Below are 1153433 nucleotides of genomic sequence, written 5' to 3' on the forward strand. Positions count from 1 at the left end.
GCCACATCATATCATATCTGTTGGTCAAAGTCTTTCAACTGTACAGAGGATTTTACCAGACCCCTGTATGACTTCTTCGACCTCTTTCTCGCCTTTGGCCAGGCCTTCTGGTAACGGTAGTTTCAACAATAGGGTAGTTGCCCAGAGTTTCCCCAGGGAGCCCCCACGTGGTGCCTGACTCCTCTGTAGCTGGGTTTCCCCTCTTGTATGAACAGTTCTTTATACTTTCTTCAATTAGCCGTTTGCTAATTTTGTTCAACACAGTTCTGTTTCTTATTGGCTCTCCCCTCGATTCGCTGGCTGTGTTGAACCGCTTGGCTTTGCTTGTCTCTGGAGTCAAGGTCGGTAGCACAGTGGCAAACGTCTCTCCCCGGCTTGGTTATTAGCAGAGGACGGCTTGTATACCATTGACATTTTCTGCAACACACGCTGGCGATTGCTTGCAGTCTTACGATTCCTTCTGTGGAGGTTTCACGGGCCGGGTTGGAAAGGGCAAGGTTGCTTCTCTCCTTGTCACCCTCTCGATTTGCGCCATCTTTCCCCTCCTCTTCAACTGCTGTGCTGAGTTAGCTCTCTCATCGTGCAGTCTGCCTTCCTCATCTTGTGCTTTTGTGCCCCACCATTTATCCCTGTGGGGAAGGAAAAGGGCCATCAGGTGTGTATGATTCTGGTCAATTGCCTGAGTTTGCCTGACCCTTGTGGTGGGACATGTCAGGTAAACAGCTTCAGCGTCTGTGGTGTCAGATAAGGGGGGGTAGAGCTTATAAGTATTCTACGTGGTAGGATGGGGAGAAGGTGTTATAGGAAAGTGGAATTATATTCTTTGTCCTAGGGGGATAGGGTTTGTGAAATGAATATGGGGGCTTATGGGAACTGTAGTGTTTTGTCAATGCTCTCTTGGAGTCTGGAAAATAATAACCAGAGGCACATGGAAAACAGGGGTTCTGGGAGAGATAGTTTCTGGGTGTAACAAGGTTTGGGATCCTAGGGGATTGGTTGTATACAGGGTTTTGATGGTGTCTGGGTAAGAAAGATTCAATAGGAGGAATGGAGGCAGATGTAACACAACCTACAACCTATAACACAACCTACAACCTCTCTTAGGGATCTCGCCCTCCTCCCCTTCTTCCCCGGTATAATACCACATCTCACCTGGGCCATTTCCCCTGAGCACCACCCCGGGCTCCCCCATCCAGGTGATCCTCTCTCACTTGTCCGTCCCTAGGGCTGGGGGCTGAGAGCATTAGCCCTTCCCAAGCCACCTGAATTAGGGACTCTCAAGGCTTGCTTGGGAGAATACCCTCAGGTTTCTCACACATCCGACTACAAAACCATGCCAAGCAGTTCTGCATTGGTTGCCATATTTATAAGGGCACCAACAGAAAACGGCATTCCTAGTACACACCCAGTGGTGGCATACATGTAGCTTCACAGCAACAATCCTTATTGTACCTACTCTGTGCATTGGAACAGCTTTAGCAAACAATCTTTTAGTCAGCCACATATTTGGCAACAATATGTGGCAACAATTGCCTCTTTTATAATAAGATTTAATTATTATTTCTATCCATCTCGTTTGGTTGAATTCCACAGTTGCCTAGTCATTGTCATTGTTGGAATAGTGAAATGTCTTTGGGAAACATTGTGTAGGGTAGTGCCGAGCTTCTTCGTATACAGAACATTTAGGACAAAAGATGATGACGCAAGATGGCATTTACTAACAAAGGCAAAATCTGCAATCAAAACCTGTACGATTCTCGACCTGCCATTCACTCCCGTGTGGTGGTCCCTTATGCATCCAACATTCCATTGTGCACTAACTTGCAATTCTCCAAACCTACTTTTGAAACACAACCCAAGTAAAGCAACACTTTAAGACACATCATCCTCCTCCTTTCTGCAGAACCACGGTCCAACTAACAGGACTTAGAAGCACTGAGGGGGTCTAAAACACTTGTTCCCCTTCTGCAGCCCTACCTCCATGTTGGTGTAGCACCTCTTTCCTGCGTTCCCATCCTCCTTCCTTCCCCTTGCTCATTTCCTCTCGTTTAGCAGACCAAAGTCTCCTTACCCCTGCCAGGGCATAGTATGCCACTCCACGGACAAGGCTGAGCGCTCTGATAATACCACAGTGGGAATTTGGCACAGTTTAAAAGCATATTAACATAACATATTTTCAGTAACTAATACCTATATTGAGAAAAAAGGCATTCTAATAAGAAAATTAAAACAGAGATCCAAGTGCTCAATGGCAAGCAACGTTGCATAATAATAGGTGGGCTAGCTGAATTGTGTGGTGGCTCTCAGTCCTCTGAGTAAGCCACCAAGAGGAAGACTGCCTGTGGGTTAGCCAGAGTAGAGCCCCTGGCAGGATTCCTGTGCCAGTGGACTCTGGGCCTTGACCTGATACACTGACTGGAAGCATTGCAAAGGTATAAATGAAACATTAAACCTTGAGGGTGAGGATCAGGCAGCCTGATCATTCCCTTGAACTGTATGGAGCTCTGCCAATGGCACAGGGGTCCAACAGCCCTCAATTTGCCCCTAAGCTTTAAAGGTGCTCGCGCCATTTGTCTTTCCTGCAGCACTGATGTGAGTGAAAGCTCTTTAGGGGGCAACGTGCATAACGGTTTTATGTTTGTAGAAAAACAGCAAAAGAAGTTGCCCAGACACCCTACAAGGGTCCAACAGATGTGTACCCTCGGTGGCTAGTCACAATTTTATGTTGCCCAGCCATTTGCTCGATTTGTTAAATCAACTGTTCCATTTGCATCCTCTCTCAGGGGAAATGATTGAGATGCAATGTTTGGGGTCTGGTGCCCCCCAAGCCCCAGCATCCTCAGTCTGGGCCGGTATCATGCAATGATCAGGAGTTTGTCTTAGAAAGATAGACACCCTAATGCATCCCAGTGCAACGCTTGCATATTTTTATTAATTGCTTTATTTAAGTGCTTATTGTTGAATTTCAACCTTTTACACTAACCGAACCAACAGAATACATTATCAGGAAAACTCATGACCCATACAATCAAGTTTTTTTTTTTTTAATCAATCATAAGATAAAAAAGAATACATAAAAAATACAAGTGATTCAAAATTGGACCAAATCTGCTTTGCTACATCATATATAAAGTAGCAGTATTATCTAATACATGACTCAATCTAAAAAGAACTATATCACAATACATTACAATTAAAATAAAAAATGTTTTTTTAATAAACAAATCTCATAAGACTTCTGTAAAATAAATAGAGCGCCAGGAAGAGCTCGGAAGTCAAATCACAGAACTTTGTGGTCTAATAATATGATAGCCCTGAGCCAAACATGATACGCAGCGGAAACCACCACATATGATTCCACTGCCAAGATCATGCTCCAATTCATGTCCGATTCATGTGTGGCAACATTTGCATCGGCTTTAGCATAACAAGCGCCCAACAAAGGGCAATGCATCAAGATATGGCGTGACGTTTCAATTTGTTTTCCACATAGCTGACAAAGGCGCACCTCCAGCGAAATCCCCTGCCAAGCACCCCCATTGGCATGGACAGGCAGGATATCAAATTGCAAATACATAAGAAATGAATCAGGGCAGGGCATTGCACTTGTTAAGATATTGCCGCCGGCTCTGGCTAAAGCCCCCCTGATGAGCATACTGTATATATTTACTCCTTTTCTCAAGGGAAGCCAAGGTAAGTCCACGATCATTGTAGGGAAGCCAAGGTAAGTCCACGATCATTGTCCCGACATCTGCAGGGGAGTTTGTTTAGAAACAGCGGAACCTCATTTTCCGTGCTACATGATAAAGAGATGTACTGGCAGTGCGTCAGGACCATAGAATCCCGTTCTCTAAACCATGTGCTACGGGAGTAGCGCATGGCATGGTCTGTAGTACAGTGCAATAAAGATTTATATGTGTCTTAGAAAGATAGACACTTCAGGCGTCCCAGTGCAACACTTGCCTATTGTCAATAAGGGTTGCAGGCAACTCATTAATTCACACAGTAGCGCAATATGAGGGCTGGGGCGCTGTTGTGTCAATGAATTGTAGTTGTGCTTCCTGCTTTTCTGCCTGTGACCTCTGGCCGAGTGTTGACGGCACAGCACACTTCAGATCTCTCTATAGGCGTGGTACCATTTCTAGCCAGGTGGTGGGTTCTGTAAACTTGTGATAGGCCTAAATCAATGTGTAAGCTCTCAGTTATTCATGGATCCACTGTACATTGTTTCATGCACAAACTTTATTAATTATAAAGCCTGAAAAATAAATAACTCATTACAGATGTCTATAAAGGTGTGTGCTATGGTATATGTGTGTTGTGATTTACTGAGTAAATCAAGGTAATATTCATAAAGAGTGTGATGGGAGCGAGGGATTCCTGTAAGTCACTCTGTTTTCGAGGCTTGCTACCTAACCCCCTTGCCCCCTCCCATAGTTAGGTGGTGGCGGGTTTTTAATATGATTTCAGGGAGGGCATTTTTGTATTGATGGTGAGATCATTGTAGAGTTCAGGTGGCTCATAGCCATTCCTCGCTTTTATAACCTCAGGCAGTGCCTACAATTCCTTACGTCTTTGAGATTAGAGTAAATAAATAAAAAGTCAGTGATTTGGGAACTTCTTTTTTGAAAAATATTTATCTATTCATCAGTGCTGCAAGAAGAAAGGGTGAGGAAATAGAAATAAAAATCCAACAGGTGACACATAATTGGGATAAAATGATGCTTTGGTAGCTCCACAAAACTCATGATGTTGGTGAAAAGCATGGGGTATCGCTTTGCAGTGGATTGAGAGGAGAGAAAGGAGACTCCTACGAAAGTAAACTTCATTCTAAGTGTGAGAACCTTGCATCTCGCCTTGATGAAAGCATGTTCACAGGATCTGTTGCTTATCAACCTTTAATTTATTTATTTTTTTACTTGATTCAATTGTGTTAAAAACAATTTTTACAAGATTCCTAGGTGAAGGTGGAGCGGGGGAGAAGAAAAAAGAAGTCAATGAAAGGAGAAAAGAGGGAGCAAGAGAGGGCTATTTCCATGTCTGTTCTCAAGGATGAGCCTAGTCGAGCCGGCCTCAGCAAGTGTCCTGAAATTATTTTTTTCCTTTTGTCAGTGCCAGAGAAACTGGGCTTTTGAATAAGCCCAGGCTTTAAAAAAAAACTACTTAAGCGATAATCCATCGAGGTTTTTCCCCACTCATCAACCTTTATAGTTAAAACAACTAGATTGATTAGGAAGTGTAGGCTTGTACATTCTGAACCATTGTGTGCCCTGAGCACAGCCCATTGCAACAGGTTTGCACTATCTTTGAAACCATTGCCCGCATGTGACTGTTCGCACGCTACTGCTGTCGGACTAGGTAAATACCCTCTTGTTCATGAAAGAGGGAGGCAGAAGTGCTTCTCTGTGATGACCCTCCTTGCCCGACTTTCTTCTCCCCAAAAGAGTACTGCATGCCTGCCATGGGTTCTTTCCCCTGAAAACTACAATGCACATTTTGGAAGTGTCTATGGCAGTTGCTGTGATACGAGCTGCAGTGGGTGTCATGGCTGCACCTTCATGTTAAGAGATGGGTGCATGCCATTGAGTCTGCTGGTTGTAGGACAGGGCACATTAGCTCATTGAGGGGTGTCCCTTTCAGTTGCATCTATCGGTGCTGTAGAAATGCAGTGTTTACAATAACATGAAATAAAAATATTGCGCAGCAAATCAGAGAATAGTATTATCAACTATATAAGTAAATACTAATACGGTTAATATTTAAGGGATAACCATGCCAAGTGTGCTTTGTTAACGCATGCAGGTGATCGATTAAAAAAAAATGTGAGCTGAATTTGTCACCAAATCTACAGGTCATGGGGCAGCTTTCTGTCAGTCAAGTGGACTATGTTTGATTTGAGGACATACATGAACCCTAAAAAGGTGATTCCATGTCATTTCCGCGTCTTCCCCAAAAGTGGCTTTCGAAATGGGTAGAAAGTCTCTGTCAAAACTGCACATGTATTGCGACTCTCATCCCTACTACTCACAAAGGCGAGATTCAATGCACGGTTTCAAGTAAAAAGCAGGGATGCAATGGACCAATTCGAAACATTCGATGCTTCTTTCAATGGTTGAGTGATAGTTGAAACCATGTTCGTCAAATAGGTGTGTGACAGATCTATAGCTCTACATGAGTATACATGTAAGGCAAACATTCAAAGGGCCTCTGAGAAGCCAAAGAACTCTGCAGGCAGCCTTAGCAACAGAAGTGCTCTATCGTGCACTCATAGACGGACAGCAAGGGGGAACCTATGTTATCCCAAAGGAAAATGGAGGCAGACATTTGACAGGTAATCAAGAGAAAAGTATTCAAAAGAAAGGTGTACCCCTAAGACCATAACTTCAGGCAGACCTCCTCTTGAGCGGACCATGAAGAAGGAGTGGCAAACCTCTTGTTTTAGTATAAACCTGTGCCCAGTGAACAGATGAAGATAACAAACACAAGTTGAGATCAGGGTGGCCAAACTTCATAATAATGTGCACAAATCCTGTCTTTGCAGTGAAATCGCACCTTAGGAAACAGTTCCTTGTCCCCACCTTGAGACTCTGCTGGGTGGGGTGGTAATCTTCCAGGAACGTAGGTTTACTGTGGGCAGGTGTGGGAAAGTGACACGCTAGGAGTAGCCCATGTTCTCTACAGGGAAAGATGATCGTCCTGCAGCAGTAGCTGATAATGGATCCATCAGTGCCACAATGGCACCTGATACTCCACCTGCTTGGATGATGAGGGAAACTCACCACCACCCAATGGGAAATTGGGATTTTGATAGGGTGGCGTGGTAGTCAGATTCCAGGAGGAATCTGACCAGAAGAGAGGTGTGCTCAGACTTGGCACACTGGTGACTGTCGTTTCTTGGGTGTGGGACAGATTTCCTTGGCCAGAAGTATTCTGCAGTGTATTCTCCAGCAGGGGAAAATCATGAGGTCAACTTTACTTTGTCTCATGTTGAACTAGTGCACAGATTTCAGATTTTGTAATGCAAGCACTATTCTTTTGCCACTTGTAAAAGGGGAATTTCCGAAACGTTGCATTGGCACTTTTACAAGCCACTTGTGTAACACACATATTGGCATTTGGTTATAAAGTGATGTGCAAGACGCTTCAGGTACGTTTCCCTGGAAGGCGCTTTAACATACATCTGGTTAAGTTCCTATCGAGCTAGACCGCACTCTTGCACACCACCACACCACCCAGGCTACATCTCTCCAACTGACAATCCTGGAATGCCTTTCTAATCAACAGGACATTCAACACAAACTAGATTCAGGTGCAACGCATTTATGCAGCACCCATCACCTTTGCAGGCAGGTAGCAGAATGTCCCACAGCCCCACAAGCACAGCACCATTAGGAAAACCCAGGGGGATGAGGCCTGGACAGGCCAGCAGGCTTCTGTGCCTGCATTCACATTTGCAATGCAGCTTCCCTTGCGACCCTTGCCTGGGCAGAGGTTGCAATAGTACATGAAGGCTACATGTGCAGGGGAGTTGCTAGATCTGGAAAAGACCCGGGGCTAAGCTGATGTCAGAACTGTTGGGACTGCGGGCTAGCTAGTCTTTTGGCTGTAGCTCCTGAGATTCTATCCGCGGCTACAACCAAAAGATCAGGGGCTGTAGCCCCCTTGGCCCCCCCCCCCAGCAACGCCCCTGTCCATGTGTATGTCACTTTAGGGTGCAGGCAGTAGTTTCTCAAATACACAGCACTTAGTGGAAGTGATCCTCCATTGGCTGCTTCACGAATGGTCAGCATGTGCCCAGGGCAGTGGGGAACCCTTTTGGTGCTGTGTGGCTGCACTCCATTGATTCTCTCTCTTGTGTGTTGAAAGGGGGTCGATGGAGCAGTCCATTTCTTCCCCAGTCTGCTTGTAACTTGCAGATTGCAATTTTCCATTCATAGAGTTTGACTTCAGGTTTTGCGTTTGCAAAATCAGTTTCTACATACTGTAGGGTCATAGGCCCTAAAGTCACATTGGAATTCCTCAAAGAAGGACTGTTCGGAGGCAGGGTGAAGAAGCTCATTTTAATTAATGTGCTCTAACATCTTTGATAGGACAGATTAGAATGTGGCCTATAATTAGAATTGTAATTGCTCTGTTGTGATTGGCAAATGAAAGTGATCAAGTTCTGGCAGACATGAAAATGACCTCCCTGCTCGCAGCAAGTCAACAGTGATTAAATCATGATTTAATTTCCGGCTTTCATCAGGCGTTATACTTGGACACATGGTGTACAGTAGAAGATGTATTGTACAGTGAAGTGAATGAGAGCCGTGAATTATCTTGAGTGATATGTTTGCAAAGTTTATGTTTGCAGGATATGAGTCCCTTATTGACTCAGATCTAAATCCTAATCAAAGCCTTTTTTATTTCACACATTTCTTTTTTTTGTTGGAGCAGAAGGCATAGTGCAAAGGTTAAGTTTAATAACATTTTTGAGTATGCAACGGTAGTGAGCAAAATAGAAACAAACGTTGAAAATGTCTCGAATATGCACAAAAGGTAGAGGATCAGTCGTGATAAAGCAGAAGAGGAAGTGTGGGCTATGGGACTGTCCGGGCAGTCAATGGGCAGCCAAAACTGTCCTAGGACATTTTTACAGAATCTTTGCACTATTGCAAGTGCAATTAGAACTAGAGCAAAAATTGCCCCAGTGCAAAAGACATTGGGCTGCATTACGAGTTTGGTGGTAATTCTCGTGGAATCATCCCAACACTCGTTTAGTGTTGCTGCCACTCGGTAGTGCAAATTTACCATGGGATTACTAGAGGAGTAAAGGCTGTATTAGTTCCCATTTTTGGAGTCCATATGATTCCATGGGAATTTCGTCAGCTTTACCATGTGTGGTAATTCTGTTACAGTCAATTTAATGATTTTTGGACTTTTAACAGAGTTACCACCACTTTTTACCACCCCTACCCCCGGACTTGTGTCTGTAATGAGGCCCTTTTTACTTTCAATGCATTTTTGCATCAGGGCAAAGGACTGGAACTAGGTCAAGCACTACTGCCCTGGTGCAAAAATGTATTGAAAGAAGATATCTTGTGCAATAAGGCAATAGTTGCCCTAGCGATAATTGCATGTGCACCGGTGCAACATTTCTCTAATACTGCCTATATTCTTTCAATGCATTGATGCACCAGGAGCTGTCCAGTCATTTGGTCGACAGACAAATGGTCGATGCAATTGGTCGAAAGACAAATGGTCGAATTTTTTATTATTTATATATATATTTTTCAGGTTTTCGTTTAGGAAAAAAAAAGATTTTTTAGCAAAAAAAGGGGGTTGGGGGACCCCCCCCAAAAAAAAAAAAAAAAGTGAAAATACAAAGAAAATAAAATTCGACCATTTGTCTATCGACCAAATTGCGTCGACCATTTGTCCTGTCGACCATTTATTTTCGACCAAATGACCTGTAACCGCGCCAGGAACATAGTCCTGGCACTAGTACGAAATTAGCCATGGTGCAAAATGCATTGAAAGGATATATTTTATTTCCGCTAGGGTTATGATTGGCCTAGTGCTAACTCTACGAAATTGCACTTGCATCAGTGCAAACTTTCGTTGATCTGTTCATTCCTGCTATTGTATTCTATATCTGTCATATTTGCAAATCTTCAATGCATCTGCACTCACACTGAATCACACTACACTCACACTGAGCACCCCGGGGCTCACGCTCTGCTAACACTGCACTCGAAAATCCTTGCACAGTACTACAACACTACTATTCCGACACACTTGCACTGTATGTACACTTCTCCCCAGTTAACGTACACTGTATGCATACTAAAAAACACTGCATTTACACTACTCTCATACAGAACGCCACTTAACACTCACTGCACACCTGCTGCATTCAACCTACCTCTAGCTCTTAAGCTGAACACCACTTCATTCCCAAGGTACCTCCGAACACTCAAGATAAACACTCACTGCACAAACACAGCATCCCACCTCAGTCAGTGTGCTCTGCTGCACTCAAGCTTGCACCAAAGAGACATCATACTGCATCTCTCTGCACATCCCCTCAGCTTATCTCGGCACACTTTATTCACTGCTGCACTCACACTGCATTCTGATACAGAGGCGTTGGCAGGGTAGGGCCTGAGGGGCAAGGCCCACCCAAAATCTGTAAATGCCCACTCAGCAGTGCTTTGAACCAGCTGCGGTGCTTGTGCAAGGTGAGTAACAGAGCAGGTGTGCTTGTAGAAAATAAGTGAGTGATCAAAGGTTCATGATGATTGAAAATATGGAAAACAATTCTAGTGCAAAGTGAGAGAGTGTAGAGGACTTGGGGCCTCATTACTAGTGTGGAGGTCCAGAAACAATGTGCCGGTAATTCTGATTACCGGCACTCTTTCCGGACCGCAGCACTACGAGAGGGGACTGCCAGTAACAACGTTTCCGGTAATGTCGTACACTGTGCTACCGTTAGCACAGTGAACGGACACAGCCGGACCCTCTGGAAGCAGTGCCAGAAACACTGGCACCACGGAAATAAGGCAGCATTATGACAGCAGTTTTCCTGGAAACACCGGCTTGAAAATGCCGGTGCCACCGGCAAAACCATGCCAGAAACACCAGCACCACGGAGCAGGCGATAATCAGGTCCAGGTGTGGAGGAACAGGCCACAGGTGCACCCGATGTACCCAAATGCACACAATGAGCACAGGGACTGCTGAAAAGGACCACACCCACACCACACACACTTTCCAACACAACTATGCTGCCTCTCGTAGTATTAGTCATGTACCTGTAGGTGCTGCATGCAGGAGTGCAGCTTTATGGGCAGGAGCCTCATCAGTGGCAACAAGCTGTTAGGCAGTGGAGGAGGATAATAAAATGGAGTATACAGGTGAACAATGGGATGCAAGCTGCGCCCCAGAGGCGTGAAACTATACCCCGCACAAGGGCCATACCCTGGGCCCTGACTGACAGACAGATCCACAAACTATACCGCCTGAACAAGGAGACTATCCTGAACTTGTGGAGTTCATCCAGGACGACATCCACAGCATCATAGGTATCCAGACTGCCATACCCCTCTGTTGAAGATGGCATCTGTGCTGCACTTTCCTGCCACAGGCGCATTCCAGCACTCAGTCAGGGAGTTGCATGGCATCTCACACCCAGCATTTTCAACTGTGCTGGTGCAGGTCCTGGATACCCTCCTGTGGCATGTGTCCCAGCACATCGCCCTACCAACCACACATGCACAGGTCAATGCCACCAAGGTCCACTTCCATGCACTTGCGGGCATGCCTAATGTATTGGGAGCAGTACACTACCCACATATAGAGCTTGTGGCTGCTCACACCAGAGGTGTATAGAAACCAAAAGTTGTACGACTCACTGAATGTGCAGGTCATCTTTGATGCAGATCTGACAATCACCCACTGTTGCGCCCGCTTCCTGGGATCAAACCTTGATTCTGTGGTCCTGCAGAATAGCACCCTGCCTTCGCACATGGCGCGTTATGGGGGACAGCAGACCCGGCTACTAGGTGAGTGAAAGCATCAACACACACAACTCTTTGCAAGTGCACCATGGAATGGGGGGCGTACACTGGCACCAGTACATGGCCCACAGCCACCATGCCAATGCAGGGACACACTTGGCATGCAAGCGTGGGTGGCCACTAGTGGCATCTACCACATGTGAATGGATGGACACACCATCCCAATCTGGGCACAGACAGACAGGCACATGCAATGCACTATTGAATTGGGTACTTTCCCTAGTTTTTTGTTTTTGGGGGATCACTTTTCAAGTGGGAAGGAACTGGAATTAAAAGGAACTTAGATTAAAACTGATTTCCCATCTCTTCGCCCAAATGTTTCAGGAACGTGACGCTTACATAAAACCTAAATGATCAAAAGTCTCCACCGCAAGGCGAAATGTTTTCTTTGCAAAAATATCTTTTATTTTGTAGGTTTACTCATGTATAAAAACACAACATTATTCATAAAATATACAAAAAAATTAATCACAAAATTGAAACACAATGGGGTGGATGAGTGACTGTTAAGTTTTAGTTACAAAATGTGCTAATAATGCAACAAGATTGTACAACAAACAAATGTTATATTACCACTTTCAAATTTATTGCCATGTATCTCTTTCTGCGAATATCACAAGACTCTAGGTATTATCTTTCAGTCACATCAGGCTAGGATTGTCTCAAGTGAACCTAAACTTGTTTCCAGACAAAGAGGAGGCATATTAATCGTGGTCTCATTGATAGTTGACATGTTTCGGTCATGTAGTCAATGAAGCACTGTCTCTAGTACCTTTTTGCAGCAAATTGTTGGCCTTCTTCAGGACAGTAACATTTATTTAGTAGAGACTCAATCACATGTACCCATTTTGTTATCAAAGCGATAGTTGCATAAATACGGAAGAGGGCGCAAGCACAGTAGTTATTTTGTCACTTATTTGTAGGTGGAGTCTGCTACCTTTTATTTCCCTGGTATATTGCATTTGTTTGTGTGGTGGGCCAGGGTTCGGTTTTTCTGTGTAGTTTTACCAAATTTATGCTCGGTATATTCTTGTCAGTGCTGTATATACGTTTTGGCACAGTATGTGGTGAAAACCGTCTTGCTCAGCAGGTCCCTGTGCGGAACTATGATGAAACCATCTTCTTTATTTCCTTATCATTCTCGTCTCTTCACTATTACGTGTAAAGAAAGAAAGACCACGTAATAGTGAAGAGACAAGAACGATAAGGAAAACAAGAAGACGGTTTCATCGTAGTTCCACAGAAAAACTTAACCCTGGCACACCATACAAACAAATGCTATATACCAGGGAAATAAAAGGCAGCAAACTCCACCTGACTGAAAGATAATACCTAGAGTCTTGTGATATTCGCAGAAAGAGATACATGCCAACAAATGTGAAAGTGGTGATATAACATTTTTTTGTTGTACAATCTTGTTGTATTATTAGCACATTTTTGAACTAAAACGTAACAGTCAATCATCCACCCCATTGTGTTTCAATTTTGTGATACATATATTTGTATATGTTTAGGACTAATGTTGTGTTTTTATGCATGAGTAAACGTACAAAATAAAAGATATTTTTAAAAGAAATTTTTCTGCCTCCTGGCAGAGACCTTTGATCAATTAGGTTTTATGTAAGTGTCACCTGCCTAAGACATATGATTTTGGCGAAGAGCGGGGTAATCAGTTTTCCATCTAAAGTCATTTGGACATGCAATGCACTACAGGTACCAGAATTCATTACTGCCATGTCACAATACCCAGCATATCCCGACGCAGCCCCACCCACCACCGCCAACCCATCCTTGGGAGTCCAACCCTACGCATGGCCTGGCCAGCATTGCCTGTCACATGGTGCATCAAGGTGAATGAGGTCCCCCAAGTGCACAGAACCAGATGGTCGAGGGGGGGTCAGAACCAGCCGTGTCCCTGCGCTCTAGGGGTGCCTGCAGGGAAAGGGTGACGGACTCAGCTAGTGCAGCGATTGCCTTGTTCCCCTCTCGGACCTTCTGTGCAAGCAGGACTGTGTGCACGTGGAGCAGCCCAGGGCACGGGCACAGCGCCGGCAGTGGCTTGCACACTCTCCTGCATCATTCTTGTCTTCTTGAACTGCTGGCACACATGTCCAGCCATCTCCTCATGCCATGCTTCAATTTGCGGATGCACTGATCCATTTTCCGGATACTGGGGATCGGTGGTGGAGGTGGGCTGTGGAGTCCGATGGGCTGAAGGAGGGACGGCGCTAGGGGGTGTGGTGCAGCGACCCCTTGGTGCTGTCTTCGCTCTCCTACCCAGCATCGTCGTCTAAGGATGTGGCAATGTTTCTGGGAGGCTGGTGGGGGGAATGGCCATCTTTGTGAGCCACTCTGATGTGTGTGGGGGCAGCTGGCTGTGCCTCCGTGGGTATTGTTGGTGCTGCTGCAGGGGCAGCCGGCATGCTCACAGGGCCCATAGTGTGCGTGGGCAGGGCTGGTGTAGCCTTGGCAGCAGTGGCGCGGGGTGTGGACCTCCTCTGTGTCAGTGGCTGGGATGTGCTTGGTCCATCATGCTCACTGTTATGTTATGTTATGTTATGTCATGTTATGTTATGTTAATTAATTTTGTGAAGTGCACGCATGCTGAAGCATCTTGGCGCTAAGCTGGACTGGAAGGATTTAGTAACCAACTGTTAACAAGATAAAATATTAGAACAGGTAAGGTTTTAACAACTGACGGAAAGCAAGGAGATTTTTCGTAGCTCTAAGTGGAGCCGGGAGAGAATTCCACAATTTGGTGGCCGCCACAGAAAAAGAGCAGCCCCCCACACGCTCAAACTGATAGCGAGGAATGACAAGAAGACAAGAGCCCTTAGAACGCAGTTCACGAGGGGGCACATTGGGACATAATTTATCCTGGAGATATTCAGCCCCCGAACCATAAAAAGCTTGATGGACTATAACCAGTGATTTAAATTGGACCTGTTGAAGAACCGGGAGCCAATGCAATGATCTAAGAGAGGGAGAAATGTGGGCACCATATGGAGTACTAGTGCAGATCCGTGCAGCATAGTTTGGGAGAAGCTGAAAATGATGGAAAAGATACAGAAGCTGGGCCAGGAAGAGGGAGTTGCAGTAATCTAGCAGGCTGTCAGACGAGGTTCCTGTGGGGGTGAAATGGGCATGCCGTTATTCACTTCTGTGACATCCTACGGCCTTGTAACATGCAGTATATACATTGTGTAACATTAAGCCTGTGCATGGAGTTATAAAGTCAGGATGGCTTTGATGCATGCATGCAAGCATGCATGTGAGTGTGTTACGGTGGCACTTTGCTTGTGGTGCCACCTTGGTCTGGTGTGTGCCTCATGCATGTGCTGGTTCTCATGTTGTCACTTTGTGCACATGACTAGCACTCATGTGGTGATAAGTGTGTTTGGATGTTTGGGTGCAATGCTTGTGTACCCCTGGGCAACGGCCGTGGTTTATTGGCCACTGTATGGGTTGGATGTGCTTTGGTGGCATGCAGTTGACATGTCTCCATGTAGTGGGTGCTGCATTTCCCTGTCCACTATGTATCATTGTTTTGGTGTGGCACGTTGTACTCACCGCCCCCTCCACACGTGTCCCTGTACCGGCCTCCGCTGCTCCCACTCCCTCGATTTCCTCGAGGTGCAGCACATGGCTGCATTTCTCCTCCCATGGCATGAGGTTGATTGAGGAGGCAGTCCCACCTCCAGTGTGCAGACATTCCTTCCTGTGGGCCGACAGCAGGTTGCAGTCTCTCTGGTTGTGTGGGACAGGACCCACGGCTGACACCTTCTGCGCCACCTCCTCCCAGATGGCATTTTGGCAGAGTTGGGTACTCCGCTAGTTGTCAGTGGCAAACAGTTCCCCGGCATGTTCATCTATGGTCTCCGTCATCACAGTCCGTTTTTGCTCCATGAAGTGTGGCCTAGGCTGGTGCACATCAGCAACTCTAGATGTCATGACTGCTGTCAGGATGCCGATGTCACTGTGACCGGATGGCAACAGGAAGTTAGTGATTTTTATGTGAATTTTGTTTTTCAAAATGGCCACAGGCGAGCTTCCAGTGATGACTTTGTATCCGGCCCCGGTGTTTCTGGTGTCAGTGTTTCCATCTGCTACAAGCCAGTAATAGTGCCACTGGCATTTTTTTTTATGGCGGTGCTACCGATTTTAGTGGACTGTGGCGGTGTTACCGGCATGCCTGTCGCACTGTTACCGGCATGCCGGATTGTGCACTCCTGAAGGGGGTTGTGATGTGCCAGTGATTCTGTGGTTACAGTTGCCAGAAACAGTGCCACTGTTTACACAGAATCACCAGCACATTACTGGCAAACTCGTAATGAGGGCCTTGCTGTGGGTAAATTTGACCCATCTGAGATGCTTGTGAACAGTAGATGTAAAGGAGCACAGGTGATTGTGTAAGTTAAGTAAATAAGGACAGTGGGGTGTTTGTGCAAAGAGAGCTGCGAAGATCAGGGAGGTATTACAGAAACTTTGCACCAACTGCCTGCCAGAAAACATATTCCTTCAATGTATTTTTGCACCGGGGCAATATGCACACTATTCTTAGACCCTTACACTAGAGCAATAATGCATTTAAAGAATGTGGGCCTGATTCGTGGGATTTATAGCGTGGTGCAAAGTGACTTTGCACTGCCAACAAACACCTCATTCAAAGAGCAGTGCAAAGTGTCTTTTTGCAGTGCAAAGTGACTTTTTGCAGTGAAAAGACACTTTGCACCACTCTGTGAATCAATGTGTTTGTTGGCAGTCCAAGGATACTCTGCACCAGTGCAAAGTCACTTTGCACCTTGCAAAAAGTTCCATAAATCAGGTCATATGTTTTGTGTGCTCCAGCAATATTTGCCCCTGTTCACTTTCACCGGCGGCAGATCTCTGAAATGCCGCCCTACATGCGCTTGTGCATAGTAAGTGTGAAAGATCAGAGGCGTGGTCAAATGAAGTGTGAAAAGGGAAATGTGCCTGTCTGACGAGTGGTTGTCGAGGTACCAGATGGTAGGAAGGACGGCTGCAAGGGAGAGAGATGGGTGTGGGAGAGAGTGTTAGAGAGAATGTGTGCGAGAGCAAGGTCATGGGATTACAGGAGCGTGGGCAAAAGGGAGGAGAGACAGTAGAGGGTGCGATTGGAGACTGCATGCGAGTAAAAGGCAGACTGGTAGAGAGACAGAGAGGCATGGGTTTCAGAGGAACAGAAGGGTGAGTGGGGAGGGAATTATATTAGAGAGAATGGAGTATGTGAAAGGAGGATATAAGAGTGATGAATGTGGGTAGGGGGGAATCTAGAATGAGGAGTGTAAGTTTAAAGGGGAAGAAGGAGGGGAGGTTTAAAGAGAGATTGAGAAGAGGAGGAAGATGGGAAAACATGAGTGAATGAAAATTCACCAGGAGGTTATGACGAAAGGAAGGGAATAGACGTTAGGTAGCGACTAGGTTAGTCAGATGTAAGGGGGAGTAGGAGTGTTAGGAGAGATGGGAGTATAGAGCAAGACATGAGAAAGACCAAAGGAGTGCATGAAATCGAGGAGAAACACAAGAGGAGAGAACAAGGTCCTGATCATTCGTTTCTGGTATTTCTGAATGTAAACACCGCATACAGTACTTAACCTTACCACATGTGGCTTTTTTGGAAATCTACCTAATTATGACAAATTTGGTGGAAATGGATGTGGATATCCAAAAATACCACACGAGGTTTCTGGAAAGCCGCATAGATTCTTTAGCCCATCTTCTTTTTTGTTTTTTTGCCACCCGCATTTTGAGTGTGGGAATAGGTTGGATACGGACCCAGACCACACGTTTTCCTTCAGTACAGTAAACAGGTTTGAAAAATTCTGGGGAGTTTTAACATGTTTTTCTTCCACCTCTTGTGTGGTGGTAAAAACTGGAGGCAAATTATGAGTAATACAGCAGTAATTTACGAAATGCACTACTATGGCATACCACGTTTAGTACTTTAGTAATTGCAGTAGGCCCTTAAATGGGTTTGTGATAGGAACAGGACCCATTTCTAAAGAAAGCTTATTTTTACTCTTAACGCCATACCAATAAACAGCATATGATGAGAATTAGAACTTAAAGAGCAAATACAAGCAAGGAGAATATTTAGCGTTTGATTCTACGTAGTTTCTATAAATCAACCTCGGCTGGAAGCTGGTTCCACTGAGAAACCTTTGCTCTGTTGAAACGTCTCTTGAGGCGTCAATATTGTGTCTGGCACCACATGCATAACCCACATGGACAGATCTACTGCACGGGGCTGGTCTTCTGTTGGTTAATGAGCTTATCAAATCTCGAATAAGTCACCAGGCAGCTAGCTGATACATGAGGGGAGGAGACGGGATAGGCGTCCCAGTCACAATCAATATTGATCACTGTATAATCAGTATGCATAACCAATTCACAGGTCCAAGAAAGGGAAAACACCCCCCTACTTGCAATGGTCTTTCAGGAATAACAAGTGGCGGCCATTTTGGATATATGACTGAATGTGAATATATATGAATGGATGGGCATCCTCTGGGAGCCCAGCCCTCCAGGCAGGGCGAACGCACGCGCCTGGCGTGGGATTACGTGTGCACTGATAATTAGACACCAGCAATGAATCAAGGACACTTCCAACGGAAAGTGCAGTAGAACAGAATACAAATGTGTGGGGTGTCCGTTAGGGACATAATTCAAGGTTCTTAAATGTATGTACTGTATAGCAAAATGCATACATTATATACTGAGATGTTAAATATCCCATTTTGACGTGCATTCATCATATTCTGCAATCTATATGCTGCACACTGAGATACATATATTTCAAACTGCAATGTATTTACAATATATTAAGATGCATACATTATATATTGAAATATATACACTGTCTACTGGGATACATATATTTTACACTGAGATATGTGCACTGTATATTGGCATTTATATATCATACATTCAAATATAAAAGCATACACTTTACACAGAGATGCACACTGAGCAGTGTATTCTGAGCTGCATACACTACATGCTGAAATCATTCTGTACAGTGAGATACATTACATAGAAAGATGCATAGATAATATATTGAGATTCATACATTGTACATTGAAATATATGTACTGTACGCTGCGACACATACATTATATATTGAGATGCATATAATGCATATGCAAATACATACAGTGCTGTTTGAAATAGGCAAATTGTTTACCAAGCTGTGAACATTTTATAGTGAGATATGCATGATGTATTCAAATACATCATATACAGAGCCTGCATAAATGCATACATGATATAATTAGTCATTGCTTATGGTATATACTGACACTCACACATTGGTATATATCCATTTACTACATGGAAAACATCATTCTGTAAACTGAAAATTCGCACATGCACTGTAGTGAAACACATATATTGTACATTACAATATCTATGCAATACACTGCAAAATATATATGCATACATACAAGATATATTGAGATCTTTACATAATTATTACTGTGAATTGAGAAACTTGTATATTACATGGAGACATTTCTTACACATCAGCACTGGTTGCTATGCACCCACTCCTGAAAATACCACAAGACTTGCAGTCCTGCCTGCTGGAGGAAGTGGCGTGTGCTTCTCATGTTAGTTTCACTTTACAGAGAGTTTTCAGGAAAGCAGCTCTGGGACTTTTATACAGACCAGGCTCTTGGGAAAACCTTCCCTAAATGCTGTTTGTTTTTAAGATTGGGCCCTTAGCTATACTCTTAGCTATACTCTGCTGCTTTGTGGCTTCTTGGGTGTTATCGTTGTGGCTATTGGGTGCAAAGGATTTAGGTTTGTTTATTAATATTGAGAGATGGGCAAAGGATAGTTTTATGTTTAATTTTCTGAGGACCAGAAGAGCTTGTATTTGAGCTGTTATTTTAGTGTGGATTTTTAGAAGACACTCGTTTGCACAGTCGAGGTATAAGTAGGCCCTTTTGGACCCTAGGTCCAATATTTTTCAGATGGATTGAATAGAGGTTGTTTAGGGTATGCCCCTAAAACGATTTCATCCACGTCAACAGCTAGTTGTAGTTTTTAGGCTACAGCCAATATATAATTTTTATGTGCACATTTATTCATATTGTATGGTTTGGGATCTGACAGAACTTCCTGCCAAGAAGGAGCTAGTATGGCCATTTTGATGGCCTGGAAAGTAATTGATAAAGGAAACTAAAGAAGAAACTAGAACGGGGCGAGTAGTAAGGAAGAGGGATGAAACACAGGGAGAGAGGAGAGTGGGGAGAAACAGGAGGAGAAAGGAGACAGTAGAATGTAGAGCTGTTGAGAAATTAAAGAGGTCACGCAAGTTGCGAGAGAAGTGGAAGAAGGAGAAAAAGAGAGGGAAGGAGAAGCAGAGTAGCAGATTAGAAGGGATTTGGGACGAAGGAACAAAACAGAATGAGACAACAAAAGAGTATCAGTAATGGGAAGAGGTGGGACATCAGAAGCGAAACAACATACTTGAAGAAGTGAAGTGAAAGCGAGAAAGAAGAAGCAAAGTGAGAGAGCAACAAATGGGTGAGGAAAAAGATAAGGAGATAAGTGAAAAATGCGTGTAAGGCAAAAGGCAAAAGGGAGGAGAAAATGTTGACTGAGAAGCAGGCAGTGGAAGGGAGGGAGAGATTGAAAAATGAAATGGGGAGCAAGAAGAGGGGAAGATAAAATAATTAACGGAATGCAATGAAATAACCGTTTTAGGGAGATCATCGAGAACGGGAAGGCGGGTCACAGGGACAAAGAGAAAATACAGAACAGGGAACATAGGATTGGGAGTATTTATAAGCCAGAAAAAAACACTTTCAGACATACATTTTCAAATGAACACATCTCCACTCATAGCCCCATCCTGATGAACTTCACCTACCAAGCCAAGTGTAGAAAGCAACTTTACCAATGAATCCTAGGGCAGTTATGCAAAGGGCTTGCAAGTCTTCTTTGACCTAGGTCCTGAAGATGTGCATGGGGTTACTGTGTCCAGACTTGAGACTATCCTTTTGGTACAATGCCCATTTATGTAGGCCTTATATGGGTTGGTGCTTTGTCAGGTCCTAAATGCTACTGTATGTAGTTCTGTAGGTCACATCTGCAGTATTGTGCCCAATTCTGGAAGCCACTGCATGCACTATTGTGTCCAGTTGCCCAGGCCACTTCTGTAGTATTGTGTCTAGTAATAGAGACAATGGGCCTCACTCAGAGTATGGTGGTATGGAAATAAGGATGCTGGTAGAAACGTACTGGCACCTATTCTGGACCGCCATACTACAACGATGCCAGTAGGGGCCACAGATCCCCTGGCAGGCCTGACCTGCCGGGTTTTCAGACCCCAACCGGCCTGGTTGTCACGGAAGCACTGGCACCGCTAGCAACGGTGCTGGTGCTGCCGTGTGCCCATTTCCATGGAGTCCTGCGGGACTCCATAGAAATGGGGAGTAACCCTTACTGCCACTGCTTATGATTTTCTGTTGGCACCGGGATATCTGGCAGCGCAGGTTTTACCAGTAACCCTGTAATAAGCCCCAATATCTTGGGTACTGTGTGGATTTCTGGAGGACAGAAACAGGATGTGCCTCATTGAGAAGGACTTATTTAGTCTGTCTAGTCCTAGTGGACAAAACTGTAATATTGTGTTCATTAATGGGACTACATCTATATTTTTGTGTCCACTCTCAGATTTGATAACTGCAATATCTGTGTCTACTTCTGATGGCCACATCTGGCATGATTGATCTACAACATGAGGCACGATTGAGAACAAGTGGTCAGAGATCCAGGTGTGGCCTCTGTAACTGAACACAGAGCCACGTGTATGGCCTCCGGAACTTGTAGCAGTACCCATCAAGTAGCATTTGGAACTGAAAACATTATCTGAAAGGTGTCCCCAAGAACTGACCAAAGTACCTGAGATGTGGCCTCAGTCATAGATACAGCAGAATAAATGTGAAATCTAGAAAGTGAAACATACCCTGCAGGGTACATCAGGAATTGGGAAGTGTATTAAAAATAATAGGTCCAGAAGTAAACTCACTAACTCATATTAGGCCTCCCTGACTAGACACACAACTGCACACTGGGACTTCAAGACTGGACACAATACTGAAGATGTTGCTTCCAAAACTTGACACAGTCCCCAAATGTGACACTGAGAAATGGCCACAATACAGCAGTTGCAGACACCAGCAATAGACCGAATATTGCAGATGCGACCTGTAGGATTGGACACAATCCTGGAGAGGATGCCTCCGGAATGATGTATTTAACCCCACATACATTTGGGGTCACTAATGGCCTCAGCTATGTGGTAAAATAATTTTCTTTTCTGGCACTTTGGGGACACATGTAATGTAAAATAAAGAAAAAGGCTCCAGTGTAATTGTGAAAACCTATTGTATTATGCAATGGAAATGGAAAATGATGAAACATGTCAAATGGAAATGTATGGATGTAAAACATGTCCAATGTACATTTAAATGGAGTGTTTCAGAGGGTTAGTGTGGTCAGTAAGTGGTTAGTGTATACCAGACCTGTTTTAACATATGAAGAAACTTCATTCCTGTGTCAAAAACACTGGGCGCTATTTGAAGAAAGGTATCACATATCCGATTGTCTGTTCCCCCAAATGGCTGCTTTTGGAACGCTGGCTTATCTTGAGGTAAATACAAAATGTATTTTCAGCTGGCTACCTTAAATACTTGTTCCTTCCTACCTAAAACAAGAGGAAGCACAGAAGACCCCTGCCAGGATGTGGACTGCGGCTCTGGGTAGTCCTGTCACCTAATTACAGGCCTGTCTAAAGCCTCATGCTGCCTGGTTGTTCCCCTTCCAGGGTGAGTTGAAGGGATCTGCGTGCCTCCTTCTGCCTTCATCAGTGCTCCGGTGTTGAGAGAAAAAAGGAAGCAAAGACTACCAAACTCTGGTGTCTGAGGAGTGCTGCCAGTGAGCTCCCATAGATGGAGAAAGACATGTGCCTGCTGGTGCTCCCATTAGAATCTGTCTAATCCACAAATGGTAAAAAAACAAAAAAAAAAGAGCTATACAATATGGGGTGCAAGGGTATGTACGCTTGGGGCAGTATTTAGCCTGATGGCTTGGCATCCGAAGGAATCGGCTGCCTTTCCAATGATGTTGCATATTTTGAGGTAGTCAATCCATGTATCAAAGTGGCCATGTTCAGAACCCATTGCCAACCAATTTTTTCCCCTTTTTATTACAAATAAAATGCTAAGAATTAAGCGCATGGTATTGTTTAGTTTTGTTATGCGAGTTATTGCTCTCATGGCGTTGATTTTTGAAAAGTTCTTTCAGATTAATACTTTCCTTCAAATTTTTTGGGGCTACACATAATGCATCGAGCAGAGAAAGAAAGCTTGCGTTGCTGTTGTGTTTGCTATTGGCCAAGATGTCATTCATCCTGCTCACTCTAAAAAATTGCTAATAATGATCTCAGACCACATAATCGGACAGACTCAAGGATTATGGCAAAGTACTACTTTATTCTCATTTAATAAAGCAGGGAGAACTGACAGAATTCGGACTGATGCATGCACACTCACACAGCATCTTGATTATATAGAGGTCTTATACCCCCAATATGCGTCATTTATGACTTAATTTCACGTGGCAAATCATAAACCTACTGAGGGTAGGGATTGGTTTAGGGAGCATATCTACATATGGAATACATATGGGTTAATTCTTCATTGGCTGCCCCTTATCTGTAGGGCACACCATGAACTACCTCTAAATATGTATAGTACTGGTTATAGCAGACAAAATGGCAGTGGATTGGTCTATGCAACATATTGGTTGGCGTGCTATCTCAACCTTGGACTTTCGCCTCTTCATTAAAACATAGGTGTTTTAATCACGCCAGACTACTTCCCGTTTTCCCATTTAGTCCATCATCTCTCATTGGTCAGCCATAAGCCAAAGTCTTTCGTCTGTAGTTGACCTTGTAGCCTGCTCACTATTCTGGAACATTCAAGGTAGTGTGAGCACACCACTATCTTCGTCTGAGGCTCTAATGAATTAACCTTGCCTTCAACCTCTGAGTCATGTGAAGAGACCACGAATGTGTCAATTTCAGCTTCTATTTACTGCTATTTGATTTATTTATACAGGGTGCTAGTGCTCCTTTTGGCCTCTAGAGACTTGCTCACTCTACCATGCGTAGACTTCCTACAGTTTTGGTTGTGCAATACTTGGCTGTTGCAGAAGTTTGCTTCTTCTTTTATCTAAGAGCAATGTGCCCTTAGTTCACTGCTTATCTTGGCCAACTCTTCTTGTGCCCAGCAATTATTCTTTAAAATAGCATATTTAATCCTGGGCAACATAGCTATCCTGTTGTTCTACACACAGAGCTATTCTCCCACATCTCCTGATTCTGCACCCTCGTGTGTTTCCTTTCGACCTTGCGTTACTGCATACTTACAGTTATTGATCAGTAAATTACTTCATCTTCTTTATATTCATGATTACTTTAGCCTTTGGTACATGTTTCTCTTGGTGCTTCAGTTACATTGTCACTCTGAAGTATTTTCATATTGTTTCAGCATAGGTTTATAAATCTTCTTCATGACATCACACTGCCCTCGTCAGACTTCAGTTTTAACATCCCATGAGGTCCATAAGTGCGTGCTGACATTCTGCCATGCAGCATCCTTCCACACCTTCAGTGTGACGGTACATTCTGTATGGCTGTCTGAGTGCATAACATCTCTTATACAATTGGTGCGGAATAGGAACAATACAGGGGGTCTGATTCACTGCTCTTGTACTGTTCTAATAGGACACTTGTGCGGGAGTGGGAACTAGTGTGAACGAATCCACCTGCTCCTCTACAGTAACCTGGTTACTCTCCCACTATGGACAGACATTGCATTTTGTAGATTAGAAAAGTATTTATGTGTATTTCTCTTCACGAATAGCAGTTTGCTTGGTCATGGGCATGGTGCTGGGAGGTGGACATCTAATTTTCACCATACTCTACTTTTTGTTGTCATAGCTGTTTGCACAACCTTTGGCTCACCAAATGTTTTGGACAACAATTCCCATCAACACTAGTCAGCATAGCCCATTGGCAAGAATGTGTTGCAGTCTAAAACAGCTGAAGAGCTGCAGGTTACAGAACTCTAATTTCTTGCATTCTCAATGTCACTGGGCCTAGTAAGATCGCTGTTTTGTTCTCCCCTGTTCACTAGGGATGTAACGGTATAACGGTATACCGTTAAAGATACCGTGAACCACTTAATTGAACAATAATAACCGTCACATTGTTTATACCGATATACCGTTCATACCGTAAAGTGTGCTTTTCAATCTGATTTGGAAAGGCTGCAGTAAGCAAGTGCTGCGCAGTCTTGGTCTTGCACTGTTGGATGTGCCGTCTGCCAAGTAGTTTCAGTTGGAGCAGTTTTTAATGCTATTCCATAAACCACACGTGCCTGACACAAAATCAATATGTTAGCAATAGGAAGAATAGATACAGTGCCAAGAAGGAAAAGGGTTTACTTTGGGTTGGCGGCTTTGGGGTTTATATATTTATAATGGATAATGTTCTCTAAACATATGGCAATGGGGGATTTCCCTGGTTCTATCATTGAATTTACATATAATAAGTCATACTGCGGAATTCACTCATCTCTGTGGGTATTCCCTGCTGCCATACCAAAGGGTAACATGTCCGTGATTACTGAACACCTTTTGGCCCGCAAGTAAACTAAAGGCTGTAACGTAAAGAGAGTGCGTCTGTGTGTGTGTGTGTGTGTGTGTGTGTCTGTGTGTGTATATGCGCACAAGCATATACTACCATCAGCCTCCATTGATCGGTGGCATGCAGGTTATCAAGATGGCAACATGTTCGTCTTCACCAGTAGCCAGTGGGGGGCATAAAACCTAAATGACCACTTAAGAAAAGCTATTCAGTTTGCTTTGCCAGTTGCAGCAGGGCTCCCCCCCCCTCCTCTCCACACGTGTGTTTGTGTTTGGTGGAAGCAAGGCATTTCAGTGGAAAGTATGTTGAAAAGCCCAATTCTGGCCCTGGGTGCCTGGTTTTGTTTGTGATGCTAAATCTGTCAATTTATAACCTTTTAGAAAATATTTGTTAAGATTATTTAACTCCACCTGCTATACCGCGATAACCATGATATACCGTCATTTGGCAAGAAGGTTATCGTACCGTCATAAAACTAATACCGTGACACCCCTACTGTTCACCTCCCTTGCCTTGTTGCACTCTGAAACACTTGTGTTCAATTGGTGGTGCGGGGTAACTGTTTTGTCCACATGTTTCCTACTGTACCCCTGATCTTTAATAATTTCAAGTGGCATGACCTTTTTGATTTCCCACAGGTCTGACTCTCAGTACTTGTTTGCATAGACAGCGAGGAAACATACAGAAATAGGGTTTACTGTTTGTTTTCGTTTTATTTGCATTTATTGATTCAAAATGATTTTCATTATGAATAAATATAGAAATACATACATAAATAATGAGTAATTCAATTAATTAGTTGTGTTGACCATGGATGTCCCATCAAAGAGAGGGGATGGGGGGATCCTGAGGAGGATAGCTCAGTGGCAACGTGCTCGCCTTGGAAGCAAGACAACACAAGCAACACATGTTCGATCTCCGGGTACGCGTTTAGAAACCTGTGGGTATTTAAGCGCATTATAAATATGTAACTAAGACAACAACAACTAATTCTGTAACAAAGCCTTAATGCCCCTGGGCTGTGTGAGCGCTTTAAAAATGCAAAATAAAAAATAAAAAAATACAAAAAAAGGGGTGCTTCATGGCATGCCTAAATAGTTGTTGGAGGTTTGAGAAATGTTGTGTGATGGCCTGAGGTTAATGGGAGATAGGTGTGCCTGACTAAAGGAAGGAAAAGCAGGTGGTGTGCTGAAGGGGGTAAGTGTGGATGTAAAGGTGGCCCTATATGTCATCTGAGCATCCACAAGAAGTCCCTTACCTTGTCCTTAATGTGGTGAGTGGGATCCCCTGTGAATCGTGCTTGCACAAAGAACAGAATCCCGGTACTCATATTAAGAGGCGGGGATGCGTTGTTGCCTGTCACATCAAAGCTAATGTTTTTATGCCATTCTTGTTGCTTTTCAAAGTTGACAACATTTATAACAGAATACAGACAGACCATCTGACTTGTGCAATGGTTACATATTCGAACTATGACCTGCACATATTCTATGTTAATGACTTGCATGGAACAATCCGGCAACACACCTATGCTCTTCTTCCCTGGAATCAAAGAGTGGGGGTGGGGGGTGTGTGCAATTACGGAGACAAAATGGGGCTTGGAGATGGTTTAGGTCTATTTGACCGAAAATAATTGACCTTTTCCATTTTCACCGAATTAGTTTTGTACTTTTTATGTTCGAAAAGGCAGGGGCAGACTCCCCGCACACCCCACTTCCCTGCACCTTAACCTATTCCCTTACCCCATCCCACATACATATTTAATTTAAATTGACCGGAATTCCCCCATAAAAACAAACAAAAAGATTTGGTTATATTGAAAAAGACAATTTGGTTTGCGATGAAGTATGCTAATACCTTGGAGAATGGGGGTCCTGAGGTGCTGATGTCCAGTGCCACATGGTTGTAGTGATTTGAAAGAAGTTGTTATAAGCAATGCTGTTAAGGGAACAGATTTAATGGGGGGTATCACGAGAGGTGTTATGGAGGGAACAAGAGTCAGGTCAAGAGAGCAGGGTATCCAGGAGAGGGTGGAAGGTGCTGAGAAGATTTGTAAAGGTGTGGAGGAGACAGCAGTCTAAAGACCTCTAGCAGTGATATTTTAAGGGTCTGATATGTAACGGAACAAGTCATGGTCACTGGTTGTTCATTTGGGGGTTGTACCTTGATCTTACATTGCAAAGAATGATTAGACTCTACCTCCTGTTGCCGCTGGACCTGTGTAGCTAGCTCCCTATGTTCCATATTTCTTAACAGATGCACATTGTTCCTTAGGAGGTGCAAATGCTGCTTCTGATCGCACAGTTTGGTGAAAATCCTCTGCACCCAGGAGCGTAGGAGGTGCCAGGATTTTTAGCAAGCACTTGAAAGTCTTCCATCTTCATATGAAGGATATTCCGGAGCATCAGGTTCTGACCCCTGCTAGTTCCCCTGCTCCATCATGTTGACCACTGGATTAGTGTACAATGCTGGCCCCAACCCCACTCTGTCACTGATATACTTGGCAGGTTTACAGAGGGCGCTAGAGAGCCGACCAAGATGTCCGCTCCCTTGTGAGCTCCTGTGAGGCTCCAAGCAAATTCTCAGCAATCGCCGCCTCCCTGATGATTTAACAACCTGTTCTGAGGTACAAAGTGCCAAGAGAAAAAGACACACGCTCTGATACGACAACCGCTGCTGCTGGCCCATTCGGTGCCTGCATCTCCGGGAGAGCACCCGTGCGTGCCAAGGCCTGAACGCGCTCTCGCCCTCAGTGTATCTGCCCAGGGGTGGCGTGCTGGGACAACACTTCCAACTGGCCACGGAGCCCCGGCGCGGAAGGGCAGAGGCCCTGCCGGAGAGCCACAGCCACTTCCACCACCCCACATACAACAAGGAGTGAGCAGCAGAACGGACCCAGATGACGGCCCCAGCTCAGAGGCGAGGCGCGCGTGGATGCCGCATATCCAGCCTGCAGATAGTGAGCTCGTGAGATGGAAGGAAAACAATGAGCAGCTACAACCGAGGCGACGCTACGTGGGGAAGGGAGCTCCGAACCCAGCACCAGAACAAGGCACTGGTGCACACGCTACGCAGAGGCGAGGAATCGGAGGAGACGACAACAAAGACACCTGTTAAGGACCCCCAGGCGAGGGTGGCATTCAGGTCCCCGCCCGCCCCCTCGCCGGGCCAGGATTACTAACATTAGCGGCCAAGAGTCACCCACCTGCCAACAATATCTGGGTGAGGGCACATAAAACCCATGAGAGACCTGACAAAACTCTATAGAAAAGAGTACTGAATGCCCGCCACAGACCAGGCCAGCAAGACAACTACCCCCCCAGCCTCAGTGAGCAGGCAAACCTGCCCGTAAGGACACGTGCAATCCCGCAACGAGAGAGCGCAGTGACCAACACAAGGGAGCAATAACATAGGCACAGAAGAGAATCGCTACGAATCTCCCGAGCAGTGGGACACCTCACCTCACTGGGCCCCTCCCCCTGCCAACAATCTCCAGGAGAGGGCACGGATAACCCATGAGAGACCTCACAAAACCCTATAGAAAAGGGTAGTGAATGCCCGCCATAGACCGGGCCAGCAAGACAACTGCCCCCCCAGCCTCAGTGAGCAGGCAAACATACCCATAAGGACACCTGCAATCCCGCAACAAAAGAGTTTAGGGACCAACACAAGGGAGCAACAACATAGGCACAAAAGAGAACCGCTGCGAACCTCCCAAACAGTGGGACACCTCGCCTCACTGGGCCTGCATCGGCCACAACGTAGAACGCATCAACAGGTACGCCCTCAGCCCAGCTCCATCACTCGCAAATGCAGCACCTACTATACGGGAAAGTCCAGACTCAAAAGTGCCAACCACTGACCTCCGCAGCAAAAACCTCCAAAATACTCCGTGAGATACCAGATCACGCCTCCCCTCAGCCCAGTACCATCACTCGCAAATGCAGCACCTACAATACGAGAAATCCCACACTCAGAAGCGTCAACCACAGTCCTCTGCAGTGAAAATCTGCAAAAGACTGCAAGATACCAGATCGTACCCCCCCCCCAAGGGAGAACTCGGGACCGGACAGAATCCCTCAGCATACACTCATGTCTACTTTACTCCTACGCATCCCCAAAACAGCAGGGGGGAAACCTGGGGCCAGGGTGGCCTGCAAGCTCGTTGCTCTAGCGACATCGGCTCCTCCGATTGGCAGACACACTGCGATCCTAAAAGAACGGACACTCATCACAGGATCTGAGCCCCCCCCACAGCAGCACCCAGTCTACCTGGCTTGCCAAATACCCTGCCGGCAACCCAAAACCTGCGCACTCTGATCTCTCAATTCTCCTGAACCACCACTGGAGATAGAGAAACTCTACCCGGTCCCAGACACACCACACAGTGCCATATCATCAGCTTATCGCAGACCTCACCATGGGAAAAACAGATAAATCACAACTCAAAGTAACATTCAAATCCGGAGCAGTAACAAAAACACCTAGACCCGCCAGCAGACCGGGATCACCCACGCAAGAAGAAATACATGATGACATGCAAGAAGATCCTTCTCGACCTGAAAGCAGGGATTGGATGCCTTGACAGCAAGATGGATACACTGTCCTCTAAAGTCGACCTTTTACAACATCGTCTGGATAAACATGCGGACAGGCTCGACACAGTTGAACAAAGGGTCTGCTGGTGGGCCTAGAAACAATATACGGCTGGTCAGGATAAGAGAGTGGCAAATGCAGGTGAGGATGGAAGACTACATCGAAGAAATATGCATAGAACTGTTCAGAGCCGAAGCCCTCTCCAAGATGTTTGTAGTGGAGAGAGCACACCGGATCCCAACCACCCGTCCGGTTCCCGGGACAGCCCTGCGCCCCATCATAGCCAAATTGCTTAACTATAAAGACTGGGACACCATCCTGCGACTGGCCAGAGACAAGGGGGAACTTCAATTCGACAGGGATTGCATCCAAATCTACCCAGATTTCTCACCATCCGTCCAGGTGCAAAGGAGGTCTTTCGCGGGGGTCAAGCGTCGCCTTCAAGACAACCAGATAACATACCCGAGGAGGCGAGCTCCATCCGCGACCGGGCCGGCCGCAAGACCCCCAACAACAGCAACCCAAGGCCACAACAAAGGGGGCGGGCAGGGAGGAACTTGCCATGAAACTGCACATGGGCACACACTCAGAAACAATACAAGGCTAACAACTCCATCAGGGAATCGCACTCCTGTTCCAATAATGGAGCCTCTCACCTTGGGAGGCTACTAGCGCCCCAGGCACAGCAATGTTAATGGTTAAACTACCTGGGAGGGATACTTACCTCGGGCCAGTTGGGGGTTGCCCGTATAAGGGAGGAAACACAGAAGATGTTGAGGAAATGCGCCCCTCGATCCTTCCCAATCCTGTCACCACGTCGCACCCTTGGAAGGGTACCAATTGCGATCATCGCCCCACCCCAGCACCGTGGACACTCTCCACGCCTGACACCGCCAAACATCTGCCCTACTGCAACTCATGCATACCAAATTCAAGGTAATCACCTGGAACATAAGAGGAGGCAATCTCCCAGGGAAGACACCAAAAATCCTTCAATACCTCAGGAGACGTAAAGCCGATGTGGCCATGCTACAAGAAATACACCCTCTCCCTGAATCCGAGCTCCGGTGGGCTTGAGGGTGGGGCTGTCACAGGTACTTTTCATCGTATTCATCGTACGCCAGAGGAGTCACCATTCTCATCGATAGAAAAACCAACTTCAGTTTGATCAAATCCGAGAAAGACGAGGAGTGCAGAACGCTGCTGGTGGGAGGGATCCTGGCGGGAAAGGAGGTGGTTTTCGTGAACTCCTATGCCCCCAAAGTAGATGGAGCCAACAATTTCAATTGGGTCCTGTCCAACGTAGCGGGCTCAGGCTCCGCCACAATCATCTGGGGGGGCGAGACATGAACACACCGATCGACCCTATGAAGGACAAATCACATAACATCTCTGCTCGACCAACTAAAGCTAGCCTTCAGATTCAGGAAATTTGCCGAGCATACGATCTGATCGACGTATGGAGGCACACTAACTGGGAGGCCAGGGAATTCACCTTCTACTCGACTGTTCATGGCATCAGCTCGAGGATTGACTATCTTCTAGTGTCATCGCAGAGCCCATTCAAATGGGGACTGAGCCAAATTCTCCCCAGGACCTTCTCCGACCACTCTCTGGTGACTCTGGAATGCAGGCTCCCCACCACTAGACCAGGAACACCCCACTGGAGATTTAAACAAGGCTCGCTGCTGGACCAGGTATTTGCTGCTGAATTACGGGAGGAAATCGGGACCTTCCTGGCAGTGAATCAGGATTCCGTCCCCTCAGCAAGCACGATCTGGGAAACCCTAAAATGCTATGTAAGAGGTGTATGCATGGCAAAGGAGAACGGGATCCTGAAATTGATCAGACAGGAACTGGATATGAGTGAGAACCGACTAAAAGACCTAGAACTCAAATGCTCCAACTCCGACAACTCAAATATTCAAACAGATTTCAAAGAGGAACTCCTCAAGTTCAGAAAGATAGCAGAATGAGAGTTGAAATTTCTGGGCCGCAGACACCAAATCTGCCAATATGGTGAAGGACAGTAACCTGGAGCCCTTTTGGCACGGCAGATAGCTGCCGATAGGAAACCCACCCAGGATGAGAGAGTGCGCAATGCCCAAGGCACACTGGTTCACACAGAGGAAGGAATCATCAATGCATTCAACTCTTTCTACCAGGAACTATGCAGCTCCAGACACACCATCGACCCCGAAATCCTACAAAATTACCTGAAGGACAAGGAACTCTACTGGGTTTAAGGAGAACTTCGAGAATCACTCAATCAACCCATCTCCCTAGAAGAAATTCTGCTGGCCATCAAAAGCCTACCAAACACCAAAGCACCAGGCCCAGATGGCCTGACGGCCGAATTTTCTAAATCATTTGCAGCTATAGTTGCCTAGCTCCTCCTGCGCATATACGAAGAAGCGTTGGAAAACGGGATCTTACCACCAACCCTACAAGAAGCCAACGCTATTTTATTACATAAAACAGGTAAACCACCCGAGGACTGTGCCTCATATAGGTCAATTTCACTAATCAATTTGGACAACAAGATACTGGCAAAAATCCTAACAACCAGACTACTCCCTCTCAAGCCAGCCCTGGTGCTGGGGGACCAGACCGGATTCGTCCCTGGGCGAAACACAACAGATGGTATTAGAAGGCTATTTGGCGTCATCGAAGCACTCGACCCCTCACAGCAAGCAATTGCGGTCCTACTCGACACGGAGAAGGCATTTGACTCAGTCGAATGGCCCTACCTCTTTGCGGTCCTTACACGGATGGGACTAGGGAAATATTTTATCAAACTGATCTCTCTCCTATACAATTGCCCCCGATCATCCATCATTCTTGGCAATTTGAAGTCTGCACCCATAGACCTGCAACGGGGGACCAGACAGGGCTGTCCTTTCTCAGCTTTAATATTTGCCCTAATCATGGAACCTTTAGCGTCAGGGCTTCGCTCCCGCCAACTTCAGAGAAGCCTTGCTCTCAGACCACATACATTAATAATCTCCATCTATGCAGATGATGTAATCCTTTTCATCCATGACCCAGACATAAGTCTAAATCCCATCATGCGAGAGGTTATCAGATTTGGCAACGTTTCTGGTCTGAAGATTAATCAGACTAAGTCAGTGATATTTCCCCTGACACCAGACAGCTTGAAGTTCACAGATGACTATGGGTTCTTAAAAGAAGACGCCCATTTTTGTTATCTAGGGATCATAATGTCCCACAGCCACCAGGACGTCTTCAAAGACAACTACGAGAAGACACTGAGGTCCCTCCAGGCACAAATAGATAGATAGAAAGCGCTCCCGCTGACACTGTGGGGCAGTGCCTCGCTGGTTAAAATGGTGGCACTGCCTACATTTCTATACTTATTTGCTAATATTCCCTTACTACTACCACAGCCCTTCCTGAGGAGAGTCAGGAGCCTAATACTCAAGCTGATGTGGGCAGGTAAACCAGCAAGAGTGGCGTACACAACACTTATACTCCCGACATCACACAGCGGCTTGGCACTCCCAGATCTAGAAAGGTACTACTGGGCGGCCCAGGCACAGTTCCTAAGCTATTGGTACACTAACCATTTTATCAGACCACATGTGCAAGTGGAGCAAGCCCTGGCATCTCCCAATCTGCTCAGGGTGGTTATTTTAGGCCAGCCTCCAGTGCCCCACGCCACGATGAATGTGGTTCTTACCACATATGCGATCTGGAAAAAGCTGGCACAGAAATATGGCATTCATACCAGATTCTCCCCCCTGATGCCAATCAAGTTCATACCAGGAGTCCCCCTGATGGCGGAGAAGTTCTTCCACCAATCGGCAGACAAACTAGAGCTGAGGTCCATTGGCGACCTCTTCATGGAGGGAACATTCATAACACCTCAGGCAGCCAAGGAAAAAGGTAGCAAGTCTTCACTTGACACCTTTGTGTATTTCAGACTCCAGTACACCCTGGAATAAATCTTCCCAACCTTCCCACAACAACCTCCCACCTGGCAACTCTTACATAACACAATCCAAGCCCAAGGCGAAGGCAGACTTGTTTCAATGTTTCAATGTTATCCATATCTCTACTAGCGGACACAGTACCCAAAAACACTCACACAAAAGCAAGATGGGAATGGTCACTACAAACTAGGTTATCAGACGACGACTGGTCTTATATCCTGCGACTAACTCAAAAGGTGGCATAAAAAACACGTTTCAAGCAGATACACTTCGATTACCTCGATCAAACATAGTATATTCCAGCCAAAAAACAGAGACAAATGCCTGAATTTGATCCCTCCTGCAAGAGATGCGGCACACCAGCCGCGAACTTCCTCCATCTAGCCTGGGACTGCCCCGCTGTATACCACTTTTGGACAGAGGTCCTGCAGACAAATGCTGCAATAATCGGAGAGGACCTAACGCCTATCCCAACCGTAGCCCTTCTTGGACTAACGAGATACCTCTCCCCCGAAGTGAGAAAACTTGCAGACACTCTACTGATATTGACGTGCATATGGGTGGTCCTGTCGTGGGGAAGAGGCCCAGCCACCACCCTGGAGAACTGGCTGAAAGATATCACGTACTGCCAAGATGTAGAAACAGAGTTCATCAGAACACTACCTCTACATGCACGCCCCCCTCCGACATATGGGGACCATACATCCTTTATCTTCTTTCTTTATCCGAGGACGATACCTCCCCACGGCCCAACCCAGTCTAAAAAATCCACTTACACGGTCCTGCCAACGCCTTGCCGACGGATGAACTCGACCGGGAGCGTCCATACGATGGCACCATATCCTTTCCGATGGAACTGCTGTGGGGTGAAAAGGAGGCCGGGGGTAGTGAGGAACCCGGAGGCACAACTGTTGAAGCATCCACTTAGATGCTGTAATGTTGTTATTTGTTTAAAATCCAAAAATAAAGTTTTAAAAATATATATATACTTGGCAGGTTTGTCTAGTCCCAGAACTTTCTTCCACTCAATGGGACCATTGTCACCTCAGCCGAAGTTCTAACGAGCAAATGCCTAACATATTTCTTTTTGAAGTTACTTCATGCTATTTAAGGGGCTCTGTTAGGCAGAATTACGTGCAGTACCTTTTGGGAACACTACACACAATTAAGACTTCAGGTGTAAGCAAAATCTCAACTTTGGTATAAGTCTGTACTACACAGTTTTGTGATAGCAGGGCTGAGCAGCCATGCTAATCTCAAGAGGGATGTGAGCAGTACAAGGTGTTACACAAAGGACTTGCAATCATAGTGGTTCAAACAAACACTTAGTCCAGGTTTCTTGGTAGAACACTATAAATGTATTTACACAGTCATTTAGAAAACATTCCACTAGCAATAAGCAGCTCAATATCACACTATAATAAACTCCAGTAGCCAACCAATAAGTTTCTGAACAAGATAGGCTCCCCAGAAGAGAGAGCAAAATGGCACTTCATTAACTTTAAAAGGGAGTAAAAGACATACGTTATAAGAATTAAACACAAATACTTTCGTAGGCAGGGCAAATAGTTTCAGTTCACTACAAGAGGCAGTTCAATTCAATAGGCCTGGCCCAAAGTCAATGGTCAGTGTCTTGGATAGTATAGCACAGTTCTGGTAGTAAACGGTTAAGTCTTTGTCAATGTTCTTAGACGTAGTTTGTACGAAAAAGATTTATATTTTGGGTTAGGAGCAAACAAGACTCCAAAGTTGGGAAAGTTTCACAAACTTTCACCGCAGCAGAGAGGATTTCTAACCCGCGTTTGCACAGTACCTTGGTAATGAAGAAAAGATGTAGCTGAGGCAATCGTTCCTGGGAGTTCCTGCAGATCTCGCTGTTCCTGGGCCTCAGTCGTGGGGACAAGAGAGAGGACGTCAGGAGGTTCCTGCACTGCACGGGGACAGATCCACAAGCTTGGTAAAACATTGGTTTAAGGTGTGAGTGCCTTAAAGTCCACAAACTGTTATCCTTCTCACTGGCTATCCGGTTTCCAACAGCACTCTGAAGAAAATTTGACCAATATGGAGATGGTTTCCAGGTGGCTTGCGAGTTGGTTGTTCCCACCAGCTCAAGGGAAGAAGTTGTTCTTGAAGGGGCTTCTCTGTCGAGGGAGTTTCATGCTATTCAGACCTGCAGCATGGCTTCACCGGGCAAACCAACAGTGCAGGAGTTGCAGCAGTCGTCTTCCTTCAGCTCATCTTGGGTTCTTTCGTTCCAGTGGTCGACTATGCCTTCCAAGTCCCAGAGACCTGCCTTTTAAACAGTTTTCTCCCATTCATTCCAGCCTAGCTGCCACTCACCCAGCAGGTGGCTGTCCTTGCGGGACAGTCAGCCAGCCAATCATGCCAAAGTGCATTCAGGTCTCCTAGGAGACTAAGCACAGGGAGTTTCGGGCACCTCCCTCATTTCCTGTCCACCCCAGACACTCAGGCGTCAGAGGCGGTCTTCAATACTGAAACCCGCCAAAGGCAAATGAACAAAGGGACCAAACCTGGTTTGGCACACAGAGACAAACACTAGAAGGACCTTTCCAAAAACAAATGGTGAAAAAAGTCGATCGAACCTGTTTTTACAGAGCGGGCTCAGATGCCATCTTGAAAAACATGGCTCCGGTGGATTTTAGCTACCGGAGCCTTTAAACGGGTCACGGTCGGGAAAATCATGGTAATACCACTGCCACCAGTCATTCTGAGAGGAAAAGGTCGTTTTTGAGTGCTACATGAGTTTTCTAGGCATAGGGAATACTAGATATACCCTCCAGCACTCTGCTGTAAGGCAGGGTGTGCTGGGTCAGAGCAATTTAAAAAGACTAGCAAAGTCAATTTAACTTTACATTCACTGGGAGACAGTAGTCGGTGCCAGGGAAGGTATTTAAAGCTTGGGAAGTCTGAAAGACTTCCCTGTGCCACTGCACTGAGGGTGCTGTGTGACACACAAGAAAAGATGATGCCTATGGAGTTGTCTAAAACTCCATATCCAAAGAACACAAAAGTAAAACACACATCAAAATACAAGAAAGAGTGGGAAAAAGGCTCACACTCTTCCCAGGTAAAATTAAAGTCCTAGAAATCCAGCAAAGTTGCTGGGGGTCTGAAAAGTAAGAGAAATTAGCAAATGTATGAGAATTCTCCCTAACAGGGTCACCTTAGGGGTGTTGATCCACACTGATTAGGGGAATCATGTCAGTGTACTTGGGCTGCAACGCAGTGCTAAATACCCTTGATGGTCTGTGTGAGGCCCAACGACTGTAGCTCTTGGCAGTCAGTCTTGGTGAGCACCAATTTTAAAGAAGCTGGTGCTGTCACCTGTCCAGCTGTGTGGGAGGTTGGTTCATCAAAAAGCACATTCTTTCTATCTATGGTATGTCTTTCTAGCCCCCTTTGCTAGATCCAAGTGGTAAGAGTCCTATTCTAAAATGTAAATTATTTAAAATATAATACAAATTGCACAACTCATGGGGCCAAACCTCACAATAGCTCACAGAAATATCTTGAAATTGACAGTTAGAACTATAGATCTAGACCACCTACTTTGATCCCATACTGTAGGATACAAATCCAACTGCTTCAGCGGTTCAACTGTTAAATAGGCATTGACAGAGTTGACCTAACGCCAACTTGACCTACTCCGTTTTGACCGTATCTTGTTGGTCGAATTCAGTAGGTGAAATGGTATATTAGTTGGGGGGTAAGGTAAGGGAATAGGTTGGAGTGGGGGTAAGTCGGTGGGGGCACAGGGGTCTCCCCCCACATTAGGGGGAGATGCAGGGAGCAGGGGGGTCTCCCTCCGCAGCAGGTCAAAAATAATTCAACCAAAAAGATTTGGTCAAATCGACAGTAGGTCAAGTTTTTTAGGTGAAACAACCCATATTCGTTAAATGTACTCAATAAATAATGCAATGATTGGAATGGCGCTCTAGGTTAGATTGTTTGAATTGAATACACCAGGAAACATTTACGTTTTGAAAAATCACTTTGTGAAATATTATTTGTTTATATGTGTAGGGTGGGGGAACTGACCTGGAAAAAAAGCAGGGAATAAATAAAAGCAACAAATAATAATTATCTAAGTAATAATGAATGAAGACAACAAAATATAGAATGCCCAGTAAAGCCTGATGTATATGGTATGATGAAGTTATCTGCCTGTGTAAGGGAGTCATAGATGTGGGGATTATGGGGACCAGGGACGCGTTAAACCTCCCATCACCATGCCCCTTGAAGAAGTCCTTGGGCCTCATTACGACCTGGCGCTATTGGGTTAACGGCGCCGTAAAAGGCTGTGGCGCCGTTAAGCCATTAGCGCCTTACTACGAGGTCCCTTTGCGGGACCCGACCTGAACGCATGGTCTAGATCAGCCGTTAAAGTAGGGACCCGCAAAGGGACCTTGGTGCTAAGTACGGTACCGCAATTTGCGGTACCGTACTTAGCGCCTTCCCCAGTCCCATTGAGCCCTATGGGGCAAAAATGGGAATGGGGAAGGGCCAATGTTCAATGGGGAATTACCACCCCGCCAACCTTGGAATGGGGTGGTAATTCCCCATTGAACATTGGCGGACTCGTTACGATACCGGCACCAACCATGGTGCTAATAGCGCCATGGTTTAGCGCCAGTATCGTAATGAGGGCCCTTGTGTCTTAAGAACAAGCTGGTACCCTAGTAATCCTGTGAGTTACTGCTCCCCTGCATGGCAGCTGAAAGCAAGAAGTGCATGAGAAAGCCTCACCGATGTGGAAGATCCCACATGGCTTTCCAGAGGAATCTACAGAAGTGCCAACAACGAGTTGTATCTTGGAGGTCTTCTCAGCAGTTGGCAGAACACGCATTAGAAATCCAAAATGGTGCATGGACCAAAGAAGGAGTTAATGACGTGCAAACAGGGAAGACAGAGTCCCAATCACTGTTAACCAACCTCTATAGCAGAATCATTATCAAGCACGGGTGCAAACAGTCCCACATAGGATGGCCCCACCAGCATAGCTAGGGCCCAGTAAAAGTCATGGCCATTCTGGTAGCAGGTGGAGCAGTTTGAGAAATTGGCAAGTGAATGCAGAGTTTGGCTTTTGATGGAGAAAGTGAGTTGGAGGAAAGACAATACTCCCTTAAAAAAGTGAGGAAATGAGTGTGGAAAACAGTTTACTTTTTTTTAAGTAGTGTACTTAAAAGCTAAACATAATATTAAATAACACCAACGTTAAAACCAACATTGTTGGTTAATTCACCTTCACAAATGGCAAGGACAAAGTAGCACCAGCACATAGGCATAGCTTCACAATGTACAAGAATTGTCTGAATTGTATGTGAGTTATGTAGTCACATTTTCTTGGAGACTCAAAATTATTATACACATATTATTTTCTTCGATTTTGTGTGCATTGTTTTGTTAGTGTGTGAGGATTATTAATTTGTTTACTTCTGTTTTATTGGGAAATCGGCAATACAGCAGAAATAAACAACAAAGCTTCAATTTTAATGGCAGTGCTTCCATCAGAAGCTGTACGTGGCCGAATTTCCATTTTTCCAATCTTATCAACAATATCCCAACTCCGTCCCAAAGAGAAAAAAAAACATATGTATATATATATTTTTTTAGAACAAATTATATATATATATATTCACTGAAAGAACGTTGTTAAAGGGATGTTATGGTTAAGTTGCGCTACTAAAAACCTATGCAATTCAATGGAAAAACGTTACAGGGACGTTATGGTCACAGGTAAAACCGAAAAACCACAGAAATTTGCAAGTTATGGTAAGCTAAGCAACCATAACTCGCCACTGTGCACTGCAAGGACTAACACCCATGACATCAAAGATGACATCACAAATGTCATTGATAACATGACTGATGACATCACATATGTATATAGTTTTCATACAAAGCCTCCACAAGGGATTGTCATAGTAATGTTGGCAGAAAACTATCAGACATCATTGGAAGAACTATCATGAGATAAATAGTTCATTAATGAATGCATTGCTATAAACACCATTGCATTACACAGTTCTTTCCAGATCCGCTCATGTAGAAACAAAGCCATTGTCGACAGCATGCATCATACAGGTGCAATAATCTAAATCTAAAAGCATGTTGGATAGTAAAATGATGAATACTTTCGTTCAGAGTTTTGTGAAACATGTAATAAGTAGTTAAGAATGCCTCTCTTACTACATAATTGTACTACTATACACAAAACATAAAGAGACCACAACGTATACAAATATGAGCATACACAGGGAAAGTAAAGTAAGCAAAAAAGTAGCAGTACTACCAGAAAGTGTTCATACCCTAACTGCTTATCTTCATGCACAGAAATTATTGCTGTGTTTCAGTCTTGCTTCTTCACCTATGTATATGTATTATATGATGTGACTCAACCCTAAGGAAAGTAGTGTAAGAACATATGACAAGGGTAAGGTCTACAAATATAGTACCTTTAGAATTTGTAGTTCCTGACTGTCACTGAAGAAAAAGCACCTGCTCTACATATGTCACTGAACAAAAAAAGAGGTAGCCAGACATGTGATGTCATCAGTCATGTCATCAATGACATTTGTGATGTCATCTTTGATGTCATGGGTGTTAGTCCTTGCAGTACACAGTGGTTGCGCGAGTTACGGTTGCTTAGCTCACCATAACTTGTGAATTTCTGGGTGTTTTCAGTTTTGCCTGTAACCATAACGTCCCTATAACGTTTTTTCAGTGAATTTCATTGGATTTTAGCAGGATACCCATAGTTTATAAAGATGTACTGTGCAACATAGTGAAGCTGCTGTCACCATGTTAATGCGCACAGCAGTCGTGGAATATGCATCTGGGTGTGGACATCGGGTGGCATCCAACCTGCTCAGGAAGGCAGGTGCTCTCTTGCATAGTGGTACCAATCACCAAACACAAAGAACCATATAGAAACAGCACCATGTACAAGAATTGCAAGGGAAAATAGAGTAGGTGTGCACATTGTGTACTTATGAAGCAAACAGGACAAAGGCATAGGTAGTACACCATAACGGAATGCACCAACAAGAGAAGTGATGTCTGCCTTCAACAATCTTACCGCACTGCTACTGTACATGGGAACGAAGAATGAACGGCCAGAGTAAGAACTGGAAAGTAGTAAGACCAGAACTTCACTACAATGTAGTAAGCACACTAAAGTTTGTCTGATAATTGCACAGGTGCTGCAGTATACAATAGTAGAGAAGCATAACGTTTATTTTTTACGCAGCAATGGCCAGCACATTAGAGTGGCTGGAAGAAAATGTCCCTCATGACACAATGACTTATGATACTAACCTCATTGGTACTCAAAGTAGCGTGAAGCGTAAATCATGTAATATATATTAGCTCAATGTACACTAAACACATTTTCTTTTCTGTAAGAGAACATATTGGAAAGGAAAGCAAGGCAGCACAAGCAGCACCCCTTCCACAACAGCATACAGGCATAGGAAAGGAAAGAAACTCTGTGCATATGAAAATGGACTGCTTGGAAGCCAAAGTGGAAAAATGGGTGAAAAATTATGCCGCCTTAAAGTTTGAGTACAAGGGTATATTGTGGACAATATAAAACAGCACTGGCAGACCGGCACGTGTAGCCCTTTCCCATGTCAGAGCCCACCATCCCCTCAAAACCTGTGTGAGGTGAGGCGTTACAGTGATACCGCAATCTCTTCCTCCCCCCACAACCAACTTGTGCAAATCCCCAATTCCCCACAATAAGTATCCACTTCTGATACCCCTTCCCTTTCCTAATGGTGTGTATGAATGTGTACAAGTAAACTTAAATATTTAAAATGGTGCTGTGTGTATATGAGGTATTTTTTTTGGTTGAAATCCTGTTCTGACTCTGCGGCACATAGTTCTCATTGGAATTACCGCAATTAAAGAAAAGGTAGGTGTCCTACGGACACCGCAGCTGCCCGGCCTATCCACAATGGCAATGGAGGCATCCATACGACGCCAGCACACTCTGCATGTCTGCATGTTGTCCACCACCTATGATTACGTGTGGGAGCGGACGTTTGTTTGTTGTGCAAGTAGACGCATGTGTATCTGTTCCTCTGTGTGCTGGTAACACCGCCACTGTGCAGCATATGCAAAGGAACGTTAATTAGGTCGAGGTGGCCACCCACATCCTACAGGTAGCTATACAGATAAACATCACACCTGCTATACCCTATAAACAGCCACCATCTCCCAAAATAGTTGCTGCACGTCTGGCACACTATTATTCAGTAGAGAAGTGGCAACGGTGTGCATAAGACACCTATGCACATGCGCACAATGTATTCTGCCCAAATGCGTCCTGCGGCCAGCCGTCCCAAAGGAGAACAGTGGCAACGTCACCATGGGACCACACGCATGCTGCGCCTGGGCCCTTATTTGGGGGACACAATCCTCAAAATCCCCGGATGTGGTTTTCGTGCTGTGTGCGGCCGTGTGGGAATAAATTACAACCAGGGTAGGGGGAGTTCGTTGTAAGGGGCGACTCTGAAAAGTGCCTTTTTTTAGATGCTTCTAGAGAAACACCTTTTTTCGTTTATTTGATTTTGTGATTTTGTGTTTTCTTGTGCTGACATTGTTACAGTAAACTCTTCACCACATCTTGTAGATGGGCAAGCAAAACAGCATTACCAATGGGCGACAACGAAGTGCCATTTGCTTGGAAAAACTCTGCATTTCCACAACTAATGAGGTCATTGTTGCAGAAGAACATCCCACCAGCACACAAACAAGTTTATATGCTTCTGTTGATGAGACACCTTCCTGCCTCTGGCTCAGAACAACATCCAGGAGCATTGTCCCATACTCTTTGTGGTGTTATGGATGATAAAAGCACCTTGGCAGTGGGAAAAAGCCTCTTCAGTACATTTACAAAACTCTTCAGTCGATGGAACAAACCTAAACAAGACATGTAACCCATATGCATGCCGCCATAGTGGATGACGATAACATTGGCAGTAGCAAAAGTGGCCAGGTCTTTGCAAAGTGCATGCATGTCAGCGAAACTGCGCTCATAGACAGCGTTCCACAATGTGCCCACTCTTTCCAAACCGAAATTGCTTTCAAAGTGTCTTTCCAGGGCATACTTGTGCAGATCTATCACAAAGGCATCAACCAAAGTCAACACAATGCGTTTCGCCATGTCAGCCAGCCTCACTACGCAGAGTAATGTACAACAGTATGACCGCCCCTTCCTGTGAACCACACCCACAGTACCTGATTGGATAATCCCCGCAGTCCTATGTCCATTGGCCAGCATGGTGAGAGGCGCAGATTGTGGCACATGCGCTTCCTAAAGTACTGCGAGGGCTGCACCCCAGTAAAGCGGGAGAAGTCCTTCTTCCCTTTCCACTATCTTTTGTCCACCACTACCTCATTGGGTACAGGTAAATAGGCACACACGATTCCACCAATGCCATCCAAGACGTTAGCATCTAACATTGCAAGTTCTGCACAACACTTCATAGGTACCGTTACAAATTCACCCTGCAAGTGTCCTGTCACTCGAAAGCACATCCAGTAGAAGGTTCAGTAAAGGATTGCAAGATTTGTGCATCCACATTCATCCACATGAGCACCCATCACCACAAAATGGAGATATGAAAACTTTTTCTGCAGTATGTCTACCACTGTGTTATAAGTGACTCTGAGCACGGTATCTGCCACTGAGCTTCCATTACGTTCATTAAAAGCATACTGTTTTTTTTTCTCCCATCCCCTACCCTCAAGTGACACATCAGTGGTATGTGCTTGCAAAGTTTTCATTTACAAATATCATACATTGTAATATCGAAACAGGAACTCTCTGCTTTCCTTTCGACAATACTACAAAATGTTTTCCCCACTAACCCATCTCCTACATAAATCGTAAAAATATGCCACCAAAAGCAGTACTGCCTGTATCTTACCAACCTACAGCAAGTTTCCAAAAGGTCACATTCTACACAGCTGTGCTTCTGTCTAGGCTGCACTATTGCAACAGGCTCTTTTTAAATCTGCCTGCTTCTACTCTCCGGCCTCTGCAACACATCCAGAAGAGGACTGCGCAACTTGGGATGGTATCTCTCCTGCACTGAAATGTCTGCAATAGCTCCCAGGGGCTGCGTGGAATAAGGTGAAAACCCTCTGCATTATGCACATGGTCTTCTGGGCCATGAGACCTCAATACCTTCAACTCTCACTTCCTATATATCTCCTACTCGAGCTGTTCCCTCATCCGCCTCCAACTCCCTCAGGGTCAGTCGCTTCTGCAAGCAACCAGTTGGTGGTAGATGTTTTTTCCGGCTGGGGTCTCCCTCTGCAACAGCCTCCCTGCATCCCTGAATCTTGAGGAGAACCATCGCTGGATCCAGAAGCACCTCAAAGCCTTTCTCTTTGCGTCTGCTTTTTCTCCTCCTCTCCTGGCTCACTGCCTGGCGTAAACTGATTCTGCACTGGTTACCTGGCAACTCTGTGATGTCGGGCCCATGCCACCTCGCTCTGCCAATAGAACCCTTGCACTGCCTTTCTAGCAAGCCCTGCACTTGGGGACGGTTTTCTGTATCCTTACCAATTCCTCCACCACCTGATGTGTGTACATTTCCTTGCACTTGGCACAATCGGCCCGTATTTTTACTCATTGTTATTTCTTCTTCTTCGCATGTACTGCACCTTCCCCTCTCCCCACCCATGCACTTGGGCAATCTAAGTCACAGCAGGCCTAGTAGGTTCGTTGTCTCTGTCTCCCCTCTGTTCCCTCTCCCTTGCCTCGTTGCGCTTTGCTGAATGTGTGTATAGGCACATTACGCATGCCATAGCATACAATTGCGCATCATATGATATCATACACAGAATGCATTCTTAACAGTAGGATGCCTGCTACTTACCTTGTTCACTGCACAGTTTTTTTCCGCAGTACCCCCATGTACTTCATACTTTTAAAAAAATATTGCTCAAAAACAGCACTGCATGCATGTTACGAACTTCAAACAAATACATACAGTTCATGCATACACCCAGGATGTGTGCCGATTACCTTGCACACTTCCACCATAGCCTTCTGCACTTCTTTGTAAAAAGAGACCTTCTGCCACATTTTTTGCATACACACCACAACCACAAACTTTATTGAGCATTGTTGTTCGCTCCACAGTCCCATTTCCATGGCTCTCATCCTGAAAATGGCTGGATGTGGCACGTGTAAACCTGAAACTACAGCATAATTTGCGGACCTTTCGTTCTAGGAAGGGGGCAGGGGGGAAAGTGGGAAACAGGGAAGGCAATTGGGTTGTTAGTGGTCCCTCTAAAAAGGTTTCTTTTTTTATGTGTTCTTTTTTAAGTGCTTGCAAACCACCTTTTTTGTTTTTTCTGTTTGTATGACTTTCTGTTTCCTTTTCCTCCTCCAATTTATACCAAATTATAGGCAACACTTTGTGCACAGTGTACAAGAAAATGGTATTGCCAATGGTGTTCCAAGAAATGCCACTTGCATGGAAGCAGTGTATGTTTTGGAAATTCATGCTCTCATAGTGGGTGGAGAACATCCCATCAGTGAACATAAATGCAGACATGCCTCTATTCATAAGACACCTTCCGAGCTGTAGCTGGGGTCAAATTACACTGGCATGGGCCCATACTCCTCTTGGGGAAATGGGTGAGAAATTGACCTTGGCAGTGAGAAAAATCTGCATCACTGCATTCATCAACTTATTCAGGTGACGGGGCAAACGGCCACATGACATATAACCCAAATGTAGACCTCTATAATGCACCACAACAACTTCACCAGTAACGATAGAGACCACATATCTGCAAAGGCGAACCATCCCACCAAAACTGCATGCATCGAGAGTGGCCCACAAAGCGTCCACTCCTTCCAATTCAACATTAGCAGCAACACCTCTTTGCGCGGCATACCTGTGTAGATCTTGTATAAATGTATCACCCACGATCAGCACTGTGGGTCTCTCCATGTCCACCAACCTCATTACACAGAGAGTATTGGGAGAAAGTAGTACAACTCCTTCCTGTGAACCACACCTTTGACACCTAATTCCATAATGCCCACAGTTCCATTTGCATGTCGTCCATGCTGAGAATGGCAGGATGTGGCGCATGCGCTTTCCCAGCTACAGCGAGGGCTACACCCTAGTAAAGCAGGGACAGTCCTTCTCCCCTCTCCAATGTTCTTCTTCCAGCACTCCCTCATTGAGGACTGTGAAATATTCACGCATGCATGCAGCAATCATAGCCAAGATGTCAGCATCCAACACTATCATTTCTGTAAAGCCCTCCATATTTACCTTTCAACACTCCGAGTACACGTTGCATGGCTTCCAAAGCACCTTCCATATAAAAAAGCCATATGATATCATACACAGAATCCAAAATCGTCCAGAGCGGCACCCATCACGCCTTTGACCATGCACACAAGAGTCGACTGCTTGCTGACACCCAGCACAACATAATGGAGCCATGCATAAGAACATGTGGCCAAAATCTACAATCCACATACGTAACATAGCCAGTGGCACTTCTACCAAACCCCAGCACCATAATACAGCGATGCATGGAAACATGTACCAGGTAGCAGATTTCACAAACATACCACTGCATCCGCCACCCCTACCCACTTCCATGCACAAAGTATTATGTCACTGGCAACCAAACCGCACAATCTTCACAACATTGGGCCTATTCCCAGGAAGCTACACAAACCAGAATGTCCAAACACATAGAAAGTTAACTTCAACCCAAACCTCTTCTATTCTGACAGTGTTCCAACACTGCATCCAGTGGGCACACTGCAAGACTTTTCACTGCACAATGCACCAAAAACCGTAGGATGTTCTAACAATGACCGTACCCCTGGAACCAACAGTGTATGCATGTCACCACACTTCTGGTTCTCTCTGAAGAGTAAAATGTGCTCCACAACGATTCTGTGAAGGTGACCACCCTCTGAGAGATACAGTCAAAACTGCACTTCTGCGGTGGGTGTGGTGAAGACCTTGGCTTTCGGGTGCATGGACTATGGCCCACAGCCTTTGGCCATTGACCCAATAGTCTAGGCCTTGGCCACACCCACCGCAACATAATCCAGCCATTCATGGCAACATGTCACCAAGTACCACAGTCCATACACATACCACAGCGACCGGCAGTCTGTCAGGCTTGATGTCCAATTAAATTAATTGTTTGTCCGCGGAAGCTGCTGAGCCCCTATAATCCCCCATAAATGCTTCCTTCAAAACTGATATTACAAACCGTTAAGTTGACAGCACCCTTAAGGGAAAAGGGGAAATGGGATAAAATAATAAATACACCAGGTCTGCGTCTGCTTGATATGTGTTTTGCCATTTTACCTAAGAGGTCAAAGTTGGATAACATTTAATAATCACTAACCTTCAATTCAGGTGATCTCCCATAAACCTCATTAAAGAAATTATAATGAACACCATACCTGGTCCTCCTCTACTAGAGCCTAGAGAAGTATTTACATGCAGAAATCCTAAGATGATGATGGCTGCAGGAACTGCCAGAAACAGATTAAGTTCCTTGGTTGCAGTCTATAAACTTTGCCATCAACAATTTGAGTTCCTTTTTTAAAAATGTGTTTTCACTATGTCTTCTTCACCATTGCTTTTTATAAAGTGAACTGTAAAGTTTCATGAAAACTAATCCATGCTAAGTTATCCAAACTTGTCAATTGGATTCAGAATTGCATGTGAGTGAAGCAAGAAATGTCTCTTTTCACTTTAACAGTATGTAAACTTGTGCTGCACCTGCGCTAAGATAAATAGTGTCTTAATTCATACAAACACAAGCAAGCCGCCCATGCGCGATGTAAAACAGAGTCTCAATTAAAATAAATTCGAACTGCTCATGCGCAAAGGAAAATAGAGTCTCTGTTAAAACAAGTACAAGCCGCCCATGCGTGAAGGAAAATAGAGTCTCTGTTAAAACAAGTACAAGCCGCACATGCGTGAAGGAAAATAGTGTCTCAATTAAAATATTCTCGAACTGCTCATACGCGAAGGAGAAAATGTTCGTTCCTCACTCCGGAAGATTACACACATGCGAATGATTATGAGAGTCACACACGCGGTTGAAGACGCGAGCCGCTCACGCGGATGATGACGCAAGCTGCGCACGCGGATGATGACGCAAGCCACTCACGCGGATAAAGTAACTGCACATGCATGCACGCCCGGTAATATGTGCACGCGCTGAGTTTAATCTTTCAACTAAACACTGTCATTTGCGCAGACAGTGCGAGATGTTCTGCTCACCGCGCCTCTAACATGAAGACTAATTTGTCTTCAAAATATTTAACTTCACAAACGAAAAGCCTGCAGCATACAGTTTTATCAAGTATTAACACATTCACTATTTGCATAAAAAACAGAAGGCTTCTCAGTTCAAACGTTACTGTAGGTATACATGCTTTCCTGGTTTGAAGCGCAGAACTTAAAGTAACTCTAAAATAACTGGCAGTTCAAATAATGTTACTGTCTTTAAATTAGAAAAGGTTAACTAGACTTTTTTTTCAATAAAGGAGAAATTAATAACTGGAAACTTTACCTAACTAAAGTTAATAAATATTTCTCAAGTCACTTAGCTTGCTTCTTTCTTTGGTAGATAGAAGATTACTTCTCTGGAATGACTTCCTGGTTCCTCTGACTCTCTCCTGATTGTCAGTTCCTCCTTCAAAGATTAGAGGCCTTACCAAAGTTTTCAAAATTACCAGAGCCTCTCATATATGACCTTCCTGCTGGACTGCTGACAATGAAAGGCAGTTTAGAATGTTCAGACAATGCCTTTCTATTACTTCTGACCAATCACAGATCTTATTTGGAATCTCCATTTTGGCTTGGGAAGCTCTCCACACTCTGAACTTCAATGTTAAGGCCCAAACCATAAATCATGTTCATCACTTACTCACTCACCTCATTAAACCACAACTCCATGAAACCTGACAGTAGCCCCATGAAACCTGACACACTCCTACCCTAGCTCCACACCGTTATATGGCTATGCATAGAAAGATTCATCTTCTATCAGAATCTACAAACTTAACACAGCCTCCGGCACCCCTACCAACTTTCATTCACATACAATGGTGTTACTGCCAACCGAACCAACCAACAGTATATGCATGTCAGCTAACTTCTGGTGCTCTATCAAGTCTACAATGTGCTCCACAACCATTCTGTAAAGGTGAGGCGTCTGTGACAGATGCAATCTATACTGTATTGCTGCGGTGGGTGTGGGCAAGGCCTAGACTATTGGGTGCATGGCCTACGACCTTTGGCCATGCACCCAATAGCCTAGGCCTTGCCCACACCAATATAATGCAGCCATGCATGGCATCATGTGCTCACGTACCACACTGCACACACGTACCACAGCCACCGCCACTATTACCCAACCTCCACACCGTAATACATCTATGCATGGAAACATGACACAGCCTCCGGCACCCATACCCACTTTCATTCACATAGTATGTCTTCCAGCTCTCTATTCAGTACAGAGAAGCAATACGTCATACTGCAGTACAGTAGTCAGCACTCCGCGCAATGGAAACAACGCAATCCTATGCAATATGCAGTTTAGCCCGTATCCACTTCTATGCACACACTATTGAAGAATTTCGCCCACTTCACATACTGCAGTATCCATGCACATAGAAGGTGCACTTCAATCCTACCCTTTCGATACTGTCAGTATTACAACACTGCACTCAGTGGACTCACTGCACAACTGTTCACTCCAGTAGCTGCAGCCATGGAGTAAACACTGTAGGATGTGCTAAGAAGCATCACACCCATGGAATCAACCATCTGTGCAATGCTGACGAACCGCACAGAGAAGGGAACAATGTGAAACCTAATTCCAACCATGGCACATAGTTGTCGCTGCAAGGCCTCCATCCATGCTGCACATTGGAGTACACGCTATCTTACAATGTGCATGTCATGTGCAATGCACTCCCCTTCTGCAATTTAGCTCTCACCAGTCACCACGGAAAGAGATCTCCACACCAGCTATCGTGCCGTAACGAAGCGTGCCTGCATGCAGCACACATGGGAGTCGGCTGTGCAGAGACCCGTGAATTGACGCTATACACAAGGACACTGCAGGCACATCGTCTTCGTCCACTCATTGACATATCTCAGATGATTCACTTCTCACTCCCCCACCCTTTCCATCCCTTCTTCCCACCACCACATGGCATAATATATATTTTGCAATGCACTCCCCGTCTGCTATTCAGGTACCACCAGTCAGCACAGTAAGAGGTCGCGGCACGAGCTATCATGCCGTAATGAAGGCTGCCTGCATTCACCACACATGGTAGTCGCCTGTGCAGGGACCAGCGAATTGGCGCAGTACGCATGGATATGAAGGCACACCACCTTCTTCGGCCACCTAATAATCACATATCTCTGATGGACCACTTCTCTCTCCCCCGCCCTTTCCATCCCCTCTTCCCAACACCACATGCCGTACATTTGTTTGTCAGTCCCTTTCGGTGCCGCACGGTCCTCCGATACACCATGGCAGCGTTTCCCAAAAACTTTGATGCACAGCACGCTTCCCTCCAGCCAACCACCGGCTGGGTCCAAAGTTCGCCGCCATCACAGCATACTGCAAGCCAATGAGCCTTCTGTCTGCGGAGCGAACAGGTAAATGGGTCCGCAGAGCGGAGCGGATATCACTATTTTTTTTTAATGTACATTTCAGTTCTTTGCAACAAAAGTACTGGTCAGATTTCCACCAAACACACAAAAGCACGCTTTCTGACCCAAGCCCCGTTTCCTGTCGCAAATTTGGTGCAAATCCGTCCAGCCATTCGGCCTGCAGCCGTGCGCAAAGTTTTTGCCCATTTAGTTTATGAAAAAAAAAAAATTGCCACCGCCCCTATAACTTTTCCCCCTGTGCACGAAACCTCACCAAACGTGGTGAAAAAATTTGGAGCGGGCCATATACTTTTTTTGCAAAGTTTGGTGAGGCATCCTCCAGGGGGAGCGAAAGTTAAAAGCCCCCCAAAAAATGGTGGTCTTCCTATGAGTTTACCAACTTAACCACCACTAAACGCCCTCTACCGCGGGCTGTGTAATATATATATATGTATTCACTGAAAAAACTTTGGTAAAGGCACGTTATGGTTACAAGTAAAACCGAAAAACCTCAGAAATCTGCCAGTTATGGGAAGCTAAGCAACCATAACTCGCGCCACCACCGTGCACTGCTAAAACTAAGACCCAGGACATCAAAGATGACATCACAAATGTCACTGATGACATCACATATCTGGGCCACTTATTTTTGTTTACTGACATAGCTAGGCCACGTGGTTTTGTTCACTGACAGTCAGAATATTAAACTTCAAAAGGTGCTATATATCTGGATGTTAACCTTGCCAATTTACAAAGTTTCACCTTAAAACACTGCCATTTCCCACCTTCTAGCATCATTTTTAACACTTATATATATAAGTTTTTGCAACTTGTTCCACTGTTTTTGCATCCGTTGACGTCCAACGCCATCGCTGACCTTCCGGACAGTGCGACGTGACCATGTGAACAAGTCCGCACTTCGCAATCAGGTCTGTGCTTCACAGACAGTTCAGAACTGCATTTTCTACTGATCTAGGAATTTTCAAGCTCAAAATGTACCCTTGCACAGCTCCTACTCCTATTCTTACTCATTAGCCATTAACATTCTAGTACAAAGCACATACTTGGAAGAATATTAGCACAACTGCTATTTATCTACAAATGGCATCAGCTATTGCCATCCCTCCTCCCCAATAGCCACCACCACCAGCTGGAGGACCTACACAACAAAAAATGCACAGTGCTTCCAAAGACAATGAAGAGGACCAAGAAGATGAGGTAGAAGGAGTGCCCACCTCTAGCACCCAGAGATAATCATGGGTATGGCAGTTCTTTAGCACTGTTGGGAATGTACCAAAGGCTAAAGCTACCAAAGTGAAATGCACTGAGTGTACTCAATTGTGGACTACCTAGACAGTACTCCTACGGGACCACCTCCATGCGCCGCCACACCAAATCCAACCACTGCAATGCTCTCAGAAAGCTTGTTCCTTTCTTAGCAAGTAGTAGGCTGTCTTCCTCCACCTCATTTTCCTCAACCAATACTGTAACCACACAGGGACACACCACTCTGCGGGCGGAGCAATTCCGAAGTGCTTTTGAAGCTGTAACGAAGGAGCATGAGAAACACTGCCCCCTACCTTAGTAGCAACACACACGCAACATCTTCCCTTGTCCTCCTGCCCCTCCCTATTAGTGCTTGGTGCCTCTTCAAAAGTGTCAAAATGTATGTACAAACAATAGTCATATAACTTAGCCCCCACTTCACAAAATCCATTCAGACTTTGCACAAACATTCAAGGTTGGGTCCATAATCTTTCTGAAAACATTTGTCCAGATTCGTCAAACAGCAAGAAAGTTATAACCCATCTAAAAATGTTGAGACCCTCTCTCTAATTTAGCCCCACTTGACAATATCCCACCAAACTTTGCAAAAACGTGTATGACTAGATTTACAATCGTTTTGCAAACCTTTGTGTAGATTCGTCAAATAGCACCACATTTATAAGCCTTTACAATATTTTGTTCCCTCTTGACAAAACAGTATCACAATTTCCAAAACCATTAGGAATCAGGTCTAGAACACAATTTCCAAGTTCATGCAGTTTCATTGAGTGGCAGCAAAGTTATAAGCCATCGACAAACTGCTTTTCACCAACCCTGTAATGCAGGAATAGGCATAGATGTCCCCGAATTTCTGAAGTGTTCTAGACCATCACAGGTCTGTACCGAATATCTGGACTGTTCGGGCACTTAGGCTAAAACATCTGTTTTCTTCTTGTTATGGCCATATCCCATCCCATCCTTATCACCCCTTATGTCCCCAGAGATTGTTTGATAAGTTTTACAAGTGAGGGGTGTGGCTTGGACGGCCATGCTGTAAGAGGTGAACCTCAGCAGCTCCTGCGACATCCTAGAGCAGATCCGTCCAAGCTGGCATAATCCACCAAAAAAAGGTGTCCATAAGCTAGATCCAGGCATCAGAATGCCCAGGGAACACCCTGGGGCACCGTTAAGGCGAAGTGGAGGAAGGACTGTGAGGAAAACTGCTGCAAATTCTGCTGCCGAATCCAAGATGGCGGGTGTGTTATGAGGAGCCCATGGGGAAAGCAGCAAGGCTACTGTGGGCCACCGTGTGGCAGGGGCAGGACAGACCTGTGCTGGTGAGACCGGGTGGCATGGCCCCCTGGGGACCGGTGCGGAGGGCGTGACTCTGCTAACAACGAAGCCCTATGCTGTGGATAAGGTGCAGGATGGGGAGAGGACGAGTTCTGGAAGAAGCTTCGGACTCCTGACCGGAGCATTTTGCGCCCCAGCGGCAATCCTGCCTGGAGGACCCCTGGCGGGGGGCGCGGTGGAGTGCGGAGATTTGTGCCCGCCCCTCCCTCTGGTGTGCGGGTCCCGATCGGGAGGCCCGGCGGGTGCCGAGGATGGAGAGGCGGCGCCACAGGGTGACTACACTCTGAGAGGGACCCTCGCGAGCTCCTAGGAGCGGAACGTCTCCATCCTCCACGAGGCATCTGTAGGAGCCGGATCACGACTAGCAGACAGCGAAAAACTGGTGGTGCACCGGAGAGATCGGGGCTCACAGCATCCCCGTGATGGGCTAAATTCATGGACTGCAGTAACGCTGGTGAGCACAGGAGGCACACAATGACCCCCCTGGTATGGACCAGCTTCAGGATGCTCCACCAAAGGTGAAACTTAATAAGTAAAGCTGAGAAGCGGTAAAGAGGGTGGGACAAGTCACACCCACTCAAGGAAGGGGCATACCTAGGAAGTGGGGGCTAATTCAAGCAATACAGACAGGGCCTGCCTGGACCTGGGCAGGAAGATCGCCCGTAGAAGTGGCCATACCCCCTGGCGCAATAGACATCCGCAGTCCAGGAGTCGTACTGGCCCCCAATCAATAGGGATACAAGATACCAGCCCCAGAGGTCCCAAGACAGTGCCTGAAGTGAGGGGCGACCCCTGAGAACAGGCACTGGCACCGACAAGGACCACCGATGGCAATCCAATGCAAGCAAGTGGACACACAGGAGAACACAGGCGGCGCATTGGGGGGAAATAGTGTGCCACAGCGAACCCCAGGCAGCTACAAGTCTAACAAACTGCAAGAGCACGACCCTCAGGAGAGGAGCTGGACAGCAGACAGCCAAGCCTGATGGCTGACCTGGGAAAGAAGGAGCACCGCTTCCGCCACTGGGTTTGGGTGTCCCTGGCACGGGGGTGACCAGCAGGTGAATAGAAAAGAGAAATCACTGCTGAGTGATACCAGGGGTTATATTGTCCCCCTCTAGAGAGCTGTCTGCCCAGCGGACAGACGAACATCAGAGTCGCAGACATAAGACACCCATGCACCACAGGGATAACGCTTGGCAGCAAAAAGCGCAACAAACTAGGATGTGGGAGAGCACAATCCACTCGAGGGTGCCATAGCGGAAGTATTTCAAGGAGCTGCTTGACGGGGGGACCCCAACGAACGGAGACACGATCAGCCCACCACCCGGAGTAACTCGTCTCCTGGCCTGCCCGGAACCATCTCAGAGGTGGAACACACTGAATAATCTGGCGTCCGGCAGTACAAGATAAACCGGGGCTGCCTCCTCACCCCCCTTGTAGGGACAGATAGCAAGCAAAGGCGGAAGACCCACAGAGGTTGAAGCAACATGAGGGCGCAGGAGAAGCGGAGCACCACAAACAAAGCAGGGCGCTGCTCGTCCGGGCCCCGCAGCAGGCCAATGAAATATAGGATATAGAAGAAACAACTTGATCGGCTGCCGGTGGGGAGAGGGAAGAGAATGACAGGGACACGTCGGACAGTAAAGGATGTCAAACACACCGAAAGGGGGAAGAGGCAAACAAACCAGCATCAAACCTTTTGCCAAAAAGATGGATAAGGGCCTGCCCACCCCATCAGACACGGCCATGGCCTCATCTAGCGCTGCGCAACAGGAGGAGGGCTGAAACCCAATACTAGAAGCTATCGTGGCACTAAAGATGTCCATGGAAGACAAATTGGATATGGCCATAGCGGCCCGGAAGACATCCCTGGAAAATAAGATGGACACAGTGATGGTGGACGTAGGCCTCCTCCGACAGGATGCACGAAACCTTGCTGACCGTGTGGGCATGACAGAACAACAAGTTCAGCAGAATACCACCAATGTGGCAACCACCCAGACCCAAATGCCTGATGTGCTTGAAGACCCTGGAAGAAGGGGCGGAGGACGCAGAAGGGAGGGCATGAAGGAATAACATCCGGATAGTGGGACTGCCGGAAGGTGAAGAGGGCCAGGACCCCACGAATTACGTCAAGAACCTCCTGCTACACGAGATCGGTGCGGGGGTGCTGTCCCAAGGATTTGCAGTAGAAAGAGCCCATAGAGCCCTCACCAGGAGGCCCCAACTGGGGGCTCCTCCGAGGTCAATGATTGCGAGAATTAAGAAATTCAAAGATAGAGACAAGATATTGACTTTCTCCAGAGAAGGGGGGGCTATAACTAGAAACTCTTCCAGGATAACGATTTACCCGGACTACACCATCCTGGTCCAGAGACAGCGTGCCCAGTATGGACCTATCAAGGAATGCCTCAAGGCAGCGGGCCTTCACTACATGTTGTTGTACCCAGCAAAACTGAAGGTGATACGAGAGGGCAGATCGCACTTCTTTGAGACGGCGGAGGAGGCACAGACGTGGATAGACCAGCAAGGCATCCCACAAGGAAGACCCAGAAATGCTAACAATAATGAGAATCACCCCGAAGAACAATAAAAGGGAGTCAATCAAGGGAAGACAGTTCTGACACCATAAACGCTATGCAAGCCAGCAGACATATAATTAAAGGAGGAACGAGATTCGATGTTCCCGCAGATGGCGACGAGACACACAACCCCAAGAATTTCGATAGTTAGGATGCCAGTTTCAAGGCATCTCGCTGCCGCGAGCCGGTCCCACCTCGGTGGGCCCAGCAAGAGAAGCAGCGAGGCCTGAGCAGGGGGAGGGAGGCTGGGCGTCTGGTTAATAGTTAAGGTTAGTGAGTGGATAGGTAGAAACAATGAAGGCACGTGTGGGGAAGGAAGCACCAGGCAACAGGAAGAAAGTGCATATGGCAGGCGAAAGCAGACATACCCCGATGAAGGCTACCAGAGCAGCACAACAAAAAGCCGCAAACCCGCAGCAAAGCTATACAAGTGAGGTACACAATGTATAAGAGAGGTCAACCCCACCCCATGCGAGAGCACACAGAAGAGGAAGGAACAAGAATGCCCACCGACATATATAAGCAGACAAGGAGGCTTATGGGGAAGAGGAAGGTGGGCCAAGACAAAGTGGTCATAGCCACCTTGAATGTCAGGGGGCTAAATGCGTACATTAAGAGACTGAGGATTCACGCCTGGCTGAACAGGGCAAAAGTGCAAATTGCCATGCTACAAGAGACACATCTGATTGCAGAGAAGCAAACTAAGATAGCTAAGAAATGGGGAGGTCAAATGTACAGCTCAACATTCTCGAACTATGCTAGGGGTGTCCTAACGTGGGTAGCCCCGGGAGGCCCCTTCAAACTAATAAGACAAGGAAAGGACAGTGAAGGCAGAATGCTGATTGTACACGGATTACTGGAGAACAAAGAGGTGTGCCTGATCAATTCGTATGCACCTAATCACGATGCGGCAAAGTTCTTCAGGACAATCACACCTCGGCTAGCCCCCTACAGGGGAGCGACGCTCATATTGGCAGGAGATTTTAACTGCACACTGAACCCACAGTTGGAAAGGTCCCTTGGGGAATTCACGGGGATACATATAAAAGCAAGTTCATTATCCGACCACGCCCCTATCGTGGCAATGTGGACATAAACGTACAGAGGAACCCCTATACCCCCCTATAGACTGAGGGCAGAGGCACTGCTAGATGAGGTCTTCCAAGAATACATTAGAGAGAAAATAGAGGACTACTTTGAACATAATGAGGGGAGCGTAGACATCTCCGGCACCCTCTGGGAAGCCTTCAAGGTGGTGGTCAGAGGAGCAGCGATAGGGAAGGTGGGCAGACTTCGGGGCACCATTCAGGCTGAGTTACGAGAAAAAGAGGAAGAAATAGAACGAGCAGAAGTACAAGCAGGGGAGAGAGGGGAAGAACCAGAGGAGCTCACAGCGCTACGATTGCAGTGTTGCACAATCTGGGAAAGACTAGATAGATAAGACTATGGGAAATATATACAGGGACTGCATGCAGAAGGGGATAAACCTGATAGGCTCCTGGCCTGGCTTAGCAAACAGGCACAAACCAATAACCGCGATTATAGATGAGCAAGGAGAGGAAGTAAGGACCCAGGAAGAGATTAATGGAGTGTTCTCGCGGTTCTATGAGGAACTGTACTCCAAGAAACAGACAGCGGAAGCGGGTGACATAACCGATGCCTTAAAGGAAATCCCTCTCCCCAAACTATCGGAGGAACAAGCGCAGACACTGGATGTGCCCCTCATGTTAGATGAACTGACCGCCGTAATAGAGGACCTCCCAACAGGCAAATCCCCGGGACCGGATGGGTTACCCGGGGAATTCTATAAGAAATACAAAGACATCTTGGCCCTGCAACCGCTAGAGGTGTTTCAGGAGGCATATGAGAAGGGTAGGTTGCCACAGAGCCTATTAGATTTGGTTGTTATAACCATATTGAAACCGGGGAGGTCGCCTCTGCAGCGTGGCTCCTACAGACCAATTTCTCTGATCAATCAGGACTCTAAAATCCTGACTGCAGCCTTAGCGAATCGACTTAAGCGGGTAATATCCACACTGGTACACCCCGACCAGACGGGATATGTACCAGGGAGAAACACGACTTGGAATCTGCGCAGACTCCATCACGTTATAGAAAGCATGAACCAGAGACAAGAAGACTGCCTGGTGGCATCGCTTGACGCAGTCAAAGCATTCGATTCAGTGAACTGAGAGTGGCTTGAGGGGGGCCCACTTCAGAATAGGCAAGGGGTATCTCCACTGGATACGGCTTCTTTATAAAGACCCTAGAGCAAGGGTGAAAACGGGTAGGCACATATCAGAGCAATGGAAGATTGGTAGGGGCACAAAGCAGGGATGCTCGCTTTCCCTGATGTTATATATACTGGCCTTGGAGCCATTCGCAGTTTTTTTAAGAGCAGAGTACGGGAATGCGGGAATCGAAATAGACGGGGTGGTACACCTAATCTCGATATATGCAGATGACATGCTCCTCTATGTCAGGAACCCGAGGGAAAGTGGGCCAGACCTACTAGAAGCATTGGGCGCATTTGCCAAAATTTCGGGTATTACGATTAACAAGGAAAAATCCTCGCTCTTCCCACTGGCGAGACTGAGGATAGCTGCCCCTGACCAGCTGCCGAGTCTGGGACTCACATGGACGCCCACCACTTTCCGCTACCTGGGAGTGGATATATACCACAGCACCATATTAACACACACGGCTAACACACAAGCAGCAATAGTCAAGATAGAAAAAACCATGAAGTTCTGGAAGACACTCTCATGGGGGATGATGGGAAGAGCAGCGCTTTGAAGGTGACGGTCCTCCCCCGTCTACTGTACTACTTCACCAATATCCCGTACAACATCCCCAGGCACTTCTTTAAACAGCTACACGCAATAGCAAGAGAGTTATTTGGGCGGGGGGAGGAACAGAATAGCGCTGAACACACTGCAGAGAGATTACGAGTGGGGAGGAATTAGACTCCCAGACTTTGAACGATACTACCTGGCAGGGCAACTCCAGTTCATCGTAAAATGGCTGGGAGATGACATGTCCATAGATGCACTGCTTTTTCAACCAGTAATACAACGCTATTACCTGAGCGAACTCCCATGGCCTGACCCTGTGGCGGAGAGCCTGGAAGATGCAAGGAGTACAGGACCCATACTCCTGACAAATTCCCCTAGCGGGACTAGTTGACGCCCACATGGCATCCTTGGCTGCCTATCGCGCCCAGTGGGAAGACAGGGGATTGGCACAGACCGGGGATCTATGGAAGGATGGGCAGTGGGTGGATTTTCAGACCTTAATGGAAGAACAGGGCATACAGAGTGGCCAATTCCTAAAGTACAACAGCTTGCTACAGAGGATTAAGAGGAGGTGGAGGACATTGCCAGGAGAAGGCAATGGTGTGGGAGTCCTGGACGTATGGTACGATGTGTCAGAGGGTGGTCACACGATACCCAGGCTTTACGAACAGCTCCTGCACAGCAACAACGAGAGGGAGCTGCATGTAAGAGCCAAATGGGAGGAGGAACTCCACAGGACCTTCACGGACGAGGAATGGAGCAGGACACTTCAGTATACTAAAAATGTTTCCAGGAACGCGAGATTCAAACAAATGCAGCTGTATCTCACACATAGGGCATATCTCACGCCTAAGAGAATGTCACTTATGGGACGAGATGGGATCCGTTGCTGCCCGCGTTGTGCTACAGAAGAGGCGGATATAATACATATGTTCTGGTCCTGCCTGGCTCTATTTAATTTTTGGAAAACTGTAAGGGTGAGAGCAGAGGCAGGCCGGGTCCCAATTGCAAGCTAGGTTGCCGGAGTCTTACCTCCTGGTACTGTTTCCTAAGGGCAAACAGCAGACACATATAGCGAAATTAAAGGACTTAATGTGTATCCTGGCGAAACGTTGCATAGCAATGATGTGGACCTCGAACACAGGGCCATCAGTAGAAATGTGGTGGGCAGACCTGAGAAAGTGGACAATAGCGGAAACATCAGAGTGGGCCAGGGCGGCGCAGAGGGGTGAGGGGGAGAGTGGGGCCAAACTACTAGCATGGAACTCTCTTGTCCAGGACCTGTTCCGCATTACAGACGGGCAGGACGCGACAGGCCCTAGCGGGCTAGAGGAGGAATGAACCCCCGGCGGCAAAGGCAGTGAAGGAACTTGCAGGGGGACGAGGGCTGCATGAAGCCAGAGGGGATTATGTACTAAATACTGTGGATAGACAAGCTGAGAGCAGTGCCGCCGCACCAAGGAGGCAAATGATAGATTGCGGACTCCAACACATAGTGCCAGATGTTATGCAGTGTTTGTTGTGGTTTTTGTTTGTTTAAGTGTTTTATTAATAAAGAGTTTTTAAAAAAAAGTTTGACAAGTGCAATGTGTTTTTTATATGTTTTTACTGCGATTTTCGTGGACAACGGCAGCTGACGCGGCTCCAACATGGCAGGTGTTTCCAAAAACCTGACGCACCTCATGCTCTTCACCATCCAATCAACGGGTGAGTCACGTCACCCTCTAGGCCAATTAGATGCCTGTCCGCGGAATGAAAACCACTGGATGCATTACACCAAATGTACAAAATCACGCTTTTGGGACCGAGCCGCAGCTCCTACTGCACATTTGGTGAAAATCGGTCCTGCGGTTTGGGCTGTAGACATGAGCAAACATTTTTTTCCAGTGCGTCTATAGGAAAAAACACAAATTTTGGGACCCCCCCTTAACTTTGCCCTCCCCCCTTCGTGATACCTCACCAAACTTCGCAGGATCAATCTGACGGGGTCATATACTCTTGTTGCAAACTTTGAGGATTCGTTCAAGGAAGCAAAGTTATAAGCAGCCCAAAAAGTGCGCTTTCTATGGGTTGAGCAACTTAACCATAACTACAGGGCTGCTACTGCAGGCCCTGTAATATGAGCCTCTGTCCTTTATTTTAAATCACATAATGTTCGAGTTAGTCCCCTTAACGTATCAACCAGCAGTCTACAAATGTATAATCTGTGCCTTCCGGGCCCCTTATGTTCCTGAGTCTGAACATTTCTTCACTTATTACCTATTCCAAGGCCAAATGCTTTTATAGTTGCAGTCTATGTAACATGTGTTCTCTATCTCATATTTAGTCTAAGAAGGGTGCCCAGGTGCAGATGTTTTTATGCATAGTGTCAGAGATGAGAGCTGAAACCCTCTCAATCGCTATAATGTCTCATACCTTCATCCACCAGTATGAGATGATTGATACCCGCAGGGTTCTTTAGAACCTAGCTCAGTTTGTTATCAGCACCATTAGTAAATGGGAAATAAGTTCTGCTTTAGGACCTGATATGGAATGGAGTCGTTCTCCGGCATATCTCCCAATAGTATAATTAATGTGCTCATCGGGACGGTTGGTGCCGTGATGTCATTTATTTTTGCCAGCATTTCTTTCCAGTATATTTGAATAGTTGAGCAACTACACCACATGGTTCCATGTCATTTCGCCAACCCCCTTTCTTCTCGACATGTGTTTTGCCAAAAAAGTTAATCGCATTTTTTTAACATTCTTTTTGGTTTGGTTCCTCACCCAAGCACCCCTTAAGTAAAAAAAAAAAGTGTTATTTCCCTCCCTTCCCCCCAACCCTTTATTTATCTTTCCCATAATCCCAAAATATTTAGATGGATATTTTCTGCAAAACTCCTGCGGCAAAACACTGTGTCGGCAAAAGGATGCAATACTACACCACATACACCACACATAGGCCATATCTTCCTTTTGGCTGCAATTGTGCCAACAACGGTTTGCGCTATCGGTATGTTTACTATGTAATCATTGAGGTATCATATACCAGCCGAAGCACAATTTGAGGGCCCTTCTTTTACCAAGGTATATTTGTAGCTCTTATGGGTCCTCATCCAAATGCATTGCCAGGATTCCCAAGGTATATTTGAAGTTCCTATTCCCAATTCTGCCTGTATGGGAGTTTCTCTCCCTTGATGGGTTTCTAGAAGTCTGTAACAATTAGACATTTTCTTGCCCTTCGCCCCTACTTGCATCACAAGTTCCAACCCTGTCTGGGCTCTGGTGCCTGCTTGTTTCACCCCATCATTGGTGATCCAGAGTCTTCGGTGTCATTCAGTGTTTGGATGGAGCAGAACTGGTTAAAGCTTAATGGCGATAAGAAGGAGGTATTGCTGGTGGGTTGCCCCCCCAATCCTACACTGTGGACCCCGGCCTTCTGGCCCACTTCGCTTGGTCCTTTACCTGTTCCTGTTACCAAAGTGAAGAACCTGGGGGTCACGCCTCCTTGTCTATGTCCAACCAGGTTTCGGCTGTCTGTCAGTACGCCCATCATAAGATTAGGGTCCTCAAGAGGGTCCTCCCTATGATTCCGGAAGCCATCCGCCCTCCTGTGGTAGCTGCGCTAGTCCTTTCACAGTTGGACTATTGCAACTCTCTGTATCTGTCGCAACCACTCGGTCTCATACAACGGCTTCAACGTATGCAGAACCTGGCAGCCAGGTTAGCCACTGGTTCCCCCTATGGTGCCCACATCTCGCCAGTGCTTCGTCGACCCCACTGGCTTCCGATGACCCAGTGAGTCCACTTTAAGTCATTATGTATTGTCCATCGGGCAATCCATGGCCAAGGAGCTGAGTTTTTGCAGTCTAAGTTCTCCCGATACATCCCTGAACGGGACCTTCGCTCCTCCGCCACCAATCTACTTGTTGTTCCAAGATTCAACAGGGAAAGGCTTGGCGGCAGAGCCTTTTCCATTGCTGCTGCCAAACTTTGGAACAATCTTCCACTGCCACTCAAAACCACCTCTAACCATCTGGGTTTCAGAAGAGCTCTGAAAACCATTCTATTCTAGTCCTCGGCTCTTCCACCGGTCTTCTCTTCAACTAACAGTTTCCTCTCCAGCGCCATGATGCCTTCGGGCAACCGTGCGCTTTACAAATAGAGAAAACATAACATTATTTGTGTTTAGTGTGAGAAACCTGAAAGTGTCCGGGGATCTTTCATCCAGGCGGCCAGGACACGGCCATCGCTTTTGGATCCAGTTCATTGGGGTGGACCAGTGCAGGAGGATCACCTGGATGTGGGGTCCTTGGGAAGTGGGAGTAGGACACAAATGAGTGAGATGCAGTATCCCCCTTCTTTAAGCATCTTTTCCCCATCCTACAACGTAGGCTATTCCAAAACACTGCCCTCCCCATTTTCTTACATGAACACTTTAGCACAACACGAAAGACAACGGACTAACACCAGAGCCGTTTACCTGACATGTCCCAATACAAGGGAAAGCCAAAGTCAAGCAATAGATCAGAATCACACCCACCTGACAGCCCTTTCCCTTCCCCACAGTGATAAAAGGTGGAGCACGACAGCACACTACGAGCTAACCCAGCACAGCAGTTCAAGAGGAGGAGGAAGGTAGTGCTGACCGAGAGGGTGACAAGGAGAGAGTCGACCTTTCCCTTTCCAACCAAGGCCTGGAAAGCTCTGCAGAGGGAATGATAAGTCTTCCAACAGTAGCCAGTGGGTATTCCACCAAATGGCATTGGTACACGAAACCCTCCTGTTGCTGATTGCCAAGCAGGGGAGAGATGCTTGTCTCTGTGGTACCAACCGTGACTCTGAGAGGAAAGAAAGCCAAGCAGTTCATCACAGCCGGTGAGTCGAGGGGAGTGTCGATATGAAACCCTACTGTGTTGAATGAAAAGTAGCCCAAGGCTAAGTTGAAAAGACGAGTACTTTAGTAAACTCAAGTAAGTTTGACATAAGCACTTCCTTTCGTTCTACGGCCTTCTGCCATTCAGCACACGATTCAGTCCTGCTGCCTCCAGCATTCTCTGGACTTTTTTAAACAAAAAGTGCAGTTACGAACGGCACATTTTCTAACTTTCACTTTTGAAATATGACAGCAGCCCAACTAAGACATGCTATCTCATACACAGATTTTGCCATTCCTGGACCGTCTGTATAAACTACAGCCACATTAAGAAGTGGGTGACTCTACCCTCATCATATTTTGATGACAATTTTTACCACTTGAGGTAAGACTACTCTTTTACCATTGTCTCCAACTAGTCACTTAAACTAGATTCCTCATGGAACCCTTCATGTCGTTTCAGGTATTTACTTGTTTCCACATTGGCTAGTCATATGCCATTCTGTCATCCACACCAAGATGGATGCCTGTACTGGATAAGTCTTCGGTAAGATTTACGCTCCACATACAAACGGAGCATCTTTTGTTCTTATAGTTAAGCATCTTTTTTGAGCTTAGTGAATTATTGAATCATTTTTCTTCGAGGTCACTCCTTTACTTACCACACTCCATTTGTCACTTATAGATAGAGACCCCGGGACTACGATTTACTCCATCATACATCCTGATGAAGGCCTGCACACAAAGCTGCATTCTACAGCTTACTCTTGGGCCGAAACACCTTAGTGTCGATGATTATACCACATGTACAGTGCACAATCCATGCACTGCTTTGTTTTTTGTTATATGTTCATAGAGTTTGGTTTTTTTGTTCATATTGTACCTGCATAACCTAATATGTTGACCAATATCAGCAGAACTTGTTTGTTATCCATTTAAACCCAGTCCATTCCACTGGATTATACTTACCTGTATTGTCTTCTCAATATCCCTGGGTACTCTATCCCCATATTTTTGTCATTTATATGCTATTAAATATATTAAGTCAAAACATGTGCTGTTATTGACTTTCATATGTGTTAGACTATTGGATTGGTGTGACCTCTCAGCCTGAAATTTTGTTTTGTTTACTTAAGTGCGCCCACCTGGGTTTTTTAGGGCATAGCCAGGTGCCATGGCCCTCAGTGTGTGTCCTTGGGGTTTGCCAAAGATTTTTTCTTCGCTGGGACCCCAGCTTCTGTCCACCTGCCTTTTGTTTTCCTGGGTGGTTTAGGCTTCTCCCCCTCCACTGAGCCGTGATCTATCTAAGAATCCTCTTGTTCCAATGCCGTGGGCCCTTCCAAGCTAGCCTCTATCAGGGCTGGTGTCTTGCTCTCTTTTGCAATTGCGTAATGTTTTTTTCCATACTCAAAAAGAGGTTTGCACGGAAAGCCCCACCTGTATCACACTTTGTGTGATCTTAGCCAATCTGTCACTACATTGAGTTTCTGTCTGTTAGCCAACATGCATAATGAGAGGTCCTGATATAAGGTGATCTCTGCCCCCACGGATTTCAATGGTCCCCTTGTTTCTCGTTGCCTGAATGATCCTCTCCTTCTTCTGAAAATAATGTACTCTGGTCAGGACATTGGGTATTAAACTGTGCCGCAGTTGAAGAGATGAGTTGGCTCTATGAGTCTTGTCCAGGAATAACTCTGTGTGATCTGAAAGGCCCACAAGGTTGGAGAACAAGTTTTGAACATATTCCACTAGATCTTGGTCTTTTATCTGGCAAGGAATACCTTTCACTTGCACGTTGTTTCTATGAGAGCGATTTTCCAAGTCCTCTTGCTTTGTTCAAACCATTTCAATCTGTTCTTCCAGTCCAATCACCCTGTTCAGGAGTTCTGCTTAATCGTGAACCTGTTCGGTTACCGTAGTTTCCATATCGTTCCATCGTAGCGACATTACTAAAATTGCATCGGAGCGTGGTATGAAAATCCGGACCCCCATTACTGCGCCCAAGCCGATCAGGGGTTGCAGGTGTGCTCTCCTTGGACGGATTAACGGAGGTCTGGGGTTACCATTATGGAAAGCGTGGAGATAATATATATATTTTTTTAAGGTGTCCGTGGCTGCCGCCCCATGTCAGTGGGAGGAGCTGATACCGCAAGGGTAAAAGGATGTTGGCGACACACACAGAAGTGCGCCGCAGTAAAGGTAAGTGGGGGTTGGGGGATTGCGGGCCAGGGCAGGCGCAGACGGGCTGAAATGATCTATCTGATCACTTTGCCGCGCAGTAATTGCAGTCGACATTTTCATTGGAGGAATTATGAACGGCGCAGTGATTGCATAGATTCGTCCAGCCTTGAATCCACAACATGCAGGTGATTATTAAGATCCGCTATCGATTTAGACAATTTGTTGCCAGAAGCAATTATCTCCTTTTCAATTTCAGTCAACAAACAGAGGTCACGCTATAGTAGCCAGAGCATCAGTGCTGCCATCCTTTGTGTAGGGAGAGTGGATCTGTGCTGCCACAAATTGGAGTTGCTTACCCATTCTCTCCTGGATTGCCAGCATACTTTTGATATCTCCAGATTTTGATTTGGGGGTAATCTTGGACATCCTGCTTCTGTGAAGTGGTTTTCGATATGATAGCATCGCCTTCTGAGTGGGGCTTTCTTCAGTACTAATCTACATCTGGTGACAGTACCTTTGATATGATATGATACGTGTTTCAAGGCACGACAAGGCAAGGGAGGGGGATAGAGGGAGGAGAGAGACAGCGATCTTACCGGGCCAAGTGACATTGAGATCGCGCAAGTGCAGGGGAGAGTGGAGGAGAAAATGACCAGCGGAAAGGGGAGAGGGCAGTGCCGTACATGCGATCAAAACAATAACAAGAAGTGTGGCCATCAGGTGACAGGTGCAAGGGTAAGTGCAGACAGCAGGTGTCCAAAAGTGCAGGTAGGGGGACTGTAGGGTTACAGATACAGACCCAAGTGCAAGTGTTGCAGGGAGGCAGTGCTGGTGTGCATCTGGGTGGCCAGGGACCTGGGCTCGAAATCAGAGGGTAGCCAGGTGACCAGTGTAGTATCAGATAGGAAATCAGCAATGGAGAGGAAGAGAGAAGGCAGAAGCAAAGAGAAAGGTCTTGAGGTGCTTCCGGAACTGGAGATGGTTCCAGGTTTCAGAGAGGCAGGAAGGCTGTTCCAGAGGGAGGCCTGACCCGAAGAAAGAGATCTACCACCAACTCGTTGCTTGGAGAAGCGACTGACCCCAAGGGAGTTGGAGGTGGAGGAGCGAAGAGCTCAAGTAGGAAGGAATTTACGAAGAGAGTGTTGGAAGTATTGAGGCCCCAGGCCCCAAAAGGCCTTGTGAACAATGCAAAGGGTCCTGAACTTAATCCTCGCAGCCACTGGGATCCAATGCAGAGATTTCAGTGCTGGAGAGATACGATCCCTGGGCTTGAGGCAAAGGACACGTCTCGCAGTCCTGTTCTGGATGAGATGCAGAGGACGGAGAGTAGAAGCAGGCAGATTTAGAAAGAGGCTGTTGCAGTAGTCCTGCCTAGAGAGAACAAGAGCTCTAGAGACAGTGAGCTTCTGGGGGAAGCAGAGGAAAGGAAGAACACCTCTGAGGAGGTGCAGTTGGTAGTTTGACTTCTTAGAGATGTCAGAGACGTGAGGAGAAAAGGAGAGTGTGGAGTCGAAGATCACCCCAAGGTTCTTAGCCTCACAGGTTGGAGCAGGAAGAGGGCCAGAGAGTGACATGAAAGGAGGGTGCAGGTGTGCCGATGAGGAGAATCTCTGTCTTGCTGGCATTAAGGCAGAGATCATTGGTGGCACACCACTCCTGGATAGCAGACAGACAGTCAGAGATGACAGAAGGAGAAGAGGTGGCATAGCGGAGCCTGAAATGAGCAGAGTGTCATCAGCATAGCACTGAAAGTTGGAGCAGAGAGCGGCAATGCGATTGGCAAGAGGTGCCAGGTATTGGTTGAACAGCCAGGGAGAGAGGTTAGACCCCTGGGGAACACCATAGGCAGAGAGTGAGATAGAGGAAAGGAAGGACCCAAGTTGAAAATGGGAGGGTCGATCAGAGAGGAAAGAGGTCAGCCAGGCCAGGGCCTGATCGGTGATACCTAGGTTATCATGGAGACGATTGAGCAGGATGGCATGGTTGACCATGTCAAAGGCAGAAGAGAGATCGAGTAAGATGAGGACCGAGGGGAGATTAGAATCGAGGTTAGAGGGCAGGTCTTCACGGATATTCAGGAGAACAGTTTCTGTGTTTCTGGCTGCTCTGAAGCCAGACTGATGGTCATGGAGACAACCAACAGATTCAATATGAAGATTTATCTGGGAGATGGCCAGTTTTTCGAGGAGTTTGCCCAGGAAAGGAGTGATGGAGATCGGGCGATAGTTGGAATTTTACGATCGGACTGAAAAAAAAGGTCTGACCGTACAAAAAGTCAGAAAAATGCTACCACCAAAGGTTTGAACATCAAAAGTTCGAACCTTTGGTGGTAGCATTGTAGATAAGTATAAAAAAAAGACTGCAGTGGTGTCCCCCACAACTCCCTGCTCCACTATACTGTGTGGTATAGTGAGCGGGGTGTTGCGGGGGACACCCCCGCAGCACACCTGAAAAAAACAGGGGCTGCGGGTGTGTCCCCCGATGCACCCGGCTCACTATATGTACTATACTATATACTATACTGTGTGCTATAGTGAGCAGGGGTTGCGGGGTACACCCCTGCAGCTCCCAAAAAAAAAAAGAAAAAAAGGCCCCTCTGGCGCCGGTTCCCGATCACGGAAGTGAAAGGGAACTGGCGCTGCAGGGTCTCAGCATGTAAAAAAGGTAAGTAGGGTTTGTTTATGTTGGGGGTGTTGTGGGTATGTTGTGTGTGTGGGTGGGGTTGTGGATATGCAGGGGGGTATGTAGGGGTTTTGAATGTGTGTTCACATGGGAAATGTGCAAACCATTTGTGGTTCGCACATTTCTCACTTTTCCATCGCTGACTTTTCCGCAACGGAAAAATCACGCATAGTTAACCGGGCTGAGGTTTTATTAAGAAGAGGGTGCACAAGAGACGGCCTCAGGGAGAAGGGAAGGCTCCAGTGGCAGAAGCAAGGGTGTCAACGTAGTCCTTGATGGTTTTGGAAGTATAGGGACTGTTTTGACGAGACTTTCATAGATCGAACTTGTCTAAAACCTTGTCAGGGGAGAACAGAGGAAAGGCAGAGAAGGAGGTAGGAGAGGTAGCCACAGGGGCGATGGAGGTAGAGGAGAGAGTAGAGGGCAGAGGAGGAGAGGACGAAAGGGTGGACAGGATGTCCTCTGTTTTAGAGATGAAGTGAGAAGCCAGGGCCGTGCAGAGGGCCTGGGAGGGGACAGGATAGGTAGAGACTGCAGCAGGATTGGCCAGCTCCTTGCAGATTTTAAAGAGTTTGTCCGAGTTGTTAGATGCCGCAGAGATGCAGGCTTGGATGTGGACTCTCTTCTTGGTACAAACAGAAAGCCTGTATTGCCATTGGATCAGGCGGCAGGCCAGTTTGTCAGAGGATGCACAAGAAGTTAGCCATTTCCTCTCAGCCACCCTGCACTTGCGTTTAACGGTGACAAGGTCAGAGTCATACCAGGAGTTGCACTTGGCTTTGTTCTTCAAGCGGATCCTCATGACAGGGGAAAGAACATCAAGAATATCAGAGATAGAAGAGTCGAGCATGGAAAGGGCTGTGTCAGGATGTGAGTCAGCCACAGGAGTAGGAGGAGCGTGAGAGAAAGTGGCGGTGAAAGCCTCAACTGACACAGGCTTCATGGGTCGGATGACCGAGAAGGTAGGTGGCAGTGCTGGAGTTGACTTGGCCATAGGGGTAGAGAGGGAGAGATGGGTGGAAAGGAGAAAGTGATCACTCCAGGAGAGAGTGGTGGGAAAGAAAAGATGGGAGGTCTGAGGAGATCAGAACATCCAGAGTGTGTGTAACGCTCACCTGATTCCCACGGAGGCGCAGGTCGTGGCAGGAAGGTGTCTGTGACTCGAAAGGTGATGTGCAGGACTCGATGGGCTTCTGGGGTCGAACCTCTTCGCATTGTGTGACGAACTCGTAGGGTGAGGTTTCTGCAGGTGAAAGAATATAGGGGTTACCGGCCTGGGTTGTTTAATGTCTCTCTTCCTCTCTCTCCCAAGCTTCTCCGTAGAGCCCCCAGGTCAACGTGCTCACCTTAGATAGGTGAATGCTGGACTCTCCATCTGCGTCTGATGCAGGGCGCTGTTGCCAGTTCCTTCACTGGTGAAACATAGGCCTCTTGGACTCAGAGGACCTTTACCGTCGTTAATCGCACGAGCGGTGAGTTTCCAGACACCTTTTTAGTCTTTATAGTCTTCAGAGTCTTTAGGTGCAAGGCACGTTAACATTGAACAGGACTTCGTATGATGCTTTTCTCCCCTTTTGCTTGCAGGACTCTTGAGGAAGATGAAATAAAGCGCCTGGAAATGCGTGAGTAAATGCAAGCGCTCTAGCTGTTTTTTCCCTTGCAGCGTAGTTCGTGCTGAAGAGGCACCAGAGTATTTGCAGGCGTTCTATTGTGAAGAGCGCGATGGGCGTAAGTAAATACCTGTCTAATGTCTCTTCTTTTGTCTTTCAGAAGCTTGTTTGCAGCGCCGGAGTCCGCGGAAGGCCCGTAAGTAAATACGATGCTTTTATCTCCGCAGGTGGCGATGCAGCGTGAAGAATTCCAGAGTTCACGGAGTGCCAGTAAGTAATGACAATGCTTTTGTCTTCACAGGCGAAAGTACAGGGTGCCGAAATGACCGCAGCCGATGGATCAGGTGAGTAAGCACTGCGAGTTAAGACTGCCTTGCTAACCTGCTGTTTCTTGTCTCTGCAGATGCTGCTGTCGACTGGATACAGGAATGGTGAGTATGATTCTTGCAGATTGAGGAAGAAAGGCTGGAACAGACTCGGTGAGCGTTCTGCTGCAGATGCAGAATAACGCGAAGCACGTTTCATCCATCGGGTGTGGTTTAAATAGCCTTGGAGTGATGAGGCGTCTTCCTCCACGGCCCCGCCTAGGTAAGAAAAGAGTTCCAGTTCCAGAAGCTTTCCCCATGCTGAATCCAGGGAATGGAGCTGCCCCACCCAGGTAAGAAAGTAGTTCCTGTTTACAGAGGACTTCTAAGTGGCTGGTAAGTAAGCAGCATGGCCTGCTGCAGGTAAGTCCACCCAAACATCTGCACACATATTATGAGCCCGGCGCTTCCAGTGCCGGGACCGATGATTCTGATGAGCCTGGTGCCACCGGCGCCAGGACAAGGTCCAAAAGGTCCCCGTGGGGACCGGCTGGTGCCTAGGATTAGGGTTAGGGGCCTGCTTCCAAGGACGTTGGGCTGGTCCTGGCTCCTTGGAAGCAGTGATCATGACAGTACCCCCCCTCAAGGCCCCTCCTAAGCGTGTCTTCTCCGGGGGTTTTGGCTTGTCGGGGTGATTCAGATGGAATCTCTTAACCAGACGAGGTGCGTGGACATATTCTGAGGGTTCCCAAGACCTTTCCTGGGGACCGTATCCTTTCCAATCAACCAGATTGTATAATTTAGATTTGGAGATTTTGGAGTCTAGGATGTTCTTTACTTCGAATTCGAGTTCTCCGTCTACCAAAACGGGTTCTGGGAGTTCAGTCAATCGAGTTTCTGGTTGTACTGGTTTTAATAAGGAGGTAATTCCAATTTGACCGCCACCGGATTAACTATGGTAGAGATGGTGTAGGGTCCAAGGTATCTCGGGTTGAAGGTGTGGGATCCTTTTAGAGGCAGGTGCTTAGTGGATAACCAGACCTGGTCTCCTACTGCGTAGTGAGGGGCCTCTTTACGGTGTCGATCTGCTCCCTTTTTGACTTCAGCTTTAGCTCTTTGCAGATGGGCAGTGGCTTCCTTAAAAGCACGGGTAATCTCAGAGTGTAAATGATCCACAGCTGGTGTTTCGAATTCTTGGGGAGGATCCAAATTAGAGGTTCTAGGATGATGTCCGTATAATAGGAAGAAGGGAGTCTTCCCGGTTCCAGAATGAGTCGAATTGTTGTAAGCGTATTCAGCGATCCACAGAATATCCTTCCAAGGGTTTTCAGTTTGTTGGAGCATGCAACGCAGATATTGCTCTAGAGTCTGATTTGTCCTCTCGGTTTGTCCGTCAGTTTGGGGATGGTGACTGGTTGAAAGTCTTACATCAATTTGGGCTAGACGACAGCAACTTTGCCAAAAGTGGGAGATGAATTGACTTCCCCTATCGGAGATTAAAACCGAGGGAAAACCGTGTAACCGAATGATGTTTTCTAAGAATTCTCGGGCCAATACCGAACCCGAAGGTAGGCCCTTCAGGGGAATGAAATGAGCCATCTTGGAGAATAGATCCACGACTACTAAAATGGTATTATACCCTGAGCATGGAGATAAGTCCGTGATGAAATCCATGGACAGTGTATGCCATGGACAGGGAGGAATATCCAGAGGGTGTAAAAGGCCAGCTGGTTTCTCCTTCTGACTTTTATTCTGGGCACACACACCGCAGGAGATTACAAAGTCTCTAATATCCTTCTTCCATGATGGCCACCAGAAATGTCTCTTGATATTTTCCATGGTTTTGGTAATGCCAGGGTGACCCTCCATCAGAGAGTCGTGATAACCGGAGATTACTTGTTTTTGTATTTTCTCACAGGGCAAGTACAATCGTCCTTGGAAATATGGAAGGTCTTGATCCACTGAGAATTCTTTTCCCTTTAATTGCCAGTCCTGCAAATCGGCCGGAGTTAGGAGTGACTTGACTGCAGTCTTGATGTCTTCAAAGGATTGAGTGCTGACTAACCCCAAAATCCTTTGTTCTGGGATTATGGGTATTGGTTCTGGATTGGTCAAATATTCATCTACTCCCATCCGAGGGAGGGCATCTCCTTTTCCGTTTTTACTGCCGGGTCGATAAGTAATTATAAAGTCAAACTCAGCCAGAAACAGAGCCCAGCGAAGCTGTCTGGAAGACTGAGCTTTGGCCGTCTTCAGATATTGTAGATTGCGGTGATCAGTCATTACGGTGACTGTGTGTCTGGCTCCCAAAAGATAATGTCGCCAGACTTTAAAGGCCGATCTGATAGCTAAAAGTTCCTTGTCTGTAATGGAATAGTTGATCTCGGGAGCCGAGAATTTGCGGGACCAAAAGGCTACAGGATGTAATTGGTGTGTGACCGGATCTCTTTGTGATAAAACTGCCCCCATAGCAAGACTAGAAGCATCCGTTTCCACGATGTTGGGGAGTTCTGGGCGCGGATGTTTCAGAACAGGTGCAGAAATGAATTTAGCTTTTAAGTCCTGAAAAGCTTGTTCTGCTTCAGTAGACCATTCAAAACGTTTGTTCTTTTTTAACAGAGCGGTGATGGGCTGGACTATCCGGGAAAATTCAGGAATGAATCTGCGGTAAAAGTTAGCGAATCCCAACATGCTTTGAACTCCTTTTACCGAGGTTGGTGATGGCCACTTGATGATTGCATCGACCTTCTTCGAATCCATATGAACCCCATTAGGTGACAATATGAATCCCAGGAACTCAACTTCAGTTACGTTGAAAACGCATTTTTCAAGCTTGGCAAAAAGGTTATGTTGACGCAGTCTCCCGAGAACCTTTTTAACGTGTCTCTGATGTTCCTCTTCAGATGATGAATAGACAAGGATGTCATCAATGTAGACAACAACACACACATCTATGAGTTCTCTAAGGACATCGTTCATAAAATACTGGAAAGCGGCAGGAGCGTTACAAAGTCCAAAGGGCATCACTTGATATTCAAATAGCCCATACTTGGTGCGGAAGGCCGTCTTCCATTCATCGCCTTCTTTTATTCGTACCAAGTGGTAGGCTCCTCTGAGATCCAATTTTGTATATATACATGCTTCCTTGACTTGGTCCAGGAGTTCAGGGATCAAAGGTACGGGTATCTGTTTTTAACGGTGATTTGATTCAGGGCGCGGTAATCTATACAGGTCCTAAGGTCTCCTTCCTTTTTCGGAACGAAGAACAAAGCCGAGGAAGCTGGAGACTTAGAAGGACGGATAAACCCGTTAGCTAGGTATTGGTCCAGATATTGTCTGAGGTGAAGATTCTCTGGCTCGGTGAGGGCATAAATCCTACTGCAAGGAGGAGTTGTTCCGGGTATCAAGTCTATTTGACAGTCGTAAGACTTATGAGGAGGCAGGGTGTTAGCTTGATCCTTCCGAAAGACATCTTGGAATTCCTGGTAGTCGGGAGGTAATGTAGGAACCTCAGAAGAAATTGCCGCCACTGAAACTTCAGGCCGAGGATAACAAGTGGTAAAACATTCTGGAAACTGAACCGTCTTTGCTCGCCAGTCGATCTGAGGATTGTTTTTCTCTAACCAAGGGATTCCCAGAATGATCTGGAACTGAGGGGCCTTGATCACATCGAACACAATTTTCTCCCGGTGTCCATCTTGGCTCACTAGCGTCACTTCTTGGGTGGCGTGCGTTACTGGTCCGGAGGCTATCTCCGTGCCATCCACTGTAGTAATGACGTCCTTTACTGCCTTAGGGACAAGGGGTAGATTCATCCTTGATGCCATTTCACGGTCCACATAATTGCCGATTGCTCCGCTGTCGATGTAAGCTTCAATTGCATGCAAACGATCCGGACGTGCTGGACTAATGAGGACCATGGGCACCACGAAATGCGAGGTCACGGGACAGATCTTAACGCTCGGCAAGAGGACCTCTACACTTGCCGGGCTAGGTCGTTTCCCTGCTTTGAACTTGTGGCACTGGTGTCTGCGGCTCCTACAGCCTTCTTAGCTGGTTTCACTGGACAGTCTCGAAGAAAGTGCCCTGAGTTCCCGCAATAGAGGCATAATTGCAGCTGTCTTCTTCTTTCCCGCTCCTTTTGGCTTAAAGGACCTTTCATCCCCCCTATTTGCATAGGTTCCACAGTGTCAGCTCCCTTAGTAGAAGTTTGTGGTTTAGAAAACACTCGGGTATCAAATTTGGAACGATCAGCCTTCCTGTTCTGTAATCTGTGGTCCAATTGGACGACTAAGTCAATATAGTCTGAACATTCTTGTGGAGGGTTCACAACTTGAGCTAACACATCCTTGAGCTCTCCACGCAGGCCTCTGTAGAAAAGCGTTATTCTCTTGTCCTCGGGCCATTGAGTTTCCACTATGAGTCTGTTGAATGAGGCTATATAGGTCAAGAGGTCTTGATTACCCTGTCGTAATGAAAGAAGTTCATGGTCCAAGGCCTGCCCTTGTGCATGTCTTGCAAACAGTTTCTCCATACTGGACTGGAAGGCCTGGAAATCATGCAGAACCGGATCATCCTGGGTGACTAAAGGAATCGACCAATCTGCGGCGCTGCCACTGAGATAAGAAAGCACGAAAGCCACTTTGGTCTGATCTGTTGGGAATGCAGCTGGTCGACATAAGAAATGTAAGCGGCACTGGTTGATGAACACTGCATATTTCTTTGGGTCACCAGAAAAACGTTTGGGCGGAGCCAAGGGCACATTACCAGGTAGATTGATTTGCACTGGATTTACAGATGGTGCAGAAGGATAGCTTCCTCCTGGAGCGGGCAGAGGTGTCTGTCCGGCCTGCGTTTGTAGCAATTGCCTAGCGAGGTCCTCTGTTCGCTCCTTGGAAAGTATTAGTTCTCTTCTTAGAGAGCTTGTTTCCTGACGAGCTGCATGTACTTCTGCTCTTAATTCTCCGAGCAACTGGGCTAAGTGATCAGTGTCTGAGGTTTCCATTGCGCCTGAGTAGGAGTTTTGCGGTGGGCTTCGCGTTCTGTAACGCTCACCTGATTCCCACGGAGGCGCAGGTCGTGGCAGCAAGGTGTCTGTGACTCGAAAGGTGATGTGCAGGACTCGATGGGCTTCTGGGGTTGAACCTCTTCGCACTGTGTGACGAACTCGTAGGGTGAGGTTTCTGCAGGTGAAAGAATATAGGGGTTAATGGCCTGGGTTGTTTAATGTCTCTCTTCCTCTCTCTCCCAAGCTTCTCCGTAGAGCCCCCAGGTCAACGTGCTCACCTTAGATAGGTGAATGCTGGACTCTCCATCTGCGTCTGATGCAGGGCGCTGTTGCCAGTTCCTTCACTGGTGAAACATAGGCCTCTTGGACTCAGAGGACCTTTACCGTCGTTAATCGCACGAGCGGTGAGTTCCAGACACCTTTTTAGTCTTTATAGTCTTTAGAGTCTTTAGGTGCAAGGCACGTTAACATTGAACAGGACTTCGTATGATGCTTTTCTCCCCTTTTGCTTGCAGGACTCTTGAGGAAGATGAAATAAAGCGCCTGGAAATGCGTGAGTAAATGCAAGCGCTCTAGCTGTTTTTTCCCTTGCAGCGTAGTTCGTGCTGAAGAGGCACCAGAGTATTTGCAGGCGTTCTATTGTGAAGAGCGCGATGGGCGTAAGTAAATACCTGTCTAATGTCTCTTCTTTTGTCTTTCAGAAGCTTGTTTGCAGCGCCGGAGTCCGCGGAAGGCCCGTAAGTAAATACGATGCTTTTATCTCCGCAGGTGGCGATGCAGCGTGAAGAATTCCAGAGTTCACGGAGTGCCGGTAAGTAATGACAATGCTTTTGTCTTCACAGGCGAAAGTACAGCGTGCCGAAATGACCGCAGCCGATGGATCAGGTGAGTAAGCACTGCGAGTTAAGACTGCCTTGCTAACCTGCTGTTTCTTGTCTCTGCAGATGCTGCTGTCGACTGGATACAGGAATGGTGAGTATGATTCTTGCAGATTGAGGAAGAAAGGCTGGAACAGACTCGGTGAGCGTTCTGCTGCAGATGCAGAATAACGCGAAGCACGTTTCATCCATCGGGTGTGGTTTAAATAGCCTTGGAGTGATGAGGCGTCTTCCTCCCCGGCCCCGCCTAGGTAAGAAAAGAATTCCAGTTCCAGAAGCTTTCCCCATGCTGAATCCAGGGAATGGAGCTGCCCCACCCAGGTAAGAAAGTGGTTCCTGTTTACAGAGGACTTCTAAGTGGCTGGTAAGTAAGCAGCGTGGTCTGCTGCAGGTAAGTCCACCCAAACATCTGCACACATATTATGAGCCCGGCGCTTCCAGTGCCGGGACCGATGATTCTGATGAGCCTGGTGCCACCGGCGCCAGGACAAGGTCCAGAAGGTCCCCGTGGGGACCGGCTGGTGCCTAGGATTAGGGTTAGGGGCCTGCTTCCAAGGACGTTGGGCTGGTCCTGGCTCCTTGGAAGCAGTGATCATGACAGTGTGCCCTGCAGAGTGAGTCGGGCCAGAGGGGAGAATAGAAAGAGAGAGAGAGTCGCAGAGGTCACGAAAGAGTCCAGAGGATGAACAGGAAGGATCCAGGTGGATGTTAAAGTTTCCAAGAGGGGGGAGTTGAGTGGTCGAGCCCAGGAGGGAGGAGGAGAGGTCCGCCCACTCAGAGAAGAAGGAGGTGATCTGACCAGGTGGCTGATAGATAGTAGCCATGGTAAGAGAGTGGCCAGGAGAGAGAGAGAAAGAAAGCCTGCAGACAAGGCATTCAAAAGAGGAGAAGGCCTGCATAGGGATGACAGAGCCAGGAATCTACTCTGGGAAGATCAAGGCTACACCCACTATGGAATGGTTGGATCTGGGCGTGGAGAGGATCTTGTAGTCTTCAGGAAGGAGAGTGTCAATCCTCATGACAGAGCTGGCTGTGAACCATGTCTCGGTGAGACCGAGGACATCGAGGTCAAGTTCTTCCAAGAGGCGGCAGATTTCAGAGGAGTGTTTGACAGCTAAGCAAGAGTTGAAAGTGGCACTATGGAGAAGGATTCCATCCTTGAAAGACTTCCGGGGAGGGGTACAAATTAGAGGTACATCCTGCAGAGGTGTAGAAGGAGCACGAGGGGGGGCAGAAGAGAAAGGAGGAGAGGGCAAGGTAGCCAAGGAGGAGGCAGAGGGGGGAGGCAAGGAAGCCGAAGAAGGGAGAGAAGGGACAGCTGGAGAAGAAAGGAAATTGATGAGGCATGGGAAGCGTCTATCATAGAGGAGAATGTTGTCCTGAGGGCCTTGGACCAAGATGGTGCCATTCAGGTAAACATTAATAATGACCTTAGAGGAGTGGAAGGGGGGCAGGAGGACCTCCCACCGGGTGCCACAATTAATGAGAGAAGAAGAGAAAGTAGATAGCACAGAGACCACAGGTCTGGCAAGGGAATGAAAAAGAGGATGTCGGTGAGGGTCTGTCTGGAGGAAGCACTGGTATAGGTGTCAGCGATCGGGAGGCCTGGGTTAGTGACCAGGATATCCTTTTTGAACTTCTTCCTACCAGACTTAGTGATGAGAGCAGGGCAGTCGATAGAGAAGCAGTTCGAAAAGATAGGAGAAGCAGAGAGCCCCTTAGAGTAGGTGTGGGAAGAGGAGAGATGAAGAGAGTTGGAGGGAAAGGTAGGGGGAACATTAGGGGAGGACACATGGAGGGGTGCAAGCAGACGAGACGGAGAGGTACCAGGCAATAGTAGACAATTTAACTAAGAAGGCAATAGCTCAGATGGAAGAGCAGGCCGGTAACAAGGCAGTCCGGTAACAATCAGGTTACCAGGGCATCAAGAACAGAGCAGTAGCTAAAAATAGAAACTAGAGGAGGGAGGAGCACAGCAGACACAGAACAATATATAAAAGAACAAAACAGCCGACAAACGGAACACACAGCAATGCAATGTAAAAACAGTCAGTGAGGAAAAACACAGAAACAATACAAAGAGCAGAGCAGTCGACAAATGATGATCTAGAGGCTGTAACAAAACAACAGTACACAAAGCAGTAGAATGCAAAACAGGCAGTCGGTGAGGAAAAACACAAAACAATGTACAAAGAGCAGAGCAGTCGACAAATGATAACCTAGAGGAGAGAAGAATACAGCAGAAACAATAAAATGAACAGCACAGTCAGTGAGGAAGGGGGTGCGTGGGTGCAGGAAGATAGAAGGGGGGCACGAGGCCCTCATGATCAGGAGTTGCAAGTGGCCAGTGGACCGGGACGCGCCACTAAAAGCAAAACCAGGGTAGAAGTGTGAGTAACCACGCAATCAGGGATTGCAAGGGACCACGGGGGCTACGGCGCGCAGGCGCGAGCGAGGCAGAGGATGGAAGGGCACAAAGACGCACAGCCATCACGGAAGTTCAGAGGAACGCACTGACCAACCATGGCCAAGGATGGAGGGGGCACTAGAGCACACGCGATCATGGGATTGCGATGGACCACATAAGTCAGGGGCGCGGGGGGAAGGCAGGGAAGGACAGGGTGTGGAGTCGCACAGGATCAAAGATTGCAAGGGATCTCACAGTCAGGGAGTGCGCAGCACGTGCGGAGGCAACACAATGGAAGATTGTGAGGGGGCCACGCAGGTAGGCAAGGCGAGGCGCGAGCGATGTGAGGATTGAAGTGGCAAGGGCACCCGCATAACAAGCAGGGATAGAGGGCGCAGAAGGGTACGCGAACAAGGAATACAGGGGGAAACACAAGGAACGGGACAGGAGGGACAGGAAGGAAGGGCGAGAGGGGGGGAAAGGGGGGTGGGAGGGGACAGCAAGGTAAGAATCACAGGGGAAGGGTAGCACCAGGCGGGGGCAGGTAAGAGACGCAGCTTGCAGAGGGGGAGGGACACAATCAGAGACAAGGTGCAGTCAGAAGAGCTAAGAAGCACAGAGCAGACAGCAAACTTCCCAACTTCTTACCTGGCAGCTGCAGACAGGGGGGTGAATCGTCTGCACTCACTGTCTACGCTGCAGACCCCTTGTCACCAAACACCTACGTTGTTCAACACCGTGGCTTTATTCTGCGAGGGCTTGGCTGAAGATGGTCCGAACCTCGGATTTTATAGGCTTGGTAGCGTGGTCGTAACAAACGTGTTATATGGAAATCGGGCAGCATCTCCTGCAAACTTGCATCGTTCAACACTGCGGCCTTGTCCTGCGAGGGCTTTGCCGCAGAGGGTCCGCACCTCGGATTTTATAGGCTAGGTAGCGTGGACGTAACAAATGTGTTATGTGGAAATCGGGCAGCGTCTCCTGTAAACCTTCGTCGTTCAACACTGCGGCCTTCTCCTGCAAGGACTTTGCCGCAGAGGGTCGGAACCTTGGATTGTATAGGGTTGGTAGCGTGGACGTATCAAACATTTTACATGGAAATCAGGCAACATCTCCTGCAAACCTGCGTCGTTCAACGCTGGGGCATTGCCCTGAGAGGACTTTAGTCCTCAAACATCTGGTTTTGTGTGCCTGCTAGCCTCCTCTACGTAAGGCGCTCAGGGTTTACGTCTGATGGGCATGCTTACTTTCTTGATATTATTTGCCAGTAAAATGATTATTATGGCATTAGCAAACGTCACATTGCAGCCAGTTCCATGTGGCCTAGCTATGTCTGTGCTGTCCCTCTTCACGTGTTCAGAGCCCTAATGGTTCTATTCAGGAGATATCTTAGGCGCCTTTCCCATCTGGTTCCACAGTTTGCCTGCAAGGGTGCAATCATTCAAAACTGTCAGTAGCAGTTTGGAGGACCCCCCCTTCCGACAAGGATCTGTGATCTGGGTCCCGGAGCGACCTGGTGTCTCGTGCAGGCTCATAGCTTTGTTTGCAGCACTCAATCCTCGTGGCTAAGATCTCTCGCCCCTTCTCATTGGAGGGGCACTCCCGACTCCGCAGTAATGCTCTGAGCCATGTTCCAGTATCGAGGTCACTTGGCGCTCTGACCACCTCATACAGGGTTCCCCCGTAGTGATCTCCTCATGAAATCAGCCTGCTGGCGTTTCTGTCTTTCCAGACCAGTCGCCATCTTGGACGGCACCAAGCAGAGCTCCAAGCTCGCCGATGCATCATGACTTCTATCCGTTTCCCCAGGCATCACACCCACCGGCCTTCGAGGTAAGTTCTCCGGTTTACCCACAACTGGGGGAGATGAAACGTGTTATTTAGGGGGCCATGGGGTGATTTAGGAGCGTTGTCTGCAGGAATTTACAGCAGACCTGTCTCGTCCACCACTTGGCCACCCCCCCTGTACTCCCCCCCCGCAATCGTGTGGATTATTCCGAGTATCAACGTTCTTCATATTTTATTGGCTTGTGTGTAATATTTTGCAATTGATTTAATTTCATGTGATGTGACCTATCTGGCTATACGTTAATGACCCGTAGCTGCAAGTGCGTTTTCAATTGTTAGGTTATTCCTTTTAATACCTTTACAAAGACACAAATCATCTTTTGTTGTGTTGGCTTGAGAGCACATGGTTAATGTGCTCTTGTATTAAAACTTTACTGTGTTTAGCACCCATCCTCGCTTTGTTCTTTCATACACATTATCACCCATCTCTTCATATTTGCCATGAATACCACCCTGGACTTCTTGGAAAATAATCTCTCCCTGTCTTGCTGTTTTACACATTCCATTGTTTTCTTTATTTGACGTAACTGATGGCACTATTCACCAATCCTTGACGATAGCACGTCATACTTAAGAACTCCTATTGGTGGTGATTACTGTTCTGCTGAGATCACGGTTTTGCAGGTGGTAATAACGTGTTTATTATATGTTCCATGCTAGGTGGTTTAGCAGGTTTTGCAATTTTTTAGCACTGGTATTTAAAGATATGCTATTTGCCAACTTAACAGTATGCATTTCTTCAACTTTGGGAGAGCGATGAAGTGCTGTGTGGGAATTGCTGAAATGTGAAGGTTTGACTTGCAGGTCACAGCCAAATGTAAGCATTGAGTGAATAACTCACTGAGCCATTATTATTATTATTATTATTATTATTATTATTATTATTATTATGTATTATTTATAATAGCACCACGTGTAATGTCTATCATTCACATGGAAACCATAGAACAGAAAAGTAAAATTCTGATGTGCTGGGAGAAAGAACATCAAAAAACCTTAGCAGAACTAAACAGTTCTGAAGAAGAACTCATCCAAAATCCAAACAAAGCAAAACAAAAACTGCAGGAACGAGACTGGATACAGATGACAGCTTTGGAGCAGAGAAGCAAATTGATAAACCACCTGCCACCAACAACAAGAGGTTTAAATGACTTCCCAAATTATCTAAAAAAATTCCCAAGCAAAATACATCGAGATACCTTCCTATGAGTGAGAATGAACCTCTTGCCAACGAACGAGATCAGAACCATAAGAAAATTAACACAGGACACCAGCTGTCGTTACTGTAAAAACAAGACCCTCATAGAGTCACTTCGACACTTATTACTGACTTGTCCTTCTTTGTCAAGGTTGAGAACAGTTCATCTGGGCCACTTATTCAAGGAATCGACAATATATAACGAAGTGGACTGGTGGAACCGCTTAATAGAGGGGGACAATACCTCTTATGTGATAGCGGTCTCGCAGTTCTTCAGGAACTTGAAGCTTCGAGACTACAATCTGGAATCAGGTTGTGGGCTGTGAGACTGGAAACAATCGTAAGACTTGTAGGTGGGCCACCTTGGACCTCAGACGCTATTGCTGGCTGAAAAACTTGCAGGGAGGGAGTTGAGAACAGTATTCTCTTCCCCTCCTTGCTTTTCTTTTTTTTCTTGTAAAAATGTTCTGTAAATTGTAACAAGTAAATAAAAAATAAAAAAAATAATAGCACCACTTGGCCATGGGCCTCAGAGCGCTGAAGAGAGTAAGAAATGGAACAAAAGAGAAATCGTCAGCAAAAAGGGTCATCAAACAATGTCCTGCCAGGAAGCAGAAAGGAGTCTAGCAAGGAGCTAATAAGTAGGTCTTAAGGGCTTTTTTTGAAGCATGAAGTGGGAGGAATGGAACAGAGGAAAAGAGGCAGACTGTTCCATTGATTTAGGGCGGCAAAATCAAACATAGAGTTGCCGGTACGCTGCAATTTGAAGCGCCCGACGTCCAGCTGAAAAAAGTAATTGGAGTAAAGACATCTCCTTGGAATAGACCATTTGCTGTGACTGACCAGATAGGCATGGCCAGAGCCTTGTAATGTGTGAACGTTAGAATCGTATGTTTAAGACATGCATGAACTGGAAGCCAGTGTAGTGAATGCCTGGCAGGGGTAATGTGATCCCGGCGAGCAAGATCACAAACAATAGGAACCACGCTGTTCTGAATAAGTTGCAGTTCATGAAAGTTGGCTTGTGAGGTGCCTATGTCAATGCTGTTACAATAATCCAATTTCGAACGCACGATTGTCCTAGCTAGAAGACAACAATTGATGTCAAAGAGGTATGATCTGACATGTCTGAGTAATTTGAGATAGTATGCATAAGAGGATGTAAACTGGTGAGGAGTTTTAGGTAGTTCAGAGTCCAAGACTGCTAGTGGCTGAACTTTATCATCTCCTTTAATAGTGCTTCAAAAGACAAACTTGATGGTTTTATCCACTGCGCATAGTCTATCAATTCAACTTATGTATCCAATAGTCAATATTTATCTTCCTCCTTAGTTATTGTTTTAAAAAAATAGTATCAAGTTGTTTCTTTCTTCAAGAGTATTTAGTCTCTAACAGTGATTTATCTTAATCATCCAACACGTGTTTCGACCTTCACATTCATATATTACAGGAAAAACATTTATGCCAAATCATTCAACCCCAAATGATCATAAATCCTACATTTTATGTTGTACATTTTTGGTACGGTAATCCAGGAAAAATATAAAGATTGGTAAATACTGTATAGATTGTGTATCAGGGATCATTCCACATCAGGAGGATGTAGTTACAGTTTCGTAGGAAACAGACAAGAAAATATATATATATACAAATAAGAAAATTGTGCATCCTCTCTTCCATTTCAATTGAAATCTAGTGACATCCATATTTAAACACTATAATCTGCATGCTGTCACCTGCTTGTGTTCTGCAAAACATTTATGTTTGTTCTTACATTTAAATAATGAAGTGAACTCCTCTTCCATGCTTAAAGAAAGTTGGGCATGCTATCATTCATTGCAAATGAATTCAAATGACTATTCACCTAATGGGTTGCTAGAAATCATTTCTGTTGTTCTTACATACCTATTATGAATGCAAACTCCTTTTGAAGCTAAGCTATAATGTATCCATGTGTCCAATACCTCCAAAGTTCTCAATTATTCTCAGATTTACTCTGTGGTTTCTCCATTAAGTACTAGGCACCCTTTACCAAAATATTGCGGGCATGCAAAAGTCTAAAAGGATATAATTAGTGGTGATCTTACCTCTCTTATTCACGTTTTGATATAACCTCAAAGAAGTACTAATATTCAGCTGTGAGGAGCCTGTTCGCTCCACCGATAATGTACAATATAAGGTACAGGTCAAACCATTACATGTCATCTCCCTAATGCTTAAACACTTAAAAATGTTTCTCTCTTATCTTCCTTATTCTTCCTTATTCTCTCACATCCACTGTCTAGAAAGTTCTTGCGGCAAAAGACTGGCTCAGCACACAAACACCAATTGGCTTTACCAAATGTGGCACATGCTCGATGTGCAAACATGCAATACAAACACAATGTGCAACATTCAAAGGCTGTCCATCGTTCAAAATCACTGAACACTTGAACTGTAGAACTAAGTACGTAATCCATGCCCTGATATGTGTATGTGACAAAATATACATAGGGGGCACTTTCCGGGAGGTCTGGATTAGAATAAGGGAACACCTGAACAGTATCCACACACAGGACCCCAAACGGCCCCAGAGTTGGTAGCCATCCCGGTCTGGATACCAGACAGAGGCATTGTTGGGGGGGACATCGGGGGGCTATAGCCCCAGTTTTTCTGCTTGTAGCCCCCGATAGAAGCTCAGGGGCTACAACCAAAAGGATAGCTAGCACCCAGTCTCGACAGACCTGACATTAGTGTAGCCCCAGATCTTTGCCAGACCTAGCAACAACCCCTGATGCCGGAATGGACTTGATTGATTGCCAGGGAGTCTGTCATAATCACTGCTTGCCATCTGACAAGCCTAACTGTATAAAATTGGCATTTGTCAAAAACTCAGCCTGCAGACCTCAAATATTCCTGCTATTAGTCGAGTTAAATTGCTACCAAAAGGGGAGCAGTAGAAATGTACTGATGGTGGTATGAAAATCGGTAAGTCATAATATATTTAAATTTTAGGCTGACAGGGCGTCATGTGGGTTCTCTGCAGCAGAAATAACACCTCAATCTAACAATGTACTATTGTTGACATGCACAGGGCTGTCAGAAGATGTGGTGAGGCCCGGGGCAAAACATTTGGTGTGGCCCCCTTACCATTTTTTGCACTTGGCCAGTGGCGGCACATCTGCAAACAGGAGACTCGAGAAATCTACCCTTGAGTTTGTGTGCAGGATCCCAAATATGGTTTATTACTACAACTCCAAATCAACTACAGCAAAGTTAGATTTCTCTACTGAAGAAAGGTTCATGCTAGACTAACTTTTTTATCATATGAATAAATATATATATAAGATGGCATGAGCTCTCCACTGCGCCACCTCCAATTCTCTGAGGGTCAGTCACTTTTCCAAACAAAGAGTTGAAGGCAGATCTCTTTCTTCGGCTGGGGCCTCCCTCTGGAAACAACCTCCCTGCCTCACTGAACCTTGAGGAGAACCATCTCCGGTTCCGGAAGCACCTCAAGACCAGTCTCTTTACTTCTACCTTCCCTCTTCCTCTCCCTTGCTGATCACCTGCCTGATCCATGCACTAGTGACCTGGTCAAGCTCTGAATTCGGGCCCAGGTCCCTGCCTGTTCTGTTGCAATCCCGCACTGCCTCTTGGCTCCCCTGCACTTGTGGTCTGTATCTGTAACCCTACAGTCCCCGCTCTTGCTCTTATTCTCCACTCTTTGCGTGCACTTATGAGTACCCACACTTGCACCCGTTGGCTGCAATCTTGTTTCTCCTTTGCTCCTGCACTTCTGCATCCTACCCCACCCTTCGCACTTCTGCCCTTCCCCTTCCCTGCACTTGCGCAATCTGAATGACACAAGGCCTAGTAAGATCTGTGTTTTGTCCTACTCTTTTGTTTCTCCCTCCTTGCCTTGTCACGCCTAGAAACACTTGTGTACAGGCACGTTATAAATGCCATATCATATCATTAAGGAGCACCCTGCCCCTGTGTGCACATTAAAACACACATCATACACAGTGATAAATGATGTACAGTGGAGGCTGGTACATTTCTGAACTTAAGAGGCTTAAATGTTTGTGCCAATTAGGCAGGATCAACAGAGCACAGTGAGGGAGCCCAAACCAAACAAGGATTGCTTGAGGGGGGTTCTCACCCCCAAGAAAATGTTTGAAACATTGGGTTAAAAGTATGCATTTTACATCACTTTCTTTGCAAAATTGGGTAGAAATCCATGCAGTTTGCAATTGGTTTTGTATGGCAGCACATGGAAATTCCCAATAGTTGCAAATCACAAATTATGCATGGGAACATTTTCCAATACATTTCATGCCGCCTCTCGATGCGAGATATGCTAGTATAAAAATATATTCATGCTGGTTGTTCTAATTATGTCGATGCAGGCTACATCAATATATGCCATTATTACCATATACGGACTCCCAGTCTGTAAAAATGCCATGCCACAGAAAGTATATCCAGGCTGACTGTGTACCATAAGTGTTATTACTGGCTAGATTGGCCTACATTCAACGTGGGCCAATTTAGCCAAGTAGTATGTTTGCTTTAACCTTGATGCTTAGTCCTGTGCATCAAGGGTAAAGCAAAAAGAGCACTGGCAATGCTAACAGTTTGGGCATTTATGTAGGCATGGGAAAGGCACTTCTGTATTGGTATTAGCTGGCCATTGATAGTGCCAGTGCAAAATGGTTTGAGTACCTGAGCAGCTAATAGCAGTGCCTGATAAATGCCTAATACTTATACACAAGCCAAAACTGTTGGCTTTGCCAATGCTTATTTTTAAAAGAACTTCAACGAAAGACATGCAGGGTGTTTTTAAATTGAGTGGCCAAAGGCAGACCTGATTAAGATATTTTTATGACAACAGTTACATGTTTACAACTCCAATTAAGTCATGAATTCTCAGAAGACTCCTTTGAGGAAACACTTGCAGGCACATTGAGGGCAACGTTTGATGGCAAGGCATGTTCAAAGCTATCTCAAAGAGTTCCAGTGAGGAGGTGTTTTTGGTGGGGAGGGCAGGAACTGGGTGAGAATTGCCATAGGGATTAGCATGGCCATGAGAAGTCATTTCACTGTTAGCACCTGCATTCATATCCATACATGTTTAGGTAATTGAAATTGTGATGTGGGGTTAGCACTTGCATGCTAGGGGAGTGCTTAGAAGGGAAGTGGTGACATGAGATATCTCATACTCACAGCAGTCCTTAAGTGTGACATTTCAGAAATGAAGGCAAGAGGTAGCTGCTTGTAACATTGAAGCTTCACCAGAATAGTCTCATTCGAAATGTGGAAAGATGTTAGGTGCCCCCACACAAGGAAGTTTGCCCCTTCCTCACAGCCTCTGACGTTAGCGCCCCTGACATTTTAGCCTAGGTGCACCTCTGATACCATGAACCCACCCCTTAATGAATGTCCCCCAGGGCGGCTACATTTAGGGGTTGTGCTGAACACACACTCACAAAAAACACTTTCACCCATGCATTCATCCACCAGTTACACAACTCCATACATGCATGCATACATAAAACCAAACACAGCATTGACACAAACACCAACATGCACTCATGCATTCATACATACACATATACATACTAATTTAATTTAAATACACATATGCACTTTTAATTTAAAATAAAAAACACTTAACTTACCTCCATGCACCCTTAAAAAGCATCCACGCAGTCGACACGTAGACATGCTGTCTGACAAGAGAGAACTCCTTTCCTATCAGTCAGCGTGATCACGCTGACAACATGAACACACTGACTGACAGGAGAGGAGCCCTCTCCTGTCAGTCAGCGTGGTCATGCTGAGCAACGTGAACACACTGACTGACAAGAGAGAACTCCTCTACCATCAGTCAGCATGATCACACTGACAACATGAACACACTGACTGACAAGAGAGGGCTCCTCTCCTGTCAGTCAGCGTGATCATGCTGAGCAACATGAACACACTGATTGACAAGAGAGAACTCCTCTCCCATCAGTCAGCGTGGTCATGCTGACAACATGAACACATTGACTGACAGGAGAGGAGTCCTCTCCTGTCAGTCAGCGTGGTCACACTGAGCAATGTTAACACACTGATTGACAAGAGAGAACTCCTCTCCCATCAGTCAGCGTGATCACGCTGACAACATGAACACACTGACTGACAAGAGAGAACTCCTCTCCCATCAGTCAGTGTGATCACGCTGACAAATGAACACACTGACTGACAGGAGAGGAGTCCTCTCCCATCAGTCATCGTGATCACGCTGACATGAACACAGTGACTGACATGAGAGAACTCCGCTCCCATCAGTCATGAACATGAACACACTGACTTACAAGGGAGAACTCCTCTCCCATCAGTCAGCCTGATCACGCTGACAACATGAACACACTGACTGACAAGAGAGAACTCCTCTCGCATTAGTCAGCGTGGTCACCCTGAGCAACGTGAACACACTAACTGACAGGAGAGGAGTCCTCTCCCATCAGTCAGCGTGATCACGCTGACATGAACACAGTGACTGACATGAGAGAACTCCTCTCCCATCAGTCATGAACACACTGACTGACAAGAGAGAACTCCTCTCCTGTCAGTCAGCGTGGTCATGCTGAGCAATGTGAACACACTGACTGACAGGAGAGGAGTCCTCTCCCATCAGTCAGCATGATCACACTGACAACATGAACACACTGACTGACTGACAAGAGAGAACTCCTCTCCCATCAGTCAGCGTGGTCACGCTGAGCAACGTGAACACACTGATTGACTAGAGAGAACTCCTCTTCCATCAGTCAGCGTTGTCACACTGACAACATGAACACACTGACTCACAGTAGAGGAGGCCTCTCCCATCAGTCAGCGTGATCACGCTGACAACATGAACACACTGACTGACAAGAGAGAACTCCTCTCCCGTCAGTCAGCGTGGTCACGCTGAGCAACGTGAACACACTGACTAACAAGAGAGAACTCCTCTCCCATCAGTCAGCGTGATCACGCTGACAACATGAACACACTGAGAGAACTCCTCTCCCATCAGTCAGCGTGACCACGCTGACAACATGAACACACTGATTGACAAGAGAGTACTCCTCTCCTGTCAGTCAGTGTGGTCACGCTGAGCAACGTGAATACATTGACAGGAGAGGAATCCTCTCCTGTCATTCAGCGTGGTCATGCTGAGCAATGTGAACACACTGACTGACAGGAGAGGAGCCCACTCTTGTCATTCAGCATGTCCACGTTGTCAGCTGAATAACGAGAGGCATCAGAGCTCACTTCTGGGCCCTGCTGTCTCCCATTATTTTGCTGTTTGTTGCGGAGCCAAACGGCTTGCAACAAACAGCAAAATCATTGCAGGGGCAGAGCGGAGACAGCACAGTCCCCGTGTGAATAAAGGATACGGGAGACTGTTCTGCCTTCCACTTAGGAGAGGGCCCCCCCCCCCCCGCACCTCCCTCGTGATGGCCCTGGTCATGCATCTCATTGCAGAAACTGATGATGTGTATTTCCATCCTTAAAACTAGAAAGGAGCTCAGATCGGATCTTAATTTACTTTGTAACAATTCAAAAGAGATCTTTGTGGCAGCAGCTGTGTGTGACAGGAGAATATGAATTCCTTTGCCCACAAAAGAATAAGCTTAAATGCAGTAAACGTGCAGTGGCAGATCCTCGATCTGTGCTATTCTCAGCACAGGAACTGAACAAGCATCAGTATACAGGGGAGCATCCAGCATTGCAGGAACGGGAAGGGAGGGGCAAACTATGGGAAAAGTCCTGGTTTTGTTTTTTTAATCTGGGTGTCTGACGAATTTTAGGATGTTGTCCCTTCCCCCCTAGGGGAGACATTTCCGATGGGGCCAGGGTGGTGCATCCACAGTACAATCATCCCTCTGGGGGTGGTACACCAAGGGAGGATCACATGGGGAAGAAAGCCCCCTATGGGATTGGGAACGATTATTCTGAGGAGACGCGGTATGCCCCTGTTTCAGTACTGTCAACCCACTCTCCAGTAGTAAGTGACGAGAGGGTCCCAGGAATACCGTCCTCCCCACCATGAACCTAACAGACCGAAGAGCCAGGAATGCTCAAAGTCACTCATCCATTTTAGCAAAGACCCCAAGTGCACCACTGTCTGGAACGTATTCAGAAGGTATCCCCTCAAACATCCATTCCAACCATGTCCATTGCAGATCCTTTCAGATCCAGATGACCCGATGGAGATTGTGGACCCAAACACTACAATGGACTGCATTGATTAAAGTGCCAAGAAGCTACTGTGCTGACTTCACTAGTTACACCACGACATAGCAGTGTTCGTCATGAAGCACACTCGCAGCCCTGCACCGCATTACACAAACACACATTTGCATACACGAAGAACATGCTTACACAGTTCTATCGATAGAGACTGATACATACACACACTGTCAAAGCTTTTATATTTTTTTCATTAGCCAAATGCAGTAATGCAGAAATGAAAGCAACAAGAAATCCTGAGCAAGCTGGAAGATGCTAATGGCAATTAACCTTATGGGACTACAGGAGTATATATGGAGCCTGGTAGGGCTAAGTACAACTAACTTTTAGTTAACATAGCACAGTAGGAGCATGTAGAAATCACATATTAAGTCTAAAGAAAATTACAGAAGGCCTCCAGCCATCGAACACAAGACAAGAGGAGCAGACTCAGGCTGCACGAAGCGCAGACCGAGCTCACAGCCAAGGTGAGAGATAAACAGTCACATTTCAAACTCTCAACGACAAGGGACCAGCTGCAGGAAAATTGAATAAATGCTCATAAATGCAGACCCAATTGCTCAATTTTGTAGTCCACACCACATGATGCAGCCGAACTAGACAATGGGCACTCATCCATGGTGGGAAGACAAGCCATTCTCCGCAATCCAGATGAGAAGTGAAACAAGTGTTCTAACGTGGAAACACACTCTGACAGGCAAAAGGTAGTTTACTACCAGATACAATTCAGACACATAATCATTTCACATCATCTTGAAGAGGTGCACAGAGGGCTGAGAACCAAGCTGGGTCCCAGGCCTGGGGAGATCAGCTTCAGCCAATCACAAGACAGAAACCCAGGGGTGGATGGCAAAGGGCAAGGGCCAATCATAAGTCCATGATTCTGCAACAATGTAACATATAGTTTTTGGGGACCGGGCAGGTCTGCCACCTGCCATGTGAGAGCCAGTAGAATAACTTCTATATGGGGTAGATATAGGTGATACCACTCTAAGCACCCTATTCGGAGTGGAGATAGGTTTTTGGGGAAGGGCCCAGTTGATGATGACATGTAGCATCAAAACTGGGGAACATGGCTTGTAAAGTTGAGATGGACTGGAGAATCTTGATTGCCTGGTATGATCCCTGCTGGTTTATTGTAATAAACCACAGTTCTAACTTGCCCTTAGATGAGTCCTCTGTTTATTCTGGCGAAGGGTTGTTGGGCCCCTGGGAGTCGAACGAACCCCTAGACGACTTCTGGTATACCTGATATTGATCCCAACACGTTGGTAGCAGAGGAGAGGGTTCAGCTATGCTAGTCTGGCAGAAAATGACTCTGCCGCCACAGTGCCTGCAGGGCTGCGGGACGCCTCGCGGGTTTCAAGACAGCAGGGAATGCGTGCCCTGTGTAAAGTCAGGAGCCAGCCTGGGAAATATCCTGCCCGCGGTCCATGAGGGGTCCAGCAGACCTGAAGAGCGGCATGGCAGCTTTGGGGGGACATGGCAGCTAAGCAGCATCAGCAGACCATGGAGTGTAAGTATTGACCCAGCCATACGGCAACTAAGGGGAGAGGGAAAGTAACGGGGGTGCGAGGGTGGTATTGAGTATTGTTGAGTACCTTTGGAGTATTGTTGAGTATTGTTTAGTAGTGTGTAGCATTGTCAAGGTTAGTGGGGACAGGAGCGGAGGTAAATGTCAATTGTATAGGTGTGATTAGGGTGCATTCGGTTTTGAGGTCAAAGGTTTTGGTGAATAACCTAGACTATTGACTCGAAGGCACGGATGCCAGAAGTTATGTAAATATTCGATTTCCTTTGGGTTGGGCATTTTAGCTCAGGTCATAAATGATGGTATCCCCGTTAGGTTTAGCAAAGGGAGCTGGCCTAGATTGCGGAAAGTAATTCGACTGGGTAAGTCTCGCAGAAGCAGTTATCTACAAGGCGATGTAGTTGGTACAGATCGAACACAAGAAAATATTGGTATACTCTGCTAGGAGGCAGAAAGACAGCTGTGGGTTTTTAGGGGCAGCAGGATTCTAGCATTGCATACTGCAGCTGATTTTTAGCACTACCTTGCTTATTGAATTGGTGATGGCACCCGTAGGTTTGTGCATACGACTTGGAGAGCACGAGGTAGGGTAAAAACGGTGATGAGAAACTGTAAACGATTGACAAAGGAGGTTGTCCAGTGGCGATTTGCAGAAGGCGCATGCGCAAGATTTGTGGGTGTGCCTGAGGAGGTGGAGATTTGTGGAAGGACAGTGCATGGAGCACGCCTGACAGGTTGTTGTGGAGCCAGAGAGGCTCAAAGAAAGTTGAAAAAATTACCATTTCTGTTTTTTTCCCCTAACAGCGGATTGTCAAAAACCTCAACTTGAGATCAAGTAAGTATAAAAGCAGTGTATCAGGGGAAGTGCAGGAGTGACACGCCTCTATAGCACCTATGTAAGACTCTCCCGCCCTATAAGGACACAATTTGTAAATATAGCGCAAAATGGACTAAAAGCACTGAGGCTAAATCGGCTATGCCATGGCCACAATGCAGAAGTTTCTCCAAAAATGTCTAGCAATAACTACTGACACACTTTCAGGGCACTTTTATGGGGAAGAAGTTGGCCAACTGCATGGCAATATTCGAGTTATGGAGGATGTTTCAGGGGAGTGTAGGGGAAGTGGTGAGGTGTCAATGGATGCTGAACCAGCAGGAGGCGTCTGGGCCAGTGCCCCCATCATTCGCTCCCCCAGTCTTTCCTGCGTGCGAAAATTCTGAGAACTCAGACGAGAAGCAGGGGATATACCCGCTACGGGAGCTAAAAGCCACAGAGGGGTATTCAAATCCAGTGTTTAAGCCACCACCATATACCAATGAGGAGGGGCAGAAAGGAATGGGGCAAACGATCGTCGGGAAGGGAGTGAGCAGTTAGGTTCAGAAGGGCACAAAGGAGGGGCTAGAGGGCATTGCCACAAACGAGTGGGTAGGGGGATAGATTCTCCTAAAGTTAGATGGGAAAACAATGGGAGCGGCTGCAGGAGTTACCAAGGAAATGGAAGGCCTTAAGAGAAGCAGTGAAGCAAAGGACTGGGCAGTTATAATGGAGGAAGTACACAGAAGAGAGAGGGAAGCAGAAGAGAGACGTGAGAGGGAGCGCAGAGAGAGGAGGAGGGAGAGAAAGAGCAGGAGCATCGCGAGAGGAGAAGGAAGGCAGGAACGTCATTTGCAGGTCAACAAGGGTTGCAACTGTGACCCCTGAGGTCTCTCTGGCTACCCCTAAAAAATAAAGTTTTGAAAAAAAAGATGTTCTTTTCTTTTTTTATTTATGGACGCTCCTGGACGGTGGCCAGCACCATGTGACTCTTTGTTTCTGGAGTGTTTTATTAAGATGGCTGATCAAGAATTTGTTCAGCCCTTGTAGAGGAGGTCCCAAGCACGACCCACACCCTAAGCACCCATTTTGAAGTACCAGGAACGTTCACGCCGAGATACGTGATGTATGATGAGCAAATAAACCAGCAGAGAGCCTCAGTGGGGCTCTGCCCGGTAACAATCAGACCGACAGCACCTATAGAAGTACCTACACCTAAGAAACTGTGGACAGTAAGGTACCCATTGAGAAAACCGTATCGACAAGTGAGACAGAATAACGATTGTCAAAACGTGATGCCTAAAGAAGCCACGAAAGCCCTAAAAGAGGACCAATGGTGTCACAAGAACTCGGACTGACTCTCAGTTAAAGAAAACGACGACCTGTGAATGACCAAAAGAGATGAAACACCATGGATAAGCAACATACTGAGCTGAAGTAAAAGGACAATGTCAAGTATAAGAAGCTTATTCCATAAGAGCGATGAAGATATGCAACCAGTTTACATGTGTACATATGCTTGGAAATGCAAGAAAGCTGAGGAAATCGTGCGGTTTGCTATGCTTAGTAGAAACTTATAGTGCAGCAAGCGGCACATACTCATATCTACCTCAAAAGGAGCACTTTATATAACGTATATGTCCACTTTGCAAAAAGGCAGAACCAACCGCAAGTTTCTAGAGGCCCCAGGAGCGAAGGCCCTCAAATACGGGAATCGAAAGCCAAAGACAGAAACGAAACTCAGATGCATGAAACCCTTGCAAAGAAACCAAGGTCATTTTAGCTGACACAGGCTAATTCAGTTTATGACATCAAGAGTGGAGTATCCTGTTCAAAGGAGTCGAGATAAGCAGCAGAAGGCATTTGGTGGATAGAAAGCCAAAATCAAATACACAAATTGCATGGAGACGGAGGCGATTTCACAGTGCCTAAAACACGTGACCTGCCAAGCAAAAAGAGTTGGGGCCTTCACACCTACGCGCAGATTTGAGCCATACACAGATATCCGAGTTCTCCCAGACAGAGAGGCAGCATCGAGGCCTACAAATTAGAAACTAATTGACACATGGCCAGTGGGTCAGTGATGAATGTTAGTACTGGTTGGTGGGAGGCTAAGGGAGATGACAGGGCAACCTGTACCTGGCCGACCATTCTGCATGCTGCTAAGCAAAGCAGAAAAGTACAAGGTGACGTGGTATCAACCCAATCACAATGTACCAAGTAATATAGGATCCTATAGTCTGTAGAACCAATGAGACGTCGTACTTTTAGTGACGTTTACAGTAGCCATTTTGAAGGAAGGGCTTAGTTGCCCCACCTGACATTGTCTATCCAATCCCCTCTCCCCGTTACCGTATACAAATTTAGTACCTATAGTAAAGTTACCTTCCTATAACATTTTTAACGTTTCACGTCAGCGATGATGAGTTTTTAGTATAACGAATGTGATTTTTGTGAAGTTCATCGTAGTTGAAGCGAGAAGGAAGATCTCCTCCTGCACACTTGGTAGCAGAGGATGGTTATTGATTATCGATTAGATAAGACACCCATTGACCATCAACATAAAGTAACTCTAGGTCCTCGGCAATATCACAAGTCCTTTGCCATCCGGCTAAGTAGATCATGAAGCTCCCCGTAGATAGTGGTTAGAGTAAAGAACAAAACCTGCAGGTGAAGGCCTGAAGGGACCTGTACTTTCCCCTACAAACCCCTTCCCACTTCTACGAGCAGCTGAGCAGGCGAACGGCAGGAGAGGTGGTGATGAAGGCGGTGATCCCGAGCATCCACAGAGGAAACATGCAAACGGTGAGTGAAAAAGACTGAATACTTTGGCAAAAGTGCATGCCTTAGATCAAGTAAGGGAAGGTAATGAAGGAGGAGGAAGAAAAGAAAAGAAAAATATAGTTAGAAGTAGAGTAGAATGTATATATATATATATGTGGGAAGGAAATAGAGACTCAAGGGGTGACCAAGTAGTGGATAAGAATACCGTGGAAGACACCCGAGAAGAGGGGAATACCGGGGAAGACACCTGAGAAGAGGGGGATACCAGGAGGATACCTCAGAAAAGAGGGGAATACCAGGGAGGACACTCGAGAAGAGAAAGGATACGCCCAAATTCCTACGCTTAATACAGCAGTTAGAAGAAGCCTGTATCCATAGTCCTGAATAAAGCGGGAATAAATAGGAGACCACAGCGGTTTAAGACGCTGTGAAAGGGATGGGTTTACACCCCATGTCGGGGTAAGATTAGGGGCAGAAATCTGTATAGCCAGCTGGAATTTGTCTAGTCCGTTAACATCTGTCTTATGTGTTTTGTGTTGTGATGTCATAGGATGACATTTTTCCTTTAAGGAACGAGCATAAAAAAATTACGCGATTGAGTAACTGAGATATTGTAGAATACGAATTGATATTTGTTGGTTGAAAAAAGAAGTATACTTTTTTGGGAAAAAACGGGATTGGAGCTTGCGACTATTGGTGCTCGCTCATATTGTTGGAGTTGTACATTGAAACAGAAGGGCATAACAAGTGTTATATGAAGTAAAGGGGAACAGATTTAAGCATGATGGATATGACTCGATTAGTACATCCGTACAAACAGTTGCCAAAACATACACTCAAGCTGAAAAAGTACACTGCGGAATGGGTTAAAGGAACCACAAACAAAATGTTTATGCCGTGGCCCCAGGGTGGATCCCTGTCTAAAGCGGTCCTACAGCACATGACGCACGCCACATACAAACGTAAAAAGTTAGACAAACGCCTAGCTAGATTAGAGCTTTGTAAGATGTATCAAGAGGATAAGGAGGGGGAACTGCCGTTAGATTGGATATTTAACGTATGTACAGAGGGTGGTGAGACGCCTTCCACGCCACCTGCCCCATCTGAAACAAAAATTGAAGTCAGTAAGGACGAAGGATTATACCCGCTAAGAGAGCTTAAAGCAGCCAAGGGGTACAGCAACCCGGCATATGAGTCACCTACACAAAGTAGTGAAGAAAGCCCAGACAAAGACAGAGGTAGAGATATCACCTCCAAGGTCCCAAGGGACAAGGAGAGACACGAAAACGAGAGGAAAGACCAGGTGCAAACAAGTATATCTCCTGATACAGAGAGAGAAGGCAAGAGATGGAAAGGAAGTGAGGATAGAACTGATGAGATAGCATTCGCACAGAACAAATGGATGGGAGGTCATATTCTATTGAAACTCGATGGTAAAAGCATTGATGACGCAATCGAAAAGAGAAGTTAGACGATGTACAGAGAACGGGGCAGGAACAGGAAAAAGGATTGAGAGACGAAAAACTTGGGAAAAAAGATAGGCAGAGACGAGAGCAGTTATATCTCAAAGAGCAAGAAAGACAACAAGATCATAAACGTAGAGCATCTAATGATCAAGACAGACAGGAACGGAGGCGAATAGAAGATGAGCAAAAGATACGGGAGATAAGAATAAAGAGACGAAGGGATGAGGAAATACGAAGGGCAAATGAACGTAGAAATGCAAAGAAAGAGGAAGAAGATAGGGTCAGAAAGGAAGTAAGGAGGTGCAGAGAATTCAATGACGACATAGAACGTAAGCGGAGACAGAGAGCACGCGATCTTGAATATCTGGAAAGAGAGGGTAAAAAACCTGATCCAGTAGTAGATTGGGAAGACATAGAAGAATTATTTCCTGAGTACGATTCAATACCGGGCACGTCTACGGCAAATATGGAAGATGACTTCGACACCAGAAGCATCGGAGAGACGATCGATAGAATATATGACAAGATGGGGTTAGAACAAGTACCTCAAGCGGGAGGGGAGGACGAGCACCTGGAGAGCACTCAGCTTTATGATGCTGAGGATGTCTCCCTAAATTGTAAGAATAGAGAGCTATCCCTAGATAGGTTGGAAATCGGTAAGAATAAGGAGGATGCGAGAAGTTGCACAAGTTGGTCACAGATAATGTCGCAGAAAGAGAGGAATATGAGGAAAAGGAAGACAAGAGAAGATGCGAAAGACGCTTCTCAAGGGGAAAGGGAATAAGATGGTCTGATTCTAGTGAGTCTGCACCAAGAGCATCGGAATCAGACACATAGTCAGGCCGACGCAAAGAAATATTGTACGGTCAGAGGGGGGTGTCTCCACCACCCTATGTGAGCCAACTGAGGACATTACCAGGTAGGCGGCGATGCGAGAATATCACTCCTGCAGGAGATAGAAAAACAATGAGAGAAGAGAGAGATGACTATGCATCCCACTTTCCGTTGCTCGAGAAAGGAGGAGCGAGACCACAGTATATTCCATGGCCACACATGGATCGGGAAAACCTGAAAAACAAGCTTTCAGTGCTAACTTCAGGAGCCGGAAAATGGATACATGAGTTAGAAAAAATAATGCGAGGGAACATGTTAGCTATAGGGGATATCAACAGTCTTTTAATCGCCATACTTGGTGATAGGGCGGATGATGGGTGGACACGCGTAGCTTATTCTGGTGTGACTACAGTTAATACCGTGCATGATGGAGCACTGTTTAACAATTGCAGAGCCGCAGTATGGAAAGCATTACTATAGCTATATCTGGATACTTTCGACATGAGAACTATAATGTCACGGAAATTGAAGGAGTCAGAAGACCCTTTGCTTTATATTCAGAATTTCCAAGATGCGTGGGTACTTGAAAAGCGGGAATCTTGGGGGAAGTCTATACCCGTGTTCTACCATATACTATGCCAAGGGCTGCTAGATCAGGTACAGAAGCAGCTCAAGAAATTAGTAGGAATCGAGGCCAAACCGTGGTCTATAATACAGTTGACCATAGCGCACTATTGCAGGCTGCTGCAAGAGAAGAATCATGAAAAAGAGACTACACGAAAAGGTGAAGAGGCGAAGTTAGTGCAGAAGAAATTGTCAAAATATGCCATTGAACGGGCAATGATAACTAACACAGATGGATCAAACATGCAGCAGGCCAATAATCAACAGCAGGGTAATCAGGGCAATAATGGGGTTCACCCCAGAGGGAGAAGCTTTCGAGGAAGAAGATGGCAGAGTAATCAGGGAGGTTTCCAAAACATGCAACATGGAAGTCAGGATATGTCAAATGGACAAATGATCAGACAACCGCCAATATGTTGGGTGTGTGGAATGACAGGGCACCTAGCACGCACATGCAGAAGTCAAGACATGGTGCAAAACGACCAAGGAACCAGAGCAGGTATGGTGAATCCACCTGTGTTAGTACAACAGGGAGGAAATGGAGTTGCACAACATCACACAGTGCAACCGCAAGCACCAGGAGTACAGCAAAGCTCGCAACCCCAGAATTTGATCATTTGTCCACAGGGACAGTCCCAACAGTCACCAATGCAAATGTTACAAACGACAAGTATAGGTCAGGCTGTGAACGATGGGATAAGAATTAACACTGGTGATGGGGAAGACCATTCACGCAAAATGGGACAAGATTGTATATGGACTAGGACAGCTCACTGGGAAACCTGATGTGTTCTATCCTATCAATGACACCTGACCCTCACCAGGAACTAAGGGTGGATGTCATTATAGGGGATAAAGAAAATTGCTTCTTAATTGACACGGGTGCGACACGCTCGTGCATACCTGAAGGCAAGTTCTCCTTGTCCAGCAATGCTATAAACACTCAGGGCTTCACAGGAGCAACAAGTTTTGTTCCTTTTACAGACACACTTCCAGTCTCTATAGGAGAATGTGACATAAATGTGCCACTGTTATATTCAAGGCAAACCCCAGTAAACATATTGGGACGAGACTTAATGGCAAAGTTAAACATGACTATCTTGTTCACAGAGTAGGGAATAGTATGCACAACTCCAGGAATGCACTATTTGAACATATGCAAGATAATTAGAGCATATGCAGGACACACAGCCATGAGGGCTATCCCATTGGACCCAGAAATATTTGCATAAGGAGTACGAGTGCTGAGGGCATGGCTACCAGGCCTTGCAGTCAAAACCAGGAGGACCCCAGATGAGTTTCTATTTAGGCCAAGAATACCTATGCACGAGGAGAAGGGACAAGTATTTCCCTTGATGATGCACGCAGCCAAAATACAGGGAAAAATGCCTTTGATCGATGGATGTGATGATGAAGGCCGTCAGTGGTGCACAGTGATCGCCATTGAAGAAGGGTACAGGCTGACTGACGTCACGGATGACGATCTGTTCGACAAACAAACAGACGCTGAGGAAATAACTGTTGAAGTAAATCTCAATATTTGGGCGAAGATGATCAAAACTGAAGTGCCCCAGAGAATGATGTTGGCACGGAACCGTCCTGGATATATTGAGGTCGATATGGCCCAGGTGCTTGTCTCAGTATGGACCACAGGCCCCTATGACGTAGGTTTATTGAAAGGAGTAGGAGAAGTCAAAATTAAACTGAAGCCAGGAGCAATTTTACCAAAGGCACGACAGTATCCCATGTCTAGGGAAGCAGATGAGGGAATTTTCAAGACAATTTTGGCTATGATGGAACAGGGCACCTTAGTGACGTCAGAGTCGTCATGCACTACCGCAGTTTATCCTGTCAAGAAATCGAAGGGAGGGTCTTGGAGGCTAATTCAAGATCTACGCCTGATAAACAATATTTTAGAGGCCGAGTTCCCTTTAGTCCCGAACCCGGCCCCAATTCTATGTAATATACCTGTTGAGGCAAAATATTTCACACTGATTGACTTGAAAAATGCGTTTTTCTCAATCCCATTGCACTGAGGCTCACAAGATCTGACATCATTTACCTTCAGACGGATGCGTCTGAAAAGCATGAGGTTGCCCCATGGGTACTGTGAGTCTTCCTCTATTTTCAATAGAGTCCTACAGATGGATTTAAGAAAAAGCGCATTAGAGTGTGTTGTCTTGCAATATGTAGATGACATATTAATTTGTAGCGCCACAGAGGAAAAGTGCAGACACGATTCTATTCAGCTATTGACTATATTGGCTGAGAAAAGTTACAATATTGTCAGCAAGAAGTGTTGTATATAGGCTAGCTGATCTCACACAAGGGGAAAAGAGTTACCCTCGAAACGGCTGAAGCCATACTGAACACAGCCAAGCCACACACGATAAAACAGATGCAGAGATTTCTAGGTCTTTGCAATTATGTCAGAGCGTGGGTCTTTGACTACAGCTCATATACCAAGCCCTGTTACAGGCCCTAAAGAAGGCACAGGTGACAAAAGAAAAAATCATGTGGTCCGAGACCATAGAGGAAGGTTTACTGAGCTCAAGAAAGCCATTTGCATGGCACCAGCTTTAGGGATTCCCAACTATGCAGAGGACTTCTACCTGTTCTCACACACGAATGGCAGCGTCATGACAGCAGTACTCACACAGAGAATCACATTACGGTACAAGTCCCTGGCATACTACAGTGGGAATTTTGACCCAGTGATGATAGCCACTTCGCATGCGAACTAAGTTTACCTGCTGCAGCGTTCGGCATAGACAAAGCGACAACCATTGTGATGGGATGCTCAATGACGTACGTCGAGCATGCGCTATTTGCAATTCTAGAGAAGCCAAAGAGCACGTTGATATCTCAGAGAGCTTCTGCTTATGAAGTGATCATAATGAATCCATCGATAAAGATTTGTCGATGCAAGATAGTGAATCCAGCTATGTTTATAGCAGAGCCAGTCACTGAAGGAGAGCCAATACATGACTGCGCGAACTATGAAGAATTTTATGATGAGATTCCCAGAGTGGAAGAAAATGCATTAGAGAGGGAGAAATGTCTTTGTTGACGGTTCCTCGATGATCGATGAAAACGATGGGTAAAGATATACAGGTGCCCCTGTGATGAAGCACACGGCAAATGGAGAGTTTCAAGTGCTCCTTAGTGCACGATTACCATCTCACTATTCAGAACAGGCTGCAGAGTTATTGGCGTTGATACTCACGATTGAGAATCACGCAGACCAGAAAGTGATGGTGTACAGTGATTCCTCCTATGTGACACCAACAGTGCACGCAGGTCTAGCGCGCTGGAAGAGGAGGGGCTACCTCCGAGCAGACAGCACGTCAGTGCAGCACGCAGCCTTATTGGACAGGCTCATTAAGGCACTACAAGTGCCAGTGGGTATAGCGGTTGTGAAATGTGCCGCCCACATGACAGGGGCAGATTTCATCTCACAAGGAAATCAAGCAGCAGACACAGAGGCTAAGCGTATGGCGTCCAAGGGTGAACCCATAATGGACGTAGAAATAACTGATGTAAACGAAAAGATGATTGTTGCACGAAATGAACCTGAGAGCTATAATAACATGGGGCAAACCCAGTTAATGGAAGGGGAGGCACCACAGGAAGAGAAGAATCTCTGGAAGCGGCGAGGGTGTTCTTTAAACCCCTCCGAAAGCTTGTGGCAACAAGACAGCACTGGTGAACCAGTATTGCCTATAGTCCAGTCCAGTTAAAATTAGCACTGGAACAGTTACACTATCCAGCACACATGACAAAAGAAAATCAGCTGAAGACTGGTTTATACCGAACTTAACAGAGCACATTGCATTTTTTCATGATGAACTGTATGATCTGCCAGCAGTTCACGGCTGGGCACGCACTAAAAGTAATTAGAGGAGTCATCCCAAGGCCCAATTGACCTTTTCAGTACTTGCATGTCGATTACATTGATATGATTCAAGTATGTGACGGGTACAGGTATCTAATTGTTGTGGTGTGTCCATTCTCTAGATGGGTAGAAGCAGGTCCATGTACACACCCAGACTCTACCTGTGCGGCCAAATTTCTAGTGAGAGAGATATTTCCCGGGTGGGGAGTATGTGAAGTCATGAGATCAGATAATGGGGCTCACTTTGTCAACAATGTTTTTGAACATATTAGCTTGTTGCTTGGTATAAAGCACAAGTTCTCGTCGGCGTATCATCCACAAGGTAATGGGATCTGTGAGACACTTAGTGGCTTGTTAAAGGAAAGGTTGAAGCTTACTCTAAAGAAAGGATGGCTGCACTGCCTTCCATTGGCACAGTACGCACTCAGAAACCAGCCTGGTTCTGACCATCACCTTACGCCGCACAAAATAACAACAGGAAGAAGGATGCACACTCCCCTGACACCCGAGGCATAGCTAGGTGTGATGCTCAGCCAACAAGTGAAATCTTTGGGTCTGAAATGCAAAATTACTTGAACTGCATGACATCTTGTCTTACTCTAATTGCAGGCCAGCTGCAGCAACGACAAAAAGGGTGCAGGGCAGCACAGAGCACAGAAGGAGATGCTACTGCAGACACAGCTCAGAATCTATGTGTTCTTCCAATCTTCCCTGGAGACACCGTCCTGGTGAGGAATCACACAAGGAAAAAGTGGGACGAGCCAAGGTTCAATGGACCTGTTCACAATAGAAGACGTCACTCCATCTGCAGTCAAGCTACAAGGAAGAAGAGCTTGTATCTTCCTGGGTGATATCAAGCCATATGTTGGAGAAATACCCCTGCTTTCACCCCACCGCGAAGAGACTACAGACAACAGGGAAGAACCACAGCACGTGCAGACGAGATCCATGACGAGGAAGAAGGACTCATGACCAGCAGCAAAGTAAAGACAAAGAACTTTTGTGCAAATTTTGAGCTTAAAAATGGACATTCCTCTGAGCAAAAAGAGAAGAGGATAAGGATATTAAAAAAAAATAATACGGGCACTCTGTGCATCCTAGTTGCAGGTTGAAGGAGAGAAGTGCATATGCAAGCCACAACGTAGGTTATTGACTTTGAACTTTAGACTGAGGCACACTCAAGCCTTGATAAGAAAAGAATATGTCAAATCCCAATTGCAGACACACGAGTTGGAAGAAAATACAGTATCCAGACTCGTTCAAGACAGGAACATTGTTTGGACTCACAAATGGCGTCCCACAGTTGCAACATCACTTAAGACATTTTGAACTACTTTTACCTAGTCTTGAGGTCACACCCATCAATAGTGGGAAGGCTCACTAGCATCTCTGAATTTCTGCAAGATCCTGAAAACAACAAGATAATAAGAAGGCTGCTCACCGTGATCGCTGAGCAGTTCTTCCAACTCCCAGAATACAGAGAGGAAAAAACAAATGTCCCAAGCGGAAGAAGAAGCGAATACACTCATCAACGTGATATTTTTCCGCTAATTGAAGAGCACCCAAACTTTGTCGGAAGACATACTCATGTATTAACATTTCTTCGAGATCCGACAAACACAGAACGCTTGAGCATAATCTTTAATGGCATCATCATCCAGGTCACTCTCCACATCAAACTAGATCGTAGAAGCTACTCACAGTGAGTACTGAACTGTTCCAGAATTCAGCAAAGGCTAGGTGAATGTCCCTGTTACCAGAAGATAGCAGATTGGCGAACAATGTCTTCTTTTGCCTAATTGGGGCATTTCCAAAACTTGTAGGGAGACTTGCTGGTGTTGACGTCCTCACGTTCATCAGAGACCCAGCAAAATCTACCCAGCTAAGCATGCTCCTGCATGGTGTTGTAGTACAAATTAGGCTCTCCAATCTCCAGCAGAGTTTCCGGAAGAAACCTTGAAGCTTCCCGCCGAGGGACAGATCGGGGAAGCGTTGACAGAGACCTCACTCTTGTTACATCGACAAGGACGTAACATGTCATCTGGAATGAATCCAATAAGAGGCATCAACTTGGAACTCGTGTACTTTGAACATGCACAGTAAAGGAAACGTGTTGACCGCATTACCTGATTTTGACATTTCCTCACATGTAGAAAAAGAGAACTATATCCAGAGATAACAGACAATCCAGTGTCCAGGCAAAAGGGACAATTGTTTCCGTACATGCAACCCGCAAGAGGAACCAGTAGAAACCTGAAATAATATTGTCTAAGATTACATTAAAGCATTAGCCTTTTTCCTTAAAATGTTTGAGATGAGAAATCAAAATGGCAACTATGTTCTCCCCCAGGAGGAGAGACACCCTTATTTTTCCAGAAGTAAATGTTGCAGTCTAACCTATAAGGGTATCATGTACTTATGCATTATATTTATCATTGTTTGATTGTCACTGACGATTAGAACTGCATTTTTTATTGGTAGACAAAGTGTTCAGAGTCCATTGCACCCACCTAACGATGCACACATGAAGCCCACGAAGGCACCCAGACCCTATGTAGTCATTCCAGTCCCTAGAAGATCTGACAATGGAGTGAGTGAACTTGAAATGGATTTGAGTGGTAATGACACACACACAGTTGCAGTAACGAGCACATTAACAAGCCTGAGACAGGGTTGGAAAAATGTGAATGAAAACCGGTTACTTACAACCACTCGCATGTGAACGACGAGTGCATACACACCAGATCTAATTTCAATAGCTGCAGAACCACAGGCCAAAGAAGGGGAGAAGTTAGGCCAACCAACTGTGAGAAGCTACCCCACAAGTGAAGAGAAAAGACAAAGGGGAAAAGATGAAATTTTGAAAAGACAAAAAGAGCTGAAGAATGAACCAACATAGACAGCATTGACAAACACACCTGATCCAATGAAGAGAACAAGCACAAGTCCCGCAAAACTATCACGAGCAGAGATAGTGGCAGAATCATTTTGGCCATTCATAACCAGAGCCAGGGAAAGACAGGAGTTCAGGGAAAGAATTACAAGACTTTCGCCTACCTCATTGGCACAGATGAAGAGGCCTGAACCATGGATGGAAGTGCCTGCAAATCCCCCAGTGAGAAGAAGCTACATGGATGTTATTAAAGATGTGATGATAGCAAACTACATGAAAACCTTGAGAATCAAGAGAAGCATACAAGGAGATGACAGTGAACTAAACGATTACCGGGACAGCATAGCACATTTGGGAAACAACATATGGTACCAACACATGAAAGAAGTTGGAAGACGGAGCTCAGAGGGGGAATGCTTTGTTTGTGCACTCCTACCCTACAGCATGGGGAAATCAAAGATCTTTAAAGCCGTAGAAATTGACGTCCATATAGCACACTGTCTACACACATAGCAATGTGCAAGGCAAGAGGCCAGTTCATGGGAGGTGATGCTTGCCTTAAATGGGCAACTGAAAAGACAGATCCAGATGAAGATGAATGCATACAAGATATAAAGACAAGAAACAGATCCCATATGAGAAATCATGTGATCAGATATGAGAAGTCAGGAGTGAAATCAGCTGGCATTAGATGGGAAGTGAATAAAAAACTTGATGTCAAAGGAAAATCTGCAGAAGAGGCCAGACAATGGAAGAACAGAGGCCAAATGCAAAACTGGGGAACAGTGCTTTCACCAGACGGAAGGGAGAAAGGAGTAGTGATCTGCAGAGCATGGATCATTACCGGAGCCTGCAAAGAAGGAATTGAAAATGCGCAGAAGATATGCAAGCCATTATGGCCAAAACTTGCAAAACTATTGACATAGGTTGAAGACAAAGGAGGACGCCTACAGATAGTGCCATTGCAGAATCCGAAACTGTGCTTCAGAAACAATGGTACAAGAAAAATGGGAGAAAACCAGAACCGTGGACGAATCTTTGACGCTCCAGGAATGGTACACGGTACTGTAAGGACCATGGATCATTATTGGGCATGTGGATTCAAAGCATATATCAGACTGCCGAAAAACTGGGGAGGTATATGCACATTAGTAAATGTCCATGTTCCAGCGCTGGTGATTCCAAAAAATGATTTGAACATTGACAGTTTCACGAAAGCAAATGCTCACCTGAGAAAGAAGAGATCTGTAGAAGTAAGAAGCAGAATGAAAAGAGAAAATTATTTCTCTGCCAAATCAATAGAAGCTTTTGACGCGATTCAATATGAACACAGGCTGTTCAGTCAGACCTTATTAGTGTTCACGACAATCTTCATGCCGAGAATCCAAGTTGGAGCAAATACTAAATGGTTACAAATTACCAGATGGGAATTACTGCAGACAATCAATACAACCATAAAGGGATTCAATGCAATCAAGTAAGAATTAAGGGCAATTCGACTAATGACTCTTCAGAACCGATACGTCCTTGACATGATCACAGCCATGGATGGAGGAGTTTGTGCAAAAATCGGAGAATCATGTTGCACATTTATACCTTCTCATGTTGAAGAAAACAGAACTCTAATAGAAGCCATAGGTATGCTGACGAAACTACAGAATCAAATGATTGATGAAACCGACGAAGTAGACAATGACAGTTGGTTTGGATCACTGTTTTCATGGGTTCCGCAATGGATGGCAGACGTATTCAAATTCCTAGGAGCCCTGCTAGTGATGATATTGCTCGGATTTTGTGTTATCAAGATAATAATCTCTCAATGCCAGAAAACTGCAAAGAAAGCCATAGGGATGAAGAACATGATTGATGTCGAGTCAGAATGGAAACTCAAAGACCTGACTGATGAAGAAATAAGAGACTTTGTAAAAGCTAGCATTCACGCACCAGAAGGAACAAAGTTTAGACATCCAAGGAGACATAGAAATGATGTGGGGAAATGAATTTATTGCAGCCCAAATAGACAAGGTCAACTTATGACATGGAACAAAGATGAACACATGAGAACAGCAGGAAGCTTGAAGGGAGTGATAAAAATATGGACCGTTGTATAGACCAAGACGATGAAGTGAAATTGAATACAGAAGATGCAGAAAAGGTGGATACCAAGGGAAAAGTGAAAGTGGTCGATGAACCGTCTGGACGGTGGAGTTTAGAGGAGGTCCCAAGCACGACCCGCATTCAAAGTGCCCATTTTGAAGTGCCAGGAACGTTCACACCGAGATACGTGACTTATGATGAGCAAATAAACCAGCAGAGAGCCGCAGTGGGGCTCTGCCCGGCACCGATCAGACCGACAGCACCTATTGAAGTACCTACACCTAAGAAAGCTTGGACAGTAAGGTACCCATTGAGAAAACCGTATCGACAAGTGAGACAGAATAACGATTGTCAAAACGTGATGCCAGAAGAAGCCACAAAGGCCCTGAAAGAGGACGAATGGTGACATCACAAGAACTCGGACTGACTCTCAGATAAAGAAAACGACGACCTGTGAATGACGAAAAGAGACGAAACACCATGGATAAGCGACATCCTGAGTTGAAGTAAAAGGACGATGTCAAGTATAAGAAGCTTATGCCATAAGAGCGATGAAGATATGCAACTAGTTTACACGTGTACATATGCTTGGAAACGCAAGAATAGCTGAGGAAATCGTGTGGCTTGCTATGCTTAGTAGAAACTTATAGTGCGGCAAGCGCCACATACACATATGTACCTCAAAAGTAGCATTTTATATAACATATATGCCCACTTTGCAAAAAGGCAGAACCAACCGCAGGTTACTATAGGCTCCAGGAGCGAAGGCCCTCAAACACGGGAATCAAAATCCAAAGACAGAAACGAAACTCAGATGCATGAGACCCGTGCAAAGAAACCAAGGTCATCTTAGCTGACACAGGCTAATACAATTTATGACGCCAAGAGCGGATTATCCCGTTCAAAGGAGTCGAGATAAGCAGCAGAAGGCATTTGGTGGACAGAAAGCTAAAATCAAATACATGAATTACATGGAGACCGAGGTGATTTCACTGTTCCTAAAACACGTGACCTGCCAAGCAAGAAGAGTTGGGGCCTTCACACCTACGCGCAGCCTTGAGCCATACACAGATGTCCGAGTTCTCCCAGACAGAGAGGCAGTAACGAGACATACAAATTAGAAACTAGTTGACACATGGCCAGTGGGTCAATGATGAATGGTGGTACTGGTTGGTGGGATGCTAGGGGAACTGACAGGCACTGTGCACCTGGCCGACCATTCTGCATGCTGCTAAGCAAAGTGGAAAAGTACAAGGTGACGTGGTATCAACCCAATCACAATGTACCAAGTAATCTAGGATCCTGTAGTCTGTAGAACTAATGAGACGTCATACTTTTAGTGACGTTTACAGTAGCTATTTTGAAGGAAGGGCTTAGTTGCCCCACCTGACATTGTCTATCTAATCCCCTCTGCCCGTTACCGTATACAGATTTGGTACCTATAGTAAAGTTACCTTCCCATAACCAATAGAATTACATGCAACATTTTTAGCGTTTCACGTCAGTGATGACGAGTTTTTAGTTCATCGGAGTTGAAGCAAGAAGGAAGATCGAGCAACCGCTGATGTTAATAACTCCCTGTTTTTTGTACTTGTCATCAAACAGACACCCTTTGCCAAACCATTGAGTTGTCAATATTGATTTGACGCTTGAGTACTAATCTGCATCCGCATCCATCTCACGGGTGCTGCTATTCTATATTAAAGTGCTGTTTGGGGAAACCTTAGTCCTATGGGCCCGCTGGGGTCCCTCCTGCACACCCTCTTAAAAAACAGTGTGTACCTCAAGTGTGAGCCGTGACCCTAAATAAGACAGAATAGGAATGACAAATTATATGTCTTTCTGGAATTGTATACAATAATTGCTAGACTCATTAGAGGTTTATTTGAGGCACACTTTAGGGGGTGAGTCACTGATTTAGTCTGTTCTTAAACACCTCAAATTCACAAGCCAGACAAAAACTTCCAAAAAGCATTTGCATCCATTTCGGACTATGTATTTTGCTTTTCGCAAGTTGAAGTTATAGCATGTTTTTTTCTGCCGTTGTCTATGTTATGATCATCACAAGACATTCCACCTCGGTGTTTCGGTCACTTGACAAATTCCTTGTGCCTAAAAACTTGTGCACCCTATGAAGCCTGAAATGTAGATTTGCGCAGGCTTGGCATGCTGCCAACTTTGCACCAGTCCTGCAGATGAACTGCCCTGCTGTTAAACCTCAGTTACCAGTTTACTAGTATCCACTACGCAGTGTAATTTGCTTTCTGACTTTGAGAACATTCATACATGTAACTGCTCATTTTACTATAGCCAGTAAGCTAGCTCAGTGGGTTGAGCACTCCCTGTTGCGATGTGTGTGTGTGATCTGCGGGTTCGAATCCCAGCAAGGCCAACTCAGCCTTTCATCCATCTGAAGTCAATAAATGAGTACCAGCACGGGTTGGGTGATATTATATATTTATTTGTTCTATATAAACCGCTTAAGCGTAAGTGCTATACAATAACACATCCTCATCATTTGGTACTTGGATTTCTGCTTGCTTTCACAGTAATTTGGTAATATGGGGCTATACACACTGATATAAACGATGCATTTGGTGGTGCATTCTTGTATGAAATGTATTCATAGTGTACTCAGGAACAATGCTATGTGATGCCACTTCCTGTTTTGTCAACGGGTGAAAGGTCGTGTTTCATCACTTCCCGTGATGTCACTTTGGGGTGGTGTCTGTAAGGAACTCATGGTGGCAACAGTAAAGACAGACACAAGTGATCACAGTTCAAGGGTGTTTATTAAACTGTAAATGCAGGCAGGAAAAACACTAAACCTAAATCTAAAATGGGAGCAGGCTTTGATCATCAAATGAAAATAAGGCAGTCCTTGTAGCGTTGTGTCAAAATAAAAAGGACCTATACTAAAAAAAAAATATTGCCAATCCTTACTCTAAATGCAAAAAGAAGTGTGGGATAATGTTCTCAATAAAGAAAGAAGTCTTCACAAAGAATAAGTCAGGATGTGATTGCCAGGGGCCTCCCTTACCCACGTTTTGAGCATGGGACAAGGTGGATCTCCATGCCTTCCCAGCATGAGTCAACAGTTCTGGATCATCTATCAGGTTCTTGGATGGTTAAGTCTCTTTTCAATAAAAGTCTCTTGCCTTCGAGGGCCAGATGCATTCCACAAACAAACACAAAGTTCTGTTCCATATATACTTTGGGTGACGGCTTCACCCCGGGATTCCCCTGTTCTGGGCGCAGACCCCCACCAGTAGTATTGAATAAAACAACTAAACAGTTCCTTTTCTCAATTAACTTTGTTTGATGACTTTTCACTACTAGATCTTCCTAGGCCGGGCTCGGAACCAACTGACAAGGGGGACCATTCACTTCCCCTGGTCTTCCAATACTTCTTGCATTCACGATTCTTAATGTCTTTTTAAACAGTTCTTCTGGCTTTACCCCTGGTTGTTGGCTTCCCTCTGCCGGCTTCTCTCACGCCAACTTTTACAGACAGTTCACTGTGCATGCCCCTTGTTCGTGGTCACTTTGGTCAACACACTATTCTGGTTGTCAGCTTCCCTCTGCCGGGTTCACTTTTGCCAACTTTTATAGACAGTTCACTGTATTTCAGGAATTTACACTTTGCCCCCCTGTGTTAGCATCCTTCCACCGGGTTCACTCCTGCCAACCTTTGCACTGTACTGTTCATGTACTACTTTTCACCATGTGGAATTAATTTCCCTTAGCTTTCTTTATCATCTGTCGGTCAGAGACTTTCAACTGTACAAAGGATTTTACAAGACCACTGTATGACCACTTTTACCTCTTTTCGCCTCTTCCCAAGGCCTTCTGGTTAAGGTAGTTTCTACCTTCAGGTAATCGCCCAGAGTTTCCTGTGTGAGCACCCACATGGTGACAGACTCCTCTGTTGCTGGTTTTTCCCCCTTTCTCATCAAGATTTGCTTTATGCCTTTCAAAGTTCAAATTAGCTGTTGGCTACTTTTCGTTCAACACAGTTCGGTTTCTTGTCGACTCTGTCCTTGACCCACCTGCTGTGATGAACCGCTTGGCTTTCTCCTCCTTTGAGTCAAGGCTGGTACCACGGAGACCAGCATCTCTCCCTGGGTTGGTTATCAGTGGAGGAGGCTCTTGTGTACCATTGACACCTGCTGCAACACACGCTGGCCTTTTTTCGCAGTCGTATGTTTCCATCTGCAGAGATTTCACAGGCCTTGGTCGGAAAGGGCAAGGTCATTTCTCTCCTTGTCACCCCCTCAGTATGACCGTCTTTTGCCTCCTTTTGAACTGCCATGCTGAGTTAGCTCTTACGTTGTGCGTTCTGCCTTCCTCCTTATGTGCTTTCATACTCCACCTTTTATCCCTGTGGGGAAGAGAAAGGGCCGTCAGGTGTGTGTGATTCTGGTCAATTGCCTGACCGAGCCTGACCCTTGGGTTGGGACATGTCAGGGAAACAGTTTTATCATTAATCCATTGTCTTCCACAGGGTAAAAAAGTGTTTGTGTCAAAAGGGGTGTTTTGTCCTGAGAAATTATATTTTTTGTCCTAGGGGAGTTGGTAAATTCAGAACGGTGAGATGGCTAGGATGTGTGAAGCAAACAGGAATGGGATTATTATCATGAAATAAACAAGGGGAATTGTGGGGACAGTAGTGTTTTATCTGAACAGGTTGGGAGTGTGGGAAATAATCAGAGGGACAGGAAAAAGAATGACTGGGAGTATTCGGGTAGGCAACAGAAAACCAAGGATTCTGGGAATTGTGGTTTTTGATGGCAACAGGGTTTGGGCTCCTAGTTGGTTTACCAGAGGTGTAGGGGTGGTTGGATTTTATTAAGGGAGTTTCATTGGGTGGAAGGGAGGTAGCTGTGGAATACCCAAAGAAATTCTCAAGTACTTCGTCCTCCTCTCCTTCTTCCGCGATGTAGTACCTCGTCTCACCTGGGGCATTTCTCCGAGCCTAACCCCGGGTTCCCCTACCCGGGTGATCCTCCCTCACTCGTCCACCCCAAGGTTGGGATCTGAGAGCACCAGCCCTCCCCTTGCCACCTGAATAAGGGATCCCTGAGGTTTATTTGGTAGAATACCCTCAGCTTTTTCACAGATCAAATGACATCACTTCCTGAGATGTCATCAGAGGTCAAGGGTCATGTGATGTCACTTCCACTACCCCTGAAATTTTGGTGAAATGATGTCCCTGGAGGAAGGAGCAAGAAGAGATTGAGAAACGAAGGGACGCAGATTGAAATGAAAAGCAAGTGTTAGTGGACAGGGAACCGAAGAAGTGGCAGATAGAGCAGATTATGAGAGAGCACAATGAGAAGGAGGAGGAGCGCACGATCGGAGACATAAGGGCACGATGGGAAATGGGCACGGGAGACAGCCAAGGGGGAGGAGGTAGGTGAGCGGAACCAGACAACAAAAACTTGCCGAGCTGGACCACTACAATATCAGACGGAAAGGGTATGGGGTCCTATGGGGATATGCGTGGCATAGACTTGATTGAATCCAGAGGGAAGCCTGGAGAAGACACGACCTCTAGGAGACTGAGCTTTGTGGTCTATTTTTGCAGCGACATGTAAACCGATTCAGAAGAGGACGCAGGTGGAAGTGGGGACGAGGAAAGAGGGTGGCCAAAGAACAAGTCTACGGGGGCAGCACGGAGAGGAGCGTGACTTAGGAAGGGGGAAGGAATACAGGGTCAACTAAGGAAGATAGAGAGGATCGGACGCCACTGACCAGAGCCTCATCCCACAACTCTGACAGCCTGCTACCATACGTTGAGAGATTTAGGGATCTCCCAGGATGAAGGAAGCGAGAGACGGCCATAGCATGTACCAACACGAAATAAACAGGGGGTTGGTTAACTGAGTCGACTGAGTCGAGGAGTGGCAGTAGAAACATGCACTGACATTAGAGACGCTGACAAGCAGATTAGACTGACCAGAGGAGCACCAGCAGACCATAAACTGACATTAGAGATGCTGATAAACAGATCAGACTGACTCGAGGAGCGAGTAGGAAGGTGGGGTTCTGCCCCTGTTGGAGAAGGGAGGGGGCGACCTCAATATATATCATGGATACACATAGACAAGGAAAACGTGAGGTGTAGGCTACCCTGGTTAACTACCGTTGCGGAGAAATGTATATACGAAATGGAAAGAATGACAGTGGGACAGAAGTGAGCAGTGGGGGACGTAAAGGGACTACTAGTGGCAATCGTCGGGGAGGCCGCTGATGATGTATGGAGAAGGACGGGGTACCCAGGATTGACTATCCAGGACATAGTGCACAATGTTTTGCAATTTAAACTGCCGAGCAGCAGTATGGCAAGCCCTAGGAACACAATAACCAGACACGTCAGACATTAGTGCAATTATGGCACGCTAGATGGGAGAAGACAAAGACCCCTTACACTGTATTCAGATGATTCAAAAGCTTTGGCTCCATGATACATGACAAATGTGAGACAAAACAGTAGCATTACTTTACCACATATTGTGCTAATGACTACCAGAGCCAGTACAAAAGCAGCTTAAGAAATTAGTGGGCATGGAAGCAAAGTATTGACCACAAATACAGCTCATGGTAGTACATCACTGCATGCTATTGCAAGAGAACGTGAGGAAAAGTCGGGAGGAAACAAAGCAAGAGGAAGCGTAGTTATTGCAGCAGAAGTTATCTAACTACGCCATGGAAGACACCAAGCGCTGGAGGACAGGAGATCCCACAACAACAGTACACTCTGCTGCCCACGGGGGGAGGATTCAGGGGTGGGGGAACTCACAACACAGATTTTGAGAACGAGGGGGGCCACCTAGACGGCACGGGTATGGGCTATAGATACATCACAATCAAGGGGGATTTCCAGGACGGTTTCAAGGGTGTGGGCAGCAGATGCAGCAGGGCCAGGGGAGAATTTTGGGGGTTTTCCAGGCCAGTGGAGGGAGCCACCACATTGCTGGGTGTGTGGCCTTATAGGGCAGATTTTGAGAGTGTGCAGAAGCAGGGGGGTGCAACAGAATGGGGGAATGCAATACCAACCTGCTTATCACAGGGAACAGGATGAGTACTACACACAGGACCAAACACAACAGCACAAACAGGGATTAAACGCAACGCAAACACCTATACTGCATTATTTGCAGTCACCACAGATGCCCCAGACTCAAGGTAGCGCACAGCACACATACACGGCACTGTAGGTGCCACAGATACAGAACGGCACATGAGCAAATGGTGGGACAGTGGCATGCACAGACTCCATAGCAGCCGTCCCCATTAGGAACCTGGGAGGGGTCACCATGGGGCTCATTACGGATCTGGCGCTAACCATGCTGCTGCTGTCATCGGGTTGCCGCAAGAACCATAAATATTTACTGGTGCCTGACTTCGCCGGTAAATTGTAAGTCCCCATTCCCATAGAGGACTCTGTGGGAGTGGGGACCATGGAAGCACTTGCACTGGTTCTAACGTGCTGGTGCTTCGGTGATGGTCTGCCTACCATGACCACTGTGCCCGGCAGGGTCAGACCTGTCTGGCACAGCCGCTCCAGCAGGCAGACCTCTACTATGCCAGTCTGGAAACAATGGTGCCGGTAAGCTTACCAGCACCGTTGGTTTCCCGACCAGCATACATGTAATGAGCCACCATGTTGGGGGAAACCTTTTTTTGGGGAATGGGATGTCCTTATACCCTCAATAGGACAGCCCACAGACAGACTTGATGTGTTCCATCCTGTCAGTTACACCCAACCCTGTGGAGGAACTACGCATAGGCATGACAATAGGTTACAAGACTTTTTCCTTTCTGTAGACATAGGGGCGACTAAATCCTGCATCCTTGAGGGGAAATACAGACTGTCAGGTGATGCCATGAATACTCAAGAATTCTCTGGGGCTACAGAAGTAGATCCATTCACAGACAATATCTCACTTTCTATAGGGGAACACAATCTATTCTTACCCTTATTCTATTCCCGACAGACACCTGTAAACATACTGGGAAGAGACATTATGAGCAGACTTCACATGACAATTTCATTCACAGACAGAGGGGATAGTTCGCTCCACACCAGGGATACACATTCTCAATGTACTGGAAATTATTCAAGCCTATTGTGGATGAAAGGTACAAAGGGGGGTGCCAGTGGAGGGAGAGCTGTTCCAGTACGGGACTGAGATTGCTATAACATGGCTTCCAGGGATTCAAGGGAAGATGTGGCACATTCCAAATGAGTACTTGTTTAAACCAGAAATACCATAGTATGAAGCAGAAGGGACAATAGTGCCACTAGAGATAGAGGCAGTGATTGTGGGAGACGAGTGGATAGCAGTACATGGGACAGATGACACAGAGCAACCATAGAGAGCAGTGATTGACGTAGCTGAGGGATATAGGTTGACCACAGTGACAGATGAAGAACTATTCAGGAACAACAGATCAGACCATGAGATGGTATTCCAAATGAGCATCACATATTGGGTGAGGATACATTACAGAGAGGTATCACAAAGAATGGCGATGGCGCTGAAGGCCTCACCGACCTTCTGCGAGGAGGATCTGGCCAAGGTGCTCAGCATCTTATGGACCAATAGTCCCTATGATGTGGGGTTGTTGAAGGGGGTGGGAGGAGTGAAGATCAAATTGAAGCCAGGAGTGATTCTACCACGAGTGAAGCAATACCCACTTTCAAAGGAGGCAGACAAGGGCATCTATGAAACAGTTACAGCACTAGCAAAGCAAACCATCCTAGCACCATCAGAATCACCATGCAACACGGATGTGTACCCTGTTAAGAAAGCAACAGGAGGGTCATGGTGTTTTATACAGGACTTGCGCCCTCCAAATCATATTGTAGAAGCAGAATATCCTTTAGTTCCAAATCCAGCGACAATGTTGTGCAGCATTCCGGCGGAAGCTGCCTGTTTAACGGTCATCATTCCTCATCATTGCCCTGGCGGTAGCCATGCCGAGTTGTTTTTTTTCCGGCGCCCGGCAATGGGGAATTACCGGGGCATTACAGCCCCGGCAGTCCCGGTAATTACCCATAGCCAGGCGCCGGGAAACATTACTCACCATTCCCATTCGAGTCCCATAGAACTCAATGGGAATGGGGAGGACGGAAGCACCGGCCCTGTGTGCAACAGTGCTGGTGCTTCAGTCAAAGTCTGCGGGAGGGTGCCATTCCGACTGCCAGGTCAGACCTGGCGGGTGGGACGGCAACCACCCGCAGAACTCGGAGTATGCTGGTCTGGTAGCAACGGTGCCAGTAGCTTACGGCCACCATTGTTACCGGACCAGCATACTCATAATGAGACCCATAGACTTGGAGAATGCTTTCTTCTCTATAACACTACACCCAGAGCCACAAGATTTGACTTCCTTTCTGTATAGAACTAAAAAGTGGAAACATAACAAGACTTCCTCAAGGGTACTGTGAGTCACTGTCCATATTCAATAAGGTCCTCCAGATGGACCTAAGCAATGTACAGATGGGGAGCACGGTCATACAGTAGGTAGATGAAATTTTGATCTGCAGCACGACAGAAGAACAGCGTAGAAATGCCTCAGTACACATGCTAACAGTGCTAGCTGACAAGGGATACAAGGTGGACAAAGCTAAACTACAGTACTGTCAAAAAGAAGTGCTATACATTGGACAGATGATTCTCCCAAAATGGCTGACAGGTGATGCCAGAAAAGGCAGAGACAATATGCAGGACAGCAAAACCCATGCCAATAAGAGAGATGCAGCAGTTTTTAGGATTACACAGTTGCTGCAGGGCATTGATTTTTGACTACAGCACTTACACCAGGCCTCTACTAAGTGCACTGAAGGAAGCACAAAAAGGGGTCAAGATAATAGAATAGACAGGAGAAATGATTGAGGCATTCAATGACCTGAAAGAAACGATATGCACAGCTCCAGTGCTAGGTATCCCAGACTATAAAAAGGAATTATTTTTATTCTCACACTCTGATGGGGTAATGATGACAGCAGTACTGACACAGAAGACATGCTTGGGGTGCACGCCAATAGCATACTGCAGTGGGAAGTTAGACCCAGTAATGAAATAACTTTATCCATGCAAGCAAGCATTGGCTGAAGCCTCAATCGCAGTGGACAAATCAGCAAGTATTACCACTCCTTACACGGAGCATGCCCTCTTCACTCGAGAGACCAAACAGCACACTGATAACACAAAGAGCATTAGGGTACGGGTGTTACTATTGAATCTAGCACTCAAGGCAGTGAGGTGCATACTTGTCAATCCAGTGACCTCTCTTGCTAATGTGCTACAGGAAGGTGACTACGCAAATGACTGCACAGCAAACTTGCAAGAATTCAGTGCCACCGCAAGGTACAGGAGGACACACTTGAGGGAGGGAGATGTGCTTTATTGACAAGTTATCAACAATTGACCAGACAGATGGGGTCAGGCATACAAGAACAATAGTGGTAAGGTTAAGGGAGGATGGAACCAGTGAGGTAGTGGCCAGCACACAATTACCATCACATTATTCAGCACAAGCAGCAGAACTAATGGCCTTAATATTGGCATTGGAGCACAGCAGAAAAAGGAGGTGACAATTTACAGTTGCTGCAGGGCATTGGTTTATTACTACAGCACTTACACCAGGCCTCTACTGAGTGCATTGAAGGAAGCACAAAAAGGGGTCAAGATAATAGAACAGACAAGAGAAATGACTGAGGCATTCAATGAGCTGAAAGAAACGATATGCACAGCTCCAGTGCTAGGTATTCCAGACTATAAAAAGGAATTATTTTTATTCTCGCACTCTGATGGGGTAGTGATGACAGCAGTAGTGACACAGAAGACAAGCTTGGACCAAACAGCACACTGATAACACAAAGAGCATTAGGGTACGAGGTGTTACTATCAAATCCAGCACTCAAGGTAGTGAGGTGCAGACTTGTCAATCCAGTGACTTCTCTTGCTGACGAGCTACAGGAAGCTGACTATGCACATGACTGCACAGCAAACTTACAAGAATTCAGTGACACCTGCAAGGTACATGAGGACACAATTGAGGGAGGGAGATGTTCTTTATTGATGGGTCATCAACAATTGACCAGGCAGATGGGGTCAGACATACAGGAACAGCAGTGGTAAGGTTAAGGGAGGATGGAACCAGTGAGGTAGTGGTCAGTGCACAATTACCGTCACATTATTCAGCACAAGCAACAAGACTAGTGGCCTTAATATTGGCATTGGAGCACTGCAGAAAAGGGAGGTGACAATTTTCTCAGATTCAGCCTACGTGACATCCACAGTACACTCAGGACTGTCACGATGGATGAGGATGGGTTTCAGGAGGGCTGATGGGTCCCCAATACAGCATGCACTTCTATTGGGCATGTGAGTAGACGTTCTACATTATCCTGAGAAACTAGTAATACTGAAATGCCAAGCACACACGCGAGTGGAAGAGCCTGTCTCAAGAGGGAATGAAGCAGCAGATGCGAAAGCAAAATGTGCCACATATTTTCGAGAACTCCTGGAAATGGAGGCCTCATCCCATGCATGTGACTCTGCAAAGGCAATGATACTAAAGGAGGGGTACAATGTATTGCCAGCAACTCAAATAATGGAGCTGCAGGGATCTGCACCCAGGGAGGAGAAGGACTAGGAGGGGATGTACAGTATCTCCAACAGATGCCCTATGGCGACAAGACAACACAGGGAAGGTGGTTATGCCACTAGCATTGTTGCACACAGCACTGACACAGTTACATTATCCAACACACACAGGGTAGGAGGTGCTTGCCGCCCATATTGGAGAAACATGGTTCTGTCCTAACTTGGTGGAACACATCACTGAATTCCTGAGTAACTGCTTGCTTTGCACGGAATTCACTGCATGACATACATTGAGAGTTGTGAGAGGAGCCATATCTCACCCAGTTGGTCCATTTCAGCACCTCCACGTCGACTATGCCGACATGATCCAAGTTTGCCATGGATATCCCTACATGATAGTGGTTGCGTGGCCATTCTCTCAGTGGATTGTGGTAGACCCTTGTTCCCATCCTGATGCTCTCAAAGCAGCAACACTTCTGGTCTGGGAAGTGTCCCCACGATGGGGGTTGTGTGAGGTCCTGCGGTCTGACAACTTCCCTCACTTCGCCAATGAAATGTTCAAGCACATCACAACATTGCTGGGCATCCAACACAAATTCTCCTGTGCTTATCACCCCATGCAAATGGAGTGTGTGAATGCCTCAGTGGCCTCCTGAAAGAGTGTATCGCCAAAATTAAAAAGAGTACCAACAAGAACTGTCTACATTGCCTGCCTCTCGCCCTGTTCGCATTGTGCAACAAACCCAGGTCCGACCACCCTTTAACCCCACATGAGGTGGTGACAGGACGGCGCATGCAACTTCCCCTGGCTCCTCCCACTAGGGTGCTCAAAGATGCACAGAATAATGCAAATGTTTTACGTCAGGAAATGTACGAATATGTTCCTTCCTTGATTGCTAGTGCCTCTTGCATCTCCCGCCAGATACAACACCAACAGGGAGGCCCTGAAGCCGACTGGGGAAGCAACAGTGTCAACAACACATAGGACATACTTAAGCAACTGCCTGTTTTTCCTAGGACCCTGTCCTCCTTTGCAATTTTGTTCGGTGCTGGGATGCACCCAGATTCACATGCCCCCACACCAGAGAGGCAGTGACTGAGAGAGCCTTAAGGCTAGAGGGAAGGACTGTATGGCACCATATGAGTGACATCAAGTCCTAGAAAGCTGTGGCCTCACCTGGCAATGACATTGACAGGGCCAACGATCATCAGCAAGAAGAGCAAGGAGATCATTTAGAACCAGCACTGCCGAGTGGAGGACATCTAATGGTTACTTGCTCACGGGCAGCATAGGTAGGGCAAAGACTTCCTACACATCCACAGTGAGTGTACACTGTTTTTTTTGTCTCTACTCACATTCGTCGAGAAAGTGCGACTGTGTTATTGTATAAATTGTTCATGTTGCCCAATGATTTACAACCTGATACTTTTTTGGGCCAATTCAACCACTTTATTAGAAGGTCAAACAGATTTCGAGTGAGTCCTCCTAAAATATATTACCACATTTTTATAGCATATTTGGCACAAGCATACCCACAACTTGAACAAGGAAACCCACCGGTCCTCGCAGTACTTAGAGACCCTAGAATCAGATCTTTGTGGGAACAGATTTTATCTTCGCCATGAGTGACTGTATGATCCATGGGGCTTAAAACTAATACAACACTAATCAATTAATGCACAGTCTTTGTGCATTTCGGGCGGTAAACTGGTATCTTGAAGCTGCACAAGGATCCAGCAGCACAGTTAAATGGGTGACATTATTAAAAATATACTTGTTTTGTCGTGTCTTTTATTCCCAAGTGGGGTTCTTGCATTTATCTTTTGGCAAATATTGCTTGTGTCTAGTGAAATCACTGTATCCTCTACTAACATTACCCCAACCCCAGCGGTGGAACGACCATGTCAGGTGGACAAGGGAGCACGGTAAGGAGAGGTAAGCGCAGTGCTGACACAGACATGGGGGGAGTGGACCTATATCTCACCGACACTGCTCGAGTGTCTAATAACATGTGATATAAACACATGACCAAAGTAGGAAAGGAAAAGACTGAGGAGAGCTGTTATGTCTGCTCACTAATCCCCTATGCCATGAGTGCCTCCAGAATGTTCATAGCAACTGAAATACCAGGAGCAAGGGCCCAATGCCTCATTTACCTATCCATGGTTACAACCCGAGGAAGATTCCCAGGGAAGACAGGAGCACTGAAATGGATGTCTCTCAAACAACATTCCCCTATGAAGACAGTTAAATAAGGACTCTTGACATGATGAACAATTATTGGCAATTAGACCAAGCTACACAGTACATAACGGATGGCCTGCAGAAAGTTGACACGAAAATGATAACACTAAAAAAACTGTCCTGCCCGAAGAGAGGGGTGAAGGAAGTAGGACGGGAACCAGGATGTTGAGAGCGACCACAGATGCTTGTGTATGGACAAGTATACACAGAAGCAAGATGGAAAATTGAGTAGCAGGAAGCAAAGCACACACCCTAGTACAATCACCAGTGAATATAGTACAAGGAGAAAATAACAAGTGCCTGAAAGGATGGGATGCTAGTGCCAAGTTGCTCACTTGGGTAGACAATGAATCTGCACCAATGCCTATAATACCTCTGAAGAAACCAGCATTGTGCTACAAGAATGAACGAACAGTGAGAGTTGGAGATAACACAGGATGTAGGTACACAGAAAAGCATCCAGCAATGAAAGTCATCACTGTAGTACTGATGCATCATTATTGGGCATGCGGGTCCAAGGCAAGGCATACGAGAAGCTGTCATCCAATTGGGCACGGGTTTGCTCTTTGGTGCACATCAGTACACCATCACTGGTAATGCCCCAGAAGGACATAAAGATTGATGACTTCCCAAAGATGGACACTACCACGAGAAAGAAAAGGTCCATGGGAGTGGAAAAAAAGGGAAGAAAGAAACGGTCAGTGGAAGTGAGGAGAGTGAAAAAGGACAACTACTTCTCATCATTCAGACATCCCTGGATGATGTACCGCCTGAACATAGGTTATTCAGCAGGACAGAAATGTTCTTTGCGTCAGTGGTTTCAGCAGTCCAGACATATACAAATGTGAAATGGCTCAAAATAACCAGATTGGAGCTGATGCTGACAATAAACTTTACAGTAAATGGCTTCAACACAATAAAGGAAGAGCTCCGAGCAGTAAGGTTGAGGACGCTCCAGAACAGATACGTTTGCGATCTCCTCACAGCAATGGAAGGGGGAGTTTGTGCAAAAATTGGGAGTTCCTGTTGCACATTCACACCTTCCAATGACGGACAGAATGGTACACTGACAGAAGCAGTGACACGACTATCGAAGATGCATGTCAAAATGGAGGAAGAAGACAAATTGCCTGCAAAAGACCAAAGCTGGATAGCATACTGATGGTCATGGATGCCTTCATGGCTGGCGGACAGACTGAAGGTACTCTTAGTGGCACCGATACTAGGGACTCTACGTGATAAAATCTGCATCACCCAATGCCGCAAGACAACTGACAAACTGACAAAGGACAAGATAGTGGACGAGAGAAAGAGATTGAGAACAAGAATAAGGGAATGTCCAGTGTTCCCAACTGTGATGGCAATGTTCGACAATCTGTTCAGCAACCAGATGAATGGGGGAAAATGGATATGGTGCAACCCAGAAGGAGACTGTAGTTACATGACCTGGAGTTTTGATGATCATGCAAACTAGTATGGACATATCGGAGGAGTAATACAAATATGGCTACCAAGAATAAAGGTGACAAGGTATGGTGGAATGGTCAACAGGTCGACCAGAGGGGGGACTAAAGAGAGGTCCCAGGAAGGCCACTCCTTCCCAACATGACCCTGACAGACCAAAGAGCAAGAAATGCTTGAAGTCACTCATCCTTCTTCAGACAGAGCCCAAGTGTACCACTGGCTGGCACATGTGCAGAAAGGTATCCCTCAGACAGCCATTCCAACCATGTCCATTTCAGATCCTTACAGATTCAGAGGACATGATGGAGGTTGTGGACCCAAACACTATAATGGCTGCATTGATTAAAGCGCCAAGAAGCCACTGTGCTGACATCACTAGTGACACCACGACATAGCAGCATTAGTCATGAAGCACACTCGCAGCCCTGCACCACATTACACGAACACACATTTGCATACATGAAGAACATGCTTACACAGTTCTATAGATAGAGGACGGATACATATACATACTGTAAAAGCTTTAATTATTTTTTTCATTAGCCAAATATAGTAACTCAGAAATGCAAGGTAAGACAGATCTGGTTCACGGCCATATCTGTCACAAGTTTTGACACCCTCCTCCTGGGTTGCTAGAAGATCCTGTCCATGCCCAGGTCCAACCGTCCTGGTGGGGGTGCAGCCTTGATCTTCCCGGAGTGGATCCCTGCTTCTATCATTCCTATGCAGGTCTACTCCTCCTTTGAATGCCTGGTCTGCAGGCTCTTGTTCTCTTGTCTGCTCTCTTACTGTGGCTACTATTTACTGGCCGCCTGGCCAGGTAGCCTCCTTCCTCTCCAAGTGGGTGGACCTCTCCTCCTCCCTCCTTGCCTCTACCACTCAACTCCTCCTCCTCATAGACCTCAACTATCACGTGGCTGTATCCTGTCCATCCTTTGGACTCGTTTGCAACCTCTGTGATTCTCTTTCTCTCTATATTCTTCCCTCTGGCCCAACTCACTCTGCAGGGTACACCTTGGATGTTCATATTCTGATCACCTCAGACCTCTCTCTCTGTAACCCTCTCATCACTCCTCCCTCCTGGAGTGATCACTTTCTCATCTCCTATCATCTTTCTCTCTCTACTCCTCAGGCTGAGCCAACTTCAGCACTGCCGCCCACCTTCTCAGTCATCCGACTCATGAAGCGTGTGTAAGTTGAGGCTTTCGCTGCCACTTTCTCTCCCCCTCCTGCACCTCTGGCTGACTCACATCCTGATAAGCTCTTTCCAACCTCCATTCTTCTATCTCTGAAACTCTTGATGCACTTGCCCCTGTCATGAGGATCAACATGAAGCCCAAAGCCAAGTGCAACTCTTGGTAGGACTCAGACCTCGTCACTCTTAAATGCAAGTTTAGGGTGGCTGAGAGGAAATGGCATGAATCATATACACCCTCTGACAAACGGCCTGTCGCCTGCTCCAAAGGCACTACTGACTCTTTGTCCACAATAAGAAGAGAGCTCACATCCAAGCATGCGTCTCTGCGGCATCTAACAACCTAGCCGAACTCTTTAAAATCTGCAATGAGCTGGCTAATCCTGCTGCAGTCTCTACCTCTCCTGTCCCCTCCCAGGCCCTCTGCATCGCCTTGGCTTCACATTTCATCTCTAAAACCCATGACATCCTGTCCACCATCTCTTCCCCTCCTTGTTCATCATCTACTTTCTCCTCTACTTCTGGCCTTCCTGTGGCCGCCTCACCTCACTTCTCTTCCTTTCCTTTGTTCACCCCTGACAATGTTTCTAGACAAGTCGGATCTATGAATGTCTCATCAGGGTTCTTCCCTGTTCATCCAAAAGCATCAAGGACCATATTGGCACCCTCGCTCCAACCTTGGCTGACTTCTGCAACCACTCTTGCACCACTGGAACCTTGCCTTTCTCCCTTAGGCACTTCCTTGTGCACACTCTTCTTAAGAAACCCTCAGCCGACCCCTCCTCTCTGGCTAACTATCGCCAGATCTCCATTACTTTTCTGGGCAAACTCTTGGACAAGCTGGCCATCTCCCAGCTTAACCTTCACACTGATGTCTCCATGACCGTCAGTCTGGCTTCAAAATGACCAGAAGCACAGACACTGCTCTCCTGAACATCCATGAAGACCTGCTCTCAAACCTTCACACTAATCATCCTTCTGTCCTCATCCTCCTTGATCTCTCTCTGCTTTTTGATACTCTCAACCATGCCATCCTGCTCAACTGGCTCCATGATAACCTGGGTATCACTGATCAGGCCCTGGCCTGGCCGACCTCCTTTCTCTCTGACTGACCCTCCCGGGTCTAACTTTGGTCCTTTCTCTCCTCTATCTCTCTCTCTACCTCTATCAGTCTCAGGAGGATAGCTTAAGGGCAACGCGCTTCCCTTGGAAACAAGATGATACAGAGAAACACAGGTTTGATTCCTGGGTCTGCGCTTAGAAACCTCTGGGTATTAAGCACGTTATAAATGACCAATTTCAATTTCAATTACCTGTTGTGTTTCCCAGGGGTCTAATCTTTCTCCTTGGCTGTTCAACAAATACCTTGCACCTCTCGCCCACCGCATAGCTTCTCTCTGCTCCAACTTTCAGTGCTATGCGGATGACAGCGCACTCTCTGGCTCCCCTAAGCCCTCTCTTCTCCCTCTCTCATCTGGATTGTCTGTCCGCAATCCAGGAGTGGTGTGCCGCCAATGATCTCTGCCTTAATGCCAGTAAGACGGAGGTCCTCCTCATTGGGAGGTCCTCCTCATCGGCTCACTGGCATCTTCCTTTCCTGTCGCTCTCTGGCTGCCCACTATTGCCCTCTTCCTACTCCTACCTCTGAGGCTAAGAACCTCAGGGTCATCTTCTACTCCACACTCTCTTTCTCTCGACACATCTCTGATGTCTCTAAGAAGTCAAACTGCCAGCTACACCTCCTCAGATGTGTTCTTACTTTCCTCACTTTTCCCCCAGAAGCTCACTGTCTCCAGAGCTCTGGTTCTCTCTAGGCTGGACTACTGCCACAACCTCTTTCTAAATCTACCTGCCTCTACTCTCTGTCCTCTACAACTCATCCAGAACAGGACTGTGAGACTTGTCCTTGGCCTCAAGCCCAGGGATCGTAACTCTCCAGCACTGAAGTCTCTTCATTGGCTCCCAGTGGCAGCAAGGATCACGTTCAAGATCCTCTGCATTGTCCACAAGGCCTTCAAGGGCCTGGGACCACAATACCTCCAACTTTACTGAAATATCTTCCTGCTCAAGCTCTTTCCTTCTCCACCTCCAACTCCTTGAGGGTCAGTCGCTTGTCCAAGCAATGAGTTGGGGGCAGATCTCTTTCTTCGGCTGGTGCCTCCCTCTAGAACAGCCTCCCTGCCTTTCTGAAACTTGAGCAGACCCATCTCTGGTTCCAGAAGCACCTCAAGACCTTATTATTTGCTTCTGCCTTCTCTCTTACTCTCCCCTGCTAATCTCATGTCTGATACATGCATTGATCTCCTGGCAACCCTCTGAATTCGGGCCCAGGTGTCTGCCTGTCCATCTGCGAACCCGCACTGCTTCTTGGCACCCCCTGCACTTTTGGTCTATATCTGTAATCCTACAGTCCCCTCTCCTGCACTTATTAGACACTTGTCTGCACTTCTAAAACTCGCACCTGCCTCCCGTTGGCTGCACTACTTGTTTCCTGATTCCTTGTCCTGCACTTGTCCATCCACCCACCGACCCCCCACCCCGGCACTTCTCCCTTCCCTGCTCCCCTGCACTTGTGTGATCTGAATGTCACTAGGCCTAGTAAGATCGTTGTTTTTGTCCTCCCTCTGTTTCTCCTTCCTTGCCTTGTCACCCCTTGAAACACTAGTGTATAGGTGCATTGTAAATACCATGTCATATCATGTCATAACAAGAGATCCTTAGCAAGCTTACAGATGCTAATGGCAATCAACCCTATGGGACTACAGGAGTATATGTGGAGCCTGGTAGCACCATGTACGACTAACTTGTAGGTAACATAGCACAATATGAGCATGTAGAAATCACATTAGAAGTCTAAGGAAAATTACAGAAGGCCTCAAGCCACAGAACATGAGACAAGAGGAGCAGACTCAGGCTGCACAAAGTGCAGACCGAGCTCACAGCCAAGGTCAGAGATAAACAAGCACATTCCAAAGTCCAGAAGACAAGGGGACAGCTGCAGGAAAATGGAATACATCCTCATAAATACAGACCCAAGAGATCACTTTTGTGGTCCACAACCATTTGATGCAGCCAAACTAGACAATGGGCATTCACCTGTGGTTGGAAGATGAGCCGTTCTCAGTGATCCAGATGAGAAGTGAAACAAGTGTTGAACGTGGAAACGCACTCTCACAGGCAAAATGTGTTCTACTACCAGATACAATTCACATAGTCATTTTTCTTCTTTCCGCACGTCCCTTAAATCTCTCCTTTTCCATTCCCTGCCATGACACCCCTCCCTCCTCTCGCTCCCCCTCTCCCACCCTTTTCCTTTTTCCCCCCTTAGCCTCTCCCCCATTTTCCCTCACCCCTTCCTTTCCCTCTTCCTCCTCCTACCCTCCCTTCCTCTTCCACCTATCTCTACGCCACTTCTCTCCTCCTCCCCTCTGTCTAATTGCTCTACATACTGTTTTGGTGACTGATTCAAGATTGTAATTTGCTTCTGTTGTTACTGTTTTTGTTATGTTAAATGTACCCTGTTGTTGTAAATGTGCAGCGCCTTGGTATAAAAGCAATATAAGCCTAATAAATACAAAATACAAATACAAATTTCACATCACCTTGAAGAGGTGCACAGAGGGCTGAGAACCAAGCTGGGTCCCAGGCCTGCGGAGATCATCTCCAGCCAATCACGAGACAGAAACCCAGGGGTGGATGTCAAAGAGCAAGGGCCAATGGTAAGTGCACGATTCTGCAACAATGTAATAGATATTTTTGTGGATGGGCAGCTCAGCTACCTCACATGCAAGAGCCAGTAGGTTTGACTTCTATATGGGGTAGATATAAGTGATACCACTCTAAGAACCCTATCCAGAGTGGAGATAGGTTTTTGGGGAAGGGACCAGGTGATGACGACATGTCATCAAAACTGGGGGGCACACGTTGTAAAGTTGAGATGTACTGGAGAATCTTGATTGTCTTGTATGATCCCTGCTGTTTTTTTGTAATAAACCACAGTTCTAACTTGTCCTTGGCTGAATCCTCCGTTCCTTCTGGGGAAGGGTTGTTGGGCCCATAGGAGTCGGATGAACCCCCAGATGACCTCTGGGATACCTCACATTGATACCAACATAAGTCCTCCCCAGCCAAAGCCAGTATGTTCTATTGTCAAAGAAGTCAGCCTAATATACTTGACAGGACTGAAATGCCAACTAAGGACTTTGTGTCTGGTTTTAAGAGAAGTACTGTGAAGAAGATGACAGAGAGTCATAGGATCACTTTGGAGGATCAGCATGAGCAGTCTAGGTTCTCACAGGATGTCATTGGCCCAAACGAAAGCAACAAACCAGTGTGGGAGTTCAAAATGAGCTCCGCTGGGACAGAACTGCGGCACCTGTGCACTATGCGAGCGGGCAAGAGCTGAACAGGAAGAAGGCTTCAAACTTGCTCCATGCTGGAAGGGCCACTCGTGCTGCTGCTGCTGAAAAAAGAACCTCTGGGCATCCCAGGCCCCGGCAAAGCACCTGCGAGGAGGGGCTCACAGCCAGACAGAGTCAGACTTCCACAGAGCAGCTTCAGACCCCATTGCTAACCCAGACACTAACAGAGCCTCGAGAAGCAACGCAGCTGCTCTGTAAACACTGGTTCCTCCAACAAAGAAGCTAATGGGTATGTGGGATACATGAGTGACGTTGGAGGTCCAGGGAAGCAAGTGATGAAAAGAGAAGTTGGAACAAGAGGGTCTGTGACCCTCAGAAGGGACTGCCATTCTGGGACCACACCCATATGGAAGTGAAAGTATAAGTGGGTCTGGGACCATGAGGAATAAGAGGGTCTGGGACCCTGAAGGGACATTGTGAGTGTGGCACCCGCACACATTTCAAAGTCAAAGAATTAGAGGATCTTGGACATCGAGAATAACCAAGAGAGCGACACAAGGGTCTGTCTGGGATGTCGAGAATAACCAAGACAGAGGAATTGTTTGTTTGGGAGAAGAGTAAATCAAACAGATACGACAACGAAGTGAGACTCTGGGACCGACACCCACACAAGAAACCAGAAATAAGAGGGTCTGGGAACCTAACTGAAGAAAGTGCAAAAAAGGAGTAGTTGTATACTTGTCAGAAGAGTACACCAAGAAGGTACAACCCTGCACAGCAAGTCTGGGACCGGCACCCATGTGAAAGGCAAAGGCCTGAAGGAAGGAGGAACAAGAAGGTCTGGACCCTGTTAGAGAAAGAGAGATAGTCCATGAGAGAACAACGGCTTGGCAGGAGAGTAAACCAAGCTCACAACATCTTTGCAAGTCTAGGAACCGCACCCACATAAGTTGAGGACAAGATATTCAAGGACGACGCTGCAAGTAAAAAAGGAAATAATCCTATGCTTAGTAGGGAAGTGTGCCAAGTAGATGGGATGAAAGAACCGTGAAGTTGAGAAGAATATCATTGTAAATGACTCAGTGACATTTACCTAAAAGAATACAGGGCTCAGAAGCCCAACAGGAATGAAATTAGAAAAAGTCTAGGGGAAAGGAACGAAACCCTAGCCTTGGAGTCTTATACTTATGAACATTGTTTATTTCTTCACTTTGAGATTGGGAACTTTTCCATTTGCTGGAACTACGATGAACACTTTACTTTGGGAAGAGATTATCTTTGCACAGTTGGTTTAAGTTGTTAGTGTTAGGGACAGAGGTTGACTTTTGAGACACAACAGTGACTGGGGGTCATTACGAGTTTGGAGGCAGCCATGGCGCTATTAGCTTGGGGAGTTATTAGAATGCGGACTTACCGGGACATTCCGACCTATGCGGACCGGGTAAATCCCCATTCAGTAAACCATTCCCCATTCCCATTTGAGCCCCCATAGGGCTCAATGGGAAAGTGCTAATAACGGGCCCGCAAATTGCGGGCCCGTTATTAGCTCCAAGGTCCCTTAACGGCTCCCGCAAAGAACGGCTGGTCAGACCAGCTGTTCCTGCTGGGACCCGCTAAGGGACCTCGGAATATGGCATTAGGGGCTTAACGGCACCACCATCCTTAACGGTGCCGTTAAGCCCCTACCACCATACTCACAATGACCCCCACTGACTTTTTGGTTTTGGACATCATAACAATTTTCTATTTTTCTTTGAGGCAGGGAAAACCCTCTTAGCTTTAGGAATAGAGAGGCCTTTATCCAACCCTTTCTTGATCAATAAAAGTCTGTACCCAAAAATATGCCACCATTATGTCTGAGCCTTACTTCTGCACCCTTACAGTATCCCAATGTGTGGTGAGTTGTAGGCATTAGTGCCAGGGGGATTTCATTTTGGCCTGCGGTTGTTATGTGAGAAGAGTTTGGTTCGTGTGGTAGACAGCAAAGTGGACCTGTGGGAGAAATGAGCTGAGATTCTAGCCTCTGCTCCCCAAGCTTGATGAACGCTAAACGCCTTGCCCTACCTCCGGTGGGCATCTTCCCCCAACGGGCAAATGTCCCAACAGGAAACAGAGCACAGTATCTGCACATATTAGATTGAATTTTGAGGCATCTCTCTTCCTGACAACCAACCTACTAAGGAAGTTGAAATGGATGACTAGAGTCCTCAGATTTCAAGCAGCCCTGTGTCTGAGCCAAACATCCTTGCCTCCCATAACTCTTAGCATGTAATTTATGGTAATTAGTGGATTTCCTAGACTGCCTCTTTCCCTCATCTGTCAACTCGCAGATGCTTGTTTTGTTGCACATGGGGCATAATTTATCTATTTGGGATAGATGGAGATAGATTGATATTGCAATGTGATGTGAGCTAGTGAAATGTGACATTCTGCAATAGTAGTGGGAGTGCAGCATTGTAGGTTGAATTGTCTTGGAAGCCCCACTCTCCTCTTCCCCCAACTAACTGACTCCCCTCTTAGATCTACTACCACCTTACAATACACACACAAGTCCCCCACAGATTGCTGCAACAGGCCTATCCATTAGCACATTAACACTAATCGAACCATGACTCTGCTCTCCTCTATAACCCTATTACACTCTCTGAAGGCAGCGGTTAAATAGACTGAAATGCTGTAGTATGTCAGATCTTGGGCTTTTCCCTATGGATAAAGTACCCCCAGGTTTTCTCTGCCAAACCCATAGAAAGCTGATTGCACACAGGAACTGGGTACTTGAACCTGCTTCTATCGACACCACAGGTTACACATCTGCCTCTCCGACTAGCACATTAATGACCCCACCACCTTTTTCTTCCAGGGCCACATGCAGCAAGGTCCCCACTTACCTTACATTGCATGTATGGTTAAAGAAGGGAGCTATACCTAACCAGCATCTCCATGGGCTTTCAGGTCGCACACCGAAAGCACCACTACAGTCTAAGGGCTACCTGCACAATGAGCACTTCTCACTACATCACACTTAGCGCCTGTAGCTTCACAGCATTATACATAACAGATGTTACAATTACCCAACCAAATGGTACTTCATTTATCAGCAAAAGGATAAAAGGCAGAGTCTATCATGAATAGAACTCGAGGTGGAAAGGAACCCAGGCTTATAGAAAAGAATTTAAGAAGACCATGGAAACTCTAGAACAAATAGAGAATGGGCAAATAAAATTAACTTATAGAGATTCCAGGATGGCCACCAGATTCATTGTAACATGTGGGCACTTGTTAGAAGAGGTTTAGTGTTTGGGTTCAACTTGAGTTCAACCAGTATGAATAGGACAGTCAGTAAAGACTTCTGTCCCGACGACTTTGCTGTTGTTTTCAGCCCGGTTGTGGGTGCAGTATTCTTGATTAGTTCTGTACCCTCCTCATTTTTCTTCCTTGGTCTTTCTTCCAGTTTCCGTTGCTTTTTCCATTCCATGCACATCCTGTTCTTGACCTACTATTGCCTGCCCGGCAGCTTGGGTTCCCTACTCTCATGGACTGTCCTTTCCTGTCACTTTAGTCATGTTGGAACGTTATAGTTGATCCACGTTGTTATGTGGATGTTTGGGTTATGGATGGTGCAGGATCCAAGGGAAAGGAAATGACGTGGAGAGAGAGGAAGAAGGCAGTCAAGAAATAAAGTGGAGTTGAGACCGGACGTGTCCTCTGTGTGGACCTCCCATTGTTTAAGCAGATGTGCAGCGCTGACACATAGCGGCTCAGAAGCCCGAGGTGAGAGAGTTCCTTACACTTCCACACTGGCGACGAGGATGGTGGACCCGGCCATGCAAGAGAAAGGAGAAACCATGGAAAACTACCTTATGAGGCTGCGTATCCACATGAAGCACTGCGCTTTTCACCGATACTCAAATGACGAGGCTTTACACTCCCAGGTCATCGAGCGGTGCGAATCTGCTGATTTCAAATGGAAACTACTCCAGAAATAGAGGACTCTTGACGAGATATTAGCGATGGCCCACACCGCCTCGGCTGTCACACAACAGGTGGTCACCCTAGGACAGGTGGAGATATCAGCAGACACAAAAGATCAGGAAAACGTTAGGAAATTGACACCAGCTCAGCGCAACAAACCTATACGCTCAAAATCATGCTACCGGTGCTGCTACCTGTTCCCCCATGAAGGCACGTGCCCAGCCATCGGCCAAAAGTGCACAGCATGTGGGTGTGATCACCACTTTAGAGAAGTCTGCAGAAATGCCCCAACAACGCCTGTCCTATCAACCTCCCCATCCTATATCTCCAGATATGCACCACGCTGACAGAATTCCTCATTGACACGTGCACATCTGTCAATGTCATGAGTGAAGAGGCCTTGAATTGCCTGCCCCAGCTGCCAAAAGTGTTGCCCACACAAGTCGACATCTTACCATACAGCTCCAACATGCCTCTGCCATGCAAGGGCACGCACACACAAGTCACACACAGCGCGAATACAACTACATGTTCTCTCCACGGAGACCAACAGCAGCTGCATCTTGAGCTTCAGGACGGCCTTCATCATGGGACTTGTCCACATTTTATACAACATGATGTCCCACAAATATATGGCCCCTGAAGGAGATGTCATGAAAACATACCCGAACCTCACAAAGGTCTCAGCAAACTGCACGACTGTAAAGTAAGACTCCACATTGATCCAGAGGTCATGCCAGTTGCCCAGCACTACAGGGGCATCCCGATAAACATCCAAAGGCAGGTAGAAGAAGAACTGAGGTGCCTACTAGACCTCCACATCATTGAGCTGGTGGCGGGACCCACCCCATGGGTATCCCCTATTGGACCAGTACACAAGAAATTGGCAGAGGACTCTGTTTGGTTGTGCGTAGACTTGTGCCGCCCTAACATGGCAATACAACAAGAGCAACACCAAGCTCCGAGAAAAACGGACATGATTTACCTCCTTGATGGTGAAACTGCATTCATGAAGCGCAACCTGAACAAGGGTTACCATCAGCAACAACTAGCGAGGAAGTCCCGTTATATCACCACTTTTCTAACCCACATGGGGCTCTTCTGCTACAAATGCCTGAACTTCGGCATATCGTTGGCGGTGGATATCTTCCAGGAGGAGATCCATCAGGTGATCAAACATGTGCCAGGGTGTCTAAATTACAGCAGTGATATCTTGGTATTTGGAAACCCATGGGTTTGGGCACGATATTCGCATAATATGACCCCCGAACTCCCCACATCAAGAAGGTGGTGTTATACATCAGCCACAGCCTCTCCACAACCGACCAAAAATACTCCCAAGCAGAGAAGGAAAGCCTGGCAGTCACCTGGGCCTGTGAGCACGTCCATAGATTTCTATTTGGAAAGGCATTCACAGTGCTCACCGATCACCAAGTCCTCCTCACCATCTTCGGCATCCCCCAGGCCCACATGCCTCATAGATAAAAAGGTGGGGACTCAGACTCCATGACTACAAACTCTCCATCTGCCATAGGCCAGGAAAGGACAAAAACCCAGGTGACTACCTATAAAGCAGATGCTTGTGGTTACTATTTGACACAGGTAATCAGCTTAATATTATGCACAATATGCACAACATTGACACATCAATGAACAGTAGCAAGTACCAAGAGATGAAAAAAGGGTCACTCAACACGATCTGCCTTGGCTGATTTAGCCATTAACAAGATGGATACCCATTGGAGGTGCATTGCGGAAAAACGAATAGTGTAAAAGTAAAATGGATTTACAGCCTAGGCGACCTGCTGGAGGAGCACTTTCAAAGACCTCGATGGTTATCATGATAGCTCTTGCAGAAGCTCCAGCTGGGGGAAAAAAGCCTAAAACTGTTCCTAAAAGCACCTTTTCCCTTCACTGTAAAATTATTTTTAGAAAATGAATACAGACTTAGAATATTATAGAGTGCCTAAACGTCGAATTCCTACATGCTTATAAACATGGGAGGGGGATTTTTAAGAAAGGGAAACTACATCAAAAATACTAGGAACATGAACATGTTTGAAACACCAGGGAGCATCATTCTTCTGGATACTTCATCAGGGCAATGGATTTGCTGTTGACATGAGAGTCTTAACCCTCATTCTTACACAGAAGACATTGAGAATGAAGTAGTCTCTTTTTGAGTCAAATACACATACACCTCCTGGAGGAGGTAGTTAGATTGGTGAAGTGGCTTCTGATCATTGGATGATTGCGTTTTAGTGAGTGTCCTACTATGTATGCCTTGGGCTTTTACACTGTGCTGAATCACGATAGTGGTTTAGTCTGAGTTTTAGGGCATACTGGGGGAAATTATCAGTTCAGTGGAAATTTTCACCCTGGTGGTATTACCGTTATGGCCAGGATGACTGGCGGAATTACCACCGTAGTATGACATGGTGGAACACGCACACCACCCCGCAAGTAACGGTGATACCGCCTGGCAGTATCACTCCCAAAACAAGCAGTATCACCGTTACCACAGGCACATCCGCCGGTATTACCGCAACCAGCATCACCACTGGTGGAAATAACGTCACCCCTGGAACGGGAAGCACAGTGGCAGCCATCTTAAAAAAAAACTCAATCCACTTTGAATCTCCCATTTCCTGTTGCCATCCAGTCACTCAACTTAGGGAAGCAACATGTCACAAGACAAGCAAAAGGCATGCCTCCCAGAACTCTGCCTGCGGAAAGCCCAAGTTCACAGAAGCTGAGCTCACTGCATTGGCTGATGCAGCTGTGGAGCATTTAGAGGTGCTCTTTGGGAGTAGGAAGAGGAAGAGCTCTGCACACAGGAAGATGGCCATATGGGCAGATGTCATGTCTAGGGTGACAGCAGTGGGCACCTTTCCCCGTGATGGAAAAGAGTGCCTCAAGCTGTGGGGTTATCTGAAGGGGAGGTACTGCAGCCTATTTGCACGACACAGGAGCAAGAGTGCTACCAAAGACAGTGATTCAGTGGAACCACTCAACCTCATACCTTGGGAGAAGTCCAGCTCCCTCCACAACATGGAGGGCATAGAGGGGATCAGGAGTGCGGAGGCCGGAGCAGGGGCCCATGGTGATGGCGGTGAGTCAATCTGACCCCGCGTACATGTGAATGCAGCAGCCAAAAACATGCCTCCCCCAGCAGAGATGTGCACAAAGGGCAAGGGAATGGGCTAACACATGGCAATCACAGCCAATACCCAGTGAGTACACACATGTGCCAGGGGAGGCGGGGAAATGTAGTAATGCACATGCACTTCAGGTGAAATGTGCATGCCACGCATGGACACATGAGAAGCACCCATGTGTGTCATTATAGTCCATTTCAGCAAGTGAAGCCCCACCATATCCCACGACAACACGCCACCTTGGCAGGACAACAGGCAATGTGCACATGCATGCCCATGCACACTCTCAGCAAGCACTACCATCACCTAGAAGTAGCAGCACTCATTAGACCGATATAACCCATGCCAATCATATGATAAGTGCCTATCTGGAATACATACAATGTTGCATGAGTATTTTGCAAGCCCACAGACATTTCTGCAAGATGACTGACAGCTTGTCATACTATTCCCATCAAGTACACAGTCCATGGACAGTGACGAGGCTGGACCCTCCACTGCTGGCACATCAACTGCCTCCTGCCCTGCACCACCACCTCTACCTACCGCCAGAGTGGAAACTCTAGAAGGTCGGGAATATGTCACCATCCTCACAGCAGCGCACAGTGGCCCCTCTACTAGCCAGGCAGGTGGCACAGCTGTGACTCAATCCGCCACTTCTACGCCACAGCAAGCACCTGTTGCAGAACACACTGCTGCTATCCCTGCTCTGGCTTCACGTTGTCAGGCTACCAGCACACCCCACCTCACCATCACAGGCAGTGCAGCCACCAGTCCATTGTGGCAGGAGCTATGTCCATTCCACCAATGAAGAAGAGCAAGACATCCCACCACCTCTGCCTCTGGCCACTATGGCGGCTGGATGGGCGAAGCTGGATGCCACAGAGCAGCGGAGGTACCCATTGAGGCACTGCCACATGCAGGCTATGCGTGACTGCCTGCGAGGGTGTATCCACAGGATGCCCCGGTCACACGCCATGCCAACGCTGCTGTGACCTCAGTAGTCCAAAGGGTTGAGGCACTGAACCAGTCCAAGCAGCTCACCGTGCAGTTTATCCAGGCTCAGGGGTCAGAGCCCTCCACCTCTGTAAATCCTAGAGAGGGCTCCCAACCCAGCACCCCAAGGCACTGCTCACAGCGCCACTTCACTCCCAAAATGCTGGAGCAGGCCTCTATGCCTAAGATGCAGCGAAAGTAACTGTTGGGCACTGCAAGGGTGTTTTGGGAGAGCTTATGGGGATGTTGTTTAGGGTAGAGTGGTTTGGGGAAGGTGTTTTGGTGAAGGTTATTTCATATTTCTACATTAAATCGTTTTTCACATGAAGCAATGCTAGGACATTCATTATTGTGCACAAGTTTCTATGTAATGATGCAAATATGTACATTGGTGTGTGGCAAGTGCATAACAAGGGCGATCAAAATAAATTGTCAATCATTTCTTGCTGAGCCAGGCATCCATCCCTACCCTCTTCATGCTCACTGTGGGGCAGCACAGCACCTGCAGGTACTGAGTCCTCCTCACCTGGGTGTGGCATGTCCTCATCAGGGGGCAGGGGAACATTCCTCCTCATGCAAATGTACAGCATTGCACAGGCAAGAGGAATGTGTCCAACCTTTTCTTGCCTGTACATCAGGGCCCCTTCAGAGCGGTGTAATAACCGGAAACAAGCCTTCAACAAATCAAAGGTCAGTTCAATACATAGCCTAGTGTGGACGTGTGCCACGTTGTGGGTGACCTCCTGTGGCATATGTGGATTCTACACTGGTCGCATGACCAATGGAAGCTGGAGGCATCCAGAGTCACCTGCAAGGGCAAAGGTCATAGGTGTCAGTCACAGTGCATTATGGATGGGTTGTCTGTAATAACGGCATGTTGATAGACAGTCTGTACATGCATTTCACAAGGATTGTCAAACAACATGATTCACCATTCCAGTCCTTGTATATGGAGTCATTCATTCAGGGGGGTGCAATTGCTCTTTCGTGGTACATCATGCACACAGCTCACAGGCAGCACTCGTCACTTTCAGGGTTTGTGATTGACAGGGCAGCATCCCATGGTGCCTGTGTTGGGCCTGTGCGTTGCTCCCATGCATGTGCCCCAATGGGTGTGTAGCTTCACTTGTACAGTATCTCTGCATCTGCGTCTGTTTCATGATGGATTAACAGTCATGGTCACCTGAGTACATGGCATGACATCTGCGAGTGTCAAATTTCTTGGTTGCAGTTTAGAAGCCTGTCATTCCATGTATAACAGTGGTCTTTAAACATTTTCTTACAGAGCCCCACCCCTTGAGTTCAAATAGTGTTTGTGGGCCCCCCACCTAGAGGTTGTCCCCCCTTAAAAGGCCCAAAGGAGGTCCAGAGGGGTAGGCACTTCAAAGCACTGCTACAATTGCATACTGCTTGTATATTCAATTACAATCAGTCACCTTAGTCCTTTTACATGTTAAGAACAGTCACCTTGATACGTTTTAGCAGACTGTGCCCCCCAAACCCTGCGACCATACTTTGGACACCCCTAGACATATAGGATTGTGTAATGTTACATTGTGATTCTGGTAGTCCAATGTGTGTGTAGCTAGCCTGTTGGACAAATATGCATTGACCATTTACTGCATCATGTCCACTCATGTCCTAGTCCTGTGGGTTGTAGTTTGTCATGAGTAGGGTGTGCAGGCAGATCCTGCATGTACAGGGCCTTGACAAGGCATGCAATCTACAGTTGTGGTAACCCCCCCCCCACACACAAATAGCAAGTCAATTGTACTGGGAGAATGGTGTAATGGCACCTGAACTCCCCCAATATCTAGGTCTTTGCCCTCTGTGCCTCTCCATGCATCGCAAAGGTTTGCTGTTCCACAGGACCATGGCATCGTGGGTGGAACCAGGGCAGCGCACTGAGCACTGTGTGATGAGGTCAGGATCACTGGTGACATAGACATTAAGGGAGTGGTACTGCTTCCTATTGCGGAATACCTCCACCAACACACATTTGTGCATTTCAGAGCTGCAAAGACATTGGGCATACGGGCATATGTGTAAAAACAGGCCTTCATGGCATTCACGTGTGCTGGGTGGTGGGAAGGGAGATGTACCGAGAGACACGGAGGAGGAGTACTTCCAGCACCTGCATGAGCACATTAGAGAATGTGGGCTGGGACATGCTTGCCCACGGAGGGCTGGAATGTGCCAGTTTCCAGGAAGTGAAGAACAGACGCAAGCTGCACCAGCAGTGGTATGGCTGTCCTTATGTTGATCCTGCTTCCCATGTCATCCTGGATCAGGATAAGCAGCTCAGCAATGATCTCCCTGTTCAGCTCGTACAGGATGAGTAGCTGGCTGTCTGTCCAGGGTGAGGGCCTTGCCTTGAATGGCGTCTACTCCTCCTCCTCTGCTTCCTGTACCCTATGTTGCTTTTCCAGCCCCTGCAGCTCAATGCGGAGCTGGAACAGCTGCATGTTCATGTGCACAGAAACGAGTAGGAGCATGTTGGTGCTGGACAGTGTTTGGGGAAAGTGTGGCCCTAATGTACCCTTCCCGAGTACATTTGGGTGCTCTTGCAGCCTCATTTCCATCACCTGTATGCATTTACCTCCACCTTTCAGGTAGAGGTAGCTCTGCTGTATTTTTGGTGGCATTACCGCCCAATTTCATTGGTTTTGCCGCCATATCCCAACTTGTGATCTGACTGTAATACTGTTTTGATATCTCTGCAGTATTACCATCAGCGGTAATACTGCCTACTGTATTACTGCCGACAGTGTTAGCATTGATGGTATTACCGCCAACTCATGATTCTGCAGTACAGTAAGAGTGGCAGTATATCGCTGAACTCGTAAATGACCCTCATTGTGTCCTCGTCCAGGGATCGACACACCTTAATCTGTTGGATGAAAATTAAAAAGAAGGACAGGTCTCTACCATTAAATTATCCACCCATTGCTCTGCTCTACTATTGTAGTAAGATCTTTTTTGGCACTTGTCTTGGAGCATCTAAACAATTGGATGAAAGAGCTGGGTAGAATTGATGAAAACCAGGATGGGGATAAGAACCTTAGAAAATGGTTTTATGGTATCACTCCTTCAGATGTCTGTGAGGCACTGCAAAAGTCCCCTGTATATGTGCTCTGTAGATTTAACTTCTGCATTCGATAACATAAACAGGAACATTTTGTGGAAAAAACTGGAAAGATGTGGTATACCATCCTACCTCCTGGAGAGTCTTAGAACTCTATATGGGGGGAACAAAAATTAGGGTCAGACTTGGTAATGGTTCACTATCCAAGGCTATTAGAGTGGGACAGGGAGTATGTCAAGGCTGCATGCTATCCCTGGCCCTGTTCCATTTGTACTTGGCAGATCTAGATGACTATATGCAGGGAGCCAAAGCCTATCCCCCTTTCCTGGGGTCTATGCATATTCGATACCTTGCATATGTGGATGATGTGGTCATATTTGACCAGACACTAATTGGCCTCCAGCATTCCTTAAATACCCTTGCAAAATGTATAGAGTCTCATGATTTGGCAGTCAATCCTTCCAAGACAAAAATAATGGTGTGTAAAAATGGTGGGAGAAACATGACTTTTTTTGAGCAATTAATGATTGTGTTTTGGAGATTGTCAACAAGTATACTTACTTGGGTTTTACCATCTCCAATGAAATAAGTGTTAAATCGTGGCTAGATGCTATAAAAGATAGAGGTAATCTCTATGTTGCACGGATGAAAAGATTGCACCAAAATTGTGGTATATTTTCACGGTTACCAATGGCGAAGTATCATCGGTCCAAGGTAAAACAGTCAGTTTTATATGGCAACGATAACCTGTGTGAAGTTAAGAAATATTGGCAGGCCATTGAAGGCTCCATTTGGAGAAGAGTTTTGGGTTTCCTAATTGTGTTCTGGTCACGGCGATTAGACTTCAATTTGATATTTTATCTTTTGCAGAGGGAATTAAATGGAAGTCTCTCTCCCTGTTGTACAAGATACTTGTTGTCCCTGATCAGTCTTTACTAAACGTAACTCTATTTTGTACAATGGAAATAACCCTCCTTTGAAAAAATGGTTCCCTTGATGTCAAGAAATACTTTTGGATTGTGAGCGGACCATTGACACCTTGAAGAATACACTGTGGCTGGTTAGAAAAGCTCTATGGGTGATGGATTGTGCTGGTCTATGGATGCTATTGTTAAATACTTTCTCTTTAATGGGGTTTTGTTGAGTGAAACATGTTTATAAATAAAAAAAACTATATTAGACTGTTCGATACTAATGTAACAGTTTATTGAGAAGCCTCCCTCAACAAAGGGAGTTCCTTCCCTCCCCAATCTAGGTATCACACAATAAATGGTCTAATGTCAGTTCTTTATTCAGCCCTATTTCTGATGCATGTCATACCCCTTGGGTCCCTCTCCGTGAGCTACCAATGAGCCAAGAATCAGGCCGGTGTACAGAAAACATATTTGTATTTATTTGAATGATAGGTACTAGAAATTCACACTTAAATGTCACAAACAACTGTATCTACGGCACAACACAATAAACTTCTCTCTACATACATAACTCACACAATTTGAGCAAATGATCATCAACACTGGTCCCTGAATAACATCACTTTACATTTAAAACATTGTACAATTGTGGTCTTCCTGCGTGCAAGAAATAAACACAGGGGATGATTTAGCAGTGGGTTTTTCAGAGCCCCCCCCCACTTTGGTCTGCATTGGGGATGATGGATGGTAAAATTGGGATGATTTGAGAATTTTGGATTTCAGACCCCACTCCACTTAAAGGCCTCTGTTGGGTAAGCCAGCAGTTTAGGGATTTTTTTAGTTCAGGGATAAAGACACCACTCTTATTAAAAGAATTTGGTGTTAACAGGAAAAATAGGATTACCAAATTACATGACAATCTATAGTTTTCAGCACACACTGGAAATGAGCTTTGTTAATTTCGAATTTCAATGAAATCCCCCCATTGTGTTTGGCCAAGGGGAATTCATTAAATTAATATTTTTAGTTAAATAGGCTAAGGATCTACGCTGTTGTGCTCCCCCCTGCCCAGTATAAAGGGAAAGGATTTAAGGCCAGCAGATCCCCCCACCTTTGCGTTGCCAAGGTTTCAAGTCTACTTACATTGAAAACCTCTGTTTAAAGTTCAGGAAAGCAGCTGCATTGCAGGGCCCTCTGGAAGGACAGGGCAGGGGTCTGGTCACTCCACTCTCAAAAATGATCCCCAGCACTCCGCCATAGGACCCAATCAGGGTTTAAGCTTTCCCAGAAATGGACAGCTCCACCCAGATGCACTCTCAGCAACAATCCCCTTTTGGTGTTTCCCTGTGGCTGTTAGATGGTAAATTTCAGCAGCTCTCTCCCTTCCTCATAGTGCATCAACTTTATATACTAGTCATGACTCCATCAAGTTTACAGTTTTGGGCAAGACCCGGCAAGAGTTCTCACAAATAGGATTGGATTGTTATCCTTCTCTTCTCTACCAAATCCAGCCCCTCTCCAAGGATTGGTTTAGGAGTCTGGAGCAGACATATGGCAATTCCCAATTGCAATCCCTTTTTGTTTTCATGTTAATTTATGGTAAAAATCTAGTTGTGTAGGAAAAACATTGTGCCTTACTGATAACTGCCATAATGTATGCATTTTTTGATTCAGCTGATCATGTGGAATTAAATAAACAACAGCCATGTCCGCACTATGTTGCACGGCTGTGTGGCAGTTTTCCGCCAGTTATACAAAAAGAATAATAGTTAGGAACATGTAATTTACACCCCACATTCCTAATTTTACCCTCACCCGTTTGCCAGCTCTCAAATTCGGAACATGTTCAGAGAAGCCAGGAACACCTTTTACTAAGTCATTACAATTCCTTCAGTCACAGGTGGATGACTTGTATATCAAGAAAATCACCTTGAAAGTATTTAAAAAATGAAACATACATGTATGCAGTGTGATTTCTAGTTTCTGAGAAAAGACAACAATTGTGACAGTCCATTTAAACAAAGGGAACCTTCATATATGCAAATATGAGCTTCCCTTCCTCCGTGCCATTTGTCACCCTTGGCCAGTCTGTGACCATGTGCTTGTATTTTTGTATTATCCTCTTTGTTTTTTTAAGTTGGTAGCTGCCGGTAGTAAACACCTGGGGCCTTGGCAACACAGAGATCCCCCTCCCCACATTCCTGTCATTCACTAGCTAGAACATTTGCCTGCTCAGAACTGCAGGTCTAGGGAATATTGGTTTCCGAAACCGTTCCGGCCATATTTTATTGCCATTGTAAACAGTTGGGATGCACAAACCAGGCTTCCAGTGGGGCACGTCCTTTGTGAAGTTTGCCCAGAGACCCACCATTTTTCCTTGGCTGAAAGAACTCACAGATTGCATCTTCTGACATAAGCCTTTATTCTTTGAAGTAATAATGTGTGTTTTACTGATCAGGGTTCACTTTACTCTTGCATCAAAGGATTTCTTCTTTTTCTTCACACAGCATTGTTTTTCTTTTCAAAAAGGACAGATGAAACTACCGGGCTGTTTCTTCTAGTCATTAATGAAATATACTTTTAATTCTCTGCTGTTTGTTTTTATGCTGAAATGTGGGTCTGAATGCTCACAGTGCACCACCTTTTCATGGGTGACAGATTCAGTGAAAATACTGCATTCATGTCGGAGCCAGCAATGTGATGTGCTTTTCCAATCTGCACTTGGATTACATTTTTATTTTGTCGTTCTCTGAATTTCAACTGCAGAAAGACACTGACATAGTCTGCCTAAATAGGGCTCTTTTCAGCGTTCAGGTTTCTGAATACTGTCAGGTCCTTTTCCCAGTGGGCCCTTCAGCTCTGTTGGTTTGGGGCCTTTGATTACACACCACATGCCCCCTTCCTGTTCTTCCATGATTATTTCATGGGGAGAGCAGGGCAGAGTGGGGTTTTCATCCAAAATCCCTGTTTGATCTTAGGTTTTCATGTTTATCTTGCTGTTGGAGCCTGTCCGGCTCAATTTTCCTCAGTAGGGAGTGGGCACTACAGCCTCCCCCTTTTGTCTTTGGGTTGGGGGTGTAGCACTGCACCCACTTTCTTCTTTCCTTCCGGGGTCCCTGGGTTTATCACCAGACTCCCCTCTCGCCGCCAGGCTGGAAGTGAATGGAGTTAATTATGGTATGGTATGCTATTGTTTATTTGTAACACGCCTATTAACAAAGCAAGTGTTTCAAAGCACTCAAGGAGGGAGGGAAAAAGGGGAAAAAACAACAGTCATTCAGAGCCCTTGAATTTCTGAATGATACTAGTCTGCACGGGCAGAGTGGGTGCATGGAACAAGAGCATATAATACAATTAACATGTAAAGCTCACCTGGTAACCACGGGGACGTCACTCAGCCTGTTCTGACCTCTTATGACCTCGAACCCTTCCCTGGAGGCTATTCGACTGGAGACTGGGCCTGAAACACAGGATTGGTAGAGTTTAACTCCCTATTGTCTCTGTGTGCTTGAACCCCTTCTTCCCCGGGGTCCAACCCTTCCCTTTGATCCACAGCTCACCTTGTTTTCTTGAATAGTATGCTCTCCGTCCTGCTTTCAGCGCAGGGGCGCGTTGATTGATGCAGGCTCGTTGCTGCCTAGTTACTTCACTGGCAAGAGTCCGACAGGTAAGTATAATGAGTCTTTTGAACAGTTCTCTAACTTCGTTCCTTTCCTTACTTAGATGATGGCCGGCATCCGGGTTGGCGGCGTGCTGCTGAGATGAGTAGCGCTGAAGGTGAGTGTGAGCGCGATGCGCGATGCACCCCTTTCGTATTTGCATTGAACTGAGTTATTTTTCTGTGTCTTTTAGGTGCTGCGACGTTTTCAGCGTGGATGCCGGTTATGAAGAACAAATGTGGTGGGTAAGCGCGGTATGCGGCGCCTCTAGATGTTTCCACGCTAACCTGGAGTGTCTTTTCCCTCTTGCAGATGGATGAGAAGTTCCGGAGACAGAGTTCCCCCAGATTGACTGGGATTCATGTAAGCGTTTCAAGCTCATACAGTATTTAAAAATAAGCAAAGATTTACAGAATGCTTACTAATGCCTTTTTTCTGTTCTTTTCCCTTTTCTTTAGGAAGCGGCGTGCCGGGATGGGAATGACACCGCCGAAGATGCACGCAGAACAGAAGGAGCGATGAATGATGGACAGAAGCACCGCAAGGTAAGGCTGTTCCTAACAGTGTTCTTGTTCTTGCAGGAGCTGAGCACAGAAGGAAGATGCAGGCCTATTGGAGACCGATCCGAACACGAGTCCAATCCCCAATGTTATCCTATGGGGGTGAGTGAGTCTGGTGCCACAAGCGCCAAGTCTGACTACAAGTGGGTCTTTGGAGGGATGGAGAGGCCCTTGAGGGCCATGTAGTTGATCGTGGCCTGGCTCCAGCCTGACAACTTGGAGGGCTGGGGACATGAGGGGCAGGAATCATGACATCACAGTGTAGATAACAGCAAATAGGTCTGACGACAATTCTGCAGTTTTTCCAAGTGCATTGAGGTTCCACCATGTAAGGAGGGGAGACAAGGGAAAAACAGATAGACGATCTTCAAGGCATGGTGAATTCAGAGCGTGCAAGTGTGCAGACAGGTGCAGGAGAGAGCGGGGACAAGTGAAGGGAGTGGGGGAGGGCACCAAGTAAGCCCAGTCAGTCAGAAGCTGGGGTACGTGCTGAGAGATGCCACTCTCATGGGTCACTGACCAAGTGCAGTAACGATGAGGCAAGTGCAAGGGCCGGAGGCAAGTGCAAGAGGACTGGCAAGGGTGCCAGGGACCTGTGAGACTCTGAGGTACACCAGCTGGCTAGTCAGCAGGCTGCACAGAAAAGGAGGGAGAGAGGGATACAGCGGAGAGAAGGGTTAGCAGGGTAGAGGGAGAGAGAAGTTAGAGGAGAAGAGGAATGTCTTAGGGAGTTTCTAGAAATTAAGGAGATCAGGCTCAAGGCAGAGTGTGGCAGGGAGGCTATTCCAGAGGGAGGTCCCTACATACGATACAGATCTCCCTCCAAATCTCTGCTTGGATAAAAAGGCTCACTCGCAGAAGGTTGGAGGTAAATGAGCGCACGGCTCGGGAAGGACAGTATTTAGGTGGGCAATGTTGCAGATAGGTAGGTCCCAGGCCCCGCCCCAGAAATCCTTGTGGACAATGCAGAGGGCCTTGAACTTGATCCTTGGAGCAATGGGGAGCCAGTGGAGGGATTTAAAACGTTTTTGGGCTGTGTTGCTTAATTCGAATTTGGGTGCTTGCGTTTCCCTGTGCCCAATCTGCATTCAGTGTTGCTGCACTGAGGGGTGCGTTGCTTAATTCGAATTTGGGTGCTTCTATTTCCCTTGCACCACCTGCAAACATTTTTGGAGTGTGTTGTTTAATTCGGATTTCAGCGCTGGAGCGATGTTGTCCCTGGGCTTGAGGCCAAGTATAAGTCTTGCGGTTCTGTTCTGGATGAGCTGCAGAGTTTTTAGATGCAGCAACACTGAATGCAGATGATCACATGGAAACAGAAGCACCCAAATCCGAATTAAGCAACACACGCCAAAACGTTTTTAGTTGCAGCAACACTATTTAACAAATAGAGGGAAAAAAAAGGTTCAGTACTTTTTAAGCAACATATTTCTCCTGAAGAAGGACCTTGCATTCGAGCGAAACATATTACATAGAAATAGACATAACATTTCAAGACTTCCTTTCGAAAGAGGAAGATAATACATACAGCTAGACACAATATTTGAGAGCATCAATTCAGCAAGTTTTTTTTTTTTAACATTTCCAAAGAATACTCATTAAACTACTCACCTGTTATATTTCCCCATACAGGGTTTTCACTACTCGGATTGTTCCTCTGCTCGACTTTCATTTCGCTCCTCAATCAGTTGTAAAGCGTGTCTGGGATGACAGCTTTTCAACTGATTAATGTGGACCCATTTTTCTTCTGTCGGTTCTCCTTTTGAGATGCAGATCTTGTTTTGCAACAGGTGACATTTTATCTACAATTTCAAAGGCACCACACCAAGATGGAAGACATTTCGGCTCCTTGGCCTGATTCCTTTGAAAATTGTACAGGTTAACTTTGTCACCTACTTCATACTCTTTTTTGGTGGTCTTTAGATCCTAAGTCTTCCTTTCTTCAGATGACTTTTCTAAGTTGTGCTGAGCATTAGCAAAAACATGCTGGAGGTGCTTCCTTAAGTTTTCAATATACTCATGAGTAGTGGACACGTTTATCAGTGTCTGCTCCTGAGTTCTGTAGATCAGATGCTGAGGTAACACCATTTTCCATCTGGTCATGAGCTCAAATGGAGACAACTTTGTTGCAGAAGATGGTGTACACCTAATTGCCATCAGGACAAGCCGTAACTGGATGTCCCAACTGGGCCCAGAGTCTGCCAAAAACATATTTAAAATACTCACAATTGATTTATTATATCTCACTATCCCCCACCCAGCATGAGGCCAGGCGGCAGTCAATGTAGGGTTTTTTTCTTACTCCTAGAATCTCCCACATCTTCAACATCACCTCACTGGTAAAAATGGATTCCTCTGTCTAACTCAATAAATCGTGTGAGGCCGAAATGAGAGAAGATGTGGTTGATCATTAGTGCAGCAGCTGTCTCCGCCTTACAATTCGGGGCTGGAAGACACTGTACGCACTTTGTGAACAAGCATGCACAGTCAACATGTACTTGTTTGCTCTAGAGGAGCAAATCACTTGCCCGATGAAATCGACTTGCAAATCTACCCAAGGCAATGTTATTCCCCTTTTTTGTAGGGGAGCTCTGTGTGTGAGTGAACTGGGTTGAAATTGAGCACACACAAGACACCCCTTTAGGTAAGTACAGAGCTCCTGGCCCAATTGTGGCCAGTAGCAACCTCGCACATGATTTCTATTGTCATGTGGAACCCCCTGTGACCAGCAGTGACCGTCATGGGTGTGGTTAAATATCAGGCTCTGGAATGAGGTAGGTACCACCCACTGGTCACAACCAGATAGGGCTCTCCTTACCAACCAACCGTCTTGGATCTGGAACATCTTGGAAAACATCAAAACCCTGAGATCCTCTTTACTAGTACAATCCGACTCTGTTAGAGAAAAACTCATGGGGTCTTCAATGTGTCGATATGATTTCCCAATGATCAGGTCCTCTTTCTGTGCAGTGACCAAAGCTGAATCTGGGGTCTCTTTATGCCAGTGGGCAGTCGAGACTTCACTTTTCTCACAGGTTTGTGATCGGGTGACAGCGGCAACCTGTATTTCCCCCAGCTGGGATTTGGTTTCTTTGAGGTCCCCCTGCAGGGCTCCAGTTTTAGCCAGCCAGTCAGTCAGGTCATTCCCATTCTTATCTCGCCCCTCTATTTTGGAAGTACCGCTTGTTTTCTTTCAATAGATGGTAAGGTTGAGATCTGATGAGAAGGAGCTAAAACCAGCTCCTGGGTGTCGGCCATCACCCTGCAGGCAGGAGCTACCGCCAGGGAACCAGAAGCTACCATAAATGCTCCTTTAACCTTTTGTCCATTTTGTATGAACCATTGTGTTTGAATGTATGTTAGTTGTGTTCTAATTCTTCTTTATTAACATTCTCAAATACTCAAAGTTAATGTCACATTTACACTTTTGGAAAGCTCCACTTGGCCCTAGGAGCCAAAAGTAGCCAAAAGTAGCTCCTGGTAACTGCTGGCTTCAAGCTAACCAGGCTATACTTTGATAGAAGCAATGGCTAAATAGCTCCCAGTTCCCCTCAATTTCAAACCTCTCATTGGAGGTCACCAGATCACCAATTGACTGGATCAGTTTGGCATGCTTTAGAGGTTTATTGTGGGCACAAAGCATTTCTCGATTATTCCAGTTAATCAGGTGCTCCATGGACCCATTCCTGACATAATCAGATTCTGAACAGTTCATTGAGTTGGTGGTGCACTGCAGTGAGAATGGCTTGATGAACAGCCATTAACTCCGCTACCTGACTACTCCGGGGTACTATTTTGTAACCAGCAGAGGGTTCTGGGGTATCATTCACCCAGGCATTCCCAATGCCAGCCACTAGTTATTTTTCCCCGTTGTTATCAAAATGGTAGGAACACCCATCCACATAAACTGTGGGTATCCCCTGACACATGTCTTCTTCATAGACCTTTTGTGGGGAAATAAAGTACACCTCCATGTTGTTATTGGTCATTAAACCTTCGTCCTCAAGACAGTTTTCTTGAGCACAATCATGCAAGTGCCCCAACCGTTGCTCTAGGGGACTCTTCTTGTTTTGGCCATATCTGACCTCCACAGGAAAGCCTTGCATGGACAGAATCCAGGAAGCAATTCTGGAATTACTGATGTTTCCCACCCGGATTCTGTCACTTTGGAGATATTGCAGGGGTTGTTGAGGAGTCTCGCCAATGATGTGCTCTCCCTGAATGAATGGGCAGTAATATTTCAATGCCCACATCGTTGCCAGGATTGCCTTCTCGCAGTCATTGAACTTTTCCTCCAGAGAGGACAAAGTCATGCTTGTGTATGAGATGACTTTATTGACATTGTCATGCTCTTGATACAACACTGCTGTTAGGCAAGTATCTGAGAACCCACTCTCCAGAAAGAACTCCTTGTTCTTTATGGGGTAAGCCAAACAAGAAGTCTGGGAATGCCTTCTTTTCAGTTGTTTAATTGCCTTGGCTTGTTCCAGACCCCACTCCCACTTGGCTCTGGCCTTTAATAAATGGACCAAGCATTGGGTGACCTCTGCATAGTCTTCAATGAACTTCTCACTATAATTAGTGAGTCCACGAAGGCTTCTTAATTCTCGCACAGTGGTAGGGTCTTTTAATTTCATTAAGGCTTCTACCTTCTTTGCCTGGGGATTAGAGTCTCAGGGGTGATCTTGTGCCCTAAGAGGTTCACACAGGTCTTACACCACTGTGCCTTCTGAAAGGACAGTTTTGCACCAGCTTTCTGCAACTTTGTTAGAACGTAGCGGATTCCCGCTGTATCTTCCTCCACAGTTGAGCTCTTGAAGAGAATATCGTCAACATAGGCCAGGTTTCCCCTTTCGCCCAATTCTGGCATGCACTTATGTAGAAAGATGTTGAACTCATTGCCAGAGTTTATGTATCCAAAGGGGGTTCAGGTCCATGTGTGCTGCTGCCCCCTGAAGGTAAAGGCAAACTTGTACTGGTCTTCCCTACTCATGGGTACTGTTCAGTAACCGTTGGTCAGGTCAATGGTGGTATACACCTTTGACACTTGGATCTGTGCCAGTCCCTGATCGATGTAGGGAAGTGTCCATCTTTACAAATGCAGACCCAGGTTTGTTCAACTCCCTCAGGTATGCACATAGTCTCCATTGTCCGTTTGGTTTGAGTATCCCCGGTGCCGAGTTGCTGAAGGTACTGTGGATCAGACGTAGTATGCCACGGAATTTGAAGTTCTTAATAATTTCTGTGAGTGATTCCATGGATGCGAGAGGTAACCAGTATTGTTTCACAAATACTGGAGTCATCTCGTGGTTCGTGAGTATGGTGGTTGAATAAATGGATGTGCATCCACAGTCGTAAACGTTCACTGAAAAGATATCTTGGAATTCCAGGAAGACCTGCTCCAATTTTAGTTTTTGCTCTTCGGTCTCACAGGCATCAGCAAGATTGATCTTTTCCTCAACCATCTGCTTGAAACCTGGAAAGACCTTGGGATTGGCAATTCAAGTGGTATCCTCCACTTGGGTGGAGAGATCTTTTTTTATGGCTTTCACCTGGATAGAAGGTTCCAGGGAATCTAGGTAGTGGTCCTTGACTCTGAACACTACCACCTCCATCCTAATGTCACTGGTCACCTCTTCCACTACGTAGGGGCAGGAAGAGTACACCATGAAATTCCCTCCATGCCTAGTAAAAATCTTTTCTGTATGAATATCGTCGCTGATGTCGAAACAGTTGTTTGTGATTGGTCCCTTGAATTAATTACCTAAATAAATGAATAATGTTGGGCATCAACTGCTATTCCAATAAAGGTGTTTGCGCCTAAAGCACTACTTCGAAGGTCGCTGTTATCCACCAATATTCAAATGGTGTTGTGTTCTATGTCGACTAGATGTGTCAGATTTAAATACAAACCTGGTTTTTGGAAATGGGAATTTAAATATATATAGGCGTCCTAATGTTTGAGGTTCTGTCCTTGCTTAACGTTGAGGGGAATAGTGAATTGTCGCACCTGTCCTGGGATGGTAACCTCTTCTAGCACTTGAACTTCAATGGCATAAGGCAGCAATTGAGCTGACCGAAATGCATTTTCCGTTTTGTGAAAACCCATAAGGTTACCTCCCAATCTTGATCAGTCTTTATTATTAATTAGGTCCAAATTGATTATTGAATTATTCCAAATTGAAATAAAAGGCAGAAAGAACATCTCTCACGTCCCAACAATTCTTTTGTATGCTTTTGGCGGCAATAAAAATATGTAGCATACACCTGCTAAGCAGGAGATGTTTGGAGATTCCAGACCTACTTCCCATTTGTCAATCAATATAAATGTGGGAATGGTCTGATCTTTTGGGAGTTTCCTGAATAATTCATCGCTGATAAACTTCTTCCATTATTCAGGCAGGCTCTGGCGAGCACCGGCTACTCCTCCTTGTTTAACTGAATGGGGAAAAACAACTGTTCACCCTTTTTCTGAATGTCCGTCAGACTTTGAGAGGGTTCTTCCTTGTCTGGTTTCATGGGAGTCAAGGTTTCTTCTGAGTTTGGCCTGGTGTTAAATGTTAGGGTGTTTCCTTCCATTGTGGAATGCCACTTACAACTGGGAGGAAGGTTGATTTTCGAGAATGGAGAAGGATTCCCATCACCAATTTGTTCTCCTACAGTGATGAAGGTGATGTCTGGGACTTGGTTATTCTTGAAATGGAATTCTACATTCTCAGAGCGTTGATCAATTAAATGACAGGTACCATTCATGCTTACATATTTGGTACTCATTTTCAATTTACTAGGCAGGTTAGTCTGGGTCCAGAGAACCTTGTTTACACAGTCGATCAGAGGTGATAACATCCTCAGGAGGTTTTTGCCCAGTAAACAAGGTGTGCCCTCTGGAGTCACAACTATCACCGGATGATTAACTTGATGTTGCACAATTTATATTTCCAGATTGGCAGTCCCTTTAATGGAAATGTAATTCCCGTTGAAATTTTGGAGTTGTCCGGGAAGTGGTGTGAATGGTATTTGGTGGCCCTCCCACCGTCCTGAGTTTAGTTGATCAAAGACAGTTTTGGAGAGGAGGGTGGCTTGGGATGCAGTATCCACTAGAGCTGATAGTTCACAATGACCCTGACGGATGTATAAATCAGCCCTCTTTCTCATCCAGGGTGCAAAGAAATGTGAGCTATTTGCAAGCCCGGTGCTCATTTTCTTAATATTGTACTCTGACATCTTGGGCAATTTCTTGTGTTGGATATTGGGAATCTGTGAAGAACATTTTACAACTAACAATGGGCAGATTTGGGGAGTCCTCTTTCTCCTCTGATTCTTTGTTGCCCCCTTTTCCTAGGGACAGTTTTCAGAACCTGTTTGGGGAAGGGCACCTCTGTTTCTATTCTATCTGGCTCACATTTAGGGGGTTGAATAGTTTCTTGCTCTGGGTCGGTCTCCATACTTACCCTGTCCACTCAGGGTCTTTTGGGACCCATTTGTCTTTTGGAGGGATCCCCCCATTTTTGAAAGAGAAGGTCTGCTAACCCAAATCCTATGGGAATTCTTCTCTTTCAAAGGGGATGATCCCGATCTCCTCCACAAAGTGGGTTCTTCTTTGGCCTCTCCTACTTACCCTTTGATCTTTGGGTTCCAACATGTTGGGCGTAGAAGAGACACTTTGGGCTGAGAGGCTTTCAGGGGTTCTGTCTGGGTGAGAAAGGAAGCTTCCTCTAGGGCTTGGCATCTCCCTTCCACCGGGCCCCTCCTCAGGAACCTGTGGTTTGTTGGACATTTCCTTCCATCTTATCCCCCGTGGGGCATCACACCTGGTTGTTGGGGAATGCTGGGATGTAGGGTTAGGTTGAGGGTTGGACTGAGCCCTCAGCATGAACGCCAGATCATCAGTCAGTTGCTGGACCTGTCGCTCCAGCTGCAAGACCTGGGGTTTTAGGGAGGTCTCGAGTCATACCTCAGTTGCTCTCGAAAAGAGTAACTGTCCCTTTTCCCGGAGTAGCTCGGGTACTGCATATTTTCCCACATAATATTCCATCCTGAATCTCCCTTCTCCCGGGTTCAGGGATATCTGGGGGAAAGTTCAGATTGTTAGGTGGAGTGATAATTCTCTCCTGAGGAAAGTTTGGAGGGAAGTTTCCTAGGGCAGTACTTACCTGATTGGTTCCCCCCTTGGGCTGTGGGAGTATATACATACTGAAGGATTGGTTTGGTACCCTTCTACCTAGGGCTTATATAGGTGGTAAGGTAAGAGGGGCCATTGGTCTCAGATCCTGCCTGACTACCCTTCGATTGGGCTGGGTCTGAGGGTTTCCTCTGCCTTTCATTCTGCTTGTTGGCAGAAGCAGTATTTGAAGGCCCCCCATCTCCAGATCCAATGGAGGGGTAGTTTTTACATCTGCCACCTTTGCAAAAGCAGGGGTGGTAGATGGTTTGGGTGTTTTGGGTGATTTTTTACTCTCAGTGGGCTTCTGGACCTCCTAGATCCTGGTGGTCTGTTCAATCACCCAATCCGGAGTCCTATGCTTGTGAAAATCACGCACCAACTGAGTCATTATGTATTTGGGGAGCTCATGGAAATATTTAGCTATGAACTCCCTACTATTTGTGTTCACCCACCGGGAAGTCTAAGCAAATGCCTGCTTCAATTCCTGTACAAACTCCTAGGTGCCTGATCCTCTCCACATTGCAAATTAACAGCAGCTTTATGGGCCTCTTGTGGGTTCCTATGTGTGGAAAAATGTTTCGAAATGGCCACCTTATAGGTGGACCATTTATAATGATTCTGGCCCTCCAGTCCCGAAAAGGAAATGGAGTACTCAGGAGAGAATGTCTGTTCCACAAACGCTATACAATTTATGTCATTTTTAATTCTAAACAAGGCTATCATTTGTTCATACAATTCTAGATGTTTCCACACTGATGGTGTGGGGCCATGAAGTTCTTTATGGCCTTGATCTGCCTAAATGGGTCTTTGACACAACTCTTTCTTTGTTTCCCTGTATTCTTTTTTCTCTGCACCTGAGTCCATTCACTGTCTGACTCAGAACTGCTATTGGTGCTTCATTCCCTATCTTCTGGGTGCTCCCTATATCTATGAGACTGGGAATACCTCCAAGAATCATGGGGTCTGGACTACCTGCCTGTTTTGCCGTGAATTCTCAGAGTCATTTTCCCTGTAGTGACCTTTTGACACAGGATGATACTCAGTCTCTTCCTCAGACAGACTCAACTGAGAAGTCTTCCCCTTTCCAGACAGTCTGGGGAAATACACCTCTTCCCCTTTGATTGTTCTTCTCCTGTGAAGCGAGCTAGGTTGTCTCTCTGCAATCTCTTTCTCTTCAGGGGAGTTTTTATGGCCTTACTAGATTGTTCTTAACTTCCCAGGATGCACTGGTCTGGCCAACCTCCCTTCTGTGTGATAGAGGTGCAAACTCCTCAATCTCATATAAGGACTGACCTTTTGGATCAGTTTAGCTAGGCCTGGGTAAGTCTAAGTGCCTCATGTTTCCTTGGGCTTTGTAGGTGGAAAACATGATGTCAGTCACAGTGGTCCCATAGGAAGTTGTGGCTAACTGGCATTAGGTTCCTGATGGGGAGGGCATCACCACTGGATCGGGGGTCCCTTTCCCATACCCTTATTGGTCATGGTGCCTAAATACCTGTTTGTAATTTTCAATTTCATAGCCAAACTCTCATACCTGCCCTTAGTCCGCCTCTGTCCTTAGTACTTTATTCTGTTCGGAGAGCTGGATTTTTAACTTTGAGACCAGGACCTGATTGGCCTCGAGCACTTTACTCTGGGCCATTAATCGATCTTTCAATTCCCTGATGTCATTCTGACTTGACTCATTTTCATTTTGTGCGTCTTGTACTGTGCCTGAATATTCAAAGTGGTTTGCTTTCAAAATACCAATCTCTTTCTCTTACGCATTTCAACAATGTAACAAGTCAGCTTCTGCTTGCCTCACACGCTCAATGAGTTCTACATTTTCTTGCCTATTTCCAGTCAGTTCCTGAGAACATGACTGACTCTTTTCTGCATCCATGTTCAACTGATGTCTGTTGTTTTAAAGTATGTACTTGCTGACACATCTGAGCAAAGTCATTTTGGAAATCAACCCCTTTTATAATTAACTGACTGTTTTCATTGTTCAACTGCTTTATTTGTTATTGAAAGGTCAGAGGTCATCTAACAGCCCTCTATTATAAATATTCTGATCATTCACCTCATGTTGCAGTGTGCCTTAATTTTCCACACACTCTTTATGTGCATCTTGCAGTGCAGAAAACAGTGTTTCATGCTCTGCACTCTCTTGCTGCATGTTTTTTAACTCATTTTTAGTTGTTCCATGAGGCTTTTTTGTTTTAACTCAAACTCATGTCTCTGCTGTACTTGATCTTCTAACTGTTTAAGTTCTTTCTGGACCTCATTGGAGTCTCAGTCTGACACTGCGCAGAGGCCTCACTCTTCTGCACTTGCTCGTCCACTAACTGTAACAGGAAGTATAGATAAACTGTGAGCTGAGCCATTTGACTCAATTCTTTTTGAACATTTTGGGTCATATAAAATGCCTCTAGTGCTTTGTGCCTTATCTCACCTTGATACCAAAAGGTCAATTCCTTCTGATGAGACATCTTGCATCATTTTAGCTTGCACCTCCATTAATCCACCTCTGTCCACTCACCACAAATGAACAGCTTAGTAAGGAAGTTTCTCCTGGCATCATCTAATTCAATTGTATTCATTTTTTGAAATGGCCTTTTTGCAAATGTTGTAGAAGTTCCTTTGCGCAGGGGCAAAAATCACCCTGTTCCTGCAAGCTTTTCACTCACAGTGCCAATTTAAAATCAAGTTTTACTCAATATTACTAAGGCAACAATGACTTTCCCTCCACCTTAATGCGTTTACATCAAAAGGAATAGTCAGTCACAATGCCCTTGTCATGAGTCAAACATTGCCAGCCAAATCCAGGCCACGAGCCCCCAATTTGTAACTGTTTATTGAGAGGCTACCCTCAACACAGGGAGTTCCTTCCCTCCCCAATCTAGGTGTCACACAATAAACAGTTTAAAAGCAGTTCTTTATTCAGCCCTATTTCTGATGCATAATATACTCTTTGGGTACGTGCCCCTGAGCTACCAATGAGCCGACAACCAGGCGGTGTACAGGATGTATATTTGTATTTATTTTGATGATAGGTAACAGAAAATCACAAAAAATGTCACACACAACTTTATCCATGGCACAACACAATAAACGTCTTCCTACATAAATAACTCACACAATTTGGTTGGGATAACTTAAATCACTGTCATGGCCACAGGGCCCAGAACACAAAAAACACACCATCTAGTGATGGGGCAATGGGTCACTTGACTCACTTATGTCCCTTTGGGATCCATAAACACAGGGCTCTGGCTGGACTCAGTCCTGGCGCCTTTGGTGCCAGACTCATATAGAGATGTGAGCAGGAACACTTTATTTCAGTGCAGAAGTGCTTTTACTTTATTTCAGTGCAGGAGTGCTTTTGTTTTTCAAGAACTTTCCAGGAGCTGAAAGCCTTTATTCCAGAGAACATTCTCATGTGCTCACTCATCGGGTGAGGCTCTCTAGGCCTGGTCTTCATGTGCTGACTCATCGGGTGTGGCAGGGTTTGGCAGGCAGACTGAAATTGGTGGGTGGGGCTTCAGAAGCTCAGCTATATAAAATGCTCCATCCTTAAGGCCGGTGCTTTGTGTTACTGTGCACTCACGTGCAACGTGACGCTCACCGCCTCTTGGACCAGTTTACTTACTTTTGAAACCAGGTGTTCTCCTGCATACTCACCTTCAGGAAACCGGTGCTTCATCGCTTCATCTGCAGACTCATCTCCTGACATCAAGTGATCTTGATACTGACGCCGCAACACTGTACTCCGCATCCACGAACTTGGACCCTGTGAAAAAGAAGAAAGACAAGGTTAGAACATCCGTCCTAGGGCCGCGCCACATTTGAACCCTGCACGCCCCCTAGTTAACAATTTACCAGCTACTGTACCGCTGTTGCTTCGTTCCTCATTCCCTCCGGCTGCCGCCTCGAGCTCCACAGCTTCTGCCGGGCCAGCAACATCACCTGCAAGGGAAGAAAGCAAAAGAGCAAACATCAAAAGTGGAACGGACAGCAATACAAGACAACAAACTTTTTTTTTTTTGTGTTTAAACCTATTTGGTTTTGTTTTACAAAAGTTCTGCGTTGAAGTATTTTTCTGCCATGTGTAGGCTACTTAGGACACCACTTCGGATTGAGTAGTTTTTCAAGTTCCAAGACTTCAAGGGGTACAGCAGACCCGGGGAGGCTGATCACCGGGAGAGGTGATGTCTGACGCACTGGCTCTTTTGAGGGCCATTTCCCGAAATTTTACTGTCATCCTGGACCATCTGGTGGAATCACCTGCAATCAGCCGAAACCATCTAGTTTCTTCATCTAGTACTGATGGCTGTGAGATGACTGGTGCCAAGTATGCCTGTCTTTCATGTGTTAATGCTGAGCACGATGTGAGGAGATGGCATACTGTCTCAGCTTGATCCAAGGAGCCACACAGGTGGCAGTTTGATACAGGCGAAAGCGCTCTTGTGGCCAAGACTTCCCTGGTATGAAGCAAATTTAAATGAGCATGCATGTAGATTTTTCTTAATTCTTTCTCAGGAAACTTTTCACAGTACCTTAGAGGAGCCTTTAGCTGGCTATGGCTTGGTGGAAGATGCTTTAAGGATTTGTAGTTCAGAATTTTCTCATTTGTATTAATCCAGTCTTGTTGTATAGTTTGATCTTAACTCGGCCAGGATTTGTGATGAGAGAATCCTCGTTACATGCTACTTCTTCAAGCTTGACTTGAATTTTCTTGACCCATTCGCTTAGCGGTTTGCAGGATCCTTTGTTGATTTTGGAGGCCACAGCCTGGAAAATCGGAAGAGTACTTGGCATCAGAATTTTTCTATAGAGCAGTGTGGCACTTTGCATTACCGTAGAGGCTAAGGATGGTAGGCCAAGATCACGCCAAATGGCTGGCATTGGGGCTTATTTGGGCAGGCGCCGAACCGATTTCCACAAAAATCCCTCTAACTGAGTCCAAAACTCAGCGGCCAGATTTTGATTGTCCGCCATTCCGTAAGTTATCGCTGGGACTACTTTTGACTTGTAGAACTGGAGAGCAGGCATCCATGAAAACTTCCCAAATTTTGTATCCACTGCACGAGTTTGTGCTGTCTGGTTTCTCATTTATAACCACAGAGAATGTTGGAGAGAATTTTCATTGAGTGTATTGTCTAACAGGACTCCCAGATATTTGAATTTTTTGACCACTTCGATTTTTGTCTTGTAAAGAAACCAAGATGGACTGCTCTGACATTTCTTGAGTGTTTTGGAAAATGAAAGAATTTTTTTTTTCGTTTTGTTGATTTGTAGATTATTGCTTTCCATGTATGTGGTTAAGTTTGTTAATTGCCTTTGTAGGCCTATTGCCATCTGGTCCATTAGGATTAGGTCATCGGCATACCACAGTCTTGACACATTGGAGGTTCCAACTTTAGGCGGAAAGGATTGCACCGTTTTTTCAGACCCTTGAAAATCACCAATAAAGGCTATGAACAGGGTTGGTGCCAGAGGACAGCCCTGTTTGACTCCTCGCTCCGTGTGTATCTGATCTGAGAGGATCCCTTGCATTATTGGTTCAAGTTCCGTGCCCGGGCAGTTCCAGGATGTTAGCTTAGATCATCATTTGTTACGATCCACTGTGTCAAAGGCCTGGGAAAGGTCCACCATTGCCATGTGGACCTTGGGCGCGCCTCTCTTCACTTTTGCTTTAATGATGTTAAGGATTAGGAGGTTTATCGTTGTACCAGCGCCCTTTTGAAAGACAGTTTGAAAGATGTCTGCTGCCGGGGAAGTACTGGCCCAGCCTTTGAAGTGACGCAACAAAAGAGATGCAAAGATCTTTCCAATAATGTCAAGTAGAACTATTGGTCTGTAGTTTGACGGGCTGTCTCTATCCCCCTTTTTGAAAATCAGCACCAGAACTGCTTCCGTCCACGTTTTCGGAATTTGTTTCATCTTTTGGCAGTAGTTGAATAACTCGCTGATCGCTCACGCCCAATCGTTCGGGTGTTTTTTGAGATCTAGATTAGTCAGCCCGTCCGGCCCCGGGGCCCTTGATGATTTTAGATTCGAGATAACTTCCAAGATGTCTTCGACACTCGATAGATGGATCCAAGGTACATTGTTCAAAGATGGCATCAGCGGGGCTGAAGTTGGTGGTCTTCGGTAGAGTTCCATGAAGTGTAGGATCCATTTTTGTTCTGACACAGAGTTATAAAGCGAGTGTACCTTCTGCCCATTTGTGCTCTTGAGAAGCGACCAAAAGTCTCTTGTGTTCCTTGACGCTCAAGTGTGTAACATAGCTTCAACGTCATTTTGATACATAGTCTGCCTCTGTTGCTTGAGCCATGATTTGTAGTGCTTTACTTCAGTGTGGTACATGGACCAGGCTTCTGAGGTTTCTGTTCTCAGTGCCAGGTTTTTTAGTTTTCTAACTTCTTGCTGTTTTACCGTCACCGAGGAATTAAACGTGTGGGTGTGGGTTGACTGGTTTTGGCTCTTACCCGTGAAACTCACTTTGTGAGGGGCCAAAAGAGACAAGTACTCTGGTCTTTCTTCAGCCGTGCTTCTACTTATTTGGTCAAGTTTCATGCTTAATTTGTCCTTGAAAGTTCTGACATTTTCAGACGTTAAACGCAGTCGATTTTGTTTCTTGTTCGACTCAATGTCAGGTAGATAATAAAGTCTTATCGGTGCAGTTCCCCCCCACGACATTTGAAGGAGGTTGTGATCACTTTCAGTTGTTTTTAGGACCACAAAATCACTAAAGTGTGGGTTCAGGCCTTCCGTAATGAAGATATAGTCCAGGGTGGCAGACGAACCCAACCTTTCCCAGGTTGGAATTTGGATTTTTCCATCTTGGAGCAACGACACATTATGGAACTTTCTCGTCTTCACTAAGTTAGCCCATGCTCGACCTCTTTCATTGACCAGCGGGCTGATCGTTTGCGCTTGGCCATCAGCTAGTCCCTCACCGTATTTTGCGTTCAAGTCTCCGCATATTATGATGTTGGGCACTTACCTATCGACTGTGAGTTCGTCAATTGTGTTGGCTACCAGGATGCAGAAATCTTTGATGGTTGTTTTCTCCGGGTTCCAGTACAAATTTATTATGGCCAGTTCAGAATTTACCCAAGAGTCTCGTCCCCGGTCTTGATGGAACCATGTGGTTAGCGTGGTAAGCATGCCGTACCCTTCTGCGATTTTGCCCTTTGGTGTAATCCCTGAGCCCAGGCGAATTGCTGTCAGTAGGCCCGCTGAAGGCTGACCCAGGATGGCCCTGGATGCTGGCGAGACTTCGATTGCAAATCCGTCCAAAGACGGTTTGTCCAATAGCCATGTTTCTTGCAGGCAGATCAGGTCGAATGAGCTCAAATTCACGTCGCTCGGTGTGGTTAAATAGGGGTATCCTCTTGTGTTCCATGATGCCATAAGCAGGGAGCTCTTATTGAGATGGTTCGGTGGTTCCTTTGTCTGCCGCTTGGTGTCAATGGAACATTGAGCTTGCTGCTATTTCTTGTGGTTGCGAGAGAAGGTGTCAGCAATCCATCTCCATGGTTTGGACACAACTGTTTCGTTCGGTTCCATCTTTGACGTGGACCCCTTTGTTCCCATGCGATGTTCCTCCTGGGTTCTCTCCACAGGTCTTTTTTGAGTTTTAGGTGTTTCATAGTTACCATTTGTCCAATCATTTGCGCGGTCGGCATGCTGTGCCAACCACTCCCGTTCCTTTCTATTCGAGGGTTCATTCCTTCTGGGGTCCTTGGGCGGATCATTTGGTCGAAGTTGCTCTCAATGGTGTCTCGAGGATCCCCTCTTGTCCCAGGTCCGGCTCGGGCTTCTGTAGCTGATGTAGTTTTAGTCCTAGGCGATGCAGATCTTTAATTACTTCGGGGGAAAGTTCACTTATCACCTTGTTTCTTATATGCAGGTAAGCTTTGGCTCTGTGCTTCCGGTGGTAAGGTTCGACAAGTTTGAGGTCATCAGTTGTTAAATGTCGAAGCCTATCGACTTTTCCCAATATTTTTAGAACCGTCCATCGATTCAATACCAGGTAACTGTCCTTTGCTGAGATTTGTTCCAGTTTGAAGAGTGTCGTCCCTGCCAGTTTTGCTTCTTTCTTGGGTTCAGCCTCTTTGGATCTTGTGACCTCCTTTTGAGATAGAAGTCGAGGCCTGCCTTGCCGATAGTTCTGTGCCGATCTTGAGTCGCTTTCCCAGTATGATCTATACTTGGGTGCTTTTTCTGTTTTCTTTAGGCTTTTTATTGCCTCTATTGCAGCGCTTGGGGAATTTGAGCAAGGACGTTGGTTACAGTCGGAAGGGTCTTCGGCCCTGCATTCTTTTCTCTCTTGAGGGGAGGGCTACGCTTGTATTGTAGGGATTTTTTGTGATGTCTTGAATCGTACCCCACACTTTGGCGATAGTGAAGAAATCACTTCCACGGCATCTGAGTGCTGTGATATATTCATCAGATCCGAGATCGCGTCAGAGTCATCAGTTGTTATTAATACGACTGGTGGTCCAGCCTTGGCTTGATTGTTTATTGATGGGGTCTGTTTTTGCCCCGATGCTTCGTTGACGCATCGCCCCCGGGGCTGACACCCGGAGCCAGCGAGACTTCTGTCGATCTTTCTTGAGTGCATAAAAGTGTGATAGGTAGTTTGCACTTCTTTGGCTGCTTGACGCTCCCAGAGGACGTAGATGCAGTATTCACGGTCGAAGATTGCAGAGAAGATTTTGGTGGGATCTTCGCGAATATTGGGGCCAAATCTTTGTGCTTCTCGCTCTCTAAAGTCTGAGTGGCTTTAGACATGGACAGTTTGATGGATTGATCTGGTTTACCTCTGTTTTTGAGTTCTTCACCCAATTTTTCTATTTTGTCTTCCAAATTGACTTGTACGTTGTTCGAATTTCGTTCGGTGGCAGTTAGGAACCCTTCAATGAAAGTCAATTTGTCCCTCATTGCACTTATCATTGTTGTGTTGTCTTTGAGTGCCTCATGGATTGACTCGTAAAGCTTTCCGAAGGGATTTAGGGCTATTGGGAGTGCTGACATAATAGATAGTAGATCTACTTTTTCTTTTGACGGTGTCTCTTTTTCCGACGTGCTTGAAATTTCACTTAGCCGTCTGGTTTTAAGGGGGGTGTTGGGACCTCTTTCACTTTGGTGCTGCAGAGATCTCTCCGAAAACCTTCTTTCTGAGGCTATAGTTGGCTCTTGAGTGGTGTGCGGGGTTTCCTCCGACATTCTGCTTGAGTTTCCTTGGATATGTGGACAGGTCCATGCATGAAGGTCCGCCGTATGGGATTGCCTATTGTTGTGACTGGACCTGTCTCTTGCTGAGACGTCAGGAGATTTATCGGCCACTGCTGCAGGCCTCGGCTCTCTATCTGGGTCGTCTTTTGGTGTTTCCATGTTATCAGAACCGGCTCCCATTTCGGTCTGATGGATCGGTTTAGGTTTAGACTGAGAGTTTGTTGTCGACGTTGGCCTCTCTGTCTCAATTCTCGCGTGATTGGGCTTGGTTGGGGGGGGGGCAATTTGGGGCTTGGATTGCGCCCCTGTGGATTTAAATCCGTTTTTCGTGCTTTGTTCATCGGTGAATGGTCTTGAATGGCCTCCAAGATTTCTGCGTCCGACAACTCTGGCTCTTGGCCTAGTTTCCTTTTGTGCTGTTTTATGAAATATCATTTCATTGATGATGAAATCAGCGGGGCTGGCAAACATTTTGAACCCCCCTGGGTTTTTAGGCCAACTTTCCGCTGTTTCCTTGTGGGCATCTTTTCCGACATGGTTTTAGGTTTGGCGTTTCCCTTGGTGAACAAAATCTTTGATACCTGATTTGATTTTCTTGAGGCTGTGCCAGAAAGCCCCCAGTCCTTCTGCTGGACCTCGCCTGGCACTGGGGGACAGTCTGCGGTCAGATCTGAGTTAAGTCTTAAGGATGCGGGAGCGAGATGTAGTCCGACACCTCTCCTGTCCGCTGCGTCAACCGTGGACTGCTCTTTGCTCTTGCAGTCTTTGCAGTCATGCAGATCTGTGGCAAGTCACGGTGAGTGGAGTTTGTCATGTGACTCATTTCCGTAACCGAAACATCTTCGGACTGCCTATTCGGTGAGAACACCTGGTCCTCGTTTTCGGTGTCCCAGGAGTCATTTGAGCTGGTTCTAACAGGGGCGCTTTTGAACCTGCGTTGCTGGGGCCGCTTTAGCTGGTCTGCAGATACATTTTGGGTATGGTGAATTTGAGCGATGATCGAGACGCCTAGGCCATAGCTTTTTCCACCCGGCGTTGAGTCCTGTTCAGTAAGGTCCATACGGTCGCTGGGGCTGGCCTCCCGAGTTGGTGGATGGGGCGAGCCAGTATTGGAGGTTGCAGGCTTTGGTTGGCGCTTGCGCTGAATCGAGTCTTGAGCGCTGCCCCCGGCCATTTAGATCCCAGCCGCAACCATCCTCCGACAGTCTCCGGTGAGGAATCGCTTGTCAAAACGGTACTACGGCGGGGCGCTTTCAGCCACGTGGATCTTGAAGGTAAGCTGATTTGCTCGGCCTCATTTGAGACGGGTGAAGCGCCCCCCCCCGCCGCCCTTGCTGCTGGAAGCTGCACGTTTGTGGAAGGACCCTCGCCCTCGTCGTCTTTATCCACTGGCACACCTGAGCTCACGAGCTGAGGCGATAATTCCAGGGACCGTGGGGCCGTAGTGAGGGCAAGGGAAGTGGCGTTGCTGATGTTTTCGGAGTTTGTGGAAGTGATAACAGCTCCTTTACCCGCTTTGCGAGCTTTCCCCTCGCTGGTTTCGTATTGGTCCTGTTGTTCCTGATATGCTTTACTACTTCGCAAGCGGCGACTTATGTCGTCTTCAATGGGGGAAAGAGGTGCCATGGGGACAGGGTGAGGTTGAGAGATAGAGTACTCACGATCCTAAGCGGGGGGGCTGATTGCCTCGCCACCCGACTCCTGCCACCAGACACCAGACACACTGCTTCACACACCGCGCCATGCAGACTGCAGGCAAGGTCCGTGTAGCAAAAGGAATGGTGAAACTAGCAGCAGTCTGTCCTCACTCCTCAACCAGACACAATGCTTCGCACACCGCGCCACGCTCCGCGCCTGTGCGGTGTTTAAGTAGAAAGTTCTCTGAAAGTTCAATGAAGATCGAAAGCAGACTGCAGGCAAGGTCCGTGTAGCAAAAGGAATGGTGAAACTAGCAGCGGTCTGTCCTCACTCCTCAACCAGACACACTGCTTCACACACCACAAACTTTACAATACAACAAAAACAGATGAGGAAAGACAAAGGCAAACAGGAACACTTATCTGAAGTATAGTGGCTTAGTTGCAGCAGGACTGGACTACCATGTGCAAGGGACCAGTGAAGGAACTCAGCCCAGATCATACAAGCACCCCTGCCAGAAGCAGCAGGACGGAGTGCTCACCAAAACTAATCAACAGGTGAGCTTTCCAGGGACAGCGCATCCCACGGGTACCACAGTTTGGGAGAAGGGGTCTGGAAGGGGATCAGGTGCACAAGCTGGCATATTCATGCTCCCTATTCTCCACGCAGGCGCAGTCCCAAGCAGTATCATCTATTACCAACAGTCACCACATAAGCACAGAGGGCGAAATCGGACCCGAGCAACCTCATCCCCGGGAGGGCTGCAACTGTGCCCCAATGCCTCCGCAGAGACCAGGTGAGAGTAACAGAACGCAAAGCCTCTTCCAATCTCTGCCTGGGCATTACGGAAACTTCTGAAATGGACCAGTTGGCCTGATTACTGGGAGAGTTACGGGCTGAAGGTCATGCCTCAAGACAGCAAACCAATGCCCTAAGGAGGGATCTAATTGTGAACCGGGAGTGGGCAGATGAACTTGCAAGGCAAATGCTCCAGGCACAGGCAGGCTAGGGCCTACTGCTGGGGTATGCCCCTCCTGGGTTCCAGTCATTTCGTCGAAAATAAAAGATCGAATGACCATTTGGTCGAATACCAATTGGTCGGAAAAAAAAGGTCGACATTTTTTATTTATTTATTTATATTTTTTTTTCGTTTCGGTTGGTAAAAAAAAAATAAGAAAAAAGAAAAAGGGGGTTGAGGGGAAACCCCACCTTAAAAAAAAAACAAAAAAAAAATCGACCATTTTTTCGGCCATTTGGCATTCGACCAAATGGCATTCGATCATTTGGTTTTCGACCAAATGACTGGTAACCCCCCTCCTGCCGTGCCTCCACAGCGCACGCCAGTACAGATGGTTCTTCCAGGTGAGTTTCTCCAGGCCCCACTAGAACGCTTCACAGGCGATCCGAATAAATACGCCATCTTTATGAATCAATGTTGCCTACATTTCTTGTGCAGACCTGGGGCATTCCCCAATGATCAAGCGAGAGTCGCATTTGGGAGGTAGAGCAGCGGACTGGTCAATACCCTTGATAAACCAGGATGATCCTTTGCTTCGAGACTTCAGAGGTTTCTGTCATGGCTCGCGGTGCCTCACACTGATCCTACTGGTGGCTGTGGAGGCTTCGCCCCGCTGTAGTTCACTCCGTTTTCCACGCAGGAGCAGTCCTGAGCAGCATCACCTATTACCACCAGTCACCACATAAGCGCAGAGGGCGAAGTCGGACCCGAGCGACCTCACCCCCGGGAGGGCTGCAACCGTGCCCCAACACTTACGCAGAGACCAGGTGAACGTAACAATCACAATATCTTACTTTATACAAATTTCAAAACAAATGATCATCAACATTGGTCCCTAAATAACATCACTTTACATTTGCAATGCTGTACAATTTTGATTTTTCTGCGCGCTTAACAGGCTAGCAGTAAATAATCACGGTGATTTAGCAGTGAAGTTTTTAGATTTCCCCCTGCTTTAGTCTGTGTTGGGGAAGTCGGACAGAAACATTGAGATGATATAAGAATTTTGGATTTCATAACCCCCTCCGCTTAAAGTCCTCTGTTAGGGAAACAGGCAGTTTAGGGATATTTTTTTGTTTAGGGATAAGGACACCCTCTTCCTAAAAGAAATTGGGGTTAACAGGAAAGGTAGGATTTCCCAATTACATTACAATCTATAGTTTTCAGCGCACACTGGAGATGAGCTTGGTTAATTTTGAATTTTAACAAAATTACCCTGTGGTGTTCCGCCAAGGGGAATTACTTAAACTAATATTTTATGTTAAATAGGTTAATGATCTACACCGTTTTGCCGCCCTCCCGCCCACTATAAAGAGAGAGGATATATGGCCAGCAGATTCCCCCACCTTTGGGTTGCAAAGGGTTCAAGTCTACTTACATTGAAAGCCTCTGTTTAAAGTTCAGGAAAGCCAGCTGCATCTCAGAAACCTCTGGAAGGACAGGGCAGTAGTCTGGCCACTCCACTCTCAAGGATGGTCCCCAGCTCTCCACCATAGGACCTGGTCAGCTTTTAAGCCTTCTCAGCAATGGACAACTCCACCTAGATGCACTCTCAGCAAAAATCTCCTTTTGGTGTTTCCTTGTGGCTGTCAGGTGGTACATTTTGGCAGCTCTCTCCCTTCCTCATAGTGCATCCACTTTATATACTAGTGATATGACACCATCAAGTTTACAGTTTTGGGCAGTACCATGCAAGAGTTCTTGCAAATAGCCCTCGACAGTTACCCTTCTTACTCCTTCCAAACCCAGCCTCTCTCTAAAGATTGGTTTGGGAGTCTGAAGCAGACATATGGCAATTCCCATTTGAAATCCCCTTTTGTTTTAATGTACATTTTTGGCAAAAATCCAGTTTTGTGGTAAAAATGTTGTGCCTTACTAGTAACTGCCATAATGTATGTATTTTCTGATTCAGCTAATCATGGGGAATTAAATAAAACAGCCAGGTCTGCACTATGTTGCACGGCCGTGTGACAATTTCCCACAATTTTTACAAAATAGCATAATAGTTAAGAACATGTAATTTACTCCCCACATTCCTAATTTTACACTCCACCCATTTGCCAACTCTCAAATTCGGAACATGTTCAGAGCAGCAAGGAACACCTTTTAGCTAGTCATTACAATTCCCAAAGTCGTAGGTGGATGAATTTTATATCAACAAAATTGCCTGGAAATTATCTAAAAAATGAAACATACATGTATGCAGTGTGATTTGTATTATCTGAGAAAAAGACAACAATTATGACAGTCCATTTAAACAAAGGGAATGTTCATATGTGCAAATATGAGCTTTCCTTCCTCTGTGCCATCAGCCACCCTTGGCCAGCCTGTGACCAAGGTTTTTTTTAACTTTGTATTATCCTCTTTGTTGTCTAAAGTTGGTAGCTGCCGGTAGTAAGCACCTGGGGCATCGGCCTCCCCACATTCATGTCATGCACTAGCTAGAACATTTGTCTGCTCAGAACTGCCCTCAGAGAGAGCAGGTCTAGGGAATCTTGGTTTTCAACACCCTTTGGGCCACATTTGATTGATGTTGTAAACAGTTGGGATGTACAAACCAGGCTTTCAGTGGGACAGGTCCTTTGTGAAGTTTGCCCAGAGACCTACCATTTGTCCTTGGCTGCGGGAACTCACAGATTGCATTTTCTAACATAAGCCTTTATTCATTGTCATACTGTGTGTTTTACTGATCAGGGTTCACTTTGCTTTTGTATCGATGGATTTTGTATTTCTTTTCATAAAGCATTGTTTTTCTTTTTAAAGAGGGCAGCTGAAAGTACAGGGCTGTTTCTTCCAGTCATTAATGAAATAAACTTTTAATTATCTGCTGTTTGTTTTTATGCTGAAACGTGGGTTTGAATGGTCACAGTGCACCACCTTTCGATGGGTGACAGCTTCAGTGAAAATGCTGCATTCATGTCTCAGACAGCAATGTGATGTGCTTTTCCAAACTGCACTTGGATTACATTTTTGTTTTGGCTTTCACAGAATTCCAATTACAGAAAGACACTCACATAGTCTGCCTAAATAGGCCTCTTTTCAGCATGCATGTTTGTGAAAACTGGCAAGTGCTTTTCCCAATGGGCCCTTCAGCTCTGTTGGTTTGGGAACTTTGATTACACCCCATGTTAAGAACGACATTCTTGCGGTTTAGGCTAAATCTGTTGGACACCATGCAAGTGAGCGGTACCCGTGAATGCCTGGATGTAGGACAAAAGGGGATGCAGGTTCTGCAACTCGAAGGATTATCCAGAGAAACTAAAGCACCTTTTTAACAGCATGTTTAAAATAATCAATATTATTTTAATGGCGAAAGGTTCTTGAGCAGAATAATAGTGGGTACATAGATTTCGCTATCAATTGCAGTGATAAGTTGTCCATAAGTATTTTTATCAATTTTTTTAAATTATTTTATTGCATTCCTGCTTTTATGGAATGTGATGCAATATATGCTGTGTTTTATTGATGTATTTTGTATAATGACTATTATTTACTTTTAGATTGTATTGTCTAGTTGTAGTATGTGTTGTTTTCTTATTGTATGTTTTTATGTATTTATTTATCTATTAAGAGATGTGTATGGTTTAATGTAAGCCAGATCCACATGATGTATACAAAATAAATAAATAAATAGTAGCAAATAAGTGAGCTTTGCTGCTAAAAGTTATTTTCCTCTTTGGTTATATTTAGCATTTCGCTACTTGTAGTGATTACCTATTAACTCCGGCACAGGCCTTATAGCCAGCACTGCAGATGGGGAACCCTGCAGCTTGAAAGCAGGGGCCAGTAACCTGTGCCCCAGGGAGGGCATGAGAAAGAAAGGTGGCATGACAGTGGCTGGCAGAGCCTCGGCCAGGTTTTAGGGAACATATGCACAGCCCCTTCTCCTCCCTTATCCCCTCAGACTCCTGGAGCCAGGCAGGATGAGGGGCTAGGTGAGAACAGAACCCCAATGCAGGTCACTAAGGAAGTGCTAAGCACCCAACGGCAGGGAAGGCAGGAAACACTAGGTAAGAACAAAAGGGGCACCTCAAGGTGCAAAATGCCATCAGTGCCTTCTGGATTCATTGTCGAATTGAGATTGCACATACTAGGAATTTCTTCCTGTTCAACAACACTTATTACCAACAGGTCTCGGGTACGGTTGTGGGAGCCACCTTTGCTCCCAGTCTGGGCTACCTGAGACACCCTTGCCAATAGGGTTAAAACAATAAATGTACACCAATTTTGCATAACTTTCTCTCGCATTCTATACCCCTGGTAGGCATGGAGCTTCACACAGTTGCGGTACTGTACAATGTACGGATTATGCAGCCCATTCAAGCACAACTGAGGTCTTTAGAAACACGCTTCGTAACCATTTAAAAAATTGAAGAGCATCCGATAATACAGTGTTCTTTACTTGAACGGCGCCATGAGCATCAAGTAACGTTAGTTCAGACATCAAACAGCTATGGAATAAGAGTTCCTCATTCAATTACAAAATGACTGCTGCGTTCTATGGACGGTTGCGGCTATACTAATGGACCACGCCCTCTATGACGAATGTGGAACTATTACAATCTTAGTCGGCCTTCGCCCGAGAGATGCTGGTTTCTAGTAGATTGAGCGAATGGCGGCCGATGAACACACATCCAAGTGTCATGCAAGGTACGCGATCATGATTCTATGAAGTACGCATCATCCCAATACTATGATTACCTTTAGTACCTGACAGCCGGTGCCCTCCCTTCCTACCTTTCAAAATTACGAGGCACCCGGTGTTGAAACCAGAAGCCGGCCCTTTTGGAACCACGTTGTTCTTCACCCCATACTGACTACCGATCAGATCCAGGTGGGTGAACTCTCATTCACTTGTTGAATATAACAACATAAGCCAATAGAACTAGAACCAACTCTATATAGGTATGACAATGAGGCTAGAATTCAGATACAGACAAATGCATTTAAAGTTTGTCACATTCTTCCTTTTCCCTCCCCGCTCCGGGCACTAGAGAATGCGCACAGCCACTAAGAAATGTGGCAATGCAAAGTCTTTTCAAGATTAGACAAAGATGAATACAAGAGCATCTTAACAATGTGGCTGTAACTCTGTTAAATGCAGATAGTATGAAGCTATCGGGACACTTAGACCCAGCTTTCTGGATTTTATGTCTCCCCACAGGGGACGGAGGTGCTCGCCTGCATTGTTATACACAGAGGCACGCTGGAACCTGAATCACCACAAAAAATTAACGGACCTGAAAAAGATGGCATAAACCTTATACCCCATTGAAACCGGTCAACCAACTGGTCATGAGGGACCTCATGACAATTGTGATATCCCAGACAACAAGGAGGGATATGTTACAAAACTCATAACTAAACTCAAGCGTAGTGAGCCTTTTAAGATGTCCCAATCACATGGGATCTTTTCTATGTATTTACTTTCGAGCACAACCAATTGTGTTTGGTATATTTTGATGCCTGTGGGTGAATAAACTAATTACACAAATCCCAAGGTTATAATTTGCTTTGCCAGTCAATCGGCTATTCCGACAGGATCTAATAACCAGAACTGTTTGCACAAATAGTCGATTGGTTGTCTCTTGTTTGTTTTAAATCTAATAAAATTTGGCACAACTAATTCAATTGGCAGTGAGGAGGGACAGTTTCCTCTCCCACTATCCCTGTTAGATAGGCGGCGCACCATCCACCACCTAGTGCAAGGCACTCCTGGCAGTGTCAGGGCGTTCTTCTATTAGGGACAGTCAGGACATTGTTTCTACTTGTTCTCCTTGAACTATGTGACAGCAGAGTCTATATCATTCATTTCTCTCGGAGAACCGTTTATGTTGTGGTAAAAGGCAGTAGGCTGGAGCAGAAATATCACACTTCTGGAAATCATACCAATATGGCTTCCATTACACATATGGGGCGGGCAGCTGGCAAACAGAGAGCTAACCGCGTGGTCAGATAACATGGCGGTAGTGCAGAGTATTAACAGGAAAACCACCAAGTGCCAGCTAGTATTAAGAATTGTAAGAGCTATAACCAAGATCACATGGTTAAAAATATAGTGTTAAGAGCGAAGCACATTGCAGGAGCAGATAATAACATTGCTGATGCATTATCTCGTTTTCAGTGGACAAAGTTTTGCCAAATGGCCCCAAATGCTCAAAAAGAAATGGCAAAGATCCCAAAGGACTGTGGATATTCTGGAAAATTAATTAAAGCAGCATCAATGCCAACACCGAACGGCCGGGGCTGGGATGCTCAACCAGCAACAGCAAGCACCTCGAACACGGGTGAATGCAGGCAAGTACTGCCAACGAGAAGTATAGACCCTGACACAGGGTTACTTTTAGACCTTGCCAAGATGGCACTGACGAAAACAGTACAGCAGAATATAGTAAGTGTTTCAAAACAGTACTAAATGTTACATGTTTAGCCCATGTGGAGTTGATAACGACAAAAGATATTAATGCATTTTTAAGTTGGGCTTACAGGCAAGGTTTTAAAAAGGAATCAGCAAAAAGGCATCTAACAGCCATGGCTTATTTTTCCAAGATACAGGGAGACTCAGACCCAACCCGGAGTTCTTTAATTTCATATGCCCTCAAAGGCTGGGGGAAAGTAGAAGCGCTGCAGAAAGATAAAAGACGCTTGCAAGATTTTCAGAAGCTAGTCAGCTGGATGAGATATGCTCACATCCTTTTGAAGCACTGCTATTTAAAACAGCTTTTTTCCCTAGCATACGTTGGGGCTTTCAAAGTGAGCAAGATCATTGCTTTGAGCACTAAAGCCAACAATGGGTTGAGGATAATGGACATAAGGGTGAGAGCAAACAGCATCACCACTGATGTTCAGAAATCCAAGACAGGCTGCAAAAGCGAAATAAATATCTACTGTATTGATGATTCCACCAACTGCTCAGTATGCACCAATAACAGGTACAATGTACAGCGCCCGCTAGTGGGAGGCCGGTTTTTGATCCATAGGGAGGCATCCGCACTAAGCCATTTTCAATTTAAAGCGGTACTGATGAAAGCCAGCCATAGGAAAAGCTGGGTGGGATCCTAAACAATTTGGGACCCATTCTTTCAGAATTGGCGCAGCAACAACTGCATGGCAAGGTGGTTTGGGAGCCAAACAGGTCAAAACAATAGGAGGATGGAAATAAAAATGTTTGAAAAGGTACATAAGACCAGTACTAACCGAAAACATTTTTCTCACGAACAGATCACAATGCCCCCCTCAAATCAGTCTGGATAATAGGACACTCTGTATTCAGAATAGGGAGATGGACAGTGGAGACAAAGGAGGGAACCGCGTTCAAAAACAATATCACCTCATTGTGCGGCTATAGGAGGCTAAAATGGTCAGACCTCCATGACAAACTGGCAGATCTGGTAGCCTACCGGGAGCTCTCCGAATTTCTGAATATACATCTGGGGGGCAATTACCTGGTCACAATGGGGAGAAGGAATGTATTGGAATACACATGCTCTTCTCTAGCAGGCATAGCCCACAACTGGAAGGGCACAGACATTTTTTATTTAGCCATCCTCCCCAGGAAAACATGGGCGGGGGCAAATTCTTTTAAGGTCATGGATATTGGCAGGAAGAAATCGACCAGAGGAATAGAAAAATTCTGCACTACCAGGGGGGTTTTCTTTATCAAACATAGCGCAATATCCCTAGCAAACCCTGAGCGTTTTCATAAGGATGGGACACACTGTCAGAGAAAGGAATGGAACATTTTTACAGGGAAATAGTTGACAATCTGGCAGCAAGGGGATGTCGGTAGCCGCTTTTGGGGGAACCTGGAAGGCTGGCCACCCATCCAGGTGTGGCGGCACAGCCCTGAGGGCGTAATCTCAGGATCTTGTGCCCAAAAGTACACATTATGTATGGTTATTATGATTATGATTGTTTTGGTGTATTATCACGAAATGGTGTGCAATAAAAACCCACAGCCTTTTTATTGCCAACACTCAACCAATGTTTTGTGTGATATATGGGGGCGGGGTGATGTGGGTCAGCACCAACCTCTTGGGCCCAACGGTTATAGCCAGTGCTGCAGAAGGGGGACCCTGTAGCTCGAAAGCGGGGGCCAGTAACCAGTGCCCCAAGGAGGGCATGAGAAGGATAGGGGGCATGCCAGTGAACATATGGAACATATGCACAGCCCCTTCTCCTCCCCTACCCCTTCAGACTCCCAGAGCCAGGCAGGACGAGGGGCTAGGTGAGAACAACACCCCAGTGCAGGTCACTACGAAAGTGCTAAGCACCCAAGGGCAAAGAAGGCAGGAAACACCAGGTAAGAACAAAAGGGGCACCACAAGGTGCAAAATGCCATCTGCACCAGCCAACCGGGGACTGAACACAGCCAGACAAAGCACAGGGCTAGCCCCTGGGCCAATATAAGGAGCTGCAGGACCAGCCAGAAAGCACAATCTGCTTGCGACTCCTTACAGAGCACCAAATAAGTATTCCTGCTTAGGCAGTTTACTTTTTCTTTTCCCAAAACCCTCCCACCCAAGAAAACGGGAGAAAGGAAGGGAAAGAGGTAACAGGGCAAAGTACGGGGCCCACATCGTCATGAGACCAAGAAGGGGGCACGGGCCTGAGAGTGTAACCTCAGGACCTCGTGCCCAAAAGTACACATTATGCATGCTTATGTTTATTGTTTGGGAGTATTATTAAACACCCACAGCCTTTTTATTGCCAACACTTAACCAATGTTTCGTGTGTTACATGGGAAGGAGGGGGGGCTGATGTGGGTCAGCCACCAACCTCTTGGGTCCACTGGTCACTGCATTTTAGCCTTCACCGCTGGTGCGAGATTTACACGAGCCAGGTTCTCTGGTGGCGTCACAGGCTGAGATGCGCGCAACTTCTCCTGGTAGTCCTTCGCGCTGATGTTGGATGTCCCGCTTTCCATTAAGCTCTCCTTCTCGTGTTCTCTCTCTCCCGTCCCTCGCCCATTCTCTCTGCCATAACATCTCATCCCCACACACTTACACTCTTCTCTGTATCACGCGAGCCGGCTCTGCCTTACTCGGGACACGCCACTCTCCTGGCTGCGCAGACACGCGCGGGAAGAGACAGTCAGCCTGCTGGAGGCGCACTCCACGAGAGACCAGGCGCAGGAGACGTTCGCAAACTTCTGTCCAGAGAGAAGACCAGCAGGCGGCATGTGCCCATCCAGCGCCTCCCCGCTCACCCAGCCCCTGCGGCCGCTGTAATTGGCTTTACCACCCGCAGCTTAACCGGGATGTGCAGCTGCAAAAGAGCGCACAGCTCTGCAGAGACACTGACACTGCCTTGGAGCGGCCCCGGACAGGCAGCCGCACCCCTCCATCTCCTGCACGCCCCGCTGTCTTTAGGGTACAACACGCGGAATACTGAAAGGGGATTCGCTGCTTCTCGGGCTTTTCGAAGGCACGCGTTCTGCGTTTTGCTAACGTTTCATCCACGGAAATAAAGACTGGCACGAGACACTTCATGGTGCCCGCGGCTCTCCCGCCAGCGGAGCTGCACCGACAACCCCGGGTAAGTACGCAGCGCCCCCTCTGCCTGTTTACTTGGCTTGAAACCGGGGCAAGCGCCCCCATTGGCCCTGCTAGGACCCCATTACCCCCAGGACTCGGGTGCTACATACACTGGCAGCATGTACCTGCAGGTGCTGTCATTGTGTATGCGCTGGAGATGCAGGGCTGATAGGAAGCAGAATATACTATGGGGCGCTTTGTGTTGCCTGGTGGGCGCACGCTACAGTCACTTGCATGCAACAGTCATGACTGCCGTGTGAGGGGGATCATGAACAGACCCACGATGTCGAGTCTCATTTCCTCCCGCCGGCCTCACTGCTGATCTGCGCCCGAACCGTTAATGACCAGAAGTCCAGGCGGAGATTGAGTTTACGCCACCCCGTGTCTGTGTGTGAGGTTTTAGAAATGAGTTTCATGCGGGATCGAGGCAACTCCTGGTGTTTTGACGGGAGACGTCGCGCTGCTGTCGACTTTGATTCCCGGCAGACTTCTGTCAGGCTTTAGCCTTAATCCCGTTACATCTGACTCCAAACACCTGCCGCTCCTTTAAGCCCTGAATCAGCCCCTCACACGGGACAACCCCCTCCCCCACCGTCCCTGCGCTCCGAAGATCCTCTCGCCCCCTTTGCCGTGAACTATCCCTGCGTTGTGGTGTCCCCCTTTACCCACCCTGTACACATTGATGTGCATGCATAGGCATTAGTGAGCGCCCACCGCATAAGTTAAAAACGACCCAGTGCTTTCCTCAGATTCTATCAGTACTTCATCCTGGCTATATTTTAGCCAATGGTACTTGAATTTTGGCTCCTAAGAGAGATCAGATTGAGGGCTGGGGGTACTATTGCATTTAGGGGGTCACTGCAGAAGTAGATAATATAGTCTGTTCTTGTGGGCCTTAAACACCGTTTTTTTTTAAGTCTGGCCAGAAATACCTTTAGCTCTCTGCCAGAACTCTTGAAGCTGGATGTAAGATTGTGGCTCTGGTGCCAATCAGCTGCTCCGTGATGCAGAACCGTGTATTCTTGCGAAAGCTCTTTTTGTAGCAACAGCCATTTTGTAAGAGACAGTGGAACTGCTTAAATCTGGGAGAGATGCCATGAATGTTGCTTTAAAGAGCTCGCTCTGTTCCCATGTTGCTTGCTAGATATTTCCACTTCCTTCAACTTTTGTGCTGAATGAAATGTTTTTTTTAATTGTATATGTGGTTCACAATTTCATGTCTATGCTGGTCTCAGCTCAATAGCATTATTATCAGTGCATTGTTAAAACAATCGCAACCAATAGTTCTTGCTTAGCAAATGTAGGCAGTAAGAATTGTTTGTGCTGATTGAAACCGTACCCTGTACATTTACCAAGCCGCTTTGCCAGGCATGCAGGGATTAGCAGGTGTTTGGCACATATGGAGCGGAGGGTTCTGTTGGGCCGGTATTGTGCGATCTTATCCTGTAGATGGCAGGAGGTCGGTCCTTCAAGCCATTTGTTTACAAGGCGCAGGATATTGACGGCGATACTGCCCTGTAATAGAAGCTAATGTGTGCTTATATATTTGTTGGTGAATAGTTGACTTTTTTTTAATGAAAGCCAAGGATGAGCCTACCTCATCGTTCTGGACTTTTTGTAGGGTCTTGATTTAGTAGGTGGGGGGTAAGTATAGAGGGAGTTGCAGTAGACCAGCTTTGGGTTTACAAGTGCTGCTGCTACCTCCACTGAAGTCAGTCACTTCATGACTTACCTGTACGGGGGAACTGGCCTTTTACTTTTAATAGTGTTGTGTTAGTGACAAAAAAAGTTAAGGTTACATGAAACTTTAAATAGAAACACCTGAAAACTTATTTATCTGTAACTTTTGACCTCAATCATGTAGGTTCATAAAATGTTAGCAAAAAACTGTCCTGATCACATTAAAACATACATGGCAAATTTGGGGAATTTACAAGGAAACTGTCATGTCGAAAAATAATTCTGAACAAGAGTCTATGTTGCATTTTTTTTACAAAGAGCACAAAAAAACTATCTTTTGGAAAGTCTACCTCGAAATTCTCCTCTTCGATTTCCTAGATATTTGGCAAACATGTCGCCCGTACCGGATCTGGTGCAGACCGCAAACCGCTCGCAAATGGGATCATTCAAACTCCAGAAACTCACTTTTTAAAATCCCCTAAAGTATCTGTAATTTGCCAATTTTACAATTACTACCAATTGTCAAGAACATCTAAACAAAGTAAAGTCTGCAAATGTTTGGAATGCCAAAATTAAAGTTACTACAGACAGAAATTTAGTATTTCTCAAAACAGCAACATAATCCCTAAACTCCCACGATGACACTACTCCACAAGACTCAATTCGTATATAGTACTGATGTAAACTACTTAACATTTAAAGTGAGTGTTGTGAAGTACCGTGAGGGTTTAACCTGTAGTGTAAGCGAATATGTGAATGTCTGAGAAATGTAATTTACACTCATTGGTTGTAGGCTTTCTCTACGTTTATAGATTTGATCTTTTCACGGGTCGGTTAACTCTTATAAAAACAATGCTTGCTATTTCCCCTTCTTTCAGTCCTGTGCATTTCTGTGTGTATGTGCTGATCATTGTGCATGCGTGTGTGCTTCCAAATGTATAGGTAGTGTGTGTGTGTGTGGCTCTGTAGGTGGCTGTGTATGCATGCGTTTGTGGCAGTGTGGGCATACATGCATGCATTTGGAGCCTGTTCTTTGTGTGCAGATTATAGACGTATTTTCTGTGCTCACTGACCGCATTGTGTTTTTGCATATTGTGTAGTTTTTCTTTCATTTTTAGACCATTTTATATGTGCTTACTCATATTCTGTGCATATTGTGTATGTGTAATTTGAGGGAATGACAGACGAACTGACACAATCTCCAGTGGTTTATTCATATCCAATAAGTCACGTGACATATTTACATACTATGTTGCCAAGCAATATCTGCTAAATCACACCAAATAAATAAAATAAAGCACTGTGCCTAATGCATTTCCCTTCATTGTATTGCTTAAATATATCTCACATAGAACAAACATCAAGTGTAAATAAATGTAGCCCAAAAAAGCAACAGATAAAATACTAGCATTATCATAATGTTAAGTCGGGGTGGGGGTTATTTATATAGCTCATCCTGTAGGTGAAAAAATAATATTGGGATATCCTATCATCACCATTGTTGGGGGTAGGGCAAAGATTGCAATATGCTATCATCATCATTGTTGAGGAAGAGGCAACCTGACCCACACAAGACACCTCTGCTTGTACAGCAATGTCACTGGTGCATCTTCATGTATGATATATCATTCTTTCTTCATGCATATGTATTAAGTTGTTTGATTTCCTTGTACCACGTGTTGCGATGTTTAGGGGCTATTTTACATCAGTTGAATGCCAAGTGGTTAAACAGTGTGATACGTGCATGCTACTGGTGTGTAGGGACTCAGTTATGTCTTAAGTGGCCTCTTGGTTGGTCATTAACTGAGGTGCGGTGAATGCATACCATGTGTGTTTTTTGGGTTGCAGAATATTCCTAGAGGAGTGGAGGTGGTCTTGAAGTTTTTCGGGTTCAGATTGACTGTCTCCCTGAATTGGAGTAGCCTTAAATTCTAAGTTTCCGAGGCTGATCAGGCCCCATAAGTGGGGTAACCAGACCATTCTACAAGGGGTGGGGGGGGGCTAAACTAGGATGGTTTGGCCTCTCTGGGTCTTTCATCTGCATTTGACCTGGGAATTGAACCTGAGGATCCTTGATCTGAGGTTTCGTCCCAGTATGTATCGAGGCACCAGTTTCTGCATTTAAGTAGAACCTATGCCCCTGTTTGTTTTGTGAGTGGTTTGCTACGTTCCAGCCATTGTTCAGCAGGGTGGTCTTTCAAGGATGATGTGATTAAACCCTATTTTTTCGAGCAGCCTGATTTGGGATCCTCTGGAGCTTTTGTAGACCCTTTGTCGGAACACCAGTTTAGACTATCTTACAGCAGCTCCATCTGGAGAACATCAATGCTCTTGGCACCTCCACCCTGTCCGTCTGCAGTAGAGATAGGACTAAAATAAGCATCTTTGTATTTGTATTTATTTTATTTGTAAAGCGCACCAGGCCCTGGGGAATCTGGGCGTGTAGTTTAGTTACAACAGGAAAGGCAATTATTACAAATAGCAGTTTCAATTACAGTTACAGTTATAAACATTTATACATAATGCAGTTACCGGGTGAGCAGAGAGCCATAACCTATGTACATGGTAAGCGACGGGTGGCTAAGGCAAGTGGGGCGGTTAGCTTGTAGATGCAGGGTCTTGGGCGGTTAGCCAGGCTTTGGCCATGTTTTTGAATCTGTGGAAGGAGGGTTCAGCTCTTAGCAAGTTAGGGAGTGAATTCCAGAGTTTCGCCGCCATTACTGGGAAGCTGGCTCTGCCAGATCTTTGAAGGCTGAAGCGTGGTATAGAGAGGCAGTTGGTCTGAGCAGCTCTGCAGGGTCTGTTGGTGTTGTGTAGGGCAAATCTGTTAGCTAAGTAGCAGGGTGCTTGGTTGGATAGGCATTTGTGGGTGAGGATCAGTGTTTTCAGTGAAATTCGTTGGGGGACCGAGAGCCAGTGTAAATTGCGTCTGGTGTCTGAGATGTAGAGGTTCCTAGGGATGTTGAGAGCTGCTCTAATGGCATTGTTTGGGATGATTTGAAGTTTGTTTATGTTACAACTGTTAGTGCCCAGATAGAGGGCAATACAGTAGTCGATTTTTGACAGTACGAGAGTCCTGGCAAGTGTGACACAGTTGGCTTGAGATAGGAATGGGCGACTAGCTGTGATGAGTTTACAGGTGTAAGCCGCAGCAGAGGATACTGCATTAGTTTGTCTGGCCAAGGATAAAGTAGAGTCGATGTAGATCCTTAGCGTTTTTGTGTCCTTTGAGGCCTTGATAATCTTGCCATCGATGGTGAAAGATTTGAACACATAGGCCAGTTTGGCTAGTTTTTGAGGAGAGCCGAGAATGAAGAGCTCTGTCTTCTCGTCATTCAGACAAAGTCCATGCAGTGCCACCCAGGCTTGGATGTCTTGGTAAATGACATTCACAGAGAGAGAATCGGCGGCGTAGTCTCCTGATATTGGAATGAGTATCTGGGTGTCATCCGCATAATTTGTATATGTGACACCCAGATAGTCCAAAATATCAAATAGTGGTTTTGTGAACAAGTTATACAACGTGGGAGAGACACAAGACCCTTGGGGAACCCCACAGGTGACGGGTGCAGGAGAAGCAGCTGCTAGGGGGGAGAAAACACACATCGATCTGTTGTCCAGGAATGAACTGATCCAGGCCGTGGCTTTATCAGAAAAATGAGCAGCTAGTTTGAGGTGTCGACACATTATTTGATGGTTGACGAGATCAAATGCCACAGAGAGATCAAAGAGGAGTAGTAGAGCAAGTTTACCCTTGTCTCTTAAATCTTCGATCTGTGTTTTAAGGTCGATAGGGGCAGTTTCGGTTCTGTGTCGCGAGATGGCCAAGGACTGGAGCGCGAGAAACAGACCTGAGATTAATCAGACACCTAAATGTTTCACTTTATACAAAGGAGTGGACTATGTTGTCCACCATTGTGTTAAATGCCAACAACATATCAGTGTTGGTCACATTGGGCAAAGTGACATCTTTTTAGTGATTCCGAGTTGGCAGTTAGGTGAGCTGTCTGGTAGGACTTGTTTATGTGTGTCATTGGAGAATATCTCAGACTGCAATTCATTTTCTGAAGTCGCCCAAACCAGGGGTTGCATGTAGATGTTGAACACAAAAGGAAGGTAAGGCTGTTCCTTGGGGACCTTACAGGTGAATTTCCTGGATGGACCTAGACAAAGTACAATCCTGACTTGCTGGCTACAGTCACATAGGATAGACTGAAATCTTGCCAGAGCTATTCCTCCCACCCAGACCACTTTCTCAAGCTCATCTGAGGCAGACTCTTACTGCTAAGGGATGTTTGCAAGTTGTCTTGGGAGGCTAGCTCAGGGGCAATGCACTCGCCTTGGAAGCAAGACGACGCGGAGCAACACAGGTTCGATCACCGGCTTGCACATTAAAAATGTCCTATTATAAATGATATGCCACTATCAAGTCCCGAAAATTCTGACTCATCCTTTCCAGGTTGACAAAATAAGTAATGTCTAATTAAGCAGTAAGAAAAAATGGAGCCAGATTAAATACATTCAGCCTGATTCATATGAAAGTGTTTTATAATGGCGCAATCCCATAGGAAAATGTTCCATGAATCGGGCCCATTGTATTGGTGCTTTTCAGTTTTTGCATGAATGCTGGGTTATTTTGCACCACTAGAGGGACGTTCTGCAACGACTTTCGCACTGACCGACCATTGCTAAAATAACATCTGCTCAAACCTAAAAGTGCAAAGAACACAGTTACTGCAGTTGGTCTGTGCAAATGCTAATACCACGTTTGCAGCCTCTGTTGCACAATTAACACCGGAACACTGTATGTATCCCGCCCCAGGTTATTTACAGTCCAAAAGTGGCACACGAATACACTCAGCATTACTACTGTGCTTTTATTATTAGCTTAGAGGGTGACTATGAGGTAGTGTAGGTTTTCACTACCCCAACTTCTCAATCTTGGGGCTAGCTTCTCTGTGGTGTGGGGACCTCAGCGCAGTCAATGCACTGTCATAAATGATGCTCCGTGCTGAGCTGGAGGCACGTCATTTCCTCCAACAATTTTTTGCTTTGACAGTCATTCAGTGAAACTTACAAAAGACACTCCAGGGAAATGTCTGAGTCATTAGCAGTCAGAGAGGGCTACCTGCACATGACAAAATGACTTCTGCCTAATGCAGCCCAGACCAATATCAAACCAGCTTTGATCCCAAAACATTAAGGTGAAACAGACACAATCTGCCAGGTATACCTCTTTCACTTTTATTGGTAGCACAGGCAGGGATAGGCTATGCTGTTCATGATGGGTGTACGCTGATAACAGTAGCAACCCAAAAAACTTGAGTACAACGACATTAAAATAAAAGAATGTCCAATCAAGGTTCTATAAAATTATAGACTTTTAATTAACAATAAAAATGCAATCAATTAACTAAAAACACTAGGAAAATGGCCCGTGTTGGCTTAAAGGGTGCCAAGCATGATCAAAGCAGTTAGCAGGTGGCATGAGGTGGTCTAACAGGATTACAGCTGCTCTTAAACCTCTGGGTTGCTTGCAGTCCCAATCCAGGGGCTTCCAGAACAAGGCGAGTCCTTCTGTTGTACTACTTCTCCATAGAGCTTGTTTGGCACCCACAGGGGATCCTTCACACCTAGTGAACAGGAGCGTGGTTCAAGTGCAGCCATTAGAGAGACGCCTTGGTCCAGCAGCAGGTACTGCCACTGTTCCTTGGGGATGGTTAGGGTACAGAGCTCTCCGCCTTGGATGCCTTCTGTCTTCACCCCTATGGCAGCAGACTTTGAATGAACTGTACACCCAAAAGAGGTCCAAAGGAATAAAACCGCCTTATCTTGTTGGTCCAAAGATGAATAAAAAAATGAGGGTGTGCCCCTCTCCTTTGAATATCAAAATGCTGCAGGGGATTGGTCCAAAGCAAGCCTGCTGTAAGGTGTCCAATCACTGTTGTTGCTACAAGAGCTATTGCTTTATGACATCACAAATACTGTACCTTGCTCACAGGAAATGCGGGCGGGGGCAGGTAAAAGGAAGAGAGCCCTAACAGAAACTCAGATGGTGGGACCCTTCTTCAGGTGTACATTGCCCCTTGCCCATGCCTGCTGGGCTGGCTTTAAAAGGACTCCAGTGATCAGTACCCTGTTGTGAGGCTGGCTTTGTTAAGTCAGTGCTGCCTCTGAAGCACCACTCTGGGAGACCACATGGGAGAAGTTTCTATGACCTCGGGCAGGTGTTTCCCTTCCTCCAGGAGAATCAAAGGGAAAGCAACCTGACTATTGTTACACACAGCATCTGTGTAGGGTCAGCATAGACATCAATATACATCATTCCTGCAATAGCTGGCCCTGGTCACAGAGCTGACGCTGGTGTGATATCAAATTTCTGTGGCTGTATAACTGTGGGATTTTAGGAGTCACTATGCCACAACCAGGCATAGTTTATATTTAAAAATGTACGCAGTAGCACACTGACTAAGACACACATTTATTATAATTTAGATAAGGGCTGTATATGTCAGGAGACTACTTGCATCAAAGGCACATGTGTGAACTATAATTTTGGCAAACAGCCCTCCCTTTCAGAAACAGGATTACCTACATCATTTAATTTGTATAAAAATCAAAACAGTTTGGGCTATCCCGTTCTTGCAGGTGGCAGTCCATAACATGGCACCATCCCAAAAAGTTCAGCCTAACCCTTCTAAGGATCTGGCTCATTCAATGTGAAGAAATATAATTTGCACCCGGGGAAGGGCCATTAGCCAATCAGGTGGCTGGAACAGCAGACAAGAATATACATTCTCCACCTACTGTTCCAGCCACCTTAGGCCCTTACCAGGTGTCACCATTTATTTTAATGTAGGGTCGCAACAGGGAGTTGCCTGCCTCCCTGTTGCCTACCCACCACATCCCCAAAACCAAAAAAAACAAATGCCTAACTTGTCTGGTTCTGCAGTCCTGCCAGAGTGGGGCAGTCCCTCAGTTCCCAACTAAAGTAAAACAGATATGGACCTCCAGCGTTGAGGACAACCTTCTCAGTTCTTGCAGGCCCTTTGAGCGTGAAACTAGCTGGCCCTCCATCTCAGGTTCTGGTTCTAGACCAGTTAGCAACCCTCAGATATATCTGTAGACACCTCAGTGACCACTGGGACCTCTCCCACTGGAGTAAGTGCCTCAGGGGACTTCAGGACTGGACAGGAAGCAAACGTTAAGACCAGTCTCTAGCATTCTTTAGCTGGCAGAACCTTGGGGCATAGGGCCTTAAGCACATATTCCCTTGCTTCTTGTGGAGCTTTCGCTCTAGTGACTGCTGTAACTATGTCTTGATCAGAGAGGTTATTATCTAACACACACCCTACTGGGATGGAAGGCAACACTGTGCAGAGAGACTTTACCTCTCCAACTAAGCTGTACTATTGCCAAGGGACAGTAGCTAAGACCACCAAACCCAATTTCTGTTTTTGGCCTGGGATAAACTACCCTTCTTTCGCCCATTGTTGCCTGACAACTGTGACGCTAGTAGCAGTGTCATACAAAGCTGGAGAATTTTCTCCATTTATGAAGACATGGTACAAAAATGTCTGAGTGTTGGTGGTAACTGGGGCCTCCACCAAGAGACCCGGTGCTGTCCCCTCCCAAGCGCATCTAGGGAACATTCGGCCATTCCCTGGCGTAGTGTGAATTCATCTGTTATGCTGCCCACATTGACTATGGCCTCTTCCATGATACCAGTGGTCACAATTACCTGTTTTGGTTTATACTTACAGGCTGGATCTCCCGACCTATGCGGCATATCCCCATACAGAAAACAACCTTTGGATGTTGAGTGTACGGGTGTCTTAGTGCTGAAAGTACCCTACCTCTTATGTTCTGTGGGACTGACAAGCCATGTGTCTGGGGGGCTGGAAATAGAGGGGACAGGAAAAAAGGAGGGAGCCCTAACAGAATCCATTATGGAGAGACCCTTTTCAGGCCTACATTCCCTCTCTGGCTGGATCTACGTGATCCGACCACGGCTGATTTTCCTGCGACTGAAAAGTGTGCATGTGAAATTTACGAACCACAAAAGGTTTGTACATTTCCCATGCAAACACACGTTCAAAACCCCCACATACCCACACCCCCACCCACACCCACAACACACCCACGACACCCCCCACCCACACCCTCAACACACTCCCATCCACACCCCAACACACTCCCACCCACACCCCCAACATAAACACACCCTACTTACCTTTTCTTCAGGCTGTGTCCCTGAGACACCTGTTCCCTTTCACTTCTGTGATCGAGAACCGGCGCTGCAGGGTCCTTTTCTTCTTTTTTTGGGATCTGCAGGGGTTTCCCTCGCAACCCCCGCTCATTATACTCTAAAGTATAGTGATTGGGGTGTTGTGTGGGACACCCCTGCAGCCCCTGTTTTTTTTTCTGGGTGTGTTGCGGGGGACACCCCGTAGTCTTTTCTCTTTTATTATACTTACGTACAATGCTACCACCAAAGGTTCAAACTTTTGGTGTTCGAACCTTTGGTGTGTTACAGTGTAATTAATACATCATGTGTAATTGTGCCAGCCTGCGAACGTTTCGTTTCTCTGCATTCTTCCGTTCTCGAATGCGGAGAAGGTAACGGCGCAGAGATTACGGTGATGGAGGCCCGACTGCAGTAGCCTGCCGGAGACTTATATAATAAACTCCGCTGAAACTACAAAGTGCTTCGAAGTACTTATTTTGTAACAATGGCGACGAGGATCATTAGCACGCTTGGTGGGAGTCTCCGACTGGATGCGCACACTATCTTATGATTGCAGTGTTTCCCTGCGAACCCCAGGCACAATTTTACGTCGGACATTCTCATGAGAACAAAGGCGATGCGACAGGTACGGGGGACAAAAGAGATATTTATTTGTCTCCGTACCTTGTGTGAAAAGTGTTTGAAGATCGCAGTTGTAAATGTGCGCGCAGGCTGCTAACGGCTTCATAAGTGAGCCGTGCATGAATTATTAGAGTAAAGGACCCAGCGACGTGGGTGGACGTGCCTCCATTTTGTGTAACTTCAAGAGAATAACCATGTAACCATGGCAACCGTATGATAAATAGATGCAAGAGCCTTTGTGAAACATAATATTCAGTGGTTGCATCAGAAGGTGCTAGAACCAAAGATTTCGGCGGTGAATAAAAAAAAAAAAAAATCTTCATTGAACATTTGCTGCAACCAGCTGGGACCTGTTCCATTGTTATGACTTTATGAGTATGCAGCAGCGTTTATAAAGAAAGGAATGGGGGCTGCACTATAACCTTGAACTTTTTAAAAAAAACAAAAAAGGGACATAAGCAAGTAGAGGAAACAAAAGCAAAAGTTAAATCTGTAAAGAGGCCTGTGCGCCTACGAATACATATAGCATCAGCAGCCATGCAGAGTGTTGTGGCCCCAATGAAATTCTTACCTTTGCCTGGAAATCCGACATGCCCCTGGGAACAGTGGCTAGACAGCTTTCAAGTGTACCTAAGAGCGGTAGGTGGTGCGAAATACAATGATGATGTCAAGGAAGCTACTTTACTGAACTGTATAGGCGAAGAAGCCTTAAGAATTTTTAGGACTTTGCCGGAGCCTAGTTTTAATGAACTAGGGGCTGGGGACTCTGCTTCCACTTCAAGGAAATATGAGATTGCGTTGTTAAAATTAAACAAACATTTTGGTAATAAAACAAACATTGTTTTAGAAAGATATAGGTTTCTGTCCAGGAAGCAAGGCAAAAGTGAGTCTGTTGATGATTATATTGCAGCTCTCAGAGGACTCATATCGACATGTGAATTCACTGGTGTGGCTGATGAGTATATGAGGGATCAATTAGTACTCCATGTAGCTGCCAACCGTATACAACAACGTCTTTGGCAAGCTAAGAACCCATCCTTAGAGCAAGCTATTGAAATAGCGCGGACGTTTGAACTTGGAGAGAAGTGTATGAAGGAGATCCAGAATAAGAATGACAGTGTTGATATTAAATCTGTACATGTCACCAATGAGGGAAAATACGACGGTAGTGAAGAAGCACTTGTTGCTGTGGTAAAAAAAGTGGTAAAGTCAGATTTCAACTTAAATTGGAGACAAAACAGAGAGACATTTCAAAGATCACAGAACAAGTGTTTTAAATGTGGATGGGCGAAACATGTGAACATTGAGAAAGAATGCCCGGCTCATTCTGTAGAGTGCTACAAGTGTGGATATGTGGGCCATTTTGGTAAAGTTTGCCGTAATACAAGAGGTAGAGGCAGATACAATTCACGTTATAACAACATGAGTAATAACGGCCAATGGAACAGAGGGACCATGGCATCAGTAGGGACAGTAGAAGGAGCCTCCACGTCAAGTGACCTAGTTGCGATTACTAGTGGTCTAGAAGATAGAGTGCACATACTTACTATTGCTACAACTGGAAATACTATGGGCTCATGGGTGTCCATGACAATAAACGATACTATGTTGCTGGTGATGGTTGACACAGGATCACCTTATACCATGGTCGATACAAATACGTTCAAGAACGTGTTGAAGATGGACATAAAGAAGCTTCATATGCCCACTGTCAAAGCCACAGGCTACGGGAAGACTCCTATTGACATAATTGGATACACTTGGGTAAAATTGTGTTTCAAGGGAAGGAAGACCTATTGTAAACTTTATGTTGCCAAAGAAGGTTACTCAATAGTTGGTTGGTGGGAGCAAGCATCACTAGGAATCAGAATACATCCAGGAGAAGAAGAACCTATAATGAGTATAATGAGCAATAAATGTGATTCTGCTGAAGATCTGGTGAAGAGTTTTCCCAAAGTTTTCAATGACAGCATAGGAGCTTTGAAAGGTTTCAAGCATCGAATAATATTGAAGAGGGGAGCTAAGCCAGTTGTCCACAAAGTGCGAAATATTCCCATTGGCACAAGGGAGGACCTTCAGAAGGAGTTGGATAAATTATGCCTTCATAATATTATTGAACCAATTGAAAGTTCCGAGTGGCTTTCTCCAATTGTCATTGTAAGGAAGCCTGAGGGATCTATTAGGATGTGTGTAGACTTAAGAGATCTCAACAACAACATATGGATTGACCGACATCCGTTACCCAACATTGGAGAGATGTTAACAACGATGGAACCAGCAAAATTCTTCTCCACCTTAGACCTGTCATCAGCATATCATCAGATTGTATTAGATGATGAATCTAGACACCTTACATCATTTATAACACCACTGGGGGCGTTTCGATATAAAAGGATGCCATTTGGTCTGGCATCGGCAGCCGCTGTATTCCAGAGATTAATGCAACATTTGTTTACTGGTTTAAAAGGCGTGCATTATTTTCAGGATGATATTTTAATATCAGCCATGAGTGAAGAAGATCATGATGCTAAACTGTTAGGAGTTCTGCAGATAATTCAACAAAAGGGTCTAACTTTAAAAATAGAGAAATGCAAAATTAAAAGGAAGGAGGTTATATATTTAGGCCACTGTATCAGTGAAGAAGGCATAAGACCCAATGAAGCTCTGATAAATACCATTTTGAAGATCCCTGATCCTACAAATAAAGATCAGCTTAGAAGTCTGCTTGGTCTCACTGAGTATTATTCTAAGTTTGTTGACCATTATGCAGAAAAAACTGTTCACATGAGGAATATGATGACCAAGGGCACACAATTTGATTGGTCAGCAGAATGTAAAAAGGAATTGGACAATATAAAAAATCTGATCAATAAGGCACCTACACTCAAAATGTTCAACCCCGGGGCCAGAACTGTGTTGTCAGTTGATGCGAGCAATGTTGGTTTGGGTGGAGTTCTGGAACAATTCCAGGATGGTTCGCCTGTTCCGATAGCTTTTGCTTCGAGAACCTTAAAGGGAGCAGAGAGAAATTATTCCACTATTGAAAAAGAAGCACTAGGTGTTAAATGGATCTTAGAACACTTCAAGGGATTAATTTGGGGAGTTCCCATTGAATTGAAAACAGATCATAAACCTCTCATTCATGTCCTCAATCCCAAGAACTCCCACTTAACATCACCTTGCATTAGAAGATGGACTTTGATCATTATGCAGTACAATGTGGTTATAAAATATACTCCTGGCAGATCTAACAAAGTTGCTGACTGTTTTTCCCGATTGCCTTGTAAGGATGAATACCTTGAAATACCAAGTGATGAGAGTTTAGTTGAAGATCAAGATATGGATTCCATTATTGCACAGATTCATCCCGGTTTTGATAAAGGAGAATGGGTGGCAGCCACTAATTCAGACCCAGAACAAGAGTTGTTAAAAAAGGCTGTAGCAGATGGATGGAAAAATGTACAAGATGGAATTAAGCTGTGGGAGAAGATCAAAGACGAAATATCATATGATGACCTATATGTTTATCGCGGTGATCGTATTGTACCACCAGTGGCATTGAGGGAAAAAATCATGGATATTGCGCATGAAGGACATATTGGCAGAGACTTGACGGAAAGGAGAGTCAGAGGAACATATTGGTGGCCCAATATGTGGGGTGATGTAGAGTCACTAGTTAAGGAATGTTCTGCTTGTACAGCTAGTGATAAAAGCAAAGTAGTAAGAGTCACACCTCTTCAGCCTGTAATTGTGCCTGATGCAGTATGGTCGAAACTAGCCATTGATATTGCTGGCCCGTATGAAGTGTTGGAACCCATGAAAATATATTTGATAGTTTTAGTTGATTATACATCAAAATTGGTTGAATGTGGAATATTGGAAGAATCAGTTTCGACATATAAGGTTACAAAATTTTTGGAAGAGATCTTTAGTAGAGAGGGTGATCCACAAGAGCTGATTTCTGACAATGGTACTCAGTTTGTGTCGCAGGAAATTAAAAATTTTTTAAGTGATAGAGCCATCAAGCATAATACCACAGCTTTGTACCACCCAATGAGCAATGGACTTGTGGAAAGGATGAATCGCTTCATAAAAGGAACCATTCAGCTAGCTATAGCAAATAATCTTCCGTGGAAAGTTACCCTGAAAGAAGCATTGGATACTTATAAAGTTACACCCCACTCTGTCACTGGTATAGAACCTTTCACCTTGATGAGGGGTAGAATTGCTAACAGTAGACTCAAACCAGCTTGGATGTCTACAGGGAAGGATGTTAACATTAACATGGATGAGATCATGGAAAGAGTTAGGAAAAAACAAGATCAATACAAAAAGTACTATAACCAGCATAACTGTGTGAAGGAAAATAATACAAAAGCTGGGGATTGGGTTACAATAAAGGAACCTAAAAGAGTCCTGAAGGGAGAGTCTAAGTTCCGTGCCCCTCAAAAAGTTATCAAGCGTCTCAGAAAATCAGTAGTTTTGGAAAATGGAGACAAGTGGTCTTGCGATGATATCATCTTAGCAGAAAAAAATGAATTAAAACATATTGACAATGATCTTGTTAGATGCAGACAAAGTGTGGATGAGAGAGGAAGAGAAAGAAGATTTGGAAAAGAACTAAATGGAGAGGACCAAAGGGTTTCCAGTGGTAATGGTGAAAAGTGTTCAAGACCCAGGAGAGTTGTACCCAATTTTAAGGAAGGGTTCATTTATTATTGACTGTGCTCACATATTAGAGACATTTATGAGAATTTGGACGCCATGCTGATGAAATTAACAGTTAGGGTGTATCCTTTATCCTGCAGTGTTTTTCATAATTGTAGTAGGGATAAGCACATCTTAGTACAGGTTCTGTTGTAGGAATTGTTTGTTATTTTATCTATAGATATATGGTTTTGTTAATGATTAACCTTTAATCTTGGTTTCTTTCTTTCCTGTTTCTTTCCTTGGAGCCCCCCCTGGGTTCTCCTTTTCTGTTCAATCACCCCTGGCATACACTTGTTTTTTCCCTTCCTCTTTCTTTCTTCATGTTCCTTGGTTGTGTATTAGGAAGGGAGATGTTACAGTGTAATTAATACATCATGTGTAATTGTGCCAGCCTGCGAACGTTTCGTTTCTCTGCATTCTTCCGTTCTCGAATGCGGAGAAGGTAACGGCGCAGAGATTACGGTGATGGAGGCCCGACTGCAGTAGCCTGCCGGAGACTTATATAATAAACTCCTCTGAAACTACAAAGTGCTTCGAAGTACTTATTTTGTAACATGGTGGTAGCATTTTTCAGACTTTTTGTATGGTCGAACCTTTTTTTTCGGTCCGATCGTACAATTCCCCCTGGCTATTCTAACTCCATCCCCTGCCCATGCGTGCTGACCTCAAAAGGACTCCAGTGATCAGCACCCTGGTGTGAGGCTGCCTTTGTTATGTCAGCACTGCCCCGGCCGGGGAAGATTTCTATGCTCTGGGGGAAGTTGTTACCCTTCTGGGCAGCATTGTGGCTATTGTTCCACATTGTAGCAGTGGAGACAGCCATCCTAGATATAAATATAAATCAGTTGTGCTCACAGAGATGACATTAGTGTGATATTAAATTGATGTGGCTGTATAACTGTGTGGCCTTACCAGTCTTATATTTAAAGACGGACAGGCCAGAACACTGACAAAGGCATACATTTATTATAATTTAGATCAGAGATGCAAAAAGTTGATAAGCCATATCATCCTATTGGGACTTTGTGTCCCAGCAGCTGTCAGGGATTCACATGTGCCCTTTGAACCTGCTCTGGACCACTGCAGAGTTAAGGATGTATATGTAAAGAGACTGGTTACAGCAAAGTCAGGTAGGTGCTCTATCTTTTTGGCATGAAAAATGTAATGAAAGGAGACCTGCTTAGCAGGCCTCCCTTTCAGAGATAGAAAATGTGCATCATTTTATTTGAAAACAATTAAAAAATCATGGGCTATCTCCACAACTTTAAAACACTGTTGCGTGACAGTATGGCAGCTTGCAATTCATTAAAAAAAAGACATACTATGAAGTAGAACCTGCCTCTAAAGCTTAACTTAAAACTAGAAGTTTATTTGCATAATTTCTGATCGTTTTCTTGGGTAATACAGCTTGTCTTTATCTTATGCAAAAAAACATGATCAAATGCATGACTGTTTTAAACAATGACTAAGAACGGGTCAATGCATCATATTGCTTCTTTTTTTGGGTGTTTTTAAAATCTTCGAAATATAGTTGTAAAACTCATATGCAATGTTTTAAACTCATCAGTTAATATTTTGTTACTTCCAGGGCTCCATTTATTACAAAATAAAGCTAAGGATTTGTTTTAATATTGTTATGTTAGTTTATCATGTGATTTGCGACTTTCCATGTCAGATCTACGAAAAAGTGTATTATGTTGGTTCTTGAAAGTCAAACATTCACAAATAATGCTGTAAGACAATGGGCCTCATTGCAGGTTTGGTGGTATCGCATCAGGAAATCTGGTGGGATGCCACCAAACGGTAAAATCGTTCCCGCCACTTGGTCTGCCGGAATAACCACTAGATTACAACTGGTGGGAAGGGTAGTTAATCCCCATTCCATGGAGTCCATTGGGACACCATGGGGGGATTGCCGGTATTACCGGCATCGGTAATACTGGCTGTTTTTTGCCAGTGGGGTGTCTGACTTACCTCCAGCTCTTGGCTGCAGGTAAATCAGGCCCCCCACTGGCAAACTTGTAGTTTGCCGAAGCAGAAACGTGCCGGTAAATGTTATTACTGGTACGTTATTTCCACACTTGCAAACTAGTAATGAAGCCCAATAACTTGGAAACAATGTGGTCATGGGTGGAAATTGCAGACGGCACTCAAAGAACAACTTTACCACTTAACCAAGGTGAATGATCCTGGGCAACGCATTTAATGTCATAGTGCCTAAAATGTCAAAATTGTCAGTCCCTAAATGTCTGAACATTGTCAGTCTCTAAGAGTGAGTTAGTTTTCCTGCTACGCTATCCAAAAATTCTCATCCTTTGTTTCACCAGCTCTAGCTTTGCTTCGTATACAAAAATAGTGACCATTCATATATTTCACACCATGCAGTGATTTGTTTCTTGGCTCACTCATGGCAACACTGCTTTAAAAACATGGTCCTCTTTAAATCTCAATGTATATTCAAACATATGTGCCTTCCTAGTTTCATCTGATCTATATCCTCTATATGCTGTGTCTACCTTCCTCATTGCTTCTAATCTGTCTCATGCATCCATGCTTAAGCATATGCACCTTCTGCGATACTGTAAATCTGAGTTATGTGCAGCACCTTTGCTGGAGTATGCAAACCTTTTTTCAAAATGGATCTATTATTCATCACAGAAATTTGGTTCACAGCGGATTATTCTTTGGTTATACACAAGGCAATCTCCCCAGGTTACAAGATACCCCTGATTAGATTTGAGAACATCTGAAGAGAAAATTACCCACCCAAAGACAACATTATCTTACACTGACCACTCTGATTCTACAGAGCAAATATGCTAATAGTAAAGAAAGCTCACTAAGCACACCACATAGAGTTGGTGACACACAGACACAAGGAAATGTTAAATTAAACAACCCTTCAACCTGCAACAGACCACCAAGACCATTGCAACAGCTCTGTGACTCAATTGCAGTGCACTTAATGAACAAAATGTGACAAATCTAGGATCACCTAAGCAAGAATAGACTAACCCCATCCGTCCCAGCACTGGAAGCACCACCTAGCAGAGCCCCAATAACAGCATAAGATACATTTTTTTATTCACATATAAATGTCAGTTTCCACTCCTCAGCAAGTGGGAGGAGCTTGGCATCTTCTGCTCTTAAGCAGTAAGATCAACCTCCCCCACGGAGCATTCATCAGATAGGGCCAGCACAGCTGCTTCATTTGAACAATTTTAGAATTTTTTCTTTTATTGTTTTCCTTTTAACACGCTCGCCATGCGACTGGACGCCGGTGCATTAATTAGTAGTTTCTTTGATGTTACTTTTGTTTTTTAAATTTTTATTATTCCCTTATATTGCCATCCTCGGCTGGAAGTTGCCTGGCTTCCTCCTTACGGACAGGCTTAGCATTCTGTTGTCACTTTCCACTCCTCAGCGAGTGGGAGGAGCTTGGCTAGTGCGATAGTGTGTATGCAAAAGGGGTGCTTTCCCCAGACGTGGGACGAGCCCTGGGGTGAGTTATTTGTGCCTGTTGTGTCCACACCTAACATCTGTAACCTGTTACATGCTGAAATACTAGATCTTGTGCCAGCGGGCACTAAACTACCTGTTGGCTACTCACTGGGTGGTGTGAGAAATCTGAAGGTGTCTCACTTGCTAGTCCCTGGGGATCTGTCACCCAGGTGGCCAGGACACGGCCATCGCTATTGATTCCAGTTCCTGGGGGTGGACCAGTGCGGGAGGATCACCTGGATGGGGGATCTTCGGGGAGTGAAAATGGGACGACAACGGGTGAGACGTGGTACCCCCTCCTCATAATACCTTTTCCCAATCCTACCGCGTAGGATATTTAGAAACTCTACCCCGCCCTTTCCTACACAAACACTTTCTCACAGCGTGAAAGACAATGGACTAACACCGGAGCCGTTTACCTGACATGTCCCAACACAAGAAGCAGGCACAGTCAGGCAATTGCCGATAACTACACACACCTAACGGCCCTTTACCTTCCCCACAGGGATAAAAGGCGGAACACGAGAGCACACTTTGAGCAAGGCCGAATACACGAGGAAGCAGTCATTCCGGGACGCCAGTTCAAACGGAGGAGAAAGGCGGTGGAAACCGAAAGGATGACAAGGAGGGAATTGCCCTTTCCCTTTTCAACCCAGAGCCGTGAAGCCTTCAATAAAAGAACAGTAAGACTGGGAATTGCAGCTGGTGATTGGTGTGATAGATGTCAACGATACACAGTGCCCTCCTGCACTGATAGCCATGGGGGGGGGAAAGAGCTTCCCACCGTGGTACCGTCCTTGACTCCAGCGGAAGAAAAGCCAACGAGTTCAGCAAAGTCGGTGAGTCGGAGGAATCTGATAGTGGACATGACTGTGTTAAGCTCAAAGTTGCAGTGGCAACATTTGCGTAAAAGAAAAGAAGATAATAGACAAAGATATTTTGTGAATAGCCGAGGTATTAGGATTAGAGTGGTCTGGCGCTGCATGGGTGCTCATTCAAAAGACTCTAACGAATACCCTGCTCCCGAACAAGGAGGATATGTAGAAGAGAGAAAAACTACAAAAAACCAAGAGGCCCTAGGGGACGCCGGCATGAGAAGTCAAAGTGGTCATACAAGGGTCAAACCAAATCCCTTGTACAGTGATAAAATGAAGTGAACTGTGTTACTGAGGGGAACGCCATGAAAATTGTGATAGCGTGAAACCTGCACTTACCAAAGAATCACAGAGTGACCCAGAGAGACGTTACCGCTCTTTAGAAGTCTCTCTGTGAATTGGCAAATGCTCTGGGAGGCAGGTGAAGGAAGGTCTGGGCCCGAACAAGGGGGACCTAAGTAAAGTGGAGAAGGTAACATGGAGGATTGTTTAAAAAGACATTAAGATTCCTGAATATTACAAGATGATGAAGTGAACTGCATTGTGGTGACAAACGTGAACCCGACTGAGGGATGTCCACAGTGGGTTCTTGCTCTGAGCTCGATTGAGGGAGGCTGACACTGTGAAGGGGATCAGAGGCCTGCTGAGGGGGATCCTCGGGTGAAGAGTAATTGCCCGAAATGAAGATTAATAGAAGGAACATTTGTTTGTTCTTTGTGATACATCAGGCCCTTTGAAGCAAGAGACTTTGCATAAATGAGACTTGGGCACAGGAGGAGCAGGCCCTGATATTGGAAAAAGGAGCTCCGGCGAGTTGGATTCCAGCACTCTCACCTCCCTGGCTCAGGTATTCAGTAAGGTGGCTGACCGTTTGGCTCTGCAAAAACTCTCTAAATGTAAAAATCATCCCACTGAGCCATGGTACATTGAGGCACTGAAACTCCTCAAGATTTAGTGCAGACAAGCTGAAAGACAATGGAGGTCTTGCTATAAACCAGCCGATAAAATCCTACTTCGTCAAGCTCCTGTCATTCATCAGAAGGCTATCTTTTTGGCCAAGCATGCTTTGTTTAGGGAGAAAATTGAAGGGGCAATTAAACAAGGCTAAATAACTATTTGACTTGGTGCACTCCCTGTTTTCCCCAGCCAAAGCTCACTCACTCAACTATTGTACCATCTCAATCTCTCTATGACTCTTTATCCAATTTCTTCATAGAAAAAAATACAACTATTCATGACAAGATCACCAACTTCTCTTATCAGTCAAATCTACACATGTCTTCCTGTCCTGACATTATCCCGAGGTCAACTTGGTCCAGCTTTCCTTCATTTACTACTCAGGACATTTTGACAGCAATCAGTAAGCTTAAATCTACATCCCCCTTTGATCCTATTCCTCTAAAAATTCTTAAAGACATCTCGGCCGGCACTGCCTCTTGGATAACGACAGCAGTCAATGATTCCTTCACGATGGGACTTATCCATGATGTGTTGAAACATGCCCTAATTGTCCCTCTTCTAAAGAAACCTTCACTTGATCCCTCTTTACTATCCAACTTTCATCCTATATCACTTCACCCACTTTTGATGAAAATTGCTGGAATGTTTGATCTTTCGTTTATTTAGTTCTTTTCTTGTATCTTCTGGGTTACTTGACCCATATCAGTCTGGGTTTTGCCCTGGTTGGGTTAGTGAATTGGTTCTTGTCTCTGTGGTGGACAATCTGGAATGCCTTGCTGATCAGGGTGGAGTGGGTGCACTGACTCTTTTGGATCTTTCAGCTGCTTTTAATACTGTTGACCACTCCGCCCTGATCACTCTGCTGGCCTTCGCAGGCCTATCCGGGGAGGTACAGGTTCTTGCGTGGTTCTCTTAATTTCTTTCTGAGTGCTCTCAATCTGTTTCTCTCTCTTCCTTCTGCTCAAAACCAGTGCCTCTGACTTGCTGAGTTCAGCAAAGATCAGCACCTTCTCCGGTTTTGTCCAACGTATATATTCAGCCACATGCCAGAGTTATCCAATCCCACGGCTTCCTATTGTACTCCTACGCAGACGATACACAGATTATTCTGTGTCTTGACCTTCTCTTGTCTGAAACAGCCAGTCATGTTAGGGGTTGCCTTGAGGCCGTGGGGGGGGGGTGGATGGCCAACAATTGTCTTAAGGTGAATGCAGAAAAAACAGGGGTGCTGGTAGTGGGCTCTCCCTCTTCCTCACTCTTTTGGACTTATGATTTCTTGGGCCCTGTCCTCTCCCGGTAAATGTGGTGAAAGGTCTGGGTGTTAAAATCTCAGCTTTTCAATAAATTAATGATCAGGTCACCATGTAGCCTCTATCTGCCAAGCTGGACATTCTAAGATAAAGACTCTGCATAAGACTCTTGCTTTCATTCATTTTCATTTTCATGCACCTGCAGTATCTGAACTAGTCATGAGTGGTGTCAACTATTGTAACTCTCTTTATCTTACCCAGCTTGCATATCTTATTCGCCGCCTCCAACTGTTACAGAATATGGCAGCAAGGGTAGTGTTGCATCCCCCATTTGGTTTGCACATGTCACCTTTTCTCTGCCAGTTGCACTGGCTTCCCATTGAGAAACACATTTTATTCAAATATCTATGCATTGTTCACAGAGCTTTTTATAAAATCGGATCTGAATATCTTCAGGCTAAATTTTGCCCCTATGCTCATCCAAGAGTACTTCGATCTCAAGCATCTCTGACCATACAGGTACCGGTTGCCAAGCGATCCCAGGTCAGTGGGTGGGCCTTCTCAGTGGCAGTGGCCTTGTCAGTGGCAGGTGCTAAAGCTTGGAACTCCCTTCTGCTCACGTTACGAGCCACCTCCAACCACTTTCCATTTCATCAGCTGCTGAAGACCTACTTGTTTTGATTCCTGTCTTTCTGCCTTTGGATCCTATCTGTTGTTTCTTTTAGCGCCAAGATGCCTTCGCGTGGATGTTGCGCTTTACAAACTTGTAAAACATAACAAACATGTTTATAAAAATTACAGAACAGTTGTCAGAACGCCCACCCAACCCCGACCCACCCTGTTAGGTAAGAATTGGTGCAGCCACACTGTGTGGGACTACACAACACTTATCGGCTTGGTATTAGGTAACCTACCTTTTGGTGTAGGTCTTTACTACACAAGTTGGTAGAGTGACTGAGCAGACAAGAGGGGTAACTGTGAGCTAAAGAGCTGTACAAATGAAATCCGTGAATACAAGTAGCCAAGTAACACTTACACTCAAGGTTTCAGTTATAAATAGTTAATTATTTAATTAACATCAATTTTTAAATAAGTGTTCTTTAAAAAGGGAACTCATGTAACAATGTTAATACGCTTTAAAATTACTTTTCAGGATCAGAGCAAGTTAGATGATAATCTTTGGATATGATTCTCACACAATTCTTACACCTGGAGGTGACTTCGATCACAAGGACAGTAATGGAATTTATATATCACACTAGTTATGCTTTGAAGAAGAGGGGCCCAGCTGGATTCTGTCCTGCTACAGCAGTTCAGACCCCGTGTTCCTGAGCCTCAGTCATGAGGACAAGAGGGAGGACGTCTGGAGGGCTCCTGTGGCGGTACTTGGGAAGTTGTTAGCAGTTGCCAGCTCTTTTCGGTTCAGCCGCATTTCACGATTTCAGCACTTAGCAAACAGCACCGCCATGGATCTTGGTTGGGCTTCCTTCACTCCTTGGGTCCTGCACTCTGGTGAGGGGATTCGAGCTCTGATTGTCCTTAGGAGACTCCTGGAGCTTCTAGCCGTATTTTAGAAGTTTCGCTCGGATTACTCAACACCTGGCACTTGGTTCTTGCAGAAATGAAGAAGTACTGCCAGTTGGGGAAGATGGTCCAGTGGAGTTCTTCTCAGAGTTAGTTGGTCCACTAACCCAAAGGGAGAAGTTGTCCCTTCCAGGGTTCTCTGACAAATTGAAAAAGGAGTTTCAGCACAGCAGCAGGGCTTCACCGAGCAATTCAAAGGTCCAGGAGGATGCAGCAAGCTTCATTCACGGTTTCTTCTTTGGGCGTTTCTCCCAGTGGTCGACTCTGCCTCTAGTCTAGTCCTCTAGTCCCAAAACCCTTGCTGTTTAAGCAGGTTCTCCCATTCATGCACTGCCTAGGCTGTCAATCCCACAGAAGGGTGGCTGTCCCCAGCCAATCAGGACTGGTTGCGTTCAGGCATTCCTAGAGACAAAGGAAAGGTGAGTTTTGGGACACTCCCTCAGATCCTGTCCTTCCAGACACAGTGGAGCCAGAGGCGGGCTTCAGGGCTGAATTCCAACAAAAAAGCAAGACAAACAAAAGGCTCAAACCTGGCTCAACATACACAGTAAAACCCAAGAAATGCATCACAAACAAAAAATGGCGAAAAAAGAAGACAGGGGCAATTTGAAATGGTCACCCATGGGTGCTGTGCTGCAGCTGAGGGTTCAGCATGCCGTAGAAAAGCACAAAGGTAGGAAAAAGTAAACCACTGCCACCAGCCATTTAACATGGTGAGGGTAACATAAACATGTTACATGAGAGAGTAGGTTACGGGGCTATTAGGTAACCCCCCAGCACACCACATAAGATGGTGTGTGCTGGACCTACAAAGAGAGAAGGTAAGTAAAGTCAATTTCACTTTACTATTCTTGGGAACTGTAGTTCAGCCAAGAAAAGGTATAACCTTATGAGAAATGTAAAGGATTTCTCTGTGACACTGCACTGAAAGTGCTGTGTGCCACCATACAAAAAGCAGATGCCTATGGAGTTTGTCAGACTCCAAAAACGGTGGAAACACATAATCCAAATCAGGTCAAAACACATGAGAGAGTGAGAAAAAGGTCTCACTCACTCCAGGGTTAAAATTCAAAAGTCTTACGTCCAGCAAAAGAGCTGGGGGTCTCTAAGGATGGAGGAATTTAGCACTAAAATGAAATTTCTCCCTAAATCACCCTCACCCTCTTAACAGGGTCACAGTCTAGTACTATTCCAAGAATATGCCCCAGATGTTCTCAATTTGTTTTTTTTTGCCTGTAATTAACGTTGACTGCCAGTGTCTCGCTGTCAATCGCCGTCCTGTTTGGCGTTTGTATCCGTGTTGGCGGCTACGCGCTGGAAGGGCGAGCGGAGGTTCCGCTACGTAATTCCTCCTTTACGCACCCTACGGTCTAGTGGTTTTCCAACATGGCGCCGCTGGGAAGTATTTCTTTCCTCCCCTCGCAGCGATCGCCGCGTTGCAACCCCCTTCTCTGCGCTAGCTCGCTCCTTTGGGTTTACACGCTAGTTTTTCCAGCCTCGACCGCCACGGTCACTTCTTTGTACCTTCAGTCCGCCTCCCTCGGACTACCTTTCCTTCTCTCTCCCTTTCTACCTTTGCCTTGCCTCCTCTTTCCGCTTTCTCCTTACCTTCCGGCTTGTTTCCTCTTACGGTGCGCGGTCCTCCACGCCCGCCTTCTCTGCCTTACCAGCCGCCTCGGTTTCTGTTGCTCCGGAGTAGTTTTCTGCGCTGGTACTCTTTCCGGTGGCTCTCCCTCTCTCCGGTTCCTTCTCAACTTTGGATGTCCGGCTTCGCCTGCTCCCATCAGCTACCTGCCTCAAGAACGTCACTACAACTGCTTGCTCCGGATCCTCTCAAGCTGCTTCACTCCTCAGAGGGTTTTTTCTGCCTGAACAGGCTTTTTCCCTTTGCACTGTCTGGTCTCGGGAAGGGGGCCCCAGGTTTGCTATACTTTAGCACTCACTGTGGCTTCCTCTCGAGACAGATACATTCTACACAAAAAGGAGAAGGACTACCTCTCCCACAGGCAACTGCAACCAGAGGATTTTGAATCAGGTGAGGAGAGTGGGGAGGAACGGGAGTTAGCGGAATTTTCCAGCCCGGACAGATTGCAACGCCAATCAGAAGAAATGTCGGCAGAAGAACAGATACAAGAACTATGGAAGGCCATTCAGGGAATGTCCCAAGAGTTACAAACTGTTAAGGCAGAGAATGTGGTCTTGAAACAGATGATTATTGCCCGCGAACCACAATCCCCAGAACTTCCTGTCATGGCTTTTTCGGCAGGGAAGTTCGATGGAACTCCTAAAAGAGTCAAAGAGTTTTTGGAGGCCTGCTTAGTATATTTTACTTTCAGGCCCCAGCTGTTTGCCACCGACCAGACTAAGATCGGGTTCATGATATCGAACATGACCGGCAATGCCCTGGCATGGGTTACTCCGCTGGTTACTGGGGCTAATCCCATCTTACACGATTTTGCTGGTTTTCAGAACCTGTTGAATCAAACCTTTGAGAGGCCTGAACTGACTTACACCGCCTGCGAGGACCTGTTGGATATCCGACAAGGGTCATCGGATGTTCTATCGTACATTTCAGAGTTCAAGAGATTGGCTTCGAGTGCTGGGTGGTCTGAACAGGCACAATTTGCCATATTCCGGCGAGGCCTCAAGGAGGAAATTAAGGACGAACTCGCCAGAGCATCCAGGCCGCCTTCTTTTCCGGATTTGCTTTCCACAGCCTTACATATTGAATATAGACTGCAGGAGCGACGATCAGAACGCCGAAAACAACGAACTACTGTTCATTTTTCCGATCCCGCCTCATACTCCACCGTCTCCTCCTCTCCTTCCCATACTTCAGACGAACCCATGCAGATTGGATCTACCAGAAGACCTCTTTCCGCGGCTGAAAGAAGAAGAAGGAAGGAGAAAGGTCTATGTGCCTATTGTGGGTCGGATCAACATCTCCTCAAGGAATGTACTGAACTTCCTCAGAAACGTCAGGGAAACGGTTTCCCTCGGCGCCAGTAGGGACCTGGTTCCGAGGGACTTCCGATTCATCCACCAGTCCCTATGTTTCTCTCTCAATTTCGGCTCCTTACATCCCCAAGGATTCCAGGCTTATGGTTCTACCTGTTATTATTAAGGTCAACGGCAGAGCAGTTGAGTGCCTTGCACTTCTGGACTGCAGGGCCGCGGAAACTTTGTCGACATCATCTGGACCAAAAGAATGGGTCTCCGCACCCTGCCTCGCAAAGAAGATCAAAAGGTAGAAGGGGTCGATGGTTCTCCTCTCTCTTCAGGACCCATTACTCACACCACCGAGGACCTATCGGTTACCATATTTCAACATTCCGAGACAATCCGGTTCGACATTATTCGAGCTGCCCATTTTCCGGTTATTCTTGGCATCACATGGCTCAGAAAGCATAACCCTCATGTCAATTGGGCGGACAATCAGCTACATTTTTGTTCCTCCTACTGCAAGCTCAACTGTTTTTCTGACGACGGTCTTCCTCAGATTGTTACAGGGTCTACCAAACAGCTGGCTGGGGTTCATGCTCTACCTCTGTACTGTTCCCCTTACTTGGAGGTGTTTGTCGAAAGAAAGCCAGCGACCTTACCTCCCCATAGGCCAGAAGATTGTACAATAGACTTAGAACCAAATGCTTTGGTTCCCTTCTGTAGGATGTTCTCTTTAACTCAAGCAGAAAGAAAGGTTCTAAGAGATTATCTTGATGCCAATGTTCAGAATGGGCTCATTCAACCTTCCAAGTCTCCTGCCGGAGCTTCTTTGTTCTTTGTCAAGAAGAGGGACTCTACTGACTTGCGCCCTTGTATCGATTACCGAGGCCTCAACAAGGTTACCATCCGGGATCGGTATCCCATGCCATTAATACATGAGATCATTGAAGCTATTCAAGGTGCACGTTGGTTCACCAAATTAGATCTCAGAAATGAATATCATTTGTTACGCATCGCCAAAGGAGATGAATGGAAGACCGCTTTTCGCACTCCTTTCGGCTTATTTGAGTACCGTGTCATGCCCTTTGGTTTGGGGAATGCTCCTGCTGTTTTTCAATGGTTTATGGATCGGATGTTTTCAGACTTATTGTCTGTCTCCATGATCATATACCTGGACGACATCCTGATATATTCGGGCAATCTAGAGGATCACAAAACCCATGTCCAACAAGCAAGTTCTGGAAAGGCTTAAAGACAACCAACTCCTTGTCAAACCAGAGAAGTGTGTTTTTGCTGCTACTTCAGTGCCCTATCTAGGGTATCACCTTTCTGAAAGAGGTATCTCCATGGATCCCAGCAAGGTAGCAGCTATTCTGGACTTGCCTTCCCCGACATCGATCAAAGAGGTCCAAAGGTTTCTCGGGCTCTCTAATTTCTACCGTTCATTCATCCCTAACTTCTCTGAAGCAGTCCTCCCTATTACTTCTTTACTCAAGAAGGTCAACAATCCCTTTCGCTGGACTTCCGAAGCAGAACAGAGTTTTCACGATCTCAAGAACCTCTTTTGTACTGCTTCCATTTTGCGCCATCCTGACCAGAGCAGACAGTTCATCGTCGAGACTGACGCCTCGGTCATGGCCATTGGAGCTGTTCTGCTACAAGTGTTCGAGGAACGGGAGCACCCCATTTGCTACCTTTCTAAGACGTTGACTCCCAGCCAACTCAACTACTCCGTATTGGAAAAAGAATTGCTGGCCATTAAACAAGCATGTGAGACTTGGCGACATCTACTGATTAGAGCAAGGCAGACCGTTATCATCAGAACGGACCATATGAATATCAAGGTTCTGCAGAATATGGAGTGTGTCAACTCCAGGCAGGCCCGTTGGGCATATTTCTTTGCCCAATATGATCTGCAAATTACTTACTTGCCTGGTACCAACAATACGCTTGCGGATGTGCTCTCTCGGAAGGGTCCAAAATGTGAGGAGAAAAGACATACCCCAGAGCCGATGTTCCTCAGGACTAGGATCCTGACTGTTGCCAATACCTTTCTGGAAGAGGTTCGAGCTGGTGTGGCTTCGAAGGGTACTGTTCCGCTACCCAGAGGAGAGACATCCTACACCAAAAAGGAGGGTTTGCTATACCTCAACCATCGGTTATACATACCTTCCGGTCCACTACGTCTCAAGATCATAAATTGGTGTCATGATTCACTCACTGCAGGTCATTGTGGAAAGCTTAATACCACAGAATCTATCACTCGTTATTTTTTTTGGCCAGAACTCAAGAAGGATGTAGAGGAATACATACTCAGTTGCCCTGTTTGTGCCATGACTAAGTCCATAACTGGCAAACCCTTGGGTCTTCTCACCCAACCTGAGGTACCCTCTCGCCCTTGGGGATTGATTTCTACTGATTTCATCGTAGAACTTCCTGTTTCCAACTCCTGCACATGTATTATGGTTACAGTTGACACCATGACCAAACTGGCTCACTTTTCCCCATTGCCTGGTCTGCCTACCGCAACCGAGATGGCTGAGGTTTTCGCTCAGGATATTTTCCGTCTTCATGGTCTCCCTGACAAGATCATCTCTGATCGTGGCAGCCAATTCGTTTCAAAGTTTTGGAAGACTCTTTGTTCTCGCCTTGGTATGGAACGTGCCCTGTCTTCTGGTTTCCACCCACAGACTAACGGTCAAACTGAGCGCCTTAACACCACATTAGAACAGTACCTTAGATGCTACAGCAATCGTCTTCAGGACAATTGGGTTTCTTTGCTTCCTACGGCAGAGTTTACCTATAATAACTCATTTCATATAGCCATTGGACTCTCTCCTTTCTTTTGTACCTATGGGGTACACCCAAGATCTCTTCTTCCCTACATTCCGTCCCCCACCAATTCCCCGACGGCTAAAGAGGTTCTGCAGTCTATTTCTGATGCAGACGTCACTGCCAGAAGGTGTTTGGAGAAGAGTCGCCAATACAACAAAACCCAAGCGGACAAACATCGTAGGCCTTGCCCTGAATGGAAGGAAGGGGACAAGGTTTGGCTGTCCACCAGATTCTTGCCGCAATGGGTTCACCCTTCTAAACTCTCTCCTCGCTTTTTGGGTCCTTTTCCCATTCTTTCCAAAATAAATCCTGTTACCTTTCGACTTAAACTACCTTCTTACCTCAGCCGCATTCATCCTGTCTTCCATGCCTCTCTTCTCAAACCTTTCATTCCTGACGTCCACCAGAGAGCTGTTCCCGACCAGCCTTTTCCTCAGGTGGATTCCTCTATGGAGTATGAGGTCTCCACTTTACGTGACTCCCGCCACTACCGTGGTAGGTTGGAGTATTTGGTGTCCTGGAAGGGTTACCCTAGGTCGGAGGACTCGTGGAAACCGGCTTCCAACATTCATGCCCCTCGATTGTTGGCTCAGTTTCATGCCTGCTTCCCCTTTAAGCCGGGGGTCCTACGCTCTAGGAGGGGGCATACTGTCATTCGCCGTCCTGTTTGGCGTTTGTATCCGCGTTGGCGGCTAGGCGCTGGAAGGGCGAGCGGAGGTTCCGCTACGTAATTCCTCCTTTACGCACCCTACGGTCTAGTGGTTTTCCAACATGGCGCCTCTGGGAAGTATTTCTTTCCTCCCCTCCCAGCGATCGCCGCGTTGCAACCCCCTTCTCTGCGCTAGCTCGCTCCTTTGGGTTTACACGCTAGTTTTTCCAGCCTTGACCGCCACGGTCACTTCTTTGTACCTTCAGCTCACCTCCCTCGGACTACCTTTCCTTCTCTCTCCCTTTCTACCTTTGCCTTGCCTCCTCTTTCCGCTTTCTCCTTACCTTCCGGCTTGTTTCCTCTTACGGTGCGCGGTCCTCCACGCCCACCTTCTCTGCCTTACCTTCGGCTGTGCTGTCATCCAGCCGCCTCGGTTTCTGTTGCTCCGGAGTAGTTTTCTCCGCTGGTACTCTTTCCGGTGGCTCTCCCTCTCTCCGGTTCATTCTCTACTTTGGATGTCCGGCTTCGCCTGCTCCCATCGGCTACCTGCCTCTAGAACGTCACTACAACTGCTTGCTCCGGATCCTCTCAAGCTGCTTCACTCCTCAGAGGGTTTTTTCTGCCTCAACAGGCTTTTTCCCTTCACACTGTCTGGTCTTGGGAAGGGGGCCTCAGGTTTGCTATACTTTAGCGCTCACTGTGGCTTCCTCTCGAGACAGATACATTCTACACAAAAAGGAGAAGGACTACCTCTCCCACAGGCAACTGCAACTGGAGGATTTTGAATCAGGTGAGGAGAGTGGGGAGGAACGGGAGTTAGCGGAATCTTCCAGCCCGGACACTCGCAATTAATTTCTTAGCTATGAAAGAGCCCCTGAACAACCAATTCTTCAGTGCAATGAGCTGATCATCTCACAGTATTAAGGTATGGAAATCATAGTCAAGTGACATTCCCAACACCCTATTGAATGTAAAGGTTGTTCTACCCCAGAAGAACCCCACTTTATTGCATTCCCATAGCATGTGCTCCAGTGTTCCTGCCCTGTGAGAATATCCCCAGCACACATCCATATCATCTATACCCCATCTGTGCTGCTGCACAGTTGTCCAATAGACTATTCAAAATCTTAATTTGTCTTCCTTGACCTTTCACCTAGACTGATAGAAGAGAGATTCACGTTTTTGCAAACATTTGCCCAGCGCACCAAAGTCATCTCTTCAGTCAACTTCTCTGACCATTCTTGCAATAATGCAGTATTACTATTGACAGAAGATAAGATGAGTTTGTAGAACTTGCTTGCTTGGTGTTCTTCTGATTCGGTTTGAAGAGCCATCTGTCCGATATCAATCTCATTCTCCTCTGAAATGTCTGATATAGCTCTCTTGAGAGTGCAATATTAATGGTGTGTCCAGTTAGGTATGTGTTTGGCAGCCTTCAGCTGGTGGAATATAAGCCATTTGCCATTTGATTTCTTAAACACAGACAACCACAGCAATCCAGCTGGTTCACCAGAAGACCCTTGCTCCGTCAACGCCCACAAAGGTATAGGCCAGAGCCTGAACTCACCTCCATATTCAAAACCCTTAACACATCTTCAGAAAAAGGCATCATCCTGAGTGCCTTCAGAACAGCTTTTGGCAATCCCCTTCTCAACAAAACTGTCGATTCCAATGACCAGGCAAGGCACCTACCAATCTCTAACACACCCTCCACAGCAAAAATCCTTGAAGTGTATCTACCAACAACATTGGGAACAAAGTGAAGGCAGCAAACCCCATCACAAGATACAACATGGATTTAGATCCATGAGGGGAATGAAATGTACACAAGCCTCTGTTTGGGGTATGCTTAAAGAAACACTTTCCTTAACACATGAAGTGCAATTATTCTACTGGACAGCTGTACAGCATATGGCACTATCAGCCATGACGTTCTAGAAGAAAAGACTGGAGGAGATCAGATTCAAAGGAGCCATGTTAGCCTGGATCATAGTGTTCCTTCCCGGCATTACAGAAACCACACACATGGCCCCTCACAGGTCATATCCCCACATCCTCAACTTTGGAGTACCCCAAAGGTATAGCGGTTCACCCCTTCTCTTCAATATTTATTTCAACCTAATGCAATCCTCACAAAGTTTCATGTTGGGGAACTCTTGTACATAGACTCCCGGGAGTGGACCAGTAGGTTGAGCATCAATATAATCAGCGCCTCTGCTTTTAGCTGAAAGATTAACCCAGTTCTGCTCGCAATCAACTGTTTTCGCTAGTATCTTCTTCATAGGTTTGAATTTAGGAAAAGCATATTCTGCGCTCCCCGGTGCCATCCATGTCTCCCAATGAACACCCTTCTCCCACATTTTAGTACTTGCCCACTGTTTTCTCTCATCTACTAACTTCCTTCTGGCGAGTACTAGTGCCGATCTACACCGGCCACTGTATACTGAAGTGAGTTTTTTAAATAATATTTAACCTGCTGTTTTGTCATGACTATAGTGGCTTACTCAATATTAACTTTGCTTCTGGCGTATTTTATTGGGGTTGATTGTGGTAAATGGAACAATGATCTAATGTATAGTCCCTCCAGTCTTTTTATGTTCCTCTCTTGCTTCCACCCCAAACAACACTACCATACATCAATTTGGGCAACAATCCCATACAGTAGACTGTCTGTAATGCTGCAAGAGAGTAACCTGAGTGTAATTGTGCAAACCTATGGACTGCCCCCAACTGCTGACGTAGTTCTCTCTCCAATGACCTGGTGTGTGCTGATCAATCTAGCTGTGTGGCACACGTAACCCCCAGATATTTCTATTAATTCACTTCTTCTAGGGTAGCTCCATGCAGGCCCACCTGACCGGTGCTTGTTCCTATTCCTACTCTTGGGAACTTTGAAAGACATGGGCCTCATTACAAGTATGCCAGTCTGGAATTAATGTGCCACTAATTCTGTTTACTGGCACGTTTCCGGACCGGCATATTACAAGTTTGCCAGATGGGTGGCCTGATGTACCTCCAGCCAAGGGGTGGAGGTAAGTCAGGCACCCCAATGGCAAAATACAGCCAGTATTACCAGTGCCAGTAATAACGGAAATCTGGGGATTAACCTACCCTTACTGGCACCTGTAGGGTGCCGGAAATGATATTACTGTTTGGCGATATCCCACTGGATTTACCAGCGCGATACCACCAAACCTAGAATGAGACCCATAGCCTTTGTTTTATTCAGATTTATACCTAACTCATGTTCACCAGCGAACACTGAGAGTGAATTCAGTATCTCCTGCAGACCTACAAGGGTAAGATTCAGGAGCACCAGGTCGTCCGCATATATCCTATCCGGAGTAAAGTGTTCCCAATCTTCGGGGTATATGTGAATTGCCTAGTCAGTGTGAGGAAGAGATCGGTCATATACAAGTTTAAAAGTAACGATGCAAGGATGCAACCTTGTTTCAGCCCAGTGGTTATTTAGATGTAAGCGTGCCCATGCTATCTGTTCTTACTTTAACTGTTGTGTCCATGTATAGACTACTAATAATATTAAGTGACCCTCTCTGCAAACCCCAGGAATCCAGCTTCTTCCACAGTGTTGCTCTGCAAATAGTGTCAAAGGCGGCTCTGAAGTCCACAAACGCCGCGTACACTATTTGCTTGCTTGCCGACCATGCAGATTCCACTAAAGTGGTCAACAACATTAAATTATCAATCATGGAGCAAGATTTATGGAATCCTAGTTGATTATAGGGTAGGATCTGTTTTGCCTCGACACATTGCTCTAATTCCACAAGTAACACCCACGCAAAGATTTTCGCTGGGGCGTTCGAGATTGCGAGGACTCGATAGCAAGCTGGGTCCGCATGTTTTCCTCATTTATAAACTGGGACGATGATACTTTGCTCGTACAATACCTGTGATGCTTATAGCATCAAAGAAAAGATTTTATACTTCTGCCCCATGCCCAGAAATACATTTCAGCAGCGCTGTGCATATGTCATTGGGTGCAGGCGCACGCAACCCTTTGCTATTTCTAATTAATTTGGCAATTGTGCCATTTCCTCTGTAGGACCATGTTGCAGAAACCCATGGGTCTTCTAAAGCCTGAGTAATGGTTTTATGCAGGGTGCTCGTGATGTATGCACCATCGTATTGAGTGCCTGCTTCTGCGAATTGACGATCTTCCAAAACTCTCTGAAGTCATTGAACTTCACCGCCTCCAATAACAATCTCCAGCGTTCAGATTTTTCTTCTATTCTATATGATCTTAGCCATTTGCGATACTCTCTTTTTAACATTGTGCAGAGTTTAAAAACTATTGCAGGGTCCTCCTGGGATATAATAATCTCATGCAGATTTTTTCTTAATTCACTTTTTTTTGTTTCTAATGACAACATTCTAATGACGTTTATGTGAACCCTCGGTTTGGTGCGCCAAGTTAACAATTCTGTTTCTGTTCGTGCTATGATTTCTAAAAATGCAGCCTAAAATGCTTTGAATCATTCCCTCATATTTCCTGTGATAGAGGTTTTCTGCATCTATTATTCCTGAGGTACACCTCCCTGTTTCCAATGCCAGGTGGCTCTGACCCATGTACTGACCACTATGCAGCACTCCCTCGCTTACTAGTCTAAAACTGCTAGCAGCCTTCTGAAGGATGGGCAGTTCCCAGCGTATTCTATTGGCTACCTGCCCGACAGAATCCATACAATCAGATTTCTTATTCATAGTAATGCAAGTCAATATTAAAGGTGATTGCTCACTATTGGCCCATGCACCGATATTTAGACTTACCACCAAGTCAAAGTGACATGCTTGAATAAAACAATAATCAATAGTGGTGGCACTTTGGGTCTTAATTCTAGCATAGTCCCCTGGAATATCCCTCGGGCTCCTGCCATTAATCATTACAAAGCCATGTCCCATTGGGAAGTCAGTCCAAATGTGTGCCTTGAAGTTACTAATTTCTGTTTGAGTAAGGCGGCGGGAATTCCCAGTGCTTTTTTCATGTCTGGTTCCAATCCTGCAGGTAAATTGGGATATAGATCCCCCATAATTATCATAGAGAGAGGTTTGATCCAAAAAATCTTTTCCTATTGTTTCATAATTTCACCCGTACTCCCTATTCCGGGTAGATCATACACGTTTATCACAATAGCTTCCTCTGCGCCTATAAGCCAGGGACCCCTTACAATGGCTGCCAGGACATGTGTTTTAATCATAATAGGCAAGATGATTAAACAGTTGGCAACACTGATTAGAAGACCTCCCTTTGGAGTCCTAGGCTCTGACAGAGATTTCTTCTTTTTTTTAAAAAAACTTTTATTTATTGGCAGGAGGTCTAAACAAGTACAGAACAGTGGAATCAGAGACAATCGACATCGTAATACGTACAAAGGTAATACAACATATCCATTGCAGACATCGTCTGGTAGGGGGATAGCAAATATAGACAGGCGAGCGAGACAGTTAATTAGAAGGAGTCAGTGGGGGGGTGGAACTCCATTCTACCTCATCCCAGTTGTTCAAGTAAGTGCAGAATTCTGACCATATGTTTTTGGGGCGCGAATTGGAAGGCAGGGTAGCGGTATCGTCCTCTTCACACCTCTGTACCCAGGTAAGTGCTTTCAACCACATTTGTGGGGTAGAGGGATGGCGACACGTCCAGCACTGCAGTATACATTTTTTAGCTACAATAGTGCTTACATTAAAACATTTCGACTTTTTCCGTTCACTCTCCCCAACCCAGATTCCAAACAGTAAGGCTAATGGGTCCGGGTCTACTGGGGACCCAATTATTTCAGAAAGCGCATTCGTCACTTCCACCCAAAATAATTCAATTGCAGCGCAAGACCAGAACATGTGTAGATGATCTGCCTCCTCTGATCTACACTTCGGGCATGTGTGAGTCGTGGCACGAGTGAATTTCGCCACTCTATACGGTGTGTAATAGAGCCGGTTTTATATTGTATGCAGCGAAATCTGGTATTGAGGGACACCTTGCGCGTATGTGCACACATCTTATTCCACAGTTCCTCTGTCATTTCCGTTTCCAGTTCCCTTGCCCATGCTTCCCCTGGTTTGAAGGATGTGTTTGCCTCTTTCGCCAGCTGCATTTTGTATAAGGAGGATAGTATACCCCTGCTACCTGCGGAGTTTGCAATGGAGTTCAGGTGAGTCTGGGCGTTCATCTGGGTATGAAGGTCACAATGCCCGTATCGCTGCCTTAAGCCTGTAATATTGTAGCATCTCTAGCGCGGAATTAGAGTGGTCAGGCCGCCAATTTTGAGAGGTGATAAATGTGCCCTCCGGGAACAGGTCAGTTAGAGCCCGATACCCCAGGGCTTCCCAGTGCTGCGAGAGTTGTTGGTTGTGTGTGGGGGAGAGGCCGGGAAATTGCCATATGGGAAGCCATTTATAATATGGGCATTGCTCTTGTGTAGACTGCCAAATGTTCTTCCATGCCTTGATCGTGCTGGCCACTGGGTCTGCTGGGGCAACCGTTAGGTAGACACGGTGCAGTAATAAGGTCATAATGTTGGTCCCCTCTCCTGCGAGTTTCTCTAATTTTACATGTAGGGCCGGGTTTAGATGTTTGTACCAGCAGGAGGCATGCTGAACCTGCGCAGCATTCCAGTACAATAGAAAGTCCGGGGCCGCAAAACCCCCTTTTTCATAGGGCAAGGTCATCTGTTGCCACTTCTTGCGGACCGCCCCGGAGTGCCAGAGGAATTGGCCACACTCTGAGTGGAGCCACCTGAAGAATTGCTTCCCAGGCCAAACAGGTACGTTCACGAAGATGTATAGGAGCTTGGGGACCAACGCCATTTTTATTAGGGAGAGCCTGCCCGCAAGAGACAATGGGAGAGTATGCCATTTAAGCATCTTGGATTCCACAAGCTGTGCAACAGTCTCATGGTTGTCTGCCAGCAAGGAAGCTCTGGACAGTGACACCTGCACCCCAAGGTACCTTATGCCTCCCGGGGACCAACGTAGGGGGTATTCGCATTTCGGTTGTTGGGTGGATGTAGCGAGAGGGAACATTTCTGATTTAGAATAGTTGATGGTGAAACCGGAGTATGTGCCAATTCTAGTTATATCGCGGATAATAGGGCCTAGGAATGCAGAGGGGTTTCTGACGTACAGAAGTACGTCATCTGTGTATAGTGAAATAATTTCCGGCGCATCCTGTAACCCAATACCCTTGTTAGAATGTCGTTCCCTTATATGATCCGCCATAGGTTCAATGGCAAGCGCAAAAAGGATAGGTGAGAATGGACATCCCTGGCGGGTACCCCTATGTAGTGCGAAAGGAGAGGAGGGAATCGAGTTGACCGACACAATAGCCAGTGGTCCCGTGTATAGTAGTTTTATATAGGAAATAATATTTGGTCCCACTCCCATTTTCCCCATTGCGGGCCATAGTACTGCCAGGATACCATATCAAATGCCTTTTGGGCGCCCAGAGTCACTGCAACTGCATCCGCTTTCGGGTCTATTCTGGACAGTACATTAAATAATCTACGGATATTAAGAGCCATTGATCGCCCGGGGACAAATCCACTCTGATCGGTATGAACCAGATGGGGCATAAATGGAAGAAACCTGTTGGCGATTACCTTGGCGAAAATGTTCATGTCCGTGTTGATAAGAGACAGGGGCCTGTAGGACCCACACTCGTCCGGGGGTTTTCCTGGTTTGGGAAGGACCGTTATTACTGCCTCTCTCAAGGAGGGGGGGAGTGTGTGTAGGCGGAGTGACTCTGTCCAGACCCCGTGCAATACAGGTGCTAATATGGCGACATGTTCCTGATAGAATTCAGATGTGAGCCTGTCAGGGCCAGGAGCTTTGTTCTTAGGGAGGTCAGAAATTACCTGGACTATCTCGTCCAAGGTGAACTGTGCTTCGAGGCAGTCCCTGGTGTTTTGAGAGATAAGGGTCATAGGAATGTTCTCCAGCAAGTCATCCAGGTCTTGGGCAGTGTGTTCGGGATGGGGCACATATAGCGTGGCGTAGAAACTGGCGAAGGTGTCGAGGATGGCCTGATCTGCCCAGTGTTTTACACCCCTTTCGTCAATTATGCTGTCAATTCTGTTCCTGCCGCCCTCTATCCGTACCAGCCTGGCCAGGGTTCTGCCCGGTCTGTCGCCCGCCCCATATCTGCGGGATGCTATAGGGCGAGCAAGATACCGCACCTCACTCAAGGCGTGCAACTCAAATTGTTCCAGTTCTGTTCTAATCTTAGCAAGGATTGCAGGAGTGGGTTTGGAGACGTACTCTCGTTCTAGGGTTTTGAGCTTGGTTTCGGAGTTGTTTAGGGCCTGTTTTATGGACTTGAGAACCCCTGCTTCCCTGGAGATACACATTCCCCTTATGTACACTTTAAATGCCTCCCAGCGAGTCCACTCGGGTGAATCGGCCGTGCTGTTAGTGTCAAAAAAAGCATTGATATCCGCCAGGATCTCAGCCTTGAAGACGATATCAGACAGGGCTTCCCCCCTTGAAGCGCCAGGGGGGGGCGGGTCAACAGTGTGCTCCCCAATCGGATCTGCATCAGTAGGGGGGAGTGATCCGAGAGTGTGCGTAGGAGGATCTTAACCTCCAAGACCCTACCCACGCGGTCACCAGACAGGAGAATCAAATCTAATCTTGAGGAGCTGTCATGGACAGTTGAGTAGAATGTATAGTCTCTGTCATGCAGATGGAACGTTCTCCAAACGTCATGTAAATTCATGGAGGTCATGGGTGTATGTAGTTGTCTGGCAGCTCGAGAAGTGACCCTACGAGTAGCGGTTGTTCTGTCCAGGGCCATGTCGAGTATGAGATTCATATCTCCCCCCCCCATATAATGGGTAATCCCACGTATCTCGTAAGGATAGAGGCTACTGTGTCCATAAATTCGGGGGAGTCTGTGTTCGGCACATAGGAATTCGCAAGCACGCATTCTTCGTTGGCTAGGGTACAATGTAGGATCACATATCTACCTTCTGCGTCAGTATGGGATGTGTGGAGTGTAAAGTTTACCGATTTATGGATGAGAGTAAGGACCCCCCTGGCTTGAGTGGAGTACTGGGTACAGTACCCATTAGGGCCCTAGGTTTGTGCGAGGCCTGAGGCCAAGAGCTTCAAAGCATGTGTCTCCTGCAATAAAAGCACCCTGACCCCGTGCCTCTGTGCATACGCCGTGATTTTACAGGACTTTGAGAAGTTTGTCAGCCCCGTATGTTCCATGTCATTATTTTAATAGACATGCCGTACCTTATGGAACATCCCTGGTGTAGAGTCCGTCTCGTCTTGCCCAAATATGCACTGTAGTGGCGTTAAAGTGCCCCTCTGTAAAACCAGTCGCAACCAACCTGCCATTTTGTGTATAACTCCCCTCAACTCGCCCACCCCCCACCCTCACCGCAATGCAGAACCTAGCAGTGTAGAGATACCCTCCCTTGAAACAATCAGCCGTTTGCCAACCCCAACCTGGAAACACCTGAGAAACAGCCCAACAGGGGCTTAAACACAAACCCTTCACCCTGGGGGGCATTGCAGTCGCAATGGGGGCTGCTGCTGCCATCCGGCCCACATACATTAATGCTTATGTGAATGATACATCATTAACTGTGTGGATTCAGCTAAAAAAATTAGGTTACAAAGCAAGGATATACCAGAATAGCAAAATCATGGCTTGAACTGCCTTAGCCAGAGTACAGTAGTGACACTTAGCTCTGCGTAATAAGGGCCCAATGCATGGTGTTATAGTTAAGTGAACTCCGGTTGTTTCCCCCAGAGGAGTTGCGTGCCGACCACGGTGATGGTAGGCCAGACTAGGCCCCTGCGGGACCACAAGGGGAAGGTCTGAGCCCAAAAGGGAGGCCGAAGGTAAACCACCATGACTTCTGGGATCCACAGAGGAGCACATGAGTTCTGAGATCAGTCATCGTCTATCCGCTCCTCCGGGGGAGCCACCAGTGGGATCTGTACTTCAATGAACTTGACAGCCTCGTCCGGGACCGTGAAAAAGGAGAGTTTGTTGCGATAGGTGAATTTCAGGCGAGCAGGGAACAGCATCGCGTACTCAATGTTCCTTTCTCTCAACATTTTCTTCACCCCACCAAATTGTCTCCTCTCCACCTGGACGCCCACCGAGAAATCCGGGAATATCCTGATGATCTGCGAGTCCAGCCTCAATTCCCCCTTCTCCCTGGCCAAACAGAGAATATGGTCTCTGTCTTTATAACTCAATAATTTTGCTGCTATTGGCCTGGGAAAGTCTCCCAGTTTCGGCTGAGGTGCCAGGGAGCGGTGTGCCCTTTCCACTGTAAAGAAAGGGGAGAGCTCTGGGTTCCCAAGGAGGTCTCTGATGAGTTGTTCTACTGCCAGCTCCATGCGACCCTTCACCGCAGATTCAGGAACCCCTACTATACAAATGTTATTTCTTCGGGACCTCGATTCGAGGTCGTCGCACTTAGCTTTGACCTGTTTCATGTCACGGACAAGATCAGCAACTGTGTTTTGTAGTGTATGAGCGTTGTCCTCATTAGTGCCTATTCTCTGCTCCGCCTCGGTAATCCTGGTCCCATGGTGGTCGATTTTCGCCTTCAGTGAGGCCACATTTGCGTTAATGTGGTCCAGCTTTTCATGAAAAGCAGCAAAGTTCTTGGCCATAGATTCCATCATCGCGGATAGGTCTGATTGTAGGGGGGTAGGCAGGTCTTCGTCTCTCTCCTGTGTCTCAGCGGACGATGCCTGATCCGCTCTAGGCGCCAGCTTGGTGAACTTGTCCATGGCGCCTACTTTGCCGTTACCTCGCGCCTTGCCGGGCATCGCAACCGTGAATGATAATGCCTAGTCAGTTAGGGTCGACAGTGGCCCGGGGATGTCCCCCGGAAGAGAGGATGGCAGTAGGGCGGTGGTTGCGGTGTGCGAGGAGGGCTGAAGGCGGCAGTTCGTAGCAAGGCAGAGATGGTGAGCCCATCACAGTCTAGGGGCCGGGGGGGAGACCAGACAGGAAGGGCCAACAGCCGTGTATGGAGAGCGTCTCCTTGGATAGTGTCCGGGTACACAGGGCTATGAGCCGTTGGTGAGGCAGACGAGTCCCCTACAGGCTAGGGAAATGCCGCAGCTTGCCGCTATGAACGTTGTTAGGAGGGGGGCTCAGCTTCCAGTTACCCCCTGCAGGAGCAGTGATAGTGCCGCATACAGGCTTCGGTTCACGATTATGTGGAGTCTCATGGGCGACATCTGCCTGTACCTCTGCCGCTCCAAGGGGTGATGGGAACCACTGTTCCTGGGAAGGGATCCTCGGGTGGTGGATGCCCCGGGGGGAGAGAGCTGGGAGGGGCCCAGGCAGGCCCTCACAGAAACACCTCGGCTAAAATGGAGACGGATGGGCGAGAATGGACCTGAGGGGGCTGAAGGAGAGAATATCAATCAGTTCTGAGCACCCACCTCGTGTTTTCCAGGGCGGCCGGATCTGTGTGCTCCTGCGCAGAGTTTCCTTCCCAAAGGGCCGCACCTCAGCCCACTGGTCAGGCCCAAGTCCGGGGCCAGTGCGGCGATGGGGAACAGCTGGCGTGCGCTCCGCGCTGTGCTCAGCGGGCGCAGCCGAAGCCCCACGGTCCGGCGCCAGGCGTGTCAGCAGGGCCGTGCCAGAGGGCCCCCGATGGAGACCGAGGAAGGCTGCAGGGGTGTAGTGGCCAGTGTCCGCAAAGGCGCCGCCGCCTATGGGGCGATGACGGCGGCTCCACCGGCGCCGGACGCCGAGGCACCACGCCGTTCAAGCGGCCCCCGTTCCGCAGGATGGGGGGCCGCGGCTGTGTGTGGGCGCGGGGGTGCTCCAGCCCAGCCCGCAGGAGCAGCAGCCAACCGGCCGCCACCTGCCACCGTCCCCAGGCGCAGCAGCCGGCCGCAGGCGAGCAATGTCGGGAGCCAATCCTCATCCAGGGAGACAGCGCAGTACAGTGCAAGTGGCCCCCGCTCCACGTGACAGAGGGGCCGCGGTCGTGTGTTGGCGCGGGGGGGCTCCCTCAGGAGTATAAGCCGGTCGGCCACCGCACAGTCCAGGCAGCCACCAGCCAGTTCGTCCAGGCCCGGGGACCGGCCGCAGGCGAGTAGCGCCGGCGTCCAAGCCCGCACCCCAGATCTCCGTTGCCCGATCTCCCCGGGCAACGGAGTAGCACCGGGGGCCCGCAGGCGGCGGCGTCCCAGGGGCAGGCCTGGGAGCTCTTCAGGAGCCGGGCGTAGCTAGGGCCGCGGGTGGGCGCGCTCAAGGTCTGTGAGGAGGCCACACTGCGCCGCAGTTTCCACGTTCGTTGTGCCGGTTCCAAACGCCGATTTATTCCCAAATTTCGGCCACTTGACCAGGAGGATGTAGGAGGTGGGAACGTGGCAGTTTCTTCAGACAAAATTACGATTGGCACCGGTATCCAACAGATTCTGGTGGGCCAAGACGGAGCTCACCAGCTAGGCAGCCATTTTCCTTGGCTGCTCAACAGCACCCCCCTCTGACAGAGATTTCTACCATCGCAAATTAGCCTGTCCATCTCCCAGGTCTCTTGCAGCATAACGATCTCAAAGTTCTCAAGCTGTTCCCACAGGCCCTCCGAGTCCATATAAGGTGACTGCTCTTCGGTGTTCTATGAGAGCACTCTTTATTCACCATTAGGGCCTGGAGAGAACTTTGGTCATAAGCACCCCTGTCAGCCATGATAAGTCGTCACAAGTGGGATAATACTTTGATGGTCTGCTAGGCTCTTTATAATCAGTTGTTTTTGTCCCATATTGCGCTGTTTTCATCATCAAGCTTCCACCCCTCTTCTGATGCAGTATCATGAGTTTATCAACTTGAGGGCCATGTGTGCGACGGGATCTCGCACCCATAGTAACTTTGGTACACTCGTACCCCATGTAGGGTCCTCTGTTTATGCCCATGAACCACTGTGAGAGGATTTGTCCTCTCTTTATGTTGAGCGCAGACGCGCACTTTGGTAGGTGGGGTTACTGCCAAAGTTAAGTCAGTTAACTGCCGTTATGAAAGGAGATAAGACCTGCCTTTGTTTCTGTGTCTATATTGATTTACTGGCCCATTATCCTTATGTGAATTACAGCGATGGCGACAAAGTTGTAGACTCTGCGCATGTCGTGGACCGCTGCATTTAATCACCCACCCTGATTCCTGTGATTTTTGGCCACCCTGCAGCACAGTGCCCATTGGCGCTCCCACGACACTGTCAGCCTGCTGAGGCATGAGGAGAGGAATCGGCCCAAGGTGGACATTCGGGGGGGAACATGTGTGCCCCTAGGCTTCAGTACGCACAGCTTCAAGTAAGATTCGGCCGCATCTTTCACCCCTGCAGCTGTGGGTTTTCACTCCTGGATATTTAGCTCGCTATGCAGACCCCAGCATAGCTACAGCCTGCACTGCAGCAACTGCCCCAGACTGATCTGCAATAGGCAGGGGCCCCTCTCTGAGCCCATAATCTTGTCTCAACAAGCCAGCACCATGTCAGAAGATGAGGCTGTTAGTAGCTCGTCCGCACAGGCTTCTCCCCCCATCCATGCACTGAGATGACAGGCGTCATGAATCCCTGCAACTACAGGTGGTCCAGCCTTTTGACATCATGGACACTAGCAGTTTGGCGCCCAGATGGAACATATGGTTCCAAGAAATGCACATGTGCATTAATGCAACAGGGGTGACGGAGGAACACTGCCTCCAGAGAATTTTAATGCACTCGCTAGGCCTGGTAGTGCCTGACATCGTCTTTGAAATGCCAGAAAATAAAACCACCATGTTTCAGGGCATCATTAACTTTTTGAACAACTATTTTGCGCCACTACGAAACGTGGATTATGAATGGCACAATTGTCACACTTTCACGCAAGAAAAAGGCAAAACACTTGACAATTTCATCATGAGACTCTGCAAAAGGGTGAAATATTGTGACTTTGAATACTACTCAACGGAAGAGGCCCTCAAATCACAAATAATTGTTGGCTGTGAATCAGCCAAATTTTGCAAGAAGTTATTGTAGAGAACTAGATCTCTAGAGGAAATATTACAACTAGCCAGGGCAGACATGGCGCTTTCCATGCGGACTGAATCCCTAGGAAACATCAAAATTACGCAGACATCATCCACCGCACCTCTATGCCAGGTCCGAGTGTCTGAGAGGAACAGAACAAAGAGCAGAAGTGCTACAAGTGTGGTTACAATTTCCCCCATATTGGCACATGCCCAGCAGTCGGTCACAATTGTGATAAATGCAAAGAAGAGAATAATTTTCAGTCGGTATCCAAGAATATAGAATACTTCCAAAGGCCCACCAACTACAGTGAACAAAGAAAAAGGAGAGACAGTTCTTGCTCGAGACAGACACGATCTCCTGCGTGCAGAAGTCGACGGTCAACCAGCAGAAGGAGGGAACCCCACATTGATCCAAGCATCAGCGAGATAGAAATGAGGACTCTCAATGAAGGTGCTTGCCTGAGGACGCAAAGAGAGGATTGACAAGGCACAAAGTGCGATACATAGAGGCCTGACCAAGACACCACAATGCCCCTGACTCCTCGTCATCCAGTGGCGACCACAAGCAAGGATACGTACATGCAATAGGCAACAAGACTGCAATAGAAAACAGCCCAACATTATTATTACAATTGAACGTCAGCCCCCGGAAATTCCTGATAGACACAGGAGTTACTGTGAATGTAGCAAATGAAGAAACATATCAAGGCCTCAAATGTAAGAGAGAGCTGAAACGGATGACATTGACATATATCCATACGGCGCAAACACGCCCTTTACAGTGTAAAAGCATGTTCAAAGTCACATGCTCATACAAGGACAAAACAGCAACAATGATGATATATGTAGTCAAAGGCGAGGTGCCAGGTGGCAGCATCCTCAGTTTCAAGTCTTCCATACAGATGGGACTGGTACACATCATGTACCAAATCATGACAACCTACACCACTAGCCCAAAAGATGTGATGATCAACATGTTTCCAACACTCTTCAAGGGATTAGGCCGACTCAAAGGAAAACAAATCAAATTACACATCAACCCGGACGTTAAACCAGTTGCACAACACTGTAGAGGAATTCTGCTAAACATCCAAAAGCAATTAGAGGACGAGATACAATCACTCCTAAATCAAGACATTACAGAACATGCCACTGGGCACACACCTCAGGAGGACAGCTCAGGGGCAACGTACTTGCCTTGGAAGCAAGATGTCACGGAGCACCACAGGTTCGATCTCCGGGTCTGTGCTTAGAAACCTCTCGGTATTAAGCGCGTTATAAATCACCTATCACATCACCCATTGTGCCAGTCCAAAAAAAGGAGAAAAGCATTCACATCTGCGTAGACATGAGGGCACCCAACACAGCCATTGAGAGAGAGAGGCACGTGTCCCCAAGAATTACTGACATGATGCACTTGCTACATGGAGCAAAAGTCTTTTCAAAATTAGACCTCAACACGGCTACCATCAGCACGAACTATGCCCAGAGTCCCGCTATATAACCACATTCTCCACACACCTAGGTCTATTTCGCTACAACCGACTTAGCTTTGGGGGCCCTCTGCTGCGGAAATTTTCAACACAAAATACGTCAGATAATCAAGCACATAACGCAATGTCTCAATTACAGCGATGACATTCTAGTGTTCGGAGTGATTCAAGAACCTCATGACGATGCACTGCAGCGAGTATGCATGGCATCAGAAGAAGCTAACCAGACTCTAAATGTTGACAAGTGCAAACTGTGCAAGACAACGCTTAAGTTCTTTGGACATATTTCTTCGCACAAAAATCTGCAACCAGATCCCGACAAAGTTCAAGAGCTCATTGAGGCTCCCACGCCCCAAACAACATCAGCAGTCCGGTCATTCTTAGGCATGGCCAGCTACTGTTCATGGTACATGCAGGCCTTGGTATCCATCAGCACACCATTACGGCATCTCACAGGAAAGGGACAAGAATTCATATGGTCAAACGATTGTGAGGAGACCTTCAAAGAAATGAAATGACGGATCGCATCGGCATCATGCATGGCCTACTACAATCCGGATCTTGAAACTGAGATAACCGTAGATGCAAGCCCAGTTGGCTTGGGAGCGATCCTTGCCCAAGTCAAACCTGGCTCTCCATCATCGATATCATGTCGCTTTGTAGCCTACGCAAGCCACAGTCTGTCTCCTGCAGAGTGTGCATACTCCCAGCCTGAATAAGAAAGTCTAGCGTTGATCTGGGCATATGAACATTGCCATTTGTTCCTATATGGGTGTAAATTCACACTCATCACAGATCATCAGGCCCTCACAACCATCTATGAGAAATCAGCAGCCAAAATGCCCCCCTGCATTGCACGATGGGGACTTCGCCTGCAAGAATATTTGTTTACAATATTGCATCGTCCTGGGAAAGACAACAACCCAGCAGATTTCCTATCAAGATATCCCATTCCCGCACAAGTGGAATCGCAATCCCATAAGGCGGACCAATACATCAATTACATTGTGAGCAACGCACTGCCCAAGTCCCTCACCATCTCTGAAATCCTCGACAGCATGCGCAAGGACCGGATGCTCACCAACCGCCAAAAAGAGAGTATCCTCTGGGAGATGGTATGAATCAAAACAGGTAGAGAAAGTTATCTCGGACAGGGAAAGGAAACTACTCCAAACGTTTCATCTTCTCTAACATACATTATCTCTGTCTCTATAGGGCCTGCTGCTAAAAGTGGATCGAATCATCATTCCAGAGACACTACAAGTGATCAACATGGCATTCACCGGACATAGAGGAATTGTGTCCACCAAAAGACAACTTTGGACAAAGGTGTGGTTTCCCTAGATGGATGCAAAAGTTGAGAAGATCCTAGGAAACTGCACAACATGCAAAGCTGTTGCACCGTGCACATTTACAGAACCCCTCAAAATGACAGTGATGCCACCTCAAGTGTGGACCGAAGTGGCAGTCGATATGCTTGGACCACTGTACAATGGCAAGTACATCCTAGTCGTTATGAATGAAATGTCCAGATTTCCAGAAATGCACTTAATACGTTCCACAGCGGTGCATGCTGTCATCCCTGCACTGGACAAGACATTTGCAGATTACGGCATCCCAACAATCGTAAAGTATGACAATGGACCACCATTTAGTGGACATGACTTCAGAATGTTCACTGAACACCTTGGATTGCAGCATCAGAAAATTGCCCCTTATGGCCACAATCCAATGGCACTGTAGACGATCTATGGAAAAACTAAAGGGCACTCTACAAGTGTGCTCAATTACGAATGCTTCGTTTATGCAAGCCATCTGCACTCTCTTATGAGACTATCGAAACAGTCCTCACAGCTCCACGGGAGTGTGCCCCTCCAAACTCATGTTTGGCAGAATCGTAAGAACGACCATCCCACATCTGCCCAGCAACGAGGTGTCCGCAGATGCAGAATTGAAGGCGAGAGAAAAAGACAAAGAAAGCAAAGAAAGAATAAAAGTGTATGCGGACACAAGGAGAAAGGCGAAAGAGGCAGAGGAGCACATAGGGGACCAGGTACTGGTGCGACAGACACAAGGGTCAAAGGAAATGCCTGCATTCGACTCACAATCTATGACAGTCACCCATGTCAACGGATCCATGGTTACAGCAGCAAGTCCAAATGGCACCATCACCAGAAATTCCTCGTTCTTCAAACAAATGGGAAAAGAAGCAACCCAGCAAAGTGAAGACAGTGACCCCTCCAACGACTGTTCAGAAAGTTGCTCAGACTTTATGGACGGTGAAATAGACATGGACAACAGTTACAGTGAGAGAGACGATCAGACTCAGGTCACTCGCAGTCCGTCCAAACGAACCATTCATAGACCCACCAGATGGATAGAAGAAATGGGCTGAAAGAGGACCTTCTTAGTTAAGTGGAGGGGAGATGTAGCATCCTCTGTCTGTTTATGCCCATGAACCACTGTGAGAGGACCTATCCACTGTTTATGTTGAGCGCAGACGCGCACGTTGTTAGGCGGGGTTACTGCCAAACTTAAGTCAGTTAACTGCCGTTACTAAAGGAGATAAGACCTCCCATTGTCTCTGCGTCTTCATTGATTTACCGGCCCATTATCATTTTGTGAATTACAACACCCCATTTTATGGAACTCCCCACGATGCATTAGGACCAACATTGTGAACTATTTTGAATAAAAATATACTATGCACTCAGGCATATGCTCTTCCTCTAACTTTCCACAACCGAATGTCCCTGGTGTTGATCAATCTGAGTGGGTAATGGAGATGTCAGAGCGATAAAATTGCCCTCTGATTTAATATACATTTACTGGCCTTGCAGAACAGGTTCTTATGTGCGGTCCTTTTTCTGCATCCGTTCTTTGCGTGTCATGTTCTGATTACCGCACTGCATTTCGCCCTAGTCTTTGTGGCGACTGATAGCGCACAAACCCCTGTCACGTGCTGCACAGTGTGAAGATCAACTAATAAGCCCTTTATTCAACATGGTTTGAGGCAGTGCATTTTGCTGAACCGACGTAAAACTCCTACAATTCTCGATGGGTTTATCGAACAGTCTTTCAATCCTGTCCAGCACACTTAAGTATCTAATTATTGCACAAGGCACTTCATACTGTTGTACTTGGTTTTTTTGGGCCCCTTAGAGGATTGGATAATATTCTCTGATGTCATTAGCTGCACTGTTACATGCACCTTCTGTAATGCTGTCTGTAGCTGAATCCAACCCTAGTATCTCCCTAATCTTCGGGGTGCTTCCTGTGAAATCATTATTCTTAGATTTCCCCCATGGCAATTTGCCATGTGCCGCAGAATGACAGCAGGCATGTACTTTTAGGGCACAGGGATTAAGAGGAGAGCAGCTGGGCATGTGGCCTGTGGGGGAAGAGAACAGCGCCTGTCAATCTCACCCCCCTGCTACAGCAACAAGTGCCGACATTTTTACACTGAAAGGTCCAGTGATGTACCAGCTCGGGGGTGGCAGGAATCGCACCCAGGGCCACATCGACCTGGTCCATGGACGGCTGGCCTGGCAGGGTGCACACCAGTGTTAGGGCGATGAGGCCACTTGCTAGGCAAGCAGGGTAACAATGGTGGCCGGATGTCAGGTCCCCACCACTTCCTTCATTTCGGTGACACCAACTTGCGTATTTGCATAGCACGCTGTGCAGGTGTGAGGCGCACTAGGCTGTGTGAGGGATCCTAGCACTGGGTCGGCCAGTCGCTGGTGGCAGGGTGGTAGGGCCACTTCTTTACTCAGCTCACCCGAGTCAGGTGTAGTTGGCATTGCACTGCCAGCAGTAGAGGGCACACACATGTAACATGAGGTCACAGGGGCCAGGGCGTTGCTGGTGGCAGAATATTTGAAAACCACACACTTCCACACATTTCCCTCCTTCTTAACATGCTGATATTATTTCACTCGGATATGAATATTAGAGTCCACCTGAATACAGAGGGTGACCTTTCAAGTACAGTCAAGCACTGCAAGGGACAGCGTCAGGGTTGTTTTTTAGCACCTACCCTGTTCAGTCTATACATCTCTGACCTTTGGAAGCCTAGTATTCCAGCAAGTGTTTCCTCCGTAAAGTTTGGGAGGCTTAGAGTGGGCTTCATATCCTATGCAGATGACATCATATTGCTGGACCAGGCGTCTTTTGTTCTAGAGCGCAAATTGGACAGGGCAGCAACCTATTTTACTGGTAATGGATTATTCGTCAATCCTGACAAATTTAGAATTTTATCAATATGGAAAAAGAAATAACATAAGAGCTTATTCTGGACAATAAATGGGGAGAGGATAGACTAGGTCACTCAAATTATCTATCAGGGCTTTATAGTAGCCATCTGAAATAAAAAATAAACCGAGTACGAAGAGAGTCGAAGGTAAAATCTTGCCACTCGTTTCACTTAAGAAGTCCATCAAACTAAAGAAATGTGCCTACTCGCTGTGGCAGTGGATTGAGTTCAACAGAGCTAAAGTAACACTGATAGCCTGGCCTGGAATTACTGCAGTTCAACCAACTAAGGTGGTTTGATAGGCAGGAAGGGATGATCTGGAGAAGTGTGCTGCGACTCCCCACCCCCATACCCCTCGGTTCCTATAAGCATGATTAGATTAGAGCTTTGCCTGCAACTATGGTGGGCACACTTTAAATGCCGCAGGATAGGTTTGTACATTCTTGTATGAATTAGGAAATGAGTGTGAATTGTATCTTCAAGAAGCAAGTGCCTAATAAGACTCTGCATTAACCAGCATCAAATTAAAGTTGAAGATCTGGGATAGAATAATGGATAGGAATGATTTACAAAGACTAGTCATATATAAATACATTGCTCATCAATATACGAATAAGAGAACTCTTAGGCTCTATTTGCTACAGTTTGCATCCAGGGCAATCTGTGTATGGTATCTTAGGTTTTGCTTGAACTGCCTCCCGACACTGGAAAGTGTGGGTCCCAGGTTGGGCATATCCAGGGTTGAGCGTAAATGCAGGTGGTGTAAAAGATCGAATATGGAGACACTGTATCATCTGATCATGGCATTTCCTGTACTTGTTTTAAGAAGGATTTTTTATTTTGGAAAATGTGTCTGCTCCATTTTAGCAGTTCTCCCGGACAATTTATGGTCTATATCAGAGGTCTGGACGGGTAGCTTTCCAGATGTTTTGGACAACAATTTCCATGATCCCTCACCATTTATTATATGGCTAGAACGGATGGGAGTTGTAGTCCAAAACATATGAAGAGCCAAAGGTTGCACATCCCTGGTCTATAATAATAGAGGGACAACATGTCTCAGAAATTGTTGCTATTGTGGCATTTCTAAGGGAAATATTTGCAGATGATGAGCTATCTGATAGGAAATATGCATGAAATAATTGAGGACCTTCCCTGAGATTTTATTTCCGTATTTTATAACTGTAATTTATATGTATTTGATGGATTTATTGCTGTTTTTATGTGCATTTGTTATGATTGTCTTATTTAATGTCAAAGTAATTGTAGTAAATGATTGAGTGCGTAAGGTTTCCTATTAACCATAAACACAATAAAACTTATTATAAAATAAAATAGAAGGCCCACTCTGCCAGAATTCGAGCATATTCATGTTTTCTTGCCAAGCGCACACCAGTAACAGTTATGCAAAATAACTGCTGAACATGCGCATTCTCAAGCCTCCTAAGGATAGTAATGCAGATAAAAATATGGGATCTATTTGTATATCTAACATCACTACTTATGCACACTCTTATTGCTAGACAATGGGCCTCATTACGAGGCTGGCGGTAGCCCTGCCTGTAGCACAGGCACTGCTGCCGCCGGTATTTTATTTTTTCCGGCACCCAGAAATGGGTAATTACTGGGTCATTACGGCCTTGCCATGCCCAGTATTTGCCCATTCCTGGGCGCCGGGAAAAATTCTTCCCCATTCCCATTGAGCTCCATGAGCTCCATAGGGCTCAATGGGAATGGGGAAGCCGGATGTACCGGCACCATTATAAACGGTGGCGGTGCATCCGACATTCTGTGCTCGCGGGTGCCGCTCTGCCCGCCAGGTCCGACCTTGCGGGCAGAAAGGCACCTGCAAGCACAACTCGTAGTTTGCCGGTCTGGGCACTACGGTACCGGCAAGCTTACCGGTACCGTAGTTCCCAGACCGTCCAACTTATAATGAGGACCAATATCCCAAAACACAGCTGTCAAATCATGTTCAATAAGTCCTGGAGTTTGCATCATATGCCAGTTCGTATTCCTGTATGTACTATAAATGCTGGGCAGAAGTACCTGAATGCAATACGATGTGAACCTATAAGATAGGCACAAGGCTCATCTTTGGACAAGGCACATATTGGGACCTTGGCAAACTACTCTATGCGTGAATGTATTCTTTAAGATGTACACACACAGACACATAGCCACAAAGCAGAACAGTGGGTGTGATAGTCACCTGCCCGAAGTCATTGTTTGGCACATGCAAGTATCTTTGTACTTTGCACAATATGCATGACATTTGTAAATCTGGAAATAAAGGTGCTAATCCCCCTACCCACTCAAGAGCTGGTCTGTCAAAGCTCCCTTCTGATGTGTGAGTTGGAGATATTGCAGTTATTACTTATTTGTATTTGTGCTCATTTTCGCACAGGATATTTCTGCAGGTAATGCTGATGCTTTTTCTTAATCAAAGCGTGCTTTATGTGGTAAAGAGTTCTTAATATGGATATGTAGCTACTGAGCGCACTTGTACATAGTAGAATAACCATTCAAAATCCTGCAGTTAGAGAAGGGAAATACCTTGTAACAAGATGTATGTTTACTCCTGTGCCCAGGCCCTATTTGCATATTCAAAATGCCTCGGAATTGCTAAAATATGTTTGTTATCTAATGAAGTAAACCAAATTACAGACAGCTCTGGGGGTGATGGGGTTCTGGTGGTTTGCTTCCCTCCTGTCATGTTTTATTTTCCCTGTGATATAGTGTCAGACCCAGTGGTGTCTCTGGAAGGGGCTTACTAGCCCATTCTTCATAACGTCTAGCTCTCCCTGGTAACAACTGTAGGGAGCAGCAGCGGGGTAGGTGCTGGGTATGTTCAGCAGGCGGAAAGAGATAGCTAACACATAATGAGCAGTTTCTTTCATATACAATCTAGTCAAATGAAATATGTGCTTCCATATGGATGTTAAATTAAGGTGGGTTGCAGTACCAGATCCACCACAATTCCCGCTACCACAAGCTTTCAGCTTTTGACCTGGGTTTTGTCTTTCTTCCGGTGGTTGTTTTCTATATTTGCAAGGTTAAAGCTAGAGAGTTGGGTTTGCATATACTGTGCAGCCAGACTAGATGCAACAAACCTGGGGCTTCATATCTAAATTGATTGTTCCATATTTCGGTGACCTATCATGTTTGTGCATGCAAAGATATTCCACACTTTGATGTTACTGTGGCTTGGGTTGTCCAGTTAGACTAACCAATCTAGTAATATCCAATTTTTCTATGTAGCGCTTCGTGTCTGATTCCCACTGCTTCTAAATTTTTTAACAGCTGGTGTTATCGCTACCAAACGTAAGGCTACACAATGTATCAACCTGAGAAGAAAGAAGGGCTTAGTCAGCCCTACCGGGATTTGAACTTGTGTTGTGCTGACTGTTATGTCAGATGTGGGCATTTAGTTTGCTGAGCTATCCGCTGGACTACAGTATGTTTAATCCATGGTTGCTTACAAAGAAATATTTCTTATGATGTCTACCCACCACCCTCTCCTGTCCCCTCAAGCCATTTTAAAATACAAAATTAAATACTATTTATCCTATTCTGTTTTTGTGAAGTGTTCCATGATGCTTCTAATGCATATTCTATAACCAAGGCATTACCAAAAGCACATTTTGACATAAAATGCCTGCATGTAAGCATTAATAATTCCAAGCAAAGACTCAGAATAGTTTTACAGTCTTAAAAAAGTAGCATTTAGGTGTGACTCGTGTACAATTTCATACATTCACATATAAGAATTATATCCCAAGAACGTACGCTGCTACCATGATATAGGTATACATATCCTTTTTATACTTGCTAGTCTGAAGCTGGATGAGACTAACTTAGGAGTGGAACAACAATGAGTTGCTAGCACTTTCACACAGCATGCTGGGAACACAAATTAGTTGGTTTACCTTAATCAACCCTCTTAATGATGTCACCTGCGTAATACTTGAAGTGAGTGTTAAGGTTGGCTTTGTAGTGTCTGGAATGAGCTTTTATCCTTAGAGTTTCATGGTTGAATTTGTAGTGGTATACAGTGACGGTGTTGCTATTCCCACACTTTATAGACTTTACATTTTGCTAGATTAATCTTAGCTCTTTTTTACAAAGGTGCTTTTGTATATATTTCTAGTGTTTTTGTGAAGAGTATGGCATACTATGTATGTCGTATTTCAAGTGTATATGATATGAGAGTTTGCTGACTTTGTGTATCCGAGTATGAGCATATGGCGTAAGAGCCGTACGGTTTACAATTAGTACATTTACAGAATGTACATCTCTTATACGTCTTATATACATATGAAAAATGAGTCCTGATTTGTTTTTATACATATAGTATTGCACGTCCACGTGACATCATTTTCATACACGTACATGTTCAGTTTAAGTACAAGTCCTCCATTCATTTAGTGCAGGTCGTCTAGCTGTTCAATACTTAGGCTGAGTGTCATAAGTGTGGGTGTCGGAAGCACATGTGTTGTAAGAGCGTGTGTCATAAGAGTGTGTGAGGTAAGGTGTGAGGGGTCAGAAATGGGAGGCGGACAACTTTGTAAAAAGTTTTCAAATTCACCATTTTATGAAATCAAAAAGGATGGATAAACGCCTCACTAGCCCTACCCTAATGAGGAATTCCCTGCCTAACGTCACTAACGGAAACACTCTAACAAAGGATATCTGTCCCTCACACTTATACAGTCAACACATCAATACAGAAATACATGGCAATTCAACCCAACAAAATAATATCACAGTTTTATCTGTAATATAACCATAATCCTGGCTTATGATCTGGGCGAATTCCCCTTCCACAGATACAACCAGGGTTCTTGCTGCACAGTTCAAAAGAAAATAAGCAAATCGTGGATGGTTTAAGAAATGTGAAGGCATGCTCACATTTAACCCGCTAAAGACCCCCCTCAGGTAACCAAGAGAAGGGCCCAGGCTGCCAAATTCTGACCCCAGGAGTGAGGCTGCGACAGGGTACTACTGGGATCGAGGGTCTTTGAAGAATGGAAGTGAGGTGCCTGAAGATAAGATCTGGCATCCCCCTTTTCCTAATCCCGAATTATCGGACCTCCCCACTACTGTCATAGGATATCATCATGCATGTCCTACCCTACACCAAGATCTTCCATCAAACACTCCCACTCAGAGGAAAGCAAGAGAATGTAAAACCCATTTTCTAACTATAACCTGGACTTATCCTCCTGTCCCTCTAATATCATAAACTACGGTGAGAACAAATCTTTTCGATCCCTGTTTACCTCATTTACTGAGCGTACCAGAAGAGAGAAAGAACCAATACCAATTTCCTATCCTAATAACACCCCTAGACCAGAGACATGTATCCCCCTTCCTTGCCAGTGACCTACCCGACTCCCCTCACATTCATAGAATGTATTAAGACACACAATCTTCTTTTTCCCCAAGTATCACTGATGTACTGTGATGAAGAAGAGGAAATAAAGAGGAAAACCATGAGAAACACCACTATGTTACTGGGACGAAGAAGATGCACATCAACATGTTCATAGGCCATGTCCCACTAACAAGGCCAGGCAGGGTTAGGCAATTGAAATCAACCATGCCCACCTGCAGCCTATCAAGTTTTCAGGAGAGTATAAAAGGAAAACTAGCAATCAGCAAAGAGAGCAAGTTGGAGGGGCAGCTGAGGAGCTGTGGCTGCCAAGGACCAGCTGGAAGAAGCAGGGATGCCGAGACGCTGAGGGTCTGTGTGGGGAAGCATCCGGGAGAAGTGTGGCCACAGACCCCTGTTTCCAGCAAAGAAGAGAAGTCCAAAGAAGGGACCCGAGAGGCATGCTGATCCCTTGTTACATTGGTAAAATGAAATAATTGTTTCCCTGGGCCAGGACAGGAACCCAGCAGTGTCTGAGGGGAAGAGGTGGAGACCCTGACCTCAGATAACAGAGACATTAACCCAAGAACTAAGAAAGAGCCGCCGGTGAGTGAAGCGTAGTGAGATCCCAGTGTGTACTGAAGTAAGCGAGCAAGCTACAACGTTGCAGCCCGAACGCGTAAGACTGGAGACGCATCGGGTGAAAATGACAAATGAATTACAATGGATACATAGTGGCAGAGTGGTCGCATGTATGATTACACATTCCCAAATGACTCTGTGTATAGAAAGGAAGTGTCTGCAAAGAGGGGAGCTGTGTCCGGACATGTACATTTGGTGAAATAGAGATAGTAAAAAGGGGAGCTGTGCAAGAAATGGAAGTGGGAGCAACATTTTCAAAGCTGATAACAAAGTGTTGACAACAAAGTGTGTTGGAAAAGCATCGGGATGGCCACAAGGTGGGAAATTGATCCAGGCTTGCCTCAGAGAACCCAGGATAAGCAAAGAGTGCTGGAAAAGCATTGGGGTGGCCACTAGGCGGGAGATTGAATCAGTTGCTTAAGAGACCCCAGTATAAGGAAAAGAGAACATATTAAGGATAAGACACCTGGTTGCGTGACCTCTAATGGGTGGACCATGTGGTCTGAGAACTGTGCCACGACAATGGGAAACCAATAGAAAGCAAGGAGCTGCATGATCTAAAGGGCTTCTGGGTTCACAGAAAGGAGACCCAGAGAAGTCTACAGAACTTACCAGGAAAAGGTAAAGTGAACTTCTTTTGTCAAGTGAAAATTTTGCCATGTGAACTTTTCTTTGCCAAGTGAAACCTGAGAGACTTGTGGAACTTTATAATCCTTAGTGCCTTAAGCTTGGGGAAGGACAAAGGCCTATGAGTGTTTGGCTTGTAATGTAAGAATATTGAGCAGAATGTGACAAAGCATGGATACTTGGAATTGAAAAGTATGGGTAACTGTATACGTGACAGAAAGGTCCGGTTGACGCAGAGTTTTACGTCGCACGCAAAGAATAGCGGGTTGAGACTAAGTGAGTACAGTCTCATGTTAATTCGCGAGTGCTGCTATTTACATAATTAAGTCCAGCACCAAGCGTACGGCGAACATAGCGTGTGAGAAGAGCACACGCATATGTGTATACTTTACTTAACTTTTTTAATTTATATCACGCAACGCTGACTTGGAGGCTTAAGGGCACCGACAATACACAAAGTAGACAGGAGGGAAGTAGAAATGTACTATGAATATCAGGAGTTTAGACGAGCTACAGAATAAGGATCCAGGATTTAACTAAACAAGTAAGTCTTCAGTTTTTCCTGAGGACAGGTTTTAGACAGTTCCTCCTTAAGGTTCATGGGTATTGCATTCCATGCATGGGGGGCGACTGAAAAAATGCTCCTTTCTTAACTTGCGACAATCTGCAATCTGGGATTTTCAATTGGGCAGTATCATTCGACCTCAAATTGTGGGAGCCGGATTTTTCTTCCAGGACATCTTTGAGGTAAACTGGTGCTGTGTTATTTATACATTTCTGAGTAATTAGGTGGAGATGGAAGGTAATTCTGGCCTTCATAGGAAACCAGTGTAGGTTCCTCCTTGCCTCCGAGACATGATCTCTCTTCCCCAGATCCATGAGGTTTCTGATAGCATTGTGTTGTACAACTTGGAGCCGGTTGATCTCAGTTACATGCAGCCCGACCAGTAAGCTGCTACAGTAGTCGAGTCTGGCACCCATCAAAGCCCTAGCCAAGGTTTGTCGGTTTGCTCTGGAAAATAATGGGCGAGCATGGGCCAGGAGCTTGATGTAATAAGAAGCTGAGGATACTAGGCTCCCAACTTGAGCCTTCATGCTAAGGTTTTCATCAAAATACAAAATATAAGGTTTTTCTTTTCCTTTTTGTTTTGCTCTCATAGGCATCTATCACTAAGAGTGTATATTCCTTCTTCATTCTGCTGGTTTTGTCTTCTGTGCCCACCAACATAAGTTCTGTTTTATTTGTGTTAAGTGGCAGGCCGTTACAGCACATCCATCTTTAGATCAATCCATAGATCAAATTAATTGTACTCTCATCCATCGCAGAATTGCCGCTAAGGGGGATGACACATTGTGTATCGTCAGCATAGTTTGTAAATCCAATTTTATTTCTTTCCATATAATCAAAGAAAGGAACAGTAAACATTTTATAAAAAACTGGGAGAGGCACACCCCCTGAGGAATGCCCTACAGAAGTTCAATCGGTTTTGCCTCTGCCGTTGTGCTACTTACCCTACACTCAGGAATGATTTGGCCCATCGAGCTGCTGGATTATCCCACCAACTCCTCCAACCTGGTGATCAACAATGCATATCCACCAGGTCGAAGGCGGCTGGGAGATCAAGCAGCATAAGCATTACTGTTTGTCTGTTATCCATATGTCACAGCAGCCTGGACGTAAGCTCCAGTAATGCTCTCTCCGTGCCATGATTCTCTCTGAACCCGACTGACTTTTATTAAGGATGTTATGAGATCTGAGATGCATTAGAATATGGGCATAAGCAACCCGGTCCAAAATTTTAAGCAGGAAAGGTGAATCCGATATTGGATGGTAGTTTAATGGGTTTATCGGACAGAGTCCTGTTTTCTTCAATATTGGTGTGATCCAGGTATTTTTGATGCTACTAGGAACACACACACCTCCCTGAATGAAGCATTAACAAATTTACAGAGAGTAGGAATTAATACTGGGGAACAGGCTTTTATGGCGATCGCCAGACAAGCATCTCCTTTACAATTAGTGGGCGTTAGTTTTTCTATTATTAATGAAAGTTCCGATTAACTCACAGACTTGAAGGAGAACTGTTCTTCTTTCTTCCATGTTTTTTTTCGAGTCAATAATAGATTCTATATCTTTTGGGCTGATCGTTTTCTTCACATCTTATCTTTGATGGTAATTGTCTTATCAAAAATGGCGTCTTGGATTTGCGAGCACCATTCAGAGTCCTTCATGATTTTTTCGGTATTATCCTGTTCCGGGTGTTCCAACGCCTTTTAAATTTTAAATAGTTCCCTAGGTTGAGAGTGTGCATTCTTGATTTTGTCATGAAATTCTTTACAACAGCTTTATATGTGTCTTTATCAGATTCCATCATAGAGTTTTTCCACTTATAGAGCTTTTTAACTTTTTCACTCTTTAGTGCTTGTAACTCCAGTGAAAACCATCTATTATTTATCCTTTGGATAACTTTCTTGGTTTTCCATGGAGCTTGGGCATTAATAGCCTTCCGTATCGTACCTTTGAATACCTCCACAACTTTGACCACAGAAGGAGAGTCATTCCATTCAGGTCCTGCTGCAATGGTACAAGCCATGGGTTAAGAGCCTCAGGTGTAGGTTTGTTAATGTGTCTGCATTGTGCCATGGAGCTGGGCACTTTCTTGTTCCTAACCTGCTCCTCACAGGTAATCACGAAGTGTATGAAGCAGTGATCCGACCATGGACATAGGCATACATTCTGATTAGTCGGTGCTACATTGTAACCCGCCAGCCAGTTGAGCGTATTGCCTTTGTCATGTGTAGCGGTCTTCACAAATTGTTCGAGGCCTAAATCTGTAAGCGCCTCCACCAGCGATTGTGCACGAGTATCTTTCGTATCATAAAACCAATAGTTAAAATCTCCATAAAGGCAAACTCTCATATTAAGTTTCATTATGGCGAGGAGTAGATTGCACAGTTGGTTAGAGAAATCAGGCATAGCTGTGGGGGGTCTATACATGATAATCTTGTTTGTAGTGCTTTCAGGGTCTGTTCTAACTTTTAAATGGATAATATCACAGCTGGCCACATCTACAGTGTCAGCTCCCCAGATATCGAATGATTTTTTAACAATACATGCAATTGCTCCTCCTTTCCCTTCTGATCTATCCTGTAGGAACATTTTATAATCCATGTGTATGGCCAGTGCCAGAGATGGGTCTGCCGCAGCAGGATATGATTCCATTTCTCAGTCAGTGCGCATATGTCCAAGTCGTGATGTGTTATATAAGTCGCAACATCTAAGGCATGTTTAAGGAGCGGTCTAGTATTCAATAATATGCATTTTAGCCCACCTAAGCTACTGCTAGGAACAGTCTATGTAGCGTATCAGTGTTTGGTGTGAAGTAATGAAATGCACATGTCTTATACATATGAAAACTCACATGAAAGTGAGGTTTCACTGATGAAGGCTTTAATTCGTTTTGGAGGCATATAAAGGTTTTACAGTTTGTACATATGTGATGTTATGTTACTTTGCATTTATATAGTGCCTTATGTACCATTGCTATGGTCTCAAGGCGCTGGTAGGTTGAACGCCCTCGGGAACCGAAGTTCAAGTCAGTAGAGAAGATAGAGAGAGTCATAAGGTGCGTGTGAGCACCGGATGTGTGTGCAGCTGGTGTGGCATTCGTGTGATAGCTGCTTCTTAACGGTACGTGTGGTGGTTGAGAGATCGTGAGAATGTGTTCGTTCTGGAAGGTTATTAGCCAGACTGATTCTGGCTGCGTTAGGCCTGAGGAGAATGCCTAGGCTGAAGGGTGTGTAACCAGCAGTGTTTAGTTAGGGTGATTGGGAGTATGAGGCAAATGATGGTATGAGAACAGCTGTACCGAATGGTGTCATATTATTGCTGTGTTCTAGTTGAGTGGTGGTGTTAAGAAGAGAGTAAGCGTGGAGATGTGATATGGTGGTTTACCTTAGGTGCTTGAGATCGACCCCACTCCAATGGTTCCATGTATCCATACGTCCCATGCACTCTGAACTGTTCTGTGTATTCTGGCCGTTTCAAGCACTCAGAACCGTTCCATTCTATGCACTCCAATCCGTTCCATGCACTCCGATCTGTTCCATTCTCTCCAATCCGTTCCATGCACTCTGATTTGTTCCGTGCACTCCGATCCGTTCCGTGCACTCCAATCCGTTCCATACACTCCAATCCGTTCTATGCACTCCAACCTGTTCCATACACTCCAAGCCATCTTATGCACACCAACCATTTTATGCACTGCTCCTTTCATTCGATCTACCCACGTTACCTTTCTCCAAGCATCATCCTTCCACATACGTCATCTTCACCTGTTCCATCCACTTCACTGGTTCCAGCCATTTTACACATTCCATACACTTCACCCGTTCTACCACTACACCGGTGCCTCCCCCTTCACTGGTTCCACCCCATTCACTGGTTCCTGACACATCACCCATTTCATCCACCTACTTCATCCGTCCTACCATTTCATCCGTTCCACCCACTTCATCCATTCTACGCCAGGTCATCCGTTCCATCCACATACTTTACCCTTTCCATCCACAAACTTCACCCGTTTCTTCCAAATATTTCACTTGTTCCAACCACATACTTCACCCGTTCCATCCACATACTTCACCCGTTTCACCCACATATTTCATCCGTTCCATCTACTTACTTCACTCGTTGCATCGACATACTTCAACCATTCCAACCACATATTTCATGCATTCCATCGACATCCATCCACATACTTCACCTTTTCCATCTACATACTTCACCTATTTCACCCTGTTCACCCCCAACACTTTGTTCATGTGTTCCACCCAGTTCTTCGGTTCCACCCAGATCATCTGCTCCACGTTCTCATCCGCTCCATACCCTCATTCATTCTGCGTTCTGATCCACTCTGCGTTCTCATCTGCTCTATGTTCTCATCCGCACTACGCACTCACCCGCTCTACGCACTCACCCACTCTACGCACTCATCCGCACTACGCACTCATCTGCTCTATGCACCCATTTGCTCTACGCACTCATTCGCTCTACGCACTCATCCGCTCTTCGCACTCATCTGCTCTTCGCACTCATCCACTCTACGCACTCATCCGTTCTACGCACTCATCCACTCCAGCGACTTCACCCGCTCCACTCACTTCGTTCATTCATCCTGCATTATCGGATCAGCCCATGTCACTTGTCGCACGCACTCGGTCCGTTCTGTGCTCTACATCTGTCCCATGCACTACACCCATCTCATGTACTTGAATTGTCTATTCAGTACTTTCTATTTATACCCTGCCTTCTTACACTCCATGGCTTTAGTCAGTGCACTCATCATGCAATTTACATCTTGTTTTCATTTAATATTCATGTAAAAAAAACGTCTAAATCAGTCCTGGCTTTGATGTGTTTTCAAACGTATATATTGGTGTATATATCTCCTACATGTACGTGTACAGTTGGCATAAGAAGATGTACGTTGGTATTGAGAGTGTGTCATAATGGTGTGTGTTGTAAGAGCATGTGACATAAGAGAGTGTGTCGTAAGGCATGTGTCATAAGTGTGCATCTCATAAGTGTGTGTGTGGTGTAAGAACATGTCATAAATGTTTGTTGTGGGAGTGTGTGCTGTAAGGGCATGTGTCATAAGAGCAAGAGTGATGAGTGTGTGTTGTGTGTGTCATAAGATGTGTTGTAAAAGCATGTGTCGTACGCGTGTGTCACAGGTGTGTGTGTCCACTTTCTTTAAGGACTTGTGCTATGAAAACCACATCTCCCAAAATGCATGTATTTATTAAATACACGTTTAGGACAGGAATTATTGGTCACATTACAAGAGGGTTTACAGATACTTGGAACTATGGAACGATCCGATGAGGACAGGGCAGTGTGTGTGGTCTGAAATGACTGAAATAGAAACGAGTTTATAGTATGCCTTAAACACAGCGCTGCACTGTTCATTGTTGTCAGTTGGTCTGCAGCAGCGGTGTTTCCTTTCTGGTTTCAGTGTTTTCAGCAGGGTTCTTCTCCATTAGGCGCCCAGCTGCGTCACTAATTTGCGGGGCACCTGTGCACCTGATGCCCAGTGCAAGGGGTCTCATCAAGCATCGTGGGATTGCCATGACTACCAATGTTCTGACGGAAGCGTGGTAAACAAATCCAGGCAAGGCACCGGGCCAGGCGTTGGGACTAAGAAGATACGGCAGACGAGGTGTCTCCGTGGAAACCACGCCCACCCCGAGCTCTTACTCGCTAATTCCGTGCCGCCGCCTCTTCCTAGGGGCTCTGCGCTTAATCGACGTAAACACACAAAAGGCATGGATTTACCCGTGCGGTTTTATCATCAGCCATTCGGATATTCATGTTTCTCATTTTCTCTCACACATTTTTCTTATTGCAGGATATGGCAGTATGCTTATAATGTGGGTTTCTTGGTCAGGGCCAGCCCTAGGATTTGCGTGGCCCTGGCCAGCATGGCATAAAATGTGCGGGCCCCCTTGATATTACCGAAAATTATATCACAGAATGAGTCTTTAATATACAAAATATCATGGTCAGTTACATTAAAAACACGTTGCCATTACAAATACAATGTCCAGTATATGATTTGCCGCTGTTAACATTTAACCATGTGGTAATATCAGGAGTGGGGCTTTATTTTGTAGTAGTAGACAAAATGAGAAGCGAGCCTCATCAATGTACCCCCTGAGCCTTTATTGGAGGGCGTGAGCAAGCCACAGCTGTTTGGTGGGGTGCAGAAACTGAAAGGGGAAGCAGGGGATCCCATAATAGAATGTTGCAATGGCAGCTGAGCAGGTTAGGGGACTGTTGCTGGGATGTTAGGTTTATTTCTTCCCCTAAAGTAAATGGATTTTTTCCATTCCCGCTGCAAAATGTGCTGTAAAATGTGGTGTTTAGACCATGGGATGGGTACAGCTACCTCGCATCACTAGGTGTGGGAACTTCCGATCCGATTGCAACAATCAAAAGCGGGCACTTATGAATATACGCACACTAAGTGTACATATCTTAAAGTGAAATATACAAGTTTGATTCACTTGACCTTTCCCCTTAGAAGAAAGTGCACCAGACAAAAGAGAATTGGCATTTAAAAAACATTAATCAACATCGGAAAAATGACGTAGGAGCGGAGATTTTCTAATAACTATGCTGGCAATGTGTAAAAGGTGCCCACCTTTTAATCCCAGCAATCTATAGTGAAGTATTCACAGCAAAACAACATCCCAGTAAGAGACGTGTGTTTTGATGACACTTTGATGTGGTTTTATGGTTAGGCGCCTGCACTTGGACAACCCGGGTAAAATCCTTGTAGCCGAACACTTGAGTAAGTTTGCCGGACTAAAAAATACCCAAGCGGGGATTAGTGGCCACCCTCTTTACAAAGGGTGCCCATCCACATGTATCCTTTATTTATGCTCCAAAACACAACACATGGCCACAGTGAGGGAAAATAACATCTCCAGGATTGCAACCTCTTGCCACAGCCTCAGCATTTATAAATGACTTGCTTGTCTGCTCATCATTTTCCCACACCCCCATGTTTGGCTTTGAACAATGCTCTGTTTTTATAAATATGACTTAAAAAGTACACACACCATAGTAAGGTATCACACAAATATATGAATCCTTATAGAAACATGTTAGGCACATTTTTTCAACTGTGGCATTTTTCTCCTCTTCTTCAGTGGGAGACTAAAAATATTAGAATTCAATTCAGGAAAGGGAAAACATGGCCTTTGAGTTTTGAAAATGTACTTTCAAGGCTTAGACTATTGTGAGAAAAGGTTACCTGTTTGTATTTCAATGCTTGACAAATACAGGCTTTACTTATGGTGTGATGAAAATATTACATACTACCAAAAATAAACTATTTGATATGAACATCTGAAAATAATGTAGTTAGGTTAAAACTGCTCTGGGGGGGGGGGGCTGGAGGAGGTTGTACATTTAGGCAGCTAACTGGTGGGTTGTGTGTGCTTTTAGAATACAAATGACCCTTTGCATTTCTTAACAGTCAACACACTTTAATTTGACATAAAAAATCTTCAAGTCAATATATAAAACACATTATTCCATAACAGTAATAAAATACATCAAGTAAAATCATCATAGTTTCCAGGTATATTTTTGGATGGTGCAAATTTAGTGACAGTACAATTCATCATATTGGGCCTCATTACAGGTTTGCCGGTCCGGTATCTACGGTACCGGTAAGCTTGCCGGTACTGTAGTTACCGGAACAGCAAACTACGGCTTCTGCTCGTGGGTGCATTTTCGCTCGCCAGGTCTGACGAGGCAGACAGACCGGCACCTGCGAGCAGAGCATGTCGGATGCACCAGCACTATTCTGAATGGTGCCAGTGCATCCGGTCTCCCCATTCCCATTGAACCCTATGGGGCTTGAATGGGAATGGGGAGAATTTTTTTTTTCCGATGCTGAGGAATGGGCAATTAACGGGTCCGGTGGGCCGTAATGACCCGGTAATTAGCCATTCCTGGGCACCAGAAAAAAAAAATATTCCGGCGGCCACCGTGCCTGTTATACCGGCACGGCTGCCGCGGTATTGTAATGAGGCTCATTATCTTAAAACAACCTTAAAATGCACCTTATAGAGGAGAGCATAGCCTGCAGCCTCTACATATTTCGGTGGCTTCTATTAAATTACGGGTGCAAATTGATTAGCAAATTGATTAGCTTCTTTTTTAGCAACCAGGATCTATAGGTAAATCTAGCCACTGCAAAGGCTACATGTTCCAGGGTGCATTGTCTTAGATATATCATTGCTGATCTAATGTCTCTCATTCCAGCTTCTCTCAGCACAGGCTTCAAGTACATTTGCCTCAGATATTTAGGTTTTTCACATAGCAACATGAAGCGTGTCATTGTTTCTACTGCCCAACACCCCCGCACAACGCACATTTATCAGTATTCAACTCTTTCCATTTGGCCGTAAAGCTTGCCTCTTGGAGGTTCCACAGTCTCACTTGCATATAAAGAGATCACTCATGCAGATGTGAGATAAGGGCCTCATTACACGGTAGGCGGTAGGGATTTACCGGTACCGGTAAAATACCGGTACCGGTAAATCCCTGCCGCCTTACTACGAGGTCCCTTAGCGGGTTGGAGTTTTAACGCCTGCTTTTTGCAGGCGTTAAATACCAACCCGCTAAGGGACCTCGGAGCTAATTACGGCACCGCTAAATTGCGGTGCCGTAATTAGCGCCTTCCCAATTCCCATTGAGCCCTATGGGGCAGAAATGGGAATGGGGAAGGGCAATGGCGGAAGGGGGATTTACCGCCCCTCCAACCTTGGGATAGGGCGGTAAATCCCCTTTCCGCCAAGGCGGTGCCGGTATTTTACCGGCATGAGCCATGGCGCTAATAGCGCCATGGCTCACCGCCTACCGTGTAATGAGGCCCAAATCTTGGTAAAATGTCCTGCCTGCAATCAAAAGCTCAAGGTATGCCGGACCCAATTTTAACTCCCACGTGCTGGCTATCAGCCAATCCACTGCTTTTTAGGACGCACGTAACGTTTGTTTTTTCCTAGTTAGATTTGGGGATTTTCCTATAGATTACCATCACCTAGAACCTGGAGAGTCTTTTTTATGTGGCAGACACACTCCAGTGACTTCCCTCCATCCATGGACATCACATGACTCAGAACTTCTCTATATTTCGCCAGTCCCTCTTGGTTCCATAATCTTAACCAGAAGAGAACTGGACTAAGTCGTGCAAGAGAATCCACTGGGGTTGCCTTTAGCTCCAAAAGTAGCAGTGCAGAAGGAGTAGTAGCCTTGGGTAGAAGGACACTTTTTTTTTCTTCAAAACTGTAACCTCAATGGAAGATAATTTTTTCAGATTTCCGTGCTCCCACAGTTCCGCTCCATATAGGGCGGCAGGAAATGCCTGCTTCCCATACAGGTCTATCGCTGGAGAGATTGCGTCACAACCTTTCTTAACATGGAAACGCCTTGCCCAAAACAATGTTCTCATAAATGAGCCATAACGTGTACATTTCTCCCGCTTTAAAGGATAGGCTAGAGCAAAGAAAGTGATTGGCAGTAATTATGGGGCCTGCAGTGTCTGATGGGCCGCTGGGAGGGGATATTTGTCTTCAGAGCATCACAAAGGCTTTGGAGGTGACACCGTGGCCTCGCTTGGAAAAAGCGCAAATCGTCCAAGGAAGCAGCACATCCCCTCTTCAAAGTAATGTTACCTGTGATAGTCGAGGCAGGCACTGGTGCCTGCGGGAGGGGGCCCTCCTGATAGCGGGACCCTGTCCCACCAAACACACTTCACATGCCTCGGGCCGGCTCTGTTCTTGGTTGAGTTGTACAGTGATGGGAACGGGTGATCTAGAGGAAACGGATATAGTACAATCTCTGAGGGACCCAGATTTTACTGTAGAGTCAGCCAGACAGCAGTTCATGGAAACCAGAGCACCCGTTTGAAACTCCCAAACAAAAAGAGAAATCTTGGTCTGCTTAAACTAGGTTATGCAGTCACGTGGGTACGGAGGTATGTTGAAATAAAGAGCACACATAATTTGATCTAAAACAGGAATTTTAGAATGCGAGGACCGCAGTGCCAAGATAACACATGTTTTATACAGCTTGTGTCGCTGATTCCTTGTGCTTCTAAACTCTGCTATAATAGGTCTTATTATTACTCAAATCAATGCTACTTAACTGTCGACCTGGAAGAATGAAGCAGTCGGCTTTACCTGGTTTCGGAACATTTGGTTGTGCAGCTCTCTGAAGTGAGCACTTGCTCAGATAATTTTATCAGGGAAAAGTGTTTGCAACATGGTGACATATATTTATTCTAAGAAAAAGAGAATATTGAGCAGAATGTGACAAAGCATGGATACTTGGAATTGAAAAGTATGGGTAACTGTATACGTGACAGTAAAGGTCCGGTTGACGCAGAGTTTTACGTCGCACGCAAAGAATAGCGGGTTGAGACTAAGTGAGTACAGTCTCGTGTTAATTCGCGAGTGCTGCTATTTACATAATTAAGTCCAGCACCAAGCGTACGGCGAACATAGCGTGTGAGAAGAGCACGATTGAAGGCATCGCATATACAGAAAGGCGATAGGCTATCCAGTTGCAGTCCACTTATGAGACGCTTTAACCGTACCATGTACTGCTACAAAGGATTATTGTCACGTATTGGACAGCACACTTAGGAATCTGTTCCAGCTGTCTGCTTGCTGAAGCAGTCCATGGTATTTGAAGATTGCGCAGACTTTTGTACACTACATTGGGTCCCCTGATGAAGTTCTAGCGAATTTGTGTTAAGGGTGTCAGAACGAAACATGTTGGGTTCTCGAGGACGCTGTAATATTGAACAGCTTGTTATATTAGCCTATTAAATTGGTTCAGAACCTTTTTGAAAAGGATCCGCCTACAAATATATGTGTTTGATAGGTTAGAGTAGCTGTTATCTATATGGGCTATCATTGTCCAACGATGTTCAAGTGAAAGCACAACAGACTGGCTCTAGGTAGCTAGCTGTATTCAGATTTTTTCTCCATTTTTGTTTTATTGAATTTTGCACTTTTCACATTGCACTGGACTTGTCACTTTTCACAAGATTAATGTAGTATGTGTGATGTTTACAGGTTTTTATATGGGTTTAATCCATTTATATGTACTCAACAATAACATTTTATAATTGTTTATCTGTATCTTTTATGATGTAGTTGACACATGTTTTATATTTGTTGAATAACTTGTGTTCGCTGTTGAAATCAAGAAGAGACAGTACAAAGGCAGTTGAGTTCTTGAGTCCTTTAGCTATATGCAAAGCTTTTTTGGGGGCGGACCCTTCAGCCATTAAACCTCCCTGAGTCTTTCTTTGGTATTTTGGTTAACTGTATAAAGCATACATGTTGCAGACCGTGTTCCTCATTACGAGGTTGGCGGTAACCATCTCGCGCACCGGCGGGTTGCTGCTGACCCCGAAACACAGTTTCCAGAACCTGACTTCCTGGTGCCACCGGGACATTACAAGTCCCGGTGGCGTGGGAAGTCAGGCATCGGATTTGGTAAGTCCCCATCGGACTCCACGGGAATGGTGATTTGGAAGGCCGTCACCGTGATGACTCCGCCTACCGGGGCCATTGCGCACGGCAGGGTCAGATCTCCCGGGTGCGACAGCCCCTGCAGGCAGACTTGTAGTGTGGTGGCCCGGAAATTTGGCGTTCTGGTAAATTTACCGGCACCCTTATTTCAAGGCACTACACTTGTAATGAGGATCTAAAAGTAGATATATGATAATCTAGACACAGACCAGTGGTGAGACACTTTGTGGAACATCCAGGTGACTATATTATATATATGTATATATATATAATACTTATGCATAGGTGGCAACTTTTCACTGGGCTCTCGGGCCACTTGTGCATTATGCCCCCCCCATTTCTTTTGGATTGGTTCATCCAGGTAGGTATAGCCTGTACCAATCACAGGGGCCCAGTTGGGTTTAAAAGAGGGTTGAGCCCCACTTTTGTGGCAATTTTACCATTGTTATAGTTTCAATGTGCTGTTAGTGGACCGTTGTGGAGGTCTTGGGGTACGTTTATAATGCCTGTGTGTATTTGGCCAAAAAGGCTTAGTAGGACTGGCCAGGCTCCGGTATAAATCAACCCATGTAGTCAGGCATGTGGATGGGTGGCGAGAAGAATGGGGGTGACGTCAGTGTTAGTGAGTTTCTATGTGTTCAGCGTGCCCAAAATTGTCATAGGACTGCGCCGTATTCTGCTGTAAAGAGGTGTTGAGGCATAGTCGGGTGTAGCTAGGTGGAGAATTTATGTGAACAGCATGACCACATTTTTGTCGTAGTCCTTGCTTTGTACTGATGTGTGTGGTTAGCTGTGCCTGCGGCCAGTGGAGTGGTGTATTATACATACCATTGCCTCCAATTGGAGGCGCTTTGATGTTAGGGTGCCCGCTCAGGTATTTGTCTTCGGCTGTTGGTTCTTGCGGCTGTGAAAGAAACGATTGGCAGAAAACAACAGTCTGTGTTCCAACTAATCGCCACAGGTTGTCAAATTCTTCAATGTGGGTTAGGTGTTCAAATGTATTTGAGGAGGTGTTGGTTGTATCTCAACCGCTGCGCTTCTAGTACTTTTGTTGTGATTAGCCTGTTTTTGTCCATTTGCCAGGTGCAGTTGTTCCTGAATTCTGTGACATTACATGTGAGAATGCTGTGAATCAGCTATTGGCGCTTTGAGGGACGACATGGTTGTGATAGGTGTGTGAGAGTGTGTTTGGTCCCGGCTCCCGCGAACACAGTCAGCACTGTCACGTGTTTATAGCAAAAAAGGTCAGAGATCCCACAAATGGAGCCGGCCCGCCGGGGAAGACAGTTCATATACTTCGTGTTAATGGGATCTCCCATGGTACTTTGTAGCGTAGCGTCTGACAGGCTTTTCAAAAAGGAAAAAGCAGCAATTTTTCCCCAAAGTTTTATTGCTAATAATACTTGACTTGCTGGATGGATTTGGATGAAAGCTTTATAACAATGAGTTTGTCAAGGGCCCCATAAACTGCAAATTATGGGAACAAAAGTTATTAAGTAAACAAAACACCACCAGTTCACAGTCTTCAGCCCTTTTTTCTGCCCCTTAGAGAAAAGGTGCAGTTTTTGAACAGCTGTAGCGTGAAAACCGCTGGGCATATTTGGACCAAACAAGAAACAACTTGGTCACAAAGTGTTGACTTGCATTTCTTGACTATTGTGGGGTAAATCCATCCAGTATTTCTTTTAACTATTCATCAGGGAATGGGCTACCCCCTACTCCTTAAAACCATTATATCTCCTGTGGTACTTTTCACAGCAGAGAGGTTGAGCAAGGCCAATAGCTTTTGTTTTGCTGGATGAATGTGGATGACATTTTCCCAACCAACAGTTTGTCACAAGCCCCACTAAACTGGACATTTTGGGAACAATTCGTTAGAAAATGAAAACGTTATTAAAGAAAACATAAACACATTGTTTTCAGCCTACTCCCATTTATTTTCCCATAAAGGAAAAGTGCCATTTTTTAACAGCCTTAGTGTGAAAACTGCTTGGCAGATTTGGACCAAATAAGAAACAATTTGGGCAAAAAGCATTGACTTAATTACCTTGAGTAGTTTTGGGTAAATCCATCCAGTAGGCCATGGCTAGTGGCCCATACAAACACCATGGCATAACCACACCCTTGAAATTCACTGAAAAAACTTAAGTTAAAGTGTAGTTAAGTTGAGCAGATTTAACACAACAAAGCCCTTGAAATTCAGTGGATGTGGGAAGTCCTGACTAGCTTAACTCAGCAAATTCCCGTTTATGTCCACCATAGTCCTATGTCCCCCATAATGCCATTTTGTATGTCATTGTTACTCCCTTCTCTTATGTTTGTGCTCATGAGCTTTGCAATGGGAACGCGCCGAGTTAAGCTGGCCATGACTTCCCACATCCACTGAATTTCAAGGGTTTTGTTGCGCTAAATGTGCTCAACTCAACTAAACCTTAACTAATGTTTTTTCACTGAATATATGTACACACAGTATTCATGGTTCCAGTTACTCTTGATGTGCAAATGAAGAGACCACCCACTGGCCATCCTCAGCTCATGCCTCCAAATAACCCATTCAGAAAATTCTCACACCAAGCTTCAACCAACATTCCTCTGAAATGTGAGTCATACACATGTATCAATATTCTTTCAGCATGTATGGATGAACAGCATTCAGGCAGTCACTACACAATTGTGGGTGCAATGGATTAGTGGAGTAATACACCTAATGTAGATATTTGTGAGGAACATGTTTGTCACATGTTACAACCCATTGTTTTTAGGAAGTCGAAAAGAGCTATGAAGTTCCTACACCTACCCCTTCATCTTGGTGGGAGAAGGGGTCGTTTTCTGGTTTAATTTTCGGCAACTTTGAGAGAAAGAATGATGACACTTTTATCCTCCTTTTCCCACAAACATCTCCCTGCCCAACCACCCCATTTCCAGACGTGACCACTCATTCCTCCTGTAGGCATTCAGATCTCTGTTGCATCAACCTCAAGAAAGCCCACCCCTAACATACTCTCGCTGACTACATTGGCACCATATGACTAGGGAGCACGCACCTAATCCACGGATACCCTCTTCCCCCAATCTATTCTTACTTGCATTTTTCAACCCCCCCATGTCCCTGCTTGCTTCTCTCTGCCCAGTTTCCCCCATGCCACTCCAGACTTGCCCTTTGATCCCTCAACCCACAGTCCCACGGATCCGTGCTACAGTGGCCTCAAGGATCCCATCACGTGACAAAGTCATCCTTTGTCCAGGTCCTCAGGTTGTCAGCAAAGGGGATGTGTATTGGGAAGACTCGCTGCACAAGCATGGTGAATAAACTGGGGCACAGCAACTGGCAAGTATATTGCAATGTCTTATTTCAGTTTCCAGAACATTTACTTTCATTCAATAGTTCAAAAAGAAAAATAACCACTTTCAGTTTTTCATATTACGTAAATAATATGTGTGTATTGTTCCTCATCATACACAAATTCAATTGATAATACAGATTCAATCAATTCTTATGAATCAAAAAACAATTATTTAACACAAAACATATGTTAGATAAACATTCTGTGCATATATCACTTTTCAATACACATTTCTCATATTGTTCATCTATGAATCCCACTATTAGAGTTGACACAAGTTGACAAAAATATGACCGTAGTGCCCTCTTCTTAACTACGTGTTTCGGGCGTTCAACGCCCTTCTTCAGGTTTAGAATATTGGATGACTGTTCTGTTAATTTAACCTGCAATTAATTAAAAAGACTCAATGAGTATTTCAAGATTAGGATCTATATATTCAGGTATTAAGGAACATAAGGTACTATATGGCACTAACCTTTATGTTGGACTTGAAGTGTAGTTCGAGTGTTAGTGTTCATGAGGATTAGGTGGTCACCGAAACAATATATGTGTATCAATGTCAAATAGCCAAAGTAAAAATAAAATAAAATAAACAATGTGGCTCAGAGGGAGTAGGTGCCATGCAATAGCGCTGGGTCCCCCTGTAGCCACACAACATTAAATATATCTTGTGCTGCATTATAGATATTAGGCTTCTTGCTTACGCAAAAATAATGGCAATGATAAAATTGTGCGGGTCAATGATGAGTGACCTATGTAGTCCCGTCTTCTTATGGCGGTGCTGTCCTATGAGATATATTGAACATGCTATTAGGTGATGGCTCAAACTATACACTAACTCAGATATTCATTAAAAAGGGTGCATTCACCTACCTGTTGTTGACGGTAGCACTCCACGTATATCGTTACAATGTGCACTATCACTCGCTGGAAAGCGTGCTTCTGGCAAGGTGTCTCTACGGTAATAATACAGAGAAACACTATTTCAATAGTTGGACTTCACTAACATTAGTTACTGTATTGCTCTGGGGCTGTAATCGGGAAAGTACCTTTGTTTTCTACTGCAATCCAAACGCCATTCCACCAGCACTTCCTCCGCCTGTTCCTCTCTACTGATTCGGGTGAGGATACTGCTTTACCGCGAGACTATTCACTTGAATTGTCCTTCTTTAGTGTTGATGGTGTCTCAAATATGGGCACCATCTTAGAATAGCTATTAAAATGGATCTATGTATTAGCAATATCTTGCTAATACATACGTACCCCAAATTACGGATTTTGATGTGTTATCCATATTGGTACTATGCAGCATTTAGATAGACTATCACATGTAGCTTTATCTATCTAATATTGAATATAGCTGAATTATTGCCGATGACTCGATCCTTAATGAAATATCAAATATGAGGCATAATTTAAACTGCAGAATGCACTCTATATCTCTCTGCATACTATAATGGCATGTTGTCTAGGTGACATGTTAAAACAGTTCATCATACACAGCTGCGTTTCTAATACACACTATGGAGAATCGCTCCTTTTGTATGGACTAGGTCGAGAAGTTACACAAAAGCCCAGAGTATTCTAGAATCTATAAACAATGCTAACAAAAATATTTAAAGTTGAAAATCCCAGACTTCCCACTCTGGATAAGCTCAAAGCTGACATATAAGTTCTCACATTATTTTACACAATTCAATTTCACAAAAAACAATTCAAATCCCAATCCATGTTCATTCCCCGAGGATGCATAGTGTCCAATTTTTCGATGCAAAAGATCTCTCTTTGTTGAAGTAATTTAGTCAGATCCCCACCCCTTCTGGGAAGTTTGATAGATTCAAGAATAACACATTTCATTTGTGCAATAGTATGTCTTTCTGCATTGAAATGTTGGGCAACAGGTGATTTCGTAGAAAGATTCCTTATGTTTGACTTGTGTTCCCCCCCATCTCACTTTGGCTTACCTGCTTGTAAGTCCAACATAGTACATACCACAAGGGCATTTTATACCATATATCACATTTTTTGTATCACAAGTTGATGTATGCATCAATGGGATTTTTCTGCCATTGTGTGGATGGCAGATGGAGTCTCCTTTCCAAACATTGTTACAACAGTGACAGTTATTACATGTCAGTGTGCCTTTATATTTCTTTTTTACTTGTGTTTTTTTCGTAAAGTCAGCAAAGGAGATACCTGTTTGGGCATGTTGGGGCCATGTAGGACTGCCCCCTCTATTCCACAATTCTACTGATGCAAAACAGTCATGTAGCCAAACAAACCGATGGCACCACCAGATCTGGTTACACTTAAGTAGTAAAAACTACTGCACTTCATGAACACATAGTGATGAATCTGAAGATATTTCTTTTCATTTTCTTAGAGACATCTTTTGTTGATGCATGCTGTGCCTTCATCATTACTTAAGTGTTTGTTTGTTTATTTTTCTTATATAGCACGCCTGACTCTGGGGTATCTGGGGGCTTTAAGGCAAGTAGCAAGTTACAGGCATGAACATGGTGATACAGGTACAGTAGCTGCCGTATCTAATACTTTAGAAAGTCAGGGATTAATATACAGTAGATACATATATTGGATAGAGTGAAATGAATACAGTAGCTGCAGTAGATAGTATATTACATTACAAGGTCAAAGATTAATGTACAGAGTCCATATATACAAAAAATATATAGAGTCAAAAGATAAATATACAATGGATACATGGATGGAACAGTGAGCAATTGTCCTATGGTGATTTGGGCAGTGGAGTCTCATAAGACTGGATAAGGACTATCTAAATCTTGCTGAGGAGGCACAAGATGACACTTCTCCTGAAGTTGGGGAATACTTGGATAGATTTAATATTAGCGGGGAGGGTGTTCCACAGTTGAGAAGCCCTAACTGGGAATCTGGAGCCGCCTGATCTTTTTAGTTTGAATCTTGGGACTACCAGGCAGGATGAGTTAGAGGATCTGGTGGTTCGTGTGGATGATCTAAGGTTGAATTTTTCAGTGAGGTAGGGAGGTGCTGTGTGCTTTAGCGCTTTGAATGTGAGAGATATGGTTTTGAGATCAATCTTTTCTTTTATGGCAAGCCATTTACATTCTTTTCTAGTGGCAGAGATATGCTCTCTTCTTGATATATTTAATGCAGCTCTGAGAGCATTGTTCTTTATTATCTGTAGTTTGTTAAGTACAGTCTTGTTGGCACCTAGGTAGAGATCATTACAATAGTCCAGTTTAGACATTATAAGTGCTTTAGCTAATGTGAGACAACTTTCTGTCGACAGGAATGGTTTGCATGCCCTTATCAGCTTGCTTGTGTAGGCAGTGGCTGATGCGGTCATGTTCACTTGTTTCGAGAGGTTGGAGGTGGCATTGAGATAAAATCCTAGCATTTTTAAGTTTTTAGCAATAGGGATAATATTCCCATCTATATTGACAGTAGTATATTTGGGGTTTAGTTCATTTATGTTGGCTGGTGAGCCCACTAGAAGGAGTTCCGTTTTGTTGTCATTCAGGCAGAGGCCATGGACGGCCTTCCATGCCTGAATGATTTCATTGACACGTTGTACATCAGAGTCATAGATGCCTGTTAGGGGTAGGAGTATCTGGGTTTCATCTGCATAGTTTGTATACGTGACACCCAGACGGTCCAGTTCATCAAATAGCGGCTTTGAAAAGATATTATACAAAGTTAGTGATACGCTTGATCCTTGGAGCACACCGCAAGTAATAGGTATCGGGTCGGCTGAGGCGGAGGGTGAGAAAACTTGCATGGTTCTAATTATTTAGGAACGATTGGATCCACGTGATGGCTGACTTGGAGAAGTGTGCTGCTGAGGCGAGGTGATCACAGAGAACCTTGTGAACGGCCAAGTCAAAAAGCAGCTGACAGGTCCAAAAGGAGCAAGATTGCAAGTTTTCCTTTCTCCTTGAGTTCGTCAATTTGGCTTTTGAGGTCAATAAGAGCGGTTTGTGTCCTGTGTTGTGGTCTAAAGCCAGATTGCCGAGTTCCCAGGTGTTTGTTGGTCTCGAGGTAGTCTTGGATTTGCAAATATGCAACTCTGTCCAAGATTTTTAATAGAAAAGGGACTGTGGTGATGGGTCTGTAATTAGTGGGGATCGTGGGGTCTAGCGTCTGTTTTTTAAGTAGAGGGAGTAACCACAATTCCTTCAGGTTACTGGGAACCATACCACTTGAGAAGGATGTGTTGACTAGTTTGGTAATAAATGCGGCCAGGTCTCTGGCCGCATCTTTGATAATCTGTGCAGGGCAGCTGTCGCCCTGGCAATTCGAAGGTATAAGTGAGGCTATGATTTTTTGAATCTCGGGTACCGATACATTGGTCAATTTAAAATCTGCGGGCTGATGAATGGTGGTGGCTGGGGTCTGTTTGGATGAGGCTGAGTCATTTAAGAGTCATAGTTTATCTGCTATTGTGGTCTGAAGGCGGGTCATTTTGTTCATGAGAGCATTTTGAATTCTCGTACACCAGAGTTTGTCTTTTAGGCAGGAGTCAATAGGTTGAATAGTTGTCTCCCTTTCTCTCAGGATGGTGAAAAGTTCCTCTGAGCTGGATCCCGCTTGGTTAATTCTCCTATTGAATGTGTCCCGCTTGGTGCGAATGATCTCCTCTTTATATTTAGCTGTGATCATGGTTAAGTTACATTTGTTTTCTGCTGAAGGGGTGTGTTTCCAAAGTGATTCAAGTTTTCTTTTTTCCAAGCAAAGTGACTTTAGTTCGGGTGTGAACCAGGAGTTCATGTGAGCTCTCGGTTTCCCTTTATGCATTTTAAGAGGTGCTACTAAGTCTATCGCTTTGGCCATGGATGCATTATATGCATCTACTAGTAGATTAGGGTCGTTAGTGACAGGTAGTGAGCTTGGAGTAGGGATTACCAGTGGCATAATTGCCTCTGCAGTAATGTTACATTTATTTCTGGCAGGGCACGGGGGTGCCATAGGGCCAGTTTTGTTAGGTAGTTTATTAATGCTCAGATCAAAAGTGAGATGGTAGTGGTCAGTCTATGCTTGAGGTAAGACTTTGTTTGCTGTGATGTTACAGTTTAGATCTGCTACCCAGTCAAGGATCCTTCCTTTTATGTGGGTTGGGTGTGTAAATCCATGTTCGGTCAGTGCATTAGCTAGCGAGAGAGCTGAAGGGTCATTATAGCCTAGGTTGAAATCCCTAGGATTAAGGTTTGCAATGTGATTTTGGTGGTGTCAGCTAGTAATGTGGTTAAGTCTTCATCAAGGAGCCTATGCGCCCAGGAGGTCTATAGATGAGGTGTATTGTGGCGGTGCTGTTATGCGACGTTTGGCTGAGAGAAGTTTGCATGAGGAGAGGGGTGCTGGAGAGGCAAGTCTCATGTCAACTGATGTTCTAAATATGATGGAGATGCCTCCTCCTCTGGAGTTGGGTCTGTCAGCTCTGATGATGGAGTAATTGTCTAAGACTGCTAGTAGAAGAGAGGGGCCCGCTGCAGCGCGCAGCCAGGGTTTTGTAACTGCTAGGAAGTCCAGGTTGTTGGACAGGATAATATCTGCTATCTCAGTGGCATGTGCTACTAGAGATCTGCCATTTATTAAGACTCCTTTGATAGATTGTTTAGGGCTGTTAGGTGGGCTGGCTTTAAGTTGATTCTGATTCTCAGGTTGATTATTTTGGGATGGCTTAGTAGATGATTGTCTCTTGAGAGAGTTTCTTGTGTTCTTTGGGAGATGTTTGTTATGGTGGATATTGTTCAGTTGAGAGAGCGAAGGTATTCTCGCACGGAGTCTAAGGTTTCTAACGTTGGAGCTAGGGCATGCTGTCAAGAGTCCTATAGTAGGGTTAATGGCATTTTTAATGGTGGTAGGGGTGGGTGGCGTAGTCTTATTAATCCTGGGTGTGTCTAGGAGTAATTTAGGTAGGAAGGTGGTTGGACTGAGTGTTGCATCAAGTCTGTTAAGGTTCAGAGTAGGTAGGAACCGTGGCGCTTTGATTGGAGGCATGCTAGGACTTGGCGATGCTTTGCTAGGATTGTCTCACAGATAGGCTCTGTACCTGTCCAAGAGAGAGCAAGTTAAAGTGGAACTGTGAGTAGTATATAGTTCATGATGCAATTTTTAGTGGTGGAGGCGTATTAAGTGTAGGCAAGCTGGCAACATAGTATGGGCAGGAGCAGACTGGTCCGGCTCTGCAATGGTAGGGTGTGCAATAGTAACTACAACATAAAGGATTATAGGCCCAGTTTAGTGCTGGTAAGGGCAGATAGAGGCAGCGCCGTATGGTAATGATGCAGCGCTGAATAGTTGCAGTACGCCAATGTTGGTGTAATTGGTGGTGATGTAGGAGGTAACCACTAGGTTATGGGCAATAGATACAATGTACAATATGGCAAAGTACAATATCACTATAAAAGTACTAGGTGAAGAGGTAAGTCAAGGGGATAGGTATAAGGTGCAGAGTGGGCAATACAATATCAGTATAAGTGTACGTACATGCGTAGGCATAATATGCAGAGTAGCAAAGTACAATATCAGTATAACGTAGTAGGTATTGCAGTAGGTAACAAGCGGCAGGTACAGAGTGCAGAGTAGCAACGTGCAATATTAAAATAGCAATATGCAATATTAGCTTGAAAATAAAATGTGGTGAAGTATGTCATGTACAGCAGATACAGTATGCAGTAAATCAATGTACAATTCCTCTATAGACGTAATGGAAGCAGTATATTGGTGTAACAGGTGCAGTATGCAATGTGGCAGTGTTTAGTACCAGTGTGAGCGTAGTATAAGGTGATGTAGGTTGTGAGCAAGAGATGCAGCGTGCAATGTAGAAAATATCAATGCCAGTATGAGGTAATGGGTGGTGCAGTGGGTAGAGAATAACAATTATGGCATACGGTAGCGTAGTGTGCTATGGGCTTATGAAAGAGGTAAGATTCCAGAGGGGAAAATTGACGTTAAAGGTGCTTACGTGGAGCTAATGCGGTAGTATAGTGGACTAAATGAGTATGAAGGCTAGCAGTTAGGTGCGAGATAGTGTAGACGAAAATATGTGTGAAAATCGTGTGCAAACGACTTATAAAGTGCAAAAAGACTTACAGGTAAGGGCTGCGACTGCACATCCTAGGAGCGTTACAATGGGCTCTGTACATGGTGTTTTGGATGCTGATAGAGGTAACGGCTCGTAGACAGCATACACAGTGGCACAGGAAGGGATTAGAAACAGTGTTGTCTTGTGAAGATGCGGGTAGTGCTAGCAGTCTGGTCGTTGCGCAATAATGCGAGGGGCAAAAGTTGGTGGCGTTGTTCATCCGAGGGATCTGAGTCTCATCGAAGGGCGACTTCAGTGTAAGTTTGCATCCTGCTGGGCCGTGTGGGTGGCAATGTTGAAGGGCCTGTGTCAGGGCAGCAGGCAGTATGGCATGCTTGGTCAGCTCTGTCAGCTGTGCCTTTGTACCGTGCCTTCATACAGGGCCAGCGTTCGCCAGCCGGCGAAGATGGGTTGGTTAAAGAATCAAAGGCCAATGCATTTCGGACTTCACGTCCATCATCAGTGCTAATTCTATAAACAATACAGAAACATGTGTGTGATTCACCTGTGTACAAACTGAAACACTGTACATATTATCACATGTCAAGGTTTGTCCATACCTGTCTGCATCAGTGTCTCTGGTGGATACTTCTATCCAAAAAGTATATAAAAAACAATAGTGATGTGTGTTCATATTGCTAAAATACCACTGTAGATGGAAAATAAGAGAAAAAAACACCTATGGTGTGGGTTCAAAACCAAAGAAACATATTGAGAGGTACCCTCTCTAGTTTCTTAGAGCTGTGAAAGAAAGAAGAATCTGCAATAAAGGGGACCCAATTAAAAAAAGAAACTCTTCATGTAAGTACTGTGAGAAACCTGACAGTATTCTCCCACTGACTCCCCCGGGATCTTCCATTCATGTGGCCAGGGAAAGGCCATTGCTTTTGGATACCGACCCTTGGGCTAGACAAGCAAGGGAGGATCACCTGAGTGGAGGCTCATGGGGGATTGGTAGGAGAATGCCCAAGGGTGAGACATGGTATTCCACCCTTCCTAGTTATACACCAACCCACTCTCTCTCAGTCTTAATGGGGTATTTTCAATCAGACCCCATCTCTCCCTCGCCATTTCCAATAAGTACTGGGACGAGGAAGAGGCGATCAGGAGGAATGAGGATTGTCCATAGAAACAACATAGGGATACAAAGTGAGGCTTACCTTCGAACATCTTTCAACTGTCCTACTAATAAAGTCAGGCAAGGTCAGGCACGTTTCCCCAACTGTGCACACCTGACTCCAATTGACTCTCACCTGCAGTATAAAAAGGGTGATTCTGCCATAATCATTCAGAGAGCTGGGGTTGCTGGATGGAACAAGGAGGCCAAGGAGCCGAGGGCTGTAGGAAGAGGAGCCCAGAAGGACCAGTGGTGTGCGGGACAACGAGACGCTGGCCCGGGGCGTCTGAGGGGCTTCAGCATGGCGAGGGAGCTGTGCCTCCATGAAGCCCAGTGCAGGACGGAAGGCAGTCTATTGGCCTTGTTTAGGACAGTGCTCGTTCCTCTGGGATGTGGGCAGATCACAGGGGTGCCTGATGGGTAGGTGGTGAGACCCTGATATGGACCCAAAACCATTTGACCTGCTCCCCAGTGTCACACTACTATTGTTGAGTTTCGTGAGCCAGAAGGAAAATCGGTAGCATCCGTGGGTGGCTGGAGCGGGACCAGGAGCGTTGTTGAAGGTGAACAGCCCAGTGAGTGAAAGCGAGAAGAAAGCAAGCGAAAGCCGGAAAGCGGTGAAAGAAAGCAAAGCAATAGCTAGGGAAAAGCAAAGTGAAGCAAGCGAAAGCTGGAAAGTGGTGAAAGAAAGCAAAGAGTAATGGCAGAAAAGGTGCACTAGAGGTGCAGAAGTAAAGAAAGACAGAGCAAGTGCGCTGGCGGCATGGAAACAGCCAAGAGTGGTTGCGGGCGACCCGAAAGTAAGCAGAGGGGTGAAAGTGACCCAAATCTGAGAGAGACAGCAAGGAGATAGAGAGAAGGAAAACAGACAGTCAAGAGAGGGTGAAAGTTGGCTGAAACTGATAAAGAGGGTGCAAGCGACATGAGAGAAATACAGAGAGTGCAAGAGAGCATGGTGAGAAAATGAATGTGCAAGAGAGCACAGTGAAAAGCAAAGTGTGCAAGAGGAACAGAAAGGTGGAAAGAAGGTGCAAGTATGCACGACAGGAAAAGAAGAAGCACAGTAAAGTGGACAATGATAGAGTGAAAGAAGCACAGAAGAGGAAAAGTTGCCAGAGAATAAGGAGAGGGGTTAGAGGTCATAGTGGTCACCCTTGGGATGAGAAAAAAGCCTGGTGTTCTGGAAAGTCTCTAATACTACCCTGTGAAAGAACTGTACAGTGAAAGGTACATCCTGACAAGAGGAACCTCTTATTTGTTTGAGACCAGAGGGGCCTAGGCTTGGGGAAATGAACCTTAAGAGGTCCACAAGAGACATTGGTGAACTTTGTAAAGAGGGGCCTGGGCCTGGGGAAGAGAACCCAAATAGGCCCACTAAACACATTGTTGAACTTTGTGAAGAGAGGCCCATACTTGGGGAAGGGAACCCTGATGGGCCTAACTGGAACTGTGTCTTTTGTTTGACACTGGAAGAAATGAAGCTTGGGGAAGGGAACCCCAAGAGACCCGGAGACATTGTGCCAAGGTTCCAAGGGGAACCCTTTGGAGTTTAACAATTTTGAACTGGCAGAACTACACCTATTGATAAGACTACCTGAAACCAGCTGTGGTTTACATTTCCTTCTCTTGATCCACTATTTTTCTTTACGATGACTTCCGATCCCATTTTGTCAAAGAGTGAGGGCATAGGTTGGATTTTGGTTTTGGACTTTCAGACATCGACAGCCCTTAGAAACATCAGATGAGGGAACAGTCCCTTTAGAGTAAGGGCCAGTTAGGTATTACACCAACCCAAGAACTTTAATAAATAAAGGTTTTGAAACTGTTACCTTTGAATCTGCGTCTCTCTTGATACTATGCCTGTCTCTCAGTACCTATTAAAAATCACCATGTTTATCCTACTGTAAAATTTGTTAACGCAGGCTCACCCTATCTCTGTAGTGCGTGGTCCTCTGAAGAACAATCAGGCATAAATATGGTGAAGAGACACTAACTGTGGTGTTCTGTGCCTTTTTTATCTGTATCTCGCAGGTAAATTGTGTGCATGACATCATCCTGCCGTGATGATGTCATTGCGTGGGCTTGGATGTTGTAACGTTCTCGTGATGGCATAAATGTAAAAAATATACGCCAATGCAAATAAGTGCATCATGATTATATACACTGGATGCAATGTGAAAAATGAGAGAAAAAGCCAGTCTAAAATGTGTAGTGTTGCTGAAAGGACAAGCAATGGGATTTTATAGTCATCAGTAAATTGCTGGAAATGAAAATCACATTAGCAATGTATCTGAAACGAGTAATTCTCAGACACTGAGGTTGCTACATGTATCACAGTTTGTGTCACATAACAGAAAATATGCATATAGGTTAACAGAACAGATAAACCAAACATGGGCCTGTTCTTCAACTGTTATAGAGCTTCGAGACGGTCAGTTCCATGGACCCTCAGGTAGTCCAAGATGTATGGACCGTACATGTATTTTAGCTTTCTCGGTTGTTAGCAAGGTATAATGTGTTGAAAAATAGAGTAAGGCATGGAATTAAGAAATAGATGTGACGTCATAGAACTGTTGTACACCAAATAGCTTTTCTAAACAAAATGGTCCTGGTTCAAACTATGTGCATATCGCCATTTACATAAGGAAGTTATTACAAATGAGATGGTTCTAATAGATCCTTACTTCATCATAATTAACATTTCAGCGCATGTATTAAATACAGTTGTGCAGCAACAAATAAAGCTTGATTTTATAAGGGACTCTTGTGTGAAAAAACTTTTTGTATATCAGGGTGTATATCAGGGTAGTATAGTGCATACTGTTAATAACATTCAAAAAATGGCCTTTTGTCACTTCTCATATATCATTACAAAAAGCAGTTGAAACAAAGTTCTTCGTTCAGCCCATTTGGGAAGACAGAGTCAAGTCTGTCTATCCAATATGCCTGTTTTTGTTATAGTTCATTGCTTATACTGACATTGAGACTTTCTGTGCCTATCACCTCCAGTATCTGGAATCTCATTTGTGCGATCGGGTGTCTGCGTTGCCCAAAGTGTTGAGCTACTGCTGAGTTGGGAATGCTCAATCTGATGTTTGCACATCATTGACAAAGGGGATGAATGTCTCCTGAACCAGGTCCACCACACTGCAGCATACGGTATTGTTGATTACACAACACTACTCACACCTCTGGCCACATGGATGGGGTTTACAAACTTTGTCAGTTAGAAGGCAAACCAACCAAGCACAGAAAAGTACTTGTCCAGAAAGGGAGTTTCCTGTCACTGCACTGCCCAGTCAGTACAAAGTCCAGCAAGGGAGTTTCCTGTCGCTGGTTATCTTCATCTATACATGAAACCTCTGTCTGGGAGCTCTCTCTGGGACCCTGATATCTCAATGCCTAAATATGCTAATGGCACACAGCAAAACCTAAAGGCCGGCTTCATTCTCACAGCTAAAATGCTGCCTTGGATTCATTTGGTCTTGGATTATGAGTACACAATTAAAACCCGCCAAAAATGAGTATACCATATTCGTCAATTTGGCTTAAACAACTCCACATCCAATCATTTGTTTCCGGCTAGAATCTTGAAGAGCTCTTGCTGAAACTGGCCATGAGTGCCAAATCTGTGGGTTTTACCATTGGCTCCAGCTGTTCATTTTAACAACAAATTGCCGAAAACAACATGGCCTACCATTAGCTACCTCTCTTAAGCAAAATAAAACTTTCCCACACCCCGCCCTCACCTCAGGACTTCTGTACTGTCCCACCTTCACAGAGAAAACGCACTCTCAGGTATCACTATTTTGGCCCTTGTGTCAGTCAAAGCCGTACAGCATCCTGCAACAAGACTAATCTCTGACATCAGAAAGGTAGGTATTCAACCCATGCTCCGAGAGCTACACTAGCTGCTGATACAATGCAGGATCGTCTTTATAACTGCCTGCATTACATTCAAGGCTGTATCAACCCAAATGCCACCGTAGCTAGCAGGTCCCCTGGCCATTTCAGGGGGTTGTCACCATTCCAAAAGCCATACTATATAACAATCCTTGTCGGGACACTTGTGCTCTGATATCTGGTTTGTTGGGCTTGCGAGGCGCGGGATGCTGCCACTTGTGGCGGCGGAGAGCGTTGCGAAATTGCGGCGGGCTACTGCCTGCCACAGCTTCACTTAGTCGGAATGCAGATGTCATCGGTTCGTTCACTTGTGGCCTTGCAATGACCCAGGACACCACCCACACACGGCGGGAAGGGCGGGCAGCAGTGCAGTCTCCGTCAGGAGGCAGCAGGATGCTGCGGATGGCAGCGATTAGGAAAGTTGGTTGCCTGCAAACATGCAGGGACCCAGGACGCCATCCGATATGACGGGAATGAGCGTGTTGCGGAGAGCAGCCACGGGATGAAATACACGCTGCGGAGTGCTGCACTTAGGACGCTGCAGAATGTAGCGGGGTGGAGGACGCTGTAACGAGACAGGGGACCTGTCCTGCGGCGTGAGCCGTCTCCTCTTGTCCCCAGTTGTTTTACACGGTTTGTGCACAGTAGGGGGTGTAGGCCGCAAAAAGAGGATACAGAGGCAGGTCTATTCGTAATACTCTTTATTTCTTAACTGCCTCCTTGCTCCTTGACTCCTCCCCTTCCTCTTACATCAAGTCCTCTCTTAAAGGGACCATGGCTTACGATCTCTTGCACATAACAGAATCAAAGATATTCCAGAAAGAGAAGAACAGGGAACAGGCCTTCTCCTGTGACATGCCTGCTCTGTCACACAGCATCACAGCAGACATTTGCATAGCAGCTAGGCTAATACAGTTCAGGAATGAAACTAAGCCTAGGCCGTTCAGACAATACCTCAGATAGCTCTCCAACTACAAGAGCACCAGACAGTGTACCTGCTATTGTCACCTATAGAGCGCACCCTGCTAATGTTCCACACTGTAGGCAAGTCTCTCCTACCATATACAGAGGGCCTCATTACACGGTAGGCGGTAAACCATGGTGCTATTAGCACCATGGTTTCCGCCGGTACTATACCGGTACCACCATGGAGGAAAGGGGAATTACCACCCATTCCAAGGTTGGCGGGGCGGTAATTCCCCCTTCCTCCATGGCCCTTCCCCATTCCCATTTTTGCCCCATAGGGCATAATGGGAATGGGGAAGGAGCTAATTACGGTACCGCAAATTGCGGACCCGTAATTAGCACCAAGGTCCCTTTGCGGGTCCCAACTTTAACGGCTGGTCTACACCAGCCGTTAAGGTCGGGTCCCGCAAAGGGACCTCGTAGTAAGGTGGTAAGGGTTTACCGGTACCGGTGCCCTTACCGGTACCGGTAAACCCTTACCACCTACCGTGTAATGAGGCCCAGAGTCCTGTCGCTTTTTCCATACGTGGATACACACAAACACTGCATCAACACTTAGTTCACCCTTCACCAATCCAAAAGCTTTTTAGAATACTGACGAGATTACTTAGTTATATTTTGTTACACAATGTACTTTGAAATGTTGAATTGGCTTTGCAATCATTTTAAAAGAATAACATGAACTGATGTAAGGTTTTAATGTTAATGGGGTCAGAAAAGACGCACACAGCCTTGGACGAGCAACATTAGCACTTACATGCTCTGGGGTCCCTTGCATTGACTTAAATGGAAAAAGTGCACTAATTCTTCTCCCCGTTTTATGAAAATATAAAAGCCCCCTGCAGATTGCACTTTGCAGACAGCACTTGCTAATGGATTTCTATGGAATGAGTCTGTCTTTAGCAGGTGCACAATCAAGCCAGCTTCCATGGGAGTCAGTTACAACGAAACGCAATGACAAGACTGAGGAGAAATGCACTGATGACGTATCTCTCCTCTCCATGCTCCTCCCCCCGTCTTGTCACTGGTGGAAAATGGGGCAGAACAGGAAATGGAGGCATACAAGTAATATGCCTCACTTTTACATTTCCAGTTCCTACCACATAGAAAATTAGGGTAACAGATTTATGGAGGGCAATCTATTACCATCAAGAATCTTTGATGAGGCAGAAGTCAGACACTGCAATGTATGTTAGTTACAGGGACTCGGTTGGCTCTAACGCTTCGAGGCAGCAACCATTGCAGGTACTTTATAAAAGTCACTAAATATATCGTAACTTATTTGGAGATAAGGTATTGTTAGTTGAGCCTTATAGATGAGCCTAATTATTGACATAGGAGTGTTGATAGATGGGAAATGGTTTAAATGGGGAGATACACTGGGCCTCATTACACGGTATGCGGTAAGGGTTTACCGGTACCGGTAAGGGCACCGGTACCGGTAAACCCTTGCCGCCTTACTACGAGGTCCCTTTGCCGGACCCGACCTCAACGGCTGGTTTTACCAGCCATTAAGGAATGGGCCCGCAATGGGACCTTGGTGCTAATTACGGTACCGCAATTTGCGGTACCGTAATTACCTCCTTCCCCATTCCCATTTAGCCCTATGGGGGCAAAAATGGGAATGGGGGAAGTGCCTTGGTGAATGGGGAATTACCGGCCCTGCTCACCTTGGAGTAGGCCGGTAATTCCGCCATCCACCAAGGCGGACACAATAAAATACCGGCGGCAACCATGGCGCTAATAGCGCCATGGTTACCGCATACCGTGTAATGAGGCCCACTGTCTGCAGGTCCCCGGTTATCTCTGTCTTTTTACCCAACCATTCAATGCTCATGGTTTTTCTAAAGCCTGCAGGTATCAACGGCCAATCTCTGCCCAATATATGCCAATGGGGGTATCTGCTTTGTTAGTTTGGGATATATGGTGTCGCTTGTGACACCTACACGCCAAAACTATTGCAATAGCGTACAGATGGGGGGGTGGCATATGTGGAGACACACACAGGAATGACATAAGAGGAGGGACACCCAGTCTATAGGCATTGTTTGGTTATAAGCCCACCCATTGACTACCCATCGTCATGCTAATCCCTATTGCCATTCCCACCCACTCCCGTGTTGCCCCGCCCCAAACTCCTCCTGATGGGAACTCTTTGAGCTCGCTTTAGACAAACCTTATCATCAGACTTTTCACTCAACGTGTCTGCTAGTTTTTTTCTCCAAGAAGTCTTCCACAAGAGATTTTGACTTAATTGGAGTTGTAAATACGCTGCCGGTGTAATAAAAAGTCTTACCAGGTCCTCTTCACTCACTCGATTTATAAGCACTCTGCTTCCTTCACTGAATTCTTGGTAAAAAGCTGAAACTAACTAAGGCTGGACAAGCATCAGCTGCAAGGAATGGATAATGTTGGCATGTATGCTGATGGAGGAGGAATGCCCAGAGGAAATCATTTCTCTGCTCTGTGCCCCTTCTCCGTATTGTCACTGTTTCAAAATAGGGCAGAATCTTGAATGGATCGTACAATCATTACACCTCCATTTAACCTTGCATGCCAACATTATTAATTCCATTTGGGAGCCAGTAGTCCAAGTCCTGGTTTTAACTTTTCATTCAGGGACTTGTAGTTTATAACGGGAAAAGCCAGGACTACAAGCCCCAGAATGCAAAGTTTAAACCTGGACTGCATTAAAGTCTGAGGAATGGATTGGGGAATGTTGACATGTATGTTTAACGCACCACCCGCATTTTAATTTATGCAGTGTGCGCTTTTAGTCAAGAGTCAAAAAGCTTTAGTAAAGCACTGGCGCAGCCAGATAAAAGACAGCTGCGCTTGACCCTTCCTGCTCTACTGTGTTTCCAAGTGGAGTTTCCTTTGACAGCATGTAGTTTTCTGCTGGAGGAGCCGTTACCCTGGAGACGATGACTTGTTTTCATCTCACCTCTCCTTTCATTATTGGAGCCATAGTGACTGTCTTCATGTGCAATGAGCTCCCCACTTGGGCTGTTCCAGAGGAGACGGCTGTGTATAAGGCTTCCCTGCACTCTCTTGAAGATTGGTTGTGGGGTTCAATGCATGGCTAAGGCCCGGAGAGGGAAAACCCATAACAAAGTTTATTTTCTTGTTCACGCTTTACTGACATCTACATCATCCTGTTCCTGTATGCACTAATTAGTTACTGCAGGCGCTTGAGTTTTGGACATTCAGGTAAAATTGAAGGATAGTCTGTGCTCCAGTATCAAATCTTGTATGCAGGCCTTTTATACTTTCAGTGTTACTGTAATTTGTGAGAATCTATCGAAACATTCCCCCTTCCATTTTCTTTTTCCATTCTGAGAGTTGTAGTACTGGATATGGGGAAATTCAGGACTACACGTCCCAGAATGCAAAGTATAAAAAAGACTGGACTTGCACCTCCCAAATCCAAAATGGAAAGGGGCATGTGGGATTGTGAGATTAACATACCAGCAATTTTCAGCAGATCTGTCTTGTTTGGTTGGTGCTCTACCTATTTGAGGAAACATCAATCAAGGAACAGAAGAAACCCACCCTAGAGCGCCTATGTTTCGTGCGTCGCACACCCTCATTGTGCATTCACTTTTTTGCTGCAAAAACTACTATAGATTTAGCAGGAAAAAATCACCATGTACCTTAATTGTATCAGCCTGCAAAAGAAACCATTGTCCCCATATATGCCTTTTTCATTGACTACAGTCACCTATTGTGCAGAAAAAAACATATTGTCCTGGATTTGGCCTCATTATCATATGTGAATGTGCAGCACTCAATATTTGAGAACTATGAATTGACCCCTATTCACTCCTGCAAAGCACGGATTATCTAAACGCATCACATCCTGGTCATAGAGAACTCACAATAATTCAGGCTACTTTGTTATCCTGTGTTTCTCAGAATATGTAAGCTGAGTGCCCGCATTCGATGTGACAGCTGTAATGGTGTTTGGGTCCAGACGCATCTGGCTGAAATGTGCTCGTGCTGCTTTGCATCACCCAAAGTGCAGGGGGTGTGATAGAGTTCACTTATGACGCGACAGAATGTCTGGGGGTGAGAGTTCACTCTTGACCAAAGCCGGATCCTAGCTGATACATTTTTTCCCAGATTGTTCGACTGGAAAAGCTCAAGCACATCTGTAGTATTGGCATACATGTCAGCATTCCCCAGTCTATTCGGGAAACAAATATTCTGTTCTGTTTTTTACTTGGCATTCTGTGGCTCTTGTAGTCCCTGATTTTTACATTGTAGAATCAGGTCTACAAGTCCCAGAATGCAAAGTAAAAACAGAACTGCATTAGCAACTCCCGAATTGAATGACAATGGACATGTATGTACTGATTACCAGACATCTTTGTCCATCTGACACCACTTTGCCAGAAGTAGGCTTTATAGTACAAACTACTGGTATCACACCCTTTTGTGAGATTTGTTCCATTGAACCAAAGCTAAAACTCCCAGGAAGTATACGCAGCACAGGCGGTAGGGCCAGTGAGTGACACCAGACACAAACATTGTTTGGAAGGCATTAGGCTGCATGTGTTACATTTCTTTCATCATCAAATATGCGACAAAGCCATACATGAAGAACATCATCAAAACAGTTACATTATCAATTACGTCATCATTATATCATAATTACATCATCATTACATACTTGAGCATGGAGGAGTGGCTGTGGCCATCGCCCCCGCGCTCTAGAGTGGGACTGATGGAAATATGTGACCCCCTAAACCGACCAGACCCCCAGACCCTCTCCCCTTTGCACAGACCGGTGAGGACCGCTCTATGAGCCCCTGGCACCGCTCTCTACCAAACCTAGGACCATAACCTAAATCAGCAATAAAACTCCCTTCCAGTGACCCAAATCGTTGAACCTATAGCTTAATTCCATGCAATGTGCCCCGACCTACAGCCACAGGGCCACTGGCCTACCAGCCAGGGGCAACCCCCCTTTCTGACCAGTACTTATGCTCGTCTCACGAGACCGACTACAGCCAGACGCCATGACCTCTGACCCATTGCACACCCGATCACCATCAGAACCACATTGTCTCTCTCCTGATGCACCCCCACCTATGGCCCGGGGCCGCAGCTGGTGGGGACTTTAAAAACTCTGCATGCTGAGACGCCCCCTGCAGTGCCCCACACCCCCCTTGTTGTGCAGCCCTTCAATTGGACATACATATACAAAAACCTGCACCCATTCTTCAGGTGTCCGTGGCAGAAGTCACCCAGGACTTCTTGTTTGCTTCCTTCGTATTGGGCCGAACACTGTACTCCTCATCACCCTTTGTGCGACCCACAGATATTACCACCACAGAAGCCCCCTTTGGCCCCCCCTTCAACATAGTATCCTGCCTTGCACTGATGGGAAATCCACTGGACAGGATGCCTGGGGTCATTCCCCCGGCCATTGGGTGTCACCTAGAGATACAGAACAAGACAGGTTAATACATCTCAGATGTTAGACCTGCCACACAACGACCTAGCCGACCATGGAACTGGGAGCCCTCCCTGGGGCCATAGCCCCTTGGCCATCCCAGATGGGGGCACACCACTGACGCGCCAAAACCATGACCTAGAGCTACAGTCGCTTAGACCCATCAAAAAAACTGCCAGTCTGCGTGCGGACGCAATTCAACTTCCTAGAGTCATCCACTGTACTACTAGCACCAGGGTGTGGCCCCACACCCACCACATCCCTCAAAAAACGATACCTGGGGAGCCTTCAGATCCTTGGTCTGCATTCAGTGCTCCCGGATCCCTGTCTCCCAGCCTTCACAGACCCTACCTTCCCAAAGCCCCCAAACCCCCTCGAAGTGGCACCACCTCCACAAAGGGCTCCAGACACCAAGACTGCTGCCCGGGAGCAAGCATATACCATACGAGCCCCCAAGAAACTACAACTGAAACCTGCCACTCAGCCTGGGCCACCCCTAAACAGGAAGGGGTGCCAACCCCCCCCCAGCCACACCCTTTGAGAAACGATACCCAGTTGGCCCACAGACCCTCGGCCTGTGTCCAGCACCCTCGGTTCCCGATCTTCCGGTTCCTGCAGACCCTACTTGCCCCAAAGCCCTGTAACTTCACTCCAAGCAGGACCTCCCTTACAAAGGGCTCTGGACACCAGGACTGCCGCCAGGGACAAGCATCTATCCTACAAGCCCCCAAAGCAAACACCACTGACAGTTGTTTTTCAGTATTGGCACTGCCCGGCAGAAGTGTGAGACCCCTAACCCACCACGCCACTTGTGAAATGATACCCGGGGAGGCCACATACCCTCTGCCTGTGTCCAGCTCCCTTGGATCCCGGTCTCGCAGCCCCTGCAGACCCTACCTGCCAAAAGCCCTCCAGCCCCGCTCAAACTGGGGCCCCACACAGAATGGCTTCGGACACCAGGACTGCCGCCGGCCGGGAGTCAAGCATCTATCACCATAAGCCCCACAAGAAACCACAAGAGAAAACCTGTCACTTAGCCTGGGCCAATGCGAAGCAGAAAGGCGCGGCCACAACCCTTGCGAAAGGATACCCAGGGAGCCCACAGTCCCTCTGCCTGCATTCAGCGCCCTCGGATCCCGATCTCCCGGCCCTCGCAGACCCTATATGCCAAAGCCAACCAGCCCGCTCAAATTGGGACCTCCACACACAAATTGCTCCCAACACCAGGACTTCCACCAGGGGACACACATCAATCACACAATCACCAAAACACCTGTCTCAAAGAATGGGCAAATGGCCAGCAGAAAGATGTGGCCCCTCTCCCAGCAACACCCCCAGACAAATGCTACCCGGCAAGCATATAGACCCTCAGCCTGTATCCCGTGCCCTCCCCGATCTCAAGTCCCCTTGCCCAGCTCCCACTGGGACATCACACATGATTGGCTCCAGGCACCGGGGCTACCGCTAGAGAGCAAGCATCCATCACTCATGTCCTTAGGGAACCAGAACTGAAATTCCATCTCTCAGCATGGGGCAATGCTCTGCATGGCTGCCTAGCTGGACCACTGCTACACCACTTGGGAACGATACCTGACAGCATGCCAACTACAACGGTCCTACCAGCATGGACCCTCGCAGCGAAAAAAAATCTATTAAAATCACTGATCTGCGCACAAATGAACAACATATTGAACTCGCTCCCTACCTTGAATAAAGATGACAGATACCAGAATGCAATTCAGCAGAAGGCAAACAATGGCCTTTGCTCCCTACCTCATAACAACTGGGGGTGGACCCTCAATCCACCCCAATCCCATTGAAGGGAGCCCTGAGGGTTCACACACCCTCATTATGTAAATAACCTCGCCAGCTAACACACAAGGACGATCCAGAGGTGGAGAGGCCCCCCAAGGAAGGCCGGCCAGGCCTCTTCCCAGGCCCCACAAAACACTGTTACACGCAGAGAAACCTGACAAGCAAAAACCCCGAACAGCCCTGTCTGCACTCAGAAGGGCAACCCTGTACAGGTAAAAACAATACTATTCACCTATTACTCCATCCCGTGCCAATATGGCATTGCTGACATGCTAAGCAATATTCACCAACTGTACTCTTGCATTCTATCACCAATCAGGCGCGCACCCAAGTTTCCGCCAGCATGGCCCAGGGACCACCGTTTCTTAGGTAGATCAGCGTGCAGTGCGTACCGGAAAAGTTCTCCCCCCCATGATCCTCCTTTTATGCCACCTAACTCATAAAAAGACCCCAAATCTGACAACCTGGCCTACTTTGCCCTGCATGACGTGCCACAAGCATATTGTCCTCTCTTGTGAACCTCTGTGCCGGCCACTTCAACTACACACCAAGTGCCCTTCACTTGCTGCACACGGACCAAACTCCCCCAGTAATCCTGTCTGCCTCCACAATTCCTGGTGCAACACGCCCTGTCCATGGGCTGCTAGACAAATAGTTACCCTCCTTTTGCCCCTGGAAAACCTGCATCGGGGATTACCCTGCTTGCACCTCTAAAATACCTACATTGTGGTGGATGCAACCATTACTCGGGACTTTGTACAACAAGGTGCAGCTTGCCATCACACAACATTTCATTGCAACCAATCATCTACAGCGCCCATAACTCCAACCAACCAACCAACCATATTAACCTCCACTTGCACAAACCCGCGCCTGCCCGCAGGCTGGGGCAGGCGTGGTCCGGGACTACCTAAAGCTATGCGGGGCCGTTTAGGGCAGAAAGTGGACAGAACCGTCTGTGAGGTGCACACATTAAACTGGGGACAAGTAGATACGACGGGGTAACAGTCTCTGATTGTCCCTAAACGACTGACCAGCAGAGGCTCAAGTCCTACCTACATGCCCACCATAGGCGTTGCTAGGGGGGAGTTGAGGGGGCTATAGCCCCAGGTCTTTTGGTTGTAGCCCCGGATAGAAGCTCAGGGTTTACAACCAAAAAGGCTAGATAGCCCCCAGTCCTGACAGTGCCAACATTAGCAGAGCCCCAGACCGTTTCCAGACCTAGCAACACCCCTGATGCCCAGTGTGACACTATAAACCTTTGTCAGCCAATGGCTGATGTGGAGGAACCTGCCTTAAAAAACAAGCAGGTGATGCGCGTCTGTCGGTCCCAAGGGAAGTGACAGTTGGAGCCGCAAACACCGCTTGCAGGAGAGCGCTGCAAAGCGAACATTTAAGCCCAAGAACAAACGGAATACATACATTGAAGGAATAGAAGGAAAATATAAATTGTGAGCCTAAAGCACTGTTTGCCGCTATTATTCTTTTGTAGATCCCCCTTCACAGACCGGAACTATACTGCACCCACCAAAAACCATGGAGCGAACAGCAAGCGCTGCCCCGCGAAAGGTTTCCCATTTCATCCCAATGAAGCTTCACCTAAAGGCTGGCATAACGCTGAACCCCCCCCCCCCCCCCCGATAATAATTAACTCATAATGCGCCACTTGTTTTAGCCGGGAAAGCACATTCACAAAACAACTCCGTGCCCGCAATAAGAATCAAACCATTGGCATGTGCCTACCAGCGCATGCATTAGAAGACTGCCTGCCCTCTCATGGTTGAGCAGAATACATATTTAACTGAACATATGAAGTCCAGTCCCTTATTATGTTGCCCTGATACCAAAAAGAACTCTCGTACTGGGACCACTATGGTCACCGCAGCCAGCGTGGACATAATACAAATATAAGGACAAGTAAATGGCATACACCACTGCACACAGAAATACAGCAAACCCAGCCCAGGAGGAGCCCATAAGCTTCACCAATGCCCCTGTCCAAGGACCCAAATGCCTAAGTTACCTACAAATGTTTCTCAGAGCCCTGCGCTGTTTACTAAATTCCCCAATCTGTTCCATATCAGAGTCTAATGCACAAAACACTGGGTTTCGAACACTCCACCGACACAGAAAAAGCCTCACAGCCTGAGTAACCGAAAACGTCCATGCGACTTTCCCAGCGCAGTTGCAAAGTAAGCATCGCTGATGCCATCAGTGCCACTCCACTTGAAAACGGAGAAATGTGAAAACAGAAGAAGGCGTTGCCTTTGCAGCTCACTGGTCCCGGGAGGGGCAAACGAGAGGGGGGGAGGTTGAGCACCTTGCACCTCCTCTCTTTACACCTGCCCGGGACCCCTTGGCTCTATACTTCCAGCGCTGAGCAGCAGTGCCTGCCAGTGACATCACCAATACCGCTCGGTGCTGGGGTAGTCCCCCCACCTTTCTGGTGTCCCTCCCTTCTTGGCCCATCACCACGCCTCACACTCCACCTCCCTGGCTAAACGTCAGGGCTGCTATTGTTAGTTTGACAAATGTAAAGCCAACGACTAGTAATTACGTGTCAGAGGGACCTGGCGTCATCTGTTCACACCTTTCTCAAAACCATTACTTCAACTATTGGCAAACAGCTCATGTTACATGTCCTCTGTAGAGCACTCATCTGCCATTAGTGTGGCCTCGAGCCACTTGGACAAGTCTGTGTATGTCCGTTTTCACAGTTCTGGGTCTCTAAAGGATTGTATATAGCCTGCCATTGTACAATGAATATACTTCAGTAAGGCATGGCATAGTGATAAACCTTTCACAATTTTATGTTTTGAAGATAGGGCCATTGCACTCACAATAATATTGCCTGTGAGTAGATCTAGCTGTCTATCCCTTATTGGTATCTGTCAGCATGCTAATACCGATGTTGCTTTACGATGTGTGGTTGGCTATATCAGCCGTAGTGCCTGGCTGCATTGTATTGTGCTTCTATGTAAGTCTGGGTCGCAATGTGGTTGAAGCGTCAGAGGGTAGTTTGAAGGGTCAGAAATGAGAGACAGACACAAGGTTGTTGCATTCTTGATTAAAGCCTCTCTAGCTCTATTCTAAAGAGGATCTTCCCTCCCTAGAAATGAAAAACGAAGGATCTGTCTGTGTCAGGATGTCTGTAACTGAAAAGCCGTCCTTGTGTCCAAAGCTACATATCCTGACCCTCACACTATAAACAAATAACAAAAGGTGCAAGGAAAATGTCTTTAACTTGATGTTTGGAAAAGTGTTCAAAACCAAAGGTATAAAAATTACTCCAACGTAAATGTTCTCCAAGGTAAAGACACTTGCATCCAGAGGGTGGATCCCTTCCCCTGGATTCTTCAACAGGATGGCAAAAAGTGTCTCTTTCGCTAACAGTTCCTTTGTGTCTTCACTGGTCTCACAAAGTTCTTGCTCAAGCACAACATAGCAGTCGTTCTCTAGTAGATCTTGTAACTTGGCAGATTACATGGTATACTCCCCTGCCAGGTAGCTTTATACAATTTCAACTGCCTGGTACGTTCTCGTCTGCCAGGACTTCTTATGTGTTTCACAATTCCTTGATACCACTTCATAATAATAATAATCTTTATTGTGTTATAGCGCAAATTGAACGTCACTCTAATAAATCATATACACACGGAAAAAGAAAACATCTAAAAATGAGATATAAAATAAAGTGAACATACAAACAAGAAATATCAAAAACACATTTCCTAATAGAAATCAGGATCACATTTCTTATTAAAATTTGATTCCTGGCCATCCATTAGCCATAAAAACAATGACATAGTCATAATCAAATGTATACCTAATCATCAGTACGACTAAAGAGACCCTAAATCACCTAAAGTTTCAGTTGTTGATTACCTCGAGAAGGAGGGATCTGCTTCCCTTCAGTGGCACCATTATTACGCAACTGATTTTCAACATGTGACCATACAAGGCTGCCTGAGAAGAAGTGGACTCTGTGTTAAGACAGTAATCCTAGAAAACTTTTGTTTAAATTGCCTAATAGCTGTGGACTAAGCCACCCAGGTTGCACATATATATAAAGCCTTACTCAACTCATTCTGTAAGAACATGTTTTGCAGTTTAAATTGTATGCGGGAGTTAACAGATGCAGCAATAGCGAGCCTCAGGAGCAAAATGTAATTGAGCACCTCGCCTTGCCCATAATTGCAGTTGGTTAATAGGAAGCATCAATATAAAACGTCTTGCTGCCGTCTCAGGACACAGCAATAACTAAGGCTGCGTTTTGCTATTAAAGTGTACCACAGAGGCCACTGCCCAGTACTCCAGATAAGATTTTGAAGTGAGAGTATTTTGCTCCCTCTTTTTCAAAGTTGGGATTAAAATGATTTTTTTGTGAGTTACAATGTGAGCGCATTTCCCAATGGGAGTATTTTATAAGCAAGTAAACATATTTTTTAACTGGAAAACGGAGATGTTCTTGTAATAATGAGTTCTTTCTGCCTAGATATTCATGCTCATGTTTACTTCTTCTGATCAGGCAATAATAATTGTAGTAGTTTCTTCCTTCTGTAACTACATGCACTACTGGTCCAAACATTTCCAGGGAGCTGTTTGGGTGAAAGCAGGAGCACAAGGTCCTTTGTGTCTGCTTCCTATTTTTAGTTGGGAGTATTTTTACTCCCTATTTTTATTTTCTGGGAGCATTCACATATTTTTAGGAAGCAAAAGTGGCTGATACAGCCCTTATCTGTATGGCTGCCACCGCCTCATACATCTTTACTTTTGATAGGCTGGAATAGTTACTATACCAGTCCCACCTATTAAATCTTTTTTCAAATGCCATTTTCTACACAATATATGGCTTCTTGATGTTAAAGTTTGGGTTACAGTCTATCTGTGCAAACATTTCGTTTTTCAGTGAAATGTAATTTCTACCCCTTAGTACAACTTCCCAGTCACAATTCTCTCCCAGGCTTGTCAATAGCCGACATGGAGGGCTCGCGCTAGATTCTAAGTAGAGCAAACCTCTTGACTGAAGGGCCATACCCAATAGGGAAGTCAAACCTAGCTCCAGTCGTATAAATCCGACCGGACAAAAAGGACTCATAACCAACAGATTACGCCAGAAAAAAACCCTCAATCTTATTTAGCCAAGTTAAATCGTGCATTGCTAGTGCATCAAGCCCATAGAGTAAAACAGGGCAGAGTATTGCTGCGGTTAAGAGTGCTGATGAGTTGTGCTGGTTTGTCAGAAGGGGGCCTCTAGCCAGTTGATTAGGAATTGCATTTTTAAAATTCCTACACCAGCAAATAACCTATATCATAGCCTGACCTAGCAGAACTGCGCATCGTATTTCATCACACTAAGTCAAATCAAAATGCATCATATTGCACCACAAATTAATGTGATATAGGACGGTGTATAGTTCCACTAACATGTCTATATAAAGTGTTTTTTTAAACAAGACAGGGAAATAAATGTGGTCCTGTATAGATGATCACTTTAACAGGATAGCTAATTACTTTTGCCTGCTAGCTTTCGAGACCACTTGTGCTTCTTCCTTGGGCAATAATGAGATGACACTGGTCGGTCGACTGTCATCTTGTGAGGCAGGTGTAGAACACCTATTCAGGATAAGTAAAAGTGACTAATAAGCAACATATAGTTATTTTAGGAATTTGCAATCCTCATCCATTGCGGACAGGTACCTATCAATTAGCAGTTTTTCTCAGCGGGGTAAAATGTAGCCCCTGTTTAGTTTTGGCTATTCGTGGTTCTTAAACGCCACCTATTAGCTGAAACTATTGCATTAAGAGTACTGGTAGAAGGGAGATTTGAGGAGGGACACACAGCTTGTGAGTTTTTTGTTATTTACCTCCCATTGATTACCTATTAAATGTGGTAATTCCTATGAACATTCCCAGCCACTACCTCTCCCTCCCCGCCCAAGACACATCCTCCTGAGATCTCCAAGTTAGCTTTATCAAGATGCAACAACACACTTTGCCTTCCTGTGCATTTGTAAGCAGTCTGTTGGGAGTTAATGGTTTAATTTTAGTTGTAAATGTGCTACTGGTGTAACACCAAGTCCTAAGTGTGTGATGGGTATAAAGAATGTCTTAACTAAGTTTACATTCCGTCACTTAACTAGCAAGCATTGACAAAGCCAACAGTTTGGGCTTCTGTATAGGTAATGCTCTCCTATGCTCAGATTATCATACCATTGTCCAGCAGATTGTGGTAGTGCCTTGCAAAGGCATTTCCCATGTCTACACACACAAGCCCAAACAGTTGGTTTTGCCAATGCCTGTTTTTATTTGCAGTCGAGACATAAAAACGTGGTGGCCATCTTGATAAACAATATTATTTCTGCATTTCACCACCAAGACATGTCAGGCCATAGTAAAAAGTGCTCTTTGTTTTATATCCTGTATTTAATTATGTATTTAAAAGGCATAGCGACCAGTGGAACCTTGATTCTCTACAGCTTGCCATACAGTCATATCCCCAATACACAATGTATTTTGGTGAGGTCATAGACACAGGTAACATCTATCAAAATGTGTCTCTGTTATAAACGTGCACAAATCCATAACTACTGCATTACCTGATTACATTATTGTGTACTAGCCTAGACAGTTCTCTTTCTGTGGTGATGTCCAACTGAACTGATCAAGAAAGTAAGCATTTGCCTTTCAGGTGGGTGAGCACTCGGATTGGAGGAGCTGGTTGGTGCTGGAGTGAAAAGGACCAACTCAAATAGAGAATTCTAAAACAATAAACCTTGTAAAGGATTTAGGCTGAACATACACATTGCTGCATTGAGTACATTTGGAGTTCATGTTTTTTAATGGCATGAATTACATGTAGATTAATTGCCATCCCTGGACCTGGACGAAACCCCATCTGAAATGGATCATTAAAGTCAGAGTTACTGGTCCATTGATTGAATTCATCCAACACTACACGAGCAAATAACTTACCAGGGCCATCCAGCAATGGCACAGGTCTATAATTTCTCGGATCCGTTCCATCCCCTTTTTTATAAATGGGGATGATAATCGATTTCTGCCACAAGAGCGGAGGTTTGCGTGTATGTATGGTCTGCTCAAATATAACACGCAATATAGAAGCCCATGCTTCTGGATATTCCTTCAGCATGGCATTCGAGAGTCCGTCAGGGCCAATTGCCCTTGAGGAGCCCAATTTCTTGATATTGTACAAGAGATCCTCTTCAGATATTTTTAACTGTGATATCGCATTAAGATTATAGGATGGAGGGTAGTTAGCCCAAACACTATTAGCATATAATGACGAATAGTACTGGATTCATACCTCCTCCGGAACAGCATTGATTTGTATAATAGATTGCACAGGAACATATATAGTTTTTATCAGCCCCCAAATTAATGCAGAACTCTTGGAGGCTATAGAGCGTAACATGATTCTAGCATCTTTCAATATCATGTGCGCTCTATGTTGTTTCAACCAATTCCTGTAACAATTTTTCAGTTTCGCAATTGCTCTTATTCTTTATGGAAAGACTAAACCAGCCATGTTTCGAATATCCTTCCTAAGTTTCATCTTCTGTAATCTGGCCTCATTATCATTCACATGCCGATGTATTTTTTTATTAGATGGCCCCAACAGTTCATTCATTTTAAACAGTTGGAGAATAGCTACATAATTCCCATCTTGATATAGTATGTTCAGTTCTAAGATGTCTTTTGGATATGATATAGCATCCAATACATCTTTCAACATCAGTGGAGTCCATCTAAATCGATTTCCTCTTGAAAATAGAGTCAGAGAGCTATTATATACTTCATTAGTTTCTCTCATACATCCAACAGACCATTGCCAATTCATAGGAAGAATACTATGATCACGCTGTTTATGCTTGGAGATCTTCAGCATGGTTATTATAGAGAACAAATTATTATCCACAAAAATATAATCAATCAACAATGTAGAGTTAGCTCTGCGCCAGGTTTTCTTAGCAGGAATATCATCCTGGAACGCACCATTAACCATATTAAAACCTCTCTCCTTCATCAGTATGTTCCATTGCTTGGCTGTAGCTGTTAATTTTCCCCTGATGTTGTCCATACAATTCATATTCAAGTCACTAGCCACTATCGTGACTTATCGCAGAATCTTTAGCAATAAGATCTAGACACTCTCCCATATCTTTTAAAAAGAGGCTATCTTTAATATCTAGATGATTCCAATAAATGTTCACACATGCAATGGACATATTACTGCAAATGATTTTTACTAATTGAATGTGCTTTTTTGGAGAGTTCCAGGGCACTAGTTGTAGACCACTAGAGGTCTTAACTGCTACTAGAAGTCCTGCTCTGGGTCTCCCTCGGGATTGGTTAGTTGCTGCAATTAATTCAGTTTGGTGATTTTCCCAGACAGGTGCAGTATCTCTAGCCAAACTTCCCGTAGTAAAATAATATCATACTGCATTAAAAGAGACCCAGAGGAGGAAGTCAAATGTGAGTTGCCTCATGTATTCCCAGAGGCCAACTTTACATCTTGATTTATCTGATTACTGCTTAGTTATCATCTCTTCCTCATTGCACCTATAGCTGGATAAATTACAGAGTGAGGCCGCTGTGTGTGCATTGTGGAATATGAAATTGATACAGGAGTTTGCACCCACGGCTTATTGCTAAGCTGACCTTGCGATTTAAGAACATTTAATTCCTCTCCTAGAGATTTTTCAGCTAAATTCAATAACAAGAACCCAATCTGATAGATTTCCAATCTCGCCTGCCATATAACATTCTTCACAACATTCAAAGTCATCCATATCTTGACCAGAGTTCTGTCATGTTCATGTATGAATTTGATCTGGGCTAAATCAGAGGTCTTTACTCCTTGCAATCTTGGAATTTTCCCAAGAATTTTCAACACAGATGATGTATTTAGATCATATAATCCAAATTTGCCGCCTCTACACTGCATTATTAAGCTTACATGCGTCAAGCCATTACAGTTGTTGTGACGGCCCTTCAGTCCCCCATTCAATTCCGATTGCTTGTTCGCATAAAGTCTATTTGTATAAAAATTTGAATGGGGTGGCCTCACAACCACCGGATTCTGTAAACTCCAATTAGGCGCCAAATTTATTTTGCTTTCTCTCAACCAACAAGGCATATCTATCTTTTCATCCCCATCTTTCTGTGTAACCACTGTTAGGCGAGTCATAAATAACCTCAGAGATTTCTCAATTTCCTCTCTCCTGTCCTCCAGTGTCATATAAGAGCATTATTTCAAGGTAGGTTTCTGTATGTAGGAGAACACCAGATTTAGTTATATCAGATTGAAATGTCGGAGACGTTTTTAGCTCTGCTGGTGGGCCATTATTTTTCACTATTTCATGAACTCTCTCAATTTCCTCTCTCTTGTCCTCCAGTGTCATATTAGAGCATTGTTTCCAGGTTTCTGTATGTGGGAGTACACCAGATTTAGTTATTTCAGATTGAAATGTCAGAGAAGTTTTGAGCTCCCCTGGTGGGCCATTATTTTCTACTATTTCATGAACTAAATTATCTAATGGGCCATATTTCAAGTCATTTTGCGGGGTGCTAGGGAGTTCCATATCCATCTGTAATGATTGTGATGTATTTCCCTTGACTTTTGCTAGAGCAGCATATTTCCTCACAATGGCTGCTCCTTTCACTTGTACTCGTTTATCTGGTAAATTTGATAAACTTGTAGATTTCTTGCTTTTTTGTAACTTTGATATTTTCTGATTCTTTGTTTTTTTTGGAGTTACCTTGTAGAATTGTTGTCACTTTTCTTCATTTGCTGCTGAGGCCCCTGACCGCAAAAATATTATAGATGGGGTTAAGTAAAACCACACAATCAGTTGAACAAGTAACCTCCTTAGTCAAATCTACTGTTGAAGGATTATTTAATTCTGTTATTTCTTCCCCCTTATCTTGTTGCAAGGCGTAACCATACAAAGCTTCTTTCTCAACATTTTGGTCTGATTTAATAGCACTTATGTTAGACTCACTTCTATGCTCCTCTTCTAAGGTTTGCGGGGTTGCTGTTAAATGGGCTTCTCTTTGTAACTGCTTGCTCCCATTTTGGTTAATACAAAACCCCCAGGGGGCAACACTGATACAGCCATTTGCGCGGGCGCAACTCGTGACTCTAGCAATTCCCTTAATAAAAAGTTCTGATCAATGAGCCGAGAGTCCAGCGTCTCATAGAGCTTCGCCAGCTAAAATAAGGCCGTATTCATTGCTTGCAGAGTATTTTCAGCAATTAAGGAAGCAACATGCAAGGATGTTTCATGTTCGTCTGAAGTTTTACTCTTGCACTGCCGCGGGGTAGGTTGAGTAAAGGCGATTAATAGGACAGAGGAATCATGCTGCGAGTCAGTAAACATAACCTTTGACTGAGACAGTTGTTCACTGTCTTGTAAGTCACTTGGCTACATTCCCTGACTATCCGCAGCCCTCTGTAGAATCACATTCTCTAACGGCAATTCACTCTCAGCAATATTCAAATCAAAATTAGCATTGTTTGTTTCGCATTCTCTTTCGTATACATTTAATACTGCGTGTATTTCCACAGTAGTTACGGAATCCATGCGAACCGAAAGTACAAATTCCCTCAGTAAATCCTTTTGAGTGAATGCCATTAATAACGAATCAGAGGGAGAACATAAATCAATGGGCTGAACCCGTCCCATCTCCCCTTCCGAATCGTTTACAGTGGTCTTTGTCATATCATATTTACAATAACTTGCGCATCATTACCATTAAAAGGCGCCACACTCGTCAGAGCAGTTAACGACAGACATTCAGGATAGAATTTTCGAATGTCCGTCGTAATCAATGTAAGTCTTGAACGAGGAGCAGCCCTACGGGGTAAGTGCGGGACATAATTCACTCGCTTAGGAGTGACAAGGAGCAGGATCAAAATAATCAACTCGGCTGCCCGTGAGCCGCATTCCGGTTCGTAATGTAAATGTTTTACTCATAATGCCAAGTCCCTGAGAATGTATAAAACAATCTTAGCAACCTCAGAGAGTGAAAATCAACTTGCAATTAACCGCTTCCACCCTCCACTCACCAGCTCTAACAGCAGTAACAGCCCCTATGAAGCCTTTGCTCATATGCGCGCGCGCGAATGCGCGTGCACAGAAGTTATTAAAGGGACTGCAGGGAGAGGGAGAGAGGAGCCAATGTGAACACTGAACAGAAAAAACAATAAAGATTTGTTGAAGAACGCCAAAACGCCAAAATGCTGTACAAGCTGGCCCTCTTAAAGCCGGGAGCTATGTCCAAGTACCGTGATAGTGTCACTAAAATTATCCATGCAGGACAAATTATTCCACAGGTCCACAACACATCCACAGCAGTAACAGCCCTTACGAAGCCCATGCTTGTATGCGCGTATGCTCATATGAATACTACTAATAAGTAGTATTCATTCCCGTCCCCACATTGTAAAGCACAGTTTTAGGTGGAACACTTGATGGAGGAACACACTTTAGCTTGCAAACACAGTTAGGTGACTGGCTCTGCCCTCCAGAGCCTTCTTGGCCCTTCAAGTCTGAGTCACAAGTTCACAGGTTTAATCTCTCCGTTTCCTCTCATCCAAGTCCAGGTCTTCCTTCAAGATTCTACACAGTTTCAGCAAAACAGTTTCTAAGTATAGTATTTGATCACAGTTCACTATAGGTTCCCCTGAATCGGGCTCAAACCCTTTCTCCTTGGTGGGGTTCTTTTCGCCAAGCTTTCTTCACACTCCTTGCTATAGGTTCCCTTCAATCAGGCTCAAACCTCCTTTTGTATTTTGATTTCACTGTTGAAGATTTTTGAAACTGGGAGGATTTTCACTCTCCCCTACACATGACCACTTCAACCGTCCTTTCTTTCTGTTCCAATGTCTTTTTGGAAAATGTACTTTTTACTTATGACTTGCTTTTCAAACAGGTCTCCCTTAGTTCGGCTCAGACCCTCCTTTAACTTTCACACATGGGTCTCCCTCGGTCAGCTCGGACCCTCCTCTTGCTTTTCACAAGGCTCTCCCTCAGTCAGGCTCAGACCCTCCTTTCGTTCTCATGCCAAATTCAACTTTTCACTTAACGCTCATCTCTCACTTCCCTGCTGCCTCTACAGCTTTAAAACATTTCACACAGACTTTCGATTGGGCAATCTCACTCCGCCGGACCACTTTGCTACTATGTATTTTGTATTCACAGTTCTTAACAATGGATTTAATTTCTCTTGCAACTTATCAGCACTCGGATACTGTCGCAAGCATATCAATTAAACACAGAAGATGCTTTCCGTCTTTCACGCCTTTTATGTAGGAGTAAAGATTGTTACCACTGCCACTTCTGCGCCTCCCCAACTCTGCCGTTTAGCCGGGAGGGTGGCTGGTAACCCTATAGCACTCTGAAGACTCTTTCTCCCTTCCAGCTGGGCTGTCGTGCGCAATCCTCATGGCATTTCGGAAATAATCTCTTGCCGGAGAGGGGGGGGGGTCCCTGGCTTCCTGCCCCTTTGGATTCACCCCTCGGTTAGTCGCTCTACTTCGCTTGGTTTGCCATAGCCCTGGAGGGACTGCTCCTTCTCATGCACTGCCTTGCTCAAAGTGTGTCTCAGTGTTCCACCTTTTAGATGTGGGGAGAGTTAATAGGTATTAGGTGCACATGATTAAAGTCAAGTGCCTGATCCTGCCTGATCTCGTCAGAGGGACATGTCCAATATGTTGCAGGTTCCATGTGATAATGTCCCCGTAAAAATGTCGACATGCAAAAAATTTGCTGAAATATTGTTGTTTTTTGCAGGGACACCCCCGCGGCCCCCAAAACCTTTTTCTTTCAAGGGGAACAGGGGAACCCCTTGCAAACCCTGCTCCCCCTGTCCCTATATGTATGGTCACCTATATAACATCACCACAACCTTTTCCCGGTGACATTATGTACAGCAACCATATATATAGGGACATTATTACCTGATACCATATGGGTGGTAATACTTTCAGCCTTACACCTCCTCTTCCTCGGCTCAGTTTTTGTGTAGGAAAGGAGGGGAGATGGGAAGTTGAAATATCCCAAAAAATAGGATTGGCTAGGGGTATTGGAACGAGGGAATCCAGTGTCTCACCATCGGGTGTCCCTCCCCCACTCCCCAAGGACCCCTCACCCAGGTGATCCTCCCGCACTTGTCCACCCCCAGGGTCTGGATCCAATGATGATGGCCATGCCCTGGCCATCTGAGCAAGGGATCCCCGGGTCTGGGCAGTGAACCACCTTCTGGTTTTTCACAGGGCCCACTCACGTCTTGTGCTGCACTGAGCTGTAGATTCAGAATCTGGCCATAGAAAACAACGTTTGGACTATCACCAGTGTGATGACTGGGACATTGCTGTGATGTCTGCCTCAGGTGGGAACCCTACCCCTGCTGCAGCTGTCTCCACACATTCAACTCCCTCTAGCACAAGTCTCCCGGCCTTGCTCTATTTAACATGCTCTGAGAGGTCTCATCTTAAGTCCAGGGACATAATGTGGGGGTCGCTATTGTCCCTGACAAATCCCCTGTCAGCCCTGGTATGCCCTCTGCGACCCCAGGCATGTTTTTTACATAGTTGGTTATTTTCAACAGGACCCTGTTAAAAACAGCACCATATTTTTAAAAATCACGCTCCATGCCTCCTGTCTGTGCAGCACCACTGTGTCTTGAGTGCTCGTTCGCTGTTAGGGTTGCTTAGCAACTGTGAGCTCAACCGACATCCCAGATGTGAGAGCGCATGTACCCTTCATCTGAGAGGCTTGTTCCTGCATCCTTCCCACCCAGCCACAGGTCTCGGCCCAGCCCACTGCCACCCGATGCACGCTGATTATGAGAAGTAGCAGCGGGGTGTGCTGCCGCCAGCCTCCCTTTCCTGCCTGACACAGGACACACACAGCTCTGTGGGAAGCTGAAAGTCAGGCATGTGGGGCACAGCGGGGGCAGGTTCTGAGTGAGGCAGCATGCAGCCTCAGAGGGGGTGCAGCCGGTCCTGCTCACTGACGGCAAGTGCAGATCTTAGCCTTTCTCTTCACAGCTGGACCTGGCTCAGTAAATTACCTCATTCCACACAACCATAGCCCATTATACGCAGGGACTTGCAAACCCTCTCTTCAGCCAACGTTCTGCTCTCCCTGTTTTCTTTGTACTTTTTATTAACTTTGTCTCTCGCAGTGCCTTTTGTTCTTGGCCTAGTGGCAACATTGTTCTCTTCTTCTTGCTATATTTCCTCTCTTTCCTTCCCGGCTCTTTTTTCTTGTTTGCTTTCTCTTTGTGTGCTTTGTTTTTTTATTTATTTCTGGCGTCTAGGTGTGTCCATCCTTAGGGGAACACTTATTATGTGATGGCATTTTTAAATGATTGCTTTCACGTGTGGGTTGTTTTGATTGCAGTGAAACTTTTACCAAGAGCAGTTCATGCTGCCTCGCCTTTTTTAGGTAGGAGGCAGACCACGCCCATTTCACCCATTTATCATTTAATTTTCTACTTCCAATTAGCTAAGCCGCTGACCCTGTCCAACTGAAAGCAAGAAAATCCATATCTAATTTTCACTTTCAGAATAACGCGCAGCCCTTGCCAGAGAAGAACCGGTTGGGAGTATGGTTCAATAATACATATTGTAGCCTTCACACAATGACCCTGTCTGCAAGAAAACAAAAGCTGAGTGCTGCCGAGTTTCCAGCTCTGGTAAGCCCACCATGCAATAATAACTCTAGTTCAAGAATGCATATCACAAATAAAAAAAGAAGAGGTACTAAACTTGTATTTTGCACCACGTATTCCTGTGAATCTTTTACCACTTCAAAAGAGTAACCACAAATACGTACATCGACACCAGAGTTCTAATTGCGGCTTCGCCACTTAATCAAATTGTGGGCCAAGCACGCAATGAACCTGTTCCACCCCATCTGCCAAATTTTGCTGTGCTTAGAACTTGCTGACCAAAAGTACCTAGCGCTGTATAGCCGGAATAGCATGAAATTAGACAAGTCCTACCACCAAAAGTCTGACCCCCATTTATTCGCATAAGTATATGTGGGGGGGTAAAGTTAATAAAAATGTATAGGTGTAAGGTGCGGGGGCTGTGAGGGGTCTCGGAAAAATGGAAGCAAAAAAACAGACTTTTGGTGGTCAGACTTTCCAACTCAGTAATTTCACACAGATCCGTATAACCAACTAGACGTTGCGCTCAAATGCAACAGTTTTCGTATGGGAAACACTATTTTGCATTCACTTTTTGTTTGATAACGTATGGAATTCTTATTGCGCCCATAAGGATTGCATTTCTCTTTTTTTTATGTATTACTCATGGTGCAGACTGCATAAAAAACATGTTTACGCACTGTAAAATAAATATCATGAAGCACTTAATATTCATTCCATAATATATTTTCTTAACATCCATATATTCCAAAAGGAAAATTCAAACTTCCTGCCGTGGAATTTTTATTTTAATATAGTTTAAGTAGCCTGGTTGAGTATTTGCCTCTCACCCCCCACCCCAACCCGCCCTTCGAGACCCCTTTCCTCCTCGCTCCTGTGACACCATCATTGCTTATATATGAAGCATGCCTTTGTCAAACATTCAAGCACAAACAGGAAACCTTTTCCTACATTACCTTTTGTTATGAGTGTTTAAGTCTTGAAAGTACATTTTCAAAATCCACAGGTCATTTTTTTGCCTTCTGCTGAATTGCTTGCTGGTGTTTTTAGTCTTCTAGTCAAGGTGGGGCGGAATAATGCCAGAATTGTAAATGTTTTGCCTAGCATATTTCTATGAGGGTTTATATATTTGTGTGAGGACTATACTCGGGGTAATTCACAGATTTCAGCGCAGTGGCAGCACACGTGAGCGGCGCAAAGAGGGAGCATGCGCCTGCGTGCGCCAGCCGTGTCCGCTAAACAGCATTCTGGCGCACCACGTATTCATGGAATTACTAAGCAATTTTGAGCGCTGGCGGAGAGAACCTCCCTTCAGTGCCAGTTACGCCCCCAAGAACGCCCCTTGCGCAACGATAAGGCAGTGAATTTCCCAATGCAGCGCAAAGGGCCGCGCTAACCCAGCACCAGTTTACAGTGTATTTCGTGGGTGCGCGGGAAGCATCACACGCGATAGGCCTTGGGCGAGCGGAGTACGTGTATTTCGGGGGTGCATGGGAAGTCTTACACGTGATAGGCCTTGTGCGAGTGGGGTACGTGTATTCTGGGGGTGTGTGTGAAGTTTTACACGCGATAGGCCTCGGTTGAGCGGGGTATGTGTATTTTGGGGGTGCGCCGGAAGTATCACACGCGATAGGCCTTGGGCGAACGGGGTACATGTATTTCGGGGGTGCGCTGGAAATTTTACACGCGATTGGCCTTGGGCGAGCAGGATACATGTATTTGGGGGTGCGTGGAAAGTATCACACTTGATAAGCCTTGGGCGAGCGGGGTATGTATATTCTGGGGGTGCGCGGGATGTTTTACACGCGATAGGCCTTGGGCGAGCGGGGTACGTGTATTTCAGGGGTGCGTGGGAAGTTTTACATGCGATAGGCCTTTGGCGAGTGGGTTACGTGTATTCTGGGGGTGCGCAGGAAGTTTTACACGCGATAGGCCTTGGGTGAGTGGGGTACATGTATTCTGGGGGTGCGCAGGAAGTTTTACACGCGATAGGCCTTGGGCCAGTGGGGTACGTGTATTTTGGGGGTGCGAGGGAAGTATCACACGTGATAGGCCTTGGGTGAGCGGGGTATGTGTATTCTGGGGGTGCGCGGGAAGTTTTACACGCAATAGGCCTTGGGCGAGCGGGGTACGTGTATTCTGTGGGTGTGCAGGAAGTTTTACACATGATAGGCCTTGGGCGAGCGGGGTACGTGTATTATGAGGGGTGCGCGGCGAGTTTCACATGCGATTTCGCTGGGTTAGTGGGGTACGTGCATTCTGAGTGGTGTGTGGGGAGTTTCACAAGCGATTTCGCTGGGCGTGCGGAATACGTGTATTCCTGGGGTGCGCTGGGAATACCACACGCAAATTGGCAGTGTGGGTCCTCCCAGGTGTTCCCTCTTCCCCCCTCCCCAGGCCCTGCAGGCAGTCCACAACACAGGGGACTACCATGTACCCCTGGCCATGCCCCTGGCCATCCCATACACCCTGGCCATGCCCTGCAGGCAGCCCATACACCCTGGCCATGCCCCCCAGCCAGCCCACATGTCACCATGCACTAGTGAGCACCGACACATGTCCCCTGCACCCCCACCCAGCAGTGACAGGCACCTGCCAGCAGGCCCCGACTCATGTCCCCCTGAACCCCCACCCAACCAGCAGTGACAGGCACCTGCCAGCAGGCCCCGACTCATGTGCCCCGTACCCCCACCCACCCAGCAGTGACAGGCACCTGCCAGCAGGCCCCGATTCATGTCCCCTGCACCCCCACCCACCCAGCAGTGACAGGCACCTGCCAGCAGGCTCCAACCCATGTCCCCCCACCCACTCACCCACCCAGCAGTGACAGGCACCTGCCAGCAGGCCCCGACTCATGTCCCCCTGCACCCCCACCCACCCAGGATTGACAGGCACCTGCCAGCAGGCCCCGACTCATGTCCCCTGCACCTCCACCCACCCAGCAGTGACAGGCACCTGCCAGCAGGCCCCGACTCATGTCCCTCTGCACCCCCACCCACCCAGCAGTGACAGGCACCTGCCAGCAGGCCCCAACCCATGTCCCCTCCAACACGTCATCACGATCCACAATCATGGGCCTTATGGCCTCCCAAATCCCACCCCACGCCACCCCAGTCCAAACACACAACCAAGTATTACATCCACCTCACATTGAAATCCCCATCACATGATACATCCCAAATGGCAAGTATGCACATCTATACATGTCCGTCACACACACACAATGGGTGCAAGTAAATGAGAAAACACACATCGTGACATGCATGAAACCAAAGAGAGAATACCACACATTGAAGTATGAAATAAAAATGTATTAAACACAAAAGCAAGGGAATGAAATGAAATCACACAATAGTGGAAATAATAAATAAAAATCTGCATGTCCAAAATATTTTAAAAAAATGTGTGAAAGCAGAATCCAAATCAATCCAAAGGCGCATGGGTCCAAAGTGTCTGTCCGTCAAACCAAATCCAAAGTGAAAAAATAAGACAAATCCATTGATTCATGGAAAAAAAAACTTAAATGAAGTGAAATCCAGTGTTGAACTATATACAAAGTACAAATCCAGGGTCCATGAGCCCAACAAACCAAATGAAACCTACAAAAAACCCTACCTAATAAATAACTATATACAAAAATGTGGGGCATAGTCCATGCGCCCCAAATGAAAGAAAAATAGAAAGGAAACTTAACACTAATGAACTATATACAATGGCGGCGGGCAAGTCCAATGGCTCACTTGTTGATGTCCCGGGCCAGAGCATCATCGAACTCCTGTTCAACGTCCTGGAGGCAGGCCTGTTCCCTGGCCCCGAGGTCCCGCAGAGATAATGCCATGTTCACCTCCAAATCCCTGTGAATTTCCTTGAGGCACTCAGCCCGCCTCAGCACCCTGCGCATGGAGTTCTCCACTGACCATAGTGAGCCGTGCCTCTTCCTCCCGCCGCCGCTCTGCATCTATTTCCTGGCCCAACCGCTGCCACACGGAAGACACTCCCAATCCAGGGTCCTCCTGCCCTTGGGCCGATGCCTGCCCCTCTGATGTTGATGGGCCCGAGCCATCATCACTCCCACCTTTAGCCTGCTGCTGCCGTGCATGTGCCCTGCCTGTCGATGCCTGCATGTCCTCCTCCTGCTGGGGTCCAGTTGTTGGGGCGGCCACCCCTGCTGTACCTCCGACTCCCGACTGTGGCAGGGATGTGTCCTCCACCAGCCTGGCCGCTGGGTCAGGGGCAGCTCCACAGGGTTGCCCGGTGACATTTGGGCAGGTAGATGGCACAGAGGACGACTGGTGCATAGGGGGTTCAGTTGAGGAGGGGGTCGTGTGAAGACCCAAAATACGGAGGAACCCAGTGCTGGTGACCTGTCCTAGTAGGTTGACGCGTTAAAAGAGACATGCGAAATGACTTGCATTCTCCTCACGAGAACTCTGCAAGTCATCCCGCATGTCACGTTGAGACAACGCCACTCCAGCTAGGACAGGCTCAATCCGGTCTCGGATTGCCACGTCCGCAGGGAGAGGAAAGCCAGTTGTTGTTCGCGGATCCCCTCCCTGAGAACGGGTCTGGACATAGGCATCCCTGGTGGTGCGGGATGATGCAGTCACAGGATCCGGGACAGGATTACACACAGGCACCTCCGCGGTGGCCTTTGCTGCCTCCTGTCCCTGCCCCTGGACTGCACCACTAGCACCACTGGAATCCCCACCTCCAGGCCCTGTGCGTGGCCCTTCTACGGCCTCCTCCTTAACCAAACCCTCCACCAACCTGGATGACTCTGTGCCATCTACCTCCATAGCCCCCTGTGGGGCTCAGCTGCCCCTTCTGCTGCCGAGGAGTCCACCTACGACCTCCCCCTCTTGGACCTCCCCTCAGCAGCTGCAGCCGCGTACACAGCACCAGACTCCTCACTCCCCAAAGAGATGACAACCTGGGAGGGGAGCTGGGCCTTGCGTTTCTGGCTGGCAGTGTGATCCCTGCCGCTTTGCTCCACAGCACCGTCTCCGCCCTCTTCATCAGTTGACGCTGCAGACAGGGAGAGACAAAACACAGGCATCAGGGCACTGTACAATGGTCCGATACACACATGACATTTGCACATGTGTGGCAGTGTCAAACTTCACAGATGCCATCACACTCGCCAACACACATCATTTGAACCGACACACATGCGCAAGTTAACAGGACTGTTGCAGCAGGCAGCAGCATCCATACACATACAACAGCATGAGCACCCAAAGGTTAGTCTGACGTCACATGCAACATGGGGAGTGGCAAACACATGCACACACGCCACCAGACATACATGCATCTGTAAATCTCCAACACCTGTCACAGTGAAATCATCGCCAACTATGTCACATCGGCCAATCAGCCTCCTACATGTTGGTGTCACATGCCAAATACACACACACACACGCACAGGTACACTGTGGACTTACATGAAGGTGGAACCAGCATCCATGTGACACACCCCAACCATGCCATAGTACATACACAGAAATGTAAAAATGTGTGCACCCACACATGCATTTGGGCGTCATGCATTTGGACACATACACCATTAATGTAACTCACACATGACTGGACTCACATGCGGCAGACTCATGCCCCTGCACATAAACATCCATACATGGGGTTTTACACACATATGTCCCAGCTGCACACTCCTGGCACACCTCAACATGCACTTCGTCCATTCAGTATGCATGGACACCTACCGCTCGACTCCAGACGGGTCTGCATCCGAAGGACCTGGAGATGGAGCGCTGGGTTTGTGCATTCCAGGACCCTCATCTGCATGTTGGTAAGGTGGACCCGGCACCCCTCTGCATCCTCTGCCTTCTTCAAGAGGCGCAAGGCCTTGCTGAGGGTCCTGGACCTGAAGTCCTCCCAGCGCTTCTGGACGTGTTGCATGTCACGGGCTGCCACCCCCTCAACGTGGATGGCAGCCACAATGTCCTTCCAGATCCCCTTCCGTCCTTCATTGTCGGCGCGTGAACCTCCAAAGAGGGCATCATAATGCCCCAGGACTTGCTCCACCAGGATGCCAACTGCTGGCAGCCCTCTGCCTCTCTGTTGGGGGTTGCCACTGGTGCCAGATGGTGTTGTGTCGGAAATGTCAACCCCTGGAGGCAGGTGTGGGTGGGCAACTGGGTCCTGGAGCTGGGCTGTGGAGCAATGGAATACCAATGGAATACCAGTCGGGAGTCTTCTGGTCCAGCAGGGGTGGTCACAGGGGTGGTCACAGCAACTGGACCCCTTCAGATGGCTGACGTGCAGGCACCAAATAGCAGGGCACGTGTCCAGCAGGCAGGCAGGCAGCGGCAGATGTGAGGTGGGAGTGTGCTCGGGCCTCTGGGGGGCAGGAAAATGGCCTTCAGGGCAGGAGCATGGTCTTCCGTGTGTTGTCGCGTGGCCAGCTTGATACGGAGTGAATTGGCACGTGACAAAAGTGCACGTCAGCGTGTTATTCGAGGAAAGGCCCTTAGCGTGTAAGCACATCTGTGACGTTACGCGTGCGGGCGTTTCCCTTGTGACGGGCGCATAGTGATTCAGCACGTGAAGAAACAGCACGTATGCGTGTAATTGGACGAAAGGCCCTTAGCGTGCACACGCGTAAGTGACGTTGCACGTGTGGGCTGGTTTAAAAGGTACGCGTAGGACGCTATTTTCTCATACGTGCTTTTTGTGGAGAGCGAGCGGGTGATTCTTGTACTTCTTGTTGGTTCACACACAATTACTTCACAACGGTTCCAGGTCATACTCCCTGTATACTCAGACAGCGTTCAATTCTTCTTTTGGCGGGGGTGTTGCCAACGTGCACATGTGCATATTTTTCATGTTATTTTTCCAGGCAGACGGTGAGTAGCGCAAGTATTTTTCAACTGTGGTTGCCCCGTGTGTCGCGTACTCATTCAGAGGTCATTGTAGCCCGCGTGTACCACACATACGCTTATTTTTGTGTTTCTGGGTGCCACAGCATAGTGCGGGTTCTTTATTCCACGCATGTGGTCTACCAGGGGTCGCGTGCACCTTAAATTTTGTTTTCGGGGTGCCTGTGTGTTGCGTGACCCGTCATCCTTCCCCAGGGGTCACAGACAGCCTTGCTAGAGCACTAGGGTACGTATTCCATCTAGTACCCTACACCTTTCACCCCAATTGCCCAGGACAATTGTTTACTGTAACTCCCATTTGCACAACAACATCAGTGCCATGGTTGGGAGGTGACCAAGCAGTAAGGGAGGCAAAGGTGGCCGACCTCAAAGAGGTGGGTGCGGTAGGGGACATGGCCAGGATGTGCAGGGTGGCCCAAGAGGCCAGTGTGTGCAGGACCAATAAGGGACACCTATGCCCCCACCCCAATGGGTCGGGGAGATGTAGCTGACACCATCCCAGCTCAGGCCTTGTTAACCCGGCCCATATTGTCAACCGAACTGGCACAGGATGACTCCCAGGCTGACTTCCGTGTCACCAAGTCAAAGCCACGTGTGGCTGTGAAAGTTGCTGTCTCCAGGCCACGTGTATCTGGGGCAGCAGTGTCATCTTCTGCCCCAAGTAGCCAGGGTGAGGGGGCTGCAGCTCAATCCTCCCCAGCCCCGAGTCAACCAGCCGGGACAGTGTGGTCCAAGTCCATCACACCGAGGTTGGTCCTGCTAACATCACCCAGCAGCCAATGCCTGCAGTGAGACCTTTGGTCATCGTGCCTTTGGCTACTTCCAGTGCCCAGTCCACCTGCACTTCAGCCCCTACCAACCAGAGTGGCATAAGCCACTCAGGGTCCGCACCACCTTCCAAGAGAAAGAAGGGTGCTCTTGCGGTACAGGCTGGGACCCCAGACACGGCTACCCACTCCGGCACGTCAAGGAAGCCTAGTTTCAATGATGCAGAACTCGATGCACTTGTGGGCTACGTGTCAGCCCACGGCCGCGAAATGGTGGTGACTGCAGGGTGCAAGACTATGACTGCTCTTGGATTTGTGAAGCACACAGCTGATGATTGCTCTAAGCGGTGGAATGACCTGAAACGCAAAGCAAAGAACAAGCTGGCTCCCAATCATGCCTCTACTCTGGTGACTGGCGGTGGGTCTCCACCAGAGGAGGAACAACTCACTGAACATGAGTCTATCGCTGGAGCCTTCATCACAGAAGATCAGATCCAAGGCGTGGGAGACCTACCAGATCTTGAAGCAATGTCCGGTGAGTGACCATGCATGTGTGTGCAATCCATGTGTATGTTGCTTGGGTAATGTGTTCTGATTGAGTGCCAGGTGAGGCTGTGTAGTCATGACTGCTATGGGTCACCCATGTGGTTCATCCAAACCATTCCCCGGCCTTGGGTTTCCATTTCACAGTATCTCTTCTGACCACAGTTGACAATTTGCACATGATTACTGCACTTGCCCTTCCACTGTCATCTTGCCACAACATTGTTCATACTGTTTTCCTGTTCATTCTGCCTGATTGATGAAATCATTAGCATTTTTACCACACATTTTTGTGCCCTACTGCCCCAAATGTGACACACTCCAGTCATAGATTACAGCCCACAATGGCCCACATTTCTTAAATTATTATGGGAATGATTTGACCAATCTGGCTGATTGAGTAATGTGCACCTACACATGCCTTGCACACAATCATTTTGGGACCATGTTTGAATGTTGAACATGACAATTGTATTCTGTCATGTCGAAGTGAACATCCATTGATGCATCGATGTGCCTGCCATCAATGCATCAGTGAACACTGGCTATGTTGCAGCATGTGGCACATGCTTGTTTTGTCACACTTTTTTCCATGTTTTATTTCATGATGTCCATCTCACATGGATGGGTGACAGTACTGATTTACTACCATCTGGGTGTCCTTGTCAAATCTGCCATGGCAATGCTACGTGCCATCTGTGTGCTGGCATGTGTCATGTATGTGGATTGTCCATGCCACTCACAGGCTAATGTGTGATGTCAGTGCTATCCAGCATGCAGCACATGTGTTGGTTTTCCATCTTGGAGTCATTAGTGTCTGCTTTTTGCCTCCCCTTCCAACTCATTGACAGTGGTTGCCAGATTTATTGTCATGTGACATGTGTCATTTCTGTACTGGATGTCTGCCTCGTCATGCCTATGTGTGTGGGCTATGGTGCTCATGCCTGTTTTCATTACTTTTCTTTAATGTTTTTGCCGGTGATGAGGCACTTGATGCTGTTGAGGAGCAGGAGATTAGCGCAGAGCCAGGAGGACTCACAGCCACAACCGGGCACCAGTGGAGGACGTGGGGTGGTGGTGGGTGAAAACCCAATACTCCTACAGACCATACTGTCCACGGGTGTCTCTGGGTACACCTCCGGAGACCTCTATGAATCAGGTGCTGAATCGGACATTGAGACATATGTCCTGTCGCAGGTGAGTGTTTCTGGCAGGGATGCTGTTCTGGCCAACCCACCTGCACCGGGGGTAGACCCCTCTATGGGGCCTTCAGTGTTGGAAAGTCTGCCTGTGGCGGTTACGGATGCAGGGTCACACTCCACAATATTTGCTCCTGTTCCTGGGCCAGCAGATCAAAGGAGGAATGCAGTCCTGCAGCCTCAGGCAGTGCCAGCTCAGCAAGGTGCACATCACCTTGCCCCAAACAGGTGTGGTGCCCGCCAACTCGGTGGCCGTATGCCTCCAGGCGATGGGCTGGACTGGAGACTCTGCGCACAGCCATATCTGTAGAGTCACAGACCCACAGGGAAGCCCTGAGGTTAGAACACTGCTCCCTCAGAGATACTCTGTGTGAACTTAAGGTGTCCCGTAGTACAAGGGCAGAACAGCAGCTGGAGCAGCTGACACGCACACTCTCAGCTGAGCTCCAGGCAACCTGTCAGGAGATCCGGGCATCACACAAGGCCATGCAGGCAGAAATGCGTGCTACCCGTGAGGTGCTGCAAGGGGATCTCTGTACCATCATCCTGCAGAACCAAACCTTTCAGACCCGCATGCTTGCTGCCATGGAGGAGCATGCCAGGGCTTTGCGTGGTCTGCCTCCCATATCATGCCCACCTTCTAATGTACCACCAGAGGGTGATGACAGCGACGGCAGTTCTCCCACTGTAGCGTATCCGTGCAGGCCATGAGCCCATGGAGGGTTTTTTTTTCTCAACATCCACGTATGTGGGTGTTGGGGTGCACCCTGTACCTCGTCCCTCCTGGGTGGCCTCCCCCCTGGTCCACACATGGTCATTTTTTATTTTCTTTTTTTTTTTCAGTGTGTTGCTTTGTGTGGCTCCCGTAGGCATCCACTGTGTATTCCAGCTGGGAACATGCAGGCTTGCCCTGTCTTTGGGTTATAAACTTGAGTTCCTGACACACACACACCCCTCCTGCTTCCCCTTTCCATGGGCTTGCAAAGGGTGTGACCAAGCGACAGTAACTTACACAGTGACATTGGGCTCCCATAAGTTGTGTGGACAATCTGCAGTCAAAACTGTGTATACATCCCTAGTGCAGATTGTTGTTCAATTCTCCACTGCATGGTGGATTTATGTATGGTTCTACATCCATGACTTTTTCATTATATACATGTACCTTCTTCATGTCTTAACAAGCCCATCTACTTTGCAGATGCAGTTCATGTTGTATGCAGTACACTGACAGATTTGCCTACCAGCAACACTCTGCAGTTGGATGGGGTTGATGTGCTGCCTTAATCAGGTTGTGACACTTGCAGTACTTTAATTTTTTACTCTCATATATTGCCACTGTTTTAGCATGTACTGATGTTTTGTCTTGCTGGTAAGTATTTGTTCTTGTGTGTTGTTTATTATTCATTGCTGAGAGCAAATTGTCTGTGTTTCCATTTGGGACAGTGCACTTTGTGACACTTGTGTCATGTGTTGTGCATACATTTGGTTGCTTTCACACTGCATGCCATGCCATGGTGTGTTGGGTAGCTGAGATGGGGAGGGTTTTGGTGAAATGCCACTATTTTGATGTGGTATTTTGCAAGGGGGTAGTCCTTCATGCTGCATGAATGTGTGCCTTTTTGTGACACAGCATTGGGTGTCTTTAAGTAGCTAGGGATGCACACATTGTAGCACTTACAGGTGAACAATCTCAGGCTGGTATGGTTGTGACAGTTGACTGTCCCTTTTGTCATCATCATTGGTTGTGAGCTGGTATGTTGCAGGCCTGTGTGCACTCCGCAGGGGTGGCATTTTAGGTGAAGTAATTTGCCACAAGCTGGGTACAGGCTGCCTCACCACGTGCCCTTTCACCTCCCATGCGCAGCGGCCGTGCTTGTGGTTGGAGATGTGGCGGCACCACCATGTCCACCGGCACGGCCCGCCGGGTTGCAACGTTGTGCAGGACACATGCTGCCACTATGATCCTGCACACTACTGGGAGCGCATATAGCAGCTGTCCACCAGAGCGGTCAAGGGAGCGAAAGCGTGAATTGAGCACTCCGAATGTGCACTCCACTATGCCCCGGGTTGCAATATGGGCTGTGTTGTATCTTACCTCGGGTGGTGTGGTGGGGTTCCGAATTGGCGTCATCATGTAGGTGCTCAGAGGGTAGGCACTGTCCCCTGGGGAGGTGATAATGGTTGTCATTAGTGCGGTTTTCACATTTCTCAGTCTCTGACATGCAGGCATGTGAAGAGACAGTTATACTCACCAATTAGCCATGTGTCGCCCTCCGCCCAGCTTCCAGGTCCCGGTTTAGGGGTGACATTCTGAATATGAAACTATCAAGGCTGGACCCTGGATAGTTGGCATATACTGAGGTGATGATTCCCTTGGCATCATATACAACCTGCACATTGATGGAATGCCAGTGCTTGCGGTTTCTATAGATGTGCTCAGTGGCCCTGGGAGGACGTAGAGCCACATGGGTGCAATCAGTGGCACCTAGCACTTTGGAGAAGTGTGCCACCCCGTAAAAGTCCTGGACAACAGCCTGCCTTTCTGCAGGTGTTCTGGGCATGTATATCTGCCTGCGGACTGAGGGGCTTGCAGTCATGATGGCCAACACCTGGTGTATGCAGCGTGACTGCGTGGCCTGTGAGACACCCCTGACTATGGCACTTGTCCGCTGAAATGACCTAGTAGCCAGGAAGTGCAGTACATTGAGCACCTTTTCCAAGGGGCTCAGTGCTTGGGAGCACAGGGTGGGCGATGTGAGGTCATCCTCCCACTCCCTGACCAGTTCTAGGATTATGTGTGGTAGAAACCTGTACCTCCCATACACCTGGTCATCAGGCATCCCAAAAAGGCTGGTCCTGGGTAAGAAAATGCGGGGTCTGGCTATCCTCCTCCTCCTGCGGTATCCCACGACCACTGCTGCGAGGAACGGTATATTCATCATAGCGTCTGAGCTTCTTTGTTGTTTGCGCGCACTTTTATGCTGCGCAGGCCTGCTTAAAACTGCTTCCTGCTGGCATACGTGTTTCTGGATTAGCGCTTCTCTTTTGGCGCACGGCTTCCCCCTGTTCAATTCCATGAATACGTGTTGTTAGCGCACCTGTGGGCGTTGCGAGCATTTACCTCCTGTACTTCCCCCATTTTCACACGTTGTTCACCATTCCGCGTGTTACGCCCCGTGTTCCGGCCACTTTTCTTGTGTGCGCTACACGATGTGCGCTTTCCCTGTGCACGCAGCGCACGCCGTTTAGTGACGTGTACGCCCGCGTGCACCACCCACGGATTTGGCGCACATCCCAGGTTTTACAAGCGCAGCACATTCCATGAATCGATGAATGGCTGCGTGCGCGGCTTTAGCATTTGTGCGCTGCGATTTTCACGATTGCGCTCCCTTTTTCGGCACACATTTATTCCATGAATTACCCTGACTATGTTTTGTGTACTTTTCAAGACTTTATAAAACAGAGTATTGTTGAAAGCCAATCGTGGGGGTGAGAAGGGTAAGGATGAGAGGGCAAGTGTCATCAAAGCACATGTGTTCAGTTTGAATTTTGTTTTCCTTGCAATATTTGCTTATACATTGTTGGTTTTGAAAGGTGGGCACCTTTTGTACTTTGCCAGCATAGTCATTGGAAATTCTCCTCTCTCAGGTTATTTTTCCAGTATTGATTGCTTTTTTATTTGTCTTGTGCTTTTTCTTCTAAAGGGAAAGGTCAATTAAACTAAATGTGTATATTTCACTTTAAGATATGTTCACTTATTGTGCATATATTAATGAGTGGCAGCTTTTGATTTTTGCTGCAGGGGCAGAGATTCCCACACTGAGTGGCGCAATGGAGCTGTACCCAACCCCAGGTCGAAACAACACATTTTACAGCACATTTTGCAGCAGGAATAGAAAAAAGCCATATGATTAAACTTTCTGAGCTATCCAATTGTGACACAATATGCTGTAGAATCAATTGTGCAGGTAAAAAGAAACATTTATGAGGAGATCTACCCACCAACCTCACAAGTCCCTTTTAAACAAATATAGCACTACAATTATCAGGTTTACTAGTACGGCATGACATATCCCTGCTGCTTCTAAGCACTGTAATGATAAGTGTTATGTTAATAAGAAGTGTAACCCCCATAGCCATTACATTACCACATGCTGTGTTATGCACATTTAAGGATAAATAACTGGTGAGATAGCTGAGTGGTTTAAGTACCCATCGCTGGAGTCATGTGTGTTTTGCCTGTCATAGGTTTGAATCCTAGCAAGGTCTAATCAACCATATATGCCCTGACCATATAGCTCAGACATGTATGGTTAAAAACATATAAGGTCAGCAGCATATAGGAGTGCAATGCTGTGGTGTCAGACTCTTGGTCTACTAGATGATGAACCATGTATGTATACCCTTTCAGTATATGTATGAAGCTTTGATTTAAAATGTGATTGATTATATTGCATCTATCTACAAACTTGACCTTGAATTATGATGAAAGTCTTTCTGTGATCAAAAAAAGAAAAAAGGGTTCTTTGTTACTCAATACATTGTGTGGGTTTTTGTGGCAGTTGGCTGTTCCTCTGACGTTATCCCATACCAGGTGTATGGTTCATGAATTAATACTGGATGATATTATTGGACTTTAAAGTATGCACTTTGCATATGAAAGAAGCAACTGGATATATAAAGCTGTAATTTACACATTTTGACCATACATAGGCTGTAAGGCTATAACAGACATGGGGTGGCAGTATCCTCAAAGGCTACAATAGCCACTCTGTATTATGGCAGCACCGTGGAATGTGAGGCTTTACTTGGCATATGATTACCTGACCTGTCGTGTGCAGCAATAATTGGTATAAATTGGCAATAAATTGCCACATGAGGCTAAAGTAGCCTAGGCATGGCAGTGTTCCTGCCTTATGTTGGTTCTTTTGTGTCTACCCCTGTCATAACATGACACCCTCCAAGGCATATTAAAGCAGTTCCATTCTTATAATGTGGATGATATCTAAAAAATGTCTTATGTCTGCAAAGCACCAATTTGGTATTTCATGAAATGTAAGCTTTTGTTGTTTTTATACCCGTCCATCACTTTAAGTGCTAACAACGGGGTTAAATGGCATGTGATGACATTGAAGTTAAAAGTCACATGACATCACTTCCTATGATGTCATCAGGCATGTGATGTCACATCCGCTACCCGTGGCATTTGGGTGAAATGACGTCCCTGCTTGAGTGCCCAGATGGATGGCATGGCGGGGCTGCCTGGATACCTATTTCTAAGCTTCTGGGGATACTGCTAGGGGTACTGACCCTGGCATAATGAATCCACCCTTCTTCATCTCGTGGGAGATGAAGTACATGAGTTGTTTCACTCGTTCAATGATAATGATGACTACACGTCCTTGACAGTTGCACTGTCTGTGCATTTTCAACCACAAGTGAACAAAGGTTGCGAGAGACTTAATCTGTGTCAAGCTAAATAGAAGCCTGCAGAATTGCTCAATGCTTTTCATGCCGAATTACGTCACCATGCAAAAGTGTGCACGTTTGGTAATGCCTGAGATGAAATTCACACGCTGCTAATCCACCGCTGCGCCTCATGAGAAGAAACATACTTTGTGACCCTCCCATATCCCTGCAGAAAATCCTCGGGTGATCCCGCAACCATAACCTGGCAGACTCACGTGCTGCGGCCTTGGATGAGGTTTTTCAGCAGGCCATTAGCTGAGTGGGCACACACCATTGACAACACGGCTGAAGCTCACAATCGCTGATCACCTTGTCCTGCCAAGACACTCTCTCCACATGAATTGATCCTAGCACCACACTGTGATAGAAGCTGCAGTTTAACCACTAGGCCTGGTCCCCAAAAAAGAGCCTGGAAAAATTAGACTAATCTGCCACCTATCCTACCCCAAAGGCCAATCCCTCAATGACGGTATTCCACACACGGAATCCGCAGTATCCTACACACACTTCCAGGAGGCAGTAAGTCTCATACAGGAATGTGGCAGGAACACCCTGATGGCCAAACTAGACATCGAATCTGCTTTCAGACTATTGCCAGTCCACCCAGACTCCCAGCAATGGTTAGGTTTTTCTTTTAACAACAAATCCTATGTAGACAGAGGCCTCCCAATGGGGTGCGCAGTATCCTGTGCCCTATTCGAGCAATTCAGCTCTTTTTTTCAATGGTCTTTCCAAAAGCAGAGACTAGGAACTAAAGTAGTACACTACCTAGATGATTTTATGGTAATGGGCCCAGCAAACTCAGAAGAATGCAATGGGGCTCTGGCTAAATTAGAACGAATGACCGCACACTGGGGCATACCTCTAGCAAAAGAAAAAATTACCAAACCAGCCACCAACATAATTTTCCTGGGCATTGAAATCGACTCTGCACAAGGACTATGCAGGATCCCAAAAACAAAAATTGCAGAACTCTTGGAGAAGATGCAAGCCCTGATGGCAAAAGACAAAGGCACAGTTAAAGAATTTCAATCTTTAGCAGTCAGTCTCAATTCCGCTGTCAGAATAATCCCCCAAGGGAGGATATTTTCCAGAAGCCTGGAACTAAAAATCTAATCATTTACCAAACCCCACCTACACATCCAACTAGGCGCAGAGGTGAAACAAGATTTGGAAATCTGGAGGAATTTCCTAAAAAACTTCAATGGGACCTCACTTTGGCGAAAGCCTTTGAATACATGGACAAAAAGGGCCCTTTTCACCGATGCAGCCGGAAGCAAGGGGTTTGGAGCCATACTAGACACAGAATGGGTGGCATGGCAACAGGCAGGGTGGACAAAAAACATCACCCTTCTAGAAATGTTTCCCATCTGTCTAACATTATACATCTGGGGCAGGCAGCTGGCTAACAAGGAACTCTTGGTCTGGTGCGACAACATGGCAGTTGTAGACTCCATAAACAGATGGTCTACCAAATGCCCTTTAGTACTTAGAGTACTACGAGCCATCACAGCAGTCACAGTACAAGAAAACATTGTGGTCAAAGCTAAGCACATTGCTGGGGCAGATAATAACATTGCAGATGCTTTATCTCGCTTTCAGTGGCCAAGATTCCGGGAGCTGGCGCTGCATGCCCGGGAACAGATGACGCCAATACCAGCAGAATGCTGGGAAATAATGGGAAAACAAAAATAACGGCATCAACACCAGCGCCAGAGAGCCCAGGCCCGGATGCACAACATGAACCAGGTACCTCAAACACGGCTGCCGATAATATAACGACATCAACGCCAGTGCCAGAGAGCCAATGCCGGGATGTCCAACAAGAACCAGGCACCTCGAAGACAGATGCCCACCGCAGCGCAGTACAGTAACTGCTTACAAACAGTTTTTAAAGCCACAGGTATAAAACATGTAGAGTTAATAAAGACATAGAAATATTTTTAAAATGGGCACATGAACAGGGCTTTAAGAGAGATTGGGCTAAAAGCCACCTAGTTGCAGTCTCATATTTCTCAAAAATACAGGGTGATGCGGACCCCACCCAAAGTGCCCTCATTTCTTATGCATTGAAAGGCTGGGGCAGAATAGAAGGCCCCCAGGTAGACACCCACCGCCCCCTTGATTTCAACAAACTGGTACAAATCACAAACTAGCTGGAAGCCATATGTTGGCATCCTTACAAGATCCTATTGTTCAGAACAGCTTTTTCCCTGGCATACTTCGGGGCTTTCCCGCACCAAGGCCACTAACGGGCTGGGCGTCATGGAAGTCAGGGTCAGACAGGAAAACATCAGCATAGAAATCCAACAATCAAAAACTGGGGGAAAAAGAACCATCAACAGGTGTTGCATAGACGAGGCAGCAAACTGCCCGGTATGTATTACCAACCTCTACTATGTACAAAGACCCAAGGTTGGGGGGAGGTATTTGATCCACAAGGACGCCTCGGCACTAAGCTGCTACCAATTCAAAGGGGTGCTGATGAAAGCAATCAACAATGCAGGATGGGACCCTAGGGATTTTGGCACCCATTCCTTCAGAATAGGTGCAGCCACCTCAGCATGGCAAGGAGGCTTGGCCCCCCAACAACTAAAAAACATAGGGGGCTGGAAATCAGATTGTTACAAAAGATACATCAGACCGAAACTAATTTAGCCAGCCACCCTCACCCTTTCTTTCTCCCCTCCCTTCATACAGAAACACCAGGCAAAGGGAGGACCACTCTTCAATCAGCATGGATAGTCCGCCACTCTTTTATCTTCAGGACGGGCCGATGGGCAGAGGAAACCAGAGAAAGGCCACCTTTCATGAACACCATTTCCTCATAGTGGGGCTACAGAGGCCTTTGATGGGCAGAAATCCACAAAACACTAGCAGATCTATTTGCATACAGAGACCCGCCAGAATTTCTGATCATACACCCAGGGGGCAATGACCTAGTATTCTTTGGGAGGAAAAAGTTATTTGAGGATATGCGCTCATCCCTTGCAGGTATCTCACATAATTGGAAAGGAACAGAAATTTACTTCTCGGTCATCGTACCCAGAAAGAAATGGCTAGGGGCCAACTGTTACAAATCTGTAGACATTTCCAGATGAAAAATCAACAGGGGGCTAGAAAAATTGTGTACAGCAAGAGGACGGGGCTTCATAAAGTACCCAGCCATTACACTGGGTGACCTGGACCTTTTTCACAAAGACGGCACCCACCTATCAATCAAGGGCATGGAACATTTCTTTCGTGAAATTACAGCAACTCTAGCCTCCAGGGGTTCTCACTAGGAGATACTTTTGGGGGAACGCGGTCAGCCGTCAACCTGCCCACGTGTGGTGCACGGGCCAGAGGGGGTAACCCCAAGACCTGGTGCCCAAAAGTATTGTTATTATCTTATGATATGTGATTATTGTTATTTGCATAACCATATCTGTACAATAAAACCCACGGCCTTTTATTGCCAACACTTGACAAAGAATGTGCGAGCCAAATTATTCTGGGTGAGGGTATGGGTTTGGCAATGTACAAATATGCATGCATATGGGTTCAGCAGTTATGGGCAAGGCTGCAGTGCCTCACAAAGCGAGGCAGGGTAACTGCTGTTACCATCAGCAGGCCCGGAGAGGGGCAGCCCAACTTCAGGCCCGGAGAGGGGCAGCACAACTTCTCCCCCTCACTGCTCCTCTCCTCCCCCCCTAGTCGAAGAGACATGCAGTCTGTACAGCACAATGCTGAGGAAGGGTGAGGTGTGAGCAATCACCTCATCCTTCCTTCGTGCAACAAGGTGCTAAGGAAACCAACAGGCAGGCAGGGATCAGATTCAAAGACCTGCCCCCCCCCCCAGCGGGGCAGATAGTCGGCTATCCGGCCAAGGGCTGAAACTTAACAGCCCCTACTACTATACATATCAAAGACCCAGGGCTCCCCTGGATCTTATAAATACAGAGTAGCATGCTCTGAGAAAACACAATCAGTTTGTGGACCCTGAACGGGGACCCAAACACACAGGAGGTGCACTGTTTACTTAGTGCCTTCCAAACCTTTGCTTCTTTACCACAACACCCTCCCACCCTACAAATAAGGGAGAAGAACAAAGGAAAAGAAGTACAGGGCACTGTACGGTGCCCACAACAAGTCGTGGGATATGAGAAGGCGGGCACGGGCCAGAGGGGGTAACCTCAAGACCCGGTGCCCAAAAGTATTGTTACTATCTTATGATATGTGATTATTGTTATTTGCATAACCATATCTGTACAATAAAACCTACGGCCTTTTATTGCCAACACTTGACAAACAATGTGTGAGCCAAATTATTCTGGGTGAGGGTATGGGTTCGGCAATCTACAAATATGCATGCATATGGGTTCAGCAGTTATGACGTGTAAACCTTCACTGTGAGGGTGACCTCCATTATCTGCATGAATGCCCTGCAAGGCTACACACATGCTGGAGTTGCAACAAACTGAATCACTTCTGGGAAGTATGTAGACCCTGTTCTGCCATGCAACATTGTAACTCCAACATAGCAGAGATATGAACAGTGTAACCTTCCACAGTCAAAGACACATCAACTGAGAAATATGACACAAGTGGAAATGAATTATTGTTAGTCCATCACATACACCATTAGTCCGACGACAGGAAAATGATGTTACCACATTGCAAAGTACATATCATCGATCTGTGCGTGTCAGCAGCCAGGCTTGAACTTATTAACCCAACCATTTGCCGGCAAAGCACCAAAATACAGAATACGGTAACAACACTGCAAATCGGCTGAAAGGTGTCTTCACTTTTGACATATCCCACAGATAGCGCAGCATTACAGAGTGGGTGCTTGTTGCTGAGCTAGGCACAGACATGCTCCTAAACTGCGAAGCAACGGAATTTCTGGACCTGATCCATTTCATGTTCCAACTACATGAATTAGAGTTGGAAATGCAAACCTCCGTTCTCTGGGATAGGTATGCTATGGTATGGTTTTGTTTATTTATATAGTGCCAATACACAGGTAAGTGTTTCAAAGGTGCCTTAAAGCTAAACTGGTCAAACTCTGTATATTCTCTGCGACTGAGCCAGCCTGCCGATGACACCTGCCCATGACACCAACATAAGCCTTTTTCTCAGAGACCTAAAGTAGAAGAACTAGAAGTTAGAGAAAGCTGGGATCATAGAATAGGTCTCTGGGCCTAGCATGTGTGTCTCCCAGACCATTGTTGCACGAAAGTCCTAGCAACCAGGACAATTGCACATGTGCACAGACATGCACCTGCCAAACAAAGCAAACCAGCGGGAATGACACACCATTGATGACATCATAAACAACATCACTGGCTCCAAATTCTTCCTGAAGCTCAATCTAAAATCTGGTTACCATCAGTTGAAACTGGAAAAAAAGTTTCAGTACAATCACAACTTTCTCCACACACCTTGGCCTCAAAAAGTACAAGCAACTGAATTTTGGCATCTCATCTGACGCAGAGGTCTTCCAAAACACGAACAGAAGCACCCTGCTAGCAGTTGATGGCCTCCTAGATTATTAAGTTACTGAAGAAGATCACCTTCATCACTTGGAAACCATCTGTCAACACCTTCTTCATATCGGGCTCACACTCCACCATGAGAAGTGTGAATACTTCAAGCCCACCTTTGCATTTGTTGGTTATATTTTCGACTGCCAAAGCATACGCTGTAACCGCAAGATGGTACATAACTTAAAGTTGGCTCCATCCCCAGAACGGCCTTTTATGCACGCAGCTTCCTTGGCATGATGAACTACTGCAGACGCTTCATCCCGAGGTTAACCTCCAGAAACGGTTGCTAAGGGGCTGTTTAAGGAGGCTATAGCCCTGGGTCTTTAGGCTGTAGCCCCAGGCAGAAGCTCAGGGGCTACAACCAAAAGGCTAGGTAGCCTCGAGACCTGACATTAGCGTAGCCCCACATCTTTTCCAAACGTAGCAACACCCCTGCTAACCTCCATAACCACACCACAGTCCTCCTGCGAACCTCCATAACCACACCTCAGTCCTTAAGCAGAGTTATTATAATAGCTTGCTGTCCTCCCCTTGCCACTCAGCCCTTGCCGAAAGCAGCAACCATTTCAAGGTGCAGTTTGAATCCAGCAGCAGGTCAAAGAGATACTGGACCTTTTATCAGATGAGAAAAGTTGCAGCTACTGTTACGTAGGCATTGTGGGAAACAAAAGCTAGAATATTCTATGCAATGTGTTAACCCTAACCATGCTAACACTTCTAGACCTTTAAACATAGACTGTCACTAACTATATATAAACAACATCACCATAATAAATATGTTTAAACTCAAAACATCTTTGACATAAACGTCTTCTTACAATGTATGAACTTAACTTTATTAATAAATCCAGCTAACTCTGATCATATTCCAGTCCATACTGATGAAGAGCATTGTTCATATACATTTCTTTAAAAATAAAATGATTTGGTCAGTTTTCACGTTACAGCTTCTAGCTCACCCTAAGGTCGCCACACATGGCAAATGTTGTCTGTATTAGAGCATGTGATGGCAGCGCTTGGCAAATACATATCCAGTATCAATACAAAAGCCAACACTTGTTATAACTTGCTGAACTATATATGAGTTTCAGATATTGATTTTTCAGATACGTTCAAATTTCTGGAGTGAGGGGAGTGACCTGGTGATTGACTAAAGGAGGAGATGGTAGCCTAGCCTGTTTTCTGGTTTGCATTATGGGACTTGTAGACATGGATATTTGATGGAAAATCCAGCGCTACAAGTGCGAGAATGTAAAACAAAGTACCAGGACTATACTACCATCTGCCAAACGGAATGGGACAGGTCGGCATGTATGTCAGAGACATTTATTTTGTATGCTGTATAAAGATGCATAGCCCTATCCAGGTTTCTTTCAAACCTCTTTAAGCTATGATAAGAAATGTGCATCTTGTGTCTCCAGGACCCTTCCCAGATTCGCTACATGGACCTCCTATTGACTCTCTAGTGTCTTCAAGTCACTCTATGTACAATATCTGTTAGCGAGTGTGTATCGTGATGCTTAAAAGCTTCTGCTACATTGGCATCCAAAGTTACAAGGGGCACAGAGGGTCCATATTTGTTTAGGTCTTGGTAGAGCGTGCTTCATCTCTCTGCCAGAGCGCTGGCAGCAGTATGTAGAGGGGCTCTGGTGTCAATCAGCTGCTCTATGATGCAGAACGAGTAGATCAAGGTGAACGCTCTTTTAAAGTGTGCCATTTTGCAACAGCTAGTACAACTGCGTAAGGTGGAAAGAGATTTGCTTTTAAGAGCTTCTTTTGTTCCATGCTGCTTGGTACATTGGTATTTTTTCAGTTTTATGCTGCACTGCAGTGTAGTTGAAGGATATAATCCCTTGCCGTTCCACGTTTAGAGAGTGCCCTTCATTGGCCCCCTACACATTAACTAAAGTGGTATTTTCAAAGGCCTCATCTTGGAATGGTAGGACACGCCTAGTACTGTCATTGTTTACTTTAAAAAAAATGTTTTAATGCTTTTGGCTAATTAAAGCTTTTTGCCTACAAATTTGAAACAAAGTTTACACAAAAAGACACATCTGAATAAAACAGATGATTGAATAATTAATAAGTTAAATCATTTAAAAACCAACATAACGAATACCATCACAATGACACAATAAAACATTAAATGGGTATAATTCACACTGTCTACTGTGTTTTTAGATAGCAGTTCAGTACGGTTCAATTCAACCCCCACATAAGATACTACTTATAATACTCTTACATAGTGCATGGATACATTAACCTAAGGCTGTGACATCGATCAGGCACAGCAAGGATGCAGTCAACCACTCACAGATCGATCGCGTGCAATCTGTGCCTGACGATTTCCCAAACATCATGAGCAGCAGCAGTAACAGCCAAAGGCTTGGCTGAGTAAACCGTGGTCAAAAATTGGTCAGACTCGTGTCCCCCATGTGTCACACAGAACCTGCTATAGGCCTTGTGGTATTGTCCATTTATCTCACAGCAACCTACAAATAGGACAAAGACGCCTTTCTCGTGGCTCCTGAACTCACGCCCCATTGTGCTCCTGCATGGACATGATGTTCAGTCGTAGATATATTATAGAACAACACAGTAGAAATACTTGTATAGGTGCAATACAAATGTCCAATAAATAAATAAAGGCTGCAGTATTTCACTAGGTGGCTACATGGGTTATACCAACCATAACCCTGTCTGATATACTCTACATAATGCTTCTGACCAGATAGGGCCTCCGTAGTCGGGACCCTATCCCATTTGAATGATTTTTTATTTAACCTGGCCAGGAACGGGAAGACATGTGAGCTACCAGCAAGGCCATTAGGTTGATAGAAGTGGAAGTCGTCTTTGCTGCCATGATCTTCATTAGTAACCTGATGCATTTTAATTTCCACATCATCGACAGCGAGGGAACCCCCAGCTCCATTCTGAATGCCTCTACAGTTACAGTTTGCGGTAGAACCAGCATAGATTTTAGGAGTTTCCCCACACTTTTTCAGGACTTGCCATTTACGTAGTACTCTGGTAAGTACCAGCCTCCCAAATGCCTTTCCAAAAGGGCTCCCAGGAAAGGGACAGCCCAAGTAAATATAGGAGCTCACTCGTTCAAGCTTAATCCCATCTATTCACCAAGTAGGCATCATTGGCTTTTTGCCCCTACACTGTTGTTGCAATAATGGCATTTTTTGTAAATTGATTTGTATATTGTTGTTCTTTGCATACAATGTTAGGCCATCCAGGGAGCGGTGTAGGCCCAACGGTGTACGATCTAAGATCATTGTATTATCCGCATAGCCAAAGCACGTGGTGGGTGTTCCTCCTGGGCGTGGTGGATGATAACGGGACTGATCAAGAGCAAAGCCCATGTCCGCCACATACAGGTTAAAAAGCAGGGGTGCTCAAACACACCCCTGCTTTAATCATCCTGTCCTAGATGGCATAGGTGGGATGGTGCAGCCATCCTGAGCGAGGCGCATAAGTATAGCAGTATAGGAGACAAATGAAATAAAGGAGCTGCAGGTCAATGCCCCAGGCCTCCAGTTTGTTCCAGAGTCGGCTCGTATCACAGATGCAAACACAGCTGAGTAGTCCACGAAGCAGAGGTGAAGAGCACCATCTGCTCCATTGACTAAATCGGCTGATAGCACCTGAAGTGCCCAAATCGCTTGTGATGTTGAGCAGCCCTGCCGGAACCCATTTTCTGTGGCTGTAGCAAGTGGCATGCTTCTACCCACTCCTCTAAATGTGCAGGCAGGATGGAGGCAAAAATCTTGCTGCTGGAATTCCAGCATGGCAAGTAGGGGATAAGTACGGGGATCATTATGCGGTCTCTTTTAAAGACTGGTATAAGAATAGAATATTGCCAGGAGTCAGGGATCTCTCCTCCATGCAGGATCCCAGCAAAAATAAGACTTAATACCTCCCCTCAGTACAAGTAGCGCTTTTTGAGTAGAACATTTGCAAGCCGATCGGGCCAGGTGCACAACATTGTTTAAGTTGTGAAATAATGTCTGCGTTTTCCTTGCTGTTCACATACTCCAATATCCTATCTCCCCTCAATTATGTTATCAGGCTTGCTGTGACCTGGGATGTGGGGTCCCAATAAGTGGCAGTCAAATGGCTCATCCATTGCTGCTCGTTGACCCTGCATACTTCCGCAGTGGAGTTGACGGCCAAGTGTGTTCTGTACAAATTCCAGAACCTCTGCGAGTCGTTAGTCTTGGCTAATTTGTTCACCAATTTCCAGTTGGCTGACCTCAGACTCCTCTTATGCTCATACAGGCAGTTTTTATATGCCAACTTAAAAGATGTAATTTCAGTTTTTAGTTTGAGAAGAGAGTAGGATCCTTTACGTTTAATTTGAGCAATGTCATGTCACAGGATCCGCTTCTTATCGTGAATGCACACATCAAATAAGTGCTGCCTGCAACCATTTTGGATCATGGCCCTCTTGGGTCGATGACATGGCGGCCACATTATCTGCAATAATCGATGTAAACTACTGCTGCCTATTTTCTCAGTAGTTTCAGTAATACTCTGCGTATTTACCTCTGTCCAGACAATACGGTTTCCCTGTGTGCTGAGAGAAGACCTACTTAAAGCTGTAATATTTCTTTCATTCAGGTAGATATTAAAGTTGACTTTTAACTGAGCATGATCACTGAGTGATGAAAATACAGTCTCATATGTGCGTAAGAGGCGACGCAGAGTGTGAGAAGCAAAAATGCAGTCGAGGCAGGAGGCACTGAATCCAGCCTGTCTCGTAATGTTATCAATCAGCGTCGTTTTCCCAATGGGAATTAAATGCTGCAGGGAAAATGATAGTAGGGTTTCTACCCATCCTAGGCCCCGTTTTATCAGATCAAATGCATGCTTGCTTGTCATTAGTGAGTGTTTTCCCAGTAGCTTTAGTTCAATGTCGGACAGGTGAGACTCCCAACGGAGTGAACAGTTAGCACTAAAGTCTCCAGCCGCAATGATTTCACCAGCTGTGTGTTGCCTACTCCATCTTCCCAGTAAGGCTATAATTTCCTTTCTGAGAGTCGCCATCGCATTGCCATCTGGAGGATCGTATACATTGAGAATCAAGGTACGGGAAGCGGAGTAGGGAAACTTGTCAATCATTATTGCCAACAAATGTGCTAATTTATTAGGCGTAACAAACAGTGTGGCATCCATACTGACATGTACCCCAATGCAGAGGCCACCCATCGGACAACCCCTGGGGTTGGTTTGAGCAGCTTTGTTGAAAATAGTATATCCATCCATAATAATATCATGCTTAAGCCAAGTTTCTTGGAGGAGAAATATTTTCACAGATGTTAATGTCTCAATACCAGCTGTATGAGACATGAAAGAATTATACCCCTGAGTGTTCCAAGAGAGCATGGACCAGGTGGAGGCGGTAGACATACATCAATGAAAGGGAGTTCTGTTTGCTAGTTGCCATGTGCTGGATTGAGGATGGCTTTGGTCGATCATTTGCTGCAAAAGGGATGGGCAGATATAAGGATCAAATTGCTGCCTGGAGCACTGCCCTTCGCTTGTCTTGACTTTTTCCCTCAATGAGAGACCAGTGGCCAAAGGCACACCTTCAGATGAAACCTGTATTACTTTTCCCATTTTACGTAACTTAGGTACTGCATGCAGGACCCTTTCCAAAGCCTCCAGTGAAGCAAACAGGACAACAGACCAGTTCGTCAAACTATGCAACGTTTACAGTTTCACGAGTTCAATGTCCCGTGATGTTAAGATTCTCAAATCCTGTATGTTGCTAAAAAGGACCACAAGGGACCTATGGTTAAAGAAATGGCTTTTGTCAGTTGGGTTCAGCTTCTCAATAAGTACCAGACGACTCCCGAGATCAGATGTAAAAGAGGTTTGATGCTTAATTTGCAGAGATGTTTGCAAAACCTTGGCGTAATTATTTAGCTCTGATTCCGTCTTTATTTGGGCCGATGAAGGTGGTAAAAGATGAGGTCTTCAGAGTAAGTGATCTCTTGATTCAGACTCATCTGCCCCCCACTGAAGTTCATTGGCACCCCTCTCTTCACGGGGTTGGTCTCCACAGGATTTAGTATTCCATCCACCAATGCAGGTGCCAGACCCATTGATTGAGCCATAGACACCCCTGTCCTACTAAGGACCGGTGGTAATGTTGAACCATTCCCTATTAAAGGATAGGGCTCATATCTCTTACATACCTGCCCCTGCTGCATTTTTCCATGGCAGTTTATGGTCTGGCTTCAGTGGAATCGTAATAAACTGTCCCATTGAAGGGGTGCCTGTATGGTCCGATACCTCTCTTCTGCAGCGAGTCAGCGCTGGTGGCATTCCTACTACCAATGGGGGAAATGTCTCTTGACCACCCCATCACCTCCCCTGCTGCATTCCTTGCGGGAGGGATAGCTAGCTTGCTCTGCAAGGTGACTCCCTACAGTAGACTTTGCGAATCATCTATATGCGTTCTTGAAGGATATATGTTGAGTGCAGACTCGAACATGCTGGAATCTCCAAAAGTGGACGCACCCTTAAAAGAGCTTTGAGTCTGTATTAGTTGTGTTAAGAATGATGGCAAGGCACGCACTCTGGTTCCCAGTCAAGTTTTCCTGCTGTAGCAACAAATTGTCTTCTCCTCCAAACGTTTTCTTGACTCCATCAATCATCATTACCCCATAGTAAGGCATGATGGCCCTGGTGCTGTAGACTCTTGAGCCAGGGACTCCTGGAACATAGTGTTAAGAATGTTGGCAAGGTGCGCACTCTGGTTCCCAGTCAAGTTTTCCTGCTATAGCAACAAATTGTCTTCTCCTCCAAACGTTTTCTTGTCTCCATCAATCATCAGGGAGGCTTTGTGAATCATCTATATGCGTTGTAGGAGATATATTGAGTGCAGACGTGGACGCACCCCTTCCCAGAGCTTTGAGCCTGTATTAGTTGCCTTCACATGTTCTGAGGTCTTACTTATGTTTGGACAATATAATGTCAACCACCATGGCCAGTAATTGATTAATATCATTTTATTCACAGGAAATGGTTGAACACAGGCTGAATATGCTGTCGACCATCACAGCAATTGATCTATGTGTGGGAGAAAAGACAGACTCTCTCTCTCTGTGCTGCCAGAAAGTCGCTTGTCGATTAATCCGATGAAGAAAGAGCGGTGCATTCCATGTTACTATCTATCCCTACTGCAATCGCAGTAAGATCAGGGCTAATCAAAAGGTCTTTTGGGATTAGGTCCATCAGAGATAAGTCTCGACTCAGCAGGTCACCGATTGATTTCCTTCGGAGGTCGAGACACATATTCAATAGGAAGTTGTTATTGTCGATGGCTTTGGTAGATGGTAAGATTCCTTGCGCAAATAACACAGATGTCGCCAAAGAAGACTGTGCTTTATTCGTAGGCAAGAAGAAATCTATGATCTTTTGCTCTTCACTGACTAAGTTAACTGTCCATTTCTGAATAGAGGCTAGTACTTCAACTGGGGGCTGCCACTCCTCTTTCACCTTGAAGTTGTACGCAGGACGGGGCGTGGTTTGGTAGCCGGCTGGCGACATGACTGGGGTAACTGTCTTTTCAAACAGCTCCTTAATGGATAGGTCAGAGAAAGGGGCGGTTTCGTCCTGTGCCTCATGTATGTTGGTGCTGTTACAATGTGTCTCAAAATAGGAGACTTGAAAAAGAAAGATTGCTCATTTTTAATCTGCACCACGATTAGAGAGGTGTGCTAGACAGGGGTGTGCTCAAGTGGTCCAAAGAAGTAAACAAAAGAGCAAACACACACTAAACTCAAGAAAAAGATGGCACAATTTGACCTTTACCATGTTAAAAAAATGTGCTGGGCAAAAGTATACTCATGTGGCCCAACAGAGAAGATAAAATGGAAGAAAGGTAAAAATAATAAGGTAGTCACACACTGAACAGCCTCCCACTCAACGGCCCTGCCAGTCACAGGAGAGCAAGGCAGACTCACTGTGTGGCTGCTAGAACACTACTGCCACCAAGAACTCTGGGCGCTGCTCTGGCTACTGCCAGCACAGGAGATTTACCTTATCCAATCCCCTTCCCAGCTCCAAAAACGGCTGGCACAGTGGGACTGCAACTTTGGAGCTCTATGGTCTCTGTGAACTCCAAAGACGAGCGCCGGTGTCCGTTCACCCACTACAGCAGGTCCAGTTCGGCTTCCAACTTCCTCCTTCGAGGATTAGAGGAAGGAACCCAAAGCCCACATCAGGCATCAAGCTTCACTGTGTTGCTTCGCTTCACTGGCTCGCTCGCTGAGTCACTACCACAGCTGCTTCCGACTTCCGCCATTGTTTACTTGTTTGTGTGTCAGCTCTGTGATATGTTTTTGTTAAGTCTAGATATTCCTTGTGTACGTGACAACTATAAGCGGTGGCATCTAACAATACATTATAGTGTTATGTTATGCTATGGTATTCAGCTTTATACATCATAACTTCAGCCATTTTCATGGTCCCCCACTTGTAACAGAATGGTTGGCTTTGGTTAGCAGGAGCAGTGCTTGCAGTGCGAGATGGCTTTGTTGTTGTTGTGAGGATTTGAGTGATCATAATGAAATTGGATCTGTGTGCGCGTAAGCTTCTATGTGTATTTGGTATGCAGTCTATTCAGACATTGCATGAGTGGAATCTGATGTTTGAAGTTTCACGTTATGCTTGAGTGTTCTGGTCATTTTATTTTTTTATAAAACATTTTATTTTTAATTCAGGTTGCATAAATAGACTTGTAACATAGGTCATAACAACATTGGATAGGTACATTCATCAAATTGTTGCACAATCACCCTGTGGTCAACCGTGCACAGTCGCCTAAACAAAGCAGCATTGGCTAATAATAGTAGAATGACCTAGGGGCTGTGATTCTCCTCCCCCGACCCCTCTCCTCCTGTTTCTTACCTAGCCATATTGTTCCTGGTGTAAAAAATATGCTCACCTCATCCAGACACTAGTCGACAACACACAACCATGTCACCTTTAGGATGGATCTAGATCATTTTAAATCATAATTCTTCCTTTATTTTATCTCCTTAAAATACAGCGCTGCCTTCTTCCCTCAGTCAGGAAGGATCATGTAACTCCTTTATCCTCTTATTTCACAATAATAATAATAAATAAACCACCAGGTGTTCTTTCGACACACCCACATACACCAATCATATACACCAATCACCTCCCTCTCCTATACCCGCACTCAATCTCCCTTTTCTCCCTCCCCTCGTTTTCACCCACAAAAGGTGCATTTACGTCTGTTCGTTCTCCCAAATTCCTCCGTCACTGGGTTCAATCAACGGCCTGCAACATCCAGGAGCTGTCCCCTGCTCCAAAGAACAGACAGGAATTCTGTCAACATAGCTCCTGTAACCACTCCCAGCTGTGAACAAGGGACTGGTCGCTGCAGGTGGGCATGGCCCCTCCAGATGTGCAGTCGGGAAGTCTCTGTGTTTTGCAGAAAATCTGGGATCACGTCAGGGTCACCAAATTATAAGGTGGACCTCCAGACAACTAGATGAGAGAAAATGCAACCCTCTAGGGAAAAAAGTTTGATTCACCCTTTGCAAGGATAGCAAAGTTTTAATTCTCATAAAAGAAAATACATGTCAGCATGGGCATTCAAACCCTTCTGCTCTGGAGCACAATGCTTAGTTCAAAGTAAACAGGAAATTTTAAAGGGCCACAACATCACTTGTGATGCAAACAATATACAGTATTATCTCATAATTCCCATTGGTAGGTGCCTTTATACATACGGTTTATCTTGTAGCACGCACCAGGTGAGTGGTCACTGCTCAGTCTTCGGCCTTGCTGGCTTTGGGCACTTGCAACACTTTTGGTTCTTTAGTTAGAAAAGCTACTCTCCCCACATAGCAACCATGTGATATGCACCTGGTAATTAGACATGAGTTCAGTGGATACTCTCGAGGTCAAGATAGCTCTCTGAAATGCAAGGAGCCTTGTTCGATTCCAGACACTCCGGTGCCCCCGCCATGCCTACCCACATTTAGCCTAAATGTGTTACCCTCACCCCGCGCACTTCTCAGTACAAATCACAAGGCTCCTGGTGGCCCCCCGTAAACACACTAATCAATAGAATGTTGAGACATATTCGGGGTTCCAATAGTGGGCATCTGCAGTTGAAATAGACTGGTGGTGGGTGTGGGGGCACGTGCACTCTACATCTAGGAGGACTGTTTTGGCAGCTCCAGACTTCTGCCCTGCCTCCCATGGGATCGTACTTCAGGGACAGGCGCAACCCTACTTGTGCTCTGCTGTTCACATTCCTTTCATAATACAATGGGCCTGCAGTGTGAAACAATGAAGGGCTATGTCTTAATTGATAAAATGACCTTCTCGTCTACCGCCTAAAATGAGACCGAGAATGAACATTTTCACTACTGCTGGGGCTTATAACTATTATTCTCTGGTACGCAGTCCAGGCCAGTGAGGCCTAGGTCCCAAAATGGAGCGGGTCCGTTTATATTTCGCCGCTACAAATACCTAATTGCTACAATCTCTATACTTACTACAAGCTCCAATGCAATCGTCCCTAGTGTATACCTGCTACCTCGTGTTATCATCTACAAATGCTCCTAGCGTATACCTCTCAATCTAAATCTCTTGGGTGGACAGGGGAGCTGGGCATGAATCCCAACACCACTCTCGGGTGATGTGCTGCCTAAAGAAATGTTCATTTCGTCAGTAGCTGGAATGGGAAATAAAGTTCTCTATCCTTCAATCTGAGAGCTTTCTATGGATACATGATGGTTCTACTTCTCCAGGTGATTGTATAGCTAAAGCTCTTGGGCCTCAATTAAAATTCAAGAGGAAATTGCATGGAGGAGACACCTATATTTGTACTTTTGCAATTTTAAACATTTACAACACATAGGGCCTAATTTACAAAGCGTTTTCCAATGGGACTTTCCCATTGAAAAACATTTTGTAAGAAGGCGAAATAGCTTCAATATCATTTTTTTCCACTATGTGTTTGAAAAAGTGTTAATGTCTCCCACAATTAACCATAGCAGGTGGCTTTTACAATGAATTCCATTTACAATGGATTCGTATTGAATTTACCTGCTTTTGGCAGGAGCAAAAGCAGGCTGATTCCATGCCAATTCCTTTGGCAGGATGAGCGCTCAAACCAGCTGGAGTTGTTAAATATTTTTTCCTTTCTGAACTCCGCCTGTCAAATCTTTGAAAATCAGGTGCAAAGTTTTACGCCACGTTTTGCATTCTACTACGCTTCCAAAATGACCTCTTGGTCTTTTGTGAGTGCAGCAAAATTTGCAGCTGGATCGTGTGCTTCAAAATATGACTCAACATTAAGTATCAAGTTTGAATTAAATGTTAGTTAATTGCATTGTTGGTTGCATTTCCTCTGTGAAAAAGACCACGGGCCTCATTCTAAATTTGCCTGTCCAGAAACAAGGGTGCCTGTAAGCTCAGGGGCACCCTTTTTTCCGGACAATCGAACTACGTGTTTGCCTGCTGTGGCCGCTGTGCCCGACAGGTCTGACCCTGCCGGGCGCAGCGGTCAAGTTAGGCAAACCCTTCACAGAAGCACCAACACCGTTAGCAAAGGTGCCAGTGCTTCCGTGTCCCCGCTCCCATAGAGTGTGATAGGCCTTTATGGGAATGGGGACTTACAATTTACTGGCACCCGACTTCACGGGTCACCAGACTCGTAATGAGCCGGTGGCACCGGGAAGTCAGGCGCCAGTAAATTATTACGAGTCCGGCAGCAACCCGTCTGTAGAACCGGTAGGGTTACGCCAGAACCGTAATGAGGCTTCATGTAGTGTTCATAGGTCTACCGATGGTTGCCTTCCACAGAACAAAAGGAATTATGAAATGGCACAAGTTGTATCCTTTAATATTAATACATTGTGCTCTTCTATACATTCTCATTCTTCCAGCTTCAAATCAGTGAATAACAGGTGGTATTATTACAACCGGCATTAGTAATCAATGTATCGACCTCGGAAAGATGAAAGGCTAAGGTGACCTACTCACATGATTGGGATTCCAACCTGAAAAGTCCAGTCTCATCCCATGTGAGTGCTGAGCACCTAACTCATGAACTATCCAACCAGTGCTAATAACTCAGGAGCATTTTCATAATTTTTTTGTTTCGTTCATTAGGTGGTACTTGCGACACCTATAAGCCGAAACTATTGCATTACAGTACAGATGGGATAAATGGCATATGAGGAGGACTTGTAAGTGTTGTTTGGTTATTTGCCCACCCATTCAGTGCTCATGGCTATGCTAATCCCATGGCCATTTCCCACCCAGTTCATATACCTCCCCACCCAAAACACCTCCTCATGGGAATTCTTTGAGCTCGCTTACCCATCAAACTTTGTGTTCAAAGTGCATGCCAGTGTTTTTTCATAGCAGTCTTCTGAGAGTTAATGACTTAATTGGAGTTGTAAACCCACTACTCGTGTAGTAAAAATGTGTCAACCAGGCCTGCCTTCAGCCGTTCAATTTATAAACACTTTGCGTGCCCTTCACTGATGCCCTGTTAAAAACATGCATTGGCAAAGCCAACACTTTTGTCTTGTGTGTAGGTATTAGGCATTGGCCAGGCACTGCTATTATATGCCCAGATACTCGATCCTATTTGCAGCTGCTACTATCAATGGGCAGTTAACACCAGGACAGCTGTGACTGGCAAGTGCCTTTCCCTTGCCTACACAAAAGCCCAAACGGTTGGCATTGCCAATGCTTGTTTAGCTTATCTCTGCAATACTAGAAGTGGAGCAACCTTTTTCAATGTATTCCAATCTCACTTCAAAAAGATGTCTGATATCACCTACAGAGCACCTTCTAGTTATTATGGAAGACACAGGTAGGGTAGAGATTGAGCAGGGAGGTGGCCAGGCAGGTCAAATTGGAGGGGGCTTAATCCCTAAATGTGCCAGCTCCTACCCCTAGCAATCTCAGTGGTACCCCTGGCACTGCCTCTGTGACCGCTGTGTTAAGGTTTTAGGAAACCGGATGAAACTACTCTTCTGTATTGCAGTCACAGGCCCTCAGTAAATTAGTATTTGCACACAAATATGATAGTGACTTCCCAGCCCCCCAGAGAAGGGTGTGGTTCCCTTTATCTACTTAATAACATCACGTCCTGTTCATGCAATGTGTCCCGTGATGTGACAACATCCCTTCTTAGCAAGAAACACATTTTATAATGACGTCAACACATTCTTTCTTATAATCTCACAGTTCTCAAACTTGGTGGGCGCCCTGCAATATTCATCACAAGGGTATCTCGATGGACCTGCTACTTTTGGCGGGTCCTCTGTTTCGGTCAGGTAAGTTCATACTCTGCTCCACAGCTAGTGCATCCCTTTCAATGCTGTTCTCCATCTTTTCCTTTGGTATTGCAAACTACTTTGGTGTTTGACGAATATCTCCATCATCGTTATCGTCTTTAACTTTCATTTTAGGACCCTTGGGCCTTATTAAGAATTCGTCAGTGCATTAAAAATTTGCAGTAATGTGATGCTAACTCTTTCACCACTGCATTACCGCAATGCCCGATTACAGCAAAATGCTGGAGGTAATTCTGCCACCTTACCACCAAAATGCGTCAGTTTTGGTGTTATTACCACCAGTGGTAATACCACCAAAATCCCCATGGAGTCCTATGGACTCTATCAATGGGGACTAACACCGCCAAACTGCCACTTGTAATCTGACGGTAATACCGCTGGACCAAGTGGTGGTAATGGTAATAACGTTTGGTGGTATCTCAGCAGATTTACCGCTGAGATACCACCAAACTTGTAATTAGGCCCAAATCTCACATACTTATCAGGTAAAATGTGAGCCTTCATCTACTTGTACCCTGAGGATTTGTGAAACTGTTTTGAACTTGTGAAATGTAATCCTGAGACCTTTTTGTGGAACTGTTTTGTACTTGAGAAACGTAATCCAGAGAAATTTTGTAGAACTTTAGTGAACTTGGGGTAAGGGAGCTGAAAAGGAAGCTAAGAGCTGAAAGCAGCTCAGAACTTTGTTGGATCACCATTTATTTTATTGTTGATATCCCTGCACATTGTTTAGCTTTAGTTGTGAGTGCAAGGAAAGGGTTTGGACACAGCCATACTTTTAAGATGAACTCTTTGACTCAGACTTTCCTTAGTTTCATTCAGGTAGGGAAATCCCACCTTAGTATATGGCAAGTTAGGCCTTGAACCCTCCTGACATGTGAGTTAATACATCATTTTGTTTTGAACTTTGAATCTGTTGCCTGTGTCTTGCTTCATGATGCCTTCACACTATATGGCTGTATTACAGGTTGAAAAGGAAGGTACAATAATCCTTTGGTGTAAAAGTACATTAATTGTGCCATTTATCCCAGCCTCTGCTTCCTTCGATAGAGGATACTGCTTCACTCTGCGCAACACCGCACAGGGTTTGAGGGTAATTTGTATATGGGCAACACTAGACAGAAGCCCTACTTCATGGGAATCAGTCATCCATAAAACATCTGGGCCCTGTGCCAAATTTTCTTGTGCAAATGAAGGAACACTTCCCACCACCAACCAAAAAAGTGAATGGTGGAAGGTTTTGAATCAATCTGAACCACTGGCGTTGCTCTGGACAACTTTCCACACCACCGCTTTTTAGCCCATCAGCGCCATTGCAAAAAGGGTCTAGCCATATGCAAATCAGTCAGGTACTGCTACCAATAAGAGAAACCCTTCCAAACTGCTATGCCAGGTCCCTTCTGCACAGAAACACAAGCAACCCCAGACATGTTTCAGCCTTGTTGGGCCTCCTCAGTGAGGTACATGGGACCTGGCGATATTGAACCATTATTTCACAGGGAACACATATTGCTAATACTATTTCTCCTTCATAGTCCTTATCTTTGAACAGATCAGAATCAGTCAATTCCTTTAATGGCTTTGCCAGGTCAATACACAACAATGTGTGCCACTGCACCCCCTCAGGGTCTTCCACTATTAAAACAATCCTGGTGTTTGACACTATTACTCCTTCAATGTCTAGCTTAATAATCGTCCCTGTCACATGTTCTTGGGACAGTGCAGGCCTGTAAATAAAATCAGAGGGGAGTCTCCAACACCTGTCTCCTATGCCGGGGATTGCACTCAACAGCACGGTTGCTCTGTATATAAACAAATCTGGGTGTATAGGGACTCCTCGGGCCGTTAACTCACTCCCCAGGGCATTAATGATTACAATTGCTCTTATGTGGCACATCCCCGGGGTGGAACACACCACCCCTCTTTTGGTAAACAAGATGGTCATGTTCAACTTACTGAGCACATCTTGTCCCAACAAGTTGACGAGGGAGGTTTCTGAAAACAGCAAGGGAGCTTGTAATGTCTCCCCCCCCACCTTGATGGACAATTCTTGTATAAAAGGAACCGATTTCATTGCCCCAGAGAAGTTCTGCGTGTCCATGATCTCGCCTGACAAGGGAAAACGTCCCTCCTTAATGCATGATTTAGTGGCACTGGTGTCCACCATGAAAATAAAAGGTGTGTTGCCTATCTCCACACCCACTAAGGGCTCCTCATCTGGGTTTGCAGTGACACGGACAGGACTGAGCATGCAAGAACTCTCTGTGGGCTCTCCTAATCTTGATAGGTATTGGTCCCCAGGAAAACAAAAGGATTGCCTCCTAGTACACACGCTCTCCGTTTTTTTTTGTTGTTTTTTTTAATATTTGTATTGTTACTTCAACAAACAAAATCAAAACAAACAAAACTCACAGTGCAGTTGTCATCATTACAATTGTGCACCATATTTCTCGCATAATTCTGTCACTGCTCCCCTTATCCCACCCCCCTTTACCCTTTACGAGCCTATTAATTTGAATCACTCTGTAACCGCCTCGCCCAGCGGGGTTTCATTTCCTGCAGATTCTGTCCGATCTTGTATTGTTCCAAATAATTCTGCTATCAACAATCTCCATGCCATCGGGGTTCCCATTTCTTCCTCTTCCCCAGTATTACTAGTCTCTTGCCACACCATGGTCTCTGCCTCTGCCCACCTCTGCAACTCTTTCCACCACACCTCCACCCGTGGCCTATAACAGGTCTTCCATCCCATGGCAATCCTTTGTTTTGCTAGCACATACGCTGGGTCTTTAAGTTTATTGACATGTTTTAGTTTTTGCGGTCTGGGGAACCCCCCCAATAATCAGGCCCAGGCTGAGTCTATGACAATAGTGATCCCTTTTTCCGCAAGTCTCCACGCCACTTCACCCCAGAAGCGCTCAATTACCGGGCATGACCAGAACATATGTACCATGTCAGCCTGTTCATCGCCACATTTAGGGCATGTTTGTCGCCCTGCTTTCTCAAACCTCAATAACCTCATAGGTGTCAAGTATGCCCTATGTGTAACATATAGCTGAATCTGTTTCAATCTTGCATTTCTGGACACTTTCTCATGGTACCCCAGGGCACGTTCCCACATCCGGTCCTCTATCGGAGCTCCCACTTCCGTTTCCCAATCTAGTCTGAGTTGTATCAATTCTTTCCCAACTTTAGACATCAACATTTCGTACAATCTAGAATGCCCACCTTCTGCAATATCATATATCGTGTCTATGGTAGCGTCTGGTTCTTCTTCTAATACCGCTTTAGGCCATGTTTTCTTAATTATCAGTACTATTCTAAGATATGTGATATACTGGCCTTCGTGCAGCCCCATCTCCTCTCCCAACTCTCCAAAATGTATGATAGTCCCCTCTCGCCATATGTCTCCCATCGTTACCAGCCCCACAGACTCCCAATGGTTCCTAATTATCTTCTGTAGCTGCTCATCCCCTCCTGTCATTGCAATCAACAGTATCCGCGGGGAGCATGGGATTGGGTTTTCCATCATCTGGCATGCCCGGCGCCACATCCTCCATCCAAGCATCATCATTTTAGGACGCTCTTTCATTTCCGTTTTGGGCAGCCAAATCATCTCTTTTAGATAGAATGGGGCACAATCCTGACCAAACAGCCTAGATTCAGGGGTCGATTCATCCGAGAGCCATTTGGCGACATATTGCAGTTGACCCGCTACATAATAAACCTCATAATTAGGCAGTTTTATTCCACCCTTTTCGTAAAAGTTCTGCAGCTTCCATAGTGCTACCCTGTTTCTGGTGCCATGCCACAGGAAATCCCTACACATGCTATTAAGTCTAGTAAAAAACTTCTTAGGTATCCAGTACGGAATGTTCCCAAAATAATGCAGGAGCCTCGGCAAGAGCACCATCTTGAGCAATGCCCCCGCCCCACCATTGCTAGAGGCAACTTCACCCAGAATTTCATACACTTCTCAATTTTCCCTACAGCTACTTCAGTATTGTGCCTATGTTCTTCTTCCACTGTGTGGTAAACATCTATCCCAAGATATCGAAAAGTATGAACAGCCTAAGGAGTCTGCAACACCGGCAACCTTCTGGCAGTTATTCCCCGATAGTTTCCCAACGGGAAGATGATAGATTTCTGAGGGTTCACTGCTATGCCCGACAGCACTGCATACCTCTCCATCACCTCTAGGATGTACTGGAGATTTTCTTCCGGGTGTTTTAAGTACAGTAGCAAATCATCTGCATACAGTGAAATCAAGTGTCGCTCCCCTCCCACCTCGATACCTACAGGTTCATACTGTTGTCTCAGGTATATTGCCAAAGGCTCCAAAGCTAATATGTACAATATAGGGGACCATGGACATCCCTGTCTGGTGCCTCTTCGTAGTTGCCATCTTTCGGATATAACCGCTCCAGTTTTAACTCTGGCCAACGGTTCACTGTATAGCATCTTTGCCCATCTTATGTATCCAAGCCCCATACCATAACCCGCCAAGGCCGCCAGCAGCCATGGCCATTTGACTGAATCGAAGGCCTTTACAGCGTCTAGGGACACAATTGCCATTTCACCCTCATTCCTACTCCCCCATTCAATAACCCGATGAAGACGTCTGTGATTGTGAGTTATGTTCCTATTCGGGACATAGCCCGTCTGATCAGGGTGTATTAGCTTGCCAATGACTCTTCGCACGCACGCTCTCTGGTAGTGTGCAACTGTGCCATTGGGAACCGTGTTACTATTGGGTATTTGAGGCACCTGCAGAGGGGAGGGTGGGCAGTGTACCCAACCTCACTGTTGGGGACTGGAGCTTGCAGCTGCAGGAAGGGCGGACGGGGGGGCTTGGGCAGGTGGTTGTTGTGCTTCGTACAGAACCACAGCAGGGCCAGGATCGTAAGATGGCAATTGATAGGCGGCTGGTGCTCCTGGAGCATACAGGGCGGTTGATTGTAACCTCCACCTATCCTGCTTCTACACTTCCGTGAAAATGTCACATTTTCCCACATGTCAAACATTGCCCCATATTTCCCCCCTTGTTTTCATACCCCTGAATCTTCCCTTTTCCCCCTCTTGGTCCTGTAAATCATTCCTTTCCCCTTTGATATCCTCCCTGGGGACATCCTTGATATTGAGGCTGAACCCCACAATTCCAGTTGTACCCTCCTCTCCACGTAGGGGCTGTTCTCACGTTTGCCTGTACCGCCCTTGTCTCTGTCCATAAATCATGTAATGCTACTATCATGGGCCCTTCCACTCATATATTTGCTAACTTCTTTTGTACCAGTTTTGCTTCCTCTGTTTGAAGTCACTGGGCTGTTTCCTTCTCCTTTTCCCTCAACCACTTGCAGTGGTGTATAATTATAGACTGTATCTTCGTCCATCCCTTTGCTTCTATCCCCACTATCTTGTCAAGCGCTTTATGGACCTCCTTTGGAAGCCCATTCTTAAACCCAAAATAAAAGAATGGTATTGACCAATCCCATGACTTTCTTGTTTCTAGCCCTCCACATCACCTTAGTCTGGAAAATATATATCAGGCGGGGTCCTCATCATCTCCCATTGTACGTTGCATGATAGACTGGAGATCAGGCGTGCCCGGTTAAGCACGGCGCAATGCAGCTCACACTTGTGCCCTGATGTCGTTAAAGTGTGCACCATCATGAATATCGTCTGCCAACCCCACAGCCGGGTATCCCGCTTTCACCCAAATATCATCAGCGTGGTCTCAAAGTATAGGAACAAATAAGCTCTTCAAATCCTCCACCGCTAATGTAATGCCCGTTGTTTGTTTCTCAAATGTGTAAATCCTTTTCCCCTCTCCCACAGTAAGAGACGATAAACTTTTTATGAAGTTGTTTTTATGCATATGTGGCTACGTAATATACTGAGCCGTTCCTGGTACTTTGTGCAATAAGGGGAACTGTGTCCTGGTCACCTTCCTCGCCCTCTTTTTTCAAACACCTTCCCTTGAGTTAATGCTATATGCCTGTATCTGTTCTTTAAGCGAGGCCTTCATAGACTTTCCACATGTGATATTACAGATGGGGCTTCTTCGTCTCTTACCTCATCCACGGTCGGTATGCCATTCCTCCTCTCCTGGGTCTTCACCCATCTCATCTTCCAACTTCACTGCTTCATAATACAAACTTCCTGTTCAGTGTCTTCTACACCCTTTACCCCCCTTCTCTAAATGTACATCTTTGATAGCTGTGCTATCTATCCTGAATAAAATGTATACCGCTCTCTACTCGTCCAGCCTACATAGAGCTTTCTGCCCCTCCCTCTTTTCTATTCTCAACTGAGCCATTCATCCTGCTCAGCTTTTAAAGCCTCTTCTGACTGCTTCTGCGGTTTCTTATCAAGTCCACCTCTTTAATTTTATCTTGTAGTGGCTAATGGCATAGGATAGGGAATATGTTTATATTGGGCCTGGGACGATGATAGGGGAGGCGCGGAGGCAGGCGGGGGAACATACATGGGGTTGGTGGATCCTTGAGCAGCACGGGTGAGATAGCACCCTAACGGGGGTGGTGGTGCATTTATGGGACTCTTTTTTTGTATCTGATCTGGATTGGTCAGAAAATCAATCTCTGATGGGGTGGTGAGGGCTGTCTTATTCTGTAACTATGGTGTTCCCTCAGATAACCTTACTTGATTTGAAGCGGTATCTCCTAAATCTTCTACCATCTTCCATAATTCTAATACTTCCTTTTTTGAAGCGTTTGACCCTTGTATTTAGATGCCAATAATGTATACATGTGCCCTAGTATTTCTTTTTTATTTGTTCCTTTCTCTGGCCATGATTGAAAACAACCCTCCCTGTGTCGCAGACACCCATTGCTTATGATACTTTAATATTTTAGCTGTATATAATGGTAAAGCAGCACACATATATTCCAATGGAGTAATCAGCGCTGTTTTTGTTCTGTCCTCTCAACTATTTTAATGCTCAAAAGTCCATCAGTCTGTCAAAGGGCCAACCCAGTCGCCCTCCCTGCCCTCCGGTCACCTTACCTTCAATCCCAATTGTCTGCCCCCCCTTTTCCTTTTCTCACTCTATTCACACACTCCTCATATCAACACTCTCTGGAAAAGGTGCACTTACGTCTGTTCGTTCTCCCGAGTTCCTCCATCACAGGGTCCAATCAACAGCCTGTAACACCCAGGAGCTGCCCCCCGCTCCAAAGAATAGACAGGAATTCTGGCAACATGGCTCCTGTGAACCACTCCCAGTTGTGCACAAGGGACTGGTTACTGAAGGTGGGCATGGCCCCTCCAGATGTGCTGCCGGGAAGTCTCTGTCTTTGCGGTAAATCTGGGACACGTCAGGGTCACCAAATTGTAAGGCGGACCTCCAGACAACTAGACTAGAGAAAATGCAACCCTCTAGGGAAAAAGGTTTGATACACCTTCTGCAAGGATAACAAAGTTTTAATTCTCATAAAAGAAAACACATGTCAGGAGGGGCATTCAAACCCTACTGCCATGCTTAGTTCAAAGTAAACAGGACATTTTAAACGGTAGCAGCGTCACTTGTGACGCAAACAATATACAGTATTATCTCATCATTCTCATTGGTAGGTGCCTTTATACATATGGTTTATCTCGTAGCACACACCAGGTGAGTGGCCACCGCTCATTGAGTCTATCCTCTTCCATACTCTCCCCACATAGCAACCATGTGATGTGCACCTGGTAATTAGACGTGAGCTCAGTGGATACTCTCAAGGTCAAGATAGCTCTCTGAAATGCAAGGAGCCTCGTTCGATCCCAGACACTCCAGTGCCCCCTCCATGCTTCCCCACGGTTAGCCTAAATGTGTTACCCTCAGCATGCGCACTTTGCAGTTCAAATCACAAGACTCCTGGTGGCCCCCACTAAACACACTAATCAATCAAATGTTGAGTCATTTAGGGGTTCCAATAGTGGGCATCTGGCAGTTGAAATAAACTGGTGCTGGGTGTGGGGGCTGGTGTATTCTAAATCTAGGAGGAATATTTTGGCAGCTCCAGACCTCTGCCCTGCCTCCCATGGGATTGTCCTTCAGGGACAGGTGCACCCCTACGTGCTCTACTGCTCACATTCCCTTCATAATACATGGTCCTGCAGTGTGAAACAATGAAGGGCTATGTCTTCATTGATAAAATGACCTTCTTGTCTACCACCTAAAATGAGACCGAGAATGGAAACGTACACTTCTTCTGGGGCTTATAACTATTATTCTCTGGTACGAGGTCCAGGCCAGTGAGGCCTAGGTCCCAAAATGGAGCGGGTCAATTTATATTTCGCCCCTACAAATGCCTAATTGCTACAATCTCTATACTTACTACAAGCTCCAAAATGCCATCGTCCCTGGTGTATACCTGCCGCCTGCTACCTCGTGTTATCATCTTCAAATGCTCCTAGCATATGGATATCAAACTAAATCTCTTTGGTGGACAGTGGAGCTGGGCATGCATCCCAACACCACTCTCGGGTAATGTGCTGCCTAAAGAAATGTTCATTTCGTCAATAGCTGGAATGGGAAATAAAGTTCTCTATCCTTCAATCTGAGAGCTTTCTGTGGATACATGATGGTTCTACTTCTCCAGGTGATTGTATAGCTACAGCTCTTGGGCCTCAATTAAAATTCAAGAGGAAATTGCATGGAGGAGACCGCCTATATTTGTACTTTTGCAATTTTAAACATTTACAACACATAGGGCCTGATTTCCCATTTAAGAACATTTTGTAATAAGGTGAATATCTTTAATATAATTCCTTTCTGCTATGTGTTTGAAAAAGTGTTAATGTCTCCCACAATTAATGATAGCAGATGGCATTTACAATGGATTCCTATGGAATCTACCTGCTTTTGGCAGGAGCAAAAGCAGGCTGACTCCATACCAATTCCTTTGGCAGGATGAGTGCTCAAACCAGCTGGAGTTGTTAAATCTTTTTCACTTCTGAACTCCGTCTGTCAAATCATTGAAAATCAGGTGCAAAGTTTTATGCCATGTTTTGCACTCTACTAAACTTCCAAAATGACCCCCTGGTCTTTTGTGAGTGTAGCAAAAGTTAAGGCTGAATCGTGTGCTTCAAAATGTGACTCAACATTAAGTATCAAGTTTGAATTAAATGTTAGTTAATTGCATTGTTGGTTGCATTTCCTCTGTGAAAAAGACCATGGGACTCATTCTAAGTTTGCCTGTCCGGAAACAAAGGTGCCGGTAAGCTCAGGGGCCCCCTCCGATTGAGTCCCTAGACAGGAGCAAAAATCTGTGGCAGATTATGATTATCGAATTTCGAAATTTACAACATAACAGATATGTTCTGGTTGTCCTGGATGAGTATTCTCGATGCCCCGAAATATGTGTCCTAAGTAATTATTCCAGTCCTGGAAAAGCTCTTTGCAGAACACCATACCAACAACATCCATGCATTCAGATAATAGCTTGCCGTTGCAGGGTCCTATCTCCCCACACATCCACTGGATTAGCTCCTGTGGAAACCTTCTGGAACAGAAAGGTGCAATCTATTGTCAGGGAGCAGGAATCCTGGCAGTTCCACAAGAGTGATGAACAACAAAGCAAAAGCACATTCACAACAATATAAAGGAAACAATTAGATGAAGGCTCCCATTTTACCTGATAAGTATGGGAGATTTGGACCTAATTCCAAGTTTGGTGGTATCTCAGCGGTAAATCTGCCGAGATACCACCAAACGTTAATACCATTACAGCCACTTGGTCCAGCTGTATTACCGCCAGATTACAAGTGGCAGTTTGGCGGTGTTAGTCCCCATTGATAGAGTGGGTATTTTGGTGGTATTACCACTGGTGGTAATAACACCAAAATGTATGCATTTTGGTGGTAAAGTGGCGGAATTACCTCCAGCATTTTGCTGTAATCGGGCATTGTGGTAATGCAGTGGTAAAAGAGTTACCACCCCATTACCGTCAATTTTTTCTGCACTGCCGAATTCGTAGTAAGGCCCAAGGGTCCTAAAATGAATGTTAAAGACGATAACGATGATGGAGATATTCGTCAAACACCAAAGTAATTTGCGATACCAAAGGAAAAGATGGAGAACAGCATTGAAAGGGATGCACTAGGTGTGGAGCAGAGTATGAATTTACCTGATAGAAACAGAGGACCCGCCAAAAGTAGCAAGTCCATCGAGATACCCTCGTCAGGAATATTGCAGGGCGCCCACCAAGTTTGAGAACTGTGAGAGTATAAGAAAGAATGTGTTGACGTCATTATAAAATGTGTTTTTTTTTACTAAGAGTCACATCACGGCACACATTGCATCAACAGGACGTGATGTTATTAAGTAGATAAAGCAAACCACACTCTTCCGGGGGGTGGCAAGTCACTATCATATTTGTGTGCAAATACTACTTTACTGAGTGCCTGCTACTACAACACAGAAGAGTAGTTTCATCCGGTTTCTTAAAACCTTAACACAGGGGTCACAGAGGCAGTGCCATAGGAGCTGGCATATTTAGGGACTAACCCCCCGCCAATTTGACCTGCCTGGCCACCTCCCTGCTCAATCTCTACCCTACCTGTGTCTTCCATAATAACTATAAGGTGCTCTGTAGGTGATATCAGACATCTTTTTTCAAGTAATTTTTATTAGCACTTTTAAACAGACAACTTTCAACATTTGATTTCTCCCCTCAACCCCCACTCTTCCCCCTTCCTTCTCCCCCAATCCTCCTTGTTCCAGGAGCTGTCCTTGCAGCACTCCTTTCCTTCAAGGCTTTCGGTTTCAGCTGTGAAGTTTGTATTCCGTTTTCCCATGGAGAGGCCCTTCATATTACTACCTCTTTTGCATCCTATATAGGTCACTCTCATCTTGCGGGTCTATAATTCCTAGAAGAACCATGGCCCCAGGGCACCAGTCTCTGCGTGCTCCGTCCTTTAGGTATCTCAGTAGGCTAGCCCAGTCTGTAGTGAACCTTAAATGTTCGGCTTGAATTGAGTACGTGAGCCATTCCATGGCTGCCATTGTCCACATTTTTGCAATCCTTTTGTGTTCTTGGGGAGGGTCTTTTGATTTGCATTTGCATGCCAGCACCAGCGCTGCCGACAACATCATTATGATGTAAAGTTTCTGGCCTGGCTTTGTCGTGATGGCCTCCAGAACCCCATTCAGACCTATCATTTCTAGGTCTATCAATTCTTGTACCATGTAGAATTTCAGTGCTTAGCGCACGGAAGTGCACTAGGCAGAAACTAACCTTCATTGCCAGTTGTTAAGGTGTAAGGAGACCAAATTAATCTATGCCTCTGTGTCGCAGCCGCAGGTGCACAGTAAAGTAGTACATGCACACAGAGATGGAAGTAACTGCCTGCCCCCAGAAGGGTGGGGTTCCCTTTATTTACTTAACTAGACATACCTGGCGTTGCCTGGGCTACAAAGCAACCAAGGGTTTAATTGGTTTTTCACAGATGTATTTGATTTCTTCGAAAATATTCTACCTAATGGAGATTTCACCAAATCCATTTCACTGAAAAACAAAATCTGCATTTTACGTGTTCTACTTTTTTTTATAATGTGGGTGGAGACCCCCTGCAGCCCCACCTCACCCCTCCCTACCATATACCCTTACCGCACAGCCCACCTATTATCCATTATACATATAGCATTTCCCCTACCTTTTTCGGTGAAATAAATTTGGTGAAATCTCATTCGGTGAAACGGTATTCAAAGGATCTACGGTGATGGTTTTCCTGTTCTGCCCTGGCTGCCTCTTGTCTCTCTTCTGGTGTGTCTTGCTGTCTCAGTGCTGCCTATCTGCTTGCTTGTGCTTGATTCCTTTGATGGCTTTGTTCAGCCATCTCTGCTGCTCTGGCTGCCAATTTACATCAAGCATCAGATGACTTTCCAAACGTGGATTGTCTCTTGGGTGGCATTGAATTACAGTTTTTTTGTGTCTGGGGATGTGTACTTTTTGAGTGTTGATAAGACTAACTTCCCAGATCTTGTATTCATTTTCACAGATACTTGTACTAATGTTTGGCACGTTTGTAACTTTTATTATGGGTGTTTGTTAAGCAAAATAGCTATGGTTGTTGGTTTATCAAAATGAGCATCAGTTCCAATTTCATCCACCATGGACACCAGTTAAGCAACTTCCAAGTCAGAAAAATAAGCATTTGTTTTGATTGTATGCACAAGGGGCATCACTTTGGCAACTTTCATCCATGCCATTAGATCTTTGGAGCCTTTTAGATAGATCCCCCTCCATTTCTATAATGGACAAACGAACAGACACATGTTAAAAAATGTATATTAGCACTTGCACATCGTTATTGACTGCTTTTCAGCCAATCAGAATGTTTAGCGTGAAGTCGATAACTACTGGTATTGACTCCAATCTGTTTTCAGAAGCAGAAAGGGAAACAAAAATGCAATTTCTGGGCCAGAATTTGTTTCAACAAGACACTTTCTTTCTGGGAGGACCTTTTTTTTTCTGCAACATGCTAATTAACACACGAAAGAAAATGAGAAAAACATTGTAAAATGCCTTCACTTTCTTATAGAGAAACCATTTACTTTTACATTACACATCATGCATGCTCATTTTAAACCTGTTCCAGTTTAACGAAGTTGTGATTAAAATGCTTAACTTGAAGAGAGCCATGTTTTTTAAATACTACAAAACAAAGCCACGTTTAATTTACTAACACAGTTTGTCTATTTACTTTACTCACTCATAAAGCACAATGTTTCACTTCAGCGCGAAAACTCCAAAACACCTATGGCTACTACCACCATGTGCTAATAGCCTTATAGACCCCGGGAGGAGTCATTATCGCTTGGGATAATGAGCCTTCCCAACTTATGGTTCTCGGCTTGGCCTCGGGCCATAACTTGACGGCGCGTCATTATCCCTCTGTCAGTCTATAAGGCTACATTAGATAAAGTAATGTCCTGTCGCTGCTACACATCCTGCTACGGCCCACCTGATTTCACAACATCCTGGAGTGTAAGCTGCTTTGTCACTGACAGAAAGCAAACATGACTCTCAAAGACACTTGTTTACTATCTGTATTTCCTGTGGAAATTGACAGAATGGAGGGTTCCTGCAGAGAACATTTTGTGCATTGCTGTTTCTTTTCAGGAATTCGATCAACACATCTACTTTGTGGCACCACTATTATGGACTTATATACCAATGAGGCTAACTTGCTTAGAAAGCAAACCAAGCCAAGCATGAGGGCACTTCCCGTTTGGGATGCTGCACTACAGAAACCAAAAGCTAGGGAAGAACAGCACCACCTAACTTTTTTAGCTGCACCTGTCTGAACTTCTGCAAGGACTCTATGCCTAGATTTGGACTGGGACAAAAAATAAACCCGGCCACACTAATAAGTGGCCCACATTTGCTAATCCCTATTTCCCCAGTCCCCATGTCGAGGTGCTGGTGTACCTGGAAATGGGGGACTATGAGCAGAACTTCATCAGTGGAGTATAAGTCTTTTGTCGGGAGATAACGCTGAATCCTGAATGCCAGGTTAGAGGGGGCAGAGTCGTGATGGCAGTTATATGTCAAGCATAATATGTCAGGCATAATCGTCTTAATAAAATAGGGCACTGCCCTATATGCCAGCTGCGACTGTCTATACGGATGTTCATTGAAATATCATATTCCGAAAAGTTCGAGTTACAAAACAGCAGAGCCGACTTGCTCGCATTTTGTCACTTAAGCTTTTCAGAATTTCTCTATTTGCCCCCCTGCTGTACACGTAATGTATGCAGGGGTCACCCCCGCTATCTCCATAGCCCACAATGGCGAACTATGGGTGTGGGGGACACGCCCGCAACCCCTGCTCCCCCTGTTCGGCATTATGGGCTAAGATTATTTCTACCAAGCCGGGCATTTCAGCCGAAACGTGTCTATACCGGTACCAGGATGCAGAAGATTCCTCTGGTGGTGCTCCAGGAAGCCAGGCGATGGCCACCACAGGAAAGCATCTCGTTATCTAGGAGTAGCACATGCCAGACCCTATCCCAATCAGCAGCATCTGAGGCACGGGGCAACTGGGCAACATATATGAACCCCCAGCACAGCCAAGGAGTCGTGAAGGGATCTATCACGAGGATCTGCGTGCAGAAGCGTGTGTGTGATGAGGAGGCGCTGTTATCCTTTAGCCAGTCACTGTGCTACCACCATCCCAGTGTGCCATGGCGCCCTTGCCTTTGACCTTGCTAACCACACTGCAAGTGCAACAGCCCTACAATCACAACATGGCAATGAATGGTCCTTGCCTCCAGTGTCGGCCATCCTTAGAGGGCCATGATAGCCCTCTCCCTGCGTACAGTCACACTGCCATACCCAGTGTGCCCAGGCCGTCCCTCCTTCACTGTGTAATGCCCTCCTCCAGTGTACAGTCCTATGGCTCATCTCCCCCAATGTTCCGCGGTCTACCAGTGTTCTTGAATGCAACGGGGTTAGATGGGGTGCACCTCAATGGTTATCCATCATTTTAATTGTGTCCTTTCAAGGAGTCCTTGAAATCTTACTAGTTACTTATTGTAATTTAGTTCCTGTACATTGTAATGGGTTACAATAGGTAAGTGTCTTTTACATGTAGATGCTTTCCACACTTTTATACAAAAAGGATTGTGTCGGATGAATATTCCTCCTATCTGATCCCAAAGGGGAATGTTCTGCTGTAGCAAAGACACTAAAAGTTAATGACTGACTTTCCTAAATCATTTTTAGGGTTGGGCTACAGGTGATTATAGCCACCTGTTTGCCGATATTAATGTTGTGGCGATTGTGATGGAGAAAAGAGGTTGGCCTGTTGCACCCTGACTCTTTGATGTCTGATGTGTGTTCATTGGTGGAGATATTTAACCTCCCTCTCCTCAAGACATGGGGCCTCATTACAGTCTTGGCGGAATGGGGTAACGGGTGCCGCTAATGGATGCGGACCCGTTAAACGCATTCTGCCTGATTACGAGGTCCCCTCGCGGGACCCGGTAAGGAGGCCTGGTAAAACCAGGCGTTGTTACCGGGTCCCGCGAGGGGACCAGGGAGCTAACAACGGGCCGGTCGTAATCGGCCCGTTGTTATCTCCCTGCACCCACTCCCATTGAGCCCTATGGGGGCTCGAATGGGAATGGGGAAGGTCCGGGCCCGGGTTCACTGAGGGAGGAATTACCGGGTCCTCCAAACTCGGAATGGCCCAGTAATTCCCCATTCAGGGAACCCGGACCCGGTTTTGGAGGCAGCCATGCCGCCAATAGCGGCATGGCTACCGCCAAAGCCGTAATGAGGCCCATGCTGTTTATTTGTTGGGCATTTATAATGCGCCTATGCACAATGTGTTTCAAGGTGCAATAAGGCGTATTAGGTTCTCCACCCATCTTCAGCCTGGAGAGGATGTGTGCTAGAGGCTTTATCCCAGCTTCATTAACATGATTAAAAAGGGTTTCCAGGGTAGGGCTTGAGCGGACAATGCCCACCTAAAATCTGTAAATGCCCACTCAGCAATACTGTGTGGGCATTTACAGATGCTAATGTCGCTGCTTTGGGCGGCTCTACTACCTTAGCTTTAGGTCCCACTTGTTGGACAATCTTGGCTACGGCTCTGGTTTCCAAGAGGATGTCTGCCCATGTGAAATGGCGTTCTCGGTGCTTGCTGATGCAGATGTCTGAATAGAGAAGAGAAGGGCTCTAAAGTTGTGTTGCACTCTAAAGGTCCTACCTGGTGTCTCTTTGCTTGCTGGAAGTCTCATACAGCTAGTACCAAAGCAAAGCTGCACCTTCAGGAAGGATCTCAGCAGGGGACAGGTTCGGGGAGGGCTTCATCCCCGGGTGCTGCAAGTTAAGGGAGCAGATGCTCTACATTTATGCAGCATTGAGTGCCTTGGGAGGGTCCCCAAAGTTCCCAATCATGGGGTCAGATCCATTCAAACATTGCAGTGGTGTCTCAATCAGAGACATCTGCCACACTCCACTTTCAAATGCTCCTTCCCAGGATTGCCCAAGGTGTGGGTTCAGGTTTGAACATCAGACATCGTTCACAAACTGCTTGCAACTGTAACCTTTGCTCTCTGGGGCAAGCTATGGCCATATGCCACATCTGTAACCCTGCCACACAGGATACGAAACAATGGGCCTCATTACGCAGTAGGAGGTAGCCATGGTGCTCTTAGCACCATGGCTACCCCCTTACCGCATACCGGGTCCGGGTTCTCAGAATGGGTACTTACCAAGTCATTCCAACCTTAGAGGACCCGGTAAGTCCCCATTCTGAGAACCATTCCCCATTCCCATTTGAGCCCCCATAGGGCTCAATGGGAATGGGGAAGTAGCTAATAACGGTACCACAATTTGCGGTACCGTTATTAGCTCTGAAGTCCCTTAGCGGGTCCCGTCCTTAACACCTGGTCAGACCAGGGGTTAAGGAAGGGACCCGCTAAGGGACCTCGGAATATGGAGCTGAGGGATTACCGGCACCGGCACCCTTACCAGTGCCGGTAATCCCTTACCTTCTACCTCGTAATGAGGCCCAATGTCTGGCCATTGGATACAGGACTGAATTTTTGAATTTTACTTGGGGTTCCTGGTAGGGCCACCCCTGGGACACGCTATGCCGGATCCGACTATAATCTCAGAAATCACCAACCAGTGGAGCCCAGTCACCCAACTCTATGAGGAGACTTGCATATGGGAAACAGCATACATAGTACACCCTGACCCGTAGGGATTTTGTGTGTGTGTTTCACCAGCACAACAATACATACTCCCTCTGGCCCCCCACCAGTAACATTTCCCTTCCCCCTGCAATCAAAGACATTGCCAACATTTGTGCAATCAAGATGACCCTCCTCCCCATCTCCCGCACAATGAAAAGACCCCCAAATTATAGCAACACATTGACCCCACCTTTTGAGCCCTTCTCCACTGCCTTAATTTCACATTCACTGAAATCGCTTTGTAAACATCCCTGAATGTCAATTGTCTGTCTGGATTTTCCGCCAGTTCATGTTCTTACTCACACCTACAATCGCTGGTCTATTTGCCATTGCGCATTGCTAAGGCACCCATGTGTGGGAATTGCACTGGCTACTGTTTGCACCCATTTATGTGTTTCTTGGTGAAACAATGACGTCCTCCTCAATTAATACAATGAGTACTTGTCCACACAACTCGCAAATTCAGACAGCTGTACTGTTCTACCTTGACTCCCATGCTGGGCCAGTAGAAGTGGGTTGACAACCGTTTCATTGTCCTTGTTACTCCTAGGTGATCTGAGGAAAGCACCTTGTGCACTAACTGCAGCAGGAAGATTCTCTGGTTCAGGAGCACCAAAGAGTTTGGTGCGCACCTCGCTCAGGGTCTTTGGGTTCTTTGGCTACCATTCATAGTAAACTTGGAGTTGCACAGGGGTCTCCACTATTCCCTAGGGAGAGGCTTGGCTGTCCCGGGTTTTACGTGTGGGACACTCTCTCTTGGTCTTGCAGAACTCTGCTTGATTGGGCCCTCTGTCTGCAAACAACCCTACACCTCAGGCAGGTCTCTCAGCCCAGACGCTGGAGTATCGTCAGCGGCTTCGACTTCCCTCCAAAACAATGAGGACTCCCTGTAGGTCTTCGGGAGAACTGCTCAATGGTAGCCACGCCCTCTATTTTGTGTGGGTCCTAAGTCAGTCTCCTGGCTGGAGGAGCGCACTCCCTAGAATGCTATTTCTTTCTGGCCTGTGTTCCGGTGGCAACAGTGGGTGCCAACTCAGTTGGCCACAGGATACCATTTCTAGCTCAATTAAATGCTCCCCCAAAAAGCCTCCTGTGGGGACACAATCCTGGACTCAGACCTGCAAAAAAAGTTCAATGTCATGGTGACCTTGACAGTGTCCATCTGATTCATAGGACCGCATGCCAGCTTAATGGGCATACTTGGGGTTGGTACCAGATCTGACGGATGAAGAAGGAACCCGTTGTTACTATCCTGCTAGCACCAGTGCTGCAAAAGACGGATGGATGTATGCTCTTTATCCGTTAGGTCTCTAAGTGGTGAATAATGGGGTATCCCATTCAGAAAGTGTGGGCATTGCTCATACAGACCACGGGGTACCATGACCATTTATGAGGGGACACATGTGAACTCCTCCTAAGCCTGAAGCCCTAAACCCTTAGCCTTCTCGTAAGGGTTCCTTCTTTAGTGTGTAAGAAGCCCGCAGCCAAGCACCCTTCAGCTCTGCGGTTGCCACTGAAGTTACCGTCCCCCTCTACATTGGGTTTACTCTCCTGCCGGGACCCACTCCCAGGGACTTGCTATGTGTTTGGTGTGATGACATTTTTTAGAGGTTTTTGCTTATGGCAAACCTCCCTTATTTGGGGTTTTCCCATGTGATCTACCTACTGACCTGCAACCATGTCTAGCCGCTTAGAGTCAGTCACCCTGGAGTCTGCATGAAGCTGATGCAAATCCATTAGGTAAGCATCCAAGGTGCTTCCTGAACCATCTCCGGTTCAGGAAGCACCTCAAAACCTTCCCCTTTGCTTCTGCTTTCTCTCTCCCTCTCCCCTGCTAATTTCTCGACTGAATCTGCACCTAATCTGCAACTGGGCCACTCTCACCGACCTCGGTCCTGGGCCCAGCCACTCTCCACTTGCACTGCCTCCCTGGCAACCCCTGCACTGAGGGACTGTTTCTGTATCCCTACAGCCCCCCCCTTTCCCAGCACTTGTCTGCACTTACCTTGCACTTGCCACCAGCTGGCCCTATTTATTTACTTTAATCTACTTACTTGTACTGCACTTCCCCCCTCCCCCTTGCACTTTTCCCTTCCCCCTCCCCCTGCACTTGCGCGGTCTGAATGACACCTGGCCTAGTAGGATCGTTGTCTGTCTTCCCCTTGTTCCCCCCTCCCTGCCTCGTCGTGCCTTGAAACACTTGTGTATAGGCGCGTTACAAATGCCATATCATATCATATCATATCATAACTCCCTTGGAACCATGATGGATGTCCAGTGATAAAGGCGCATGGGAAATGGCCGCCAGGGGGGCGACATTTCACAAACAATGCACTCTCTGTAAAATCAAGCACTCTCCCCAAATATTCTAGGTTTCATGGTAATAATATAAAAATGATATCCCTCCTAGAATGTTTGGGGAAAGTATTTTAGGGGACAGGAAAACAAAGTCGCGTACCTGGCGACTTTTTTCCAGGTGACATTGTCACATGAAACCCTTATGCCGATGTATCACAACCCACCATGAGTAGTCACCTTTCTCGCACAAATCCAATCTCACCCTTCACCTATATGTATAAACTCGCACTCCATTACTCTCTCAGTAGTGGCTCCATGTCCTCGGAAACCTTCGCACAAGACCACCTGTAACGCTGCATTAACTTTCTTGCTCCATTTCGCTGAGCTCGGTAATCACTTCACTCTCACTCAGAGGCCTCCGCACGAGTAAGCCCAGTGCTTTGTCTAGGGGTCAAGACCTAAAAATGAAAGTGAGAGGACTTATCAAAAAACGCAACGGGATGCGATGCCACCAGAAATTAGCATATCAAAGTAAAATATGCACATTTCATTCAATGGGCGCTGCAAAACCAACCAAATTGCACAGAAATAATGTGATTTACCTTTCATAAAGTCAACACTCACACAAAACCTAGAGAGGATATTTTCTTCTAATAGGTTAAACTCCAAGAAACAATACACATGTCTAACCTGGAACTTGCAGTACCGTAAAGGGACATTTCACCTTTAGTTGTTTGCGTTTTTCATCAGCTTAAATACTACAGTGGTGAAGTGTCTGGCCTCCAAACCCGCCGGCTGTGGTTTGATCCCCGAGGATGGCTTGACTTCATAAATTCAAAGAGGACATTCAATGTTTCTCATTTTAGCTGGGGGGGGGGGTGAGTCCACCCTCTGAAACAAGTGGGTGGACTGCGCCCAGCCATGTGTACCCTCGACTTGAGCCCTGGCTTTGTCCTCCTCACTCACCCTTGGCCTAGGGCACACTTGCAGCTTTTGGATTAGTAACATAGCTCACAAACCCACTGGAAATAAAATAATAGCAACTCCAAGCATTTGTTATGGAGGGCTTTGCCTTGGCTCAGACTCGAGTAGGGCTCCCTGTGCAAACACACCTGCAGACGCCGGTATTGGAGGAAATATTCCCACGTTATCATCATCCAGCACAATGATAGCCATTCCAACGAGGCGAAGTGGCGGATACACCTCAAGCAAAAAGCTGCAGCTAAACCCTCCACTTTGCCTCCACTAATCAGCGGATTTAGCCTGCAGAATTACTGCTGACTGTAAATACACCAAAAATCCCCTGGACTCCAAAAATAGGGATTCACACTGCCAAACCACCACTCATAATCATATGTCAATGCGTGGGATAGAGGGAGGTATCGCAAAATAATGTTGGTGGTAAATTGGTGGATTTACTACCAATTTACCACCAAACTCGTAATGAGACCCTGCTGAACCTCAATTTCATTGGATGTTCACCCTCCTGTTTATTATCTGTTTCTTCTGGGATGTGCCTTACATTGCTTGGCAGAATCCTTCTTCCCATCAACCTATTTTCTGCCAGGCATCTCCTTCTTTGCCCTCCCACCTCTCCTCTCTCGAAACTGCTCTGCGCTGCTTGGCAGCCCCCTCCCTTCGTACCCTTTCGATTGATCAAATCAATTATTTTTTGCTTAGCTGCACTAGACTAGGAACTCCCCTGGAATCCTTTGGTTACTCGCCCATCCCCCTTGCAATCCTCTTTTCTCCCTCTAAAAATGGCTCACCCTTTCATTGGATCATTACAAGTTTGGCAGTAATTCTGTGGTAAATCCACTGAATTACTGCCAGAATCGATGATCAGTGCTGCTACTGTGCGAGTACCACGGAGTAGCAGGATAGCGGTAATAGTACTCATGTTGGTGTCCATAGGATTCCATGGGGTATTCTGCTGTGGTAATTTCAAAGATTTTAGGTGCAGAGATTTTTCCTGCAGGGGCATCCTCCACTTTACCGCCAAAATTCGTAGTACGTCAGAGCAGTAATGTGGGGGGTCACAGAATTCCAAAACTTTAACTGACACAAACGTTCACCATTCCTGGCAGCTTATTGCAGTCTTTGGATTAGTAACATGCCTCACAGGCCCACTGTAAATAAAGTCTTGGCAACTAGTGGCATGTGTTTTTCTCCCTATGAAACTGACCATGTGCAACACCTTTGCTCCGACTCAAGCACGGCTCCTATACAGATAAAAACTAAACACATTCGCAGACACCATTGTAGGAGGGCTTTTCTCCATGTCATTATCATCCACCACAACGATGGCCTTTTGATTGACCATAGAAGCATGTGCTCCGACCTCCACATTGACACTTAAGCAAAGCTGATATTGTGAGAAGAAAGGGCTACTTTTACACTGTTCATGGCGTCTTTTACCTCCTTCAATTAAATTGCTGCCCATTACAGGTGCATTCTTGAAAGACAGACTGAGAATAATAAAGTATTTGTTGCACAGGAGGAGTGTGGCAGGAGCGGCTAGGACACTTTCTACCACTTGCAGGGTCTTCGAGATTAGTTCCTGGACGCAGAAACTGGGAAAAAAGTCCCATGCAGGGCTGCAAACTGTCCGGTTTCTCTTCACTGTGGAGCTTGTGCAGGGTTGGTTCATTGTTCATTCATTCATTCATTCATTCATTCATTCATTCATTCATTCATTCATTCATTCATTCATTTATTGTGTATTTATAAAGCCTCTATACATCAAATGGTGTTTCAAGGCGCCACAAGACAAAAAGGGGGAGGGGACATGGTAGAAAACAACAATAACGGTTCTTTCGGGTCGTGCAAGTGTAGGAACAAGAAGTGTACAGAGAAGGGGCGTGAGAAGTGTGGAAGTGCAGGTCAGAGCGGAAGGGATAATGCTACGGCAGGAGGCGAGAAAGAAGAGGGCCCATGGGGCTAGGCAAGTGCTAAGGGTAGGCCAGGTGGGAAAGTGCCAGGGGATGCAGGGAGTGAGGACCACATGCTAAGTGCGAGGATGGGGTGGACCAGGCTCGGTAGGGATGAACACCCCCACCGGGCTAGACAGGCGAAGGGGGCCCAGAAGGGTAAGTGCAGGTTAGGTGGGTTGCTAGGGTAGACTGGGCGAGGGGGGCCTGGTGCCCTGTAGGACACAGAAGGGACCTGGCAGCAAGTCAATGTGGCAGAGGGGGGCATTAGCAGGGGAATGGGAGAAGGAAGGAGGAAGAGAAAAAGAGAGTCTTGAGAAGCTTCCGGAACTTAAGGAGATCCGGCTCAAGTCTGATAGGGGCAGGGAGACCATTGCAGAGGGAGGCTCCTGCCGAAGAGAGAGAGATCGACCCCCCCCCCACTCTCTGCTCGGAAACACATTTGATCTGCAGAGAGTTGGAGCTAGAAGACCGAAGCAGGGAGGTATTTAGGGAGCGAGAGGTGGATTAGTGGGGTGCGAGGCCCTAGAAAGCGTTGTGGATGATGCAGAGGATCTTGAACTTGGTTCTCGCTGCCACCAGGAGCCAGTGGAGAGATTTTAGGGCTAGGAAAGGCGGTCCCTGGGCTTGAGGCCAAGGGTAAGTCTTGCAGTCATTGAGTTTCTGGAGGAAGGTGAGGAAAGGGAGAATGTGTTTGAGGAGGTGCAGCTGAAAGTGGACCTTCTTGGCAAGGTCCACGATGTGAGGAGAGAAGGAGAGAGAGGAGTCGAAGATGACACTAAGGTTTTTAGCCTCAGAGGAGGGTGAGGGGACGGGACCCATGGAGGGCGGCCAGAGAGTAGGCGGGAAGGAGGGAGCAGGGATTCCAATGAGAAGGATCTCAGTCTTACTCGCATTAAGGCAGAGATCGTTAGCAGTGCACCATGCCTGAATAGCAGTTAGACATTCAGGAATGAGAGAGGAAGAAGCAGCGGCAGTGGAGGCAAGCTTGAAAGAGAGCTGCATGTTGTTTGCATAGCACTGAAAGTGAGGAGAGAAGGTGGAGATGAGCGGGCTTGAGCGGACAATGCCCACCTAAAATCTGTAAATGCCCACTCAGCAATACTGTGTGGGCATTTACAGATGCTAATGTCGCTGCTTTGGGCGGCTCTACTACCTTAGCTTTAGGTCCCACTTGTTGGACAATCTTGGCTACGGCTCTGGTTTCCAAGAGGATGTCTGCCCATGTGAAATGGCGTTCTCGGTGCTTGCTGATGCAGATGTCTGAATAGAGAAGAGAAGGGCTCTAAAGTTGTGTTGCACTCTAAAGGTCCTACCTGGTGTCTCTTTGCTTGCTGGAAGTCTCATACAGCTAGTACCAAAGCAAAGCTGCACCTTCAGGAAGGATCTCAGCAGGGGACAGGTTCGGGGAGGGCTTCATCCCCGGGTGCTGCAAGTTAAGGGAGCAGATGCTCTACATTTATGCAGCATTGAGTGCCTTGGGAGGGTCCCCAAAGTTCCCAATCATGGGGTCAGATCCATTCAAACATTGCAGTGGTGTCTCAATCAGAGACATCTGCCACACTCCACTTTCAAATGCTCCTTCCCAGGATTGCCCAAGGTGTGGGTTCAGGTTTGAACATCAGACATCGTTCACAAACTGCTTGCAACTGTAACCTTTGCTCTCTGGGGCAAGCTATGGCCATATGCCACATCTGTAACCCTGCCACACAGGATACGAAACAATGGGCCTCATTACGCAGTAGGAGGTAGCCATGGTGCTCTTAGCACCATGGCTACCCCCTTACCGCATACCGGGTCCGGGTTCTCAGAATGGGTACTTACCAAGTCATTCCAACCTTAGAGGACCCGGTAAGTCCCCATTCTGAGAACCATTCCCCATTCCCATTTGAGCCCCCATAGGGCTCAATGGGAATGGGGAAGTAGCTAATAACGGTACCACAATTTGCGGTACCGTTATTAGCTCTGAAGTCCCTTAGCGGGTCCCGTCCTTAACACCTGGTCAGACCAGGGGTTAAGGAAGGGACCCGCTAAGGGACCTCGGAATATGGAGCTGAGGGATTACCGGCACCGGCACCCTTACCAGTGCCGGTAATCCCTTACCTTCTACCTCGTAATGAGGCCCAATGTCTGGCCATTGGATACAGGACTGAATTTTTGAATTTTACTTGGGGTTCCTGGTAGGGCCACCCCTGGGACACGCTATGCCGTATCCGACTATAATCTCAGAAATCACCAACCAGTGGAGCCCAGTCACCCAACTCTATGAGGAGACTTGCATATGGGAAACAGCATACATAGTACACCCTGACCCGTAGGGATTTTGTGTGTGTGTTTCACCAGCACAACAATACATACTCCCTCTGGCCCCCCACCAGTAACATTTCCCTTCCCCCTGCAATCAAAGACATTGCCAACATTTGTGCAATCAAGATGACCCTCCTCCCCATCTCCCGCACAATGAAAAGACCCCCAAATTATAGCAACACATTGACCCCACCTTTTGAGCCCTTCTCCACTGCCTTAATTTCACATTCACTGAAATCGCTTTGTAAACATCCCTGAATGTCAATTGTCTGTCTGGATTTTCCGCCAGTTCATGTTCTTACTCACACCTACAATCGCTGGTCTATTTGCCATTGCGCATTGCTAAGGCACCCATGTGTGGGAATTGCACTGGCTACTGTTTGCACCCATTTATGTGTTTCTTGGTGAAACAATGACGTCCTCCTCAATTAATACAATGAGTACTTGTCCACACAACTCGCAAATTCAGACAGCTGTACTGTTCTACCTTGACTCCCATGCTGGGCCAGTAGAAATGGGTTGACAACCGTTTCATTGTCCTTGTTACTCCTAGGTGATCTGAGGAAAGCACCTTGTGCACTAACTGCAGCAGGAAGATTCTCTGGTTCAGGAGCACCAAAGAGTTTGGTGCGCACCTCGCTCAGGGTCTTTGGGTTCTTTGGCTACCATTCATAGTAAACTTGGAGTTGCACAGGGGTCTCCACTATTCCCTAGGGAGAGGCTTGGCTGTCCCGGGTTTTACGTGTGGGACACTCTCTCTTGGTCTTGCAGAACTCTGCTTGATTGGGCCCTCTGTCTGCAAACAACCCTACACCTCAGGCAGGTCTCTCAGCCCAGACGCTGGAGTATCGTCAGCGGCTTCGACTTCCCTCCAAAACAATGAGGACTCCCTGTAGGTCTTCGGGAGAACTGCTCAATGGTAGCCACGCCCTCTATTTTGTGTGGGTCCTAAGTCAGTCTCCTGGCTGGAGGAGCGCACTCCCTAGAATGCTATTTCTTTCTGGCCTGTGTTCCGGTGGCAACAGTGGGTGCCAACTCAGTTGGCCACAGGATACCATTTCTAGCTCAATTAAATGCTCCCCCAAAAAGCCTCCTGTGGGGACACAATCCTGGACTCAGACCTGCAAAAAAAGTTCAATGTCATGGTGACCTTGACAGTGTCCATCTGATTCATAGGACCGCATGCCAGCTTAATGGGCATACTTGGGGTTGGTACCAGATCTGACGGATGAAGAAGGAACCCGTTGTTACTATCCTGCTAGCACCAGTGCTGCAAAAGACGGATGGATGTATGCTCTTTATCCGTTAGGTCTCTAAGTGGTGAATAATGGGGTATCCCATTCAGAAAGTGTGGGCATTGCTCATACAGACCACGGGGTACCATGACCATTTATGAGGGGACACATGTGAACTCCTCCTAAGCCTGAAGCCCTAAACCCTTAGCCTTCTCGTAAGGGTTCCTTCTTTAGTGTGTAAGAAGCCCGCAGCCAAGCACCCTTCAGCTCTGCGGTTGCCACTGAAGTTACCGTCCCCCTCTACATTGGGTTTACTCTCCTGCCGGGACCCACTCCCAGGGACTTGCTATGTGTTTGGTGTGATGACATTTTTTAGAGGTTTTTGCTTATGGCAAACCTCCCTTATTTGGGGTTTTCCCATGTGATCTACCTACTGACCTGCAACCATGTCTAGCCGCTTAGAGTCAGTCACCCTGGAGTCTGCATGAAGCTGATGCAAATCCATTAGGTAAGCATCCAAGGTGTTTCCTGAACCATCTCTGGTTCAGGAAGCACCTCAAAACCTTCCCCTTTGCTTCTGCTTTCTCTCTCCCTCTCCCCTGCTAATTTCTCGACTGAATCTGCACCTAATCTGCAACTGGGCCACTCTCACCGACCTCGGTCCTGGGCCCAGCCACTCTCCACTTGCACTGCCTCCCTGGCAACCCCTGCACTGAGGGACTGTTTCTGTATCCCTACAGCCCCCCCCCTTTCCCAGCACTTGTCTGCACTTACCTTGCACTTGCCACCAGCTGGCCCTATTTATTTACTTTAATCTACTTACTTGTACTGCACTTCCCCCCTCCCCCTTGCACTTTTCCCTTCCCCCTCCCCCTGCACTTGCGCGGTCTGAATGACACCTGGCCTAGTAGGATCGTTGTCTGTCTTCCCCTTGTTCCCCCCTCCCTGCCTCGTCGTGCCTTGAAACACTTGTGTATAGGCGCGTTACAAATGCCATATCATATCATATCATATCATAACTCCCTTGGAACCATGATGGATGTCCAGTGATAAAGGCGCATGGGAAATGGCCGCCAGGGGGGCGACATTTCACAAACAATGCACTCTCTGTAAAATCAAGCACTCTCCCCAAATATTCTAGGTTTCATGGTAATAATATAAAAATGATATCCCTCCTAGAATGTTTGGGGAAAGTATTTTAGGGGACAGGAAAACAAAGTCGCGTACCTGGCGACTTTTTTCCAGGTGACATTGTCACATGAAACCCTTATGCCGATGTATCACAACCCACCATGAGTAGTCACCTTTCTCGCACAAATCCAATCTCACCCTTCACCTATATGTATAAACTCGCACTCCATTACTCTGTCAGTAGTGGCTCCATGTCCTCGGAAACCTTCGCACAAGACCACCTGTAACGCTGCATTAACTTTCTTGCTCCATTTCGCTGAGCTCGGTAATCACTTCACTCTCACTCGGAGGCCTCCGCACGAGTAAGCCCAGTGCTTTGTCTAGGGGTCAAGACCTAAAAATGAAAGTGAGAGGACTTATCAAAAAACGCAACGGGATGCGATGCCACCAGAAATTAGCATATCAAAGTAAAATATGCACATTTCATTCAATGGGCGCTGCAAAACCAACCAAATTGCACAGAAATAATGTGATTTACCTTTCATAAAGTCAACACTCACACAAAACCTAGAGAGGATATTTTCTTCTAATAGGTTAAACTCCAAGAAACAATACACATGTCTAACCTGGAACTTGCAGTACCGTAAAGGGACATTTCACCTTTAGTTGTTTGCGTTTTTCATCAGCTTAAATACTACAGTGGTGAAGTGTCTGGCCTCCAAACCCGCAGGCTGTGGTTTGATCCCCGAGGATGGCTTGACTTCATAAATTCAAAGAGGACATTCAATGTTTCTCATTTTAGCTGGGGGGGGGGGGGGGGTGAGTCCACCCTCTGAAACAAGTGGGTGGACTGCGTCCAGCCATGTGTACCCTCGACTTGAGCCCTGGCTTTGTCCTGCTCACTCACCCTTGGCCTAGGGCACACTTGCAGCTTTTGGATTAGTAACATAGCTCACAAACCCACTGGAAATAAAATAATAGCAACTCCAAGCATTTGTTATGGAGGGCTTTGCCTTGGCTCAGACTCGAGTAGGGCTCCCTGTGCAAACACACCTGCAGACGCCGGTATTGGAGGAAATATTCCCACGTTATCATCATCCAGCACAATGATAGCCATTCCAACGAGGCGAAGTGGCGGATACACCTCAAGCAAAAAGCTGCAGCTAAACCCTCCACTTTGCCTCCAATAATCAGCGGATTTAGCCTGCAGAATTACTGCTGACTGTAAATACACCAAAAATCCCCTGGACTCCAAAAATAGGGATTCACACTGCCAAACCACCACTCATAATCATATGTCAATGCGCGGGATAGAGGGAGGTATCGCAAAATAATGTTGGTGGTAAATTGTGGATTTACTACCAATTTACCACCAAACTCGTAATGAGGCCCTGCTGAACCTCAATTTCATTGGATGTTCACCCTCCTGTTTATTATCTGTTTCTTCTGGGATGTGCCTTACATTGCTTGGCAGAATCCTTCTTCCCATCAACCTATTTTCTGCCAGGCATCTCCTTCTTTGCCCTCCCACCTCTCCTCTCTCGAAACTGCTCTGCGCTGCTTGGCAGCCCCCTCCCTTCGTACCCTTTCGATTGATCAAATCAATTATTTTTTGCTTAGCTGCACTAGACTAGGAACTCCCCTGGAATCCTTTGGTTACTCGCCCATCCCCCTTGCAATCCTCTTTTCTCCCTCTAAAAATGGCTCACCCTTTCATTGGATCATTACAAGTTTGGCAGTAATTCTGTGGTAAATCCACTGAATTACTGCCAGAATCGATGATCAGTGCTGCTACTGTGCGAGTACCACGGAGTAGCAGGATAGCGGTAATAGTACTCATGTTGGTGTCCATAGGATTCCATGGGGTATTCTGCTGTGGTAATTTCAAAGATTTTAGGTGCAGAGATTTTTCCTGCTGGGGCATCCTCCACTTTACCGCCAAAATTCGTAGTACGTCAGAGCAGTAATGTGGGGGGTCACAGAATTCCAAAACTTTAAATGACACAAACGTTCACCATTCCTGGCAGATTATTGCAGTCTTTGGATTAGTAACATGCCTCACAGGCCCACTGTAAATAAAGTCTTGGCAACTAGTGGCATGTGTTTTTCTCCCTATGAAACTGACCATGTGCAACACCTTTGCTCCGACTCAAGCACGGCTCCTATACAAATAAAAACTAAACACATTCGCAGACACCATTGTAGGAGGGCTTTTCTCCATGTCATTATCATCCACCACAACGATGGCCTTTTGATTGACCATAGAAGCATGTGCGCCGACCTCCACATTGACACTTAAGCAAAGCTGATATTGTGAGAAGAAAGGGCTACTTTTACACTGTTCATGGCGTCTTCTACCTCCTTCAATTAAATTGCTGCCCATTACAGGTGCATTCTTGAATGACAGACTGAGAATAATAAAGTATTTGTTGCACAGGAGGAGTGTGGCAGGAGCGGCTAGGACACTTTCTACCACTTGCAGGGTCTTCGAGATTAGTTCCTGGACGCAGAAACTGGGAAAAAAGTCCCATGCACGGCTGCAAACTGTCCGGTTTCTCTTCACTGTGGAGCCTGTGCAGGGTTGGTTCATTGTCCATTCATTCATTCATTCATTCATTCATTCATTCATTCATTCATTCATTCATTTATTTATTTATTGTGTATTTATAAAGCCTCTATACATCAAATGGTGTTTCAAGGCGCCACAAGACAAAAAGGGGGAGGGGACATGGTAGAAAACAACAATAACGGTTCTTTCGTGTCGTGCAAGTGTAGGAACAAGAAGTGTACAGAGAAGGGGCGTGAGAAGTGTGGAAGTGCAGGTCAGAGAGGAAGGGATAATGCTACGGCAGGAGGCGAGAAAGAAGAGGGCCCATGGGGCTAGGCAAGTGCTAAGGGTAGGCCAGATGGGAAAGTGCCAGGGGATGCAGGGAGTGAGGACCACATGCTAAGTGCGAGGATGGGGTGGACCAGGCTCGGTAGGGATGAACACCCCCACCGGGCTAGACAGGGGAAGGGGGCCCAGAAGGGTAAGTGCAGGTTAGGTAGGTTGCTAGGGTAGACTGGGCGAGGGGGGCCTGGTGCCCTGTAGGACACAGAAGGGACCTGGCAGCAAGTCAATGTGGCAGAGGGGGGCATTAGCAGGGGAATGGGAGAAGGAAGGAGGAAGAGAAAAAGAGAGTCTTGAGAAGCTTCCGGAACTTAAGGAGATCCGGTTCAAGTCTGATAGTGGCAGGGAGACCATTGCAGAGGGAGGCTCCTGCCGAAGAGAGAGAGATCGACCCCCCCCCCACTCTCTGCTCGGAAACACATTTGATCTGCAGAGAGTTGGAGCTAGAAGACCGAAGCAGGGAGGTATTTAGGGAGCGAGAGGTGGATTAGTGGGGTGCCAGGCCCTAGAAAGCGTTGTGGATGATGCAGAGGATCTTGAACTTGGTTCTCGCTGCCACCAGGAGCCAGTGGAGAGATTTTAGGGCTAGGAAAGGCGGTCCCTGGGCTTGAGGCCAAGGGTAAGTCTTGCAGTCATTGAGTTTCTGGAGGAAGGTGAGGAAAGGGAGAATGTGTTTGAGGAGGTGCAGCTGAAAGTGGACCTTTTTGGCAAGGTCCATGATGTGAGGAGAGAAGGAGAGAGAGGAGTCGAAGATGACGCTAAGGTTTTTAGCCTCAGAGGAGGGTGAGGGGACGGGACCCATGGAGGGCGGCCAGAGAGTAGGCGGGAAGGAGGGAGCAGGGATTCCAATGAGAAGGATCTCAGTCTTACTCGCATTAAGGCAGAGATCGTTAGCAGTGCACCATGCCTGAATAGCAGTTAGACATTCAGGAATGAGAGAGGAAGAAGCAGCGGCAGTGGAGGCAAGCTTGAAAGAGAGCTGCATGTTGTTTGCATAGCACTGAAAGTGAGGAGAGAAGGTGGAGATGAAGTGGGCCAGACCGGCAAGGTAGATGTTGAAGAGCCACAGCGAGAGGATAGAGCCCCAAGGGATGCTGCAGGTGGAGAGTGTGGTAGAGGAGAGAAAAGGGCCCAGTAGAACCTGTGGAGGTCGGTCAGATAAGAAGGAGGTCAACCAATCCAGGGCCAGGTCTGTGATGTCAAGGGTATCACAGAGCCGAATTATAAGTATAGCATGATTGACTGTGTCAAAGGCAGAGGAAAGATAGAGAAGGGTGAGAATGGAAGGAGAGTTGAAATTGAGATTTGAGAGAAAGTCTTCACGGGTGTTCAGAAGAGCAGTTTCCATGCCTCTGGCTGCTCTAAAGCCAGACTGGAAGTCATGGAGGCAGCCAACAGATTCAGTGTGGTTGATCGGTTGGGAGATGACCAACCTCTCCAAGAGTTTGCCCTGGAAGGGTGTGTTCGGAGGCACTCCCAGGTATGCCAGAATGAGGCTGGGGGTCCGCAGACACCCTCCCTAGAATAAATGGGGGACTCAGTCAACGGCAAGTACAAACTGTGGTTTATTGCCAATAAAACCAACAGGGATCAATACACGAAAACAGGACGTCTCAGGTACATCTCAATATTCCACGGCGCACAGGTAGGTTTTGTATGACTCTGGCGTCATCACTTGGGCCCTTCTCCAAAAAACCTATCAGCATGAGGGATTGGGTATTGAAAGTTCAATAACCTATATGGTCACCCATAGATGTTATTCTACTAGCTCTTGCATGTCAGGTGGCTGGCCTGTCCTGTCCCCAAAAAACGATCTATTACATTGTTGCAGAGTAGTAGGCTTACCATTGGTTCTGGCCATCCACCCCTGGGATTCTAAGCTGTGATTGGTTGGAGCTGATGCACCCAGGCCTGGGACTCAATCGAGTTTTCAGCTCACTGTGTACCTCTTGAAGGTGATGTGAACGATAATGTGTCTGTATTGTAACTTTTGTTTACCACCTTTGCCTATGAGAATATGCTCCTATCAGAATATGCTCCTTACGTCAACACTTGTTGCAGTCTGCATCTGGCTTGGTGGGATTGGCTCCTCTTTCCCACCACAGAAGACTGTCCATTGTCTCATTTGGCTGTACCACGTTTTTAGAGACAACAAATTTGAGCTCTGCAGCACAATTATGAGGATTTATTCTGCTCTTCTGCAGCTGGTCCCCCTGTCACCTGGAGATTGGAATGTGTCCTCATATTTCTGACCTTGGGTGTGCGCTCGTCTTGCATGTCTTGCTCCCTGTGCAGCATGAATCAGCTTGGCTCGTCTCAAACTCAGAGGCTTGAGGCCTGCAGCAATTTTCCTAAACCTTATAATGCAGTTTCTACATCGTCCACGTTATGCTAAGTTCCCTATAGGTTAGTCGTTGTACATGGTTCGATCAGTTTCCATATGCCCTCCTGAATGTCCACGCGGCTATTGGCTTTAAGCATCAGCAAGCTTGCTCAGGATCTCTTGTGCCTTGCGGTTCTGCATTGCTGCTTTTGGCTAATGGCAAAAATAATAAAAGCATTGACAGTATGAATATGTATCTGTCCTCTAGCTACAGAACTGTGCACTTATGTTCTTCATGTATACAAGTGTGTGTTTGTGAAGCAGTGCAGGACTGAAAGTGTGCTTCGTGTCTAACTCTGCTACCTCGTGGTGTCACTAATGATGTCAACACCATGGCTTCTTGGTGCTTAGTCGAGGCTGTCGATATAAGCATCTCTATCCACGATCACAGGCTCTTCTCCCAAACATGGAAAGTTTTGCATTGTATTCAGTCTGTATGGCTGGCTGAGAGGATACCTGTTTATTTCTGGCCTTTCGTCTTGTCATGAATTTGGGAGGGCGGAGGGGTGGTCTTGGGACTCTGACCCCCTCTTCAGGGGTAATGGCGATAGGGTTGTAGTTGTCAGGGCACAAAGGGTAGGCAAAAGGCTTTTTAAGGAGAGGGTGCACAAGGGAGTGCTTGAGGGGTAGTGGGAAAATCCAGTGGCAAATGAGGGATTGCAGAAATAAGCAGTGTTGTCCTTGATAGTTCTGGGGGAGCCAGCGCGCACCTGTTAGGAGGAGATTTTCATAGAGAGGACTTGTTTAGAGATCTCATCTCGTGCTATGGGCGAGAAGGAGGAGAGAAGAAGGGAGGGGGAGATGAGGGCCAAGGGAGGCCTGAGAGTGGGTGAGGGAGGGGAGTAGAAGAGGGCGAGGACGGGATGTCATGAGTTTTGTCTGTAAAGTGAAAGGCCAGTGCAGTGCAGAGGACCTGGGATGGAAGGGAAGAAGTGGAGACTGCAGTAGGGTTGGTGAGTTCCTTGCAGATTTTGAACAGTTCAGCCGTGTTGTTGGTGGTCCCCGAGATGTGGGCTTGGATATGGGCCCTCGTCTTCAAGTGTATGGAGAGTCTCTTTAGTCTTTGGAGCAAGCGGCCAGACTGTCAGTGGATGTGCTTGATGCCAGCCACTTCTGCTCAGCAACTCTGCACTTGCGTTTCAGAGAGGCTAGGTTGGAGTCATACCAGGTGTTGCGTTTGGAGGCAGGCTTTATGTGGATCCTCATGACCGGGGCAATGATGTCCAGGGTGTTGGAGATGAAGAGGTGAAGGTTAGCAAGGGCTGTATCAGTGTGAGAGTCAGTGGCTGGAGTGGGAGTGGGAATAAAAGTTGAGGCAAAAGCAGCAACTGACACTCGCTTCATCAGTCGAATGACAGAGAAGGAGACTGGCAGTGCGGGCAGAGGCTCAGCCGGGGGACCCAGGAGATCCAGATGAGAGGACTGGAGAGCATGGTCAGACCCGGAGAGATGTGTAGTGAAAGGGTTGGAGATGGGGATGTCTGCTGAGATGAGTGTGTGAGGGAAGAATGGTGAGGGAAAGAGAGTCACAGAGGCTGCAGAAGAGTCCATTGGGCGCATCAGGAGAGTCAAGGTGAATATTGAAGTCCTGGAGGAGGAGAAGCTTGGAGGTAGAGGCCAGGAGGAAAGAGATGAGGTCGGACCACTGCGAAAGGAAGAAGGAGACCGGACAGGGGTCCTGTAGATGATGGCAAATGTCAGTGGAGGGTCGGAGAGACACCAAGCCTGCAGACTAGGCATTTGAAGGAAGAGTAGGACTGAGTGGGTATGATAGTAGCAGGGACCCATTCAGTGAAAATCAGGGCTACTCTGCCTCCAGACCGGTTAAGCCTGGGCTTAGAGAGGATCTTGTAGCTCTCAGGGAGGAGTGTGTCAAAAGCAGTGACAGAGATGGCAGTGAACCACATCTCAGGTCAAAGTCTTCAAGGAGGTGGCAGATGTAAAAGGAGTGTTTACTGGCAGAGCAAGAGTTGAAGGAAGCTAAGTGAAGCTGGTTGCCACCTTCGAAGGTCTTCCGAGCAGGGGTATAGGAATGTGGTACACCCGTCAGCGGTGGCGAATGGGCCAGGGGGGTGGCGGAAGGAGAAGTGGCAGGAGAAGGGAGGAAGCTGATGAGAGACGGCAGGTGCCTATCAAGAAGGGGGAGGTTGGGCTGAGAGCCTCGGCATTGACAGTGCCATTCTGGTAGACATTAATGATGCACTTAGAGGATGGGTGCCAAGAGTACTTCCCATCTGGTTCCACCATTAATGGGTGAGAAAAAGTGAAAGGGGAGAGGACTTAGACCATATGGGGAGTCCATAGGTCTGGAGAGGGAGTGACAAAGAGGATGTCAGTCACTGGTGTAACAGGCCCCTCACAGCCCCTGCGGTGCGGGGGCCCCACCACCATATATCCTTGGAGGGGGGCCCCTTTGGACTTTAAAATAATATTTTTTTCTTTTTGTAGTCACTCTGCCTTCATAAAGATATTATTTCTGTTACATTGTATAATATCTTTATGAAGGCAGAGTGACTACAAAAAGAAACTATTTGTTTTTTAGGTTCGATGGACCCCCCCAGCCCATGACATGGAAGCCTCTAGACTGGAGGCCTCCACGTCATGGGTTCGGGGGAGCTCTATTACGTCAAAAAGAAATAGTTTCTTTTTGAAGTTACTCTTCCTTCATAAATAAATGATTTCCATTATGGTTTGGTCCTTAACGGAAATAATGTCTTTATGAAGTCGGAGTGACTTCAAAAAGAAACCATTTGTTTTTGAAGTAATATGGCTCCCCTCAACGCCCATGATGTGTGCGTGTTTAAGTGTATGATGAAAAGGTGCACACTGAAATGTATAGGTGGCTGCCTGTGTGACTGTATGGTAAAAGGGTGCACACTTAAATGTATAGGTGGCTGCCTTTGTGTGCCTGTATGGTGAAAGGGTGCACACTTAAATGTATGGGTGGCTGGGTGTGCGTGTCGAGTGTATGGTGAATGGGTGCACACTTAAATGTATAGGTGGCTGCCATGTGTGAGTGTATGTGAAAGGGTGCACACTTAAATGTATGGGAGGCTGGGTGTGCGTGTCGAGCGTGTCCTGTTCTGTCTGGCAACGGCTCTGTAGGTTAGCCAGGTCGAGTCAACATAGCCCAAAATTTCAGGGAGGGTGGAGGAGGGCTGAAGACCTATCCGCTCAATGGTGTTGCGCCACTACTTGTGTTTAATCCCTTGGTTACTTATTGGTAATCTTCATTACTTATAGCCCTATTCTTCCTCATCGCAGTATTTGGGTATGAGGCACTTTGCCTCATACACAAGTACTGGGATGAGGTAGAGGGACATGGAGGTAATGCCTGGCTTAGTTACCTGTAATCTTCATCAGTCCTAGTCCCACTCTTCCTCATCCCAGTACTTACCTATAAGGCAAGGAGCCTCATATGTAAGCACTGGAACAAGGAACAGGGACACAGAGGTAATTCTGGGCCAAGAAGCTGATTTTGGGGGTTGGGAGTGGGAGGGAGAGGGGATGTGTGAGGGGCGGTTGGGTGGGATGGGGATTGTGCGATAAATCGTAATGGTCATCCATGTCCAAGTTAATGAGGCATGATATGTGGTATTAGTGGCTAGAGAGGCATTTTGGTGAAGCCAGTCTAGTAATTTCTTAGTTTGGCTTGACCTTTTTTTAACTGGGCATCTCTGATAAAGCAGTCCTGCTAAATGTAATTACATGGCTAGATTGGCATTTGGGTGATGTCCGTCTATCCATTTCTTGCTGCAGCATTGTTTATTTTTCTGGGCATCTGTGATAAAATAACCATGATATGTGTTGTTGCTTCGACTGGCATTTTGGTGCAACCAGTCAAGGTATGTCTAAATGTGGCCTGGCATGCTTTACTGTAATATGTTATTATGTGTCTAGACTGGTCTACATTGTGCAGCCAGTTGGACATGTTTTCATTGTTGCAAGTCATTTTTAAAGGCAAAGCATTATATTAATTAAAGCATTAATGTTCCTGTGCACTATTGGTGACTTGCATGTATTGGGTTTTTGGATTGGTGTTAGCCTACAAAACTATTGCAAACGCTCTGGCCTTTTAGCCAATTGTTTTCAGAAAGTGTGCTGTATAATGCATTAAAACACATATTTATACTTTTCTCCTAATGCAGTGTGCAGCGTACCCCTGCAGCAGCACGTTTGTGTGTATTGCGCAAGTGTGCTAATCTAGGCCGGACCAGAGTGTGGCGCGACCCGTGGTTTGTTGCTGAGTTGTGTGGGGGTCTTGGCATGGCTCGCAGGGGTGCCCCCAGATTGTGTGTTACGCCACTGATGTCAGTGACAGTCTGCCTGGAAGAAACGTTGACGTAGGTGTCAGCGATGGGCAGGCCTGGGATAGAGACCAAGGTATCTTTCTTGAACATTTTCCTTCCAGGCTTTGAAAGAGAGTTAGGATAGGTGATAGAATAGTTAAAGTAAATTGGGGGAACGGAGGGCACCATGGAGGGAGAGGGCAGAGAGATGGAAGAGGGAGAGAGACAGAGAAACTGCACAAAGCACAATAAACTCACCAGGCATTCTAGCAACAAGACAGACGAGACAAATTTCAGGATCTCCACAGTGGGAAAGTGGTCATCCTGCTTCCGTTGCTTAATAGAATGAGGGCAGTTGCCCTTTTGCCCCATGCACTCAGCGCAAATACATAGAAGGATAAAAGGCTTAACTGTGCATTCATAATCCTAATGTGGTCGACTCTGCCCTGGCCTATCAGCATTTGATCAACCGTTTAGGAAAACTCCCCTTGTGCGCTTGCAGCCCTTCTTTCCTTGCTAGTAAAATAGCTTAGCAGGTTAATGTGACTGTTGAAAATAGCTCTGTGTAATTAGCTGATCATCACACCAAACTAGATGTTTGCATCACATGCAGCTAGCGTAGTGGGTTACAGTAACTACTGCAAAGATGATTGTGTAATTTATAGGTTACAATTGTTGCTCTCATATATTTCAGCACCGATCTGTATTGAACCTTAGGCCACAGTTGAAATCCCAGTAAGGACACTCTGCGGGTTAATGTAACTGCTGCAGAGATCTGTGTGACATATTTAAGTCACCAATTTGACTGCCATTAAAATAGATCAATGAGTTAATGCACTTTCTGCATAGTTTAGGGCGTAAACAGCAGTTCCCAGATTCCGATCTCACTTAAAAACCACAGGAAGGCAATGCATGCATTGCAAAGTTTCCTGGGTAAAATGCATGTCACATGTCCCCAGCAATACAGACAAGTGGTTTATTGCAATTGTTGCATAGATCTGTTTGTTACATGAAATCAAAGGTTAAGATCCAAGGAGGCCCTTCTTACCCGTTCCTTTTTTCTAATGTTTGTACAAATGAGAACATCGAGCTGGGTAAGAAAAACACACTCTTAAAGCATCATTTGTAGTGTGCTGGATATTAATAGCCCACAATATAAATAGTAAAAGAAGCCCCTCTTTCCTTTTAAGACTTGTACTCGACAGCAGTTTTTTAAAGGGCATCTTTAGTCCAATCATATTACTGCTCTACTAATCTTTTAACCCCTTAAGAAGTGCCAATGGTGTATATTTTCGTCCTGAATTACCTGGGGACTCATTGCAAGCCCCTCCCACTCTGCTACTTAATTAAACAGGCTTACGAACCAACTCCCATCTGGCTGCAGCTTGAGATCAGCTGCTCCACTGCCCTAACTTCAAGTAATTGATGCTTTGTACTTCTAGGGTCATGAACTTTTAAAACATTGTTTCCACCTAAACTGCAGTCACCCAATCAGTAGGCCTGTTCTTAAACACGAGAGGCACGGAATTCCTCCACCCCAGGTCAAATTGTAAATTCCCCCACCCCCAGGTCCAATTGTAGCTGCTAAATAAAAGCATAAGAACCCGCCACAATTATTTAACCATTCAATGTAGTATTTTTAAGTGCAGAGAGTTGTGTTATTGGAGTTTCCTTGCGACCAGGGTATGTTTATGAGTTTAAACATCTAATTTTTAGCTTGTGGCTATACTTAGGGCCTCCAAAAACAAATGTTGTGAGTTGGGAGAGGGGAAGATGGCATTAAGGGACTGCTCCAACTACCCTAGTGGCTGAGCCATGCCCCACCCTCTCCACACTCATGCTGTGCAGGCATTAGTGGCCGACGTCACAATAGCACATGCCATTGGTTTGTTTATGGTGTCTTTCAAATTCAGAAAGTGAGATGTGTTTTGGAAGAGAACAGAAAATACATTATAACTTGATGGGCCCTACAGGTGTGACTACATATGCATTTGGATTGCTTCTTTCTAGCCAGTTAACTTTATTGTCCTTTATAATGTCTTTAGTGATTACACACATGCAAAGGAGATAGCATCTTGGCCTCAGCTTCTAGAGGTGGCAGAGCCAGAGAATCTCTGGGTAGAGCCGAGTCAAAGCCAAACATGAGCTAAGTTGGCAAAATAATAAATTGGAAATCTTGGAACCCAAGACTCTAAAAGCGGTCTGCAGCCCCCCTCCCTCCAGCCTCCAAGACAATCCACAAACTGGTGTACACACAAACCCCCTTCCTAGGGGCCTGCCTTCACACCCGCATCTGTCGCCCTACCTCCCTCGCACCACAACACAAAAGCCTGCCCAGGGCAACAAGAATGTGCAAGGACCTGTGTGGCAAAACAAGGGAGGGGCTGTTCATTTCCATACATATTAACATCACCATGGGTGACGCCACAAAAATGTACGTCACAGGGAGTGACATCTGTCTTTGATAGTCGGTTACCAGTCAAATGGTCGAAAACATTTGGTCGACAGACAATTTGGTCGACACCATTTGGTCGAATGCCAAATGGTCGAATTTTTTTTTTTTTTTTTTTTACCCATTTTTTGTTTTTTTTTGGGGGGGTCCCTCCCCCCAACCCCCTTTTTTTTCTTTTTTATTTTTTTTCCCCACACGAAAACCCACAAAACACATATATAAAAAAAAAAAAAAATTCGACCATTTGGCATTCGACCAAATGGTGTCGACCAAATTGCAGTCGACCAGTTTGTCGTCGGCCAGTTGACTGGACACCTTGATAGTCAAGAGCATTATGAGAAGCTACATTAAAAGAAGCTGCCGTCAGTAAGCCGCAACACAAATCGCTTTATGGTGTCCAGTATGCATGAGTGGTCACTTTTACCATTACCACAGTAATACATGGAGAAACTGTATATTCAAACAAATTATGAGCAATTTCTTTTAAATTGCATACACTTTGAACTGAATCACATCTAGGGACTTTCGAATTTAGCAGGTGAGGCACAGCGAGATGAAACATTTTGCCTAGGATCACACACTTCAGTAAAGTGCTGAAGTCGGATTTGATCACAGTCTGCACTTTAGCCGCTTGATCACATATCTTCTCCTCTCTGGGTGGCAGAAATATGCGTAGATGTTTTCCTTTCAAGAATTCTCTGTTTAATAGCAAGCACTTAAAGTGTTCAAATCACATTAAAAAAGAAGCAACTATATACATCCTTACAAAATTATGTTAAGCAGAGTATTATTGCGGTTTTATTTGACAAATCCTGAATGGAAGACTAAAAGTACTGTAATGCGAAGTAATGCAGGCTAAAAATCTGGTGGATTTTGCAAATGTACTTTCAAAACGTATAGACACATAACGAAATTGTCCTTTGTGGGGGCTTTGAGATGAAAATGCAGTCCATCACGATCCTCATCGCTGACCATTCACACCAATTAGGGGCCTTGTTAGACAATGGTTACTGCAATGATCCACCATAATTACATTTGCATTTAAATACATTTATGATGATGAAGAGCTGTTTTATACAAGTATTTACAAAGCCCAAGCAGGAGGGATGCCCTGCTGAATTTCTGGGGAAGTGGTGCTCAGGTACCTGTCAATCATAGGCATCCAATCCTCTCATTAAAGCTCTGCAGCGAGAAATGGGTGGGAGGCCTCATGCAGTGGCACAGATAGGTTAATATTTCAAGTTGCCCATGCCTTTCGCTAGCCTCCCACCCCCCCCCCCCTATCTGCCCTCTGTCTCCCATCACAACTCAAACATGTAGAGAGGTGGAGTGGATGCCACTCCACCCCCTGTTCCGGCGTGGCAGACATGAACGGTGCATATCGCTAATGGCGTCTACCCCCCCATCAGTTTACCGTCAAGGTGACAGACGACACTCACTAAAGCAGCCCTAACCGGATGACATCACTGAAGCAATGAACCTTCAGGCGATTAGGCAACACAATGAGTTGTAATCATGACACACACAAACACACACACACACGTCGATGTGTTAGACATGAAACACACATGCATTCCTGCATGAAGCTACTCGGACACTTAGGTTAACCTATATTTAGAAACAAAGAACAGGCTTTAAACCCATTTAGATAGAGGACAGATATACGTTTGCTATGCTGTAACCACAAGTTGCACAATAATACATATAAACTGCTTGATTGATGCAGAACGCAACTAAACTGAGTGGCCATGTAAAAAGACGGAAGACACAGCCATGTTAGATGAATGGGAGCCATCGAGAAACATTAACACAGTTGGGAGAAAGATTCAATCTTGATGAGCCAGTGAAAAGAGCCAGGCCCGGACACCTCAGACAGCACGTACACAGTGTTGAGGTCATTATGAGAAGAAAGATTTGAGCCAGCATTGGAAAAGTACATACAATAAGCAAATCCCAGGAGAGAGACATAACTCTATCTGAATAAACAAGGAAACAAATGTTGCAAAAATGTCAGGTTCTCATCAGCTTACACCTGACACAGAGGAGGAAACAGCCTGTTCAAACATCCAGAGGCCAAGGAAGGTAATAACATTTTTAGTAAAACCAGCTAAAATCCTCACAAATTACTAAACAGGATAATCCGAAATGCCGTCCCTACACACGTGATTTACAGTGGCAGAGAATGCTTATTCAGGGACTCTCATTCCCATCCATTTCCTTGGGACAAAAGATACAATACACTATGAAGTTGAGAGCTGGAATGACCTTGCTTGTGGTCAGGGGAGTCAGAGAGTGGTAACCTTATTGGAAGAGGCAGCACCCTGAGGCCCTTCTCCCCACCCCCTGTTGTGCTCATGTGCTGGTAACCTGCCAAGGCACCAAGGCTGAGAAAGCCCACACTGGCCAATCCCTACCCACCTTTAACACTCACTCACACCTTGTTGCAGCAGCCACTCACAACACACTAGTATGACATCATTTCACTTGCAACTTTCTGTAGGATGTCCCAGGCGGAGCTACCCGACATAGCCGGACCAAATAGATCATCCATGCCATATAGAATACATATCTATCCATGCTATTCACCCAAGCACATCTCATCTGAGGTTTTAGAAATGTATCTCTTATTTGCGACATCACAGTCACTTAAAACCGGTAAGCCTGTAACCAGTTCAGAGCATTGGGAATACTGAGCTCTCCATGTTATCCCTGTTTTCTGAGATCTCATTAGTAAAGCAGTGGTTTAGTCAAATTTCTGGACTTCTCCGTCTCTGGGGTGTGGGGATTTCCCCTGAACTGGACCTTTTACTTTTATGATGGGGGCTTTCCCACCTCTACCACTTCAAGTGGTACTTCAAACCTCTAACCTGGCATTCTGCCACCCTCCCGCCCCACAACACAACACTTCTAGTAGTAGAAAGCTATATGTGCCCGCTGCCTCCACTCTTCTCCCCACCACTACCATTTGTCTTTAGTGGTTCTAAAGTAAAATTCTGAAATAATACCACCTAAAACTGTCACCAGGCAATGAACATTCTTTTAGCATTTAGAGCCATGTTTCACCATATGAGGCGAGCGAGTGTGATATCATTCAGATGGCTGGGTTGTAATACAGTCACATCATGTTTCAAACATGTGTTCATTTTGTGCAGAACAATGTGGGCAACAAGTCTGTGTTTAGAATTAGAGTGGCTGATTTTTTGGCCGCTGAGGGTGACAGAGAATTATTGGACTCTATATATATATATATATATATATATATATATATATATATATTGTAAATTACTTTGTACAATGCATTTTTACTTTTTAAAAAAAACATTAAAGACACCTGTTTTCTAGGCAGTGTCTTTGTGAGTTTTGTCCGGTATTTTGGAGTGCGTTTTTAACGCCTGGTTCGCGGGAGTGCGGTTCACCATTTCCTCTCGCCAATTCGATTTTGTCTAACACGGAGCGTTCCGTGTTTGAACCTGCACCAGGACTGTGATTGCGTGCGCGTCCCATTTCAACGCTCGCTTTATGATTGGGATTGCTGCCGCTGGTGGCAGATTAAGCTGCTGATAGGATCGGGAGTTACTGCACGCATCGGAGACGTCGGCTGTATCCGCCTTACCAGCTGGCGACTCTTCGTGTGCCGGAGCACGCACGCATGACCGTCATACGGTAGGTGCACATTTCGGCTTGCTTTTGTCTTCGCTGCACAACATGTGTATTTATTGTGCTTTGTATCCCTTTCCGCACCAGCTTCTTGTCCTTTGCTGACCGTTTCTTTCCATTAGAGTCGGTACTCCGCCTGGCCTCTCCAGCTGGACCTTATATATCTTTGTGTCGTTTTTTCATCATCACAGCCACAGCATGACAGACATGCAGGACGCCTGGGTGGCAGCCCGGCTACTTCAAGCTAAGGATTTATTCTGTGAACAACAGGAACCTGCAGCCTTATTGCCCATTAGCGGGGCTAATAAAAAGGCTAATATTAATAATAGCAGGGAAGTGATTTTATTGAAGGAATTTGAGAAGCTCTGAAGAAGGGAAATATCCAAGTGGTGGGAGGAGCATTCCCTTCAGAATTACTTGGATATTGGCAGAATACCAACTGGTCTACGTATTATGACCACTCCCTCTTTCGAGGACCAAGATCCACTGATGCTTCAGGAATGGGGTGAAGCGAGTAAGGACTGTTCTGCCAAATTTCTGAACATTTTGGTAAAATATGCTAAACTGGACCGTGAACAAGCACTCAAAGACTTGGGCAAAACGAAGTCTGAACTTACTAAAGTTCCCATAACAGAGGAAGGCAAACAATTACGTGTCAAAATCGATGAAGCGTTAATTGTTTATGAAGATGACATTAAACAACGAAAACATAGAAAATTCCTCAGAGATAAAACAGACTATGAGATGGGTCGTGTTTTTACCTTTGCTAAACGTTTTGATTCCCTCCGCAAAACTAATGTCATACAGTCAGCATTTACTAAGTCTGCAGATCCAGTTGCTGTTACATCAGAGTCTGACATTTCTGCATCTGAGACCGACGAGCCCATACCTAAAATTAATTTTTTAGAGGAAATGCGACTGCTGTGCCAGGATGGGAAAAATCAGAAAAGGGGCGGGGTCGCGGCAAACCAAGAGGAAGAGGAAGAGGACAGAAACCAAGGGCAGGAAAGCCATCCGCCGAGGCCGACGTGGGAACCAGCTGAAACGGGCAGCAACATGGCAGGTCAACGCGCTCTGGGGTCAAAAATCAATAATGGACAATATGCAGAGTTGCCAGATCATTAACCTTTCGTCCCATGTCCTTACTAAACCTCAGACCTCGCTCATGTCTTTAGGTCTTAACTTCTGTCCCACCGTGAATTATGACTATGTACAAGCTCGCATTGATTTTGACAAATTTCTGCGTAAAATCAAGCTCAAGAAATTCTTTGCCAATACTGACATTCCTGCCAAGCATTCAACACCACGTACTGGGGGCACTGATCTTCTTATCTCAGATATTCCATCACTCATGGATCTGGCATGCCTTGATGATGATTAATATGATTCTACTAATGTTGATTTTTTGGACTTTGACATCAATCCCAACTGGGATATAGGCACCAAGCTTAAAAATAAATCAAGATTCAACCCACAATTCCCAGTAGGGGGTTGTATCGAGGCATTCCATGACCTCTGTGTAAATGATCTGAGAAGACCGCCAAAAAACAACTACCACCAAGCAGAACCTTACCACGGCCCAACGCATGGCCATTGGCGAACTCCAGCAGTTGTCTAATATCGCCATTAAACCAGCTGATAAGGGTTCTAATATTGTTATTCAGGACCGTACAAAATATGTCACAGAGGCAAATCGACAATTACACGACCGTCTGTGCTACACCAAGTTGTCAAAGGACCCCTTTGAAGAAATAAGGACAGATCTGATTGCTCTATGTACTAAGTGGGCAAGTGAAGGCTTATTGGAGGATGATCTGATCAAATTCCTCACTCCGGCATGCTATACTATACCCACGATTTACTTTCTCCCCAAAACACATAAATGACTTACTCATCTCCCAGGCAGGCCTATTGTTACTTTGTGTGGCTCACCTTTGGAACATCTGGCCCAATTTATCGATGAAACACTTTTTCCATTCGTATCAGTTTTACCATCCTACCTGAGGGATACTAAGGAATTTTTACAACATGTGACTAATACACCTTGGGAGGAAGGTTTGCTTTTGGCCACATTGTAGTTTCCTTATACACGTCTATCAGTCACACGGTTGGGATTAATGCATGCAAATATTATTTGGACACTCGCTCTCTTAATTATCTTGGGCACAGCTCTATGATTTTGGATATGCTTTTGTTCTGCCTGCATAATAACATTTTTCTGTTTGAGGGTTCCTTTTTTCGACAAGTGAGGGGGACTGCTATAGGAAGCACCTTTGCACCATCCTATGCTAATCTCACGATAGGGTGGTGGGAGGCTACTTTTCTGTCAGACTTATTGCTATCTTCTTTTCCAACACAAATTGTTTCTTGGTGGCGGTACATTGACGATGTATTTATTATTTGGAAGGGTTTGGAAAGTTATTGGTTGTTGTTTGTTAAAAGCATCAACAGTAATCAGGCCAATCATGCCTTTACTGAATGCCATGGTCAGTCTGAGAATGTGTATCTGGATGTCATTGTAATGATGGATAACTCAGGTATTCACACGGCACTTCATAAGAAACCGACGAACACTGGCCTACCCCTCCATGCCAACAGCTGTCACCTGGTATCATGCAAAAAGTCCATTCCATACGGTGAATTTATCCGATATCGCCGTAATTGCTCAAACATCGCCTGTTTTGATCATCACTGTGCATTGACAGCTAGGGATTTTTTGAAACAAGGGTACGATAAGAGAACTATTGAAATGGCCTATCTTCGAGCGCGTGGAATGTCCATAGACAGATTGCTCTATGATACTAATTCTAAAAACATTGCCAATGATGACCCCAGATTCATTATCTCATTCGACACTGCCTCTAATAATATACGAAAAATCATTGAAAAACACTGGCGTGTTCTCACCTTAGACAATGATTTGAGGCCCATTCTGGCCAAACGCCCGACTTTGACATACAAACGTGTACCGTCCCTAAGAGATAAACTTGTGTCTAGTTTTTTACTTCCAAGTGGCAAGAATCAGTCCTTTACCACTTGGCTTCCAGTTTCTCCATTGGGGTTTACTAAATGTATGAAGTGCAAAGCATGTGCCCATGCCACAGTACAGAAATCATTTGTTCATCCAGTCACGAAAACTCAGCAAAAGATCAAATTTGCTATCAATTGTGACACGACTTTTGTCGTGTATGTGCTTTCATGCCCTTGCTCAAGATGGTATGTCGGAAGTACAACATGTAAACTGAAACTTAGAATTTTGCAACATCTAAGAGCTATTAAAAACTCTGACCCGGCATACCCAATGGCCAAGCACTTCAAATCTGAACATGATAATAACTTGAAAATGTTAACTTTCTTTGCAGTGGCACATGTACCTCTGCATCCTAGGGGAGGTGACCGAGTGTTGAAATTGAGACAACTTGAAACCAGATTTATTCTGGATCTCGATACAAAGTATCCCGAAGGACATAATGTTGATGAGGAGCTGTATACTTTTCTGGGCACTTGACATTCTGATTTTTGATTTTCATTTGCTTGATTATCTGCTCTCCATACACTTATTTGATTTTCCTCTTGCCACCTTGGTTCTGATTTGCCTTCTTTATGGCTTCTTGTTCCTTCACGTAAATGTCCACTTTGGACTTTGTTCTTGTGTTCCTGTAGGTGGGTTCTTTTCAGTTTGGACTGGCTAGTCTATATATATTTTTTATCCCTTTCCTTATTTCGTTTGATTTATGATTTAGCTTTATTTTTTGCAATATTTGGGGAGTGGTACACATCATGTTATGTTTTCCTCACTTTGAGGCTCATATGAAGTTTTCCTTGTGTCTGTGATTTTTGCTCATTCCTGCACATTGGTTTTGCCAGCCTTATTCCATGATCTATTTACGTGGGGTCATTTGGGGCCTTTCTTTAACAAAAAACAAAAAAAAAATAAACTGCATGTCCTTGAACATTTTTGTTAGTGGCATTGGACCATTGAAAATGTTAGCTTGCTGCTGATGCACTTGCACTTTAGTACAGCCTCATTATTTTGACGTTGGATAGACACTACTTGTCTGGCTGCTATCTATGCACTTTAGTTGGGTAACTCCTCTGCACTTGCACTTTCGGACATGTAGTGTTGTATTAGCTGTTCTTATTGACCATCACGGCTGAAACTCTGGCTGGCTTCTCCATGTTTTATGAATGGGAACAGTTCAACTGGTCGATAAATATGATGAGGTTTTATTATTATCTTTGCGGTTTTAATATCCATATTGTGGTTTTGGTCTTATCAATTATATGTTTGGATGGTTTTAACTTTGAATAATTGTTATTCTTATACCATTGAATTGCTAATATGGGGGAGTGGGCGGTTTTATATGTATGTATATTGTTATTGATGCAAATTTTGTTATTTTTGTAATAACATCTGCTTGATTCATCAATTATGTATACTTATTTTTTCTACATTTGATTTAATAACAAGAGTGCATGCTTTATGTTGTAACATTATTGGGTGCTTGCAATTTGAGGTTACATTTCTTTACATACCTACTGACTATCTTTGCACTGAGCAGTTAGTTGGCAGTCCAGTCCTTCCCTTTCTCTCTTTTTGTTTTGATAGGGGTTTGCTTTAGTGCTTATATTATCTGCACTCCCTTCCATAATGGCCGCCTTCATTTCCTCTCATATCCTTTACTTTTCAATGTCACAGACATAGTTGGAGGACTGCTTTTTTCATGTTTATATGTACCGGTTAATCCCTCCTCCCCTTACGTGATCAAGCACTGAGTTAGCGCGAAACGCGTTGTTTTGCAGGCTGTGTACCATGGCGTCTTGCTTTTGTCTGTCTGTCTGTTGCTGCTCATGTGTTGTAAAAATTACTTTGTACAATGCATTTTACTTTTTAAAAAGAACATTAAAGACACCTGTTTTCTAGGCAGTGTCTTTGTGAGTTTTGTCCGGTATTTTGGAGTGCGTTTTTAACACCTGGCCCGCGGTAGTGCGGTTCACCATTTCCTCTCGCCAATTCGATATATATATATATATATATATATATATATATATATATATATATAGTACACTAGTACACTAGTGTGTATATATATACATATATATATATATACACACTAGTGTACAGGCCCGTGTACTCTGGACAAAGTGCAGGTTTTCATTCACCCCAGTAGGACCACTATATACCCTAATCCTACAGCTTCTCTAGTGTTGACGATAGGCAAAGCTATGCAAATTGGACCACTGTATATCCTAAGGCACCTGCTCCCTCTAGCGGTGCATTCTGTGCATTGTGGGCAACCTCTACTGCGCATGATGGCATCGGAAAAACATACATCTGGCCTTTTATTATTGTTAGATTCTTTTCAAATATCTTTTTATTTGATTTTGAAAGTACATAACAAATCAAGAGCAATGCCCTCCTAGTGAGAGGTCTCGACATTGTTTAGTAAAAAGACAAGTAGATGTGTTCCCCAACCTACACACATTATGGTACCCCTCTGAAAGTCCTTGTTAACATAGCGGGAGAAAAACCGCAATTGACTATAGTACAGGCAGCAGGGACATTTCTTGACCTACACTCAGTAGTAGCATACTCACTCTGCTAGAAGAACAAATCTCAAAACCTGTCATAGCTTAAAGCTTGATACATTGTACAAGCCCCGTAAGTCCTCCAACCCCCCATCACCACATGTGCAGCAGACTTCACCTTCACACAACCCCAGTTGTTCCCCACCCTCAAACTTTGCACAGCAAACAACCTTTAACTATATACATTTTCACCAGATTAACAATGTAATAGGAATAAATAAACCCAGAAGTCAAGTCCCAAGATTCCATGAATGTGTAACAACAGAACCCCCATTGTTCACAGCCCTTCATCCTTTCTCTATGAGCATGGCATTAGCTTCAGGGACTGATTGCAAAAGTTCTTCTGCCTTCACCTCATCCCAAAAGATATATTCTTTGTCTTTCCACGTGATCCTGAGCTTTGCTGGCTTGAGAAGTCCCACTTTGGCCCCTAGCAACAGAAAGGATTTCTTAAGTGCATTAATCTCCCTTCGCTTCTTCTCAGTTGCAGGTGTCAGGTCCGGAAAGAGAAGAACCTTGTGGACTTGATACATCAGCTGATTTTTCGTGGCTGCCGCTTTCAAAAGTCTCTCTCTGTATTGGGTGTCTGACAGTTTCATAATGAGCATTGGTCCAATTGTCGACCTTACCTTCTTTTTTGCGACTTGGGTTTTAATTATTTAGAATTTGTCTGCATAAATGGGGTCTTCCTCCACTTCCAAGTGAAGCAAGTCAGGGAGCCAACATGTAGCATAGGTTATCAGGTCGTCCCCCTCAGCAACAACTGGGAGGCCAATCATCCTCATCTGTTTGGCTCTTACCGCATTTTCTGGGTATTCCAGCTGAGAGTCCATCAATGCTTTACCCTTAATTAGTGCCTTCACTGCACTCGCCATTTGCTGCACCAACTGGGACATTCGAGCAGGTCGTTGGTCCAGTTCTGTGGTTCTCTGCTCGAGCATAGAGGTTCTCATTTCCAGTTGTGCCATTTTTTCATTAAGTTTATCAAACTTATTTTCCATCCGTGTTATATATGCCCCAATTCGGCCAATGCTGGGTCCCGAGATGCTGATGTAGACCGGACCTTTTCACAACTCGGTTGTCTGCTAAGTGGTGCAAAGAACTCTGCATCCGCCTCTTTATCCTTTTTCTGAGTCTTGCTGGTAGCCAGTCCCCCCATATGCCTCTGACACCAGCCAAGCTGTGGATCAGGGTGTGGGGGAGACAGGGCTTGAGGGGTGCAGGGCAGGATCTTGGGTTATTCGGTTAACTGTGGGTTGCTAGCTGCTCTGTATTGCCTCCCATCAGGCCGGCATCTGTGATGTCATCAGGTACATTTGGGAGGGTCTCAACCCCTCACGAGTTGGGGCTGCAAAATCACAGCAAATATGTCTGCCTCCCCTTCTGCTACACTGCTCATGGGATGATAAAGATTGCCAACTTCAAGTATGGTGCCCACTCACCCACCTCCTCCATCTGGCCCTGTCACACGTCCCTCAACTTTCAGTGCTATGCGGATGATACCCAGCTCATTTTCAGGCTACCCTCGGCCTCTTCCTCTCCTTCCCTCATCTCTGACTGCCTGTCTGCTATCCAGGAATGGTGTGCCGCCAATGACCTCTGCCTTAATGCCAGTAAGAGTGTGATTCTACTCATCGGCACTCCCACTCCCTCCTTCCCTGCATCTCTCTGGCCGGCCTCTCTTGGCCCTCTTCCTGCTCCTACCTGCAAGGCAAAAAACCTTGGGGTCATCTTCGACTCCACACTCTCCTTCTCTCCGCACATATCTAACGTCTCTAAGAAGTCACACTACCAGCTGCACCTTCTCAGAGGTATTCTTCCTTTCCTCTCCTTCCCCCAGAAGCTCACTGTCTCCAGAGCCCTGGTTCTCTCTAAACTGGACTACTGTAACAGCTTCTATTTAAATCTGCCTGCCTCTACTCTCCGCCCTCTGCAATTCATCCAAAACAGGACTGCGAGACTTGTCCTTGGCCTCAAGCCCAGGGACCATATCTCTCCAGGACTGAAATCTCTAAACTGGCTCCCAGTGGCTGCGAGGATTAAGTTCAAAACCCTCTGCATTGTCCACAAGGCCTTCTGGGGCTTGGGGCCAAAATACCTTCAACTCTCCCTTCCTAAATATCTTCCCTCTCGAGCTCTTCGCTCATCCGCTTCCAACTCCCTCAGAGTCAGCCGCTTCTCCAAGCAACGAGTTGGGGTAGATTTCTCTCTGCGGCAGGGGCCTCCGTCTGGAACAGTCTTCCTGCCTCCCTGAAACTTGAGGAGAACCATCTCTGGTTCCGGAAGCACCTCAAAACCTCAAACCTCAAAAAACATTCCTGACTGAACTTGCACTGATTCTGCAACTGGGCCACTCTCATTGACCTCGGTCGTTGGCCCTGCCACTCTCCCCTTGCACTGCCTCCCTGGCAACCCCTGCACTGTGGGACTGTCTCTGTATCCCTACAGCCCCCCTTCCCAGCACTTTTCTGCACTTATCTTGCACTTGCCACCAGCTGGCCCTTATTATTTATCTTGTTATTCTACTATCCCTGTACTGCACTTTCCCCTCACCCTTTCCCCTTGCACTTTTCCCTTCCCCTCTACCCATGCACTTGCGCGATCTGAATGACACCTGGCCTAGTAGGATCATTGTCTGTCTTCCCTTTGTCCCCCCAACCCTGCCTCGTCGCGCCTTGAAACACTTGTGTATAGGCACGTTACAAATGCCATATCATATCATATCATATCATATCATATCATATCTAGAGAGACCATCAGCATTTTGGTGATGACATCCTGACCTGTGGTCAATGGTGAAATCAAACCCTTGTAGGCAGATTGACCATCTTAGAAGTTTTGGGTTCTCCCCTTTCATTTGCATTAACCATCTCAAGGGTTGGTGGTCTGTCTGAATCACAAAGGTCGATCCATACAAGTATGGTCTAAACTTCTTCAGAGACCACACAATGGCAAAACATTCACGCTCTATGGTTGCCCACCTTGTTTCTGGTTCCTTCAGTTTCCTACTGTTGAAGCAAATGGGGTGCTCCCTACCTTTCTCATCCAGTTGACCAAGGACTGCACCTATACCTGTATTGGATGCATCTGTCTGCACAATGACGGGTTGGTGATAATCAGGAGCTCTTAGGGCTGGAGCTTGACAAAGGGCTTTCTTCAGGTTTTCAAAGGCTTGAGTGCACTCCTCATTCTATCTAACCTTTTAGGGAATATTGGAGAAGAGATCACATTCAAAGGATAAGCTATGGTCCCATAGTTCTCTATGAAATTCCTGTAGTACCCAGGGAGACCTAGGAAGGCTCTCACTTGGGTTTGAGTAGTTGGGGTGGCCCAGTTTTGTACAGCCTGTACTTTGCTAGGCAATGGTCTTATTTCACCTCCTTCTACCTCATGACCAAGGTAGACCACTTTGCTCTGATCAATTTGACATTTGCTTTCCTTTATGGTCAGATGTGCCTGCTCAAAGGCATGCAAAACATATCCTAAGTGATCAACATGTTCTTTCCAAGTAGGGCTGAACACTGCAATGTCATCCAAGTATGCCATGCAGAAGTCCGCCATCCCATTCAGAACTTGATTGACCATCCTTTGGAATGTAGCAGGTGCATTGTTTAATCCAAAAGACATAACCTTAAACTGGTAGAGGCCTGCTGGGGTTGAGAATGCAGTTTTCTCCTTGGCATGGTCTGTCAGGATTATTTGCCAATAGCCTGACGTTAGGTCAAATATACTGAAGTACTTGGCTGCACCAAAGTTATCCACCAGTTCATCTGTCCTTGGTAAAGGATGGGCATCAGTCTTAGTGACTGCATGTAGAGCTCGAAAGTCCACACATAATCTCAACTCCTTGGATCCTGCCTTTGGTACTAGAACAACTGGACTAGACCATGGATTTGTAGATGGCTCTATAACCCTGAGATCAAGCATCATCTTGTTGACCTCTCATTTGATGTGGGATCTCACATGTTCTGAAATTCTGTAACCTCTGCTTTTCACAAGTAAACAGTCATCAGTGAGAATATCATGCTGGCTCCATGGGGTGAAGCCTGGTGAAAGTGAAAACAGAGAGGCAAACTGATTCAACAGAAACTTGCACTCATCCTGCTGTTCAGATGTCAGACTAGAAGAGAGATTAACTCCTTCTATGTTCTCATCTAAAAGTTGGCCTCTGAGAAGATCAGGTAGAGGTTCACTCTCCTCCTCCTCTTGAGCTGAAGCTAGAAGCAAAACTCCCACTTCTGGTCTCGAGACATATGCCTTCAACGGTTGGTGTGAAAGACTCTGGGAGCCTCCTTAGGTCTGCCTAAGTCCACCAAATAGTTCACCTCTCCAAGTTTGCCCACAGCCTTGAAGGGTCTTATCCATTTGTCCTGCAAGGCCCTCTGCCTTGTTGGCACCATAACTAGTGCAAGCTGGTCTTGAGCAAACTCAACCATGCTGGCCTTCTGGTCATACCAATGTTTGACCAGAGCGTGACCTGCTTTTAAGTTATCACTAGCTTCTGCCATAATACGTGACATTCTCCTCCGGAGACCTATCACATAGTCAGTCACTCTGACTGGCTTGGGGGAAGGAGCACACTCCAACCCCTCCTTAATCAGGGCCAATAGACCTCTGACTGGATGGCCATAGAGAAGCTCAAAGGGACTGTAACCAACTCCCTCCTGAGGGACTTCTCTGTAAGCAAAGAGAAGCATGGCAGTAGAAGGTCACACTTTCTTTTAAGGGGTTCCTCTAAAGCACCTATCATGCTCTTCATAGTACTATTAAACCTCTCTACCAGTCTATTTGTCTGTGGATGGTAGGCTGTAGAGAACTTGTAAGTGACACCACAGTTTTTCCACATGGCTAGCATGTAGTTGGACATAAAATTGGATCCCCTGTCGGATATAACGGCCTTAGGAAACCCTACTCTGGTAAAAAATACTAAGTAGAGGCTTAGCCACAGTCTGAGCCGTAACAGTCCTTATAGGTATTGCTTCAGGATACCTAGTAGCATGGTCTACTACAACCGGAATAAACCTTTTCCCTGAAGATGTGGGAGGGTCAAGGGGACCAACAATGTCGATGCCCACCCTCTCAAAAGGAACTCCCTCCACAGGGAGAGGCACCAGGGGTGCTACATTCTTGGCTCCACTCTTTCCAGAGGTTTGGCAAGTGTGACAGCTCGTACAGAATTTGTCAACTTCTGAACCCATTTTAGGCCAGTAGAAGTATAAGGAGAGCCTTTCCTTGGTCTTTTTGAAACTCAAATGACCAGCCAAAGGTATCTCATGGGCCAAATGTAGGAACTGGAGTCTGTTTTCTAGGGGCACTACAAGTCTTTTGCAGTCCCGACGGATAGACTCAGTCGGTTCACTGTAGAAGAGGCCATCTCCCCAGTGCAACCTATGCTTCCCAGGCTCTTGCCCATCTAGCTGAGAAGCTGCCTGTAGGCAAAGACCTTCAAGAGTAGGACATTCTTTGTCCTCTGCTGAAGTCTGCCCTGTTGGGTCCATCTTTTGCCAGTAAAGACTGCAGCTCAGGATGGTCAACAGGGTCTAGATCTCTAACTAAAACAATGTCTTCCTCCAGATCTGATTCTTCAGAAACTGCATCAACCATACAGGGTTGTACCTTACACTCTGCTTCGGCAGGTGGAGGAGTCACAGGTGTGACTTTGGACAATCTTGGGGATGTCCTTGTTGGTAGCACAGGGGTGCTATCGGTCTTTTTCTTGCAGGTCTTGGGTTTCCCCTTTGCCTCTTTCTTTCTAGAAGTAGCAGTGAGCAACTCATGTGGAGTGGGGGTGATAGCTTCCTCTGTCTCCTCCCCTGGAGAGCCCATGAAGGTCCTCTCCCTTGCAGACCTAGTGAGCTCCTGTTTCATTTTACTGGGAGGCCTGTGGGTACTGGACACAACTCCAAGAGTTTTCAGGTCATTACCCAACAGGACTCTCCCAGGCACATCACTCTGCACGCTAACAGGTATCTTGACAGTCATATCATTACACTGAACGAGATCTGGTAACTGGGGAAGCATTTGCACAGGGCCTCCAGCTAACATGGTTAGGCATTTGGGTGCCTTAGCAACATCCTCCACCTTGAAAAATGATTCATCAACCACAGTTATGCTGGCTCCAGTGTCTCTGATGGCAGGAGTCTCCTGGCCATTCACAAGAACACTATCTTTATAATACCCTTTAGTGTTATCTGGGATGGAATTATAGACATCTAAATTCTGTTCCCACAAACCAAGGGACACTAAAAAAACACTAGCTGAGACTCTCATGGGTTCATCAGCCAGTAGGTGAAAGATTCCACTTGCCATATGTACTTCTTCCTCTGGGGAGAAGGCTAAGAAGACAGTGGGGACCCCTGAAGGTTTACCCTTACATCTGGGATCCCCTTTCACATGGTCAGTTGACCCACAAACATAACATTTCCCAAATGTTTTGATGAATGGGCACTTGCTCTGACCTCGATCTGGTTTGGGTCCAGATGGTATAATAGCCTGATTCAGGTTCCGTTGTGGTTTACCCTTATGTTGCTGTTTGGGGCCCTCTTTTGGATAGGAGGTATTAGAATTCCCCTTGTTATCCTTCTTTGGCTGCTTTCCCTCATCCCTTTTCTGAGTTGTCCCAGAAGCCTTGTGAGTAACCCTGTTGGCAACCCACAAGTCAGCAGCCTTAGCTAACTTCTTTGGATCTATCGCATTAGACTCAGCCGAGTGCTGTCTGAGCTCAGGAGAGCAGGCATAATAAATTGACTCCAACATAACAAGATTTCTCATACCTTCATAAGTGTTTACTCTGTAACCCTTAACCCAACCATCTAAGTTTTTCAAACATTCACATACCCAGGTAGCCCAAGGGGATACCATCATGCTTTTTGAGGGTCCTAAACCTCTTGAGGTACTGGCAAGGGGTCTTCCCAAATCTAGCAATTAAAGCTAGCTTCACAAACTCATAATCCATCCTATCCACCTCCCCCAACTCCATCACAACATCAGATGCAGCAGTGGGTAGCCTAGAGAAAAGCCAAGGTAGCAACTGATTCCCTGTAATGTCTTGAATCCCATGGTTATATTCAGACATTGCCAACCAATCCAAAATATCAAGCTTAGCCTCATACATACCAACAATTTCTTTAGGCATACGGGGTCTCTTAGGACTGGTAGACCTAGAAGACTCTGGGAGAGAAGCATTTTTCAAAGACAACATTTTCATTTCTAAGGCATGATTCATTTGCATTTCTCTGAGCTTAAGTTCTTGATGCTTTTGTTCAGTTTGAGCATTTAAATGTTTAAATTCCAATTCAAGCCCTATCTTTTCTAGAGCAATGAATTCAGGACTGGGTGTAGGACCTGTGGCGGTCCCAGTGGACAAAGGTTGAGGTTGTTGAGCAGGTAAAGGAGCAGTGAGGCCTACATTGTGAGACACATCTGCCTCATCTAACTCATCAATAACAGACACATTATCATCCTCATCATTTTCCACATTTGCTGAGGGGTTAGGTATTTCAGACCCAAGCTCCAGACTTTGTTTCTCTAACAATCTTTCAATCAACTCTAACTGTTTGCCCTTCACTGAGAGATTCCTATCTCTACACAGATTTTTCATATAATGCACAGTGTAACTAAGGAGGGTCTCCTGACTGTAGCTTTCCATATCAGACATGATTAATATTGCTTTTTTTGTGATGTTTAGCCTTGTGGTTAGTTGATACAAGGTAATAGCAGCACCATAAGTGTAATTACTATACGTTATCCTCACTGCTGTACACCAGTGTTAGGCAGAATCATATGCAGTACCCTTTGGGAACACCACACACAATTAAGACTACAAGTGACAGTACAAATTCACCTTTGGTACAAGCCTGTACTACACAGTAAAGTGGTAGCGATGGCTGAGCAGCCAGACTTATCTCAAGAGTAAAGTGAGCAGTACCAATAGTTACACAAAGGACAACAGTTACTACGGTTCAAACAAACACTGACTCAAGGTTTCTGAGTAAAATAATATACATTTATTTACACATCAGTTGTAAAACAATTCACCAAAGTAAAGCAGTAGCAAAATCACACTCTTAATATACTACACACCACCCAATAGATTCTGGACAAGTTAAGCTCAAAATGAAGTGTGAGCAAAAATGAACTCCAACAATTAAAAGGGAGGCAAAGACAAGGTTAGACAAAGGTTGAGCAGCACCAACAAGTAAGTAAGCAGGGCAATCTAAAAAAAAGTAACTACAGTGAGGAAATCAAATCAAGAGGCCTGGGCCAAAGTCAATGGACCAAAGTCCTTGCAGAGGATCATACAGTTTAGGGTATTTCGCAGTTAAGTCTTTGCCAAGAGTTCAGAACGAAGCTGGTCGGACGAAAAGTTACTTTAAAGAATAGAGAAGGACAAGCCCTCGGATTAGCGAAAGGTTTCAAACACTTTCACCGTGGTCGGACGGAACGAACAACCAGATTTGAACAGTACCTTAAATGAAGAAGATGGCTGTAGCTCAGGCAGACGTTCCTGGCAGATCCTGCAGGCTCACGGTTCCTGAAGCGACTGTCGGACTGACACGAAGTAGGAAGACTGGAGGGTCCTGCACTGCCCAGGGAAGAAACCAGCAGTGCAAAGCAACGGATAAAAGGTGTGCTCCTTAAAACCCAAGCAGTGTCCGGTCCTCCTGGCTATCCGGTTAACTGTAGCTCTGCACAGCAAATTCACCCAGAGAAGGGAGACCTGGCTTGCAGATTGGCAAACTGGTTGATCCCACCAGCTCAAGGGGAGAAGATTCCTTGCAGATCTTCCCTGTCGTCGAAGTTTGAAGATTCTGACCCGCAGCAGGCCTTCACCGGGAGGTTCAGTCGTGGAAGAGGTCCTCTTGTGTCAGCTTCTCTTCGATTCTCTCGATCCAGTGGCGACTCTGCCTTCTCAGTTCCAGAGACCTGCTTTTTATGCAGGTTTCCCCCTTTCACACAGCCTGGCTGTCAATCACACAGCAGGGTGGCTGTCCTGGCTGGACAGTCATCTCAGCCAATCATACAGAGTGTGAGATGGGTCTCCAAGGAGACCCTGTGCAGGGAGTATCAAACCTCTCCCTCACATCCTGTCCCCCTCAGACATTCAGGCGCCTAAGTATGGCTTCTGTGCAGAAGTCTGCCAAAGGACGGCAAACAAAGGAACCAAACCTAGTTTGGCGTGCAGAGTAAAACACAAGAAAGACCTTTACAAAAAGAAATGGCGAATAAACCCAGCCGGAACCAAATAAAAGTAAATGGGGTCCACTGCCACCAGCCAAATCTTAAAGAAAGGGGAACAAAATAACGTTCCATGAGAAACAGGCAAAAAGGGATAACTATTAATCCTTTCCAGAACTCTATGTAAAATGGTTTGTACTGGGTCTGTGAATTTAAAAAGACTAATAAAGTCAATGGCAACTTTACATGTTCTGGGTAGTCAGTCCCAGAAAATTTAGTTTAAAGTGGGAAGTCTGAAAAACGACAACCCTGTGTCACTGCACTAAAGGTGCTGTGTAACACACAGTAAAAAGATGATGCTTATGGAGTAGGTGAAGCTCCACAGTCTATGAACACAAAAATGTTAAACACACACAGCAAAACATATGTAGGAGTGGGAAAAAAAGGCTCACACTCTTACCAGGTGAAACAAATAAATCCTAGAAATCCAGCAAAGCTGCTTAGGGACTCAGTAGGTAAGGGAAATGAGCCATTCTGGAGAATTCTCCCTAACATGGACTCACTAAACGCCTGCCCGGCAGGCCTGTGCAACACCCCAGGTCTCAGCCTGCTCCTCGATCCTCCACAATCACTGATTGCACCCGGCTGACTCAAGCACCCCAGCTGCCAGAGGAGCCCCTCCAAGGACCCTCTGGCATCCAAACAGGGCAAGCAACCTTGGAGCTCAGTATAGAACCTCTCGCACCGCTGCTTTCTTGGCCACTCGAAACACTTGACTTTTTACTGTATCAATCATGTCCCATGGAGACTTATAAACTCAAGTAAAAGCTGTGTTGGCAAGATAGCTTATTGAGTTACTTCACTGGTGTAGAACATGCAGATCACAGTGATGCACTAGAGAGGATTATGCATCCACACAAATACACACACACACACACACACAGGATCCCCTTACATACCTTCCTGTACAAAAGAATCCCCCAGACTATGCATAAGCACCATATACACACATACTTTACAATTTGAAAATGCAGACACTATAATAACTTATAATGCCCACAAGGGTCAAGAACAGGCTCAGAACATACATATGCACATGCATGCTTAGAACACACACAACTAGAAACCATATATTCACAATGTGCATACTGTATGCACATAAAATATGATCGGAATGTGTGTAAGCACAATATGCACACAATATGCACACAATATAAGTGATCATAGACAATACACTCTGAATTCTAATACACACAACTTGGGGGAGTAACTAAAAAAGAAAAGTATGGAGATTTATCCAGGAATAACTTCAGGAGGGAAGCCTAATTCAATGTATGTGAACGGTCTATGCCAAGAGGACCTAATGCATTGAGTCCAGTACTCAGTCCACATTTTAATCCACATAATTTTGTGGCATTCACACCCCAGAAAGTGTACTTCAAACCACTTCTGATGGACTTTTTAAGTGTTCCAGTCCTCTTATCGACTTGGCCTTGCAGATGATCTGAAGTTTATAGAGGAGGGGCACTACAAATAGTATTATTTGCTAGCGTGTTCTGTAATATTTATGTTTCTAATCTCGAGGAATAATGATAGTCAAGTAACACTTTAGAAACACTTCAGGTGCATGTGGTTATAGTCCCCGGGCCTTCGGAGACTTCACACAATTATTGTTCAAAACAGCCTGTTGTTACCAACAGGTAACCCATATGCACTCCTGTCGAACAAAGTCCCTTTATGGTTTTTATACAATATAGTTTAAAGATTATGTCTAATACATAGATCTTTCATATGTTTTCAAAAATATATTTCATTAATAAAATTCTTACATGAAACAATGTTCTCTTTTTATCTGAATGTTCTCACACTCAATTGTTAAGTGTTAAAACAAAATTGCATAAAACATTTGATACAAAAATGTTTTTTTACAAATACAAAAGAAAGTATATAACACTTCTCATTTGCGTAAACCCATGTGATTCTACAAACAGTCAATTCAAACTCCATTGTTAAATTTGCAGACGAGTTTCAGATATACAAAACCCACCCTCAGGGCTTTGAGCTGTCTTTCTTCCCAGAACAAACTACTTTTACATGTTCATATGTATACCAAAAGTGGATAACAAATCATACTGTAACCACCTCATAGTTTCTATTTCTAATAATCTCTTACAGCATATTCACAAACTTTCCCCATATAATATAGCAGACACTAACTTCTGATGGTGTTAAGTACTACAAATCCCTATGAAAATTATGCAGTATGTAACTCAGATTAAGGTTATTCATTCTTCACTCACCCATCCTTGGCTGTTTAGGTACCCCAGTGTGGTCTTTCGCATGCAGGGCTGACTGTGCAAGGTCATTTGCCTCTCTGTAACCAATTGGAAACGGGGAAAAGGCCTTTAGAGTCATGAATCTTCAAAAATTAGATTGTGTAAAAGCACCTGTTCGATATAGGTGATCAGGTGTTTTTTAATTGCTGCAGCATGTAAGCGAATTTGGCAGATGCTGCCCGAGCCGCTTTCTGCTATCGTCTTCGGTAGTATGCAAACCTAATCTGTAAATCCCTACATTGTTTTCTCCTGCACGGGATGTGAGGCAGCCGACCGGAGTACTGGGCAGGCACCTCACACCCTTGTAAATACTTGCCGTAGCCATGGCAAAGTTCCACATGCGCAACGCCTGCTAAACTGGAGCGGCGGTCATCTTACTGTGGGATTCATAACAATTCCGATGTAACAGATTTAATTGTGCTCCACGGGACCAGAACTACAAGAGTTGAGTCCAAATATGTTCTAAGAACATGTTAATTACTCTAATTGGTGTTCTGCACTGTTCTGGGGTTTAATAGATCATTAGTATTCTGATCTCCATTCATGCTGTTCAATGGAGATGCTATTACTTTGCAAATGGGCGGAGTCTGTCCCACATTCTAGTACGCCGAGGAGTCTTATGTTGGTACTTTTCACAGGTGGTTAATGAGGTAAAGGAGTCTCTCTTGTAACTAAAAGCTAACAACATTTTATAAATTTTGTCATCGTTAATACAAAGGGCAACCATTTACCAGCAGAGTCAATTTGCATCAAACCCCCCAGGTTGAACTTCATCTGTCTATCCTTGTTACAGTAGAGTATAAAGGGCATCTGTACGCCAGCAGAGTCAATTTGCACCAAATTAGGTTGAACTTCATCTGTCGATCCTTGTTACAGTAGACATTGTTGCCAAATCGCCCTCGCCAATCTTAGGTGTCTCACTCCTTTCAGGTAGCTGACCTGCTCACACTCCAACAGGGGCAAAGGCCAATTTAAACAAAACACATTAAATCCCATTCGCTAGTCATACCCCGTGGGTTGAGGGAGTCCAACATGTCTATCCATGCAATCTCTCTTTGCAGTAGCTTCTTGTGCAAATCATCCCCTGCTCCCCATTGTCACCTGTTCTAGCATCACACATTTCAATTATGCTATATTATGTCTCGCTTCCACAAAGTGTGTAGCTACAGGTGATTTCAGGTTTTTTGTTTGTATGTTTGATTTATGCTCTGTCCACCTGGTTTTGGCCTTACGCATTGTCATCCCCAGGTACCCCACGTAGAACAGGCCACATGGGCATCTGAGGGCATACACTACATGCTGCGAGTCACAATTGCATGAGTCTCTTAACTCTATTGCCTTCCCCATGTGTGGGTGTATGATCATATTGCCTCTAATAACATTGCTGCAGTGTTGACAGTTAAAACAAGGTTGAATCCCTTTGTATTGTTCTTTTGATATTTGCATTTTGGACAGCTCTGCTCTCACTATAGTTTTTCTAAGAGCTTGGCTGTTTCTGTAAGCAAAGGTGGGAGGTTCTGGAAACACTCTTTGCAAAGTAGGGTCCATTAGTATGATGTTCCAGTTCTGCTTAACTATTCTCTTGATCTTAGTGATTTGTGTCGGGTGGGTCGTGACATATACCAAAGGTGGATTCACCTTCAATGGTTTTGGTGTCAGTAGTGTCTCCATCTGTACCTTCTCAACTATCTCTGATATGCCCTTGATCTGGTCAGTGTTGTACTTCCTCTCCAAAAACGGTAGTTGTAGTTCTGCTGCTTGTTTCTTATACTTACCTTTATTGGATATGTTTTTTCTATACCTTAGAAACTGACTAAGCGGCACGCTGCCAATTGTTCATTTTGGGTGAAAACTAAGGCTAGCATAAAGCTATTTCTATCTGTATGTTTGGTAAAGATCCTAGTGCTGAGGCCACTTTCCTCATAGTATACCTCAACATCCAGAAAATTAATTTGCGTGTCAATGGACTGTGTGCTAAATCGTATCCAGGGGTGCATGAAAATCATAATTTCAAAGAACTTGTTCTGTTCATCTACTGGTCCCCTCTAAACCCCAAATACATTGTCTATGTATCTCACGAAGATGGAAAGATGTTGTATCCATTTTGCCGAATTCAAACCGTGTTCCGTTTCTAGGTAGATCACGTACATGTTTGCGTAGCTTGGTGCCATCGCCGCCCCCATACTTGTTCCTGATAGTTGCAAATAGATTTATTATCAAATTTGAAAAAGTTGTTCATTAGCACCAATTTCAATAACGTAAGTACACATATCCCGGCGCCTGAACAAGTATCCGCTTCTAGTAGCCTCCAAGCCTGCTTCACGTATGATGTTGGTGTTACGAGAGAGGTTACGTCCATTCTGAACAGTGTGTCCAGTCCCTTTATAAACTGAATATCATTTAGTTTGGGTAGAAAATGCATAGTGTCTTTCAGGTTGGTTGGCCTCTCTTGAATCAGTGGTTGTATCATCCTATCAAGGTATTTCGCCAGGCGTTCTAATAGACTGCCCATGGTGGCAATAATGGGGCGTCCAGGAGGATTTGTAAGACTCTTATGGATCTTTGGTAAAATGTAAAATACCGGTATAACCGGCTGCAAGATTTCTAAGAATGTTCTTGTACATCTCTGTTCTCAGATTCATCCAAGACTTCTTTAATTAGCGCCCAGACTTTTTTCGTTTGATCAAATTGGATCTCTTGGTATGTCTCGTGGTCCCACATTTGTCTTTCAACTTCTTTTAAGTAATCCCCTTTATCAATGCGGACAAGGGCCCCTCCTTTGTCTGCCGGTTTGAAGAGTATCTTCTGGTTGCCAAACAATCCATTGAGGGCCTGATGCTCCCTTTCTGTGAAGTTACCATGTCTCCCATTTCAATATTCCAGGGGCGCACGTTCATCTTATTTTCACACATTTTGCTCAGTGTGATATCGTTTTTTCGCGGAGTCCGTGAGAGAGTCCAGTCTGCTGCAGTGCGAGCAGGAGAGCAGGAGACAGGAGCTGCAGCTACGGTCTACGGTCTCTGTACTCTGTTTCCATTGTCCAGTGTGCCAGTGTGCCTTTAAGAAAAAAAAGCACAATCGCCTTCAAAAACACCTGAAGAGCGCGGAGCGCGCGCGGAGTCCGTGAGAGAGTCCAGTCTGCTGCAGTGCGAGCAGGAGAGCAGGAGAGAGGAGCTTCAGCTACGGTCTACGGTCTCTGTACTAAAGTGAAGCAAGACAAAGTTTACCCCTCGATGTAATCGAGGGAGGAGTTGAAAGTAGCAGATCGGGACTGATTAATCCCGTTTTTTCCACTACTCCAACTGCCATCCTAACTGCCCAATGCTTTACGGACACAATCTTGGAAGAGTGTACAGATGGCGCAACGCCGGACTCAATAGAAGCTCCACCTCTTGTGGAGCCCGAGCCGGCGAGTGCGCCGGCTTTAGGTGAACTAGCAACTGAACTTGCTCTAGCCCAGGCGCCGGTTGAGGCATGTAGAGCCACCCTTATAGCGAACTCGGATGTGGAATCATTGCCAATACCGCAGCAATTATATCTGCGCGATCAAGCAATGCCTGCAAACGCACGCGAGACTGCTGAGAGCTTAGTGGTCTTGAAGAATGAAATGGATAGAATGGCCAAAGCCTCCATCGAAGCCCGCACCGAATCTACAAACTTACACTTACAATTTATCAACGGTGATAACGGCAGCAAAGCTAGGAGAATCCTAACTTTAGACAAAAATCCGAGGAACGGAACAAATCACTCGGAAGTTGACTCAAACAGAGATAATGAGGTATTAGAGGTGATTGAGATAAATGCGGAGGCATTTCAGTCACCCTTCGATGTAACAGACAATGAACTGCTTGCACTTGAAGCCCCAAACATTGCACTTGATCCAAACTTACTGAAATTCACTTTTCCATTGTCTACCAAACCACATGAAAACCATCGGAAAGAAAGTACGCCAATACAAAAAATCATAAATGGTGTCAAGAACTGCAACCAAATTATGGCAACTACGATGACAAGCAATGGAAATGTGTCAAATCCCTTACATTTATTAACTAGTAGCAACCCTGTATCTGGAGCAACAATCAGAAATCAGACCTTTGGTCTACAACAAGGCCTCTGTAATGTATTACCGCTAAAAGAGATAGATCTGGCAGCGCGCGAAGCACGCTTGACAAAAATACTTTTAGCCGACTTCGAAGAAATGAAAGATAGATTAACAGCAAGTTTCACTCTTGGAGCCTCAAGCAATAACAGCACTGTGGAAACTGTCTCTGACACAAATATTGAAGGCGACCAAGAACGCACCATCAGTGACAAAGTGACAGGACTGAAACAGACATCTTTGGATCAGAAGCGCAAAGCAGACCGCCTTAACTTAAATCCAGCAATTGACATAACACCATGCTCAAAAAGTCAAGGAATACACCTCTGCACTAGCGCCAATACTCGCTCAAAAACGCAAAGCCAGGGGGGAAAAGCAACTGATGTGGAAATCCAACAACGGCCGAAAAGCATTCCAACAACCAGTATGAACGAACAGAGTATTTCAAGCAAAGAGAATACTGGTAGCTTACACTGCAAAGATTCTGATTCAAAATCGAACCTATCAGCTGCGGCCGCCATACAGATCCACAATAATGTCTTGGCTGCAACATCTCTCGCCTTGATTCCATTCATAAAACTATATGAAAGCTTGAACGAATCCTCCCAAAACAACGGAGCGATCATGAGACACTTAGACGACAAAATAAACAAAATCGAAACAGAATTCGTGGCTTTCCAATTAAGACAAGAAGTCGAAAACACTCAGTCTGCCGAATACATGAGCAGGCACTTTGAACAACTGCTGATGGAACACAAAGGATCTAAATTACGCATTGAGGAAATGCTTGAAAATTTAACACAAATGCCATCACACGAAGTAGAGAAAAGAGATACTCCTATTAATATTTATGGCAGAACAGACGCAGGGATACAATGCAGATTAGATGCAGAAATACGTGATACAGAAAATGCAAATAATAAAAATTCCTTAGTCACTAGTCCAATCTTGCAAGCTCCTATTGACATAACAGGAAACAGCTCAATTATAGTTCCAAAGACACGGACTAATAGAATTACCCCTGAGATAAATAAGATTGCTAATTCTTCAAATCAATCCCTGGCGGAGGGAACCATTGATTCAACTGTTGATAACCGTAATAGATGCAGTGAGATAAACATGAACATGGGGAAGTGCTCTGAGCAGCCATCATGTTCCTCCGCAAAAGCATCATATGGCATTTTCAGCGGCCCCGCCAAAAACCTTGAGATTACGGCAAACAAAGAAAAAACAATCTCAGGGACAAATGGTCACCCAAAGAAAAAGCTAGAAAAAAAAAAGAACATTCAGACTGTTCCAAAACACAGAAGCAACATAAAACAATTTATAAGAAATCTGACTACGCCTGTGAAATCAAAGTCAACTGTAAACAAAAGCTTTGGCAAATCAAATGCAAATAGTAAAGTGGGAAAAGCTGAGACAATAGCTGAACCTAAGTGCAAATCGCTTGCAAACCCAAAAAAGCGGATGAGAATCGAATCAGACCAGAGATCTTCTGATCTTGGAGATCTAATAGAAGAACTATGTAATTTGTCTACATATGATGATAATGAGGCTGAGGAATCCCCTCGAGGATCTGCTGTGGACCTGACAAACATGTCGGCAAGTAGTTCAGACTCACCAATACAGACAAAACCAGGGAAACCGCTTTTAAAGAAAACAGGAGGCCAGAAAAGTGATATAGGTGAGGTCAGGGAGAAACAAAGAACAAATGTCGAACCTTTGTCTGGACGGAAGAGAGGTCCACCAGACTTTAACTCCAAGTCAGCAAACAACTCTCGTTCGGAATTAAATCCAAAATACACGTCCGCACATAATTGCAAGTCCTCTTCTGACTTACATGATTTTCCCCGAACTGCACTTAAGGCATCCTATCAAAAGATCATGATCGAAAACATTTTCCGAAATGAATCAGATGTTAACTTGAATCGCGGAAACATCATGCGTCTACTGCATGCAGTACCAGCGCTAAGGAATATCAGGTCCGAGGACATCCGTATTGTTGAATACTTTTCGGAAGATCGAGTTGACATTGTACTTCTCCACATAAATTCCCAAGCAGTACGTACAATGTTACTTTCTGCAAAGCAGGATCTCATGTGCTTGGGATTTGAGATCTCACTTTATGATCCAACAAATAGCCAAGGACCAACAGCGATCTCTGCGAATATAAAAGCGAAAGAAACTTTGGAACAGCGACGTGATAGCTTGAGGAGACAGTTAAAAATCATACCACTTAGTAATGCAAAGAAAAGGAACCATGACAACAAGACAAATAAGCTTTAGCGCAAAAAAAAAGGGAATTGATGCGCCTGCGACTGTGATTTCTTGGAACACAAGGGGCTTCAACCATCTATATAATGACTTTCCGGTTGATCTAACTGATAACTTCGCCATCTGTTTACAGGAAACCTGGTTGCGGGTGCCACCAACTAAAGATGGCTATGTAACATTGCTAAACCCAGCAGAAAAAAACAACAAGGGACGTCCATTTTCTGGCTTAATTACAATGATAAAATCAGGAACAAATTGGGAAATAACTGAAAAAATTAATCCAAATAGTTATGTTCAAGGAACACTACTTCAAACAACGAATACTCAAAACAACAATGAATATCTATTAATTTTGAACGTGTACTGGAATCCGTTAAAAATCTCGACTGACGCATTTATATCTGCTGTAATGCAAATAATAGATAGCCACCAACGGACCTGTTTGGACCTTGCAATAATCATATGTGGAGACTTGAATATTTCTTGGTTTGATGAACATAAGAAACCTATCGAAGAAAATTCGTTAGATGGATGCCATGGAAATAAAAACAGAACGCAATGGAGTAAAGAACTGGAAGCCCGTGACTGCATGATGGCAAATGGTCAAGTGAGAGGTGACATACCACCAAATTTCACCTGGGAGAACATGGGATACAAAAAGACCTTAGATTATTTTTGGATTTCTAGAAATGTGTTTGCAACTATCACCAATCTCCAAATTATACCTACAACCAACAGTGATCATTACCCATTAGTAATGTCCTGGTTGTTAAAACGTAAAAAGAAATGTAAGACCAACAGTAAAGCACTTGAAGTAAATCATGGGCGAAATCGTCTAAGGATAAAAGAATACCAAATTATCAAACTGTCCAATGAAATACAAGCAACAAACTATGATAACGTCGACCCTTTAAACTACATACCGTTGTTACCAAGCCTGAATACAGGCTTTGCTGGGAAAGTATCCCAAAATAATAAAGATCATAAACATAATTGGAGCCACACTTTGATAAATCAAAAAAAACAGATCAGGAAAGACATAACTAAATTAAAAAAACAGCATGGAGCGAATGTCCTGTGCCAAATAAAACAGAGAAAACAACAATATCGAAATTGGTTAAAATCTTTCTCTTATCAGAGAGATCAAGAGCGTGGCGAAGAAATGTTGGCCTTGATCAAAAAAAATAATTCAAGGGAAATATGGAAAATCCTGAATAAAGGCATGGTTAATCAGGACGCCCTAATGTCTAATGGAGTGTCCGAAAGTGACTGGATAACACACTTTCAAAGTGTCTTTACAGGAAAGGAGACACCACACCTTGAAGAGAGTGGAAATAACAACACAGACTGGGACATAATTGAGTCTAGAGAAAACATTCTAATGGCCATATCAAAATTAAAGACCTCAAGAGCTGCTGGGCCAGACGGAATCAGCAACACAATGTTAAAAGAACATAGCCATGCATGGTCCAAATTCATTGGCAAACGTTTCGTGGCGATAGCCGATAGAAAACAGGTACCGAGTTCATGGACTGAGGCAATAATAGTACCAGTATATAAGAAGGGCAGTCGTGACGATCCCGCCAACTATCGACCGATTGCCCTCCTGGACACTATTGGCAAAGTGCTGGCGACTTTCTTACAAAAAAAGCTATCTGCATGGGCCAATGAAGTCAACCTACCTGATATCAGACAAACTGGTTTCACAACGGGCGTGGGAGTAGAGAACAACCTTGTTCTGGTAAATCTGTTAAAACTCGATGCCCTAAATAAGAAAGATCAATTATTCATGGCATTCATCGACTTACAGCAAGCGTTCGATTCAATTAATCGAATTAAACTATGGCAGAAGTTGGAAAATCGAAACTGCCCAAACGCTTTGCTTCAACCGATAAAGGCACTACACTCCAATACAACAATTATGGTCTTTCCCCTTCTGTAATGGCTTGGCAGGCGAAGAACGATGGTCTGGAGGGTTGTCCCGAGCAATGCCAGTGGTTAAGATTCAGTCTAAACCTTCCAGCCATCACCTCTTTGTTTTTGCTTTGTCACCCAGAGTGGGACGGGTATGCCCAGACGTGGGTCCTGTGCCTGCTGGGCCTAGAGACCCAAGCTACTCCTCACTGATGAGGCCCAAGAAGGCCGAAACATGTTTGGGGATGCTTGTGGCCTCGTGCAGAAGGGATGTGACCTAGCAGTTCGGGCTGGACTGCCCCTTTTGGGGTGCGACCAAGCCCGATTTGCATATGGTCTTTCCCCTTCTGTAATGGCTTGTCAGGCGAAGAACGATGGTCTGGAGGGTTGCCCCAAGCAATTCCAGTGGTTAAGATTCAGTCTAAACCTTCCAGCCATCACCTCTTTGTTTTTGCTTTGTCACCCCGAGTGGGATGGGTATGCCCAGACGTGGGTCCCGTGCCTGCTGGGCCTAGAGACACAAGCTACTCCTCACTGATGAGGCCCAAGAAGGCCAAAACATGTTTGGGGATGCTTGTGGTCTCGTGCAGAAGGGATGTGACCTAGCAGTTCGGGCTGGACTACCCCTTTTGGGGTCGGACGAAGCCTGATTTACATATGGTCTTTCCCCTTCTGTAATGGCTTGGCAGGCGAAGAACGATGGTCTGGAGGGTTGCCCCGAGCAATGCCAGTGGTTAAGATTCAGTCTAAACCTTCCAGCCATCACCCCTTTGTTTTTGCTTTGTCACCCCGAGTGGGACGGGTATGCCCAGACGTGGGTCCCGTGCCTGCTGGGCCTAGAGACCCAAGCTACTCCTCACTGATGAGGCCCAAGAAGGCCAAAACATGTTTGGGGATGCTTGTGGTCTTGTGCAGAAGGGATGTGAGCTAGCAGTTCGGGCTGGACTGCCCCTTTTGGGGTGGGACCAAGCCTGATTTGCATATGGTCTTTCCCCTTCTGTAATGGCTTGGTAGGCGAAGAACGATGGTCTGGAGGGTTGCCCAGAGCAATGCCAGTGGTTAAGATTCAGTCTAAACCTTCCAGCCATCACCTCTTTGTTTTTGGGTTCTCTTTACATAAAGTTGGTTCTAGCGCTACTCTTATGCCACGTCGGATTCTTTGTGCCCTATGATACTGGGCTGGGTGGTTGCATGCAGCTTCAGAAGTTTGTCTCGGCGGATTTTCCATTCCAATTGTCTAATCAAGGCTTCAGGCTTATCTGATGTGACAAGTTCCACTCCTATGGATTTGTTTGCAGATGATCTGAGCCATGAGCAGTCTCCCTGCACTAGTTGTCCATGCTGTACTCCGTGAAAAGGAGAAAGAGGGGGGTCAAAGGCTACCCTTGTCATTGATGCACAGGCGGTCAACTCTTTTTTGCAGTGGGGCTAGTTCAACATGTATACTAGCTTAAAGACTCATAAAAAGATCACCAAAGGAATAGGAGTGTTTCCAAAAACAAATCAAGAATGTAATTGTATACATAGAACAAGGTTTAAAGAGGGGAAAATATGCCTTTTAAGGTACGAGACATATGCATAACATAAATACAACACTGGATATGCATATAAGTGAGTTAGTAAATAGTAAGTGACAATTATTTCATGCATTGCTGGAATGCTAACAATACGCAGACATGTTGTATTTATGTTATGCATATGTCTCGTACCTGAAAAGGCATCTTTTAGTATTTGGCTATTAGGTGGTGCTTAAGCGCCCCCTATAAGCCACAATTATTGCATTGGAGTAAAGCTAGGAGGGTTCTGATACGTGAGGAGGGACACACAGGTTGTGGGCATTGTTGGGTTATTTACCCACTCATTCACTGCCGATGGCCATTCTAATTTGAATGGTCGTTCCCACCCACTACCTTTCCTTCCCTGCCCAAAACACCTCCTCCTGGGATATCTGAGTTAGCTCTACCAAACAGTAACATCACCTTTGGCCTGCCAGAGTTATTTGTACACATTTTAATGAGAGTTAATGCGCAGCCAAGCGTTTTAGCTGGTATTAGGCATTTGGCAGGCACTGCGCTGCTATCATATGCCCAGGTAATCACACCATTTTCCAGCTGTTGCCATCGTATAGCCATGTAGTATCATTATGGCAGTGACTGGCAAATGCCTGTCCAATGATTACGCAAAAAGCCAATTCTTGTTTTACTTGTTCTGCCCTTTCAGGACTTAAATAAATATTCTCTTTCCCAGTCTGAGTCTTTGGAGGAACTTGATGTGGGGGCCTAATTATGCTATGAACTCTAAAGTGCGGACCTTGCTCGAGAGCAGCAGAGTACTGTACAGAGTGTGTGGGTAGCCAGCGTATGGGCTGACATCTTAACAGTAGCGCAATACTGTGAGTTATGGTCTGTGCATCAGTCTGTATATCCTTTGGGATAAGTGCTAGTATAATTAAGCCCCCGCCCCAAGTTCATCCAAAGACTCATAGTGTATTCATCTCTACAGTCACAATGTGGGTAGATGTGCGGGGAGCTCCAGCCTTCCCCACTGAACTCTTCTTCACTTCTGGTAGGTGCTTCTCCTCCCTCCATATAGTACCAGAGCAATCCTCCCTAGTAGGAGCCCACTGCCTGGTCCCTAATGGTTCTATATCTAATGATCACTGGCAGGTGGTTAACCGGTCTTGGGTATATGCCACTTTTGCCGAAAGGCACTTTTATCTAATTTGGTTTTGCTGCATTTTCTGTTGCTTTTTTTATCACAAACATACAGATGGTAGGGGGTTGGGAGTGGAAGGGGCAGTGCACAGGGTCTCCCCACGCTGGTTGGGTCAAACAAAGCAGCAAAATCATCCCAAATAAATTCTACGAAATTGTCATTCGGAAAACAAAAATCAGCAAACTTTCATAGATACCGGGTAGTGTGTTCGATCCCCCGTCCCCTGCTTCTCCCTCAAAGTGTTCAACACTTGCTGTTTTCTATGAGCAGTTACATATTGGTCGACCCCTTGTGGTCAACATATGCAGCTGATCCCCTTCTTTGCCCAAAAATCCATTTCCTCCACCTCCCCTTCTGTCCTACCACCTTTCCACCCATACCCTTGCTTTTCTCTTCTTGTCATGGATTCTTAGTCTCTTCTCCATACTCCCACATTAACTACACCCATGTAGCCCCAGCCTTTGGCACCTCTGCCCCCATCTTACCTTGTTAGAGTCTAGCCACAATGACTTCCTCATCCTCTCTGCCCTACTCCGCCACCACGCTCTCAGTTCATTTCTAGACTGGGGTCCCCTCACACCCTTCTTTCCTATGCTCTCTTCCCCCTGGACTCCTCATTTGTATCCCACCCCTTTGCCTGCCCCTAACCATACCCCTACCTCCTCCTACACCCAACTTACCCTATGTGATTCAGTTGCTGCTCTTCACTTAGTGGTCGATCGGGTGGACAGGTTGGGTATATTTTTACGTTGACCACTCCATCCTGCTGGCCACTTACTGACGACCAGGTGCTCTCAACTACAAGTTGGCTATATATTTACGTTGACCACTCCAACCTGCTGGCCGCTTACTGACGACCAGGTGCTCCCAACAATTGACCAATAGACCCAGTACACACCTAATAGCCAAAACTAAATAAACATTGTGATGTTTTTTTTCAAAACAACTAAAGCTCTTCATTGCGGCTATTGTTTCCTTCTCACTGCCCCTCATAATTTCCTCCAAAACAGTTCTGAAATATTGCTCGCTGAATCGAGAAGTAATATAAGACTAACACATATGTACACCTTGTTGATTCAGGTAGATTCGTATAGGTTCTAATAGATCAGACATACCATATTTCATATAGTTCATAATCATATTTTGTGGAACCACCTTTTCCATTGGTAATCAACGTTTTATTCTATTCTATTATAAATGGCAGATAATCCGTTCAAGGAAACTCATGAAGATTAAGCTCCTCTGCTGTATGGATGACTCATGAAGTGAAGCAAGAAAATGGCGGTCATCAGCACACAGCACTCTCACCCGCCTATGCACAGGCTCTCCATCCGTACCACAGATGAAGACATTGAAAGAATCGGAAATGGGACGAGCCGGTAAGTAACTATCACAACACTTAAAATACCATGCTTGTATCAGACCCGAATGACAGGATATCTCCCAACAAAATGCATGTGTGCATTGTGTATGAGTAGACTTGAACTTCGCCTAAACACTTTCTGTGTGGTTGTCCGACAACCATGGACACACTAGTAAGTTTCTCTAGAAAAAAAATACTTTCATGCCAAAATACTAGACATAAGGATGTAATTGGACTTTCTGACTTGTACCAAATATGTCAATTACATCTCATGGGGACGTCTTCTCACTTGGGTGAGGGACTTTTGCCAGAGTGAAGGCAAAGGCATCTCTTTTTTACCTCCTCTTAGCCACACCTGTGTGGCTAAGCACGTCTAACCACGATTCTTTATGTAAAAAGTCATGATGTTCCTGATCCCGGATGTAGGGATGAGGTTTGTAAGGTTACAGGGTCCCTTACACTTTAGAAAATCAAATTTCTTGCAAATTTCCTTCATGTAGTGTTGTGATTTAAGCATAAAACACCACCCGTACATTTCTGGGGTCCGACTTCATGTAACTGCTTGATACCATCTGCCCTGCACACAAACTGGCACACTGCAATCGTTCCCCCAAAGGCCCACATTGGGTCCCCTTCTTTCTGCTAAAATTAGAATTGTTCACCATACTTTTTGTAGTATTTTACTGTCAATGTAAAATATATCTATATAGCCTCTGTACATTTATCTCTGTAAGTAGCTATTACTTCATTGTACAGTGAGCAATCCCTAACTATTTTGAATTTTAAGACATTGGACCTCATTCCGAGTTTGGTGGTAATTCCTCATGGTTACTGGCAATTCCATCATCGGTACAGCTGCTTGGTATGGCAGATTTACCACCAGATTCCGAATGGTGATATGGCACTGTTTATCCACATTTCTGTTATCCATGGGATTCCATGGGGATATTTGTGGAATGACGCGGGCAGTAATTAAGCCTGCAATTATTCTCACCATGTTTGTCATTCAAGTCAAGGATTTACCTTCAGGAGCTTGAATTCTCCTCTTCAAGGTCCAATTAAGAATTTTCCATTGGATTAAAAATGGCAGTAACATCAGTAGCACCCCATAAATGTCAGTAATGGAATTATACCTTTTTATTTACCACACTGCCACTGGGAATGACTCTTACAGTCTAACGACTAGAGGCCATTATTCATTTCAAAGCACACATCGAGCGCTACCTGACTGCACACTTTCACCCTTACTGTCATACATGTCCATACATCATCTTCTACACGTAGCCTCTCCCGCCCACCACGTGATCGCAAAGGAATGCAGCCATCTACATGTGTCCATCCCATTTTTCAGAGGGCACACGCTGGGTACAAGATCCATTGTCTATTTGTTCAAATGAATGTTTGAGTGAAGATATCTTAAGCCCGTGGCAAGAGATGTTAGTGTTTGACATGTTGCTGGACTCGTACTCCCTGCAGCTGGTAAGGTTATGCTTGCACAGGTCTCTTCTACGGACCGTTTCTTCTAATTTTACAATACAGAAGGCTGCATTCAATCGAATGGGCAAGCAGGCTTGAGGTCTCCCTCTTGGCCTACCACAGAAATGTGAAGGCTTTTAAGACCGGGCAAGCTGTTGACAGCCCTGCTTTTTCCTTGGGGAATTTACACCACTGTCGGTGGCAGAGCAGTTGGTGAGGTTGGTCCAGAGTTGGGCTGGGAAAGCAAAGTGGCAGTGCAAACGTTTTTCAAAGTAGCCTCATATTACACCGCGTGGGCATGCTCAAGCCCCCTAATCAGGGGGATGGTGAGGGGGGGGCACTTCCCCAAAATCATGGGGGTGCAAAAATGAGTCCAAATGATGAATTTAAATGGACATTTTCCCCTATATAGAGAATGCAATGTGGTTAAACATAACACAAATCTGACATGTAACATTTGTTAACTGGGAGGAATAACATGCTGGTAGCTTTTCCACACATTCTTTAATTCTAAGTGATGTGGTGGATTAGGCGGTTTGAAAGGAGATTCAACCATGGTACCCACAAAAAAGAGGCCCTTGGTGCCGAGACCCGCTGGGAAATCTCCAGAGTTCATTGTATGCCAGTCCACCCCTGCGTTGGTCACATGCACGTGCGCGCATGCATGCATACACACACACCCATAGATTTAGCACACACACATAGTGAGTACACACACACAAACACACTTAGTGACATCAGCTTTTCTTCGCAAGCTTTAGTCTCTCTCACTGTTCCATTTTTCTACTAACTAAATACATTTATCACCCTTGCATAGTATTAGTCTTTAACACGTCCTTTTTTTCTTCTTGTTTAAATTCATCCATCCATCCATCCATCCATCCATCCATCCGATGATCAATCTATCCACCCATCTCGTCCTCTTTATTTACGTGCCTCTTGTTTCTGTTTCCTTTTTAGCTTCCTACTTTTCTATTACCATCCCATATTCTTCCTATTCACTTCCATTCAGTAATCCCTCCCTCTATCGCATTGACTTGTTCTTTCCTTCCATCTGTGCTTGTACACTTGCCTTCAACCTTTCTTTAGCCCAGGGGTGCACAACTGATTTTGACAGAGGGCCGAAAGTACCTTGCATGAGGGCTATAGTGGGCCGAAAAGTAAAAGTGGGTGGGGCGGTAGGCGGGACATGTCAGGAGGCTTTTTCAACCCCCAATTTGTATTAAACACATGGAAAAAGATATGTTTTTGAGGGGTAACGATTTTTATTGCATTTCAAACTTACATTTTGTACTACACATTTTCCATTGCTATCATTTATTTCGATTTAGTTATTGTATATCGTCTGTTTAATTAAATTATATATATTTTATTGACCCTTGATTGGACATTCCGTTATTTTGGACTGCTATAGTTTGCTGTTTGGGTTACCCAAGAGGAGTATGGCCTTCGTTGAGTCAGGTTTCCTCAAAAAAGCAAAGGATGTACATCTCCTAACTGTGCCTGTTTTAGCTTTATTATTGAGTTCACTCTTGGAGTGCAACACTATGCCCCATGGCTCCCATCCCCAACCAAACACTATGCCCCATGGTCCCCTCACCCCCAACCAAACACTATGCCCCATGGCTCCCATCCCCAGCCAAACACTATGCCCCATGGCCCCTCACCCCCAACCAAACACTATGCCCCATGGCCCCTTCACCCCCAACCAAACACTATGCCCCATGGGCCCCTCACCCCCAACCAAACACTATGCCCCATGGCTCCCACCCCAACCAAACACTATGCCCCATGGCCCCCACCCCAACCAAACACTATGCCCCCTGTCCCTCACCCCCCAAGCAAACACTATGCCCCCTGTCCCTCACCCCCAACCAAACACTATGCCCCATGGCACCCTCACCCCCAACCAAACACTATGCCCCATGGCCCCCTCACCCCATACCAAACACTGTGACCCATGGCCCCCTCATCCCCAACCAAACACTATGCCACCTGTCCCTCACCGCCAACCAAACACTATGCCCCATGGCCCCCTCACCCCCAACCAAACACTATGCCCCATGGCCCCCTCAACCCCCTAACCCCCAACCAAACACTATGCCCCATGGCTCCCACCTCCAACCAAACACTATGCCCCCTGTCCCTCACCCCCCAAGCAAACACTATGCCCCCTGTCTCTCACCGCCAACCAAACACTATGCCCCATGGCCCCCACCCCCAACCAAACACTATGCCCCCTGTCCCTCACCGCCAACCAAACACTATGCCCCATGGCTCCCAACCCCAAACAAACACTATGCCCCATGGCCCCCTCACCCCCAACCAAACACTATGCCCCATGGCTCCCACCCCACCCAAACACTATGCCCCTTGGCTCCCAACCCCAAACAAACACTATGCCCCGTGGCCCCCTCACCCCCAACCAAACACTATGCCCCATGGCCCCCTCACCCCCAACCAAACACTATGCCCCATGGCCCCCTCACCCCTCTAACCTCCAACCAAACACTATGCCCCATGGCTCCCACCTCCAACCAAACACTATGCCCCCTGTCCCTCACCCCCCAAGCAAACACTAGCCCATCCCTCCCTCCGTTCGTACATGAATTCCCACCAGCCCATCTTCCTTTCCTAGGTCCCTCCCTCTTCCTTTCATAACCCAGCACATCTTCTTCTAATGCCAGAGATGTTCACTACTTCCAATTGTTTCTTTTCTTATTCACTTCTGTTCACTCCATTCCTCTCTGTTTTTTCTGCCTCTTCCCCCAAGTTTGAATTTTTATTGTATTTCTCTCGTTTGTCTTTTCTTCCCACCTTGTTTCATTTTTTTGAATTATCTTGTCATTCATTAATTAGTTCATTCGTTAATTCGTTAATTCGTTCATCTATATGTATTCATGTAATTATATGTGAATGGTGTCACCACCAGGGCCGGAGTGGGGCACGCAACTAGCCTTTACAACAAAGAAAACGTTTCCACAGTCATGAATGGCAAATCGTTCCTTTTCTGACAGATTGTTTGGGTAGTCCCTGAGGGCGAGTGTTGTGTTAAAATGTGTTACAAATTGTGTTGTTTAGAAAATATTGGCTCAGTAACACTGGTCATAACTCTCAGCTGTACAGCAAAGTAATTCAAACTGACCAACATTAGCCATGAAACTGTCCCACATCAACAACAAACTGGCCCACACTAACATTTTGGGCCTGCACTTCGGGCACTGTCCTACAGTCCAGTTCAGGTCTGGTTAACACCATTTCTAGAATTCCAATAATATAATTGTTCTTCTTGGTGCATTGGCCTGAATAACCAAACTGTTTAGTATATTTGTGGATTCAAAAGTCATTTTATAAAAACAAAGAAAACAATACAAATCCTGCATCACAACTATAAATCAAAGGTCCGCTTGTTAAATAATAATAGCAGAAAGGAGAATGAAAACAATTGAAGAAAGGGGTGAATGGGGAGAACATTTTTAAATAGAAACGAGAGATTCAGAATACAATGTATGAACCATCATTCTCATGATGTGGACATGACCATTGATGGTTCAAAATCTGGCAAGGTATGCAGGTTATCTGTTGACTGCCATGCGGTCACTAGGCAAGAGTTAATTGTGCATTGTCAGATATTCGCCAAAATCTTATGCAATATCTCTGCTTTGTTACTTATGCACATGGGCAGTATTCTCATTTTGCTTGTTTAGTCATCATTGCTTCCCTGAAGTCCGGCTGTTATTCTCTTTTTGGTTTCCAGTGTTCCATACATTTAACTAGAACAGCCAGAAAGTTATACTTTACGACAAATCACAGGACTTCATGAAAAGTCCTGCAGAGTTTATCCCTCAATCACTGTATGTAGTAATTACTGTTACTGCCTGTGGAAACCTGAAGGTATCTGCAGAATTAAGCCATTTCCATCCTACTGCCTGTATAGCATGCAGATGTCCACATGTCATGGGCTGGCAGCCTGAAAAAATCAATTTCCATCCTTGTTTGGGGGATCAATATGAATATGGAGTAGAAGCAGATTATTCTGCCACTTGTGTAAACGCCGTGCACACGGGCAAAAGTGCGTAAAGGAAAACATTTTCCCGTGTGTTAATATATTATGTGGTATATTTTAATGTAATTTATGTTAATAGAAAAAATATTTTTTGGAAAGGATCTTCCACCTTTTATGTGGAGGAGTAGTAACCTCAAACAAAATGTCTCAGAATCCGATGAAAGATAAACATACTACATACAGACAATTGTTGTATCTGCTCATCTTTGTCTTGGATTCCACTTACGGGTTTTGGAATCAAATATATAATGCTGAGGGATGCCAGAGTAATGCAATTCATGTGCAGCATGATTCTCTTCATTCAACTTGAAGTATGCTGTTAAAGTGGTATCCCTGTCTCTGGCCTTTTCTACAGCTAATTGTATGTTATCATTATTGAAATAAACATTTTGCTCTCATGGGAGATGAACTTAAAGTCTTATTATTGTATGCGTAAGGCAACTGCTCCCTCTAGCGGTGATAACAGGTGAAGCGGACAGTCCCTACAGAGTAATACAATTCACGTGCAGCATGATTCTCTTCATTCAACTTGAAGTATGCTGTTAGAATGGTGTCCCTGTCTTGGGCCTTTTCTGCAGGTAATTGTTTGTTATCATTATTGAAATACACATTTTGTTCGCCTGGAAGATGAATTTGAAGTCTAATTATTGCACGCGTAAGGCAACAGGCCCCTCTAGCGGTGACAACAGGCATAGCAGGCAGTCCCTACTGCGCATGACTGCATCGGACAAACATGCATCTGGCATTTTATTATATAGATGGTATCATGCAAAATAATGCACAGAAAGGTCTGTAAAGACCCGTCTATGAATAATTAGAGCAAATGGGGAGATAGACGTGGGAAACATAGATGCCACATTTTCACCTGCTTGTAGGGTCCCTAATTTTGTCCTCTAAGTAAAGGGATATGCCAAGAGATTTGCTTGCATTAGGGACAATATCATTTTAACAAGCTGGTGGCTAGGAAGTGGGAAAATGTATACCTCTCCCTCCAACTCCACCAGTCCTAATCATGCAGTATTTACCTCATGCCTCATTCCTCACTATACCGCCTGAAGTATTGGCCTCATGGACCATAATCTGGCAGTGTTTGAAGTACTGCCTATTAGACCTTCCTATAATCTGGTCCACCTAAAAATGTGGCAGAGTGAAAGAAAGAGAATACCAGGAGGCTGTTTGGGTTACGGAAGGGAACTTGGTATTTATGATGTGCAGGAAATCAAATGTACTGCTCAGTGTTTCACATAGTAAGAGCAGAGGCATTTGCTTTCACAAAAGTGGAAATGCTATCCTCAAACTAGGGCTCGTCTCTGGGACCATGAACTACTTTAAATCCAGTCATTTTTTCAGGATACTCACAAAGGGTTACTATCCTCATAGAGTGTTATTGATTTCTTCTCCCTGCTTGGCTTCGATTTTAGGTCTAGGACCTCCTCACCTGGGGGGACACAAAAGTGATGCTGGAAAGGGAAAGTAAGAGTGACTGCTTTATGCATGCTCCAGGAGAGTGGACATGCCGTACTATCTGTAACTACTCTTTCCACATGGACATACTTAAAAGTAGCACAGGTGCTATCATCTGGAGTTAGCCTCCCTAAAAATTACCCAGGTCTACCCAGACTCCTTGCCTATACTGAATGATTTCAAGTTGGCAAAGGAGGAAAGGAAGTACTTTGTACATTGGTGTGACGAATTGGATTCTGCCTCGTAAGAGTACAAGGATGAGTAGAGGTAAAATAGCCCACTCAGCACTTGCACCTCTACAAACCAAAACACAATGCAATCATAAAGGTGCAACAGGAACAATCGAGAGATATACCTCCTTCCCCTTTTATGGTAACTTCGGCCGAAGGAAGGCAATACTCTTAAGAGGGGTCTGAAGGTGAACCACTAGTGACCCAAACGACACAGTATCATAGTCCAAAATAAAGGGAATGTCTAATCAAGGGTTCTATGAAAAGATAAACACTTCAATATAATACACCATCTGCAAGTAGAACGAAAAGGGATTACTATACAAAAACTTAACCCAAAGGAAAGAACAGAGAAGATTCAACAGACTGAAGAAAGTAGCACTCTGGGCACAGTTCCAGGGGTGGTAGGTAAGGTACTGTCATAAAAAGGATATTGGGTTGAAAGCAGGGACGTTTGTGACCTAACCAGTCTCTAGGCTCTGTGAGAAACCTAAGGGTATTCTGTTACGCTCACCTGGTCTCTGCGGGGATGTTGGGGCACGGTTGTAGCCCTCCCTAGATTTGGCTTCCCTGGATCTTGCTTTACCCCCAGCTGCAGCGATTTGGTCTGGTCAGGTTGCTGGCAATGCCCTTGGGGGAAGGTAAGAGGCAGTGAGAATGCTGTGACTGAATTGTGATCCCCCTCGAATCCCTCGTGCCAGAATGAGATGCGCAAGTGTTTTCCATAGGCTCTCACCTGTGTTATTTTGCAAAGATGAGCTCTCCGTCCTGCTTCTCTTCAGCAGGGGCGCTATAGACAGACCCAGTTGCTTCACTGGTCTGTATGCGTAATGGCCCAGACCGGCTGCGACCAATCCTCATGGGACGTGAGTGTTGATAACAATGATTAATGTCCGTATGCTTCTGTAAATTGTTTTCCAATGATTATTGTCCGTATTCTTAATAATGTCTTTCTTTCCCCAATAGGTGTTGAAGATGGCTCCACTCAGTCGCGTTGCTGACAGTGTACCCACGCAATGTCAGAGAGGAATGGAGCAGACCCCACTAGAATGTAATTAGGGTTTCTAAATGAAACACAAGGCTTAGGTGTTGCGCGGCCAAGCGTTAAATGTTTATGCGGTTTCTAACCTTGTGCTGTCTTTATTTCTTGCAGGGATGGCCTGGCATCGGAAGATGGAGAACGGCTATCCGGGAAGCTGTTCGCAGCTGCGAGATGGAACAACCGCGAGGATGCCTGATGAGAAGAAGACTTCTGCGTGAATGAAGACTCCGACAGGTGAGGAAGAGGTGCCCAACAGAAGATGGATTCGAGGAGACAGATAAGGTGCATGCTGGAGATACTGGCGTGAAGCTCGTAGTTCTTCAAGCGGTGGTATGGCTGGCTTCAGGTAAGGTACGCACTGCGGATGCCAGATCGAGATTGGATGCGCCCCGGGTGATGGTATAGCTGGATCCAGGTAAGGTGCGCGTTGAAGATGTACAGCTGGAATCAGGTAGGTGCGCGCCCAAGATGTGAAGTTGGAATCAGAAGATGCAGAGTCGGAGACAGGTAAGACCTTCAGACGGCGGTAAGCGTTACGCTGCTTACAGCAGAATAACGCAAAGCCTCAACATGCGGGTGGGGCCGGCTTAAATAGTCTGGCCCTAGCCACTCCCCGTAGCATCTTTGGGAAGTCCTTTTAGAGAAATAAAATATGCCATTTTTGAAAATAGATCTACTATGACCAGGACTGTGTTAAACCCTTCACAGGGTGGTAGATCGGTAATGAAGTCCATAGATAGTGTATGCCATGGTGCTGGAGGTACTGTTAATATACGCAATAATCCTGCAGGATGTGACTTCTGGGATTTAATTTGTGCGCAAACTCTGCAGGTTGTAATAAACTGGGTAACATCCTTTCTCCAGGTGGGCCACCAATAGTTCTTTTGGATCTTGGCCCGAGTCTTTGCTATTCCTGGATGTCCTTCCACTAATGACTCGTGGTAGTTGGATATTATTTTGTTTTGCATTTCCTTGTCTTGGACATATAGTCATCCTTGAAAATAGGGTAAGTTGTCTTTTATGGAGTACTGATTTCCTTTACTCAACCATTCCTGTTGAGTTGATTGATCCATTTGAGATTGTAGATCAGCCTTCAAGTCTTCCCAGCAGGCGGTTGTAACAATCTGAGTCTGAATCCGTACTTCTGGAATAATGGCTACTGGTTCTGATGGAGAGAAGGCGTCTTTGTCCTCTCCCATGCGTGATAAGACGTCTGCTTTACCGTTTCATACACCTGGTCTGTATGTTATGATGAAATCATATTCGGCAAAGAAGGGGGCCCAGCGAAGCTGACGCGATGATTGAGCCTTAGCAGTTTTCAAATATTGCAGATTTTTGTGGTCTGTGATAACAGTGACCGTGTGTCTTGCCCCTAAGAGATAGTGTTTCCAGGTCTTTAGGCCCCTTTAATTGCTAACAATTCCTTGTCAGTGATTGCATAGTTATTTTCTGGTGCTGAGAATTTGCTCGACCAAACTGCTATGGGATGTAACTGGATCCCTTTGTGATAGTACCGCCCCCATGGCTACACTGGAGGCATCCGTTTCCAGCACATAAGGCAGGTCAGGTCGAGGATGTCTAAGAACATGCGCTGAGGTGAATGCTCATTTCAATTCTTGGAAGGCGTTCTCTGCCTCGGAGGACCAGAAGAATTTGTTGTTCTTTTTAAGGAGAGAAGTGATTGGGTGGACAATCTGTGAAAAGTTTGGGATAAATCGCCTATAAAAATTAGCGAACCCGATCACACTTTGCACTCCTTTGGCATTTGTTGGAGATGGCCATTGAAGAATGGCATCCACCTTACTTGTGTCCATATGAACTCCTCGTGGGGTAAGTATGAAGCCCAAAAGTTCGACTTCTGTGACATGGAAGAAGCATTTTTCCAATTTGGCAAATAGCTGATGCTGACAGAGTTTTTTCAGGAATGCCCTTACATGGCCAACATGCTCTTCCTTAGATTTTGAGTAAATTAGGATATCGCCGATGTAAACGAGGACGCTGATGTCCAATAGTTCGTGAAGTGTCATGATCTCTGCTTCCAAAAGGTCAGGGTTTTCCCAACTCCCTTGGAAGCAGATCCATAACCCAGGTTCCGAGTGCCAACCAGTCCCAATTGGGACCTTTTGGACCCAGTCCTGGCGCCAGTGGCACCAGGCTCATAAATATGCCCAGTCCCAGCGCTGGAAGCGCCGGGCTCATAATGCTTGGGTGGACTTACTTTCAGCAGACCATGCTGCTTACTTGCCTGCCAGTTGAGCCTCTGATCCTCTTCTGTTTGGAACTACTTTTCCTGTTGGGTGGGGCTGGAGCCACTCCCTAGATTCAGAACACTGGAACTCTTCTGGAAGGCAGGAACTCTTTTCTTTCCAGGAACTCTTTTCTTACTTAGGCGTGGCTGTGGAAGGAGACACCTAAGCACTACAGGAGGCTATTTAAACCACACCCGGTGGATGAATCTTGCTTTGCGTTATTCTGCAACCTCTGCAGCAGAACGCTCATCGTGTCTTCTGCATCCGGTCCTGGGCCTAAGGAAAAAGGCTTACCATCCTGAATCCAGTCTTCAGCAACACCTAAAAAGACAAGAAAGAACAGGTTAGCATTCCGGCATCTGAAAGGCAAAGGCTTACCATCCTGAATCCAGTCTTCAGCAACACCTATAAAGACAAGAAAGAACAGGTTAGCATTCCGGCATCTGAAAGACAAAAGTTTACCAACTCTTCGCACGCTCCGGAGGCCTTCGGCGCTGCATCCCGCATCTGAAAGACAAAACAAGGTGCGTTTAAAGACATTGGGGAACTTTAATACTCACGTGCCATTACTCCTTTCCACATCTAATCCAGTGGGTATTCCGGCACCCTGCAGCCGCTCCGAACTCGTACCTGCAAAATAAAAAGACAGTTAGAGCGCATAGTGAAGCAGGCAACAAGCGCTTACTTACGTGCTTCCAGGCGCTTCTATTCATCACACGGGCTCCATCTTCAACTCACTTCAGCCCGTCATCCGCCATCGCCGGAACCCTGCAAAACAAGAGACATCATTACTAAAGACTTTAAAGACATTTGAATGACTCGAAACTTACCGTTCGTGCAGTAAACGACGGACAGCAGTCCTCTGAAGTCAAGAGGCCTGCGCTACCTATCCAGTGAAGAAACTGGTTACAGCACCCTGCCCCGAGGCAGATGGAGAGCTCGGCATTCACTTACCTAAGGTGAGAGCGTTAACCTTTGGGGGTCTACAGGAGAGGAGAAGAGGAAAGAGATAGGGACACCCCAATAACCCCAGTTCATTAACCCCATATTTTCTATCTGCAGACATCTTACTCTACACGTCAGGCATACAGTGCACAGAGGTCCAGCCCAAAGAGCCAACCGGGTGCTACACATCACCTTTGAAGATACGGTAGTCGCCCAGTCAAGACCGGCGCCTCTGCGAGAATCAGGTGAGCGTTACAGAACGCAAAGCCTACCGCAAAACTCTCGCCCAGGCGCTATCGAAACCTCGGATACTGACCCCCTAGCCCGGTTACTTGGGGAACTAAGGGCAGAAGTGCATGCAGCTCGTCAGGAAACGAATGCTCTAAGAAGGGAACTAATTATTTCCAAGGAGAGAACAGACAATCTTGCTAGACAAGTGCTACAGTCACAAGCCGGACAGACCCCGTTACCCGCATCAGGGGCAAATCTTCCTTCAACATCCTCTATGAATCCAGTGCAGATCAACCTACCTGGGAATGTACCTCTGGCTCCGCCCGAACGATTTTCTGGTGACCCAAAGAGGTTTGCAGTATTTATCAATCAGTGCCGGTTGCACTTCTTATGCCGGCCAGCAGCCTTTCCAACTGATCAAGCAAAAGTAGCTTTTGTACTTTCGTACCTTAGTGGCAATGCGGCAGACTGGTCGATCCCTCTAGTTAATCAAGATGATCCGGTTCTCCATGATTTTCAAGCCTTTCAGCTTAGTATGGAAAAACTGTTCGCAAGACATTCACAGGGGCAGGCCTTGGACAATGAGCTTCTTTCGTTGCGACAGGGTAATCAAGACCTTTTGGCTTATATTGCATCTTTCAATAGACTAATAGTGGAAACTCAATGGCCTGAGGACAAAAGGATTACGCTGTTTTATAGAGGTCTACGTGGAGAGCTCAAAGACGTTTTAGCCCAAGTAGTGAATCCCCCACAAGACTGTTCAGATTATATAGACTTGGTCGTTCAAATAGATCACAGGCTGCAGAACAGGAAGGCCGATCGTTCCAAGTTTGATGCTCGAGTATTTTCCAAACCGCCAACTCCTTCCAAAGGAGTAGACTCCGGGGAACCCATGCAAATAGGGGGTCTGAAAGGTCCTCTAACACAAAGGGAGCGGGAAAGGAGGAAACAGTTGCAATTATGCCTATATTGCGGAAACTCAGGGCACTTTCTTCGAGACTGTCCGGTGAAACCTGCCAAGAAGGCAGTAGGAGCTGCAGTTACCAAAGTTACAAACTCTGAGCAGGGAAACAACCTCGCCCGACAAGAATAGAGGTCCTCTTGCCGAGCGTGAAAACCAGTTCCGTGACCTCGCATTTCGTGATACCTATGGTCCTCATTAGCCCTGATAATCCGGATCGATTACATGCAATTGAAGCTTACGTCGACAGCGGTGCCATCGGCAATTATGTGGATCATGAAATGGTTTTGAGGATGAATCTAACTCTTTGTCCCAAGGCTGTAAAGGACGTCATTACTACGGTGGATGGTACGGAGATAGCCTCCGGGCCAGTAACGCATACCACTCAAGAGGTGACGCTAGTAAGTCAAGATGGACACCATGAGAAGATTGTGTTCGATGTGATCAAGGCCCCTCAGTTTCAGATTATTCTAGGAATACCTTGGTTAGAGAAACACAATCCTCTGATCGATTGGCGAGCAAGAACGGTCCAGTTTCCAGAATGTGTCTCTACTTGTCACCCTCCACCTGGTGTTGCACTGGCCGCAATTTCTTCAGAGACTCCCCAGTTACCTCCTGAATACCTAGAATACCAAGATGTTTTCCGGAAGGATCAGGCTAACTCTCTACCTCCTCATAGGTCTTATGACTGCCAGATAGACCTGATACCTGGATCTACTCCTCCTTGTAGTAGAATTTATGCCCTCACCGAGCCTGAGAACCTTCACCTTCGACAATACCTGGATCAATACCTGGCAAATGGGTTTATTCGTCCTTCCAAGTCCCCTGCTTCTTCAGCTTTGTTCTTCGTTCCAAAAAAGGAAGGAGACCTTAGAACTTGTATCGATTATCGCTCCCTGAACCAGATCACCGTTAAGAATAGATATCCGTTACCTTTGATCCCTGAACTCCTGGACCAAGTCAGAAAAGCATGCATATATACAAAGCTGGATCTTAGAGGAGCTTACCACTTGGTACGAGTAAAAGAGGGCGATGAATGGAAGACGGCCTTCCGCACCAAGTATGGGCTATTTGAATATCAGGTCATGCCCTTCGGACTTTGCAATGCCCCGGCCGCCTTTCAATATTTTATGAACGATGTCCTCAGAGAGCTCATAGATGTATGTGTTGTTGTTTACATTGACGACATCCTCGTTTATTCTTCATTGGAATCTGAACATCGGAAACACGTGAAAATGGTCCTCGAAAGATTGCGTCAACACAAACTTTTCGCTAAGTTGGAAAAATGTGTTTTCAACGTGACTGAAGTTGAATTCTTGGGATTCATATTATCACCTGGCGGAGTGCGTATGGATTCAAAGAAGGTCGATGCAGTTCTCAAATGGCCATCACCATCCTCCGTAAAAGGTGTGCAAAGCATGTTAGGCTTCGCTAACTTTTACCGCAGGTTTATCCCCGAGTTCTCTCGAATAGTCCAGCCCATCAATGCCTTGTTAAAGAAAAACAAACGTTTTGAATGGTCTACCGAGGCGGAACAAGCTTTCCAGGATTTGAAGACTAAATTTATCTCTGCACCAATCTTAAAACACCCTCGCCCCGAACTCCCCTACATCGTGGAAACTGATGCTTCAAGCCTTGCCATGGGGGCAGTTCTATCACAAAAGGACCCGGTAACCAATCAGTTGCATCCCGTGGCATTTTGGTCCCGCAAATTCTCGCCTCCTGAAATCAATTACACGATTACTGACAAGGAACTTCTGGCTATCAAGTCTGCCTTTAAGGCTTGGCGGCATTATCTGCTGGGGGCCCGACACACCGTTACTGTGATTACGGATCACCGAAACCTGCAATATTTGAAGACCGCAAAAGCCCAATCCTCTAGACAACTCCGTTGGGCATTATTCTTTGCCGAGTTTGACTTCATAATTACCTATCGACCTGGTACAAAGAACGGTAAAGCCGATGCCCTTTCTCGGATGGGAGTGGAAGAACACTTGGTCAACCCTAAACCTGTACCAATCATTCCCGAACAAAGAATTCTGGGTGTAATCGCCACAGAATCCATAGAGGAAGTTAAGGATAAAGCCAGGCAACTTGTAACTCCAGCAGACATACAGAATTGGCATCTGCAGGGAAAGGACTTTGCAGTAAAGGACAACTTATTGTATTTCCAAGAACCATTATACCTACCCAGCACAGATTTACAGAAAAAAGTAATCTCTTGTTATCACGACTCTTTAATGGAAGGTCATCCCGGTATAGCCAAGACCTCAGAAAAGATCAAGCGCTACTTCTGGTGGCCGTCTTGGAAAAAAGATATCAGAGACTTTATAATGTCCTGTGGAGTATGCGCCCAAAACAAGAGTCAAAAGGAAAGACCAGCAGGCCTCTTACGCCCTATTGACATCCCACCTCGCCCTTGGCATACGCTTTCTATGGACTTCATCACCGATCTACCTCCATGCTCCGGATACAATACGATTCTAGTAATCGTGGACTTATTCTCCAAGATGGCGCATTTCATTCCGCTCAAAGGCTTGCCAACAGCAGCAACTCTGGCCCGAGAATTTCTCGAAAACATCGTCCGACTGCACGGTTTTCCTTCGGTTCTAATTTCGGATCGAGGTAGTCAATTTATTTCTCATTTTTGGCGAAGTTGCTGTCGGTCGGCTCAAATTGATGTGAGACTATCGACCAGTCACCACCCTCAGACCGACGGACAAACCGAGAGGACCAATCAAACTCTGGAACAGTATTTACGCTGCATGCTGCAACAAACTGAAAAAACTTGGAAAGATATCCTTTGGATAGCCGAGTATGCCTACAATAACTCTGTCCATTCGGGAACTGGGAAAACCCCGTTTTTTCTTTTGTACGGCAGTCACCCTCGAACCTCGGAGTTGGATCCCCTCCAAGATCTTGAAACACCAGCAGTAGACTACCTGCATTCTACAATCACCCAAGCCTTTAAGGAAGCTGTTTCTCACCTTCAAAGGGCTAAAGAACAATACAAGAAAGGAGCAGATCAACATCGGAAGGAAGCCCCTCACTATCAAGTAGGGGATCAAGTCTGGTTATCCACCAAATATCTATCTCTAAAGGGGCCACGCACATTCAACCCAAGATACCTTGGTCCCTATTCCATCACTACCATAGTAAACCCAGTAGCGGTCAAGTTGGACTTGCCCCCGCACATGAAGATACATCCGGTCTTCCACGTCTCTCTATTAAAACCCGTGCAACCTCAAACCCGACTAACCAAATCTCCAAAACCTATCCTAGTGGATGGAGAACTCGAGTTTGAAGTCAAAAGCATTCTGGACTCCAAGATCTCCAAATCTAAACTATTCTACCTAATTGACTGGAAAGGCTACGGCCCCCAAGAGAGATCCTGGGAACCTGCTGAATATGTCCACGCTCCTCGCCTAATCAAAAGATTTCACCGAACATTTCCTGACAAGCCAAAACCCCCGGAGAAGCCCGGTTTGGGAGGGGCCTTGAGGGGGGGTACTGTCATGATCTCTGCTTCCAAAAGGTCAGGGTTTTCCCAACTCCCTTGGAAGCAGATCCATAACCCAGGTTCCGAGTGCCAACCAGTCCCAATTGGGACCTTTTGGACCCAGTCCTGGCGCCAGTGGCACCAGGCTCATAAATATGCCCAGTCCCAGCGCTGGAAGCGCCGGGCTCATAATGCTTGGGTGGACTTACCTTCAGCAGACCATGCTGCTTACTTGCCTGCCAGTTGAGCCTCTGATCCTCTTCTGTTTGGAACTACTTTTCCTGTTGGGTGGGGCTGGAGCCACTCCCTAGATTCAGAACACTGGAACTCTTCTGGAAGGCAGGAACTCTTTTCTTACCAGGAACTCTTTTCTTACTTAGGCGTGGCTGTGGAAGGAGACACCTAAGCACTACAGGAGGCTATTTAAACCACACCCGGTGGATGAATCTTGCTTTGCGTTATTCTGCAACCTCTGCAGCAGAACGCTCATCGTGTCTTCTGCATCCGGTCCTGGGCCTAAGGAAAAAGGCTTACCATCCTGAATCCAGTCTTCAGCAACACCTATAAAGACAAGAAAGAACAGGTTAGCATTCCGGCATCTGAAAGGCAAAGGCTTACCATCCTGAATCCAGTCTTCAGCAACACCTATAAAGACAAGAAAGAACAGGTTAGCATTCCGGCATCTGAAAGACAAAAGTTTACCAACTCTTCGCACGCTCCGGAGGCCTTCGGCGCTGCATCCCGCATCTGAAAGACAAAACAAGGTGCGTTTAAAGACATTGGGGAACTTTAATACTCACGTGCCATTACTCCTTTCCACATCTAATCCAGTGGGTATTCCGGCACCCTGCAGCCGCTCCGAACTCGTACCTGCAAAATAAAAAGACAGTTAGAGCGCATAGTGAAGCAGGCAACAAGCGCTTACTTACGTGCTTCCAGGCGCTTCTATTCATCACACGGGCTCCATCTTCAACTCACTTCAGCCCGTCATCCGCCATCGCCGGAACCCTGCAAAACAAGAGACATCATTACTAAAGACTTTAAAGACATTTGAATGACTCGAAACTTACCGTTCGTGCAGTAAACGACGGACAGCAGTCCTCTGAAGTCAAGAGGCCTGCGCTACCTATCCAGTGAAGAAACTGGTTACAGCACCCTGCCCCGAGGCAGATGGAGAGCTCGGCATTCACTTACCTAAGGTGAGAGCGTTAACCTTTGGGGGTCTACAGGAGAGGAGAAGAGGAAAGAGATAGGGACACCCCAATAACCCCAGTTCATTAACCCCATATTTTCTATCTGCAGACATCTTACTCTACACGTCAGGCATACAGTGCACAGAGGTCCAGCCCAAAGAGCCAACCGGGTGCTACACATCACCTTTGAAGATACGGTAGTCGCCCAGTCAAGACCGGCGCCTCTGCGAGCATCAGGTGAGCGTTACATGAAGCACACCATACATGAAGAATTGGAACGCCGCTGGTGCATTGCAAAGGGCATCACCTGATACTCAAAAAGCCCATACTTAGTTCGGAAGGCTGTTTTCCACTCATCACCCCTTTTAACTCTGACGAGGTGATAGGCTCCTCATAGATCCAGTTTGGTGTAGATTCGAGCATTCTTCACTTGATTGAGTAATTCGGGAATGAGCGGCAGAGGGTATCTGTTCTTCAAAGTGATCTGGTTTAATGCCCTATAATCTATGCACGTTCTAAGGTCCCCCTCCTTCTTGGGTACGAAGAAGAGAGACGAGGAGGCAGGAGACTTAGATGGGCAGATGAATCCGTTAGCTATATACTGACATAGGTAAATCCATAGATGCTGGTTTTCCTGCTCTGTTAAAGCGTAGATTCGGCTGCAAGGAATCTGTGCTCCAGGAGTCAGGTCGATCTTGCAGTCGTAAGGCCTGTGCGGAGGCAGGGTATTTGCTTGTTCTTTTTGGAACACGTCCTGGTAGTCCAGATACTCGGGGGGTAAGGTAGCGGAGAGCCCCAGGATGGGTTTAACTTTGACTTTCGGACTCTTTACACCCCTGTGGTAGCAACTCTTGGCGCTTTCTGGAGGAAAGGTCAGCACTCGGGTTTGCCAGTCAATCCTGGGGTTGTGAGTTTCTAGCCATGGCATTCCTAGGATCATTTGGAACTGAGGTGCCCCAATAAGACCGAAGGAAATGTCTTCCCGATGACCGTCCTGACACATCAGCGTAACTTTATCAGTATGTTGCATTACTGGTCCGGATGACAACATAGAGCCATCCACTGTGGTGACGTTTTCCGATTGTTGTTTCTGCTGGAGAGGATGGCCAATTTATGCGGCCAGATTCTGATCGATATAGTTTCCAACAGCTCCACTATCAATATACGCTTCCAAGGCATGTACTCTTGATGGTTGCTGGTGGTGGACTACAAGGACTGGAATGACCAGGTGTGAGGTCTGAACAACTTTCTTCTTTTCGCTCGACAAGTGGACCCCTACGCTTGCGGGGAATTGGAGTTTTCCGGGATCTGATCCTTTTCATCCATGCTGTTATCCGTTCCACCTACTATTCTCTTGGGAGGTTTTATTGGGCAATCCCGAAGAAAATGTCCTGTCTTACCGCAATACAAAGTTGTTGTTACCTCCTTCTATCTCTCTCAGCTTTGGATATAGGGGCCCGCAATCCCCCAATGCGCATAGGTTCGGTTGGTTCACGAGTTTCAGTTTGATTGTTTCTGGGTTGCATGTAAACTGACCTCCCTTCAGATCTTGTGCGGTCCATATTCCGTTCTTGTAGCCTATGGTCCAGTTGTACCGTCAGATTAATGTATTCCACACAACACTCCGGAGGGCTGACCACTTGGGCTAGTACTTCCTTTAATTCCCCATATAACCCTCAATAGAACAGTGTGGTTCTTTTTTCTTTGGGCCAAATGGTTTGTGCAATGAGGCGATTAAAGGTGGAGATATATGTCAGCAGATTGTGGCTCCCCTGTCTGAGAGATAGCAATTCGTTGTCTAGGGCTTGTCCTTGGATATGCCTAGCAAACAACTTTTCCAATTCCTGTTGAAATGCACCGAAATTGTGAAGTACTGGATCATCTTGGTTAACTAATGGTATGGACCAATCTGCTGCGCTGCCTCCCAAATATGAAAGTACAAAGGCAACTCTGGCACTGTCATTAGGGAAGGCCCCAGGGCGGCACAGGAAATGGAGACGACACTGGTTCATGAATATAGGATATTTGTTGGGATCGCCGGTAAAACGTTTGGGCGGGGCCAAAGGCACAGCCCTCGGGAGGACCACTTGGACTGGTGGTGATGGCTGCAATGAAGGGGTTGGTGTGACCCTGGGTAAAGGAACTTGCCCTGCATCAGTTTGAAGCATCTGTCTTGCCAGATCATCAGTTCGTTCCCGGGCGACAATAAGATCCTTTCTTAGGGCATTAGTCTCTTGTCTGGAGGCATGCACTTCAGCCCGCAGTTCCCCCAACAATTGGGCGAACCAGTGAGTTTCAGAGGTTTCCATAGAGCCCAGGCAGAGATTCGGAGAGGCTTCGCGTTCTGTTACGCTCACCTGGTCTCTGCAGGGACGTTGGGGCACGGTTGGAGCCCTCCCTGGATTTGGCTTCTCTGGGTCTTGCTTTATCCCCATCTGCAGCGATTTGGTCTGGTCAGGTTGCTGGCAATGCCCTTGGGGGAAGGTAAGAGGCGGTGAGAATGCTGTGACTGAATTGCGATCCCCCTCGAACCCCTCATGCCAGAATGAGAAGCGCAAGCGTTTTCCCATAGGCTCTCGCCTGTTATTTTGTAAAGATGAGCTCTCCGTCCTGCTTCTCTTCAGCAGGGGTGCTATAGACAGACCCAGTTGCTTCACTGGTCCGTATGCATAATGGCCCAGACCGGCTGTGACCAATCCTCGTTGGAGGTGAGTGTTGATAACAATGATTATTGTCCATATGCTTCTGTAAAATGTTTCCCAATGATTATTGTCCGTATTCTAAATAATGTCTTTCTTTTTCCCAATAGGTGTTGAAGATGGCTCTGCTGAGTCGTGTTGCTGACAGTGTACCCACGCGGTGTCAGAGAGGAATGGAGCAGACCCCACTAGAAGGTAAGTAGGGTTTCTAAATGAAACGCAAGGCTTAGGTGTTGCGTGGCCAAGCGTTAAATGTTTATGCGGTTTCTAACCTTGTGCTGTCTTTATTTCTTGCAGGGATGGCCTGGCATCGGAAGATGGAGAACGGCTATCCGGGAAACTGTTCGCGGCTGCGAGATGGAAGAACTGCGAGGATGCCTGACGAGAAGAAGACTTCTGCGTGAATGAAGACTCTGACAGGTGAGGAAGAGGCGCCCAACAGAAGATGGATTCGAGGAGACAGGTAAGGGGCGCACTGGAGATACTTGGGTGAAGCTCGTAGTTCTTCAATCGGTGGTATGGCTGGCTTCAGGATAGGTGCGCACTGCGGATGCCGGATCGAGATTGGATGCGCTCTGGGCAATGGTATAGCTGGATCCAGGTAAGGTGCGCGTTGAAGATGTACAGCTGGAATCAGATAGGTGCGCGCCGAAGATGTGAAGCTGGAATCAGAAGGTGCAGAGTCGGAGACAGGTAAGAGCTTCAGACGGCAGTAAGCGTTATGCTGCATACAACAGATTAACGCAAAGCCTCAACATGCGGGTGGGGCCGTCTTAAATAGTCTGGCCCTAGCCACTCTCCTTTAGCTCCGCCTTGTGGCTCCACCTCACCAATCCCATAGATGATTGCACGTGCCTTCCAATGCTTTCTAAGGGCCTCGCCCAGCCTGGATAAATGTGCCTTGGACCCCAAGTGTGCAGAGCACACTTTCTTATGAGCCTGGCGCCAAAGGTGCAAGGACAGGGTCCATTTGGACCCTTTGGAAGGAGGAAATAAGGGCCCTTGGTTAGTGGCCATGACATATTCTCACCCCTACTCCCCTTCGGTCCTCTGCGCAGGTGGCCGGGAAAGGCCATTACTCTTGTATCCTGACCATGAGGGGGGAGAAGCGAGGGAGGGTCACATTGGTGGAGAGTCCTTGAGGATTGGGAGTGGGGAACCCTTGGGTAAGAAATGGTTCCCCCCTTTTCCCATTGATGACAAACCTAACCCTCGCCCAACCGTTATGGGCTATTATAAGCCAGTGCCCTTCATTTTTCCGCACATGACATTTGACAGTACTGGGACAAGAAAGAGGCGACTAGGAGTTATGCAAACTAACATGTAATTACACCACTTTGCTACTGAGACGAGGAAGGGGGCTTCAGAGGAGTACCAGTGCAAAGACCAGGCATATGTGGCTAATAAGCAGGCAATCAAGAGGAAGGACTCACACCTGCAAACCCTTTACACAATTCAGGTGTATAAAAATGGTGTGACAAGGAAGGACAGGGGAGAGAGGCGAGACGCTGATGGGAGCCACAGTGAGCTGTTCAGCAGTCGTAGAAGCACATTCAGGGCCGAAGCACCTGAGGGTCCGGGCGAGAATGAAATGGGAGCAGGAGCACCATGGTGCAGAGGCGAGGCTAAGGAAGGAGACCAGATGAGAGGGCCTCCTTCAATCCATCCACAGGACTGCTCGTTCTCCCCCGTGGTGCTACAAGAGCACAAGAGTGTCTGAGGGGCGGATAAAAGACCCCCTGTAAGAAAGTGGGAAGAGCATTATGGAAAAGGACTTTGAATTGAGCCAGTGACTTTCCCAGCTCGAGAAACCCGGTGTTACTGTAACCGTGAACCTCATGAAGTGAACTGCCATTGTTAATGAGGCCAGAGACTTTTACAATGTAGCGGAGTGGTTGTGTGGCTTGTTAATGGAACAAACATGTTTTTGAAAGTCTCCGAACAGTATGAATACTTTCTTCTGAACTAATTAACATGTTGTTGAAGTGGTTGCGGACCTTAAAAAATGAACGTTTTCGAAAGTCTTCAACCAAGGAATGAAAGTACTGGGAACCAATACATATTGAATATCCAGCTAAAAGGGAAATCTAACATTGCAGCAAAACAGTAAAACATTGAACGCTGAACGTTGAATGCAGGTTGCACAACAAATGAACTCAGAAGAGAATGAATATTGAATACCGAACTAAAAGGGAAATTTAACATTAAACATTAAAGCAAACCAGTAAACCATAAAACGATGAATACTGAATGTATGTTGCACAACAAATGAACTTTGGATTGCGTTATTTGAAATTTGGGGAAGGGAACCCCAGGAGTGATTTTGAACTGTATTGCTTGAACTGGAGAAAGGTAAACCTCAAAACTTTTTTGTCATGGAACTTTCTTATGCTTGGGGAAGGGAAGTTGAGAGAAAGTTGTGAGCTGAAAGAAGCTCAGAACTTTGAGTTAAACACTGTTTCTTGTGACTTTGACATCCCTACACATTGGTCTGTTCTAGTTGTGAAGGCAAGAATAGGTTTTGGACACAGACTATTATGTTGAACTCTTTGACTCAGACTTCCCTTAGTTTCGTTCAGGTAGGGAAATCCACCTTAGTGTAGGGCAAGTTAGGCCTACAACCATTCTGATATTTAAGTTAATACTCATCTTTTGTTTGAACTGTAAGTTTGTTGTCTCTGTCTTGCTTCATGATACCTTGGCATGCCTCAGTGGACAGTGGGGGCAGTTCAGTGTCACAGTACCTGGATCCAGTTCTTGTTGGGCATACACATCCGCACCAGTATCAAACGATGATGTGGATGCGATCTGATGCGGCTCATTTCAGGCACATAGGATCGTGGGGACCCTTGCAGCAAGCAGGTGTCGGGTAGGGTTCAATGCAGGTTCTCTACGCGGTCGAATGCTGGCGGTTCAATGATGCAGGTCAGGGCATTTCCAAGAATGCTACACAGGTGGCCAGGATGAGTCAAGCTTTGGCCACCGGGAGAGGTCAGAGAGTGATGCTCCAGCGGTTTGAGTCGGCAGGCAACGGTCATTGAATTGGTGATTTAGGGTGCTTTGATGTGAAGTCAATGAGGCAGCGGTTCCCGGGCTAGCTTGGCTGAGCCTTGGTTGAAACCACTTGTTAGAGTCCTCAAGTGACCTTCCAGAGATTCAGTTCAGGTTTCGGGCCCAGCATGTGATGTGCTTCCCTAGGACATGACGCAGTGTCAAGCTGGTTTAATTGCAGTGCAATAGTTCAGTTGGTTGGTGGAACACAAACACCAGCACCTTCCCTCTGGTTCAGGATGCGGGGAACCCGGAGCAACTGGTTTGGTGTGATAGAACAGGGAGCTTTGGCAGGTCTGGCTGCTGTGAGGCCTTCACAAAGGACTCGAGAATAGGATACTCCAGTTCAGGGTCTGCTCTTCTGGCACAGAAGATCCGTTGCAGATTGGTTGGTCCTGGTCCACAGCACTGGTCACTCCCACTGTTCCTCGTTCGTGTTTGGGGGACTGATCTTCCTTCTGTCTTGGACGGCCCCTTCTTCACCTCCGGCTGAGGGCTTTGGACAGTGCAGCTGTCACAAAGGAAGGCCAACTGAGAATCTTCAAAATGTCTCTTCAGCCTTGAAGGATCTTTGAGGAACTGAGGGAATTCTCCTGAAGAAGTGCAAGACTCCATCTTTTAAGGGCACAAGTCCTCAGGTCATTGGCCTAGAGCTATGCTGCTTTAGGGGAAAATTCCCTGCTCCTGGCTGGAGTGGACGTTGCCCTGTTGATCTTGCACCCAAGGTGCTTTGCTCCAGAGGAAGTGGGGGAGACAGGAAAGGGAAACAAAGACAGTGAGACCAAGATGGTGGAAGATTTCTTCTAGTGTCCAGGGCACTCCTGCCTGTCCTACTTCTGCCCCCTTCCCACCAACTGACAGCAAAAGACCTTCAGACATGCAGCTCCCCTGTGTGAGGCTACTCCTCTTGAATGGGTGTGCTCCTTTGATACCTGGGCCCAGGACAGCTGTTTGGCTGTCTTTGGGGGAGGGGCTTACCGGTCCTCACAAAGAGAATCAAAGAGAGGCTGGGTCCTCTGGGTTTCTGTCTGGCCGTGTGGCAGTATCGACCTGTCTGACACACATATACATATCCTTCCACAGCAGAGCTGACTCACAAGAGCTAACACATGTGCAAGATCAATCTTGATGTGGCGGCCATAATCAGAAGTATCGCCTTTCACTATGCCTAAACTCAGGCATAGCTTATTCTTAGAGATTCCCCTGCCACCAGCATAGGGTACTCATGATCATCGTAGTTTGGGTGCATGGGGCATATCCTAAATGTCACCTCTGTGCTGTAGTGACTTTGCTGCCGCTAGAGTGGTCAAGTGGGCATGTTGTGACCTTTGAACCTGCTCTGTGCCACGAGCAGAGCGGATGCTGTGGATCAGTCTACTGATGCAGCAGGGCAAAAGTGCACTTATGCTTTTGGCATGGAGCTGCGACAAAGGGGGATCTGTTTAGCAGATTACCCCTTTGGAGAAGGAAGCACCTGCATCATTTTATGTACTCAAAATCAAAAAAGCCAGGACTTTGCACCCTTGCCAGATGATAATTCTTTACAATTGGCTTACTCTGAGATGGGTGGGATTCCCATTGGGAGGTGAATATGCCTCTATAAGCCTGTGGTCAATTCTTTAATCAAACTGGATGAGTCTCCAAACCAATGGAGACTCCTGTCCACTGCACACCTTTATCTTGTAATCAGCAAGCAGCATTTAAAACCAGCTTCTTAAACATAAGACTCAAATGTCTGTTAATAAATCTCATAGATGGGATCCAGTGTTCATCCGTGAAGGCATTTTCATAAAGCACCCATAGGCGTCATATTCATAGTTTTCTTCTTCTTTTAATTATAAAGTTTCAAAAAACCAACACATTTCGTGAGTCAGCTCCCTTCTTTCCGGGGTTGTCTACAACATTAATTGAAAAGCCAATTAATGTAATTCACAGGAGGGAGAGATCATAAACCAAACTTTACAGAAGAAATCAAAATCCGTAAAATCAAAGCATCCTAAAGAAATATCTTGATGACGAAGAATATGATAAATATCAAATCGTTTCTAACTCCAAATCAATAATGAAGGTTACATTTTCCATTCCAATCTAATAATAAATTCCCTCACATACAGTAAAGCGATATTCAAAACCACAAAGTAAGCCATAAAGAAAACAGAGACCCCATCACTACCCAATGTCACACCCAACACCATTCTGGCCAAAGTGAATCAAAATAATCAAAATACCTGAAGACAACTCGACAAAAAAAACAATCTACTCTAATTTAGGTTCACTAATCTGAAAAAAAGCGAAAGCAGTAGTGAGTATTTAGAAACCACAAACAAGTTGCACCTCTGTCAGTAATCAGTAAAAAAAATGTACCTGATAAACCAATAAGGAACTGGCTGGGTCAACATTCATACTGGGAAACAAGCACACCATATTAACAGCCTTAGCGTTATCAAGCGTGCGATCAGCCTCAGCGTTACCAAGCGTGCAAGCAATGACACAGCCAGTTTAACAATAAAGCAACATGTCTGTCTATTTACCACAGGGCACAACACGCACAGGGCACAACACGTGACTGTGTTATCTTATATTGAGTTTACAAAACGTGAATCTTTACTAAAAGCAAGTTACAAGACCCAAGAGGATCCATTCTGCATTTTGAGATTGTCTCTTATTTGGAGAAGATCCTAATATTTGTAACATCATAATATAAATTGAACCTAATCTGTAGTGATATAACCGTCAGGACATTGTTTTTCATAATTTGTGTATTGATCACACGTGCTACTAACACCACTGAAAGACTTATATTGGAAGATTTCATTTGCTGACCATTTGCAAATCTCACAGCCTTGAACAAGAGACGTGTCGGCTCACGATTAATTGTTAGAAACGTTTTTGGATCAACATTCTTTTGTTGAATTTATTTTCTCAGTATGTAGCAACTGGCAATAAACAGTACTTACATTCAATGACATTCTAACACATGCTCATTGTATTTAGAACTACACCACTACTGATATATTGGGTTGAGCACAATTGAAACTTGAAACTATATATTTTTACTGTAATTTAGGTTCACCAATCTGAAAAAAGCACAGACGGTAGTGATTATTTAGAAACCACAAATAAGTCACACCCGTGTCTGTAATCAGTAAACAAAGGTACCTGATAAACCAGTAAGGAAACTGCAAAATAAGAAAAAGGACATATGTTACAAAAAAGATAACTAACAGAGTTTTGTGAATGAATGAAAGGAACATCTTACCAATATATAATGAAAAATCATGCACGAAAACGTACTTCCAAATTGTCTAGCAGCGCCAGCAGTAAACTGTAATGTCATATCACTTACCAACTGCCTGAATCGAGTGAAATAGCATTTCAAATGATCACATGAAGTTTTCTACATTGTGGAAACGTCATCACGTGATTAGATGAGATATAAGATTGTGTAACGAGCGTGGCGCGCGCTCAACATTGAAAACAGACTACACCGAAATAGAGACTATGTTATTTCGGATATCGCTAAAATATATATGTACAAAACTAATAAAGTAATACTAAATTCAGTGTCAGCATGGATACTTTAAATGTGACAACGGTTAATGTGGTGGTAAACTGAAGGATATCCATGTCCGATAGTAAACACATAGGCACATCATAGTACTTCAAAGGCAACACAATGACACAGACATCATAAAGCAAATAATTCTCATATGACAGCGGTTAACCTGATATTGCACTGATAAAATCAAAGCTAATCAGTAAACAGAGATGTAGAAACAATATTCCAACATATGGTTGAAATGTCTGAAGGCATCATATATACGCCTATAGTATATTCAATAAAACCCAAGTCATTAAAGGTAATGGAACTGATGGATTACAGACAGTAAGCAAGCATATCAGTAACACATAAAAAACTGGATTATCAACATTGCGTGAAGCGGGTATAACTTACATTTTAACTAAATAACATATTACTGTTCATACTGATTTCTAATACTGTAGAAACCAGTTCAAATGGAATCATAAGCAATAAATAAGCTTGCCAACATCACATTAGAAGTTAGATTGACCGTTCACACTTCGTGAATAGGGTATAACCCTAATTGTTGATGCATAGCATAGTACTGGACATCCTGATTTCTAGTACATATGAGATCATAACCAGTAGATAAACTTGTGAACAACACATAAGAAGTAGAATTAGCTGTTCACACTACATACAGAGAGTATAGTATTATAAACTCTTAGAATAATACAATGTCACAGAAAAAGCACAATCCCAATTTATAATGGAAAAAAGATGTCAACAGAAAGATCAAATAAAACAATTGAAGGAAAAGACCTCATTCATACCCCTCGGTACTAGAGTGTCAAGCTGGTTAGTCAAAAATACGTCACCACCTCTATTTGTACTACTTCAACGATGATAAAGCCCATCTGTATCACATTATTTCCCTTTTCCAGAGTGCTACTCCACAGAGGACTTCTGATTATGTGTCCTGACATTCAATCTGTGTTTGACCCATTGTTCATGAGCTTTTCTAGTGGTTTGCCCAACATATAGTAGCCTGCATTGGTTTGGAGACCCATCCAGTTTGTTTATTCCTTATTCTGGTCCACGTGTCAGGACCAGAGTTACCCCCCACCCCCTGCACTCTACCATTCTCACATATTATGAATTATGACTATTTTTAGTGGTATACCAGGTGTGCATTGAGTATATATCTCTTCTGACCAATTCTTTAATCACCAACTCCACAACGAAAATGAAGTAACCAAGACACTTTGATGCTGCCACATCTCATTTGTCATGCTGTGACAGAATGGCCATCTGGTGAGAATGGGATAGCCCAAGCTATTTTTGATTTTTATTAATATAAAAGGATGTGGGTAATTTTGTTTCTGAGATAGAGGTCTGCTAATAAGACCCACACTTTCATAAATGCTTCATGCCAAACCTATAGTGCGTGCGTGACTTTTCTGAGACTGCCTCCTGGCACCCTCAGTGCCTGCCCATCAGTCGCACAGGGCAAGGTCACAATGCAAAGGCCCCATGTGCATTCCTAACTGCTGCTGGAACAAAAATGTTCTCCAGGCAGATTTGACGTTTTTATCTTCTGCACCTCTGTTTCCAAACTTAATAATTGTATGCCTTAGTCAGTCTGATGGCACATGCAACTTTCAATATAATTCATGCCTGTTTCTGGCATGGTGACTACTAAAAGCAAGCAATTATATTGTCATAGCAATTTGATATCGCCCTATTGTCAGTCCTTTGAGCAGGCCCCAGCTATGACAGGAGTAATGTGTATTGGTCTCTAGTTTGACTGTCCCCACAGCTGCCATGTGGAACAATATGAGTATGGTGCGCATTTGGACAAGTGCTTTGTTGAAGTGTTTTGGCTACTGTCTCGCTGCTGTCTCGCTGGCTGCTGCCATGTGGAACAATATGAGTATGGCGCGCATCTGGACAAGTGCTTTGGTGAAGTGGTTTGGCTACTGGCTCGCTGCTGTCTCGCTGGCTGCTGCCGAGTACTTTGTTTCAGCGGATTTCAGCGGTTTTCAACGTGAGCGAGCCGAGGCGAGATTGGCTCAACCCACACGGACAATATCAGCAAGCTGATTGGCTGGTATGCGCTGTATGAACTGTGGTTACTGAACTTGCTATTGGCCCATAGAAGGCCCATTGGCCATTGCTAGCCGTAACAGCAATTCTAGTGATACTTTCTTTTTTCTTTTTAGCGTTTAACCCCCCACCCGGAACTATACAAAAGCACTGCGCATGCGCATTTGTGCACACGCATTTGGACAAGTGCTTTGGTAAAGTGTTTTGGCTACTGTCTCGCTGTCTAGCAAGTCAGCGTGGGAGCGGGGAGCACTTTTTTAGATATTTTATTTTACTTTTATGTTATTTTATGTTAATTTGTTCTTCGTTATTTGGGTTCTAGCTCATTAGTGTCTTTAAATGTGCTTGGTATTTTTATTATTATTTATTTATACCTAGGTGAGCTCATGCTAACGAGGCAATATTAATTGGAAGCTGGGTGAAAACTAACAACTGATTTATTTATTTATTTATTTATTTATTTCATTGTCGAGTTGCCGCGGTGGTTGAATGAAACATTATACTTTGACTAGCAATATGCCACCCATATCAGTCTTAAGGGCGAAAATTGATGCACCATGCCGCGACAACAACGGGAAGGCCCTTTTGCAAAGTTGCCTAACTGCTCTGTTACCGAGTGCAGGACGCGCAATAGCTAAGCGTTCCACCTCGGTGTCTCACGATATCAGATTATGCCCCACTGTGAGTTTAGTTCCTCAGGTTTGAGTGCAATGGTGACTCTGTCCCCCAGAGCGCCCAAACTGTTCCTCTGGTGGGAAAGGTGGCAGGTCAGCAAATGACTCACACGAGTGATGATACCACAAATATCCAGAGTATGGGAAATGTTGTTGCAGTTACTGAAAGCGAATCAAATGGTGCTCCCACGGACACCACGATAATTGCTGCCTGCCTTACTGAAGATACGCGGCCATTGTCGACTGATTTGCCGAATGATAGAATGCTGCAGCCAGTACTGTGCTCTGTTTTGGCGCAAAATAAATTAAGGCAAGCTCCTGCCCATTTAACTATGATAGGGGAAATCGAGGAGGAGGACATTGAATTTATGAATCTTTCCAATAAAACCCAAGAATAAAGTAATGAAGTGCTATATAACTGCTTGAATACTGGAGACTTAATTCAGCTGGAAGAAGGTGATAAAAATCACTCAAAAACAGATATAGAAGCCTTATCACCAGCTCTGTCCAATTTTGATGACCAAAAAGTGGAGGCACTAAGAACCTCCAGAGACAAGGAAAATCCCCCTGCTGAATATGTAGAGGAATCAGTTTCATTCATAGCCCCCACGCCAAGGCAATTCAGGTTTGAGCCAGGTACTCGGGACTCTGATTTTTTTATTAATTCCATCAATAAAGATAGGAGTTCCTTCCCGGAGACCCCCGCCCTGAATAATACCGTTGCTGCCATGAACACGGCCCTATTGGCTGTTACTAAACTCTATGAGATATTGGATACGAAGGTTACCAAACAAACTGAATATATTGAGCAACTGTTACTACTGATATCAACTAATGGGCCCCGATCTCAAGAGGGCTTGCAAGCTCATGAGTCGGAGTTGAACTGTGGCAAAATCTTAAGGCCAGTTTCAACTCAAACAGTGGCAAACAACCCCTTGCCAACACAGTAGACCACAGAGTTAGGTGCACATTGCACGGCGATTGTAGAGCAATGTGCTCCTAGTAAAATGGCAAACACAGAAACAGTGGGGGAGGTTAATATTAATCCTGAACTCCCTGAGGTGGAGGTGGAAATGCTTAACCCTACAGTCACCACAAAACCAGTGGCCTCGCAACAGAGACAAATCTGCCTGTGCGAGAGATGATCTCTACAAACATATTTGAAGTTTTTGGTGCTGTTGGATGTAAATCTAAAACCTCAAGAGCAAGTAAAAAACGTAAAATTCTGGTGGCAAAATCACAGACCTCTAACTCGAGGCCACCGAGTGCAAATAAACTGAAGAAAACTTTGGTAGGGAATCTGTCAAAAGTAAACATAGACCAGTCTAGCTTGAATCCTTTTAAGTCCATTACACATGCACAGGAGGAAGATCGGAGTATTGTACCAGGGTTGAAATACAAACCACTGGACGATTTGGCAAGGTTGGGAACAGCCATTGATAACCAATAGGTTCTTCAGAAAAACTTGCCAGAGGTAATTGCCCCTACTGAATCAGTTGTGGTCGTTGAGGCAGTAAGTGTGAACCCTGAGCAGAATACCAACGTCCCGGGCTTATCTGCGATGGCAGGTATTCAGAAGCAGATACAAAGTTCAATTGAATCCTACATGAAGCTCCAGCCCACCCAATCACAAAAGGTAACATCGGCTGAGCAATTCATTCTACAGCAAAAAAATAACCCAGCTCAACCTACTATTGCCCAGGACGACAATCCAAACAATGCCCAAAATGCAAGTGCCATTGACCAAATAGACCAGATTTCTATACCCACTGAAGCATCTAAGAAACCTGATACTCATACCGTTGACTTGCGAGAGGAGATCAGAGTTTCGGTTGAGGCATATTTGGCACAGATTGCCAATTTATACTCAACTAACAGCTACTTACGTCAACCAATGCAAGCGATAAGAGTCCCCTCCTCAAACACAATGTCAGTCTCTAGACAAGAGATACATGATGAAATCAAAGCATCTATTGAAGCTTATGTCATGCAGACAAATGCCACCAATCAAAACGTCATGTCACTGCATCCTACAGAAAAAAGGTATCCATCATTAATGCCATTACTAAAGGGACCCCAATTATCCATTCCCAATAATCAGGATAAGTGGGTTCCAACTCCTGCTAGATCGTCAAACCATGTAAAAGAGAGATCTGCTCAAACCAAAGAAAAAAAATACCAGACTCACCATTGTTTAATTAGCAAGTGTCGGGATTTACCATACAAAAAATACGACTTGAACCGTACAAGCGTGCTAAACATCTGTGCCGAAATTCCTGCCCTAGCTGCTATAACAACGGTAGACATTGACCAGATCGAATTAATTAATCATACCGACCTGACCTCGGCACGGTTGTATATACGGTCAGGTTTGGTAGCAGATACACTTTGGCAAGCAAGAATAACATTATTTGATATGGGGTTCAGCTTAATACAAGAAATACCCTCTGGTGTTCCAACGATACAAGGACACGTGTCACAAATCTTTATGTCAACTCGTAATGGCTCATCTCAGCCAGGTTTAGCAGATCAAGTGAAGTCTGCATAACTATGCACAGATACAAAATCCATAACTTTGATTTCCTGGAATACAAGGGGGCATAGACATTTAAACTCCGTCTCCACCAGGGAATTAGCTGACATTAATATCATAGCCCTCCAGGAAACCTGGCTCCTGTTACCTCCTATTTGGGATTTGCATGTTCACATCAGCAGAAAAAAGTTTTCTGGGCAGACCTAAAGGAGGTTTGTTGATAGCGGTCAAAAAAACTAGCGGATTTCAAACAAAGGTTTGCCAGTCTCCATCACCATCCTTTCAAGTGGTCAAATTGTCTAACAGTAATCAAAAGATGGCCATAGTAAATATATATTGGAGCATTAACATACTAAAATCTGATATTTTCTTTGATCAACTTGTTAATGTATTGCATACCTTAGTATCAGATGTTGGACTAATGTATATCATTATACTGGGTGATCTTAATCTACATCTTATTTCGAATGTGGACGCTGAATTAGCAGCTAATGAATTGACCTGGTCCACAATTATGGCAGAACAAAATGTTGTTATGATGAATGGAAATATGAGGGGAGACATACCAGCACAGGTGACATGGCAAAGAGGCTGTCAGCATGCTATCCTAGAGTATATATACATCAATGCTTCTGTCTTTAATTGTGTCGAAACGCTGGAGGTATTACACACTGACTTAAGTGATCATAATAAGTTAACGTTATTATTTCAGATTGTGGAGCCCCAAACAACACTGACAATAAATCCAAATATATCAGATGTAACAGTAAGCAACCGGGGTAACAGATTGAAGTGGACACGAGCTAAACTACGAGTCCTCGATCAAAATCTGGAAAAAATATACCGATGCACTGGAATGGTCAATGATGATTATACACTTCCCATGCAGATGTTCAAACAAACCAACAGAGGTGAAAATTCTATCAAACATGAGCATATCCATGTTTATGATTTGGATATCAAGCATAAGAAAGCGGATCTAAGGCGAGAAATTCGGCAGTTGCTGATGTCGGTCACAATAGACTCGGCAACAAAAATTAAATTCCTAAAAAAGCAATAAAAAAGGTGGCTTAAAACCAGAAGAGCCAAGCAATACGAATTGGATGGGGCTGCAATGCTAAAGCAATTAATTACTAAATCCAGAGCTGGCATTTGGGCCCTGCTTAATCACACATCAGGAAATCTTCAAATGATTACCCAGACCAATTTGATTCCAGCGGAGGCATGTCAGGTGTATTTTCAAAATGTGTACCTTTCACCTTTCAGTAATATGCACCTATGTCTGCAAAGTGATGTAGCAGCCCATGACTTTTTGTTTGACATCAATGATATTAAACTTTGTATCAATAAATCAAGTACATCTTGGGCTGTGGGCCCAGATGGGCTGCACAATGCTATGCTCAAAATGCATGTGAATGAATGGGCGGGGATTTTATATTGCATCTATGTTCAGGTCTTTAAATCTGGTCACATTCCTGAGACATGGCAAAAATCAATTATCCTGCCTATCTTTAAAAAGGGTGATCGTCAAGATCCTAGGTCTTATAGGCCGATAGCATTATTAGATTGCCCTGGAAAATTATTTGCCAGATTATTATTAAACGTCTTTAACATCTGGCTGAATAGTAAGAATTTGCGAGATCCATTTCAAACAGGCTTTTTACAGGGCATAGGTAGTACTATTAATATGATCACCCTTTCAAGCATCATCCAGAAAGCCTACCAGTGTAAGCAACCACTGTATTTAGCATTCATCGACTTCAGGATGGCTTTGGATGCAGTTCCAAGAGAGCTCTTGTACACAAAACTGGCAGATGCAAATTGCCCATGGGGATTCTTAAAATGAATTATTCAACTGCACTCAAATACTACGATCCAGGTCAGATTAACAAAGGGTGGCTTACTAACAGCTCCAATTGAAACTGCCAGAGGCCTGAAGGAGGGGTGCCTGCTAGCGTCTGCTTTATTCAATTTTTTTATTTGAGATGTTAGCCATGCTTTTTCACAGTTGACCACAGATTCACCAAGAATCATGGGGGTGCAAATTCAAGGCTTCTGTATGCCGACGACATGGTACTCATGTCCCATAGCCCAAAAGGGTTGCATGTCTTATTGAGTGCATTGGACAAATATACTCAAGTAAATGGTATAACTATTAATATTCCTATAACAAAAATAATTCAATTTGGTACAAGAAGACAAATCTCAGCTCGACTTCATTGGCCCTTGCAAAGCTGCCAAATTTCTGTGACAACTGCTTATGTGTATCTTGGTATGATTGTATCTAATCAACGAGCGAATGAGCACTACAAACAACAAGGGTTGCTAAAACTACAAACGGCCACTTTGCAAGCCCGTATCATTAAGGCAAGGAATTGCAAGTTTTCAATTGTGCCAATAATTACTTATTTCAAACTAAAAATAATTCCTGTCATATTGTATGGTGCTGAAACTCAGAAATTGATGACCTATACATATTGCGATTTTAGAGATGGTCGGTTCGGGAGCTCAAGTGCTAAATTTGCCTAACTCTCAACCCTTGCCACTTCTAAGATATGAACTGGGTTTAATTTCCGTTTATGCGATCTATAAATGGAGGTTATGTGCACTATAACGTAAATGTCTGATGAATCAACTAACAAAAGGAATTACTAATATCATTTCAACTTACCTGTTGAGCTCAACAGATCATTTTCCTAAAAGGTGGCGTTTAAAAACACTGTCCATCTTAGAAAAAGCCCAAATTGATGCAATCTTGTTAATTGAGAACCCAAATCGAGCTAAAACTAAAATCTGGGAGTCAGATTGGATTAGAACTCGCATGGCATGCGCTAAATATAAGAATTTTTTGGAACAGCCTTTTGAATTGAAACGTTATCATAATGTTGCAAATTACATGGTCAAATCGCCTAGTCCAGGTCATCGTGATGGCGTAACATTGGTGGATCTGTCTTAAGTTGCCGCTACTGCAAACAGTATGCAGAAACTCTCAAGCATTTATGTACTGAATGTCCAGAATTGTTGTTGGTGCGATGTGTTCATTTTAAGCAATTATTTACTGAATTTAGGGACATGACAATGGATAAATTATGGGAGCTATTATTCTATACTAAGAGGAAGGCGGTGAGATACGCTGTTACAAATTATCTCCACCAACTGAAATTGTGAATATACATGTGCACGGGAAAATCCTTGTACCGAATATTGGCTTGTCTCGGTGGTGGAAATATGATAATAATAGTAATGTTTTATTATGTTGATTTTGTATTATGGTCATTTTAGTTAAAGGCTGTCAGTATTTTATGTGTATGTGTAAAAAGACAAAATATGAATTTGTAACATGTTACATTGTTGTTATGTTTAATCTATTGTTTCGCCATGAGTTGAAAGGTCTCGAGTTTCTCGCGACCAAATCAACTAATAAAAAAAATATATATATATATATATATATATATATATATATATATATATATATATATATATATATATATATATATATGAGTATGGTGCGTTTTGAAGGCAACACCTTCCTCTCAGGGCTCAGTAACCCTCACAGAAGTTCTCCTGGGAATCAGTGCTTCAAAGGCAGCACTGACATAATAGAGCCACACTCACACCAGGCTGCTGACCATTGGAATCCCTTTAAAGTCATTGGACATGGGAAGGAGAAAGAATTAGAGTAGTCAGAAGGGAGAGGTGGGCTGCGAGAGGGGTTACATCTTGGTTTCTGTAAAGGCTCTCTACAACTTCTAGCTGCCCCCAATCTCTGCAGGGCAAGGCCCTCTGGGTGCAATGAAAGGCAAAGGGCACTTGTTACACCAGCCTGGAGTGGACCATTTATAGAAGGCTTGCTTTGGACCGATCCCCTGTGACATTTTGCCTTTTTAGGGAGGAGGGACCAGTTCCTTCTTCGATTCATCTTTGGGCTCTCAATAAAAGATAAAAGGAGTCACTGGACCTCTGTTGGGGATGCAGCTCATCACAAAGTACTGAAGACAGAAGGCATTCAAGGCAGAGGAGAGCTCTCTCTCCTAACCATGCCAAGGGAACAGTGTGGGTGAGATGCTGTGGACCAAGGCTGGCTTTGGCACTTGAACCAGAACCCTGCACTGGAGGTGAAGGAGCCACTGTAGGTGCCAGCGAACTTCCTGGAGTGCAAGAGCAGAACAGGTGTTACCTTGCCCTAAGATCCTGGACTGGGTCTCACATCAACCACAGAACCAAGGACTTGACTCCTGATTCTGACACCATCTCCAAACTGCATAAATGACAGTTTGGGTACCTTCAACGCTATACAAGTTGCTGCATGATAACTGCCAGCCTTCTTTCTGGCCTCAACACTCAATCTCCTGAGTATCACTCGATACTGACACTGAAGCTCCACCACCTGAGACCCACTGAGACTTCTAGCATCCCCAGCTTGATGCCACCTGGTCACCAGCTTCTTCGAGCTTCTAACCAACGCTGCTGCTGTACCCTGACACTGTGTTCAGCCAGCCGGTCCCGCTCGCTGACGAAGACCAAGCTCTGCTTCTCCACACCCGAGGTCAGCGAGTCTTCAAGTGTCACTGACCCAACATCGCTCTTCGTCCGCATGCCAACTCTGTTGCGGAACAGCACTGCCTCATTGGCCCTGTCACTGGTGCTCCCCAAATAAACACTGGTCCGGTGCTGAAAGTGCCCAGACACCCACTTCAGTGCCAAAAGCCTGGCTCAAGGCTATTGTGCCCCAAAGACACAAACGTAATGTACTTGAAGTTGTTGTAAGGGGCCCTGTCACCCTGGTCTGACTAACAAGATCATAGTGACGTTTAAGCCACCCTTTTCTAGCCTTTTAAAAGACATATCCTTGAACAATGACATTATTGCTGGAATCTTTTGCCTAAACAAACCCCTGCCTATTATCCCACACAAGATCGAATTTAGGACAACGTTAATGTACATATTTCTTAATCTTGTAATTATTCTAAGATAGTGTAGCTAAAGACCAGTGTTATAAATGACTCTGTAGGATAGCTCAGGGGCAACGTGCTCGCCTTGGAAGCAAGATGACAGGGGTTTGATCCCCGGTCCTCTGTGTATAAAGCGCATTATAAATAACCAATCATATCACGTTGTTTGTCTCGCTCCCTGTTTAAGTTCGTGACACTGGGAAGTAAGCATTAGCTTCCAACAGGGTTGTTGTCTAGGTCAGAGAAGCAGAGGGGTCTACGGAGCAGGTTGTTCAGTCTCAATGGGCGCATAGGATGTAGTTTACTCAAGTTTAAGAAAGCAAATGCCAGCCACTATGAAGGTGGCAGAGGACTGTGGTGTGCATATGAATTAATACAGAACTTTCGAAACTTTCGCCAACACATATATAGCAATTGCCGTTAAAATGGAGGCCTGGCAGCTATTATCCCGTGACGCAGCAAACATATGATTGACAGGAGGCACTCACACAAATTGCCTGAAAGTGGAATCTAGAAACAATCAGTATTTTTCTTAGAAGTGCGAAAATACTGCTTTTCTTCGAAATTCCCCATTATGCAGTACTGGTTATTTTGAGAACAGCGAGAGTGGCCTAAGATATTCAGCAGTGTTATAACGGTAGACCAATGGCGCACTAGCTTTCCTGGGCGGGATACAGTAATCTCTATCAGTTGAAGAGTGAATTGGAGTCATGCTTTGATATCAAACATAGCCAATAGGAATTATAACATTTGAGCAATTGCGTCCAGTGGACCTTCTCAAACATTTAGGGACAACGTGCTTCACCCAATGGGATGTCACAAGAGAACAAAAGCAAGGCTTCCGAACTGCACCTAACAAGCTCAGAATATACAAACCATAGAGATCCAGGCAGGAGGAGAGAGTGTCAAACACCCAGTATGAAATGATCGCTGGCTGATCACAGAGGAGGGGAAGGAGATCATTGTTTACCCCAGCTGTGTTGCACAATTCAAAGTGGCAGAGCACAACGTAAGAGACTTTAGCTACTTACAACAAAACATAGTCTACTCTACGCCGATTTCTTTTTGTTTAGCATTTAAAAACATGTTTTGTACACCACCTATGAAAACAATACATATACATTCCGTTTAAAAAAGCCTGCATTGTATTCCTCACTCTCACCTCATAAATGAGAATATTCACATCACGTAGAATAATACCTTTTACACATTTCCAGAACACGTGCCATTTTAGGAAAGAGCGTTCTGCCCTTTTTTGCATTATTAACAGCTTTTCTTCAAATTTAAAATGTGCATTTCTGCAAAGTATGGTTTGTATAATCCAGAGCAGTGATGTGCGGAACATCAACATTGAAAAGAACGCCATTAGTATTATACGTCAACCTCTGGATTGTGGGTTTCAGGTCTAATGCAGGCAGGTCACTTTAGAAATGACAGTTTTAGCTGCGTATTGCTGTCCTATAACTCATGCATATTTTTCAGGCCCTGGATTTGAGGAATAAGTGAGTGAGTGAGTGAGTGAGTGAGTGAGTGAGTGAGTGAGTGAGTGAGTGAGTGAGTGAGTGGGATCCTTTATATAGCGCACACGCCACAGTAGTAGTCTCTTGGCGCTGGTCATCACCATGGGTGAGCATCAGGAGAACTGGCTCAATGCTGAGTGGGGAAGAGATCTGAATTGGGAGTGGTCAGGTTCAAGTCTTGACTTATGTAGGACGGTATTCTAATCCTTAGGCCCCCATATATGAAAAGTTCTGCCACCCCAGAGTATAGGACGGGCATAGGATTATGAAGGGAATCCCGTGCTTGATCTCCAGCTAGTTTAAGGAGGCACGCACAGATGAGATGTGATCTTTTTTCCGTACAGGAAGTGATGTCACGAGGCACTGGGGCTGGCGTAGTGTGAGTTACACTACTCTCCGAGAGAATGGACCAAAGCCCCTGAGGGAACCTGAATGCAGCAGCAGCAGTTTCGCAATGACATGCTGTATTTTCTTAACAATAATAATATCAGGATTTTATATAGGGCTTTTTCCCTGTTTCCTCTCACTGCCAAGATCGCGAATAATCTATATAAGAGATGTTATTTCCCCCAATTTTATGGTACCCCATTAATCAACCTTGCAAGGAGGAAGCCCTGAACATGTAGGGTTCCCATGTCATATGTGCCTTTCCTCACAGGCGTTGCTAGGGGATGTGTGCTTAGGGGGCTATAGACCCCGGTCTTTTGGGTGTAGCCCCGGATAGAAGCTCAGGGGCCACAACCAAAAGGCTAACCAGCCCAGAGGCCCGACAGTCCCGACATTAGCATAGCCCCAGATCTTTTCCAGACCCAACAACACCCCTGCCTGTCCTGTCAACCCTATAACTAACAGAGAGAGTTGGTGGATATTTCCACACTCTGACACCACTGATGGAGCAGTCGGGCACACCCTGCAGACAGCACAATATGCAACTGGCCAACCTTTCCTTGCCCTAGAGCAAGCCCTGGCAGGAGCACCGAGGCTGCTATGGCAGCGCATGGGATACCGTGCTTTCTGCAAAGATTGTTTAAGGCCTGAAGGTTTTGGGTTTTATTCCAAACAAGAGGACTCAGCCTAGGGTGTTTAAGATATTCCAGGAGGTTGTAGAATTGTGTTCGACAGTGCCCTGAGCCTCTGCATGTTTATTAGAGTAGGGAATTCTTCATCTTTGTTAGTCCTGTTTTTTGCCTCTTTCCAGAAGGAGTTTTACTTGAATGAACCTGGCCCTTTGAGACAGTGTTCCAGTACCCTCATATTTGTGTTTTTGTTCCCCAGGGGACTCACCAGTCACTTTAGGTGGCAGCAACAATAGCCTCAAAACATTATTCAAATGAGTTTCCCTAGAGGCTGCAGTTTGCAGTGAGTCCACATGTCCTTGCCCTCTGTCTTGGCCTTGGTTTGGTTTGGGAAACTAGAGGAATTAAGCTCCAGGCTAGTCCTGATAGGCCATTCTAATAGGATGCCCCCCTCCATGCGTTCTGAACTCCCCTAGTACAGGTTTTGTGTTCCTGGCAAACTGGGACGATTCAGCTGGGACTCTGATCGGGGAGCTGCCCTCCACCTCTTTCAGGCCCAGTTCCCTGACTCATGGGAGAGGTGCTTCTCTGATTGTGACCTTTTCGGGTTCAGGAATGGCGCTCTTCTACTCGGATGACTTCCGGAATGAGAAGCCATCACTACACAAGAACTCAACCAGGATATTTTAGGGCTGTAGTCTGCAACCTTCTGCTGTCCAGATGTTTAGGAATACGAATTGCATGAACCCTTGCCAGCAAAGTAGGTGGTGAAGCATCATAGGAGTTGTTTTCCAAAGCATCTGGGGAGCAGCAGGTTGCAGACCCCTGTCTTAGTGGCTACTTCAGAGTTGTAGGCAGTTCTGATAGAATATTGCAGGCCATGTGCATCTTCTTAGGACCTTAGGAGAAAGCAGCCTTTGCTTGCACCAGACCTTATGGATGCCGCTATGTAGTCCATACATGTGTGCATGGTTTCATGGACGGTTGAATGAAGTCCTGCAGAAAGGTCCAGTTTCATCATCTCTACAGTCTCTGCAGATTGATGGCAGTTCCAATGAGGAGCAGCGATAGCTTCAATCTGCACTCCGGCCAGAATCCTGTAATAGGGTTGTGCCCAATCTTGTGACATTCCAGGTGTGTCTGTGGCCACACTGAGATAGCTTTTTCTGCGAGTTGGGCCAGGAGTTCTAGACTCCAAATTGGCCTGGCATTTCCCAAGTCTCACCAGGCGAGTGGTGTCTGTTTCACCAATGGTGTGGTGATGGCTTTTTTTCTACTGAGAGTCTATTCCTTCTTTGAGAGCATCATACATAATCCCTTGCCAGGCATAACGCATAGGATTTGCTACTGTACAAAACCAGCATGTGCCCGCACAGCTCAAGGAACCATGTAAAGCTTTGAAATTGGCTACAACTAAAAATAACTAAACCTATTTTCCCACCACTTCCAAGAATAATTATTAAGGAAAATGCCTCGGAGAACATACATTTATTTGAGGAAGTGCGTCATTTCCAAAGGGTTTTGCCAATTGGAATAAGTCAGTAAAATCATATGGCCCAGGGAAGAGTTGTGAAACATTATTGCACTCGGATGCCCAATTTCAGCAACAACTCGGGTTTTGAGTCCTCATCAGCTAGGACCCTTGCTCGGGTAGGTGCTGGGTGCCAGTTTCATAATGCCTGCCTGGATTTGCTTAGAGAGGCTGGACTGGATTGGCGTGTCTACCTTTAGCAGCATCTCAGCAGTAATGCAAGTGTATTTTGGGTCTTTATTCTGGTTGGTTTTGGCACATTTGGTGACGCCAAGTGCCAGCATAAGACCAAAATAATTTCTGCAGGTAAGCGAGGAAAAGGAAGAGGTGTTGCACATAGCAATTGGCAATTTCTGTGGCATCAAATGGGCAAACTATTAGTTATATTTCTATTTTTGCCACTAAATTAGCCAATTAGGTGCTCTCTTCTTACTTCAGGCAGATTCTTTTCCAACCATAATCTCATCACACGGTTTGGCACACACCAAGCTTTTCTGCAGTGGCCCGGAGGTGAGCTCAAACCACGTTTGATTTGCTTCTATAGCGCTTCACACCAAAGCGCTTCGCAATCATTAATGAGATGGTACATAGCTTGAAATGCTGATATCATTGAAGAGACAAAGGGCCTAATCATGAGTTGGGCGGTAGCCCTTAAATGTGGCAGCAGCGGTATTATCACTGCATTTAAGGGCTGGCCCTATCAGGAGTCTGGCAGCATTACACCTAGCTCTGAGATGGGGCAAATACAGCAAAAAAAATCCAATTTTCGGCACAATTACTGATGGCGTTATTAACACACAGTAATTGCACAGAAAATGCCCCATTGGGTCCATTGGACCGAATGGGGAATGGGGAGTTACTGCTACCATTGGCAGTAGTGCTATTTGCCCGGGCAGTATCCCCCAACTCGTGATGAGGCCCCATGAAAGAAAGCTGGAAGTAGAAAACCACGGAGAGAGAAACATAATGATAATCCAGAAACACATGGCAAAATGAAGGTCTGGCAAAAAAGTAAAATTGCAGGACAAAGTCAAAAACAACCCAACCCCTAAACAACAACAAAGCAGTTAGGGAGCAAGATATGGCATAAAAAATTCAAAGTCAAAATGTCCCCTTTCAGCTACGACACAAATGAAATGCTGCTGTCCCTGTGATGTAGATCCTTAGATTTCAAAAAGATCCTGGGCCCCACACAACCATAGGTCCTTCACCTTGACAGCAAAGTTCTCAGGAGGGCATCCTCAGAGTCAATGGAAAAGCCATGGAAAAACCAGGCAGTCTCTTGCTTAACAGCCTTGTTGCGCAATCGCATGCCTTCACACACTGCAGCCCCAAACCACCAGGCACCCGCCCGACGCCCCACGCTCCTCTTGTCCCTGCTCCTCCGAATGACAAATGGTGCTGGACAAGACAGGGGCCTCGCCAGAGTGCGGGCGCAGCACACCAGCAGGAAAGACCCTGGCGGGGTAAGTGCCTCTGCGTCCAGGACCCGGGGCAGGGATCTCTGCACAGCCGCCGCACCTGCCATATTCGCCGAGTCATGAACAGTCGTGATCGGAGCTCAGTGTTCTGAGGAAAATTGTCAGGGAACACCCGCAAAACCCTCCTGTAGCATCCCCTCACAACACTTCCTGCACTGCCACGTGCCCATTGTCGGAGCAGTGCTCCCATTAGCGTGGAGCCAGCAGCTATTCCTACCACACGCAGAAAGCAGCATGGCTGTGCAGCGCATACCCCACCACTTCCAGGGAAGCTGCAGTCCCCCACAACACTTCACACAGTGCGTTGATAGTCCCATTGTCAGCTGAGGAAGCAGCAGATGGGAACTGCTGAGCCCCACTGATGAAATGCATATGTTAACATGAAATTTGGCACAAAAGGACACTGCATAGCCTGGAAAGCGATGCAATGTTTTTCCCTGTCTGCATGTCTAAATTCTTTGACTTTACGTTTTCGGTCCCACCTCCCATCGAATGCTCGAGGAGGTAATGGTACAAGCAGTTTGTTCAGGTGCACAGGATAGCAGCATAGCTGTGCTCAGGGTCTTTTGGTAGAAACAGAAAGTGGCAACACGTGTGCTCAACCGAGAATTTCAGTGGCAGCCCGAGTTCCCGCTAATAGTTTTCCCTAACGTCAGCCTGCTCAGAGCATACACACATTGGCAATTAGATTTAATGGATATAATGAAATTGGATTTTATTTCCACTTACCTTTCGCTTCCTGGTATCGGATCACCTTGAATATGAATTTAGCCATAACGCTGCTGGCATGAGATGTTTCTGCAGTGTTTGAAGTGATCACATCCCTGCTCTGTGCTGGGTTGAGGGGGCATGCCATTAAGCCAAGATCCACATTCGGTAGAAGTTAACATGTCTCACCTGCTTCCCACATCTGCATCCACGTTGCCAGGGCTGTTGCTTTAACTCTGGAATGAAGTGAGTGATCCGTACAGCTTTTCTAGAAACACCCACACCCACTCACACACATGCATATACGCTCACATGCACACACTCACTGCCAAATCTGTGGGGTGGGTTGTACACAGCTAATGATGCCATGACAATTCGTGCAAGGTTTGAACAATGGTGGCTTGGTTTCATGCTTTGTCAGTTTTCCATAAATAACCTCCTTGGTTTATTGCTTCATAGCCTAGGAACTCCTTGTCCATTCTAGCATAATTATGTTCTTATCACTTCCGCCCTCCCCTATGACATTCCAAATGCATTGCCTTCTCTGCTGGCGTCCCTTTGCCTTGTCCTTTCTTACCAAGGCTTGCCTCTTTTTACCCTTTCTTTTGCCAATCTGTACACGCTTACTCTATTAATGGTCAGGCTTTCCTGACCACTCTAGGACCAGGTACTCTTACTCCCCACCATTTTCCCCAAATTTAACAATACCCAACGTGTTTTAAACTCACCCTTTTTCTCCACAACATTTTCTCCTGTTTCTATCTAGAACTTAGTAGAACCCTCCCCAGATGGGGTTCTGCTGTTCCCCTAAAGAAGCCTTTGGTCCTTCATGAATCCACCTACCACATCCATCAAATTCAACAAATGCATTCCTGTGTGTGGAAAGACACATGTACAGCATTCTGGTGGAAATAAGCCAGCTTGTCAACTTTTATCACATTGCGTTTTACAACACAAATGCATAGAATTCAGCGAAAACCTGTTACCTTTCTGGCCCCATCAATCGCCGCTGGGTTCTTTGCTTCGCTCCACATGAGTCACTGTAGCCGCCGAGTCCACATGGCCTTTGTGTTTGGCCACAGTCAATTTATTATTGCCAACTCCTTCATGCATAAGAAATGGAAGAGTTAATGAGATTCAAAGGATAACCATTGAAGAGAGGAATGAGCAGGATGTATGGAGTCACAGGGAAGGATGCCAACTAAAAGGTGAGTAGAAGACTTATATAATAATGTAAATGAGTCAATTGATTAGCAAGAAGGTTGAGGAGGGGAGCAGAACAGTAGTCAAGGCAAGAAAAGGCAAGAGAAGTGGTAAGAAATGTAGTAGTGTTGAAAGGTGTAGAATATATTTATAAGGCGACAATTAATTCAGGGAGTTCTTTCTCCCCACCCCAATCAAGAGCGCCACACCTATTGATCAATTAATTGGATTCTTGACTAACTCTGCCTTTGATTCATATAACACCACTATACTCCCTAACACCTTTTACAACATGCAAGCCAAAAACCAGGCAGGGGTGCAGAAACAATATATGTATTTGTATTTAATTAATAGACAATATTCATATTTGCACAATGGTTACCAAAGAAGCACGCAAGTTAAAACCACAAATGCATTTTTAGAGCCACAGATCACAGAACATATAGGACACCAGAACATGTACAGTTTTCATTTCTGGTCTCTGTTCCCCCCTGGTCACAGATAAAAAGAAGACAGGTCTACTGAATACTTCAGATAATTGGATCGCTCACAAAAATACCCCTAAGGTGAAGATAATGAATGCAGCTCCTTGGAACATTATGGGATAATTCTATCTTACAGTGTAATGTGTATGTGGTCTATTTAAATAACAGGTAGCACCCTTTTGTTGAACAAAAGAAAATGGCATGCACAGAGCTCGTTATCTCTGATATACCAGCACACTTTCCATTTCTAGCACCATTCTAGCACAATAAACATTTAATGAAATACTCTTCTTGGCATAAAATGAAAACCTCTCCTTTGCCACTATATAGTGAGAGTGTCTCCCTTTAATTTGGGTTCCTTGCTCACTCTCAATAGAGATTGAATTTGAATCAGCAATTTTCCCTTTGCTTAACCACGAAGGCATTTTTCTGCACAGCACAGACCCAGACATTCACTTTGTCACAGGGATCCCTTGTGCATAAATACAGGGTTTGGGGAGTGTTGAACAGTTGGGAGTTTCTTTTTTTAAATGCACTGCTCCCCTTTAGGGGATTTTTGGGTTTGGCAAAAGGGTAATAGGTGCGTCACAAAAATAGCTATATCATTAGCAGCACTGGGAGATCGGAGATTTAGAATTTTTCAGAGATCACCTTGTGTTCTTTGGCTATGTCAGAATAATTAATTTATGAATTAATAAGAAATTGCTCAATGTTTACATCTGGATGCACACCTTGTTACTGTCTATATTGGGGAAGATATTAATTCATACAGACCCTGACCAATGGTTTGCTCTGTTGGAATCAGTCACATACTTTGAATATCTCTGGGTTTGTGCACAGGTGCAGTCATCAGGTAGTCAGTTGCTGGGAAGCAATAGGGCCTGGGTGGACTGCCTTCCATTGTGGCCTCAGTTAGGGGGGCACTCCAGACTAAATCATGCTTGCTTCTCTGCGTCTCTGTTATGGAGCCACTCCAGCCTCTGCCCTTCTCCAGATCTCCAGCCCCTAACTCTGCTGCTTCTCTCCAGATTGTAGTTCCTCCTTTCCTCCTGGAAATCTTAGCCCCCCCCAAATATCTCCTCTACTCCATTGGCTTCTTGTCTCCATCAGTCCTATCTTGTGTGTCTGATCCTTCATGTCTAATATCGCTTTTCCACTGTGCGTCCACTTTTAAAACCTCCTAGCCACCCCCCCAAAATACCTAAATTATGAACTACTGGCTCATTGGTTCATTATTCTGATTGGACATTTATTGTTCGTCCCGCTCAACAATGCCTCGCCTCTTCCCAGGCCCCGTTTCTGGGAGTTCTTACTCCACCCAATTGAAATTACATTTCTGAACAACTCAAACATGAAGTAAAAAATCTTAAACATGACATTTTTCTTCAATTTGCTAATAAGGGTCACAACCCAAAGATTTCTAAATTGCTCTGATCATACCGATCACAATGAAATGTATCTGCTGTCGGCAGGTGGCTGCCTGCGCGAATGACAGATTTCAGCAATTTCCATGGATGGAAATAATGTTAGATTCATGATATTTTACAGACAGCTATTTGATTCTGTGATTAATCCTGCAGAGTCATCACAGAATCCCAGCCTCATGTCTCTTCCCCTGTGGCCAGGGAAAAGCAGCTGCTACCTGATCCTAACCCTGAGGGTGTTGTTAGGAGGGAGGATCACATGGTAGGGGAAGGCTGTCAAGGGAATGTGGTGACTCCGTCAGGAGAGATGCTGTATTCATCCTCTACTGAGGATGAGGTTTTCCTAATGCCTGAATATTTAATGGCATGTTGTCACAGTAGGGCCTTCCCTCCCAGACCTATCCACGGTGCCAAGAAAGAGATCCCTTTTTGTAATCATGAAAACAATGTACATAAAGGACAGGGAGTTTATACAACTACTTTTAATAGTTATGATTATACATTATGTTTGGATTATAAACCTAAGAGAAAACCATTTCTCCTTTAAAACATTCCCTTAAAGGTACATCCTATAAATCACTCAAACAGGGTGGATTAAATAAAGTATAAACAACTAAGAACATTATGAACTTGAAGTCCCATAACACCCTTAGTACTGAGATGAGGAAGAGGGGGCCAGAGTTACTAACCTAAAATGAGCGGTCTAGAGGTTGTAATGACCCACACCAGAGTAGGACCTTTAAACATTTTGAAGGCCTTTAAGATGAGGGCCAAGCAGAAGCAGCAGGAGGAAGCAGAGGTTGGAGCTGCCGCTTTGCTGGTAGCTGGATGCCATGCAGAGAAAGTGTCAGAGTTCAGGATTCCTGGAAGATGCAGAGGACAGGCAGCGGGAAGTGATATTGAGGCCAGCTGTCCAAATAGAGAGAGAAGCTCTCTGTGTCTTGCATCTCGCCCATGTGTTAGGTTTTCACCGGAGCATGTGTGGAACAGTGTAAACTCCATTGACAGACGGCGCAAGCAGAAGAAGGCTAACCAGAGCTGTCAAATGCCAGGGAAGTCCTGACGAGTCAAGAAGCAGAAGCAGTGAGTCAGAAGGAGATACCAGTACGTACCGGTGAGTTGACCTGATATATAAGTGACCCTGACTCGCTCTGCAGTAGACTGCTATGTAAGAATGCACCTTTTGAAAACTGAACCTTTAAACTAAAGCAAACTGAGCGCAACTCTCCTATTAAGAGATGTTGAATACGAGAATATTGCAACATGCATTGCCAAAGCCAAACGTGGGTAATGCTCAAGCAAAGTGAATACAACTTACCTAAAGGGAGATATCCAATAAGGGGATATTGTAACCCACATTGCCAAAGAGGGGCAATAATAAAACCACAAGGATACAATTTTCCTAAAGAGGGATATCCAAAAAGGGGACATTAAAACCTACATTGCCAAAGCCAAATAAAGCTGAAAGTGACATCAAGGCTATTTGAATGTAGCAGTCCCAGAACAAGATACACCTTTGGGGAAAGTTGTAAACTACATTGCCAACAGCCAATAGGTTGTGTAGAAAGAAATCAGAGACAACAGGAGAAAAGCCCTCCTTGTAGAAAGGATCAAGGGGCAGAGAACTGTAACCTGCACTGTAACAGATCATTGTGAGAATCATTGTCCCTTTTAACAGCATGGTTGTGGAAGAAGTTGTAAGCCAATGTTGTTGCAAGTCAAAAGACTTACCCAAGAAGCCTTTGTTGGTTCAACTTTCCCCATTGAGGATTTCATTGTGGAAAGTTTGGAACAAGCCTCACCACAGAGTACAAGTTGTAGTAGTAGGAGTTTTGTCCTGACAGGTGAATACACCAGGAAAGGGACAAGTAGTGGTTAGTCCTGGCAGGTGAGTGGACCAGGAAGAAGTTGATTTGAAGTACTGCGAATGTGCTAGAAGGTTGTGGTGTAAAAGAAGTGACAAATCCACTACTGTGTTTTGATGAACTGTTGCTTATGAAGAAAAAATGTGATGTGATAAAAGTGGTTGGTCTCCTGTGAAGAATCTGATGGGATTCTCACCAGAAACATGGTCTGGGACCCTCCTCGTGTGGCCAGGGAAAGGCAGGCATTTTCTAATCCAGACCCTGGGTGTGGTGTACTGTAGGAGGATCAAATGGGAGTGTGGGGTGACAGGGGGGTCAGACCAGAAAGACTGTGAGGAACCCCTTTTTAACTTTGCCCGTAATGCCTCCCTTTTGATGGCTTTTTGCCAAATTAAAGAAATTAAGTTTGCTAAAGTGAACTACATGACCCAGAATCCCATAGGGCCTGAGACAAACAAGAGGACCGGAGAGGCAGGTAGAAGTAGAGGACAGGCAATTAGGCCTAACAGCCTTTGCCAGGGTAAGGAAATTAATAGTAATGCCCTGCACCTGAAATCATTTGCCCCACCTAAGAGGCATAAAAGGCTACAGCAGGCTCGGGAAGAAAAAAGGAGCTTTAGCTGGAAGGCTGTCAGTAGTAGGAGGAGAAAAGCACAAGGCTGGCAGTTCATGAGGAAGAGTGATTACTTAAGGGTCGCTGAGGCGTGGAGAGAACAGATTTCACCTGCAAGTTCTGAGAGGGTCTTATGGTCACAAACCCTGTCTTGCTGTGGCTGCACTGAGAGAGACGTGTCAAAAGTGAAGGTTTTCCCAGGTCCGCCTAGTGGCTGTAATTGCAGAGCCATGACCATGCTGAAGCTTGAGGCCCGCAACAAGAAGCAAGCCGTGGGACAGAGGAGTGACAGAGACTCCTAGTTGGCATCGCCAGACCGGAGACACCCGTGCTGCAGAAGGGTGTGGGTCCCAAGTATGCGTAAAGCTGTAGTAGAAGGGGAAGAAGTCGGGAAGTTGAAGCAGCATGCAACCACAGTGTTCCTGGAGCCGGTGAGTGAAGCTTGACGTTCAGGTTCACTCATTAACTCTTGCTGGTAACTTTTACCAGGTCTAAAGTGGCTTGCATTAAAATAGAAGTAAGTATAAACTGTTTGTCATTGTGAAAGCATTTCTTTACAATGGAAATGTATCATGCACACTTCTAGTACAAGTTATAGTGCTCGCGTGTGAAGAAAAACATTTAATTTCCCATTGTCGAACCTTTAAATGTTGCCGGAGTGGTCGAGTGTCTCCAATAAAAGGGGAATACTTTCTGAAGTACTCTGAAAACTCTGTTGCTGACTTTCACACTTGTTACAAGATCTTACGGCATCAAAGGAAGGTCACGTGTGACCAATTCTGATTCCCGACCAGACTAGAAAGTATCTCTGTGTTAATAGGTGGGAATACAAACCTTTACAGATACTTAAGGTTAAAGATCTACATTAAAGAGTGGTTGTGTATGCTTAAAACAATTTTTCCTTTGAAAACTGAGCCTTGTAAAACTAAGAACAAGTATTCTTTAAAAGCAGAAGTTGACGTATTAATAAGAAGAACAAGCATTTCCCAAGCCGAGAAGCTTAAATTTTCTATAATAAAGAAACCATTGTTTAAATCAATCCATCTAACTGTCGAAGTTATTAAAGGTCCAGTGTTCTCTGATACAAGTGTGACATTGTTATCTGAAGTTGGAAGTGTGGCAATACAGCTTCAAGGTAGCTACTGGAACCAAGAAGGTGTGAACAAAGCTGTTGAAGAGACCTGGGTGCTTGTAAGAAGATTGAGCAAATAAGCTTTAATGCTGAGACTGTTGAAGTTGAGAGAAAGTCAGTCTGGAATCAGAGGCAGGTTACCCTACTGGCAGTTAGGCACACAGAATTGGCAAAGAGGCTTCCCTTTTCTTGGAGCATAGGAAAGAAGAGTGCCTTGCCTACCTGTAGAGGTCGAAGTGTCTTGTTTTTAAAATGCCTAACCATTCTAACATATAAAGTTGAACAGAAATACCAGAATTGTGGTTGTGTATAATACTGTCAGTGGATGTCACATTGAAGTTGGTTGAAGGAATGTCATACTGTTGAACCAAGGAGTCTATTTCCATGGAAACAGAAGTAGAAAGGTGGTTGTCAAGAGGAAAGCAACAACCGAAGAAGAACACTTGTAGATTTGTAGACAGAGAAGTTGCTAATCTATTGCTTGAACTGTGGCAAAACAATCTTGGAAGGAAGACATCCAGGATTACCGTTGATGCTGTTTCCTTGGCTGGAAAAGTGAAGTTTTGTTTGGTGAACTTTTGTTTCATTAGGAACTTAAACTAACTGGTTCAAGACTTTACTTTTCTTTTTGAACATTTGGGGAAATTGACATTGAACAATCCAGGGAAGGGTTTTACCCAGGACAAGAGAATGACATCAGAATTACTGGTTGTTTGGTATTCACTCATTAATGTAGTTTATGATTTACTTTGAATGTTTTGTTGTTAAGTGTGAGGGCTAGTTTTGTTTATGTTAGAAGTGATCCCCTTAGCTCTTAGACTAGGTCAGGAACTCCCCGATAGCGTGAGTTTTGAGAGGATTTATTTGCATCTTTTTATTTTAATAAAATGTTACATTCTGAGAAAAATACAAGCACTGGTCTACCTCTCATTACTGATCCCTTACATCTTCTGAGAAAATATCTTTTACATTGACTTTTTGACTTAATGTATGAAGAGAGAGGTTCTTGGTTTGCCAAGCAGAAGGTTGTGAAAACCTTAACAATTGTCTTAAGAGTGAGAAACCGTTTTGAATCTGAGATAGTCACTTTGACAAATGAAGGGCATTTTGGATGAAACGAACTGTGGATTCTACCTGGAGTGGAACTTGGCTAGTGAAAAGAACGTTCATAATATTGAACATTGGTTTCAAACACCTTGAATTGATCCAGGGTAAGCGGATCCAGCCCTGGTCACAAGGATTTCTGTTCATAATTGTTATGTTTGAATTCATATGTTATTTTGTGAAGTTTAAACAGCCAAATCATTCCTGTATGATTTTGTTGTATGTATTAGTGTGAGGGACAGATATTAGGTCACTTTCCTTTAGCCTTTTTTTGTTAGGTAGGGAAGGAACTCCTTGTTAGGTTAGGGAAAGATAGGTGTTTGACTCGCCCTTTAATATTTAATAAAATGGCAAATTTATGTGAAAACTCCACCTAAGTGTCCATCTCACATGTCTGACCCCTAACAACTCCCTAAACTACCATATAGTGGGCTATCTTATCTGTAACTTCTTCTGGAAGCCACTATCATATTTAACCTTATAACGTTGGTTCCCAGGGCCAGTTTTGGGTGGAGTTCTATCAACAGATAGTGCTCATTATTACTTTTCAGAGACATATGAATCATCCCTGTATCTATTACAGTTTCCCAGTTTATGAGAAAAATATGATTTTCCATAGAAGCCTTTGATATCCTCTTAATTACAAACATACTTGTAGCTTCAATAAAATAAAATATTGCTCTTCCCAAGTCCTATGGTAGGCCTGGTTTTTCTCCTCTATTGACATAGTCTGCAATAAAACCTCTAAACGGTCTTCCAGGACTAATGACCCAACCATGTGTTTCCTTATCTCCTTGGGCAGATGAAGCATAACTTTGCCTCTTTGAACCATCTGTTGCAAGTTACACTGAGATCAGGCTCCACCCTTCTAAAAAACTGAATATAATTTTGAGTATTTTAGAAAGTTCAAATTCTCAATTGATCTCTTTTACCCTCATTAACACATCTACCAGACCCAAATTCCATCCCCTTCCCTTGCTGGCTCTGCTACACTTAAATGAGTTTGACCAGAATGAGCCTGGTAAATGTAATGATGAGGTGAAGAGTGTTTGGCCTTTGTGACCTGATGGGGGGAAGGTTTCCTCCTGTGTTCCAGCACAGCTTTACTTCAGTTCCTATAAACAAAAATTGTGCTTTTGTTTAAAATGCATACTCTTACATTTAGGCCTGTTTTAATATATCTCGCATTACATACAACACATTTTCCCTTGTGCTGCTTATGTCAATATTTTTCAACAGGTTCACAACTTTCATTAAAAGTGTGCCTTTGAATTACTTCTGGCAAATGGAGTTTTCTTTTTGATAAGCTAATTTTTTATTCACAGTTGCGGAATGTCCAGAGTTCTCCATGGCAGGTTTATGATTTGGCCGAACTGCACTTTAGTGAATCAGTCATATGCCTGTAGCTTTTCGACCTTGTCACTCGAGCACAGGGCACAGTTAGTGTTTTTATTTTTTATTTCTGACGACAATGTCTGAAAGTTAGACAGTTGAGAGTTAAATGCTGTATATCTGCTGGGCTTTCATCTGACACCCGACAGTTAGTCGTCCTTATTTCTCCACCTTTGGGCCTAATTTAGCCTGATGCAGTTCAGCTCTATTCTGGGGCTGAAAATACCCTACAAAGGAGAAAATAGTGAAGTGCTTTGCAGATATTGAAGAGTTGGAAGCAGTAGCTCCTGGCAACAGCAGAAATGTGGAAAGAAAAGGAGAGTGAAGAATCAAAGGTTGCACCAAGTACATCTGAGAGTCATCTGCATGCAAGTGATGAGAGACGCTGACTGAACCTATAATGTAAGTGAGAGTAATAGTGTAAGAAGACTGAAGCCTTGAGGCACGCCAAACTTCAGCGGGATGGTGGAAGCCCAGGTGACAGAGTAAGTGCAGTCAGAGGGGTGTGAATGAAACCAGTTGAGCACAGAATTCTTAAAGACCAAGGGCCTCATTACGACCCAGGCGGTAAGTTACCGCCTGGGCCGTGACTTTACCACCATGGCGTAAACTACGTTTACGCCATGGTGGTTGGCGGACTTACCGCCCCATTCCGACCTTGGCGGGGCGGTAAGTCCCCAATCCCCATTTACCCTTCCCCATTCCCATTTTTGCCCCATAGGGCATAATGGGAGTGGGGAAGGCGTTAATTACGCCACCGTAAATTACGGTGGCGTAATTTACTCCATGGTCCCTTAGCGCCATGGATTTTAACACCTGCTAAAAGCAGGTGTTAAGTCCGCCATGGCGCTAAGGGACCTCGTACTCAGGCGGTAAGGGTCGGCGCTGTTTACGCCGCCGTAAAACCCTTACCGCCTGAGTCGTAATGAGGCCCCAAGTGTTAGAGAGAAGAAGGAAGAACAGTGTGATCGACACAGTCAAAAGCTGCGGAGAGATCGAGGAAGGGAAGAGTGTTTAGTATAATGTGCATAAAGAAGAGAATTAGTGACATAAAGTAAAGCTGTCTCAGTGAGTGGTGGAGACAGAAACTAGATTGTTGAACAGGCAGGAGAGAATAGTGATTTAGGTGAGCAGAGACTAATATATATACTTTGCTTTTAAGGAGTTTGAAACAAAAGGAAGAAGAGAAATAGGTCCTAAATTGGATTGTAAAGAAGGGTCAAGTGAGGATTTTTTGAGAATAGAAAGAACAGAAGCATGCTGCAATTCAGCTGGAAAGGTAGCTGTAGATGAAGAGGTATTGTATAAAATTGTCAAATAAGTAAGAAAAGGATACTCCTTGGGAATTAATGGTGATGGTAGAGGTTATGAAGGGTATGAAGGGGCAACAGTGGGGTGAGCCAGAAATAAGTCGGTTGTAACATCTGTCTCAGAGGGAGGGAGAAAAGAGGTAATTCGAGAAGTGAGAAGAGGAAAGAGGAAAGAAAATAAACACAGGAATCAGAAGATAAAGTAGAAGAAATGGATGTATGGAGAAGTGCAACATCAGAAGTAAAATAGTTAGCATGGTCAGAGGCGGAAAGATAAGAAGACAAGACTTTTTCTCCTTCCCTCTGCTCCTGCTCCCCCCCCCCCTCCTGCCATGCTCCTAAGGCACTACAATGAACTCCCAAAGGGGCCGCACCACAAGGTAAGGCCAGTTGGGCGTTTTGGACAGCAACTCGCTCGCCCTCTGCAGCATTACTTTTTTAGCGCAATTTCGCCACCCATTAAGGTCGCTGATATGGGGTCACTATGGGAACGCGCATCAGCGTATCCATTGACTTTTCCGGGCAATCTGTGCTGTCTGACTGCTGGACTTCTTAACAACAATGGGCTCTGCGATTTTCCATCATGGCTGCCACTTTTGGGCCTCATTGCAGACACTGGAGTGTATTTCCACCTTTGAGCCTTGCCAACTAACCATCCTATTTTTCTTACCCACCATCAAAGGACCTATGGGTGAGCCGGCATGCGGAAGCCAGCCCACCTCTGAAGTCCCACCAGCTAAGTCCCCTATCTGAGCAATCTCAGCATGGGTGAGTCAGGGGCCTCTGCCTCCCACAACAAATCCTGCTGCTGCCAACCTGAGACATCCTCTTCGACCCAAGCACAGTGAGCTCCGCTGCGTTCATCTTGTGAAAGCAGTCCACTGCTCTTCGGCATGCAGTATGCCCTGTTTCTGACTATCACAGACACCCCCTCTAAACCTACCGCATGTACCTCTCTTGAACCCTGCTACTCCTCTCACTATCCTTCTTACCTATTCTACAGTCCCGGACTCTGTGTCACAATATGCATTTTTCCACAAAATTGAACAGAAATTAATCAATTTGAAAATTGTTACTCTGCCTCCCTTGCATTGCTCCTTCCCTCTAAACTCGACTGCTGTGTGCACCCTAGAATTTGTTTGTTAACATCTAAAATCGTACTGATTTTGAGCACTATCTGCAGTCTCTACTTTGCTCCCCCTTTTTTCTTCTCCATCCCTTCCCGTCCCACCCCACCCTAGCCCTCCTCTCTGTTTGTACTCTCCTCTTCTTCTATCCCTCTTGTATTGTTGGTGTATTGTCCCCCCTTCTGTTTCCACCCTTCCACACCACCATTTTCTGCCCTCCCCCCCTACTTACCCTCCCTTCTTGCCTATCCCTTATTTGATTACTACATGAAAATTGCTGAGCAACTTTGAGCATACTAATGCCCAGTAGTATACCTGTTGCCCCCTCTCTTCCTGCCCTACCTCTTCCCTCCCTTCCCTAAAGTGAGAACCGGAGAACATTAGTGGATGGCTTTGTCCTGCAAAAAAAAAAAAAAAAAAAAAAAGTAAAAGAAACTTTTAGTAAGTGGTTGTATCTTGTAAAAAGACCCACCCACATTAAGGTGTTGATGTGCCGGTTGCAGAACCCAAGAACAAGAACTAGTGGGTTTCTGTCTCCTGTGTAAAGAAACAGAGGAATTTAGTTGGTGGCTGTGCCATGAGAAAAAAACAGAGAACTTTGAGAGGTAACTGTGCCCTGTGTATGAACCTGACCGCTTAAGTCAGTGGTTTTGCCCTGTGAAATAATCCAGAGAAGTTTTAAGGGTTTTATGCACCCTGTGAACCTTATGGAGAACCTTAAAACTTTAGTGCGTGGCTGCTTTCTGTAGGGAAAATAATGGAGTTTACAGCAAAAAAGGATAACTGACGAAGAGTTAGAAACTGGAGGAGAAGAATGAGAAAGAAACTTAGAGAATGAAGCGGTCAGTAAAATAAAACACCATAGAATTGAAAGGAACAGTAGAAAAGATTAGGACAAGGGAGGAGCCAGAGGTCTGAGAAGGGGAATTAGAAATATGTGAAAGAAAGTAGGATTCTTGTATTGAGAGATGGGATGGAGGCATGAGTGGTAGAAAGATGGAGATTCAAGTAATCAAGGAGAATAAGAGGAAGGTCAGCAGAAAGGATTAGTGATATCAAGGAGTCACAGTTACCACAGAAGCGAGAGAATGTCATTTATAGAAAAAAGAATAGTGATATTAAAAGGAAGTAAGTTAAGGGAGATTTGGTAGAGAAGGAGAGAGTAACCATGAACAATGAAGAATGAATCACCCATGGCACCAAAACAAGGTGGATGACAGAAATGCTGGTAAAAGTAAGAGCAGTGACAACTGCAGAATGAGAAGGGGAGACGCAAGTTTCAGTTAGTCGGAGAAATTGTAGATTAAATTAATGAAAGAGATCAAGGACTGAGTGTCTTTTATTGCAAAGGGATTGTGCATTCCAGGGAGCCGTTGAGTAAGGGTAGAGGAAGAACATAGTAGTACAATTTCTATTTACTATAATGGTGGCCATCTTTGATTTTCTTTACAGTAAATTGGGCATACACAATTTGCGTGGAGCCCAGCTCCTGCCCCAAAAAACTGTTTGAACCCCAAAAGCCCAGAGTGAGAAAAGCCGTCATACCATTGCCCAATGTCCAGGGCTTCACTCAGGCCTACCTAGGCTTGGGCTGGTGGACCATTTATTTATTTATTTATTAGACATTTGTAGGGCGCCTATACACAAGTGTTTCCAGGTGACACAATGCAAGAAGGGTGGGGGAACATGGGAACCACAAAAGTAGAACAACAAAATGGTTATATTGGCCTTCTGACAATCCTACCATGCAAGTGCATGACAATGTGGTAAGTGCGAGGCTAGGGGAGAAATGCTGAAGTGGGTTGCCCCAAGTTTGTGCGCGGGCAAGTGCTAGGCAGGGAGGACTAGGTTGGGCTAGTCCGGATAAGGGAAACAGAAGTCAAGTGCTGGCAAGGGATGCTGGGGAACTGGTAGGGGGTGGGCCGGTCCCTGTATGACTCTAAAGGGACCAGTTACAGGGACAGAGGGAGAGTTATCATGGGAGGGTGGAGGGAGAAGGAAGAGGAGAAAAGGAAAGTCTTGCAAAGTTTCTGGAATTTAAGACGGCCGGCTCAAGTCTGAGGGGGGCAGGGAGGCCGTTCCAGAAGGAGGAACTAGCCAAGGAAAGTGGTCTACCTCCTACTCTCTGCTTGGAAAAACGTTTGACCTGCAGAGAGATGGAGCAAGAGGACCGAAGGACTCTGGCCGGGAGGTATTTCGGTTGTGAGGTCTGGATGTAGAGAGGGTCATTACTGGCCATTACTGGCCCTGTACTCGCACAGAAGCGGGGGTGAATGCTATAGTTAACAACTTCTTAGTCATTTTATCTGCTGCAAAAATGTTAGAAAATACCAGCCAGTTGAGCAATATAGTATTTTCCTCATCGTGTGTTTATCTGTAAATAAAATACTCCTCTTATACATTTTATTCTGGTCTTGTAGGAGTTGATCCTTCCTACTGTCCTGTTGCCTCTCTTCAACATAGGGCTATTGTATCAGTCATTGCTACTTTGTACTAATGCAAGGCTCCCTGCAGGAGGACCACCCACTCAGACATGCATGCTCATGTAATGTATGTGGTCTTGTACCTCTATTGGCTGCCCAGCTCACTGCATGTAGCCACCTGTACAGCTCTCCTTGCTATCCTAATACATACACAATACAAATACACATGTGCCTCATAAGCACCCATAGTCGTAATGCGAAAAGGCACCTTGTTTTCCCTTTTTGGTTCAATGGTCTTTTGTTTATTTTTTTAAAAATGTAATTCTACTTTATGTCCCTGAAGAAGCAAATTAAAAACACTATTGTTTCTGTATCTCCGTCGCCGGCACCGCATTGACGTTTCCTGATGCTTTTCGCTTTGGTTGAAGACGAGGAAAGATAACACGTTTGCTGAGTTGAACACAACCCAGGATGGTTAGCTGGTAAATTATGAAATCCCTCTTCTCACTATTGGACTCTAATTGTTTTCTTCCCAATCCATTGTCTGTGGCTAATTCTGCACCTTCTTTTGTTCCTTGTCCTGCCAGACTCGTGGTCCCTGATATATATCCAACCAGCCGAAACTGTATGTTGGCACTGGAAACATCCAATTGTGCTGGGAACACCAATTATTATTTTTTTAAAACGTTTATTTTGATATCTTTTCTTTACACATTAGAAATCTACCCCAATGCCACATATATGGGCCCTTACTATGAGTTAGGTGGTAGCTCTATTTGAATTACCTCCAACTTTGTGCACCGTTACCACCATTCAGTCCCACGGGTTTATTGCTTGTTTACAAGTGGTGGTAAGGTGGTGTTAATCACCACTTTTGGAGTTCATAGAACTCCATGTAGATTTCATTGGATTTACTGTGAGCGGTAATTCCACCATGGTAAATGTGAGGCTATACGCTGAAAGTAAACCCTGCGCTTCAGCTTCCACATTTGACTTTATCTGTGCGCACAAGTGGTGATAGCGAAATTACTGCCACGCTTCCGCCATTTCAACCTGTCAAACCAAATTCACAATGTGGCCCAATATCTTTAAGAATGCAAACATATTACTATTGATGCATTAGTATAGAACCATTTTGAATGACGATCTAATACATAGACATTGGACCGGAGGAACAAGGTAGTACGACCAACAGCCAGGGCACCACTCCAGTGGTGATGGTGCACGGTATAAATATCCTTTAACATAACATAACATAACATAACATAACATAACATGCACAGTTAGTAGGACGTTGAGGGAGCAGTTCTGTGAAAAGGCAGAGTGAAACATTACAACTCACCTATAATGCTGATTCTTCCTTAAATTATAAAAATAACAATTGTAGTTCTGTCTGCAAAAACTCGGAATATCCCATATATGAAAAGGGTAGAATATGCCAGATTAAATGGCTATGCAGTGATTTGCTACCAATGTCCTATGTTGTAAAACATCCGTTTTGAAATTTGAGGTGTTAATTCAGAGATGAGTGACGAGAGAAGAGTGACACAAGTAAGGTGTTTTGTATAGGTCTAAACAGTGCTTTATTGAAGCCTGGACCTATTTTGGATGTCTTTGCGTCCAGAACATGTCAAAAAAAGTCAAGGAAATGTTTGCCAACACATCAAAGGCTTCCAACATAGCACAGTGTGTAAAATATGACTTCTAGTTGTAGTGCCATACATGTATTTTCATGTTCCTTGTCTTCCTTGCTATTCTCAAACTTGAAAAACAGAGACAGTAGAATTCAGCCTGTCTTGTTTTTTAACCTAAGAGTTAACTTGCTTTTTCTTTGCTTTGGGAGTCGTTTACTCACAAAATTGAAGCTTGACGTTTCTGAAACAGGAAATCACTGCCAGATGATTAGGCTTGAATTGGTTGACTTCCGCTTCCAAAACGTTAACCAAATAAAAACAATGGCCTTCAAAACATGTAATTTGTACGCTAGATCATGGGCACAAATACATTAACAGGTGCCTTATACACGTTTAGTTGAGTGCGTTGAAAAAGTAAAGTACACAAATAGAATGTCTCACATTATTTGTAAATGCATGCAATAGTATACATTCACATTTCCTTCACTTTTCCAAAAGGGCAACCATGGTATTGCGTTCTATCTTGTTTACTGTGTCGCATGTTCATTTTGTTTGTAAATGTCTCACACAGTCACGCAGGCCAGCTACCTAACCAAACCATTTGCAGACACAAAGTGCCCAATTCATGGAATCCAGCGCTGAAGTAGCGCAAGCGCCGCGCGCAGAGAAGGAGCTGCACGCGTATTCATGGATTTTCCGATTTTTCAGTAGCCGTGGCACAATGAACATCAAGCAGCGCTAGTTACGCCCCCAACATGCCCCTGTGCGCAGGAAAAAGCCAGTGAAATGCCTATGTCAGCGCAAGGCCCAGTGCCATCCATGGGACAGCACACAAAAACCAGAGCGTACCCCGGTCGCACCAGCCAAATAGCGTGGAAAGGCCCGCGCATACCCCTTCCGCAACCCAGCGTAATCGCGTACCCTGGTCGCACCAGCCAAATCGCGTGGAAAGACCCGTGCGTACCCCTTGCGCTCTCCAGTGTAATCGCATACCCCGCTTGCACCAGCCAAATCGCGTGGAAAGGTCCACACGAACCCTTCCGCAACCCAGCGTAATCGCGTACCCTGGTCACACCAGCCAAATTGCGTGGAAAGGGCCGTGCTTACCCCTTCCGCACCCCAGCATAATCGCGTACCCCGCTCGCACCAGCCCAATCGCGTGGAAAGGTCCACGGGTACCCCTTCTGCACCCCAGCGTAATCGCGTAACCCGCTCGCACCAGCCAAATCGTGTGGAAAGGTCCACGTGTACCCCTTCTGCACCCCAGCGTAATCGCGTAACCCGCTCACACCAGCCAAATCACGTGAAAAGGCCTGCGCGTACCCCTTCCGCACCCCAGTGTAATCGCGTACACCGCTCACACCAGCAAAATCGCATGGAAAGGCCTGCGCATACCCCATGATACACGCAAAACTCCCCTGGAAGCAGACGCCTCCTCACGGGACAGCCAGACCCCAGCAGCCATCAGCCGCGAACACACCACGCAGGCAGCCCACACCACATGGCCCCCATCACTCGTGACCATACCCCGCAGGCAGCTCACACCACATGGCCCCCCACATCATCCATCACCATACCCCGCAGGCAGCCCATGCCACATGGCTCCCCATCACCCGTGACCATACCGCGCAGGTAGCCCACACCACATGGCCCCCCATCACCTAGGATCATACCCCACAGGCAGCCCACACCACATGGCCCCCCATCACGCGTGACCATACCCCGCAGGCAGCCCACACCACATGGTCCCCCCATCACCCGTGATCATACCTTGCAGGCAGCCCACACCACATGGCTCCCTCATCACCCATGACAATACCCCGCAGGCACCCGACACCACATGGCCCCCATCACCCATGACCAAACCCCACAAGCAGCCCATGCCACATGGCCCCCCATCACCCGTGGCCATACCCCGCAGGTAGCCCACACCACATGGCCCCCCATCACCCGTGACCATACTCCACAGGCAGCCCACACCACATGGCTCCCCATCTCCCGTGACCATACCCCGCAAGCAGCCCTTGCAACATGGCCCCCCATCACCCGTGGCCACACCCCGCAGGCAGCCCACACCACATGCCCCCCATCACCTGTGACCTTACCCCGCAGGCAGCCTATGCCACATGGCTCCCCATCACCCGTAACCATACCCTGCAGGCAGCCCACATCACATGGCCCCCGCATCACCCGTGATCAAACCCTGCAGACAGCCCACACCACATGGCCCCCCCATCACCCGTGACCATACCCCGCAGGCAGCCCACACCACATGGTCCCCCATCACCCATGACCATACCCCGCAGGTGGCCCACACCACATGCCCCCCCATCACCCGTGATCATACCCTGAAGGCGCCCACACCACATGGCCCCCCATCACCCGTGATCATACCCCACAGGCAGCCCACACCACATGGCCCCCCATCAACCTCAACCATACACTGCAGGCATCCCACGCCACATAGCCCCCCATCACCCATGACCATACCCCACAGGCGGCCCACACCACATGGCCCCCCATCACCCGTGACCATACCCCGGAGGCAGCCTATGCAACATGGCTCCCCCATCACCCATGACCATACCCCGCAGGCAGCCCACACCACATGGCCCCCCCATCACCCATGACCATACCCAGCAGGCAGCCCATGCCACATGGTCCCCCCATCACCCGTGACCATACCCCACAGGCAGCCCACACCACATGTACCCCCATCACCCTTGACCATACCCCGTAGGCAGCCCACACCACATGGGACCCTCCCATCACCCGTGACCATACCGCTTAGGCAGCCCACACCACGTGTCCCCACCCCCCACCTGTGACAACAACCTGCAGCCAGGCCCCGCCACATGGCCCCACACCCCACCTGTGACGGCAACCTGCAGGCAGGCCCCACCAGATGTCCCCACCCCCCATATGTGACGGCAACCTGTAGGCAGGCCCTGCCACATGTCCCCAGCCCCCACCTATGACGGCAACCTACAGGCAGGCCCCGCCACATGGGACACCCCCAACACACTGTGGACCAATAGACATAAATACAGCAGATGTGAAATGAAATGCCACCACCCGCTGCACACTCCAAGTACACCTTAACATCCATCCATTGGTCATGCCATTGGAAGTCAAACATGACACATGCATGCATGTGTGCACACACATGAACAACATAGGCCAGCATCATGGACATAGAACAGAGTAAGCAAGAGTGAAACTTGGCCTAAACCATCGAGACCAGACACCACTTTGATTTTGAATTAAAAAAATATATTTTAAAAACAGTATTGAAGTCATACCCATATAAAATAAATAAATTAAATCAGCATCAAATGAGCCAATTAATGAAAGATTGTCAAAAAGAAAAAAAAAATGTAAATCAAACAAATTAAGATGAAAGCAAAGATGTGGTCCATGTCCATAAAGTACTTCAATATGAAAACACAAATAAAAAGAAAACCATTAATTCATGGTGTACTGAAGATGATCCTCGGAAAAGAGAACTATGTACAAAAAACAAGGGTCCATTGTCCCAAACCATGTCCAAAAATGATGAGGAATAAAAACAACAAAGAACTATATACAAAGGGGGAGGAAAGTCCAAAAATTCCAAAGAAAGAAAAAACAAAAGGAAATGTACACCTAAAGAACTATGTTCAATGGCAGCGGGCTAGTCCTTTGACTCACCATTTCCCCTCAAAGTCTCGGCCAGGGCATCATCGAACTCTGTGTCGATTTCCCCTAGGCGGGCCTGTGTTCTCCCCTAAAGGGCTTGTAGGGACTCCAACGTGCTCCTCTCAAACTCCCTGCAAGACTCTGCAAGGAACTCGGCCGCCTCTCCGCCCGACGCAGGATATTCTCCGCCCTGGCGATGGTGAGTCGTGCCCCCTGTGCCCGCTGCCGTTCTGCTCCGATCTGCTGGCCAAATCACCCAAACATGGAAGACATCCTCGTTGAAAGGTCCACGTTTCCCTCCTGCCTGATGGCCAATAACTGCTCCTCTGGTGTTGAAAGCCCTGAGTCCTGTTGCCCCCTATGCTGAGCCTGCTGGCGCCAAAATTCCTGGTGCCTGCGCCCCAATGACAGCCTCCGGGATGATGACAGCCCCCAGGGCTGTTGTGCATGTGCCTTGCTGCTTGGTGCCTGGTCTTCCTCCGTTGCCATAGCTCTTGTTGATGTGGTTGGTGACCACATCTGCTGACTCCACCTCGACTTCCAAATCTGTCAGGGATGTGATCTCCACTAGACTGGCCGCCGGGCATGGGACAGATACACAGGGGGTCCTGGTGGTATCTGGACTGGAAGACGGCAGGGAGGACGACTGGCACACAGAGGAGGCCGACGAGGAGGGGGTCACATAAGTGGCCAGACTATGGACCCATTGCGAGACCAGGAAATGTGCTAGCCAGTTCAACAGACGGCAAACATCATCGTGATGACGTGCAAGCCCCAGATTGGAAGCCTGCACCTCATCACGGATGTTGCCTGTACGCCTGCAGAGACTAGCTAGCACAGGTTCAACCCTGTCCCGAATGGCGACATCCGAAGGTATTGGTGTTTCCATTGGAGTGGAAACATCCGCCACCTGCGGATGGGTCCGGCCTGTTGCATGCCCGCAGGTGCATACTGATGCAGTCGCAGTCCCAGGGCCAGGAATCAGCACAGGCACCGCCACGGCGACCTGCGCCTCCTCCGGCACCCGAGTCTGGTCTACACCAGTCACACCTATGTCATCACCCCCGCCGGGCCCCATGGACTGGACTGATGTGGCCTCCTCCTCCTCCACCAACCTGGATGTCTCCCCACCGTCTCCCGCAGTGTCTTGACCCTGTGTGGGCTCATCTGTCCCCTCCACTGCTCAGGAGTCCTCTACCACCTTCACCCTCTTGGACCTATCCTCAGCTGCTGCGGCCATTGACTCCGACGCGGCACCAACCTCCTCGCTCCCGGAAGATGACAGAACCTGGGAGGACGACTGGGCCTTGCGTCTGTGCCTGGTGGTGGCATTCCTGCTGCTGTGCTCAACAGCACCTTCTCCGACTTCTTCCTCCATTGTCGCTGTGGATAGGGAGACATTGAACACAAGCATCAGGATTCTGAACAGATGTCCGTTTGATACAAAGCAAATGTACATGAGTGGCACTGTTAAACGTCACAACCATCATCACCCTCCACAACACACAGGTCAGTGCAATCAACACACATGCACAATCATGCATGTCATGTGCAACAGGCATTCACATCCATGTACAAGCCACAGCTAGCCCATCAAAATAGGGGCTCAACCTCGGTATTGTCATCTTGGGACATGCACATCTCATTCACACACATCACCTGACAGTCATGCATCAGGCCATGGTGACATCACGTCAGAGTGCACTTGAGGACAACTCGGCCACATGAGTCTATGACACATTTAAAAGCTCATATGTCATACATCCATGGTGTTGGCCAGTCACACACCTACTTCCCTGGCACATGCACATGTACACCATGCATGCCTGTAACGTTGCCAAAACCACACATGTGTGAAGCCAATCACATGCCCCTGTACAGTCACATGTATGCAAACATGTGCCGGTTGCTACATGCTTGCGCGCATCATGCATTCCAAACCAAACGACATTGCTGTCACACATGTTTGAATGGACTCACATGCTGAACTGTCTTGGACATGTACACAGACATCTGTACAAGAGGCATGCCGGACATGAGGCCAAGGTGCACACTCCAACCATACATCATCATGCACATGCACCATGGTGTACGAGAACACATGGACACTTACCAGTCGACTCCAGGCGCAGATCTATATCCATGACCTGGGCATACAGCGCTGGGTAGAAACTCTCCAGTACCCGATACTCGTCAGTGGTCAACCGGCCCCAGCGCCCCCCTTGGTCCTCACCAGTTTGGAGGCAGTGCTGGGCCTTGTTGTGGGTCCTGGCCTTGAAGTCCTCCCAGCACTTGTGGACATGTGTGTAGTCACGGGGTGCCAACCCCTCTGCGTTGATGGCACCCACGATGTCCGCCCAGATCTTCCTCCATCCTTCTTGCCGACTTGCGATGGTCCATGGAAGAGGGCATCATAATGCCCCAGGACTTGCTCCACCAGATTGCTAACTTCCCTGGCTGAGAAGCTGACAGCCCTCTGCCTCGCTGCCAGGGGGTTGCCACTTGCCTCAGATGGTGTAGGGTCAGACATGGCAACCCCCGAGGTAGGTGTGGGTGGGCAAGGTGGTCCTGGGGCTGGGCTGTGGAGCGGTAGTATGGCAGTCGGGAGTCTTTGGGATCAGCAGATGTGGTCAATATGACAGGAGCACTGGCAATGACTGTACAGCAGGCACCAAATTGCAGGACTCGTGGGCATCAGGCAAACAGAGTGGACAGGCAGCAGCAGATGCCTCGTAGGAGGCAGCTCCTGGCACTTAGAGGCAGGTACGTTGGCTGGTAGGCAGGAGCGTGGGTCTTCCATGTTACTTGCGTGGCCAGCCAGAAACAGAGTGACTCTGCATGTGTGGAATCAGAGGAAAGACCCTAAGCGCGTAAGTTACATGACACACGCTGTACGTTGGGTGTTGCCATTCAGTATTGGGATACAGGTGTGTGTAGGACAACAGTGCAATGTACATGCTTTTTGTGGAGACGACGCATGCACTTTGGAGTTTTTTGGGGTCACACGCCATTAGTTCATCACTGTGGCAATATGTACTTCTTGTTTTGGTGGGGGAGTTGTCTACACGCTCACGCGCCTGTAATTTTTTAGGCAGACGGTGAGTCGCGCATGCATTTTTCATTCTGTGTTGCATACCCCATTTTTGAGGTCATAGTACGCTATGTGTTCCTTGCGTATGCATTTTTTGTGTTGCTGGGTGCCACAGCGTACTGTGTGACGTTTTTACATCACACGAGGGCTACCGAGGGGTCACATACACGTTTATTTTTGTTTTTGGGTTGCCTGCGCATTACGCGACCTGTCATATTTTCACCAGGGGTTACATTGAGCCTAGCTGGAGCACAGTGGTACGTATTCCATCACGTACACTGCCCCACGCACTGAAATTGCCCAGGACAATTCGTATTTGTGGCTCCCATTGCATAATTCCATCAGTGCCATGAGTGGGAGGCCCAGAAGTGGACAGGGGCAGAGGTGGATGGGGTGTTAGAGGTGGCCGAGGTGGCCGAGGTTGCCAGGGCCATGCAGGGAGAGCTGTACCCCCACCCCAACAGGGTCATGGACATGAAGCTCATGCTGATGTCCCATGCACTCAGAATCCCGGGGCAGCAATATCATCTACTGTACCCACCAGCCAGGGTGAGGGAGCTGCAGGGGCAGCTGCAGCACCCTGCTCCCAGGCTCAGGGTCCAACTGCCAGGCCTGTAGAGGTCCAGGCACAGGTCCACAGAGTCCCAGGTGCCGTTGTCCCTGTCTCCAGGGAGGAGGGCCGTGTTGTGGAAGTTGCCAACACCAGCACCAGTGGTCACAGGGCAACATCGTCATCTGCTGTCCAGACCAGCCACGGCCATGAGAGTGTGGTGGCAGCTGCAGCTACTACCACCCAGGCTCAGGGTCAGCCAGCACAGGTCCACAGAAACCAATGATATGTTTTGATATGACATTTATAGCGCGCCTATACACAAGGGTTTCAAGGCGCGACGAGGCAAGGGAGGGGAACAAAGGGAGGGCGGACAACGATCCTACTAGGCCAGGTGTCATTCAGATCGTGCAAGTGCGTGGGAAGGGGGCAGGGACAGTGCAGTACATGGGAGAAGATGATAGCAGAAGGTAAGTGACGGCCAGCAAGTGGCAAGTGCATGGGTAAGTGTGGGCATCAGGTGTCAAGGGCTGGTAGGGGGACTGTAGGGATACAAGTGTGGGGGTTGCCAGGTGGGCAGTGCAGGAATGTGACGCGGGTGGGGGAAGGACCTGGGCCTGAGATCAGAGGGTGTCCAGGTAGCCAGTGCAGTTCCGGTTACAGCCAGGAGGTCAGCAGAGAAGCGGGGGAGAAAAAGCAGAAGCAAAGAGAAAGGTTTTCAGGTGCTTCCGGAACCGGAGATGGTTCTCCTCAAGTTTAAGGGAGGCAGGGAGGCTGTTCCAGAGGGAGGCGCCAGCCGAAGAAAGAGAGCTACCACCAACTCGTTGCTTGGAGAAGTGACTCACCCTGAGGGAGTTGGAGGTGGATGAGCGAAGAGCTCAAGAAGGAAGATATTTAGGAAGAGAGAGTTGAAGGTATTGAGGCCCCAGGACCTTGAACTTAATCCTCGCAGCCACTGGGAGCCAGTGCAGAGATTTCAGTCCTGGAGAGCTACGATCCCTGGGCTTGAGGCCAAGGACAAGTCTTGCAGTCCTGTTCTGGATGAGTTGCAGAGGGCGGAGAGTAGAAGCAGGCAGATTTAGAAAGAGGCTGTTGCAATAGTCCAGGCTAGATAGAACCAGAGCTCTGGAGACAGTGAGCTTCTGGGGGAAGGAGAGGAAAGGAAGAATACCTCTGAGGAGGTGCAGCTGGTAGTGTGACTTCTTAGAGACGTCAGAGATGTGAGGAGAGAAGGAGAGTGTGGAGTCGAAGATGACCCCGAGGTTTTTAGCCTTGCAGGTGGGAGAAGGAAGAGGGCCAAAAGAGGCCGGACAGAGAGCTACAGGGAAGGAGGGAGTGGGTGTGCCAATGAGGAGAATCTCAGTCTTACTGGCATTAAGGCAGAGGTTATTGGCGGCACACCATTCCTGGATTGCAGAGAGACAATCAGAGATGAGGGAAGGAAAGCAGTAGCCTGAAAATGAGCTGGGTGTCATCCACATAGCACTGAAAGTTGGGGCAGAGAGAAGCGATACGGTGGGCGAGGAGTGCCAGGTATTGGTTGAACAGCCAGGGAGAGAGGTTAGACCCCTGGGGGACACCACAGGTAGAGAAAAAGATAACAGAGAGGAAGGACCCAAGTTGGACCTGGAGGGTCGGTCGGAGAGGAAAGAAGTCAGCCATGCCAGAGCCTGACCAGTGATACCTAGGTTATCACAGAGACGGTTGAGCAGGATGGCATGGTTGACAGTGTCAAAGGCAGAAGAGAGATCAAGCAAGATGAGGATGCAAGGGGTGTTACAGTCAAGGTTGGAGAGCAGGTCTTCTTGGATGTTCAGGAGAGCAGTTTCCATACTTCTGGCAGCTCTGAAGCCAGACTGATGGTCATGAAGACAACCAACAGATTCAGTGTGGAGATTAAGCTGGGAGATGGGCAGTTTCTCCAGGAGCTTGCCCATGAAGGGAGTGATGGAGATTGGGCGATAGTTAGCCAGGTAGGAGGGGCCGGTAGAGGGTTTCTTAAGAAGAGGATGCACAAAGTAGTGCTTCAGGGAGATGGGAAGACTCCAGTGGTCCTTGATAGTTTTGGAGGAACAGGGGTGAACCTGTTTCGACGAGACTTTCATAGATCGGACTTGTCTAGAAACCTCATCAGCGGAGAACAGGGGAAAGGCAGAGAAGGAGGGAGGAGAGGTGGCTGCAGAAGGGCCAGAGGAAGAGCAGGGAGTAGGGGGATGGAGGGTATAGGCAGAGAGGGAGGACATGATGTCCTGAGTTTTAGAGATGAAGTGAGAGGCCAGTGCCATGCAGAGGTCCTGGGAAGGGCCAGGAGAGGTAGAGATTTTAAAGAGTTCAGCCGAGTTCTTAGATGCCGCAGAGACGCGGGCTTGGATATGAGCTCGCTTCTTGGTTAGGACAGCGAGCCGATATTGCCTTTGGAGCAGGCGACAGGCCAGTTTGTCAAAGGATGTACATGAAGCACACCATTTCCTCTCGGCCACCCTGCACTTGCGTATTAGGGTGACGAGGTCTGAGTCATACCAGGAGTTGCACTTGGCTTTGGGTTTCAGGCGGATTCTCATGACGGGGGCAAGGATATCAAGAGTATCAGATATAACAGATATAACAGAGTGGAGAGTGGAGAGGGCTGTGTCAGGGTGGGAGTCAGCCAAAGGTGGAGGGAGAGCTGAGAAGGTGGCGGCAAAAGCCTCAGCTGACACGGGCTTCATGGGTCGGATGACCGAGAAGATGGGTGGCAGTGATGGAAGTGGCTTGGCCTGAGGGGTAGGGAGGATGCGGTGGGAGAAGAGGAGACACTGATCACTCCAGGAGAGAGGAGTGGAGAGAGAGGAACAGAGAGGGGAATGTCTGAGAAGATCACAACATCCAGAGTTTCTTGACCTGAGGGGTAGGGAGGGTGAGGTGGGAGGAGAGGGAATGCGCAAATGTCCTTGTCAGTAAGGGCAAGAGACATGCAGCGTAGGTTACTGGCACCAGCAGCGAGGTACAGATACCTGCTAGGGCAGCTACTATCATGCCATAAGTGGCTGAGCCCACACCACAGCTCACCAGTACTCCAGCCCCTACTGACCCAAGTGACCCCAGCCACTCTAGGCCTGCACGCCCTTGCAAGAAGCAAAAGCGTGCAGGAGCAGACAGGGCTCAAACCCCAAGCACGGCACAGCAGACCAACATGTCAAGGAAGAGGAGTTTCTGTGATGAGGAACTGGACATCCTTGTGGAGTATGTGTTGGAAAACGAGTATGACATGCTTGTGCAGGCAGGGAGCACACATACGCCTGCTCAGCATATGGCCCACTGGCAGCGTGTCACAGATCGTATTAACACCTTGGGCTATGAGAGGCGCATACCGCGTGACGTGATGAACCGTTGGAATGACCTCCGACGAATAGCCAAAGACAAGCTGGGTTACGCCTACGCCAATACTCTTGTGACTGGAGGTGGACATCACTAGACATCTCCACAGCAATCGACAGAATCAGTGATGATATCCTACTTAAGAGTCTAGAGGACACTGCATTTAAGGAACTCACCTTGCACTGGATTATGTCCTGCTGACCAGCAGAACAGTAATAACACTCATGGCTCCTTTCAGATCATCTCCTGACCACCTGGCATGTAGACTACCCCAAGGCTCCAGCCTCTCAACCCTTCTGTTTAACATATACATGACTCCCCCGCTGGAACTTAGCAGCAATACGGGCGTCAATTTCCTCAACTATGCAGGCGACTTGTCTACAAACTCATGAATGATTCAACAATGGACACAATAAACCACAATGCCTGCCACGCACAGCCAGGCACCTGGATGACCATCAACAAATGTAATTTTAACCCTTCCAAAACAGAACCTATGATCTGTGGTATTGCACTGTTTACCTCCACACCAATTACTGGGCCAGCTGTAATGGGACCTTTCCAGAGACGTCTTTATGGGAGGGCAAAAGGGGCACTTGGCCCAGCCCCCACCCTGGAGGGGGCCCCAAGAAGTAGCCTTCTTAAAAAGAAAAAGTCTGTTTCCTTAAATCAACAAAATGAAGTGTCACACAGGATTTTCTATGGTGTGCTGCTAAGGCTAAACCTATTTTCTGTCTGTTGTTGACAAGTACATGTTGTTCTGATCTTTTCATTCTGTAATGCTATGTTCAATGTGGTATACATAGTTTGCGTGGCACAACACCTGTAGCATTTTCACCTTTCTGTGAGGATTATATTGATCATGTGTAATAGCCAAAGTTGAAATACATAGTAATAAATTTGAGTGCCCCTATGGTTCAGAGGATAGCCCAGTGTGTTAAGCACTCATTTCTGAGATATGCGTTCATATGCAAGATTACAATACCAAATTCCAGCAAGGCCGACTCAGCATTTCAAATGTATGAGGTTTTTAAGCCTGCATGTATATGTACTTTGTTTTATAGCACTCAAGGTGTTATCACTGATGTACCTGCACCAGATAGCGGTTCCTATAGAAACTAACATAGCGTCAGTATGGTGAAGGTCTAGAAATTGGTTTGTATAGATGGGGAGTTCTAAAACCTAGGCAGGCACCTCTAATGATGACAATAATGTGTTAGAGGTGTTTATGTATCCAAATTCCAGATTGCAGAACCAAAGCGTTCATGCTTGCATCCTGGCTTTGCCAACAGATGATACAGTGAGCCTGGACAAATCTTATATTACTGACAGTATGCACTGCCTTCTGTGAAAAGGTTTACTTCTCACATACTGGTGGCATTGTTTGGCCAATTACATGATCTTTCCTATCATGTAGGCCATTTGAGTGGAAGGAGTTCTAGACAGAAGAGAGCGGACAAGATATTGCAGGTTCCTTACAAGCATATTTTAAGGTCTGCTTATGTGACAACAAAACGGTTTGGTTTTTTGTACCATTCAAAGGTTTTTCTGCACCTTTTTAAATACCATTTTCCAAGCCTGTGTTTGGGGTGTATGTAAAGCTTTAAAATACAAAAGAGAAACCTATATGAAATCTTTTAAGATCACACGGGTAGTTTCAGGAGGATAGCTCAGGGGCAACGTGCTTGCCTTGGAAGCAAGATGACACGGAGCAACACAAGTTTGATCCCCGGGTACCCGCTCAGAAACATCGGGGTATTAAGCTTGTTATAAATAACCTATCATATCACACCCATTAGTATGCTGGTATTTATCTACTTTCCTTGATGATGGAGACAATGAATCTAGAATCATTCCCATTGTGCATGATATGTTTCTATAACGTTTTGTTTTTTAAAATGTTTACATTGGATTATGTGATTTTCATATTTTCCAAGTCAGTTCTGTAAAATGGGATTATTTTAGTTCAGGGTAAAAACTAGAAAAGAAATTGGTAAAGAGCAGAAATTGCATAGTGGGTACGAATCCCATCTTCACCTCTTAATCAATGTGTGATCCTGGGTATCTCATTTCATCTTGTATTTCCTCACCTGTCAAAATTGCAAGTCCCTAAACCTTTCAAAATTGTCAGCCCTTAAGAGTGATTTCGTTCTCAGGGTATGATCTTTAAAAAAGACTCACTCGTGGTTTCAATGGCTACATATAGTGTTGCTTCCTCTATAATGATAGTGAGCATTGATATATTACACACCACAGCCACTTGTTTCTTTGCTTTCGAATGGCAACACTGTCTGGATATGGACACCTTCCTGGTATCTTCAAATCGACATCCACTCTCTATGCTATGGTATGTGTAGTGTTATCATTGCTTCCCGTTGCTCGCCTGCTTGAGCACTTTTGCTGTCTCTGAGGCAGCTAACCTGAGTAGTTTGACTATTCTGGATTATGTGTACTTTTGTCATAAAATCTGTGTCCCGCAGTTATACTATGTCCAGTATACCTTCCACGTGGCTGCTTTTGATGTGTTTGCTGTATCTATGCTTAACACAAGTACCCTTGCGTAGACTGCTATTGTTGCCCTTGAAATGCTACTTGTTTATGACTCTGATTACAACATAAATGAAGAGGGTAAGGTATCTGAAAGGGAGCTTCCCATGTTTATATTGATCTCTGCGAGGCAGCATATCAAGCTATGGGTTGTTATCATGACATGGGGTGCGGCGCACTAGATATTCTATATCCCTTAATTCCTTTGGTCTGTTGGAGGGGGGCCCCAGGGGTGTCCGTGCCCCAGGCCCCCAAAGTGCTTAAAATTGGCCCTGGACCTTTCCCACTCCCTACGCCCTACACCTATTCTGTGAAATCTGGGAGTCATAATGGACAGGGACCTCTATCGAGAACCGCAGATCGAAGCCATCATATGGAGCTGTTTCTTTCAACTCTGCATCTTAGGATGCATGATACCCTACCTGACCTTCACACAGAGGAGCATGGCTTTCTATCTCTTTGGTACTATACAGACTTGAGTATGCCAGCAGCCTAGACTTTTGACTTACAGAATATCTACTCAACATAATACAAAGAGGCATGAATGTGTCTGCCAGATTGCGACTTAGACTGAAATAACATGATTACATCAGCCCAGCACTGCGCTCACTGCACTGGCTCTCAATCATAAAGGATGCACTTCAAAACAGCATGCAACGCCGACCACACCTACTATGGCAAGGGCCTGGAATCCATCAGAAGAGAATGCTCACTCTCCATCTACTTACCACTGAGGGCACTAACACCTAGCCACAATGCATTGGTAACAGTGCTCACCTTTAACCCAAAATGAAATGGAGGCTCCACGTTCTCCCCCCTAGCAAACAAACTCTGGAATGACTAACCCAAACAGAGGAAGCCCACCTAACCTCCCGGAAACAAATAAAACCTGGCTCTTCAACTAAGCCCCATGAGATTACCATTCAGCGCCCCCTCAAAATTACAGAAACCATTGGAACCCTTTCTTTCTGCCACTGACAAACCTATCATAATGAACGCTACATGGATTGGACCTCACAGAACGGAAAATGTACACAATAACGACCACAAAAACCTCTATCAATCCACCTATCTTCTTCACTTGCAGGTGTATACTACCCCGATAATCCCACCTTTACATTTGAGCGTACCCCTTCCCTACCACTGCCCTGACCCCAGGTGTGTTCCCCAAGTAACACACCACCCTCTAAAGCCTCACTCTTCCACCTTACACCGCTGTCAAGCTTCTACTGATGGTGACCGTAGGTCTATTCAATGCCCTGGGAATATTTCCAAGCTATGGCCTATTCTCCTCTCTGTAATCCCCTCAAACCCCCCGTTATAGTAGGCAACACTGCCCAAAGGCACACTTGACAGTCTTCAGTCCTTGGTTTCTACCCCCGGAATAGGATACTCCTCAACGACTACACCAACCCCAGGGAAATATACCAAGGCAGAGGAACTGAGTCCTTTCAACTTGCATCCATGAACACTACAGGTTTCGTATCGGTCTCTTCCACTAACCCACTAACAAGCCCCCTTCTCTTACAGAGTGATGTGCAGCGAGGCCAATACAAATGGCAGAACGGTGCTATACCAGGCTACCATATTTTTTATTGCTATCCTTATTATTATTGTTATCATTATTACTTTCATATACCTCCTAGATCTTGTCAGCACAGCCCCTAAAACTGGAGGCCAGGGGGTTACTGTGTGAAGCCCAACAAATCCGAATTATCAAAAGGTCCTTTCTTTTAGCGCAGGAACAAGCAGGCCTGGAGGCAGGTGGCAGTCAGCCAGGGATTCCTACACATCAGCGTATGTGGTCATTTCCGCTGGCATGTGAATGACTGGTGATTCGGTTCAGAATCGCTGCCTGCATTCCTGGATACCCACCTGGGTTGGTCCAGAGTTATTCCAAATTCCTGCAGATATGGAGCAGCGAAGTTGCATAGCAAATCTTCTAGTTGCCCAAAGCACAATAACCCTGCAGATATGTGACAGAGTATGAATGCTTGTTGTGCCAGGCACAAGGAAGGGGGTGCAGCAGTTTGTGGCAGAATGCCCCTTTTCGGGAAGGGGCTAGAACTAGCTTGCACATAGATGTTCCCTTTCTGTAACAGCAACGTGGTCTAAAAAGAATGCAATTGCCAGATTATTCCATGTTGCAGCATTGGATTCACACCAAACACCCTTCCAATAGATGGATGAACAGTAAACTGAAGCCTAAATCCAGCATTGTTCAGGAAATACAGAAATATACCACTAAAGAGTAACTTTTGGAGAAACGAGAAGGGAAGAAGCCAAACTGATGGCCCTGCCTGGTGCCAACTGTTTATACCTAATTTCTAATGTTGGGATATTGCATCAAAGGACAGGGACATATTGCCCTCAGGTGTCACAACCAATGATGGATATCATGCCTTTGCACCAAGTTATTGGGAAGTAGGACTGGTGGGAGGTGGCTGGGGGCAGATGGAGCAGGGTCTGCCACAAATGATTAGCCACTTTTGTGTGACCAAATGTGCATATAGTGACAGGATAGAACTTTAATTGTGCACAATACAGGTACTTCCATGTCCCAGTCGTGCATTCCTCTGGCATACGACCTGCAAGAAAGTGAGTTAAATGATGCAACAAAAAAACATTAAAAAAAAACATCTCCATATTGGATTGTTCCGACTTCTGGGTGATGTGATAATAGGTGCTATTACCACCACATGCAACTTAACTGCATTTACCCGCCTCAGAAGTATGAACGGCAGATTCAGCCTGGCTGGCATTTCTGTCTGGAACTTCAGATTGATCACAGATCTCGGAAGTGATTGCTTAACACGTTGAGCTACCTTAGTTTGTAGGTTTGTGGGCTGTCATATTTGAGCCACTGGCATTTAGACCTACACATCCTTCCTGCTCAAACTCAGCTCAGGGAGGATAAAACACGGATGGAAAATAGGGGCTTAACTAAAATCCATAAATGTTTTCATTGCATGACATTATCCAAGGGTGGCGGCACTTCTAGGTAACTATTTACAGGCAAACATGAGAACCCATGATCCATCTCTACCCGTAAACTAAGGGGAAAGCCCTCACTTTTAAGTAATGATAATTGTGTTGCTTAGACTGCCACTATAATATTAACGGTCACAAGATGACAATAGCAGGCAGATGGTGTTATTACCTAGCAATGCCTATCTAATGTCTATACAGGAGCAACAATTGTTGACTTTGACAATGTTTGCTTCAACAGGAATTCAGTAAAAAGGAACGGTTGCAATGACACACATAGTGCGTATAAATTAATTGGCTGAAGGTACACTTGCTTAAGACATTTTCAGCACAATGCCTGTCTAATGTCTATACAGAAGTCAGCATTGTTAGCTTTGACAGTGTTTATTTTAACCAGAATTCAGTTAAAGGAACAGCGGCAAGGACACACATAGTGCTTATACATTAATTAGTTGGAGGCACACTTGCTTAAAACAATTTCAGTACACCATAAACTGGTTCACAGATGCAATTAAGCCATTACATTTAAGAATATTGCTTATAAATAACATTGGTGTCCCCTTAAAAGCAGTTAGACAGCTCTAGGAGATCCTAGGGTTGTGTTTTGGTTGGGGAGGGGCAGTTGGTAGGTGGGAGTGGCCCTGGGGGCTAGCATGGACATGGCTCGTCAGTGGGTGGGTTATTCATTGATGTATTTTGACATCTGTAAAGCGCACCTAACCCTGAGGCATCTGGGTACTAGTTTTTCTTTTGAAAGTGCATACAGTATGATGACCTATCACTTAGTAGTTAAAGTTACAGTTCAGTTTGGCAGTACAACACATATTCATGCTTGCATACATAACAGTTCAATTTCGTCGGGAAGCATATAGATTTGTAGTACTGGGAAGCATAAAATTGCAGAGTGGTATGAGGGAGGTTGAGGTTAGTTTGGCTGATCTTGTGTAAATAGCCACGTTTTCAAACTTTTTTAGAAAGGCCCAGAAGGAAACTTCAGCTCTTAATGACGATGGTAGTGTGTTCCAGTGTTTAGCCGCAACCACTGGGAAGCTGTTGCCCTCTGGATTCTGTAATTTGTATTTGGGGATGGTGAGTAAGTGCGTGTAGGCTACGCTGATAGGTCTGTTGGATTTGGTCTTTGCAAATTTGTTCGATAAGTACTTGGGAGCTGTATTTGATAAACATTTGTGTATTAGGGAGAGGGTTTAGAATAGGATTTGATCATGGACCGGCAGGCAATGGGTTTATTTTCTTGCCCCACTAATGTGGTTCTTTTTTGGGATGTTGAGCGCTGCTCTTAGGACGTTATTTTGGATTGCCTGTAGTTTCTTTATATTGGGCCTCATTATAACCCTGGCGCTCCCGTAATGAAGGGGGCCAGTACGGGACCGGCCCCCTTCATTACGGGAGCGCTGATTACGAGATTCCCTTTCCGGGACCCTGTAAGGACGCCTGGTGAAACCAGGCGTCCTTTCCGGGTCCCACGAGGGGAAGAGGGAGGCAATAACGGGGCAGTTGTAATGTGTCTGTTATTACCTCCCTCCCCATTCCCATTGATCCCTATGGGGGCTCAAATGGGAATGGGTAATGGTTCCTGCAAGGAGGAATTACCGGGTCCTCCTATGTCAGAATGACCCGGTAAGTCCTCATTGCAGGAACCCGGTAATGGAGCCCGGTTTGGAGGTACTACAAACTCGTAATGAGGCCCATTGTGTCTGTTAGTACCAGTGTAGAGGGCATCACAGTAGTCTAGCCTGGATAAGATGATGGCTCTAGCCAAAGTGATACAGCTGACTGAGGACAGGAAGGGTCTACAAGCATTGAGGAGCTTAGATAGGAACGCTGCCGCCATAGCTGTCGCATTGACTTGTATAGTTATGGTGCAAGCAGAATCACGGTAAATGCCCATGGTTTTTACTTCCTTAGAGACATTGATGTTGATACCATCAATCGTAAAGGATTTGAAGGTGTCCTCAAGTTTGTTTAGGCGGTACGAGCCGATGAGGAGAAGTTCTTGTCTTTTCATCGTTCAGGCAGAGGCCATGTTGGGCCATCAAAGCCTGGATCGATTGGTAAATTTCATTTAATTATTTAGTGTCATGGTTGTAGGTGCCTGTTATGGGTGGATTTGGGTGTCATCCGCATAGTTGGTGTAGGTGACACCAATGTCATCAAGAAGCTTGAACAGAGGCTTTGTGAAAATATTGTAGAGAGTGGGGGGGACGCAGGACCCTTGCGGAACTCTGCAGGTCACAGGAGCTGGTAGTGCTGCTGCAATAGGTGAAAAGACTCTCATGATTCTATTGGTTAAGAAGGACTGTATCCAGAGTATGGCTTTGGTTGAGAAATGGGCCGCAGAGGAGAGTTGTTTGCACAGTATGTTATGTTTGACTAAATCAATGGTCGCTGAGAGGTCAAGCAGGAGGAGGAGTGCTAGATTACCATTATCTTTGATCTTATCTCTTTGAATGTTTAGATCTAACAAGGCTGACTTGGTGCTGTATCCTGGGCACAAGCCTGATTGGCGGAGGCCTAGGAGGTTGTTGGAGGTTGTTAGAAACAGTCCCTCCACCCATCCCACCTCTCTCCTACCTTCACCTTCTGTGCCAATGGTTTCAGGGTATAGGTAGCAATTACATAGCCACCTTACAGACAAAGCTTAAAGGGGGAATATCCGTTTACCGTTCCAGGATATGGTGTAGGAATTAAGTTTTGTTTGTTTAAAAAAATGGAATGCATATATATTTTTGGCTAAGGAGTATTAATTTACATGCTGTCTGATTGTTCGACTAACTGGCATTTTGGAATTTACTACCCAATGCGTTTATTTTTGTAGCTCCCAAAAATGTTGCACTGTCTGAATTTGTGTAATTCATTCATAGTCTTCAGTTTCCTTTTGTGACAGGAGGCTGTCAGCTGAGGCTAGTCATGGAATCAGAATAATGGAAACAGTTTCCCTTGCGTGTGTGCTAGAAAACGTCCTCAACTTGGTATCCAGATAAAAGGGCAAAAAGCTGGTGTGTCCACCCCTGGGACCTTAGTGATGGATGTGAGGGGTCAGAAATGAGAGGCGGACACAAAGTGGAAGCATTCTCATTGTCAGACATTTCATTTAACAGAAAATGGGTTGGGAAAACGCCTGTCTTGTTTTATCCTAAGGAAGGCGGTTCCCTACTTAAACAACTAAATCTAAGAATCAGTCTCAACAGTCTGTGTCGAGTAATTAGTTACTTAGGAACTGTCCTTGTGTCCAAAACATTCTAAACTGACCCTCACACTAGAAATAAACAACTAAGAGTGAAAGGAAATATCTCTGATATATGTTTATTGGAAAACATGTTCATAATCAAAACATAAGGATAAATCCCAAGGAGAAATCCTTGAAACCAGAGGATAGTTCCCTTCTCCTACATTTTTAAATAGGATGGCGAAAGTCTCTCTTTTAAATAACAGTTTCTTGAGGTCACAAAAGTATCTTTCCATCAAATCCTTAATGCTTTTACCCTGGATTCAGAAAGTTCTTATTCACAGAATATTTTCCATAATATCCAACTATGCCTTTACAGCAAACTGTCTTTCTTGAACAACAATATCTTTATATTGGATTCACAAGTTTCTTGTTCTATAAACTTAAAGGTTTGGCTGTTGCAATTACATATTAAAACTTCTTTCAGGTACTTTCCAGGTTTCTTGGTATACTTCCTTCCCAGGTATTTTATATTACTTTTGAAACCTTTCTTTACAAGTCTGATGGATTGCCTGGCGTACTCCTCCACCGGGAATCCTCTTATGGGTTCTTCGGATCTCCTGGTGTACTCCCCTTGCCAGTTATCTTCCCACAGTTTTCACAGCTCCTGGTAGCTTTGGCTGCTGGGGCTTCTTGTATACATTTCTTCTTTGGTGGATTACCTGGTATACTCCCCTGCCAGGAATCCTTTGTGATGTCATCTTTGATGTCCTGAGTGTTAGTCTTAGCAGTGCACTGTGGTGGCGTGAGTTATATTTGCCTAACTTACCATAACTGGCGAATTTCAGAGGTTTTTCAGTTTTACTTGTAACCATAATGTCCCTTTAACAACGTTTTTTCATTGAATTTCATAGGTTTATATTCATGCAACTTAACCATCACGTCCCTTTAACAAAGTTTTTGCAGTGACTTTCATGGGTTTTTACCAGTGCACGCTAATTTCCTTCAACTTACTTATATCATACTTACCCAAATATAGCAACATTTCTGTGCAATTTACAAAGTTTCACCTTAAACCTCTACCATTTCCCACCTTCTAGCATCATTTTTAACACATTGTAAGGGAGGAAGGGTCTTTTTGCCCCCCCCGGTATATTCTGCCTGGAAGGAATCTGTTTGCTCATCCCATCGCGGGGAGACATCCCCCTTGTCTTTCCTTTGATGACGGTGGAAAGAAGCCATTGGATGACAGATACAGACTCCACTTTGTGCCACCCCAGACTTTTACTAGGCTGCACAATGATTTCCAAAAGTCATGTCTCCCATTGTTCATCGCCGTGCACAGCCAGCCCAGAAACCCCTTCCACCTCCTCGCCTGTCTGCACCGTACAAGCTCCTTTCCCACAGAAGTACAGCCATGTATTATTGCAACTCGCCTGTATCTTTCTCTTCCTCTGAACTCATTTCCCTTGTGTTGACTGGGGTGAATCTTAACTTGTGTACTCATCCATCTCCACAAACCCCCATGTGCCCTCTCAACCCTCACCTTCACACCCAGCACTCACGAAACCCAGACCTCTCTGTCCCTTTGATGCAGATACACATCTCACCCCCTGAAGTGACCAGAGCCGCACCCACCACAGCCCTAAGTCTGCCTATACCATATATTCAATGAAGGAACAAAACCTATCAATCTGTATCATGAGGCACCAGGTATATCAAACTCTTTCCGCTGTGGGCTGTGGGATTAAGGCAGTATGGTTTACTTTTTCACGAGGGAACAAGTATAAGCTTGATATATGGTTGTTCGCTGAACTTTATAGCACCGCCACTAAATGTCAGAGTTTAATATGATTAGTTGTTTATAGCCTTTTCTCTATGTTGTCAGAATAAAGAGATTAGTTAGATGATCTGTGCCCGATGTTAGGCAGAGTTTGTATGCAGTACCACTACACACAACTAGGACTACAGGTGTAAGCAAAACCAACCTTTGGTATAAGTCTGTACTACATGATGTTACACAGAGGTCTATAATTACAAGTATTCAAACAAACTCTTGCACTCTAGGTTTCTTGGTAAAACACTTATTAATTTATTTCACAGTCAGTTATAAAACATTCACTAGAAGGAGGCAATCTATATCACACACAAATATACTTCAGTACTTCATACTATCATTTTCTGAGGCTTTTAAACTACTTTGAAGGAGGAGCAAAATGGCATTCAGGATATTTGAAGTAGGAGCAAAAACACATAGGTTAATAAAAAGAAGATTACAGTTATTCTTCGACAGTGCAAATACTTTGAGTTCACCAGAGGAGTCAATTCAATGAAATAGGTTAGGCCAAAGTCAATGGGCTAAAGTCTTGTATAGGATAAAGCAGTTCTGGTAGTTAAACGGAAAAGTCTTTTCCAAAGTTCTTAGAAGTAGTTCGTAAAAGAAAGATTAATATGTTGGGTAAGAATCAGACTAGGCCTGCAAGTTGCCAAAGTGTCAAGCACTTCCGCAGTGAGAGGTAAGTTCTCTCGGTTGGGTTTTCAGAGTACCTTACAATGAAGAAAAAGATGCAGCTGAAGACTTCTGTTCCTGGCAGTTCCTGCAGATCTCGCTGTTCCTGAGCCTCAGTCATGGGGACAAGAGGGAACACTTCGGCGGACTCCTAAACTGCACTGGGACTGGTCGAAAAGCTGGCAAATGGCAATCTTCAATTCCAGTAGCTGTAGTCAAACGCACAAACTGGTGTCCCTCTCCCTGGTTATTCGGTTGCCTGCAGCACTCTGAGGAAAATACAACCAGGTCTGAGAATGGTATCCAGGTGGCTTAGTGTCGAGTTGATTGGCCCCACCAACTCAAATGGAGAAGTCGTCCTTGCAGGGCTTCTCTGTCGAGATGAACTTGGCGATTCGGAACCTGCAGCAGGGCTTCACCGGGCAAACCAATGGTCCAGGAGTTGCAGCAGCCGTCCTCTTCCACTCGTCTTTGGTTCTTTCGTTCCAGTGGTCGACTCTGCCTTCCAAGCCATGAGACTCGCCTTTTATTCAGTTCTCTCCCATTCATTCCAGCCTAGCTGTCACTCACCCATCAGGGTGGCTGTCCTTGCCGGACAGTCAGCCAGCCAATCACGCCAGAGTGCATTTAGCTCTCCTAGGAGACTAAGCACTGGGAGTTTCGGGCACCTCCCTCACTTCCTGCCCACCCCAGACTCGGGTGCCAGAGGCGGTCTTCAGTCCTGAAGCCCGCCAAAGGCGTAGGAACAAAGGCACCAAACCTGGTTTGGCACGCAGAGACAAACTCTAGAAGGACCTTTCCAAAAAGAAACGGTCGAAAAAAGACCAGGACCTGTTTTTACAGAGGGGGCTCAGACGCCATCTTGAAGCACATGGCTCCCGCGATTTAACGCTACCGTTGTTCACGGTCGGGAAAAATCATGGTAGTTCATTGTAAAACCACTGCCACCAGCCATTTCGTGGGGGAAGGGTAGCATTTGACTGCTACATGAGTTTCTAGACACAGGGGATACTAAGTAACCCCTCCAGCATTTTATTGTAAGATAGACCTTTGCTGGATCTAGGAATTTGGAAAGACTAGTAAAGTCAATTTCACTCTACTATCTCTGGGAAACAGTAGTTTATCCCACAGAAGGTATTTAAACCTTGGGAAAGCCAAAAAGTCTTCCCTGTGTCACTGCATTGAGGGTGCTGTGTGATACAAATGAAAAGACGATGCCTATGGAGTTGTCTAAAACTCCATAACCAAATAAAACACAAGAGTTAAACACATAAAAATACACGAGAGAGTGCAAAAAAGACTCACACTCTCTCCAGGTAAAACAATCAAGTCCTCAAAATCCATCAAAGTTGCTGGGGGTCTCTAAGGTGAAGGGAATTAGCACATTTATGAGAATTCTCTCTAAACCCGACGCCTCTGACCTTCACCCCTCCCAGATGAGCCCAGCTGACCCACATGCTGCGAGAAGCAACAGCTCTGCACCAACCAATCAAGATGCACCATCCCCGTATGGCCCATATTGCAACTTTTTAATGAACCAATGACTATGTAATATGTGTCACCTATACTGTTTGTCACTGATGACGAAAGTTGTACATAAAATGAACCGTTTCTGTATTGTTGGCAGTGTGCTCTCAGAGCAGCAGAGTTCAACTTGCAATCTATCTCCTGCTCTGTTCAACTTGCAGTCCATCTCCTGCTCTCATTTGGTGACCCCGACGTGATTGAACTGGGAAGACCCCCGTACTCTGCGGCAAGATCCGGGGCACCCCATGAAGACCACTGCCACCTACGGCCGACCGCGATTTAAAACGTGTACACTCCTGAGCAGGTTCTGCAGGTCCCGGCTTTGCGAATACCCAACTGCTCCCCAGAGCAGGCGACGGCTTGGTTGGGGGAAGCACCCCTATTGTGGACAGACAGCGAACTGAGGTTTTCAGACCACCATGGATACATGAGTATCAATTGCAAGAAGCATTAAAGGAGGGAAGATTGGTGGGAGAAGGGTCAGATTAAAATAGTAGGGGAACGTACTAGGGGTTGGATTGGGTATGAGTGAGATTGAGTGATTGTTGACTAAGGTGTCTTTTTCTTCTTTGCATGGTCATTAGGTTTTTTATATAAGGTGATAAAATAAGAGGAGATACGGGAACCTAGCTCCGAAAGGGGGTGGAAGGCACACCGCATAGTACTGTCTCGACCAGTGCAGGAATATAAGTGAGGAAAAAGGAATAAGTAGGAGTTTTGTATATTGAATAGACTCAGTAAATAGCAGCAATTCCTTCTTTTGGTAGCGATAAACATTTTTAGAGGTCGGCCCAGAAGGGGCCAGGGGGAGCTGGATGTGAAGTGTGAATGAAGGGAAAAGTATAGCATTTTTGTAAAAGGGCAGAGGGTATGGAGGGTTATCCTAAATACATGTTTCATGTTTTTTGTTGTGAGTAAAGGTCCGTCAGTTTTTCAGGTCAACTTGTCAATTGGTTCATGTTCTATGTTTTTGTTTTATCTGTGAAGTGATCAAAGCAATATATGGCACGAGCAAAATGTTTTGAAATGCAATTTGAAAGGTTGATGCTAAATATACCAAATTATTGAAGTATTCACAGTGGTGCCTGACACACCAACACACACGCACCTAGACTGTGGGAAGAAATAATGGGAGCAGATACACCACTCCTGCACATCTGCCAACACCTCACCTTGTATAGTGAGAAAATAAAAAAGTATCATGGGCAGTGGCTAACAGAGATTAAAGGGGAAAGGTCATCTCAAATATGGGCAGAAGGAGGGTCTTTCGATAAGATGGTATTGGACCTTGTAGCGACATACTTAATGGCCAAATACAAAGGGAAGCAGCTTCAAAATAGCAGGGAAGTATTGGATCGCTGGAGGATGTTTGAAGAAACACCTCCTGCAAATAATAAAGAAAAGGAGTACCAACCTTTAGCGGCCACAAACCAGGAGGGAGGAGGGGGAAAGAAGGAAGGGAAGAACCAAAAAAGCTGTACCCATTGCTGACAAAACCTGCTGAGGGATATTGCGATCTGTTATTTCTACCCCGACTAAGTGCACCCACTACGCTGGCAGGAGCGCCCCCTCCCCCTTATGACCCTAAAGGTTCATACAGTCCAACAAGTACACCAACGACCCACATAGGACGCATCACTGAAAATTTAGAAGACACTCAAGCGGAGTTGTCCCGACTAAGAACTATACACATATTGAAACTTTTTCCACTGTTTTTACGTCCTTCGATGTCTGCAAAGGTCTGACATCATTGCAGACATTTTGGACAGCGTTATGTGACCTTGTGTGCGCGCGTGGCATGAGTACGTGTCCGCAAATGTGTCTGCACTTCACGATCAGGTCTGTGCTTTTCAAACAGTTCGGAACTGCATTTTCCACTGATCTAGGAACTTTGCAGCTCAAAATGTACCCTTGCACGGCTCCTACACCTATTCTTACTCATTATCGATTAACAATCTAGCACAGAGCACATACTTGGAAGAATATTAGCAAAACTGCTATTTATCCTGAAAATGGCATCCTCCCCAAGAGCTACGACCACCACCAGCTGGAGGACCTACACAACAAAACAACCGCAGTACTTCAAAAGACAATGAAGAGGACCAAGACGATGAGGAAGAGGAATTGCATACCTCTATTACCCAGAGAGAATCATGGATGTGGTAGTTCTTTACCACTGTTGGGAATGTACCAAAGGCTAAAGCTACCAAAGTGAAATGCACTGAGTGCAACGTTGTACTCAGTCACAGAAAACCTGGACAGTACTTCTATGGTACCATCTCCACGAGAGCCACACCAAATTCAACCACCGCAATTCTCTCAGAAAGGTTGTTCCTATCTTAGCAAGTAGTAGGCTGTCTTCCTCCACCTCATCTTCCTCAACCAATACTGTAACCACACAGCCTATTTCTGTGGGACACAAAATCCCACCAGCTACCTTGCAAGTGATAAAAGAGGCTGTTGATCCATATCTTTTGAAGACAACAGTACTCTGTATATACTGCAACACACCACTCTGCAGGAGGGAGCTATTTCAAAGTGCTTTTGAAGCTGTAATCAAGTATCATGAGAAACACTGCCCCCTACTTTAGATGTAACACACATGCAACATTTTCCCCTGTCCACCAGCCTCTCCATATTACTGCTTGGCACCTCTTCACTTATTTACCTCCCCAGCTTACTTTCTGACTTCTCCTGCAAAACACAAAAAATAATAATAATCTTATAGACTCCATCTACTTTACATTTTTCAGTAAAGTAAATAGACTCAATAAGATTTTCCAACATTTCCATTAGCACTTTGTGTTATGCTTTTGGGAATAATGTAACATGTTCCAGCCTCTGCAACGGGGATGAAGGCCATTAGCGACCCGGGTTGCCAAAGCGGTAACCCGGAGTGCTAAAAAAAAGGACGTGATGTGCACGGCGTCCCGCTCTAGGACGAAAAATCCTTTACCAATATGGCCACCATGGAAAGGGAAGGTGGAGCTCCGTACACAGTCACACACCCATTCACCAATCACTTCCAAAAACTGTACATATAACCCTTAGACCATATTAAGCTTCCACACACCAACTGCCACTTAACAATCTTTTAAAAATCTTTTGCATCTATATTTCCCTTACGTATACAAAGAAATTTACACAATGTTCCTATAAATGCACATATGCATTGTGCAGTGAGAGAAGTTCATAAATAAAACGGGCAGTACAGATGGGTAAATGCTCATGAGAACTCCGGAGAGAAATGTCAAGGAATGCCAGGTGGGACGCCACTATGTAACTACTGGAGCAGAGGAGTCCCAACGGCGGGATGCAACTTAATGATAACATCGCTTTAATAAAGTTGTTTGATTCAATTTAATAGGTTTTAATAAGTGAAAATATTTCATGGTGTTACATCATTGTATATAAGTTATCAATAATTCCTCTTTTCATATATATGAAAGAACTATAAGCCACCTTTAAGAAACCTATTTTTTGCAACACATACTTACACATTTCTGTCGTGATCAGCAGTGCATGCTGGGGATAGAAATCATCATTCAACTACCTATGGCATAAGACTCCACCATGACCACAGCTGAACCAAACCACCACTATTATTCACTGCACCTACCCTGCATTCTAGCTCAGTGTTCACTATACCCTAATAATGTAACCAATGGCCAGTGCTCATGGCTTGCAGCCATGGCCAGTCTCCAAATCCATGTGGCATAGACTTCAGCCATACCACATTCCCCAATGAGGAAATCAGAGTACACATTTGTGTTTGCTGGGGACCAGGCCCACTACCCAGACACCAAATGTATATCACTAGTTTTTCTACTTACATTCTTACACTTTCGAAAAATAAAACACAAGACATATTTCCAAAAATATGCTTTCAGATTCTTGCTAACGCCCATTGCAGAAGTTTGTTGTGGTCTAGTCCACCAATCGAGGCTGTAACTGCAAGCAGAACATTTGTTCCCATTCAAACCTACCGCTTTGGCCATGTCGCATGCACTTATAAGCAAAATACAGTACATATTTCTCTTTGCTGACGGCCAGGCCCATTGCCCAGACACCAATGTTATATCACTGTGTTGTGTACTTACATTTTACACTTAAAAAACACAAACACAGGACATATTTGCAAAACCATGCTTTCCAGTTCTTGCTGACCCTCCTCGTGCATATTTGCTGCAATCCCACCAGCACTTTAACCTATACCCACAAGCACATTTTACCACACAGCCAGTCCCTGGTGGCCATGCCCAATTTAACCCCATTGCTGGCCCCTCGTAGTCATAGCCAGTAGCCTCATGCCAGGACCCAGACAATCTGGCCACTGCCCACGGCCACAGGCTATACCTCAGTCACCAAAGGTATAGCACTACGTTTTGTACCTACATTATGACACTTTCAAAACATAAAATACGGCCACATTTACAAAACAATGATTTCAGGTCCTTGCCAGTGCTCCTTACCCGGGTTTGCTGCAAACCCGCCCATGTTTTATTTTTTCAAAAGTGTCAAAATGTACGTACATACAATAGTCATATAATTTAGCCCCCACTTGACAAAATCCATTCAGACTTTGCACAAACATTCAATGTCGGGTCTACAATCTTTCTGAACAGTTTTGCCCACATTCGTCAAACAGCAACAAAGTTATAAGCCCTCTAAAAATGTTGAGACCCCCCTCTAATTTAACCTCCTCTTGACAAAATCCCACCAAACATTCCAAAAACATTTACATCTAAATCTAAAATCTTTTTGCAAACTCTTGTGCAGATTCGTCAAATGGCACCACATTTATAAGCCTTTACAATATTTTGGGACCACCTCTCTAATTGTGTTCCCTCTTGACAAAACAGCACCACACTTTGCAAAACCATTCGCAATCAGGTCTAGAAGACCATTCCAAAATTTCATGCAGTTTCATTGTGTGGTGCCAAGGTTATAAGCCATCCAAAAACTGCTTTTCACCAACAGTGTAATGCAGAAATAGGCATAGATGTCCCCGAACATCTCAGATGTTCAGGAACATCACAGCACTGCCCCGGACATCTGGACTGTTCGCGGACATCGGAGAAGGAAAACCACTCATTTTTTGGCATTTTTAAGGCCATATCCCATCCTATCCTCATCACCCCTCATCTCCTCAGAGATTGTTTCATTTGTTTGACAAGTGCAATATTGTATTTTTTAATATGTTTGTACCGCGATGCAGCTTATTCCCTTTATCAGATTCTCAGTCAATGCAAATGTCTGTTCTGCGGTTACCCACCGGCTTCGCTCGGTGGCCTGGACTGAAGAAGCGGCTTCCTGCTATGATCGTACTTCCAGGAGCTTTGCTGTGCCTCTCCATCTCTGCAGTCCTTCAGGCATGCCTGCTATGCCTCTCCTTCCTTGACGCAATGCCAAGGTCTGTAACTCGCGTTTGCGAGCCACTGCATGAATGTGCCCGTCTTCCCTGCTACGGCTCTTGCCCGTCATGCTTCCGTGCATACTGCGGTTGCCATTTCTAAATGTCCTGGGCAATTTACTTTGAAAGAAACAACAAGTCTGCTCATTAGTCTGTGGCTTTTGCTTAGTTTGCATTAACTCTTTCCCCCTTTTGTTCTTCGTCTCAGTACTTGAGGCTTTATGGGAGCTGAAGTCCATAGATACAATGGGTTTTCTAAAATGATATTTCTCAAAAGCTTCACATACAGAAATGTCAGAAACAGAAGATGTGTTATGTGGATTATGATTGTTTGAGGTATACAAGGGGTTTTGTCTAGAAAGGATGGGGTTTCTGATTTTTACAATGGGAGGCGTCTGTGGGATGACTACGAGCCATCAGGAACTTGGGTGTTGTAGGGTCTTTGTCAGGGACAAAGGAGGAATACTGCCTCTCATCCAACAGAATCATCCCCTCTCTCCAGTTATGTGATCCTCCATCATATAACCACCCCCAGGGTCAGGATCAGGTAGCGGCTGTCGTCGTCCTGGCCACATGGGGGGAGGTAACCACCGGGGAATCAGTGATGAGTCCATGAGATTCATCACATGGAGCACCCTCATGAAGATGGCCACATGTTGCAGATCAACTGCAGAAAATTGTAGCATCAGGTAAATGTAGACACAGAAGGCGATGGAATCCCTACGCATATGTTTACGCAATTGCATCTTATTCTTGATGTTTACCTCGAACATACGGTGTTTGCCTTCAGCATTTGCTAACTATTATGTCATAGTTGCCTGAAGGTTGATTTTATTGTCTAACTCGGGTCTTAGTTGTGCTTTGTACTGCTTCACCGAATGGCACAACTTCCTACAAATCAGCGGCAAAGTGAAATAAAGCTGCCCTGCACAACATATTTTTTTGAAACACAAGTAGGCTAAACAACAACTCCATCTCTTAATTCATATTTGTTTTTGAGAGGCTTATCCCCACAAAATAATTAATTATTGAGTTATTTTCTTTATAGATTGATTTGTATTAAACATTTAACCGAAGAATCATCTACCTCGATGGAACGTATAAAAAATCTTTTATCTGTTTTTAATAATTGTATGAAGCTGCTGTGTCTCAGTACAATAAATATGAGCAGAAGAGAACACCATGCCATTATATTTATGGATGGCTAACTATCATGACTATACTACTTTAAAAAAAGTATCAGTCACTTAGACATATAGTCACACTTAAACATACCAGTTGATCAAGCACAAGTATTAACACATTGTAGCAACGCACTAGGCTCACCAACAGACCCCTGCACACCAGACATGTACACAGCTACCCTCACAGAAGGAACACTGGCAGAATACGCCTGCAACCTCTTTAACCACTCGCTGACAACAGGAAAAGTACCATGAAGCTTCAAATCTGTATACATCAAACCACTCCTTAAAGACCCCTCTGGAAACCCAGAAGACCTAACCAACCAATGACTGATATCAAACATCCCATACCGGACAGAATCCCTAGAAGGCTACATCTACAACGAACCTTGGAACATGAACAAAACAACGAACTCCTAGGCCAATCACTAGTCGGATTTAGACCAATAAGAGGAATGGAAACAGCATTACTTTCAATCTGGGGTGATATAAAAAAAACAACGCTGACTCTGTCACCTCAGTGCTGAGACTATTTGACCTGTCAGCAGCCTTTCGACACAGTCCACCATGAAACTCTCATCAAAAGAATCAGTGAAATAGGAATCAGAGAGACTGCTTTAGTATGGTTAAAATGTATTATTATTATTTCTTTATTGTGGTACAGTTTATTTACAAACCTTTCACACTTACTTCTGCAGAATAGACAAGACGATCATAAACTGTAAATAAAGATATGAACAGATAAAACGAGAACAAAAAATATTTAAAATCAGTGCTAATCAATTCATATCACTGGAAATGCATCAACGTCCCTGTCCCCTTCACACTAGTATTTCAATTTAAGGTAGTCCCGGGCAAGGTTGTTATCCACAAATTGATGTATCTATGCAGGCAGTAATCCACGATCCAGTATGCATTTAAGAAATTCCCCCTCATGATTTTTAGTGGCCAGGTTAATTATGTTCCTGGCCAAAATTGGATAGGATATCTTTCATGTTCTTTTTGAAGCAACCAAGTGTAGCTCCCATTATGTTTCCAGGTGTTAGCTCTAACCATGTATTTGCCATGGTGCCTAATTCCATGATGTTACTAACTAGCATCAGTTGGGTTCTAGTTTGGATAACACCATAGACGAGGCCCATAAGAGTAGTTGTCGGAGCATTAACAAGCTTGCATATTGTAGTTAGACAGCTGAGTCGGACTCTCAGATAGATAGGCATGTTGTTATATTCCAAGTATACCATTTCAATTGCTGCGCGCACTGGCAATCATAGCAGGTTCTTTAATATAAAACATTTGATTTTACTCATCGCATCTAAATTGGTTAGAGCCCAATTTTCAGCTCCATATAATAAGACAGGGGAACGTTTAGTTTGATATGGTTGCATTAAGTTGCCAGTAGAGTAGACTCCGCCCCTTTGTGCAAAAGAATGAATATGGCCCAATATCATATGGGTTTTAAGTCTGACCTGGTCCAAATGTGGTACACCACTGAGCTCACAATTTATATGTAGTTCTAGGTATTTGTACGTGGGGACAACCTTTAGTGGCACCCACGTTCATCTCCCATCTTACTTTCTTGACTTTTTTGCCATTTGTATTGAATACCATAATTTTGATTTTAGAAATGTTCACAACCAGTGAGTTCAGATCAGCATAGGCTTCCATTTGTTTCAGGGATGTTTGGAGAACCATGAGGGTAAGATCTAAGAAAACTAAGTCGACTGCATAACCTAGCCACTGTGTGGGAGACAATCCTAGTTTAGGGAGAATAACAAGAGGATGACTGAGGGCCCCACCCGAGTTTGAATGGTTAAAATCCTTCATAGCAGAAAGGACGGAAATAATGTGGCTAAGCCCCTACAACTCAGACCCACGCATTACAAACTGAGCAGTCCTACAAGGCTCATCACTCTCACCACTGCTAGTAACCATCTACATGACCCCTCTCATCAATCTAGTCAAAGGACATGGACTCACATGCTACAACTACGCAGACGACACACAAATCATGTATTAGTTCAGCACAAGTGGAGGACCAAACCTAACCCTTAAAATTGCCTCACAGAAATAAAGAAATGAATGACCACCAACAACTCAACCCAGATAAAACAGAAATCATGATCATGCCGAGCGACCCTTCAAACCCACTCTATATCCCCTGGCCTACCAAAAAGGGAAAGCAACCAGAAGCCTTAAAAGTGGTTAAAAACCTTGCAATACTAATGCACAACGACATAACTCTGGAACCACAAGTCAACACAAGAGATGATTCTTCCACATTCACACAAACGGATGCTGCCCTACCTGCCTTTCAACATAGAATGCTCAGCCTGATCTCCCTCGACATGTCAAGAATAGACTATGCCAACATGATCTATCTCAGAATGCTGGACCACCTCACCAACATACTCCAAAGAATCCAAAATGCAGCATCAAGGCTACTCCTAAGACTCAACAAGATGGAACATATCACACTGGCAACTAAGGACCCCTTATTGACTGTCGGTCAAAAAAAGAATCTTCTTCAAGACACTCTGTATAACCACACAGCAATCCATGGCCAAGGAGCAGAATTCATACAAGAAGAACATTTCCATTTACTAACCAAATCTAACACTAAGATCGAACAACGGCATCCGCCAGAAGCCAAAACGGAAGTCCAAGCTGAACTTTGGTGGATCAGCATTCTCCAGCATCTCGGCAAAACGTTGGCAAAACCTTTGACACACTCCTTGCACATCTTATTGGCTTAACTTACGTAACAACAAATAAAACATGGTTTAAAGCCTTTGTATGGCATTACGGCTCACAATTCACTTGATCTTTCGTGCAAACTTGAACCATTCTCAACAACACATTCAAATGGCAATTCTGCACTAAGCCCTCAGTGTTGGCTGGTGAGAAATAGACCAACTCTGTTATAATATTGATACCCATCCTATCTTATGTCACTTAATTAGTGGCTACTTCCTTAGGGAGGGAATTCCTTTATCATATCAGTAAATGGGTCCCTGGGAGGTTGACTTAATCTGTTTGATTCACTGTTTTCTGGAGCTCATTCAATAAGCGCTTTTGTGCCGAAATTACTTTATGATTGTCTTTGGGATTCTCAATCTAGGCTTAAGAAATGACATGTCTTAAGTGATACACAGGGTCGTCAATTTAGGCTTGACACTGCTTGCTTTAACTGCAAAGGGGAGGCTTCATTGGGCAAGTAACGGAAGAAACCACATGTAATAGGCACATGAACAGTATGTAATCACATTTCAAAAGCTTGGAGCTCTGCATGCAGCACTTTAGTCGTGGCAATCACATTGATTGTCTTCACTCTTGTTCGCAGGTGCATGGATTGCCCTTTTCTTCAAAGCATTCACTGTTCAAGAAATCAATTCTGGAGCTTTAGTACTCTCAAGTTATGGATTCAGTGCATCTTGTGTTCTGTGAGTTCTTGTTTTTCAGCCATGTTTACATTTTGCTAAAAGCAAAGTTTAGGAGAAGAGCTCGATGTCCATGGAGTTACGCATTGGAGTATATGGAAGAGAGAGAGAGAGAGAGAGAGAGAGAGAGAGAGAGAGAGAGAGAGAGAGAGAGAGAGAGAGAGAGAGAGAGAGAGAGAGAGAGAGAGAGAGAGAGAGAGAGAGAGAGAGAGAGAGAGAGAGAGAGAGAGAGAGAGAGAGAGAGAGAGAGAGAGAGAGAGAGAGAGAGAGAGAGAGAGAGAGAGAGAGAGAGAGAGAGAGAGAGAGAGAGAGAGAGAGAGAGAGAGAGAGAGAGAGAGAGAGAGAGAGAGATTTTTGTGATTATACAGAGGATCTAACCGTTTCAAATGGACGACCGAATCTTTCTATAATTCAAAGTGAAAAGATGGCATCTTTTTTTTTTGCTCAATGTGAGAGATTACAGTCCCATGGTGCTTTGCAGCAGAGATGCGTTTCAGAAATGAAAAAGCTGCCCTCTTTTCTTTTTCTGATGCGAGAGATAACCACGGTTATACCTGCGGCAACCTAAAAACAACAAGGCAGAAAAATACCATTTGGAGGAGGAAAATCGATTAAATGGCAGCAGGCTAGATGTGTATGTGGAGGGGCCATCTGAAATTGAGGAGTTGGAGGGGGGGCTAGGGACGAAGTTAAGAGCATGGACGTTTCCCCGTAGGCACGGTTATTTGGCAGGATAACCTCGGCTAAAGAAGAAAACGCAAGCAGGAATGAAAGTGTGTCAAACAGAAACAACAAGTGTTGGGGGAATGGGAGCGGGTTGGGGAAGTGTGCAGGGCTTGAGGGGTGTAGGGAGAGCAGGCACAGATGAGGGGGGCACTTGGTGAGTGTTTGGGAGGGCATAGAAGCATTGTTTACATTGTTTTTTCCGATAACCGCAGGTATCTAACAACTACCGATAACAGCTGCTAACTATAGTACATAGTCACTATACCTGCAGTTAGGGGGAAAGGTTTTTAAAAAAATAAACATATTTTTACAGCTACAGTGAGGTAGGGGGTGAAAAATCACTAGCCATGGCTGCTGCCTGGTAGTTTTTTAAACAAAAGAGTGAGCACGGGTGAAGCCTGGTAGTGTTGTAATATATATAGTGGGCAAGACTAAAGGCCATGGCCAATGGCCATGCCCGAAGGACACGGCTAGTGGCCTGGTAATGCTGGAAAATATACGGTCAAAGGCTGTGGCCACTGGCCATAGCCGAAGCTCATGGCTAGTGGCCTGGTAATGTTGGAAAATATACAGTGGACACGGATGAAGGCCATGGCTAGTGGCCTGTTAGTGTTGTAAAATATACAGTCTGGTAGTGTTGTAAAATATACAGAGGACATGACCAAAGGGCATGGCCCTTAGTCATGGACAAAGGCCATGGCTAGTGGCCTGGTAATGTTGTAAAATATACAGTGAACACAGCCGAAGGTTGTGGCCACTGGTCATGGCTGAAGGCCATGGCTAGTGGCCTGGTAATGTTGTAAAAACGATGGTATAACAAAACCCTTCCAATTCACTGAAAAATCTTTAGTTAAAGTTTAGTTAAGTTGACCAGATTTATCACAACAAAAACCGTGGGGCAATGGGGAAGTCATTACTGGCTTAACTTGGCGCGTTCCCTTTGCAAAGCCCAAGAGCACATATAGAGAAGGGATTCACAATAACATACAAAATAGTATTATGGAGGACATAGCATTATAGGGGACATCAACTGGAGCGTGCTGAATTAAGCCAGTCATGAGTCATGACTTTCCAAATGTGCTGAATTTCAGTGGTTTTGTTGCGATAAATCTGGTCGTGTTCTCTGAAAGACACAGGGGACCCCACACTCTGGATAGGAGTATTAATATGAAATTGGAACACAGAAAGGCATCCAAAGGGTACAATTCAAGGGTTTGGTATCAAGGATTTTTATTGAACCTGATACAAATTTAATGTATGAAACAAATCATGATTTAATCTGCACTTGTAAAAACAATTTAAATAGCAGGAAACAACTTTTGTTTAAAAAGAACACATCTAAACAGTAAAATTCATCCTATTCAATCGTCCAAGCATTCATCCACATGCATGCATCCAGCAATCCACTCATACTAGGCACCAATGGGTGTACACTATAAAATCTATAAGAAAATTCATGACATATAATTTATCAGAAAGATTTATAGAAAGAATGTTCAATCAATCTGTCCGGCCACAATACATAGTATCAGTGGCCTAGGCAATTGAGATGGGTCCCAGAAGTCTCCGACCACGACCTCATCCCAATCCACACTCAACCGGTTTCGACATATGTACTTTATTGTAGTGACGTCTTCATCAGGAGTAAAAAGTTTACATTCTTCACATACACATAGGAGGGCTGGTCGTATCTCCCTTTCATTTGTAGCTCGGTCCACCTGTGTGAACTAATTGACAGTGTCCCAAGGAAAGTTCCTGCACACAGGAATGCTGCGCGCCAGAAATGCTCCAACCAAATGTGTCCAATTGATGACACAAAAGCGTGGATGGGTGTACTAGGAAATGCAAGGGTCCAAAATGGGCTGCACCGATGTTAAACGTGCCTGAAGCACACAGGAGATTTTGTCCCACTCACGGCTGCCAGTCACGCGTCCAAAAGTCAACTCCGGCAGAGAAAAGTGTTCAGCATGACTTCCCAAATGTGCTGAATTTCAGTGGTTTTGTTGCGATAAATCTGGTCAACATAACTAAACTTTAATTAAAGTTTTTTCAGTGAATAAATATTACACGGCCACAGTAGTGGCCGTGTAGTTATGGTTAAGTTGCTAATCCCATAGGAAGAGCACTTTTTGGATGGCTTATAACTTCGCTCTCTCTGGACGAACCCTCACCAAACTGTGCGAAAAGAGTATTTGGCCCACTCTGATTTCATTCACAATGTTTGGTGAGGTTTGGCCCAGGTGGGGCACAGTTATAGGGGGGGTCCCAAAATTTATTTTTTTCCCATAGACTGAACGGGGAAAAAACTTTGCTCATGCCTACAGCCCAAACCGCTGGATGGATTTTCACCAAATTTGCGGCAGGAGCAGCGGCTTGGTCCGGAAAGCGTGCTTTTGTAAATTTGGTGAAAATCCATCCAGTCGTTTTTTTAAAATTACCAAAAAGTAGGTCACAAAAAATGTGTGATATCTATGTCCGGTACGCAGACACACTTCCCTGTTCGGTCCGTGAACAGTGTCCTTATTGGCTAATCGGTTTGCGTCATGTCCGCGGACATGCAACATGTTCGCTGATTGGATGGTGAGGAGAGTGAAGTGCATCGGATTTTTGGAAACGCCCGTCATCTTGGATTCGCGGACAGCGGCCGATGTCCGCGGACATCGCGGTAAAAACATATGAAAAAACACAGCATTCCACTTGTCAAACTTATCAAATAATCTCTGGGGAGGTGAGGGGGGATGAGGATGGGATGGGATATGGCTGCAAGAAGCAAAAAAAAAAAGTGGTTTTTGCCCCGAAAGTCCGCGAACAGTCCTGATGTGCGCGAACAGTCCTTTGAAAGTTTGCGAACACCTTAGCATTACAGGGTTGCTGAAATACAGTTCTTGGATGGCTTATAACTTTGGCGCCACTTAATGAAACTGCATGAAATTTTGCATGTATATTCCTGGGCTGATTCTGAGTATGCAAAGTTTGGTGGGATTCTGTCATGATGGGGCAAAATTAGAGGGGGTGGTCCTAAAATAATGTAAAGGCTTATAAATGAGGTGCCATTTGACGAATTCTCATGTAATTTGGGAAACTGATAATACATTTAGATATGAATGTTTTTCCAAGGTTTGGTAGGATTTCGTGAAGAGGGGGCAAAATTAGAGGGGAGGTCCCAAAATAATGTAAAGGCTTATAAATGAGGTGCCATTTGACGAATCTACACTTCATTTGGAAAACTGATAATAGATCAAGATATACATGTTTTTGCGAAGTTTGGTGGGATTCTGTCTAGTTAGAGTGGGGGTCCCAAAATATTGTGAAAGCTTATAAATGTGGTGCCATTTGACAGATCTACACAAAGGTTTGCAAAAAGATTATAGATCTAGAGTTAGATGTTTTCGTAAAGTCTCAATGGATTTTGTTAAGTGGGGGCTAGGTTATATGACGATTGTATGTGCATACATTTGACACTAAAGCATGGGTGGATTTCCAGCAAACTTGCGTAAGAAATGTTGGCAAGGACCTACAAGCATGTTTTTGCGAATGTACCAGTGTTTTATTATTTGACAAGTGTCATAATGTAGCTACAAACAATAGCGTATACCTTTAGTGACTAAGGGGTAGCCTGTGGCCATGGGCAGTGACCAGATTGTCCGGGTATTTGTGATGTCATCTTTGATGTCCTGGGTGTTAGTTTTAGCAGTGCACGGTGGGGGCGCGAGTTATGGTTGCTTAGCTTACCATAACTGGAGAATTTCAGGGGTTTTTCGGTTTTACTTGGAACCATAAAGTCTCTTTAACGAAGTTTTTTCACTGAATTTCATAGGGTTTTAGTAGCGCAACTTAACCATAACGTTCCTTTGTTCCTTTAACAAAGTTTTTTCATTGAATATATATATATATATATATATATATATATAGAGAGAGAGAGAGAGAGAGAGAGAGAGAGGGAGAGAAAGAGAGAGAGAGAGAGAGAGAGAGAGAGAGAGAGAGAGAGAGAGAGAGAGAATGAGAATGAAATCAGTGAAGATCACTGGCTCTAGTCACTACAGTTTAAAGGTCCTCCCATTGAGGAGTTAGTGAGTTTGACCTCTCCATCCTACCTTCAGCGGTCATGCATCTTCTGCCGAAGTGACTAAAATCAATTAACAGTCCAAACAAACTTTACATGTGCTCTGTCAGTATACCCTTCACACTATGAACATGTGGCATATGTTTTGAGTTGTGTAGGATATGACCGTCTTGTAGGTGCGCTGTGGCCCTTCAATTTCTTACATTTTTGGATACATTGGCTAGCTGTGTCCCCAACACTGAGAGATATTACCCTAACCTCTCAAAGTTAAATGTAAGAACTGAAAGTGTTGTACTGGTAACCCGCGCTCAGCCAATAGTAAATTGCTTTCTTGAATATGATGAGAAATGATTGCAAATGTTCATTGAGTTATGCTTGCAGGTTTAATTTCCATATAGTCAGCCGACACATGTTTCGACACTAGGTTGTTCTCAAGGCTGTACATTTTTGTCGGTATATCAAAAGAATAGTATCATATGATTTAAAAGAATAAATCAATCTAGTAGTTTTCTTGATCTTCATATCTACATTTCACAAGGGAAAATAGAAACTAAGACTTTTCGTAAGGCCACAGAGGTCAATACTACTTTACATGCAGGGAGCTGCCATCAGAACTCTACTATCAATAATGTACCGGCTGGCGAGTTCTACCGAGCACGCCGAAACTGTAGCCAGGAAACAAGCTTTGTTGAAGAATGTCACCTACCGACCGGAAGGTTTCAGGAGAGAGGGTACCCAGCAGACATTGGTAAGAGGTCAAACCACAAAATCCAACAGAAGGACAGGACAAAGACAAAGCCCCCGAAAACATTGATATTATAACCCAGTATTCTAAAGACACACATAGACGTTTCAAAATTGTACAGAGACATAGGAACATACTACTTATGGACTCAGATCTATGTCCATATCTGGACAAAAAACCCAAATGTATATTTACCAGAGCACCCGCCATTAGGAACAAGCTGTGCCCCTCATTCTTAGACACCAATCAGACTAGTGGCAGTGACTGGTTGAGCAATGTAATTGGCTTCCACAAATGTGGGACTTGCAGCATGTGCAAGTTTGCACATGCAGATTGTCATGACTGTACAGAAAAGGATAGCAGTGTGATCAAGATCAGAGATTTTATTAATTGTAAAAATACATTTGTAGTATACGCTATTACTTGTGTCTGTCAGAAATTGTATGTGGGGAGTACAATTCGACAACCACGTGTAAGAATCAGGGAGCACATGGCCAACCTCACAAGTCAAGAAAACAAGCTGCCACTATCCGTTCACTGGCAGGAACGCCACCAGATGGCAGACAGGAATAATTTGAGATTCATAGGCCTTATGAGGGCGAAATGTGGTAGAAGGGGGGGGGGCTAAAGCTGAAACTGCAAAAAATGGAATCCAAGTGCATATGCCTTTCACCGTGTGTGTAAAAAGGATTAAATGCAGAGCATGAAATGAATGTTTTTTTGTAAACAATACGCATGTGCACAGGATTTTGCGAAGATTGCCATCAAGTATCAGGAGGGTTAGGTCTGTGTGGCACCTAATCAATCTTTTCCAGACCCAAACATCGAATGGAAGGTTACCATGCACTTCAAGAACGAAGGCAATAGGCAAATGAACACCTAAAAATAATTGAGGAGATAATAAAATTCCAACAAAGGAGATAATGGCTTACCCACCAGAATCGAACTAATTAACACAACCCAGCCCTGCTGCTCACATCTATGTGGAAACCATTAAACATGCAGGAATAGACACACTTGAAGTAACAAAAGTGTATTGTTTACACGTTTCATTAGCCACTACTGATGAGCTAGAACAGCGCGCCACGTCATCCAGACGTCACGTGCACGCACGTGAGACGTCAAATGCTCAATAAACACATAAATAAAGTAGCAAAATAGCTCCACCGTGCTTCCACATGCGCATAGCCTGGGGATCAATCCAATTGTTGGCCATCGCCTTTAGAGGTAAGCAGGATGGGAGAGGGGGGTTACCTCAGTGTACACGCCAAATAGGAAAAGCAAGATATGTAATTTTTGCAGTAAACGTGCACACCTGCACATTTCAACTAAATATCAAAATGTAAACACCTAGCGCTGGAGCTGACAGTAAGGCCACTAACGGCAGTGACCACATACTGAACGGTGCTATCTCAGACAATTATCTAAATGTCAACTGCCTTACTTCCGTTATAGAATAATATATTTATGACCAGAATTCATAAGAAGGACTATTACAAAAAGACCAGACAAGAAGAATCTAAGCGCTATTTTGACCCTTATGAATTAGCAACTTAAATGCCTGATACCTAGAGTAAAAATTAATCCCAGAACAAATTAAACATAATCAGTTACCTGTAACATGATAATGTATCCTATTGATAGGTTCCACAACGAAGAACAATTGGTAAGACCACTCATACCATTATTATGTGACTCAAGCACTATCAGACTAGCAAATGGTGTTCTATCAATAATGCATGCAACACAGATGAGCTGAAACACCAAACCTATTAAATGGCGGGGTACTCCTGTATTCACTTACCTGGCATGGGTTATAGGGTGCCGCACACAACCAAACCACATCAATAGAATCAAGAAATATAAATTGTAAGAATGATGATGCAGAGCATTGAGAACCGATAATTCCAGCTATTGTCTGTGATTGAATGAATAACAGTATCTACTGTGTGTAAATGATGCCATATCTGTGTCTGTGTATTTTCTCCTGTGTCTCGACCATCTTCCCACATTGGTTATATTTTCTTTATCATTTTTATTTGATGATAACTATTCTATTATTTATTTATTTTTTTAAATGATATGTTACTATTCTTTTGATATACCGACAACAAAGTACAGCCTTGAGAACGACCTAGTGTCGAAAAACGTGTCGACTGACTATATGGAAATTAAACCTGCAAGCATAACTCAATGAACATTTGGGATAATTTCTTATCACACTCAAGAAAGCAATTTGTGGCATAGAGGTGATAACTAACCGCTGTGAGAAACATGACGGTGTCTCATGTGCTAGTCCCCGGGGATCTGCCATCCAGGTGGCCAGGACACGGCCATCGCTATTGGATCCAGTTCCTGGGGGTGGACCAGTGCAGGAGGATCACCTGTATGAGGGGTCCTCAGGGAGTCGAAGTGGGACACTGACGGGTGAGATGCGGTATCCCTTTCTTATGGCACCTTTTCCCCATCCTGCCTCCTAGGATGCTCAGAGGTTCTACCCCCCTCCTTTTCCAACATGAACACTTTCCTACACCGAGACAGACAACGGACGAACACCATGGCGGTTTACATGACATGCCCTAACACAAGGGTCAGGCAGAGTCAGACAATTAATAATAACCATGCTCACCTGACGGCCCTTTTCCTTCCCAACAGGGATAAAAGGCGGAGTATGAAAGTACACTTCGAGCAAGGCCGAACACACGAGGAAGCAGCCATTCCGGACTGGTAGTTCAAGTGGAGGAGAAAGGCAGAGAGACCTTGAGGGACGACGAAGAGGGAATTGCCCTTGCCCTTTATAACTCAGATCTGCAAAGCCTCCAAAATGGAAAGCATAAGACTGGGAAGGCCAGCTGGCATGTGGTGTGACAGGTGTCAGCAGCACACCGGGTCCTCCTGCGCTAAGTCACATCAGGGAGAAGCGCTTGTCGCTGCAGTGCCTTCCTTGACTCCCGAAACAAGAAACTCCAACATTTCAGCACAGCAAGTGAGTCTGAGAAGGTAGATAATAAAACTAAACTGTGCTGGGGCCAAGGTTGCAGACGGCAACCTTGTTGAACAATGAACTTGTGTAATTGAACTTTAAAGGAACCCTAGTAAAATGTTGAGAAGCAGAGTGGTAAGGCGTTGCGGCGACGCTCATTCGAAGCACTCTGACTCAAGCCTTTTTTGGGTGGTGTTGTTTGTTAAAACTACGAAAACCAAGTGGCCTTAGGAGAGGCTAGTGTAAAGTGTCAAAGTGGTCCTACGAGGGTCACGCAAAACCCCTCGTACACTCAAACGTTTTTGACACATTGGAGAAAACTGATTGAACTGAGAAACTGCAATATGAACCTGACAGAGGGATGCCCGCGAGTTGAGGGTAAAACAGCAATATACCCGTGAACATTGTGACGACAAGTGTGAACCCCGGCTGAGGGATGTCCACAAAGGATGGTTGGTTAATAATACATTGAGACTGTTGAATGATATGTTTTTGAGTGAAAGGCCGTAGTGAACTTGATTGAGGGAGGCTAACGTTGCAAGAAGGATCGGAGCCCGGCTGAGGGGGATCCAAGGGGCGAAGAGCAATTGCCCAAGATGAAAGATAAGGATCAGAGCCTGGCTGAGGGGGGTCCAAGGGGCGAAAAGCAATGTCCCAACGTGAAAGATAAGGATCAGAGTCTGGCTGAGGGGGTTGCAAGGGGCGAAGAGCAATTGCCCAACGTGAAAGATTGCCAAAGGAACTATTGTTTTGTTTATTGTTTATGGTTCTGCAGGTCTTCTAAAGCAAGAGACTTTACCGGAAAGTGACTTGGCCCCAGAAAGTTCTGGCATCGTTGAAAGGCACTGTAACCTCGTGTTGGCGAGGCCCAGTAGTGTGCTGTGCTCAAAGGTCCTGCATTGTCCCATGCTAAAAACATGGGGAAGGGAGACTATAACATTGTGATTTATCATTTGTGAATACATCTGTCTTTTCTTGTGAACATTATCCCACACTCTTTTTGGGAAATTAGCTGTAAGGATTGGCATTAGGTTTTTTAGTGTAGGCGCTTTTATTTGACAAGACGCCACTAGGACTGCCTTATTATTATTTGATGGTCGTAGCTTGATCCATTTTAAATTTAGTTTTAGATTAGGCATTTTCCAACCAATTTATACAGTTTAATAAACACCCTTGAACTGTGATCACTTGTGTCTGTCTTTACTGTTGCCACCATGAGTTCCTTACAGCACAAACAACTGAAATAGTGTTGAATTAAAACTATTTTTATTTTCACGTATTCTCTTTCAACTTTAGCCAGGATCGTGACTGTCATGAAAGAATGTATTTATATATAGGGACTCTTACTCAAATTATTGTCATTGTGGAGCATGTAACATTTTAGGAATTTCTACTCCAATCCCAGTTTACACTATTCTTTTATCATTTGAACGTCAGCCCCCTTTGGAAAAGGTAGTGAAGCTTCAAATGTTGTTTCTGCTCCAGTCATTTTATGAGCCTTGGCTTTTGTAAGGAAAGCATGGTATCAACAGTAAGACATACACAAGTGACCACAGTTCAAGGGTGTTTATTGAACTTTCACAAGGGTGAGATAAACCCATATCTAAACCTAAATCTACAGGTGGGAGCAAGCTCCGACCATCAAATAATAATAATGCAGTCCTAGTTGAGTCTTGTCAAATTAAAAAGGGCCTATGCTAAAATAAATATTGCCAATCCTTACCACTAATTCACAAATAATGTGGGGTGATGTTCATGAAAAAGAAAGAAGTGTTCACAAAATGCTATGTCAGGATATTCGGGCTGTTGGCCTCCCTTTCCCACGTTTTCAGCACAGGACAAGCCGGTTCACTAGAGCAAACCACACACTCTGGCTTCTGCGGAACAAGGATACAGTTTCATTTTCACAGTTCAGGACCTTCTGTGTCCAAGCCTCTTTACTTCTTGCAAGTCTCTTGACTCAAACGGTCTGGTATACAAAAATAACACATAAATGTTCTTTTCCCTTTCCAGTATTCAATTTGAGTGTTCAACGTTGGATCCCCCTCTTCCGGGCTCAGATCACTTTCCAACTATGTTCAGATAATTATTTATTGGGTGACTCACCGTTCAACCGGATTCCCCTCAGCCTGGCTCAGATCCCTTTCCTTCGCTCAATTATTCTCCCTCAGCCAGGCTCGGACCAATTGTGATGTACTTTAAACTATCAAAACTTTCAAATGTGCGCAGGTTTCAGCTTGACCCATTGCATGACTACTTCGATCTTAATATTCCTTTTTCTCACACTCAGCATCAGTTGGATACCTAACTGAGACTTTCGAATGAGCACCCACGTGGTGCTGGACCACTCTGTGTGTGGTATCTTTTCTTGGCCTCCCAAAGTTCAAGCATAAAGTCCAACTTGAAACACTTGTGCATAGGCGCGTTAGAAATGCCATATCATATCATATCATAACTACTCCTTTCATCTCCAATTATATCATCACAAATGCCTCACACACTGTTCTCTTCATACAATGTTGCCGCTTGCAACCTTAGTTCAAAACACAAGCTGGTTTGGTATCAGTCTCTCTGACTCACCGGCTGTGCTGTCTTTTCTGACGCTGCTTTGTTGTAGCAGCCAAGGACAGTACCACGGCGGCAATCACTCCTCCCTGCCTTATCGACGCTGGAGAGCCCCGGGTACCTCCGACACACTGTGCAGGTTTAATCAGCCTTAGTTCCTGGTCTTCAGGTTCGTTACTTTCCAAGGTTCAAGCAAATAACTGTCTTTCGAGGTCAAGGGTACTTCCCTCCTTGCGACCCTCTATGGTCTTGCCGTCTTTCTCCTTGTATTAAACTGCACTTGGAACTGCTGTTTCCTCATGTGTTTTGCTTGGCTCGGAGTGTGCTTTCGTGCTCCACCTTTTTTCTGTGTGGGAAAGTGTGATGGAAATCAGGTGTGTGTAATCATCTGTAATTGCCTGACCTTGCCTGACCAATGTGTTGGGACATTTCAGGTATATGGCTCTGGTGTTAGTCTGTTGTTGCTCACAGTGGGCTGTCCATGAGAAAGTGTTTGTGTCGGGAAAGAGGCAGGGGTTTAACTCCTAGGTATCCTACCGGGTAGGATGGGGAAAAGGTGTTATAAAGAAGGGGATACCGCGTCTCACCCTCCGGTGTCCCACCTCCACTCCCCGAAGACCCCTCCTGCACTGGTCCACCCCCAGGAACTGGATCCAAAAGCGATGGTCGTGTCCTGGCCACCTGGATGACAGATCCCCGGGGACAAGCGGGTGAGACACCTTCAGGTTTCTCACACTTTGCTGTACACGTTTCCTGATCCGCTGTATGATTTGCATTGAGCTATGTTGAATTGCACACTGCCAGTCTCTAAAGCCTTTCTGCTTTCACAGAGTACACTTTACTGTATTTTTTATTGACATTGGAGAGTTGGGAAGACATTGTGCAGTAATCTAAAATCGATTACTGCAACGCCCTCTATCTCGGCATTAACCTCTGCAATATCAACAAGCTACAAATCATCCAAAACAACGCCATCAGAGCCGCACTAAAAATTCCCAGAAACCAACATATCTCGGACACCAGACTAAATATTCGCTGGCTCTCAGTAGCGCAAAGAATATCCCTGAAAACACTTGCACTCACACACAGGTGTCGCTCTAACCAAGCTCCTTGGCCAACAGATTCTCCATCCACACCTCCATCAGACCCCTCCAAAGTGCCCAGACTAACTGCCTATCCATACCTCGCTTCAACCTTCAAAGATCTGGCAGGACCAGCTTCCCAGTAATGGCTGCCAAACTCTGGAACTCGCTCCCCCACCCACTAAGAGCTGAACCATCCTTCCAGACCTTCAAAAACATGGCCAAAACCTGGCTATCTGCCCAAGACTACCCCCTTCCACCCATTCGCCTCCATCACCCTTATGACGGCTCTCAGCTTCACCCACTTGTAAATATGCAACCAGCTAACCTGTAACATGTAACATGTATGTATATAATCCTCTATGTAATTATCTGTAATCCTTTGTAAACTCTATGTAATTCCTTGTAAAGTTATGTAATCTATGCCTTGTCTGCTCATACCATGTTGTAACCTAAGTAAGCGATGCGCCCGGATGCCTCTGGGCCTGGTGCGCTTTATAAATAAATAAAATACAAAATACAAATACAAATTGTACTTGCTGTGATAAATCCTACAGAGTCCTCCCAGTGAACCTGCCTAAATTCTCCTCCCCGGGGGCCATGGAAGGGCAGACACTTCCTGATCCCAACCCTGGGGGTGGTATTAGCCGGGAGGATCACCTGGGATGCGAAAGGCCCCTGGGGAATGGGAGGACTCTTTGGGATGAGATGCAGCATTTGTCTTCCGCTAGACAGAAAGTATGCGGGATACAAAAATATATAATGACTTGTTGTCAAAGAGAGTTGTTAATTTCCCAAGATGACCATCTTAATGTGGGTAAAAATAACCCTAATTATTTATGTATTAGGCAGAATGAAACTCCTCTTAAAAGCACAGACCTACATAAAGGTGAAAACTCTCATGACTATCAGAAGAATAGTAAAGAGGAGTATTATATTAACTCCAGATCATATCTAGAAAATCCTCAGTCCTCTATGAAGAAAAATGCCCCACTGAATTCTCATGACATCCCCCTAAGAATTATAATTAAGGGAGGAGATAAAAGGAACAGTCTTAAAGGAGGAGATAACAGCAACAATTGTATTCCTGTTAGAAAAACTGACTGTCGTGTTGTGGACCCCAAGTCCCACAATTCCCAAAGTACTGGGATGAAGAAGAGGGCTGCAGAGGTACAGGACTGCAAGTTGCAGCACATTCATAGTAATGACCCACACCTGAGGGAGACTGAGAGGCATAACAGAGGTCAGGTGCAGACCATAGGAGAGAGCAGTAGTAGAAGGTGGAGTCGTTGTATTACCTCCGTGTGGCGGCAGAAGCAATGCAGAGACGTTGGGACCATCGTGGTGCATCACATAGATGTCGGTCCTTAGAGGGTCTTTGTTGGTTCAGACCGTGAATGCCGGGAATAGCGCAGCGGGAAGTGTGATGGTTGAAGGCGCTCCCCTGAGGACCAAGTCAGCAGAGGTTGCGGGGCGCGCTGCATTTTAAAACTTTTCCCTATGTCAGTCAGACTGTGGTGTGAGACACGTACCAGTGAGCCGTGGGAGCAAGGAGAGCTCCTCAAGTGACTGGTGCGAATCACAGAAAGCCGAGAAGCAGAGGATTCCAGGCCGCGAGGGGAAGCAGCAGCAGAGAACCTGGAGACAGCAAGATGAACAGACGTGGATGCCAGACCCAGTGAGTTCACCAAGTGATTGTGACCCCAGAGTGCTCTGTATCCGTTCGCTTGTCATTACCGGGTGCCTAAACCATAGAAGTAACACAAATAGAGCCAAATTCAAATGGAAGCATCATTTTGAATGCCGTACTGAACTAAAGCAGAATAACCACTATTTTGTAAAACAAGCAGACTGTAAAAAGAGAAACTGGAATAACAAGAACATAATCACCAGACCAAAATGGTGTGATTGTTAAATGTGGGTTTGACTAGAAGCCAACAACAGGCGGGGCAATAAGGTGAGAAACTAAGTTTGCCAAAGCCAAAAGAGAGTTAAAACAAAGCAAGTGAGAGGGAACAACCATTGCCAAAGTCGAGATGGGGCAAATGAGAGTTTCAATGATTGTAATACCAATTTGTCAAATATAAAGAAGCTCAAAAGAGTATGTGGGTCAAACCCATATTACAACAGCCAAAGAGGAGTGAGAAAGAGAGAGAATCATTGTCAGCAGTTGAACAAAGCAGAAGTGGGGAAGCAAGAGTGACAGGAAGCCTGCCCTTCTGGTAGAAAGCATTCCGAGGCAGTGCAGCATAACCTGCATTGTGTGTGGCAATCACAGGTGGGTAACAAACAGCACCAGTGTGATTTTTGTTTTTCCTAATGATTTTTGTTTTTAACTTGATTTTGTGAGCAAGAGTGATTGCTGATTTGTTGGAGGTTAATCTTTACCACGGAAGTACTTGAAGTTGTTTGTTCATTCTGGCTTGACAGGAGAGTATATCTGGTTGGAAGACTGTGTAGTAGTTTTCTCTGTTCTGGCAGGAGAGCAAACAAGAGCAGAGGATGTTGTGGTAATAGGCCAGGCAGGTGAGTAGACAAGGTGGAAGTCACTGAAGTACTTTGGTGTGGTTACAAATCTCAGAGAAGAAGTAACAGACCTACAACAATGTTTTGAGTTGTTGATAAATCATCCTTACATTACAGAAGCCAGTTGTGAGAATGGGTACAGAATCATATATAATTGTTTGAAACAATTTGTTTATGAACTGTTGCAGAAATATTCTCACAAGAAGAGAAAACATTATTCTAAGTTCTTTTTCCACGAGAGGAAGGCGGAAAAATCATTGTGGAACTTTTGTTGTCAAGTTGGAACAAACAGAACTGTGTTGGAGCTTTTGTTATCAAGCTGAATCAAATCGAACTCAGTTGAAACTTTATTATCACAAAGACAGAATTTCCTTAACTTTTTGGGACTGTTGAATAGAATCCTGCTTGAATCTGGGGAAGGGGAATTCTCCCAAATTATAAGGAGAGACGGATATTTGATTGTGAATTTAATTGTGATATTTTGCTTTGCCATATATTACCTTATTGAGTTGTTGTATGTATAAGTGTGAGGGACAGAAACCTTTTGTTAGAGTGTTTCCTTCAGTTTATTTTAGGCAGGAAAATCCTCGTCAGTGTAGGGATAGTGAGGCTTTTATCCGACCTTTTCAATTAATAAAGCCACATTTAAAAAGAATCTTCACAAAGTTGTTTGCCTCACATTTCTGACCCCTCACACTGCCCATCTACTCTTTCTACAGTACTAGAATGAGAACTAATTGAAAAGGCTGAGAAAAATGTTTTTGCTTAAGAGAATGAATTTTCATTAGCACCATGTGAGGGGACGCTGGCTAATCAAGATGCTCAGAACGAGGCTGTATTTTATGGTAAAAGCCTGCTTTCCGAGCAGCCTGCGTTATGCTAGCGAGCGCTCCCTTCCCTTCCCCGCTTCTCCTTCCCTTCCCCCATTCCCATTAGCACCCATGTAAATCCTACGTGGGTGCTAACGGTGAGCCGGATTTATTAATTAAAAAAATAAATCTTATCGTCAGGTGTGGCGCTGTGCTCCCTTTTCAGAGCCCATTTCCGTGTTGATGAGGTCACATCATCAATGAAGAAAACAGACTGAAATAGGAGCGCAGTGCAGCACACAAAGGTAAGATTTCTTTTGTGTATTAGTTATACTCACCCTTTGCACCCGTGTAGGATCTACACAGGTGCTAATGGTGAAATAACCCATGGCCAGCCCGACCGCTGCCGGTAATGACCCGCCACCCGCAGTAATGGACCCTCGCTTCATTCCGGCCCTTAACTTGGCCAACCCTCTTGGGTTATAGCACCCAATTCTAAATAGGTATCTTTTCACACGATTGTTCTTCCATTTGCATGTGACTGCATATCATTCACTATGCATGTATGCTGCAGTAGCACTGCATACCCTGAACATACAGCTGAGTCACACGACAAATTTGGTCCAGCTGTTACATAGGCTATACCATATGCATGTACACTGCATGTAAAGTATCAGAGCCCTCAGCTGTAGGCAGCTGCTCTACGGGTTCATAAAATTTTAATAACAAAATAAAAACAGTTAAAACATTTACCAAGAGGGAACAAATACATAATCCATAAAAGACATTCGATTTCATGAAGCACAATAACAAAAGGAACAAAATACAATCTCAGGTTCTAGAGAAAGACTCTCAGATTATCCGCTTGCCCCAGATTTTAAGTATACTTTTTTCAGGGCTTTATTCCTCTGGAGCCATGTTCTAGAGAACAATATTTAAAATCAAGCACTGGCTTGAAACAGCATGGCAAGTGATACGTGCCGAATACCCAAGATGTTTAAAACTGGCCTCAGATACAAACACCTCAGACGAGAGGTGTTCCCACAAATGAGCTTAAAATGTTGCAAAGTTTCTTTAGAAGATTCACATAAGGGGCATCTTGTAGTGGCGCCATTGCTCCATGAAGCAGTAAAAGTTGCTACTGGCAATATGCCTAGTCTAAAGCGCATGTATAATGACCACTGAAAAGGCTGGGAAATTATGTCTAGATAGGTTTTAAAGCACGCTCCATTCTAAATTCCAAGTGTTCTTGGCCCTGCTTCAAATTTGCTGCTTCAGTAATTAATTTTCCACGGGCTCTCGTGATCCTACATAGTTTCAAGCGCTTTATGTCTCGTGGCAAAAAGTCCTGCGGATTGTTCCAAAGATCAGTCCTATCCAAAAGGGAAAGGACTGACTTCACGTGCTTGAACCATTTTAAGATCCTACCTCCTATGAGGCTCATAATGTGTGATAACATATTACAGTATTCTTCTAGACCCTTAGTGTTCCAGACTGTAAGCCAGTATAACACTGGCTTGAGAATTATCTGGCAATATAAAGGAACACACTCAAGTTCTAGGAGCACCAAAGAAGAAGGAGCACTAGTTGGCAATAGCAACAATGTTTTTAAAAACCTACTTTCACAAATACTCATCCTACCAGCATTTCAACAGCCACATAATGCAGCACCATACATTGATTCCGCTAGGGCTTGAGGTCCAAAGCCGGTGAGATGGTTGTATACTAGTTGACCTTTTCACAATTGATCTTGGGAGAATTGACCTAATTTGGAAGGTCAATTAGGCCATATACGACATGCTTTTTCTTTGTTTGCCTTTGCAGAGACACATTATACCTGGACAAACGGCATTCCCTTCCACAAGTCCCACCCCGGTCAAAAAGAGATGCATGATCCTTGGACCCACGTCAACCCCCGAACACCATACCCGTGGTCTTTTCTGGGTACAACCATTTCCAGTTCTCCCCTTCAGGTTACCTGACCTCAGGTCACAAGTTCAAGGGTCAGAATGTCTCTCTCTTAGCTCATCATTAAAGAAGCTAATTGAGAAAATATCCTTTTCACATCACAGGGGAGTGAGAATGGGATTCTGGATTGGTGAAGGATACAGATGGGATGCGTCCGGGTGGACCTTTTTGCTTTTGGTACATTTTGTAGGTAACCGTACTAGCCCAAGACTACATACTCCCGCCCTAACTCAAGCCTGCTTACCCCCACCTGACTCTTTGCCTGCCAACGCACTCTCTACCCTCTCCTGTTCTACCCCAGCCCAATACCTGCCAACCCCAGTAATTCCTACCACAATCCAACCCCATGCTTGCCTACTCCCACTCTACCGCTAACCGACCTTCACCATCATGCCTCACACCTACCTCCATCGTGCCCCACAGTGGCCAGGTTAACCGACCTGCCTTCCTACCCCACCCCTATGACAAGCCTACCTACACACTCTACCCCATGGCTGCCTAACTCCCCCTGCACCACGCCTTCCTACCCCGACTGCACAAGGTGAGGGTAATAATTCCTTGTCCTTTAGCAAAAGGCAGATTGTGCAATGTTTGATATGCAGATCGTAAACAGAGGGCTGTGTGGTGTCACCTTACCCCACATGCCCCTTGGCCAGTTATGCAGCATGGACAGCAGAGCGGCTAACTTTATAAACATGTGGCGCATACTAAAGAGGAGAATAGTTGTGTCTCTTCTTGTCCTGCAGATATAGTTTCATGCAAAACCAAATAATATGAGAAAGCCATTATGAAATTAACCTCGCAGCTGATAAATAAGAGGTCAGTCGAGATTTGATCACAAATCACAATAGTTCTAATGCAAAAAATGGGGTAACTGTAAGTAGAAAGCAGAATCTGAACAACTTTGCTTTGAACACATGTTGAGTGGTCATTAACAGTAGACAATAATGTCTTTGTAGATTTGTTCTGGCTAACTAAAGAGCTCCAGAAGTAAAAACACCATCAGGAGAAGAATTCCCTAGCACAATCCAATATACAATGCTGAATGTATGTATGTGTGTATGTTTGTCCGGCTATACAAATCCACACCGTTGAACCCACGTCTACCAAATTTTTCATGGATTCCTCTTTTGTCTTGGACAAGCTTGTAGTCTATGTTTGGATGCAAACATCTTATATGCAAAATAATTGTTGGGTGTGTGTGTGTGTATGTTTGTCCGGCTATACAAATCCACACTGTTGAACCCACTGCTACCAAATTTTGCAGGGATTCCTCTTTTGTCTGGGGCAAGATTGTAGTCAATGTTTGGATGCAAAAAATTCACTCCATCGACACCCTCATGTACTGATGCTCACCCTGACTCACCACAGTAGGTACTAGAAGGAGGCAACATTTGGAAAAGTGTCTGAAGCAAAATGTTCGATGTATTGGTTATTCCTTTGAAATTTATGACTACTGTATACAGTTCAAAAGTTTTTATTAAAGCATTTTTAAAGGGAATTGAAAAAAAACTTACATTTCTTTTCATCATGCCACTCCAAATATGGGAAATGGCAAGGTTACAGTTTACTTAAGTTCATTCACGAGAAGAGAGCACAACCATTAAATCTTTCTTGGACATTTTCTCAAATGTGCTGAAGCCATTAACTAACAGAAACATGGCACACAAAAAACGAACATCATTTGGAAAAGCTCCATCTGATGCAAACTGAAAATCAATATCAAGAGCTTCTGAAACACAACAAACAGCAGCAGGACTTGCTGACATGAGGACAAGAGCAACTTTCTCCAGGGCAAATAAGATGCCAGAGCAAACTGAAGCAAGACTTGCTGACTTGCGGACAAGAGCAACATCCTGCACGGCACATGAGAGATCAGCGCAAACTGAAGTAAGACTTGCTGATAAGAGGACAAGAGCAACTTTCTCCAGGGCAAATAAGATGCCAGAGCAAACTGAAGCAAGACTTGCTGATAAGAGGACAAAAGCAACTTTCTCCAGGGCAAAAAAGATGCCAGTGCAAACTGAAGCAAGACTTGCTGACTTGCCAACAAGAGACACATCCTGCAGGGCACATGAGATACCACTCGATCAGGACACGGGCAACACCGGGTACCCCAGCTAGTAAACTATATTTAAGGTCAGTGCTGTTCAGGACTGTTTGTCACTGGTGAATCAGACCCGTTTTTTATTTTGCACCTAATAGAAATATATGTTTTCTTTTGAGCCACATATACCACGAAAACAGGGGTAGTAAGGCGATTTATCTCGCCATGCACAATGAGATGTTATGTCCTATGAAAACCCAAGAAGAACGCCGTAGGATGGGTGGATCTTGAGAGGCGGGCCGAAGCAGAGAGGGTTGAACTATGTCCTATCTTTGATATCCTAGTTGATGTACTTATTTAGGGTAATATTCCCCTCTGGCGAACTTTGTGGAATTATTCTGCAGAAAAGTGTATACTGTTATGCACATCCAATTGTGATCTCTCTCAAATTTGGAAGAACAACATGAACAATAAAAGGCTGTCAACATTGAACAAAAGTAGTTTATAACACAGCAGTATAATGTTATAAATGTCATCCATATTATATACATATAGAGAGCTAAATCTTGGAAGTAACGTATGTATGCACTTACGGCCCTTATTACTAACCCCCTTCTTTGCACTTTGAAGTTCAAATTGTCGTTTCTTCAGTTGCTGGTTTGCACAAATTATCAATAGTGTACTATGATGGTTAAATTTTTTGTTAACTATTAGTGGAATTAAGTGTTTTAAACTGAAAGGTGAAGTTATTATGCAGTAATTTGTGAATACTGTTTTTGCAGCCTTGTGACCACATTAAATAATCTATGCTAGAGGAAGGGGTAGCCTGTTTCCCTGGCGTGCGTTATATAATGCAACCCACCGTACAGCTATGCTCGCAATAACTGGCTATGTGGGGTCCAAGTATTCCCTGCGTTCTTGTCTATAAATGTCAAATGCATGAACAACTTCAAATGCCAAAACTATTGGCGTTGCTGATGCTTGTTTTAAAGTAAACTCTCTGAAAAGGTCCACGCTACCTCAAAGCCCTGTGGCAATGAAAATATTTCGCATAGAAAGTGCCAGTAGCCGGCCTGTTAAAGATCGACAGCAACTTTTGATTTATTTGGGGTGTTTGATCATGGACGTCATTTGCGGGTTGCCAGGGTCTCCCTTGCTACCCCTGTGGTCTCCTTTGCTACCCCTAAATAATAATAATAATAATAATAATACTTTGCTTTTTTTTGTTTTGTTTTTAATTGAAGTTCCTGTGCTGTGGCCAGAGCCATGTGGCTCTTTGTTTCTGGAGTGACTGGCTTTCTTGTTCAGGCCGCTTGAAAACACAGGGGGTTCCACAAGTGTAACATTGAGCAGTGACCCTAAATAAGAAAGAAAAGGAATAACAAATAATTTGGGCCTCATTACACGGACGGCGGTGGACCAAGGTGCTATTAGCACCTTGGTCCGTGCCAGTAAAATACCGGCACCGCCTTGGTGGAAAGGGGAATTACCGCCCTATTCCAAGGTTGGTGGGGCGGTAATTCCCCCTTCCCCCATTGCCCTTCCCCATTCCCATTTTTGCCCCATAGGGCATAATGGGAATGGGGAAGGTGCTAATTACGGCACCGCAAATTGCGGTACCGTAATTAGCACCCTGGTCCCTTTTGGGTTGGTTTTTAACGCCTGCAAAAAGCAGGCGTTAAATTCTCCAACCCGCAAAGGGACCTCGTAGTAAGGCGGTAAGGGTTTACCGGTACCAGTAAAATACCGGTACCGGTAAACCCTTACCGCCTACCGTGTAATGAGGCCCTTTGTCTTTCTGGAATTCCATACAATAATTGATAGACTCATTAAAGGTTTATTTCAGGTACACTTCAGGGGGTGAGTTACTGATTTCATCTGTTCTTAAACACCTCAAATTCACAATGCAGACAGAAAATTCCAAAAGTATGTAGAGTAGAAAAAGCATCCATTTCGCACTATGTATTTTGCTTTTCGCAAGTTGCAGTTCCAGCATGTTTTTTTCTGCTGTTGTCTCTGTTACGATCATCACAAGACATTCCATCTCGGTGTCCTCGGTCAATTGACAGAATCCATTTGCCTAAAAACTGGTCTACAGTGTAGAAATGTTAGAACATAGCACATGCAGTGGCCCTTGACTTCATTGTGCCAGAATGACTGCCTTGTTGGATTGTGTCTATCTTTCCTATCTTCATGGCATGCTGTTCCGGATTTTTGTTTGCATGTATGAGGGAACGAGTATGGGAGATCGTGTGAGTGCACTGCTTTCCCTGCACTACTCTAGTGCTTTAATACATAGTTATGAACCCTCCCAATGCTATGTATTTTGTCAAACTCTGAAGCCTGAAAAGTAGATCCATGCAGCTTAACATGTGGCCAACTTTGCACCAGAACTGCAGATGAACTGGCCATCTGTTAAATCTCAGTTACCAGTTTAATGGTGTTCTCTACAGAGTGTAATTTGCTTTCTGACTTTGAGAACATTCCGACATGTAATTGCTGATTTTACTATAGCTGGTGAGATGGCTATAGTCGGTAACATAGCTCAGTGAGTTGAGTGCTTGTTGCTGTGATGTGTGTTTTATCTGTAGGTTGCAGGTTCGAATCCCAGCCAGGCCAACTCAGCCTATCATGTTTCTGAGGTTGGTAGATGAGTACCAACACAGGTTGGGTGATATTGTATGCATATTTGTTCTATATATAGCACTTAAGCGTAAGTTCTATATTATATATAACACATCATTATCATTTGGCCTTGGACGTCTGCTTGCATTCATGGTGATTTGGTCAAATAGGCGTATACACACACTGGGCCTCATTACACGGACGGCGGTAAGGGTTAACGGTCACCGTTAATGGCAACGGTGACCGTTAACCCTTACCGCCGTACTACGAGGTCCCTTTGCGGGTTGGAGGAATTAACGCCTGCTTCTTGCAGGCGTTAAAAACCAACCCGCTAAGGGACCTCGGAGCTAATTACGGCACCGCAAAATTGCGGTGCCGTAATTAGCGCCTTCCCCATTCCCATAGAGCCCTATGGGGCAGAAATGGGAATGGGGAAGGGCAATGGCGGAAGGGGGATTTACCGCCCCTCCAACCTTGGAATGGGGCGGTAAATCCCCTTTCCGCCAAGGCGGTGCCGGTAATTTACCGGCATGGTCCAGGGTGCTAATAGCACCCTGGATTACCGCCTTCCGTGTAATGAGGCCCACTGTTATCAGCTATACATATGGTGATCCATTCTTGTCTGAAATGTATATCACTTTACAGTGAAACCGTAACCATATTTTTCGTAGTGTACTTAGGAACAATGCTATGTGATGCCACTTCCTGTTTTGTCGAGGAGTGAAAGGTCGTGGTCCATCGCGATGTCACTTTGTGATGGGGTCAAAAGCCATCACTTCCTGTGATGTCATCAGAGGTCAAGTGTCGTGGGATGTCCCTTCCGTTACCCTTGGCAGTTTGCTGAAATAACGTCCCTGTGTTTGATATGGCACCGCACAATCTAGCAGCAGGGAACAACCATTGCAACAGGAACTTCACCGGGTTTTTGAACGCGCGCGTCTCTTTTCGCGTGAACCAATGGCTTGGGATACTCACAGTGCCTTTGTCCCTCGTTCTTGGGAGCTGCAGCTGAAACATACACTGTCTATACCAGGTGTGCAGGTGCCCCTAATTGGCAATCATTGGCTATTATCCTTTTAATGAGGGCTTATTGAGAGCAGGTTTTGTTCTCGTGGGAATTCATCACATATAATGAGACTGGTTACAAAGGGCAGCTGGCGCCTGCACTGTAGGATCACTGCTTGGGGTGTGCCTGCCTGCCTTTCATCTGGTCTTGAATCTCTTAAGGACAGCTGCAGAATTAGTTATTGTACAACAGCAGCATCTAGTGGTGAGGCGTTGTATGTGCTTTTTTCAGCAGTAGCCAGGTGTATGAAATACTAGTATTGATCGAGCGCAGAGAACGCGCAAAATAGAATGCAGCTTGCTTTGCAACTTTGTTTTAGAATACTTATGACACTGGAGACTTTTAATCAGAGATTGCTAGAAAGCATATGGTTTATTGGTGGGAATATCGCTCAGTGGGTTAATACCAAGATGATTCCGCAGTAATGCATTGACTCAGATTACGCACTACCTGAAAGATCCAGCACTGGATAGCTTGGCAGACAGTCATCTGTGTATATTACATGAGATGGGTGATGAAAAGGAAAGTCTCGTTACAATCCCAGCACTCATGAAAGGTAAGATATTTGCGAGAGATTGGTGTCTTGCGTGGGACCTGCTTTCAAATTCGACACCATATAAATATGCTATCCTGCACTGGCGAAGGGATCGCTATCCTAAATATGGGACCGGATCTCAGTATATGTGATTTCGTTGGAATAGTGCTCCTACCCTTGAAGGCATTGGCCCTCGTGTTGGAGGCCAGACCCCAGCGAGACTGCAGACTCTGTAAACCCCTAAAGTGCCGGGAGAATGTCTCTTGCCCTGCACCAACACGAATTAAGATTCTTTCACTTTTGTGAGTATGTTTTTAGGTGGTCTGCTGTCTCCTTACCAGCTTGCTAACGGTTGAACATATAGGTTTAATTTTACTGCACATTTTGGATAAATTTTTTTGAATGCTGGTAGGAGCTCCATCTGGGATACTTTGTACTGGGTAAAAAGCCAAAGTAATGACATCCTAGCTCTTCAATTTGAACCGGCTCAATTTGAATTTATACATTTTTATATGACTTATGAAATTTGGATTTTATTGTGTTCTGTGTACCAATTATTTTAAAATGTTGAACAGGGAAGTGTTACTGTATAATTTGTATTTATTGATATTTTGTTATATTGGTCAACGATGATGTGAAGGGTCTTGTTAATAAACCAAGCACACGAATAATACGTGTTTTTTTTAAAAAAACAACTCGGATTCCAAACTCTGCATTACACAAATATCAGCATCTTCCATTCCAGATGAAATACAAGTCTGTATTTTCACAAGTTGAGATTTTTCAATACAGGAACAACGCACATTTCCTTTATCTCCCATACTGAGAAGAACATTTTTAAAAAAACTGCAAACTAGTTCTCAGCGTTTTACCATCACAATCACATTTTTGAAATAGAAAAAAACATAATTTGAAGAAGCCGAATGCAATAGTAGTTGGTTCAAACGGGAATGAGTAATCATTTTCCTTGCATTCTAAATCCCTGTACAATTAAAAAATGTTGTTCAGGGTTGTGCATGGCGCATATAGTTCTTAAGATCTAGTGGTTACCTTTGTATGAATTTTACATGTCAGCGATTGATCGAATGTGTTCATCATTTCCGTACATGGAAGCTGCTGATATCTGAGTAAAATAAATAAATAAATATCTGACTAATGCGCTCCCTGGACATTTTTTTCATTTTTTCGTTCATTTCAGTGTACATAATTCGTCATCTTGCCCTGAATATTTATACATGTTTTTCATTTTTCTGTCGCTATTGTAATGGGAACTGTTAATGTTCCTGTTTTAAGGAAACTAAATTGCGTTTTGTTGTTAAAAAATGTAAAATCTAAAATGAAATCATTAAAAAATGTATGAATGTATTTAACAACATTTTTACAATGCCCTGCACAACATAATGCAGTGCAGCCATCATGTCCCTTTGCTGAGTTATTCAGTAATTAACTCATATGACAGAACCGCTGCCCTGAATGATTTGCTTGTTAACCCAACGTACAGTTTGTAGTGGCTGATGAAAGTCTCAGCGTCGCCCAAGTGGTGGCCTTGCAAATGTCACCCAAGGGGCCGCACTTAAATGCAAATCTGGAGGAAAATATAGCCCTAGTTGGTCTACCCTGTCCTGCATAAGGGGAGACACCAGGTGAAAAGTAAGAGGCACTGGACAAAGCCTTGAGGCATTCAACATGTTGGGCGACGGTAAAGAAGCCTCTGTTGCTGCACAGCTTAAATTGTCGAGCATTGTTAAGAGATCAACCTTTGCCAAGAAGCATGACCTGGCGCTGCTATATAAGTGATTTGAAGACACCACCACAAAACTGCTGAGAATTATCTTGAAAATCTTGCTCAAAAAGAAGCACAATTCAGCAGTGGTACAATAGCGACTTGGGGATACTAGGTACATACGAGTCAGTATGTCAAGAGATAAGGAAATAGACTTGACTCAGTTTCGCTTGTCCAAATCCTGTTTGCTAATCAGTACGAAAATTCCATCGATACCCGAGGGGGTTCCCGTGATTGATTCCCCAACAAAGAATTGGTGTCGTCCTGAAGAAGGCCAGAAATATCTAGAAAAAGCGCTAGAGATAGCACTTAATGAACAACTAGGCCGAAACATATGTAGACCATCTATGAGACCTTAAGTTAGTCAGTCTCAACATCCTGGAGACCGGATCAGGGCTTATCCAGAGTAAAATGAAATCATTGTGACTCACATGTGGTGTTTGCAGTCCTCACATATTTAGACTCCTTGAAGTTTGTTATATGAATGTAACAGCTCTATGCACCATTGTTGTCCTGTCAGGTGATTCTAAGAAATGATATAGAGCCCAATGAAGTTGCAAACTTTTCAAGATATCTCTATCAAGCAAAGTATCATTTTAGCCCTGGAAAGCGAAACACTAACACATTTGTTCACACAACTAGCGCTTGGAAGCTATGTGGTCATCTGTCTAGGTTTCAGACGAGGCTCAAACCATTGCTGCACAAATTAAGAAAAGTGTGGGATCCTGGGCAAATCATTTTATCTCACTGTGAATTATTTGCCAAAATTGGTAGTCTTGTACACTTTGTATACTATTTTAAAATTACTCAGTCATGCATTACTAGATTGTATGGATGCTCCAAAAATATATAATAATACTGACTGCTCGTATATTGCTCACCACAAAGTGATGTGACTTTTGGCGTTTGATTTCAATATATATGCACTTACAAAGAAAACATACGTTCTACTCTTTAGTGTCCTCCACCATTGGTTAGGAGCTCGTACCTTTGTTTATTCCCTTTCCATGAGTACTTATAAACTTTATGGGTAGATAGGAAGCGGGGGGGGGGTTACTATTTATTGAGGGGGCCCTTTGTTTGGATGAACACACGATTCGCTACTATTCATGGGTGGCAGGTGGTAGGGCAAGGAACGGGACACCAAGAAAAGTGGGCAAGTTACCAAGGGGCATGCCTGAGGCTATTGAGGAAACTATGCATGGGGCCATTTTGCAACAAACAACACTGGCAGAATGACATTAAAGTGCTGGAATAATATGTGTTACTACCCTACACATTGATGATCAATGGATCAACCATGGAGGGAAGAAAGGCTGATCTAGTCAGTAGTCAAAATGGTTACATGCATGTCTGTGCTAAATTCACTGGCATTTGACCAGTTAGAGTTCTAATGCTGTATGCCCTCAGTGCATGCGGTGCAAAGTGCAGCAGATAATGGAGCAGTGCACGCACATCTGATTACTGAGCATCTTTTGCTAATGCAACACTATTTAATCCAGAAATGCACTGTTAAATTGTAATGCATTTTTCCTAGTTCACTGATGATGATCCTTGCTATGTTCCAACTTCTTGTAATAGCACTTCACACAGTAGTACAACTGTCATGCCACTCCCTGATTGGCATTTTCTGTGTTGCCACTTTTCGTGATGGCAATTAACATGAAAATGAGGGTGCCCGCACAAAACCTGGAACTGGCCTTCCTGAAATGCAGTCATGCTGAGGGCTCGCTCCTGTGCTGTACTTTCCAGCTTCCAGGAATCATTTGTCCACCCAGCGGAGGCCCCAAGAACACTATGGATTTGGAGTAGGTGTATAAACGCAGCCATTTTCCAATTTGAGTGACTTGGCATATTGACCAGACACATTGATGTTAGCTGGGCTTATAAAAGTAAATAGAATGTTGCAGTACTAGCCAATTCTTGATCCTCAAGCTCCCCCAGCCCTATATGCGTCATCACGTCCTACGTGCTGTTGCCGACCTACATTGTCCTGCCAATCAGCCAACGCTTCTATTCCAGGGAGAAGGTGAGCTTCCACTTCTCTTTTCTCGCTGCTTCGCTCTGCCACTGAAGGATTGGGAAGAGGAGCAGCGACTGCTGCTCTTGGGGGGAAGAGAGAGCCGCCACATCCCGTGGGGGTGGTACTCCTCCGTTGAGGCACTGTGTTTTGGACTCCAATTGCCAGGTTTTTGTTGCCTGAATGGGGGTCATAGGCAGGAGACACCCATCAGAAATTCCAACCTCCAGCCCCTATGCCACAAGTTCAATGCCATCCGTAGCTGGTTGCATGGTCTGATGCGTGCAAGAAGCAGCCTCAGCCCTGGGTTCAGTTGCGTCAGCTCTATGACTCAGAGTATGACTTGGAAGAGGCAGCATGCAGCTAACAGAATTTGATGGGCCACCTGCAGGAGCACAGCAAATATGCAGACCTTGACGCTCGCATCAACAATCTCTCCACTGCTCTGCGCCATTCCCTTTTGTTTTTGTTTGTGTCTTGGCCATTTTTGCCTATCCACATGACCAGGGTAAATGTCTTATTCCCTCGTGCCATGGTTCCCTAGGTGATCACCCTGAGTATTCTGCCTCTACAATATCCTGTGCATCTATCTCATTCATAAAGAAGCTTGGTGCAGCCTATTTGGCTGCAAGGAAAGTGTTACTGGTATTGCCGTTTCCCACTGCATGATACAGTAAAAGGAAGGTTTACTGTAATCTCGGTCCCAAATGGTCTGATTGGTTAGAATGTATGTTCCACGTATTTCTCAGTTCCATGCAGCCTGGTGGTTTGGAGGCATACTTTCTGGTCATCCAGCTCCTCAGATTCCAATTTGTTGGAGCTGGTGCAAAAATTATAAACATCCGACACAGAGATGCTAGCCAGCTTCATTGGATTGTGGGTTGAATCCAGCAGTCACCGCCCGCGTTCCGAGGGCGCTGCAGGCAGCTCCCCTGTGCGTTGGGCTCTGTTGTCCTTCCTACCCAGCATGCATATATAAGGAGACCCTATAATACAATAGAAAGATGGGAATAAACCTACAACCAAAAAGATTGTTTCTATTGGAAAATAATTATAAAGCAATTTTGTATGATGAATTAGGTTTAGCTCACTTTTATTAGGTGTCCAAAAAAGATACACCTGCAACCATGAGTGTTGCAAACTGCAATGGTCTAAACATAGAATTCATAGCTGTTTCTCCTATTGTTACGCGCATAATTAAGAGGGCTCAGAGTAAGGTAAAAATAAATGAATAAAGCATATCTAATTAAAGTATTTAGCCGATGTGATTTGTTCAAAATAGAGAACAAATTATCACAAGTAGTCACATATTTACAAAATGCACAATATTTGCAAATTACATAAATCATGCACACCTTCAATAGAGAAACATTACACGCATAATAAACACATTCAGAACTCTAGTTTTCACAAAACAAATATCTAAAGGCACCCTATTGATGGGTCGATGTTAACAATGAAATTAATTCAAAGTCAGTTTTGTTCCTGAGAATGTCTCTAGATATTCAAGATGATGGGCCTCATTCCGAGTACGGCGCTAACCAATGGCGCTATTAACGCCTTGGTTGACGCCGTACCCGGACCGGCAGCGCCTTGGTGGATGGCAGAATCACCGCCCCATTCCAAGGTTGGCGGGGCGGTAATTCCCCATTCACCAAGGCTCTTCCCCATTCCCAAATGAGCCCCCATAGGGCTCAATGGGAATGGGGAAGATGCAAATAACGGTGACCGTTCATTACGGTCACCGTTATTGTCTTGGAGGCCCCTTTGCGCCCTCGACTTTAACACCTGCTCAAAGCAGGCGTTAAGGGCGAGGGCGCAGAGGGAACTCGGAGTATGGCGGTAAGGGATTACCGCCACCGGTCTCGTTACCGGTGGCCGCTATCCCTTACCGCCATACTCGGAATGAGGCCCGATGATTTGAGGTATTAAATTAATTATCTTTGTGAAGATAGTATGGGGTATCATATTATCTCGCAAACCTGTCTGTTCTGCCTTGTCATCTTATCTGTCTTATTGTCAATGTAAGCTTGAATGAGTTTAAGACATTTCAGCCCAGAGAGAGATTTAGATGCCTTCATCAGGACATGTGTAGGAGATCTTGAACCCAATAGCGATGATTAATGTGGTATGTCAACATCAATTTATGCAGAGAAAAAAATATACCAAATTCTGCACTGCAAATTAATTAAGATAATTTGGTTAAGTGTCAGACTGTTAAGACTACTGAAGCTTAACAGGAACTCATTTAAAAACAATAGACAAACAATGCAAAAAGGCACGTCCAAAGCCAAAATACAGTTTAGTGAAAACACCTACCTATTTTACAGCTTCCACTTGCAAATCCACTTATATGATTATTGAAACAATTAGGGAAACAGTAAATGTAGCTGCTAGATATCCTTCATTATTGCTTGTGATAAATCTAAGGCAATGCACATCTGAAAGAAATGTGGTTGAACAAAGTATATAATAGTTTATAACATCAGCTCCTAAATTTGAAGAAATTAACAAGGCAAAAAGCCCCAGGGACATAACTCACTCAGTTAAATAAGGGTATGGGCTCATGCAAATAAGTAGTCACCATTATTTGAAAGAGTTGAATGTACCAAATATGTATTGTGACTAAAGAATACAAAGAAAATGCCATAAGGAATGGAGTTCAAATCCCTAATTGTATTAAAGTTTCATGAAAAAACTCAGTTAGAAGTCACCATTGATGCCTGAAATTACATCCAAACTCCCCAGTGACAATGCGTGGTAACTATATGTGTGCTGCCATCTTGTCCCCACATGTAATTTAAATGCATGGTGACGTTAACACACTACTTCTACAAAAGTATCAGACTGCGCTGGCAGACTGCATTATTCTTGTGGACTGTTATAACCTAATCACCAAGAGAACATAATACTATAAGTGGTTTCAACCCGGTACTCTACCTAAGTCAATGCCTAGCGTGTGATGCCCAGCTGGAACCCTTAATTATATATTTTTATGTCTAAAGTTATTTTATTTCTGAACGATGTACCCTTATATCACACCCCTCTCTTTGAATCCCGCCTGGTCTCACTGAACCAAGAAGTAGGTTGTTTTGCAAAGTTAAAAGATTTATTTGATGGATTTTCTACTTTTTTAAATCATTAAAATTAATATGTAATCCTTCACGTGTGAGCTTGCATTCATTGCCTGGGTCCTCTCCTGCCACGGGATTGTAGGACCCTTTCTAGATTCACGGCGAGTGCGGTCCGCCCTGTTTCCTCTAGTTTTCCTGATATATATATATATATATATATATATATATATATATATATATATATATATATATATATATATATATATATATATATATATATATATATATATCACTTTTATGAATTGGAACAATATCTAGATATCACACTATTAATATTTATACAATGATCAGCGTTGGGTGATATCACAACAATCAACAATCTCTTTAATCAGAATGAGTATGGATGAGAAGAATAATGTAGCATAGAATACAACTTTGTATGAGTTCAATGAAATGCAATGATAGGAAATTAATGCAGCACAGAAATAAAACTTGATATGAATTCAATCAAATGCAATGTAATCACTCTTTCCCCCTGATACTACTCAATCCCCCCTAATATGCAATATAGAGATGGAAGGAGAAAAACAGGTTTCAGGAATAAACACTCTACAAATGCAGTTTCAATCCCAATTCCCCCCAACAAGATTAGAGAGAAACAGAACTGATTTTAAACAGGTCAGATGCTTTTGAATGTGGCTTGTAATGAATGGGAAAAACACTGAAAATGACTTTAATTCGCTAAATAGGATTCAGAACTAGTGGGAGCCGCTTTGGATAGCTTCAGGTAAACACTAGCAATGATGGTTGAATGATTGGCAGATAGGAAACTGAATTCAGAGGTTGAATGCAAAGAAAGAGCTATTTTACATGTGGTGAAATTGAGCCAAATGCAGAATCGCGGCAACATTTTCCGTGTGCGTTAAGCGCGATTGCGGCAAAACTATAAGGAGTTGAAATTTGGTTCCTAGCATGTACGGTTCAGAAGTTATAAAGGTTTTAGTAAAGGTCGATTTTTCTCAAAAAGAGTCAAAATTTCAAATGAAAGATGCGCTTTTGAAGATTACAACCAAGGATTGGCTTTACACTAAGGGGCTATGAAGGTGCGAGATACAACGGTACAGCCACCAGTCCAGAGGCGCCTCTGTCTGATCTTTGCCCGCTGCAACACTTGCCTTTCTTCAGCAACTATATATTAGCGCAAAGATGATTATCATTACGGTTATCACAGGACTATATGGATGAGGGAAAGATTCAGGACAGACAAAAGAGATTCTACAATGCAGTTCTGGACATGATAGAATGGGTTGGATGGGATTACCTAGGGATAAGAGATTGGCTATGGACAGTTCTATGCTAGATACTCACAACTATGGTTTTGGAATAGGCACGTCAGGATCTGGTCAAAGGGTTTTGGACTGGAATCTGCTAGCCACCAGACAGGTTTCAGGTGCTTGGTTCTGCACTCAGTACTGGCACTCTGGTCTCTGCGCGGCCTCTTGGACTGGATCTGACGGGTTGGTTCTGGGTTACAGCTCTGCTCTACTGGTTTAGATCTCTGAGTTCTAGCAAGAGTTCTTGGCAAGAAGCAGAAAAACAGCACAGCCCGGCTGTTGAATTTGTTGTGCTCCTTGGAAGTCTGGGGTTAAAATCAGATTGCAAGATTTTAAAAGCCAGCTGAGAAGGGTTCAGCCTTGGAATGGGCCTTCTGCTTTCAGAGTTCTGGAGTCTTTATCTGGATTCTCCTGCAGAGCGCTTCGCCAGTAAATCAGTTGATGGGTGAATGTGTCTGTGTCCCTCTAGGTCCTCAACAGTCCCTATTTATATATTTCCCAAGGGGGTGGATAGGCTGATTATACTATGCCCACCCTCTAGGAAACTGATTGGTCAAAGTATTCCCTCTCTCCTGATTTGAGAAGGAAACACAGTGTCATGATGTGTCATGATGATGCTGTGTTTATGGTCCAGGGAAAAAACCTCCCCTTTGTTTTTACACACAAAATCTATTTTTCATATAAAAGAATATTTACAATATCCCCAACTTGCTAATTATACATATTTACATCCCAAATTAAATAAGGGACGTATCTGTCCAAGACCCATATTCTTAAGATTTTCGGTTCACAAATGACAGTTTTTCACGCTTTTGGTTGGTTGCCCAGTGTCAGATCTGTACAATTTTTGCCACATACATGCGCATAACACCTGGGCACCATCCTGTAAATTATCTTCCTAGCATTATCACAATTGCTACAATATCAACATTTTTGTGGTTCAGTCTCTGAACCTCGCACAAATTCCAGAGTGGTTTTAAAACGTGACCAACATTTTCATTTTAACAACCTATGAATTTCAGATTTTTACAAGTTTGGCACAGTTTTCTATGAGTCTTTTTCTCAAAAGTATATTTTCTTCAGTTCCAGATACACAATTCAGTCTAGCCCCGCCGCCAAGATTTGGCTGAGCCAGAGCAACCTGAGCCTCTTCCTGCCAGCAGCTGGTTTCTGTTGATGCCCAAATGTGCATTTCCTTTCAGTCAAGGGAGTCTTTTGTCTCTTCTCAGAGCAACAGGCCAAAGTCCTCCTCCCACCTCCATTAACACCTCCCTGCCAGTTCCTCAGCAGAGAGCAGGGGGGAAGATTCCTTTGTTTGGGAGAAGTTGTGGAATGTCTTTGAAGTCCAGTGTGGCTGGCTTTAGCTCATTTTTGAAACCCTGTTTAAAATGGTCTTTTTCTAAAATACAAATTACATTTTTACAAATATAACCACAAATCTCTTAATTCCAGCCTTTCCAAAACATAGAGATTGAATTGTACAGCCTATATTGCTTTTGATAGGAAGTCTCTTCTTTTCCATACTTTGATTTTAATGTACAAGTTTTAAATGACAGTATAAGTAAATGCCAGCTTCTGACACAGGCGAGCGGCGGTACTGCGCCCATTTCTGATATATTTTTCCCATGTAAGCACCTTTGAATGTGGTTTTTCTTCTGATGAAATGTGCTTCTGCTGACATTGTGCTTAGGTAGATTCTTTAAATAGAGTGATGTTTAACACCCAACAAGGATGTTGGATCTTTTGTGCTGTTTGAGAATCATTATTTTGCAAATTTAACAGCCAAGGAAAAACAGATTTTTAAAGCAGTTCTGGGTTTCCCTTGCAATGCAGCACTGCTTTTTCAGGTAGTTTCATTTTACTCTGTGAGCATCTCCATGATAGGTTTTGGCAGTGGTCTCCTGTGTTACCACTGACATAGGAAAAATGGATTGGCGGCCTATTTTTCAGGTTTTCCTGCGCACTTAAGGCTTTTCGGCGGCCATTCTGTTGTTTTGATGAACACAGCACACAGTGATGTTGCAGGGCATAGACTAGTGGGTTAGAACATCCCACAAGCCCCCCTCTTGCGATTTGGCGTTGATCGCCCATCAATGGGAAGTCGCAAGACTGGGATGTCAGTCTCATTTCTTTTGGTTCCAAAAATGGCAAAGTTCATCATCTTTTCTTCCATCAGGGGTGGATCGACCAGTTCTCCTCGCCCAGTCCTGATGTGAGTATTGAGCGATACTCCGGGCCCCTTGGATCTTTGCTCCCGGTTCCTGGGTGGTCCTCTTTGGTTTTAGTCACCGTGGTTTCCAATTAACTAGGATGACAAAGCAAAAACATATTTGTAGACATTTTCCCACCACTATTAATGTAGTGGGGAGGACACATACATTTTGACAAATCAGGACACATTTTCCGATTGTAATTTATGGACTATATATGGAATACTTTATAGTTGGATTCTAGGGAGCTGGAGTGACCCCCTCTGGGGTTCCAGAAGACTCCTCCAGTTGCTGCAGAGTGTGCCTAGGATGGCAACACTTTAGTTGATTAATATGGACCCACTTATCTTCCCCCTCTGCCAAACTGCCTTTGAGGATGTGGATTTTGTAGGCGACTGGTGAGATTTTGTCTACAATTTCGAAAGGACCCCTCCAGGAAGGCAAAAATGTGCGCTGTTTGGTCTGGTTCCTTTGGAAATGTTATGAGTAGACCCACTCTCCTACATTGTATTCTATTCTGGTAGTCTTTAAATCATAGTGGGTCTTCATGCTGTCTGCAGATCTCTCTAGATTTCGCTGAGCATAGGCAAAAGCATGTTGAAGGTGTTTTCTTAGATTTTCAACATACTCATGAATTGTGGAGGCATTGATCAATGTCTGCTCTTGGGTTCTGTAGAGCAGATGCTGGGGAAGCACCATCCTGCATCCAGTCATCAGCTTAAACAGTGACATTTTAGTTGCAGATGAAGGGGTAGATCTGATGGCCTATAGGACAAGAGGTAATCGAATATCCCAACTTGGCCCAGAATCTGCCACAAACTTAATATGCTCACAATTGTTTTGTTGTACCACTAGAGGCTGGCCGGTAAGCAATGTGTAGCTTCCTTTTGACCCCAAGTATCTCCCACATCTTTGTCATTACTTCTCTAGTGAAATGGCTACCTCGATCTGACTTGATCCTTTAGGGTAGTCCAAATCGCGAAAAGATGCGGTTGATCATCAGGGCAGCTGCTGTTTCTGCCTTGCAGTTTGGGGCCAGGAGACATTCCACCCATATAGTAAACAAGCATGTCACTGTCAACATGTACTTGTTCCCCCTAGAGGAGCGACCCTCGGGCCCGATATAGTCGACTTGTAAATCTGACCAAGGCAGTGTCATCCCCCTCTTTTGGAGAGGTGCACGGTTGTGAGGGATGTTGGCTGAAATTGTGCACACACAAGACACCCCTTCAAATATTGGTCGAGGTTCTGCCCCATGTGTGGCCAGTATGCAACCTCTCTTAAGCTTTCAAGTGTTTTATGAAACCCCCTATGACCGACTGTGGCCGCGTCATGGGCGTGGCTTAACATCAGGCATCGGAATGAGGTAGGGACCACCCACTGATCATGGCCAGCTAGGGATCTCCTTACCAACAAACCGTCTCGTATTCAGAACTTTTTTGGACATTTCATCAACACTCTGAGGTTCTCTTTCCCAATGTAATCGGTATCTGTCAGGGGAAAGTTTTCAGGGCCCTCAATGTGTTGATAAAACTTACCAATTATTGGATCCCCTTTTTGAGCTGTAATCAATTCAGCATCTGGGGTCTCCTTACACCATTGTGCAGTTGAGAGTTAATTGTGAGTCTTTGTCTGGGACCTAGTGATGGCAGCGACCTGGATTTCCCCCAACAGGGACTCAATCTCAATTAGATCCCCTTGGATGGCCCCGGTTTTGGCCAGCTGATCGGCTAAGTAATTTCCAGTTTTGTCTGGTCCCTCTACTTTGGAATGACCCTTGATCTTTTTCCAGTAGATGGTCATCCCATTTGAGGTGACCAGATCAACAATATTTTGAATTAATTTCCCATGTTTCAAGGGTTTATTATTAGCACATAACATGCCTCTGGTTTTCCAGTTAACCAGGTGCTCCACGAACCTGTTCCATACATAATCCGAATCTGTGATTATGACCAGTTTGTGGAATTGATGTTGGACAGCAGTGAGGATGGCTTGATGCACAGCCATCAACTCTGCCACTTGACTATTTCGAGGACCGATCTTGTACCCAGCGGAGGGTTCGAGGGTCTCATTCACTTATGCATTCCCTACGGCGGCCACAAGTTCTTTTTCCCTGTTGTGTTCAACATGTTAGGAGCATCCATCCACATAGACAGTGGGCATTCCCTCACACTTGTCTTCTTCAAAGACTTTGTGTGGGGAATTTAGGTATGCCTCCATGTTGTCCTTGATTTTAAGACTTTCGTCCTCGAGACAATTTTCTCTGGCACAATCATGCAAGTCAGCCAGACCTTGTGCAAGGGGACTCTTCTTGTTTTGGCCATATCTGACCTCCACAGGAAAGCCTTGCATTGACAGGATCCAGGAAGTAATTCAGGAATTACTCACATTTCCAGCCCGGATTCAGTCACTTTGGAGATATTGCAGAGGCTGGTGTGGAGTCTCCACTATGATGTGTTCCCCCTGGATAAACGGGCGGTAATTCTTAAATGCCCACACCATTGCCAGGAGTGCCTTCTCACAATTGTTGAATTTTTCCTCCACAGAGGATAAAGTTTTACTCGCATAGGAGATTACTTTATTGACCTTATCATGCTTTTGGTATAATACTGCATTCAAGCATGTATTAGAGAACCCTGTCTCCAAGAAGAACTCCTTGTTTTTGATAGGGTAAGCTAGGCAAGGCGCTTGTGAGAGGCTTCTTTTGAGCTGTTTTACAGCCTCGGCTTGTTCTAGACCCCACTCCCACTTGACCCCCCCCTTCAGAAGATGAATCAGGGGTCTTGTGATCTCTGGGTAGTCCTCAATGAACTTTATGCTGTAATTAGTCAGTCCAAGGAGGCTCCTTAGTTCCCACAGAGTTGTGGCGTCTTTCAATTTCTGGAGTGCTTCCACTTTCTTTTCCTGGGGACAGAGACCCTGAGGAGTAATCACATGCCCCAAGAAATTTACACGAGTTCGACACCACTGTGCCTTTTGAAAGAAAAGTTTTGCTCCGGCAGCCCTCAACTGTGTCAGAACATAACGGATCTCCGCTATGTGTTCCTCCACAGTTGAGCTTTTGATGAGAATATCATCTACATAAGCCAGGTTACCCCTTTCACCCAGGTCGGGCTTGGCCTTATGTAGAAAAATGTTGAATTCATTGCCGGAGTTGATGTATCCGAAGGGAGTCTGGGTCCATGTGTACTGCTGCCCCCCAAAGGTAAAGGCCAGCTTGTATTGGTCCTCCCTACTGACAGGTACAGTCCAGTATCCAATGGTCAGGTCTATCGCAGTGAATACCTGTGACCCCTGGATCTGGGCCAGCCCTTGGCCAATGTAGGGAAGAGGCCATCACAAAGTATGGACCTGTTTGTTGGCCTCCCTAAGGTCGGCGCAGAGGCTGCACTGGCCGTTTGGCTTCAATATCCCCAGCATCGGATTATTGAAGGTGCTATGGACTGGACAGATTATCCCACGGGACTCAAGGTTCTTAATTATTTCAGTAAGGGACTCCATTGATGCGAGAGGCAAGTGATATTGCTTCACAAACACTGGAGTCATGCCTGGGTCAGTGGGAATGGTTTTCGTGTGGATGTCGGTGCGACCACAGTCATATGAGTCCACCGCAAAGAGATCTTGAAAATCCAAGAAAACTTGTTTCAATTTTTGCTTCTGCTCCAGAATCCCACAGGCATCAGCTAGGTTGACTCTCTCTTCAACCATCTGCCTGAAGCCTGGAAAGACTTCTGGTTTTGCTATCTCAGCGGCCTCCTCCAGCTGGGTGGAGAAGTCCCTGGTCAAAGTGCTGATTTGGACTGGTGGCTTCAGGTGGGGAAGGCAGTCCTCGCGGACTTGGAAAATCACCTCACCCCTCCTGAAGTCACAGGTCACATCTTCCTTACCATAAGGGCAGGAAGTGTACACCAGTAAGTTCCCCCCATACCGGGTAAAGATGCTTTCTGGTGTTGTGTTGTCATGACTATCACTGTCAAAACAGTCCTTGGGGATTGGTCCTAACAGTTACTTTCGAAAATGTATGGAAAAATGTCGGTCATCAACCGCCATTCCAATAATGGTGCCGGTGGCCAGAGTGATACTCTTTAAGTCGCTGTTATCCACCTCTATTGGAATGGTGTTGTGTTCTATATTGACTAGTGGTGTTGGGTTCACCCCAACCCTTGCTGTTGGAGAGAAACATTTAGATGAACATAGGCATCAGGGTTTTTCAATTTCTGTCTTCTTTTAACTTTCACTTCCAGGGAGAATTGTCGGGTCCTTTCTGGGATGGTGACTTCCTCTTCAGTCTGAATTTCAACTGCATAAGGCAGCGGTTGAGCTGACCTAAATGCTTTCTCTGGGGCATCAAAGCCCATGGGATTATCTGCTAATCGGGACCAAGCTTTGAAGTTTATTAGGTCCAAACTAATGGCAAAGTGATTGAGAATGTAACTGCCTAAGTAAAAGGAGGCGGTGACGTCTCGCAGGTCCCAACAATAATGTACTATGCTCTTGTTGCCTATGGAGATTTTGAGCATACACCTGCTTGGCAGGAGATGTTTGGAATTGGGTGTTTTGTGGGATGTTTCAACCACTAGTCCAAGCCCTGCAACATTACTGTGCATTGCTTGCAGCAGAAACATCAGAATGGCCGCCGGAAAGCATGATGCTCGCTAAAAATCACTAGAAAGTGCGCAGTAAAAATCTGAAAAATAGACCGCCATCCACTTTTGCCTATGTCAGTGGTAACACCGGAGACCACTGCCAAAACCCATCATTTGGCTGCCCACAGAGCAAAATCATTGCAAAAGAAACACAGAGCTATTTTAAAAATCCATTTTTCCCTGGTTGTCAAAATTGCAAAAATCATGGCTCACAAACCACCTAAAAGATCCAACCTCCTTGTTGGGTGTTCCACATTATTCTACTGCAAGAATCCACATAAATACAATGTCAGCAAGAAATGCATGCTATCAGGACAAAATCCACTTTTAAAGATACTTGATGGAAAGAAATCTGTCAAAAATGGGTGTAGTACCGTTGCTCGCCTCCGACAGGCGCGGGCGATCTCTAAATCTGACAGGAGAAACTTGTGTTTTCAAAGCTAAACATGTCAAAGAAGGGATTTCCATCAAAATGCCATATAGAGTGCCACACATTTGATTTTCATGTTGAAAAAGACTGGAATTAAAGATATGTATGCTTATTTCAAATTTATAAATGTAATTTTTTCACAAGGAACTATGTTACAATTGACCAAAAGGTAACCTGATTTAGCTAAATTTCCCAAGAGGCTTTCTTTCCCTGAGAATCTCACACCTTGTTCATTCCCACCAAAAGGAGAGGATTTCGCATTGGCATGTTAATCAGAAGGGGAGGAGATTTCCTCTGCTGCCCTGAGCAAGAAACAATGGGTTCCTTGAACTGAATAGGAATGATAATTCGGGTGTGACTGACAACAACTACTCTGGCAGAAAGACAAGCCATGTGACCCTCTGACTCAGCCCAGCTTTGGAGGCGGGCCAGACTGAAAATGTGGATTTGACATTGGATTAAATATATGTTTAAGGAGAATACTTCTAAAATATTGTACCGAGCTGACAAAAATGTGAAATTTAGAGATTATTAAAATGAAAAATTCGCTCACAGTTTAAAACTAATCTGGAATCTGTGCGATGTTCTGAGTCTGAACCACAAATGTTTTTAATATTGTAGCTAGTGTGGTTGTGCTAGGAACATGAAAAATTACAGAGGTATGACCAGATGGTATGTGCATGTATATGTAAAAAATGGTATAGATCCGAAAATGTGTAACCCACCAAAAGCGCAAAAAAACTGTCATTTATGAACTAAAGCTTGCAGGAAAATGAGAGTTTAACAGAAATGTACCTTAAGCATTCTGTCATGTAATTATATATTATTAACAAGTTGTGCATGATGGAAATAAGTTTTTTGGAAAAAATAGATTTTCTAAGTAAAAGCAACGGGGAGGTTCTTCTCTAGATTGTAAATGGCAGCATCACTCTGACACATGATGACACACTGTTCCCTTCTCAAATCAGGGGACAGGAAATTCTCTGACCTATCAGATCCTTAGAGGGTTGGGCATAGATAATCAGCCTCTCCACCCACTTTGGAAAATGGATAAATAGGGACTGTTGAGGACCCAGAAAGACACACACTTTCCACTCATCAACTGATTCCTTGGAGGAATACCCTACAGGAAGATCCAGACTCTAGAACTTTGAAGCAGAAAGGCCCAATCCAAAAAGCTGAACCCTTTTCAGCAGGCCTTTAAAATCTAGCAACCTGATTTTAACCCCTAAACTTCCAAGGGGCCCCACAAAATCCAACAGCCTGGCTGAGCTGTTTTGCTGTTCTAGCTAAGAACCTTGTGCTAGAACCAAGATCCAGACCCATAGAGCAGAGCTGTACCCAGAACCAACCCGTCAGACCCAGTCCAGAGGCCGCGCAGACCAGAGTGCCTTGCTGAGAGCAGAGTCCAGGTGCCCTGAATCCTGTCTGTTGGCGAGTGAAGTCCAAACCCTTGACCAGATCTTTGACAGGCCCATTCCATTCCAAAGCCATAGGAGTGAGTATTTAGTATAGAACTGTCCATAGTCATCTCTTAGTTTAAAGTAATCCTATCAAATACATTTCAACCTATCCAGAACTGCATTATAGAACCTTGTGTCCATCCTGAATTCTTCTCATTATATTGTCTGTGATAATTGTAGCGATAATCATCTATGCGCTGATATTTTTGAAGAAAGTCAAGTATCCTGGCGCACAACAATCAGAGTGGAAGGCGCCCGGTTCTGGTGGTTGTCCCGTTGGGTATCTTGTACTTTCATAGCCCCTTAGTATAAGTCCCTATTGGTTCCGAATCTTTAAAGCGCAATCTTTCATTTTTGAAATCTTGATTCTTTTCTGTGAAAAATCTACCTTCACAAAAACCTCTGTAACGTTTGAACCATACGTCCTAGAGACGAAATTTAAATGTCATTTTGAAGCTAACATCCTCAGCTTAGTTCGTATTCCCCTCACGCAGAATAGTTGCAGCGATTTGCAATTTGGCTCAATTGATTCTATGTAAAATAGCTATTTCTTGCTTTCAACTTCTGTATTTCGTTTTCCATCTACTTATCATTCTATAATCATTGCTAGTGTTGATCTGAACCCATCCAAAGCAACTCTCACTAGTTCTGAATCTCATTTAGCGAATTCAAATAATTTTTAGCATTTTCCCATTCATTGCAAATCACATTCAAAAGCATTTTGACCTGTGTTTAAAAGCATTCCTGTTCTCTCTAAACTTGCTGGGGGGAATTGGGATTAAACTGCAATTGTTGATTGTTATTCCTGATACCTGTGTGCCCTCATTCCATCTCTTCATATTACATAGTGGGGGGAGTGAGTAGTCACAGGGGAAAGAGTGATCATATGGTCTTTTGATTGAAGTCATATCAAGTTTTATTCTGTGTTGCATTTCTTCCTATCATTGCAATCTCCTGAACCCATACAAAGTATTCTCTGCTAGAGTATTCTTCCTATTCCTACTCCTAATTGATTAAAGAGATTGTCGATATTATCATATTACCCATTGCTAATCATTGTTCATATTCATAAGTGTGATATTCAGATATTATTCATATTCATAAAAGTGTAATCTATATATTGTTCAATTCTTCAAATAAATCTTTTAATTTGCAAAACAAACCTATTTCTTGGTTCAGTGAGACCGGAGGGGATTCAAACAGAGGGGTGTTATATAAGGGTACATCATCCAGAATTAAACAAACTTTTGACATAAAAATATATAAATAAGGGTTTCTATTGGGCATCCCATACTAGGCATTGACTTAGTTGGAGTGCTGGATTGAAATCACTTACAGTTTCCAGATCCATTTCCCATTTGTCTATGAGTCTAAATGTGGGAATGGCTGGATCTTTTGGGAGTTGGCGGAACATGGCTTCGCTGATGAAGCTCTTACCGTTGTTCACACACACTCGGGCGGGAACAGAGTCCTTCCCTTCATTTAACTGAACAGGGATGAATAACTGCTCTCCAATTTGCTGAATATCAGACAGGCTTTGATCTGATTTCTCATCTTTCTGGACTATAGGAGTGGGAATGTCTGATTGTGGATTGGTAAAGAATTTCAGAGGAGTTTCCTTCCAGTGTGGAATGCCACCTTAAACTGGAAGGAAGGTTGATTTTCAGAAATAGAGAGGACCCCCCATCACCAGTTTGTTGTCCTACTGCTATTACTGTCACGTCTAGGATTTGGTTGTTCTGGAAGTTAAATTTTACTTGGTCAGATTTTTGTTCAACCATGTGGCAGGTGCCGTTTAAACTAACATGGTTGACACTCTGTTTTAATTTCATGGGTCGGCTAGTCTGGGTCCAGAGGACCTTGTTTACGCAATCTATTAGGGGTGACAACCTTCGCAGGAGGTCATTCCCCAGTAAACAAGGGGTGCCCTCTGGAGTCACAACTATGACCGAGTGTTTCACCTTGTGTCGCCCAATTTTAATGTCCAAATCCGCACTCCCCTCAATGGGAATTTCCTTCCCGTCAAAGTTCTGAAGTTGTCCAGGAAGAAGGGCGAGAGGAATTCGGTAATTCTCCCCCCTTCCTGAATTCAGTTTATCAAAGGCCTTTTTGGACAGAAGAGTAGCTTGGGATCCAGTGTCCACCAGTGCCTATATTGTACCATGCCCCTGTATTTGAACCGGGGAAGAGAATCTTCCCTCCTTCTACGCAAGGGGGCACAGATAATGTACATTTTCGGACAACTGGTGGGTTAGTTTTTTAGTTTTGGACACTGAGAGAAGAGATTTGGGCAGAATTCTGTGGGGAGTCGTGGGAATTTGAAAGGAAAATGTGGCAACTAGATATGGGAGACGTTTTGTGTTCCCCTGGTTCTGGTGCGGGGCTGCCCCACCTTTTTGGAGGCAGTCACCAGGATAGGTTTGAACCAGGGGATGTTCATGCTGTTGGTTCTGGGGGTGGATGATGGGCGGTGCTAGCTCAGTCCCCACATCTCCCCAGTCTGGATTGAATCCTTTGGGACCCATTTCTCTTTGGGAGGAGTTTCCCCATCTCTGAAGGAGAAGATCCTTTACCCAGGATCCTCTGAGGACCCCTCTCCTTCAAATTGGAAGATTTGTACCTCCTCCACAAAATGGGTCTGTTTGGGTTCTTTGTTTCTCCTACCCTCCCTCTGCTCCTTGGGTGGCAGACCTTCAGGGGCAGGAGATTTTGGTTCCAGTTCCTGGGTTTCCAGGGGCTTTTTACAAGTAAGGAAGGAAGCTTCCTCCAAGGCTTTACACCCCCTTCCCCTTGTGCCTCCTCCTTGGGAACCGGTGGGTTGTCAGGGTTCTGCCCCATCATTGCTCTGGAGCACCAGATCCGGAGTTTGAGGCATTCTGCATCAGCATGCTCATCTGAGGGTTCTGTGGAGCCCTCAGCATGTGACCCAGATCCTGTGTCATGTTATGGACCGTCCACCCTTGGCTCTAGCTGTGACACCCGCTCAGGCTGATAAGGGGTTCTGTTGTCTCCCCTGGGCTGATCCCGGGAAGGGTAGCTATCCCTTCTCTGAAAATATCCCTGGTTTGGAAAATTTGGGTCCCCGTCCACCCTTGGCCTCCCCTCTCCCGGATTGGGTTGTCTGGGCTCTGGAAAGTGGGGAAAGAAGGATGGATTGTTCTGGGGTTGAAAGTTTTGTGGGTACCTGGGAAAAAATTCTGTCCAGGATTTGGGGAATTTCTGCTTTCCTGGGGGAAGTGAGGAGGGAAGTTCCCTGGGTTAGCTGGTGCTTGGTTGTATCCCCCCCTTGGGCTGGAGGAGTCCACACATAACCCAGGATGGGTCTGTTCCCCTTATAGCAGGGACTTATATAGTCAGGGGAGGGAGGGATCCCATTTGTGGGACTACCTCCTTGGTTCCCTGTCTGTGACTGGCCAGAGGGCGTTCTGGGCTTGGGATTGCTCTGATTTTGTGCAGGCAGGTTTTTAGGCCCCCCATCTCCAAATCTAAAATGGGGGCAACTTTCACCTCTGCCACCTTAGCAGCAGCAGGGGTGTTGGTTGGTTTGGGGCTTTTAGGATTATTCTTGTTTCTATGGGCTTTTGCACCTCATAAATTTGGGTGGCTTGTTCAATGACCCAAAAACAAAAGAAAGTAGAACTACTACCATCAAGGCTACTACCCAATTCTTGTCAGTGAGTGAAACAAAAATGGAAATCGGGGAGCCTGATTGGATTTTGCTAAGGGAATGAATCCCTAGGTTCGTAACCCAAGAGTATGTCCAGAAAGAAGAAAGATCGAATAAGGAGACTCACACGTATCAAAAGTTGTGAATGTAAAAAGTTTGTATTGAAACCAAACTCAAAGGAACACATTTGGAAACAATATATATGAGACAAATTTGTAAGGGTTGTAAACATAGAAGGTTTAAGTCAAGGAAAAAACAACATCAAGGAAATACATTTAAAGAAACAATGTGTCAGAGACAAATTTCAGTAATCTAGACAATGAATAACTAAGTATACATTTAAAGAAACAATGTGTCAGAGACAAATTTCAGTAATCTAGACAATGAATAACTAACTAGAATATTTGAGAATATCAGAATAACATCTGAAGACAATATGCGAAAATAAATTTCGATGATCTAGACAGCTAATGGTTCTAGATTTAGGTCATGCTCCATGTGTGGTGCATGTATGAGTCAAAAAAGTTTGTGGGACCTGTAAGTATCTAGGTCCAATTGTTCAATGACCCAGTCTAGTGATCTTTTCTCATGAAAATCTCTCACTAGCTGGGTCATGATGTACTTTGGTAGAGTGTGGAAAAAGGTATTGACAAATTCTTTGCTGTCCCTGCGCGCCCTTCTGGTGGTCTGTGCAAAGGCACGCTTTAATTCCTGCACAAATTCTTGTGGGGCCTGATCCTCCCCACATTGCAAGTTGTAGGCTGCCTTGCGAGCCTCCTGAGGATTTCTATGTACAGAAAAATGCTTCAAGATGGCCGCCCTATAGTGGACCGTCTAGAATGATTTTGGTCCTCCAGCCCCGCAAAGAAGCTGGAGTAGTCTGGTGAGAAGGTCCATTTCACATATTGAATACAGCTACTGCTGTCCTTCAAATGGAAAGTTTCCATCATCTGCTCAAAGAGCTCTAAGTGCTCCCAAACACAATACTTAGCGTTCTTATGATAAGGTGTGATGACGCTCCTTATCGCTTTGATTGGCTTTAAGGGGTCCTTAAGCAAGGCCCTTTTTTGCCTTATTGGCCTTCTTAGTTCGGGTAACCCTGGTCCATTCCTCCCCTGACTCAGAGGCACTGCTCCCAGAGGTGCCTGTCTGGTCTTCTAGGTTTTCCCGGATTCTGCGAGCCTGAGAATGGCTAGCAGAATGTGGGGACCTAGTCTCCTGTGTCTAGGGGCGCTCAGAGGAGTCTTCTGATTCCTCCTTGCTCCCAGGATTTGATGGGTACCCCCTCCCCCCACTGTCCTAGCTAGGCAGAGGTTTTCAGGATGCCCTTAGTGGGCCTACTCTCCTGGAGTTCCCCACTAAATTTCACAGTACTTGGGTACCCATACCCAGATGACCGCCCATCCATTCCTGGGAGGTGCTGGTCTATGAGCCCCATATTTCTGATTGGATTGAAATCTGCCATCCCCGTGGCCCTGGGCTCGTATGCGCCAGTGGACATGGGGGTGGCAGAGTCCAGGGATTGGGAGAGATGAAGGCCTCTGGTACTAGGGTTCCTGAGGTTATGCTCAGGTGTTTCCCTTTCCCAGCGAACCTCATCTCTATCAGCCCCTGCTCCCTGTTGCCATGCAAGAACCTGAGCTTTCTGTTCCTCAATCAAGGCATTACTAGTCTCTATCAATCTCTCTTGCATGGCTACCTGTCTGTGGAGCCTGTCATTGTTCTCACAGAGAGCCTCATTTTTTCTCTCTGTGCTCCCTGGGTTGTTTTCGAGTACTGGGCCAGTCTTTGCTGCAGGAGGGTTACCTCCTGAGTCCTGTCTATACTGGCCTGGTCCTTCCTTGCTAGAGCCTCCTCCACCCCCTGGTGTGCTCTAACAATTTTTCATGGTCTTTTTGGAGGTCACCCAAAAAGACCTTCAAAAAGACCATCTCCTCTTTCTCTCTATCTAGTTGGCTTTACATGGTGACCACCTGCTCTGTGCATGCCCTGTTGAAATGTATTTGTTGCTCCAGCTTTTTCTGGCTCTGCAGTAGGGAAAACTTTCTTGGTACTCCTTCTGTAGGGCCAGCATTCTGGTATCCTGGTCTGCCTTTTCCTGCTGCAGGATACCCATGTCCTCTTTTATTTTGACTATATATTGCCTACTTTCATTTCCTGACTCCTGGCTCCTCTACAGCCTCTGCTCAGCAGAGTCCAGATCAGTTTGGTCCTTTCCTAATGCCTGCAGTGGCCTGTTTGCCAGATCTTGGCCTTCAGCATATTTATCCTGTATGGCTCCAATATATAAGTATAGGTATGCTGCTATTTTGGCGATCTGGTTTTGTTCTTCCTTTGCCTTAGGGGCCATATATAGTTCACTCAGGGCCATATGTAAGGGACCCTGATCTTGACATATATCTAACCCTGTGCAGTGATCTGTTCTGTGATTGCCTGCAACCACACATTCTTATCCTGATCTGTCCAATCACCTCTCAAAAATAACTTATGCAATAGGTGTTCTCTAGCCATATCGATCGCTACCAATGTCGCCATTCTGCAAATATTGATTTCCTTCCTGACTTACAGAAATTTTCTTTCATTTTTGCAAAACAGACGTTTCCTTCGAGCGTTCCCTTTTGAGGGGTGCTTTTACAGTGTAACACAGCGCGGTAGCCCAACAGGATTTATGTACCCTATCAGTTAGCACACTGTATTAAGCTGTCACAAGTGGGATACCTAATCCCGGACGAGCCCCCCAATCTATAAGTGGTTTCAACCCAGCACTCCACCTAAGTCAATGCTTAGCGTGTGATGCCCAGCTGAAACCCTTAATTATATGTTTTTATGTCTAAATGTATTTTATTTCTGCACGATGTACCCTTATATCACGCCCCTCTCTTTGAATCCCCCCCGGTCTCACTGAACCAAGAAGTAGGTTGTTTTGCAAAGTTAAAAGATTTATTTGATGGATTTGAACAATATATATATATTTCTGAGGCTTGTGGAATCTGCTTAGATCACATGCTGTGCATAGGCCGACATCTAGTGGAAGCTGCAGAGTATTACAGTTTGTTTTTCGAAACTCGAAAATGGGCGTCGACACAGGGCGTGCCAGTAATACTATCCCTAGTGTGACGTCCACTGTACCCAAGATCCCTCACGCATCTAGGATCCTCAGATTGTTTTTTTCCGCCATACTGGTCGGAAGCATTTTGCGGAGTCCCCTGGCCTTAGCCATACTTTTGCTAAAAATGTAAAAGAATAATCTATTGACATCCTTCCCCACCCCAACGTCGAACTTCGACACTCGACGCCGGCTGGAGAAGAAATCGACCGTCGGCTGCTGCACGACGGATTTGGGCCTCGGAAGGCCTCTGGCCTCGGCCCGGGCCTTGGAAGGCCTCTGGCCTCGGCCCTGCAAGTAGGGAGAGTGGGGGGTGGTACATACTCTACACTCTTGGTATATAGGTACACCTTATACATTTCCTACACTTAACAGCCCGCTGCCTCAAGGTGTGTATGGAGGGTACCCCTTTTCAATTCTGCCCCAAGTGCAAGCTCTGCTTGCCGAGGGACCACCCCGAAGCGAACTGCATAGCGTGTAGTAGGTTTAAACCTAAAACACTTAAGGACCGTTCGACGAAGCGTTGGGCCCACCACGCCAGGCAGGCGGCCATGGCAGCGGAGGGCGCCTTCAGCGACGGCAGCGACGCCATACTTTCGGACGGCGAGGGCATTACGGTGTCGAAAGACAGCCGAGCGCAGGTCCCCGACCTCGGAAGGTCGTCCGGCAGGGCGGCTATGGGGAAACCCCCGGCGACACAAGCGCTTCACATACTACACACACTAAACACACTAAGTCCAACCGAGACTCGACGACGTCGAGTCCTTGGAAAGAGGCACAAACAGAACAGTCCGATTCGGTGTCCTCTGGGCGCTCTCGATCAAGATCGCTGCAAGAGTGGCTCGCTCCCTAGGCTAACAGAAGTTCGATCGTCGGAAGACGAAGACGACTTCCACCCACAGGCCGCGCTCCAGGAGTCGGAGCCCGCAGTTAAAATCAGCGAGGCCCCACGCTCGAAGGACAGGGACACCACCCCCGATCCTCGACGCCAGGCGTCGAAAACCTCCGGAGCCGCGAAAGGACAGGGAAAACATTTTTCCACTCACGGGGAGGGGGAAAAACAGCAGAAGAAACAACCTTTGCACTCTTCCACACCTGTGAAACACACCACTCCCCCTAGACAGACAGACAAAACCAGGTCTGCGGATATGTCTAAAACCAGCGAAGCTACGCAAGATAAATCCCATAGACTTGCTGAGAGAGTCATTCCCAGTTCCAAAAAATGGTCCAGTGAAGACATAGATAGGGTCATGTCAAGAATGTCTTCTTTAGCTGACTTTTATGATAAAAATCCAGAACATTTCCTCTCGTATGATCCACAAGGGGCGACACCCTCAGGCTCTAAGGATCCTATCCCCCCGAATAAAAAGCCCCGGTTTGAAACACTGATGAGGTCAGACCCCTTCGAGGTACAACCATACTCAAGGCCATACTCACTGTATCAAGGAGAGGCTTCCTTTAGTGAGGACCAGGAATTTGGCATGGTAGAAGAGCAAACCGGGATGGGCTACTATGGGGATGATGAGGACCAGGAAGAGGAAGAGGAGGACCCGGAAACATACAGGGTAGACTCCCCGGTAGAGAACGAAGCCCTGGTTACCGACTCCCCAGTCGATAACCAACCCCTCCTAAACGAGGTTCTCGCACGCGCAGCAGAACACTTCCACATTGACACCCACGGTGTCCAGGAGGAGAGGGACTTCGCAGAAGAGTTAGTGGGAGAAAGGAGGCCTGTTGCCCAGACCATCCCTATGCTTAAGTCCATTCAGCGGAGAATAGATCCGTCCCTGGTGAACCCGAACCTCACCAGAGCAGTCAATCCCAGGGTTGAAAAACTTTTCAGGGCGGCCCAGTCTGACCCTCTCTATATAAGAGGACATCTGAAGCCAGACTCCCTAGTTGTCACCAACACTCGTAAGAGGGCTGGAACACCCTTGTCATCGATCGAAGCTCCTCCCGACAAGGAGAGCAAAAAACTATACGGTTTCGGCAGGAAAGTAGCCTCAACGTCTGCCTATCAAGCAAGGATTGCAAACTCCACCACCCTGTTGGCCAGTTACAACTGCCATCAGTGGGAAGAAGTCACGGCACTCATAGCCTCTGCTCCTGAACCTTTAAAGGGCCAGTTAGCTCGGAATTCCGCAGAGCGTAGAGCCGTGTCTGGTTGCATTTTGAAAGCAACCTTTGACGCCGCAGACAACGCAGGCAGATTGATAGCGGAAGGCACTGTTATCAAAAGACATGCTTGGTTACGGCAGTCTGGTTTTAAGGCAGAAACCCAGGCATCATTGTTGGACAAACCGGTGGAAACCGATCTGTTGTTTGGTAAGGCGGTCGAAGACGCACTGAAGAATGCCAAGGACGAATACGAAACACTCAAGTCCCTTGGCCAGTTAACCAATAAACCCCCTAACCAGAGAGGGAATAGTAATTTTTGTCACCCACGCAGCCAAAATTCCCAGAGGGGATCTAACTATTCCCAGGGGCAGGGTACACAGTGGAACAACAACCAACTGTCTACCCAGGGGTATGGCAGGGGTAATAAGAGAGGTTGTGGTAAAGGCAGAGGCAGCCCCAACAAGGGAGGCGGCACGCCTCCACCAAAGCAGTGACGCTCAGTTCAGGGTCCCTTCTCACGCAACCCCAGTAGGGGGACGCATTTCCAGCTTCACCCAGGCTTGGGAAGGGATCACATCAGACAGATGGGTGCTGTCAACAGTATCCACAGGATATTGTATAGAACTACTGCAGCGTCCCCGGAACCATCCTCCACGACAAAGAGTATACTCTTTAGAACATCAGAAGATTCTCCTCGAGGAGATCGCCATTCTGCTAGAAAAGGACGCGATAGAACTCGTCCCGGGACACCAGGTAAACAAGTGTATTTATTCAACTTACTTCCTTGTGCCAAAGAAAGATTTGACGATGTGCCCAGTATTGGACTTACGGCCTGCCAACAAGTATGTCAAGCCCCAAAAGTTTCGTATGACCGAGCTACAAGAAGTAATCCCCTCCTAAAAAAGGGGGATTACATGGCAACCTTGGTTATGAAAGATGCTTATTTTCATATTTCCATGTTCCCAGCGCACAGAAAGTTTTTGCGCTTCAAGGTGGACAGTCGACACTACCAATTCAAGGTACTGCCCTTCGGGATAGCTTCGGCACCAAGGGTATTCACCAAGGTACTGGCGGTGGCGGCTGCACACCTACGCAGGGAGGCAATCCCAGTGTACCCTTATCTGGACGACTGGCTCATAACGGGGGAAACCCCAGGAATTTGCAGGACAAACATTCAAAGGACGATCGACCTCCTCCACGAGTTAGGCTTCTCAATCAACGAGAAAAAGTCAAGCCTGGTGCCAAGCACCTCCAAACAATTCCTAGGAGCAATCCTAGATACTCAAGAGGGGTTGACCTTTCCTTCAGAAGAAAGAATTCAGAATATACTACTGCAAATTCCGCATTATCAGTCCGGTCAACAAATAACGGTACGCAAAGCAATGCGTTTACTGGGCATGATGGCGTCATGTATTTACCTAGTTCCCCCACGCGCGCCTGCGCATGCGTCCGATGCAGGAATGGTTGGTGAAACAGTGGTCTCAGGCAAGTGGTCAGTGGGACGATCTAGTGGTCGTTTCGCCACAACTGGTACAAAGCCTTCACTGGTGGACAAGAGAGAATCTCGCACAGGGGAAACCCTTTTACGATCCCGAAGTACAGGCAGTAGTCACTACAGATGCATGTCTGACGGGGTGGGGAGCTCACCATCTCCACCACACAGCTCAGGGTCTCTGGTCTCACTCAGTGGCCAAGAACCACATCAACCTGCTAGAGCTTCTGGCAATATTCAGAGCGCTTCAGGCGTTCGAGCCCCACCTACTAAACCTGTCAGTGCAAATCCGAACAGACAGCACAACAGCCATGTTCTACCTGAACAAGCAAGGAGGGACTCGCTCGCCAAATCTGTCCAAGCTTGCCCAGAAAATCTGGATATGGGCACTCAGACGGAACATCTTCCTGTCATCACAACATGTTCCAGGGGAGCTCAATTCCCTAGCGGATGCTCTGAGCACAGACTCCCTCCCAGAGGAACACGAATGGGTTCTACACAGAGAGGTCGTAGAAGATATCTTCTCTCAGAGGGGTTCCCCACTATAGACTTATTCGCCACAAGCGAAAACAGACAATGCCCAGGATTTGCATCCATGTTCCCCCAACCAGACTCCCAGGGGAACGCCCTGTGGATGAACTGGTCAGGGATGTTTGCGTATGCTTTTCCACCAACTCCTCTCATCAGGAAAGGAAAGATGAACAGGGAATCGATGACGCTCATCCTAGTTGCTCCCATGTGGGCAAGACAACCGTGGTTCCCACACCTACGCAGGATGGCGGTGTGCAAGTCCATCAAACTTCCAGCCTGGTACAACCTACTGTCCCAGCACAAAGGTCAAACAGTGCACCAGCAACCCAATTCAATGAACCTGGCAGCATGGCTCCTGAGGTCATAGAGTTTGGACATCTCAATTTGCCACAGAGGTGCATGGACATCCTAAAGGAATCTAGGAAACCAAACACAAGGCACTGTTACTTTGACAAGTGGAAGAGGTTCGTTATCTGGTGCCAGAGTAAACAAATCAACCCGGTTGATTGCACTCCTTCCACTATTGTACATACATGCTCCACCTGCTAGATGCAGGATTGGTTTTTAACTCACTAAAAGTACACCTGGCAGCCCTGTCGGCTTACACCACTTCCCATAGCAAGGTTTCGTGGTGGAAAGTACCAGTAGTTAAAGCCTTCATGGAAGGAGTAAAGAGACTTCACCCTCCTATTTCAAACCCACCACCAGGGTGGGACCTTAATGTGGTGCTAACCAAGCTCATGGGCCCCCCTTTCGAACCCATGCATAAAAGCAGTCTCAAACACCTGACTTATAAAACGGCCTTCTTAGTAGCTATTACTTCTATAAGAAGGGTCAGTGAAATTCAGGCTCTGTCAGTGCAGGATCCCTTCTTTACTGTCCATAAAGACAAACTGGTTTTACGCACACACCCTAGGTTCTCCCCTAAATGTATATCAAAATTCCATGTAAACCAGTCCATCGAGCTTCCGGCTTTCTTCCAGGACCCGCAAAGCTCGGTTGAGGTGAAACTACACACCCTAGATGTGCGTAGGGCGGTCCTCTACTATGTAAATAAAACCAGACCGCTAAGAAAAACAGATCAACTGTTTGTCTCCGTAGCTACAGGCAGAGAGGGGGATCGCGTCTCTAAAGGTGCCATCTCGAAGTGGATTATTAACTGTATCCAGCTGTGTTACTCACTCTCTGAAAGAACTCTGCCTTTCACGCCAAGAGCCCACTCTACTAGAGGCATTGGGGCCACTCTGGCTTTCATTGCAAATGTACCCCTTGACACCATTTGCAAAGCAGCTACTTGGAGCTCTATTCACACTTTTACTCAGCATTACTGCATTGACACCCATTCCAAGGCAGATACACAAGTGGGACAAGCGGTTCTAAGACACTTATTTGCTCATGACCCTTCTCACATCCCACCTCCTTCTTCAGGTACTGCTCGCTAATCTATGCACAGCATGTGATCTAAGCAGATTCCACAAGCCTCAGAAGGGATACATTACTCACCGTAATCGTATTTCTGATGCTTGTATCTGCTTAGATTCACATGCGACCCACCCTTCCTCCCCTCTGAGAGAAGGCGCATGATTGCTTGTAGTCTTACCTTTCTGTCTATCTGCTTGGATTATCTGTACTCACGCTACTCCTAATGCTACCTCATGTCAGAAAAAATACAATCTGAGGATCCTAGACGCGTGAGGGATCTTGGGTACAGTGGACGCCACACTAGGGATAGTATTACTGGCACGCCCTGTGTCGACGCCCATTTTCGAGTTTCGAAAAACAAACTGTAATACTCCATAGCTTCCACTAGATGGCCTATGCACAGCATGTGAATCTAAGCAGATATAAGCATCAGAAATACGATTACGGTTAGTAATGTATCCTATATATATATATATATATATATATATATATATATATATATATATATATATATATATATATATATATATATATATATATATCACACTTTTATGAATTGGAACAATATCTAGATATCACACTATTAATATTTATACAGTGATTAGCGTTGGGTGATATCACAACAATCAACAATCTCTTTAATCAGAATGAGTATGGATGAGAAGAATAATGTAGCATAGAATAAAACTTTGTATGAGTTCAATGAAATGCAATGATAGGAAATTAATGCAGCACAGAAATAAAACTTGATATGAATTCAATCAAATGCAATGTAATCACTCTTTCCCCCTGATACTACTGAATCCCCCCTAATATGCAATATAGAGATGGAAGGAGAAAAAACAGGTTTCAGGAATAAACACTCTACAAATGCAGTTTCAATCCCAATTCCCCCCAGCAAGCTCAGAGAGAAACAGGACTGAGTTTAAACAGGTCAGATGCTTTTGAATGCGGCTTGTAATGAATGGGAAAAACACTGAAAATGACTTTAATTCGCTAAATAGGATTCAGAACTAATGGGAGCCACTTTGGATAGCTTCAGATAAACACTAGCAATGATGGTTGAATGATTGGCAGATAGGAAACTGAATTCAGAGTTTGAATGCAAAGAAATAGCTATTTTACATATGGTGAAATTGAGCCAAATGCATAATCGTGGCAAACTTTTCCGTGCGCGTTAAATGCGATTGTGGCAAAACTATAAGGAGCTGAAATGTTTTGGATTCGTTTGAAATCTGAGGATGTTAACTTCAATTTGACACTTAAAATTCGTTCCTAGCATGTACGGTTCAGAAGTTATAAAGGTTTTAGTAAAGGTCAATTTTTCTCAAAAAGAGTCAAGATTTCAGATGAAAGATGCACTTTTGAAGATTACAAACAAGGATTGGCTTTACACTAGGGGGCTATGAAGATGCAAGATACCAACGGCACAGCCACCAGTCCAGAGGCGCCTCAGTCTGATCTTTGCCCGCTGCGACACTTGCCTTTCTTCAGCAACTATATATTAGCGCAAAGATGATTATCATTACAGTTATCACAGGACTATATGGATGAGGGAAAGATTCAGGACAGACAAAAGAGATTCTACAATGCAGTTCTGGATATGATAGAATGGGTTGGATGGGATTACTTAGGGATAAGAGATTGGCTATGGACAGTTCTATGCTAGATACTCACAACTATGGTTTTGGAATAGGCACGTCAGGATCTGGTCAAAGGGTTTTGGACTGGAATCTGCTAGCCACCAGACAGGTTTCAGGCACTTGGTTCTGCACTCAGCACTTTCACTCTGGTCTCTGCACGGCCTCTTGGACTGGATCTGACGGGTTGGTTCTGGGTTACAGCTCTGCTCTACTGGTTTGGATCTCTGGGTTCTAGCAAGAGTTCTTGGCAAGAAGCAAAAAAACAGCACAGCCCGGCTGTTGAATTTGTTGTGCCCCTTAGAAGTCTGGGGTTAAAATCAGGTTGCAAGATTTTAAAAGCCAGCTGAGAAGGGGCACCACAAGAAGGCACAGGAATGGGCCTTCTACTTTCAGAGTTCTGGAGTCTTGATCTGGATTCTCCTGCAGAGCGCTTCGCCAGTAAATCAGTTGACGGGTGAATGTGTCTGTGTCCCTCTAGGTCCTCAACAGTCCCTATTTTTATATTTCACAAGGGGGTGGATAGGCTGATTATACTATGCCCACCTTCTAGAAAACTGATTGGTGAAAGTATTCCCTCTCTCCTGATTTGAGAAGGAAACAGAGTGTCATGATGTGTCATGATGATGCTGTGTTTATTTTCCAGGGGAAAAAAACTCCCCTTTGTTTTTACACAGAAAATCAATTTTTCATATAAAGCATATTTACAATGTCACCAACTTGCTAATAATACATATTTACATCCCAAATTAAATAAGGCACGTATCTGTCCAAGTCCCATCTTCTTAAGAGTGTTGGTTCACAAATGACAGTGTTTTGCGCTTTTGGTTAGTTACCCAGTGTCAGATCTGTACACATTTTTCCACATACATGCGCATAACACCTGGGCACCATCCTGTAAATTTTCATATTCCTAGCATTATCACAAATACTACAATAGCAACATATTCGTGGTTCAGTCTCTGAACCTCGCACAAATTCCAGAGTGGTTTTAAAACGTGACCAACATTTTCATTTTAACAACCTATACATTTCAGATTTTTACAAGTTTGGCACAGTTTTCTATGAGTCTTTTTCTCAAAAGTATATTTTCTTCAGTTCCAGATACACAATTCAGTCTAGCCCCTCCTCCAAGGTTTGGCTGAGCCAGAGCAACCTGAGCCTCTTCCTGCCAGCAGCTGGTTTCTGTTGATGCCCAAATGTGCATTTCCTTTCAGTCAAGGGAGTCTTTTGTCTCTTCTCAGAGCAACAGGCCAAAGTCCTCCTCCCACCTCCATTAACACCTCCCTGCCAGTTCCTCAGCAGAGAGCAGGGGCGAAGATTCCATTGTTTGGGAGAAGTTGTGGAATGTATTTGAAGTCCAGTGTGGCTGGCTTTAGCTCATTTTTGAAACCCTGTTTAAAATGGTCTTTTTCTAAAGCACAAATTACATTTTTACAAATATAGCCACAAATCTCTTAATTCCAGCCTTTCCTAAACATAGAGATTGAATTGTACAACCTATATTGCTTTTGATAGGAAGTCTCTTCTTTTCCATACTTTGATTTTAATGTACAAGTTTTAAATTACAGTATAGGTAAATGCCAGCTTCTGACACAGGCGAGCGGCGGTACTGCGCCCATTTCTGACATATTTTTCCCATGCAAGCACCTTTGAATGTGGATTTTCGTCTGATGAAATGTGCTTCTGCTGACATTGTGCTTAGGTAGATTCTTTAAATAGAGTGATGTTTAACACCCAACAAGGATGTTGGATCTTTTGTGCTGTTTGAGAATCATTATTTTGCAAATTTAGCAGCCAAGGAAAAACAGATTTTTAAAGCAGTTCTGGGTTTCCCTTGCAATGCAGCACTGCTTTTTCAGGTAGTTTCATTTTACTCTGTGGGCAGCACCATGATAGGTGTTGGTAGTGGTCTCCTGTGTTACCACTGACATAGGAAAAATGGATTGGCGGCCTATTTTTCAGGTTTTCCTGCGCACTTAAGGCTTTTCGGCGGCCATTCTGTTGTTTTGATGAACACAGCACACAGTGATGTTGCAAGGCGTAGACTAGTGGGTTAGAACATCCCACAATACTTGGACACCATATAAACTCCTAAAGGACTATTATTGAAAAACTCCATTAATAATAATAGTGCGTACTGGCAGAAAATATTGTTCTATAAAAAGGACACGTTGGTCCTGTCCGCTCCCAGGCCCTTTACTCCCTGCTACTTGCCACTCCACCCTGCTCCCTCCCAAACGCCACCGTGATTTACCTTACACTCCTCCCTGGGTCTGCGACACTCCTCCAAAAACACGTCGCCACACCACAGGACGCTGCCATTCCCTAGAGACCAGCATGGAAATTGAGATGGCAATCATTGCCAACCCCTCTCACGTCTCCATGACAGGTATCTTAGTTAGGTTAAACCTTACTTTGATGAATGGACACACTGCTGTGAGCACCCTTTCATCCAAGTGGTTATTTTCTTTGAAAACACCATAGGCAGTCCTGAGTGTGATGTGCTATGAAATACAAGCTTCCTTGAACACTAGGGTTGAGGTGTATTGAGTAGATTATAACTTACCTTATTAATGTAATGGAAATGGAGATATATGTCATCTGCGGGTTATTATGAATTATGGGAATTACTAATGCAACGATTTGTTGTATGAACATGCCATTGTTTGTTGTGTATTATTTGTGGTTGATGTGTAATGTGATGGAATATGACATTGAAATAAGAGGGTAGTGGGGATGGTGCCAGGCTAAATATGTATGCTCATTTGTGCATATATTTTAACAAGGTGAAAATGCTGGGTTTACTGACAGAGTACCTCCATGTGTATAATGTAGATGGGTTGACGAAGGGTGCAATGTGATTAGTGTGATTCTTCTTTTGGAGCTGAGTGGATGTTTGGGAGAAAGCTGCCTCATTGCTGCCTCGTTACTTGGAGAAGAACTGTTACTTTAAACCTTGCACCCTGCATTAAAGCATCTCACATGAGAGAAGCGAGGCGAAGTGTGCAAAGTGATTAGTGTGATTCTTCTGTTGGAGCTGAGCAGACATTTGGGAGAAAGCTGCTTTGTTACTTGGAGAAGAACTGTTCCTTTAAATCTTGCATCCTGCATAAAAGCATCTCGCAGGAGCGTAGTGAGGCAAAGTGTGCAAAGTGGTTAGTGTGATTCTTCTGTTGGAGCTGAGTGGATGTTTGGGAGAAAGCTGCCTCATTGCTGCCTCGTTACTTGGAGAAGAACTGTTACTTTAAACCTTGCACCCTGCATTAAAGCATCTCACATGAGGGAAGCGAGGCGAAGTGTGCAAAGTGATTAGTGTGATTCTTCTGTTGGAGCTGAGCAGACATTTGGGAGAAAGCTGCTTTGTTACTTGGAGAAGAACTGTTCCTTTAAATCTTGCATCCTGCATAAAAGCATCTCGCAGGAGCGTAGTGAGGCAAAGTGTGCAAAGTGGTTAGTGTGATTCTTCTGTTGGAGCTGAGCAGACGTTTGGGAGAAAGCTGCATTGTTACTTGGAGAAGAACTGTTCCTTTAAATCTTGCACCCTGCATAAAAGCATCTCGCAGGAGCGTAGTGAGGCAAAGTGTGCAAAGTGGTTAGTGTGATTCTTCTGTTGGAGCTGAGCAGACGTTTGGGAGAAAGCGGTATCGTTACTTGGAGAAGAACTGTTCCTTTAAATCTTGCACCCTGCATAAAAGCATCTCGCGGGAGCAAAGTGAGGCGAAGTGTGCAAAGTGATTAGTGTGAGTCTTCTGTTGGAGTTGAGCGGACGTTGCTGCCTCATTACTGCCTCGTTACTTGGAGAAGAACTGTTACTTTAAACCTTGCACCCTGCATGAAAGGATCTTGCAGGAGCGAAGTGAGGCAAAGTGTGCAAAGTGATTAGTGTGATTCTTCTGTTGGAGCTGAGCTGACGTTTCGGAGAAAGCTGCATTGTTACTTGGAGAAGAACTGTTCCTTTAAATCTTGCACCCTGCATAAAAGCATCTCGCAGGAGCGTAGTGAGGCAAAGTGTGCAAAGTGGTTAGTGTGATTCTTCTGCTGGAGCTGAGCGGACGTTTGGGAGAAAGCGGTATCGTTACTTGGAGAAGAACTGTTCCTTTAAATCTTGCACCCTGCATAAAAGCATCTCGCGGGAGCAAAGTGAGGCGAAGTGTGCAAAGTGATTAGTGTGAGTCTTCTGTTGGAGTTGAGCGGACGTTGCTGCCTCATTACTGCCTCGTTACTTGGAGAAGAACTGTTACTTTAAACCTTGCACCCTGCATAAAAGCATCTCGCAGGAGCGAAGTGAGGCAAAGTGGTTAGTGTGGTTCTTCTGTTGGAGCTCAGCAGACGTTTGGGAGAAAGCTGCATCATTACTTGGAGAAGAACTGTTACTTTAAACCTTGCACCCTGCATAAAAGGATCTTGCAGGAGCGAAGTGAGGCAAAGTGTTCTGTTGGAGCTGAGCGGACGTTTGGGAGAAAGCTGCATCGTTACTGCCTCGTTACTTGGAGAAGAACTGTTACTTTAAACCTTGCACCTTGCATAAAAGCATCTCACGGGAGCGAAGAGAGGCAAAGTGTGCAAAGTGATTAGTGTGATTCTTCTGTTGGAGCTGAGCTGACGTTTGGAAGAAAGCGGCATCGTTACTTGGAGAAGAACTGTTCCCTTAAATCTTGCACCCTGCATAAAATCATCTTGCGGGAGCGAAGTGAGGCGAAGTGTGCAAAGTGATTAGTGTGATTCTTCTGTTGGAGCTGAGCAGACATTTGGGAGAAAGCTGCCTCATTACTTCCTCGTTACTTGGAGAAGAACTGTTACTTTAAACCTTGAACCGTGCACCTGCATAAAGGCATCTCACGGGAGCGAAGTGAACGAAGTCTGCAAAGTGATTAGTGTGATTTTTCTGTTGGAGCTGAGCTGACGTTTGGGAGAAAGCGGCATCGTTACTTGGAGAAGAACTGTTACTTTAAACCTTGCACCCTGCATAAAAGCATCTCGCAGGAGCGAAGTGAGGCAAAGTGTGCAAAGTGATTAGTGCGATTCTTCTGTTGGAGCTGAGCAGACGTTTGGGAGAAAGCTGCCTCGTTACTGCCTCGTTACTTGGAGAAGAACTGTTGCTTTAAACCTTGCACCCTGCATAAAAGCATCTCGCAGGAGCGAAGTGAGGCAAAGTGGTTAGTGTGGTTCTTCTGTTGGAGCTCAGCAGACGTTTGGGAGAAAGCTGCATCATTACTTGGAGAAGAACTGTTACTTTAAACCTTGCACCCTGCATAAAAGGATCTTGCAGGAGCGAAGTGAGGCAAAGTGTTCTGTTGGAGCTGAGCGGACGTTTGGGAGAAAGCTGCATCGTTACTGCCTCGTTACTTGGAGAAGAACTGTTACTTTAAACCTTGCACCTTGCATAAAAGCATCTCACGGGAGCGAAGAGAGGCAAAGTGTGCAAAGTGATTAGTGTGATTCTTCTGTTGGAGCTGAGCTGACGTTTGGAAGAAAGCGGCATCGTTACTTGGAGAAGAACTGTTCCCTTAAATCTTGCACCCTGCATAAAATCATCTTGCGGGAGCGAAGGGAGGCGAAGTGTGCAAAGTGATTAGTGTGATTCTTCTGTTGGAGCTGAGCAGACATTTGGGAGAAAGCTGCCTCATTACTTCCTCGTTACTTGGAGAAGAACTGTTACTTTAAACCTTGAACCGTGCACCTGCATAAAGGCATCTCACGGGAGCGAAGTGAACGAAGTCTGCAAAGTGATTAGTGTGATTTTTCTGTTGGAGCTGAGCTGACGTTTGGGAGAAAGCGGCATCGTTACTTGGAGAAGAACTGTTACTTTAAACCTTGCACCCTGCATAAAAGCATCTCGCAGGAGCGAAGTGAGGCAAAGTGTGCAAAGTGATTAGTGCGATTCTTCTGTTGGAGCTGAGCAGACGTTTGGGAGAAAGCTGCCTCGTTACTGCCTCGTTACTTGGAGAAGAACTGTTGCTTTAAACCTTGAGCCCTGCATAAAAGCATCTCACGGGAGCGGAATGAGGCGAAGTGTGCAAAGTGATTAGTGTGAACAGTGTGGGCAGGTATGGAGTTGGCCCCCTGTCTGCATTATCGTGTCCAGCTAAGGCTTGCTTTTTAGGGCCTGTCTGGATCCACCCCCACCCTACGTTGAACGTTGCGCTGATTTCTGCAAGCTTTGTGTTAAACCAGCTCCCATGTTGGAGGGTGTAAGTGTGCTGAGTGTTTCTGTGTCTCGTGTGACCGGGAGAGCAAGACTGGATGGCCGGGTCTCTGCTACAATAGATTTCTCCCCAGTGGTAACACAGCTGCTGCACACTCGTCAGCAGCTGACAAACAACGTCAGCAGGATGGGACTGCCTACGGCTAAAACATTTAAACAACCACAATGTAAGAAAGTTTGTTCCTCACTTATGCAAGTTATTTTCCGCAATCATTCGACCACAATACTGTTGAAAGATGCTGAAACGTCGCTTAACGATTCAAGGGAGGGCATTGAATGTACAGGTCTCCAGAGGGTATTTGAAAGGAAAAAAATCCCCTGCAGCCAAAGATCCGCTCTGTGTGGGTTTGGCTCAGGTTTGGGGGCCTGCCCCAGAGGTACTACCTCCCAGAAATTCTTTAAATGATCACAGTACAATATTGTATTCTGGCAGGGTTGACACAGAGTTTGTGGCTCAAGGCAGCCTGCTGGACTTTACAAATGCAGAAATATAAGCAGTGATGTCTTGTCCCGATTCTTCGTCAATCGTTCAGAGTGAGGGTCAATTGAACAAACGAGAGGTGAAACTGTCCCAAGACACAATAGCTGTCACTGGTACAGTGAGTGTTAGTACCTTCTCCCCTAGAGTAGATGAAGCGGATCTACTGGGAATCCCGAATGAGGCTGTACTGTTAAAGGACAATAGGAACAGGCCCCAGGGGCCCTCTTCTCCTTCTCGTGAAAAGGTCTTGAAGGTACGAACTCCACGTATTGTAAAATCTCTGCTTAGACAAAGTGAAATGGCCCATTACGGGGTAGCCATTCAAACTCCAGTATCTAACATACACAATTTTCATAGTGCATCGGAGGTGTCCTCTCTGGTCTTGAGGCTTGCGAAAGACATTGCTGACATCAAAGGGCAATTGGATGCTAAATCGAAATCAACGAGTTTGATGAACCATCCGATGATGAACGAAGGTGCAGGAGACTTCAAGGAGAGTGGTAGGCTGGCAAGCCCTGTGCTGTTGTGCAAGCCAGCTCAGCCTGCTACCTCAGCTGGGCTGGATTCCGAAACACAGGAAGCAAAGGGTGGTACTCAGTCCATAAAACTACCATCCATGTCAGGAGCGCAACAGGATTCCCCCACTATGGCATTCCAAAATGTGTCTTTTTCATCTACATCTACCCTGGAAGACTCAGCTTTCTTGCCCCAAATTACCAGAGGACCGGCCTCTGTGCTAAATTCAACAACTTTTAAAGCTCCTTGCATTATGATGTCAGCATTAACAATTGAACCACTTCTTGAAATTGTACGATAAAAAATAAATAAATGATAACTTCGAGGATCAAGCTAGCTCTGTGGCTTTGATTAATTCAAAGGTTATTTTCATTAAAGCCTTTGTTTCCTCACTCCAAGCAAGAGTTCACCAAGAAGCAGAATTTCTAAACAGATCCAACAGACCCTTAAATCTGCTCTCAATGTTGAACGAGAGGAAGAAAAACTGCTTTGGTGTTCCTTATTGGACCTTCTTCAAGCCAAATCTTCAATTCAAAGCCAAAAATCTCGTCTTTCTGCCCATTTGTCACATTAAATTACATCAAAACTGAATGAAACAAAGACCAGAGAGCCTTTGAAAAAAGAAACTGGCAACTACAGAGTGGACTTGACTCAGGGAGAGGTGCCAGTCTGGAAGGCTGGGCATATCAGTCAGGTCCCTGTGTTACCTCCAATGATAAATGGCCTGTCGGAAAGGGACTAGCAGCAGGGTGTCTCCCCAAAAATGGATGCTTTTTCATCAAGCCGAGGGGAGTTTCCAATAGAAAGTTCAAGGAAAGCTCAGGTTGCAGTAAAAGAGAATGGACATCTTTCTTCATCATTTCCGTTATTCCAAAAAATGAAGACGCGCAGGTTGCAGGTGTCTTAAAGTGAAAGTGCAAAAACATGTTGTCACTGAAAAAAGGAGATCAAACGGCTCTAGTGCTTTCTTGCGAAATTTGGTAATTCCGCCAACTTCACAGAAAAGGACTTTAGATGCACAAATGTGGGTACGTTCCAAGCAATCGAATATGGACCAGGCCCAAGACGAGGATGGTATGTCGAGTCACGTGGAGACTCTTGGAGATTATAGGGTCTCACTCGACCAAGTGGGCGAGATAGACACTTCAATTCTATCCCTCTATGATGACGAAGAGGAGGAGGGCATTACTGAGCAGGACCCGTTCAACCAGGCTAACCTATCGATGATGAAGTGTGATGGGGCCAACAGGAGGGGGTTCCCTTCGATGGTAGACCTCAGAGCTAGTAAAATACCCGGGATAGGTTTAAGGAGAGGAATTTGCAGGATGATGCAGTATCTGATGATCGATCTTTCCTGATGTTGGAAGAAAAACAACAACTTATTTCTTTGGCCGCTCCAACTAAGAGGGAAGGAAGGGCCAGCACTACTCGGAATAGCCAGTTGGTGCTTTCCGCCAAGCCTCAGTTTCCATTCTTGAGGTTTGAGAAGGGTACTAAAAAAGAAACCTCTTCTAATCAAAACTTGACATTGGGACTGGAACAGATGTCAATTTACGATGGGTGGATTTTAAACCCCTGTAACGTAATGAAACTATATCAGCATATTCCCCTGTTGCGTTTTATCCAGCCAGGCGACATCAAAATAGTGGAGTTTGCAAAAGAAGCTATAATGGACCAAGTGATCTTGCATGTTTCGTCAAATGGAGTAAAATCCTCTCTCCTTCAGATGGCCCATTTGTTGCTGCCTTTGGGTTTCGAGTTGACCGATTTAAAGATTAATAAAACAACAGCATATTTGTCAGACTCGAAGCATGGACATCTATAAAATTTTTCCCAGGGTCCAAAAGTAAAGCCAGAAGAGGTGAAGAGATTAGAGCCTCAAACGTTGGTAGGCGATTGGAAACTGAACCATCGTCCCCGACACAAACCGAACTTGAGGTGATCTCTGTGAAGAGATTAGAATGCCCCGTGAGGTTACTTTTAGTTGTGTGAACATGGGCACCCGATCCATCAAGCTAAAGGACGATAAGCCATCAAGTGGGGGGCCCGGGTCCCATGGTTCAAGAGGGCAGACCATCATGGATGACTTGCTCATTACGACCCAGGCGGTAAGTTACCGCCTGGGCCGTGACTTTACCACCATGGCGTAAACTACGTTTACGCCATGGTGGTTGGCGGACTTACCGCCCCATTCCGAGTTTGGCGGGGCGGTAAGTCCCCAATCCCCATTTACCCTTCCCCATTCCCATTTTTGCCCCATAGGGCATAATGGGAGTGGGGAAGGCGTTAATTACGCCACCGTAAATTACGGTGCCGTAATTAACTCCATGGTCCCTTAGCGCCATGGATTTTAACACCTGCTAAAAGCAGGTGTTAAATCCGCCATGGCGCTAAGGGACCTCGTACTCAGGCGGTAAGGGTCGGCGCTGTTTACGGCGCCGTAAACCCCTTACCGCCTGAGTTGTAATGAGGCCCTTGGACTACTAACAACGAGACCATTCACGGACATTGGGATTCTGGAATACGAGGGCCTTTTCCCATCTAGCAAGCAATGCAGACATCCTTACTGGATCTTTGGACAATTTATTTCTGCAAGAAACCTGGTTTATACATTTCCTAGTGTATGATGGCTGTAGTTCGTACATCAATCCAGCTAGCTGTGGTGTGAGAGGTCGCCCATCGGCGGGCCTCTTGATTCTGGTAAATAATGGAAGGGGCATCCAAGTAATTGATATGTTATGACCCAATTGATTTATCCAAGGCAATATTTTGAGAATTGAGGATAATCGATAAGATGGATATAAATGGGACATTATCTTAAACATCTGTTGGAATCCGATGGCAATTATGTCAGAGGTATTTTTGAGGGATATAATCGATGTGATTGATAGATTCTACGTCTCCTATGATGTTCAGTTTACATTCATAGGTGGCTATTTCAACTGCTTGTGCATAACTAATAAAGGTGTTACGATTGAAGCACTAGATGGATGCAAGGGGAAGTGACAGGAACGTGCTGCTGCTTGGATGGATATAATGAGTGAAAGAGATTTGCATATTTTGAATGGAGGGTGATCGACCTCTGCATGGAACTTGGTCCAATGGGCTTCAAACATCCATTTTGGATTATATTTTTGGATCCTCTTCACTCTTAAATGAAATAGCTTCCTTTATAGTGATGGTCAAAAAGACGAGTGATCAAGTTTTATTGAGGGAGGGGTTTTGAAGGTCGGGTAGTTGGAAGAAGGCGAAGTTGTATGGTAACACTGACTAGTGGGAACAGTCTTCGGTTGAAACGGAATGATATAGAAGTTATATATGGGTGCTTTGATAAATATGTGGAACAAGAAGATGGAATAGATTACGTACCATTTCTCCTAGAAAGACAGAAAAGGAATCAATGTAAGGGTTTACATGGGCAAACCTTTGATGAGAGAGTTCTGGCTGAGAAAAAACAGTTGAAGAAAGATGTGAGATTGTTTGGACGGGAAAAAAAAGGCCCAGGGTTGCACACTAGTGAAAAAAAAGGAAATAAAGGTTTAAAAATTGGATGACTACACGTAAGGCGATAATGTGACAGGGTGATGCTGAAGACATGTTGCTTTCATTAAAGTCAAAAGATTCTGCTGCCACATCCAGCCCCCGCTTTTTCTTCCTGCACTTATCATACCTACCGTGCCTGCTGCCTTGCACCTAGCACTTGCAAATTGCTGGCTGCATTACCACTGTTTGTTACCTTTATTGTTTATTATTGTTATTTATCTGTTTCTCCTCTGCTTCGCACTTTCCTCTTCTCCCTCCTTCCATGCACTTTTCCCCTCCCCCTCTCCCATGCACTTGCGCGTTCTCAATGTCACTGGGCCTAGTAAGATCGCTGTTTTGTTCTCCCCTGTTCCCCTCCCTTGCCTTGTCGCGCTCTAAAACACTTGTGTATGAACGCGATAGAAATAAAATATCAATCAATCAATCAATGGCAGCTAATGAACAAATGCACTAGTAAAGCTATGGCTCATTTTAGAAATATGGCAGCAGATCTGAAATGGGTCGAATACTGCGAGAAATGATTTGCAAAGTTTGGAACGGTGGTATACCAACCAGTGGAAGGAGATAATGGGGGCTGGATAATTCCGTTTGACAGGTTGGATTTAGATTTGCTAATCAACAAACCTAGTCTATCTAGGGCTCCAGGGCCGGGTGGTGTTACAAATTTGATGATAAAAACAGCTCCTAGGGTATAGCTGCCTTTCATACAGATCCTTTTCTCTCAAGTGTTGAAGAGGGAGTTGGTGCCAGAATCGTATCGCTCTGCCACTATTGTGCCTATCTTCAAAGGGGGGATAGAGTCGATCCAGCTAACTATCGTCCGATAGCCCTTTTGGACTCTTTGGGCAATCACTTTGGAGGCTTGGTCTTGGGCCAACTTCAAAAACAGATAGTGAGCACTAAGAGATACGATCCAGGGCAAACAGGTTGCACTAAGGAGGTGGGAACAGATTTGAATCTGTTCTTGCTAAGTGTTCTAAAAGCAAGGCCCTTAAAGAGGGGGCTTACATATATATTGTTTTTATAGACCTTAGCAAGGCATTTGATACTGTAGACAGAGATCTGCTTTGAACCAAGATGGAGGCTTGGAATTTCCCCCTGATTATATTTCATCTATCAGATCTCTTTACACCACAACTAATGTCCAGATAAGACTTAGTGCCCAGGGCCTTCTAACACAACCTATATATGGTTTTAATGGACCAAACACTAATTGGCCTCCAGAGGCGCTAACGGAATATACCATCAATAATGGGTTGTAAATTAACTCGTGAAAAACAAAAATGTTAGTCTTCGGTCCATAAACTAATAGAGGCAGACCAGGATTTAAATGGTATTTAGAAGGTGTCCCTCTTGTACAATTAAAGGAAATTACTTATTTAGGCACCTGTATAAATACTAGTGTTAATGATGGTCCTCGCATATTGGTGCTGAAAAAGAAACCCAAAACATTAACATCACAGGGAATATTGATTAAAAAACAATGTGGAATATTTTGGTTGGTTCCGGTGTTGACCTTTTATAAGTCAAAAGTGGTGCAGACTTTGATATATGGGGCGGAGGGTTTTTTGTTTACCTCAGCAAATGTCTTGGCCACTTTGGAGAGTTCATTTCGGAGGAGGTTATTGAGGCTACCTAACTGGATTTTGGTAGTAGTAATCAGGTATGAACTGGGGTTGATTTAGCTATATGCGAGATGACGGTCTGGAAGGCATTGGCCTTATTTCGTAAATGCATGAAATTCCCTCCGGTGCCGCCATTTTTGATTATGAATGTGGGGTCGGGAGAACATGATCGAGCCATCAAAAAACAATGGATGGCCTGTTGCCGGACGATTTTAGAATCTTTGGGTTTGGATTTGGAAGTGTTAATAAGTAACCCTGAAAAGGTCCAAGGAGATTTGTGTCAACACGGTAGAGGTCAAAAATGGATTAAGGTTGCAATCCGCCCTTACCAAGGAGTGCAAGGCGTTTGGCCACATACCGAGATTTTTGAAACTTTTCCCATGCCCTTGGTATCGGACTCAATATCTCAGATTTCGTCTGAATGTACATCCCACGAAAGAGATCTTGAAAATCTACGGGAAAGAGAGTGATCTTTTTTGTAGATTTTGCAGTCTTGATGACAAAACAATAAAGCATATCATGGTGTCCTGTACTGACAGCATTCAGATCCAGGTTGATGGGAAATTGGATCAGTGAACGCAGGTGCCAAGATGCGGAAACATTTTGGAATCTATTAATAGGAAGAAATGACTACACAGCAATTCTTTGCTTGGTGAAATTCGAAAAAGAACTTTTTAACTTATGAATAAGCAGTGCTACAAATGGGGGGGGACTGATGAAGAGGTACCCTGGAGTATTTGCTGTTACCTGTCTGAACTGTAACTTCATTGAAATATTCTTAATTGAATAGCAATTTGCTTGCACGTACCTCACATTACTGTGGCTGTGGAGTGGGTGTCTGTGAAGGGGAGTATTCTGTGTGATGGGGTCAGTGTGTCTGTGTAATGTGAATATCTGTGTAAAAGAGTGTGTGTGTGTCTGTGTGTGGGTGTGCCTATGTGTTTGTGTACGTGTGTGTTTGCGTGCCTCTGTGTGTGTCTGTGGTGTGTTTCTGTATATGTCAGTCAGTGAGATGTCTGTGCATGATGTAATTTGTGGGAAGGAATGCTAGAGAAAAGGGATGATTCTGAGAGGTGGTTCCTGGTGAAATGTTGTTAGTGAGGAGCAGGGATTCTGTAAGAGTGAAGGTCTGTAAGAGAGGGGATTTTTGTGGCTGTTTGTGAGAAAATCTATCTGTTGGGCTGTCGGTGAGAGGGGACTGCATGCATGGCTGTGTAAGAGACGGTTTCTGCAGCTGTGGATATTGAACTTACAGTTGTATATTAATTTACCTTTTCCCAATTGACCTCAGGAGAATTGACCTAATTTAGAATGTCAAATAGGACATATATGTGGGTGGAAGCCCCCCGCAATCCCCACCCAATCCAAAACCCCCCGCAATCCCCCACTCAATACCCTTATATTATTTTAAATCCAAAACCAACCCAATATATATATAAAAGAACTAACATAATATAAAGGTCAATTGTGCAGAAGGTCAATTAGGACCACTATAATTAAGTCAGTTGTGCAAAAGGTCAAGTGTAAAAGGTCAATTTGGGTAATACCGAACTTACAACTAACCAGTATAACTCTCCCTCCTGACTAGCACGTAGCAAGCAAATGATGCAAGGATCAAAATTAATATTGGATAAGCAGTAGCTAAATGCAGCTCCTGGGTATCCAGCATTAACCAGTGACCAGGAGCTAACACTAGGGAACTAGGAGCTAGTACATCACATACCGCAAATCTAACTTCCACATAAGATACAAACCTGTCAATTATGCATTATCCCAATGGAGGTGTCCTAATATTCATTTATAGATTGTCATAAATGCACAGTTACATTCACATAGATGTGTTTGTTCAGCATCAGTTGGCCTGGGGAGTCAAAAGTAACTCCTGGCAGTGGTTTGTGTCACTAACAAGGCTATTCTAGGCTACAAGCAGGAGCTAAATGGCTCCCAGCTATCTTGACTTTCGAACCCTGTGATGCTTGCAAGCACAAACCCCTCCTGCCATGTGGCTTGAGGAGGAGCCATTTGCCAAAAGAGTAGGAACAAAATAAGGCCAATGCTGTATTGTTCAACATGTTTCTTTCCAAATACATTTTAAAACAAGTTGTTGGCAGGGGTGGACTGGCCTATAGGGAACTCTGGAGATTTCCTGGTGGGCCTCTGCACCCTGGTCCTCTTTTGTGTGGTATTTCCACATTTTCTCATAGGAAAAAGGTTGGGCTTGATCAAAATGTGTCATATGGGGCCACTTGGAAAATTATTTCCAGGGCCTCTTTTGGCCCCCAGTAATTATTTCCAGGGACCCTCTTTTAGTTCCCAGTCCACCCTGGTTGTTGGATTTACAAACCGTACTTACAGGGCAATCCTTAAATATACGTCAATGCTCTCAGTCTGGTGATCAAGCCTCAATGGGGCTTGGGGTTGGTAAGGATGCAATTTTTCACCTGACCTCATTTCCCCTGCAAACTGTTTGACACAAGTGTGGACAAACAGAACATTTAAAAGCACAACTTCCTTATGATTTACAGGCATTATTCGAGGGGCATTCCTGACCTACTACATTGCCTCAGATGGCACGACTGTATTACTGAGCGTATTACTTCTATTTAACAAAAAACCATGTATGAGCCCCCTAGGAAATTGAGCCCCCACTAGGTACACTGGATGTACCGCAGACACATCACTGAAGAATTGTCTGATACAGGAACCAGCCATAGAAACAACTTTCACTTTGATCGAATTAAGCACATATTGTCATGCCATTTCCACATTTGCCCGATTGGTGCATATCGTCATGCTACTTTCTACCTTCACCTCAGAACATGTAATTGCCTTACCAGTTTGACATTATCCGCAGGAAGGCAATTGCAATGCCAGTTTCAACATTGGCTTACCAGTTTCAAACTACTGCAAATAAGCACATCTTGCCATGTCAGTTTCCACATTGTAGTTAATGTTTGACATACCTATGTGAAACTGCTCTGCCACTTTCTATCTTTCCTTGGGAATTTGATATTGCCCCAGGTAAACAAATATGGCCTCCAAAAAATGGTGTCATTTGTTCACGTTGGTTCTGGAAAATCGGCATGAAAGTTTCTTATTGCCTCAGTTACGTACATATATGATGCTATGCTTTACAATTCTCCCAGAAAATGCATATTCTGTGTTTAAATTTGGCTTGTTATTTTCACATTGCACAAATTACAACAGCATATTGCAATGTCAATTTGTACATTTCCGTGCCAGTTTTACATTTCTCAAAGAAAATTGATTTGCTAGTTTCTAATTGCCTTTTTCTGCATTACACTATCCCTGTTAAACACATCTTGGCAAACTAGTTTCTATGTCACTGTCAGGAAATTGCCAAGATAATTTAAAACAATACCATGCCAGTTTTCACTTGATGCGTTAAGTTAATTTTGAAAAACTACATTCCATATTTCCCCAAAAACCTGCCATGCTGAATTCATATTGGCCACTGAATTATTATTATTATTATTATTATTATTATTATTATTATTATTATTATTATTATATTTATTGAGCGCAGACATAGCTTCGAGAAGTAACGTAGCGCTTTGCAGAGGTATACAACAATACAGATAAATAATAATATCATACCATAGATACATAACGGAGCACTTTACAGAGGTATACACGAGTACAGATGCGTAACAGAGCACTTTTCAGAGGTACCAACAGAACAGATATACAGCAGGTTGTGGGATACAGACGGACACAGAGGAGGGGTTCAGCTGTACTGGGAGGAGAGAGGCAGGCGGCGCCTAGCGAGTCAGGAGACGTAAGGGGCAGTGTGATGGCTTAGTTGTTGAGGCAGAGAGATTTCTTAAAAGGTTGGTCTTTAGTTCTTTTCTGAATTGTAGGAGTGTGGGAGTAAGTTGAATGCTGACAAGGAGAAAGTTCCATAGTATTGGGGCGTAGGCAGAGAAGGCTTGTTTTCTGGTCCTTTTTTTTTTTTTGCAGCAGATTTCAAGTCTGCACATGTACTGGCTTCTGGAGGTTGTGAGGGTGGGATGATGTGGTCGTATCTGCATAGACCCTAGATGAGGCATGCCATTTTTGGTGATCATTTGTGTTGATTATGAAGAAATTATTGAGCGGGGACCTAGCTTCAAGAAGCAACAGAGCGCTTTATAGAGATATACAACAATACAGATACACAACAGAGTGCTTTACAGAGATATAAAACATTACAGATGCATAACAGAGCACTTTTCAGAGGTAACAACAGGATAGATATACAGCAGGTAGGTAGGATACAGAGGGGCACAGAGGAGGGGTACAGGGTGGCGGGGAGCAGAAGGGGCAGATGGTGGCTAGCGAGTCAGGAGGCACGGGGCAATGTTATGGCCTGGATGTTGAGGAGGAGAGACAGAAGAGATGGATCTTGAGTTATTTTCTGAATCGTACAAGCATGGGGACAAGTCTAATGCTGATGGGGAGGGGGTTCCATACTGGGGCGTAGGCAGAGAAGGCTTGTTTTCTTGTTCTTTCCTTTTTGGAGCAGCAGATTTCAAGTCTGCACGTTTCCTGGCTTCTGGTGGTGCACTGTCCGCCGGAGATGCTGAGTTTCTCCACGAGGTAGCTCGGTGACTTGAGGGACACTGCCTTATAGATGATGCAGCAAGACCTGAAGGTGATTTGTGTGTGTAGTGGGAGCCAGTGAAGGTCGATGAGGACCGGGGTGATGTGATTGTATCTGCATAGACCCTTGATGACACGTGTGGCCGCATGTAGGATGATTCTCAGGGCTACAATGGAGGATAACAGGAGGCATTCGAGAAGGGCATTGCCCCATCCAGTTGTAATAGGACCAGTGGATCTAAAACTGTTTGGAGGGAGGAGCTGATACCAAGCTGTCTGAGTTTTCTTAGCTATGTGTCTCTTGAAGGAGAGGTGTTTGTCGATGTGGAACCTGAGGGACTTGGCGCAGGAGGTGAGCTTGGGTGTGAAGCCCTCAGGGTTCATGGTTGATAGCCGGGTCTGTATATCTGGGTGTTCGGTGTTGTTGGTAAGGAGAAGAAATTTGGTCTTGGAGGGGTTGAGCTTCAAGTAAGCACTGGACATCCAAGATTGGATCAGCGTGAGTCAGATTTTGAGCCTGTGGATATCCTTGGTGGAGTCAATCTTGAGGTATAGATGTGTGTCGGCAGCATATTGGTGGATGTGGATGTTGTGTATGGCTAGGAGGGCTCCCAGTGGCTCCATGTATAGATTAAAGATCACTGGAGAGAGGATGGAACAAACTGCTGGCGGTTGGCAAGGTAAGACTTGTACGAGTGTAGGATAAAGTTGCTAATCCCCACGCGCCAAAGTAGGGTGTTCTCGAGAGATGACCTGTAATTCCTTTGTCTCCCATGCCACTGACTGTGTTTGTCACAAGGGACACGGAACTACTGAATGGTTCATAATATTGAACTTCTGAACTATTGAATAGTACAGGTGCCCATGTTCTATGGCAGCCATTTCACAGTGGTTACTCCGAACTGTATTTATGGATGTTATACATTATTTTCCTGGAATCACACATCCTAAACCTTTATGAATGTGCCCTCTCGGATTAAATATGTTATGTCTTTCGAGAGATAGCCTGTAATTCCATTGTCTCCCGTGCCACTGACTGTGTTCACTACATACTACTGAATAGTACTTACCCCATGGCGCCATAGTCTCTCCGTACATTATGCATAATTCTGTGTCCAATTTTTACATACTATACGGCGAGAATATGGCATCATGGGGTATGTACTATTCAGTAGATCTGTGTCCTTTGTGACAAACACAGTCAGTGGCACGGGAGACAATGGAATTACAGGTTGGTAATCGAACCTTGGCAAGAGGGGATGGGACCCCTTCTCGGCCAGAGAGTAAGGGGCCTACCAGGGAGAAATACACAGCCAGTCAAACTCCTGAGGTGAACAGTGGCAGTTGAGAGGGCCCCAATTTCTGCCCCCCCTTGTTGCCAGCATGTTTCTGTGTAGACCACTGTTATCTCCAGCCTTTCCTCTAATATCAGATACTTGCCAATGTCTTTCTGTTGCTTTCAGAGTTCCCAAACCAGAAAGCAAGAAAAAATAACAAGCCAAAAAAACAGAAGAGAGACCGGAATTATGGCCAGACCGCTGCAGTGATCGGCCACAGAGAGAAAGAGAGAACGAGAGCCGTCAAAAAGAAGGGGAGCGTGGACTCTGGTACACACTTGCACCAGCGGGTGGGTTTTGCCGTGACATGGAGAGAGAAAGCCGCACAGAGAATCTGCTTCCATATGCGGTAGACAAGCCCTTGCTACAGCCCAGGGGCCCCTACAACCCAGAGGCCCCCTAGACCACCGGAGACCGAAAGAGGAATAATAGATGAATGTGTGTGAGGAGTGGTTGTGAAGTGGATGGTACTTAGTGAAAAGGTGCTTGAGTAGTTTGGAAGGAGGATGAGTATTTTGGAGGAAGGAGTAGTAGTTTAAAGGGAGGAGTAGTCTGGAAGAGGGAATAGTGATGTAGAAGAGGAAGTAGTCATTTTGAGATGGGAGTACTGGTGTGAAGGTGGGAGTAGTAGTCTGGAAGAATACATAGTAGTGTGAAGGTGGATGTAGTAGTGCAAAGATAGTGTGGGGAATAGTAGAGTAGTGGAAGGGTCGAGGCAAGCCTTAGGAGCAGTGTGAACATCGAAGGGACAGATGATTGGTAGGAGGAGTGAGGCAGAGTGGATAAGAAGAAAGAGAAGGAAAGGGAGTGGTGAGAGTGAGCATGCAGGGCAACACCTGAATCAAGCAACATGCATTGTAAAGATAAAAGACCAGGGCCTTCAAATAGAACATGCAGTGGGGAGTGTAACCAAACACTGCAGTGTGTATTCCCTGGCAAGGAGGCAGACAGAAAGGAAGAAGGTTCTATTCACTGGCCCATACCCACAGACAAACCAGACAAGGGGGATACCACCAAGATCAGACAACCTGCAGATGGGGTCTATGTTGATCACGTTAGCTGAACTAGAAAGAGATGGAGGAACAATAACAGTCACGAGGAAGGGTCTATCATTTGTACCTACTATGTCTACCATATTTCCTGTATTCTGGGGCAAAATAGGGTCCTTCTTGAGGAATATTAGATCACTGTATTATTTTGAATAGCATGCATAAGATATACATAATAAATACTTTATTGTGATACAATCCAGGAATAGGATTTTACACAACACATACATAGGTGTATATATATATATATATATATATATATATATATATATATATATATATATATATATATATATATATATGCATAATGCAAAAATATAAAATACATATGAATAGTTAAATACAGTACAAAAGTGTATATAAACTCTAAAAGCTCGATAAGATTTTGGCATATATTGACTTGGCAATTTGACTTTGCAATTTGGGCTAGGTCGAGAACAATTATATAATATCGGTTTTGTTATAATACCTAAGGTAGGGGCGTGATATGTGACCATACCCTAAAGAGTGTAAGCTGAAGGCCAAGTGAGTCGGTATTCAGAAAAACATGCCAGAATTCATCCTCCTTAATCACCTCATAATTATGGACCCTTTTTCCCTATGCATTCATGTATATAGGGCCCATTTTTGGGAAAAGTGAAAGTAAATATCTGGTGGTTTCTAGTGCTCCTACCCCCTTGCAGATACGACAGAGCCTGGCCTCCCGTGGGATCTTCAGTCGAGGGCCTATGATGGTAAGGACTGGTAGCTGATTGGTTCTCAATCTCAGTAAGAAATGTCTTACTTCAGGAGCCGGACTTAAGAACAAGTAGGGCTGCGGTTTTAAGTATCTATGTATAACGTGTGTGACCGCCTCATATCCCTTCAGCTTGGACAAGTGGTCTGAGTTCGCACACCAGTCCCACGTGTTCAGTTTGTTCTCAAATGCCTTTTATTGGTGAATATAAGGTAAATGCATCAATTTTTCATAGGGCCAATCAATCTCCCTGAAAAATGATTCATTCAACTCTTTATACATAAGGCCCCGTGGATGTTTTTTTATATCAAAGTTATTCCCTGCCAGTCTCAGTAATTTACAGCTGGGCTCTATCTGAGATTTCAGATATAAGTCACCCCGCAAGCGAAGTGCCCTACCTCTTAGTGAGATGAGACCCAGTTCCAAATGAAGATATTGGATCAAACAGGAGGGTCCCAGTCCAAGCACCATACGCCAATAATGGCCTTCCAGGATGTTTAGCCATGTAAGATCTTGCATAGCCAATGCCTCCAGGCCATACAAAATTGCAGGTACAAAACATTGTTGGTATAGTTTCAGTATGCCAGCCATACTGAATCCTGCCGAGCCCTTAGCAAATTTGCAAGCCTGGAGGGTGAGTAGTTTTGCTCTCCGAATCTTATGTCTTTTTATGGCTTCATAATCTGTAGGTGATCTGAAGTACAATCCCAAGTAGGGATATTGCTCTACCACCTCAATTTTTCCCACTTTGGTATCTATCCCAGTGTGACAGGCTCCCTTAAGTGCAAAAGTCATTATTTGTATTTTCTCCACATTGATTACGAGACCTAACTGTGTTGAATAGTCTGATAATTCATTCAACCTGTTCTTTATGCCGGTCATCGTACGATCCAAGAGGATCCGGTCATCTGCGTAAAGAATTCCTATTATAGGGATCTTTCCTAATTTGGGAGGGCAGTTTGACTTTAAGGACATACGGGCCAGCAGGCCAGCTATTTAGAGGTTGTATAGCATGGGTGCAGTAACGCAACCCTGCTTTATCCCCATGTTGATGGTAATTTTGTCAGTTACATCGCCTTGGTCGTTTAGTCGGACCCTGGTGGAGGTATTACTATGTAAGGCTATTAATATGTTTAAGATCCACTTCAGGCAATCCATAGCCTTTAATTTAGCCCATAAGATGTTCTGCCCCACCAGGTCAAAGGCGCTACTAAAATCTACAAAGGCGATGTACAATGTGGCCTCCTTGCTGCTGGTAGTGTTGTTTATTAGTTGGTCAAGGACCCTGATATTATGGGTAGTACTTGCCCCTGGTCTAAATCCCGTTTGTGCATAATTAAGCATATGATTTTCCGTGACCCATTTTTCTATTTCTTTAAGTACCATTGTGTTGAAAATGTTGCTAGTGACATCCAGCATCGAAAGTTGTTGATAGTTGGCTGCTTTTGTCCGCTCCCCCTTTTTGTACACTGGGATTAGTACAGATTTCTTCCAGGAGTACGGTATCTGGCAGGTTCTACATATTCTGGAGTACAGAGTAAGTAATAACTGGGACCAATTATGGGGATATTTCTTGAGTACTGCATTGGCTAAACCATTTGGGCCAGGGGCATTGGACGGTTTTAAGTTCATAATAGACTGTTTTATGATCTTATAGCTCAGGGGGAGGGGCCAAGTCCTAACACCCACCAAGCTACTGGTGGTACTCATGTTCTCTTTGTAGAATTTATTGGATATATATTCTACCCATTCATCCCCCGGAATGGGATTAAGGACCCTCAGCTTCTGATCTCCCCCCGCCTGGGCCAGAATCTGCCAAATTCTGCGACTATTTTTACTACATAGTGCTTCAGCTAACTTCTGCCATTGATTTCTTTCTAATGTTTGGCAGTACCCTCTTAGCAACCTTCGGTATTTTCATTTTATTTCTGCAATCTCAGACTTTGCCACACCCTTATCTATTTGGGCAGTTTTTTGCACTCTTATACTTCTTAGGGCCCGTCGCATCATGCGTTTCTGGTCTCTCATATTAGCATCAAAGGTTCGGAGACCCCCCTTCTTCCAACTCAGCCCTGGGGAAGGGATACCTTTAAACAGTGAATGGGTTAGGTGTGTCATCCAACCTTCAATATCTTCAGGGCTCTTTCCCCACATTAGCTGTTTGATGTTGGTGTGGTTGGGGAATGTTATACCGGTCATCTTTCTGTTATTTCGCTGGGTCCACCTAATCTTGTTTCCAGCGTGGTTAGGTATTATCTCTCTCCATATACCCCCCTCTGTAATTTCCCCACCTCCCTCCACACTCAATGTTAGCGTACCATGATCACTATAGTTGTTCAACGTGACATTTAGATGCACAACATGGTTCAGTAGACACTCAGAGACGGCCATGTAATCAAGTACGGAACGCTTTTTTCCTACTGCCCGCGTTTCTTTACCCGGCATATCCCCACTTATACGACCATTTAGAATGGTCAGGTTCCATTCCTTAAGGCTATCAAGCCATAGTCTCCCTTTACTGTTACTCTGATGTAGGGGTATTTCGCAGAGATTCTGCACAAAGGGGTAGTTCCCACATCCCTCGGAATCGAGGCATTTGGCATTCAGATCTCTGCCAAATATTATGGCAGTCGCTTCTTCCCCCATACACCAGGTGGTTAGCAATGCATTCAATGTATCCCCCAGGGATTCCGTAATCAGTTCCCCAGGCGGATCATAGATGTTAATGATCAAGACTTCGTTGCATCCTGCCCAACCACCCGGTGGGCTTATCTGGATCGCTAGGTTATTGCCTCCCGGGCTATCCTGGTAGATCAATTTAGGGTTATATATAGATTTAGCACTTATTAACAGGCCACCTTTCGGTCTACCCCGTTCTCCCCTTATAGCCATGGTTTGATAGGTTGTATAGCCGTCAAATTCCAAATCAAAAGTTACCCACATTTCCTGCAACCGGAATAGGTCATTGGTCAAGAGTAAGTCACGTGAGGCCCCCTCACTCATCCAATGACTAAAGCCCCTCGTATTCCAACTAGTGATGGTCGAGGTACATCCTCTATTTTTCTGTGCAAACATTCCTTGTAGCCATTCCCATCCTTGCTTATCACTGAGCCTTTGTGCAATGTTTGCTGTTTTTGTTTTTACAAGGCTAGCTGAGCATACACAATTACATTTTTGACAATTTTCCACTTTCTGCTCTGTCAATATGGGCACATACAACACATATCCCAAATATTCCAGCGATGCTTGGTTTTCCCTTATCATAGCTGCAGTTTCAGGGAGGCAGCAGTGAATGGTTGTAAGTTTCCCTCCTTTTATTCGTGAGGGTTCAACAAAGTCAACATCACTAGAGTTTAGGATTCTTAGCAATGGTATTTTGGAAAATAAGGCGAAGAGTGTGGGTCGATTCAAATGCGTGCCAGGTTTACCATTCTCCACCGGCGATATGGTCGCATTTTTGATGTCAACCTTGTCGGCACCACTCTCCCGCCCCCCCACGGTAGATAATTCAGGGGCTGGGCCAGGCTAGCGGCTAGCGGCTCCTGCACAGCTACTGTCACCAGATGAGATGGAACTGGACCAGTTGGGGTATAAGAGACCGACTGATCAGTAGTTTGCTGGCTTGTCTGGGCCGGCTGTTCATCTATAAACCAGCTCATCAGGGTACCCACTGTTTGAACCGATCTTCTTTTCCTTCGTGCTGCTCGTTTACGCTGCTTCTTGGATATATTTTTACCAGGGGGACATGGTGTGGAATTCCGAGGAGGAAGATTATTTGTTTTCTCAGCACGTTTATTTGCCAGTCTTCTCTGTTTCCTGGATGGGTGTCCCCCAATTTCAGGTTCCTCCTCACTTTCCCCAGGAGTACCCTTCTCCTCCTGGTTCGTAGTCTCCTTATCCGCAATCTGTGGAGGATTTGCCCTGTCCTGTCTGTTTTGTGGGACAGCTGTTGCCGGTATTTCCCTCAAGTCAATACAGGGAATTATGAGTACTTTGGTGGTCGGTCTCAGATGTTTATGGAGGGCAAGGATCACCCTCCCCTGTGCTTTTAAATCCTCATGCATCGTTCCACACAGTTTTAATAATATTTTGATGGCAAAATTAAGTGTGGCATTTCCAGATTGTGAGGTATCGTGTGTGCTAAATTACGATTGCACAGGTTCACAAATCGAATTTGCTGGGTCGAACGCCATGTTCGGATTGGCTGATAGGTGTGGTGCGTTGGGGGCTGAGGCAGGTGTGAGGACAGGGATGGAGGTACTTGGAACAGCCTCAGTTTGGGATGCTGAGGATATCAGGATGGGGGAGTCATTTTCCCCTGTTATAGGGATATCCACTCGTTCCTCCAATGTAGGTGCAAAGACTCCTTTCCCCACCTGTGTGTCTAATATATTATCACAGGTTGTTGGATACACCGGGGGCTCTTCTCCTGCTGATTTCCCCTCTTGTGTTCCCACACGTTCTTGTAATGCATAGAATAGTTGTAATAGGGAATCCTTGTCTAGGTCTAGGGGAAGGTAACTACCTTCTCCCTCCAGTTGTGATGCATTGTTTTTATTAGAGCCAGTCAGTGCCTCTCCTTCCACCGATTTACTTGGGAAGTAGGCGTCTAATTGTCCCTCATGGGGGCCCACAAGCTTGTCTCTAGTTTCTTTTGATCCCCCTATTCCGAGTTCGTCTTACTGCTCGTGTCAGTGGCCCCTTTGTTGGACCGTAGGCCGTAGGGTTTCTTCCCCCATGTCGTAGTGGTTTTGTTGCGATTTGCCGCCTTTCACTGCATTTTAAATGTCTTTATTGGCAGGGAAAAACGACACTGCTTCATATGCAGACACAACCTACGGGAACAGCATATTTTCCCCTGACCTTCTGCCCGAGAACACACCGCGCGGCACTCAGGAATCTAAAACGACAGGGAGACATCACATCAAGACACTGCAAAACCCCCAAGAGAACGCCTTCCCTGTCTCCCAGAATATCTAAACCTCAACACAGGACATCTTCACGCTTCAACCATTAAAGCCAAACACCTTTCACCACAATGCAACTGACACAAAGACCAATCATTTGAAAGCCATACGCATAACTAAAGAACACCTGCATCTTTTGACTAATCTTCAATTATTCTCCACCTTACTCACCACACGCATATGCAAACCAGCCACTTGTGCATGGCTTTCCAAAAAAAAGAAGACCCTCTCCCCATACTTCAAACATCACAAATGTACACTTTTAATTAAAACTGACATACTCAATAGGCACGCTTTCCCCGTTCCGATATCTTCAGCTTAAGGGTGCCCTCACGGAACCATCTTGGGGTGATACCCTCAGGAGGGAACTCACAGACTTTGAAAAACTCCTTCTGACCGCAAGGGGCTCCAAGGGGATAATCTCCCGCCTATACAAGCTCTTTCTGTTCTCCATCCCCCGAGACCCGCCACCAGCACGCATACAATGGGGTAGGGACCTGGGCGAGGAAATTGATGACGAGAGATGGACAGAGATGTGTAGACGGGCCAATCGATCCACATCCTCCCTCCAATATCGCCATCAGGCCCTCAAGATATTACATAGATGGCACTACCCCCCGCAAAGAATAGCCAAAATGCGTCCAGGATATGACCCACACTGTTGGAAATGTAGGACAGAGAGAGGTGACTATATCCACATGTGGTGGGGATGCCCAGTGGTCCAGAAATACTGGGACAAGGTGCGGACCTGGATCAAAGGGGTAGATGGGATAGAACGAGTATCCTGCCCGTGGCTCTTCCTCTTCGGGATTAGTAACGAAGAGGACCGGGGTAACACTCATGATCACATGCTCCAGGTGATGCTGGTAGCAGCTAGATGCTGTCTAGCGCAGAAATGGAAACACCCGAGAATGCCAGGGGAAAAAACCTGGGTGACCAAAGTAAGGGCCATCTACGACATGGAGTTCCTCACACACCTGCTCGATGAGTCTAAGTCCAGTATCGAGGAAATTTGGCTCCCCTTCTTTGATAAGTACGGCCGAGTGGTCTAGGTCCTGAAGACTGAGCTGAGGGATTCCCCTCCTCCCCACGGATGTGGGACCATGGGCCAAGGACCCGGCTGAGAACTGAACTCGTTTGGCCCATATGACTTTGGCGTGCCACACGCATATTGTATTGACGCCTCCATCATTAAGAGAGCCCGTTGTGCAAGTGTTTATCAAGGCTATGTAAGCGCGAACTGAAGGGGGGTGGGGGGAGGGAGAGGGAGGGGGGGGGGCATGGGGTGTGTTTCGTCTGGTTTTCTCTTTATGTTAACTCACATTAATAAATGCAATGCAAGAATGTAACCTCGTTATGCACCAAGGAAACTTAATAAAATTGATTTTCAAAAAAAAAACTGACATACTCAGCCCCTGGCCAACACCACGGGCACAAGGCCTCCCCCTCTGGACACAAAGCACTCGATGCCTTCTACTCTTCACATCTAGAAAGCTTACAATCAGGCTGAGCTCAGTGTACTTGTGATCTGCAACCTCAACACAAAAGCACTACGATCTTGCCTTTCCCTTTCCTCCCAACTAACCAAACCCACCGCTCTCTTCCACATCCGCTCGAGTCTCATTCTAAAAAGAATGTCCAGGTTTCGGCCTCCTCAAAGAATTATCAAAGTGAATAAAACCTGATTAACACTAGAGAATGGCAGGATTGGCCACTAAGAGACACAGTGAAATGTAAGGGAAATCAGATTGTAAATGGATGTGCAGTACAAATTCGAAATGTTTCATGTGAACATTCAAGATCACTTGGAACTGACACAGAAGAGATGGAGAAAGCATTCCTGAAACAACAACATTGGAGCTGACCTCCAGGAGAGGCAGAAGACAAATTCCATATGTCAAGGAGACTTCATGTAGTGTTAGGCAATTGTAATCTGCTCTCCACCAATGCACCGTATAGTTTGAGACTATTTCTAGTCAGCTATGCATTGTATTGAGTACAGACTCTCTTGAGTATAGAGTTAGCATCTCTAGTATTTAGGCTGTAATAGCAGCAGAGCACACAGCATCTGCTTATCCCATTCTTCCACAGACCTTAGTGGTCTGATTTTTTTTTTATTTTGGGGCTTTTGTTTAGCTCTGACATAATGTCTACAGTTAAACATTTAAAATCTTCCTCATCCTATACAGAGCCTTATCATGGTATATTTCTCAAGGGGCATTTTGAGGTAGTATCCAAGGATTTTGTTACTGTTATTAATGCCACACTTTAGAGTGGCATTCTGCCAAACTGTCTGTAAACTGCATTGCTTTCTCCCTTGTTAAAGACATTAGTTGCTTCTCCGCCGAGTAACTGCAGGCTTATATCCAACTTTCCCCTCATTGACAAAATCGCTGGGGAAGAAGACATGTTATCATATTCTCAGTCTGGATTTCTCCTCGACAAGGAGCATTGAGTCTACTGTCTTCCTGATGCATGAAAGCCCCCTTAACCTGAGGAACAGGGGTCGACCTGCTTCTCTAATTGCATTACATTTGTCGGCAGCATGTGGCACTGTGGACCAGTAAGTCCGTATCTACCACCTGAAACATGTAATGGGAATTAAGGGTGCTGCCTAAGCATGGACTTCTTATTTCTGCACTGGAACTGGTCACCTGCACGAGGGGAAGAGCAAATCCCATATATATTTCGGTCCCTGAAAGAAGCCATAAATAGGTACGCTGGATAGACCCTCTGTGCAACTGGTCACCCGCACAGAGGGGTGAACAAATTCCAGATACAGAGCCGAGATAACAAACAAGATGGCTCGCATACACTCAATACAGCAGATGGGAATAAGGAGACTGACCACACAACGCGGGACGTCTACCTTAGTTATTGGGCTGATTAAGAGAGCCTATTAGAGGAAGACAAGTACATCACTAAAGGACTGTCTTTCCATTGTCAAGGGCCAATTTTTAGACCCTCAACAGAGTAGATGTGTAAGACATTTTGCTTCAGATTGTTACTAGGGAAAAAAGAACGTAAAGATTGTAAGGCTCCTTACAGCGTAGCCAAGAGCACAATAAAAGTGTATGAAGAAATACAGATAGTGTAGGAGGGTGCTGGCAGAGATGTAGTGCCTGATGGCGTTCTTTGGAGATAAGCCTACAGTGTAAGAACAAAACATGTTGGGCAGCATGTTGGCGCTCATATCCCTACCACACGCCAATGGGAAGAATGTATAACACCTATACTAAAGAACCAAGGGTACTAGATTAATACAGGTTTGACAACCTAAAATTTACAACAATAGTCGATTATAACACTAAGCATGTTTTAGCATTTTTTTAGTATGAATTGTTGATTTGATGAATGGTATTTTTCTAATTGCAGTATGTTTTGCTGACACTACTCTTTCTGTTGACACCTATACATATCACTATATATGCTTTCTGTATGAATCTATTGAAGGATTAATTAAATAGGGATTTTAGCTCATACGTTTGGCTACAATATTTCTGTTTGTTTCAGTTCACTGAAGTTTCAAGTATTGTCAAGGTTTGTTGTGTCTAGGGGTAACTTGAGTGGTGTTAAAGTCCCTGGTATCTCCCAGAGTTTAGATAATAATAATCCTGAGGGTAATGGCAAAGATGAGCCCATAATCAACCCCTATGATGTGTCGCTGTTAAGCTTAAGCCAGTTCTGGAACATCCAGTCCCCAACAGATTTCATACAGTTTTTAAGAATGGCAGTCCCGACGGGGTTGTCGGGGTTAAGAGGAACCACAATCAGTGTGTCATCAGCATACATATAGCAGTGAAAGCCAAAAGACTGAATAAGATTTGCAAGAGGTTGGACATATACATTAAATAGGTGAGACAGCAGATCCCTGAGGAACACCACAAATGATTAGCCAAACCAGGCCAGCACCAAGGCGGAGATGCCTGCCGCGGCCAATCTGTGCAGGTAGATGTAATGGTCTATGGTGTAAAAGGCAGCTGACAGATATAATAAATCAGCACCCCTGCCACCCAGATCTACAAGCCTCGCAAGATCATCCAAGGCAAACAGCAAAACCGACTCGGTGCCACAGCCCGGCCTGAAACCTGACTGAAACGGATTGAAGAAAGAGGAGTTCTCAAGAAAAGGAAGCAAAGTAATCGGGTGATAGTTAGAAGGAAACATAGGATCCATGGAGACCTTTTTTAGAAGTGGGATTACCAAAGCGTGTGTAAGTGCAGCAGGAATAGAGCTAGAAGTAAAAGAGTGATTAACACCCGAAGTGTCCATCGGCCCGACTTAGGCTCGTTCAATATAAGGTGTTGGATCGTGTGTATTATTCCAGAGCCGGTTTGGCCCGGTGGGGCATAGTACAGGATGATAGCTGTCTGAGGTATGCGGATGCAGGGGGGCACCTTTTTCCACACAATCTGGGGTTGCGCACAGATCCGTGCTTTCTGGGAGCAGGGTTTGAATAGGCTCTCCATGGAGCTGGGGTCCAGGTCCCCTTAGACCCAAAGTTAGTGTTGTTGGGTGTATGGGGAGACCGGATTTGGTAAATATGAGAAAGTATCCCTGTCAACCACATTGGGCCTGATCCATTGCAGTAACGTGAGGGGCGGGCAAATGCCCACGGGTAAGCGCTGGGTGGCGGAAGTGGACATATGTGTCTCCCTAGAAAGACGGGACTATCATGCTAGGGGCTGCCCCAAGAGGTTTCAGAAGGTTTGGGGTAGATGGGTGGGGGAGGGTTGAAGGTGTGGAGGTTTTATTGATATTTCTTCATTTTATACAGAACAATGGACTACATCCTCTTCTTTGCTTCTACGTTACCACTTTGTTGATTATTAGACTGATTTTGTTTATTGGGCAATGGCAACTGTTTTGTTTGTATGCATTAATCTTAAAACAATAAAAAGATTAAATTAAAACCAGCTGATGTGACCAAGGTAGCATTGTCAGAAATGGTTAATTTCAGAATGAGAGAGGTATAGGATCAAGAGGAGAGGTGGATTTAAGTTTAAAAGTGGCCTGAATGATATCATCAGCGCACACAGGCAAGAAAGTAGACCAAGAGGGTAGGCTGGTTGGTGCCGTTAGATAAATGAGATTGTCTGAAGAAAGTCTAGAGGAAGAAGACAAAATTGTTTGGTGAATAAGTTCAATTTTATCGATGAAAAAATTAGATAGAGAGTCACACAGAGATTGTGTAGATGGAACCCAATTAGTAGACCTAGCGGAAAGAGACTTTACAATTTGTTTTGGGGAAAATCAAGTTTTATTAAGTTTCGTACATGTGATACAACAGTACATAACACGTATGAGCATAGATGAACAAAAAAACAATCGTAACACACCACCCCTCCCCCCTCTTCCCTCCTCTGACCCCCCTACAGTTCAAGTTTACAGTAGTTACTTGTTGCTTGTTTGACGGGCTCTTAGGAAACATTACAATGTCATCACAAAGTGCGCTTGGTACGCCGAAGTCATTAGTCAAACTGGGAGAAATTCAAGATCAAGTCAATGGGCAATGGGCTAGTGCCCCTGGGAGAAGACCCCCGGCCTAGGCGTAAGACATTAAACTGGCCGGCCATATTTGTCAAAAAAGGGGTGCCATATTTCCTCGATATTGGACTTGGTCTCATCGAGGAGGTGTGTGAGAAACTCCATGTCATAAATGGCCCGCACCTTGGTCACCCATGCTTTTTCCCCTGGCATTCCAGGGTTCTTCCATTTTTGCGCCAGGCAGCATCTGGCCGCCACCAGCATGATCTGGAGCATATGTTCTTGAGCGCCCTCTTGTCCATCCCCGATGTCTATTCCAAAAAGGAGGAGCCAAGGGCAGGAAGACCGCTCAACCCCGTCAACCCCCTTGATCCAGGCCAGTACCCTTTCCCAATAATTCTGGACCACTGGGCATCCCCACCACATGTGGATATAATCCCCCCTCTGAGTCCTGCATTTCCAGCAGTGTGGGTCGTATCCTGGTTTCATCCTAGAAATCCTCTGCGGGGGGTAGTGCCATCGTTGTAATACCTTAAGGGCTTGATGGCGATATTGGAGAGAGGCCGTGGAGCGATTAGCCCTCCTGCACATTTCCGCCCACCTTTCGTCATCAATTACTTTTCCTAGGTCCTTACCCCATTGCGTGCCGGTGGAGGATCTCTGGGGACAGAGAACAGGAAGAGCTTATAAAGGCGAGATATTATCCCCTTAGAGCCCCTCACAGATAGGAGAAGCTTTTCAAAATCTGTGAGATCCCTCCGGAGGGTGTCACCCCAAGATGGCTCGATAAGGACACCCTTGAGTTGGAGGTAACGAAAGGGAGACAGGGTACCTATTCCCAGGGCCTCCTCCAGGTCACTTAAGGGCAGGAAAGAACCCCCCACCCAAAGATGACCAGTCCTGCTAAGGCCTGCCTCAAACCAGGTCTGGTATGCCGCTGGCTGTGCTATTTTGGCCAGGAAAGGGGGGGCCCAGATGCAGCTCAGTGGAGAAGGCCAAGTTGTAAGCCAACGATAGTATCCTCCTTCCCTCCACAAGGACCACAGCACCTTTAAAATCGGGTGGTTCAGGACACTTCTGGGGATCGTTTTCCTTGGGACCCAAAGCCATTCCTCTATTGTAACAGGGTCAAGGGGCCCATTATCCATGGCCACTCATTGTTTTTTCGGACCCGGGGAGAAGTGATCAACCAAGACCCTCAACTGGGATGCTCTGTGATATGTCTCCAGGTCGGGGTAACCCACCCCCCCATCCTCCTTAGGCCTGGTCAACACCTCGTAGGAGATCCTATGCTTTTTACCCGACCAGAGGAAGTTGAGAAGGACCCGCTTCGTTTCCTTAAAGAATGTTTTAGGGATCAGTATTGGGAGCATTTGGAAGAGAAATAAGAACTTGGGGAGGAGAACCATTTTTATGAGATTGAGGCATGCCATCCAAGAGGGACCCGACCCTGTCCACCTCTCTACATATCTCCTGATTGCCGACCAAAGGGGGGGGGGAATTGGCCACATATAGTTCCTCAAGGTCGCGTGTGACCTGCACTCCCAAATACCGGAATCCCTCCTTCCTCCGTCTAAAGGGGAGTCCGTTCACAAAGGCCATCTCCAGGTCCGACAGGTTCCCACCTATAAAGGCCACTGATTTGTCCAAGTTAACTTTGTACCCCGATAGCTCTCCATAACGCGAGAGGCCCTGTAACAACCGGGGGACTGTTTGGGACGGTCTGGTGACGTAGAGTAGCGCATCGTCCGCGAAAAAGCTAATTTTGCATTGCATGTCTCCCATCTGTACTCCCCTAATGGCCGCATCGTTGCGGACCGAGATCGCCCATGGTTCCATTACCAGTGCGTAAATTAGCGGGGACAGAGGGCATCCCTGATGTGTACTGCGCTTGAGGGGGAAAACTCTCGACTCTGTCCCGTTAGCCACCACCCTAGCCGAGGGGGAAGAGTAAAGTGCGGACATCCATCCCAACCATTTTGGGCCCATCCCCAGAGATGCGAAAACCTTCCCCATGAAAGCCCAGCTGACCCTGTCGAAGGCTTTCTCTGCATCGAGGGCCAGCAGGAGTGCACCCTTGTCCCGGACCCCCCTTGAGGCAAGTATATGGAGTGTCTTCCGCAAGTTGTCTGAGCTGTGCCTGTTTAGGATGAATCCCACCTGGTCAGGGTGTATCAGGCGGGGAGGGCAGCCCTCGAGTCTAGAGGCCAAGATTCCGGCAAAAATCTTGGCATCCAGGTTAAGGAGCGAGATAGGTCTATAGGACCTGCATTCCGTCTGGTCTTTACCAGGCTTGGGTATGACGGTGATGAGGGCTTGCAGAAACGTCTGTGGAATCGAGTCCCGGTTTCTGATCTGATTAAATAGTTTGGCCAGGGGTTTCAGCAGGGTCGCTTGGGTCTGTTTGTAAAAGTCAGCCGTGTAGCCATCCCCCCCGGGTGCCTTTCCCGCCTTCAGTCTCTTGATAGCACCCTCCACCTCTTCCTCAGATATCTCCCCCTCGAGGGTCCACAGGTCCTCGTCAGACAGCTTAGGGAGAGGGTGTTCCGCCAAGTAGGAGGAGATGTCTTCCGGTGATTCGCCTACTTGCCTGGAATAGAGTTTGCTGTAATAGTCAGCAAAACACTCTGCTATTTCCTCCTGGCCCCCGTAAACCCTGCCCTCCCAGTCCTTGAGCTGGGCAACCCCCCTTTCAACCCTACAACCCCGGGCCCTCTGTGCCAAAGGAGTCCCCACCCTATCTCCCCGTTCGTAGTATCTCTTTTTGGTATACCGCATTTTCTTAATAACCTCCCCTATGAGAACCGTGTGGAGCTCTTGTCTTTTGCCCTGCATCTCTTCCAGTAGAGCCCAGGGAACGCCCAGTCTGGCTCGCAGAACACCCAAATCCATGCGGAGCTTGCCCTCAAACAGGCCCCTTTCCCGTTTACGTCTCGCACCCTCAGCTATGAGGAGACCTCTAAAAGTGGCCTTCGCGGCTTCCCATACCATGGACATGTCGGTCTCCCCATTGTCATTCGTCTCAAAGTAGGCCACCATTTCTTGCTTCATGAAATCCCGAAATACGGGGTCCCTAAGAAGCAGATCGTTTCACCGCCAACGGGAAGATCTTGGGGCGACAGGGAGTGACCAATTAGCTACGAGCAGTTCATGGTCCGACCACGCTATGGCCTCAACCTTCGGCTGTTGAACCACCCCATTTCCCTCTTCCGAAATTAGCAGGAGGTCAATTCTGGTGTAGGTGCAGTTTGGGGGAGAGAAGAAGGTGTAACCGCCCTGGCCCGGATGTGCCTTGCGCCAGACGTCCACCCAGTAATGGTCCTTCAAGAGGGTCTGCAGGCCCAGATTGTCTTTGGTAATTCCCTTGGGTGTCCCCCCCTCGCGGACCACCAGTCCAGACGGGGGTCTGCTATGAGTTTGAAGTCCCCGCCTAGTATCATGGCCCCCTCTGCCCATTCGTCCATGACGTTAAAGATCTGAGTGAAGAACTGCACTTGACCTGAGTTGGGTGCGTACAGGGTGGCCAGGGTGACGTGCTCTCCCTCACAGAATCCCTTGACACCCAAGAACCGACCCCCAAAACCCCTCTTAGTTTCTACCCCCGTGAGATGAAACGCCCTACCCAAGAGAATACCCACCCCCTCCTTCTTGGAGCTTGTGTGTGAGGCCCAGTAGTTACAACCAATCTCCTTCCCCTTAATTCTCGATTCCCTTCCCCGCCTATAATGCGTTTCCTGTAAGAAAAGGACTGTTAGGTGTTGCTTGCGGAACATATTGCTCGTGAGGGACCTCTTATTTTGAGAGTTAAGGCCCTTGACATTGAGCGTGCCTATCCTCCCCTCAATCATTATCGTCTTTTAGTTTGCACACTTTGAGCACCTCATATCGTCCATTTTTCAGAGCCTGTTGCCAAACAAGTGTCTGTGTTTTGAACTGGTTTTCCCCCGCCCCTTTACACCTATAAGAAACTCCATCCCCCCTCCCCCCAGACCCCTCTCTGGTCCCCTTACCCATTGTGTAGGGCGTTCGCCACCGAGTCCCCTAACGGGGTTGTAAGTGGTTACGAACAACCAGGGTTGCTGCCCCTGCCCCGGGAAAAAGGAGAATCTCAGTATAGCGCTTTTAGTCATGCCTTTCTCTATTTGATAGCAGCACTTCATGGTTGGTGGCAGAAAGCTGGTGGTGGTACCCCCCCTTTAATGCACCCCCAAACCTTTGCACATGGTCGACACCTAACGCCCACCCCTCGGGAGACACCGTCAGGTGGGGCCAAAGGCCCCTATCACTTCATGGTAGGGAGTTATGACGAAACACTTCTGTGGAACGAAAAGAAACAGGCTTGTTGCAAACAACATTTCAACTCTGACTTAAGCCAGTTGAACAGTGAACTCCCCATAAGGTATGGGAAAACATAGGACCTTCTGCGAGGTCCGTCCGGACACTGCAAGCTCAAACGGGGGCTTGAATTGGACCATGCCCCAAAAAGTAAGCCTTGATTGCCATTTGTGTGATCATGTGGGATCCCCCCGGTCTGTGGAGGGGTGTCTAGTTTTCCGGAATTTGCGTGAGCCTTTGACCTTTAACTTCCCCTGGGAGAGGTCCGGGCCCCGAGGGACATGGCTGTGGTCTCCGCTAGCCGCAGCCCGATCTCCCGATGGTCCCGCAATGTCACCCGTGAGGTCTTCCGTGACTCTACGAATGTCAGCCTCCGTGACCAGCTGGTATCTCTGACTCTGCCATTCGAACGCCAGGTGGAATGGGTGCCCCCAGCGGTAACGTATCCCTTTCTCCTGCAGCCATCTGGTGATGGCGACGCACTTTTTCCTCATCTGAAGTGTGAAGGCTGAGAGGTCCTGGTATATCGTCACCCTGGAGTTGCCGTGTTGAATGTCACGCAGGGTCCTCGCCCTCTCCAACACCCTAGCCTTGTCTTTGTAATAATGAAACCTCGCCAGGACCGAGCGCGGGCCCCTGCCCCCCCCTCTGGCCCGATGGACCCTGTCGAGCAGGAGGGCTTCGCCCGAGTCACACCCCAAAACAATTCTGATGATTTCTTGGACTTTACTTTCCAGTCCCACCGGAGTCTCTCCTTCCGTCTCCTCAAGGCCGAAGATTCGCAAGTTGTTCCTCCTCTCACGATTGTCCATGTCATCAACCTTTAAGCGGAGATCTTCCTTGCGGCGGTTAAGTTCACGGAATTTGGTGTCCATTTGCGCTTCGAGGAGGTCCGTCGACGCCTGATTGCATTCGACCCCTTCCATTCTGTCTTCTAGCGTAGAGACCTTTGCCGTGAGGTTGGCCAGTTTAGCCCCCATGTCAGTCCTCATGCCTCTGATCTCCTCTAGAATCCTTTGGATGTTATACTGCATGGCGTTCATGTCTGGGGGTGGTGTGGTGGTGGGGCCGGTTTCCATTGTGTGTTGTTTTGGGGTGAACTGGTACTTCGCAAGAGTTTCCCTCCAGCTCATAGGATGTCAATCTCCTTAGGGTGCCGCAACCTCTTGGGGTATTTTTAGGAAGGGTCCCAGTGCCCTGACTTGCACGCCCCGTTGTATTGGCTCAAGTCCTCATGATTGTCTTCAGATGGTGGTGCTATATGCCAGTGTCAGAGCCCCGGTATGTGGAGTGCAACTCTCGTTTTGCTGGGGTGCGGCCTCCATTGGCTTGGCCCCAGGCCGTTGGGGTTCCCGAGCCCACTATGGTATCCCTTCTGGGAGGTCCGGGCAGGTCATGGCAGTTGGCTGGAGGCTTGGTGTTGTGGGATCCCCTACCCGGGGGCGTGTCTGGCCTGGATTGCTGCCCTGTGTCCCCTCGATGCAGCAGGCCCCCTGTGCCGGTGTATTGGTTGCAGGGGAGTGCTGGTGATGGCGCGGGCTCTAAGGGGGCCCCCTAGATGGAGGACGGCGCTGTTTCTCCCCTGGGATGGCTCCCGCATGGCGGTCAAGTGGGGGAGCACCACAGCGTGGGACAAGATGAAACTGGTGAGCAGGGGGCCCAGCTCGGCTCCGCAGTGTAGTATAGAGGTGAGGCCAGGGGGCCCGGCAGCCAGACCCCTACGGGTGAAGCCCGTCTTGAACGGCGGGCAGGCTGTGGTGCTGGGGGCCCAGGCGTGCTCCCGCGACGGCCTGAGCCTGCCCCAGTGTTTTCGAGGGCACCTCCGCTCGTTATCGATGCCCCCAGCGCGGCGATGCAGGCAGTGGCACTGGTCAGAGGTGTGGAGCACCGAGGCGGACCCCCGCTGCCCTTATGGCGGTGGTGGATTGCGGGCGGAAAAGTCCCTGAAGTGAGGCCCAGGCACGCTCCCGCGTCGGCCCGGGCCAAGGTATGATTATGGCTGTGGAGTCGATGGATGGGACAAGGCCCACCGAGTGTTCCGTGAAGCGGAATGCCTCCTGCGGCGCTTCCACCGATCCTCCGCAGCTGGCGGCGTGTGCTGTGTATCTCCTGGGGTGTGGGGGCAGGTTGCCGGCGACCGGCGAGGATCCTCTGAGGGCCCGCCCAGACCTGTAACGTTGTGCCAGGGTGGACTCGCTTCGCCGGGCGAGCACAAGCAGGGGGCTCCGTCCCTCCTTCCTCGGCGCAGGCGGCCAGCGCTCGATTCCCGCTGTGGAGGCTTCACAGGAGCGCCTAGGGGAGGGGGAGGGCCGCGCTCCACAAGTGGCCAGCCGGAAATCGGAGGCACCCCCAGAGACCGCGGTAACTTCTGCGAGTTCCGCTTAGATTCCCCTTCTTAAATTGTGTCGGCAGTTGAGGCTCAAGTAGTTTTAAGGCATGGCTTTTAGCATGTTTCCTGGGGCCATGTGGGGAGCTTGTAGTTCAGGCAGCCATCTTGCCTGCGCCCCCTGGTGGCCTCCCCAGACTTTACAATTTTAAACAATTCCCTTGGTTGATTGAGGGCGTGTGTGATTTGACAAGAGAAATAAGAGCGTTTTAGTTCGAATATGGCTCGCTGGTAAGCTCTTGGAAATTCTGGCTGAAGCAGAGTAATCAGCATGCCACTTCCTTTCGGTTTGTCTGTGGCTCAAGCGAGGCTCAGCTAAATGTGGAGAGAATCACGGCTCGGAAGGACGGGCTCAGGGCTTAGATACTTTGAGTGGAGTCACGTGGTCAGCTATATCGACAGAGACGTTTTTATGGGAGAGCAGAAGGGACACTTGCCCAGGGCCCCCACCTTGGAGGGGGGCCCACACGGCTGCCTGATCTGATGCAGTAAGATTCCATTGTTCACCAGTCTTTAATAGCACACGTCAGGATATTTTATGGGGTGCTGCTGAGGCTCTAAACCCATTGCCTTTCTGTTTTGACAAGTACATTCTGCCTTGATCAATTCATCATGTATTGCTTTCTGTGTTCACTGTGGTATACATAGTTTGTGTGTTCCTTACGTCACAACTCTGTAGCATTCTTTCCTTCCTGTGGGAATTATGTTGATCATGTGCATTAGGCAACAGTGAAATGCATATTGATAAATTGAGTGCCACAATGGTTCAGAAGTTAGATCAGTGTGTGAAGCACCCATTGCAGAGATATGTGTTCATATGTAAAATTAGAATATCACATTCCAGCAAGGCTGGCTGAGCCTTTCCTATGTCTGAAGTTTATAAACCTGCCTGCGTATGTACTTGGTTTGTAGAACAACATCTGCTATTATCAGCAATGTACCTGCACCAGATAGGTGTTGCTATAAAAACTAACATATCATCCATATGGTGAAGGTCTAGAAATTGGTTTGTTCAGGTGGGATGTAGTAAAACCTAGGCAAGCGCCTCCAACGATGGCATAAACTGTTAGTCCAAGAGGTGAATAAGTATCCAAATTCAAGACTATGGAACAAAAGTGTTCATCCTTGTATCCTGGATTTGCCAGCAGACAATACAGTGATCCTGGTCAAATCATCTACTATATCTTACATTACTGTGCTGTCTTCTGTGAGGTTTGCCTTCTTGCATGCTGCTGGTATCGTTTAGCCCATTCCTTGATCTTTCTTTTTATGTAGGCCAGTTGGGTGGAAGGGTTGGTAGACAGAAGAGAGCGGATCAGATGTTGCAGGCCTCAGGCAAGCATATTTTAAGGTCTGCTCGTTTGACACAAAAAAAAAAACGGTTTGCTTTTTGGGAAAAGTCAAAGATTTGTATGCACGTTTATAAATGAAAATGTCACAAGCCATTGCTTTGGAAGTATTTAAAGCTTTAAAATATAAAAGACAAGCCCATATTAAATGCATTTGTTGAATCACATCGATTGGTATGCTGGTACTTGTATACTTCCCTTGATGATGGAGAGAATGAAGCTAGAATCATTCCCATTTTGCATAACACCCTTCTATAATATTTTGTTTCAAAATGGTCATGTTTGGTGATGTGATTTGTGTACTTACCAAGTTCGTTTTTATAAAATGAGATTGTTTTAGTTCATGGTAAGAACTGGAAAAGAAAGTGTTCAAATGCAGACATTGCAGAGTTGACACAAATCCCAGCTTCACCCCTTCATGCCTTAACCAATCTGTGATCCTGGGCATCTCATTTAATCTTGTATTGCCTAACCTCTCAATATTGCCAGTCCCTAAACCTTTCAAAATTGTCAGCCCTTCAGAGTGATTTCCTTCTCATGGTATAATCTTCATAAAAGCCTTATTCATGGTTTCACTGGTTATATGGTTCCTTCCACTTTAATAGTGAGCATATTTATATCGCACACCACAGGCATTTGTTCCTTTGATATCTAATGGCAACACTATTTGAAAACCATGTACCACTTCTAATCTCAGTCTGTCTGGATAAAGGCACCTTCCTGGAAGCTTCTAATCTGCATCCACTATCCATGCTACGGTATGTGTAGCTTTCTCCTTCCTTCCAATTGGTCTCCTCTATCCAAGCATGAGCACTTTTGCATTCTGTGAGTCAGCTAATGTGAGTCCTCTGTCTCTGTCTATTATGGGTTACATGTATGTTTTACATATGCTCCTGCATTAATACTACAGGCTGCATACCTTCCTGGATGCTATTGATAAAAAGTATCCCGCATGTACTAGAACAGTAACCTCTTTGTATACTACTAATGTTGGTCTTCAAATGCTACTTGTTTATCATTCTGATTAGAGCAAGAATGAAGGGAGTAAACAGGCTTATTATGCTGCAAGACAGCATATCAACCTATAGGTTGTGAGCGCGATGGGTGGGGGGCGTGGCCAGTATTCTTGATCCCTTCATTCCTTTGGTTTGGTGGAGGGGGGCCCCAAGGATGTCCGTGCCCAGGACCCCAAAAGTGCTTAAGATGGCCCTGTATGTCGTTAAATGCCAAAGACAGCTGAGACCGATCAAAGTTCTCCACAGGGCAGAGAGATTTCAGCGCCACTGAGATTGCTGCCGGGCGAACTGAGGTCCATTTGCGCTTAGGCGCAGAAGATTGAACTGGAAGAACATGGGGGATAGAAGCCTTTATTAAAAAAGGAAGAACAAAGTGATCTGTCCACAAAATACTGAAAGGGTTGAAGACCATTGTAAGAATTGCGGCAGCAGAAATTAGGTCCAGTATGTTGTCCTGTTTATGAGTTGGGTCTTTAATATGATGTGGACGTTCCAAGTCCTACATTGACTGCAGAAAGCTGTCCATTCTGGCAGGTGTAACCTTAACGGAGCGCAAGTTAAAATCACCAAGAATAATAAAGTCTGAATAGTGATGCTTAAGATCAGCTGTAAGATTTGAGAACAGGGAGCAGAGCACTATTGTCGAATATATGCATTTGGTTTGTGAAATATATGCATTTAAAATATTATGTTGTTCAAACATGACTATGGAGTTAACAGTTCAGTAGAATTGTGTGGTTACCAAAAGTTTCATCCAATGCAATATGTTTTCAAAGACATGAAAGATGAATAAAAGAAGTGTTTGCCAAAAAATTAATTTTCTATAATTCTGTGAAGTGTTAAGTCAAAAATAAAAAAGAAGGGGCGCAATAGGGATGAAGAGTTTTTCAAAAATGGACACTGTTATGTTATGTTGTGTTGATGTATACTGTGCACCACTGCCATTTGCATGGTCTCCAGGCGCTCAATACAGTAAGTGGTAGGGAGATTTATCATTTATATGCTTCATCCCCTCCTAGTGAGACCCCCCAGGACTTTTTGCTGGACTTCTGGACCTTTTTCTTTAAATCCTGAATGAGGGAAGCCTTTTTTCACTCATTCATTCTCATGGGCTCTGTCTTTTGAACTCCGTTCTCTGTGTTTTGCTGTCCTATGGAGTCTACTTTCCTCCGAATCTCTTTAAAGGCATCTGTGTTTTACTTTTGCAGCACACAGCTCCTTATGGGCAGTGTTGCTGCGAACCCTTTGGACTCTCCTTTGAGATTCTTTTCTATATCCTAGTGCAACTACAGTTCTTAGGGATAGGGAGATACTTAGTCTGAGAGATTGCCACACAGCACCTTATGTGGAGTGCCAAGGGGATACTTCGTATCCTCCTTCTCTCTGCTCCTGTGACTCTTTAGTCACATAGACAACCTTCAAGTTATGGCTGGTGGCAGTGGACGTGTTCTACCAACTATTGTGTGAATTTTCTACCATAGGCTATGTGCATAGCCCCAGTAGTGCCCAATAGGGTCACCCAAGTACTAACTTGGTGGCTCCTTTCCTTTTTCGCCATTACTAGCCTGGTTTTTCTTTGTCAGTCCTTCTACTACTGTCCTCGGAGGGGGAGGCCTGTGTGAGTGTTTTGCCTTTGGCGGGAACCCTTGGGTGTCCCCACCTAGGCTCCAGTGTGTCTGGGCAGGCAGGAAGTGTGGGAGGAGTTTTTCACTCCCCTGCTATTTGTCTGCCAGAGTGCCAGAATGGAACCAGCTCCCACTGGGGGTCAGGCTGTCCTAATTTGACAGCCACCTCACCTTTCTGTAAATTGCTGAAAGAGATTGCAGAGGAGTGTGTGCTGAAACTGTATGAAATGTGGGGTTCCTGAGGTGAAAGGCAAGTCAACCACTGGAAATTGAAGTAACTGAAGAAGAAGACGACCAGAGATGCCTGCAGCCCCTTTGCAACACCCTGAAGCGACCACTTCTGTCCTGACCCTGTTTTCTGTGTGACAGAGGAACTCCGAAGAGGATGACTCCTTCCCTTTGACTGGTGGGAACAACCAGTCCTAAGACGATCTTTAATCAGAGCCATCTCCTGGGGTGCTGTGCCTCTCCAGAGCTGTGGGACCCCAATACCAGGAGACCTCCGACCCAATTGAAGTACATCATCATGGAAAGGCTGAATCCGTCCAAGTCTTTTCTGAGCTCCAAGTGTACGTCCAGAGACACAATCCAACCCATCCAAGTCCCCTCACCAGAGTGCAGGATTTCAGGAACCGAAGAAGATTGTCTGGGGGAATCGCGTCCTTTGTTGGTGCTGCGGAAAAGGTGCCAAAACTGCAGATTGACCAGAGAAGTTACTGAAATCCGTGCCAGAGATCCACCCTTGAGACTGCTGTGAGAGATCCCATCTATTGTCCTGCCTTTTGTCACCAGAACAAGGAATCCGGAGGTCAGGTCCAGCGCTGCCCCATCAAGGAGAATCCAGCCACAAACATTTCTTCAAACCAAAGGTACTGTGTGGAAAAAGGTATTGCTTACCTTAATCCGAGAAGTCGCTCCAGAGCATTGGAGTGCACGTAGAGGTGTTTAGGGCAAGCCCCTCTTACCTCAGACCCAAGCTGCTGCTTGTGCCCCTTTAGCGAGTCATTTAACAGGGTCTCCATTGTTGGTCGTAGACGCTTGCATCTTAAAGACTAGAGGCTATAAAATACCCACAGGAGTTTTCATTGTTCTGCTGCTTGTCAAGACTTTGAGCCCTCTCCGAACTGCCTTTAGCTAGGGTTGTATTTTGGACTTTAAAAGCCTTAATGTGTGAAGAAACTGGCTCTAGAACATTATGCCTTGCTAGTGTTACACTAAGCAACTATTTTCCTTTCTAAAAGTAATTATCTTATGTGTAGAGTAAATGTACTTAACATATTTCTTCTAAGTTTCACGAGTGCTTGTTATTGCCGATAATACGATAGAACTGTCATTACAGTTAACAATTGTAACAATTGTAACTGCGAGGAAATGAAAACTAAGCAGTGGCCTTTGAAAAGTTTTCTAAAGTAATCTTATGTGTTTTGTTTTATAGTGTTAAGTATTTAAAAGTGATTCTTGTGTAAAGATAATAAATCTATATTTGATGTGCATTATTTACTGGGTTCAGTGTACTTACCTACAGCTCACATCTTCCTCTTATGATAAACCTGACTGCTCTGCCACTCTACCAAGGTTCCATGAGTAGTACAGACTGGGCCTCATTATGAGTATGCCGGTCCAGTAACAACGGTGCCGGTAAGGTACCAGTACTGTTGTTACCGGACCGGCATACTCCGAGTTCTGCGAGCGGGTGCCTTTTCGCCCGCTAGGTCTGACCTGGCGGGTGGAATGGCACTCACTCGCAGTCCTTGACGGATGCAACGGCACTGTTGCACACAGTGCTGGTGCATCCGTGCTCCCCATTCCCATTGAGTCTTATGGGACTCGAATGGAAATGGGGAGTAATTTTTCCCTGCGCCTGGCTATGGGGAATTACCGGGACCGCTGGTACTGTAATGCCCTGGTAATTCCCCGGTAATTCCCCATTGCCAGGTGCTGGGAAAAAAACGACCCAGCGGGAGCCGTGCCGTTTTTACTGGCACGGCTACAGCGAGGGTCGTAATGAGGCCCACTGATACTAAGAGTTGGGACTCTAAAAACCACTGCGATAGTTTTGCAAAGTCCTACCTTCCAGAGGACTTTGGGAAACCTCCCCTAAACTTAGGTATCTAGAAATATTCGCAAGAAACAAATAGAATGGAGAAATGATGGCATCTTTTTAGCGATTATTTTTTCTCCAATTGTGGGGACATTTAAAAAAAATATATTGCGGTAGGTTGGGGTAAGGGAAATAGTTAAGGTCGGAGAGACTGGGGAGGGTGTCTCCCCTCGCATTATTACAACAACAACAACAAAAGATGCAGTCATTTTAAATTCGATCTTTTCAGGTATATCCTAACAGTAAAGTGGCTCACTACCATCTTTCTAACCTCAGGAGGCTACGTGCTTTATTGCACATTGAGCAATCCACTTTGCTGGTACAGAACATTGGAAAGTCTTGTATGTCTCTTGACCTAGACATTTTAAAGAAATCATTCGCCAAACTGCAAGCAATGCAAAATCTTGCAATTCAGACCATTTTTCTAATGAAGAAGTCAGATTACATTTCTCCAGTGTGCCTGGCTACCAGGCTGACCCACACTGGAAGATCATGTCCACTTTTGAGTTTTTCTTCAGATTTGGGAAAAGCTTTATGGCGTTGCTCCTTCTTATTTGGCTGGTTGGCTTGAATGGTTTCGCTCAGGCCAACCACTGCAGTCCTACTCAGCAGCTAAACTGAAAGTATGTCCTTTTCAGAAAACACGTTTGGGGGCAAATCCCTTTAAGGATATGGCAATCATGTTTGGAATGCACCACCACTCAATGTCAGAAAGTGTTCTTCATTCATTGACTTTTACTTCATGCTCAAATCTTATGCGCTCACTATTCACGTGACGTCATGTCTTTTATAGCTTTTTTGTACTTGCGTTTTTGTATACTGTATTCTGTCGTGTTCACATTTTGATAATTCATTGTATCATCTGGTTTGATGTCCAGCACCATAACACTATTTTTCCTGGTATATGCCTGTTCTTAATAAATACGTTTTACTTCTACTATTACTACCACTACTGCTACTACTACCACTACTGCTACTCCTGCTACTACTCCTACTACGACTACTACTAATACTGCTGCTACTCCTACTACTACCACCACTACTACTACTACTGTTAATCCTACTACTACTACCACTACTACTCCCACTACTACCAGTACTACTTCTACTACTGCTACTCCTACTCCTACTACTCCTCCTACTCCCACTACTACCACTACTGCTGCTCCTGCTAATACTATTACTACCACTACTACTAATACTGCTGCTACTCCTACTACTACCACCACTACTACTACTACTACTGTTAATCCTACTACTACTACCACTACTACTCACACTACTACAGTACCACTTCTACTACTACTACTACTACTCCTACTACCACTACTACTTATACTGCTGCTCCTACTACTACCACTACTCATACTACTATCACTGCAACTACTGCTTCTAATACAGCTACTCCTACTACCACTGCTACTAATACTGTTAATCCTACTACTGCTGCTACTACTGCTGCTACTACTACTACTACTCCCACTACTACCAGTAGTACTTCACACTACTGCTACTACCAGTACTACTCCTACTATGACTACTACTAATAGTGCTACTACCACCACTACTACTACTGTTAATCCTACTACTACTACCACTGCTACTCCCACTACTACCAGTACTACTTCTACTACTACTTCTACTACTGTTACTCCTACTACTACTTTAGGTGTTTTTAGGTGTTTTATGTGTTGTCTGCTTGTTTTATTTTAGCGCCTTGATACTGGCTTGCCGGTGATACATTTTTGCACTTAATAAATATTTCACTTACTTACTACTACTACTAATACAACGACAACATTTTATATCTAATGGAACTTATTTTCCTTCCAAACTAAAACACTTCATCTATGTGGGAACAAGTGCCACTATTGCTAACTAACTTGTCACTATTTTAAACAATTCTTTGCTCATTACTAATATCCTAGTCAATTGCCACAATTGTAACCCCGCTGTTTTTCGTTGGTCCATGTCTCTCCCATTCTCTTGCAACTTCACAAATACTTGTTTTTGTGTCATTTGTTGTGTCACCACGGGTGTGATTTTGAATGTATAATACATAATATTACAATCTTGATGAAGTACACATTGCATGAAACCAGTGTCGGCGGACTCCCAGCCAATAAAGGCTATGGGCCTCATTACGAGGTGGGTGGTAAGGGTTAACGGGCACCGGTAAGGAGACCGGTGCCGGTAAACCCTTACCGCCCTATTCCGAGGTACCTTAGCGGGTCCCGCTATGGGCGCCTGGTTTTACCAGGCGCCTGGTTTTACCAGGCGCCCTTAGTGAGAGCCGGTAAGGGACCAGGGAGCTAATAACGGGCCCGCTATTGGGGGGGGGGACTCGAATGGGGATTGGTTCTCGGAATGGGGATTTACCAGGTCCTCCAGGGTTGGAATGACCCGGTAAGTCCCTATTTCGAGAACCCGGACCTGGAATGCGGTAAGGGGGTAGCCATTGTGCTAATGAGGCCTTATGTATTCAAGCACTAAAATTAATAGTTCATGGCATTCGTTGGACAATAAGAATCTAGACGAAGGTAAACATATGCCCCACCCAATTGTTTGAGAGAGAGAAAGAGAGAGAGAGAGAAAGAGAGAGTGTGTTTGTGCGCGCGTGTGAAGTGGGATTGATACTCAACAACTAGACTGCAAAGATGCAATAGTAAGGAGGATGTGGCACACTAGAACGGCCTGACATAAATGTAATACACCGCTTAAAGATTGTCCCAAGCAGCATGCACTCAATTACCTCAATGGGTGGCATTAGCTGTGGGAAACCTCAGAGAGCAAAAAGTGAGCGTTACGTGGACCCAGTTATCAGCTATGGATGGACGTTTGAAGCCAGGGGACTTGAGTGCCGACTGGATGTGAGCATGCTTGACAAATAAGTACAAACCCTGTATCAAAGGTGCATTACAGTGACCTGTGCTGCAAAATACGCGGATGGGACAGTCTCTTGATTAATTGATAATAAAGTGAGGAACAGTCGCCCCGTGCATGCTGGCTGAGTAGAAATCAAGGGTCAGGATGGACGTATAAACATTAGAGACACCAAGGAAGGATGGGGCAGTATGAGGCTACAATTGAAGTAGCATATACACCTTTTTTCGAGGGAAATGCAAAGTACTATGTTACAGAGCAACAGCTGCAGAATACCAAGGTATCAGATTGCGGGACCTACAGACACGGGAGAAGCTAAGCCAGTGTATGCACAGAGAAGGCAAACTGATCAAAGACAGGTGGATATTTACAAAGCAGCCTATGAAATAAATACAAGTAATGACTGATTGGCATTTCTCAGAAGCCACTCTGCAGACTGGCAGAGGGACATAGAGTTTTCAAATGGGCCAACGTTGTCACGACGGTATTTTACATGTTATTTACAAGAGTGTTTCCTGAAGGGTATTGTCACAAGGTGCAGTCAGATCAAACAAAGGACAGACAGAGAATGAGGTTCTTAACAGCGGCAACACCTCTTTTCTATGGTATTTACATGTGCAGAACCAAATCAACTTTCATAGGGCAGGGTTGTGCACCAAAATAATGAGATTGTGGTCAGGATGGTCATTTCTTGAGATTACCTGAAAGATCAGTCTCTCTCATGAAGATTCAAAATGAGGTCACATGCACAGGTTCTCTCAGTTGCCATTAATCATAGGTTCTGATTCCTCCCTAAGACATAACATGCTAAGATAGTTGAGTGGGGACATGCAAGTTGTTTTAAGCAAAACAAAGGATTTCAGGTAAAAGGTCTCTCACGATTCCTCGTGTGGCTTCTCTTGGTCTCTCCCTGTCAGTGTCAGCAAAGTCACAGTGTCTAGAACTTGTAGCTTTCTTGGCAATTGTCTTCTGTAGCTGGGGCAGTGACGAGGTCTCCTCCCGGGGCTCAAAACTGTACACAAACAGGCCTGATGGTTGTTCCGGTGGTCAGCAGTGTCTTGAAGCTGGAATGGCCCAGCCCAGGGCCACAGAAAGACAGGGGACCTATCCAAGTGGTGTTCTTTCTGGGGCTTTTGTGGCTTCCCTCCCACAGGGCTGTGGGTCTCTGGCTCTCTCTTCACAACTGCCTCTCCTCCTTGATATCTCACTTTAAGCTCATATTTAAACATCTCTTCCCTAATATCTCAGGCTCCTGGCATACCTTCTTGCCTCTCAGCCACAGGCTGGTTCCTCTGCCCAGCTACTTGTGCAATGTAAGATCTCTCACCTTCTCCATAACCCTACTCCGCTACTGCCCACACCAGTCTCTTTCACCTTCTTCTCTACTCCTTTGATGTTCCTCCACTCCTCTTCCTCGCTATCTCCTGCCACTACCTTCTACCTCACTTTCTTATTCCTTAGCCTCTCCTCTTCACTTGCGTCCTCCCTGAACCTCTCAATGTTCTGCCAGGTTTTATCTGTACATTCTCTACCACCTCCTCCTACACCTTCCAAATGTGTTACACTCCTCCACCTCTCTCAATAGTTTTTCTGCCAACTTCGTTCCCTTTATTTTATCTCCATCTCCTTCTTACTCCCTACCTCCTCACAGTTCATCAGTTCCTCATTAAACAGTTATTTCTCCTCTTCCCAACCACAAACTGAATCTCTCCCTTGTCGGCCCTCTGGGTTCATCTCTTTCCAACCTTCTGGATCCCTCTGCTCCCAGCCCCACTTTCCTGGGACTCCCACTTTGCATCCTCCTGACTCTTTCTGACCCCGGCCCTATCGATTCTTTTCCCAGCCCTCTGGCTCCTTTTCCCCACCCTCTGGGTCTCTGTTACCTCCTCCTCAGGATCTTTCCCTTCCTAGGCTCATATGTCTTTCTTCTTTCAACCTCCAATGTCTACTTTGACGCAGTCCCCTTGTGTGGAATCGCCATCTGGCAAGGGTGCAAAGCCCTGGCTTTTTTATTTGTATTTAATAATAAAATGATGTGTGGTAATTCTGTTTCAGAAAGGATCATCTGCTCATCAGATTCCCCTTTCGTAAGCTCCATGCCAAAAGCATAGTATGTATCTGTGTACTGCTGCATCAGTATCCTGCTCCACCCATGGCACCAAGCAGGGTCAGAGATGCCCATTTGACAACGGCAGTGATAGACAAGTCTCTGGCGTGCAGGGGCTGCATTTAAGATATTCACCCCTGTACTAAAATTATGAAGATCGTAAGTAACCCATGATGGTGGCAGGATAATCTCTAAAATAAAGCTATACCCGAGGTTAGGCATAGTGCATGGCACTACTTATGATCATGACTGCCACATCCCAACTGCTATTGCACATGTGTCAGCTCTTGTGAGTCAGCTCTGCTCTGGAAGGTGATGTGTATTCTGGTCAGCCAGATGTAGCCCGCTAAATGGCAGGACAGAAACCTGGAGGGCCGGGCCTCCTCTTTAATTTCTTTGTGAGGGCAGGTAACACCCTCTGCGTGAGACAGCTGCACAGGAGGCAGCTGTCCTGGGCCTGAGCATCAAAGGAGCACACCCATTCAAAAGGAGCAGCCTCTCACTGGGTTGCTGCATCTCTCAAGGCATTTGTTCTTAGTGGGAAGGGAAGGGGGCTGGATTATGTTAGGCAGGAATGCTCTGGTCAATGGAAGGAGACGTCCACCTTTTTATTTCTCTCTGTTTCTCTCACCCTTTCCTGTGCCCTCCACTTCCTCTGGAGCGAAGCACTTTGGGTGTGACATCAGAAGACCACTCGGTTCAGGAGCAGGGATTTGACCACTAAGACAGGATACTTTTAGTCCAATCACCTGGGGACTTTTGCCTTTAAAATAAGGGGTCTACCACCAACCACTTCTTCAAATTTGCTTGGATTCTTTAAGGCTGCAGATTCGCTCTGAAGAACTCTCTGCACTTCCTTTGGGAGAATTGTACTTCCCAAAGCACTCAACCTGAGGTGAAGAAGGAGCCTTCTAAAACAGAACGAAGATCTGCTCCCTACTCACTTCCAGGGCACATCAGGAGTGACATCTACTGTGGGCCAAGACCTACCATTCTGCACCGAAATCTCCTAGAACTGAGAGAGCAGACCCTCAGTGGGCATCACAGAAACTGGAGAGCCAGATCAGCCGAAGCTCCCTCTCCTATCGCACCAAATCGATCACTCCGTATTTGCTGCACCTGGAACAAGAGGGAAGTCATTGGCACTGATTGTTGTGCTCCTCCCCACTTTGAACTTTCTTGTACTTTAAACCAGCTCAACACTCCATTGTGTCCTGGCCAAAGCTTGTCACCTGGTAGGCACAAAGAAACTGCTCAATGCTGGGACCCGAACCGAATCACTAGTGAGTCACACGCTGACTCTGACCGGGGGTAACAATCATGGGCCGAATCCTGCAAGCCCTTGGACTGCAACCTCATCGGCCTGCACATCAGGATCACCACTTCAATGACCAATGCCCGGTGGCTTGAACTGCTGGAGCATCACTAATTGACACCTCCGGGCAGCTAAATCCCGACATGGCCTGGCCAACTGTGAAGCGCTCCTGGCACTGCCCCAACCTGCATCTTTGGGAGCCACATTTCTACTGCACTGAGTGACCACATTCGCCCCTACTCGATGCTCACTTGCTGCTTGGGCCCACATGATCCAACGTGCCAAACAGAACTTGATCCGCTTGCATCAACTTTCAGCACCGGGTTTGACTCTGTCAAACCCACCAAGAACTAAATCCAGGTACTGTTGACTCTCAACTGCCCCCTGAGTCCACTTCGGACCTGGAAATTGGTTAGGGCATGATCGCTCCTGTTTTCACCAACAATTCCTTATTGTGGCTAGTAATTTACCTACCACCCCTGGAACTATGCTCAGAGTGCTACTTTCTCCAGTATGCTGCATCGTCTCTGTTCTTCCTTTGGGGTGGGTTTTGGTACATTGTTTTCTATTGTTTGTATTGCAGATGGTGAGTTTAATTAAAGTGTATATATATATATATATATATATATATATACATATATATATATATATTTTTTTTTTTTATAAAACCTTGATTGGATATTCCCTTTATTTTGGACTGTAATACTGTGCTGTTTTGTCACTACTGGTTCACCTTCACACCCCTCTTAAGAGCATAGCATTCTCTCTGCCCACCTGACCACAAAAGGTGAATGAGGTATATCTTTTAACTGTCCCTGTTTTTACCTTTATGATTGCATTGTGTTTTGTGTTTTGGTTTGTAGAAGTGTGAGGGATGAGTGGGCCATTTTACCCCTACTCATTATTGTACTCCTGTGGAGCAGAATCCACTGCATCACACCCCTAGCTCTACTTTATCTGTGTTTGCTTGATCTACTTTTCCCCAGTCCCCTTGGTTTCTCCTCCAGCCTACTATCTCCTCCCTTACTCTCACCTCCAGGGTCCTCCTTTCCCCAGTCTCCTAGGCCTATCCTCTGACCTCCTGCTTCAGCTCACTTAGTACTCCCCGCTAGCTGTTTCCAAATGAGCTCCTTCCTGGATTCCCACAGCCTTCTTAAACAGGCATTTCCTTGGATAGGGACTTGGCTCAATTTTGTGGCCTCTCTCTGATGTACAGTAAATCTGATGTGCTTCTTTAGGTAGTTGGGGTAGGGATTGGATGATGGGCCCCAACACTGGGGATGGCTTCCAGCTCTAATGTCGGACTTGACTTTGGCTATTCACTCCATTTGGACGGTCCTCTTTCTGGTTGTCACATCCTGGCTCTGTCCTCTGGGTTATTCCCATAGGCTATCTGGTCTATGTGTGTGAGACTGAGGGCCTTGGACGAGGACTGTTTGACTATCTCTCAATTTTCCTGACCTAGTTCAAGTCCTGGTCTTTCTCTCTGAAGAGTCATATGCAATTTCTGCACCTGTGGGAGGGGATCCAAACAGGGATGATGGCGCCAGGGGACCGCCACTCTATGATACCCTTCAAGGGAAGAGCCCCTGCCTCACACATTTGGCATGGCGGGATTAGCCTGGGGATCATCCCTATGCCACCGCTGGGCCCAGCATCACATGGCTTGTGGAGGCACCAGATCTGTATTATGACCTTAGAACTGAAAACTATGAGCTGGACATCAAGTTCTAAAGAAGACAGGATGGCAGTAAGGAGGGTTACCACAATATATTGCATTGAAACACTTCTTAATTTTGAGAGTTCCGTGTCATTTACAGTCTGATACATGGAATTTTTGCACCGAAAAACAGGGAATTGTGCGCCATTCTGCCCGCAAATACCCATTTGTTAAACATGGATTTGCGGGCCGAATGGCGCACAAATCTCAGTTTTTTGGCGCAAATAATTCCATGAATCAGCCCCTTAGTATTTTCAAAAAATATTTCTAGTAATCCCTTCAGTTTGAGAAAAGTTTCGATTTTGCTGTATTTCAAAAGCATGAACCCATTTCTGTTTCATTGTATATTGAGTTAAGGAGGATAGCTCAGCGGCAGCGTGCGCGACAGGTTCGATCCCCGAGTCCGCGCTTAGAAACCTCTGGGTGTTTAAGCGCGTTATAAATACGTAACTAAGACAAAAAAAAAAACACAATTACGCAATTAAGAAAAACAAACAACTCCTGTAACAGCGCCTCGATGCCTGCGGGCTGTGTGAGCGCTTTATAAATGTAAAAAATAAAATAAAATAAAATGTATCAACATTGTAGGCCATTTCATGTAATAAGTGAGCTAACTTACCCCTAATTAGAAGAGTAACATGCAAGAGGGCAAGTTCTTTTGACTCATGATCAAACTGAAGACCTTGAAAAGCGTAACAGCCTAGCTCAGTGGATTGGTGTTTTGAATGGGTATAGTTGATGTGCAATTTTTATATCAAGAAGGGCAGTGTCCTCATAACTATTATCTATAGCACTAGCAATTATCTTATCGGAGGCTCACAATAGGATACCTTCCACACACACACACACACACACACACACACACACACACACACCCCTCCACAGGTGCATGGACACAAACATGCACAAATATATGGACACACACATGTGCAGGAAAGGAAAGAGACATGCACATACAAATGCACAGCTATTCACTCATTGACATAACCACAGACACTCATGCCCGCAATAGCCCATCTACTCTGATCCACATATTTTTTGCCTCTAATCCAGTCCTTACACTAGCTGGTGGGGAGACTTAACTAAGCAACAGAGTAACCTCAGGGACAACTTGGTCCTTGCATTAAGAAGGTGTCCGACATCCTCCATCAGTGTTACAGCGGCAAGGGGTATGAACACAGTGATAGGCCACTTTCTATGTGGAAAGTGTGTCGCATGTGCATTCACTAAGAAACAAGCTGTAGTAACATTTGCACATTTTACATGGAAAATCCAACACTTTACAAAGTCTCAGACAAAGAATTGCATCTACATGATTTCATGTCCATGTGACATGAGATACATTGGGATGACAAGTCGCAAAGTAGCCACGAGAATTGGTGAGCATCGCTCAAGGATTCGTTCCAACACCCCCAATGCTCCATTGGTCACCCACCATACAGTGTTGGATGTACAGACACGGATATTCTATGGGTGGTACTCCAGAAAGTGGAGAACAATGAATGCTGTAGTTCTACACACCATCAACTCAGCAGACTGGAACGGAACTGGATTTTGAGTACCGGCAGACACATGACTGGACTCAATGGTAGCATCAATTGGGCATTACTCCATTAAATCTAATATATCCATGCTTGTTGTACCATGGTTTCACGGTTTCTAACACTGAGTCAGTGTTTTTCATACATTTTTGGTATCATTTTTGAATATTTTTAGAATATGTTTTGCAAATAATTTGAATTTTTGTGGAATATGCTTTGAATATTATTAGAATATATGTTGTAATACCTTTTTGAACAAGATTTGTTTCTTTTCAATATGTGTAGCATACAGTGAGTTCATGTGGGAGAGTGCGTGGTGATGCAGGGGCAATTTGACATGCTCAAATGCATACACATTCCTCATGTCTTTACCTAGTATAATTAGATTTACTCTGGGAGACCATTTCAACTTTCCCCCAGATGTATCTGCCCCATTCATGTGGCATCAATTTGATACCCCTGCATGCTTACATATTTTGTATGCTTCTATCCAGTATAAGAAGATTTAATTTGGGAGACCATTATAATTTTCCCCCAGGTTTTCCCTTAATTCATGCATTCACTATTTGTTGGTATTGTTTTCATTGCAATATTTACTATTCTGTTTTGTGTTGCTGCTAATGTTCATTGTATTAGAAACATTTTTGAAAACGTTTATATTGGGGTTCTACACTGATGTGCAGTGCTCCTTGGTCCAGTTCAGGTACTACTTAGGTGAACACTATTCATTTTGAGGCTACTCCAAGATGGCGCCCACTTAGACCAAGTACACAGATAGCCCACAAACGCTAATCAGCTTACATACGCAGTCCGCTCTAGCAGAGTGCTGGTGATTTTTGACCAGATGGCTCCATCCCTGGAAACAATTCTAGTAAGTAAGTGCAAATTTGGACACTACAGCCACGCTGCGTTACCACGCCGCGATTCTGTACGAACTCCAAGCATCCTAGTCTGCACAGCAGAGTTAGGCGTACTTGTGCCCCTCTCTCGTTTTTCTTTGGCAGTTTATTTTCACTGCATCGTCTCCGTGAGAAGGATGGGCTTTTGAGCCCATTCGTTTATACAAGACTCAACAACCATACGAACTTTTAAAGTCAAGTAATAAACCACTGTGGTGGATAGTATACACGTGTTGCTAGGTCTTTGTATATTATAGATGCAACCTATGTTTTAATTCCAGCCATAATATCGCAGGGCTGTTAGATTGCAGGACCATGGATCATGCACAGTTCAATGTGATTTGTCCAATGTGCATTTCAAGTTTGCTTGTTTGCATGTGAGTATTGTTTACATTACATGCATTATATTTCTTGATGTGGATCGATATAATTTTACATGTTGAGCTTTTTGGGGTGTTGAGCGAGTGATTTGAATATTCACTTCAGTGTGTATATATTTTAGTGCAAACAGTGTTGCTCAGATTTAGATATTTGGACTTTATAACGACTTAATTTTTATTATTTAATTGTTGCTGTGCATGTATTACATGTACAGTGAAGGTATACTGTGTGGTCAGCCGTTGGAAGGACGGGAGGTGGATTTCCAGGGCAGACTTGAGAGCGAGATGGGACATTACAAATTTATCTGATACAGACTAGAGGCGGCTGAAAAAGATCATTGGAAAAGTTGAATGGAGTGATGATGTGAATCTAGATATTTTTACTGCCATGAAAGAGACAGGTGAAGGGGCTGTGGCTAGTAGGGTCTATAAACAAATTGTTGGCAAATGCAAGGAAAATGTCAGCTTACGAGATGAATGGAGTAAAAGATTGGGCTTTATTATCTTATCAGAGATGTGGCAGAGTATGTGTGCAAATGTGAATCTCAGTTTGCTAAATCTTTGTGAGAGATCAAGGCAAATCAAAATACTTAATAGAGTATACTGGAGCCCTGAGCGATTGGAGAAGAGGGGTATGTCGGACTCGAGTGAATGTTGGGGCTGTTCTAGTCAGGTAGGAACATTGGAGCACATTCTTTGGAATTGTGTACGTGTACGTGGCTTTTGGTCTGAAGTATGCAGTATTTGTGTGAGAGTGCTTGGTGGACATATTGATCTTGATTTCAAGACAATGATACTTGGCTGCGACGATTTAATGGATACATTGTCTATATCTCAGAAGAAATGGCTTTTTAGAGGAGCTTTGATTTGTAAGAAAATTATTCTGCGTGGTTGGAAGTCTTGAGTTGCTCCACAATCGGCAGATTGGATTGAGGAAATGTATAGACTTGCGGACATGGATGGAAAATACAATTTACAGGAGAGAGATGAAAATTATGATTTTTGATAAAATCTGGGGAAAGTTTTTAGATATGTACTAATTCCTTTTTGATGTTGAGGGCGCTTGAAGATGTTTTTTTGCATACATTTGATCTCTGGTTCTTTTTATTTCTTTGTTACAAGATATTTTTGTATGTTCCTGTTCACTACTGCTGTTCTGATGTTATGTATATTTCTGAATATAAATAAAGAATAAAAAAAAACAAAACATGAGTGTTTGAGGCGCATTTCGTTATGAGCTGCTGTTGCTTTAATATGTTGAGTATGCAGAATTTCTGAGTTGTTATATGATTCTCTATACAGACACCCTCTGAAGGTGGCCTTGTACAGTGGGCATAGCCGACACTAGTTGGTCTTCTATGTTGCTTTATTCCAGGACAGCAGCAAAGCTTGATTGTCTTGAGGCCTGAAGGTGTATAGGCCTGACTTTTGGGAACAACTTCATAGTTTTGCTTTCGACTGCTGTAGTATTGTTTTTAAGGCTTTCATTTACGCCTTTTTGTATTTGGTGGTGGTTTTTTTTATTCTTCACGCATTGGTGACACGAAATATATATTATGATTGGCTTTTTATACATGCGTTGTATTAAAATGTAATACACTTATGTCTAGCGTCTACAGTCTGTGTTCCACAGTGGCATTAATTAACATATGCAGATTTATTCTGTTCAGTCCGAGATATATAACTTGTGACTTTGTTATTTTACACATATGCTTAGGCTCGCCCAGAGTACCTTTCTTTTTGTTACTACTTGCTGACCCTGGATACTGAGTGTAAAGTGGGTTCCTCCTGTCTATAGTTAGCAGGAACTTAACAAAAGCTGCACAGTGTCACATGGGCCTGTCCTTCAGCTCTGGATGGAAGAGCCAGTGGTAGGAATTGGTAATGTTAGCCAGCTATGGGTTCTGACAGAATTTGAAGAAGTGGTTTTATGGATCATGAGCTGCTTCACAACACATATCATGGAGCTTTTGATCCTCCTGGAGACTTGTGCTGACAACTGGGAAGGAGTTGGTTCCTCTAAAACAAGGGCTTCCGATTTGGAAATTAGAAGTCATGAGGAGTGCGGTTCAGGGACATTTTAGGTACTGGGTGTGATGAATTGGATTCTGCATTGCAGGAGTGCAAGGATGATTAGAGGCGAAAATGCTCACTCAGCCCTCACACTTCTACAAACCATGAGCCAATACAATCATAAAGATAAAACAGGCCCAGTTAAGAGATATACCTCCTTCACCGTTTATGTTAATTAAGGTGGTCCGGGGATGGATTTGCTCTTAAGAGGAATGATTAATGGAGTTCCAGGGCATAACAAGTAGGAGTGCTAGTTTTGATAATTCACGGTCCTATCCAGCAGGTACAGCAAGCAGGGCTCGCCAAGCCCACTCCACAGGTGCAATTAAAAATATGCTTTTGGATTGTGCATAGAACATATGGATAGTCCCTTTTACAAAGTTTGCATATAATAAACAAGTGTTGTCAAATCAAGATGATCTGGTTTCCGACGAGAAACTGATTGGGATTTATCCGCGATATTCTTATGAGACTGGTATTGATACCTTCGATGTGATTTACAATCGAAAGAAAACAATATTGGGCACGCACAATGAGTTCATCTTATCATAACAGGAAGTCATACTATTCTTGAATAGCAAGTTAACCTTCACACTCCGCTTGTACAGAGAGGATTTTTCTCACCATTAACTACGTTAGCGCATGGAGGAAGGCTGGGTGCTGTTCTTCTTAATAGAACCCATTTAAGAAGGTGCTTTACAGATATTATTTGGCCTTGATAACGGCCGTGTCGACTGCAACAATAAATCAGAATTGTCGGAAACCAGATCATCTTGATTTGACAACACTTATTTAAATATATGCCAACTTTGTAAAAGGGACTATCCATAAGTTCTTTGCGCAACCCAACAGCATATTTTCCTATTAATTGCTCTTAAGAGGGGTCTGGCTATGGTCCAGTAGTGACCCTAGTAACACAGTCCAAAATAAAGGGAATGTCCAATCAAGGTTCTATAAACATGTATATACTTTAATCAAACACACCATCTGCAAGAACACTAACTAGAAAACACTGTACAAAACCAGCCCCTGTGGAAAGAACAGTCAAGATGCAACAGATAGAAGAATGTATCACTCTGATTATAAAAACAGGGGTGATAGGCAAATTATTAACAAAAAAAGGATATGTGTTTCGGTGAAAAAGGTGCAAAAGTGAACTACCCAGTCTCTAGGGACCAAGTCCACCAAAGGGGCACTTATTGGTCGACAGTACCATGTTTTAGGCCGTTGGTGGTTGACAGCATCAAACTCTGCTTTGAGCAGTGATGTGAGTGGATCAAGCTCAGTTTGGGTGTGGTGGATCGTGTGGGCTCAAGTACCAAGCAGGTATTGAACAGGTTCAAATGCGGTAGCCCTGTGGGTCTCGAAGGTGATGCAGGTGGGGGTGCTCATCAGGATTTGTTTGAGGTTGCGCCGGTTTTAGTTTGGTTGTAACTGCTGGGAAGGTTTGATGAGTAGCCAGACGACGGTTGCCAAAATGGTGATCATGTTGCTCTGATGTGCGTTTAGACAAAGTGGCAGTCCAAGGGGAGATTCAGGTCAAATTGTAGCATAACACATGATTTGAGCTGGGGAGTGGCTCTCCAGCGGTTCGGGACGGGGTCCCAGTGTCAAATGGCCAATTTGAGCCTACGAGGTGACGGGCTCAGCAAGGGCACAATGCAGCATCGAGCAGCCTCAATGTGCAAGCAATTGTTCAAAGGTTCGGAGGAATGCCAGAAAGTAGCACCGGCAGGATCCCTTGACCCCGATGACCTTGTGCTCCGTTTCATCAGGGCCAATGGCAGTCCGACCGGTTTTTGAGGCAACAGAGAAGGGAGCCTTAGCAGATCTGCTCCTACAGCTGCTGTGAGACCCAATTCAGGGTCTCAAGGACAAGGTGAGTCCTTTAAGAGTCTGTTCTCCCAGCTGTCGGACATTCTGGTGCAGAATGGCAGGTACAAGTCCACAGCAAGTGTCACACTGATTTGCCCTGGGAGTGGGTAGGGGGAGCTCTCCTCTGTGTTGGACTGCTCCTTCTTCCCCTCAGTGGTTGAGGGCTTTGGAAAGTGCAACTTTCCGAGTAGAATTCCAATGAAGCGTTCTCAGGTGTTGTTCCAGGTTGAATCAAAAAAGAGGTGGGAGACCCTTTCTTTTAAAGGTAAAAGTCTACAGTTGGTTTGACTAAAGTTAGCCTGCCTTAGTGGTCCAATTCCTGTTCTTGAAGGAAGTGTACTTTGCCCTTCTGACACCACACTCAAAGTACTTTGCTCCACAGAAAGTGGATGGGACAGGAAGGAGAGAGCCAGAGAGAAAGAAGATGGTGGAAGACTTCCTCCACTGTACAGAGCCTTCCTGACTACTTCAACTACATTCCCTTTCTTTTTCACTAAGATCAAAGGACTTTAGAAATGCAGCACCCTGGTGTGAGGCTACTCCCTTTGAATGAGTGTGCTCCTTTTGATGCCCGGGCCCAGGGAATCTGCCAGGTCAGCAGCTGTCATGGGTGGAGGGCGTTACCTACCCTCACAAGAATATCAAAGAAGTTCATGTCCTGTCATTTGGCAGGCTCATCCTGTCTGGCCCGAATACACATCACGTTCCATAACTTGTGCTGGCTCACTGGAGCTAACACATGTGTGTTATCAAATTGAATGTGGCTGCAATGATCATAAACAGTGCCATGCAGCATGCCTTAACCCAAGCATGGCTTTATTCAAGAGTTTAACCTGCCACCATCATGGTTTACTGCTGTGCTGCGGTATAGCTAGTGCTGCAAATCTGAATACTGATGCAGCAGGACACAGATACATACTATGCATTTGGAATGAAGCTTATGAAAGAGGAATCTGATCCACAGATCACCCTTTCAGAGATGGAATTACCTTCATCATTTTATTATTGAATACATATCAAAAAGGCCAGGTCTTTCACACCCTTGCCAGATGGAAATTCATCACACTGGGTTGAAAGTGAAAACATTTTCAGAAGAATAAGGAAACTTGTCTGTTCTTATATCTTCCTCAACAAATGCTGTTGCAGGCCTCCCCGTTCCAAGATGGAGATGACACAGCTACAGATGAAGAGAGAATTCTGAGATTAGAATGTTACACAACATTCTCAACTGCTTCTCAGACCTTGAAGGAACCTGTCAAGCTTCCCTCAAGCTCCAGAAAATAGTTGCCAAGAAAGAAGAAATCTTGGAACACAGGGAATCACAATTACGTTTTCAGCGAGGGACAAGCTCCAGATTTCTGTTGGGATGTGCGCTTCATTTCTGAACTGAATAATAGTCTTGAGAACACTTGTAATGCTGTGATCAGAACTGCCGTCCACTTAAATATCTTTATGATGTCTTGCTTAACAAAAGATTTAACATTTTCGAACCTGCATTTCAGTGCCAGCACACTTCAGGAAGCAGCAGCCTCCCGCTCCCTCTGTGGAACACAACTGTGGAGCAGTCAGTGTCTTGAACGCGAAAGGAGCTTCTTGTTACAGGTCGTCCACAGGCCGGTGTCCGGAGTTCCCTTGGGTTTCCCACTGGAGTAGCATCTCGATCTCCATGTTTCATCCATGACTGCGTCTGGTCGATGCAGTGAACGTGTCAGAGTACCGTTCTTCTCTCAGGATTCCATATAGGTCTCCAACTAAGAATGTAAGCAATCTTGAGATCCTACTTTCATAGGGGCCTTTTCAGACTTGATCGCTGTGAACTTTAATTTGACAAAACCTTCAGATTGAGTGTACATGACCTAATCTCAATTCAGAAAGTTGCACTTCATGAAATTAATTCAGCTCCAAGACTTTCAAGTAGAAAGGACGACTTGAACTACCACTCCCAATATTTGAAAGGAGATATGTAGATAGACATTTCTGCTCCTAATAGCGTAGGGATAGTAGCAGTCAGTCAGGAAGACTCTAGTTTCTAAAGTCACTTAACAGTGGAAATAGAGTTATTTTTTTTAAAGTATCTTCATCGGATCCAGAAACAACTCCTCAGTGTGTGGATCCGCCAAATAGCTCCAACACTAGCGAGTTAGCCTATGGAACTAAACTCTTTTAGAGTGGTCAAGGAATCTGTTAACATTTGTTGGACTATCCCTGAGGTATTCACCATCTTGAGTGGGTGTTCCTGATGTTAGTAATTTATGCCATTTCAGATTTTAAAAACAGGTCTGCACGGGCATGTTGATTGGGTCCTTCCCCCACTTAAAGGGGGGACCTGTTGTGTTACTCAAGGGGGGTACCTCTATTCCTCAGCCATTATGCTCCTCTTTCCAAGCCTTTTGTTACCCTTCAGCTCCAGTCACCTGTAGCAAACCTCTGTGCATCCATTGCAACTGTCAAAAAATCTCAACCGGGAATTTAATGTTAATAACTATAGGGTCTTCTCAAGTAGAACAAACACACAGCTGATACTAGCCCCAAATTCAAATAGTGGGCTAAATGATGATTTTTAGTGGTATTAAGTTACGCAATAGCTTACAGAGTGCTCCTAGCCTCTGATAATGTCAAACTCTGATACAGGGTATCAGCATTTGTATTACAGCTTTTTAAGGAAGAGGTTTATTGCCTGTATGTTATTATGACAGGGACATTGTATACCAGTGGTAATTCCTGCATACTGTAGATGAGAAAGAGGTGCAAAATCGCTTACCAGATGTATGCAAAAGATATCTTGTATCTTTCCAACTTTCAAACCGTAAGTCATTAAGTGGCATATAGAACAATAACGTCGAATAGGTTGTCAGTTCAGAAAGATTTTCTGTTTGAATGTAAGGAATCACTATCAGGATTCGCATTAAATACCAATCTGCAAAACTTCACACATCCTGACATTCACTAGAGATATTAGGAATATTCACCGCCCGTGGCAAAACTAATATCTACCTTTCATGGTCGCACATAGACCAAAAAACAATCACAACTGATGTCTTTTACTGGGAAGAGGTATCTCTGAACATATAACAACGGCAAACTCCATTGCCATGAAACATCATTAAGTATGACTTCCTCTTCAACATCATTGTACATGGCAATCAATATTTCAGAACAAACTATTTATCTGCATAGGGATAGGGATCGGGATAGGGAGAAAAGCATTCCCCCGCCCCAACCTCTCTTACACCCACACACATACCCGGGGTTGAAGATCAGGGGGCAAAGTGGTGAATACTCTTTGTTGGAACAGCATGTCTCTATAAGTAGCTCAATCAACAACTTTATAAGAGAAAAGGGAAGGACAAGGTGGTACAAGACCCTTATAATGCATGGCCGCCTGCAATAACACTATAAAAGCTTCTTAATCCAGTCTATTGGCAGGGACGTCATTTGGGGATTACCAGGGGTAGCAGCTGCTACCCCTGGCTCCCCCTCTTCTACTCCTAGGCCTGTCCTTGCAACCCCTGGGCCACTGGACAAAGAGGCAGTGCCAAGAGCTGATATCTGTGTTACACCTGAAAAAGGCGGTTGTAAAAACAGCTAAATGTGCCACCGCTTTTTTCACCTGCAATCTTGATCCCGTTAGCTGGAGAAAAAACAGGGATGCAGGAAAAACCATGAAGGCGCCATGACTAAAAGGCTGGCAGTGCATTTGTAAAGAATGCCTGAAAGGTTGGGTTCAGAGGCAGGGCTGTCTGTGCAGCTGATTCCCAGTACTGTAGTAACTGGAAGTGAATCGGGGCTAAGTCTAGCTAATTGTGACTGGGTAAAAGCAGCCTGTAGTACTCAGTGACAGCACAGCACAAAAGCAAATCTCATCAGTGTTTCTTTGTCTGCTTTGCACATCCAGTGATCCACTAAGCCTGTGATGAGAGGGGTGCGCCCCTGTGGCTTCTGCCATCAATCCTGCCTGGGTACTGTGTGACCTGACCCAGATCTGCCAGACCTGCATCACAGGCAGACTGTAGATAGACGCAAGGTGAGATAATTAATTTACATGAAGTTGCCCTCCAATTTTGAGGAAAACCATCTCTTGCGTCCTCAAGCAAAAATATTTTTGGAAGGATAGATAGCTCAGGGGCAAGGCACTTGCTTTGGGAACAAGAGGATGCAGTGCAACATGGGTTATGTTCCTGTTCCAGTGCTTAGAAGCTGGAGGAGGCTGGCATTGAGCAAGATATAAAGGACCAAAGAAAATAATAAAATTTGCTTTTTCTAGGGGTGATGTTGTGGAACTGCTGCTGCTGTTTACATTTTCAAATCATTCATAATTACTGGAACAGCTATGGCCAACCCTCTAGACCATTGTTTTTCTAGTTGAACCTGTGTTGGTCAGTTGCTGTTTCTCATCTGTGGCCAGACACATGGCAGGCACTGGATGTCTGAACTTTGAGGGGTAGACCTCTTTTAGGTGATTTTCTTCACATTCTTCCTCTGACAGTTCCTTTTGTACTCCTAGGTGATTTCAATCTCCATCTTACTACTACTCATTCTTCACTTCCATTTCTTGCTATTCTGGACTCTTATTTCCTCTCCCCTATTGCCACCCCCTTTTCACATATCTCTGGGTCTCATCTTGATTTGATTTTTTCTGTTCCCTCTCTATCCATTTCTGGTGCGTCATATCTCCTTGTTTATCTCTTGATCACTATCTTCTTCTTACCTCCATCCTTCCTTTATCTCCTTCATTACCAGTCTCTACTTCACTTCGCACACTCTCTCGACGCGACCTGTGTAACTTTAACACCTCATTATTGGTTTCTACCTGTACTGCTGTTCTACCATCCTATTCTACTTTCTCAGCTCTGTCAGACGATGATGCAGCCTCTGTTCTTTTTTCTTCACTTTCTTCATCTCTTGATACTCTTTATCCTGCCTCTCCTTTTAATCCATCTCGTAGAGCTTCTCAACCTTGGCTTTCCACCCACATCCAGTCAATGCGGCATGCCTTACGCCACCTGGAAAGGCGATGGCTTTGTTACAAACCCAACAACAACTTTAAAACCTATTCATAATATCATATTTTATATGATGATTGTCTTCTAGCAGCAAAACGATCCTATTTCTCGGATATCCTTCATGCCCAGTCAACTCATCCACAACGTATTTTTCAAACTCTCTCTCATCTTCTCTCTCCTGCAACTCTAGACCCTTCCCTCAACTCTTCTCTATCTGCTTTTGACATTGCTTCTTTTTTCTCTTCCAAGGTGGCCTCTCTCCGCCTTGCTATCGATTCTTCACTGTCTCCTTCTCCAGTCTCATCCTTTTCATCTACTCTTCCTCCGGTTACTTCTATTTCTCATTTTTACACAATCACAAATTAAGACATTTCTCTTTTGATGACTCATGCTCATCCTACGACTGCACCCACTGATCCTATTCCATCGGTCCTCACCTCTAAGGTCTATCCCTCTCTCAAATCTTATCTCACATCCTTCTTCAATATTTGTCTTCTAACCTCAACTTTTCCTTCCTCCTTCAAACAAGCTTCTATTATTCCTATCTTGAAAAAATCCTCTGCCGATCCCTCTCTTGTTTCTAACTTCTGTTCTATTGCGCTTCTCCCATATATATTTAAGCTACTTGAACGTCTTGTCTATCTACAAGTCTCTTCGTTTGTCTCTAATAATTCTATACTTCCTCGTTTCCAATCTGGTTTTCAACCCATGCACTCAACCGAAACCGCTCTTCTTTCAGTTCTAAATTCGTTGCCTACATACCGCTACTCTAAACACTCTTCTATTCTCATTTTATTAGATCTTTCTACTGCCTTTGATACTATTGATCATTCACTTGTGTTAGCCTCTCTGTCTTCCTTTAGTTTCTCTGGTTCTGTTCTCTCTTGGTTTAAATCTTATCTGTCCCAACTGACATTTTCTGTTTCCTGGGTTGAGGCAACTTCTGACTCCCATCCTCTTGCTCATGGTGTCCCACAAGGGTCGGTTTTAGGGCCTTTCCTTTTTTCTCTTTATACTTCTCCACTTGTTAAAGTTGTTTCTTCTTATGGTTTATCTCACCATTTCTATGCTGACGACACGTAGATCTTTCTGTCGTTCTCCTCCTTCTTATAATGGCCATCAAATCATGGATGTCCTCTCATTACCTTACACTTAGTACTACAAAAACAGAATTACTCATTTTCCCTTCTACTGCTATTCCCTCTCCTATTGCTCCTATGTTTGTTTCATTTCCTCCTTCTCAACTTTTCTTTGTATCCTCTGCTCGCATCTGGGACTCTACTTTGACTCTGCTCTATCATTTAAACACCATATTTTTTCTATCTCTTCTCGAACCTGCCACTATCATCTGTTTAATATTACAAAAGTTTGCTCTTTCCTAACCTTTGGCACAGCTAAATTACTTATATCATCTCTAATCTTTTCACGTCTCTTCTATTGTTCCACTGCACTCTTTGGTCTCCCAACTTCTCGACTTGCTCCTCCAAAATCTGTTTTTAATGCTGCTATTGGGACAATCTTTTGTCCGACCTTGCGTGAATCAGTATCCTCTGCTCTTCTTGCTTTGGGTTGGCTTCCTTTCCATGCACAGCTTAAATTTACTTTTCTTTTCTTGGTATTTAAATCACTGTATGGTCTCACTCCTGAATATCTTTTGTCACTGGTCTCATTATACACTCCCTCCCGTTCCCTTTGCTCTAGTTCTCAGTTTGGACTTGAAGTTCCAGCCCCTCCCTGTGCCCAATCAGGCTTTTGCACTTTTGCTCACCTTGCCCCCCTGCACTGGAATCTTCTTCCTCTTTCTCTACGCTCTATCACCTCCTATCCTTTATTTTGCAAATGTCTGAAATTACATCTGATCCAGCAGGGTTGATTCATGACGCCCAATGTCAAGCTTCATCTGTTTGCTTTGTACCGTTTTTACACTTTTGCTATGTTAAGCGCTTTGGATTAAGGCGCTATATAAATACCAAATAAGTACAAATACAAGTTCATCATTCCTGGCACAGCTCTGGGCAACCCTCCAGACCATTGTTTTTCTAGTTGGACTTGTGTTGGTCAGTTGCTGTTTCCAGACTGTTGGCAGGCACTGGATGTCTGAACTTTGGGGTTTAGGCCTCTTCGAGATGTTCTGGCTGTTTACTGTTTAGCCCAATTGATGTACAATAGTCCAGGTTGTTGTGTTGGACATCTGCTTACATTCACAGTAATTTGGTAATATGGACCTATACACACTGATATTAATTCTACATATGGTGATCCATTCTTTTATGAAATGTATATCATATTACAGTGACATTGTAACCATTTTTTATCTTTCTTAGTGTACTAAGGAACAATGCTATGTGATGCCACCTCCTGCTTTGTCAAGGGGGGAAAGGTTGTGTACCATAACTTCCCTTGATGTCACTTGGGGGCGCAGTCAAATGGCATCACTTCCTGTGATGTCATCAGAGGTCAAGAGCAGTGTGATGTCACTTCCATTACCCCTGGCATTTTGGTGAAACGACGTCCCTGGCTAGTGGCGATGTCACTATTGACCTGTAAAAAAAAAATTACCTCACCACTGCTCACTCAGACACCTCAGAGAGACTAGAGGTAATCTTTAGATGGACCACTTTAGAACAGCCCTCTCGAAATAGTAATACTAACAATATAATTTTTTCAAAGTGTCACTTGCTCCCCCACACCCAATTGTGTTTGCCACACTAGTATGTCTCTATTTCTATTAAATTACAACATACAACTTCCTTATTTCTATCAAAAAATATCAATTTATTTCATACTTTATAAAACACAGTAAAAGAAAAGATATATCACATTTCACATATCTTATAATTCAACAAAATTCTAAAAAACACTTTATGATTTATACAAAAGTCATGCAGCACATCAAGAACAATTTGTCTGGTACTCCAATTCCTTGGTTAATATTTTGTACATGGAAAAATTTCTCATCAAAGATCTATTGTGTCACTCCATCTCTAATCATGGTGTTTTACACAAGTCTCTATACCTTCTCACACTTCGTGCATCCGTCACTCATTCACTCCTCTCATTCAACATTCATGATACACCCAACATGTTTCTTTCCTTATATTTTTATACAGTTAAATAGGAACTTCCTCAGGGGTGAGTACCACACCAATTTGTAATGTGCACACTAATCTTGTCTTTTCAACTTCATCAGGGGATGGTCAACTGTTCCAAACCCTTTCTTCTTTCATCTAGGCAAAAACACTGAATAGGTATCTGTGAGAAGCAAGTAATTGAAAAGATGGTTTTATTATTTGACCACTCTCTGTTGTAATATCATTAATACAACATGCTATGTATCACACCACAGCGGAAGGGAACCATTAACTTGACAACTCCTTTCTGCCAATGTACCTTAGACTCATTTTCTCATGGGAAGAACACTCTAGGTATAAATTAAACACCATACCAATCACATTTCTCTGAATGTTTGCCACAATGTTGGGGCCACTATGCATTACTCTACATTAACATTTCTTAATCATCCTGCTACTTCTAAAGGACAGGGAGCATGCAACCTGTTGTAAGGAGGTCTATAAACTATAGGATTACCTTGCGTCTAAATGTGCAAGCTCGCAAGTCGATCAGAGGTATTCGTTTTCTTACATCTGTATATCAGTCCACCGATATTAAATAGCGATGTCCCTTCGTCTACTCAACCAGGTCTCATGGTATATGCAGCTGTTAAATATATATGACTTTATTACTATGGCTTTTAAGTCATATGTTGTAGCATATCATAGCAGCAACAAAGCTTCTTACTCTGATGTTTATAGTTGGTGATCAGGCTAGCCAGAATCTATTCCTTCTAAACACCTCAAACTTTCTGTCAGCTTGCAGACCACAGCAGGTGGCAAATCTCTCTTTTAGCCTGGATACCTACTTACTGCAATATCTTAGGCACTCTACAACTGAAAAGAGTATAGGAGCAAATTAGTGGTCTGGTTCATTTGGCTACTATCATAGAACTACGCATAGAATCACTTTCAACACTCTATTGTTGAGAATAGTATCAGAGAAAATGAATGATCTGACTCGACTTGCAACTGCCATCTAGAAGACATAGAATTACTTTTGACGCTCTACAGCTGATGACAGCATAGGGACAAATTAATAGTCTAGCTCGAGTAGCAATTGCCATCGAAAACACCCCATAGAGTCGCTTTTAACGCTCTACAGCTCAAGATAGTAGACAAACAACATAATGGTCTGGCTCATGTGGCTAATACCATCGAGAACATTGAATCGCTTTTAGCATATAAAAACTATCCTACCCTGTCAGCAAATGTTGCTCTATTGGCTTATCTGAGCGCTCCGTTAATAAAGAGTCATTCCAACTCCTCGCGGCTGTGCTTGCTGCCTTCCAACAGACTCCTGCAGTGGCGAATGCTGTCCAATCTGTCCATATATTGACTGGCTTCTACAGTCCGTTTGGATGGCTCTCTTTTAAAGGCATCTTCCTATTACCATCCGTGTCACGTGATCGCGTAATCACGTAATCATATAATGTTGCCGGGTCCCTTACTCTAAAGTGAATCGGATCGGGTCTTTTTAACATTAACTCAAACAAAGATGTTACATAGTGGGCATACAGGCTCACTGCTGTAGACTACACTTGCTACAGGGACTCTACACTTTCTCAGACCCGTGAGTAGCTCAGTTGTTACGCATGACGTACCGTGCCGTGTGTTTTTGAATCCATTACACTCAGGGTACTAAACTTCACTTCGCATCTCCCAGTACCACTGTGATCATTGTATTTATTTATTATTATTATTTTTTTATTGTTTATACCTACCTAGGTCGTTAACACAGATGGCATCGTTATGACCCACACTATCCACTGCTCAGTAATCAATTATTACGCTTAAGTTGTGACTACACAATGCCTGCTGCATGAGCCTGCACAGAGCAGTATTCCAGCTGTCACTGAAGCACTCAAAGCCATTACAAGTTTTTCAAATTCCTCTCTTCCAAAATAGGTTTATGTAACACTTTACAGCCAATAACTGATAATGTACTGTTTGTGGTAGTATGTTTATTTTGTGCAGTGCTGGAGTTTAACACATGAAAAAAAGAATCTGTATGCTATTGCTTATTTTAAAACACAAAAAGAAAGCTTGTTTTAAATGCATCTTATTAAACTGCATACATTATTTTTCAGCAATATATTAGAACAAGGAAATGGTTTGTTTTGATCCAAACAGATTCTCCATTGATTGCATGCATCAGTAACTGGAAGATCTCTTGCATTACATTATTCAAGAAGCCACGCATTAAAGCGGATGACAGTGCATGGTCACGTGTTATAAGGTCTAAGGAGTAAAATATCCCATAAAAAGATAGTGCAAGTTACCTCAGAGTTCCATGACCTTATAAAAGAAGTCATCCATCGTTCCTCTATTTGGTCACGGAGCACCGAGTTGACTTGCAATATCCTTATAACGTATGATAGGGGGTACTTTATCCCATATATAAAAAATGGCTGCATTGTCCATGAAATCCCTTAAAAATTAGTTGGGGTATGTTGGAAGTGTTTGTGGGTGCCCTTTTAAAATGGCTGCCAGATATGCAATGCTTACAAGTGTTCACCTTTCGTTTCAGCCATTTTTTCACTGAATTGCACATTGCACATTATTAACCATCTGTTTTGCGAACCACGGTTATTCAAATCTGTCACTTTTTAGCAGCGCAATGCAGACGGTGGCGTTAATTAATTTGGACACTTTTTAACGTCATGCATTCTGTTGTCACATTTACAGTCAGCTTTGCATCCGATTGCAAATTCGCAGCTGCTTCGTACATCCGGCCAGAGGTGTCCTTTTTGCTTTCAGACAATAAAGGGATTCACTGCTCAAGCCCAGTGGGGTACACCCGCTGCCTTCTGCTCCTGCACCAGCCATCCCTGCCCCCCACACCCCAGCGACCCCATACCCTACCCCCCCACAATGCAAACACCATAGCTTGCTTTTCTCCACTGCACCCCACACTGCTGTGTTTACAGTACTATAGAGAACACGCAGAAAGAAAATGCGGTCTTTAATGACCATTTGTTGGTCTTTGTCCCCCAAAGCATACACCTTTAAGCAGCCTCCCCCTCCAATCACCCACCATTCCCACCTCTTAAGAGACAGGCCTAGGGCTATAGGCACTCCCCCCTGCCCAGTACCTGTACAGACACTGTGTCTGTAGCATATATTTATTTATTTTTACATTTATAGAGTGCACCTAACCCTTAGGCATCTGGGCGCTTATGCTTAAGAAGACGGTTACATTGCATACTTAGTTACATTACATGCTTGGTCAAGATACAGGATATACATACATGGGTAACAACAGTTCAAAGGTACCATCCTTGCAAAGCTAGGTTGAGCATATTTTTACGGGGTGCCTTATGCTCGGTGATAGGTAAGGCTTCAGTTCTCAAGGTCTTGGCTGAAGAGCCACGTTTTGAGTCTTCTATGGAAGGACCAGAGTGATGGATCTATTCTTAGCTCCGAGGGCATCCGAGGGCATGGTATTCCAGTATTTGGCTGCGACAACAGGAAAGCTGGAGGCTCCTGCTTTTTGGGGTTTAAATCTCTGGGTGGTCAGGTGGCCGACATATGTCGAGCGGCTTAGTCTGGTGGATTGTGCTTTAGAGATTTGTTTCGTCAGGTACATCAAGGCAGTGTTGGACAGACATTTGTGTGTTAGAGATAGTAATATATACTATATAATATATACTTATATTGTATAGTATTCATTGCAGAAGATACATATCAGTGCTGAGAACCGGGTTTTGTGACTGCTTGACAATGTGCTTTATGTCCCAGGCACTCTAAACAAAGGAACAACATCCCCCCCACCTCCCACCCCCCAGCACCTGCAAGATAGCTCAGCATGGTGTGCCACTAGAGAGCTGTCCTCACGACCGAGATTCAAATCCCCAGTAGGAAAGAAGTTACTAAATACATCAATAAAGGTGCCATCACTGCTGTCCAGGAATGCTACTCTGGGTTACATAAAGTAAGAGAACAATCACTGATTTCCTAAAGAAGTAAGGGGACGCTGTACCCTTATGTTCCGTCCACTTTGACCTCTGCTTAAGCTCCTGTTTTAAAACCTGAAATGCATTTGACTGAGCTACATTGCATCTATGTTTGTATTCTGGAAGCTTCTGTATTATGGGTTTGAAATGATAACTATTGAGCATAATGGATATTTGAGATGGGAAACAAACGATGCATGCACACGGGGCAATTCCTTCCCTCAAAACCAGGAGTCCTCTTTGAAATGAGTCGGTTGGGAGGTGGTGGTGCCTATTTTGTGTGAGTTGATTGACATGCGTGACATGTGCTCTCCTGAGTGTTTTCTCCTTTGAAGCTCTCCTGTGGAGTGAAGCCATCGATGTGTGTGCATGACCGCAGCTGCTGCATGCTGAGCAGTGTGAGTGCTGTGCCCAGCGCGAGAGGCTGCATCGGCATTCCTGCACAGTCGACTAACACCGGTGCTTCTCTTTTGTCCTTCGGAACCCACCGTTGCAGGAACCATTCTCTGTGCGAGGACACATCTTCGGAGCTGCAGCGCGTGATCACCATGGAAACCAAAGGCCTGACGGAATCCCGCCGGAGTTCTTTCACGGGCAGGGGAGCCATGACCAGGTAAGCGGCTTAAGCCTCTGCCTTTGACTTGCGTGGACAGGTGCGCGCTGCACGCGTCTCCGAGCTGCACGCAAGGGCGCGAGCTGGGACATGAGCAGTTTAGGTTTCTTCAACCTTGTTATGCAGAAATGGGTCAGTGGGTTGGGTCGGGCACGTGCATCGAGAGTAGGGCTGCGCACCTCGCATACGCATATCCTCTCAGGTCTGCTGGATGCGGGCCAGGAATATATACTGGAAAAGTGACATCTCACGCACTTCAAATGGAGGTTACTTCAGTCATTGTAAAAACCTGCAGGCTTTAACTATCCAGTGGCTTGAATAGATAAGCCACAAGTGATAGCTCGCTTGGAGGGGGGGGGGGGGGGGGGGGTTGGGGGGTCGACGAGCGGGTAAAAAGGCTACTTCAAACTGTAGCACGAATGATTGCCAATGTCGTGCAGTACCGGCATGCCTCTCACGCGATGTGCTTGTGCAGGTGCACTTTCTATGGAAGGTAACACACGAAAAGATGCTCGGCAACTTCCTTGACTAGAGTGTGCCAGGTGTCTAGGGACTGTGGTTTGTGCATTCTAGAAACGTACTTGCTCACCTCACCTGCGGGTTTTTTTCACCAGAACGGTGGCCGTGTACATAATACCCTAAGCCTCATGCAATACGTTCCCGCAGCACAGTCACTGAACTGAACAGCGTTAGATGGCTCTGTCCACTGTAGTCAATATTTCAAACCGTCACTCACAATTGTTGCCAAGGTTCTAAACGTAATAGTATTAAAAAAAGAGGAACATATTGTTCAAGGTGTCATCATTTGCACAGAAGTAGATCTAGGTTTTCGGGAGTTGTGACAGAAAAATAAATCTAGTGGCTACATTGCTGACGCTGGAAGCACGCGATTTGTGTTCTAATCCGACTAAAATGGTCTGATTCGGGGAACATTTATCTGAATACCTGTCCCTCACATATGTATCTGCAAAAAAGACCAACACTTAATAATGTGCTGAACACCACCATTAATTGCAGAATTAAAAAATGAGCCTAGAGGTGCAGGGTGCACTCTCCTTGTCCTTCTTCTCTACTCCTTCCTCCCTATAAATAAAGTCCTCAACTTCACTCCCTGCACTCTCCACAACCTGCTCAGATCCTCCCCCACTTCCTCTCAACACCATGCTGGTTGGCTCTCCATGCACAGCCACTCACGTTTCAAGTCTGTGAAGCTATCAATGGTCTTGCTTCTTCAGTACCTGTCAGACAGGGCCTCATTACACGGTAGGCGGTGTCCATGCTGGTAAAATACCAGCACCGCCTTGGAGGAAAGGGGAATTACCGCCCTGTTCCAAGGTTGGCGGGGCGGTAATTCCCCTTTCCCCCATTGCCCTTCCCCATTCCCATTTCTGCCCCATAGGGCTCTATGGGAATGGGGAAGGCGCTAATTACGGTGCTGCAAATTGCGGTACCGTAATTAGAACCCTGGTCCCTTTGCGGGTTGGTTTTTAACACCTGCTAAACAGCAGGTGTTAAAGTACCAACCCGCAAAGGGACCTCGTAGTAAGGCGGTAAGGGTTTACCGGTACCGGTGCGCTTAGCGGTACCGGTAAACCCTTATCACACTACGTGTAATGAGGCCCTGTATCTCTCTCTAGGCAGTATTGTCTCGGGAGGATAGCTTAAGGGCAACGTGCTCGCCTTGGAAGCAAGACAACACGGAGCAACACAGATTCGATCCCCGGGTCCGTGCTGGGTATCAAGCTCATTATAAATAACCTATCCTATCTCAATACCTCCTTTCCTCCTCTGCACTCAGCCCCACTGGCTTTCTCCCTACTCGCCCCACTCCATTGGATCACATTCAAAGCCAACCCAAGTGTGGATCTCTTCAAAGCCCACTTGAAACTGGACTTGCCAAAGAGGGAACTCCACCTGCCCTCTCCTCCATTGTCCCTATCTGACCCCTTCACCCCTTCGTTGTCATGTAATAGTGTAATTTTGTATAATTGTACAGTACTCTTTACTTTGTAGATATATTTAGTTTCTTTTTAGCCGTGGTCTATGTCACACTTGGTTCACACCCTCATAATAAACTGGCTCACCACCTGTTCTCATCTTTGTACTATTGCAAATTGACATTGCTTTTCTTCTAACAAATGCAAATAAATAGGGGGACCCACTCAGTTTCCCGAACCCTGATTTACCATTCTCCCTACTCACTTGGAAAGTGAATGTACCCAATGCCATAAGTTGAGTGTCTATACTGTTCCAGTTTCTATGTGGCTTGACTCCTGATCCTGCAGAAATTGCTCACTGGAAAATCCACTGAGCTTGGAGACGCCTGTTTTGTAGTGAATACTACTTCAGAGTTGGTGTTATCAATAGATCAAATTTGTCGTAGTAGTTATGCAGTCAATCAACAAGGCAAACGGATTGACATAAACGCTGTACTTAAAGTTCAATCGGTTTGTAATGTATTTGCCGGATTGTACTGTTCAATCATTTAACCAGCAGAGGCCCTTGCCGGTGCATTTCAGACTTTGTCCTTCTTCAGGGCGGGCTCTAAAAAAACATAAACAGAATGGGGTAAACTTCACCCCTAATATCTTGAAATTCAAACAAACATAGTATATCACATTGCATAATCTTGTACAGAATGAATAGACACATACCTGCCAAGGAATAGTGCACTCTACTTGTTTTAACAATTTTACAACTCGAGTTCAGTGCAAAGTTGTTTGTTGGTGCGAATCAATGTAGTCTTGCACTCTTTAATTACATTCCCAATCATCATATTTGGTTGTAGTTAAAGCAGATACAATATCCATGGCAGATTATGCTTGTTCATTTCCCAACATTAATCACATACTGCACAAGTCTGTTTCTTCTAGGAATACTGAAGTTGCATGTTCTAAAGGTACATACAATATCTATGGCACATTATGTTTGCTCATATCCCAACATTAATCACATGTTGCACAAATCTCCTTCGAGGAGTACTAAAATTGCGTGTTCTTCATCCTCCTTCATGGGCTAATGTCGCGTTTTATCAATTGTTCACTTTTACGCATTCTCTTCATCAATAGTTCATAGAAAACGGTGTAAATCAAGCTCTTCATTCAAACCTAATGGCTCAACAGTTTCAAGCCTGCCTATCCAAAATGCCTTGCGCTGTTTGAGTTTTTTAGTTGCATTAATTTGTAGATACTTGGTTTTGATGACTTCTAAAATTTGGGCCCGTATCTGTGTGAGCTGGTGCTTGTGGTCTTGAAAATGTCTGGCTATGGGTGAATGGCGGTTGTTGGTTCTTACATTGGACTTGTGTCCATTCCAGCGAATACGTGCTTTGCGACTGGATTGTCCAACATATGTGATATCACATGGGCACTTGATTGCGTACACAACGTTTGAAGATTCGGATGTGACATGGTCTTTCAATTTAATGTTTTCTCCTGTGCGTGAATGTGTTATGATATTGCCCTTGATCACATTATTACAATTTTTGCAAGAAAGGCAAGGATAAGTGCCTGGGTGTTTAGTGGGTTGTTTCTTTGCTCGATTTGGATTAGTCTCGACAAGAAGATCCTTTAAATTGTGACTGTTGAAATGCAAAAATTGGCTTGTTACTGAAATTAGTCTGTAGTTTTGTATCACATGTTAATAATGGCCAGTGCTTCAATATTGCTTTCTTGATTCTGTTCGACTGAATGCTGTACTTGCTTACAAACACAAGTTGTGTGTCGGTGCTGGTGTCATGACTCTTAGGTATTAGCAGTTGATCGCGTTCCTTTTGATTGACTTTCTGTTTTGCTTCTTGGAGTTCAGATTCCTTATATCCTCTTGATTTGAATTTGTCAAGCATTTTGGATGATTCGTTTTCCCAGTTTTCATTGGTGTTAACAATTCTTTTGACCCTCAGTAATTGGCTATATGGTAAACTCAAGATGGTTGAAGGGGGATGAAAGCTTAACCTATGTAAAAGGTTAATTCTGTCTGACTCCTGATCCCCACTGTCACATGCCTTCCTGGGAGGCACAGCATTGCCTATTGAACTGCAGCATCCCGGTTAGTGCTGGGTGACCAATAATGGCCACACACCTCACTGATTCCTCACAAACAATGCTAACTCCCTATATCCACAATAATACATTTTAAATACAAATGCTCACATATACCATAATACAGGGTTCTTCCCGCAAATATCTAGTGGCATTTAGGAAATGTATGCCTGCCAACAATAAGACCAGATTAATACCCCAAATCAGCAAACCCACAACCGAATGTACAAACCATTGCCACCTCTGTCCAGGAGGTTGAAGCAGTTGCAGCTCTCTAAACAAAGTAATTCCCGAGGCTTTATGAAGAGTTTCCCTGTCTTTTCTGGTAATTTCACACCAAAACAACACCCCATTGGCAATCCTTATTTGCAGCTACAATGAGGGCTTATATGTCCACTTTCTTTGAACTACATGCTAACCTTTAGCACCGTACATGGAATTAACCAGCCTCTCAAAAGGCTTAGAATGTAGTTAATAAGTATTGGCCCGTGAGTTAAAGCTTCAGGTTTAGGGTCTTTGAAAAGAGAGTGTGGCTGGAGAGAGAATGTGGTACGGGGAAACAAAATGGAGTTGCGTGGTCACCAGAACTTCCTCAATCCAAGCAGGTGATTGGACTTCCCGGCACTAATTAGAAGCATCACCAAGAACTGGAAGATGGACACATGGTCATTAAGAGATCGGATGGGCTTGGAGGTAAACAGGGGGTGAAGAGAAAGAGGGCAGGGGAGTAGAATCAGGCTAGGTAGTAAAATCTAGGTGAGGCAGAAGTGTGTAGTAGGCATGACGATTCAGGTGACTGCGTGTGTGGAGGTGTGTAAAGTGCACACCTTTTAGTGGGCTAAGTGTGTTGTCAAACGTGTATCAGTGAAGTAATGCTCATTGTTGTTCCTTACAATCCTTTTTCGGGCATTGCATCCTGCTTGGGTACATGCGTCCTGTAATAATTGCACAATTGGCCAACTTGACACTCGAGAAGGACTACAAAAATGTAACTTTCATGTATGATTTACTGGAAACTGAACTAAGTTTTGAAGATGTAATCTTTGCTCAAGCCTTTAGTATCTTAGTACTAACTATTGCACACATCAAATATGCAAATGAGTTAGGTTTTGATTATTTCTAGAGCCTCCACACCAACAGCTTGGATATCAGCTCTTCCCAGTGAAATTGTGGTTAGCAAAAGTCTGAAGTAGTGCTGAGCTGGCTCTCTGGAAGCTTCTAAAGTCATTCATTTATTTGAGAGTTGGGGATTTACAGTGTAATTTAGGCTTTGCAAGTTTCGCGGCAATCTATTCTGTACCTAATAGCGATACCAGCCTCCTCCATCTAACCAAATACAAGCAGAAACAGAGAGGAGGAATTGGGCTGGGATTGTAAGGTACCTCTACAATTAACTCCCTATCTCTGGAACTAAGACTCCAGTGCAACCATTGCCTATTCAGGAATAACCTGATAGTCTTTGAGCCGTAGAAGGCTTTGCCACCTTCTGTGCTCTTGAGCCCTCCACATGAGTGTCCCTCAATTAAGGCGTTCACGCAGATGCCACACCCACCTTTTGGCCCCTTTTCCACCCTCCGAAGACAGACCACAAACTGATCCCTGAGTCAGAGGTCACACTAGAATTGCAACCCCCATCAGACCCCCCTCCTTGCATAATCTGCCAATTATGCAATTGCAATTGTAGCCTACATGCTAGAAACACTCAGGACTGTAGCCTTTGGTCTGCATTGAATGCTCCCTTCCCTGTCTACCCTGCCACCTGGCCTCTCACCCTCCTTCTAGTATTCCAAATCTATTTACCGCTTCATGCTTGCACTGTGGAAAACACCAACAAAAAAAGAAGTCGACATATCTTTCCTTGTCCATTGCCTGAGACATCTGTTCTATCTACTCATATCACCCCTCTTTTGGCCAGACAATATCTCTGAGGCCCATGGAGTTCTGCACAATGTCCTTGTTTGTCAGCAGGGTCTGCACATGCAAGCTCTTGTGACACTGCATGCAGACGCCTCCTTGGGCTGAATATAGGTTTCTACGTGCTCAGGCAAGTATCATTGACAGAGTGTTGGTGGACTTAAGTTTAAAACCCTCTCCTGGGAAGTGAGCCACTGTCCGAGGTGTGGGTTCAATCCTCTGCACGAATGAGCTCATATTATTAATTTTCCTTCCTCCTTTTCACAAGATGGTTGGCCAGGAAAACCCCAAAACGCCCATCACATGATGGTGCCAGAAATGGAATGAATGTAAGGTCGTTTCTAGTGGCTCCTGTGCCCTAACTCCACCATTCTCTTGATTTTACTTCTGTCTTTAGTTACCCCCTTCACCTGCACCCCATTGCCACACAACAATAGTGCGTCCAGGTGCTGCTCTTCTGAAGCTCCCACAGAGCAACCATCAGGGGTACTGTTAGTGTGTGGTGCTTCCTGAATAGAGAGGAAAGGCTGAATCTCCCTCATCACAGAAGAGATACCCAGAGAACCAAGAGTTAAGAAAGCCTCGGGAGTAATCTCCCTCGTCACAGTAGTGATACTGAGAGAACCAAGAATCAGTGATCTCCCTTGTCACAGTGATTATAGGGAAGATACAGAGAGTAAGAAAGATGTTAAGAGTAATCTTCCTCATCACTGTACCAGTGTTAAAAAAAACAAAGAACCAAGGTGACACCAGGAGTATTCTCCCTTGTTAAAGTGACCACAAGAAACTACTCAGAGATAAAGAGTGCTTCAGGAGGAATTTGCTTTGTCACAAAGATATACAGAGCAAGAGAACTTTCAAGAATACATGTTCTAATAAAATTGTGAACACAAGAAAGGGAAGAAGCCAAGATCTATTTGACAGTGATCTTCCTTGCATTAGTAATAATGAAGCGGATAAAGAAAGTTCTGGTATATACATACACTGGCGTAACAGGGGCCCCCGCAGACCCTTCGGGGGGCCCCACCAGCACATGTCCTGGGAGGGGGCCCCATTGGAGAAAAAAAAAGAATTTTTTTTCTTCAAAAAAAAACATTTTTTTTTTCTTTTTGAATTCAGTTTTCATTCATGAAGAAATTATTTCTGTAACAGAAATAATTTCTTTATGAAGGCAGAGTGAGTACAAAAAGAAAATGGGCCTCATCCCTGTTCAGGTGGGTCCCCGAATATTTCCCAAATCGCTCCACCGCTTCCATGACTGACCCTGCATCCTTGTAGGGATCCTGGATGTACACAGTGGGCCTCATTCCGACCTGGGCGCAAAGGGATACCAGGCACCGTTAAGGACATTGGTGCCGGTAATCTCTTTGCGCCCTATTCCAAGGTCCCTTAGCGGGTCCCACTATGCAGGCGCCCTTAGCGGGAGCCGCAAAGGGACCAGGAAGCAAATAACAGTACCGCAAATTGCGGTACCATTATTAGCTCCCTCCCCATTCCCATTGAGCACTATGGGGGCTCAAATGGGAATGGGGATTGGCTTTTTCAATGGGGACTTACCGGTCCCGCAAAGGTTGGACTACACCGGTAAGTCCCCATTGAACCAGGTCGGAGTCGGTACCAGTATTAGCACCATGGCTACCTCCAATCTCGGAATGAGGCCCAGTATGTCGTCTGCATACAAGGATATTACAGTCGGAGGGCCTCCTAATCGCAGACAGCTTCTGCCGTGCTGCTGTTGCACTAGATCAGCCAGAGGCTCAATCACGAGGAGCAAACAGCAGGGTGGACCACAGGCATCACTGCCTTGTACCACCCTCTAGTCTTATGCCCTCTGATAACATTCCATTCGTGTTGACCCTTGCTTTAGGTGCTGTATACAGTAAATGCACCCAAGATGTAAAAGTGAGGCCAAACCCAGCATTCTCCCACCCTTTAAACAGGAACGGCCAATACACTTGGTCGAATGCCTTCCGCATATCTAGCAATATAGCCACCGCGCTTGTATCTGGCGAGACAAGTTAGAGTACATTATAAAATCGCCTTAGGTTCAGGGATGTGGCCGTGCCAGGTATAAAGCCAGACTGGTTGTTCTGGATCAGGTGCAGCATACGCGGCTGTAATTCATTTGCTATTGCCTTTGCAAAAATGTTGGTGTCGACATTGATCAACGAAAGAGGTCAATATGTGGCACATTTGCTTGAGGGCTTGACCGGTTTCAACATAACTATTATCACTGCTTCCCGTACCGATTCTGGATGAGATCCACCTGTCTGTGCCTCCTCCCACATCTGCCATAAATACGGGGCCAGGTTGTCACAGTGCTCCTTGCAAAATTCTGCTGCCAACCCATCTGTTCCTGGTGCTTTACCATTGGGCAGTCCCATAATCACATCCTTAATCTCTTCCACGATCAGCAGTGCTTCTATAGCTCCTGATGCTTCCCTGGACAGCAGTGAGGTTGGAATGGCATCTAGGTACCCCTTAATTTCAACCTCGGTTGCCTCCGCCTTTGGTTGATATAAACTTGGGCGTAGGACATTAGAGGGACAGGGGGGACAAATCCCCCCCACAATTTTAAGTGAGGGGATATAATAGCATTTATCCCCCACAGAATGTGTCTGTGTTGTGCACAGAGCACTGTGCCTCTGCCACTGTCTGCACATTCCTGTTGCATCATGCAGCGTGTCAAAATACTTGGATGAGCCCAGAAAGTAAGTTTTGTAGGAGCAGAGAGCTCCATCTTGCCTCCACGAACGGTGCAGCTTTACCAAGGTGGAATTCCCTCCGCCAGAGATGACAGCTACAGCCACACGCAAAGTCATCCTGCATGGAAATCAAACATTGGAATATTCCCACTCCTCAGTGCAACCTGTTGGAAAAGTTGTAAGTGTCTCTCTTTGACATGACCCCGAGACTCTGCACCCCATTGCCACGTGCCCATGAATCTCACTTCTCCAGCAGGTGTCAGTGGCGTGGTTAGCGCTCTTCCAGCAGCTTTGGAAGCCATTGGCAGCTGTTTCTGTTCGCCTGAGACTAGAGTTCGTAATCATTTAACAGCTCCATGAAACTATACAACCAACCTGATATGCTCTTTCTTCACGCTCACGTGAAGATGTTTCTTTCTATTTGTCAGTAGAGTTGGGTAAAGAAACACTGCGCAGTGTAGCAACACTGTTGGGCCCCTTTCAATGCAGTTTCCAATTTTTATATTTCTGTTCTCTCCTGGCCTCATACAATTGCAGCAGCCAGTCCCAGTCACATACATTTTGCGCCCACCACCCACAGTGCGGCCATCTGAGCAGGGGAAAAGGGTATTTAAAAGGCCAAATTTAGGAGAGAATCAAATACACCGCTGAGATGCGCAGGCATTTAACGTGGTGTTGAAAAGAACCCACATTCACTGTGCAAAGTAAACCGTCGTTCAAACATATTTACGTAACCTGACTTGAGTTGCTGACTATATGTGTTCTGCGCACAATGAGGGTGTGCGGGGTTTTATAGACATCTGAGATACAACAAATATACTCTGCTACCTTTGGCTGTGAGTGGTATTTCATGAATGTGTGTGGAACACCCCACACCGTGTTTATATGGCCATGTTTCCAACATATGAGTTGCTGCAGCCTTTGACTGGAAACCATGTTTTGTGCATTTTCTGTGATTCAAGTCTTGGTAAGTTCTATGAACCAGTCCACAATCGCGATTTCTCTAGTTGCAGTAGGATGTGTTTTACACAAGCGAAAATTAAATCCACCCTTCCATGCTAATTAAAAGTTATAGTTCATAAAAGCTATGAAAGTGTTAAAGTGTAAGTATATCAAACATCAAACTGCGATATACAAAAACGTTCACATTATGGTTACACCAGTGCATTTGGTATTTGGCCAGCATGCGTTTGTCCAGTCAGTGTGACTCATCGTCGACTCAAAGCGAAGTGTAGCAGCCAGTCAGCGACGCGTGCTGAGACTGAGCAGGCAGCCTGGGCCGGCCTCTGCGACAACAGCGTTTGATTAGCGAGGGAGACTCCGACTCGAGCTAAGTTAAGTGAGTTGTGAGTTCTAGTGTGTGATGCATGTAATGTGGGGGGGACAGCCAGCGTGAGTATGTGATGGTATATAGGTTAAGGGTTGCACAGAGAGGCAGCTACTCTCCCCTCCCACCCTTCTCCTGCTGCCGCACACACAGCCCTCCAGCGTTGTATGCCCTGAATTTCACTTTGGCTAATCTGGAGCGATCCTATGAATGTTTTCATGCGGACAAAAAGGACTTAAACAAAACTTGGGTGGCAGTTGCGGGGGTTTTCCCCCCGCATACATGTCCTAATTGACCTTTTAAATTAGGTAAATTCTCGTGTGGTCAATTCTCCCGAGGTCAATTGTGAAGAGGTCAATTAGTACACATCTGGTTTTGTCCTCCCTCTGTCTTCCATTCCTTGTCTTGTCGCGCTAGTAGAAACACTTGTGTACAGGCGTGTAATAAATGTCATATCAAATCATATAATATATACTTTAAAAGTATGAAAGCCTGAGCAATGCAAATCCTTACACATGGCAGACTCTTCCGCACCCCTTCCAGAGCCGTTTAATATTTACCCATCTCACTTTTACTCACATCTTCATCTTTAGAAGGATGAAAATCGGAGTCAGGCACGCCCGATATGTGAATGATCCTGCCCCACACATACCCGCTTCTAAGAGGTAGTGTACTTTTATGAAATCTCCCATATTTGACCCCTATAGTTACACTTTATAATTAATTGACTTGATTGTTAATGGAAAACAAAACCTCAGGCTCTACCTGCACCTCTCCCCGTGGCAACAGGTAATAACGACTTTTCACTTTAAAAAGTGTCCTGGTGTGTAAAATTTACCACGCTTGCAGGATGTATAAAAGCTTTGTTCAAAACATTTGGCATGTTACCGGATCCACTAGTCCTTAGAAAATGCAAAAATGAAACCTTTCATAAAACCTGCCAAAGTGGGATGTATACTAATTGACCTTTTCACAACTGACCCTGGGAGAATTGACCTTGGGAGAATTGACCTAATTTAAAAGGTCAATTAGGACATATATGGGGGGGAACCCCCTGCAACTCCTGACCCAATCCAAAACCCTCTGCAACACCCCACCCAATCGCCTTATATTATTGATAATCCAAAACCAACCCAATACATATATAAAATAACTGAAATAATATAAAGGTCAATTGTGCAGAAGGTCAATTAGGACCACTATAATTAGGTCAATTAGGACAAAAGGTCAATTGTAAAAGGTCAATTTGGGTAATACCGACAAAACCATGGTCTTGCTAGGCCTTGTGTCATTCATATCGTGCAAGTGCAGGGAAGAGGGAGGGGAGAAGTGTCAGAGAGGGGGATAACATGACAACATTAAAATCAGCACTTCTGAAGTGAGACGCCACATTGAAATATTTTATACTCTGAACTGCTTTTCATTTTCCTAATTTTCTTCTGTTTTCTTTTCTTCTTTTCTCTTGTTTTATACAGTGATGATATATGTAATTTAATACGTACGGCTATTTTAATTTTGTGATTTTGTGAAAAGTTGAGTTCTTTGTCTAAAACACAGTAAATAAAAAGAAACAGCAAAGTCCCCAAGGTGTCCCCTGTCCCCCCAGATCGTATGTGTCTCCTTTGCCCCAGGATATAAACACAGATAGAAGGCACAGAATGCCACATTTATGCAGTTAACAGAAAAGCATGTCAATGTCGTATGCGTTTGTCCAATGTAATCTCAGTCATTCCCCCTAATTGTTCCCTCTAGACTCAGTTATGTACCATGATCGCATGACTGCACCCCGTCCTCTATTAACACAGATGTTTAGTACCAGACACCAAGCTTGTTAAATTTTTTCAGCGTGTATTTCTCAACCTGCCCCTTACGATCCACCCTTTCCCTCACTGCACGCACCCTTCCCTCCCCATCCCACAACTGTTTAGCCTCTGTTCCAAGGCCAATCCAAAACCAACACAATATGGCTGCAATCGCAACAGGGCTAACCATTGCCGCACTAGGCACTTTGCTTAAGCATTTAAGCATAATTGCATAATCATATTCAACATATTTTTTATACTAATACCTTTACTCGTTGCTATCTGCCCATTCTCTAAAACCAGCCATCAGTGATACTTCTTCCATCTTAGGCCTCAGGTCTCAGAGAGCCTGGCAGGGGACCCAGCCGCAGATACCAGAGGCAGTATTTTGGCCTCAATAAACTTAACTGCTTCTAATGTAGCCATAAAGAAATACAGTTTGTCCTGAAATTGAAAGCGTAATCTAATGGGTTACAAGATTGCATACTGGATGTTGTGGCCCCGGAGTAGCTACTTAATTCCCAGGAACTGGCAATGTGGTTGCTGAACCATTATGGAGAGGTCTGGAAAAAGCCTGATCACCTGGGATCCCAGTCACAGCTCCTTCTTGTCGTGGGCCAGTTTCAACAGGAGAGATCTATCCCGGTAACTTAAAATCTTTGCAATTATTGACCTCGGGAAATCACCTGGTTTTGGTTTCGTAGTTAGTGCTCTGTGTGCTTTCTCGACTGCGAAGAACAGGAACAAGTCCAGGTCATCTAGCAGCTGCTTGAGGAGTACTTATGTTTCCAGAGAGGACATCTTCCGTGACCCCCACTATTCGCACATTGTTCGTCCAGGATCTTGATTTGAGGTCCTCACATTTGTTTTTTATGTATTTCATTTCTTTAGCCAAGGTACTCACAGCCGACTGCAGTTTGTGTACTGTATCCTTTGTTGCACCAACATGCTCTTCTGCCTCATTGATCAGCTGTACTTCCTTGGAAAGTTATGCCCTGATGGTGGTAACATTTAGCATGATGTCATTGAGCTTTCCGTGCACTGCCGCAAAACCCTGTTCACAGAATCCAGCATTTGTTGCAATTCCAAGGGTGCAGTATCTGATTGCTGTTGTAGAGCAGCTGGTCCCTGATGTGATGATTCATTATCCCTGCGGGGGGGGGGGGGTAGACTTAGTGAACTTGACCATGGTGCCTGTGTTCTTGGCTCCCCCAGCCTCCCTGGTCATGGGTTTGAATATTAAGGCAGGGGTGTGGGTGGGCTCCTATCCAGACACCTGCAGGCAGTATGTGCACACTAGCTGCTGTATAACACTTTTCTGACAACCTCCACACCTCACTGGGGGCACTTCTGTGTAGGGCTCTGAGATCCTGTATGTGCTGTTAATTCCTGACCGCACGCACTTCCCAAAGTGCCTTGTGTGAGCCCACAACAGCGCCCCTACACAAGCAGTACCTTGTTCGCCCTTAGCATCGTAGTATGCCACTGCCGAGTCCAGCACGGCAGCAACACTTCCACTAGGCTTGGGTGGGTTCAGGAAAGAGTGCCACAGGGTGCTGCAGCCATGTGTCAGGTCGGCAGGTGTCCCAGCATTGATGACACCCCTGCTCATGGTGGCCGCACCGCCCACTGCTACCCACTGTCAGATACTGCCGGAACCAAGCGATGTCACAGCCGGGGGACCCAACTAGTCCCATAGGCTCTCCCCCGCACCCAAGTATGCTTGGGCCCGGTTTTACCAGGCAGCATCACCGCTCTCATCAACTGCTGCCTGTGCACATCCGAAACTCTGCTACTTCAGCGCACTGCCTCCTTGCCCCGCACCTCACTGTTGACACAGCAGGCCACCACTCGTCTCTCCCCAGTTCACATCGGAGCCACCTGCTCACACCACGGGGCCAGCCGCACACCGACTCCACTGCTGGCCATGCCTCACATGCTTTAGGGGGTCGCTCTCCTCACTTCTCGCAAGGCAGGCACTCCGGAATCCTGAGACTGCAGCTACAAGCACCAGACTTGTTTCGCACTCGAAAAATGATTCTTAATGCCAGTTGCCTCCAATTTTGGCTGCTATTTTAATCTGATGTTCGTGCTGTGTCTCAGAGCTTATATAGCTAAGCAGCCATTCATCTTGGTTGCTCCACAGCGTCCCCCAAAATATGTATTGACTTGAATGGGAACAACATTTCTGTTGCACTTATAGCCTGAATTGCTGAACGGATTTTCACCAAACTTGAGTGAGTGGCAGCAACTTCATCCGGAAAGCATGCTTGTGCAAATTCGTGTGTTAAACAATTCAGCAGATTTTTTTAAATGGACAAAAAGAAGGTAAAAGATCAGTGAAATCTCAATTCAGTCCGCAGACTCTCTTCCTGATTTGGCATCCGTGGGCACCCGGGGAACAACCATGGAGGCACGTAACTTTGACAGATATCACGCAAAGGTGGTGACTGGTCAATAGAGAAATGTTATGAATGTCTAAAGTTTTGAAACTGACCACTATGATGGATTCGCAACTAGTGCCCATTGTCTGCAAACTTGGCGTTAAGAAATTCTTTTTAAAAACAACATTACACTTGTATTACATATGAAACATCCTCTGAGGAGGTGAGGGGTGATGATGGAGTGGAATATGTGTGGGAAAGGTCAAATAAAAGGCATTGCTTGTTTTCCGGTGTTCATGGACACCTAAATGTTCGGGGACTCACTACAGTGTTCACGGACACCAATTTTCTAGGTGTGATGATTCCTGCAGAATCCTCACAGAAAAACGACCTATAGTCTACTCCCAGCGGGCCGCTACCTGATCCTAACCCTGGGGGTGGTATTAGCCGGGAGGATCACCTGGTGGGAGAAGGACCCCAAGAAGGACCCCAAGGGAATAGCAGGGCTCCGCTAGGAGAGACGCAGTATTTATCTTCCGAAGAAGAAGAACTTTCCATGTTGCCAGAATATTTAATTGCTTGCTGTCAAAGTAAGATCTCTCTTCCCAAAACTATCCACCCTGTCAGTAATACAAATCATGAAGACAAATATGGGAATTATATATATGAGAGTTCCAGCTATAACTCCTTAGTGTTGGATACTTATAATTCTCCCTTAGGTTTGGGTTATGAAGACAAGAATAACACTTTACCTCCTTTAAAAACCTTCCCTATCCAGGGATGTATCCAGTGAACAGAGTAAATTACAAAAAGTAGAAACTGAGGCTTTTAATTTAGAAAGAAACCAGAAAATTGGGGACTTCAAGTCACACAATGCCCTAAGTACTGGGACGAGGAAGAGGAACTCAGAGGGTTGAAAATGCAGAACGCAGTCTAGTGGTTCTAATGACCCACACCTGAGCGGGATATTTGAATATATAAAGACACCTCAGCTGCAGGCCATTGGAACAAGAAGGCGGAAAGGCAGAAGTTGCAGGCCGCCGTTGCAGCAGCAGGAGTGGGAAACTGAAAGCTCCGGAGCCGCCACTATAACTGAAGCAGGTGCCGACTCTGAGAGGGTCTTTGTGTTGGCAGATCGAAAGTGAAAAGGTCCGAGCAGCAGGAAGTGCTGTGTTGGAAGGCTTTCCCTGTGGAGAGTGAGACTCTCCTGACTGCTCATCTTGTTTCGGTGGCCGGCGAGTACCAAAGCACTTTAGGAGCGTGAAGAGCTCCTTTTCCGGTCCGTCGAGCCACAGGGAAATGACCGAAGCCGTTGATCAGACAGAAAGAAGTTGGAAGCAGTAGCGCATTGAGCGGAGGCATATATAGAATCTGGTGAGTTTACCGTTGCTAGGTAACCCCGGAACGCTCCGCAGTCGACCGATTGCTAACTTTGCTTATTTTGAATACCGATCTAATGAAAGAAAATCATATTTCAGTCATAACAACATTGACAAAGGAAAAGAAAGGAAGGTTACGATTACCATTACCCAAGCCAATAATATTGTCAAACCAGAGAAAGAGCATTAATAATTCCAAAAAGAAACATGCATTACCAAAGCCAAGCTAACGTAATACTGAAAACAGCTAGCCATAACCATCATTTCCAAAGTCAAGAGAGGGCAATACTGAAGTCGGCTAATTGTAACCATTATTGCCAAAGTAAAGAAGAGGCAATCATTGCGAAATATATTAACACACATTGGCTAAGCCAAGGAGGTATAATACAGAAACATTGTCAGCAGTTGTTTAATGTAAAGGTGGGAAAACTAGAGTGGCAGGAGAGAAGTCCTCCTGATAGAAAGTATCAAGGAGGAGAGGAGAATAGCCAGCGTTGACGGTGGCAAATATAACAGTGGAACAAACAGCACCAATGTGGCTCATGTTTTGTCAGAAGAAGTTGTGTATTGTCATGTTCTTGAGAGTTGAAGACTTTCTGAAGAGGTTTGAAGTAGACCTCACCACAGAGTACTTGTAGTAGTGTTAGGAGCTTTTGTCCTGGCAAGTGAGTTTACTAGAATAGGGACCTTTCAATGGTAGCCCTGGCAGGTTAGTGGACCAGAAAGAACACTTTGAAGTACGTGCATAGTGGTAGAAAGTTGTGAAGAAGAAGAAGTGGCGAGACCACTAAAGTGCTTGATGAACTGTGGTGAAATCATCCTGACAAAAACATTGTTGTTGACACAGAAGAATTGTGGAAGTGCTTTGTTTCTTAAGAAGAAGTTATGTTGAACTTTTGTTTAGACTTGGAGAGATAAAGACTTGTCATCTATTTGAGCTGTTGGTTAAAGTCCAAGTGAAAGACTTTTGGAGCACGACGAACTTTGTGATCAAAACATGGTACAAAAAGGAACTTTCTTATTTGAACGTTTGATTACAATTCCTGCTTTGAATCTGGGGAAGGGGATCCAACTCAGGTTACAAGAATACACAGTTAGGTTTAAGTTGAATATAACTATTATTTCTGTTACATTTGGATTACCATTGATTACCTTTATAAGTTTGATGTATGTACAAGTGTGAAGGACAGATTCCTTTTGCTAGAAATTTTCCTTTAGTTACTTTGATAGGCAGGGAAATCCTCTTTAGGTTAGGGATAGTGAGGCGTTTATCAAACCCTTTTAAGTTAATAAAATGGCTACTTGTGAAAAACCTCTACCAAGTTGTCCGCCTTACATTTCTGACCCTTCACATAGGTCCCTTCACCATACATACGATTATAGTTGTCTTGAATAGTCTTGTCTTGAAAGTTTGCTGCCAAGGATCCCTCAGTGCACTATGAATAGCACCCGGCCTGATTCTAGTTAAACGCACTTATGTGAGTGTGGTAGGAACACCGGACCCTGTGAAAGAAATGAGTGCAGGGAAATTGTCTGCCTGCTAAAGCAGGACAGCTAGTAACTGATTTCCAAAGGGTTACTCTTCTAATTCTGCATATATAATTTGTATTTTACCGTCACTTTACAGGTAGGGTATTATCATAATGCACACTGGTCTTTCTGCTTATTTCATTTATGTGTTTAGAAGGGTGTTAAACTGGAATGACGCTGACATGCTGTAAAACCTTGTCACAGCTTAGAAGTTGCTTGGAGGCCATTGGTCAGTGGAGTTGAATGGGGACATTACGGAAGTTCTGGTTTTAGGTCCCCCTTCTATTACTTCTTTGTGGACACCTTCCTTCTGGCCTTCTACTCTGGAATCTCGTCCCTCTCCTGTTGCTGTGGTCAAGGATCTTGGTGTTAAAATCTCTTCTTCCCTCTCCATGGAAGCACAAGTCAGCGCTAAGTGTCGGTCAGGACATTTTCATCTTAAGATCCTGCAGCAGGTTCTTCCATTTCGTCCTTATCACTTCATGGTCCAGTTTTCGTTGCCTTGGTACTAAGTCATGTAGATTATTGTAATTTTTTTGTATTTAGCCCAGCCTCAATATCTCATCCATCGTCTCCAACCTTTGCAGAAACTGGGGGGTAGAGTTGCCACAGGTACCCCCTACGGAGCCCATATCTCGCTGGTTTTACAACATCTACACTGGCTTCCGAGGGTTAAGCAGATCGAATTTAAAGCTTTTTGTATTGTTCGTCATGCCTTTTATGGTAAGGGTGCTGAATACCTGCAGACAAAATGATTTCCGTATACTCCTGGACACTCTCTTTGTTCCCAGGCTGGATACTTTATTCAGCTACCCCACTATCGGTTATCTAGAAATAGCAGGCATGCCTTCTCAGTTGCTGCTGCTAACTTATGAAATGCTCTGCCTCTATCTTTAAGGGCGACTGAGAATCATTTGCTGTTCAGACGCAGATTGAAAACATTATTAATCTAGTGAGGGAATTTTCAGTTAGTTCATGTTAGTTTCTCTGAGCGCCAAGATGCTTTGGTGAACGTGTGCTTTATAAAACCACTAACATAACTTAACAGATCTTTTATATATAAAACAATGGTATTTATTCTTACGTTCCCAAAATGCTTTTTGATTTTATGCAAAACATGTTTGCCATTTAGCACCCTCCCCTTTCAAACGGTGCTCTTTTGGGTGATTCCATTGTCAGGCTAAGATGTCTGGGATAAGTTAATACCTTGAGGTCTGCTTTGGACAGGAAAAGCATATTTAAAGTGTCACAGGCTTTAGTTTGGGAAGACCTGTGCCCCTTTAGAGAATATGTGAATGCTATTAACCTTTCCTTGGTGGGAGGTTAATAACTACTGATTATCACTGGAACTGCTATCGAGGACGCTGGGCCTAGGTCATTTATTTACAGAGTGAAGGTAATTTATATTCTGAGTATTGTTCATTTTCAGATTTTTGTGGATACCCTAATTTTTGGTGATTGTAAAACACAGCATAACACTTTTACCCGGTTATGTTGATGCAGTAGGTTTTTTGTTATCATGGGCCCCAGGAAAAAGTGGACCCGGGAGCCTGGCCTAGTAGGATCACGTTTCCATCTCTATGTTCATGCTGTGGGATTAGTTAACATCAGGGTCAGGGAACGAGGCCAGGCACGGACCCTCTTTTCCCTTGCCCTGTTGATACTGCGGCTTTTGTGATAATCAGAGCCAGAGAAAAGAGACCCCTGGTCCTCTTTTTTTCTGGCACTATTCATGCAATCTGTGCTGTGAATGTACATTTGAAAAGTAGTTCGTGGGCCAAGGTAGAGGGCAGGCAGAAGTCTACTCTTTTGGGAAAGATTATATATTTTTTGGTGCTGTACATTTTGAATCTCTAGGCTCAGTGTTACTCGCCACTGATTAACAGCACATGCATGAAGTTATTGGGTGCAGGACTCACCCTTTTTATGAAAGTGATGATGTAGTGATTGATGTTTGGGTATATTTGAAATGTAGGTCTGGGGTGTAAGACAGGTCAGGCCTTGTGCCATAGGCCCCCTTTTCCCTGGCCCTGTCTTTGCTTTGTTTTCCCAGTATGAGCATTTGAAAAGTAAGTGTGAGTGCACTCGTAAGTGCAAATGATCTTTCACTGACAGTGCAGTCAAAGTTTGCCTGGCAGCGACTATGAGCACATGGGAGTTCTTGGGAGGAGAGCTCACTTTTGGGGGAAAATGTGTCATACTATTGTCCCGGAGAAATGCACAGACAGCTTTATTTGTATCAAGCATGTCTTTTTCAATTTGTGGACGTGTCTTTGAGTAGCTCTGAAAAAGATATGTGTGTTTTTTACAGCTCCAAACCAAATGTATCTTTCATGGCAAATAGCAAATATATTCTGTAAAATATTCTACTCTATTACCTTCACAATGAATAGTTATTATCTGTAGGTGTTTGCAATTTACCGTGTACAGTCAGGTTGGTTATGCCTGGTTGCACTTTCTAGTACAAAATACGTACCACAGAGGCACCAAAGTATAAAAACGAAGGTCATATGAGGTAGCAAAATGCTTTACATATCTGTCTAACCAATCTCCAATCATCCACACAGTATTCTTGTTCAGATCCATGCTTGTATCAATGTACAGAATAAAATGAAACAGTGGGCCTCATTACGAGTTTGCCAGTGATTCTGTGGAGCCAGGGGCACTGTTTCCGGCAGCCATAACCATGGAATCACCAGCAAATCACAACCTTGTGGGGGCGTGCATTCCGGCATGCCGATAACGGTGCAACCGGCATGACGGAAACACTGTCATTGGTGGCTAAAATAGGTGGAACCACGAGCAAAAATGCTGATGGCACCATTACCAGCATATCACTCACGGAAACAATGGCAATGGAAACACCGTGACCAGAAACAATGTCATCCTCAGAAGTGGAAGCTCGCCGGGGGCCATTTTGGAAAACACAATCGCCTTAAAATCACCTAGTTCCTGTTGCCATCCGGACACATAGACACTTGCATCTCAACACCAGCGTGTGATCTTGGGTCCCTGAAAGGCGACAGTGCAAGCCACGCTTTTCCGAGCAGGAACTCACCATCCTGACAGACACTATTGTGCAACATGCTGGTGAGCTGTTTACCACAGACCACCGGTGCCGTACACAACTGTGCGAAAATGTCATCTGGGAGGAGCTGGTGCAGAAGGTGTCAGCCGTGGGACCTGTGCCTCGCAGAGAACGTGACTGCCATAAGTGGTGGGATGACCTCTGCCTGAGGGTCTGCAATATGCTATCGGCCCACCGGAAGGAATGCCTGGCAACTGGCAATGGGATTGCCTCACCAATAAAGCTCATGCTGTGGGAGGAGAAATGCAGCAATGTGCTGCACCTTCAAGGGATCGAGGGAGTGGTAGCGGCGGACCCGGTGCAGGAACACCTGGAGAGGGCAGTGAGTACAACGTGCCACACCAAAAGAACCACACTGGTCATGCAAATGCAGCACACACCACACAGAGACATGTCTAACTGCATGCTACCAAACCACATCCAACCCATACAGTGGCCAACAAACCATGGCCGTTGGCCAAGGGTTTACAAACAATGCTCCCACCAACATTGAAACCCACATATGCCCACATGAGTACTGGTCAAGTACATAACGTGACGGCATGAGAAGCAACAGATACACAAGGCACACACCCTTCAAGGTGGTGTGCATGCTCCACCAGCAATGTGCCCCCATGACACAGTCACATGCATGCACGCTTCAAAGCCATCCTGATGTCCTGATGTACCTGGCTTTGGCATGGTTGTCCGCCTACCTGTCAAACCGACACCCCCAAGTGTAACTGTGCCATCCCTCACCTACACCTCATTCTCCACCTGTGGTGTCCCTCAGGGCACCATTCTATCACCATGGCTCCTCAACACCTACCTTGCCCCTCTGGCCCACTGATCACAACCCTTTCGCCTCACTTCCACTGTCATGCTGATGACACACAGCTCACCTTTAAGCTTCCATCCTCTACCTCCTCTCCATCCTCTCTCATACATGACTGCCTTACTGCTATCCATGCATCATGCTCTGCTAACAATCTCTGCCTTAAGGCCAGTGAGACAGAGAAGCCTCTAATTGTGACGCCTGAGCCCTGTTTCCCACCCACTCTCTGGCCACCTTCCATGGGCTCCCTCCCTTCACCCCCCTTTGAGGCTACAAACCTTTGTGTCACCTTTGACTTATCCCTCTCCTCACCTCCGCATATCATGGAAATTGCCAAAAAGTCCAAGTTACAGCACCACCTCCTCAGCCGCACCCTCCCTTTCCTCACCTACCCCCAGAATCCCAGTGTCTCCTGAGCTCTGCTTCTCACTAGGCTTGACAACTGCAACCGCCTCTTCCTCAATCTACCTCTTACCTCCCTTCACCCCCTCAAACTAATCCAGAATAAGGTTCTGTGATTCAACCTAGACCTCAAGCCCTGGGGCCACTTCCCTCCAGCCCTGAAATCAGTCCACTGACTCCTGCTGACTGCAAGGATCAAATCCAAGACCCTTTTCCTCATACACAAGGTGCCTGGGGCCTTGTCCCCCATAAGTCTCACTGGGGCCAGCTGATCCTCGGCCAGTCTCCCCCAGCATCCCATCACTTGCCCTCGGCCACCCTTCCCTGGACTAGCCTGAGTCTGATCCACCCCATCATTCGCACTGTACTGCCCTCCACCTTTACCCCTTGCACCTGCCTCTGTGGCTCCCATCAGCACCCCACCCCCTCCCATCCCACCCTGCTTACTCCTACCTCTACTGCACGTATTTGTTCCCTGCACTTGCACAGTAAGAATGACACAAGTTGCAGTACGACAGTTGATCCTAATTCATCCACCTATATCCACCCCCATTCATCTGGTTGCTCCTGGAAACACTTGTGTATAGGTGCCATACAAATGTGCAATGTATGAACTGGAAACTCCATGCACAGGCATCATGTTACACGCTGTATGAACTGCAAGGCAATAGGATGTCACAGAGGTGACTAAAGGCATGCCCATTACACCCCCACATGCACCTCATCTGACAGGGATCAAGGTGGACCAAGCACCTCACAGACACCCACACAGATGAGGAGAGCCACGCCATGCAAAACCACTGCCAAGGCCTCACCAGCACCGGCCATGCAAACCACAGGCCCAGTGAGCATGCTGCCTGCACCTGCAGCAACACCTGCTACACCAACTTAGGCCCAGCCAGCTGCCCCTCACACACAGCAGTGTGGGCCAACAGGACGGCGTTTCCTCCCCACCCCCAACAGCCTCACAAGTACCTTGACACCTTGACAGACGATGTTGATGGGTAGAAGGCATAACCACCACTGAGGGGTCACCAGAAAACCCCCCTACCACCGTCCCTCATTCAGCCCCACCGACCTCCACTACCCATCTCCACCACTGACCCCCAGCATCCTAGATATGGATGCACGCATACGGCGCATCAAGGCACGGCATGAGGAGATGGCTGGACTTGTGCGCCAGCAGCTGGAGGAGACCCGGTTGATGCAGGAGAGTGTGCAGGACCCCGGGTGGTGCTCAGCACATGCCCTGGGCTGCTCCTCACATGCAACGGTCCTGCTTACACAGTTGGTCTAGCAGGGGAATAAGGCAATCCCAGCACTAGCTGAGTCCCTCACCCTTTCCCTGCAGGTGGCACTAGAGCACAGGGACATGTCACGTTCTGGCCCATCCTCCTCAACCATCACCACACCTGCCAGCTCCCAACAGAGCAGCCCGAGGCGCCGATCCCTGCACCTGTCAGGCTCACCACAAAAGTGCAGATCCAGTTTTAAGAGGCTACGTAAGTGAGCCAGTTCCAAACTTCAAGTGACACTAATGCAACCTAGGGGATGTTTTTGCGACCTTGTTTTTGGGAAGCTTAGTTCGGGATGGGGTGGCAGGTAAGCTTAGTCAGAGAGGGGGAGTTGGGGAGGGTGTGTTTGGGAGGCTTAGTTGGGGTGGGTTATTTGGGGAGGGTGTGTTTGGGAGGCTTAGTTGAGGAGGGGGTGGCAGGGAGGGTTAGTTAGGAAGGGGGTGGTGGGCCACACGTTTGTTGTTGTTTGTTCATTCCAATATACACATGGTTCTGCATATTAATTCACGTCTGGACATTCAATTTATAAAGTGGTGTGGTTTATTTTTGTGCGGCATCACATGCAGTGAGTACCATAGGCGTGTGCAGGTGTTGTGTGCTCATAGTAGTTCTCTATGAGTTCCTGGCGAGCTGCATGCCCATCCCCGATATCCCTGTGATGGTGTTGTCCCATGTCTGCAGCTGGATCCACGTCACTGTCATAGTCATCGTCCGCCGGAGGCAAGTCCATGTCTGGTGGCAGGGGAATGTGCCGCCTGATGCAGATATTGCGCAACATGCACAGGCCAGGACTATCTTCCTAACTTTAACTAGCCTGTACATCAGTGCCCCACCGGAGCAGTGAAGGCACCGAAACCGTGCTTTCAACAGTTCAACGGTCTGTTCAATTGTTGTCCTTGTTCTGATGTGAGCACGATTGGATGCTGTTTCCTGGTGGGTCTTTGGATCTCTCAAAGGGGTCATCAGCCATGGTAGTAAGGTCCAGCTGGAATCACCTGCATGGAATGGGACACAGGGAGGACCATTTTAATGAAGTGACTGGGCAGTGCATGCATGTTGGGATGTGGGTGTGTGGCACATGCATCTGGGTCTGTGCTCCTGGGGGCCCTCAATCACCTTGCTGCACCCTGTGACAGGAAATGCTGTTCAGGTCATGTGTAAGGTCTGACTCCCAGGAATGGGTTGGTGCTGGTGGGTGGGGTAAAGTCGGGAAAGGCTGTACTTTGTGACATGGCAGTGATACATTCTGATACCTGTAGTGCATTGAATGTGCCTGTCTGTCCATGCCCAGATTGTGATGGGGTGTCCATCCGTTGACTAATGTGGTAGATGCCAGTCGTGTCCACCCACTCTTGTGTGCAGAATGTGTCCCTGCATTTGCATGGTGCCTGTGGGCCATGCACTGGTGCCACTGAACATCCCCCCCATGCCCAGGTGTACATGCAATGTGGTGTGTGTGTTGATCCTTTTACCCACCCAATAGCCAAGTCTGCTGTCCACCATAACGTTCAATGTACCCAGGCAGCGTGCTATTCCGCAGGACCATGGAGTCATGGGTTGATCCCGGGAAGCATATGCAGCAGTGTGTGATCGTTGGGTCCGCATTGCAGATGAATTGCACATTCAAGGAGTGGTACATCTTTCTGTTTCCATACACCTCCTCTGTGGCATGGGCAACCTAGAGCTCTATGTGTGTGCGGTTCATTGCTCCCAATGCATAAGCATGCCGGTGAGGGCATGGAAGTGGACCATGGTGGCATTGACCTGTGCCTATGTCATTGGTAGGGCGATGTGCTCGGACATATGATGCAGGAGGGCACCCAGGACCTGCTCAAGCACAATTGAAAATGCTGGCTGACAAATGCCATGCAGTTCCCCGACTGTGTGCTGGAATGTACCTGTGGCGAGAAAATGCAGCACAGACACCACCTTCAATGGGGGGCGGTATGGGAAACCGGATGCCAATGATGCTCTGGATGTCGTCCTGGATGGGTTCCACTATTTCCAAGATGCTCTCCCTGTTCATGCCGTATAGTGTGTCAGTCAGGGACCAGGGTGTGGCCCTTGTGCGGGGTATAGGTACATGCCTCCAGGGCCTGACATCCTGCCCATTGTTCCTCTGCATTCTCCTTCTCATCCTCATCCTCCTCCTCCACTGCCTGTCAGCCTGTTGCCACTGAAGCACCCCCTGCTCATAGAGAAGCACTGCTGCATGCAGCACCTCCAAGTCCATGACTACTGCTACGAGTGGCAGCATGGTTGTGTTGGAAGGTGTGTGTCATATGGGTGTGGTCCTTTTCAGCAGTGCCTTTGCTCATTGTGTGCAGCTAGGACAATTGGGTGCACCTGTGGCTTGTTCCTCCACACCTGGGCCGGGTTACTGCCTGCTCTGCAGTGCCGGTGTTTCCAGTACGCTTTTCCCGGTGGCACCAGAATTCTTGTGCCTTTGTTTCTGGGAAAATCGCTGTTTTAATGCTGCCTTGTTTTCCGTTGACATCAGCAGAACACGTCAGTCTGACTACGTTAAATATTTGTTTTCATATTATTGACAGCTAAGACAACGAAAGACAATCACTGTGGGTTACACAAACAGAAGATTGGGGAAGCATAATATGGTCATGATTAAGGGAAAAAGGGATAGGAACTTCATCAAATATTTGATCACTTATGCCATCTTTAAACTATTGGGGACATTGTTGGGAGCATTGTTTGCATTTACAAGCTGTCTGGTCCCTTTTTATGTGAGACAGCATTATACACATTGTTATACTCCAGGATCTGTAACGTTTGGCTCTCCAGGGTTTTTTGGGACCACAACTTCTATTAACCGTCACCAGCATAGCCATTGGTGAAGGATCATTGTACTTGTAGTCCAAAACATCAGGAGATTTGCAGAGTTCAGATCTCATCTCTTAAAGGCTATGGGTGTTTGCTTAGTGTACAGTATGTACAACAGGTACAGGGCTTGCATTCCTGTTCTCATACCAGGGCATCGATTTTGGGATTCTTCAGCTGAGATCTGCACAATGCAAATGTATGTAGACATCTTTTCTACTCTGACCATAGGTAAGGGGAAAAGCAGCACATCCTGTATCACAATTGTCTTAACGTACTGTACAAATAGCTGCAGCAATGGTCTATGACCTACCTGCATGAGGGAACAGAAACAAGGGAACAAAGCACTCTAAATACAGTGAGTTCGTTTGCTCTCTGAAAGTCAAAAGTAGTGTGATCTAGAATGAAACAAATGAAGTTCTTGTATCTGTTGTCCTCTACCTAATTATGGGGTTATCTTGTAACTTAACCAACGAGTCTTGGTGTATCGGCCACTTTTACTCCCTAATAATTGGCAAATACTCCCAACAAATAATAATAGGGAGTAGAAATACTCCCAACAAAAAATAGGAAACCGAGATGTAGAAAATAGCACCCCTGCTTTCACCCCTGTGTTCACCCTCACAGCTCCATGGATATGTTTGGACCAGTAGTGCATGCAGTATCACAGGGAGGAAACTACTATTTTAACTGCCTGATTGTAAGAATTAAAAATGTATCTTTTAATGTGCATGAATAACTAGGTGCAAAGAAATAAATATTCCAAAAACATTTCTGTTTTTCAGTAAAAATCTATTTTTACTCGGTTATAAAATACTCTCATTGGGAATTGGACCTAGATTTGTACTCCCTAAAAAACAATTTCTCCCAAATTCAAAAAATAGGGAGTGAAATACTCCCACTTCCAAATCTTTTTTTTGTATGCAAAAGATCTTTATGAAAATATTTGCTCCTGCTTCGCCTCTTACATAGTTTTTTTAACTTCTTTATTTGTCATTTTCAAACAAGTATATGCGAGAAATTATAATACAAAGTAAACATACTATTAAGCAGAAATTCTCTATCTCAGCATGTACAGATAAGCAGTGTTAAACCTATCTCAAATGTATTTCCACTAACTAAAAACATACTTATTCAGACATTAATAACTTATCTTAATAACATTAAACAGTTAAAAAAAACAAGAGTCGTCCATATTCCCAAAGAATTAAACAAGAAAAAAGAAAAGAAGAAAAAAAAAAAATGAAAGAGCAAAACAACAACCACACACACAAATGACAACAACAAATACACCTCATCTTTGCTACCATTTGATCACTTAGATCAATGAGCGATTCATTCTGATGTTCCATTACCATATAAATCAATAAAAGGTTTCCATAAAATCCAATAAGCTTCCTCCTTATCTTTCCTCTGAAATTTAACCAATTAAAAATCAGACAATATCAGTATATCGTTAATCCAATCCTCAACGTGCAGCTTTTTCCTGGATTTCCACACTTTCAATATCTGTTTCACAGGAATTACTAAGATTCTATCTATCCAAGACCCATACAATCGAGTCGTTAAAGAACGTTCACTATTGGCTAACAGTAAGACCAGTAGCGGCCCTCTTGGGAATTTAATAGACAAAATCACATCCAGCCTGTCTAACACCTCACACCAAAAGGTTAAGACTCTGGGGCAGAACCACAACATATGGAGTAACTAACGCTTCTCTTTACCACATCCCCCACCCAGATGTACACATGCATTCAGGTGTCCATACAATCGTCCCGAAATCTTTTGGTGAATCAGTCATAGCTTAAGATCCAGTTTACTGCTGTGCCCAATCCGCCACACATGCCTCCAAACGTCATCACCTAAGTCTACCTCCCATTTACGTTTCAGATTACTCCACAATTCCAAAACTGAAGCATCCTCTGGCATGAGTTGCAGAAAACGTCGAGACTCTACGCAGCGACAAACGAAACATGGACCATCCGGCAGGTTCCTTCTCCAATAGTGCTGATAACATACTAAAAACCCACGTCAAGAGACCTTCTAATTCCCCAAACCTATTCCTTTCTCTCCCACTCAAATAAAAAAGCATTTTGAGCTCCTCAAAGGGCATTAAACATCCATCACGTATCAAATCCCCTAAGGACAAGATTTCCTTGGAAATCCAGCTACGCCAGTACAGAGTTTTATTCCCTATCTGCAACGCAGGGTTATGCCAAATAGACGATTTAAGATTTAAAAGCATATTCCCATTAAAATTAAGTAGCCACCAGGTCATCAAGTTTTTAGTCACCTTAACAGTTGGCAATTTAACAACTCCCTTAGGTAGGTTTCCCATTGAAAAAATACTATCCAATCGAAATTGTGATAGAGCATCTTTCTCAATTGCCAACCAGATTGGTTCCTGCTCTGTCCCTGCTGTCATATAAAGGGCCGCCTTCTTCAGGATAAAACCCCTGTAGTAATTTCCCAAGTTTGGATATCCAAAACCCCCCTCTTTAGCATCTCATAGTAAAATAAACTTCGGAATCTTCTGAGCCTTTTTCTCTCCACAGAGAAAATCTTGAAAAACCCGATCAATTTCCTTTAGCAGCACTTCTGGAAAATGAAGGGGCATTGATTGCATTATATATAAAACATTTGGCAAGAGTGTCATTGTTTTTGTATTAATCCTTGACCATTTCCTAATATCTCTCCTAAGAGCTTCTATCAACTTAGTCACATTAAATGTAACCATCTTTTGTAAATCTTTAAAAAGGTAGATTCCCAAATATTGTACATGTGTCTCAGTCCACCTACAATTCCATTCAGCAAAATCCCCCCTTCTTACCGCCGTCGAAAGCGGGAACACCTCCGTCTTATCCCAGTTGATCTTATACCCAGAAGGCCTGCCTATTCTTCCAAGGAGATCTTTAAGAACAACACTTCCTTATCCTCGGTTCGAGAGTGCCACCACCGCGTCATCAGCATAAGAAAGCACCTTTACTTCAGTCGCTCCAAAATTTAGGCCACCGATCCTCTGTTCACTCTGTATCATGGACACCAACTGTTCCAAAGCAATATTAAATAGAAATGGTGATAGAGGACAGCCTTACCTCGTCCCTCTAGTAAGACCAAAAGCATCAGATAATTCATCATTAACCCAGCCACGTGACATAGCAGAGGATTGTAGACAATGAACCATCCCCATAAATCTATTACCAAAACCCATTTTCTCCATTGTAAATCTTAGAAATGCCCAGTTTACTCGGTCAAACGCCTTCTCTCCATCCATAAAGACCAGAGCGGCATTGACAGGTTAATTGCGGTGAAGACTCACTATGTCTAATAATGTCCTGATGTTATCATATCCAAATCTATCCTTCATGTACCCCCCTTTGGATTCATGAATAATTTTCCCAATACAACCGCTAAGTCTATTAGCCATTGTTTTTGTAAAAGTTTAATATCTACATTTAACGAAGATGTAGGTCTATAATTCTTACACTTTTTACTGTCTCTCCCTTCTTTTGGTATCAGTGTAATCAAGTTCTCCTTCATTGATTGGCACAGACCTTCCCCTCGTAGGAAATAATTAAATAGTTTACATAAAATTGGAGCTAAAAAAAACTGAACATTTCTTATAAAACTCCACAGGCAATCCATCTAAACCCGGAGATTTCCCCAATTGGAGTTGTCCTATTCCAAAATGTATCGGAAGCACCAAGTTTGGGGTTCCTCAAGCTGATCGATGGATCTGTGGAGGTTTGGAAAGGATCCCATAGTCACCCTACTTAGTGCCATGCATCAGGTAAGGGGATAGCCATAAGCAGCCCATAAACAACCCTTTCAATACACCTGTCAGCATTTTAAATGAAGTACATGGTTGTATTGAAACCATGGACTTCTTGTGAGACTACTGCAGATCCCGTAACCAGTGTGCCTTCAGTTACTAATTTACAGGACACTTGCTAGAACTGCATGGACTGCAGAAGGATTTGGAAGCTTGGTTCGGTCACTGCCAGTACTGCAGAGGACATAGCAGAACTCCTGCCATCTGCTTCTTGCACTCATATAAAGCCATACAAAGCCAATGAAGACTTGAACCAATAAACCCAATATTCTCAGCTAATGCCCAATCACCTCTAATGAGACCCTAAGCGGAAGGCCCCTAATCCCTTATCCAAGCCAGACCTAGGGGGAGGAATCAACAGGATATAAAAGGCCAGCTCAGAGATATAGCTATTGGTTATTTTGAGTCAAAGGAGGTGGCATGAAATCGAAGAGAGATGGCTAGATATAGTTAAGATTACAATAGGAGTTTGCATAAGAGGAGGCTAGAGATGAGATGGGAGAAGGAACATCAGGAGGAGGAGGTGGTGAGCAGTTCTGAGGATGAAGCTCACCATTGGAGGAGGAGAACTGAGTTAGTTTGAGGAGACAGTGAGATGAGTTGAGGAAGAGGAGGAAGTGTTATATTATATGTTAGCTAGACTTCTTAAGCGCAGCTAAGACCCAAGGGTATGTTGGCGCTGTAGATTTCCTAAGCCAGAGCAGAGAGGAAGCACAACAGAGGAAGGGGTGGGGGAGAGGGCAAAAAGGCATGAAAAGGCTAGCTACCACTGAGACTGGGGTGGGTAAGGGGCCGAATTAGGAGGGCCAGAAGTCAGTAGTCCAGAGAGCTTGGGCAGCTGGAGAAGGGCCGAGAACCATAACCCCGGTTTCCCAGCATTTAGTTGTAAACAATTTATATTCATCCAGCTTCCAATGTCTACTAGACAGTTTTTAAGCCGGGCCGCAGGTGGCGAGCAGACATGAAGAGGTGGCAAGTAGACATGAGTAGGTTTGGTTTGGTTTATTATTTATAATGCGCATCATACCCGGGGGTAACAGGGCGCAGCAGTTACAAGTATATGCGAAGCTTGGTTACACAAAATTATACAGGATACATACAAGTAAAACATTCTGTACAGAGAGAACATATTTACAAACATGGTGTGCAGTAGGAGAGTATATGGACACAGGGATATATAAACAAAATAGAGTCTAGAGAAGCGTTAATTACAGCTGTTGTTATCATGGCAGTAAGCAGGTGGTTAGGTGTGCTGGTTGTTGGATTTTAGCCATATGATGGTGTTGGCTCTAAACCTGTGGTACATTTGGTCTATTCTTAGTCTGGGAGGCAGGTGGTAAGCAGAGTTGAGAAAGGGGTGGTGAACAGAGCTGAGGAAGAGGATGGAGTGGAACCTGTTTCTCAAGAGGAGTCTAGAGAACCTCAGGAGGGAGTAGGAAGCAATATTCAGGAGCAGGTAGAAGTCAGACATCAAGAGGATGCAAGGGAGGCTGGCAAAGTCAAAAGTAGCAAGGCTGGGAAAGATGGAGAGGGAACATCTGGCCCAAGGCAGGGGGTAAAGGGAAAGCTCCAATTAGAAGTGGCGGAGCCCATAGAGGGAAGAGGAATATGCATGTGGTGTGCGGATTGTGGAAGAGCATGAACAAAGATAGAGAGTATATGCTGTCACAATGGGAGAGGTCAGGACTCAAGTACTGTGAGGTGATAAGGCACTCTTGATATCATCTGTCGCGTCTGGGGAAGGCAAGCACCGTTAGTTCCAGCTGCAGCTTGAGGAAAAGCTGCAGTAATGCCTACAACTCTAAAACACTGTCACTAATAAGAGGAATAACTATGCAGTGAAAAACAATGATAATATCAACAGGCAGAAGTCCAAGTAATTGTTTTCACAACAAAAAGAAGCCCAACAACCTTGACCTGGAGATTCAGGGAAAATCCCTTGGAGAGAGTGCAATTGCTGAGATACTTGGGCTATGAGGTTTCCTTCAAAAGCTCCAGACAGGGTTGGAAGAAATCACTAAAAAGAAAATGTGCCCCACTGTTAATCAAACTGAAGCAGAATTATTTGCAGTTGTGTTGTTTTTCCTTGAGACCTTTTTTGTTTTTTGTCATACTACCTGCTCAAGGTTGAACCAACTTTATTGAATGGTTTAGACATCTATCTGTTTCACATGGGGCCCTAACTTAACACCATGCAAGGCATGTTCTGGAGAAACAAACTTAGGCTGGCCAACTCAGTGCCCAATGCAATAATAAGGCATGAGTTTAGTCTGATCTCCCTAGCCGCAAGAGCCACATGAAGGAACTTGGCAGTGTTTGCCGAGCTACTAAACCCGCAGATTAATTCCTTATATCAGAGCTGGGAGATAAATCAAACATGAAACTCAGGCATCACCAAAACCAAGTTCAAAATTCAGATATCGAAAACTTTACAACTCATTGATTTCTCAGTGGAAGAACTTTCAAACAACACACCCAGTTAAAAGAAAGTTGCTTAGGTACGACTGTGCTGTAACCACGGATTTGTTGGGCACGTATACACTTTACAGTGAATACACGAAGTTCAATGCAAGAAGGGAAGAAATCTCTAAATAAATCTATATCTTCCCATGTCCAACTCTATGTGATGTCTTCCTGAGTTTCCGCCTCAACCGGCTACCAATGCTGGAACACCTAAGCAAGTGGGATTGCACTCTGGGGGATCTCAGTTGTAGGTTCTGTAGGAACTGCTGTGTTGGGGAAAGCCTAAAACACCTGGTGATTGATTGCCCGGCACTAGGTGAGGCTAAATTCTCTCCACTTGGTACCGCAGTGCTGACAGAACATTTCTGGAATCGATTGATGTGGGGTACTCAGTGAAGCCTGATTTTATCCTTATGTCATTTTATTTAAATTATACTGATGAAAATGTAAACTTTTTAGGAAAACTGCTTTGATGAGAAATACTCACTTATGTGCTTTTATCTTTTTTTTTACTCAATGTACTTCTTTTTTAGTATGATTAAATATATTTCTTTTTTCTTTTACATTTCTATATGTGAAAGGTTGTTATACTTGTATTAACTATAACACAATTAAAATAAAAATAAAAAATAAAATAAAAAATAAGAGGATTAACGAGAATATAAAAGTAAATTTGACTTAATCCTATCTGTTGATGCATATCGTGGTTGATCTCAGAAGTGGGATCAACATGCCTGGGCATTTTAAACCAATCCAGTGACATCCCAATGAACCAATTGTTTGTTTCTGGATTCAAAACACTCTAAGCCCTTCCAACAAACTTTGTAACATTCAAGTCCATCCTGGAGAGTTTTTTGGAGGTTTCTTTCCTGTCCGTGGAGGGTTTGACCTACCTCAACCAACCCTATGACAAATGATGTCCAGTTCAAAATAAAGGACTCTGTTCCATACATTAACCTCTCTAGTCAATGAGGTAGACTTTCATCCTGCTGAGTCATGTAAACAACAATAAGCACATTTACAGACCCCTCTTAGGAAGAAAAAGGGGAATTGATGTTTTTTTTTTGGTGGGGTGTTACGGTGATCACTCTCACTTGGAAACCACAAGCTCAAACATGTAGAAGGTAGCCATGTTGAATCCTGTTCAAGGCCATGTTGAGGAACCAGGATGAGCGCAAGTAGAAGCGTCCACTGGAACCCTAACCCCTATCCCGGACAAACTGGTGAATGGACAACTAGCTCTGCTAGGCCAACTGTTGTCTCTGACACCAGTCTGACAACTGTGTCCTTGTTACAGAGGTATTCCCTGTGTGATTATCCCAAGGCTTTCTTTCACTCCTTTAAGAGAATAGCAGAAGATGAACAACAGAAGACCAGCTGGTCCCATTTTGTTGCACCCTTCTTGACGGAGGAACTTGAGGCTGCCTACCAAATCCTGAACACTGACAGGCACACTATATACAGCACTTTGAAGTGTACCATTTTGGAAAGCCTGCGGAGAAACCAAGAACACCAATGACAGCAACTTGTCCGTTTGCTTTGTCTGGAAACCACTTACCAAATGACTTATCAAATCAGGTTTCTTTGAGAACCAAATCTTGGAAATATGAATGTTCAAGAAGTGATGAAACAGCTGATTCTCGAACAGTTCTGCAGCTCCTTTCCTCCCTACTTACAAAGACCCAGTCATCAGCTTCACCAGATGACCCTAGAATTGGCCAGTCAAATGCTACCCGAGTACAGAGGGCTCCATGGTGCAGATCAAAAGTTATGGAACCCCAAGTGAAGAAACCAGGCCAAATTGTTAAAAAGGAGGTGGGAAATTATTTAAGATCAGGGGTTTATGCAGTCTTTGGGCCCATAATGGGAACACCCCTAAGGCCATTGGCAAGGCCCTAGAGTCTTGGGGAGCCCAAAGCACTGATATACCTCATGATGAAGAAACCAGTAGTAAAGTGCTTTGCTGGTTGCAAACCTGGCCACATAGCTCCTTCCTGCACTAAAATCTGCTAGCCTTAACCAATAGATTTGGGCTGTTTGCAAAAGCCAGCCAAGAGTGGTGATTGGACCCAAAATACTGAAACGTCTCCTGCGTGCACAGAAATAGAAAAGTCTATGAATAGTGTAACGGTGTCGAAGAAGGATGCGGACACAAGGATGACATGTTTATTGCTATATACCTTTATTGATAGTAACATAACCCTCACTTTCCCTATCTTTAAGTGGGGTTTCCCTGCCTCAAACTAATACTAAAGGATCTGTGAGAATGTCTGTCCAAATTAAAGTCCACCATCTTGTGTCACAACCTACTTCTATTCCTTACACTACAACTAAAGAAAAATATAATCCAACAGACAGTTCTTTCTACAGGAGAATGACTCCAGTTATATGGGTGGCACTGCCAAAATGTTCTCTTGCAAAAATCTATCCCTCCCCTGACTTGTAGCAATCTTGTAGCAATCTAACAGAATGTTGCTTCTCAGGAGAATGGCTCCCTTCTGGTATGGGGGTGGCATTCCCAAAATGTCCTCTTGTAAACAGATGCCAGGAGGAATGATTCCCTTCCCCTGGCTTGTAGTTCCAGCACTTTGTACAGTCAACTTTATGGACCAGGAGAATGGCTCCCTTCAACTGGTAGTGGTGTGCACTCTCCAATACAGTTCACAACAAGGACAAGAGGGAATGACTGCCTTTTCCTGGCGTCTCTTCAGTGTACTTGAAAGCATTCCGTTTTCTCACCAGGAGAATGACTCCCTTCTCCTGGTGTTTTAAAATTCTTTTTCAATTTGGGAAATTCCAGTGTACTGATCTCTGCCACTGCAATGAGGAAGAATTCTCGGGTGCCCGTTTCAGTGATGGTAGGATCCAAAACCCTTTTCTGATAATGGTCAGTGGTTTATCCCTGCCACTGTTGTGAGGATGGTTTCCTCCGATGCTTGTTTTACTTATATCGGGGACCCAGACCCTTCTCTGGTGGTCAGTCAGCTTATCTCTGCCACTGGTATGAGCAATATTTCCACTGATGCTCTCTTCACCTTGCTTTGGGTCCCAATCCTTGATCGCTCTTTGATAGCCCTTACGCTTGCCCCAGCATGAAGCAGAGACCTCTCTACTGCCCCCACGTTCCTACCAGTCCGCCTGTGCTTCCCGTTACCTTCTGGGATTTGATTGCACGGCGCCAGTCTCTCCGGGGAATGGGGTCGGTCTCTGTCCTGCTTCCTGCAGCTGTCTGCTTCATTACTGCTTCTGCTGCGACTTTGCATGTTTTGGCTCCTTGCAGTCTTGGCACAGTTAGGGGACCGTTCGGTTCAACTCATCCTGGAGTTTGTGACACAGCCTCGCCTGCTTCCTGCTCAGATCGGTCTTGCCAATGCAGGACACTTCACAGACTCCCTCAGCCACTCGCCAGCATCCTCTGCAGAGCCCTCTTTTTGGGTCGAGTGCAGACTTTCAAACTCTCCGGTTCCCCAACAAGCATGGAAGACTCTGAGACCTTCTTCTCTTTCCACGTTATAGGGCTTACTCCGCCCCAGCGTAACGTCAACACCTATTGTCAATGGCTTCTTGGTATTCCTCATGCCTCCTGTGAGCCACCTTGTCTCAGTACTAGCACAGTCAGTATTCCTCATGTTTTCTGTGCTCTTCTTCTTTCTAGTATTTTCTGTCTTGGCTGTATCCCAGGCACTACAGAAATACATTGGTTTACTCTCAATATAGTGGTTTGAAATGATGGTGCGGCTAAGGATTGTGGGGGTGTGATGTTGTACAACAGGTTGTTACGATGGTGGTCGTCCTTATTCCCGACGGGGAGTCCCGCCCCATGAGGCCCTCCCACATTGAACCACCTGTAGGAGGACTGTTGGGTAACAGCCGCACCTCCCTAGCCTCATGGGAAAGGGCTCCCTCCTGGGGAGAGGTGACGACACCTGGTGAATTGTCACACTAGGTTCCATTCCAATTCTTCATTAGAGAAATAAAACATGAAGCTGAGATGACCGTCCAACTGGGTTTGCCAGAAGAAGCAATCTTACTACCTACCTCATTTAGAAGCTTGTTTCGAAGAGGCTAAGTTGGAAGAAGTGGACATTTGGGACAAAAATGTGTTTGGCTGGCTGGTATGATCTCAGCAGACTATACAGTTCCCCAGGACTTTCATAGTGGGGGAAAAGCCAAACCTTCCAGTTAAAGCCATCCGTCGCTTTTTGTCAGCTTAGAAAGGGGGCCTTTGATCAGGGAGATATGTGACAAATCCCCTGTCTAACTATGGGGTAATATAGTTGGGTGCTTAATGGGACGGGGGACTCCCAAGCTAATATAAGATGGACGCGGGAGGTCAGAGGAGGATCCCCTGTTCACCCTTTCTTAATCCCCAGGATAGAACAGGGGACAGTCACATGCAGCCGATAAACAATCCTGAGCCTTTAAATAAACCTGTTACTGGCCCTTGAAAGAGACTGCATGATTGCATAAGAAACCATGACTCACATGTAAAATTACCACAAACTCTGTGAGTTACTAATTGTTTTTAAGACACTTATTGGAACTGCACTGACTATTAGGATTTGTGAGATTTCCATGGTTAGCACCAGTGCTGGGGAAAAATGTGTATCCACTTTGGGCTCCCAGCATATGTGTACATGCACAGCTGAGTGTATTGTTCCCTTCCAAAATGGCAGACTGGACTTTTAGAGCCTCAGTCCACACTACTTCAATGAGATGCGTACAGTCATGACAAAAAAATGGGGGCAGAGCTGAGGAGGAGGTGGTGGTGAACATAACTGAGGAGAAAAAGGTCTAAACAGAGTTGAGAATGGAAGGTGTTGATCAAAGTTGCATAGGAGGAGGAGGTGAGCTGAGATGGGGAGGAGGAGGTGGTGGGGCTTAACTCAGATGAACCTCAGAAGCGGGTGGAGGTGGTCATCAGGTTCAGGTAGGAGTTAGCCAGTTCAGGAGTCTGGAAAGATCAGAAGTATCAAGGTCAGGGAGGCTCAAGAGGACATCAGGCCCAAGGCAGGGGTAAAGCCTCGATCTGAGGTGGTGGAGCCCACAAACTGAGTAGGAGGTCTCGGGAGGAGTAGGAGCAGAGAACAAGGGAACAGGCTATCAAGAGGCGAGAGGTCGGGACCCTATGACAGGGAGGTGATAAGGCAGTCTCCTGTGGGATTGGGGAAGGCAAACCAGGTGGCTTCTCCACAAGGTTGAAGGCAAGCTTCAGTTATACCTACAACCTCTGGAAGAGATGCCCCAATGTGTAAAGCAGTTTCACAGGTAGCATGTGTGGTCATATCCACTAGCAGGGAGAGACAAGATAAGGGACTCTGAGACATGGTCCATAGTCTGTGAGTGCCAGGGGACATACCCCTACTCTTGTTAAGTTTAAAATAAGCAATACTAATTGAATTGTATGCTTGCAAAGCAAATATATGTAAAATGTGTGAAAAGATTACAGAATAATTATTGGTGCTGGAATGATAACCATACAGTGTGAAAATGGTCACAATTAAAACTAAAATGATTACCTCTCATGTTAAATAAAAAGTTATTGATGAAAACTAATCTAGTAAATCCCATATTTTCTAAATAAAGGTTCAAAGAAGTATATTCCAAAATGCTGACAAATTATATTTTTAATCAATTCAGTCATTTTTAATATTATAAATTCAATAATTAGTCAATTGATCATCCTCAAAATTAATTTCTGCATATTTACTATCAATTCCTTGGCATGTATAAATAATTTCAAACAATGTATACAATTAACATATGTATTATGTTCAACTTTTTGATATCTCCACAAGAAATGTCAATCAAATATTTGTCAGTCCATGTCTTTGCTTAAATCCTTGGATGTTAAATGGTTAGTGGACTTAATGCCTTTCGAGTCAAACTTCTCTTTAGGAATGGACGATCTGACTTCCCAGAGTGTCGGGATAAATCCAAGTCCTATTAGTATTAACACAAAATAACATTATTCATACTAAAATTAGGCCTAAACATTCCTCCTTTACATACCTTTTTGGTTTTATCAATCAATAATCATTACATCTAATTGAGCATTCAAAAGCTTTCAGGCATTCGTCGTCAATAAAATATTCATACATTTTTATGACTTCTCTAAACCCTTCCAATTATAAATATTAATAGTTTATTTTATTTTTTAGGGAACATTTAATTTAATTTACCTATTATAATAATGCATCAATTCCATAACTTATGAATTTGTCTAAATATTCAATGCCCCAATTTTACCTACTTTATTCTGTTAATTGAACATTTTTAAAACTTCTAGAATTCCCTACTCAATCCTTTGCCTCAGAAATCACTTGAGTAAACATGAGGACATTTTTGTAAATGAAATAAAACATTATTTTAACATCCATTTAGTGACTACATGTAAACACAAATATCATTACGATGTTATAATCAGTTACCTCTTCAAAGAATTCAGTGAGGTAAGGTCAAGATGTTACACGCACCTGGTAACCACAGGGGCGACACACGATACTGGATGGAGGTCTAAGCGATATCCCAGACCCCTCTCTGCCTGGTTGTGTGCCAGACGTTGGGTAGCGCCTATAACAGGAGAATGGAGGGTTAAGATACTGGTTCTGTGATGGGTGAACTCCCACCTCCCTCTGGTCCAAATCCCCTCCCTTGGGGTTATTGCTCACATTAGATTTTTGTGCGTTGAACTGAGCTGTGTAATAGGCTTCCGTGTTGGATTAAGGTCCAAAACTGGTATTGCTTTATTCCTGATAATGGTGGAGTTTTAAGGCCCTTGGGGCCAGTGTGAAGGGCTTTAGCCCCACTGCTGCCAGGGGGCTGTTATACATGAGGGGGTCAAGGGCATGGATCATGACACAAGATTCAAACTTTATCCGATAAAATTGCAATATGCCATTTTGGTTTACCCGCAGAACAATCCCAATGGTTTACGCGCTCTTTTCTACAGTTGGCCAAGATGCAAAAACCACCCAATTCAAATGACTGCATTTTCTGGAAGTGTTGTCTCTGGGTCAAGCATCTGACATCATCTTCCTTGCATTTCAACAATATTCTGTAATGCCGTACAAACAATTGTATGGTCCTTCAAAACAGAGGAGTAATAATGATCTCCTCGGCCGATTTAAAACCACCAATATCCCCACTGCTCCATTGTCCAAGGCCATGTGGAGGACCTTGTGGATTAAAAGAATGTTGGAAAGTATCCATCAGTTTCTTTGGCCTTGACAGGGAAAATCCACCCATTCCCCATGCACAAAAATCTGGTGTAAAGGTTGGGTAACTGAAAGTTGCTTAGTGGTTTAAAGAGGATGGCAGAGACCTCCAGAACCAATCACATGCTATGTCAAACAATTCTGGGAATATTGACAATTCCTGAGGGGTAATATAAGAAGGCGCTGTCTGTCCATAGTTTCACAGCATAGACTAATATCACCAGGTGCTTTGCTTGCATTCATGCCTGGCAGTTGACATATGCTACTGCTGTAGTGTTATATGTTCTTATGAGGATCACTGCTCCATGAATACTTTGTTAGAATTGTTAGTTGCCTTGAAATATTGCAGACAACCACTTCTAGATAGTGTTGCATCTTTTCATTGGTTGCATGCCAGGGCGGCTTACAGTTTCATGACAGATCATGCACGATGTTGGTCCCTCGAGCCTAGTAAAACACAAATATTGCATAGCCTTCAGCAGTGTCGGAATGCTGGCTAAAGTCAGTCTTGCACCTCTAAGAAAATCAACTGCCTTGAGTTTGACACCAGCACACTGGGATATGTTGTATGTGGTGCTATGGCAATAAAACACAGACTTGCTACCATCTTGAATCCAGCATAGGAAATGCTTGCTCCTCATTGCAAATCATATTTTTACCTGTTCCCGGGGATTCTCCCCATCATTGCCACCTGCCGTTCTATGAGCCTACTCTTCCTCCTCTGCTATTGTCCAGCCTGGCCTTCATTCTCTTACTTATGTATTGTAAAAGTCCTTTTGTTCGCTACCTCCTTGTGTCCCTTCGTTGATTCCTGCATTGCCAGCCTTCACTATTCCTGCTTGCCAGCCTCAATTATTCCAGCCTTGCCAGCTTTCATATTTCATGTCTTGCCAGCCTCCATTTACCCAATCTCATTTGGACCCGCCTTACCGTACCTCAAGCATACTCGGTTACTCAAAAGTTACCAAGCTTCTGCAGTTCATCTTCCTGTCTGATGAAGTTGGGGTTTTAGGTAACCCTACCAATGACTAAGCTGCCCATGGTAGCGCCAGTACTGTCCTTGCACCACACTAACCATAGGTGGCAGTTCCTGTGGCACCGGAGGAGGTTCCAGACTGTGCAGATATAGCTATGCATCTGGTGAGTTTGGAGCAGCCCTCAGCATGCACTTGCACAATGAGAGAGGTGGTAGGGATCCCCACAAAGAGACCGGTACTGACTGCTTCCATCATCAAACTGGTGCACAGCTCCAGCACCACTCACAGCTTGACAGTTGAACATTGGTGTCTAAGCAGGTAAACAACATCCCTGTATTGATGACATGTTCTGTATCCTACACATGTATGGTGCATGACATCCATTTTAATGATGCCTCTTGATAGGTTGCTCAGGATCCTGCCAGCACTCCAGGACCTGTGAAAGGATTTCAGGAACAGGAAACAATATGTTATAGTTCTGCATTCAATGGCTCTAAACACTCTCCAGATTTGTATGGAAAGGCCGCAGATGAAGTCCAGCCCAAGATAAAACAAGTATCCATGCAATGTGCTGTGGGCTTCGAGCCATTGTGCGCCACTTATTTTTGTTGCTGGAGTAATTTCCACAGCAATCTCAGGTGCTGTGAGGTTCTCTCTTGTGGCAGGAGAACACTCCTTCCTGTGTGGGACACTGGCTTCAATGAAGGATAAGTCCCGAGAAGGTGAAGACAAGCCCATACACGCTCACCCCAGAGAGAATCCAACCCGTTAGGGAAGAAAGGCCCAAGTCAATCTTGTATGGATAACAAGGTTTAATCTCACAAGCAGATGAGAGCAACAGTAAAGAACTCTGCTGCTAAGAACGTTCAGCCGAAAAGTAGTACAAGCAGAATCTTTTAAAGGAAAACATTGTCATACATGATGCAATACACATGGTAAAACCTATAAATAATCTGCCTGCTCCATAAGAGATGCCAGGCCGTTGGTGTCAGCCCAACCCATCCGTCTTCCGTCACGTGGGCGCTGCAGTGATCATCTTCTCACGTCGAAGGTCAAAGAACAAATTAACTATGCTCCTAACATACAGCTACTTTATCTTTATACTGTGCCCCTGGCATACCTTAAGATGGGCACAAAGGAGGTTCTGGGGCACTCTAACCTTCACACACACACATTTCACTCACTCCCTTCCATGCCATCCGGCTCCAAGGTCTCCACACTCGTTTTGAACTTTAATTTATCCCTCACAGCACCTTGCAATACAAATCACACGAATGTCGCTCAACGATGTGCCCTGTCCATCCTCTTTGAACATTTCCGGATTTGTTACTTTGAGGTTGGTGGTCAAAGGGCACCTGGTGCCATGGAATTTAGGGATCTTAAGGTTTAGTCAGTCATATGGGTTATAAGTCGTGGTTGCCTCGGGATGGGCCAAGTCATGCTTTGGCCAGTGTGAGATAACATGCACACCAAGTGCCGGTCTGTGATAACGGCTTTGTAGGGCACATTCCTCTCAAACATCTTTGGAACACTGTCCGAACAATAAAAAAAGTGTTGTGGTGGTTGGGGGTGTGGGCTGTCCTCATGGGAGCTCGGTCATGGATGGAGATTTCCCTTGTCTCGCAATTTGGGCCTAGTGCATACAATGCCACATTCGCTGTGCAGGCCTTCCTTCTACCTATGATTATTAATATTTACTCAAAATAGCAATGCTGCTCACGCCCTATGCTATACTATGTGGGTTGATTATATTTGATTATATTGAAGTTGGGTCTTTTTGTATTGGGAGGTGGTCCTCTCACTGTCCCTCCTCTCCGCTTGCCCATCATAGTGCTTTGAATGCATCTTGCCTCACGCTAAAGCATCTTGGGGGTTGGGGTGGGGCTACCCCGTTCCCAACAATGGTGATAGATGAAAATGTTCAGATTGATCAGTAAGTCGTATATCTTCACTGTCAAATATGTCTGCTCTATATGTGCTATTGCTGGGCCCTGGGAAAGAGCCTGAAAGCGCCAAGCATGAAGTGGGACTAGTTCAATCACCTATTTATTTATGCAAGAGAGCTTCCAACCGAGCCCTAATTATAACTATGCCAGTCTTGAAAAAATTACAGTCAGGGCCACAGATTTCTAGCAGGCCTGACCTGCATGTAGATCAGCCCCTACTGGCAAAGAAATTCCTGAATCACCGGCATCGGTAATACCGGTGCAGGTGATTCAGGCAATCCCATCCCATGGAGTCCTACGGAACTCCATGGAACAGGAATTTACTGCCATCTCCGCCGCCCGTAATATCCCGATAATACCAGAATATTGGACGCCAGAGATGCTAGGGACAGTTTGCTGGTACCCCACTGGAATTACCGGCGGGGTACCGGCAAACTCATAATGAGGGACGTTTTGGTGAATATACTAAATACTGTCTTCAATCCAAATAGAGAACTGTGAATTGATAAGGCTGGTTCTCCTCTGCAAATCTCAGCAACATTTCTAGTCTTTGGGATTTATGATAGAGTGGATTTTTTAGTGTGAGTTCGCTTACATGCCTTTTTTTGAATAGCTATGTTTTATTTGGCAGTGCAGAGCATTTGTCCTGACTCATCTAAACAGCTGATGACCCCTTGAGATTCCGCATGAACCCTGTTTTCTGTGCATAAACTGCAGTTATGAAATGAATTCTCCAGACATCATGTTGGCAACAACCCAATTTTAAGGTACACATGAGGGTTCTTTTTCTTCTTGTTTGATCTTTTCTTTGAGTTTTATTTTTTGGAGTCACACCAGTTGTTCAACTGTGATATAGCGGCCATGATGAAACATTCTTGTGCAATATTATTGGATCTTTCTTTGTGTTTAACTTGTAGAGAGCAACTCATGTAAGATTTGTTCCAGAATCCTAAATATTTAGTGGACTATGTGGTGATTTATAACTTTGTGTGTATATGTATTTGTAGATCTTTGCTCCTGAAGAAGGGGGTTTCCCCGAAACACGTAGAGCTTGAAGTTGCATTTCAACTGCTAAAGAATATTTTCTTCTTTATTTCTCTTTGTTTTCCATGTTGGCTATATGTAAAGCCTAATATTATCTGTTGTTTGAACAAAGCATATGCATGCTGTTATTTATGTTCTACTATAATATTCATGTACATAAATGTGGAGATTTTATGAAAAGATTGACTGATTTATTTCAGCACGAAAGGTGTGCAGGGGACGGGAGTGTCTTTAAGCTTAGACACTTTTTCTTGGTTCTTAATTATTGAATGTCAACCTAATCCCTGCTGATCCGGTTGGACTGGGATGATCACCTTTGTACTTACGGTCTGCTCCATGGCCATAGGCTTATTCTTGTCTCTGATGGAGGTTGAATTGTCCCAGTTTCACATGTTGGATCTTGTCTGCTGATGTTTGCATATGCTGGCAACCGAAGGGCACGCCCGGTACCTAATAGGATTGCTGTATTTTGGTATGAGGCAGGCAATGGGCTTTTCCAACCTTACATTTTGGGTTGAAATACCATTTGGACCTTGAGAACTAAACCCTTGGTTATTGTGAAGGGATTTGTATTCTTGCGAAGGGTGACCGCATGCTTGGGCTTTTCCAACCTTACATTTTGGGTTGAAATACCATTTGGACCTTGAGAACTAAACCCTTGGTTATTGTGAAGGGATTTGTATTCTTGCGAAGGGTGACCGCATGCTTGCCTTCCTTTAAAACATGATGGACTTGTGCTTCTATTTGCTCACCAAAGAGCTTAGGATGCTGAAAAGATATTTACAGAGATTCACTGTATTGTGAATCCTCTGCCTGTAGCCTCTGATGTGAATGTGTCTTCTAGCTGCCACTGTTTCCTTCATTCTCAAGGTGGATGCTCTGACCCCATTGAAGGATACATCCAAGAGAAATTCGACCTGCTGATGCATCATACCCAGAATGGATGAACACTTTCTACCCTCCTTTATTGTTCTGGCGATGTCTTAGAAGTCTGAGAGAGGGGCTTTTCCCTTGCTTCTGGGCATATTTACTTGCACATAGGGCATATGTGCTCTGTCAAATGTCTGTTTAAGGCTGCATCTGCCTTCTGTCAATAATGTCCCTGACAGCTTCTACTTCTTCCAACATGGATGTTAGACAAATCACACTTGATAATATGGAATCCACTTCTAGTTTTATTGCATTGCTGTTATTCCCCATTGAGTGGGTACATTTCCTTCATGAAGGACACATTAAGATGTATTCGGTGCCCTGCTGTTCTGTAAAAATCCTGGTCTTAAACAAAGGTATATGAGGAAATTCCATTTTTGCATCTTGCTCATACTGTCTGACCATCTGTTCGCTACTCGGCTATAGTTTGTTAGTGGTCTGAAACCCCATCTTTAGTGCGATCTGAGATAATAGCTTGGTTAGAGACTCAGAACCTTGGTTCTTTGCCAGTTTCTTCTTGCTCTGAAGTGTATTCTAGCTTTTGGGATGACGGGTCGTTGCTCCTCATGGCGCACCTTCTCCTTGTGTGTGCCTTCAGCTTTTCTTTGTCTACTTGACAATGCCCTTGATTCTTGTTTAAGCCAGTGAGGGTAAAGAATGCCTTGACTGCTTGCATCTGGACCGGCCTCTTCAGAAGACCCTGAAGAAGAATCGGAAGACTTATTTATTTTTTCTCTCTGGATTCCTAGAGTGTATCACTCATTGTACTGTTACAGATCAAACATCTCTTTTGCAACACTGCTTCTGTACTGGTCATAAGTGAGCCATTTTGTACTTCTCACATGCATGATTTTCCACCGGTAGCTCAAATACTGACCTCTTTCCTGCTGCGCTGATGCCCATCTCAGTGGGCATGTGTAATACAAATCATTTCTGTTGTTGGGTATCTGAGAATGTCTGTTCCCAGATGCATATCTCATTTTGTCTGCCCTTCATGATGATGTCTAAGGCGTCCCACTTACAACATCATTCATGCCTTGCAGGTTGACCCCACTCCAAACTCAGCCACAGTGGGTGGCAACCCTGTGAAAAGTCTGATCTTTCTGGAGCCCTGACTCTGCAGGGCCCAGAGGATGTGTTACAGCTCTGTGCGTACCTTTGTATCCCCTGTCAAGCCGAGCCATCAGGGGAGTAAATGCATATTTTTTGTTTTTTTAATTTTATTTTGAGAAGCAATGGTTATGTGCTTCATCCGGGGGACCAATGCCCAGGTGGGTACCCCAAATGTGCTGGCACTTTTGGCTAGTTGTTTCCTTGAAAGAGGAACAAGCCGGCTGGCCCTTGGGCAAGTTCCAGTCTAGAGGAAAGGAAAATCTTGTGCTTTCTGGATAAAGACATTAAGAGAAATAAGAAAGCTTTTGTTCAATGTATTAGTGAGCAGTGGGACAGTCAAGAGGGACATGCCAGTAATGCTACTATTAATGATGTGAATCTTTGAGCAGTTGGGGTGGAGGTATTTATACTTGCCGTGTAATCATTATCAACCATTGCATGGAACCCACTACTGTGCATCATTGTGCATAGCTTTACAGTGCCTTAGATTAGCTGCATAGGCAATTACTGCTCGGATGTAGAAGAGCAAACTCGGGATTGGCAGATTACTTCACGTCCTATTGGGTCGTAGGAGAATTAGTTGCAGATATTTTGACAAATTTTGCTGCATATATATGCGGGGGGGGATTTAGAAAATAATTATTGTAGGGTGGTTCACGGGTGGCTGCAGGGGTCTCCCCCGCATATAATCAACCTGTCAAAAAAAGAATTCAACCAATTCTCCAACGACCAAATCGATTCAACGTAATCACTCTAAACCAACAACTCAGGAGTAGATCAATATCAAAAGGTACCGATGAGGCATTATGTCAAGCAATGTTGTGCATATTCCAGCTGCTCACACACAAACCCCTTCTTTCTACAGGTTATCACGTGTCCTCATGTCTTTGAGAAGTTGGGCCGCAAAGCGCTTGCATATTGAAGATCAAAGGCCAGATTCCTTCCTGGAACGTTTTCGGGGACCAGAGCTGAAGGAGGTGTCCAGCAGAGGCAGCAATGCCCAATCCATGTTGGGCAACCAAGAAAAGCTGGGCAAGGAAAAAAAGTAAGCTGCTTCTGTCTTGTGGGTGAAAGATTTGGTTTGGAAATGGGTTTAATTTCCCAGAAAATATATTTAAAAAAGATGAAAATATGAAACCGAAAAGAACATTTGCATGATTATGAAAAAAACATTCTTCGTATCACTAACGTTTCAAAATGGTCACCTGGCACATGCAAGTAAATAATGTAATAATACTGTTTCTGCTTGCCCACTGTAACCCTTGGCTCATACTGCTGTGCACAATGACCAGCAAGAGTCAAAACAAATGCTATGGAGTATAAAGGAAGGAGGATGGCATTTGAAGAGGAATTTGATTTGGCTACATCTCCACTTTCCAGACTCATTTTGCAGAGTCAGTTTCAGCTCATGACACAACAGGATATGGGTATCCCCTGGCCTATGCCATTTAGTGCTGTCATTCAGATTTTGCAAGTGCAACCTCCTGAAGGAAGCTGTGACATAGTGGTTAATGTCTCTTATCTCTTTCTCTTGTCAAATAGGTTGATTTATTGTAAGTTACTGGGCTGGAGAAATAGAACAAAATATTGGGCCAGTTTCTCCAAAAATAGCACTAACGAAAGGGCCGCAGAGAATGCGCTCGTTTTATCTGCACGCTTGTTTCATTTGCGCTATTTTTAGGCATGTTCAGGGCATCTCATTTACACAAGTGACCCAAGCATTTCAGGAGGGGGTGGACATGGCCCAAAGATGCGCTGTCCAGCCACCTTGCATACCTTAGTGTCGGGAGCTCGCTCCTAACACTAATGCATGACAGGCTCCCAGCAAACACGTGGGTGAAATGATTGGGGGTGTGGGGGGGAGGAAATTTGGGAATTCCAGTGTGACAGCCGTGGTTGAAACTGCGGCTGTCACACTTCAATAACAAATCATGCCATGGTCGGAAATAAGTCTGCCATGATTTGCCTCTTTTAAAAGGCCCGGGGGGGGGGGGGGGTGACTGTCATTTCAGGGCATTTAAAAGCGCATCCCATTTGGGAATTTGTGATGCGTTTTTTAATGCACTGAAACGTCCCCTTATTTGCCCAAATGCGCAAAGGGTGGGGGGGGGGGATGGATCTGCGCTCATACAGATGCCCTTTGAGAGCTGGGCTGATTCATTTTTTTGGCAGAAGTGAGGAGATGGGCAACTATGCCACCTAAACGCTCTTATAAGTAGTTTATCTGCCTTGTATTGCTTCTCTACAGCTATAAAAAAACAGTTTTATGATGTCTCTATTAGAAGCCTGAATCGGGCAAATTACTGCTGAGTGGGTCATTCATCTAGAGAGCAATTGTATCAGAAGCACTCCGCTGTATTCTTAATTCGTTTGCAAAACTAAAATGTTCCTGTCCCAAACAAAAGGTTAGAGGAAATGACCCAAGTCAGTGCAATGGGAAACAGGAATTGGCAACGGGAACAACTGCGACATTGGTATCTATAGGATCTGTGCATCTTTTTTTTGTGATTAATAAGTAATGGTGAATTTGGAAAGTTTGTGCTTACTTGTGATTTTTATAAACTGCCTTTCTTGTGCTCAATATGTGACTAAAATGTTTTGTGTTGCAACATTTGAATAAGGTATACATTCAGTGTTTGTTAAGTATAAAAGGTGGATTGTAGAGGGAGATATATTGAGACATGTATTACATTGTGAATCACGGTACAGAAAAGTGCGCCATAGGTTATTTAGAGTAATAGTAAAACATTAGAAGTCATTTTTCTGTTTGTATTTTCCCAATCTGTATGTACTGAGTCTCAATTCAATCAATTTCACGGGGGTTAATGGCCCTACTACCTCAAAGGTTACATGGGGCACGAGAAGACATCCAGTTATTATAGTGGGTTAAATGCCTTAAGAATGTCTAAAGTTTCTTCCTAAATGCTCTGTTTCTAAGTGGTGTGATAAGAGTTGGTGTTATTGCCAAATATAATGGCGCTCAACAATTTAAACATGTGAAGTGCAGGTGCTCAAAGCTCTCGGAGGTGGTAAGGTGGGCATGTTGGCAGTATTGAAAAGATTAAAATAGATAATAGCGAACATGATAGCTCAATGTATCAATGCACACAAGGCTCAGCTGTCATGCACACTACGGACCCAAGACCCTGAATTTGACAGAGTGGATGTCCAAGTCTGCTGTTGCCCACAGGTTGTATCATATATTCAGAAATACGTGGCCAGGCACCTGTGGTGCAGTGGCATTACAGGGTATACTATATAAAGGTGGTTCTGTTTTATGGCGTGGCTATGGAAGCTAATGTATGTACATCTATGCTCGTTCAAACGTGGTTTCACCTCTTCAGGCAAAATATGTTTGTATTAGAAATCGCAAAATATATTAGAAATCTCAGTGATAGAAGTGTACCAAAAACTAGTGGAAGTGTGACTCCGGCAGCGGACAGAGTAGGAAGGAAGGGAGCAACCTGCAACACACTTTCCAATGGTTGCAGTCATGCTGGTTGACAGCCAATTGAGTTGAAACAGATTTCAGTTTAGCTGGAACTGATATCCGGTCCTAAAATGGATGAGTGTGCTTTAACTGCACAAAGAACAGTTCCGGAATGGTGAAAATGGTTGCAAAAAGTAGCGGAGCTGTTAACAGTGAAAAATAAAAGAAGTGGAACACCGATCCTGACCATTGCCGCTCACTTCGACCACTGGTGTTTCTTGGTCAATAGCTGTTTTTATGTTTATATAGTGGTCAAATACCACAAACATGCACTGTCTTCTCAGCATGGCTGGAGTTGTGACAGACCCTTCATACTCTAAACAGTTACCTGTAATGCAGAGTCGGCACCCGTCAACTCCTCTTTAATCGATTACGAGGGTATTCACTGTACTGGGGGACACACCTCCAGCTCATAAAGCACCATACACGACGAGATGACAATCTATGGAGAAGCTACCAGAGTTGTTTTAACTTCCATTCCCAAGAAAGTTCTGCCTCCCATTCCAACGTGGTGGTCATTAGTTGTAATGCTTGTGCATTTATTACAAGTGTTGTGGTGTTGTAGAGACATAATCTACTAATGAGGAATTGAAGCTGAACTCTGTATGCACTGGTGGTAAGGTTATTCTACGGACCCAACCACATAGTGTGATGCACAAGCACACTCCCAGGGCTATTCCGATTACAATTGTGTGAATATCTGACTTCTCCTGGCATTACAGTCATGATGTACCTGAGCATTTGATGACAATGGCTGGAGTATGGGAGCAATACCTGTCATTTAATTATTTTTATTATTTTTATTTATTTTGGTTGGCTGAACAAAAAAAATCATCCTTTGTATTTGTATTTGTATTTATTTTATTTATAAAGCGCACAAGGCCCCAGGGCAACCGGGCACATCACTTAGTCACAGGCATGATACAGAGACAATTGAATTATATATACAGGAGATATACAAGCAATAGAGTTAAATATACAGGAATATACCAAAATAAAGCAGGGAATATACAAGTGTAGAGTAGCAGGTTAAGGCAATAGGCAGTAAATGATATAACTGATGACTCTAGAGGTAAGGGCATGGTAGGTCGTGGGAGGACAACCAGGCTTTGGCTTTGCGCTTGAAGACTGGGAAGGAGGTTTCAGCACTCAGGGGATTCAGTAGCAAGTTCCATAGCTTGGCTGCTAGGACTGGGAAGCTGCGTCCACCGGATCTTTGGAGGTTAAAGCGTGGGATGTCAAGGCAGTTAGTTTGGGCACTTCTGAGTGGTCTGGAGGTGATGTGTCGTGTAAATCTGCTGGCTAGGTAGCTGGGAGCTTGATTGGCGCGGCTTTTGTGTGTGAGCACCAAGGCTTTCAGAGAAATTCTTTGGGATACTGATAGCCAGTGGAGATTCCGTCTGGAGTCTGAGATGTGAAGGTTTCTAGGAATGTTGTGAGCCGCTCTGATTGTGTTGGTTTGGCTGATTTGTAGTTTTTTTAGATTGCATTGGTTGGTGCCCAGGTAAAGGGCTTTGCAATAATCGATTTTGGAAAGGACCAAGGTCCTGGCTAGTGTGGTGCAGTTGGCTGGTGAGAGGAAGGGGCGGCATGCTGTGATGAGCTTGCATGTATAAGCTGCTGCGGATGATACTGCATTGGTTTGTCTAGAAAGTGAGAGTGTGGAGTCAATGTAGATACCAAATGTTTTAGTATCCTTAGCAACTTTAATATTGTTGCCATCAATAGTGAAGGTTTTAAAAGCAGGGTCAAGCTTGCTGAGTCTTTGGTGTGAGCCAAGGATGAGGATCTAAGTCTTTTCGTCGTTTAAACACAATTCATGCTGAGCCCTCCATGCTTGAATGACTTAGTAGATGGCGTTGATGGCTAGGGAATCAGTTTTGTGGTCTCCTGTGATGGAGATAAGTATTTGGGTGTCGTCAGCGTAGTTTGTATACGTGACGCCCAGTAAATCCAAGATGTCAAAGAGGGGTTTTGTGAAAACATTGTAGAGTGTCGGGGAAACACATGATCCTTGAGGGACTCCACAAGTGACAGGAGAAAGTTCAGCAGTGGTGGTAGGCGAGAAAACCCTCATGGATCTATTGTCAAGGAAGGAGGTGATCCAGGCAGTAGCTTTATCCGAGAAGTGGGCAACAGTTTTAAGGTGGCGGCATAATATTTGGTCGTTTACTAGATCAAAAGCCGCAGAGAGATCTAGAAGGAGTAGTAGGGCCAGTTTGCCCTTGTCCTTTAGGTCCTCAATCTGGGTTTTGAGATCTAGAAGAGCGGTTTCAGTGCCGTAGCGTGGTCGGAATCCGGATTGCCTAAGTCCTACGAGATTGTTGGTTTCCAAATACTCTTGGATCTGCAGGTATGCTGCACGATCAAGGATTTTAAGAAGAAAAGGGACCGTGGTGATTGGCCGGTAATTAGTGGGTATGTTGGCGTCTAGAATGTTTTTTTTTTTTAGGAGTGGAATGACCCAGGCATCCTTGAGGTTGTTTGGGACGATCCCCGAACTGAAAGAGGTGCTTATAAGTGTGGTGATGAAGGGGGCTAAGTTATGTGCGGCCTCCTTGATAATGAGGGGAGGGCAGAGGTCCCCCTGACAGTTGGATGGTTTGAGGGTGTTAATGATATGTTCAACTTCCGTGATGGAAAGGGGTGAAAGCTAAATGGTTGCAGAGATTCAGTATTGGTTTTGGAGTTATCCGTGGCAATGTTATGTGAGGGATTGGGCTGCAGACTGTTTTTTTTCTCATTAATTTTGGTTTGGAGGGTGGCAATCTTACCCAGAAGGGCCTTTTGAATGTTGGCACACCAAGAGCTGTCTTTGGAACAGGTGTCAGGCGGGATGGCAGGGGATTCCAGTTCCTTAAGGATTTTAAATAACTCCTTAGTGTTGGATTGGGCTAGTTCGATGCGTTTATTGTAAGACTTCTTTTTGGCAGAGAGTATGGCTTCTTTGTAATTTAAAGATGCTAGGGCAACACTTGTCTTATTAGCTTCTGTTGGGAGGCTCTTCCAACGTGATTCGAGGATTCTTTTTTCTTTGCGAAGGGTTCTCAAATGTGGCGTAAACCAAGAGTTGTTGTGGGCCTGAGTTTTGGGTTTGTGTAACTTGACGGGTGCGATGAGATGAAGTGCTTTTAGCATGGTCTGATTGTACGTGTCAACCAAGACCATGGGATCAGAACAAGTGGAGGAAAGATCATTAAGGACAGGGAGGATGAGTGTGAGTAGTTTGGCGCAGGTAATATTGCACTTATTTCTTGTGGTAATAGCTAGTGCAATGTTCGGGATGGAAAGGAGGATTTTAGTGGAGATGCTGAAGGTGATAAGGTGATGATCGGTCCATGTACATGGTGGATTAGAGTTGACCGTGGTGTCACAGTTTAAGTCAGCTATCCAATCAAGGGTCCTGCCCTTAGAGTGAGTTGGAGAGGTGACACGTTGATTAAAACCTAGGTTAAGTAAAATGTTGTTGATTTCGTGGGCAGGGGCATCATTGGGGTCAAGGTAGCCTAGATTGAAATCACCTAATACAAAGATTTGGGACTTAGATTTGGTGTTGTTGGTGAGGACGTGGGAGAGGTCTTCGGCAAAGGTAGAGAGTGGGCCAGGAGGTCTATATATGATGTGGAGTCTAACAGTCTGGTTGGGGGTGATGGCTAGTTTAGCTGTAAGTAGTTCAGCTGATGTGATTTGGCAAGGAGCAGTGGATAATCGGAGATTAATCATGGTTTTGTGGATGATAGCCACGCCGCCTCCTTTAGATTCATCAGTGTTACGATCACTTATGGTGATGGTGTAGCCTTTGGGTATGGCTAATGAAACAACGGGTCCTGAGGCAGCGTGTAGCCATGTTTCAGTAATGGCTATGAGGTCAGGGTCGTGAGTTGTAATGAGATCAGCCATGTCGAGGGCATGTGCTGTGAGTGATCTAGTGTTGACTAAAGCAGCCTTGAGGCAGGTTGTGGTACTAGGAGCTGAAGGGATGTCCGGAGTGGATATATTACATGTGGGTGTGAGAGTGGGTTGTTGGGTGCGGGCTGCAGGCTTAGTGCATGATGGTTTGGCTAGTGAGTTAGTATTAGTGGGGTGGTGGGAAATGTGAGAGAGTCTAGAGCCTAGTCTAAAGTTTCTGGCTGGTGTCGTGCAAGGTTGGTTAGGTGTAGGCTTTGTTGCGAAATGTTGGAGCCATAGAAGTGGGTGGTTAAGGTAGGGGTTGGCAGCTGGGAAGTTAACCGTAGTAGGCAGTGTGACGTGAGGCTGCTGTGTGAGACACGAGGCGATACTGGTACCGTGCAAATGGGAGATAGGATGCATATTAGGTACACATTGTGATGTGCCAAGGGTTAAGGAAAGTACATTTGGGCAACTCAGTACTGAGGCTGTGGTAGTGGTATGCAGCCTTTATTATTGTCTGCGATCTGCCGCCCTGCTGATTTTGCTTTGCAGCCCCTATGAATGACCTTGATCTGAAAATCTCATGTGCTGCATCCTTACCCTGATTACCAAACACACTATCAGCCTCTATTTGTTGCATGTTTGCCTAATCAGTACTGCCTCCCTCTCAATTGACACGCCATGGCTACACCTCTCTATCTGTAACAAAAAGACAGCACCGCCCACCCTGGTTGTTTCCCCATCCTGTGCCTCGACGACATACCTTTTCCATTAGTCAGCCCACCCATTTGCTGCTATGCTTGCCCAGAGCACCACCTTCACCTGCTACCAACGTATACCCCTTCTATCAGTTCAACTACTAGCATTGCTTGGACCAATACTGCACTTCAAAATGAGAGCAAAAATTCATACACAAAGTGAATAACAAGTACACAATTTTACAATAATTTGTTTGGAATTAGTCTATACGATTTGTACAAACATAAAAACAAAACAAACAAAGTAAAAAACTTCATTCGCTTTGACGCGCAAGAAGCAGAAGGATCATGAAACAACAGTAAATGGGGAGAATAAAATAATACATGATCCTTGAGATTACATGAACACTCAATAAAATAAAAAATTAAACAAGTATTGTTAAAAGAAACAGTCCAATTGTAAGGCAGTGGGTCGCAGGTTACCATTATCATCGAGTGGCCAAAGGTATAAAGGGCCTTTTTGAAATTGAGTTTTAAGTGCTTGGTTGTGCTGGAAAAATTGCATCCAAGAAATTAACTATCGCAATTTTGACAGCAAATCCTAGGGTTGATAAAAAGAATCTGCCATATAAGGTTGGAATCTAGGGGACGGAAGATGGAGATAACATTTTTGAAGTGTTTGTTGCGCACTTCCACCAAAGCTGGACAATCTACAATCAGATGTTGGAGGGTTTCTTGTTGCAGATTATCCACACAGAATCTACATGACTTGTGGTCACTTGGAAGAAGTCCCCGTCTAACCAAAATTACGGCAGTCGGCCATAAGTTGAGCCTGAATCGAAGACATTTATGATGAAGATGGGGAGCAGGGCACCTGACTAGATAGTCGGCCATATGCCGTAATTGTTTATGGCCAAAGGGTGCCTTGTTAAAGTCATGTAAAGATATTCGCTCGCTTTGACATCCGTGCAGAGCCTGCTAACGCAGGTTCGAATCCCGGCGGGGCCAATCTCAGCCTTTCATCCTTCCGAGGTCGATAAATGAGCACCACACACCGTGGGTAATAATAAGCAGCGCTCAGATACCTGAGGGTTTGTAGCGCTATATAAAAGCCTAATTATTCATTTAGCATGATTTCTGATCCAATCATGATCAAACAATTTATTTTTTGCCCGAAAGGATTTTGAAGTAAGCGGTCCAATGAAATGGAGGCATCGGATAGAGTGTCCAGGACGCGGAGCCTCCATCTGGTGGGAAAACAATGGTCAGACTCAAGACGATAATGGGCAACCACGCTCAGTATATTATTTGTGTTGAGTCCTAAAATGCATTTACGCAAGAACAAAGCCATTATACACAGGACATGTGCATATAAGGAAAGAGAACCCAATTCATGGCATAGGATGGGAAGAGGAGCGAAATTTGGTAGTCTCAAAACCTGTCTCCAAAAACGCCCTTCTAGGCGATCCCAAAATTGCTGATCATGAGGGAGTCTTGCTTCCATGCCATAAAGTAGAATTGGTGCAACTTTCTGCTGAAAGAAGGTAATCGCATGTTTACATGAAAACTTGTCAAACTTATACAAAAGGATCTTGGCTTGTGAGATTAACATGGCCAACTTCAACTCCAGGGAATGGTCAATAAAGGTATCTGACAACAAATTGGTGAATGGTACACCCAGATATCTATATTGAGAAACAACCTTGAGATCAACAGATTGTAGAGTCCACTTGTATTTAAAACAAGCGGGTCGTGGCGACGAGCTATTGCAAACAAGTATTTGAGTTTTATCAGTTTTAATTAACATGTTATTATCAGACGCATATCTCGCCAAACCATCCTCAAGATTTTGAAGGCCCTTAGTGGTCTGAGAAAGTAAGACGAGATCATCTGCGTATAGCAGCCAGATCAGGCGCTGGGGGCCCAGTCTGGGAGCATCAGACAGAATGGAGGTGAATGTGTTGGCCATGTCAAGAATAAACAGATTAAACAAGATAGAGACCAGGATTCACCCCTGTTTGAGACCCCGCTTGGTTGGGAAGCTAGATGACAAAAGCCCATCTGTTGAAAGTCTCACCTGCATAGTCGTGTCTGTATGTAATAATTGAATTAGTGTAAGCAGTGAAGAGGGACAATTATAACGTGAAAGTTTTACAAACATAAGAGAGCGTTCAATGGAGTCGAATGCCACTCGGAAATCCAAAAAAGCTAGATATAGTGGCTGTTTCCAAGTGGCGTAGGAGGCTTTAAGCAGATTCAGGGCAATCAAATTTGGAAGGGTGGCAAGACCAGTTACGAATCCCGATTGAAATGGATCTCGCTATTGGTCGGTAGCTTGCTGGTTTACTTCTGTCCCCCTTTTTATAGATTGGAAGAACTAATGAGTGTTTCCATGTTCGAGGTATTGACTGAGAATGAACAACATGATAGAAAATAGAATATACCACTGAGGACCACAATTCAGGATGTTGTTTAAAATGATAGTTTGACAAACCATCTGGACCCGGGGCTCGAGATCGACTTGCCTTGTGAATGAAGAATAAGACATCATCCTTGTCGAATTGTAGCTGAAAGTGAGAGGCTACAGAGCTGTCAAAAGAGAAATTAGGATTATCAGGAAGAGAATAAAGATTAGATTAGTAAGAAATCCAATCCTGTTCACTGACTCTCTGGGATTGAAAGACTGCCTGAGGTCCTGTCAGCGTGGCGTTTATCGCTGACCAAATTTCAGCAGTGTTTTTTGTGGACAAGGCACTCAACATTTGGGCCCCATCATGTTGATATAAGGAGGCCTTACGGCTGTGAAGCCAGTTTTTGTATCTAGTTTTAAGGAGAACTAAGGTGACGCCCCGTGGGCCATCAGGCAGGAGCATAGCTTTGAGTTTTTGACGATGGAATAATGTCTTCCGTTCTTTTAGATCTTGATTGTAAGTCTGTCATTTTCGGGTGATTTTATCTTGATGACGTGATGTTGATTGGAACATCTGAATTAGATCACAATAAGCACAATTTTGTACAAATTCACCCCTACTGGCTAAATCAGTTGCAATCATTAAATGATGGTTGAACAGAAGCAAATAAGACTCCTACCAGCTAAGTCGATTGCAACTGGGATTAACAATGAGAGAGTTTTTGTAAAAGTTCTGTCCATTAGATGTACACTTGTGATCTACAATCCAAGTAATTTGTAGCATGTTATGATCGCTCAGGGTTGAAGATAAAACTCGAAAATCAAGAACCTGGGGGATTAAACAGGAGTCAGTGTAGATAAAGTCAATGACTGCAGAGCTCTTATCCCTGTGCCAAGTAGGACATGGCGGCATTTCAGCTTCGAAGGAGCAATTGAGCATCTGAAGACTCCAGGCTTTGACAAAGTGAGACCACTTGGCCAGTCTACCCACACAGGGCAAGGGATTTGGTTTGAAACAGTGTAAGTTCAGGTCTCCAGCAATTATGATTTTGGAAACCTTAGGATCAAAAGATATGCGATCCATCATGGCATTTAGATCTTTGAAAAAACGTTCACCTGAAATCCCAATTGGGTTCCAGTAAACGTTAATCAGAGCGTATGTTGTCCCAGTAGTGTGTAGTTTAATCATCTGCAAATAAGCATTGGGAGTGATCCAAGATTCGGAAGAAATGTGGGGCTGTTTTTTTACTGCAATGAGGAGGCCTGATGATAGACGACCTCACAATGCTTTGAGTGTCGGGTTCAGGTGTATGTCATAATTATCCCAAAGGGGAGTAGAAGTGAGCCATGTCTCCAGAAGCAGGATCACATCACGACAATTGAGTTCCAAGCTGGGATTGTTTATTAACTGCTTGAATCCACGAGAATTCCAGCTAAGTAATGAAAAGGAGACCAGTGGTTGATTACTGTCTAGTTAATGCTGTGAACCAGAACACTGGCACACACATTGTGAGGCAATTGGAGTAGTTGCAGTTTGCCTTGGGTTAGAAGGAACAAGTGGAGCAGGTGTAAGGGGCAATTTGGAGAGATCAGTATTTGCAGAAGTAGAGAGTGTGGGGCCTGCTAGAAGAATGAAACCCATTACAAAAAGTTGTGATTTGGCTAGCCATATGGTTTTTTGTACTAAACTGGAGTTCATCCACAGGTCAACAGAAGATAACTGATTTTGTTTTGTGAATTCAACCAACTCAATGTCGGAGGAAGCAATGTCTTCAAGAGCAGGAATGTCTGAGAAAGGTTCCAAAAAAGATTCCGATTTAGGTCATATTGCATGAAGGGCAATGGTCTGCAAGAGAGCAGCAAAGAAAAAGCTGCTGGACGTTTAACTGACTGAACAGAACATTTGTTGGAATAGGTAATTGAAGAGGTATTGGACAGGAATTTAGCCTGAGAAGGCTTTCGGATGTCACAATTATTTCTGAGAGCAGAGTTAATCAAACGTAGGATTTCAGGAGTGAGTGCAGAAGAGATAGCAGGGTTGTCATAAGGGATCAAGGGTAAATCAGAAGAGCAAGAAGGTGACTGGGATAGCTCGGAGGATGAAACAGAGCTACTTATGGGATTGGAAGTCTTTTGATTTACAGAGATCGCATAGACATCATTAACAATAGGAGAAAGTGTGCTACAAGGAATGATTGTGGGCACAGTAGCAAAACTTACACGTGGGTTAGAGAGTCCTACGGCAGAAGCCGTATCAGTCTTTTTTGGAAACACTGGAGGATCAAGAAGTCATTGGGCTGGTTGAGAGGCCATATAAGAGTCAACTACTTTTCATATTTCTCGTCGAAAGAGATCTATAGAAATTTTATTTTGTGTGAGGTCATCTGAAGCAGTAAGAGGAACCGCATTAGATAGAATGGAGGTTTTGTCAGGGATAACTGGCCTTATGTTGGAAGAAGTTGATGAGTCGCCCAGGATTGAAGGGCCTTCCTTATCTGCTATGGAGGCCACAGAAGCGGCAGCCACCAATTGGTCAAGTGGAGGGTAGGAAGGAATGAACAGATTGGATTTGTTGGCAGTAAGTTTCTTTTTGTCGCGAGCTTGTTTTACGTATTTCTGAGTAACTACTTGTAGAGCGGTGGACAGAGCCTTTTTTGGTTGAGCAATAGATTTTAAAAATGGTTTAGTTTTCGAGGTTCGAATTTTAGTTCCTTTCTGATTTTTGGATTTGAGTTGCTGATTGGAAGGATGCTTAGTGGCATCAAAATTGAATTTACTTGCTGGAAAGATGGTGTATGCAGGTTTATTGGTTATGGTGGAAGAAACTGGACATGGAGTGTCTGTATTAATAGAAGATTTAGGGACAGTTTCCACAGGAGGCACAGAATGTGTGCTATAGTAAATAATATCATTGAACTGAGGCAAGATCGGGATTACACTTTCTTGCGTTGTGGAATCTGTGGAAGGAAAACATCTCTGACTCCAGGCATGCAGATAAAAGTTTGGCAAGCGACAGAGATCATGCCGGTGGTTGAGCAAGAAACAACAGTGGTATTTCATGTGGTGAGTGGGCTGAAAGTATTTTGCCATAGTACAATCTGTTCTAATTTAGCAGCTTGATATGTTTGTTTGGCATCTAAGGTATCGAAAAGTTTTGTCATGGATTGTATGGCCAAGTTAATTGCCGTGAGTGTGATATCCAATAGTTGGGAAGGAGAGTCAGTTGTTTTTGTCTAACTATGGTGTATAGAAGGTTTGCATGGTTTCCACGGAGTCGGAGTGACATACGAAACCGCCAGAGTCGAATTTGCATGGGAAGAGTTCAGAAATAGGTCTGGAGACCTGGATAGGTTGTGGAAGGAGTAATGAATAGAAAAGCATTTAAATCCAGATCAATCACTGGCATATCTAGATGTCACGACGAGTCCGAGTTATTAACAGCAATTGAAATAGGAGAAGTTGGCAAATTATTTAAAAGAGCGCTATCTGTAATTGATTTGCTGAAACTGTCCAAATGAACAGCAGCAGGTGCCGCTGGTAACATAGGTGCTGGAAGGCTCCCAGAAGTTGACAATGAAGAGCAGTTTATAACAGTTTTTGCATCTGTTGGAACCGAAGGAGATGTAATCATAACGACGGAAGAGCTTGTTGTCTATGGCAAAGCAGTGCTGGTAAAGGAAACTAAAGATGGTGTGCAGAGAGCTGCATCCTTGCAGAAAATGCGAATATCCTTGCTCAACTTGGTTTTGTCCATTGAGAGTGTAAGTTTTTTTGCAGCGCGAAACCGCAGTGTGGAGCATGACCGCGACGAACCCTTCGGCTTCCCCAGATCAGTGGGCGTCGTTAGATGAGCATGTTCCAAGATAAGAGTGGGGGGAGGCATCCCAGTGCGTAGCGTGAAGACGCCTTGATGCATGGAATGAAACGCAACGGGAGATTGCAACAAATGAAAATTGAAACACTGTTAGGTCAAAACAAAAAAGGTGAGGGCTGGTTTAACAGATAAAAGACTGCTAAATGTCAGAATAGAAGAATCCGCTGGGCCACCACAGCGCAACAAGCGGTCAAGCAGGACTTCACAGGACTTGCTCGGGTGCACGTGCGCAGTGCGGGTGTGTGCACGATTTTATAGCAAGAGCCCAGCTGGAGTGAGTGAAGCCTGTGTAAAGATACAAACAAGTGGTCAAATAACGGGATTTTCTTAATAATTTTGCACTAAAAGTGCTTGAAGCAAAGTCACTGAAGGGCAAATCACCTTATGGGGGCTGTAGTTGCAGGTTTGGAAAGCCGTAGTATATCCAATAGAATAAGATGAAGCAGCCAGAGCAGAGAGTCGCGGCCAAGCGGGACTTCACAGGACTTGCAGGTGCGCGCCTGTCATTTAATATTAGTAGTTATGTATATCATGGCAATCCATGTAAATGATGATACTTATTGGCCAAAATACTCCAGCTCAAATGGTGTGAGTACTTGGGCACATGATGGAAGTGCCTTTCAAATGCCAATATTAAAGGCAAATCTTCCTTCGCAAACCATCTATTTACTGTTGGTTGGATTTACTTTGCCAACTGTTATTTTGTGCCTCCTGTTGGACTAGAAAGAATTGCCTATGGTGGAAACGAATTGCTCTGTTTCTTATCTCAGAACTGTCAGCTCTGTCTCTACAGGGTTTACAATCTAGCATCATTTTGGCGCATATTGTTTTGGGTGGAGGTCCTTGTGGAATGGGCTTACTTAGCTGATTTGGAAGTAACCCGCCCAGTTAAGATGTTCTCGACAAGACTTAAGATAAAGGACATTTCCCTATTTTGACGGGGGAATGAAAGGGTAGGCTGACTCATTTGTCATATTGGGGTATGAACTGGCCAAAAGCTGCTGCAAGTCACGTTTGCTGCTGTTCCGGTTCACATCAAGCCAGTTTTCCGATTGTGTCTGCATGCCGATGTGCTTTGCAACATGACATCTAGTCTGTACCTTTCCTCCTGAAGCACATCCTTGCAACTCCAATCGTTTTAGGACAGACCATAACCCATGTCAGAAGCCCAGTGGCCTGGGAATGGACCAGTGGGACTAAAGACCTAATCAACATTCCCCTATACTCTGCTGCACCTTGACACAGCTTCTTCACAGCTAGAGATGGACCAGTTCTCCCTGGGGTACCTCTGGCTCGTTGCCAGCCAAATTGGCTGAGGTAAAATCATTACAAGATAGAGAAGGTAATGTCCACAAACAACACATTGGGCCTCATTACGAGTTTGGGGATAGCCATGCCCTTAATAAGGGCATGGCTACCCCCAAACTCAGGTCCAGGTTCCCTGAATGGGGAAATACCGGGCCATTCCAACCTTGGAGGGCCTGGTATTTCCCCAATCATGGAACCCGGACCCGGTACATCCCCATTCCCACTTGAGCCCCCATAGGGTTCAATGGGAATGGGAAGGATGCTAACAACGGGCCCGTAATGACGGGCCCGTTGTTAGCATCCAGGTCTGCTTGCGGGACACGCTAAGGACGCCTGGTTTTACCAAGTGTCCTTAGCGGGACCCGCGAGCAGACCTCAAATTGAGGCGGTAGGTGGTTAACAGCGCTGGCAGCTTTACCGGCGCCGTTAAACCCCTACCGGCAGGGTCGTAATGAGGTCCATTGTCAAATTAAAGTACACCAGGTATTACTACAGATATGGACTGTGGAAAAGGTTGACCAACGATTGTCTCTCTAGAATTGGGCTGGTTGAGGAAGGGACATGGCTTACTCACCACAGAGGTTGATCACGAAGAACAACATAACAATCTGCTTCAGTGGGGTCTGATAAATTGCTACTTAAGGGTAGGGGTTGAGGACATCTGATGAACATGAATCATCCTTGGGCATCATTTTGGTTGCTCCCAGTCACGCAAGGAAAGGGGAATATATATTCCCCAGAGCAGATGTTGCAGTGGAACCCAGTGAAGTCATGAATCCTTTGCGTGACTCCGTGAATTGCATTTTAGTTGAGGTCTATAGGCCTGATTCACAAAGGGGTTTTCAATGCGCGCATCACATTGAAAAATGATGTATGATTCAGGTTCTATGTTTGGAAACAATAATACATTTTTCCTACTCTAAAATCAAATGCTTACGTTTACAATGAACACATTTCACAGTCGGGGGTGTAAGTTGAAGAGTTACCCTGGCTTCCTTCTGTGTGTGGAAAAGGTAGAGAGATCCGCACTTTGTCATTATGATGAATTCCTTGAGCCTTTTCCTTAATCCGGAACTCAGGGCGAGAGCGCAGTGTAGGCATGCTTTGATGTTTGCAATGCTACTGTTTCAGATGAGCACTCACTCTGCTTAAGTTAGTCTGAGTATGCAACCAAAATGATTAAATGTCTACTGAAGTTGTGGTGTTGGCTTGGAGTAAACAACATGTGGCACAGAGGGTCACCCAGCACACCCATGGTGTTTGGGGTTGCTGTTGGTACTCTTGTTCAGAGGAGAATTGCTTAGCATTTCGGTGCTGGACTGCCTTAGGGCAGGACAAAGAATGATATGTTTTAGATATGTCTCCTCTGTGAAAGATAGTGAGCTAAAGACTCTGGGTAAATCTCTCATAACTGGGACTAATGTCCGGCAGAGGGACTCCCAGGACCCCCCTTGGTTTTTGCATATTTAAGTAACTTTGGGTCTCACCCTAAATTAATAGGGGAATCCAGACGTGGACCCCTTGCTCACTATTCTTAGAGAGGCACAGCTCCACCCTACTGATGAGGTCGAACCAGACCGAAACACGTGTCTGGGGTTGCTGTTGGTACTCTTGTTAAGAGGAGAATTGCTTATCATTTCGGTGCTGGACTGCCTTAGGGCAGGACAAAGAATGATATGTTTTAGATATTTCTCCTCTGTGAAAGATAGTGAGCTGAAGAATCTGGGTAAGTCTCTTGTAACCGGGACTAATGTCCGGCAGAGCCCCCCCCCCCCAGGAACCCCCTTGGTTTTTGCATATTTAAGTAACATTGGGTCTCACCCTAAGTTACTAGGGGAATCCAGTCGTGGAGCCCTGGCTCACTATTCTTAGAGAGGCACAGCTCTAGCCTTCTGATGAGGTCCAACCAGACCGAAACACGTGTCTGGGGTTGCTGTTGGTAATCTTGTTCAGATGAGAATTGCTTAGCATTTCTGTGCTGGACTGCCCTAGGGCATGACAAAGACTGATATCTTTTAAATATTTCTCCTCTGTGAAAGATCGTGAGCTAAAGACTCTGGGTAAGTCTCTCGTAAACTAAACTAATATCCGGCAGAGGGACTCCCACGACCCCCCCTTGGTTGTTGCATATTTAAGTAACTTTGGGTCTCACCCTAATTTACTAGGGGAATCCAGACGTGGACCCCTTGCTCACTTTGTTTAGAGAGGCACAGCTCCACCCTACTGATGAGGTCCAACCAAACGAAACACGTGTCTTGGGTTGCTGTTGGTACTCCTGTTCCGAGGAGAATTGCTTTCCATTTCGGTGCTGGACTGCCCTAGGGCAGGACAAAGACTGATATGTTTTAGATATTTCTCCTCTGTGAAAGATAGTGAGCTAAACACTCTGGGTACGTCTCGTAACTGGGACTAATGTCCGGCAGAGGGACTCCCAGGACCCCCCTTGGTTTTTGCATGATCCAGACTGGGAGCAGGCATCAAGTGGGGTTAGTGAAGAAGCCTGCTGCTGTTAGAATTATGCAAGGTGATGAGGCCACCAGGGACAGTTGGAGGATAGAGCTTCGGGCAATTACAGATATGCTGGTCAAGGCTCTATTCTTGATGTGGAGGATGGCAGACTTCCAAACCGGTAAGCTTCTTGTTCAAGCCGGGGCGATCAATGTGAGTAGCTGGTGTTGTTCAGTAGCAAACTGATTCAAGGAACAGCATTAGCAGTTCAACGAGGTTCAAAGAAGTGCCAAAGGCAGCACCATTGGTTCTGTTGATTCGAATGCGCTCAAACACGGTCGACAATTGTTTGACACAGGTTTGACATGCTAGCATGCAAGAAACCAGCTGGTTTGCTTCTTCAGTTCCTGTGAGTCCCAATCCAGGGCCTCAGGGATAAGATAAGTCTGGTTCTCGCTCTCCGAACCTGGGGGAGGCTGGCTAACACCTGTTGGAGTCCTTCACCTCCAGTGTGGTCTTGGGTACCAGTTTAGCTGCCTAGTTGCATCATGCCCAAAGCGGTTTGCTGTGCAGGATGTGTAGGAAACATGATGGAAAGAGAACACCACAGAAAACTGGGATGGTTGAATCCTTTCACCCTTGTGCTCTATGCCTCCCTAAATATGCCCCTTCTCTATTGTGATGCATGTCATTCTTATGGAATTTGCCGCTTAGAAGCCAGTCTCCCAGGAGAATTGCTGATGTGACTCACTGGGCCTGGCAGGAAGTAGTTACCCAACCTCCCAGAATGTCAACAGAGCAGGCATCCTGTTCTTTGTCCCATTCACTGGAACGCAGACAGACAGGTGCCTAGAATCCACATTGCCTCTTATGGAGAGTCTAAGCTCACAGAGTTGCCACCGGTATGCTACAAATTAGATGTGGTTTTTAATAATTATGTGAACCATCAGCCACCATACCAAAGCCTAGGCATGGATTATATTTCAAGATTATTTTGCCATTAGGTTAATAGTTTAGGATAAATATGTGGTTTTGCAACAGAGGTGCCGATTTGAATGCTGTCAGAAGCTGTGAAACAGGGCACCTGTGACTTCTGAACCTACTTTGTGCCACAGTAGAACAGCTGTCGTAGATCAGCATACTGATCCAGCAGGGCACAGAAGTACACTAGGCTTTTGACATGGAGAATTTTGAAAGCGGGATCTGATAAGCAGACCACCCTTTCTGAGATGGAACTACCTGCATGATTGTATTGTTTAATAACAATGTAAAAAGCAAAGGCTTTTACACTGTTACCAGATGGCAATTCCTCACTTTAAGCATAGCTTACCTCGCAAGATAATAACTGCAGCCACAACCTGGAACACATGGGCGTCTGAAGAGTTATGCTGGAAAGGTCCATTGAGAGACAGTGGAAGGAGAGTGAAGAGAAGGGCAGTGCTATGGTGCTCCTGGAATCCTGGTGGACCCATAATTTCAGGTTACTGTGTGCCGCTTCATACATGGCTGTGACCGAGAACTGGTCTGCACCCTGAGGGTAATGATTTAATGCTCCTTTACCTAACAAAACGCTAAATGAACAGGACACTCCATTGAAAGAAAGTGAGGTGACTTAGAGGAGGTGGCTAAGACAATTGATCCTACACAGTAGCAGACTGAGCCTGTTGATGGTCATCTGTCACTCTTGAAGAACATGTTAAAACATCTGATGACAGAAACCTCTGTGGGAATTAAAACCAATGTTGTTTTTCTCAATCTGTTGTCACAGATACCAGACTTAAAGAAAGATACTGCTACTATCAGAAAGAAAATTCAAGATTCAAAAGACAGACTAGATGAACATTCTAATGACCAAGAGGAACTACCTTTATGCACGCTTGAAATGGAACAGCAGCTGGGAGTGCTCCGTGATGAGGTATGAATCAGGGGAGAACCAGCATATATCCCTGACACCAATCTATGTCCCATCTCTCTTCTGTGGAATACGGGGGCATCCAAAACAAATGAACTTCATCTGGATCATAGTCACAATATCACTGGGAAAAGAGTCTTATTCCAGATGCAATTACGCCTTTACACTGACAACGAAAATCCAGCATATTCAAGGGCCATAAAATACACCTGTTTCGGGATCTGGCCACTACTACTATGCAGAACAGGATGGTGAAAGTGACATAGCACTTTAGGCACAAACCTATCCAGTATATATGGGGTTTCCACATCTGCCTAATGTTCAAGATGGGACGAAATATGGTGTTGCTCTGTACAAATAAAGAAGACCAGGAACTCTTGTGACACTCGCAACCATGAGATGCGGGTGCAATGTCCAGCAAAGATTCACAATCAGCAAATCCATGATGGAAGAAAAGGTGGAGAATGGCCCGGCATTCACAAAACAGATGGCTTCAAGTGGGGAGTTGGTTTCTAAACAGGGGGAGGATTCAGAAGACGGGGCTCATGATACGGATAACCCGGGAAAGCAATGTTCTGGAGTCTTAACTTACATTTGTCTGTGAGCAGCATGAGATGCCTAATTGAGGATATCACCTTTCATTTGTCGTTCTCTGATGATAATGGGATCAGACCCGCTGATCTGTTGGGCTTCATTCATCTGGGCAGATAGATTGAGTGTGAGCTGTTCAATTAGCTACAGTTGTAAAAATAAGAGGGGGTTGCAGGTCGGAGGATTGTTCCTAGTGCAGTTGAGTTTTAAAATCTGCATGCGTGGTTCATTGTTCTTTCTTCATGGTATGGTTTTGGATGGGAAAGAAATAGATTATTTTGCTGGGCTCACCTGGATTTTACCTTGACAGGTCCAGCAGAACTTTTCTATGATTAGCTATGATTTTGTTGGAGCTAGATTATGTCCATTTGAAGATGCATGTGTTTTCTTTGGGGAAATGGGACTTTTTTGAATTTTTACTACTTTTATTCAGTCAGTCAATATACTTTAGTCAAAAATGAAACTTTTCCATGAAAGATTAAAAGACAATACACAATACATTTCATACACGATCGACGTTAATTCGGAAATAAATAAAGTATAGTAGGATTAACTACATAATCTTATAAAACCCACCCCTTTGTAGCAATTGACTCCTTTGCAATGAAACTCGTTCAATATAAAGGTAGATATGCTGCGCAAAAGGTAAGTCGGGAATTTCTAAGACCAGCTTAAAAGCTGTGTGCACCGGTCTCACTCCCCAGGCCTTAGTGTTGGGAGGAGAAATGTCTTCCTTGGGTCTGTGTAAACAGGACACAGTAGCATAAAATGTTGAAAATCCTCTGCATTAGACTGTTTATTGTTTTATTGTTTGTCTGCTTGCTGTAGACGAGGTAGGCCGGGGCGGTGTGAGGAATGGCCTGTATATTGTGATTTGGCCCACTGTTGGAAAAAAGGGGGAAAAGTAAAGTTACTCACAAGGAGGATGGACAAATATAGCGATGTGCAGCATAATGATTAGACTACACCGGATATGACGGAAATCATACTGGGTAATCAGCTTGTCAGGGATTACATTCTCTGATGAAAAAGGATGCTATTCTTTACAGGCAGGAGAAGTTAAAGTTGCGTATAGTGATCTTACAAGAAACTCATTAGTGCAAAAGGATGAATGGTGTCCGCCTTCTAAATAGTTCCCAAGGCAATATTCCTCGAACTGGATGCAAAAAGGGCAGTGTGTAGAGATGTTGTTTAGCACTGGTTTTCTTTTTATACTTTATGAAATACATAGTGATGATGAGAGCAGGGTTCCAGGTCTGAAGGGCTTTCTGGGTGTAGTTATCATGATTCTGGCTATGAATGGTCCAAATGAGGGACACACGTGGGCAGATCTTTTTTTATACGAGCGTATGGCCAGATGTAGCAAACCTTGTTGACGGGAAAATGTAGGCAAAGATTGATATTAAACCCGGAGTTAGACTCCTCTGGCAATACTCATATTGCAGGACGAACCTGCCCAAGTAATCTGTCTAATGAGATGGAAACTCTGCATAATGTGTGGAAGGTGTCAGTTGGTGCAAACTTTTCAGCTGGCCACAGAACATACGGGAGGCTCAATTACATTTTATTAAGCCTGTCGCTTCTAGGCTTAGCCCAAAAAGCAATAAGAGACCAAAGGAAAATGACAGATCATGTCCCAGTTATTGTGACACTGGAAATTTCTCAACTGCCATCAGCACATGTATTGCCTGCTACTAATAATTGAGGGCATGTTGAGAGATCCTTAGCTAAGTGAAAACATTGAATAAAAAATCAATGATTCCTTTAGAAAGAAAGTGGGGGTGAAACTTTGTGTTTATATGTTTGGGAACCTTCCATATCTATGATCATAAGACAATGGGCCTCATTACAAGTATGGCGGTAAGGGTTAACGGTCACCGGTAACGAGACCGGTGCCGTTAAACCCTTACCGCCCTACTACGAGTTCCCTTTGCGGGTCCTTCCTTAATGCCTGCTTTTAGCAGGCGTTAAGGACGGGACCTGCAAAGGGATTTTAGAGCTAATAACGGTACCGTAATTTATGGTACCATTATTAGCGCCTTCCCCATTCCCATTGAGCCCTATGGGGGCTCAATGGGAATGGGGAAGGGCCCTGGTGAATGGGGAATTACCGGTCCCGCCAACCTTGGAATGGACCGGTAATTGCTCCATTCACCAGGGCGGAATCGGTACGAGTTTGAGGCAGCCATGCCGCAAATAGCGGCGTGGTTACCTCCAAACTCAGAATGAGGCCCAATGTGTAGCTCTTGGGTCAGCATATCAGAACACCTCTGAGGCACTGTAATGAAAAAACTACTGCTCTGCAGGAGTACAGGGATGAGAAGTGGCTAAACCGTTCACTCAGCGTCCGACATGCGAGGCGGACACTTTGAAAAAGGTTTTTCACAAGAAGCCATTTTATTAACATATAAGGGTGTGATAAGTGCCTCGCTTTTCCTAACCCAATGTGGGTTTCCCTGCCTATGAAACTAAGACTAAAGGAAAACACTCTAATACAAAAAGATATCTATCTCTCACACTTATACATACATGAAAATGGTTGCATGCATTCATATGGCTGTTCAAATTCAACAAAATAATATTTAGGATTGAATATTCTTGTCACCAGGGGGACGGATCCCCTTCCCCAGGATCAAGGTAGAATTTCCAAATGAAAGTTACAATGAATAAAGTTCATTCCAATAATCAAATTCAACTTCAAAAGGTAACATACACAGGTTTCTCCCAATAGCCAAGTTCTGTTTCCAAGACAAGGTTTCTTTACTTTTGGAGGGTTCACTTCGCATCATGATTGTCTTCTAATCAATCAAAGTTCAACACTCTACAACATAAAGTTTTGTCTTCACACTCTTCCCATGAACATTTCAACATGACTTCTCTTCTCTTGAGAAAGATAACTATTATACACTTCTTCGTGATACACAACAATGTTCTTGTCAGGATGGTTTTTACCACAGTTCATCAAACACATTAGTGGCCTTGCCACTTTCTTTCCACAAAAACCTTCCACCACAATGCAGTACTTCAATATCTTCTTCCTGGTTCACTAACCTGCCAGGCCTACCACTGACAATCCCTTTCCTGGTGTACTCTCCTGCCAGGATGAATCTCCTAACACTGCTAAAAGTACTTTGCAGTGTCATTTACTTCAAACATCAAATAAAGTCTTAAACTTTCAATAACAGTTAAATTCACAACTTCTTCCATAAGGATACAATACCCATTGATGTTGTTTGTACCACTGATTGATTGGCCACATGCAATTCAGGTTGTGTTCCTCTCCCCCTTGACACTCTCTACAAGGAGGGCTACTTTCCTGCCACGTTTGTGTTTCCACTATCACACCAGGTAATGACTGGGAATATCTTTCATTCAAGATTTTCCCGCCAGGAAAGCTGTTTTCCCTTTTATTTCCAATGACCTTTCTTTGGCTTGAGCAATGCTGGCTTGTATCTGACTCAACTGTTGCTTGCTCTTCACTTTGGCAATGATGGACTTTGGATTGAATATTGTTCTCTCTTTCCTTGGTTAAGGGTCGTTACAGCCTTTCTTAAATATCATTCTCTTGTTACTTGGAAAGTGATAATTATAGTTTCTCTTCTCGTTTCCTCTTCACATAAGTTTTGGGCCATTAACATGTCCTTTCATTCGTTCGGTATTCCAAAGCTTTATACGCAATGAGCGGTTTACAACTGAGCACCCTGGAGTGACCTCTGTGTCAGCGTATCCTGCTGCTACTGCCACGTCTTCTCTGTTTGTCAGAGCTGGAGCCTTTGACAGCTCTGGTCGCAGTCCTGTGTCTCGCGTCTCTCCGAACAGGAGCCCACATTGCTCCTTTCATTTCCAGGTGTTCGCCAGCCAACTAAGTCAGACACACGAAGCAGAGAGAGCGTCTCTCCCACAGGATAATCTGCAACAGCAGTGCTTTCCACTGTGTGACCTCTGCAACTCAGACTTCTCTTTCTCACGACCCTCTCAGCACCATCAACCGCCACTTACACAGTGGTGGTCCTGGCGTCCTCAGCTCTTGGCCCCTGCTGCATACACAGCCGCTGATAACGTTTTCTTCTACTACTACTGTTACTCTCTTTCACCTGTACTTGAGGGGGATTTAAATACTCAAAATTCCCACTCAAGTGTAGGTTTTCAGGAACACTATACTGCGTACTGCAGTTCTGTGCCTCCGAGCGCCTCTTCCTCATCCCAGTACCTATGGCATTATGGGACTTGAAGACCCCAACGTTCTCATTATTCTTTTTATCACCAGTTTGGTTTTAACTTTACTTAACTCACTCTGTCTGTAAGACATACCTCTAAATAAGGGTCTTAAAGACATTAATGGTTGTTTCTTGATTTCACAGCTTAAACCGTAGGTAAGATCGTATTTCTCAGAAGGGAGGGTATTGATGTTCTGATTCTTCTACTGACCATAATGACTTTCATTATCAACATTTTGGTCATCTTTAATAAAGAGAGTCTGACTCTGACAACAAGGTTTTCTGGCATAATGGATATCTCATCCTCCGAAGAAGATGAATACTTCGTGTCTCCTAACAGAGCCCTCCTATTCCCTTGGGGGACTTCTCCTCCCAGCTGATCCACCCGGCTAATACCACCCATAGGGTTAGGATCAGGTAGTGGCTGCCTTACCTTGGGCCCCTAGGAGGAGACTCTAGGCAGGTATTCTGTGAGGACTCTGTGGGATGCATCACACACTAATACTAAACCGGCAGTGTTCCCAATCATAAAGGTAAAGCATACACAGGCATACATCCTTTGCCTTTTCGTTGGCCGATGGCAGGCTATACTCTTGGGAGGGGCGTGATGTGATTGCCATAGCAATCCAAACAGCAATAGTAGAAAGACTCCAAAATAAAAGAATGGCCAATCTGGAGGGTTTAAAAAGGTTTGAAAAAATATATACTTTCACCTGAAATGTGAAAGTAGGAAAGTCTATGTGAGCCAAGTCACACATTCCACAACGCCACCCAGTAGCTATCGCTGGAAGTTCACCTCCAGTTCTGAGCCACAACAGCAAGGCATTGTGAATATGCAATTAGCTCAAATGCAAACCTTTTTCCCCCGGAAATTGTCTTTTGTCTAAGAGAGCAGTGCTACTTTATACATACCTTAATCAACCCAAGACAGACATTTGCAAGGCTGCCAGGACAACTACATGTAACATGGACATGGACGTGGACATTGAAATCTCACTCCACACGGGCTACATCATATGTTCCTGATGGTTTCTGAGCAATGTAGGACGGGGTGGAGGATTGAGCTCTAAGGGACATGTATGATGGGGATGCCCAACTTGGAATAAGTCCTTTCCAGTATCAAAAGACCAAGAGAAATTGCTCTTCCTGAAGGCTGTTTGTACTTGTATTGGCGGGGAAACTACCCGATGAAAACACCAATGGCTAAGATGATTACGCACATGTTGATGGCAAGTCCATATCCTGAATGAACAAAAATGGAAACAGCTGGAATCCCCTATTCTGTAACTCCGGGGGGCCAAGGTAATGGAGCGTTTATTAAATGGAAAAGATTATAGCTATAAACAGTGAGGAGTTTTGCAAAGTTATGGAAATATGTGCCCGTTAGGACATCATAGAGAAAGCTGCTTGATTTTCTGAGCATACACTCTAGTCACCCTGACACTCTAAAATAAATACATATAACTTTCTGGGCAGATAAGTAGTGTGTCCCTAATCTACCTGAGATTTTCTGGTTGGGGCTGGCTAAGGTTGTGTGGTGTCCTCAAGGAAAAATGCCCCAATTCTTTGGGTGATCACTATAACTATAAGAAAGAGCTGGTATTCCTAAAGATATCGGAAGGTCAGTACCTAAACCCATTTTCGAAGGATGCAGACCTTTTTTCCTTTACTTCCTCTGGGACCAGTATATCAAATCCCCAAATTGGAATAGACCCAAATGGGATTAGGAGACTCACAAAATATGAGATAATGTCGGGCAGAGCACAGTAATGTTTTCTTGCAAGGAGTTTGAGTTATGTGTTCTTCTTTTTTTGTTGGGAAGGAGGCTGCCCAGTTTTCTGAATGGTTATTTCGAAAACACGCTCTTCACTCTATGAAGAAGATCGAAGAAGCTTCTGCTCCACCTTCATTTATTGCAAAGCTTGATGTTCTGTGCTATCAAAGAGATGTTCAACATAGTTGGTATTTACAATACCACGTGTTTTTACCGTTACCACTCTACCCATCCCTAAAATCAGACTTTTATGCAACAAGTCAACTAAGTATTATTTAAATGAAAGTGTATTTCTCATGCCAGCACTGCCCTGTAGATCTCAGGGTTTCTTTGCATCTATCCAAAGGTTCAGAGTTTTCAGCACCGATCCCTTCACCTCACCAAAAATGTCCTTTTCTAGATGTCTAGCATCTTGGATTTAGCACACTGGACATTCTAAAAAATGGAATGCTGTAGTTGAACATTAAGTGGAAACTAAATCACAAATTACAGATCCATGTTATGCCCATGACAGGCTTGTCATTCAAGATGCAGATCTTCAGGAAAGATGAAATGCCATCGTTAACAAACCATCACGATTGCCTAGGCAACAGGCAACAGCTTGCACAAGCACAGACCCAGATGATAGGCTCGAGGTACGCCTAGATTCTTAGCAGAACCGCCCCACCGGAATTACACACAATGTGACTGCAGGTTTGAAACCCAGCCCACAGTAGCTAGGCCACAAACGTACAGCCGCTTTATAAGTACGTATGACAGAGCATAACAATGTCATTTAGTCGACTGTTGTGTCAAAAGTGCTGATTCTCATGTTATTGTTTGGCAGTAGCCTCAAAACATGAAGACACGTTGGGGCTAATTTTGGTGGGGGTTGCACATGATGTGAATGAACCGTTTGAAAAACGTTCTACTAATAGTTTAAAAGCGCCATGTAATTGTGGTCGATTTGTAGCACAGAGCAGGGGCACGTATCGCAGTAGATTCTCCCAACCCTTTCTGCTCTGAGTCACAGACCCGACAGCACCTCCATCCGTAGCCCACTTTGAAGAGAATGGAGACGCTTTGGCAAAAAAAGTGGGCGTATTCCATAGGAATCCGTGTAAATTCCTTCCCCCATGCACATACATGCCCTGACGTACTTACCATTGCTTGCATGTTGCTGCATATGAATGCTCAGAAGCCAGAGACCTCACGGATTCCCTTGCACTAGGTACGGCTGAACATGCAAGCAATTCATATTTCATGGAAGGGACTGCTAAAATGTAAGTCTACACATAAGCTGTTCTCTCCCGACAAGGTATATGTTTAGCCTAAAAGATCCCCATTGCAGATGAGCCAGCCTGCTAACTATCGGCCTATATATCTCCTTCCACTTCAATGCTTTGTCTTTTACTTTGACTCCAATAGTTTCTGTGAGCCTCTCTAGTTCGTATTCTGCACTTATCACTCTGCTGACGCAGCCGTCACTCATGTCCCTAATTTTCTGACCACTGCTCACGATTTTAAACTCTCCTCTTTACAAATCCAGCTTGACCTCACTGCCGTCTTCAACCACCCCTCTCTTCTTTGGACTCTTGCCGACCTTGGAATCTAAAACACCCATCTCAATTGGGTTGCCTCCTACCTTTCTAATGAGTCCCTTCTCCATCTTCTCCTGGAATATGTCTCTTACAACACAGAGACCTCTGACCCGACTTCTCCCCTGTCTGCGTTCCCCGAGGATCAGCCATTGGCTCTGTGCTCTTCATCACCAACACCTCCTCCCTCAGTCAACTCATCTCTTCCAGGGGCCTCCTTAATTGCTCATTTCTCCAACCCCCTTGCCACTGTTCTTGCTTGGGTTCCTTCTCCCACCAGTGAACTCCCCATACTCTCACCCCTAAACTTCCACGCTTTTAAATCTTCACTACAGATCCACCTCCTGAGCCGCTACTTACTGTCACATGATGCCCCCTCCCCGATGACCCCATACATAGCTTCTCTCTGCATGGGATCCTGTACACAGCCAGTCCCCTCAGGCTACTATCTGACACGTGTCTGTTTCACCCCAGCCTCTGTACTATGTATTGCTCCCAATCACTCGTCAGTTGCACATCACCTTTACTTATAATGTGCAGCAATGATGCAGGATTTCCCCCACCACTGCTGTGTTCATTTGTAAAGGTTTCTGGGTGAACAACCCTGTTCCCTCAATTAATACATTCAATGAATACTGCGGTTACTCTTTGCTAAAACTAGGAATTGTATTCACTTAGTAAGATTAAATGTTCACCAGCCTCACAATCCCCTTTGCGGTTTGTTCAGGAGCGCCCGTCTGCATGAGGACCCGTCGCTTCTTAGGAAGGAGTTCAGTAAAGAGGTACACTCATCCCCAGGTAGATCACTACACGTGTTTAAACATGCAAAAGCAAAACACTGTGTTACTTTTTCATCCACATGATATAGTATATTTGTTGACTTCCCTAATTCCAATGAAATATATATCCTGAATGCCATTCTGTGCTAAAAGCCTTCACATCAGGGCAATGCTCCGGCCGGTGTACACCATGTTTCATGGCATACCTTCTTCAGGTACACATGTACACAGAAGCCAAATGTAATACTCATGTACCTATATACTCTTCAAGTAACTGACTCAAAAAATGTCCAGCGTTCATAAGCCGGGCGTTACTGGCTCACTCCCATTTGCATGACGTCCCTTATCACGACTCACGAGTCGGTACCCAAAAGGAACATGTTGTATTCTTCTCTGCCTTGCCAAATGCTCCAGTTTTCAGCCAGGAACAAAGAGCCTACATAGTGTGCATGAAATGAATTCCAAAAAACGCAGAATGTCGAATTTTTCATTCAGCCCATCTACCATAACAGGTGTATTTTGTGCAGCGAACGTTCACCTCAATGGGTTTTCTTGGCGCTATTGGCATATAACATGTGTTAACTGTTACCCAACTCAATGGTACTCATTTTATCGACCTCGAAAGGGTGAAGGGCTGAGAGGACCTACTGTGATTCGAACCTGTGACCATGAGGTTAAACAGAGGTCCCTGGCGTGGATGCATAGTCCACCAAGCCACAGACCCAGCCTATGGCAGCAGTGAAGAGATACTGAAGTGGTCACATTGTCTACCGCCTTCACATTATTTCCCTTTACATTATGAGGTTCATTGCAGGGTTGCCGGTATCAGGCCGGTAATTCCGGCAGGATACCGGCAACCCTGCCTTACCGGGTCGGTGGAGTGCCGGTAAATTCACATTCCCATGGTGTCCGATAGAACTCCATGGGAGGGGATTGCCCAAATCACCGGCACCGGGAGTGCCGGTGCTGGTGATTCAGGCATTTAGCTACTGGTAGGGGCCTGATCTACCGGGAGATCCGTGGCCCCCACCGGCAGACTTTTGTTTTGCCGGTCCGGGATAAATGCAGGTGCTGCAATTACTGGCATTTATTCCGCCATTTATTCCGGACCTGCAAACAAGTAATGAGGTCCATGTCACCCAAGGTGTAAAGTACAACCCAGTTAGTGTGCACAATAGTATCCAGTAGTCCATGAACTGTGGGCTGTGGCACTTGCGCTCACATCCCAGGTACAGACGGTATTCAGAGCAAGTCCTTGTGCACACTTGGCATCGGCCGTACAGTATAGAGATTAACGTGAACACTAGCTATAATGCGCTCTCAAGTACACGCTGTGTGTTTGTACAGCTCCACTAGCAACCGGCTGTGTATCTGCAAGTCTCTGTGGCTCTTGATCTCCGGCAGAAAGCAGTGATCATGGTCTTGCTCTGCTGCACTGCTTTGTTAGCGAGCAGTCACTGGTGCATGCGCTGGAACCTGGGTGTGAATAATAGTTCAGGTTCGCGGAAGCTCTGACGGCAGCTCTGCGAGGAGTCATCGAAAACCAACGGGTCTCTGCAAGGCCATTGGGTCAGAATAACCTCTGTCCTACCTCTGAAGGGGGGACCGAGGAAAGGAGCATTCTGTTTTTCAGAGTCCCAATCCCAATGGCTTCTGTCAATTGCAAATTGTCGTATTAAACAACTCCAGAAGATGACACAAACGGAACTGACTCTTGAGCCTCAGTCACACACACTAGTACTCATTACGTTGGCTTTGAAAGGGCGACAGGTTTAATTTGGATTTGCACCTTTGTCTTCAGGTTACAAAAAACAGCTCTAACTCAAGGAGCTATCTTACTGCCTCAATAAAAATATAGAAGCGATATCAATATTGATGCACGGCTAATTCTCTACAACAGTATACCACATTACATCAGGGTGCCCTAAGATGGCTGGTAGAATAGATATCAAATGAGAGAGAGAGAGAGAGAGAGAGAGAGAGAGAGAGAGAGAGAGAGAGAGAGAGAGAGAGAGGCCTTTTATATAAAACATAACAGGATCCACGTTTCGCATCAGTGCATTGTCTTTTCTTGCAGTGATCCTGGTCCGGGAGTCCTTGTGGCGGAATTAAATGCAGGTCACATCGGCTGATGACTTCTTGTGCAAGGAGGGGTGATTACTCTTAACCTTGGGCACCTCCATCTCTCTATGCATGGTGCCTGAATGTGTCCAAACTTCTCTTCCCTCTTGATACCTGGTAATTACATATAAATACATTTTGTGTGACCAATCGCAAAATTTGAAATGTGACAATTTCTCAAATTAAAAGTCAGACAAAGAAAGAGTTAAAAAGCTTTATTTTCACAATGATCCTAAGGTTTTCTGGACTCTCAATTATGTCTGTTGGTTGGCCACAGCACTCATGTTCTCCTTTACGACTAGAAAGGTCTTGCAGTTGCTCATGCAAGTCTTACTGCGTATTCCAGGATTCAGTGTTTCCCCTTTCAGTTGCTTTCTCAATCGGGTCTAGGAACTTTTCCTCCAGGTTTCAGCGCTGTTGATCATCTGCAAAATTCAACAGTTCCACCAAGCCAAATGATAGACATATTGAAGCTTAACGCATCTCGGTTCTAAGACCTTCATCCGAAGCATACATGGTTAAGAGAAAGGAAAAATAGCAGATTTTAATGCATTGGAAAGTGGGGCTTAATTTAATATAATCAAAAACACACCCCTCTACCTCAATTTAGGTTTGTTTAACAAAGAGAGCTGTATATGCAACAGTCTATTATCGAGAAGGTAACAAGATTCCGCCATCCTGGAAAAGGAACATAATGGAATGCAGCCCCCCTTTTAATGCTATCCCTTGTATTGCCCTGGTGTAATGTAGGCCAAGTTCAACGCTTACTCATCAAAAATCAGGGGAAGTTGAAACAGGTCCAAAACTTCATTTATCTCACAGCATACAAAGAGCTAAAATAAATCACTGTCCGAGCCAGTTTAATCAGATACAGAATGTTATACTTACTTAACAAAACAAATATCGTAAAAATTAGATAAAGAATTAAAGGTGTCCAACTTTGATCTTTGTAGAAAAAAAAACATCATTGGTAAATATAAACGAAATATAAGGGAGCAAAGTTAATTAGGGAAAAAATTAAAATGAGAAGAAAATAGAGAAAATAATAATAATTAGAGCGCCAGAAGTCTTCACTGGTTTCTAGGCCAAAAAGGGACTGGCATGTGAGGAATTGCAGTGGGATGGAGAGACCCCACAGTTTTCTGGTAAAAAAAAGTGTACCATCTCACTTAGAGAAGATTGTTAAAGACCACAAGTCACCAGCAGGATGGACCCAGAAGCCATTTTCAAAAGGGGCTCCAGGAGGTCAGATAGGTCACATAGGTCTAGTGGGTCCTGCCGGTGAGGTGAACAACAGTGTTGAAAAAAATAAGTGAGTCAGAAATCTTAAACAAAAAAATCCATAATCCAAATGTTGGGGTTCAGTCCAACAAAAGGAGGGCACTGCTATTGCTGTGATGCACTGGCATCCAGGAATTCAGACACCTCTCCCATTGGTCCAGGTCTATCACAGGTTTTCTACAGACAAAAGTTCAGGCGATGCAGGACTCTTCCTATGGCCACATATGTCGCCCTTTTAGAGGGTGGAAGAGGGACCTTGTCCTGTTCTCCCCATGGGCCTTTTGAGCAATTTTTGGCAAGTTGATTCAAAAGGTCCCAACATTTCAGATCTTCTGCAGGAACACTCCTAGGCACCAGGGAAGGTTGGAAAGTGCACCAAGTGTGTTCTGCTTTCCTCTCACTGTATGTCAACACTTGTCTTACAGCCATCTGAGAGAGTTCTGGCTTTTCTGAATCCTCTGGTCTAGGACTCTCCACCTCATAGAGTGTGTCTCAGGCAAGGTCTTCTACAGAAAGAAGACAAATCGTCAAGGCTCAAAGGTCACTTAAGAAATCTTAAAGAGTCTTTCCCAACTCTGGTAACTGGGCACAGGTAAAAGAAAAGATGGAGCAGTCCTTCAAGATCATCCGAGTTCCGTACAGTATCAGCAAGAAGGTGTTCAGGCAGAGTATTATTTTATTATTATTAGGTATTCAGGCAAAGTATTAGTTTATTATTATTATTATTTTTATTATTAAAGTCTTTCTTCCCCTCAATGGCAGAGGGGTTTGGAAAGATTGATTCTCCCAAAATATTTCCAAATTAACTCTTCCTTAAGTCCTTAACGGTCCAAATGTTAATCCAAGAAGGGGGAGGACACCTCTCTTTTATAGGCCAAAGGCCAGATGGAATTGGAGAAAGCTAAATCTGCTTTAAGGGGTCCAGACCCTTTATTTGTGACAAATGGTCTTAGCCTGAGTGCATCATGACCAGAGTGCTTTGTGCTATAGGAAGTGTAGGAGACAGAAAAGAAGGAGAGGTACAGAGAAAAGCAAGATGGTAAAATCCTTCCACAACTACACTGAGCTCCCTCTGGCTACACTAACTGCCCCTTTCTCAATTGCAGAGCATCAAAGGCCCTTTGGTATGCAATACCCTGCTGTGGGGCTAGTCCTTCTGTTTAGGGTATGCCCTTTGAAGTCTGCTCCAAAGGCTGCTCCTCCTGCGAGATTTCTGGGCTAGAGAGAGGTGTTACCTAACCTCAAAAAGGATCAAAGTGATTCAGCTCCCATTGGCTAGTGTTCTGCTGGTTGTAGCAGAGACAGCCAGTCTAGCGAGACGGCACAAATTCTGTCTGTATTTCAACACATTTTCACAATGTTTTCTGTAGATTTGGACCTCCTCTACCAATGGCAGATGAGCACAAATGATACGTTAAATAAGATAAATGAGCATGTTATACAATACATTGTAACACTGATTGCCGCCCGATGTTAAAGATCTCCATTCTTAGTTGAAAAACGACTCAATGGAAGATTACACAGTGTTTCATATTTCTTCAATTTATGATCTACGTATATGTTTGGTGGCAGTGTACTTTGAGAGCATGGTTTGGACAACTTAATAATACACATTGGTAGTTGATACTTTTCAATGACAATGTATGACATATTGCATGGAGGTCCTGCATAAAACCTGCATTTTTAGGTGAGGCTATTGTATGCTCGATACCCCTGTCTTGGATGCTGTGGGAATGCCACTGGAGAGTTTTTCATAGCTACTGTGCTTCATGTTAAGAAGACAGTTAGATCTCCTGAAATTGTGAGCTGAAGGGAGAGCTGTTCACACACTGTTGGGTTTCCTGAGATTAAACAATGCTAAGAGAAGGTGACATGAGCTCAGCCATTCTCTGTTTTGGTTGCCATGCCCAACCATCCCTTAGTTCCCTCGGTCACTTTCCATGCCAAGAAATGCATCCTAAAGAACAGTGTTTGCCCTTCTACAAGTGATGGCTGGCACCCATGGAAGCTCCTCCAAGATCTTCCCCTTGTTCAATGTTGTTTATTTATAATTTAGTTGTAAAATGTATAAAGCACATCATGATAGAAGGCAATGAAACAATGCATAATACACCATAAGACCAAATGTGGGACATAGAAACAACAATTTCCCATAAGAATGGGAACTAGTGGAGATACATTTTTGTTTCCACCGGAACTTCCTGAGTTGAATTCTGGTGGTTTGGTGTTTCTTCCTTATCGCTGAAACTAAGCTAACAAATGGAGAGACGAAGGAAGTGCAGAGAAGCGATTAGCAGTCTATGACTTGGCTAACTGTCAGGATATCACTTCCTTTGAATAAGGCAGGAGTCTCTTGGGGGAAGGTTGGTAACAACCTTGACCTCTTTAAATGGATTACAAAACTAGCATTCAGCTCCAAGATCCCCACAGGAGTTGCACATACCCAATTCTCCATTAATGCACATTCTCTCCAGGGGTGCTAATAACTATGCATAGGTCTTCCAACACATCAGGCGGTGGCAAGCAAAGAAGTGCTAGGGTTAATATAGGAATAAAGGAAGACCAGGAAGAGACTGCAACCCGAAGTACCTTGCAGTGCTCAAATTGAAGGGCTGTAATAATGCAGACTACTTACCTGCACCCTGAACACCTACCTACAAGATGAACAACCTGATGATGCCTTTTCTTTAGGTTAACACAGTTTATAATGATGATCTGGTTGGTGTAACACTAGGGCTCAAGGAAAATGAGAACAGTGGCTGGTAGTTTGTCCCTTGCATAGCTGGCAGACAGGTTTGCTGCCTTGGAGTTTTGATCTGTTAAGAAATGCTTGACTTGATCAGCAACATTTGTTGGAACCAAGACTTAGTGAAATTACCCGAAGCTGCCAATTAATTCATTGAGTAAATTGTCCTGACTGCTATAAATACTTACACCTTGTTATTTCATACAGCTCACTAATAAGTTATCAAATGATGCATAATCATACTTTCCCAGGAGATTCCCATTTGCAATTCTTACATGTCAGGCTATGTATACATTTTGTAAATATACTGGGGGTCATTACGACCCAGGCGGTAAGTACGCCATCTTTACCACCATGGTGTAAACTATGTTTACACCATGGTGGATGGCGGATTTACCGCCCCATTCCAAGGTGAGTGGGGCGGTAAATCCCCATTTCCCATTTACCCTTCCCCATTCCCATTTTTGCCCCATAGGGCATAATGGGAGTGGGGAAGGTGCTAATTACGCCACCGTAAATTACGGTGGAGTAATTAGCACCAAGGCGGTTTTAGCGCCATGGATTTTAACGGCTGCTAAAAGCAGCCGTTAAAATCGGAATCAGGCGTTAAGGGTTAACGACGGCGTTAACCCTTAACGCCTGAGTTGTAATGAGGCCCACTGTCTTTCCATTTCATAATTGAAGGTAATGAGTGACTGAAGTAATTGGGTCAGTCGTGTAGCCCACACCATGGACTTAAACACATACTGTATGCCTATTTCCAAAAACAAACTTTCAGATACCTGGATACTATACTTATGCCTTATCTATATTTGATAAATGAAGGCTAGCTTACCACACCATGGATTCTTTTCTATGCCCATTGGCCTCCTACTCTTCATTTCATGCCCACAGATTGTAGTGTAGCACTTGAACATCCAACTCATTCAAATTCAACAGGCTGCCAATTTTGATTGTGGATATCTTATGTACGATTGCACCGGCAAATGGCCTTGAGCTCACATTGTAGGTGTAACTTATGTTGTGTATTGTCTTCATACCATTTCACACGGTGACACCCATCTGTAGAAGTCAAAATGTTCGCTAGGTATACAAACAGCATTTCTAACCATCATTGCACGCATAATATTTTTTGACGTAGGCAAATTCAGCTTTGATGTCTTTTTAGTTAACTTGGCATGTATTGGCAGGATTCACCGTACATTCTATCGTTTTGTGTGATTTAATCGATTTCTTTTTCTTAAAATAGATTTTGTCGATTTATTGTTTGTGAATTCTACTGTGGCCAAAACTGATGTTACCCATTCCATGAAGTCTGCCTGCTATGCTAAAAATGTCAACTAAATAAATATCCAAGCATGTTTTTAAGCGTTATCATTACTGCAATCATCGGTACCATATGTAGACATCGTTTCCACAGTAATACTTCAATGGCTTGTATGGACTCTTTAGTGCTGGGGGACAGGAATAATTGTGTCTATTATGGGAGCACAAAATAAGTGTATACATTCTACCTTATCACACTATCTTTTTTCTTCAAATGATTGCAGTCACTGGGACCTGTCCAATTTCAATGTCAACAACTGCAATAATAAGGAGCAGTAAGTACATTCAACCCCTCCCTCACCCGGATAGATGCAGAGATTCCCATCTTCTCACCTTTTCAACTGTTGTGAAATAGTTCTATTTCCATTTCTTCACAATCTCTGGAGCAATCGCTTTCTGTCTCTTTTAGACAGTGGTGTGACATTATAAATCCTAGAATTGGAGTCATATCATCTTCCTGTCTCGTAGACGTGTGTTCTTTGTCCTTGAATATTTCCCTTGTGATATTTTCCTTATCCTTAGTACAATTGTTTACTCTAGTTTTATCTCATTAGCTATTAAAGTGTATAGAGGGGGCTGATTGTACACTAATGTTGCACAGTCCAGGCAAAAGGGTGGCACTTCCGTTCTGTCATTTACTGCCCTCCACTCTCGGCCACTCTGCTCTGTGATCAATGTCCTTAATCAGCCTCTAAACTATTCAACCAAATTGTTCATGGAGAGAAGTGAACACCAATGGCAATGTTTGTATCCAAGCACTTTCTTTTTCAGTTTGTGATCATCTCTTAGATGACAAGCACCCCTAGCAATGCATGTCTCCTCACAGATAGCTCTTCACTGTTTCGTTCTATACCCGCTAGAAACCACCCTACTCAAAACATCCTCTTCTAAAACATCACTGTTGTATAGTACAAGAAGTCCTGTATTTAATGGGGTTATCATGAAAAACACATTACTGAAGCAATTTTCCAATACATTTCTTAAATATTCAGTGTCCTTTAACATCACGGCCTTTACCCCTTTACCCATTAGGTTATTGACTTATTTGTCTATGATATCTAAATTTCAGCAAGGAAGGCACACACTCTTTTAGATATGTGTGTTTTCGTTATGGTTTTCTAATGGTAGTATAGCCCAGTTATTGATCATACTGTTGGCCCTCACTTCAACACTATAGTGGCTATCTAGTCTTCCCAACCCAAATCCCTCTCCCACCAACCCTAGCCCCAAGCAAAGCATTTCTGATTGCGCATTACTCTTTATGAATATTATGCAGAACACAGGATGAACAGAAAGATAAGGATGAAAAAGAAAATAAGGATGAAAAGAAAGACGAGAAGAAGGAAGAAAAGAAGGATGACAAAAAAGACACTAAAAAGGATGAAGAGTAAGTAAAACCTTTAAACAAACTGAATCCCTCAAGGTAATGGTTCAATGTTTGCTACATATTGCAGAGAACAATATGGCTCACGTGGGCTGATGGGGATTTGGTTTAAAATCAGTAAGGAAGTTTTCAAGTGAAAATAGTTTCACAGACTAACCACAAGTTATTAATATATTGTATTCTTTAATATCCTCATTTGAGAGCTCATATTAAATGTGAACAATACAGGTCAACCAGCCTTTAAATTCACGAAGACAAAGGATAGCATTTGGCATAACAAGCTAATACAATCATCTTTTAAAACAGTCCAACTATAGTCTGGTATATATACAAATATAGCTATTCATTACACATGCAGAGGCGAATTTGAAAAAAGATGAAGCAGCGGAATGAGGGGCTTCTGTAAAAAATTAATGTAAGTTGTGTCTTCTTCCCCTACTGCCAAAATGATCTAGTATGAGAGCATGTACATATCATTCCTGTTGTATTTGTTTGCTTCAGTCCAGTTTTTACTTTGTGTATTGTCCACATGGTTATTTTACACAATTTCTGGAAGAATTTCTTGATTTGGTTCCTTGTATATCTTTGTCGCCCTCTCATCACATTATGTTGTGGGGGTTTAATATACCATACACCACTTCTAAGAGAAGTATGTGTTGTACATTTTCTGACATTTCACTTGCTTACAGTTTATTTCAACATGATATCCTGTCCACAAACAATAATAGCAACATTCTTGACTTGAGTTTTTGCCCTTCTGAAATTACTCTCTTCTAATCCAATGATCTTGGTTTGGTCTTGCCATCGCCCATATTTTTCAGTCTTGATCAGTTCTAACATTCTTTCAAGGCCATCCAGGGTTCAGGTAATACACACTTATTTCTTTTCCCTCAACTGTTCAGAATGCAACAGATGTTGGTGACCCATTCCAGACATATACTGAGAAATGCTTATCTTTCATTGGTAGGTCTGGCACCAAACAACCTGAACTTCCCTGATCTTTCCCTAAAACTGGGCCTGATTCTGAGCTCCATTTAAAATAAGAAAAATGTCATTCGGAGATGAAACTATACTTTTCGTATTTGCTGCATTTTCTGTTTCAGTGCAAATATAGGCACAGAAGATGCAGTAGCTAAGAAAAGTGTTGTTCCATCATGGTATGATACTCTTCTTATTTGAAAGAAAGGAGTGTTGAAAAGCTACATTCTCCCCTGCAAATTCCAGTCTCTCTATTGCAAAGTGGATGGAAGGATTGGGGGCGAGCTTTCGTGCTTTTTGGCTTACTGCACAAAAACCCAGACTCATTTAAAAGTGGAAAAGGTTGCTTTAATGTGACAGGCCAAACCTTACAATTAAACGCTTACCTGGCTCCATGGCCTTACAAACTAAAGACATATTTCAAACAACCAATTCAATAATTAAACATTCTCATTTTTTACCCAACAATTAAATAATTAAATAAAGCCATTTCCTCCCTAACTATCCCTTGGACCCTACCGTCGCCTTACCCCTTTTCCAGGCGTCCCGCTTTCTCCCGGGGCCATGCCCCTCCAGGCTCAATACCTGTTCCCCCGTGGTGGACCGTTTGTGCAAACAGCGCCACCCCATCCTTTCCCGTGTCATGCCCCCATTGTGCTTCCCTCCCCCCACATCAAAAGGGGCCATGCCCCCGGAGCCCAGGACCACTTCAATACCCCTCAGAGTCCCCTCTACACCAAACTCCCCCTTCCTATGACCTGCAGCCAGTCTGACCTGCCACATCAGCAACAATATTTTACATTACAACTTCACTGATGCCCCGTCCTGTCACACAAAACTACCATATAATAGCTCCTTAACAGACCAAAAAACCCTGTAAGAACTTGACATGGGACATAAAAAAACCCCACAGAAAACCATTACAATGGTCCCCCATCCTTATTTAATAAAATCAGACACCAGACCTAACCCAACATGAAGGGGTGGGAGGGTGGGACCTAACCCAACATGAAGGGGTGGGAGGGCGGGACAATCCCCAAGTCCAACCGTCGCCTGCCTCCCGAACCTTCCCTGGCCCTTAAATACCATAGGGAGGTGCTCTGTCCCCCACGGCCACTCGCTGGCCGTGTGCAGCGCCAAAAACCTCCCGGGGGGGGGAAACGCTTTGCATTCCCCCCGGAGCCCCCCTTTTGGCTTACTGCACAAAAACCCAGACTCATTTAAAAGTGGAAAAGGACGCTTTAATGTGACAGGCCAAAGCTTACAATTAAACGCTTACCTGGCTCCATGGCCTTACAAACTAAAGACATATTTCAAACAACCAATTAAATAATTAAACATTCTCATTTTTTACCCAACAATTAAATAATTAAATAAAGCCATTTCCTCCCTAACTATCCCTTGGACCCTACCGTCTCCTTACCCCTTTTCCAGGCGTCCTGCTTTCTCCCTGGGGCCATGCCCCTCCAGGCTCAATACCTGTTCCCCCGTGGTGGCCCGTTTGTGCAAACAGCGCCACCCCATCCTTTCCCGTGTCATTCCCCCATTGTGCTTCCCTCTCCCCACATCAAAGGGGCCATGCCCCCGGCACCAGAAAAACCCTCACCCGAGGTGTTCTTTCTGCCCCCCCACCAATTTCCCTACCTCCAACTCCTCAACCAATCTCCCAGCCAAGAGCTCAAGTCCGCCAGATAATGATTGTTCCCCAAAAACCGGAAAGTTTACCCATCCTCTCTACATCTCATCCATCCTTCCTAAATCATCTCCTTATGGTCCAAAACCTGTACTGCAACCGATGTACAAAATTCCACCATCTCTCTGTTTATCCCCTTCCTAGCCCGCTCTATCGGACCCTAATTTCTCGCTCCCCTCCCACTCTCTGTGGCAAACACTTAGTGCCTCCCGAACCTTCCCTGGCCCTTAAATACCCTAGGGAGCCGCTCTGTCCCCCACGGCCACTCGCTGGCCGTGTGCAGCGCCAAAAACCTCCCCGGGGGGAAACGCTTTGCGTTCCCCCCGGGACCCCCTTCCAGCAGCAAAAGCTGCTAAAAGCTACCGTTGTGGGGGCAGTGTGTGCACCAGTGTCAGTGCCAGGATTTCTATGAAGTCTGCCACTTTTCTGATTTACGAATGTCTCCATAATCAGTCTGTAAATCATGAAGGTGGTGCTGCCGTCTGGGAAAGGCCTTTCTTATAAGGTAAAAACGTGTGCAGTAGATGTTAACGAACCTTAGAGGTGCAGCCTTTCAACTCCTTTTTTTACATGCAAAACCAGGATTTTGCAAGGAGAATGCCCTTGCGGTGCCTGCCATGTACTACTGACGGCTGCTAGGGCTGTAGTCAGGCTGTAAATCAGGCACATGTAAAATAGAGGGCTTGATGCCAGGCCTCCACATTCTTAATCTGACATAATATGATGCTTTTAAGAAAAAGTGTTCTTCCTCCACACATATGACAGAGCGGCCGAGCATAGAGAGGGAAATTGTGCATTATACAAAACACTTTTGGCCTCATTACACGGTAGGCGGTGGACCAAGGTGCTGTTAGCACCTTGGTCCATGCCGGTAAAATACTGGCACCGCCTTGGAGGAAGGGGGAATTACCGCCCTATTCCAAGGTTGGTGGGGCGGTAATTCCCCCTTCCCCCATTGCCCTTCCCCATTCCCATTTTTGCCCCATAAGGCATAATGGGAATGGGGAAGGTGCTAATTACGGTACCGCAAATTGCGGCACCGTAATTAGCACCCTGGTCCCTTTGTGGGTTGGTTTTTAACGCCTGCAAAAAGCAGGCGTTAAATTCCCCAACCCGCAAAGGGACCTCGTAGTAAGGTGGTAAGGGTTTACCGGTACCGGTAAAATACCGGTACCGGTAAACCCTTACCACCTACTGTGTAATGAGGCCCTTTATGTGGAAAAATTCGGTAAAAAGACAGTTTGCAATTGTTTTAGTAGGGTAGCTCCAATCTAAAAATGTGATAGCTGCAAATCACCAACAGTTCACAGGAGCATTTCCCAATGTATTTTCTTGATGCCTTCACCCACAATATACGCCAATATAAAACATCTTCACAATTGCTGTGCCCATACGTTTCCGTGCTGGCAGCACCACTATATGCTAATTCCTAACATACTCATGTTTCATTTGAACATAGTGCCAGTTTATTGTACTATAAGAAAACATGTCCAGACTGGCTCTGCCAAATATGGCAGTATCCCCCACAAAAGAACATATTCCTGTTGGCTTTGAATTTAAAAATGCCATGGCACATTAAGAAAAACATGTCCTAACTGGTTGCCCAATGTAGGCCAGTCTAGACACGCAATAACACTTACCATGCATGCTTTATCATAGATGCACAGAATAAAAAAAACACGCCACACTAAGAAAGGGCTAGACTGCTTGCCCCAAATTGCCAGTCTTGCCAAGTAACACATACCATGCCTGCTTTATCATGGATGGCCAAAATAAAAATAAATCACAGTACGAAAGGGCTAGACTGGCTGCCCCAAAATGCAGTCTTGCCAAGTAACACATATCATGATTGATTTATCATTGATGCCCAAAATAAAAAGAAAATTCACAGTAAGAAAGGGCTAGACTGACTGCCCCAAAATGTCAGTCTAGTCAAGTCACATATATCATGCTTGGTTTATCGTAGATGCCCAGTAAAAAATATGGCATGCCACAGTAAGGAAGAGCTAGACTGGCTGCCCAAAAATGATTATCTAGCCACGTAACATACACCATGCTTGATTTATCATAGCTGCCCAGAATAAAAGTCATGCCACAGTAAGAAAGGGCTAGACTGGCTGCCCCAAAATGCATTCCTGCCAAGCAACACATATCATGCATGATTTATCATAGATGCCCAAAATAAAAAGAAAATGCACAGTAAGAAAGGGCTAGACTGGCTGCCCTAAAATGTCAGTCTAGCAAATTAACACATATCATGCTTGGTTTATCGTAGATGCCCAGTAAAGAAATGTCGTGCCACAGTAAGGAAGGGCTAGACTGGCTGCCCTAAAATGATAATCTAGCCAAGTAACATACACCATACTTGATTTATCATAGATGCCCAGAATAAAAGGCATGCCACAGTAAGAAAGTGCTAGACTGACTTCCCCAAAATGCCACTCTAGACAAATAATAATGCATATCATGCTTGGTTTATCATTGCTATGCAGTAAAAAAATGTCATGCCACAGTAGGAAATTGCTCGGCTGGCTGGCTGCCCCAAAATGCCAGTCTAGCCAAGTAATAACACTTAACCTGCTTGCTTTATCATAGTTATGCAATGGAAATGGCATGCCACAGTAAGAAATGGCAAGACTGGCTTTCTGGAAATGCCAATCTAGCCAGGTAATAACACATCATCCTTTCTTTTATCAACTGCTGCTTTATGAAAGAAAGGATGATGATTTTTTAGTGGGCATCTATGATCGATGCCCAGTAAAAAATGTAACACCCTAGCCCCCACTCCCACACCCCACCTTCTCCCCTAACCAGCACAAACACATACACATTCACAAACAATATTCACTCACTCATTCACACACACATCCATATTCGATACAATCACCCACGCACAAATTAACAATATAATACAAAATATAAAACTCTTACCTGCACGCAGCTCCAGTCCAGATTCAACTCTGCCGATCCCTCTTCTCCTGCTCCTTGTGTCCTTGGATGTAGGCCATTATACATGTGAGACACATATGTCGCTTGCAGTTAATGATTTAACCTAAGACTGGATAGCCCGATCAAGGTGATTTAAGGAGGACGTTTTGAGAAATTTCCAGTGGCTAAACATTTCTAATAAAGGCAAATCATTTTGTTGTACGAAAGATCTTAATGAGGAGGCTTCTTAACTTCTTAATGTGTATATGACCCTGGACATGAGATTTATTTTTACTGCATTAATCTTGTCCAGTCAGGAGATGTCTTGGCCCACAAGGTTTTAAGGTAGATTTTAAGTCAATAGAACAGTTTGTTATCGAAATAATGAAGACCGATATGAGAGCAGGTAATATAGAAGCCATTCTGCCAAAGAAAGACCAAAGATGGAAATGCCGCCTTCATACTACCATCAGAGGGCTGACTGAACAGAGCTAATGGTTTACTTTGACTTTTTTGAAATGAAGCTTATATATTGTTGGTTCTAGTCAGTGTATTGTTAGATTCGTATGGTTACACATTACAGCCCAACAAATGTTTCCTGGTTCCCTTGGATCATGTAAAAAATGTAACTACTGCATTGCCAAATTTAAAATCGCATGAACCATAAAGAGGTTGTAAGACAGAACAAAAGATATACTGAATTTAAGAATTCACGTTTATTGATTACAAATACTAATTACTGTGGTTTCGAAGTACATATGCAGTGAAATTGTTAATAAAGAGAACCCGGAATATATTCATTGCAAACTGTATGCAGCAATTGCAACACCCAAACACAGACGAAGACTAATGAATAATGGTTGAATCGTCATTGAAAACAAACGCATGCCAAGCTTTGGTAACGTTCTAGTTGTTAAGATGGGAGATAACGTACCCACAATATAATAGCCACATACGTATACGTAGACTTGGTACTGACGCCAACATTGATACAGAAACGTGGAAGGAAATATCGCGTTTAGGTGTACAAGCATCGTGAACAGTCACACCACGCTGCACAGAAAGATCACAGAAGCACAGATAACTTCCTTAATTAAAATTTGTTAGTAAAAATATATCATATACTGGCACATACATTCATAAGGCGTTTAAATAGTTAAATCATAGTAGTTTTACTGGTTAAAACAGTAAGGGGATAACGGAGAACTGCATTTAACTCAGTTACATATTGTGGAAGAAAGTGGCAAATTAACTATCTCATTGACAGAAAGAATCATTATTTGTCAAATCAAATTATATATAATTAAGTTACTACATATATATATCGATTTGTTTCATAGAAGAATGGAATATGGCACAATTAAAAAAAATAATAATTTGAGGATACTTTGCTGCATTAAAGTACAGCACAAATACCAGTTCCTAGTTTAAAGGGACTCTGTGTGATTGAGAAATAAGTGTATTATACACAGCATAGATGTCAGTGCATTTCATGTAAACTACAGTCAACAGATTCAAGAGCGATGTTTGTCCAGATGAAGACCCATGCAAGAATATGTAAAAAGGTTGAACCATGCATGTTGACAGGATGTCGCATCCTTGTTAATTAGCCTTTTTTGATCAAAAATACTTATGTAGTTTTCACTGATGTTTGATTGTTGATCAATGTTATTTATTAATATTTTCTGGGCACTCTTGAGCTTAATTGTTTAGGCTCAGCATTCACCCTATCTTTTCATACATCTTCTCTATACCCCTGTTTCTGTATCAATGTAACTGCTGAAGGTTTTATTGTACAGATATGGTTATGCCAATAACAATAATCACATATCATAAGATAATACACAATACTTTTGGGCACTGTGTCTTGGGGTTACCCCCTCCGGCCCGTGCCGCCACACGTGGGCAGGTTGCGGGCTGACCGCGTTCCCCCGAAAGTATCTCTTATTTACAACCCCTGGAGGCTAGAGTTGCTGTAATTTCTTTAAAGAAATGTTCCATGCCCTTAGTTGATAAGTGGGTGCCGTCTTTGTGAAAAAAGTCAGGATCACCCAGTGTAATGGCTGGGTGCTTGATGAAGCCCAGTCCTCTTATTGTGCAGAATTTCTCTAGCGCCCTGTTGATTTTTCGTCTGGAAATGTCTACAGATTTATAACAGTTGGCCCCCTGCCATTTCCTCCTAGGTAGGATGGCTGAAAAGTATATTTCCGTTCCTCTCCAGTTGTGTGCGATGCCTGCAAGGCAGGCGCACATGTCCTCGAGTAACTGCCTCCTCCCAACTGTTACTAGGTCATTGCCACCTAAGTGTATGATCAGGAATTCGGGCGGGTCCCTGTATGCGAGCAGCTCTGCTAATGTTTCATGGATCTCTGCTCACCGCAGGCCCCTGTAGGCCCACCATGAGGCAATGGTGTTCCTGAAAGGTGGCCTTTCATTGGTCTCCTCTGCCCATCGGCCCGTCCTGAAAATAAAAGAGTGGCCGACAATCCATGCTGATTGCAGGGAGGTCCTCCCTTCGCCTGGTGTTTCTGTATGAGGGGCGGGGGGAGAAAAGAAGGGGTGAGGGTGGCTGGCTATATTAATTGCGGTCTGATGTATCTTTTGTAACAGTCTGATTTCCAGCCCCCTATATTTTTCAGCTGTTGGGGGGCTAAACCTCCCTGCCGTGCTGAGGTGGCAGCACCTATTCTGAAGGAATGGGTGCCAAAACCCTTGGGGTCCCACCCCGCATTGTTGATTGCTTTCATCAGCACCCCTTTAAATTGGTACCGGCTTAGTGCTGAGGCGTCCTTGTGGATCAAGAACCTCCCCCCAACCTTGGGTCTTTGTGCATTGTAAAGGTTGGTAATACATACTGGGCAGTTTACTTCCTCATCAATACAACAAATGTTGATGGTTCTTTTTGCCCCGGTGTTAGATTGTTGTATTTCTATGCTGATGCTCTCCTGTCGGACCCTGACTTCCATGACCCCCAGCCCGTTGCTGGACTTGGTGCTGGAAGCAATGAGTTCACTCACACGGAAAGCACCGAAGTATGCTAGGAAAAAAGCTGTTCTGAACAGCAGGATCTCATAAGGATGCCAACATATGGCTTCCAGCTGGTTTGTAATTTGAAGAAAACGAACGTTGTAGCACACTCTCTTTCATGTGCCACTTTGATCAAGAAAACTCCACTCAATTGGAATATGAAAATATATTTCTGTATTGGTGCGGGTAAGTGCCCTTTGTGATGACACGTGTTTCAACGGACCACGCCGTCTTTTTCAAATCAGGGCTAATACATTAGAAAGTGATCCAATACAAATACACAGTTGGAGTCCAACAGAACCAGTAAATATGTCAAGTGTAGCACAGACAGAGAGGGTGGGAAATGGGAAGGATTCAATGGGATAAACAGTGTAACAGTGAACGTCAAAACAGAAATTTGTATAATACCATTCAATAAACAAATTGGAGACATAAAAGGGATAGGGATGATTGGAAAGAAAAAAGTAAAAAGAAAAAAAAAGATACCGTGAGTTAATTTGTCTCCGGAATTGTAAATATGCAAGTAAAATATCAAATCGTTTTTAAAATAGATGTATCTTACCCAATATTTAAAGTTGCTTAATTCGGAACGTTGCTTTTCAGCTACACATAATGATTCACGGGATCAATCCCAGCCTGCCAAACAATGTTCAGGTTGTTACATGCTATATTGACACATCTGTTCGCTTATGATTGTCTAGTTAGTATTCTGCGGTATAATTAACGTTATAGGGAGTATATTTGACCGGTTAAGTGGGTCATATTTCAATTATAATTTACTGTGAATAGAGATAGCGCACCTCTTACGTGCTCTTAAACAATCGAAAAAAATGCATTTATAGGAGTCGAGAATGGTAGTTGTGTCACTCAGTCTAACATCGTGCTGCTTCGAGAGTATGCTTGAATATCACCTAGTACTACGTTGCTCATTAGAAACGGTCTTGGGGCAGCAAAATAATCTGTTGAGCGTGTCTTACCTCTGCAATAAGGCAATAGCTCCTACGTACGATTCTGTCCGCGTTCGCGGAAGAATCCAAAATGGCAGCTTTATAAAGTTGTTGATGTGGTTGTCACAGCAACTTCAATAGTCCTTTGTTAATTACTGATGTGAGCGCCATCTTTTAGTGTTGTGTAAAACGTACTGCCTTTTGGCCAAGATTAAGTGTGATTTTACTTGAGAATAATGCGGATTACGAAAAATTATCTAACAGATGTATATAAAGTCAAAGTCGGAAATGTCACCCAAATTGAAAGCAAAAATAATTAAGTTTGAGGAACAATTGTCCCGGACATTGATGTTATGGATGGATACAATAGACTTGAAGATACGAACAATCATATAAAGCACTATAACTTAAATGCAATCGAATCTATTCATATGAACTAAAAAGGAATTAAGGAATATGCAGTATGTATGTATTGCACGATAAAAAAAGAAGTGAGATTATATTGATAAATGTACCTTCCTGTCTATATATAAAATTGACAATTGGGTTTGAAATACTAACATTCTAAACTATTGGTTGGAATGCAGGGTAAGCTTATTATGCGTTGACTTTCAAATACATAACTAACTGAAAACACATAGTTTATACAAAATTCAAGATTCAAATGTCTCTTAAGAAGGAGGACTTCTCATTGTCTGAGTTCAGACCCCTGTCTATCGTCCAAAATCTACATATTAATTTCGCCTCTTCTTGTCTCAGTTTCTTCTCTTGATCACCTCCTCTCGGTCCTAGTATTACTTTTTTGAGACCCAAGTATGGAATGTCTTGTTTATTATTTAGTTGATGTTTTCTTTGCCAGTGAGCTGCCAATGGTAAATTGGTATTTTGACTGCCAATGCTGGACATATGTTCACAGATTCTGATTTTCATTTCTCTAATAGTGCTCCCAATGTACATATTTTTACATTGACAAATGATTGCGTACACGACAAATTTCGTTTTTGCAATTGATAAAGTCAGTGATTTTATACTTAGTGCCATAAGAATCTTCAAAAATCTCAGTGTTACGCATTGCATATTGGCACATCGAACATGAACTGCATTTCCAAAACCCTGCAGGTAATTGTGGTAACCAGGAAGTTGACTCTACATGTTTTTCTTCAGGTAAAAATGAAGGACTGAGGATATTTCTCAAAGTTCTTGCTCTTTTATATGTTATAGAAGGATTTTCTTCAATATAGTTTTGGATATGTGGATCCAATTTCAAAAGTTCCCAATTCTTTTTGAGAATTTTCCTTATTACAAAGTTGTTGGCACAATAGGTTGTAATAAATCTGATCCGTTCTGGCTTGTTTTGATTTCGTCTACTAGAGATAAGTGTGTTTTCTCTATTGAGTCCCCTTGCTTGTGCGCATGCTTTCAATATGTTTTTTGTGGCATATCCTCTGGCTAAAAAACGGGTTGTAAGTAGTTTGCACTCCTGATCAAAGGTTGTTTTTGCCGAACAGTTCCTTCAAGCTCGTTTAAATTCCCCTTTTTGGGATATTTTTAATTACGGGATTATGGTGACAACTCGTCGCAAACAGAGTTGAGTTAGCCTCTGTTGGTTTCCTATATGTTTTGGTCATAATCTTGTTTTCTTCTATATAAATTGTTAGGTCTAGGAAATTAACTTCTGATGTACTCGATGTTCCCGTAAATTGTATTCCTAAAGTGTTTTGGTTTGCTCGTAGTTTAAATTCTTGCAGCTGGTCGTCATTGCCCTTCCAGATGAAAAACACGTCATCTATATATCGATTCCATAAAACAACATTATCTTCATAATTGGGATCTGAGTAAATATGTTGATCCTCGTACATAGCCATTACTAGGTTAGCAAGTGCTGGAACATATTTTACTCCCATAGCTACACCCCAGGTCTGTCTGTAATATTCCTTGTTGAAAAGAAAAATGTTGTTTTTCAAAGTCAAGAGCAGCATTTCTTTGAGCATCTGTATTGATTGGTAACTTGAAGCTGTATCTTGTGAAAAGACGTAGTCTATGGCTTCCAAAGCTGTGTTATGCTTGATCGAAGTGTAGAGTGCTGTAACATCCCATGTGACTAGGATGTAACCGAGTTGTCAAATGACACTTGTTAATTTGTTGATAATTGCTGTTGTGTCTTTTAGAAATGACTTGGTTAGATTTACTTTGGGCCTAAGGATGTTATCAATGTATTCTGCCATATTAACTGTAGCCCAACCTATTGGTTTGTAATTTGTACCAGTTTGCAGAAATCAAGGGAGCGGCGGGTGTCTACCTGTGGGCCCTCTAATCTGCCCCATCCTTTTAATGCATAGGTAATGAGGGGGCTTTGGGTGGGGTCCGAATCACCCCGGATTTTAGAAAAATATGACACTGCGACTAGATGTCTTTTGGCCCAGTCCCTCTTAAAGCCTTGTTCATGTGCCAATTTTAAAAAGGTTTCTATGCCTTTCCTGGTTATTAATTCTACGTGTTTAATGCCTGTGGCTTTAAAAACTGTCTGTAAGCACTTACTGTACTGCGCTGCGGTGGTGCTTGCCAGTGCTTTCCCTGCCATTTCCGTGAGGAAACCTGGAGAGGTGTTGACACCTGATTTTGAGGTGCCTGGTTCTTGTTGGACATCCCGGCCAAGGCTCTCTGGCCCTGGTGTTGATGTCGTTATATTATTGGCACCCGTGTATGAGGTGCCTGGTTCTTGCTGGACATCCCGGCCATGTCTCTCTGGCACTGGCATTGATGTCGTTATATTATTGGCGTCCGTATTTGAGGTGCCTGATTCCTTTTGTGCATCCCGGCCTGAGCTCTCTGGCGCTGGCGTTGATGCTGTTATTTTTGATTTCCCATTATTTCCCAGCATTCCGCCGGTATTGGCGTCATCTGTTCCTGGGCGTGAGGCACTAGCTCCCGGAATCTTGGCCACTGAAAGCGAGATAAGGCATCTGCAATGTTATTATCTGCCCCAGCAATGTGCTTAGCTTTGATTACAATGTTTTCTTGCAATGTGACTGCTGTGATGGCTCGTAGAACCTTTAGCAAATTCACAAGTGGGGTCCTGGGAGTCCCTCTGCCAGACATTAGTCCTGGTTACGAGAAACTTACCCAGAGTCTTTAGCTCACTATCTTTCACAGAGAAGAAATATCCCAAACATATCAGTCTTTGTCCTGCCCTGGGGCAGTCCAGCAGCGAAATGCTAGGCAATTCTCCTCTGAACAAGAGTACCAACAGCATCCCCAGACACATGTTTCGGTCTGGTTGGACCTCATCAGTAGGGAGGAGTTGTGCCTCTCTAAGAATAGTGAGCAAGGGGTCCACGTCTGGATTCCCCTAGTTACTTAGGGTGAGACCCAAAGTTACTTAAATATGCAAATTCACAAGGGGGGTCCTGGGAGTCCCTCTGCCAGACATTAGTCCTGGTCACGAGAGACTTACCCAGAGTCTTTAGCTCACTATCTTTCACAGAGAAGAAATATCCCAAACATATCAGTCTTTGTCCAGCCCTGGGGCAGTCCAGCACCGAAATGCTAGGCAATTCTCCTCTGAACAAGAGTACCAACAGCATCCCCAGACACGTGTTTCGGTCTGGTTGGACCTCATCAGTAGGAAGGAGCTGTGCCTCTCTAAGAATAGTGAGCAAGGGGTCCACGTCTGGATTCCCCTAGTAATTTAGGGTGAGACCCAAAGTTACTTAAATATGCAAATTCACAAGGGGGGTCCTGGGAGTCCCTCTGCCAGACATTAGTCCTGGCTACGAGAGACTTACCCAGAGTCTTTAGCTCACTATCTTTCACAGAGAAGAAATATCCCAAACATATCAGTCTTTGTCCTGCCCTGGGGCAGTCCAGCAACGAAATGCTAGGCAATTCTCCTCTGAACAAGAGTACCAACAGCATCCCTAGACACGTCTTTCGGTCTGGTTGGACCTCATCAGTAGGAAGGAGCTGTGCCGCTCTAAGAATAGTGAGCAAAGGGTCCAGGTCTGGATTCCCCTAGTAACTTAGGGTGAGACCCAAAGTTACTTCAATAAGCAAATTCACACGGGGGGTCCTGGGAGTCCCTCTGCCAGACATTAGTCCTGGTTACAGAGACTTACCCAGAGTCTTTAGCTCACTATCTTTCACAGAGAAGAAATATCCCAAACATATCAGTCTTTGTCCTGCCCTGGGGCAGTACAGCACCGAAATGCTAGGCAATTCTTCTCTGAACAAGAGTACCAACAGCATCCCCAGACACGTGTTTCGGTCTGGTTGGACCTCATCAGTAGGGAGGAGTTGTGCCTCTCTAAGAATAGTGAGCAAGGGGTCCACGTCTGGATTCCCCTAGTAACTTAGGGTGAGACCCAAAGTTACTTCAATAAGCAAATTCACAAGGGGGGTCCTGGGAGTCCCTCTGCCAGACATTAGTCCTGGCTACGAGAGACTTACCCAGAGTCTTTAGCTCACTATCTTTCACAGAGAAGAAATATCCCAAACATATCAGTCTTTGTCCTGCCCTGGGGCAGTCCAGCACCGAAATGCTAGGCAATTCTTCTCTGAACAAGAGTACCAACAGCATCCCCAGACACGTGTTTCGGTCTGGTTGGACCTCATCAGTAGGGAGGAGTTGTGCCTCTCTAAGAATAGTGAGCAAGGGGTCCACGTCTGGATTCCCCTAGTAACTTAGGGTGAGACCCAAAGTTACTTAAATATGCAAATTCACAAGGGGGGTCCTGGGAGTCCCTCTGCCAGACATTAGTCCTGGTCACGAGAGACTTACCCAGAGTCTTTAGCTCACTATCTTTCACAGAGAAGAAATATCCCAAACATATCAGTCTTCGTCCTGCCCTGGGGCAGTCCAGCACCGAAATGCTAGGCAATTCTCCTCTGAACAAGAGTACCAACAGCATCCCCAGACACGTGTTTCGGTCTGGTTGGACCTCATCAGTAGGAAGGAGCTGTGCCTCTCTAAGAATAGTGAGCAAGGGGTCCACGTCTGGATTCCCCTAGTAATTTAGGGTGAGACCCAAAGTTACTTAAATATGCAAATTCACAAGGGGGGTCCTGGGAGTCCCTCTGCCAGACATTAGTCCTGGCTACGAGAGACTTACCCAGAGTCTTCAGCTCACTATCTTTCACAGAGAAGAAATATCCCAAACATATCAGTCTTTGTCCTGCCCTGGGGCAGTCCAGCACCGAAATGCTAGGCAATTCTTCTCTGAACAAGAGTACCAACAGCATCCCTAGACACGTGTTTCGGTCTGGTTGGACCTCATCAGTAGGGAGGAGCTGTGCCTCTCTAAGAATAGTGAGCAAGGTGTCCACGTGTGGATTCCCCTGGTAACTTAGGATGAGACCCAAAGTTACTTAAATATGCATATTCACAAGGGGGGGTCCTGGGAGTCCCTCTGCCAGACATTAGTCCTGGTTAGAGAGACTTACCCAGTCTTTAGCTCACTATCTTTCACAGAGAAGAAACATCCCAAACATATCAGTCTTTGTCCTGCCCTGGGGCAGTTCAGCACCGAAATGCTAGGCAATTCTCCTCTGAACAAGAGTACCAACAGCATCCCCAGACACTTGTGTCAGTCTGGTTGGACCTCATCAGTAGGGAGGAGCTGTGCCTCTCTAAGAATAGTGAGCAAGGGGTCCACGTCTGGATTCCCCTAGTAACTTAGGGTGAGACCCAAAGTTACTTAAATATGCAAATTCACAAGGGGGGTCCTGGGAGTCCCTCTGCCAGACATTAGTCCTGGTTACTGAGAATTCCTCAAAATTTCCAGGTCTTGCTTCACCTCTGTGCCTAGTCGGATATGTAGGTGGGGTTAGGTAAATGATTTGATTTTCAGTTCCAGGCTTCTGGAAAATATCCTCCCTTGCGGGATGATTCTGGCAGCGAAATTAAGACTGCCTGCTAAGGATTGTATCTCTTTGACTGTGCCCTTGTCTTTAGTTATCAAGGCTTGTGTGTTCTCCAAGAGTTCTGCAATTTTTGTTTTGGGATTCCTGCATAACCCTTGTGCAGAGTCTATTTCAATCCCTAGGAAGAATATGTTGGTGGCTGGTTTGGTCATTTTCTTTTTTGCTAAGGGTATGCCCCAGAGGGCGGCCATTTCGTCTAATTTTGCCAGGGCCCTGTTGCATTCTGTTGAATTTGCTGGGCCCATGACCATAAAGTCATCTAAATAGTGGACTACTTTGGTCCCTGGTCTTTGTTTTTGAAAAGCCCATTGAAAAAAGGAGCTGAATTGCTCAAATAGGGCGCAGGATACTGCACACCCCATTGGCAGGCATCTGTCTACATAGAATTTGTTGTTGAAGGTGAAACCCAACCATTGTTGGGAGTCTGGGTGGACAGGCAATAATCTGAAAGCTGATTCAATGTCTAATTTGGCCATCAGGGCATTCCTGCCACATTCCTGGATGCGTCTTACTGCCTCTAGGAAGTGTGTGTAGGAAAGTGCAGATTCCGTGTGTGGAATGCCGTTGTTTATGGATAGGCCTTTGGGGTAGGATAGGTGGTGGATTAGTCTAATTTTCCCTGGCTCTTTTTTGGGGACCAGTCCTAGCTGTGATATTATGTACTTTTTGAGAGGTATGTGATCCCAAGGTCCAGCGATCCTGCCCAAAAGTAGTTCTTTCTTGATTTTGCTTTCCACTATGAGGGGGTTGTCCCTGGCTGATTTTAGGTTAGGTGGTATGTTCTGTGGCCCTGAACCCTGAAATGGTATGAAAAATCCTTCAGAGAAACCCAGGCAAATGTTTTTTCTGATTTCCCTGTCTGGGTAGTTCAGTATTGCATCTCTAAAATTGTTTGGGGTGATTGGTGTCTTGCCTGGGGTCAAAAAAGTGGTTGACCCAGGGAGGTTGGCACTAGTCTTTTGGGTTTTTTGTTGGTAGTCTGGTGCAGTTGCTGGCTGCGTGGTCACCGTTGCAGTTTGTGCACGTGTGTTTGTACCAGCAGTCATTGCCCCAAGAGCATTGTTTTTTTCAGAAGTTCCTGCATGGAGTGTTGGCTTTTGAGCTATGATTCTTGTTTTGCCTTTGGGTATTGGGCTTAGCCGCCCACGGCTGGTTTTTTCGAAAAGGCTGTTCTCCCTTTTTGTGTTTTTCATTATCGTTATTTCTGGGACCTGTGTTTTTGGTATTTTTGGAGGGGTTCGGGGAGGCCTCCTCCTCCGCTGGGGGTTCAGCATTTAACATGTACAGATCGTTTTGGACCTCATCCCATTCTATGGCTGGCCTCTCTGACATTGTCCTGATGCCTACCTCCAAGGAGCCAGGTCCGACCCAGCAACCCCAGAGGCAGGCATCATTTCCCCCAGGGGAGTGCCAGCGGGCCCAAGCTGGGGCCCTTTGGATGCAGTCCTGGCGCCTTAGGCGCCAGGCTCATGTTGGACCCCTGTCCTGGCGTCTTAGGCGCCAGGCTCATAAAGCTAGACATGTGTTCAAGTGTTTTAATGTGCACTTACCTGATGCAGACCATGCTGCACATCCAGGCCCTCTTGAGGCCTGAATGGAACTACTTTACCTGTGGGATTACTTTCCACCCGGGTGTGGTCGGGGAAGGATACATACCTGATTGGAGGAAGGATACACACTTGGAACTTCTTCCAAAGCTATTTAAACCACACCCGATCAGCAACTCACGCTTCGCGTTGTTCTGCCCCTCGCAGCTGGACGCTCACAGTGTCAGCTCCTGCATCTGGTCCTCAGCCACGCCTGTCAGTATCCTGGGTCACCTGCAAAGGGAGACAAAAGACCTTACCTGCTAAATCAGCACCACAGAGACATCACACCGACGATCCTGAAAAGGAAGACATCATTTTAAAAGCATTTCGCTACGATCGCTGCAGCGCTGCATTTCACTCACCTTTCCTGGACGCCACCATCTTCAGCAGCGATCATCCGGATCCACAGCCACTTCCCAGAACCTAGAGAGAAAGACAAGAACAAGGTGAGAGAAGGAAGGGAATAGGAAGAGCTCAGTTTCCTTCTAAGTCTTACCTGTTGGGTCATTCCCATTTCATTTCGGGTCTTGCCGCTTCCAGGCATCCGGACCCCGGCCCCTATGGGGAAAAAAGACAAAGACATTGAATGAGCGAATGCAAAGACATTACCCGAGCGCTCATCCAGAACTTACCTGTCATTTACTGGAACTGCACGTATCACTTCGGGTCGGCGCCATATCTCCGGCATTCCGAACCCCGGCCCCTAAGGGGAAAAAGACAATGAACATTATTATTAAGCTTGGACTTTTGAACTTGCAACAGAACTTTTACAGAGCCTTACCTGAATAGTCAAGCTTACCTGAACTCCCATAATCCTCAATCCAGTGAAGTAACTGGGTTTAAACGCGCCCCTGCATCAGAAGCAGGATGGAGAGCTCATCCTTCCTGACCCTAAGGTGAGACTTCACGGGGAATCGTGGAAGGGTATCGTGGAGGGTTGGAAGAGAGTGGGAGGCTTGAGCATAACTCAGTCAGTAGGTAATACTCCCTTTTCACGCGCAGGGGAATATTCCTGCGAGCCGGAGAAGCCAGAGTAGAGGGGCCCTTCCTGTCCATCTTCAGAGTCCTGCGCTTCACCATTGAAGAAGCATCAGCACTCGAAGCCAGACCTGCGCCTCCGTGGGAATCAGGTGAGCGTTACAGAACGCAAAGCCTACCCACAATTTCCCACCCGGGCGCTATGGAGACTTCCAAGACTGACCAGCTGGCCCAGCTTTTGGGGGAATTACGGGCGGAGGTGCACTCAGCCCGCCAGGAGACTAACGCTCTCAAAAGAGAACTGATCTTATCCAAGGAAAGAACAGATGACCTAGCCAAAAGGTTATTACAGGCCCAGGCAGGGCACACTCCTTTACCTAATTCCGGAGACATTTCCACATCAATGGGTTTGAGTAACCCGGTACAAATTAATCTACCTGGACACATGCCTTTGGCCCCGCCTGAACGTTTTGCGGGGGATCCCAAGAAATATGCCGTCCTTATGAACCAATGTCGTTTACACTTTCTGTGCAGACCCGGAGCCTTCCCTAACGATCAGACCAAGGTAGCCTTTATACTATCTTACCTCAGTGGCAGTGCTGCCGATTGGTCTATTCCATTGGTAAATCAGGATGATCCCATTCTCCAGGATTTTCAGGGCTTCCAGGCCAGCATGGAAAGATTGTTCGCTCGACACTCTCAAGGACAGGCCCTTGATAACAAACTGCTATCCTTACGACAAGGTAATCAGGATCTTCTGTCCTACATTGCCACCTTTAACAGACTGGTTGTGGAAACTGGATGGCCAGAAAACAAAAGGATCACATTGTTTCATCGAGGCCTGCGCGGAGAGCTAAAGGATGTTCTAGCTCAGATAGTAAACCCACCCCAGGTCTGCGCAGACTACATAGACTTGGTGGTGCAACTTGATCACAGACTTCAAAATAGAAAAGCAGATCGTTCAAGTATGAAAACCGAGTACCGATCAAAACCCACGCTAACTCCAAGAGTACCGACGTATCTGAACCTATGCAAATAGGTGGCGTTAAAGGACCATTAACGCAGAAAGTACGAGAGAGAAGGCGGCAAATGCAACTTTGTCTGTATTGCGGGACTTCCGGTCACTTTCTTCTAAATTGTCCAGTAAACCACTTAAGAAGGTGGTTGGAGCTACTGATAACGAATTATTGACACCTGATTCGGGAAACGACCTAGCCCGACAAGCGTAGGGGTCCGCTTGCCGAGCTTGAAAACTAACTCTTTGACCTCGCATTTTGTCATGCCAATGGTGCTCGTGAACCCAAAACAGCCTCAGCAGTTGCATGCTATAAAAGCATACATCGACAGTGGAGCTATTGGAAATTACATAGACCGTGAATTGGCTTCCAGGATCAAGCTTCCTCTCTGCCCGAAAGTAACCCAAGATGTCATTACTACAGTAGATGGAACCGAAATAGCCTCAGGGCCAGTAACGCATTCCACTGTTGAAGTGACTCTGGTGGGTCAGGATGGACATCGGGAAGCAATCGTGTTTGATGTGATCAAGGCCCCACAATTTCAAGTAATTCTTGGAATTCCTTGGTTAGAAACACATAATCCCAGAATTGACTGGCGAGCAAAGAAGATACATTTTCCTGATTGTGAACCAACTTGTTATTCAAGAAATCCAGCTATGGGTCTAGCCTCAGCAACTTCCACCCCTGTACAGCTACCGTCAGAATACCAAGAATTCCAAGACGTTTTTCAGAAAGAACAGGCTAACACGTTACCTCCCCATCGGTCTTATGATTGCCAAATCGATCTGGTGCCCAATGCTCAACTACCTTGTAGTAGGATTTATGCTCTTACGGAACCTGAGAACCTGCATTTGCGTCAGTATTTAGATCAGTACCTAGCCAATGGTTTTATTCGCCCGTCCAAGTCTCCTGTCTCTTCAGCTCTGTTCTTCGTGCCGAAAAAAGAAGGCGACCTTAGAACGTGTATAGACTATCGCGCCCTAAATCAAATAACGATTAAGAATCGTTATCCTCTGCCCTTGATCCCTGAGCTTATCGACCAGGTGAAAGACGCTTGTGTGTACACCAAGTTAGATCTCCGAGGAGCTTATCACCTGGTGCGCATAAAAGAAGGCGACGAATGGAAGACTGCATTCCGCACCAAATTTGGGCTCTTCGAGTATCAGGTGATGCCCTTCGGGTTGTGCAATGCACCTGCCGCCTTTCAGTACTTTATGAATGATGTTCTTCGGGAACTTATCGATGTCTGTGTCATTGTTTACATTGACGACATCCTGGTGTACTCTTCTTCAGAATCTGATCACAGAAAACATGTTAGGGCAGATCTTGAGAAATTGCGCCAGCACAAACTATTTGCAAAACTCGAAAAATGAGTTTTTCATACCACAGAAGTTGAGTTTCTCGGATTCATCCTGACACCTCAAGGAGTCTGAATGGACTTGCGAAAGGTGGACGCCATCCTCAAATGGCCATCTCCTAGCTCGGTGAAGGGAGTTCAGAGCATGCTCGGCTTTGCCTATTTCTATCGAAGATTCATCCCAGAATTTTCCCGAACAGTCCAACCCATCACCGCTCTCCTAAAGAAAAACAAACGCTTCGAATGGACTCTTGAAGCCGAACAAGACTTCCAGGACCTGAAAACCAAATTCACCTCTGCACCTGTACTGAAACACCCGCACCCATATCTCCCGTACATAGTGGAAACCGATGCATCCAGTTCGGCCATGGGAGCTGTCCTGTCGCAAAGAGACCCAAAAACTAACCAACTACACCCAGTGGCCTTTTGGTCCAGAACATTTTCTCCTCCTGAAATCAACTACGCAATTACCGATAAAGAGTTACTGGCCATCAAATCTGCTTTCAAGGCTTGGCGTCACTATCTTCTCGGGGCAAGACACACCATTACCGTAATTACGGACCACCGAAACTTACAGTATTTAAAGACGGCCAAAGCTCAATCTTCACGACAACTCCGATGGGCTCTATTCTTTGCGGAATTTGATTTTGTAATTACCTATCGCCCTGGCTGCAAGAATGGAAAAACGGACGCCTTATCCCGGATTGGCATGGAAGAACCTAATTTGAGCTTAGAACCTGTGCCCATCATACCTGAGCAAAGAATCTTAGGCTTAACTTCATTGCACACTATTGAGGACATCCAAACGCAAGTAAAACAACTTCTAGACTCTTCAACCTTACTGGAATGGAGTCAGAAGGGTCCTCATTACACCGTTAAGGATGACTTACCCTACTTCCAGGAGCGGTTGTTTCTGCCAAGTAAAGAATTGCAAGAACTTGTTATTGCCCATCATCATGAATCTTTAATGGAAGGACATCCTGGTATCGCTAAAACGGAGGAAAAAATTAAAGTCACTTCTGGTGGCCTTCTTGGAGAAAAGACATAAAGTCTTTTGTTCTGTCTTGCGGAATTTGCGCCCAAAACAAAGCTCAAAAGAAAAGGCCAGCCGGCCTACTTCAACCCTTGGATATTCCACCGGCACCATGGCACACCCTGTCAATGGACTTTATAACCGACCTGCCTCCTTGTGCTGGTTACAACACAATCCTTGTAATTGTGGACCTATTCACCAAAATGGCCCACTTTATCCCTTTAAAGGGTTTGCCTTCTGCTTCCACCTTGGCCAAGGAATGCCTGGAGAATGTAGTTCACATACATGGTTTCCCTTCCATATTAGTCTCGGATCGTGGAAGTCAATTTATCTCCCATTTTTGGAAGAAGTGTTGCCAACTAGCACAAATAGATGTGTGGTTATCCACCAGCCACCACCCCCAGACCGACGGACAAACCGAGAGAACCAATCAGACTCTCGAGCAATATCTTCGGTGCATGTTACACCAATCCGAGTTAAATTGGAAAGACATCCTTTGGATCGCAGAATATGCATACAACAATTCAGTGCATTCTGGAACCGGACAAACCCCCTTTTATACTTTGTATGGTCACCATCCTCGGACCTCAGACCTAGATCCACCTCTGACCCTGGAAATGCTCGCAGTAAATCATCTGCATTCCACAATAACCCGAGCCTTCAAAGAAGCGGCAACTCATTTACAGCAAGCCAAGAAAAAGTATAAAGAAAACGCAGATTTGCACCGAAGTAAAACACCTCCTTACCAAGTAGGAGACCAGGTATGGCTAGCAACTAAACACTTATCCCTCAAGGGCCCGCGAACCTTCAATCCCAGATTCATAGGACCTTATCCCATCAAGGCTATATTCAACCCATTGGCCTTTAAACTGGGTCTACCGTCCAACATGCGTATACATCCAGTTTTTCATGCATCACTTTTGAAGCCCGTACAACCAGGAACCCGATTGTCCAAGCCTCCAGATCCAGTTCAAATTGAAGGGGAATTAGAATTCGAAGTTAAAGACATTTTAGACTCCAAGGTGGTAAAGTCGAAACTCTTCTATCTTGTTGACTGGAAGGGATATGGACCTCAGTAGAGATCGTGGGAGCCTAGTAACCATGTCCACGCACCTCGATTAGTACAAAGGTTTCACCGGAGATTTCCGAACAAGCCAAAACCCCCGGAGGGAAGAACCTTGGGAGGGGCCTTGAGGGGGGGGGTACTGTCATGATGCCTACCTCCAAGGAGCCAGGTCCGACCCAGCAACCCCAGAGGCAGGCATCATTTCCCCCAGGGGAGTGCCAGCGGGCCCAAGCTGGGGCCCTTTGGACGCAGTCCTGGCGCCTTAGGCGCCAGGCTCATGTTGGACCCCTGTCCTGGCGCCTTAGGCGCCAGGCTCATAAAGCTAGACATGTGTTCAAGTGTTTTAATGTGCACTTACCTGATGCAGACCATGCTGCCACATCCAGGCCCTCTTGAGGCCTGAATGGAACTACTTTACCTGTGGGATTACTTTCCACCCGGGTGTGGTCGGGGAAGGATACATACCTGATCGGAGGAAGGATACACACTTGGAACTTCTTCCAAAGCTATTTAAACCACACCCGATCAGCAACTCACACTTCGCGTTGTTCTGCTCCTCGCAGCTGGACGCTCACCGTGTCAGCTCCTGCATCTGGACCTCAGCCACGCCTGTCAGTATCCTGGGTCACCTCAAAGGGAGACAAAAGACCTTACCTGCTAAATCAGCACCACAGAGACATCACACCGACGATCCTGAAAAGGAAGGCATCATTTTAAAAGCATTTTGCTACGATCGCTGCAGCGCTGCATTTCACTCACCATTCCTGGACGCCACCATCTTCAGCAGCGATCATCCGGATCCACAGCCACTTCCCAGAACCTAGAGAGAAAGACAAGAACAAGGTGAGAGAAGGAAGGCAATAGGAAGAGCTCAGTTTCCTTCTAAGTCTTACTGTTGGGTCATTCCCATTTCATTTCGGGTCTTGCCGCTTCCAGGCATCCGGACCCCGGCCCCTATGGGGAAAAAAGACAAAGACATTGAATGAGCGAATGCAAAGACATTACCCGAGCGCTCATCCAGAACTTACCTGTCATTTACTGGAACTGCACGTATCACTTCGGGTCGGCGCCATATCTCCGGCATTCCGAAACCCGGCCCCTAAGGGGAAAAAGACAATGAACATTATTATTAAGCTTGGACTTTTGAACTTGCAACAGAACTTTTACAGAGCCTTACCTGAATAGTCAAGCTTACCTGAACTCCCATAATCCTCAATCCAGTGAAGTAACTGGGTTTCAACGCGCCCCTGCATCAGAAGCAGGATGGAGAGCTCATCCTTCCTGACCCTAAGGTGAGACTTCACGGGGAATCGTGGAAGGGTATCGCGGAGGGTTGGAAGAGAGTGGGAGGCTTGAGCATAACTCAGTCAGTAGCTAATACTCCCTTTTCACGCACAGGGGAATATTCCTGCGAGCCGGAGAAGCCAGAGTAGAGGGGCCCTTCCTGTCCATCTTCAGAGTCCTGCGCTTCACCATTGAAGAAGCATCAGCACTCGAAGCCAGACCTGCGCCTCTGTGGGAATCAGGTGAGCGTTACAGACATGCTCTTTCTAAATCTGATGTCGTATGCTAGCCAGGTCTTCCCTTTTTGTGCGACTTTCACCTCTCTTATTTTGTCCATGTAGGCCCATATTTTTCCTCCCGTCATGGGGAAATTTCTCTTCGTAGATTGTTGCCAAGATGGCAAATGCTTGGAGCCAGTTGTCCCAGTTCTGTTCTACCTGTGCGTTTCTGGCTATGGCTTTCTCTTCTATCTTTTTGGGGTCTCTAAAGCATCTTTTCCTTTGCGTTGGGCTTCTATTAATGAATAAGATCTCTATGAATTCTTTGGCCCATATGGCTTCTTTGATTGTGGTATCGATATTCCATGCCAGGCATCTTTTATATCTGTTCAGTATTTCATTCTGAAAGGATTTCATTTTTAAATCTAATTGGGCATTGCATATCGTTGCTATGTCTGTTGGATTGCCGTTGCCTTCTCCCGCTTGGCTTACTGCCAATGTAGTAGGGGTTGACCAAGCCTTAAGGGCCCCTGTTGGGTCTGCCGTGCTTGCTGTTGGTGCAACTGTGGGGGCAGTTGTTGTTGCAGCTGGCACTTGTCTGTGCTACTGCTGGAGTTGGGATAGCTTGGCTTGTTGCTCTTGCGGGGGGGGTGGCCACTATGCTAGGTACTAAAGCTATGTTGGTGTTTGGTGCCCCATGTTTTTCAGTTTGGGGTAATTGTTTCTCCCTCATTTCCCGTAACAAATGCTGCATTTCAGACATATTCTGACATAGTTTTGTGGGTTTTTTGTTACCTTTCTTGTGGGCATCCGTCACTTTCTGTCTTTTTGACGGTGTAGTGACGTCATCTAGGTTGAGTGGCATGGTTATCCCATCCCTTGGCAGGCCGTAAATATTCTCCTTCACCCAAGGCCAACCATAATGTTCTGCTGCTTCTATGGCTGCCCGCAGGTGTGGGGATTTGGGTTTTTGTGCTGGTGTGCTTGCATCCCGGGTTTTTCTTTTGGGACCCATGTCTTCCTTTTTACCTGTTTAGTTTGGAAAGATGAGAAAAATTAGTTTTGCTGTGAACGCAAAACTCAGCGCTGTTGCCCAAATATTGAGTTTTCTGTCCTTGGCTGTCTGGTAACTGTCTTTAAACTAGTTTGGCCTTTATGTAGCGCTATGAAATTTCAGGTATTCTGAGCGCAGTTTGTTATTTAAGCAATGTGGTGGTGGTGTCTATTTTATTGACTTGGCGCGATTTACAAATGCTTTGGGAGGTTTCTGAAAATGACCAGGAAAAATGTGCTCTTGCCGTGCAATTTGCCGCCCTTTTCCTGTTGCACTGCCCCAATTTTGTTGTCTCCCGTGTTGGGAAAGTGTCTAGTGATTTATAAGGAGGTCAATTCTTGGCCACCCCTTCACGATTGCTGGCGCTGGAGGTTTGGGAAAAAATGCCCCCCCACTTTCACTTATGAAACTCTTGACATTCCTTTAAAAGTGTCATTGGGAAAGTTATCCATTAAAAATTTTCAATTTCCCGGGCCGGGCTCTCCCTCTTACGCTCATGTGTTTATTTCGCGTAACAATCTCCGGGCAGCGTGTGTCCCGCGACTTGTCGGGGAAGCGGCTGGCGCGGATGTTTGTTTTTGGCTTGACTCGCGCAGGAAAAACAAAGTATCAATCTGCTCTGACGGAGCCGGGCGCGCACGCTTACCCTGTGAAGACGTATGCCTGTAGATATCGCCGGGCCGTGCTGCAGGAATTCTCCTCAGGTAATTGATCTTGCTGCTTTCCGCGATTCTTCCCGGGAGAATTGTTTTCTTTTTCTTTTTCAATTTCGCTGCACGCTCTGCATCGGTTTGAACAGGGCAATGTTCAATTAAAGGAAAAAAGACGCGGCGAGTGCCACAAACTTCAAAAGAAGCTTAAAGAAGCAAAGGTTTGGAAGGCACTGAGTCAACAGCGCACCTCCTGTGTGTTTGGGTCCCCGTTCTGGGTCCACGAACTAGTTGTGTTTTCTCAGAGCGTGCCGCTCTGTATTTATGAGACCCAGGGGAGCCCTGGGTCTTTGATATGTATAGTAGTGGGGGCTGTTATGTGTCAGCCCCCGGCCGGATAGCCGACTGTCTGGCCCCCGGGGGGGGCAGGCTTTGAACCTGATACCTGCCTGCCTGTTGGCTTCCTTGGGTGCTTAGCACCTAGCTGCATGAAGGAAGGGTGAGGTGATTGCTTACACCTCACCCTTCCTCAGCATTGTGCTTGGCAGACTGCGTGTCTCTACGACAGGGGGGGGGGGGAGCAGAGAGGGGGAGAGGTTGTGCTGCTCCTCTCCAGGCCTGCTGATGGTAACAGCAGTTACCCTGCCTCGCTTTGTGAGGCACTACAGCATTGCCCATAATGTTTCTAAGTTTAGTTGAAGAATAAAAAATGGTATGAGTTATGGCAAAATAACTGTTCCGTGAATAAATGGTAAAACAATCACGGGACAATAACTGTTTACACAGCATGCAACTGTTTGGTTATTTCTGAACGTGTGTATGCATGTCTGGGGCCCAGCCAAGGGGCAATGGAGTATGGGGGCTTTCTTACACATTTTACTGCTATTTCTGGTCAAAGCCAACATGATGAATGCTATTACTTAGGGGAGGGGTTTATAGCACATTGGGGCAGGCGGACTTGACATTTCTTTCTATGGTATGGCATTTCTTGCATAAGAGGCAAGGCCAATATGATGTGTGTTCTTACATGAGGAGGACGAGGGCACTTTTGCAGTCAGTAAGTACATGATGGATGGAGACATTTGTGCAGCCAAACAATGAAATGTTCTTTACTGCAGCATTGCATTCTTTACTGCCATTGAGGGCAACGTCAGCATGAAGAATATTCTTAGATGATGGTGCGGGTTGGGAAAGCTTTTGTGCAGCAGCAATAAAATATTGTCTTTCTGTAGCAGGAGATTTTTACTGGCATTAAGGGAAAAGCCAAGAAGAACATTTTCGTACATGGGGATACTAGCATGTACTGACAGAGTCAGCATGAACATGATCTTCGTATGACATTATTACTGCTCATAACGTTAGTGGCCCTGCACTGAGTAGGCTGGTACATTGGATGTCAGAACTCAGTAGCCAGACACAGCCCCCTGTTTCTACACTAGGTGAAAGAGTTAAAGTTTGATTAAAACACATTATTGTATCTTTCACCTAGTGAGTGCCTTGCAGCAGCATGATCATAATTTGCATTACGCATGCGTCGTGGTCCAGGCTAGAACAGAGTGTGGCGTAGCCCATGCTTTTGTTGCCAGTTTTGGTGGTGCCTTCAGCATGGCTCACAGGATGGGGCCCACATCTTGTGCTGTACAACTAGTTGTGTCTATGGATACAAGCTATGGTAGAATTTAAAAAAGGTATACACCAAATGGGCTGTGCTGTTAATTAGGCAGGGAAACAACTGCACAATTACATCCTGTCTATTTGTGACACAGAATATGTACACACTGTTTGCATAATTGGAAATTAGCTGATCTCACAGAAACAGAGGATACATTAGGTATTTGTTAAGTCATCATATGAAAAAACAGGTTGGTTATCATGAGCTTTTTCGTTGCTGTGATTGATGTAATCATTTGGGAAAGAGCAGCAACACTTTCTTTAAATACATGCCCCTCCCCCGTTTCTACTATGACACAGTTTTCTCAATTTTCTCACATAGCTACTTCCTTTGTGTGTAAATTGTGCTCAGTGACAGGTTCTCCAATGAGTCTGTGCTGTGACTCCTTGATAGAATTCAGGGAGTGGGCTACTTCTTCTGTAGTTGAGTGAGGACACTTTAGCAACAAATATTTTTTTTATTTTTTTTTATTATTTTATTGGTTTTAAGAATAAAAGCATATAACTACAGTTAGGATACACAATTAAATAATAATATATAGTCCATAGCTCATCAAAGCACAACACAACAATGCAGCCATTACAGTCTGCTAACTATCTGAACTCAGTATCAAAATTCTTCACTTAATAATCATCAGTTAAATTCAACACTGATAACAACGTGACAGTCGCAATTAAAAGCGAAGTAGAGCTCCCACCAAATATCCTTGACCAAAGTGTGAAACTATTCAGTTGTGCTGCCTCATGCACATATTTTGAGAAAAACTTCGGTCTGTCAGATTGTAACACAGGACCAAATATCAATGTATGTTGCAGCATCTCCACTTCTGATTGACAGAATCTATATGTAATATTTGCAGTAGGTGTTCTGATGAACAATATCTCTTTGTATACAATAAATTCATCCTAAACCAAACAAAGTTTCTGAGAAGATGACCATCTGGGCAGTTGGTGATATAAGAAGGATGAATCCCTGATCGTTTCTTCTCCAGGGTCAAGTTATAATCCACTTTATAGGAGGTTCGCTGATCACAAGTATTGGCCCAATCGTTCTCATAAGCTTTCATTTTACTGTGGATTAGATATGAATAGCTCTTTAGTCACATTTAGTCGCTCCAGAATATTCTCACATTTAGTTTTCAAATGAGACAGCCAAATTGAGGTATATTTATTTCATGACGGAGTAGCTCTTATAAAGTGTGATCTGTGCCCATAAGAATTTTCTTGTATAGGAAAGCGCTTTCCAATTAAGATACGTGTGCATGGATAGCAGGCCCAGTTAATACCTAATATAGGTAACTGTAGTACAGTTTGGTGAACTCAGAGCCTTTCGCAAAATTGTTTCTTCTAACTTGGCAAAATCGAAAGTTTCCAAAATCGAGCAAGCCTCAAGGCCATATAGAATAGCTAGTAAGACCTTGAGTTTATAAAAAGATATAAGGGGAAGAAGTGTAACACAGCAATATTTCATGCAATAAATTGCATTTGAGAAAAATTGTTTGGAAGCGGCACGCAATTTAGCATCCAAACAACTCCTCTAAGTAACACCATTGTTAAAATGAATCGCAGATATCTCTTCTTCTGGGCAACCAAACTCTTGGAATCACTCATTTTACAGATGTAATTGGGGGCCCGAGACTTAGAACCTCTAAAACACAATATACTGTTTTTTTTGTTGGTGATTGGCTTTCAGTTTACTCTCCTTAGCATAATGAGAAAAGGTCTCCAAAAGACACTGGAGGCCAACTTGAGTCCTGCCCAATAAAAGGGCTTCATCGGCATAGCTAAGCCAGTATACTTTCTATTCAGTGAATTTTGGAGAATCGAAACCAGCAGGTTCTAAATATTCACCCAGATCGGACAAATAAAGATTAAATAGGCAGGGGGCTAAAACGCACCCCTGCCTAGGTCCTCTAGCAGATGGAATAGGTTTGAATAAAGAATTGTTCCAGTCCAGCCTTACACTAAGCTATGAGCTAGAGTGTAGATGCATAAGAATGGTCAAAAGGTTTGGGGGGTGGGAGGGGGAAGTCCCATTGTCTGCGTTTTTGCCAAAGCCCTGGTCTATCAACCATATCAAATGGTTGTGTGAGACCCACACAAGCAACGAATAGGGGGTCTGTTCCGTTGTGCGTGGATCTTTCGATAAAAGCGTTAATTAAAAGACTGTTTAGCTCTGTTCCCATTCCTCTCCAGAATCCTGTCTGAAATTTCAACAGACAATTTGTTTTGACTATCCAAGCCTCAATATTTTTCTAAATCAGTGCTGAAAAAATCTTACTTTCGGCGTCCAGCGATGGGACGGTAGCTTGTTGGAGAAGTGCGGCCGCCCTTCTTAAAAACTGGTATAATAATAGAAGCGCGTCACATTGCAGGAGTTGCACAATTTGTTAACCTACTGTTAAAAAGTAAAATCGGAATCAGTTTCCAAAGCTCAGGCGCCATTTTCAAGGCTCTATTGCATAGCCCGTGAGTTAGAGCAACTCTGTATAATTGCACAAATTCTTTCTTGTGCAATCGAGACAGACCATGTGGACTAATTTGTCCTTTCCTCTCTTGAAAGTTCATTTCCTTCACAGATGTCAAGAAAATGCACTATCCATTGAGCCTCAGTGAATGGATTGCTAAGCGCCTCTACTTGAAAGCCCAAAAATGACCCCCCCATTCCGATTATTAATTGCCACCAGCATCTCTTCAGCATCCCCTTGTGCAATTAGGTATCTATGGGATTTTAACCAATGTTTGTATCCTTGTTTCAGTTTCTTTATATATATATCTCAGTCTAGTTTAAAGAAAGCATATTGTTCTGAGCTAACTTAATATCCTGCCTCAGCTTCTTTTTCCTACTTTGAACTAAGTCCAGATATGCACAGGGCGGGTGGATCTGATACCATTTTGTTTTCCCCAACAGGCACCCTTCACCCCGTCAATAATAAAAGTTGGGAACACATCATACGTGAACGTTTACAGTTTAGCCGTAAAGTTGGAAGAGAAAAAAAATCTGTATCCCCCCATTAAATCGATCTAAGGTGTGAGGTTTCCATACCACCATCTTTTTCCCCGCTATCCACTTCCAAGTTCTTGCGGGAAAATAAGGAGGTAAAACACAGTGACCACTTAAAGCGGGCAATCAACATGCAATGATCACTGTCAGCATTTTCCCTTACATTGAATCTATCACAACGATGATATAAACGGGCAGACATGTACACGTAGTCAATTCATGAGCATAGATCGGTACTGTGCCAGGTCGGTTTGCCAGATATATCACCTTGCACATGAAGGTTCAACATGAGTGCCCACTCACTACATAATTCAGACCAGTGTTCTCCTGTACATGGTGAGTTCCCAATTCTTTGCCTGCATCATTCTTTGAATGCTCATCAAATTCCAATCCCTAGCCAGAATGATTTCTTCCTCAGGCACACAAAGCTTATATTTAGCCCCATAAAGTCCTTTGGGTAGCAATACAATCTCACAAATGTGAATGTGAGGGATTCCAATATGTGTTCACTGATAGGCAAGACAAGGAGCGATCCAGAACAATAAGGGTAGTTTCTACAGCTAAAATCCCTGCATACTAAAATATTTACCTTGAGAGCATTGCTACCCAATGCAATTAATAGACCTCCCGACGGTGTTCAATCTTGTAAACGAGTTGCAGACTGTTGAAATATTTGTAAGCCATCACACACTAACTGTTTATCTGTGCATGTTTCCTGAAGAAATAGAATGGCATATGGTGACATAGCTGACACTAATTTCTTTGTTGCATGTACATTTTTTCATACACTTTAATATTCCAGGACAGAAAGACAAATTGCCAGATTCTATTTTCAATGGACTGAGCATTGCTAAAGACCATTGGCCTCATTACGAGTTGTGCGGTATGCTGCCGGTAAAACCACTTGCAATACTGCCCAAACAAATTACTTTTACTGCCACTTGGTCCAGTGGAATTTCTGCAGGATTACAAGTGGTGGTGGCAGTGTAATTCCCCATTTACTCTGAGTCCATTGGACTCAATGGGGATTTTTTGGCGGAATTACTGCAGCAGAATTTCTGCCGAAGTAATTCCACCGATTGTGCCGATTTGTGGGTGGTGAGTTGGAGGATGTACCTCCACGATTTTCCTGAAGGCAAATCCTCCACTCCCTGCCCAAATGAGGCCGCATTTCTTCCCATCACCTTTATATCTTCCGATAAAACAGCAGGGAGCCAAGTCTAATCATTCCGAACTGCTGCCCGCTGGTTTTTCGGAGAGGACAGACACACTCTTTTCAAATTATCATTAGTAAAACATGAAATTCTCATGTCGCTCGCTTGAACATGCAGCCCCATCTGTTTATTTCCTATGTTAATGACAAAGTCATTCTTAAGACCCCAGTGTGGGATTTTCATATTGCTGGGATGGATTTCATAACCCACTGTTCTAATAGCCTGTGCTTCTAAAAGCATGGAATGGACTGCTCTGGATGATACTTTAATCGCCACTATATCTATGCGTGCATCGTCAAAAAATTCAACAAGCTCGATGTCCTTAGTGGAAATTAGCCTTAAACAAGGAATTTCATTAAACAATAACAAGATGTTTGAGTGATTCAATATCACATGCTCCTTCGGGGTCAACATAACTTCTAAAACAATGTAGGGGTAAAAGTCAACCCCAGCCCGAATTGTATTAGCAACCCTTTCTCTGGCCGTGGACCCACCTCTTCCCTTAATGAACTTTGGGGAAGTCTCCAGAGCAGAGGTTCCCATCCTGCCTACAAGATTATTAGCAATGTTAGGCTTATTAAAGGCCCCCAACCCATCAGTTACAACACTTTTATAGTTTGCTGGATTTGACAGTTTTAGACTTATCAACCATGCCACCGACATCAGTCGTGGCATTGCAGGCCCCAATGGTGCGGGCCATAGTATAAAGCCCAACGAGGGGAAGTTAATCCGTGCTTCAGGAATGGACTCCCTCACCACTCTGCATGTTCGTGTCACATTTAGGCCCCACATCTCAAGCACAATGGTCTGATAACAGTGGCACCATTGGGTCCATTGATGATCCAAGCGATGGAGTTTGTTTAGAGCAATGCTGGGGGCCCTCAGGTGTTAGGGATCCCCCCTACCGCATAATGGTCAAGATAGAATTTAGGGAAGTCGTTGCCCTTATGGCTTCTTCCCAACTAAACCCAGTATTAGTGATCATATCACCACATTAGGTAGTGGCATCTGATTGTGCAATATTTGAAAGGTATAGGTGGTATCTGCTTCATCAAGGCATCCTTTAAGTTGCATCGTTATCTTTTCTATTCTTCTATTCCAATTCTATTCCATTATTAGAATTAGAACATCCCTTCACTGGAATATTCAATTCACTCAGACAGTTTAATTAATTAGACTGACAAAAAAATTCCCCGACATGTTTCAGTCCTCTATGTGGGTCTTGGGACTTTCTTCAGGAGTGGTCAATGTGAGGGGTTACAAGTGGGCTTTTTGTATTATGATCTCTCCCTTGTACCATTAATAAAACGGTCCAGCTGAAATTTTCATAACCTTGTTGTGCTTCTCCAAAATGTTTTACTAGAGGAGCATTGATGACTTTATTTTTCAAACAACTTGTATGTTCCAGCATCCTGGTTTTAACCTTCCGGTTTGTTTTCCCTATGTAGTGTTTATTACACGGACATGTAATCATGTACACTACATATTCAGAGTTGCAGTTAGTCATTAGCTTTTGTTTCCAAGGGGTGGGTAACCCTATGTCTATTTCTTTGGTTTTGTGGGTTAATTTACACATTGCACATTTAGTGCACGGGTAATGTCCACTTATAGGTTTTAGTCCCCAGGTTTGGGTAAGGCTCAAGGTTTTGATTGTTTTTTCTTTAAGTTTGTTGCTGCTTACTCTGTTCCCAATTCTCTTGGATTTTTTGTATGCAAAAAGAGGAGCTGGAATCCCTATTTCACTCATCTCAAAGATTTTCCATTGGGTTTTGACTATTTGACTGATTTTCAGACTCAAATTCGAGAAAGTATTGACACATACTAGCATGTCTTGTTGAGGTTGTTTAATTTTTACTTCTAGGAGGGCTTCCCTGTTGTTATTCGCCGCTCTTTTGGCTGACTTTTTAATCCGTTTTTTAGGGTATCCTCTCTGTTTTAATTTGGCCGTTAGATTTTTTGCTTCTGTTTCAAAGTCTGCATTTTGGCTGCTATTTCTCTTGAGTCTTAAAAATTGACCATATGGTAGGTTATCTCTCAAGTGTTTGACGTGATGGCTGGAGTAGTGTAATAGTGCTAATCAAGAAAGCCCGCACACTAAGAAGACCAGGTAACCAATAGGACCGTATGGTCTTCTTTGACACTTTTAAAGATGTCGGAAGAAACATACATTGATTCTTTTTTATCGTTTCTTTATCAACAGTTACTATCATCTCTAAGAGAAGGCCAGAGGATTCCTAACTTGGCCAAAGCCCACTTGTAACCCCTCACATTGACCACTCCTGAAGAAAGTCCCAAGACCCACATAGAGGACTGAAACATGTCGAGAATTTTTTTGTCAGTCTAATTAACTAAACTGTCTGAGTGAATTGAATATTCCAGTGAAGGGATCTTCTAATTCTAATAATGGAATAGAATTGGAATAGAAGAATAGAAAAGATAACGATGAATCATAATCGTAACTCTGATCTAGAAGAACTACACAACAGGGATTTAATTAGAGATCAGTAACGTCAGTATCTCTAAGATTTTTTAGAATTGCTTGTGCATGATGTTTGTCTTTGTTAATACGATACATATGTATCTTTTTAGAGGGTCTAATCATGTATTTTAGACAACTTTGTAATTTCTATTAAAATGTGTACTTTTTGAACTAATTGATGGCATTCAGATGAATGGATAACTGTTGATAAAGGACCAAGTCCTATCTTTTCGAGTCTTGTGTAGTCTTAAGTCCCAAAAACAAGATAGGGCTCCACACTTGTGGAATTTGGGCTCTCTCTATTGTATTCCCTATCCTTTAAGTTGCAACATAAGTTTTCACCATCCTGTGCCACTCTGGGTCCTGAACTTGATCCCGAGACAAGGGTTTGTGTCTGTTGGTCTGCCCGCCCATGGACTGTTGTTCAAAAAACAGAAGCTTTCAGGCATGGGACGATTATATTTTTATGAGCACCCAGTAATTCTGTTCAAACTAACGTAGTTACTTGTGTGCATTCCACATTTTCTGGTATGGGCGTGAACTTATTTTCGGCAGATACTGCCACCACCTCCGGTGCAGAGAACGTAGAAACGTCCTTGGCGGGCATTTTTGACTGGGAGCCTTCTTCTTATTCTTGGATAGGGACTCCTTAAATGTTAAGTCAATTGTTTTGGTTTTCTCTGGTGCGATAGCCTCTTTGATAGAATTAATTTAATTTGTGCCAGGATTTATTGTGTGGCCTTCAATCCGGTGTGATGTGGCGATGGGGAATAAAGATGTAGTGACAACTCCCCCAGAGGAAGGATTGGGTGCCACAAAAGCCTCTTTTATTTTAACCTGATGAACGGAATTGCCCAGAAGCTCACGCTTTAGGTTGATATCGCTGAGTTCAGAGCTGATATTGTTGGAGAGGTAAGTGTGATTCGTTCATGCGCCTCTCTAAGGGTATTATGTAGCGTAGCAAGGCGCTTGCCCGTCTGCTATCCCCATATAAGGAGCAGTCGCTTTTTCTGTAATTTGTGTGATTTTTTTGAAGTAAGGAATTCAGTTCACAAGGAAGGGGACCCCGGGTAAAATTCATCCAGAGGTAGTGGGGCTGATTCTTCATTCAAGCGGTCAATAACCTTTTCCTCGTAGATGATGGCACCGGAATTATTCTGGGCATTTTGCTGGGAAGGACAAATCAATATCGTCAATGCCATCTTGCCATCTGCTGCCTCTAGCAGACTTTGATCATTTAGACTTGACCTCTCATGGATGAATTGCGCCTTACTAGGGGCGCGAGATCTAATTTGCTTGTCTCAGAGGGGGGAAAGAAGTCACTTATATTATGGCCCGCTATTGGAGGTCATAGGGGCCAAAGCAACATTGTTTGGCTTTACCCCATGCTTTTTTGCCAGACAAAGTTTTAGGTGATGTCAAATCCTCATTCAGTGTCTCCAAAGGGGGATTCCCTCAGCCGAGTACTAAGTTCAGCAATCACAGCCGCCTCCATCACACCCTGTTCAAATGCATTCACGGGGATCTCTTCCTTCACGGTTCCAGGCGAATCAATGGACAGGTCGTCCCCACTACCTCCAAATTCTATTCCAGGTGGGGGGCCATTATTGCAAGCTGGAGGGCCCACATGGCTACACAGATGATAAATGCCCTTACTTTTTTCTTGCTCAGCCTGGATATTTGATCTGCCGGCTCCAGCTCTTGCAGAATGCAGCAGCGACAGCTGTGGCCCATCCTCCCTTTGAGGCATATATCTGCCCCATTGTGCGCCAGCTTCATTGGCTCCTGGTTGACAAAAGGGTATAATTTAAACCGTTATTGCTGGTGCATAGCACCTTTTATGGGGCCAGCGCTGAATACCTTTGCCTTAAAATCTGCCCTATGTGCCTTGTTGGCCTCTTTACTCTCAGGCAACTTAAAGTATTTTAGTGCCTTGCATCCAATGGTCTTGTGTAAACGGTCATGCTTTGTCTGTGGCTGCAGCAAAGCTATGGAATTCTCTCCCTGTGACACTTTGTGCTTTTGAAAACCACCTCCTGTTTCGCCGTTCTTTGAAAACACTTCTTTTTTTACTATTTGTTCCTTATTTCAGCTTTCTTCCTGTGGGATTAGTGTCAAGATGCCTTTTGGTGAATGTTGCACTCAATAAATGTCAGTAACATAACATACCTGTCATGTGGTTGGCTGTTGTCATGTGATTGACTGTAGCACAATAAATTGATAGTGTGCAGTATCCAAATCACGTGTTTGGTTAATAGTTGATTATAGAGTGATCACAGCCTGTACTCTCATCGCCTATCTTGCTTACTGCTTACCACGCTTACTAGGACACTCCAGGGATGGTATTGCTGTCGGAGCCGCAGTGAACCCAACCTTCCACAAGATTTACCATTGGCTCCGCCGGGCTCCAACTCCAGCTGTCACACTGCAGGCACCAGCTGTTATTCTGCGGCTACCCCGTTCTCACTGATATCACTGCTCTCACCTCACGGCGTATCACAACACAACACTGTGTCAAGCCGCACCTTTACAACCAGGCCGCTTCCGACACCATCACTAGGATTTAGCAACAAATATGATATGCACTACCGGATTTTTCACCAACTACCCATTTCCAGGTTAATGACCTTGATGAAGGTTTTTACTTGAAGAAGGGGTTTTGAACTGAGGACAAATAAAGATTATTCGATTCTTCAGGTGTATAATTCTTTCCCCTATATAATGGAGAGTGGGGTAGAGGGAGTTGGTCTCCCATTAGACATTTTTGATTCCCAATAGTCTCTGGGGCTAGAATAATTGTTAAAAAAAAAAATAATTGTAATAAATAAAAGCATGCAGATCTACAATGGACACCGTTCAAGTAACATTGGTTGTGAGTGAGATGGAAGACAGTGGGGCTGGTGTGTGCTTCAGTAAAGAGCCTTCTGGATGTTCTTTAAGACTGGAAAAAGCCAACAAGCTTCCAAACATACTTGACTTGAACAGATTGCACTATATTTAAAATATGACTTCTAGTTCTTAAACATGCTGATGTTATTATTCTATTGCCCTTGAAAGTCTCCAGTAGCCCCTCCCCCACTCCATGAACCCAGATTGGGACTTCTACCAATGCAGTTTAAACTTGGTTCTCCTTTTTCTTCTAAGACTTGAAAAACGGGATACAGCAGCAAGCACACCTGTCTTCTTGCAGAAATACTGAATTCCATTTGTTTTGTCACATCGACCGACTACTCCCAAAGTTATAAGCATGAAAGTATTTTGGCTTGAAATAAATTAACTAACTTTCAAAATTACAGGCTTGGAATTGTATAGCTTCCTCTCCCAAAGGCCTACTGCAGCATGTTCAGTGTCCGCCTAGCCACTGGGTGTTATCTGGGATCACCAGGTAGTACATAAAGTGGGGTTGTTGGAGAACTGTCTAAATGCCAGGGACAGATATCTTACTTCAACCACATTTCTTTTCCAGAAAGAAAAAAGAAGTCTTTGTGGTTGACCCAGCAAGTAACCTATACTATCGATGGCTGTCAGTGATCACTGTGCCTGTTCTATACAACTGGTGTTTGCTAGTGTGCAGGTATGTACTATCTATTATCACCTGTGATTCACATTGAAGCTTAACATTTATATTGCCATTCCTTCCATCCCTTCGAAGTCTCCTGTGCAGAGCAAATCACAAAGGAAGGAAATGTGCTAAGAAGATGATAGAAGTGTTCACTGCTTTCTACTTTAGCTAAAGAGCAGTCTTGTCCAAAGCCAAGATAGCATGCGATGGATACGTATTTTATTTTTTCAATGTGTTCTTCAAAAACAGCACCCATGCTGTCTAAGTGCTTCAAATTACTCTATAAATAGGGTGGTGTGATTAATCTGATGATGTCACCACTCCTTTCCCTGAGATAGCTTATCCTCATGTGGCCAGGGAACAGCAGCCACTACCTGATCCTGACTCTGTGGGTGGCTATTTGAGTGAGGACCACATGGGCGAGGCAACTCTAAGGGGACAATATGACATCATCAGGTGAGGCATGGTATCCCTGTTTCAACAATAGGAATCCTCCTGTCCCTCGCACACTATCAACAATCCACCAGAGAGTTGGAAACTGGTTGTCGGTAAAAATATACACATGTAAAGTAAGAGATTCAATAAGTACTGTTCCATATATGGAAATCAAAAGGAAGAATTTCAGAAAGCATTTATTCTATAAAATACACAAAGTTTTTAATCATAACACGTGATCATAGGCAAACATGTAATTCATAAGTCCAAGGTATAAGATACTGTGGCTTTTCGCATTTCGAGGGTCATCCCTCTTCTTCAGAAGCCTAGCTTGAACTAATTATGCCAAGGTGTCGTGTAATTTTGAAGAGTAAACTAGAAAGTAGCCCTAACGACCGCAGGTCGTTCAAACAAGATAAACCAATACTCGGAACCTGTTGTGAATACCTGCTTTCTGAAATTCTTCCTTTTGATTTCCATATATGGAACAGTACTTATTGAATCTCTTACTTTACATGTGTATATTTTTACCGACAACGAGTTACCACTTCTCTGGTGGATTGTTGATAGTGTGCGAGAAACGGGAGGATTCATATTGTTGGATCCTTTTTTTTCTCTTTATATGTGTAACAGGGCCTTATGCCCAGGCCTTATTTCCTCCCTTGCACCTTGAATCTATAAAAAACAGCTAGTCTGGTCTACTAAATTAATTCATAAAGAAGCTTTACATCTGAAGTGTGCACCTATTTCCCCATATGGTATCCCTGTTTTCCTTTCAGGGATGTTCCCTCCATTCCCCATGCCCTAACGACATACTGCCATTATTCCCCTTGACATCAGATAATGAATAAGGTAACACACACCGTGACGAGGAAGAGGCAAGGAGCAAAGATGAGTACTTCCTGTGAGAACCAACACCAGCGGTCTAGTAGCTGAAGGAAGCTGATTGGCCCGATGCCGTCTTCTTACCCTGCTGTGGTCAGAAGAGTCGAGCAGAGAGACTGAGAGTACAGTGTCTGTGATAATGCAGGAGACGGAGTGGCAAGGTAGAGCGCGAACGCAACCCAGTGAACGGCGTGCCCAGTGAAGTTCTGTGGAGGCTGCAGCAAGATAAAAGGAAGCAAGCAGTGCTTCCTGACAGCAGAGGGAGCAGGGATGCTGACCCAAATGCCTACTGGAGGTGCCTACAAGGATCAGCAAAAGCGTAAGAGTTGGAGAAGCATCCAAAGCTGAGTTAACGACGTGGAATACAGGAAAGCAATCAGTGAGCCAAGTAAAATGGCTGGGACATCGAAGCACTGTCAGGCACAACATCAGAAGCCCTAGACAGTGGGACTGAGGTTAGGGACCCGCAGTACGAACTTGGGGAAGACCGAAGTAAACTGCATGAGAAAGTCCTGGTAGGGGAGTATACCAGGCAAAGTCAAGTGTGTAAAGTGTGTAAAGTGTGTAAAGTTAACTGCATAAGAAAGCCCTTGCAGGAAAGTATACCAGGCAAAGTCAAGTGTGTGAAGTAAACTGCATGAGGAAGTCTTGGAAAGGGAGTATACCAGGCAACATTAAGTGTGTAAAGTGAACTGTAATAAAAAAAAGTCCTGCAGGAAAGTATACCAGGCAAAGTCAAGTGTGCGAAGTGAACTGCAGTGAATGTGGAGAGGAACAGCTAGGAGAGTACATCAGGTGTTTTGCTTGTCTGGGACCCGCACCTAAATTGCATCAAGAAAATATATGAAAGAACCGGGCAGGGGAGTACACCAGGTGTTGTTAAGTGAGTCCGTTTATCCCAAGGAAGATTCGTACCCTTGGGATTTTTAATTACATTGAATTTGAAAAAGATCTATCTGGGGAAGGGAGTTGCGTTAGCTGGAATAAATTGCAATATCCACCGGAGGGGAGTCATCCTCTAGAATTATAAAGGACTTGGTTATCCTTTTGAACAAAAACCTGGAGAAGTTAGTCATTCCCTGGAACTGTGAAGATCATTCAGCTGGAAAGTTTTGTTGGATTTGTACCTTTCTGTTGAACTTAAACAGTTGTGCACTTTTCAAGCAAGGAACATTACTATTTGCACCTTAGAATTACTTTTAGAGTGTGAGGGATAGGATAAGACTTAGACACAGGACAATTTTGCTTTGGACATCTTGACACAGGACAGACCCTTAGTTTTGGTTGGGATAGGTAAATACCTCTTAATTTAGGGATAGTGGGGCATTTTCCAACCCCTTTATTATTTAATAAAAGTCTATAATCAAAAACATGAGTCCTCTGTGTCGGCGTCTCATTCCTAGGCTCTTCATAGTGGTTTTCAGTTTACGGTAAAAAGGGAAGCCAAAATAATGGCTGTGAGGATAGCTCAGGGGCAACCCGTTTTTCTTGGAAGAAAGACAATGCAGAGCAACACAGGTCCGAATCCTGGTCCTGCGCTTAGAGACTGGACTGCGGTATTAAGCGTGTAATAAAAAACTATTAATTAATTAGAAGTATGCCACAGGTTCTGAAACAAGCTTAACGGCAAAGGTAGGTAGGGCTGGTGAACCTATATGGCATTTCTACGAAGCTCCCCAGAGTGCCTCCAACAGAAGGGCACAATTAGTATTTTTGTATCTGTATTTATTTTGTAGAACAGGGTTGTCAATTTCAATCATAAATTACTTACACTAGGACATGTTCATATGGTGGAAGCATTCCCATGAAGGTTTTTTTACATCCTTATGAGGATGTAAAAAAGTGGGACTATGCCAGGGACAAAACAAAACAAAGAACAAACAAATATATAAGAAAACAGGTACTTACAAATGTAACATTAATCTAAGGGGCCAAGTGTTTCAAACTAAAGAGGAGTACTATTTAAATATACAAAATTACATTATTTGTATTTATATATTTGTATTTATTGTATTTATATAGTGCCTTAATCCAAGGCGCTTTACAGTTTAACAACAAGGATACATCAAACATGGAACAGTAGAAGCAACAATATACAAAATCAAACCAAAAAACATTATTAAACGTCACTTGAGGCAGTGGTGGGGTCAGCGAAGGTGAATTGGAGAGGACAGGGAAGCTCCCTCTTTAGCAAGTAAGTGAGGTTTAAACTGAGTTTTGAAGAAATCCACAGTTGGGCTGGCTTTGATTATAATGGACAGTGGGTTCCAGGGGAGCAGGGCCAGTAGGGAGAATATGCAGAAGCAAGAGGAGGCACAAGGAAGCTAGGGACCGGGAGGTTCAGTGCAGACGAGGAACAGAGGGAGCAAGATGGTGAGTAAACTGAGACACAATCAGACATATACTGAGGAGCAGGACCATTGATAGCTCTCCAGACATGGAGAGGGTATGATATGATATGATTGGTTATTTATAACGTGCTTAGTACCCAGAGGTTTCTAAGCGTGGACCCGGGGATCGGACCTGTGTTGCTCTGTCTTGTCTTGCTTCCGAGGCTAGCATGTTGCCCCTGAGCTATCCTCCTGAGACTGTCAAGGGTACTTGAAATGTGAACGGTTGTGCATGGAGAACCAACCAGCATGTTGCTGGTATGTAGAAGTGAGGTAGAATGTTGTAGAAAGTGTAGGTAGCAAATTTAAGGATTTTGTCTACAGGGAGGAAGGGGTAGAGAGGAAGGCCAAGGAGGAGGATTGGGCAGTAGTCATGTTTGCTGAGCATCAGAGTGGAGATTAGAGTTTTGTAGAGTGGTTAGTAAGAAACTGATTATTGAATGGTGAGGAGGTTAATACGAGTGGCAGTGATGAATAGTTGCAGTCGTAGGTCGCTATCAAAGAGGACCCTATCATTGCAAGCCTGCGATGAGAGGGCAAGAAGGTCTGGTAGGAAGGAGATAGGAGGGGGTGGGGTTCGGATGGCATTGGACGCTGAGAGAAAGATGACTTCCGTTAGAGTTCAGCATGTGGCAGCTGAGAGCCACCCAATGATGAATTGCACTGAGACTGTTTGTAATCCATTCTGAGATCGCTGGGGTGAAAGAGGGAAAGGTGAAAAATATTTTAGTATCATCAGCAAAAAATGTAATAGTGAAAGCCAAAGGATGAGATACATCTTCGTAGAGCAGAGGTATAGAGGGTGAAGAGCAGGGGTCCAAGGACTGATCCATGGAGGATGCCAACAGGGAGAGGCATGGCGTCAGAGGTTTGCGAGTTCCAAAAGATTTGAAAGGATCGACCTTCCATATAAGAGGCGATCCAGGAAATAGCAGATTTACAAAACCTAAGGTCCTGGATATTGAGGAGGAGAAAGAAGTGATTGACGTGGCTGAAAGTGACAGAACAGTTCAAATGAATGAGCATAGAAGATAGTTTGAAGTTCTGAGCATTAGAAAGAAAGCTGTAGACATTCATGAGTGCATTCGCAATGAAGTGTTTACTGTAGAAGTCAGATTGAAGTGAATTTCCAAGGCCATTATTCTTAAGGTACTCAGTGATCTGGTCGAAGACTGAGTGATAGTTTGCTGGAACGTTTGGGTCAGCAGAGGGTTTCTTCAATAGGGGTAAGTCAGTTGCAGATTTGAAGTAGGCAGGGAAGAGTCCAGTGGGGAGAGAGGTTACATTTCTCAGAAAGATGAATGAGACTAAGGCCCTGATTACAAGTCTGCCGGTAACCCGCCGGTCATACCGGCGGACTCGCATTACTGTTACCAGTGCCTGATATCCTGGTGTTATGGCAATAAGTTCCCATTCAATGGAGTCCTATAGAGACTCCATGGAATAGGACCAGTGCTTCAGTGATTACTCTGCCGTAGGGGCCTGAACTCCTGGCAGATCGGGCCTGCAGGTAGTTCACGGCCCCTACCGGAAGACCTGTAGTATGCCGGTCTGCAGTGCCCCCTTGTGACTGTCTTCTTTTAATATAATGGTTTTGTAGCTAAACCGGACGTTTTACCAGTATTTTTCCCCGTCCGACTTACTCCTTATGACCACCTAAGTCTTTGTTAATTTGAGAAGCAAAAGGGTTGATAGGAGTACAAGATGGGCTGGCACTGCGAAGGATGAGTGATAATTTAATAGGAGATCTAGTGGAGAAATAGTTGAGAGCAGAAGAGGTGGGATAGAGGTGGTGGCCATAAAGAGGGCTAGGTAGGGAGAGAGACGAGGGTTGTGAGTGTCATAAATGTTTGAGAGGAAAGGTAGTGAGCAAAGTCATTAGCAGACAGGGAGCATGTGATGGATATTGGCTTGGGAGGTGTGAGCAAACATTTGAGATTAGAGGAACATGTGTGGGGGTGATTGCGAAGAGAGGAGATTAGGTTTGTGAAGTATGAGGATTTGGCAGAGTCTAGTGCAGAGGTGCGGTCAGCAAGGGAATTTTTTAAATAATTTTTAGTCTAGGAGTAAGGGAGGTGTCCACGATCTGTGCCAGCGCCGTAGGTCATGGTGCATGTTTGTTTTGAGGTGTGAGGAATCTGAGGACGTCCTCACACCTCACTTGCTTTTATCTTGTGCTGTATTCAAACGTTCATATCTGTTCTTTAGTTCGGCATTAAAAATTGCTTCTTGCACCTTCAAAAGTACGTATAATACTTTGCAGCTTGTTCTTGGTATTCAATAATATTTTTTGCACTCTTAAAAGTACTGATAACACTTTTCATCTTATTTGGCATTCAAAAACCCTTCATTTGGTCTTTCAAGGTAATTGTAATAGTTTTCAGTTCGTTCAGCCTTTAGGCATGCCTGCTTCAGCCCCTGGAGCATCCTGGTACAAGTGTTTCCTTCTTTGCGCTCACCAGTATGCTGCTGCTCCTATGGGAGTCTCGTTTCTCCTTTCTGGCTTCCTTTTGCTCCGCTTTTGCCTCACGAGAGCCCCAGTGAGCAGAGATTGCGGTCCTCAGATCTTTCTGCAAGTCGCTCTTCCTTAGTGGAAGCTACCAATGGCCTGCGGTGACCGGGCGACTTCAGTGTCCCACAGCTCCTGCTGTGGACACAGGGCAAGGAGGATTGCAGGTTTCTCGACCCTCTCAAGGCCAGCTCTGACCCATTTTATACACCTTGGGATTGTTAAATGGTTGCAGGTGTAAGTCCTTCACTTCAGTTGCCTGACCATAGTCTGGCTATTACAATGACACTCCTCCACAGCCCTCTTCCTTGTCTCAGTACGAAAGTGGTGTGGATGAATTGAAGTATGCCTAACTCCCAGTTGTTTCTTCCTTGTTTTGGTATTGATCTGATATTTCTCTATATTACCAAGAGGAGACTGATATGTGTTTAAGCTGCCCAAATGAGGAGGTGCCCGCCTATTTGATCTCTTCCTCATCCCAGTATAACAATGGCATTTCTGAGGATCACTTTGAAAAGAGGAAAAGGGGAAGGATTGACAGTACCCTACAAATGCTGTTGGGACCAAAGGTTCATTGTGAAAATGCAATGGGGGATACCATGTCTCACCAAGGACATCCTCTCCCCACTCTCCAAGTCTCCTCCACCCAGGTGATCCTCCCTCACATATCCACCCCCAGGGTCCGGATCCAAGAGTGATGGCTTTTCCATGGCCACCTGAGCAGAGGGTGCTGGGGGAAAATGAGGATGCCGAATGCGCTCCACATAGAAGCCATAAAGCACCATATTTAGAGGCCTTTGGAGTGTAGGACATCTGGGACCGCCACCTCGTATCTGTCCTCAAAGAGTGTAGGGCTGACTGAAAGTAGAGGAGACACACTCGTAGGGCTGACTGAAAGTAGAGGAGACACACTCATGCAGAGGCATGCAAGGGACTGTCCAGTTCAGTGTGGTGGGGAGTTGTGGCTGCAACCAGATAAGTGTAGAAACATTTGGGTATATGTATGTGTCTCTGTGTGCATGTGAGGGGTTATCTGTGTCTTTTCATGATCTTCTGAGAATGTGTCCACATGTCAATGTGTGTATGTCTAATGATTGCAGGGGAATATATTTGTGAGCCGTGTGCCCAAAGTGGTCTGCAATGGGGAGAAGGAGAGGAAGTCCGTTATCAGTCCTCTGCCAGGCCCTTTTGTGGAGCCCCCCTACCCCTTTATCCCCACACTTACTTGCTGTGGGCTCCAACTGCCTCTGTTCGTGGTCTGCAGGCACTGAACCTGGACGCTCGATGCACAGCACGTCATGCTTCTGTCCATGGCCTTTTGTACCTTGGCCATCCAGGATCGCAGTCTATAGATCGCAAATAGTGAAACATCGTAGCCAGCACATTGACATGTCTTATTCCAGTCTAGTATTGGTGCATAATGGGTAAAATCAACATTACGGAGTGTGTCCTTAGGTGAGACTAGTAGCATATTTTGGTTCATCCATCCTGGACAGTTTTGTTACGCTAGTATTATTACTAGATTATAGGCAAAACCAATATGAGCATGTTCTTAATTGGGGATACTGGCATATGTTAGTGCTGCAAGCATGGACATGTTGGGGCAGATTCTGAAAAATGAGCTCAAATGAAAAAAGTGCAAAGAATGCAGAATTTTCATTTGCACTTATTGCTGAAATGCACAAGTCAGCTTATGGGTTATGTCATGTTGATTTATACCGCACACCACTACCATTTGCATGGTCTACAGGTGCTCACGTGGCTCTGTAAGAACAGGGATGGGGTAGGTTAGTGAGGGAAGAGGAATAGGATAGAGGTTGTGCTCTTCTGTTGATGCTTGCAGAACCTGGAGAAACTGGCATCTGTGCCTGTCTGCTTTCTGATTGTGCTTAGATTGAATGCACTGGGCTTGTTGTGTCCGGAGGGGTAATGGTCCAGAGTGGCTTGTGTGTTTTGTGTGTAGTATGGCTAGCCCTTTGGGCATGTGTGGTATGTGGTAGGTTTGTGGGAGAGGAGTAGGGAGCAAGGAGAGGGTATCATCTGCATAGCTGTAGGAAGTCAGTCCATGGGCTTCAATGAGTTTCATTAGGGGGGACATGTAGATTTTGAAGAGGAATGGGCAGAGACTATATCCTTGATGGACGCTGCAGCTAATGTTAGATGTAAATGGCGGTAAGTATGTTCTTTCAGTTCGGTTAGTGAGGAAAGATTTTAGCCATTGTAGAGCAGAGCCTTTTATGCCGCATTCATCCAGTCTCTGGATTAGTGTTGTGTGTCTAATTGTGTCGAAGGCGGCTGATATGTCTGGTAGTATGAGGCTTGAAAAAACAGGTGCGGTCCAAAGAAGATAAAATCACCTGTGTGTCAACTTTTTCACCGATCAGCAATGCACTGCGATGCAGTATATTGAAAAATTGGGGGATGATTAACACAGAAGATTTTTCATTGGAAAAACCCTGTTTTGCGTTTAGACGCATGACGAACCTGCGGGATAAATTGGTCCACACATACAAAGCCAAAGATCCAACTACAATTGCCACACAGTCAACTCTGTGGAACACAAATCCAGTGATGGGCCATTACAAGTGCGGTAAATGTTCAGTGTGCAATCTCACATCGAACATCAAAGAGATTGAATTAAAAGGTAGACAGTGGATGTTAAAACACTTCTTCAACTGAAACACGAAATGGGCAATTTATGTTATCAGCTGCCCATGTGGTCTGCTATATATCGGGAAGACTAAGAGACCCGTATGACAAAGGATCTGTGAACACAGATCTGTGTCAAGAATAAGGTCCCCGACAAATCGTTAGTAGCACACTTCATTGCAGCAAAACACACCCACGAAGACATTCATTGGACCATCATTCAGACAATTAGCCCCCATCCGAGAGGAGGGGATAGAGATCTGAAGCTAAGAAAAATTGAACAAAAGTGGATCTTTGACCTTAATACGGTCAAAGATGGTCTCAATGTGGCCATTGAATGGGGTTTGTTTATACATTGATACTCTTCTATGCTCAGCAATAGGGTGCCTTTAGATCTGTCACGTATTGAACATATGGTATATGTGTTTTTCGTGCACCCGATACGCTTTGATTTCCCCTTTGCCGTACACAGTACTTATTAGGCATATAACAGCCGGCCATGTCAGGGATAAAACCATCATTTGAGGATAAGACTACACAGCCCATGTACACTTGGGCTGACAGTAGCCTTCTGCCATCATGCTCGACGGTCACAAGACGAAAAAACGTGGTGACGTGATCGTACGGTACCTCGCTCTCGGTAGTCAGGTGGTATATTAATACACATGACCTGGCGCTACCGTAGAGAAACTTTGGGAGAGTACGAACGACAGACGCTTGAAGCTCCTTTGTTAAGGTAATGCGAGGGGAGATTTTGATTGAATAAAATGCCACTCTATGGATAGCAAGAGCAATGCTAATGGCGTTTCACTGTGCTTATAGGCGGGCTGTCATGGATCGTTGAAGATTGCGAGTAGACAACTTGTAAACAACGGGGAAAGAAAAAAGGATGTTGCGTTTGGTTTTTCCATTTAGCAGCAAGCAGTCGAAGAGGCTACAAGAATATTGTTGGTAAATATTGCTGTTTAACGGGTTCACACTCGGTTTAGTCCCCTGTGATTAATTGCTGGGCAGACCACGGTAAATTAGTAACACGTGGTTCTGTAGTTTTGATACAGGTTGATACTTGGTGTAGTCACAGAGAATTGTTTATTGTGATTGATTACTAGGTAGACCGCGGAAAATCAGCAACACGTGTTTCGTGTAACAGAAGTGTTTGAATGAAATTACCAAGGAAATGAAGTGAATTTATTCGTGCATAAGATCGAAGCACATTTACAAGTGAGAGAAATTGTAATGAGAAAATAATAATGACCACCATAGAAGATACATGACCATGTTCTTTTGTGACATATCAGATGTAGGCACTCTGAAAACCACACATCCTGGACTAGGGTATTAATGTAACACAGTATACTGAACAAATTTATACAGAGGTTGTTTCTTAGTTTTAAAGGTATCAAAAATGTATTTATTAAGATACATCATTTACAAAAAAGAATTAATCATTAATTAATGCACACATATGAAATTACATTACCATTGCAGGAGAGCATAAGACACCAGATAATAAAATCCTAACATCACCATCATTCATCAACAGTCACACCATCATTTGCAACACAAATCGATCAGCCTCATTCACTCACATTTACTACAATTCATAAGTGGTAGAATTTCATAAATTAGCCCCACAGAGTCTTTAAAATTTCATTTTATCCACCTGTAATGTGTAGCAGCACAATTATTAACCAGAGAATGTGCTCTATTCCACGGAGTAGGTATGTTCAACAATAAATGATAAATTCCATCCCCGGATGTTCTTCTCTACCGGTTTCGACGTTTTATGAAGTGATTGAAATAACGTCTTCATCAGGAGAAATAATTGATAATATTACCACTGTAAAAAACCAAGACAAACCAATTATATAAAGGAATCTACTAGCTATACTGGATGGCTTAAGCTGCCAACATGCAATTGTTTATATCATGAGTTAAAGTTTAAAATACACAAGAAACACCATGTAGTGGCAACTCCCAAAGTGTCCCTGTTGTTCCAGAGTGTCTGAAATGAAGGTATGTGAAGCCTTAAACCAATTCAGACCACTGTGTCTCAGATGGAATTACACCACCACCATGTGAGGAATCAAAAACACCAAAGGCCCAATACAGAAGTCTAGGGACCAGACTGACCTGGCTCCCAATGTCATATGCTCCAAAGGATCAAGGACCACAAAATGTGGCTCAGGGACAATCCACCAAATTCCAAGAATCTGAAATGACATGTTAATATCTTGAATTGAGGCGTCATGGCTTAAGTGATATCTAAGAGCAATAGAGGAACCCAATATGCTCGGTTGACCCGCCACTCACCTTGAAGATGAGCTTGAATTATTCCAGTATTCGGACAACTGTGGCCGGTATCAATGTTAACTCGGCACGGGTGGATATGGTTTCAATCAAGTCTGTCCAGAAAAGGGGAACAAGAAACCAGGACGGGAGGTTGGTGAACTCAATGTGATGGAATCAAATCATTTTTAGTTTCACTCGAAAAATTCCAGAAATTCTAAAATAGCTCTTGAGTCGTTATGTTCACTTTAGAATAGGCTAAATTTAACAAATATAATTATTGACTCCTAAAACGGACAAGCCTCACGTTGTGCCATTATATTATGCAGAGGCCCACTCCGCGTAAGCCCACAATAAAGATCGAGCACCACCAGGATCGCCCAATTGAAATCAGAAAAAAGGGCTCGCATTCCCAAAGAAACAACATGGTGCATGAATACAAATACCTGCATTACCGCCTAGTTGAAATAAAAAAAACGGCTCGCGTTCCCAAAAGAAACAACATTCACGGTGCGTTAATTGCAAAAGCACGCATTACCGCTTAGAGCGTGCAAGTAAGTGAGGTCCTAAGAGCTCACGCTGTTCATTATGGGGTTGGGTTATATCAGCGAATGTACTTACAATCGAAGCCTACAGGAGGCAGCCGTCCATGCTGCCAAAGAACCTGTTCGGATCCTAGTCTGCCGTTAAATCGGCATTCACCCGCTGGGTCGACACCACAAAGTTTTCCGGGTTCTATCGTGGTGGGCCAGGTATATTTAAACATTAAATGCGTGACGTGAAGGGAGGCTCCCTCGGTGGTCATGTGATCACCGGGGAAGCCCGTCACATGATTCCGAACCATGCACTTCTTAAAGGGGCCAAAAAGGGTGTACCGCCGTAATTCAAAAGAGCTTTAAGAGTAGGATACACAACTGAAAAGGAGTAGGATACACAATTGAAAAGGAGGCTCCACTTAAGTACCAAAACTAATGCTGCGTATTGTTAAAACACATACAAAAAACGTTTTAGATAATTGTTAATCAATTGGTGCAGAGCCACTAAAGAATTGCAATTATAACTCAACAACCATAGAGTTTTTTTCTTGTTGCCTCTCATAATGTGTTCAATAAACAGATGTTATAACATAGAGAAACATAATATGGTATCAACGTGAATTAAACTCCCAAGGTTCCACCGTATTAAGTCCTTTATCCAGTGTTTTAAGATTAAAAATCCACAGTTGTTCTTTGTATGACAACTTGTTCTTAGTCTGAATCAGTCCACTGGTGACAATTTTCTCAATACAGAATCATGTGAGATCTTCTACAGTATGGCCTGCCTCCACAAAATGAAGAACCATGGGGGCATTGAGGTTGCGGGTTTGAATTTTTGAACGATGTTCGTTGATACGAACATGTACCTCTCTTGAGGTTTTTCCTATATAGAATTTATTGCAAGGGCACTGGACTGCATATACCACATTTTTGCTTTTACACATGGTAAAGGTCCTTAAGTCCCATGTCTTTCCTTCTCCCACAAATGTGGTCATTTTTCTTGAATATTTACAAGCTGTACATGAAGTACAAGGATAGTGACCCACCACTGGGTTCAAGTTAATGTCTCGAATGGAGTGACATTTTGTTGGAAGTCGGTTAGCGCGGGTTAATTTTTGTCTTAGGTTTTTCCCTTTCTTAAAGGCAAAGAGTGGTTTCGGTAATTTCATACCAGTCGAGTTGAGGATTCTCCAGTTTTTTTAAATAATGTCTTTAATCACCTGACTGTGCTAGCAAAAAGTGGAGACACACACCAGTTGTTCTTGGTCTGACTTCTTAGTTTTAGGACTTAGAAGTGCCTCACGATTTGTATATCGTACTCGCTTTCTGGATTGGCTAACCAATTTCCTGGGGTATCCTCGTTCAATGAGCCTAGTTTCCAAAACCTCTGCAGGTTTGTTGAAATTGGCTATATTTGAACAGTTACGTCGAAGTCGTAAGAACATGCCATGTGGAAGATTCTGCAGTAGAATTTTGGGATGTTGGCTAGTAAATTGTAGTGTGGTATTTCTTTCCGTTGGTTTTCTAAATAACTCCAGTTGTATATGGCCCGATTCATTGTGAATAGAGAGATCTAAAAACGAGATCCTCATAGTGGAGAATTCAAAAGTGAAGTGTAAGTCATCATCCATTTGATTTAGCCAATTCACAAATTGGAGAAGTGTGTCCGCATTACCTTCCCAAATTAATAAGATATCATCAATATATCTTCGATATAGCTTAATTTGTTGGAAAAATGGATTACTAGCATGTAACACTTTCTTTTCTTCAATTAGGGCCATAAAAATGATAGCCAAGTTGGGAGCAAATCTACAGCCCATTGCAGTTCCCTTGCTCTGCAGAAAAAAGGCTTCTTTAAATTTAAATAAGCTATTTGCCAGGACCAATTCTGCAGCCTGACAAAAGAATTGAGTTGGCACATTATGTGGTAGTGGGCGCCTGTCCAACATAATTCGTAGGCTGTTGACTGCTTTATCCTATGAGATGTTAGTGTAGAGTGCTTCAATATCAAGGGTGACAAGAATTTGTTTAGTGGAATCAAATATCGACCCTTCCAATGAATTGATAACGTCCCTAGAATCCAATAGGAATGTTGGTGTGGCCATGGCCAGGGGCTTAATGAAAAAATCAATGTATTTTGACAAGGGCTCTAAAATCGAGCCACAGCCGGACACAATAGGGCGTCCCGGGGGTTGAGTGATATTTTTATGAATGTTAGGGATTATGTAGAACAGAGGAATCCGTTCATCAGAATGATTAATATATTCAAACTCTTTTGTGGAAAGATAGCCATCCCATTGGGCTTTTTCACTGAGAGCCAATATTTTTTCTTTTATTGCCAATGTGGGTCTCCATTGATTCTCAAATAGTACCCTGGAATAGCCAACAACCTTTGTACTTCTTGGTCAGATGTAGGATCATTATATAGTAATTGTATGCAACATAGATATGTGCATGTTTACATGAATATAGATGAAGTACACAACTCATGTTTTGGGGTTGGTGACTGCCCAGATCTAGGGGTGATCAGGGCTTGAATGTATATTGTCCCACCGGCTAATAAGTAAAAAGAGATTATGTATGTAGTAGCTCTGCCTTGTTACGCATTACATGATACCACACATGATATTTGATATAGATGTCTGTCTTGTTTTAAATCTTTTTTAGATCTATTTTTGGGAGTACAAGGGTGCCCCTGGTATGCAACACGTTTCAAATGTGACTATGTGAGAAAGAAACAGTGTCCTGAAGACAGAATCTGTGAAGAAATACAAAGGAAATTGATTTGATTGTATTCTTGTGAAATGTAGTTTCTAGAAAAACATGTTCAGTGTTGGCACGTTGGTTTTTTTCCCAAAGAAGAGGAGAATATTGTAATAAGAATATACAACAAAAGTGTGTCCACACATTATGTTCGATTGTACAAACCTAATGGGTGATGTTCAGATACACACTTAATGAATTGGTGTGAACCTGGAGGGTTATGATATGATATGATATGGCATTTGTAACGCGCCTATACACAAGTGTTTCAAGGCGCGACGAGGCAGGGGGGGAACAAGGGGAAGACAGACAACGATCCTACTAGGCCAGGTGTCATTCAGACCGCGCAAGTGCAGGGGTAGGGGGAAGGGAAAAAGTGCAAGAGGAAGGAGGAGGGGGGGGAGTGCAGTACATATAGGTAGAATAGAAATAAAATAATAAATAAAAAGGGCCAGCTGGTGGCAAGTGCAAGGTAAGTGCAGACAAGTGCTTGGGGGGCTGTAGGGATACAAGAGACAGTCCCGCAGTGCAGGGGTTGCCAGGGAGGCAGTGCAAGTGAAGAGTGACTGGGCCCAGGACCGAGGTCGGTGAGAGTGGCCCAGTTGCAGAATCAGTGCAGTTTAGGTGAAGAATTTAGCAGGGGAGAGGGAGAGAGAAAGCAGAAGTGAAGAGGAAGGTTTTGAGGTGCTTCCGGAACCGGAGATGGTTCTCCACAAGTTTCAGGGAGGCAGGAAGGCTGTTCCAGAGGGAGGCCCCTGCCGCGGAGAGAGATCTACCCCCAGCTCGTTGCTTCGAGAAGCGGCTGACCCTGAGGGAGTTGGAGACGGATAAGCGTAGGGCTCGGGAAGGAAGATATTTAGGAAGAGAGAGTTGAAGGTATTTAGGCCCCAGGCCCCAGAAGGCCTTGTGGACAATGCAGAGGGTTTTGAACTTAATCCTCGCAGCCACTGGGAGCCAGTGTAGAGATTTCAGTCCTGGAGAGAGACGGTCCCTGGGCTTGAGGCCAAGGACAAGTCTCGCAGTTCTGTACTGGATGAGTTGCAGAGGGCGGAGAGTGGAGGCAGGCAGATTAAGATAGAGGCTGTTAGAGTAGTCCAGCTTCGAGAGAACCAGGGCTCGGGAGACAGTGAGCTTCTGGGGAAGGAGAGGAAGGGAAGAATACCTCTGAGGAGGTGCAGCTGGTAATGTGACTTCTTAGAGACGTCAGATATATGAGGAGAGAAGGAGAGAGTGGAGTCGAAGATGACCCCGAGGTTTTTTGCCTTGCAGGTAGGAGCAGGAAGAGGGCCAAGAGAGGCCGGCCAGAGAGCTGCAGGGAAGGAGGGAGTGGGTGTGCCGATGAGTAGGATCTCAGTCTTACTAGCATTAAGGCAGAGGTCATTGGCAGCACACCATTCCTGGATAGCAGACAGACAGTCAGAGATGAGGGAGGGAGAGGAGGAGGCCGAGGGTAGCCTGAAAATGAGCTGGGTATCGTCCGCATAGCACTGAAAGTTGGGGCAGAGGGCGGCGATGCGGTGGGCAAGGAATGCCAGATACTGGTTGAACAGCCAGGGAGAGAGATTAGATCCCTGGGGAACGCCAAAGGTGGAGAAAAAGATGTCAGAGAGGAAGGACCCAAGTTGGACCTGGGAGGGTCGATTGGAAAGGAAAGAGGTCAGCCACGCCAGAGCCTGACCAGTGATACCCAGGTTATCACAGAGACGGTTGAGCAGGATGGCATGGTTGACAGTGTCAAAGGCAGAAGAGAGATCGAGCAGAATGAGAACACACGGAGTGTTGGAGTCGAGGTTCAAGAGCAGGTCCTCACGGATGTTCAGGAGAACAGTTTCCGTGCTTCTGGCCGCTCTGAAGCCAGATTGATGGTCATGGAGACTATCAACAGCTTCAGCATGGAGGTAAAGCTGGGAGATGGCCAGTTTCTCCAGGAGCTTGCCGAGGAAGGGAGTGATGGAGATTGGGCGATAGTTAGCCGGACAGGAGGGGTCGGCAGAGGGTTTCTTAAGGAGAGGGTGCACAAGGGAGTGCTTGAGGGGGGATGGGAAGACTCCAGAGGCGAAGGAGTGGTTGCAAAAGTCAGCCAGGGCAGGAGCCAGGGAGTCGATGTGGTCCTTGATAGTTTTGGAGGAACAGGGGTGAATCTGTTTAGACAAGACTTTCATAGATCGGACTTGTCTGGAAACCTCGTCAGCAGAAAAAAGGGGAAAGGCAGAGAAGGAGGGAGGAAGGGTGGCTGCAGAAGGGCCAGAGGAAGAGCAGGGAAGAGAGGGGGGGAGGTGATAGGAGGAGAGTGAGGACAGGATGTCCTGAGTTTTAGAGATGAAGTGGGAGGCCAGTGCAGTGCAGAGGGCCTGGGAGGGGACAGGAGAGGTAGAGACTGCAGCAGGGTTGGCAAGCTCCTTGCAGATATTAAAGAGTTCAGCCGAGTTGTTAGATGCCGCAGAGATGCAGGCTTGGATAAGGGCTCTCTTCTTGGTGAGAACAGAGAGACGGTATTGCCTTTGGAGCATGCGGCAGGCCAGTTTGTCAGAGGATGAACATGAAGCACGCCATTTCCTCTCTGCCACCCTGCACTTGCGTTTTAGGGTGACGAGATCCGAATCATAGCATGAGTTACATTTGGCTTTGGGCTTCAGGCGGATTTTCATGACAGGGGCAAGGATATCAAGAGTATCAGATATAGCAGAGTGGAGCAAGGAGAGGGCTGTGTCAGGGTGGGAGTCAGCCGAAGGGGGAGGGGGGCGAGAAGGTGGCAGCGAAAGCCGCAACTGACACGCGCTTCATGGGTCGGATGACCGAGAAGGTGGGTGGCAATGATGAGGGTGGCTTTGCCTGTGGAGTAGCGAGGGTGAGGTGGGAGGATAGGAGAAAGTGATCACTCCAGGAGAGAGGAGTGGAGAGAGGGACAGAGAGGGGAAGGTCAGAAGAGATCAGAGCATCAAGAGTGTGCCCTGCAGAATGAGTAGGCCCAGACGGGAGAATAGAGAGTGAGAGAGAGTCGCAGAGGTCACGAAAGAGTCCAGTGGGGGGACAGGAGGCATCTAGGTGGATGTTGAAGTCCCCAAGAAAGAGGAGTTGAGTGGTAGAGGACAGGAGTGAGGAGGAGAGGTCAGCCCACTCAGAGAGGAAGGAGGAAATTTGACCAGGTGGCCGATAGATAGTAGCCACGGTAAGGGAATGGCTAGGAGAGAGAGAGAGTCGGCAGACAAGACATTCAAAAGAGGAGTAGGTCTGCGCAGGAGTGACAGTGGCAGGAATCCACTCAGGGAAGATAAGGGCAACACCCCCCCCCCCTGCACGGTTGGTCCTGGGCACAGAGAGGATCTTGTAACCTTCAGGTAGGAGTGTGTCAAAGCTCGTGACAGAGCTGGCTGTGAACCATGTCTCAGTGAGACCGGGGACGTCAAGGTCAAGTTCCTCAAGAAGGCGACAGATATCGGAGGAATGCTTGATGGCAGAGCGAGAGTTAAGAGTGGCAAAGTGGAGAAGGTTGCCATCATTGAAGGACTTCCGGGGAGGGGTACAGATCAGAGGTACGCCCTGCGGAGGTGTAGAAGAAGGAGGTGAAGAGGGAGGTTCGTTTTAGATGTACCACTGGTTTTTTTTACTCTTTTTATGATTGTGATAGACATTAAAATATGTTTTATTGTTTTAAAAGGCTTGTGTGTTGCCTGTATATCGAATGGGCATCTTGTATGTAGAGCGGGCAGATGCTACAGACAAACTCATAGCCTGAGTGGGAGGAAGCCGTTGCTGTGGGATTTTGTTTTGCTTGTGGTAGTATGAGGGCCAATCGGGTGCTGTTGTCTGCATTTATTTTTCGGTTGTGCCATATGGATAGAAGTGTGGATTCCATTCCTCTCATGGGTCTCAAGCCAACTTGGGAGTGGTTGAGTGTTTCTGTTGCTTTCTACATGGTTCAATAGTATTTTTTATATGTGGTTCTCAAGTAGTTTTGATGGATTTGCTAGGCTCGATATAGGTCTGTAGTTGGCGGGGTCTTCCACATTTGCTGTTTCGTTTTTTAGGAGGGATTGATGTATGGTGATTTTAAAGTTTTAGGTACTATTACCGTGTTCATCAGTAGCCGGAAGTATGATGCTAGTGTTCTCTGGTTAAGTATTTCTTTGAAGATGCCTGGTGAGCATGGGTCACTGGGGGATCCGGTAAGACGGTGTCTTTTATTAGTTTGTTGAAGGTTTCTTTATTTAAAGGTTTGAATTGGTTGGGTGTTGTGGTGGTTGGTGACGGTGTGCTGGTTTTTGGTGGTTCCGGATTGATGTTCATTGTTGCGTGGGTTGCGTTGATGGTCTGTTGAATTGATTCTATTTTTGTTCTTAGGTGGTTTGTGATGTTGTCACATGGGGATTGTGATGGTATGACAATTTGTTGCATGATGTTGGGTTTTTGATTTCCTGAATGAATTAGTATTGATCTTTTTGTGGGTTTTTTGTCAATTGTATTATTGTGGTGTAGTATGATTTGTTTACTTTTGGGACTATTGTTTTGTAAATTCAGAGCTGTCATCAGAATTTGTTTTTGTCCGATTGGTCCTGATGGTTTCTGCATTGTTTTTCCAGTTTGCGGTTTGTTTATTTGAGCTTCCTCAGTTCTTCTGTGAACCATCTTGCTGCCATTTGTTTGCAGAGTTTTGCAGGTCTAAGGAAAAATCAGAGTACAGGGCTAAGTTACAACAGTACTTACCTGCACTCCTATCTCCACCCTTGAAAAATGTGTAAACTTTTAAATAGTTTGGTAACTATTGCCTTTAGCAATACTGGTTGTCAAAAGCCTTCCAAAAGGTAGAACATGGCTTTACTCACCTGTTTACATCTTCATCTCTAACATTTGGGACCTTCTTCAAATCCACAGGATCCTCCTACTAACTTTTTCCTCACTCCTTAAAACTATAGGAAAACTTTGGGAACTTTTGGACACAAAGCTACATACAATTTAGGGTTTGACTTTATATGTTAGGGTTGCCATTGCTGTGGATTGTTGGTGTTATATATAATTATTTACCTTCCCTTTCAGGCATTGGGGGGAGTGTGAATTGATACTTTTACACTAACTGTGATTGTATATTTGTGTTTTACTATTAGTGCTGTGTGTTAATATTACATGGTCATTGTCATTATTTCCATTGTGTGTTTCTTGCCCATAAATAAATATAGTATGTTTATAACTGTCTAAGTCTAATCCTTGATTTCTCACTGTGTGGACTCATTGTTGACCCCTGACCCCAGTCACTTTCTCCTGAGACTTAGCCATGCCAACTATCCAAGCTACCTTGATTGGTTTGATTGCAGCTCCCAGAGTTTCCCTGTTCACTATAACTAGAGTGGCTTTCTAAACATCCGCCATCTTCCTTCTCTTTCTTTTAACTGCTCGATGATATCATCATGTTGAATGTGTGATGTCATCTTTATGTGAAATTCCTGCTAGTTTATTTCTGTGATTCTAGAACTGACTTATCAGTCATTATTATCCGTATAATGTATCAATCATTAAAATATGAGAAATCTGCAATTGATGATAGCATATTAGGACATTAATTGTTGTTAAGTATTCTCATTGTGTATTTCTGTGATACTCAATCTTAAATTGACAGGTGAATGCCATCCTCCCGGAAAATCTTGAAATCCTCATATACAATTTCTCTGTGCTCCAAAACCTTCACTGCCGCCAAGGCACAACATTTCACCATCTCTCTATTTATTCCCTTCCTTGCACGCTCTATTGCTCCCTCACTTACCGCTCCCCTCCATATTCTGCTCGGCAATAGCTTTGTCCATATTACACTTGCCTTGGGCCATATCTCCCGGACCCATACCAAATCCCTCTTCATTTTTCTCAGCAGAGCCACACCTGTGTCTCGTACTAGGTCATTCTCCCCTCCATGTATTATCACCCCCTCTGGTGGCCCATAGCGCTGCTTCAACCCCGCCAACAAAGGCAGCAGCTGATCCCAATGAAGCCTCCCTAAACCCGACCACCTTAGAAGTGCCACTCTGTAGCTGCACCCCAATTGGGTACCAAAAACGCTTTTCTCCGCCTCCTTCCCCGCCCACTTAACAATAGAGTGGCCCACAATCCAAATCTGTGGCATTCCCCTGGCCTCCGCACTGCATCTGCAAAAGAAATTACAATGTCACTTTCCAGTCACGACCACCCCAAAACATTCAGCCCTCCCCTGCGCCCCCATCCCTATTTCAAACAGCCCCTTTTCCCAAGTCCCTAATATACACTTTGTACTTCCCGGACCTCCACCAACCCGAACTTTTCACCTTATCCTCAGCTAAGCCCAACCTACTACCTTCAGATGCAGCACCCATCCTAAATAAATGAGTTCCGAACTCCTCCGCCTTTTCCCCCACCGCTACAAACGCCTTCCTCATAACCCCCAAAACTTGGGCTGCTAATACCGCCGCCCCATCTTCATCCCGAAAAGCCACACCTGACCTTCCCCCACATAGTTCCTTCCAGGCCAAACCTGTCCTAACAGGGTACAGCTCCTTACTACCCCACCCCAGCAACACCCAACAGCCCTTTCCTATTTGATCCGTCTTTGACTTCTTAATCCTGATGTCCAGTCCCAACTCCGGAAATAAATATCTTCCCACTGCAGGCCACTTACCCCTCTCTTTCCCCCCACCAGTTCTGACACCCTAAAAGCCCCAAAAAACAACCATGTAAAGCATGTCGCAAACATCACTCCCTCCCAAACCGACCAGCAGACCCCCTCCAAAGCCTGGCACAACCTGACCAACAGAGCCACCGATACCGGCCTCCTACTATCCATTCCCCTCTTATTCTCCCTTGCCAAGACCTCTTGTCATGCACATTTCTTGTACAGTGCTTATTGTTTATTTCTGTAACTACATAGGCCATTCTTAGTCTTTGCCCCCATTTTGTACATTGTGTATATCCTGTTATCATGTAAATACTGTATACTGTGCATATTTCGCAACCTCTGTAAGCTTTGCATCTCCATACTGCTGCGCCCTTTTACTTACGAGTCTGGTGCGCATAACAAATGAATAAACAAACAAACAAACAAACATCCTGCTCGCCATTTCCCCACCACTCGGCTGGAAACCCCAAAACCATTTCCCATAAAAAGTAACCCTGTCATCTTCCCTGCTATAGTTGCTTTAGACCAACCCTTATCCATGCACCCCAAAAGGAAATTGACCACATCATCCCTTCTACACTCTTCCGCATCCCCCTGCCTCTCCAACTAAGCGCTCCCCCTTCTATAAAATCCTCCCATGCTCTCCTATATGCCGCCCTAGATGCCGGGGCAAGCGAACCCTCCACTAAAGACAGCACTCTCAACTTCCTATCTTCCACAGCTCCTCTGGAATCCGCAGCCCCTCCTGTTCCGCTCCTGGTGCCAATCCGCGGAATCTCTGCCATTGAAAACGAGATAATGTATCAGCCATGCCATTATGCTTCCCCGGCACATGTGTTGCCATAAACACCACATTCCATTCCATGCAACGCAAAACGAACTCCCTCTTTAACCTCGCCACCTTCTGGTCCCTTGCCGACTGCCTGTTCACTACATGCACCATGCATTCATTGGCAATATTGAAGTTCACTCTCCTGTTCTGCAACTCCTTCCCCCACAATTCCATTGCAACCAGCAAAGGAAAAAATTCCAGAAATGCTATGCTTCTCCCTTCCTTCAACCAACGCGGTGGCCACTTCTCAGCGCACCATTTGCCCCCCCAAAACACTCCAACCCCCCCACCTGCCGCATCCGATAATATCTGCACTTCCCATGACACCGTGTTCCCGTGGAGCCACATGGACACCACGTTAAAACTCTCCAGCAAACGCAACCAAATCCTACAGTATTCCCGAACTGCCCCTGACACCCTTACCCGATGGTGTGGGCACTTTTCTCCGGCCATATACCGCGCCATGTTCATACAAAAAGTACGCCCTGGGGCCACCACCTTGCATGTAAAATTCAAATGCCCTACTAGCCTCTGCATTTTCACTAGTGTCATCTTCTGAGCACCCACCGCTTTTTCCAGCAAACCTACCAGCCTGCTCACCTTGCCGTGCGGCAAGCGTTAGGTCTTGGCCAATGAGTCCAATTCGATCCCTAAAAAGGTCAACACCACTTCCGGTCCCTCCATTTTGTCTTTGCCAACGCCACCCCCAACTCTCCCATCAGCGCCTGAAACATCCCTAGCATCTCCTCGCACTCCTTTTCTTTGCCCGCCCCACTAATGAACAGAAAATCATCTAGGTAATGCAATATACTTTCCGAGCCAGAACTATATGAAAAAAACTATATGAAAAAATCCACTGCAAAAATGAACTGAAACGCTCAAACAAGGGGCAAGACATTGCACAACCCATCGGCAAGGCCTTGTCTATGTAGATGCAGTCCTCAACTTGCATTCCCAGCAGCCGAAAATCCTCCGGGTGCACCGGCAGCAACCTGAAAGCCGCCTTAATGTCGCACTTGGCCATGAAGGCCCCGCGCCCCGCCTTCCTCACCAAACCCACCCCCTGGTCCGCACTTGCGTATGCAACCCCACACTCCCCCGGGGCAATAAAATCTTTTACCGACATGCCCTCTGGCCATGACAAATGGTGTATTAACCTAAATTCCCCCGGGACCTTCTTGGGTACAACACCCATTGGGGATACCACTAAATCCCCTGTCAGATCAGCAAACGGCCCTACCACCCTACCCGCTGCTATCTCCTTGTCCAATTTCTCTCTTACCACTTCCACATTTTCCCTGGCGGACTTCAAATTCTCCGCCCAACGATATGCACATTTGGCCCCTGATAACCCAACCTAAAACCATAACGAAAACCGTCTCCCAAGATCTCCGATTCCTCCCTGTCTGGGTAAAATTCAACCACCTCTCCAGCACCTCCACTTTAATTGGAGTAAAAGCCTTTTCCCACAACACTCCGGCCTGCTCCTCGCCCTCTCCCCCTGTCCCCCTGCTGGAAACACTGAGTGATTGGGTGCCTCCCTGCACACCTGCTGCATTTGTGTCTAAACCTACGTACCGTCCTTGTGCAGCTGTGCTTATTAAAGGCTCAGCATGCCGCTGAGGGCTGCCCTCTGCCTTCTCCCCCCACCCCCTCGTGGGCCGGGCAACCAAGAAAAGGCCGGAATGGCACAGGCAAACCACTCGCTGTGTGCATTGTTGGAGCTGGCCTCATCGGTGCCATCCAGTGCAGCCAGAGATCCGTATCTCTCTCACCCCAGACCACCTGGCTGTCCCCTGCCATCCTCGCCCTAAATTCTTCATCATAACGCACCCACGCGAAACCCCGAAGCTCGTGAATGCATTTCTAATCACGTCCATGTACTTCAACAGAGCCACACATCTCTCTGGAAATTTCTCACAATAGACACTTGCATAGACAATAAAAGCTGACGTCCAATTCTCGATCGTCACTGGTACCTTTGGACGCGAGACCAGCTCCCTATCTTCCTCTTTAGAACCCTCTTTGGCTCTCACCTCCCTATGAAGCAGCTTGAACACGTCCACAAATTCCCCTGCCCATATCTTATCCTTTGTTGTTGTCATCAAATGTGCTCCCAAAGGTTTCGTAATGCCCATGTATGGCAGCTTTTTCTCCTTACCCTTTACCTCTACCTCCTTCTCCTTTGGAACCTGTACCTCGGGTGCCAAGGGCTCAATCACCTTGTCTGTCTGCACCTCCACCGAGGAAATCTTCTTTCCCCAACCAAGGCTCCCATAGCCTGCACGCCAATCTCTCTACTCACCCCTTGCGCCCCTGTCCCTTCCCTTCTTGGCCCCAACCTTGTGTCCCCCCTCTGCCATGCCTCTGACCATTCCCCCTCCCACTCACCTCTTTCTGCCCTGCCATCGCCCGTCCGCAGCCTGACCGCCACTCCAACGCTCCTCATCTCCTTCCCCAATGGGCTCCTGCTGCGGGGACAAACCATGTCAACAGTCTCACCCAGCCAGTTCCCCCCTCCCAACCTCTTGCCCCCAGCTCCCCTGCTCCTGGCTTTCCCCTTCCCACCTTGAACTCCTTCTCGCTCTCTACCTCCTCCTTACAACACTGTACCCTTCATCCTCCCACTGCCCCACGTATTCTTCCACCCCTTCATTATCCCCCAGGTAATACCAAGGCTGTTCTTCCTCTTGTGAGCCCACAGCGTTTGCCCCACCACTCTGTCGGCGACTTCACGGCGGGGCCACAGAAACCCCTTCCTGGTCCTCTTCTCTCGGGCGAGGGGTCCTCTACTCCACCCTGCGGTCCTCCTCGCTAGGGGCTGTGCTGCGCCCTCTAGACTGTCCTCACGAAGCTTGTGGAGGGGTCGTTCTTAAACCCTCACCATATTCCCCTTCTGCCATAGCGGGGGCCGCTCTGTGCCCTCCGCCTGAAAACCTCCTAGCCGGGGGGCCGTTCCGTGCCCCTCCCTTACCTCAATAATCGAAGGGCACCGCTCTCTCCTCCTCCCACCTGCACTCTTCTGCAGGTATTTTCCTCCCCTGCCCCTCCGCCCTGTCGCCCCTCTCTGCAACCCATCACCCCCACCTTCACCCCTCACCCACCCTGCACATTTTTGCAAACTCCTAACGTCTCCTTCCTACACCTGGTCTTTGTCCCCCAAACCCTTTCCTGACCCCTCTCCTAACTCCCCTCCCCCCTGGACGCTCTCCTGTCAATCTCCCTCCTCATCCTCCTACCTCTCGACTTCCAGACCTCCCCTCTGCCAGCCACGGGGCTACATGCCACCACTGCCGCAAGAGCCCCATCTGCTGTTGCTCTCTGCTGCAGCCTTTCTCCAATGCCCTCCCCTTCACCTGTAACCTCCGCAACAGCCCCCTCAAGCTGGGCTTTGGATGCCCTGCTAATAATCTCCAAGCTTCCCTCAGCGCCTTGGCATCCACCAGTCCCTTCTTCTTAGACCCTTGCCCCACCATTGTACACCCGTGATACTCTAACAGGGTACAAACAAATGCCCCTTGCTGCACTGCCCCTAAATAAACTAACACCCAAGCCACAAAACCTACCCGTGGGAAACTACCTAGCTGTACTTGTAGAGGAAAAATGGCCCCCTAGATTAACACCTGCCTGCTCACCCTCCTGAAGGGGCTTAGAAAAAACCTTATCAAATTATTAACTATAAATTACAACTCAATTGTTCTAATCCTATTTATTTCTCTATTATTTTCTTTTTTTATTTTATTTCATTTGTTTTTTATTTTTTTATTTTTTTGGAAGCACGGCCCTATAAGGCAACACGTGCTGTAAAAGGGCACTTGCGCTGCTTACTGGCGGTACGCTAATGGCATGCACTGTTTCCGACCTCAGGCGGCAGCCTATGCCCTAAATGTGCTGGCCCTTTAAAGCAGGAGCACCGCCCCCTGTATGTGCAGGGTGGGCACCGCACTTACACACAGAGCAAGGACACCCAGCTAGTGGCTGCACAGGCGCGCTGTTAACATGCAGGACGAGTCCCATGTGACATAACCTGCAGCGCTCTCCCCGAACCGCTGATCCCTCCCTCACAGCACCAGCCCATTACGAAATGTGCTCCCCCGACGTGGCCCGCCCAGCCTTACCCACCTACGCCACCCGACCTGCTGGCTCCTTGAGGACCCTACTGGGTACTGCAGTGCAGTCCCGACACGGACAACCTTGCTTGGACCTTTCTGGACCCCCGCTGCTCAACGGATGAAAACCCCCACTCCACTACACCCGCCAGACAACGCGGAGCCCCCGCAATACAGTACAGTTGGGGGTACCTTATCTACATTACCTTGTCTATGTTTTTTTTTTTAAACATGTAAACCAAATAACTATGCCTACCCACCCCAATAACCAACTCCTCACAAAACCTGACTCACTCCCTAAACTGACACGCTAAGCGGCCCAACGCAGGGAAGGCTCCGAACCTTCCCTGCCCCCTTAAGCCCTGGAAGCATGCTATGCGCAGGCCAGCTCGTTGGCCTGTGCAGCGCCCAAAATAATCCCGGGGGCCCCCCTTCTCCATAAGGACAAGCATGTAATAAGGTGGATCTAGGAAAATCTATCAATCTAAACTGGATTATGGAACAATTAAGGGCACACCAAAGGTAATCAACATAACTTAATGTGCTAAGAGTATGCCCCAACCAGCTCCTACTCTGGTCGGCTTTGTCAACTGTAAACCAAGAGAGCACCCCCGCCTTGTTGATTTCTGTAGCATGCTGCTTGTGTTGGTGAAGCACTGGACCAAATTGATTGTGTGAATAGTTTATAAGATTTATTTAGGTAAATATAGGTTACATATTAATATAAGTATGAAAGTATATATATATATAAATTAGGGAATGAGTCTCTGGAGGAAGATGCTTCTGTGTCTCCAACCGTCCTCAGAGTGGCCGCATTCTCTCTCCACATTCTCCTTCTGGAATCCTTGTGGGTTCCACATCAGTGTAGCACAGGTTGCTCCATGCTACACATCCCCTTTCATTCCAAACGCATCTTCACTCTCCATAGTCCATTAATCGTTCCGGTCTTCGGTATCTTCTCCCAAACCTTGACATCGGAACTTGTGTTACATTCAAAGCGTGTATGGAGTTCGTTGGTAAGGAAAACATTTTCTTCTCTCTAGTGTCACCCATATCATTTCTATCACCACTTTTGTCTGCACCTTCACCATCATTCTCACCAATCACTTCCATAACTCTTCCATTGTTCCATACCCTTCCATCACTTGTTCTTATGGCATGCTTAAACACCTCAATAACTTGAATGGGATCCGACCACTTGATTCCTCTCACTCTCAATGTTTCTGGAAGCTTCACTCTGACTAAACTTCCTACTTTAAGTATTTCGTTACACCTGAATCTCTTTTTGTCATGCTCTGCTTTGTTCCTGAATTGTCTCTGCCTTATCTTATCTATAGCATTACTAGTCCCAACTTCCATATTTATCACCTCACCCATCCATCCAGGACAAAGCTTGGTGAATGCCTTTCTACCTCTGCTCAGTTCAAACGGAGATATACTTGTAGAACTGTGCGGTGTAAATCTGTGTGCCATTATGACATTCTTAACTGATTCTTTCCAGCCTACACCATTGGCCCATGCCCATCTAATGGCACACTTTTCTGTATTTTCCTACTTATTCATGTTTCTTGGGGCTAGTGAGTATATGAGAGTGTGAGTGCAACCTGCAGGTTCTTTGTTGTGAGAATGAGAGGTGGTGTTGTATGGTATGTGGTGTATTGCTAAGGTTAAAGAATGTTAGTTTTTGTATTTGGTTGGTTGCGTTAGTGCTGCGGGTGTGGCAGACCCGAGACTCCATGTGGCAGGCGGAGTGGAAGGAGTGTAAGTTGTGCTGTATGAGCCGTAAAGGTGATGGAATGTGGTTAGTATGTGGTTTGTGCTCGTAAGTGGCAGTTATGAGATCCAGCGGTGGCAGTTCTGGATATATGGTTGGTTTGTGATATTTATGATGGTTGGGGAACGTTAGTTACGCGAATGTAGATGTACACTGAGAGGGTTGAGAAAGTGGTTTGTTACGGTGAGTGTGATGAATGTTTCTTTGGTGGTTTGATGTGAGTTCCTGTTCAGTGCTTGTTGTTGGTGTGTGTATCTGTTTATAAAGAAAAGGGATGTGTAGCATGCTGCTTGTGTTGGTGCACAGATGCAAGCATTGGAATGTTGCCTGGTGACTGGAACCTGCTCTGCCTCAAGGTTCTAGTGGAGACGGTTAGGACACACAGGATGGGAGAGAGATGGATAAAGATGTTTCTACCTTGTGCTCCTTTCCTCTTTCCATAACTTCCCTGTAACAAATAAAGCTAACTTCCTTTTATACATATATCTGCCTCCAGTCTGGTCCCTACATATATTAAGAACCCCTAAATGCTACACTTTCTAAGTGGCCTAATATAATGTATCTGGAGCAAAGTCAAGTCAAAACATAAAGCACATCAAAACACATGACCTTGTGCTTTGAGTAGTAATACTTCAGTGACATGTACATATATTCGGCCAAGTCTGGGGTTAAATGGCTGATGCTGTTTCTGCAGCGAGACAATATGGTCCTCTGTGTTTATTTCAACCTCAGTTACTTCAACCTTGATTTGGTCAAATCTTGTAGAGCGCCTGAAATTATCCATTGCTCCCACCCCGCCCCCTCCCCATCCCGCCCCATAGGCCCACTATGCATACATATAACATTATATATATATGCCATATGTATGTTGTGACAACTGTAAGTTTCGACCAAATAGAGGTTGAAGTAACTGTCCTCGAAATGGACACATAATACGCACAATACACAACACTAGTCAGCAGTGGGGCCAACAGGAAAGTGATGTGTGTGGTGTTTTCCTTTTAAGAACATGGATTGCCCCTATCATGACAACATCATGACTGACTGGAAATAAAAGGAGCTTCCGCATGCACATGCTTTAGAATGCTGCAGACTTCATGTAATGGAAATGTGTCTCTGTGTCTCATTTCTTTGGCCTGCAGGCCTACACCATTTGATCACAGTCCTGCAGCCCAGCTGATCTGGGTTGCCCCGGATCAGCATGTGTGACTTGGGTGCCCCAGGCCACTGTCCCTCTGCATGATCGCAGAGCAGCTGCTTCTCTGGGAGACCCCGGCAGCTGTGGTCTTGCTGTGGGACCACGGTCACAGGGTGAACCCTGTAACTATGTGTGTCTGCTGGGTGCCTCCAGCAACCCTCGGGCTGGCCCGTGTGCCTGTGAGCTAGCCCGTAACTGTCCCTGTTTAAGTTTATGCTGGGTGCCCCAACGTGGGTCTGCCTGGCCTGTGTGCTCACAAGTCCAGACACAACAATGTGAATGTTTAGAATTATGCAAGTTACATAGAGACACTGCAGCTATCACACTGCAGCCTCCGAACCCAGCCCCTTAACTTCTCTGGCATTCATTCTTGGCAGCATTGCAACCATCCACTCCCTATATTCAATTTTTTGTTTGCATAGATTGCACCACATATATTATGAAAGTAATCACCTCAAGGTACATTTGTATGCTTGCTGCCGACTTGCTGTTAACATGATGCTGTTAGGTCTTGTTACAATCAATAGTTCATTGCGATCAGCCTGCTTTCAATGAATTGTATTCCATGACAGGCCACCTTCCCAAACGGTGGCCTGTCCGAAAGTAGCACGTGGGTGGTGGAGGCTGAAGTGGAACGGTAATGGGTGATGTTGGAGGTGGGGTAAAATATTTAGGAAGCTAGGAGTGGGGGATGGAATGACAGGGGAAGAGGCAGAGTCTCGGGGAAGGGAAAGGGAGCGCAGGTTGCAGGGGAGTCCCACGCACAACATGAACAAGTTTATGGCCCTTCTAGTTTGCCGGTCTGGAAAAAAGTGCTGGTAACAACAGTTACCGGCACCTTTTCTGGACCAGCAAACTACAAGTCTGCCAGTAGGGGCTGTGAATTACCAGCAGACCTGATCTGACAGTAGCTCTGGCTCCTACCACCGCCCATAATATCCCGGTATTACCGGAATATCAGACAGCCGAAACAGTAAGGCGAGTCTGCCGGTAACCCACTAGTAGCACTGATGGCTTACCAGCAGACTCGTAATGAGGGTCAATGGTGTTTTCCCACAGCACGAAGGCCAAGCACAGGAAACTGGGCTTTGGCTAAAGGACCCTGCAGGAAAGCAGCATAGATCCATACATTGCTACTTAATGACTTCTTGTTTCTAGTGCAGGATACAACAAGCAATACATTGGACAAAGTAATTACATTTTGGTTGTGGGAGAATGGGAACATATACAGAGATGTCATTATGTACATGAAAAGTATAAGCAAGGTTTCCATTTTAGAAAGCAGCTTGTCTTGAGATGGTCCTGGAAAGATGCTGAACAAGGAGTGGGATGGGTCTCCCTCGTGGACTGGATCTGGATAGTCTCAGAAGTCTACCTATCATGAGGTGGGAATATATTGTCCCTCTGTGTTGGCACATAGGAAGATTTTCAGGGCCTTTCAGAATGCGATGAGAGGAGAGGTTGCTTCTCATATGGAGATGTAGTAAGGGTGCATGGCCTGAGAAATGTATGTCGCCCTTGCCCAATATTTAGAGTGTGGTGAGGTGGATAGGGGCAGAAGCAGGAGGTTAGCATATTTCAGGAGTGCATCTATGAATAGATTTTGATGACCAAAATGGGGCAGTGGAGAAGAGGTACTAGTAACTGCGCAGGACATTTGAAGTTTTATCTTGGCTTCACTGGGAGTATGTGTAGATTCTGAAGTAGGAATGGGGCTATGTCTATTTATACAGAGAGGTAAAGAGTCACGGGGGGAACCCATATATGGACCTTGTAAAGTCTGCCCTTCTGGCAGCAAGGACACTTGAGTAAAGGGCATCAGCCTAGCGTGATGCAGATTTGTAAGGAATGTATGTCTTCTGTTGTAACATGGAGGTCATGAATGATGTAACAAGGCATTTCATCACCTGCCTCAGCTGGTAGGCAGCTCCTTTGGTGACAGCGCCGGCTTCCGTGCGTCTGCCGATATCACTTTCCAGGTCAACTCTGTGCTTTTGGACCACCCAAGCAAAGAGGATTATGTGAATGAATAGGTTATTGGTATGCTTGAGGTAAAATGCACTGCACCTAGAGCCTAGAAACTCATGTCTCTGTCTGCTCAGTATGAGTTGGTGACTGTTGATCTATTCTTTTATAGTATCTAGATTTGTGGGACATGAGTGAACTGACATTATCACCACCGTCCTTGTGGTAGATCTCTAAATTGTTGGCATATGAGAAGGTTCATGATTAGTGTCATATATATGGTTTCACAGATTAAAGAGATTTAGTAAGAGAGGAAAGACTCCAATTTGGTCCACTGTTTATGAAATTAGCTAACTGTAGTAATCTGGCTTACAGAGTAGCTGTCTGTAGCAGTGTGTGTGAGGTCATCTGCTATTGGAATGTTTGGGTGGAAGTGTTCTGCTGGGTGACGGTTGGTCAGAGAGAGAAAGCTGTGAGCCGAGAAGATGGGTGTGGAGGTGAGTCCGGTGTTTCCTTTGTGATCTTGTGTCCCCTACCATCCCGTGTCTTGTTGGGGAGTACAGGACAAGGACAATAAAGACCCTAAGAACTTACCTGGTGTACCAGAGATCTTCATTACTACACTGGCGACAAGGATGGGATGGTAGGTGGATTGCCCTTCTGATGGTGCTGCTGGTGGGGAGGGGTGCAGCACTCCTGAAACACCGCCCCTGTGATGTCCCCCCAGACCCAGGCGGGTCTGGTTTTGAGTTGGCCCGCCATTGTAAGCGTTGCCCCTGTGAGGCCCAAGCTCATTTAATTGCCTCTGGTGCCTTCTGCGGTCCTCCCTTCATCCAGAGGCATTGTGGTGACTGTTGCTGCCAGCGGGGCTGTTAAGCAACATGTAGCGATGCAGCGCTGTGTGCCCCAGGCGGAGAGTGGGCTTGCGCTGCTGCTACGGAGAGCGGGCCTGCGCTGCTGCGTTCTGGGTGGCCAGGGGTCTGTGCGCTGTGGTTGTCCATCAAGAGAGGTCCGCACATTCCCCGTGCCATAGCGCCGTATGCCCCGTCAAGTGGGGCAGACCTGCGTTGCCGCGTTCTGGGCAGCCAGGGGTTTGTTGCGCGGCGGTCGCTGACAAGGAAGGGTCCGCACCCCCTAAGTGAGTGATGCATTCCGTTGGAGTTAGCGGTCGCAGGGAAAGTGATCCGATCCGCTTTCAGGGACTTTGTTTGTAGCACTGGAGGTAACCCCACGACTGTGTCTCTGAGTTCGTTGAAGGGTGTGTGGAAGCTGCTACAGGTCGTCCCGAAGGAAGCTGTTGGGACTGCAGTTTGTTGTGGACTGATGACGTATTGGCTGGTAAAGGCGTTTCCAGCCAGTCACGTGCGAGGGTTTCATGTTCTCATCTCGTTAGAAGCAAACAAGGTTGGATCCAGCTGGTCACTTGTGGGGATTCCACTTTCTCATCCGGTTGGAAGTAAACATGAATGCGTTGGGGGACCGCGTATCTTGGCTTGCGAACTGGCTGATGTTTATTGTCTCTTGCCACGTTCATATGGAAGGAGTTTCTCGTGACATTTGCTGATAGCAAGTTCCTCGCAAGCCTGGTTTTTCATCACGGTTATGGGACATTGGTCAGGTTAGTGTGTGGGTCGTATGTGTGGTAATGAGTGTTTGTGGCATTTGTTTATGTTGTGGCCTAATGTTATCAAGATAGGGGCTAATTTGGGTCCCATTGCAAGGTCCAGTGTAATGTTAGGGACTTTGTTGTCGAAGGCTGTTGTCTGTTCCCTTTGTTTGTCCATTGTTGTGGCCTTTCGTGGGAAAAGGTACCTTTAGTATATGGGTTTGGGTTTTCCTTTGCAACTCCCTGGTGAGGGGGAGGGGGGTTTGTAATGTAATTAATACTGCAATACTGCAAATGCAAATGTCCATTGCCATTGCTGTGTTTCATCTGGGGGGTGGATCGTAGTTTCTGGGTAATGTTAACCGCAAGGAGTGTGGATTGGGGTTTGAACTTATTTATGGAAGAATATGCATTAATGTGACCTTTGTCATTAGGAACACTGTCTTTCATGCAACATTGACATTGTTTGGTGCCCAGGAGTTCATGCCGGTTTGCATCTGTGGGCTGTGCTGGGGGACATCATCTAATTTCTTCACATGTATTATGCAATGTTCTCAGCTTTGAACATGTGGTTGTCATGGTGTTATGCAATCAACTTCCATGTTATTATGCTATGTTTTTTCCATGTCATACTGTTGCATGTTTGATGTTATCAGTGTTCGGGGTGTGAGTGTAGTGTATAGGTGCATGCAAGTAGTTTGGTGTACCTGTGGTCACATGTTTCATGACTGCATTGGGTTCTTAGCGCCTGGTATGTGTGCCATAGCAGTTCTCCATGTCTGTGTGTGAGAGTGCGTGTTGAGCTATTTGACTGTGGGAGTTGTGTACCATGGTGCCCGGTTTGGATACTGGGGTAGGTCGCTATGGCGTGTGTTTGTGGAGTGCTCGGTGTGCCTGTTCTCATTCCGTGTTCTGTTTGTAGTGTCTGGTCTAGTGCCTGGATAGGACACTGTGTTTTGTGGTGTAGCTCAGGGAAATGTTTACTGGTGGTTTCATAGTGCCTGGTTTGGTTCCAGGGTAGGTCGCTATGGTGTTTTGGTCCCAGTTGTGCATTATTCCTGAGTGTGTGGTTGAGGTTGATGTGGTGGTTATGGTGTGGTGTTATGGTCATTAGTGCCTGATGTGTCATCAGGGTAGGTCACTTGTGCATGGGTGTTGTTCTCGGCAGCTGTTTTGCTGCAGTGTATTTCATAGCAGTTGTTTTAACTACAGTTTGGTCGCTATGCCTGAGTTGTGTAGAATTTTCATGTCTTCCGTAGTGCTTGGTCTAAGAGCCGAGGTAGGTCACTATGGGTTGGGGTTTTTAACTTTGCCAGTTTACCTCCTGATCCTGATTTTGGTAAATCTGGTTGTCTTACTGGTGTGTTCAGTAAGGGTGTATTTCTGACAGAGAAAATGGCCAACGGTTTTGTGGTAGTGGAGCAGTATTGTGGACGTGGTTCTTCTTTTTACTGCAGTCAGTGTTGTGCTCCGTGGGTCCCTCGGTTGCTGTTGGGCATTTGTTGTTGCTTCGTTTAGGGGGCAGTTGGTTTGTGCTCCGAGGGGCAGCTCTGATGCTCCGGGGTGGCAGTCCAGAGTGGAAGGTGTTAAGTGCATAGGAGGATAAGTTTCTTAGGTAGTTGTGTTAGTGTTAGCTAACAATAGTGTGGCTAGTGGTGGCAGCCTTAGGTCCTGAGGGGCAGCTCAGGACAGGCGTAAGTGCACTGTTTATTGTTTTTAGGCCTCAAGGTTGTGAACCGAGGGATTTGATGGGTTGTGTTGTGCAGTTAGCGTGATGTTGGCATTTTCTATTTGGGCCGGTTTGCCCTGTGAATGGTTTCCTTTTGTGTGGTTCCTATTAATTGAAGTTGCCAGGGGTTCTATGCATAGGCGGCCACTGTGTTGCAGAATTTCTGGTACTTTGTTGTGTTGGATGTTTAAGGTTTGGTGCTGGTCACGTTACCTTAGTCATTCCTTTGTGTTTCCCTAGGGAGGGAGAGGTGTAGTAATCTGGCTTACAGGGTAGCTGTCTGTTGCAGTGTGTGTGAGGTCATCTGCTAGTGGAATGTTTGGGTGGAATTGTTCTGCTGGGTGACGGTTGGTCAGAGAGCTGTGAGCAGAGAAGATGGGTGTGGGGGTGAGCCCGGTGTTTCCCTTGTGATCTTGTGTCCCCTACCATCCCCGTGTCTTGTTGAGGAGTACAGGACAAGGACAATAAAGACCCTAAGAACTTACCTGGAGTACCGGAAGTCTTCATTACTACACTAACCACATATAGCCAATCGGTGAGCCGGCAGGAGAAAGCCAGCCACCAAAGAAGGCCCACACAAAAGGCCCCTGTTTGTGCACCATTAAGGCTCTCTCCTCTTCACTCCATCGCCGGCAACCTGTGCTTGCAGGTGCTCTTGATTCCTCCCTCTCATGGTCCACGAGGCGGACCTCATTGCATCACGGGTCGCCCCCTGTTGTTCTGGGCATCATTTACAGACTTCTTTACCTTCTCTTCTGAGTGCTTGCCCTTGTGAGCGTAATTTGCCTACTTGGGCATTTTACACTTTACTTGTGTTTTGGTGCTTACCACATCAAGGAAGAGTCACTGCAGATGTTCAATCAGGGCATGTCAGCTTGAGGTAGTTTGGGTTTGTTCAGTCCAGTTTATGGGATTTATTTAAGTTTGTTTCCATTTTGTTTACTAGGAACTTTTTAAAGATGTGTAAAGGCCTTTGTGGTGCTACATTTATGCGCAATTGGAGGAGGCCTGGGATTGGTAAATGTTCCAGCAGTGCTAAATGAAGAGAGCATCGGAGCCTCGGCACAGGCTAGTGAACTTTGCGAGAAGTTGGCGAGCTGGTCAGTGCATGTGAAGAAGGCAATGTCAGATAGGCGCTAAGTGTTGGGATACAAAGTGGTGCTGCAATGGGGTCATCACAATTTGGACATATCCTGGCGGTAAATCCGCCGGGATACCGGCCAAGGCAAATAGTGTTACCGCAACATGGTCTGGCGCTATTAGTGTCGGATCCTGAGTTTCGAGGTTGTAAATCACAATTGTATTTAGAGTCTATAGGACTCTATGGGGCGTTTTTCAGCGCATTTACCACGGCATAAATTGCGCCTTGCTAAATGTGCCAAAAATGGGTGGAAAGTAAGCAGATTTACCTCCAGCTCAAAGCGGGAGGTGAATCTCCCAACGTCTGCCCAAACTCAGGTTTGGGTGGTTTGGTAATGTGGCAGTGATAGCGTTACCGCTGCATTTATATACTGCTCCACCCAACCCGTGATTAGGCCAATGAACTCCTCTGACTTGGGAGCAAATGGTATGGGAATGGTTATGGTGGGTGAAAAGAATATATGGGGTGATCTGTCCAGGTGAGGGGGATGGAATCCAGTTGGGTCTCTGACTAGAACGAGGTATGGATAGCAAATGTTACTGCGAGAAGGGGTGAAAAAGAGGAGACGAGGTGACAAGGAGAAAAAGTAAAAGAAAAGTAAAACAAGTTTTTGTTAGAGCATTTCTACACATTATGCACATTGATTACCCTGCATTGTAGGGTTCTTCAGCAAGGGCCTTACCCGCAGCATAATAGTACAGTACCCCTTTAATGGTGCAATAGTGGATATTTTTTTTCCTATTAAGGCTAACCAAAATGTGCTTGTTCCTCACTGCCAGGGCTTGCTTCGATGAGCTTCAAACCAGGAATATTACACTGTGGCTGGTGCTGGACTATGGTGCAGATTGTATTTACATTCTAGACACAATGGTCAGATTTCGCACAGGTAAGTCCTCAAAGATTTTCCTTTGCATGTTTACTTTATTCTATGCATTATGTGTACAAGCCCAATTCAGTTGTGTGGCAGTTACATCAATACACAAAGAAATACATGTTGCTCATTTTTCACATTTAAGGTCACTTCCATGCTATACTATTAGAATTGCATAGGTCAAAATAATTGGGATAATAGACAATATTGGGCACACAGGATGGTGCTCTGAATGCACCAACAAGCATATGAAGACAGATTTAGGGATGTGATTGATGGTTTGCTGGATGAAGTGGATGAGATGCAGTATTTTGACATTGGCATTTTTTGACGGTGCAAGAGCTGTGAGCAGTGAAGCATTGAGGACTCTGGCTGGTGAGGCAATTGGTCATCTGAGCATTCCCTCTTTATCATGTATCCCTTTGGGACCCAGTTACAACCTTTTTGTTTTGGGTGTCTGCATCTTGCTTCTGCAGCTGCTATAGGCCACTTCTGAATCACATATGAAGGCTTATGAACGTTTTTCTTGCTTCCCCGTTTCTCACTAAATGAGCTCCATCAACAGTGACCAGCTTGTTTAAAATGAACTAAGCAAAACAATATAGGATGATGATATATGCAGAAAACAAGCAACAGTTGAGGAATTTGCAGATCTCAATTACCCGAAGGCATGCATAGCTATACAACATCAGTCTGTAATGACCTCGCTCAATGTTATTAACTAGTCCTGGGTGGGTTTGCTGTCACTGGGTTAGAATGTTGGAGTGGAACGTTGAGGCGGGGGATTTGAAGTATGGACGGTTGGTGGCCAGCCTATCACAGTGGCTGGTGGATGTCTCTATGGACTTGTACTGATATTAATATGTTATTATCTAATCAATAAACTTAAGAAAATCAGCTTTCCTCCAACTGGTTCCTTGAACATTAGTCTTTTCATTGGAGACAAAGATTCTGGACCCCAAGACCACATAATGGAAAGCAAAAGAAACAGAAGCTTTGCAGCACGCAATCTTAACACAGTGAAGCAGCTGTCAAGTGAGTTGTCAGGACACTGGAAGGCTGCAGTAGCAAACGAGAAGAGCTTGGATTTACTGTGAAGTATCCTGTACAACGTGGCAAGAGGGAGCGCTATGCAACAGTCAGCCGGAGAAGAAGAGAAGCTGGAGACATCCACCAGCCTCGGGCCCCAGAAGGTGAGCTACCCCATACTGAGTGGCACGCAAGGGGGCTAGCAGTGAGGGGGCACCTGGTAGCGTGAGGGAGCTCAGTAGTGCTGTGGCTGAAAGGCTTTTCAGCGAGTGTCGCATTTTTGAAAGGCCAATGACTTTGGAGTTACCAATAGGCGGAGGACTCTAAGGGGCACTAGAGGGGCTTTCGTAAGAGCAGTAACGGAGCGGCAGCAAAGTTTACAAGTTTTCTTTTTGCCAAGGAACTGTCCAGCATCTTATAACGTATTGCAGAGTGCCGTTCAGTCATATTTTTAATGGGTCGTTGGGGTACCTGGCGTGAGTGCTAAACCAAGCTAACATCCCGTGGCTCTAGTGCTGGGACGTACGTATCATTAAGGAGTTCTGACCTCCAGGCGAGCACCATGCCAATGATGACGTCCGCTAAGGAAGTAACGGCTGCAGTGGTTGTGACGAGCCAGTCACGTGAGAGGGAGGTCCATTTCACAGATCAGCAAGGTTCTGTGCAGCTCAGGAAGCGGAGAGCTGGAAAGGGCGATTTGGAATCCTGTTCCGGTTATTGTGGTTTGGCGACAGAAGCTTTGGGACTGGAGGACGGTAATGTACTGTACGGAAAAGGTGTAAGCTGGCTGAAAGGAAAGACCATGTATGTACTGAGGTGCCAGTCGTTGCTGCTGTATGTGGCAAATACCGTAAGGAGAAAACATGCCCTACCAAGGGCTGTGCGCATGCAGTGGAAGAGACATGGGAAGAGGATCAGATTGACTGGCGGGTCGATAGGAGCATTGAAGTTTTGAAGGAACTGGACCCTGATTGTTTGAGTTTCTTCAGGAATTTGGCATGCTACAAAAGAGAATACTAGAAGTTAGGTGATGTGGGGACAAATGTGTGTGGTGAGAGGTGGTGGAGATAATAAGTGCTGTGGCCCTTGTTTAGTCTCTTGAAGTCTGTTGGCAGAATTGTTTATGTTCATACTGTTGCATCCGTTATGTATAAGTCTTACTGTTCATGTTCAAGCGAGTATTCAATGGATGCATGTGAGAGTATAGTGGAATGGGTGCAGAAGAAGTATGTTACTTGGGTAGTAACATGAAGTGAGAGTTTTGGGTTTAGAGGGTTGGCATTTCCGTATGGATGCTGACGCTGCACAACCTGCAGTGGTTTGTTTTGTGCAGAGGGTAGCTGAGGTGTTTGATTAACCTGGAGTCTAATAGGTGTGGCGTTTGTGATTAGCCAAGTTTTAAATAGTTGTGGCGAGTTCATTGTATTAGAGGGCTGGCATGCTTTAGGGGTGCTTACGCGGCACAATGTTAATGTGTAGAGGATAGCTGAGGTGTTGTGATTAACCTGGAGTCTAATAGTTGTGGCGTTTGTAATTAGCCAGGGTCCAAATAGAATGTGAGTTCATTGTAGGTTTTTGAAGACCAGCATGGCGCTGGGTGTAAGCTTGTGGAGACCGTAGTGGTTGTTGGATTAAGGTCGTTTTCGGAGACCAGAATGGCTGCTCGGTGACCAGCACTGCGCTAGGTGTGAGATATATATGTTGTTTTTGGAGACCAGCATGGTTGCTGAGTGACTAGCATGGTGCTGGTGTGTGAATGTGTGTTGGGTGACCGACATGTGTGCAGGGTATCTAGGCTGCACTTAGGATGGTGTTCTGCATCGGTTTGGTGTTGGGGTTTTCCTGCCAGTTTTTTTGGCAGTGGTATCTTTTGTTTGAATCATTGCAGGAGGAAGTATGTGTGAGGTTTGGGAGTACGTTTTGGGATTGATAGGTTGGGGGCTGGTTCCTCAGGTTTTGGTTCTGGTTGCTTGGCCTGCAAGCCATATTGGACAGTTACTGCAAGGGTGGAGTGCATCAATTTGGCATGGGTGTGGAGGTATGGAGGAGTTTGTATTACTTTAGGTTGCTGTGATTGGTGGTGAGCTTTTTGTGATTTGAGGTGATTTTCTTTCTTTCCATTTTGGTTGTCTACAGTGCTAAAGGGGGAAGATATGTAATGACCTGGCTCAATGTTATTCACTAGTCCTGGGTGTGTTTGATGTCACTGGGTTAGAATGTTGGAGGGCAACGTTGAGGCTGGGGATTTGAAGTGTAGCCAGTTGGTGGCCAGCCTAGCACAGGGGCTGGTAGATGTCTCTATATACCAGACTTGTACTGATATTAATATGTTCTTATCTAATCAGTAAACCTAAGAACATCAGCTTGGCTCCGACTGGTTCATTGAACATTAGTCTTTTCACAGTCCTTCAATTCATGATCATGGAAGTCTTCTTGCACAGACCCCCTTCCCAGCTACGCAGCTCCTAACCCGTGAATACATTTCTGAGCATGGTGTAGAGGGGCAGGTGAATGCTTTCTCATTAGTTCCCACCCCCTCACCATAACTAAGGAGTCACAATGTAACTGAAGGACCAAGACAAACATGTACCTAAAGATAAAGTAATCATGAATACATAGAAGATGAAGCAACTTACTGACCAATAACTGTAAATATGCAGTAACACAATGTAGAAGAGACATATAGAGGCTTGCTATAAAGGTATTTATGTCATGGTAAGGACGGCCATGATAGTAAAATGCATGATCGGCTCGTGTCCGATTCAGCCAAGCTACCTCAGAGACAGACCAAGGCTGCAGAATCAGGAGATGCTGGAAAATCCTGTGTGCAGAACAAGAAGGCTATGTTGGTCAAGGGTCACAGAAGCCATTTTAAGGCATAAGGGGAGTTAACCAGGATAAGCTATGAACGAAGGGCACATTTCTCTTAGATTAAAGAAGAAGAACACATTTGCAAGAGCCAAGTATTGGACAATTAAAAGTGCAGAAAGTTCATATAAAATGGAGTGAGCAAGTCTCCAGAGACCAAAAGGATAACAAATAAAAAGAAAGGATCCCAAGTTGAGACTGCGCCCAGTTTTTTCAACAAGTGTTTTATTATATTGGTGCCCTTTGTGATGACACGTGTTTCGGTCCCTCATGGACCTTTCTCAAATCAGGGCTGATTTTATATATCAATCAAAAGAAAAGGTCACAAAATTATAAAGATATTTTCAAAATAATATGAAAGCAAAATTATAGAAATAACAGAAGTGTTCATTCACATGTTTAACTAATTATGACAATAGTTGATGGGTTAAAGCAAACCATAATAAATAACAGTTATTAAATCAAAGTAAACCAAAATGCCAGACAAAAAATGGAATGGGGAATAGGGAGGAATGTCGGGGGTCAAGAGATAGGCAAAACCACATTTTCGTTAGTCAATCCTACATGTAGTATCACATCGAAAATCAAGGAAAATTGGATTCAAGTTGTCTCTTTTACCTTACTTTCATCTACTGCCCCTTATGGGTTAAAGCAAATAGTAGTCTCTCTTCGAGTCTCGGGTTAGATCCCTTCGAAAAAATACAAATCAAACAAAGATGTCACCTCCAATTATGTGTGCTGGCTCACCATAGGTATCACCTAATATTGCAAGATAGTAATTCTGTAACTCCCCAAGGTAATTGTGTTTCTTTTAGTTCTTAAGCGTTAAAAAATATTCTGAATCCTATGCGTTATCCATCAATTTCATACATACATTTTTGAGAAAATAATGCCCTTTCATTGCCTTTCCATATCCTATTCCTTTTATAGAAGTATTAATTAAGCTTTACAAATCATTCTTAACTGACTGTGTATTCTGGCTTTTATAAATGCTCTGATAAGAAAACGTGTGCGCACGTTAACGCCGCTCACAGCAGGACAATAATAGTGCTGCAGAGCGTTCATGACTTAGTGCCAAAGGAACGACAGGCATTTCTATCCAGCGCAGCGTGTGCTACACTTGCAGGACGGTCTCTTACCTGACAGCCTTATTCTGGCGTCTAATCGCGTGCCATGGATTCTCCTGAGGGGGCAGCGATCGGCGCCTAATCCCTCATTATTGTGTTTGTGTTGTCATGGAAACGGATCCTAGCCCTGGTCCGTTTTCTAATTGAATGACAGCATGTCTCCTATGTTCTCTTGGTGGCCATTTTAAGCTAGTGTTTATAACGTTACTCTGGTGTATTTCGGACATGTTTTGTATTCAATTTCATTCGCCATATCTTTTGATATGTTTTCTGAAATTACTAAAATTTACTATGCCATGTACTGCATCATTCCGAGAATAAATTAACAATGTTAAATATTAACGAAAACTTTTTAAGAAACCGTATTTTTTACAAATACGTAATGGTTGCATGCATGTCAATAATGGGTTCTAGTCTCTTTAAGTGGGTTATTATTAGACAAGTAACCGCTTAGGGGTCGTTGTCTAATATTATTGTGTGACTGTTGTCATTCCCTATGAGTGCCAGTAAGTGCATTACAATTCTCTTATGAAAATACAATGCTAGAATGCCATACTGAAACCTGTGTAGAGAGATAAGTACAAGTATACACATTACAAAATATTCATGGTAGTTCATTTGGATAAATAAAGTAATGCAAGAGAAATGGGTCCTCTAAAGAAAGGACACCATTTAATTATCTGTGTTTAATCCAAGTACTGTAGAGTTCAGTTTGCAAATCATTCTCGCTTCCGCTTGCCTTACTTTCTTTTCTTTATTTCCACCTCTTCTGCCTATTGAGATCTTCTCAAGGCCAATAAATCGATATTCAGCTTTGTTAGCCATCTGATATTTTTCCTGCCAATGGCAGGCCAATGGTAGTCTCAGATCTTGGCTGCCAATTTTGGCTAGATGTTCTCTGACTCGTATCCTAAGTTCTCTGATTGTGCTACCAATGTAGACCAATTTGCAAACACATATAATTTCATACACTACATAGTTTGATCTGCAGTTGATTGGTTGTAAAATGTTCAGTGTTTTATTATTAGTGCCAGTAAATGTGTCCATTTTGTTGTGTGGAAATTTGCACATTGTGCATGTAGCACACTTTCTAAAGCCATTTATAGATGTTTTAAGCCAGTTCGTTGGTTCTTCCCTAGTCAGGTCTGGTAGATTTGATGGACTCAATTTGTTCTTTATGGTTGGTGCCTTTTTTGTATATAATCCTTGGTTTATTGTCCACATTATTCATGGTGTTCTCGTCCAATTTGAGAAGGTGCCAGTGTTTTGCTAGTATTTTGTACAAATTTCTGTGGTCACTAGTGTATTTGATGATAAAGCCTATTGTTGGTTCCTCCATCCCTTTAGTCTTTGGTGTTAGTGTATGCTCTTGAGTTAGTGTTGAGCTTTTTTCTAATGCTCTTTTGACACATTGTTCTGTATAACCTCTTTCCAGAAACCTGGATGTTAATAGAGTGCATTTCTTCTCGAAGTGTCCATTTGTTTGGCAATTTCCTCTTGCTCTTATAAATTCACCTGTAGGTATGTTCAAGATTGTTGGTCTATAGTGGCAGCTTCCTGCGTGGAGAGTTCAATTCACTTCCGTTGGTTTCCGGTATGTATGGGTTCTGATCTGATTGTGGTCAATGTATATTGTGAGATCGAGAAAATTGCAGTTGCCCGTAAATTGTATTCCCATTTGATTTGATTGATTCTGTCTTTGAAGTCTGTAAAGTCTGAGGTTGTACCTTTCCATATTATTAATACATTGTCGATGTATCTCATCCAATGCACAAGTTCTCTCTCATATGCATTGTCTTTGTAGATGATTGTGTCTTCAAACAGGCCCATAAAGATGTTAGCTAGGGCCGGGGCATATTTGGTGCCCATAGCTACGCCCTTAGTTTGTCTGAAAAAGTTATTGTCGAAGTTGAAGATATTACTTTTAAAGGACTGTTCCAACATTTCTTTCACCATTTGAATTTGTAGGTACATCGATGCAGAATCCTCCTTAAAGGTGTGATCAATTGCTTTCAAGGCCCATGTATGCTGGATCAATGTATAAAGTGCGCATACATCCAAAGTTGCAAGTTGATTATTGCTTTCCCAATTTATGCTTCTTAACTTTAGGATGACATCTGTAGTGTCCTTTATATATGCCTTCAATCTCATTGCTCTTGGTCTTAGGATGTTATCCAAATATTGAGAAATGGTCTCTGTTGCCCAGCCTATTCCGCTGAGGATAGGTCGTCCTTCTGGTATATGTTCGTATCTCTTATGTACCTTGGGCAAAAAATACATGATTGGTATCGTGGGTTCTTTAATTGTGAGAAAACTCCTTTCATCGTCTGTAAGTAGACCTTTGTGGTGCCAGATCTTAATTTGTTGCTCCAAGTTAAGTACTATTTGTTTCGTTGGATTAGAGAGTAGTATTTCGTAACAATCTGGGGTACTCAAATGCTTTCTTGCCATTTCCAAGTAGTCTCTTCTTGTTCCTATGTGGTCAAGTCATGTTTGGTTCTAGTTTGTTGTCTTTTCCAATCCGTCTGATACAATTCTTGTGATACTGCCTTGTAGAAGGTGTCTAGAACCAAACATAACTTGACCACACAGGAAGAAGAAGCTCTTCGGACTCTAGAGACTGACCGCTCAGTTGTGATAAAAGAAGCAGACAAGGGGGGAAACATTGTCATTATAAATAGAGAAGACTACTTGGAAATGGCAAGAAAGCATTTGAGTACCCCAGATTGTTACGAAATACTACTCTCTAATCCAACAAAACAAACATTTTCGTTATAAAGACTGCATACCGACCAATAAGATACTTATGTTGTGGCCTCAAGAGGGTTCACTGTCAAAAATAATATTGCAGCATATGGCGACATATTTGCATGCCACGGATAAGTGAAAAAAGTTACAGAAAATGCTAGCTGTTTTAAAGTTCTGGAAGGGTTTTCATGTTTTTCCGAAACTATCTCATGTTTTTATCCAACCATAGAGTGCTTGGCAGGGAATTCCACTACATAGCTGCCAAACAGGGAAATGCTCTACCCAATCCTTTGGCCCTTCTGGCCTTGAGGGAGCTGATCAGACCAGTGTTGGATGAGCGCAGAGCTCGTTTAGTCTCATGTAAAGTGGTGCTCGCCTTTAGGTAAGCTGGAGCCTTGCCGTACAAGCATTTATGCACAAACGTAACTGTCTTAAAGTGAATCTGGGCTTGGATAGGCAGCCAGTGTATAGCCAGCCTTGCGGCTGAGATGTGTTCACGCCGTGAGATACCCGTAACAATACGCACTGCGTCATTCTGAATGGTCTGTAGTTGCTGCAGGGATTTTTTGCAGGCCCCCTAGCAGCAATCCCTTACAATAATCTAGGCAAGAGAGAATAATCCTGCAAGCCACTGACATGCAGTTATCCTCGGAAATGAAAGGCTTAATTTTTTTAGAAGTTTCAAATGATAGTGACAGTTTCTAGATATATAGTTAGACTGAGTTTCAGCACTAAGAGAGGAGTCAAAAAGTGCCCACAGTTTTAACCTTTCCTGTCACTAGGATATTGCAGTTCTTGATACTAAAGGAAGAGTACTCTCTCCTTAGTTTTGCTCGTGCCTGGGAACTTCTGAATAGCAATAGCTCGGTTTTAGCACCATTTATACAGAGCCATTTGTTCGATGATCTCATAAATGATGTTCAAATTTATCGTGTCAGCTTTGTGATTCCCGCTGTATGGTGCAGATTGAAGCACGAGAAGGATTTGAGTATGAGAGAGGATCACAACAGCCCCGTAGGGAGCTTCAAGGGATGCCGAGAGTATCAACATGGGCTGATGAGTGAGAGAAAGAAGATTTGTGGACAAGGTTTGGAAATATGTATAGGCAGATGAGGGATAAAGAATGGTTTAAAACCAAAGAGAATACAGAAGGATCCTTGTTAAAGGAAAAGGGACGAAGGTCGGATGATGTCATAACAGACGATCACAGGACACTTTACTTAAGTAGATTACATCTTGATGAAGCAGAAAAGGATAATAGCCAAGTTGGGGCATAATAATGTCAGACAGAGAAAGGGAAGAAAATGAAAGAGCCCAAAGGGAGAGTGCATGCAGATTTTTCAAAAAGAATCACGCGCAGTCAAAGGGGTCAAATGGTCAGATCTAGAGTACCCCGAAGGGAGAACACAAGAATCGATAATATTTGCTGATTGATCAAAAGCACGATCGCACAGTACAGGGGATATATCCCCGCCTTATGTCAGCAGACTAAGGGCACTACCAGGATGGAGACAAACGGGTGAGACTAGCCCCGCCTGGAAATCAAGAAGTATTGGTGGGTATGATTATGGATTGGGACTTTCACAATTCCCATTGATAGAGAAAGGGGGAGGGGGAACATGTAGCACAGTTTGTTGTAAATTGCATTGTGTGCCAGAAATGTACTCCAGGGCACACTTTGTGAACAGTAAGAGAAGCAATTCCTAGACCCAATGGCCCATTTTAGCATCTACATATAGATTATGTGGATATGCTGCAGACATGCAACGGCTATAGAATATATGCTGGTCGTAGTATGTCCTTTATCTAGATGGAATGAGGATTGAGGCAGGTCCATGTACACACCCTGATGCCTCGTGTGCCGCTAAGTTCCTTATATGCCAGGTGTTCCCCAGGTGCGGGGCGAGTGAGGATTTGCGTTATGACAATGGACCGCATTTTGTAAATGAAGTGTTTGAACAGATAGTTATCCTATTAGGTATTAAGCAAATGTTTTCTTCCACTTGTCACCGACAGGCAAACAGCGTCTGTGAGAGATTAAGCAGACTACTAAAGGAAAGAATAACAAAGCCCAAGATGTCCTTAAAAAAAGGATAGCTACATTGCCTTCCCCTTGCCCTGTATGCGCTGAGAAATCAGCCCGGCTCAGATCCCCATCTAACTCATCATGAGTTTGTGACTGGATGCTGTATGAGAACCCCACTTGCTCCTCCAACTAGAGTAAGAACTGATGCCCACAGTGTAGGGAAGGAATTAGGTGACGAGATGCATGATTACCGAACAACAATGACTACAAATGTTCTTTCATGTCTCAACAGGTTAAGAGCAGATGGGAGGGGTAAAAAAGAAGAACTAAATACAATCAACCCCTTGAAACAGAAGAATTTCTAAAGCTCCCAAGTCTGTATACAGGGGACCAGGTGCTAGTGCGCAAATGTGTGCATACCTGGCGTATGCCTCACTTTGAGGGTCCACATGAAGTGGAAGAAGTTAGCCCCACAGCTCTGAAGTTGAAACGATGAAGTGCATGGCTGCACCTACACAACATCAAACCATATAAAGGCGAAACACTGACCCCTCCTACTGATGCCCACAGTGAAGCAAGAGAAAGAGTTTGCGCATGCTGACTCGTTCGATGACCAGAATAAGGACAAGGAAAATGTCAAACATATCAGTACTATAAAATAGGGGTTAACGTTTTCCAAATTCGATAAGGAGAAAATAGACTTGCAGCTATCCTGGCCTTTTTTAGAAAGAACAAATGAGAAAATGAGAAGAAAATCCAGAGTTTGAAGAGAAAAAAACAGTGGGCTTCATTCCGAGTACGGCGCTAACCAATGGCACTATTAACGCCTTGGTTGACGCCGTACCCGGACCGGCAGCGCCTTGGCGGATGGCGGAATTACCGCCCCATTCCATGGTTGGCGGGGCGGTAATTCCCCATTCACCAGGGCTCTTCCCCATTCCCAAATGAGCCCCCATAGGGCTCAATGGGAATGGGGAAGATGCAAATAACGGTGACCGTTCATTACGGTCACCGTTATTGGCTTGGAGGCCCCTTTGCGCCCTCGACTTTAACACCTGCTCAAAGCAGGCGTTAAGGGCGAGGGCGCAAAGGGAACTCGGAGTATGGCGGTAAGGGATCACCGCCACCGGTCTCGTTACCGGTGGCCGCTATCCCTTACCACCATACTCGGAATGAGGCCCAGTATCTTTCATCATTTAAACTACGGGTTATAGTGACAATACACACACACTTGTATGCCAGTTTTTCTTACATATTACAGTCTTATCCAGCTCTGATACAAAGAGGTGTAAACATCACTATGTTTTTCTGAGATCCCAAGAACAATTATATTGTTTAGAGGGTGATAATCCCAAATATATTGCAGTTTCTGATATAAAAGTGAATTTATAAAGAATAACAGAGTTACATATTGAAGTGAAAACAAAATGGGGAGGTTTCAAAATATAACAGATGCATTGCCATCAAGAAAGTTAACAGGCTTTCATGGAATATTGATGGTGATATAATTTGGTATTATGATTTGTGTTTTTTCAATGAGACATCTATTATCGACCGGATAGAGCTGGACATAGCCTGTTTTACAATATAACTAGGAGTCTATTGTAATTTTTGAATGAGAAGTTGGGGTGGATCATGAAAATATAAATACATATCTCGACAATTTGGTTAATTAAAAAAATATCTATGGTATCAGCACATGAAAAAGGTGGGAATAAGAATGTCAGATGAAAGGTGCTATGTATGTTCCCTTATACTTTATGCTTTGGAAACCGCTAAAATATTCATAGCACAGAAGTATCAAGGAAAAAGGCACATTGCCTGACGCACCTTACACTTTGCCTAACCAGAGAACAATTCCAAGGCAAAACAGCATCCATAGTGTAGATGGATAAAAATAAATCCCAGAAAGAAGACAATTATGTGCAAGACACAAAGTCAAGAGATCAGCACGAAATGATGCATCAAATAATACAATATGAACAGCCTGGAATACATGGGGCAGGAATCAAAATTGAAGAAAACAAGATGTTACAATGCAAAGGCAAGAGCAAGGAGGAAATAGGAGCATGTTGGGAAAGAGGGCAGTTACAAATTAAAGGAACAGTGTTGACTCCAGGAGGATAGACTGATGGATTGATTGTGTGCAAAGCAATGGCATTAATGGGCAAATGGGGAAGAGGTTGTGGTCAGCGCAGAAAAAGAATGCAAGGACCAATGGCCTAATATTACAAGATTGTTAACATGGGTCGACGATGAGGGGGGAACATTGCAGATACTATGCATGAAAAATGTGTCCTTATGCTTCAGAAATAATGGCATGATAAAAGTTGGAGTGAATCTCAGGTGTGGTCGAGTCTTTGATTAACCAGGCATGGGGTAAGGAACAGTGGTCCTAATGCTTCATTATTGGGTCTGTGGACCATGAGCATACATAAAGCTACCACTAGAATGGAGAGGAGTTTGTTCATTGGTATTGGTAAGCATACCGGTCTTAATAGTACCACAAAGTGACCTGCAGATTGTAGACTTTCCGAAGATGGATAAGACAAAAGGGAGAGAATTATTTCTGTGCAGAATCAGTAGAACCCTATTGTGATATGCCAGATACGCACACATTGCTCAGCAGAACAGCAGTGATATTTAGATCTAGAATTCTGCCACGAGTCCAGGCTACAGTGAACTCCAAGTGGTTAAAAATCACTAGATGGGAGCTGCTGCAGATGATTAAAACACCAATAAAAGAATGTAATGCAATCAGAGTAGAAATGAGGGCAATTAGGCGGATTGCCCTCCAGAACAGGTATCTCCTGGACTTAATTACAGCAATAGAAGGAGGCCAGAGCACCAAGATCGGGATCTTGCGGTACATTCATACCTTCCCATGATGAAGAAATTGTAACCTTAACAGAAACAATAACGATGTTATCAATCCTGCACACGAAGATGGTGGAGGAAGTAGACGAAATTGAGGATGACGATTGGTTTACATCTCTGTTTTTGTGGATTCCAACCCATTTGGTGAATGCCTTCAAGCTACTTGGAGAAATAATAGTGTTTGTGTTGCTAAGATTTAGTCTTATAAGGATCGTATTGGCACAATGCCAGAAGACAGCCAAGAAAGCTATTGGAATGAAGTTAATGATTGATATAGATTCTAAAACTGATGAACAAATGCAAGATGAGGAAAGCACTCGTAAGAACATAAGGAAAAGTCCTGTTGAACCTACAGGAACAAAGTTCTACTATCCCAAGGATCATAAGAATTTAGGACGGTGGATATTCTGTCCACCATCAGGAAAGGACTGCCATATGACATGCAGTGTGGATGAACATATAAAGAATGCAAGACACCTGAGGGGGGTGAAAAAGATATGGATTCCAAAGGAACGATTGTGTGAAGAGATGATAAAGGAGAATGCAAAAGAGAATGAAGAGAGGAATGTGGTCAAGGACTTGGCGGAGGGGGGAATGTATAGGAGCAGTTGGATGCTTTCTCACTAGTTCCCACCCCACACCACTGTCCTATTGGAATAGTAGGAGAAGAGCTATAAATGGGACCCCATGTGTTGTTTCGATACCTCATTGCGTGCATGAGAGACGCTATGCACTCAGACATCCGTATAGAATGTACCCTCACACTGAGCAAGGGGAAGGACGTCAGCACGCACCAATGAACATCATGGAACGATAAATGAAATTGAAGGAAGACAGAGGGCCTCATTACACGGATGGTGCTAAGGGATTACCGGCACCGGTAAGGGCACCGGTGCCGGTAATCCCTTAGCGCCATACTACGAGGTCTCTCAGCGGGTCCTGTCCTTAACGTGTGGCCAGACCACACGTTAAGGAAGGGACCCGCTGAGGGACTTTAGGGCAAATAATGGTACCGCTAATAGTGGTACCGTTATTTGCTCCTTCCCCATTCCCATTGAGCCCTATGGGGGCTCAAATGGGAATGGGGAAGGGCCTTGGTGAATGGGGAATTACCGCCCCGCCAACCTTGGAATGGGGCGGTAATTCCCCCATTCACCAAGGCGGACTCGATAAAATACCGGTGGCAACCATGGCGTTAATAGCGCCATGGTTACCGCCGTCCATGTAATGAGGCCCAGAGTGATGTCATAAAGAAGGTATATGAAGCTATATTGAAACGATATGAAATAACCAAGAAGTGACAATGTAACTGAAGCACCAAGAGAAACATCTACCTAAAGATAAAGTAATCATGGATACAAAGAAGATGAAGTAACTTACTGACCAATAACTGTAAATATGCAGGAACGCAAGGTATAAGAGACATATAGAGGCTTGCTAAAAAGGTATATATGTCATGGTAAGGTTGGCCATGATAGGAAAATGGAGGATCAGCTCGTGTCAGATTCGGCCAAGCTACCTCAGAGACAGACCAAGGTTGCAGAATCAGGAGATGCTGGAAAATTCTGTGTGCAGAACAAGAAGGCTATGTTGGCCTAGGGTCAAGGATGCTATTTTAAGGAATAATTGCAAGGCACAAGGGGAGTTAACCAGGATAGGCTATGAACAAAGGGCACATTTCTCATAGATTAAAGAAGAAAACATTTGCAAGAGCCAATTATTGGACAATTAAAAGTGCAGAAAGTTCAAATAAGATGGAGTGAGCAAGTCTAAAGATGCCAAAAGGAGCAACGACAACCAGCATAAATGAATCAAATAGCAGTAAATAGAAGGTCGAAATTGACAATTTAAAAAATAAGGGCTTTTCATTAGGCCGCAGAAGAAGATAGTGGTGTGCTTACACTTCTTCAAATTTTCCAGCACAGAGAGCAGGCTACAAGGTAAACTACAAACAGAAGACTTTGTTTTATGGCTGAACCGATAAGGGATGATGGATTAATTTAGAAATATGGGGTGTAATCTGACGTGATTCAAAGCACCTAGGTTTCGTTTCACAAACGTGCTGTAGCGAGCCGAAATTCCAGGATTGGGTGGGAATGCCAACCAATCAGTGGGTCTATTGGGAAACCCGCTATACAATGTTGCATAGGACAATCCGCTGCTATTTCGTCTGATATAATCAGTACTGTGTTCATTTAGAGGTAGTTCAAGGCGTGCCCTACAGGTAAGGGGTAGCCAATGAAGCACTCATTCTTGTATGTCCCCCTAACCTAGCCCTCTCCTCGATAGGTTTTATTGTTTGCCACGTAGGATGACATCATAGATGAAGCAGAATGAGGTATAAAACATCTGTGTACTCAATGTTATATGTGAGTGTGCATGCATTAGTCGGATGTCTGCCAGATCTCCCTTCTTTATTAAATGAGAATAAAGTAGCATTTTGCCATATTCCTTAGGTCTGTTCAGTTATTTGTTTTTAAGTCTTTATTGGTAATTCCATCTAGCACAAAAGAAGCTTCAAGGTGCTAGAGCACAATGGTGTCACATTTTCTGAGAAACAGTAGATACCAAAACAAAAACGAACATTGCCAAAACCGTCAGTTTTGATCCATCCATGTATGCCCCAGTGGGCAGAATAGGAAGGACCTCTACACTTGACCTGATCGACATGAAACGTTATGGTGTCAGTATAAATGGGAAAGGATCCAAATAGGTTGGAGAGAGTGCTGATAGGGAACTTGAAGACTTTGAAGGAGTAGAGGAGGGGGCCAAGGAATCGGCATGGCCAGTAATCGAGTTTACAGAGCACAAGGGTGGAGTTTTCATATGCTGGTGAAAACATCTAGAAATTAACCATTTTTATGAATATTGAGAAAGTTAATATGAGTAGCAGAGGCGGTCGTAGTGATGAATTGTTGCAATCTGATGGAGTTATCCAAAAGAACACCAAGGTTACAAACATTGGGGAGGGAGCAAGAGAGGGTCAAGTGGGAAGGAGAGAGGAGACAGAAGGGGAGGGATTCCATTGGCAGCCGGGAGAAAGATGCCTTCTATATTCAAAGAGCCCAACACATGGTAGTGGCGAGCCATCAGTGATGGATTACAGTGAGACAGTTCTGAGATGGCTGGGGTGAAGGAGGGTATAGAGAAAATGTGAGTCTAGTCAGCAAAGAGGTGATAGCAAAAACCAGAAATCCAGATAAGGCTACTTAGGGCAAAGATATAGAGGGTAAAGAACAAAGCACTAAGACCTGGTCCCTGGGGAATAATGCTGTCAGGTAGTGGGATCAGAGGTTTGTGAGTTCCAGAGGGACCATCCAGATAGGAGGTGATCCAGACTAGAACTGATTGGCTAAACCCAGAGTCCTACAGAGTGATGAGGAGAGAGACTTGGTTAACAGGGTTGAAAAATGTGTCAAAAGTGCCAAAGAAGATCAAAAGGATTAGTATGGATGAGATTTTGGAGTGGAGCATCAGAGAGATAGTAAGATACATACATGAGTGCTATGTATACATGAGTGACTTTTGTAAGAAACTCCTTTGTATTTATTCAGTTTACTATCTATAGAGTTGCATGATTATGGAAATTGTATTGTGTATGTTGTAATTGATGTTTTAATTGTTATTTGCCCATCTGTTCAAAGTACATAGCAACATTAAAAATAGAAATGTGTGCAATCATAGTATTTTAACATTGAGCATTGTGAAAACCTATTCTGCGCAAAATGTCCTTATTTAGATGTTTTTATCCAAAGTTTAAATGCTATCTTATTTACGGCAAATAGTTAAACATGTTGTAATTTATAAAGTTTAAGGAAGTATTTCCAGTCACCTGATCCCTTGCTGCCAATTGCCCACCCTCGCCCTCCCCTGTTAGCTCCCAGCTCCTTTTTTCTCTGCTTCTCTCACTGTGTTCTTCGTCCTATGATTGTAAAGGGCTCGGTTGCTTCCCGAAGCTAGGTCCGTGCTCAATAAATACCCCAATAATAATAATAATAATAGTACCAATCCTGAGAAGCAGTATCATATTACCTTGTTGGTAGTATGGGTTTGCTCACTAGTTAGTTCTGATCTTCACTGTGAGGACAGCTGAGCGCCAATGTGAAGAACCAAAGCACTGTAAGGGATGTGAAAACAATGAAGGCTGGGTGAGGAATTGGGATGACCATGTTTGAGAGCACCACGAGAGACAGCCTACTATTGAGCACCCCCACATTTGACATCCTGCCTTCACTGCATAGCTCACCGACAGTACCGCAGCCACAAACTGAACAGTTGCGCAGAGCTGTAGCTTTGACCTCTTCAGATGGCAGCCAGGCACTCTGCTTTTGATAGCATTAGAGCCACAGTGCCATGAAACTGGCATGCCTCCTGTACTGTCATAGAACTGTGGATTCAAGGGGTTGGGATAGTTGATATTTCTCTGCAATCCTCTTGTCAAGAGGAGGAAGAGAAAAGTCTGTATCGTCTTGATATAATAGCTTGTCAGTTGGTTATGAATTCCATAATGAATGATGGAACAGCTGGAGCTTACAGTATTTCAATATGAGTGTAGTAGTTAATCACAACATTTTGTTATCATGTCTGATCCTGGAAAACAATATGCCATTTCTAAGAGGAAATGATTGGATTACTTGGTTAACCTGGAGAAAACCAAGGTTATAATGAATTGATATTTTATAACATGCTTAATCTCAGAGACGAATCTCTAAGCATGGGACCGGGATTCAAACATGTGTTGTTTTGTTGTTGTTGTGCAAGAGCATTTACAATGTTTACTGGCTTCTCTTACATGAGCCAGGTCCACATTATCCTCTTCACCCTTTCCCAAAGAAAGAAGGGTGGCTTTGGTCTCCCTACATGTGCTGTCAAACAAGCTGATATTATTCATAGACTGGTAACCTCCATTATGGGTCTCCAACCTAGAGCAAGCTTCCCTTGTAATTTTCACAGACAATAACTTGTGACTCCCCCAATCCTTAGTGCATAACCAGAATGATTACCAGCAAGGAATTTACACACACACCCACCGAGGGTCCTTTTCAGACTAAAGTCATTATAACCTACCAGCCAATGGTTGCCCTCCTGGGCTTGGCCCAACTGCAGGATCTGGCCTGCTCCACATTCCAGGTGTCCTGCCTGGCACCTAAGGTTGGAAACAGTACAGGCTCTGGTCTTTTCTTGTCCATGCAGACCTCTGGCCACTGCCAGTCCTTTGGTATAGCCCCCACAAGGGTTGTATTCAGTTCCTTATTCATTTAGATCTTCTGTCCAATTCCAGGACCTGGTTTACAGCCTGCAGTAGGAACTTGGCAATGGGCCTCCAGATCTGTACTGCACTCCCCAGCAGTCGACTTTCCTCACTCCTTCTCACCTTCTCTTCTCCAGCCCCAGATTGTCAATGTTCACTCAAAGTTAATTATCTTCTGACTCCTATTATAATGGTTCCCTGGTTCCGATTGCCTGAATAATGGTTCTGATTGGTTATACCATTCCCTTGTTAGCTCTGGTGGATAGGATTAGTGATCCCACCTCACTCTCAGGTGTTCTAGGTTTCCTCTATCCACTCATGTGTATTGACAAACACTGAATGTTATGTTCCCTAATTGGCTTTTCAACCCAGTGTCCAGGACCTATGAGCTTAAAAGGGACTGCAGTTATTCTGGGGCTTAAGAGGACCTGGCATTGCACCTCTAAGGGGATCGTCCGCAGACCGTCTCCCAGCATCTTCCCTGGTAGAATCTGCGTTGTGCTCTAAATTTAAGGTGTCATGCAAGTCACGGGTCCTCCAAGCACCCCTCTTTCTGTGGTGAGTGTTGTAAACAAAATGCCAGTGGTTTCACTTTATGGTGTATAAACAGCGGTAGGGGGTCCATGAGTTGACACACTACAGGAGTTTGAACAGGTTCTCTCATTCCTTTGTTGCTGTTGTCTGTGAACTGTCTGTGATCTGTTTCCAAAGATCCCTTCACTCTGTCTCCCTAATGGCTCAATAATCATTATTGGCAGACCATAACGCAAGAGGTTGGGGAGAGGGTAGTAACCCTGGGTGCTTATCCATGTACATCCGTGTTGGAGGGGAGGCACCCACTCTGGGATATGAGCAATGACCAGAGGTCTGCATGGAGAAAAAGAGACCAGAGTCTGTTCTGGCTTCAACCTTAGGTACCTGGCAGGACTCCCCTACTGACCCTCCTAATGCGACTTCATCACAGCGACATTTTGAGAGTTTAAACAGGACAAGAAGAAAAAGTGTAGTATTAACATTTAAGACAGTTGTAGCTGAAATGAAGAAAGTGTATAGTATGTAGATAATATGTTACTTGAATTTCAGCGCCCATCCTTCCCCATTCCCCTTTCTATCCTATTCAAAGACATAACACTATTCCACCTCCAGAATATTTTTTCTTAAATTTACATTTTCTTATATTCCAAGGTATTTGTCAATAACAATGCACTAAATTCAATATGAAAAGCTCAAAAGACCTATTAGGAAAAGTGGATGGGTATTGTTGTATGTCCCGCTTTTTTGCTGACCAATATCTTAGAAAAAAATGGCATGGTGTACACTCATCAAGACCTCAAAAGGCCATCTTCTTTTCAATATATAATTAAAGGAACAGAACACTGGGAGGACGTTTAAAAATTCCTGCACCCTACATTACCAAAAAACGTCTTGTTTTTGCCTATGTGAAATAATCCTCAGTTTCCTTCATTTGTATAAGAATAGTACATTGTGGGGGGTGCTCAAGAGCGCGAGAAAGATGGCCACCGGGAGATACAGCTCCGGCGAATGCGAGCTGAAAGGAGCGAAAATGCACCGCATAACCAGCACTGATGAACGAAACGCTTCAATCTACGATCATGCCTTGACGAGGAGCCCAAGAATCTTCTTATAACGGCAACAGACACAGCCAGACCAGAGGGGGAGCTGAGGAACAGCAGCGGGAGGCCAGTTGTCTTCCCAGCCCGCAATATTGCACCAGACATGACCGCCACTGCAAAATAGAACGCTGCATGAGTTCGGGACTCCCGGGTGATGCAGGCAGCCTACACTAGCCTCATCTGGATCACAAACCCCCCAGAGACTCATCGCGGGCCACCAACCTACTGCAAGACTTCCCGCATACACTGCACTTCAATTCCCAACCGGGTCGCTCATCATACGCGACCCAGGTGCAGGACCGTAGCACCGAACCTGCAGGAGGAGCAGCTCGACCCCAATACCGACCAACGGAATCTGCTGTGAAACAGACCCCAAACCATTGCGTAGAGCGGCAAGAGGCACATAAGAGGGAGGACAACCGCTGAGGAGCCGAAGCACACAATATGCTCAGTCCAAAGGTAGGCGGACGAGGAGGGAAGCAACCTTAGGGCACACCGCCATACTTACCCGCTGTACACCACCCAGCCAAACCCCCAGACCTAAAAGGAGTCAGTTAACTCCATCTTACTGATGACGCAGCTCCCATAAACGGCAAACTTAATTTACTCCCTATTGCTGTGCTCATCCATACCCGCGCAGCAGGAGTATTCGGCACAAGGACCAAGGGCAGAGAAGAAGGAGTAGGGCCTGATTCACACCCTCCAGCGGTCCCTCCACACCCAGAAACAAGATAAAAGCCTATTCCAGACCCATAATAGGGCCCACCCTCGCCACAAACTGCTCGGCCGCCAAATTGACAGTCATTCGTCCCGAGCAACAAGACGCCCCCCAGAGACTGGTTAACCCACGGAGGGATACACAAGCACCCCACCTCCCTCAGCCCTGCTACCTGGGAATGAAAAGGGCCATGGAAAGTGTCTACATCCTGCGCTAATGCCATTCCTGGCTACCCACAGACCCCCCACCATCAGGGCATGGCAAATACTATGCCGGCGGGCACCTCCAATGCAAACTGGGCCACATATGCAAACCAAACAGAAGCTTCACTATGCTGCTCAACACCACAAACGCCCAAAATGCAGGTCTAAAACCAGCTCCAGGCGATTCTTACAGAGATGAGGATAATAGGACAAAGAACACAGGAAACAAACAATACAGTGCAGGAAATCAAGAGGGACCTAAAGGACATCCAAACGCACTTAAACGCCCAAGCAGACCACACCACGGACAATGAACAGCACATCAGTGTGCTTGAGGACAACACTGAGGCAACTACCACAGAATTAGATGGGCTAGTTAGAAAAGTGCAGCGCCTGGGTGCCAAAGTCGAGGACCAAGAAAATAGGTCCCGCCGTACCAGCTTACGCATGGTCAGTCTACCTGAACAAGTGGAGGGGCACATCTAGAGGCCTATGTCTACCACTTCTTCAAGGAAAAATTGCTCATCCAAGACCCAAGACTTCACCAAGACCCAAGACTTCACAGAGCCCCTATCTCCAAACCAGCAGCTGGGGAACACCTGTGGTCCATTACAATGCTGCTTCTTAATTTCCAACACAAAATGGCCATCCTGCGAGCCTACCGCCCAGCTGGATCAATCCATTCGGTGGGGGTCGACATCCGCTTCTTCAATGATTACTCGTGGAGGTCTCCCGAAGGAAAAGAAGATTTAACCCTCTATTCGAAGCACTAAAGAACTCGACCCATAAATCCTGCCTGAATTTCCCAGCCACGTGGGGTGCTTCTAAACAATGGCACTCCTTTGATAACATTGAAGGAGCATGGCGCTTGCTCAAACAACACAATATAGTCTCTGACTTCCCTGCCGAGATCGAAAATCCTGGATCAAACCAATCATCCAGAAGTCTCACAAGTCACCAGCAAAGACGATCAAAAGGCAGAACATTGCGGTCCGGCAGACGACCAGAGGACCCGATCGGAAAAATTCAAGACCCCGGACCTGGGGCATGTGATCCCGCTGGGTCCTTTCACTAAAGTTCATCGCCTCACAGATCTACTCACCATGCATGATCTCTCGAATAACAAAGCTAACACAATCAGTGCTGGCGATAAACCATCAGATTCGTCAACACCCGGGGCCATCCATGGCCCCCACCCTGTACATTTTCTGTTTCTTTTTTTTTTCACTGTTCTCCCCCTTCTTGTTAATTGGTTGGTTACTGAATTGACTGATTTTTGTTCGACCTACCGGTGACCTCTAATAGGGACATGGACATGCGAAGGATGTGGGGGGCCGGCTTAGCCGCCCCCCCCCCACTTCCCCTTTTGCATAGGCTTGCTCGACACTGTATTGGGATAAGGTTTATTACCCCAATGTTTACATTATGGTTTCAAGGTTACTTGTTTTTCTTGATTTCTGGGAAGTTACTTAACACACGCATATGTATGGCATACAGGATCAATACAATAGGAGACCGTAATACTCAGACACTCAATGTCAGTCCAATCAGATCACCTCCCTCCTCCAGTTAGTGGTATGGCGATCGACCTGCGCCTAATAACCCTTAGCGCTCAAAGAAGCGGACATCCTATCAAGAGAAGGCAGATAATTAACTACTTGAGTGACCTGCAATGCGACATTGCCTTCATGCAGGAAACACACCTCAACGCAGTTGAATCCGGGAAATTATGTGGTGGCTGGGTGGGTATAACAGCACACTCCCCACGCAGGGGGGAAAAAAGGGGTATCCATCCTGATAGACAAATGCGTCCCATTCCTCACCCTTCACACGATTACAGATTACAACGCCGACCAATAACCTTCCTAAACATAAATGCTCCCACGACAGACACTCCATCCTTTTTCACGCACATGTTCGCGAAATGCACGCACCTGCTGGGGAACCTCTCCATCATAGGGGGGGGACTGGAACATAGCACTGGACCCTACTATGGACAGGCAAGGTACTCCCCGATACAACAAACAACCCTGTGCAAATGCACCTCCCTACAAAACCTAATGTCTGACCTGGGCCTCGCTGATGTCTGGTGTACCATGCATCCAAATCGTCACGACTACACCTTCTACTCAAACCTCCATGTTCTTCCATCAATATGACAATGCAAAATACTACCCATGGCAAATGTTTGGCCAAGCACCCGTACTCCTCCAGATCTTACTGCCAGGTGCTCAGCAAAAAAGGCCTGCATGGCAATAAAATCTAATGATAATGATAATGATGTGTTATTTATATAGCGCCTTAATCCAAAGCGCTTTACAGAGCACATATTTACATACAATATCACCCAACCAAAATTGGTACTCATTTATCGACCTCGGAAGGATGAAAGTCTGAGTTGGCCTTGCCGGCATTCAAACCTGCGATTTGCAGATCACGCTCAGATCGCAGCAGCGAGTGCTCAACCCGCTGAGCTATGTTACCGACTGGTTCAACTTCACTGAACACCTCGAGGCTGACACTGACATATTTTGGCAAACCAATCTGACCCCGGAATTTCCCGCCAATGACTGCTGGGATGCCTTTAAGGCTTACCTTTGGGCGCAATGCATCTCCAGATGGTCCCACAAACTAAAAAAATGTCGGGAGCAGGAAATACAGTTAAACAGTGACATAACGTGAAACAAAATAATTAACAAATGCACGCGTATCCCCATAACACTTTCACAACTCATGCGGCTCTGGGCAGAACTCAAATATATCTCAAACCAACGGGATCAAAAATCATTCTCCAGCTGGTCACAGGCCTACTACCAAGATGGAGACTTCCCCCTACACATAATGGCCCTAGCCCTCTGTGCTAGACAAGCCTACCACAACATATATGGCATCCGTGATCGATATGGACAACCAAAACGGACACTGAATACTACAGCGAACTATAAACAAACCCTGAAGCGCTGCCCTCCAACCGAATGGACTCCTTTATGGCAGGCCTCCAACTGCATTCGACAAAGTCAGATGGGACTTCATTTTCCGAACTCTACAAATATACAGCTTCCCACCATCATTCCTGAAGTTGATAAAACTACTCTATGCAAACCACACGCCACAGTGACCACCAAAAATGTCACCTCAGCCCCGTTCAGACTACAATCTAGTACCATACAGGGATGCCCCCTCTCCCACCTCTTATACGCGCTCATAATTGAACCACTAGCGGAAAAACTCTGCAATGACCCAGGGTGGGGGGGGGGGGAATAATACAAGGGGACGAAGAACACTGAGTCTCGCAATATGCAGATGATCTCCTACTCTACATCAGTAAATGGCAAACATCCTTACCACGACTACAATACCTCCTACAAGCCTATGGCTCCATGACAGTATATAAAGTTAACTGTTCAAAATCATAAATTCTCCCGCTTAGAATAGATATATCCTGGGACCCATGTGGAGTCGCCCCACTCACCTCCAACTACATAATATTAAATACTTGGCAATACTTATTGCCCCCTTGCTTGATACAATCATGGAACTGAACTACCTCCCGATCCTCCTTAAAATACAATCTGACCTCGCCAGGTGGAACACTCTGCCGCTGTCCCTCATGCGCCACATCAACGCGTTCAAAATGAACTCTCTCCCGAAACTGATATACCTGACCATGATCCTCCCATGTACACCGACATGTCAGATGTACAGGGTCCTAGACACAAGCATATCTAGATTCTTCTGGAGGGGGAAAAAGTGCGACTCTGACTAGAAGTCCTTCGGGCCGCCAATGGGGATGGGGGGCAAGCAGTACCGAACTGGTGCACCTACTACCAATCAACCCAAATATGCTGGTCTAAGAGATGGCTCAATACGACAGACACACCGAGCTGGAAACACATAGAACTATCCGTAATGGCCCCCTACCTTCCGCCGGAAATCCTAACTATCCCATTAAAGAAGCTGCCCAAAAACATATGCTCACATCCTCTATTGGGCCCAACGTTGACACAATGGCCCAAAATTAGAGTGGTCCTGGGTGCAGATGTTCGAGCTGCCCCAGCTTGGATCATTATAAGGGCAATCCTATCGATAGGCCTAGACCACTCTCTACACCCAAACCAAGACTCTATATGGCCAGGGATTAAGGTAATGGAACTCTATAACAAACAAAGCCCCCATCGATTTCCAGGATGCCTGCCAAATGCTACAGTTACAGAAAATGTACTGGCTACAATGCCACACTATATTAGTGGTAATATGCTCAAACACAACCCATCACCGGAGAACTCGCGATGGAGCAAAGCGTAACCACATACCCATGCCTGCGCACCTTCTATACCATCTGCACCCCGAACAACATTAAACTAAACCAGATGCTACCGACACAATGGGCCAGCAACCTGGAAACCCTGATTGACCCTGGGTATATCTATAATTTCTTTGACGCTATACCGGCAACTTCACACAATATCCGAAACAGGGAGATTCAAACTGATCCAAAGACTATACTATACACCAAGCAAAATACATAGAATGGGGCTCACTCACACATCCTCATGCTGGAAACACTGCAGGGAACTGGGTACAATGGGGCACATCCTATGGACCTGCTTGAAGATCAAGACATTCTGGTTAGAGGTTCATAAATTCACCACTAGGATACATGGGGTCACCTTAGACTTAGCCCCAGGCCCAATGCTATTCGGCACCGGAGACGAAGACTGGCACAATGACTAGAAAATTATTAAATACGTCCCTCTTCTCAGCCCGAAAAAAAATCCTGATCCTCCATTGGAAGTCAGACATAGCACCAACAAAACAGGCCTGGCTATCCCTAGTAACCAAAATAAGCTCACTAGAATGCACTGTCCTAAAACGCCACAATAAACCCCTATATCTCTTTCTCTACCTGTGGTATTCTCCAGGGGTCTAACCTCTCTCCCTGGCTGTTCAACCAATACATGGCACTTCTTGCCCACCGCATTGCCGCTCTCTGCCCCAACTTTCAGTGCTATGCGGATGGTACTCAGCTCATTTTAAGGCTCCCTTCAGCCACCTCTTCTCATTCTCTCATCTCTGACTGTCCGCCATCCAGGAGTGGTATGCCGCCAATGATCTCTGCCTTGATGCCAGTAAGACCGAGATTCTCCTCATCGGTACACCTGCTCCCTCCTTTCCTGTCACTCTCTGGCTGACCTCTTTTGGCCCTCTTCCTGCTCCCACCTGTGAGGCTGAAAACCTCAGGGTGATCTTCGACTCCACACTTTCCTTCCCTCCTCACATCTCTGAAAACTCTAAGAAGTCACACTACCAGCTGCACCTCCTCAAAGGTATTTTTACTTTCCTCTCTTTCCCCCAGAAGCTCACTGTCTCCAGAGCTCTGGTTCTTTCTAAGCTGGACTACTGCAACGGCCTCTTTCTAAATCTGCCTGCCTGTCCTCTCCACCCTCTGCAACTCATCCAAAACAGGACTGAGAAACTTGTCCTTGGCCTCAAGCCCAGGGATCGTATCTTTCCAGGACTGAAATCTCTGCACTGGCTCCCAGTGGCGGCGAGGATTAAGTTCAAAGCCCTCTGCATTGTCCACAAGGCCTTCTGGGACTTGGGACCTCAATACCTTCAACTCTCTCTTCCTAATATCTTCCTTCTCGAGCTCTTCGCTCATCCGCCTCCAACTCCCTCAGGGTTAGTTGCTTCTCCAAGCAACAAGTTGGTTTTAGATCTCTCTCTTCGGCTGGGGCCTGCCCCTGGAACAGCCTCCCTGCCTCTCTGAAACATGAGGAGGACCATCTTCGGTTCTGGAAGCACCTCAAGACCTTCCTCTTTACTTCTGCTTTCTCTCCTTCTCTCCCCTGGTGATCTCCTGGCTGAATCTGAAACTGCTCTGGTTACCTGGCTACCCTCTGATCTGGGCCCAGGTTCCCCCCACCTGCCAGTTGCACACCTGCGCTGCCCCCCTAGCAACCCTTGCACTCAGGGGCTGTTTCTGTATCTCTACAGCCCCACTAGCACTTGACACTTGATGTCTGCACTTACCCTTGCACTTGCCACCAGCTGGCCGCACTTTTATTTATTCTCTTTATTTATTTCAATGTTATCCTATGTACTGCTCTTCCCCCTCCCCTTTCCCCCTTGCACTTTTCCCCTTCCCCCCCTCCCCTGCACTTGTGCGATCTCAATGTCACCTGGCCTAGTAGTCTCTGTCTTCCCTCTGTTTCCCCTCCCTTGCCTAGTCACGCCTTGAAACACTTGTGTATAGGTGAGTTATAAATGCCATATCATATCATACAGGCTGACCAGACCAAGTGAAGGCACTGGCAGATACCTACCTCTAATTCACACATGACACTACACAACTCGACACCTATTCACTCACCCTCAGAGAAGTGGGTTACATGTCTTTCCATCGAAATGTTTCCATCAATGGTTTGTTCCATCAAATAATTTCCATTGAACGATGTTTCATCGAATTCCCATACATAAAGTGCATGTTTCATAGACTTTCCATGCAAAAAAATGTAAAGTGTTTATGCATCGAAACCCTTTCGTCGAATAGGGTTTCGTTACATAAACACTTTACATTTTTTACATTTCAGCACTGGCCAACTTCCTCTAACTTGTGATTTTTATTGTTTATAGGGGGTCCCCCCAACCCCCAGGGCCCCCACAAACCTCTCTCCCAACCCCTATTTTCAAAATGTAACCCTTGTCCAGTGCTAAAATCTATAATATATTTCAGCACTGGACAGCTCACTGTAATGTGTGGTGTTTATTGTTTATTGGTGGGTGCCCCCCAAACCCCCCCAACTCCCAGGGGTTTCCTCTCTCTCTAACTCCCACCCCCATTTTCAAAAATTAACCCTTGTCCAATGCTGAAATCTATAATGTCTTTCAGCACTTGACAGCTCCCTCTAATTTGTGGTGTTTATTGTTTATTGGGGGGGTCCCTGCCCAAACCCTGGGGGGGTCCCTCCCCAAACCCCCCCAACTCCAATGGGTCCCCTCTCCCTGTTCTCCGCTACCAGCCCCTATTCCTCAACCCATTGAATTACCAACCAAATTAACCCTCTCCATTGAATTACCAACCCAAACATCCATGCATCTATTTTAAAGGTATGTTTGAGTTGGAAATCCATCGACATTCATTCAATGAATATGCTTTTGGATGGAAAAGCTTTTCAATGAAGGAATTTCGATGGATAATGATTAGATGGAAATAAATTCGATGGAAAGACTGCATACCAGAGACGTGCATGGAACCACGCTCATACATACATACATTTGTCAGTTGGGGAGGGATATATAGATGGGTGGGCAGACACCACGTTGGTGGTGAGAACACTGTGGGTAAAGAGGGGTGCGGGGTTAGGAAGAGTTATAGGGAGTAAGCGATGTACACCACAAATGTAAAAACCGTATAACTTCACCTGAAGACGTGCTATCTGTACACCTTAGGAAAAACGTAATAAAAAGAGTAAACAAAAAAAAACAACAAAAAAAGAATAGTACATTGTATTATACTTTATTTTTTAAAAACAATTTTATTAATTTATTCCACAAACAATACAAACCAAACTTGCAGTACATGAATTAATATTTTAATTTATACATTGCATATATGTGTACACTGCTTCGCTTATCCCACCCCCCATTTCGAGCCTATCCCTTCTCACTTTCTGTTCCTGTATCCTGTGAAAGGGTATCTCTTTCCGTAGATTCCGTTGGGTCTCTCATTGACCCAAATAACTCTGCTACCAACAATTTCCAGGCCATCAGGGTCTCTGTCTCCTCCTCCCCCCTCAGCGCTCGCCTCTCTCCACACCATGGTTTCTGCCTCAGCCCATCTTTGCAAATCCTTCCACCATACCTCCAGTCGTAGTTTGTGACATGCCTTCCATCCCATGGCAATCCTCCTCTTTGCAAGTGCATATGCTAGGTCTTTTAGTTTGCTCACATGCTTGAACTTGCGTGATCTAGGGAACCCCCTAGCAAGCAGGCCCACACTGTATCGACCACCATCTTAACCCCATTTTCTGCTAGTTTATGTGCCACTTTGCGCCAAAAGCGCTCGATAACCGGGCATGACCAAAACATATGAACAATACCCGCATTTTCTTCATCACATTTAGGACATGCTTGTCTCCCCGCATTTTTAAACCTAGATATCCTCTGGGGTGTCATATACGCCCTATGTCAAGCTTATAAGGGAAGAGGGGTCTCAATCCCCTCTTCCAAACCACAGAAGCCAAATAGATTGACCCCTCCCACCGTGGTTGGCACGGGCACCTGAAGACTGATATCACAGGAAGCCATGTGGCAGCCAATGGGGGGAAGATGGAGTTAGGAAAAGGGGATGGAGTGATAAAGGAAAGGAGGGGAACATACTTAAGCAAATACATACAATACAGCGGTATTCCTGAACCTGAACCTCTATTTTCTTGAACGCCTAACCTGACCTCCTATACCTCTAATGAACTTGTTACATATGAATCATAATAGCTCTTTAAACTCCACTTTGCATCTCATAGAATACAAGCGGATAATCTAGAACATAGACTTGGAACATAACATATGGATTGAACATAACGTAGGACTTGGACAGTCATTTCTTAAACACACATAGGTTTGCTTGCAAGCTAAATGGCACAAACAAAAGGGTGTCCCTTTTTATGATGACGCGAGACACATGGCCCGTCGGGCACAATGAAGCCACAAACAATGATTTAGGAAAAAAGACACACATGAACATGCCCTTCGTGTTCTTTACATAGTCCTTTCCAGTGCCCAGTTTTATCCGTTCAGAGTTTTATAGCATGTTTCTACACATGGCGTGTCTAATGCCTGGCATGTATCTTAGGGCGTGTTACCTCACACACGTTGAAGAAGTCAATTAATAAACAAGTAAGCATATAGCAACTCCAGTATATGAAAACACTTAACTGATGGTCCGGATGCCTCACAAGGACATCCGGACCCTGAAGAGCGATGCCCGAAGCTTAGGAGAGCCCACTTCACCGCCGCGGCCGTGGTTATTCAACTGTTCGTCACCGTCGCGGCCCGGGGAAACTCCAAAAGTCCTTCGGCGTCTGAGAATTTCTGCATGCCTGCTCCTAAACTGCCGTCCGCCGTGCTAACAATCATTAATTACCTGCACCGAGGCACGGGCGGCGGCGAGCTTTAACCGTTGCTGCTAATGAGCAGCTGTTGTAGCGTGCGATAGAAGAACTACACCTCTTCCACGCCTCATGGGAAATGTAGTTTATTGCCTCTTGTAAAGCAAGAAGCACCTACCTGAAGCTTTCCTCAGATTCCTGACACCCTATGCGTAATATACAGTTGCATCTGCTGTAGTCTTGCATTCCTCAACACCTTCTTATGGTACCTTTGGGCTTGCTCCCACATCCCATCTTCCATCAGGGCCGCCACTTCCACTTCCCATTCTTGTCTCAATTGTATTACCTCCTTTCCCACTTTAGACATCATCATCTCGTATATTCTAGATATCTCATGTCCCCCCCTCTGCTATGTCATATATTACATCTATGGTAGCGTCTGGTTCTTCCTCCAACACCACTTCAGGCCACGTGCTCTTAATTCTCCGCACCACTCTGTGGTACATAATATACTGGCCAGCATGCAACCCAGTTTCCTCTCCCAGCACCTCAAAATCTAATATGGTCCCCTCTTGCCAGATATCACCCAGTGTTGCTATCCCAACCGGTTCCCAGTGGTTTATGATTATCATCCTCAGTTGCTTTTCACCACCCGCCAGTGCAACTAGTGGTACCAGCGGTGAACACAGGGATGGGTTCTCCATCATATGGCATGCCCTATGCCACATCTTCCACCCGAGCACCATCGTCTTTGGGCGCCCTTCCATTTCCGCCCTCGGCAACCACATAATCTCTCTTAAATAAAATGGGGCACAATCATGTCTGAACAACCTTGATTCAGAGGTCGCCTCCTCTGAGAGCCATTTAGCGACATACTGCAGTTTACTTGCTATATAATAAACCTCATAATTAGGCAGTTTTATCCCCCCTTTCTCATAGAAATTCTGCAGCTTCCAGAGGGCCACCCTGTTCCGTGTGCCATTCCACAGGAAATCCCTGCACATACTGTCCAGTTTAATGAAGAACTTCTTTGGTATCCAATGTGGTATATTCCCAAAGTAATGCAGGAGCCTAGGTAGAACCACCATCTTCAGCATAGCCCCCCGTCCCATCATTGCTAGAGGTAGCTTCACCCAGATCCTAATGCAATTTTCAATTTTCTTAATGGCCACCTCTGTGTTACGCTTATGCTCCTCTGCTACCGTATGGCATATATCCACCCCCAAATAGCAAAAAGTGCTGACCACCCAAGGTATCTGTAACACCGGTAGTTGTTTCAACAGGATCCCTTTATATCCACCCAATGGAAACATGCTAGATTTCTGGAGGTTCATAGCTATACCAGACAACTCTGCATATCTTTCCATCACTTCCAATATGTATTGGAGGTTTTCCTCCGGGTGGCGCAAGTACAGCAACATGTCATCCGCATATAGGGAGATCAGATGTCGTTCCCCTCCCACTGCAATGCCTATCATATCATATTTGTGTCTTAAATATATCGCCATGGGTTCCAAAGCCAAAAATATAGAGCATGGGAGACCAAGGGCATCCTTGTCTGGTTCCCCTGCGTAGTTGCCATCTTTCCGATATCACTGCTCCCATTTTGACTCTGGCCAGCGGTTCGCTATATAACATTTTAGCCCACTGTTGGTACCCAGGCCCCATCCTGTAACCAGCCATGGCCGCCAACAGCCAAGGCCATTTGACCGAGTCGAAGGCCTTTATTGCGTCCAATGACACAATTGCCAACTCCGCTTCGTTTTCGTTTGCATATTCAATAACTCGATGGAGTCGTCTGTGATTATTAGATATGTTCCTATTCGGGACATAGCCCGTCTGGTCAGGATGTATCAGTTTCCCAATAATCCTCCACAGTCTGTTCGCCAAAACGGCCGTCAACATATTTTGCTGTCTTGATTTAACATTGACAGGTGTCTATATGAACCGCAGCTGTGCCCCGGCTTATTAGGCTTGGGAAGCGGTATTATGACTGCTTCTCTAAGTGACACTGGCAGTCTGCCCAGCTCGTATGCTTCGTTCAGCATTTCTAATATGGGGGGAGCACTTCTCCATTAAATACTTTATAGAATTCACTCGGGAGTCCATCCGACCCTGGGGTCTTGCTGGTGGGCAACTGTCTCACCACCTCTTCTAGCTCTTCTAACGTGACTGGTGCATCCAACTCCTCTCTTTCTTCAGCACTTATCTGTGGCACTCCTATATCTTCCAATGTTTCTACTATCGCTGCACAGTTGCTCTCCCCCTCATCCCCGTATAAAAGCCTGTAATAGTCTACAAACTCTTGGTTGACTCCCTCTTGGATATCGACTACGCTGCCATCTTCCCTTGTTATTGTTCTAATCATGGGTCTGGGGGTCTTGCTTTTAAATAGCCACGCCAAGATCCTTCCCGGTTTATCCCCTCCTGCATGCTGTCTCTCTATATATTTTTTATAATTAAGGTTACACAATCTTTCCCATTGTTCCGCACATTTTTTCTGCAACCTGAGTACCAGGTCGATGTCTACCCTAGTATTATCTCCACCTCTCAATGCCCTTTCTAATTCTTTTTCCGTCTCTTGTAGGTCAGCCAGGATCCCTCCCTGCAAGCCTTTAGATTTCGCTATAGCTACCCCTCTTATCACAACTTTGAAAGCTTCCCACAGCATGCCCGACAAGTCCACACTGCCAGTATTTGTTTCAAAGTACTTAACAATCTCATCCCTCATGTCTTCCCTAAACAGGGGGTCTCTCAATGCCTCTGCTCTGAGGCGCCACATCGGAATCCCCACCCTTGGGGGTTGATACTGCCACTCAAGGATCAATGGCGAGTGGTCCGAGAGGGCCCTCACTTTGTATTCTGCCTGCGTGACCTCTGTCAGTACATCCGGCGTGACAAAAACATAGTCCAACCTAGTATGTAACTGCTGCGGGTCAGAATAATGCAAGTATTGCCTCTCATGAGGGTGTTGTGTTCTCCACACATCTCCGAGCCCAAAGTCCTCCAACAGCGTCTGCAACGCCTTAGCGGCTGGGGCGGGTCTATCAATTTTACCATCGGATCTATCAACCTTAGGGTTCAGTGTGCAATTGAAGTCTCCTCCCCAGATCACCGCACTACCAACACACATGCTGAGGTTGTTGTATAGTGTTCTAAAATATGCCGCTGTGTTTTGGTTCGGGGCATACGTATTTACAATACTTATCTCCTTGTTTTCTACCATTCCTCTCATGATGACCATCCTCCCGTCCGTTTCAGCTATCGTCTGCACCAGCTGAAACAGGACATGTGGCGCTAGCCAGATTAGTACTCCTTTAGCATAGGCCGAGTATGATGAGCCTGCTACAGTTCCCTTCCATTTTTTCCCAATCATCTCCATCTTATCTCGCGTCAGGTGAGTTTCCTGCAACATGGCTATGTCTATCTTTTGTCTATGCAGATATAACATAACCTTGTTCTTTTCTAAGTAGCTATTGAGCCCCCTGACGTTACAAGTAATTATTTTAAGGTCCCCCATGGTCTATTAAACTCCCACCCCTTCCCCCGGCGGTGCAGTCCATATCCAAGTTTAATCCCTTTCTATATTTCTATGTGTTTCCCCACTAAAAACTCCCTTAACCAAAAACACATCAAACACCCCAACTCCCCTCCCTCCCGCCTCCCTCCCGCAACAATACCCTCCCCAACTGTTGCCCAGCTCCATCTCTGGATCTCAGGCACCCCCGCATCTATCCCTTTCCGGCAATAGCCTTTACTCGCAGCTCAGCAGGGTAAAGTCGCCCTAGTGGCTACCTTATTACTATTTCTCAGGGGTAGGGTGCCATCATCCTGCTGCTCCTGTTTGCTTCAAGTTCCACACGCTCCATGCTACCCAGTTTACATGTATTCGTTACGTACTATAATCCAGTCCAACAAATGCAGCATCTATGGGACTCTTCCCCCCTTTATGATTCCACCTTACATGAAAAAATGCCCATCACCTATCGTGCTCCTCACGGTTCTGTTCCTCTCCTCGCTTTGGGCAGCCCTGCAAGTCCAACCATGCTGCCGCTTCCTCTGAAGAGCCGAAAAAAAATCCTTGCTTTTATGCAAGACCTTGAGCTTCGCAGGATATAGTAACATGTACTTAATTCTGGCTGTGCGCAGCCTCCTCTTGACCGCCACATAGCTGTATAGCTGCCTCTGCACTAGCATGGTGTAATCAGGATAGGCAGTGACGGTTGCAGATGCTCTTTCTATCGTTCCTCCTTTGCGAAAATATTCCAGAATGTTTTCTCTATCTTTATAGTTCAGGATCTTTGCAACTATTGCCCTGGGGGGAGCCCCAGGCCGCGGTCTCCTCATCAAAGCCCTGTGCGCTCGCTCAACCGTAAATCCCTGTGAAAGTTTGTCAGCCCCTATTTCTTGCAGGATCATATTTTCCACATAGTCCATGGGGTCCTGACCTTCTTCCCCTTCAGGCAGGCCGACCACGCAAATGTTGTTACGTCTCGCCCTTCCCTCTGCCTCTTCTGCTCGATTCTCCAGGTTAGCTACCTGCTGTTTCAATATATGGACCTCCTTTGTATTGCTTGCGCTGGCTTCTGTATTAGTTTTCACCACACTTTCCAGGCCACTCGTTCTCTCCGCAAGCACTCATACATCTTGTCGCAGTAGGGCAACTTCTATTCCTACCGCATCTATTTTGGCTTCCAATGCAGTCCGTAGGTCCGCCATTGTTATTCCGCATGACGACTTCAGCTCCGTTATAGCTTCTAGGATCTGATGATTTTCCTTCGTCGGGGTATCTCCCTCTGGCACAACTGCTGCGCCCTGCGCCGAAGAAACAGGGGTCTGATGAGTCTTAGCAAAGACATCAATTGTGGGTTGTTTGGCCTTGGGCTTAGCTCCTCTCGCCGCCATCGTTCTGTCTCGCCTGTATGTCTATGTCCGGTATTGTAGCAGCGTGCCAGCCAAGTTAGCTCATTCAGTTGTGATCCCACGAGGACAGCTGAAGTTTGGCAGCACTATCGTCCGAAACCTATAGCAGGTAGCACTATGCGGCAAATTGTGTTTCAGATGGGTTGCGTCCTTCCACGTATCTGATACCACCAGTGTTCGGGCTCAAGTTTGCTTCCACCACGGTGGCAATCTGTAGCTTGGGTGTTCGTCCACCAGGGCATAGAATATACCAACCCCCTCAGCGAGGGTTTGCCTGTAGTGTCAGTGGACCACCCAACAGGCACCTTTATTCAGTCCATGCAACCGTCCAGCGGCTGCTCAGGATGAGCCAGGCGTGGTTCTTCCTAGGTACTGTCTCATCCGTAATGTGCAACGCAGTGGTCTTGCGTGACCACCTTCAGTACATGCGCCTCATTTTCCACAAGTTATACCCAAGGCCAGCACATCCGCCCGAGCTTCTGTCTCCGAGTAAATCAGCAAGGCACTCTCTCCCAGTTGGTTGGACATGCGGGGCAATGATCCCCTCTGCTATACTGCAAGGAAAGCAGGGTTTGCAGTGTAATTGGTTTTTATATTGAAGTGCAGCATAGATATGCCGCGCACCTCGGTCCCGTGTTATCGCTGCCCTTTGTTCGTGAGGGAAACGTTTTCACTTCCCCAGCCTAGTCTCAGCGAGAGCAACAATGTCTCCGCTGCGCCCGCTCCAACTCGTCGATTCCCGGTAATTGGCAGCAGTGGGTCCGCGCCAGCTTCCTCACACAGCGCGGGTCCTTTGTTGTATTTGCGCAACAATGTATTCACTCTGTCGGCCCGGCTCAACAGCTGATCTCATCGCAGCAAAGGCGCACCATGTGGTCCGCACTGGGTGCGCTTGAACCGCACAGAGCGTTAGTCGGCACGGACACTGCTACAGCCGTTGCCGTTCGGAACACTTTTATCCCATCAGATGCTTTGCCACCGCTGCCTTCAGGCGCCCACGCACCGCGAGCATTGTATCCGCGGTGCAGAGCGTTCCCACTCCCAGTGCAGCAATGGGCACTGCAGTAAGAGCGCAATTCCAACAACAGCAGGCGCCGTACAATTCAGTCTTTTCCTCCAGCCTACGCCGCTCGCCGCTCGGGTCTATATGGTGGCTTCCACCATATCAGGCTCAATTCCTTTGTTAGCCGCCATTTTGTACCTCTGCATTTCGTTGCGGCCGCCTCCCAAGAAAGCTTTTTTTTCCTCTTTGCCAATTCAGATTCACTTGTAGTCTTCAGTTAGTGCAGAGCACACGTTCCGACATCCATGCTTCCATTTATGGGTGCCGTGAGTCGTTTTTCTGTGTGTTTTTACCGGATCAATATCGGATCACCAGGAGCAGCTCTACAGACACGTCCTACTTCATGGCTAGTTAGCCACGTCCCCCCCCCATTGTATTATACTTGAACTCGAAACTTTGACCACTGGAAAATATCTTCAGTACTATTGTTAAAGCCAAATGGATATTTACCAAATAATTTCAGTGTCTACATTGAGAAAAATGGGCTAAAGTGTTATTTATATGTGAGGTGCTTTAAGCATGTAGAACTCCGCTAGCTGGCACCTCTGAAATGGGCAGACTGGCAAACTCTGAATGAACTAACTGACTAAATACCACCCTTAAAATCTAACTTGTGCCCTTAAATTTGACTCCAACACCAGCAAAGGAATACTCACAAATACTGGGGAAGCAGAGAAATGCAGTAAACAGGATACAGAAAATACCTGCACTCAATAAAGGAATTCTACCTAATACTCAGGGATTTGGATTTGAGGTCTGATAGCACAGGACACAAGAAGCTCAGAATGAGAGAGCAAACTGACCAAACTGAGCTGAAACAACAGGGCTAGCATACACAAAAAGTGGAGGCTGGACATTGATATTCTTGGAAGACTGCAACAGGGAGTAGAACTAGCAGGCCTAAGTTAGTCTTGAAAAGGAATGAACATTGAACCCACAGAACCTTAAGACTTTCCACCTGATGGCAAAATAGCTAATTCATGACACCATTCTTAAACCCTTGGTGTTTCAGCAATGTAGACTAGCACTTTAATTTCTTAGCCTTTTGTCTGATCCTGTAACTTGTTTTTCAGTCCACCTTTACTTAACAAATTCTATGACAACTGAAGAGCATTGTCCAGTCACCCTGAGTAACATCCAAATATGAAGGGTTTTATGAACAGTAGACTATGAACAACATGATCAAATCTTCACTTTCTATGCATGAATTCTTTCTCTTTTATATAGATATTGATTAATTCCATGTATACACATTTGAGCTTGTTTTTATAATTATTTTCCTGCTTTCACTGCTGGGACTCCAATAATTCAAATATTTCCGGTGCAAATTAGGATGTGTATAACATCCTAAAAGCAGTACAAGGGTTAATGAGTTAGTATGTGTGTAATACTTATATGAAAGCATGCTTACTCTGAGATAAAGCATTATTGATGATTGATTGACTTGGAAAATTCAGTTAATTTAATATATATAAATAGCAATAATTTTTAGTACCATAAGCGCTACCAGTTTCATGTTCGCAATCAATCGCATTGGTACATGGCAGTCTTTGGGCCTCATTACGACCCAGGCGGTAAGTTACCGCCTGGGTCGTACCTTTACCACCATGGCGTAAACTACGTTTACGCCATGGTGGTTGGCGGACTTACCGCCCCATTCTGAGGTGAGTGGGGCGGTAAGTCCCCATTAACCCATTTACCCTTCCCCATTCCCATTTTTGCCCCATAGGGCATAATGGGAGTGGGGAAGGCGTTAATTACGCCACCGTAAATTACGGTGGCGTAATTAACAACAAGGTCCTTTAGCGCCATGGATTTTAACACCTGCTAAAAGCAGGTGTTAAAACCTCCATGGCGCTAAGGGACCTCGGAATCAGGCGGTAAGGGTCGGCGCTGTTTACGCCGCCGTAAACCCCTTACCGCCTGGGTCCTAATGAGGCCCTTTGGCTTAGTTTTCATCCATTTGGCCTATGCATGTCCTTAATGCACACGACTCAAAACAAAGCATGGTCATATGTTTGTTTTTTTATTTGCTTGTTTGAGGAAATTAATAGGATTACTGTTATGAAGCAGCTCCTAGCCTTCTTAGGTTGACATGCTAGGTTTATTACAGCTTCTCAGGACACCTTCACAAGTAGTTACATAGTCCTGAAGTAAGTTACATTAATAGGACAGAAACACTGGCAGCCCATCACCCAGGCTTCAGGCTGACTACCTGCCCAACATAGAACCTTCCCTCAGGCATTCCGACACTCAGACACAAACACTGCACATGACATTAGAACATTCCATCTGCTTTCCCACTACCAAGCTAAGCCAGACACAACACATCTCCTCCCCTTACATTGGCACATTGCACAGAGCAACAATACATAACGCATGCACAACATACCTCCCCTCTTCTGACAACAACACAGACATTACACAACACACCTCCATACACATCAAAATCATTCACACTGACTCACATCATCAGGGCAAGCACACAACATGTGCTCTGACACTCAAACACTCGCCTCATACCCGGTGCGCTGGCCAGGCACACCAGGACCACCAACTAATGTCACTGTCGCACTCCGGACCCTGATGGGGTGAAAAGAGTCATACAAGGACACACAGTACAGCTAAACACAGCCGCACGTGCACAATGAATAGAACAATACATTATTTGTGGTGAATAAACCACAAAGAAGGGATAATACGTGACCATGCAATGCCTAATACCACAGGCACGCCCAAACCAACCAAAACCGGGGGCGCTACCCCCGTACACACATATCCCTAACCATGCGTGACTTATACTGCAGTCACAACCCTACACCTACTGGGGGCGCTACCACCCAGATACCAAACCATTCACCTCAGATGACTGACCACAGTCAAGCTCCAACACTTGGTGGCGCTACCACCTCACACAGCCATACGTGGGATAAACATGCATAACTCATTACAGTCATGCCCCGACATATATGGTGGCGCTACCACCATAAACCCACGTACACTGTTTAACCCTGCGCGACTCATCACAATCACGCCCATAATGTACTGGTGGCGCTACTCCCAAACACCACATAACGTGGCACTACCTCCCAAATGCCCTTGTGTATGTCATTCCACACCCATACTCAAAATATTACTGAAGGCGCTACCCCCAGAAATCACATTTGGAAGGCACAAACATGCTGACCTGGCATTCACACCATCAGCAAAACCATACTTATATATCACATATAAGCTTCACCCAAAGCCAAACACATGGGAGGCGCTACCCCCGCGTTCACCAAACAATCATATCCACACCTATACAAGAAACAATTGAAGGCGCTACCCCCAATCTCACTAAATTTCAGGAGCCAATACAGATTTTCTATACTGTACACAACGCATCACATAAGAGATTATACAGTTCACATTGTATTGCTCTATACATTTAAAATTATGCTTTTTTTTTTAAACACCATATTTCATGAATTCCGAACCAATCCAATCCTAATAGTCCATGTCGCAACTTAGCGACCTAAACGCTGAAAATCCTAAAGAAGTTTAGTTCTAGACGCTAATACAATACAATAAATGTCATGAGCACATTTCCATATCCAATCCTAAAAGTCCATGTCAATATAAAGCGGCCTAAATGCTGAAAGTCCTCAAAAGGTTAATCCTAGTCTTCAAAAATGACCCACACCACTCACAAATAATCATGAGAAATCCATGCAGCAAACACCCATACCATTACCTGAAATAGCTAAACAGAAATACATTTGCTTAAAACAAGACGGCTATGTCACCTCCTATGTATCTACAAATCCTCAAAGTGTAACCATCCACTCTTAAAACATCAAATATCTGTGGCACAACACACAAGGATAATATCACAAAAGGATACTTAAGTCCCTTCTCCTTGAAACCTTAGAAGATAACCTGTCACCATCTCAGTGGTCTGTCCATCCGTTTTTAGACAACCAAACAGCACCTCGGCCCACGCACCGTTCCTCCTTCGGTGGGGACAATGATAGATCTCCAAGTCTGCGTTGCATTTACAATACATAGACTTATTCCCTCTCCATGCTGCTCAGAATGGATAAGTTGTACTCCAACTGGGCATCGCATACTTTCCCTTCGCTGGGTAGACCGCTACCTGAACATCCCGCCACAGTACAACACAACGCACACTCAACTTCAGTGTGCTGTACTATTCCTCAATGAAGATTACGCTGCGTCCTGAACACGCAGCCTCACGCCTTTGGGTTCCTTACTTGGAAATCCCCATCATTTCTCACCCTTGACGCGATACAGCTGCATTGTTTAAGACTCCCGATTCTTGCAACTCCTGAAAGTTCGGCTTGTTTAAACCTTGCAAGCGACGATTCCTGCATCTCCTGAGCATTCGGCTCATTCGCCAGCTCCGTTCACTTCCATACTGACGTCACCCTTCCCTTGCCAGACACAGGGTAGTGAAGATCTCTGCTCACCCAACGGTCACTGTCTCTGGCATCTACCGACTCTGCTTTATGCGCCATGATCGTTTTACGCTTTACCAGTACAAAGGACACATCCCTTCATCCTGGCTTCATTTACTTTCATTTTCTTCACCATGGGGAGCTTTCCCTTGGTTTGCCTTGTCCCTTGTTTTACCTGCTGGGACATATGATTACACCTAATGGGACAGTTCTGCTCTTCCTTTATGGGCAAACCTCCCACTTTACATTGAAAGCAAGTACTTCCCAATTCACTTAACCGGGACAGCATCACTTTTCTCCCTATGGGCCAGCTCCTTTCTAGACCCTATGAAGCTTGACTTCTCATTTCATTACTGGGACACAGCTTCCTTTCATCTTCTGGCCCAGCTCCCTCTCCAGCCCCCGGGACTCAGCTCTTCCTCCAGATCATGAGCTGCTGGTCCCTCATGCTACGGGGTCTTTTTCCTCCCCCTTTGGCGCCCTGGGTGATGGGTCTTACTTGTATCGGGGGCAGTGTTGTCCTTCTTCTTGTCCATTCCTTTCCTGTACCCCCCCCGCAGCAGGTTTCTTCAGCTTCATAGTTTTTCTTGCACTTGGGTTCTTCTTCTTTAAGACCTCCTCATCGGCAATGTTAAGAAGCAGCTCCTAGCTTTCTTAGGTTGACATGCTAGGTTTATTACAGCTTCTCAGGACACCTTCACAAGCAGTTACATAGTCCTTAAGTAAGTTACATTAATAGGACAGAAACACTGGCAGCCCATCACCCAGGCTTCAGGCTGACTACCTGCCCAACATAGAACCTTCCCTCAGGCATTCCGACACTCAGACACAAACACTCCACATGACATCACAACATTCCTTCTGCATTCCCACTACCAAGATAAGCCAGACACAAGAATTACCCAGGATAAAGTTCTTCAAGCATTGTTAGTTTTGGTCCTTAGTATTTCAGGAAAAACTGGGGACTGGATGGTAATAATCCGCAACCTTTCTTTCTGATTGTATCTTCTAGAATGGAGATTATTAGGATGTAAAAATGGAAAGAGATTACATCAATTTGCGCATTGGCACGCAGATCTTTAAAGAAGTTATTACAAACGAGCTATGGACAATGACTTATCTGACAAATCATTAGATATGTGAAATGTTTGGATTTAATACTTAAGATGTCATGTAGGTTATGGTCAAACTATTTTGTAGGTTTTGACTTTGATTATTTGTTCACCTTTGGCAGCAAACTTAATAACAAAAAACACCATAGATGATTGAGGACAGTTTCTGGCCCATGCTTTGGGCTCCAATTTTCAGTGTAATAAGGTCTTTATTAAAAATGAGTGTCTACTCTTAAAATGAACAAAGAACAATTCACCTCAGCAATGATAAAAGCACTGTTTTCTTTTACATTTTCTGGTACCCTTGCATTTAAAATATTTTTACCATCCTGCCATCAACGGTAGGCACCAAAGAAATTAGGTGTTGCCTAATTTCTCTTCTTTGCCATTAGATCATGCATAGTGGTGTAGTGGTGTGCAGCAACATACATCTGATGAGCAGTTGTCTCCAGACTGAGATATGACCCACAACTATCCACCTAATCCCATTAATTGGGTTACTCAAATTAAGGAATTCTGCATATCTTGATTAAGCAGCATCGCCAAGCTTGCCAGGCTGGTTAGGTTTGCACTATCTTGCACTCGATATAGCCTTACAGACTGAGGGAGGGGTCATTACGCAGGATAATACCCTTAGCCCATAAGTTAGGGAAGGGTCATTATTCCAAGCAAAAATTGCCCTCCTGACGTCTATAAGGCAATTGGCACATACAGTTTTCGTGGTCAAGTAATCATTTTACATTAATATTGACTAAAACAAATAGACAGAGTTACTAAATTAAATGTGTTTTTTATTTTGTAGTGTGTAAATAAGATTGTCTTCATAAATTAAGCATTTAAATTGCAAACTTCGTTGTAATGGAGAGAGTTTATTATGAGCATGCATTGAGTCATGTAAAAGTAAACAATTTCCCTAAAAAAGTGAAAGCCTTTTCCAATGTTTTACGGTTGTCTTTGTTTTGTTAAATAAGCTGTTGCAGGAAAAACTTGTCTTGTTGAAAGAAATCTTGCATGGAAATTGCATTGTAGTTTTCCTGTTCGCTTTTGAACACAGAGGGCTTGATTCACAGAAGTGTTTTATAATGGTGCAATCCCATTGGAAAACGGTCTGTGAATCAGGCCCAGAATGTTCAGAATGCAGTCAATAACAGTATGTATTGACTGCATTTAGAACATTCCGATTGTCTGACAGGAGGTCAATAACGATCTCCATGTGCTAAAAGTATGTACCATATTTGCAAGACCATTGCAGAACAGTGGCAAGACCTGTGAAACAGTGACAATGGTGAAATGGGTAATAAACTCAAAAGAGATCCTTTAAGTCTGTGCATTTTCATTTCCACTCATGTAATACTCTATGCGCTACTCTCCCTTGTGTTAAAACACCTCCATAGACAACAAAGATCAGGGCATTTCATTTTTACAACATATAACACCATTTTGTTTACCATGTACTACATTGTCTGATCAAATGTCATTTTTTCTCTTTTCCGCCTTTCAGGGTTCCTTGAACAAGGCTTGCTGGTTAAAGATGCCAAGACATTAAAGAAACATTATACAAAGACATTACAATTTAAACTTGATATGTTGTCACTTGTCCCAACAGACTTGGTGTACATCAAGGTCGGTATGAACTACCCAGAGTTGCGTTTCAACCGTCTCCTAAGATTTGCCAGGATGTTTGAGTTCTTTGACCGCACAGAGACAAGGACAAATTATCCAAATATGTTTCGCATTGGCAACCTTGTTCTATATATTCTTATTATCATACATTGGAATGCCTGTATCTATTTTGCAATCTCCAAAAGTATAGGCTTTGGCACAGACACGTGGGTCTACCCCAATGTATCCCATCCTGAGTATGGCCGCCTGGCCAGGAAATATATCTATAGTCTCTACTGGTCAACACTGACTCTGACCACCATTGGTGAGACGCCACCCCCCGTGAAAGATGGAGAGTTCCTCTTTGTGGTGTTTGACTTTCTGGTGGGCGTGTTGATATTTGCAACCATTGTAGGTAATGTGGGATCGATGATTTCCAACATGAACGCCTCCAGGGCAGAATTCCAGTCAAAGATTGATTCCATCAAACAGTACATGCAGTTCCGAAATGTGACTAAGGACCTTGAGGCAAGAGTCATCAAATGGTTTGACTATCTCTGGACAAATAAAAAGACAGTTGATGAGAAGGAGGTCCTAAAGAATCTGCCTGATAAATTGAAGGCAGAGATTGCCATCAACGTGCACTTGGACACACTGAAGAAGGTGCGGATCTTCCAAGATTGTGAAGCTGGACTCCTTGTGGAACTGGTGTTGAAACTAAGGCCCCAAGTGTTCAGCCCTGGAGATTACATCTGCAGGAAAGGCGATATAGGGCGGGAAATGTACATCATCAAAGAGGGGAAACTAGCAGTAGTGGCTGACGATGGAATAACTCAATTTGTGGTACTAAGTGATGGCAGCTACTTTGGTGAAATCAGTATCTTGAACATCAAAGGGAGTAAATCTGGCAACAGGAGGACAGCTAACATCAGAAGTATAGGCTATTCGGACCTGTTCTGCCTCTCTAAGGATGATTTAATGGAAGCCCTAACAGAGTATCCTGAAGCCAAGAAAATGCTGGAAGAGAAAGGGCGCCTAATTCTAATGAAAGATGGGTTAATTGATGAGGAAGCAGCAAAGGCAGGCGCCGACCCCAAAGACATAGAGGAAAAGGTGGAAAGACTTGAATCTTCTCTCGACAATCTGCAAACAAAGTTTGCCAGACTTCTTGCAGAGTATAACTCAGCCCAACTAAAACTAAAACAGAGAATCACAAAGGTGGAGAATAAGATACGGACACAAGCCACTAGTTTTTCTGAGGAACATGACAGTGCAACGGATATAGAGGTTGCAAATGTGAATGAAGACCAAAATAAGAAATAGTTTTTGTTGTGGTTGCAAGGGTATAGTCTTATATATCACATGGAATGAGATACAGATGTAATGTATATACCAATGAGCAGTGTCCTATCATATTTATTTTACTGCTGAGTGAGGTGAGGGTCTTTTCTAAGGAGCAGTGATGCTCTGAATGAGTAATGCAAGCCCCTCGCCAATACACAGTGAAATAAACGTGTCAATGCACTGTCTTCTGTTGCAAAGATTATTCTTGACACATTGTTTAGAACTTTAAAATAATGGTGCTTATATTTATTACAACATATCACAGAAATGTAATTTTCTGGTGTACAAATATCCTCACCAATTCCATATGAGTACAGATGTATTTATTATCATGTCCATGTTTTCCTATTAAGATGAGCGTTATCATTTTCTTTTCTCTAAATGATGGAACCTACTATGGCATTATATCATATATTGCAAACATACACACTTTTTCATTCTTTACGTTTTTATTGAAAAGTACACTTTTCTCAAATGTTCTGTTTAGTTTTTCGAAGGTTTAAGTGAATTTAATTTGCCAAAATCTAATTTGAGAGGTTTTTGGCACAAACTTCTCTTTGTTGGGTAATTTTGAATAACCCCATTTTGGCCAAGATATTCCCTCACAAAAACATGATTATTTATTAATAAAATGTATTTATTAAAAAGGTAAGTTCTATTTTATGAAAAGTAAAATAAATCATTGAAGTAGACTTTTTGTTACAAAATAATTGTTATGATAAAAAAAAGTGATTTGCCCAAAACAATATCTTCCCAGAATACTAAGTGGCAGATTTTCAAGCCATTTCTCTATTCAGAAATAAAACGTAAACATTTGCCCAACTCTAATAATAACTATGTTATTACTATCTTAATATATAGGTAAATATATGCACAGTTAGTGTGCTAACCTATGCTATGCCTCTCTCCAACTACAACCTGAGACCTTTATAAAAAGGTTTATATGTGGATGTCCTGTTAGGCTCTATTGCAACCACAACCCACACAGGCAACAGAAAAAATTACTTAATTTCATTATTCTGTTGTTTGGTTGTGCGGGTCTTCCTTCCACAGAATCATCACCCCTTGCATTAGCTCTGAGCACATACTCATACACCTTAAAACAGCAAACCTGGGGCTTCACAAGGGCTTAAGACAACTTCTCCACATGACTTAGCCACTGTCTGCCACCAGAAGTGTTGTCCTATTTTATCTATGGAGCTACTCATGCTCCCTTTTCTCTAGTCAAACAAATCCCCCCCCCCAAAGAAGGTAAGGAATAGTGGATGTCTCATGATTGTTTGACAATAAACATTACAAGAAACTACATTTAGAGGCGCAGCGTGATCGGAGGAGCGAATGAAGAATTTTTGGGAGGAGGATTGTAACCTTCAGAAAGAAAATGACCAAATGTATGGAATTTATTCTTGTAAAGGATGTCTTTCGCCCACAGATTCCTTATATCTTGAAAAACTCCCAAAGCAGTATCTCTACAGGATGGTGTGCAGAGATTATGAGGAACCAGTAACCTCAGACAGGAAATTGCTGAAAAACATACTATCAAAATTGACGTTCTTGCAAAAGTGTGCTGAGAAGCCCAGGTGGAATTTTGACAGATGTCCAACAACAGACAGGTCTTCTGCATTGAGAAGATGAGGGGGTCTTGACAAATCTGCATACTCCTTAAACATTGAGACATAGACACTGAGTGAACACTGTACGAATGCAACTGCTATTCAGTCTTCACAGGATGCAGAGGATAAATGAATACCAGAAGTTACATATTTTGAGGAACATAGAAATCTGGTGCTACTTTGCACAAAAAGGATTCCCTCGCCAGCAGAAGCCTCCTCTTCTTATAAGAGGCCTGGGATGGTGGTTCCCTGCATAAACCTTGCCTCTTGCTCAGCAATCAGAAGTGTTTACTGTGAGGGAACATGTCTCCGTTGTCTTGGTAATGAGGACCCACCAATTCCAGACCCAGATTCAGAACCCATAGCAAAAAGCAAAAGGTTTAAGTGGAAAGATATTAACCACAGGTTTCAGAAATGTAACCACACTAGAAATAGACAAAACAGGATCACAGTGCAAGTGTTCCCTTAAAAAGGTAGCTGTGTAGTAGCTCTATACAGTGGCAATATTAAACCTTCACTTGGCCGATGCCAGCAGGTTTTTCAATGCAACAGATGTAATGTGGGACATAAAAATAGGTCAGAGGCTCTCCCACAACATCATTGTTTCCATCTGCTAGCATAGATAACCCACGTAGAAGATCTACTGACTGCCAACATGGCTCACTCCCACAGATGACAGTCAGTCGTGGTATCTCAACCTCTGAATACGTATGAAGGTTCAGAATGCCTATGTTCAGACAGAGGTTCCTTCTCTGTTCTTTGTGCAGCAGATTCATTCCCATTGAGAACTTATACGGTGGATGCATAGTCAGATCTGGGTACCGAGGCACCTGCACCAAGCGTGAAGCAATAAATATCACATCACCTTGTACAGTTAAAGCTGGTTTAAGATGTGAAGAATCGGAGTGAACCTCTGAAAGACATATGTAGGATCAAAATGCCAATCCACAATCCGCCCTCAAAACATCCTCACTGGAAGAAATAAGAGGCCATTTTCTGCAGAAACATGAATGCAGTGATTTTACTAGTAGTGTTCCTATGATTTCACTTTAGAACAGGTTTACAGACAAAAGCAACCATTGTTTGTGCACCATTAGACTGGTTTTCAATGTATTACTTTAAAAAAGAAATATGTTCTCAATCCCTAATCACACAATTATCACATCTTGTTCCTGAACAACCACATGTAAAAGGCCTCACTGGTCCCAGGGAATAAACTCACATGACCCTCTTAATTCAGATGAACTTTTGAACTCCAATCGTGTTGGCTAGCAGAGTCTTACCGAATGCTCCTCAGAAAGATTTGTGAAAGTCAACCATAGTTAGCAAGATCGACTTCAGCGCCAAGAAACTGATTCCCTCACCTTGTCCAGATAGTCCCAGTGACCGCTCCCCAAAAGATCGAAGATCCCCTTTCAGACAGGGAGTCATTCTGCCCCTGGGTAAACTGGGGTCAAAGTTGGAAAGAAAGAACTCCCAAAACAGTAGAATGAAGAGCAGCATGTACCATACATGGTGGTGGAGAACATGAGCATGATCAGAAACTGATTCTTGAGATCTCAGCAAAATAGAGACTAGTCTGTCCTCAGAATTCATCACAGAGATCATATACTCAGCCATGCCTCTAGCACCCTCAAGATGCACACGACAGTCTGGAGAAAATGGAGACTGCCTGACAGGTGTCCCTCACTCTGTCTATTCCTACAAAATCTGGTATCAGGCCCTGTACCAATGAACTGAATCCACGTGATGCAACAAGAGCCTCATAGGTGGAGAGAGAAACCTAGGAAATGCAGAAGAGCCCTGAAGACGGACCATGCTGGGAAATGCATTGGCATTTTATTTTGGACGCTTTGTGATATGATATTTTCGTGGATATCTTCTGCCTTTTATGACGAATAAAAAGACATGTGACCATCTGAATATGGATTTACGGAAATGATCTATCAGACATATCATAAGAAATTATTTCAAGATTGAACTTTCATTTTGTTGCAACTTCCTTAATAGTGCTAAGCGAGAGTGTATCATTGGTTAAAGATGAATCGTTAACCGCATGGTCTACACATTATATCCTTGGGCCAAGGCTTTTTTTCTGATATGCTCCCACGAACTGGATTAATGGACTGTTACATAAGGTATAATTACTGGTTTATTTAATTTAATAGATAGTTTTGTCAGAGGCGCCACGGGCCACCCCTTACTCCATTTTCAGATCTTCCACTTAAACGATTTAACAATGTTACTTGTCAGACCATTTCATCGGTTCTTGCTGGCATTTCACTAAACAAATTATATTTTGACTCTGTTGAGATCTTAAATGACTATTGCAACCATTGGTCAGTCACTATAGTAGACACTATTGAACCTTTTGCCAAAGGAATCTTAACCACACAATGAGTTCCCCTTGATTATTCCAAGATTTTAATACACTTTACCAGACAACGTCTGTGTAGCTGCAAATGTATTGGAGGACAGTTCCTAAAACATTTGTTTTAGTTTTAAGAACTGTCAGTAAGTATATGGTTTCTGAGTGAAGCACCCTCTTTAATTGCTAAAGAAGAATCTTACAGGTGAGATAAGGTGGAGCAAGGTCTTACAGGCATATAAAATCAAGAGAGAGCAAGCAAAATGTGTCCAGGATCACACAGTGGGGTTATGCCCAAAGAGTCTTTGTAGAAAGTTCACAAAAGATTGAGATCAAGTCAGGAAAAGTTAGTTAACAGGTCCCAGGCTAGCCCAGGTTAGAAAGTCGAGGATTTACTGTCACCCCGAACGATCTGTCGCAAGGGAAGCCAGGCGGGACACAGTACCTGAAAGTGGGAAGAATGCTCCAGCGGGGGCAGTTGTTCCTGGCAGCGGGTGCAAGTCGGTGATTTGTCCAGAGGAAGAGGAGGTCTCGACGTGAAGGAAAGCTGAAGGACGTTGCGCTGCCAGGGAAGAAACCAGCCGTGGAGTTTACCGGTTACAAGGTACCACCCTTTTCTTCGCGGTAGTGGTAAACCGTTGTATTGCGGTTGCCGGGGTGCTTGGCACGGGCAAGGCGGCCACGAGATGGTCCAGGAAGGCGAAAAGACGGGCAAACTGGTTATCCCCACCAGTCAAAGGAAGAAGACTCTCCGGACTGGAGATCTCCTCTGTCGTCGGGAAAAGTGGTGAGACGGTTCAGCAGGGCTCCACCGGTGGTGTCGTCGTTGCAGGTCTGCTCGGCTTCTCCCTCCTCGGATTCTTTAGGTCCTGTGGCGACTTGTCAAGTTCCAGTCCCCAAAGCCCTGCTTTTATGCAGAAAACCCCTATTCATTCAGCCTAGCTGTCACTCAAACATGCTAAGTAGTGAGCCGGGCGGCTCACCACTTGGGCCAATCACTCAAGAGGGCGACTTGAGTTGCCGAGGCAACTCAGTCCAGGGTGCCTAAAACCCCCTCCCACACCCCCTGTGGTACCCAGACAGAGTAGCACCACTTTTGGAGGCTTCTGTGGAGAAGCCCGCCAAAAAGTGGAACAAAGGGCTCGACTTGGGTTGGAGTCACAGAAGCGAACACAAACGCCATTTTGGAACCAAGTTTCGGCAAAAAATACCAACCGGTGAATTTATATTAATTTAATAAACCAGCGGTATGTTCGAGGCTATGTTAAAAAGTGGTAGCTTCGAACAATGGGAAAATCCCATAGGAATATATTTGCGGTCGAATATAAAAAGTAGTATGCACTGCCACCAGCCAAAACTCGGTCGGGGGGACTGGACAGTGCCCCCATCGAACAACAGACCCCGGGGCAATCGAATTGCCCCGACCAGTACGTCCACAATAGGATGGTTTGTACTGGTTCTGTTCACAATTTGAGACTAGTAAAGCCAATGGTGACTTTAAAAGCCCTGGGAGACAGTAGTCTGTCCCAGGGTATGGAGTCTATGTTTGGGGGTCGCTACGACACCCCTGGGTTACGGACGGAGGGTGCTGTGTAACCCGCAACCCCAAAAATCCAGCAAAGCTGCTGGGTGATTCACTAGGTTTGGGAAATTAGCCTTTACAGAGAATTCTCCCTAACAGGATGCCGGAGTAAAGAGCATTTGAGTAGAACAACTTTGAATTAATGACCATGCCCGTAACAATAGCCAAGTCAGAATGTGTAAGAAAAGGGTGGAAGCCAATAAAGCTGTCTTAGACTGAAAAACAAGATCTGAATGACCTTAGATATGTGCTTGTTGAAACTTAAATCAGCTACTCAAAAGAAACCAAGATTTGTCCTAAAATGGATAAAACACAGTGTCATTACTCCAAAGCATGGGGGGGAGAAGGATGTCTAGAGGGGTAGGCAAGAAGATCCTTAGGGCCGAAGTTCAATTCAGTTTTTAAGGGGTTTCATTGTAGCTGGTTGTTTAAAATCAGTCTCCGAACAGGATAAATCCTGTTAATCAGATGTGAGAGATCCTCTGAGGGAGTATTGATTTTGATTAAACTTTCTGCCCCAGGTTTTAATAAGAAAGAACAGAGGCCGGATTTAAATGTTGAAAAGCAAAGGGGAAAGAGTTGAACCCTGGGGAACCCTGGTTGAATTTGGGGAAGAGTTCGCACTCCACATGAAACCCTGGTGGGAGCTCAGGAAAAGAACTCAACATATTTGGTTCTGTTGCATAAAAGAGATCGGAACTATGTTGTTGCTGGTTCAGAGACTCCTGCTTCTTTGAAGAGGGGGGTAAGCAGGATACTGTGATCAACAGGATCAAACACTGCATATAAATCAAGCATCACCAAAAGAGTTCCATTATGGGCATTTAAAAGAACATCATCCCAAACAGAGAATAGTGCTGACTCTGTGCCATTAAGCGGGAGGAATCCAGAACCTAATGGATTTAGCAACAAAAATAAATCTCCACGTTACTTTCAAGTTGAGCTGCCAAAATCTTCTCTGTAATATTAGAAAACCATGGTGGGCCACTTATGAGCTGATAGTTTTTGGGATGGCAGGATCAAGCTGTATTTGTTTTTTTAATTTTTTTTTATTAGCACTGGCGGGGTGGTAATACATGCTTCCTGCACTAAACCTTCAAAGATAGACAGGTTATCAAACTTGGTCATGAAAGGAGCAATACTTTCAGAGTGGTGGAAGGCTATTAAATCAGGAAGAGCATCAAAAATAGCACACATCGGTGTCAGGGAGGGTACAAGGAGGAGATCGCATCAGAAGATGTAGGCTGATGAGAAAAGGTAGATATGTCTCTGGAAGGATACATATCTGGGAATTGGACTATAGAGTGGAGCAATTTATTAGATGCTATCTCCTGTTGAATATACAGGACTTTTGAGAGAAAGAAAGAATGTATCTAATTGACCTTGTTTTGTAAAACAGGTATAGGGTTTTGCACAGAAGAGGGAGAGAGAGGAAGGAGTCTACTATCTTAAATAACTCCCAAGTTTATTATCAGCTTGTCAAATACGGTCCTGAAAAAAACACTTGTGGATTTGAAAATGGCTTCTAAGTGTGAAAGGCAGATTTACACAAAGCCAATCGTTTTCCAAGTTTTAATTTCTGTCACAGTTTCTCCTTTTAATGACAAAAATCTATTTTTACAAGCCTTAAAATGGAAGAGAACCATGTCTGTGAGGAATTGCGCGTTTTCTTGGGACATTACGGCGCAGACGAGTTACAGATTGTTCTAGATGCCATTTGGCAGGAGTCAAAGTAATCTGAACAAGAATGAAGGTGCAAAAAGTAAGCAATGATGCACGGGTGTAATGTCATCTTCCAGGACTAGGCACCAAACACAATGCTATATAAGATCTGACTACGACATTTGGCAATCCCTGCAAAGTCAACGATGAGAAATTCAGGGCAAAATATTGAAGAATGCCCCAACAAACATAGAGAGATAGCAAACTGTGATGGCATCTTTACACGCAGACAACAGGAACAATTGAGGGGGGGGTATGATTGGCTTCACATATACACCCGGAATTCCTTTTTTGGCATCAGGGAGTGGCAGAATTAATGATGGAGTTGGGCTACACTGATGTCCATGGTGGCTGTTGTAAGATGTTAAGTCCGGTCTCTGTCTGAAGCTATTTACATCTAAGTTATATCTGTGGGTGGAAGCTTTTTATTAGAAATAGAAAATGTCATATTTGAAAGAGTGGTTGCAAAACATGTCTGCCGTCTTCATCAGACCCATTCTCGCTCCTCACTTAGGAATCCATTTTGCGTTTCAAACTGTGGGCACCAATTTAAATGTAGGACCTTTCTCGAACATAGAACATGTTGCGTTCTGCATATTCAAAACAAACGTACACAAAAAACTCAATGCAACTCATGCCTTTTGGTCTGGTGATGGAGCAATTACCGGTCCATTCCGAGGTCGGCGGGACCGGTAATTCCCCATTCACCAGAGCCATTCCCCATTCCCATTTGGGCCCCCATAGGGCTCAAAGGGAAGGGGGAAGGCGGCAATAACGGTACCGCAAATTGCCCGTTATTGACCCCGGTATCCCTTTGCGGGTCCCGTCCTTAACGCCTGGTAAAACCAGGCGTTAAGGGCGGGACCCGCAAAGGGAACTCGTAGTAGGGCGGTAAGGGATGAGGCCCATTATCTTATATATTGTTTAGTTCAAACAGTGCCCTTTTAAGGAGTAAAGTATTGGCTGGGAAGCCAATGAGATTCACTTAGATTGAACCTTTTAAATGCTTTTTCCCCGGTGCCACAAATTCCTGGACAAAATAGATACCCCCAGCACTTGCAGGTGGGCACAGGGAAACCTGCCATCGCCAAATAAGGATATGTATAAATACACAGGGGTGGACTGGGAACCAAAAGAGGCCCTGGAAATAATGTTCAAAGTGGCCCCATATTACGCATTTTCAGCAAGCCCAACCCTTTTGCTATGAGAACAATTGGAAATAAAATACACAAAAGAGGCCCAGGATGGTGAGGTCTACTGGGAAATCTCCATAGTTCGCTAAAGGCCAGTCCACCCCAGTTTATATACGTTGTGGTAAAAGAAGACACATATTTAAGATTGTATGTATACATTGAACGAGTTAAACAAATATTTCTATGGGCCAGACCATGCCTACGTGCCACTACATAGCACCCTGCAAACACAATTCTGTTGTATAAAGCGCCTTACAAATGCTCAATAAATAAATAAATATAAAGGCAATGCAATTTGACATCTGAACTATGGCTTGCCAATTGGCATTGGGTGTACTGGCAAAGAGCACATTGAGAATCTCCACAAAACCTAGTACATCATCTTCATGCCCTTGACTCATATCTTTTGCAAGGAGTGTTTTTAAACTGCGTAGTAGGGGGTTGAGGCACATTTCATTGTGGACAGTAGTTTACAGGGAACCCTTTTGGGATGTGCGGGAAAAGTTTGGGGACTTTGAAAACCTGCAGTGCATGGGTTAGACTCCTGTTGGGATTAAAAGTGATTTTAAGTCTTCAGAGAGTGGCCGCAAGTATTTCGCGGCATGACCCTCACACTGTGATTAGTTAAGAGGCAGGGCATTCAGCGGTGTGACCCTCACACTGTGATTACTTGAGAGGCAGGGCATTCAGCGGATTGACCCTCACACTGTGATTAGTTGAGAGGCAGGGCATTCAGTGATGTGATCCTCAGACTGTGATTAGTTGAGAGACAGGGCATTCAGATATGTGACCCTCACACTGTGATTAGTTGAGAGGCAGGGCATTCAGCTGTGTGACCCTCACACTGTGATTAGTTGAGAGGCAGGGCATTCAGCAGTGTGACCCTCACACTGTGATTAGTTGAGAGGCATGTGATTACTGGGGAGGCAGGGCATTCAGTGGTGTGACCCTCACACTGTGATTAGTTAAGAGGCAGGGCATTCAGTGGTGTGACCCTCAGACCGTGATTAGTTGAGAGGCAGGGCATTCAGCTGTGTGACCCTTACACTGTGATTAGTTGAGAGGCAAGGCATTCAGTGGCGGGACGTGATGAGATGATACTCACACAGCTTCACGAATAAAGTTAAGCCGTCAGGCGATCAGTAATTCCTGGTTTTCAGGGTCATAGCATGTCCTCAAACGCGAGACGTTCACATTTAGCAACCACTACATGTATGATCTTCAGAGAGGCTTTTCCATTCAAATTCCAGTAAAAATGAATCTGTTCTTACTTCCGCAGCAATGGCAGTCATGTGTCCAGTTCGAAGTCCTAACTGAATGCCTCTGCCATTGATTTCCATAGATGAGGAAATGTTAAGGGGGCAGGAAGGATAGCTCTGGGGCAATGCGTTTGTCTTTCAAATCCTGATCCGGCGCGTAGAAACCACTCATTGGTATTAAGAAGCGCGTTATAAAAGAACAATTATAATTATAATGAAGAGCGACATATGCAAGTGCCGCAAACTCGGCAAAATGTGGATTGGAAATCTTCAGGTTGCTAGTTCAAGGTGCAGCCACTGTGGCGTCATGGCTGAGTCCCCAGGAGTCTTTAGTGGCTCCTCGTGCAGTTGTGCATTAGACTCAGGGAACGTTTTGTCGCATTATTTTAAAAAAAAATAAGATGGCTTTTTTAGGACACACTTCATGCCGCAGCCTGGTCTCTAAGCGCGGGCCGGGTTTCACACCCATACTACTTGGCATTGTCTTGTTCCGAAGACGAGCGTGTTGCCCCTGAGCTGCCCTTACAGCCCATACTGTATATTACCCAACGCTACCCTCCGTAGCCTCAAACCTAAGAGCACCAGAGGTACATCACACTAGGAATATCCTGAAAACCAGTCAGATTTATGAGCCTTGAGGCCTGGAATTCATTGGACACTCTTGCACAAAACAAATGCATGTTTCCTTTTCAACCCTCATAAAGATTGAAAATTGGAACAGGGTTACAGTCCATCTTCATGCCAGGGTTCCTCCGCATGGGCTGCTCTTTTAAGAAAATTAAAATGAACGGCCCTTCCACTAACTCTACAGACAAGATGAAAAGAATCCAAAAATAAGTTTGAGGACTTGGGGGATATCAATTTGTTTACCTCCACGCCCTTTTTTGACCCTTAGGTTTTGTCCTGGTGTTGCATGCGAGTGAAAAAAGGAGGTCCTCTACTCCATACACAATTAATAGGTTGGGGTTTCCACACCGGCTTCTGCGCCACTTGATATTCAAGAAACACTAAATGCCAATAATAGGTGAAAGATTGTTCATGAATTTAATACATAATTTTAGTGTGCCCTTTCTGAGACACGTGTTTCGGCATCACTTGTGCCTTTTTCAAATCAGGGCTTCGTTCCTTCACGTCATGGGGTAATTCCCCCTGAAAATTCACATGTTCCTTTTCATTTGTCTAGCCAACGCGAGGCATTGAGTGTTTCTTGAATATCAAGTGGCGCAGAAGTCGGTGTGGAAACCCCAACCAAGATCAAAAGAATGTCTTATCCCTGAAAACACTAAATGTAAATGTAGCATAAAATTACTGACATTAGTACCCGGCACGCGCTGCGCACCGGGAATACAATGCGTGGATTGGCTCTTTTCCGAGCCATACCACACGGTATTCCCGTGTACGCCGTGCGTGCCGGTTACTCTGTTCCCGGCGAGGGGCGTGGCAGCCCCTTATCCAATGAGGAGGCTCGAAACAGGGCAATCCCCGCTCCTAGCCTCCCCATGGCTGGAGGCTGCCTTCGTCCCCCGCCGGGGACTTAGGCACGTTTTTTTTTTCCTCCACCCCCTCCCCCGCAAACTATCCCCTCCCCACCCTCCCAAACCCACTTACCTTCTTTTTTTTTCTTTTCTTGGAGCGAACGCACTGGAAACACTTATGTTCCCAGCGCATCCGCTCCCGGTGGCCGCCATGGAAAGGGAAAACGGATTAAGTTTTACCTTTCCCGGCGGCCATTTTTTTCTACTTTTTTTTCTTTTCTGTTTTGAACAGAAAAAAATGCCATTAGTACCCCGGTCTAACGGGCCGGGGTACTAATGGCTATAAGACCCTCGGTGGCAACTACGGTCAGGCCTGTAACTACGGCCCCGGGGGCATTACCTGGGTGGTATTGGCCCGCCGCCTCGTGTCTTATTGCCACAATAATACAATAACAGAATCTTTTCACAGAAATCGGTTTTAAGAATTGTGAACCAATATTTGTCCTCTGCTCTACTCGGCCCATTCAAGCAAATATTACAGTATAGCAAGCATTACATGAGTAAATAACATATTCAGGTCTGTCTTGGGCCCTCTTTATGAGTCATTTGGTAACTGTAAAAACAGATGATATTTCAAATAGTGCCTACTTCTAATGCCTGCTAGATGATGGGGCTGCGGGTATTTAAAAGAGGTTTTGTAAGGATTCACAGTGTGTAAATGCTCATTTTCTGAACTACTGCAGGCAGTTTTTCAGAAGATCTGTGTAATTCCCCCTCATTCCACTTCTTCAGTTGCTGTAAACTCGTAATTCTAGGCGGCCCGAGGTTTCCACAGGTAGTAAGCATAATTACGACATGTGGAAATCTTGGTACAAAGTCCTCAAACTCATAATGAGTGCCTTAGTGAGGTTGTCTGAATAGGTCAGTGAAATATTGTAAAAATATTGATAAAAGCGCATCCAACACCTCCTACGTGCAAGTTCCCTGTTTAACAAAGTGGACCTGCCTTCCCAGATTCATAAAGGAGGGATAGGCGACAATCACTACGAACAACCCTCTGCCCACTCCTCCATTCATATATTATCACGCATGCTCCTTGCACTCACCTATGTATTGACATAAAATCACCCGCAGGGATGGAGCACTGAGATCGGCTCTCCACCTATGTGGTTGCTGCATCTGCATTGCCACTGATGGGTTTAAAGGTACTGACAGTAGGTATTGGTACATAACGAAATGTTAAAAAAAGGAAAGAAATGCTCATGCTTTCCATGACCGTTTATATTGGTTATTCCACATGAAGGGGATCATACTGCAGGGACATGCACCCCCTGGAACATACACCTTCTTGATTTTGTGGGTACCCTGAAACTGCATGCACAAAGACTATTTTGGAGGCAGTTTCATTTTTGTGGAATTCTGCTGCCTGCAAAAGATAGTGAATTTTCCCGATTTGCATGTTCTTTTTCTACACACAAGTGAAGATAGCCCTCTGTGAAACAAGGCACATTGACAGATCAAGACAATACATCTGTGAGGTGCGCAGAGGTCCAATATTCACTAATCCCTACACTGTGACCTAATAACCTTTGTATTTAAAAAAAATCCAGATAAAAACGTTTTCAGATTCTTTTGATCAAGGTGATGTTCTCTTGCAATTGCTATATACAAAATAATATGCACAGAAGCATAACATTTTGTTTTTGTATACGAATAAGCGTTTTCACATCGTGTTTGTGATGCAAGAATTTCCAAGTTTCACAGAAGTTATAATCATTTTGTTTTAAAAAAAAATGCTATTTGTAACAACTGGTGAATTTGTTTTTTTTTTGTTTCGACATTTGAACATTAGATGAACTTTCAATTTGATTTGTGAAAAATCTTGAGAGCGGCATTAGAGTTTGTCATCAAGCATGTTCTAGGCAATAAATGTATCCCAGAAATTGACGAAATTTACTTCAAAAGTAATAACCAGAATCTTGACAAATATGCTCTCATCTCACTATGACTGTGATTGACTTTATATTAGCAGCGTAGATAATCATGACATTTTTTACATAATTTTTTCAAAACGTGATTATTTTATAATGCACTTGGTCGTTTCTATTAAAATCAGTGCTAATACAAATATTGCATTCATCTTTTTCAAATCCTACTGTTGCTAATTACAAAGCAACTTTGTGTGCTCAACATACTTAATGTGTTTTAGTTGCATATATCTCTGAGGTCAAGTTAAAATCTACATGTAATTGAGGCAATGTTATTTGAAAGAGCTGTTTTACTGTGCAGAGCCACCACCATAGTGGCTTCACAGATCCAAGGCCTGTCCATTTGTTGGCCCATTGTGCCCTATCCCGGGGTATCCAGACCATAGTCTGTGGAGGAAAAGGGAAAAGAGGGCAATGGAATAGTGAACTGGGTACAAACATATGATATCATATGATATATGATATGATATGGCATTCATAACGCGCCTATACACAAGTGTTTCAAGGCGCAATGAGGCAAGTGAGGGGAAACAGAGGGAAGACCGAGACAGCGATCCTACTTGGACTGGTGCCATTGAGATAGCGCAAGTGCAGGGGAGGGAGGAAGGGGACAAATGCAGGGGGAAAGGGGAGGGGGCAGTGCAGTACATAGGATAACAGTAAAATAAATTTAAAAAATTATAATAAGTAAAAGTGCGGCCGGCTGGTGGCAGTGAAAGGGTAAGTGCAGACATCAGGTGTCAAGTAGGGGCTGTAGGGATACAGGAACAGTCCCCGGGTGCAAGGATTGCCAGGGTGGCAGTGCAGGTGTGCAACTGGCGGGGAGGGGAACTGGGCCCGAGATCAGAGACCTGAGCTCACTCTCTAGAGCCACCACACACTCAGGGGATACACGTGGGCTGTTAACCCCGGATTTTGTCCTATAAAGATTGAGGTGTTTGGGACAGCTTTGTACAGTGTACGCCCGATAAAAAACAAGAGCACAATTACTGCCTGACCTACTGTACAAGCTCAAGTGACAGTAAATACACCTGATTGACTGAAGTAGATTGGATTTGAAATAGTGCGAGGACAAATTATAATCTCAATCTCGCACCGGTACACTGATTTATTACGAACACGGAAGGGTGCTTGGGGCAAAACGGTTCATGTCTTTAATATATGTATGACTTAAGAAGCAGCCATAACAAATTAAGAAAATGCAGGCTTCTCTGGGAGTGGATGGTGGTGGAAATTGAAATGTTATGTTATGTTAAAGGCATTTATAGAGCGCACATACACCCGAAGGCTTCTTGGCGCGAATTGAGAGGGAGGATTAACATATTTAAGTACAGACTAAAATAAGAGCGTTTTCAACAGCCGGCGGAAGGTAAGAGGATCCTCAGTCCCACGTGAGGCGAGAGGCAGATCATTCCAGGGTTTGGCGGCAGCTACTGAGAACGCACGCCCACCTGTCCGTGAGAGTCTGATCCGGGGAACCGCCACTAAGAGGGCGGATCGAGAGCGCAACAAGCATGTAGGAGCATAGGGTACACATTTCTCCTGCAGATAATGGTAATGGAAGACCATTGGGATTCACAGCATGGGAGTGTTGAGAGAGATCAAGACGAGGCAAGGCAACCGAGGGTAGATCTGTCATGGCAGACATTCCAGTCTTGCTGTCAGACTAATGGAAAGCTCCCGGCGCCTGCTTCTATTTCCCCCCAATAACATATGCAGCAGGTGTGAGCAGTACAGGGGACCACATCTCCAGGCCAGGACAGGAGCCACAGACTGCATGATACTCTAGGTGAAATGGATAACAAAGTAAAACTAACGTCACCATCTATCTCTGCCTTAAACCTGGTGCTGAGCTCATTTGTTAGCCTTTACAAGAACATAAAGGTCAAATGATCAGCTAACACTGTACAACTGAGCACGATAAAAAATAGGCATGTTCTGGTTAAAGGAACCAATTGGGAAAAATGAAAGGGATGCAGTAGAAAGAGACCGGGTGAAAGACTCAGAGAGGGAAAAATAAATATCTGCAAGGGCAAAAAAGGGCCAAGCAGTGTCTAACAAATTATATTATATTATCAATATCGACTCAGGAGTGAAAATAGGAGGGTAGCGATACCCAGGGAGTCTGTCTAGGAGTCCACACACCAGCCCCAGTACTAGGTCAAGGAAATGAAATTAGAACAACCTAAACTGCGTTTGGGAACACTTGGAGAAGAAATGGTGACCCCTCGAGTGGTGGACTATAATCAAATGACAGAAAACAACCCTAATCGCTCCCCACAAAGGAGGGGGGGCCTCGAAAAAGGGATTGAAAAAATCCAAGAATGGCAAAAAGAATTTGAGGAGTTATGCAAGAATGTCTTTGAAACTTGAATCTTCGCAAGGATCAACCTGAGTCAACTAGTTCGACCGAACCCCAGTTAATTAGGGAGAAAAGCCTGGCTAATAATATGAAAGAGACAGGATACCCTCATGTTATACAACAAAAAAAAGAGATGGAAGTACTCAGACACAGTGTGGTGGTAAAGGTCCAACCCTGCTGGTAGAATGTGTGCAGGAAAATAGTCAACTATCGGATGACCTAAATAAAATAATACGATGCAACTCCAGGTCTAGCAACACAGATAGAAGAGGAGAAAAAGTAACATTGAAAGATGTAGAACAACAAACGGAGATTCTGGGGATGCAGACCAAAATTATTGGTCGCTCACATGATATGGAACACCCATCCACAAGTAACAGTGCATTCCAGCATTTAAAAGACATGGGCCTCATTACAAGGTTGGAGGTAGGCTTGCCGGTAAAACCGGCAAGGCTACCTCCAAACTTGCAAGAAAGTCCGGCACCCGCGAATGGCCAATTACCGGGGTATTCCAGCCCCGCCGGACCCGGTAATTGCCCTTTCGCGGGTGCCGGAATCGAGTGATCCCCATTCCCATATCAGCCCCATAGTTCTCAATGGGAATGGGGTTGCCCGTAGTACCGGCACTGTTCATAACTAAACCCGGACCGCAAGCTTGTAATGAGGCCCATAGTGTCAAACAGAGATGAGGCAGCCACACATATTGAGAGTCCTTTGGCCCTCGCACGGTGGGAGCCAATATTTTGTCGTGGTAAAAGTGATCCACAAGCCCCCGTTATAACCAAACTAACAGCAACAGCTCAATCACAGACTGATGACCGGAATCTGAGAGGCACCTCAATATTGGGAGATATTAATGATGGTAAGCTCGAGGGTCAGACGTCCCTTCAACAGCAGAGGCAGAAATTGTCTCCATGGATTACCATCCCAACTAAAAAGGCTGTGGAAAGTAACAAGGATCAAAGACAATTAGGATCTGCAGAGCATTCCCACTTAGTTGAAAACAATGAAATGGCAATAAAAGGAAAGGGGGTTATGGACATAAACCAAAGGTGTGCGCTGCTTGACAGTAAGAGCAACGTATTTTCCTTGCTGCGGAACATATTAACGCGAGTCTTTCAGAAATTATAGGAGAATAGTGTGACAAATTAGTCGATCAAAGTGTCAACTTGTTTATTTGGAACACAAAGGGCTGTAGGAGTTTTATGAATAAGATTATGAGAGACACTTTATTTGACAAGTACAACCTAATATTGCTGCAGGAAACCTGGTTAATCAGTAGTTTCAAAATGTACGGTTTCTTGATTGTGGAACAAATGGCAACCCACTGTAAAGCAAGTCGCCCAGCGGGAGGACTAATAATAACTACCTGCAATTTGATGATATTGAATTCAGAAAAAATAAATACATTTCAAAGCGATCCTTTCAGCGAGAGTACATTTTCAAATGGGTCAAGCTTTAAAAAGTATAAAAGTGGTAAATACCTATTGGAACCCCTTGTGCTCCAACATGGAAGCTTTTTTGTAGAGTCTGTCTGCAGTATTTTTGAACGCTATCTCCAGGAATGGCCCAGTAGGATTAGTTATAGCTCGTGATTTTAAATTCATATTGTCTACTGCTCTACCCACCACGAAGCAAACATTTAGTGGCCTTTGAGTACAGTAAACAATGTGTGAGGTTCTTCAAAGACTCAGGCCTGTATATGGCGAATGGTAGTGTTAAGGGGGTTTGGAGCCGGCTCGAATCTGGAAAAATTGATCCTCTTGCTCCACGATAGACTACTTGGTTATTTCAAAAGACATGTTTGGTCACTGTGCCGTTATGGAGGTAAAAGAGACCAAATACAATTACCATAAAATGTTGACCGCTAGTTTATCACTGTCAGTAACTGGAGCAGAGGTCGGGTAAGGTAAGGAATTCATGGTGGCAACAGTAAAGACAGACACAAGTGATCACAGTTCAAGGGTGTTTATTAAACTGTATTTGCTGGTTGGAAAAACACCTAATCTAAAACTAAATCTAAGATGGGAGCAAGCTACGACCATCAAATAATAATAAGGCAGTCCTATGGCGTCTTGTCAAATAAAAGGGCCTCTACTAAGAAAAAACCTATTTTCAGTCCGTACAACTGAATACAATAGGGTGTGGGATAGGATTCACAGGAAAGAAAGAAGTATTCACAAATGATAAGTGAGGATGCGATAGCCGGGGGTCTGCCTTCCCTGTGTTTTGAGCACGGGACAAGGCGGGACTCAGGAGCACAGCACACGCTAGAGCTTTCCAGCAAGAGACTACGGTTCTGCTCAGAAGGTATCAAGACCTTCAGTGGTTAAGTCTCTCTTCCACAAAAATTCTCTTGTCTCTGAGGACCTGATGTGTTCCAAAAATAATAAACAAAAGTTCCTTTCTGCTTTTACGTTGGGTGATGCCTTTACAGCCCTGGATCCCCCTCTTCCAGGTTCAGACCGTTCTCGAATGTTAGCCTCCCTCCGTCGGGTTCACTGCGGCTTTTCAACTCAATTTCACCTATGGCATTCACAAATCTAAATGTCTTGTTAAACAGTTAATTTTGGACACCCCTCTGTCGGGTTCACCGTTGTCAACACACTGTTCATTGGGACTTTAGGGGTCGCCCCATTCCACCGCATCCCTCCATCGGGTTCACTCTTGCCAACTTTACATTTCCTTCTACTTTCTTATGATGCGAGATTCACTTCCCTTGGGTTTTCACTGGTTTGTCGGTCAAAGATTTTTGACTGTACGGGGGATTTTGCTTAGACCACTTTGACATTTTCCTTGCGGCTCCCCTAGAGCCGTATGGTATTGGTAGTTTCAACAAATGTGGGATCAACTAGAGTCTCTTTAATGAGCACCCATGTGGTGCCGGACCCTTCTGCAGCTGGTTGTCCCATAAGGTCAACAGTTTTTGAACTTCCCTTATTTTCCCATTTGCAACTTTCATTCATCACAGTTTGGTATCTTAACGGATCGACCCTCGACCCTCCAAAAGATTGAACATTGGGACAGGGTTCCTCCACATGGGCTGCTCTTTCAAGAAAATTTAAATGAACGGCTCTTCCACTAACTCTACGGACAAGATCAAAAGAATGTCTTATCCCTGAAAACACTAGATGCAAATGTACCATAAAATGACTGACAATAATACAATAGCAGAATCGGTTTTAAGAATTGTGAACCAATATTTGTCCTCTGCTCTACTGTCATGATCCCTACCCCCGGAGACCCAGACCAAGTCCAGCAACCCCAGAAGCAGGCATCAATTTACCCCAAGCAAGCCCAACAACCCCTGCTAGGGGCTATTTGGGTGCAGTCCTGGCACCTATGGCGCCAGGCTCATATGGAGATTCAGTCCTGGCACCATAGACGCCAGGCTCATAGAATAAAACTTACCTGATGCAGACCATGCTGCAAACTTACCTGATGCAGACCATGCTGCAAGAGCTCCAAGCCAAACGAGGCTTGGAAGGGACTATTTTACCTAGGGACTATTTTTTTACTCGGGTGGGGCTGGGGAGGAATACTTACCTGGGACTACTTTGGAGGCTATTTAAACCATGCCAGAAGAGCAGCACACGCTTTGCGTTATTCTGCATCCAGCAGCATAACGCTCACCGTGCCTGCAAGTCTGCATCCAGTCTTCTACCACGCCCGCCTCGAGTTTGGAGCTCCTAGAAAAAGGGAGAAAGAAGGAGAAAAGGTTAGAACAAGAGCAATACCTTTGATCCTTACCTGAATTCCCGATCCATCGCGCCTTCGAGCTGGAAGAAAGAAGTTATTTTATGCGCGTCGCCTCGCCTGCTGCAGCGCCGCGCTGAACTCACCGGCCTTCGCAGCATCTTCACATTTCACCGCATCCTCCTGCATGTTACCGTCACACTCCGGCACCTAAGGAGAAGACAAGAACAGCAAGGTGAGCCAAGGGAATACACAGAGGAATACCCCCCATAGACTTAGCTGATTTTACCACCGGGGGTACTATTCTTCTTCACGGGTCGGCGCAGCTTCCACTGCATCCTAGCCGAACCCCGGCCCCTAAGGGGAAACAAAAGGACAGCAAGGTGAAACAAGGGACTAACAAGGGGAACCCTCCTCACTACAAAAGACTTACTAAATTTTACCGCCGGAGGCATTATTCCCCGAGACTTCATACTCTCTCTCAGCTCCTGAATAAGGGAGAAAGCAACAGGTTACATATGGACTTTATTTTATCGAACTGTGTTGGATAATACAAATCCTTACCAGAACATTACCGGTTGCCATGAGGAACTCTTCAGTAGGGTCAAGCTGCAACCTGCAAGGAATCGGACAAGAGTGAAAGTCAGGCATTTGAACTCTTACGAACTACATCCGATTCTTTTGATCAAGATGATGAGCTCTTGCAGTTGCTATATACAAAATAATATGCACAGAAGCATAACATTTTGTTTTTGTATACGAATAAGCGTTTTCACATCGTGTTTGTGATGCAAGAATTTCCAAGTTTCACAGAAGTTATAATCATTTTGTTTTAAAAAAAAATGCTATTTGTAACAACTGGTGAATTTGTTTTTTTTTTGTTTCGACATTTGAACATTAGATGAACTTTCAATTTTATTTGTGAAAAATCTTGAGAGCGGCATTAGAGTTTGTCATCAAGCATGTTCTAGACAATAAATGTATCCCAGAAATTGACGAAATTTACTTCAAAAGTAATAACCAGAATCTTGACAAATATGCTCTCATCTCACTATGACTGTGATTGACTTTATATTAGCAGCGTAGATAATCATGACATTTTTTACATGATTTTTTCAAAACGTGATTATTTTATAGTGCACTTGGTCGTTTCTATTAAAATCAGTGCTAATACAAATATTGCATTCATCTTTTTCAAATCCTACTGTTGCCAATTACAAAGCAACTTTATGTGCTGAACATACTGAATGTGCCTCATTACTAGTATCCATTTTTTTCCGGCACCCGCAAATGGGCGATTACCGGGTCATGCCGAGTTTGGCAGACCCGGTAATTGCCCATTCGCGGGTGCTGGTAATAAGGGACTCCCCATCCCCATTCGGCCCCATAGGGCTCAATGGGAATGGGGAGTGTGGTAGCACTGGTACCGTTAATAACGGTACCGGTATTACCATCAAGTTCTGCTCACGGGTGCCGGTGCAGCCACCTGGTCAGACCAAGAGTCTGACCAGGTGGCTGCAAGGGCACCCTCGAGCAGAACTCGTAGTATGGTGGTATGGTAACAACGGTGCCGGAGCGATACCGGCGCCGTTGTTGCCTTACCGCCATACTCGTAATGAGGCCCAATGTGTTTTAGTTGCATATATCTCTGAGGTCAAGCCAAAAACTACATGTAATTGAGGCAATGTTATTTTAAAGAGCTTTTTTACTGTGCAGAGCCACCACCATAGTGGCTTCACAGACCCAAGGCCTGTCCATTTGTTGGCTCATTGTGCCCTATTCCGGGGTATCCAGGCCATAGTCTGTGGAGGAAAAGGGAAAAGAGGGCAATGGAATGGTGAACTGGGTACAAACATATGATATGATATGATATATGATATTATATGGCATTTATAACACGCCTATACACAAGTGTTTCAAGGCGCAATGAGGCAAGTGAGGGGAAACAGAGGGAAGACAGAGACAGCGATCCTACTAGGCCTGGTGCCGTTGAGATAGCGCAAGTGCAGGGGAGGAGGGAAGGGGACAAATGCAGGGGGAAAGGGGAGGGGACAAATGCAGGGGGAAAGGGGAGGGGGCAGTGCAGTACATAGGATAACAGTAAAATAAATTTTAATAATTATAATAAGTAAAATTGCGGCCAGCTGGTGGCAGTGCAAGGGTAAGGGCAGACATCAGGTGTCAAGTAGGGGCTGTAGGGATACAGAAACAGTCCCCGAGTGCAAGGGTTACCAGGGGGGCAGTGCAGGTGTGCAACTGACGGGGAGGGGACCTGGGCCCGAGATCAGAGGGTAGCCAGGTAACCAGTGCAGTTTCAGATTCAGCAAGGAGATCAGCAGGGAAGAGGAGGAGAGAAAGCAGAAGCAAAGAGGAAGGTCTTAAGCTGCTTCCGGAACCAGAGATGGTTTTCCTCAAGTTTCAGAGAAGCAGGGAGGCTGTTCCAGAGGGAGGCCCCAGCAGAAGGGATAATTTTGGAGTACGACGTGTAGGGATGAGGGCAGGGGGCATATTTGTGGGCTATTGGATGTTTGATGACCCAACAAGTAGATCGAAGAGAGATTGCAAAATTAGGAGTGTGAGTTATATTGTACGCGTAGTAGGCAGGGGGTTTGGCATGTACTCAATCCGACCCTTGCAACATGGAAGCTAATTTGTTTGAGCTTGCTATTAATGGCCTGAAAAAGAAACCCAGGATACTAATTTAGGGACTGCCCAGTCGGGCCAACGGTAGAGGGTGTAAAAGGATAAGCAGAGAAGGGGTGGGGTAGGATTCAATGTGTGCCCATCAATGTGCCGTCAGAGCGTGGCACTATATTGCATGAGAGGGCCTAATCTAAAAAGGGTAGGGAGTTTCCAGGCCAGAGAAAATACATTTCAATGTAGCTGCCAAAAATAAATATGCTGGGCTAACAGCCATAATTATGCACACATGTCTACACAAACCCTGAATTTGCGTGGTCGGAGACTTCTACTAGTCCCATCAACCCTAATACTGTTTGAGCTGAATTATTCCCTAAGCACTAGTTGATAATCACTCAAATGAGTTGGAGACGGGAATCGGGGGAAATAGAACGAATTAGTGAGAGCGGACGCAGGAGATCAGTTGTCCACAATGCCTGTGCAGCCAGCTGTGTTTAATTTGCAGCAGAAAGTTTATTTTCCTGCTGACCGCGCAGAGCGCGGTGAGTGCAGCCCCAGGAGAGCAGTTGTCCGCAGTTTGCTGTGGTTTGCTGAGATCAAAGCAGTCAAAGCGAGCAAACAGAAGAGAGCAGCACTGGCTCCTCGACAAACCAGTGTTTTGAGTGTCTCAATCTGTAAGAAGCCACCAAGAAGGTCAGTGAATCAATACCGGCCAGATTGAGTACCCACTTGTAGAAGACTGTTGCCATTATTAATAGTCACAATTAGTCCCACGTATTAAGATTTCAGCATTGGATCACGTAAATGTGGGATGTGCTTTCCGGCTGACCCAAGATACAAGCACAGGAATTAGATTTATTTTGGGGGCTTTAGAGAGCAATGAGTGGACTAGTAGAGGCTCAGTGCCGGAATATCGCAAGGGTGGGTCACTTGCAACTAAACCAGTCTACATCGAATACCTCAGTAAGTGACTCAAGTGACCTCATCACAAAATATCTCTTGAGACCTGCAGGATCAATGACCTTCTCCATTTTTAACAGACCCACAAAGAGTTTTTTGACGAGTCGGGTTGTTGTGAAAAACCGACCCATATTTGCCTGGATTTTCTCTTCTTCTTTGCAGAGAGGAGGGCAGCGAATTCAGGCCTTGAGCCTTTGAGCCGCCTCACTCTTTAGAGCCACCACACACTCAGGGGATACACGTGGGCTGTTAACCCCTGATTTTGTCCTATAAAGACTGAGGTGTTTGGAACAGCTTTGTACAGTGTACGCCCGATAAAAAAACAAGAGGACAATTACTGTCTGACCTACTGTACAAGCTCAAGTGACAGTAAATACACCTGATTGACTGAAGTAGATTGGATTTGAAATAGTGCTACGACAAATTATAATCTCAATCTCGCACAGGTACACTGATTTATTACGAACACGGAAGGGTGCTTCGGACACAAATTTTGCTGTCTCTAATATATGATGACTTAAGAAGAGACCCCAACAAATTAAGAAAAATGCAGGGTTCTGTGGGAGTGGAGGGGGGATGGAAATTGAAATGTTATGGTATGTTAAAGGAATTTATAGAGCAAACATACACCCAAAGGCTTCTTGGCGCGAATTGAGAGGGAGGATTAACATATTTAAGTACAGACTAAAATAAGAGCGTTTTCAACAGCCAGCGGAAGGTAAGAGGATCCTCAGTCCCACGTGAGGCGAGAGGCAGATCATTCCAGGGTTTGGCGGCAGCTACTGAGAACGCACGCCCGCCTTTCTGTGAAAGTCTGATCCGGGGAACCGCCGCTAAGAGGGCGGATCGAGAGCGCAACAACCATGTAGGAGCATAGGGTAAACATTTCTCCTGCAGATAATGGTAATGGAAGACCATTGGGTTTCACAGCATGGGAGTGTTGAGAGAGATCAAGACGAGGCAAGGCAACCGAGGGTAGATCTGTCATGGCAGACATTCCAGTCTTGCTGTCAGACTAATGGAAAGCTGCCGGCGCCTACTTCTATTCCCCCCCACCCCCAGCCTCAGCCAAAAGACCAAATTTGCCAATAGCAGGTGTGAGCAGTAGAAGGGACCACATCTCCAGGCCAGGACAGGAGCTACGGACTGCATGAGACTCTATGAGAAATGGATGTCAAAGTACAACTAACGTCACCATCTATCTCTGCCTAAACCTGGTGCTGAGCTCAATTGTGAGCCTTTACGAGAAAATAAAGGTAAAATGATCAGCTAACTCTGTACAACTGAGCAAGATAAAAATAGCCCTGTTCTTGTTAAAGGAAACAATGGGAAAAAATGAAAGGTATGCAGTAGAAAGAGACCGGGTGAAAGACTCAGAGAGGGAAAAATAAATATCTGCATGGGCAAAAAAGGGCCAAGAAGTGTCTAACGAATTATTCGTTAACAAAGAGTGTGGAGGAGTCCTGCCTGATATACCATCAATATCGAATCAGAAGAGAAAAGAGGAGGGTAGCGATATCCAGGGAGTCCGTCTGGGAGTCCCCACACCAGCCCCAGTACTAGATCAAGGAAATGAAATTAGAACAACCTAAGCTGCGTTTGGGAACACTTGGAGAAGAAATGGTGACCCCTCGAGTGGTGGACTATAATCAAATGACAGAAAACAGCCCTAATCGCTCCCCACAAAGGAGGGGGGGCCTCGAAAAAGGGATTGAAAAAATCCAAGAATGGCAAAAAGAATTTGAGGAGTTATGGAAGAATGTCTTTGAAACTTGAATCTTCGCAAGGATCAACCTGAGTCAACTAGTTCGACCGAAACCCAGTTAATTAGGGAGAAAAGCCTGGCTAATAATATGAAAGAGACAGGATACCCTCATGTTATACAACAAAATAAAGAGATGGAAGTACTCAGACACAGTGTGGTGGTAAAGGTCCAACCCTGCTGGAAGAATGTGTGCAGGAAAATAGTCAACTATCGGATGACCTAAATAAAATATTACGATGCAACTCCAGGTCTAGCAACACAGATAGAAGAGGAGAAAAAGTAACATCGAAAAATTGGAGAACAACAAACAGAGATTCTGGGGATGCATACCGAAATTATTGGTCGCTCACATGATATGGAACACCCATCCACAAGTAACAGGGCATTCCAGAGACATGGCCCTGATTCATGGATTATTTGCGCCGAAAAAAACAGGATTTGTGCGCCATTCTGCCTGCAAATCCCCATTTGTTAAACAGGGATTTGTGGGCAAATGGCGCACAAATCCTGTATTTTTTGGCAGAAAAAATCCATGAATCAGGGCCATAATGTCAAACGGAGATGAGGCAGCCACACATGTTGAGAGTCCTTCGACCCTCGCACAGTGGGAGCCTATATTTTGTCGTGGTGAAAGGGGTCCACAAGCCCCCTTTATAACCAAACTAACAGCAACAGCTCAGATGACCGGAATCTGAGAGGCACCTCAATATTGGGAGATATTAATGATGGTAAAATGGAGGGTCAGCCGTCCCTTCAACAGCAGAGGCATACATTGTCTCCATGGATTACCATCCCGACTAAAAAGGCTGTGGAAAATAACGAGGATCAAAGAAAATTAGAATATGCAGAGCTTTCCCACTTAGTGCAAAACAACGAAATGGCAATAAAAGGAAAGGGGGTTGTGGACATAATCCCAAGGTGTGCGCTGCTTGACAGTAAGAGCAACGTATGGTCCTTGCTGCCGGACATATTAATGCAAGTCTTTCCCAAATTATGGGAGAATAATGTGACACATTAGTCTATCAAAGTGTCAACTTGTTTAGTTGGAACACAAGGGGTTCTAGGAGTTTTATGAATAAGATTATGAGCGACACTATATTTGACAAGTACAACCTAATATTGCTGCAGGAAACCTGGTTAATCAGTAGTTTCAAAATGTACGGTTTCTCGATTGTGGAACAAATGGCAACCCACTGTAAAGGAAGTCGCCCAGTGGGAGGACTAATAATAACTACCCCCAATTTGATGATATTGAATTCAGAAAAAATACCAAACATTTCCAAAAGGATCCTTGCAGCGAGAGTACATTTTGAAATGGGTCAAGCTTTAAAAAGTGTAAAAGTGGTAAATCGCTATTGGAACCCCTTTTGCTCCAACATGGAAACTTTTTTGTAGAGTCTGTCTGCAATATTATTGAACGCTATCTCCAGGAATGGCCCAGTGGAATTAAGTATAGCTGGTGATTTTAAATTCATATTGTCTACTGCCCCACCCACCACAAAGCAAAAATGTAGTGGCATATGAGAACGGTAAAAAATATGTGAGCTTCTTCAAAGACTCGGTTCTGTATATGGCGAATGGTAGTGGGGGCTTGGATCTGGCTCTAACCTGGAAAAATTGATCCTCTTGCTCCATGATAGACTACTTGGTTATTTCAAAAGACATGTTTGGTCACTGTGCCGTTATGGAGGTAAAAGAGACTGAGTACAATTACCATAACATGTTGACCGCTGGTTTATCGCTATCAGTAACTGGAGCAGAGGTTGGGTAATGTAAGGAATTCATGGTGGCAACAGTAAAGACAGACACAAGTGATCACAGTTCAAGGGTGTTTGTTAAACTGTATATGCGGGTTGTAAAAAAGCCTAATCTAAACCTCAATCTAAGATGGGAGCAAGCTACGACCATCAAATAATAATAAGGCAGTCCTAGTGGAGTCTTGTCAAATAAAAGGGCCTATACTAAGAAAAACCTATTTCCATTTCTTACAACTGAATACAAAAGGGTGTGGGATAGGATTCACAAGAAAGAAAGATGTATTCACAAATGATAAGTCAAGATGCGATAGCCGGGGGTCTCCCTTCCCCATGTTTTGAGCACAGAACCAGGCGGGACTCAGGAACACAGCACATGCTCGAGCTTTCCAGCACGAGACCACAGTTCTGCTCAGAAGGTATCAAGACCTTCCGTGGTTAAGTGTCTTTTCTACAAAAAGTCTCTTGCCTCCGAGGACCTGATGTGTTCCAAAAATAACTTTCTGCTTGTACATTGGGTGATGCCTTTACAGCCCTGGATCCCCCTCTTCTGGGTTCAGACCCTTCTCGAATGTTAGCCTCCCTCTGTCGGGTACACTATGGCTTTTCAACTCAATTTCACTCCTGGCATTCACAAATCTTAATGTCTTGTTAAACAGTTCACTGTGGACACCCCTCTGTCGGGTTCACCGCTGTCAACACAGTGTTCATTGGGACTTTAGGGTTTGCCCCATTCCACAGCATCCCTCCATCGGGTTCACTCTTTCCAACTTTACATTTCCTTCTACTTTCTTATGATGCGAGATTCACTTCCCTTGGGTTTTCACTGGTTTGTCGGTCAACACTTTTGAATGTACGGGGGATTTTGCTAGGCCACTTTGACGTTTTCCTTGCGGCTCTCCTAGAGCCTTCTGATATTGGTAGTTTCAACAAATGTGGCATCAACTAGTGTATCTTGAATGAGCACCCACGTGGTGACAGACCCTTCTGCAGATGGTTGTCCCTTAATGTTAACAGTTCTTTGAACTTCCCTTATTTTCCCGTTTGCAACTTTCATTCATCACAGTTCGGTTTCTTAACGGTTATCCCCTCGACTCACCGTCTGTGATCAACCGCTTGGCTTGGCTTGTCTCTGGAGTCAAGGACAGTACCACGGTAGCAAGCGTCTCTCCCTGGCTTGGTTATCAGTGGAGGAGGGCTCTGTGTACCGTTGGCATTGCTGCAACACACGCCGGCTGTTGTTCGCGGTCTTACGATTCCTCCCACAGAGGTTTTGCGGGTCTGGGTCGGAAAGGGCAAGGTTGCTTCTCTCCTTGTCACCCTTTCGATTGTTGCCGCCTTTCTGCTCCTCTTGCACTGCCGTGCTTGGATAGCTCTGTCGTCGTACGGTCTGCCTTGCTCGTAGTGTGCTCTCGTGCTCCCCTTTTTATCCCTGGGGGAAGGTAAAGGGCCATCAGGTTTGTGTGATTCTGGTCAGTTGCCTGACTTTGCTTGACCCTTGTGTTGGGACATGTCAGGTAAACGGCTCTGGTGTTTGTCATCTTTCGTGGTGTGTGAAAGTGTTTGTGTCGGAAAAGGGGGGGTAGAGTGCTTGAGCAACCTATGTGGTAGGATGGGTAAAAGGTGTTATAAGAAGGGGGATACCGCATCTCACCCGTCGGTGTCCCACTTCCACTCCTCGAGGATCCCCCATCCAAGTGATCCTCCCTCACTGGTCCACCCCAGGAACTGGATCCAGTAGCGATGGCCGTGTCCTGGCCACCTGGATGACAGATCCCTGGGGACTACTCAGGGAACCACCTTCAGGTTTCTCACAGTACTACGATAGGCTTCTGGTTAATACTGCTGGGAATAGAATCTCAAGGTTTAATGGTGACTGTGTGAAGCTTAATAAAAAGCTAATTAAAACCTTGTGTATTTTGTCTGAAGTTCTACTTGGTAAAGCATTTTGACCATCCAATTTTGTAGATTTCTTATGGGAGCAAGACCCCCCCAGTGCAGACGGGCGCAAAAGCTAGCTCAAAACACACCTTTGTCCAATCAACCTGGGAACATAAAAGGGATCTAAGAAAGAACATCAGAGCTTTGAAGCACAAATGCCTCTCTAAGATAGATTTTCATTAGGAGAAAAAGAAATAAAACAGTGACTATAAGAACTGCTCAAAAGCTCATCGAGTTTTACAAACACAAAGAGAGGGAGAACTAATGCTGGGAAATCTAGCAACAAAGAACTCGCAGAATTTTTGGTCATTGGTAAACCAAGACCAAGGGAACCAATGCCGACTACAAAGTAATACTGTACCTGAGAATGTGTGGAGAAAACAATTCTTGGATTTATACAAAATGCCTTCTAGTGAGGTTAAGGGAAGGATCCATAAGGTAACATGGGAGCTACATTTGACTCAGGAGGATATAGTTCAATTGATAACAAAATCAGCATCCTCCCTCCAGTGCTGCTCATCCTAATGGCCTATCCAAAGCCATATTAAAATCTGATATTGCTACCTGGTCCAAAACATTGTTGGAACTGTTCAATGGTGTGATAACAAATAGACAGTGCTCACAGACTTGGAAGACCGCTATCGTATTGTGTGTGTGTGTGGAGAAAACAATTATTGAATTCATACAAGATGCCATCAGTGAGGTTAAGGGAAGGTTCCATAAGGTAACATGGGAGCTACATTTGACTCAGTAGGATATAGTTCAATTGATAACAGCATCAGTATCCTCCAGAGCTGCTCATCCTAGTGGCCCATCCAACGCTATATTAAAATCTGATATTGCTACCTGGTCCAAAATATTGTTGGAACTGTTCAATGGTGTGATAAGAAATAGACAGTGCTCACAGACTTGAAAGACTGCTATCATAATTCCAATCTATAAGAATGGCGATCGGGCAAAACCTGTCAGTTATAGCATTATAGCCCTTCTAGATGCAGATAGTAAGATCTTTGTGGGCGCTATTTTGAGAGATCTGGAATTATGGCCCAGTAGCATAGGTATTTTCCACAAACAACAAATTGGTTTCAGAAAGCGTTTTCCAATTTCCCAGAATTGTTTAATAATGAATATCTTGGTTGGAAAGGCCTGGACGTAGGGTGGTCCCCCTTTCTATGGTGCCTTGGTAGATTTACCCAAAAGCCTTTGACTCCATTAACAGAGAGTGCCTATGGCGGAAGTTAAAGCAATGGGGACTGGCAGCAGGTTTGTTGGTGATAATGGTCCATTTACATGAAAATATTAATGTACAAGTGAGACTGGATGGCTTTGGACATTTAACTAGTCCAGTCGTAACGGAAAGAGGAGTGAGGCAGGGGTGCATGCTAGCTCTCTGCCTCTTTAACCTCTATTTGGCCAATTTAAATGAGGGTATGACTCCTCATCCCCTGGGAAGCCCAAAAAATTGGGAAGAAAATAGTTAGCTGCATCAACAATGCGGATGATATTTGGACCATACTCTGATATGCCTCCAGCAGCTGCTGCATGCTTTGTGGAAGTATTCAATCACAAATGATCTACTGATCTATCCGTCCAAATAAAAAATTATCTGTTTTAGTAAACCATCAAAAAGGCTAGCTGTCTTTAAGTGGATTTAAATGGTCAAACCATACCCATCAAAAGAGAAGGAACATACTTGGGTTTTAGAATTAGATCTCACCCAAACATAGTCCTGTTAGAATCAGCATAAGAGGAAAAAATTGACCAACTTTCCTGCCAGATGAAAAAACTTCTTGGCAGATATTGTAGATTTTCCATCATTCCGCTAATTAATTACTACAAGGGTAAGACGATACCAACATTGTTGCATGGAATTTATTTAAAATTGTGTCTCAAAGCACACACCGGGCGAAGAGGAGGGAACATAGGAACAAGGCAGAGAATAAAGAGATGATCAAGGAAAAGGGGTGGTCATACTAGGCCTTGTGAGCATTCAGAACGTGCAAATGCAGGGACAGAGAGGGGGACGAGGAAGGGGTTGAGTGCTAGGAGTTCATAGAGGGAAGGGCCAAGGAGTAAGTTGTGGGCAACAGTAAGTGCCTGGCAGAGATTGCTAGGTGCAGAGTGATCACCTGCCATTAGTAACAGGCCAGTGGGTTCCAGAAGGCAAGAGCTGGGATGGAGCGGGAGGCTGAAGGCGATTGGGTGGAAGGCTGGGACCCAGAAGGACACATAAGATCCCAGGCCACCAATCTCAGAGACTGTGGGGTATTAGCACAGGAGTGAGAGGGGGCGGAGGAGGTGAAGAGGAAAGTCTTGAGGAGCTTCCAGAATTTGAAGAGGTCTGGCTCAAGACAGTGAGGAGGGGAGACGCTGTTCCAGAGGAGAGAGCCAGCCGAGGAGAGCGATCTGCCCCCAGCTCGCTGCTTAGAAAAATGGCTGATACACAGAGAGTTAGAGCCGGAGGAGCGCAATGGTCTGGAAGGAAGGTATTTGGTAAGAGCAAGTTTAGATAGAGTGGTCCTCGACCCCAGGCAGCCTTATGGATGATGCAGAGGGATTTAAATGTGATCCTTGCAGCAACCGGGAGCCATTGGAGGGATTTTAGGGCTGGAGAGATACAGTCCCTGGGCTTGAGACTAAGGATAAGTCTTGCAGCCCTATTATGGACAAGCTGCAGGGGATGGTGAGAGGAAGAGAGGGAAGATTAAGGAAGAGGCTGTTGCAGTAGTCAATCTTCGAGAGTACCAGGGCTCTGGAGACATTGAGCTTCTGGGGAAAAGTGAGGAAAGAAAGGATACCTCTGAGGAGGTGGAGTTGAAAATTGGCCTTCTTGGCAAGGTCCAAGATGTGAGGGAGGAAAGAGAGAGAGGAGTCAAAGATGACTCTAAGGTTTCTGGCTTCAGATGTAGGAGAAGGGAGGGAGCCCATAGAGGATGGGCAGAGTGAAGGGAGGAAAGAGGGGCAGGGAAGTCCCAATGGGAAGGATCTCAGTCTTTCTGGAATTGATGGAGAGATCATTGGAGGCACACCAGAACTGGATAGCAGATAGGCATTTGGGAATGGTAGAGGAAGAAAGGGGAGCATCAGAAGGAAGTTTGAAGAAGAGTTGGGTGTCATTTGCCTTACAGTGGAAGTGAGGGGAGAATGTGGAGATAAGGTGAGCAATCAGAGTGAGATAGAGATTGGAGAGGCCAGGGTGAGAGGTTGAAGCCCCGGGGAATTCCACAAGTGGAGATAGATGTAGGGGAGCAGAAAGAGCCCAGGATGACCTGGAAGCGATGATCAGTGAGGAAGGAGAAGGAGGTCAGCCAGTTCAGTGCCCACTCCGAGATACCAAGGGTGTCGTGGAGCCATGTTATGAGGATGTAATGGTTGACCCTAACAAATGCAGAAGAAAGATCAAGCAGAATGAGGACAGCGGGGGAGTTAATGTCAAGAGATGCAAGCAGTTCTTCAAAGGTGTTCAAAAGAGCAGCTTCCATGCCTCTGGATGTTCGGAATCTTTTTAAAAAATGTTTTATTGTTATTTGGTTTATTACAAAAATTTTAGAATCACAATTCATCAAATCCCAACCTCCCTTGAATACAAAAATAAAAAGTCATATCTCATCCCACACATCCCTCCCCAATTCTCTTCAGGACTAGATCCAATTAGTTTTATCCATTGCATTACGACTCATACATTTCATTACCCAATAAATTCCTTTTCATTACAACTCTAAAATGTCCACCCAAAATTTCGTTGCTGCTAAAATCATTGCATTATTTTCACCCAATAGAAGCATATGCGACCACTCCTAGATCGTTAGTGATTTATATCTTGCGGATACCTCCCTCAGATAAATTATCCTCAGATTTGTCAATTTCTCGCATTCTGTCAAAAGATGCTTCATTGTTTCCACCCTATCACCTCTCCCACAGAACCTACATGGCAAGTTAGCAACCTCCAACTGTTTCCTTGCTCCCAAAACCTCTCTTGTTGGGAGTATATTCAACCGCATCCTCATGAAGATATTCCTATGTTTATGACTAGGACATTTCACTAAGTACCTCAGGACCTGATTTATCGACCTTCTCTAATGGGGGATGGCAAGCGTCAATTTATAGGAGCTTCTTTTATTGATAGTCTCAAGCCAGTCCATATGACATATCTGGATTTTTACCTTGTCTGGACTGTATAGAAGCACTTCTTCTGTCAAATCTATTGAATCCAGCCATTCTGTACACCTTTGCTTCCATGACTCCACTATTCTATCAACACGCCCTTCAAAGGTGCTTTCCTTTCCTTTAAGTATGTCAAAAGGCGTCAGGTTGGAATTAGGAACTTCCATACATTTCCTGAAAAAACTCAAAGATTTCCATTTTACCAATGAATTCAGTGACTGTAGGCCCAACTCAAACCTTACTAGAGCAATCAGGATCGATTTAGGAAAGCCCAAGACCGGCTTCCAATAAAGGCCCTCCAATAGTTCCCAGAATTCTGGCGGCATGCTTAGGGCTGTTTCTGCTCAATACAATAGGATTGGAGTTACCTTATGCTTGTAAAAGGTGATTATTGGGACCAGCGTGAATGTAACAAATTTACTCTGCAAAGCCTGGTTCTGTGCCACAAGTTTTCCACATTCTAGCCTCAGCCTATCCATCCACAGCTTCTCTTTTACATTACAATTTATTGTAACTCCCAGGCATGTAATAGAGTCAATTATCTCTATTTTTTCGTAGCCAATAACTCAGTTGAATTTGGGGGTTTTCATTCCACGGGCATTAACGAGCATTAGAATATTCGTTTTCTTTATATTAATTCTGAGCTCAATAGATTGAAAGTAACTGTGAAGTTGAGTTAATCTCCTTTGGAGGCTGATGGGGTAAGACCAATAACCACAAGATCATCGGCATACATCATCCAGGGGATCGGATGGTCATTAAGCTTCGGCAAAATTGCTCTCACATCTTCTTGGCTCAGCCACATATCTGACAGATACATATTGAAGATTGTCGGTGCCAATGGGCAGCCTTGCTTCAATCCTCTAAGAGTGGGGATGGATCTAGTCAAAAAAGCCCTTGGCAGACATTCTCATTTGGATGGATGTGCCACAATACAGGGCCCTGATTGCCTCTAAAAGATCCGGGGGATAAACCCAGTATGACAATTTCTGCCAGAGTTTGTTCCTTCTAACACTACGAAGGCTTGCTCCAGATCTATAAAAGAAAGATATACTATTTGGTTGTTTTCAATCGCCCTTGTCTTAAGAATGTTTAGTAAGAATAAATTCAGGGTTGTTCCCACCCAAGGGACTATGCCTGCTTGCCTTGCATCGAGGTGACCTGTCTCTCGTACCCATTTATTCATCAGATGTTTTAAAAGAATGGAGGCAAAGGTCTTCCCTAGGGTATCCAGCAGGGTCTGTAATTCTTTGTCTCATCCCTATCTCTCTTCTTATAGATTGGGACGACTAGTGCCTTTCTCCAAGAAGGAGGAACTGTTCTGGTAGATAGCACTTGGTTAAAGAGAGTCCAACAGAAATGTGTCCAATCCTAAGGGTTTTTTTTTAATGATATTATTATTTAGGCCGTCTGGGCCTGCAGCTCTAGATGGATTTAGTCTTTTTTTATCAAAATTCAAATGTCTTCTTTGTCAAATTCGATGGCCCAAGGAGCAAGTTTATTTCCCTTATTCATTTCAAGGGTATCCTCCGAGCCACTAAGGAGGTCTGCGAAGTATTTAATCCACACCATTTCTGGGACCGTGGGGACAATACTGCCCAACTGAAAGGAGGCATTATTATTGAGAAGCTTCCATAAATCTGTTGTGTTTTTGTTAGACAAGGGGCCTCATTACAAGTTTGCCGGTCCGGTACCTAGGGTACCGGTAAGCTTGCCGGTACCGTAGTTACCGGACCGGCAAACTACGAGTTCTGCTCGCTGGTGACTTTTCAGGTTGGACCTGGCTGGAGGACTGGCTCCCCCGAGCAGAGCATGTCGGATGCACCGGCAACATTCTGAATGGTGCCTGTGCATCCAACCTCCCCATTCCCATTGAGCCCTATCGGGCTCAATGGGAATGGGGAGTAAAGGTTTCCAGCCCCTGGCAATAGGGAAATACAGTGTCCGCCAGGGTTGTAAAGGCCCTGTATTTTCCCATTGCCAGGGGCTGGAAAAATTTGCAAGTTTGGCGGCAGCCTGCCGGTTTCACCGGCAACCTACCGCCAACCTTGTAATGTGGCCCAAGATGTTCATTATGATTTCACCATCTTCTGGGAATCGTTGGGCTCTACTTGACATTAACCAATTTCTGTACTGCTGCCTTCCCTTCTTTTTCTTAGCAATTTTGGCCCCCTCAAATTCATGGTCTATATGTCGCAGATCTACTCTCAACGTTTTTTTTCATCTGTCAAACTACATGGCTCGGATAATGCAGTTTCATTGTGTCCTTCCCTAGTCCGAGGCTTGATGCTGAAGTCCATTAGTACTGCAGTATAGTCTGTCCCTCTGTCATTTTTCTTCAGGTTCTCTTGACATTTAGCTGTTAAACTTTGAATGTCCATGGCCATTATTCTAAGGTGGGTTCCAGCTTGATTAACATTCACAGCTTCTCTCATGTGCTCTCATGTTTTTAACTTTTTCCCACTGCTTTCCGTGCCTGCATCGAAATTGGTACTGTGAAACCAACCGTTCAAGCACTTTCTGGCATCTCCAAATCAAGAGTGGCTGTTGTTAGAATGATTTCTAAACTCTGGCCTGATGAACAGATGTTTAGGAGGCTACCTTTGTTAGTGAAACAGGAAACACTTCTGGGAAGGTTGCCAGACTAATTCACGGTAGCTTGTAAAAAGTCAAGGCTAAATCTCAGGAGGAGTGAGGGTGATTAGAGGTCTTCCATGAGCCCACACCGTGAAAGACGAAGAATTACCATTAGACAGAAGTATATGAAAGCATACTATTTATTAGGGCCACAAATAAACACAAATGAATCCTGAAAAGCAAAAGCAAAATACCACACAAGCAACACACTAGGTAACATATATACAGTCATTGGAGTCAAATGCGATCAAGTTAATAACCCTGGCAATACCTGAAAAGGAAAGGGCAAATAACTTTCAGCGCGTAGACGAATTTCAGTAGTGAAAAACCCTAACTTTAGAAGTCCAATCCGACGATGAATGGAGCCTTTTTCTCAATGTTCAATGCATGTGTAAAAGCTAATCTGTCCCACTCATGCACACCAGCAGTGGTCCAATCAGGGACCACTGGGGTTCTCATGTCCTCTTGCACACCAGACATCCTGACACCAATAATGTGGATTGGGACCAGACAGTCCCATCCCACTTCCTGGGTACCCACACACGCAGCCTGCAGTAGCCCGTGAAATAAGCGGCTTTTGCAGGAAACTGCATGCCCAAATAAGGAAGTACTGGGTCACAAAGACATGGGGAAGGCCAAAGGACAAAATGGCCAAAGGAACAGACAAAGACCTTGTGGCCCCTATATCGCGGTACAGTCATGTACTTTGTGTAATGATAAAATGGTACCAAAAGTGGCAACAAAGTTGAGACACTAAGAGAAACAAAGTTTCTCAGTACTGACAGCCTGAAGGACTTTTCAGTTTCCCCTTAACAATGCGCAAAAGCCCAGGGGAGTGCAGATGAAGGCTGTGCTCTACTGGCAAAAGTCAGGTCAGGAAACTTTAACAAAAAGCTAAACGTCTGAGGGGGGGTCAATAAATGTAGGGAAAGTTCCATTGAGAGAAACCTTCCCTAACACTCGCCCCTCCCTGACTAAGGACAGGGGGACCTAATCCACCCCTGGTTGAGTCTCATGTTCAGCATTGCTATGTTGGGTACCTGGTCTGTGCACAATTTCAAAGTCAAAGCCTTGAAGGCTAATGGACCACCTGAGCAACTTAGGATTCTCATCCTTCATGTTCATCAGCCACTTTAAGGGCCTATGGTCAGTCTGCACAGTGAAGTGGGTCCCATAGAGGTAGGGCCTCAGCTTCCGAAGGACCCAAACTGTGGAAAAACATTCCTTTTCTACGATGGACCACCTGAACTTTCTGTCCTTAAGCTGCTGACTGATAAAACCAATAGGGTGTTCCCTGCCTTTCTCTTCCCAAGTGGTGCTGAAGACTGCTATATCATTCAGATATGCAATGCAGAATTCATCCACCCCATTCAGGACATGGTTGCCCAGCCTTTGGAAAGTGGAAGGTGCTTTCTTTAATCCAAATGGCAATACGCTGAAACTGGTAAAGCCCTTCTGGGGTTGAGGGTTCAGTCTTCTCCTTGGCATCTTCTGCCAAGGGATAGTTGCCACTAACCTGCAGTGAGATCAAAGGTACTGAGATACTTGCAAGAACCTAGCTTGTCTACCAATTCATCTGTTCTTAGTGGGGGGTGAGCATCTGTCTTGGCAGCATTCAGAGTCCTGTAGTCCACACACATCCTCAACTCAGAGCTACCTGCCTTTGGCACCAGAACCACAAGAATGGACCATGGACTACTGAAGGGTTCAATCACCCCTAGATCCAACATCTTGTTGACCTAAGACTTGATGTGGGATCTAACTTTATCTGACATCCTATAGCTCCTACCTTTGGCAGTCACACTATCTCCAGTGTTAATTTCATGTTTGCACCAATGCCTGTCAAGCCTTCAACTTGTCACTGGCCTGAGCCATCAGTAAGGCCATCCTCTTTCTCAAGCCCAGCACATTGTCCACTACATTTGTAGTCACAGGAGGAGTTGGAAGCTCCCATCCTTCATTAACTACAGCCAGTGGTCCCTTGACAGGTTGACCAAAGGGAAGTTCAATGGACTGTAGCTGTAACGCTCACCTGGTTCCCACGGGGGCGCTGGTCTAGTCTGGATTGCTGTAGCCTCTTCTAGCGTGATGCGCAGGACCCGGAACACCGATTGGACAGGACCTCCAAATCGTGCTTGCCTGGCCCGTAGGAATATCCTTCTTATGGTTTGGAAGGATGAACTCTCCATCCTGCTTCTGGTGCAGGGGCGCGTGTTCGTCCAGTTACTTCACTGGTTTTCAGAATGGCGCTGGCAAAATCCACTTGACTTTCCTGAGCGATGCGCCGTAAGTATGAAAGTTCAAAGTTCAAGTGAGGCCCCCTTTATGTTGTCTTTCTAACCTGTGATCTGTCCTTTATTTCAGGTGCAGAATGAAGGCGATGCGTTGAGGGGTTAAACTGCCGAGGTGAGTAGTGATGAGGGCGATCCCTCTAAATGTCCTTATCATTCCCCAGAAATGTCTCTTGTCCTTTCTCCATAGGGGCCAGGGTACGGTACCTGCCAACGGGGCAGCGCCGACCCGAAATGTGGAAGAAAAGCCGGTAAGTATTATGGCTGTTAATCAGGCTTTCCTTCTGTGTTCCTTCTGCTCACCTTTTGTTTCTTCCTCTCTCCCCTAGGTGCAGAGATGTGGCGTCCGATGCTGACCGCCGCAATGGAGCCGGGAGATGTCTCGAGGACAGATGAGTGAAGCGTGGCGCTGCAGCGAGCAACGCAATGCTTTTAAATGGAAGTCTTTCTTCAGGGATGCTGGCGAGAAGATTCCGGGTGCAGGTAAAAAGTTTGAAATAGTCCTTGGTTTTCACCTTTCTCTTCTCTTCCTTCCTTGCAGGTCTTCCAGGTTCGAGGCGGGCGTGGCTGGAGTCCAGGAGCAGGAGCAGACACAGTGAGCGTTAAGCTGCAGGAAGCAGAACAACGCGAAGCATGAGCTGCTGTCTGGGCGTGGCTTAAATAGCCTCCAAAGAAGTCCCAGGTATGTATCCTTCCCCAACTAGGTATGTATCCTTCCCTGGCCACGCCCGAGTGAAAAAATAGTCCCTATGAAAAAATAGTCCCTTTCAGGTCTCAGGGAGGCCTGAAGCGTGCAGCATGGTCTGCATAAGGTAAGTGCACAAAACACCTCCCTTTATGAGCCTGGCGCCTATGGCGCCAGGACTGATGTCCAACATGCATGAGCCTGGCGCCAAAGGCGCCAGGACTGAGTCCAAAGAGCCCCTATAAGGGGCCGCTGGGCTTTTACCCGAGGGCATGATGCCTGCTTCCGGGGGTGCTGGGCCTGGCCTGGTGCTCCGGGGGTAGGCATCATGACAGCAGCCAACAACTTCTTGAGGGACCTCTCTGTAGGAAAATAATAGGCATGGTAAAAGGAGATCCCACTTTCTCTGCTGGGGCTCCTCAAGAGATCCAATCATGCTTTTGAGAATTCTGTTGAATCTCTCAACTTGTCTGTGGATGATAAGCTGAGGAAATGTATAGTAGTCCCCATACTACTTCCACATGGCTTGCATGTACATAATGTTGCTGCTTCTGTCAGACAAATCGTTTTAGGGAAGCCAACCCTTGTGAAAAGGCCAAGCAATGCTTTAGCAATTGACCTGGCAGCTACTGTCCTAAGTGGGATGGCTTCAGGATATCTGGTGGCATGGTCAACTAACACCAGAAAAAACCTGCAACCTGCAGAGGATGTTGGAGGGTCAAGGGGACAAACAATGTCAATCCCTACCCTCTCAAATGGAGTGGTACCAATGGAGCCTGAATTGTTTCACAAATGTTCCCAGTGTTCGGACAATCGGCACAACTCCTGCAGTGGCTTTCTATCTAGACCCACATCTTGGGCCAGTAGAAGTGCATGGATATCCTCTCCTTGGTCTTCTTGATCCCAAGATGACCTACAAGGAAGACCTCATGTGCAAACTGCAGGAGGAAGGGTCATACTTGAAGGGAGACCATCAACCTCCTATGATCACCTTCAGTGGACTCTGTGGCTTCACTATACAAGAGCTCACCTTCCCAATAAATTCTATGTTTCCCAGGAGGTTTGCCCTCAAGCTGTGAACAGGCCTGTCTCCTGAGGCCTTTCAAAGATGGGCCCTCACGTTGGCCCTTACTAAACTTAGCGCTGTCAGGTCCACCTTCTGCAAGCAAGCTCTACAGTTCGGGGGGGTCATGGGGGTTACAACGTTCAGACAGCCCTCTTCCTCGTCTGGTTCAGGGGCTTGGCCAACTGCTATGAGGAATCTGAGGCCAACCTCACTTCTTTTTCCCCATTATCCTCTTCCCAAGTGGAAAGGGAAAGGCCATCGGTATTGTATCTTAACACTAGGGGTGGCTATGAGAGAGAGAATCACCAGGGTAGGGGAGACATGGGGAGAGGGGAGGAGGACCCAACAGGTGAGACAGGGTATCTCCCATTTCCCTTTCATAGGGAGGACAACATTCCCCAGGCCTTTATAGGATATTGTCAGACTTATCCCTATTTTCCCAAAGACAGTCATACATAAATACACCACGTTGGTACTAGGACGAAGAAGAGTACCAAACGCCACTTTGGTACTGAGACGAGGAAGAGGACAACACGAACAACATGGAGAAAGGAATGCAGCTAGGAGACTCAGTGGTCTAGCGGCCAGAAGACCAATCAGCCCGGCAGGGACTTTACAATCCCCAACACCAGAGAAGGTGATGTAGGGTGTGGGGCAGAAATCAGCTGGAGGAGCCAGAGCCACAATCGATGGTGTGAGAGAAGGCAAGCAGTGCACTGAAAGACCAGAGAGTGCAGAGCTGGAGCAGCAGAAGCAAGGCACTTTGTAGGTCAGAGAGCCCAGTGGATCTGCCGGTACAACGTAGATGTAAGCTGGAGGGCCTGCGATAGAACGCTTGCGTCGCTGACAGCCTATCGGTCAGGAAGCAGCGAAGCTGCTGAATGCCAGCACCCCAGAGACGCAATGATTAAGAAGGGGAGAGAAACGGGGGCTCCTGGAGCGAGAGACCCAGGCAGCAAAGGAACTGGAGAGGCTGTGCCTAGCGGGAGAACCACCATGCCTTACAGCCACTGTGGAGGAGGACGAAGCCGCCGACAACAACCAATGAACCTTACCAGGGAGGATACTGGGACGCTTCTTATCATGTACCACTTGCATGAACAAGTATCCAAAATTCAATAAGCCAATAAGCCTCAGTAGTGTGAAAAATGGAGAAGCACATGAATGCTGGGGAAATCCCAAACAGGGTTACATTGTAAAAAGGCAACCACGGGGAGCCAGCAAAAGTGAATCAGCAATTGGCAAGAATTGTAAATGAGATTTATGAACAGGCATTGGCCAAAACCGTATACAAACCAAGAACTGCATGTTAGAAGGTAAACCACATTGGGACAAACGGTAAAAACGTCAGCAAGTATTGGCAAGAGCCACGAGTAATGTATGAGCAATTGTGACAGAAACCTTTGAATGCTGAACAACATACCAGTAATGTATGAGCGATTGTGAAGGGATTCAAAGAAAGGTGATGAAATTACCGAACACCACCTATGACAATCTTACTGAAATAAAAAGGCAAGTGCTAGAGAACCCAAGGAGGGTTGTGCACATGGTGAGAAAACATTAGTATAGGAACAAGAGAAGCCAAAATAACTTCAGAAGTTGTCAAAACCTGAAACCAGTTTCCTAGCAGGAGAGTGTACTGGGAAATCTGTGTTGGCTTGCCAAAAGGACATTCAAAAAGTAATGAGAAATGGAAATGTCTCTCAGTTGCGTGACCTGTGATGGGTGGAACGTGGGGTCTGACAACTGTGCCTAGACTGAGGAGACAGTGAAATACCAAATTAGCTAAATTGAAGGAACCTTAGGTGTGTGAACCTTTAAAGGTCAGAGAACTGTGTTTTGTGAATTATGGATCCTAAAGGAATTGTATGTTGTGAATACCTGGTACAACAGGAGGGGTTGAGACGTACCACCTGCTTGTTGAAAGTTATTGTTGAAGCAAAGTCTGGGAAATTATGTTTGAGAATATTTGAACACTTAAGAGGTAAAATAACCACTTCCTTTGTGTTAACTGAATAGTTTGAATCTTGGGTAAGGAAACCCCAATACCTTTCTGTGGAACTGTGTTGAACTTGGGGAAGGGAACCCAAGACCATTTTGTGGAACTGTATTGAACTTGGGGAAGGGAACACCGAGTCCATTTTGGTGGGACTGTCTTGAACTCTGTGAAGGGAGCCAAGGGCAGGCCAGGAGCTGGAAGAAGCTCAGAACTTTAGTTTGAACCGTTTCTTTTGTTGCTGACATCCCTACACATTGTTTAGCTTTAGTCGTGAGGGCAAGTATAGGTTTTGGAGACAAACAGACTTTTTAAGTTTAACTTACTAACTCAGACTATCCTGAGTTTGTTTTGGTAGGCAAACCCCACCTTAGTATAGAGCAAGTTAGGCCTTACACCATCCTGACATTTGAGTTAATAAAGAGCTTTTGTTTGGACTTCGAATCTGTTGTCTGTGTCCACTCAGTGATGCCTTCTTAGATGTGTCAGAGTGGTATACACTCATCTGATATAAATTGGCGAATCCACACGACAATGAGATAGAGAAGACCTTATGTTCTTGATAGTCCAACACCCCTCCGGAGAAGAAATAACGGTACCGGTCCAAGTTCAGGAGAGAGTGTCTAACATCAAAAGGATAGTCGCATTGCACAGTCATTTACCAACTAAATCTCAAGACCTAATCTTTGCCTCACACGTCCTTCTTTACACCATATCCCTTGCCACTTACCATTTAGAGTCAGGGCATTGGATCCTTTTGCATATCTGGAAGCGCCATGGATTTGTGAGGGGCCCTATACCTTTGTGCCTTGAAGCAGTATTAACTTGTTTAACCTCAAACCCCCTTCGTAATGAGTCGGTGAAGGTAACAGGTAGGGAACAAGAAAAAACTAAGACTCAAAGAAGAGGAAACAACCCCTATAGATAGAAGGGGAATTACTTTTCCCATTCCGACTCTAAGGAAACATTCACTCCCGATATCATTGCCTCGATTGATGACGTGTTGGCCCAATTGAATCTCCCAGGAACAGCTACCCTTGCTGAAATTAAAGAGGGTCTTCTCCAGAGAGTACGTCAGGCCAGCAACGTTTATCGACGATGATTTAGAAGTCTCAAGTTGAACCCTGGAGATACCCCAATAGAATTAGGATGAAGAGTGAAAAATACACTGTCCTTGTGGGTAAAAAAACAATCTTTGCAGGAGGTACTAGAGACTTTAAATATAGAACCATTTATTCTTCAAAGAATAGTTTTGCAACTTAATAAACTCATGTTAACTTTGGCTATAGAAACAGCTCACATTTATTTTGATGCTAAGAAACATTTTCATACACAGAGAAAACAAGGTGTGCAGAAGCACCTTGAGCGTTCCAAGTACAATATGGGATTACCCATAAATGATCTCAGACCCATATAACCAGACAGACTTAAAGAATATGGCAAAATACTACTTTTTTATCTGCTAAATAAAGTAGGGAAACCTGGTGAACAGAAAGATCGCAGCTCACACACTCTTGAATACATTTTGGTTACACAAAAGCTTTATACCTCAATGTACGTCAGCTATGGCATCCTACGTGGTGAACAGTAAAACCTATTGGACAGAGGGATTGGTTATGGGTACGTAGACACCTATAGCTTATTTAGGTGTTAGTAACATTATTGGCTGCCCCTTATGTGATAGGCATGCCTTCAACTACCTCTTATTGCATATAATAAAGATAATAGCAGAGCAACAGCAGTGGATTGGCTTCCGCAACAATGTATAGTCAATCATTGCATGGGCCCTTATGATTGGTTGGTATTCTCTCCCAACCTTGGGCATGCGACTCGTTAGCAGCACATAAGCAAAACGAAATCGAGGTGTGTGGAACAACGTCAGATAACTGCCCACTTGGTCAATTAGCCTACCATCTCTCCTCAGTTAGGCCCTAAGCAACGGCTTCTTCTTTGTAGTTGACCTTGCTGAATGTTGTCTTCCTCAGAACTTTAAGGGGAGTGAAGGTACATTGCTATCTTTGTCTGGAGCTTAATGAATAGGCTTTGTTTTCTGGTCTTTCACCACGTGTGAGGAGACCATGATTTTGTCCATCCAGTTCTTCTATTTAGTGTTATTTCATTCAATTGCACTGGGTGCTATTACTCCTCTTAGCCTCTGGAGACTTTATTACTCTGTCTTGCATATGCTTTCTGCATATTTGATTGATCAATACTTGGCACTTGCAAATGTTCACTCCTTTGCTTAATCTTAGAGAAATATGTTGTGTGTATTGTCATGATCTCTGCTTCCAAAAGGTCAGAACTTACCCAACTCCCTTGGAAGCAGATCCATAACCCAGGTTCCGAGTGCCAACCAGTCCCAATTGGGACCTTTTGGACCCTGTCCTGGCGCCAGTGGCACCAGGCTCATAAAAAAGCCCAGTCCCAGCGCTGGAAGCGCCGGGCTCATAATCCTTGGGTGGACTTACCTGCAGCAGACCATGCTGCTTACTTACCTGCCAGTTGAGCCTCTAATCCTCTTCTGTTTGGGACTACTTTTCCTGTTGGGTGGGGCAGGAGCCACTCCCTAGGTTCAGAACACTGGAACTCTTCTGGAAAGCAGGAACTCTTTTCTTACCTAGGCGAGGCTGTGGAAGGAGACACCTAAGCACTACAGGAGGCTATTTAAACCACACCCGATGGATGAATCTTGCTTTGCGTTATTCTGCATCCTCTGCAGCAGAACGCTCATCGTGTCTTCTGCATCTGATCCTGGGCCTAAGGGAAAAAGGCTTACCATCCTGAATCCAGTCTTCAGCAACACCTTTAAAGACAAGAAAGAACAGGTTAGCATTACGGTCTTCAGTGACAGCGCTTCTCTTACCTGGTCCATCGGCTGTCACCAACGCCTCGCGCTGCATTACGGCATCTGAAAGACAAAGGCTTACCTACTCTTCACGTGCTCCGGAGGTCTTCGCACTGCATTCCGGCATCTGAAAGACAAAAGCTTACCAACTCTTCGCACGCTCCGGAGGCCTTCGGCGCTGCATCCCGCATCTGAAAGACAAAAGAAGGTGCGTTTAAAGACATTGGGTAACTTTATTACTCACGTGCCAGTACTCCTTCCCACGCCGAACCCAGTGGGTATTCCGGCACTCTTCAGCAGCTCCGAACTTGTACCTGCAAGATAAAAGGACAGTTAGTGCGCATCGTGAAGCAGGCAACAAGCGCTTACTTACGGGCTTCCAGGCGCTTCTATTCCTCACACGGGTTCCATCCTCAACTCACTTCAGCCCGTCATCCGCCATCGCCGGAACCCTGCAAAACAAGAGACATCATTACAAAAGACTTTTAAAGACATTTGAAATACTCGGACCTTACCGTTCGTGCAGTAAACGACGGACAGCAGTCCTCTGAGGTCAAGAGGCCTGCACCCTTATCCAGTGAAGAAACTGGTTACGGCACCCTGCCCCGAGGCAGATGGAGAGCTCGGCGTTCACTTACCTAAGGTGAGAGCGTTAACCTTTGGGGTTCTACAGGAGAAGAGAAGGGGAAGAAGAGAGAGACATCCAATAACCCCAGTTCATTAATCCCATATTTTCTATCTGCAGACATCTTACTCTTCGAGTCAGACATACAGTGCACAGAGGTCCAGCCCAAAGGCCAACCATGTGTTACACATCACCTTTGAAGATACAGTATTCGCCCAGTCAAGACCGGCGCCTCTGCGGGAATCAGGTGAGCGTTACAGAACGCAAAGCCTACCGCAAAACTCCCGCCCGGGCACTATGGAAACCTCGAATACCGACCAGCTAGCCCACTTACTTGGGGAACTAAGAGCAGAAGTGCATGCAGCCCGTCAGGAAACGAACGCTCTAAGAAGGGAACTGATTATTTCCAAGGAGCGAACAGACGATCTCGCTAGACAATTGCTACAGTCACAAGCCGGACAGACCCCATTACCCGCATCAGGGGCAAATCTTCCTTCAACATCCTCTATGAATCCAGTGCAAATCAACCTACCTGGGAATGTACCTCTGGCTCCGCCCGAGCGATTTTCTGGTGACCCAAAGAGGTTTGCAGTATTTATTAATCAGTGCCGGTTGCATTTCTTATGCCGGCCAGCAGCCTTTCCAACTGATCAAGCTAAAGTAGCTTTCGTGCTTTCGTACCTTAGTGGCAATGCGGCAGACTGGTCGATCCCTCTAATTAATCAAGATGATCCGGTTCTCCATGATTTTCAAGCTTTTCAGCTCAGTATGGAAAAACTGTTCGCAAGACATTCACAGGGGCAGGCCTTGGACAATGAGCTTCTTTCGTTGCGACAGGGTAATCAAGACCTTTTGGCTTATATTGCGTCTTTCAACAGACTGATAGTGGAAACTCAATGGCCTGAGGACAAAAGGATTACGCTGTTTTATAGAGGTCTACGTGGAGAGCTCAAAGATGTGTTAGCCCAAGTAGTGAATCCCCCGCAAGACTGTTCGAACTATATAGACTTAGTCGTTCAAATAGATCACAGACTGCAGAACAGGAAGGCCGATCGTTCTAAGTTTGATGCTCGAGTATTTTCCAAACCACCAACTCCTTCCAAAGGAGTAGACTCTGGGGAACCCATGCAAATAGGGGGCCTGAAAGGACCACTAACACAAAAGGAGCGGGAAAGGAGAAAACAGTTGCAATTATGCCTCTATTGCGGAAACTCAGGGCACTTTCTTCGAGACTGTCCGGTGAAACCAGCCAAGAAGGCAGTAGGAGCTGCAGTTGCCAAGGTCACAAACTCTGAGCAGGGAAACCACCTCGCCCGACAAGAATAGAGGTCCTCTTGCCGAGCGTTAAAACCAGTTCCGTGACCTCGCATTTCGTGATACCTATGGTCCTCATTAACCCTGATCATCCGGATCGATTACATGCGATTGAAGCTTACGTCGACAGCGGTGCCATCGGCAATTATGTGGATCATGAAATGGTTTTGAGGATGAATCTAACTCTTTGTCCCAAGGCTGTAAAGGACGTCATTACTACGGTGGATGGTACGGAGATAGCCTCCGGACCAGTAACTCATACCACTCAAGAAGTGACGCTAGTAAGTCAAGATGGACACCATGAGAAGATCGTGTTCGATGTGATCAAGGCCCCTCAGTTCCAGATTATTCCAGGAATACCTTGGTTAGAGAAACACAATCCTCAGATCGATTGGCGAGCAAGAACGGTTCAGTTTCCAGAATGTGTCTCTACTTGTCACCCTCCACCTGGTGTTGCACTGGCAGCAATTTCTTCGGAGACCCCCCAGTTACCTCCCGAATACCTAGAATTCCAAGATGTTTTCCGGAAGGATCAGGCTAACTCTCTACCTCCTCATAGGTTTTATGACTGCCAGATAGACCTGATACCTGGATCTACTCCTCCTTGTAGTAGAATTTATGCCCTCACCGAGCCTGAGAACCTTCACCTCCGACAATACCTGGATCAATACCTAGCGAATGGGTTTATTCGTCCTTCCAAGTCCCCTGCTTCTTCAGCTTTGTTCTTCGTTCCAAAAAAAGAAGGGGACCTTAGAAGTTGTATAGATTATCGTGCCCTGAACCAGATCACCGTTATGAATAGATATCCGTTACCTTTAATCCCTGAACTCCTGGACCAAGTCAGAAAAGCATGCATATATACAAAGCTGGATCTTAGAGGAGCCTACCACTTGGTACGAGTAAAAGAGGGCGATGAATGGAAGACGGCCTTCCGCACCAAGTATGGGCTATTTGAATATCAGGTCATGCCCTTCGGACTTTGCAATGCCCCGGCCGCCTTTCAATATTTTATGAACGATGTCCTCAGAGAGCTCATAGATGTGTGTGTTGTTGTTTACATTGACGACATCCTCGTTTATTCTTCATCGGAATCTGAACATCGGAAACACGTGAAAATGGTCCTCGAGAGATTGCGTCAACACAAACTTTTCGCCGTTACCTTTGATCCCTGAACTCCTGGACCAAGTCAGAAAAGCATGCATATATACAAAGCTGGATCTTAGAGGAGCCTACCACTTGGCACGAGTAAAAGAGGGCGATGAATGGAAGACGGCCTTCCGCACCAAGTATGGGCTATTTGAATATCAGGTCATGCCCTTCGAACTTTGCAATGCCCCGGCCGCCTTTCAATATTTTATGAACGATGTCCTCAGAGAGCTCATAGATGTGTGTGTTGTTGTTTACATTGACGACATCCTCGTTTATTCTTCATCGGAATCTGAACATCGGAAACACGTGAAAATGGTCCTCGAGAGATTGCGTCAACACAAACTTTTCGCCGTTACCTTTGATCCCTGAACTCCTGGACCAAGTCAGAAAAGCATGCATATATACAAAGCTGGATCTTAGAGGAGCCTACCACTTGGTACGAGTAAAAGAGGGCGATGAATGGAAGACGGCCTTCCGCACCAAGTATGGGCTATTTGAATATCAGGTCATGCCCTTCGGACTTTGCAATGCCCCGGCCGCCTTTCAATATTTTATGAACGATGTCCTCAGAGAGCTCATAGATGTGTGTGTTGTTGTTTACATTGACGACATCCTCGTTTATTCTTCATCGGAATCTGAACATCGGAAACACGTGAAAATGGTCCTCGAGAGATTGCGTCAACACAAACTTTTCGCCAAGTTGGAAAAATGTGTTTTCAACGTGACTGAAGTTGAGTTCTTGGAATTCATATTATCACCTAGCGGAGTGCGTATGGATTCAAAGAAGGTCGATGCAATTCTCAAATGGCCATCACCATCCTCCGTAAAAGGTGTTCAAAGCATGTTAGGCTTCGCTAACTTTTACCGCAGGTTTATCCCCGAATTCTCTCGAATAGTCCAGCCCATCACCACCTTGTTAAAGAAAAACAAACGTTTTGAATGGTCTACCGAGGCGGAGCAAGCTTTCCAGAATTTGAAGACTAAATTTATCTCTGCACCAATTTTAAAACTTCCTCGCCCCGAACTCCCCTACATCGTTGAAACTGATGCTTCGAGCCTTGCCATGGGGCCAGTTCTATCACAAAAGGACCCAGTAACCAATCAGTTGCATCCCGTGGCATTTTGGTCCCGCAAATTCTCGCCTCCTGAAATCAATTACACTATTACTGATAAGGAACTTCTGGCTATCAAGTCTGCCTTTAAGGCTTGGCGGCATTATCTTCTGGGGGCCTGACACACCGTTACTGTGATTACAGATCACCGAAACCTGCAACATTTGAAAACCGCAAAAGCCCAATCCTCTAGACAACTCCGTTGGGCACTATTCTTTGCCGAGTTTGACTTCATAATTACCTATCGACCTGGTACAAAAAACGGTAAAGCTGATGCCCTTTCCCGGATGGGAGTGGAAGAACACTTGATCAACCCTAAACCTGTACCCATCATTCCCGAACAAAGAATTCTGGGTGTAATCGCCACACAATCCATAGAGGAAGTTAAGGATAAAGCCAGGCAACTTGTAACTCCAGCAGACATACAGAATTGGTATCTGCAGGGAAAGGACTTTGCAGTGAAGGACAACTTATTGTATTTCCAAGAACGATTATACCTGCCCAGCACAGATTTACAGAAAAAGGGAATCTCTTGTTATCACGATTCCTTAATGGAAGGACATCCCGGTATGGCCAAAACCTCAGAAAAGATCAAGCGCTACTTCTGGTGGCCGTCTTGGAAAAAAGATATCATAGACTTTATAATGTCCTGTGGAGTATGCGCCCAAAACAAGAGTCAAAAGGAAAAAAGAGCCGGGCTCTTACGCCCTATTGATATCCCACCTCGCCCTTGGCATACGCTTTCTATGGACTTCATCACCGATCTACCTCCATGCTCCGGATACAATACGATCCTAGTAATCGTGGACTTATTCTCCAAGATGGCGCATTTCATTCCACTCAAAGGCTTGCCAACAGCAACAACTCTGGCCCGAGAATTTCTCGAAAACATTGTCCGACTGCACGGTTTTCCTTCAGTTCTAATTTCGGATCGAGGTAGTCAATTCATTTCTCATTTTTGGCGAAGTTGCTGTCGGTCGGCTCAAATTGATGTGAGACTATCGACCAGTCACCACCCTCAAACCGACGGACAAACCGAGAGGACCAATCAAACTCTGGAACCGTATTTACGCTGCATGCTGCAACAAACTGAAAAAACTTGGAAAGATATCCTTTGGATAGCCGAATATGCCTACAATAACTCTGTCCACTCGGGAACTGGGAAAACCCAGTTTTTTCTTCTATACGGCAGTCACCCTCGAACCTCGGAGTTGGATCCACTCCAAGATCTTGGAACACCAGCAGTAGACTACCTGCATTCTACAATCACCCAAGCCTTTAAGGAAACCGTTTCTCACCTTCAAAGGGCTAAGGAACAATACAAGAAAGGAGCAGATCAACATCGGAAGGAAGCCCCCCAATATCAAGTAGGAGATCAAGTCTGGTTATCCACCAAATATCTACCTCTAAAAGGGCCACGCACATTCAACCCAAGATACCTTGGTCCCTATTCCATCACTACCATAGTAAACCCAGTAGCGGTCAAGTTGGACTTACCCCCTCACATGAAGATACATCCGGTCTTCCATGTCTCTCTATTAAAACCCGTGCAACCTCAAACCCGACTAACTAAATCTCCAAAACCTATCCTAGTTGATGGAGAACTCGAGTTTGAAGTCAAAAGCATCCTGGACTCCAAGATCTCCAAATTTAAACTATTTTACCTAATTGACTGGAAAGGCTACGGCCCCCAAGAAATATCCTGGGAACCTGCACAATATGTCCACGCCCCGCGTCTAATCAAAAGATTCCATCGAACATTTCCTGACAAACCCAAATCCCCAGAGAAGCCCGGTTTGGGAGGGGCCTTGAGGGGGGGTGCTGTCATGATCTCTGCTTCCAAAAGGTCAGAACTTACCCAACTCCCTTGGAAGCAGATCCATAACCCAGGTTCCAAGGGCCAACCAGTCCCAATTGGGACCTTTTGGACCCTGTCCTGGCGCCAGTGGCACCAGGCTCATAAATATGCCCAGTCCCAGCGCTGGAAGCGCCGGGCTCATAATGCTTGGGTGGACTTACCTGCAGCAGACCATGCTGCTTACTTACCTGCCAGTTGAGCCTCTAATCCTCTTCTGTTTGGGACTACTTTTCCTGTTGGGTGGGGCAGGAGCCACTCCCTAGGTTCAGAACACTGGAACTCTTCTGGAAAGCAGGAACTCTTTTCTTACCTAGGCGAGGCTGTGGAAGGAGGGACCTAAGCACTACAGGAGGCTATTTAAACCACACCCGATGTATGAATCTTGCTTTGCGTTATTCTGCATCCTCTGCAGCAGAACGCTCATCGTGTCTTCTGCATCTGATCCTGGGCCTAAGGGAAAAAGGCTTACCATCCTGAATCCAGTCTTCAGCAACACCTTTAAAGACAAGAAAGAACAGGTTAGCATTACGGTCTTCAGTGACAGCGCTTCTCTTACCTGGTCCATCGGCTGTCACCAACGCCTCGCGCTGCATTACAGCATCTGAAAGACAAAGGCTTACCTACTCTTCACGTGCTCCGGAGGTCTTCGCACTGCATTCCGGCATCTGAAAGACAAAAGCTTACCAACTCTTCGCACGCTCCGGAGGCCTTCGGCGCTGCATCCCGCATCTGAAAGACAAAAGAAGGTGCGTTTAAAGACATTGGGTAACTTTATTACTCACGTGCCAGTACTCCTTCCCACGCCGAACCCAGTGGGTATTCCGGCACCCTTCAGCAACTCCGAACTTGTACCTGCAAGATAAAAGGACAGTTAGTGCGCATCGTGAAGCAGGCAACAAGCGCTTACTTACGGGCTTCCAGGCGCTTCTATTCCTCACACGGGTTCCATCCTCAACTCACTTCAGCCCGTCATCCGCCATCGCCAGAACCCTGCAAAACAAGAGACATCATTACAAAAGACTTTTAAAGACATTTGAAATACTCGGAACTTACCGTTCATGCAGTAAACGATGGACAGCAGTCCTCTGAGGTCAAGAGGCCTGCACCCTTATCCAGTGAAGAAACTGGCAGATGCCCCGAGGCAGATGGAGAGCTCGGCGTTCACTTACCTAAGGTGAGAGCGTTAACCTTTGGGGTTCTACAGGAGAAGGGAAGGGGAAGAAGAGAGAGACACCCAATAACCCCAGTTCATTAATCCCATATTTTCTATCTGCAGACATCTTACTCTTCAAGTCAGACATACAGTGCACAGAGGTCCAGCCCAAAGAGCCAACCGTGTGTTACACATCACCTTTGAAGATACGGTATTCGCCCAGTCAAGACCGGCGCCTCTGCGGGAATCAGGTGAGCGTTACATGTATGTGCCTTATCCTCTTTGACTCCTTTCGAGCCTTACAATTGCTTCTTACTGCAGCATCCTTGATCCTTAGCCAAACAAATATACTGTGTTCTTACATGAATCTGTATTTCCGTGCATGCAGCTCTGCAGCCTTGGTCTCTTTCCTTGGGTTTTTTAGATCGCTATTATACAAAACCGACGTCCATCTTCTCAACATGGCTGCTTTACCCGCATTATATTTTTTACTGTAGAAAGCTTCTATATATCTCATCTACCTTGCATTTCTATGTGTACATACATCTACTGCATCTTTTCTCACTTATCTTCTCAGTTATCTTCATACTTGCATATATGTTTACTTTGTTACTTCAGCCACATCTTCATTCCTTAAGTATTTGCATGTCGTTTCCGTGCATCCTCGTGTTTTATCCTTATGACGTCATGTTGCACCTGTCAGATTTCAGTTATAGCTCTTCTATGTTCAATGGTGTCTGCAGGCATCCTTCTACCACGTCAGTTCAAGGGTACATTTGATACTGTTGTCTGAGCGCATAACAACGCTCATATCTTCGATGTGGTATTGGGATGATACAGTGTGTCATGCACAGTGTCTTCTTGTTCTTCCAGTATGACAGAGGTTAGGGAGCGGGCACTATAGATGACAGATATTCCCCCCTCTGGTTGAGTCCTCGACCACCTCCTTGATTTTCTTCCTCTTTTCTTCATTCAATGGTTTCTTCGGAAGCCATATCTTCATCACCCCCCTCAGGTCACTTGCATTCTCCATGTGCTCATCCACACTCCAGGTCATTTGGCAACACTCCTCAGTCGGTTGACAGAATACTCAACATTCCACATAGTTCTTATGATCCTTGGGGTAGTAAAACTTTGTTCCTGGGGGTGCCAGAGTACTTCCTTTTAGGTGCTCACATGTGGTACATTCAGTCTGCGTGTGGTCGGTAGTCAAAGAATTCACGTTGATCATTATCTTTATCCCAGTGGCTTTCTTTGCTGTCTTCTTGCACTATTCTATGATTATTCTTACAAGACAGAATCCCAGCACTACTAACACTAGTATTGCTTCAAGCATCTTGAAAGCATTCGCCAGCCAGGTTGGAACCCACGAGAACAAGGACAAAAACCACTCTTCATCTTTAATCTCATCTACTTCTTCCTCCATTTTCGTGTGCAGGGTTGACAACATAGTCCTTGCTTCTGTCAGTGTTCCATTGTTTCCATTATGGGCATGTAATGATGTGCAGCAAGAATTCCAGATCTTGGTTCACATGCCACCTTCCATTGCCGTAATCAAGTCCAAGACATACCTGTTCTGGAGGGTCATAAGTCTGATGGCCCTCAACTATTCTCTAATCGCATTGAATACTTTTATTGTTGTATATGTTGTTTGTAACACCTCACACCTGGTTATTTGTACCCACTTGGCGTTCACTGCAGTCTGAATCCTTGGCATGAATATGGCTGTAAATATCACTGCTGAACTACTGAACAATTGATGCTCAGGAGGACTGTTGTGATAGGCTTCTATTGATTTTGCTGAGAAATACTTCTTTCTCTTCGGTCGGATGAGGTTGAGCAACCTCTTCTTCCTCTGGTGTGCATCCATTTTCAGCTATCAATAAGGAGATCACTTTGGGGAATTACCAATGAAGGGACATGTATAATCATTACAGAGCATATTCCTCCCAGTTTTTAAGGAGCTGCATATAAGCTTTCGATCCACAGGCCCAATACTGGTCCATTAGCATGGCAGTTCTTCCATTCATTCATGGTACATCAATTATTTGCATGCATTCTTTGTTTTCTCCAACTTTGGTCAGGCCCTTGTTTCTGAAACGCAATGTTGTATTCTTCATGGGCAATATGGATACAGGTCCTGCTTCATTTTCAACCCAGGTTAATCATTTTGAATACTTAGCCCATTTTTCAGGCATCCAGCATTCACTATTTGCACTACCTGTACTGGTGCTGACATCAATAAGTGTGCACTGAATGCTAACATTCCGTCTTCCCATCATATACTAGTTGCTACTCATCCATATACTATTAGTTGAGGTCTCTCCCAGCATTCTGGCAATCCTGGCATTTCCCATGTATGTGCACAACCTTTGTTCAACAGTCCTTATCTTTTCTCCAGTCATACCACTGAATGAACACATGAGCATCCTGCTTTTATAACATGGGTCTTTTTCCATTTTCTGCATTTTTATATATGTATCTTCATATGGGAACAACCTTTTCGACCTCCATCGTAGGGTTGCCCATCTTCCTTCAAACTGTCCTCTTGTTGTGCATTCTGCTAAATGGCTAAGGCACTTCGCATCATGTACAGATATTTCTCTCATGATAAATCTTCTGGCTGTGTTCATGGCGTAAGAGATGAGAGATCATACATAGCAGTTCTCATCTGACATTCTCCTCCCGCCTCCTTCATGTGCTGATACCAAATGTTATTCTTTAAATGAGATGAGTTATCAAGATATGTATTTATATCCTCATTATCTTCATCAGCATCTCTCTTAAATTGAATAATTTGCTTGGAAATATCAGAGAAAATATCACTTGTGCTTTTGTTAGGAATATAAATAGATATCTCATTGCTAAACACTCCATCTGTATTCTAGAACATAATTTTGCGAAATGTTATAAGCATGGTAAAGTAAAGAGAACAGATTGTGCAAAATGTAGCTACAAGAAGTATTGCAAGAATATCCATGTGTCGAATTATATCCTGTACAGTAAGTGATCTTCTTGCTAGCAACGTGTATCTAATATATAATTTCTGTCACTTTTATAAACCATACTTTTATAACAAAAATTTTAAAATGATCACAATGATGATCCTGAAAACAATAAAACTGTTTTCAGGATTTCCCAAAAATGTGATAATATCAATGTGTGGCCTTACCAAAACTGGGTAAGACCTAAGCATGTATACAAAAGCAGCATGCAGAAATGTATGCAAACTTATAGGCAACATGAAGTGCCTTGTGCAATCTGTGTGTTTTATCTCCAACACATTGGCCCTCATCAGGAGGTTGGAGGTAACCATGCTGCTTTTAGCGGCATGGTTGCCTCCTTACCGTAATCCGGGCCCGGGTCCCTCGAATGAGGACTTACCGGGCCATCGCAACCTTGGCGGACCCAGTAATTACCCGTCCAAGGAACCCGGACCCGGTCCATCCCCATTCCCATTCGAGCCCCCATAGGGCTCAATGGGAATGGGGATGGAGCTAACAACGGGCCCGTTAATGACGGGCCCGTTGTTAGCTCCCTGGTGTCCTTGCGGGACCCAGTATGGACGCCTGGTTTTTCCAGGCGCCCATTGCGGGTCCCGCGAGGAGAACTCGTGGTAGGGTGGAATGGGTTTATCGCCACCGGCACCTTTACCAGTGCCAGTAAACCCATTCCGCCAACCTTATGATGAGGGCCATCTCTTTAGCCTAACTGGAATTCTTCAGTTGATACTTTGTTAAGTTAATTTGCTTTCCCTTTAAACTTGGGAATAGTCAGTAGTCAAAAGTCCAAATAGTTTCTACTTCATCTGTTCTTTGTTTTGGCTGTTGTAGCCAATCTCATCTGGATTCGCAGAAAATCTTCTCTTGCTTCACTGTCAGCGGGTGCAGGAGGGGTCAGCGTCTCTCCTTTGTAAAGAATGACATCATTCAAGTATAGCCAAGCTCTTCTTCCTTCGATCTTCACTGCAGTGGGAGTGGCTCCCTCTAACAGGTACGGTCCCTCAACGCGGGGCTTATTCCAAGTGCGTACAAAACATTTTAGAAGTACTTAGTCCCCTGGGTAAAAAAACTAGTCTGCGTTAGCAAGTCTATAGGATCAACTGTTTGGCTGTCTTCATCAATCTTCCTCGACCCTTCCCTCTGATTTTTGATCTATGGGAAATAAAAGAAACACGAGCGGTCATATTATCATGCATCTCATCCTTTGTTTTTGCTACACTGTGGGCATCATTTTCTATTTGAGTGGCAGGAGCAAGGGGTACTCTCATGCTGCATACAGTCAACAACTCATAAAGGAGTCAGGTGGTGATCTGAGCCAATCTGGGTTATCAGGGCAAACAAAGCAAGACGTAGGCAATGCAGCCATCCCTTGTGGCATTGGGGTGCATACATGGACCTGCCTCAATCCATCTGGAAAAGGGACATACTACCACTAACATGTATCTGTAACCATTGCATGTTTGCAACATACCCACATAATCTATATGTAGAGGCTGAACAGGACCATTGGATCTGGGAATTGCTCCTCTCACTGTTTGCAAGGTGTTCCCTGATGTGAACTTTTGGCAGACAATGCAGTTCACAATAAACTGTGCAACTTGTTCTAACAAATTTGGTGAAAATCAATCTTTTGCAATCATGGCAGCAAGTCTCTCTAGTTGTGTGCGTGGAGTAATGAAGCTGCTCCAGTGCCACCTTCAAAAATGCTAGAGGTATAGCTTGCATTACAGTGCTGTCCTGTCTCCATATAGCCTCAGTGGGGGATAAATAACCCCCTGTCTCTTCCATAAATCCTGCTCTTCTTGTGGTGCTCAACCTTGTAGCTCAATTAATTGCACAATGGATAACATATAAAAACCTTCCTTCACCATTATGCATCGCCCTGACATTTGCTTAAAACGTTCTACTTCAAAATCAGAAATATTAGGAAAATATGCTGCCCTTTTCACTTCAACATCTGCAGCTACTTTGCCACAAGAAATCATGTCTGCGCTTTGGATGGCCTGCGCATTTCACCACAGCGATAGCAAATTGGAGCTTTAGTGCCTTGATGAGTTTATCCAATAAAGATGCTGGTGTGCCATCTGCACGGCGGAAATCCCTCCTTCTCCAATGTAACAATCCTGCATGTACAGTTGATGTCACATAGGCAGAGTCAGAGTAATAATAATAATAATAATAATAATAATAATAATAATAATAATAATAATAATAATAGTAGTACACTGTCACTGCCTCATATCTCCGGAGTGTGGCAATAAGCACCACTAATTCTGCAGCCTGTGATGAACAATGTGAAGGCAATCTTGCACTTGTTACTACTTCAAATTCACCATCACAGTTTAACCTCACTACAGCTGATCCCGGTATGTGTTTCTCCTGCTGTTTGAGCAATTTTCAAAGAACCAGCAATTAATAAGATTTCCCCACTCCAAGAGCATTCTCTCTAACATGGGGAATATCATCATAAAACTCAGCATACATTGTGCAGTCATGTACATAGTCCTCCTTCCCTACTGGTTCTGCTATACATGTAGCTGAATTCACTACATTTTGATAGCTGGTTTCCAAATAATCACTTCGTATCCCAATGCTCTTTGTGTAATCAATGTACTTTTGATTTCTCTAAAATGGCAAATAAGGAATGCTCAACAAATAACTTCATTGAGCAACCCATTGTAATATTTGCAGCTTTTTCATTCACAAAAGCAGCAGCAGCTAACACTTGTTCGCAAGGGTAATGTCCTTTCGTTACTGGTTCTAAAATCCCACTATAATAGGCTAATGGTTTGTCCATGTCCTAATATCGTCATCTGCGTGGGAACTGCTCATTACTTCTCCATCCATTTCAATGTGTGAATAAATAAAACTCTTTGTTATAGTCTGGAATTCCTAACACAGGAGCTATACAAATCGCCCTTTTTAAATCGCCCTTTTTAATTTTTTAAATCCTTCAGTCATCCCATCTAGCCATATTATCTCACTTTCACCTATCTGTGCTTCCTTGAGCCCTTTTCAAAGTGGTCGTATATATGTACTGTAATCAAAAAACCAGGACCTTCAATAATTACATAGGCCTAAAAATGGTTGCATTTCCCTCAATGTCTGAGGTTTTGGAGTTTTCATGATTGCTTCTGCTCTCGCAGGCGTCACTTTTCTCCCTTCTTGAGATATTAGCTGTCCTATATACATGACCTCTTCCTGACAATATTGTAATTTCTCTTTGTCTACCTTGTATCCCTTCTGTGCTAGTATGGTCATTAGTTGAACTGAATCTCTTCTGCATTTTTCTTCAGTCTCGCTGCACACTAGTATATCATCTATGTACTGAATTATTGTGCTCTCAAGTTGTATGTTACCTAGGTCCACCTGAAGGACCCTATTAAAGATTGATGGGTACTCACAGTACCCGTGAGGTAATCTTGTGTGTTTCCAGTGCTGGTTGCTATATACGAAAATGAGGTCAAACTTTGGGAGTCCTCATGAAGGGCAATTGAAAAGAAGGCATTTTTTAAATCTATACCTGTAAAATATTTGGCTTTGGCTGGAATGTTACATAATATCATAGCTGGATTGGAACCAGAAGAAACTCTGCTTCAACAATATTGTTTAGGGTACGTGGATCCTGAATAAATGTCCATGACCCCACTTAATTTCTTCACTGGGTACACAGCCGTTACATGGAGATTCTAATGGTACCAATATTCCCTGCTGTACTAAAGCAGAAATGGTTTCAAATATACTTTCATCTGCTTCTCTGGAGATGGGATACTTCTTTGCTCGTAGCAAAATTGCTCCTGGTTTGAGCTTAATTTTAACTGCACCTGCTCCACTCAAAAGACCCACATCATATGGACTGTTGGTCCATAAGATGCTTGGCACCTTTTCGAAATCTTTGTGAAAAATTGGGGTTTCTTTTTAACCAATGGCATACTCTGTGGTATTTCTCTATTCTCGACTTTAATCCAATAAATGAGACTTATAAAAAATAGTAACTCGTTATCTGAATACTCATCAATGGATGGCTCCTCATCTGTCAAGTCTGTTAGTCTGTATTCTTCATCAAGAGCTAATACTGTTCTCCATGCTTTTCCTTCATCGTCTAACCCATGAACAACCACCCTTTCCTCTATTACCACGGCTGCCTCTAGTTCTATGTGGATAACCTGTCCTTCCTTGTAATCCATAGGTATTTTTGGTCTAAACAAAAATTCATTAGGTATTCTCAACAGTTTACCTATCAATCCAGGAAGCCATGTCAATAAAATATGTACTCAATGGGAATGGGGAATGGGGAGGATGCTAACAACGGGCCCGTTAGTAACGGGCCCGATGTTAGCATCCTGGACTGCTAGCGGGTCCCGCTAAGGATGCCTGGTCTGACCAGGTGTTCCTTAGCGGGACCGGCAGCAGTCCTCCTAATAGGGTGGCCTGTAATGAATGGGGCCAGTCCCTTACCGGCACCGTTCATTACGTGGCCGCCACGGTCCTAATGAGGCCCATAGTCATATTAAGTTTGTCATCAAGTCACGTCCTAATATGTTAACTGGTGCCTGCCGAGAATACAATAGTGACATAGACACGTCATGTTCTCTAATAGAGATTGGAAATGTGTCAGAAAAAGGAACTAAACTCATAGCCCCACAGAATGCCTGCGCATTCTTGCCAATGCCAGACATTTGGTACTTTATCTCTCAAACACAGGAACGAGTCGCTCCAGTGTCTAGAAGAAACGAAAATGTCTTGCCTCCTATTGTTACCCTGACCCTTGGTTCCTCTTGGGGTCTGGTGTCAATGATAGTACTGAACACATCAGGTCACTGTGTGGGTTTTCCTATTGTGGATACAAATTCATCCCTGTACCCATGGAAGGATTTCCTCCTACCTAACCTGGGTGGGGATGCTTGTGGGGCTCCTGTATTCACATTCCATTGTGACACCATTGATTGTTGTGTCTGTGCTTGCTGGTCTGTACTTGTTGTGTTTGCATAGGTGCCTGCTTTGGTTGCCTTTGTGGTGACTGTGATTGCAACAGAACTTGTTGCATTTGCTTTATTTGCGGCACACGTGTCAGATTGTGCATATGATTTTAGGCATACAACTACTGTGGTTCTGTATTATACTGTGAAGTATAGCCCATCATCCCTCTTGGAACTTGCCAGTTCTGGTGCATGCACCCTCTACTTCTATACATTCGGGCCCTATGTTCTGTCCTTCCACAATTCCAACATTGTTGCGGCTGTCCAACATTAAACCCTCCTCCCCTTTGAGGGTTTTGAAATCTGCCTCGTTCTCTAGATCCATTCCTTCTATCTTGTGGCCACAAATTGTACCCACCGTGATCTATGGGCTACCCTACATTGCTTGGCTTCGCTGGCTGTAACTCTTGCGTTATCATGCCTTCATCAATCATCAATACTGCTCCTTCTATGGCAAATGTTGACATTTCTTTCAGAACTAATTTTGCTTCCTCCTGCTTTCTATTCTCAGCTTTTTACTTATTCTTCTCTTGTAATAATCGACATTGATGTACAGTAGTAAACTGTATTTCTGACCATGGCTTCGCTTCCATCCCAACCTGTTTCTTCATCTGCCGTTGCACTGGCTCGGGCAGTCCTTGACATAAAATATGATAGAATAATGCTACAGTTTTATCCCGTGGTTTCCTCCTGAATAAAAGCAACATGATCTTCCTCCTCACCCATTTTCCTTGTCATAATCGCACCCATATCTGATGTGTCACGATATTGTACTCTAAGCGTCCTCCATACATCTGCTCTACAAATGTTAAATGACGCTCCATCATGAGTCGTGTTTTGCACTGTCACAATCGCATATCCTGCTCATCTCCAAATGTCAGCAGCTCTCATTCCCTAGAATAGCTGCTAGTAGGACTTTTATGTAACCCACTGCTAACGTAATTCCTGCTGTTATTCTTTCTAACTCATAAATCCCTTATCGCGCACCTGCAGTCAAACCAGGTCATTTACATTTCAAATGATCTTTGTCCATTTGTAGCCACAGTATATTTTGTGGTCGTCCTTCTCCTTTCTCTAATAATGAGAATTGCGTAAATTATGGCCCACAATCGTACACACCTACACCTCTTGTCTTCCAGATGGGGCTAGTTTTGCTCGTTCGTCTTCGTCCTGGTAATGACCTTAATCTGGTTAAATAAGGTAGGCATATTTCCCCTGCACTGCTTGACCGCACTTGTGGTTGTTCAGAATATGGTATAGGTTCTGGTGTTTTTTCTTTTGGGTGCTCTGAATATGACCACTTGACCCCTCTTTCGATATTTGAATCTATTGAAAAAACACATGCGCCTTTTCTTCATGCGCTTTCATCTTCTTCCCTTTCTTCATCTGAAATCATTATACCCCAGCTGGTATGGCTGTTGTCCCTTTCCTCATCATCAAGATCTAATTTACTTAAGGATAGCGTTGTATGCTTGTTCATCATTATGTTGTGCAATCTTTCTCCTGTTTCTTTTGGTGGAGATCCTTTGATGATGTTTTATAACCCTCTTTCTCCCTTGTTTGCCTATATAAATCTCCAATCCTTTTCCCTATGCCTTCTGCCTCATGTTCATCAACCCATGCCTGTATTCTCGCTATCCCTTGCATCTCCATGCAGGGCTGTTGTGACCCTCTCTCTTCTTCCCATAGTTCTCTCACTTCGTTTGGTATTCTACATCTATTAACAATGTGATCTATTTTGTCAGCCCTTTGTCCCCTACTTCTCATTTCTTCTTCGCTTCTTTTCATCTCCCTTTTCTCTTCTACCGCTTGCCTTCTTTGCAGCCTACATTCTTTCAATCTCTGCGTTTCTATTTCTTCTCCTCTATTCTCTGATATGATATGATATGACATTTATAGCGTGCCTATACACAAGTGTTTCAAGGAGCGACGAGGCAAGGGAGGGGAACAAAGGAAGGACAAGACAGCGATCTTACTAGGCCAAGTGACATTGAGATTGTGCTAGTGCAGGGGAGAGGGAAGGGGAAAAGTACCAGGGGGAGGGGACATAGGATCAAAACATTGAAAGACAAGAAGTGCGGCAAGCAGGTGGCAATGCCGGTGTTAAGTGCAGATAACAAGTGTTAGATAAGTGCAGGTAGGGGAACTGAAGGATTGCAGATACAGCCCCAAGTGCAGGGTTGCCAGGAGGCAGTGCAGGTATGCAACTGGGAAGGGCAGGTACCTGGGCCTGTGGTTCAGTGACTTGTCAGGTAACCAGTGCAGTATCAGATAGGAGATCAGCAGGGAAGAGGAAGAGAGAAGGCAGAAGCAAAGAGGAAAGTCTTGAGCTGCTTCCGGAACCAGAGATGGTTCTGCACAAGTTTCAGAGAGGCATGGAGGCTGTTCCAGAGGGAAGCACCAGCCAAAGAGAGAGATCTTCCCCCAACACGTTGCTTTGAAAAGCGACTTACCCTCAAGGAGTTGGAGGTGGAGGAGCGAAGCGTTCGAGTAGGCAGATACTTCCAAAGAGAAAGCTGGAGATATTTTAATCGCAGGCCCTAGAAGGCCTTGTGGATAATGCAAAGGGTCTTGCTCTTGATCCTCGCAGCCACTGGGAGCCAATGGAGAGATTTCACTGCTGGAGAGATACGATCCCTGGACTTGAGGACAAGGAAAAATCTCACAGTCCTATATGGAAGAGCTGCAGAGGACAGAGAGTAGGGGCGGTTAGATTTAAAAAGAGGCTGTTACAGTAGTCAAGCCTAGAGAGAAGCAGAGCTCTGGAGCCAGTGAGCTTCTGGGGGAAGGAGAGGAAAGGAAGAATACCTCTGAGGAGGTGCAGTTGGTAGTTTGACTTCTTAGCGACGTTGGAAATGTGAGGAGAGAAGGAGAGTGTGGAGTTGAAGATAACCCAGAGGTTCTTAGCCTCAAAGGTGGGAACGGGAACAGGGCCAAGGGAGGCCGGCCAGAGAGTGGCAGGAAAGAGGGGTGCAGGTGTACCGATGAGGAGGATCTCCATCTTACTGGCATTCAGGCAGAGATCATTGGCGGCACACCACTCCTGGATTGCAGACAGACAATCCGGGATGAGAGAAGGAGAAGAGGCGGTAGAGGGGAGCCTGAAAGCGAGCTGAGTGCCATCCGCATAGCACTGGAAGTTGGAGTAGAGAGCAGCAATGTGGTGGGCGAGAGGTGCCAGCTATCAATTGAACAACCAGGGATAAAGGTTAGACCCCTAGGGAACACCACAGGTGGAGAGAGGGATAGGGGAGAGGAAGGACCCAAGTTGGACAAGGGAGGGTGATCAGAGAGGAAAGAAGTCAGCCAGGCCAGGGCCAGGGCCTGATCAGTGATACCCAGGTTATCACGGAGCCGGTTGAGAAGAGTGGCATGGTTGACCATGTCAAAGGCAGAAGAGAGATCAAGTAGGATGTGGACAGAGGGGAGATTAGAATCAAGGTTACAGAGCAGGTCTTCACAGGTGTTAAGGAGAGCGGTTTCCGTGCTTCTGGCTGCTCTGAACCCAGACTGATGGTGAAGATTAAGCTGGGAGATGGCCAGCTTTTCCAGGAGTTTGCCCAGGAAAGGAATGATAGAGATCGGCGATAATTAGCCCGAATGGAGGGGTCGGCTGAGGGTTTTTTAAGCAGAGGGTGCTTCGGGGGGGGGAGGTTCAAGAGGTGAAAGGGTGGTTGCAGAAATCAGTTATGGCTGGAGAGAGGGTGTCAATGCGGTCCTTGATGGTTTAGAAAAAACAGGGTACAACCAGTTTAGATGAGGTTTTCATAGATCAGACTTGTCTAGAAACCTCGTCAGAGGAGAAGAAAGGAAAGGCAGAGAAGGGAGAGGATGGCCGCAGGGGGGCCGGAAGGGTGAGGTGAGAGTGGAGAGAGAAGCAGAACAAGCTGAGATGGTGGACAGAATGTCCTGAGTTTTAACGATGAAGTGAGAAGCCAGGGCCCTACAGAGTGCCTGGGGAGGCACAGAAGAGGTAGAGACTGAAGCAGGATTGGCCAGCTCCTTGCAGATTTTAAAGAGTTTGGCCAAGTTGTTAGATGCCACAAAAACATGGGCTTGGATGTGAGCTCTCTTTTTAGTGAGGACAGAGAGTCAGTATGGGCTTTGGAGCAGGTGGCAGGCCAGTTTGTCAGAGGATGTACAAGATGCCAACCATTTCCTCTCAGCCACCCTACACTTGCCTTTAAGGGTGATGAGGTCTGAGTCGTACCAGGAGTTGCACTTGATTTTAGGCTTCATACAGATCCTCATGACAGGGGCAAGTACATCGAGAGAATCAGAGATAGTAGAGTGGAGCATAGAAAGGGCTGTGTCAGGGTGTGAGTCAGCCAGAGGTGCCGGAGGGGGAGAGAAAGATGCAGTGAAAGCCTCAACTGACACACGCTTCATTTGTCAAATGACTGAGAAGGTGGGTGGCAGTGTGGGGTAGGCTTGGCCTGAGGGGTAGAGAAAGAGAGATGAGAGGCGAGGAGAAAGTGGTCACTCCAGGAGAGAGGAGTGGTGAGAGGTTAGAGAGGGGGAGGTCTGAGGAGATCAGAACATCAAGAGTGTGCCCTGCAGAGTGAGTCGGGCTGGAGGGAAGAATGGAGAGAAAAAGAGAGTCCAAAAGGTTGTGAAAGAGTCACATAGCGGGTCAGGAAGCATCCATGTGGATGTTGAAGTCTCCAAGGAGGAGGAGTTGAGTGGTTGAAGCCAGGAGGAAGGAAGAGAGGTCCGCCCACTTGGAGAGGAAGGAGGTGATCTGACCAGGTGGCCAGTAGATAGTAACCACTGTGAGAAAGTGGCCAGGAGAGAGAGACAGCCTACAGACCAGGCATTCAAGGGAAGAGTAGGCCTGTATAGGAATGATAGAGGCAGGAATCCATTTCGGGAAGATCAAGACTACACCCCCACTGGAACGGTTGGATCTGGGCGCAGAGAGGATCTTGTAGCCATCAGGAAGGAGAGTGTCAAAGCTTGTGACAGAGCTGGCCGTGAACCATGTCTCGGTGAAATCAAGGACATCAAGGTGAAGTTCTTCCAGGAGACAGCAGATGTCAGAGCAGTATTTCACAGCTGAGCAAGAGTTAAGAGTGGCGAGGTGGAGAAGGTTGCCATCCTTGAAAGACTTCCGGGGAGGGTTACAAATCAGAGGTACTCCCTGCAGAGGTGTACAAGGAGCCCAAGGAAGGGCAAAGGAGGGAGGACGAGAGGGTAAGGTAGCCGAGGAGGAAGAGGGTGCCAGAGTGCTGGCAGAGGGTAGAGGCAAGGAAGCCAAAGAAAAGAGAGAAGGGACAGCAGGAGGGGAAAGGAAATTGATATGGTGCGGGAAGCGTCTATCAAAGAGGAGGAGATTGGCTTGTGTGCCTTCAACCAAGATGGTGCCATTAAGATAAACATTAATGATGACCTTGGAGGAGTGGAAGGAAGCCAGGAGGGCCTCCCACTGGGTGCCACCATTAATGGGAGAGGAAGAGAAAAGAGAGATCACAGAGACCGTATGAAGAATTCATAGGTCTGGTGAAGGAACGGAAAAGAGGATGTAGGTGAGGGTCTGTCTGGAGGAAGCGCTGGTGTAGGTATCAGCAATAGAGAGGCCTGGGTTGGAGACCAGGATATCCTTCCTGATCTTTTTCCTACCAGACTTAGTGAGAAGGGTAGGATAGTTGATAGAGAAACAGTTGGAGAAGATAGAAGAAACAGAGACCACCATAGGTGATGTGGAGGAGGGGGAAGAGGAGAGAGAGGGGGGTGGGCGGGGAATGAGAGAAGAGTGTAGGGGGTGGAGACACTGGGGGAGAACACAGGGGGGTTGCAAGCAGAAGAGATGGAACAAGACAGGAACAGCAGGACAGAATGAAAACACAATGCACTCACTGGGCACAGCTAAGTTCGAAATCAGCAGGACAGAATGAAAACACAATGCAGCTACTGGGCACAGGTAAGTACGAAATCAGCAGGACAGAATGAAAACACAATGCAGCCACTGGGCACAGCTAAATTCAAAATCAGCAGGACAGAATGAAAACACAACTCAGCCACTGCGCACAGCTAGAGGTAGTGAGAGTGGGAGTCCATGTGAGACGGAGTGAGAGAGGGACAGTTGGAGATGTAGGAAGCTTTATTTAGTAGTTGCAACTAACCCACAGGGAAGTGAAATTGACACAATGTTTTCAGTGGACCCCCAGACCCTACCAGAGAGCGGGCAGGGAACAGACAGGGCCTTAGAAAGTGGGCCTTTGAGGGGCGGGCCGGCTAAAGCATGCCGGTCCACAATAGGCCAGATTTGTTATGCCAGCAGCCACTCAGAGTGCAGGTGGCAGTGATGAAGTCCCCATGAAGCCTCTAATGTTAAGGGAAGGCGGCAGCCTTCTTTGAATTGCTGCGAGGCCGGCAAAGGAAAAGGCCTCCTGGTGCAGATCCACCTCAGCAGTGTGCTCCCTGCCCAGAGTGACCGAGGCACAGGCAGGAAGAGCGGGATGCGCAGAAAAAAATGGCGTGCAAGATAAATATAATTCGCTCTGGTTTTTACATTCTTTTTTTCTTCAAATTTAAAAATCAGCTTGTTCGTTTCCTTTTGTCTTCAGTCATGGAAACCTCCTACCTCGTGTCAGGAGTGGAGAATGGAGGAGATGCACGGGCATCAAATGCGATCATCAGACATCTAGTCGGGTCTGCAGGCAGGGAATCAACCACCACGGGCGCCAGAGAGGAAAGAAGTGAGCAAGGCAGAAATGCCGGCCTGAAGTTCTCTTTGTTTTGTTCTTCATGCCTTCTTAGTTCTTCCTTTCACTTCCTCTCTTTTTGCTTCTCCTCTTTGTATACCCTTTCTCATTCCTTCTTTTCCTGTTTCTCTTCTCTCTCTCCAACATCATCAATGCCCTTTCCATCTAATTTGTGTAATATCTGTCCTCCCATTCACTCGCTCTGTACTATTGTCACTTTGTTGACTTTGTCCTTCCCTTTTTTTGTCTATTGGCTTCTTCTTCTATCTCTCTCCGTCTGTCCCTTCTTTGATCGCGCTGTTTATATTCATAGCATGCTGACATGTACTTACATTCTTTTATCTTGCTCTCTTCTATATTGTCCTCACTACTATAAGTGGGGGGCGCGCATGTCGGATTTCCATACCGCACCGCTGCTTTTAACTCCTTTAAAAGTTAAAATCCCTGCTTGTCTTCAGTTCTGCTATCATTTTTATGAGGAGAAAGTGGAGCCAACGGGGTAACATCCTCCCATTTATGCTGATTAAGCATCCACTCCTTTTCAGGTGGGTGTTCTTTCTCGCTCTCATACATTTTCCATAGTTCCAAAATGGCTAAACTTTTCTGTAACTTCTTCCCTGTATACGTAGCATGTAAATATCTTGTCATGTGTTGCAATACTGTTCTTGATAGCAAACCTTCTTGAGGCCAAGGCATGAACATTTTGTCACCCGTGCCTTTTACCCATTCAGCGTGGTACTTCCTAATCTTGGGAGTGTATCTCGGTAATGTTTTGTACAAGTGTAGTAGGGGAGTATCCCCCATAATGACATGTCATTTTTAACTGTCAATGCTTACTGGTTCTTTTATTAAGTTATTGCTTAAGTTAATTATAACACAACATTCGATTCAGACCAACACCATCAATCGCTGCTCATGACCCAAAAAACAATTATTTAGCCAATTTTGAAGACTATGCAACAATGTTCTCTTTATTCTTTTGTTTATAATTCTATGTCAAGACCGGAGGCTCGGATTATGCTTTCTCCACAACTTTACTGTTCAGCAGCAAAGAAAAAACAAATATCATGAATAACATACAAAACTAATAATTTATTTTTAGAGCCTGATAACCAGCTAGATTATTATTATCGTTTTATGTTTCTTAGTTTAAACAAATCAAGGGTTTTACGCTGACATATTTATAACCCCAAACAAATGTGCACTCTAATTTTCTACAATCATCTTCTCCTACTTTCCCTAGTAAAGGTAGCTCATCTCCAGTTTACCCTATCTGTGAGTGTGACACGCATTCTTCATATAGGCCTTGCCTCTGGAATCCCTAAAAAAGACCCCCTCTGGGAATGTAATGCTTGCCCTTCTGTCCCCTTGGGCCTAGGGATCGAGGTATCTCTCGCTCTCTTAAATCAAATCCTGTTACTATATATATTTACACTTACAATACAATCCCCCCTTTAATTTGCCACTTTAGATGCTCTACTTACATCCTCGATATCAACTGTTCCCCAATTAACCAGTTTGCCTTCAGTCCGCAGGGCGCCCGTGGGGACCGGACAGTAATTTCTTCAAAGGGGCACCTGCCAACCATCTCGTTTTCAAACATGTGTTTTTCTCCACTCCCCACAGGAAACTGCGATCTTCTGGCTAATGGTGGAAGAGTCAAAGAATATGGCAAAATACTACTTCATTATCAGCTCAATAAAGTAGGGAAACCTGGTGAACAGACAGATTGCAGATCACACACTCTCAAATACATTTTGGGTTCACGGGGCAAAAAGTAAAACCTATTGGACAAAGGGATTGGTTTACGGGAACACATATACCTATACTTATTTAGGTGTTAGTAACATTATTGGCTGCCCCTTATCTGGTACCAAACAAGGGATGGGTGGAAAGTTTTGAATCAATCTAAACCACTGGCATTACTCTTGGCAACCTTCCACATCACTGTTTTTTACTTTACTTTACTTTTACATATTTGTATTGCGCAGGCCATGGACCCGTAGGCTTTCGGGTGCAACTGACAAAAAAACGACACAATAATGCATGGTCAGGAGCAATAAGTCAGAATCCTAACTATTTCAAGCAGCTTCAGGTAAACAGAACATTTTTACGTATTTTATTAAAAAGATCCAACGACTTTAAGCACCTGCACTCCAGTGGTAGGTCGTTCCAGGCCTTAGGGGCTACAAGATGAAAGGCACCCTTAGAGGCCTTCATGGTCCTGCATCTGGTATAGTCAATTGCTCCTGGTTATTGGATCTCAAAACTCTCCTTTGAGGTTTTTCGATTAAGAGGTCCTGGAGTTGAGCCGGCATAACCCCCAATCTACATTTAAATGTGATGGTAAGCAAGCAGAACAGGATTCTTGGCTCAACAGGGAGCCAGTGCAGAGCCCGTCTCTCAGCTGAGACATGGTCTCGTCTTCCAAGTCCCACCACTGCACGCACTGCTCCATTTTGGACAACCTGTCCATTGTAGTCTGTTTTAGTGATACCCACCAGTAGGCTACTACAATAGTCCAATTTAGCCCCTACAATTGCCCTTGCAATAATTTCTGTGTTGGACTTAGTAAAAAAGGGTTGAATATGAGAGAGGAGCTTAATATAGTATGAGGAACACAATACCAAGCTCCATACATGGGCTTTCATGCTAAGATGTTGGCCCAATATGACCCCCAATGACTTGACCTTTTTTTGCACAGATATTTTAGAATTTCTGATATGAAAAGTTTCATAGATGGGAGCAAGTTTCTTGATAGTATTAGGAGGACCAACAATTAGCAGCTCAGTCTTATTTCTATTCCGGGCCAGATTATTAAGAACCATCCATTTCTCAATAATAGCATAAATCCTATCAAGCTCAGCATCATGTGGTGGGTCCCAGAAATGGGGATGGCACATTGCGTGTCATCAGCATAGTTTGTAAACATCACACCTTCCTGAACCAAGAGGGCAAAAAAAGGGGCATTGAAGATATTATACAAACATGGAGAGATGCAATCACCCTGCAGACTCCGTATTGCAGGGTTAGGGGTGGTGCTGCTGCCTCCTCAAAGAAGACTCTTCTCTCACGGTTACTAAGGAAATAAGATGTCTACTGAGCCCGCTTTTGGTGAAAGGTTGGCAACCTCCCTCTACCTGGTGACCAGGATGGAATGGTCCACCAGGTCGAAGGCTGCCGACAGATCCAGAAGCATCAGCATGGAGATTTCGTTCCTGTCCATCCGGTCCATGAGTCTGGCTTTGAGTTCAAGCAGCGCAGTCTCTGTTCCAAATCCTTGCCTGAAGCCATATTGATGTTTGTTAGGGATAGGAAAATGATTGAGGTGTGTTGCAATTTGGATATACGCCATCTGGTCTAAAGGTTTTTGCAAGAACAGTGTATTGGTGATGGGCCTATAATTCAGGGGAGAGTCGGCAGGCAGCCCAGGTTTTTTTTTAGAATCAGGGTTACCCATGCCTTTTTCAGACCTTGGGGCACCAAACCCTCCATAAAGGATAGATTCACACATTTGCAAATTGCTTCCAAATGCTTGGGAGGACAGGTCTTAATAATAACAGCTGAGCATGGATCACCCATCCTCTTGGTGGCCTTCAGCTGTTCCACTATGGTGCCCAGTTGAATAGCTGTTATAGCAGGATAGCTAAATTGGGGAAAAGAGGAGGATAGAACAGGGGTCCCTGTAAGGCCTTCTCCCACTGCCAAGATGTGGCCCTCTTTCTTTTTAACTATATCAGCCATAATGGTATTCAACTTGCACTGCATGGAAATAGCATGTGTGTGCCATTGCAAAAGGGGTCCAGCCATATGCAAATCAGTCAGGTACTGCCACCTATGGGAGCAGCCCTTCCCAAACTGCTAGGGCAGGTGCCTTCTGCATGGAAACACAAGCAACCTCAGACATGTTTAAACCTTGTTGGGCCTCCTCAGTGAGGTGCAGCTTGGTTCCTGTAGCATTGAGCGTAGGAAATGGAATGCGGGAGGCTGCTGGAGGCTCGTGAGAGGAACGGGAAGCCACGGGACACGGAGCGAGTGAGGGACCATTGAAGGAAGGTGACGGAGGAAGCTACAGGACGGATGGCGCTCATGTTCTCTCCACCCACATTACTCTCTCTAAGAGTACAATAGATATATAATCAGTTAAAGTGTTACCACTTATTCCATATATATATATATATATATTTATCCATTAAATATCTTCCAACCCACTTACCTGCATATGCACCTGCTTCAATGGCGATGAGGACGTTCACCCACGGCCGTTGAGAAGGATCACCGGCCGACAGCAGGTAGGGGCGTAGCAGCGAGTGACTCCAAAAGCGACTTCCCTAAAAGAAAGGGGAAGGAGAAGAGCACTGGCGCATGCGCATGAGCACACAGTGTTGAAAGTAACTGAAAGTGTTTGTAAGTAGACTACGTGATGATCGGGCCGCTGGTCATCATAAGGTCAGGCATCACCAATTACCAAGTAATCGTCATTTCATCGCACTCTTCTTTGCAGCAGTACTCTGCTAAGTGAAACTATTGGATATCATGGTAGTCAAGCATTGAGTCATAAATCTTCATTCATCATACTCGTCACCGTATTTGCTTTTTCTTAGAACTGTCCAAATATTTGGCCACAGAAATTGCAGTAAAATAAATAAAGAAAAGTGGGGTCCAGCCAATTTCACAGGCCACAGTGGGAAATGTGGAGAGCAGAAGGCAGAAACAAATCTGTAGACAGCACGGCTCACAGTGGTGGTGGCGATATGTCCTTGTATGGTGTATCAGCCCCTCAAATGTTCATGCCAGATATAGGGGAACCTATACTACCTTGGAAGAGGTGGCTTAAGGTGTTTGAAAACTATGCTAGTGTGGTGTGTGGAACCAATTACAGTGTGGAAAGAAAAAAATCTTTATTATTACACTGTCTCGGACTGGCTGGTCAGGAGAAGTATGAGGACTTACCAGATTTATCAGTGCGTGAGAGTGGAGACATAAATGAATATGACAAAGCAATTCAAACATTGAACAAACATTATGAAAAGAAAATCAGTATGATTCTGGAAAGGTACACATTTGGGAAGAGAGTTCGAGAAGAGTGTGAAACAGTGGAGCAGTATGTTACAGCATTAAGAAAGTTGGCAAGGACATGTAATTTTGATCAACAGTTGGAAGAAAGAATAAGAGATCAGTTCATGCTCGAATGTGGCAGTACTAAAGTCGGGGAGAAACTGTGGGCTGAAGATGATCCTTTATTGGATGATGTACTAAAAATGGCCAAAGAAGTAGAACATACAGAAAATGTTGTGAAAACATTGGAGAGTAGAATGAAAGAAATGTCGATCAAGGCATCCGTCAGTGCTGTGCAGTCGGATGTGGAAAATATGGTTGCGGTTGTTAAAAATGAAGCTAGAGGAGCAAACATCTACTGCCAAGTGGATAGAAAGATAAAGGTTGAAAGCAGGCCTAATGCTGAAAAGAGATAGGTTCAAGATGGAAAATATAGGAATAGAAGGAAAGAATGGTAACACCAAAACCGAGGTGGATGTGCCCAAAGAGGTAGAGGGAGAACATTAATGAGAACTTGTTACAGATATGGGAGCCCATCGCATTGGGCAAGCAGCGTGACATGTCCTGCTTTGAAGATTATCTGCAGGAACTGCAGAGGCAGGGGTCATTTTGCCAGGTGTTGTAGAGGCAGACGAGGTTCATCAAATACAAATTGGATTTGTGGTGACTATGATGATGAAGAAGAAGAATGTGTCTTCATGGTCTCGGATGAAGGTGAGGATATTGATAGCCCGAGAACAACCATCGCAGTGAACAGTCATCCCATTGTTATGATGGTAGACTCGGGAGCCAGTTAGACACTGATTCCAGAGAAGGTATGGAAGAGCAGTAGACCAGAATTTTTGAATGAGGTGGTTGTTAAACCAAGGACATATGGGGGAGCCAAAATTGAGTTGATTGGTTGGTTCAATGCCATATTCATGTTCAAGGGAAGACAAGCGGAAGATCACATTTATGTTTCAAAGAATGGAGCATCTTCGTTATTGAGTTGGACACACCAAAAGCTCTTAAAAGTTTGTTTGGACCCCAATGCGAGTGATTCAGTGCTGTTAGTAGAAGGAACTGAAGCTAAAGCAAATATGGAGAAAATTGAGGGGACATTTTCAAAGAAAATGCTATTGGATGTGGAAAAGGAGGTACTCATCGGATCTTACTCAAATCAGGTACCAGACCAGTTGCTCAGAAGCTACAAAATGTACCTCTGTCGCTAGGAGAGAAAGTTAAACTTGAACTGAAAAAATTAGAGGATCCAGGGATAATTAAGAGCATAGATGACTCTGAGTGGTTATCCCCAATGGTCGTGGTCAGGAAAAGCTCAGGAAAGATAAGCTTGTGCATCGATATGAGAGAATTAAACACATGTTTTATCCTGGAAAGGCATCCATTACCAAACATCCAGGAATTAATTTCTACAATAGGTCCAGCTAAAATATTTTCAACATTGGATTTGACTGCTGCGTACCATCAGGTGACATTGCACAGAGATTCCAAACATTTAACAGCATTCATTACCCCGGAGGGGCTATACCAGTTTCGGTGAATGCCTTTTGGGCTGATATCGGCAGCCTCAGTCTTTCAGAAGGTCATGTACAGGATTTTGGATGGAGAAAGTGGTGTAATTTTCTTCCAAGATGATATATTGGTGTATGCAAACAATGAATAAGAGCATAACCAAAGATTGAAGAGAGTCTTCAGAAAACTACATGAGGCAGGAATGATACTGAGTAAGGAGGAATTGAAAATCCATTGAAAGGAAATTGAATACCTATGCCATGTGATCTCTGGAGGTAGGATTTCTCCCAAGAAGGAGTTGGCAGACTCAATAAAACCCATGGTAACTTCTGAGAACAAGGAACAGCTCAGAACTTTCCTAGGTATGGCGGAGTACTATGCAAAATTCAATAAAGGATTTTCAGATCACACAGTTAATTTGAGAAGTATGCTAATAAGAAATTTGAGTGGAATGAAGGTTGTGAAAGTGAATTTCTCTTCATCAAAGCAGCATTGGCAGAAGCCCTAACACTTCAGAACTATATGAGAGGGAGAAGAACTGTGATCTCCACTGATGCAAGCAATGTGGGTCTCGGAGCAACACTGGTACAGTATCATGGAGGAAAGGAATTGGTGAAATATATTTTGCTTCACGTTTACTTAAAGGTGCGGAGAAGGTGTACGCCACCATTGAATAAGAGGCCATTGCCATCAGGTGGTCTACTGAGAAATTCAGGAATTTCAAATGGGGTGTTAAGTTTGAAATTCACACTGACCACAAGCCTTTTGTAGAAGTGTTTGCCACGAAAGGGTTGGACAAAGTTTCGAGTAGAATTCGGAGATGGGTGTCAAGGCCGCAAGAATTCAATTTCAGCATGGTTTATATTCCGGGTGTGAAGAATTGCACGGCAGACTGTTTATCAAGACTAACCAGTTATGATGACATGAATGAGGCATAGCTCTCAACCATTTCTGTTGCAAAGGTGGGTGAAATCACCCGATTTTGTTTTTGGCGGGTGAGACGCCCATTGAAATGAATGGGCGTGCTGGAGGCTTGGCGGGTGATTCAGCCCTTTACAAGGCGGGTGACACCCGCCAAAAGCGTGTGAGTTGAGAGCTATGAATGAGGATCTAGATGAACAAGAAATTATTTGTGAAATATCTAATGCAGCAATTTCCAAGCAAGAATGGGATGAGGAAGCGACTAAAGATAATGCTCTTCCAGAAGTAATAAAGAATGTAGAAGAAACAAACTGGAATAAAAACAAAATGACAGAGGCTGGTGCTCTCATGTTTTGGAACGTCAGACATGAACTATATATCCAAAGTGGTTGCTTGATGAGAAACGACAAGCTGGTACCGCCAGAGGGGCTCAGAGACAAAATCATTCAGTTAGGACATGAAGGGCATCAGGGAATGATGAAAACGAAGCAAAGAATAAGAAATACATATTGGTGGCCTGGATGCCACATACAAGTGGAAAGAAGAATAAGGAACTGTATCCTTTGTATGAAAAGTGATAAAATGTGTGTGGGAATGAATTATCCAATGGTGTTGAGAGACATCCCGGAGAGGGCCTGGAAGACGGTTGCAATTGATGTGTTGGGCCCTGTTTGGAGTGATGGAGGTGCTACTTATTGTATTGTAATGATTGATATGTTGACGAGGTAGCAGAAGTAGTAACCATGGTGCCTCATGTCACGACCCGGACAGTCATTGAGTTTATGGAGGAATTGTGTGAGCGTGAGGGGTATCCTGAGGAGGTACTGTCTGATAATGGATCTCAGTTCAAATCCAGAGAGATGAAGAAATATTTTGATGAGAGATCGATTGTTGATACTGTGTGTGCTATTTATCATCCCCAGTCCAATGGTGTGGCTGAGAGGTAAAATAGGGTGATCAAGGATACCATTAAGTTAGCATGGTCCAATGGAAGAGATTGGAGAGTGGAAGTGAAAGAGACGGTATTGGCTCACAGATTCACGCCGCCCTGCACCACTGGAGTCTCCCCATTTGAGTTACGCAGGGTAAGGAAAGCTAATACTAAGTTATTTCCGGGGTGGATGAATGCGGTTGCTGGTACGTGTTTTGACCCGAGTAATGTGACAGAAAACATTCATATTATCATACTGTTCCTTGTTGGCAATTGACCAACAAGGAACAGTATGATAATAAGAGATACAGGAAAATAAGGTTACCTGAAGAGGGGAGTTGGGTTAGAATCAAACTTCCAATGGTACTAATAGAGAATGTTGTTGGTCAAAACCTGTTGAAGTGGTGGGAGTGTTTAAGCATGCGTTAAGGACCAGTGATGGAAGAGTATGGAACAATGAGAGAGTAATGGTTTTGGATGAAAGAGAAGAGGAGATGTACCGAGTGGAATGGATGGTGGGTGCAAGCCTGTTTGTGGCGCTGAAAGGAGTGATGAATTTAAGATGTTTTTCTTGGCACGAGACATAGATATGCGACGGGAGTCTTCAAGAGAGGCGCCACGGAAGTCATCAAGAATTGACAGGACATACAACAGACCTAGACATTTATTAGACTATGAGGAGTTTAGGGGGCCGATACATGGAGCAAACGTGTGCCAAAAATCCCAGCGCAAGCAGGCGCAAGGTGGCGCAAGCGTGAGAAACCCAGCGCACGCGCACGCGTTCGAATCAAGGAAGACGCTGTGCATGTTTCCCGCTGTCCGTGTGCCAAATCCTGCCATGGCGCACGCGGGCACACACGGCGTGCGCTATGCGCACAGCAAAAGCGCACATAGCGCGGGTCACACAACCAAAGTGTGCGGAACAGTGGGTGTAACACGCGGAATGGGGAATAACGCGTGAAAAAGAAGGCGTAACTGGGGAAGTACTGCAGGGAACTACACGGAATGCCCACACGCACGTGAACAACCCGTATTTATGGATTTGAATACGGTAAACCCGCGCACGGCAAAAGACGCACACAGGCGTCAACGCGACCGCCACACGAAGGCAGGCGGAAGCGTCCCCGCGCACAGTATAAAAGTGCGCTCAAACAACAAATATGTATATACAGCTACGATGAATGCCCCATTTGTCGCAGCACTGATCGTGGGACACCGCAGGAGGAGGAGAATAGCCAGGGCACGCATTTTCGCACCACGGACAAGCCTTTTTGGGATGCCTGATGACCAGGTCTACGGCAGGTATACGTTTCCACCCCATATCATCCTAGACCTGGTCAGGGAGTGGGAAGATGACCTTACACCCCCCACCCTTTGCTCCCAAGCATTGAGCCCCTTGGAGAAGGTGCTCAATGTCCTTCATTTTTTGGCCACTGGGTCATTTCAGCGGACTACTGCCATAGTGGGGGGGTCTCACAGGCCACGCAGCCACGCTGCCTACACCAGGTACTGGCAATCATGACAGCGCGCCCCTCAGTCCGCAGGCACATATACATGCCCAGAACACCCGCAGAAAGGCAGGCCGTTGTCCTGGATTTTTTCAGGGTGGCACACTTCCCCAAAGTGCTCGGTGCCATAGATTGCACCCAGGTGGCCCTATGTCCACCTAGGGCCACTGAGCACATCTACCGAAACCGCAAGCACTGGCATTCCATCAATGTACAGGTGGTATGCGATGCAAAGGGAATCATCACCTCTGTCTATGCAAACTACCCTGGCTCTACCCATGACAGTTTCATATACAGAATGTCCGCCCTGAGCCGGGCCCTGGAAGCTGGGCAGCATGGCGACACATGGCTCCTAGGTGAGTACAAATGCCCTTGCACATGCATGCATGTCACACACACACACACAAATACACAAACCCCAATAATCACAACCATTTACACCTCCCCAGGGGACAGTGCCTACCCTCTGAGCAACCACATGATGACGCCAATCCGGAACCCCACCACACCACCCCAGGTAAGATACAACGCCACCCATATTGCAACCAGGGCCATAGTGGAGCACACATTCAGAGTGCTCAAGTCACGTTTCCGCTCCCTTGAGCGCTCTGGCGGGCAGCTACTCTATGCACCCCCAGTAGTGTGCAGGATCATTGTGGCAGCATGTGTCCTGCATAATGTTGCAACACGGCAGGGCGTACCGGTGGACATGGTGGTGCCCCCACATCCCCAACCACAGGCACAGGCGCTGCCCATGGGAGGGGACAGGGCACGTGGCGAGGAAGCCCGGACCCAGCTTGTGCCACATTTTTCACCTAAACTCCCACCCCTGCGGAGTGCACACAGGCCTGGCACATACCAGGTGACAATCGATGATGACAAAGTGACAACCCTACCACCCTGAGATAGTTGCCATGGAAGTGCCACATTGTCTGCATCCCTAGCTACTTAAACACAAGCTATCCTGTGTGACCAAAAGGCACACATATGACATGACATGATATGGCATTTGTAACGTGCCTATACACAAGTATTTCAAGGTGCGATGAGGCAGGGAGGGGGGAACAAGGGAAGACAGACAACGATACTACTAGGCCAGGTGTCATTTAGATTGTGCAAGTGCAGGGGTAGGGGGAAGGGAAAAGTGCAAGGGGAAGGGGAGGGGGGGAGTGCAGTACAGGGTAAGTAGACTAAAAACAAATAAATAGGCCAGCTGGTGGCAACTGCAAAGGTAAGTGCAGACAAGTGCTGGGAAGGGGGGGGCTGTAGGGATAGAGAGACAGTCCCACAGTGCATGGGGTTGCCAGGGAGGCAGTGCAAGTGGAGAGTGGCTGGGCCAGGGACAGAGGTCGGTGAGAGTGGCCCAGTTGCAGATCCAGTGCAGTTCCAGTGAAGAATTTTGCAAGGGAGAGGCAGAGAGAAAGCAGAAGCTAAGAGGAAGGTCTTGAGGTGCTTCCGGAACTGGAGATGGTTCTCCTCAAGTTCCAGTGAGGCAGGAAGGCTGTTCCAGAGGGAGGCCCCTGCCGCGGAGAGAGATCTACCCCCAGCTAGTTGCTTTGAGAAGCGGATGACCCTGACATGCAAGGTGTGAATCACACACACCTGCAAAACAGGCCATGGCCATCACTGTTATGTCACTCAAACCCTCCCAAACCACAACATGACATGGCAAGCAATACCCATACACCAACACAGTACCAATAAGGTACACATTGCCATGTCAAAAATGTACAGTGGCATCTGACAATGATGCCTGACATGGAATCAGATGAAATGACTGACCAACAACCTCCCACCCAAAATAAGTCATTTCCAAATGCATTACAAGAGTTGTAGACGTAACATAACAATGAATGCCTGTCTACATGCACATTGTGCATTGCAAAATCAACACTGCAGCTTCTGTGTGCTGTGTCCAACTCCTGCAACACACTGCTCAGCGCACAGCACAGTGAACAGCCATTGTGTGTGATGCACACCCTGAGCATCACATCTAAGCGACAGACCACATCAAAAAAGCAAATTAGGCATGTACAGGATCCATAATTGGTCACAGAACATGTGCTGCAGGGACACAGTGGGCACCAGAAGGCAAACAGAGTGTACACGTGGATATGCAAGGGTGGTTGTACATGTAGTGCATCATAGTGCAAGTGTGTGGGTCAGTAAGGACATGCACTCAACATATGCATGTGCAATCAAGTGACCATCAGTGTCCTCTACACATCACATGTGAACATTCACCATGTGTACACCCCAGCATATCAAACCACAACTATCCCCTCACACCTGAAAGGTAAACACAACACATGAACAGGCATTGATCAGCAGAACACAACATGTACATAGGATACCACCATTACAATGTCAGGGTTCCCATCACACTGCAGGGCAAGGCAACTATCAACAACAAACCCCCCCCCTCACAAATGACCATGACCCACTGAACAACTGCACCTGGGTCATGGAGCCTTCAACCCTCAATTTCACCTGGCCACAGGATCCCCCTTTCCCTTTGTCACCATCTCCCACCTTGTGTGTAAAAAGGTGCCTGCACCCTCAGAGTCCACCCTCATTTGCAAAATCACAAAATCCAAGCCAGAAAAACGAACCAGAACACCCTCCAGTAGATGACTTGACGTAGCAGTACCTCACAAAGGCCAAGTACTACCACAATGATGTAACAACCAAGGTAGCACAGTAAAACAATGTCACAACAGGATGTGAACCATGTGTGGTACATAACATAGAATGATCCACCATGAACGGATGTGTACTGTCACAGGTCCCGTGTACAGGCGCTGGAGTGTCACGAAACAACCACCCCCACCGTGTCCCGTGTGCCTGCAAGGTCAAACTCACACAGGCCTCTGAGACCCTGGTGGGGAAGGAGGGTCAGGGATATGCAGTCGGGACAGGTGTTGGCACACTGGATAACTGGAATGAGTGGCAGGAGAGGGGAGGAGGAATGACACATGAAAGTAGGGAATGCACAAAAATGTACTACCTGCATGAACACATACACAATCCGAACAAACTTGGACATCATTGTCATGGCCTTCAGTAGTCCAGGGTTAGGAGTGGCACAAACCAACCACCCCCTCTAGGGTTTTGGCGCCTGCAAGTTTGGGGCTTACACAGGCATCCGCAACCCCAGCGGGGAAAGAGGGTTAGGGAACGTTGCTTGGATAGGTACGGGAAGCAGGAACACCGGGTAGAGGGTACAAGGTTTAAAATTGGATAGGACTCCAGGTGATTAGGGGAAAACAAACACACCAAATTGAATTGCACATTCATCCATGCATTAGTGCACCCCCAGCAAGCCTATGCAGAGCAGTTTGAAAGAAAAACAATGAGACACTTAGCTCTGGTTTTGAGTGCTGGCCTCCTGCCTGCGCACTCTCAGGTCCGGTTACAGGAGCACTGCAATGCTGCAAAGAGAGCCACAGTTAATAATCTTACACAATTACACAAAAACACACCACCAAACATGCCCCATAGCAACAAACTACTCTACAAACAGACAATCTGGTGTAGATGCTTCGTACCCATATATAACATTACCCCTGTGATGGGTCATACACAGTCAATGCAGTAAGTCAGCCGCCGGTGGGTGCGTGGCAAATGGAACACCAATGTGTCACAATTCACACAACATGCAATGTTCCCTGGGTAAGCAGACAGACCCATATAGCAAGGCATGACTTCAGAACAAGTCGTGTTCCACCATGACCGAAACAAAGTTGGCAGTGCATGTATCAAAATGTACATGGAAATGAAATGCACTGCACCCGAGTATGTCCCTTGCTGTATGTCTCTGTGAGCTGCCCCTTTCCATATCTCGGAAGGCTACATGGTTGATACAAGTGCCTCAATGGACCTTGGTGTACCGGAGGGTATGTGCCACTGCCCCTGCAGGTGTCCCAGACAACCTTACAATCAACAGCCATCAGTCCACCAACACATCTGAGCTGCATTGTGTGCTTCAACACCAATATTTGTCCAAGCTCACCCTCAGTGCTGTGACTAAGCCTGCATGTGCAACGCGCCTGGTGCAAGCTTTGCTGTGTTGTGGCCCCCCTGTGCGCTCACCTTGCCTGGAGTTCCTTGGAACACGTCAGCAGTTCTAGGATGTAGGTCTGCAATCCCTGTGCTTCTGCTTGTGCACACATGTGCATGTGGGCACCAACAAACGTGTCCAGAATTCAGACGTCCAATGGGCCATGTCTGCTGGCAAAGGTGCTCTGGAGGCTCATCCCCCTGCAGAAAGGGCATGAAACACATGATTAATGCTTTAAAGTCATCTGTGTGTGTCTCTTCAGGCATCTCATTACTGGACCATGTCAGAGACTTACATCAGAAATCACACCATCAGTCCGTCTTTCACATCCAAAGTGTGGAACACACTATCTACGGCATGAATTGCAACAAGCACGTGTACAGCAAAGATAAGAAACATTCTACACAATGCATAGCAATGAATGTACACATTAATCATGAAACACCGAAACACCCCATCTAGCAAAAGCTGAACAGTGGACAATAACACCGCAATCATCCCCACTAGGGGTGTCAACACAAGTCACAGCACCAGACATGCCACAGATATGACAGTCCAAAGCCCTTGTGTAATAGGTTGTCACACCGAACCATCCTTGCGAGCCCATGGATAAGGGAGGCAGGAGTGGCATATGTGAGTCAAGGACCCCAAGCAGCAAACACATACACAAGACAAGCCTGAGGGGCCCAGCTGGAACAGACAGTGGATGCCTTCAAAAGCCACAAAGCACCGCACTGTCACATGAAAGCACAATAGACAAGCAATTTTAAATATATTAACTAATTACACTAACTATGAAAAACCTACATTACCTAATTAAACTAACTATCAAACAGAAACTTAACTAACTAAACTAAAAGAAAAATCAAAAATGGCCACATACAACCCGGGGGGGAGGGAAGGCACCCAGGAGGGGGGAGGTACAGGGTGCTGCTCAACACCCACATGCGATGATGCTGAGCCAAAAAAAAACCCTCCATGGGCTCAACGCCTGCACAGCCCGACCTATGTGGGAGATAGATGGTCGTCCGAGTCTGGCTCATCCTGGTAAGGAGGACGTGGCACAGTAGCCTGGCCACGCCTAGCCGCAGCTTGCCCCTCGTCGGCAGCAAGTCTGCCGGACGGGTGAGCCTGGTTCTGTGTGGCGATGTGACGTAGGTCTGCATGCAGAACCTCATGTGATACACGTGCTTCCTCTTGCAAGGTAGCACGTGTAACACGGAGTTCCTCCTGCAAGGCCTGGCTGGACAACCGCTGCACCTCCCGGCAAGCCTGTAGCTCAGCTGAGATGGTACGCTCAAGCTGTGCAAACCTCTCCTCTGCCCGCTGCCTCTGGGACATCATAAGAACACCCAGAGTGGATTTGAGGGAAGCATACTCCTCCCTCAGGGCATCCATGTGCGCCTCTGCGTGAGCAGCAATTGCTTGACGCAGAGATGACATTTCAGCCTGGCGTGCCCTGTCTGAGGCCGCCATGCCCAGCCTGAGCGAGCGGGCCGTGGACCGTGCCGCCTGCTGCTGGAGAAGCACCTGCCTAGCAGGGGGCAGCACAGATCGGGCCACACGCTCCATGCTCTCAGCTATGTTCTCCATTGCTGCCCCCTGCCGTTCTGAATTGGCAGTCATGTCTTGCTCCCACTCAGTATACTGCGGTTGCGCGCGGCGACCGCGTTGCCGGGCTTGACCCCTGCGGGACCCAAGGACCAGGGGTCCTCGCTGTGTTGGCACCGACCACGGCTGCACGACTACATGCCCCCATCGACGTGATGTCCCAGGCACATCAGTGACTGGTGTGGAGGGTGACTCTGCGTCCCGATCCACCACGGGCGGAGGAACCAAGACTGTCTGATCCCTCAGTGCAGGTGTCGCAGACAGAGGAGTGTCCACATCAGAATCACTCACCCCTGACACATGGACTTGATGCTCATCCAACTCAACATAGACGTCAGAGTCGTCATCAAGGCTGGACTCATAGGCAGCCAGAGACAAGATGGACTGTAGCAATTGGAGGTTTTCGTGGCCTACCACCCCACGACCCCCACTTGTGCCGGGTTGATGTAGTGGTAATAACCCTGTGTCTGGCATGACAACACCATCCTCCGCCTCCATTGCGTCATCACCTGAAAAATATAGAGAAAAAAGGTCACTACACATGTCAGAAGCACACAACGCACACACACACCGACAACAAACGCATCAGGCAGACATGTGACACACAACATATAACCTGGCATGCATGCTGGGTCAACTTTGAATTGCTTCTGTGATCAGACCTGTTGAAAGGTGGCAGTTTCCATGGAAGTGGGTCTATGCAGTGCAGACAATGTGTACGCCACTCACTACCTACATGTACAAGGACTCCATGGTGTGTGCCAGGAAATGTGAAGGCAGTGCAAGGTCAAATTCAGGCATCACGTGCATTGTGCATTCAATGTGTACCATATCTAGAAGCCAAGCACCCCTCCACCCCAGTACAAAAGCAGGGATGCCTAGCATGGTATCAAAAGGCTCACCATACACCTGTGTATTGACAGGCAGTGTTGACTGGCATCAACAGCTTAATGTGATTCAAGTGACAAAACTGCAAATGATGATGGGACAGTAAGCAGGACACATGATGAAAACTCTGGAGGCTGCCCACGTGTGAAGAAGACACAACACAGTTGGACAGAGTCATTGGCCATTGAACAGGCTGAGGCCTGTGAACCACACAGATTGTCAGACCCTAAACATGTGTGCAACGCAGTACTGAGCCACAGTTGACATGGGAAGGCTGATGAGATTCCATGCAATGTATGTCACCCAGGACTTGTATTACAGTGATCATTCAGTCAAGGACACATAGGGGCATGCGTGCAATGCACATGGAGCATGAATGGGCACTCATGTCCCTGCAGGACATCTGACCTATGCACAGTACAAGTGAGATACCCTGCATCAAGTACTAAGGCTGTACCACACGGCATATGTCTGGCAGATTGTACGCTGGAAGTTAGAATCTACACAGGACGCATGAACAGGAAAGTATACATTGGCAAGATTGAAGCAGACCAGTGCAAAGGTGGAACTGGGGTGCAGAGTGGCGGAGGAGGGGCAAGGGAGCATGCCTACATGGAGTCCCCGCATGCAGGCAGAGGAGACATGCACGTCAGTCATGCAATGACATTGTGCCTGGGCTGAGAGGAAGGTCACCCCACGCCACATGCAGAAGGGCCAGTGAGCTGGAACATGGACCAGAGGGGCATACTTGTAACCAGCATGTTAGTAGGGTGCAATAGTGGTGATGCGGACAGTCCCCGTCTGCTCCACATGTCCACCATCCAGCAGAGCAGACATGCATCACGGAAGCATTGCATTACTTACACATCAGAACCATGTACACGTCACATGTAGTGGCAATCATGCACAACACATCCCACAAGTGAAACACACACGTCCTCAACAAACATGCATCAACACTCACTGGACCAGCATCTCTCCCACTCCTTCGACCAATTCAGGTGGTATGAACTCTGCAACGAGTGCCTCATGCGGAGTGAGCTCTTCCTCCTCTGGTGCAGGCCCACCACCAGTCACCAGAGTCAAGTTGTAATTAGAGGCACGCTTAGCCTTAGTGCTGCGTTTGATGTCATTCCAACGCTTTTTGCACTCTTGCGCCGTGCGCACCTCATGGCCCAATGAACTGACATGTTCCGCAACATGGTTCCAGTGGGTGTCACGTTGGGCAGCCGTAGTCTGACTATTGGCACCCACTAGCATGTCATGGCTGTGGCCCCGCACATAGCCCACGAGGAAGTCCAGTTCCTGCTTGCAGAAAGGCTTCTTCCTCGACGTGCAGGAGGTCGTGGCTGTGTGTGGGGTCCCAGCCTGTGCTGCAGGTGCACCCTTCCTCCTCTTGGACTGTGGTGCAGACCCTGGCTGGCTAATGCCGCCCTGACCAGTATGGCCAGTGGGTTCGGTGGATTGAGCCAAGGGAGAGGCAGGTGGAGGGACGACCAAAGGCCTGATTTGTGTCAGTGGCATCTGGGTGCCCTCTAATGGATCCTGCACAGCAACATCAGCTGTGGCAGGGTAATTGACCGCAACGGTCCTGGTTGGCAGACTCACAACCGGGGTGTTGTTGGGTGCATCTGCCCCTGCACTTGCCAACACCCGGCTGTTCGGGGCAGCAGATGACATAACTGCCCCAGGGACACGTGTCTTGGTCTGAGCAGCCCAGCCTGCCCCTATGGTTTCCCTCCTGGCCTGTTGGAAATCTACCAAGGGCTCCTCAAGTGCCAACGCAGCCTGCGCTGGCAGACCCTGAGCCTGGGTGGCGGTGTCCACACCTGCACCTGCAGCTACCACTACCCTTGGGCCCGTGGCAGTCGATGGAACGGACTGCCGGGTCACAGGGGCGCCAGTGCCAGATGCAGAAGCTGCATCCCCCGGAAGCACAGCGGGTGGTGGCATGACTGCACCGACACATGGCACAACATTGTGCTCAAGTGGTGCACCCCTGCCTCTTCCCCCTCTGTGGCCGCCCTGGACACCCTCGAGTCCCCCTACTCCTTGGTCACCACGGCCACGTCCACGACCACGCCCGCCACGAGGAGTACGCCCAGCTGAGGCGCCCCTCACCTTTGGTGTCCTCCCAACCATGGCACAGATGGAGTAGTGCCAATGGGAGGTTTACACCACAACTGGCCTGGCAATTGGGGTGAAGGGGGTGGGAAGCAAGATGTTAACAGCCCCCCTGCACCTGCAAGGCTGTATGTGACCCCGGTGATGTAGTGACGGGTCACGCAATGCTCAGGCACCCCAAAACTGCAGTAAAACCGTGCACGCAACCCTGCAGCCTACGTGCGTGGATTCAACCTCCCGCAGTACGCGGTGGCACCCAGTAACACGAATAATGCATACGCGTGGGACACGCAGGCTACTATGACATCGAAAATGGGTGCGATACAGGGGCACCCGCAGTGGGAAAAATAGCGTGTGCGACTCACCGTCTGACTAGCGTGATGCAGAAAAACACGCGTAGCCAATACCCCCGCCAAAAGAAGAGATACGTCCTTGATAGCTGCGAAGTTGTGATGGCGCGCGAAACAACAGGAAGCAGCAACACACGTCGGTCTCCACGAAAGGCACGTACAGCGAACTGCTGGCCCCGCTCACCTTTAACCCGTGCTGAGGGAAAAGCCTGCGCGCGTCACGTCACTTACGTGCATGGCCCTTTCCTCGGATTACACGCGGACGTGCAGTTTTTCACGCGCGCTGAAATGCCCATGCACGCCTGCGCGCGTCATGTCACTTACGCGCATGTGCCCTTTCCTCGGATTACACACGGACGTGCAGTTTTTCACGCGCGCTGAAATGCCCATGCACGCCTGCGCGCGTCATGTCACAGAGGCGCTTGCGCTTGAAGGGCCTTCTGTCCAATGAAATTGCGTATGCGTGCAGACACGCTTACGCGCTAAGGGCCTTTCCTCGAATTACACACTGACTGCAGAATTTTCTCGTGCCAAATCACTCCATATCAAGCTGGCCACGCATAAGCACACGGAAGACCACGCTCCTGCCCAGAAGGCCAAATTACTGCCCCCCAGAGCCCTGAGCACGCTCCCACCTGCCATCTGCTGCTGCCTGACTGCCTGCTGCCCACGTGGCCTGCCATTTGCTGCCTGCACATCAGCCAGGGGTGCTGTTGCTATGACCACCCCTGCTGGAACCGAAGACTCCCGACTGGGATTCCATCGCTCCACAGACCAGCCCCAGGACCCAGTTGCCCACCCACTCCTGCCTCTGGGGTTGTCATGTCGGGCACTGCAACATCTGGCACCACTGACAACCCCCGGCCAGAGAGGCAGAGGGGCACCAGCTTCACTGCCACCGAAGTTGGTGTCCTGGTGGAGCAAGTCCTGGGGCAGTATGATGCCCTCTTCGGAAGTTCCCGCGCCGACAAGGAAGGACGGACTCGGATCTGGACGGACATCGTGACTGCCATCAACGCGGAGTGGTGGCAGTCCCCGACTTCCAACATGTCAAGAAGCGCTGGGAGGACTTCAGGTCCAGGACCCTCAACAAGGCCCAGCGCCTCTTGAAGGCAGCGGATGCTAAGGGGGCCACTTGTCGGAAGATCAGATGAGGGTCCTGGAACGCATTTCTCCAGCGCTCCACATCCAGGTCCTTGAGAGGCAGACCCGTCTGGAGTCGAGCGGTAAGTGTACATGCATCATGATTGTATGCTGTGCGTGTGGTGATTGCCAGTAGTGTGCAGGTTGCACATCTGTTTGTATGGGGCCGAGTATGGGTGGGGGTGTACAGGGCCGTGAGGCTAACACATGCGAGGGCTGTCATGTGTGAGACATGGATGGTGCTTGTGTGTGTAGGCTTGCATGGCAAAAGCAGTTGTGTGGGCACACATGTTTGGATGAATGTGTATGTAAGTAGGAATGTTCGTGATGTCAAGCATGTATGTTGTTTTCAGCTGCATGTATCAGCACTGTGTACATGTGCATGTGTGTGTATTTGACAAGGGTGCAACAATGATGCAACATGGATGCATGTGACAGCGGGATGTGGAAGCCTGATTGGCAGATGTGACATGGATGCCCATCTGAACACTGCGACAGTTGACAGAGGTGTACACATGCATGCAAGTGTGGTGGTGTGCGTGCCTGTGTAGTGCACTCCCTGTGTTGCATGTGATGTCTGGCTCACCTTTGCCTGCTCATGCTGTTGTATGTGTATGGATGGTGCTTGCAGTTGCGATATGGCTGTGGTATGGCTCATGTGTGGAAGTTGAAATGACATGTGTGTTGGGGATTGTGATGGCATGTCTGAGGTTTGCCAATGCCACTCATGTACAACTGTCATGTGTGTATGTGTCCATTGTACAGTGCCCTGATGCCTGTGTTTTATTTCTCCCTGTCTGCAGCGTCAACTGATGAAGAGGGCGGAGAAGGTGCTGTGGAGCACAGCGGCGGGGATCGCACCGCCAGCCATAGACGCAAGGCCCGGCTCCCCTCCCAGGTTGTGATCTCGTCAGGGAGTGAGGAGTCCGGTACCGCGTCCCAGGCCGCAGCTGCCGCGGGGAGGTCCAAGAGGCGGAAGTTGGAGTTGGACTCCTCGGCAGCAGAAGGGGCAGCTGGGACCCCACAGGGCCCAATGGGGGAAGATGGCACGGAGTCATCCAGGTTGGTGGGGGGTTTGGTGGAGGAGGAGGCCGTGCAAGCGAGAGAGACGGGGTCTGGAGGTGGGGATTCCACTGGTGCTAGTGGTGCAGTGCAGGACCAGGGACAGGAGGCAGCACAGGCCACCGCGGAGGTGCCTGTGTGCAATCCTGTCCCAGATCCTGTCACTGCATCATCTTGCACCAGCAGGGATGCCTACGTCCAGACCCGTTTTCAGGCAGGGGATGAGCTCACGACAACTGGCCTTCCACTGCCTGCAGACGTGGCTATCCGGGTCCGGATTGAGCCTGTCCTGACTGGTGTGGCGTTGCGTCAACGGGCCATGCGAGGTGACCTGCAGTCTTTTCATGAGGAGACTGCACGTCATCTCGAATGGCTCGTTGACCGTGTCGGCCTACTGGGACAGGTCACCCAGGCCGGATTCCTCCGTTTGATGGGGCTTGCTACAACCCCCTCCTCAACTGAACCCCCTATGCGCCAGTCGTCCTCTGTGCCATCTTCCCCCCCATTAGTCACCTGGGTGCCCTGTGGAGCTGCCTCTGACGGTGCGGCCAGGCTGGTGGAGGAGGCAACCCTGCCACAGTCGGGAGTCGGACGTCCAGCAGGGGTGGCCACATCAACGACTGCACCCCAGCCAGCAGAGGATGTGCAGGCAGCAGGAGGCAGTGCATGGGCAGAGGCACAGCAGCAGCAGCAACGTGGTGGGAGCCATGTTGGCTCGGGGCCTTCGACATCGGAGGGGCAGGCATCGGCCAGAGGGCAGGAGGACCCAGGACGGGAAGTGTCTTCCGTGTGGCAGCGGTTGGGCCACGCCATAGATGCGGAGCGGCAGCAGGTGGAAGAGGCACGGCTCATGATGGTCAGGGCGGAGAACTCCATGCAGAGGGCCCTGAGGCGGGCCGAGTACCTCGAGGCAATCCGCAGGGGGTTGGAGGTGGACACGTCGACGGCCCTGCGGACCCTCGGGGCCATGGAGGAGGACCGCCTCCGGGACATTGAGCAGGAGTTCGATGATGCCCTGGCCCGGGACATCCAAAAGTGAGCCGTCGGACTAGCCCGCTGCCCTTGTAAATAGTTCTGTAGTTAGTGTTAGGTTTCCTTTGGTTTTGCATTTTTTTTGGACCTTTTGGACAATGGGCCACATTTTTGTATATAGTTTTTTTTTGATTAGGCAGTGTTATTAGATAGGTTTCATTTCTTCTGTTGGGATCATGGACCCTGGATTGTTTATCTGTATATAGTTGACTGTTGGATTTTCATTTTTTTTTATGATTTACCCATGGAGCAATGGTTTTCGATTTTAATTTTCCATTGGATTTACTTTTGTGGACTGTGACTTTGGACACCTTTCCTTTGGATTATGATTTGTGGTTTTGCATTATTTCACGGACATGCTGGTTTTTATTTTTTTAAATTCCCATTTTTGTTTGTTTATTTTTGATTCAATATATGTTCCTTTTAATACAGATTTTTTGTTCAAACTTTAATGTGTAGTATCATCTCATTGGTTTCATGCATATCATAATATGGGTTTTGAGATTCACTGACACCCATTGGGTGTATGTGAGGGACATGTGTTCATTTCCAAACTTGCAATTGGGGTTCTATCATGTCTAAGTGGGTGGATGCAATACTCGGGTGGGTGTTTGGCATTTGGAGGCTGATCATAAGGGCCAGGGATCTAGATTGTGATGACATGTTGGCTGGGGGACATGTGTGGGGGCCTGGTGGAGGGTGCCCCACAGTGCTGGGGGGTGGGGGTGCAGGGGGACATGAGTTGGGGGCCTGGTGGAGGGTGCCCTGCACTGCTGGGGGGTTGGGGCACAGGGGGACATGAGTTGGACATGAGTGGGGGCCTGCTGGCAGGTGCCCTGCACTGCTTGGGGGTGGGGGTGCAGGGGGACATGAGTGGGGGCCTGATAGAGGGTGCCCCTGGATGCTGGGGTGTGGGGGTGCAGGGGGACATGAGTTGGGGGCCTGGTGGAGGGTGCCCTGCACTGCTGGGGGGTGGGGGTGCAGGGGGACATGTGTGGGGGCCTGGTGGAGGGTGCCCCACAGTGCTGGGGGGTGGGGGTGCAGGGAGACATGAGTTGGGCATGAGTGGGGGCCTGCTGGCAGGTGCCCCACAGTGCTGGGGGTGGGGGTGCAGGGGGAAATGAGTTGGGGGCCTGGTGGAGGGTGCCCTGCACTGTTGGGGGGTGGGGGTACAGGGGGACATGAGTTGGACATGAGTGGGGGCCTGCTGGCAGGTGCCCTGCACTGCTGGGGGGTGGGGGTGCTGGGAGACATGAGTGGGGGCCTGGTGGAGGGTGCCCTGCACTGCTGGGGGGTGGGTGTGCAGGGGGACATGTGTGGGGGCCTGGTGGAGGGTGCCCCACAGTGCTGGGGGGTGGGGGTGCAGGGGGACATGAGTTGGACATGAGTGGGGGCCTGCTGGCAGGTGCCTGACAGTGCTGGGGGGTGGGGGTGCAGGGGGACATGTGTGGGGGCCTGGTGGAGGTTGTCCTGCACTGCTGGGGGGTGGGGGTACAGGGGGACATGCGTTGGACATGAGTGGGGCCTGCTGGCAGGTGCCCTGCACTGCTGGGGGGTGGGGGTGCTGGGAGACATGAGTGGGGGCCTGGTGGAGGGTGCCCCCCAGTGCTGGGGGTTGGGGGTGCAGGGGGACATGAGTGGGGGCCTAGTGGAGGGTACCCCTGGATGCTGGGGGGTGGGGGTGCAGGGGGACATGAGTTGTGGGCCTGGTGGAGGGTGCCCTGCACTGCTGGGGGGTGGGGGTGCAGGGGGACATGTGTGGGGGCCTGGTGGAGGGTGCCCTGCACTGCTGGTGGGTGGGGGTGCTGGGAGACATGAGTGGGGGCCTGGTGGAGGGTGCCCCACAGTGCTGGGGGATGGGGGTGCAGGGGGACATGAGTGGGGGCCTGGTGGAGGGTGTCCCTGGATGCTGGGGGGTGGGGGTGCAGGGGGACATGAGTTGGACATGAGTGGGGGCCTGTTGGCAGGTGCCCCACAGTGCTGGGGGGTGGGGGTGCAGGGGGACATGAGTTGGGGGCCTGGTGGAGGGTGCCCTGCACTGCTGGGGCGTGGGGGTGCTGGGGGACATGAGTGGGGGTGCAGGGTAGTCCCCCGTGGTGTGGGCTGCCTGCAGGGACCGTGGAGGTTGTAGAGCGATCACCTGGGAGGACCCACACGGCCAATTCACGTGTAGTACTCCACGGAACCCCTGAAATACACGTACCCTGCTGATATCATGTGTGAAACTTCCCGCGCACCCCAGTAATACACGTACCCTGCTGAATTCACATGTGTAACCTTCCGCGCACCCCGAAATACAAGTACCCAGGACATTCGCGTGTGGAACTTCCAGCGCACCCCTGATATACACGTACCCTGATGGAATCGCATGTGGAACTTTCCGCACACCCCTGAAATACACGTACCCTGCTGAATTCACGTGTGTAACTTCCCGCGCACCCCAGTAATACACGTACCACGCTCGCACAGGGCCAATCGCGTGTGAAACTTCCCACGCACCCCAGTAATACACATACCCTGCTGAATTCACATGTGTAACTTCCCGCGCACCCCGAAATACACGTACCCAGGACATTCACGTGTGGAACTTCCAGCGCACCCCTGATATACACGTACCCTGATGGAATCGCGTGTGGAACTTTCCGCGCACCCCTGAAATACACGTACCCTGCTGAATTCACGTGTGTAACTTCCCGCGCACCCCAGTAATACACGTACCACGCTCGCACAGGGCCAATCGCGTGTGAAACTTCCCACGCACCCCAGTTATACACATACCCTGCTGAATTCACATGTGTAACTTCCCGCGCACCCCGAAATACACGTACCCAGGACATTCGCGTGTGGAACTTCCAGCGCACCCCTGATATACACGTACCCTGATGGAATCGCGTGTGGAACTTTCCGCGCACCCCTGAAATACACGTACCCTGCTGAATTCACGTGTGTAACTTCCCACGCACCCCGAAATACACGTACCCAGGACATTCGCGTGTGGAACTTCCAGCGCACCCCTGATATACACGTACCCAGCTGAAATCGCGTGTGAAACTTCCCGCGCACCCCTGAAATACACGTACCCTGCTGAATTCACGTGTGTAACTTCCCGCGCACCCCGAAATACACGTACCCAGGACATTTGTGTGTGGAACTTCCAGCGCACCCCTGATATACACGTACCCTGATGGAATTGTGTGTGGAACTTTCTGCGCACCCCTGAAATACACGTACCCTGCTGAATTCACATGTGTAACTTCCCGCGCACCCCAAAATACACGCACCCAGGACATTCGCGTGTGGAACTTCCAGCGCATCCCTGGAATACACGTACCCAGCTGAAATCGCGTGTGAAACTTCCCGCGCACCCCTGATATACACGTACCCTGATGGAATCGCGTGTGGAACTTCCCGCGCACCCCTGAAATACACGTACCCTGATGGAATCGCGTGTGAAACTTCCCGCGCACCCCTGAAATACACGTACCCTGCTGAATTTGCGTGTGAAACTTCCCGCGCACCCCAGTGATACACGTACCACGCTCGCACAGGGCCAATCGTGTGTGAAACTTCCCGCGCACCCCAGTAATACACGTACCCAGCTGAAATCACGTGAGGAACTTCCTGCGCACCCCAGTGATACACGTACCCCACTTGCCGTGCTGTTACAGGGTTAGCGCAGCCCTTTGCGCTGGATTGGGGATTTTGATGGCTTTTCCCTGCGCAAGGGGCGTTCTTGGGGGCGTAACTGGCGCTGCTGCAGGGTCGCTGCGCCATTGTGCGCCACGGCTGGTTTTGGTGGCTGGAATCCATGAATACGCTGTGCGCGGAAATGTATTTTAGCGCACGCGGCTGGCGAAGGAATTCGCACACGCACACTGTGCGCCAGCCGCGTGCGCCACTTGTGCGCTGAATTCTATGAATTACCCCCTTAATTGTGGGTGTCTTCATTATTAAAGAGAGGGGATGTGTAGCATCGAGCGTAGGAAATGGAATGCGGGAGGCTGCTGGAGGCTCATAAGAGGAACGGGAAGCCGCGGGACACATTGGAGGAAGGTGACAGAGGAAGCTACATGACAGATGGCGCTCATGTTCTCTCCACCCACATTACTCTCTCTAAGACTACAATAGATATATAATCAGTAAAAGTGTTACCAGTTATTCAATATATATATATATATATATATATATATATATATATATATATATATATTTACCCATTAAATATCTCCCAACCCATTTACCTGTGTATGCACCTGCATCAGTTCCCTATGGCGCAGTGAGCAAGGAGCCCACCTCTGGTCATACCCTCTCTCACATAGGGAGACAAACTGAAACCAAACACGTGATGGGTGGAAGGTTTTGAATTAATCTGAACCAGTGGCATTGCTCTGGGCAACATTCCACACCACCGTTTTTTAGCCCATCTGTGCCATTGCAAAAAGGGGTCCAGCCCCTTATCTGGTAAGCACGCCCTGATCTACCTCTGAGTATGATACAGATAATAGCAGACCAGCAGCAGCAGATTGGCTTCTGCAACAGTGTATAGTCCATCATTGCATAGGCCCTTATGATTGGTTGGCATTCTCTCCTAACCTTGGACATTCTGCTTTTTTGCAGCAAGTAAACAAAATGAAACCCAGGTGTGAGGAACAACATCAGACAACTGCCCACTTGGCCAATTAGCCTACCATCTCTCATCAGTTAGACCCTAAACCATGGCTTCTTCTTTGTAGTTGACCTTGCTGACTGATCTGTTCCTCGAAACCTTAAGGGGAGTAAAGGTACATTGCTATCTTCGTCTGGTGCCTAATGAATAGGCCTTGTTTTCTGGTCTTTCACCACGTGTGAGGAGACCATGATTTTGTCCATCCTGTCCTTCTATTTAGTGTTATTTAATTGAATGATACTGGTGCTATTACTCCTCTGGGCCTCTGGGGACGTGGTTGCTCTGTCTTGCACATGCTTTCTGCATCTTTGATTGTTCAATACTTGGCACTTGCAAATGTTCAATCCTTTGCTTGATGTAAGAGAAATATATTGTGCATATGTGGCATGGCTTATCCTCTTTGACTCCTTCTGTGCCTTGGAATTGCTTGTTAGTGCGGTGTCCTTGATCCTTAGCCAAACAAATATTCTTTGTGCTTACATGAATCTGTATTTCCGTGCCTGTCAGCTCTGCAGCCTTGGTCTCTTTCCTTTGGGTTTTTAGCTTACTGTTATACGAAACCGACATCCATCTTCTCAACATGGCTGCTTTGCCTGCATTATATTTTCTGCTGTATCAAGCTTCTATATATCTCATCTCCCTTGCATTTCTTCATATACACATCTTCTGCATCTCCTCTCACTTATCTTCTTAGTGTATATGATTTCTTCATAGTCGCATATGTGTTCACTTTGTTACTTCATTTACATCTTCATTCTTTAAGTATTTGGATGTCGTTTCAGTGCATCCTTGTGTCTTCTCCTTATGACGTCATGTTGCACCTGTCAGACCTATAGCTCTTCTATGTTCAATGGTGTCAGCAGACATCTTTCTACCGCGTCAGTTTGAGGGTACATTCGATGCGGTTGTCTGAGCTCATAACATCTGTCATATCTTCGCTGATGTATTGGGATGCTACCTGGTGCCATGCAGTGTCTTCTTGTTCTTCCTGTATAACGGAGGTGAGGGGCGAGCCCTATAGATGACGTGTACATCTGCTCTACATTGGGGTCCTCTCGCCAGAATTTCCAACCAAGAGAAAAACCAAACCTTCCCAATAGACCCAAAGACTTTTACATAGGAGGAAAATAAAAAAAAAGAGGAAAGTAAACCAAGTAAACCAGTGACTTCTCTCTGTTTTTCATGTAAAGTGCCAGGATACCTAGCTAAAAACTGTCCTCAAAATAAGAGAGAAGAACCCATTGAGATCGGGTTCATGATAGGATAAGAGTGGGAAGATCCATACACTTATGATGAAATAGAAACCCAAAGTAATTGTTTTTGTTTTGGAGTATATACATTAAATCAATTCATGAACCAGCACTATTGGGCCTCCTGGAAATCCCTTAAAACCTGGCTGTTTGCCTAACCATCCCATCACACTTTTACCCATTGGCAAGAAAAACCTTTTGTTCTCGACAAATCCCTTTGGGATTGGTCACAAACTCCTGTTTCTTGTTTGAGTCCGGAGTTATAGGGGAAGGGTACATGAGGAATCTGAGGGAATCCTCACTTCTTTTGCCCCATCATTCTCTTCCCAGGTAGCCAAGGAAAAGCCATCTCTATTGGATCCTAATCCTAAGGATGGATATGCGAGGGAAAAATCACCTGGGCGAGGGAGACATGGGGAGAGAGGAGGATGACCCCACAGATGAGACAGGGTATCCCCTTTTCTTTTCTCTTTCATAGGGAGGACAACATACACCAGTCCTGTATAGGATATTGTCAGACTCATCCCTATTTTCCCAATGACAGTCATACATACACCACTTTGGTACTGGGACAAAGAAGAGTACCAAAGGCCCCTCTGGTACTGAGACGATGAAGAGGGCAACTTAAACATGGAGAACGGACTGCAGCACGAAAACCGAGCAGTCTAGGTGCCAGAAGACCAACCTGGCAGGGATCAGGGGAAGGGCTGGAACCCTCTTAGTGCTGGATTAAAAGGTTTTCACTCATTGCAGTGGTACCTACATCATTGGCAATTGATGATTCTGGAAATTAGTTCATGCGCATAGTGTTTATTTTAATGGGCAAGTGATTGCCACATTTATTAAGAGCACAAATGTTGCCATTCACATGCGAAAAAAGTCAACACGTGTTTCGACCAATGGGTCTTTATCAAGGCGTTAGGCTAGTATGCTGAAAATAGTCCTTGGATAAGGAGCTGCATAGCATCTGTGGGGCCACAGTGATCTTTCAAAAGATCGGTCGAAACACGTATAAGGTTTCAACCTCTGAAAAAATCAGGAAAATGGCATTGGAGGTGGTGAGACTCGCCTGATGAAGTCTGACTTGCCTGTCTGTGAATCTCCCATTGAATGTGTCAGTTGCGAAATCATTCACATAAAACTGCTCCCTAAGGAAAATTGTCCCATCAACATTTTTTTGATCTACCGCCCACCTGAAATCATGCCAAGTTTCAACGAAGACTTAATATACCTACTTGCCCCACTAAATAAACCCAACAGTGCCACTATTTTACTTGAGGACATGAATCGCTGGATGGGAATTCCTAGAGATAAGGATCCAAGTGAATTGGAAAAAATGCTTAAATGCACAGAATTTAAAATTCTTAATACCTAGTCAACCCACTCAGGAGGCAATATCCTAAACTGGGTTGCCTCGAGAAATATATCCATGGAAATCACTAATACTAGAGCTTGTCCCTGGTCTGATCATTTCTTTGTAGAATGTTGTATACACCCCCCCAGTAAACCTTTACAAACATACATTCTACCAAAATTACCAGTAGGAATCTAAAAAGGGTCAACTTAGAAGACTTACAAACATGTCTCAAGCAGATCATGAACCTTACTCACGAATCTGACCCACCGTAAATGCTAGTAGCCACTTATATCCTTCATCTCAAGTGTTTTTTGGACAGAGTGGCTGCACTAAATCTTAAAGTAATCAGAGACAGAGTCTGTCAACAATCTTGGTATACTCCAGCTCGGGTCACAACAGAAATCAAGAAGAGATCACTCCAGCGAGTTTGGGGAATAAATCCCACCCGTGAAAACAAGGGGGCCTAGAAATTACTACAAAATGCCTACAAACATTAAACGTATGAGGCAAAAAGAGACTTCTATAACAGCCATATTGAGTCTGCAGACAACAATTCGAAGAAATTATTTGAAATCTAAAGAAGGCTTGAGGAACCAAAACTGTAACCCCAGCAGTTCACAAGAATGAGGACTGTAATATGGTGCAACAAGCCTTCACTAATAAAATCACACTGGCCCGCTCCAAGATCTCTGACTCTTTGAAGCACCACACAAATCATCTGCCTCTGACTTCTCAAAGTGCAGTCTTGCAGACTCCAATTCTCCTTCTCACATGTATCGGAAGAAGAGTTGATAAATCCTCTTAAATCAATGCGTCCTACATCCTGTTTAGGTGAGATTCTTTCACCTAAATTCATCCTACAAAAATGAAAATCCAAACATCTTTATCCCCCGTTTAGTACGCTTTGTGAATTCTTCCTTTAGTTACTGAAATGTCCCCGACAGCCTCAAACATGTAGTGGTTACCCCTCTTGCAAAGCAACCTCGCTCTAGCCCATATGATCCGAGCAATTTGCATCCCATCACCAACATACTATTTCTACTGAAAATCATTGACAAAATCTCTATGTTACATCCCCAAAAGTATCCGGAAAATACAAACATCTTGTACCAGAATCAATCTGGTTTCCGCACACTCCATGGCACAAAGAGTGCACTGTTAGAACTACAGACACACATGCTCAATGTCATGGATGAAAGCAAATCAGGGATCCTAATACTTTTAGACTTGTCTGCCGCGTTTGATTTGCTAGACCATATACGCCTGCTGGACTTTTTACACGCTTTTGGCAAATGCTCCAGAGAAGCAACAAATTGGATCAGTTCTTTCCTAAGCAATAAGAAATCACGAGTGTGCTGGGGCGCTGCATCCACAGTCTCCGAGCAAATGCACAACGGTGCTCCACAGGGAGCTTGCTACATTAAGCCCCTCTGTGACCTCCTCTCCACCTTAGACATCCACTTTCCCAACTATGTGGACGATACTCAGCTCCTCATATAGAGCTGAGTGGAAACTACAAGTCTGATTCAGCACGGCTTAATTACATCTATGGCCTTGCGAAGGTCTGGTTGTCTCAAAATTGGATGTGCTTAAACCCAGCCAAGACGGACCTAATGGGTTTTGGCTCAACACAAGCGAGAACCAAACCGAGCGCAGAAAATTCCTACATGAGCATTGAAAACAATCACATCCAAATCAAGGAAAAAGTAAAAATAAAGGGTGTACACATGAATGCCCAGTTAGCTTCGATGCACATGTTGACGGCGTGGTTGGTAGTACACAATATCACCTGAGAGTATTGAGACATGCCAAACCGCTCTTATCTCCTACAACTCAGACAACACTGATTAGGACAATCATTTTGCCCTGCCTAGACTACTGCAATGCCCCATTGATTGGTGCAAGTAATTGTAGCATAAGGAGATTGCAGGAAGCTGTGTGCATCATTTATTTGAAACAAGTGGGGAGGCGTCCTGCCACTTACTTTAGGTCCATTTACCTGTATGGTGCATCATTTATGACATTCCCAAGAGAGAGCATGTTTCACACGCCAGAAAGAAACTTCACTGGCTGACAGTGTCGGCAAGAATACATTTCAAGGGGCTCACTTTCACACGCAGATGTATCCATGGTAACGTCTCTGTGTACCTAAAAGAACAAATGAAACCATATTTCCCCCTTAGGCAACTTCGCTCAAGCTCACACAGTCTCTTCACTGTTCCTAGGACAAAAGAAATCAGAGGTCTTGGTAGATCCTTCCCTGTCCTTTCCGCCCAAGCTTGGAATACCCTATCCCCGGCACTGCGGCTGGAAACAAGATATTTAGTGTTCCGGAAGCTCTTAAAAACACACCTTTTTTGACTGACTCTGCAGCTGACCACCACCTGACTGGCTACCGTCCCTCCTGAAATATATGTTTTGTCCTGTCCCACATGTCCAATGTGTATACGTAGTGCCTGATCCCTGCAGGCTTTGGTGCTTTATAAATATATAAATAAAATAAAAATGTTCTGGTACATCACAGACATGTCTCTGTGCACCCATTGCAGATGTCTACTGTGCCTGTCAGTTGGTACCAGGATTGTCATTTTATGCAACTGTTTTCTCTTTTGTGTCACCACTGGCAATGTTACATTTTCAGCTCCTCCTCTGTGAAATTTCGCCTGATGAAACAAGGTCCTGGTGGGTGGCAAGTGGAGTCGACCTGTGAAGAGGACCCTCCCACGTGTGTTGCTCTTTTAAATGTGATGGCTTCCCTCCCATGTGCATTGCCCATTTAAGATGGAACGTGACTGTGTGATGGCCCAAGCTAATAAAAGGAGCCCCTGCAGGTACGTGACACAGAACAGCTGCAGACTCCCAAGAGGAATGACTGAGTCAGTGGTGGTCATTACGAGGTTGGAGGTAGGCAGCCATGGCGCTATTAGCGCCATGGCTACACCCTTACTGCATACCGGGTCCGGGTTCCCTGAATGGGGAATTACTGGACCAATCAAACCTTGGAGGACCCGGTATTTCAGGGAACCCATCACCATTCCCATTCGAGCCCCATAGGGCTCAATGGGAATGGGGACCATGCTAACCACGGGCCCATTGATAGCATGCTGGTCCTTTAGCGGCTCCCACTAAGGGTGGCTGGTTTTTCCAGCCACCCTTAGCGGCACCCACTAAAGGACCTCGTAATGCAGCGGTAAGGGGTTAACAGCACCGGCACCTTTACTGGCACCATTAACCCCTTACTGCCAACCTTGTAATGACCCCAGTGTCTCATTTATGTAGGCCTGAATGCCTATCAGTGGAGGCACGTGCCTGCATGCCCTGATGCTGTGGGACCCTCGTGCCAGTATGGTGGCAGAGGTCCACACGGTCATGGGCATTGCTGGCTGTGCCCCCACCCCCAATGGTGCTGCTGTCCTATAACACCATGGTGCCTGCCAGATATCCAGGGCAGGCCCCAACCCCCACAGCACTGGGCCTGTAAAGTGCTGGGGTCCATAGCACTCTGGGGGCCCACTGGATGTCCATTGCGGGCCCCCCACAGCATTGGCAACGAGGAATGAAACCCCCACGAGGTGCTGTTCCCCCTGCTGTCCTTCCAATGTGTTTTTTTCACTGAAAGGGGAAGGAGGAGGGAGAGAGAAAGGAGGAGGAGCAGCAGTCCATTGCTGTGGAAGTGCAGGGAAATCCTGGCTGCTGCCCTCATTTATGAGGGTGCTTGTGCGGCCGGGATCGGAGCATGGAGGCCCCTCCCCAGGTGAGAAGAAACCAACTGCGATAATGAAGTGTTATTTATATAGCGCCTTAATCCAAAGCGCTTTACAGAGCACATATTTACATACAATATCACCCAACCGAAATTGGTACTGATTTATCGACCTCGGAAGGATGAAAGGCTGAGTTGGCCTTGCCAGGATTCGAACCTGCGACCTGCAGATCACGCTCAGATCTCAGCAGCGAGTGATCAACGCTCAGCTATCTTACAGGCATGTAAGGAGGGAGAGCCCTGATGGTGGACTCACCCCTGGCCGATCACCTCCTCTGAGGAGGGTGATCGTGCGGCCAGGGGGAGGGCCAGCCTACTGCCCTGCAGCCCCTGCAGCCCCTGCCACCAGAATAGAAGTCGGGGGAGAACCATCTGCCACTGCAGCAGCCGCCGCCATAAGAGGAGGGGACTGAGCGGTCCAGGGAGTGCCATCTGCCCCCCCCCTTCGTGGCGGCCGCGGCAGGGGTAGGAGCCCTGCTGGTGAATCCTATGTGGCCGCAGCCCTCTGCGAGGATGTTGCTCATGCAGCCAGGGAGGGAGCCAGCCCGCAGACTCCTGCGGCGTACGGTGCCATCAGAGGAAGTAGATATGCCCGACGATCAGCCGAAGCTGCTAGGGCAAAGAAAGAAGGAAGGCGGTATCCCCGCCAGGAGAAGGGGTAGGAGCCGAATGTGACATGTGGCACATGCCACAGTGTGCCACAGCATGCCACCAATCTCTGGACTGGCTGATGGAAAATGTGCAGTTTTAAGGAGTTCAAACACATTCTACAAGTGAAAAATACCCTCTCAATCATTGTGGGATTGTTTTATATTGAAACACTTTCAGCAAATGCATAGTTTAAGGACTTATCATGCCACAGCATGTCACCCCTCTCAGGACTTGCTGATGTCAAATTTACTGTTTAAATGACTTTAAAGACATTAAACAAGTGAGTACAAAAGTCTCACAATCATTGGAGGATGTTATAAATCAAATTTAAAAAAAAAAGAAAAATTTAAATTTTGACAGCTTCCTAGAATTTTCAACGTCGTGCACTGTTATCTGAAGCTCTACCAATGCACCAATGCTTTAGATAGTAAATCTCTGGTGCTAGTTCTTATGACCTATCCAAACAGCAGGGCCTGAAAGTCCCTTTTCAGTGTCAATTCTAACGTGGCATGTCACCTAGATATTTTTTTATATCTGCTTGAAATCAGTGTTTTTATTGCTTCAAAATTACTTCAGGCATAATCACCTCTTAGTCTCTTGTCTTATGTTTCATACCTTTCAGCAATTGAATGTTTGAAAGCACTTGGAACTCCAGCATGCCACAGCATGTCACCACCCCTCTCCGGACTAGCTGATGTCAAATTTACTGTTTAAATGACTTTAAAGACATTAAACAAGTGAGTAAAAAGCCTCACAATCATTGGGAAATTTTATAAATGAAATTTTTTTAAAAAAAATTGAATTTTGATAGCTTCCTAGAGCTTTCAACCTTGTGCACTGTAGTCTGAAGCTCTACCATTGCACCAATGCTTTAGATGGGAACTTTCTGGTGCTAGTTCTTATGACCTATTTAAGCACCAGGGCCTGAACGTTCCTTTTCAGAGTCAATTTTAACGTGGCATGCCACCTAAATATTTCTTTATATCTGCTTCAAATCAGTTTTTTCAATGCTTCAAAATTACTTCAGGCATCTTACCTCTTAGCCTCTTGTGTTATATTTCATAACTTTCAGCCACTTGGAACTCCAGCATGCCACAGCATGTCACCAATCTCTGGACTAGCTGATGTAAACTGTACTGTTTAAAGGACTTCAAAGACATTAAACAAGTGAAGAAATAGTCTCAAGACCATTGAGAGATGTTATAAATTAAATTTAATAATAAAAAGCCTGTACGTCACCTTGCGGCTGCTAGCTGTCTGTCTCCTGTGCATTACACAATATGGCCTGGGTATAAGTAAAATCCTCTGACAGCGAGTAAAGCAGAGAAGGGCCTTCAAACATTCTGCAGGACCCCTCTCTGGGACAGCTGATGGACAAAGCAGCAAGGGCAGGCATAGGGCCGCTATCCCATAAGCTGGACTGTCTCCTGGGCTGGTTCGCCTTCTTGCAAGGTCCGACAGCTGTGAGGCCCAGAGCCTGCAAGAGACAATGGCAGGAGGAACATAAGGCCAGTGGCGAACCACTGTCCGAATCACGCAAAGGACACACAAAAGAGAGGCATGCTAAGGGAAAGGCGTGATGGAAGGGACAAGGAGACATACCCCTTAGCCCACAGGAAGACCAAGAGGGCACTGAATGGGATTCCAGAAGCACTGAGAGATCTCACCTTTCTGTGAGCTTGGCCACTCCTCAGGAAGGGGAACTGTGCAACAGGCACAATAAGAGCGTTTAGAAATGCAGAGATAGTTCCCTGGTCGACCCCTTTCATCCAGACCTGCTACTCCACCCGAGATCCTCGGAAGGGAAGCTCCCACTTAAGGCCAAAAGGTACTTGAGCAAGTGACTGCGCATGCCTCTAAATAAGGAGGTGAGAGGCTAATTGAAGGCACAATATCCCAGACCTTCTCTGCCGGATAAAGTAGCGGACACTCTGGAGGTGGACTCATTCATGGTGAAGCACACCAAGGACCTGAAAAGGGCATTGACCGCTCATGGATAGCATTCCAGGACACACTCCCCGATTCCATAGGTCCATTGGCCAAGATCATTAAAATGGTGGAAGAGACCAAAGAGGCCCTGCCTATGGATGTGCATATTCTGGCTAATTGGGCACAAAGAGCAGTTTGTTTAATAAGTAATACCAACTGTACAATAGCAGCGGAGTGCAGACGATCGATTGTAGTAAAGATCGACCTGAAACTCAGGGAGTTGGCATCCTCTGAGGCCACTGCAGCAGCTAAAGGTCTTTTGTTTAGAGAAGCATTTGTCAAAGACATGTCCAGATTTGTTAACACCTTTGCTGCTCTGGACAGAGGTCAGACATTGTTAAAAAGAGTGTTTGTGCCCTGTGTATCCGCCAGGGCAGCAGAAGCAGAGGCGTCTCTGCTAGCCACTGAGGAGGCCAGAGGCCCTATAGAGGAAACAACGAGTGACAGCAGGAAGACAGAAGGCTGAATCCTTCCTTCCCCTCCCGTGGAAGAGGCAGGGGTCGGGGTTGGCACTGCAGCAGCATGTGAGAGTACAGACGTATGCACACAGCGCAGCAGCAAGCAATGCAATTCCCGCAATAGTTGGTAGGCTAGCGATGCACCTAAGCGCTTGGGTGGAGCTTACCGTGGACTCTTGGGTCGCAGAGACTGTGCAGGGGTGTTGTCTGTAATTTTTAAAGAGCACAAACTAAACTACAGCACCCTTTCACAATTTCAGAGTGTTAGGCAGAATCACATGCAGTACCCTTTGGGAACACTACATGCAATTAAGACTACAAGTGTCAGTACCATTTCACCTTTGGTACAAGCCTGTACTACACAGTTATGTGGTAGCATTGGCTGAGCAGCAAGACGTATCTCAAGAGTTGAAGAGAGCAGTAGAACAAGTTACACAAAGGGACCAACAAATACAGTGGTTCAACTCAAGGTTTCTTGGTAAAAGAATACACATTTATTTACACAGTCAATTAGAAAACATTACACTAGCAAAAGCAGCTTAATATCATACACTAATACACCACAATACACAACCAATAAGTTACCGAACAAGTTCAGCTCCCCTGAAGTGGGAGCAAAATGGCACTTCAGTTACTTTAAAAAGGGGTAAAAAGACAAGGTTATAAGAAATGCAGCCCAAATACATTCATAGGTAGGGCAAAGGGTTTCAGTTAACTACAACCAGCAATTAAATTCGATAGGCCTGGGTCAAAGTCAATGGTTCAGAGTCTTTGTATAGGATAGCACAGTGCTGGTAGATAATGGTTAAGTCTTTGCCACGGTTTTTAGAAGAATTTGGCCAGGTGAAAAGTTAGACAAATTTTTAGGGAAGGACCAGCCTTCAAAGAGGGGAAAGTTTCACAAACTTTTTCTGTGGTCGAAAAGATTTCCGGACCGGGTTTGCACAGTACCTTTGAAGTGAAGAAGAGCTGTAGCTGAGGCAGTTGTTCCTGGCAGTTCGAGCAGACCTCGCTGTTCCTGTGCTTCAGTCGTGGGGACAAGAAGGAGGACGTCGGGAGGTTCCTGCACTGCCCAGGGACGAGGCCACAAGCTTGGCTAAACGCCGGTTTAAGGTATGAGTGCCTCAAAGAACACAAACTGGTATCCTTCCCACTGGCTATCTGGTTTTCCACAGCACTCTGTAGAAAATTCGACCAGGAGGGGACGGTATCCAGGCGGCTTGTGAGCTGGTTGGTTCCACCAAATTCGAGGGAAGAAGTTAACCTTGAAGGGCTTCTCTGTCGATGGAGTTTCAGGCAATTCGGACCTGCAGCAGGGCTTCACCGGTCATCCAGGAGTTGCAGCAGTCCTCTTCCTTCAGCTCGTCTTCGGTTTTTTCGTTCCAGTGGTCGACTCTGCTTTCCAAGTCTCAGAGACCTGCTTTTAAACAGTTTTCCCCCATTCATTCCAGCCTGCCCAGGGACGAGGCCACAAGCTTGGCTAAACGACGGTTTAAGGTATGAGTGCCTCAAAGAACACAAACTGATATCCTTCCCACTGGCTATCTGGTTTTCCACAGCACTCTGTAGAAAATTCGACCAGGAGGGGACGGTTTCCAGGCTTGTGAGCTGGTTGGTTCCACCAAATTTGAGGGAAGAAGTTAACCTTGAAGGGCTTCTCTGTCGATGGAGTTTCAGGCAATTCGGACCTGCAGCAGGGCTTCACCGGCCGTCCAGGAGTTGCAGCAGTCCTCTTCCTTCAGCTCGTCTTCGGTTTTTTCGTTCCAGTGGTCGACTCTGCTTTCCAAGTCCCAGAGACCTGCTTTTAAACAGTTTTCCCCCATTCATTCCAGCCTGGCTGTCACTCACACAGCAGGGTAGCTGTCATTGCCGGACAGCCAGCCAGCCAATCACGCCAGAGTGCATTCAGGTCTCCTAGGAGACTAAGCACAGGGAGTTTCGGGCACCTCCCTCACATCCTGTCCACCCCAGACACCCTCAGCACTGAAACCCGCCAAAGGACAATGAACAAAGGGACCAAACCTGGTTAAACACAAGAAGGACCTTTCCTAAAAGAAACGGCGAAAAAAGTCGACCGGAGTCTGTTTTTACAGATACTTCTTGGGCGCCATCTTGTATAACATGGCTGACCCGATTTTTTGCTACCATTGTTCGCGGTGTGGTAAAATCATGGTAGTTTGATCTAAACCACTGCCACCAGCCATGGTAGGAAAGGGTAACATTTGACTGTTACATGAGTGTTTTGACTCAGGGGTTGCTAGACAACGCCTCCAGCACTCTATAGGAAGATAGTGCGTGCTGGGTCAGTAAATATAAAGAGACTAGTAAAGTCAATTTAACTTTACATGCTCTGGAGACAATAGTCAGTCCCAGAGAAAGTGTTTAAACCTTGGGGAGTCTGAAAGACACCCCTTTGGATGATGCCTATGGAGTTGTTTTAAAACACCATAACCAAAGAACACAAAAGTAAAGCACACATCAAAATACATGGAAGAGTGGGAAAAAAGGGTCACACTCTTCCCAGGTAGAAAAATCAAATCCTAGAAATCCAGCAAAGTTGCTGGGGGTCTCAAAAGGTAAGGGAAATTAGCACATTTTGAGAATTCTCCCTAAACACAGAGGAGGAACAAAGCCTCATGGACAAGGAAGTAGGAGAGTTTCTAAAGAAAATGGCGATAAGGCCAGCGCAGCAGGTGGCGCAACACTTCCTAAGCAATGTCTTACTGGTGAAACAGAAGCAAAAGGTCAGGCCGGTGATAATCTCAGACAATTTAACGCCTTTCTCGTGTACCGACACTGCAAGATGGAGGAAATCCATCTCTTCAGGGACATTTTGCAGAAAGGGCACTGGCTAACCTGCATAGATTTGAGGGATGCCTATCTAGCAGTACCCATTCCTGATATGCACCAGCAATTTTTAGAATTCCTCTGGTGATGGCAAAGGTGAGAGTTTATGTGTCTCCCTTTTCGGACTAACTTCAGCACAGTGGTGCTTCACAAAGCTACTCAGGAGTCAGACTGATTTTATACATCGAGGATATTTGTCTCATGGCGCAGGATCCGATGCGGCTACCAGAGCAAATGGTCCCAATGACGAGTCTCCTAGAGAAACTGGGGTTTCTCATCAATTGGGAGAAATCCGAGACCAGGCCACAGCAGAGAATGGAGTTCCTGCGGTTTATCACAGACTCAAAGCTGGGGCACTGTCTCTGTCCCTGTAGAAAATGAACGACCCTTTGAAACATCACAGTATTGACTTTCCATTAAAGACTAAACTTTACTTGACAGTCTTATGTTTGCTCAATCACCTCTTCTGTTTAAAAGTTCTTTTAACTAACTGATCAATTTCCCATCAATCATATGTCATAACAAGTTGCATTCATCAGTAATTTTACAGTCACTTATCTAAGAAGGAATCTGCTGAACCTCCAAGGGAACCTGACAGCAGGTGCGGACACTAAACAGGCAGACAAAACACGGCGGATCCCTGCTGGAGTTGGAGGCGGTTCATTACAGGTTTTGTTCTTCGCTATACCCTGTTCGAGATGGAGTCATTCATTAGGAATCTACCGCGAGACAGTGAAAGAAAGAGGAATTGGGGATGAGGAATTGTGAGGTGATAGGACCATAACGCCGTGATTCACGGACTAGGACAAGTGTCATGCCTGAGGGCAATAGAGTTTCAAACTGCAAAGACTACATTGACAAAGAAAATGTTTTTTTCTTTGATTTTTGTTTAATGTTTTTTTTTCTTTTTAAGATTGCTGCTTGAGTTTTAATAAAGAAGAGTGTGCATAATACGAGCCTCTGTGTCTTTAATAGAATCATGACTTTCCTGAAAGAAAGTATTGACAATCTGGACTCTACCACAGTACCAACTGCCTCAATGGAGTTTACCATCAGACAACATTTCTAGCTGGTCCCTTTTTTCTGGCAATGTATTCCATATCGTGTCATGGAGTGCCCCCTACATTATTATAATTTTTGTTTTATTTGTATTGGATAATAAAATCATCCTTTAAAATGTTTACATCATCATAATTTCATTACTATACACATTTATGACATCATACAAGTCATAATTCATACTATTCAAAACATAATTCATGCTATTCATAATTCATACAAGTATAAGTCATAATTCATAATTCATGCAAGGAAAACACCAAATAAAATTTCAACAGCACAAAGCAATCACCCTCTAAAATCAAGGATCAATCAAAATGATATTATGTCTGGAAAAATGGTCAATAAAAAATGAATAATTGCTATACGAACCGTTAGCTTTCCATTATTAAATAAAAGGTGCCACACTGCCTCTGGTTCCATGTTACTACATGAACTTACAAATGATTTACTGAAGTGTCTACTCCTCAGCTCTAGGTTAGGGCACTTAGTTAAAACATGTTCTAAATTTTCCTTGCCTAATTTGTTACTACAGAAGCGACAATATTCCAAATCATCCTTCTTCTCACCAGGATTTCACGTGTTGGCCACAGATTCAGCCTGAACCTTAGGTATAGGTTTCGCATTTGAGGGTTAGGGAATTTGGAGAGATAGTCTGCCATACTTCGCAAATGCTTCTGTACAAATGGATTGGACTTAAAGTCAATATATTGAAAAAATAAATTCCGATTTACAATCCGATCATATTGATACATTTTGGCTTTTGCTCGATCAGGATTCTCAAGCAATAAATACAATGTTATTGATGCATCAGCCAACGCGTGCAATACATATTCACACCATTCTTTGGTAAAAACCTGATCACGAGCAAGCAGATGTTTTGCCATAATTCCCAAAAGATTCAAGGTTTTTAGACCTAAAATGCTTTTTCTCAGTGTGGCAGCCATTTTCCACTTCACTTATAATAATAATAAGCCCAATTCATGCCTAATCAATGGCAGCGGGACGGATTTTGGTAACATCAGTAGCTCTTTCCAAAACCGGGATTCACATTTTTGCCAGCTTATGCTTGCCACAATTAGACACTCAGTTCCATATATCGTAGGGATGATCTTTTGTTGGTAAAAAGTCATTATATGATTTATAGTAAATTTCCCAAATTTCCCTTTTAACATTTTCGCTTTTTGTATTAGCGTCTGAAGTTTATTATATCTCTCAAGTTCATTAATTTTATTTGACACTGGGACTGCAAAAATTAGACCCAAGTATCGATACTGCTCTACCTTAGAAAGACTTCTGTTTTGTAGCTGCCACTTGTAATTTTTGACTTTAGTCTTAGGATGTGGACGACAAACCATAATCTGTGTTTTAGGCAAATTAATGATTAGATTGTTTTTCATCACAAAGTCATTCAACTTATCAAGCAACCGCTGTAACCCTGCTGGAGTTTGGTATAAGAGAATAAGATCATCCGCATACAATAAGGGCGAGATTTTTTCTGTCCCTAATTTTGGTGGGTCACATTTCAGAGATCTTATCTCCGTGCCTAATTCTAACAAGAAAAAGTTAAAGACTGATGAGGCCAATATACAACCTTGTTTTACCCTCGGAATGTATTCAATTTGTCAGACAGTTTTCCATCCAAGGTTAATCTTACTTGTACTGTGGTGTTATTGTGAAAGCACATAATCAGCAACAGTAAAGACTGAGGGCAATTATGTTGTACTAGTTTTTGATACAAGATGTTCCTATTAATCGAATCAAAAGCAGATTGAAAGTCTATGTACGCTATATACAGTACTTGGTTCTTTTTAGCATATTTATTTTTTAGCATATTTAGTGCCATAAGATTTGGGATTGTACCCAACCCAGCTACAAAGTCCGTTTTAAAGGGGTCATGTAGCTCGTTCTTCAATGTCCATTTTCCGAAGTCTCTCAACACCAATCTAGTAAATATCTTGCCAGGCGCATCAAGTAACGCAATGGGTCTATAACTTGACGGGCTCGAGCGGTCACCTTTTTTATATATAAGGACCAACAAAGAATGCGTCCAGGAGGCAGGCAAGGATTCATTCATATTGATTAACCTGAATATTTCAAAGAGTATCCTGGCCCATAGCTCAGGATGCTTTTTGAAGGTCCTATTTGATAACCCATCAGGTCCACAGGCACCTGAGTTACTGATTTTATTTATGAAGAATTTAATATCTTCCAGATCATACTTTTGGAAAAAAGGACCCAGATCCTGCGGAATAGTCACTATCGAGTTGCAAGGGGCTGCATAATACTCCAATATATGGGCACACCACACCTGCTCGGTAACATTATTTGCTTGCATGATGTTTTGTGAGTAATGCGTTGACTTACTCAATAAGGCTCAGATTTGTGCTAAGTTTTTCGACTGTATTTTCGCCAGCATATGTTCACCATTCTGCTGCAGTCTAAGTCCTCTAGTAGCTCTGAGCCAATTTTTATATGTTGTTTTAATATGGGCCAACGCAAGTCCTCTTTCCTTCAAGGTCAAACAATTAACTGCCCTTATTTGACGCCGATACTCAGCCTTCCTTGCTCTGGTGGCAGCATCATACACATGTATCTGGGGACGATCTAGGTGATCCCTACACCCTCCTTTGCCTCTTCCGTCGGCTTGAAGGTATTGTAACATGTCAGCATAACACAGCTGCAAATTATTCCCCCCTGTACACCTTTGACTTTCAAGTTGATCTTTGAGCCATGTTAACGATCTCTCCGACCATCATAGCCTATTACCATTATTATTACAACAAGATTTTCTCTCATTAGATTTTTTTGTCCGGTTGTTGGTTCGCCACTGACTGTCCATTGCATCACAAGTTGGTTGTGATCACTCTCTGTATTTTCCACAATGCAAAACCTATTGATCCCCTCAAACATATTCATATTCACATAAATAAAGTCAATTATGGAAACACTACCACCAGGATGCCAAGTTGGATGAGGGGGAATGGAAGGAAAAGCACCATTCAACCGTATCAAATTATTTGATCAGACAATTCAGCCCATTTATTCAGTTTTGTATTATACTTTAAGGGCTGGTCATTGGTGCAATCCAAATTAAAATCTCCAGCAATTATAATTCGTGAAATTGATGAGTTCATTGCAATAAGACTACATAGGTCTCCAAATGATTTGATAAAGGACCCGTCCGATATTCCCACTGGATTCCAGTAGACATTTATCAGCCCATACGATTCATTGTTGACTTTTACTTTAACCAGTTGGAGAAATTCATTCGGCGTTTCCCATGCCTACGCGCAGATCCCCCCTTTAGATTTAATGGCTATGAGTAAGCCAGACGTCGGTCTTCTGTGCAAAGCCTGTGATGCAGGATTTTAAAAAAGATCAAAGCCATCCCACACAGGTACCGACATTAGCCATGTTTCCTGTAACATAATTATGTCGAATTGCAATAGATCATTGTTGTCATTATTTAACAGATGGACAAAGCCCCTTGTATTCCAACTAATTAATGCCAGATTTTTATTTGCGGCTGATCGTACTAGTTAGGCTCGATCTTTTCTTTGATTACAATTACAATTACACACTTCACCCTGTTTAGTATTTCTTTTCCGTGAGGCAAGGTTAGAACCATTGAGATTGTAATTCAGCAGTACCTCATTTTTGATTTCGACATTTGCAGTTGTTTCAGTGAATACTGTAAATCCCAACAATGTCAAATCAGTTTTAGCAAGCCAGATTGTATTTTGCACCAACCTCGAATTCATCCATATTCTTACATATTGGCGATTCCCTTTGTCTGGGAATTCCTCGGCTCCAAGTCTGTGGAACAAATGTCCTCAAGACTTGGTATATCCGAGAATATGGCTAAAATAGCTCTTCTATTTAGTTCATATTGCACTGCCGGAGAGGCGTTACAAGACAGCCTCAATGAATAATTTGCCAGCGATTTTCTCTTAATGGTCGCGGGTTTAGTCGCCGACCCAACTTTTGTAACCGCTGCCATTGAGGCCATGGAACTTCTTTGTCTGCCACCGGTACTCAAAACATTTTGTATTATGTTTAAAAATTCTGGCGTAATCTGTGAGATCAAGGAATTCTGAGGTATTACAGGACTTATGTACTCTTTGGCCTTTTGGCAGATTTCTGGATTTACCATATGGTTATCTCCCTGGCCCAAAGGCAAATTATTTAACTCTATTGTTGTAGGTATGTTTATGGGTGGGACAAAATTTGTTTCCACCCTTTGTTCTTTAAAACTAACACTTTTTATCTTTTTACATGAGGTCATTGGCTCCGGCTTATCCATGTTAACCACCAAATTGCTACTCATGTAGGCATCTACCGCCTTTCTTATCTCCTGGCGATGGAAATCTCTTATATTGAGGCCCGGCACAGTGGTCCTCACTTCCCCAGAATTAGAGGATTTCTCAACTGGAGCTTTATCCCTCTTGGACCCAGTACGGAGATTCTGGTCTGTTACCTCATCAACCAGAGCATTAAGGGGGGCATGTGTTAGTACTGGTTGCAATGAACCACTTCCTGTTCGATCAACCTTTGAGTAAGTACGCATGTGATATTTTTTTGCAATAGCTTGAGCAGTTGTGATTGTATTGTTAGTTGGAATGCTTAACTTTTTGATACATTTTCGTATTTTAGCCCCCTTCTTATTTGTTGGCATTGGTTGATTTTTTGGTAGCTTTTTACTCATATGGTTACTCTGCTTTGTACCACTTTTTGCCTGTTTGGTGAAGACTGTATAGGCAACTTTGTCTTCCTTCATCACAGTGTCACTAGCGAATCGTCTCCCTACGACTTCATTCTCTGTACACTTACCCTCCTGCGTAGCTATTTTGTCAGGCACATTACATTCCAACACCTCATCTATAATACAATCCATTTGTGGGATAAGTTTGTACCTGCCCCAACACCCATGTTCCCTGCTGTTGAACATGTAGTTAGATCAGGGCGCGTTATACTTGGATTATCACTTTTCCATTTCAATTTGTGCATAGCTTTCTTTTGCCATAAAAGCAAATGCTCAATTTGAAGGGCTTGCTTACGGACCTGTTCAGCCAAGGTATCATATAATTTAAACAGCACAGCCAATGAAAATTGAGTAGCTTTTAGCGCAATTTCCATGAGTACAACACTATTTGGGACCTGGTTGCCTATTTCTATTTTCTGCAATGGTTCCACATCATTGGGTACTGTTGGTTCCTGCCCTACCTCCCCACAGCTTGGTGCCTCCTCATCTACACACACATATGGAGTAACACATTTCCTCGGAGTTGGAGCACAATATGACACATTTACACTTGAATAACCAGAACCAATAGTAGAAAACATATCAGGTGTTTTTGATAAATTATATGTGAGTAATTGTGCAGAAAACCCAGAATTAAGCAAGTTCAAATCAATTATGGCATCATCTGTTTCACCACCATCCACTACCACTTTAGAGGCATTATCAACGGCTGTACATTGCACCGAATTCAGCAAAGTATTGTCCGTTATTGAAATATTCAGATTTGCCATTATGGTCCTCGGGACTGTGCCCAACGTGATGTTTTTTTTACTTACATTTGTTTCCTGCTGTTGTGGTTTACCATGATTACCATTTCTCCTAGACAAGGCATCAATCACATTTACATTGGAGTCATTCATAGTAATTGGCTGAGTACCTACACCCGCCCCCCCGGCCAAGGACGGTTGGATCCTTGGCGGTAATGGATCTTTGCAGAATTTTCTAATATCCGTCCCATGACTTAAGACTGTTTTCACCTTATTTGCCTTTCGCAAAACCTTTGGCGTGGATGTATTACTTAAATGACAGTTTATGACATTATTACTCGTCCGACGCGCCACACACGGTGTGCTAAGCGGACATATGCCCTTTGGCATGCCTGCCTTCAAAGACATGACCATGAAACCACATGCACCCTCACCCGCGCAAGTCAAGAAAAATTAAAGGATGGACGAAATACACCTCTCCCACCTCTCCGCTCCACTCTGCTCCGAGGCAAAGAGGGAACGATGGGCCTGACGGAACTTGCTCGGAGCGTTCCAATCTATTACAGAGATCCCAAATCAATAATTACATAGGCTTGGGGATAGGCACCTCGCACCGAGAACCGCAAACAGCCAACAGTACTTAGCTTGTACTTTGCGGTGCGCGGTGCGGGTGCGCCAAGGTGCCGGTATTTATTGGAGTTGGCGGATCGTTGCACAAAACCAAGGGCAGGGCCAACCTCCCAAACACACACCCTAGGAAATAAAGAAATAAATAAATAAGGGGTTTTAGATATATGACTTCAAAAAAATAAGAAAATTAATTCTCAGTTTTAACCCATCCCAAGGCTATACAGATTTCAATGGGATCCAAGTATGGATATGATTGCGGGCACACAGTTTTTAAATGGGCTCCTACTATAAATGGCAATGCGGCCACACAGTTTTCAATGGACTCCACTATGAGCCCTACGTGCAAGTACGAAAGTCACCTCCTACTTCCTGAATGGAGGGTCAGGCACTTCGCGTGTCTCCAGCAAAGATGTCCTCCAGGGCTGAAATAAACAGCACGCCACGAGTGCCCATCCGGATTCAATACATCTGAAATGCGTAGGCAATCAGAAACGTTAGCCCGGGATAGTGTCACGAACAGCCAACAGTACTTAGCTTGTACTTTGCGGTGCCTGTCAACAGAGCTGCCAAGTGTCCCTAAAATCGTGGGAGTCTCTAGCAAAAGGAGACGGACACCTGCACTCTCGTATTTGAGCAGGATTTTCTTTCTACATCTGCAAAGATCTTCAGCTGTGCCTCAGACAGTCCCTTTGTTTGTGGCAACACTGGGTTGAAGTAAGTAACACGCTGCTGAACACAGCACTCAACAGCACATGCTGGTCTGACTGGGGCTAAGCTGTGTCTTGTACACCTCGACTGCTGAATTTCCAGCTGATCTCAGTGGCAACTTTGGATAAAGAGGGATAAATGGTATAGATAAGATGATCATGTGTGTAATTTCAGCACAGGTGGTGTGCGAGAGGCTACACAGCCCATGTGATGGTCTGACATGCCTCAGCCTGAGGAAAATCCAGACACTTCCCAACAGACTGGTCCCTCTGAATGTCGCTGTGGCTCATATGTCTCACACTCTACACGACCTCTATTGTCCTTCAAAGGCATGCATGAAATAGACAACTGCCCCCAGAGCCACAGCTTTATGGAAGAAATGGCAGCAATTATATGGCTTTTCCCCTAGTCCATGTTGGCAAGAGAGTAACAATATTCTTATACTGCAGGCCCATGTGAAATATAGCTTTCTCTTAAAATCTATGTATCATATATTTGTCCTTCTGTAGGCTGTTGATTTCTTGGAGTCATAGATGTGTGTGATGTGTTGCATTTTGATAAGTTGTTCATTTTGTGAGGCCCATTGCTTCCGAGTCACATTTTACATGTTACTGTGTGGGATCTGTAACGCTCACCTGGGTCCCACGGAGGCGCTGGTCTGGTCTGGGTTGCTGTGGCCTCTTCAAGCGTGATGTGCAGAATTCGGACCACCGATTGAACAGGACCCCCAAATCTTGCTTGTCTGGCCCGTAGGAATATCCTTCTGCAGATGAGAAAGGGGATTAACTGTCTGCTGAATAGTGTGCTTGCTCCCCCCTTTCCCCCTTCGTTCTTCTCTGACTTCCTCCAAAACCCCCAGTTTAAGCTCACCTTATGGTTTGGAAGGATGAACTCTCCATCCTGCTTCTGGTGCAGGGGCGCGCGTTCGTCCAGTTACTTCACTGTTTTCAGAATGGCGCTGGCACATCCACTTGACTTTTCTGAGCGATACGACGTAAGTATGAAGATGCAAAAGTTCAAGTGAGAGCCTCCTTTTATGTTGTTTTTTCTGTCCTTTATTTCAGGTGCAGAACAAAGGCGATGCGTTGAGGGGTTAAATTGCCGGTTGTAAATCAGGTGAGTTAGTGATGGGGGCGACCCCTCTAAATGTCTTTATAATTCCCCAGTAATGTCTTTTGTCCTTTCCCCATAGGGGCCGGGGTGCGGTACCTGCCAAAGATGCGGCGCCAACTCCAGATGTGGAATGATTCGCCAAGAAAAGCCGGTAAGTAATATGGCTGAAAATTCGGCTTTCCTCTTGTGTTCCCTTGCTCACCTTTTGTCTTTTCTTCTCTCCCCTAGGTGCAGAGATGTGGCGACTGGTGCTGAGAGCCGCGATGGAGCCGGGCGGCGTCTCGGGAACAGGTGAGTGAAGCGCGGCGCTGCAGCGAGCAACGCGGTGCTTTTAAATGGAAGTCTTCCTTCAAGAATGCTGGCGTGAAGATTCCGGATGCAGGTAAGAAGGTTGAATAAGTTCTTGGTTTTCACCTTTCTCTTCTCTTATTCCCTTACAGGTGTTCCAGGTTCGAGGCGGGCGTGGCTAAAGTCCAGGTGCAGGAGCAGACACGGTGAGCGTTGAGCTGCTGGGATGCAGAACAACGCGAAGCACGTGTGGCTGTCCGGGCGTGGCTTAAATAGCTTTGGAAGAAGTTCCAGGTGAGTATTCTTCCACAGCCCCACCCAAGTAACAAAATAGTTCCTTCAGAAAAATAGTCCCTCCTAAACCTCATTTGGCTTGGTTCTTCATGCAGCATGGTCTGTATCAGGTGAGTGTGCAGCATGGTCTGCTTCAGGTAAGTGCACCAAACACTTCCCCTTATGAGCCTGGTGCCTATGGCGCCAGGACTGATGTCCACCATGAGCCTGGCGCCAACGGCGCCAGGACAGAGTCCAAAGAGCCCCTATAAAGGGCCGCTGGGCTTTTACCCAGGGGCGTGATGCCTGCTCCCGGGGGTGCTGGGCCTGGCCTGGTGCTCCGGGGGTAGGCATCATGACAGCACTCCCCCCCAAGGCCCCTCCCAAGGTCTTTTCCCCAGGAGGTTTCGGTTTGTTCGGGAAATTCCGATGGAACCTTTTTACTAGCCGAGGTGCATGTACGTGGTCGCTGGGTTCCCAAGATCTTTCCTGAGGCCCGTACCCCTTCCAATCAATTAGATAGAAAAGTTTTGATTTTGAGATCTTAGAGTCCAAAATGTTCTTCACCTCGAATTCAGGCTCCCCATCTATCTGGATTGGTTCTGGTGGCTTTATTAATCTGGTTCCTGGTTGCACTGGTTTCAAAAGCGACACATGAAAAACGGGGTGAATCCGCATGTTAGCTGGTAGATCTAGCTTGACTGCCACTGGGTTAATTATAGCTTTGATCGAGTAAGGGCCTAAATACCTTGGATTAAAAGTCCGAGGTCCCTTGAGCGATAAGTGTTTGGTAGCCAACCATACTTGATCCCCTATTTGGTATGGAGGCGCCTCCTTTCGATGCAGATCCGCATTCTTTTTGTATTTCCCTTTCGCATGTTGTAAGTGTGCATTAGCATCCTTGAAGGCTTGAGTAATCGTAGAATGCAAATGGACCACTGCGGGCATTTCGAGGCTCAAAGGTGAGTCCAAGTCTGAAGTACGAGGGTGATGTCCATATAGGGTATAAAAGGGGCTCTGACCAGTTCCAGAGTGTATCGAGTTATTGTATGCATATTCAGCCACCCATAAAATATCCTTCCAATTACCCTCCGATTGGTGCAACATACATCGTAGATATTGTTCAAGGGTCTGGTTCGTTCTCTCTGTCTGACCATCGGTCTGTGGGTGGTGGCTGGTTGAGAGTCTTACGTCGATTTGTGCCAATTGACAACACTTTTTCCAAAAATGAGAAATAAACTGGCTTCCCCGATCGGAGATTAGTATGGACGGGAATCCATGCAGACGGATGATATTTTCGAGGAATTCCTTGGCAAGAACAAAAGCTGAAGGTAATCCTTTCAACAGAATAAAATGGGCCATCTTGGAAAATAAATCCACCACAACCAGAATAGTATTGTATCCATTACAAGAGGGCAGGTCCGTGATAAAATCTAGTGACAAGGTGTGCCAAGGTGCTGGTGGAATGTCTAAGGGTTGAAGAAGACCGGCGGGTTTTGTTTTTTGACCTTTGTTTTGGGCGCAAACTCCACAGGACATCACAAAAGATTTAATATCCTTTCGCCAGGACGGCCACCAGAATTGTCGTTTAATTTATTCCTCTGTTTTGGCAATGCCAGGATGTCCTTCCATCAGAGTATCGTGATGACGGGAAATAACCAGTTCTTGCAATTCCTTTTCTGGCAAAAATAAACGTCCTTGGAAGTAAGGTAAGCCATCGTTGATTGAAAAGGCAGATCCCCTTTTGATCCAATCCTGCAAGGCTGAAGAGTCCAGGAATAGTTTTACCCGTGCTTGAATGTCTTCAAGGGTTTGTAAAGTGGTTATCCCCAAGATTCTTTATTCGGGAATTATCGGCACAGGTTCCTAGTTTGTGTCCATTTCTCCCATTCCAATTCGAGATAGCAGTCCGCTTTGCCATTCTTACAGCCGGGACGGTAAGTGATTACAAAATCAAACTCAGCAAAGAATAAAGCCCATCGGAGCTGTCGTGAAGACTGAGCCTTGGCAGATTTTAAATATTGTAAATTTCGGTGATCAGTGATCACGGTGATGGTATGCCTGGCGCCAAGAAGATAATGCCGCCAAGCCTTAAAGGCGGACTTAATGGCTAATAATTCCTTATCGGTGATTGCATAATTTATCTCCGGCGGCGAGAACTTCCTGGACCAAAATGCTACGGGGTGCAGTTGGTTGGTTTTCGGGGTCTCTCTGAGACAGGACAGCTCCCATGGCTAAGCTGGATGCGTCGGTTTCGACTATATATGGGAGATCAGGACGCGGGTGTTTCAAGATAGGTGCGGACGTAAATTTAGCTTTTAATTCCTGAAAGGCCTGTTCAGCTTCCTCGGTCCATTCAAAACATTTATTCTTCCACAAGAGTGCAGTGATGGGTTGCACCACCCGTGAAAATTCCGGGATAAACCTGCGATAAAAATTGGCAAAACCAAGCATGCTTTGGACACCTTTCACCGAACTAGGTGATGGCCATTTGAGGATGGCACCCACTTTCCGTGAGTCCATTCGGACCCCTTTAGGTGTCAGGATGTATCCAAGAAACTGAACCTCGGTGGTATGGAAAACACATTTTTCCAGCTTTGCAAACAGTTTGTGCTGGCGCAATTTCTCAAGGACGGCCCTGACATGTTTTCTGTGATCAGATTCTGAAGAGGAGTACACCAGAATGTCATCGATATACACGACAACACAGACATCGATGAGTTCCCGAAGGACATCGTTCATGAAGAATTGGAAGGCAGCATGTGCGTTGCACAACCCGAAAGGCATCACCTGGTATTCGAATAGTCCATATTTTGTACGGAAGGCCTTTTTCCATCCGTCGCCTTCTTTTACTCGTACCAGATGATAAGCCCCCCGGAGATCTAACTTGGTGTATATGCAAGCGTCCTTCACCTGGTCAAGGAGTTCAGGGATCAAAGGCAGAGGGTAACGATTTTTAACAGTTATCTGGTTCAATGCGCGGTAATCGATACAAGTTCTAAGGTCGCCTTCTTTTTTTGGCACGAAGAACAAAGCCGAGGATGCCGGAGACTTTGACGGGCGAATGAAACCATTGGCTAGGTATTGATCTAAATATTGTCTCAAATGCAGATTCTCTGGCTCAGTAAGGGCATAAATCCTGCTACAAGGGGGTTGTGCACCGGGCACCAGATCGATTTGGCAATCGTACGATCTGTGAGGAGGTAACGTGTTGGCCTGTTCCTTTTGGACGACGTCCTGAAAGTCTTGGTATTCCGGAGGTAGTTGCATGGAGACAGAGGTTACTGATGCTAGACTGATCTTGAGATTTTCTGGGTAGCAGGTTCGTGCACACTCCGGAAAGGTTATTCTCTTCACTCGCCAATCAATTTGAGGATTATGTGTCTCTAACCAAGGGATTCCGAGAATAACCTGAAACTGTGGAGCCTTGATTACATCAAACACAACTGCCTCCCGATGGCCGTCCGACCTACAAGTGTCACCTCAGCTGTGGAATGTGTTACCGGTCCCGAGGCAATTTCGGTTCCATCAACTGTGGTGATGACATCTTTGCTGGTTTTAGGACGCAGGGGAAGGTTAATCCTGGAGACCAATTCACGATCCACTTAGTTTCCTATAGCCCCACTATCGATGTATGCCTTTATTGCATGCAACCACTTAGGCTGTTCCGGATCTACGAGGACCATTGGCACAGTGAAATGCGAGGTCTGAGAGTTCGTTTTCAAGCTCGGCAAGCGGACCCCTACGCTTGTCGGGCGGGGTCGTTTCCCGATGCAGAGGTTTTATGGATTTTATCAGTGGCTCCTACCACCTTCCTGGGCGGCCTTGCCAGGCAATCTCGTAGAAAGTGTCCAGAGGATCCACAATAAAGACATAAGTGCATCTGCCGTCTTCTTTCACGTTCCTTTTGCGTTAAAGGTCCTTTAACTCCTCTGATTTGCATTGGCTCAGAGGCTTCAGCCCCCTTGAGGTTAGTGTGGGTCTTGACTAACACCCGGGTCTCAAACTTGGACCGATCTGCTTTTCTGTATTGCAGTCTGTGATCCAATTGGACCACTAAGTCTATATATTCTGAGCATTCTTGGGGCGGATTTACAACTTGGGCCAGGACATCTTTAAGTTCTCCGCGTAGACCTCGATAAAATAACGTGATTCTTTTATCCTCTGGCCACCCAGTTTCCACAATTAGTCTATTAAAGGTTGCAATGTAGGAAAGGAGGTCTTGATTGCCCTGTCGCAGAGATAGAAGTTTGTCATCTAGAGCCTGCCCCTGGGAGTGACGAGCAAATAACTTTTCCATGCTTGCTTGAAATCCTTGAAAATCACGAAGAATCGGGTCATCTTGAGTTACCAGTGGAACTGACCAATCGGCAGCACTGCAGCTGAGATATGACAATACAAAGGCTACCTTGGTCTGGTCATTAGGGAAGGCCCCAGGTCTGCACAGGAAATGCAAACGACACTGATTCATGAATACGGCGAATCGTTTGGGGTCCCCAGCAAAGCGTTCGGGTGGGGCCAGCGGCATGTTTCCAGGTAGATTAATCTGCACCGGGTTACTGGAAAACACAGGAGCGGGGTTCCCTCCGGAACCGGGTAAAGGAGTTTGTCCAGCTTGACCTTGCAAAAGCAGTCTAGTCAGGTCATCAGCTCTTTCCTTTGTTACAATCACTTCCCTCCTGTCCTGAGAGCATTAGTCTCTTGACGAGCGGCGTGTACTTCGGCCCGTAGTTCCCCCAGTAGTTGGGCCAACTGGTCAGTCTCGGAAGTTTCCATAGCGCCTGGGTGGGAATTTGTAGGAAGGCTTCGTGTTCTGTAACGCTCACCTGGCTCCCATGGAGGCGCTGGTCTGGTCTGGGTTGCTGTGGCCTCTTCAAGCGTGATGCGCAGAATTCGGACCACCGATTGAACAGGACCCCCAAATCTTGCTTGTCTGGCCCGTAAGAATATCCTTCTGCAGATGAGAAAGGGGATTAACTGTCTGCTGAATAGTGTGCTTGCTCCCCCCTTTCCCACTTCGTTCTTCTCTGACTTCCTCCAAAACCCCCGGTTTAAGCTCACCTTATGGTTTGGAAGGATGAACTCTGCATCCTGCTTCTGGTGCAGGGGCGCGCGTTCGTCCAGTTACTTCACTGGTTTTCAGAATGGCGCTGGCACATCCACTTGACTTTTCTGAGCGATACGCCGTAAGTATGAAGATGCAAAAGTTCAAGTGAGAGCCTCCTTTTATGTTGTTTTTTCTGTCCTTTATTTCAGGTGCAGAACAAAGGCGATGCGTTGAGGGGTTAAATTGCTGGTGGTAAATCAGGTGAGTTAGTGATGGAGGCGACCCCTCTAAATGTCTTTATAATTCCGCAGTAATGTCTTTTGTCCTTTCCCCACAGGGGCCGGGGTGCGGTACCTGCCAAAGATGCGGCGCCGATCCGAGATGTGGAATGATTCACCAAGAAAAGCCGGTAAGTAATATGGCTGAAAATTCGGCTTTCCTCTTGTGTTCCCTTGCTCACCTTTTGTCTCTTCTTCTCTCCCCTAGGTGCAGAGATGTGGCGACCGGTGCTGAGAGCCGCGATGGAGCCGGGCGGCGTCTCGGGAACAGGTGAGTGAAGCGCGGCGCTGCAGCGAGCAACACGGTGCTTTTAAATGGAAGTCTTCCTTCAAGAATGCTGGCGTGAAGATTCCGGATGCAGGTAAGAAAGTTGAATAAGTTCTTGGTTTTCACCTTTCTCTTCTCTTATTCCCTTACAGGTGTTCCAGGTTCGAGGCGGGCGTGGCTGGAGTCCAGGTGCAAGAGCAGACACGGTGAGCGTTCAGCTGCTGGGATGCAGAACAACGAGAAGCACGTGTGGCTGTCCAGGCGTGGCTTAAATAGCTTTGGAAGAAGTTCCAGGTGAGTATTCTTCCACAGCCCCACCCAAGTAACAAAATAGTTCCTTCAGAAAAATAGTCCCTCCTAAGCCTCATTTGGCTTGGTTCTTCATGCAGCATGGTCTGTATCAGGTGAGTGTGCAGCATGGTCTGCTTCAGGTAAGTGCACCAAACACTTCCCCTTATGAGCCTGGCGCCTATGGCGCCAGGACTGATGTCCAACATGAGCCTGGCGCCAACAGCGCCAGGACAGAGTCCAAAGAGCCCCTATAAAGGGCCGCTGGGCTTTTACCCGGGGGCGTGATGCCTGCTCCCGGGGGTGCTGGGCCTGGCCTGGTGCTCCGGGGGTAGGCATCATGACAGGATCTTAGCAGTGGGTCAAAGAATAGAAGAAAAGCATGACAGGGTTTAGTTAAAAACAATATTTCCATGGACACATGGGCTAGATGGAGCCTCGGGTCCCCTGGTAAATTAAACAGGCCAGGCATTTCAGGAGCCACATAAGGAAAGAAGGAAGGTCCTTTACCCTGGAATAGGGGGTGCAGAGAGTGGGGGCTCCCAAAGCATTGATACAAACAGAAATGTGACATTCACAAATAGAGTGTGAGGTGTTCCTTGGTCTGTTGTGGTGTCGTCATGTCCACGTTTACATTTTTCATCATCCTAACATGATTGTGATGGACCCAAAACCCCTACTGCCAATTTTCCAAGGGTCATTTCTTCGCACACCACTCCCATTAGAGCACTTGATTGCAACTGTCAGATTACATGGTAACTGTCCATTTCGATGCAGTGGCTGGCAACCCCATGGACTACCTGCTGGGTTATCCAGGTCTTCGGGTGTCGACATCGGAGGCAGTGGAAGTTGAGGCAAAAGCTCTGGTTAACATGGTCAGATCGATGACTCCTCTAAAATATTCATCACTTTGATTGTCCTGCTGCTATTTAAATTCGTTTTCAGCTGTGTACACATCGTGATTGTCCTGCTGGTGTTTAAATTAATTTTCAGCTGTGTGCACATCTTGATTGTCCTGCTGCTGTTTAAATTTGCTTTTATCTGTGTGCACATCTTGATTGTCCTGCTGCTTTTTAAATTCGTTTTCAGGTGTGTGCCCTTCTTGATTGTCCTGCTCCTGTTTACATTTGTTTTTAGCTGTGTGCATAACCTGCTTTTCATGAGAATGTGTTAACAAGTCCACCCCTCTTACTCTGTCTAGTCTGCTACCGGTTCCCTCACCCTTCCTCAGTCCCATTGTCCCTCTGTGCTGTTATTCCCCTCAGCCATACACCCACTACGTCCCCTTCCTCTGCGTGTTCACTGTTTTTCTGTGCATATTACCTCCCCCAGCTCCCATTGTTTTTCTACCAGTCTTGTTCCCTGCCTCCCCGCTCTACCTTCTGCTCTCGCTGCGCCTCTATGGCCTCAGCCTGGTTAAGTGTACCTCACTCTCTGCAGTTTGCTACAGCGCTATCTATCTCTCCTATCTTCTCAAACTGCTTCTCTATCTCTTATCCTTCACCCCTTACTAAGTCTGTCAGGAAGAACCTCAAGAAGGACATACTGAGCTCTAACCCAGGCCTTCCAATTGCAGGCACCTCTGTCGTTCCCTCACCTGTCCTATGGATTCTCCATATGATGGCTCTTCTCTCTCCTTTCTCTTCTTTGCCCATCAATGGTGGCACCAGCTGCAAGGTCTTTCTTGCCCTCTCCACCTCCAGGGTCATCATCAGTGTCTACTGCAATGGTACCATCATGGTCCAGGGTCCTCAAACCAATCTTCTACTCTTTCATAGGCTCCTCCCCCGCCTTATCAAACTCCCTCCACCTTTTGCACCAGCTCCTTTAGCTGCCCTGGCTCCCATGCCAGCTGTGCCCACCTTGGCTAGCTTGCCACCTCCTAACCACCCTTCTACCTTCACCATGGCTTTCTTGCCACCACCCCACACATTGACAATCCCATCTGCCTTCTCCTCTTAGGTGAACCAGTCACCCACTAACACTGTATCTGGGGATCCCTTGCCCCCTGTGGTGCCTCTCGCACCGGCTCCCTCCTCACCCATTATGGTCCCGTCTTCCTTACCGGCCTTGGTTCCTCTGCCCCCTTCTACCTCTGTCCCTCAGGTACTATTGTTACTTAGGGGGGGCACTGTCCCCTGCTCCCCCCATAAGTCTTTCACTGATTGCAATCTGTTCCACATTGCCATGGTAAGCACTCGCTCAGCTGTCAAACACTCCTCTCACATCTGCAACCTCCTTGAACTCCTGGAATGTGATGTTCTTGCCATCACTGAAACCTCGTTCAAGGATTGCTCTGTCACAAGCTTTGACACACTTCTCCCAGAAGGCTACACAATACTCTCTCTTCCTAGACCAAACAGACCAGGTGGGGGAGTATCATTGATCTTCCCTGAGTGTATCCCTGTGTCTGTCATTCCCACTCAGACCTACTCATCCTTTGAGGGCCTGATCTGCAGGCTGTCCCTCTCTCCAAGCTCTTCACTGCTGCTGTCCACCTTCTATCAGCCACCTGGTCAGCCTTCCCTCTTCCTTTCGTAATGGACTGACCTGGCCTCCTCTCTTCTTTTCTCCTCTTCTCATCTCCTCCTACTGGGTGATCCCAACATCCATCTCGACTCACCTGATTCCTTAAGACCTTTATGCAACCTTTGCGACTCTCCCTTTCTTTCCATTTTACCGTCTGGCCCAACGCACAGCGCTGGCCACACACTGGATACTCTCTTCTCAACTGACATTCCGCTATCTATCCCTCTCACTACTTCTCTCTCCTGAACTGATCATTTTCTCCTCTCTTCTCACTTGAAGCTCTCTTCTCCGGTTGCATAGGTAAGCCCGGCACTGCCTCCCGTCTACAAGGTCATCTGACCCATGAAAAGAGTCTCAGTAGCTGCCATTGCCTCCACCTATTATACTCCTTCCACTCCTGCGACTGACTCCCACCCTGCCACAACCCTCTCAAACTTTAACCTCTCTGTTTCCAATACTCTTTATATTCTTGCCTCTGTCATGAGGTACGATTGAAGCCTACCAAAAAGTGCAATTCTTGGTATGACTCCAAATCAGCTTCTGTTAAACACAAGTGCAGGGCAGCCAAATAGAAATGGGATTCCTCTGGCGCACCCTCTGACAAACTGGCCTGCCGCCTCCTCCAAAGGCAGTATAGACTCTGCATCTGCTCCCAGAAAAGAGTCTTTATACAAGCCCGCATCTCTGCGGTATCCAATAACACAGACACACTTTTCAAAGTCTGCAAGGAATTAGCCAACCCTACCGCAGCCTCTTCCACCACCTCGCACCACCACCTCGCACCATCCACCACACATGACACAAAGTCAGGCACGCACGCAGTCTCAATGAAAGGGAAGGGGCGCCTGAAAGCAGACATGGGTGCGTGTCAAAGGGTAAAATAACACATATACTGCATAGCACCTGCATCACACACAAGCATGTGACTGGCATAGTGTAACGCTCACCTGATTCCCGCAGAGGCGCCGGTCTTGACTGGGTGAATGCCGTATCTTCAAAGGTGATGTGTAACACACGGTTGGCTCTTTGGGCTGGACCTCTGTGCACTCTATGTCTGACTCGAAGAGTAAGATGTCTGCAGATAGAAAATATGGGATTAATGAACTGGGGTTATTGGGTGCCTCTCTCCTCTTCCCTTTCTCTTCTCCTGTAGAACCCCAAAGGTTAACACCCTCACCTTAGGTAAGTGAACGCCGAGCTCTCCATCTGCCTCGGGGCAGGGTGCCGTAACCAGTTCCTTCACTGGATAAGGGTGCAGGCCTCTTGACCTCAGAGGACTGCTGTCCGTCGTTAACTGCACGAACGGTAAGTTCTGGGCGCTTCAAATGTCTTAAAAGTCTTTTGTAATGATATCTCTTGTTTTGCAGAGTTCCGGCGATGGCGGATGGCGGGCTGATGAGAGTTGAGGATCGAACCCGCGTGAGGAATAGAAGCGCCTGGAAGCACGAAGGTAAGCGCTTGTAGCCTGCTTCACGATGCGCACTAACTGTCCCTTTTATCTTGCAGGTACAAGTTCGGAGCTTTAGAGAAGCTGAAGGGTGCTGGAATACCCACTGGATTCGGCGTGGGAAGGAGTAATGGCACGTGAGTAATAAAGTTGCCCAATGTCTTTAAACGCACCTTCTTTTGTCTTTCAGATGCGGGATGCAGCGCCGAAGGCCTCCGGAGCGTGCGAAGAGCTGGTAAGCTTTTGTCTTTCAGATGCCGGAATGCAGTGCGAAGACCTCCGGAACATGCGAAGAGTAGGTAAGCCTTTGTCTTGCAGATGCCTTAATGCAGCGCAAGGCGTTGGTGACAGCCGATGGACCAGGTAAGAGATGCGCTGCCACTGAAGACCGTAGTGCTAACCTGTTCTTTCTTTGTCTTTACAGGTGCTGCTGAAGACTGGATTCAGGATGGTAAGCCTTTGTTCCCTTAGGCCCAGGATCAGAAGCAGAAGACACGATGAGCGTTCTGCTGCAGAGAATGCAGAATAACACAAAGCAAGATTCATCCATCGGGTGTGGTTTAAATAGCCTCCTGTAGTGCTTAGGTGTCTCCTTCCACAGCCACGCCTAGGTAAGAAAAGAGTTCCTGCTTTCCAGAAGAGTTCCAGTGTTCTGAACCTAGGGAGTGGCTCCTGCCCCACCCAACAGGAAAAGTAGTCCCAAACAGAAGAGGATCCGGGGTTCAACTGGCAGGTAAGTAAGCAGCATGGTCTGCTGCAGGTAAGTCCACCCAAGCATTATGAGCCCGGCGCTTCCAGCGCTGGGACTGGGCATCTTTATGAGCCTGGTGCCACTGGCGCCAGGACAGGGTCCAAAAGGTCCCAATTGGGACTGGCTGGCACTCGGAACCGGGGTTATGGGTCTGCTTCCAAGGGAGTCGGGCAAGTCCTGATCTTTTGGAAGCAGAGATCATGACAGCACCCCCCCTCAAGGCCCCTCCCAAACCGGGCTTCTCCGGGGGTTTGGGCTTGTTAGGAAATGTTCGATGAAATCTTTTGATTAGACGAGGCGCGTGGACATATTCTGCAGGTTCCCAGGATCTTTCTTGGGGACCGTAGCCTTTCCAGTCAATCAGGTAAAATAGTTTAGATTTGGAGATCTTGGAATCCAGGATGCTTTTGACTTCAAACTCGAGTTCTCCATCAACTAGAATAGGTTTTGGAGATGTAGTTTGTCGGGTTTGAGGTTGCACGGGTTTTAATAGAGAGACATGGAAGACCGGATGTATCTTCATGTGAGGGGGCAAGCCCAACTTGACCGCTACTGGATTTACTATGGTAGTGATGGAATAGGGACCAAGGTATCTTGGGTTGAATGTGCGTGGTCCTTTTAGAGGTAGATATTTGGTGGATAACCAGACTTGATCTCCTACTTGATATTGGGGGGCTTCCTTCCGATGTTGGTCTGCTCCTTTCTTGTATTGTTCTTTAGCCCTTTGAAGGTGAGAAACGGCTTCCTTAAAGGCTTGGGTGATTGTAGAATGCAGGTGGTCTACTGCTGGTGTTCCAAGATCTTGGAGTGGTTCCAACTCCGAGGTTCGAGGGTGACTACCGTATAAAAGAAAAAACGGGGTCTTCCCAGTTCCCGAGTGGACAGAGTTATTGTAGGTATATTCGGCCATCCAAAGGATATCTTTCCAAGTTTTTTCAGTTTGTTGTAGCATGCAGCGCAAATACTGTTCCAGAGTTTGATTGGTCCTCTCGGTTTGTCCGTCGGTTTGAGGGTGGTGGCTGGTCGAAAGTCTCACATCAATTTGAGCCGACCGACAGCAACTTCGCCAAAAATGAGAAATAAATTGACTACCTCGATCCGAAATTAGAACTGAAGGAAAACCGTGCAGTCGGACGATGTTTTCGAGAAATTCTCGGGCCAGAGTTGCTGCTGTTGGTAAGCCTTTGAGTGGAATGAAATGCGCCATCTTGGAGAATAGGTCCACGATTACTAGGATCGTATTGTATCCGGAGCATGGAGGTAGATCGGTGATGAAGTCCATAGAAAGCGTATGCCAAGGGCGAGGCGGGATGTCAATAGGTCGTAAGAGGCCGGCTGGTTTTTCCTTTTGACTCTTGTTTTGGGCGCATACTCCACAGGACATTATAAAGTCTCTGATATCTTTTTTCCAAGACGGCCACCAGAAGTAGCGCTTGATCTTTTCCGAGGTCTTGGTCATACCGGGATGTCCTTCCATTAAAGAATCGTGATAACAAGAGATTACCTTTTTCTGTAAATCTGTGCTGGGCAGGTATAACCGTTCTTGGAAATATAATAGGTTGTCCTTCACCGTAAAGTCCTTTCCCTGCAGATGCTAATTCTGTATGTCTGCTGGAGTTACCAGTAGCCTGGCTTTATCCTTAACTTCCTCTATGGATTGTGTGGCGATTACACCTAGAATTCTTTGTTCGGGAATGATAGGTACAGGTTTAGGATTGATCAAATGTTCTTCCACTCCCATCCGAGAAAGGGCATCAGCTTTACCGTTTTTTGTACCAGGTCAATAGGTAATTATGAAGTCAAACTCAGCAAAGAATAGTGCCCAACGGAGTTGCCTAGAGATTGAGCTTTTGCGGTTTTCAAATATTGCAGGTTTCGGTGATCTGTAATCACAGTAACGGTGTGTCGGGCCCCCAGAAGATAATGCCGCCAAGCCTTAAAGCGGACTTGATAGCTAGAAGTTCCTTATCAGTAATAGTGTAATTGATTTCAGGAGGCGAGAATTTGCGGGACCAAAATGCCACGGGATGCAACTGATTGGTTACTGGGTCCTTTTGTGATAGAACTGCCCCCATGGCAAGGCTCGAAGCATCAGTTTCAACGATGTAGGGGAGTTCTGGGCGAGGATGTTTTAAGATCGGTGCAGAGATAAATCTAGTCTTCAAATTCTGGAAAGCTTGTTCCGCCTCGGTAGACCATTCAAAACGTTTGTTTTTCTTTAACAAGGCGGTGATGGGCTGGACTATTCGAGAGAATTCGGGGATAAACCTGTGGTAAAAGTTAGCGAAGCCTAACATGCTTTGAACACCTTTTACGGAGGATGGCGATGGCCATTTGAGAATTGCATCGACCTTCTTTGAATCCATACGCACTCCGCTAGGTGATAATATGAATCCCAAGAATTCAACTTCAGTCACGTTGAAAACACATTTTTCCAACTTAGCGAAAAGTTTGTGTTGTCGCAATCTCTCGAGGACCATTTTCACGTGTTTCCGATGTTCAGTTTCCGATGAAGAATAAACGAGGATGTCGTCAATGTAAACAACAACACACACATCTATGAGCTCTCTGAGGACATCGTTCATAAAATATTGAAAGGCGGCCGGGGCATTGCAAAGTCCGAAGGGCATGACCTGATATTCAAATAGCCCATACTTGGTGCGGAAGGCCGTCTTCCATTCATCGCCCTCTTTTACTCGTACCAAGTGGTAGGCTCCTCTAAGATCCAGCTTTGTATATATGCATGCTTTTCTGACTTGGTCCAGGAGTTCAGGGATCAAAGGTAATGGATATCTATTCTTAACGGTGATCTGGTTCAGGGCGCGATAATCTATACAAGTTCTAAGGTCCCCTTCTTTTTTTGGAACGAAGAACAAAGCTGAGGAAGCAGGGGACTTGGAAGGACGAATAAACCCATTTGCTAGGTATTGATCCAGGTATTGTCGGAGGTGAAGATTCTCAGGCTCGGTGAGGGCATAAATTCTACTACAAGGAGGAGTAGATCCAGGTATCAGGTCTATCTGGCAGTCATAAGACCTATGAGGAGGTAGAGAGTTAGCCTGATCCTTCCGGAAAAACATCTTGGAATTCTAGGTATTCAGGAGGTAACTGGGGAGCCTCCGAGGAAATTGCTGCCAGTGCAACACCAGGTCGAGGGTGACAAGTAGAGACACATTCTGGAAACTGAACCGTTCTTGCTCGCCAATCGATCTGAGGATTGTGCTTCTCTAACCAAGGAATTCCTAGAATAATCTGGAACTGAGGGGCCTTGATCACATCGAACACGATCTTCTCATGGTGTCCATCTTGACTTACTAGCGTCACTTCTTGGGTGGTATGCGTTACTGGTCCGGAGGCTATCTCCGTACCATCCACCGTAGTAATGACGTCCTTTACAGCCTTTGGACAAAGAGTCAGATTCATCCTCAAAACCATTTCATGATCCACATAATTGCCAATGGCACCGCTGTCGACGTAAGCTTCAATCGCATGTAATCGATCCGGATGTTCAGGGCTAATGAGGACCATAGGTATCACGAAATGCGAGGTCACGGAACTGGTTTTAACGCTCGGCAAGAGGACCTCTATTCTTGTCGGGCGAGGTCGTTTCCCTGCTCAGAGTTTGTGACCCTGGTAACTGCAGCTCCTACTGCCTTCTTGGCTGGTTTCACCGGACAGTCTCGAAGAAAGTGCCCCGAGTTTCCGCAATAGAGGCATAATTGCAGCTGTTTTCTCCTTTCCCGCTCCTTTTGTGTTAGTGGTCCTTTCAGGCCCCCTATTTGCATGGGTTCCCCGGAGTCTACTCCTTTGGTAGGAGTTGGTGGTTTGGAAAATACTCGAGCATCAAACTTGGAACGATCGGCCTTCCTGTTCTGCAGTCTGTGGTCAATTTGAACGACTAAGTCAATATAGTCCGAACAGTCTTGCGGGGGATTCACTACTTGGGCTAACACATCTTTGAGCTCTCCACGTAGACCTCTATAAAACAGCGTAATCCTTTTGTCCTCAGGCCATCGAGTTTCCACTATCAGTCTGTTGAAAGACGCAATATAAGCCAAAAGGTCTTGATTACCCTGTCGCAATGAAAGGAGCTCATTGTCCAAGGCCTGCCCCTGTGAATGTCTTGCAAACAGTTTTTCCATATTGAGCTGAAAAGCTTGAAAATCATGGAGAACCGGATCATCTTGATTAACTAGAGGGATCGACCAGTCTGCCGCATTGCCACTAAGGTACGAAAGCACGAAAGCTACCTTAGCTTGATCAGTTGGAAAGGCTGCTGGCCGGCATAAGAAGTGCAACCGGCACTGATTAATGAATACTGCAAACCTCTTTGGGTCACCAGAAAATCGTTCGGGCGGAGCCAGAGGTACATTCCCAGGTAGGTTGATCTGCACTGGGTTCGTAGAGGATGTTGAAGGAAGATTTGCCCCTGATGCGGGTAACGGAGTTTGTCTGTCTTGTGACTGTAGCAATTGTCTAGCGAGATCGTCTGTTCGCTCCTTGGAAATAATCAGTTCCCTTCTTAGAGCATTCGTTTCCTGACGGGCTGCATGCACTTCTGCTCTTAGTTCCCCAAGTAACTGGGCTAGTTGGTCGGCATCCGAGGTTTCCATAGCGCCTGGGTGGGAGTTTTGCGGTAGGCTTTGTGTTCTGTAACGCTCACCTGATTCCCGCAGAGGCGCCGGTCTTGACTGGGTGAATGCCGTATCTTCAAAGGTGATGTATAACACACGGTTGGCTCTTTGGGCTGGACCTCTGTGCACTGTATGTCTGACTCGAAGAGTAAGATGTCTGCAGATAGAAAATATGGGATTAATGAACTGGGGTTATTGGGTGCCTCTCTCCTCTTCCCTTTCTCTTCTCCTGTAGAACCCCAAAGGTTAACGCACTCACCTTAGGTAAGTGAAGGCCGGGCTCTCCATCTGCCTCGGGGCAGGGTGCCGTAACCAGTTCCTTCACTGGATAAGGGTGCAGGCCTCTTGACCTCAGAGGACTGCTGTCCGTCGTTAACTGCACGAACGGTAAGTTCTGGGCGCTTCAAATGTCTTAAAAGTCTTTTGTAATGATATCTCTTGTTTTGCAGAGTTCCGGCGATGGCGGATGGCGGGCTGATGAGAGTTGAGGATCGAACCCGCGTGAGGAATAGAAGCGCCTGGAAGCACGTAGGTAAGCGCTTGTAGCCTGCTTCACGATGCGCACTAACTGTCCCTTTTATCTTGCAGGTACAAGTTCGGAGCTTTAGAGAAGCTGAAGGGTGCTGGAATACCCACTGGATTCGGCGTGGGAAGGAGTAATGGCACGTGAGTAATAAAGTTGCCCAATGTCTTTAAACGCACCTTCTTTTGTCTTTCAGATGTGGGATGCAGCGCCGAAGGCCTCCGGAGCGTGCAAAGAGCTGGTAAGCTTTTGTCTTTCAGATGCCGGAATGCAGTGCGAAGACCTCCGTAACATGCGAAGAGTAGGTAAGCCTTTGTCTTCCAGATGCCGGAATGCAGCGCGAGGCGTTGGTGACAGCCGATGGACCAGGTAAGAGATGCGCTGCCACTGAAGACCGTAGTGCTAACCTGTTCTTTCTTTGTCTTTACAGGTGCTGCTGAAGACTGGATTCCAGGATGGTAAGCCTTTGTTTCCTTAGGCCCAGGATCAGAAGCAGAAGACACGATGAGCGTTCTGCTGCAGAGAATGCAGAATAACACAAAGCAAGATTCATCCATCGGGTGTGGTTTAAATAGCCTCCTGTAGTGCTTAGGCGTCTCCTTCCACAGCCACGCCTAGGTAAGAAAAGAGTTCCTGCTTTCCAGAAGAGTTCCAGTGTTCTGAACCTAGGGAGTGGCTCCTGCCCCACCCAACAGGAAAAGTAGTCCCAAACAGAAGAGGATCCGGGGTTCAACTGGCAGGTAAGTAAGCAGCATGGTCTGCTGCAGGTAAGTCCACCCAAGCATTATGAGCCTGGCGCTTCCAGCGCTGGGACTGGGCATCTTTATGAGCCTGGTGCCACTGGCGCCAGGACAGGGTCCAAAAGGTCCCAATTGGGACTGGCTGGCACTCGGAACCGGGGTTATGGGTCTGCTTCCAAGGGAGTCGGGCAAGTCCTGATCTTTTGGAAGCAGAGATCATGACACATAGTCCTTCCACAAACATGACTGATGCCAATACACAGATGGCACGTAGTATAGCCATGCCAGAATTGTCAACCAGCCTCAGATGGAAGTTGAATACTCCTGACCATGAGCCATGTACAATGCATGTCAGATGACATTTCATGGAATTCACTATTAGAAAACACACGTGTCACAGGGTGGAACAGCGCTAGGGTGTTGTAATACAGTGAGGGCAGGCATACGGATTCAATAATGCTAGGTCACATTGACATCACGCAAGTGAATAGGCATATTGAAGGGGACAACAGGGTTTAGAAGTGTGTGGGTGCATGCAGTACATGGGTACGGCCTCAACTATGAATAAAAACACAGATCCAGTAATGTCAACGTCGTGGCCTGATGGCAGTGTAAGGGTAAGTGCCGTCATCATGTGTAAAGTGTTGGTAGTGGGTTGTAGGGATACAGTAAACCCCACCCCCAAGGGCGGGGGTGGCTGGGAGACAGTGCATGGGTTAAAATGGTTGCTCAGAGTACCATGTCGTAGCAGACAGTGTGGGCAGGTGGCAAGTGCATTCACTCAGTCAACAGGGGAGAGGAGGACAGAAAGCACAACACATGAGGAAGCATCAGAAGTGCCTGCAGACCCTGAGAAGCTACACCTCCAGTTACATAGAGGTAGGGAGGCTGTACCAGAGGGAGGCCCCAGCTAAACACAGATGTGAACCACAAACTAATTTCCATGAGGAGCAACTGACCCTGAGGGAGTAAGAAAGGGATGATCAAAGACCATGAGAATGAAGTAAATACTGGAGGTGGAGTTGAAGGAATTGCTGGCCCAGGACCCATAGGGACTTGCTAAGAATGCACACGGTTCAGGAATGAACACTCATAGCCACTGTGAGCCTGTGCCATCATCCCAGTCCTAGGGAGATACCTTGCACCAAGCCTAAAGGACTTTTCACACAATCCAGGACTGGCAGAGTTGCAGAGGGAAGAGTGTAGAATCATAGAAATCCTGGTAAAGTCTGTTGCAGTAGTCCATCATAGGAATTACCAGTCCTCTGCAGACAGTGAGCTGCTGGGGGATGGAGAGGAAAGGAAGAATGCCTCTGAGGATGAGCAACTTGCAGGGTGACCTCACAGAGACGTCAGTCATGTGATGATAGAAGGCGACTGTTGAGTGGAAGATCATCACAGGCTATCCGCGACCACAGGTTGGAGCAAGAATAGGGCCAAGAGAGGCTGGACAGAGAGTGTCATGGAAGGAGGGAGCAGGTGTGGTGATGAGGATTGCCTCTGTGTGCAGCATATGGTTTGTATGCAGTCTGCATGACAACAAGCACGTATCAGTCCAACATCACATGGGTCACACATGGCAGTCATTACAATGTAGCCTGAACTGGCAGACAATCATAACACATCACCCAAGCAACATACACATGGTCTGTACACACACGCATCACCACTCACCGGACATTCCGACATACATTGGCAGGTCTCCCACGCCTTGGATCTGCTCCATTGCAATGAAATCACTAGTGATCTTCTCATGTCCAGTGAGTTCATCGTCCTCTGGTGGTGACCCACTGCCAGTCACCAGAGTAGAGGCAAACTTTGAAGCCAGCTTGTCTTTTGCTTGGTGTTGGAAGTCATTCCAACGCTTCAAAACATCACCAGCTGTGCGCCTATCATAGCCCAAGACGCTAATATGGTCAGCGAGGCACTCCCAGGGGGTCATACGCTGAGCAGGTGTATGTGTGCTCCCTGCCTGCACCAGCATGGCACGGCCATGTTCCAACATGTAGTCCACGAGCATCTCCAGTTCCTCATCACAAAAACTCCTCTTTCCCGATGTGTGGGACTCCTGTGCCGTATCTGGGGTCTTAGCCTGTACTGCTGGAGCATGCTTCTGCTTCTTGTGAGGTGGTGCAGACCCTGAGTGGCGTGTACTGCTCTGGTCAGTAGGTGCTGGAGTACAGGTGGACTGGCCTATGGAATCAGCCACCAATGTAACTACAGAAGGTCAGCTTGCAGGTATCAGTAGCTGGGTGCACTGCTCTGGTCAGTAGGCTCTGGTCAGTAGGTGCTGGAGTACAGGTGGACTGGCCTATGGAATCAGCCACCAATGTAACTACAGAAGGTCAGCTTGCAGGTATCAGTAGCTGGGTGCTGTTGCCAGGACTCTGCGCCACACGTGTCTTGGCCTTAGTGACAAGGGACTTGGCCCCTGAGTCACACTGGGCCGGGACCAATCCATTCCTGGCTGGGTGACCCTGAGACAGAGTGCCGGTTGCTACAGCTGCCCTTGCAGCTTCCAGACCCTGGCCGGTGTGAACAGCAGATGACACCGCTGCTCCAGATCCCCGGGTGCCAGTGCCTGGAACTTGCACGCACGTGTCTTGGCCTTCGGGACATAGAAATCGGCCATTGAGTCACCCTGTCCCTGTGCCGGGACCACTACCGTCTGGGCTGGCTGACCCCGAGCCTGGGTAGTGGTAGCCGCAGCTGCCCTGCAGCTTCCACACTCTGGACAGCAGATGGCACTGCTTGTCCGGGACCACGGGTGCTGAGTATGTCAGCAGCTGCTGCATCTCCCTGGCCCGGTTGGGTGTGGGGCATAGTTCTTCCTGCATGGTCCTGCACACCTTGCCCACATGGACCACCTTGGCCAGCTTGGCCACCCTGGCCACGTCGCCCACCTTGGCCACCTCTGGCAATTCGCCCACCTTTGCCTCCCTTCCCACTTGTTGCCCTCCCAGTCATGGCACTGATGGACTAGCACAATGGGAGGTGCAGCCAACAATTGTCCTGGGAAATTGGAGTGAGGGGCCAGGGTACGTGATGGAAAACGTACCACTGTGCTCCAAAAAAGCTCTATGTGACCCCTGGTGAACAAATAGGTCCCGCATTCTCCTCTTGTTCCCCCCCAACCAGCTTCACTTGCTGCCCTCTTTTAGTTTGTTGTTCGTTCCCTCCCCCCCCGCAATTTGGGTCTTGGAATTGCCTCCCAAGTCCCCTACATCCCTCCCCTTTTTCCCCAGGGCCTCCCCCAAGCCTATTGCTCTTGGGGCGCCGTGCATCTAAACTCTTGGCTGCTCGTTCCCCTGTGGGTCTGCTGGCAGTGCTTTGTTCAGGGATTGGCCTGTGATTCCTCTAAGACTCTCTGCTGGCTGCCGGCGGCAGAGAGTTCCCCCCCCCAGCTTGCTTCCACAGGGCACTCCCTGTATTTTAATGGCTGGCATCCTGGGAGGTGCGTGCCCCCCCCCCACTTGGGCATCTCATACACATCCCGCATTTTGAAGTGCCGTCATCCATTCCAATGACATCAAAGCAGCGCCCACCTCGGACAGGTGGGTCCCGTCCCCTTCAAAATACCCTGGTACTTTTAAAGTGAAGAGGGGATGGCGAATCCAAATCATCCCCCTGCCTTTCAGAAAACCGCCCATCCGATTATTTGTTTTGCGCTTTGCTTCTTCTATGGCGCCGTGGCGCAATGCCCCCTTCCACTCCTGTCTTGTGATTATCTCCGACCACATCACCTCGCATCCCCTGAGCCCACTCCCCATCCTATGAAGTAGGCTTCGCAATAGTTCTGACAGGTCCTTCCTTCCTTTTGTCACCAAATCGTTGCCCCCTATATGTAACAATACGATATCAGGCCAGGGGTGTTCCCTTGCCGCCTGTTCCAAAGTTCCCCATACGGATGGGACCTTCAAGCCAGCCTTGGAGATCCAGCTGATCTGTGTGTTCCGTAGTCCCAAGTTCCCGTCCCTAAACGCCTGCTGTGCTCTGGCCGCTGCACGGGCCACGAAGGAGTGCCCCACGACCCAAACCCTGGTGGCTTCTGTGGAGACATGACAGATCGTGTTAGCATATGTATACTGACTGATGTCCTTCCCCCCCTTTGCCGCCCTCGGCCCCCCCGCTCCCCCCTTGATTCCTTCCTTTAGCGCACGTATAATTTGTATTTATCCGATGCCCATCTCCCGATCTTTTATACCATGTCTTCCCCCAGACCTTCCCTGCTTGCTGTTGTCGCTGCACCTATGCAAAATGAGTGAGTAGAATATAGCCCCGGATCCACCCCCGAAGTTGCCAGAGTTCCCTCCAAGACCCGCCTGAACTGAAAATTGGTAAGGGGGGTTTGGTCCTTGTGTAGGAATAGATACCCCGGCTCCCCCCCCTGATGGCGAAGTATGCCGTGGTGCATACCACTGGACAGAAAGCCTCCTGTCCCAGTCTGGCTAACCGCAGTTCGCTTCCTTTGGCCTACTGGTCTGTTTTGGAAATCCTAATATTGACCGATAACCCCTCCCCAATGTGGCGTACATCCCCCCATAGTAAGGCTCTGCCGCTCGAATCATTCTTGGCTTTGGCTACCAATTCACTTATCCGCTGTACCCCGAAAAAGGCCAGTGCGAAGCATGCCTTAAACATAATGCATTCGTATTGCGAGTAGCACACCCTTGAGGTTGCTGCCATCACCTTTTGTAACAGCTCAAAATCAATGGGTTTCCTTACAATGTTGGGGGGGGGGCGTTGCCATGACTGCCCCTGCCCTGTCCCATCCTTTCATTGCAGCTCTCACTAGGAAGCCTTTTGTCGGGTCCGGTTGGCCCGCCAGAACCACCCCCACCGGCGGGGTGTGGGGAGCTCACTGTCTATCTAATGCGCCGGGTGTTGTTCCGTGACCTTCGCCGTGCCCCCCAAGTGCTTTCTAACTGCCGCGCCCCTAGCCCTCCTCCCGGCCTGTTGCTATCTGGATGACAAGGGGGACCCTACATTAGCTTAACCTGCAAGTGCATGTCATGAACTGGCTTAATAAATCAGTAAGCCCGAGCATTTCTTTGTACTATGATCCAACCCTGCATTGCGCCCTGAAACACTTGTGTATAAGCGCGTTACAAGTACCACCTCATAGCATCCTCTTGAATGATGAATTGTGAAATGCATACCATAATAATGCATGTTGGCGAGGAAAACCCCTAATTTCACACCAAACAGACCATTCACAACGTAGGGTTTTGCGCCCCCCTGCTCGAGAGGCAGCCCCCCCATAATACCCCACGCCGAACGCCACCCCCCGCCTACGCCCCGAAGCCTGGTCCCGCCTGAGCCAAACCAATGCCTCCACCCGGAAAACCCCCCCGAATGAGAAACCCATGCCACCCCTCCCCCGCAGCGGAGTCCGGAGGCAGAGCCACCCGCCCGGGGAAAGCCATCCAAGCAAAGGCGCCGGTGCCAGTGGCATCATTTATTGTGATGCGGCCTCCCTGCACATGAGGCAGCCCCCCCATGATACCCCGCGCCGAACGCCAACCCCCAACCCGCCCCCGAACACCCGGTCCTGCAAGAGCCCCCCACTCTCTCCCCAACCCCCCCCACTCGGACAACCCCCCCGAACGAGCAACCCCGCCACCAACCCCCCGCAGCGGAGTCTTGCGGCAGAGCCACCCGCCCGGGGAAGGCTACCCAGGCAAAGGCGCCGGCCCGAAAGCCGGAAGGGGAGAAACCAAGAACCAACGGTGCCCGCCAGACTAACACCACTGCTCCGATCTCATTGAAACTGCTGAGTGCAATGGCGCCCCCCGCGCCGGCACTCAGTATGAGCCTGCGGCGCGGCGGGCATTCAAAGGAGCCCGGTGACCATTAAATACAGTGATGCAAATGCAGAAGGGGCTTCCGCAGTGCCTGCTGGAGTCAATGCAACACCCGCCAAACATAACAACCCGATAAACCAATCCCCTAACGCTCAAGTCGCACGGCACCACCCATACCGAGCCTTCCCCATTCAGCCGACAAATCGCAAGGCACCACCCGTACCGAGCCTTCCCCATTCAGCCGACCATCGTTCCGTGCGGCCCGCCATCCACCGCGTGCATGTCCTTCGCAGTCCACAAGAGCATCCTAGTGTGCACATACATATCCCTCTTATCCCACAATTAGCCATGTTCTCTGAAATTTTTCAATGCTCTCTTGTACCCGTCCATACGGCACCGAAAGTGGGCACGGCATCGTACCCCCTCTACACAAACCCTCACATTGATTCAAACCAGAAATGTAACGCGACCCACGGTCGCAGCTTCACTTAACGCGATTGACCTGCCCTCAAAAAACCCCACTGGACCCACAATGGTGTACTGGGAAACCGTCGTCACTACCCCCAGCGCTAGCAAGCACCGCCCACCCCCCGGTCAAAACATGCAGGCAGGCGCCACCTCCCCAACTTCGACCCCTCCACTAACCCCCCAGCCCCCCGTCCTCCGTGACATCATGTGGCCACCCATACCCGCTCTCCTAACAACACCCTGTATTACACGCGCCACGGCCTGGCCGGCAAGCCCACCATGTTACCCAACAGCGATGTCTCCCCCCGTACCTCGGTCCCCAACCGCACCCAAATGCAATACCTCCCCCTCACCGTGGTTCGCCCCCCACCTAACAAACAATGATTATTTGGGCTATGCATTCTTAAACCCCCCCCACCCGCGCACCATCATTACACGCACCAAAACCCCTTCATGGCGAAATAGCCAAACCCCATATGCATTATCCCCCCCCGCACCTCAGTCCCCCACCGATCCCCCGACACTTGCGGCGCCCTCTTGCACTCCCCAATGTATCCCCCTAACCGTGATTCGCCCATTCCCCCACAACAAACAAACGACTTGTTTGGGCTATGTTTTTTTTTTTTTTGCCCCCCTCCCCCCACGCATCATCATCGCGCGCAACCAAACCCCTTCAAGCAAAACACCATATGCATCGTTTCCCCGTTCGAATGCGTTCACCCTCCCTCCACCCCGCGAACAAACAGCGGTTTGTTTATATTATACCTTACTCCTTGAATCTCCCCTCCCACGCCCCATCATCCCGCCCAACCAAACGCCTTCATAGCAACCACCATATGCAATAATGTCCCGTTCGAATGTGTGCACCCTCCTTCCCCCCCTGCTCTCGTCCGTTCCCGTGAAAACATATCGGGACACCCTCTTGCCCTCTTACGCGCATCGCACCCTACAAGCGTTGTCTCCCCCCACACCTTGGTCTCCAACCGTTCCCTGCGAAACTTTGCGGCGCCATCTTGCGCTCCCCCAATGCGTCCCCCTCGCCGTGGTTTGCCCCCTCCCACATAACAACCAACGGTTTGTTTATATTGTGCCTATTGCTTTAATCTCCGACCTCCCACGCCCCATCATCGCGCCCAACCAAACGCCTTCCTGGCAAACACCATGTACATTATTATCCCGTTCGAATGCGTGCACCCTCCTTCCACCCCGCGCTCTCGTCCGCGCTCGCGCTCTCGTCTGTTCCCATGAAAACATGTTGTGACACCCTCCTGCCCTCTTTACGCGCATCGCACCCTACGATGATTATACCCCTTTCACCCTTACTTGTAACCTCACTACACCCCCGCCTCTACCCCCACCCCCACTACCACAATACACCCCTAACCGCCTTGCATTCCGCGTCCGCCATGGCGCTCGACATTGATCGACCAGCCGCGAGCCGCATTAACCATACCACGTACCTTTAATTGTCCCGGCTGGAACCGAAACCCGCAGCGGCAGGAACTCCCGAGAAATCCACACGTCTAAACTCCTGGATCCCGCTTGGAACCAGCCGCGATGACAACGAAGCCCGGGGGGCAGGATGCAATATGGATCTCCGCGTGAGGCAGGATGCCGAATAAAACCCCGATCCGGCGAGGCAGGAAACTGGAAACCAACAACGAACGCAGCTCTGGCGAAAACTAACGCAGCTCTGGCGAAAACGAACGCAGCTCCGGTGAAAACAAACGCAGCTCCGGCGAGACGGGAAACCGAGGGAGGATGTGTGAATGCTCACACAAGTCCGGGCTTTTATGACCGGCTTCTCCCCGGTTTCCCGCCCTGCGCCAAAGCTTTCGCGCCCTGCCGGGGGGGGCGGGCCCCGCATTACGTCATCATCCCGCCCCCCGGCGCGTTATTTCTTACAGGCGTGGGGGGGGAAGGGCGCCCTGGACCGCCCCCACTAAGGGGCGGCACCCGCCATGCCAGCTTTCCTGGCGCGTTCGCCCGCCGGAGCCTTCTGTGGAAAGCTGGTGAAAAAGCTGATGTGTGGCTCCTTTAACAATGGCAGGAGGCATTCTGTTATTACGTAGAGTCCAACGAGAAACGCTTCCGCAAAGTAATTGGCAAAGTATTTAGTGTCGGCATTGGTGTTGGAAGGAAGAGCAGTAGTCACTTACTGCTACCACTATTGTTGCCGAGTCTCTACTCTGAGCCTTCTGTGGAAAGCTGGTGAAAAAGCTGGTGTAGCTCCTTTAACAATGCCAGGAGGTGTTCTATTATAACGTGGAGCCCAACACGAAGTGATTGGCAAAGTGTTCGGTGTCGGCGTTGGTGTCGGAAGGAAGAGCAGTAGTCACTCTGGTACTGCTACCACTATTGTTGCCGAGTCTCTACTCTGAGCCTTCTGTGGAAAGCTGGTGAAAAAGCTGGTGTAGCTCCTTTAACAATGGCAGGAGGCATTCTGTTATTACGTAGAGTCCAACGAGAAACGCTTCCGCAAAGTAATTGGCAAAGTATTTAGTGTCGGCATTGGTGTTGGAAGGAAGAGCAGTAGTCACTCTGTTACTGCTACCACTATTGTTGCCGAGTCTCTGCTGTGAGCCTTCTGTGGAAAGCTGGTGAAAAAGCTGGTGTAGCTCCTTTAACAATGCCAGGAGGTGTTCTATTATAACGTGGAGCCCAACACGAAGTGATTGGCAAAGTGTTCGGTGTCGGCGTTGGTGTCGGAAGGAAGAGCAGTAGTCACTCTGTTACTGCTACCACTATTGTTGCTGAGTCTCTGCTGTGAGCCTTCCGTGGTAAACCTGTGAAAAAGCTGGCATGTGGCTCTTTTAACAACGGCAGGAGACGTTATTTTATTACGTGGAGCCCAACAAGAAATGCTTGCGCAAAGTAATTGGCAAAGTGTTTGGTGTCGATGTCGGTGTTGGAAGGAAGAGCAATAGTCACCAGTGGTGGAAATGGAAAAAATGTGGTGGGGGATCCCACAAGTGCCGGGGTGGGGGAGGAGTTGGGGGGCAGAGGGGGCGTGGTCTAGAGGGGGCAGGGTTGGTAGTGGCCATCCGGTCAGATAAACATTTCAAAAAAGAAAGAAAAAAAAGCGCCCACAAAGGCAACATTGCCTTTTAACGCTGGCCAGGGCTTTAAGTGGGATGGGGCCTGCCGGGGCTCAGCCCCAGCAGGCTCCGAAATTTCGATTTGAGGCAGGGCCCTGTGGGGCCCACTAATCTCCCCTGCCAGTCCTGGCCACTACACGAAAAGGATTTTTTTCTGAAGCCTGAAGCTATCGCTCGTGTGCGAAAGCTTCAGGCTCCAGAAAAAAATGCCTTTCAGCCATAATGACCTGCGAGGCATCCCTTTAATCAAGTGATGCACGTGGGCCGGCGCCACCATTATGGAGAAAACGTGAGGCCGCTGGAAACAGAGGCCTTGCTTTCTAAATACTGAAGCTCCCGCGGATTCGCCAGAGTTTCAGTCTTAAGGAACAGGGCCACTGCTTCCAGGGGCCTCACCTTTTCAGCCTTAATGGTGATGCTGCCCCTACCCAGCTGGCAAGGGGCAGCGCCACCATTAAGGCTGAATAGGCGAGGCCCTGTCCCCTGCCAGGCAAGCCTATAGAAAATAAATGCAGAGATCAACACCCTCCCTGGGGAGAGGGTGTTGATCACTACAAAAGGCTGCCTGGCAGGGGTGCCAGTGGCCCATTGAGCCGGGGCTCCTCGGGGGAGCGTGGCCTAATGTGCCAGCAGGACCCCTGCAGTTAGGCCAGGCCTCCTTGATGAGCCCTGGCTCATTTTGTTGTGCCCAAAAGAGAAAACGAAGAAAAAAAAACGCCCGCGAGGGCAGCATTGCCTTTTACGCTGCTCTGGCACTGCTGTGTAAAGCACAATGCTCGCCACATGTACAACTGACTCCTTTCAGTTGTACATGTGGTGAGCATTGTGAATTACACATCAGTGCCAAAGCCGCAGTAAACGGCAATGCTGCCGTCGCAGAAGCTTATTTTTTTTCTTTTTCTTTTTTCCAGCGTGGTTCATGGGCTTGGGTGGCTGACTCTGGCCGGATCCCGAGATCCGGCTACACATCTGGTGCCGGATCTCGGATCCGCCGAGAGCCGGCCCAATGACCAGCACTGGTAGTCACTCTGTTACTGCTACCACTATTGTTGCTGAGTCTCTGCTGTGAGCCTTCTGTGGAAAGCTGGTGAAAAAGCTGGTGTGTGGCTCCTTTAACACCGCAAGGAAGTGTTCTGTTATAACGTGGAGCACAACGCTAAGCGATTGACAAAGTGTTTGCGTTGGTGTCAGAAGGAAGAGCAGTAGTCACTCTGTTACTGATATCACTATGTTGCAGTCTCTGCTATGAGCCTTCCATGGAAAGCTGGTGAAGAAGTGGGTTTGTGGCTTCTTTAGCAACGCCAGGAGGCGTTCTATTATAACGTGGAGCCCAACGTGAAGCGCTTGCGCAAAGTGATTGGCAAAGTGTTCAGTGTTCTGTGGTCAGCGGGACGGCTGGTTGCCTGACTGGCTGCTTGTTTGTTAGCCCGTGGACCTGCCTTGCTGGACACCGCACTCTACGGCATTTAATTATGGTGAGTGCTGAGAGAGCTTGTTTGACCAATCATCCGAACCTACTCTGAAGCGAAGGAGGTGAGCAACCTTCTACATGGCAAGTGAATGAACACTCTCACACACCTCCATACACTAGAATCATGCAGGTGTTTTATTAGGAAAGGCTGTACTTGTGCTGCTTGTGATGGGAGTCTGGGGAGCCATTGAATCCCCATACGCTGTCAGGTGAATTTAGACGTTTGCTGGTCTGCGATAAAGCAATAAACCTTTACGGCGGGTCGGATGAACTCAGCCCGGGTACCTATCTTAAAGAGCAGAATTGATCGACCTGGCTCTCTGCTTACGTTCGATGTGTACAGTGTGCAAAGATTTGAATTGAGTAAGGTGGGCAAAGCCGGTAAACCATACTTGCATATTGTTGCGAGCACTGTAACGATGCCGCAAGAGAAAAGTCTGCTAAGAACGCAAAACGGGCAGCAAACAAGACAAACAATTCTTAACGACCACCTGCTTCATTCAATACCTAGTCTGGGATTTCTGATGTTGAGTGGGGCAGTCAATGTTTTGGCAAATTGGTAAGTGTTCAATATACAGAGTTGGCAAAATCGAAGGATAGCGAGCACATGACGCCTGAGCCACTGGGAAACCATAAGCAGCAAACGAAAACCCTGGGGGAATTAACTGGGAGTCCAATGATAAAAAAGTGGTGGAAGAGAGGCCCATGACTTCATCCTTGGGAGGGGAGATACAGTCCTGGGCTTATTCTTGGTGCTCAACAGACCCACTCTGATAGCTCACCCGGAAGCCCTGTTAAGATAAATGACTTGCATGAGCCCAATGACCCATTGGAAGAGATCTTGAGTGCTAACTCAAAGGAGCCACAAGGTCATCTGATGGGAAGAGATAAACAAGGTGTTGCAACCAATATGGAAGGGAAGGAATTGGGTGCCATTGGAAGCTGTGAGACTCAAGTTGGATATGTAAGCCAAATGATGTCTCAGGGAGTTGACTGATTTAATGGGCGCGAAAGTGTGGAGCCCTGTGAACCCCAGGCTAAAATAGTGAATGGAATAAAAGCTAATGGAATGGAAATGGGATGGGGAAAGTTTGCATCGAGAAGTTCCTCACCTATTTTACCGGTGTTGCCACCCGTGAACATTTTTAAAATGCCTTGCCGCCCAGCTATCACGTGACCTAACTGAATTCACGGCAAAAAACTCCACCCAAAAAATAAAAGGCCTTGCAACTATCGAAGATAGGCTAAGGGCTCTGAAACTTGAATAATCAAATGATGATCTATGGGGCATAAACTCGCACTCAACAATCCAAGGAGGACGTCTAACCAGACTCATGTAGGAGGTTGACCCTGAAGGAGCAAATGAAGAAGATAGTATTCCCTGGCCGATGCCCAACTCAGCCTCTGCGGTTTTTCCACAAACTAGTCATTATAGGGCCTGAGTCACCTTGCCTAACATCTCTACCGATTCTTCAGACTCAAGTTGTGGGGAGTTCTCTAAGATAAAGCAAAATGATCGAATAGAACACAGGGGATGGACCCAAATGATCTTCAGCGTGTGATCATGGATGCGCTGTCAACATCTTTAGTCCCCTTTACAAAACTATGAGTCAATCCACTGCTCTCTTCAAGACCAAGCGACTCCGATTGCAAGGTTTCAAACGAAATTGAGCTTCCTGGAAAGGCTTGCTGTCAAAGTGGAAGAGCTTTTAAACAAGGAAGCGGAAACATCATTACAGTGGCAAAATCGGCTCTGCGATATGGCGCGAAGAGAGTCAACAGATAAATCCCTCTTAATGGAAGCCATCCTAGAGGATTGTAAATGGATGCGATGGAAATGGAAAGAACTGAACGTGCCTTTGCATAAGATCAAACCAAATAACATGAAGGAAGCTAATGAAGTGATTGAAATGACATCTGCTGAGCCATCTGTTGGTATTGCTTCAGGCAAGGAGACTAATATTTTCTCCATATTCAAAGAGAAGCTAACCCCAGAGATAACATCGAAAGGTCAAAAAGAAGCCTCTCGCCCAATGGGCAAGAAAAGTAAGAACCAACCAACAAGGAGGAAGATCAAATCTAATGGATCAAGGGCCTTTCTGTGTAATCTTAGAGCATCCTCACCACTCACTATGCAACAGTCCCCGAAAAGATCTAGGAAAGAGCTGACGCTCCGGCAGAAATACGTCAAAAACCAACTTATAGGAGGCCAAGCGGAATAATGAGATCCAACAAATCTGAGGAGAAAATTGACTTGCTGGATAAAACATGGTTAAGTGATCTTCTGGACGTCATCAACCAAGAACAGGATGACGAAGAGTGGAATAATCTGAGCAGCTCGGAGTGGCCGGAAATTGAAAGACGGGTGAACTTGATTGCCTGTAGCCCCACCTCCCGAGAGATGAGGGATACAAGGGTGAAAAGTAAGCAAGCTCTAGTCAAACCAATTGTCAATTTAATTTTTGACAATGGAAGAGAAAAGCCGATGACTGGAACCATCTTGAGTATCTAAAATAGACACTGATATCCAGGTGAGACCCAAAAGGATGTGTCTTGTGGCCAGGACTAGCTTGGAGCAAAATTGAAAGGTCCCTTTAGAAAGGATCTTAGAAGGTCCAAATACACTGTTCCTGATTCGTCGCAATGTGATGAAGCTTTTGCAACATGTATTTGTATTCTGTCACATAACATCTGACGATATAAAAGTGGTTTCGTTTGCGACTGAAAATAAGATGGATTGGCTGATTCTTCACTTAGCCTCTTTAGAAATCAAGGAAACACTATTATTGCAGAGTGACAAACTTTTACCACTGGGATATGATTTGAGAGATTTTGAGGAAAGGGAAAGGAATGGGATTGTGGAGTCATCAAACGAAAATCAGAAAAATCACCACCAACTAAAAAGGAAATCAGAAGATGGATCTAAGCAAAGGAAGCCCAGACGATAATCTGAACAAACACCTTTGTTTGACATGGGGAAACCAAAGAGAAGTGAACTAGTCAATAAGAAAAATAGGCACCATTGCCCAGAAGAGCAGCCCCCACTAAAATTCACAGTGGAGAATCGCCATCTGCTTGGGAAGACCTGTTCCAAGCTTAATGATGGAAACAGAACAGAGTCGAGGCCTCAAATTGGGATTGGCTAGCCGGAGCTTTGGACACTAAGAACAAAAAGTAGACTGGCCCTACCCTTGACAAGCCTGACCTCCATATTGGTTTGTGGAATACGGGTGGATTTAAACCATTATTTAATTAAACAAATAGGGCCAGTATGACATGTTATGCATACAGGAGACATGGCTTAGAACCACCCCTATAGAACAGCAGAAACGGACACCACTAGCTACCCACCTCTACCACACCATAGTTGTAGGATAAGCTACTCAACCTGATATAGTTAAAGGCATGGTCTAGTAAAAAATTTTGTTTAAAAAATAGATAGGCAACATAAAAAAAAATACTAGCATTCTCTTTTTTAAAACTTCCTATGTAAAATTTTGAGCTATTCAAGCTCAAAATTCACAAAAGCAAGCACATGGGCGCATCCATTTTGTGAAATGGATGCCCTCCTGTGCTGGCTTTTGCTTTTGCGGCACTAATGAAGGAAAAGCCAGCCAGCTGTAGTAAACAAAAGCTACCGCTGGGTGGCTTTCCCTTCATTAGTGCTGTACGCGGAGGACGGGGACTGGAGACCAGAGCAGGAAAGCTGCAGCTGAATCTCGGTAAGTGCTATTTATTTTTAAAAAAAAATAAGCACTACCTGCGTTTTTTTTCTATGTTTTCCGGGCTGGAGGAGCCCGGAAAACTTAGAAATAAAACCGCAGCTTCAAAAACGCTGTATTTATGTTTGCGGTCGCTTTTGAAGCGACCGCAAACATAAATACAACGTTATTGTGTTGGAAAACGCTGCGGTTTTTCTTTCCAAGTTTCTCAGGCTCCTCCGGCTGGCTATCACTTTGGGTCTCCGGTGGTGTGGAGCACCGGAGACCCAAAGTGAAAGCCACAGCAGGCAGAAACACAATGCGGCTGTGTTTACATGCCGCGTAGTGTTTCTGCCTACAGCTGATTTCCCATTTGGGGCTCTTGGAGAGCCCCAAATGGGAAATGCTAAATGCTGCGTTGTTTATGCCTAAATCCCCGTGGGGAGCCCGAGAGCCCCAAATGGGAAAGCAGATTCAGGCAGAAACAACGCGGTTGTTTTCCGCAATGCTGCGTTGTTTCTGCCTGAATCTGCTTTCCCATTTGGGACTCTCGGGCTCCCGGGGAGCCCGAGTGCCCCAAATGGGAAAGCAGATTCAGGCAGAAACAACGCGGTTGTTTTCCGCAATGCTGCGTTGTTTCGGCCTGAATCTGCTTTCCCATTTGGGGCTCTCGGGCTCCGAGAGCCCCAAATGGGAAAGCAGATTCAGGCAGAAACACAACGCGGTTGTGTTGGAAAACGCTGCGGTTTTTCTTTCCGAGTTTCTCAGGCTCCTCCGAGCCAGAGGAGCCTGAGAAACTTGGAAAGAAAAACTGCAGCGTTTTCCAACACAATAACGTTGTATTTATGTTTGCGGTCGCTTCAAAAGCGACCGCAAACATAAATACAACGTTTTTAAAGCTGCGGTTAAATTTCTTAATTTTTACAGGCTCCTCCAGCCCGGAAAGCTTAGAAAAAAAAACGCAGCTAGTGCTTATTTTTTTTTTAAAATAAATAGCACTTACCGAGATTCAGCTGCAGCTTTCCTGCTCTGGTCTCCGGTCCCCGTCCTCTGCGTACAGCACTAATGAAGGGAAAGCCACCCAGCGGTAGCTTTTGTTTACTACAGCTGGCTGGCTTTTCCTTCATTAGTGCCGCAAAAGCAAAAGCCAGCACAGGAGGGCCTCCATTTCACAAAATGGATGCGCCCATGTGCTTGCTTTTGCGAATTTTGAGCTTGAATAGCTCAAAATTTTACATAGGCAGTTTTAAAAAAGAGAATGCTAGTATTTTATTTTTATGTTGCCTATCTATTTTTTAAATACATTTTTTTACTAGACCATGCCTTTAATATCATCAAAATACATGTTCAACCAGGGACATTATATCAAAATAACATATTTTAATTTTATCTCTCAGACAGTTAATATAAAAGAGATATTTAAAAAAACAATACATGCGCACATTGTTGACAAATTGGTACAGAGCAGTGATCTTGAATTAACACTTTTGGCTGTTTCTCTCATAAATGCATGTATAATTAATCTGCATTAAATGGTTACATGATATTAGTAACAAGTGAATGAGACCATATCAGCGTATCAAAAACATGGTATAACAGCGTCTACACTCTAGTGTGTTTCTGGGACAAGGGGCAGCACTGTCATAGTCTAAATTTCATTAGTGGAGTCCCAATGCCCGTCTTCAGGACGCAGATGGTTTAGGGAAGAGGTAGATTACACTATCAGCATGGTACCTATGCATCAGTGTTGACACCTAGGAATGATTAAAATTAACTGTATGTAAGATCCTTGGTAATAGTAACATGAGCAAAATAAATGGGAGAGTAGGGATCCTACTAACCTTGTATCAATTTCTTTGTAGGTGTGGAGGGCAAGATGATTGCACTTATCAATATAACCTGGCAGTAGGTTTTGACATCTGAATAAGTCCATACTGTAAAGAAATACATATAAATACTCAGTGATTCTACGCCAATAGACATTTAATTGCAATTTGTATATATATATATATATATATATATATATATATATGGGTAGGTATATAAATAAATTATTAGCGTCTATAGTTGTTATAAGTAATAGCAGGGTTTCTAAGACCGCATGTGGCAGGTAAGTGTTTTTCAGCGTGGGGTACTAGGGACTACATGACCCATAATGCACCATCAGATCTGCAAGAAAAAAAGCAGCAAAATCTGTTGATGCCGAACTTACATACTAACCTGGTCTTTTTACACCCATAGCTTTAAATGTATGTTGGAAACAAAACTTAATTTAATCCACGTGTTATAAGTGTGTACGTGGTGCGGCCATCCGAACTTCACGTGTAGTATGTAAGCGCGGATGTTGCGGTATATGTGTTCCGCCTGTGTAGTCAAGAATAAAAGCGCCAGTTAATGCATTGCGCTCGTATGTGTCATTTAGATAAAGAAAAAGGGGAGGGAGAGATGCAAAAACTGAATGCGAGCTTACCTGCAAGGCCCGTAATTCAGTCTTGTATTCAAAACAAGGAGTTTGACATGGATGACGGACTGTAAACTTCTTAAATATCCAGTCACCACAGTCATGTCTTCTCTGTGTGTGAAACAATAAACCGAGAGGACGGGACCAGCGCTCACCACACAACGCCTTTCTGGCTCTAGGCCAGAGCGCCATTTTAAAGTGGCATATGTAAAAAGATATCTGTTGGGCACTGACACCCAGGGCGGGATATTCTGTGAATGTGCCCACCTTCTTTTTATTGATATTAATGCCACGTTGGCTGAAAAGATGAGACGTCATTTTAAAATATGGACAAGGCTACGAATTTTATTTCATAGCAAGAATGGATTAGAAAAAATCCCAGCCGGGGTGCAGAATTATAATTCCACCGGCATTAAATGTATACCAGTCCAACAGGAAAAGATATATGGTTTCACTTTCTAGGTGTGTAAAGTGCTGGCACTGTAGCTCAATAGAGTGCAAGATACAGTGAACCCATACTGTTGCACACCGGTTGGTTGGGATACCAACCCACAGGGTAGGACACTCTAAATTGATTTATGCGGAGTACCAGAGTTAATGGACAAAGAGATTCCATTCCACGGCTAAATTCAGTCCAGTTTGGGCAGTTTTAAGATCATAAATCAATTTCTGCTCCAATTCTTTCAGGGATAAGTCCCTGTTACCACCTCATGGGTGGGCTTTCGTGGTTTGAATTACGAACCAGAAGATATCTTCGCAGGTGTGATTCGCCTCTACAAAGTGGGCTACATGGGTCTTGTCAGGTGTCCCATTTCGAATTGCTGAACGGTGTTCGCCTATTCGTACTTTGACTGGTCTTATCGTTTTTGCCCACATATAGGAGCCCGCATGGGCATTTTATCCCATATATCACCCTCTTAGTGAGGCAGTTCGAGAAAGACCTATATTTCCACAGGCGACCGTTTAAGTCAATCTGTTTCATGTTGTTAGTGAGAGGGCATACCGAACATTGACCGCATTTAAAATGTCCGTAAACTGGGGGTAGATCCCATAATACCGACTGCGTCGGTGTCACAATTTTACTTATAGGATAAGTGTGTACCAGTTTGTCCCTGAGATTTGGCATCCTTTTGAAGGCAAACCTCGGGCACTTGGGTCTAAAATCTTCTGTTTGAATGGTTTTCCAATTTTTTTAATATGATCCTTCTAAGGTCATTACTTAAAGGAGAGAAAGATGAGATGCAAGTGATTCTCTCTTCTTTAGGTCTTATTTGTTTTTTCAGGATGGCTTCACGGTTCGTATTTCTTGCTCGTTTCATAGATCTCTTTATTATTTGCCGGGGATACTGTCTGTGCTGTGATTTATTACTTAATTCCTGGCTGTTGGTTTTGAAATCCTCAATCTCACTACAGTTTCGTTGAATTCTGAGAAATTGCCCATAAGGTAAATTTTCACAAAGGCTTTGTGGATGGAAGTGTCATGACTACGGGGTTCCCTCTCAAAAGAATTTCCAAAATTTCCTGGGTGGCCGCTTACAAGTCCTGGTCAAGGAATAGGTAGGGTGGGGCTCTTCCTCATCAACCAACATGGCCGCCTGATGTTACAAACACTAGATTGGGCAAGCGGTCTAGTTTTCTGTCACTCTGGAGTACTTAAGCCCCTCCCCCCTTGTTCAACGGCGCTTCGCGTCTTCAGCTGTGTCAGCGGACGCTTACCGCGGTTCATCCCTCTGACAGGAATTCCTCAGTTTCCCTTGTAATCCCTAGATACCCTGTCTGTAGTGCCATGGTCATTGTTTTCCTGTTCCATTCCGCGGCAACAATTCTGTGAACTCTGTGTGGAGTTTGCGTTCGTCAGTGTGTGAGCTGGCGGATACGCATTACCTTTTGGTGTTTGGTTTGTGAGGAGATTTCGAGGCACTCATTCCTGTTCGGTCTCCTTCCACAGCAAGTATTCGTTACCCAATTTTTTCTTTATACCGATTTTACGGTTCCTAAAAGGCTAGTGCGCTGTGTACATTGTTCTTATAGGGTGAGTGTATGTTTAACCACCGTATCGTATTAGCCTTACGGAGCTAGGGGGTTGTGAGGAGATTTTTTGTTCTATGAACGTAAGTGTTCCGTTTTTTCTGTCACAGTTAGGTACACTAATTCCACACATTATAAAAGGTTTAGGGTTGTGCACATTCGGTTTTAGACACAGTAAGGTTTTTTCTTGTAAGTAGTTTGTTGCAATACCATTCCTGACTGGGTATATTTTAGGAGTAGCACCTTTGAGATATTTTTAGGATTTCCAGAGAACAACCCTTCCTCTTCAGTCACGGTTGTGTTGTTGAAAATAGGTTAATCTCTTTCCACCTCACCATAGGCATTTATTTATAACCGAAAATTCATATTGGGCAGTCTATCTTCCCTAGTTTTGACCCTTCTTCAGAACATGCACCCCTGCACAGAAGCAGGATGGAGAGCTAACCAAATCACCAACTAAGGTAACGGAACTACACAGTTTTAAGAATTTGAACCTTTTAATATTTTCACTACATTAGAACTCTTTACATTCATTTCGTGTGGTAATTTGTTTTTGTGGTATAGAAAGAGAGTCCAGTTGGGGTAGTGAACAAAAGATAACTGCGCACCCTGAGAAGTTCAGAATATCACGTGGTGTCCCTGAGGAGTCTAAGGTAAGCGTTACAGAACGCGAAGCCGCCAAATAAAAAAAAAAAAAAAACTCCGCCTGGGCATCATGGGAACTTCTGAGGTAGACCAGTTAGCTCAACTATTGGGAGAACTTAGAGCTGAAGTCCATGCAGCCCGGACCGAAACCGGTGCTCTTAAAAGGGAACTGGGAATCAATAGGGAACGAACTGAAGAATTGGCTCGCCAGTTATTACAGAATCAGGCGGGACAGGTTCCCCTTCCCCAAAGTAATGCCCAAGGTTCCTCATCTACATCGCCCTCAGTTCCAGTCCAAGTGGTGATTCCAGGGAATATTCCCTTGGCCCCTCCCGAAAGATTCACGGGGGACCCAAAAAGGTTTGCAGTGTTTTTAAATCAGTGCAGACTACATTTTTTGTGCAGACCTGGCGTGTTCTCCACTGACCAATCAAAGGTTGCCTTTGTGTTGTCTTATTTAGGTGGTCATGCAGCCGATTGGTCCATTCCTTTGGTTAATCGGGATGATCCCGTGTTACAGAACTTTTCAGAATTCCAACGAGAGTTAGAGAAACTGTTTGCTCGCCATTCACAAGGTCAGGCATTGGACAATGAGTTACTGTCACTTAAGCAGGGCAATCAGGAGCTGCTTGCATATGTAGCCACTTTTAATAGATTAGTTGCAGAAACAAATTGGCCTACAGAAAAGAGATTGACGTTGTTTTATCGTGGTCTGCGCAATGAGCTGAAGGATGTTCTCGCTCAAGTTGTCAATCCGCCTGAATGTCTCACAGAATTCATAGATCTGACGATTCAGTTGGATCATCGTCTTCAGGATAGGAGGACGGATCGAGCTCGTCAGGACAGTCGACCCCTTGTAGTCCGTCCAAGAGAACCAGTGTCGAAGTCAGGATTGGATGTTCCCAATGAACCCATGCAGTTGGGCGGAATTCGAGGCCCTATTTCCCAAGCAGAAAGAGAGAAGAGACGACAACTACAGTTGTGTTTGTATTGTGGCAAGGCCGGTCACTTTTTAAAGGATTGTCCAGTAAAACCTTCACGAAAGCCTTTAGGAGGAATTAATCCGGATAAAAAAGAACAGACGGCGGAAAACTCCAGTGCCCGACAAGTCTAGAGGTCCGCTTGTCGAGCATGGAAAAGGTTGCAGCGACCTCACACTTCGTGTGTCCTATAGTCCTTTCTTGCCAGAAGAACCCCACAGAGAGGCATGCATTAGTTGCATACATAGACTGTGGGGCCATTGGCAACTACATGGATCAACATCTGGCTAGTAAATTGGGATTCCCTTTGAGGAATAAGTTGGAAGCTGAAAATGTTTCCGGGGTGGATGGCACACCTTTGGTGTCAGGCCCCGTAACCCAGTGCACTGACCCCCTCATGATGCTTTGCCAGGAAGGGCACAGGGAGAGGATCTCTTTTGACCTGATTCAAGCTCCTCAATTCCAGATCATCTTGGGAATACCTTGGTTGGAGAAGCATAACCCTGTGATCGATTGGTGTTCCCGGACATTGACGTTTAACTCCAAATGTCAGAGTATGTGTTTTTCTGCAGAAGGTTCGAAAAACGCCAGGCAGTTTGAGATAACAAGCAACACCACTTTAGGTCTCATCGGTTCGTTACCAGTAGAATACAAAAGATTCCAGGCTATTTTTCAAGAAGAACGGCAGGCGGAAATTTTGCCCCCGCACAGACCATATGACTGTCAAATCGATCTCATTCCAGGGGCTCAACTTCCTTGCAGCAGAATTTATGCCCTCACTGAAAAAGAAAATGCGCATCTGAAGTCTTATCTGGATCAATACCTGGCCAATGGGTTTATTAGACCGTCCAAGTCACCGGTGGCATCTCCTCTTTTTTTTGTGCCCAAAAAGGAAGGGGATTTGCGAACCTGCATAGATTACAGAGCACTGAATCAAATCACTGTGAAGAACCGCTATCCTCTTCCCCTTATTTCGACTTTGCTGGATCAGGTGAAGCAGGCACGAATATTCACCAAGCTTGATCTTAGAGGTGCCTATCATCTCATTCGCATTAAGAAAGGTGAGGAGTGGAAAACCGCTTTTCGAACACGATTCGGGCTCTTCGAGTATCAAGTCATGCCCTTCAGGCTTTGCAATGCTCCTGCTGCCTTTCAGTCCTTTATGAATGATATCTTTAGAGAACTACTGGACATCTGTGTGGTGGTCTATGTGGATGACATTCTAATTTTCTCTGCGAACCTGGCGGATCATGTTAAGCACGTCACATCGGTGCTTCAAAGGCTCCAAGAAAATTCTCTGTATGTGAAATTGGAGAAGTGTCATTTCCATGTCCCCGAAATTGAATTCTTGGGGTTCATTCTATCTTCAAGTGGAATCAAAATGGATAACAGAAAAGTTGATGCCATCCTGTCTTGGCCTGCTCCAACTTCTGTCAAAGGAATCCAGAGTTTTCTGGGATTTGCAAATTTCTATAGGCGGTTTATTTCTGATTTCTCTCGCCTAGTTCATCCTATCACCTCCCTACTTAGAAAAAACAGGAAATTTGAATGGACTAATGAAGCTGACGAGGCATTTAAGAAACTAAAGGAACAATTTACTGCTGCACCTGTTCTACAACATCCGAGACCTGATCTTCCGTTTGTGGTTGAAACCGATGCTTCAAATGTAGCAATGGGAGCTGTGTTGTCTCAGCGTGATCCTGGCACCCAAGAAATGCACCGAGTAGCCTTCTGGTCTAAAAAATTCTCCGCTGCAGAATTGAATTACACCATTACAGATAAGGAGTTTTTGGCTATAATTTGTGCCTTGAAGGAATGGAGACATCACTTGCTGGGCGCACGACACACTGTGACCATCTTCACCGACCATCGGAACTTGCAATACTTACGCTCTGCACAGGCACAATCTTCAAGACAGTTACGATGGGCTCTCTTTCTCGCTGAGTATGATTTTGTTATCACCTTCAGACCAGGAGTGCGAAATGGAAAGGCGGATGCCTTGTCACGAATGGGTAACGGGGAAGAAGCCTATGTGCCGGTGAATCCTGTGGAGATAATTTCTGGAGAAAAAATCCTGGGAGTAATGAACACGACAGACTCTGCTCTTGAAGAATTAAAAATGGAAATTCAAAACCACCTTACGCAGGATGAATTGTTGAACTGGGAATCCAGAGGAGAAGGCTTTACTGTGCAGGAGGGCCTTCCCTTTTATCAGGAACGGTTGTACTTGCCCACGCCACAACTGCAAGAAAAAGTGGTTACCAACTACCATGACACTCTTTTGGAAGGTCACCCCGGAATCAAAAAGACCATGGAGAAGGTTAAGAGGTCATATTGGTGGCCTACTTGGAGAAAAGATATCATTCAGCATTTGAAAACTTGTGGTAACTGCGCTCAAAACAAGAATCAAAAAAAGAAACCTGCTGTCTTGCTTCTGCCGTTGAATGTGCCACCAACCCCTTGGCACACCATCTCCATGGACTTCATCACAGATTTGCCTCCTTGTGAAGGGTTTGACACGATCATGGTGGTGGTGGACTTGTTCTCCAAGATGGCGCATTTTATAGCATTGAAAGGATTACCATCAGCCTCAGTGCTGGCAAAAACCTTTTTGGAGAATATTGTGAAGCTGCATGGCTTTCCTACGGTGATAATCTCTGATCGAGGAAGCCAATTTGTCTCCAAGTTTTGGAGAAAATGCTGTGAATTGGCTAAAATCGATGTACGTTTGTCCACCAGTCATCATCCCCAAACTGACGGTCAAACTGAGCGAACCAATCAAACCTTGGAGCAGTACCTTAGATGTATGTTACATCAACTAGAAGACACCTGGCTGAACGTTTTGTGGATAACTGAATATGCATATAACAATTCTGTCCATTCCTCCACTGGTTTGAGTCCTTTTTACACCTTGCATGGTCGACATCCACGTACCTCAGTTTACGATCCACCGGAACCGTTAGAAATGCCAGCAGTAAAATCTCTGCATGAAAAAATCACCACTGCCATAGCTCAAGCTCGAGAACAATTATCTGTGGCTAAAAAATCGCAGAAGAAATTTGCTGACGACAAAAGATGTGTTGCACCAGAGTATGAAGTGGGAAATTTGGTTTGGTTAGCCACTCGAAATCTGACCTTGAAGGGATCTAGAAAATTCCTTCCCCGCTTCCTGGGACCTTTTGCTATTGAAAAAATCATCAATCCTGTGGCCATGAAGCTAACCCTTCCAAAAACCATGAAAATCCATTCAGTATTTCACGTATCTCTTTTAAAACCTGTTAATCCAAACACACGAATTTCCGAAGCACCAGCCCCTGTAGTTGTAGATAATGACCAACTAGAATATGAAGTCAAGGCCATCTTAGATTCTAAGATTGTGCGTAATAAGCTATTCTACTTAGTGGATTGGAAGGGTTATGGCCCTCAAGACAGAACTTGGGAACCATGCGAGAATGTTCATGCCCCTAGGTTACTCAGAACCTTTCACCGCAACCACCCGTCCAAACCAGGGAGGGGAAATTCAGTTTAGGAGGGGCCTTGGGGGGGAATACTGTCATGACTACGGGGTTCCCTCTCAAAAGAATTTCCAAAATTTCCTGGGTGGCCGCTTACAAGTCCTGGTCAAGGAATAGGTAGGGTGGGGCTCTTCCTCATCAACCAACATGGCCGCCTGATGTTACAAACACTAGATTGGGCAAGCGGTCTAGTTTTCTGTCACTCTGGAGTACTTAAGCCCCTCCCCCCTTGTTCAACGGCGCTTCGCGTCTTCAGCTGTGTCAGCGGACGCTTACCGCGGTTCATCCCTCTGACAGGAATTCCTCAGTTTCCCTTGTAATCCCTAGATACCCTCTCTGTAGTGCCATGGTCATTGTTTTCCTGTTCCATTCTGCGGCAACAATTCTGTGAACTCTGTGTGGAGTTTGCGTTCGTCAGTGTGTGAGCTGGCGGATACGCATTACCTTTTGGTGTTTGGTTTGTGAGGAGATTTCGAGGCACTCATTCCTGTTCGGTCTCCTTCCACAGCAAGTATTCGTTACCCAATTTTTTCTTTATACCGATTTTACGGTTCCTAAAAGGCTAGTGCGCTGTGTACATTGTTCTTATAGGGTGAGTGTATGTTTAACCACCGTATCGTATTAGCCTTACGGAGCTAGGGGGTTGTGAGGAGATTTTTTGTTCTATGAACATAAGTGTTCCGTTTTTTCTGTCACAGTTAGGTACACTAATTCCACACATTAAGGTACATAAAAGGTTTAGGGTTGTGCACATTCGGTTTTAGACACAGTAAGGTTTTTTCTTGTAAGTAGTTTGTTGCAATACCATTCCTGACTGGGTATATTTTAGGAGTAGCACCTTTGAGATATTTTTAGGATTTCCAGAGAACAACCCTTCCTCTTCAGTCACGGTTGTGTTGTTGAAAATAGGTTAATCTCTTTCCACCTCACCATAGGCATTTATTTATAACCGAAAATTCATATTGGGCAGTCTATCTTCCCTAGTTTTGACCCTTCTTCAGAACATGCACCCCTGCACAGAAGCAGGATGGAGAGCTAACCAAATCACCAACTAAGGTAACGGAACTACACAGTTTTAAGAATTTGAACCTTTTAATATTTTCACTACATTAGAACTCTTTACATTCATTTCGTGTGGTAATTTGTTTTTGTGGTATAGAAAGAGAGTCCAGTTGGGGTAGTGAACAAAAGATAACTGCGCACCCTGAGAAGTTCAGAATATCACGTGGTGTCCCTGAGGAGTCTAAGGTAAGCGTTACAGAACGCGAAGCCGCCAAATAAAAAAAAAAAAAAAAACTCCGCCTGAGCATCATGGGAACTTCTGAGGTAGACCAGTTAGCTCAACTATTGGGAGAACTTAGAGCTGAAGTCCATGCAGCCCGGACCGAAACCGGTGCTCTTAGAAGGGAACTGGGAATCAATAGGGAACGAACTGAAGAATTGGCTCGCCAGTTATTACAGAATCAGGCGGGACAGGTTCCCCTTCCCCAAAGTAATGCCCAAGGTTCCTCATCTACATCACCCTCAGTTCCAGTCCAAGTGGTGATTCCAGGGAATATTCCCTTGGCCCCTCCCGAAAGATTCACGGGGGACCCAAAAAGGTTTGCAGTGTTTTTAAATCAGTGCAGACTACATTTTTTGTGCAGACCTGGCGTGTTCTCCACTGACCAATCAAAGGTTGCCTTTGTGTTGTCTTATTTAGGTGGTCATGCAGCCGATTGGTCCATTCCTTTGGTTAATCGGGATGATCCCGTGTTACAGAACTTTTCAGAATTCCAACGAGAGTTAGAGAAACTGTTTGCTCGCCATTCACAAGGTCAGGCATTGGACAATGAGTTACTGTCACTTAAGCAGGGCAATCAGGAGCTGCTTGCATATGTAGCCACTTTTAATAGATTAGTTGCAGAAACAAATTGGCCTACAGAAAAGAGATTGACGTTGTTTTATCGTGGTCTGCGCAATGAGCTGAAGGATGTTCTCGCTCAAGTTGTCAATCCGCCTGAATGTCTCACAGAATTCATAGATCTGACGATTCAGTTGGATCATCGTCTTCAGGATAGGAGGACGGATCGAGCTCGTCAGGACAGTCGACCCCTTGTAGTCCGTCCAAGAGAACCAGTGTCGAAGTCAGGATTGGATGTTCCCAATGAACCCATGCAGTTGGGCGGAATTCGAGGCCCTATTTCCCAAGCAGAAAGAGAGAAGAGACGACAACTACAGTTGTGTTTGTATTGTGGCAAGGCCGGTCACTTTTTAAAGGATTGTCCAGTAAAACCTTCACGGAAGCCTTTAGGAGGAATTAATCCGGATAAAAAAGAACAGACGGCGGAAAACTCCAGTGCCCGACAAGTCTAGAGGTCCGCTTGTCGAGCATGGAAAAGGTTGCAGCGACCTCACACTTCGTGTGTCCTATAGTCCTTTCTTGCCAGAAGAACCCCACAGAGAGGCATGCATTAGTTGCATACATAGACTGTGGGGCCATTGGCAACTACATGGATCAACATCTGGCTAGTAAATTGGGATTCCCTTTGAGGAATAAGTTGGAAGCTGAAAATGTTTCCGGGGTGGATGGCACACCTTTGGTGTCAGGCCCCGTAACCCAGTGCACTGACCCCCTCATGATGCTTTGCCAGGAAGGGCACAGGGAGAGGATCTCTTTTGACCTGATTCAAGCTCCTCAATTCCAGATCATCTTGGGAATACCTTGGTTGGAGAAGCATAACCCTGTGATCGATTGGTGTTCCCGGACATTGACGTTTAACTCCAAATGTCAGAGTATGTGTTTTTCTGCAGAAGGTTCGAAAAACGCCAGGCAGTTTGAGATAACAAGCAACACCACTTTAGGTCTCATCGGTTCGTTACCAGTAGAATACAAAAGATTCCAGGCTATTTTTCAAGAAGAACGGCAGGCGGAAATTTTGCCCCCGCACAGACCATATGACTGTCAAATCGATCTCATTCCAGGGGCTCAACTTCCTTGCAGCAGAATTTATGCCCTCACTGAAAAAGAAAATGCGCATCTGAAGTCTTATCTGGATCAATACCTGGCCAATGGGTTTATTAGACCGTCCAAGTCACCGGTGGCATCTCCTCTTTTTTTTGTGCCCAAAAAGGAAGGGGATTTGCGAACCTGCATAGATTACAGAGCACTGAATCAAATCACTGTGAAGAACCGCTATCCTCTTCCCCTTATTTCGACTTTGCTGGATCAGGTGAAGCAGGCACGAATATTCACCAAGCTTGATCTTAGAGGTGCCTATCATCTCATTCGCATTAAGAAAGGTGAGGAGTGGAAAACCGCTTTTCGAACACGATTCGGGCTCTTCGAGTATCAAGTCATGCCCTTCGGGCTTTGCAATGCTCCTGCTGCCTTTCAGTCCTTTATGAATGATATCTTTAGAGAACTACTGGACATCTGTGTGGTGGTCTATGTGGATGACATTCTAATTTTCTCTGCGAACCTGGCGGATCATGTTAAGCACGTCACATCGGTGCTTCAAAGGCTCCAAGAAAATTCTCTGTATGTGAAATTGGAGAAGTGTCATTTCCATGTCCCCGAAATTGAATTCTTGGGGTTCATTCTATCTTCAAGTGGAATCAAAATGGATAACAGAAAAGTTGATGCCATCCTGTCTTGGCCTGCTCCAACTTCTGTCAAAGGAATCCAGAGTTTTCTGGGATTTGCAAATTTCTATAGGCGGTTTATTTCTGATTTCTCTCGCCTAGTTCATCCTATCACCTCCCTACTTAGAAAAAACAGGAAATTTGAATGGACTAATGAAGCTGACGAGGCATTTAAGAAACTAAAGGAACAATTTACTGCTGCACCTGTTCTACAACATCCGAGACCTGATCTTCCGTTTGTGGTTGAAACCGATGCTTCAAATGTAGCAATGGGAGCTGTGTTGTCTCAGCGTGATCCTGGCACCCAAGAAATGCACCCAGTAGCCTTCTGGTCTAAAAAATTCTCCGCTGCAGAATTGAATTACACCATTACAGATAAGGAGTTTTTGGCTATAATTTGTGCCTTGAAGGAATGGAGACATCACTTGCTGGGCGCACGACACACTGTGACCATCTTCACCGACCATCGGAACTTGCAATACTTACGCTCTGCACAGGCACAATCTTCAAGACAGTTACGATGGGCTCTCTTTCTCGCTGAGTATGATTTTGTTATCACCTTCAGACCAGGAGTGCGAAATGGAAAGGCGGATGCCTTGTCACGAATGGGTAACGGGGAAGAAGCCTATGTGCCGGTGAATCCTGTGGAGATAATTTCTGGAGAAAAAATCCTGGGAGTAATGAACACGACAGACTCTGCTCTTGAAGAATTAAAAATGGAAATTCAAAACCACCTTACGCAGGATGAATTGTTGAACTGGGAATCCAGAGGAGAAGGCTTTACTGTGCAGGAGGGCCTTCCCTTTTATCAGGAACGGTTGTACTTGCCCACGCCACAACTGCAAGAAAAAGTGGTTACCAACTACCATGACACTCTTTTGGAAGGTCACCCCGGAATCAAAAAGACCATGGAGAAGGTTAAGAGGTCATATTGGTGGCCTACTTGGAGAAAAGATATCATTCAGCATTTGAAAACTTGTGGTAACTGCGCTCAAAACAAGAATCAAAAAAAGAAACCTGCTGTCTTGCTTCTGCCGTTGAATGTGCCACCAACCCCTTGGCACACCATCTCCATGGACTTCATCACAGATTTGCCTCCTTGTGAAGGGTTTGACACGATCATGGTGGTGGTGGACTTGTTCTCCAAGATGGCGCATTTTATAGCATTGAAAGGATTACCATCAGCCTCAGTGCTGGCAAAAACCTTTTTGGAGAATATTGTGAAGCTGCATGGCTTTCCTACGGTGATAATCTCTGATTGAGGAAGCCAATTTGTCTCCAAGTTTTGGAGAAAATGCTGTGAATTGGCTAAAATCGATGTACGTTTGTCCACCAGTCATCATCCCCAAACTGACGGTCAAACTGAGCGAACCAATCAAACCTTGGAGCAGTACCTTAGATGTATGTTACATCAACTAGAAGACACCTGGCTGAACGTTTTGTGGATAACTGAATATGCATATAACAATTCTGTCCATTCCTCCACTGGTTTGAGTCCTTTTTACACCTTGCATGGTCGACATCCACGTACCTCAGTTTACGATCCACCGGAACCGTTAGAAATGCCAGCAGTAAAATCTCTGCATGAAAAAATCACCACTGCCATAGCTCAAGCTCGAGAACAATTATCTGTGGCTAAAAAATCCCAGAAGAAATTTGCTGACGACAAAAGATGTGTTGCACCAGAGTATGAAGTGGGAAATTTGGTTTGGTTAGCCACTCGAAATCTGACCTTGAAGGGATCTAGAAAATTCCTTCCCCGCTTCCTGGGACCTTTTGCTATTGAAAAAATCATCAATCCTGTGGCCATGAAGCTAACCCTTCCAAAAACCATGAAAATCCATTCAGTATTTCACGTATCTCTTTTAAAACCTGTTAATCCAAACACACGAATTTCCGAAGCACCAGCCCCTGTAGTTGTAGATAATGACCAACTAGAATATGAAATCAAGGCCATCTTAGATTCTAAGATTGTGCGTAATAAGCTATTCTACTTAGTGGATTGGAAGGGTTATGGCCCTCAAGACAGAACTTGGGAACCATGCGAGAATGTTCATGCCCCGAGGTTACTCAGAACCTTTCACCGCAACCACCCGTCCAAACCAGGGAGGGGAAATTCAGTTTAGGAGGGGCCTTGGGGGGGAATACTGTCATGACTACGGGGTTCCCTCTCAAAAGAATTTCCAAAATTTCCTGGGTGGCCGCTTACAAGTCCTGGTCAAGGAATAGGTAGGGTGGGGCTCTTCCTCATCAACCAACATGGCCGCCTGATGTTACAAACACTAGATTGGGCAAGCGGTCTAGTTTTCTGTCACTCTGGAGTACTTAAGCCCCTCCCCCCTTGTTCAACGGCGCTTCGCGTCTTCAGCTGTGTCAGCGGACGCTTACCGCGGTTCATCCCTCTGACAGGAATTCCTCAGTTTCCCTTGTAATCCCTAGATACCCTCTCTGTAGTGCCATGGTCATTGTTTTCCTGTTCCATTCCGCGGCAACAATTCTGTGAACTCTGTGTGGAGTTTGCGTTCGTCAGTGTGTGAGCTGGCGGATACGCATTACCTTTTGGTGTTTGGTTTGTGAGGAGATTTCGAGGCACTCATTCCTGTTCGGTCTCCTTCCACAGCAAGTATTCGTTACCCAATTTTTTCTTTATACCGATTTTACGGTTCCTAAAAGGCTAGTGCGCTGTGTACATTGTTCTTATAGGGTGAGTGTATGTTTAACCACCGTATCGTATTAGCCTTACGGAGCTAGGGGGTTGTGAGGAGATTTTTTGTTCTATGAACATAAGAGTTCCGTTTTTTCTGTCACAGTTAGGTACACTAATTCCACACATTAAGGTACATAAAAGGTTTAGGGTTGTGCACATTCGGTTTTAGACACAGTAAGGTTTTTTCTTGTAAGTAGTTTGTTGCAATACCATTCCTGACTGGGTATATTTTAGGAGTAGCACCTTTGAGATATTTTTAGGATTTCCAGAGAACAACCCTTCCTCTTCAGTCACGGTTGTGTTGTTGAAAATAGGTTAATCTCTTTCCACCTCACCATAGGCATTTATTTATAACCGAAAATTCATATTGGGCAGTCTATCTTCCCTAGTTTTGACCCTTCTTCAGAACATGCACCCCTGCACAGAAGCAGGATGGAGAGCTAACCAAATCACCAACTAAGGTAACGGAACTACACAGTTTTAAGAATTTGAACCTTTTAATATTTTCACTACATTAGAACTCTTTACATTCATTTCGTGTGGTAATTTGTTTTTGTGGTATAGAAAGAGAGTCCAGTTGGGGTAGTGAACAAAAGATAACTGCGCACCCTGAGAAGTTCAGAATATCACGTGGTGTCCCTGAGGAGTCTAAGGTAAGCGTTACAGAACGCGAAGCCGCCAAATAAAAAAAAAAAAAAAAAAAAACTCCGCCTGGGCATCATGGGAACTTCTGAGGTAGACCAGTTAGCTCAACTATTGGGAGAACTTAGAGCTGAAGTCCATGCAGCCCGGACCGAAACCGGTGCTCTTAGAAGGGAACTGGGAATCAATAGGGAACGAACTGAAGAATTGGCTCGCCAGTTATTACAGAATCAGGCGGGACAGGTTCCCCTTCCCCAAAGTAATGCCCAAGGTTCCTCATCTACATCGCCCTCAGTTCCAGTCCAAGTGGTGATTCCAGGGAATATTCCCTTGGCCCCTCCCGAAAGATTCACGGGGGACCCAAAAAGGTTTGCAGTGTTTTTAAATCAGTGCAGACTACATTTTTTGTGCAGACCTGGCGTGTTCTCCACTGACCAATCAAAGGTTGCCTTTGTGTTGTCTTATTTAGGTGGTCATGCAGCCGATTGGTCCATTCCTTTGGTTAATCGGGATGATCCCGTGTTACAGAACTTTTCAGAATTCCAACGAGAGTTAGAGAAACTGTTTGCTCGCCATTCACAAGGTCAGGCATTGGACAATGAGTTACTGTCACTTAAGCAGGGCAATCAGGAGCTGCTTGCATATGTAGCCACTTTTAATAGATTAGTTGCAGAAACAAATTGGCCTACAGAAAAGAGATTGACGTTGTTTTATCGTGGTCTGCGCAATGAGCTGAAGGATGTTCTCGCTCAAGTTGTCAATCCGCCTGAATGTCTCACAGAATTCATAGATCTGACGATTCAGTTGGATCATCGTCTTCAGGATAGGAGGACGGATCGAGCTCGTCAGGACAGTCGACCCCTTGTAGTCCGTCCAAGAGAACCAGTGTCGAAGTCAGGATTGGATGTTCCCAATGAACCCATGCAGTTGGGCGGAATTCGAGGCCCTATTTCCCAAGCAGAAAGAGAGAAGAGACGACAACTACAGTTGTGTTTGTATTGTGGCAAGGCCGGTCACTTTTTAAAGGATTGTCCAGTAAAACCTTCACGGAAGCCTTTAGGAGGAATTAATCCGGATAAAAAAGAACAGACGGCGGAAAACTCCAGTGCCCGACAAGTCTAGAGGTCCGCTTGTCGAGCATGGAAAAGGTTGCAGCGACCTCACACTTCGTGTGTCCTATAGTCCTTTCTTGCCAGAAGAACCCCACAGAGAGGCATGCATTAGTTGCATACATAGACTGTGGGGCCATTGGCAACTACATGGATCAACATCTGGCTAGTAAATTGGGATTCCCTTTGAGGAATAAGTTGGAAGCTGAAAATGTTTCCGGGGTGGATGGCACACCTTTGGTGTCAGGCCCCGTAACCCAGTGCACTGACCCCCTCATGATGCTTTGCCAGGAAGGGCACAGGGAGAGGATCTCTTTTGACCTGATTCAAGCTCCTCAATTCCAGATCATCTTGGGAATACCTTGGTTGGAGAAGCATAACCCTGTGATCGATTGGTGTTCCCGGACATTGACGTTTAACTCCAAATGTCAGAGTATGTGTTTTTCTGCAGAAGGTTCGAAAAACGCCAGGCAGTTTGAGATAACAAGCAACACCACTTTAGGTCTCATCGGTTCGTTACCAGTAGAATACAAAAGATTCCAGGCTATTTTTCAAGAAGAACGGCAGGCGGAAATTTTGCCCCCGCACAGACCATATGACTGTCAAATCGATCTCATTCCAGGGGCTCAACTTCCTTGCAGCAGAATTTATGCCCTCACTGAAAAAGAAAATGCGCATCTGAAGTCTTATCTGGATCAATACCTGGCCAATGGGTTTATTAGACCGTCCAAGTCACCGGTGGCATCTCCTCTTTTTTTTGTGCCCAAAAAGGAAGGGGATTTGCGAACCTGCATAGATTACAGAGCACTGAATCAAATCACTGTGAAGAACCGCTATCCTCTTCCCCTTATTTCGACTTTGCTGGATCAGGTGAAGCAGGCACGAATATTCACCAAGCTTGATCTTAGAGGTGCCTATCATCTCATTCGCATTAAGAAAGGTGAGGAGTGGAAAACCGCTTTTCGAACACGATTCGGGCTCTTCGAGTATCAAGTCATGCCCTTCGGGCTTTGCAATGCTCCTGCTGCCTTTCAGTCCTTTATGAATGATATCTTTAGAGAACTACTGGACATCTGTGTGGTGGTCTATGTGGATGACATTCTAATTTTCTCTGCGAACCTGGCGGATCATGTTAAGCACGTCACATCGGTGCTTCAAAGGCTCCAAGAAAATTCTCTGTATGTGAAATTGGAGAAGTGTCATTTCCATGTCCCCGAAATTGAATTCTTGGGGTTCATTCTATCTTCAAGTGGAATCAAAATGGATAACAGAAAAGTTGATGCCATCCTGTCTTGGCCTGCTCCAACTTCTGTCAAAGGAATCCAGAGTTTTCTGGGATTTGCAAATTTCTATAGGCGGTTTATTTCTGATTTCTCTCGCCTAGTTCATCCTATCACCTCCCTACTTAGAAAAAACAGGAAATTTGAATGGACTAATGAAGCTGACGAGGCATTTAAGAAACTAAAGGAACAATTTACTGCTGCACCTGTTCTACAACATCCGAGACCTGATCTTCCGTTTGTGGTTGAAACCGATGCTTCAAATGTAGCAATGGGAGCTGTGTTGTCTCAGCGTGATCCTGGCACCCAAGAAATGCACCCAGTAGCCTTCTGGTCTAAAAAATTCTCCGCTGCAGAATTGAATTACACCATTACAGATAAGGAGTTTTTGGCTATAATTTGTGCCTTGAAGGAATGGAGACATCACTTGCTGGGCGCACGACACACTGTGACCATCTTCACCGACCATCGGAACTTGCAATACTTACGCTCTGCACAGGCACAATCTTCAAGACAGTTACGATGGGCTCTCTTTCTCGCTGAGTATGATTTTGTTATCACCTTCAGACCAGGAGTGCGAAATGGAAAGGCGGATGCCTTGTCACGAATGGGTAACGGGGAAGAAGCCTATGTGCCGGTGAATCCTGTGGAGATAATTTCTGGAGAAAAAATCCTGGGAGTAATGAACACGACAGACTCTGCTCTTGAAGAATTAAAAATGGAAATTCAAAACCACCTTACGCAGGATGAATTGTTGAACTGGGAATCCAGAGGAGAAGGCTTTACTGTGCAGGAGGGCCTTCCCTTTTATCAGGAACGGTTGTACTTGCCCACGCCACAACTGCAAGAAAAAGTGGTTACCAACTACCATGACACTCTTTTGGAAGGTCACCCCGGAATCAAAAAGACCATGGAGAAGGTTAAGAGGTCATATTGGTGGCCTACTTGGAGAAAAGATATCATTCAGCATTTGAAAACTTGTGGTAACTGCGCTCAAAACAAGAATCAAAAAAAGAAACCTGCTGTCTTGCTTCTGCCGTTGAATGTGCCACCAACCCCTTGGCACACCATCTCCATGGACTTCATCACAGATTTGCCTCCTTGTGAAGGGTTTGACACGATCATGGTGGTGGTGGACTTGTTCTCCAAGATGGCGCATTTTATAGCATTGAAAGGATTACCATCAGCCTCAGTGCTGGCAAAAACCTTTTTGGAGAATATTGTGAAGCTGCATGGCTTTCCTACGGTGATAATCTCTGATCGAGGAAGCCAATTTGTCTCCAAGTTTTGGAGAAAATGCTGTGAATTGGCTAAAATCGATGTACGTTTGTCCACCAGTCATCATCCCCAAACTGACGGTCAAACTGAGCGAACCAATCAAACCTTGGAGCAGTACCTTAGATGTATGTTACATCAACTAGAAGACACCTGGCTGAACGTTTTGTGGATAACTGAATATGCATATAACAATTCTGTCCATTCCTCCACTGGTTTGAGTCCTTTTTACACCTTGCATGGTCGACATCCACGTACCTCAGTTTACGATCCACCGGAACCGTTAGAAATGCCAGCAGTAAAATCTCTGCATGAAAAAATCACCACTGCCATAGCTCAAGCTCGAGAACAATTATCTGTGGCTAAAAAATCGCAGAAGAAATTTGCTGACGACAAAAGATGTGTTGCACCAGAGTATGAAGTGGGAAATTTGGTTTGGTTAGCCACTCGAAATCTGACCTTGAAGGGATCTAGAAAATTCCTTCCCCGCTTCCTGGGACCTTTTGCTATTGAAAAAATCATCAATCCTGTGGCCATGAAGCTAACCCTTCCAAAAACCATGAAAATCCATTCAGTATTTCACGTATCTCTTTTAAAACCTGTTAATCCAAACACACGAATTTCCGAAGCACCAGCCCCTGTAGTTGTAGATAATGACCAACTAGAATATGAAGTCAAGGCCATCTTAGATTCTAAGATTGTGCGTAATAAGCTATTCTACTTAGTGGATTGGAAGGGTTATGGCCCTCAAGACAGAACTTGGGAACCATGCGAGAATGTTCATGCCCCTAGGTTACTCAGAACCTTTCACCGCAACCACCCGTCCAAACCAGGGAGGGGAAATTCAGTTTAGGAGGGGCCTTGGGGGGGAATACTGTCATGACTACGGGGTTCCCTCTCAAAAGAATTTCCAAAATTTCCTGGGTGGCCGCTTACAAGTCCTGGTCAAGGAATAGGTAGGGTGGGGCTCTTCCTCATCAACCAACATGGCCGCCTGATGTTACAAACACTAGATTGGGCAAGCGGTCTAGTTTTCTGTCACTCTGGAGTACTTAAGCCCCTCCCCCCTTGTTCAACGGCGCTTCGCGTCTTCAGCTGTGTCAGCGGACGCTTACCGCGGTTCATCCCTCTGACAGGAATTCCTCAGTTTCCCTTGTAATCCCTAGATACCCTCTCTGTAGTGCCATGGTCATTGTTTTCCTGTTCCATTCTGCGGCAACAATTCTGTGAACTCTGTGTGGAGTTTGCGTTCGTCAGTGTGTGAGCTGGCGGATACGCATTACCTTTTGGTGTTTGGTTTGTGAGGAGATTTCGAGGCACTCATTCCTGTTCGGTCTCCTTCCACAGCAAGTATTCGTTACCCAATTTTTTCTTTATACCGATTTTACGGTTCCTAAAAGGCTAGTGCGCTGTGTACATTGTTCTTATAGGGTGAGTGTATGTTTAACCACCGTATCGTATTAGCCTTACGGAGCTAGGGGGTTGTGAGGAGATTTTTTGTTCTATGAACATAAGTGTTCCGTTTTTTCTGTCACAGTTAGGTACACTAATTCCACACATTAAGGTACATAAAAGGTTTAGGGTTGTGCACATTCGGTTTTAGACACAGTAAGGTTTTTTCTTGTAAGTAGTTTGTTGCAATACCATTCCTGACTGGGTATATTTTAGGAGTAGCACCTTTGAGATATTTTTAGGATTTCCAGAGAACAACCCTTCCTCTTCAGTCACGGTTGTGTTGTTGAAAATAGGTTAATCTCTTTCCACCTCACCATAGGCATTTATTTATAACCGAAAATTCATATTGGGCAGTCTATCTTCCCTAGTTTTGACCCTTCTTCAGAACATGCACCCCTGCACAGAAGCAGGATGGAGAGCTAACCAAATCACCAACTAAGGTAACGGAACTACACAGTTTTAAGAATTTGAACCTTTTAATATTTTCACTACATTAGAACTCTTTACATTCATTTCGTGTGGTAATTTGTTTTTGTGGTATAGAAAGAGAGTCCAGTTGGGGTAGTGAACAAAAGATAACTGCGCACCCTGAGAAGTTCAGAATATCACGTGGTGTCCCTGAGGAGTCTAAGGTAAGCGTTACAGAACGCGAAGCCGCCAAATAAAAAAAAAAAAAAAAACTCCGCCTGGGCATCATGGGAACTTCTGAGGTAGACCAGTTAGCTCAACTATTGGGAGAACTTAGAGCTGAAGTCCATGCAGCCCGGACCGAAACCGGTGCTCTTAGAAGGGAACTGGGAATCAATAGGGAACGAACTGAAGAATTGGCTCGCCAGTTATTACAGAATCAGGCGGGACAGGTTCCCCTTCCCCAAAGTAATGCCCAAGGTTCCTCATCTACATCACCCTCAGTTCCAGTCCAAGTGGTGATTCCAGGGAATATTCCCTTGGCCCCTCCCGAAAGATTCACGGGGGACCCAAAAAGGTTTGCAGTGTTTTTAAATCAGTGCAGACTACATTTTTTGTGCAGACCTGGCGTGTTCTCCACTGACCAATCAAAGGTTGCCTTTGTGTTGTCTTATTTAGGTGGTCATGCAGCCGATTGGTCCATTCCTTTGGTTAATCGGGATGATCCCGTGTTACAGAACTTTTCAGAATTCCAACGAGAGTTAGAGAAACTGTTTGCTCGCCATTCACAAGGTCAGGCATTGGACAATGAGTTACTGTCACTTAAGCAGGGCAATCAGGAGCTGCTTGCATATGTAGCCACTTTTAATAGATTAGTTGCAGAAACAAATTGGCCTACAGAAAAGAGATTGACGTTGTTTTATCGTGGTCTGCGCAATGAGCTGAAGGATGTTCTCGCTCAAGTTGTCAATCCGCCTGAATGTCTCACAGAATTCATAGATCTGACGATTCAGTTGGATCATCGTCTTCAGGATAGGAGGACGGATCGAGCTCGTCAGGACAGTCGACCCCTTGTAGTCCGTCCAAGAGAACCAGTGTCGAAGTCAGGATTGGATGTTCCCAATGAACCCATGCAGTTGGGCGGAATTCGAGGCCCTATTTCCCAAGCAGAAAGAGAGAAGAGACGACAACTACAGTTGTGTTTGTATTGTGGCAAGGCCGGTCACTTTTTAAAGGATTGTCCAGTAAAACCTTCACGGAAGCCTTTAGGAGGAATTAATCCGGATAAAAAAGAACAGACGGCGGAAAACTCCAGTGCCCGACAAGTCTAGAGGTCCGCTTGTCGAGCATGGAAAAGGTTGCAGCGACCTCACACTTCGTGTGTCCTATAGTCCTTTCTTGCCAGAAGAACCCCACAGAGAGGCATGCATTAGTTGCATACATAGACTGTGGGGCCATTGGCAACTACATGGATCAACATCTGGCTAGTAAATTGGGATTCCCTTTGAGGAATAAGTTGGAAGCTGAAAATGTTTCCGGGGTGGATGGCACACCTTTGGTGTCAGGCCCCGTAACCCAGTGCACTGACCCCCTCATGATGCTTTGCCAGGAAGGGCACAGGGAGAGGATCTCTTTTGACCTGATTCAAGCTCCTCAATTCCAGATCATCTTGGGAATACCTTGGTTGGAGAAGCATAACCCTGTGATCGATTGGTGTTCCCGGACATTGACGTTTAACTCCAAATGTCAGAGTATGTGTTTTTCTGCAGAAGGTTCGAAAAACGCCAGGCAGTTTGAGATAACAAGCAACACCACTTTAGGTCTCATCGGTTCGTTACCAGTAGAATACAAAAGATTCCAGGCTATTTTTCAAGAAGAACGGCAGGCGGAAATTTTGCCCCCGCACAGACCATATGACTGTCAAATCGATCTCATTCCAGGGGCTCAACTTCCTTGCAGCAGAATTTATGCCCTCACTGAAAAAGAAAATGCGCATCTGAAGTCTTATCTGGATCAATACCTGGCCAATGGGTTTATTAGACCGTCCAAGTCACCGGTGGCATCTCCTCTTTTTTTTGTGCCCAAAAAGGAAGGGGATTTGCGAACCTGCATAGATTACAGAGCACTGAATCAAATCACTGTGAAGAACCGCTATCCTCTTCCCCTTATTTCGACTTTGCTGGATCAGGTGAAGCAGGCACGAATATTCACCAAGCTTGATCTTAGAGGTGCCTATCATCTCATTCGCATTAAGAAAGGTGAGGAGTGGAAAACCGCTTTTCGAACACGATTCGGGCTCTTCGAGTATCAAGTCATGCCCTTCGGGCTTTGCAATGCTCCTGCTGCCTTTCAGTCCTTTATGAATGATATCTTTAGAGAACTACTGGACATCTGTGTGGTGGTCTATGTGGATGACATTCTAATTTTCTCTGCGAACCTGGCGGATCATGTTAAGCACGTCACATCGGTGCTTCAAAGGCTCCAAGAAAATTCTCTGTATGTGAAATTGGAGAAGTGTCATTTCCATGTCCCCGAAATTGAATTCTTGGGGTTCATTCTATCTTCAAGTGGAATCAAAATGGATAACAGAAAAGTTGATGCCATCCTGTCTTGGCCTGCTCCAACTTCTGTCAAAGGAATCCAGAGTTTTCTGGGATTTGCAAATTTCTATAGGCGGTTTATTTCTGATTTCTCTCGCCTAGTTCATCCTATCACCTCCCTACTTAGAAAAAACAGGAAATTTGAATGGACTAATGAAGCTGACGAGGCATTTAAGAAACTAAAGGAACAATTTACTGCTGCACCTGTTCTACAACATCCGAGACCTGATCTTCCGTTTGTGGTTGAAACCGATGCTTCAAATGTAGCAATGGGAGCTGTGTTGTCTCAGCGTGATCCTGGCACCCAAGAAATGCACCCAGTAGCCTTCTGGTCTAAAAAATTCTCCGCTGCAGAATTGAATTACACCATTACAGATAAGGAGTTTTTGGCTATAATTTGTGCCTTGAAGGAATGGAGACATCACTTGCTGGGCGCACGACACACTGTGACCATCTTCACCGACCATCGGAACTTGCAATACTTACGCTCTGCACAGGCACAATCTTCAAGACAGTTACGATGGGCTCTCTTTCTCGCTGAGTATGATTTTGTTATCACCTTCAGACCAGGAGTGCGAAATGGAAAGGCGGATGCCTTGTCACGAATGGGTAACGGGGAAGAAGCCTATGTGCCGGTGAATCCTGTGGAGATAATTTCTGGAGAAAAAATCCTGGGAGTAATGAACACGACAGACTCTGCTCTTGAAGAATTAAAAATGGAAATTCAAAACCACCTTACGCAGGATGAATTGTTGAACTGGGAATCCAGAGGAGAAGGCTTTACTGTGCAGGAGGGCCTTCCCTTTTATCAGGAACGGTTGTACTTGCCCACGCCACAACTGCAAGAAAAAGTGGTTACCAACTACCATGACACTCTTTTGGAAGGTCACCCCGGAATCAAAAAGACCATGGAGAAGGTTAAGAGGTCATATTGGTGGCCTACTTGGAGAAAAGATATCATTCAGCATTTGAAAACTTGTGGTAACTGCGCTCAAAACAAGAATCAAAAAAAGAAACCTGCTGTCTTGCTTCTGCCGTTGAATGTGCCACCAACCCCTTGGCACACCATCTCCATGGACTTCATCACAGATTTGCCTCCTTGTGAAGGGTTTGACACGATCATGGTGGTGGTGGACTTGTTCTCCAAGATGGCGCATTTTATAGCATTGAAAGGATTACCATCAGCCTCAGTGCTGGCAAAAACCTTTTTGGAGAATATTGTGAAGCTGCATGGCTTTCCTACGGTGATAATCTCTGATTGAGGAAGCCAATTTGTCTCCAAGTTTTGGAGAAAATGCTGTGAATTGGCTAAAATCGATGTACGTTTGTCCACCAGTCATCATCCCCAAACTGACGGTCAAACTGAGCGAACCAATCAAACCTTGGAGCAGTACCTTAGATGTATGTTACATCAACTAGAAGACACCTGGCTGAACGTTTTGTGGATAACTGAATATGCATATAACAATTCTGTCCATTCCTCCACTGGTTTGAGTCCTTTTTACACCTTGCATGGTCGACATCCACGTACCTCAGTTTACGATCCACCGGAACCGTTAGAAATGCCAGCAGTAAAATCTCTGCATGAAAAAATCACCACTGCCATAGCTCAAGCTCGAGAACAATTATCTGTGGCTAAAAAATCCCAGAAGAAATTTGCTGACGACAAAAGATGTGTTGCACCAGAGTATGAAGTGGGAAATTTGGTTTGGTTAGCCACTCGAAATCTGACCTTGAAGGGATCTAGAAAATTCCTTCCCCGCTTCCTGGGACCTTTTGCTATTGAAAAAATCATCAATCCTGTGGCCATGAAGCTAACCCTTCCAAAAACCATGAAAATCCATTCAGTATTTCACGTATCTCTTTTAAAACCTGTTAATCCAAACACACGAATTTCCGAAGCACCAGCCCCTGTAGTTGTAGATAATGACCAACTAGAATATGAAGTCAAGGCCATCTTAGATTCTAAGATTGTGCGTAATAAGCTATTCTACTTAGTGGATTGGAAGGGTTATGGCCCTCAAGACAGAACTTGGGAACCATGCGAGAATGTTCATGCCCCGAGGTTACTCAGAACCTTTCACCGCAACCACCCGTCCAAACCAGGGAGGGGAAATTCAGTTTAGGAGGGGCCTTGGGGGGGAATACTGTCATGACTACGGGGTTCCCTCTCAAAAGAATTTCCAAAATTTCCTGGGTGGCCGCTTACAAGTCCTGGTCAAGGAATAGGTAGGGTGGGGCTCTTCCTCATCAACCAACATGGCCGCCTGATGTTACAAACACTAGATTGGGCAAGCGGTCTAGTTTTCTGTCACTCTGGAGTACTTAAGCCCCTCCCCCCTTGTTCAACGGCGCTTCGCGTCTTCAGCTGTGTCAGCGGACGCTTACCGCGGTTCATCCCTCTGACAGGAATTCCTCAGTTTCCCTTGTAATCCCTAGATACCCTCTCTGTAGTGCCATGGTCATTGTTTTCCTGTTCCATTCCGCGGCAACAATTCTGTGAACTCTGTGTGGAGTTTGCGTTCGTCAGTGTGTGAGCTGGCGGATACGCATTACCTTTTGGTGTTTGGTTTGTGAGGAGATTTCGAGGCACTCATTCCTGTTCGGTCTCCTTCCACAGCAAGTATTCGTTACCCAATTTTTTCTTTATACCGATTTTACGGTTCCTAAAAGGCTAGTGCGCTGTGTACATTGTTCTTATAGGGTGAGTGTATGTTTAACCACCGTATCGTATTAGCCTTACGGAGCTAGGGGGTTGTGAGGAGATTTTTTGTTCTATGAACATAAGAGTTCCGTTTTTTCTGTCACAGTTAGGTACACTAATTCCACACATTAAGGTACATAAAAGGTTTAGGGTTGTGCACATTCGGTTTTAGACACAGTAAGGTTTTTTCTTGTAAGTAGTTTGTTGCAATACCATTCCTGACTGGGTATATTTTAGGAGTAGCACCTTTGAGATATTTTTAGGATTTCCAGAGAACAACCCTTCCTCTTCAGTCACGGTTGTGTTGTTGAAAATAGGTTAATCTCTTTCCACCTCACCATAGGCATTTATTTATAACCGAAAATTCATATTGGGCAGTCTATCTTCCCTAGTTTTGACCCTTCTTCAGAACATGCACCCCTGCACAGAAGCAGGATGGAGAGCTAACCAAATCACCAACTAAGGTAACGGAACTACACAGTTTTAAGAATTTGAACCTTTTAATATTTTCACTACATTAGAACTCTTTACATTCATTTCGTGTGGTAATTTGTTTTTGTGGTATAGAAAGAGAGTCCAGTTGGGGTAGTGAACAAAAGATAACTGCGCACCCTGAGAAGTTCAGAATATCACGTGGTGTCCCTGAGGAGTCTAAGGTAAGCGTTACAGAACGCGAAGCCGCCAAATAAAAAAAAAAAAAAAAAAAACTCCGCCTGGGCATCATGGGAACTTCTGAGGTAGACCAGTTAGCTCAACTATTGGGAGAACTTAGAGCTGAAGTCCATGCAGCCCGGACCGAAACCGGTGCTCTTAGAAGGGAACTGGGAATCAATAGGGAACGAACTGAAGAATTGGCTCGCCAGTTATTACAGAATCAGGCGGGACAGGTTCCCCTTCCCCAAAGTAATGCCCAAGGTTCCTCATCTACATCGCCCTCAGTTCCAGTCCAAGTGGTGATTCCAGGGAATATTCCCTTGGCCCCTCCCGAAAGATTCACGGGGGACCCAAAAAGGTTTGCAGTGTTTTTAAATCAGTGCAGACTACATTTTTTGTGCAGACCTGGCGTGTTCTCCACTGACCAATCAAAGGTTGCCTTTGTGTTGTCTTATTTAGGTGGTCATGCAGCCGATTGGTCCATTCCTTTGGTTAATCGGGATGATCCCGTGTTACAGAACTTTTCAGAATTCCAACGAGAGTTAGAGAAACTGTTTGCTCGCCATTCACAAGGTCAGGCATTGGACAATGAGTTACTGTCACTTAAGCAGGGCAATCAGGAGCTGCTTGCATATGTAGCCACTTTTAATAGATTAGTTGCAGAAACAAATTGGCCTACAGAAAAGAGATTGACGTTGTTTTATCGTGGTCTGCGCAATGAGCTGAAGGATGTTCTCGCTCAAGTTGTCAATCCGCCTGAATGTCTCACAGAATTCATAGATCTGACGATTCAGTTGGATCATCGTCTTCAGGATAGGAGGACGGATCGAGCTCGTCAGGACAGTCGACCCCTTGTAGTCCGTCCAAGAGAACCAGTGTCGAAGTCAGGATTGGATGTTCCCAATGAACCCATGCAGTTGGGCGGAATTCGAGGCCCTATTTCCCAAGCAGAAAGAGAGAAGAGACGACAACTACAGTTGTGTTTGTATTGTGGCAAGGCCGGTCACTTTTTAAAGGATTGTCCAGTAAAACCTTCACGGAAGCCTTTAGGAGGAATTAATCCGGATAAAAAAGAACAGACGGCGGAAAACTCCAGTGCCCGACAAGTCTAGAGGTCCGCTTGTCGAGCATGGAAAAGGTTGCAGCGACCTCACACTTCGTGTGTCCTATAGTCCTTTCTTGCCAGAAGAACCCCACAGAGAGGCATGCATTAGTTGCATACATAGACTGTGGGGCCATTGGCAACTACATGGATCAACATCTGGCTAGTAAATTGGGATTCCCTTTGAGGAATAAGTTGGAAGCTGAAAATGTTTCCGGGGTGGATGGCACACCTTTGGTGTCAGGCCCCGTAACCCAGTGCACTGACCCCCTCATGATGCTTTGCCAGGAAGGGCACAGGGAGAGGATCTCTTTTGACCTGATTCAAGCTCCTCAATTCCAGATCATCTTGGGAATACCTTGGTTGGAGAAGCATAACCCTGTGATCGATTGGTGTTCCCGGACATTGACGTTTAACTCCAAATGTCAGAGTATGTGTTTTTCTGCAGAAGGTTCGAAAAACGCCAGGCAGTTTGAGATAACAAGCAACACCACTTTAGGTCTCATCGGTTCGTTACCAGTAGAATACAAAAGATTCCAGGCTATTTTTCAAGAAGAACGGCAGGCGGAAATTTTGCCCCCGCACAGACCATATGACTGTCAAATCGATCTCATTCCAGGGGCTCAACTTCCTTGCAGCAGAATTTATGCCCTCACTGAAAAAGAAAATGCGCATCTGAAGTCTTATCTGGATCAATACCTGGCCAATGGGTTTATTAGACCGTCCAAGTCACCGGTGGCATCTCCTCTTTTTTTTGTGCCCAAAAAGGAAGGGGATTTGCGAACCTGCATAGATTACAGAGCACTGAATCAAATCACTGTGAAGAACCGCTATCCTCTTCCCCTTATTTCGACTTTGCTGGATCAGGTGAAGCAGGCACGAATATTCACCAAGCTTGATCTTAGAGGTGCCTATCATCTCATTCGCATTAAGAAAGGTGAGGAGTGGAAAACCGCTTTTCGAACACGATTCGGGCTCTTCGAGTATCAAGTCATGCCCTTCGGGCTTTGCAATGCTCCTGCTGCCTTTCAGTCCTTTATGAATGATATCTTTAGAGAACTACTGGACATCTGTGTGGTGGTCTATGTGGATGACATTCTAATTTTCTCTGCGAACCTGGCGGATCATGTTAAGCACGTCACATCGGTGCTTCAAAGGCTCCAAGAAAATTCTCTGTATGTGAAATTGGAGAAGTGTCATTTCCATGTCCCCGAAATTGAATTCTTGGGGTTCATTCTTTCTTCAAGTGGAATCAAAATGGATAACAGAAAAGTTGATGCCATCCTGTCTTGGCCTGCTCCAACTTCTGTCAAAGGAATCCAGAGTTTTCTGGGATTTGCAAATTTCTATAGGCGGTTTATTTCTGATTTCTCTCGCCTAGTTCATCCTATCACCTCCCTACTTAGAAAAAACAGGAAATTTGAATGGACTAATGAAGCTGACGAGGCATTTAAGAAACTAAAGGAACAATTTACTGCTGCACCTGTTCTACAACATCCGAGACCTGATCTTCCGTTTGTGGTTGAAACCGATGCTTCAAATGTAGCAATGGGAGCTGTGTTGTCTCAGCGTGATCCTGGCACCCAAGAAATGCACCCAGTAGCCTTCTGGTCTAAAAAATTCTCCGCTGCAGAATTGAATTACACCATTACAGATAAGGAGTTTTTGGCTATAATTTGTGCCTTGAAGGAATGGAGACATCACTTGCTGGGTGCACGACACACTGTGACCATCTTCACCGACCATCGGAACTTGCAATACTTACGCTCTGCACAGGCACAATCTTCAAGACAGTTACGATGGGCTCTCTTTCTCGCTGAGTATGATTTTGTTATCACCTTCAGACCAGGAGTGCGAAATGGAAAGGCGGATGCCTTGTCACGAATGGGTAACGGGGAAGAAGCCTATGTGCCGGTGAATCCTGTGGAGATAATTTCTGGAGAAAAAATCCTGGGAGTAATGAACACGACAGACTCTGCTCTTGAAGAATTAAAAATGGAAATTCAAAACCACCTTACGCAGGATGAATTGTTGAACTGGGAATCCAGAGGAGAAGGCTTTACTGTGCAGGAGGGCCTTCCCTTTTATCAGGAACGGTTGTACTTGCCCACGCCACAACTGCAAGAAAAAGTGGTTACCAACTACCATGACACTCTTTTGGAAGGTCACCCCGGAATCAAAAAGACCATGGAGAAGGTTAAGAGGTCATATTGGTGGCCTACTTGGAGAAAATATATCATTCAGCATTTGAAAACTTGTGGTAACTGCGCTCAAAACAAGAATCAAAAAAAGAAACCTGCTGTCTTGCTTCTGCCGTTGAATGTGCCACCAACCCCTTGGCACACCATCTCCATGGACTTCATCACAGATTTGCCTCCTTGTGAAGGGTTTGACACGATCATGGTGGTGGTGGACTTGTTCTCCAAGATGGCGCATTTTATAGCATTGAAAGGATTACCATCAGCCTCAGTGCTGGCAAAAACCTTTTTGGAGAATATTGTGAAGCTGCATGGCTTTCCTACGGTGATAATCTCTGATCGAGGAAGCCAATTTGTCTCCAAGTTTTGGAGAAAATGCTGTGAATTGGCTAAAATCGATGTACGTTTGTCCACCAGTCATCATCCCCAAACTGACGGTCAAACTGAGCGAACCAATCAAACCTTGGAGCAGTACCTTAGATGTATGTTACATCAACTAGAAGACACCTGGCTAAACGTTTTGTGGATAACTGAATATGCATATAACAATTCTGTCCATTCCTCCACTGGTTTGAGTCCTTTTTACACCTTGCATGGTCGACATCCACGTACCTCAGTTTACGATCCACCGGAACCGTTAGAAATGCCAGCAGTAAAATCTCTGCATGAAAAAATCACCACTGCCATAGCTCAAGCTCGAGAACAATTATCTGTGGCTAAAAAATCCCAGAAGAAATTTGCTGACGACAAAAGATGTGTTGCACCAGAGTATGAAGTGGGAAATTTGGTTTGGTTAGCCACTCGAAATCTGACCTTGAAGGGATCTAGAAAATTCCTTCCCCGCTTCCTGGGACCTTTTGCTATTGAAAAAATCATCAATCCTGTGGCCATGAAGCTAACCCTTCCAAAAACCATGAAAATCCATTCAGTATTTCACGTATCTCTTTTAAAACCTGTTAATCCAAACACACGAATTTCCGAAGCACCAGCCCCTGCAGTTGTAGATAATGACCAACTAGAATATGAAGTCAAGGCCATCTTAGATTCTAAGATTGTGCGTAATAAGCTATTCTACTTAGTGGATTGGAAGGGTTATGGCCCTCAAGACAGAACTTGGGAACCATGCGAGAATGTTCATGCCCCTAGGTTACTCAGAACCTTTCACCGCAACCACCCGTCCAAACCAGGGAGGGGAAATTCAGTTTAGGAGGGGCCTTGGGGGGGAATACTGTCATGACTACGGGGTTCCCTCTCAAAAGAATTTCCAAAATTTCCTGGGTGGCCGCTTACAAGTCCTGGTCAAGGAATAGGTAGGGTGGGGCTCTTCCTCATCAACCAACATGGCCGCCTGATGTTACAAACACTAGATTGGGCAAGCGGTCTAGTTTTCTGTCACTCTGGAGTACTTAAGCCCCTCCCCCCTTGTTCAACGGCGCTTCGCGTCTTCAGCTGTGTCAGCGGACGCTTACCGCGGTTCATCCCTCTGACAGGAATTCCTCAGTTTCCCTTGTAATCCCTAGATACCCTCTCTGTAGTGCGATGGTCATTGTTTTCCTGTTCCATTCCGCGGCAACAATTCTGTGAACTCTGTGTGGAGTTTGCGTTCGTCAGTGTGTGAGCTGGCGGATACGCATTACCTTTTGGTGTTTGGTTTGTGAGGAGATTTCGAGGCACTCATTCCTGTTCGGTCTCCTTCCACAGCAAGTATTCGTTACCCAATTTTTTCTTTATACCGATTTTACGGATCCTAAAAGGCTAGTGCGCTGTGTACATTGTTCTTATAGGGTGAGTGTATGTTTAACCACCGTATCGTATTAGCCTTACGGAGCTAGGGGGTTGTGAGGAGATTTTTTGTTCTATGAACATAAGCGTTCCGTTTTTTCTGTCACAGTTAGGTACACTAATTCCACACATTAAGGTACATAAAAGGTTTAGGGTTGTGCACATTCGGTTTTAGACACAGTAAGGTTTTTTCTTGTAAGTAGTTTGTTGCAATACCATTCCTGACTGGGTATATTTTAGGAGTAGCACCTTTGAGATATTTTTAGGATTTCCAGAGAACAACCCTTCCTCTTCAGTCACGGTTGTGTTGTTGAAAATAGGTTAATCTCTTTCCACCTCACCATAGGCATTTATTTATAACCGAAAATTCATATTGGGCAGTCTATCTTCCCTAGTTTTGACCCTTCTTCAGAACATGCACCCCTGCACAGAAGCAGGATGGAGAGCTAACCAAATCACCAACTAAGGTAACGGAACTACACAGTTTTAAGAATTTGAACCTTTTAATATTTTCACTACATTAGAACTCTTTACATTCATTTCGTGTGGTAATTTGTTTTTGTGGTATAGAAAGAGAGTCCAGTTGGGGTAGTGAACAAAAGATAACTGCGCACCCTGAGAAGTTCAGAATATCACGTGGTGTCCCTGAGGAGTCTAAGGTAAGCGTTACAGGAAGCTACTGTATAACAGTAGTGTAATTTTTATCTGTAGGTTTTTTGTACAGTGTGGTGCCCAACCCCTGGTCCATCTTTTTAAAGATTGTCAGATCAAGAAATACAATGCTCTCTTTATTGAGAGTCATGGTGAATTTGATCGTTGGTTTTTGTATATTGAGCCACATGAGGAACCTGTCTAGATCTTCTTGACTACCATTCCATAGCATAAAAATATCATCAATATAACGATGCCACGACGTAATGTGGTTATGGAAGGGATTGGTGTCTGCATAGATGACATTTACTTCATAGTGATCCATATAGAGGTTAGCTAGGTCCGGTGCAAATGTGGCTCCCATTTATGTGCCATGTCGTTGTTGATAAAAGGAGTTGCTGCACAAAAAAAAGTTTTTTGTCAGTGCCAATCTGATGCACTCGGAGATGAAATTTGAGGGGACTGACCGGTCTGCCCTTCTCTCAAGATATTGATGTAACACTTCTATACAGTGATCTTGAGGATGTTAGTGTATAACGATTCAACATCGAGGGTGACAAGAATGTCATGAGGTCCGGGATGTAAATGTGAGATAATATGAATCATGACTGTTGTGTCTTGGATATATAATTTTTTTTGTGCAACAACTCCTTTTATCAACAACGACATGGTACATCGATGGGAGCCACATTTGCACCAGATCTAGCTAACCTCTATATGGATCACTATGAAGTAAATGTCATCTATGCAGACACCAATCCTTTCCATGACCACATTACGTTGTGGCATTGTTATATTGACGATATTTTTATGCTATTGAATGGTAGTCAAGAAGATCTAGACAGGTTCCTCATATGGCTCAATAAACAAAAACCAACTATCAAATCCACCATGACTCTCAATAAAGAGAGCATTGCATTTCTTGATCTGACAATCTTAAAGAAGATGGACCAGGGGTTGGGCATCACACTGTACAAAAAACCTACAGATAAGAATACACTACTCTTATACAGTAGCTTCCATCCACAAAGCCTTCGTGAAAATTTACCTTACGGGCAATTTCTCAGAATTCGACGTAACTGTAGTGAGATTGAGGATTTCAAAACCAACAGTCAGGAATTAAGTAATAAATTACAGCACAGACAGTATCCCTGGCAAATAATCAAGAGATCTATGAAACGGGCAAGAAATATGAACCGTGAAGCCACCCTGAAAAAACAAATAAGACGTAAAGAAGAGAGAATCACTTGCATCTCATCCTTCTCTCCTTTAGTAATGACCTTAGAAGGATCATATTAAAAAATTAGAAAACCATTCAAACAGAAGATTTTAGACCCAAGTGCCCGAGGTTTGCCTTGAAAAGGATGCCAAATCTCAGGGACAAACTGGTACTCACTTATCCTATAAGTAAAATTGTGACACCGACGCAGTTGGTATTATGGGATCTACCCCCAGTTTGCGGACATTTTAAATGCGGTCAATGTTCGGTATGCCATCTCACTAACAACATGAAACAGATTGACTTAAACGGTCGTCTGTGGAAATGCAGGTCTTTCTCGAACTGCCTTACTAAGTGGGTGATATATGGGATAAGATGCCTCTGCAGGCTCCTATATGTGGGCAAAACGATAAGACCAGTCAAAGTACGAATAGGCGAACACCGTTCAGCAATTCGAAATGGGACACCTGACAAGCCCCTTGTAGGCCACTTTGTAGAGGCGAATCACACCTGCGAAGATATCTTCTGGTTCGTAATTCAAACCACAAAAGCCCACCCACGAGGTGGTAAGAGGGACTTATCCCTGAAAAAATTGGAGCAGAAATGGATTTATGATCTTAAAACTGCCAAACTGGACTGAATTTAGCCGTGGAATGGAATCTCTTTGTCCATTAACTCTGGCCCTCCGCATAAATCAATTGAGATTGTCCTACCCTGTGGGTTGGTATCCCAACCAACCGGTGTGCAACAGTATGGGTTCACTGTATCTTGCACTCTATTGAGCTACAGTTCCAGCACTTTACACACCTACAAAGTGAAACCATATATCTTTGCCTGTTGGACTGGTATACATTTAATGCCGGTGGAATTATAATTCTGCACCCTGGCTGGGATGTTTTCTAATCCATTCTTGCTATAAAATAAAATTCGTAGCCTTGTCCATATTTTAAAATTACATCTCATCTTTTCAGCCAACGTGGCATTAATATCAATAAAAAGAAGGTGGGCGCATTCACAGAATATCCCGCCCTGGGCATCAGTAATATAAAGGAAATACATCAACTCTGTTGTTGCCCAACAGATATCTTTTTACATGTGCCACTTTAAGATGGCAGGTGTTGTGTGGTTGAGCGCTGGTCCCGTCCTCTCTGTTTATTGTTTCACACACAGAGAAGACATGACGGTGGTGACTGGATATTTAAGAAGTTTACAGTCCATCATCCATGTCAAACTCCTTGTTTTGAATACAAGACTGAATTACGGTGCCTGGAGGTAAGCTTGCATTCAGTTTTTGCATCTCTCCCTCCCCTTTTTCTTTTTCTTTGTCTAAATGACACATACGAGCGCAATGCATTAACTGGCGCTTTTATTCTCGACTTCACAGGCGGAACACATCGACTGCAACATCCGTGCTTACATACTGCGTGTGAAGTTCGGGTGGCCGCACCACGTACACACAAATTACATGTGGATCAAAGTAAGTGTTGTTTCCAACATACATTTAAAGCTATGGGTGTACAAAGACCAGGTTACTACGTAAGTTCAGCATCAACAAATTTTGCCGCTTTTTTCTTGCAGATCTGATGGTGCATTATGGGTCATGTAGTCCCTAGCAACCCACGCTGAAAAACACTTTTACCTGCCACATGCGGTCTTAGAAACCCTGCTATTACTTATAACAACTATAGACGGTAATAATTTATTTATATACCTACCCATATATATATATATCCAAATAGCAATTAAATGTCTATTGACGTAGAATCACTGAGTATTTATGTGTATTTGTTTACAGTATGGACTTATCCAGATGTCAAAACCTACTGCCAGGTTATATTGATAAGTGCAATCATCTTGCCCTCCACACCTACAAAGAAATTGATACAAGGTTAGTAGGATCCCTACTCTCCCATTTATTTTGCTCATGTTACTATTACCAAGGATCTTACATTCAGTTCTTTTTAATCATTCCTAGGTCTTAACACTGATGATTAAGTACCATGCTGATAGTGTAATCTACCCCTTCCCTAAACCACATGCGTCCTGAAGATGGGCATTGGGACACCACTAATGAAATTTAGACTACGACAGTGCTGCCCCTTGTCCCAGAAACACACTAGAGTGTAGACGCTGTTATACCATGTTTTTGGTACTTTAATATGGTCTCATTCATTTGTTACTAACATCACGTGAGCATTTAATGCAGATGAATTATACATGCATTTATGAGAGAAACAGTCAAAAGTTTTAATTTAAGATCACTACTCTGTGCCAATTTGTCAACAATGTGCGCATGTATTGTTTTTTATATGTTTTTTATAGTAACTGTCTGAGAGATAAAATTAAAATGTTATTTTGTTATTTTGATATAATGTCCCTGGTTGAACATGTAATTTGATGATATTACTATATCAGGTTGAGTAGCTTATCCTACAACTATGGTGTGGTAGAGGTGGGTAGCTAGTGGTGACCGTTTCTGCTGTTCTATATGTCTACTCCTCTCACACCACAGCCCCCTGTATAAAAAATAGAGGCATACCCTTTGCTCAAACTATCTTTCTACACCTCTTAGAACCACCTCTGCCTGTGAGGGCTACGAACTCCATTTGAATCCTGCAGGCAAGGGAATCCTTGGAAGGCCTTATTCAGGGCTTTTAACTCTGATAAAAGTGGACACAGGCTTCACACTGATGAGTTATAAAAATCTAAGTCCATACATTCAGGTTATAAAGCTCTCGAGAGAGACTTTAAGAAAGAAAGAGATCTTTCTTCTAATGAATGTCTACCGGAGAGTCAATGGGCCTCATTACGACCCAGGCGGCCACAGAATGAACAGTGCTGATAAGGGACTGGCACCGTTCATTCCAGGCCACCCTTTTACGAGGTCTGCAGCGGGTCCCGCTAAGGAATGCCTGGTCAGACCAGGCGTCCTTAGTGGGACCCACTAGCAGACCAGGATGCTAACAACAGGCCCGTCATTAACGGGCCCGTTGTTAGCATCCTGCCCATTCCCATTGAGCCCTATGGGGGCACAAATGGGAATGGGGATGTACCGGGTCCGGGTCCCGCGAAAGGGATTTACCGGGCCTTCCAAGGTCAGAATGGCCCAGTAAGTCCCCTTTTGCGGGACCCGGACCTGGTACTCGGTATGGGGGTAGCCATGCCACTTTTAGCAGCATGGCTACCTCCATACTCGTATTGAGGCCCCATGTGTGTAAAAATGTGAACTTTGTGAAATCATTAATGGATGTGATTGATAAGGCCATGTGTGAAGACAAGGAACCGAATGTCATTCTCTGTGGGGACCTGAATGTGTGTTTGCTAGATGAGAGGGGATGGCCCCGGAGAGAGTGTGAGTTGTCTGGAAGAGGGCTGAAATGGTTCCAAGAAACGAATCTTTGTGATCTGTCTATGCTAAATGCACAAGTAGAATGTGATATACTGGGGGCCTGCACTTGGGGTAGAGCTTTGCATAGGTCTTGCCTGGATTATTGCTTTATATCAGCAAATATAGCCAAAAGAGTCACCAAACTTGAAATAGTTAAGCAGGCCCTTAGTGATCATGATTTGGTGGCAATTTCATTAAGGGTCTGTGGGAGAGCGGAAGCTAGGACCTTGATGGTAGGGGTAAATTGGACCAAAAATCGACCAAGGGTGCGCAGGAAAGAGATTAACGCTAGCACTGGGCAATATGAGGAAGCTATCAAAAAGGACAAATTTAGCTCCAATTACTTGTGGATCCTTAAAGAATATAAGGTGCCGTCTAGAAATGATAAAAATACAGGTATTAGCTCTAAACACGCCTGTGACCCTAGGGTATTGATGGCTAGAAAAGAACTACAAGCGGGTATTAGAATGATCAAGTCTTCCAGAGAACCAGATGTATTGGGAATGATTTGTCTGCGTAAACAGAGGTTCCAAAACTGGCTCATAGCCACAAGAAATCTAAGAGCCAAAAGGGATGCTGAGATAATGTTCAAAGCAGTCTGTAAAAAAAAAACACACGCAATCTCTGGGAATTATTACATAATGGTGGTCACTTTAGATTGTGCCACATGCTTGGCCAAGTAAATGAGGCATCCTGGATTTCTCACTATTCTAACCTGTTTGCTGGTTCCAGGGCCCTGGAAGGTATTGCCCTGGAAGGGAGCTGCTCAGGATAGTCCATTAAAATCGATAAAGAGGAAATAGAGCTTATGATAAGGAGACTCAGCTCCTCCAAGGCAACAGGCCCGGACCGCATATCCAATAAAATGTTAAAAGATAACCCGGTCGAATGGGGGAAATTGGCTACTTCGCTCTTTAATCAAATTCTGCAAACAAAACAACTTCCAATGACATGGCAGGAGGCCATCATAGTCCCGATCTACAAGAAGGGCGATCGCAGCGACCCCCGAAATCACCCTTCTTGACTCATTGGGGAAACTCTTTGCTTCCATTTTGATTCATGACCTTGCTACATCGCATGGACTAATACGACTGGGAGGTTGGATCCTAGGCAAAATGGATTCATAAAAGGAGCTGCAACATCACTTAACCTCTTTATGATTGGTATCTTCAAACAAATAGCTCTTGAGTCAGGGACCGGTGTCTATATGGCCTTTATGGACCTGGAGCAGGCCTTTTATTGTGTGAACAGAGAGCGGCTTTGGGAAAATTAAAAGAATTGCAATTGCCCCTCAGATCTGCTGTAGTTAATAGGGCTCTGTACTTCAATACATCGGTATGAATTCGGCTGTCGGTTGCGGGGGTTCTATCAAAAATAATTGCCACATATTGTGGACTGAAACAGGGGTGCGCTCTAGTGCCCCTCCTGTTCAGTCTAAATGTCTCCGACTTGGAAGTCTTGCAAAAATTAGTTAGAGCTTCCCCCCCCCCGAAGGTGAATGGAAATCCCTTGGATCATATAGACTGATGACCTGGTGTTTTTGGACCTAACCCCTGTTGGACTCGCGAGAAGGATTGACAAGTTTAATGAATATCTCGAGGCCAATGAAATGAAAATTAATGTAAACAAATCTAAGGTCCTCATCATGTGGCCGGCGGATGGGAAATTGAAATGGGGATTTAACTGGAAAGTGAGGAATGAGGCCCTCGAGGTGGTGGACACAATGGTATACCTGGGGGTTACTATTAATAAAAACATACATGAGAAAGCTCACTATGTATCCCTTAGATTGAATCCAAATAAATTGGCTGCTCAAGGTGTTGTGTTACACCGCAAATATTGCAAATACTCCATATGATAGGATATGGCATTTATAACACGCCTACACAAGAGCGTTTCAAGGTGCGACGAGGCAAGGGAGGGGGAACAGAGAGAAGACAGACACTGATCTTACTAGGCCAGGTGACATTGATATTGTGCAAGTGCAGGGGGGTGTAAAGGGGTATTGCGGTGGAAGTGGAAGGGGGCAGTGCAGTACATAGGATCAACAGTAAGTAAAATAAATAAAACAATAGGCAAAAAGTGTGGCCAGCTTGTGGCAAGTGCAGGGGTGAGTGCATACATTGTGTGTCAGGAGCTGGTGGGAACTGTAGGGATAGAGAAACAGCCCCAAGTGCAGGGGTTGACAGGGAGGCAGAGCAGGTGTGCAGCTGTTGGGGGAGGGGACATGGGCCCAAGGTCAGAGGGTAGCCAGGCAACCAGTGAAGTTTCAGTCCGGAGTTCAGCAGTGGAGAGGAGGAGAGAAAGCAGAAGCAAAGAGGAGGGTCTTCAGGTGCTTCCGGAACCGGAGATGGTTCTCCTCAAGTTTCAGGGAGGCAGGGAGGCTGTTACAGAGGGAGGCCCAAGACGAAGAAAGAGATCTACCACCAACTCGTTGCTTGGAGAAGCGGCTGACCCTGAGGGAGTTGGAGGCAGATGAGCGAAGAGCTCGAGAGGGAATATATTTAGGAAGAGAGAGTTGAAGGTATTGAGGCTCCAAAGCTCCAGAAGGCCTTGTGGGCAATGCAGAGGGTTTTGAACTTAATCCTCACAGCCATTGGGAGCCAGTGCAGAGATTTCAGTCCTGGAGAGAGACAATCCCTGGGCTTGAGGCCAAGGACACATCTCACAGTCCTGTTCTGGATGAGTTGCAGAGGGTGGAGAATGGAAGCAGGCAGATTGGCTGTTGCAATAGTCCAGCCTAGAGAGATTCAGAGCTCTGGAAACAGTGAGCTTTCTTGGGGAAGAGGAGGAAAGGAAGAATACCTCTGGGGAGGTGCAGCTGGGAGTGTGACTTCTTAGAGAAGTCAGAGATGTGAGGAGAGAAGGAGAGTGTGGAGTCGAAGATGACACTGACGTTATTAGCCTCACAGGTGGGAGAAGGAAGCGGGCCAAGAGAGGCCAGCCATAGAGCGACAGGATAGGAGGGTGCAAGTGTCCCGATGATGATAATCTCAGTCTTACTGGCATTAAGGGAGAGATCATTGGCAGCACACCACTCCTGGATAACAGACAGACAGTCAGATATGAGAGAAGGAGAAGAGGTGGCGGAAGGGAGCCTGAAAATGAGCTGAGTGTCATCCGCATAGCACTGAAAGTTTGGGCAGAGAGCGGCAATGCGGTGGGCAAGAATTGCCAGATATTGGTTAAACAGCCAGGGAGAGAGGTTAGTTCCCTGGGGAACATCATAGGTAGAGATAGAGGAGAGGAGGGACCCAAATGGGACCTGAGAGGGTTTACCAGAGAGGAAAGAGGTCAGCCAAGCTAGGGCCTGATCAGTGATACCCAGGTTATCACGGAGACGGTTGAGCAGGATGGCATGGTTGACCATGATCAAGTAGGATGAGGCCACAGGGGGTGTTGGAGTCAAGGTTTGAGAGCAGGTCTTCACAGATGTTCAAGAGTGCAGTTTCCATGCTTCTGGAAGCTTTGAAGCCAGACTGATGGTCATGGAGACAACCGGCAGATTCAGTGTGAAGATTAAGCTGGGAGATGGCCAGCTTGAGTTTGCCCAGGAAAGGAGTGATGAAGATTGGCTGGTAGTGAGCAGGGCAGGAGGGGTCGGCTGAGGGTTTCTTAAGAAGAGGTTGTAAAAGGGAGTGCTTCAAGGGGGGAAGGGAAGAGTCTAATGGCGAAGGACGGGTTGCAGAAGTTGGCCAAAGCAGGAGCCAGGGTGTCAATGTGGTCCTTGATGGTTTTAGAGGAAATGGGGAGAACCTGTGTTGTCAAGACTTTCATAGATCAGACTTGTATAGAAACCTCGCCTGGGGAGTACAGTTGAAAGGCAGAGAAGGAGGGTGGAGGGGTGGCCACAGAAGGGCCAGAGGAAGAGCAGGGAGTAGAGGGAGGAGGAGGAGGAGGAGGAGGAGAGGAAGAGAGAGAGGACAGAATGTCCTGAGTTTTAGAGATGAAATGAGAAGCCAGGGCTGTGCAGAGGGCCTGGGAGGGGACAGGAGAGGTAGAGACTGCAGCAGTGTTGGCCAGCTCCTTGCAGATTTTAAAGAGTTTGGCCGAGTTGTTGAATGCTGCAGAGACACGGGCTTGGATGAGTGCTCTCTTCTTGGTGCGGACAGAGAGCTGGTATTGTCTTTGGAGAAGGCGGCAGGCCAGTTTGTCAGAGAATGTACAGGAAGCATGCGTTTAAGTGTGACAAGGTCTGAGTCATACAAGGAGTTGCACTTGGCTTTGGGCTTCAAGCGGATCCTCATGACAGGGGCAAGAACATCAAGAGTATCAGATATAGCAGAGTGGAGCATAGAGAGGGCTGTCTCAGGGTGTGAGTCAGCTGAAGGGGGAGGGTGGATGAGAAAGTGGCAGCGAAAGCCTCAACTGACACACGCTTCATGGGTCGGATAACCGAGAAGGTAGATGGCAGTGCTAGAGTTGGCTTGGCCTGAGGGGTGGTGAGAGTGAGCTGGGAGGAAAGGATAAAGTGGTCACTCCAGGAGAGAGGAGTGGTGAGAGGGATGGAGAGGGGAAGGTCAGATGAGAGAAGACCATGCAGAGTGTGCCCTGCAGAGTGAGTCGGGCCGGAGGGGAGAATAGAAAGAGAGAGAGAGTCACAGAGGTTGCGAAAGAGTCCAGAGGAAGGACAGGAAGCACCCAGGTGGACGTTAAAGTCTCCAAGAAGGAGGAGCTGAGTGGTCTAGACCAGGAAGGAAGAGGAGAGGTCTGCCCACTCAGAGAGGAAGGAGGAGATCTGACCAGGTGGCCGATAGATGGTAGCTACAGTAAGGGAATGGCTAGGAGAGAGAGAGAGAGAGAGAGAGAGAGAGAGAGAGAGAGAGAGAGAGAGAGAGAGAGAGAGCCTGCAGACGAGGCATTCGAGAGAGGAGTAGGCCTGCGTAGGAATGACAGAGGCAGGCATCCACTCACGGAAGATCAAGGCTACACCCACTCAGGCACAATTGGACCTGGGCGCAGAGAGGGTCTTGTGCCGTCAGGAAGGAGAGTATGAAAGTTTGTGACAGAGCTAGCCGTGAACCATGTCTCGGTGAGACCGAGGACCTGGAGGTCAAGTTTTTCAAGGAGGCAGCAGATGTCAGAGGAGTGTTTGACAGCTAAGCGAGAGTTTAGAGTGGGAATATGGAGAAGATTTCCGTCCTTGAAAGACTTCCGGGGAGGGGTACACATCAGAGGTTACGCCCAGCAGAGGTGTAGAAGAAGCCCGAGGGGGGCAGAAGAGGAAGGAGGAGAGGACAAGGTAGCCTTGGAGGAGACAGCAGGAGGAGGCAAGGAAGCAGTGGAGGGACGAGAGGGGACAGCAGGAGAAGAAAGGAAATTGATGAGGCGCGGGAAGCGTCTATCAAAGAGGAGAAGGTTGGCCTGAGGGCCTTGGACCAAGAAAGTACTATTCAGGTAAATATTAATGTTGACCTTAGAGGAGTGGAAGGAGGCCATGAGGGCCTCCCACCAGGTGCCACCATTACTGGGAGTAGCAAAGAAAGGAGAAAGCACAGAGACCAAATGAGTCCATAGATCTGGCAAGGGAACGACAAAGAGGATGTCGCTGAGGGTTTACCTGAAGGAAGCACTGGTATAAGTGCCAGCGATAGGGAGGCCTGGGTTGGAGACCAGGATGTCCTTTTGTAACTTCTTCCTACCGGATTTAGTGAGGAGAGCAGAATAATCGATAGAGAAGCAGTTAGAAAAGATACGAGAGACAGAGAGCACCATAGAGTAGGTAATGTGAGGAGAGAAGAGGAAGGGGGAAAGAGGAGGGGGCGTAGGCGGAGAACACTAGGGAAGGACGCAGGAAGGGGGGCAGGCAGACAAAACAAGGAGAGACGAGACAGTAGAAGACAATTTATCAAAACAACAAGAGCTCAGACAATAGTAGAACAGATATCACCAATATTAATATTCTACCGGCAGAATGTTGTATCAGTATTGACGTATGGATCAGAGGCAATGCTGAACATGTCCTGGAAAGTATGGACTTTGTTGGAGGGCATATTTTGGCATAAGATTCTTAGACTCCCAGGATCTTTGGCAATGACAACAATCAGGCATGAGCTATGACTGCAGTCATTGGAGGCTATAGTGTTTTGGAAATCGGTAACCTTGTTTGGGAAATGTAGGCTAGAAGAAATGATGGCACCCTTTAAAATGTTCAAGCTAGAGGTTAGCACCTTAGATAAAGGCCTAACTCGGTGGAGAGTAAAGATAGAGGCAATTCTGAGTGAAAGGAATGTTGAGATTGAAGATCTTATCTCAAATCCCCAGAAAGTGAGAAAATAAACTTCAGGAAATGGATTGGATAGAAATTAGTAACATGAGAAATATGGATAAATTGAGGCCATGTTTGGACAGAGAACGTAGGGGTTTGAATCATCCCCCTACATATCTCTTGAAGTTGCCATCTCCATATTATAGGGATCTTTTACTTAGATGCCGCTTAAATATCCTGGCTACTAAAGAGGTACAGTTATCACAAAGCCCAGAAGACGCCCAATGTAGATATTGCAGGACCCTGGGAATGGCTGAAACATTATGCCATCTTGTCACCTCCTGTAGCGCATTAACAGAATTGCATCTGAAATTGTTGAAGGCGCATTTCCCACAGCTTCCAACAATGACAGCTAGACAATGGTGGGAATGGATATTAGTCTTAGCAGTGCTGAAATTGGTGGAATGTGTGATTGTAAACCCTGAGTTGATTGATAAATTAAATGCGCAATGACATGTGAATGAACCACGAGGATCAAAGGAAAGGGGTGAAGTAACTCTTGGAAACTTTCCGTATTGGTCTAATTCAAAATGACAGATAACAAGGGTCCTGTCTCAACTGTTGGCAATGAAAAGGCTGTTGAAACCTTGTTTTTTAATTTTATTTTAACCTGTGGTTCCCTCCTGCTCTCTTCCTTAAATGTTTATTTTCTTTTAAATCAGGAGGATGGATGATCATGTAAATGGTTGTATGTCTTTCTTGTGAATAAGTAAGAAAAAAATAACCAATCAACATTTAAATTAAAAAAAGTATTTACTATTTTTTTGCCCATTGAAACTAACTGAGGACTCAGAAAAACTCAAAAATACAATAAGAAAACACTATCCCCAAGCCCCAAACCTACATAAATGATACTTTATTTCTATCTGTTGAATTTATGTTTTAGTTGTTTTAGCTGCATCAGCAGCCATCCTTTATTACATTGTCAACATGCTCCCTAGCCTCAGCACGACCCTACTTACACCCCTTATATAATTTTAGGGCAATTTCCAAAAACAAATCAAGATCTTGAATCTAGAACTGCGTAATGGTGAATTTTCTGAAATGTCAAGCTTTGGGAACAGCAATGCATCATGAGAAATATAACTATCTTTTTGGGCACATTGCTGTATGTCAAATTAAAAAAACAACTGCATGGATTTACACCAAATCAACAAAGGATTTCTTTCAAACGCTTTGTGTCCAAATTGTTTCTTATGTGGTGCAAAGCAATTTAGGCTGTGCATTTCAGCAACATTTTGAAATGGGAAAATGAATGCAAAAATGAAAAACACACCCTTTTTTAACCCTTTATATCTTTTGAACCATAACCCGGACTTCCACACAATGTTCCAGTTTTGGGGGCCCACAGTTACAAATTGTATTTGTAAAATGTCATGGTGATCCATCCTACAGCACAAATGCTACTGAGCGTTAGATGCACAGAAAAGGAAAGGGAACGGAATGGACAGAGTGGAGTGATTGCACGTGCTGTGTAGTTGGAGAACCACCAGTACCTCACGATCATGGGAGGTCTCATCCAACTTTTGCAAAAGCACAATTTATAACTGTTACTGCTGCATTTTTCGGGATAGTGTGCCATGTTTTGGGGGGCCCAAATGGAGATCAATACAGGAAAAGGGCTGCATAGCTGGCAACTGGCCACATGACATCCGTAACACTTTCAGATGGTCGTGGTTTTGCATGCTGGGATTTTTATTAGAGGATTGCCCACTTAAACACAGGAAACTCTCAGAGACTTATCATTTGTATGCTAATTGACGAACCATGGTTATCTGTAGTTCTGCTGTGGCCACCCATGTATTACCACAGTTTGTATGTAATATGTACCATGGTTTATAGAAACCTCACAATTAAAGGTGAAACTCATACATCAGTGATTTCGTTGTTAGAGCTTTTATTCCTCATTATGAGTCCGGCAGTAGCCGTGCCGGTAAAAACGGCACGGCTGCCGCCAGTGTCATTTCTTTTCCAGTGCCCGGCAATGGGGATTTACCGGGGCATTACAGCCCCGGCGGTCCCTGTAATTGCCCATTGTCAGGCGTCGATAATAATTACTCCCCATTCCCATTTGAGTCCCATAGGACTCAATGGGAATGGGGAGGACGGATTCACTGGCACTTTTAATAACGACGCCGGTGCATCCGTCCAGGTCTGCGAGCGGGTGCTGTTCCGCCCGCCAGGTCAGACCTGGCGGCCGGGAAGGCATCCGCTCGCAGACCTCGTAGTTTTTCCGGTCCGGTAACAACAGTGCCGGTAGCTTACTGGCACTGTTGTTACCGGACCAGCAACCTTGTAATGAGTGTGGGTGCCATTTTATCTCGCCAAATAACTTGCCAAACTAAACTGTAGAAGAAAAACAAAAGAAATTAGAATCAAACGTAAGAACATAGGATATGAAGTATATCCTCTTAGACTATGCTGCTATTCTTAATTTTAAATAAGGGGGATATTTTTCAGGGGTGGAGCACACAGCTTGCAAATTGAGTGTTTCTGTGCCACTGCTCAGGTTTTACTGTGAAAAAACCTGCACACAGACATAAACTCCAACTCCGTTCATCCTCGTCCTAGTCGTTACTTGATGAGCAGTGCTGCTACTCTGCAGTAGTGAAGACAGTTTGTATTACTAAGGGAAATGGAGGATACATAATGGACTCCTCCATTATGAATGATGCCAGGTCACTGGCAGTTGTAGACATTTTCATTAGAGATGTGTTAATAATTCCCCTCACATTGGCATGAGTGACGGAGTGAAGCAAGGACGCAGAAAACACTGTTAAAGAGGTCAGAGGTGTTCTCTCCTCTAGAATTCTTTTTAAATAATGGGTTGAAATTATGCATTTTGCAGCACAAGATCTGGTAAATAAAAGGCATACAATTTACACTCGTTTCTGTGTAAAAATCCTATGAAAGGATGCAAGACCAGAAAAGAGTACGCATGAGCTTTGTACAACATTTTAATGATGCCCGTGGCCACAATATATGCCAGCACTGTCACTGTGAAGCATATGTTCATGTGACCTATGTCTGTTATATGCTAGCATTGTCCAATAAAACAATTTTCCATGCTGCCTATTAACAGCTATATGCAAGTACTAAACACTTTCATGGTCATGATGGTGCCCAAAATATATGCCAGCACTTCCACTGTGAATCACAGGCTCATGATGCCTACTCTAATATACGTCAGCAGTGCCCTGTTAAACATTTTCTCATGTTGCCTGTGACCAAATATATTTATTTTTATTTTATTGTTTACTACACTCGAGAGCAGTGAAGCGCTGTACAGGGTGTGAGTAACCAGTGTATGGGCTGGCATCTTTTAACAGTAGCACAGTACTGCAAGTTACGCTCTGTGTGTTGACCTGTACATCAATTGGTATTAGTTCTGGGTCAGATGTTGTTGAAAAAGCCACATTTTGAGAGATTTGCAAAATTGGAGAATTGTGAAGGCATTCCAAGATGATACTGGGATTGAGTTCCAAAGGGTGGATGTGTGATATGAAAAGGTTTGTTTGTGGGTTCTCTCTTTGTGGGCGCATTGTGATTCATGCCAGATGGTTGATTTGCTGCGTGAGCCACTAGATATGTGAAGCTTATCACCCAGGTTCGCTCATGTGTGCTACGCGTGTCTGTTTTGTAGATGATACATGCAGTCTTGAACAGTACCCTGGCCTGGAGAGGTAGCCAATGTAGATTGCATAGAACTGCGGTGATTTAGACAAATGTCCACACACCTGTAATAACCTGCAGCAAGCTGCAGTGTGGTAGACTGCTTTCAGGGGATCCAAGTGAGTGGATGGGAGCTCCATCAGGATGGCATTTCCCCCATTGGTGTGTGAGCCCATAAGGGCCTGCACTACAGTCTGGAGATCCTGCAGCGGGACTTATATAAGGCAGGTTTGCCACTGTAAAGCACTTTCATGGACATGATTGTGTCCACAATATATGCCAGCACTGTCCACAACATACATCATTAGTGTGACTGTAAAGCACATGGCCATACTGTGTCTGATATAAAGCAGCAATGCCCATGTAAAACATGTTTTCCTGCTGGCTCTGCCCAAACATATGCCAGTTTTACCACTGTAAAACATTCTGAAGGGCACCCAGAATGTTTGCCAGTGTGTCACTGTAAATTCCATGCATGGTAAGGTCCTTATATGCATGGTGCTGGTGTGCCACCTCCAACACTCACACACAGACACACACATGCAAACACTCTCCTTCAAACTCTATTGAGCACACACGGACACACACTGCATTCACAGCATGCATGCAACACTTTTTCCCCTTTTTAAAAACTAACTTTTTTGACATGGTGTTGCCAATATCACCGCTCCCTCCCAAAGCTACAGTCAGTCTGTACCAGTAAGGCAGGCTGTGGAGACAGCAACATGCAGACCAGGTGGAGGGGTGCTTTAAAGATAATGGCACCTAAGCCAGAGATGTGTCCGGGAGTGGATTCAGGCATTGGACGTTAGCAGACATTTACAAAAAGTCAATGGATGAAAATATAAGCTGCACTTCAGCAGTTTGGTGAAGATCTGACACCCCCAATTGCTGCCCACCCCTGGGCTTCCGTCCCAATGAAAGTACACTGGCAGGAGATTGGGAAAGGCAGGGGACCTGGCACAATGCACTACTGACCTCATTGCCATGCTTGGGTTACATGCATTGCAGTTTGCAAATATGCTTAGGACCTTGCTAAGCATAATTACAAACTGCAATGTCAATGTAAGTGAGGGACTAAGCGGGCCGCAGAGGGTGCAGCAGGACACTCAGAGGAGATCAGGGGGATTAGCACAATAGCCCCTTTATTCCCCTAGCTCTGCCACTGCTGCTCTCACAGGCTTCCAGTCCCATGTAAAGGTAGGCCCAGGATCACACAATTAGTCAGAATACTGCTCAAGAATGGAGGACTCAGGTGCACGACAAAACCCAGCTTCATTCACACAACGAATCTGAGCTGGGACAGCATACAAGCATCTTTGTTCTCATAGCTCTCACTCTTACAATGAAAAGAAGCAAGTTTTCTATCACGACTGCGTCATCATTGACGTCACCTTTCATTATCACTTTACAAAACCTACGGGGATGTTGGGTTGGTTAAACGCTCAAGCTTCATATAGAATGCATATGGGTTAGTAACCAGATTGGTTAGTGTCTATCTATGACTCTGCCTTGTGCCCTCATACTATTGATACTATTTTGAATTCATCATTACGGGAATGGTTAATTGGTTGGTTTTGTCCATCATGTATCTGTAACCCTACAGTCCCCTCTCGTGCACTTGTTGTCTGCACTTCTAACACTTGCACTTGCCACCCTTTGGCTGCACTACTTGTTGTTTCCTGATTCCGTATCCTACACTTGTCCATCCTCCCACCCCCTAGCATTTCTCCCCTCCCCGCTCCTCTGCACTTGCGCGTTCTGAATGTCACTAGGCCTAGAAAGATCATTGTTTTTGTCCTCCCTTGCCTTGTCGCACCTTGAAACACTTGTGTATAGGCGCTTTATAAATGCCATATCATATTATATCATATCATGAGTGGTGTAGCAAAGGGGGTTTTCATTGGTTGGCATCTAGTTTACCAACCTTGGACATTTTGACAAGGCATCAAGATATGTGAGAAACCCAAATGGGGGGATCTAAACTCCATCATCTGCCATAGTTGCAATTAAAGAATACTTTGCTAATCACCCCAAGCCGACAAGGCCTTGTATCTCCTTTTAACTTGGCGCTGTGTGCCGTATGGTGTCTGCGTGTGCTCTGAAGGAGTTCATCAGGTGCCTAATCAGTATTTGGCTTGCAATGAATAGACAGTGTCTTCATGTCGGGATCATACGTTAGGGTACCGTGTTTGAGAGTGGACTATCTTCTGTTTATTAATATTTTAGCTAATTCTAACACGCATGTTGTGTTCTTCGTGACCACTAGGGACCCTCTTTCCCTATTCTCTATAGGGTGCTTTGGCATAATATTCTCATGCACCAGGACATGGGCTGGTTGGTACTACTAATTTAATACACTTGGAAGGTTACTATTAGTCTCCTGGGAATCATTATCTCGTCTCTGTGTCTGTCCTGCATGCCTGCTACTACCTTCTGTATTTAACCTTGCCACTTGTCGCAATGGCTGTTGTATGCAACTTGTACAGCTTCTCTGATAAATGTGTTTGTATAAGCTCAGCTCACCCCCTTCAAGCTACCCCCTGTCGCTAAGTACTCTCCATGACCACATATCATGAAGCAGCAATCTACTTCAGCTTCACAATCCACCCATTGTTCAGTGTAATTGTGGGGGTCAATGGGACACTCGAACAATGTCCTGAGAGGTCCAATGAGATGGTAATTAGAATACATTTTGAGCAATTCATTTGTTTGTGTACCCTCATGTATTTGTGAGTCCACATTTACTATTATGGGCATATCAAGTGCCTTTTTGCTCACCTTTTTGTGTTGGTTCAGGGCTATTTTCAGAACACAAATAGTTGTCAGGACCAGTACCAGTATGGGCAATAGGATTTTAAATGTGTTCTTGAACCAGGTGGGTATCCATGAAAACCGGTATTGAAAGCAGTCATCATTTTCAATTTCTTCCACCTCTGACACCATCTTAGTGTGCAGTTCTTGTAAGGATGTGATAGCCTCTGTAAGGGTCCCATTCTCATCATTGTTTGCTGTTATGTATATACAGTAAGATGGTCGATTTTTTGCACAAACCCCTCCCTCCATGGTTATTACCAGATCAAGGACATACCTATTTTGAAGGGTCATTAGCCTCACTGCCCTCAATTCTTCTTTGATGGCATTGACCTCTTTTATTGTTGCATTTATTGTTTGCAGCAACTCCCTTATGGTTATCTGTAACCACTTGGCGTTTATCCCTGTTTGCAAGCCAGGGGCAGGGTAGAAAGTGAACAATATTGCAGCTTTGCCAAACAGTTTGTCTGGCATGTCATCAGAGGCCTCTATTGATCTTGCCAAAAAATAATGTTGCCTTTTGCTGCATTGTAGTGTGGCGGATGTTTTATTGCAGACATTTTTGCTCATCAGGGGGAAATCTCCAATCTGTTAATCACTTTGAGGCAGCACCAAAGACGGTGTGCGTATTATTACTATAGAGCAGAGGCCTCCCCAATTGGGGGGAAGCTGCATGTAGGCATTTAAATCACATGCCCACTGGTGGTCCATTATCACTGCTGTACTTTCATGCCTGGTATGTCAAAAATGCGATCACACACTGTGTTAGTCTAACCTTCACTACGCCATTATTTTCGGAAGCACAGGGTAGCAATTTTCTGTGGTAGTATCGGAAATGGTCCAGCCTCCTCTTCTACCCAGGTGAGCAGTTTTCTATATTCAGGTCACTCTTTAAAGCACTGTTCATTCACTTTCTGTACAACCTCTTTTGGCTGTCCTAGTAGTGCTAATGCTTTGCATCCTATAGTAGTGCTAATGCTTTGCATCCTATCAATCCTTCAACCTATCCTTCAGCAGAAAGTACACTTCCTTTTATCTGCAACTTGCCTCCGTTGCAGCAACCAGGTATTTATTTCCCTTGTGCACCGCAGCATTTTATTGTCTTCTATTCTATTCCCTCCCCTATTCAGGTCTTCTGGTACATATTTCATTACCTTGTGTTGTCTTTTAGTACTGATCATCAGGTCCTTTTTCTTTATAAAATTAGCCTTCTGTGGAGAATCTGCGTTTGTCACACACTCGATGGAGGCTGTTTGACCCTGGAAGTGTCCTTGTGTCATACACAGTGTGAGGTGCGTCAGGAAATGTGATATGTCTGCACGTACTTCTGTTGCTATGAAAACTCGAGAGGCACTCATGGCATATGGGATGAGGGAACACACAAAACAGCTCTCATCAGATTTCTCACACCCCACTTCACTCATGTGTTTGTACCATGTGAACGGAGGATAGCACGGGGACAACGCGCTGGTCTTGGAAGCAAAAACATGCAGAGCAACAGAGGTTTGAATACCAGATCAGTGCTTAGAAACCAAAATCAGGTAGGGTATTAGGCGTGTTATAAAAAAAACAATAAAATAAATAAATACCACATATTGTTGGCGACATGGACTGAATTATCAATAAACTTGCTCAATTGTCTTGGGTCATTTTGCACACTTCCTTTCAATCTTTTAATTAGTGGGCTTACTACAGGGAACTGTTTAGGTGTCATTTCATTTGTCATTGTTACAGTAGTTATGGTCATGTTTGCTGGTCTAGCTATAATATTAGTGACCAGTTCCTTCCCTGCGATAAAAATAATACAATAAGGAGAACAAAATGTAACAAATGTTGCTTTAATCATAATAGCCAGCGTGTCTACTTTTTGCAGAAATCTGGCTGTAGAATTTCTACTAGGTTCTAAGAGAGAATATCTCATTTAGTAAATGCATTGTTTACCATAGGAAATTTCTTTTCTTAATGCAATGAGTTTTACAAGGAAAACCTAGTTGAGAGTGCGAGAAAATGGTTTTCTAGAACAACATATGTTTTCAAATTAAACAATAGAACTGTTAACAAATGTTCAAAGTCCCCTTAAGAAAAAATGAACGGACCAGAAAACAATAATTGCTATGGAGAACATTCAACGCTCGTCTTGGAATGAAAAAACCCACGATCTGTGTTGCAAAAGCATCTCTGAAGAATGTTTTAAGAACTTAATTCTGTGTATTTTATTATTGTTGTTGCTCCTGCTTCTGATTGACTCTGGTCATTGCCTGTGTTGGTGGTCTTTGAACAACATCATCACCTTCAATCTCTGTATCAGTGGACAGGGGGGGCATTGCGGTGGTACTTCTTGACATCACTAAGGTGGGTCCATGCTCTTCTTCCCTCTACTTTTACTGTGGAAGAGGTTGCTGCTTCTACTATGTAAAGTCCTTCTAACCTCGGTGTATGTCACAGTCTCACAATGTTTCTACATCAAATTTCATCTCCCGGATACAGCTGAAGCGGCTGTAACAATTCTTCTATATCAATATGTCTTCTGTTTTCTTCAATTGTTCTCAAACCCCCTGCCTCGCCTACACCTGTTTGGAGATACATTACAGGGATTTAGTCATAGCCATCAAATAGTCATGCATTTCTTATCCAAGTATAGTGCTGCATTCTCAGCAACAGTGTGGGCCCGTGTGAGAGGAGCAATTAGGGCACTCATTCTACACTGCAACACCAGCTCATGAGGTGTGAGGTGGTGGTCAGAGCCTGGCTGATTACATTAGGCAAAAAGAGCCTGAGTAAGGCAGTGTATCCAATTCTAATGCAAGGTAACTTTTATTTTTGCAATGCATTCATTTAAGAGGCTGTTTAGGCGATCACAAATCCTGTTTGCTTGCGGTTGGTACACAGAGGAAAATGTGTGTCTTATTGCCAAGAAGGATGCCATGTGCTCAAACACTTTGTTTACAAAATGCAGCCCACTGTCAGAATGAAGCACTTTGCATGCTCCCCATCTGGGGAACAACTCTTGTACAAGGGACTTTGCAGCCAATATGTCATCTAGATGTGTGCATGGGCTGACTTCATTCCAGCGGAAAAATGGGCATACAACTACAATCATGCATTTGTAGCCATTACAAATTTGGAGCATATCTACATAGTCGATATGCAAATGCCGATATGGTACCGTATGGTGGGGTATTGCTCCTCTCACCATCCCCAATGCGTATCCAGCAGTACATTGCTTGCACGTCCTATAACTTACAACAAAATGTGTTACATGCATGTTCAGACTGGGGACAAACCAGTCATCTGAAATTGATGCTGCAAGGCATTCTTTGGTGATGGATGCTGGGTAGTGAAGTTACTCCAGAGCTACTGTGAGCAGTACAGTGGGCATAACAGATTTCCCTCTGTTATCCTGGCATAACTCTAGGTTAGAGGGGGATAATGAGCACCCCCTCTTTCTACATAATTCCTGTTCTTCACTTGGGGTGTGTCCATGTAACTCCACAATCTGTGTTATTGGCAATGCTTTGAAATCTTCTGTCATCACCATGTTACATGTACATGCGTTCATGTTCTGGGCCATTGTATTGTGTAATTTCTCTGAGAAATATGCTTCCCTTTTGGCTTCTGCATCTGCAGCTTTGTGGCCACAAGAAGTTAAATCTAAGCCTCTCATATGTGCTCATCACTTGACCATGGCAATCGCAGAGGGACATTTGAGTGCCTCCAATAACCTCTCTAACAATGGTGCATGCTGTGCAGGTGTGCCGTCTGCGTGCTGGATGCCCCTCCTCTTCCATCATGACATCCCTGAATGTACTTTTGTCGTCACGTAAGCAGAGTCAGAATAGACTGTCACTGCCTCATCTTCATGCACCTTGAGTGATAAAATCATTGCTGCCAATTCTGCTGCTTGCGCTTAAACATGTGATTGTAAATTTGTGCTTTTCACAGCTTGGAACTTTTCATTGTCTATTGCTTTTACTACTGCTGATATACTATGTCGTAATCCACTCATTTGATCTATCGTCGATGACACATCAATGAAGAGTGTTATTTTTATTATTTTACTGTGATTTATGGTTATACAGTTGACAACTGTTAAGCTCACTTGGTCTCTGCAGGGACGTTGGGGCACGGTTGCAGCCCTCCCAGGATCTGGCTTACCTGGATCAGGCTTCTTCCCCTGCTCCCGTGTTGTGGACTGCTGTGGTGGTTGAAACTGCCCCTGTGAGCATACGAGAGGTCGTGAAGGTGCTGTGAAATGGCTGTAATTCTCAAACCCTTCTTCCCACAACGTGGTAAGCATGCGTTTGCCCATACAGTCTCACCTGTTTAACTATGAGGATGAGCTCTCCGTCCTGCTTCTCAGGTGCAGGGGCGCTTTAATTGAACCTAGTTCCTTTACTGGTTAGTGTGCGTGGCAGCCGGGCTGTGACTGATCCACTTCGAAGGTTAGTGTTCTTCAACAATGATTATTGTCCGTACTTGTTTGCAATGTCTTTTTTCCCATGATTATTGTTCTTATACCTAATAATGTCTTTCTTTCTCCCCAATAGGTGATGAAGGCCCAGCAGAGTCGCGGTGCTGGAAGTGAGCCCAAACGGAGACCTGAGGAGTTTCCAATGTCCCAAAATAGATGGTAAGTTTGGGCCCTAGGGTCAGCGCGAAGGTTATGTAGCGCGCAACCATAGCAAATTATCTTTATGTGGTTTGTGACCTTATTTGTCCTTTTCTCCTGCAGGTAAGGCCTGGCGATGTCCAATGAGGAGCAGCTGTCCAAAGATCTGTCAGCGGGTGATGGATGGCTGCAGCCGCAAGGATGCTGGTAGAGAAGAGCTCCCGTGTAAGTGTTGGACCTGAGGAGTAGGTAAGGCACGCTGCAGACGATGGTGTTGATGGAGTCAGGTAGGTGAGCTTTAGACAATGGTAGATGGTATTGCTGTAAGCAGGTAAGATGCGCTTCTGGTGATGGTAGGCTTCGGGCGATGGTATCGCTGGAATCAGGTAAGTTGCGCTTCAGGCAATGGTATTGCTGGAATCAGGTAAAATACGCTTCAGGAGATGGTTTTGCTGGAATCAGGTAAAAAGCGCTTCAGGCGGCAGTGAGCGTTACGCTGCATGAGCAGACTAACACGAAGCGCTGGCATGCGGGCAGGGCAGGCTTAAATAGCCTGGTCCCAATCACGCCACTTTGCTCTGCTTGATGGCTCCACCCTGCCACTCCCAGAGGATGCTGCATGTGTAGCCCAATGCATTCCTATGGCCACGCCCAGCCTGGATGCACGTGGGGCTCCTGCAAGAGATGAAATAACATGTCCACTAGGAATAAAGTGTGCACTGGACTCTTTAAGTAATGTAACTTGTGGTCCTTGCCCTGTGGCCATGACAACAACCTTTAGTCACAGAAATTCATTTAATACAACAACACAGAAGAATTACTCCTTTAAATAAAAAGTTGTGATTCATTAAATAATATTAGTTTCTTCTAAATTACAATCAAGAATCTCACAACAGCTAGTGTTATTGATGTTTTGTCACCAGATTACATCATCTTCCACCATAAATCCTTTAATCTGTGCCCATACTTTTTTTATAACAGCGTTCAGTAGCATCACTCTTTGTGACGACAGGTCTATACAGTCCATTATCAAATGATTGATGTTTTCAATAGAGCCATCTTCATTGCACAATCTTCAGGTCAAAGGAGTATCTACACAGTCTCAAGGCCAAGAGGTTTCTCTTGTCTTGATTAAGTTTAGACGAAAACTGAAAAACTGATCTATGAAATACCAATGCGGAAACAATCTCAAACAATTTGGTAGCGTATTTGTTTTCTATTGTCTTCCCATGGTTTACCATACATTTTGCATGTTCGTCTCTCGTCCTCCGTACTGAACCAATCAACAGAGTCAATTTTCTTTTTAATTTTGTCAGGATTGTTAGTCAGAGTATTAGTTTGTTCATCTAGATTTTCTAACAGATTTAGGCATTCAGCTTTCCAATGGGTTAACACAGGATCTTTTTCCTCTATGAGGGGCTTTCTTAAGGCAGTTGAAGCCTCCTTTGAGATGTTCCCCTATACATTTTCTATAAAAGGAGAGCATTTTCCATTCAACGACGGCTGCCAATGAGATCAAGTCCAACTCCCTTTGCACTGCCTGTATCGGGGTACCCTTGCGTAATCGTAGTTTTTCCAAAAGCGTCCCTCCAGTACGATCACATTTTTTTCTTTTCTTGAAGTTGAAAGAGGTCTCAGTTCCATAGGTTAGAATGGGAATAACCTGGTTTCAGGTACTACAATTGTGGCAAAACTGTCACCGGTAAAAAAAAATCGCAGCAAAATTTCAGTGGTTTGACCCGGTAAAGGTGTACCCCATTATACCATTTAAGGGTAGCTGGGTTTACGGGGGTGTCCCCCCATCCCCCCTTAAATGGTATAATGGTCCGGGGGTTGCGGGGGTGTCCCCCGCATCCTTTACATGATTGTGGCGGCAAAACCACAGCACTTTTGCAGCGATATTTTGTAAACACTGCCATTTTTGCTGCGATTTTAAGACATGGAACCAAGAACCTTGGCTTTATAAAACTTGATTAAAGGGATTAGACGATATCCACAGCAGCGCTTCAATATAATCTTTGCCAGGACTACCAAGCTTGTTGCTTTTTTTAATAGTGCTTGATATCGAGGAGTATCAATAGAGCTTGAATTTAAACATACTCCCAAGTACACAAAGGAATGAACTACTGGAACGTTCATTCCTAATAGAGACCATTGCATGATTTTTGCTTTGGATTGGCCCTTTTGAATGTCCAAGGGCAGTATAGCAGATTTATTTGGGTTGATTATGAGCCAATTTTTTGCCAGATAAATTTGCAGTGCATTTAGCTGTCTCTGGAGGCCCACCGGAGTCTGGTCTATGAGGACCACATCATCAGCGTACACAAGCTGTCCCACTTTAATGTTTGCTATAGATGGAGGGAAATATCTAACTACTTCAAATGCAGAGTCTATGTCAGAAGTGAAAAGATTAAATATTTCTGAAGCCATTGGACAGCTCTGTTTTACGCCTTTGTTGGTGGGAATTGGTTTAGTTAATAAACCTGCTTTGTTCAGTCGAACGTGAAGGGTAGTGCCCTGATGGAATTCCTTAATGGGGTTTATGATGGAAAGCGGACATCCCCATTGAGTCAATTTAGCCCATAGTGAAGGGTGCAAAATGCTATTAAACGCTTGTGTAAGATCGATAAATGCAATATATCTTTTTATGTCTTTTCTTTTTTCCGTACAACTTTTTAGCAGGTTTAACATGAAGATGTTAAGTGTGGTTCCAATTCCTCGCACAAATCCTGATAGCCACGGGTCTATGTGACCAGATGATATGGCCCAGGCTCGTAAAGATTTTAATACAAGAGTTCCAAAAATCTTTCCTGGAATGTCTAACAATGCTATAGGGCGATAGTTGGAAGGTTCTGATCGATTGCCCTTCTTGTAAATAGGTATGATTATGGACTCTTTCCATGAAGCTAGTATCTTCTGAACTTTGATGATGTAATTGAAAATGACTGAAATAAAATTGGCCCATTGTTCTGAATCTTCTTTAAGGGCCAAATTGCTCAGACCATCAGGGCCTCACGCTCTTGATCTAGATAAGTTCTTAATAACAATTGCAATTGCTTCCACTGAAGTGTCTATCAATTTCCACTCTGCATTGGAATTTGCTGATGCCATACTATCAGACTCTTGATTAAAGGTGGAACTGAAGTAAGAGACACAAGTGGCAGGAGGAATCATCGTCATCATCAGTGAGTCTTGATTGACCTCCAAATGGTTAATTTGTTTCCACATTTCAGCTGTGTTGGAAGATTTAATGATGTCTAGCATCTTTTCTGCATCATTCCTTTGTAGTACCTGTTTGTAACGTCAAAGCTAATTATGATAGTATTGTTGGATTTTTTTCCTTTGTAATTTGGCTGCTATAGAGTAATCCTGCTTCAAGTTATTTAAACAATGTCTCCTAATCTTCTTATAGAGTGTGATTTGTTCATCGTAGGTGTGATGATGAGATATATTCTTCAGCAACATTGATTTAGTTTTTTTATCCAATGTTCTAAATACACTGAGATAGTCCACTGGTTCAGTTCCTCGTGCTGATTGCAAGCGGTTCACAAAGATGCCTAAATTCTTGGTCAACAGAGGTAATTTAGAAGATGGAATTCTGATCCGATTTCTTCCCATGGTGACTTCTACAGCAGTTAAACTCGTATAATTGGCATTGCTTGAAACTGGCACCAGTTTCGCTGAGAGCAGATTATGATCAGTATTATTCATTTGTTGAACTTCCATCCGGTTTTCTGTTGAAAGCATTTCGTTCAAGATGTATATGTAGTCCAAAATGTGGCCACCATTTTTGCTTTTTCTTGTAATGTTTGCAGGTATATCACCAGCGGTGTTTCCATTGAGTAGATTCAATTTGCTGGCGTCCATGGTGATATTCCACCGGTATTGTATTTTTTTCTGCAGGTGTGGCACATACAGTATTGGAAATTATAATTCCGCTTTCTTCATCCCAGCATTTGGAATTCAGATCTCCACAAATGATGAACCATGAGTTCGGCCACTTCTGTCTGTAGTGGATGATTTACTTCTCATTGTGTTCTGGAAACCCTAGACTTGCAATGGATGTTGGATTCCAGTAAAGATTGAAGATGATAAGCATCTTCCTTGCATTTGTATTGCCAATGTTGAGTGTCCCCACTGTGATTTGAATTAGGGAGGTCAGTGTCATTTATTCCATTATTGTGTAATCAAGGTGGTTGTTGATAAGAATGAGGAGCCCTGACATCGGCTTGCCAGTATTTCCCTTAGTTGCAGGATTTAGATGACTTGAAGATCCCTCAACAACAGGGGGACTCACATCCAGGTTTGCTGAAAGCAGAATATATAATGATTCACAATTTGGTCACCTCTGCCTAGAAACAAGTGAGTGAAGCCCCTTGTTTTCCATGATAAAGAGTGTTATTTTTTTATTGTATTTAGTTAATTCTGAACCTTTACAAAGTAATTCATAATAACAATATATAATATATAAAAATTAATAAATATATCATTTAATTCTTAAACATTTTCTTTTTTGCTTACTAAAAAACATTTCTAAAATTCCACTTTCTCTTAAAAAAATGATTCCAAATTTCCATTTAAATTACATTGCCCAATTATTTTACAATTAGTCTTTCTCTTATATATAATATTCCAATTTTGATCTAAATTGCATTACACAAGATCTACACAACTTCCAGTACTAATCATTCTTTCAACACCTCGAAAATGTTTGTTAACTTAATGATTAAATTAGTACTAGTCCCCCACATACATTTGTTCCATAGTACAGTTCTGGAAAGTTCTGATCCTGAATACTAGTGACTTCTAAGCTCCTTAATTCTTAAAGTCTCAAAGAAAGTACAATACATTACCAAGTGTTTCAACGATTCGACCATACTGGGAGTGCAACAGAACCGACATTCACAACTTTGTATTCCAAATTTTTCCTTATATGTCATCCAATTAAATACACAATCATAAGTCAAAAATTGATTTAATTTAAAGCGCATATATAAACCCCTTGTAGCAAAACCTGGAAATTGGAGAATATATCTAGGTACTTCTCCCAGTTTCCTTCTATATTTTGCATACTTCTTATAAGATTCATATTGGCCAATTTGATCCGACTATATGCACCAGCTCAACCGTGGAGTTTTTTTTCTTATTCGATGGAAGACCAATTATTACATCTTCCTTAGATATAATAGAGAGATCTAATGTTCCATCCATTTTTCTTACAAATTTGGTTAAAGCAGAAGACGATTTAGAAACCATAATCTTGTTTAGATCTTCATAAAGTGAGTTTTTTGGAGGACACAACATCTTGGTATAATTATTCAATAGCCTCCAATTTCGTTTGGCTGAAAGGGCTATAAGACCAAGTTTGTGTCGAATGATATCATTGTGAATGGAGTTCGCTAATCCCAACACCTTTTTCCATAACATTCCTTGAGCCATATCCAACAAATCATCTATCTCTACGGTGCATCTGTCAAATATATAAATAATACTTGGTTCAATTTTTAACAAGTACAATTGGATAATTGGTACGATTGAGTAGGTACAATGCTTTCGATAAATAATAGAAATCTGGGAAGTCAAAGGCTTAAGTTTGTCACATAATTGTTCTTTCCACCATTTTTTGGAATTCTGATCGGATAATGTATATCCGAGGTATCTCATTCCCTTGACCACCTCGAGTTCCACCATGCCTATTGACCAGTTGAATTTCTTAATTTTCCTCTTCCCATCCGTGAAAATTATAATCTGAGATTTAGCTTGGTTAATCGTTAGATTATGGGCTTCAGAAAATAAATGAAAGGCATTCAATTTGTTCTGCAATCCTGACGGTGTTTTATCAAATAGCAGCAGGTAATCTGCAAAACTAATATAATTAAGTTTGAGAAGAGCTAGATACACAGGATATATTGTTGTATCATTCCATATATAATCTATATCCATAACGTATAGATTGAATAGTACTGCTGCTAAAGAACAGCCCTGTTTGAGCCCAATCTCCGTTTCAATAGGAACCGTTAATGTTCCAATTCTGTTTAGGCGAACCCTATAATAGGTCTTTGAGTATAATAATGCAATCAGGGCTACTGGATGTACTGGGATACCTCTATGAATCATTTTATTCCACAGAATTCCTCTTATAACAGTGTCAAACGCTACACTTAAGTCAAGGGCAGCCATATATAGAGCCCCTTTATCCTTTTGTTTCGCCTGACACTGTGATAGAGATACAATTGTAGAATTCAGCAGGCACCCCATCGACTTTCGAAAACCTATTTGATATTTCGACAGGGTATTGTTGTTGTACAAGAAAAGCTGCAATTCCTTCAAGATTAGTGGTGAAAAGGATTTAGAAGAGGCATTGGTCAGAACAATTGGTCTAAAAATGTTGGGATCATTCACATTACCCTTTTTATAAATAGGGACAATAATTTCAGAGCACCAGGAACTTGGGATTCTTTTAGACAGAAATATTGCATCAAATTCTACTTTTAAAATCCTTGCCCAGAAATCTGGATCAAATTTTATTGCACAGGAAGGGATCCCATCGGGTCCTGAGGCTTTTGAGTCCTTTAGTTTCGCTATTGCGTCAACTATGACCTCAATAAACCAGGGACAACACTCTAAAATAGATTTAGAATAATCAGCAATACTTTCCTTACAAAATACTTTTGGGCATTTAAATGTTTTGGTTATGTATTGTACCCAGGTGGAGGCTAAAATAGCAAGTTTGTTATATACTTGAGGTGAGTTAAGAGTTCTAATTAATGTCCAGATACTTCTTGTACCATGGGTTAGAATGTTATGCATCATACGCTGATTGTCCATTTTTACTGTAATATATCTCAATTCTTTAATTTGATTCTTATATGTGGTGAGAATATGTTGTTTTTCAGTACTATATATCATTGTGTCCAAATTCAATCTGTGCAATTTTCTCAATTTACAATGTTTTTTAATCTTTAGGCGGTGAACTCGTATGTTAGAAGCATGCTTGTGTTCAGTAGGAAGCGTCAACTTAGAATCCTGTGCAATATTCATTACATGCTTTTGAATGATAGTACTCAAGTGGTTACCATTCTACACCAGTCCCTAAATTCTTCAACTCATAAATTGCAAATTGGGGATCCTCCTTAAGGGACCTAATAAGTTTCCTAGAAGTAAAGGGGTTCCATCTGATAGGCAGACCTGATCTTTCAGTCTCCAATAATTGTAATACGACATCTGAGTCTAGCCACCAATCATTGATAGTTAAATTTATAGAAATAACTGAATGATCACCGTAGTCTTTGATTTGCACTGGTTCACAATAATTACAAATATTTGTTGACACAAAAAAATGGTCTATGTAAGAAGAAAGGTCACCCCTCCTCCAAGTCGAAGGACAAGAGCCCACAGGCAGCTGCACCAGTTGAATATCCCAGCCCAGAAAATATCTCACCCATTTTTGCCCATTTTTGAAAGTCAAGGGTAAACTTCTATCAGATAGACTCTCAGTTATACCCTTACTCTTATGACACGAGGAGTTAAAATCACCTCCTATTATGATCTCCACTTGAGACTTATTTACAAGTATATCTTCCAATATTTCATCCAAACAGTTCACCATTTGATCCCATGTATTTACTATCCTATTCCAATAAATACATACAACTACTATGATTAGTTCAGAAGGATCCTGTGGGGTGAGCTGCAATACCATCACACCTGAATCCTCATATAATGTCTCAGGATCCAATTTGCATTCATTACTAACCAAAATCGCTATACCGCCTGATGGCCGGCCCTTTGATCCTTTTTATAGCTGGTTTAGTATAACAACCATACCCTGCTATATCAAACAAGGACGTATGCATGGTTTCCTGTAACAGTATAACTTCAGGACGATTGTTTAGTTCAATACTACCAAACCATTGTAAAAAATTCACCAGACCACAGCAATTCCATGAAATGATTTTAAAAGGTTTCTCATTAGGCTGAGGTACCCTGATTCACCTTCACAGTTGGAACTTTACACACATTAGATTCAGAGGTAACCCCATTAAGTGCAACCACAAAGGCCAAAATGTGTTAAATTGTGTCTGCACTAATGGTGAGTTGGGGTCCAGTTTTTGATTCCTCACTTTTTTTAGCTCAATTATGGGTGGCATTTCCAAGAACTTCTCAGCATCTTTTTCGTTCTGGAAAATTTGGGGAACAAGGTCTAAAGCAATAAAGTTTTCCCTCTGTTCCCACACCATTCTCATGATGATCATGGATTGAAAACCGCAAATAATACGATGATTGTAGTTTGTAGCAAGGCGGATCCATTCCAGATCATCAGAGCGCGGTGTGCGCAAAGGGGGAATAGCTTGGAAAGTTTTGATCATTAAAGTTCTATTTAAACTGGCTCTACCATTAATTTCTACGTTACCTTCCCAATCCATAATAATAGGCATTCCTGGCTTTAGTTTAACTTCATAAGTATCTTCATTCTTTCCCATCTCAATACTTTCCTTCTCTTTTAGCGCTTCTTGTATAGCTCCCTCTTCATTTCACTTTTGGGGGAAATTTTATTCCATCTTGTTACACGATTTTAACTTCTTGGTTTGATCTATAGGTACCATCTCTACCTCCTGGGAGACATCACCCACTCCATCAATACAACCAATCTTTGCTTCCTCTTCTTGTGTAACACTATCAATCATTACTATTCCCCTAGCTCTTTATTCAATTCCTCTGTCCCACTTCTACAGCCACTCATCCTTCCATTTATAAGGGATTGTTTAAATTTCTTTGCGGTTCTTTTATTCTTCACAGGATAATATTGAGATACCTACACCAGTATGCGCTGGTAGTCCCTGAATCTGAGGCTCCTCAGATTTTGCCACGCCAGACAGACCAGATCCCATATTCAAATGCTTTGTCTTCACTAAGCATTTTTTTTGCTGCGTGTAGCCCCTTTGTAGTTCCCTCTGGCATAAGGTCCAGATGCACCTTAGACTCTTCATTTAATTGGTGCAAATCCAGGCCACTGTCCTCCTCCTGATTGTCCACTACAGCTTTCATAGGGATATTAATTACATCCTCCATCACGTTATTTGTTTTTGTTTTCTTTTTTTTTGAATTCCTGATCTTGTTATTTCTTGCATCCCTTTTCTGTTCTCTGACTAATATTCTCTTTTCTCTCTGTGTAAGCACCACAACCTTTTCTCCTTTAACACCCTCCAAAGCTGGATCTATCATGCTATTGGCCAGCTCGTTTGTAGGGTCTTCAGAGAGAACTATCCGATCCAATAGCACTGTAGGGCTATCACACTCCTCCCTCAAGAGCACCATTTCCTGCTTTGGACTGCATGAATTCACCATCACAATATTTTTGCCACAGGTAAAGGATTTCTTAATTACCTCCATATCTGATTGTAGATGTTTAATAGCATTAACTAGCACACCTATTGATTGTAAGACCATATTATTAGGTTTGGTGTCAGATTGTAATTAACCCTAGGTTTCGCTGCCATTTCAGCAAAAGAGCTCGCTTCCACATTCACCATTCTCTCATCACCCGGTGTTTGTGTCATACTGACCTTCAAGGGTACCTCCTTCCTATTTCCTTTCGCTAAAGTGGATACAGCTTCATAAGTAAATAGCAATCCTTCCACTTTGTTCATTTTACACAAGAGCTCAGTATTTATAGCTCTCAAATTCTCTAATTCTTTATGAGTACTCTCATGGCCCTTATCAAGCAGATCCAGAATTCTAGCTAATACCGGAAATTCTGCACCAAATGCAGGGGCTTCACTAGCACGAAGATCCATTTCTTCCTCAAGGCTAGTATGTTTATACCCAAGCTTTTTAGAAAGAGATCCTGTTGTCTTGTCAAAGAGTTCAATCTGTTCATTTGGATTGGTAAAAGGGTTTTTCATTGCCGAATGTTTTGTAATAGTAGCTTCCTGCTTTGTTTCAAAATCCTGTGCTATTTGTATCTTTTTGTTATATTTATCAATATCAGCAGTGCTACCCGAAAAAGAATAGAAGCCCCTATTATATTGCCGCGGCAAGCTAAACATGTGTACATCCTCTTTTCCAATCTCTCGTTTCGATACTGGGGTAGATGGCCCACCGAAAATCTCATCCTCTTTCCAACTTCAGCTTCTAATGCGGGGCCCAAGATGGAACAATCATTCAAACCTCCCATAACACTTTTCGTACTGCTCTTTAAGTCAACCTTTTGTCCATCCACTCATTATTCCCATCCTCCGTCACATCTACACTACGAGGGATAAAAGGATCATTCACTTCTTTAACATTATATTTGATCGGGGATGATACCAAATTTCTAATCACCCTTTTTTGTTTCACTTCAACTTCTATGGTATAAGATATTTCCTCATGCTCTTCGTGCATACTCAAAGCCAGAGGCAGAATTACAGGGCTTAATTCACTACATTCGAAGTTTACAACCTCATCATGAGGAGCGTTTTGATTCACTAGGTCATCATTGATAGATTTCGATATTTATTTTCAATGGACTAGATATTCCAGTGAGCTTTCTTCCGCTCCTAAACCCATTAACCATACTGCCAGCAACACAATTCATGTTATGAGCAATATGCATTCAATATTACTCCGAGGTTTTTCCCCAAAACAACCACACTAGCAGTTCTATAAGAGACAAGCCATTCCTTCTTCTACATTAAAGGGGCACAAATAGTGTGTAATAACTCACTCCACTCCCACCTCACTGCCGAACAGCCACTTTATATGGCACTTCCGATGCGCGCGCCTCACTAAATATAGAAAACACGAAGCGGATGCTGTTGGGCAGGGGGGCGTGGCCACAATAGGAAAGTTGGATGTTGTAGTCTCCGTGTTTCAGCGTACTGCCTCACAGGTCTCTTCCTCTTGCCAATGGTCACTTTTCACTGGTTGGCAAACGTATAATAGTTCAAGCAGCTCCAACAAAACAATCCCAGCCAAACAGCCACTTTCTATGGAAGAGTGTTATACCTCTTCCTTGACATGTGGCTTGTCATCATGGAAATCTGTGCAGGTAGCTTAGTCATGTACATAATCTCCCTCATTCACTGGTTCTGCTATGAACCTTGCTAGGTTTACTGTGCGACATCTAACAATTTTTACTGATGGGTTTGAGATTATCACTTCATAGACTGATGCTCAGTGTACTTTGGGGTTTCTCAAGGATGGCAAAAAGAGCATGTTCCACATATAATTTAACTGAACATCCCATAGTGATACGTAACAACTTCTCAATTGCAAAGGCTGCTGCAGCCAATGTGTGTTCACATAGATAATGGCCTCTCATTACTGGGTCTAGAATCCCACTGTAATATGCCAGTGGTTTGTGTCCCATTGGAGTTGTCTGTGTGAGTTCCTTAGCACAGGAGCTTTGCTATGCTGATTGCTCTTATCAATTCATCAAATGCATCCATCATGCCATCTGTCCATGCCAGATCTCTCCTCTCTTTCTTTGCTCCTTTGAGCTCTTAGAAAAGCGGTCTTATATATGTGCTGTAATCAAAGTCCTATGGTATGCAATAATTGCACAGCCCTAGGAACTGTTGCATCTTCTTCACTGTATTTGGTCTGCCGGTGTTGCTGATTGCCTCTGCCCGTTCAGGTGTCATTTATCTCCCCTCTTTTGATATAATCTGGTCTATGTACAAAACCTCTTCTTAACAATATTGCAGTTTTCCTTTGTCTGCCTTGTATCCTTTCTCGGCCAAAACTGTCAATAATTTCACTGACTCTTTCCTACACTCTTGCTGTGTTGCACCGCAAACTAATACGTCATCCACATACTGTATGACTGTGCTGTCATTCTGGACATTGCCCAAGTCCATTTGCAGCATCCTGTTGAAAGCACTGGGGAACTCACAGTACCCCTATGGAAAGCCACTGTGATGGAGAAGAAAGCATTTTTCAAATTGATCACTATGAAATATTGGGCGTTGATTGGTATGTTACATAATATTTTTGCTGGATTTGGCACTAAGGGAAAGTCTACTTCAACAATGTTATTTAAAGGGTGGAGATCCCATATAAATCTCCAAGACCCTCCTTGTGCCTTTTTAACGGGGTCCACTGCTGTGTTACAAGGTGATGCTGAGGGTACTATTGCACACTGCCACACCAAGGCAGCAATGGTTTAATATATAACTTCATCCTCTTCCTTGGACATAGAGTATTTTTTTTATTTGTGGTAGAATGGCATCCTTTAAAAAATAATAATAATAAATAAATAAATAAAAATTCATCCTCACTGCTCCTACTCCTATTAATAAACCAACATTGGATGGAAAACTGGTCCATAATGAGCTCTGGAACCATTGCCAATTCTTCCTGCATAAATTATTGTACTTTACTCACCAATGATATTAGTTGATGAACTGCTCTGTATTCTATTTGCAAATGATATGTGAGACAAAGGGGGGTCATTACGAGTATGGAGGTAGCCATGGTGCAATTAGCACCATGGCTACTCCATACCGGGTCCGGGTTCCCTGAATGGGAAAAATACCAGGCCATTCCAACCTTGGAGGACCCGGTTTTTCCCCATTCAGGCAACCCATCCCCATTCCCATTGAAGGGAAGCGCCCCCAATTCAGCACGATCCTCCCCGCAATGAGAGACAATAAGGGACTCTCCCGTAGTGGGAATAAGACCAAGACAGAGTGCGGGTGAGCGTAAGTGGGATTTTATCCAAGGATAAGGCATGCAAAGAACTCTGCAACCTACGAGAGCGCTCTGCCTGACAATAGCAAAGACAGGCGTATTTCTAATACAAGAAACGTCATCAGCACCTAAACACTATAGGGGGCACAGGTCAATTGGGATTGGGTGGCATCGACTAACTATAGGTGTTGCTGCAGCGGGGTTGGTCCTGGCGGGACGACGTCACTGGTCAGCCTCGTGGGTTGGGTTGGGCCTGGCAGGCCGGCTTGAGGTCATCCGTGCGGTGTTGATGCGCTGGGGCAGCCTGTGACAATGACGAATACCTTTCCTGTCTCATTTGCCCTAGGCCATGCACACTGCAGTTATTCAGAAAATGACATTTAAGTTCTTTGATAAATTGCTTCAGCATCTTATCTTATAAAAATAAACACAACACATGAGGAATGCACCTTGTGAGAGGTCTGGTGGTCGTCGGTTGGGGTGAGATTTACCTGTGTCCTATTGACCGGTATTTTAGGTCGCGGGACGGGGCTCTGGGGCCTGGGCCGAATGATACATGTCTGTCTGCTGCGTTAGAAGTTATTATATAGATGGGTCTCTGTGTCTTGTCTCAATGATGGGGGTCGTCCTTACACGGGGTCAGGATTCTTGGGGGGTTCGTGGGATTTATGAGAGGGTGCTGGTAGATCAGTGGGTTCAACCGTGGGTTTATTACCGTGCTGTAAATAACACAGGTGGCGGGCTGTGGCCTTGGTTGCGGCGCCGGGGCCTCTGACTCTCTGAAGTAACGCCAGCTTGGTTGGGGGAGGTGAGGGAGCGCGGCACAAGTCTTAGCTTTTTTATCTGGCAGGCTTGGTGGGGTGGGAGAGGGAATGGCCTTGCATATATCCATAAAGGTATTTTCCTCGTGCGTTGCTGATCAGTGAATGCAGAAGTTCTATACTGTTCTGCCTTATTTTGACGTTATTTAGACACACATATATATTTCAATTTCGTTACACATTTCTTTAATACAGTCGGTTCCAGTACCTTTTCATTACCTAACATTATATTCACTACATTGTGTGCGTATTGTATGTACATTAGACGTTATACGAGGGATATCTAGGTTATGGCCTACAGAGATTGATGCTCGCCGCTTTGGGTGATTCAAAAACATATATGAGTTCAAGTTTCTACATACTATTGAAAAACACTTTTACAAAATAGAGGTTACACGTTTAGTCAACATCTTTCTCCGTGGTTATAGCAGCATTAGTCCAGACCTGGAGGGATATCATATAACGTTACATTTTTATGGTTTATTCATATTTTAAACAGAGGCAGTTCATTAATACCAATACTTGAATTATTTTCCACCTTCTTCAGATAGTGATGCTTCAGCTTTTTCCCCGTTACCCCGGCCTTGCGGTCCGGGTCATACGGGGTGCAATATCACATTGTTACTAATATAATGTTGCCGTGTTGGCATCTCGGGTTTAGCTCATCTCCGACTTTCTCATGGGAACGCGCTTGCAACGGATCTGCCAGGGCTGCTGAGGCGGCAGAGATGCATGAAAGGCCCTCCAAAGGTGGGGGCCTCGTTACAGTGTGCTGAACTCACACCATGTTTGCTGGGCAAGATGGCGTCTAGGCCTGACTCAATTTTTGGTAAATGCAAAGACGGGGTGCGTGTGGGCAATGTCGTCGGCGGGTGAGCCCCCCTCCACCTGGGCCCGGGTGGCATGAGGGTGCGCCCAACGAGCCATGGCCCTCACCTGGGGAGGGAGCTGTAGGTGAGGGGGGCCTCGTGGCCATTCCTCCCCTACATTTCCCCCCTTTCGTTACTTAAAGTAACGAATTTCTTTAGCTCTTCCAATCTTCTACATTCTTGTTCCTCTAACACTGCACCATCCCATGCAGGGGTTCCTTTTATAGGCATCCATGCTCTGCACACTCCCCTTAAACTCTCACCTCTCCTAGCATACTCGTCTGGTGTACATGTTAAATATATACAGTCGCCAGTTTCTTCCAGATCTACCCAGACCTCCTCATACCATTCCAGTTCTACGTCTCGTGGTTCTTTGATAGTGGTGTGCCATAGTTTATCTACTATGTACTTATCACGGCACATAGGCACTAACTGGTACCTGGGGGTGTTGTCTGCTCCTGTCTGCACATGTACTTCTTGTGTTGCTTTAATTGTACCACCGGAGTTGCCCATTGTCACCATCATCATTGCACCGTTAGGAACTGCATTAGCACAACATCGGAGGCCCACCTGGCACAGGCAGAACATCACAAGGATGATCACCACTATTGGTATCAGGAACTTCATTGTCACTCCAAGCCATGAGGGAACCCAAGAGAAGATATTGTCGAACCACGAGCTATCCTCAGCTCCACCTTCCATTTTCATCTTCTCGCCCAGGTTATGTACTGCTTCAATAACGTGGGACAGGGACCCATTTTCTGCATCTTCGGAAGGTACGAACGTGCAGCACGCACTTCCTATTTTTCGGCAAACACCTCCATCGATTGCTGTTAACAGGTCTAGAACATACCTGTTCTGCATGGTCATTAATCGCAGAGCTCGTAGTTCCACCTTTATTATGTTAAACCCTTCTTCAGTGTCATTGGCCAACTGGATCAGTTCCCACCGTGTGATCTGGAGCCATTTTGCATTTGCTCTTGCTTGGACACTTGATACTAACGAAGCAAAGAATGTTTCCACGGAGCTGAACAGGCGATACCTGTCTGGGATCTGTGCCAATAAATCAGATGATGCTTGTGATATGTAGTTCGAGGCTCGCTTGTTCCTTGAGAGCTCTTCTCCCTTCCCTCCGGAGGACAGGACATAAAGGTGCGCTTGTGTAGTTGGAGAAGCTGCATTCTGGTTCAAGCCTTCTTTCATCATGTTACTTCTGTCAATATGGCTTTCTGGAATCACCATTAGTGTTGAGTGCAAAGTGGCCATTGAGCAGCTACCACTCCATGATTGGGGAAGATGCAGGTACGCCTTGTTTCCGCATACCCAGTAGGTGTCCATTAGTGCTGCTGTCCCTTTTTTCATATCTGGGATGGTGAGAGTTTTGTTACAGTTCTTGTTCGTTCCCATTGCCATTTTTCCTTCTCCCTTGAAACATAGTTCGTTTTGTATTTCACTTTGTAGCTTGAAGGGTTTCTCCATCGCTGTTACCCATGTTAGTTTAGGGATGTGTTCTTTCCATATTGGCAAGCACGTTCTTTCCATCCACCGCAGCTTTTCCGGTTGGACACCCTTCAGTGCTTCTGCCTTGCACAGCACTTCTTCGTCTTTCCATTTGTTTTCGGAAAACAGTGTCCCTTGTATTGCAAAGAAAGGTTCTTTAAGGCAGACTACTCCAGACGCTTGCGAATAGCACGTTTTGTTGTTCTGTAGCATTCTGAAAGAGACATCGTGTGCTTGGAAAGTGTTCTTTATTCTACACAGCGTGAGATGAAGGAGACATTGGGCATCCACAATGGGCAATTCTCGTGGCAACAATACTTTAGGTGTGCCTGATGCATGGGGGATAAGTGAGCAGACATAACAGCTCTCATTGGTTGTTTGTTTGGCTGTTGTGCTCATATCTGCATACCATTTATTTGCTTGGTGTGGGTGTCGTGGGTCTTCCATTTTGTCTAACCCTAGTCCATAATACTCATCATACCCTTTCCCACCAGTCTCTCTTCTCCGCCTACTTTTCTCCCTTCTTCTGTACCTTCTCGTTATAGTAGGTGAAGAACCAGGCCCCCCTTCCTCCCTCCCACCCCCCTTTTCTAATTCTTCATATAGGGTCTTGTGTTCTGTCATCATAATCACTTTTCCATCCTCCTTAATAAACAAGAGATCGTTGTTTGAAATTGGGGCGGGAGGGATCGTGTGGTTGTTGTATGTTCCAGGTTGGGACATTGTGTCATTATTTACATTTTTGGTTCTCGATTGTGAGAGGACAGCAGTGGGTGGTGTAGTATAGTATCCCCACACAAAGTGTGATCCATCCCAGATCAAGAAATCACCTTCTTTGATACCTACAGTCGGAATTGTTTTCGTTCCAGGGGCAAGGGTGGTGTTGTTCCCCCCTCCCCCCTCGTTCATCTCGGTAGAGATGAACGCTATAATCCAGTGTAATACTAGACAAAACATTGAGATGAAAAATACGATAGCACACATTGATAAACCACATTCAAATGAATATGTTAATCTAGCCACTAACATTTCTCTAAATCTAACATATCTATTAGTTGCAGGCTGCCCATTCGATGCCATGATAAATCCTGTTTGAGACACAAGAGTTCATTAAATACAAACATGTAAGCCTTTCCACGTTATAACGTTTCGGTGATAAAATATAGGGTTGGGTGAGGGAGGGGGTGTGTTGACAGACAAGGTAGCCTTTCAATCATCATTATTCGTACCTTACTATATATATATAAATAATAAGAAACATGACATTTTAAAAACAACAATAATAAAAACATCTCAAAGAGCGCAGGAGGGGAAAAAAGAACCCCACGCAAAACTTTCAAAAATTGTAATAAAAAGAAAATTTACATATACATATGTAAATGTTTTAGTCCAGGACATTTGTTGCGCGCTAATTGTGCTCACTGTTCATCTCATAAAGCACAAAAAATTCCAATCATTCATTCCGCACAACTTCATCGTCCGCTGTTGCCTGTGCCTCGTCCTGCACCTCACTTTCCGCAGCGCTGTAAGCTTTACGTACGTCTGTCAAATGCACCCAATATCGCAGGCCCTTCACCTTTACTGCTGTAGGTGTGCAAAACACTACCTCATAGGGGCCATGGAAACGTGGTGCATTCCACCTCCGCACAAAACTTCTGACATATATAAGGTCACCAGGCATTAGTTGTAGTGGTTTTTCAGGCAATTTGTCTGGTTCAGTTGCGTTCCCCTCCTCTCTTGTAGAGGGGGGGGCTAGTTGCTTTGCAATTACGCGCGCTGCCCGTGTCAGTTTTCGCAGATATTCTGTGAACTCCTCCCCCAATATAGCTGCGCTTCTGTGTGCATCAGAACGCTCACGGAGAGGCGAATGCGCTGTATGCATTCTTCTTCCCGTGACGATCTCGTGCGGGGACAAATGGTGATCCTTACTTGGCTGGTTTCGTAGTTCAAACAAGGCCAAAGGCAGGCAGTACATCCAAGTCTTTTTAAGGGAAAAACAAAGTTTTGATAATCTGCTTTTTAACAGGCCATTTATCTTTTCCACGACGCCATTACTTTGAGGATGATAAATCGAACATAATTTGTGCTTTATTCCCAATAATGTAGTCACTTCTTTAAATAATTCATTAACAAAATGCGTCCCGTTATCTGAGCGAATAACGTCGCAAATTCCCCAGCGCGGAAACACTTCCCGCACTAGGAACTTCGCGGCGCCCTTCGCGTCAGGGCGGGCACATGGGCCTGCCTCCACCCACCTCGAAAATGGACATACAACCACAATCATGTATCGAGCCCCATTACACCTTTCTCCCATGTCTACATAATCAATGTGGAGCTCTCTGAATGGGCCACTTGGTTTTGGTATCGTACCCCTTAGTGTACGCAAGGTCATACCTGAGTTGTAAATTTGACATGTCGTGCATTCTAGGGCTAACCTTGTGACGTGTTCCTGGAGGCACGGTGCAAACCAATCTTCTTGTATCTCTGCCATTATGTGTTTCTTCGTGTTGTGTGCGGGAAAGTGTAGTTGTTGAAATGCTATTTCTAACAGCGTAATTGGCATCACCACTTTTCCTGAACTCTCTTGTCGCCACAATAAATCAGTCGGCGATTTGCTGCATCCTCTCTTAGTCCACAGCAATTTTTCCTCTGCACTAGCTCCCTCTTGCAGCTCTATTATCTCCTGTGTGGACATCATGTTGTATCCTGTGGGGACCTCTTGGCTTGCTGCGTGGTGCAACATGTACTCTCCTATTTCACCTTTCTGTAAATATGAAGCTGCTTTGGCAGCGGCGTCTGCTGCCGCGTTCCCCAAAGATATAAAATCTGTATTTGCGGTATGAGCTTGACATTTTACGATGGCCACTGCCGTGGGGTCTTGCAGGGCCTCAATCAGTTCTTTCAATAATTCTGCATGCTGGACTGGCGTTCCGTCTGCTCGCCGAAACCCCCTTCGCCCCCACCGGGCCAACCCACCGTGAACTGTTGTTGTCATGTATGCTGAGTCTGTATATATGGTCACTGCGCACCCCTTGGCGGCATGCAATGCTTCTATTAGCGCTATTAGTTCTGCTGCTTGCGCTGAATAGTGTGATGGGAGGCGGTGTTGTACTAGTATCTCATATTCATCTTCCTCTAATCGTACCACTGCCATACCCACATGCTTTTCTCCTGTCTCCATGTCTATTGATGCTGACCCGTCTACAAAATACACCTCACCCTCGGTCAGGGCATTTTCAAAAATCACTGGATCCTTACTTTCGTCACCTGTGTACGTGGCGCAGTTGTGGTTTTGCATGTCCTCTACGGTGCATGCCTCTGTGATGAATGTGGCTGGGTTCACTGTTTTACATCTTACTATATGGATGTTAGCGCTGGACAGTATTATCTCATATGCTGTGGCGCGTTGTGTTGTCAATGTGCTCTTTGTTCGCTCTAATATTGCAAAAAGTGAGTGTTCCACAAACAGTGTCACCGGGCAGCCCATCACTATCGTGGCGCTTTTTTCAATTGCGAACGCGGCTGCAGCTAGGGATTGCTCGCACGCGAAATGACCTTGCATTACTGCGTCTAGGGTGCCGCTATAGTAAGCAAGTGGTTTGTGCCCTAAAGATGTTTTCTGCGTCAATACTGCTGTCATCAGTGTTCCTTTGCAATGTGAAAATAAGAAAAATTCACGCCCATAATCTGGATTTGCTAGTACTGGAGCGCTTGATATCAGCTCTTTTAGTGAGTTAAATGCTGTGTTCATCTCCTCTGTCCATTCTATGTGTTTGTGTTCTTGTTGTGCTTCTTTCAGTGCCTGTAACAAGGGCCTTGTGTACGCCGCATAGTCCAATATCCATGCTCGGCAATAGTTACACATACCCAGAAATTTCTGCATCTCTTTTACTGTTTTGGGTTCTCCAATTGTTCTAATCGCCTGTGCCCTGTCTGGTATAATTCGCTTGCCATCCTTTGATATCAGCTGACCCAAGTATAGGACCTCTGTCAGACAGTACTGTAACTTCCCCTTGTCCACCTTGTATCCTTTATTGGCCAATAAAGTCAAAAGTGTTATTGAGTCCTGTCGGCACTCTTCCTCCGCCTGTGCACAAACCAATAAATCATCAACATACTGAATCACTGTGCTTTCTACAGACAAATTCCCCAGATCTTCATGTAGTACCCTGTTAAATATGCTTGGGCTCTCGCAATATCCTTGTGGTAGTCTGCAATGTTCGAACCTCCTTCCTCCCAATGTAAATGCTGTCAAGTACCTGCTCTCTTCCGCTAAGGGAATCGAGAAAAATGCATTTTTTAAGTCAATTACTGTGAAGTGTGATGCTACTTTTGGAATGTTGCACAGTATTGTCGCCGGGTTCGGGACTAAAGGGAACTCCTTCATTACCACATCGTTCAGTGGGCGTAAATCTTGTATCATCCTCCACGAACCCCCCTTCGCTTTTTTGATTGGGTAAATGCATGTGTTGCATGGGGAGTTTGAGGGCACGATTATACCCTGTGCTAGCAGTGCTTCTATTGTCTCTCTGATCCCTTCTTCTGCTTCTCGCGACAGTGGATATTGTTTCACCCGGGGTAGTATTGCTCCCTGTTTTACTTTTATCACCACAGGCTGAACTTCATGCAGCAACCCTACATCGTGGGGGCCATTAGTCCATAAGTTAGTGGGTACTGAACTCATGTCCTCATCAAAAAATGTGTGCGGTGCTCCTACTACCGCCATTAGTTCAACCTTAGTTTGTCTGGCTGTAACTACAATGTCGCAGGGCATTGCCAGTTCCATCACTACTTCACCATCTCCCTCAGTGTCAGAAAATAGCTCCTCGTCAGAGAGCTCTCTCAGCGGGATATTTGCATTTGTACACAATACTGTCCGCCACTCACACCCTTCCATGTCAATACCAATCACACATATTCTGTTTGTTGATACATGTATTGCATGCAAATCCAACGATAGTACTGTCCCAAGAGCAGTGTCAGGGCTTGCTATGGGACGAAAAAGGAATTCTGCTGGGATCCTCCACTCCACCCTTTTTAGTTCTGGTACTATGAGAGCCAATGTTCTCATACCTTCGACAAACATCTCCTCATTTCTCGGTACCCCTCTGATCTCTTTCATGATTGTGTGGCCGTGTATTACTGCTAATATACGGAGGGGGCATATGCCTGGCGTTGAACATACGATACCGCTCCCTGTGAATGATATTGTCATGTTTAGTTTGCTCAAGAGATCTCTCCCTAGTAAGTTGATGGGAGAGTTTTCATAGTACAGTAAGGGTGCTTTCACTGTTTTACCCCCCACTGTCACATCCAATACCTCTGTGTAAGGAACTTCAATTACAGCCCCAGAGAACCCCTGCGTCTCTAACGTTCTATTAGATAACGGGAACCGGCCCTCTCTAATGCATGATTTCTCCGCTCCCGAATCCACCATGAATATGAATTGCTTGTCTCCTATCTGCGCACCTATCAATGGTTCCTCTGATGCATTGTGGGTCGTAGACAGTACTGGACACGCAAGTGCTCTCTGTGGGCTGTCCTATGCGGGGTGTCTCATTGCCCCCCCTTGATCGAAAATGTTCCCCGAAACCACTGACACTCCACTGTAAGGTGCGGGGGCGGGTGCCCCATTAGCTACTGTGGCGAAAGTGTTACCAGGCGTGTAGTGCACATTGTCATTATTCTGTGGGCTGGTTTGTGTTCGGTACTGATGTCCGTGCGGTTGTGCGTTACTCCTTGGTACTACATGGTCTGGTTGCTGGTATTGTCCAATGGGGAGGCCGTAGGGGCTTCCTGGATGGGGGTGTCCGTACTGTTCTATCTCTTGGAAACCGTTGTTTTGTCTGCTCCTACATTCTCTTGAGTAATGCCCCCATCTCCCACAATTCCAACAGCTCCCCTGTGGACCTCTGGGACCCTGCCACCCATTTCCTCCCACTCCTCCATACCCTTGTCCTCCTCTTCGACCCCTGTACCCACCTCTTCCTCCTCTTGGGGCCCACTCTTGCCACGTTTGACTTCCGTTCTGCTCCTGCTCTGTCCACTGTCGTTGCCCTTGTCCTGCCCAATTCGCTGCTATTCTTCCTTGTATTGCTATTTGCCCCTCCTCTCCTTCCTCTCCCTCCCGTATGAGTGGGAGTCCCGCTACCGCGGCTGCGACCTTCACCAATTTTGATTGCACCAACTTCGCCTCGTCCGCCAACCTTTTCTGTGCTACTTCCCTCTCTCTTTCTTTGATCCGTTTACAATGGTGTACTATTATGCTTTGGATCTCCGGCCAGCCTTTTGCCTCGACACCTGCTATTTTATCTAGTGCCTTTTGCACTTCCTTTGGGAGCCCTCTCTTAATAATGAAGTAAAATAGAGACGTGGATTGGTGCCAGGGCGTACCCGTTTCCGCTCTCCACATCTCCTGCACCCGGAGAATGTAATCCATAGCGTCCTCCCCGTCATTCATGGTACATTGCATTACTGACTGCAAATCAGGGGTATCTGGGAAGGTTTCCCGCAGTGCGTCCCACACCCTTGCTCGCACGGTGTTAAAAGAAGCCCCATCATGGCGATCACACTCTAAAGTTACAGCTGGAAAACCCGCTTTAGCCCATACTCTGTCTGCCTGATCCCCTACTGCGGACACTAGTAGGCTTTTCACATCGCCTACTGCCAGCGGTATACCAGCGGTATGTTTCTCAAATGCATATATCCACTTGCTTGCCCCTCCCGACAGCTGTGGTAGTAATTTCATTAAATTAGCCTTGTCCATCTGAGCCCACGGTATATAGTTTGGCCTCCCGCCCCCCCTGTGGAGTAATGGGAGTTGTAATTTCCCTTTTGCTGTTGCAGCTTCCTTTTCCTTAGTCACTGCTGACTCTAATGACGCCATCTTCCCCACCCTATTTCTTAGTCGTCCCATCCATTCATCTTCTATAGTCCCCAGTGAACATGCACCATCTAGTTCCTCGCCTTCTCCTCCTATTGCCATGCTCAATCTATCACTCTCATCCCCCCCTCCTCTGACATCACATAACAAATCCTCTCTGATCCCTCTCTCTCGCGAGACGTCACCAATGCTTCCTTCTGCTGCCCCCACTTCTATTATCCTGGTCGGTTCTTCCTCAATTCTGAACAGTATTTCCCCCTTTTTCCATCCCTCCTCAATTTGTCTACTTTCGCTCGACGCTCTAGATGTGCGTCCAGATTGTGTGGGGGCGCATGTTGTGCGTTCACATATGTCTTTTATTCTTGAGAGTTCATCTCTTGCCACTGTAAGCCTCGACTCTAAGTCACTCGTTAACTTCTCTATGTCCACCCTCTGTGTGCCTCCCTGGGCGCGCTCTCTGGTGTTTTCGTATGGTGGGGGTGCAGTTGGTCTTTGTGGTGTGCTGGTCGAAGGGGGAGGCACATAAATCGGGTCGCTATATCCTGCTGCAGGGGCTGGTTTAGGTAATATTGGGTACAACTTAATCACCTCCACCGGTTGTTCTGTACTTAGCTGTTCCTTTTCCTCCCGCGGGATCATCAGTGGATTATCTGTGGTGGAAGGTAAATCAATATTTGGTGTTGGAGCTTTGGGTGGGGGTACTTCCTCAAACAATCTCCAGAGATCTAATATCTCCTTCCTATTCTGCCATTGTTTCCCCTTATACTTGAGGCGAATACATGTACATACCATATCAAGAACGCTTTTGTCAAAAGACCCTCCTTCTGGCCAAATCTGGGGCAACCCCTCCCCTTTCAATTCTGTTAACCATTGATCATGATATTTATTTATGCGTTCAGCATATCCCGGCAAGCTCTTACAAATGTGTGACAAGGGAGTTTCAGCCCCCATCCTCTAAATCGCTAGCGCTACCGCGTTTGCCTTCGTTGCTTTTGATTAGGTGTAGATATGCGTATGTATACCTTTACGGCACAGACAAGAGCGGACCTCTCAAAATTATCACCCACTGTTATTCACTGTACAAATCTTTTCTCACTCACCATATCTCATCTCCTTCCCATTCCCAGGCACTCTTATGTAATCTCACTTGCAATTGATCAAGTAATGGTTATGGCCACACTCTCTGACACCACCTCGCGGCCACCCGTTCGTCTCCAACACTCGTACGGTGCGCGCACCCTTCACAATACTTTCCACTCACACTTTTGTCTTTTTCCTCCCTTTCCTCCCTGGCCAGCTGTCCCTGTTTCCCTGCTAAGGTTACTATGTTCACGTCTGTACGTGCCACTACTGAGTCCCCACTTTTTAAGATGTTCTAACTACTTTATACCCTTCTCATTTTCCCCCCCCTGCCCCGTGGAAATGGAAAAAAAGAAATAGAGAGAGAGAGCACAATCACTAAAAATATTCCCGGTGTCTCCTTTTGCTAGACACCAATAACTTATTTCTCACTTCTTCATATATTCCCAGTACTAGTTTAGATAGCACTATGCGGCGCCGCCTTCCACCCCCTTTCGGAGCTAGGTTTCCGTCACTTCTACCACGTCACTTATTTCTTACTCCTAATGGCCATATGCAAAGAAATAATAGAGAAAGTTTCAAGACCCGTCTATAGTAGACCCCCGATATTCTTCTCCTCTACCTGTCCCCGTTCTTTTATTCCCAATTCCCCTTCTTCTCCCCTTGACGATCACTCGCACTCGGTACTCACGTGCCCGTCTTGAACCGATACTCTCCGAAACTGGGTCCGTCCAGGCGGCGTTACCGGTAACTCAACGGTCAGCCCCTGGCTCCGGCGAGCGGCACTCAAAGGGGATTTTTTTCCAATCGGGATCCCGTACCCTTTCTCATTGAGTGCGCACTTCTTATTGTGCCGGTCGCCGTTGGCGGGCGGCCTCCCGGAGACGGTTCACCGTGCGTATCCCTTCTCAACCGGAGATTCTCGTGCCACAAGGGGGTCGTTTAAGAAGGAGTTAGGAAAAATAATTTGGAGATATCACGCTATCGGGGTCACCACTGAAGGGAAGCGCCCCCAATTCAGCACGATCCTCCCCGCAATGAGAGACAATAAGGGACTCTCCCGTAGTGGGAATAAGACCAAGACAGAGTGCGGGTGAGCGTAAGTGGGATTTTATCCAAGGATAAGGCATGCAAAGAACTCTGCAACCTACGAGAGCGCTCTGCCTGACAATAGCAAAGACAGGCGTATTTCTAATACAAGAAACGTCATCAGCACCTAAACACTATAGGGGGCACAGGTCAATTGGGATTGGGTGGCATCGACTAACTATAGGTGTTGCTGCAGCGGGGTTGGTCCTGGCGGGACGACGTCACTGGTCAGCCTCGTGGGTTGGGTTGGGCCTGGCAGGCCGGCTTGAGGTCATCCGTGCGGTGTTGATGCGCTGGGGCAGCCTGTGACAATGACGAATACCTTTCCTGTCTCATTTGCCCTAGGCCATGCACACTGCAGTTATTCAGAAAATGACATTTAAGTTCTTTGATAAATTGCTTCAGCATCTTATCTTATAAAAATAAACACAACACATGAGGAATGCACCTTGTGAGAGGTCTGGTGGTCGTCGGTTGGGGTGAGATTTACCTGTGTCCTATTGACCGGTATTTTAGGTCGCGGGACGGGGCTCTGGGGCCTGGGCCGAATGATACATGTCTGTCTGCTGCGTTAGAAGTTATTATATAGATGGGTCTCTGTGTCTTGTCTCAATGATGGGGGTCGTCCTTACACGGGGTCAGGATTCTTGGGGGGTTCGTGGGATTTATGAGAGGGTGCTGGTAGATCAGTGGGTTCAACCGTGGGTTTATTACCGTGCTGTAAATAACACAGGTGGCGGGCTGTGGCCTTGGTTGCGGCGCCGGGGCCTCTGACTCTCTGAAGTAACGCCAGCTTGGTTGGGGGAGGTGAGGGAGCGCGGCACAAGTCTTAGCTTTTTTATCTGGCAGGCTTGGTGGGGTGGGAGAGGGAATGGCCTTGCATATATCCATAAAGGTATTTTCCTCGTGCGTTGCTGATCAGTGAATGCAGAAGTTCTATACTGTTCTGCCTTATTTTGACGTTATTTAGACACACATATATATTTCAATTTCGTTACACATTTCTTTAATACAGTCGGTTCCAGTACCTTTTCATTACCTAACATTATATTCACTACATTGTGTGCGTATTGTATGTACATTAGACGTTATACGAGGGATATCTAGGTTATGGCCTACAGAGATTGATGCTCGCCGCTTTGGGTGATTCAAAAACATATATGAGTTCAAGTTTCTACATACTATTGAAAAACACTTTTACAAAATAGAGGTTACACGTTTAGTCAACATCTTTCTCCGTGGTTATAGCAGCATTAGTCCAGACCTGGAGGGATATCATATAACGTTACATTTTTATGGTTTATTCATATTTTAAACAGAGGCAGTTCATTAATACCAATACTTGAATTATTTTCCACCTTCTTCAGATAGTGATGCTTCAGCTTTTTCCCCGTTACCCCGGCCTTGCGGTCCGGGTCATACGGGGTGCAATATCACATTGTTACTAATATAATGTTGCCGTGTTGGCATCTCGGGTTTAGCTCATCTCCGACTTTCTCATGGGAACGCGCTTGCAACGGATCTGCCAGGGCTGCTGAGGCGGCAGAGATGCATGAAAGGCCCTCCAAAGGTGGGGGCCTCGTTACAGTGTGCTGAACTCACACCATGTTTGCTGGGCAAGATGGCGTCTAGGCCTGACTCAATTTTTGGTAAATGCAAAGACGGGGTGCGTGTGGGCAATGTCGTCGGCGGGTGAGCCCCCCTCCACCTGGGCCCGGGTGGCATGAGGGTGCGCCCAACGAGCCATGGCCCTCACCTGGGGAGGGAGCTGTAGGTGAGGGGGGCCTCGTGGCCATTCCTCCCCTACACCATTCAAGCCCCCATAGGGCTCAATGGGAATGGGGAGGGAGCTAACAACAGGCCCGTTATTAGCTCCCTGGTCCTTTAGCGGCTCCCACTAAGGGCGCCTGGTAAAACCAGCCGCCCTTAGCGGGACCCACTAAAGGACCTCGTAATGAGGCGGTAAAAAGTTAATGGCACCAGCCCCCTTACCAGCGCCGTTAACCCCTTACCGCCAGCCTCAGAATGGGGCCCAAAGAATTTGTCATCTAAGTTGTCATCTTCAAATAAGTCTTCATCAGTCAGCCTGTGTGTTGAATCGAGAGCTACTACAGTGCGCCAGGTGACTCCTGCACCATCTACTCCATGTAATATCACTCTGTCACCCCTTACAATAGCTGATTCTAGTTCAATTGTTATTATTTATGCCTCTTCCACATCTATGGGTATCTCTAGCATGAACAAAAATTCTGCAGGTGATCTCAACCATGTGTCTTGTATTCGTGGAAGCCATGCCAATAGAATATGAACTCCATACAGACATACCTCTGAGTTTAGTGGCACCCCTGTCTGTACTTTCTGACCATAAAATGCTTTAATGAACATGCAAGCATTTGCATGATGAATGCCCGATATGTAACACATGTATGCCCTCTTCAGTGTATGAAATCATCATTTTTGATTTACTCATCAGGTCTCTCCCCAATATATTGATTGGTATCTTTTGAGAATATAACAATGGCATAGCCATCTTGTGTTCCGCTATAGTTATAGGTAAGTTCTCTATAAGAGGAATTGTTGTCATATCCCCAGTGAATACTTGTGCATCCATCGATAATCCTGACATTGGACATTTTCCCTCTGTAACACAGGATCTCTTTGTCACCACAGTGTACAGTAAGAAAACGTATTGTCGCCCATGGTCACCACAACCCACGGTTCCTCTTGTGGGTCTGGCTAATTGATAGGATTGTGTACATCAAGTCTCTCTGTGGGCTGTCCTATTGCAGGTACATGTTCAGCCCTGTCCCAGTGAAAGGATCTCCTCCCACTTCTGTCACCCCCCCTGTTCTAGCTGGTGGTGGTGCCTGTGGCAATATGTTTGTGTCCCATTGTACTACTGTATTCTGAGGTATTTGTGATTGTATGTGTGCTTGCTGTGTCTGAGGTTGCATTGCCTGATGTGGTTGTTGCATTTGCGGTTGTACTGCGTGTTGTTCAGGTGGCATTTGCTAGGCCTGTATTTGTCTGGTAAATACTGTGTATATTCTTGGGTATTATAAACTTGCAGAGCAGCGCTATGCTGTGGTGGGTATGCTGACCCCCCTCTTGGACCAAATAGTTGTTGTATGCTTCCCTTGCTACTGCAAGCCTGTGAAATGTGTCCTAACTTGATGCATGTCCAACATTGCAATGGGGTCCTCTAAATCGTGGTTGTGCCCCATTAAACCCTCTTGAAATCCAAACGCTCTACCTCTGAGTTCGGACCCTCTCCTCAGTGGGTAATCATTATATTCCCCCCTTCCTGCAAAGTTTCCATTTGGCCCTTGCTGCATCTGCTGTGCTTCCTGCAAGGTATTATTTTATCCCGCCCTCATTAACATAGCTGCTTCTACTCTCAATTTTGATAATTTCTTTTGCACTGACTTCATTAACGCTATCTTTCTTTCCTTAACTTTCTTTTGGTCCTTCTCTTGTTTCAATCTACAATGATGAACAATATTCAATTGTATCTCGGGCCATGGTTTTGCCTCCATCCCCACAATTTTATTTAACTGCCTCTCTACCTCTACGGGGAGTCCATGACTCAAAATGTGATAGAAAATGGTGATATTTTTGTCCCATGATTCTCTTGTCTCTAGATATCACTTCTGTTGTATACAAGCAGCGGGTGTTCATCTGGCCCAATTTTCCATGTCATGATTCCATCCATATCTGATGTGTCTGGGTATTGTATTCTGAGTGCCCTCCAGATGTTTGCCCTACAATTGTTAAAAGGTGCCCTGTCATGTCTTGTGTTTTGGGTTGTCACATTAGGATCCCCTGCATGTTTCTAAATGTCCTAGGATTGCTCACCCAATATAGCAGCAAACAAGCTTTTCATGTCTGCCACAGCCAACATTATGCCTGCCGTCTCCCATCCTAACTCATAAATCCACTTCCCTGCCCCTATTGTGAGCGATGGTAATTTATAAATCCAGTTATTTTTATCCGTCTGTGGCCATAGTATATATTGTGCTAGTTCTTTACCTTTCTGTAGTAGCGAAATTGTGTCAGCCCCATTCTGCGCAAAGGTGTAGCTGCACATGTAGTTCCTCTCAGCACATCTGTCATGCTAACTTTCTTTCGCACTGGTAAATCTCTCAGCTGGTTTACATATGGAGTCTTTCTATCTTCTTCCCTCAGCCTCATCTCTGGGAGCGATGGGTATTTATCGGGCTCTGGTCTTACCTTCAAGCAACCTCTCTCCACACACACATGTCCATAGACAGTGCTCGTGTAGCTTCCTCTTTCCCACTCTTTTCGTCACCTTCCTCATCTGTTGATATTTCATCTTCTTTGTCAACCTTTCTGTCCTCAAAATCTAGTCTCCTAAGAGGATCTATTCTGTATGTCCCACTCATCACCTCTTTCATTACGTCCCTGCCTTCCTCTTGCTGATCTGTTCTCCAAATTTGTCTTGCACCAATGCCATCCCTTCTGTTCCTGTCTAGACTATAGCTTTTTCTTCACATAACACCTTCTTCCCCTTTATCTGCCACAGTATGTCTGCTCAAATTGTCGTCAACTTCCTTGCGGTGCTTCTCTAAGCTCCCTCTTTCCCGTTCTTCATCTCACATTTCTTTGTTTCTTTGTTTCTTTCTTTGTTTCTTTCTTTTCCCCTCTTTTCAATACCCTTTCTTTCTTTTCCCGTTTCTTTTCTCTTTCTCTGTCTTCCTCTCGTCTGTTGTCCCTTTCTCTCTTTTCCCACACCCTTTACACATTCTACAACTCCTGCCCATCTCAACCTTTCCTCATCCTTTTGTTACATTCATCAATGTCCCATGGGTTTGGACTACTTGCAGCTGCCTTTGAAGTTTATAATCCTTGTACAGAAGAGGGTGGGTCACTAGTTTGGGGGGGAGGAGGAGCTGTGGGCTCTGTGCCCATGCCATCATACTGGATCTGCATCCATTCCTTTTTAGTTTGCTCTTCCTCTTCTTTTTCAAATATTTTCCACAGTTCAAGTATACTAAATCTGTTCTGTAATTGTTTTCCGTTATGTGTGGCATGACTTGCACATTTGTTGCAGCACCGTTTCCGAGTGCTGTCTTAAGGCCATTGCATAAGCATCTTGCCAGCTGTGTTTTTAACCCATTAAACATGGCACTTCATGATTTCAGCCTTATATCAGGGAAGTGACTTACACAATGGAACAATGCGAGTACCTGACATGTTAACAATCTAAAACACAATTTACCAAGAATCAATTAACTCAGCTTCACGCCTCGCGCACCTTTTCTACCCTTTAAACAAATCCCTCCCCACAATAGTTCCCCCCCAATGATACAATACCTGTGTCTCCCTCTGAGCCCAAACCCTTAATAACACACAATCCTCCCGAGCAGCAACAACACCCACTGCTCACACTTTGGACCTCCCCTTGTATGTCCAAAACACCAATTCACTTCTACAATGCAAAAAACCACCTCTACTGTTTTATGCCACCCCACAACACAAGGCTGGCACCAGCAAACGTTAATACACTCAAAATACAGCTGTATTCCCGTATATCCGGGGAATCCATCGCTCTATTGGTGCCCCTTTAAGATTCTTACTGCGTGGTATGTCTCATGGATCAATAACACACAGAAAACCCAGCTCCCCAGTTTTGACATGCACTGTTCATACTCACATGCACAGATCCTCTGAGTGCCCTCAGTGTCGCGCCTCCTCTATCTGCCTGCTCCTCTCTATTTCCAGTGCAGTGGCCTGCAGGGACCGTGCAGGGCTTTCTGTCCCATCAATATGGGTACCCGCCGACCTCTTCTTCTCAACTGTGCTTTATCTCTGCTCTCCACAGACCACCCTCGCTGTCCAAGGGGATGCGGAAATGAGCCCTCGATAGTCATGAAAGCAGCTAGAGAACCATCCTTTGCTACCCAGTGGAAAGGTAGGCCCAGGATCACACAATTAGCCAGAATAATACTCGAATGGAAGACTCAGGTGCATGTCAAACCCCAGCTTTATTCACACAGCAAATCCAAGCTAGGACCACATACAAGCATCATATGATATGATTGGTTATTTATAACGCGTGCTTACCCGTGGATCGAACCTGTGTTGCTCCGTGTTGTCTTGCTTCCAAGGCAAGCACGTTGCCCCTGAGCTATCTTCCAGAGACAAATCATCTTTGTTCTCATAGCTCTAACCCTTACAATGATTACAAGCGACTTTTGTAACACAACTGCGTCACATTTCATTATCGCTTTACAAAACCTGAAGGGGAGTTGGATTGGTTAAATGTTCAAGCTACACATAGAATGCATATGGGATAGTAACCCCATTGGTTAGTGTCTATCTGATGACTCCGCCTTGGGCCATCCTACTATTGATAATATTTTTAATACATCATTACGGGAACAGTTAATTGGTTGGCGTTGCCCATCATGGGTGGTATAGCAAAGGGGCTTATTTAGCTTACCAACCTTGGACATTTTGACAAGGCGTCAAGATATGTGTGAGAGCCAAGTGGGGGGATTGAGCTTCGTCGTCTGCCACAGTAGCAATTAAAAAATACTTTCCTAATCATCCCAAGGTGATGAGGCCTTGTCTCTCCTTTGAACTCAGCCTTGTGTGCCTCCTGGTGTCTGCGTCTGCCATGAGGGAGTTCTGCAGGTGCCTTATCAGCATTTGGCTTGCAATGAATAGCCAGTGTCTTCATGTCTGGATCACGTGTTAGGGTACTGTGTTTGAGAGTGGACTCTCTTCCATTTATTAAGATTTTAGCTAATTCTAACATGCATGGCATTCTTTGTGACCACTAGAGACCCTATTTCCCTATTCTCTATAGAGTGCCATGGCATCATATTCTCGTGGACCTAGACATCAAGGCCTGGTTGGTTCTACTAATTTAATTAGCTTGGAAGTTTACTATTTCATCTCCTGGGAATTATTATCTTGTCTCTGAGTCCATGCTGCATGCCTGCTACTCCCTTCTGTATTTAGCCTTGGCACATGTGGCAATTGCTGTTGTAGGCCACCTTTACAGCGTCTCTTTAAATGTGTTTTATAGGCTCAGCACCTGTCTGAGGCCCTAATGCTTCTGTGCCTACTACAGCCTCTAGGCATTGCACCAAAATACTGTAAAGAAAATGCTGAATGCGCGTTTGTTGGCATTCGGCCTTGCAGAAAATGTTGAAGCCCCCTAGTTAGGCATTTTTTGCTTTGGGGGGTTGGCGGGGTGTCCCCTGCATTCATTAAATGTATAACTTGGACCAGCCGGTCAAGTGGCACAGCGAGTAGAGCGCTCGCTTTGGCATCCGTGTAGAGCCTGTTAACGCAGGATCCCGGCGAGGCCAAACTCACAAGGACGATATTGACAAGGGGCAGGGATGGGAAATGCTACTTGCATAATCATTTGAGTAGGAGCAGTAAGTGTTACCTGAGTATTTGACTGCCCCATTACACCCATTTACAAAGAAAATAACACCCCATACCACAGAAGCTGACAATGCTTAAATAATTGCTGTTGCTAGTTCATGGTGCATGTCTAGCTGCATTGTACCATAATCCCATATACATCTGAATGGTGCTATGATTGTAGTGTGTTTGAGGTGTCAGTTGGCCATCAAAAGGGATACCCTGGGCAACTGTCTACAAAATGTGGGCCCTGCATTTTTCAATTTGGCATTGCAGAAACAGACAAAGTATATTATAGCAAAACAAGGCATAAAACCTCTAGAATGAATGATATTTGTGGATATAAACAAACAAATTCAACCTCCCTTGATGTTTCCAATTTTAAAAAGGTTGTCCATAGTTGTTATTGGGCGGTCTACTGGGCATGGTTTGGCATCATTATACACCTCTAAATCATTTTGCTCCCACCCTAACCGACAACACATCTCAACACACCACTCCAAAATGGAAACAACACATGGTAACACAATGGAACGTGCAGCACCCCAAGACACGTGTCTACACTAAATATCCCTAAGCACCACACTCACCCACCACAGATACACCAACACAACTCTCCACAATGTCCTTAAAGACCTCTCTGCCCACATCACATACACACATAGCAATTCACATTACTACTGGAGCCCATATTAACCACTACTCCAAATATATTGCTAAATACCTAAAATGTACACATACACAGAGCCCTTCCTTTTCAGATCGGCACACAGGAAAACTGCAATAAGCATCCTTGCCCTTCTCCTTCTACCTTAGTCCCCTACCCCATATATGCCACTTGCAGGTGCAGCCGCGTCAAAAGACTATGAAAAGGGGCAGACGTTGTGATATACAAGATCCAATAACATTAAATAAATACAGGGTCTAGCAAAGAGTTTCACTCATTCTCTTGAGGTGCAAAGCGCTGCCGGGCCCAAGCTGACCTGAAATAGCAGGAAACGAAATAAATGTTGCCTCTGCTGCAGTCAGTGCACTATACTAGAATCGCTGGTGCCCTGACTGGCTATTTAGAACACATATTCTCCTGTCATTTGTCAGTGATTTGATACCGAAGCAGACCCATCGCTACAATACCTAGGTGGCAGCCTGAAGGGGGGAGGGGAGGGGGAACTATCAGACAAGCATGAGGGGACACCATTTCCCCCCTAAAACATAACATCTGTCCCATTGTGAAGGATACTTTTTACAAATCACTTCTAGTGTCTCCCAGTGTTTGCAGATGAGACAGTTCAATTAAATTGTTTGCCGGGAATCACACACGTGGTTAAGTACTGAAGCCAAGATTTTATTGGTCAAAAGTATTTTCTTAATTTTCAAGTCAGAATAGAAAAACTAAACAAAACATACCATAGCACATGAGAGTAATAATGCCAAAAACATAGAAATCAAACATGGTGCAATGCCTAACCCCCGAGAAGTCTCCCCCACCATCATATGTACTCCCCAATCTACAAACTAGGTCTGACAGCCTTGGATAAAAGAGAAAGTAAAAACCCCACATCACATTGTCCTGCCTATCAGACCTCTTAAGACAACGATCCCTTGTATCTTGGTTCAGCTACACCAAACAGGTCCATTGCTCTAAGTCTGTGTGGGCATGTGGTGCATACAAATTCTGATGCAAGGTACCCCATAACCAGTCCCCACTTACGTGCAAACTCCTCCCTTCCACTCCTCAGGTTCGCAGAGAGCTTTTCATCGCTAGTACTGACCAAAGTGTAGCCCACCATAGGATGATTAGTGGGGTCTCCCCCTTCTTGCACTGTGCTGCTATGACCATCTTTGACACCAACATTAGCATTGCTACAGCAAGACTGTCTCTGGAGGATAAGAGATATACTTCTCTATCTGGGACCCCTAGAAGAACCAGCCCCTTGTCAAACAGAAAGGTACGTCCAATTATTGCAGAGATATGAGATAGCGCCTCCCCCTAGAATGGTCGGATCCTTGGGCAGTTCCACCATATGTGAAGGAAGGTTCTTTCCCCACAACACTTGCACCAACAACCACCCATTGAATCTGGGTTTATTTTATTCAGCCTGTCGTGAGTGAGATACCACTGCGTGACCATCTTATAGGCTCACTCCCTCATTTGTACAGCTATGTAGGCTTTTTTTGCTTTGCGCAATGGCCTTTCCCATTCTGTGTTGGTGAGTTGACTCCCTATGTCCCTCTCCGATGCTTTCATGTAAGCGCACTTGCGCATTCCCGCAACCTTCTTTAGGATCCAGTAGATATCAGAAATAAGGCCATTTGTCGTAGCTGACCTTACTGTAAACCTTTCAAACTATTTGTTGCCTGGTCGCAGAGTCTCTGATTTTCCGATTTATCACCCAGTGCTGCAATTGATAGTACTGAAAACAGTCCTGCTCTGCAAGCTGGAAAGCTGGATTTTATTTTTACACTCCAAGAAGGATTTGATTTCTCATTTCTTGAACAGATCCACGATACACCATCCCCTGTTGTCCCTCTAACCCTGGAATGCACCTTTCTCTATAGCCGGTGAGAAATCTGGATTATTCTGTATCGGGGTGAGTGGACAGGGAAGTGTGGTCAGATTTCTGTGCTTCGCTAACCTGTCCCATGTGTCCAATGTTGTTTAGTTACTGGATTTATGTACAGCAAGGTCATTTGTTTGCACTTAGAGATCCGCAGTGCTCTCCATAAGGCAATGCCCCGCACTGCTATGTCCATTTCCCACCAGTGTTTGGAAGAGTCCACCTGGCAGCATTCCCTCAGTATCCAAAGCTGCGCTGTGGCATAGTATGCTTGGAAATCTGGGGCTTGCAGGCGGTATTAGCATACTTGATTGCGGACCAATTGACCTTTTCCAAATGGACCGAGAATTTTTTGGTTAGTGTTTTAAGGAATTTTGGTCAATTTTATTGAAATATAGATTTGGGGTGGGATAAGGGAATAGGTTAAGGTGGGGGTCTCCCCGCGCATTTTCAAACAAAAGAAACAAACAAAAAAGAATTAGGTCAATTCAGAAAAGGTCAATTTTTTTCGATCAAATATACATAAACTCTTGCAGGCCACCCGTACATGTATCCGTGTCAGGGTCGGTCCCGCAATTCTGCTCTTCTTTACCCTTCATTTATATTTTGTGGTATCCCTCTGTAAGGCTGGGAGGACGTGTCTGGGAATTATCATATGGAGTGCCTGGAAGAGGTATAAAAGCCAGGGGAGTATGTTCATCTTAACTATGTTTATTCTACCAAACCATGATACAGTGAGTCTGCCCCACCTCCCCATGTCCTCCCAGATGTGTGCTACATTTGGGTAGTTAATGCGATACAGCCTGCCGATCTCAGTTGCCAATTGCACTAAGTACCTAATACTAACTTTTGCCTGCTTGAACGGAAGAGTTGCCTACAACTGTGCGCAGTCCAGCGACAGTGTGGTTAAAATCAAAATGTCAGACTTGTCCAAATTGGCTTTGAAGCCTGAGGCCAAGCCATATTTCTTTAGTTCCCCTTGCACCGCTGGCAGTGAGAAGAGTGGGGCCCGGATTGAAAGGATCACATCATCTACAAACAATGCTAGTTTGTATTCGCCCCATCCAAATGGGATGCCCTTTATGGCCAGGTGTGCCCTAAACTTCCTGGTAAATGGCTCTATGGCCAATGCAAATAGCGAAGGCAAAAGTGGGCACCCTTGCCTGGTGCCTCTCCCCAGGTGGAAAGAGGACGCAAGTATCCTATTGTCTCTAATTCTGGCAGTGGGGTTACTATAAATAGCTGCGATCCACTTTCCCTTGTAAGGGCCTATTTCTGTGCCCAGAAGCACCTCTTTAAGAAAGTGCCAATAGACCATGCCAACGGCCTTTTTGGCATCTAATGCAAATAACAAGGTTTGGTCCCTTCCAAAGTGCTTTGTTTTATCAAGCAGGTGGGCTAGTTTTCTAATATTGTCAAATGTCTGACGCCCTAAAACAAAGCCTGTCTGGTCCGGGTGGATCAGGGTGGGAAGTATTCCCTCGATTCTTGTTGCAAGTATTTTCACAAAACATTTTTCATCCAAATGTAATAGTGCTATGGGACATTAATTCTTGGGATCATTACCCTCCTTATGAATCACAGTTTTAATGGCCTGGTTGCTTGTATCCATGATGGACCCTGATGTTAAGAAGAGGTTGAATAAAGATGGCAGTGGTTTGATCAATTCCCTAGAGAATGCTTTATAGAACTGACTTGTCAGACCATCAGGATCTGGTACCTTGTTTGCTTTTACCCTTTGATGGCTACGGCCACTTCTTCCACTGTGATACTTCTATCTAACCACCTTTTTGGTCTGCATCCCTAACATATGGTCGGGCTAGATCTTCCCTCATTTTCTCCCTCTCATAAAATTTCTCATAAAGTGGGCGGAATGCGTCTACAATTCTGTCACTGTCATATCTAAGGTCTCCCCCTGGGCCTTTTATCGCTCTGACATAAGCTTTCATCCGCTTATCTTTCAAGGCTTGCATCAACAGTTTGTTGGCTTTGTTTGCTTTTTCATAAAAAGTGTGCTTCATATTCAACAGAGTTCTTTCTGCCCTATTGGTCGCCTTCGTGGTGAGTTGCCCTCTCAAATTAGTTACTTTCCTAAGCATTTTAGGAAGGGTCCTCATCTCCTGGATCATTTTCTTTCTTTCCCTCTGTCTTAGTTTCACCAGGTACAAACCCATGGATAAAAGGTACCCTCTCACTACCGCCTTGCAAGCATCCCATGCGTTGTTGTAGGGCATTTCCTCCACCAAATTATTCACAAAGTATTCTGTAAGTAACATCCCTATCTCAGCCCTGACCAGTGGGTCTCTTAACAAGTGCTCTGGGAGGGTCCATACTCATTCACCGACCGAGGCACCCCTGCTTGCAATTGAATCACAACCGGAGCATGATCTGAAATGGTAATCTCCAACATGTGTGTCTCAGTTACCCTGCCTCGCAGTGTGTTCGCCACCAATAAATAATCCATTCTCGTTTAGTTTCTGTGTACATGGGAGAATTATGAGTAATCTTTTGTGTCTCCATGCATGTCCCCCTAGATGTATACACCACAAAGTTCCCTCAATTCCCCCCTCAATTTTGCAGAGGCTAGAACCCCTTGCGTTCATACTCCCTCTGGGTGATTGAGTAGCTTATCCATAATCATGTTCAGGTCCACCCCTATAATTAGCTCCCACTGAAGCAAAGCCCAAGATTTTGGATTGCCTTGGAGATGAAGTCGGCCTGGCCTACGTTCGGGACGTAAAGTGAAATCAGCGTTATAGGTCGGCAATCAATTTTACAGTTAGCTATGACATATCTGCCCTCTCGATCACTCACCGATTTTTTTACCACTAACCTTATGTCCTTCCTGCATGATATTGCCTCCCAGCTTTCTTAGTTGAAGCCGAAACCCCCAGCTTAATCTGAAAATGTTTGTTACGTTACCTCTTCACAACATTTAGACTAGTCAGACATTTACACATTATAAACACTGTGGTCAAATTCCCATTTATCTATGTCTAATTCATAAATACAGGGTATTTCTTCTCTCGCATTTATTTTTTACCCTGTACAGGGTTTGAGACATTACCTTACATGTTCCTGACCTGTGCATTTTGTATTTCTCTCTAGTCCCGTTAGAGTTTGAAATGTCTCCTTCTAATTCCCTTGAATTGGGACTCCTGGGCGGTATCTCTTTATCTTTACAATATTTCCCCGTTTCTCATAATGATCACAATCCTGCCCCTTTATTTGCGATTACCCTTAGTCTACTCACCATTAGTTAATCTACTCGAGGCGTTTGGTATCGACTCCTCCTTCAATCCGACCACTTCTCCTTCCATCTGCAGAGCACCTGTGGAAACCAAGCAGGGATTTAATCAAAGGGGGACCTGCCCACTCTCTCGGTTCTTCTTGCAAGTTTATTTCTATTTGACGGCTCTCCACAGAAAAATCTGCGTTCTTCCAGCTAATGGTGGAGAATGCCGGATTGACCGAAAATCTGGAGCTGAACTAGTTTGGATCTTTAAACCATCCTCTGCTACCACGTGAGCTTAGGGCCCTTTAGGGGCGGGCATATGTAATGGATGGGATCACACAGAATAACTCCAAATCCAAATAACTGAACCAACTCAGGAAGCTGGCAAAGTACTGTTTTATTAACGATTATCTAAAACAGGGAGTTTACAACGAACATCAACGGATGTACGCTCAGGTTCTCTCAGCGATCTTCACAAAAATCATAGCTTTTATATAGAAAATACATCAGAGGTGACCTCATACTACGTAGCAATAATGAAAAACCTACCAAGGGTTCGAATTAGCTTAAGGGGAACATCTAAATATACTTTCTATAGGAACTAGGATTGTGATTGACTACCCACTCTCAGGTGAACAACATAGGCCTACCTCTAAAACATGTAATCTTCAGAAACATTAGATACAGTTTCTCATTGGTTTTCAAATGATAAGGTCCTTTGTTATATGGATCACTTCAATTGGTTGGCACGCTTGTGCTAGGTCCGGAACATTCGGTTCTCTTAGCAGCACGTAAACTCAGAACCAGGTGCAAGGAGATGGGGCATGATACTACCTCCCCACCCAATGAGCCTAGCATCTCTCATCGCCCATGCCTTCTGCCATGAAGATTGTCTTTGAACCTGGCCTTGCAAAGTATCCTTGTCTTTCAGAATACATGGGAGTGAGAGCACTCAATATCGTGTTCTGGTCCTCCATGTTTGAACTCTATTTTCATCCTTGGCTCACGTGACAGGAGATCATGATTTGGTCCATTTTGCAGGTTTTAAAGTTCTAAATTAATTAAACTTGGCACTCTTGGTGCTCTTTCTTTGCACCTTAACATGGGATGATTCATTCTTCACATGTTCGCTCCTTTCTAGAATAGATAGCTGACCACGGCTGCTGCAGTCTTGACTCCACGCCAGACAACCTCGCCATGCAGATCCATGATTCTGCTTATTCTTGCTGTGACACTGTTTTCCCTTCCTGCTTCATGGGTCTTGGTTTACTAAATTCATGATACCGATGTCCAGTTTCTATACAATGGTAGCTTCACCTGTGCCCTATTCACTACTTATAGCCAGCTTCTATGTTGACTTAATCTACCTTGCGTTTCAGCATATGTATGATTATTGAACGGTTGATTTTCTGCAGCACTTCGTGCATGTATGATCTCCTTTTTCGTATTTCAAAGTTCACTTGATTCTTTACTTCTTCATTAGTCTCTTCAGGATCTATACCCCGTCTTCAGTCAGTATCTCGGGACGTCGTACATACTCTTTTGTGATGTCACTGGCTTTCCTCCTCTGCTCCTTCTCATATTCCTTCAGGGAGTTCCTCCCTCAAGTTGTCATCCCTTCGGGGATACATTTGGTAGGGTTTTCTCAATGGGTATCTTCTCTCAAACACAAGCTGCTGTATTGGCACAGCTGCAGGTGTCAAACACGACACAATCTCAGGTCTCCAACATATGGGAGGTAGGGGAGCAGGGTTTCCTGCATAGGCATGCAGCTGCTCCTCTACATTGCGTTCTCACCCATTTATTCTTCCAACTGGCTTTCCTCAATTTGGATGTAGCCTCCAAGTCTCTCCCAAGAGGGTGTCCCTGAAGCTGAATCCCTAAGAGTTTACAGCCTTCTTCTAGGTATCTAATCTGATGTTGGTGTTTCTCCCACTTAAAAAGTATTCCGGTGGGGAATGCCCATCTATAGCGGACCTTTATCTGGGTTTGTTTCTCAGTAATGGGTTGAAGAGGTCGCCTCTGCTGCAGAGTGACGTTTGAGATAGCCTGCAACAGCTGGGTCTGAGAGCCTTTGAAGTCAATGCAACCTTTCATTCTCACTTCCCCGAACATTTTTTCCTTTATCGCATATGAGTGTGGCTTGAACAATATGTCTTTTGGATTATCTCCTTGTAGTGCAGGTTTACACGGGCCAACTCTGTCGGCTTGGCCTAGTTTTAACATATCTGGGGAATCTTCCTGAAACAAAAATGCATAAAGTTCACAAAGTAAAACCTCTAGGCGTTTGCTTTAGCCCCTTCATGTAAAAAATGTCGTCCTAATGTTGTCCCGTCCCTACCTTTTTTCCAGCTTTTTACATTTGTTGTCTAAAGCTGCCATCTCATGCTTGATGTTCACCAACTCAGAGGAGGTCTCGGGCATCTGCATTGAAATGTCACTAATAGCTTGTTCCAAAACAAAAAGATGGGTATCCCCTTCAACGTGGACATAGGGGAAACTACTATACCACTACTATACTACTAATAGCTTGTTCCACATCTTGAACTCTGTCGCCCAACACATCCATCTCCTTCCCCAAGACTTCCACGCTTTTCTCGACTCCCTCTTTGAGCTTCAACATTTCGCGAGCTACGTTGTCTTGCAGAGCTACCTTGTCTTGCAGAGTTTGCAGACAGGCTTTCAAGTCTTCTTTTGTGAAGGCCACCAGCGTGGCTTGGTTGGGGATTTACTCTCCATGTTTGATGGAGTTCATGACCGCAGAGTCACTTCTCGCCTTCCTGTGAACACATTTTTCAATGCTCCCCTTCTGATGTTTCCATGGGGGTCTTCACCGCTTTTTCCATCAGTGCCGAACTCATGACCTTGCGCACCTATTTTTTTTAAATTGTGTTTGGTTTAAAAATAAAGCTTTCAGAAAATCACAGTAAAACATAAACACAGATTACAAAATACACAAGTTCATTAGAAAGCCTACAAAGAAAAAAGAATGAAAAGAAAAATCTGTTATAAATAAAATTCCATGAATCATATTGTGATACAATTTGTTCATGTAACATTCCAAGTACAACAAGGAATCTATATAAAGCTAAACGAAGTGAAACACTATAACCCACGATCAATCTGGATGACATTGTTTGATCTGCATTAATAAAATCGACATAAATAAAAGGCTTGAGATATTGCTGTCTTAGGAGGAGAGTCCCTGAACAACACAATATTAAGTGTTTTAGTGTTTCTAGTTCATCCTTTTTGGAACACATTCTGCAAACATGTTCAGACAGGATCATATTCTGGCTTAATCCCTTACACTTGAGTTTGGGCAGTAGATTGAGTTTGAACCACATATACACAGAACTAACTTGACGAGAAGGAAATAAACACACGTATTTTGATAGCTGTTCTCTTCTTCTTGTAAAGGCAGCATAATCTTTATATATGATACATTTTATTTATATCGCGATCGTACACAAGTGTTTAAAAAAATTAACAGTCACCCTCCAATCATAAACGTCTAGAGTTTTTTTGGTTGTAAGAGGATTGTTTATCCATTCATCAGGATTAGACTCAATTTTTTGCAGTATGTGGTTCATATGATCACTGAAACTATTAATGGAGGATACCAAACGTGTCTTTATCACTACGCCTAGATCTGTGGATAATGAATTATTTGGGAAATGTAGAGGAGCCGGCAAATGCTTTCTTGCCAGTGCCCGCCCCCTCACTGCCTTCATATTGGAACAGTCAAAGAAGAGCCATAAATGGGGCCCCCTGCATCGTTCCTATACCCCATCAAGTGTTTGAGAGGTGTTATGCACTCAGACAGCCATACAGAATGTACAATAAAGAAGGCATGGTATCAACAGTAAGAAAGACACAAGTGACCACAGTTTAAGGGTGTTTATTGAACTTCAATTGGGTTTGAAAAACGCCTATCTAATCCTAAATCTAAAGATGGGAGCAAGCTACCAACATCAAATAATAATAATGCAGTCCCAGTGGTGTCTTGACAAAATAATAGGGCCTATACCAAGAACCCTACTGCCAATCCTTACCTCTAAATACAAATCGTGTGGGGAAACAATGTTATGCAAAAGAAAAGTGTTCAAAAAATGATATGGCAGGATAGTCAAGCCGTTGGCATCCCTTTCCCATGTTTTCAGCACGGGATAAGGTGGCACACTCGAGCTCAGCATAGTCTCTGACTTCTCTAGCATGAGGGTGCAGTTCAAAACTTCAGCATCATGGTCTTCTGTGCTCAGGTCTCTTTGCCGTTCAAAGTCTCTTCTTTCAGAGGGCCTGACGCAACAAACAAATAATAATAAAGTTCTTTTCCTTTCAGGATTCTCCAATGCACGCTTTTCTCAGGTGATTTACTGTTCACTTCGGGCCCCCCTCCGCCAGGCTCAGAACCGCTCTAACACAAAGTTCATAATTTCACATATACACCATTTTCTTAGAATTTTGCCGTATACAATTTCTCGGGTAATTCGCGGTTCAACCCGGATCCCGCTCTGCCAGGCTCAGATATGTTCTAACGCGGCATCTTCAATCAGTCCCCCTCTGCCGAGCTCAGACCAATTTATCAATCGTAACACAAACTTGCTTCAACACAAAGCTTTCCATTGATCTCCCTCTGTCGAGCTCAGACCAACTTTATCTACTTTGCCATCAACTTTCTTTACTGTACCAACATCGAAGACATTCGATTGTACACAGGATTTGGCTTGACCCGTTGCAGGACCACTTCGATTCACAATCCTTTGCCACTCTTTTACTTTTGTCAACTCGCAGCTGGACACCTTACAGAGACCTTCGATGGAGCATGCACGTGGTGCCAGGCCACTCTGTCAAAGGTATCGTATATCTTGGTTTCAAAGTTCAATCACTCATCTGCAGTTCATCTTTACTCACGTTGGTTATCACATGTGTTTCATGTTCGTTCCAGCGCCTTCCATACAATGTTGCCGCTTTCAACCTTGGCTTCAAAACAAACCAGTCTTGTATCGGTCTCGCCAATTTACCGGCTGTGTTGAGTTCCCTGACGCTGCTTTCTTGTTGGAGCCACGGACAGTAGCACGGCAGATGGCGATTCTCCCCACCATGATTATCGATGCGGGAGGGCCCCGGGTACCTCTGACACACAATTCAGGATTCCTCAGCCTGGTTTGCTGGTCTTACACTTTATATTTTCAAGGCTTCATGAAAGTGACAATTCCTTGTTAAAAAAACGTCAAGGGAACTTCCCTCCTTGTAATCCACTTCGGTTTTTCTGTCTTTCTTCTCGTGCTAAACTGCCATCTTGGAACTGCTGTTTCCTTGTGTGCACTGGTGCTCTGCCTTTTATCCATGTGGGGAAGTGTAATGAAAGTCAGGTGTGAGTGACGGTCAGTAATTGCCTGACCCTGCCTGACGACTGTATTGGAACACATCAGGTATACGGCTCGGGTGTTTTCTCTCATAGCGGGCTGTCCGTGTGAAAGTGTTTGTGTTCTGAAAGAGGGGGGTTGAGTTCCTAAGTTCCTACCTGGTAGGATGGGGTAAAGGTGTTACAGGGAAGGGGATACCATGTTTCACCATCCGGTGTCCCACTCCCACTCCCTGAAGACCCCTCACCCAGATGATCCTCCCGCACTGATCCACGCCCCAGGAATGGGATCCAAAAGCGATGTCTGTGTCCTGGCACCTGGATGACAGATCCCCGGAGACTATTGGGTGAGACACCTTCTGTGATCCTGGATTTATGGGCTCCTTTTGTCTCGTGGAAGATCCTTGATAAATGGTAGGTTCATGGTGTTCTGTTTCCTTCCAATCCCATATAGGAGACTTTGGGGAATAACAGTTGGAGTGCTAGTAGTCTTGGGGTATAAATTCCCTATGGGAGGTTGGGGATTTGAGCAAAATAGTGGAGAATGCAGGGAAGTCCCTTCCCACAATGACTTCTTCGGGGAGCCCAGAAATGATGGCTGATTATATCAAACATGACTCACCCCGGATGTTAATCTATATGGGTATCTTAGGGTATATTACGTTGTCCCCCTGTACACAGGTAACTCTAACTAGAGTAGATCCGTTGTTGTGACCAAATTGGCCCTATGGCGGATTGTTTGCTACCTGAGTCAATTCATGCTTTTACTTGTTTTCCATTTACCCATGCTTTTTCATATGTGAAATCAGCAGAGGACTGACACAAGCATTTGCTAAAGTGTTCCAGATCTTCATCAAATTCTTCCCACTCTTCCCCTTTTAGACAGCCTATTTCCATGGGTTCTTCCTTTACATTTTTCAGTCAGTGTCTGACCAAACGGCCAGTTTCTCTACATGAACAGCAGATAAGAGGAGGTGGTTTGCTTCCTTTTGGTATTTGCCTTTTATTTTCTTCTTCTCTACTTCTAGGTTCAGGTCTTTTAACTTCCATTCTTTCTTTAGGTATCCATTCCTTGGTTTTATATGATCCTCCTCCCCTATCTAATAACTGGGGTTGGGGTCGGTGGGTAGGTTTGTGATCTTTTCGCTCCTCACCTCGGTGTACCGAGTGGAAGTGTTTGGCTGCATCTGTGTGGTTTTGGCAGTGTCAATGGCCATGGCTATGGTAGGTCAATTTAGTTGTAATACTGCCTTTTGCAAAAAAGGGGGTAAAGATTTGGTGAATTGTTCTAAAGCAATCATTTCTACAAATTCTTTCATTGTTTTGTTGTTAATTCAAAGAGCGATTCCAGGTCGGCCATTTCTTATGGTGGGATAAGGGTTCCTTCTGTAGTTATTTCTGAATCCGAAATTAAACAGGTCTCGACTCCCTCTGATAGAGTTTCGAAGTCATCTGACTCCTCCGAGTCTGATTCCACCGAAGAGAAAGACTTAGATAGATTTGCTTCTAAACCTGATGGACCAGGGACTGACGATAACTTGGTAACAAAAAATAAGTGAAGAGGGATGGGGAAGCCAACCACCCTCTCCCCCTCCTACTAAATTCATGACAAGGAATAAGGCCAGAAAACACTGCAATCATCCATTCTATTTCGGACGAATTCCCAGTGGATCCATGATTGACAAGTATGTTGAGAGGTATTCCCTCAGCCAGCCATACCGATCATAGAACATACAGATCTAACCATACAAGAAGAACCACTGGCTATGATAAAGGACACCTGTATGGACAGTTTGGTCTAAGACACAAAGAAGCCATGTTGTTCACGTCGTTAGAGACACCACAACATAGCAGCGTTAGACATGAAGCACATGTGCCATCCACACCTCGGGACATAAACACACACTTGAATACATGAAGAACACAAGCATACAGTTCTATAGCTAAAGGACAGATACATATACATACTGGCATTGCTTTTATTATTTTGCCATTAGCCAAACGCAGCAATGCAGAAACTGCAAGAGACAAGAGATCCTGAGCAAGGCTTGCAGATGCTTACACGCGATCAACCTTATGGAACTGCAGAAGCACCTATGGGATCTGACAGAGCCAAGTGTGACTAAGCTATAGAGAGTATAGTATAGCATGGACAAGGTAGAAACCACATTATAAGGTTTAGGGCATTTACAGTAGGCCTCAGGGCTCTGAGCAAGAAACAAGCTGAGCTGATTCAGGGTGGACAGAAACCAAGACCTGTGAGACAGAACCTGCAGCCAATGTCAAGAGATACGGATGACATTCCAATCCCCAGACAACAAAGGGACCAGCTGCAGAAAATGTTAATAAATCCTCATAATTCAGAGCTGCACACCTCAAATTTGTGATCTCTGAACACGTGACGCAGCCTAAGCAGAAAATGGACAGCGATCAGCGGTGGGAAAGGACAGTTGGTCCCAGGCCACCAGATACAGACAGCACCAAGCATGCAACAGTGTGCAACAAGTGTTGCGCCGGTCAGGAGAGCACTCCCATAAGCTATGGTGGTACACACAAGTTACAATGCAGACACATCATTATTGCCTTGAAGAGGTACACAGTAAGCTGAGAACATTTGCAGATCCCATGCCGGGGAGGTCAGCTCTAGCCAATCACAGTTTAGTACCCTAGGGGTGGGTAGCAATGGGCAAGAACCAATGGTAAGTCCACCACACTGCAGCAATGTTGCAGTAAGTTACTTGAGGGTTGGAAAAGGCCAGCCACCTGATATGCAAGGGCCAGTAGAATAACATCTGTAATGTCCACTATAGGTGATAGAATACTCAATACCCAATCATTTGGTCCGATGTTCTGGAGAAGGGCCCAAGTTGCGATGTCATGCTGACGCCATCTGGAAGTAAAACCGGCATGCGAGCCGAGGAAGAGTGAAATGTGCATGGATATTCTCTGTTCCTGTGCTGATCCCTGTTGGTTTTGGCTGTAATAAACCACAGTTTGAACTTGCCGTTGATCGAGTCCTCCATGTATCCTGGGAGAGGGAGTTGGGCTCTTGAAGTCTGCAGACTTCCAGTGTCCCTCTGGCATACCTGGGGGTCCTCCCCAACAAGTTGGTAGCAGAGGATGGTCCCCTGCATCAGCCTGGCACCAGGTCGTCTCCATCCCGGCTGAACCTGACAGGCTGCAGGACCCTCACATATTTCGAGAAGACGAGAAAATGCGTACCTGTGTGAAGGCCCTAAGTAGCCCCTTGGGAATCATCCTGCCCGAAGTAGCGAGTAGTCCAGGCAGACCAGGATGGGGAGGTGAGCGCCTTGTGGAGTCAGCAGCCAAGCAGTGCCAGCAGACCACAGAGTGTAAGTTTTGACCCAGTCTAACGGCAACTGTGGGTGTGAGGGAGGGTATTGAGTATTGTTTAGTATCACTGAGTATTGTCAAAGTATTGTCTAGCATTGTCAAGGTTAGTAGGGACAGGAATGGAGGTAGAAGTCCTTCTTCTATGTTTAGGGCACATTCGGTTTTAGAGGCAAAAGGTTCTGTTGAATAACCTAGACTATTGACGAGGGCACGGATGACAGAAGATATGCAAATAGTGATATTCCGGAGGGTTGGGCGTTTTTAGCTCAGTTCATAGATGACGGTATCCTCATAAGGGTTAGCAAGGGAACTGGACTAGATTGCGGAAGGTGAGTCAACTGGTTAAGTCTCCTGGAGTGAGACGTTTCTCACGCTAGGCGACGCAGCGGGTGCAGTTCGATCACAAGAGAATATTGGTATACTCTGTCTGGAGGCGGGAAGGCAGCTGTGGGGTGTTTGTGAGGTTTAGGAGTAACACGCTATTACAGTGTGCACGCAGTATTTGATTTTTCTGCATTTCCTAGGTCAATAGATCGGTGGCGTCACCCATAGGTTTGCACATAGGACACAGAGAGCTTGAGATGGTGAGGAGCTAGTATTGGAAACTTGGGATTGGTAGAGGAGGTGAACAAGGGGCGGTGCCCAGAAGGCGCATTCACAACATTGTGGGTGCACCTGAGGAGGCAGCAGTGATTGTGAAGGAGGGGCGGTGTGCGGAGCACACCTGGTAAGTTGTGGAGCCATTATACTGTACCCTTTTCTCTAATCAGCGGACTGTCAAAACCCTCGACTTGAGGTCAGGTAAAAGTATTGAACATGTATCAGTTCAGAGGGGACACGCCCCTTCAGCACCTGTGGAAGAAACTCCCACCTTATCGGGAGAAGATTTGCAAGTTTAGCATAGAATGGTCCAAAAGTACTGAGGGGAAGTTAACTAAACCATGGCCACCTTGTGGAAGTTTCTCCAAAGACGTGCAGCAATCACTACTGACACACATACAGGATACCTATAAGGGAAAGAAGTTAATGAAATGCATGGCCATATTTGAGTTGTGGTGTACATTTCAGGAGGGGGATGCAGTGAGGCATCAGTGGATGCTGAGCCAGCAGGAGGTGAAGGAGCCAGGGATTCATCCCTCTGCACCTCCCCATGTTCGTCCAAGTGTAGCATCCGATGACACAGATGAAGAACAAGGGATGTACCCAATGCGAGAATTAAGAGCAGCAGAGGGGTACTCAAATCAGACAAATAAGCCACCACCATAAACTAAGGAGGAAAGGCCTATAGGGGCAGGGCAGCAGGCTATCAAACAATAGACAACCGGCGAGGCGCAGAAGGGCGCAAAGGAGGGGCTCAGGAATAGCAAATAGGAGGACAGATACTCCTGAAGCTGCAAGGGAAAACAGAGTGGGCAGCTAACGCAATGGAGGGTCTGAAGAGAAGCAGCGAAGAATCAGACTGGGCAGAGATAATGGATGAAGAGGATAGGAGGGAGAAGGACCGGGAGGAGAGTTTAGAACACCAGGACAGAAAGAGGAGGAGAGAAGAGAAGCTGGAGATGGAGAATAGGGAATGAAGGATGGAGGAGGAGAAGGAGCGCATAGAGCAGGAGAGGGAGGAGAGGGCCAAAAGGAACCTCAAGGAAAGGAAGAGAGCTAAATGATGGCAGCTGGATAGAAGGACGAAGGGAAGTGGAAGAGATCGAAAGATGAAGAGGAGAAGCAAAGCGGGAGAAACGCAAGTTAGCTGAGTGGGAACAGAGGAAGTTAGAGTTGGATAGACTGGCATGGGAACGAGCACGCAGAGAGGAGGACGAGCAAGCAATAAGGGCAGGGAAGACACAAGGAGCCCTAGACAGGGGAGGTGACAGACTTGAGGAGGACAGATAGAAGCAGATAGTACAAGCTTGCGAGGATGGAGTACAAGAGACCGGGAAGGAGTGGCACGAGGAGCCTGGGGAGGAGGAGGCAGATACGAATTGAGGGACATCAACCTCAGCCCAAGGCCTAACACAGACTCGACATTGAGGAGGCTGAGTTTTGCAGACGATTTTTGTAGTAATATGGATACATGGTCTGAGAATGAGGGCAAGTACAGTGGGGACTAGAGGGGAGAGCAGTTTCCAACCCAGTCAACAGGGACAGAAGAGCAAGTGTCTGGGAGTTTAGGATGCACACAGGGAGAGAACGAGGGGGCAGCTCGATGAGCAGACACGACTGGCACCTGACTTGTGCACCCAACAGGGCACCACTACATATATCGATAGGCTTAAAGACCTCCTAGGATGAAGGAAAGGGGAGACAGCAATGGCTTGTTCAAGAGGATGGCTAACAAGGGAACATGACAGCACCAGACTACCCATACTAGAGTCAATAGATGTATGTGCAGGCATTGAGCGCAAGCAAGGGGACCGACAAGTAAGGATGACCAGAAGGACACAGGAGGAAGAAGCGGGGTTCACACAGATGCCCTTACTAGAGAGAGTAGGGGTGCGTCCTCAGTGCATACCATGGAAGCATACAGACAAGGAGAATGTGAAGTGTAGGTTACCATTGTTGATTGCAGGGGCTGGTAAATGGATCTCTGAGATGGAGAAAATGAAAGCGGGACATAGGTTATCTGTGGGTGACATAAAGGGACTCTTGGTTTCAAAATTAGGAGATGCAGCTGATCACATATGGAAAAGGGTGAGATTCCTGGGGTGACGACACAAAATACCGTACACGATGGGTCACCATTTGCAAACTGCAGGGCAACAGTATTGCAAGTACTGAGGACACAATACCCAGACACATCAGACATTGGGGCGATTACGTCACGGAAGATGAGGGAAGATGAAGACCATGTGCAGTACATTCAGGAGATTCAAGAACTCTGGTGCCTTGAACCTCGTGAGCCTTGGGACAAAACAGTGGCAATATTTTATTAGATACTAGTACAAGGGCTACCAGAACCTGTTTAGAAGAGTTTCAGGAAATTGGTGGGGATAGAGGCAAAAGGGTGGCCAGAAATACAGCTCACGATAGTCAATCAGGAAAAGATGAATAAGAGGGCACAGGACAGGAAGAAAGATGAAGTAAAACTAGTACAGAAAAAACAATCAAAGTAAGCAATGGAGGGATCAGTCTTGACCAGCCCCGCCCCACAGGCGCCACAGCAGCAGCCACAACCACAGCCGTTCGTACTGCCCATGGGGAGGGTTCATGGGGTGGGGTGGCACAGAGCAGGTGTTTAGTGGAAGGGGGGGCCAACAGACGGGGTATGACCTCAGACCACAGATGCATCACAACCAAAGGGATCTCCCAGCGGGATGTTAAGGATATGGGCAACAGATGCAGTGGAACCCATAGGATTATTAAGGGGTTTCCAAGGGCAAGGGAGGGAGCCAGCACAGTGTTGGACCTGTTGGCAGTTTGGACACATTTCAAGAGTGTGTAGGTCCAGGGGCATACAGCAAAACTGAGGGCCGCAAGGCCAGCAGCCCTATCAAGGGGACCAGGATGATTAATCTGCACAGGACCAACAACAGCAAGGACAGGTGCAGGGCACATATCAACAGATGCCACAAGCATAAGTACAAGCACCACAAGCACAAATGCAGGTACCACAGATGCCAACACCAGTACCACAGTATGCACAAGCACCACAGATCTGAGGGAATACACAGCAGTTAGCACAGATACAGAATAATGACACAGACTCAATGGCGACAGGTCCCACCAGCCAACTGGGAGGAGTTACTGGGGGGGGAGCAACCCCTTTACAGGGAATGGGATGTTCCTGTACCCTCAATAGGACAGCCCACAGACGAACTTGATGTGTCCCATCCTGTGGATCACACGCAACCCTGCGGAGGAACCTTGCATAGGGGTAGCGATAGGTGACAAAACATTTTCCTTTCTTGTTGGCACAGCGGCGACTAAGTCCTGCATTAGGGAAGGAGCATTTACATTGTCAGGCAATGCCATGAACACTCAAAGATTCTCTGGCGCTCGGGAAGTGGTTCCTTTCACAGAAAACATCCCACTCTCTATAGGAGATCATGATCTATCACTGCCTTTACTCTACTCTCAAGAGACACCTGTAAACATATTGGGATGAGACTTTATGAGCAGACTGAACATGACCATCTCATTCACAGACAAGGGAATAGTGTGCTCCACACCAGGAATACACATGCTCAATGTAAGACAGATTGTCCAAGCATATTATGGATGCAAGGTACAGAGGGGGGTGCCAGTGAACGCAGAAATGTTCCAGTATGGTAATGACATTGCCATTGCATGCATGGCTTCCAGGAATTGCAGGGAAGATGTGGCGGGTTCCAAACGAGTACCTATTCAGGCCAGAACTGCCAATGGATGAGGAAGAGGGGACCATAGTGCCAATAGAAATAGAGGCAGTAGTCGCAAGAGAGGATTGGAGAGCAGTACATGGGATGGATGACACAGGATGGGCATGGAGAGCAGTGATCGCAGTGGTAGAAGGATGCAAGTTGACCACAGTGATAGACGAAGAGCTTTTTAGGGAAGAAAGACTAGAAACAGATATGGTGTTCAGAATGAGTGTGACCTATTGGTTACAAATACACTACAGGGAAGCACCACAGAGGATGGCAATGGCACTGGAGGCACCACCCCCATTCTGGGAGGAGGATATGGCCAAGGTACCCAGCACCCTATGGACCACAAGTCCCTATGACATGGGCCACATAAAGAGCACAGGAGGAGTGAAGATAAAGCTGAAGCCAGTAGTAAAGCTGTATCACCTATGTAAAGAAGCAGATGAGGGCATCTATGAGGCAACCACAGCCCTGATTGAGAGGCATTTTTGTACCATCAGAGTCCCCGTGTAATACCATGGTGTATCCTGTGCGGAAAGCGAAAGAGGGATCATGGGGGGGTCATGGCATTTCATACAGGATTTAAGGCCTCTTAACCATATTGTAGAAGCAGAATATCCTTTCATTGCAAATCCAGCGACAATTTTGTGCAGCATTCCGCCGGAAGCTGCCTGCTTCACGGTCAGTGATTTGAAGAATGCGTTCTTCTCAGTACCACTACACCCAGACACACAAGACTTGACCAGCTTTATGTATATAAACCTATATAGAAACCAGTAGTGGCAACATACTCGTTTAACCCAAGGGTACTGCGAGTCGCCATCTATCTTCAACAGAGTGATACATGTGGACTTTACAGATGAGTACAGTTTTACAGTATGTAAACGACATTTTGATTTGCAACACGACAGAAGACCAGTGTAGGACTGTATTAGCTGGCAAGGGATAAAAGGTGGACAACGCCAAGTTACAATACTGTCAGAAGGAAGTGCTATACATGGGAAAGACAATATCCCAAAATGGCCGACAGATTACCCCAGAGAGAGCACAGACAATGCGCAAGAAACCTAAACCCACGACAGTTAGAGAAATGCAACAGTTCTTGGGGTTATACAACTATTGCAGAGCATGGGTCTTTGACTACAGCACATACACAAGGCCACTGTTGGCCGCACTGAAGGAAGCACAGAAAGGGAACAAGATACTAGCATGATATGATATGATGGTTTATTTATGAAGCGCCTGTACACAATGTGTTTCAAAGTGCTTCACGACAAGGGAGGGAACAAGGGAAAATAAAAAACATGTAGGCCATGAACAACAAGAATGTGAAAAAACTATCATACTCTGCCTAGCAACATTTCAGATAGTGCAAGTGCTAAGACAAAAATAGGAAGGGAAATGGGAAACAGATAGGCAACTACCGTTCTAGGTCTGACAACATTTCTGGTAGAGCTGGAGAATTACAAAAGGTAAGGGAGAAGGGAGGAAAAGGGAGGGAGATGAACAAAACAAGCGGCTATCCTATTAGGCCTGACAACATTTCACATAGTGCTGGGGCAATAACAAGTGAGGAGGGGGGAGGAGACGAACAAGTTACTATCATACTAGGTCCAGGGAACATTCCTTAAGTGCATAGAACAGTAAGAGGGGGAAGAGAGGAAGAGAAGGGGGAAGGGAGAAGAGAAGAGAGAATAACACAGTGAAAAGAGCAGAGAAGCAGAGGGGGAGCGAAAACAGTTGCAGAGGTCAGGGAGGCACATAATCTTGCAAGGGAACACAAGATGTAGGCAAGGAATTCACTGGAGACAATGGGCACAGCATGATTCGGGGCCAACCTGAGAGGGTGATCCAAGGAGGGTCCTGAATGTGAACTCCAGCAATGAAAGAGTGGAGGACTGGAAAAGGGGAGGGGGCACACAGCAATGTCACGGTGGAACAGAGGGGGGTGGGGGCACACATACTCATCACGGGGTGCAGAGGGGGGTGAGGGGCACACATACTCATCAAGGGAGGCAGAGGGGAGTGGAGGGGCACCCATACTCAGCACGGGGGGCAAGAGGGGCTTGGGGGGCACACATAATCATCACTGGGGGCAGAGGGGATAGTGGGCACACATAATCATCACAGGGGGCAGAGGGGGTGGGAGGCACACATAAACATCACAGGGGGGTGGGGGGCATGCATACTCATCGTGGTGGGCTAGAGGGGGTAGGGCACACATACTTATCGCGGGGGCAAGAGACTGCAGAGATGGCTGAGACATTCGAGGAACTGAAGGAAGCAATAAGCACAGCCCCAGTGCTAGGGATCCCTACTACAAAAAGGAATTCTTCCTATTCTCTCACACTGACCGTATAGTAAGGAAGTCCGTACTGATACTAGTCGATAGCTTACTACAGTGGGCAACTCAACCCATTTATGAGAGGACACTATCAGTGCAAACAAGCTGTGGCAGCTGACGCATTTGCAGTGGAGAAGTCAGCAGCAATAACCATGGGGTACACCACCACTCTTTATGTGTAGCATGTCTTGTTTGCAATACTGCAGACGCCAGAGAGCACTCTCACAACACAAAGAGCATCAGGATACAAGGTGAGACTATCGAATGTAGACCCAGCAACATTTCTGGCAGATGTCCTACAGGTAGGAGGCTATACACATGACTGTACAGCAAACAGAGATGTTCAGTGACACTCGCAAGGTAGAGGAGGATGCACTTAAGGGGCGACGTGCTCTACATTGACGGGTCATCGACAATTAACCAGACAGATGGTGTCAGGCATACTGGGACTGCAGTAATAAGACTGAAGGAGGATGGGACAAATGAAGTTGTAGCCAGTGCACGACGCCCATCCCATTAGTCAGCACAAGCAGCAGAATTAGTGGCCCTAATAATAGCACTGGAAAACAGCATAGAGAAAGAAGTGACAATTTATTCTTACTCCACCTATGTGACGTCGACAGTACACTCTGGACTATCACGTTGACTCAGGAGAGGGTTCAGAAGGGCGGACGGCACTCCAGTACAACATGCACTTTTACTGGGCAGATTGCAGTAATTTCTTATCCAACACAGATAGCAATAGTGAAGTGCCAAGCACACACGAAAGGGGAGGATCCCATTTCAAGGGGGAACGAAGCAGCAGACTTCGAAGCAAAATGCACAGCATATTTTGGGGAACTATAAGAACTAGGAGGAGCTCCAAATGTGAGGGAGTGCACCAGAAATATGGTACTCAAGGAGGGGTACAATGTATTGCCGGAAGCACAGATCATGGAGTTGCAGGGAGCTGCACCCAGGGAAGAGAAGCCACTGTGGACAAGGAAGGGATGCACAATGTCTCCAAAAGATCCCCTATGATGGCAGGATAACACTGGGAACGTGGTGATGCCACCTGCATTATTGAACACGACATTGACACAATTGCACTATCCAACACACACAAGGAAGGAGGTCATTGCTGCACACATTGGAGGTACATGGTTCTGTCCTAATTTGGCAGAACATTATTCAATGCCACAACACAGGTTGAGCTAGTTGAGAATTTTTTATTTGCAAATAGTGCCTGTTGCAACAAGTTTTACGGCCTTTGTTAGACTCAGTATGTGGTGTACGCACTTATTTGTGCATGCGAGAGGTTCTATATTGGCAGTACGATAAGGAATTTAAAAATAAGAATACAGGAACATTTCTCCACCGTTGCTAGCTAAGATCAAATATTACCCCTTGCCACACACTGGCAACAAGGACATCAACTACACAACAAAGACTATTTAAGATTTATTGGGCTCAAAAAGATTGAAAGGAACGTCAGAGGTGGTAATATGGAACACACTTTGAGACAAATGGAAGCTAAACTCATTTGTCATTTTAGGGCCACAGAAGTGGGCTTGAAATTCGATCATAAAATGGGTTCTTTTTTATAATCCCATATAGCATAGCTAGTCTAGTTATTGCAAGATAGCGACTTAAACTAGAGGAATAGATGCAGTAGTAAGGATGACTCAGAAGTTGTCACTGCCGAATCAGAAAATATGCGAAAATGTGAAATACTTATATAGGCTAAAAAGATTGAGATAAGGGAAAAATGCACATTAATTTAGAGTCCATATATTCAGATAGTCATTGGACTGTGTTTCTATTTTTGTAAGATCACCATTGTGGTTAATTTTTATGAAATCGTTACCTGTCCTTTCGAACAATGGATTTGAATTAACTCAGTACAAAACATAGGTTGGCAAATAGGCATATCACACGGAAAACTTTTCTATTACAAAACGTGAGTTTAGGCTGCACCTGGCTACCTGTGGCAGCGGGTGTCATGGCAACAAATGCTAGTTCACATGTCGGTAGCAGCTATTGGACAGATCTGGCATGGAAGGAGGCGTAACGAATATGTCATCAGATCAACCCTACACAAAGGGAATGGTCATGGTGGCCGCGAGGAGAACTGAACTCCAGGGATTTAAGTGAGTGTAACATGAGGTGCAATATGGTTAGCAGCTAGCATATATGCATTGACGATAAGTTAATATCAGTTCAAGAATAGGGATGTTAAAACACATTTGTGTTACAACGTTCATTTTAGAATCTAGAGTGAACGTGTTCGAATCCAAAGCATATAAAGCATTACAATGCAAGCAAGCTTTGATATGGCATGCACAATGAGGAAATGAATAGGCAATATATCATTGTTGAATACAAAGTTCACTCCATGGGAATGTTTTATTTTAGAATCTCGAGCGAACGCGCTCAAAACAAAAGCACTGAAAGCGTATCAATGCGACCTAGCTTTAATGGGAACAAGAAGGTATCCATAGTAAGAAAACGAACAGGCAGCATGTCAATGCCAATATACGGCTTAATATTTCTCACATGCATGTCAGTATTACTTGATTATGAGGTGAATCCACATCAACCAGCTGCATTAAACCTATGCAGATGAATGAAACTTGAGGATTATATGCGCATACAAACAAACTCATGGTATGAGGTATGAGGAGGTGAATAAGAGGAAGCTATCTAATCCTAATCCTAATCCTAATCAGAAAAGAGGAGCACAGGTTTTGCTTATAACACAAGGACAATATGAAAATGTACAGCATGAACGCTGTGTTTTTTTTTACTTTGTTCGTAGGCACAGGGATTATACCCAATTACTGGCAGTATGAAAAATCAGAAGACTTTCTTTATTACTTACTAATTGGGTACGTTACATTTTCAGTCCTTTATCTAGTCGGTATGTATACAAAGAGGAATAGCTACCAATTAATCAGACACCTATAAATGATATGGTGAAGGAATGAAAATGATGCCCACAGGGACTGACATAACTAAGAGGGATTGAACCTATAGAATAACATGGGAATGTATATATGTATATCATTGAGAGATATGTTGGTATAAGACCCAACACATGATATGTGTATAATGAAACAGATACTAATTAAGCATGATGTGCTTTTGTAAATAGCTTCATTGAGATATGATCTTAATTTTATTAGCATTTTTCTTTTAATCTCTTCTCTCACCCAACATATCCTACCTTGGTCCAACCCCCTCAATCTCTGTCTCTATCTTTGACAATTATAACATGCAATTTCTGTTGATACTTTTTTTTCTTCATGTGAATACATGCAACATACGTTCATAATGTGTACTGTAGGGTTTTGATTTCGTTATGTAGTACATGTCCGGCTTAGAAGAAGGACAAAGGCCGAAACATGTGTCACAACGGACACTATTTGCGAATAAAACATTCTCAACTGGCGCAACTTGTGTGGTGGCATTGAATGATGTTTTGTGAATAAGAGGGCAGTAGGAGCACTCTTTGTCTGCACGCAATGCTACAGATTAATCTATTACCAGTATCATCAGTTCAGATCTAACTTACTGACCCTTGTCGCGGCAGGAATCCCTCACGGTAACACACAACTACGTTTTCATTTCTAATTTGGCAGAACACATAGCTGAATTTGTGAGCAATTGTTTGATTTGCCAACAGTTTACAGCAGGGCATACTTTGAGAGTTGTGAGATGAGCCATACCGAGGCCAGTAGGGCCATTCCTGCATCTACATGTGCATTATGTAGACATGATCCCAAGTTTGCCAAGGATACGGCTACATGATAGTGGTTGCATACCCATTCTCCAGGTGGATTGAGGCAGGCCCCTGTTCACATGCTGATGCCTTTAGAGCGGCCAAGTTCCTAGTCAGAGAGGTGTTTCCAAGATGGGGCGTGTGTGAGGTCCTGCGGTCTGACAACAGCCCTCACTTTGCCAATGAAATGTTCAAGCACATTACAACATTGTTGGGCATCCAACACAAGTTTGCCTGTGCGCACCACCCACAAGCAAATGGAATGTGCAAACGCCTGAATGGCCTCCTGAAAGAGTGCATAGCCAAGACACAGAGGAGCACAAAAATAAATTGGCTGCACTGTCTACCACTTGAACTGTTTGCATTGCGCATTAAGCCTGGGTCTGACCACTATTTAACACCCCATGAGGTGATGACAGGGCGGTGCATGCATCTATTTCATGGTTCCTCCCACCAGAGCACTGAAGGATTCTGAGAATAGCGCAGAAGTGTTAGAGCAGGAAATTCATGATTATGTTACTTCTTTGTTGGCTAGCGCTTCTTTTATCTCTCGCCAGATATGACACCGGGCAGGCCCAGAAGACAGCGAAGAGAGCAACTGTGACAGCGCACCACAAGACTCTGGACCAGTGGCGGCTGGTGACTTTGAAAGTTGGTGGGGCGTACATATCTTGGTGGGAATTTGGGAGCGAGGCCATCCCACACCAAGGGGGTTGCGGGTGGCTTCTCCCCTGCAAGAAATTTTGGAAAAATGACTTCTCAAATGTGCAATTTATTGTCCAAACCCACAGAAATATGACATAAAAAGCATTAGGTTTTACATACTAATGGTGGTACATTATTTGTGTGCAAGTGTGATGGTGTATTTTACAGCAGCTTGTATTTGGGAATAGCTGGTACTATGTTGTATGACTTATGCCCATTAAGTTCTGCCAGAACCTGTTGCAAATGAATTCCTGGCCTCTAAATACCACTCGCTCAGCATTGTTTGTATAAAGGTGAAGAAATTGCTATTCGCCCAACCTACAATGTTAGATGTGTTTACAGTGAGAGGTAGTGGCCACAGTGTCCCATCCAGAGGGAAGCTAGGCCTCATGAGCGCATGTATAGAAAGAGAAATCAAAAGATTTACAAGCAGAGAGTATACAGGATGCAAGGCATTCTGGCAGACCTGTGCTGTTGATTCTCCTAGTTGATTGCACCTTTTTTAGCTTTTTTCCTATTAGAATGGATACTGTGTATGTGCCTCTTCCCCTGCCCTGACTGTGTATTCACTGCATGTCCAAAGGCAAGGTCATTGGGTGATCTATTGCACAGGAAATCTCAGTGTAGTACAGTGAGACAGTCGCACCGACAGCCAAGAAACAGAGACTCTCATTAGGAGTTGTTTAGCCATTGTAAAATCATGGATGCAGAGCTTTCAGCGTGCAGATATTACACTGCATGTGAATTTTCAGAACGGTCTACGTGCACAAATTCTGACCTAATTTCAAGTCTAGAACAGCCTGGAATCCACCAGAATGTCAGCAATTGTTTTCTCCAGTTTAAGGATATCTGGAATGGACAATGTGAAGGTATTAACAGATAAAACATACAAATACATTTTTCTGAAATTATGCACCTATCAACACCAACAAAGGCAGTTCACAAAATGGGAACACTGTGCCTCTGCCATATAACACATATACACACTAGACATAACTAAAAGTTCACATATTAGAAAGACAAAGCAACATCTGAGCCAAGGTGTCACCAAACAAAGGTATGAAAGCCAAGTGTCCAAAAAGCACATTGTGGAGTAACATGTATGAGGCAGGTGGCATCCACATACATGCACAGATGCAGATGCTGCCCTTTGAAAGATCTCTGCCAGCACAGAAAGGGGATGTGAGGAGACAGCTATATGAGACTATAACCTCCATCCTCTAGCTCTTTCAGGACACCACACGTTATAGAAAGCAGCATTCACACACTGACTGACATATTCCATCTAAGTAAGCTGCTGGCAGTCCTGCACATATTTGCCACTGGAACTGCTGGAGCAATGACCCAGCCAATATCTTCTGTGGTGCTCAGCCAGGATGCCTACCTGCACCAGGCCGCTTGCCACCCCACAACACAAAGGAATAGAAATGAAGCTAAGACCAGTTTCGTTGTCATCACTGGCTCCCCTTGTGTAGTGGGTGCACAGGATGGTCATACACAGCCTTGAATTCATCCCTCCGTCATGCAAGGATAAGAATCCCAATTTAACAGCCAATTAAGCGTGCTAACCCTGCAAACTCACTGTTAAAATTCACCACCATTGCTGAGCATTCTATTTACACACAGCACTTGCAATATATACACGAACGTCGATTCAGGGCCTACCTAGATGTGCAGCACGTACACAAGTGAAGCTTTTCAGGCATGCAGTATAAGAGACATGCACTTCTTAAATCCTGAGATACCACCCAGTCCTCATGCTCATGGATTCCTTGTCACCAGCTCCTGTCCCCAAATTCACGTGCACAATATTGTGTCAGAAACCTGAATAAATGAACTCGGAGGATGGCAATGCATATCTAAAAACAGGCGTTGCTTGGTAAATACCATTGGAGGCAAGGGGGGTCACTGGAAGCAGCGCAAAGAAAGCAAAACCTGGGATATTGGAGCACATGTTTGGTTCTTATCATGGTGTCTGCTGAACTGACATTGGTTTGATTGCCCTCTTGTATTTTGCTGTGGCCACGACTTTTCTCAGAACCGATATTCCACTGTGGGGTATGCTTTACCTTGGAATGTTTACTTTCCCTTGGTGTGCTCCTATGCTATTAACCTCTCGGAAAGTGGACGTGCTGACCTGGGCTTGGCAGGCCAGGCACAGAGCCTCGAAAATCGCCAGCAAAGTCTCTTGTGAGAGTCAGATCGAGATACCTGCTTGCAGCATCTCTAAAACTGGCGAGAAAGCAGCAAATGTGAAAAGGGCAACCAGACTTGAGAAATCTACTCTGCCAGTTTCGGGAAGGGATGAGTGCTTACTATACCCCGTTCTATGCGTTGCCGCAGGGCATACTTTTTTAGGGACATTGTGGAAACAATAAATAGCAGCCTTTGCAAACCCACAGGGCAAAATGTGGTACATGGCATGCAGGCTTCCACGCCAGGCTGCCGGTCCTGGTCAACAGTGCACCGCAGAAGGGGCATGGCAAGCTAAGTACTGTGGGTTAGGGACTGCGAAAGGCCACGCACTGCAGGGGGCATGCTTCAGGCTGGACACTCCCGCCAGTCATTCCCCCTTTAACATGTCCAGCGATGGGACAGATACAGAAAGAACAAGCTCAAAATAATTAGCCGTGTGCAAGGCGAGAAAGAAGCGCTTTGTAATGTCCATGTACCCCGGTAACGAGCGTGCACTGCAAGTTGGGCGCAACGCCGGCATGTATAAACACATTGCAAAATAAAAAAGGGACATTTGGCAGAAAACATACAGTGCAGCGTGTATTTAAGCTGCATTGTTGTGTCTTCAGCCACTTCATTTACAGCAACAAAAGAAGACATTGAGGTGCGGCCCAGGGACGTCATTTCACCAAAATGCCAGGGGTAGCGGAAGTGACATCACAGTGCCACACCCCCAAGAGTGACATCACAGGAAGTGATGTCATTTGACCACACCCCTACAGGAAGTGATGTCATTTGACCACACCCCACAGGAAGTGATGTCATTAGACCACGCCCCCACCATGACATCACAGGAAGTGGCCTAATAAAGCATTATCGCTCAGTGCATTAAGAAAAAAATTGTTACGATATCAGTGTATTCTGACATTTCATACAAGAATGGATCATCATATGTATCAGTGTCAAGGTCCATGTTGCCACGTGAAGTGTATGAACCCCAATCCCCTCTTTATGTGGATCTGCCCTGTTATTTCAACAGGACTACAGAGCGAAATCACATTCTGGGGGGACAGGGACGGATAGGCGGGCACGGGGTGACGGGGATAGGGGAAAGCCAGGATAAAAGGGGAGATTGGAGAATATTTCACCAGAAAACATGTATGGCATCCTCAGTTTTTAATGACTCTTCTGCTTGTGTTATTTTGGCTGCCAAAAGATTAGTTCAAAATGTGTTCAAGGCATACAGTGCATTACTGAGTGATACAAACTTCAGTACCAAAAGCCTCATCAGTCCAGTGCCCAGATTTTATGGGGGAAAAAATCCTGGCTGCATTTTGCATTACTCCCACACTCACCAACACTCTTTATATGCCTAGGTTTCTGTTCCTACATGTTCATTGTCCTCCACACCCCGCACCACAATGGTACACATTCCAACAATTAGTACTATTATATAGATTTTTGGATAATGCCCAACAGTTGCTCTTCCTTCACTCTGATCATAAGACTTAAAATGTAGTTTCTTACCAGATTGAGCAGAACAGTGGCTTGACAGACGTGCCGGTGCTGCTGTTTCAATGGCATGTGAGGTGAAGATTCTGACTCGAAGGCAGGTTGTTGCTTAGGTTACTGGAAACCAGAGGAGAGGTCTGTGAGTGTTCAATGGCAACAGATCAAGAAGACACAGAACTCTGGTAGTGGAGCTGCAGGTGTTTGGCAGAGAAGAGGCTGCAAGTATGGCAGGTGCTGTTTTGAGGTCACAGAACTCTGGTAGTCGAGCTGCAGGTGTTTGGCAGAGAAGAGGCTGCAAGTATGGCAGGTGCTGTTTTGAGGTCACAGAATACTGGCTGTGATGCCGATGGTGCCGGGCTGGTTTTAACAGAGGGCACTGACTGGGTGTGTCTCATCATTGCTTGGTTGACTACAAATCAAGGATACGGTGCTGGCATTGTGAAGACAGAACTGTAGCTGTGGGGTAGCTGGTGACTGGCTTAATGGAAGTTGCTGCTTAGATGGCTCATCATTGCTTCCTTGACTGGAAATGAAGAAGAGCCAGGCGGGAATCGGATAGCAAATGTTTTCATGACACAAGACTCCAGCTGTGCTGCAGCTTCTGGCTGACCTGTCAAGAAGATGCTGATGGAGGCTACTCAGATTCTAAGAGACTGGCGGTTGACAGATGCTTGTGGCTGTGCTACTAGTAGTGCCTGTCTGGCTTCACAGGAAAAGGCTAATTGAATGTCTTGCTGTTGCTTAGACTGAAAATCTGTAGGATGCCGGCGGTGTGGCAGATGATGCCATTTTAAAGACACACATGATGTTTCTGACGTAATGGTCCATTGTTGCTTAGCTCACTGGTAAAAAATAGGATGTTGACTAAACTCAACAGCATACCATGCAGTGTTTTGAAGATGAGACAAACTGGTTGTAGTGCATGAGCGATGTATCATGGCTGACTTCATGAGGAGAAGAGGCTGGTAGTGTAGGAGAGTAGCAGATGGTTTTGAAGACTGTATGTGGTGCTGATTAGGTCTGCGTGACTTGAAAAGAAAGACCTAACTGGAAAATTGAGCTATAATCTAACAGTGTCGAAGAATATAATGGTTCATCTTTTCAGAGGATACCTCCTGTGTCGCATGTCAGCAAATCGGTCAATGGCATCACTCAAATTTACCTCTTCAACCTCCATAGGTTCACATGCCATTACCAACAAATCACTAAGTCTGTTGTCTCCACATCTATTTCGCAAATAGTTTTTAACTCTTTTCAAACAGGAGAAGAACCTCTCATTTGTTGCAGTTGTAATTGGCAATGCAAGAACCAGATCCAACAGATTTAGGACATCAGAAAAGCCTCTTGGAGATTCATTGAGATAGTACCTGACAGAGTGAATACCTGCTAAAGTCTTGCCAGATAAATAGCCCCTTGCAGTGTCAAGCCCTGAATGCAATGCAGCATAATCTACTTGGGGCCCTAGGTAGTGCCGAGCAAGAAGATCTGCAGATGAGTCCTCCAAGAAATTTTTAGCCCTTGGATTGAACATGCCGGCAGCCTTGATAAGCCCCATGTTATCTATAAAACGAGCATCCAACTCTCTTACAAACCTATCCAAGGTGCAGAAAAACACCTCTTGCTTTATCCGTTCAGTCTGTGGCATTCGATCCTCAGAGTGCTCATAATGTCCAGGCCTCTTCCCTACAGTAGTACCAACAAGGTATTCTTTGAGTTTGCTGCACAGTTGGTGGTGCCTTACTGGTAAAGCTCTGCGGTCGTGGTCTTCAACTGTTTCAATACCACATTTTTCTGCCAATTCCGTTGCATCATTGACGATTTTCACCCAATGGCATTCTTGTCTAAGGTTGACGAGGGCAGTTCTTGTCACTTGAATTAGGTGACTCGCATCTGGCAAATCAAGATGCTTTCTCTGAAGTTCATCAGATAACACACGAATCTTTTTCAGAATTGCTTCCATACTTAACAAAGTTAGCAAAAACTCAAAGCACTGCATATTTCGGAGAAGTCCTCTGGCTTCTGAACAAGCCTGCTTGTCACGTTGTTGCGATGATTCTATTAAACTGAGAACAACTATAATGGTTTCAAATCGAGCCTGTATTTTTTTAACACACGCGTACCAATAAAACCATCTAGTGCCACAAAGTCTTTCTAATTCTTGTACTTCCAGACCGCTTTCTGTTTGAGCTTTTACAAAGAGTTCGTGCCGAGGAGAACTTTGTGAAAGGAACACATACACAGCCTGCAAAGTTGAGAAAAAATCCTTCACTGTTTGTATGTTAGTGATAGTTTGCACTAACGCAAGGTTTAGACGATGTGCATGACAGTGAATGTAAACTGCCTGTGGAGCAATTTCTTTTATTTTCGCCTGCACTCCATTGAAACAGCCACTCATAACTGATGCCCCATCATAGCATTGTGCCACACAGTTCTTCCAGTCAAGGCCAGCATCGCGTACAGATTTGTGAATGGCTGCAGCTAAACTGGAGGCATCCAACTTTTCCATGTGGTAACATCCCATGGCTTTTTCCTGAATGTTCCCATCTTGATCTACAAACCGGATCACAAAGCTCATCTGTTCTTTATGCGAAATGTCTTTGGTTTCATCAACCAACACTGCAAAGTGCTTTGTCACTTTCCTAACGATATTCTGACGTATAAGATTTGCCACAACTGAGATCATGTCATTTTGATACTCTGGAGATGTGTAGTGCCCATATCGTCTAGCCATTTTTACTTTAAGAAGTTCATTATTATCAGACAGCAAACGCAATATTGCTATGAAGTTTCCCTTATTGTGGGAGTCTTGCGATTCATCTGTGGCTCGGAAAGCAAGTCCTTGACGACCCAAAACACATACAACCTTTAGTAACTGCAGCACATGTTGACGATTCTCTTCAATCTCTTGGTCCCCAACCTTTTCTAGCATTGACACAATTGAGTGGTGAGGGCCTGTAGTCTGTTGTACACACTTAAAGTCTGCCCAAGCTACAACTGAAGACTTATGCTTATCAGAATCTGAGTGCATCTTTAAAGAACGACGTGTCTTTTCCCATTTAGCGAAGCCAATATCAACAAATGGAACATTGCCACGTGCACGCCCCCCTCCTCCAGAATTAGAACCAAAATGTCTGCATGCAAAGCAGTATACTTTATCTTTCAGAACGGAATACTCCACCCAAGGATATGTTTTGTAGTCTCCGTTAAACTTACGGGAACCAGTTACAGGGTATGTAGGAAGTTTTGGCTGTACAGGGTCACTGCATGGATTTGGGGACAGATCAGTCACCACACTGTCATCTAAATTGGGAGCTGGAGATCTTCTTGGAATGCCCTGCTCAGCTAGACACATCTGCATACTGTTATCGCTCTGCAACCAAGAGCTGCTTGTGCTCTCCCCGAGGAGTGAAATGTCGGGAGAGCAAGCACCAGTGGGAGGATCATCAAACATGCCAATACGGGAAGAACAATCCTCAACATCAGGGTTGAAAGAGCACTCTGCGCTATCCAGGAACGTTGAAGTGTTGCTTGGGTCATCAGCATCACGTGAAACCGTCACAGCAATGTCTGCATGTGAACAAGAGCCTTCAGTGGCCACTACAAATGAAGGAGATGCTATGTCAGCCAAGGAAGGTGGAGCTGTAGACAAAGAGTCAGCATGTGGAGATAGTGAACCAATGTCAGCACATGTAGATGCACTGTCTGCACCTGAAGAAGCAGCTTCGCTGCCAGCAAGAGTTGATGTGCTGGCCGATGGTTGGACAACATGTGCAGCTGTGTTTGAACTGCCACTTGAGTTATCATCAGACCTCTTGCGCTTGCTTGAATCAGAGCCTGGAGTAGGGCCAGCTCCTCTTGCTTTTGGAGAAAACATATCAACGATTGACCTCTGTTTTGGATCCTTGGGTTTTCCTGTAGGTGTAGACATGTTCGTTCTTTTAGTACTGCTAAATCAGAAGCGATTGTTCAAGCAAATGATGGATTCCTCAGTGTCCTCCTGACTTCTTTTGTGCTTCACTCTTCTTTGGAGGACCACTTCCGCTGAATACCAAAGAGGAGACAAATCTGAAATGTATTGCTTTGGCTTACAAGTTTATCACTGTACTCCCTGAAAATAAGCGAGTACGCCCCAAAAAGAAAAACAGATTACAAATACTCCCAACAAAAAATAGGAAACAAACACTGTGGACCCTGAGCCCTTCTTTCACACACACAGTTCCATGGATGTTTGGAGAGGTAGCGCACGTAGTTCCAAAGGAAGAAAGTACTATTATTACTGCTCGATCGGTAGACATGCACATGATCTTTTAATGTGTATGAGTAACTAGGTGCAACATAATTATTAGAAAAACCTTTCAGTTTTTCAGTTAAAGCATTTTTACTTGCTTACAAAATACTGCCGTGGGGAACTAGATTTACATTTTTACTCCCTAAAAATCATTTTACTTCCAAGTTTACAAAATAGGGAATACAATAGTCCCACTTCAAAATCTTATCTGGAGCACTGAGTACATACCTAAGCAGTGATTTCAAGCATTTATTTTCGTAGCTTACTTTTAGGTCAGTCCTATCTGTCAAGGTAATACTTTACATTTGAGAGATTAACAGTTGCAACCTGTTCAAACTCTGCCTCTAAGAAAAAAGGAAACCTGTGGGTCCCAAAAAACTGAAGTGAAGCATGTGTTCAGTGTCATACAGTTTGAAGTTAATTGTGTGCTGTTCTCTGATTAAATGGAAGAGAAACAGCCATCTTTTCTGTTGAAACAACTAGGACAAGGCTGCAATGCATAAATAGAGATGGAATAACAGATCAGATCATTAACATATGCTGTACATTTTCAATATGTTGCTTCACGTTCATTTACCTCTCACAGCGGTCACAGATAAGGCCTGATGTCAGCTGCTCAATGGTGGTACTGTTTGCTGGCGTTGAGAACACAGCAAGGAAGGAACTTCCACACGAAGATGCAGGTCTGAAAATAATAACAAAATATCAGAAAGATTCATTTGTGCAACACCAGACCATATTAATTTTTAATAGAGTTTTAGAGTTCTGGGGTGCACGCATCATGCAGAGACAAACTGGACCACAGAGGCTTTGCACCTGACAGACCTAGAGAATGACTTCAGGCCCGGCAACGATTCATCATTAACCTTCTGTAACTCAGAGGGATGCATGTTATGCACCATTGTCCTAGGATCTCTAGGAACTAGCTCTGTAGGCCGCAGCAGGCCCAGGCTGAGTGTGTGGCTCGGGCAAGGAGCAGTTTACATAATGTCGTGTCACAATGTAAAATCCTAGTTAAATGCATTGCAAAATGTATAGGCTGCAGGCCACAAATGACTTGGATTTCATCTGCCTGTGGTTAATTTAAGCAGTATAATTTGCATAAGCTGTTGCTTTAAGCTGGGCTCAGGAGGGCACATGAACACAGTGGCGAGGGGCAAGGGGCACATGGACACAGTGACGAGGGGCACATCGACACACTGGCTGGGGTCGTGGGCACATGGAACCGGCTATGACTTATCTTACAGCAGGAATTAAAAAGGCCTTCAATCACTCCCCCACATGATCTATAAAAGACAAAATGTAACGTTAGTAAAACGAATTTGGTGCTGCTGGCATCAGCGGCTTGCTTACTTTCCCTAATGTAAAGCCGTTGCCGTGCCAGCACTGAATTCATTATACTAACATGCTTGCCAACCCTACAGATTTAGGCAGTAGGCTACTGCTTTTTAAGCAGTCCTACCGCCTACAGATTTCAGTGACAGACCCCACTGCTTTTTACAGTGGAAGGTAATTTATGTGACTCTAAGGCGGGCTGCAGGACATAGCATGCAACACATTAGTCTGTCTGTACAGTGGGCTGGTAGGTGATTACTTTCATTGGACTCAGACCAATCCAGTGACCTGACAGCTATGTGACTCTGCCCTGCACTCTGGCCAGGACAGGCCTTAGGTGAACCACTATCAAAGGCAAGTGGCAGAGCGTAACACAATCACACTGCATCTGCCTGTCACGTAGTCACTTATTCTGTACTTCAGTTTCTTTCTCCTGACCTTTCCACCTATTTTGGCACCACTCATCTGCTCATTTTGCACACCATGGCATTGCCCCTCTGCTCACCACAGGTTGCCATATTGTAGAGCAACCAACCTCTACAGTGCAAGTCCCCCAGACGAAGGATTGAATGAATGGGGTAAATAGTGAGGGACGCCCATGTATATTGCAGGACCGTGAGAGAATTGGCAACTGTGAGCAATGTGTGGCCTATACACTTCTCAGTGTCCATCAGTCCATGCTGGAAAATATTTAGGGGGGTGGTGGAGCCGCCCTGGAAGAGACATATGCTCAAATGAAGGAAATGGGGTAGGGACAAACATTGAGCAGTGTGGATATTCTGCACACGAACCTAAATTCACTAATGATGGGGAAAGAGCCCAGCCAGGTGAGTAGACTACTGGGCAGCTGGGATTAGGGGAACCAGGCAACGAATGACCTTTGTGGCCAATGGCCGGTGTGGAAGGTGGTGATCCGGTGTGCTGAGCAGTGGAACCCTGCACACCTGCATCTTCTGAATGTGAAATAGGAGTGTCTGAATATCACAACACAGGCGGGGGAACTACAGGCTGAAAGAGGGAGACTATCAGTCACTAGTACGAGTCCTAGAGGCGCTGGTTAAGAATGTATGTGCCGGTGGCAGCTTAACAACATTGCAAGCCGCCGCCGGCACATATTTGCACGTCAGTAAAATGAATTTGGTGCTGCGGCCTGAGACCTGCCGTCGGTACCTGAATTCATTTTACTACATTGCAAAGATATGCCGGCGGCAGCTTGCAGGCCGCCGCCGGCACATATTTGCACGTCAGTAAAATGAATCACATAACATAACACTTTGACCACTGCTTCTAAGCCCTGTACATGAACTGCACTGTTGCTGCCGTAGCTACCCCAGGGCCTCTGGGCAGTATCAGGGCTCCACCTGCAATCTTGAATTCATCGCAGTAGAGTGACAGTCCCGAGGCAAGGTAGTACAACAGGTTAGGTGACACTTACTGAGATGCTTCGATGTGATATCTTCAAATTTAAACGTGTCGAATTCTTATTTACTGCTTTTTTTTACTGATGTTTTTACTGCCAAATGAGGGGGAGAGTAAACCCCGCACCACCACTCCTTTCCTATAGGCCTAACTCCAACCCACCACCCACCATACATTTCAGGCCTTCACGTTTTTGTTCGAATGCATTCTCTAAAATGTGTTCTAAAATGCGCCGTTTGCACGTTAGAGGTTCGGTTGCTTGCTCATAGGGTGGGGGATTGTATCCCCGGACCACCTACTGAAAATGAAAAGGCGGCACCAGTGATCAGTGCTTCACTCAGGCAGGTGTGTGCCGGGTCACCACTAGGGAACTAGGAGACGCAGTATATATGACTTCTTACATACTACTGTCCCCCTCCTAACTTGCAAAAAAACTCTCAAGACACTCCCCAGAAAGGCCCCTACTATCAAACATTGCCTCCTCACCCCTTACACCCATTCAACCGCAAGAGAGCGGGGCTCCGGCTTCACAGTCCATGCCTCCACACTCTGAAACGCGCTCCCTGCCCACCTGCGAGACGAACCATCATACAACAGATTTAAATAAAAAACCTCACAACCTGCCTCTTTAACTAAGCTTCTGTACCCCGGCTTTTTTTATGTTGTCCTTTTTTGTCTGATTGTAACTAGCGCCTAGATGCCTACTGGCTTGGTCGACTCATACAAATGCCTAAATACATAAATAAACAACTGCTTATTTGCTAACCCTTTCAGAAGGGGAATGTTGCCTGGGGGACTGCGGGGTGCGCAAGGTGTGACATCACAGTCAGCAAAATACCCTCACATGTACCCGATAACAATCAATTGAAGGAATTCGCTTACAAGAAAAAAACACGGAACATTCTGGTCTTAGCCAGAAGCCCTATAGTAGCCAGTCACGCAGCCGGCATATTTGTCTGCACCAGAGCACACAGAGGGAGTGGCTTCAGCAAATACATTAGCCACCCTACAAAGGTGAGGCCTGGGGCATGCCGCTTCTCGCCTGGAGACTCTTGTATGCATTTAACTCCCTGTTGGTTTTGGCGCGCAGCCTGCTTTTGTGTTGAGATGGACGAAACACAGCCCATCTCGTGGGGACAGATTGGGCGCGCATCCCAGTTTCTGCTTGTTATTAAACATTCCTTTGACGGGTCAATGCAAAGTGCATAAAGGGAGGCAGAGATATGACTGCCTCAAAAATCATTTTTATGACAAACTCGACCTTATCGGTTGGGTGGCTGAAAAGATTGGGCAGTTACAACAGTAACAAAGTGATTCATTTAGTGACGTGCAAATATGTGCCGGCGGCCGCGCTCCTTGGGAGTTTCGCACTTACTGTATGTACCTGGCTCAGACGGAGGAGTCTAAAGTTGGAAACAGTCGTGTGAATGGCTGCAGTGTTACCGACCCCCGTGCCGCTGGCATGATGAGAACAGCCCCTCCCTGAGGCTGGGCAGGCGCTACTGGAGTGTCAGGGCACCACGCCTCAGAGTCACCAGCAGAAGTAACCCGCCCGCAGCCCGGACTCGCTGCTCGTCGGCGGAGAGGGGACTGGGGAGTGCAGGAACCGCGCCCGTTCCTGAGGAGGGCTGGCCGCGCAGCCGGCGTCCAGGGAGCCCTTCCTACCCGCAGCCCAGGAGAACAGGGGTGCGGCAGCGGCGTCGTCCACTCTCACACCCGCCCCATGGAGCCCCGGGCGATGCCACTGCTGCTGCTGATGGCAGGTGAGTGGCGCCCCCTGAGCTACCGCGGTCTCCCACCCACCACTACAACATGGGTCAGATCATAGAGGGGCCATGAAACTGCAATGGCACCCCAGAGAACGAGAGATGCCCCGAGAAGTGGGGAGTGCCTGGCAGGGAGAGTCGCCCCGGGTGAGAAGTGGACCAGGGGGACGAGGGGCCACCGCGGGGTGAGAGACATCTTAAGGCCATGACAGGAGTGAGGGGCAACCTGCAGGGTGGCCACCTGTGGTGCCCAGGGCGCTTACTCCCAGCTGTGTTTAAAGACGGTTAGAGCACAGCAGCCAACAGCTGTCATTATATGAATAGTTCCAGAATTCCCAGCGTTACCTGTGGAAACTAGACGTGGTTTACAACGCGCTTCCACTGAACACTCACCTCAGGCGGCAAGTGCCCAGTGCTGACATCTTTTAAAGAATGCCAACCCCAGAGAGTAGGGAATCCGTGCTTTCCTCAAATCCCCCACTGAAGGCGGCCTGTGGTCAGTTAGCGCCTATCCCATACTTCAAAGAAGTCCGAACCTCCGGTGGCACGTGATCAGCGCACATCCCATCCTTCAAACTAGCCCCCCATCAGGGGCATTTGGACGAGAAAGGGCATAGAAAGTGAAAACATAGAGGATGAAAGGAGAGGGGGCGTAGAACTGGATGGTGGGAGGACGGGTCCAAGGGTGTCAACACTCCCATTTTCAAAAAAACAAAAGAAAAAGAAATAAAGAGCCAACAAAACCCATTCTCAGTGAAACACAATTCGAATTCATGGCCCAGAACCTTATACCTGTCCCTTGATTTCCTGAATGAACGTGCAGAGGTGACATGGCGCCTAGTACTGGCGTTAAGCTGCTTTCAAGCACTTCAAGTTTGCAGCCTCGGTGAATAAGTGAACCGAAGCGCAGGGCGAATGGGATGTTCCCAGGTCCCCACAGTGTATGTAGTCAGGTGGGAAACGGTGGGTCCAATATCAGGATGTTACACTCGTGCGTGTGATGGACCATTTGCATCTATGCTGACTTTTCTAAATAGGCGTCTCGCTCCCCCTAACACAGTAGCCCTTTTGCGGGCCCCTGCAGCCAATAGACAACGTGTTCCCTCTAATGCAATGCAGCCCATCCAAATTTAAACACACGCTAACCTCAAATGAAAGCGTTTTCGTTTTTAATGGCAGGGTGGTGTTCCAAACAGTGTTTAGGAGATGTGGTTACTTTGCAGGTGTGCAATTAATCTGCGCGGGAGACACCCCGAGGACTAGAAGCTGTGTATGCTGTACCGGTCCACTTTCCTGAGACATATCGCACTCTCCCAGCTGTGTAAACAGCCAGTGTTGCCCGTCTTCGCGTCTGTCACCTGTCGCGTGAATGGATGGAGGGCTCTGCCACCGCCTTTCCCGAAGAGAGTAGTGTGGATTAGACAGCACTAGAGGGACATGTGATATGTTTCATGTGACTGAGCCCTGACCCATCCAGGCTTTCAGGCAAACCAAACGTGTTACATCGAGCCGAGGGGTGGCTCTGGATTCATGTGCATACATTTTTAGGCAATTGAAATCGTGGTGTGGGCGGCGGCCTGCAAGCTGCCGCCGGCATATATTTGCAATGTAGTAAAAATGAATTCGGGTGCCGACGGCAGGCCTCAGGCTGAGGCCTGCCGTCGGCACCCGAATTCATTTTACTACATTGCAAATATATGCCGGCGGCAGCTTGCAGGCCGCCGCCGGCACATATTTGCACGTCGTCAGTAAAATGAATTTGGTGCTGGGCTGCGCGGCCTGAGGCCCTCAGGCCGCGCAGCACCAAATTCATTTTACTGACGACGTGCAAATATGTGCCGGCGGCGGCCTGCAAGCTGCCGCCGGCATATATTTGCAATGTAGTAAAAATGAATTCGGGTGCCGACGGCAGGCCAGGCTCAGGCCCAAATTCATTTTACTGACGATGTGCAAATATGTGCCGGCGGCGGCCTGCAAGCTGCCGCCGGCATATATTTGCAATGTAGTAAAATGAATTCGGGTGCCGACGGCAGGCCTCTGCCGTCGGCACCCGAATTCATTTTACTACATTGCAAATATATGCCGGCGGCAGCTTGCGGGCCGCCGCCGGCACAATTACACGTCGTCAGTAAAATGAATTTGGTGAGCTGCGGCCTGAGGCCTGCCTGCCGTCGGCGGCGACCTCGGCTCACGCTCGGCTCGACTCGAGTCTCGACTCAGTCACTCACCTCGTCAGTCAGTCACTGGCCTGGCATCCTCCTTCAGCGGGGGTGGATCAACGTGGGTGGAGGATGCAGCTGGACTGTTTGGACACAACACAGCCTCAGCTGGCAGCAGCAAGACGAGAAAGCACCACACGCGTCGTGAAATAATAAAAATGGAGGCCAACACAAGCGTCGCAGCACGCTGTGGCCACGCCCCCTCCTCCTCTGATTGGTCAATGGCCAGAGGTCGCAAGAGATTGACAGGGGTCGCTGGCCAATCGCCAGCGGTCGCTCTTGCGACCTCTGGCGACCCCCAAATGACGTCCCTGTTGCGGCCGCGCTGTGCACCCTCTCCTCGGAATGCTGTATGCCCTCCCAGCCATTGCTGCTACAGGGCCTGAGAAATGCACTGACGGCCCTTTGGAAATGCGAGGAGCGAGGGAGACTGTGGGAGGTTTAAGTAGCGGAGAACCGCCTGTGTGCTTGGAGGAGCAGTAGTAGCAGCATCATCACACACATGAGTGCACAGAATATTAAAACAAGCATCACTCAGCTAGATAGAAATGTTAGTGTCAGTACCATGCACTCATGTGTATAGAATACCGAAAGAAGCACACACAGGTGTCCATAGAATGTTAAAAGTAGCACGCACACGTTTATTGAATACTAGGAGCAGCTTGCACGCGTGTACTTTGAAAATTCAAGCCAGCATGCACAAATGGATATACAATATTATGAGCAGTACGCACGTGTACACAGAATGTTAAAACCAGCAAACACTCATGTATATTGAAATGTTAATGCCATGGGCAGGTATACAGAATATTTGTACCCTCACCCACACATGTATAACTCCCCACATGGCCTAGTGAGACAGTCGATGGCGTCGACATACTAGGCTCTGCATTCTTCAGGGCAAGGCTCCAGACCAGTCCTGGCCTGGGCAGGGAGCACTGTCCTGGGGAATGAAGGCCGGATGGGCACTGTGAAGGCAATCATCAAGCAGCAACTAGTCCACACGAAGTGAGTAGGAGCAACCAACCCGATTTCCAGCGTCACCACATGTGCCTCCAGCCAGCCACACTCAGGCCTGGCTCCAGCAGGGGGTGGGGGGGCAGGGGGTCCAGGTCCCCCAAGAACCTGCTCTGCTCCCCCTAGAAAGGAGGCCTCTGCTCAGCCTGCACCTCCGTTTTATTTTCATTCACGTTAAACGTTACGTGAATGAAAAGAAAATGGTACATGATGATGCCCACAGTGCACGGGAAGTTTAAGCCATACAGACTGCTGCTGGTGCTGCTATTATTAGATGCAGCCAGGCTGGAGCAGTAAATCACAGGGCACTCGCCACACGCACACAGGGCAAAACACTGTAGCAACTTGCAAGGCTGCTGGGGCTGGATCTGCGTACAGGCTGACTTGGCCAGGCCCACGCCTGCGCATTGATTGAGCAGTGACTTTCTAATTTCACATGCCCTCTCTATGCGCAGGCGTGGGCCAAGCCTAAACACCCTTCCCTTGCTGGCACAAAATCGTACTACAGTGCTGTTGGCCTAGCCCAGGGGTGGACACCTCACGCTGCGATTGATCTAACCCATAGCTCTCAACCATTTCTGTTGCAAAGGCGGGTGAAATCACCCGATTTTGTTTTTGGCGGGTGAGACGCCCATTGAAATGAATGGGCGTGCAGGAGGCTTGGCGGGTGAGTCAGCCCTTTACAAGGCGGGTGACACCCGCCAAAAGCGTGTGAGTTGAGAGCTATGTCTAACCAGAAACTGGCAGATGGGGCACTGGCAGAGGACTCAGGACTGACAGTCTGACAGGTACATCAGAGAAAAAAAAATGCCTGTCATTAATCTTACACGCTTTCCGTGCTTCACTTTGCGATTGGGTGCGCCTGGGTCTGCTGCATTACACACAAGTCTTCATCAATTCATGGCTATGCCCACTTGCACTTGGTTGGCACACACTTCATATAGGCTGTGCAAGGGGTGGACTGGCAAGCAAAAGAGGCCCTGGAAATAATGTTCAAAGTGGCCCCAAATTACACATCTTCAGCAAGCCCACCCGTTTTCCTTTGAGAGAATGTGGAAATGCCACACAAAAGAAGCCCAGTGTGATCTGGCCTACCAGGAAATCTCCAGAGTTCCCTATAGGCCAGTCCATCCCTGGTGAGTGAGGAGGGAGCGCCACTGATGTGAGGGGGAAATGATAGTGTGAGGCTAAGGAGGGTTGCATGGGGCACGAGGAGGGGGAAGGGCAGCCACTCTGGAGGGGAACTGGTGGTGTGTACAAGGGTGGTTGGTGGAGATATTAAAATCCAGGCAGGCATAGCAAGCAAGTGGCGTGGCAAAAGGAATGCACCCACATTCAGTGCACCCCCTGCAGGGCTGCTCCTGCACACACTATTGAACCAGCGATGCATCCCTCAACTGTTGGATTATAGTAGCCTGAGTCCAATGGCCAGTGTCATGGTGGACTCCATCACTTGGCGATGGCCATTGAATTGATATTGCATTCTGGGACTTGTAGTTTGGCTTTCTCAATCTAAACATGAGACTACAAGACCCGACATGTAAAGTGTTGTTGGCTGTAGCATGGGATGACCATGTCACTCATGCCATGTATGTAGCGAGGAATGTTGAAAACAGCTGGCAAAATCTTTCCAACCTTCCCTGGGGATATTGAGCATGGCAGTTGCAGAAAGGCGGGGATCAGAAGTCAAACAGCTGAAAGACATTGCAAGGACGTGCTGCACGGATTGCACAGCGAGTTAAGCGCTTGCTGCTGTACTGAATTGCCATCTGCAGGACGCGGATAGGAATACTGTCTGCGCCGATACTCCCCGTGCCAACGTCGATACAGAAAGTACCCCCTAATAAAAAAGCGTGCTACTTGCAATGCTAATAAAACAACAGAAATGGGTGTAAAAAGGGCTATAAGAAAATGCGGTGTTATTATCTTTGGTGTAAACCCCCAGATAGCAGCGCAGGAGGTCACAGGAAGGCCCTGTGAAGGGGGTGTAAGCTCCAAGGTTAGAAAGAGATTTCTGGATTCTTAAGTGAACAAGGGCAGAGCCGGCTGAAGATGTGTGGGAGCCCATTTTAACATGATGGTTGGAGCGCCCCTATTTAGAGTGAAAACAGCCTGCGGCAGTGACCTCACACTCACAAACAAAATAATTAATAGTCATTTTGTAACCTGCACTCTTCACTCCATAGATTCCATCTCGACGCACACAGCTGTAGGAGTGAGCAGGCTCGGCCCTGGCAACCCTTAGCACTTGGCAGACAGATAGTTTGTACCATACCTGCGCTGAACTACAGGCTGCCCTGGCAGCCATAGCAGCACATGCCCATACCTTTTTGAGTTTGGTTGACTTGTAATGGAATGGAATCTGGATTCAGGCGGCAGCTAAGCTCGCCTCGACGTCAGAGGAAGGTCAGCCCTCAGCACGAGCGGTCTGTGCTGCACCTGCACACATGCGCATGAGGAGCAGTCAGTCACACGGACAATAGGGCACGTGCAGTTTGCTAAAGGCCGGGCCCCTGGCAGTTACCCTCACACATGCGCAGACGTGAGCCACAGCCTGCGAGTTCCAGGGAGAAAAGCAGCAGTCTGTGAAGAGCAAACCATTTGTTCCCATTATGGATCCTTCCCCAAAGCAGGAAAAGAGGCCTTCCGGGGAAAGTCCCGGTGTCCTGGTGGGCCAGTCCAGCACTGGGCTGTGCACAGTGATAAGTTCACGTCCATTGGAAGTCAGGGCAGCTAATGTCCATAAGTGCCTTCTGTGGTGGTTATGTGCCGTGGGGTGCTGGGCTTGGCTGTCTTTTCGTGCCCATTATCACTGGCACAGGATTTACATTTTGTCAAGACCTGGTGGTTTTTTTAGATAGTTTCACTTATATCCGTTCCCGATTTCTAAGAAGTCCGACAGGCTGTCTGGAATCTATAATCGCCCCCTGTGATTGCCATTGGGTATTGGGTATGGTTTTGCTCCCAGGTGTGCATGGGTGCCTGGCAGTTTATGGCCGTGCCCATTGCTATGCTGCTGTTGGAAGTTGCTCTCAACACGTCATTAACTCATGTTGTGCTAAGCTGGAAAGGGCGCTGGGGGCAGCTGGTGCAAATAAACCCCCCCTCTTTCTCTGGGCCACTGTGTCAGTGATAGTATTCGTCATGGCAACCATGCAGGCTCCCTGGTTGCTGGAAACGCACGCCCCTGCTCGTACCTTTTGGGGCGCCGTGAATCACAGCCGCACAGGGCTTTGTGTGCCCATTTCATGAGTTTGTTTAAAACCTTTGTGGTTTTGGGATTTTCCCTGCCTGGGCTATTGTGTGCACTCCCAGCCCGAAGCCCGTGGATGCCAGGGTCACCCCGAGCTTTGAATTAGGGCCTAGTGTATTGTGTATTGGAGCAGACCCAATGACAGCCACATTGAGGGGGTGCTGGAGGGAGAGGTCAGCTCTCCCCGAATGCAGGGGGTAGGCTGTCCTGGGAGAGGACGGATGCGGATGCGGCTGAGGCTCACAGCAGCAGACCCTGGAGGGGGTCATTCTCTGCTTCCGCAGGCCCTGGCTGGCACCACACTGCTGAGGATATATGTAATCCTAACACCACCATGTCTCAGAGAGGGCAGGGTCTGCTCCACAGAACTTGGCACCACACTGCTCAGGGTTGATATAATCCTAACACCATCAGGTCTCGGAGAGGGCCAGTTCTGCTCCACAGAACTTAGCACCACACTTCTGAGGGTGTATATAATCCTAACACCACCAGATTTCGCCTTCCGAGATGCATGCTCATCGCAATAAAAACATCTTTGTGGAACATTTCCAAGTTTAATCCAAGAAAAAAACAGTTTCATTTCAGCTTTAGTTGACACCTGGTCGGGAATTGAATAGGAAATATTGCACAAATATATTTTCAAGGCATGCACTTTACTTTGAAAAAAAGATTATATTGAATTAAAAGCAGCAAGCAGGACAGACACACTTTTCACATATTGGAACTTTTTAAGAGAGTGCAAAATCCGATGCAAAGCAAACGGTCCTTGGAAATTCCAATATACTGTAATTGTGACTATGGAAGAGTTTTCACCACAGTGAGGGAACAGGCCCACACAGACTAAATCATCCTTGGGTGTCGTGCTACCAGCTTCAGTGAGAACGAAGGACAGACTGGTCTGGCAGGGGACAAGGTTGGAAAGCCTGATGCTCTCAATGCTGAGCACTGTAGCTCTGCTGCCCTTCTGGGCTTTTGTATTTGCAGCAGGAGGTAGGCAGTGAGACATGCTAGTGGGCTAGTGGCTGGTAGTTTGTTGTTGTTGCTTTCTTGGCTTCTGCAGGGTTAGAAAGTGAAAGGGAGAGGTGCCATGCTTCTTGGGGAGAGATACACCACATGTCAGAATGAGGTGCATGGAGAGTTATATTGCATGTGGAAGACAGCAATGTTTGGTGGGGTTGGGAGTGAGGAAGAAAAATGGGAGGAGGCGCCGTAGAAGAGTGGTGCACTTGACAGTAGGGTGCATGTGACAGTTGTAGTCATAGAGGGAGAAGTACACTGAGAATGAGCAGCTTAAGTAATAGTGAGGTAGGTTCAGAGAGCATGGTCTATGAGAAATATAGCTAGCAGGACCTGGAGACAGGGTTTGCACGAGAGCTCAGCTGTTTAGGAGAGAATTGTGCACTGTAGAAGTGAGAGTGTGGCAGTATATAGGGAGAACCCAGTGTTGGGTGCTTAGGGGAAGAGAGGAATATGCTGTCAGTGAAAGTGCTAGTGTGAGAGGGGTACAGAGACAGGGACTATGCCTTTAAATGCTTTGTTGTGCTTTCTATGCATTGCCAGTCTGTTTCATGCACATTACTCTATCAAACTGTGCCATGCTATGCACAGTATTGCTTGAATGCGGTGTTAAGACTTGCCATATGTTGTTATTCCATATTGGTACCTGTTATCAATGGTCGACGTGGGGGCTAGCCTTTGGGAGCAGCGCTCCTCTACTTTTTTTCTATGTTTTACTGTTCTTATACTTTTATTTTTTAAAGAAACAGTTCCAGCATGGTTTATTTTTAAAATAAAAAAGTGCGGGGAGAAGTTGAAACTGTAACTTCAGTGCACTGCAATGAACGTTCCCTTAAATAGCAGGTATGCTTGTTTGAGGGTTTGGACTGCATGTTGGAGGGGGTGTGGCAGGTCAGCAGGGAACATAGTTCCACTACTTCTTTTCGGACACTTCGACTACTGGGCGCAGATTGCTGGTTAACATATTGGAATACACTGTGGCCACAGTTTCCTTGCATCTGTTCCTTTCACTGGATTCCTGTTAAAACAAGCATTTGCAAAGCCAACAACATTGGACCTGGAATAGGTATTAGATAAGCATTTTCCAGGCGATGTCATACTATGCTCATGTACTAAGACGATTTACCTGCCAGCTGGTGCCGTATTATGAACAGGCAGTACCATCATGGCATTGTCTGCAAAATGCCCATGCCATGCCTGCAAAAATGCTAAAACTGTTTGCCGCTTTGCCAATGCCTGTTCACTCCCAATTGTTTTTTTGTGTTGTTTTAATAAGTCCCAGGTGTTAAAGACAGCAGCATCTCCAAAGAGCCAGAGAGAAGGATGGAAATCTTCTAGTGTCTGTGAATGGGTGATAGGGTATGGCCCAATATCAATGCACAAGGTAAAAGCGGCTGCTGGGGGCACAGTCCATTTAAGGCCCTGTTTTCAGGGAGTCTAATCATGGTAGTTGTATTACTAAACATCAGGAGAGCTGCAGGTTGCAGACCTCATTGTCTAATCATTCAATGCAAAGCTTCATTCATGCAACCAGGGGATCAATTTTAATAACAAAACACAGGCCTCTTACTTGGGTAAGCAGGAGGAATGTGTTCATGTAACACATGGCTCTATTTTAGTTGCACCTTTTCTTTCGCATAACGTTTTCAATGATCTTTCCAGGATCTCAAGAGAGCAAAGCATGTTTTACTTTTGAGAAACAGAACAACGTGCTTGCCATAAAAGGGCAGGTGCTGTGGCCTGCAGACATTTCTAATCAGGTCACTCTGGAGCCATTTTACTGTGCTTATTTCATAACTAATTCTCTTTTTTGTTTTGTTATGTATTGCAGTGTTTTACTCTAGCTCGAGCCGAGCATCATGGACATGTGTGTCATTAGAAGAGGTTCTGTAGAAGCCACCCACAGTGCATCACAGTTTCCATCAAGTTCTCTGTCCGTACCACCCTCTTTTTGTGTAAAAGAGATGAAACGGCCTGATCAGCTAAGCACTATTGACCAAGCACAGCATCAATCATGTGCTAACACAGACAATATTATTGATTTGAATAGGGAAAAACCATCCGTGTCTTTACTGCACTCCTATCCAAAAAGTACATTTGGTACCCGTGAAAGAGCATTCAGTTCAGAATGGTACAAAACCCAAAAATGGCTGGAGTATTCTGTAAGCAAGGATGCTTGCTTTTGTTTTCCTTGTTGTATGTTTACCACTGGGCAGAATGACAAGGACATTGTCTTTACTGTAACTAGTTTTCGCAATTGGAAACATGCCTTGGAATCTGGCAAAGGTTTTGCGGAACATGTTTTAAGCCACTTACACACCTATGCTGCTCTTGCTTTGGCAGAAAGTGCAAAAAGAATGCACAAAGGAGACACAATTTCGTTTTCATTAGATACAAAAGTAATTGAAAACAATAGGTATTACTTAAAGAGCTTTGGAGAAGTGATTCAGTTTCTCGTTGTTAATGAACTTCCTCTTCATGGTGACACAGAAGATGTGCTGGATTTCTCGGGTGGCTTGTTTTTAAAGCTGTTTCAGTACACTTTGAAAAAAGATAAAAAGCTGGCTGATATTGCTCAATCCGTTCCCAAAAATGCCAGATATACCTCAAAAGATATTCAAACTGAAGTAATAGATACTTTAAAAAGCATGGTTCTCTCTAAAATTTAGCAAAGGTATGACAATTGTGATTCAAAGAGTTTTTGTATCAAAAGTGATGGTACTCGTGACAAATGCAGCATTGAAAATGTGTCACTTATAGTACGTTTTGTAAGTAAAGCCAAGCCAGAAGAGCATTTAATCGGCCTTTTACAGTTAGAAAAACGGGATGCAGAACACATTGCCGAACAGATATTAAGCCACCTGACAAAATTTAATTTTAGACCAGAGCACATTATAGCTCAATGCTATGATGGAGCGTCAGTGATGAGTGGCTGTAATGGGGGAGTTCAGGCTGTCATACAAAGGCGGTTAAAATGATGTATACCCTATATTCACTGCTATAATCATCAGCTCCATCTTGTTGTTATACATGCAATTCAGAGTGAACCAAGTGCAAAACGTTTCTTTTATTTATGTAATCTTTTGCATACTTTCTTTTATCGCCATTACGTAAGCCAGCGATATAATGGGCCAGCTCTTAAAAGATTGCTTGAAATCAGATGACTAGCCATTATGAGGTAACCAAATGTGTAGTTGAAAACATAGATAACATTTCTGATCTTTTATCAGAAATATATAATGATGACAGTGCTTCATCTGAATTGCGTGCTGAGTCACGTGGCATATTATCTCACATACAAAGAGAAAATGTATATAATGTTGTTTTTTTCCAACTTGCTGTTAATCCTGAAACCAGCCAACTCTGCATTCCAAACAGCGCAAACAAATCTTTCAGTTGCTGTAGAGATTGTGCAATCTACACTTGAGGCTCTAAAAAGTATGCGTGCTGATCCAATGTTTTATATTAAATATTGCTCTCCTTCTACTGCTGAAAATATTTCTTGTGATGTTACACATTTAGACAATGGACAAAAAGACGAAGAACCCTAAATTGCCGATTTGCAGATTCTGTGGTGTGTAGTACAGTTGGACAATCTGAAAATGACAATGATTCATCAATTACAGAACAGCAAATGCTAAGGAAACCATTGCTGCACATTCTTGACAGAGCAATTGGTGTAGTGGAAATTAGATTCTCCCAGAAAAACACTATGCTAATAGAAGCCATTGCTGCCCTGGTTCCCTCATCACAGCATTTTCTGGATGTCAATGTTTGTTCACCTCTTTTAGAGCTAAAACAGATAAGCAAATCCACTTTGGAGGCAGAACTGGTAGTGGCAAAACCATTGCTGCAAAACAAAAATCACAGCAGATTCAAATATTGTCAAAATTTGTGAAGTGTTAAACAATTATGCAGACGCTTTTCCAGGACTGCATGAAATATATGTATCTACACTTGGCATAGGCATTTCAACTGTGTCCTGTGAGAACTCATTTTCTACTACGTCCCGTGTAGTCACAGCCTTTCGGCGCTCAATGCTTCATGATCGTAAAGAAAATCTGACCATATTAGCACACAAGAAAGAACTGACGGGAAATCTTTGCATGGATGACTTTGTAAGGGAGTTAGATAAAGAGAAAATTACCCCTTTAAATCAGTTGCCAAAGGACTATTCTCATTTGTCAAGAATACAGTTTTTTTGCATGGATGTCTTTGTAATGGTGTTTCAAAAGTTAAAGAGAAAATTACCCCTTTAGTTTAAACCAGTTGTCAAAGGACTATTCTCATTTGTCGAGAATACAGTTTTTTGGAGAAAAAAAGGTATGACTTGCTAATTTTTTACTCTATTGTTTTTTTTCAAAGTATTTTTGTTTTTGGGGAGTACACCTTAAGTCTAACTTAATTAATCATAAATATGTATGCAGTTTGAATTCTACAAATGAAAAAAAATTGAAAGAACACAGATAGGCTGCTTAGTTAAAAGGGCAAGGGCAAAACCAAAGGTTTGAGCTTTCGGTTAGGTGTGTGGTAGGCATTTGCTAGGCACTGATATTATGGTGGTAGTACCTGGCCATAGGTTTGCAACAGTGCCGGGAAAATTATGTGATTACCTAGACATTTGATAGGAGTGCTTGACAAATTCCTATGTAATACCTATACATAAGCCAACTGGCATTGTCAATGCTTGTTTTTAACAGGACTTCAGTGCTAGGAACAGATAATAATCAAGTGGCAATAGCACACTGGTTTAAGACATGTTTATTACACCATTAGCCATTTATTTCTGCAATACACTCTCAGCAGACTGCTTAGAAATAACTGGCAGACAAAAGTGTGATATTTTATATTGCTAGAGTGATCTCAAAGAGATCTCGGGGGATGTGTTTTGGGTGGATAGGTGCAGGTAGTGGGTGTGGCCCTGGGCAGTCCATGGCTGTGTAAATAACCAAACAGCTGCAAGTTATGTGTCCTTTCTCACTTGCCAACTCCCACTTTGCTGTACTCAAATACAATAGTTTCGGATTAAAGCTGTCACTGAAGCACCACCTAATAACCCAAACTAAAAATACAATGGCTAAGATGTGCAGGTATGGACTTTGCAGAGCTCTTAATTTTCACACGCAGAGTGCCAACCTAATAACAATGCTTGATGGCTGCCCTAATTGAAGATGCCAAGAATGTGACTTTCACAATGTCTCTCCTATACTTTTGGGTGTCAGGCAGCCTGCCCTGCCTGAAAATGTGTCACAGCAAGAATGATGACTTGTTCCTCTTCACTCTAAAGGTACCTCTCATAATGATTCCTACCTAATCAGAATGTATTCTTTGTACTTTGTAGCGTTTAGCCGCTTGCCTTGCCTGACAGGGACTAGGGCAAGAGGGTGAGTATGGGCCGTGTTTCAGTGCTTTCTGTCATAGGTACTTACTGGTGGGTTTCTGACCAGGTGTGGCATACTGCCCGGCCAGAGGATGTCATGGATGGGACGGTTTATAAAGTACTGATCTTTATTAGCTCATGCAGTTTGGGAAACTGTCCATAGTGTTTGTATGGAAACAGAATCTAACCCGTGTATTGTTTGTGCTAGAGGTTTGGAAGGCTATATAAAGTAGCTCCAGGATGGGTTAGGCTACTCTCACACCAATTGGAAATTGGGCCCCCCCAATAACACCTCTGGCCCACCTAGATGATACATTCTGGAGCCGGGCCTGGCCACACTGAATGTCATTGGCTGGCAAATAGCCAATGACATTACAGTAAATAAGTGTTGCTATGCCGAAATGAGAGCAGCAGGTCACTCACGAACGTCAGCTTCCCAGGTGTGCTGTTTGCGCACAGATTCACAGGGCCGGGGCCACCTCGCTAACGCCCTGCCAGCCTCTACATTGCATGGGGGTTACGCAAAGTGCATGGAGCTACGAGCTCCACGCATTTTACAGTGAAAAAAGAGCGTAAAATCGGACGCGCCCATGTGTGGGGCCCAGCCAGCCATGATAAGACAGCAGAAAGCGGTGCTGGCATATTATTTATTTATTAATTTGCCATCACGCAGCTCTGCTACAAAGAAATGATGCAGATAATTATTCAAAAGCCGTTCTCTCTGCACACACTCCTACTGTCACTCCCTGGATAGTGGGGACCCTGGGTAGGGGGGCAGTGCCCCCCGCCCTATATAAGCGGCCGCCACTGCTCTAGACTTAAAAACCCTGTGAGTGTGGGGGACATCGTGCTCCTCAGGAACTTCATACGGCGCTGGAATGCGCCAAGGTTCACAGGCCTGCACATGGAGAAAGTGACTGACCGTGCTTCAAAGTGGAGGGGAAGACGGTCTGGAACCACTTGGCGTACAAAGCAGCGCCCTCGTCTGGCAACAAGGTCACCGTGACCGACAGGGCAAACGTTCAGCACCTAGAAGAGCTACAAGCGCATTCTGAACTTACACGACCGAGAGAAGGGCATCTCATGATCACACTCTCAGAGCAGCAGAAGTGGAGACTGGAATGCGTGTGGACATAGATTAGGGCACACTGTCTGTTTGTCATTTTTCTTTTCCGCACACAATCTACGTGAAAGGTGATGTAGCTGTTGCTGTTTACTCGTATAATGTTGGCCTCTGCCCATCACCCAGATACCGTCTCAAACCATTGTGTCCATACTGTGAGGAGACCCAGCAGATTCTGAGCACGATCCCACGGAGTATACTATCTTGCTTTTATAGGGTATTTGGCCCAAACATACCCTTAGGGTGAGCACAGTGAACCCCCAGTACTTGCCACATTGAGAGACCCATCTGTGAGAAAATTGTGGGAAGAAGTGTTTGCCTTTGCCTTCAGTGATTAGTTGGTCTGCGGGACTTAAGAAGTACTTACCCCACAACACAGTAACATATTTCTTTGTGCATTTCAGGCAGGCAACTATATCTTCAAGCTGCAAGTATCAAGCAACGTAAGTGAAAATGAATGACATATTAAAAAGTGTGATGGTTTTGTTGGTCTTACTTATTCCTAGCAGTATTATTTGTATTTTGGAAAATTACTTGACTTGCTAGTGCTACCGCTGTACCCTCTACTAACATTCCCCCAACCTGAGCAGGTGGAACGACCATGTCAGGTGGACAGGAGTACACTGCTGTTAAGGTAAGGAAAGGTAAGTGCAGTGTTGACACAGCCATGAAGGGGGTTGACATATATCTCACTGAACTGCTCGAGTGTCTAATATCACGTGGTACAAACACATGACAAAAGTAGGTAAGGAAATCACTGGGGAGAGCTGTTATGTTGGCTCCTTAATCCCCTATGCAATGAGTGCCTCCAGAACATTCATAGGGCCTCATTATGAGTATGCCGGTCCGGTAACAATGGTGCTGGTTAGCTACTGGCACCATTGTTACCAGACCGGCACACTCTGAGTTCTGCGGGCTGGTGCCGTCACTCCCGCCAGGTCTGACCTGGTGGGCGGAACGGCACCCGCTTGCAGACTTTGACAGAAGCACCGGCACCGTTAATAACGGTGCCGGGGCTTCCGTCCTACCCATTCCTATTGAGTCCTATTGAGTAATTCCCCATTGCCAGGTACCAGAAAAAAACACAACTCTGGCAGCAGCCGTGCCGTTTTTACCAGCACGGCTACTGCCGGGTTAGTAATGAGGCCCATAGTAACTGAAATTCCAGCAGCAAGAGCACAATGCCTAATGTATCTCTCGATGTTGATAACTCGAGGAATATTTCAAGGGAAGACAGTGACATTAAAATGGATGTCCAAAGCAACGTTCCTGTATGAAGATAATTACATAAAGACATTAGACATGATGAACAATTATTGGCAGCTAGTTGAAGCCATACAATACATAATTGATGGGCCTGACAAAGGAGAAACAAAGACCATCACCCTGAAGGAACTATCATGTCCATGGACAAGAGTGAAGGAGACAGGATCAGAGCCTGGTTGCTGGGAAAGACCACAGATATAGTGTATGGGCAAATGTACACAAACGATGGATGGATGGACAGAGTGGTGGGAAGCAAGGCACTGACAATAGCACAGTCGCCAGTGAATAAGGTACAGGAAGAAAATGACAAGTGCCTGAAAGAATGGGAGGAGAGTACCAAGTTACTGACATGGGTGGAAAATGAAGCGTGTCCAGTGCCGATACCTCTGAAGACACCAGCACTGTGCTACCAGAACAATGGTGAAGTTGAAGTTGGCGAAAATATGGGATGCAGAAGTATTGAGCAACACGCCGCTATGAAAGCAGGAACTGCAGTAGTGATGGATCACTAATGGGCTTGCGGATCGAAAGCATACGAGAAGCTGCCACCCGACTGGGTAGGAGTTTGCTCATTAGTAAACATCAACATGCCTTCGTTGGCCGTGTCAAAGAAGGATGTGAAGCTCAATGAGTTCCCGGAAATGGAAAGCTACAAAAGAAAGAAGAGGTCGGTTGAAGTGTCACCAACAGCCAAGGCAGAGAAGGCAGAGAAAGCACTGCATGAAATTCCTGCAGAACACATGCTGTTCAGCAGGGCACAAATATTCTTTGCATCAATAATACCTTCTGTACAGACGTACACAAATGCGAAGTGGTTACCGATTACCTTCTGGGAGCTGATGGTGACTATCAATTCCGCAGTGAATGGGTTCAACACGATAAAAGAAGATATTGATATTTTATTTATATTGCGCTCATACACAAGTGTTTCAGAGTGCGACAAGGCAAAAGGAGGGAAACAGGGGAGAACAAAAACAACGATCTTACTAGGCCCAGTGACATTGAGAACGCGCAAGTGCATGGGAGAAGGAAAGGGGAAAAGTGCATGGAAAGGGGGTGGAAAGTGCAGAGCAGAGAAGAAACAGATAAATAATAAAGAAGAGCTCTGAGCGATAAGGTTGGTGGCGCTGGACCTCCTCACAGCCATGGAAGGAGTTTGCGCAAAGATAGGTAGTTCCTGTTGCACATTCATACCTGCCAACGATGAAGATAACAGAACACTATCAGATGCAGTGGCGCAGCTGGCACGGATCCATGCCAAAATGGAAGAGCAAACAAGAGGGACAGGAAAGGACCAAAGCTGGATAGCGTGCATATGGTCATGGATGCCATCATGGCTGTCAGATGGGCTGAAGGTGCTAATGGGCGCATCAATACTAACAGCAATGTCAATGTGTGGGATCAAAATCTGCATGGCCAGGTGCAAAAAACTGCAGAAAACGCTATCGGGATGAAGGTCCTGATGGACGTGAATATAGAATGAGCAAAGGACGAGATTTTGGCAGAAAGGCACAAGATAAGAGAAAGGATAGCACAATGTTAATTGTTTCCAACTGGAGCAATGAAGCTGGACAACCCATTCAATGCAAAGTACTATGAAAGGAAAATGGCTTTGGTGTAACCCTTGAAGGAGTGTGCTGTTACATGAACTTTTTGTTTGACAATCATACAAACTACTATGGGCATCTCGTAGGAATAACGAAGATGTGGCAGCCAAGGGCAAAAGAACTGTCATATAAAGATGTGGTTTACGGGGGCGTGGCTAGCGGCCGATGGAGTAGGACGGCTACTCGGAAAGGCTCCCGTCTGATCTGACATGATTTGAGCAGAAAGCAAGCTATAATGAACACATAAGGTCTATGAACATTTGGAAATGGGAGTGAATACCTCGTGATTGCACAGCTGAAAGAGGAAGCATTGCAGCAGTGTTGCAAGCGTGGAATGTACCATGTAACTGCGGACCCTCCGGCGGTGCAAAGAACAAAGATGTCCGGGTCATAATAAAGGAAACAGCATATATGTGCGGTAGAGCTCAGCGCCACGTTTAATCTGCTGTTCCCGAATAAGGGAGAAATGTGAAGGAGGTGGACGCGACAACTGGCAGAGTGCCGTGGATTGTAAGAGGAGGAGGCTGGATGCTGGAGACCCTTGTCGCAGAGCGTGGAGACAGAGTGAGGTTAGGGAGGACAGTGGTCCGCAGGAGACCAGAGAGGCAGCTGTCCAAGATGAAGGAAGATTGCGTGGGACCCAGAGTGGCATAGAACTTCCTCCGGGCTGGCGAGCACCCGGCCAGCTGTTCGTGAGCCCACCTGACCACTGCGGCGAGACCCACCGCACCAACACTTTGAAGGCACGGGTGGGTGTAGAGAAGCCTCTGTTGAGTGCTGCCTCATTCCATCGGGAGAGGCCGACAAGAGAGGAGCGTGGGGAAGCCCTGTGAGGGACACAAGTGATCCGGGACCAGGTGGTGAAATAATATAGGCATCCCTGGCTGAATCGGGCCGATGAGGATTATTAATTAACAGGACTGGACCCGCGGAAAGTAACTGGATAACAGCATCTGGCAGATAGCACAGTCAGTGAAGTGCTCCCAGTGCTCCCAGCTACATTGAGATAACAGGGGGCAGTGGAGCAGATGCTGGGCTGCTCAGTGCCAGTCATTGCAGCAGGGGAGCATCCTATGAACCCGGGTCTGGGGCCGTAGTGGACAGGGGAACAGTAAGCTGTCAGCCGGAAAGGGAAATGTAAAAACAGATAACACGCTCAGCTGGCGGCAAGCGGTGCTTGGACAGTAACAACACCTTACACTACCATCAGAGTGCAATACCGCCACAGACGTTATACGAGCTAGGTGACTGGAGAGTGCCCCCCCTTTTGAAAGCACTGCATAGGCTGATAATGCCCAGGCAAATAGTGGTGCCACAGTGCCCCATAACATTGCAGGGACTGTTGGACAAAGCGTTTTAAGCAGCGCACACGCAGTGGCTGTTGAATACTGCCATTCTTATAAGGGGCCATTGTGGCCAACGGGAGAGAGGAGAAGCTGGCTGAATGCCTCCCAAGTCAACTAAAGCCAAAGCAAAACAGCCAACTATGGACAACTTTGTCTAAGCAGCAGGCGCCAGGAAGAAGTACAGACTCGGGGCAGGGAAGCAAAGAGGGCGCCCTGGAGTTGCACGGTCAGGTGATGCTGGCCCCAGCGTCCAGAATGCCACACTGGGAACACAGATTGCAGCAGTACAACTGGATGTTGGACTTTTGCGTCAGGACGTGCAGAGCCTGGCGGAGCGCACTACTACACTGGAGACACAGGTGGAGTAGAACTCGGGGGCGCTCCGAAACACACATGCGGATGTCCACGTTTTGCAGCAAAAGGTTTGTCTGCCGGAGAACTGAGTGGATGGACAGAGAGAGAATTGGGCCCAGTGAGAAGGAGTGTGATGGCAGTCGAGGGGAAACAAAAGGAAAGCCCCCGCCCAAACAGGGACGAGAGATATCTAAGGTACTTTGGAACTGCACGATTGGCACAGTGGAGTGTGCTAACAGAGCAGAATAAGAACATACATCCTAGGGCCGGAGAGCTCTTACTAAAAAGACACTCTAACCAGAGGAAGGGATCCTGGGTGCTTGTGAACGGGCTTTATTATATATGCGGGCCTACTAGCAGTACAAGGAAGAAGGGCCTGGACCAATGGTCACGCTCATCACGCCCTCTGAGTTCTATGTTTCTGGGGCACTTGTTTGTGTGCCCACCCACCGTGCACCAGCCCCAGGCTGGACAGCTTGGGGTGAATGCGGGAAGCGGATATGTCTGAAAAGGCTAACGAAGCTGGGCAGTTGTTTTCAGTTGAGGAAGTTTGGCAAGTTTATGGGGGGCAACGGTTTGCCTGCATGTTTGTTGAAAGAAATACGCAGTACTACATTCTGAGTTGGAGCATCACGAGAATGGATGCAGATGGTTATAAGTATGTCGGGTGGGAGAATGGGAGTGGCCGAATAGAAGGAGATAGAAGAATGTGGCAGGAACCATAAATGTGTTGACTTGGAATGCAAGGGGTTTGAATGCTTATGTAAGCGGAATAGAGTGTTTACATATTTTATGAAAAGGAAGGTGGATATCGCCTTTCTGCAGGAAACGCATATTACGGCAGAGAAACGGGCATTGGTAGCTGGTAAATGGAGAGGGCAAGTATTTGGTTCTATGTATTCCTCCTACGCTTGTGGGGTATTGATATGGATAGCACCCTCAGTACCTTTCAAAGTTACTCACATCCAAACGGATAATGAGGGCAGAATGGTGTTAGTACAAGGCCTTCTGGAACAAGTAGATACATGTTTAATTAACACATAAACCCCTAATCATAGTGCCGCCAAGTTTTTTCAGACTTTATACACACGTTTAGGCCCCTATAAGGATAGTAATATGATATGAGTAGGAGATTTCAATTGTACCTTAAACCCGACCCTGGACAGGTCGGACACCAAATATACTAAACCTGCTCTGCCTGCCAGAACTTTACAGACACTTCTGGACTCCTTTGTCTTGAAGGACACCTGAAGAGTTCTTCACCCAGACGCTAGACACTACTAAGCGCCACATGCAGTACATACAAGGATAGACTACCTTTTCGTAAGGAAAGAATTGGTCCATCAGATCACGCATGCTCAGTACGAAGGCAGAGTATTGATGGATCATGCCCCACTCAGACTGCAGTGGCAATATGTGGCCCCAAGAGTACCTATAACTATATGGAGACTTAGGGGTGAATCATTGAGCGACCCCCCATTTCATGATAGCATTCATAATTGCATCACGACCTATGTGGTGCATGGCTGCCATAACGGCGTCTAGGGTTGTCCAAGCAAATATAAACCGAAAACTTACTTCTGCAGAGGAACGGTTGAGGGAATTAGAGCAGTCCCAATGGCAACACCCAGCCGGTAATGTGAAGTCTAGGGAATTAAGGCAGAAATGCATAGAATTCTGGGAGAGGCTGGGCAAGCACAGTTTCTCCAAATACACAGAGACACAGCATAAAGAAGGGGCGAAACCTGAAAGATGGCTAGCATGGCTGTCTAAGAAGGAAGTGCAAAAGCGGCCTATATACTCAATAAGCACGGGGCAAGTGACATGCCACACCCAAAACGGGGTTAATAAAGCATTCCATTGATTTTATCAACAACTGTACCAAGAGGGGCCCCCGGTGTCAAGCTCACACTTAGCGTATGTGTTGAGTGAGATCGAGCTCCAGAGCTTGACCCAAGAAGAAAAAGACGGTCTGGAAGTGCCCATTACATTAGAGGATATGCAAACCACGATCATGGGTTTGCCGAAGGGAAGACACCAGGGTCAGATGGGCTACCTAGTGAATTCGATAAGGAGTACGCACAAGTGCTGGCCCCCCATTTGCTCAGTACCTTCAATGATTCCTATATCGAGGGGGTTCTCCCACTTAGTCTGAGAGAATCTGTCATTATACCTCTCCTAAAACCCCATAAATCTCTGACAGAATGTACTTCTTATAGGCCGCTTTCGCTGCTTAATGAAGATAGTAAGATACTGACGGCAATATTAGCGACTAGAATGAAAAGAGTGATACATAACTTGGTGCAGCCTGACCAGACGGGTTATGTCCCTGGCCGTAGTATGACCTGGAACCTGATAAGATTACATCATGTGATGGATAGGAGAGCAACCTGGCACACACTGTGCGCTATAGCCACACTGGATGCGGTGAAAGCGTTTGATTCAGTGAGATGGGATTTGCTCTATGCGACTTTGCGTAGATTCAGATTTGGGCAGGCATATATTAAGTGGGTCCAACTGGTGTATACTAGACCGATGGCTAGAGTTAAAACGGATAGATGTATCTCGGAGTCATGGGAGATGGGAAAGGGCACAAGGCAACGCTGCTCGTTATCCCCATTGCTTTATGTCTTGGCCATGGAGCCGATTGCCCAGTACCTTAGGGCGGAATACAGGCACGCTGGTATTGAAATAGATGGGGCCAGGCACCTGATATCCTTGTATGCAGATGACCCTTTATTATATATTTAGAACCCAGAGGACAATCTGGAGCTGCTATTAGAGGCCATGACACTGTTTGAGAAACTATCAGGGATCGCCATCAGCATAGATAAATCAGCATTCTTCCCGATAGCAGGGCTGAGTAGGATAAAGAAGGGCACACTGCCAGTACTGGCCCTACAGTGAAAGAGCGCACGTTTTGGTACTTGGGGATTCATGTGCACCATGATCCGAAGGAAGAGCACATAAACAACACATTACACGCACTGGAGGGTATTCAGAACTCCATGAAGTGCTGGACTAAAGTGCCACTGTCTGTGATGGGGAGGGCGGCTATGCTGAAGATGGTGGTTCTGCCCAGACAATTACACTTTTTGTGAACGTCCCATTTTACATACCTAGGTCCTTTTTTAAGAACTTGCAGAGCATTAGCAGAAGCTTCCTGTGCCGGAATGGGCGGAGTACAATGGCATCATTATACAAGCCACATGCAAAGGTGTGTATCAAAGTCCTGCCTTTTGAATTATACTATGTAGCAGGGCAACTGCAATTTGTGGTGGATTGACTTGCTGAGGACCCTACTCCGGACACAAAGCTGTTGCAATCTACTGGAATGCAATATTATTTAAAGGAGATACTGTGGATGGCGAAACCTCGAAGAAGCCAGCGGTCACATCTAGAGCCCCTAGGTGTGAAGGTTTGGGATAGAGCTCTGGCAGTGATGGGGTTGACAGACACAGACTCCTCTGGTCTCAGTAATGTCAAACTTGCCTCAGGCATGTAAGGGCATACGCAAGTATTGGGAAGCCTGTGGGTGGCCACCATAGGGGATCTGTTGCAGAACACTGAGTTTGTACCCTTCTTGGAACTGGCAAGACAGACAGGTATACACACAGGTCAGTATATGTTACACAGCGCTATTAAGAGAGAGATTTTGCATAGGTGGCCTGCATAAAGCGAATTAATGAGAAACATTCAATAGTGGACACCCTGGATGATATAGCCGAGGGAAGGCACACCATTTTGCGGATATACGACCTACTACTAACAGGCCGGCTCTCCCACTGGCACAAAAGAGCAAGTGGGAAGAAGACCTGGGAGTTACCTTTGCAAAAACACAATGGGGGAGAATTTTGGGATACCACAAGAAGGTGTTAGGAAATGCAAGATTGCAGTTTATACAATTATTGGTGATGCATAAAGCGTACATGACTCCTCGGCAGATTTCCAATTTTCCTGGAGCAACAGCACAAGGATGTCCAAGGTGTAAGTACATGGAAGCAAGGATGCTTCATATGTTTTGGGCATGCTCAGTGGTGGGAAGATATTGGCGGGACGTGGCAAACAGATTACCACAAGGGGGAGTAGAGTTGTATGTGCTTTCTCTGAGTGCATGCCTGTTGGGGTGCTTTCCACGCCCCAAAGGCCGGAAACATGCTGCCAAGCTGAAGGATCTAGCATGTATTCTGGCTAAACGGAGATTTGCTATGGCATGGAAATAGTTCAAAGGCCCCAGAATAGAGGACTGGTGGAGAAACATGTATAGTTGGGGAATGGCAGAAACTACTGTATGGAAGAGGACGGGGCAAAGAGATTGTGCGGAAGACTCTGGGGGAATTAGTTAATGGGAAGTCTTGCTACACACCCCGTTTACTGAGGCTTCCACTGAAGAGGTAGAGGTGGATGGACCCTAGCAAGAGTCAATATGGATCCTACTCGATTGAATGTAGAGGGTTTATAGTAAGAGATGGCAGCAGGCAAAGGGGGGTGAGAGTTGGGGGTTAAGGGAAACAATATGGGGTGGGGTTGGGGATATGTTTTATGACATGCCATGTGAAAAGGCTGTTGGTATTGTATGTGATGATGGCAACTCAAGTTTTTGTTTGTGTTTTGGTAAAATTAATACAGTATATTGAAAAGAAAATAAGGATGTGGTTGACAGGTCGACCAGAGGGGGGATCCCCTCCTAATACATTCATGACAAGGAAGAAGGACAGAAAACACTGCAATCACCTATTCTATTTCGGACGAATTCCCAGTGGACCCATGATTGAATAGTATGTCGAGAGGTATCCCGTCAGACAGCCATACCGATCAAAGGACATACAGATCATACGTGGATGAATAGCCACAGGCAATGATTAAGGACACCTGTATGGACCGCTTGGATTAAGACACCAACAAGCCATGTTGCTGACATCGTTACAGACACCACAACATAGCAGCTTTAGACATGAAGCTCACGTGCCATCCGCACTTCAGGATGTAAACACGCACTCGAATACATGAAGAACAGGAGCCTACAGTTCTATAGTAAAAAGGCAGAGACATATACATACTGTCATTGCTTTTATTATTTCGCCATTAGCCAAACGCAGCAAAAGCAGAAACCGCAATAGACAAAAGATCCTGAGCAAGGCGTGCAGATGCTTACATGCGCATAACCCTATAGGTCTGCAGGAGCACCTATGGGACTTGACAGAGCCAAGTGTGACTAACCTATAGAGAGTATAGTATAGCATGGACAAGGTAGAATCTGCATTATAAGGTTTAGGAAATTTACAGCAGGCGTCAGCTGAGCTGATTCAGGCTGAACAGAAAGCAAGACCTATGATACAGAACCTGCAGCCAAGGTCAAGAGATACAGATGACATTCCAGAACTCAGACAACAAAGGGACCAGCTGCAGAAAATGCTAATAAATCCTCATAATTCAGAGCTGCACAGCTCAAATTCGTGGTCTCTGAACAAGTGAAGTGGCTGAAGCACAAAATGGACAGCGATCAATGGTGTGAAAGGAGAGCTCGTCCCAGGCCGCCAGACACAGACAGAAACAAGTATGCATCAAGTGTTGCGCCAGTCAGGAGAGTTACAATGCAGACACATAATCATTCTTATTGCCTTGAAGAGGTACACAGTGAGCTGAGAACCTTTGCGGATCCCAGGCCTGGGGACGTCAGCTCTAGCCAATCACAGTTTAGTACCCTAGGGGTGGGTAGCCATGGGCAAGAGCCAATGGTAAGTAGCCCACACTGCAACAATGTTATAGTTAGTGACTTGGAGATGGAACAGGCCAGCCACCTGACATGCGAGGGCCAGTAGAATAACATCTATAATATCCACTATAGGTGGTAGAATACTCAATACCCAATCATGTGGCCCCATAGGTTTTCTGGAGAAGGGCCCAAGTTGTGATGTCATGCTGACGCCATCTGGAAGTAAAAACGGCATCAGAGCCGAGGAAGAGCGAGATGTGCATGAATATTCTCTGTTCCTGTGCTGATCCCTGTTGGTTTTGCCTGTGATAAACCACAGTTTGAACTTGCCGTTGACTGAGTCCTCTATGTATCCTGGGGGAGGGAGTTGGGCTCTCCAAGTCCGCAGACTTCCAGTGTCCCTCTGGAATACCTGGGGGTTCTACCCAACAAAAGGTTTGGGACAAGGGGGATTTAGGGCACTAGGTCTACTGAAGGTGTGGGCTGGCCCTATTTTTAATATTATTCGATCCCACTGTTGGATGTTGTAGTGGGATAGTGGAAGATTATCTAATAACAACTGGGTTTTAAAAAACAAATCTTGTTGACCAGTTGGGGCATGCAGCTGGGAGAGCAAACCCTCTTTGAAATAATAAAAACGCAGTCCTAGTGATATCTTCTCAAAATAAAAGGGCCTATCCTAATAAAGCTATTGCCAATCCTTACCTCTAAATACAAATAGGGTTGTAAACTAAGTATGCAGAAGAAAAGTGTTCAAGAAATGATATGTCAGGATATTCAAGCTGTTGGCTTCCCTTCTCCACATTTTCACAACGTGATCAGTCGGCACACTCAAGCTCAGCACAGTCTCTGGCTTCTATAGGACGAGGTTGCAGTTCAAAACTTCAACATCATGGCCTTCAAAGTTACTTAAATTATGCAAAAAACCAGGGGGGTCATGGGAGTCCCTGTGCCGGACATTAGTCCCGGTTACGAGACCTTACCCAGATTCTTTAGCTCACTATCTTTCACAGAGCAGAAATATCCAAAACATATCAGTCTTTGTCCTGGGGAAATCCAGCACCGAAATGCTAGGCAATTCTCCTCTGAACAAGAGTACCAACAGCAACCCTAGACACGTGTTTCAGTCTGTTTGGACCTCATCAGTAGGGTGGAGCTGTGCCTCTCTAGGGAGAGACCCAAAGTTACTTAAATTATGCAAAAAAACAAGGGGGGTGCTGGGGGCCCTCTGCCAGACATTAGTCCCCGTTACAAGAGCCTTAGCCCGATTCTTCAGCTCACTATCTTTCACAGAGGAGAAATATCCAAAACATATCAGTCTTTGTCCTGCCCTGGGGCAGTCCAGCACCAAAATGCTAGGTAATTCTCCTCTGAACAAGAGTGCCAACAGCAACCCCAAACACATGTTTCTGTCTGGTTGTACCTCATCAGTGAGGTGGAGCTGTGCCTCTCTAAGAATAGTGAGCAAGGGGTCCACATCTGGATTCCCCTAGTAACTTAGGATGAGAACCAAAGTTACTTAAATTATGCAAAAAACAAGGGGGGTTGTGGGGTTCTGGGAGTCCCTCTGCCGGACATTATTCCTGGTTACGGGAGCCTTACCCAGATTCTTTAGCTCACTATCTTTCACAGAGAAGAAATATCCAAAACATATCCGTCTTTGTCCTGCCCTGGGGCAACCCAGCACCAAAATGCTTCTCCTCTGAACAAGAGTACCAAAAGCAACCTCAGGCATGTGTTTCAGTCTGGTTGGACCTCTTCAGTAGGGTGGAGCTGTGCCTCTCTAAGAATAGTGAGCAAGGGGTCCACGTCTGGATTCCCCTAGTAATTTAGGGTGAGACCCAAAGTTACCAAAAGTATGCAAAAAAACAAGGGGGTCCTGGGAGTCCTTCTGCCAGACATTAGTCCCAGTTACAAGAGCCTTACCCAGATTCTTTACCTCACTATCTTTCACAGAGAAGAAATATCCAAAACATATCAGTCTTTTTCCTGTCCTGTGGCAGTCCAGAACCGAAATGCTAACCAATTCTCCTCTGAACAAGAGTACCAACAGCAACGCCAGACACGTGTTTCAGTCTGGTTTGTCCTCATCAGTAGGGTGTACCAGGCCAGCAAGGCAGAGGGGATTCTAAGCTCAGACTCTCCAACTGGATCTCACAAAGGGTTCCCGGGTCTCTTCTGCTTCACACAACCAAGGATATTATCATCTCACACCCATAGGGTGGAAGGCTCATTATAGCTCTGGTATCTCCCTTAGTTCTGTTTCTTCATCACATTGCTCACCCAATTGGTTGCACTACCCCATCCATAAAACAAAACTCAATTCAGGGCTTACCAGTGCTGGGTTGCCTCATGGTAGTCTGCGAGTTAAAGCAGTCCCTTTCCATCTTCTAACACCAGATCCAAGACCTACGTGTGGATCGGCCAGCCCCAAACTCTCTGGACCCACTCTCGGCTCTCATCTCAGGGTTACAGTGTACCAAATATTCTCCTCCAGCTTATCCCAGGTGTGTATCAGGGGTCCCCCAGGACAGTCACTCACTCCTACCTTTCCGCATTGCCCAGCTTTCACTACCGGTCCTAGTCCCAGGCATCAGGCCGGTCCACCCTCCAAGTGTGTTCTCCTAGACCGGGTCTTGCAGATTCTTGGGGACGAGTGCTCTGATCAAGCCAACCAGTTCTCACGCGGGTGCCTCCAGAGGGTGAGCAGGTCTTGCCGCTCCACCATCTGCTGCATTCTCTTTGCTGCTAATGCTGATCGCCACTCTCTTCAGCTCCGACCACCGGACCCAGCAAGATGGCACCCACACTGTCACGGCCAGCAAGAAAATATCCTCCACTAACAGCACATCTTTTCCACTTCACGCATACAGGTCTCATATCACGGACAGTGCAGAGGCCATCCCAGGGCTACTACGATGTTATCCTGCTGTGCAATTCAGGAACTTGACCACATATCTTCTGAGGTGTATTTGGTGCACTTTTTCTTAACTTTTGGCTTTCAAGAACTACAATAGTACTGGCTTATAGAGAATAATTGCAAAGTATGCAAATCACAAAGTAATTCAACCTGACAATATATCAATCTTTACAAACATATGCATATACAAACAAGAATGATCGTAACTTTAGTTTCCATCTCCTCCATTTTTACATAAATGTCAAATTGCAGCATGGTATTCGGGAGATGTTACTCCAGTCCGGTTTAAAATTGGATTCCGCCCATTATAAGCACAGTAGTACAAGTCCCAGAATGAAAGTTTAAATGATGACTGTACTAGTATCTCTAGAATGGAATGGGGCATGTTGACATGTATGGTTTTACTAGGTTTGCACTTAAAGACACATGATGCAACTACATATAGTAATTGTTTAACACAGACATCCAGCTTGTTTTTATGCAGAGTGCTAAGAAAATGTGAGTATTCACAAAAAACGTCCCTTTTTTGTGCCCAATCACAGACATCATGGATATACATCCAGCTTTAAAAATGCGTTTTACTTTGTGAGTCATATAATTGTTATGAACAAGGCACAAACTTGCTAGGCAACCCAAGCTCTTCTATGGTCTTTCAGACGAAAACACCATTTCAATCACCTAAATCTTCACATGAAGAAAGGGCTATGCTGATAAAGTTAACTAGGTAATTGCAAAGCCTTCGTTGGGGTGCTGGTTGCACAGTAGAGTACTTTTGAAAGCTCTGAAGGCAGCAAGGTCGCAATGTGTGCAGTAAAGGGGTGGTGCAGATGAGAGTAAAGTCCAATGAAGTCGCTGGCCTGACTTTTGGGGAAACAGAAAGGGCTCCCACCGCCCTGTTTCAAGCGCAAGCATGTGTTTTGGTTTCATTTTTGTGCAGTCTGCAACATGTAAAGCTGTACTGGAACTTCTCTTCTTGGCCCATGAAGTGCCTATGATAAAAGGTGTAGTACGTGTTGCGGGTGCTGCACATGGAGAGCCCCAAGTGATGTGGACCTTGGCTGGGGGTGAAGCAGTATATTGAAACACATTGCACTGAACTGTATACTGGGCTGAAACAATTGGGGACACTGGTGGAGAGGCCAAGACTCATCGCAGAACGGTTAAGTTATGACGGGCACTCGCCGAATGGTACCAATCTGGCAGGTGGAGGGGGGAGGAACAGGACTAGCGGGGTGGCCAGTTCACATGGGTCACCCTATTTCCATCAGAACCGTTCCCAGGGACAGGGGAGCTGGTCATTAAACACTCCCCACACACACAGTCTGATGTTTAATGGTATCGCCACGGAATTGTATTATTTAATTTAGCGCTTAAACTGCTGCATTTTGTAAATAAATGTGCGCGAATGTCTTCCAATAAGCAGCATGTGTTGTGTTTCACTCCTTGGCCTTGACGCCTGCATTTCCCATAAGAAACGCTAACCTCAGATTTGTGAGATTTTTTCTACGTCTCCTAGGACAGTTTCTACATATGTTAGGTTGATGCCTTTGCAGGACTGTTTGAGGAGTTCCTGGGGTCAGTTGCGAATGAAGTGGGTGTCTGAATTGGAAACTGATCTTTCTGATGGCTTGTGGGATAATAGCTGGAGGGCTTCGGTGAGGGCCAAGGTTGATTTAAATCTGAGGTATATTCACCAACGTCTTTTAGGCCGTATTTATTGGACACCAGTGTAAATGAAGGAGAGAGGCTTGGCTGATGTAGATCTGTGCTGGGGGTGTGGGGGCTCGAGAGGGACCTATCTACATATGCTCTGAGAGTGTAGTAGAGTGCTGGACTTTTGGAGAGAAGTTTTGGATTGCATTGATATGGTAACTAGTATGACACTGCCTCGTACTTTTCTGTCAGTGATTTTCCTTTCAACTGATAGTCGAAGTGTGGAGATGTGGGATTGTTCGGAATGGATTGATAGAGCATTGTTGATGGCCATAAAACAAATAATGAAGGTGTGGAAATCCAGGAAGAAGCCACATTGCGAGAACTGGGTGTCCGATATGCGGACGCTCTCTTGGTATGAGAAGACTCAGGCAGTTCGACAACATCAGGAAACTGAGTACGAGGAGAGATGGGGGCCATTCAGGGATTTATTTGGATGAGGTGTAGGCTTTGGTTTATTTTGTGGATACCGAGGTTGGGGATTGGTAGGGGTTTATGTTTTGTCCTTTTTTTTTTTTGTTTGTGTTTTGTGTTATCACATCTTGCCATGAGATAGGAGGGTGGGGATGTTTTCGGATTTCGTTTTGAATAGCTGTTACTTTAGTAGTAATTTGCATTTTATTGCACTGATGTATATGGAGTAATCTTGTGCTTGTTCCCATTCTGTTGTTACTCAGTTGTATTATGTTTTGTATAATTATTAAATAAAGTTGATAAAAAAAAAGAAACGCTAACCTTCTGCATTCCAACTTGCCATTCAGAGATGCCAGTTTTTGGGATAGCCTCTTATTATCAGTCTAGCCCTGTTGAGCTCCATGATTGAGAAACCAAACCCCTTGCACAGCTCTGTATAGTTTCTCACATGCTTGTAAAGATGCCTTGCTATGTGATGTCTGGATTGCTCTGAGGTACCCCCTGCTGAGCATAAGGCTATGGGTTGTGAGTGCTGAAAGCACCCGACTGTGCTCTCTGGGGACTTCACGCCTTCTCTTAGCAAGGACAATTTAACATGTAACAACATGAGAGAGTGCTTGGAATGATCTTTACCAAGGCGCATATATGATTAAACACAAAACAATGTTCAGATGATTAAGGAAAACAAATAAATATACACACGTGGGTGATTTTAACTCTATATATTCGTCTAGATGTGGCTACTTCCGGTATCACAAGCAAATGCATTAATGACGGATCGATGTACAATGCCACACTTAAAATCCCTAAAGCAGAATCACTGTGTGATTAGTGACATCATTTAAGGCAATGCTATTGTGCTACGTGATGGTAGCTGTCTTTGAAATATATATTACAAGAACTCTCGCGAGAGCATGATCTGCAAAGAACTAAAGGAAAGAAAGGCACGGAAACACAGCAGCGACACAGGCCAACCACTTACAACATAACAGAAAATCGTTGGCGGTATGGAGCATTTCCTCTGCAGAAACAGTCTGCACAATTTCACCTTTCTGCTTCCTCTTTACCTCCTTATTTTTTCACTGATACTTAAAAAGCACATTCACGCATTGTGTATTAGTATCATTAGATGGGAGGGAATGCATCAATTGCCTTTCAAGGAAACCTGATATTTCCCAATTTAGATATGGGTCCTCTTAAAACCCAGTGGTGTTGTTTGATGTATTTCAGTGGATTCTCAATTGTCTCACACTTGCATCTGAGCACACCACATTAAAAATCAAACTATTGGTACGGCTAGTTGGTGGGGTAGGGGAAAATGGCCATTGTATGTAACCTCGGCCACTTCCCATGAGAGTGACAAAAGCGCATTCCAAGGTTGCTGGTGTGGTGAAAAAATGGTGCTAACGGAATTACCATTTTTGGGTGCAAAATTAATTACCAGCATTTTTACTACAGCACCAAATGTCTTTTTTCATCTCACAACAGAGGATTTAATGACAGCAAGGTGTTCATTGTAATGCAAAAAATCAGTGAATTTACCACGGGCGGAATGACGGGCCACAATAAATCTGCCAAATAACCAATGTTGTCCTATGGACTCCAAATATGGAGAATAACACTGCCTTTCCTAATCCAGCAGAAAATCTGCCAGACCAAGTGAAAGTAACGGTAATTGAAACTGCCTAATCCGGAATGACCCCCAATGTCTCAACCTTGAAAAGTCATAAGGAGGGTCTCCAAACATGATCATCCTGGCCCCAGGGCTGGGGACTTCCCGTTGATTTACAATGGACGCGATACATATTTTGAAAGAACACAACAGGAATTTGACATGACTTGGACATTGTGCATCCTGCACCAATGCACCCTCTGCAAGCAGCAAATATAAGCACTTCCCCTTTCTGACGCACTGCTGGTGTTGGCATAACCAGATATGTTGCCTAGGTTGTCACTGTTTTGAAGCACGAAATCAATCCGTCCGGTTTAAAGATCGGCTCATAATCTGGCTTCGAAATCAAACAAGGCTGGAAAACAGCATTCTAACTCCAGGAAGGAAACTGGCCTTGAGGGCAAACACTCGGGCAGAGCTTGCCAGTGAAGTGGTTGCTGACAACAGAACGCTGTTTGCCTATCGCCACACCTAGGTGTTACGGTGCTGTGACACGTACTTTTCTAGGAACCGGGTGCGCAGCAGGTGTATTGACTGTGGAGGGCCCGTGTTTGTGGGGTGTGAAACCGGTCCATCTGCATTGAGTGTTTTCGCAGGCTCCTAATCGGAGCCACTTCCCTGACAACCTTCAGCCAAAGTCGCTCACAGCAACAGCCTGGGGTGTTGTGTGCTTGGCAGTGGCACCCCGGGCAGGGAGATGCCACTAGGGTGTTGATTTCTCGCCTTATGTTCAGATCAGTGGCAGTAGAGTTTTACGAGGTTGAACTGTCGTGTGCTGAGGTTGAGCAGTTGAACACCTTAGAATCTGTCCATTTGGCCGCACCACCATAATGTCGGAGAAAGTGAAGGTGCGCGAGGCGGAGAAGTCCCCCCTGACCCTATCCTTCAACTCGAAGGAGGAAAACCTGCTGCGGAGGCGGCTGCTGGGCCTGGAGGCCCTGAAGAGGCAGGCCGTGGACTCCCGGGTGCTGGAGCAGAAGGTGGTCTACAGCCGCTTCCAGCTCCGCCTGCGCAGGTCCGAGCTCGCCCACGCCCGGCTCATGGAGGACCGGGAGCTGGCCAGGAGGCTCTCCGGGATACTCTTCTCCGGCTCCACCAGCGGCGCGGCATCTGGGGGTGGGGAGAGCAGCCAGGAGGCGATGAAGAGGCTCCTGCAGAGCGGGCGAAGGAACCACCGAGTGGCCTCGGCACCCTGCCTGCCCCGTGCGGTGCCACACGTCCAGGAGGAGGAGTGTGAGGAAGGGCCCCGCGCAGCAAGCCCGGAGCCTGAGGATGCCAGGCACCCAGACAGTGCGGTTCCCTCGGACTCCGCACCTAGGCAGCCAGAAAAAGCGGTCCATTTTGATGCCCCGGATGCGAGCTCTGTGAACAGGCAGGGCCGAGGGAGCTGGGCAGTGAGCCTCCGACCACACACGACGGCTGCAAGTGTCGGCAGGAAGACGAGAGGCCGCCCAGGGGCCAGGCGCAGCGCCTCGGCCCTCCCACTGTTCACCCGCGTGGTCCCTTGCCCAGAACCAGACATCAAGGGAGAGGTGGCCCCTGGACCCAGCCGCCCTCCTAGACCCAGCTCCAGAAGCCTCTTCCTGAATACGGGGGACGCCCAGCGGGTGCAGAAACTCTCGCTGGCCCAGGCGCACGCCACCAGAACACGGGAGGCGGACTTCGAGAGCAAAGTCCAGCGATTTGTGCGCCTGGTCAAGGGCCTGCAGCAGCAGGACTCAAAGCTGAGAGATTACTACTCGAGCAGGCTCGTGACAGACGCGGCGGGCAGGAAGGACACTGGCCGCAGGAGTCTGGACAACGAGGACGAGCAGCAGCGGTGGCGCCTGCTGGGCCAGGAGCCCCAGCACCGCAGCATCACCATTAGGAGGCTGGACACGGAGTTCAGCAGGAAGGACATCCCGCTGGACGTGCTGCTGATGGAGAGCTACAATGCAGTGCTCACCGAGGAGAACCGGGCCGTGAGGAACTGGCCGGGCAATGATCCCTACCACCACACTGAAGTGCTGCACTGATCAGGAGACCCTGGACGAGAGATTAAAATAAACTCTATTTAATGTCCACAGAACATTTCTTAAGACAATGCAGTTGCTCTGGCATCGTTTACGTAATATTGTCATTGTGCGATTAATGACAGTGTAGGGGGACCAGATTTAAAAAGTAAAAAACCGGGACAGGGCAACTAACATAAACGTAGGACTAACTCTTGAAAGTGGCTGTCAAGGCACTACACACTTCAGTAGCATTTGGAGGAGAAGGGGGTTGGTTGGAGTGTTACTGTTCAAAGAAACACATATAATGAATGCATCACAAACTAACACTATTTTAAGGTGTAAAATGCAGCATTTCTTCTGTGCGAGATTGTGCATTCCTGCCTGCTAGCTGCGAAGACCTACTACAAAAAACCAGGACCACGGCAGTTTCCAATGGGAACATAATCTTGAGATGGGGGGCAGAGCACTAAAAACCGGGACAGTCCCGGCGAGACCGGGACATCTGGTCACCCTATGACAGTGTGACTCGTTATCAGTGGGAAATTGGGTCATGAAGATGGCCAAGGGGACATCATTGACGTTGTTTTTTTCTTCCGGGCACCAAGTTCTTGAATTTTTCGATGACTCTTGCACACCGCTTATTAATATTACCAGCACGTGCACATTTAGTTACAGCAACAGTAACACACTGTTTGGCTTTATATGTGGCATAACAGTCCAAACACATCACACATTTTGTCTCGTGTTTGTATAAAATGCTTTATGCGGGATTTCCGAGCACTGTAGTATGAGTTTCATTATTACGCAATGTAGCAGCTGTCGATGTATTGACCAATGGGTGTCAGCCGTGCGTGTCCTATTGGAGCCTGTCCTCTGCCAGAAGCATGGCTGCCGAGGCTGCGCTGCCCACATTGGTGCATATGGCTGCAGGTCGCTCACTCAAATACGAGGGCACTGTTTAACCCACTAATCTATTGCAAACTTTAATCAAAATACTGGTATCCATGAGCAGGATCCTGTGACCTGCCGGTTCTGCAAAATATATCCACCCGGATTTAAACTCTCCATGGAGAGTGAGACTCCATTTCAGAATGCGCTGCCCCTCCCTGACAGAGGATAACCCGCCCTCCCCGTAGGATAAATAACCCCCGCCCCCCTCCACTATGAGTGATGGGAGATCACTGGTCAATTTTCAAGTAATAAAGTCGGAGGCAGGAGCTCCGACCTCGCCGCGTAGAGCAGTCATTCATGATGAGGATATTTTTCTCGCTATTTTTTCCTTCCTCTGTGCCCCCTTTCCTCCCTCTGTGCCTGCTCGCCCACACACTCTTTTGCAACGCGTTAACACATAGCTTCAGAAACCCATCACAGATTCATGCCAAAAAGATCACTGACAAAACACTTCGCTGACAAATCAATCCTACTTTCTGATTGCACAATTTTTATTTTGGGTTGCAGGGTCCCTGCAAGTTATTGTTTCATGCCATTTCCTGCCCCCTATTTGGTATTTGTGTTTAAGATTGCAGCACCCCTCAATTTTTGTTTCTTTTTGTGTGTTTATCATTGCCACCCTAACCTATCCCTTCACCCCTTCCTTTCCTTTTCATTTTGGCACCAAAAATTATACTGCGCATGTCCCCTGCTTCAGCTGCTGATTCTTGCGTTAGAAAAGGATTGGGAAAAACATAAAAGTCAGAGTCCTTTGTTGGAGAAATAAATAGTCACGATCACCAGATTTCCACCTTGTTGAGTATTTAAGAGCATTAATGCACACAATACATTTTCGCAGCATATTACCTAGCTCGGATCACTGCTTGGCACCATGGAGAAATTGGGAGGGCCTGGGCTTTTGTTTCCTTGTCTCTTGCAGATTCTGCACACCCAGCACAGATGAATTGTCACCCATCTCTAACCGTCTCAAGTGGTTTGCTTACTCTCATTCCTTCCCTCCCAGCTTCCCCTGTTAACATTCCACTCTTCCGCCTCTACATTTTCTTTTGCTTTCTGAACCGCTTTCCCCACGTTTTCTCTTCTTCTATTCCCTTCATTGTAGTATGTTTTAATCGGGCAGCATTTAATTCACGGGAGCTTTCCACCCACCCCAGCCAGGCACACACAATTTTTCTTTATTTAATCAAGTTCTTTTTATGAATCTGGGACCCCAATTTAATAACATTGATTGCTTACAGCTTCCCTCCCCTTTCGGGCCAAGAAGCACACAGAAGGTATATTTATTAACCAAATAGAAATAATTTAATCAATTTAAAGATAATTAAGTTATACATCCATTACTGCTGATAATGAACATACTAGCCACCTCAGTTTTCAATGCCAAAGTCATAGAAATAGAGACTTTAGTAACACACACTTCACCATGGGTATCTATGCATCCAATTCATCCTGAGCGCTCATGCACCATGTATAGAATTAACAAGACTTCACCATGAATCTTTCATTTGTCAAAAAGAAAATGAACTCAAAATATACCTTCCTGTCCAATTCTTGCTACTTTCCCTTTATTCAAAATAGATGTCACCCTCTCCCCTTTCTCAATTGACAGGTCAGAATTGCAACAGCATTTTAAACTCAATTGCAACAAACTACTGGACCTTCATGTATGTAAATGGCTTGTGAAAAGGAAAATGTATGTTCAGCATGTATTTAGGCTAGATTCCCTTCAGTGCGTCTCTATTTCATTATCGTGTAAAAGCATACCTTTCTCACTTTCAATGGGAAACTTTAAACAGCAAGGGAATGGGTAGCGAATAACCGCCCTCTCCCTTTGGTCTGGAACACTTAGCTTTAACAACAGTATTCTTCTCAATGGCATATCCAGGAAGTGGCTTTACTTTATTTGTCTAGGTATGCAGACAGTGAGATGTCCTTTGCTCTTCTGTGCTTGCACAATGCACAGAGAAGGAGTCAGGGGATCTCACTATATACAGACCTTAGGTACAATTTCATTGATCTAGAATTCCAGAATCACATATGCTTATGAAATATTTACTGATATCTCAGGATGAATGTTTCTAAACACCCGCACCTCAGTACTTACAAATAACAGGACCAGGATTTAATCTAATTCCCTATAGTATCACTCACTCCCCACAGTATTGTTTCCTCTTTAGATCATACTCACATTTGCATTTCTTTTGGACTTTATCACAGGCACCCTCTTAAGGACTGGTTCAATTCTCCCCCTCTAGGAAGAGGTGGACATGAATCAGCAAAATGGGATCAGCTTTCCTCCGCAGCCTGTCTGCTGTCTCTTACACTGAAGGAGGCTGCCTGAATTTAACTCCTGCCAGGCTTCACTTTCAGGGCTTTGGTGATAACCCAAAATGGGTCGAAACGGCAAGCAATCTATTCTTTCTGCTTCCTGTTATCAGTTCTTCTTTCTCTCCATCATTCAGTGAGAGAACGGGTGAGTCTGTCAGTGTTTTCAAGTGAGTGTGTGTTGAATCTTATATAGAACAGTAACCCCACCTTTTTGAGGTGTGTATACTTTCCACAATATAATTGGTCAATGCATATGATTGGACACTGTTCCAAAAGTGGCATCACAATAGACATAACCCTCCACAATCATTATGAATTTGAATGAAGGAGGCAGTCTGATGGGAGTAATTTCTATGCCCAGTTTCCCTTCCATTTTTTGTAATTACATCTCAGGGATTTCTTGCATTAAATATTGTAACATTCTCAGATAATTAATTCCACACAAATTACCACTTTACTAATTTGTCCACCAGATTCCTCATTCCACTCTCTGGCATTAATCAATTAATGCCATTTTTATCATGATATGACCAATGATTAATTACTTAAACATTTTGGCTTATAACTTATTGTTACTTTTCTGTACAAATTATTTGTCCATCGCAAAGTGACAGACTCGACCCTACGGATGCTATGACATATGACACACTAGTGTGCACCTTTTATTTGCAACAACATGCAAATGTTCCTAATTTGCATACTGAAAATGACCTCACACAAATTTCGTTTTTCTGCCACATAATAGAGCATTTCTAGCTGAACATTGCAAAAGAAAATGTTACTTTCTACGAGTTTCTGTTCAAGAATTATGGGAAAAATCGTGATTCCCAATGTTAAAAGAATTCATTTTTCCAATACAAAATATTATATTAAATAGCATCTGTAGTTGTGTCTGTCAACAACAGAGCATCTGGAGTCTTCAGTTATTTAGCTGTTACTTCAGGAGTTCATCAGTTCTTCATGACCCAGAGGCCTGGCAGTGATAAGGTCTTTGAAGTTAGGTTCTTCAGGGCTTTATGACTTTTGACAATGCCCTGCTTGGACAGTTCCAGGGTCTTTAGATTTTTCAGAGTAACATTTGTTTTTCCAAGTATTTTCTTTTGTGCCTTTATGAGGGCCCCCGGGGATTGAAAAATCAGATTAGGCACCACAGACCTGTGGAACCCCTATGAGTTCATTATCCTAAATACATCTGACAAATATGCAACCCCTTAAAATGCTGGTTTAGGATGTATACCAGGTCCAGACTCCCTGTAACTAAGTTGCAGGCCAGTTGTTATCTTTATGGCTGAGCCTACACCAGTTCATCTCCACGAGAAAGCATGGGATTTGTTTTCATTTCTGGGGAGGTGGCTTAGGCAGAATACAAATTTCAAAGCTGAAATCTATAGCTGATGCTTGACTCAGGTTGCTTTCTCCCCATTGCCACTTTTAAAGTTCATTTCTCTGTGCCCTTAAGATGTTACATCTTCAACTAAACTGACCCCCAACCTAATACTATCTTATTCTCTATGAGCTGCTTTTCTGATGCGTCCAGACTACACTTTGTATACTAATATCCTGATTGTGTTAGTCAGCCATTATTGTACTCCATTAGCTACCCCACTCGTCTCATTGGATTGGAGTGGTGTAGAGGTGTGTCAGGGAATGGTGGTGGTATAAAGTGGGGTTTAGGGGTGTGGAGGTGTGTGATGGTGTGTTGTGGAATGTTGGTGTTGTGTGGAATAGTGCAGTGGCATGGAGAGGTGGATTTTAAATATATGTCACAGGCTAATTGTTGCAATATTTTCTACACATTTCTCCCCCTATTTTTTTGTGATGCCCTGCAGCATATGAAGCTGTTGTTCTTTGAATTAGGTGAGCTCCCTAACATGATTGGTGCAATTCATTGCATGCACATGCCTCTGAAAGCACCATCCTTAAATTAGCATGTACATGATAGTTGAAAGCATTACTATTACATCAATGCACAAAGGGGTTCCATGTCTTATAAACGAATACATAAATAAACAAATGTATAACAAAAGTAAAATAACAAAAGAAAGAACATTTCGAAAAATTATTATTAACCCCTGTTTCCCCTTGCTAAGAACACATCCCAACCCCCTCCCCACAAGATTTAACCCTTTACCCCACCCCCACATATATTTTTGTTTTGTTATAAATGTAATTCGTTATTTATATTTTGTTATAAACACTATGGGCCCGATTCATGGAAATTTGTGCAGAAATTGTGCAAGGGCCGTGCGCCGAAAAGGACACATCGCGAGCCTGCGCGATTAAGTAAATCTGCGCACTCCGCGTATTCATGGATCCAAACGCGCACGCAGCAGACACGCAAAGGGAATGCAGCTGCACAAGGAATGCCCACAGCACGCGCCCACACAAACCAAAACCTAAGCCATACCCCAACCCGAGCGCAAACTTTTGCATCCACCCCTGAGCCACAATCCAGCACCACTGTGAAAATGCGCAGGCCCGCACATAAGCATGCAGCACCCCTGCAAAAAAGCAAGAGCTACCTCGTAATTTGAGGATGCACCCTGAGCGAAAAATGCGCAGGCTCGCTCGTAAGCTAAGGTGGCACCCTGCGTGCCACTGCAAAAATGTGTGGGCTCCCTCATAAGCTAAGGCGACAACCCTGCGAAAACACAAGAGGCACCTCGTAAGTCGAGGCTGCACCTCCCCAATGAAAACGCGCGGGCTCCCTCGTAAGCTAGGGCGGCACCCCTGAGAAAACGCGTGGGCTCCCTTGTAAGCTTAGGCAGCACCCCTGAGAAAACGCGTGGGCTCCCTCGTAAGCAAAGGCGGCACCCCTGCGAAAAACAACAGCCTCCCTGTAAATCGAGGCCGCACTCCCCAACGTAAACGCGCAGGCTCCCTCGTAAGATTAGTCGGCACCCCTGCGAAAACACGAGTGCCTCGTGAGCCGAGGCAGCAACCCCCAACAAAAATGCGCAGGCTCCCTCATAATCTAATGTGGCACCCCCAATGAAAACACACAGGCTCCCACGCATGTTAAGGCACCCCTGCAAAACTGCAAATCCTCTCCCCCTACATCATAGGCACCCAATGTGCAGGCATATACCTCTACTTCACATCAACCCCTCAAGTCCAGACACAACCCACCAGCCCCATTCACCTCCTCTGACACTACCCCAGGCAGCCCCCTCAAGTCCAGACACCACCTACCAGCCCCCTCCACCTCAGACACTACCCCAGGCAGCCCCCTCAAGTCCAGACACAGGCAGCCCCCTTCACCTTTGACACTACCCCAGCAGCCCCCTTCACCTCTGACACCACCCCAGTCAACCCCCTCAAGTCCAGACATCACCCACCAGCCCCCTTCACCTCCGACACTACCTCAGGCAGCCCCCTTCACCTCCAACAGCACCCCAGGCAGCCCCCTCAAGTCCAGACCCCACCCACCAGCCCCCTTCACCTCTGACACTACCCCAGACAGCCCCCTCAAGTCCAGACACCACCCACCAGCCCCTTTCACCTCTGACACTACCCCAGGCAGCCACCTTCACCTCTGACACTACAGAGGCAGCCCCCTCATGTTCAGACACCACCCACCAGCCCCCTTCACCTACAACACTACCACAGGCAGCCCCCACAAGTCCAGACACTACCCACCAGCCCCCTTCACCTCTGACACTACCCCAGGCAGCCACCTTCACCTCTGACACTACAGAGGCAGTCCCCTCAAGTTCAGACACCACCCACCAGCCCCCTTCACCTCCGACACTACCCCAGGCAGCCTTGTCAGGTCCAGAAACCACCCACCAGCCCCCTTCACCTCCAACACTACCACAGACAGCCCCCTCAAGTCCAGACACTACCCACCAGCCCCCTTCACCTCTGACACTACCCCAGGCAGCCACCTTCACCTCTGACACTACAGAGGCAGTCCCCTCAAGTTCAGACACCACCCACCAGCCCCCTTCACCTCCGACACTACCCCAGGCAGCCTTGTCAGGTCCAGACACCACCCACCAGCCCTATTCACCTCTGACACTACCCCTTTGGCTCCGACACAACCCCAGGCAGCCCCTCAAGTCCAAACACCACCCACCAGCTCCCTCCACCTCCTACACAACCCCAGGCAGCCGCCCCAAGTCCAGACACCAGCCCCTTCACCTCTGACACTACCCCAGGCAGCCACCTTCACCTCTGACACTACAGAGGCAGCCCCCTCAAGTTCAGACACCACCCATGAGCCCCCTTCACCTCCAACACTACCCCAGGCAGCCTTGTCAGGTCCAGACACCACCCACCAGCCTACTTCACCTCTGACACTACCACAGGCAGCCCCCTCAAGTCCAGACACCACCTGCCAGCCCTATTCACCTCTGACACTACCCCTTCAGCTCCGACACTACCCCAGGCAGCCGCCTCAAATCCAGACACCACCCACCAGCCCCCTTCACCTCCGACACAACCCCAGGCAGCCCCCTCAAGTCTAGACACCACCCACAAGCCCCCTTCACCTCTGACACTACCCCAGGCAGCCCCTCAAGTCCAGATACCACCCGCAAGCCCCTTCACCCCCGACACTACCCTAGGCAGCCCTTTCAAGTCCAGTCATCACCTACCAGCCCTCTTCACCTGCAACACTACCCCTAGGCAGCCCCGTCAAGTCCAGACACCACCTACCAGCCCTCTTCACCCCAGACACCACCACCCACCAGCCCCCTTCACCTCCGACACCACCCCAGGCAGCCCCCCTCACCTCCAACACTACCTCAGGCAGCCGCCTCAATTGAAGACACCACCCACCAGCCCCCCTTCACCTCCGACACTGCCCCAGGCAGCCCCCTCAAGTCCAGACACCACCCATCAGCTCTCATCACCTCCGACACTACCCCAGGCAGCCCTCTTCACCTCTGACACTACCCCAGGCAACCCCCTCACCTCCGACACTACCCCAGGCAGCCCCCTCAATTGAAGACATCACCCACCAGCTCCCTTCACCTCTCACACTACCCCAGGCAGCCCCCTTCACCTCTGACACTACCCCAGGCAGCCCCCTTGTGGGATATATTGACCCACTAAGCTCTGCCCTGCGACATCACTGTGTGCTGCTTTGACCAGAAACAACAGAATGGCCGCCAAAAAGCCCTATGCGCGCTAACAACCTCTGAGAAGTGCGCAGGGAAACCGGAAAAATAGGCTGCCAATCTACTTTGCCTTTGTCAGTGGTAGAACAGGAGACCACGCTGCCAAAACCTGTTATTGGGCTCCCCAGAGAGTGAACTGGAACTACCTGAAAAGGCAGTGTTTCATTGCCAGGAAAACCCAGAAGTGCTCTAAAATCCGTTTTTCCTTGGCTGTTGAAATGGCAAAATAATGGTTCCCAACATCAGAAAAGATCCAACATCCTTGTTGGGTGTTAACCATCACCTTATTTAAGGAATCCCCATTAGCTCACAATGTCAGGAGAAGCCAATTTCATCACGAAAATATCCACATTAAAAAAAGTTGCTTGCCTGGGAAAATCTGTCAGATATTGGTGCAGTACCGCTGGCCGCCTGTATCAAAGCTGTCATTTACTTACACTGGGAGTTTAAACTTGTACATTAAAATCAAATTGTGGCTAAGAAGAGACTTGCCATCAGTGGCGTCGCTAGGAGGGGGTGTATGGGTGTGCCAGTGCCCCCCCTCTGAAATCCTGTGCCCCCCACCTATGCCCCCCCACCTAAGGCGAGCAGTGACTATGTTCTCTGTTCATGGTGTTATGTGTGACACTCACTGAGGCAAATGTCTGAATATCACACGCAATACTTTTGTCTCAAAGCAGTGATCGAGCAGCTTTCAGCTCCTCTCATCAGAATGTAGCCACAAACTGCTAATGATGGGCCATTAGTCACTAAATGGGTTTGTGCCTGCATTCTGATGGGAGGGGAAGTGCAGTGGGGTGTGGGTAGTTGGTGTGCACAAACAGGGCCTTCACGAGGGGGTGCAGGAGGGGCAAACTGCCCGGGCCACGCACTTTGGGGGGGCGTGCGGCGCTCTCACCTGGGAGACCACCAGGCTGAGCCCTCGGAAGCACACTGTTGCTTTCCTCTACCCTGCATCGTCTTCGGTGTCCACGGACAGAAGCTTGAAGTCAGCAAGGGGAGTGGAAGGGATTCTAATCTGACAAAAGATGTTGCGCAGCGTCACCAAACAGAAGGCCCCTGTAGGTATTTAGAGTAGAGTGACCATATTTAAAAAGTAAAAACCGTGAAAGGGCAACTAGCATAAAGGTAGGACTAACTCTTGAAAGTGACAGTCAAGGCACTATACTCCAGTAGCGTTTGGAAGAGAAGGGGGTTTAAGTCTTACTGTTCAAATAAAAAAATATAATTAATTTATCACAAATTAACACTATCTTAAGTTGTAAAATGCATCATTTCTTCTGTGCGAGATTGTTAATTCCTGCTGCCAGCTATGAAGACCTACTACTAAAAACTGGACCTACTGCATTTTTAAATGGAATCAAAATCTTTGGAAAGGGGAACAGAGTACCAAATTCCAGGACAGTCCCGGCAAAACCGGGACATCTGCTCCCCCTAATTTTGAGGCAGCCACGGCAGCTGTGGCTTTACCCATTAGAGGACAGAGTAGTGGTGCTCAGATGTTTGTCTGCGGTCTGGCTGGCGCAGTCCCTCCAAATTCATTTTGGGAGCGTCAGGTTGGAAGACTGTGGCCCGGAAGGTAAGTGTGAGAACATGTGGGGCTTGCGACCTTTGATCTCAGTAGCAAGTGCTGTTTTCAGGGATGCCGTGAATGCTTTTACGAATGGCTGTACTTACATAGCTGACAATGGCACTTTGAGGTGTCTGTGCGCTTTACCATCATTTGACAACTCGAGTAATATTGAAAAGCAGCCTTGGTTCTCAAGTTAATGGCCATGAAGGGATGAAAAGCTGATTTGACGATTACCAAAAGCAGTGGTAGTCATTTTATCCAGCTGGCGACGTCGAAAGTCTGAGGTAGAAACATGTGATCTGAACCTTTGATGTGCAGCTATTGCACACGTTCACACAGTGGGTACCTTACTCTGCAAGCTGTGCCCAACATAGCATGCTCTTTTCCATCAGTGGCACCACAGTAAGCAGACCTGCCCTCACCTGGTGCCACAGAAGCTTTCAGCATACAGTTAGCAGTAGTTAGGAAAACTATGGGTTTCTGTTACTGACAGAACTTTCTCTGAGGCAAGCCCTACACATTTTATATTGTCAATTTCCTCTGGCAAGACATTTAAACCATATACTATTTGTTATCTCTGTGTGTGTGAGATCGAGTGCAATCTATTCAGAAAGTTGATTTAGATCAGTGCTCGTCAAACATTCTCAGTCCTACCTTGAGTACTTGAGTAAAGATATTATTTCTGCCGCCCCCCCACCCATGCGTTGGCCCACCTAGTGGGTCCAAAGGATGTCCAAGGGGAGCTCCAGGCTCTTTAAAACATAAGAAGATTTTCTGCTGCATATATTTTCTATTAAAAAAATAGTCACCTTAATTATTTTTTAAGAGTCCACCGCCCGCCGATCCCCTCACCGTCACCCCTGCAATATCCTTCGGGTCCACCGAGGGGGGGGCAAACCCCCTGTTTGAAGACCACTGTATGGGTGTATTTAACTTCTTTGCACATTCAAATGAAACTATTCTGGTGAAGCTTCAATTTTACAAGAAGTTAACTCTCTACTTCATTTCTGAAATGCCACACTTAGGGACTGTTGTGAGAATGAGCTGTCTCATGTCAGCACTTCCCTTCTAATCACTCCCCTGGCATTCAAGTACTAACCCCAAACCACGATTTCAATTGTCTACAAATGTATGCATATGAATGCAGGTGCTAACAGTGAAATGCTTTGTTAGTAACTGCTGGGGCCTTTGTTAACAGCAAAGCCCATGCACCGTTTAACATCTGTGACTTGTTCCATCTGACCTCAGCTCTGTAGGTCTGCCAGGCGGGGGCAGAGCCAGCCTCAAACTTTTGGTGGGGCCGGATGACAATTTTGAAAGCAGATAGTGAGTGAGGACAATGTGGGGCCAATAAACCCATTACGCTGTCGGGCTCCCCACCCAGGGATGCCGTCTGGACCTTTCAGCTTTTACCGCTGCCCCCATGTTGGCAGTCTTATGACACAGAAACCTACTGGTAATCTGCATCTTTTAACCACCTAGCTGCATTCGTTTGACTTCATTATTGATTTAAGCACTCCACAAGTACCTTGACTAATTTTGCCAAACTGTAAGGCAAGGGGTACCCCCAAACATTACAAAAAAATGGGCCCATATCAGCCGTATACGGAACATCAGGGTAATTTACAAATAAAACAAGGAAAACTTTAATTCCATAACCGTTAGGTCAAGAAGTGATATCACAATACAAACGGTTCTTAGGAGGAACAATTGCTACAAACTAGTGTCTAGAAATGCTGGTTAGAACTGGATGCAGGAAGGGGAAGAAGGGAACCAACATTGTGTTGCTATTTAGCCCTTATTAGGAAAACACCCTGTCCCTACTCAGGGTTGTCTATCCCTAGGCAGCGTGTGGTGCAACGCCTATCTGATAGGGATAGGGTAGGAAGAAAACTGTCCCTCAATCTACCAGAAATGTGGACGCCCCGACCTGTATTAGAGAATTCTGGACAAGGATATGACAATGAAGAGCAACAATAAAAAACACCACACCACTCCAATATATCTTAGTGTGGCAGAGCTGCTAATTAGATCACTGCCCAGCACAGCTAAATAGCTTACATGAGTGTTCCAAAAACCATGGGATTGTCTATGTATGTTTTATTAACCCTAAGGAAATTCTAGTTAAGCCTCATGATGGAGTGGTAAGTGTTATGAGCATCTAAAAGGGCAATTGGTGTTGGTACATCAATGCCTGTAAGTGTAAAGCACTTTAAAAGGCTCACATTATGTGAGTAATGAACGTGGATCATATTATTTGTAAAGTAACCCCTTAATGTTGGCAATATCTACGCAAACACCATGGTACCACCAGAAAGGTCGACCGGTTTCGATGGAGTAGGGTGTTCAGACCAGCTTCTTCAGGACAGTTTATTCAATCAAGCGTCAAACTGCGGGTGGATTATGTAGATACTGCAGAAACTGGGGATAACAGCCTTCAGATTGAAGCGCAAGAAGCGAGCTGCACGCTATTTCACCTTCCCTTTGGCCACAAGTCGTACCTTTCACCCCAATTCAGAGGCTCTTTACTTTCCTAATGCTATACTAATCACTGGAGACATGGGCCTTCTAAAAGCTGAGCCCAGTAGTTAGGACTTTGGCTTTATTAAATGAGTCTGTTGATATGGCATGGGCAGGCCTTTGTCCTCTGCATGATTGATTCTTCTGCCGCTCGTTAACGAGTGCTTAAACATAAGCAAATACAACGCTCTGTCAAAGGCTCTTGATTTTGCTATCAAAGCTATGGGCTGGCGACACACCGAGAAATGCATTCTGCCTCAAATTTGTAAGGCTTCAGCCCTCTCTAGCCAGGAGCTGGCACCACCCAACAAAGAAAGTCCAATGTTTAAATAGGTGTCACTAAACACTCTTCCCACATCAAGTGGAATCTATTATCACAAATTTTATTAAGATTCAATACATTTCATAAAACAATCATAAAAATGATCATAGTACGTAAAACATATACATTATGTTAAAACAACACAAGTAGAAACACCATAGGTGAGTAATGTTGCAATAATTTCTTTAGGATCACACACTGTGCGTACATATCATACTCTGATTCCTATGCCTCACTACTTTTGGCCTATTTCCTATTAGTGTAATACAAACAACCCGACTTGTACAAGTTTCTGTCCTTGATATACAGTAATGTAGGACATTCTTCAGGGGAAATTGTCTTGTGCCGGAATTAAAAATCTTCTTTTGTAGGGGAGAACCCTGTTGATCAAAAAATGGGCACCCTATTAGTATCTAATAACACCACTCTAATAACAAAGTATCATTCTCTATTGGCATGAAACTGTACCCTCATCCCTCAAAGGGTAAGTTAGTATGTTTTTTAATTACATACCTCGCTTCCCATTAATAAATCCTGGGCCTGTTCAGTTATTTGATGCAGATTCCCAATTTCTTCAGGAATTCTTGTGTTTCCTTTTTCTCTTCTCTATAGTAGTATACAATTAAGGCAAAATTAATATTAGGGGACATCTATATGTTCCCATTTCTATTCACTTAGAAAGTCTTGTCAAGCTAAAGGAGGTCAAGCTTACCTATCTCAATGCAGGATTATGATGACAAGAAATGAGCGCCACTTAATACATGGCTCGACATCCGGGTCCCATGTCAATATTCCAAAAAGGGACTCTCGCATGTAAGGGTGAATGCAAAGTCTCCACTACCTTCTCAGGGTCTCAAATCTGTAAAAACAGAAAAACGTGCAGAGCCCCTACGCACAGTGTGTGATCCTAAAGAAATGATTGCAACATTACTCATCTATGGTGTTTCTACTTGTGTTGTTTTATCATAATGTATATGTTTTATGTACTATGATCATTTTTATGATTGTTTTATGAAATGTATTGAATCTTAATAAAATGTGTGATAATTGATTCCACTTGATGTGGGAAGAGTGTTTAGTGACACCTATTTGAACATTGAACTTTCTTTTCGTATATAAAATTGTATGCTCACAGAGCAAGAAGTCTGTTTATCCCTACCCGTGACCCAGAACCGTTTTGAGAATAGAACCACCCAACAAAGGCCAGCTTTTCAGGAGGGGACAGGAGCCCGATCTGCTCCATGGTGTTGCGCCACTACAAAGCATTGTTTTTCATTTGGGTTACTAGGTGGCACTTTTGTGCCAGCAATAAGCCAATATGATTGCTTTAGAGAACAGACAGTAGTGGAAATTGACTTTTTTTACTTGGGCATTCCACCTAGGGCAGGGAAAGGGGCCAGGTCCAGCGAGGGCTGGATTGGGAGGATGTAGGGCAGGTATTTTAGTCACCCCCTTTAACATTTGCCTCTTCCCCTCAGAGAATTGATCAATATATCATGTCAGCAAAGTACAAAATCTGCACCCCCTTTGAACCTAAAAAAATGCACATACATATTTCCAGTACAGTGCAACATTGACAAGAGATTGCACAGGGCTCCTGCTCAGACCCTCAAGTGGTCCTGTGGGGAAGTGTTTCAAATCCATGGCTGACATAGTTTAAAACACGAACACATATAGATTTCCCAGGATTGTGGAGCTGGATCTGAGATCTGGGGAGATATTTTCCTAATGACAGCACTCAGTACAGCTAGGCAGAAATGGCATATGAGGAGGGACAAAAGCTTGTCGGTGTTGTTTAGTTATTTGCCCACCATTCTATTCCCATGGCCATGCTAATCCCTATGGCAGTCCCACCCAGTTCCTGCCTGCCCCCACCCAAAACACCTCCTCATTGGAACTCTCTGAGCAAGCTTTAATCAAACTATGCCCTCAAAGTGTCTGCAAGCGTTTTCTCAAAGGAGTCTTGTTGAGAGTTAATGACTTAATTACTGTAGTAAACACGCTACTGGTGCAATACACATTTATTGACCAGGTCTGTTTTCAGCCACTTGATTTAAAAGCACCACATGTCTTTCACAGAAGTCCTGTTAAAAACCAGCATTGGTCAAAGCCAAAGGTTTTGGCTTATGCATAAGTAGATGTTCGGGTACTCGCACCATTTTGCACCTGCTACCATCAATGGCCAGTTAATACCAATACAGCAGTGCCTTTCCCATGCCTACATGAAAGCCCAAACTGTTAGCATTGCCAATTTGTTTTACTTTGCCCTTGATGCACAGGACCATGCATCAAGGGTAAAGCAAATATACTACTTGGCTTAACTGAATCACATTGAATATAGGCCAGTCTAGTCAGTAATAACGTGTATGGTGCTCAGTCAGCCTGGACATGCTTTCTGTGGCATGGCATGTTTACTGGCTGGGAGTCCTTATATGGTAATGCATGGACATACATGGGAACAACCAGCATGAATATGTTTTTATATTAGCATATGTTTTGGGCAAAGGCGGCATGAAATGTATTGGAAAATCTTCCTGTGCACGGTTGGTGACACGCAACTATTGGGTTTTTCCATGTGCTTCCATATAAAACTAATTGCAAAGTGTATTGATTTCTACCCAAATTTGTGAAGAAAGTGCCATAAAATGCATAATTTTAACCCAATGTTTCAAACATTTTCTTGGGAGTGAGAAACTCCCTCAAGCACCTCTTGCTTGGTTTGGGCTCCCTCACTGTGCTCGGTCGATCCCGCATAATTGGCACAAACATTTAAGCCTCTTCAGTTCAGAAATTCACCAGCCTCCACTTTACATCATCTATCTGTCACTGTGTACGATGTGTGTTTTAATGCGCACACAGGAGAGGGGTGCCCCTTAATGCTGGTGTCACGCACCACATTCTGTCATGACATCCTATATATCTTTATGCACATGATACAAAAGATATTCTGGCATAAACCTTTCTTCAGTAGAGAAATCTAACTTTGCTGTAGTTGATTTGCAGTTGTAATAATAAACCGTATTTGAATTTGTCCACACAAACCCAAGGGGAGTTTTCTTGTGTCTCCTCTTTGTGGCAGTGTCGCCGCTGGCCCAGTGCAAAAAATGGTAAGGGGGCCTCACCACACCTTGTGACAGCCCTGTGCACAAAAGCCTATCTGCAGGAGTGCTTGTGACGTCACACATTACCTTTCTTAGGCAGCCCCCCTACTTGTGTCTGTGCCCCCCTACTTTTGTATTTGGCCCCCTCTGTGCCCCTCCTAAATTTGATTCCTGGCCACGCCACTGCTTGCCATCAAAAGCAATATAGGTTGCTACTATTCAATCTCCATGTTTTAAAAAGACTGGAATTAGAGATCTGTGTGTCTGTTTTTGAAAATGTAAAGGTTATTTTAGCAAAGACAATTTTAAACAAAGTGTGTTAAAGTAACCTCTGATGCCAGCCACAGAACTTCAAAGGCAAATTCCACAGCGTGCCCCAAACAAAGGTGCCTTCCTTTTGCTCTCTGCCCCAAGAACTCTCAGGCAGATGTTAATGAAGGGGGGAGGAGATTTTGCTCTGCTTCTCTGGGGAGAGACAATAGACTTCCTGGATTGAAAGGGAATGCATAGGCTGAGTAGTGTGGGCTCGCTTTGATCCTCTTACCAGATCCCTACCTAGATAATAAATCACAGACCAATTATGTGTATGGAAAAGTTGTAGGCCGTAGGCATTTTATTTTCTTAAAGAAAATACAAAACAACAAATCAATACAGTGCCATATGCTTTTGGGCACCTTGTGTCCAGTCCCGAAGTTGCCCAAGGCTCCTCCTGAGTCCTTCTTATCCCTGGGCCTTCGTTCCTGGGCACATGCTGCCACACCAGAGCGGGTGTTATTCGCTCCCGTTCAGGTCCCCCCCAAAAGCACCCTACCTACAACCACGTTCCTGGAGTGCCTTAAAAATGTTGTCGGAAAAAAAAAACATCCCCTTCCTATATAGGTGTACCCTATCCTGGTGAAACATGTCCGGATTGTTCCGGTGTAGTCCATGTTTTATGAAGTGTAGCCCTGTGCTCTTGCAGTACTTTTCTACTGATTTATTTAGTTTCTTTCTGGCTATTTCGATTGCATGCCTCCTCTGTGCCCCATACCAGACCCTTCTTGGTATTATTTCTGACATTAAAATCTCAGTTTTCCACCAAATACGCGGGTTATGCTATGCAGCGACTCTCAAATGTTCCTCTGTAATTTACCCCTATTTGTGCTCACCAGGTCGTTCCCTCCGAGGTGTATAACCAGGTACTCGGGGGGGGGGTCCCTGAAACCTATCAGGTCCGACAGCCTGTCGTGAATGTCCTCCCAATGCATTCCCGGGAGGCCCCACCAGGATGTAATTGTGTTTTGGAAATGTAGTCCTTGCTTCACTTCTTCCAGCCACCTGCCTGCCCGGGTCACGAAAGAGTGCCCCACTATCCATGCCGATTTGTAGGGTCCAGCCTCTATGGAAATGGGGGAGATAAGCGTTTATATCAGTTCCTCCCTTATGTATTTTTTAAAACATTGCAACTTCCATCCCCCAATTCTTTTCACTCCCTTTGCTCCCAGGCCCCCCGCCCATGCAGAGGTTGCCGCCCCTATCGTGAATGAGTGTGTTCCAAATTCGGCTGGATCCCATCCTGCTTTTGCCACTGCCTGTTTCAATACCGCCTGAAACTGGTACCTGCTGAGTGCGCTGCCGTCCCTATGTATTAATAGCTGCCCGTCGACCTCTGGTCGGAGGTCTAGGAATTCTTGAGTGATGCATCTGGGACAGTGGTCCTTCTCTCTGATGCAATTGAGGTCTATTGCTCTCCCCTTCCCCGTTTGGTCTGTTTTAGATTTTTTTAGCATTATAGACATCCCCTTGTTTCCCATACTAACATCCCTCCTTGCCAGGCAGTCTCCTGCCACTGTATTACTGGCCACCAGCTCCCCTACCCTGAAAGCCCCGTAATATGCCAGCGCAAATGCTGCCCTGAACAGTGCAGTTTCGTACGTGCTGCTGCATGTATCTCGTAACACTTTTAGCAGAATTATCAACTTCCCAAAGTTCACCGGCCTTCTGTTATCTGGTTTCTTCCCCTCTAATTTAGGCCATCCTCTCATAGCATATTTTATTCTAGTGCTGTCGGTTGGGTCCGGTATGCCCACCACGTTTGTGGTATATGCCACCGCCGCTAGGTGCGCCGCCGCCCAGCTTTTCTTTTTCCCTTTGGCAAATGCCCCTTTGAGAAATTAACACATTTTTTCAATTGAAATTTTTTCCACCTCTTTTACACCTGTTTCCACCAACACATCTTTTACATACTTTTCGTACTGCTTACCCGTTTTGTACGTTAGGGCGTTCCTGGTCAGTTTGTCAATGACCCGTTCCATTCTCCGTTCTTCTCCCACTTCTTTTGAGTCGACCTTGTAGCCAACCGTGCTTTCCTTTCCAGTGCCTCCAACGGGACCCATGCCTTCCGCGGCGTGGGCGTTCTTTCCTTATCGGCGTCCGGCCTCAGATCCCTGAATTTTTCCCACTTCAAGCGAGAGATTGCATCAGCCACCACGTTTGCTTCCCCAGCGATGTGCCTCGGCCTTATGCATGTATTCATTTTTAGGCTTTCCAGGGTGATTGCCTGCATTAATTCCAACACTATTATACATGACGCACTTCCTTTATTTAACACGTGCACCACCGCCATGTTATCCGACCATACTGCCAACTCCTTGTTTCCTAGCTCTTCCCCCCATGCGCATAACGCGACCCATATTGGGAAGAGCTCCAGCACCATTATGTTTTTTGTGCATTCCGCCACCTGCCATGTTTTTAGCCACTTGCCTGCACACCACTGTTTCCCCAGTATTGCTCCAAAACCAAGGCCACCTGCTGCATCGGTGAACAACACCCTTTTCCCTTCCTCGTTTACCGGTGAGCGCCATATCACCGACCCATTGAAGTACTTCAGAAATTCTGCCCACACTTCCAGATCTCTCTTGAGATCTGGAACACCCTCCCCTGTGGTATGACTCTTTCTGCGATGTTCAGCTTTCCTGCCAGCACTTGCAATTCTCTCACCGGCACTTTGATTCTTCCTTGTAGTTCCTTTATTGTCTTCAGCTGATCTGTCTCCTTGTCATCCGGGATCCGGCACACTCCCCTGCTTGAGTCAATTTCTATTCCTAGGAATTGGATAACTTGCGTTGGGCCCATCGTTTTCTCTCTTTCTCCCCTGCCAGTGGAAAACCCCACTCGCTTATTTCCACAAATTTATCGAAGGTTGCCTTGCATAGCTTTGAACCTTTGGGCCCTACGAATAAAAAGTCGTCCAGGTAATGTACCATCATGGCCTCCCTCATCTCTTCTGTGACTGCCCACTGCAAAAATGAATTTACCCTCTCAAAATATGCACATGAGATGGCACACCCCATCGGGAGGCATTTGTCGATGAAGTATTCCCCCTCCCAATGCATACACAACCATCTTTGAGATCTGCTCTTGACTGGCAACATCCAGAATGCAGATTTAATGTCTGCTTTCGCCATCCATGCCCCTTTCCCTGCTTTCCTGACCAGTTCTACTGCCTCCTCGAAGTCTGAATATGATACTGTTGCATCGCTCTGGGCGATGCCGTCATTCACCGATGCCCCCGGGGGGTAGGATAGGTGGTGTATCAGCCTGTATTCCCCTTCATCCTTTTTCGGCACCAGTCCCAGTGGAGAGCATATAAATTCTTCAAATGGTAAGGCTGTAAAGGGGTCCTCTACCAGTTCTACCTCTTTTCGGATTTTACTGGTCACTATATCTCTGTTCTCGGTTGCAGACTTCAGGTTTCTAGGAATGTCCTGTGCTCCCTGCCCTGTAAACGGTATGTTAAAACCCTCTCTAAAGCCTTGCCTGATCTCATCTACTGTTTTTTGGTCTGGGTATTTCTGGAGCCACACTTCCACCCTCTCAATTTTTACTGCCGTGGCCCCCTTCCCGCCCCAGTTCTTATTTTCACGTCTCATCCCTTCTGCCGCTTGGAGCTGCGGCCCTTGTGCACTTGGAGCTGCTGTGGTCACCCTTACATCTCTCACACTTGTGGTTGAACTTGCACTTCCATCCCCAGCTACAGGGTACTCCCTTCTCAAAATTCCGACATTGTCCTGGCTCTGCCCGTGCTGTCCCTGTGCTCCCGCTGCCCCCCCTGCGTTGTTGTGGGCAGGCTGCTCTGCCACCCTCTCTGTGACCCATAATTCCTGCTTCGAAAATGTTGGTCTCTATTTCTGTCATAACTGTATTCATATCTTCTGTTATTCTATCTATAATCAGCTTTGTAATCATTCTGCCAATATTGCCTTCTCTGCTGCCCTCCTGCGCTTCGCTCCTTGGAATCCCATTTCTCCTTCAGTACATTAAATATGTAGAGATTAAAGTTTTCCTCATCCCATCCCATATCCGGAAAGCAGTCCATCTCCTTTCTGAACTCGTGATCGTACTCCAGCCATGCGTCTCCCCCAAACGCTGCGTGTACCTTCAGCACCCTCTGCTGATACGCCACTAATACTACCCCGTCTTCTGGGAATTTCTGTAATATAATTGTAGACATTATGGTGAAGGCCGCCATCCAGTTGTCAAAATTCCTTACTATTGGACCCTTTTTCAGTAAGCTTTTCTCATCCTCCTTAATGTCCTCTAGTGCCACATTCATCCCCCTCTTTTGACAATCTAACAATGTGAAAATGTCGATCAATTCCTTCCTCCATATTTTCTCATTCACTTTGTCATTGATATACCAAGCCATTGCCTTCATCGACCTGCCCTGTGCATCTTTACCCATGGTTGGTCTGCCATATTTCATCATGAGTGGTCCCCCAGCTTCCGCCGCTGCTACTGTCGGTACTGCTCCCTGCGGTGGGTCCCGTGCCACTGGTGCCGCTGGTGTCCCCGTTGGCAGCACCGGTTGTGGGTTGGGTACCTGCGGTGCTCCCCCTGTGTTTGGCCCTACTGGTGCCCCCTTGTGTTGCCGGGACTATTGGTGCCCCTTGCGGCGCCGGACTACTGGTGCCCCTTGTGGCGCCGGGACCGGGGTTTCCCTGGGTTCTGTCCCTGCCCCCCCTGCCCATCTCTGTTTCTCCCTGCTCACCACTCCTCTCCATTTTACGCAAGCCCTTAAATGATCCCTTTCTTCATCATCACTGCTTTCTTCAGTTGAAGAATTCCCCTGCCATTCCTCCCTGGATCCCTTATCATGTTTGCTCTTCATGCCATTGGTTCTGGGCAACTTACCCGAAACCGTGACGCAATTTTTAAAACATTTTTACGATTTTATTTCCCACATTATTATTCACAGTACCTTTGTTTTTATCTTTTCTTTTCTTCCTCTTGGTAGGTGCCTCTGTCCTTTCCTCCGATCTCTTTGACTCCTCTCTCCCCCTCTTCTGTCCTTGCAGTACCTCGTCTTCTCCTTTGCTGCTGCTGGGCTATATGAACAGCAGGGGGGACATTGCCTTCGCCCTTTCTTCCTTCTGCATTATCTCCAGCACCCATTGTGCCCCATATTCTTTCTCTGCCTTCCTTGCCCATTCTGAGAATTCTGGGGCCCTTTTAGCTCTTCCTTCCGCCATTCTTCTCGTCTGAATTGTGTCAGCCACGCCTTCCCGCTCTCTCACACCGTGCGTCTTCTGCTTCTTCTGCTCTGCTACTACCGATCTTTCTCGCCTGTTTCGCCTGTCCATGGCAAAAGTGCTCTGTTCGCTTGCTGCTGGTACTTCTGCGTTGCTCCTGCTCTGGCACGGCTGGGCGAACTCGTAGCCACTGCTTCTATACCGAATTAAGAGGATGTGGAAAATGCGTGAGCCCGCAAGAGCAAACGATTTTTCTTCCCCTTATCCAGGCACTAATAGCCTACCCGAGAGAGGTGAGCTCTTTACCTGGTTTGTGCCGCCTCTCCTTTTCCTGGCTTACTTATACCCCCCAGGCCCTTTGTTCCTTCTTGGGGGCCGGGTCTCCCCCCTGGTCCCTTGCTGTTATATTTCGCACCTTCCCCAGGTGCTGCTTCCTGCCCTTTCCTGGGCTCTTGTTTCTTATGGCGCCTTTCGGATGCCCCTCCCTACGCTTTTGTGCCGTTTCCCCCCACCCCGCGCCTAAACTCAAGTGTCAACAGAAACTACTGCCAGCAGGAAGAGAGACCTGGATTGCTCTTGGCCCAGCAAAACCTTGGGGGCTGGACCAGACAGATATGTGTATCCCCAAACCACAAGAAAGTATCTTTTTGAAAGACTCACAGAGAACTGTGCAAAATGGTAAACATCTGTAAAATATAGTGTTGTTAACATGAAAATTGTGCTCACATTTTGAAACTACTCTGAACTCTGTTATGTTCAGAGACATGACTACAGAAATTGTGATTTTGTAGCAATTGTGATGATGCTAGAAATATGAAACTTCACAGGATTATGCCCAGATGTCATGCGCATATATGTATAAAAATGTGGACAAATCTGACATTGGGTACCCAACCAAAAGTGCGAAAAACTGTCAAACCTGAACCGAAGCTCTGACTGAGATGGGACTCAGATGAATACTTGCTCTACTAAATCTGTGATGTACATATGCTATTGCTATCAAGTGTGTAGATTTGTAAATATGTTTTATATGAAAAATAGATTTACTGTGCAGAAACAAAGGGGAGGTTCTCCCTGGACTGTAAAAGACAGCATCATCATGACACCAAGTTTCCTTCTCAAATCAGGGGAAGGGAAATGCCCTAACTAATAGGATTCCTAGAGGGTGTGCCTAGTAGAATTCAGCCTACCCACCCCTTTGGGAAATACATAAATAGAGACAGCTTAGGAAATAGACACATACACACACATTCACCCATCAACTGATTGTAGGCGAAGCACTTTGCAAGAAGAATCCAGATCCAAGACTCCAGAACTTTGAAAACAGAAAAGCCCAATTCCAAAGCTGAACCCTTCTCAGCTTGGCCTTTAAAATCTTGAAACCTGATTTTACCCCAGACCTCCAAGCGGAACACCAAAAAGAACAGCCTGGCTGTGCTGTTTCTGCTTTCTCGCTAAGAACTCCTGTTAGAATCCAGAGATCAAAACCAGTAGAGCAGAGCTGTAACCAGATAGCTGCAACCCAGAACCAACCCGTCAGATCCAGTCCAGAGTGCCGTGCAGTGTCCAGAGTGCCGTGCTGAGTGCAGAACCCAAGCGCCCTGAATCCCGTCCGGTGGGCTAGCAGAATTCCAGTCCAGAAATCTTTTGACCAGATCCCTGACGGGCCCATTCCAAACAGGAGTAGTGAGTATCTATAGCATAGAATTGTCCCTAACCCATATCTTATCCTTAATTAATCATATCCAACCCCTTCTATCATATCCAGAACTGCATTATAGAAAATCTCTTGTTTTCCTGAATCTTTCTCTCATCCCTATAGTCCTTTGATAATTGTAGCGATAATATCATCATTGCGCTAATATAGTTGCTGAAGAAAGACAAGCGTCTCGGCAGGTAGAAACCATCCAGAGACGTCGCTGGATTGGTGGCTGTGCTGTCGTGTAGCTTGTGGCTTCATAGACTCCTAGTGTAAAGAAAATCCTGCTTGTAATATTCAAAAGCGCATCTTTCATTTGAAAATTCTAACTTTTTCTGAGAAAATCCGACCTCTACTAAAACCTTCATAACTTCTGTACCGTGCATGCTAGAAACGAAATTTAAGTGTCAAATTGAAGCTAACATTCTCAGATTTCTACGCATTCCAACTCCTAATTTTCCCGCAATCGCGCTTCTCGCGCGCAGAAAAGTTTGCCGCAAATTTTTCGTTTGGCTCAATTTCATCACGTGTAAAACAGCTGTTCTTTGCATCCGACCTCAGAATTCAGTGTTCAATCTGCTAGTTATTCAATCATCATTGCTAGTGTTTATCTGAAACTATAGAAAGCGGCTCCCACTAATTTTGAATCCAATTTAGTGGATTAAATCCATTTTTCAGTGTTTTTACCCATTTATTTAAAGCCACATTCAAAAGCATTTGACCCGTTTGCAACCATTCCTGTTTCTCCCTGAGGTTGCAGGGGGAAATTGGGATTGAAACTGTAATTGTTGAGTGGGTATTCCGGAAACCTGTTTTCTCTCCTTCCATCTCTCTATATTGCATATTGGGGGGGGGGGTTGAGTAGTGTGCAGGGGGAAAGAGTGATATTACATTTGACTGAACCCACACAAAGTTTTATTCTATGCTGCATTATTTTTCCTATCCATACTCCTTCTGATTAAAGAGATTGTTGATTGTTGTGGCATCACCCATCGGTGATCATTGTACAAATATTAAATAAGTGTGATATATATATTGTGAAATCCATAAAATAAATCTTTTAACTTTGCAAAACATCCTTCTTCCTGGTTCAGTGAGACTGGGGGGGATTCAAAGAGAGGGGCGCGATATAAGGGTACATCATTCAGAAATAAAAGAACTTATAGACAAAAATATATAATTAAGGGTTCCAGCTGTGTATCACACACTAGGCATTGACTTAGGTGGAGTGCCGGGTTGAAATCACTTAGACCCCTCACCTCCGACACTACCCCAGGCAGCCCCCTCCATCCCGGACACTACCCCAGGCAGCCCCCTTCATCCCGGACACTTCCCCAGGCAGCCCCCTTCTCCTCTGACACTACCCTATGTAGCCCCCTCAAGTTCAGACACCACCCACCAGCGTCCTTCAGCTTCAACACTACCCCAGACAGCCCACTCAAGTCTAGACACCACACACCAGCCCCTTCACCCCTGACACTACCAAAGACAGCCCCCTTCACATGCAAAACTATCCCAGGCAGCCCCCTCAAGTCCAGACACCACCCACCAGCCCCCCTCACCTCCGACACTACCCCAGGCAGCCCCCTCACCTCCGACACTACCCCAGGCAGCCCCCTCAATTGAAGACACCACCCACCATCCCCCTTCACCTCCGACACTGCCCCAGGCAGCCCCCTCAAGTCCAGACACCACCCACCAGCCCCCTTAAGCTCCGATACTACCCCAGGCAGCCCCTTCAAGTAAAGGTACCACCCACCAGCACCCTTCACCTCCAACACTACCCCAGGGGTCCCCCGCAAGTCCAGGCACCACCCACCAGCACCCTTCACCTCTGACACTACCCCAGGCAGCTCCCATCACCTCTGACACTACCAGAGGCAGCCCCTTCACCTCCGACACCATCACAGTCAGCCCCCCCAGGACTCCCATGCATGCAGTTCAATGTATGGCTGCAACTCACCTGAACCTCTGTGGTCTACCTCCAACATGAAGCACACCACCAACATGATCAACAGGAAGCACTGAAGACCAAACCTGGACCGGAGCATCGACTGTTACTCCCTGGCAGACTGGAATATCAAACCCCCCAGCCAGACAGCACTACATTGCATCAACAACACTGTGGCCACCCAATCAACATGTGACAAGTGAATGCAATGCAAAGTGGCATGTGACTGTTGGCCATGGGTCATTGCAAAGGCATCAAAGCACACCAACTGAATGTGTTTCGAGGACAGAAGTAAACATATTCATACATCGGCCAGATCCACAAATCACAGCCTGAGCACAAGTGATCTGGGTGAAAGTGGTATCAAAGTCCCTGTCAGGGACCACAACATGACACAGGAAGAGCAGACATGGCTCGCAAATGCATTCCAGTTGCAGAGGTGGAGCAAGACAAGAGAGCAGGCAGTGTGTGACTGCACATGCTGGTCGGCATGTCCGCATTACATGAGTTTAACACAGCAATGACAAACAAATATGCAAGTAACATGACCATGGCACACCTCCACAGTAAGCCCACCTCCCTCCACCCCAACCACACTGATGCCAAACACAGAGTGATGCTGCACATGTAAATTCAAATGAAAACATACATTGCAGACCCAGTCATCTGATGTACCCACCCCCACATGTCAGGCACATGTGCATCCTTCCAGCCGCAACCATTACCACAAGAACAACACACACGCAGGCACACCACAAGACGCATGACTTGCAGAGATGCACTGGATGAAAAGTGAACTCTCAAAGGTGCAGACACACAAATGAACTGCATGAAGCGTGGAATGTAACAAAATGAAAGATGTATTGAATAAAAATATGTACAAGTAAAACGGGAAATGTAGGTCCAAGCAGTCTGGGGGAAAACGACGTACACACATGTAAAGCATGTGAACACAGAAGTGGCATCCTAATGCTGTTGACACATTGTGGGCAAGACACACAGTGGAATCATGACCACCAGTTGCTAACCATACTTGCACCACTCACAGCACGGCCATGCTGACAGCTGCCTGGGCACCTCTCCACACCATTGCATCAAACAACATGCCTCCGACACAACCCATCCTGCGTGCATGCAACACATACATGCATCAACTGAACAGCCACACGTGGCATGCCATAGCCACAAGCACATTAGCATTGCATGCACACACATCACTCCGAGTGCACAAGCAGCTTCATGACCGATCACATCACAGTCCCACTAACTTCAATGTCCAAACGTGAATACACAAAACATCTAAATGCACGTGTGACCTCCAGATATGAGTGATGCATAGTCACACATTGATATTGCCGCCACAACCACATGAGCTGCATGCATGCACCTGACATGGTCAACACTTCCTCAACTGTTACACATGCCATCCAGCCACATCTCAGGCACAAGAAACATTGCATTTGTGCACAGTTTTCAAACATGTACTACAGCACCCAAAGCAAAATACAGTGCATTTTGAATCTGCACAGGTCAGATGTCCCACATGGGGAGCATTGTCTGTGGTCTGCATGCAGATGTATGTTGCTGAGACCTGCATGCTGCAAAAGTAAGGGGGGTCACTGCAAACATGCCAGCACATGCACAACACACATGCACCGTAGAGCAGTACAATAGATGCCTACTTACCATGCATCTCCAGTCGTCATTGCAACTCGCAGACCTGGGCATGCAGGTTCGGGTAGAACTTTGCCAGGGCCTGCATGTTGGCGAGGCCTTCAGGGAGCAACAGGCCTTGACATGGGTCCTGGATTTGAGGTCCTTCCAGCGCTTGTGGACCATCTTGAAGCAGCGGACTGCCACCTCCTCCATGTTGATGGCAGCCATAATATCCTCCCAGATCTGGACATGTCCTTCCTTGCTGTGTTGCATCGCTGGGTTGAAGAGGGCATTATAATTCCCCAGGACCATATCCACTAGGATGTCAACTTCTTTGGCAGTGAAGTTGACAGCCCTCTGCCTTGCTGCCATGGTGTTGCCGCTCTCATCAGAATTAGATGGTGTGGACATGGCCACCCCCAAGGAAGGTGTGGGTGGGTAGGCTGGTCCTGGAGATGAGCTGTGAAGTAATGGTGGTGGTATGTGAAGGTGGGAGTCCAACACAGCAGCTGAGGTGGTCACAGAGACGGAGACAGGAGCATAGGCAGTGACTGGAAAGAAGGCACTCCGGCGCAGTGCAGGTGGGCAGCAGGCACTCACACTGGTCAGGCAGCAGTAGACTGCAACTTTGGAGGCAGTACAGGGCAGGAGGAGGCAGGTAAGGTAGCACAGAGGCAGGAGAGTTGGTCTTCTCTGTGCAGCTCGAAAGGCAGCCTAAAACAGAGTAAAGGCCCTCAGCGCATAAGTTACATGACACGCGCTGCACGCAGCACGCCAACGTGGCTCACGGCATTGACGGGATACATAAGGACGAGTAAACGCATCACTGGCTGTGCGTGTGAAGGAACGAAGATGGAGTATTGTCGTTTCCACGTATCTTGGGGGGGCCACATGCAATCCATTCCCTTCAGTTAACGTAATGTTCTTTTTTGGGGGGGTTGTGCCCCCGTGCATAAACACATTATTTCTTTCCCCCTTTTTGAGGCACGCGGTTGGTTCCATATCTCCGCAAAAATATCGCCATACAAAAATATTGCCATATTTTTGCCGCGCTATTAAGGCATGGAACCTGTGGGGGACACCCCCGGAACCCCTGTATTATTTTAAAAGGAGCAGGGGTCACCCCCGCAACCCCTGCTCCTAATATCATACCCACCAAAAATATCGCCTATGGCCGTTCCCGACGACCATATATAGAGCAATATTTTTGGTGGGGATAATATTACCTGATACCACGCGGTCTGTCTCGTATGCATTTTTTCTGTTTGTGGATGCCACTGCAAATCGTGTACCTCTTTTTTCATTGTCGGAAACTTTCCGGGTGTCACGTACACACTTGTTTGTGTTATTGGGTGCCACTGCGTATCGTGAATACCTCCAGGGCCCCAAACATACCTGGTTTCTGAATATCCTGCATTAATATTCCTGAGATTCATTTGAATACACTTGGAATATTTATATGGAAGACTGAAGGTTATTCCAAAAGACCCACATGCTTCCAGACAAACAAGGCCTGTAGTTCTACACCACCCAAATAGAATGTAGTGCAGCATAAGTGACCGGACACTGAGTATAGCTCTTAGGACAGAATAAAGAGTTGGCTGGAATTGATGGTGGATATACTGCTCCGAAACAATATCCCTACCACTGGTGGCTCTCCAGAAAATGTGCCCAATCCCCTGCTTATCGCTTGCCCAATGGAACTGGCAAAGGAATTGTTGGTGTACCCATGGCATTTTTATGCCAGTTCCACTCATGTTTTATTTCTTTCTTTAAAAAAATAAATTGTAACCCACCCACAAGACGAGTGCACAGAAGTATAATATGCAATAGTGCTTCATGCCACTACTGTTCTTTTCTCAAATCGCATAACGTATTTCTAACTATTTTATACAGGATATGGATAAGGAAGAAAGAGATTAAGGTTGTCTGCCACTTAAGGATTGCGCCACAAACAAATTTTCAAGTTGCAAGACTCTATATTCTTGGTTTCCAATCACAATGCCCTTTCTTCATAGTTTACACGTGTTTCGGCTTCTCAAGAGCCTTTTTCAAAACAAACAGGGCAACAGCAAATAAGTCATAATCTATATACAATGTTATAGACATATTCATATGTTTGACCACAAAGGAAAGTAGAAAGAAAATTGAGGGTTTAAATTTGAACATGTTTCAAAATTCAAACAGATAAACATAAATTTATAGTTTAACATAAAAAATGTTTTTGTTTTCATGGAAATTTGTATATTATAAGTGGAAATATTTATCAATTCAGGAGAACAGGTATACAAACAAAAAGACAAAAAGAGAAAAGTAAAATAAAAAATAATAATAAAAACAGAAAAAAAGAGAGAGAAATAGTTTTAGCATGCTTTGCCATTCTTTGAAAAAAATATGAAATCATGTTTATATTATTTGTGCTTATAATTCATACATCATCCTCTTATCTACCTCCCAAACATGTTCCATATACTATCCCGTTTACATTTGGTGGTTACTACATAATCTTATTTATAGGTCCATACCATCTCACATATGGCTATATTGTAATTTGAATAAAGTGCTCTTACCCGTCTTATTGCAATAGTCCCGGGTAAATCCCTGTAATTGAGGCAATAATTATGGTAAACTCTATCAATTTCATTTCACATTCTTATTTAGTGTTCATTATTCAAAATTATTAATCCTTTGACATCCCTTTTTCATGTAATGTTAGCGTGCCCCTCCTAATATGAATAATAGAACAAGTCCCATTTGTTTGAAATAGAATACTTGATTTTAAGGAATAAATAATAATGGCGTGGCAATGCCTTACATAATCGCATGTCATTCTGCGATATGTGCTACATGTTAATTTAAAGGCACTTGTCAAATGTCCATGCACCCCTCCGTACTAACTTTAATTAGATAGATTTGCTTTAATTTCCAGGTAAACAAAAGAGTGTGGTAGCGCTTCACATCACAGCATGTCATTCCATGATGTGCGCTTCCCATTAATCGAATGGACTCTAGATTGTCCGTGCAAACATCCGTATCTGGTTTGTGGCGAAAAAATAAATATACGGGCGTAGAAAAACGTCTCCTTTCCCCCCCGCTCAGAGACCTTCATTGACTGCTTACCTTGAGTGCTTCGATTGCATGTTACTCGCGTCGACTTAGCACAATAGTGGGCCGGCCCGCGAGTCCTGCCTTGTATTCTATACTATTGCCATGGTTACTTACAATCCTTTCTCAGTTTCCACTAATTTTACCTAGCGGCCATATTAGAATGGTGTGAGAAACGGGACCAAGTAATACAAGCACATTAGTAATTGTTATTAAATGTCAAATGTATATACATGCCTGACCCAGTATTTTAATGTTTTGCATTATTTGAAATAAACAATCCCATTATGCGTTATATTTCGATGCAAACACACTTTACATACTTACATTATGAACCGGTCCATAATCATGTATATTACGTTTCCCCCCTTTTTTTTCTTTTTCTTTTTTATTCCTTTCTTTTTTCCTTTCCACCTTCATTTCTTTTCTTTTCCCTTATTTCTCTTATTGGTATGAGTTAACACTTTTATGGTATGACCACATTAGAACAAAAGCAATTGGGAGAACATACATAGCAATCATATTAACGATTCTGGTGCAGGCAGTGATGTGCATATTAGGTGTAAACTTCTTCTAAACGTGCTACTTCACAAATATTATTTGTATAAGTGTTGGTGCCATCCATGAGATGCTAAAGCCTGCCGTCTTATTTATGCTGTGTCTAGTACATGAGCATACTGCTCGCAAAGCATTATTTATTTTGTTTCTATTAATACATTCCTCGATTCAGTTATTCAAATTACCACTCATACTCCTTTTTAACACATGTTGAGTTAGACCACAGGGTCATTAATTTGATTATAGATTTAGAAAAAATATATATTTCGTCAGCCCTTCCCTCTTGATATGATTGTAACCTAAATACAATGTTAAAATTATTCCCTTTATTTCATTCCTCAGTACATATTATAGGTTTCTCTTACCCATTTTTCACCCTAATGTCATGAATATAATTATACACATAGTGATTAACATTCATTTGTTCAGAAGAAATTTCCCATTTCATTATCTTGATTCAAACCAAATTCTATTGTCCTGAATTTACAAATCAATCTTGCTTCCATCTGCCTTAGTTTCTCCTCAAGGTTTCCCCCTCTTCTTCATAGTTTCGCTTTTTGTAATCCAATGAACTTCAGCGCCATTTTGTCATACATCTGATGTTTAAGTTGCCAATGGTGAGCCAGTGGTAATGATGCATCCTGACTCCCAATTGTTGAAAAGTGTTCTCGTATATGAATTCTTGTTTCCCTAATCGTGCTTCCAATGTAAATCATTTTGCAAGGACAAATTATCACGTAAACAATATATTTGGAGCGACAATTAATGTTCTCTCTAATTTTAGTACTTGTTCCTCTTGAATCCACAAATTCCGTTGTCATCTCATGTGCAAAGTGGCACATAGTGCATGTACCACATTTACGAAAACCCGCCACCCTTGTGTCCAGCCAAGTTCTAGGGGGTTCAGGGTTCACATCTGGGAGAAGTGAAGGGCTCAAGGTCATTTTCAATGTTCTAGCCTTCCAATATGTCATTTTCGGTTTATCGCCAATATAACCTTTTAGATGAGGATCTTGTTGTAAAAGATGCCAATTTTTATTTAGAATTTTTCTCAATACTGCAATATTGGAACTGTATGTAGTAATGACATTTATTTTGTTGGATTTAGTCCTGTCCATTTTATCTTTCGGCATCAAAGTCTGCTCCCATGTTACATTGGCCACCTTCTGTTTAGCTGCTTGAATGCATTGTCTAGAATATCCCCTCTGTTTAAAATGATCCTGCAGTAGTTCACATTCAGCCCTGAAATCATTATTATTCTTACAGTTTCTCCTTGCTCTGGTAAATTCACCTTTCGGAACATTCCATTTTATGGGTTTATGATGGCAACTCTCTGCATGAAGGGTTGAGTTTACCTCAGTTTCTTTTCTAAATGTCTGTGTTGCCAATTTATTTTTTTGTACAAAAATAGTTAGGTCCAAGAAATTAATTGACTTCTCGTCATCATACCCCAAAAATTCAATACCAAGATCATTCTTGTTCAGTCTCATTCTGAAATCATTCAAGTCTATACTTGCTCCATCCCAGGATATCAAGACATTATCAAGACATCATCGATGAAACGAACCCACAGAATTACATGTTCATTGAATGCTTTATCCATGTATACAGTTTTTTGTTCAAACATTCCCATAAAGAGGTTTGCCAATGCTGGCATGTACTTTGTGCCCGTAGCAATTCCTTCCGCTATGTAAAATGAGTGGAAACTGAGAAAGGATTGTAAGTAACCATGGCAATAGTATAGAATACAAGGCAGGACTCGCGGGCCGGCCCACTATTGTGCTAAGCCGACGCGAGTAACATGCAATCGAAGCACTCAAGGTAAGCAGTCAATGAAGGTCTCTGAGCGGGGGGAAAGGAGACGTTTTTCTACGCCCGTATATATATTTTTTCGGCACCAAACCCGATACGGATGTTTGCACGGACAATCTAGAGTCCATTGAATTAATGGGAAGCGCACATCACGGAATGACATGCTGTGATGTGAGGCGCTGCCACACTCTTTTTTTTTTACCTGGAAATTAAAGCAAATCTATCTAATTAAAGTTAGTACGGAGGGGTGCATGGACATTTGACAAGTGCCTTTAAATGAATATGTAGCACATATCGCAGAATGACATGCGATTATGTAAGGCATTGCCACGCCATTATTATTTATTCCTTAAAATCACGTATTCTATTTTATTTTAAACAAACAGGACTCGTTCTATTATTCATATTAGGAGGGGCACGCTAACATTACATGAAAAAGGGATGTCAAAGGATTAATAATTTTGAATAATGAACACTAAATAAGAATGTGCAATCAAATTGATAAAGTTTACCATAATTATTGCCTCAATTACAGGGATTTACGCGGGACTATTGCAATAAGACGGGTAAGAGCACTTTATTCAAATTACAATATAGCCATATGTGAGATGGTATGGACCTATAAATAAGATTATGTAGTAACCACCAAATGTAAACGGGATAGTATATGGAACATGTTTGGGAGGTAGATAAGAGGATGATGTATGAATTATAAGCACAAATCATATAAACATGATTTAATATTCCTTTCAAAGAATGGCAAAGCATGCTTAAACTATTTTTCTCTCTTTTTTTCTGTTTTTTATTATTTTTTATTTTACTTTTCTCTTTTTGTCTTTTTGTTTGTATACCTGTTCTCCTGAATTGATAAATATTTCCACTTATAATATACAAATTTCCATGAAAACAAAAACATTTTTTGTGTTAAACTATAAATTTATGTTTATCTGTTTGAATTTTGAAACACGTTCAAATTTAAACCCTCCATTTTCTTTCTTCTTTCCTTTGTGGTCAAACATATGAATATGTCTATAACATTGTATATAGATTATGACTTCTTTGCTGTTGCCTTGTTTGTTTTGAAAAAGGCTCTTGAGAAGCCGAAACACGTGCAAACTATGAATAAAGGGCATTGCGATTCGAAACCAAGAATATAGAGTCTTGCAACTTGAAAATTCGTTTGTGGCGCAATCCTTAAGTGGCAGACCACCTTAATCTGTTTTCTAACCAAGGAGGTAGGGGATTGGCTCCTCCAACTTCAGCCACACGGATGCGACACCGACACGGATGAAAAGCCTCAGTAACTAATCTTAGGTCGCAAACAGAAGAGGTTGTACCAACATTTATCCCCAAAAATACTCTCCTAAGGAAGAAAGAGAGTGGCATTAGAGACGCCCCTCTTTGACCCCAGCTTTTCCCCGTTAGAATTTTTCCACCTGTTTTGAAGGGATGGGCATGTGCCTCCTGTCACTAACAAGAAAGAACCGAAAAATAATGTATGCAGGGCCATTCAATTTGAACCACTCCCTAAGTGGCATTGAGGAAATGTCATGGTTTTACTGTTTTCAAAAACTCTGAGTAAGGCCGTATTTGCAGCCAGCAGTTTTCTGTTGAAATACTGCAAGAGCATATATCTCAATCCTAGCAATGGGGAGGGTTCTGATTAGAATCCTAGGAATGGAAAGGGTTCTGATTAGAATCCTAGTAATGGGGAGGGTTCTGATTAGAATCCTAGGAATGAAGAGGGTTCTGATTACGGGGGTATTTGGCAAATGTTGCTGGTTGTTAACATTTCCTTCACAGTGAGGACCATTTTTGTATTTGTTCTGATTTTTTAATTGTTTTCTCAACAGTTTCTGAATGCCACACATGTCTTGTCCCACTCGCGTGTGACAGCACATGTGGATCATGGATGCAACCCAGCAATAGAGTTAAACAAAGGTACGGCACAACTCATTGCGCTGTCAGACCGGGAATCCAATCCGACGTATCTTTGGCAGTTTTTTAAAATCTCGCTTCACATGCTTACATAGGTCTGGTGGGGCTTTGTAGTATCATCCAGCATGCATTTGCCGGATAATTCTTGCTTGTGATTATGGACAATTGTTCAATGAGACATTGGCTGCAAAACATGGGTTTATCTCTGGAAGATTGAACTGGCCAACCAAAGGAAGTAAATGAGACAAATATCCACGCCCCCCTCGAAAGCAGGCAAGGCCACAAAACCCATGCCCAAGTGTTGCGAACCTCTTCAACTAGTGTCAGGAAGAAGAGAAAGTGGTTGAGAACACAAGGCAACGTATGTAACGCCGCACTATTAGAAGGAGCCTTCAGTGAGGTACAGAGTCGGAACAAAAGAGCGTAACTGTCATAAAGAGACTTGAATGTTGCAAATTGTAAAAATGTAGCCTTTCATAAATCTGGTGTATCATGTTGAATTAAGAGTTCTACGTGGAATGTGAACATTAAACAAAAGAAAATAGATAAAAAAATTTCCCCCGCAGCCCCTCCATATTACTATAATATCCCATACCCCTGCACATATATATGTAGTATAAAGGGGGTATTTAAAAAAAAGAAGTCGGGCATTTCGGCCGTCGCAATTGTGAGGGCGACATTTTGGGCCATTACTGTGTAGATGGATATAGTAGTCTGACACCACCTAAATGATCTATACAACAGTGTATTGCATCCCCCTGTGCTGTCCTTGACTGCGTGTGTATGTGTCCTACGATTCTCTGTGCGCACTATCCATGCCAATGTTTTCCCTGGCCGTTGACCTTCTCCGTATTGCCTCACTGCCGATCTCCTGGCCACATATTTTTTACCTCCCTTTGTGCAGTCTCCTGGAACTGCTGTAATGTTTCTTGAATCTGGTTAAGATTACTAGGGAAGTCCTTCCCATTTCCCCCCTCCCTCGAGGTCTTTCAATGTTCTCTCAAGCTTATCTAATTCCCCTCTGATAGTCTTCAGGAGGTTCCACACCGTGGCAAGGCAGATCCACCTTAATAAACATTTAAATGTTTCCCATAATGCGAGAGGAGAAGCCACTGACGACTTCATTCTCCTTGAAAACATTGTTGATCCCATCTTGGACCTCAGACTTAGGGCCTCATCATGAGTTGGGCGGCAGCCCTTAAATGCAGCGGGAACGGTATTACTGCTGCGTGTGAGGGCTGGCCCTATCACGAGTCTGGCTTATTTACCACCAGATTTCAGCTGGGGGGAAATTTGATGAAAAAAATGTTATGGCGCAATTACCGCCGGCGGTATTATCGCACAGTAATTTCACTGACAATTCCACATTGGGTCCAATAGACCCAATGGGGGTTGGGGATTAACAGTTAGCGCCCAACCCATGATCCGGCTGTAACACCGCCAGACCAGTGGGCGCTAACACCAATATAGTTGGGAAGTAACCCAGCTGGGATACCGCCACACTCGTGAAAGACTGCATCTGTCAGGGTCCTGCTTTTAAACTTTCAACATTGCATACCCTATAGTGTCACAGGAACGTCAACATGCGCAAGCACCGTGAGTGATCAGATAATGTGCGGGCCAGCATCTCTACCACCCATGTGGCTCCCCAGCCGGACATTAAGATATAGACAATACGAGAGAAGGTGAGATGAACAGATGAGCGAAATGTACTCCACCCCCCCCCCCCAGGATGGATGTCAGTTAAGCCGTATAAGGCACACAACTGCAGTATATGGTCTGTCGCCTTAGAAAGTGGCTTGCAAACCCCTGGGGACCTAGCAACTTCTGGGACCAGCACTGTATTAAAATAGCCTCCCCATACAGTCATGTTGTCTTTGTTCCTTGAAAGCTGTTGCTCAGGAACACTGGGTGCGTGGCCAGCAGCGCCAGCTATGCAGATGCGTTGCTAATGGCCTCTGCGTGAAGCCCAGCTTTGAAGTATAATGTAACGCTTCCATACTGTAACTCATGATCGGAAAATGAAGGATTGTGTGCAGCAAGCTATGGTGAGGGAGCTGACCTAGATACACTCTCAATAGCGGAGGATCCAGGCTATAGCCAGGGAGACGCAGAGCCCCGGGGCGGTGGAGCGTTTCTAAAATGGCACATCCATGCAAGCATGAAAGGCCGTCAGCCACCCGACCACTGGATTGCGAGCCGCTCGTTAGAGAGCAACGAGCCCGGAGCTGGAAAGAAGCAGCCTCTCCCCTGTGTTGTTGGTGTAAGGCGGTCCGAAAGCAAGCCATCGAGGGAAAGGAAAACGAAGACTCTGTCGTCAGCCCGAACGGTAAGTGCCTGAGGTCCGTAGCCAGCGCGGATTGAAAAGGGGACAGCAGAGTGGGATAACAGGGCTAGTGAGGGCCACCCAAAAGCAAAGACCTGCCCGGAGCTGAGCTACAGAGGGGAGAGGTGATGACAGTTAAGTGCCACGAAATGGACGCTGGCGACCTCCAGCAGGGCAGAACATACAAAGCAGAGTAGCTGCCAGTGCAATGCAAGGCCCGGAGAGGGGCACCGGTTAAAAGGGCTCCGAGCAAAGGATGAAGAGGTGACAGAACGTTTGGGAAATACTACGCCACTCTGCGGGACCACTCTGCTGAACTGTGCCAGTGCATAAACACGTTTTCTACCGGGGCCCCTCAACACTGCCGCATTGGGAAGTATAAACTCTGACCACTGGGCCACCATGTCAAGACACTCAAAGTTGCATAAGAACACGGATATCGCCACAATGCTGCTGCCATCTGAGAAGAGGAAAAAAGAAAAAGCTGAAATTGTGAAGTAAGTATCTCTATCTCCTGACGGCCCTGCAGGGCAGTTAGCTACCAAGGAGGACATTCAAGCTTTCATCATGGACATCAAAGCAGAATTCCACAAATGCATGTCGGAAATCTCAACCAAACTGGACCGGTTGGATCAAAGGGTAGTGGAAGCGGAACAAAGACTGGGGAAAACTGAGTATCAGGTATCAGATCACTCTTCCGCAATGGCTGACTTGCAACAAAGGGTCAGTTTGTTGGAGAACAAAAGTGAATTTCTGGAAGCAAAACAGGAGGATTTAGAAAATAGGGCGAAGGAATAATCTACGAGTTACGGGAGTGCCTCCTTCAATATCGGATCAAGCCAGAACAGAATACATAGGAGACTTCTTCCAGGCCCTCTTGCCTGATGTGGATAGATCACTGCTCCTATTGGACTGTATGCACAGATTGCGCTCTCTAACGCCCCACCTGATGTGATCACTTCGGTTCACTTTTTCACCACTAAACTGCAGATCATGGTGGTGGGCATACGCAAGACATGCTGACCTATCAAGGCCCGATGTTCCAAATCTATCAAGACCTGGCTTTCACCACAATCCAAAAGGGGAAATCCCTCTGCTTCCTGACCCTATTTTTATGTGAGCAAAAGATCAAGTACCGATGGCAGTTCCCCGCAACTCTGCAGTTTACGTTTAAGGGAGCAGCCTGCTCCATTGACAGGCTGGAGGAAGCGGAGGAAATCATCGGCAAACGCCCCCCCAGAGAAATGGCAGAGGAAACAGTCCACCAGACGCACACAATCTTGGCAGTGGCATGGATCCAAATCAAAAGGAGATGCGTGGTCAAAGGTCCCTAAAAGTGGTCGGCCGGCTTCCCCACTATCGACCTGAGGCCCCGGGACAGAGATGAAGCAAGTTCCCTCAGACTTAATTAAGTCTGTACTGGAGATGTTACACACCAACGATCTTGGCATGGGCTTCATGAGGCCTATGCCCGGACAGTCGGGGGCCAAAAGGACAAATTGCCCCGTGTTTTTCATTTACTTTTTGAACTGTTCTTTTTTTGTTTGTTAGTTCAGGAAAAACATTGGTTGTCACATGGAAGAAAGGCTTACCCGAACTTTTCTTATGGCAGAGGAAACTCAAGAGTTCCCTCCCCCATCACAGGAGAGACTGATTCTAACGTGACTCCCCCGCCCCATCAGAAGTTGGCGTTTGTGCCACTGAAATTAAAGGGACTGAACTCTCCTGCTAAGCGGAAGTCAATCCTGTGGTTTATGAAAGACCGGAATGGTAATGTTCTTTTTCTGCAGGAAACACATCTTCTCCCCCCAGACTTTGTACACCTTCAGAATAGGCACTTCCCGAAACAATTCTTGGCCTCTAGCGGTTCAAAGACTGTCAGAACAACTATTTTATTAGCGAAAGGTATTGCATTCAGGGAAGTGGACGTTATACAAGATCCGGAGGGAAGGTATGTTGGTATCAAAGGGGTGTTGTTTGGACAATTGTATTCTCTGCTGTCAATCTATGCCTCTAACGAAAGGCAGGAACAATTCTTTAAGCGTGTCAATGTTTCCCTTTCTTGAAGGACGTGTGCTTATTGAGGGAGACTTTAATGGGATCCCCAACCCAACGTCTGATAAAACACATGCTCCTACTGCCGGAGCATATGTTTTGCATCCAGAGGAACAGGACTTTACTTTATTTTCCCATGTGCATAATTCTTCTTCACGTAGAGACTTGCCGCTGGCATCCCCCCAGCTTTTATTGTTTACAGCCGGAGTATCTATTGGAGCTGGAGTGTAGTCTGATCATGCCCTGGTTCAGTTAACTATCAGAATCTGCGACCCCACTCCAGGCCCTATGCCACAATGGCGACTATATGACCCAATGTTAAATGACATGGCCATGAGGGATTCTATTGCCAAAGCTAATCAGAAATTATTTCCGGGAGAACGCCGCCAAACTGACATCGGCTACAACCACATGGGATGCCATGGAGGCGATGATTAGGGGCAGTTGATAGCCCATTCTGCTGCATTTTATAAACGTAAATGGCAAGCCCATTCCCAGTTGGAACAAGAAATCCAAGGGCTTGAAAGACTGTATAAGAAAGGGTGGGGTCCGAAACTTCATCGGTCCCTACAAATTGCCAGGAACAAATTAGAAGCTCTTTATGCAGAGGAAACAGCACACTACCTACTGGTGACTAAACAGGGGTACTATGCTAAAGGGAACAAAGCCAATCAGCTTCTGGTTCAGAAACTGGCCAAAACGAGGAGACGTAATATGATTGTCAGTCTACATGACCATCAGGGGACTGTACAATATGGGGAAAGGGCGAACATGCAATTAGCAGAAACCCATTTCATTGAGACTATGCAAGCATCCCTTTGCTCTTTGGAGAGACAAAAGCTATATGTGGGGGATGCCGCTCTATCAGGTCTTTTGGTGGAAGAAAGCATGACCTTAGAGGGTCCAATTCAGATTGAGGAAGTTGACACAGTTATTAAGTCCCTGAAATCTAGAGCTCCGGACCCTGATGGGTTTTTGACAACATTTTATAACATTTTAAGAGCCCAGCTGGTGGCCCCGCTAAGAGCACTCTTCAACTCCTTTAGGGAGGTGGGCTCTATGACCCCCCCTCCATGCAGGCCTCCACTACTATTGTGCTGTTGAAAACTAATAAAGACCCCCAAGGAATGCGCCTCCTATAGGCCAACCTCCCTTTTAAACATCGATGCAAACAGCTATTCTAAGGTCTTGGCTAATTGCATAGCCCTGATTCTCCCAGGACTTATCGACTCAGACCAAACTGGATTTGTTCTTGGTAGGAAAACGGGGGATAATATCAAGCGGGTCCTAAATCTGATTGAAACAGTAACCACTGATCGCCAGAAATTGGCAGACTTGGCATTGGATATTACTAAAGCATTTGATATGGTGGACTGGGCATTCATGGAAATCACTCTGGAGGCGTACCACTTTGGCCCTCTCTTCTGGCAAATGATCATGGCCAATTATGACTCGCCCTATCCCTCACTAAGGGTAAACAAGGAACTCTCATCTCCGATTCCCCTTACTTGTGGCACTCGGCAGGGATGCCCCCTCTCCCTATTGTTGTTTGCCCTAGTCATGGAACCGCTGGCCCAGCGTATTCGAAATAATCCCTCCTTCGTAGGGGCACATTTCAAAAAGTCCCAGCATAAGGTATCTCTTTATTCCGATGATGTCATGCTTACATTACCAACTATCAGGTCTGCCTTCCTCATGCCCTTCAGGAATTGAAATCGTTTGGGCAGGTAGCTGATTTCAAGATAAACTATAGTAAGTCAGTGGCACTGGGGGTGGGCCTGTCTAACAAGGGATTCTGCTCCTTACAATCCTCCAGTCCTTTCAGATGGAAGACTAAGTCAATAGACTATTTAGGGGTCCATTTCACCACCTACCCTTTAGAGCCAACTTCCCGCCTCTTTTTAAAAGGTTGGAGGAGGATCTGGAGGGATAGGCGAATAAGAAATGTCTCTGCTAGGACACATTACGGCCGTCAAGATGAACCTGCTCCCTCGGTTTCTCTATGGGTGTACATCTCTACCGGTAGCCATTCTGCAGAAATCTCTTGATCGCCTTCAACATAAGGTGCTATGGTTTGTTTGGAGGGGCAGGAAGACTAAAATTCCCAGAGGGGTGATGTTGGGGGTGCTCGGCTGTGGGGAAAGGGGGTTCCGGACCTTCATAAATATTATGCAGCGGCACAGATCTTACGCATTTTAGCTTGGACATCTCCCGATCGCCTTCCCAAATGGCCACCCATAGAACAGGCTAGATTCCCACTCCCTCTCAGGTTCCTGCCGTTTGTTCCCCGTTCAGGGCAGAAATAGTGGCGCGACTTACTTACTTCTTCTAGAGTGACACTGAAGACCTCGGAATGGGTATTGCGGAAGAAAAGGTTCCCTAGAGGCATGGGCCTCAAATCCTCGATTATTTATAATCCAGCATTCTCAATGGGTATGCACTTGGGGGTCTTTAAGAGTTTGGGGGAGGTGGGGGCCTGCAGACGGTATACCCAGCTTTTTGACGGGGGTCGACCATTTGCTTTTGACAAGTGTAAATCAGCCTTTGAGCTGTCAGAAGGGGACAGATTTCTTATGGGAAGCTACGCCTTTGGATAACTCAGCCTTTGGTTAGACAGTGGGCCACTAGGAACATGAGTGCGATTGAGTTTATTGTTCAAGAGAGCGTCCAGGCTAGAGAAGTCTCCAGGATATATACGCTCCTTCAAGGGGATATGCTGGTAGAGGGTCCCTCGTACATGCATCACTGGGAGATATGACCTGGGTCACCCTCTTGAGGACCAATTCTGGCTAGATATATGGGCTAGGAACTACTCTTCCTCCAGGTGTTTTACCAATAAGGCATGTGCCCTGAAATAGAGGTTTTGCTGGTATTATACCCCAGCCCAGTTATATCATTTCCAGGGAACACAGGAGCCTTTGTGTTGGTGGAAATGTGGAGCACAAGGGTCATATCTTCATATATGGTGGGATTGCCCGCTCATTAACATTTTTTTAAAAGTTGTTTCAATAATAGAAGCTGTTACCCACACTAGACTCCCAATGCATCCTGTGGTTTTTCTGAGGGCACACCAGTAGAAGATGTCTATCCGAAAGCTGAGAGGGGTGCTAAACTGATTTCACAGCTGGCAGCTCGGATTCCTATACCTCTGTGCTGGAAAGCCCCTGAAGGCCCATCATTGACCCCTGTGGTGGGTTAAAGTCTGGGATATTCCGGTGGGGGAGGAAATCACGGCAGGGAGGTCGCTTACATCAATTTATGGATATTTGGGCTCCCTTTCTGGATTATGACTTGGAGTTCCCGGCACTGACGTATAAACCTAATCTCGCGAAATTGTTTTTGCAAAGCTCATGAGTTCATTTGGGGGGGGAGGTGGGAAAAGGGATAGCGAGGCGGAGAAGGGACCGTGGGGTGTCATTTATCGTTGAGCAATGCTGTGAGCCCTATCTGAAACTATGTTTTATCTTTGACATATGAAAGTTTTACTTCTTTATTTTGGATCCATGTATACAACCAAAAGAAAGATAGTTGGTATAATAAAAAAAAACTGTTGCTCCAGTAGATACACTCTAGATTGTCATTATTGGGACCATAACAGTTTGCAAACATTAAGGAGCAATTGTGTATAATGCCCATGACTATCAGGCCGCCAACCCTCAGAGTCCCGAGCCACCTCAATATAACAAAAGCCCAGTGATTTGTCCGAGTACAGACCCCCCTGGAATATGACAAGTATGAGGAGAACTATCGATGGCACCCCCATTGCTTTGCAAAGCGTGTTTCAGTGTCAGGATTGAGGTGGGCTTCCTGGAGCAGAGCAACACCCACCTGATGTCTGGCTAGATATAACAATATCTGCCTGGCTTTCAAGAAACAGTTGAGACCCCAGACATTCCATGTCAAGAGCCCAATTCCCCCTGCCTGTTAGCGGCATGCATTAATGCCGGCTATCCTGGCTTTAGTAGGTGGATATCTGGGGGATCCTCTGCGAAATCGACCCCCAATATGGAGTTCACTAATTGTACGGAGCTCTGCTGCGCTCTAGTAATACAATGCTGAAAGATAAAATGTGCTGCCTTAAACTGAATAACTTGTAAACACAAGCCCATATTAACCCCCATCATCAATCCTCCCCTCCTCCACCAGTAACATGAACAGGCCGGTACTTATTCCCACCTGTCAGCACCTTTCAACTTGTGCGTATTTCACCCAGGAGGGCACTCAAGAACCCATCCAACCCCCCTACCCTCTCCCGCCTGTATTATCAGCAGCAGTAGTGAAAAACGAGCTAACTGAATAGGCCATTGCACACATATGCATTCAACTCGCGCTGCAGCCTCATCAACCCGAGTTTCAGGTCGGGTGAGCACCTGCACCCCCTGGTTAGGGGATTGAGGCGATCGCGGTGGCAGTACATCCGTTAAGTCCCTTGCTTCATCTGGGGTGTGGAGAAAATTAATCTTCCCTTTGTATTCCACTCAGAGCCTTTTTTATGTCCATATAGGATTTCTTCAAGGCTTGTTCCCTGATAGAAAAGTCTGGAAAAATTCAGATCTGCGCTCCTCTGTAGTCCAGCTGACCCTTCTCGTGGGCAAGATGCAAGACAGTGGGCCTCATTATGATGTTGGCGGTGACGGTATGAACGGTGACGGTAAGGCACCAGCATCGTTCATACCGTACCACAGAATTATGAGTTATGCATGCGGGTGCCTGACAGCCCGCCAGGTGTTACCTGGCGGGCTGTGCGGCACCCGCGACCATAACTCGTAATTGCGCCAGTACCGTGCCGGCGCATCCATGCACCCCACACCCATTCTGCCCTGTGGGGCAGAATGGGGACCGGGGGCCCGGCAATACCGCCGCCCACGAATGGGCAATTACCGGCCCATTCAACTCATAATGGGACGGTTATTGCCCAATCGTGGGTGTTGGTGCCGGTAGCGAGCATGGCGGTAGCCGTGCCTGCCATAGAGGCACGGCTACTGCCATGCTAGTAATGAGGCCCAGTATCTCAGTCACTATAGTTAAGTAATCACACTGTGACTGGCCGTGCCGGTGCCCCCGCAATAGATCATGTACCAGGAATTCTATGTGCACGCATCACTAAGAAAACCAAGGAGAAACCTTTAGAACCCAGAACTTCCTTGAAAAGCGATTTCACTGGTCTGTCCATTGAACGCGTATCAACAGCTTCGGGAATTTCAACTATTCTGACATTATTTCTCAGAGATCTGGTTTCTAGATCTTCCCCATTTGACCATGAGGTCCTTCATGGTTT

At 45.5% G+C, this 1153433-nt stretch overlaps 1 protein-coding gene across 2 annotated transcripts; it reads left to right on the forward strand.

The window, feature by feature from the left end:
* Nucleotides 1–172821: 172821 nt before the first annotated feature.
* CNGA3 (cyclic nucleotide gated channel subunit alpha 3) lies at nucleotides 172822–817972 on the forward strand. Of its 2 annotated transcripts, XM_069636583.1 has the most exons (9): nucleotides 172822–173552; nucleotides 385692–385866; nucleotides 603581–603697; nucleotides 649600–649779; nucleotides 685402–685452; nucleotides 686454–686564; nucleotides 724133–724240; nucleotides 760452–760558; nucleotides 803194–817972. In XM_069636583.1, exons 2-9 carry the CDS (start codon nucleotides 385766–385768, stop codon nucleotides 804615–804617), a joined length of 2199 nt encoding a protein of 732 aa, XP_069492684.1. In that variant the 5' UTR covers nucleotides 172822–173552; nucleotides 385692–385765; the 3' UTR covers nucleotides 804618–817972. The 2 variants fall into 2 exon arrangements, with proteins under 2 accessions (XP_069492684.1, XP_069492685.1); XM_069636584.1 differs by lacking the exons at nucleotides 685402–685452; nucleotides 686454–686564.
* Nucleotides 817973–1153433: the final 335461 nt, after the last annotated feature.

The sequence above is a fragment of the Ambystoma mexicanum genome, chromosome 7p, assembly GCF_040938575.1.
Source record: "Ambystoma mexicanum isolate Mex_15411 chromosome 7p, UKY_AmexF1_1, whole genome shotgun sequence".
Taxonomy (NCBI): Eukaryota; Metazoa; Chordata; class Amphibia; order Caudata; family Ambystomatidae; genus Ambystoma; species Ambystoma mexicanum.

Bases quoted from the DNA above. Each gene is read 5' to 3' on its own strand.
- CNGA3 (XM_069636583.1), top strand. From the start codon at position 385,766: ATGGCGGTCATCAGCACACAGCACTCTCACCCGCCTATGCACAGGCTC. The intron at 385,867-603,580 runs GTAAGTAACTAT...CCACCGTTGCAG, and splicing joins ATCGGAAATGGGACGAGCCG to GAACCATTCTCTGTGCGAGG. The intron at 603,698-649,599 runs GTAAGCGGCTTA...TTCTTTCTACAG, and splicing joins GGCAGGGGAGCCATGACCAG to GTTATCACGTGTCCTCATGT.